The following is a 1,125,862-nucleotide window of genomic DNA, read 5'->3' as shown; positions in this document are numbered from 1 at the left end:
TTTGTTTCATCTCATCTGCGTAGTCTCCACTTTATTAGTGCACATTTCATGAAGATTATACGGACTAGAAAAGGAGCAACGCATTTTCATAGAACTCGTACTAGATCATGAAGTCAAAAAGGGCGAAGTCCAATCTGAACCGGGCAGTCTAAGTCCAGACACATGGCATTTGGCCAGTCCTCTCCCTGCAACCAACCTGCCCTCTCAAATCCTTGTCACTCAGGTGGGTGCCCCTGCTCACTGTGCCCTTCCCTTTGGGGGCTCCTTGTAAGACCACAGCTAGACCAGTGGGTGCCACAATCACTGTGTCACGTATAGAAAGGGCAGCTGAGATCACATCACGGATTCCAGAAAGAATGGGCACAGGATCATTCGGGACGCATCTCTCCCTTTCCCCTGTTCCTGGCTTTCCTTACAGCTCTCGACTTCCTCAAAGGAGTCATCAATTCGGAGTTTGGCTTCCATTCCTATTGAGGAAGCTGGAAAGCGTTTCAAAAATGCTCCTCCGATGTGCCTGTGGTTAAGAACTCTGAGCTCTGCTGAAAACTTTTGGAAGCTGGGTGCGGTGGCTCACGCCTGTAATCCCAGCCCTTTGGGAGGCTGAGGCAGGTGAATCACAAGGTCAGGAGTTCAAGACCAGCCTGGCCAACATGGTGAAACCCCGTCTCTATTCAAAATAGAAAAAAATTAGCCGGGTGTAGTGGCGGGCGCCTGTCATCTCAGCTACTCGGCAGGTTGAGACAGGAGAATAGCTTGAACCCGGGATGCAGAGGTTGCAGTGAGCCGAGATCCCTCCACCGCACTCCAGCCTGGGCAACAGAATGAGACTCTGTCTCAAAACAACGAAAACAAAACCAAAACCCAAAAAACCCACAACTTTTGGGAGTTAGAAGACCAGGAAGTATAGTACCCGGGACTTAGAGTCTGGCCATGAATTTTGAATACCGCCCTTTCTACTTCTCTGTGTGGCAAGGGGTGAGATGTCCATCCTCTGAGACTCAGCACTCTCATCTGACTTGATTTCCAGTTGATCCAATGGAAGTGAGCGATGATTAACCCGATCGTGGGTGCCCGCTGCGTGATCTCTAGCTGACGGATGCATAAAGTAAAGGCAAAGTGGATTTTAGATACATTCCTTAAGATTTTCAGCTTCAACTCCACACAATTCAACGTAAATATCCCCTGACCTGAAGTTCTGGTCTCCCTGCATTCCAGACAGGACATTTTGTTTCGTCCTTCTCTCAGTAAGTACTGAGTACTGTGAGAGGAACAAGTGAGTCTCTTTGGTTTCTGATTCCCCAGAGCCGATATCTTGCTTGGCACATAGGAGGCAGCAAAAGCAAACATCTATGTTGATGATTGAACTGACACTTCCTTGCTTCACCAAAATTGGCTGTCATCAGCGTGACTTTGACTTACTTCTTTTTGTTTTTTGTTTTTTGAGACGGAGTTTTGCTCTCGTTGCCCAGGCTGGCGGGCAGGGGTGTGATCTCGGCTCACTGTAGTCTCTGCCTCCCAGGTTCAAGCCATTCTCCTGCCTCAGCCTCCCGAGTAGCTGGGACTACAGGCGCGTGCCGCCATACCGGGAGAAGTTTTTGTACTTTTAGCAGAGGCGGGGTTTCACCATGTTGGCCAGGATGGTCTTGATCTCCTGACCCCGTGATCCGCCCTCCTCGGCCTCCCAAAGTGCTGGGATTACAGGCGTGAGCCACCGCATCCAGCCAAACTTTCTGATGAATACTCTAAGTCCACCTAAGCTAAGGACAGGAGTTAGAGCTTCCATGAATTTTAAAACAAGACCCACCGATTTGAGGAAGCAATTACTCTCTTGAAGGAGAAAAGTCAGAAAACACAATGATGAAATCACTAGGACCTAACTGGCCTGTGGAACTATTTCCTGCTTATGAACTCTCAACTATCATTTCATTTCCAGATGGCATGGTCTCAGCTGTTATACAGTGTTTACGAATGGTCTACATCAAGGGAATTTATATCAATCTAGAAGAATAAACAAAATATTTGAGTTCCTAATTTCCTTTAATTAGGATAACCTTTTCCTTAAAGTGAAGACAATGGTTTTATTACATCTCTTTCTTCGGAAAACATAGGCTGTATTTTCTAGCAATAACGAATTTGTTATATATGATGATCTGGTTCCTGGAATGTTCTTGAAGCTAGTGTCTCTAAGGCAGGTGTGTACAGCAAGACGTGAATAACACAGCAATCGATGTTGAAAGCATTATATGGCAATTGAGTTTGTCAGAACTACCAAATGTTGCTGAGTGTGGATTGCTCTGAAATCTGCAAACATTACTTCTGAATTCCTTGTATCCAAAATGCAGACGCAATGCCGGCTGTTGGTTTACTTGTTTCCGATTTTTCAACCCTCTTTTCTAGGCAAAAGATGTCCAAACGATACAGACCCACAGAATCTAACAGATGTCTCTATATTCCTCCTCCTCGAACTCTCAGAGGATCCAGAACTGCAGCCGGTCGTCGCTGGGCTGTTCCTGTCCATGTGCCTGGTCATGGTGCTGGGGAACCGGCTCATCATCCTGGCCGTCAGCCCTGACTCCCACCTCCACACCCCCATGTACTTCTTCCTCTCCAACCTGTCCTTGCCTGACATCGGTTTCACCTCCACCACGGTCCCCAAGATGATTGTGGACATCCAATCTCACAGCAGAGTCATCTCCTATGCAGGCTGCCTGACTCAGATGTGTCTCCTGGCCATTTTTGGAGGCATGGAAGAGAGACATGCTCCTGAGTGTCATGGCCTATGAGCGGTTTGTAGCCCTCTGTCACCCTCTATATCGTTCAGCCATCTTGAACCCGTGTTTCTGTGGCTTCCTAGATTTGTGGTCTTTGTTTTCTTTTTCCTCAGTCTTTTAGACTCCCAGCTGCACAACTTGATTGCCTTACACATGACCTGCTTCAAGGATGTGGAAATTCCTAATTTCTTCTGGGAAGCTTCTCAACTCCCCCATCTTACATTTTGTGACACCTTCACCAGTAACATCCACATGTATTTCCCTGCTGCCGTATTTGGTTTTCTTCCCATCTCGGGGGCCCTTTCCTCTTACTGTAAAATTGTTTCCTCCATTCTGAGGGTTTCATCATCAGGTGGGAATTATCAACCTTCTCCACCTGTGGGTCTCAACTGTCAGTTGTTTGCTGATTTTACGGAACAGGCGTTGGAGGGTAGCTGGGTTCAGATGTGTCATCCTCCCCGAGAAGGGGTGCAGTGGCCTCAGTGATGTACACGGTGGTCACCCCCATGCTGAACCCCTTCATCTACAGCCTGAGAAACAGGGATATGAAAGGTGTCCTGCGGCGGCCGCACGGCAGCACAGTCTAATCTCAATATCTTCTTATCTGTTCCATTCCTTTTGTAGGGTGGGTTAAAAAAGACAGCAAGGTCAAATAAGAATGATATCACAGGGTGCACACCCACTGTCACATTACGAGTAATACCTCCCTAGGATAGAAAAAATACTGTCACAGAGTACACACACATGGGGTACACCCGTGGTGATATTAGAAGCAGTATCTCCCTGAAATATGATGAAAAATAGCACAGGGTGTGCACACTGTGTGATACGAGGAGTCATATTTACCCTGAATATTATGACTCATATCACGGGTGTACACACACAGGCTACACGCACTGTGATATCGGGAGTTGCATCTCCCTAGGATATTACAAATAATATCACAGGGTATACACTATGTGTGAACATCCACTGTGATGTTTGATATCATATCTCTCTACGAGATTACAAATAATATGAAAGTGTGTGCACCCATGTGACATATTAGGAGTAACATCCTTCTAGGGTATTACAGATAACATCACAAGGTGTACACCTTCTGTGGCCTTTTGCACACACTTTGTGCCATTCAAGGAAACATCCCCCTAGGATATTACGAATAATAACCCAGGCGGTTGACACCCATGGTGTACATCTCCTGTGCCATCAGGAGTAATATTCCCCTAGGATATTACGAATACTATCACAGCAGGTGTACACATATGGTGTTCACCCCATGTGATATTAGGAGGAACATGCCCCTAGGATATTAGGAATAGTATCACAGGCGTTGAATACGCACGATATACACCCCCGATGACATGAAAAGTAACATCCCCCTAAGATAGTATGAATAATATCACAGGGAGTACACCCCGTGTGACATTGGGAGTAACATCCCCCGAGGATATAACGAATAATATCAGGGGGCGTACATGCATTGTGACCCTAGCGGTAACATCTCTTTAGGATATTACAAATAATATCACAGGGTGTACACTGACCATGATATTAGGAGTCCCATTTTCCTAGGATATTATGGATAATATCACAGGAGGTGTTCACACACAACGTGTACACCATGTGTGTACACCCAATGTGATATTTGAAGTCATACGTCCCTAGGATCTTACGACTGTTATCAAAGGGTGTACACCCCATGTGACATTAAAAGTGACATCCCTTTTAGATATTCCGAATGCTATCACCTCTTCCTAGGATAACCCATGTGATATTAGGAGTAACCCCTTCCTAGGATATTACGAATAACATCACAGGGTTTACACCCCTGTGACATTAAAAGTAACAACCCCTCCTAGGGATGTTATGAATAACATCACAGGGTGTACACCCCTGTGACTTTAAAAGTAACACCCCCCTAGAATATTACAATAATATAACAGGGTGTACACCCCCTGTGACTTTAGGAGAAACACCTCCCTAGGATATTTCAAATGATGTCACTGGGGGCACACCCTCTGTGATATTAGCAGCAACATCTTTCTAGGAGATTACGAATGATATCACAGGGTGTACACTCACTGTGATATTAGAAGGAATACCTCCCTAGGACATAAGCTATCACATCACAGAGTGTACACACATGGTGTACACCCACTGTGTTATTAGAAGCAATATCTCCCTATGATATTAGGAAAAATATCACAGGGTGTACCCTCTGTGGGATACTAGAAGTAATGTTTACCATGGATGTTACAAATAGTATCACAGGGTGTACACACATGGGGTACACCCACTGTGACATTAGGAGTTATATCTCCCTAAGATATTGCAAAGAATATCCCAGTGGGTGTACCCCATGTGTGTACACCCACTGTCATCATTAAAGTAGTATCTCTCTATAAGATTACAAATAATATCGGAGGCTATACACCCCCTGTGACATCAGGAGTAACATCCCCTTACAATATTGGGAGCAATATTGCACGAGGTACACCCCTGTAACTTTAGGGGTAACATTCCCTCAGAATATTACTAATAATATCACAAGGTGTACACGCATTGTGACATTAGGAGTAATATTCAGGTAGCATATTTTCCATACTATCACAGAAGGAACACACCTGTGACATTAAGAGTGACATCCCCCTAGAATAGTAAGAATACTATCACACGGTGTACACCTCCTGTGATATTAGGAGAATCATCTCACCAGAATATTACGAATAATGCCACAAGGTGTTATCTTCTGTGACATGAGGGGTATAGACCCCCGGGAAATTATGACTACTATCAAAGGGCGTACACCCCTGTGACATTAGGAGTAACATCCTTCTAGAATATCATGAATAATATCACAATGTGTACACCCCTTGTGTCATTAAGAGTAAAATTGCCCTAGGATATTAGGAAATAGAACACAGGGAGTACACGCCGTGTGATATTAGAAGTAACATCCCCCAAGGATATAACGAACAATATCAGAGAATGTACATGCCCTGGGACATGACTAGTAACATCTCTTTAGGATAATACGAACAATATCAAAGGGTGTACATGCAATGTGAAATTAGGAGTGAACTCCCGCTGGGATATTACGAATTTTATGACAGGGTCTACACGCCCTGTGACAATAGTAGTCACGTTGTCCTAAAATATGACGAAGAATATTAAAGTGTGTACAGGACCTGTGATTTACGAGTAACATTTCTAGAGAAGATTACACGTAATATCACTGTGTGTACACCCCGTGTGAGGATAGGAGTCCCATCCAACAAAACTATAATGAATAATTTCACAAGGTTTGCAACATCTGTGACATTGAAAGTAACATTTCCCTAGAATATGACGATAATATCACACAGTGTACACCCTCGGTGATATGAGGAGTGACGTCTTATAAGGGTAATACGAGTAATTTGACAAGGTGTACAAACCCTGTGACATAAGGAGTGACATCCCTCCAGGATATTCCGAATCATAGAAAAGGGAAAATACCCCGTGTGACAATAAAATCAACGTCCCCTTAGGAGATTAAGAATAATAGCACCAGCTGTACACACATTGTGACATTATTATTAACGTCTCGCTATGGTATTGCGAATAATATCAGAGTGTGTAGAGACTTGTGACATCAGGATTCACATTTCGCTACAATATCACGAATAATATCACAGGGTGTATACCCCCTGGGACTTAAGCAGTGGCATCCTCCTACAATATGGAAAATAATGTCCCAGGGTGTTAACAAAGTGCGGCAGCAGAGAAAACACCCGAGGAGAAAGGGAGAAATATCATGCCGTCTTCCCGCCTGGATATTGCGAGCCACATCGCAGGGAGGTGAGGGCGCCCCCAGCGATGCGGGGAGTAATATCACCACAGACTCCCCCACGGGCTATTACGAGCCACATCGCAAGGGCACGGACGAACCCCCTCGAAGAGAAGAGTAATGTCACCCGCTATTCCCACCCTGGATACGACGACCCACAGGGCAGGGGGGCGGGGGACCCACGCAGGCGGGGAGTAATACCAACCCTCACTCCCCAGCTGCATATGACGATCCAGATCGCAGGGGGGAGAAGCAGGCACACGCCGCGAGGCGGGGAATGAGAGCCAGCCCCTCTTGCCCCCCTGGGCTCTTAGGACCCCCCTCGCAGGGGGGTGAGGCACCCCCCGCGAGGCGGGGGCTGAGAGCCAGCCCCTCTTGCCCCCCTGGGCTCTTAGGACCCCCCTCGCAGGGGGGTGAGGCACCCCCCGCGAGGCGGGGGCTGAGAGCCAGCCCCTCTTGCCCCCCTGGGCTCTTAGGACCCCCCTGGCAGGGGGGTGAGGCACCCCCCGCGAGGCGGGGGCTGAGAGCCAGCCCCTCTTGCCCCCCTGGGCTCTTAGGACCCCCCTGGCAGGGGGGTGAGGCACCCCCCGCGAGGCGGGGGCTGAGAGCCAGCCCCTCTTGCCCCCCTGGGCTCTTAGGACCCCCCTGGCAGGGGGGTGAGGCACCCCCCGCGAGGCGGGGGCTGAGAGCCAGCCCCTCTTGCCCCCCTGGGCTCTTAGGACCCCCCTGGCAGGGGGGTGAGGCACCCCCCGCGAGGCGGGGGCTGAGAGCCAGCCCCTCTTGCCCCCCTGGGCTCTTAGGACCCCCCTGGCAGGGGGGTGAGGCACCCCCCGCGAGGCGGGGGCTGAGAGCCAGCCCCTCTTGCCCCCCTGGGCTCTTAGGACCCCCCTGGCAGGGGGGTGAGGCACCCCCCGCGAGGCGGGGGCTGAGAGCCAGCCCCTCTTGCCCCCCTGGGCTCTTAGGACCCCCCTGGCAGGGGGGTGAGGCACCCCCCGCGAGGCGGGGGCTGAGAGCCAGCCCCTCTTGCCCCCCTGGGCTCTTAGGACCCCCCTGGCAGGGGGGTGAGGCACCCCCCGCGAGGCGGGGGCTGAGAGCCAGCCCCTCTTGCCCCCCTGGGCTCTTAGGACCCCCCTGGCAGGGGGGTGAGGCACCCCCCGCGAGGCGGGGGCTGAGAGCCAGCCCCTCTTGCCCCCCTGGGCTCTTAGGACCCCCCTGGCAGGGGGGTGAGGCACCCCCCGCGAGGCGGGGGCTGAGAGCCAGCCCCTCTTGCCCCCCTGGGCTCTTAGGACCCCCCTGGCAGGGGGGTGAGGCACCCCCCGCGAGGCGGGGGCTGAGAGCCAGCCCCTCTTGCCCCCCTGGGCTCTTAGGACCCCCCTGGCAGGGGGGTGAGGCACCCCCCGCGAGGCGGGGGCTGAGAGCCAGCCCCTCTTGCCCCCCTGGGCTCTTAGGACCCCCCTGGCAGGGGGGTGAGGCACCCCCCGCGAGGCGGGGGCTGAGAGCCAGCCCCTCTTGCCCCCCTGGGCTCTTAGGACCCCCCTGGCAGGGGGGTGAGGCACCCCCCGCGAGGCGGGGGCTGAGAGCCAGCCCCTCTTGCCCCCCTGGGCTCTTAGGACCCCCCTGGCAGGGGGGTGAGGCACCCCCCGCGAGGCGGGGGCTGAGAGCCAGCCCCTCTTGCCCCCCTGGGCTCTTAGGACCCCCCTGGCAGGGGGGTGAGGCACCCCCCGCGAGGCGGGGGCTGAGAGCCAGCCCCTCTTGCCCCCCTGGGCTCTTAGGACCCCCCTGGCAGGGGGGTGAGGCACCCCCCGCGAGGCGGGGGCTGAGAGCCAGCCCCTCTTGCCCCCCTGGGCTCTTAGGACCCCCCTGGCAGGGGGGTGAGGCACCCCCCGCGAGGCGGGGGCTGAGAGCCAGCCCCTCTTGCCCCCCTGGGCTCTTAGGACCCCCCTGGCAGGGGGGTGAGGCACCCCCCGCGAGGCGGGGGCTGAGAGCCAGCCCCTCTTGCCCCCCTGGGCTCTTAGGACCCCCCTCGCAGGGGGGTGAGGCACCCCCCGCGAGGCGGGGGCTGAGAGCCAGCCCCTCTTGCCCCCCTGGGCTCTTAGGACCCCCCTCGCAGGGGGGTGAGGCACCCCCCGCGAGGCGGGGGCTGAGAGCCAGCCCCTCTTGCCCCCCTGGGCTCTTAGGACCCCCCTCGCAGGGGGGTGAGGCACCCCCCGCGAGGCGGGGGCTGAGAGCCAGCCCCTCTTGCCCCCCTGGGCTCTTAGGACCCCCCTCGCAGGGGGGTGAGGCACCCCCCGCGAGGCGGGGGCTGAGAGCCAGCCCCTCTTGCCCCCCTGGGCTCTTAGGACCCCCCTCGCAGGGGGGTGAGGCACCCCCCGCGAGGCGGGGGCTGAGAGCCAGCCCCTCTTGCCCCCCTGGGCTCTTAGGACCCCCCTCGCAGGGGGGTGAGGCACCCCCCGCGAGGCGGGGGCTGAGAGCCAGCCCCTCTTGCCCCCCTGGGCTCTTAGGACCCCCCTCGCAGGGGGGTGAGGCACCCCCCGCGAGGCGGGGGCTGAGAGCCAGCCCCTCTTGCCCCCCTGGGCTCTTAGGATCCGCGGTGGCCTCACAGCCTGTTTACCATATTGTCAGTAATATCATCTCCCCCTCGAGAGATTATGAACTGTTTCACAGACGTGTGCACTCCCACGATGTACAGAGGGTGTGCATCCGTCTCTATTGGGAGTAATATCATCCTCTTCCTCCTTGAATGTTAAGAACGGTATCACACGGGTGTTTCTACTCCCTGAGATATCGCGTGTCATATCCTCCTCCCCCACGTTGCCATTGGAAACAATATCAGTGGGGGCGTGTCCACCTTCTGTGACATTTAAAGTAATATCATCCTCTTCCCTCCAGGATCATGGGAACAATGTCCCTGCGGGGTGTCCACTTTCTGCCATATGTGTAGTCATATCACCTCCTCCGCCTTGGAGTATTGTTACGGACCATCTCACACGGGCGTGTACACTTCCTGCGATTCTGGGAGTAATGGCATTCCCTTCTTCCGTGAATATTAGGAGCAAAATCACCAGGTGGATGCACAGCCAGTGCTATATTGGGAGTAACGTCATACTCCACCCCCTGGAGATTATATTCGGGTCAATATCACCGTCTGGGTGTACACCTAGTGCGATATTGAACGTAACATCATGCTTTCTCCCTCCCTGGACATTAGGAGCAATATCAGCGGTGGGTGTACACCCACTGAGGTATTAGGCGTAATAGTAGTAGGAATTATTCCTCATTGATTATTAACATAAATATGAATAACCGATATTGATATTAATATTAAAAAATAATGGCTAATAATTTTCAGATTATTAATATTAATATTAATTATTAGGAGCTAGTATTACTGTTTTCTAACGAATAAGATCAATATCAGCTATTAATATCAGGCGTCATTAATCATTAATATTAATCATTTATTGTTATCGTTAGTATAACTATTGAATATTCATTATCCTTGTTATCGGTATTGATTTAAAAATTATATTATCAATCATTAATATTGATAATTATTAGTGTCAATTAATAATTGAGATGATTAATTGCGGTAAGTCACATTGCGCCCTTCCACCCCTTCCTCGGCAGCTCGTGTACGACCCAAAACGGGGGTGCAAATGCCCCTGAGAGAGCAGCGGTATACTGGGATAGATGAGGATGGTCACGTGGCGGGGAGGCGTGTTTTTGGATACCAGCCCTTCACCTCCGTCGACCTTCTCAACTGGAAAAACAATACACCGCCCTATAGCGAAAAGCCGCCAGCCCTAATTGATTTGCTCCAAACTGTTATCCAGACCCACAACCACACCTGGGCTGATTGGCACCAGTTGCTCATGTTCCTCTTTAACAGCGAAGAAAGGCGGAGAGTCCTCCAAGCAGCAACTAAGTGGCTAGAGGAGCATGCACCTGCTGATTATCAAAACCCCAAAGAGTATGGAAGGACCCAGTTGCCAGGAACCGACCCCCAGTTGGACCCACATGAAAGAGAGAATATGCAAAGGCTAAACCGAGACGGGGAAGCTCTCTTGGAAGGATTAATGAGGGGAGCTCAGAAGGCCACAAACGTTAACAAGGTCTCTGAGGTCATTCAGGGAAAAGAAGAAAGTCCGGCACAATTCTACCAGAGACTGTGTGAGGCCTATGCTATGTATACTCCCTTTCATCCCGATAGCCCTGAAAATCAGCGCATGATTCACATGGCTTTAGTCCGTCAAAGCGCAGAAGACATGAGAAGAAAACTGCAGAAACACGCTGGACTTGCAGGGATGAACACATCACAATTACTAGAAATAGCTAGCCAGGTGTTTGTAATCAGGGATGCAGTAAGCCGTCAGGAAAACGGCGAAGACAATGGAGGTCAGGCCCGGCGAAACACCGACCTGTTTGCTAGCTGCAGCAATCACAGGGGCCCCCACAAAGAGGCAAGGGAAGGGGGGCCCTGGGAAAGGAACTCAGCTTGGCTGTCAGAGTTTGCAGCGTAACCAGTGTGCTGATGGTAAAGAAATAGGACGGTGGAAGAACAAATGCCCTCAACTCAAAAGAAAACAAGATGACTCAGAGCAGGAGGCCCCGGACAAGGAGGAAGGGGCCCTGCTCAACCCGGCAGGAGGGTTCTTGGACTGAGGGAGACCGGGCTCAAGTGTCCCCAAAGAGCCACGGGTCAGAATGACAGTCGGGGGTGGAGACACTGACTTTCTTGGAGATAGCGGTGCTGAACATTCGCTAGTAACCGCCCCGGTCGCCCCCTTATCCAAAAAGACTATTGACGTCATCGGAGCCACGGGGGTTTCAGCAAAGCAAGCTGTAGGCTTGCCTCGGACTTGTACTGTAGGAGGACATAAAGTCATTCATCAGTTATGGTACATGCCTGACTGTCCCTTGACCTTTTGGGGAAGGGACTTGCTCAGCAAGCTGAGAGCCACGATCTCTCTGACAGAGCACGGCTCTTTGCTGCTAAAGTTACCCGGAACGGGAGTCATTGTGACCCTTATGGTCCCCCGAGAGGAGGAATGGAGACTTTTCTGAACTGAGCCGGGCCAAGAGAGAAGGCCAGCTCTGGCTAAGCGGTGGCCAAGAGTACGGGCAGAAGACAACCCTCCGGGATTGGCCAGTTAAGACTGGGGCCCAGCGGGTTAGGCAAAAACAGGACCCGGTCTCCAGAGAAGCTCTTCAAGGTATCCAGGTCCGTCTCAAGCACCTAAGAACTGTTGCAATTCTTGTTCCTTGTCAGTCTCCATGGAACACTCCCCTCCTGCCTGTTCCCAAGCCACGGACCAAGGACTACCGGCCGGTACAGGATTTGCGCTTGCTTCATCAAGCTACACTGACTTGACATCCAACAGTACCTAACCCGTCCACATTGTTGGGGTTGCTGCCAGCTGAGGACAGCTGCTTCACCTGCTTGGACCTGAAAGATGCTTTCTTTCCTATCAGATTAGCCCCTGAGAGGCAGAGGCTGTTTGCCTTTCAGTGGGAAGATCCGGAGTCAGGTGTCACTACTCAGTACACTTGGACCGGGCTTCCCCAAGGGTTCAAGAACTCCCCCACCACCTTCGGGGAGGCGTTGGCTCGAGACCTCCAGAAGTTTCCCACCAGAGACCTAGGCTGTGTGTTGCTCCAGTAGGTTGATGACCTTCTGCTGGGACACCCCACGGCAGTCGGGTGTGCCAAGGGAACAGATGCCCTACACCGGCACCTGGAGGACTGTGGGTATAAGATGTCCAAGAAGAAAGCTCAGATCTGCCGACAGCAGGTACGTGACTTGGGATTTACTATCTGACAGGGCTCGGAACGCAGCCCGGGATCAGAAAGAAAGCAGGTCATTTGCAATCTAGTGGAGCCCAAGAGCAGAAAGCAGGTGAGACAATTCTTAGGAGCTGTGGGGTTTTGTAGACTGTGGATCCCAAACTTTGCAGTATTAGCCAAGCCTTTGTATGAGGTCCCAAAGGGGGCGGGGACCGGGAACCTTTGGAATGCAGATCCCAACAACAGCAAGTCTTTCATGAGTTAAAGGAAAAACTTCTGGCAGCCCTAGCCCTGGGGCTACTCGATCTGACAAAGCCTTTTCCATTCTATGCATCAGAGAGAGAAAAGATGGCAGCTGGACTTTGAACCCAAACGGTTGGGCTCCGGCCAAGGCCGGCGGCCTACCTCTCTAAACAACTAGACGGGTCTACTAAAGGATGGCCCCCTGTTTGAGGGCCTTGGCAGCAACTGCCCTGCTAGAACAAGAAGCAAATAAGCTGACTCTTGGGCAAAACCTGAACATAAAGGGCCCCCATGCTGTGGTGACTTTCATGAACGCTAAAGGACATCGTCGGCTACCGAATGCCAGACTCACCAAGTACCAAACTTGGCTCTGTGAAAATCCTCGTATAACCATTGAAGTTTGTAACACCCTACACCCGCCACCTTGCTCCCGGTATCAGAGAGCCCTGTCGAGCCTGATTGTGTGGAAGTCTTGGACTCAGTCGACTCTGGCAGACCTGACCTCCGGGACCGGACTTGGGCATCAGTAGACTGGGAACTATACGTGGATGGGAGCAGCTTCTTCAACCCCCAAGGAGAGAGAGGTGCAGGGTATGCAGTGGTAACCCTGGACACTCTTGTTGAAGCCAGATCGTTGCCCCAGGCCACTTCAGCCCAGAAAGCTGAACTCATTGCTTTAATTCGGGCCTTAGGACTCAGTGAGGGTGAGACTGTAAACATTTACACTGATTCTCGGTGTCTTTTTAACCCTTCGAGTGCATGGAGCGTGATAGAAAGAAAAGGGCCTATTGAACTCTGAGGGAAAAGACAGAAAATATCAACAAGAAACCTTGCAATGATTAGAAGCAGTATGGAAACCCCACAAGGTGGCAGTTAGGCATTGCAGAGGACACCAGCGAGCTTCCACCTCGGTGGGTTTGGGGAATTCCCGCGCTGACTCAGAGGCTCGAAAAGCAGCATCTGCCCCCTTCTGGGCATCAGTGCTCCCTCAAGTACCTGATCTTGGACCTACTTCTTCTAAAAAAGAAAAGGACATTCTCCAGGTAGAGGGAAGGACAAGTGATGGAGGAAGGATGGATTCGGTTACCAGATGGGAGCGTAGCTGTGCCACAGCTGCTAGGAGTTGCAGTTGTACTGGCTGTGCAAGAAACCACCCATCGAGGTCAGGAGTCACTGGAAGAGTTGTTAGGCCGGTATTTCTACATCTCGCCTTTGTCAGCCCTTGCCAAAACGGTGAGGCAGCGGTGTGTTACCTGCCGACAGCATGATGCGAGGCAAGGTCCAGCCGTTCCGCCCGGCATACGAGCTTATGGAGCAGCCCCCTTTGAAGATCTCCAGGTAGACTTCACAGAGATGCCAAAGTGTGGAGGTAACAAGTATTTACTAGTTCTTGGGCGTGCGTACCTACTCTGGGTGGGTGGCGGCCTATCCAACACCAACTGAGAAAGCTCGTGAAGTAACCCGTGTGCTTCTTCGAGATCTGATACCTAGATTTCGACTGCCCTTACGGATCGGCTCAGATAAACGGGCCTGCGTTTTAGGCTCCCTTGGTACAGAAGACGGCAAAGGTATTGGGGATCCCACGGAAACTGCATGGCGCCTCCCGGCCTCAGAGCCCCAGAAAGGTGGAGCAGATGAATCGGACTATCAAAAATAATACTATTGTCTTCCCCGCGAGATATTTAAAACAACACCACAAGGGGCGTCAAACCACCTGCTAAATTTGAGGGAATATTATCCTCTCCCCCACTCCCGCGGCCCCGGATATTAGAGACAATAACACAGGCGTAACGTACACCCACTACTTGATTGGGAATAATATCATCCTCTCCCTTCTCGGATATTAGGAACAATATCACACTGTGCGTGTAGTACTGTCGTGAAATTCAATGGAATGTCATCCTTCGCCTCCCTGGATATGATGAACAATATCACAGGGGATGTACAGCTTCTGAGATATTGGGAGTGATATCATCCTCTCCCCTCTGGAAGTTAGGGACAATATCACAGGGGTAGTGTACACCCTCTGGCATGTTGGCACTAATATCATCCTCCCGCCCACTGGATATTAAAAACCATATCACAAGGGGCGTGTACAGACACTTCGATATTGGTATTAATACCATCCTCTCCCTCTTTGGATATTCGGTGCCGTATTTCAGGTGGGGTATACGCCACCTGCAATATTGGAAGTAATATGATTTTCTCCCCCCGTGGATATCAGAAACGATATCACAGGGGGTGGCGAACAACCCCTGCGATACTTGGAGTGATATCATCGTCTCCCCTCACGATGATTAAGAACAATATCGTAGGGGTGGGGGGTGTACACCCCCTTTCATATTTGATACCATCCTCTTCCCTCCTGGATATTAGGAACAATATCAGGAAGGGACGTAGAGACCCTGCGACCTTTGCTGTCATACAATTGTCTCTCCCCTAGATATTAGGAAAAATGTCACTGGGGATGTGAACAGCCCTGCGATATTGAGAATAGTATCATCCTCTCCCCCCTTGCATATTGGGAACAACATCACAGGTGGGGTGTACTGCCTCTGCGATATTGGGGGTAAAATTTTCCTCTCTTCCCCTGGACATCAGGAAGGGTATCAGAGGGGGAGGGTGTGCATTCCCTGCCATATTCAACGTAACTTCATCCTCTCCCTCCCAGGGTATTCAGAACAATAGGACAGGAGGGGTGTACGCCAACTGCGATATTGAGAGTCGTATCATCCTCTTTCGCTCTGGATCTTAGGAACAATATCACAGGGTTGTGTACACCCCCTGCGATATTGGGAGTACTATCATCCTCTCTCCCTGTGGATATTAGGAAGAGTATCACAGGGCTGTGTAAACCCCCTGCGGTACTGGGAGTAATATCATCCTCTCTCCCTCTGAATAGAGGAAGATTTTCACAGGGGTGTGTACACCCCCTGCGATATTGGGAGTAATGTCATCCTCCCCAAACCTGGATGTTAGCAACGAGATCACAGAGGGGGTGTACACACCCTGCGACATTGGAAGGAATATGATCGTCTCCCCACCTGGATACTGGGAAAGAAAGATATCACAGCGCGGGTATACGTTCCCTACGCTGTTGGCAGTAATCTCATTCTTTTCCTGTCTGGATATGAGGAAGCATATCACAGGGGAGCTGTACAATTACTTCGATATTGGGAGTAATATCATCCTCTATTTTCCTGGATATTGGGCACAAAAACACAAAAGGGTGTACAACCCCTGCGATCTTGGGAGTAATAGCATACTCTCCTTCCCTGGATGTTAGAAAACAGTATCATCAGGGCTCAACACCCCCCGCGATAATGGGAGTCATATTTACTCTTTCACAGGCCATTTGGAACAATACAACAGGGGGTGTTTACAAACAGGGGTGGTGTACACCCCTGTGATATTGGGAGTAACATCATTCTCCCCACCTCCGGATATTAAGAACAATATCCCGGCGGGAGGTGGTACACCCCCAGTGATATTGCGAATAATGTCATCCTCTCCTTCCCTGGATATTAGGAACAATATCACAGGGGGGTGTACACCTTCTGTGATACTGGAAGCAATATCATCCTCTCCCCCGCTGGATATTAGAAAAAAATATCACTCACGGTGTACACCCGCTGTGATATTAGGAAGAATATTACAGGGTGTACACCCACTCTGACTTTAAGAGAAATAGCTCCCTCAAATGTCCCAAACAATATCACAGGGTATACAATGATATTTCCCTAGGATATTACAAATACTATCACAGGGTGTACACCCACTGTGATAACACGAGTAATAATACATCCCAAGGATACTACCAAGAATATCACAAGGCTGTACACCCACTATGACATCGGGAGTGATATCTCCCTAGGATACTACGAACACCATCACAGAATGTACACACATGGTGCGCACGCACGGTGATATTAGGAGTACTATCAACGCAGGACATAGTCAATAAGACCACAGGGAGTACATACCTGATGTACACCCACGGCGATGTTATGAGAACTACCTCCCTAGGATAATACGAATAACATCACAGAGTGGACACACATGGTATACACCCACCGTGGCACTAGGACTAATAACTTTCTGAGATATTACCAGTAGCATCACACAACAGAAACACATGGTGTACACCCACTGTAACCTTAGGTGTAATTTCTCCCTACGATATTACGAGTAACATCTCAGTGCATACACACATGGTGAACACCCACTGTGACATTAAGGGTAATATCCCCCTAGGATATTACCAATAACATCACCGGCTGTCCACCCATGGTGTACATGCTCTGTGATGTTAGGGATAATAACTCCCTAGGATATTATGAATAATACCGCAGGGTGTACAGAAACTCTGATATTAGAGGTAATATCTCTCTAGGATATTATGAATAATATCACAGGGTGTACCCCCACTGTGATACTGGGAGCAATATCTCTCTAGGATACTACGAATCATATCAGAATGTACACCCACTGTGATCATAGGAGAAATATCTCTCTGTGATATTACGAATTAGATCACAGAGTGTACACACATGGTGTACATCCACTTTGATATTAGGAGTAATCTCTTCCTAGGACATTACAAATAACATCACAGAGTGTACACCCACTGTAATATTAGGAATCGTATCTCCCTAGGTGATTACAAGTAATATCACAGGGTGTACACCCACTGTGGTATTACGAGTAATATCTTCCTAGGGTATTATGAATAATTTCACAGTCTCTCCACACATAATGTACACTCACTGTGATATTAGGAGTAACATCTACCTAGTAGATAACAAATAACATCGCAGGGTGTACCCCCACTTTGATATTAGCTGTAATATTCCTCTAAGTTGTTACAAATAAGATCACAGGGTGTAGAAACATGGTGTACACTCACTGTGATACCAGGAGTCGTATCTCTGTAATATATTATGAATAATATCACAGGTTGTACACCCACTGTATTATTAGGAGTCATATCTCTGTAGGACATTACAATTAATATCACACGGTGTACAGCCACCCTGATATTAGGAGCAATATCTTTCTAGGATATTACAGATAATATCACAGGGTGTACGCCCACTCTGCTGTCAGGAGCAATATCTCCCTAGGATATCAAAAATCCTATCACGGGGTGTCCAATCTCTGCCTTCCAGGTTCGAAGGGATTCTCCTGCTTCAGCCTCCCGAGTAGCTAGGTTTACGCGCCACCACACCCGGCTAATTTTTTTTTATTTTCACTGGAGACGGGGTTTCACCACGTGGGCCAGGCTGTTCTGGAAGTCCTGACCTCAGGTGATCCATCAGCCTCGGCCGCCCAAAGTGCTGGGATTACAGGTGTGAGGCATGGTGCTGAGCCAAGAGTTATATATTCAATTCATTTGGAAACACAGCTCCCATATTTGAGTGTGCGTGTACTTTTATGAAGAAATGATGTCAGAAAACCTAAGGATGATAATAACTATGAAAAGTAACAGGCACGTGAAAAGGTCCTCCGATTGAGAACTATAAGCTTCGATTTCGGTTTTAGATAATGGGGTCCTAGCTCTTGTGTCGTCCTTTTACATATTCTACATCACAGGAACTTGCAGCACGGTGTCAGAATAAAATAGAGTGTATTTCACGGCTTCTTAATTTCTTTCAATTAGATGAGATCTTTTTCTTAAAGAGAGAAGGACATTTTCATTGCATTGTATTTTTTCTGAAAAGAGTAGGCCGTATTTTACTGAGATCACGGATTTGTTATATATGACGTTTTGGTCTTCTAATATTCTTCAGTGGATTTTCTCTAAAGTGGTATGTACAGAAAGACTTGTATAGCAAAAAAGTAAACCACGTAATAATTCTGAGATTTTTGGAATTGTCACAGCTGAGAAACATTGCTGGCGGTGTATGGTCCCCAAGTGTGAAAGTGTTCCTTGTGAATTGCTTGCATCCAGCATTAAGGGCTGGTTTTTCTCTTTTATTTTTCCAATCCTCTTTCCTTCTCAAGGTGTCCAAGACACACAGAGCCACGGAATCTCACAGGTGTCTGAGAATTCCTCCTCCTGGGACTCTCAGAGGATCCAGAACTGCAGCCCGTCCTCGCTTTGCTCTCCCTGTCCCTGTCCACGTATCTGGTCACGGTGCTGAGGAACCTGCTCAGCATCCTGGCTGTCAGCTCTGACTCCCCCCTCCACACCCCCATGTACTTCTTCCTCTCCAACCTGTGCTGGGCTGACATGGGTTTCACCTCGGCCACGGTTCCCAAGATGATTGTGGACATGCAGTCACATAGCAGAGTCATCTCTCATGCGGGCTGCCTGACACAGATGTCTTTCTTGGTCCTTTTTGCATGTATAGAAGACATGCTTCTGCCTGTGATGGCCTATGACTGCTTTGTAGCCATCTGTCGCCCTCTGCACTACCCAGTCATCGTGAATCCTCACCTCTGTGTCTTCTTCGTTTTGGTGTCCTTTTTCCTTAGCCTGTTGGATTGCCAGCTGCCCAGTTGGATTGTGTTACAATTCACCATCATCAAGAATGTGGAAATCTCTCATTTTGCCTGTGACCCCTCTCAACTTCTCAAACTTGCCTGTTCTGACAGCGTCATCGATAGCATATTCATAGATTTCGGTAGTACTATGTTGGGTTTTCTTGTCGTTTCAGGGATCCTTTTGTCTTACTATAAAATTGTCCCCTCCATTCTAAGGATTTCATCGTCAGATGGGAAGTAGGAAGCCTTCTCCACCTGCGGCTCTCACCTAGCAGTTGTTTGCTGATTTGACGGAACAGGCATTGGCATGTACCTGACTTCAGCTGTGTCACCACCCCCCAGGAATGGTGTGGTGGCATCAGTGATGTACGCTGTGCTCACCCCCATGCTGAACCTTTTCATCTACAGCCTGAGAAACAGGGACATACAAAGTGCCCTGCGGAGGCTGCGCAGCAGAACAGTCGAATCTCATGATCTGTTCCATCCTTTTTCTTGTGTGGGTGAGAAAGGGCAACCACATTCAATCTCTACATCTGCAAATCCTGCCCCTTAGTCACATTATTTTTGTGGCTTGATGGCTTTTATTCCTTTCCGCATTTCCTTTGTGAATATTGCTTTCTTCGTTATGCCTTTAACTGGAATGGGTGAGTATTCTGGGATCCTTTGTTTAGCAGAAACCTCATGACAGAATCCTCTATACCTAGGCGGCCCCTTTTAGTTTCTGAGCAATAACCCGGTCATCCAGGTGGAATCACCACCATCTTTTTATATACACGAAGTCCTCACTTCATTTTGGAATTCCCTGAAAACTGACTTTATGGAAACAATGTACAGGAGGTCCTCCAACACCATTGGTTATTCAAAGTTGTGTAGTTATACTGTTGATGAAAAATAAGTGGTTTCACTATACATAATTTTGCTTCGAGGTGAAGTTTCCAAGAGACTTTCAAAGATGTTAAGTGAGGACATACTGTACATCAAATTCATATCCTCTTCCACAGTTTATGTGGAATTTCTTCATAAACTGCTTCTAGAGAATCTATTTAGGCAGGTTATGTGTAGAGATAAATGTCGCCGTTCCTCAATCTTGGCTTTGAGTCAAATCACCTGGGGAGCTAACACATGATGAGGCCTGGGTCTCAACACCTAAGATTCGGATTTCCTTGCACCTGTGTGAGTACGCGGATTTTTGTTTTTTTTTCTTTTAAAGCACCAGAGGTGGTTCCAATGACGAAGTTTTTAGAGGCATCAAGCTCCAATGAGTAAGAACAGAAATTAATTATAATTTCTTCAAATATTATCTTCAAATGCATTGTCCATCAACACCACACAAATGTTTATTATGCTGTTTTTTCTTACCATTTCGCATTTTCGCATTTTCTATTTCTTTCTTTTCGTTTTTTTTTTTTTTTTTTTTTTTTTTTTGAGTCAGAGTTTCACCCTTGTTGCCCAGGCTGGAGTTCAATGGCACGGTCTGGCTCACTGCAACGTCTGCCTCCCGTATTCAAGCAATTCTCCTGCCTCAGCCTTCCAAGTAGCTGGGATTACAGGCATGCGCTACCATGCCTGGCTAATTTTTTTTTTTTTTTTTTTTGTATTGTTAGTAGAGACAGTGTTTCTCCATTTTGGTCAGGCTGGTCTTGAACTCCCCACCACAGGTGATCCACCCGCTTCCGCCTCCCAAAGTGCTGGGATTACAGGCATGAGCGACTGCGCCCAGCCACCGCTTAGCATTTACATTTCACATTTGTTGAAGTTATAGATGTATACACACATTGATTGCTGCTTTGTTATACACTTGCGTATACATAAGATGGGAAATAGAAAAGAATAAAATGGGCACAGTATCCCTGAAGTTTCACATTCCTGCTATTTTAAAAATATTTGCTCTTAGAAATTTGTTTCAATTAAGAAACTGTGGCATACACACCCAATGAAGTATTATTCAGCCTAAAAAGGAAGAAAATCCTCTCCGCTGCGGACAAAATGGGTGAGATTGCAGGTCTGTATATTAAATGAAATAAGCCAGGCAGAGGATGACAAATATTTCGTGTCCTCACTTCTATGTAGGAAGAAAAAAGGAAACCTTGGCCAGATGTGGTGGCTCAAGCCTGTAATCCCAGCGCTGTGGGAGGCCGAGTCGCACGGATCACTTCAGTCCAGGAATTTGAGACCAGCCTGGCCAACATGGTGAAACCCCGTCTCTATAGAAAACAGAAACAATTTGCCAGGCGTGGTGATGGGTGTCTGTAGTCTCAGCTACTCGGAGGGCTGAGGCCCAAGAAGCGCTTGAACTCGGGAGGCGGAGGTTGCAGTGAGCCCGGACTGTGCCTGTGTACTCCAACCTGGGCAACAGAAAGAGACTCCATCCCACACACACCTACACACAAAAGGAATCTCAGGAAGGTGGAAAGTATAAAGGTGGTTAGCAGATGCTAGGAAGAAAAGCGGTGGGATGGGGAATGAAGACAAGTGGATAATTGGGTCCCAAAATACAGAAAGATGGAATGAGTGAGTTCTAGTGTTTGATAGTACAGTATGAACATTTTAGTTCACAAGAATTGCTTGCATATTTCCAGATGCTTTGGTAAGAAGCTTCCTAACTTTCTCATTATGCTGGTTTTTAAGCTCTTCTCTTTCTGCTCTTGATATCATGCTGGTTTTTTGTTTTTTGTTTTTTGTTTTGAGATGGAATTTCGCTCTTGTTGCCCAGGCTGGAGTGTCATGGTGCAATCTTGGCTCACCGCAACCTCTGCCTCCTGCGTTCAAGCGATTCTCCTGCCTCCAACTCCCGAGTAGCTGGGATTACAGGCATGCGCCAGCTGCCCAGCTAATGTTGTATTTCTGGTAGAGATGGGGGTTTCTCGCTGTCGCTCAGGCTGGTCTTCAACTCCTGACCTCCGGTGATCCGCCCGCCTCGGCCTCCCAAACTGCTGGGATTACAGGCGTGAGCGACCGCGCCCAGCCCATGCTGTATCCTTATCTGTTGTCGGTTGTTGTTCGTTTGTTTTTGAGCCCAGAAATAACTTCTCACCTATAGGTTCAAATGATTTTTAACATGAGTACTAAGAAAGCTCATTGCTGGAAAAGCAGCCTTTTCAAGAAATGGTGTCGGAGAAACTTGATTTCCACATGCAGAAGAATGAAGGTGGACCCCGTGTCACACCAGGTGCAAAAATTAACACAAACTGGATCAAAGACCTAACCCCAAGGGCTAAAAGTATCATATGCCTAAAAGAAATCATTGGCCACACTTTCATGACATCAGATTGGGCAATGCTCTCTGGGATATGACACCAAAAGCATAGGCAACAAAAGAAAATTAGATTCCTTGGATTACATCTAAATGACAGACACTTTTGTGCAGCGAAAAACACTGTGAACTGAGTGAAAAGATAACCCGTGGATTAGGAAAAATATTTGCAAATCATATATCTCAAAAGAGGCTGATATCCATCATATATAAAGAACAGCTAGAACTAAACAACAAGAAACCCAAAGCATTCCATCAACAATGGTCAGAAGACTCGAGTAGACGTGTCCCTAAAGAAGATATAGCAATGGCCAATAAGCATCTAAAATGATGTTCAAAATCACTAACCATAGGGAAGCGCAAATCAAACAAAGAATGAGATACCACACATTAGGATGGATACGATCAACAAACAAGCATTGGTGAGACTAGAAGGAAATAGGAATGCTCCAATACGATCGGAGGGAATGTAAAACCGTGAAGGAACGGGGAAAGTAGTATGGCGTGCACTGGAAAAATTAGAAACAGTATGCTCAGATGTTCCCGCAGTTGCATTTGTGGGTACCTACCAAAAAGAACTAGAAGCCAGGAGTGGAAGACAGATTTGTACACACACGCTCATAGCAGCATTATTCGCAACAGCCAAAATGTGGAAGCAACCCAAGGGTTCGTGGACAGATGAATGAAAAAGCGCACTGCAGTTCCTTCATACAATGGAAGACTCTCCAGCCTTAAAAAGGCAGGCACTTTTGGCCGGTGCGGCGGCTCACGCCTGTAATCGCAACATCTTGGAAGAACGAGGTGGGCGGATCACCTGAGGTCAGGAATTCAAGACAAGCCTGGCCATCTTGGTGAAACCCTGTCTCTAGTGAAAATGCAAAAAATGAGACGAGCGTGGTGGCGTGTGCCTATAGTCCCAGCTACTCGGGAGGCTGAGGCACAAGAATCGCTGGAACCCGGGAGGCGGAGGTTGCACTGAGCCCAGATTGTGCCGCAGCACTCCAGCCTGGGCGACAGAGTGAGACTGCATGGAAACGCAAAACAAAACAAAGTCAAACAAACAAACAAAAAAAAGGACAGGCACTTCTGACTCAGACCGCAGCATGGATGAACCTCGAAGACATTATCGTCAGTGAAATAAATAAATCCCAAAAGGATAAACACGCCCAGGCTCAGTGGCTCGCACCTGTGACCCCAGCACTTTGGGAGGCTGAGCCAGGTGGATCACTTAAGGTCAGGAGTTCGAGACCAGCCTGGTCAATATGGTGAAAGCTCGTCTCTATTAAAAATACAAAAATTAGCTGGGCGTGGTGGCGGACGCCTGTAATCCCAGCTACTCGTGAGACTGAGACACAAGAATCGCTTGAACCCACGATGTGGAGGTTGCAGTGAGCCGAGATCACACCACCGCACTCCAGCCTGAACGACAGAGAAAGACTCTGTCTCCAAACCAAAAAAATTAAACACGGTATGATTCCACTTTTCTATCAAGTGTCTGGAGTCGTTAAACTCATAGAGTTGCAAACTAGAAAGGTGGCCCCCAGGGGTGGGCGAGAGAGAGGAGTGGAGAGCTTGCTAAATGGGTGCAATTTCCATTTTGAAAGATAAAACTGTTCCGGAGACGGTGGCGGTGATGGCTGCTGAACAATGTGAACGTCATTAATGTCATTAAACTGTAAACTGAAAAAGAGTGGAAATTGTAAATGTTTATACTGGCCATTCTATATGAACTAATATATATTCACAATTTTTAATATTTATACGTGGTATATTTGCCCATAATTAAAGATGAAAATTAAAGCAGTTGGATCTTTCAAAAGAAAAGAAAGAAGCGAAGAATACACACCAGCTTTCTCCTGATGAGAGGAAGAGCCCCAAAGCGTCTATGGACACTCACTGTTCTCCTATCCTTCTTGAATTATTATGAGGAAATCCTTAGAGGCTGGGGAACTTGGGCGACTCTGGCTAATGTGGAGCTCTGTGCCTTGAGCTCCCCAGACCACAGAATAGTAAATAGTCTGTGCCTCCAGCCCTGCAGTGTGAGGTTCCAGTCCTGTGGGTTCCACACCTGTCACCTGTATCAGGAGGCTCGTGTCTCACCCTGTCTTCTTGCCAGCCTCGAGGACGGAGTCTGAGCCTCCACCGTGCTACACACAGGGAGGACACTGGACCTGTTCTCCGCGGTCATGGCCCAGCAGAGGGGAAGGGCAGTTCAGTGAGTGTAGGCAAAAGAAAGAGATCAGACTGTTCCTTGTCTATGTAGAAAGGAAAGACATAAGAGACTTCATTTTGAAAAAGACCTGTATGTTCAACAATTGCTTTCCTGAGATGTTTTTAGTGTGTAGCTTTGCCCCAGCCACTTTGACCCAACCTGAAGCTCACAAAAACATGTGTTGTATGAAATCAAGGTTTAAGGGATCTAGGGCTGTGCAGGACGTGCCTTGTTAACAAGATGTTTCCATGAAGTATACTTGGTAGAAATCATCGCCATTCTCTAGTCTCAATAAACCAGGGGCACAATACACTGTGGAAAGCCGCAGGGACCTCTGCCCTTGAAAGCGGCGTGTTGTCCAAGGATTCTCCCCATGTGATAGTCTGAAATGTGGCCTCGTGGGATGAGAAAGACCTGACCGTCCCCGAGCCCTACACCCATAAAGGGTCTGTGCTGAGGTGGATTAGTCAAAGAGGAAAGCCTCTTGCAGTTGAGAGAGAGGAAGGCCACTGTCTCCTGCCTGCCCCTGGGAACTGAATGTCTCGGTATAAAACCCGATCGTACATTTGTTCAATTCTGAGAAGGGGGAAAAACCGCCCTATGGTGGGAGGCGAGACACGTTTGCAGCAATGCTGCCTTGTTATTCTTTACTCCACTGAGATGTTTGGGTGGAGAGAAACATAAATCTGGCTTACGTGCATCTCCAGTCACGGTAGCTTCCCTGGAACTTCCTTATGACATAGATTCTGTTGCTCACATGTTCGTTGCTGACCTTCTCCTTCTTATCACCCTGCCCTCCTACTACATTTTTTTTTTGCTAAAATAATAAAACTAATAATCAATAAAAACTGAGGGAACTCAGAGGCCGGTGCCTCTGCAGATCCTTGGTATGCTGAGCGCCGCTCCCCTGGGCTCACTGTTGTTTCTCTCTACTTTGTCCCTGTGTCTTATTTCTTTCCTCAGTCTCTCATCCCACCCGACTAGAAATACCCACAGGTGTGGAGGGGCAGGCCACCCCTTCAAGTGAGTGCTGAGGAACGGTCCGGAGCCTTTGTTTCCTTCCTCCTCCTCAGCACAAACAGGAGAGTGCGGTGGGCAGATGGGAGGAGACCAATATGCAAACTGTCCGCTCAGCAGACTGTGGAGTTTCTGTTCTTGGTTGTGATGGGGGTCTCAGAAATCTTATTCAAAATTTTGCTTTCCTCCCCCACTGGTTGTCCTTTTCATAGACATCTCACCCATGATAGCAGGGAATCAGTCCCTCTAAGCTATTCCCTAAGAACAACAAAAAGATTATGAAGGTGATGATGAGGATAAAGAGGATGACGACAGACACCATGGCATCATGAACCGTTATTGAGGGCTTCCTGAAGGCCAGGCTCAGAGCTCTATGCTCTATGCAGTTTGTTTCATCTCATCTGCGTAGTCTCCACTTTATTAGTGCACATTTCATGAAGATTATACGGACTAGAAAAGGAGCAACGCATTTTCATAGAACTCGTACTAGATCATGAAGTCAAAAAGGGCGAAGTCCAATCTGAACCGGGCAGTCTAAGTCCAGACACATGGCATTTGGCCAGTCCTCTCCCTGCAACCAACCTGCCCTCTCAAATCCTTGTCACTCAGGTGGGTGCCCCTGCTCACTGTGCCCTTCCCTTTGGGGGCTCCTTGTAAGACCACAGCTAGACCAGTGGGTGCCACAATCACTGTGTCACGTATAGAAAGGGCAGCTGAGATCACATCACGGATTCCAGAAAGAATGGGCACAGGATCATTCGGGACGCATCTCTCCCTTTCCCCTGTTCCTGGCTTTCCTTACAGCTCTCGACTTCCTCAAAGGAGTCATCAATTCGGAGTTTGGCTTCCATTCCTATTGAGGAAGCTGGAAAGCGTTTCAAAAATGCTCCTCCGATGTGCCTGTGGTTAAGAACTCTGAGCTCTGCTGAAAACTTTTGGAAGCTGGGTGCGGTGGCTCACGCCTGTAATCCCAGCCCTTTGGGAGGCTGAGGCAGGTGAATCACAAGGTCAGGAGTTCAAGACCAGCCTGGCCAACATGGTGAAACCCCGTCTCTATTCAAAATAGAAAAAAATTAGCCGGGTGTAGTGGCGGGCGCCTGTCATCTCAGCTACTCGGCAGGTTGAGACAGGAGAATAGCTTGAACCCGGGATGCAGAGGTTGCAGTGAGCCGAGATCCCTCCACCGCACTCCAGCCTGGGCAACAGAATGAGACTCTGTCTCAAAACAACGAAAACAAAACCAAAACCCAAAAAACCCACAACTTTTGGGAGTTAGAAGACCAGGAAGTATAGTACCCGGGACTTAGAGTCTGGCCATGAATTTTGAATACCGCCCTTTCTACTTCTCTGTGTGGCAAGGGGTGAGATGTCCATCCTCTGAGACTCAGCACTCTCATCTGACTTGATTTCCAGTTGATCCAATGGAAGTGAGCGATGATTAACCCGATCGTGGGTGCCCGCTGCGTGATCTCTAGCTGACGGATGCATAAAGTAAAGGCAAAGTGGATTTTAGATACATTCCTTAAGATTTTCAGCTTCAACTCCACACAATTCAACGTAAATATCCCCTGACCTGAAGTTCTGGTCTCCCTGCATTCCAGACAGGACATTTTGTTTCGTCCTTCTCTCAGTAAGTACTGAGTACTGTGAGAGGAACAAGTGAGTCTCTTTGGTTTCTGATTCCCCAGAGCCGATATCTTGCTTGGCACATAGGAGGCAGCAAAAGCAAACATCTATGTTGATGATTGAACTGACACTTCCTTGCTTCACCAAAATTGGCTGTCATCAGCGTGACTTTGACTTACTTCTTTTTGTTTTTTGTTTTTTGAGACGGAGTTTTGCTCTCGTTGCCCAGGCTGGCGGGCAGGGGTGTGATCTCGGCTCACTGTAGTCTCTGCCTCCCAGGTTCAAGCCATTCTCCTGCCTCAGCCTCCCGAGTAGCTGGGACTACAGGCGCGTGCCGCCATACCGGGAGAAGTTTTTGTACTTTTAGCAGAGGCGGGGTTTCACCATGTTGGCCAGGATGGTCTTGATCTCCTGACCCCGTGATCCGCCCTCCTCGGCCTCCCAAAGTGCTGGGATTACAGGCGTGAGCCACCGCATCCAGCCAAACTTTCTGATGAATACTCTAAGTCCACCTAAGCTAAGGACAGGAGTTAGAGCTTCCATGAATTTTAAAACAAGACCCACCGATTTGAGGAAGCAATTACTCTCTTGAAGGAGAAAAGTCAGAAAACACAATGATGAAATCACTAGGACCTAACTGGCCTGTGGAACTATTTCCTGCTTATGAACTCTCAACTATCATTTCATTTCCAGATGGCATGGTCTCAGCTGTTATACAGTGTTTACGAATGGTCTACATCAAGGGAATTTATATCAATCTAGAAGAATAAACAAAATATTTGAGTTCCTAATTTCCTTTAATTAGGATAACCTTTTCCTTAAAGTGAAGACAATGGTTTTATTACATCTCTTTCTTCGGAAAACATAGGCTGTATTTTCTAGCAATAACGAATTTGTTATATATGATGATCTGGTTCCTGGAATGTTCTTGAAGCTAGTGTCTCTAAGGCAGGTGTGTACAGCAAGACGTGAATAACACAGCAATCGATGTTGAAAGCATTATATGGCAATTGAGTTTGTCAGAACTACCAAATGTTGCTGAGTGTGGATTGCTCTGAAATCTGCAAACATTACTTCTGAATTCCTTGTATCCAAAATGCAGACGCAATGCCGGCTGTTGGTTTACTTGTTTCCGATTTTTCAACCCTCTTTTCTAGGCAAAAGATGTCCAAACGATACAGACCCACAGAATCTAACAGATGTCTCTATATTCCTCCTCCTCGAACTCTCAGAGGATCCAGAACTGCAGCCGGTCGTCGCTGGGCTGTTCCTGTCCATGTGCCTGGTCATGGTGCTGGGGAACCGGCTCATCATCCTGGCCGTCAGCCCTGACTCCCACCTCCACACCCCCATGTACTTCTTCCTCTCCAACCTGTCCTTGCCTGACATCGGTTTCACCTCCACCACGGTCCCCAAGATGATTGTGGACATCCAATCTCACAGCAGAGTCATCTCCTATGCAGGCTGCCTGACTCAGATGTGTCTCCTGGCCATTTTTGGAGGCATGGAAGAGAGACATGCTCCTGAGTGTCATGGCCTATGAGCGGTTTGTAGCCCTCTGTCACCCTCTATATCGTTCAGCCATCTTGAACCCGTGTTTCTGTGGCTTCCTAGATTTGTGGTCTTTGTTTTCTTTTTCCTCAGTCTTTTAGACTCCCAGCTGCACAACTTGATTGCCTTACACATGACCTGCTTCAAGGATGTGGAAATTCCTAATTTCTTCTGGGAAGCTTCTCAACTCCCCCATCTTACATTTTGTGACACCTTCACCAGTAACATCCACATGTATTTCCCTGCTGCCGTATTTGGTTTTCTTCCCATCTCGGGGGCCCTTTCCTCTTACTGTAAAATTGTTTCCTCCATTCTGAGGGTTTCATCATCAGGTGGGAATTATCAACCTTCTCCACCTGTGGGTCTCAACTGTCAGTTGTTTGCTGATTTTACGGAACAGGCGTTGGAGGGTAGCTGGGTTCAGATGTGTCATCCTCCCCGAGAAGGGGTGCAGTGGCCTCAGTGATGTACACGGTGGTCACCCCCATGCTGAACCCCTTCATCTACAGCCTGAGAAACAGGGATATGAAAGGTGTCCTGCGGCGGCCGCACGGCAGCACAGTCTAATCTCAATATCTTCTTATCTGTTCCATTCCTTTTGTAGGGTGGGTTAAAAAAGACAGCAAGGTCAAATAAGAATGATATCACAGGGTGCACACCCACTGTCACATTACGAGTAATACCTCCCTAGGATAGAAAAAATACTGTCACAGAGTACACACACATGGGGTACACCCGTGGTGATATTAGAAGCAGTATCTCCCTGAAATATGATGAAAAATAGCACAGGGTGTGCACACTGTGTGATACGAGGAGTCATATTTACCCTGAATATTATGACTCATATCACGGGTGTACACACACAGGCTACACGCACTGTGATATCGGGAGTTGCATCTCCCTAGGATATTACAAATAATATCACAGGGTATACACTATGTGTGAACATCCACTGTGATGTTTGATATCATATCTCTCTACGAGATTACAAATAATATGAAAGTGTGTGCACCCATGTGACATATTAGGAGTAACATCCTTCTAGGGTATTACAGATAACATCACAAGGTGTACACCTTCTGTGGCCTTTTGCACACACTTTGTGCCATTCAAGGAAACATCCCCCTAGGATATTACGAATAATAACCCAGGCGGTTGACACCCATGGTGTACATCTCCTGTGCCATCAGGAGTAATATTCCCCTAGGATATTACGAATACTATCACAGCAGGTGTACACATATGGTGTTCACCCCATGTGATATTAGGAGGAACATGCCCCTAGGATATTAGGAATAGTATCACAGGCGTTGAATACGCACGATATACACCCCCGATGACATGAAAAGTAACATCCCCCTAAGATAGTATGAATAATATCACAGGGAGTACACCCCGTGTGACATTGGGAGTAACATCCCCCGAGGATATAACGAATAATATCAGGGGGCGTACATGCATTGTGACCCTAGCGGTAACATCTCTTTAGGATATTACAAATAATATCACAGGGTGTACACTGACCATGATATTAGGAGTCCCATTTTCCTAGGATATTATGGATAATATCACAGGAGGTGTTCACACACAACGTGTACACCATGTGTGTACACCCAATGTGATATTTGAAGTCATACGTCCCTAGGATCTTACGACTGTTATCAAAGGGTGTACACCCCATGTGACATTAAAAGTGACATCCCTTTTAGATATTCCGAATGCTATCACCTCTTCCTAGGATAACCCATGTGATATTAGGAGTAACCCCTTCCTAGGATATTACGAATAACATCACAGGGTTTACACCCCTGTGACATTAAAAGTAACAACCCCTCCTAGGGATGTTATGAATAACATCACAGGGTGTACACCCCTGTGACTTTAAAAGTAACACCCCCCTAGAATATTACAATAATATAACAGGGTGTACACCCCCTGTGACTTTAGGAGTAACACCTCCCTAGGATATTTCAAATGATGTCACTGGGGGCACACCCTCTGTGATATTAGCAGCAACATCTTTCTAGGAGATTACGAATGATATCACAGGGTGTACACTCACTGTGATATTAGAAGGAATACCTCCCTAGGACATAAGCTATCACATCACAGACTGTACACACATGGTGTACACCCACTGTGTTATTAGAAGCAATATCTCCCTATGATATTAGGAAAAATATCACAGGGTGTACCCTCTGTGGGATACTAGAAGTAATGTTTACCATGGATGTTACAAATAATATCACAGGGTGTACACACATGGGGTACACTCACTGTGACATTAGGAGTTATATCACCCTAAGATATTGCAAATAATATCCCAGTGGGTGTACCCCATGTGTGTACACCCACTGTCATCATTAAAGTAGTATCTCTCTATAAGATTACAAATAATATCGCAGGCTATACACCCCCTTTGACATCAGGAGTAACATCCCCTTACAATATTTGGAGCAATATTGCACGAGGTACACCCCTGTAACTTTAGGGGTATCATTCCCACAGAATATTACTAATAATATCACAAGGTGTACACGCATTGTGACATTAGGAGTAATATTCAGGTAGCATATTTTCCATACTATCACAGAAGGAACACACCTGTGACATTAAGAGTGACATCCCCCTAGAATAGTAAGAATACTATCACACGGTGTACACCTCCTGTGATATTAGGAGAATCATCTCACCAGAATATTACGAATAATGCCACAAGGTGTTATCTTCTGTGACATGAGGGGTATAGACCCCCGGGAAATTATGACTACTATCAAAGGGCGTACACCCCTGTGACATTAGGAGTAACATCCTTCTAGAATATCATGAATAATATCACAATGTGTACACCCCTTGTGTCATTAAGAGTAAAATTGCCCTAGGATATTAGGAAATAGAACACAGGGAGTACACGCCGTGTGATATTAGAAGTAACATCCCCCAAGGATATAACGAACAATATCAGAGAATGTACATGCCCTGGGACATGACTAGTAACATCTCTTTAGGATAATACGAACAATATCAAAGGGTGTACATGCAATGTGAAATTAGGAGTGAACTCCCGCTGGGATATTACGAATTTTATGACAGGGTCTACACGCCCTGTGACAATAGTAGTCACGTTGTCCTAAAATATGACGAAGAATATTAAAGTGTGTACAGGACCTGTGATTTACGAGTAACATTTCTAGAGAAGATTACACGTAATATCACTGTGTGTACACCCCGTGTGAGGATAGGAGTCCCATCCAACAAAACTATAATGAATAATTTCACAAGGTTTGCAACATCTGTGACATTGAAAGTAACATTTCCCTAGAATATGACGATAATATCACACAGTGTACACACTCGGTGATATGAGGAGTGACGTCTTATAAGGGTAATACGAGTAATTTGACAAGGTGTACAAACCCTGTGACATAAGGAGTGACATCCCTCCAGGATATTCCGAATCATAGAAAAGGGAAAATACCCCGTGTGACAATAAAATCAACGTCCCCTTAGGAGATTAAGAATAATAGCACCAGCTGTACACACATTGTGACATTATTATTAACGTCTCGCTATGGTATTGCGAATAATATCAGAGTGTGTAGAGACTTGTGACATCAGGATTCACATTTCGCTACAATATCACGAATAATATCACAGGGTGTATACCCCCTGGGACTTAAGGAGTGGCATCCTCCTACAATATGGAAAATAATGTCCCAGGGTGTTAACAAAGTGCGGCAGCATTGAAAACACCCGAGGAGAAAGGGAGAAATATCATGCCGTCTTCCCGCCTGGATATTGCGAGCCACATCGCAGGGAGGTGAGGGCGCCCCCAGCGATGCGAGGAGTAATATCACCCCAGACTCCCCCACGGGCTATTACGAGCCACATCGCAAGGGCACGGAAGACCCCCCTCGAAGAGAAGAGTAATGTCACCCGCTATTCCCACCCTGGATACGACGACCCATATGGCAGGGGGGAGGGGCACCCACGCAGGCGGGGAGTAACACCACCCCTCACTCCCCAGCTGCATATGACGATCCAGATCGCAGGGGAGTGAGGCAGGCACACGCCGCGAGGGTGGGACTGAGAGCCAGCCCCTCTTGCCCCCCTGGGCTCTTAGGACCCCCCTCGCAGGGGGGTGAGGCACCCCCCGCGAGGCGGGGGCTGAGAGCCAGCCCCTCTTGCCCCCCGGGGCTCTTAGGACCCCCCTCGCAGGGGGTTGAGGCACCCCCCGCGAGGCGGGGGCTGAGAGCCAGCCCCTCTTGCCCCCCGGGGCTCTTAGGACCCCCCTCGCAGGGGGGTGAGGCACCCGCCGCGAGGCGGGGGCTGAGAGCCAGCCCCTCTTGCCCCCCGGGGCTCTTAGGACCCCCCTCGCAGGGGGGTGAGGCACCCCCCGCGAGGCGGGGGCTGAGAGCCAGCCCCTCTTGCCCCCCGGGGCTCTTAGGACCCCCCTCGCAGGGGGGTGAGGCACCCCCCGCGAGGCGGGGGCTGAGAGCCAGCCCCTCTTGCCCCCCGGGGCTCTTAGGACCCCCCTCGCAGGGGGGTGAGGCACCCCCCGCGAGGCGGGGGCTGAGAGCCAGCCCCTCTTGCCCCCCGGGGCTCTTAGGACCCCCCTCGCAGGGGGGTGAGGCACCCCCCGCGAGGCGGGGGCTGAGAGCCAGCCCCTCTTGCCCCCCGGGGCTCTTAGGACCCCCCTCGCAGGGGGGTGAGGCACCCCCCGCGAGGCGGGGGCTGAGAGCCAGCCCCTCTTGCCCCCCGGGGCTCTTAGGACCCCCCTCGCAGGGGGGTGAGGCACCCCCCGCGAGGCGGGGGCTGAGAGCCAGCCCCTCTTGCCCCCCGGGGCTCTTAGGACCCCCCTCGCAGGGGGGTGAGGCACCCCCCGCGAGGCGGGGGCTGAGAGCCAGCCCCTCTTGCCCCCCGGGGCTCTTAGGACCCCCCTCGCAGGGGGGTGAGGCACCCCCCGCGAGGCGGGGGCTGAGAGCCAGCCCCTCTTGCCCCCCGGGGCTCTTAGGACACCCCTCGCAGGGGGGTGAGGCACCCCCCGCGAGGCGGGGGCTGAGAGCCAGCCCCTCTTGCCCCCCGGGGCTCTTAGGACCCCCCTCGCAGGGGGGTGAGGCACCCCCCGCGAGGCGGGGGCTGAGAGCCAGCCCCTCTTGCCCCGCTGGGCTCTTAGGATCCGCGGTGGCCTCACAGCCTGTTTACCATATTGTCAGTAATATCATCTCCCCCTCGAGAGATTATGAGCTGTTTCACAGACGTGTGCACTCCCACGATGTACAGTGGGTGTACATCCGTCTCTATTGGGAGTAATATCATCCTCTTCCTCCTTGAATGTTAAGAACGGTATCACACGGGTGTTTCTACTCCCTGAGATATCGCGGGTCATATCCTCCTCCCCCACGTTGCCATTGGAAACAATATCAGTGGGGGCGTGTCCACCTTCTGTGACATTTAAAGTAATATCATCCTCTTCCCTCCAGTATCATGGGAAAAATGTCCCTGCGGGGTGTCCACTTTCTGCCATATGTGTAGTCATATCACCTCCTCCGCCTTGGAGTATTGTTACGGACCATCTCACACGGGCGTGTACACTTCCTGCGATTCTGGGAGTAATAGCGTTCCCTTCTTCCGTGAATATTAGGAGCAAAATCACCAGGTGGATGCACAGCCAGTGCTATATTGGGAGTAACGTCATACTCCACCCCCTGGAGATTATATTCGGATCAATATCACCGTCTGGGTGTACACCTAGTGCGATATTGAACGTAACATCATGCTTTCTCCCTCCCTGGACATTAGGAGCAATATCAGCGGTGGGTGTACACCCACTGAGGTATTAGGCGTAATAGTAGTAGGAATTATTCCTCATTGATTATTAACATAAATATGAATAACCGATATTGATATTAATATTAAAAAATAATGGCTAATAGTTTTCAGATTATTAATATTAATATTAATTATTAGGAGCTAATACTACTGTTTTCTAAGGAATAAGATCAATACCAGCTATTAATATCAGGCGTCATTAATCATTAATATTAATCATTTATTGTTATCGTTAGTATAACTATTGAATATTCATTATCCTTGTTATCGGTATTGATTTAAAAATTATATTATCAATCATTAATATTGATAATTATTAGTGTCAATTAATAATTGAGATGATTAATTGCGGTAAGTCACATTGAGCCCTTCCACCCCTTCCTCGGCAGCTCGTGTACGACCCAAAACGGGGGTGCAAATGACCCTGAGAGAGCAGCGGTATACTGGGATAGATGAGGATGGTCACGTGGCGGGGAGGCGTGTTTTTGGATACCAGCCCTTCACCTCCGTCGACCTTCTCAACTGGAAAAACAATACACCGCCCTATAGCGAAAAGCCGCCAGCCCTAATTGATTTGCTCCAAACTGTTATCCAGACCCACAACCACACCTGGGCTGATTGGCACCAGTTGCTCATGTTCCTCTTTAACAGCGAAGAAAGGCGGAGAGTCCTCCAAGCAGCAACTAAGTGGCTAGAGGAGCATGCACCTGCTGATTATCAAAACCCCAAAGAGTATGGAAGGACCCAGTTGCCAGGAACCGACCCCCAGTTGGACCCACATGAAAGAGAGAATATGCAAAGGCTAAACCGAGACGGGGAAGCTCTCTTGGAAGGATTAATGAGGGGAGCTCAGAAGGCCACAAACGTTAACAAGGTCTCTGAGGTCATTCAGGGAAAAGAAGAAAGTCCGGCACAATTCTACCAGAGACTGTGTGAGGCCTATGCTATGTATACTCCCTTTCATCCCGATAGCCCTGAAAATCAGCGCATGATTCACATGGCTTTAGTCCGTCAAAGCGCAGAAGACATGAGAAGAAAACTGCAGAAACACGCTGGACTTGCAGGGATGAACACATCACAATTACTAGAAATAGCTAGCTAGGTGTTTGTAAACAGGGATGCAGTAAGCCATCAGGAAAACGGCGAAGACAATGGAGGTCAGGCCCGGCGAAACACCGACCTGTTTGCTAGCTGCAGCAATCACAGGGGCCCCCCAAAAGAGGCAAGGGAAGGGGGGCCCTGGGAAAGGAACTCAGCTTGGCTGTCAGAGTTTGCAGCGTAACCAGTGTGCTGATGGTAAAGAAATAGGACGGTGGAAGAACAAATGCCCTCAGCTCAAAAGAAAACAAGATGACTCAGAGCAGGAGGCCCCGGACAAGGAGGAAGGGGCCCTGCTCAACCTGGCAGAAGGGTTCTTGCACTGAGGGAGACCGGGCTCAAGTGTCCCCAAAGAGCCACTGGTCAGAATCAGAGTCGGGGGTGGAGACATTGACTTTCTTGGAGATAGCGGTGCTGAACATTCGCTAGTAACCGCCCCGGTCGCCCCCTTATCCAAAAAGACTATTGACGTCATCGGAGCCACGGGGGTTTCAGCAAAGCAAGCTGTAGGCTTGCCTCGGACTTGTACTGTAGGAGGACATAAAGTCATTCATCAGTTTTGGTACATGCCTGACTGTCCCTCGACCTTTTGGGGAAGGGACTTGCTCAGCAAGCTGAGAGCCACGATCTCTCTGACAGAGCACGGCTCTTTGCTGCTAAAGTTACCCGGAACGGGAGTCATTGTGACCCTTATGGTCCCCCGAGAGGAGGAATGGAGACTTTTCTGAACTGAGCCGGGCCAAGAGAGAAGGCCAGCTCTGGCTAAGCGGTGGCCAAGAGTACGGGCAGAAGACAACCCTCCGGGATTGGCCAGTTAAGACTGGGGCCCAGCGGGTTAGGCAAAAACAGGACCCGGTCTCCAGAGAAGCTCTTCAAGGTATCCAGGTCCGTCTCAAGCACCTAAGAACTGTTGCAATTCTTGTTCCTTGTCAGTCTCCATGGAACACTCCCCTCCTGCCTGTTCCCAAGCCACGGACCAAGGACTACCGGCCGGTACAGGATTTGCGCTTGCTTCATCAAGCTACACTGACTTGACATCCAACAGTACCTAACCCGTCCACATTGTTGGGGTTGCTGCCAGCTGAGGACAGCTGCTTCACCTGCTTGGACCTGAAAGATGCTTTCTTTCCTATCAGATTAGCCCCTGAGAGGCAGAGGCTGTTTGCCTTTCAGTGGGAAGATCCGGAGTCAGGTGTCACTACTCAGTACACTTGGACCGGGCTTCCCCAAGGGTTCAAGAACTCCCCCACCACCTTCGGGGAGGCGTTGGCTCGAGACCTCCAGAAGTTTCCCACCAGAGACCTAGGCTGTGTGTTGCTCCAGTAGGTTGATGACCTTCTGCTGGGACACCCCACGGCAGTCGGGTGTGCCAAGGGAACGGATGCCCTACACCGGCACCTGGAGGACTGTGGGTATAAGATGTCCAAGAAGAAAGCTCAGATCTGCCGACAGCAGGTACGTGACTTGGGATTTACTATCTGACAGGGCTCGGAACGCAGCCCGGGATCAGAAAGAAAGCAGGTCATTTGCAATCTAGTGGAGCCCAAGAGCAGAAAGCAGGTGAGACAATTCTTAGGAGCTGTGGGGTTTTGTAGACTGTGGATCCCAAACTTTGCAGTATTAGCCAAGCCTTTGTATGAGGTCCCAAAGGGGGCGGGGACCGGGAACCTTTGGAATGCAGATCCCAACAACAGCAAGTCTTTCGTGAGTTAAAGGAAAAACTTCTGGCAGCCCTAGCCCTGGGGCTACTCGATCTGACAAAGCCTTTTCCATTCTATGCATCAGAGAGAGAAAAGATGGCAGCTGGACTTTGAACCCAAACGGTTGGGCTCCGGCCAAGGCCGGCGGCCTACCTCTCTAAACAACTAGACGGGTCTACTAAAGGATGGCCCCCTGTTTGAGGGCCTTGGCAGCAACTGCCCTGCTAGAACAAGAAGCAAATAAGCTGACTCTTGGGCAAAACCTGAACATAAAGGGCCCCCATGCTGTGGTGACTTTCATGAACGCTAAAGGACATCGTCGGCTACCGAATGCCAGACTCACCAAGTACCAAACTTGGCTCTGTGAAAATCCTCGTATAACCATTGAAGTTTGTAACACCCTACACCCCGCCACCTTGCTCCCGGTATCAGAGAGCCCTGTCGAGCCTCATTGTGTGGAAGTGTTGGACTCAGTCGACTCTGGCAGACCTGAGCTCCGGCACCGGACTTGGGCATCAGTAGACTGGGAACTATAGGTGGATGGGAGCAGCTTCTTCAACCCCCAAGGAGAGAGAGGTGCAGGGTATGCAGTGGTAACCCTGGACACTCTTGTTGAAGGCAGATCGTTGCCCCAGGTCACTTCAGCCCAGAAAGCTGAACTCATTGCTTTAATTCGGGCCTTAGGACTCAGTGAGGGTGAGACTGTAAACATTTACACTGATTCTCGGTGTCTTTTTAACCCTTCAAGTGCATGGAGCGTGAAAGAAAGAAAAGGGCCTATTGAACTCTGAGGGAAAAGACAGAAAATATCAACAAGAAACCTTGCAATGATTAGAAGCAGTATGGAAACCCCACAAGGTGGCAGTTTAGGCATTGCAGAGGACACCAGCGAGCTTCCACCTCGGTGGGTTTGGGGAATTCCCGCGCTGACTCAGAGGCTCGAAAAGCAGCATCTGCCCCCTTCTGGGCATCAGTGCTCCCTCAAGCACCTGATCTTGGACCTACTTCTTCTAAAAAAGAAAAGGACATTCTCCAGGTAGAGGGAAGGACAAGTGATGGAGGAAGGATGGATTCGTTTACCAGATGGGAGCGTAGCTGTGCCACAGCTGCTAGCAGTTGCAGTTGTACTGGCTGTGCAAGAAACCACCCATCGAGGTCAGGAGTCACTGGAAAAGTTGTTAGGCCGGTATTTCTACATCTCGCCTTTGTCAGCCCTTGCCAAAACGGTGAGGCAGCCGTGTGTTACCTGCCGACAGCATGATGCGAGGCAAGGTCCAGCCGTTCCGCCCGGCATACGAGCTTATGGAGCAGCCCCCTTTGAAGATCTCCGGGTAGACTTCACAGAGATGCCAAAGTGTGGAGGTAACAAGTATTTACTAGTTCTTGGGCGTGCGTACCTACTCTGGGTGGGTGGCGGCCTATCCAACACCAACTGAGAAAGCTCGTGAAGTAACCCGTGTGCTTCTTCGAGATCTGATACCTAGATTTCGACTGCCCTTACGGATCGGCTCAGATAAACGGGCCTGCGTTTTAGGCTCCCTTGGTACAGAAGACGGCAAAGGTATTGGGGATCCCACGGAAACTGCATGGCGCCTCCCGGCCTCAGAGTCCCAGAAAGGTGGAGCAGATGAATCGGACTATCAAAAATAATACTCTTGTCTTCCCCGCGAGATATTTAAAACAACACCACAAGGGGCGTCAAACCACCTGCTTAATTTGAGGGAATATTCTCCTCTCCCCCACTCCCCCGGCCCCGGATATTAGAGACAATAACACAGGGGTAACGTACACCCACTGCTTTATTGGGAGTAATATCATCCTCTCCCTTCTTGGATATTAGGAACAATATCACACTGTGCGTGTAGTACTGTCGTGAAATTCAATGGAATGTCATCCTTCGCCTCCCTGGATATGACGAACAATATCACAGGGGATGTACAGCTTCTGAGATATTGGGAGTGATATCATCCTCTCCCCTCTGGAAGTTAGGGACAATATCACAGGGGTAGTGTACACCCTCTGGCATGTTGGCACTAATATCATCCTCCCGCCCACTGGATATTAAAAACCATATCACAAGGGGCGTGTACAGACACTTCGATATTGGTATTAATACCCTCCTCTCCCTCTCTGGATATTCGGTGCCGTATTTCAGGTGGGGTATACGCCACCTGCAATATTGGAAGTAATATGATTTTCTCCCCCCGTGGATATCAGAAACTATATCACAGGGGGTGGTGAACAACCCCTGCGATATTTGGAGTGATATCATCGTCTCCCCTCACGATGATTAAGAACAATATCGTAGGGGTGGGGGGTGTACACCCCCTTTCATATTTGATACCATCCTCTTCCCCCATGGATATTAGGAACCATATCAGGAAGGGACGTAGAGTCCCTGCGACCTTTGCTGTCATACAATTGTCTCTCCCCTAGATATTAGGAAAAATGTCACTGGGGATGTGAACAGCCCTGCGATATTGAGAATAGTATCATCCTCTCCCCCCTTGCATATTGGGAACAACATCACAGGTGGGGTGTACTGCCTCTGCGATATTGGGGGTAAAATTTTCCTCTCTTCCCCTGGACATCAGGAAGGGTATCAGAGGGGGAGGGTGTGCATTCCCTGCCATATTCAACGTAACTTCATCCTCTCCCTCCCAGGGTATTCAGAACAATAGGACAGGAGGGGTGTACGCCAACTGCGATATTGAGAGTCGTATCATCCTCTTTCGCTCTCGATATTAGGAACAATATCACAGGGTTGTGTACACCCCCTGCGATATTGGGAGTAATATCATCCTCTCTCCCTGTGGATATTAGGAAGAGTATCACAGGGCTGTGTAAACCCCCTGCGGTACTGGGAGTAATATCATCCTCTCTCCCTCTGAATAGAGGAAGATTTTCACAGGGGTGTGTACACCCCCTGCGATATTGGGAGTAATGTCATCCTCCCCAAACCTGGATGTTAGCAACGAGATCACAGAGGGGGTGTACACACCCTGCGACATTGGAAGGAATATGATCGTCTCCCCACCTGGATACTGGGAAAGATATCACAGCGCGGGTATACGTTCCCTACGCTGTTGGCAGTAATCTCATTCTTTTCCTGTCTGGATATGAGGAAGCATATCACAGGGGTGCTGTACAATTACTTCGATATTGGGAGTAATATCATCCTCTATTTTCCTGGATATTGGGCACAAAAACACAAAAGGGTGTACCACCCCTGCGATCTTGGGAGTAATAGCATACTCTCCTTCCCTGGATGTTAGAAAACAGTATCATCAGGGCTCAACACCCCCCGCGATAATGGGAGTCATATTTACTCTTTCACAGGCCATTTGGAACAATACAACAGGGGGTGTTTACAAACAGGGGTGGTGTACACCCCTGTGATATTGGGAGTAACATCATTCTCCCCACCTCCGGATATTAAGAACAATATCCCGGCGGGAGGTGGTACACCCCCAGTGATATTGCGAATAATGTCATCCTCTCCTTCCCTGGATATTAGGAACAATATCACAGGGGGGTGTACACCTTCTGTGATACTGGAAGCAATATCATCCTCTCCCCCGCTGGATATTAGAAAAAAATATCACTCACGGTGTACACCCGCTGTGATATTAGGAAGAATATTACAGGGTGTACACCCACTCTGACTTTAAGAGAAATAGCTCCCTCAAATGTCCCAAACAATATCACAGGGTATACAATGATATTTCCCTAGGATATTACAAATACTATCACAGGGTGTACACCCACTGTGATAACACGAGTAATAATACATCCCAAGGATACTACCAAGAATATCACAAGGCTGTACACCCACTATGACATCGGGAGTGATATCTCCCTAGGATACTACGAACACCATCACAGAATGTACACACATGGTGCGCACGCACGGTGATATTAGGAGTACTATGAACGCAGGACATAACCAATAAGACCACAGGGAGTACATACATGATGTACACCCACGGTGATGTTATGAGAACTACCTCCCTAGGATAATACGAATAACATCACAGAGTGGACACACATGGCATACACCCACCGTGGCATAGGACTAATAACTTTCTGAGATATTACCAGTAGCATCACACAATAGAAACACATGGTGTACACCCACTGTAACCTTAGGTGTAATTTCTCCCTACGATATTACGAGTAACATCTCAGTGCATACACACATGGTGAACACCCACTGTGACATTAAGGGTAATATCCCCCTAGGATATTACCAATAACATCACCGGGTGTCCACCCATGGTGTACATGCTCTGTGATGTTAGGGATAATAACTCCCTAGGATATTATGAATAATACCGCAGGGTGTACAGAAACTCTGATATTAGAGGTAATATCTCTCTAGGATATTATGAATAATATCACAGGGTGTACCCCCACTGTGATACTGGGAGCAATATCTCTCTAGGATACTACGAATAATATCAGAGTGTACACCCACTGTGATGATAGGAGAAATATCTCTCTGTGATATTACGAATTAGATCACAGAGTGTACACACATGGTGTACATCCACTTTGATATTAGGAGTAATCTCTTCCTAGGACATTAAAATAACATCACAGAGTGTACACCCACTGTAATATTAGGAATCGTATCTCCCTAGGTGATTACAAGTAATATCACAGGGTGTACACCCACTGTGGTATTACGAGTAATATCTTCCTAGGGTATTATGAATAATTTCACAGTCTCTACACACATAATGTACACTCACTGTGATATTAGGAGTAACATCTACCTAGTAGATAACAAATAACATCGCAGGGTGTACCCCCACTTTGATATTAGCTGTAATATTCCTCTAAGTTGTTACAAATAAGATCACAGGGTGTAGAAACATGGTGTACACTCACTGTGATACCAGGAGTCGTATCTCTGTAATATATTATGAATAATATCACAGGTTGTACACCCACTGTATTATTAGGAGTCATATCTCTGTAGGACATTACAATTAATATCACAGGGTGTAGCGCCACCCTGATATTAGGAGCAATATCTTTCTAGGATATTACAGATAGTATCACAGGGTGTACGCCCACTCTGCTGTCAGGAGCAATATCTCCCTAGGATATCAAAAATCCTATCACAGGGTGTCCAATCTCTGCCTTCCAGGTTCGAAGGGATTCTCCTGCTTCAGCCTCCCGAGTAGCTAGGGTTCCGCGCCACCACACCCGGCTAATTTTTTTTTATTTTCACTGGAGACGGGGTTTCACCCCGTTGGCCAGGCTGGCCTGGAACTCCTGACCTCAGGTGATCCATCAGCCTTGGCCGCCCAAAGTGCTGGGATTACAGGTGTGAGGCATGGTGCTGGGCCAAGAGTTATATATTCAATTCATTTGGAAACACAGCTCCCATATTTGAGTGTGCATGTACTTTTATGAAGAAATGATGTCAGAAAACCTAAGGATGATAATAACTATGAAAAGTAACAGGCACAAAAGGTCTTCTGATTGAGAACTATAAGCTTCGATTTCGTTTATAGATAATGGGGTCCTAGCTCTTGTGTCGTCCTTTTACATGTTCTACATCAAAGGAATTTGTAGCACGGTGTCAGAATAAAATAGAGTGTATTTCACGGCTTCTTAATTTCTTTCAATTAGACTGAGATCTTTTTCTTAAAGAGAGAAGGACATTTTCATTGCATTGTATTTTTTCTGAAAAGAGTAGGCCGTATTTTACTGAGATCACGGATTTGTTATATATGACGTTTTTGTCTTCTAATATTCTTCAGTGGATTTTCTCTAAAGTAGCATGTACAGAAAGACTTGTATAGTAAAAAAGTAAACCACGTAATAATTCTGAGATTTTTGGAATTGTCACAGCTGAGAAACATTGCTGGCGGTTTATGGTCCGCAAGTGTGAAAATGTTCCCTGTGAATTCCTTGCGTCCAGCATTAAGGGCTGGTTTTTCTCTTTTATTTTTCCAATCCTCTTTCCTTCTCAAGGTGTCCAAGACACACAGAGCCACGGAATCTCACAGGTGTCTGAGAATTCCTCCTCCTGGGACTCTCAGAGGATCCAGAACTGCAGCCGGTCCTCGCTTTGCTCTCCCTGTCCCTGTCCATGTATCTGGTCACGGTGCTGAGGAACCTACTCAGCATCCTGACTGTCAGCTCTGACTCCCCCCTCCACACCCCCATGTACTTCTTCCTCTCCAACCTGTGCTGGGCTGACATGGGTTTCACCTTGGCCACGGTTCCCAAGATGATTGTGCACACGTAGTCGCATAGCAGAGTCATCTCTCATGCGGGCTGCCTGACACAGATGTCTTTCTTGGTCCTTTTTGCATGTATAGAAGACATGCTTCTGCCTGTGATGGCCTATGACTGCTTTGTAGCCCTCTGTCGCCCTCTGCACTCCCCAGTCATCGTGAATCCTCACCTCTGTGTCTTCTTCGTTTTGGTGTCCTTTTTCCTTAGCCTGTTGAATTCCCAGCTGCACAGTTGGATTGTGTTACAATTCACCATCATTAAGAATGTGGAAATCTCTCATTTTGTCTGTGACCCCTCTCAACTTCTCAAACTTGCCTGTTCTGACAGCGTCATCGATAGCATATTCATAGATTTCGATAGTACTATGTTGGGTTTTCTTGCCATTTCAGGGATCCTTTTGTCTTACTATAAAATTGTCCCCTCCATTCTAAGGATTTCTTCGTCAGATGGGAAGTAGGAAGCCTTCTTCACCTGTGGCTCTCACCTAGCAGTTGTTTCCTGATTTGACGGAACAGGCATTGGCATGTACCTGACTTCAGCTGTGTCACCACCCCCCAGGAATGGTGTGGTGGCATCAGTGATGTACGCTGTGCTCACCCCCATGCTGAACCTTTTCATCTACAGCCTGAGAAACAGGGACATACAAAGTGCCCTGCGGAGGCTGCGCAGCAGAACAGTCGAATCTCATGATCTGTTCCATCCTTTTTCTTGTGTGGGTGAGAAAGGGCAACCACATTCAATCTCTACATCTGCAAATCCTGCCCCTTAGTCACATTATTTTTGTGGCTTGATGGCTTTTATTCCTTTCCGCGTTTCCTTTGTGAATATTGCTTTCTTCGTTATGCCTTTAACTGGAATGGGTGAGTATTCTGGGATCCTTTGTTTAGCAGAAACCTCATGACAGAATCCTCTATACCTAGGCGGCCCCTTTTAGTTTCTGAGCAATAAACCTGTCATCCAGGTGGAATCACAACCATCTTTTTATATACACGAAGTCCTCACTTCACTTTGGAATTCCCTGAAAACTGACTTTATGGAAACCATGTACAGGAGCTCCTCCAACATCGTTGGTTGTTCAAAGTTGTGTAGTTATACTGTTGATGAAAAATAAGTGGTTTCACTATACATAATTTTGCTTCGAGGTGAAGTTTCCAAGAGACTTTCAAAGATGTTAAGTGAGTACATACTGTACATCAAATTCATATCCTTTTCCACAGTTCATGTGGAATTTCTTTATAAACTGCTTCTAGAGAATCTACTTAGGCAGGTTATGTGTAGAGATCCAGTCGCCGTTCCTCAATCTTGGCTTTGAGTCAAATCACCTGGGGAGCTTACAAATGATGAGGCCTGGGTCTCAACACCAGAGATTCGGATTTCCTTGCACCTGTGTGAGTATGTAAATTTTTTTTTTTCTTATAAACACCAGAGATGTTTCCAATGACGAAGTTTTTAGAGACGTCAAGCTCCAATGTGTAAGAACAAAAATTAATTGTAACATGATTTCTTCAAATATTATCTTCAAATGCATTGTCTATCAACACCATACAAATGTTTATTATGCTGTTTTTTCTTACCATTTCGTATTTTCTATTTCTTTCTTTTCCTTTTTTTTTTTTTTTTTTTTTGAGTAAGATTTTCACCTTTCTTGCCCAGGCTGGAGTTCAATGGCACGGTCTCGGCTCACTGCAACCTCTGCGTCCTGTATTCAAGCAATTCTCCTGCCTCAGTCTTCCAAGTAGCTGGGATTACAGGCATGCGCTGTCATGCCTGGCTAATTTTATTTATTCATTTACTTTTTTATTGTTAGTAGAGACAGTTTTTCTCCATTTTGGCCAGGCTTGTCTTGAACTCCCGACCTCAGGTGATCCACCCGCTTCCGCCTCCAAAAGTGCTGGGATTACAGGCATGAGCGACCCCGCCCTGCCACCACTTAGAATTTACATTTCACATTTGTTGAAGTTATAGATTTATACACACATTGATTGCTACTTTGTTATACACTTGCATATACATAAGATGTGAAATAGAAAAGAATAAAATGGGCACAGTATCTCTGAAGTTTCACATTCCAAGACATTTTAAAAATACTTGCTCTCTTGAAATTTATTTCAATTAAGAAACTGTGGTATACACACCCAATGAAGTATTATTCAGCCTACAAGGGAAGAAAATCCTCTCCGCTGCGGACGAAATGTGTGAGATTGCAGGTCTGTATATTAAATGAATTAAGCCAGGCACAGAATGACAAATATTTCGTGTCCTCACTTCTATGTAGGAAGAAAAAAGGAAACCTTGGCCAGGTGTGGTGGCTCAGGCCTGTAATCCCAGCACTGTGGGAGGCCGAGTCGCACGGATCACATGAGTCCAGGAGTTCGAGACCCGCCTAGCCAACATGGTGAAACCCCGTCTCTACGGAAAACACAAACAATTAGCCGGGCGTGGTGATGGGTGCCTGTAGTCTCAGCTACTCGGAGAGCTGAGGCCCAGGAAGCGCTTGAACTCGAGAGGTGGAGGTTGCAGGGAGCCTGGACTGTGCCTGTGTACTCCAACCTGTGCAACAGAAAGAGACTCCATCCCACACACACCTACACACAAAAGGAATCTCAGGAAGGTGGAGAGTATAAAGGGGGTTAGCAGACGCTAGGAAGAAAAGGGGTGGGATGGGGAATGAAGACAAGTGGACAACCGGGTCCCAAAATACAGGAAGATAGAATAAGTGAGTTCTAGTGTTTGTTAGTACGGTATGAACATTTTAATTCACGAGAATTGCTTGCATATTTTCAGATGCTTTGGTAAGAAGCTTCCTTTCTCATTATGCTGGTTTTTAAGCTCTTCCCTTTCTACACTTGAAATCATGCTGGTTTTCTGTTTTTCGTTTTTTGTTTTGAGATGGAATTTCGCTCTTGTGGCCCAGGCTGGAGTATCATGGTGCAATCTTGGCTCACCGCAACCTCTGCCTCCTGGGTTCAAGCGATTCTCCTGCCTCCACCTCCCAAGAGGCTGGGATTACAGGCATGAGCCAGCACGCCCAGCTAATGTTGTATTTCTAGTAGACACGGGGGTTTCTCCCTGTCGGTCAGGCTGGCCTTCAACTCCTGACCTCAGGTGATCCGCCCGCCTCGGCCTCCCAAAGTGCTGGGATTACAGGTGTGAGCGACCGCGCCCAGCCCATGCTGTATCCTTATCTGTTGTCTGTTGTTGTTCGTTTGTTTTTGAGCCCAGAAATAACTTCTCACCTATATGTTCAAATGATTTTTAACATGAGTGCTAAGAAAACTCATCGGTGGAAAAGCAGCCTTTTCAAGAAATGGTGTCGGAGAAACTTGATTTCCACATGCGGAAGAATGAAGGTGGACCCCATGTCACACCAGGTGCAAAAATTAACACAAACTGGATCAAAGACCTAACCCCAAGGGCTAAAAGTATCATACGCGTAAAAGAAAACATTGGCCACACTTTCATGACATCAGATTGGGCAATGCTCTCTGGGATATGACACCAAAAGCATAGGCAACAAAAGAAAATTAGATTCCTTGGATTACATCTAAATGACAGACACTTTTGTGCAGCGAAAAACACTGTGAACTGAGTGAAAAGATAACCCGTGAATTCGGAAAAATATTTGCAAATCATATATCTGAAAAGAGGCTGATATAGATCACATATAAAGAACAGCTAGAACTAAACAACAAGAAACCCAAAGCATTCCATCAACAATGGTCAGAAGACTCGAGTAGACGTGTTCCTAAACAAGATATAGCAATGGCCAATAAGCATCTAAAATGATGTTCAAAATCACTAATCATAGGGAAGCGCAAGTCAAACAAAGAATGAGATACCACACATTAGGATGGATATGATAAACAAACAAGCATTGGTCAGACTAGAAGGAAATAGGAATGCTCGAATACGATCAGAGGGAATGTAAAACCGTGAAGGAACGGAGAAAATAGTATGGCGTGCACTGGTAAAATTAGAAACAGTATGATCAGATGTTCCCGCAGTTGCATTTGTGGGTACCTACCAAAAAGAATTAGAAGCCAGGAGTGGAAAACAGATTTGTACACACATATTCATAGCAGCATTGTTCGCAACAGCCAAAATGTGGAAGCAACCCAAGGGTTCGTGGACAGATGAATGAGAAAGCACACTGCAGTTCCTTCATATAATGGAAGACTATCCAGCCTTAAAAAGGCAGGCACTTTTAGCCGGTCCGGCAGCTCACGCCTGTAATCGCAGCATCTTGGAAGAACGAGGTGGGCGGATCACCTGAGGTCAGGAATTCAAGACAAGCCTGGCCATCTTGGTGAAACCCTGTCTCTAGTGAAAATGAAAAAATTAGACGAGCGTGGTGGCGTGTGCCTATAGTCCCAGCTACTCGGGAGGCTGAGGCTCAAGAATCGCTGGAACCTGGGAGGCGGAGGTTGCAGTGAGCCCAGATTGTGCCGCTGCTCTCCAGCCTGGGCGACAGAGTGAGACTCCACGGAAATGCAAAACAAAACAAAGTCAAACAAACAAACAAAAAAAAGGACAGGCACTTCTGACGCAGACCGCAACATGGATGAACCTTGAAGACATTATGATCAGTGAAATAAATAAATCCCAAAAGGTTAAACACGCCCAGGCTCAGTGGCTTGCACCTGTAACCCCAGCCCTTTGGGAGGCTGAGCCAGGTGGATGACTTAAGGTCAGGATTTCGAGACCAGCCTGGCCCATATGGTGAAGTCTCGTCTTTATTAAAAATACAAAAATTAGCTGGGCGTGGTGGCGTACGCCTGTAATCCTAGCTACTCGGGAGACTGAAACACAAGAATCGCTTGAACCCACGATGTGGAGGTTGCAGCGAGCCGAGATCACACCACTGCACTCCAGCCTGGACGACAGAGAAAGACTCTGTCTCCAAACCAAACAAATTAAACACGGTATGATTCCACTTATCTATCAAATGTGTAGAGTAGTTAAACTCATAGAGTTGCAAACTAGAAAGGTGGCCCCCATGGGTGGGCGACAGAGAGGAGTGGAGAGTTTGGTGAATGGGTGCAATTTCCATTTTGAAAGATAAAACTGTTCCGGAGACGATGGCAGTGACGGTTGCTAAACAATCTGAAAGTACTTAATGTCATTAAACTGTAAACTGAAAAAGAATGGAAATTGTAAATGTTTATACGGCCATTCTATATAATCTAATATATATTTATAATTTTCAATACTTATATGTGGTATATTTTCCCATAATAAAAGATGAAAATTATAGCTGTTTTATCTTTACAAAGAAAAGAAAGAAGTGAAGAATACACACCAGCTTTCTCCTGATGAGAGGAAGAGCCCCAAAGCCTCTATGGACACTCACTTTTCTCCTCTCCTTCTTGAATTATTATGAGGAAATCCTCAGAGGCTGGGGAACTTGGGCGACTCTGGCTAATGAGGAGCTCTGTGCCTTGAACTCCCCAGACCACAGAATAGTAAATAGTCTGTGCCTCCAGCCCTGCAGTGTGAGGGTCCAGTCCTGTGGGTTCCACACCTGTCACCTGTATCAGGAGGCTCATGTCTCACCCTGTCTTCTTGCCAGCCTCGAGGACGGAGTCTGAGCCTCCATCGGGCACCATGCAGGGAGTACAGTGGACCTGTCCTCCGTGGTCATGGCCCAGCAGAGGGGAAGGGCAGTTCAGTGAGTGTAGGCAAAAGAAAGAGAGATCAGACTGTTACTCTGTCTATGTAGAAAGGAAAGACATAAGAGACTCCATTTTGAAAAAGACCCGTACTTTCAACAATTGCTTTGCTGAGATGTTGTTAATGTGTAGCTTTGCCCCAGCCACTTTGACCCGACCTGAAGCTCACAAAAACATGTGTTGTATGAAATCAAGGTTTAAGGGATCTAGGGCTGTGCAGGACGTGCCTTGTTAACAAAATATTTACAAGGAGTATACTTGGTAAAAGTCATCGCCATTCTCTACTCTCAATAAACCAGGGGCACAATACACTGTGGAAAGCCGCAGGGACCTCTGCCTTTGAAAGCGGCATATTGTCCAAGGTTTCTCCCCATGTGATAGTCTGAAATGTGGCCTCGTGGGATGAGAAAGACCTGACCGTCCCCGAGCCCTACACCCGTAAAGGGTCTGTGCTGAGGTGGATTAGTCAAAGAGGAAAGCCTCTTGCCGTTGAGAGAGAGGAAGGCCACTGTCTCCTGCCTACCCCTGGGAACTGAATGTCTCGGTATAAAGCCTGATTGTACACTTGTTCAATTCTGAGATGTGGGAAAATCCGCCTTATGGTGGGAGGCGAGACATGTTTGCAGCAATGCTGCCTTGTTATTCTTTACTCCACTGAGATGTTTGGGTGGAGAGAAACATAAATCTGGCTTACGTGCATCTCCAGTCACAGTAGCTTCCCTGGAACTTCCTTATGACATAGATTCTGTTGCTCACATGTTCGTTGCTGACCTTCTCCTTCTTATCACTCTGCCCTCCTACTACATTCCTTTTTGCTAAAATAATAAAAATAATAATCAATAAAAACTGAGGGAACTCACAGGCTAGTGCCGGTGCAGGTCCTTGGTATGCTGAGCACCGGTCTCCTGGGCCCACTGTTGTTTCTCTATACTTTGTCTCTGTGTCTTATTTCTTTTCTCAGTCTCTCAACCCATCTGACTAGAAATACCCACAGGTGTGGAGGGGAAGGCGACTCCTTCAAGCGAGTGCTGGGATTATCGGGAGCCTTGTTTTCCTTCCTCCTCCTCAGGACAAACGGGAGAGTGCGGTGGGCAGATGTGAGGAGACCAATGTGCAAACTGTCCACTCAGCAGACTGTGGAGTTTCTGTTCTTGGTTGTGCTGGGGGTCTCAGAAATCTTATTCAAAATTTTGCTTTCCTCCCCCATTGGTTGTCCTTTTCATAGACATCTCACCCATGATAGCAGGGAATCAGTCCCTCTAAACTATTCCCTAAGAACGACAAAGAGTTTATGAAGGTGATGATGAAGATAAAGAGGATGACGACAGACACCATGGCATCATGAACCCTTACTGAGGCTTCCTAAAGGCCATGCTCTGAGCTCTCTGCTCTATGCAGCTTCTTTCATTTCATCTGTGTAGTCTCCACGTTATTAGTGCATATTTCATGGTGATTTTACAGACTAGAAAAGGAGCAACGCATTTTCATATAGCTTGTACCAGATCACGAAGTCAAAAAGGGTGAAGTCCAATTTGAACCGGGCAGTCTAAGTCCAGACACATGGCATTTGGCCAGTCCTCTCCCTCCATCCAACCTGCCCTCTGAAATCCTTGTCACTCAGGCCGATGCCCCTGCTCACTGTGCCCTTCTCTTTGGGGGTTCCTTTTAGACCACAGCTAGACCAGTGGGTGCCACAATCACTGTGTCAAGTATAGAAAGGGCAGCTGAGATCACATCAAGGATTCCAGAAAGAATTGGCACAGGATCATTCGCGACGCATCTCTCCTTTCCCCCTGTTCCTGGCTTTCCTTACAGCTCTCGACTTCCTCAAAGGAGTCATCAATTCGGGGTTTGGCTTCCATTCCTATTGAGGAAGCATGAAAGTGTTTCAAAAATGCTCCTCCGACGTGCCTGTGGTTAAAACCTCTGAGCTCTTCTGAAAACTTTTGGAAGCTGGACGCGGTGGCTCACACCTGTAATCCCAGCCCTTTGGGAGGCTGAGGCAGGCGAATCACAAGTTCAGGATTTCGAGACCAGCCTGGCCAACATGGTGAAACTCTGTCTCTACTAAAAATACAAAAAAAAAGAAAAAATAGCCAGGCATGGTGTCTTATGCCTGTAATCCCAGCTACTGCGGAGGCTGAGGCAGGAGACGCCTTTGAAGCCGGGAGACAGAGGTTGCAGTGAGCCGAGACCACTCCACTGCACTCCAGCCTGGGCGACAGAGCAAGACTCTGTGCCAAAAAAATAAATAAATAAAAATTACAAAAAAAAGTGCTTGAATGGGCTTGGCAAACTTTAACCATTAGCTCACGTACCACTTTGGAAGGGCATACCTTCAGTCACTTCACCCTTTAATCCCTTTGCTCAAGACTAAAGTTCTGAGAGGAAACCTAATCGGCTGAGTTGTGTCCATGTGCGCAGTGCAGGAAAGGATGCAGCGGGAGGCGGCTCCAGGGATGTCTTTGGCTTGCATCATGAGGGAGCAGGCGCCTGGATTATCCACCCTAACAAATCTGGACAAAGGAAAACGAGGTTCTCTGCGGAAGGAGACATAGAGCCCAAGGATCTAACCAAGAGACAAATAGTCATCCTGTCTTGTCATTTTCTGTTACACATGTGTGTACCTTATCTTACGCTTACCACTTTGCTTCCTTTCTCTCCTTTAATTGCACCCTGCTGCCAAAAGTTTAAATAAAATGAAAGTATTGAGATAGCTCAGTAACTGACTTTTGGTCAGGTGCCTTTTCATATAGTGAACAGCTGCCCAAACAATTGTCTCTGTCACTGTGCAAATTTGCAAGCCTTTGCATGATCACTCCCAATCCCCCAACACAGGGCTGTGTTACAGCACAACTTAGTTCATTGTTTTGCTCTCAGCAACAGGGAGGTTCTCATCCATTACAGGTTGCAGTAGAAACAGGGGTACCATAAGCAACCACCTCTTTCCTCAATGATGTGATGAAAGCAGAAGCCAAGTAGCTCCATGTATCCACCTTAAAAATATAAAAAGTTAGGCCCGTGGGCTGCAGTTGGAGCTATGGCTGTGGCAGCTGCCGCTGGGCCTAGCCCGGGGTGTGGACCTGGGGACTCCCCAGAAGGGCCCGAGGGGGAGGTTCACGGAGCGTCGGCGGAAGGCCCACAGGATGCTAAAGCTTTATTACAGCCTCTCGGAAGGGGAGGCGGTGGGACTCCCCGCCAGGTCCGACCCCCTGGACCCCACTGATCTGAACGGGGCGCACTTGGACCCGGAAGTTTACCTAGACAAGCTGCATAGAGAGTGCCCTCTGGCCCAGCTGATGGACAGTGAGATGGACATGGTGCGGCAGATCCTGGCTCTAGACAGCGACACGCAGACCCCGGTCTATGACAACTACCACCAGTTCATCCCAGCCACAGAAATTGACAAACAGCATAAAACTGTATGAGGAATTTCAGGAGACCCAGAATTTCCCAAATAACCTTATAAAAGAAGAACAAAGTTGGAAGACTCACAAAAATATATATATACATATATATATATATAAAGTTTTGTTTTCGTTCTCTTGAGAATATTTAGTAATTTCTATTGTGATTTTTCCTTTAACTCATGAAAGGATATTTTTAATTTTCCACATGTATGCTTATGGTTAGCTATCTTCTTGCTGTTGACTTCTAATTTTATTGCATTATGGTCAGGAAAACGTGGTCTGGGTAATGTCAATAGTATAGTGGATTTTTCTGAAACTTATTTATGGCCTAATATGTGGCCAGTTCTTTTGGGTTTTTTTTGTTTGTTTGTTTGTTTGTTTGTTTTTTGGCAAATGTGCCACATGTGGTTAAAAGGAATATGGATTATTAGTTTTTTCAGGAGAGTTTTTATTTTTAAATAGATAAGGTTCTCAGTGTAATTGAAATCTAGCTTCAATTAACAACATGCTAGATCTCTCAAACCTTAGGATATTAGTCAGTGTAACACCAGACAATGTTGCTGAGACAAATAAACCCTGAACTCTTAGTGTGTTGGCACCCATAGCATAGTCTGGTGCAGGGCAGGGGATTCTCCTTGGGGGCCCTTGTCCAACAGTGATTCAGAGATTCTGGAGGTTTCCATCTTTTCATTCTGCTATCTCAGAGTTTTTCTCTTGTTGCTATATGGATAGGAAGAGAGGGAACATAGCTCACACTTGCCTTTGATAACCTTGGCCCAGAAGTGATTTCTTACATTTCTATTTGTGGAAATGCAGTCACATAGTTCCAAACTAACTGCAAGGGAGGCTGGGAAATGTAGTCTTTCTGCCTGTCCAGGAAGCAGAATGGTGTGAACACAGCATTGTCTTTGGCACACTATGCATGTGCTAAACAGTTCTTACTCTTATAGGAGGTTTGTCTGTCCTGTGTAACTTTCTCAGTTTTTGCTTAGATAGTTTCAGGCAATGTTGTTTGGTGCATTCAGCTTGATGATTATTATGTCCTCTTAGCAAAGTAGTCAAGATTCCCATCAGTTTGAACGAAAGTGTTTTACAGATAGGTCAGGAAATGTTAATACTTTAAAAGGCCCTGCTATTCCTCCACTCTACAGATAAGAACAACAGAGTCCTAGAGAGAGGAGGTCATAGGTCTCATTCATGAGTGGCAGAATTGAAACCAACATGGCAGTAACTTTGCCTTTCCCCCATCATGTTATTCTCCCTCTATCTTCACTCTGCTGATTTCTTCACTTGCTCCATACAGACCTCCCAGTGCCAAGTATATAAGTGTGTCCAGAATTGGCGGGTTCTTGGTCTCGCTGACTTCAAGAACGAAGCCACAGACCCTCATGGTGAGTGTTACAGTTCTTAAAGGTGGCGTGTCTGGAGTTTGTTCCTTCTGATGTTCGAATGTGTTTGAAGTTTCTTCCTTCTGGTGGGGTTTGTGGTCTCGCTGGCTCAGGAGTGAAGCTAAGGACCTTCGCGGTGAGTGTTACAGCTCTTAAGGTGGCACGTCTGGAGTTGTTCATTCCTCCCAGTGGGTACGTGGTCTCGCTGGCTTCAGGAGTGAAGCTGCAGACCTTCCCCGTGAGTGTTACAGCTCATAAAGGCAGTGTGGACCCAAAGAGTGAGCAGCAGCAAGATTTATTGCAACGAGGGAAAGAACAAAGTTTCCACAGTGTGGAAGGGGACCCCAACGGGTTGCCACTGCTGGCTCGGGCAGCCTGCTTTTATTCTCTTACCTGGCCCCACCCACATTCTGCTGATTGGTCCATTTTACAGAGAGCCGAGTGGTCTGTTTTGACAGGGCGCTGACTGGTGCGTTTACAATCCCTGAGCTAGACACAAAGGTTCTCCACGTTCCCACTAGATTAGCTAGATACAGAGTGTCCACACAAAGGTTCTCCAAGTCCCCATCAGAGTAGCCAGATACAGAGTGTCGATTGGTGCATTCACAAACCCTGAGCTAGACACAGGGTGCTGATTGGTGTATTCACAAACCTTGAGCTAGATACAGAGTTCCAACTGGTGTATTTACAATCCCTTAGCTAGACATAAAGGATCTCCAAGTCCCCACCAGAGTAGCTAGATACGAATGTCGATTGGTGCATTCACAAACCCTGAGCTAGACACAGGGTGCTGATTGGTGTGTTCACAAACCTTGAGCTAGATACACAGTGCCAACTGCTGTATTTACAATCCCTCAGCTAGACATAAAGGTTCTACAAGTCCCCACTAGACTCAGGAGCCCCGCTGGCTTCACCCAGTGGATCCCGCACAGGGGCCGCAGGTGGAGCTGCCTACCAGTCCCGCGCCGTGCGCCCGCACTCCTCAGCCCTTGGGTGGTCGATGGGACTGGGAGCCTTGGAGCAGGGGGCGGCGCTTGTCCGGGAGGCTCTGGCCGCACAGGAGCCCGCGGAGCGGAGAGGCTCAGGAATGGCGGGCTGCAGTTCCCGAGCCCTGCCCCGCGGGGAGGCAGCTAAGGCCCGGCGAGAAGTCGACCACAGCAGCTGCTGGCCCAGGTGCTAAGCCCCTCTCTCCCCGGGGCCGAGAGGGCCGGCCCGCAGCTCCTAGTGCGGGGCCGCCAAGCCCACGCCCAAATGGAACTCCAGCCGGCTGGCAAGCGCCGCGCGCAGCCCCGGTTCCGGCTCGCGCCTCTCCCTCCACACCTCCCCGCAAGCTGGGGGAGCCAGCTCCAACATTGGCCAGCCCAGAAAGGGGCTCCCACGGTGCAGCCGCGGGCTGAAGAGTTCCTCAAGTGCCGCCAAAGTGGGAGCCCAGGCAGAGGAGGCGCCGAGAGAGAGCGAGGGCTGTGAGGGCTGCCAGCAGGCTGTCACCTCTCATAAGGAGTGATTAATCTGAGCTTCTCCGGAAAGTCCATTCCTGGTAGGCACTGGGAATAAGAAATCCCAGAGTATAAAATAACATCAAGTGGTAGCGCTTTTGTGAATGGCTCCCAAATTAGTTCCTTTACCTTTTTTTTTTCTTTCATGAAGCGCAGTTGCACAAAACACGCTTAGCCTGAGATGAAGCACATATTAGAGAAAGGTTCTCTCTATAGCATTATCTATTACTCTAATGAGCATGAAAAAGAGGAGAGGGGACATGCTCTCTCTAGCTATTATTACCTCCACTATAGAGTTGACATACACAAGCTCATTATTGCATTATATTTTATTCAACAAAATAACTTTAATGTTGTAGCTTAAATTGAATTCACTAAAACATCTTTATCTCCAGCATAATGTGCCTCAAGTGTCTTCTTGGTGCCTGAATTTTCTCCAGAATTATAGTGCTGAAGCTATGGAAATGGTGAAATTATATGCAATCTGCAAAACAATGTTGCTATAACGTGGTAATTGGCCTTCCACATAATTAAAGGAACATTTCCTCATCAGATCTGTTCCATCAGAGACCCTAAGGCTATCGTTGCACAAATCACCCACTTAGGAAAACCTTTATTCCCAGTAGCCTACAAAAATCTGGTTATGCAAACAGATTTGCTTATTTAGTAACATTAATGGCTCCTCACAGTTAAAAAGTCATCAAGGTGATTGACCTGTAATCTGTTTCCTCTGTGACCAAGTGTCATTTTTATTTTGACAGTTGGGAGCCTTTTGACTCTTTCACAGCTGGCATGAAGGCACAGGAAAGGAAATCTCAAAAACCAACAGCCTGTGTATTCCCAGCCTATTAATCAGTAGAAAATCACTTCAACTGGATTAGGTTCTTGTACCTGGCAGAAAGGCTCTTATGGACATTGGAATTGGATTTTTATACTTGATATGACACCTCCTTGAGTCAGATCAGATTCGTGTTTGATAGACTCTTGCTGAAAAATTGCTCCACGGTCTGTGCAGTAGCTAAAGCCTTTTTGTTGTTGTTGTTTTAAAAGCAGCATTAAATGTTTTCATTAAGACCCTCCCAGCAGTTATTTTATTGTGAATATGGTCTTTAGCTCTGGTCCTGAATAACTCACACTGAGGAAACCTCTAACAAGTGTTTTATTGGAAGATGTCCGATGGATGGTTGCTTTTAATAACAAATCTCTTCCCTTTTTCTGTCCCCTGTGTTCTATTCTCCTTTCTCTACACATTATTCAGGGAGGATTCACCTATTCGCACAGTCCTTTCCTCTTTATTTCCATTCCAGAGCTCTCTGTGTAACTCCAGGCTGATGAATCCAGCTGCCCACTGGTGATCTCTACTTGGCTGTCTGTCTTGCATTGACTTCACCTTACCTTTCCTCTCCTGATTTCCTCTTCTGCCTGGGCTCACCACCATCCACCAAGCTTCCAAAACACCTGGGCCTCATCCTGCATTCCTCCCTCTTTCTCAGTCAAGTTAGTCTACTGTCTCCCCTCCATCCTCACTGCCACAGCCCTGGTCCAGCCAACCATCTTGTCTCACTTGGTGTATTGCAGCCTCCTACCTGGTCTACTCAGCTCCCACTCTCCTCCAGCCAGACTGCTCTTTTTATAGCACAAAGTGGATCATTACTTCCCTGCCTAAAAACATCTACTGTCTCCCTTTGTCTACAGGACAAATATGACAAAGAGCCTTTATGATTTGGCTCCAACTTACCTCTACATTAGTCACTTTTTACAATTACATGAACATCTCTCAGCTCCGCACCCTCTCACTTCTCAATTTTTGCACATGCTCTTCCCTCTGCTGGGAATGATCTTCCATACCTCTCCTATCGACCTGGCTAAGTCCTACCATTTTCTAGTCTTCAACTTAGAAGTCCTGTGATGGAGAAGTATTTCTGACCACCTGATATAGATTGGATGCCCACCCACCTCCTGGCTTTTTTTTTTTTTTTTTTTTTTGATGGAGTCTCACTCTGGCCATCCAGGCTGGAGTGCAGTGGCACGATCTTGGCTCACTGCAATCTCTGCCTCCCGGGTTCAAGCAATTCTCCCCCCTCAGCCTTCTGAGTATCTGAAATTACAGGTGCCTGCCACCACACCCAGCTAATTTTTTTGTATTTTTAGTAAAGACAGGATTTCACCATGTTGGCCAGGCTGTTTTTGAACTCCTGGCCTCAAGTGATTCACCCACCTTGGCCTCCCAACGTGCTGGGATTACAGGCATGAACAACTGTAACTGGCTGATTGGCTGCCCCTTCTATGTGCCCCCATTGCCCCAGGCATACTGTCACCATAACTCTTACCATTCTGAGTTGAAAATGATTTTTTTTTTTTTTTGCTTTCTATTTCTCTCATTAAATGCAAAGCTCATTGAAAAGAGGATGGTGGTTGTTCACTGTTGTACTCCTAACCTTTGACTCGGTGTCCTGAGGTCTGCTCTAGAGCTGTGCACACATGTTCAGACACTGGAGCACATCTTGTCTAGCACCTCTTTTGAGGTGGCTTGGAGAAAAGTCAGTAGGTACTTCCCGAAGGATGAAACAGAAGCTTCACCTAAATCAGGAGTTCTTCAACTTCAGCCTGCATTGGAATCCTCTGAGAGCTTGTTAAAAATACAGTCTCCTAGAGCCCACTCTTCAAGAGTCAGTGAGCTGCTTCATCATCAAAATATATACATAATCCAGCCGGTCTTCAGCGGCAGCCTGGTCTGAGCCACTGTGGATTCCCACTGCAGAATCTCCCTGCTGGTCTCCTTGCTTCTGCTCTTACCTTCTTACCATCCATTCAGGTAGCCAGGGTGATCCTTTTTAAAAATTTTTAAAAATTTTTTTGAGATGAAGTCTCACTCTGTCGCCCAGGCTGGAGTGCAGTGGTGCTATCTCGGCTCACTGCAGCCTCTACCTCCTGGGCTCAAGCCATCCTCCCACCTCAGCCTCCTGGGTAGCTGGGACCACAGGCATACACCACCACACCCGGCTGATTTTTGTATTTTTTGTAAAGACAGGGTCTTGCTATGTTGCCCAGGCTAGTCTTGAACTTCTGTGTGCACCCACCTCAGCCTCCTGCATTTTTAGGAATCCCCTCTTGTAGGGATTTTGATGCAGAGGCCTGGGTGCCTCGTGTCTCCTCCCATCTCTCTCTGTCTTTCTGTCTCTGTCTCTGTCTCTCTCTCTCTTTCTCTTTGCCTTATAGCTGCCCTGGGGACTAGATTCTGCCTTAGAAATCCCTCTGACTCCTGTTTGCTTTTACACTGAGGCTGCTATAAGTTGCACCTTGATCTGAAGTCTTGGGCTTCTGTTCCTATTGCTTGCTTTTGTTGGAAGGGCCATGCAGCTTCTTCACAAATTGTGAAGGGACCCACGAGTTTCCAAGTCCCCATCAGCCAAACCAGATGACAAACAAGGATGCAGCCCACAGCTGGGGAGACAGATTTCATGTCCACACAGACACTCCAAGATGCTGAACTGAAATCCACCCCGAAACCTGTTTTCTCTCTAAGTTCAATGTCACCTGGGGGCTTGCAGGGCAGGGCTGGTGACCATTCACTGAGCAAAGATGCTTTGAAATGTCAACTGAGAATGGTGTGGTGGTTGACAGATGGCACATCAGAGCATAGATTAACATGGAAAGAGAAACTCACCCCTTGGGGGGAGTGTGTGAGGCTGGCAGCCACACAGAGGGCTTTTCCTGTGAGCTCTCGCATAGATGTAAAGAGCCAAGAGGTTTTGCTTTCTGAGCCTGAGTGGAACAATGTTCCTCCCTGCACGTTGCCGCTCTGCAGCAAATGTTTGTTCCTGTTGCATTGATTAAGAGTGCTTACCAGGCCGGGTGCGGTGGCTCACACCTGTAATCCCAGCAATTTGGGAGGCCGAGGGGGGGAGATCCCAAGGTCAGGAGATTGAGACCATCCTGGCTAACACGGTGAAACCCCGTCTCTACTAAAAATACAAAAAATCAGCCGGGTATGGTGGAGGGCGCCTGTAGTCCCAGCTACTTGGGAGGCTGAGGCAGGGGAACGGCATGAACCCAGGAGGCGGAGCTTGCAGTGAGCCGAAATTGCGCCACTGCACTCCAGCCTGGATGACAGAGCAAGACTCCGTCTCAAAAAGAAAAAAAATAAAAGTGTTTATTGAAGGGGTTTGAAGGGAGTAGTGACAGTGTGAGTTATGGCCCTGCCAGCTGCCAGTGGAGCCAGCTGCTCTGTACAGCTTACAAGGGTATTTTGAAAAGTGGCTCAGCCAGCCAGGAGTGACTGGGTGTAAAAGTTGCTGCCACAACATCTTGTAGCCTGATTGGGGCCGTGTTTGCAGAACCCCTAAACCACTACATTTGTTCAGACTTAAAAATAAGCTTACTTTTTTTGTTTGTTTTGTTTTGTTTTATGAGACGGAGTCTTGTTCTGTCGCCCACTGCAACCTCTGCCTCCTGGGTTCAAGTGATTCTCCTGCCTCAGGCTCCCGAGTGGCTGGGACTACAGGCGTGTGCCATCATGACCTGCTAATTTTTAATAGAGACGGGGCTTCACCATGTTGGCCAGGATGGTCTGATCTCTTGACTTGGTGATCTGCCCGCCTCAGCCTCCCAAAGTGCTAGGATTACAGGCGTGAGCCACCGTGCCTGGTCAAACATAAACTTGCTTTCTTACCTCTTCTGCTGAACTCTATTTGCTGCTTTTCCCAAACGTCTTTATCCAGAAGAGCTTTTAGCAACAAAGTTACCCAATGCCCTTCCCTAGTCTCTCCTTACAACTGGCTCTCAGCGGGGAGGGGGTAGGAGGAAATCCTTGACAGAACCAATTTACATGACTGTTTGGAGGACTCTGGCTAGCCCCAGGAGGTGTTTGCATTTTTAAATTGGTTACTAGTGTCAGAATGTTCAATGAGGAAGAGCACAGCCTCTATGTTGGATGCCTTGAATTGGAATCTCAGCATTGCCACTTTGTATATAAGCAGAGGATGGATTTGGGGACCTAATGGATGTAGCATGACATGAACTTGCACCAACATTCCCCTGACCTCCAAAATGCCTATTCTGACGGGTAGACCCTAGTCTCGCCCTAGTGCCAGTTCAGAGCCTGTGTCCAGTGATCCTGCACAGGTCTCATTAGTTCCTTTTCCGCTGTTCAGTCATCCTGGTAAAAGGCTGTGTATTCCTTTGGGGGCAGGCTGGGAGAAAGATTGACAGTATAAATTTTTGGCAGTGGAGAAGAGTCCTTTCTGGAGGGGACCTGGCTTCCCATTCAGACAAGGGCCTGTGGGTCTGTGAACTGGCTTATGTCTGGGAATTGACTGGGGACTGTGACTCTGCTTTTATGATTCAGATTAGACTTCCGCTCACCTGACCTAGAACTCTTCTGCAAACACAGATCAAGTAAAAATGTGGCAGGCTTCCTATCTAATTCACTTCTAGGAATGCCACGATCAGCTGGCACCATAGGTCTCTGTGAGTCAGGCTATTCTGCTTGCAGCTTTAACTCTGCTGTCCTTTGTGGTAACTGCGTCCACCTTGCCTTTGGGGATTGAGTGCTGCAGTCACTTGGCCCTGGCCCCTGTAGTGTGCCTATGTCACTTATCCTCTTTATACCTCAGTCTCCTCTGTAAAATGGGCATCCTAATCGCACCCACCTTCAGGGCTGCTGTGAGGTATAGATGGATTAGCATATGGAAAGTAATAGAAGAGGGTCTGAAATCCCATGTGTCGTTAACAGAATTATTTCGTGACAGGGGACAGCTGGAAGAGAGAGGAAGGTGCTGAGCACACCTATGTGCTCTCCCACCAGTGTCTCCTGAGCACCTACTATGTGCTGCCCACTGTGAGAGCTGTTAGGGTTGAAATAGGGAGCACAGCAGGGTAGGGGCCGCCATCAGGAGCTTAGTGGGGAGACCATTGTGCAACATGGTTCCAGCGCTTGGGGTGGGGAAGCTCAGGGACTACAGGGGCCTAGGATCCTGGGCAGAATCATGGAAAGGACACAGCCTCCGCAGCCTCTCCTGCCTCCACTGCCTCCCTGGCCTCCTCTGCTTCCCTGGCTTCTCCTGCCTTCCCCTGTGTCCCCGGCCTCCCCAGTCTCCCCTGTCTCTCCTGCTTTTGAGGTAGGCCGGGAGCTGCTGGTGCTCACTTGGCCTGTCCTGGACTCTGGGTGTAGCACCTCGATATCCAGAAAATACCCCCGGGTTCAGCTCATCACACAGCCAAGGAAGGAGCTCCACACTGACACTAAGGGTGCATCCTGGGCTCATTCATCAGGGCATGCCTCCAAAATATTTCTCCACGTCTCCTCCCTTTGCCCATCTGCATTGTCTCTGTGCCTGAGCCCCGACTGGGGGCCTGCAAGGATCCCCTATCTCCTCTGTCCCTGCACGGCTGGGTCCCAGGCAATCTGTCAGCCCACCACACCTCTCTCCCCTTTGTCCACCACGCTCCAGCCCCACAGTCCTCCTTCTGCTTCTTTCCCAGCCTCTGGGCTTTTGCACACGCTGTTCCCTCTGCCTGAACACGCTCCACTGGGCTGAGAACAACTCTCTGAGACCTCTCTCAGCTGTTGCTTCCTTTGGAACAGCTGCTGCTGCGGTCCCTCTCCCAGCTCCAGGACCTGCTGAGCCTCCTGTCTTTTTCAATTCTCATGCACCCAGCACTTCTCCCTGGCCTCCTTTTGCCCAGTTGACAATGTCCATTCTCAATGCCTTGTCACCCAGCGCTGAGCCCCACTGGGTGAAGGCAATGCCTGTCATGTTCACCGCAATATCCCCTCCCCCATCACCACACTTGGTCCACACTGATGCTCAAAAAAGATCTGTTGGTAGGCAATGCGAAGGTGCATTCATGCCATCCTGCAGGCGGAATTCTCCACGAGTTTTGGGCAGCGTCGGTTTTCCCACCACCTCCAAATCATGCAATAAGAGCAAAGACAAGGTGGCTGTGGCCGATGTCCACCCTCTCGGGACGTCCCTTCTCTTCTCTCCTCCTTGGGCAGGGAGACCATCGGGGTGCAACCTGGCTGGGGCGGGGAGGAGGTGCAGGGCCTGGCCAGAGCGGGCCTGGCCACGGGCAAGGGACAGCGACTGCCTGGACGGGGGCAGGTGAACGCGGCGCAGGCCCCGGCCCGCCGTGTCCGCGGTGCGCACGAGCGGCCAGCAGAGGGCGCCAGAGAGCCAGGAGCGGCCCGCGGAGGAGCCCGCGCCGGCCCCGATGCTCAGCTCCGCGCCGCGCGGACCCACCGAGCCCGCGCTCAGACGCTCCAGCTCCGCCGAGAGGCCGCTCGCGCCGGGTCCTTCCTCTTCCCCAAGTGCAGGCAGAGCCCCCGGAGCCATGGCCAGCCCTTCCGGCAGCTCCGAAGCCACTGGCAAGCCCCGAGGCAGGGATGGCCGGCCCAGGAGGGAGGAGGACGACGTCCCTCCCGAGGAGAAGCGGCTGCGCCTGGGGCTGGAGGGGGGAAGCGCACAGCCCGAGGACTGCGAGGACGGGGAGGACGCCCCGCGGCCGGGCAGGGAGGAGACCGGCACCCAGACAGGTGGCGACGGCAGAGGAGTAAGTGACGCGGGCGCGGGGGTCCGGGGGTGCCGGGGGCGCGGGGTAGGGGCGGCGGGAGGCTCCGTGGCCGGCCCCGGGTTGAAGTTGGTAACTGAGCGGCAACTTCGGCGGGCGCGGAGTGACAGCTCGTGACGGCCTCCGAGACGCCAGCTGCCCCTTCTCGGCTGTGTGGCTTCGACTTCCTGATTCTCCCACGACGTCCCTGGGCGGGAGACCCGCTGGACTCTGCGGCTGGCCAAAAGGGGAGGGGAGCCCCGCGTCCTGGGTGCCCCCAGCAGGGGAAGGGGCGGGGGTTGCGCTGGGCATCCTGTCTGGGGCATCTGTCTGCGACTCTGTCGGTCCCACCCGGCGTGGGGCTTGTGGTGGGGGTAGTGGGGAAGTCCCTGGCGCCAGGATTGGGCAAGCCCTGCTCTGCTGGGCTGCGGGCTGGCGGCGCTCACCCAGCTCCTCACCTGCCCGGCATCTGCCTGTTTTTCTTCCCTTTCTGGTTGGGCAGCGACAGTTCAGAGGAGGCAGATGGCTTCCATCCCAGAAATCGCTCTCCTCTTTCCACCCCTACAGAGAGGGACAGAGAGGCAAAGTTCCTTGCATCCCCCGGGGCGCTGTCCCTGTGAGCTCCGGGTGTCCTGCACACGTGGGCCCCTGAGTCACCGGGCCTGTGTGTGTGGGATGGGGCTCCGTGGCCAGCCTGGCCTTGTGGGGTTCACTTTCTGCTTTCCTACCCCAGCTCTTCCTGTGTGGCTTTGCTGGCCTTCCACTGGGGAGGCACATGGGTTTGGAGGGCAGATGAGGGCCCGCTGGAGCGCTGTACCCCTCAGTGAGGGCCGCCACCTTGATGGTTTTTGATGGATAATGGGGTTGACCTCTTTGTTCCTTCCACATGTCTTTATGTTTGACCATTTACTCAGCTGAGCTTGTCTTAATAATTTGATTCGTGGTTAATGAGCCCCACATGGGAGAGAGGGCGACCTTCATTCTGAACCCATTTAGGCAGCACGGGCAGCCCTCCTCGCTGTGGCCGGCATCAGAGCCCTACTTTCCCAGTCTTGGGGTTGCTCCCGGATGCTGTCTGGGGGGCTTGCTCATGGTGACATCCTCATTTCCCCGTGCACGTTACCGCATTCAGAGCTTGGGTCACCTGGACACTGAACTCAGGTGAATTTTCTCTGAGATCCTGGGAGAAGGAGGACAGTTCTCTGGAAGGTTTTCCAGGGCCGATCTCAGAAAGGATGAGAAGGGAGAGGTCCTGGTTGGGGACACAATTACAGTGGCAGTGTAACGCCGGGAAACTTTATTGCGTGAAGTCCCACTCACTCCCTCTACCTCCCTCTTTTACGTGGACTCTGCCAAAGACCAGGATACCAGAATGCAGTGAGTGACCAAGTGTAGTGGGACCTTGGGAACGTGAATCTGGAGCTAGGCAGCTGGGGTTTGCATCCTGGTTCTGCCACTCCTTAGATGGCTGACATGGCACATGCCACTTACCCTCCCTGAGCCTTACTGTCTTCAGTGGCAAATGGATCTGTCAACAGGCCCCATTGCCTGGGGCTGTTACTGCTGAGATTAAGGGAAGCTCGTCCATAGAAGCACTTAGCGTTGTACCTGGCACATAGTGTATGGTGAATAAATGGGACTTAGGACTGAAACTCATGCCTTGGTGTGTTTTTGCAGTGATGTTTTGTTCTGGGGCGCATCACGAGAGACAAGGTTCTTGGCCAGGCGTGGTGGCTCAAGCCAATAATCCCAGCACTTTGAGAGGCCTAAGGGGGAGGATCGCTTGAGCTCAGGAGTTTAAGACCAGCCTGGGCAACGTGGTGAAGCCTCATATCTACCAAAAAAAAAAATAAATAAATAAATAAAATAAAGCCATGTATGGTGATGTGTGCCTATAGTCCTAACTACTTGGAAGGCTGATGTGGGAGGATTGCTAGAGCCTGGAAGGTCGGGCTGCAGTGAGCTGTGATCATGCCACTGCACTCCAGCCTGGGTGACAAAATGAGACCCTGTTTCAAGGAAAAGACAGAGAGACAGACAGACCCACAAGAATCTTAAGCCAGAATCTCCATGTTAAAATGCTTTCTGGAGGCTAGAAGGATGTTATATTGATAAAGAAATATTTAAAAGGCAGAAACCCCACTGAATTTTCTGGTCCACAGAGGGAAATGGGAATCCCATGATGTGAAGGATGATGGAGGAACTGAACACAAACCATCCTTGTTTCCCGCATCTGAACATGGTACCCTCTTTTCACGGTGCCTGTATATGCTCAGTCCGGCGGCCCCTCGAAAAGAGGGAATCTTGATTTTCAAACTTAAAATTTGGCCCAAAGCCCACTGCTGCCCACAATGCCCGCCAGACACATTTCTCTTCCTTTTTAGTTTCTATGGGAATACTCTCCTTGAAGAACCCATGAAGCTGTGTCAGGCTGGTGTGAGGATCAGCAGTGATTTCTTTGAGGAGGAGAGCCCATTTCTTCACTCACAGGCCATGTCTGAGTGGATCAAGAAGAACAGAGTGCCCTTTTATGAGATTTTGTCTGTGTAGACCATTAGCTTGGCAAAAATGTCAAAACCATCCTCGTTCTTTAATGGCAGATTATTTTGGACTTTTCTCTGCAAGAAGCAGCATGGGCATTCAGATGCTTTTAAGGATAAAATGTTCTTTCTCATCACCAGGCCTGGTGCTCTGGATGGCTGAGGTTTTAGTGGGACTGGATGTCCCTTGGAGTGGCTCCCAGGCTGTGCTCTTGTGGTTGGGTGGCAACGGGTTGCTTTATTCGCTGGTGGCTGGAGGATGTTTTAGCACATAAATCGGGCCCCCAGGAGCCCCTAAGTGCCAAGTCCTGTTGCAGGGCATGTGTTTATGGTGGAGAGATGGGGGGGGTGGAGGGTGGGGGGTGGGAGGCATTGATTTCCTGCCAATATCAGAAGTTTCACAGGCTTCTTGTGTATCCACAAACACCCAACCCATTGAGAAGGCCTAGAAAACCTGGCCCTCCCCAAGCCTTTATTGACTGCTTGTGAATGATCCCAGGGTGTGTCTGACCCCCAGCTCCTCCTGGAGGGAGAGAAATGTCTCTCCTAGGTATCTGGTTATCTACCTCAACCATTTGCTGAGTCTTCCCCAAGACCAGGAACCTCAGCAGAGATTTCTGGGTTGTCAGTCGGAACCGAGCATTCAAGGGTAATAACTCATTGGAGTCCCTGAAATCCCTGATGGATGCACCAGGTAAAAGCATCCAGGGTTGAAACCAGATGAGGAAGGTTATTGTCAGCCTAGGCCTCCTGTAGAGGTGCATCCACGTTGCAGGTATTTTCCCTTCTTGCTGAGGAGAAACCTGGATTTCTCAGCTTTGGCACAGTGACAACACTTGGGGTGAGACCATTAGTGGTGGTGGTGGCGGGGCCGTCCTGGGTGTTGTAGGAGAGTTAGCAGCATCTCTGCCCTCCATCCTCTAGGTGCCTTCTACCCTCCCAGCTATGGCTGCCCCAGATGTCTCCAGGTGGTTTCAAATGCCATGGAGCAAGGAAGTGGTACGTGAGCAAAACCACCCCAGTTCAGAGCCATTGGTCTACACTTGTGGAAATGTTTGAGGGTGAGAATGTTGAGCTTGGGTCCCTGCTGTACCCTTTATGAGCAATGCGGTCTTGGGAAATTAATACTACTCCAGGGGCCTCAGTTTTCTCATCTATAAAATGGAGATAAATGAGACACACTTTCATAGGAAGGTTATATGGGATTTACTGAGCTAATAAGACAGTACATGGAAAATGCTGGGGAAAGCATTTATTTATTTTTATGTTTTTTAAAGATGGAGTCTTACTCTGTTGCCCAGGCTGGAGTGCAGTGGCATGACCTCCGCTCACTGCAACCTCCACCTCCTGGGCTCAAGTGATTCTCCTGCCTCAGCCTCCCGAGTAGGTGGGATTACAGGTGCCCACCACCACACCCGGCTAATTTTTGTATTTTTAGTAGAGATGGGGTTCCACCATGTTGGCCAGGCTGGTCTCAAATGCCTGACCTAAGGTGATCTGCCTGCCTCGGCCTCCCAAAGTGCTGAGATCACAGGTGTGAGCCACCACGCTGGCCTGGGCATAGCATTGTAACACAGACAAAGCACAAAATACTTGGGCAATATGTTGTTACATTTGACTTGTCTAGAGTTCATCCTCCATCCCCTCATGCACTGGTGCAGTGCAGACCAGAATATCACCCACCTGGACTGCAGAGTGGATTTGGGTGGCAACTTGGCTTTCTGCACAAGACTTGCCTGTTCCCCACAACATCACCCTGGTTCTCAAGGTCCATGACTCCAGGGGGCAGGGATGTGGGCAGGCAGGTCAGGTGGCCCACCCAGTTCATTCCCACGCTGGGGACCTGCAAAGCTGGCTGTCTGAGACAGGGTGTTTGGATCAACATCTGGGTTTCCGGATTTCCATTTGAGCACAGCTGGACTACACAGGCTGAAGCTTTCTCTACGGAGATATAGATATTTCCCTGGCGACAATATTTCAAACTGACATGAAGACCTGGCCACCCACTGGAACGTGGTGTGTCTGCCATGGCGCTCTTGTAATTTGTGAGGCAGGCTCCTGAGGAATGCAGTGCGTAAGTGGGAAATGATGGGAAGTTCTCGCATCCCCCCGGCTGAAAGTGCTGCCTGCCCAGTTTGGTGGATGGTCCTTTGAGCAGGAAGAAGACACAGAGCACATTCCTTTTAGCTATGACAGAGAGGGGCAGGGTACACACTGGACATTTCAAACCCCTGTGGAGAAGCAAGTCTTGCTGTGCTGGGAGTACTTGTGGAGTGGGGGCTGTGTTGCCCTGGGCTTTAATTATTTCAGGAACATTTAACCGCAGGGCCGGCAGGCTGGATCTTGTTATGTGTTTCTCAGTTGGAAAGACTTTGGACCATAGGGAAATGTCTTCTCAATTCTTTTAATTTCATTAAGGTGGTCATTTTTCTTCTTGTGGCCTCTGGTATGTGACACAGAACTCAAAGGACAGGAAGGAGATGAGTTGGAGGCTGGGACAGGGGTCCCTGCCAGGGATGCTGGTGACTCACATGACGGTGTTGATGTGTGGAGTCCGGTGCCTGGTTTGGGGAATGTTCGTGGGATATGTGCCAAAAGACTGACGGACCTATCAGGTACCGGAGGTGAATGGTCAAGTCTGATCTCAGGGCTGACAGTGTCAGACAAGTACAGGAAGTTGATGTTGGACTCATTGGCTGAGGTTGCTTGGGAGCCAGGGGGCAATGTGTGCCAGGACAGATGGGTCTGGGGCTGGGAAGGCAGGTTTGGGCTGGAGACTCTGGCTTGGGAGGCATCCCGGGTAGACAGTGGTTGAGGCTGTGGAAATGACTGCGATTGCCTGGGATGAGAGTGGAGACAGACAAGATGTGGGTTTTGCTCTAAGCCTGGGGAACCCACCTCCCAGGTTCAAGGGATTCTCCTGCCTCAGCCTCCCAAGTAGCTGGGAATGCAGGTGTGTGCCACCATGCCTGACTAACTTTTGTATTTTTAGTAGAGATGAGGTTTGGCCAGGCTGGTCTCAAACTCCTGACCTCAAGTGATTGGCCCACCTTGGCCTGTCAAAGTGCTGGGATTGTAGGCATGAGCCACCATGCCTGACCATTTTTAAATATTAATTTTTATGAAATATTTTCAAACACATTTTACTGCATTAAATAAGTGGAAAAGTCAATCATGATTTGAAAACTTTATCAAAATCCAATCAAATGTCAATTAACCATTTAATTGTGGATGGGTAAGGAGACTATTTTGACCAAAACATGTTAGAAAAATTACCACTTATAGAAATAATCTATGTTTTAAGGTTTTAGTTGAATTAAACAATCTTTTATATTCTGTCCAGGTGCAGTGGCTGACATCTGTAATCCCAGCACTTTGGGAGGCCGAGGCTGGCGGATCACCTAAAGTCAGGAGTTTGAGACCAGTCTGGCCAATAGGGCGAAACTGTCTCTAGTAAAAATACAGAAATTAGCCAGGTGTGATGGTACACACCTGTAATCCCAGCTACTTGGGAGGCTGAGGCAGGAGAATCATTTGAACTTGGGAGACAGAGGTTGCAGTCAGCCGAGATCGCACCACTGCACTTCAGCCAGCCTGGGTGACAGGGCGAGACTCTCTTTCAAAAATAAATAAATAAATAAAATAGAATTCTGAATTTTATTTTTAATAATTATTTTTGTAAAGAAAATGTCTTGTTTTTTGGAGTTGTTGAATTTATTGAATTGACAAAAATTATGTACAAGAGGGTATACAACATGATGTGATTGAAGTATGTATACATTACGAAATGGCTAAATCAAGCTAAATAACATATCACCTCCCAAACTTATATTTTTGTGGTGAGAACACTTAAAAAATCTACTCTCTTAGTGATTTCCAAGTGTATGATATGTTGTTATTAACTATAGGTGCCATGTTGTCCCATGGATCTCCTGAACTTATTCTTCCTCTCTGAAAATGACATTCTGTGTCCTTTGGCATCTGCCCACTTCCCCACACTGGCAGCCATCATTCTACTCTGCTTCTGTGAATTCAACTTTTTTATTTCCTTTTTCTTTCTTTTTTTTGAGACAATCGCATTCTGTTGCCCAGGCTGTAGAGCAGGGGTGTGATCTTGGCTCACTGCAGCCTTGACCTCCCAAGCTCAATCAATCCTCCCACCTCAGCCTCCTGAGTATCTGGGAGTACAGGCATGCACCACCACGCTCCACTAATTTTTGTATTTTTTGTAGAACTGGGGTCTTGCTGTGTTATGCAGGCTGGTCTCGAACTCCTGGGCTCAAGCAATCTGCTGGCCTCAGCCTCCCAAAGTGCTGGGATTACAGGCATGAGCCACCATGCCTGGCCGAGTTCAACTTTTTTAGATTCCACATATAGGTGAGATCAGGTGGTATTTGTCGTTCTGTGCCTGGCTTATTTCACTTAACATAATATCCTCCAGGCTCATCCATGTTGTCTGAAATGGCAGGATTTCCTTCTTTTTGAAGGCCGAATAGTATTCCATTGTGTACATACACCACATTGTTGCTGGAAGTGTAATGGAGCCCAGCTGGGGGAGGAGGGGGAAAAGATTCACTCTAAGTCTAGATGCTCCAACACCCACCCAGGATGTGTACAAGGAAGTGCAGGATGCTCCTGGTCTTGCAAACTGTGGTTTGTGGGACTCCAAAGCCCCTATCCTTCCACGATGCTTTCTGTCCTGTTACCACATTTCCTTGGAGGAGAACCCAGCCTTGGTGGAGAGCCCTGCTCTGGCTTTGTCCCTCGGCATGAGATGGCAAAGGATGGTGCTGCTGGGAGACCCTCACGTCTGCACACTGGGGGCTGTTTGCCTTCTCCATTCCTCCTTCAAGTATCTGAGCAGCTCCTGTGTGCCAGCTGCTGGTCTACGAGATGGATGGGCCCTTGGAGATCACGCTGTAGCAGAGGAGGCAGGCTGTAGCCCACAGGCCAGAACGAGCCCCTTGCCTGTTCATACAAATAAAGTTTTATTGGAACACAGCCACACCCATTTCAGTGCATATTGTCTGTGGCTGCTTTGCTGCCACTGTGGAGAGTTGAATAGTTGGGACAAAGACCTATGGCTTGCAAAGCTGCACTATTTACCATCTGGCCCTCAAGAAAACGGAAAAAAAAATGCTGGTCCTTGTACCCTGACAGTCTTAGGTTAAGAGGACTTTGTACCACCCTGACGTCCCAGGGGGCCATGAGTCCAGCACCCTTGAAATGTACACAAGTCTGGGCTAGGGTTGCAACAGGTGATTCCCAATTTTGCAGGTCTTTGGTATCAGGGGCACAACCCAGGATTTTGAGTAGGGTTTCCTCACAACTGTGGCTGGGCACTGGGCTAGTATGCTTTCTCATTTTTGTATGGGGAAGAGAAAGGAGGGAGGAAATGGCATCTTGTTTCCCTGTTCTAACATTTTCCTCAGATGGGTCTCCAGGCAAGGGCTTGGGATCTCACCTTGCACAGCTTACAAAACCCAGTGAGGCCAGCTGTCTTGGTGCTGCCACTCTGAGGGATGGATCCCCCAAATTCCTAGGAAGAGAGATAAAAGAATGGTTTCTGCGAGCACAAGAACTGGTGTTACTGGAATTAACATTTCCCCCAAGTTGTATAACATCTAGGCATGCATATTTAAGTGTCTGCCTCAAAAGCTCTTGCTATTAACCAGATGGTGCATTTAATTTCCTTTTTTTATTTTCTGAGCAACATGCAGCTTCCTGCACAGCCTTCCTTGCAGCCAACTGCACTGAGGTGACAGTCCCCCTGACTGCCAGCACAGATCCCCAGGGCCTCTGAGAGCCCTGTATTCTGGGGGCAGCCTTTCCCCTTCTATTCGGCCACAGCTGGAAGGGGGCAGGTTACCCACAGCCTAGCACAGGGCTTCTGCCTTAGCTTCTCTAGGGAGTCTGGCTCCCTGTGACCCTCTAGACCTCACCAGCTGAGGATCAGAGCCCCGGGGCAGGAGCCAGGGCCAGGGGGCATTCGGGGGTGGTTTGAGAGTGCAGCTCTGGAGGGGGGCAGGGCAGGCCCAGGAAAAGCTGCTCGGGGGGGACTGCAAAGAGATGGCAGAGTTAGGACAAGAGGGCCAGTCATGGTGGCTCACACCTGTAATGCCAGCACTTTGGGAGGCCGAGGTGGGCGGATCACCTGAGGCCAGGACTTTGAGACCAGCCTGGCCAACGTGGTGAAAACCTGTCTCTACTAAAAATACAATAATTAGCCAGACGTGGTAACACCTATAATCCCAGCTACTCGGGCAGCTGATCCACAGGAATTGCTTGAATCCAGAAGGTGGAGGTTGCAGTGAGCTGAGATTGTGCCACTGCACTCCAGCCTGGGCAACAGAGCAAGATTCCATCTCAAAAAAAAAAAAAAAAAAAAAAAAACGAGTCAGGACAAGAGGAGGAGGGAGGAGAAAGGAGCTGTGGGGCAGCAGCCAGGACCTTAAAGGCACAGAAGAGGAAGCTTGGATTTCCAATTCCAAAGGACATGAAGACAATGTCACACACCTTTATTTAACCTGCTCCAGGTGAGGCTGGGCTTTGTGTATTTTCCTTGTTTTCCTTTTCCTTGTGTTCAGGCTGTTGTAGAAACAGGCACACAGGGGCTCTGTCTAGCGCCCTGTTCTGGTGGCCTTCAGGAAGCATGGGGTGCCCTGGTTTCCTTGGCTTTGTGTCTCCCTTTCCTCCTGCCACCCCTGACTGTGCACCCCACCTTGTCCCTCAGACCATTCTCCTGGAGGGACCTGGCCAGGGCTTGTGTCCTTGCTAGTCTCTGGGGAGGAAGACTCTGTGACTTGAAAGCCTGTCGGCTTAAGTTGCAAGGTGTAGGTGCCTGGGAGGGCACGTGCATGGCCCTCTTGACTGATCCATTCATGTTTTTCTTTTTTGACTCAGTTCTACGTTGTTCTGATGGAGGGGTAAGCCCCTGCCTTCTGCCTTTCCTGCCTTGGACTCTTGCAATTGGGCCAGATGAGAGGGTCCATGTGGTCTAAGAATTCAAGCAATGCAGGCCAGGCTCGGTGGCTCACACCTGCAATCCCAGTACTTTGGGAGGCCAAGTCGGGCGGGCCAGGAGTTCGAGACCAGCTTGGCCAAAGTAGTGAAACCCTGTCTCTACAAAAAATACAAAAGTTAGCTGGGCTTGGTGGTGCGCACCTGTAATCCCAGATATTTGTGAGGCTGAGGGAAGAGAATCACTTGAACCCAGAAGAAGCAGGTTGCAGTGAGGAGGAGGTTGTGGTGAGGAGGAGGTTGCTTTGAGGAGGAGGTTGCAGAGAGGAGGAGGTTGCAATTTGGAGGAGGTTGCAGTGAGCCGAGATTGTGTCCCTGGACTCCAGCCTGGGCAATACAGTGAGACTATGTCTCCAAAAACAAAACAAAAAAAAAAAAAAAAAAAATTTATATAGAAAACAAAAAACAAAACTTCCTTTTGATTTGCTTTTCTTGATCTTGCTTCTCAGAGTTAACACTGGGAAGGGTTGGGGTGTACCTCTCCACACCTTTTTCTTTGATTTCTTTTTATTTTTTATTCTATGTTCTGAGATGCCTGTGCTGAGTGTGCAGGCTTGTTACATAGGTGTACATGTGCCATGGTGCTTTACTGCACCTATTCACCCATCATCTAGGTTTTAAGCCCCGCATGCATTAGGTATTTGTCCTAACACTCTGCCTCCCCTTGTCCCCCACCCTCGACGGGCCCCAGTTTGTGATGTTCCCCTCCCTGTGTCCATGCGTTCTCATTGTTCAACTCCCACTTATGAGTGAGAACACGCAGAGTTTGGTTTTCTTTTCCTGTCCGCACCTTTTTCCTCTGTGCACACATGCACATGCATTTGCACATAAGTGTTTATTGTAATCTTTTTTAAAAAGTAAAAATGGAATAATGCTATATATATTCTTTGGAGAAGCCTGCTTTTCAGGCAGCATGTCTTTGACATTGTCTCACGTTGGAACCAGGGTGCCACCTTCTTCTCCCAGCAGTTATTCTGACGTGTGGATGCACCAGGCTTCGTTTAACCAGCCCTGCACCGATTCGTCTTTGGATGGTTTCTGCCTTTTCCCAGTCTCAGACGGTGTTCTGATGAATTTCCTCACAGACATCACTTGGTGCTCTGTGCCTGCATTTCTGTGAGATGTTCCTGGAGGTGGGCTGTCTAGGTCAGAGAGGGATCTGTGCTTAATTGGCATCCTGTGCAAAATTCCATCCAGTCATCCGACGCCCCAAGGGCTCACATGGTGCTGTCCTCTGTAGACATCATCTTCTGCAGATGATGGCACGACCGCCTCTCTTTCTTTTACTCAAACCAGTCTGCACCCTGGTGTCCTGGGGGGGTCCAGCCCCTACCCGCTTGTCTGCCCCCACCCCACAGTCCCCCCAGCCCCTGCTAACAGGAGCTCTGGCTTCTGAGCTCTGGCAGACTTCCTCACTCTGGAGAAATTTGCTTTCTCAAACATTCCTGGCAATGTTACTGCAAATTCTGAGGCCTGTGTTTGCCTTCTTCAGGCCTCAGTTTTCTCGTAAGTAAAATGGGGATAATGTGATGCTGCTGTCTGCGTCCTAGAGCTGCCATGACGGTACAGTGAGATCACTGTTGAGAACACGTTCACAGCGCCGGCCTTGTGCGCACTCAGCACCTGTGGGGCAGGGCTGTTGCTGATACGTGGTTGACTGTCATTGCTAGACTGTGGCTTTACCAGGGGCATTGTCTTGAGTGCCGAGCCCAGAGCCACCCCTAGTACCTGCTGTGTTTATAGAGTGATTGAGTGGCAGGGTCAGAGACTGGGGCAATGGCAGCAGAAACAGAGGAAAGAAGTGGGGCTTCTAATAGGTCCTGAACCAGTGGCCCTTGAGATGAAGCCTTCTTCCAAGGTTTGGGGCTGTGCTGTGTGTTCTAGGCCCGAGACTGGAAGCTAGGCCTGGCTGCAGCCCTGGCTGAGCTGGGAAAGTGCAGGTCAGCATCCTGCTTGATTAGGACACCTCCAAGCCCAGCTTAGACGTGGATGCCAGGTGACCCCCTGTTTACTCTGAGCCCAGACAGAGGACAGAGAAGTATGCAAGGGTGGGGACCGTCATCACAGCCCTTGCCTCTGTAAGGCATATGGGTTTGTGCACGTGTGTGAGCACGGCCATGGCTTCTCTGTGAGTTTCAAGCTCGAGGTTGTGTTTACTCAGGGTTAGGCTTGCCAGGTAAAATACAGGAGGTCCAATTAAACCTGAATTTTTCATTAACCTTTTTTTTTTCTTTTTTTGGTGCAAATATATCCCATGCAATATTTGGGACCTGCTTACCCTAAAAAATGATTTGTTGTTTATCTGAAATTCAAGTTTAACTGGCATCCTGTCTTTTCACTTGCTACATATGAGAGTTCCGTGTGGGGGTTATCAGTGTGCATTTGTGAGTTCCCATGTGAAGGACCTCTCCAAGTGTCTATAGGTGCCAGGATGGAGATGGACAGAGAAGATCCTCTTGGGCTGCTTTAGTGGCACCTAGAGGCTGTCGGGTTGGACACTTCACCTCCAGGGGCCTGGGCAGCACTGTCCAGCACCTGCCTGCTCCTGTCTTCTCCACGGGGGCTGAATTCCCTGCCATCTCTCTCCAAATACGGTGGCAAGAGCTATTCCATCCGCCCCCATCTGGAGCTCAGCTGCCCAGCCAGACAAGATGGCAAACAGTGTGCAGATGGCTGCAAAGCTTTCCCCAGCTCCTTCTGCAAGGGGCCTGCAGATGAAATGGAAACCCTCATCCTCACTGCCTCCGCCTTCCAGAAAACCCAGGCAACAGCCACCTCTGAATGCTGCTTTAGAAGCTTCTCCCTCCTGGTGATTAAACCACCCCAAACAAATAAAGCACTGCATTTCCACCATAAGCTTGTTCACATGCACGCAGCCAATTGTCTCGGTTCTGCCCTTGTGCCTGATTCATCAGGGTGAGGGGTTCTCCTCTGAGGTGCTTGCAAAGAGCTGCTTAATTTTCATCTGAAAGACTCTCTGTAGAAACCAGGCCCAGCTTTGGAAGAAAGCCCTTTCTCCCTCTTTAGCAAATTCTGTGTCATTCTTTTTTTTTTTCTTTCTTCCATTTTGAGACGGAGTTTCACTTCTGTTGCCCGGGCTGGAGTCCAATGGTGCAATCTCGGTTCACTGCAGTCTCTGCCTCCCAGGTTCAAGCGATTCTCCTGCCTCAGCCTCCTGAGTAGCTGGGACTACAGGCACCCACAACCACACCCGGCTAATTTTTTTATATTCTTAGTAGAGAGGGAGTTTCACCATGTTGGCCAGGCTGGTCTCGAACTCCTGACCTCAGATGATCCACCTCGTCCTCCAAAAGTGCTGGGATTACAGGTGTGAGCCACCATGCCTGGCTAGAATTCTATGTCATTCTGGATACTTATCATGACTTCAAGCATCCAGGACTCTGTCAGGGGTATTCTGAGCCTGAGGGTGTATGTGTGTCCAGCTGGCTTGGAGGTTGTCTACAGGCAGGTTGAACTTGGCCTCTGAGTCCATGGCAGCCTCACATGGGAAATACCACCAAGGAGCCTCATCCTGTGCTTTTAGGAGATAGTTTCTATTTAGTCATTGCTGAATCTGTTACAGACAGGGTCTCAATTTCTTGCAAGTCCTGTATGATGTGGGTGCTGTGATTATCCACATATTCACTTGCTCTCTCGGGACTCTTTCAGGCTCTTGCACTTCTTTTCCTCTTTTCCTGCCACAGGGCCTTTGCACATCCTGCTCTTTCTGCCTGGAAAGATTTTCCCTCTCTCTGCCTCTTCACCTGGTCATGGTCTCATCTGACAGTGGAGTCACTACATCCTCAGGGACGCCTGGCCACACTGATTCAGTCACAGCAACCCCGTTATCTGCTTTCATGACACCAGGTGCCTCTCTGTGGTAGACACTAGCTCAGCTATGGCTTCCTATTTCTGTGCGTGTCATCCTTCCCCTTCAAGACGGTAGTCACCATGAGGGCCAGGGCCATGCCTGTTCCTGATTGTCATTTGTGTCTCTGGTGTTTAGTATATGCTCACCTAGAATTTGATTAATGGATGACGTCATACCCACTTTGCAGATGAGAAAGTTGAGGCTCAGGAACATTATGTAACTTGCTCGGTATTAGATAGTGATGGTTTGAAGCCATCTGGCTGCTCCCTGGGTGCACACTCTTAACCACTTCACTATGGTTCTTCTCTCATGGTAGTCCTCCAATGGCAGGAGTGACAGACAACTTTAGGACAGGTGTAACCAGAATCACAGGGGTTATCCTAGAAGGTGGTGTCAGGAACAGACTTGCTTATGGGCCTTCTTACTGTATTGCATAAAATACCCAGTTTTTCTGACTCGCCTTTAGTAAAGACCTTAGCAATATGTGAAGCACAGTTGTCAGTAGGAAAGGGTGGATGTTTATACTTTTTTTAAAAAGGAGTCTATATCATATTTATCTTGTGGTCTGCCATGCCGCCCTGATCTTCAGGTTCAGTTATGTAAAATTAACACTTCTTGTCTTGACTGCCTCTCTCTTACCTGTTCAGTTTCTTTTCTGTGTTCGAGATTGCTTAGAAATTTTCCCCATTACTACAGCCTGCTTCCCACCTGCATCCCCCACCCAGCTTGTTCTGGATTTTGTCAACAACAGTTCCAGCGTTTAGTGAGGGCTGGATTGAAGGATAGTCTTGGAAAAGGCCGTGTGATAAAAGGTGAAGATACACAATGGGCAGGCGGTCATCAGGTTTAATTCAAAGGCTGGAAGAAGGGCTGACCTGGAGGACTGGAAATGTCTTTGAGCCGAAGGTCATCTGCAGGTGGAAGGAAGAGGGTGAGACTTTTGGGGTGAACTGCAAGTATTTGATAAGATCCCTGTCCCCATGGTTGGGGAAATCTTGAGAAGCATTCTTAATGTGATGGAGGGATTAAGGAAACCCTGGCTCTGCCTGCCCAGCATGGCAGTAACATAACACAGCCAAGTTACTGATTGTTGGTTGCCCAGCTGTCATCACTCAACACCTTCTGTTAGTTATAGCTGTAACTTGCATTAGTTATCAATGCCAGTTTTGACTTTCCTAGTCAATAAAGTGTTCTGAGAGTGGCGACTAAGGCAGAGCACTATCCATAATCATGAGTATTACAGAGGTAAGCCCCCTTGCCCACCCACCTTCAGGTGAGGACACACCATAGGGAAATCACTCAATTCTTTGGAGGACCACGAATAAATGCTCAAGTCCATCTGTTCATCTGTCTGTCCATCCGTCCACCCTTCTGTCCATCCATCCATCCATCTATCCATCCATCCATCCAGACATGCATACATCCATCCATCCACCTACCCATCTATCCACCCACCCACCCATCTATCCATCCAACCCACTCTCTTATGCACCCAGCTATCATCCACCTACCCACCCACCAACCCATCTATCCATCCACTCACCCATGAATCTATCCACCCATTCACTCATTTACCCATCTTTCCACCCACCCGTCCATCCATTTATCTATCCCTCCACCCATTCACCCACTCATCCATTTCTCCACCCACTCAGCCATCCCTTCACCTACTCAACCATCCATTCATTCATCCACCTTCCCACCCACCCATCTTTCCATCCACCCATCTATCCACTCATCCACCTGTGTATCCATCCATCTGCTTGTCCTTCTGTTCATTTATTCCACAAAGACTCACTAACCACCTACTAGATTCTGGGGAGGTATCTGCTTTAGTAATTGAGAACATGGTGTCTGGAATCTGATTCCCTGGGCTCAAACTGAGCTGCCTCCTAGCTAGCTGCTTGGGTAAGTTATAGAAACTGTGCTTTGATTTTCTTATCTGAAAATTGGCTATTAATAGCTTCTACTCTTGCAGATATAGTGAGGATTAAATAAGATGTCACATTAAAAGTGCATCATCGACACTCAATCGAGATTAGGTTTTACCATTCATTATTATTTTTGGCAGATGCTGCAGATAACGTGGAGAGCATACAAAAGATACATGTTTGAACAAGTAGTGACATACGGGTGCTAAGTTCTGCAGTAGGGGAAGTGCAGAGAGCCATGGAGAGGGCCTGGCCCAATCCTGGAGCCTCAGAAAAAAGTTCCACATTGAATTGCTGTTTTAGCTGAGACTTGTGGGATGGGTAGTAGTTGGAGATCCCAGACAGGATGTGACTGAGTTGCCAGGGAAAAATTGGGTCCCGGCACCCATGGCAGAGTTGAGTGATCCAGTCCTTCTGTCTCCTCTGGCTGGAAGTCCACCAGATCTGGGAATGACAAGTTGAGGGAGGGGACTGACAATGATCATGACCTTCACTTGTCCTCACATGTCCTCTGTGGATCTGCAAAGCCTCTGCCTCAGTCTCCTCTTCTGGAAAGTGGGATTGGAAACCACATCTGCTTTTCCCCCAGGACTCCTAGGAAAACAAGATTAGATGGCAGGTGAGAGCTCTTTGAAAATGAAAACATTCTACTATTTGATTGCAAAGTATTCTTCTTTGCCTGTGATGTTTCCTAATCTGTGAACTCATACTGGACCTCGAAGCTGTCTATTAAAATAAAATAGCAAAGTGGCTGGGCATGGTGGCTCATGCCTGTAGTCCTAGCACTTTGAGAGGCTGAAGGGGGTGGATCACTTGAGGCCAGGTGTTCGATACCAGCCTGGCCAATATATGAAACCCAATCTCTACTAAAAATACAAAAATTAGCTAGGTGTGGTGGCATCTGCCTGTAGTCCCAGCTACTCGGGAGGCTGAGGCACAAGAATCATTTGAGCTGAGGAGGCAGAGGTTGCAGTGAGCCAAGATGGCACCACTGTACTCCAGCCTGGGCGACAGATCAAGGCTCTGTCTGAAAAAAGAAAAAAAAAACAAACAAACAAAGTTAACACTTCCTCCATCTGTCCTCTAGGGGAGGCAATTCATCAAAGATTGTTGTTGGATTTTACACACAGGGAAATCTAAGGAAGATGTGGAAACCAGACTAGGACTCCAGACTCTGGTCTCCCTGTTTACAGGGTCTTAAATGGGGGAGCTGCTTTGGGTTCTTTCCACAAGATTGCTTTGTAAAAAAAACAAGAAACAAACAAACAAACAGAAAACTCAAAAAAACAGCCCTGACCTAAATATTCACAAGGGACCTTAGGCAATATCTGCAAACAAAAGTGAGTGATGAGTGGAATCTGTCATCTTTACAACTAAGACAGCTCCAGAGTTGAAGCAGGTGGAAATATCTCTAGAGACAGAGATTTGGGCAGGTTTTGCCAGTTACAAATCATGAGAACTTGGGCAGGTTTACCTCTCTGAGCTTCTGTGACCTTGTGAAATTGGATGCATTGCACTAAACGTGCAGGAGGAATCCCAGCATCCTTCTATGCACAAGGCTGGTTTCTTCCCATCCTTTTCCTTGTTCTGTCTCTCTCCTCCTCTTCAAGAGATAAATACATTTGGACCCAGTAGGGGCCTATGTTTGCAAAAGTTCCCTGGTGATTCTCATGCAGCCAGCCTGGCTCTGGCACTGAGTTCTTGGACACTTCTGGAGGCACATTTACTAGTGAGGAAGATCACTGTGTGTTAAAGGCATGACTCATCTTCTTTCCTTTCTTCCATGAAGCAGGTGCATGGGTCGACTGAGCTGGGAGAGTCCACAGTGTCAGCCTCCCCCACGCTTCCCTCCCTCCTTATTCCTTGTGTGCTGTACTTTGTCTTGATTTCCTGTACTGTGCACCGAGCCCAGGAGATGGTAAGATCTCAAAAAAAATCATTTTTCGGGGAAATGGGATCAAGAGGGTTTTTGTTTGCTTGTTTGTTTGTTTGAGACAGGGTCTGTCACCCAGGCTGGAGTGCAGTGGCATGACCTTGGCTCACTGCAGCCTTGACCTTCTGGGCTCAGGTGATCCTCCCACCTCAGCCTCCTGAGTAGCTGGGACTGCAGGTGCACACCACCATGCCTGACTAATTTGTCTATTTTTTGTGGAGATGAGGTTTCACCATGTTGCCTAGGCTGGCCTCAAACTCCTGGGCTCAAGCAGTCCTCCATCCACCTCGGCCTTCCAAAGTGCTGGGATTACAGCCATGAGATGCTGTGCCTGGCCAAGGTTTTCTTTTTATTATTATTATGAAAAATTTTTAATACACATAAAAATAGGCAGACCGGTTTAATGAGCTATCATATACCCATCACATAGGTTTAAAAACTATTAACATTTGCAATATTTACTCCATTTGTTTTTTTGAAGTATTTAAAAAATAGTTTACAGTAGTTATGTCATTGCGTCATGATATTCACCCCTACATAATTTACTTTCCCTCTAAAAACGTGATGGCATTTTTTATATGGTCATTGTCATACCCAATCAAATTACCAGTAATTCCTTAATATCCTCTAAGATCAAGTTTACATTCAGATGTCTTGTCCTCACAAGGTCAATTGTGATTATTTTTTCTTTGAGTAAAGATAATAAGATCTCAAGATTTAATGACAGAGATTCCATATTAGCCCTGATGTCTAAGCTCTGTGGTCCATTGTGGCTTTACTTGAAAGTCTCAGGCTAGGCGTGGTGGCTCCCACCTGTAATCCCAGCACTTTGGGAGGCCAAGGTAGGCGGATCGTGAGGTCAAGAGCTCAAGACCATCCTGACCAACATGGTGAAACCCTGTCTCTTTTAAAAATACAAAAATTAGCCAGGTGTGGTGGCAGGCGCCTATAGTCCCTGCTACTCGGGAGGCTGAGGCAGGAGAATCGCTTGAACCTGGGAAGTGGAAGTTGCAGTGAGCTGAGATTGCACCACTGCACACCAGCCTGGGTGGCAAGAATGAGACTCTGGGAAAAGAAAAAAAAAAGTCTCTCACTGCGGTCTCATAATAAAACGACACCCCATTTCCCATCTGGCCCCTGCTCCTTAATGTGAGCCCCCTCCTGTGGGGAGGAGGGGTGACCTTAAGCGCAGGTTCAAGCATTCCCAGGGCTGGTTCTGATCCCGATAAAGCCCATCGTCATGAATGAATGCTTCCCTTGCAGGTTATTCTAAGTATTGTAAATAGGGCACGTGGAGCGTCCTCATGATGCCTGGGATGGTAGTGAATATTTATAGGTTTATTTAGTGCCTTTTTTTTTTAGTATTTTCCATAGTTCCATGTTTCTACAACCCTTAAAAACATCAGAATCATGTGTGTGGGTGCTTATTAACCAATTCCTGGAACTCACTCCCAGTGACTCCCAGTCTGATGATTAGGGGCTCAGCTAGGACCTATGTTTGCAAAAGCTCCCAGCTGAGCTCATGCAGCTAGCCTGGCTCTGGCTCTGGCTCTGGCTCTGGGAGCTGGGTTGGGAATTAGTCTTTGGTGCTAATCTGCCGAAACTTCAAGTTGGCCTCTTTGACTCTGTCTTGCATTGTCATCACTTGTATTCAGGTGTGTTCTTTCCCTGGACTGTAAACTCTTTGATGTCTGGGTCCTCTCAGCTCATGAGCTGAGCTTTCAGTGGGTGCTCAGTGGAACAGGTGCTGAATGGAGTCAGGCTCTAGGGAGGCCAGCGTGTGTTGGTAAGTGAGAGACAAAAATCATTTTAAAAAGAATCTTTTTGCCCTTCAGTTATGTTTACCATGAGTTAATGCGATTTACTCTAGTGGAAGCCAGTGCAGCTTAAGTGGAGGTGTTGCCCTGAAATTGAGCCAGGTTATGGATCAGCAGAGCTGCCAAGAGCATTTTGGGGGACATGTTTCTGTGTCACCCTCAGTTGATTGAACTCAAGTTTTCACTCCCGTTTAACACCACGTGGGGGCCATTCTGACTTCTGCGGAGTGGGTATGATCAGATCTTCTGTAAAAGTGTAAGTGAGGAGGCTGGGCACGGTGGCTCACACATGTAATCTTAGCATTTGGAAGGCTGAGGTGGTCAGATCACTTGAGGCCAGGAGTTTGAGATCAGCCTGGCCAACGTGGTGAAACCCTGTCTGTACTAAAAATACAAAAATTAGCCAGGCATGATGGTGCATGCCTATAATCCCAGCTACTTGGGAGGCTGAGGCAGGGGAATCACTTGAACCTGGGAGGTGTATGTTGCAGTGAGCTGAGGTTGCACCACTGCACTGCACTCCAGCCTGGGTGACAGAGCGAGACTCCATCTCAAAAAAAAAAAAAAAAAGTGTATGTGAGGAAACTGGGATTGAGCTTGGGGATGTTGGGGGATGGAGGTACTTCATCTACTGAACAAAATCCAAGGGATACCAATGCTGGAGGAAGAAGCATCATCCTCAGTTTCTGCTAACTCAACCACGCATGAGATGGGGACTTGGCGTCCGAGAAGAGCCTCTTTTTAGGTCTTCAGCCTTGATCAAACCATTTCTGAATTCCTCATACACATATAATCAGGTGCTATGAGTGGTACTGATTGGATAATCTTTCTGTCATTTCCAGTGCTAGGAAGGAAAATACATGTACGGCCAACTTCCTTGAGGGTTCGTTCTTTTGCATCAGGGTGTCTCCAACTCCTGCCCTTAAAACACCTGTAAGAAAATCATCCAGGCGGCTTGCTCATTCTGCTTGCAGACCCTTTAGAATCAGAGTCAGAATCCCTGGGGCTGGAGCCACAAAATTAAATGACATTTCAACAAGTCTGTCATCACATAAGAGAGAATAGGTGAGTATTTGGATACCTATAATACAAAGTAGATTCAAAAAGAATGATTTATTTTAAATGTTGTGTTTTTAAAAATTTAATACAGAAAAGGCTGGGAACGGTGGCTCATGCCTGTAATCCTAGCACTTTGGGAGGCCAAGGCAGGTGGATCATTTGAGGTCAGGAGTTCAAGACCAGCCTGGCCAACAAGGTGAAACCCCATCTCTACTAAAAATACAAAAATTAGCCAGGCGGTAGTGGTGCGTGCCTGTAATCCCAGCTACTGGGGAGGCTGAGGCAGGAGAATCGCTTAAGCCTGAGAGGCGGAGGTTTGGTGAGCTGAGATCGTACCACTGCACTCCAATGAGGGCGATGATTGTTTAACCACCACCAAAATGGGTTCTGAGTCCAAATATTAATATGAAGGACATTGGTGACATTGTCTCAAAAAAATTAATGGATACTGAAAAGTACAAAAAGGGAGAGAAGTCACGTCAAATCTCATGACCTCAAGAAATAAACCTCCTTAATATTAAGTGAACAGCATTCCTCGCTATGCACGAAGATGGCTAGAGACATGAACAGACACTTCTGATCACACAAAATGAGATTTTAAAAACAAGAAGTAGCAAATTGAATGCTGTGTAAATTTATCAGAAGAAAAAGAAATGGAAGTGAAACTGAAGGAACTGGTCAACTCAAATAAATGTAGTTTTTTCTTACCAAAAATCAGTTTCTAGAACATCTAAGAAATCAAAGATGATGAAAAACTTTAAGATGTTTTATATATATGTAGAAGTCTTTACAGTTGGTTGACCATCTCATGAAAAATTCGTACAATCACTGCAAATAAAGTCGTTGCAAAATCTTTACTCCTTTTCCTTTTTGCCAGCACTGACACTGGCCTTTGCAGCCTCTTGACTTCATTCTGCCCTTGCATTCCCTTTGCTGTTTTCTTGAGGTCGTCTTCTTCTCATGCCAGCCGTGTCTTGCAAGTCTATGTTTCAGTTCATTTTTCTTTGCATAATTCAAAGAACCCGATAGCATGCCAAAGCCCATGGTTTAACCACCACCAAAGTGGGTTCTGAGTCCAACTATTAATATGAAGATGACATCCATTGTGGTCTTCTACATGTTGTTGCCTTCCCGGGGTGAAGGACTTTGGTGATCATTTGTTTCCTCTGGAGCGGTTCATTGGTCATGAACTTCCTGGTCCAGGTAGTTACTGTGTCGCTCATCATGGTGGTTGATCCTCAGGTAGTTAGGGAGGAAAATAAACAAGAAGTTATATATTTAAAACCAAGTTTCAATTTTAGACCTGATTAATTGACTTAATAAAGGGCATTACCACTTCTACTTCCTACAGTCTCTCCCTTTACCCCTGGAAATTAGTTATTTTTAGGTTGTTTTATGTTGTTAAAGTTGACCACCTTTTCTTTCAGTTCTGCAGTCATAGTCCTATTTTTAAATGGATTCAGCTCTCATCACTAGCCTTTTGTCATGGTCATTCAATTCACAAGTTGCTTATTTTTTAATTTCTTGGCTGACTAAATTTTATTATGAAGGCTTTTTTTTTTAAAGAGCTCAGAAATACTGTATTCTGTAAGTTCTTGAGCATGTGATAGTGTCTTTTGCCTATTTTGATTGGGCAATAATTTAGCTGGCTATAAAATTCTTGGATTATACTCTATTTCCCTTAGAAATTATAGGCACCCATCCACTGACATTTCATTGAGCTTTTTTTTTTTTTTTTTGAGATGGAGTCTTGCTCTGTCACCCAGGCTTGAGTGCAGTGGTGTGATCTCGGCTCACTGCAAGCACTGCCTCCCGGGTTCACGCCATTCTCCTGCCTCAGCCTCCTGAGTAGCTGGGACTACAGGTGCCCACCTCCATGCCTAGCTAACTTTTTTGTATTTTTAGTAGAGACGGGGTTTCACCCTGTTAGCCAGGATGGTCTCGATCTCCTGACCTCGTGATCCGCCGGCCTCGGCCTCCCAAAGTGCTGGGATTACAGGTGTGAGCCACTGTATGAGCCCAGCCTCATTGTGCTTTGTACTAACCCCCTTTCCCTGGCCTCTTCCATCTTGTCTTCTTCTCTCCCAGTAGTTTCTTCATGAAGAGGCCATATGATATATTCCATGAGATATTTCACACTCAAAGAAGACTTCTTTTATACTCTTTTGGTAATTTGTCTGGGAATCACTGTCTTGCTTTATAAGGGAGTTTGTAATAAATACATTAAAAGAGAAACTCACAACATATTTTGAGACATCAGAGAAGGGAGAAAGCAATTCTATTAATATTTGGGGTTAGCAGGGAAGGCTTAGTTAAGAGGCGACATTTGAACTAAGTCTTGTAATAAGGGAAGCATTTGGACATGCAGTAATGGGGAGAGAGTAGAAGCAAGACATGATGGTTAATGTTATGTATCAATTTGACTGGGTTGTGGGGTGCCCAGATTTTTGACTACACATTATTCTGGATGTGTCTCTGAGGTATTCTGGATGAGGATAACACTTAATTGGTAGACTGAATAAAGCAGATTGTCCTCCCCAATGTGGGTGAGCCTCATCCAATCCACTGAAGGCCTGAACAAAACCAAAAGTTAGAGTCACAGAGAATTTGCTCTTTTTACCTGATTATATTTGAGCTGGGACATCAATCTTCTCCTGACTTTAGATTTGGACTCGAGTTGGAACTGTATCATTGGCTGTCCTGGGTCTCCAGCTTGCTGGCTGCAGACTCCAGGACTCCTTAGCCTCCATAAACATGTGAGCCATCCTTTAAAACAAACCAATCTGTCTCTCTCTATGTGTATAGCTCTACCTCTATCTCTCTGCTCTTTCTCTGGAGAACCCAGAGTAATACACAAGGTTATATTAGAGAAGAGGACGGTCCAAGGAAAAGCATGGAGGCAGAAAAGTGCAAAGAGGGTTTGGGAAGACTGGGGTCCTGATGGGGAGTTTGGATTTCACTGTGTGTAGCATGGAGAATCCTTGAAAATATTCAAGAGGTGAAAATTGTATTTGTGGAAGAACACCAGGAGTATGTGAAAAGAAAAAGACTCACACCATTTTAACTCCACTGAAGGGGGCATCAAAGGGATGCACTGGGGACATGGGTTGGAGGGTAGTTGAGGCCATATCTGGATGATCTTTACTTCTAGGCTGAGTCTGAAGTTATCTTTCTGGGGAGTGGGCGATTACAAATCTTTGAGCTCCACTGAAGAGATGGTTTTGCTAACAATGGCAAGGCGATGGTGGTGGTGGTGGTGGGAAACTGGTAGCATGAATTCTAATTGGGCTTCTGTTATTCTAGCCGAGAAAGTTGGGGAATGGACTTTCGGTAGAATAATACAGATCTGGGAATCAACTGCATGGAGGAGGTAGTTATGAGTGATGAGATGGCTCAGGGACAAAGTCTGGTAGAAGGAGAAAAGATACAAGGCTGGTACAAAAATAATTGCTATATTTGCCATTACTTTTAATGGCAAAATCCACAATTACTTTTGCACCAACCTAATAGGATGCAAACTTCCGAGCCATCTGCATCACAGGGATTGATGAAGATCAACAATGTTTGGGAACACAGGAAGGGAGCGTGGAGGGTAATGACTTGAGGGCATAGCAGGGATAATCAAGGTTTTTCTTGTTAGCATGTGGAGACTTAAGCATGATTATATGTTAAACGCCTGGCACATACATGGTGCAAAATATGAGTGAAATGAGGAGTGAAGGTGGTGAGTCATGGGAGTTCCAAGGGAACGGGTGATAAAGGGAGGTCTCAAATGAGGCGCAAGTGGAGAAAGTAGCTTGGGAAAGGAGAAGGATGCTTCTCCTTATGAGATGGGAAAGGCAGAGGAAGAGGGTCAAGATACAGTGATCTAGGGGTAAGATGGAAGTGAGTTGAGAGAACTCAACTCTGAGTGGGCTCTGAAACCCCTAGGGATGGGTTTGGGGGGCTTTGAGATACGGAAGAGGTTTAAAGTCAATTGTTCTAGCAAATATGGTTTGGAATTTATTTGTGATGCTTAAAAATATTGCTGAACAGAAGTGAAGTCTACCCTAGAGTTGGATGGTGAGATTATTTAGTGGAACTACCAGATCCATGCTGTGATTCTTTCCAGTATCATTCAGCAGCCCTTGGGCAGTTGCAAGGCAAGTCATCAATGGGGTATGGAAATTTTCCAGGTGGGTGTGGCAGAAGGCAGGGAAGAACGAGTTTAGGAGAACATTACAAGAAGAAGGTGACTGTAAGGTCCAGGCTGAGCAGGAAGGTAAAGCAAGAAGGAAACATGAGGTTGTGAAGAGAAGTTTAGAGGGATGAGGAGGCAGGAGAGGGGAACAGTTGCAGGATGTAGCTAGAGTGGTGATGTTAGATCTTGGGGCCAGAGAGCTTTACAGTGATGATGAAGATCAAGGGGCATTAGAATCAAGCTATAGAGAGCCACCGTTTGATGTTGGGATGTGAGGATGCTGCAGGTGGATGTCTGTGCATTAATGGTGAGAACGTGGTCACCCTGGCCCTGCTAAGGAGAATGTGCTCTGTTCTTTCTGGCCGTTTTCATCACCTGATTAGAGCAGTGGTCCCCAAATTGTGTTCTTTGGACCGTCTGTATAAAATGTTCATGGGTCAAGGATAAAATAGAAAAACAGAGACAATGTCACAGAAATGTGCCCATTGGTGAAAGACCACCAGCTGTCCTTTTTGGAGGATTGTTCTTTGTTCTAAAAATATACATATTCTATTCTATTAAACATTTTTGTATTTGCATTTTTTCTCCTTTATGAAATGCCATGGGGTAGAAATTTGTAATGTATCCAATTCTCCTGTCTTCATGCATTGCCCTGTGGTGGGGGAGGGGATGTGGCTAGTACTGGCCAGTAGGCTGGGGCAGAGGGTGCAGTGTGAGACTTCTAGCCTGGAGCATTTAATTCTTAGTACAGGGCTCTCTAGCATTCTTCTCCCTCTGTTCCCTGCTTGGTGATACTCGAGGTAATGCAACCCCCATTAGCCTTAGTCTTAGGGCAAGTTTGATGGAAAACAGAGACCCCACACCTCCCTGCAGATGTAGCATGAGTGAGAAAAACAACTTCTGATGTTTGAAGTTACCAAGATTTAGGAGTTGTTTGTTATTGCAGCAAAACCTCACCTATTCTGACCAATCATGGTGGAATTTCTGTGTGTGTGTGTGTGTGTGTGTGTGTGTGTGTGTGTTAAACTGGTAGTTTAAAAAAGTTCCTTCTTACCAAAAAGAAAAAAAAAAATAGCAACCTTATGTTGGTTCTCAAATTAAAAAAATATTTTTACTGGTTTATAAAATAGAAAAATCTGAGATTCCGTAGCTTAGAGAACTACAGTGTGGGATGTCTGTAAAGACCAGGTTATTTTATCAGCTCCTAACACCCCTTAATAGAAGCTTAGCCAAGACTTGGACTATTTCAGTCTTTCCCATTCCACATTCCATGGACTCTTAAAGAGACATTGATAAAACGGTGCAGCCATGAACCACCCTAACTCAATCCTAGTGGCAGAATCCCCCTTTTACTGCAGAATGAGCTTCTTGCTACAGTGATACTTGAACCCCTTAGATATATTCGGTACTGATTACATTAAAACACGACCAATGCTTTTGCTTTGTTGTCCCCCAAATTAAACACCTTAATCCTGAGAACCCAGAGAATTGGATTTAATGTGACTGATTCCAAACTGTCAGTAAGAACATAATTAGGTTATATTTTTCTCCAGTTCAAATAAAAGAAAATTGACACTAAAATGCTCATCAATATGTGTAGCTCAGGAGGTAGAGCCTGCTTTGAGATGCAGAAGTGTTTGTTTTTTTTATGTCTATATTCTTGAGTAAAGAAAAGATCCATCTCTCTTTCCTAGAGGGGAAGACTTTCAGAGCTGGGCTTAGCAACAGCCTGACTATCAGAGGCTGAAGTAAACAAATAGGTACCTCCCTGGAGTGAGTGGTGCATTTCTCCTGTTCAGGGGACTGTGCTTTTATGGTGGAGTTTGCTTTCTGTCTTGGTCTCCGGATGTGTGTATCTGTGGGTGGATTTCTGCATGTAAATGGCAGTGTATACCTGTGTGAGTGTGTACAAAATTCCCATGTGAATCTCAGCTTTGTGGGGATCTCCGGGTCTTGAGTCCAGCAGATGCCATTTGAAGAAAAATCACTTGAAAATGAGACAGAAAGAATGGAAACCAAATCCTAGCTCTAAAAGCACCAGGCTGATTAAAAAAAAAAACACTCTGTATCTTCTTTTTGGACTCTACCTGCCTCCAAATGACATTTCTGTTTCCTATGAGATGATTAGAATGAAAGAGATCCTGAGCACGAAAGAGCAGATACTGTGTGATTCTGTGTGTGTCAGGGTTTCAGCTGTGACACTGCTGACATTTCGGCTCAGCAATTTCTCTGTTGTATGTGTGGGGGTTCCCTGTGCATTTTAGGATGTTGAGCGGCATCCCTGGATCCCTGGACTCACTGGATGCAGTAACACAACTCCCCCCCAAGTACAGACAACCCCCAGTGTCTCCAGATATTGCCTAATGTCCCCAGGGGGCAAAATAGCCCCATCTGAGAACTGCTGCTTTCATAAAGTACAATGTCAGGTGAAATAGGTGGAGGCTGTTTGTAGTCAGGGGTTAGTAGAGATGGAAGAGACCCCAGGAATATCCTGGAAGGGGCTGTAATATTTCGTTTCTTGAATTGGGTGTCGGTAATATGGAGATGTTCAGTTTTTTTTTGTTTTGTTTTGTTTTTTTTGAGGCAGGATCTTGCTCTGTCACCCAGGCTGGAGCACAGTGGCACCGTCATGGCTCACTGCAGCCTCTGCCTCCTGGGCTCAAGCAGTCCTCCCACCTCAACCCTCCCAAGTAGCTGGAATTACAGGCATGTGCCCCCACTGTTGCCTAATTTTTGTATTTATTTATTTTTTTGTAGAGAGGGGGGGTCTCACTATGTTGCCCAGGCTGGTCTCGAGCTCCAGGGCTCAAGCAATCTGCTCACCTCGGCCTCCCAAAGTGCAGGGATGACAGGCATGAGCCACTGTGCCTGGCCAGTATGTTCAGTTTGTAAGAAAAGTACTGTGCTGACCTCTTCTTTGTGCACATTTCTTTAAGTAATAGTTCAATAAATCATTTAGAATAATTGGTCATAATAGGAGTGATTTGTAGAGTGATTGGCATGAAAGCTGATCACCTTAATTTGAACTACTCTGAAATGAGCACCAGGGGCCACCAAGAGTAGCCCTTCAAGGCGTCATAGCCAAGGAGAAGAGTGTGTTGTGTACATCTCTGCATAAAGGATTTGCTGGTTACATGGAAGGATGAAGCCTCCTTCTGAGGACAGAGGCAGCAAGGCAAGTGGAAGCCCAAAGCATTCAGCTTTCTAAATGGACTTTGCTAAAATCTTGTGGATGACTCATGCGCTTAACATACACCCATGTACATATTGTCCATATAAAGATTAATTCTGTAACAGGGTCCACACATACGGGTTTTGTTTTTCTTTTCTTTTGAGACAGTCTTGCTTTATTGCCCAGGCTAGAGTACAGTGGCATAATCTTGACTCACTGCAACCTCCGCCTCCCGGGTTCAAGCAAAGCTTGTGCCTCAGCCCCCCGAGTAGCTGGGCCTACAGGTGCATACCACCATGCCTGGCTAATTTTTGTATTTTTAGTAGAGACAGGGTTTTACCATGTTGGCCAGGCTTGTCTCAATCTCCTGGCCTCAAGTGATCTCCCCACCTCAGCCTCCTAAAGTGTTGGGATTTCACGTGTGAGCCACTGCACCTGGGCCCACACATAAGGTTTGAGTTCAGATAGAGAAACTCTGGCAGGACTGAGGAATTTGGCCACAGTCTCTGGGAAATATCCACAATTTCTGGAATCTTCTCTACTTCCAGAGTTCCCACTTTCTATCTGTCTCCTATTTATTCACCAAACTTGTATGGAACCACAGTGCGTCTAGAACTTGCCAGGTGTGGAGGATAAAAAGATGACTGAGGTTGGACAAGGTGACTCATTCCTGTAATCCCAGCACTTTGGGAGGCCAAGACAGTTGGATCACTTGAGGTCAGGAGTTTGAGCACAGCCTGGCCAACATGATGAAACGTCTCTACTAAAAATAAAAAAATTAGCCGGGCATGGTGGCACGCACATGTAGTCCCAGCTACTTGGGAAGCTGAGGCAGGAGAATCGCTTGAACCCAGGAGGCAGATGCTGCAGTGAGCTGAGATCACACTGCTGCATTCCAGCCTGGGAGACAGACCGAGATTCCATGTCAAAAAAAAAAAACGATTACTGAGATACAGACTCCATCAGAGTTGACTCTAACACAAATTTGGTAAGAGCCCAAGGTCTGGCTGGGCAAGCACCTTGATCGGCTTCATCCTGCAGCCTCTACTAGAATGAAGTACACTTTTTTCTTTACCCAGGAAAATGTTTTATGCTTTATACCAACGAGTGCAATTTGCGTTAATTCTACAAAATTTGCCGTTTAACTATGCGCCTGTATTCTTCGCATTTTTCTTTTGAGAGATTTTTCAGCACATCATCTTTGGACTATGTGGAATTGGAAATTTACTTAGAGTCAACAACAAGCACAGGAAAGTCAGTTGTTAGTCAAGAGTTAGGTTTTCAAGACAGTGGATAAAATAAAAAATCTAGTATAGTCAAGATTATACGTGCAACTCCCCTCATCATTCATAAAGCTTAGCAGTCAGTCTTACCGTGGCTCACCAGGTCCAATCCACATTTCTTCTGCCACGATTGGAGCAGAGGGTGATTTTTTTTATGAGCAACTGATGAAGTCACTTAGAGGCCATTTGCATTAGGAGCCCTGTGTACTAGAGACCAATCAATGTGCCCTCATGGCAGCATTTCTGCCTCTGTCCCTCTTTGTTCTTGCCAAGTACCCATAGTTCATTTTCCATAGATTAAAAGAGCCCAAGTTGGGCCTATACCTAGGAGTACAATTGCTGGGTCATTTGGCAAGTCGATGTAGAATTGTTTGGGAAGTTGTCAAACTGTTTCTCACAGTGGCTACACCATTTTAATTCCTACCAGCAGTGTATGAAGGTTCTAGTTTCTCTGCATCCTCACCAACACTTGTTATTTTCTGTATTTTTTTTTTTTTTTTTTGAGATGAAGTCTTGCTCTGTCACCCAGGCTGGAGTGCAGTGGCACAACATTGGCTCACTGCAACCTCTGCCTCCCAGGTTCAAGTTACTCTCCTGCCTCAGCCTCCCAAGTAGCTGGGATTATAGGCACCTGCCACCAGGCCTGGCTAATTTTTGTATTTTTTTAGTAGAGACAGGGTTTCACCATGTTGGACAGGCTGGTCTCGAACTCCTCACCTTGTGATCTGCCCACATCGGCTTCCCAAAGTGCTGCGATTACAGGCTTGAGCCACTGCGCCTGGTCTCTTTGCAGTATATTTTTAAATCAGGTAGTGTGAGGCTTCTAGCTTTGTTCTTTTTGCTCAGTATTGCTTTGGCTATTTGGGGTTTTCTGTGGTTCCATGTGAATTTCAGGGTTTTTCTTTCCTGTTTCTGTGAAGAATATAATTGTTAGGGATTATACTGAATCTCTAGATTGCTTCGGGTAGTATGGTCATTTTAACAGTATTAGTTATTCCAACCCACGAACATGAGATGCCTTTCCATTTGTTTGTGTCCTTCTCAATTTATTTGATCAGTGTTTTGTGGTTTCCATTGTAGAGGTTTTTTGGGTTTTTTTTCCCCCATCCTTGGTTAAGTTTATTCCTAGGTATTTTACTTTTGTAGCTATTGTAAATAGAATTTCTTCCTTGATTTCTATTTTAGCTGGTTTGTTACTGGTATATAGAAACATTACTGAGTTTTGTCTGTTGGTTTTGTGTCCTGAAGCTTTACTGAATTATACATCCGTTTTTTAAATTATTTTTTATTTTTTACTTTTTATTTTTTGAGATAGAGTCTCATGCTGTTGCCCAGGCTGGAGTGCAGTGATGCAGTCTTGGCTCACTGCAACCTCCACTTCTCAGGTTCAAGCGATTCTCCTGCTTCAGCCTCCCAAGTAGCTGGGATTACAGGCACCTACCACCATGCCTGGCTAATTGTATTTTTAGTAGAGACAGGGTTTCACCTTGTTGGCCTGGCTGGTCTCAAACTCCCAACCTCAACTGATCCACCCACCTTGGCCTCCCAAAGTGCTGGGATTACAGGCATGAGCTACCACGCCCAGCCTAATTTATCCATTTTAAGAGTTTTTTGGTGGAGTCTTTTGGTTTTTCTGTTTACAAGTATAAGATTATGTCATCTGCAAAATGAGACAATTTGACTTCTTCTTGTCCATTTTGGATGCCTTTTATTTCTTTATCTTGTCTGACCACTCTGGCTTGGATGTCCCATACTGTGTTGAATAAGAGTGGGGAAAGTGGGCATCCTTGTCTTGTTCCAGTTCTTAGAGGAAAGGCTTTTCAATTTTTCCCAGTGACTAGGATGTTAGCTGTAGATTTGTCATATATGCCTTTTCTTATGTTGAAGTGTTCCTTCTATGCATAATTTGTTGAGAGTTTTCATCATGAAGGAATGGTAAGTTTTACTGAGTGATTTTCCTGCATCTGCTGAGATGATCAGATAGTTTTTGCCTTTCATCTTGTTGATGTGATGTATCACACGTATTGATTTGTGTATGTTGAGCCATCTTTGCATTGCTGGGATAAATCCCACTTAATCATGGTATATTATCTTTTTCATTCATCATTAGATTTGGCTTGGTAGTATTATGCTGAGAATTTTTCCATCTATGTTCATTAGGAATATTGGCCTGTAGTTTTCTCTTTTTGTTGTGTCCTTGTCTTGATCGGATATCAGGGTAATGCTGGCCTTATACAATGAGTTAGGAAGAATTCCCTCCTCTTCAATTTTTGGGAATAGTTTGAGAAGAATTGGTGCTTGTTTTTCTTTATAAATTGGGTAGAAATCAGCATAAAAGCCTAGTCTAGGGCCTTTCTCTTTTGGGAGACTTTTTGTTACTGATTCAAACCTGCTATTCATTTTGGGTCAGTTCAGGTTTTCTGTTTCTTCCTAGTTCAATCTTGGTAGGCTGTGTATGTCTGGGAATTTATCCCTTTCCTCTAGGTTTTCCAATTTGTTAGCATATGGTTCTTCACAGTAGCCTCTAATGATCCTTTTTGTTTCTTTGGTAACTGTCGTAATGTCTCCTTTTTCATTTCTGATTGTATTTATTTGGATCTCCTTTTTTTTTTTTTTTTTTTTTTTTTGGTTAACCTCACTAGTGGCTTATCAATTTTGCTTAACTTTTCAAAAAACCAACTTTTATCTAGTTGATTCTTTGCATTTCTTTTTTATCTCTGTTTCATTTGGTTCTGCTGTGTTATTTATTATTTTTTCTTTCTACTAATTTTGTGTTTGGTTTGTTCTTGCTTTTTGAGTTCCTTGAGGTGCATCATTAGGTTGTTTATTTGAAATCTTTCTACTTTTTTGGTGTAGGCATTTATGGTTATAAACTTTCTTCCTAGTACTGCTTTTGCTGTATCCCATAGGTTTTGCAAGATGTGTTTCCATTTGCTGTTTAAAAAACATTTTTGATGTCCATCTTAATTTCTTCATTGACCCAATGATCATTCAATAGCATGTTTAATGTCCATGTATTTGTACAGTTTCCAAATTTCTTCTTATTATTGATTTCAAGTTTTATTCCATTGTGTTCTGAGAAGATACTTGATATGATTTTAATTTTTAAAATTTTGTTGAGCCTTGTTTTGTGTCCTAACATATGGTCTATCCTGGAGAATGTTCCATGTGTTGATGAGATGATTGCATATTCTGCTGCTGCTGCATGAAATATTCTGAAAATATCTGTTAGGTCCATTTGGTCTAAAGTGTAGCTTAAATCTAATGTTTCTTTGTTGATTTTATGTCTTGATGAACTGTCCAATGCTGAGAGTAGGATATTGAAGTTCTCAACTATCATTGTATTGGACTCTATCTCTCCCTGTAGATTTAATAATATTTGCTATGTGTGTCTGGATGCTCTTGTGTTGGTTGCATGAATATTTAGAATTGTCATACTTTGTTGTGAATTGATCCCTTTATTACCATATAATGACCTTCTTTGTCCTTTTTACAGTTTTTTGCTTAAAGTCTGTTTTATCTGATGTAAGTTTAGCTACTCCTGATTACTTTCGATTTCTGTTTGTGTGGTATATCTTTTTCAATCCCTTCACTTTCAGTCTGTGTGTGTCTTTACAAGTGAAGTCAGTTTCTTGTAGACGCTGTTGGGTCACTTTTTATCCATTAAGCCTGTCTCTATCTTTTAGGGAGGTAATTTAACCCATATTCGAAGTTATTATTGATAGGTGAGGACTTATTCCTGTCATTTTGTTCATTGTTTTCTGGTTATTTTGTATATCCTTTTGATATGGTTTGGCTGTGTCCCCACTCAGATCTCATCTTGAATTCCCATGTGTTGTGGGAGGGACCCAGTGGGAAGTAGTTGAATCATGGAGGCAGGTATTTCCCATGCTATTCTTTTGATAGTGAGTAAGTCACAGGAGATCTGATGGTTTTAGAAGGAGGAGTTTCCCTGCTCTAGCTCTCTCTTTACCTGCTGCCATCCCTGTAAGATGTGACTTGCCTCTCCTTGACTTCCACAATGATTTTGAAGCCTCCCCAGCAATGTAGAACTGTAAGTCCATTAAACCTTTCTTTTGTAAATTTCCCAGTCTTGAATGTGTCTTTATCAGCTGTGTGAAAATGGACCAATACAGTAAATTAGTACCAGAAGTGGGGTGTTGCTAAAAGACACCTGAATATGTGGAAGTGACTTTGGAACTGGGAAACAGGCAGAGGTTGGAACAGTTTGGAGGGCTCAGAAGGAGACAGGAAACTGTGGGAAAATTTGGAAGAGATTTCCTAGAGACTTGCCCAAAATGCTGATGGTTATATGGACAATAAAGTCTAGGCTTAGGTTGTCTCAGATGGAAATGAGGAACTTGTTGGGAACTGGCACAATGGTGACTCCTGTTATGTTTTAGTAAAGAGGCTGGTGGCTTTTTGCCCCTGCTGTAGAGATTTGTGCAATTTTGAACTTGAGAGAGATGATTTAGGGTATCTGGCAGAAGAAATTTCTAAGCAGCAAAGCATTCAAGAGATGACTTGGGTGCTGTTAAAGGCCTTCAGTTTTATAAGGGAAGCAGAGCATGAAAGTTTGGAAAATTCACAGCCTGACAATGCAATAGAAAAGAAAATCCCATTTTCTCAAGAAAAATTCGATCTGGCTGCAGAAGTTTAAGTAACGAGGAGTCAAATGTGAATCCCCAAGACAACGGCGAAAATGTCTCCAGGGCATGTCACAGGTCTTCATGGCAGCGCCTCCCATCAAAGGCCCAGAGGCCTAGGAAGAAAAGATGGTTTTGTGGGCTGGACCCAGGGCCCCTCTGCTGTGAGCAGCCGAGGGTCCCTGAGTCCAAGCCACTCCAGCTGCAGCTAAAAGGAGCCAAGGTACAACTTGGGCTGTGGCTTCAGGGGGTGCAAGCCCCAAGCCTTAGCAGCTTCCACATAGTGTTGAGCCTATAGGAGCACAGAAGTAAAAAATGAGGTTTGGGAACTGCTGCCTAGATTTCAGAAGATGTATGGAAATGCCTAGATGTCCAGGCAGGAGTTAGCTGCAGGGGCAGAGCACTCATGAAGAACCTCTACTAGGGGAGGGCGGAGGGGAAATGTGGGGTCGGAGCCCACATAGAGTCCCTACTGCAGCGCCACCTAGTGGAGCGCCACCATCCTCCAGACCTCAGAATAGTGGATTCACTGACAGCTTGCACTGTGTGCCTGGAAAAGCTGCAGATACTCAATGCCAGCCCACGAAGGGAGCCAGGAGGGGGTTTATACCCTACAAAGCCACAGGAGTGGAGCTGTGGCCTTTTTTCTCCCGAGGCCATGGGAGCCCACCTCTTACATCAGCATGACCTGCATGTGAGACATGGAGTCAAAAGAGATCATTTTGGAGCTTTGAGATTTGACTGCCCCACTGGATTTTGGGCTTGCATGGGGCCTGTAGCCCCTTTGTTTTGGCAATTTTCTGCTATTTGGAATGACTGTGTTTACCTAGTGCCTATACCCCCATTGTATCTAGGGAGTAACTAACTTGTTTTTGATTTTACATGCTCATAGACAGAAGGGATTTGCCTTGTCTCACATGAGACTTTGGACTGTGGACTTTTGAGTTAATGCTGAACTTAGTGAAGACTTTGGGGGACCGTTGGGAAGGCATGATTAGTTTTGAAATGTGAGGATATGAGATTTGGGAAGGGACAGGGGCAGAATGCTATGGTTTGGTTGTGTCCCCACCCAAATCTCATCTTGAATTCCCACATATTGTGGGAGGGACCTGGTGGGAAGTAATTGAGTCATGGGGGCAGGTGTTTCCCATGCTGTTCTCATGATAGTGAATACGTCTCACAAGGTCTGATGGTTTTAAAAAGGGTAGTTTCCCTGCAGAAGTTCTCTCTTTGCCTGCTGCCATCCATGTGTGACATGACTTGCTTCTTCTTGCCTTCCAACGTGATTGTGAGGCTTCCTCAGTTATGTGGAAGTGTAAGTCCATTAAACCTCTTTCTTTTGTAAATTGCCCAGTCTCAGTCAGGTATGTCTTTATCAGCAGTGTGAAAACAGACTAATACACCATTGTTCCTTTTTTCTCTCATTATATATGGTTGCAGTTTGGTGGTTTTCTTTAGAGGTGATGTTTGAATCCTTTCTTCTTTGTGTGTCTGTGCTACCAGTGAGTTTTATACTTTCATGTATTTTCATGGTGGTAGATATTGTTCTTTTGCTTCCCAATGTAGGACTCCCTTAAGCATTTCTTGTAGCACCACAACAAACAAGGCACAAACAAACAGTCTTTTGTTTATCTTGGAAATACTTTTTTCTCTTTTATTTATTTATTTTTTTTTAGCAATGGAGTCTCACTCTCTCACCCAGGCTGGAGTACAGTGGCATGATCATAGCTCACTGCAGCCTTGAACTCCAGGGCTCAAATGAACATACTGCCTCAGCCTTCTGAGTCTCTGGAATTGCAGATGTGAGCCACTGTGCCAGGCTCCTTCACATATGAAGGATAGCTTTGCTGGGTATAGTATTTTTGGCTTTTTTTTTTTACTTGTAGTATACATCCCCTTTTCTCCTAGCCTGTAAGGTTTCTGCTGAGAAATCCCCTGTTAGCCTGATGGAGATTCTCTTATAAGTGACTTGATGCTTTTCTCTTGCTATTTTTGGCATTTTCTCTTTCTCTTTTGACAATTTTACCATAATGTGCCTTGGAGAAGACCTTTTTGAGTTGTATCAATTTGGCAATCTTTGAGCTTCCTGTATTTGGAAGCTTTCAGGAAGTTTTCAGTTATTATTTCATTAAATAGGTTTTCTATGCCTTTACCCATCTCACCTCCATCCAGAACTCCCAGAATTTCAGTTTTTGGTCACCTATGTGTCCCATATGTCATGTAGCCTTGTTTCATTCTTTTTTCTTTCTTTTTGTCTGACTGGATTATCTTAAAAGACTAGTCTTCAGGTTCAGAAATTCTTTGTTTTGCTTGATCTAGTCTATTGTTAAAGCTGTCAATAATCTTTTGTATTTCATTCAATGATTTATTCTCTTCCAGGATTTGTGTTCGGTTCTTTGTTATGCTGTCTCTCTCTGTTGAATTTCTCATTCAGATCATGAATTGTTTTCCTGATTTTTTTGTATTCATTATCTGTGTTCTCTTGTATCTCCCTGAGTTTCTTTAATAACATTATTCTGAATTTTTTTCAGGCATTTCATAGATTTTCTTTTCATTGGAATCTGTTGCTGGAGAATTATTGTGTTTCTTTGGAGATGTCATGTTTCCTTTTTCATATTTCTTCCATCCTTATGTGACTCTCTGTGCCTCTGACATAACAGTCATTTCTTCCAATTTTATGGATTGGCATTTATATGGGGAAGACCTTTTCTTATAGCTGTGTCTACCATGTTCATTGGATATCACACTTTAGCTTTGATTCTGGGTGGGTACAGTGGTATATTCTGCATATGATTCCTTCAGCTGTAATTGGCATGAGTGGTGTCTGTGAGTCATTCAGTGGCTTAGACTCCAGTGGGGTTTTTTTGGTTTTTTTGTGTGTGTGTGTGTGGTTGTTGAGATGGAGTCTAGCTCTGTCACCAGGCTGGAGTGCAGTGACACAATCTCAGCTCACTGCAACCTCTGCCTCCTGTGTTCAAGCAATTCTCCTGCCTCAGCCTCCTGAGTAGCTGGGACTATAGGCACGTGCATCCATGCCCAGCTAATTTTTGTATTTTTAGTAGAGACGGGATTTCACCATGTTGGCCAGGCTGGTCTTGAACTCCTAACCTCATGATCTACCTGCCTCCGCCTCTCAAAGTGCTGGGATTACAGGCGTGAGCCACCATGCCTGGCCAGACTGCAGTTGTTATTGGAGGCTGTAGTGAGGCTTTGCTGAGGATGGGGATGCCAGAAAGTCTTGTCTTTCAGCATCAGTGGTAGTGGTGGTGGAACAGGTGTGTCAATACTAGGAACCTTGGGCAGTGTATGTGGGCACTGATGATAGCCTGTCTGTGTGGGCCAATCCCTGGGCCTCCAGGTGGCTTCTTTGGTTGCTGGCAGTGGCAGCACTGGGCCAGTTGTGCAGGTGCACCACTGGGCTCCTGGGTGGTGTGTGTGGCAGTCTGATCTCTAGTTCTCCAGGTGATGTGTGCAGGTTCTGGTGGTGGGTAGGCAGGCGTTTCCTCAGGCCTCTCAGTAGTAAGTGTGAGCACTAGCTCTGGAGGCAGGATGAGTCAATCTGCAGGCCCCCAGATGGTACATTCAGGCACCAGCATATTCCTATGCATTTCTAGAAAAAAGTATTTTTCAGAAAACCTGAGCATATGTCCTATTAACACAACTTACCCTCATCAGCTCTGCATGAGAAGAAGGGGGAATTCTCTCAGTAGAACAGTCAGAATGGAATCACAGACTTGTTTTGAGCCAGTCACTGGTAAGTGGGGGGTAGGCTAAAATGATAAGCTCAGAATCTAAACCTTAGATTAGGGAATGGCAAACTTTTTCCATAAAGAGGCAAACGGTAATATTTTAGGCTTTTGGTCTAGATAACCTCTGTTGCAGTGATGCAGTGGTGCCATTGTAGCCTAAAAGCATATGTAGACAATGCATAAATCAATGGACCTGGTTTTATTTCAATAAAACTTAATTTATAGAGTCAGAGGGCCAAATTTGGCAGGTGGTCTATAGTTTGCCAACCCTGTTTAGACCAGTCACAATTTATTCTCTGGGGCTGGGCCAACATTTTCTTAAAAAAAAAAAAGAAAGAAACCCACTGTCACAATAAAATAGGGTTTCTATTTAAAAAGAAGAGGCTGGGTGTGGTGGCTCATGCCTATAATCCTAGCACTTTGGGAGGATGAGGCAGGAGGACTGCCTGAGGTCAGGAGCATGAAACCAACTTGGGCAATATAGTGAGACCCTGTCTTGCAAAGAATAAAAAAATTAGCCCGGCATGCTGGCACATGTCTGTAGTCTTAGCTACATAGGAGGCTGAAGGGGAAGATCACTTGAGCCCAGGATATTGATATTACAGTGAGCTCTGACTGTACCACTTGTATTCTAGCCTAGGCAAAGAGGGAGACCCCAAAAACAAACAAAAAACAGAAAGAAAAGTTGGTTGGGGCGGGTTGGAAAAGAAAGTATTTCTGAATTTCTGGGTAGGTAACTGGTAGTGTCAGGCCAAACTAGCCCTACAGTCTTATTCATTATAAATAAAGACAACTAGAAGATCTCCATCTAGCTATAAAAAATTGGTTAAATTCTACAGAGATAAAGGACGGTGACCCTTTTATCAGTTAGTTGTTGTCAAAAAATGTTGCATAACAAATCACTCCAAATCTCAGTGGCTTAATACAACAATCGTTTATTTTCATGGATCTATGGGTCAGCTGAGGATTGGTTAATCTGACATGAGCATGTCTGGGAAGCTTGACTTTGCTGTTGGTGTCTCTTATCTTCTGATGGAAGCAGCAGTCTGGCCTGGGCTTGTTCTCATGGTGATAGCAAGAGTGAGCGAGCACAAATGAATGCACGCTTTCCAAGTTTTTCGTCATGCAGTTTAAAATTCCAGTGACCAAAGCTAGACACATGACTAAACCCAACATTAGGGGCTGGAGAAGTATACTCCGATTCTTCAGTGGGAGGAACTCTAGAGACAAATGGCAGAGTCTTGGATACAGGGAGGACATGGATCCATTAATGTACCTTCATCAACCGCAACCCTCTAACCACCAATACAATTAAATAAGTATTTGTTGAATGCACTTGTGCCTGAATGCTTCTGGCTGCAGCCCAGGCAATGGGGGCCTGACTGGGGAGGGACCATAGCAGGGACTCGATGTCCTGCAGGTCTGCATGTAATTGTGTACGGCCGACTCCACATTGGTCATGGTTGACTTGCTTTGTCCTGCATCCCCAAGGGGCAACGATTGGCTGATTTCATTTCTGAACAATTTTGACTAAGTTGTTTTCAGGAGCCCAGGAAGCAAATCAGTTGTAGATTTGAATTTTGCAGGGGGTCAGAATTGTTGAATATATATATAGTCTTTTACATGCTGATAATTATTTCCATACCACAAAGGCAGCCAGCTATTAGGAGGCTGCTGTTAAATTCCTTTGCCCTGTGAACTCATGAGCTGTGTCTATGTGGGGGGCACTCACTTGTTACAGCTGTTTCCCTTCATAATAACATCAGCCAACATTCTAAATAAATGCAGGAAATCAAGTAGTCTTCCCCAGACAGGTACTTTGCCCTTCTAAAGTGAATTACACATTGTAAAATAAAACACAGTCACATTAAAAAAACAAAATGTCTTTGTGTCAGGTTGGTCTGGCTTCAGCAAAGATAATATTTGCCTCCAGAGTAGAAGATCCTTGTAATCCACGGTATTGCATATGGCAGGCCCACATCTTGTTTCCTTTTCTTTTTTGTTTTTAACTAAAAGAGTTGACAATTTTATTTTCACATTTCCCAATACAAATGAAAACTGCATCTTATTTGGTCCCACTTCTCCCCTCCAAAACTATTCTCTTTGATAGGGCAAGGGGGCAAGTTTTCATTATGCTGCTAAGAAAAGCCAGCATCACAGCGGCATGATCTCCTGGTGAAGGGAGCAGGTAAATATAAAACTCATACAGGCCGGGCGCAGTGGCTCAGGCCTGTAATCCCAGCACTTTGGGAGGCTGAGGCAAGCGGGTCACGAGGTCAGGAGATTGAGACCATCCCGGCTAACATGGTGAAACCCTGTCTCTACTAAAATAAAAAAAAGTTAGCCAGGCATGGTGCACACGCCTGTAGTCCCAGCTACTGAGGAGGCTGAGGCAGGGGAATCACTTGAACCCAGGAAGTGGAGGTTTCAGTGAGCTGAGATCATGCCACTGCCCTCCAGCCTGGGCAACAGAGGAAGACTCTGTCTCAAAAACAAAAGAAAACAAAAAAAAACACATAAACAATAACAACAAAAAAACAACACTGATGTAATGAGGCCTCCCCTCTATCTTTATCTGTCTGGTCGAGTCATTCTGGGCTGACTGGGCACCATCATGAGACGGGCAGGAGGTCTCTTCATTGGGCACCCAGGCATCATGGGCATGTGACCTCCCATGGGCGGCCTCATTCCAGGAGCAGGTCCCACTGGCGTCATCCCAGGAGGAGGAGGGCCTATCATTGGCATGATGGGAAAGTCCCCCATATGGCGTGCTACCATCATACTGAGATGTGTGAGAAGTGTCAAATACACATTAGATTGTGAAGCGTTAATATAAAAAGACAACAAAGTATTTTGTTAATGTTAAAACATTTTATACATGTAGACCTGGTATTTTGGATAGATTTCCTTAAATCTGTGATATTATTCCAATTACCTTCACTTCTTTTGTTTTACCTTTTAAAATGTGGTTACTACAAAATGCAAAATATGTGGCTGTCATCATATTTCATCACATTTAGTGTAGACCCTGAGGGTCTAGGGGAGTTGTGAGCCTTAAGTTGAGGGTGACCCAGGTCAGCGTGAATTGCTCTGAAAGAGTAGCAAAGGGCATAAAGAGAACGTATAAATGGAGAGAGGGAGCTCAGTCTCACAGGGTGAGGAAAGGCTTTCTTTCTTACACAGTCTGGCACTTCTTCAAAAGCTTAAATGCAAGTTCTATGACCCAGCACTTCCACTCCAGTTTATGAAAGAAATGAAAATATATGTCCGTGCAGAAACTTGCACACAAATGCTCATAGCAGCATTATTCATAATAGCGCCAAAGTGAAAACAACACAAGTGCTTGTCTACTGATGAGTGGAGAAATAGAACATGGTTTGACCATGCAATGGAATATTATTCAGTCATCAAAAGGAATGAAGTACTAACACGTGCTACAACATGGATGAATCATGAGAATATTATGCTAAGTGGAAGAAACCAGTCACAAAACGTCACATATTATAAGATTTCATTTATATGAAATGTCCAGAACACGCAAATCTATGAAGACAGAAACCCTGTCTCTACTAAAAATACAAAATTAGATGGGTGTGGTGGCACATGCCTGTAATCCCAGCTACTCAGGAGGCAGGAGAATTGCTTGAACCCGTGAGGTGGAGGTTGCTGTCAGCCGAGATTGTGCCACTGCACTCCAGCCTGTGACAGAGACTCTATCTGAAAAAAGTAGATTGTCAGGGCTTAGTGGGAAGAGGAAGTGGCAGGTACCTGCTAATGGATACAGGGTTTCTTCTTGGGGTGATGAAAATGTTTTAAAATTGATGATGGTTGTTGCCAAGGTCTGTGAATGCACTGAAACCATTGATTTCTTCACTTTAAATGGGCACATCATATGGTACCTGAATTATATTTTAATAGTTACATTAAAAAAGTAAAATCTTCCTTGAAGAGATGACACTTCAGGAGAGGCCTAGGGGGTGGGATGAGTTCGCTAGGTGGAGAAATAAGGGACAGCATTTCAGGGTGAGGAACAACATAGTGAAGTCCCTGAGGTTGATGGGCATAGAGCAGATTTAAGAGACTTTTTTTTTTTTGAGACAGACTTTCGCTCTTGACGCCCAGGCTGGAGTGGAGTGGTGTGATCTTGGCTCACTGCAACCTCTGCCTCCTGACTTCAAGCAATTTTCCTGCCTCAGTCTCTCGAGTAGCTGGGATTACAGGCGCCCTCCCCCACACCTGGCTAATTTTTGGATATTTAGTAGAGATGAGGTTTCACCATGTTGACCAGGCTGGTCTCGAACTCCTGATCTCACGTGATCAACCCGCCTCAACATCCCAAAGTGCGGGGATTACAGGCGTGAGCCACTGTGCTCAGCCAGATTTAAGGGACTTTCAAGAAGTTTGTGTGGCTGAAGCCTGCAGGGCAAACGAGAGAATTGGGAAATGAGGCTGGAGAAAGAGAGGGGCTAGGTCATGGAGGGTCTCACGTTAGGGTGTGGAAACTTCACACGAGTGGTCCCACCTTGGGCATCCCACGTAACTACCCTGTGTCCCAGCTTCCCCACTGGTGAAATCAAGGGCTGATGTAGGGATGGACTGAGATAGTGTGTGCTCAGTAAAGGTGAGCTTTTATCATCGTTTATTGTTTGTTTGTTTGTTTTGAGATGGAGTCTCACTCTGTCGCCTGGGCTGGAGTACAGTGGCGCGATCTCGGCTCACTGCAACCTCCGCCTCCCGGGTTCACGCCATTCTCCTGCCTCAGCCTCCCGAGTAGCTGGGACTACAGGCACCCGCCACCACGCCTGGCTAATTTTTTTATATTTTTGGTAGAGACGGGGTTTCACCGTGCTAGCGAGAATGGTCTGGATCTCCTAACGTCGTGGTCCACCCGCCTCGGCCTCCCAAAGTGCTGGGATTACAGGCGTGAGCCCCCGCGCCCGGCTGAGCTTTTATCATTGTTAACCCACAGAGCAGTGGGAGCCATTGAAAGTGACTGATCAGTTTGGATGCACCTTCTGAAGTGATTGCTTTGGTCCCTGTGAGGAGTGCAGATTGTCACAGGGCCAGGGGAAGACAGAGGCCAGTCAGGAGGCATTTGCAAACAGCTGGAGGTGATGGTGGCTTGCTTTATGGTGGTGTCAGGAGAGTGGCTGAGCAGTGAACGGATCTGAGAAAGATTTAGGAGGTAAAACCCACGTGACTTGGTCACTGATTGTGGGTTGGGTGGGCTGGAGGGAAGGTAAGAAAGAATGAGAAGAAAAACATACTCAAGTGGGCCCTCCAGCTTAAGGTTACTTGAGGTCCCTTTGTGAAGAGGAATGTTTGTGTTTATGATGAAGATGTCCAAACTTTCAAAGGCCATTTGTAGTACTTTTTTTTCTTTTTAACAGCCAACAACTCCTCCTTCCCTATGCCCTAAACATATGAATTTTCTTTGCCCTAATTTATCACAGAGGGATGGACGTTCATTTGCTTTAATGAGAAATGCAGAATTCCATTAAGAAAGCATATTAAATTAATCTGGATTGCTGTGAGGGAGTTAAATCTGTTTAGATGTGCACCAGTGTTACTTTAATAGTTTGGTCTAAACCCATTTCTGGCCTGCGGTTGCAGGAGGTTGACTCCCAGCTTGTTTTCATTGGAAAGATCCCAGCAACAAGCACATTTGGCATTTCCAGCCAAACCCACTTTGTCAGCGAAGGAAAAGTTGAGGAGTGCCTCTCTTGTTTTCCCCCAAATCATTTGGCAGAAATGTGGCTGGGAGCTTCACTGCTGATTTTTTCAGTTTTAATATTGCTGTGGAAAGCCTGTACCAACACTCAGCCATGTTATTAATCCACAGCTCCAGTCTGGGCTGTGATTTGCTTTTCCTTTGAGTGACACAACCTTATTTTCCATTAAGACTCAATGCAAATAGACACTCATGCACCATCACCATCACTCCCCCAGATTGAAAGAGGGAAGTCAATGGAGTGATTCTAGTTTGGTGTTCATATCGGAGGGTTTTATTTATTTATTTATTCTGAGACAGAATCTCTCTCTGTCACCAGGCTGGAGTGCAGTGGCACGATCTCGGCTCACTGCAACCCCTGACTCCCTGGTTCAAGCGATTCTCCTGCCTCAGCCTTCCGAGTAGCTGGGCTTACAGGCATGTGCCACCACGCCCGGCTAATTTTTTGTATTTTTAGTAGAGACGGGGTTTCACCGTGTTAGCCAGGATGGTCTTGATCTCCTAACCCCGTGATCTGTCCGTCTTGGCCTCCCAAAGTGATAGCATTATAGGCGTGAGCCACTGCGCCTGGCCCGGAGTTGTTTTTAAAAGCACATTTCTCTCCAATTAATTCCGGGGTGTCCCACTGTGAGTTGGGCAAAGGTTTGGATTTTCTGGAGGTGGAAGGTCAAACTTTAAGTACAATTTGGAGGCTGGGCACTGTGGCTCATGCCTGTAATCCCAGTACTTTGGGAGGCTGAGGTGGGTGGATCATTTGAGGCCAGAAGTTCGAGACCAACCTGGGCAACATGACGAGAACTCGTTTCTTCTAAAAATACAAAAATTAGCCAGGCGTGATGGTACATGCCTGTCACCCCAGCTACTTGGGAGGCAGAGGCAGGAGTTATCGCTTGAACCTGGGAGGCAGAGGTGTCCTGCGTCCAAACCCCATGAGGCGTATCAGCTGGCTGAAGATAACATCGGTCACACTGTGTTGAGATTGGGGTTGCTGTTACTACACCTCATCCCCACCCCTGCTAGGCATCCACAAATAGTCACCTTCAATGAGACAGCCCTCCTGCCCCTGGCTGCCTTATTTCATCTGCACCCAACCGTATCCATTGCTTGTCAGTGGGTCTCAACCTTGGCTGCACGTTGGAATCTCCTGGGGAGATGAGACAATACCAAGGCTCCCTCTCACTCAGCATGATGTTTCCAAGGTCCATCCACATGTAGTAGGCAACAGTACTTCCATTGTATGGATACAGCACATTTTGTTTCTTCATTCATCAACCAAATGGCCATCTTGGTTGTTGCTACCTTTTAGTTATTATATATATTACATGATTCCATTTATGTGAAAGGTCCAGAATAGGCAAATCTATAGAGGCAGAAAGCAGGTAAGTGGTTGCCAGGAGCTGGGGGAAAGGGGAGGGGATGGAGAGTGCTTGAGGATACAGGGTTATTTTTTGGGGGGGGCGGGGGTGTTAATGAAAATGTTTTAGAACTAGACAGAGATCATGATTGTTAAACATTGTGAATGTATTTAATGATACTGAAGTGTATGGCTTCATACAGGGACTTGTATGTTATGTGAATTTTGCCTCATTAAAAAAATACTGCTAGGAGCAATGGCTCATGCCTGTAATCCCAGCATTTTGGGAGACCAAGGTGGGTGGATCACCTGAGGCTGGGAATTCCAGACCTGCCTGGACAACATGGTGAAACCCTATTTCTATGAAAAATACAAAAATTAGCCAAGCGTGGTGGTGCACGCCTGTAATCCCAGCTACTCAGGAGGCTGAGGTAGGAAAATGGGTTGAACCCGAGAGGCAGAGGTTGCAGTGAGCTGAGATCGCACCACTGCACTCCAGCCTGGGTGACAGAACAAGATTCCGTCTCAAAAAAAAAAAACAAAAAACCACACACACACACAAACAAAAAATACTGTTTCTGCAGAGCCTGGGTACTGGGGTTTTAAAAATCTCCCCAGCTGATTCTGACATGCAGCTGTGGTTGAGAATCTCCTTCGGAATGAACTTGTTCATGTTTTACTTGTGTTCTTTTCTAGCCTGCCTATGCCTTTCTGTTTCCTTTCACATCTTTGGGGGGTAATTTTTACAATGCAGTGTAACAACCAGCTGCCTCAAGATGCACTGGGATCCCTCTTAACCAGGTAGTTCCCCATCTCCAACTCTGACCTGCCAAGTCAGAATCTTGTGGGTGGGGCCCAGGACTGTACATATTGAAACAGGCAGTGACCGGGGAACTATTTCTGAACACCCCTATGTTTCCCCTGTGTTTGCCCTTTCCTTTCACATTTGGACCCCTTTGTGTGCTGACCACTGGGTTGTTGCACGTGGACATAGCATAAAAAAGACAGGCCAGGAGCAGTGGCTCTTGCCTGTAATCCCAGCACTTTGAGACCAAGGTAGGCGAATCACTTGAGACGAGGAGTTCAAGATCTGCCTGGCCAACATAACAAAACCCCGTCTCTACCAAAAATACGAAATTAGCTGGGTGTGGTGATGCACGCCTTTAATCCCAGCTACTCAGGAGGCTGAGGCTTGAGAATCCCTTGAGCCCAGGAGGCAGAGACTGCAATGAGCTGAGATCGCACAATTGCACTCCAGCCTTGGTGACAGAGTGAGACTCTTAAAAAAAAAAAAAAAGACAGAGATGGTCCTTCCTCTATGGAGCTCTCAGTAAAACAAGAAAGCTCACGATGTCCTGGCATTTGTCAGAAATACATTTGGTATATGTAGCTGTGGTCACATGCTTGACATGCCTATTGAAAGCTTCTGGGTAGGAAGAGAACAGTCATCACAGCATCACAGCCTGGCATAACTGTCTCCCAGGACAGGTCTCCCTGGGGAGACTGAGACCACAACTCTAAAATCAGAGCCTAAATCCAAGTTCTACATTTCCCTCAGTAATGTACACGATTTAAGAAAGTTTTTATATTAGTTATCTATTGCTGTACAACAATATTACTGCAAACTTTGTGAATTGAGACAGCACATAGTTATCACTACACGGTTTCTGTGGGTCAGGAATCCAGGCGTGACTCAGCTGGGTTCAGTGCAAGGCTGTAGCCATAGTGTCAGCCAGGGCTCTGTTCTCATCTGGAGGCTTGACTGGTGATTGATCTGCTTCCCGGTTCATCTGTTTGTTGGCAGCATTCAGTTCCTTGCAGGCTGCGGGACTCAGGGCCCCAGTTTCTTGCTGCCCTCAGCTTCTTGCCACATAGGCCACTCATGACATGGCAGCTCACATCTTCAAAGCCAGCAAGACAGACAGCCTCCTAGCAAGACAACTTAACATCCTATCTAACATAATCACTACATCCCCTCACCTCTGCCATATTCTCTTGGTTATAAGAAAGTCATAGGTCCCTTTGTCAGATGAGTAGATTGCAAAAATTTTCTCCCATTCTGTAGGTTGCCTGTTCACTCTGATGGTAGTTTCTTTTGCTGTGCAGAAGCTCTTGAGTTTAATTAGATCCCATTTCTCAATTTTGGCTTTTGTTGCCATTGCTTTTGGTGTTTTAGACATGAAGTCCTTGCCCATGCCTATGTCCTGAATGGTATTGCCTAGGTTTTCTTCTAGTTTTTATGGTTTTAGGTCTAATATTTAAGTCTTTAATCCATTCTGAATTAATTTTTGTATAAGGTGTAAGGAAGGGATCCAGTTTCAGCTTTCTCCATAAGGCTAAGCCAGTTTTCCCAGCACCATTTATTAAATAGGGAATCCTTTCCCCATTTCTTGTTTTTGTCAGGTTTGTCAAAGATCAGATAGTTGTAGATGTGTGGCATTATTTCTGAGGGCTCTGTTCCGTTCCATTGGTCTATATCTCTGTTTTTCTACCAGTACAATGCTGTTTTGGTTACTGTAGCCTTGCAGTATAGTTTGAAGTCAGCTAGCATCATGCCTCCAGCTTTGTTCTTTTGGCTTAGTATTGACTTGGTAATGCGGGCTCTTTTTCGGTTCCATATGGACGTTAAAGTAGATTTTTCCAATTCTGTGAAGAAAGTCATTAGTAACTTGATGGGTGTGGCATTGAATCTACAAATTACCTTGGGCAGTATGGTCATTTTCACGATATTGATTCTTCCTACCCATAAGCATGGAATGTTCTTCCTTTTGTTTGTATCCTCTTTTATTTCGTTGAGCAGTGGTATGTAGTTCTCCTTGAAGAGGTCCTTCACGTCCCCTGTAAGTTGGATTCTTAGGTATTTTATTCTTTGAAGCAATTGTGAATGGGAGTTCACTCATGATTTGGCTCTCTGTTTGTCTGTTATTGGTGTATAAGAATGGTTGTGATTTTTGCACATTGATTTTTTATCCTGAGACTTTGCTGAATTTTGGTATTTTTAGTAGAGATGGGGTTTGCTGAATGCAGCCCCAAGTCAAGTACCCCCTGCTTGGTCGATCGATCACAACCCTCTCACAATCACGACCCTCTCACATGGAACCCCTTAGAGTTGTGAGCCCTTAAAAGTGACAGGAATTGCTCACTTGGGGAGCTGGGTTGTTAGAGACATGTGCCATCATGCCCAGCTAATTTTTGTATTTTCAGTACAGATTTGGTTTCACTATGTTGGATGGCTAGGATAGTCTTGATCCCTTGACCTCATGATCCACCTACGTCGGCCTCCCAAAGTGCTGGGATTACAGGTATGAGCCACTGCACCTGGCCCAGAGAAGCCTTTTCATACTTGCTTCTCAGCCTTCTGCATCCTACCCCACCACCATGCACTCACCGCCCGTGGGTTGTGCTCATCCCTGATCATCTCTCCCCAGGCCTGCTGTTCCTCGAGAAAGGAAGTTGTAATGGGCAGAATTCTAAGACAGCCCCCAAGAGACCCACTCTCTTATATCTGCTCCTTGTATCATCTCTTCTTGAGTGTGTGCAGAGCTTGTGATTTGGCCAAGGGGAAGGAATTTTGCAAATGTGATTATGGTCACACTTGCTTTGTTAAGCACATTTGCTCACCTGACTTTGAGTTCATCCAAAGCAGGATGATCTTAGGTGGGCCAGACCTAATCAGGTGAGCCTTTTAAAGGTGAAGTTTCAGGGAGTCAACCCTTAGCCTCCAAGGAGACACAAATGGTCATGCTGGGAGCTGTCTTTGGACGTGGCAGCTCTAGGAGCTGAGGGCCTTCGTTCAACAATTGCAAGAAATTGAATCCAGTCCACACACTGAATAAGCTTGGAAGAGGACACTGAGCATCCAATGAGACCCCAGCTCCAGCTGACACTCTGGTTGCAGTATTGTGACCCTGAATAGAAGACCCAGTTAAACCCTGCCCAGGCCCTTGGCTCATGAAAACAGATAACTGGGTGGTGTTTTAAGCTGCTCAGTTTGCACTGGTAAATCCACCAACAGGAAAGTAATATAGAAGTTAAATTGGCCAGATGTGGTGGCTCGTGCCTGTAATCCCAAGACTTAGAGAGGCTAAGGAGGGTGGATCACAAGGTCAAGAGATCGAGACCATCCTGGCCAACATGGTAAAACCGTGTCGCTACTAAAAATACAAAAATTAGCCAGGCATGGTGGCATTCATCTGTAGTCCCAGCTACTCAGGAGGCTGAGGCAGGAGAATCATTTGAACCCAGGAGGTAGAAGTTGCAGTGACTTGGGGCCATGCCACTGCACTCCAACCTGGGCAACAGAAAGAGACTCTGTCTCAAAAAAAAAAAAAAATGAAGTTAAATGAATACTTTTGACCATTGATGGAAGTTGCTTTCATTTCCTCTTACTTAATCATCTCTATCTTAGCCCTGAAAGAGGGCTGCTTTAACCCCATTTGTAACAAGTGAGTCTGAGGCCCAGGAAAGTGACAGAATTCAGCAAAGTCTACCTTGCTACCTGGTGGCCCCAGCTAGAACTCAGCCCCAGGTCAATATACCTGAAGTCATTACAACATCCACAAAAATTTTGCCCCTCTCTCCATGCCTTCCTCTTTAGAAGCCTGTTCCTTCAGGGATAGATCCCAACCCAGCGTTACAAGGTACTGAACTCTGATTTTCACAAAATATAGTAACTATCCCCCAAAATTAATAATAGTATTTTTGAGCCGGGCACAGTGGTTCATGCCTGTAATCCCAACATTTTGGGAGGCTGTGGTGGGTGGATCATGAGATCAAGAGTTCGAGAGCATCCCAGCCAATATGGTGAAACCCCATCTCTCCTAAAAATACAAAAATTACCTGGCAGTGGTTGCAGGCGTCTGTAATCCCAGCTACTCGGGAGGCTGAGGCAGAAGAATCGCTTGAACACAGGAGGCAGAGGTTGCAGTGAGCCAAGATTGCACCACTGCACTCCAGCCTGGCAACTGAGCAAGACTCCGTCTCAAAAAAAAAAAAAACCATGTTTGAGTACTTATGGGTCAACCACTGGGCTATGCCAACACCAATAGATATTATGATTATGATTATTTTTTCCATTTTATTGATGAGGAAACCGACACATAGAAAGGTAAAGGAACTTGCCAAAGGTGACGGTCACACAGCCAGAGCTGTAGAAGCAGCACAGGAATCCCAGCAAACTCACAGCCAAGCTCTGCTTTTCACCTTCACATCACATTGTCCTCAGACTAAAACCCTAACTCTGACCTTCCGAATCAAAAATCATACTCAAGGCCAGGCACAGTGGCTCACGCCTGTCATCTCAGCAGGTTGGGAGGCTGAGGCAGGTGGATTACCTGAGGTCAGGAGTTCCAGACCAGCCAGGCCAACATGGTGAAACCCTGTCTCTACTAAAAATACAAAACTTAGCCAGGCACAGTGGTGGCTCTGTAATCCCAGCACTTTGGGAGGCTGAGGCATGAAAATCACTTGAACCCAGGAGGCAGATGTTGCAGTGATCCATGATCATGCCACTGCACTCCAGCCTGGGCAAGACAGTGAGACTCTGTCTCAAAAAAAAAAAAATTGTGCTTAATAATATCTTGGAAGTGCACATATCTTCTGGGAAGGTTGATGGACTACAATTAGCTTCAAAACACAAATAAGTAACTGTGTTTAAATGAGGCCTTCTGTGTAATAGCTAGGGAAAATCATTGTAGCTATTCATATTTTGGTTCCCCTTCCAGGCACAGAGAAGTTGCCCATGACTCTGTGATCCGTTTTATCCAATGAATCATGAGCAGGAGCAACTTGAGTCACCTCCAGGTGGAAGTGTTAAGAGGCTCTGTGATCCACCATGTTCCCTTTCCCCTGAAGTGTGATCAAGGATACATGCAGAGATGGGGCTTTTGTCAGCCTGGATCCCTGAGTGAAAACAATGAACAGACCACCCCTCAATGCCCTAACAGCCCAGACATGCAACGTGACCAAGAATAAGCCTCACTGTGGCCAGGCACGGTGGCTCATGCCTGTCATCCCAGCACTTTGGGAGGCCAAGGTGGGTGGATCATTTGAGGTCAGGAGTTCAAGACCAGCCTGGCTCACATGGTGAAATCCTGTCTCTACTAAAGTACAAAAATTAGCCAGACAGTAGTGGCACGGGCTTGTAATCCCAGCTACTCAGAAGGCAGGAGAATCGCTTGAGTCTGAGAGGCAGAGGTTGCAGTGAGCTGAGATTGCGCCACTGCACTCTACTCTGGGTGACAGAGTGAGACCCTGTCTCAAAAACAAGCAAACAAATACCTCACTGTATGGAGCCATTGAGATTTGGGGATTGTTGTTACTGCACCAGAACCCAAATCATCCTGACCACTAGACTGTCCTAACTAGGGTTTCTTACCAAAAGTAAAGGCATTTTTTAAGTTCGTGACATTTAAACAAAAGAGCAAATACCAATATCTGCCACTTTGTCAGGCTAACAATCCCAAACAAAGCCAACAGCCAGAAGTTAAAAGAAACAGATCATTAGGTTGAAAACAGAACTGTCAAAACAGGCACAATTGACTTCATTTAGTGATTGCAAAGAACATCAGGAAAGACACAGGTTGGTCATATCATTTATCACATGCTTCATTGCACATGTTTGACTAAGAAAATCACAAAGTATTTAAGCTCATCTGTAGTTCAAGGTGCCTATCCGTGTATTTATCCATTCATCCTGATTTATTTATTGAGCAACTCTTTTGTGCCAGGCACTGTGTTGGGTGGTGGTAATTCAGTAATGGAGATGGCAGGCATGGCTCTGCCCTCCAGGAGTTTCTAGGATATGGAGGGAGACAAACAAAAAAGAAGTAAATCCATGAAAGAATTATTGGTGGACCCTGTCCCCAATATTTCAATGTAGGTTCTTTCCATTTTCCATAAGGGTCAGCCAGCTGAGAAATAAAGAGAGACACTACAAAGAGAGGAATTTTACAGCTGGGCCACTGAGGGTGTTATTACATATCAGTAGGACCATGATGCCCCCTGAGTCTCAGAACAGCAAGTTTTTATTAAGGGTTTCAAAAGGGGAAGGGGTGTAAGAACAGGGAGTAGGTACAAAGATCACATGCTTCAAAGGGCAAAAAGCAGAACTACTACTAAGGGTCTAACAAAGATCACATGCTTCTGAGGGAACACGACAAAGGGCAAAAGCAGAACTACTGATAAGGGTCCAGCCAAGTTCACAAAGCAAAGGGCAAAAGCAGAACCACTGATAAGGGTCTATGTTCATTGGCGCACATATTGTCTTGATGAACATCTTAAACAACAGAAAACCGGGTTCGAGAGCAGAGAACCAGTCTGACCACAAATTTACCAGGGCAGAGTTTTTCTCCAGCCTAGTAAGCCTTTGGGTACTGCAGGAGACTAGGGCGTGTCTCAGTCCTTATCTCAACTGCATAACACAGACATTCCCAGAGCGGCCACTTATAGACCTCCTCCCAGGAATGCATTCCTTTCCCAGGATGTTAATATTCCTTGGTAGGAAAAGAATTTAGTGGTATCTCTCCTACTTGCACGTCCATTTATAGGCTCTCTGCAAGAAGAAACATATGGCTCTTTTTGCCCGACCCTGCAGACAGTCAGACCTTATGGTTGTCTTCCCTTGTTCCCTAAAAATCACTTTTATTCTCTTCTTTTTCAAGGTGCACTGATTTCATATTGTTGAAACACACATGTTTTACAATCAATTTGTACAGTTAACACAATTATCACAGTGGTCCTGAGGTGATGTACATCCTCAGCTTCTGAATATGACAGGATTAAGAGATTAAAGACAGGCATAAGAAATTATAAAAGTATTATTTGGGAACTGATAAATGTCCATGAAATCTTCACAATTTATGTTCCTCTGATGCAGCTCAGGCCAGTCTCTCCATTTGGGGTCCCTGACTTCCCACAACAAGAAGTAATAAGAGGTTAAGGTGGAGAAGAGCAGGGAAGTCCACTTTATAAAGGGGTCAGGAAAGAGCTCTCTGTGGAAGCACCATTTTAGCTGAGGCCTAAAGGATTGTCTAATTTGGGCACCATTTTAGCTGAGGCCTAAAGGATTGTCTAATTTGGGGAGGTGCAGAGGAAAATCATTCCAGGCTGAACCAGCAAGTGCAAATGCCCTGTTGTGGAAAAAGGTTTGAAAGTCCAAGAAGACAGAAGGAGGCCAGAGTGGCTGAAATAGAGTAGGCCAAAGGAAGGAGATAGGAGAGGGCTGGAGACGTGGCAGGAACAGGCAGAAGACTCGGGGTCTCGATTTTATTCTATGTGCCATGGGCAGGAAAGGCAGGGATGAAACTCAATGGACACCTTAAGATCACTGAAGGAGCCAGATGGGAAATGGATTGCTGAGCATGGAGAGCAGGTGCAGAGGACCAGTTAAGACCAGTTAGGAGGCTGCTGCTGTAGCCCAGCTGGGATAGCACTGTCCTAGGCAAAGATAATGACAGTGAAGATAGAGAGAGTGGACAAGTTGGATAAAGTTTATAATCACAGGACTTGCTGACTGGAGAAGAGGGCAAAAGCAGAGTTAGCACAACACATGAGTTATGACCACCTTGAGCAGCTCAGCAGGGGGTGGTGCCATTTACAGAACAGAGATGGCATGGACAGAGCCCATGGAGAAAGAGGAGGAAAAAGAGTTTGGCTTTGGGTTTCTTTTAAGACAGGGTCTCTTGCTCTGTCACCCAGGCTGGGGTGCATTGGTGCAATCATAGCCCTTTGCAGCCTCAAACTCCTGGGCTCAAGCGATCCTCCTACCTCAGCCTCCCAAGTAGCAGGCTTAGAGATCCTACAGATGCACATCACCATGCCTAGCTAATTTTTTTTTTTTTTCTTTTGTAGATAGGGAGTCTCACTGTGTTTTCCAGGCTGGCTTCAAAATCCTGGCCTCAAGTAATCCTCCCACCTCGGCCTCCCATAGCACTGGGATTACAGCCATCACCTACCGCTCCAAGCCATGAGTTTGGCTTTGGATGTAACAAGGCTGAGGTGTTCATGAGTTGACAAATGGAAAAAAGAAGAAAGAAGTTGAGTGTATAAGACTGCTGTTTGAAGGAGAAGTCTAGCCTCAAGACAAAAGTTCAGGACTCATCAGCTGAGAAATGGCACCGAAAATTATGCAAATGGATGAGTTCAGCTAGCAAACAAGTCCAGAGAGAGCAGAAAGTCCAGAGAGAGCAGCACTGGGCCATGCACCTGGCCTAATGCCACCCTGCTCCTCCCAATCCCTGTGTTATGCTGGAGAGGGTTCAGCCTCTGGTGAGTTCCACTAAACCCCCACATCTCTTTCTTCTGAGACCTTCTCTAAAATCCCCTCTTTTATACTTAGTGAAATGGGATTCTCTTTTTCCCATCCAGCTTAAGCAAAAACTTTTGACTGTGCGAAGAATGAGGATGCATTTAGTATCTGTTCTGCACGGCTAATTCCATCAAAGATTTCTCATTATTCATGCCTGGCAGTCTCATTTTTTTTGCCTCTCAGAGCATAGTCGTAGCATTAATTAGTGACCTTTTCACCCTTCTAATACCAGCGATTTCCCCCATCTCAGTTCTCAGGAAGTTCTGTTCGCAGAATTATCTCCTGAATCCTCACCTGGGGATAGAAATTGTTCTCTGTGGCTGTGTCTTCCCCTCTAATTCTTATAAAAAAACTCAGTGATCTCTGTGCATCAAATATTAAACTCAAGCTTAACAGATCATGCTTCTGGCTTCTCTGTCTCTCTCTGGCCTGTGGGTTAACAGGCTTGCAACCTTTGCAGAGGAGACACCAAATTCCCAGGAGGCCAGAATTTCCAAGAGTGCTGGTCACTCTTGCTCTCTTTCTCCTGCTTAAAATTCAGCACTAGAGAGTGTTACACCATTTCACCTGCAGCGGAGTTCATCTGACTCTAGGGACTGCAGAGGAGGGAGACGGGCAAACTAACAGGCATTCAGAAAATGGCTACCACAATGGGGGAGAAAATGAAACTCAAACCAAATAAGCAATGGTCAAAAAAAAAAAAATCTAGAGGGCAGCTGCAGTGGCTCACACCTGTAATCCCAGCACTTTGAGAGGCCGAGGCAGGTGGATCACTTGAGATCAGGAGTTCGAGACCAGCCTGGGCAACACAGTGAAATCACATCTCTACTAAAAATACAAAAATTAGCCAGGTGTGGTGGTGGGCACCTGTAATCTCGGCATTTTGTGAGGCTGAGTTGGGTGGATCACCTGATGTCAGGAATTTGAGACCAGCCTGGCCAACATGGTAAAGCCCTATTTCTATTTAAAAATACAAAAATTAGCCAGCTGTGATGGCAGGTGCCTGCAATCCCAGCTACTTGGGAGGCTGAGGCAGGAGAATTGCTTGAACTCAGGAGGCAGAGGTTGCAGCATGCAAAGATTGCACCACTGCAATCCAGCCTGAGAGACAGTGAGACTTTGTCTAAAAAAAAAAAAAAATGTAGAGATGTCCATCCAGGCTGAAGAGAATATTCCAGAGCAGGTGTTGGAACACTATGGCCCATGGGCCAAATCTGACCTGCCTGCACATGTTTTTGTCAATAAAGTTTTATTGAAACACAGCCATGCCCATTTGCTACATACTCTCTCTGGCTGCTGGATTAGGCTGTTCTCTCATGCTATAAAGAAATACCTGAGACTCGGTAATGTATAAAGAAAAGAGGTTGAATTGGCTCAGTTTTGTAGGCTCTACAGGGAGCATGATGCTGACATCTGGTGAGCTGTGGAGGCCTCAGGAAACTTACAATCATGGCAGAAGGGGAAGCGGGGGCAAGAGCGTGAGGATGGAGGTGCTACACACTCGTAAACAACCAGATCTTGCAAGAACTCACTCACTATTGCAAGGACAGGACCAAAGGGATGATGCAAAATCATTCATGAGAAATCCACCCCCATGATCCAATCTCTTGCCACCAGCCCCACCTCTAACACTGGGGATTACATTGCAACATGAGATTTGGGCGGGGACACATATTCAACCTATATCAGCTGCTTTCATTCTATGGGTGGCAGAGTTGAGTAACCACTACAAAAGACTGTATGGCCCACGAATTCTAAAATATTTACTATCTGATGCCTTCAAGAAAATATTTGCAAACCCTGCTCTTGAAAAGGAAGGGAAGGAAGAGGAGAGGAAGAAGGCAGGAAGGAGCAGAGGGCGACACGGGGCTGTATTGAAATGTCTGTTGTTAAGAAAGAGAAATTCAATTTATTTGGCACGGCCCAACTTATCAAAGTAGGAGCATTCCATTGGAGTTTCAGGAGAAACACTGTGCTGAATATAAAGATGACACCATCTGTAATGCCTAACCTTGTTTTTATTAACTTTGTTCTTAGACTTTCCTTTTCTTTGAATCACTTAGCCTTGTTTCTACCTGAATTGTCTTTCTTTTAGCTAAGAGAGCTAGACAGACTTTGTCTTGGCTTTTTCACTGGCAGCCCCTTCCTCAAGGACTTAACTTGTGCAAGCTGACTCTTAGCACATCTAAGAATGCAATTAACTGATAAGATACTGTGGCGAGCAATATCCGCAGTTCCTAGGAATTCGTCCGATTGATAATGTCTAAAGCCCCGCGTCTATCACTTTGTAATAGTCTTAAAGCCCTTAGACCTAGAACTGTTTACTTTCCTGTAACAATTTATCCTTTTAACTTTTTGCCTACTTTACTTCTGTAAAATTGTTTTAACTAGACCCCTTTCCCCTTTCTAAACTAAAGTATAAAAGAAAATCTAGCCCGTTCTTCGGGGCCAAGAGAACTTTAAGCGTTAGCCGTATCTTGGCTGCTGGCTAACTAAACAGACCTCAATTTGTCTCAAAGTGAGGCATTTTCTCTAACTCGCTCAAGCACAACATTTGGAGACCGCAGCGAGAAACGCCACCAGGTGAGAGCCAGGCTCACTCCGGGCTCCCCCGGAAGGATGGCCAGCTTCTGGGGGTTGCCACCTGAAAAAAAATTTTCAGGTCCCCGAAAGTTGACCGTCTTCCAGAGGAGAGCGGATCGACTACCATGTGGGTGCCCACAAAAATTCCACCTCTGAGTCCTCAGCTTCTGACCCCGAGGTCAGGTAGGTCAGATTTGACTTCAGTTCTAGTAAGAGGGAAGCGGCCCTGACGAGGGCGTCCCTCTTTTCACTCTGTCCGTTTCTCTAGGATGCTAGAAGGTAGAGCCCTGGTTTTCTGTTAGGCACCTCTGTGTCTCTGTCTAGGAGGGAAGTGGCCCTGACAGAGGCCCTCCCTTGACTCAGTCCACATCCCAGGGTGCTGGAGGACTGAGTCCTGGTTTCTGGCAGACCGGTCTCTTTCTCTCTCACTTTTTCTATCTCTCATCTCTCATCTTTCTCTTGTTCAAGTTTCTTGAAGAATCTCCAAGAAAGAAAAAAAAACTGTTATAAACTCTGTGTGAATAATGAATGAATGAAGGAGGACAAGGGCTTGCGCTTGTCCTCCAGTTTGAAGCTCCACGGCGAAAGCTACAGGGTTCAAATGGGCCCTCACCTGCGGATCCGTGGTGACCTCATAAGGCTTAAGGCAGCATCAGGCATAGCTCAATCTGAGCCGGAAGTTTATACCGGCCTGCCAATGCTAAGAGGAGCCCAAGTCCCCTCAGGGGGAGCGGCCAGGCAGGCATCTGACTGATCCCATCACAGGACCCCCTCCCCTTGTCTGTCTTAAAAAAAAAAAAAAAGGAAAAAACTGTCATAACTGTTTACATGCCCTAAAGTCAATTGTTTATGTTTATTGTTCTGTTCAGTGTCTATTGTTCTTGTTAGTAGTTGTCAAAGTTTTGCACGTCAAGTCGTAGATATTGCCCAAGACGTCTAAGTAAAAACTTCTTCAAAGTTTTAGTGCTGATTTTTTGTCACAGGAGGTTAAATTTCTCATCAGTCATTTAGGCTGGCCACCACAGTCCTGTCTTTTCTGCCAGAAGCAAGTCAAGTGTTGTTACAAGAACAAGTGAGAAAAACATTTGCCTCATTAAGATTTCTAGCACCATGAAAGTTGTAAGTAGTTAGATTGTCATACCCCACGTCCAAGTGATTAGACCTCCTCTAAACTAAACCAGTAGTAAGTTCAAAACAGCCACCCTGCAGATTTCCTTGCTCACCTCTTTTGTCATTCTGTAACTTTTCCTGTGCCCTTAATTAGAACACCGTGTAAAGAAACGTATGCCCGTACTGCTTTACTTCGTTTTGATTCTTACTGTGTTCCTCTGTGGCTACTCTCCCATCTTAAAAATGATCCGAGTAGTCCTTTTCTGCCTTATCCCTGCCCCCTACCCCACACATCTCATTTTCTGGTGCGACAGCAAGTTCAGTGTCTCCAGGAATTGGCTCTCCTCTCACTCCTTAAACCCTTAAAAGAAAAAGCTAAATTTAAGCTATTTGCCTTTAAGTCATAAAGACACCAAAAGTATTTAAAGTACAGATCTAGAAGAAGAAGAATGTCTAGATCAAACTGACCCAGAAGATCTCAGGCTGGCTCTAATCCTCCTCCCTCAATCTTAAAGCTATAGTAATGTAGCAAGTAGTAGTAGCTGTTGTAGTTTTTCTGCTCTTTCTAGTCATGTTGATTCTGTTCTTTCAATACTCCAGTCCCCCAAGAAATAAGTTTCTCTGTCCATGCTAAGTTTAATATCGATGCTCAAATTTTATTAAATTGCCTTCAAAAAAAAAAAAAAGAAACACTTCCTCCCAGCCTTGTAAAAGTTAAAGCCCTCTCCAATGTATGCTGCAGAATTTTTCTCTCAGTTTCTGAGAGGATTATAAAGTCTGCCTTTAAAAAGGCAAGCTCCAGACACTCTGCGAAATAAAATGGCCAAAGTTTAAAGTCAAGTGGCACCCTGAAGGGTCATTGAACCTCACAGTTGTTCAAGCTGTGTGGCAGGTGGTTACTAAAACTCCTCGCCACCCTGATCAGTTTCCCTACATTGATCAATAGCTGAGTTTAGTGAGGATCCCCCCTCCATGGCTCCACTCATGCGCCATTCATAATTCCACCTGCAAGGTCCTCCTAAGCCAGACCGCGTTTCCGCCTCGACCCTCAGCCGGTTCGGCTCCCCCTTACTGCCTCCTCTGAAGAAGAGGAGAGTCTCCCTCACCCAGTCCCGCCGCCTTACAACCAGCCTGCTCCCTTAAAGTGATCCCGTGTCTCCTGGACGACGTCCCCTGTAGGCTCGCCACCCATTGCCTCTCAGTCGCGGCCGTGGCAGGAAGAACTAGCCCCTCTACCACCACTGAGAGAGGCACAAGTCCCTCCAGGTGACGAGCGCTCAACCCCCTTCTTAGTTTATGTCCTTTTTTCTACTTCTGACTTATATAATTCGAAAACCCATAATCCTCCCTTCTCTGGAAAGCCCCAGGCTTTGACCTCTTGATAGAGTCGTACTCCGGACTCACCCGCCCACCTAAGATGATTGCCAACAGCTCCTTTTAACCCTTTTCACCTCTGAAAAGAAAGAACGTATCCGAAAAGAAGCCAAAAAATACTTCCTCACATCAGCCAATAGACCAGAAGAAGAATCTAGAGACGTCCTTGAGGAGGTCTTTCCCTCTACCCGGCCTAACTGGTACCCAAATTCCTCAAGTAGAAAGAGAGCTTTAGACGATTTTCACTGGTGTCTCCTCGCAAGTATTAAAAGAGCCGCTCAGAAACCCATAAACTTGTCTAAGATGACCAAAGTTGTCCAAAGGCCCGATAAGTCACCAAGAACGTTTTTAGAGCGCCTGATAATTCACCAAGAACGTTTTTAGAGCGCCTCCAGGAGGCTTATCGGATTCACACCCCTGTTGACTCGGCAGCTCCTGAAAATAGCCGTGCTCTTAATTTAGCATTTGTGGCTCAGGCTGCCCCGGATATTAAAAAGAAACTCCAAAAACTAGAAAAATTTGCTAGAATAAATATCAGTCAGCTTTTAGAAATAGCCCAAAAAGCTTTTGACAGTCAAAAGTTTAAAAAACAAAAAGCAAGGCACAGGCAGCTGAAAAGCCCGCTGATAAAGCATTCAAAAGACAAACAAAAATCTTAGTGGCGGCTATCTAAGAAGTGCAGAATGAAATAGCCCGTTAATTTAGCATTAACTGAAGCCCCTGCTTTAGCCCTCCCTAATAGCTCCATAAAAGCCAAGGAGTTGCTAAAGAGGGGCTTACTCAGACTCTAAGACCCTAAAGACACGCAGTGGCCTATTTATCTAAGAGGCTAGATCCTGTGGCCTCTAGATGGCCAAGTTCTCTGCGAGCCGTAGCGGCTACAGCAAGCCTAGTCCAAGAAGATGATAAGTTAACTCTAAGCCAAAATTTAACCCTTACAGCTCCTCATGCCGTAAAGACCTTACTACGAAGTGCTTCTGGCAAATAGATGTCAAATGCTCCCATCTTGCAATATCAAAGTTTACTGTTAGATCAGCCTCGTTTGACTTTCTCTCCCACAAAGTGTTTTAATCCAGCTACACTACTTCTTGACTCAGACTCCACTATTCCTGTTCATGACCGTCAAGGACTGTTAGAAACTATCAAAACTGGCCGATCTGATCTTCAAGATGTGCCCCTAGAAAAGGCAGATGCCACCGTGTTCATAGACAGTAGCAGCTTCCTCAAGCAGGAAGAATGAAAAGCCAGTGCAGCTGTTACCACAGAGACAGATGTGTTGTAAGCTCAAGCTTTACCAGCGAACACCTCAGTACAAAAGTCTGAATTGATCGCCCTCACTCAGGCTCTCCGATAAACTACGAATAAACGTATTAACATTTACACTGACAGCAAGTACCCCTTTGCTACTGTGCATGTACATAAAGCCATCTACCAGGAAAGCAGGCTACTCACCTCAGCAGGTAGCTGTGATCCACCGCAAAGGACACCAATAAGAAAACACGGCCATTGCCCATAGTAACCAGAAAGCTGACTCAGCAGCTCAGGTCACAGCACGACTTTCAGTCACGCCTCTAAACTTGCTGCCCACAGTCTCCTTTCCACAGCCAGATCTGCCTGACAATCCAATATACTCAACAACAACAAAAAAAACTGGCTTCAGATCTCAGAGCTAATAAAAATCAGAAAAGTTAGTAGATTCTTCCTGACTCTAGAATCTTCAAACCCTGAACTCTTAAAGAAACTTTAATCAGTCACCTACAGTCTACCACCCATTTAGGAAGAGCAAAGCTACCTCAGCTCCTCTGGAGCCATTTTAAGATCCCCCGTCTTCAAAGCCTAACACATTAAGCAGCTCTCAAGTGCACAGCCTGTGCCCAGGTAAATGCCAAACAAAGTCCTAAACCCATCCAGGCCACTGTCTCTGAAAAACTCGCCAAGAAAAAAGTAAGAAATTGACTTTACAGAAGTAAAACCACACCAGGCTAAGTACAAATACCTTCTAGTACTAGTAGACACCTTCTCCAGATAGACTAAGGCATTTGCTACCAAAAACCAAACCACCAACACAGTAGTTAAGTTTTTATTCAATGAAATCATCCCTCAATATGGGCTGCCTGCTGCCATAAAGTCTGATAATAGAACAGCCTTCACCTCACCTGTAGCTCAGTCAGTCAGTAAGGCGTTAAACATTCAATAGAAGCTCCATTGTGCCTATCAACCCCAGAGCTCCAGGCAAGTAGAACGCATGAACCACACCGTAAAAAACACTCTTAAAAAATTAATCTTAAAAACCAGTGTAAATTAAGTAAGTCTCCTTCCTTTAGCTCTACTTAAAGTAAGGTGCACCCCTTACCAGGCTTAGTTCTCACTTTTTGAAATCATGTATAAGAAGGCGCCGCCTATCTTGCCTAAGCTAAGAGATGCCAAATTAGCAGAAATATCACAAACTAATTTATTACAGTACCTATAGTCTCTCCAACAGGTACAAGAGATCATCCTGCCACTTGTTCAAGGAGCCCATCCCAATCCAATTCCTGAACAAAGTCCTGCCATTCATTCCAGCCAGGAGACCTAGTGTTTGTTAAAAAGTTCCAAAAAGACTCACTCCTGCTTAGAAAAGACCTCACACCGTCATGCTCACGACGCCAACGGCTCTGAAAGTAGATGGTATTCCTGCTCAGATTCATCACTCCCACATCAAAAAGGCCAACAGAGCCCAGCTAAAAACATAAGTCCCCAGGCCTAAGTCAGGCCCCTTAAAACTGCGCCTAAGACAGGTGAAGCCATTAGATTCTTTTTATCTACCTCACTGATTTGTTTTTGTCCGTTACATCCTCTGTGCCTTCCTACTCCTTTCTCCTCACCTCTTTCACAACAGGACGTGTATTTGCAAACACCACCTAGAAGGCCAGTACCTCCAAGGAAGTCTCCTTTGCAGTTGATTTATGTGTACTGTTCCCAAATCCAGCCCGTACCCACGAAAAGCAACACAATCTGCCAGTCGCAGGTGCAGGAAGTGTCAACCTTGCAGCAAGATTCAGACACTAAAAGAGCCAAACTAAGTGTAGAAGCTCCAAAAGTGCAGAAAAAAGACTCCAAAATATTGACTTTTACCTCTGTCCAAGAAATCACCCTGACGCTAGCTGTCAAGATACTTTTCAGTTTTTCTGCCCTGATTAGACATGTGTAACTTTAGCCACCTACTCTAAAAGATCAACCAGATCTTCAACTCTTTCCATAAGTCATGATTCTCATCCTAAATTATGTACTAGAAAAAATTGTAATCCTCTTACTATAACCGTCCATGACCTTAATTCAACTCAATAGTATCATGGCATGCCATGAAGATTAAGATTTTATATCCCAGGATTTAATGTTAAGACTATGTTCATCATCCAAAAAAGCCCTAGTCTCGTAAAGCCCACCCAAGCCAATCAGGCCTTTAACTGATCTAAGTAACCCTATGTTCCAGAAACACCCTGACAAAGTTGATTTAACACTTCCTCCACCATTCTTAGTCATAAAAGATACAATCCAAAAAGTGCAAGAAAATCTAGATAAGCACCAATAAGAACAAGAAAATAACATCCCCTAGTATCAAAGCATGTTCAACTAGAACCCACAGCAAACTACTCTAATTACTAAGTTAGCCGGACTCCCTCCCCATCCTACTAATAAGTCTAATTTTGGGGCCTTGTATATTAAATTAGGTTCCTAATTTTGTAAAACAACGCTTAGCTTCTGTCAAACTTATGTATCTTAAGACTCAATATAACCCCCTTTTTATAACTGAAGAATCAACGATTTGATTGCTCAAAAACACAACTGAGGAATGTAATGCCCAACCTTGTTTTTACTAACCCTGTCCTTAGACTCTCCCTTTCTTTTAATCACCTAGCCTTGTTTCCACCTGAATTGACTCTCCCTTAGCTAACAGAGCCAGACAGACTCCATCTTGGCTCTTTCACTGGCAGCCCCTTCCTCAAGGACTTAACTTGTGCAAGCTGACTCCCAGCACATCCAAGAATGCAATTAACTGATAAGATACTGTGGCGAGCAATATCCACAGTTCCCAGGAATTCGTCCGATTGATAACGCCCAAAGCCCCGCGTCTATCACCTTGTAATAGTCTTAAAGCCTCTAGACCTAGAACTGTTTTCTTTCCTGTAACAATTTATCCTTTTAACTTTTTTGCCTACTTTACTTCTGTAAAATTGTTTTAACTAGACCCCCCTCGCCTTTCTAAACCAAAGTATAAAAGAAAATCTAGCCCCTTCTACGTTAGCCGTTTCTTAGCCACCGGCTAAATAAACAGACTCTTAATTTGTCTCAAAGTGTAGCGTTTTCTCTAACTTGCTCAAGTACAACACTTCCACCAGGCATGTAATCTACTCTAAAACGCTGTCCTGGGGTAGTGAAGATGATGTTGCTGGAAATATCTTTAAATGGCATGTGGATGAGTTTCCCCAGAGGCATACATGTTGAGCTAAATACTTTGCAGATGAAGGGTACAAGTTGAAAGGCTTTCGAACGGCAGAGTGAGGTTCCTCAGAAGGCTGTTGCTACAGAAAGCCAGGAGGAGAAATTACATGGCCAGATAGAGTGGCATGACCATTGGATAAGGGTTTTTTGTTTGTTTTTGAGATGGAGTTTTGCTCTTGTTGCCCAGGCTGGAGTGCAATGGCACGATCTCAGCTCACCGCAACCTATGACTCCCAGGTTCAAGCGATTCTCCTGCCTCAGCCTCCCTAGTAGCTGGGATTACAGGCATGTGCCACCACGCCCCACTAATTTTGTATTTTTAGTAGAGACGTGGTTTCTCCATGTTGATCAGAATGGTCTTGAACTCCCGACCTCAGGTGATCTGCCCGCCTTGTCCTCCTAAAGTGCTGGGATTACAGGCGTGAGCCACCTTGCCCAGCCTGGATGAGGGTCTTTAGCAAAGACGGAAGTTTTGGTAGCTTGCAGTTCAATCTCTTCATTTATGTCCTCCTGAAGTCTTCAGTAATACCACATTTTGTCAACGCTTCTGGGGTCGTACTTAGGGGGACTTAAAGGAGATGTGATGTGGCAGCCTTTGACTCAAGGGAGTATCATATTAGCTCAAAGAGATCTGGGTACCTGCCAGTTGAACCAACTCTTCTGAGGATGTGATAGATCCTGAGAGGCCACTCTGATCCTGCCAACCTTGAGGCCAGATGAGTCTTTGAAAAACATGGTTTGGCTTAACACCAGCACTTAGTCTAACACCCACCATGACTGTTGCTGAAGTGAAGCTATACAAATACCTTTTCAAAAGATTTTTTTCATTCCAGATCCTTCTCAGAAATTCCTAAGGCTCAATGCTGTGTGGAAGTTTCTAAGAAAGAAAATAGTTTCCGATCTTTGGGATTCCCCTGAGATGGTCCAATCTGCAAAAAGTTCATCGCCCTTTCCATCAAGGACACTGAGAACAAGAGTCTTATCTCGATTGGATCCTTGGAATTGAGAAGCTTCAGCAGGTGGGAAATGCACCCTCCCCAGGCTCACACCCGTGTGGGCTATTTCAGTTACCTATTGCACCTAAAATTAGAAACTTTAAACCGCCACAAGTCATTATTGCTCATGACCCTGTGAGTTGCATGGGGACTTCCTGGCTGGTTTAACCTGGCCTCATTTGTGTGGTTACCTGCAGCTGGACGGCCAGCTGGGTGGAACATCCAGGACAGCCTCACGCATGTGCCTGGGAGTTGGTGCTGGCTGTCAGCCGGGGAACCTTGTTTTCCTCCATGTGGCCCCTCGCCCTCCAGAGCCCCTCTCCAAATGGCCCTTTAAGCAGGATAGCCAAGGCTTGCTTGGTGCCAGCATCAAAGAGGGCAAAAATATGGAAACTACGAGAGGGCTCTCAAGGCCTAAGACTATATGCACCCCAAAAATCTGAGGTCTCAGTTAATTCAGAAAGTTTATTTTGCCAAGTTTGAGGACGCACGCCTGTGATACAGCCTCAGGAGATCCTCACAACATGTGCCTAAGGTGGTAGGGACACAGCTTGGTTTGATACATTTTAGAGAGACATGAGACATCAATCAATATGTGAAAGATGTACATTGGTCCAGTCTGGAAAGGTGGGAAAACGCCAGGTGAAGGTGAGACAACTGGAAGCGGAGAGGGTGCTTCCAGGTCATAGGTAGTTAAGAGACAAATGGTTGCATTCTTTTGAGTTCCTGATCAGCCTCTCCAAATGAGGCAATTAGATACACATTTATCTCAGTGAGCAAAGGGGTGACTTTGAATAGAATGGGAGGCAGGTTTGCCCTAAGCAGTTCCCAGCTTGACATTTCTCTTTAGCTTAGTAACTTTTTTTTTGAGGGATGGGGGACAGAGTCTGGTTCTGTTGTCCAGGCTGGAGTGCAGTGGTGCGACCTCGGCTCACTACAACCTCTGCCTCCCGGGTTCAAGCAATTCTCCTGCCTCAGCCTCCCAAGTAGCTGGATTACAGACATGTACCACCACGCCAGGCTAATTTTTTCATTTTTAGTAGAGATGGGGTTTCTCCGTGTTGGCCAGGCTGGTCTTGAGCTCCTGACCTCAAATGATCTACCCGCCTCGGCCTTCCAAAGTGCTGGGATTACAGGTGTAAGCCACCACGCCCGGCCAGTTTGATTTTTTTATTGTGGTAAAATACATACAAAATCTATTATTTTAGCCATTTTCAAAGGAAAATTTCAGTGGTGTTCAATGCATCCACCACGTTGTACAGCCATGTCCCCCATCCATCTCCAGAACGCTTTCATCCTGTCCTGCAAACATGCAGCACCTTGCTACACTCCGGGTTGTTTGTCCCACAACAGAGCTGGGCTGAATTATTAATGTGGACTTTGTTCAACAATCGACTAAAGAGGGAGAAGCCCATGAACTCTGTGAGGAGTGCATGACAGGTGCTGGTGGGATGACAGGGTTTGGGGCCCTCCAGCTGCTGCTGCTGCTGCCGCCTGTCCTGCTGGGCGGCCACCCCATCCCAGGGAGGAAGAACACTCACAGCTGCTGCTGATCTCCTTCCAGGGCTTCCGCTGGGACTAGGATCAGGATGTGCACCGCCCCAACCTGGACCGTCTGGCCGGGGAGGGCATCAAGGCCAAGTACCTCATGCCACCCTATCTCACGATGACCTCCCCGTCCCACTTCACCGCCATCCCGGGTAAGCGCCACTCTGCCCATTTCACCCGATTCCCATCAAAGCCCCAGCACCCGTCATTCCTCAGAATAAGAAGCAAAAGCTCGGTCAGCCCTAGGGAGGCTGAGGCGGCTCTGGGGTCTCACTCTGTTGCCCAGGCTGTAGCTCAATGACATAGTCACAGCTCAGGGGAGCCTCAAATTCCTGGTCTCAAGCAGTCCTGCCTACCTCAGCCTCCCCAGTAGCTGGGGATACAGACAAGACACCGTGCCTAATTTTCTCATTTTTTTTAGAGATTGGGGCAGGGGGTGTCTCACTATGTTTCCTAGGCTGGTTTTGAACCCTGGCCTCAAGTGATCAACCCGCCTCAGCCTCCCAAAGTCCTGAGAGTAGAGACATGAGCTACCGAGCCTGGCCTGATCTTTTTTAAAAAAGTAAATAAGGCCGGGCATGGTGGCTCACCCCTGCAATCCCAGCACTTTGGAAGGCTGAGATGGGTGGATCACCTGAGGTCAGGAGTTCAAGACCAGCCTCGCCAACATGGTGAAACGTCATCTCTCCTAAAAATACAAAAATAAGCCAGGCGTGGTGGCAGACCCCTATAACCCCAGCTACTCGGGAGTCTGATACAGGAGAATCACTTGAACCCAAGAGGTGGAAGTTGAAGTGAGCCAAGATCAAGTGCCATTGCACTCCAGTTTGGGCAACAGAGCAAGATTTTTTCTCAAAAAAAAATAAAAGTAATAAAAATAAAAAGGTAAATAATTAAAATCACTTTTAAAGAATTGTATAAAAATAATGAAACATTAACATTTACAGAGCTCAGTTAGATGAGGTGACTCATACCCTCTAATGGTGTCCTGGTTCTCTTACAAGAGAATTCAAATGTCTTTCTGTGGCCCAGAAGATCCCACGCAGCCTGGCCCCTGGCCCATCTTCTGCCAGCCTCTCTCATCTCTCTCCCTCTCCTTCACTTCCCTCTAGACTCATCTCTCTCCCTCTCCTTCACTTCCCTCTAGATCACAAAGGCCTTTTGCCTATGCCTTCTTCCCTGCTCTCTCCAGCCCCAGGGCCTTGGCCTGTGCTATTCCAGTCCCTCCAGCTCACCAGGAGCATGCAGTCCAGTCGGGGAGGCAAACACCAGACACCCTAACAGGCACATACATCCCATGACAACTCGGGAGGCACCAAGGAGGACAATGAGTTTTCCAGGCACAGACTACAGGGGTAAACTGGCTTCAAACTAGGGAGGGAGAAAGGGGCTCTCTGAGCATGGGGCAGCTGAGCTGAAAGATATCTCAGGGGACCAGAGCAAGGAAAAGTGTTCCAGGCAGAGGGAACAGCATGTGTGAGGTCTCTGAGACAAAGACCTGGTCATTTCAGAATCCCAGTGGCCACTAAAATAGACGGGTTCTGACCTAAAAAGGAGGGAGAGGAGGCTGCTGGAAAGCAAAGGACTCTGTGTAAGAATCATAATAGCAGGGGTGAAGCCAAGATTGCCAAATAGGAACAGCTCCAGTCTACAGCTCCCAGCATGAGCGACGCAGAAGACGGGTGATTTCTGCATTTCCAACTGAGGTACTGGGTTCATCTCACTGGGGAGTGTCAGAAAGTGGGTGAAGGACAGTGGGTGCAGTGCACCAAGCATGAGCCCAAGCAGGGCAAGTCATTGCCTCACCTGGGAAGTGCAAGGGGTCAGAGAATTCCCTTTCTTAGTCAAAGAAAGGGGTGACAGACGGCACCTGGAAAATCAGGTCACTCCCACCCTAATACTGCACTTTTCCAATGGTCTTAGCAAACGACACAACAGGAGATTATATCCCTTGCCTGGCTCAGAGGGTCCTACGCCCACAGAGCCTCACTCGTTGCTAGCACAGCAGTCTGAGATCAAACTGCAAGGTGGCAGCAAGGCTGCGGGAGGGGCGCCCACCATTGCCTAGTCTTCAGTAGGTAAACATAGCAGCTGGGAAGCTCGAACTGGGTGGAGCCCATCGCAGCTCAAGGAGGCCTGCCTGCCTCTGTACACTCCACCTCTGGGGGCAGGGCATTGCCAAACAAAAGACAGCAGAATCCTCTGCAGACTTAAATGTCCCTGTCTGACAGCTTTGAAGAGATTAGTGGTTCTCCCAGCACACAGCTGGAGATCTAAGAACGGACAGACTGCCTCCTCAAGTGGGTCCCTGACCCCCGAGTAGCCTAACTGGGAGGCACCCCCCAGTAGGGGCAGACTGACACCTCACATGGCCAGGTACTCCTCTGAGACCAAACTTCCAAAGGAACGATCAGGCAGCAACATTTGCCGCTCACCAATATCCGCTGTTCTGCAGCCTCTGCTGCTGATACCCAGGCAAACAGGGTCTGGAGTGGTGGACCTCTAGCAAACTCCAACAGACCTGCAGCTGAGGGTCCTGACTGTTAGAAGGAAAACTAACAAACAGAAAGCACATCAACACCAAAACCCCGTCTGTACATCACCATCATCAAAGACCAAAGGTAGATAAAACCGCAAAGATGGGGAAAAAATGGAGCAGAAAAACTGGAAGCTCTAAAAATCAGAGTGCCTCTCTTCCTCCAAAGGAATGCAGCTCCTCACCAGCAATGGAGCAAAGCTGGACAGCAAATGACTTTGACGAGTTGAGAGAAGAAGGCTTCAGACCATCAAACTATTCCGAGCTAAAGGAGGAAGATCAAACCCATGGCAAAGAAGTTAAAAACCTGAAAAAAATTAGACGAATGGCTAACTAGAATAACCAATGCAGAGAAGTCCTTAAAGGACCTGATAGAGCTGAAAACCAAGACACAAGAACTATGTGATGAATGCACAAGCCTCAGTAGCCGATTTGAACAACTGGAAGAAAGGGTATCAGTGATGGAAGATGAAATGAATGAAATGAAGCGAGAAGAGAAGTTTAGAGAAAAAAGAATAAAAAGAACAAAGACCCAAGAAATATGGGACTATGTGAAAAGACCAAATCTACGTCTGATTGATGTACCCGAAGGTGACGGGGAGAATGGAACCAAGTTAGAAAACACTGCAGGATATTATGCAGGAGAACTTCCCCAATCGAGCAAGGCAGGCCAACATTCAGATTCAGGAAATACAGAGAACGCCACAAAGATACTCCTCCAGAAGAGCAACTCCAAGACACATAATTGTCAGTTAAAATGAAGGAAAAAATGTTAAGGGCAGCCAGAGAGAAAGGTCGGGTTACCAACAAAGGGAAGCCCATCAGACTAACAGCTGATCTCTCAGCAGAAACTCTACAAGCCAGAAGAGAGTGGCGACCGATATTCAACATTCTTAAAGAAAAGAATTTTCAACCCAGAATCTCATATCCAGCCTAACTAAGCTTCATAATGGAAGGAGAAATAAAATACTTAACAGACAAGCAAATGCCGAGAGATTTTGTCACCACCAGGCCTGCCCTACAAGAGCTCCTGAAGGAAGCACTAAACATGGAAAGGAACAACTGGTACCAGCCACTGCAAAAACATGACAAATTGTAAAGACCATCGAGGCTTGGAAGAAACTGCATCAACTAACGAGCAAAACAACCAGCTAACATCATAAGGACAGGATCAAATTCACACATAACAATATTAACCTTAAATGTCAATGGGCTAAATTCTCTGATTAAAAGACACAGACTGGCAAACTGGATAAAGAGTCAAGACCCATCAATGTCCTCTATTCAGGAAACCCATCTCATGTGCAGAGACACACATAGGCTCCAAATAAAGGGATGGAGGAAGATCTACCAAGCAAATGGAAAACAAAAAAAGGCAGGTGTTGCAGTCCTAGTCTCTGATAAAACAGACTTTAAACCAATAAGGAACAAAAGAGACAAAGAAGGCCATTACATAATGGTAAAGGGATCAATTCAACAAGAAGAGCTAACTATCCTAAATATATACGCACCCAATACGGGAGCACCCAGAATCATAAAGCAAGTCCTTAGAGACCTACAAAGAGACTTAGACTCCCACACAATAATAATGGGAGATTTTAACACCCTACTGTCAAAATTAGACAGATCAACGAGACAGAAAGTTAACAAGGATATCCAGGGATTGAACTCAATTCTTCACCAAGCAGACCTAATAGACATCTACAGAACTCTCCACCCCCAATCAACAGAATATACATTCTTCTCAGCACCACACCACACTTATTCCAAAATTGACCACATATTTGGAAGTGAAGCACTCCTCAGCAAATGTAAAACAACGGAAATTATAACAAACTGTCTCTCAGACCACAGCGCAATCAAACTAGAACTCAGGATTCAGAAACTCACTCAAAACCACACAACTACATGGAAACTGAACAACCTGCTCCTGAATGACTACTGGGTACATAACGAAATGAAGGCAGAAATAAAGTTCTTTGAAACCAATGAGAACAAAGACACAACATACCAGAATCTCTGGGACACATTCAAAGCAGTGTGTAGAGGGAAATTTATAGCACTAAATGCCCACAAGAGAAAGCAGGAAAGATCTAAAATTGACACCCTAACATCACAATTAAAAGAACTAGAGAAGCAAAGAGCAAACACATTCAAAAGCTGGCAGAAGGCAAGAAATAACTAAGATCTGAGCAGAACTGAAGGAAATAGAGACACAAAAAACCCTTCAAAAAATCAATGAATCCAGGAGCTGGTTTTTTGAAAAGATCAACAAAATTGATAGACCGCTAGCAAGACTAATAAAGAAGAAAAGAGACAAGAATCAAACAGACACAATAAAAAATGACAAAGGGGATATCACCACCAATCCCACAGAAATACAAACTACCATCAGAGAGTACTATAAACACCTCTATTCAAATGAACTCGAAAATCTAGAAGAAATGGATAAATTCCTTGACACATACACCTTCCCAAGACTAAACCAGGAAGAAGTTGAATCTCTGAATAGACCAATAACAGGCTCTGAAATTAAGGCAATAATTAATAGCTTACCAGCCAAAAAAAGTCCAGGCCAGATGGATTCACAGCCGAATTCTACCAGAGGTACAAGGAGGAGCTCGTATCATTCCTTCTGAAACTATTCCAAACAATAGAAAAAGAGGGAATCCTCCCTAACTCATTTTATGAGGCCAGCATCATCCTGATACCAAAGCCTGGCAGAGACAAAACAAAAAAGGAGAATTTTAGACCAATATCCCTGATGAAAATTGATGCAAAAATCCTCAATAAAATACTGGCAAACTGAATACAGCAGCACATCAAAAAGCTTATCCACCATGATCAAGTAGGCTTCATCCCTGGGATGCAAGGCTGGTTCAACATACACAAATCAATAAACATAATCCAGCATATAAACAGAACCACTGACAAAAACCATATGATTATCTCATTAGATCCAGAAAAGGCCTGTGACAAAATTCAACAATGCTTCATGCTAAAAACTCTCAATAAATTAGGTATTGATGGGACGTATCTCAAAATAATAAGAGCTAACTATGACAAACACACAGCCAATATCATGCTGAATGGGCAAAAACTGGAAGCATTCCCTTTCAAAACTGGCAAAAGACAGGGATGCCCTCTCTCACCACTCCTATTCAACATAGTGTTGGAAGTTCTGGCGAGGGCACTCAGGCAGGAGAAGGAAATAAATGGCATTCAATTAGGAAAGGAGGAAGTCAAATTGTCCCTGTTTGCAGATGACATGATTGTATATCTAGAAAACCCCATCATCTCAGCCCAAAATCTCCTTAAGCTGATAGGCAACTTCAGCAAAGTCTCAGGATACAAAATCAATGTGCAAAAATCACAAGCATTCTAATACACCAATAACAGACAAACAGAGAGCCAAATCATGAGTGAACTCCCATTCACAATTGCTTCAAAGAGAATAAAATACCTAGGAATCCAACTTACAAGGGACGTGAAGGACCTCTTCAAGGAGAACTGTAAACCACTGCTCAATGAAATAAGAGGATACAAACAAATGGAAGAACATTCCATGCTCATTGTTAGGAAGAATCAGTATCGTGAAAATGGCCATACGGCCCAAGGTAATTTATAGATTCAATGCCATCCCCATCAAGTTACCAATGACTTTCTTCACAGAATTGGAAAAAACTACTTTAAAGTTCATATGCAACCAAAAAAGAGCCCACGTTGTGAAGTCAATCCTAAGCCAAAAGAACAAAGCTGGAGGCATCACACTACCTGACTTCAAACTATACTACAAGGCTACAGTAACCAAAACAGCATGGTACTGGTACCAAAACAGAGATATAGACCAATGGAACAGAATAGAGCCCTCAGAAATAATGCCACATATCTACAACTATCTGATCTTTGACAAACCTGAGAAAAACAAGCAACGGGGAAAGGATTCCCTATTTAATAAATGGTGCTGGGAAAACTGGCTAGCCATATGTAGAAAGCTGAAACTGGATCCCTTCCTTACACCTTATACAATAATTAATTCAAGATGGATTAAAGACTTACATGTTATACCTGAAACCATAAAAACCCTAGAAGAAAACCTAGGCAATACCATTCAGGACATCAGCATGGGCAAGGACTTCATGTCTAAAACACCAAAAGCAATGGCAACAGAAGCCAAAATTGACAAATGGGATCTAATTAAACTCAAGAGCTTCTGCACAGCAAAAGAAACTACCATCAGATTGAACAGGTAACCTACAGAATTGGAGAAAATTTTTCCAATCTACTCATCTGACAAAGGGCTAATATCCAGAATCTACAATGAACTCAAACAAATTTACAAGAAAAAAACAAACAAACCTATCAACAAGTGGGCGAAGGATATGAACAGACACTTCTCAAAAGAAGACATTTATGCAGCCAAAAGACACATGAAAAAATGCTCATCATCACTGGCCATCAGAGAAATGCAAATCAAAATCACAGTGAGATACCATCTCACACCAGTTAGAAAGACGATCATTAACAAGTCAGGAAACAACAGGTGCTGGAGAGGATGTGGAGAAATAGGAACACTTTTACACTGTTGTTGGGGCTGTAAACTAGTTCAACCATTGTGGAAGTCAGTGTGGCCATTCCTCAGGGATCTAGAACTAGAAACACCATTTGACCCAGCCATCCCATTACTGGGTATATACCCAAAGGATTACAAATCATGCTGCTATAAAGACACATGCACACGTATGTTTATTGCAGCACTATTCACAATAGCAAAGACTTGGAACCAACCCAAATGTCCAACAATGATAGACTGGATCAACAAAATGTGGCACATATACACCACAGAATACTAGGCAGCCATAAAAAAAAGGTGACTTCATGTCCTTTGTAGGGACATGGATGAGGCTGGAAACCATCATTCTCAGCAAACTATCACAAGGACAAAAAAACAAACACCGCATGTGCTAACTCATAGCTGGGAATTAAACAAAGAGAACACATGGACACAGGAAGGGGAACATCACACACGGGGGCCTGTTGTGGGGTGGGGGGAGGGGGGAGGGATAGCATTAGGAGATATACCTAATGTTAAATGATGAGTTAATGGTTGCAGCACACCAACATGACACATGTATACATATGTAACAAACCTGCACGTTGTGCACGTGTACCCTAAAACTTAAAGTATAATAAAAAATAAAAAATAAAATAAAAACATTGGCTGTTGACTCCAAATATCCTGCTTCATCATCTCTCCACTCCAGAAACTTTTCACATGCTTACAAAGGGTGTTCATTTCTCCTCTAAGTATTTGCTCCCCAGCCCCACCTGCAAGAAGGTGGAAGTAGGGCCTCTGTCTGGGATGGTAACTCTCAAATACAAGGCAAGACCTGTCTCTCCTCCAGTATCCCCAGGACTGAAGGACTGTGCAAGTCTGGATATTGATCAAGCTTCTCGCTCCCTTATCTGAAGGGACTTACTTCCTTCAAGACACTTTTCCTCTTTCCACCTAGCTCCATGCCCCCATCCAGTCATCTTCCAACTCATCTCTCCCCAGCACCATGCCACACAAGAGGGGCTTGACCACAGCACCTGGAAGTTCCTTAAAATTGAATGGTGTGTTGGGCCATGTGCGGTGGCTCATGTCAGTAACCCCAGCAATTTGGAAGGCTGAGGCAGGCAGGTCATTTGAGGTCAGGAGATCGAGACCAGCCTGGCCAACATGGTTAAACTGCATCTCTACTAAAAATACAAAAATTACCTCCGTGTGGTGATGCATGCCTGTAGTCCCAGCTACTTGGGGGGCTGAGGCAAGGGAATCACTTCAACCCAGGAGGCAGAGGTTACAGACAGCTGAGATTGTGGCATTGCACTCCAGCCTGGGCGACAGAGTGAGACTCTGTCTCAAAAAAAAAAAAAAAAAAAAAAAAAAAAAATCGAATGGTGTGATTAGCTTATGATTTTTTAAAAATGGAATGATGTATTCATTTTCTAAGCTGCATAACAAATCAACACAAATTTAGCAGCTTGAAACACGCATCTATTACCTCTCCTTTCCTGTGGGTCAGGAGTCTGGGGGTGCAGCTTTAGCTGGATCTTCTGCTCAGGTTCTTACACGGTTGTGATCAAGGTGTCGGCTGGAATTAGTGTCTCATATGAGGCTTGGGGTCTTCTCCCAACCTCACATGGTTGTTGGCAGAATTTATTTCCATGCAACTGTGGAACTCATGTAGCTGGCTTCTTCAAAACCAGCCGGGTGTGTTGGCTCCCGCCTGTAATCCCAGCACTTTCGGAGGCTGAGGCAGGTGGATCACCTGAGGTCGGGAGTTCGAGACCAGTCTGGCCAATATGGTGAAACCCCGTCTCTACTAAAAATATAAAACTTAGCCAGGCATGATGGCGCATGCCTGTAATCCCAGCTACTTGGGAGGCTGAGGCAGGAGAATCACTTGAACCCGGGAGGCAGAGGTTGCAGTAAGCCGAGATCGTGCCACTACACTCCAGCCTGGGCATCAGAGTGAGACTCCATCTCAAAAACAAACAAACAAAAACCAAAAACCAGGAGGGAGGAGTCTCTCTCCTCCAGACCCTCATTGAAGATCTCACCTGAAGATGTCAGGCCCACCCTAAATAATCTCCCTTTTGATTAACTCAAAGTGAATGGATTAGGGGCTTATTTACATCTGCAAAATCCCTTCAACTTTTCCATAGGTATATATTACAAGCAATCCATGGGTCCTGCCTACACTCCAGGGGAGAGGAGATTACACCTGGCATTTATCCAGGGCAAGAACCTAAGGGGTCATCTCAGAATTCTGCCTTCCAAATAGATCCTCTGTGGAGCTCACATGCCTGGGCGAGCACCAGCCTTTGTTTAAAGGCAACAGGGAATGGTGCCCTGGCTCAGATCTTCAGCAAGCCCCCAGAATGATGGTCCAGTCTCTGAGCCCAGGGCCAAGGCAGCAGAAGCTTTCGGCGCACATGGAGACTGGCTTCCCCCACTTTGAAGTGAGTCATCACATGCGTATTAGACCCTAGCTGTTGCTTAGGCAAAAATGATGATTTAGAAGAAGATGCAGAGGAGAGTTAATTTAAAAGTACTTATATTTGGCCGGGTGCAGTGGCTCACGCCTGTAATCCCAGCACTTTGGGAGGCTGAAACAGGTGGATCACGAGGTCAGGAGATGGAGACCATCCTGGCTAACACAGTGAAACCCCGTCTCTATTAAAAATACAAAAAATTAGCTGGAGTTGGTGGCAGGTGCCTGTAGTCCCAGCTACTGGGGAGGCTGAGGCAGGAGAATGGCATGAACCCGGGAGGCAGAGCTTGCAGTGAGCCGAGATCGTACCACTGCAGTCCAGCCTGGGCGACAGAGTGAGACTCCGTCTCAAAAAAAGAAAGTAATTATATTCATTCCCTAGTGCTGCCACAACCAAGTACCACAAGCTGGGTGACTTGAAACAAGAGAAATTGATTGTCTTGTGGCTCTGGTGGCCAGCAATCTGAAATGGAGGTTCCAGCAGGGCCACACTTCCTCCTGCACTTGTCGGGGAGTCCTGCCTTGACTCGTCCTAGCTTCCTGTGGTCTCCTGGCAGTCTTCAGTGTTCCTTGGTTTGCAGACGCATCAATCCAATCTTCCGTCCGATCCATGGCCTTCTTCCCTGTGACTCAGCATGTCCTCTCCTCTTTTATAAGGACACCAGTCATTGACTTAGGGCCCTCCCTGCTCCAGGATGACTTCATCCTAATCAATAGCATCTGCAATAACCCTATTTCTTTCTTTCTTTTTTTTTGAGATGGAGTTTCACTCTTGTTGCCCAGGCTGGAGTGCAATGGCGCGATCTCAGCTCAACGCAACCTCTGCCTCCTGGGTTCAAGAGATTCTCCTGCCTCAGCCTCCCGAGTAGCTGGGATTACAGGTATGCGCCACCACACCCAGATAATTTTGTATTTTTAGTAGCGATGGGGTTTCTCCATGTTGGTCAGGCTGGTCTCTAACTCCTGACCTCAGGTGATCGACCCACCTCGGCCTCCCAAAGAGCTGGGATTACAGGCATGAGCCACCATACCTGGCCTGCAATAACTCTATTTCTAAATAAGGTCACATTCTGAGCTACTAGAATTTAGGATTTCAACATCTTTTGAGGAGGACTCAATTTAACCCATAAGAATACCATGTGGGCGACACATGGTGCTTCACATCTGTTATCCCAGCACTTTGGGAGGTTGAAGCAGGAGGATCATTGCTCAGGGCCTAGGGGGACACCAGGTACACAAGACCACAGCGTTGACTGGTGTGGGGGTTCACACCTGTAAGTTTGGGAAGCTAAAGCAGGGCAATCACTTGAGCCCAGGAGTTTGAGGCCAGCCTGGGTGACATAGAGAGATCTCATTTCTAAAAAAAAAAAAAAAAAAAAAAATTTAACTAGCTGGGCATGGTGGTACCCGCCTACACTCCCAGCTACTCAGGAGGCTGAAGCAGGAGGGTCGCTTGAGTCCAGAAGATCAAGGCTGTGGCGAGCTGTGATTGTACCAATGCACTCCAGCCTGGGCAATAGAGCAAGCCCTGTCTCAAAAAAAAAAAAAAAGTCATCTCCCTTGTCTTCTGATTCCCTGAGCTGTCATAGAAAGGAAATGAAGCAGTGAAAGCATCCCCCCAAAAGGGACTTTTCAAAACCAGCCTAAGCAACATAGCAAGACCTTGCCTCTAGAAAGTATTTAAATTTGAAGGAAGAAAAAAAAAGCACTACTATGGCACAGAGTTGACAGCTACAGGTGTGGCTACATCCAGGTCCTCAAATTATATCATCAGAATGGCCCCTCACCCTCCCCTTGCTTTCCATTTTACTTTCTAAACATGAACATGAAATTCCCAAGATTGTCTCTCCTTTGGCTAATCTGCTTCTCAGACCCAATCACTGTGGCCAGGGTGGTGGAAGGATACTGACATCCAGGCTGGGACCACATGCCCCAGCCCCAGATCAGGGTGGGGAGTGGCCAGTCGCACACATGCCGTGGGGGACTAGTGACTCGTCGGTGGAAAATCGGGGACTGTCATTGGAGAGGAGCGATGGAAGAAAGGCTGACACACTGCAATGTATCTCCTGCACCAGCCTGGGCCTCGATGTCTTGAGAATGGGGGTTTGCAGTCTGATGACCCAGTACTCAGTCCAGGTCAATCCCAACTCCATCCGTGGGGCCGCCCACAGTACATGGACCCCCAGCTTGATTTGCTGACCACATGTGCAAACAGCCACTTCCCAGCCCCATCCCCGCAGTCCCCTGAACCCTGTTGAAATTCCCCTCAGTTCTCACCAAGACTAAAGGCAATTCTGAGGGTGAGCGGCTCATTCTGCTAGTTTAAATCTCTCGATTCCCTCCCTCTCCAGAACTCTGTACTTACTGCTCCGTCACTGGTAATGACAATGAACATTTTCACAATCTCAGTTTTTATTGCAAAGTGATTGAGGACCACTTAGAATAAATTATGCTATAGAAACTAAAGAAATCCTGTCAAGAAAATGGTGTGTAATAGAAAGTCTTAGGGCAGCCGTGTATATTTTCTCCCCCAATGAATCAATTGAAAATGAGAAGCTCTTACCGCCGTGTTCCGGGCAGAAGCTATCAAAAGTGTAAGCCATGATATTATAATTTGATGATTTTACATCCATAAAATGGATATGGCCCAGGGCTGAAAAGTGGATGCTCCGTAACTAGATGATGGTCAAGAGTTATAAAAATGAGATCCTGTCTGTTCAACATTTCTGCTTTCTTGAAAGGATACTCAGTGTCATGCTCAGGGCCTCTAATGGCCAGAAATAAAGTTCCTCCCGGTTCCAGAGCACGCCAGGGCAACCCCAAAACCCGAGCAGCTGCTTATAGCTATGTAGACTATATACTGTGCAATTCCTGGGGTGGCATTTTCATAAATATGTAGGTGGCGCCCCCTGGAGGTGTGCAATGCGCAACTTGCACAAATGGTAAGTCATCGTATCCCAAAGTCCACAAAGAAGAGGTAAACAAAATTCCCATCGATGTTGCCATCAGTCATGAGTCTGCCTTTTCGTCATGGGACAGTAGCAAAAACAATTTGGCCAAGTGTGCTTGGATGATCTCTAAGATGGAATCAGGGTCTCTCACTTTCAGCACTATTGACATTTGGGGCTGCATCATTATTTTGTCTTAGTGGGAGTTGTCCGGGGCATTGTAGGATGTTTAGCAGCATCCCTGGCCTTTACCCATTAGATGACAGTAGCACCACCTCCTCCAGCTGCAACAACCAAAACTGTCTCCAGACATGGGCACATGTTCTCTGGGGGGCAAAATCACCCCCTGGTTGAGAAGCTCTCAAGTAAAGACATAATATGCAGATCACATGTAAGTAAGAGAGCCTAAGGACCACACAGGTGATGCTGTACCCATGACAAAGACAGTCTTAAAGAGGTTAGAGAGGTAGAGAAACAGAAAGGAAATGAAGTCCCAGCTGCCGAGAGCAACAGATTCTGACTAGATGTTGTTGATAGTCATGTTTAAACTGAGTTAAAAGATGCTGAGAAGCCATCAGCTCCCATCCTGCTCTCCAGAGACGACGCTGCTGAAAAAGGCCTGGAGATCAACAATGCTCAGTGCACCTGTGTTTGGGGCTAAGAAACCAGAGATTGAGACAAAAAAGACATTCCCTCAATGACTACTCATTTCCAAGAGGGGAGAAAAAGTGGAATCACATAAAACTGTTGAGACTGGGTAGAGTGACTCACACCTGTAATCCCAGCACTTTGGGATTACTCCCAGGCTGAGACAGGAAGACTGCTTGAGCTCAGGAGTTCAAGACCAGCCTGGGCAACACAGCAAGACCTTGCCTCTAGAAAAAGGGAAAAAATTATCCAGGTGTGGTGATACATGCCTGTGGTCTCAGCTACTTGGGAGGCTGAGGTGGGAGGATCGCTTAAGCCCAGGAGAGAGAGGCTGCAGTGAGCCGGGATCATGCCACTGCACTCCAGCCTGGGCTACAGAGTGAGATCCTGTCTCAAAAAAGAAAAAAATTAAACAAAATTAAGGCCGGGCACGATGGCTCATGCCTGTAATTCCAGCACTTTGGGAGGCCAAGGTGGGCAGATCACGGGGTCAGGAGATCGAGACCATCCTGGCTAACACGGTGAAACCCCATCTCTACTAAAAATACAAACAATTAGCCGGACATGGTGGTGGTTGCCTATAGTCCCAGCTACTGTGGAGGCTGAGGCAGAAGAATAGAGTGAACTCAGAAGGTGGAGTTTACAGTGAGCCAAGATCATGCCACTGCATTCCAGCCTGGGCAAAAGAGTAAGACTCCATTTCAAAAAAAAAAAGAAAGAAAATTAAAAATTTTTTTGAGACCAAGTCTCACTCTGTCACCCAGGCTGGAGTGTAATGGTGCGATCTTGGCTCACTGCAACCTCCACTTCCTGGATTCAAGTGATTCTCATGTCTCAACCTCGTGCCTCAACATGACTACAGGCATGTTGTCACCATGCCTGGCTAATTTTTGCATTTTTAGTAGAGATGGGGTTTCGCCATGTTGTCCAGGATGGTCTTGAACTCCTAGGTTCAAGCAATCTACCCACCTCAGCTTCCCAAAATGCTGAGATTACAGGCATGAGCCACCATGCCCGACCTCTAACTTTTCATTATGGAAATTTCCCATATGCACAAAAAGTAGGGAGAGAATTGTACCGTGAACCCCCATGCATCCATCATCCCACTGCAAGAACTTGTCAACATTTCGCCAATCTCATTCCAGTTCCCACTTTTCTTTTCCTTCTTGCTATTTTAGAATATTTTAAAGCAAATTCCAGACATTTCATTTCACCCACATCCATAACACACCAGGGTGCATTCTTGATGTAAGGATTTTATTTTGTTTTATAACCCCTATGCCATTGCCATAGTTAATAGATTTAACATGGAGAAACTAAGATTCTTGCAGGTGGAGAAAAGATCTAATTACCACCTTAAAGCCTCTCTTACTAGAACTTCTCAGATCTGAAGGTGTACGCAAATCACCCAGGAATCTTGTTAAAGTGCAGATTCTGGCCCAGCAGGTCGTCCCGGCTGAGCCCTGAGAGTCTTCAATTCCAAAAGCTCACAGGTGATGCAATGCTGCAAGTCCATGAATCACACAAGAGGAAGGGCCAGCCAAACACCCACAACAACTGGGTGCAAAGCCCTGACTGTTCCTGACTGCAGGGCCTTCAGGGAACTGGGAAGCTGGGGACCATTTGGGAAAGAAGGGAGGTTTTTCATACCAGCTCCAGGCCCTGTAGAACTGCCAGTGAATAACAGACACAAGGTCAGCAAAGTCCAACCAACAGCACAAGTGCGTTCATATTCCACAACTACTGCAGCAAAGTACCATGAAATGGGTGGCTTCAAACAATGTCTGGGCCGGGTGCCGTGGCTCACACCTAAATAATCTCAGCACTTTGGGAGGCTGAGGTGGGTGGGTCACTTGAGGCCAGGAATTCGAGACCAGCCTGGCCAATATGGCAAAACCTCGTCTCTACTAAAAATACAAAGATTAGCCATGCATGGTGGCAGGCACCTGTAGCCCAGCTACTTGGGAGGCTGAGGGAAGAGAATGGCTTCAGCCTGGGAGGTGGAGGTTGCAGTGAACTGAGTTCGTGCCACTGCACTCCAGACTGGGCAACAGAACAAGGCTCTGTTTAAAAAAAAAAAAAAAAAAAAAAAAAAAACTGTGGAGGCCAGAAGTCCAAAATCAATCACATGTCAGCAGGACCATGCTCCTTCAGAGGTTCTAGGGGAGAATCCATTCCTTGCCTCTTCCAGCTTGTAGAGGCTACTAGAATTCCTCAACTTGTGGCTGCATGATCCAATCTCTGCCTCTGTGATCACCTTGCCTCCTCCTCTTCTCCTCTTCTGTCTGGGTCTCCACCTCTTGAAGAAGAGTGTCAGGCCTCTGAGCCCATGCTAAGCCATTATATCCCCTGTGACCTGCACGTACACATCCAGATGGCCAGTTCCTGCCTTAACTGATGACATTGTGAAATTCCTTCTCCTGGATCATCCTGGCTCAAAAGCTCCCCTACTGAGCACCTTGTGACCCCCATTCCTGCCTGCCAGAGAACAACCCCCCTTTTTCCTTTACCTACCCAAATCCTATAAAATGGCCCCACACCATCTCCCTTCACTGACTCTGTTTTCAGACTCAGCCCACCAGCACCCAGGTGAAATAAACAGCTTTATTGCTCACACAAAGCCTTTTTGGTGGTCTCTTCACAGGGGCGCATGTGAAATTTGGTGCCATGACTCAGACCGGGGGACCTCCCTTGGGAGGTCAATCCCCTGTCCTCCTGCTCTTTGCTCTGTGAGAAAGATCCACCTATGACCTCAGGTCCTCAGACTGACCAGCCTAAGAAACATCTCACCAATTTCAAATCTGGTAAGTGGCTTCTTTTTACTCTCTTCTCCAACGTCCCTCACTATCCCTCAACATCTCTATCCTTTCAATCTTGGCACCACACTTCAATCTCTCCCTTCTCTTAATTTCAATTGCTTTCATTTTCTGGTAGAGACAAAGGAGACATGTTTTATCCATGGACCCAAAACTCCAGTGCTTGTCACGGACTATGGAAGGCAGCCTTCTCTTGGTGTTTAATCATTGCAGGGACTCCTCTCTGACTATCCAACCAGGTTTCGGAGGTGTCAGACCATGCAGGGACACCTGCCTTGGTCCTTCACCCTTAGCAGCAAGTCCCGCTTTTCTGGGGGAAGGGGCAAGAACCCCTCAACCCCTTCTCCTTCACACTTAGCAGCAAGTCCCACTTTTCTGGGGGAGGGGCAGGAACCCCCTCTTATCTCTGTGCCCTGCTGCCTCATTTCTGCACCCCGACCTCTTATCTCTGTGCCCCAATCCCTTATTTCCATGCCCCGACCTCTCATCTCTGTGACCCGATCCCTTATTTCCGTGACCTGACCTCTTATCTCTGTATCCCAACCCCTTATTTCGGTGCCCCAACCTCTTATCTCTGCACCACAAGCCTTTACTCCTGCACCCTGACCCCTTTCCCGCTTTTCTGGAAGGCAAGAACCCCCCACCCCTTCTCTCTGTGTCTCTACTCTCTCTTTTCTGTAGGCTTGCCTCCTTCACTATGGGCAAGCTTCCACCCTCCATTCCCCTTTCTTCTCCCTTAGCCTGTGTTTTTAAAAACCTAAAACCTCTTCAACTCACACTTGACCTAAAACCTAAATGCCTTATTTTCTTTTACAATGCTGCTTGACCCCAATACATACTCAACAGTAGTTCCAAATAGCCAGAAAATGGCACTTTCAATTTTTCCATCCTACAAGATCTGGATAATTCTTGTCATAAAATGGGCAAACGGTCTGAGATGCCTGATGTCCAGGCATTCTTTTACACATCAGTCCCTCCCTACTATCTGTTCCCAATGCAACTTGTCCCAAATCTTCCTCCTTTCCCTCCCGCCTGTCCCCCCAGTCCCAACCCCAAGCATCACTGAGTCTTTCTAATCTTCCTTTTCTACAGACCCATCTGACCTCTCCCCTCCTCGCCAGGCCTAGCTGGGTCCCAATTCTTCCTCAGCCTCTGCTCCTCCACCCTATAATCCTTTTACCACCTCCCCTCCTCACACCAGGTCTGGCTTACAGTTTCATTCATGACTAGCCCTCCCCTACCTGCCCAGCAATTTCCTCTTAAAAAGGTGGCTGGAGCTAAAGGCATAGTCAAGGTTAATGCTCTTTTTTCTTTATCCCAAATCAGATAGCGTTCAGGCTCTTCTTCATCAAATATAAAAATCCAGCCCAGTTCATGGCTCATTTGGCAGCAACCTGAGATGCTTTACAGCCCTAGACCCTGAAAAGTCAAAAGGCCGTCTTCTTCTCAATATACATTTTATTACCCAATCTGCTCCCGACATTAAATAAAATTCCAAATATTAAATTCCGGCCCTCGAACCCCACAACAAGACTTAATTAACCTCGCCTTCAAGGTGTACAATAATACAATAGAGGCAGCCAAGTAACAACATATTTCTGAGTTGCAATTCCTTGCCTCCACTGTGAGACAAACCCCAGCCACATCTCCAGCACACAAGGACTTCCAAACACCTAAAGTACAGTGGCCAGGTGTTCCTCCAGAACTACCTCCTCCAGGAGCTTGCTACAAGTGCCACAAATCTGGCCACGAAGACAAGAATGCCTACAGCCCGGGATTCCTCCTAAGCCATGTCCCATCTGTGCGGGGATCCACTAGAAATCGGAGGGTTCAACTCACCTGACAGCCACTTCCAGAGCCCCTGGAACTCTGGCCCAAGGCTCTCTGACTGACTCCTTCCCAGATCTTCTTGGTTTAGCAGCTGAAGACTGACTGCCCGATCAATCGCCTCGGAAGCCTACAGGACCATCACAGATGCTCTAGGTAACTCTCACAGTGGAGGGTAAGTCCGTCCCCTTCTTAATCAATACGGAGGCTACCCACTCCACATTACATTCTTTCCAAGGGCCTGTTTCCCTTGCCTCCATAACTGTTGTGGGTATTGACAGCTAGGCTTCTAAACCTCTTAAAACTCCCCAACTCTGGTGCCAACTTAGACCATAGTCTTTTAAGCACTCCTTTTTAGTTATCCCCACCTGCCCAGTGCCCTTATTAGGCTGAGGCACTTTAACTGAATTATCTGCTTCCCTGACTATTTCTGGACTACAGCTACATCTCATTGCCACCCACTTTAACCTACAAGTAGGAGATACCTCTACTCCCTCCTTGGCGACCTATCATGCACCCCTTACCATCTCATTAAAACCTAATCACCCTTACCCCGCTCAATGCCAATATCCCATCCCACAGCATGCTTTGAAAGGATTAAAGCCTGTTATCACTCGCCTGCTAAAGCATGGCCTTTTAAAGCCTATAAACTCTCCTTACAATTCCATTTTACCTGTCCTAAAACCAGACAAGCCTTACAAGTTAGTTCAGGATCTGCGCCTTATCAACCAAATTGTTTTGCCTATGGTAACACAGGCAAACATGGCACCCCATGGTGCCAAACACATATACTCTCCTATCCTCAATACCTCCCTCCACAACCCATTATTCTGTTCTGGATCTCAAACATGCTTTCTTTACTATTCCTTTGCACCCTTCATCCCAGCCTCTCTTTGCTTTCACTTGGGCTGACCCTGACACCCATCAGGCTCAGCAAATTACCCGGGCTGTACTGCCGCAAAGCTTCACAGACAGACCCCATTACTTCAGTCAAGCCCACATTTCTTCCTTATCTGTTACTTATCTCAGCATAATTCTCATAAAATCACACGTGCTCTCCCTGCCGATTGTGTCTGACTAATCTCTCAAACACCAACCCCTTCTACAAAACAACAACTCCTTTCCTTCCTGGGCATGGTTGGATACTTTCACCTTTAGATACCTGGTTTTGCCATCCTAACAAAACCATTATATAAACTCACAAAAGGAAACCTAGCTGACCCCATAGATCCTAAATCCTTTCCCCACTCCTCTTTCTGTTCCTTGAAGACAGCTTTAAAGACTGCCCCCACCCGAGGTCTCCCTGACTCATCCCAACCCTTTTCATTACACACAGATGAAGTACAGGGCTGTGCAGTCGAAATTCTTACACAAGGACCAGGATCGCGTCCTGTAGCCTTTTTGTCCAAACAACTTGACCTTACTGTTTTAGGCTGGCCATTATGTCTCCGTGCAGCAGCTGCTGCTGCCCTAATACTTTTAGAGGCCCTTAAAATCACGAACTATGCTCAACTCACCCTCTACAGCTCTCATAATTTCCAAAATCTATTTTCTTCCTCACACCTGCTGCGTATACTCTCTGCTCCCCGGCTCCTTTGGCTGTACTCACTCTTTGTTGAGTCTCCCATAATTACCATTGTTCCTGGCCCAGACTTCAATCCAGCCTCCCATATTATTCCTAATACCACACCTGGCCCTCATGACTGCATCTCTCTGATCCACCTGACGTTCACCCCATTTCCCCACATTTCCTTCTTCCCTGTTTCTCACCCTGATCACACTTAGTTTATTGATGGCAGTTCCACCAGGCCTAATCACCACACACCAGCAAAGGCAGGCTATGCTATAGTACAAGCCACTAGCCCACCTCTTAGAACCTCTCATTTCCCTTCCATCGTGGAAACCTATCCTCAAGGAAATAACTTCTCAGTGTTCCATCTGCTATTCTGCTACTCTTCAGGGATTATTCAGGCCTCCTCCCTTCCCTACACGTCAAGCTCACCCACCCAGGACTGGCAAATGAGCTTTACCCAACGTGCCCTGAGTCAGGAAACTAAAATACTTCTTGTTCTAGGTAGACTTTCACTGGATAGATAAAGGCCTTTCCCACAGGGTCTAAGAAGGCCACCATTGTCATTTCTTCCCTTCTGTCAGACACAATTCCTCAGTTTGGCCTTCCCACCTCTATACAGTCCAATAGCAGACTGGCCTTTATTAGTCAAATCAGCCAAGCATTTTTTCAGGCTCTTAGTATTCAGTGAAGCCTTTATATCCCTTACAGTCCTCAGTCTTCAGGAAAGGTAGAACAGACTAATGGTCTTTTAAAAACACACCTCACCAAGCTCAGCCACCAACTTAAAAAGGACTGGACAATACTTTTACCACTTTCCCTTCTCAGAATTCAGGCCTGTCCTCGGAATGCTACAAGGTACAGCCCATTTGAGCTCCTGTATAGACGCTCCTTTTTATTAGGCCCCAGTCTCATTCCAGACAAAAGACCAACTTGGACTGTGCCCCCAAAAAACTTGTCATCCCTACTGTCTTCTGTCTAGTCATACTCCTATTCACCGTTCTCAACTACTCATACATGCCCTGCTCTTATTTACACTGCCAGTTTACATTGTTTCTCCAAGCCATCACAGCTGATATCTCCTGGTGCTATTCCCAAACCGCCACTCTTAACTCTTAAATAAATAATCTTTGCTGGCAAGGCTATGCTGAACCTCCTTAGGCACTCTCTAATTAGATGTCCTAGGTCCTCCCAATTCTTAGTCCTTTAATACCTGTTTTTCTCCTTCCCTTATTCCGTTTAGTTTTTCAATTCATACAAAACTGTAGCCAAGTCATCACCAGTAATTCTAAATAACAAATCTTCCTTCTAACAACCCCACAATATCACCCCTTACCACAAAATCTTCCTTCAGCTTAATCTCTCCCACTCTAGGTTCCCACGCCGCCCCTAATCCTGCTCGAAGCAGCCCTGAGAAACATCGCCCATTGTCTCTCCATACCACCCCAAAAAAATTTTCACCGTCCCAACACTTTACCACTATTTCATTTTATTTTTCTTATTAATATAAGAAGACAGGAACGTCAGGCCTCTGAGCCCAAGCTAAGCCATCATATCCCCTGTGACCTGCACGTACACATCCAGATGACCGGTTCCTGCCTTAACTGATGACATTCTACCATAAAATAAATGAAAATGGCCTGTTCCTGCCTTAACTGATGACATTGTCTTGTGAAATTCTTTCTCCTGGCTCATCCTGGCTCAAAAGCTCCCCCACTGAGCACCTTGTGACTCCCACTCCTGCCTGCCAGAGAGCACCCCCTTTTTTCTTTACCTAACCAAATCCTATAAAACAGCCCCACCCCTATCTCCCTTCGCTGACTCTCTTATTGGACTCAGCCCGCCTGCACCCAGGTGAAATAAAAAGCTTTATTGCTCACACAAAGCCTGTTTGGTGGTCTCTTCACACGGATGCGCATGAAAAACTGTGTCCTTTTTTTTTTTTTAAGATGGAGTTTCACTCTTGTTGCCCAGGCTGGAGTGCAATGGCATGATCTCAGCTCACTGCCACCTCCTCTTCCTGGGTTCAAGACACTCTCCTGCCTCAGCCTCCCCAGTAGCTGGGATTGCAGGCACGCGCCACCATGCCCACCTAATTTTGTATTTTTAGTACAGATGGGGTTTCTCCATGTTGGTCAGGCTGGTCTCGAACTCCTGACCTCAGGTGCTCCACCCGCCTCGGCCTCCCAAAGTGCTGGGATTACAAGCATGAGCCACTGTGCCCGGACAAAAGTGTCCTCTTATAGGGACACTTGTCTTTAGATGTACAGCCTACCTAAAATACTCCAGGATAATCTCATCTCAAGATCCTTAACTTAATTACATCTGCAAAGACCCTTTTTCCAAATAATGCCACCTCCACAGATTCTAGGCACAAGGATCTGGACATATCTTGTGCAAAGCCACCATTCAGCTCACTACACTAGAAAGAGGAAAAACAATGAAGTAACAAAAAGGCGCAGAAGAAAGAACAGATGCAGCTTGTGTGGCAGTGGCCATGAAGGCAGGCTGGGGTAAAACTGTGTTAACAGAACCCCCAGATGGAACCCAAGTGCGGCCGTCTGCTCCCAGCTACTCACAGAGAACGTTTCTGTTTCTGACAGCAGAGTAAGAGAAGAGCTGGGAAGAGTGATAGCCCATTCTCTGTTGGCCTAATTCCTAAGGAATCGTGCTTCTGCCTTTGGGCCATTCTCAAGTCTTGTTCAAGGATAAAATGATTTATTGATGGCCGTAATTAAAAAGCAATGCCAACAGAAGCAGCATCAGCATTTTTCATTTGTACTTACACATGAGCAACAGCAGTTTAGGGAAACAGGTGCCTTTAGGTTCTGTTTTCTCCATCTAGAAAAGGGCTGCCTTCGTGGAATGCTGGTCCTGGGGAGAAGCCTCACGTCTATAGCAGGAATTGATACAGTTTTGAATTCCGATTGGTACACGGAGCTACCCGTCCTCATTTCAAGCACTTCTGGTTTGTTCTGGGTTCCGTGGGTGAGCAATGAGTAGAACTCTGGGGAGGAGGATTTGGGGCGAGTGTGGTTTTGATCCCCAGAGAGAGCTGCTTTTCCATCAGTGTCTTGACTGAGATTCAGAATGGGCTTCTCCACTGAAGATGGGAGTACTGGGCTGATTTAAGGCAGGTGATTGACTTGTTTTGGTGGCTACTTTTATACTAGCTGGTTAACGAGTTATTTTCTTCATTAGTTTCAGGCGTGTGAACTTAATGAAGCATTGGACCTCCCACATTACAAGGAAAATAAAGATATAGCTAATATGATAGGTTTGAAGGAGTTAGTGAACAAACACAGTAGGGCCACACATTATTGTTAAAGACATGAAGGCATGAACGTGTATCTCGTCTAAATGGACTCTCTGCAGCCATGCTGTTCCACCTGAAAATTAGTAGATAGAAATTCAGCAAATGCTTGGACAGGGGATACTCTCAGAAGTATTCTGACTAAGCAGCATGATTTCTTTTCATATCACTAAAGTAATTTCTTCCCAAATTGACTCTGGACTAAATCTTATGATACCTACTTGTTCTGATTGTACTTAGACACCTGAAAACAAGGTGGGGGCAGTGGTAAGAGGAGCTGTTGAATGAAATTAAACATTTGTAGAATGCCTACTGAGGATAAAGCCCTGTGCTTTGTGCCAGGGAGATTCCAGAATAAATGAGGCACAGACCTACTCTCAGGAAGCTTTTGCAAACTAATGGAGAAAACACATCTGCAGGCAATGACTTATGGTATAAGAGGAAACGGGGCAAGGTGCGGTGACTCACACCTGTAATCCCAGCACTTTGGGAGGCCGAGGTAGGTGCATCACTTGAGGTCGGGAGCTCAAGACCAGCCTGGCCTACATGGCGAAACCTGTCTCTACTAAAAATACACACACAAAAAAAATGAGCCAGGTTTGATGGTGTGCACCTGCAATCCCAGCTACTTGGGAGGCTGAGGCACAAGAATCATTTCAACCCTGGAGGTGGAGACTGTAGTGAGCCAAGATCCCACCACTGCACTCCAGCCTAGGAGACAGAGCGAGACTCTGTCAAAAAAAAAAAAAAAAAAAAAGGAAATAAGATTGGTGTTGAATGGGAAATCTAAGCAGGATAGAATGGCAGGAGAGCGCCCACTTGCCCAGCTCCAATAACACTTTTGACAGCCATAACTATATTGCAGGGATGCCCATTCCTCATGGTATCTGAAGCCCCATGAAGGCTTGCATCTGGAGGCTAGTTCACTCTTGACTTTAAGATCAGGGGATACAAGGAATGATTTTCATCTATCCCAAGCCAAGAGTCCAGCCAAAAATCTAGGCCTGAGACAATGAGAAAAAGCAAGTCATGAACATGTCAGCCATTTCATCATCATCATCATCATCATCAAAAACAAAAGACAGACTTGTAACCGTCTTGTGTGCCTGGCTCTCGTCTTAGTTCAAAATACAGAAGGAAATTCTATGGCCAGTGAACAATGATCAAAATAGCTCTCATCACACTTGTCTGCCACCATGTAAGACGTGTCTTTTGCCTTCCACAATGATTTTGAGGCTTCTTCAGCCACATGGAACTGTGAGCCCATTAAACCTCTTTTTCTTTATAAATTTCCCAGTCTTCAGTAATAAAATAGTGGGTTGTCCACAACATCAATGAACGATGCTGTCACTTGTTCCAAACGTGTATCATTTAGGATGTTTGGATAAAAAACAACCAAAAATAAATAAGTACTAAGCAAACTCAGGGCTACATAATCCCTGTGGTGAGGTAACTGACAATGGATACAACTGGGACAGTTTACTGTTAAATCACCTCTATCTACACGTGCCCAAGCAGTGAGATACTTGGTTTTAATCCTAAGAAATCATGGTGCACATTTACTCCTGCCTTCCAACTGGCCGTTAACATCACCTCCTCAGAGAAGCCCTCATTTCTGTGCTTCCACTCTGCCTTTTTTTTAGCATTTAGCAGAGCATCAGTCACCATCCGTAACTGGGAACAATGATTGTAAGAAACAGAAACCCACTTGCATGAGCTGGAGGGAAAGGAGCACACCTTATCTCTAACAGGCAAACTCATGGACATGGGAAACAAATGAGAGGCCATGAGAGAATGGAAACTGCAGTTACAGAAACCAAAATTCCTCTTTCTGACTCTCAGAAGCCCATGGTCTCTTTCTTTTTTTTTTCTTTTCTTTTCTTTTTTTTTTTTTTTTTTTTGAGACGCAGTCTCGCTGTCAACCAGGCTGCAGTGCAGTGGTGTGATCTCAGCTCACTGCAAGCTCCTCCTCCCGGGGATCATGCCATTCTCCTGCCTCAGCCTCCTGATTAGCTGAGACTACAGGCACCCGCCACCACACCTGGCTAATTTTTTGTATTTTTAGTAGAGATGGGGTTTCACCATGTGAGCCAGGATGGTCTCCATCTCCTGACATCATGATCCACCCATCTTGGCCTCCCAAAGTGCTGGGATTGCAGGTGTGAGCCACTGCGCCTGGCAGCCCCTGGTCTTTCTTATCAGCCCTGTGCACTTTCTTATCTCTGCTTCTCTCACTCACAACCAATTTTCCCTTTTGGCTGGTGGCCCATCATGGCAGCCAGCAGAGCCCACCACCAGCTGATCTGTTAGTTGCTGGATATCTTGGAGAGGGAGGGAGGAAAGGAGGGAGAGAGGGAGAGAGAGAGAGAGAGAGAATGACAATTGGGCTTCTGGTCAACCAATAGAGTATAGGGAGGGAAGTACCATGGTACAAATATGGCGCCAAGACCTGTTTTCCAGCATGGCCAGTGAGTAGGGAAATTGAGGGAAGGTACCTGCAAATACAGCAGACATCTCAGAACATGCTCTCTGTTCTTAATTCTCTCTCCTGCCTTCTCCTAGATTGTAAACATCACAAGACAATCTAGGATAATACCTGGCTCAAAATATTTGAGAAAGAGAAAAAGGAAGGGATAGGATCAAACTCTGGACTTCATGGTTTCCTAAATTCACTCTGCAAGTTTTTGTGTTTTTTATTTGTTTTTTGAGACAGAGTCTCACTCTGCTGCCCAGGCTGGAGTGCAATGGCATAATCTTGGCTCACTGAACCTCTGCCTCCCAGGTTCAAGCAAATCCCCTGCCTCAGCCTCCTGAGTAGCTGGCATTACAGGAACGCACCGCCACATCAGTTAATTTTTGTATTTTTAGCAGAGACGGGGTTTCACCATGTTGGCAAGGCTGGTCTCAAATTATTGACCTCGTGATCCACCCACCTCGGCCTCCCAAAGTGCTGGGATTACAGGTGTGAGCCACCACACCTGGCCGACTCTGCAAGTATTTAACTGAATGAATGTCACTCCCTGAGAATCAAAAGAAAGGCATTAAATGTCCATTAGGTTTAATCATGGTCAGCAGCTGTGGGGTGTACTGGGTTTGGGATCAGTGGGATGAGGAACAAGCAGGTTCTCCAAACCACCATGCAGGGTGGGGAGGGTTTAACTAGGCCAAAGACAACGGGCGGTGTAGGTGCCTGGGTTTCAAACAGCTTATGCCAGGCCTAAAAACCAACGCTGAGGCAGAAACTGTATTAAGCAAATTGATGACACAATGGAGGGGGTCAAAAAGTTTAATATTGCTAAGAAGAATACAAATATTGATCATGAAATATGTTATGGTTATCACGCCATCTCCTGCTACACGCCAGGTTTCCTTTACCGTGAGATAGAAGAGATTTGTGGATCTGACCTAACCCTTTAAATTGTAAGGTCCCTGAGAGTGGGCTCATGACATTCATGTTTTATAAATGTGGCATAAAGGCTCACACTGGTTGCCATGTGGCCCAATCCCAGTTCGATGCTACATTCAAAGAACCATCATTCCAGCATCCAAGCATACTTAAAGGCAACTGAAATGTTTACCGCCGTCCCTCAAGACAAACACCAAAGAAAAATTATTTTCAAAATGCATAGCAACACTTCCTAAAATCTTATTTTCCCATCTCTTTCTCTCGCTCTACCACATTCCCAGCAGTTTCCCAGGAGCAAAACTGTCATAAAGACCCAGGAGCAAAATGATTAATGACTTCACTATATCTGATTCTGATTTAGTTGGTTTAGAGTGGTGTCTGGGCATACGTATTTTTTGAAATCTTGCTGGGCACAGTGGCACACACCTGTAGTCTCAGCTACTCGGGAGGCTGAAGCAGAAGAATCACTTGAGCCTAGGAGTTTGAGTCCAGCCTGGACAACATAGCAAGACCCTGTCTCTGAAAACAAAAACTAAAACAAAAGCAAATCTCTCCGCTGCAGTCAGGGTTGATAACTAGTTGATCAAATAATTGTGGTAGCCAATCTTCGCAATGGACCTTAATATTCCCACCTCCTGGTATTATTCATTGTGGAATCTGTCTTAGCTAGTCCTCAATTGGGTCTGGTATCCAGGCACCACCTTGAGAGGCTAGTCCCACCTCCTACCCCACATATGATTTTACACTAACTTTCAAGACTGACCTAAAAATGTAAAATGTACTTGTTTTCACCTTGTTTCCAAGGAAACAACTACTTTAAACACTCATTTGGAATGATTAGGCAAATTTGAACACTGGCTGAATATTAGAAGATATTTGCTTCAAAATAACCCAGCTTGGTAATGAGATGATGGCGGCTGAGGCTGGAGATAGGCACAGAGGGGTTCATTATCAAATAGAAACAAGCGGAGAAAACGGAATATTTTCCATAATAAAAATTTAAGGTAAAAATGAAAGTGTATTGGGTGCATAAAAAGAATCTATGGTCTCACAGGCATGAGCTCCCACTGGCCATGTTAGGGATAACTTGAACATCAAAAATAAAAGTAACGGCCAGGTGCAGTGGCTGATGCCTCTAATCCCAGCACTTTGGGAGACCGAGGTGGGTGCATCACTTGAGCCCAGGAGTTTGAGACCAACCTGAGCAACATAGTGAGACCCCATCTCTAAAATAAATAAATATAAATAAAAGTGACTAAAATTGATTGTAGAATATCAACTCTATTTGAGTCTATAAAGATTGCTGGCCGAGGGGGGCAATGGGGAGCAGGAGAAAGAGAATATATTTGTGACCTAGGTTATTTTCCTTCGTTTTGAGAGAATCTTCAGGTCTCCTGGGTCTTCTAGCCCAGTATTTATTTTTATTTTTTGTTTACTTATTTATTTATTTATTTTGAGATGGAGTCTCACTCTGTCACCAGACTGGAGTGAAGTGGTGTGATCTCAGCTCACTGCAACTTCCAGGTCCCAGGTTCTAGTGATTATACTGCATCAGCCCCACTAGTAGTTGGGACTACAGGTACCTGCCACTTCACAGAGATAATTTTTTTTTTTTTTTTTGAGACAGAATCTGGCTCTGTTGCCCAGGCTGGGGTGCAGTGGTACAATCTCGGCTCACTGCAACCTCCACCTCCCAGGTTCATGCCATTCTCCTGTCTCAGCCTCCCGAGTAGCTGGGACTACGGGCAACTTCCACCACACCCGACTAATTTTTTTGTACTTTTAGTAGGGACGGGGTTTCACCGTGTTAGCCGGGATGGTCTCGATCTCCTGACCTCGTGGTCTGCCTGCCTTGGCCTCCCAAAGTGCTGGGATTACAGACATGAGCCACTGTGCCCGGCCACACCCAGCTAATTTTTGTATTTGTTGTAGAGATGGTGTTTCACCATGTTGGACCAGGCTGGTCTTGAGCTCCTGACATCAAGTGATCCGCCCACCTTGGCATCGCAAAATACAAGGATTACAGGTGTGAGCCACCACACCCTGCCGATTTTCCTTAGTTTTCAGAGAACCTTTGTGTCCCCTGGGTGTTCTAGCACAGTATATCTCAAACTTTGCTGCACTGAGGACCTTGCTGAAATGCAGGTTCTCATCTGGGATGCTCAGTGGGCCAGCAAATCTGCATTGGTTTAGGAAGCTCACCCTGAGTAGCAAGCTTCAGTGAGGACCAGGCAGGCCCCTGCCTGCCAACCCCCTCTCAGCTGGGCTTGACTCTGGCTCTCTCCCGCCAGGGTTCCTCCCCTCAAAATAGGAGCTATTTTCAAAAAGCCTCTTGGAAAAAAGGCCCTGTTTTAAAATTGGGTTGTTTAGGATTGGCCATCTGCTCACCATGGGGTTTTAAGGCCTTTGCCCAGACCCCCACAACCAACTTAGAACTGACATTTTTACTCTTGAAGGCCCCACTCCACACCATATTAAATTCATTAAAATCAACCCCCATTACAGGCATATCTCAGGCATCATGCCCTCGGAACGGAGTTGCAGCTGACCACTTGACAATGTTGCAAAGCATTAAACATGCATTCATTTCCGCCTTGCAGTTTTCATATTTAGGAGCCAACTGTCTTAGGTCTAAAGCATTCATGTCCAAGCATTGTTACGGGCCCCAGACACTATGCTTCCCAGCCTTAATGGCCTCTGCAATGCTGGTTCCTACTGCCCCACCCCTGGGTTCTGGCCAGCTAGCCCACGCCACCTCACTGCTCCCCCACTCAAATGTGCCTTAGATGTGTGGTTTCCAAACTCATCTACACTTTAAGGTCACCTGGGGTTATTTTTAAATCTTCCAAAACCCAGGCCAAATGTATTTGGCATTTCCCCAGAACAATTAAACCTCAACCTCTGGAATGGGACATAGCATCGGTTTTTTGTTTTGTTTTGTTTTTGGGACAGAGCGTCGCTCTGTTACCCAGGCTGGAGTGCAGTAGCACAATCATAACTCACTACAGCCCCCAACACCTGGGCTCAACCAACCCTCCCACTTCAACCTCCAGGGTAGCTGGGATCACAGGCAGGCATCACCACGCCTGGCTAATTTTTAAATTTTTTATGGAGACAGTATCTCCCTATGTTCTCCAGGCTGGTCTCAAACTCCTGGGCTCAAGCGATCCTCCCACCTGAGCCTCCCAAAGTGCTGGGATTATACGCATGAGCCACCACGCCTGGCCATCAGCATCGGTATTTTTTGAAGCACAGACAAGTTTGGGAACTACAACCTTAGACTGAGCTCGGTTTCCTAGCCCTTTCTGACGGTAGGATTCTGCTGGGCTGCTTTTGAAAACAGAGCTCCCCAGGCTCTTCCCCAGGTAATTCTGATTCATTAGGTATGGGGTGGGCCCTGGAATGTGCATTTTTTACGAGGTCCCTCTGGGTGAATCAGGCTAAAGCCAGTTTGGAATCTGAGACCTTGGAGGTCATTCCCCAGCTTCCCTCCTAACCCAGTTCCCAGCTTGGCCCACCTCACCCAGGCTGTGTCACGTCTGACTTCGCAGATTACACCTGAGAGGGAAGCCCCAGCCATCACGATGTGAGAACATTTTACAATGACGAGGAAATGCCAAATACATTTTAAAACTCATTCAGGATTAGCGTTCACTTTAAACTTGACAGACTCTGAAAACGGGCTGACCATGTGCTGTGCACAACCCTTAGTGCTCTTCTGTGACTAATATTTGGATAATTGATTGTTGGGAGCTCAGGAAGCCTCTCTCTCTCAGAGGGGTCGAGGATAACTTCCTTATTTCTGAGTTAGGGACAAAATGAGGGTGTCCTGCCTTTTGCTAGACAGAATACTGTCCTCCAAAAATTCACATTCACCAGGAATCCCAGAATGTGACCTTATTAGAAAATAGGGGTGGGGCTTGGTGGCTCATGCCTGTGATCTTAGCACTTTGGGAGGCTGAGGCAGGAGGATCACTTGAGGTCAGGAGTTCGAGACCAACCTGGCTAGCATGGCAAAACCCTGTCTCTACAAAAACACAAAAATTAGGCATGGTGTTGTGCACCTGTAATCCCAGCTACTTTGGAGGCTGAGGCTGAAGAATCACTTGAACCCAGGAGGCAGAGTTGCAGTGAGCTGAGATTGTGCCACTGAACTCCAGCCTGGGCAACAGAGAAAGACTCCATCTCAAAAAAAAGAAGAGAAAATAGGGTCACTGCAGATCTAATTACAAAGAGGTCATAATGGAATAGCGTGGACCTGAAATGGAGTAATAATGGCATCCCCATGGGAAGAGAAGAAGAGACAGAGACACACAGGGGAGAAGGCTACATGAGAATGAAGGAAGAGAATGGAATGATGTGGCCACAAGCCAAGGATTGCCAGCAACCACTAGAAGCCAGAAGAGGCAAGGAGGGATTCATCCCTACAGCCTTCAGAGGGAGCACGGCCCTGCCCATTTCAGACATCAAGCTTCCGGAACTGGAGAGAATGACTTTGTGTTGTCCTGAGCCATCCATTTGGGGAACTTCGTTAGAACAGTCACAGCCAGGTCATGTGCTCCTGAATGCATCTCAGGCATTAATAAACACTGTCTTGGCTGGGCAGGGTGGCTCACCCCTGTAATCCCAGCACTTTGGGAGGCCAAGGTGGGTAGATCACCTGAGGTCAGGAGTTTGAGACCAGCCTGGCCAACACTGACTGTGAAACCCCATCTCTACTAAAAAGACAAAAAAAAAAGAAAGAAAGAAATTAGCCAGGCATGGTGGCGGGCGCCTGTAATCCCAGCTACTCGGGAGGCTGAGGCAGAGAATCACTTGAACCTGGGAGGCGGAGGTTGCAGTGAGCCAAGATGGTGTCATTGCACTCCAGCCTAGGCAACAAGAGTGAAACTGTCTCAAACAAAAAAAAGAAAGAAAAAAATCATAGTTTTAAGTCCACTCAGTGGAGTTTAAAAATACATTCCATTGTGCGGTGCTTTTGGAATCTTTTCTAAACTTCTGTTGCACATAATCTAATTTGATTTTCATAGCAACTCCCTGAGGTGGATAGGGCAGGCCTTTCTGAACACCTATTTTCTAGTTTGCATTAAAAGAATGGAATTGGCTGGGACCAGTGGCTCATGCCTATAATCCCAGCACTTTCTGATACAGAAAGGAAGTACTCAGAAGGGAAGAATGTGGTCCCTTTAAATGATATGGAAGCGAGGAAGGGAAGTACTGGGTAGAGGAGGGTGTGGTCCCTGGCTAGGGCTCCACCCAAGGGCCTGCGCCCACGGACCTAGGTGAGGACAGGCATTTTTGTTTTCCTGCCCAAATGTTGCATTTCCCAAGACCACCCTGGCTCACTGTATTTTTTGTAGAAACGGGGTCTCACTATGTTGGCCAGGCTGGTCTTGAACTCCTGGACTCAAGAAGTCCACCTGCCTCAGCCTCTCAAAGTGCCAAGATTACAAGCATGAGCCACTGCACCTGGCTGATTCCTTAGTTTTCTTTTTCTCTTTGCCCATTGCCTGGATTCCATAAGCAGAAGGAAAACCCAGGGGCTGACTTTGTAGGCAAGACTCTTTCCTCTTCAAAACATAAGTGGGTTCAAGTGGTACCAAACCTGAAACATGTTTATAACTTAACATCTTTTCTTCCTATGCCTTCAATCTCTTGAGCAATGACAAAAGGCACTGAACTCTTTCTTTTTTGACACATAGTCTGTGGCCTCAAAGAACACTGACACCCTGGCAACATCCATTCGAAGAGCTTCTCTGTACCTCCCCTCCTTTATCCCCAAGGTCACTGGGTCAGAGCTCACGGGGTCATTCACAACATGATGTTTAACACCAAGACGCTCTGGAATTGCTCCTTCAAGTCTCAGAAGAAGACCCAGTGCTGAGACAATCGTGTTCTCTCTCTCTCTGGATCACTGCACAGAGACAAGGACTGCCGGAGACCCTGGCTTCCCTGGCTGCTGCCTCTCATTCCTGCACCTGTGGGATGGGAGTTCGAAGCTGTGCAACCTTGACCAAGTTACTTACCCTCTCTAAGCATATGTTTCCCTAAATTCTGAAATAGGGATGATGATGATGTGTTTATTTCACAGATTTGATAGAAGGATTAAATGAGAGATGCATCAAAACAGTGGGCACAGGGTCGATGCTCAGGGAGCTTTCTCTTTTCTTATCAATAGACAGGTCTCCATGAGGACAGAGACTGGCTTCATCTTGACTGTAGCCTCAGGGCTGGCCACAGTGTCTGCACCCAGCAGGACTTCAGTAAATATCTGTTTATACACTAACCACAGACTTACACATAAAAGCCCTTTGGAAGAAAGTTGACCATTTCATGCACCTTCAGACTATGAAGAGCAATGATGACGACTTTAGCTCGAGAGGGTCTCAGTGCCCATTCATCACCACTGTGAAAGGGCAGAAACCAGAGCTGTGTGTTTAACTCCCAGCCCCAAAACCTGGCTTTGCTTTATCACTATGAGCTTCCAATGGCATCCCTTTAGAATGGGGCCTCTCTCTTCTTCCCCAAGGCACCAGCCTTCGCCCCAGACCTATCCTTATTACCTGGTTCCTCCTCTCTGTACTCTGAGCCCATGCTGTGCTCATCAGATAGCAACATGGGAGAATACAGCAGCCCAGAATGCAGGCTGCAGAGTTAGATCCCCAGAACAGGATCTCAGCCGGCTCCATCCTTCCTCAGCTGGGCGACCATGGCCAATGACTTGCTCTCTGTGCCTGAGTTGCTGCATCTGTGAAATGAAGATTGTCATAGTCCCTGCTTCAAAGAGTCACTGGGAGGATTAACTGAGAAAATGCAGGGAAGGTGCTTGGAACTAAATGCTCAAAAATTCTATCTGGCCAGGTGTGGTGTCTCACGCCTGTAATCCCAGCACTTCGGGAGACTAAGGCAGGTGGATCACTTGAGGTCAGGAATTCAAGACCAGACTGGTCAACACGGCAAAACCCCGACTCTACTAAAAATACAAAAATTAGGCAGGCATGGTGGCAGGCACCTGTAATCCCAGGTACTTGGGAGGCTGAGGCATGAGAATCGCTTCAACCTGGGAGGCAGAGGTTGCAGTGAGCCGAGATGCTGCCACTGCATTCCAGCCTGGGCAACAAGAGTGAAACTCTGTCTCAAAAAAAAAAAAAAAGTCCATCATTCTTATTAATGGAGGCCAAATCATCTCAGTGCTTCTTTGGCTGATCAGTACACTACAATCCAGTGTTATCCAATAGACCAGACGTCCCCAGCCCCCAAACCATGGACCAGTAGTGGTCTGTGGCCTGTTAGGAACTGGGCTGCACAGAAGGAGGTGAGCAGCAGGCTAGCAAGTGAAGCTTCATCTGTATTTACAGCTGATCTCCCGGCTGAGCTCTGTCTCCTGTCAGATCAGCAGTGGCATTAGATTCTCATAGGAGCACCAACCCTATTGTGAACTGCATGTGGAAGGGATCTAGGTTGTGTGCTCCTTATGAGAATCTAATGCCTGATGATCTGTCACTGTCTCCCACCACCCTGAGATGGGATTATCTAGTTGCAGGAAAACAAGCTCAGGGCTCCCACTGATTCTACATTAGGGTGAGTTGTATAATGATTTCATTATATATTATAATGTTAATAATAATAGAAATAAAAGTACACAATAAATGTAATGCACTTGAATCATCCCAAAACTTCCCCCCACAAATCCATGGAAACTGGTCCTTGGTGCTAATAAAAATTGGGGACCACTGCAATAGACTATTCAGTCCCGGTCCAATCAAACATTCTGCCATGGCAGGTTGCTGTACTCTGCACTGTCCAACATGGCAGCTGCTAGCCACCCACATGGGCTGTTGAGCCCTTGAAATGTGGCTGGTGAGAATGAAGAGCTGAATTTTCAATTTTCTCTTAATTTTACTAATTTTTTTTTTTTTTTTTTTTTTTTTTTGAGACAGAGTCTCACTCTATCCCGCAGGCTGGAGTGCAGCGGCACAATCTCATCTCACTGCAACCTCCATCTCCCGGGTTCAAGCAATTCTCCTGCCTCAGCCTCCTGAGTGCCTGGGATTACAGCAACCCGCCATCATGTCCGGCTAACTTTTGTATTTTTGTAGAGATGGGATTTCACCATGTTGGCCAGGCTGATCTTGAACTCCTGACCTCAGGTGATCTGCCCAACTTGGCCTCCCAAAATGCTGGGATTACAGGTGTGAGACACCACGCCCCGCCTTAATTCATTTCTAAATCACAATATCTAAACAACAAGCGGCTAGGAGCTACCATAGTGTACAAGGCAGCTGCAGAATCACAGCAAATTGTCAATGACCCTCTCCTGCTTCAAGTTGACTTTTCCCCTCATGGTGAGACTCTAGATTCTTTCCTCTTCTCTCACGTTTTAGATTTTCAGGCTTAGACCAAGAAAATAAGTTCTGTCCTTCCAAGAAAATAACGTTCATAACACTTACTGTATACCAGGCTGATTTCAGTGCTTTACATGTATTAATTTACAGCAACTCTGAGGCAGGAGCTGTGATTATGCCCATTTAACAGATGAGAAAACTGAGGCACAAAGCAGTGCTGGAATTTCTCAAAGTCACACAGGTAGCAGGAGACAGAGCTCGGATTTGAACTCACTTTGGGTTCAGCAACTCACAGCTCTCACCTATGACATAATATTACTTCTGTGGTCAAAACACTTAGACCAGATTTCACAGGAATCTTGTGCTTGCCTGGGCGCTAGGGAGGTTTTCATCATCTTCCTTATCTCACAGTTCAAAACCCAGGGCCTCCATGCTCTTGCTATGGTGGCCGTTCACTGGCAGGAGGCTTCTGGGAAGGTTCTCCTTTTCTGTCATTTTTCTTATTCGTGGTTTTTTGTCTCATTGGTGTTTATCTTCAGAACTTTGTTTCCTTCTGCTCAATTCATAATCAGAGTACTTTTCCTCTTGGCTGAATTCATAAGTGTTTATTCAAAAAGAGGTTGGGCGCAGAGCCAGACGACTGACGACACCCGGCTCGTCTGGCAAGTGGATATCAAATTGTTGTATCTCGTTCTGCCATTCGAGGCTCCTGCTGTGGGGCTGGGCCATCTGCCAGCTCTCCAAGGAGCTGGTGGGAAACCACTGCAATCAGAGTGAACCCACGGCCCGGGTCAGCCTGCCTCGGCACAGCTCTCCAGGTGGCCCACAGTGCCTTTTGGGGACACATCTGCATTGTCAGGCAGGGCTGTGGGAGGGCCGCCTGCCTCCTGTCCATCACAGGGAAAGCCTACCCTTGGTCCCGCGTCCCTTCCAGGCAGACTGTGTGGAGTTTGCTGCATTAACCTTTAATATGGCTAAAATGTTTTCCTTCAATGACAGTAATGCTGCCAGAACCCATCAAGATACCCAGGAACTGATGTGCTTTGGCAGATGATGCTGGAAAGACGGGATTCCCGGCAGCCTTTGCATCCCTTGCTCACAGCCCACGAACGTCTCCACCTTCCAGCAGGGCTTCTGTCACGGTCAGGGCAGAAAGAGAGAGAGTCCATCTGGAGCAGGCTCGGATTTTAAATGAGTGTCCCCGATAATTTAACATGATTGATGGCTGAGGTATTTCACCAAGTTCAGGAGTACCTGTTCTCAGAGAAAGGCAGCCAGCCATGACTGTATGACCTGGGCAAACCGTACTAACAAGACGGCAGGTCTCACCCCTCCCCACAGAGCTCCAGAAAGTATCAAAGAGTGAAACAGCAGAGGGATGGTCTGGGTGGAGTCATTGTGGCTTGCAAGGGACTGTGACAGCACCTTATTAGGCTACCCCCAAGAGGAAATTTGGAGAGCGGGTGGGAGGACAGTTCTCAGTGCAAGCCAAGTCTCCTGGGAAATAACCTTCAAACTTTGGAGGATTGTGAGCAAGATGGGACCAGCAACTTCTACCTAAAAGAATGTTAATAGCAAGATAACTCATCCTAATATTGGTCCAAGCTAGGACTTTATTATGCATCATAAAGGCTCTGAGAATAACAATCTAACCTCCGAAAGGGCTGGGGCTTTGAAGAATTTCAGGCAACTTGCTTCCTTCTGCTCACTGACTCCCCTGGAGCACAGCAAAGCAAGGAAGCACTTAGAGCCAAGCTTGAGTTCTGAATTTCAAATACAGGGAGTCCATCTCTTTCTACCCAGTTTTTCCCTAGATGAGTAACTAACTCCTTCCCCTTAACTGCACATACTTCCTACCAAAGCACAAGCGCGATGGGCTGTCCATGAGCCTCCTCCAAACATGTGCACCTTGTCACATAAATTCTGTCACCCAAAGAGACCAGACAAAATGCAAAACCAAAGTGGAGCCTTTCCTTGAATGATAGGTTCTAAAGAGTTTTGGACTCTCTACAAAACCCGAGTTAGGAATTGCCTGTTAGAAGCATCAGCCCTTGTTTTAAAGAGGCAATTTAAGAATAATAGCCATGCTGATGCCACACTACGCTAAGAGAGAATAATGAACCTAATAAAACTAGCGATTTTCCAATTGCTTTTGCTGTTGGAAACACTGATTATGCTAATTAAAGGGTAGAATAGTAAATACCCACTCTTTTGCATCCAATTAAGTGTTAAGATTATTTCTCAGAAATATTTGTGGAAAATAGCACTTCTGATAATCATGGGTCCCAAATAAATAGAGTCAAGTGTGGTGTGGTACATGTGTGAGAGTCTGTGTGTGTGTGCATGTGCGCATGTGTCTTTCTGGAGCTCATTTTATGGAGATCCCACATCGCTCCCCAAATTCCTATGAGGCCAAATAAGAAAAACCACAGTTTCCTAAGACTACAGCTTGGGATGTCTTTGGAAAAGGTGTGTATTGAGAACACAGCCTACGGAAACTATTTCACATTGGCAACATCTGTGATTTAACATTGCAAACATCAGAAATACAACTGGTTCTTCAGAGTCACCTAAGCCCCTCATAATGGCAATATTAGCTTCTTCTAAATAATAAATTAGCCAGTCAAACTATGTTCTACAGCATGTTAGAAGTTTCATCCTTCTAGTCAATGTCACATTTCAAGGCAAAGTCGATTTATATGTAAGTTAAACAAAATGCTGTCACTAAAAATTGAGAATTATGTCTACTACAATCAGAACTGGAATAAATAAGTATTAGAGGATTTGCAAGTTAAAGCAACCATAGAAATGCTATTATCAGGAAGGAAAATGTATTACCTGCAGAGGGTACAGATAAGACGCTAGAACCCAGAAGAGAAAGAATCTCTGTAAATATTTCCATTAAGTTAACCAAGAGTGGCTGGGTATGGTGGCTCATGCCTGTAATCCCAGGACTTTGGGAGACCAAGCAGGCAGATCACGAGGTCAGGAGTTCGAGACCAGCCTGGCCAACATGGTGAAACCCTGTCTGTATTAAAAATACAAAAAATTAGCCAGGCATGGTGGCGTGCACCAGTAATCCCAGCTACCTGGGAGGCTGAGGCAGCAGAATTGCTTTAATCCAGAAGGCAGAGGTTGCAGCAAGCTGAGATCGCACCATTGCACTCCCGCCTGGGTGACAGAACATGGCTGGGTTTTGGGGAAAAAAAAAAATAAAGAAAGTTAATCAGGAGTGAGAATAAGATGAGTTTTTCACCCACAAAAGGAGATGAGATTCATGCAGTCTTTCAACATGCATTCCATCAATAGTGAGCACCTGCTCTGAGCTAGGCCAGTTCTAGGTCCCAGGAAATGGGTAACCAACCAGACATGGCCCCTGATTTGGAGCTCACATTTTAGAGCAGCTAAATGGACAGTAAACAAGAAAGCAAATTAAGATCATCTTAAATTGGGGGAAGGTCTTTAGAGAAGCACTTCCACAAAGCTGAATCGTATCATAGACTATGACTGCCAGGCAGTAGGGAAGGTAATATCCCACCTGCCTGTGGACAGCAGAGCTTCTGAGCCCTTGCAAAGTATTTAGTACTAAGATTTCTGTCTTAGGTCAAGTTCCCTAAAAGCAGAGCCTGAGGCAGGGATTGAGTGCATGTAATTCATTCAGGAAGAACCCTCAAGAGATACGAGTAACGAAAACAGGATATGGCAGGGCAGGAGCTAAGTGAGATGTGGTCTCAGCTGGAGATGGGCTCCAGTCTGATCTCACAGGGAGCTCCAGAGGATGAACTGCACCACCATGTTATCCCAGCCTAAGGTCTTTTGTTCTCCTGTGTCAGCCAGTTGCTGGCCAAGGGCTGCAGACACTCTCGGAGCCCCAGCAGACAGGAGGAGAAGGCACATGGTCTATGGTCTACTCTTTTGTGCACATCCAACCACCTCTTTCCCAGCTGACACTGCTGGAGGTGGAGAGGGAAGAGATGTCATCTCCTCCCATGGCAACATGTGGGATGGCAATGGCCCTTTTCCTGTTGGGTGTAATCTGCTGCCATCTCTTGCTGTCTGCAGCCTGACACAGAAGGGTGAAGGTCACCAGGTTCCACTGACAGAGGCCTTTGTCTCAAGCAGCAACACTAGGAACATGTCTCCCTTGCAAGATTCAACCACATTTCATGACTGTCTGCAACACACCCCATGCCTCTGATGGAAGGAACACAATGCCCCATGCTACAGCCATTTCTGTCAGACTGGGGTCCCTGATCTCAATTTCCCTCTGCATTCCCCAACTCTGGGCTCTGCAGACACATTTCAGATCCATCCTTAGTACCTCCCAGGAGGCAGAAGCCAGAGGAAATAATCCTTGCCCCAATGCACCTGAGCATGTCACTTCACTGCATGCTCTTTCTCCCTCTGCAGGAAAAAATCAAGCTTGTTGAATACTTACCAATGTGCCCACATGCATTTAGTCCCCACAACCACTTCATGGGGCAGCATTATCATCCCCAAGTTACAGACGAGGAAACTGAGGAGAGCATTTATATAACATGAATCTAAGTGGTGGACAAAGGATCTAACCAGGCAGTGCGGCACCAGAGCACACTTTTTTGTTGTTTAGAGAGATGGGGTCTCTCTGTCCCTCAAACTGGAGTGCAGTGGCCTGATCATAGCTCACTGCAGCCTTGAACTCCCGGGCTCCAGCAATCTTCCCAACTCAGCCTCCCGAGTAGCTGGGACTAAAGGCATTCAACACCAACCCAGCTAATTTTTAAAAAGCATTCTTCTAGAGATAGGGTCTGATCCCAAACTCCTGACTTCAAGCGATCCTCCTGCCTCAGCCTCCCAAAGTGCCCCCACGCCCAGCCCAGAGCACACTTTTTTTTTTTTTGGACGGAGTCTCACTCTGTCGCCCAGGCTAGAGTGTAGTGGCAAGATCTCGGCCCAGAGCACACTTTTAACCACTGTATCATTCTGCCTCTGGGTAGGTTAGTCAAGCCCTGTAGCTGATCAGATGTCTGTAGAGAGAAGGAGACATCAGTCTCCCCTTCTTCCAAACACCCCCAACTTGTACAAGTGATTTTCTCAGATCCATCAGCATCAGGAATGGGGATAAGCAGGGCAGCCTGTCCCCTTCCCAACAGCCCAGCAGATATCCCAAGATTACATCTCATTGGCTCTGACTAGGACATGAGCCCAAAGCTGAACCAGTTGCTGTAGCCATGGCATACAGCAGCCTCGGTCCTCTGGCCAGGCCAGAGCCACATCCCACCTCTGGATCCTCGGGTTGAGTCAATACATCTTGAACCAGGTGCGGACTGAAGCTCCAGGGGGAGTCAGAGTAATGTGATCCAGCCCAGCAGGAAGTGGGTGCTGAGCAGGCAAGCACTCATCACCCAGTGCACACATCAGGGAAGGCCTGTGGTGGCTTAGTCCCACCTGCGGGCAAAGAAAAGAGTGCCTACTCCGTGCCAAAATGTGATGCCCAACACTTTGTATTAAAGCTAGTGTACTCTGTAATCCCAGCTACTTGGGAGGCTGAGGCAGGAGAATCACGTGAATCCAGGAGGCGGAGGTTGCAGTGAGCCAAGATCATGCCATTGCACTCCATCCTGGATGACAAGAGAGAAATTCTGTCTCAACAAACAAACAAACCAAAAAAAAAGCTAGCTGGCTTAATCCTCACAAAGATGCCATCTACTTTATGGCATTCTACAGGTAAAAACACTGAGACACCGGGAGATTTTAAAACTCACCACCAGCCAGGCGTGGTGGCTCATGGCTGTAATCCCAGCATTTTGAGAGGCTGAGGCAGGAGAATTACTTGAACCCAGGTGTTCAGGACCAGCCTGGGCAACATATCCAGACCTCGTCTGTACAAATATTTAAAAAAAAAAATTAGGGCTAGGCGCGGTGGCTCACACATGTAATCTCAGCACTTTGGGAGGCCAAGGCAAGTGGATCACTTCAGCCCAGGGGTTCAAAACCAGCCTGGCCAACACGACAAAACTCTATGTCAACTAAAAATACAAAACTTAGCTGGGCATATTGGCACATGTCTATAATCCCAGCTACTTGGGAGGCTGAGGCACGAGAATTGCTTGAACCCAGGAGTCAGAGGTTGCAGCGAGCTGAGATCATGCCACTGCACTCCAGCCTAGGTGACAGAGCGAGACCGTGTCTCAAAAAAAAAAAAAAATAGGTATGGTGGCACATGCCTGTGGCCCCAGCTACTCAAGAGGCTGAGGTGGCAGGATCGCTTAAGCCCAGGAGTTCAAGGGTGCAATGAGCTATGATTGTACCAATGCATCACTATATATACACATATATATGTATATGTATATAGGTATGTCTATATAAACACATATACGTGTATATGTGTGTGTGTGTATATATGTGTATATATATAAAAAACACACATGCACAGATTCACCACCACCAACTCAGAAATTACCGTCTCCCTCTATTCTAAGGAATTATTTTTCATTTTGCCATCTCTGAAGTTGGAATACACCTTGCAATCACTGGAACGTCACGGTCTTGTTGGCAGCATTTTTCTGCTTAGTAGCCCATAAAATAATAGCACATCTTGTAACAGTGTTGTAGATGCTATGAGATCCTGGGGAAGCCCAGAATCCTAACTCCACCCTGTCTGACTCCAAAGACCACATATTTTTTATGCCTTTGGACTGGGGCACAGATGCAGACAACTCGAGCTTTGCTGATTGTGAGAAAGGTATGAGAAATGGCCCTGATGGAATTTTCTTCTTGTACTTGCAGGGGAACAAAGCGGCATCATTCCACTATTCCAGGGGAGGTGCTAAATATGAGGATGATGCTGTCCAGCGGTCCCTGGTGGAGTCCTACACTCACCCAAACAGCAATGAGACAGAGCGGAGGGAGAACATCAATACCGTCATGAACTGGCTCACCAAGGAAGACTTTGACTTTGTGACTCTGTACTACAGACAGCCAGATAACGTGGGATATCGATTCGGGCCAGAGGCAGCGAACAGGAAGTTGATGATTCAGCAAATCGACAGGACAAATATCTGGTGGGAGCCACTGAGAAGCACAGCCTGCAGAGCACCTCAGCGTCACCATCACGTGACACCATGGGATGACCACCGTGAAGAAGAGACCCAATGTCAACAAGATCCCTTGTCCAACTACATCAAGTTCAGGGACTTGGTCAAGTTTGACATTGTGGGCTACGGTGGCTTTGGGATGTCCTTGCCCAAATTGGGGCAAGAGGAAGCCCTTTACCAAGCACTGAAGAATGCGCACACTCACCTCCACGTCTACAAGAAGGAGGAGTTTCCAGAACACTTCCATCTCACTAAACACTACCGGGTTCTGCCAATCATGATGTGTGCCAACTCTGGTTACAGTACCAATGGGGTAATTTCATTCTAAAATGAATAAAGTCACCTTGGATCTAGGAGACAACCATTAGGGAAGGGTGGTTCTGCAAAAATCAAACATAAGCGCACAGCCGGGCACGGTGGCTCACACCTATAATCCCAGCACTTTGGGAGGCTGAGGCAGGTGTATCACCTGAGGTCAGGAGTTTCAGACCAGCCTGGCCAACATGGTGAAACCTCATCTCTACTAAAAATACAAAAATTAGACAGGTGTGGTGGCGGGCATCTGTAGTTCCAGCTACTCTGGAGGCTGAGGCAGGAGAATCACTTGAACCTGGGAGGCAGATGTTGCAGTGGGCCAAGATCATGCTACTGCACTCCAGTCTGGGCAACAGAGACCCTGTCTCAAAAATATAATATATAATATAATATAATAAAACATAACAAAACAAAATAAAATAAAATAAGTGCACACACTACGAGTTGTAGCCCACAGGGTTCTAAGTGTTCCCCACTCCCTGCCCAACAAGTGCTGCCCCAAATTACCATTATACAAAAATAATGACCAATTCAACTTGACAAGGCTGATTTAAAAATAAAAATAAGTCTGGCTGTGGTGGTTCACACCTGTAGTCTCAGTGCTTTGGAAGGCCAAGACAGGAGGATTGCTTAAGGACAGGAGTTCAAGACCAGCCTGGGCAACATAGGGAGACCCCATCTCTACAAAAAACAAACAAATAAATAAATAGCCAGACATGGCGATGCATGCCTGTAGTCCCAGCTACTCAGGAGGCTGAGGTGGCAGGATTTCTTGAGCCCAGGAGGTCAAGGCTGCAGTAAGCTATGATTGTACCGCTGCACTCCAGCTTGAGCAACAGAGCAAGACCCCGTCTCTAAAAAATAAATAAACAAATAATAAAAAATAAACACCACCTTCATTATTCAAAATTGTGCATAGCGCTTCACTAAACACTGAATAGCAGTTCTTTCATTTTTGCTTTCCCAACAACCCTATAAAATAGATGCTTTTAGTTCCACCATTTTAAAGAAGAAATCAAAACCTAGAGAGAAGTGACTTGAGATTAAAGATGTAAGGTTGGGATGGGTGCAGTGGCTCACACCTGTAATCCCAACACTTTAGAAGGCTAAGGTAGGTAGATTGCTTGAGCCCAGGAGTTTGAGACCACCCTAGGCAACACAGTGAAACACCATCTCTACAAAAAATGCAAAAAAAACATGTAGCTGGGCGTAGTGGCACGTGCCTGTGGTCCCAGCAACTCAGGAGGCTGAGGTGGGAGAATTGCTTGAGCCCCGGGGGTGTCGAGGCTGCAGTGAGCCATGATCACGCCACTGTGAGACAGGAGGCAGGACTTGACTCCACAGGCAGGGCTTGGACACCAGACCAAATTGAGGACTAGCTAAAACAGGGCTGGGGCAGAAGTAGCTTTCCATCAGAGATGCCCACCAGTGTGCCATGTGAGTTTACTATTGCCATGGCAACACCCGGGAGTTACTGCCCCTTTCCATGGCAATGACCCAGTGACTCAAAAGTTACTACCCATTTTCTAGAAATTCCTGCATAAATTGCCCTTTCATCTGCATGCAATTAAAAGTGGGTATAAATGTGATTGCAAACTCTCTGCCGCTACTCTCTGCCTCCAGGGTAGCCTTGCCCTACAGGAGCAGTCACAGGGCTGTAACGCTGCCTCTTCAATAAACCTGTTTTCTTCTATACCTCCGGCTTGCCCTTGAATTCTTTCCTGGGCAAAGGCAAGAACCCTCAAGTGCTATTGAGAGGTGACAGCATGCTGGCAGCCCTCGAGCTCACTCTCGGTGCCTTCTCTGCCTGGGCTCCCACTTTGGCGGCACATGAGGAGCCCTTCAGCCCGCCGCTGCACTGTGGGAGCCCCTTCCTGGGCAGGCTGAGGCTGGAGCTGGTTCCCTCAACTTCCAGGGAGGTGTAGAGGGAGAGGCGTGGGCGGGAACTGGGGCTGGGCGTGGCGCTTGCGGGCCAGCATGAGTTCTGGGTGGGCATGGGCTCAGCGGGCCCCACACGCTGAGAGGCCAGCCGGTCCCCCCGCCCTGGGCAGTGAGGGGCTTAGCACCTGGGCCAGCAGCTGCTGTGCTCGATTTCTCACGGGGCCTTAGCTGCCTCCCCGCAGGGCAGGGTTCAGGACCTGCAGCCCGCCATGCCTGAGCCTCCCCCCTACCCGCAAGGCTCCTGCGCAGCCCGAGCCTCCCTGATGAGTGCCACCCCCTGCTCCAGAGGCGCCAAGTCCCATCGACCACCCAAAGGCTGAGGAGTGCCGGTACAGGGCACCAGACTGGCAGACAGCTCCACCTGCGCCCCTGTGTGGGATCCACTTGGTGAAGCCAGCTGGGTTCCTGAGTCTGGTGGGGACTTGAAGAACATTTATGTCTAGCTAAGCAATTGTAAATACACCAATCAGCACTCTGTATCTAGCTCAAGGTTTGTAAACGCACCAATCAGCACCCTGTGTCTAGCTCAGGGTTTGTGAATGCACCAATGGACACTCTGTATCTAGCTAATCTAGTAGGGACTTGGAGAAATTTTGTGTCTACCTCAGGGATTGTAAATGCACCAATCAGCACCCTGTCAAAATGGACCAATCAGCTCTCTGTAAAACAGACCAATCGGCTCTCTGTAAAATGGGCCAATTAGCAGAATGTTTGTGGGGCCAGATAAGAGAATAAAAGCAGGCTGGCCCAGGCAGCAGTGGCAACCCGCTGGGGTGCCTTTCCACACTGTGGAAGCTTTATTCTTTTGCTGTTTGCAATAAATCTTGCTGCTGCTCACTCTTTGGGTCTACACTGCCTTTATGAGTTGTAACACTCACCGCAAAGGTCTGCAGCTTCACTCCTAAAGCCAGCGAGACTATGAACCCACCAGGAGAAACAAACAACTCCAGACGCACCACCTTAAGAGCTGTAACACTCACCTTGAAGGTCTGTAGCTTCACTCCTGAAGCCAGCGAGACCACGAACCCACCAGAAGGAAGAAACTCTGAATACATCCGAGTATCAGAAGGAAGAAACTCTGGACACACCGCCTTTAAGAACTGTGACACTCACCACAAGGGTCTGCGGCTTCATTCTTGAAGTCAGTGAGACCAAGAACCCACCAGTTCCGGACACACGATGCTCCACTTCGGGGCTCCGCTGCCCTGCATCAACTACACTCTGGCCTGGGTGGCAGAGAGAGAGACCCTATCTTAAAAAAAAGAAAGAAATGTAAGGTTAAGTGCTGTCCCCAAGGATGCGTAGCTGATCATTATACAGAGTACACAAAAATCAGTAAAAAATTCACCACAAAGTCCCCCCGCCACTAGTTCTCATTTGCCCATATCAAAAAATATGCAAGCCTGTTCATACAAAGACACACACAGATGCTCATAGCAAAATTATTCACAATTGTCAAAAGGTGGCAATAACACAAATGCCTATCAACAACAGATGAATGGGCAAACAAGTACAGTCTACCAGTGGGATGGAACATTAATCAGCCAAAATATGGAATGAAGGGCTGATTCATCCTACAACCTGGATACACCTTGAAACCATTAGACTAAGTGAAAGAAGCCAAATATTAGATGATTCTATTTATTTATATATATATACATTTATATATATTTATATATATATATATATATATATATATATATATATATATATATATGCCCAGAATATGAAAATCCAAAGAAACAGAAAGTAGATTAATGGTTGCCAGGAGCCAGGGGTGGGGATAGTCAGGGGGAAATAAGGGGTGACTGCTAATGGACACAGGGTTTCTTCTGTGATAATTAAAATTTCTAAAATTGATGGTGGTGATGGCTGCACAACTCTGTGAATATATTAAAAACCACTGAATTATACACTTTATGTATTTATTTAGAGACAGGGTCTGGCTCTGTTGCCGAGGCTGGAGTGCAGTGGTGCAGTCTCAACTCACTGCGCCCTCCACCTCCCGGGCTCAAACTATCCTCCCACTTCAGCCTCCTGAGTAGCTAGGACTACAGACACACACCACCATGGCCAGCTAATTTTTTTGTATTTTTGGTCGAGGCAGGGTTTTGCCATGTTGCTCGGGCTCATCTCAAACTCTTGGGTTCAAGCGATCCTCCCACGTCAGCCCCCCAAAATGCTGGGATTACAAGTGTGAGCCAACATGCCTGGACAAATTGTACACGACAACATGGCAAAACCTGGTCTCTACAAAAAATTTAAAAATTAGGCTTGGCATGGTGGCTCACTCCTGTAATCCCAGCACTTTGGGAGGCCGAGGTAGGTGGATCACTTGAGGTCAGGAGTTCAAGACCAGCCTGGCCAACATGGTGAAACCCTGTCGCTACTAAAAATATTTTTGAAAAATTTGCCAGGCATGGTGGTGAGTGCCAAGGCTGAGGCAGGAGAATCGCTTGAACCCAAGAGGTGGAGTTTGCAGTGAGCCGAGATTATGCCACTGCACTCCAACCTGCTGGGCGACAGAGCAAAACTCCATTTCAAAAAAAAAATTAAAAATTAAAAATTAAAAATTAGCCAGCGGTGGTGGCTCGTGTCTGTAGTCCCAGCTACTCAAGAGGCTAAAGTGGGAGGATTGCTTGAGCCCAGGAGGTTGAGGCTGCAGTGAGCCAAGATTGTATCACTGCAATCTGGCCTCAGCAACAGAACAAGACCCTGTTTCACAATTTTAAAAACAATTAAAAAACAAGCCTAAAGAAAACACAAAAACCAATGCTAACTGTCAGACATAAATGAAGTGGTCTATTTTTTGTTAACTACCAACTAACAATTCATAGCAGAAACAAAGTTTAAATGATGCTATAGCTGGGCGCCGTGGCTCACGCCCGTAATCCCAACACTTTGGGAGGCTGAGGCGGGTGGATCACCCGCCCGGTCAACATGGTGAAACCCCGTCTCTACTAAAAATACAAAAATTAGCCGGGCGTGGTAGCGGGTGCCTATAATCCCAGCTACTCGGGAGGCTGAGACAGGAGAATCGCTTGAACTCCGGCGGGGCGGAGGTTGCAGTGAGCCAAGATCGCACCTTTGCACTCCAGCCTGGGCAACAGAGCGAAGCTCCGTCTCAAAACATAAATAAATAATTAAATAAATGATGCTATAAACCTCATGTGAGGGAAGACTGCCCCAGGTACAGCTTGAAGAACCCTTGCTGTGAATAGGAGCCAAATGCGATAATTATGCTTACAACTTGCTTCATGTTAGCTTGCTGCAACTCCAGAGTGTAACAGGTATAAGAAAACTCATGGGGTTACTGTTTAATGTTGGTGGAAATATTCACATTAAAATACAACACTTTATCACCTAAGGTATATTTTATCCCTCAAGTGGCCCGGAACACTGTGATTACTGCACACCAATCGCACGCCCATAGCTAAGGCCTTGCCAAGGAGAAATTCCACAGTCACCTGGCCTATTTCTAAACCTGGTTTATGACGTTTTGTAACAGGATATCTTGACAGTAGCATGAGGACATTTAACGAGACAAGAACATTCCCCACTGGCCAACCAGATAGTTTCAGGGAACAGGATGCTGTGCTCAGTTTAATCTTCTGCTGAACCGACCATTAGGCAGAAAATCCTTTGGGTCAATGCCTCTCACTGAATCCACTTCTCAGATTCCTGTCCACCTGCCTGCTTTGCAGTGCATAGTAAAGTGGGCCTTCCTTGACTCTCTTCAGGGACCAATGTGCTTGAGGCCATCATGAGGACATTCATTCTTTTCTTTTTTTTTTTTTTTTTTTTTTTTTTGAGAGAGTCTCACTCTGTCGTCCAGGCTGGAATGGAGTGGTGTGATCTCAGCCCCCCACTGCAACCTCTGAACCTCCCAGGTTCAAGTGATTCTCCTGCCTCAGCCTCCTGAGTAGCTGGAATTACAGGCATGCATCACCAAGCCCAGCTAATTTTTCTATTTTTTGTAGAGACAGGGTTTCACCATGTTGGCCATGCTGGTGTCGAACTCCTGACTTCAAGTGATCCACGTGCCGCGGCTTCCCAAAGCGCTGGTATTACAGGTGTGAACCAACGTGCCTGGCCGAGGGCTTTCATTCTTGATGGACTGCTCCATAGCCTCAGAGACAGTCGGACCGGTTTCTTCAACCAGAGCAGAGCAGACAGGAAATTTCTGTATCCACCAGGCCAAATATTAGACCAACTCTTCAATGTACAGAGAGCATCACTTTTCTTATATGCTAGAATATCTGTTGGTCCAAAATATAAATAAATAGTATTGTAGCCAGCCACAGTGGCTCATGCCTATAATTCCAGAGCTTTGTGGGGCTGAGGCAGGAGGTTCACTTGAGGTCAAGGGTTTGAGACCCGCCTGGGCAACATAGTGAAACCGCACCCCCACCGCCACCTGCCATCTCTACAAAAATTAAAATAATTAGCTGGGCACAGTAGTTTGGGCCTGTAGTCCCAAATACTTGGGAAGCTGATGTGGGTGGATTGCTTGAGCCCAAGAATTTGAGGCTGCAGTGGGTTATGACTGCATCACTGTACTCCAGCTAGAACTCGCCTCAAAAAAACCCAAAAAAGTGTTGCAATTGACATTACTTTGTCATTTGAAAAGACGGACAAACAAGAAAGGTATTTGGCATTTACCAAGCAATTACCCAGAATCCTCATCCCATCCTACCCCCACTCTTCCCCTAAAAATGTATGCATGTGTATTTATACCATAAAAAATACATCTATTTGGCTCTGGAATCAGATTGCTTGGGTTCAGTGACCTGATCTAGCATTTGCTCCTGTTGACTCAGTGCAGACAAGCCATGTAACTCAGTTTCCCCAGCTGTAAAATGGGGAATGGTGCCCTTACTGGGCTGCCATGAGGGTAAAGGAGATAACATATATTTATAAAGCATTCAGAACAATTCATGATACATAGTAACCTCTATATATTTGAGCTTATTATTACTGTCACTACGATTATCATCATCTTGCTGTTTCCAATGGCTACGCTTTCTACATTCTCTTCCTTAAAGACCTTTAAATCCTTGGTATTCTCTCCACCACCACAGAGAGCAGTGTCCTTGTAGTTTAAATTCTCAAAGACTTCATGGATCTAACAAGCATGACATTAACTAAGGGACAGTTTTCTTTCAGGGGATTGGAATCTAAAATGGCTTTTTTATTGTTATTATTTTTCAGAGAATTATAATGTGTTTCAACAAAGGCGGCCATGGCTTTGATAGTGTCCTCATGGATACGAAGACCATATTCAGAGCTTTCGGGCTAGATTTCAAGAGGAATCACCTGGCTGAGCCTTTTAACAGCACCCACATCTACCCATTCATGTGTACGCTCCTGGGAGTCACTCCCAAACCCACAACAGCTTCTGGCAGTCACCCAGGAAATGCTCGTGAACTATTACAACCAGCAGCCAGGTGAGATACAAAAAGCAGCTGCCAGAAAGCTGTCAGCATAGTCTGCTCTGTCCTGAGATAGAAAAGAATCAAAAAGGGGTCTCATGGTGGGGAGGAGGGAATTCAAGCAGAACAATCCTGTTTCTCAGCAGCTTTGCAGCCCCAAGAACAAGATGCCAACAGCTCCAAACAGATAGCACGGGAGGTAGGGAATCCCCCGACCTGCTGGTAACATTTTACATTGTGCCTTTTGGGGGCAAAGGGAAGGCGCTTTATAGAGAAAGTCAGTCCGTAATCCTTCCGGTCCTCAGGAAATCACTGTGTACAGTCTGCCCCCAAGATGCCCCTTCCAGATACAGAAATCAGCCCTCCTTCAATAGCACAGAAAGCTCTTCATAGGGGAGGAGCAAAACCCTGCTGTTCACTCGATGCTGAAAAAAGGACAGGGGAGAGTCTGAAATGAGACTGCAAATTCTCAAGGCTTCAAACCCCTTCAATCTGGGTGATACAAAGGAAGAATAAAATCATCTCGGAATTTGCTGTTGCCTTCTTTTGTGGGTTGTTTACACACACTGGCTATCTTTCCTTTTGCCAGGAGAGACTTGGATACTGTCCAGTGATCTAACGAGGGCTTAAAGCAATTACATGCAAGAAGGAGTAATGGGCTGGCCACAGTGGCTCATACTTGTAATCCCAGGAATTTGGGAGGCTGAGGTAGGAGGATCACTTGGGGCCAGGAGCTTGAGATCAGCCTGGGCAACATAGTGAGAACCTGTCTCTACAAAAAATTAGCTGGGTGTAGTGTCACATGCCTGTAGTCCCAGCTACTGGGGAGGCTGTGGTGGGAGGATCGCTGGAGCCCAGGAGTTTGAGGCTGCAATGAGCTATGATTGTGCTACGGCACTCTGATTCCTGCCTTAAAAAAAAAATGAAAAAAGGGGAGGGCAGGGGTGATATACATCCTTTCTCTTCTTGTAAGCCACTGCCCATGATCTCCTTGTGAACCTACAGGAAGCAGTCTGTTTTGTAGAAAACTAATTAAACGAATGACCAATTCACAAAATTATGGAGGATTTTTCTTCAAGTTTTGGAGTTTTGCTACAACTATTTTGTAGCCCCTCCCCTGCCCCACGTCCCACTGGGAGCCTGGGTTAAGCTGCATCTGACTGTCAGTTACTGATAAGCAGGACATCCCACAAACAGATTTTCAGCGAATTGGCTTTCAGCAAATTGATCATTTGGCAAAGTGGTCATTAGGCAAATGGGTCATTTGGCGGAGAGGTCATTTAGTAAATCGGCTTTCAATGACTTGCCCTATGAGATGTCTCTAGAGTGAGCATTTTCTTGGGTTAAATGTACATTTCATTTCCATAATTAATACTCACTAGTGGCTAGATGGGAAACTCCCCAGGGAACCAAGAGCAGCCAGAACAGCATCTTCATAATCAGGCAATTAAAAACCCTCTGGTTTCTTAACAGGAGCGGAGGTACAGAGGGCAGCTGCTCTGCAAGGCGCAGTGATCGGGCTCAGCATTGTCACAGGAGCTCTTGCAGTTCTGCTTTTTGCTAGTGTGACATACACAGCCATTCGTCAGAAAAGGGACTGAGTCTCCTCAGTGGTCTTTGGGTCTTCTGTAGTTGATCATCATATGTCGTGATAACCCATGACAACTCCTTGCCACATGCCACGGGAGGTCCAGCACTCCAAGAACCCAGCAGCCAGGGCTGGCTTCATGGGCTTGCAACCTGGACAGTCCCACAGGGACACGGAAGAGTCCCCACTGTGGTTTAATAATCTGCCATCACCATCTTGAAATTCTTTATTTTTTAACAAGGGTGGCCAGGGATAGTGGCTCATGCCTGTAATCCTAGCACTTTGGGAGGCCAACGCAGGCAGATGGCTTGAGCCCAAGGAGTTTGAGGCCAGCCTGGGCAACATAGCAAGACCCCATCTCTACAGAAAATACAAAAATTAGCCAAGCGCATAGTCCCAGCTACTTGGAGGCTGAGATGGGAAAATTACCTGAGCCCAGGGAGGTCGAGGCTGCAGGAGCTGAGATTGTACCACTGCACTCCAGCCTGGATGACACAGTGGGATCTTGTCTAAAAAATAACCACAAAGCTGGGCGCGGTGGCTCATGCCTGTAATCCCACCACTTTGGGAGGCTGAGGCAGGCCGATCACTTGAGGTCAGGATTTTGAGACCAGACCGGCCAACATGTTGAAACCTCACCTCTACTAAAAATACAAAAATTAGCTGGACAAGGTGGCGCATGCCTGTAATCCCAGCTGCTCAGGGGACTGAGGCAGGAGAATTGCTTGAACCTGGGAGGAGGAGGCTGCAGAGAGCCGAGGTCGCGCCATTGCATTCCGGCCTGGGGCACAAGAGTGAAACTCCATCTCCAAAAAAAAAACAACCACAACAACAACGAGGGCCTCACATGTGGCTGAAAACAACAGAAATGTATTTTCTCACAGGCCTGCATGCTAGAAGTCCAAAATCAAGGTGTCAGCCGGGCTTTGCGTCCTCTGAAACATGTAAGAGAGAACCTTTCCTGCCTCTTCTGGCTTCTGGTGGCCGCCGACAATGCTTGGTGTTCCTTGTAGATGCATCGCTCAAATCTCCCCTCCCTCATCACATAGCTGCCTTCTCCCTGTGTCTCTGTCCTCATCTGACCTTCTCCTCTTTTATTTTATTTTTTTGAGATGGAGTTACCCTCTGTCACACAGGCTGAAGTGCAGTGGCACAATCTTGGCTCACTGCAACCTCCGCCTCCTAGGTTCCGGTGATTCTCCCACCTCAGCCTCCTGAGTAGCTGGGATTACAGGCACCAGCCACCACGCAGTGCTAATTTTGTATTTTTAGTAGAGATGGAGTTTCACCATGTTGGCCAGGCTGGTCTCGAACTCCTGACCTCATGTGATCCGCCCACCTCACCCTCCCAAAGTGTGCTGAGATTACAGGCATGAGCCACCATGCGCGGCCCTCATTCTCTTCTTTTATAAGGACACCAGTCATTGCATCTGCCCCCTCACCAGCAGCCCCCAATCCGGTATGACTCATCGTTACTTGATTACATCTACAAACACCCAATTTCCAAATAAGGTCACATTCCTGGGTACCGAGGATTAAGATTTCCAATTTTTTCCCTGACTCAATTTTTTTTGAGTCAGGGCCTCACCCTGTCACCCAGGCTGGAGTACAGTTCTGTGATTATAGCTCACTGCAGCCTCAAACTCCTGGGCTCAAGGGATCCCCTGACCTCAGCCTTCCAAGTGGCTGAGACACAGGTCCACACCACCATGCACAACTAATTATTATTATTATTTTTTTGTACAGGTTAGGTCTCACTCTGTTGACCAGGCTGGTCTCCTGACATCAAGCAATCCTCTTGCCTTGGCCTCCCAAAGCACTGGGATTACAGGCATTATCCCGTGCCTGGCCCTCTTTCTACATCTCAATCATTGTATCATTAGCCTGAGCTGCCCATATTCCTTATTCTGCCCATCCCTGACCAAGCTCCTCATTTAACATAACTTCCATCTCGATATCATGGGGCCTGCTGGGCACTGCAAACAGCCTAAGGAAAGTGGAAACTTTACTTAACCTTAAATCCTATTACAAAGTCCACATTGAACGTAATTTATATTTGAACTATAAAATTTTCTGTAAGTTGAAACATGACCTATAAAGGTCTCTACACCCTGAAGCAACGTTTTCGAAAGAAATCAATTGGTCCTTTTCTGCACAAACCATTACCCATAGGAGAGATAAAGGAAAAACTTCAATGTACTGATTGAACTTCCATGCCCATAGCTTAACTTCTAAAAGGCAACCATTCCATACTGTTAAACTGCCTTAGGTTGCTATTGCTGTTATTAAAGAGACCCTCAAAGCCAGAAGGTGAATCTTGATGTGAATTCTTGTACGTACACACACACACTCTTGCAACTGAAACCACTCAGATTGTCCTAATGCTGCTCCCCATAGCAACACCACCTGGAATTTTACGTTTGGTTTTAAGCATCAGTCCTAATCCTAACTTGCACCCGAACACACCGCACCTGTGAGAGCCACGTGACATTAAAAAAATCCCTTCAGTGAGGCTGGGCATGGTGGCCCACGCCTGTAATCCCAGCCCTTTGGGAGGCCAAGGCAGGTGGATCATGATGTCAACAGATTGAGACAATCTTGGCCAACATGGTGAAACCCTGTCTCTAGCAAAAATACAAAAATTAGCTGGGCATGGTGACGCGTGCCTGTAGTCCCAGCTACTCGGGAGGCTGAGGCAGGAGAATCGCTTGAGCCTGGGAGGCAGAGGTTGCAGTGAGCAGAGATCGTGCCACTGCACTCCAGCCTGGCAACGGAGGGAGACTGTCTGAAACAAAAAAATCCCTTCAGTGCCTTGATCCTTCCAGATGCAGATCCAAGAGAGATGGCATTTGTCCCTCACCAGAGCCCGCGCACCAAGATAAAGATTTCTTCTGGCCAGGCGCGGTGGCTCACGCCTGTAATCCCAGCACTTTGGGAGGCAGAGGCGGGTAGATCACCTGAGGTCAGGAATTGGAGACCAGCCTGGCCAACGTGTTCAAACCCTCTCCCTACGAAAAATACAAAAATGGCCCGGCATAGTGGCTCACGCCTGTAATCCCAGCTACTCGGGAGGCTGAGGCAGGAGAATCGCTTGAACCTGGGAGGTGGAAGTTGCAGTGAGCTGAGATCGCGCCATTGCACTCCAGCCTGGGCAACAAGAGAGCGAAAAAAAAAGAAAAAGAATAAAAGACTTCTTCTGTGTGCATAGCTCAGCTCTGTGGTCCGCTAGGGTCCTTCCTCAATCTGCTTCCAATCTATGGACTCAGGAAAGACTGAACCAACCTAGATTTATTAATATTTTAGTATAACATAATACAGTGTTACTTACTATGGCATTGACCGTATATGCCCTTTTGCTGCTTGGAAGAAAGACAATTAATAGGTATTATGTGAGTTAATAAAATAAGCCCCGGATTTATGAGTATAACTAACCTGTTCCCACTGGTTTTTCTTGTCTCCTGCAGGCAGAGAGCTGAACAAAACAGCAAAAGCAAAGCCCCTGGCCCAGTTCTGAAGCCAACCTTCCTTAATCACCCAGACCCATCCCTGGTTAGGACTTGCTGTGGATTCTCAGGCGACTCCATCTCAGGATACAGGGACTGAGAGGGTGTATGCAACATCTCAGACCCAGAAACCGTTGATTCTGTCTCAAAACACAGCAAGAACCACATCCCACCCTCTTGATTTAAATGAAAGTGTTTGGGGGAATAAAAAATGAACCTTTTTTTTTTCTTTGTCAGATCTTGCACTCATTTGGTTCTGGTGGGGAACAACAGCTATGAGGGAACAAGTGTATTCAATTAGAATTAATTCCCCTCTCTTATTCTCATAGCTGAGCGGGGCTCAAGTGCCTCTCATCTGAAAGAGGTAATAAGATTTAATCTGTCTCCTCATCTACCTTCTGCAAGTATACTTAACAAATTAGCTCTCGGGACTCCTCCAAATGGAGTTTTATGAGGGATTTGCTGAGGTAAACGTTTTAGACTTTGAACACAGTTCAGTATTTCAGGAGCAGTACTGAAATTGGAACTGTGTTGGTAACTGCCTTGCCTTTCAACTCAAGACACAATAACTTTGAACTAAAATAATTATTTTTTGTTGTTGTTTTCCATTCTGTCCCCACGTCTGTATCACCACCACCCCCATCCCACCCTGCAGGAGCTAACTCCTCCTTCCTGTCCCTGCAAGATCAAAACTTCTGGAAGCCCCGCTAGCTCTGTGTGCCCGCCTTCCTGGAAGATATCGTACTTTTATACTTATTTGTGTGATAATTACTTCAATGTCCACTTCTCCCACGAGCCTCCGAGCCCTTGGAGGGCCGGGACCACACCTAGTTTTTCTCATTGTTACATCTCCCTTGCCAGGCACATCGTGGGTGCTTAATAAATATTTAGTGAACGAATGGCTTGTTGGGTAACAGTCCAAAGCCTGGGGAACAGGGGGAACGCTCCCTCCTGTTGGGCCCCAGAGGGGTGGCGCTGATGGAGAGGAGGCTAGGATAAGGCCTCCCGGACCGAAGCGCGCACCTGTAAGGCCCCTGCCAAAAAGACTTTCCTGAAGGCGCAGGAACTGCGAGAGCGCCTATGGTGGCCCAAGGACTGACCCGACGATCCCAGAGACCCTCGCCCTAACCGGCCCCGCCTCCCGGGCCGCAAACCCAGACTCCACCCGCCCGAAGCTCCGGATCCTGGGGCCCGCCCCTGGCCCCGCCTCGGCCGACCGTGGCCCCGCTCCTGGGGCTCCCTCAAACCCTCCCCAGGTAACGCCCCCCGAACTTGAGCCACACTCCGACCCCCTCCTCAAGCTCCTCTTCCAACACCCGGGACTCCTCGCTCCGTCTCGGCCCCGCCCCAAGCCCAGCTCCTTCTCGGCCCCTGAGTCCAGCGCCGATCCGCCTCCCAGGCCCTGGGTCCCTCCCCACACCGGCCCCTCCCTAAGCTCCGCCTCTCAGGGCCCGAGCAGCGCCTGGCCACGCCCCAGGGCCCGCCTCCTGAGCGCAGCCCGCAGCCCGGACTCGGTCCCGCCTCCCGGACAATAGGCCCCTCCCCACGTCGGCCCGTCCCTAAACTCCGCCTCCCAGAATCCGAGCAGCGCCTGGCCATGTGCTACGACACAGTCAACGCCCCACCCCGGCCCCGCCTCCTGAGCCCTTCTCTTGGTCTCGCCTTAGCCCCACCCTAAGACCTGTCTACTGGGCTCTGCCCCGAGTCCCGCCTCCTGAACCCAATCATCGTTTAGCCCCGCCCTAATGCCCGCCTCCAGGATGCTCATCCTACCCACGCGCAAGGCCCCGTCTCCAGGTCGCCACCAACCTGGACGCTTCCGAAGCCCCGCTCCCAGGATCGCCTTATCCTGGCCCCGCCCCAGGACCCGCCAACCTGGAGTCTCCCCAGGACCTGCCCCAACGACGCTTATCCTGGCCCTTCCCCAGGCCTTGCCCACAAGACGTTCATCCTGGCCCCGCCCCAGGCTCCGCCCCCACGACGCTCCTCCCGGCCTTACCCGGGCTCCGCCTCTCTGCCCCTCGCACTGCCCCGTGCCCAACCACTCTTCTGTCCAGGCCCAGCTTCCGCCCAGTCTCCCGGCAACGATGCGGCCCCGCCCACATCATGGCGCCCGAGGAGAACCCGGGGACCGAACTCTTGCTGCAGAGTTTCGAGCGCCGCTTCCTGGCGGCGCGCGCACTGCGCTCCTTCCCCTGGCAGGTGGGCGGCGGGGCGTGCTGGAGTCCAGGGGCAGACGGGGTGGGTATCCCTGCTGAAGCCCCTGGCGCTCCCTCCAGTCAGGGCCGCGTGTCTGGGTCCCCATCCCCGGGGCTTGGCCAGAGTCGCTCGCACCCCTCCTTCCCCGCGGGCTGGCGGCGGAAGCTGGGGACGTCTCCACCGCCTTGGGGGGCAGACGCGCGCTCGGTGTGGGGTATAGTTCACTATCATTTTCACGACGTTTTAAAGGCAGTAATCGTTCTGATCACTGGGACACAGCTGCCCTCGCCCATTCTAAAATGTCAGCGCCCTCAGGACCACGGGTAACCACGTCCTCCTGAGCGCGGTGACCAGGTCACAGGCTGTCCCTCATGCCTCAGTGTTCTCATCTGTATATCGAGCACTGCATAGAATGGGCTCATGCGCTGAGGCTCTCACACCTGTGATGGAAGAGACAGAGAAGGGGGTGGCCTCTCCTCTCCCTGGGGACCTTCTGCCAGCAGAGGAGCTTAATGCACGCGGCCCCCATTTGTAATTCATGTGCGGTGAGCTCACTGGGATGAGTCAGTTTGGATATATATTCCTCCCTGGGTCTGCCCCATTTTATGGGGTGTTGCTTAATCATTTGCGTTATTCCATTGACATAAAATATTTAGCACTCAGAGATCATTTCTGGTCAGGAGAAATTTGTGCATTTTTAACCCAAAATAGAAACCTTCATAAAAGCATCATAGGTCTCCATTCAATATTGACTATAATTGTTCACATGCCCACGCTGAATGCTAACTTGGGCTCACCCTCAGCACCCATGAGGTGGGTACTATTATTATCACTCACATTTCACCAGAGGGATTGTTTGATTAGGGTGCAGTAGTTGAGAGTTCAGACCCAGGAGACAGCCTGCCTGCTTCGAATTCTGGCCCAACCCCTGGCCCTGTGTGACCTTGGGCAAGTGACTGCATCTCTCTCTGCTGTTGTTTTCTTATTAATAAAATGGAGGATATAATGATACCTACCTCTTAGGGTTGTTGTCAGGGTTGATACAAAAGCCTGTGGATCAGTGCCTGGCTCATGGTAAATGCATGTCGCTGTTAGCTACTGTTTTTATTCAGTCTCAAAATGTTTCATAAATGCCTTCCGTGAGCCAGGCAAGCAGTACCCAAGACAGATGAGGCTCTGCTTGCATGGGAGAGCCAGAGAATAAACAAATAAATGAATGAACAAGAAAAGACCAGATGAGAGTGGCTTTAAAGCCAAGAAAACAGGGAAATGGTGAATGGAGCAACTGGGGAGAAGAGTCACCAAAGTCAGGGAATCAGGGAAGCCTTCCCCAAAGAGGTGGCATTTGAACTGGGGCCAGAGTGGTGAAGCAGCCAGCCGTGGGAAGGGCTTGGGGAACAGGATATGCAAAGGCCCTGTGGTGGAAACAAGCCAGCTGTGGTTGAGGAACAACAGCAAGGCAGCCAGTGTGGCTGGAGTGGAGTGAGCAGGGTGGGCCAGGGGTGAGGGAGATCAGGCCAGAGAGAGGGATTAGGACCAGGTCTTGTAGGCCTTTTACGGCATGGAAGGAGCTCTGAAGCAATGAAGTGCCTTGCCCTGTGTCACATACCAGCCGAGGCAGTCTGCCTAACTCGGGAGCCAAAGCTTGCTGCTGGGCTTGAGGCCCCTGTAAGAGGACAATGTAACCCAGGCTGGTACGGGCACATTCTGTATTTCCACTTAAACTCAGATGGCAAGCCCATCAAACCTTGGTGCCATGGCTGCCCTGGCAATTCCTGGCTGACCAGCGCAACCAGGGAGCTGGCCCATGACCCGGGTGGCCGCTAAGTAGCCAGGACTAATGCGGCCAAGAGTCAGTCTTCTAGCCTTCTTCCTGTCACTCATCCAGGTGCACCCTGCGACATCTGAAGGTCAGGCTTTCAGCTGCTGTGGCTTCCACTGCCAACTGACTCCACGTCCCCAGGGAGGGATCACATAGGTCTTTGCCCACACATTCTATTGAGTGTTTCATGTTCCTGTGAATGCGCCCTTGAGATTTCTCTCTTTCCCTCCACACAGAGCTTAGAAGCAAAGTTAAGAGACTCATCAGATTCTGAGCTGCTGCAGGATATTTTGCAGAAGGTAAGAATCCCAGAGTCCCTGGGACTCATGACCCTGCCTCCTGAATCTCTCCGGAAGACCTGAGAGAAGAACCACAGGTGTGCTTGTACCCTTTAAAAACACCCCTGTTCAAAGAATAAAACCATCGAGTCAGCACTGCAGGTGGGTGTCAGCATCTCTGACAGCTCCAGCGCTTTCATTTTCTATCTAAGACTTAGACAAAGACATCAGAATATACAAAAATCTGCATGAGAGGGGGGAATCTAGGGAATGTTTTTTAAACCATCCACAGCAAAAACAGAGATGACAGGTGCAAAACAGCTTCTAGCATTTGGTAGATGCTCAGAGACTTTCTTTTTTGCATTCATGAGGCCTGTCCTGCCCACTCCTGTCTCTTCTAGACCTAAATGGGCCCTTGCTTTGCCCAGGGTGGGGTTTGGACTCAAGTGCATCTGCATGTAGGTGAGAGGCAGGGTCACCACCCGGCCCAGCCACAGCCTGACCTTGGCCTTGAGGGCCAAGTGCAGATCACCCTGCATCCTGGGTCTTCACCTTCGAAGGGCCACGAGCCCTTCTGAAAAGACAAAGCAATAGACTCCCTCCCAGAAAGAAGTGCACCAGAAGAATACATTTTCCATACCAACTCAGGGGAGGCAGACATCCTCCACCCCAACCCACCCAGCCCATCCAAGGAGCCCCGGTGAAGGATTCCTGTGCTAGAGGTGAACCAAGATTATCCACGTGGAAAAGATGCAGCCACATCTTTTCCACAGCAGGGAAGACTTGCGGGGCAATACAGTAGGTCAGGGCTTCGAGCGTGGAGATACCTGAAGTTATCTCCCACCCTGCTCTGAGTTTCACCCTGAGCCTCACTCTCGTAGGTGGTGAAGCATGAAATGTAGGGAGAGCTGCTTTCAAACCCAGCACAAGGCTGGGTGCACCGGCTCACACCTGTAATCCCAGGACTTTGGGAAGCTGAGGTGGACGGATCACCTAAGGTCAGGAGTTCGAGACCACCCTAGCCAACATGGCAAAAACCCATATCTACTAAAAATACAAAAATTAGCTGGGTGTGGTGGTGCATGCCTATAGTCCCAGCTACTCAGGAGGCTGAGGCAGGAGAATCACTTGAACCCGGGAGGCGGAAGCTGCTGTGAGCCAAGATCGGGCCGCTGCACTCTAGCCTGGGCAACAGAGCGAGACTGTGTCAGAAAAAATGAAAAACCAGCACCTGCCTGAAGGGCCTGTGTATTGCGTGGGGTACTTTGCTGCCCTTGGGCAGAATCTGCATCCCTCCCAGCCAGCAGGCGCTGCGGACCGTCTCCTCCCTCTCCCTCCAGGCTCCTGTTTTCCCACCGTCCCCACTCCTGCTGCACCAGTCCCTCTGCCCTCCTTTTCAAGTGCCAGGCTGTGGCCACCTCAGAGCTTGCACCGGCTGTTCCCACTGCCTGGAACTTGCTCGTCCTGCACTTGGCTTCTTTCGGCTTTAGCTGAAGTGTCACCCTGAGCGTCCCCTCCCCTCCATCCTGTCCCCAGGGACACATGCTCCAAGAGAGCAGTTGCCGAGTGGGCCTTCCCGCCTCTTCCATAGAGCCAGACAGTTAGTGACTGTCCTTACTGCAAACCCCGGTTCACACTGGCTCCCCTGGGAGGGAGGTGGTTTGGGCCCACATGCCCTGTGTTCCTGCTCAGAATGGGCGTTAGAGATGCTGCCATAGCCTGCGCCGCTGCAGTGAAGCATTTTTAGGAAACGGCTTATATCTTAAGACAAACTTCAGATGCGTGGGGCCAGAAGGCTGTGTCCATCTACATCTTTGCTGAGGGATCGGGTAGCCTGGAGTTTGCCCTCTGCTGTGTTGGCTTGTAGCTCATAGCCTCATAGCTCTCCAGGAACCAACGTTCTGTCCTTTGCTGTAGACTGTGAAGCATCCTGTGTGTGTGAAGCACCCACCGTCAGTCAAGTATGCCCGGTGCTTTCTCTCAGAACTCATCAAAAAGGTCAGTTATGGGCAGTGTCCGCCCAGTAGCCGGACAGCATAGCCACCTGCGTGCTGGAGCCCTCCTTCCCAGGCCCTGGGCCTGCTTTGCAAACCCCAGCATGGCAGGGGCCTCCCAAGGCAACTGGCTGCAGCTGCGTGTGACCCATGGGAGACAGTGCAGGGCGGGAAGAAGGGGAGGCCAGCGTCTCTTCCTCACTCTGCCTCCTGGGGTTTCCACAGCAGCTGCTTCTCTGGGGCCCCAGCTCCTAGCATCTGGATTCTCATTCCTACCAGGCTGGCCCAGCCCACAGCCCTGGAACCCTCACCCACACCCTCTGTCCTGCCCGCTGAAGGGTTTGGAGTTTCCAGCTCTTGTCCATCTCTGGGTTGCCCCACGGGCCCCTGTTGGAAGGTTTAGCTCTTGCCATACCTTTGGAACTAGTTCCTCTGGTGAATTCTCTGCATTGTTGCTGCTAGAATGAGCTCTTTCATGACTGATACAGGATGGATTTTATTTTTTACTTATTTATTTATTTTTTTGAGACAGAGTCTCACTGTGTTGCCCAGGCTGGATTACCGTGGCACAATCTCGGCTCCCTGAAACCTCTGCCTCCTGGGTTCAAGCAGCTCTCGTGCCTAGCCTCCTAAGGAGCTGGGACTGCAGGCACACGCCACCATGCCTGGCTAATTTTTGTATTTTTAACAGAGACAGGGTTTCACCATGTTGGCCAGGCTTGTCTCGACCTCCTGACCTCAGGTGATCCGCCTGCCTCGGCCTCCCAAAGTGCTGGGATTACAGGCATGAGCCACCGCACCTGGCCTAGGATGGATTTTAAAGATGGGCCGAACATGCAGGGTTTGACATGGGCATGTCGACAGGCTGTTCCTTAGTAGGCAGTAGCAGACCTGCTGAGTGAAAGGGCCACACTTTTAGCAAATAAACAATCCCCTGCTTCTCCAGTACCTGCTTTCTCCCTAGTCCTCCCCAAAAGCGTGCATCTGTGGTCACCAGCAGGTCTGCTCTGTGCCACCAGGAGAGGGCAGCAGTCACCCAGTGTACCCTGCTGCTGCCTTGTGAATCCTGGGACGGGGCCAGCCGTGGAGAAGCAGCCTGCTGACAGCCACAGCCTGCAGCATGGGCCGCCCTCACAGTTCTGCCTGGGCTCACTTAAAGCACCTTTTGTTTTCCTCCTCTCTGTGTTTGATCCAAACACAGAGCTCTCTATCATGGTCACGTGGCAGCTCTCACGGAATCCTTATCTCCTGCCCTAGACTACACCTAACCCTACCCTCTCAACACCTCTTGTTGAAGGCCCTCCCATCCAGGTTTCTCTACCAAGTGAATTATTTTTTTTTAGAGACAAGGTCTCTGTTGCCCAGGCTGTCCTCAAACTCCTGGGCTCAAGCAGTCCTCCCATGTCAGCCTCTAGAGTAGCTGGGACTATTCGGCACACACCACCATGCCCAACGAAGTGAATATTTTATATGGCAGCTGGCCGGCATTACCCCGTTCCATCCCAGATCTCCCCTCCGAACTTGGTGAAAATCATCTGGCCATTTTTACAGATTAGAACGAAAGCAAACAAGCTCTCACTCTGTCTGCCCCCAGCACGAGGCTGTCCACACGGAGCCTTTGGACGAGCTATATGAGGCGCTGGCGGAGACCCTGACGGCCAAGGAGTCCACCCAGGGCCACCGGAGCTATTTACTGGTATGAGAAGGGCACCCTCCTCCCCCTCACAGCCCAGACACCCTTCCTGCACAGACAAAGTGAAAACATGGGTATGGGTTCAAATCCTGACTCACCCATTCTGCAGTCTTAGACATGAGGTCCGTTAACCTTCTTTAGCCTCAGTTTCCCTGTCTCTAAATCAAGCACTTCAACAACAACAGCATGTCTCGTGGGGTTGTTGGGCATTTGTCCAATAGGTGACACACACTGCCTGCTTGACAAGGACCTGGTACCCAGTCCTCAAAGAATACTTGACAGGGCCGGGCACGGTGGCTCATGCCTATAATCCCAGCACTTTGGGAGGCTGAGACGGGTGGATCCGAGGTCAGGAGTTCGAGACCAGCCTGGCCAATATGGTGAAACCCTGTCTCTACTAAAAATACAAAAATTAGCCGGGTGTGGTAGTGGGCACCTGTAATCCCAGCTACTCGGGAGGCTGAGGCAGGAGAATCTCTTGAACCCGGGAGGTGGAGGTTGTAGTGAGCTGAGATCACGCCATTGCACTCCAGCCTGGGCAACGAGAGCGAAACTCTGTCTCAAAAAAAAGTACAAAAATTAGCCAGACGTGGTGGCACATGCCTATAGTCGCAGCTACTTGGGCAGGTGAGGCAGGAGAATTGCTTGAATCCAGGAGGCAGAGGTTGCAGTGAGCCAAGAACATGCCACTGACTCCAGCCTGGGGAACAGAGCTCAAAAAAAAAAAAAAGATAAAACATAGATACAGAAAACTACAAAGGAAAAACATAGCATATTGAATCATCACAAGACAGCCACCCCTTCATAGCCACACCCGGCCCCTGGCCACCACTGACCTGTGCTCCATCGCCAGAATTCCATTGTCTCAGGAATGTTCAATGAATAGAATCCTGTGTGGCCTGAGATGAGTGTCTTTCAGGCCGCGTGACACCCTTGAGGCCCGTGCAAGTTGTTGGCATGTCAACAGTTAGCTGCTTCTCATTGCTGAGTGGTGATTCGTCCTGTCATGGTTTATTCAGCCATGTGGTGGATGGCTACTTGTCTTCTAAGCCACTTGTCTTCTGATTGCTGGACTGACTCTCTCGCCCTCTCTTGGTGCAGCCCTCGGGAGACTCGGTCACACTCTCTGAGAGCACAGCCATCATCTCCCACGGCACCACAGGCCTGGTCACATGGGACGCCGCCCTCTACCTTGCAGAATGGGCCATCGAGAACCCGGCAGCCTTCACTCACAGGTGACTTCGGGGTGCAGGGCAGGGCACCGAGGCAGGCTTACCCTGGTGCAGTCGCAGACACGGTCCCCTTTCCTCCCGCCAGGACTGTCCTAGAGCTTGGCAGTGGCGCCGGCCTCACAGGCCTGGCCATCTGCAAGATGTGCCGCCCCCGGGCATACATCTTCAGCGACTGTCACAGTCGGGTCCTCGAGCAGCTCCGAGGGAATGTCCTTCTCAATGGCCTCTCATTAGAGGCAGAAATCACTGCCAACTTAGACAGCCCCAGGGTGACAGTGGCCCAGCTGGACTGGGACGTCGCGACGGTCCATCAGCTCTCTGCCTTCCAGCCAGATGTTGTCATTGCAGCAGGTAATGCCCAGCCCCGGGCACCCTGTGCAGGCGGTGTCCTTGCAGCTCTATCCAGCTCTTTTCTCTGGGAAAAGGGAACAATGGACGCTGTCGGGCATGGACGTGATGGGGCTTCCAGAAGAGTTACTCTGGGCCTCCAGGGTGACATCAAAGGACAGGGGTGCCTCTTAAGGTGACCTTCAAGCCACAGCCCTCTTGTTAGAGACAGGCATGCTCCCATTACAGGCGTCACCACATGGCTGTGTCCCAGAGCCATGCCCTGTGTCCTTCAGAGACCACAGGAGGAAAACATCCACTTCTGGGACGAGGACAGGGCCCTTGAGAGAAGGTGGTATTTGGCTGGGCCACCAAAAACCCCTCACCCCTGCCAGCACACTCAGTCCCCTCTCTGGTGGGACAGAGCTCTGCCTGTGGTCCTGGGTCCTAGACCTGGAAACCACAGGTCCAGCGGTGGCCAGGGACACAGGCCCACCCCTGCAAGCCAGCAGACAAATCAGCAGACGCCTGAAACACGAAGTTCATGGCAGGGTCAGGCTTTGTGTCATTCAAAGCCCTCTAGATAGGCCGAGAACCAGAGCTGGTTTTTTAAGGAACACCAGTGAGTCTGGAGATTTTTTTCTTTTACTTCGGTCTTTTGCAGCTTCCTCTACTAAGGGTTCTCCTTTTTCACCCAAGTAATTGCTTTTCCATGTAATGGCCCAAATGGTCAAATGGCATCTAATAGTCTCATATGAGCGCTGCCTCTCTGGCCTCGCCCTGCTGCTGAGGTCAGCATGACCTGGAACTGTCCGCTGGTCCCTTTCAGTAACCTGAAGCTTTCACCGTAGACGTGCTGTATTGCCCAGAAGCCATCGTGTCGCTGGTCGGGGTCCTGCGGAGGCTGGCTGCCTGCCGGGAGCATCAGCGGGCTCCTGAGGTCTACGTGGCCTTCACTGTGCGCAACCCAGAGACATGTCAGCTGTTCACCACCGAGCTAGGTGAGCCCCCCGCCCACCCGGGCCTGCATGGTCCCCGAGCTGTCCCTGCAGGACTCCAGTGGAAGTGAAAGAACTGGGCGCCGGGAAAAGCTAGGATGCCCCACACTCCCACACCATGCAGGGAACTCGGGCAGAGGCCGGTGAGCAGGGTGGGCTCGGGGCGTGGAGGGCTTGCGGCAGGAGGAGGGCAGCTCAGCACAGGGAGGGAGGGTCTGAGCCCAGCAGCCCTACTGTGTGCTTCAGAGCAGGGTTCCCTAAGCTCTTGGGCCTCGGTTTCCTCATCTATAAAATGGAGGTGGCAGGAGGGGCAGTCGGGGTCAGGGCTGGACACAGCTGTGGCCTGCAGGACGCTGGAGCACAGGCTGTACAGGCGGATCCACCACACCACTGTCCTGAGCACCCACTCGGTGGAAGACGAGCAGGGTGACTGTAGAGAAGGGGAACTGGCCCTGTAGTGGGCCAGCCACTGTCCTCAGACCTGACAGTTGTCAGCCCCCAGCACCTGTGAGGGTGTGTTGTCATTGTCCGATCTCACTGACAAAGACACTAGCGCACACGGAAGCCAAGCAACCCCCGAGCTCCCGCAGACTGCAGCCTGGCCACCTGGCTCTCGCGCCTCCACACTACACCCAAGCGCCCCAATGCCACCAGCCTTTGCCCAGCTCCCCCTGAGCACAGCCCCTCCTGGCAGCCGTGTGCACAGATAACACCTGCAGCAGCCTCTGCCTGCACACAGAGACACGGGTCCAATGCCTGTCCACGTGGGGCAGCCCGTTAACTACAGAGCCAGCAAACAAGCCAGCACATGAAGGCATACTGGCTTCCATGACAGAGTGCCACACAACCTCGCACGGGAGGCTGGCCGGGCGCGGGGCTCAGGCCTGTCATCCCAGCTCTTTAGGAGGCTAAGGCAGGAGGACTACTTGACCCCAGGTGTTCAAGACCAACCTAGGCCACATAGTGGGACCCCATCTCCACAAAACATACAGAAACTAGCCAGGTGTGGTTGCACACGCCTGTAGTCCCAGCTACTTGGGAGGCTGAGGTGGGAGGATGGCTTGAGCCCAGGAGGTGGAGGCTGCAGTGAGCCCTGACCTCACCACTGCACTCCAGCCTGGGCAACAGAGCAAGACCCTGTCTCAAAAAGGCAAAAAAAAAAAAAAAAAAAAATCTTTCTTCAGATACGTGAAAAAAACCCTGCAATATCTTTTAAGTGAAAAAAACAGTGCCAAGCAGCACACATAGTATAAGCCCCCACCCACCTTTTTTGTTGTTGTTGTTGTTTTTTTTTTTTGAGACAGTCTGGCTTTGTATCGCCCAGGCTGGAGTGCAGTGGTGTCATCTCAGCCCACTGCAACTTCCCACCTCCCAGGTTCAAGCTATCCTCCCATCTCGGCCTCCCGAGTAGCTGGGACACAGGCACATGCTACCACGCCTGGCTAAGTGTTGTGTTTTTTGTAGAGTTGAGGTTTCGCCATGTCGGCCAGGCTGGTCTTGAACTCCTGACCTCAAGTGATCTGCCGCCTCAGCCTCCCAAAGTGTTAGGATTACAGGTGTGAGCCACTGCGCCCAGCCCCATTTTTGTTTAAAAACTAATAATAATCACCCACACATGGTAATGAGTACCTATATTCCCAACTACTCAGGAGGCTGAGGCGGGAGCTTGGCTTAAGCCCAGGAGTTTGTGGCCACCTTGAGCAACATAGCAAGACTTCATCTCAAAAACAATTATCACAATAATCATTTTCTCATGAGCATACCTATGGGGAAAACCTAGAATATATATATATAGCAGGCTTGTCCAACCTGCGGCCCAACACAAATCTGTAAACTTTCTTAAAACAATATGAGGTTTTTTTGTGATTCCTTTTCTTTTAGCTCATCAGCTATTGCTAGCGTTAGTGTATTTTATGTGTGGCCCAAGGCGATTCTTCTTCCAATGTGGCGCAGGGAGGCCAAAAGATTGGACATCCCTCATATACACGTTAACAGGTGCCATCCTTGGATGGCAGGATTATAGAGACTTCTACACGTTCATGTCTGCACTGCTTCATTTTTATAAATACGCATTTTCCACTCCTAACAAAAAACTGTGATTGAAAATCATCCCGGGTCACAGTGTCTCACGCCTGTAATCCTAACACTGTAAGAGGCTGAGGCTTTGGGAGGCTGAGGTGAGCAGACCACCTGAGGTCAAGAGTTCAGGACCAGCCTGGCCAACACGGTGAAACCCCATCTCTACTAAAAACACAAAAATTAGCCAGGCATGGTGGTGCACGCCTATAATCCCAGCTACTCGGGAGGCTGAGGCAGGAGAATCACTTGAACCTGGGAGGTGTTGCAGTGAGCTGAGATTGCGCCACTGCACTCCAGCCTGGGGAACAGAGTAAAACTCCATCTAAAAAAAATAAAAGAGGCTGAGGCAGGAGCATCACTTGAGGCCATGCGTTCAGGACCCCATCTCTACAAAATAAAACAATTACTGGCATGGGGGCATGCACCCGTCATCCCAGCTACTCAGCAAGTGGGAGGATTGCTAGAGCCCAGGAGTCGAGGCTGTGGTGAGCAATGACTGTGCCACTGCACTCCAGCCTGGGTGACAGAACAAGATCGTGTCTCAAAAAAAAAAAACATTCATTCTGGCTAAAGCTCTTCAGACATCTGTGCTTATGAGAACACCAGCCCCTTCTAAGCTGTGTGTGTGTGTGTGTGTGTGTGTGTGTGTGTGTGTGTGTATGGCTTTTTTTTTTTTTTTTAGACGGAGTCTCACTCTGTCACTCAGGCTGGAGTGCAGTGGCACAATCTCGGCTCACTGCAACCTCCGCCTCCTGGGTTCAAGCAATTCTCCCGCCTCAGCCTCCCAAGTAGCTGGGATTACAGGCACCCGCCATCATGCCTGGCTAATTTTTGTATTTTTGTAGAGATGGGGTTTCACCATGTTGGCCAGGCTGGTCTCGAACTCCTGACCTCAAGTGATCCGCCCACCTTGGCCTCCCAACGTGTTGGGATTACAGGCGTGAGCCACTGTGCCCGGCCACTTTCTAAGCTTTGTGAAGAGGGGGTTGACTGAGCAGCCAGGTAGATGTGGGTTCAGATCTCTGCTTCTGTCCCGCTGTGCCAAGTGCTTAGGCAGACGCTGGCAGAGAGTGGACAGCGGCAGGGTGCCTGCTGCTAGCCATTTCTATGCAAAATCAGATTTCTGGTCCCATCCTGGAGGCCAATTCTAGGCACCTGGGTGGGCCTGGGAACCTGTGAACCAAGTAAACTGACTTGGACACCCCCCCACCCCGCCAGGCCTGTCCTAGCAGTCCCATACAATACGCTCATGTCCTGTCCCCAAACACCGCCATCCTCAAACACATGTGCTCTGTTTCCAGGCCGGGCCGGGATCAGATGGGAAGTGGAACCTCGTCATGACCAGAAACTGTTTCCCTACGAAGAGCACTTGGAGATGGCGATGCTGAACCTCACACTGTAGGACTCGCACACGACTCCAACGTGATTGTGAGAATCAAGTCACTCTCGTGAGAAGAATTTTTATATGGGAAAGCGGAGAAAACTTTCATTGGACTGGAATGTTTGGAGAGTGTTAAATTCCAAATCAGGAACCACAAACTCCCCTCTAATAAGACATTGGCTATCTGAGCGTGTAGTGCCCCCTTTCTGCCAGCAGTTCTGGATCTTAAGAAAATCACCATAAATCAGACATGAAAATTCTGGCTCCAAAAATAGCATTTTCTTTGTGCAAATAAAAACGTGTGTATCAAGTATGACGTTCCCCCAACGTGGACACACTCGGTTCCTCACAAAGCCAAACCCGCTGCAGCTGCCACATCCCTGGGCTTACGGTGCAGCAGGTGCTTTTTTGAAGACAGGAATGAAAGTGTTAGGAAGACGGCAGAAAGGTGACACCTGGAGACCAAATGCAGGATGAGGAGTACTGCAGGTCACAGGGAAGTCACAGAACAGTAATACGCCAGCAGGGGCAGGGGCGTGAAGAACAGAAGAAGACAGGAAGCATTTCCCAGACTCCAGAGAAGAAATCAGGGCCAACCACAGCTTCCCGGGTCACAGAACCAATTCGTTCACGAGGCGGCAGCACTGCCGTCATTTCAGCTTCTGGTCACTGGGAGGCGCTGCTCGAAAGGATTTGCCCTGAGACTCCGAGAAGAAGCTGCGGGAAGGACAGCAGGGGTCCTGGGGTTTTAGCCTCTGGCCCAGGAGTTATGTGTCCATAACCAAAGGGAGCACAGTCTGCACCCAGCTCTCATCCCATCGGAGCTGCTGTGACTCCCGCAGGTTCTTCCGGAACTGGTTTAGCTTGCCCGCAGGATCAGGAAAGTTTGAGAAAAGCATCTGCAAAAAAATAAAGAGCAGAGCTTACCTCATTGCCTGTCCCCACCCCATCCCAGGTCACCACCTGGCTGACCCCAGGTCGCCGACCCAACAACAACCCCTCCGAAGTCCCTAACTCCCTCACTTGGACTCGAGACCCTTCACACCCCAACAGCGCTCCACCTCCAACTTGACATCAAGCTTTCTGGAAACTTCCCCGCATGTCCCACTTTCCCACACTTGGTGCTGTGGAGCACCTCCCGGCCTCTACATGGTGTACGTTCCCCCTGTGAGCACCCTCCTCTTGGCCTCTGGCAAACACAGTCCCACCCATCTGCGGGTAACAAGGGGGTGTCGGTGTTCTTTTCAGCCTTGCTAAACTGTCTGAATCAAGGATCACAAACTACAGCCTGCAGGCCAAATCCAGCCCACAGCCTGTGTTTGTAAATAAAGTTTTATTGGAACAAAGCCACACCCCTTAATCTACAGATGATCTGTGGCTACTTTCACACCACAACAGAGTACCATGGTTCTGACAGAGACTGAGGGACCCAGTCTAAATGACTTCCGACCTGGACCTTTACTGGAAATCCTGCCAATCATTCTGTTGGCAAAAATGATGTATTACTTTTTGCAATAAGAAACAAGTAACCTTTGCAGAATTCCACCCATCTTTCAAGGCTGGTCCCAGAAGCTCCCTTTGCCCACCCACCTACCTGATCCTGATCACTTCCTAAACTGCAGCCCGGCCCACCCAGCTCCAGCATCATTTGTGGAGTGTCAGCTCCATAAATCCAGAGGGCAGGTGGGGGTGTGTCCTAACTTTCCTGAGACTACTGTATCGAAACAGGACAGCAGAGGGGGCCGGCCTCTGTGAGTTCTGCTCCCTCCCTAACTTTTCTGCCAGACCCCACATGGTTCCACCCTGGCTGTGGGAATCATGGATCAGGGAGCGTGGCTCGGTGCCAGTCTTCAGAACCCTCCCCACCCTGGCATGGTGGCAGACGTGGCTACCTGCAGCTGAGCTGCCAGTTCCTCTGAGTCCTCAAAGACCAGGCCATTTTCTTCATGTTTCACCAGCTCATGTAAACTGCAGAGAGAACCAAGGGAGCTTGAGAGCTGCCTGGAGAAGACACCAGACCCCTGGGGTGCCCCCCTGGGCTCCCTCCCACCCCACGCTCAAGCCAGGCTGGGGGTTGGAACAGGGGATGTGGTTTCCGGGAACTGGTTCTTAGATTTGGCATCTGAAGGGTATAAAGGCCTGGGGGGGTGCACATCAAAATGGCCAAACCGATTTGAGGAGGGAGCCTTAAGGAGGGTTTGTACCTTCTGTGCTGGATGCTCTTCAAGGACTGAAGAATTATTTTTGAATGTTTTCCTTAGTTCCATGGTCATGGAACAAGTAAAGGCAACCCCCTGGGGACGGGCTCAGCACATAAAAGATGACTTTTCTAGGGCACCAGGTTTGATCCCGACATTCCCTGAGCTCAGCTCACACGAGGGGCTCACATCCCTGAATCCCATCCAGGGGCCGGCTCCTGAGCAGGGGCCAAGGGCTCAGCTTGTGCTGGGGCTACTGCTTCTAGAATCTCCTCTAACGCCGCCCTTCCAAACACCCGTCTATGCTGGGTGGAGTGAGCCACAGCGTGGCACTCATTTAACTGATTCAAACCCACCATGTGAGCTCGGCCAAAAGGAGCATGGAGGGAGAGAAAGAAACAAACAAAACCATGTAAGCCTGCAGGCAACTCCCGCCAATTCTACTCCAGGAGAAAAAGCCCCGAGTGGAGTTCTAGTATTTAAGATGCTTTTCTTTCATATTAGGTTGGTGCAAAAGTAATTGTCATTTTTAATGGCAAAAGCCGTGATTACTTTTGTACCAACCTAAATATAACATGAGCTCTAAATGGAAGCAACTACTTCAGTGAGGCTCAGCCCAGCCACAGTAACCGCAGGGCTCCTCCTGGCCTCCAGTGTGTGCTGGACTGACCGAGGGACAGGGCCTCACTGTGGGCAGCTCGCTCTGCACTGCTTCCCCCTCAGCGGTGGATCTGGGAAACTATCCCCAGAAAGATTCGGGTTCTGCTCCTACCACTTGAAGTTCACGGCACACACAGGCAAATGGCACCCGAACATGTCCACCACCTTCATGGGCAGGTCCAGGCCACTGGAGGACGTGTGCAGACAGACACCCAGGTCCGCCGACCCTGCTAGGCAAGAGGGGTGGGTCAGAGCGCTGGTCTCTGCCCTGGGAACACAAATCCTCCCAGCACAGTGAGGCAACATCCCCCGAGGGGAGTGAAAATCGGATAAGGCCCCCGACAGCCCCAAGCACAAGTGGCTTAAGCTGGCCAAGCAGCCACATGGCCTGGCTGGGACATCTGAAAATGTAAATTGACACTTTTTCTACTTAACCACAATTTGGTTTTTTTGTTGTTGTTTTGTTTCGTTTTGAGACAGAGTCTCACTCTGTCACCCAGGCTGGAGTGCAGTGGCACAATCTCGGCTCACTGCAACCTCCACCTCCCAGGTTCACCTCCCGCCTGGAATCCCAGCACTTAGGGAGGCCAAGGCGGGAGGATCACTTGAGGTCAGGAGTTCAAGACCAGCCTGGCCAACATGGTGAAACCCTGTCTCTGCTAAAAATACAAAAATAAGCCAGGTGTTGTGGCGGGCTCCTGTAATCCTGTAATCTACTCGGGAGGCTGAGGTGGGAGAATCGCTTGAACCCAGGAGGCGGAGGTTGCATGAACTGAGATCGTGCACTTCAGCCTAGGCAATGGAGCCAGACTGTCTAAAACAAAGACTAGCTGGAGAGTCCCACCAGGAAAAGGCCCTCAGCCTCCAACTGCTCTGCTCATTCGAAGCTGGAAGATGCAGCTCTAGAGACGCATCAGAAGCAAGCAACGACTCCCCACTTGGAGAAATCAACGGGGAAAGAGACGGAGGCAAGGGAGAACCATCTCACTGGGAGAGGCGACGCTGTTTGACACACCGTCCCTGTACCTCCCAAAGCCACTGCCCTCCCACACCTGGGCAACAGTGGCCCCAACCCCAGGCCCAGCCCTCCTGCAGGAAGGAAGAGGACTGAATGGAGGGCGTGGCAGGCTGAAAGGACGTGGCCTCCTCAAACCCCTTGGTAAACGGCCTCTGGGGCCACCTGGCAGGGAGGGGCTGGCACACCAGGAAGTAGCCTCCTCCCGGGAGTTCAGCCAGAGCCGAAGTCCCGTCCCCAAGTGGCCTCCAGAGCCACCTTTTCAGAAAAAGTACATCCCGCCCACCCCTGTTCCCCCTGCTTAAGGCCCCGCCTCCTCCCTGAGCCTCCTGCTGGCCTCTCACCTAGAAGCAGGGGGTAGTCCTCGGCCTCCAGCCAGGGGGTGCAGACCTGGATGTGCTGGAAATGCTTCTGGTGGATGAGGTGGCTGTAATACTCCCTCAGAGGCCCTTTGCCTTCACAGAGAAGAGCAGACACTGCCATGGACCCGTCTCTGTCCCTGCCACATGGCCCCAGGCCCAAGACACTCCCCGCTAGGAGGGATCCCTTTCCCAGAAGCTCCACCCGTCGGCAGCTCCAGTCAGGCCCCATCCGGGCCCTTCCAGAAGCAACCCAGGAGCCCCGAGACCTGCAGGAGTGTGTGCACCCTGACCCCTGACGCACAGCCCTGCACCTGCAGCCAGCTGGCCTCGGGCTGCAAACATGGCGGGGTAAGCCCTGGCCTGGCACCCGACCGCCCACTGGGTGGACCCAGCCTTTTGTCTGTGTTGTGCACAGGGGACACGGGGACTCCCCCTGCCCTGGCACAGCCCACAGAGCACATGGTGTGGGTTCCAAGCCGCCCCTGCCCTGCCACAGCCTCCAGAGCACATGACGGGGGTTCCAAACCACTCCCGGGAGCCTAGAGGCCAGAGGAGGGAGGAGAGCAGGACCAGCAGCTGGCCCAGACCCCGCCTCTTCCCACACCGCTTCCTCTTTTCTCCCTCCTCACTGAGTCACCTTGAAAGGGCTCAGCAGCAGTAACTGTGGGACAGGGGCTCTTCCGTTTGAAAAATTGAAAGAGGCTTGGTTAAGGTACCAATGACATGGCCGGGCACAGTGGTTCATGCCTATAATTCCAGCATATTGGGAGGCCAAGGCGGGTGGATCACTTGAGGTCAGGAGTTCAAGACCAGCCTGGCCAACATGGTGAAACTCTGTCTCTACTAAAAATACAAACATTAGCCAGGTGTGGTGGGCGCCTGTAGTCCCAGCTACTCGGGAGGCTGAGGCACGAGAATTGCTTGAATGTGGGAGGCGGAGGTTGCAGTGAGCCGTGATCGCACCACTGCACTCCAACCTGGGCGACAGAGACTCTGTCTCAAAAAAAAAAAAGGACACCGATAACATAACAACAACAAAAAAAAGATGCCTGGAAACTACTGACAAAGTAGAAAGCTTAGTATCTACAGATTCAAATCTGGGCTCCCTGCCCTGCTATGAAACCCTCTGAGCCTGTTTCCCCCATGTCAAGCAGTGTAAGACCCTATGGCAGAGAGCTGCAGTGAGGATTAAGGAGACAAGATCATGGGAAGCACAGGTTAAAGGCTGCGTGCCCCTCCCCCTCCACCATCCCCTAACCAAACAGACACCGAGGGTCCCAGGCGGTACCTGTTATCACACAGACAAGAGAAGGAAGGCTGTGTCCGTCAAGAGTCAGTTGTTCAAACTCTGTGTTTAAAAAAAGAAACAATTCTACATGGAATTTCTGATAGAATTTTTTTTTTTTTTTTCTGACAGACTCTCACTCTGTCACCCAGGCTGGAATGCAATGGCGCGATCTCAGCTCACTGCAAACTCTGCCTCCCGGGTTCAAGTCATTCTCGTGCATCAGCCTCCCAAGTAGCTGGGATTACAGGCGCCCAACACCACACCTAGCTAATTTTTGTATTTTTAGTAGAGACAGGTTTCGCCATGTTGGCCAGGTTGGTCTCGAACTCCTGACCTCAGTTGATCTGCCTGCCTCAGCCTCCCAGAGTTCTAGGATTACAGGTGTGAGCCACCATGCCCATTCAGAAAAAAAAATTTAAATAAACAATAGCCAGAGTCACCTGGTCAGGTGGAGAAAGAGCACTGCTCTGGCGGGGAGGCCACCAGCCTCTGTGAGATACTCTCCTGAAGGGGGCATTTCAGCCTGAGGGCCTGGTCACTCAATGACCCAACTGGAGATTCAGGGTGGCCCACCTCCACCACCCCCGCTGTCCCTAGGCTGCCCCACCCAGCGGCCCGGGACAGGAACATGCTGCAGGCCAGGCAAGCAGCTCGCAGCTCAGTGGCCCCCGACAAGCCCAGAGCTCCTCACCGCAGCCACACACCTACTTTCTAAAGCTGCCAGCAGGATGGAGAAGTCTTCGTCCTCTATGAGAAGAGAATTGAATGTCAGGGGCCTGTTTCTGGACACCCCTCTTCCAGCTCACACGCCCTCCCCTTCTCATTGAGACCGTGGCGGGGTGGGGGTATGCAGGACTGGCAAGGGTGAGGAGAACACAGGTTGGCCAGGTGCCCGTCACACCAACCCCAAGTGCCCCAGGAGTCATGCAGACCTGTCCAGCTCGTGCTGCTGACCAGCAGGGCTGGCCGCTCATGGAGACGCGTCACCAGCCCGCTCCCAGCATCCCGCTCCGTGAAAGCTGACCGCTCCGTGGCTGGGTCCTCAGGTTCTGAGCTGAAAGAGCAGAAAAAAAGCCTGTGAGAGGCCACAGAGCAGGCCCATGACCCAGAAGGGGCATCTCCTGCCATGGCGAGGCCTGCAGGCTCCCAACGGTTGGGGTGCCCGGCCACATCAGCAGCACCAGGCCACCCCTGCCATCCGAGGCCTGGGCTTGCTTTCTCTAATATTGTTGCTGGGTGCTAAGGTTACAACAGCAAACAAGACTGACTCATTCCTTTTCTCCACGGGACTTACTGTCTTATCATCCCCTGGACTCAAGATGAGGGTGCAGGGACGCCCTCCCACACCACCCCAGCTTACCCAGGGCACACCTCAGGGTGTGTGGACCTGCACAAAGGTCCCCTCCTTAGCCCCATGAGACACCCCAGGGGACACAGGTCCACAGATCCTGCCACAGGCCTGGGAACCCACTGGCAGGAGAGTAAGACAGTGCAGGGGTCCACAAACATTTCTTAAAGGGCCAGAGAGTAAATACTTCAGGCTTTGTGGGCCACAGGTTCTCTGTTGCAAAATGCGATTCTGCTATTGTAGCTCAAAGGCGGCTGCAGACAACTCAGAAGGCAATGAGTGTGTTGTGTCCCAAAGAAGCTTGATTTACAAAAGCAGGAGACTGGCCTGTAGCCTTAGTTTGCCAACCCCTGGATGAGTGGGTTCCCAGGTCTGCAGTGAGAAGGGCAGAGGCCAGGGCAGTGGGGAGCAGGAGAGAAGGCAGCTGAGGATGGGAGGCCTACCGGGCCCTGAACGGAGAGTGCGTGCCGCCCAGCTTCATGAAGAGCCGGTGCTGCAGGTCCAGAGGTGTCTCTTTAAAGAAAGATGCCGGCTTATCATAGACGGTCACAGCCCTGCAATGAAATCATGGCAGGGCTATTGGGAGGGCTGAAGAAAGGCCTCAGGAATAGAGGACTCAAAGGCTCCAGGAAAAGAAGGACACTTGGGGAATCCAAGTCTGAGATGATGACAAGAAGAAGCCTTGCAATTACTTGGGAATGCACAAAGAGACGTCCTAGGACCAAAACTGCCTGGACCCCCTGGCTGGCTGGGAAAGAAACTCTGCCCCCTCCTCTCCCGGCTTCCCCAAACCAGAGACCACCTCCCAGGCCCTCAGTATTTCAAACTGCCTCGCCAGCACGACCGCAGCAGGCAAGGCAGCTCTCACTGCAGCCAATCAGGGGCCCTGCGCCTCTCCCAGGCCGTGGTACCTGATGTGCCAGTTCTCCGCCAGGTCTTCTCGCATGGCATTGGTAACACACAGGTTCAGGTGGGACAGGCGCCCAAAGAACCTCTCATACCTGAAAAGAGGGATCAGCAGTCAGCAGAGCCCTAAACAGGCCTCCATTACCACCACCACGTGAGTCGACATCCCTCAACAGAGAAAGACCGCAGAGCTGGGAGAGTTTGTGCTCCCTGAGCCCCACCTGTGCCAGTGTTCTTTCTTTATGCTGTATATACCCTTCTTTATGTTGTGTCACTTGTTGGCTTAAATACAATCACTTTAAAAGGAAACTGCACTCCAGCCTGGGCAACAGAGTGAGACTGTCTCAAATAAATAAATAAATAAATAAACACAAATTTAAAAAAATAAATAAAACGACACTGTGTATCACTGCCAAAGTGAACATCCTCTCTCTTGCTGTAAAAGGAAGAAATACAGGCCGGGCGTGGTGGCTCATGCCTGTAATCCCAGCACTTTGGGAGGCAGATCATTTGAGATCAGGAGTTCGAGACCAGCCTGGCCAACATGGTGAAACCTTGTCTCTACTAAAAATACAAAAATTAGCCAGGCGTGGTGGTGGGCGCCTGTAATCCCAGCTACTCTAGAGGCTGAGGCAGGAGAATTGCTTGAACCCAGAAGGCGGAGGTTGCAGTGAGCCGAGATGGCATCACTGCAATTGCACTCCAGTCTGGGAGATAGAGTGAGACTCTGTCTCAACAAAAAAAAAGGAACAAATACAACAAAGGCCTCACTAGTGGATCTCAGCCACCCTGTGCTACGACTGCAAAGGCTGTAAGGCCACGGCTTGCTCTCAACGTAGGGCAAAGGGATTCAGTGAACATTGTACACATTCTCTCCCAATGGATACTGAGCCCTGATCGCAGGGTAGAGCCAGATCACGGCATGCGCGATTCTGGGTTATTTATCACCGCCAGGGTATCATGGCCTGTTCCTCTCTCAAGATGCAGAGAAAGCTCGGAAATGGAGTTGCCTGGGACATTTTGGTCCTCACACTTAGCTGTGTGGCAACAGGCGTAATCGTTCTCAGCCTCAGTTTCCTGACTTGTAAAAGGTACACCCTCCTGAGGTGCATGGAGATTGAACGGGGTAAAATACAAAAAGGGCTTGGCTGGAGGACTGGCACGCAGCAGGTGCTCACCATTGACCATTTTGCTCAATTTACTCAACTGAGCTGTTTGCTGCTGCTGTCACCACAGCCAGTGTACAAACTCATCAGGGCGAAGGCCACAGCCAGCCAATGGCCCAAGGCTGGAAATACACACAGAGACTGGACATGCACACAGAGGCTGAATGTGTACATGAAGGCTGGCTGTGCAGAGTATAACAGAGATGTTATAGTCGGGCTCAGAAGACAGCAGACGAGCTTCCCAGCTCCACGTCCCACTGCTACCACTGGCCCTTCTTCCCTTGCTGTCTCATCAGCTGCAGCAACTGTGGCCCACTTCTCCAGCTCCCAACAGCAGCCCTGGGTTTTAATTTGGGGATGTGCCCTCACCCACCCTCTGTCCATGGGATATGGATGCTCCTGAGACCCAGCTCTTCTGCTGGAGCACTTGCCCCCTGGCCTCAACAGGCAGATCAGAGGAAGGCAGGTAACCTACATGAGCCAATCAGAGAGGGCTGCCCTCCCCACTGAGCCTGGGTGGGGACGAGAGCTAGGAGAGTTCTGGGAACCACCGCCAGAACGGAGTGTGGAGACAGACGTGAGCTGGGTCCCAGTGACACTGCTGAGCTCGAAACCACCTACTTCCACAGACACTTCCATTTCATGGGCCAAAAAATGTGGTCCTTTGCTGAGGCCTGTTTCTATCACTTGGAACCAGCATTCGGCCTGATTCACCAGCCTCACCCCGCCTCCTGCAGAGCACACAAGGAACCAGCTTCCAGAGGCCCACAATGGCCCTTCTTCTCACTCATCCTTGAGTGGTTTGGGGGACGGTATTTTACCCTCTTCCCAGACTCTCACCACTTGGCCAGCAGAACGAGGGGGTGGTTGGGGCCATGCACCAGACCCATGATGGAGTAGCCATAGTTGTGCCAGTCAATGACGAGCTTGCTTCCACAAAGGCAGCCCACGAACCAGCAGACAGCAATGCTAGGCAGACCTGGGGGGTTCTAGGAAAGATAGAGACTTGAAGAGGCGGAAACCCAGACCATGCTCGGCAATAAACCCAGTAAAAATAGTCACAATACACATGCTGATGGGTCCATTATCTTTACAGAGCTCTGATAATAAGGAGAAGAAAGACCCTCTCCACCACCAAAACAGGTGTAAAAAGTCACAAAAGAAACAGAATGGGCCAGGTGTGGTGGCTAATGCCTGCAATCCCAACACTTGGGAGGCCAAGGCGGGAGAATCATTTGAGCCCAGGAGTTCAAGGCCGGCCTAGGAAACACAGTATGAGACACATTAGGAAACACAGATGAGACCTCATCTCTACAAAAAATTTAAAAATTAGCCAGGTGTGGTGGGACACGCCTGTAGCCCCAGCTACTCAGGAGGCTGAGGAGGTAGGATCACTTGAGCCCAGGAGGATGAGGCTGCAGTTAAGCTATGATTGTGCCACTGCACTCCAGCCTGGGCGACAGAGCTAGACTCTGTCTCTAAAACAAACAAACAAACAAACAGAACCAACCTGAAAAGTCCAACATCATCAATAATCAAGGAGGCAAAAAACAGAACAAAGAGGTGGCATTTTTCACCTGTCAGAATGCAAATTCTAAAAAGGTCTAACAACAGCTGGTGATGGTAAGCAGCGGGGAGAAGAGGTACCCCCACACAGCAGGGGCCAAACTGGCCCAACCTTACTCTAAAGCTATCCAGTAACATACACATTTTTAAAATGCATCAACTTTGACTACACAATTCCGCTGCTAGGAAGTTATCCTAAGAAAGAAACTGGACTTACGCAAAAGGCGTATGCTCACTGTGCTTGGAGCTACACTATTTGTAAAAGTAAAAACAAAATCAGGAAGAATCTGAGTATCCATTAACATGAGACTAAATACATGCAGTATGGTACATCACATATTGGAATTCAAGGCTGCCTATTAAAAGAGGAAGGTGCGCAGCGCAGTGGCTCATGCCTGTAATCCCAGCACTCTGGGAGGCCAAGGCAGGTGGATCACCTGAGGTCAGGAGTCCAAGACCATCCTGGCCAACATAGCGAAACCCCATCTCTACTAAAAAAAAATTACAACAATTAGCCAGGTGTGGTGGCACATGCATGTAATCCCAGCTACTCAGGAGGCTGAGGCAGGAGAATCACTTGAACACGGGAGGTAGAGGGTGCAGTGAGCCAAGATCGCACCACTGCACTCCAGCCTGAGCAACAGAGAGAGACTCCATCTCAGGAAAAATAAAAATAAATAAATAAAAGAGGATGGTGCTTCTATATATTAAAAATTGATTTGAAAAAAAAAAAGATATTCTTCCTTCAGCTAGAAAAGAAAGAAAAATTTTTTAAAGAAAAAAGTGATCAAGGGAAGAGGTTAAAAGTGTAACGATAGGCCAGGCGCAGTGGCGCACACCTGTAATCCCAGCACTTTGGGAGGCCGAGGCGGGCAGATCACCTGAAGTCAGGAGTTTGAGACCAGCCTGGTCAACATGGCATAACCCCATTTCTACTAAAAATACAAAAATTAGCTGGACGTGGTGGCAGGCACCTGTAATCCCAGCTACTCAGGAGGCTGAGGCAGGAGAATCGCTTGAACCTAGGAGGCGGAGGTTGCAGTGAGCCAAGATCACGCCACTGCACTCCAGCCTGGGCAGCAAGAGCCAAACTCTGTCTCAAAAAAAAATGTGTTGTGTGTGTGTGTGTGTGTGTATACTATAGAACCACACTGACGACCTACGTTCAAATCCTGATTCCACCACTTTCTAGCTGTATGGTGATGGGCTACTTACAGAGCCTTTCTCGTTCTAGGTTTTCTCATCTAAATGAGAACAACCTTAAGAAACAGGTTCTTCTATTACCTAAATGTAATATTTCTTAGGGTTACTGTCAGGACTAAATGAGTTAATACATGGAAAACACTTAGATACACAGTCAGTACAATGTAAGACTATCTGTAATGACACAGACAGCATGGATAGGTGCCATAAATAGACACATACCATAGGCTCCTACTCATGTCTTTAAACGCCTATACACACAACACACACAAACATATGAATATGCAATATATTACCAATTTATGCTGGAAAGTAAACTGCTAACATGGTTCTCACAGAGGGAGGCAGAGGCTGATACACACCTGGAGAAAGATATAGGCACCTGGCTCCCTCCACATCAACTTCCACAGCAAGTACATAGCCTGAAATACAACTTTGACTCCGTACTGGAAAACTCGAGGCCCAACTGCAAGTCAGAAAACACCTGTGACTACCAAAAGAGCATCTGGCAATCTGCACGGCTTTTCAAACAAACACCCCCTGCCCCCGGCCCCTGGATTCAGAGGATTCTGGAGTTGACTGCATCCTACCTGCAAGACTCTGAAGTTCTGTCAACCCCACAATCTGAATTCTGTTGTTCTGCAAGAGCTCATCATGGGGTTTGGAGTCTGAAAAATGAGAATGATCCCTTTAATATACCAGAAGCAGCAATCTAAAGTCAGATAATCTCCCAACTCAGGCTGAATCACGGACAGTGTTTTGGAAAGTAAGATATTTCAAAACCTCTCTCTGCTCCTCTCTAGTCAGAACAGAGAATGCGGCCAATTCTTGTTCAGATTCCTCTAGAAGGCCCACAGAGAGAGGGCCTGAATCTTAACCTACCTTCACTTAACACGATGCCTGGCAAACATTAGGTGCTCAATTAAACTAATCTAGATTCTCTGGATAGTGGAATTTCCCCAACATAGAGCCATCCCTAGGAAGTCCCACTCTACCCCATCACCCTAGGATAGCAGATTCTAAACAGGGATTAAAGGCAACTAGTGCTGTTCCCACTTCTCCCTGAGATGGGGTTGAGCTACCCTCTCAAGATACCAACGTGGAGAATAATAAGGGAGCAGACACCGCTGCCCTGCACACTGTGGGGAAAAGCTGGACATGAAGAACAAATGAAACATCTGTCTGCAGAGATCTGCGTTGAGGGATGAGGAATGAGATATCCTGTCAGCTCAGACATAGCCTGACAAGGGTAGCTGCACACGGACGTAGCTACCAGCACTAGCCCTGGAGTTCCACGAACCTGGGTTCCACTTACTAGGAGAATTACGTGAGACCACACAATGGATTCACTTAACACATTTCTGACACGTGGCAAGATTAACGCCGGCTATACCTAGAGACCCATCCAGGAAAGGCTGGGCAGAACCCCCTCGTCCAATCTCGGAGAGCTGCCCAAAGGCGACGACTAAAGGAGCACTTCCGCCTCGACTCCCCGGGGCGGTTAGAACCGAGGATCAAAGGCTGAGAGAGCATCCTCCCTCCCAGACCCCTGGCCACTCACTGCAGAACCCCAGGAGGGTCACGGAGAAGCCGTGCATGGCCAACGAGAGCGCGTGGTACTGCATACGGGGGCTGCGGCCCACGTCGCCCAGCACCACGGCTACTACATGCCGGGCCGTCCGCCCCCGCCGCCAGCGCTTCCATCCTCCCAGCAGCAGCAGCGGCAGCAGCAGACACAGGGCCAGCAGGACCAAACATGACGCCGCCATCTTGGCGGGCCCGCAGGAGTCACGTGACCACGCTTCCGCGCGCTGTGCGCAGCCGCAGACCGAACCTCCAAAGTGGGCCGAGAGAGGGCGAGATGGCGACGCGGTTCCCTAACAGGGGCCCGGAGAACCCCCAGGAGCCCGTCGGGGCCAAGAATTAGTAGTGGTAGGACACACGCACATACACCAGATTCCCTACACACCAGTGTATTTCCCCGACTAAAGTAAAGCTGTTACTGTATTGGGATCTAAGAACTCTCTTCAGGATTCGAAGATAATTTCAAAATATAGTGACACAAGGATTTGGATGAATCTCATCCTAACATTGAGAAAGGAGCCAGATGCTGACGAGTATGAATTGTAGAGTTCCGTCTATGTAAATAAAAACCAGTCCTCGCTGTTAGAAGTTAGGGCCTGGTGGGTTCTGCTTCTGGATCTGGTGCTGGTAACGTGGGTGTGGTAACGTGGGTGTGGTGCATTTGGGGCGGTACCTCAAGCAGCAGCTTACCTGCCCATTTTCCAGGGTGTACATCACACTTAATAAAACATTTAAAAGGTAGAGAGGGGGAAGGACAAACAAGGAAGTAAACACCATCATGATTTTGCTTAAGTATCAATGGCTAGAAAGGAAATTTCCCCAGTGACCCTCCAATTTCACCTCCCAAAGTAGCCATAGTAAGAGTTTAATGTGTGTCTCTGTGATGGCGTGTATTAGTCCGTTTTCATGCTGCTGATAAAGACATACCCGAGACTGGGCAATTTACAAAAGAAAGAGGTTTCATGGACTTACAGGTCCACATGGCTGAGAAGGCCTCACCATCATGGCAGAAGGCAAGGAGGAGCAAGTCACCTCTTACATAGATGGCAGCAGGCAAAAAGAGAGCTTGTGCAACAAAACTCCTTTTTATAAAACAATCACGTCTCGTGAGGCTTATTCACTATCACGAGAACGGCACGGGAAACACCTGACCCCATGATTCAGTTACTTCCCAGTAGGTCCCTTCCACACAACACATGGGAATTCAAGATGAGATTTGGGTGGGGACACAGCCAAACCATATCATGACCTTTTTTCTTTGAAAGCGGTCCCTTGCAGAGAAACACCAAGAGCTCACTAATGATGCTACCCCATTGCCTCCATTTGGGAGCCGCCGCAGAACCTGGACAGCCACCACCCAGACCGTATTCAACAAACAAACAAGACTCCTCCCCTGATGAGGACCACAGGCAGCACCCACTGGACAGGGTAGCCCACGTGGATGTGGCTCCCCAGTGTCCCCGGGCTCAGATCAGGGCTTGGCACACTTTGCATCTGCTTTTCACAATAGCCCCATCACTCCCTTTCTATGGATTCAGAAGGGACAGCTCACGCCTTAAGCCAGACCTTGAAACCCGGGCTTTCAGAAGGAAAGGAAGGATGAGTAAGTATCTGCAGACAGCAGGGATGGGCATACAAACACGCTGGCAGCAGCATTTATCCTCCGGTTCCCAGCGAGGCCCCTGCCTCCAGGTTGCGTGTGCTGGGGTGGAGGCCTGCGACACATCGCCTGCCCAACTCTGTCGACCCTCTGTAATGGGACAGATAGGGATCTGGGACCTCAGCCTCAGGACTCCTGGCTCTCCTCCTCCACCTTGGGCGAGTCACTCCCCGTCAATTTGCTTTCTTCATCTGTGAATTAAGGGAGGGGAACTTCACGTCTTTGAGAGCCTGTTCTGCTCTGATGAGCTAAGAGGATAAAGACTATGGTGATGACAAACCAAAAGTAGATGCCTCCCTCTGGTAGGTGAACCTCCATTGGGGAGGGAGTTGCAGTGGTGTCTCCTGGAGAGAGGGGACGGAGCCATCCCCAGCAGGGGGGCAGTTTCATAGCTGGGCCAGCCCACATGTCCCGCTTTCTCACTTGGCATCCATTCCACATGAGATCCAGTCCTTCCAACAATAAAGAGGATATATGGATAAGTCACTCAATCTCCCTTGGAGCCTCAGATTTTGTTCAAGTTGGTTGAGCACCCACTTGAGGGGTGGTCAAGGATTAACAGAAGTAATGACAATGACAAGCTTCCCCTAGAACCTCTGTTCCCAGTGGTGCTCCCAAGGGGGCAAAAATGGCTCTTGGGGAGCAAAACATCCTTACCCTTTTTATGTATAAAGCACAGATATTGATACAATACACAAGCATGCAGTATATCTGCAGTATTAAAATTTCATTAAGGCTGAAAGCAGTGGCTCATGCCTGTAATCCCAGCACTTTGGGAAGCTGAGTCGGAAGGATCACTTGAGCCCAGGAGTTCAAGACCAGCCTGGGCACCATAGTGAAAACCCATCTCTACAAAGAACACCAAAAAAATGGTGGTGGCGTGTGCCTATAGTCCCAGCTACTCGGGAGACTGAGGTGGGAATATCACCTGAGCCCAGGGAGGTCGAGGCTGCAGTGAACCATGATCACACCACTGCACTCCAACCTAAGTGACAAAGCGAGACCCTGTCTCAAAAAAATAAATAAGTAAAATAAAATTTCATGGGGCAGTACATGAGGAACCCTCATCTTCTGCCAGTAGGCACGTCAATGGCCCAGCCACTGTGGGAAACAGTTGGTAGTCCCTCATTAGGTTCAACATAGAATTACCATGTGACACAGCAATGGCATTCCCAGGTATACACCCAGGAGAATGAAAAACAGGTTTTCGAACAAAAACTTGTAAACAAATATCAGTACTGTCCACAAGAATCAAATCATGGACACAACCCAAAGGCTTATCAGTGGATGAGTGATGAATGGAATGTGGTCTGTCCACAGCTCCCACAGCCTCCCACCAGAGGTTTCCCAGGTGTCTCCTTGTTTGCTTGTTTGTTTGTTTTGAGATAGAGTCTCACTCTGTTGTACAGGCTGGAGTGCAGGGGCGCCGTCTCGGCTCACTGCACTAATTTGAAGTGCACTAATTTGAAGAATCACTTGAACCACCGCCTCCCAGGTTCAAGTGATTCTCCTGCCTCACCCTCCCTAGTAGCTGGGATTACAGCCCTGCACCATCATGCCCAGCTAAGTTTTGTATTTTCCGTGGAGGTGGGGTTTCACCATGTTGGCCAGGATGGTTTCGAACTCATAACCTCAAGTGATCCGCCCAACTCAGCCACCCAAAGTGCTGGGATTACAGGCGTGAGCCACCACACCCTGCTCCAGGTGTCTTGTTATTTTATTGTATTGTATTGTATTGTATTGTATTGTATTGTATTGTATTGTATTGTATTTTGAGACAGAGTCTCGCTCTGTCACCCAGGCTGCAGTGTAGTGGCGCCATCTCGGCTCACTGCAACCTCTGCCTCCCAGGTTCAAGTGATTCTCTTGCCTCAGCCTCCCAAGTAGCTGGGATTGGAGTTGCGTGCCACCACACCTGGCTACTTTTTGTATTTTTAGTAGAGACGGGGTTTCACCATGTTGGCCATGTTGGCCTTGAACTCCTGACCTCAAGTGATCGGCCCGCCTTGGCCTCTCAAAGTGCTGGGATTACAGGTGTGAGCCACCACGCCCAGCCTAGGTGTCTACTTTTGGTTTGTCGTCTCCATAGTCCTCATTCTCTTAAATCATCAGAGCAGGAGGGGCTTCCCCGGGAGCTGATATTATTCATCCATAAAAAAGAATAAAGTACTGACATGTGCTACAATACAGATGAACCTTGAAAACATCACGCTGAGTGAGAGAAGCCAGACACAAAAGGCCACCCATTGTATGATTCCATTTACATGAAATATCCACAATAGGTCAAACCATAGACACAGAAAGTTGATTCATGGTTGGCAGGGGCTGGGGAGGGGGGAATAGGGAGTTTCTGCAAATGGGTATGGGATTTCTTTTCGGGGTGGCAAAAACATTCTGGAGATAGACAGTGATGGCTGCACAACTTTGTGAATATACTAAAAACCACTGTGAAACTGTACACATTTAAAAGGTGAATTGTATGGTAGGTGAATAATATCTCAATAAGCCTCTTATTAAAGATTTTTCAGGATTAAAATGTCTAAAAACACTCCAAGGGTAGAAAAAAGAGCAATGATGAAATTAAAAGGTGGAGAAGCCCTAACCTAGCACCTGCAGATAGGGAGCATCAAATACACACTTTCGTGGTGTTCTTTTGATTATTATTACAGATCTGTAATCTCTTAACTGAAGCCCTTGGAACCAAGTATGTTTCTGAATTCAAAATTGTTTGGACTTTAGAAAGATAATGTGGTGCACATACATACAACAGCCCCAGCAAGGTTTGCGACAGCACCCAGGAAATCAACATTAAAATTTCTGCAAGGAAACAGATGCCCATTCACACTGAGTGAAACCAATAAGGACGCTAGGTCCTCACTCTCTGCTGTGCTTTGAATGTGTGCCCTAAAGTTCGTATGCTGGAACCTTAATTCTCAATGCAACAGTGTTGAGAGATGGAATCTTTCATGAGGCCTCTGCCCTCATGAATGGATTCATGCTGTTATTGCAAAAGCGTGTTCCTGATAAAGGAATGAGTTTAGCTTCTTTCTCTTCTCTCTCTCCAGCTCTCGTGCCCTTCTGCCCTCCACCATGGGATGATATAGCAAGAAGACCCCCACCAGATGCAGCCTCTTGAACCTAGACTTCCCAGCCTCCAGAACTATGAGCCAAATGAATTTCTTTTCTTTATAAATTACTCAGTCTCAGGTATTCTGTTGTAGTAGCACAAAACTAAGACACTGCCCAGTATAGTAGCTACATGTGACTATCAAGCCCTTGAAATGTGGATAGTCTGAATTGAAAAGTGCTGAACCTGGCATGTCGGCACATGTCTAAGTCCCAGCTATTCAGGAGGCTGAGGCAAGAGGATTTACTGAGCCCAGGAGATCAAGGCTGCAGTGAGCTGTGATCAAACCACTGCACTCCAGCCTGGGCAAGAGAATGAGACCCTATTTCAAAAAACCAAGAAAAAAAATGTTTTTGCTTTCTGAGCTTTTGGATTTCTGGGTTGAATTGCAATTGCTAGATCAAAGATCTAGCCTGTGAGCCTGGAGAATCAGGGCCAAGAAGGACAGGGCGGGCACCCCTCTCCCCAGCATCCTGCGGACAGCAGGCTCTTCGCCCAGGACTGGCCTAACCTCCGCTGCCTAGCCGTCATCCCCCTGCAGCCACCCTTCCCAGAGTCCTTTGCCCAGGCCACCCCAGGCTTCTTGGCAGCCCTGCAGGGCCACTAGTCTTCAGGTCTGCCAGGCGGAGGTGGGGAGGAGGTGGGAGGAGGGCGTGCAGAGGCAGCCTGGGCTGGGCCAGAGCTCGGGGTGCTGAGCATGTGACCAGCTGTGAGCAGAGGCCAGACATGGCCAGCCCGGGGCTGCTGCTCCTGCTCTTACTGACGGCACTGCCACCGCTGTGGTCCTCCTCACTGCCTGGGCTGGACACTGATGAAAGTAAAGCCACCATTGCGGACCTGATCCTGTCTGCACTGGAGAGAGCCACCGTCTTCCTAGAACAGAGGCTGCCCGAAATCAACCTGGATGGCATGGTGGGGGTCCGGGTGCTGGAAGGTGAGTGAGCCCCAATTCCCCTGGCTGGACACTGGGAAGCTAGCTCTCAGCTTTGTCTCCTGCCCTGCTCTGTACGCCTGGGACCTGGCAGCCTCCTGGCCCCAGTATAGCCTGCCTCGGCTATAAGGAGAGAGGAGGCCGGGGCTGGATCTTCCTGGCAGCTGTGGCCCAGCTGTTATGCAATTTTTTAGAAGTAGGAAAGATTTAGAGGCAACATGGGAAGGGATTTCGGAATTATCTTTTTCTCAGATGAAATGATCCATTTGACAGCCCCTCCTGACACGCCACGAACAAGGGGAGCAGGGAGAGTGCCCCGTTAACAGATATTTGTGGGAGGGCCCCTCCCCTTGAGTGAGGTGGCTGTGGACAAAACTGAGGACCCTCAAGATCGGGTTCCAACCCCACTTCCTCCACTTCCAGCCAAAGTCTCCTGAGGATTCTGCAAAAACAGTCAAGTGTTTGTTTAGCTTTGAGAGCTATAAGATCCCCAAGAAGGGGGCTGGAGACAGGCCAAGGCAAACACACACACACATGCGCACATCATGCACACACACACAAGCACGCATGCACGCACACACACATGCACATCACACACACAAGCACGCATGCATGAACGCACACAAGCATATCACACACACACACAAGCACACAGGTGGCTCCCACGGGGCTGGGTGCTTCCTGGGGCGCATGTGATAGCAAAAGCTGTAGTTCACTAAGTATCTGCTCAACGTGGGCACAACCCAGGTGCATTGCATGGGGTACTTCAGTGCCCTCGCCCCGTCATCCCTGAGGTTACACCCATTATTATTATCCTCTTTTAGCAATGAAGGGAGGGGGTTCTCTTAATCATGACTGGGTAGCATTCACTGGGAAGGCGGCCCCACCTAACAGCCTCAGACCAGGGTCCCCCCTCCTTGGCAGCTGCAGTGAGCCCGGCTTCTCCGCCCACGCCACATCCCACATCCACTACCCCTTCTCCTCACAATAATCTTGCTCCATAACAGATTCCCTAGGAATTCAGCGCTTAATACAACCATAACCATGAACTGTGCCCAGAAGAGAGCAAAGGCAGTGCCAGTGCCTAGAACAGAGCTTCAGAACTGGACTGCCCAGGTCCAAATCCTGGATCTCCCCCAACTGGCTGCATGGCACTGAGTTACCTGCTCTCGTGGAGTTTTGGTTTCCTCATCCTTCAGCCGCAGCTGGTGGATGGGAGTATCACACGATCATGCACATTTATCTCATGAGATTGTATGTCTACGTCATCTTACCAGTGGGGCTCAGTACTTGTCAGCCATTACTGTTTCCATCTATCAAAGCATTGAGCATCCTTGACTAGCAGCAACGGCTTCCTCATCTGTGTCTCTCTAAACAATGAGCTCCCAGTGGGCAGGGTCTACGTCCCATTGCAGTGGTCCCCAACCTTTTTGACACCAGGGACTGGTTTTGTGGAAAGCAATTTTTCCATGGACTGAGGTGGAGGGGAGGGTTTCAGGATGATTCACGTGCATTAAATTTATTGTGCACTTTATTTTTTATTTATTATTATTATTATTATTATATTATTATTTTGAGACGGAGTCTTGCTCTATCGCCCAGGCTGCAGTGCAGTGGTGCCACCTCAGCTCACTGCAACCTCCACCTCTGGGTTCAAGCGATTCTCCTGCTCAGCCTCCCAAATAGCTGGGACTACAGGCACCCACCACCATGCCTGGCTAATTTTTGTATCTTTGGTAGAGATGAGGTTTTACCACGTTGGCCAGGCTGGTCTTGAACTCCTGGCCTTAAGTAATCCACCTCGGCCTCGGCCTCGCAAAGTGCTGGGATTACAGGCGTGAGCCACCGTGCCCGGCCCACGTTGTGTTTATTGTTATTATGTTATAATATATAATTATACAACTCACCATAATGTAGAATCAGTGGAAGCCCTGAGACTGTTTTCCTGCAACTGGATAATCCCATCTGGGGATGATGGGAGACAGTGACAGATCATCAGGCATTAGATCCTCATAAGGTGTGTGCAACCTAGATCCCTCATATGTGCAGTTCACAACAGGGTTCACACTCCTGTGAGAATCTAATGCAGCCACTGATCTGACAGGAGGCAGAGCTCAGGCGGTAATGAGAGCAAATGATGGGGAGTGGCTGTAAATTACAGATGAAGCTTTGCTCGCTCACCCACCACTCACCTCCTGCTGTGTGGCCCCGTTCCTAACAGGCCATAGACCAGTACTGGACTGGAGGTTGGGGACCCCTGTCCTATTGGACTTTGTAGACCCGGTGCAATCACAGGAGGAGACACTCTGACACACAGGGAGCCCCTCCCTGTCAGCACTCCCAAGCCTGTACATCTTCCCTGCGGGTTTGCCCATGGAGGGGGCTGAGCAGACGGGGCGTGACAGAGCCCGTCACCCTGGAGGATTACCTCAGCATCCTTCTTAACCCAGCCCATCCTCCCTAACAAGGTTCCTACCTGACTGCAGCTGCCCTACTTCATCCCTCGCCCTCTCAGCCCTGCGTGGATGCTCTCACTCGGATGTTCTCACTCATGTCTCCCCAATTTCTGGCCACCTCTGGATCTTCACCATTGTCTCCCACCCCAACAAAGTCACTGCTAGCCCACAGGGTACCTCCGTGGGAATTAGAAAAAGGCACTTCCTTCCTGAAGTCACTTGACAGCCACAGGCTGGGAAATTGTCTTACTGCATATACAAACCCATGATCCAAATGTGTATTGCCCTTGTGCAGTGTACAACCTGCTCAACTGTACACAGCGGTTCTCTACCCTGCAACCTTTCTCTGGCCATCCAAAAAGAAAGTATACGAGTCAAGGATTTGAGGATTTGAACCTCAAGTATCAAAGATTTGAACCCAGGCCCGCCTCCAGAAACCAAGCTCTCAGCCACCACCTTCTACCACTCTGACACCCATTCTCATTGCCCAGATCACCCCCATCCTGGCCTCATTTCCAGTCAGCTCAGTAAATCCTTCTCCTCTGAGTGCTGGAGAAGGCAGAGAGGCTCCCAGGAAGCATTAGACTTTGGGGCATTTTTTTTCCTGTTCCAAGGCAAAAAAAAAGTCCCGATTCCAAATAGCAGAATGAATTAACTCTGCTCCCTTCCAGAGCAGCTAAAAAGTGTCCAGGAGAAGTGGGCCCAGGAGCCCCTGCTGCAGCCACTGAGCCCGCGCATGGGGACGCTGGGGGAGAAGCTGGAGGCTGCCATCCAGAGATCCCTCCACTACCTCAAGCTGAGTGACCCCAAGTACCTAAGAGGTGAGCACACGCAGGGTGTCCCATTCCCTCAGGAATAGTGCCTCTGGGGATATTGACTGAAATAACCCAGCATGGGATCTCCTGGGGCAAGGCTGGGCTGGGACAGTCCGTAACCAACTTGGACCTGTCTGCCGAGCAAGCCACAGACGAGCCCTGGGGACGTGCAGTCATCCTTGACTTCAGACTGATGGGCTCTCCTACCCACACAGAGGGGTGCGGAGGAGGCAGGGTGTCTTCTCTCACGCATTCAGCGCATGCGCAAGCTGGAGGTCCTGGTTCTAGACCAGAGCGGAGGGGCTGGTCTGTCCCAGAGGGGAGAGTGTCCAAAAGGCAATTCAACACTTTGCACAGCAAACAGTAGTGTCCCATGTCACCAAATTATTTTAATCCACTTCATTAAATGTCAGTAGAAATTCCTGAAGTTGTCCACACACTATTTTTCAAAACAGTGGGGTTTATCTTTCTCATGCCTTATGACCACTGAGAGTCTCTCTCTCCTCACCAGCCCCGAGTGACCCTGCAAAAGGTCCCATCTAATAAGTCTGGCTGAGTTGTTCCGGGATGGCAAGGGCGGGGCACAAATAACCAGTCCATCATGCTGCTCCAACCCTGTCCCCTCTGCTCCCTCCTCCCATGAGATGCATGGGGGTGAGCAGGGAGGTAGCCAGGCCACACTTCATGCTCACACGGCAGTCCAGCCACAGGGACCATAGCCCAGGCCAACCTTTCCAATGTTAAGGTCCCCCACCCTCTCCCAGGCCTGGTCCCTAACACTGTCCCTGCCTGTGTCATCTTAAAGATGCCTATGACTGGGCATCTGTTTAGTTAAGAGCTCCACTTTCTCACCAAACCAAAAGGTCTACCAATATCACCTCCCCACTAATTCTACCTCCCCACTTGTTTGGGGGGGGGGCGGTTGGGTTTTTTTGTTTGTTTTTGTTTTTGTCTTTTTTGAGACAGCGTCTCACTCTGTCTCTCTCTCTTTTTTTTGTTGAGACAGAATCTCACCCTGTCGCCCAGGCTGGAGTGCAGTGGTGTGATCTCAGCTCACTGCAACCTCTGCATCCTGGGTTCAAGTGATTCTCCTGCTTTAGCCTCTCTCAAGTAGCTGGGACTACAGGAATGCGCCACCATGCCCAGCTAATTCTTTTTTTTTCTTTTTTTTTTTTGAGACGGAGTCTCGCTCCGTCACCCAGGCTGGAGTGCAGTGGCGCAATCTCAGCTCACTGCAAGCTCTGTCTCCCGGGTTCATGCTATTCTCCTGCCTCAGCCTCCCGAGTAGCTAGGACTACAGGCGCCCACCACCACACCCAGCTAATTTTTTGTATTTTTAGTAGAGATGGGATTTTACTGTTAGCCAGACTGGTCTTGAACTCCTACCTTAAGTGATCCACCCACCTCGGCCTTGCAAAGTGCTGGGATTATAGGCGTGAGCCACCGCTCTTGGTCCTGCCTCTTAAAAAAAAAAAAAACTGATCATAGCTCACTGCATTCTCCAACTTCTAGACTCAAGCAACCTTCCTGCCTCAGCTGGGACTACAGGTGCACACCACCACACCTCGCTACTTTTTTTATTTTTGTGGAGACAGAGTCTTGCTATGTTGCCTAGGCTGGTCTTGAACTTTGGGCCTCAAGCGATCTTCCTTCCTTAGCCTCCCCAAGTGCTGGGATGACAGGCGTGAGCCCCGCACCTGGGAAACTAACCCTTTTATTTATCTGGGGTTTCCATGGGATGCAGTGGGTTTAGTCAAATCCCATCCCAACACTGTTCCTATTGATTAGGGGAAAAAATGGTTTTATAAGCAAAAGGAGCTTTCTTGAGTGTTTTAAATCCAATCTGGGACCAGGAGACAAGGCTTAGAGCCCTGAGCTGCACCTGCCAGTGGGCAGGGCTGCAGGAGGAGGTGGGGACACCAGGGTGGTCCACTGCTCCTGGGTCACCCCCACACCCCATCTCATCTGTCTGTCCTCTCTGCCAGAGTTCCAGCTGACCCTCCAGCCCGGGTTTTGGAAGCTCCCACATGCCTGGATCCACACTGATGCCTCCTTGGTGTACCCCACGTTCGAGCCCCAGGACTCATTCTCAGAGGAGAGAAGTGACGCGTGCCTGGTGCAGCTTCTGGGAACCGGGTGGGCCCTGCACTTGCCCTGTTTGCTGGAAACCCAAATGCACTCGTTCTCAGCTGGTCCCGTCCCGCTCCTCCTTCTCCAAGCCCCCAGGGCTGAAGCCAGGGGTTTGTGCAGACACAGGTGCAGCTCCCTGTAGCTGCCGGGCACTCCCCTCTCCTACTCCAGCAGGGTCCCCCTTGCTCCAGCCGCCCGCTGGCCTCCCATGCCACAGCAGGTCTTCCAGCAGCCATGGCTGAACACACCACCTCCAGGTCCCAGGACAAATCCCCAATTCCTCTCTGCCGTTCCAAGTCTCCAGGCCCCTAGAGGCCTCTTTTCAGACTCTCCAAGGCTCCCTCCCACTTCAAAGACTTTGCTCCCCCCACCCCACCCACCCCACCCCCTGGGCCTCAGAAGTCTGCCCATCCTCCAGGGCTGGCGCCAGCATCCTACCTCCAAACCCCATCCTACCTCTGACCCCAGCACATAGCAGACCTCCTGTGACGGCCTCTCCTGGCACCTCTTATAGCCACAGATGCAATTTACATTTGTATTATGGGCCTGTCCCCATCCCCAGTGAAGATTCAGCTCCGGGAAGGCAGGACTGAGCCTAGTTGGGCTCCTCATTTTATCCTGGTGTTTGGTGGGCTTGGAGCAAGGCCCCAGGGCAGCCCTGGGTGCAGGGGCCCATGGGCAAAGTGCACAGCAAGTGCCCAGGCCACATCCTCTCAGCATCCTTCAGAGCAGTGCTTGGGCGAGGACACAGCTGGACTTACGGAGGGGCTGGGCCCCAGCCAAGGACCCCTGCTTTTTAAAAATGTTTATTTATTTTTAATTTTTTGAGACAGAGTCTCACTCTGTCCCCCAGGCTGGAGTGCGATGGTGTGTTCTTTCTCGGCTCACTGCAAGCTCCACCTACCAGGTTCAAGCAATTCTCGTGCCTCAGCCTCCTGAGTAGCTGGGATTACAGACGTGCGCCACCATGCCCGGCTGATTTTTGTATTTGTGTGTGTATTTTTTATTTTTATTTTATTTTATTTTTATTTATTTATTTATTTTGAGATGGAGTCTCACTCTGTCTCCCAGGCTGAAGTGCAGTGATGCGATCTCAACTCACTGCAACCTCTGCCTCCCAGATTCAAGTGATTCTCAAGTGATTCTCCTGCCTCAGCCTCCCGAGTAGCTGGGATTACAGGCACGTGCCACCACACCCAGCTAATTTTTGTATTTTTTGTAGAGACAGGGTTTCACCATGTTGGCCAGGCTGGTCTCGAACTCCTGACCTCAGGTGACCTGCCTGCCTCAGCCTCCCAAAGTGCTAGAATTATAGGTGTGAGCCACCGCGCCTGGCTGGTGCAGGAGGAATAAGCATGTTGGGCCCAGATTCCAAGTGGTCTGGGTTCAAGTACCCACTGTTCAGGGCTGGAAAAGATGTGATTTGGCCCATGGAGCAATAGGAAGTTTCAGGCTTGGTGGCTTCCTCAACCCCGGAATAGCTCTAGCGTCATCTTTCCTGGGCTAGGGCAGCCAGATTTAGCAAATCAAGATGCAGGACTGCTGTATTTTCTCTGGCAACCCCCATGCCCAGCTGGGTGTCTGGAATCTACTGGGAGTTCCAACAACTACAACTGGGAGGCTGGGAAGACACGGGGCGGAGTCAGCACTCCATCCTTAACAGCTTGGAACTACTTTCCCCCAGGACGGACAGCAGCGAGCCCTGCAGCCTCTCAGACCTCTGCAGGAGCCTCATGACCAAGCCCGGCTGCTCCGGCTACTGCCTGTCCCACCAACTGCTCTTCTTCCTCTGGGCCAGAATGGTGAGTGCCCAGGGAGCCTCCGCCGTGCCAGGGGAAGGGGAAGGAAAAAGGAAAAGGGGCGGCCGGACGTGGTGGCTCATGCTTGTAATCCAAGCACTTTAGGAGGCCAAGGCAGGCAGATCACTTGAGGCCAGGAGTTCAAGACCAGCTGGGCCAACATGGTGAAACCCATTCTCTACTAAAAATACAAAAAAAGATTAGCTGGACAACGTGGTGGCGCGCACCTGTAATCCCAGCTACAAGGGAAGGCTGAGGCAGGAGAATCGCTGGAACCCGGGAGGCGGAGGTTGCAGTGAGCAAGATTGCGCCATTGCACTCCAGCCCAGGCAATGGAGTAAGACTCTGCCTCAAAAAAAAAAAAAAAAAAAGAAAAAAGAAAAAAGAAACAAATGAAAAGGGGCTCGTGGCAGTGTAGTTTTGTCTGCTACACACCAGGAAAATAAGCAGAGCTTTGGATTTCTACTTGGGACCTCAGGAGGGAGAAGTAGGGCCCCTACCATACTCCTGCTGTGTAATTGAGCCGATTTGGGATCTAGCATTTGGGATCCTCTTGGGCCAGTGAAACAGATAGCTTTGCCTGCTGAACTGGACTGTAGGGCATCACAAAAACACAATGAGGGAGAGACAGAGAGAATAAAAGAGAATCATCAGAAAGAACTCTGTAAACAAAAACGAATGAATGAGGCCGGGCACGGTGGCTCACGCCTGTAATCCCAGCACTTTGGGAGGCTGAGGTGGGTGGATCACTTGAGATCAGGAGTTCGAGACCAGCCTAGCCAACATGGTAAAACCCCCTCTCTACTAAAAATACAAAAATTAGTCGGGCATGGTGGCATGCACCTGTAATCCCAGCTACTCGGGAGGCTGAGGCAGGAGAATTGCTTGAACCAGGGAGGCAGAGGCTGTAGTAAGCTGAGATCATGCCACTACATTATATATGCCACTATATATATATGCCGCTCTCTCTATATATACATATAAAAAAATAAAAAAAGAAAAGAAATATATATATAGTGGCATATATATATATACACACACACCAGTATATACATTTTTCTTTATATATATACCACCATACACACCACTATATATATGATACTATATATATATAGATATATAGATATATATTTCTTTTCTTTCTTTTTTTTTTTTTTTTTTTTTTTGAGATGGAGTATCACTCTGTTGCCCAGGCTGGAGTGCAATGGCACGATCTCAGCTCACTGCAACCTCTGCCTCCCGGGTTTAAGCAATTCTCTGCCTCAGCCTCTCAAGTAGCTGGGATTACAGGCACATGCCACCATGCCCAGCCAATTTTTGTATTTTTAGTAGAGATGGGGTTTCGCCATGTTGGCCAGGCTGGTCTTGAACTCTGGACCTCGTGATCCACCCGCCTCGGCCTCCCAAAGTGCTGGGGTTACAGGCATGAGCCACTGTGCCTGGCCATATATATTTCTTCATACAGAAAGGTAGGGTTCATTATCTTTATTCAAAAAAAAAAAATGTGATTCGGTGTCCAGAAATCCTTAGCTGAGGAGACACTCTCTGTTTTTGTTCAACAGAATTTAAAAATTACTATTTCTCTGCAAGCTGTGACAGACCAATATTTTTATAAATACAATAAAAACTGTATTACAAGGGAATTATTTTGATCATTAGATTCAGCAGGTGGAAAGTAACTCTGACCACTGCTACAGAAGTGTCTAAAGCCTGCTGTCAACTCCTGTTCTTCTCTCCCAGTGTGGGGAGTGACCAGCCCGGTTCTTGGCCCACACTTTGAGTAGCACTGAAGCTGCCCGCAGGTTCGGGCTGGTTGTAGATTGCATTGCCCCCGCGATTGGTCACAGAGCACCTCCTAGTGGCCCTGCCATCACATTGGGCACTTCCCAGCTGTGCCATCCCCCCACATGAGAGCCCCTCTGGTGCCGTTTCTAGAGGCCTCACCCTTTCCTGATAAAAACTCTTGGGGCTCAGAAAGGTTACTTTAGCAAACCAAGATCACACAGCTCCTAAGTGGCAGAGCTGGATTTCGAACCCAACTCTCTCTGATGAAGGAGTCCCAGCAGGCTGGCGGTGTGCATGGGGAAGAAATCCTGCAAAAAGGAGAAAAAGACCTGCCCTAAACACAGCCCTAAACACAGCCCCTTGCAAGACCAACTCAGAACTGCAAGACTTTCCCATAGCAGGGCGTGTGTCAGCCATCTGTACCACTGACTCCCTTGTCTTTGGGTGTTTGTCTCCCCAGAGGGGATGCACACAGGGGCCATTCCAACAGAGCCAGGACTATATCAGCCTCTTCTGCGCTAACATGATGGACCTGAACCGCAGAGCTGAGGCCATCGGATATGCCTACCCTACCCGGGACATCTTCATGGAAAACAGTATGGCCAGCATTCTGCCCCCGGGACAAAGGAGCAGGGTGTCCCCCCACCAACACACACACACACACACACACACACACACACAAACTTGCCAGATTAAGCAAGTAAAAATACAGAGTGCTCAGTTAAATTTGAACTTCAGATAAGCAATGAATCCATTTTTAGTATAAGTTTATCCCAACTATTTCATGGAATATACTTATACTCAAAAATTACATTCATTGTTTATCGAAAACTCAAATGTAACTGGGCAGCCTGTATTTTACCTGCCACTGTGTGACAGCTTCCTGCCCTCAAAGGCTGCCCCAGTGATAGAGCTCTACACAGATGGACCAGGTGACTGGCAGACAGACCCACAAAGCCTTATGGATGAGGCAGACAGGGAGTGCTTGGGTGGCTGCTCGCTGGCTGGGGCATCCAAACCCCTCCACTGATCCTGACTTTGGAGCAGCCCTGACCAAGGCCCTCAGTGGGAGGCGGGACACAAGCATGGGAGCCCCTCGTTGCTCAGGCAAAGGCTCAAGCTGCCTCCTTCCCGCCTCTGCATTGAACGCCCACCTCCTAAGCCTAACCCAGGCAGATGGAGGCAGGTGGCACCGTGGCAGCCCTGGGGAGTGGGAGGAGGTGGGCCTGGGGGGCAGGCCTGCAGAGGGCCCCCTTCTTTACTTCCAGTCATGTTCTGTGGAATGGGCGGCTTCTCCGACTTCTACAAGCTCCGGTGGCTGGAGGCCATTCTCAGCTGGCAGAAACAGCGGGAAGGATGCTTCGGGGAGCCTGGTGAGCTGCGCTGCTGCCCTGGCTAAGAGCGGGGGCAGTGGGGGTAGGGGTGGCGCTGAGTTTCTAGGCTAGGTGTGGAAACAATGCATTGGTGTTAAGGTTGCCAAGGGATTTGTAACCTGCAGGTGCACACACACACACAGGTGTGTACACACAAATAGAAACGGGCTCGGAGCCTTGGAAGCCAAAATGTGGCAAGACAGGAGGCCGTCTTATTGGAAGGTGTTGGCCCCTACAGCTGCATTAACAAGCCCGTTTGTATTGTACTGTTTTTATGCTAATGATAAAGACAAACCCAAGACTGGGTGATTTATAAAGAAAAAGAGGTTTAATGGACTCACAGTTGCACACTGCTGGGGAGGCCTCACCATCATAGCGGAAGGCGAAAGGCACGTCTCTCATAGTGGCAGACGAGAGAATGAGAACCAAGCACAAAGGGAAACCCCTTATAAAACCATCAGATCTTGTGAGACTTATTCACTACCAAGAGAACAGTATGGGGGAAACGGCCCCCATGATTCAATTACCTCCCACCAGGTCCCTCCCACAGCACATGGGAATTATGGGAGCTACAATTCAAGATGAGATTTGGGTGGGGACACAGCCAAACCGCATCACCATTCATTCAGCAAGTACATATTGAGCACCTACTAATGTACCAGACACCATCTAGGCTCTAGGGAAAACCAGAGGCCCGAGGAAAAGAAACATAAATCACCTGAACAAACCAAGAAGTGAAATAATTGCACGTTCTGATAAGAGCTATAAAGGAGATGACAGGGTGAAGAAGAAAAGAATTCCAGGGAAGGCTCTCCAGGTGGGTGGCCGGGAACAACTACGTGGGAGGAGGTGACGTAGCAGAGGGTGGAGAGACAGAGGACTCAGCCACTTCCTAGCCGTGTGACACTGGACAGCTGATCCCTTTGGAATAAGCCGCTTCACCCCTCTGAGCCTCAATTTCCCTGTCTGTAAATAAGTGAGCATAGTAATCCCCACCTTCCTGAGCCGCAAGGAGAGTCGACGTAATACATTTGAAGCCGCATAGCCTGTGCCAGGTACACGGCAGCTCCCGGGAAATGTTAGTGTCCTCATTAGAAGCTTGGGTTGCTCCAAGAAGCGAAAGCTTTTGAAATAAGATGGTGTGTTTTTAAAAGAGTTTATGCAATGAAGATTCTTAGGCCCCCAGATGTATAGATTCGGCGGGTTGGGGATGGGGCTGTGGAACTTGCATTTTTGGCTTTATTATTATTCTTAATAGACACATAATAATTGTACATATTTATAGGGTACAGGGTGATATTTCCATACACGTATACAATATGTAATGAGCAGATGCATCACCTCAAACATCTGTCATTTCTTTGTGTTGGGAACATTCCAAATTCGCTCTTCTAGCTATTTGAAAATATACAACAGGCTCACGCCTTATAATCCCAGCACTTTGGGAGGTCAAGGCAGGCAGATGGCTTGAGCTCAGGAATTAGAAACCAGCCTGGCCAACATGGCAAAACTCCGTCTGTACCAAAAATATCAAAAAAATTAGCCGGGTGTGGTGGCGCACACCTATGGTCCTGGCTACTTGGGAGACTGAGGTGGGAGAATCACTTGAGCCCAGCAGGAGGTCGAGGCTGCAGGGAGCCACGACTGCACCACTGCACTTCAGCCTGGGTGACAAAGCGAGACACTCTTTTTTAAAAAAAAAATGCCACAAATTGTTGTTATTTGCAATCACCCTATAGTACGATGGAACGGTACCATTTATTCCTCCTCCTGGCTGTACTAGTGCATCCCCTAACCAACCTCTGGTTATCTCCTCTCCCCCATCCCCCTCCCCACCTCTAGTAACCACTATTCAACACTCCACTTCTTTTTTTTTTTAGAGATGGAGTATCGCTTTGTCACCCACGCTGGAGTGCAGTGGCGCTATCTCGGCTCAGTGCAACCTCCGCCTCCCAGGTTCAAGCGATTCTCCTGCCTCAGCCTCCCGAGTAGCTGGGACTACAGGTGCATGCCACCACACCCGGCTAATTTTTGTATTTTTAGTAGAGAGGGGGTTTCACCATGTTGGCCATGCTGGTCATGAACTCCTGACCTCAAGTGATCCACCCACCTCAGCCTCCCAAAGTGCTGGGATTACAAGCGCTCTGCCTCAACACTCCACTTCTATGAGATCAACTTTTTTAGTTTCCACATATGAGGAAGGACATGCAACATTTATCTTTCCTTGCCTGGCTTACTTCAATTAGTTAAGTGTCCTCCAAGTTCATCGATGTTGCTATGAATGAAAGAATTTGGTTATTTTTATGGCTAAATAGTATTTCATTGGGTCTGTGTACCACATTTTCTCTGTCCATTCATCTGCTGATAGACACTCAGGTTGCTGTATCTTGGCTACTGTGAATAGCGCTGCAATAAACATGGGGGTGCAGATGTCTCTTCAACATACCAATTTCCTTTCCTTTAGATAAATATCCAGTAGTGGGATTGCTGGATCATATGATAGTCCTATTTTTAGCTTTTTGAGAAATCTCCATACTGCTTTTCATAATGTCTGTACTAATTTACATTCCCATCAAGTGTGTGTAAGAGTTCCCCTTTCTCTACATCTTTGCCAGCACTTGTTATTTGTTGTCCTTTTTTTTTTTTTTTTTTTTAGACAGGGTCTCACTCTGTCACCCAGGCTGGAGTGCAGTGGTGCGATCTCGGCTCACTGCAACTTCTGCCTCCCGGGTTCAAGAGATCCTCCAGCCTCAGCCTCCTGAGTAGCTGAGACTACAGGTGGGAGTCACCAATGACCGGCTAATTTTTGTATTTTTTGTAGAAGCATAGTTTCACCATGTTGCCCAGGCTGATCCCGAATTCCTGAGCCCAAAGTGATCCACCATTCACAGCCTCCTAAAGTGCTGAGATTAGAGGCGTGAGCCACTGCACTTGGCCATTTTTTGTCTTTTTGATAGTAGCCATTTTAACAGGTGCAAGATGCTGTCTCATTGTGGTTTGATTTGCATTTCCCTGATGATTAGGGATGGTGAGCATTTTTCATTGACCTGTTGGCCATTTGTATGCCTTCTTTTGAGAGATGTCTATGCAGCTCATGTGTCTTTTTTTCTTTTTTTTTTTTTTTTTTTTTTTTGAGACAGTCTTGTTCTGTCACCCAGGATGGTGTGCAGTAGCACAATCTTGGCTCACTGCAATCTCCACCTCCCGGGTTCAAGCGATTCTCCTGCCTCAGCCTCCCAAGTAGCTGGGATTACAGGCACCCACCACCACCACGCCCAGCTAATATCTGTATTTTCAGTAGAGACAGGGTTTCTCCATGTTGGCCAAGCTGGTCTTGAGCTCCTGGCCTCAAGTGATCTGCCCACCTTGACCTCCCAAAGTCCTGGGATTATAGGCGTGAGCTGCCGCACCTGGTCATATTTTGTTTACTATTGCCTTGAAGCATATTTTGAAGTCCAGTAATGTGATGCCTCCAGCTGTGTTCTTTTTCCTTAGGATTGCTTTGGCTATTTGGGGTCTTTTGTGGTTCTATACAAATTTTAGGATTTTTTTTTCTATTTCTGTGAAAAATGTCATTGGTATTTTGATTTAATCTGTAGATCACTTTGGTAGTATGGATATTTTCACAATATTAAGTCTTCGAATCCATAAACATGGGATGTCTTTTCATTTTTTGTGTGTTCTCTTCAATTTCTTTCATCAGTGTCTTTTACAGTTTTCCTTGTAGAGATCTTTCACCTCCTTGGTTAAATTTATTCCTGGGTATTCTGTTTTTAGCTCTCATAAATAGGATTACATTCTTGATTTCTTTCTCTGCTAGTTCATTGTAGGTGTATAGAAATGCTACTGATTTTTTGTATGTTTATTCTGTATTCTGCAACTTTGTTGAATTCATTTATCAGTTCTAAGAGTTTTTTTGGTGGAGCTTTTAGGGTTTCCTGTCTATCAGATCATGTCATCTGCAAACAGGTACAATTTGACTTCCTCCTTTTTCATTTGGATGCCCTTTTTTGTTTCTCTTGCTTAATTGCTCTGGCTAGGACTTCTAGTACTATGTCGAATAAAAATGGTGAAAGTAGGCACTCTTGTGTTGTTCCAGTTCTTAGTGGAAAAGCTTTCAACTTTTTCTCATTCAGTGTAATGTTGGCTGTGGGTCTGTCATATATGACCTTTATTATATTGAGGTACATTCCTTCTATACCTAACATATTGACAGATTTATCATGAAGGGATGTTAAATTTCATCACATGCATTTTCCTGCATCTATTAAGATGATTATATGATTTTGTCTTTCATTCTGTTGGTATAATGTGTCATATTTATTTATTTGCATATGTTGAACCATCCTTGCATCCCTGCAGTAAAGTCCCCTTGTTCATGATGAATGATTTTTTTTTTAATGTAAAACATTCATTACTTACTGGAAGTGGTCACAGTAGGAAAGCCATGAATGGTTTTTAATGTGTTGCTGGGTTTGGTTTGCTAGTATTTTGTTAAGGATTTTTGCATCTAGTTTCATCAGGGAAATCGGCCTATAGTTTTTTTGTTGTTGTTGTGTCTTTGTCTGGTTTTAGTATTGGGGTAATGCTGAACTTGTAGAATGAGTCTGGAAAACTTTCCTCCTCTTCAATTTTCTGGACGAGACTGAAAAGAATTGGTATTTGTTCTTTAAATGTTTGGTAAAATTCAGCAGTGAAGCTGTCAGGTCCTGGGCTTTTTGTTTTGGGGAGACTTTTTATTACACATTCAATCTCATTACTCATAATTGGTCTGTTCAGGTTTTCTATTTCTTCTTGGTTCAATTTCGGTATGTTGTATGTGTCCAGCCATTTATCCCTTTCCACTAGGTTTTCTTTTTTTTTTTTTGGAGACAGAGTCTCGCTCTGTCACCCAGGCTGGAGTGCAGTGGTGCAATCTCAGCTCACTGCAACCTCCGCCTCCCGGGTTCAAGTGATTCTCCTACCTCAGCCTCCCAAGTAGCTGGCATTACAGGCGCCCGCCACCATGCCTGTCTAATTTTTGTATTTTTAGTAAAGACTGGGTTTCATCATATTGACCAGGCTGGTCTCAAACTCCTGACCTCAAGTGATCTGCCCACCTCGGCCTCCCAAAGTGCTGGGATTACAGGCATGAGCCACCACACCCAGCACACTCCACTAGGTTTTCTAATTTGTTGTTTATAATAGTCTCTAATGATCCTTTGTATTTCAGTGGTATCAGCTGTAATAGTCCCTTTTTCTTTCTGATTTTATTTACTTGAGTCTTTTCTCTTTTTTTCTTAGTCTAGTTAATAATTTATTTGTTGATCTTTTTAAAAAACCAACTTTTTGTTTCATTGATCTTTTGTATTGTTTCTTTAGTCTCTTATTTATTTCTGCTCTGATCTTTACAATTTCTTTCCTTCTACTAATTTGGGGCTTGATTTGGTCTTGCTTTTCTAGTTCCTTGGGATGTATCATTAGTTTGTTATTTGAAATCTTTCTGCTTTTTTGATGTAGGTATTTATTGATGTAAATTTCCCTCTTAATACTGCTTTTGCTATATCCCATAGGTTTTGGCATATTGTGTTTCTATTTTCGCTTGTGTTAAGAAATTTTTAAATGTTAATCTTAATTTCTTCATTTGCTCATTGGTCATTCAGGAACATGTTGTTTAATTGCCCTGTATTTGTACAATTTTGAAAGTTCCTCTTATTATTGATTTCTAGTTTTATTCCATTGTGGTCAAGAAGATACTTGCTATGATTTAAATTCTTTTAAATTTGCTGAGACTTGTTTTTTGGTCTAACATATGGTCTATTTTGGAAACTGTTCCATGTGCTGATGAGAAGAATATATATTCTGCAGCAGTTAGATAAAATGTTCTGTAAATGTCTGTTAGATTCATTTGGTCTTAAGTGCAGTTTAAATTCAGTGTTTCTTTGTTGAGTTTCTGTCTAGATGATCTGTCCAATGCTGAGAGCAAGGTGTTGATGTCTTCAGCTATTATTGTATTGGAGTCTGTCTCTCCCTTTATATCTAATAACATTTGCTTTAGGATTCTCCAGCGTTTAATACATATATTTTTTGAATTGTTATGTCCTCTTGCTAAATTCATTCTTTTATCATTATATAATGACCTTCTTTGTCTCTTTTTACAGTTTTTGACTTAAAGTCTGTTTTATCTAAGTATAGCTACTCCTTCTCCCTTCTGGTTTCCATTTATGTGGAAGATCTTTTCTCACTCTTTCACTTTCATTCCATATGTGTCTTTACCAGTGAAGTGAGATTCTTGTAGGCAGCATATAGTTGGGTCATGTTTTTTCATTCATTCAGCCAGTCTATATACCTGTTAAGTGGGGAACTGAATCAATTTGCATTCAAGGTTATTATTGGTGTGTGAGGACTTACTCCTGTCATTTCATTAATTGTTTTCTGGTTATCTTCTATATCCTTTGATTTTTTTTCTTCCTTTCTTATTATTATCACTGCTGTTTGGTGCTTTTCTATGGTGATAGTTTTGCTTCTTTTCTCTTTCTTCTGTTTCTCCTCTACCAGTAACTTTTATACTTTGTCATGTTTTCATGATAGTGATTATTGTCTTTTTCTTTTCAGATGTAGGATTCCCTTGAGCACTTCTTGTAAGGCCAGTCTAGTGGTAATGAATTCCCTCAGTTTTTGCTTATCTTGGAGGGACTTCCATTTTTAACAGGCACCTCCAGCGGTTCTGATGGTGGGTGTTTGGGGAGCCACAATTTGGAAAACCATCAGTAGATGACAAGTTTAGGCCATGCGAAAGGATCTGCAGACAGGTGCAGGTGGAAACTTCTGGAATAGCCTCAAGTTTCAAGAGAAGACCTAACTTCCTTGAAATGTTATGGAGGCAGGAGGTTTAGTGAGTAACATTTAAAAATTCACCTTGAGACCAGCTGCAGTGGCTCACACATATAATCCAGTACTTTGGGAGGCCAAGGCTGGAGGATCACTTGAGCTCAGGAGTTCAAGTCCAGCCTGAGCAACATAGCAAGACCCCATCTCTACCAAAAAAAAAATTTTTTTTTAAATAGATGGACATGGTAGTCCATGCCTGTAGTCCCAGCTACTTGGTAGGCTGAGGCAGGAAGGATTGTGTGAGCTTGGGAGTTTGAGGCTGCGGTGAGCTATGATTGTTGTCACTGCACCCAGCCTGGCCAATAGAATGAGACCCTGTCTCTAAAATAAAAGAAAAGAAGTAAAAAGAAATAAAAATGTAAAAAATAAAAATCTCTCTTGAGAAGTTCAACTTTTGCTCTTCTCCCAGATGCTGAAGATGAAGAATTATCTAAAGCTATTCAATATCGGCAGCATTTTTTGAGGAGAGTGAAGAGGCGAGAAAAACAATTTTCAGGTAATGAAAATACCCAAGGGAGTTTCTTGACATGAAACTGAGATATCCTAGCAAAATAGAGGCCTGTGTTTATTCTCTGCTATGGAAGAAAAGGACTTGGCATCACCAAAGGGGCACTAATCAGAGGGCCTTCATGTTTGAGAGGTGGAAGAGAGGCTGGGGGTCCCTGATGGCCTCCTCTTAGAAAGTGGGGAGACAGCCTGGGCAACATAACAAAACCCTGCCTCTACTAAAAATACAAAACTTAGCTGGGCATGGTGGCACACGCCTGTAGTCCCAGTTACTCGGGAGGCTGAGGCATGAGAATTACTTGAACCCAGGAGGTGGAGGCTTCAGTGAGCTGAGATCGCACCACTGCACTCCAGCCCAGGTGACAGAGCAAGACCATGTCTCAAAAAAAAAAAAAAAAAAAAAAGAAAGAAAGAAAGTGGGGAGTCCAGAGATACTGTCTTTTGTTAAAGGAGCATAAAAGAGAACTTTCAGTTGTTAAAAATAGTAACAGTAACCCTTCTAAGTCAAGGTCTGGTCAGGAAAATAGAACCTGCATCAGGAACTTCAACAGAGAAAATTTACTAGAGGAAACTCATCTCAGAGGTGTTGTAAGAGCTGAAAACAGAAAAGGTGGAAAAACCCAGAGATTCTACTGTTGCAGGAAGCCACTACCCTCCCCAGAGCTGGAGAATGGCAGGAGGAAGCGCTGTTAACAGAGCCTGCAGGGGCTGAACAAGGGGTAGACACAGAGAGGAAGGGAGAAATATTTTGGCTTCTCCCCTCATTCCACCTGCACCTCCTGTTGGTCGAAACCAGTAAGCAAGGCATCCTTGGAAATGCAGTTTGGAGGGGTCTGTGTGCTAGAGCTTGGAATAAAGAAAGACAGAGAAGGGACACAAAAGCCAATGAATGGGCAAGTGACCAGAACAGTTTTGGTGGCCACACAGCCCAGTGCTCCCTGAGCTGCCCCAGTTTACACCTGTTGTCTTGGAGCCATTATGAATAGTGCCCTCTTTCCTCCAAAGTGTCCCGGTTGTGACAATAAACTGCATGGTCAGTTGGCCAATGTAGAGAAAGTGAGAACAGGATATAAGTATATTGGGAAGGGAAGAAAGGCAAGAAATAACGTAGAAGAAAGGGAAGGAGGGAGGGACACAGGAAGGGAGGAACCAAGAAGAGAGGATTTTTATTTCAATTTTTCATTAATAAAAAATAAATAGGCCAGGCACGGTGGCTCATGCCTGTAATCCTAGCACTTTGGGAGGCTAAGGCGGATGGATCACCTGAGGTCAGAAGTTTGAGACCAGCCTGGCCAACATGGTGAAACCCCATTTCTACTAAAAATGCAAAAATTAGCCAGGCGTGGTGGCGCATGCCTGTAGTCCCAGCTACTTGGGAGGCTGAGACAGGAGAACTGCTTGAACCCAGGAGACGGAGGTTGCAGTGAGCTGAGATTGTGCCACTGCACTCCAGCCTGGGTGACAGAGTGAGACTCTGTCTCAAAAATAATTATAATAAAATAAAATAAAATAAAGTAAAAAATAAATAACTGCAGGCAAAAGCAGGAAGGGATATGGAATAGCCAGCTCACAGAGTAGATGTCCAACATATGTGGGTATATGATTCCAGTAACTAAACATCTCTCCATCAACCCCACTATGGCCTCATCATCCACCTACAGGTGGACAGGAGAGAGGAGTGAAAGCAGAAATCCAGTGAGTCAGTTTCGTAGCTGCCACCAAATGTCACGCAGGAGAAGGGAGAGAAATTCCCAGGAGACTTCCAGAGGCCCTGCCCTAGCTAGGCCTTTATGACACAGAGGGGCTGGGGCTGCCTATGGCTAGGGTGGTAGGGGCCTGCTGTGTACTACCTGGTCAGCTGCCTGTCCCCAGAGCCCAACACAAGGACTGTCCTGGTGACTGGAGTGGAAGCTGCAGAAATTCCAGAGCCCAAGGCCTTTCTTGGGACACCTCCAGGTTGACCAGCAGCCTAGAAAACTGCCCGGGACGAGTGTGCTCATTCTTGCACTTATGACACAAGCCCACAGAGCAGGAGGCAGCTGGTGTAGAGATTAGGAGCACAGGGTTTGAGGTCAGGTTGTGTGGGTTTGAGTCCCGCTTCTGCCTCTAACTTGCTGTGAAAGTCACACAACCTCTCTGAGCCTCATTCTCCTCATCTGTAAGATGGGCAGCAAACTGTTGGGGGCTGACATCTGATCGCCATGCAAAGCCCTCCCCATTGTATTTGCCATACAGTTAGGCCACTGAGAGGCATGAACTGCCAGGGTTAGTCATTCGGCACCTTGAAATCTGCATTCTCCCTCCCTTCAAGGGACCTAGCTGGGGTCCCCTCCCCTTCCCAAAGTCTCTGGGTAGGGAGGAAAGAATTCCTGGCTCCCTTCCACAAGTAGACAGATTGTGAGACTAGAGGCGTGCAGCCCACTTTGAGCTCAAAGAACTAACTACATCTAAGGGATATTATCTTAGGCAAGTGCTCAGGCCTGAGACTCTGACTCCAGGAGCCATGAGGTCACATGGGACCAGGCAGACCAGAGGCAACTAAGAGGAAGGCCACTGGGGTCAGGAAATGAGCTGTGGTGTCACCAGGACCAGGGGCTCAGCTCGGCTACCTGAGCCTCAGTTTCCCCATCTCAGAAGGTCTTACACAGGACCTGGGACAGGACTCCGGTGCATGTGGTTTATTGAGGTAGGTAAGTCAGGGAAGCAGGCTAAGCCAGGCGGGAGAGGGACAGGATGCAGCCTCAGGTCAGATCCCCCTGCAGGGGTGGGAGGGGAATGCCTTGGAGCATAAATTGCACCACAGAGTCATCCCCCTGGGACAAGGTGGCCAGGCTTTTGTATCCCTGTATCGGTAAGTTATTTGGGAGGGACATACCTCCCAGAAAAGGGAGCCCTTAGCAGCTGGTGGAAGGGCACCCAGCCCAGCAAAATGGGCCTAAGGGAGCACCGAAGCACCCACTCGGTGTCTTGCAAGTTGCCTGGAATGACATCTGAAAAGCACTTTTTTTTTTTTTTTTTTTGAGACAGAGTCTCGCTCTGTTGCCCAGGCTGGAGTGCAGTGGCGCGATCTCAGCTCACTGCAACCTCTGCCTCCTGGGTTCAAGCAATTCTCTTGCCTCATCCTCCCGAGTAGCTGGGACTACAGGAGAGTGCCACCATACCCGGCTAATTTTTATATTTTTTTTAGTAGAGACAGGGTTTCATCGTGTTGCTCACGCTGGTCTCGAACTCCTGATCTCAAGTGATCCGCCCACCTCAGGCTCCCAAAGTGTGGGATTATAGGTGTGAGCCACCGCACCTGGCTGAAAAGCACTTTCAATGGGACTCTGTTGAATAAAGGGCCAAGGTTCTTGCCACCCAGCACTCATGGGGGCTCTCTCCCCCAGATGGCTGCTCCTCCCACAACACAGCCACAGCAGTGGCAGCCCTGGGTGGCTTCCTATACATCCTGGCAGAATACCCCCCAGCAAACAGAGAGCCACACCCATCCACACCGCCACCACCAAGCAGCCGCTGAGACGGATGGTCCCATGCCTGCTGCCTGGAGGAGGAACAGACCCCTTTAGTCCTCATCCCTTAGATCCTGGAGGGCATGGATCACATTCTGGGAAGACGGCATCTGGAGGAGAAACAAAGCCACCCCGACACCCCATCTTGGAAGCCCTGAGGAGGCAGGGCCAGGGTAGGTGGGGGCCGGGGGGGACCCAGGTATGAACGGATGAATAAAGTTCAACTGCAACTGATCCAGGGTTGAGTCTTGTTTCTCAGCTTTGAGGACAACCTGGGACAATCTCTTGGTCTGTTTCAACTCTCCAATCCCACTCAACACAAATTCTTTTTTCTTTTCTTTCTTTTTTTTTTTTTTTTAATTAATAGATGAGGTCCTGCTCTGTCACCTAGGCTCACTGCAGCCTTGAACTCCTGGGCTCAAGCAATCTTCCCATCTCACCTCCTGAGTAGCTGGGACAACAGGTGTGTGCCACCATGCTAAGCTAACTTTTAAAGTTTTTGTAGAGATGGGGTCTCACTATATGGACTTGGCCGGTCTCAAACTCCCAGCCTCAAGTGATCCTCTTGCCTTGTCCTCCCAAAGTGCTGGGATTACAGGCATGAGCCACTGCACCCAGCCACAAATTCTAAAAAGACCCATAAAGTGATATCTTAAAGGCTATTTGTTCAGGTATCAAATATAGTATCTTTCCCAGTGGGAAAAGGAAGGGTCTTGGAAAAAACAGTTCAGGTCATGAGCCAGAACTCAAGAGATAACCATGAAAGGCAGCACATACTCATTTTTACATCCTGAGCACAAAACTCTGCGGTACCATTACATCGCATCACATGGCCATCATGTCATTTTACAAAACACAGTACAGCATAGCGGGTGATGGTGTGGTTCTGTGGCCAGACTGCCTGAATTCAAGTCCCAGCTGTCTGTGTCCTGGAGCAAAGTAACCAACTTCTCTGGGACTCAGTTTTCTCATCAGTAAAATTGGGATAATAATAACTCCTACCTTGGAGGGGCACAGTGGCCCGCCCCTATAATCCCAGCACTTTGGGAGGCTGAGGTGGGAGGATCGCTTGGATTCAGAAGTTCGAGACCAGCCTGGGCAACATAACGAGACACCTCCCCACCAATCCTCACTGGGTGCAGTAGTGAACACCTGTAGTCCCAGCTACTCGGGAGGCTCACTTGAGGAGGCAGGATCACTTGAGCCCAGGAGTTCAAGGCTGCAGTGAGCTATGATTGTGCCACTGCACTCCAGCCTGAGTGACAGAGTGGGAGTCAAAAAAAAACAAAACCCAGCCCCTACCCGAACGTTACCTCCACTGCTGTCAGTATTGTGCTTCTAGAATACTGGAAACAGTGCCCGTAACATACTAAGTGACAGGTAAACGTTACCTGCTGCCTCAAGTGATGACGTCCCATTAACTGGGGGCTCCTCCGGAAGCTGCCAGAAGAGGCCGCTGCCTTGTCATCGGTTCTCTCGTTCCCAGCTTACAGCTCTTCCCTTGAGCTCCGACTCAGTGTGACTATATCTGAATGTGTTCCCTGGAGCTCTGACACTAATTTAGCAATAAAACCTTCTGGGACGTTATTATGGGATCTGGTGCTGTCTGTGGTGCTGATGACAGCCTGCATGCATTAGACTCTGGGGTAGAAAAACCAGCTGAAAACCCGGTCCCGGGGCTGCAAACCTCTTTATACCCATTGTCCTGCTTTGCCTCAAGGTGGAAAATCACCGCGCATCATCCTCACGTGGCAACTTAGTCATATGTGAGCATCTGAATTAAAATATCCTTGGCTGCTTCTGTGCCCAGCTGAGGAGCCCAGGTGGGTAGTGGGGCGCATGGTTCTTCTCGGTCTTTCCTTTAGGAGGTAGGTTCCCTTGACCTGATCCTCTGCTGCGGTCCTCTGAATGCCTTCCCGTGATTGCTCTTAAGTTGTCAGGCCTCGAGGGACATCCCTGGATTCTGCTGACAAGTTTGACTTGCTTTCTGGAGGTTGCTGTTTTCTTGGGGGAACCAAGGGCCAGAACGTCATATCCACCTGGCACTCTGTGAGCTTTAAGGATTTCTTTCACATTGTCTTGCAAACAAAAGTTTTCCAAAACAGGCACACCACCTTGAGACAAGTCGGCTGCACATAAACAAATCGGGGGGATTATGTTCCACCTCTGTGCTTCCTGAATTAGGGATGGAGTCCTCACTGGAGCCTGACACTGGTTCATTTCAGAAGGCTTCAGTTACCAAACCAGGGAGAGGGTGAAAGCACTGCGGAGGAAAGCGGAGCGTATGAGTCACTTTCAAGGAAAGAGAATCCTTGGCTCACGCCTATAATCCCAGCACTCCTGAACTGGGAAACCATAAATTTCTGTGGTTTAAGCCTCCCAGTTGATGGTACCTTGCTACAGCAGCCCCAGAAACTAATGCAGCACCTGCCTCAAGGAGCCGTTCCTAGTCTCAGCAACAAGGTCCCTGCAGCCCAACCACACCCGTGGGGAAGCAGATGACCCGTCCTGCTGACCTGGCTCACAGCCTGGTCTTCTATTTAAAGGACCGATGTGAAACCGAAAATTAAAAAGAACGTTCTCAAGGTGGGCGGATCTCTTCAGGTCAGAAGTTCAAGACCAGCCTGGCTAACATGGTGAAACCCCATCTCTACTGAAAATACAAAAAGTAGCCAGGTGTGGTGGCTCTCGCCTGTAATCCCAGCTACTAGGGAAACTGAAGCAGGAGAATCGCTTGCACCTGGGAGGCACAGATTGCAGTGAGCGAAGATCATGCCACTGCACTCCAGCCTGGGTGACAGAGCAAGACTCCATCTCAAAAAAGCAAAAACAAACAAACACAAAAAGAACTTTCTCAGTGGCAAGCCACAGCCAAACTGTAGCCCAAAAACTCCCTGGAATTTATCCACTCAACAGACACATCCAGCCCACACGGAGTTCACGTCCCTTGCAAGGCTCTCCTGTCTTTCTGAATACTTTTCCCCTGACATCCACGTTGCTCACACTCCACTTTGCCCCAGTCTGCTCAAATGCCCTCTCATATGACCAGGCACAGTGGCTCATGCCTAGAATCCCAGCACTTTGGGAGACCGAGATGGGCGGATTGCTTGAGCTCAGGATTTGGAGACCAGCCTGGGTAACACGACGAAAATCCACCTCCACAAAAATCAGCTGGGCATGGTGACCCGTGCCTGTGGTCCCAGCTACTTGGGAGGCTGAGGCAGGAGGATCGCTTGAGACTTGGGAGGTTGAGGCTGCAGTGAGCTATTATGATCGTGCCATTGCATCCCAGCCTGGGTGACAGTGCGAGAACTTGTCTCAAAAGAGAAAAGAGGGAACCCTCCAAAGGGCTTGAAACAAAACTCGAGGTCAAGACAAGGAGCAGCCACAAATGAGAGTCAATGGTTCTCCTCGCTGGAGCAGAACAGCTCCTGACAGCCTCCTGTTCAAGTAGCACAGAGAGCGGAAAAACCAGTCACAGGCAGATTGTTTGGAGTGGGTGGGAGGAAGACAGGGAGGAAAGGAGGCTTGGGACTTGGAGTTAAATGAGGGAGGGATGGAAAAGCAGGTCCCCCGGCACAAACCCCACCTCAGGGCTTCAAGGCCTTCTTTCCCTGCCCTCCAAATACACACCCCGAGAGAGAGGCCCTCACTGGTGGCAGCACCCGGCCCACGGTGGCTCTATGTGCCCCTGCCATAATCCTTGGTCAAAAGTGCATTCCTTCCGGCTCCCGGCTCAAGGTATAAAATCCCACTGTAAACAAGTAATTCTATTAAGTCATCATGTTCTTAAAGTTTTTCCTTTTTTTTTTTTTTTTTTTTTTTGAGACAGGGTCTGACTCTGTCACCCATGCTGGAGTGCAGTAGCATATTCTCAGATCACTACAACCTCCACCTCCTGGGTTCAAGCGGTTCTCCTGCCTCAGCCTCTCGAGTAGCTAGGATTACAGGCATGTGCCACCACACCCGGCTGATTTTTCTATTTTTAGTAGAGACAGTGTTTCCCCATGTTGGCCAGGCTGGTCTCGAACTCCTGACCTCAGGTGATCCGCCCGCCTTGGCCTCCCAAAGAGCTGAGATTATAGGCAGGAGCCAGCATGCCTGGCCCCTTTTTTTTTTTTTAAGAGACGGGACTCTTGGTGTGTTGCCCAGGCTGGCCTGGAACTCCTGGGCTCAAGCAATCCTCCTGCCTCTGCTGGGATTACAGCCATGAGCCACCATGCCTGGTTGAAAGTGTTTCCTCTTAAGATGTAAATATACACAGGCAACGGAATGAGTTAAGACTTTCTCCGTCATGTAGCTTTAGTGTGAAGGAGTTGTGAGAACAGTGTCTGCAGAAGTGTTGCTTGGAATGAGGTCTGAGACAGCAAGAGAGGGCGGGGAAGGGATTGGTGACAGCTGGGGCGAGTTCAAGCCACCCTTTCATGACTGCTTCCCCACTCCCATCCCTCAGCAGCTAAGCTTCTGTCTCCCCCCACCCACCACAGCCAGGAAGACTGACTTGGGCAACGTCCCACCAGTATCCTTGCTTTTTCTGGGTCTTCACCTATTCTCTTTCTTTCTCATTTTTTATTTCCATAGGTTTTTGGGGAACAGGTGGTATTTGGTTACATGAGTGGTGATTTGAGAGATTTTGGTACACCCAGGACCTGAGCAGTATACACTGAAAGCAATTTGTAGTCTTTTATCCCTCACCTCCTTCCCATTCTTTCCCACCCGAGTTCCCAAATTCCATTGTAACTTTTTGTTTTGTTTTGTTTTGTTTTGAGGCTGGAGTGCAGTGGTGGGCGATCTCGGCTCACTGCAACCTCCGCCTCCTGGGTTCAAGCAATTCTTGTGCCTCAGCCTTCTGAGTAGCTGGGATTACAGGCACGCGCCATCACACCCGGCTAATTTTTGGGTTTTGTTTGTTTGTTTGAAACAGAGTCTTGCTCTGTCCCCCAGGCTGAAGTGCAGTGGTGCGATCTGGGCTCACTGCAACCTCCGCCTCCCAGGTTCAAGCAATTCTCCTGCCTCAGCCTCCCGAGTAGCTGTGACTACAGGTGCACACCGCCATGCCTGGCTAATTTTTTGTGCTTTAGTAGAGACGGGGTTTCACTGTGCTGCCCAGACTGGTCTCGAACTCCTGAGCTCAGGCAATCCACCCAACTGAGCCTCCCAAAGTGCTGAGATTACAGGTATGTGCCACCGCGCCTGGCCTAATTTTCGTATTTTTAATAGACACGGGGTTTCACCATGTTGGCCAGGCCAATCTCAAACTCCTGACTTCAGGTGATCCACCCACTTCAGCTTCCCAAAATGCTAGGATTACAAGTGTTAGCCACCGCGCCTGGCCTCATTTTATCATTCTTATGCCTTTGCATCCTCACAGTTTGGCTCCCACTTATAAGTGAGAATATGTGATGTTTGGTCTCCCATTCCTGAGTTACTTCACTTAGAATAATAGTCTCCAATCCCATCCAGGTGGCTGCGAACGCCATTAATTCATTTCTTTTTATGGCTGAGTAGTATTCCATCATATATATATGATGTTTATCCACTCATTGACTGATGGGCATTTGGGCTGGTTCCACATTTTTGCAATTGCAAATCTGCCCCCACCCCCAATCTGGTTAAATTTGATTTGTCCTTTAAGATTCCCCGAGATTGGCTGGGTGCAGTGGCTCACACCTGTAATCCCAGCACTTTGGGAGGCCGAGGCAGACGGATCACGAGGTCAAGAGATCGAGACCATCCTGGCCAACCAACATGGTGAAACCGTCTCTACTAAAATACAAAAATTAGCCGGGCGTAGTGGCACACACCTGTAGTCCCAGCTACGTGGCAGACTGAGGGAGGAGAATGGCATGAACCTGGGAGGCGGAGCTTGCAGTGAGCTGAGATGGCGCCACTGCCCTCCAACCTGGGAGGCAGAGCGAGACTCCGTCTCAAAAAAAAAAGATTCCCCAAGGTTGTCCCTTGTTCTATGAAGCCTCCTCCCCTCCTCACACCAACTTGCCCATCTCATTCCCTACACTGCTCTGTGGCACCTCACTCTGGCTTCATTTGTGTGCTTGTCAATTCTATTTTCAGATTGTGAACGACTTTAGGGCACGGAAGATGTCTCGCTCCTCTTCAAGTGCCTGGCTCCTACTACACAGCCCGGAACATAGAAATGTTTAAAAAATATTTGCTGAATTAAATAGAAAAAATGAAGAAAAAGAAAAAAGAGGCACCTGGAAATGTTTCGTCCAGGTCTTAGCTGGTGGAAGGACCTTGGTCTGTGAGCGTGGTTGAGTCTGGTCTGCCCAGCTGGCAGCCCCCACACCACCCTGCAAGTCCACATGGGATGAGGGGCACCCCTAATGTACCCAACTGGACCTGGGGGCCACCTACCAGACATGCAGCCTATGATAGAATCTCCTGCCCCTCAGATCCTCAACGCCAGGTTCTGGAATGCTGTAAATGCCCTCCCAGCCCTTTACACAACAGGTACTCTACACAGCACGGACAGAAGAAATTGATCCTTTTACGTTTGCATTTCCTAAGAGTTTTATAAAAATGACTTTCGGGCCAGGCACAGTGGCTCACGCCTATAATCCTAACACTTTGGGAGGCCAAAGGGGGTGGATCACTTGTGGTCAGGAGTTCAAGACCAGCCTGGCCAATATGGTGAAACCCTGTGTGTATTAAAAATACAAAAATTAGCTGGACTTGTTGGCACGCCCCTGTAATCCCAGCTACTCAGGAGGCTGAGGCAGGAGAATCGCTTGAACCTGGGAGGCTGAGGTTGCAGTGAGCCAAAATCAGCATTTCAATCTACACTCCAGCTTAGGCAACAGAGTGAGACTCCGTCTAAAAATAAATAAATAAATAAATAAAAAATAAACTAGCCTGGTGTGGTGGTACACACCTGTAGTCCCAGCTACTCAAGAGGCTGAGGTGGGAGGACTGCTTGAGCCCAAGAAGTTGAGGCTGCAGTGACCTATATGATTGCACCACTGTACTCCAGCCTGGGCAACAGAATGAGATCCTGTCTCTAAATAATAATAGAATTATATAACAGAACTTTTTTGGGTGATAAAAAAAATCCTAAAACTGGATAATGGTGATGCTGGAATATCGCTGTATATTTGCTACAAATCATTGCATTGTACACTTAAAACAGGAGAATTTTACAGTATGTAAATTATATCTTAATAAAGTTTTTTAAAAACCTTCCAATGGCTTACTATTTCACTTTGGCTGAAATCCATACTCATTTCCCTGGATCCCTGCATGTACGATCTGGCCTTGGCTTGGCCCTCCCACTTCAACCCTGCTCACCACCTCCACCCCCTTCCCCACGGCCCTTCTCTCCCACCAGCTGGTTCTTCCTGCTGCACCTGCCAAGCTGTTTCCCACCTCAGGCTGTGGCCCAGATCTGCACACAGCCGCATCTTTTCTTTCCTTCAATCACAGTCTAAATGGGCTTGGAGAGGCTTCCCTGCCACACCTGCAACATCCTTCTCTCGCAGTCCTGCCCTTTGCTTCTTGCATTCATCACATAACTGTTTCATGTCTATTTCCCCTTGAAAAGCTAAGCTCCATGAAGGCAGGGATCAGCTGCAATGGAGCACATTCGAGGTGCTCAGCCTGTGGAACACACAAATGATGGTAGAACTCAAATGAGGACGTTAAGAGGGGACAAAAGTATTCCAGGCTGAAGAGCAAAAAAGAAAACCCTTGGCTTCGTTAGCAGTTTTGGCTAGAACTGTGGATATGGGCTGCTCTGTTCAAATGCAGAATTTCTGTGGCACCCGTTATGTGCTTAGAAAAACTTGGCAAAGGAGTAGCAAACCTCAAAGTAGGGAGAAAACCAAAGTCAGAACTTGCCAAAGACTGCCTGTTCCTACAACTCCTAACTGAGGCAGAAAAAAGAGCGCTTCCGGAGGCAGGGAGTAGGCGTCAGGCCTGGGCTCCTCTGCTGGTTATTTTTAGCAGCCCAGTGCAAAGATCAGAAAGATACACTCCCTTCACATCAATATATTGGTCATTTAAGCTTCTAGGAGGAGCAGTCATTTTGTACATGGTTAAAGTGAACTAGGAGCATCAGAGCTGCTCCCGGGACCCCTTTGAGGTCCCTGAATTGTATTAGTTTCCAAAAGCAAGGCATCAGCATGGCCATGTTCTCTGTCAAAGCTCAAGAGTCTGTCCCACGCCTCTCTCCTAGCTCTTGGTGGCTGCTAGCAATCTTTGCATTCTTTGACTTATGACTGCATCACTCCAATCTCTGCCTGTGTTCATATGACCTTTCCTCTGTGTGTATTTGTGTCTTTTACAAGAACACCAGTCAGATTGGATTCAGGGCCCACCCTACTCCAGTATGACCTCATCTTAACTAATTACATCTGCAAAGACCCAATTTCCAAACAAGTTCACATTCTGAGGTTCTGGTAAGGACATGAGTTTGCGGGGGGACACTCTCTGAGTTCACTAACCCTCACCGTGCACTGGCTCAAAGGAGCAGTGGCTCAAAGAGGGGCCTGAGATCAAGCACCAGAAGTGCTGACTGTGGATGAAAAGGGGCTGGCCTTGCCCCTATCTGTGTCCCCCCATATCTGTGGTAGTGAGGGAGAAGGAAAAGAAAAATCCGTTGGGGAAAATTCCGACCTCAGAAGTGGCCTGCCTGAAAAGTCACAGCAACTGGCAAAAATAAAGCAACCTGGGAAAAAACTCAGGCTGAACCTGCAGAGAGAGAAGCAGACAGGGTCCAGCGCAGAAGCCCTTTGTTCTTTGCTTAATTAGCAGGCTCCCGGGAAAAAGTTTCCTCTCCTTTTCAGGCATATACACGGTGGGCTCCATGGAAACTGGCACAGGGAGGAGGGGGCCTTATCTAAAACAAACCCACAGTTACACAAACAAGAGAAGCAGCGATTTGCACTTGCCTAGAGACATACCCCCAGCTGCATAAGATAAGGGGAGCTGCACAGGCAGCTTTACTGGTAAGAAGTTACTCAGTTACCGGCAGGAGAGCAGTGTCTTATAAAAGTTTTCTGCGGCCAGGCACAGTGGCTCAGGTCTGTAATCCCAGCACTTTGGGAGGCCGAAAGAGGCGGATCTCCCGAGGTCAGGAGTTTGAAACCAGCCTGGCCAACATGGTAAAACTTCGTCTCTACCCAAAATACAAAAATTAGCAGGGCGTGGTGGTGTGTGCCTGTAATCCCAGCTACTCGGGAGGCTGAGGCAGGAGAATCGTTTGAACCCAGGAGGCGGAGGTTGTTGAGGTTGCAGTGAGCCAAGATCGCACCACTGCACTCCAGCCTGGGTGACAACAGCAAAACTCTGTCTTTAAAAAAAAAAAAAAAAAAAAAAAGCTTTTTGCACTCAGCTGTAACCCGACAATCCACTCGGACTTCCCTCTCCACTTTGGAGAGCTTTCTTCTTTCCCTTATTAAACGTTCGCTCCAACCCCACCCTTGTGTCCACGCTCCTTGGTTTTCTTGGAGGTAGGACAAAGAACCCCGGTACTAGTTCAGACAAGGAGAAACTGCTATATTAAGGTGCAGTGGCAAGACTGCAACAGTATCAAGCTAACTAGACTTGCCGTGGCTCCTGGAATGGCCCATGCACTGCACTGGCACCAAGACACCACCCAACCCTGGACACCGCACTGGGACAAGAGGCCTAAAGAGAAGAATCTTCTCAAAGGAAGCGTGAAGCACATGCTACAAAATAAACTGGCTTCTGTACTCAGGGCCAGCTTCATGGGCTCACTCAGAAGGTCCCTGGCTTGCTGCAACCATTTGCTCTGACCATCTTATAATTCTTAACAGTTTTCTGGGTTTTTTTAGCAAGTGTCCCCACGTTTTCATTTTGCATTAAGTCACACAAATTATGTAGCTGGGCTGTCTTCAAAAATGTCAAGGTAGTAAAAGACAAAAGGCTGAGGAGCCTTCCAGATTAAGAGATCAAAGAGACATGACAACAAAAAGCAACTCTTGGATTACAGGGTCAGGGGCAGCCAAAAAGGAAAGGAAAAAAAAAAAAAGACATTAGAGGGACAATTTAAGGTTAGCTGTGGATGAGCTCACAGAACTGTCAATGGGAGTTGTCCTAATGATATTTGCCCTGTGTAAGAAAATGCCCTTGTTCTTAGGAGATGCATAGAGAGGTATGCGGTAAAAGATCACGACGTCTGCAATTTGGTTGCAATTGGTTCAGGGAAAAAAAAAAAAAGTACAAGTGATTGAGTAAATCAGGCAAGCCTACCAACAACTGCTAAACATGAATAAAAGTTCTACGAGAGTTCTTTATGTTCTCCTTGCAACTTCCTGTAGGTTTGAGATTACCTGGAGATAAAAAGTTACCATCACCAGCACCGCCCGCCAGCCCGCCGGCCGAAAAGAGCGCAGGTAAATCAGTCCGAGCTAAAAGCGGCTAGGCCGGGACTTGAGTCACATGAGGCGAGCCCACGTGACCCTAGGCCCCGGTCCAACATGGCGACCTCCACGGGTCGCTTGCTTCTCCTCCGACTTGCACTATTCGGCTTCCTCTGGGAAGCGTCCGGCAGCCTCGACTCGGGGTGAGTGCAGCTCCCGGGGCGAGCCTGGTTCGGGGGGTCCCCCCTGTCCTCCGAGTTTAATAGGACAGCCCCCCGAGCTCACGGCCGCCCGTCCCCGCAGGGCCTCCCGCGACGACGACTTGCTACTGCCCTATCCACGCGCGCGCGCGCGCCTCCCACGGGACTGCACACGGGTGCGCGCCGGCAGCCGCGAGCACGAGAGTTGGCCTCCGCCCCCCACGACCCCCGGCGCCGGCGGTCTGGCCTTGCGCACCTTCGTGTCGCACTTCAGGGACCGCGCGGTGGCCGGCCACCTGACGCGGGCCGTTGAGCCCCTGCGCACCTTCTCGGTGCTGGAGCCCGGTGGGCCCGGCGGCTGCGCGGCGAGACGACGCGCCACCGTGGAGGAGACGGCGCGGGCGGCCGACTGCCGCGTCGCCCAGAACGGCGGCTTCTTCCGCATGAACTCGGGCGAGTGCCTGGGGAACGTGGTGAGCGACGAGCGGCGGGTGAGCAGCTCCGGGGGGCTGCAGAACGCGCAGTTCGGGATCCGCCGCGACGGGACCCTGGTCACCGGGTGAGGAGGCAGGGAGCCCCGTGCTGTCGAGGGCAGAGGGCCTGAGATTTGGGTTGTAGCCGTGCTTCCGTGTTCAAGTCAACCAAGCTGAGCCTCTGTTTCCTCATCTGCAGACTGGGGATAGGAATCGCTTCCTTGCAGAGTCTATTCATCATCCAGTATCAGTGAGCACTTGCTTGTATCAGGCAATGTGCTGCGCCCTGGTGAGATAGCCGTGAATAACACAGTCTTTGCCTTAACAGCCCTCCCCCATTGCTAGAAAAATCAACAAAAGCCGGGTAAATAGCTAACATACATTCTGATTGCTGTGTGTGCAGCAAAGCAACCAACGGGGTGAACCCGTTGTAAATAGTGTTGATTTTAAGGAGGGTGATCTGGAACAGGCCTCTCCGAGGTGACCTTTGAGTTGAAACTTGAAGATTAATCACTAAGTCAGCCAAGGTCAGAACTGGAGGAAGAGCATTTCAGTCCAAAGGAACCCCAAGCACAAAGGCTCAGAGGCTTAGCGGGGCTTGTGTGTATGAGGGACTGAAAAAGGAGTGGGGTGTCAGAAACATCAACTCATTAAAACTGATGATTTTTTTTTTTTTTTTTTTGAGACAGAGTCTTGCTCTGTTGCCCAGGATGGAGTGCAGTGACGTGATATCGGCTCACTGCAACCTCCGCCTCCCGGGTTCAAGCGATTCTCCTGCCTCAGCCTCTGGAGTAGCTGGGACTACAGGCGTGGGCCACCACGCCCGGCTAATTTTTGTATTTTTAGTAGAGCCGGGGGTGCGGGGCGGAGCGGGGGAGTGGGTTCACCTGTTGGCCAGGCTGGTCTTGATCTCCTCACCTCAAGTGATCTGCCCACCTCAGCCCCCCAAAGTGCTGGGATGACAGGTGTGAGCCACCACGCCCTGCCAAGACTGATGATTTGAATTATTTAAAATTATCTTAAAAATTATTTGAGTCTCAAAAAAAAATTATTTGATGATGATAAAGCTTGTTCTGATCCTGAGTGGGACCAGGTGGGAGAGATCAGTGGAGAAATGAGGAACGCAATGAAGGGCCGTAACAGGGATCAAGTGGTAGTTGGGCTGGGTATGGCCTGGAGATTGAGGGCCATAGATGGATTTGAGATCTGTTGGGGGATGGTCATTTTTATTAAATGAAATTTAGACTGTTTGCAAAGGCTCGTGGGGATCGTATTGTCAGAACCCTGTCTGGCTTCAGCTCTGACAACAGGGAGATTCCTAGGGCTGTTAAGTTGTCTCAGCTACACTCAGGCCCCAGCAGGTTCCTGGGGCATGAGGGGGAATCTAGCAGCCAGGTTGGGACTGCCAGGGAGAAAGAACCTGACTATCTGCAGTTGCGCCTGCTGGTGAGTGAGCTTCCCACCTTCCCCGGATCCAGGTACCTGTCTGAGGAGGAGGTGCTGGACACTGAGAACCCATTTGTGCAGCTGCTGAGTGGGGTCGTGTGGCTGATTCGTAATGGAAGCATCTACATCAACGAGAGCCAAGCCACAGAGTGCGACGAGACACAGGAGACAGGTTGGATGGGGAGACTGTTGGCAACAGCCCTCTTGAGAACCAGGACCAGTGGGCTGGGCGGAGCTGTTCTTAAGTCTTTCAACGAGTATTGAGCAGCTACTTTGTGCCCAGCACTATTCTGGGTACTGGGGATTCATGGGGATGAAGATAGGCTTATATTGAATATATAGGACAGAAAATAGTTATAGAATATGCTGAAAAGAATTGATAAGTGCTCAGAAAGAAAAATAAAGTTAGGGGAAAGGGGAGAAATGGGGACAGGAGCTGTGCATACAGGAAGAGAAAAGTGAAGAGAAAAAAATCTTCATGGACCTGCAACATCGACGTGGCCAGGAACTTGTTCCAAAGCCCAACACACCTCAGACCTGCAGAATCAGAGGCAAGGCCCAAGAGTCTATGTTTTAACGGGCCTCCATGGTGATTCTGACCCACACTCAAGGTTGAGAACCACTGGGATGCGGAATACTGGGATGAGGACAGGATACCATGGCCGTTTTAGAGTGCGCAGTAAGCTAGGTGTGGTGGCGCACACCTGTAATCCCAGCAGTTTGGGAGGCTGAGGCGGGAGGATCGGTTGAGCCCAGGAGTTCAAGACCTGCCTGGGCAACATAGTGAGACCTATCTCTACAAAAAAAATACAAAAATTAGCCAGGCATGGTGGTGTGTGCCTGTAGTCCCAGCTACTTGGGAGGCTGAAGCATGAGAGTTGCTTGAACCTGGGAGGCAGAGGTTGCAGTGAGCTGAGATCACGCCACTGCATTCCAGCCTGGGCAACACAGCGAGACTCTTTGTCTCAAAAAAAAAAAAAAAAAAGAGGAGTGTGCAGTCAAGGAAGGCCTCACTAAGGAGGTGATCTGACAAAGGAGCAAGCTAGAGAAAAGCACAGTTCCCAGCCAGAGGGAACAGGAAGTGCAAAGTGACTGCAGGGTGGTGAAGGGACACCCAGGAGCTGAGGCAGGAGGAGGAAGAGGCTGGGGAGGGCATGCTGGCCCTTTGGATTTTGTTCTAAGAACAGGGGAAACCATTTGAGGGTCTTCACCTGGAGGCTGGCATGGCTTAGTTTACTTGTAAGAAGAGCCCCTCTGGCTGCCCTGGGGAGACTGGGATGTGCAGAGGCGAGGCAGGGAGACGAGCAAAGAGGCTGCTCTGCTTCCCAGGGAGGTACCGGGTAGCTCAGACCAGTGGGAAGTGGAGTTAGGCAAGAAGCAGGAGGCCTCCCAAGGGGTCGGTGATCAGCCAGGCTCCTTCTCCTTCAGGTTCCTTTAGCAAATTCGTGAATGTGATATCAGCCAGGACGGCCATTGGCCACGACCGGAAAGGGCAGCTGGTGCTCTTTCATGCAGACGGCCAAACGGAGCAGCGTGGGTGAGTCCTGGGAGCTGAGGCCCCCTGGCCGGGGCTCAGTCCTGCTAGGAGGAACGTTGACCCAATGACAGGCACCCTCTGACTCTACCTGCTTTCTGGGATGTTGACACCTATCTGTCCCCCCTCCCAGGGCCCCCTCACCCTCCCACAGGATGAGGGTCCTGAGATCTTTGTCAATTCCAAGAACTCATCATCTTCAGCTTTAGGCCTCACCTTTCCTGAACCCTAGATAGGATACAAGGAAATGGTCACAAAGTTAGCAGGGAGAAGACCTTGGTGCCAATCCCAGCTCAGCCATCCTATGCCATAGGCAAGTCACTCAGCCTCCCTGAGCCGCATTTCTATCCCCTGTAAAGAGAGTGTTTTTGGTTTGCTCTGGCTGCATAACTAACACAAATTTAGCAACACTCAACAGGGAATGTTCTTTTGTTTGTTTGTTTCTTTGAGACAGGGTCTTACTCCGTCGCCCAGGCCGGAGTACAATGGTGCAATCTCAGCTCACTGCAACCTCTACCTCTCGGGTTCAGGTGATCCTCCCACCTCAGCCTCCCAAGTAGCTGGGATTACAGGCACCTGCCACCATGCCCGGCTAATTTTTGTATTTTCAGTAGAGATGGGGTATCATCATGTTGGCCAGGCTGGTCTCGAACTCCTGACCTCAGGTGATCCATCTACCTCAGCCTTCCAAAGTGCTGGAATTACAGCCGTGAGTCACCGCACCTGGCTAATTTTTGTATTTGTAGTAGACGCAGGGTTTCATCATGTTGGCCAGGCTGGTCAACTTGGAATGTTCTATGTTCAGGGTATCCCATGGACAAAACCAAGATGCTGGTCAGGCAGGGCTCTTCTCTTATCTGGAAAGAATCTTCTTGTTTAGGTTATTGGCAGAATCCACGTTCCCTCCTCAGTTGTGGGACTGAGGTCTTGGTTTCCCTGCTGGCCACCATCTGGGGCCTCAGCTCCTTCAAGCTGCCCAGGTTCCTTCCCATGTGTGTCCCCTCCCCCAGTTGTCGAGCCACCCTCTCATCCCCTGCGTATTTCAAATCTCACTTCCTTTTCTGCCACCAGCCAGAGAAGGTTCTCTGTGTTGAACGGCTCTTCTGATTCCAGTGGCTCCACCCAGACCCTCCAGGCCGTTTCCCCTCCCTTAAGGATGCCCTGTGCCATGTAACAGCACAGGCATGGGTGTGATCTCACTTGTTCACAGCTTCCGGGGGCTAGGATGAGACATGCTTGGGGGCGGGGGCCACTTAGAAATGTGCCTGCACTGTGGGCGTGATGCTGTGCACTGTGGAAGGAAAAGGAGTTAAATCAGAAATGATGGTGGGCGCTGAGCCTCAGCAGCGCCGCTTTGTGCCGCAGCATCAACCTGTGGGAAATGGCGGAGTTCCTGCTGAAACAGGACGTGGTCAACGCCATCAACCTGGATGGGGGTGGCTCTGCCACCTTCGTGCTCAACGGGACCTTGGCCAGTTACCCGTCAGATCACTGGTAAGCACGTGAGAGCCGCCTTCATGAGGGCTGACGTCCAGGTCTGCCCGAGCCTGTCTCATTCAGCCAATATTGAGTGACTGCTATGTGCCAGGCAGGGGTTCAAGAGAGCAGAAATAGCTGCAGTCCCTCCCCCAGGATTCCAGTACTACCCAGGCCTAGGAACAGGGTCAGTTGGTCAGCAAAGACCTCCCTGAGGATGACAGAATAAGAACTGAGATCTGAAGGAGGTGGTATCTGGGTGGGGGTGGGAGAGTCTTCCGGGCAGAGGGCACCACATGTGAAAGGCCCAGGGCTGGGAGAGATTACAGGGAGCGGAGGAACCTATAAAAGGCTGGAGAGGGCTGGGCACAGGGGCTCACGCCTGGAATCCCAGTGCTTTGGGAGGCCGAGGTGGGGGGATCGCTTGGGCCCAGGGATTCAAGACCAGTGTGGGCAACATAGTGAGACCTCATCTCTACGAAAAAATTAAAAAAATTAGCCAGGCATGATGGCGCACACCTTATGGTCACAGCTGCTCAGGAGGTTCAGGTGGAAGGATCACAATACCTCATCTCAAAAATAGATAGACAGACCCCATCTCGTAGGTAGGTAGGTAAGTAGGTAGACAGATGAGAATGGAGAGAGGGGTGGTTGGGGGCAGCCTGGAGGGAGTTGAGGGGCTGTCTGGGGGTGTCCTCTTCTCACACATCACATCTCTCTACAGCCAGGACAACATGTGGCGCTGTCCCCGCCAAGTGTCCACTGTGGTGTGTGTGCACGAACCCCGCTGCCAGCCGCCTGACTGCCACGGCCACGGGACCTGCGTGGATGGGCACTGCCATTGCACCGGGCACTTCTGGCGGGGTCCCGGCTGTGATGAGCTGGACTGTGGCCCCTCTAACTGCAGCCAGCATGGGCTGTGCACGGAGAGTGAGTGGGGATTCTCGGGAGGGGGTTCTGCCCAGCCCTGCCTTGCCCTAGGCCCTCACCTGGCCTCCCCGGTCTTGTCTTGGCAGCCGGCTGCCGCTGTGATGCCGGATGGACCGGGTCCAACTGCAGTGAAGGTAGGAGCCGCCACGCCACTAGCGGATGGGGAGACGGTGGCCCCGGCAGCCCCCACTGCTCCTCTGCTGCCTCTGTCTCCACCTTCTGGTCTGGGAACCTCTTGCCTCTTGTCTTCTGCCCCTGCCTCACCTGCAAATCACTGCATGATTCCCCTGTGGCTGCTGCGGCCCGTTCCACAAAGGGCTCGGCTAAAACAAGGATCGCCGGGCTCTGGCTCCAGGGCCCACCTTAAATCCGGAACGATCTCATCTTGAGATCCTAACTGAAGTGCCTCTGTAAAGATTCTGCTTCCAAAGAAGGTCACATTCAGGGGCTAGTCCAGGGAGGGCAGGGGGTGCTTCACCTTTAGCCCGGCTCTGTACACATGGGCCGGGGCGGGTATCCTGTCCTGTCGAGAAAGGCTCTGACACTGGAGGCCCCAACCTCGCTCCTTCCTCCTCCCTCCTCCCATCTCCTTTCCATAGAGTGTCCCCTTGGCTGGCATGGGCCGGGCTGCCAGAGGCCTTGTAAGTGTGAGCACCATTGTCCCTGTGACCCCAAGACTGGCAACTGCAGCATCTCCGGAGGTACCTACCCCTCCGAGGGGAGGGGGTATGGGCAGACGCTCCTGCTCCGGCCCCTTCAGCCTGTCTCTGGTATGTTACAGTAAAGCAGTGTCTGCAGCCATCTGAAGCCACCCTGAGGGCAGGAGAACTCTCCTTTTTCACCAGGTGGGTGCTTCTTTGGGAGCTGGGGCCAGGATGGGAGGGATCCCCCTTCTCTCCCACACCTTTCCCCTGTGAGGTTCATCTCTGCACTTGTCCCCTGCCAGCTCCCTGCCTTAGAGGAAGAGGGACCAGCTCTCCTCACTGTCTGCTTTGGGGACCCTGGAGCAGAGCCTTTGAGTGCCCAGCCTCTGTTGTCAGCATCCCCCACTGGAACTCAGAATGCAAACTGGGCTAGATGAGATCCCAGGGTGGGGGCAGGGGGTTTCCTCATTCTCTCACCCAGGCGGAAGTGCCGTGGTACAGTCAGCTCACTGCGATCCTCCCGCCTCAGCTTCCCAAGTCGCTAGGACGACAGGCACATGCCCCCACGGCCGGCTAATTTTATTTTTTACTGTTTTTTAGAGATAGGATCTCACTATGTTGCACAAACGAGGTGCACAGTCCTGGGCTCAAGTGATCCGCCTGCCTTGGCCTCCCAGCCCCCGTGTCCAGCCTCCAGCTGTGTTTTATTTGGCTTACATAATTTTTAAAAAGTTAAAATATATTAGCAGCATCTGAAAATCACTAACATTCACATTTTTTTTAATTTTTTTTATTTTTTGAGACGGAGTCTCACTCTGTTGCCTAGACTGGAGTGCAGTGGTGCGATCTCAGCTCACCACAACCTCCGCCTCCTGGGTTCAGGCGATTCTCCTGCCTCAGTCTCCTGAGTAGCTGGGATTACAGGTGCCCGGCTAATTTTCATACTTTTAGTACAGACGGGATTTCAGCGTGTTGGCCAGGCTGGTCTTGAACTCCTGACCTCAAGTGATATGCCCACCTCAGCCTCACAAAGTGCTGGGATTGCAGGCGTGAGCACCATGCCCAGCCTTAAAAATTTTTTAATGGCTTCTCTTAAAATATCAGGCCAGGCGTGGTGGCTCACGCCTGTAATCTTAGCACTTTGGGAAGCTGAGGCAGGTGGATCACTTGAGGTCAGGAGTTCAAGACCAGCCTGGTCAACATGGTGAAACCTGGTCTCTACTAAAAATACGAAAATTAGCCGGGTGTGGTGATTTGAGCCTGTAGTCCCAGCTACTCGGGAGGCTGAGGCAGGGGAATCGTTTGAACCCCGGAGGCGGAGATTGCAGTGAGCTGAGATCATGCCGCTGCACTCCAGCCTGGACGACAGGGCGAGACTCTGTCTCAAAAAAAAAAATCAAGAGATGGGGCAGCACGGACCCGCATTGTACGTCATGACTGCCTCTGCTGTTCCCTGCACGTGTTTTAAATGTTGCCCCATCCCCACCTAGTCCATTTTGCTCATAACATTCCCTTTGTGGTCCCTGGAGGCACCTGATTTAGTGCTGTCTATGCCGGGTAGAGGGAAGCCCCTCCAGTGCTCCCCAAACCCAGAGCCCACCCAGCAGTCCCCCACTTGGGGCTTCTCTCCTGTCTGCAGGACCGCCTGGCTAGCCCTCACCCTGGCGCTGGCCTTCCTCCTGCTGATCAGCACTGCGGCAAACCTGTCCTTGCTCCTGTCCAGAGCAGAGAGGAACCGGCACCTGCATGGGGGCTATGCGTACCACCCGCTGCAGGAGATGAACGGGGAGCCTCTGGCCGCAGAGAAGGAGCAGCCAGGGGGCGCCCACAACCCCTTCAAGGACTGAAGCCTCAAGCTGCCCGGCGTGGCACATCTCGAAAGCTTGTTTCCCCACAGTCTGGCTTCTGCAGGGGAAATTTCAAGGCCACTGGCATGGACCATCTGGGTGTCCTCAGCCCCTGTGGGGCAGCCAAGTTCCTGATAGCACTTGTGCCTCAGCCCCTCCCCTGGCCACCTGCCAGGGCACCTGCAACCCTAGCAATACCATGCTCTCTGGAGAGAGTCAGCCGCCTGCTTCCTGCCTGCCTGTGTCTGCTGCTGAGAAGCCTGTGCCCCCGGGAGGGCTGCCGCACTGCCAAAGAGTCTCCCACCTCCTGGGGAAGGGGCTGCCAACAAACCAGACTCAGTGACCACATCATGACAAAACAGCACATCCTGGCCAGCACCCCTGGCTGGAGTGGGTTAAAGGGACGAGTCTGCCTTCCCGGCTGTGACACAGGACCCCTTTTCTACAGACCTCATCACTGGATTTGCCAACTAGAATTCGATTTCCTGTCATAGGAAGCTCCTTGGAAGAAGGGATGGGGGGATGAAATCATGTTTACAGACCTATTTTGTCATCCTGCTGCCGAGAAGTTTTTGTAATCACTTGAATAAATGGATATAATAAAAGGAGCCACCTGGTGGTGTCTGGATTCTGAATCATGGACTTAGGTCACTGCTAGGGCTCAGCAGGTGTGGCTTACCCTGAAACAGAAGTCACAACGGCGTCCTGGAGCCAAGTCCTGTTCCCTGCTTGTTTAATCCAGTGCTTTTCAAACTTTAATATGCCACAGGTCACGAGGAGATCTTGTCAAAATGCAGATTTGGGCCTGGGGTGAGGCCAGCAATTCTGCATTTCCAACAAGCTCGCCGACGATGCTGATGCTTCAGGTCCCCAGATCACACTTCTTGTCTTTCTTAGAAACAGGGTCTCACTCTGTTGCCTTGGCTGGAGTGCAATGGCACGATCTCGGCTCACTGCAACTTTGACCTCCTGGGCTCAAATGATTCTCCCACCTCAGTCTCTCAAGTAGCTGGGACTATAGGCACATGCCACCATGCCCAGCTAATTTTTAAAATTTTTTTTGCAGAGAAGGGGTCTCACTGTATTTCCCAGGCTGGTCTTGAGCTCCTGGCCTCAAGTGAACTTCCTGCCTTGGCCTCCCAAAGTGCTGAGATTACAGGTTCGAGTCACTGCGCCCAGCCCCTGACCATACTTTGAATGACCAGGGCTTAGTTTTTCCTCACAGTATTTTTATAGAATTTAAATTAGTTACCCATGTTTAAAAGTCAAGAGATTTTAAAATAAGGGGGGGGATGCAGTGGCTCACGCCTGTAATCCCAGCACTTTGGGACGCTGAGGTGGGCGGATCACCTGAGGTCAGGAGTTTGAGACCAGCCTGGCCAACATGGCAAAACCCCGTCTCTACTAAAAATACAAAACAGGCGTGGTGGTGGGAGCCTGTAATCCCAGTTACTCGGGAGGCTGAGGCAGAAGAATCACTTGAACCCGGGATGTGGAGGTTGCAGTGAGCTGAGATCCCACCACTGCACTCCAGCCTGGGCAACACAGCAAGACTCCATCTCAAAAAAAACGTCCAGAGATTGACAGAAATTCCAGATTGCTGGTTTCTCTTCAAAGATCCGGCAGCTCTTGTGGACACCTGCACAAGTCACCAGGCCAGCCCAGATGCAGAGAGAAGGGAAACGGGCTCTACCTCTTTAAGAGGAGCTGCAAAGTCAGGCACCTTGAGTCATTCAGGTGTATTCCTAAGAGCAGTTTCCAAGCCTGGCTGCAGATCCTGGAATCTACAGGGATCACTCAGTCTGAGGCCATGGCCATCCTGAAATGACCCTTGGCCTGAGAACCATGACCTCTGAGGGGACATCTCTGTCCTCTGTTGTGCTGGCGGCTAAGTTGGAAAAGTGACAGTACTGTGCACTGGAATCCAGTGGAATCCAGGCCCAGAGGCAGCAGTACCTGAAGAGGGCCTGTCACAGCAAAGCTAGAGGGGTCCCAGGTCAGGTGACTCAAAGATGCTGAGTGGTGTGAGTCCTGTGGCCCCTGGATTTTTTTTTTTTTTTTTTTTTTGAGACAGTCTCACTCTGTTCCCCAGGCTGGAGTGCAATGGTGCAACCTCGGCTCACTGCAAGCTCTGCCTCCTGGGTTCAAGCATTTCTCATGCCTCAGCCTCCCAAGTAGCTGGGATTTCAGGCATGCACCACCATTGCCTGGCTAATTTTTGTATTTTTAGTACAGGCAGGGTTTCGCTATGTTGGCCAGGCTGGTCTCGAACTCTTGGCCTAAAGTGATCCACCCGCCTGGGCCTCCCAAAGTGCTGGGATTACAGGTATGAGCTGCTGCACCCGGCCTATAATTTCTTTTTAATTTGTCATTGTGTTATTGATTTTCTTTGCCTGCCTAACATCCAGTCTCTCTTCTAGCAACAGCCCTGTCTTAGGCTAGGAGTCCCCAGACGCAGAAACTAAGACAACGAGGTGAGAGCAAGTAGGTTACTGGGGAGGCAGCCCCAGGAAACACTGGTAGAGGACAGGGAGGGAAGGCAGCCTGTGCAGGGTGCAGGAGTGAGCAGGTCTATACTGTAGGCAACAGGGGCTCAATCCTGCTGGGGTCCTCTGGGACAGTTGGTAGAACAGGTCTCGGTTGTACCACGCAAGGGCGAGGAAGCTGGGATATTTATCAGCCAACACCCATTCATTATTGGTTGAGGGCCACTCCTGGGGGTTGACTCCCTGGCAGTGCCAGTCTGCCCTATCCAGAGACCCAGTGTGCCCTGGCAACCACAGGGAGCTGTGGGAAAGTTGCAGCTTCTTGCGACCTGAAGCCTTCCATGGTAATGAGAGTGCCCGGGGAGGTGGCCACTCCTGCCTCCTGCTCCATGTCCTGTCTAAGGTCTGCCGTCCAAAATCTTAATGCCTGAGCCCCAAAATGTGCCTCTCCTGTAACAGTACAAGTGTCACACGTTTTGGGTTGCCGGAGACCCCAAAACCCAGGAGCCCTGGCTGTGAGCCTCTAGCTTGTTGTTTTCAGGGTAGTACCTCTCCCCCATTCTCCATCCAGGTGGTTTGGGTGGCACTGTCTTCTCACCCCAAGTTACAGGTGGGCCTGAGAGATTGGTCCAGAGTTAGGCACCTGCCCCGGGTCAGCCAGTCAGAGCCCATTGTGGAACTTCTGCTGCAGCTGGAAGAAGAAACTCTCTCTGCTGGGACTAACTTCCAAGGTTAGACACAAGGAGGAGGAACGGAAACCAACTCTTCTCCAATGTGGAGAAGACCTGATTGGAACCAAGAGATGGAGCGGGTAAGCCAGTATGGAAAAGGACTAGACGGAGGGTGTGGCGGGGGAGACATGATTTGAATGCCTGGATCCAGCTATACCTGAAGCGAGCGAGATCATTCTTGGACTTCCGAATTACATGAACCCATAAATTCCCATTTTTTGCTTGAGGCAATTTGTATTGGGTTTTGGGGTCTCCGGCAACCCAAAACGTGTGACGCTTGTATTGTTACAGGAGAGGCACATTTTGGGACTCGGGCATTTAGATTTTGGACTGCAGACCTTAGATAGGACATGGAGCAGGAGGCAGAAGTGTCTGAGATTCCAGTACCTACCTATGGTGGTGGTGGGGACACAAATATACAAGAGCTAAAGTCATCAAGCTGCAGGCGAGCTGGCTGGGGATTCATGTGCTCTGATCCCAGCAGCGTAAGGGTCCCCTCCCCCACCCGCAGTAGTGACTCAAGACCTCCAGGCACAGGCACGGGGGTCTTGGACTGCACACTGAAGTCTCTGCAGCTCAAGTGGGAACCTTGAGATTTCCACGTGCTGGGCCGTCGCCATGGTGACACGTCTCAGCTTCTGGGGTGCTCTGCACAGAACTTTAGTATTTGGAAAGACCCCAGAAAGGTTCCCATCCTGGCGTCAATGGGGGGCTTTCAAGGACTCTTTGGGGCCCCAAAACAAATGAAATTCGTGTGTGTGTCCTGAGTTTTCACGGGATTCTCCAAGGAGTCTGTGTCCGGAAAAAAAAAATCCTGGCTCAGAGGTTTCAAATTGTGCTTTTTGCCAGCTTGGGCAACATGGCCCCGCTGCTACAAAAAAATACAAGAATTAGGCATGGTGGCACACACCTGTGGTTCCAGCTACTTGGGGCTGAGGTGGGAGGGTCGCTTGAGCCCGGGAGGTTGAGGCTACAGTTAACCATGATCATGCCACCGCACTCCAGCCTGGGTGACAGAGTGAGACCCTGTCTCAAAAAAAAAATGTGATTTTTGGGGATCCACATTCCTCCAAAATGCCTTGTTGGGAGCTGGGCACTAAGGGAGGCAGGGAAGCGAGAGGGAGAAGTTGGCAGCCACAGCCTCTGACATCCCTGAAGGCCCTGGGCTCCCTTCCTCCCAGGCCCTACCCCAGCTCCCACTGCAGCTGCTTGCATCCAACCCGGCTCCGCAGAGGTCCCAGGGGTCTGCGCCCCAAGAACTGATCCCAGAGGCAGCCTCTGGGCCACAGGGAGCCCTGGGCGTGTTTTGCTCGCTCTGGGTCCAGGCCCCAGGAGGCCTCCAAGGGAAGTGCTGTGGCTGACACAGGCGTCAGCAGGGCCCCACAGCTCAGGCCTGATCCCAGCTCCCGCCCACCCTCCGGAGCTCCATCTTTCCCCACAGGGCTGTTCTTTCTCGACACCCGCCGCACCCACGAGTCAGCTGGCTGTTCCTTTGAAACTCGCCACCCACAGTTCCAGAGAAATCCACGGAAGAGTCACCGCCAAGTAACACACACAAGTGCAAGCCGCCTCCTCTCCCCTGACGAGCTGTGCTGGGCAGGGCTGGGGAGCAGAAGCTGGGTGGACGGATGGTCCTCGTGCCATCACACAAAACACCACACCTGTTCTGCTCTCACAAGTGACAACCCCGGCCACCAGCTCCAAAACGAGGAAGGCTTTGCAGAGTCCCAGGATCTGTGTGGCAGCCAGCTCCACTCTCCGTGCCCCAAGAGAGCTCAAGGGAAGGACAGGTGGCACCCTGGACAGGGCTCACCACACCCTTCTGATGTCAGGACTGTGGCTGTCTTGGGATGCAGCTCTCCAGGACACCAGGTCTGGCACTTTGGTAAAACCCCAGGGGGAGGGCAGGGCAGCCCAGGAGAGATGGGCACCAGGGCCCTCACTTTCACCTGGGTACCTGGCCGGTACAATTCCAGCAGTGCTGGGAGGGCCCCAGAGATTTTCATATCTGTTTAATGCAGATATAACTGTGTATCTGGTTAGCTATTGTATGCATACATAATAAGTTGAGTAGCATGCCCCAAAATTCACGTCCATCTAGAACCTTAAAATGAAACCTCGCTTGGAAATAAGATCTTTGCAAGTGGAATTAGTTAAGCATCTCAAGATGTTATACTGGACTTAGGATTGGCGCTAAATCCAATGACTGGTGTCCCTACAAGAAGAGGAGACAGAGAGAGAGAGGAAGGCCATATGATGATGGAGGCAGAGACTGGAGTGATGCAACCACAAGCCACGAAGTGCCACTAGACGCTGGAAGAGGCAAGGAAGGGTCCTCCCCTACAGCCTTCAGAGGGAGCAGGGCCCTGCCTCCACCTTGATTCCAGACTTCTAGCCTCCAGAACATTCCTGTTTTTTTGGTTTTTTTTTTTTTTGAGACAGAGTCTCGCTCTGTCGCCCAGGCTGGAGTGCAGTGGTACAATCTCGGCTCACTGCAAGCTCTGCCTCCCAGGTTCACCCCATTCTCCTGCCTCAGCCTCCCGAGTAGCTGGGACTACAGGCGCCCACCACCACACCCGGCTAATTTTTTTTGTATTTTTTAGTAGAGATGGGGTTTCACCATGTTAGCCAGGATGGTCTCGATCTCCTAACCTCGTGATCCGCCCGCCTCGGCCTCCCAAAGTGCTGGGATTACAGGCGTGAGCCACTGCGCCCGGTCATTCCTGTTGTTTTAAGCTACTAAGTGTGTGACAATTTGTCACAGCGACCCTAGGAAACTGATATAGTATATTTCTGCTTTATATATAAAAACTGTGATCCTCCCTCACACGGCCCAATAACCAATCTTGAGAACCTTAACTAATTACATCTGCAAAAACCTTATTTCCAAATGAGGTCACATTCTAAGCTTCTAGGTGGACATGAACTTGGGGACATGCTATCCAATCCATTACATATGCATACAATATATATGATACACAGTTATACCTGCATTAAACAGACATACAGCCCCTTGGGGGTGATATCACCCCTGTTTCAAATGCTCTAAAGCAAGGGTGTCCAATCTTTTGGCTTCCCTGGGCCACAATAGAACAAGAATAATTGTCTTGGGCCACACATAAAATACATTAATGATAGCTGATGTGCTGAAAAAGCAAAGAAAACACACACAAAAAAAACCTCAGTGTTTTAAGAAAGTTTACGAACTTGTGTTGGAGCACATTCAAAGCAGTCCAGGGCCGCGTGCAGCCTGCAGGCCACAGACTGAACAAGCTCGCTCTAAAGTCTTCTAAACAACAGCTGGAAAATTCTTGAACGAGCCCAGGGGAAACCTCCAGGGTTTTAGGAAGCTGACGATGCAAGTTTATCCAAATGGAAAACATTTAATGCTGCTGGTTGGAGCAAATGATCAGGCAAACAAAAAAACCCATCGGGTTTCACTGGCTCAAAGAGACTTTGTTGAAAAGAATTATACTATTCTCAACGGACAATTAATTTTACAGTGGGGATGGGGAATTCCAGAGAGTGCACGGTAGAAAAAAAGAGTCTCAAACTCTCCATATTTCAACCTCTGGGAAAAAACATTTTCTAACTGCCAAGGGAAATACCACTCAGAATACACTCCCTCAGATGGGTGGATTTGCCCAGAAAACACAAGCAGATTCTTTCTTCTTTTTTTGAGACAGGGTCTTGCTTTGTCACCCAGGATGAAGTACAGGGGTGAGATCATGGCTCACTCCAGCCTTGACCTCCAAGCAATCCTTCTGCCTCAGCCTCCCAAGCAGCTGAGACTATAGGCGTGCACCACCACACCTGGCCCATTTTTAAATTTTTTGTAGAGACAGGGTCTTACTATGTTGCCCAGGCTGGTCTTGAACTCCTGCACTCAAGCGATCTGCCGGCCTCAGCCTCCCAAAGTGCTGGGATTATAGGTATGAGCCACCACGCCCGGCCCACACAAGCAGTTTCTAAAAGAGAAAGACTGCACACCCAACTCCAAGGGCAATAATTCTTGACACCTACTTTTCTCTGGGTGCAATCATGAAAAACAGTGATAGGCGACCTCAGGAAGAAAACGAGTCTTTGGATGAGAAGCATTAAGTAATCAGAATGACCACTGACATTAATGGAGCGCTTTCTGTGTTCTAGGAGCTGTGCTGTAAGCTTTACAGCTACTCCCTCATTTTGTCCCACTACAACCTATTGAGGTAGGCACTACTATCCTCACTTTACGATGAGGAAACTGAGGCACAGAGAGGTTAAGTCACCTGGTCAAGGTTACACAGCTAGTGAAAGGAAGGCTGGGGTTTGAGTCCTGGTCTAAATTCAAGGCCCAGGTGCCCAAACACCAACAGTCATACTGCTTGTGGGTTGCTTCTGTCCTGGTCTCAATGGATTAATGAACTAATGATACGAGAAGCCCAAGCCAAGGCACTTCCAGCCTTTGGCTCAGGGGAAATTCAAAAGCCAAAAGCTTGGCAATCCCTTCCTTGGATTATTTTTAATTCCAGGCCTCCTGAAGGCAAGAAGAATGACCTTGATGATGCTTCCACGTGGGTCCCCAAGACCTCCACATGGGAGGAGAGCCAGCCATAGCAGACGCCACCATGGATACCTGCTGGTTCTGTGGTCCAGCTTCTCTTGTCCATTGGGGGACTGGCCCTCACCAATCCTGCTGCTGCTTCTGCAGGGAATGTCAATCACAGGACCCTAGTTCCTTGCCAGTGTGGCCCACAGGAATGAGCATTGGACTCGAGCTGGGCCAATCAGAGCCTTCCATGAGATTTGAGATGGAAAAGCATCTCTTAGAGTGTGAATCCTGAAGTTATAGGCTTGGGGCTGCCGGCAGCCATCTTTCCCACCAGGTGGAAGAAAGAATGAGGTCAGCATGCAAAGAGATGCAGAGTCAAGAGGCCTGGGTGCAGTTGAGAAGCCTGAGGACATTAAGCTCCTGGATCCAGCCATACCTGAAGCAGCAGCCACCTTCAGCCATCCCCAGTACAGGACCCAGGGAATTTGCTTTGTTGCTTAAGCCAGTTTGGGCTGGTTTTTCCCTAGGGAGAGAGCACTCTCAAGAGCAGACCTGAAAGGGCCTGAGGTTCCTCACCCCGTTAAGGGTGGACAGCTGATAGCAGACCCCCCTCCCCCCACCTGCCTCTGGAACAGGCAGCTCCAGCTTCCTCCAGTAAAAGGCTTCTGTGTCCTTCTCTGGGGCTAGACAATAAATGTATGAAGACTGCCAGGGCAGCTTATCCCAGCATACTTGTAGAGTAACACCTAGTTTTTAAGAGAAAAGCTAGAAATTCACTTAAAGATAGTAGAAAATATTGCAAGTTGCTCTCAGCAATAAATGCCTGGTGATATGGGAGCAATTAGTTTTGAGAACGTCTCCTTCCAATCAGTTGGTCTCTTATGCACACATGTGCACACACACCTTGACGCAGGGTGCAAAGCAATCTATTTTGTTCAGATACCTGAAAAGCGGACAGAGAGCCAACAGGAATGTGGGCAAGGCTCTCTCCCAGCAGGAAGAAGGATGTGTCTGAAAAGATGACCCTTTCTCTCTGCCCTGGGTTTGGGGTTGAGGCTGGCATAGATATAAGTTTCCTGGCCCTGCATTGCTGAGCCTGCATAAAGATGATCCTTGTGGCCACAAAAGCACCCCTTGGCTCAGTTACTCCGGCAGAGATGAGCCCCAACTCTAAGCAAGGCCAGGAGACAAGGGTACCAGCCACTGCTGACAGAGCCACGTCAGTGAGGCTCCTGCCACACAGGTCATGAGGATGGGTAACGTGGGCTGGGCGCAAGTCGATGGGGTAGGGACTGGCGTGGCCGCGTCCAGGGACGCAGAGGTGTTGTCTTCATGCAACAATAGTGACCCCATTCTGCTGGTGCTCCCAAATGCCTAAGGGAAGCCAGAAATCCTGATTTCGATGTGAAATGCCTCAATTTTTAAACCATTCTAAAGGCAAAAAAGCAACACTAAAAGCAGGCCAGATCAGGCTTCAAGTTGATGACCCCTGACTGGCTGCCTTTTGGGGAGTCCAGGAAAGGAAAGGAGAAATGTCCTCAGTCCCCACGGAGACTCAAGACGCTCCTGTGTAGTAACTAGGGAAAGTTATGTCAATATTGAACCTAGTTCCAGAGTCATATCTGCCCCAGGGCAGACACAGCAGCCTCCACTCGCGGGGGGAGTCGAGACTCCATGTTGAGACCCTGGATCTATCCTTACCTGAAGCAAGCCCTCTTGGACTGGCCAGTTCTATGCACCCATGAATGATCACGCTTTTGTGTTTAAGCACCTGGGCATGGGTCTCTGTGGCTTACAAACAAAAACAGTCATAATTAAACAGTTCCCTAGGAGAGCAAAGCATCTCCAGTGGGGTATACAGACAGCCTCAGTCACCCCATCGCTGCCTGGAACTTAGCAGAAACCCAGGGCTCTCCCACCCTCTCCAATCAGGGATGGTCAGGGTTAGGCCATGCTGGCCAAGTGAAGGGGACATGGATTTTCAGTTCAGGATGTGCTGTTCCCCACAAAGAGCAGCGCCTGTAACTCACTTAACTGCTCACCAAGCACATCTTGATGCTGCATAACAGAACGTTATGCAATCAGATGCCAAGGTAAACATTCTTCATTTCTGCCTCCCCAGCATCCTTCCCCCTTCTTCTTAGGTGGGGGACCCCAGTACTCCTCGAGGCACCCACTAGTGCTTTTCAGAGCAGGTGGTTGGTTCCAGAGATGTGCATGTGATCCAGGCTGGCCAATCACTGCACCTCACTGCAACCCTGGATCACAGTGATTGGTCCAGATTGGGCATGAACGTGCTGGCCAATCACTGCACCTCACTGCAACCCTGGATCACAGTGATTGGTCTAGATTGGGCATGACCCTGCTGGCCAATCAGCATTCTCCAGTGTACCTGGCAACTGTGATTGGTTCAGGAATTGACCTGGGAACCGCCCCCCCTTCCAGGCTAAGACTCAGCTCTGGGAAGTGGGCTGGAGCCTTTGGCAGGAAGAGGCTGCCTTATGCAGGCGAGCTGCGGGGAGGAGAAGGGCACCTAATAGTGATGGTCCCCTGCATGGCGAAAGCAGAGCAAGAGGTGGACAGAGGGGAGATGGGCCTGGCTGACATCGCTAAGCCCGGATGTCCCAAAGGTGTGGTATGGTAGACACCTTGGCCTTGGCTTCGTCTTCCTTACACGAAGCCAGAAGGAGATGGTTCTGTCCTTGCAACTTCAAGAGCCCTGACACCATGCACAGGCCAGGCCTGGATCCTTGCCATCCGCTCCAGACACCCCAACTTGGGCAGCATCTAGGCCTGGGGACTCCAGCCCACATGGTCCCAGGCCCTGCAGTTAGCTGGCTTCTCATTCTGAATATTTCTGGACACTGGAGGCGAGCGGGCGGCCCTGAAACACTGGGCCCGGCTATCTGGAGACCAGGGAGCTGCTATGAGACTGGCCGGAAGAGGAGGACGAGGTGGCGGCGCTGAGCTGGGAGAAGCCGCTGGTGCAGGATTCCAGGCTGGACATGGAGCCCCTGGGGAGGAAGGGCGTGGCACACGTTACCCTCTCGCAGTGACAAGGCCCTTGGGCTGACACACAGCAGTGGAAAAGCTGTTGATGCTGCAAATCAGGCCCCAGAGCCCCGGGCCGATGCAGAGGGAAAAGCAAGTGACGCCATGAAAAGCGCTACCCAATTCCCCACACACCCATCTCCCCAGACGGAGCCCAGCCTGCCACAGACCCATCAGGGACTCCCCTGGCCTGAGGCCCTTGCATGGCCCTAAGGCCGCCACAGCCCAGGGAGTCCCCGGCCCTGTCTCCGGTCTCACTCCCTCCTTACTCTTTGCACTCAAACTCCATGGTCCTCCTCCTAGCTCTTGCAGTGGCCTTCCTGTGCGCTGAGCCTGAGGCAGAAGCCCATTCTCTCCTCCCCGAGCTGTCTGGTTAACTCCTACTCCAAACCTCAGGGCAGTGCCATCCTCCAGAACTTTCTTTTCTTGTATAGAGACAGGGCTCTCACTATGTTGCCCAGGCGGGTCTCAAACTCCTGGGATCAAGAGATCCTCGTGCCTCGGCCTCCCAAAGCACTTGGATTACAGGCCTGAGGCACCATGCCCAGCCTCCAAGAACTTTCTGCGATGAACGTGCTCTACATCTGCACAGTTCAACACACCAACCACTGGCCACATGGGCTGCTCATCACTTGAAATGTGGCCCATGCAACTGAGGCACTGAATTGTTCCTTTTATTTCATTCTGCTTGCTAAGTTAAATTGCTGCAAGTGACTAGCAGCGACCAGATGGGACAGTGCAGCTTTAGGGCCTTGCAACTCAAAGCATGGTCTGGGAACTGGCAGCACCAGCAGTGCCCGGAGCTTGTTAGAGATGCAGAACCTCGCCAGGTGCCATGGCTCACGCCTGTCATCCCAGCACTTTGAGAGGCTGAGGCAGGGGGATCGCTTGAGGCCAGGAGTTTGAGACCAGCCTGGGCAAAATAGTGAGACCCCCATCTCTACAAAAAATTTAAAAAGTGGCCAGGGACAGTGGCTTATGCCTGTAATCCCAGCACCTTGGGAGGCCGAAGTGGGTGGATTGCTTGAGGCCAGGAGTTCGAGACCAGCCTGGCTAACATGGCGAAACCCGTCTCCACTAAAAATATAAAAATTAGCTGGGCGTGGTGATACGCACCTGTAATCCCAGCTACTCAGGAGGCTGAGGCATGAGAATTGCTTGAACCCAGGAGGCGGAGGTTGCGGTGAGTAGAGATCGTGCCACTGCACTCCAGCCTGGGTGACAGAGTGAAACCCTGTCTCAAAAAAAAAAAAAAAAAAAAAAAAAAAAAAAAAAAAAAAAGCCAGGCAAGGTAGCGCATGCCTATAGTCCCAGCTACTTGGGAAGCTAAGGTTGGAGGATTGCTTGAGCCCAGGAGTTCAAGGCTACAGTAAGCTAGGATTGCATCACTGCACTCCAGCCTGGGTAACGGAGTGAGACTCTGTCTCCAAAAATAAATAAATAAAAAGACCCCCTGGTGACTTGTGTGACCACCACACTACTTAGATCTCACTCCAATGTCATGTTCCATATTCCTTCCCCCACCCCCTCTCCCAACCCTAGGCCAGGCCCGTCCTGTGCTCTGGCAAGGCCTAGGTTACGTCCCTGAGCACCTCCTGGCTGGGTGGCTGATACAGTTTGGCTCTATGGCCCACCCAAATTTCATCTCAAATTGTAATCCCCACGTGTTGAGGGAGAGACCTGGTGGGAGGTGATTGGATCATGGGGGCAGTTTCCCCCATGCTGTCCTCACGATAGTGAACAAGTTCTCATGAGGTCTGACGGTGTAAAAGTGTGTGGCTTCCTTTGTTCTCTCTCTCTCCTGACCCTTTGCCTTCCGCCATGATAGTAAGCTTCCTGAGACTTTCCCAGTCATGCAGAACTGTGAGTCAATTAAACCTCCTTTCTTTATAAATTACCCAGTCTCAGGTAGTTCTTTTTTTTTTCCTTTTACTTTTTGAGACAGAGTCTCGCTCTGTCGCCAAGGCTGAAGTGCAGTGGCGCGATCTCAGCTCACTGCAATCTCCACCTCCTGGGTTCAAGCCATTCTCCCGCCTCAGCCTCCCGGGTTCAAGGCATTCTCCTGCCTCAGCCTCCTGAGTAGCTGGGATTATAGGCATGCACCACCACACCCGGCTAATTTTTGTATTTTTAGTAAAGATGGGGTTTTGCCATGTTGGCTAGGCTGGTCTCAAACTCTTGACCTCAGGTGATCCACCCGCCTCGGCTTCCCAAAGTGCTGGGATTACAGGCGTGAGCCACCACGCCCAGCCTCAGGTAGTTCTTTCTTGCAGTGTGGAAAGGGACTAACACAGTGGCCTTGGCCATGGCATCCATCGCTGCCCATAGTTATACTTGGGTGTGAGCATTTGGTCCCTGCTTCATGATGGCGGACCCTATCTGTGTGGTCCCCCCACAATCCGAGCCGCCACCTGCCCCCTGAGGGCGACCAGGAAGCAGCCTTTGAACTGATTTTCTCATGAGGCTACAAGAGGACAGGGCAGTAAGGTCCTCTCATGGTGACCACCCTTGACAGGTTGGTGTGCAGCATCTGGCCCAGCCCGCCCCTCTGGCCTCCGCATGCCCGGCCTCAGAATCAGCCCTCCCAGAGACAACCCTCCAATGCCTGTGTCTATTCCTCTGTGTCCCCCTGGGCCTCAGCCTGTCACCTCACACTGAGGACCGATGGCTGAAACATGCAGCTTCACAAAGAGTGAATCGCCAGCCCCCCTGACAAACTATGGGACCCCTCCTTGGATAAACACTCTGGCCCAGTGTTCCTTACTCTGGGCTGCTCATGCTCCTGGGATCCTTGGAGCTCCACCTGGAATTTGGGGTCTAGACTCAGCACCTTCCTTGAGCCTCAATTTTACCCCCACGGTAAAGAATTTAAAGCATTATTTTTAGACGAAAACCAATGCAGATCCGTCATGAAACGGTGCAAAATCATAAGTGCTTTTATAAAATGCAAAACCTTGAAGAAATTGCCTGCTCCACCTCCAGACCTTCTCCTTCATTTCTGCTGCGGTGTGCACACCGCATGCCCAGGTGACAGGCAGCTGCCCCCAGCCATCTCATCCTCATGACAAACCCACAAGACTGGGGCTGCAGTGGTTCCCATTTAAGGGATGAAGCACCTGAGGCTCAGAGAGGAAAAGTGATTTGCCCGAGGTCATGCAGCAACCAGGAAGTGCTGGAGGTCTTAACCATTACACTTCCCTGTGTCTCTGAAAGCAACAACTTGGGGAGGGTTGTCTAAAAGGCACCCTTTTAGAATATTCTAAAATATTCCCATGGAATTCTAGGAGTGAAGGGAGGCCCACATGGAAGGGTTTAAGACTCCCCTTCTTCTCCCCTCCAACTGCTCCAAAAAGTTGAGCTTCCGCCCAAGGTTTCATTTGAAGGAAAAACCCTGCTTCGGAAGCGGAGTCAGAGGCGCAGAGCTGGACCCTCCTCACACCCTAGTGCGGGGCTGTGTCACCTGAGAACTCCAACCATGCCCATGCTGGGGCCCCACCCCGGGAGAAGCTGACCCAGCTGGGAGACAAGAGGCCAGGCATCTGCACTGTCAATCAGCCCCAGGGCCCTTCCTGCCCAGGACCCCGCTCCCGAGCCCTCCTACCTGAAGTCCTCAGAGGCGAGCACCTCACAGTAGTAGAGAAGTTTGCACTTGGGCCCGGGGCTGTGCAGAGCTGTCAGGACATCGTCCACACCCGGGAGGCTGCAGGCCACGCTGCCGGGGGTGCTGTGCATTTGCCACTGGAGCAGGTAGATGCCGGGCCACCGGGTCACATGGGAGCCCTGAAACACAGCAGCCCTGCCCTGAGGCCCTTGGCCTTCCAGAGGACAGCTCAAGGCGGCTGAGCCTTCGTGGGCTTCTCATCACCAGGCCTGGAAATTGGGGCTCTTCTCCCTCTGTCCCTTTCTCCAGTCCACCAGCAAATCCTCCTGTCAGGGCCTCCGGAAGCCATCCTTGCTATTATCCCCATATCCCTGGGACCAGAGCCTCCCTCTTAATCTGGGGAGGAGCTGATGCCTGGGGGTGGGGGCGCAACTTCAGGACAACAGAGGTGCTTAAACACCTGGATTTTGTGGGGCTTCTGCTCTGCTGAGTGGGATTTGCAAACCAAGGGGATTAGGAGAGGAATTTGGGCCGGGAGCTCACAGGTGCTTAGAGAGAATTTATGGAGGGGTCGGGGACAGTGAGAAAGGGAAGTGTTCGTTTTTACAAGAAGAGCCATTTTGGGTTGCTCTGGGTTGAGAAGTTCAGTGGGACCCAGGGGTGGCTGTGAGGGACATGCAGAACGGCCCTCCACCCTCTCCCCACCAGGAACTTTGGTGAGATCGGCAGCAACTGCCAGTGCTTGTGGAACTGGTGCTGCGTGTGTGCAGGTGTCATTTGGGGAGTCAGAGAGTGACGTTCCACCTGCAATGCCGGCCTCCTGGAGAATGTGGGGTCAATACGGGCAGCCCAATTCCGGTTACATGTCCAAGTTCTGTTCCAAGACTACAGTTTCTTTTTTTTTTTTTTCTGAGACGGAGTTTCACTCTGTCACCCAGACTAGAGTGTAACGGCACGATCTCAGCTCACTGCAACCTCCGCCTCCCGGGTTCAAGTGATTCTCCGGCCTTAGCCTCCCGAGTAGCTGGGATTACAGGCACATGCCACCACGCCTGGCAATTTTTTTTTTTTTTTTTTGTATTTTTAGTAGAGACGGGGTTTCACCATGTTGGCCAAGCTGATCTCGAGCTTCTGACTTCAGATGATTCATCTGCCTTGGCCTCCCAGAGTGCTGGGATTACAGGCGTGAGCCACCGCACCCGACCCAAGACCTACAGTTTCTTTTGCATCAGTTCTGAAACTGCAGTGTGCATCAGAAATCTGACTACTGACCTCAGGACCTTAGCACCTCCCCTTCTATCCAAACTAACTTCCAACCCCTCCCCAGCACTCAAGCTACCCTCGTGTCCACCTTCCTTCTCCCTGCGGCTTCAATTTTGTTCTTTCTGTTCCGTCCACCTGGAACATCATCCCCTCTCACCCTCTCCCAGATCCAGCCACAACTCAAGGGCTTCGTCCATACTGAAGCCACTTGAATGCATGCAGGCAACCTGAACTTCAAATTCCAGTATGCTCATCCTTCCCCCTGCATGAGTTAATGCAGTGGGTTGAACAGTGTACCCCCAAAATTCATGTCCAGCCAGAACCTCAGAACGTGACCTTATTTGGAAATAGGGTCTTTGTGGTTAAGGATTTAGGGTGAGGCCAGCCATGATGGCTCACATCTCTAATCCTAGCACTTTGGGAGGCTGAAGCAGGAGGATCACTTGAGCTCAGGCATTCAAGACCAGCCTGGGCAACATAGCAAGACCGTGTCTCTACAAAAAATACAAAAATTAGCTGGACGTGGTGGCGGGCACCTGTAGTTCCAGCTACTCAGGAGGCTGAGATGGGAGGATCGCTTGAGCCTAGGAGGTAGAGGCTGTAGTGAGCTGTGATCACACCACTGCACTCCCAGTCCCGCAACAGTTTCCTGACCACGGATACAGTGAGACCCTGTCTCAAAAAAAAAACAGGATTTAAGGTGGGGCCTAAATGCGATGGCTAGTGTGTCCTTACAGGAGAGAGGGAAGGGAGATTTGAGACTCAGAAGAGAGATGGACAGAGAAGAAACCCCTTTAAGGACAGAGGCAGAGATTGGGGTGATGCATCTACTCACCAATGACACCGAGGATTGCCAGGAGCTACCTAAGGCTAGGACAGAGGCATAGAATGAACCCTTCCCTACAGCCTTCAGAGGGGGCGTGGCCCTGCCAACACCTTGGATTTGGACTTGTGACCTCCTGAACTGTGAGACAATACATTTTTGTTGTTTTAGGCCATGTAGTTCGTGGTAACTCCTTACTGCAGCCCCAAGAAACAAATACAGTTAGAGCCTGTTAGAAGTCCCATTTCTCAGATGGAGAAACTGAGGTTCCAGACCCTGTGCTTCTCCCCAAGACACCAGCCACCTCTCAGCAGAGCACGCCGTGCTTTCTCGATTTTGCACCGGCTGCCATTGGGCAGGTGAGCACTTCATTACATGAGACCCTGTGTGTCTTTCCTCTGCCCTGTCCTGCAGGGTCCCTGAGGCTGGGGACCAGCAGCCCAGTTTGTCCTCCGCTGTATCCCCAGAAGCCTGGCACGCGGTGGACACTCGGTGCTGCTTGGTGAGCGAATGAGTGGTCCCGAAAATGCAAACCTGGATGCTCTCCCCCTCCCGGCAGACAAGGGGAGCCTCCACACGGCTGTAATCCCTGCCCAGGACCCAGCCTTTGTCGATCAGCTGCCCGCTGGCCCTGGTCCCCGGCTCCCGGGCGCCCAGCCTGGGCACCTGCTTGGTGTGGTACAGGCTGAACACCACGTCCCCTCGCAGGATGTCGAAGTCCCAGGTGATGACCGACTCCCCTTCCAGGATCTCCACGGCCACCTGCGTGGAGACAGGCGAGGTCTGAGAGTCACAGCCAAGACGGTAGAGCTGGGGTTGGGAAGATGGTGGCAGGAGGGGCTGTGGGTGCCCCCTGGGGTCTCGTTTCCCAGGCCACATGCTCATTCCTTACAGGAGTGCCCTCCTCTCCTCAGTTTTCTCCTGAGACCTCGCCTGCAACAGATCACTGGCATAAGAATCCTCATCTCCGCCAGGCTTGGTGGCTCATGCCTATAATCCCAACACTTTGGGAGGCCGAGGCGGGTGGATCACTTGAGGTCAGGACTTCAAGACCAGTCTGGCCAACATGGTGAAACCCCAACTCTACTAAAAATACAAAAAAAAAAAAAAAGCCAGGAAAGCTGGCTGGCACCTGTAATCTCAGCTGCATGGGAGGCTGAGGCAGAAGAATCACTTGAACCTGGGAGGCAGAAGTTGCAGTGAGCCAACATCGCGCCACTGCACTCCAGCCTTGGTGACAGAGTGAGACTCGGTCTCAAAAAAAAAAAAAAAAAAAAAAAAAGAGCCCAGGCGCCGTGGCTCCTGCCTGTAATCCCAGTACTTTGGGAGGCCAAGGCAGGCGGATCACCTGAGGTCAGGATTTCAAGACCAGCCTGTCCAACATGGTGAAAACCCATCTGTACTAAAAATACAAAAATTAGCTGGTCGCAGTGGCATATGCATATAATCCCAGCTACTTGGGAGGCTAAGGCACGAGAATTGCTTGAACCCAGGAGGTGGAGGTTGCAGTGAGCCGAGATTGCGCCACTGCACTCCAGCCTGGGCAACAAAGCGAGACTCCATCTCGGAAAAAAAAAAAAAAAAAAAAAAAAAAAGAAAGAAAGAAAAGAAAAAAAAAAGGAATCCTCATCTCAAGCTGTGTTTTGGGGTCACCTGACCTAAGATGACAGACACTCCAGCCCAGCAGGCCCTCCCCGGCCAGGCCCCTGGCACCTCATGGGGGGCTCCGCGGAGCACGCTGGCTGAATGGTAGGTCTCGCTCCACTGCCACAGCTGGTCCGTGTGCTCCTGCTCCTCTTCTGTCATGTAGAGGGACTTGGGGACCAGCCCTCCTTCGGGGACATTACACTGCAGGTCAGAGATAAAGGGCAGCAGGTCAGGGCCAGTTGAGGCCTGGCTGGCCTGACCCACAGGAGGGTGCTGTGTGACCCCCAAAGCCATTCATAATGGCAACCCCTTACTGAATGGGCTGTGGGCTTCCATGACCCCATTTAATCCCCAGGTCCACCAATGCAGTAGAGACTATTATTCTTCCCATTTCACAGAGGAAGGAATGGAGGCTCGGGCAAGTCAGGCCACTCGCCCACGATCACACAGCAGAAAGTGAGTGAACCAGGGCACAAACCCACTTTCGTCACAGCCCCATGCTCATGTCCCTTTACCCCAGTGCCAGACTGACAGCCAGGCTGGGGGCTTTTCCACACCGCACCCCATAGCAGCTGCCTCTCCCCGTCAGAAGCGGGGGTGGAACAGTCACTGCACTGTGCTCATCGACAGATTTCCCCAAACCAAAGGCACCCTGGATGGCCAGGCCTTGGCAGACCCCCCTGCCACCACCAAACAATGATTCCCCCCACCCCATTTCACTTGTAGAAACACTGGGATTAGCAGGCCACTGTTCAGTGTCCTTCCATAAGCCACTCTCAGATCTGCAGAACCGTTTGCTAAAAATAAGTCATGTGTGCCGCACATCACAAATGGAGAGAACAGGCAAGCCTGGAAAAATTCCTAGGAAAAGACATTTTTAAAATCCAGAAATGATGCAAGCTCACTGTCTGGTATTTCTGTTAGAAACGAAGAGGGCCTGGGCCACTGGGGGCCATATGAGACGACAGAGTTGTGACCTAGGATCACCCCAGCCTGTCATTTCACCCCCAGGGGAAGCAATAAAAGGGGCCTGGACACTGCCTCCCTTGAAGGGGGTTCTGATTGTCTCAGGCTGTGTGGCTGTGGGTTGGAGGCTAGTCCCAGCTCCAGGGTCCAGAGCTGCAGAGACATTCGAGTCACCACCCCTGCAGTGAGTGAGCAGGTAAACTCACTGCTGCTTGGCAATGTCTTTGATGGGAAAACAGAATGGGTAAGCTTTTGACTAGCCTAATCTTTAGGCTTCCAGAAACTTCTATCTCACTCACTATGTTTGAAGGACCCAGAGTAAGGCCCAACCTCAGAACGGCATCACCTCTCTTTGAAGCAGCTTCTAAAGCAAGCCCTGTGGCTGCTAAGAGACAGCAAGACCCTCCCTAGGCAGAGCACACATGCCGCACCCAGCCCCCCTCCACCTCCCAGCCCCACTCCAGGAATCCCAGCCTCCCAGCCAGGCGTGCCCCCTCCTCGAGCCCAGGTCTGGCTGTGGACATGGAAGCCTCACCACACTCTCTCCCCCAAGGAAGTCAGGGATCACTTCTCTATCCAGATAGTCCACAAGGCCTCCGGGTCCCTGGTAGTTGCTGCCACTGTAGATGAGGAACTTCCGCCTGGTGTTCTCGTTGATGAAGGGGCTGATCTGAAACCAGGACATAAGGCAAGATGGATGTATTTTTTTTTTTTTTTTTGAGACAGAGTCTTGCTCAGTCACCCAGGCTGGAGTGCAGTGGCATGATCTTGGCTCACCGCAACCTTCACCTCCTGGGTTCACGCCATTCTCCTGCCTCAGCCTCCCGAGTAGCTGGGACTACAGGCACCCACCACCATGCCCGGCTAATTTTTTTTTTTGTATTTTTAGTAGAGAAGGGGTTTCACCATGTTAGCCAGGATGGTCTCGATCTCCTGACCTCGTGATCCACCTGCCTCGGCCTCCCAAAGTCCTGGGATTACAGGCGTGAGCCACCACGCCTGGCCATGGATGTATTTTTTTATTGAGATATAATTTATACAACATAGAATTAATCATTAAATAGTGCACAGTTCAGTGGCTTTCAGTGCACTCACTAGGTTGTGCAGCCAGCACCTCTACCTAGACATGTTCATCACCCCAGAAGGAAACCCCATTCCCACCCCACCGTCACTTCCCATCTCCCCGCCACCATCCCAGGGCAACCACCCATCTACGCTCTGTCTCTGTGGATTTGCCTATTCCGCACGTTTCTTTTTTGTTTTTGTTTTGGAGACAGAGTCTCACTCTGTCGCCCAGGCTTGAGTGCAATGGCGCGATCTTGGCTCACTGCAACCTCCACCTCCCAGGTTCAAGCGATTCTCCTGCCTCAGCCTCCCGAGTAGCTGGGATTACAGGCTCCCACCACCATGCCGGCTAATTTTTGTATTTTAATTTTGTACTTTTGTATTTTCACCATGTTGGCCAGGCTGGTCTCGAACTCCTGACCTCAGCTGTTCACCCACCTCGGCCTCTCAAAGTACTGGGATTACAGGCGTGAGCCACCGCACCCAGCCCTATTCTACACATTTCATATAAAGGAGATATAAAAGACTTCCGTGTCTGGCCCCTTTCACTGAGCATCAGGTTTTCGAGGTCCCTCCATGTTGGAGCGTGGATCAGTGCTTCCTTCTTATGGACGAATGCTATTCCATTACATGGATGGAACAGTATTCCACAGTTTGTTTATTCCAGATGGAATCCATTTTAACACTGAGCTCTAAGCCACGTGTTGACAAAGAAGGAAGGAAGTGGGAGAGAGAGAAGGAAGGAAGGAGCCCTTGGCATGGCAGGAAACAGGCCAGTTCTACAGGGATTACCGCAAGCAAGAGATGGATGAGGAACCTGCAATCCCCCCGTGCAGGGCTCTCTCCTGTCCCCAGCCCCACTGCCCACTGTGCTGTGCAGGGCCCTCTCCTGTCCCCAGCCCCACTGCCCTCTGTGCTGTGCAGGGCCCTCTCCTGTCCCCAGCCCCACTGCGCTCTGTGCTGTGCTGGGCCCCAGGAGGCTGAGGCTGACCCCCCAGTAGCTCCCTGCCCCCACCCCTGTCCCAGCTTTCCTCAGGATTCTGCAAGGACATTTCCCTCCTCTTGGGGGTGGTCAGGCTTACTGCAGTCACTGGTGCTTGGGGTCTCTCCTTCCCCTGCCCACAGCTCTACAAGGAGCCCCTTCAGGACACCCCTCATTTGAACCATCTGGGTGAGGTCCACTTCCAGCCAGGACCCCGGCCGATGCACTCGCACTCCCAAAACCACCCCAAACAGCAGGTGGACTTAATTTTCCCGGAGATTAGGACAATTCGGGATAAAAAGCTTCAGAAGCAGCTCCTGCCCCCTAGCCTCACCTGAACAGAGCCTTGAAGCACCCACAAAAGCTAGAGGACTTCCTGGCCCCTAAGTCTGTCCCCCACCCTCCCCTGCTATTGAACCCTCCATGGATCCCTATTGCCCCTGTACATCTTCCAGCCTCCTCAGGTGCCATCGTCCCTTTTGCTCTTTTTTGCTCAGCCACCCTAGACTGTTTCTTCAATTCCTCCAAAGCATCAAGCTGGGTCCAGCCTCCAGGCTTTTGCCCACACTGTGCAGTGGCTGGCTGCACCCTTGTTTCAGAGGAGTGTGTGTGGGGGGGTGGGTGTATGTGTGCGCGTACACGGGTGCATGCACACGTGTACCCACCAGGTTACAATATAGAGTATATTTCAGGTCGGGCTCAGTGGCTCACACCTGTAACACGAACACTTTGGGAAGCCAAGGCAAGAGGACCGCTTGAGCCCAGGAATTTGAGACCCACAATAATGGACATGGGGGTTCTTTTTGGGGTGACAGAAATGTTCTGGGATTGGCTAGTGGTGACAATTGCTTACCTCAGTGAATACACTAAAGACCACTGGAGTCTATACTTTAAAAGTGTGAGCTTTATGCTGAGTTTCATCTCCAAAAAGTTACTAAACGAAACAAAACAGGAAAAGAGAGCAGAGCTGCTTGCAGATGGAACCTCTCCCATCCCACCCACCCCCGAGGAGAGGCCTGGCCCAGGCTCCAGTTCTTACCAGCGTCCAGAGCACGGGGAAGACTCGGGGGGCTCGCACGATGAGCAGCCGACCCAGGGTCTCCGGGTAATTGTCCTCAACCACCTCAATCATCCGCAGCAGGGCCTTCACCCCCGGCCGCCACAGGTGCCGCATGTTGAGTCCCTCCAGGTCTAGCAGGCAGGTCCACGAGCTGTGGCAGAAATGGCCCCAGCTCCACCTGGCTCTGCTGCCGCCCAAGGCCACCAACACACTCCCCACAGGGGATGAACAGGGAGGCTCCGAGAGGCAGGGCTGGGAGCAGAGCGGGGCTCCTGCCACAGTAGGGAGCCCATGCGATGAAGAGGATCAGAGTGTGGACTTCAGGGCTGAGCGCCCAAATTCAAGTCTCACCTCCACCCCTGAGAGCCTTAGGTCAGGGGCACAGACCCACTTCCTCATAGGACAGTGGCAAAGGTAGTAACAGTCCCCATCTGAAGCAACTGCTGTTAGGATCGAGTGAGATGGTATATACAAAGCTCTCTGCAAGGACGGGCACACCGCATGCCCTCAATTAAAGCTGGTTATCTCACAAGTGGCCATTTAGGCCTAGCGTTCCATTATTGCAACGCTAAGCGTGTGGGAGTTATTTCTATCCAACTGCTCAAGGTCATCACCAAGGTCTGATTGCAAAAATTCAAAACATTGCGACCTCAGGCATAAATGAGTTAATTGTTGAAAAGATGCTAACTACTAAATAGAGCAGAGGTGCTGAGAGCATGCACTCCAGTCAGATGGCCAAGGTTCAAATCCCAGTTCTGCCACTTGCTGTGTGAGCTTGGTCAAGTCCTGAACCTCTCTGTGCCTCCGTTTCATTAGTATTCATTCATTAGGAAAATAACTGTTTGACTGCAGTGGCTGGTGCCTGGGAGCCTCCACCTCCCAGATTTGTTCCCTTAAACCTGCACACACCTCTCCAAAGCATCCCTTCATGACACCCCCTCATTTGAGCCATCTGGGGTGAATTATGCTTCCAGCCAGGACACTAATGAATTGATTCCCACTCCCATCCCAACATACGTGTCCTTAGAAAATCTCTAGAGACCAGCCTGGCCAACATGGTGAAACCCCATCTCTACTAAAAATACAAAAATTAGCCAGGCGTGGTGGTGCATGCCTGTAGTCCCAGCTACTTGGGAGGCTGAGGCACGAGAATCACTTGAACCCAGGAAGTGGAGGTTGGAGTGAGCCAAGATTGCACCACTGCACTCCAGCCTGGGAGACAGAACGAGACTCTGTCAAGAAAAAAAAAAAAAAAAAAAAATCTCCAAACAGCAAAGGAACTTTAATTTTCACAAAGATCTAGATATTTGGGGCTGAAAAGCTGAAGCAGCAGCTCCTGGCTACCCGTGTCTCACAGGGCTGTTTAGGAGGAACTGAATCAAGGTGCTTAGAAGGGCACCTGCTACATAGCAAGCGCAAGATCCGTGTTTGCATTATTTTTAGACCCTTATTATTTTTGAGAATCCATTTGTAAAAGCCACTTTATAGGCCGGGAGCAGAGGCTGACGCCTGTAATCCCAACACTTCGGAAGGCCAAGGTGGGAGGATCACTTCAGTCCAGGAGTTTGAGACCAGCCTAAGCAACAGGGTGAGACCTCATCTCTCCAAAAAAAAAACAAAAAAAAAAAATTAGCTGGGCGTGGTGGTGCACACTTATAGTCCCAGCTACTTGGGAGGCTGAGGTGGGAGGATTGCTCAAGCCCAGCAAGTCAAGGCCACAGTGAGCTGTGATTGCACCACTGCACTCCAGCTTGGGTGACAGAGTGAGAGCCTGTCTCAAAAAAAAAAAAAGCCACTTTACAGAAGAGGAAGCTGCTGCTCAGAAAGGTTTGCTGCCTTTGGGGGCGATGCCACCGTAAGTACAGGCTCCAGGAAACAGTTCAGGAACAGAAATGCGGGGGAGTCAGAGGACAGTGGGTTCCTGCAGAGGACAGTGGGTTCCTGGATGTGCCATGACAGAGCCACGGCAGAACTCGTGGTGGAGAGCTGATCTCAAAAAGCAAAGCCAGGCCGTGCGTGGTGGCTCACGCCTGTAATCCCAGCACTTTGGGAGGCCGAGGAAGGCGGATCACGAGGTCAGGAGATCGAGACCATTCTGGCTAACACGGCGAAACCCTGTCTCTACTAAAAATACAAAAAAATTAGCCAGGCATGGTGGCGGGAGCCTGTAGTCCCAGCTACTCTGGAGGCTGAGGCAGGAGAATCGCTTGAACCCGGAAGGCAGAGCTTGCAGTGAGCTGAGATCGCACGGCTGCACTCCAGCCTGGGCAACAGAGCGAGACTCCATCTCAAAAAAGAAAAAAAAAAAAAAGCAAAGTCAAGGAGACTGTTGAGTGGAGTGGAAGGATAAAGTCTTCGAGCCGGAAGCCAGACAGGACCCCTGGTTCAAATCCAGCTGTGTCGTGACCGGCTCACAAGCTTCGATGGGGGCCACCATTCTGAGTCTCAGTTTCCCCATGCATAAAAAACGGGGATGCTTACGGGCCCTGCCTCAAGGCCGAGAAGACCACTGTAGAAACTGGGGGAGAATGAAGCCCCTGGCACACAGCCCAGCACATAGGCACAGTGGACCCCTCTCCACCCTCCGTCTTTGCTGTTTAGGGGGGATTTGTGCCCAGCCCAGGTGTTTGCCTGATGGGACGGCCCAGCTGCCTTGTGCTCCCCTCACACCGCTTCTGTCCTTCCTCGTTGACGGAGAGAACCTGAAAGGGAGAGACAGTGCTGCTGAACGTCCAGCTCACTGCTTTACCCCACACAGCCCTTCCCAGGCCCGGCCCCAGCCACGGGGTCCAGGAACGAGGCCCCCAACTCACGTGCCGCAGCAGCGCCTCCTCCCCCACGGCCTTCATCAAGCCTTTGGTGTCCATCTGGCCCAGGCGGAGGATGTAGAGGGGGCGGCCATCTTTGTGGATGGGGCCAAGCAGAAAGAAGAGCCCGTTATTTAGAGGGCTGCTTCCGAGGGGTCGGTCACAGCTGCAGGTGAGGGCTTCACCTCCTCAGGCTGCAACCCACCAAGGCCCGATCCAGCCTTCACTTACTAACACCCTGCCTGCTTCCAAGAGGGGCTGACGCCCCTTATGGTGAAAGGCAGAAAAACAGAAGTGTTACAATGAGGATAAGGGCCAGCACAGTAGCTCACGCCTATGACCCCAGCATTTTGGGGGGCAGAGGCAGGAGGACTGCTTGAACACAGGAGTTTGAGACCAGCCTGGGCAACATAGTGAGACCCGTTCTCTACAAAACATTTGTATTTATTTATTTATTTATTTATTTGAGACAGAGTCTTGCTCTGTCACCCAGGCTGGAGTACAGTGGTGCGATCTCGGCTCACTGCAACCTCCGCCTCCCAGGTTCAAGCAATTCTCCTGCCTCAGCCTCCCGAGTAGCTGGGATTACAGGCGCCCACCACCGCACCCGGCTAATTTTTGTATTTTTAGTAGAAATGGGGTTTCACCATCTTGGCCAGGCTGGTCTCAAACTCCTGACCTCAGGTGATACACCCACCTCAGCCTCCCAAAGTGTTGGGATCACAGGCATGAGCCACCGCACCCGGCCCCATAATACTTTTTGTCAACCAATCAATACATAACCTTGTTTTATGTGGGGTTTTTGTTTGTTGGTTGGTTGATTTGTTGGTTTTTGAGACAGAGTCTCACTGTATCACCCAGGCTGGAGTTCAGTGGAGCAATCTCAGCTCACTGCAACCTCTGCCTCCCAGGTTCAAGCAATTCTCACACCTTGGCCTCCCAAGTAGCTGGGACTACAGGCATGCACCACCACGCTTGGCTAATTTTTAGTATTTTTAGTAGAGACAGGGTTTCACCACGTTGGCCAGGCTGGTTTCGAACCCCTGGCCTCAAGTGATCTGCTGCCTAGGCCTTCCAAAGTGCTGGGATTACAGACGTGAGCCCACTGAGCCTGGCCTCCTTGTTCTTTGAGACAAGGTTTCACTCTGTCACCCAGGCTGGAGTGCAGTGGCATGATCTCAACTCACTGCAGCCTGAACCTCCCCAGCTTAAACAATCCTCCCGCCTCAGCCTCCCGAGTAGCTGGGACCACAGGCATGCAGCACCATGCCCAGATAATTTTTTTGTATTTTTTGTGGAGATGTAGTGGAGGGGGGCGGTCTCACTATGTTGCCTAGGCTGGTCTCGAACTCCTGGGCTTAAACGATCCTCCAGTTTTGGCTTCCCAGAGAGCTGTGATTACAGGTGTGAGCCACTACACCTGGCTTGTGTTTCTATTTAAGGACACTTGAATGTATATTGCTGAACTATCAGCGTTGAACTCACTGCCAGCAGCCCTGTAGCTGGTGCCTGCCTGAAGCTAGTGGAGCACTTTGGGTGTTTTCTGCATGGAGCACGTGGCCACTTGTTCATCCTTAGGAAAGCTAGGCGCACTTCTGCACTACACAAGGAGGCATTTTAAACAGCAAAGTCCCCAAGAAAAGCCCAAAAATGAAGGAATGTGGCATTAAATAGGCTACAAAAAGGACACTCGTTTAGGGCATGAGAACTGAAACGAGAAGGCAGGAGCTGCGTCGTTCAACTTCAGCAGACAGTGTGCGTGATAGGCGACTCCAATACTGCGCCACTCTGAATATGTCTGAGCATGACTGAGAAAATTCTGTGAATACTGATTTGGGGGTTACAAGTAAATTTCAGCAATAAGGGGAGTTCATAAATTTGGATTCCATAAATTAGGAAGATTGATCGTGCATTAAGAGAAACCATGCCAGCCGGTTCTTTAGGAGAGTCAAGCGTTTACCCTACTTGATATAGATGAATGTGTAGACAAAGGACACTGGAAAGTGTGGTAGGCACAGGCTTCAGTGGAAATTTAACTTAAAAATCCAGAAAAGATATTTGTAATGGGTGGAATCGTGTCCCCAAAGCTCATATCCATGGGGACATTAAAATGTGACCCAGGCCTGGGTGCAGTGGCTCACTCCTGTAATCCCAGCACTTTAGGAGGCCAAGGCGGGCGGGTCACTTGAGGTCAGGAGTTCTAAGAACAGCCTGGCCAACATGGTGAAACCCCATCTCTACTAAAAGTACAAAAATTAGACAAGCATGGTGGTGCATGCCTGTAGTCCCAGCTACTCAGGAGGCTGAGGCAGGACAATCACTTGAACCCGGCGGGGGGCGCAGTTGCAGTGAGCTGAGATCACACCATTGCACTCCAGCCTGGGTGACAGAGCCAGACTCTGTCTAAAAAAAAAAAAAAAAAAAAAAATGAAATAGAGTCTGTGCAGGTGTAATTAGTTAAGGATCTCAAGATAAAATCACACTGGATTTGGGGTGAGCCCTAAATCCAATCTCCTGGGGTCCTTATGAGAAGAGGCAGGGCGAGGACACAGAGACACAGAGGGGAAGCCCATGTGAAGAGAGAGGCAGAGACTGGAGTGAAGCTGCCACCAGCCAAGGAACACCTGGGGCCACCAGAAGCTGGAAAAAGCAGGCAAGGATTCTCCCCTAGAACTTTCAGAGGGAGCATGGCCCTGCTGATGCCTTGACTCCAGACTTCTGGCCTCAAGAACTGTGAAAGAACACATTTCTACCGTTTTAAGCCACCAAGTTTGTGTTAATTTGCTACAGCTGCCCTTGGAAATGCATACAAAATGTATGCACCTGTTAGGTTTACGATCACAATTATTGTGAGTAGTGGTGGGCTCACTCAGCCCAGTGGAGAAATGTCTCCTCCTAAAGCCCCAAAGCCTTCCAGCTCTGGTTCTTCCTAGCTAGGTTGTCACTTCAAAGCATTTCTAGATGCCTGGAAGAGACAAAAGGAAAAATAGTAAGATGTTAGTATGAAGCATGGTGTTTAAAGTGCATTTGGGCCGGGTGCGGTGGCTCATGCCTGTATTCCCAACACTTTGGGAGGCTAAGGCAGGTAGATCACTTGAGATTAGAAATTTGGAACCAGCCTGGTCAAAATGGCAAAATCTCATCTCTACTAAAAGTACAAAAAATTAGCCAGCTGTGGTGGCGGGTGCCTGTAATCCCAGCTGCTGGGGAGGCTGAGGCAGGAGAATTGCTTGAACCCGGGAGGTGGAGATTGCAGTGAGCTGAGATGGCACCACTACACTCCAGCCTGGCTGACAGAGTGAGACTCCATCTCCAAATAATAAAGTGCATTTGGCAGTGCCCAAAGTATGCCCTACACATGATGTGGGTGGAGGCACGCACCTATGTCCTGGTAATGCCAGCCCCCTGCATAGAATTCCTCCAGCAGGGCAGGGGGTTGCCAGGTCTGAAGGAGGAGATCCACCTGGTGCTGCTTCCGCCAGCTCAAGGACTGGCGCAGCATTTCCCGGGCCTTGTCCAGGTGAAAGTCACGAGCCCGCAGGAACCGAAGGATGTGCTCATCTTTGGGAATCTGAGAGACAAAGAAGTAAAAAGCCCACAGAACGGTATCCCCTCACCCAGCAGATAAAATTACAGAACCAGCCGGGGCAACATGGTGAGACCCCATCTCTACAAAAAATACAGAAATTAGCCAGGCATGGTGATGCGTGCCTGTAATCCCAGCTACTCAGGAGGCTAGGGCAGGAGAATTGCTTGAACCCAGGAGGCGAAGGTTGCAGTGAGGATCACACCACTGCACTCCAGCCTGGGGGACAGAGTGAGACTTTGTCTCACAGAAATAAATGAATAAGTAAATAAATAAGCAAGAGATAATGTATCAGCATTATCATCTCGCCTTTCCTTCTCACACACGGAGGCTGAGTACCAGTCATTGCCCGTTCATCCACTGCTCCAGGGTACCCCCTGCACCCACCTTGCCTTTGTGGGTCTCCTGTAACCAGTGCCGAAGCTGGATCAGGCAGCTCTCCTGTATGGGCGTGAGGTGGCCCAGGCACCTCTCAATGTAGTCCGCATCCAGCTTGTCCCCTTGGAGGAGAAGGGGGAGCTTCAGGACGAGAAGGAGACGCTGCGTCTCTTTACCACGTGGTCTTTGTGCCATTCCTTACTGGCTGCCTCACTGACTCTAAAACGTGGTTCCAAGCCAGGCTGAGCCCCTGCCCCAGACAGCAGCCACTGGGACTCTGAATGCATTCATTTCTCCAGTCCATGTCCAAGGGGGTTCTGAAAACGCATCATCGGGCAAACCTGGATCTCACTGTGAGACGGGATTTCTCCTCTTTGACCCTGGGAATTGAAGATAATTCCCACCCTCTCGGGATGTTCTAAGGATTCTTAACAATATGGGCTTACACTCACTGCCTGCTCAGAAGCCACCTGGTCTCAGTGAGCTCTCCCCACACCCCTGTGAGGCAGGCGTCACTATTATCCCCACTTTAGAGAAGATAAAACTACTGTGAGTGGTGGCTCACGACTGTAATCCCAGCACTTTGGGAGCCCACGGCAGGCAGATCACTTGAAGTCAGGATTTTGGGACCAGCCTGGCCAACATGGTGAAACCCGGTCTCTATTAAAATACAAAAATTAGCCAGGCGTGGTGGCACACACCTGTAATCCCAGCTACTCAGGAGGCTGAGTCAGGAGAATCGCTTGAACCCGGGAGATGGAGGTTGCAGTGAGCCAAGATTGCACCACTGCACTCCAGCCTGGGCAACAGAGTGAGACTCCGTCTTAAAAAAAAAAAAAAAAAAAAAAGAGAGAAGATAAAACTGAGGCCTAGAGAGGTGGAGTAACTCGAACGAGTAAATGCATGTTGTGTGCCCAGCATAAAGGAGGTGGTTGATAAACACCAGTTCTCTTTGCTTTTCCCCATCCCCAGGCCCCATTGTGGGGTTTTGACAGACAGCGGCTTTTGACAGAGCCTGGACCTTGCAACACAGCCATGCTGTCTCTTTAGCAGCCTGGGAACCACAGGGAACATTCCCACTGTGCAGCCTTGTCCCCCACAATTGGGCAGTTGCAATCGGAATGTTGCCAGTGTGCAGAGGCCAGGCCCCAAGCCTGAGTCCTGTTGCCCGACTCTTAGCCATGAGGGTGGCAGATGCTGGCGTGCAGAGGCCTCTTGGCATCTCAGCAGTGGGCGGAGACGTCACACAAAGCAGCAGCCTCCGTGGGCAGAGCCAGTTCTTTGTGGACAGACAGCTAAATAAGAAAACAGGCTGAATGAACGGCCAGCAGCACCCCCAAAACAGAAAAGCCCACAGTGGGGGGTCACGCCAACTGCTGTGCCAGGAGCCATCTAGGCAAACAGGAGTGGGAGAATGTTGGCAGAGGGGTGAATTGTCCAGACCTTGTGTGGTCAGAGGCAGAGATGCTGGAATCAGGGAGGGAGGGAGGATGGGATGAGGGAGAAACACGAGGGAGGCCGGAGCTCCCAGCATCCTTCCGGCCCTGGGCAGATGTGAAGGCTTTTTCTACTTCTGAGCACAAAGACTCAGTGATTCAGGAGAGGGCAGAAGGGGCATGAGGATGTCCTCTGCCAGCCACCCTGAGTGCCTGTGCCGCTGGCGGACAGCACAGATGGAGAAGGAAGGAGGGACCTGTGCAAAATGGGGAAGGTACAGGGGATGAAGCCACAGAGAGCGTGCACAGGAGGGGGCAGGAGCGGGCACTGTTGTAAAAAAATATATATGTGCACATACAACAGCAGCCAACCAGCACACACAGTCGGTGCAGAATAAATACTTGTTGCATGTAATTTCAACACTTTGGGAGACCAAGGCAGGAGGATCACTTGAGGTCAGGAGTTCAAGACCAGCATGGCCAACGTGGTGAAACCCCGTCTCTACTAAAAATACAAAAATTAGCCGGGAATGATGGTGCACGCCTGTAGTCCCAGCTCCTTGGGAGGCTGAGGCAGGAGAATCGTTTGAACTCAGGAGGCGGAGGTTGCAGTGAGCTGAGATCACACCACTGCACTCCAGCCTGGGTAACAGAAAAAAAAGAAAAAAGAAAAAGAATAAATACATGTTGTATGAATGAATTTCATTCTCCCTAAACAGAGCCCCAGATGTATTATTAGTTCCATGGCACTGCCACCCAAGTGTGTCAGAGTCAGGGAAGCCCCTGCATGGCAGTGGCCCTAAAGGAAAAACATTATCAACCTGAGTACACATCTTACACATGGCTAGAACTGGATTCGTGGTGTACATACAGTTTGTATCCTAGGATTTTTCCTTTTAACATTATATTGTAAACATTTTCCATGTCCATAAAAGCTTGAACTGTGACAAAAGGCTAGTTGCCTTCATATACAAAGAGCTCTTAGAAACCAATAAGAAAGCGATGGGCAAATAAGAAAATGAACAAAGGACAAGAACAAGTATTCACTATTAAAAAAACCAAAAAGGAAAACGGTCACTAAACATGAAAAATCATACCTGATGTTGCTCATAATGAAAAAACTGGTCACTAATCAACCAGTGACTACTTTTATTGCCTTTCAGAAGTTTGAAATGTTTACTAAGACTTTTGTGGGGAGCTGGAGTGAAGTCAGGAATAGATGCAATTACACTTTCAGTGGGAACAATGATTAGTACAACCTCATTGGAAGCCTAATGGTTAAATCTGCCAAAATTTTACTTGCATGTAAACTTTGAACCAGCAATTCCACTTTTAAAATGTTATGCGTTGTATATACTTACATACATTTTTTAAAAATTCTTAAGTACTCACATGTACCATATTGTTTGTATTTTTAAAAACTGAAACAACCTAAATAGGGTTGTTTCCTTCAATAGGAAACTAGCTAAATAGACTAATTCAAAATAATCAAGGCCAGGGGCAGTGGCTCACATGTAATTCCAGCACTGTGGGAGGCCAAGGCAGGCGGATCACCTGAGGTCAGGAGTTCAAGACCAGCCTGGCCAACATGGTGAAACCCCATCTCTACTAAAGATTTAAAAATTAGCCAGGCATGGTGGCACATGCCTGTAATCCCAGCTACTCAGGAGGTTGAGGCAGGAGAATTGCTTGAACCCGGGAGGCGGAGGTTGCACTGAGCCAAGATCGTGCCGTTGCACTCCAGCCTGGGTGACAGAGTGAGACTCCACTTCAAAAATAATTAATTAATTAATTAAAAATAAAATAAAAGTAAAAATAAATTATCTAGACATGGTGGCCTGTGCCTATGTAGTCCCAGCTACTCAGGAAGCTGGGGCAGGAGGATAGTTTGAGCCCAGGATTTCAAGGTTACAGAGAGACACGACTGCACCACTGCATACCAGCCTGGCCAACAGAGCAAGAGCCTGTCTCTAAATAAATAATTAATATTTATTAATAAATTAGTTACGGTGCAACCACACCATACTATGAAGTATGAAAAGAAGACATAGGCACTGGTACAGAAAGTTTTTCAGGCAACATTAGTAAGTGAAAAAAAAGCAAAATATCAAATGGAATGTATATGTTTTCATGTCTTCAACATAAGACACACATGTATGTATGCATGTAGACACATGTGTGTGGGTATATATACATATATACATATTATGTGCATATATGCACCTAAACAGCTTCAGGACATAGAAACACAAAACTATTGTTAGCCTTTAGGGAGAGGAAAAGAATCGTACTTCTTACATCTTCCTTACAGTTTGAATTTTTTTCTACCATGATCATGCATTACTCATATAATTTAAAATAGCAATAGCAATCATAATAATTAGTAAATTCATAATAATTGGTAAATTAGTAAATAGTAAAACCAGAGAAAGAGGCAATGTCAAGGCACCAGAGGTTAATTCCTGATCTAGAAATAGATGAGTTTTTGCCGGGCGCAATGGCTTACGCCGGTAATCCCAGCACTTTGGGAGGCCAAGGTGAGCAGATCACTTGAGCTCAGGAGTTTGAGACCAGCCTGGCCAACATGGTGAAACCCCATCTCTACTAAAAATACAAAAAATTGGCCGGGTGTGGTGGCAGATGCCTGTAATCCCAGCTACTTGGGAGGCTGAGGCAGAAGAATCACTTGAACCCGGGAGGCGGAAGTTGCAGAGAGCCGAGATCGTGCCACTGTGCTCCAGCCTGGGCGACACAGGGGGACTCCGTCTCAAAAAAGAAAAGAATAGAAAAGAAAAGAAACAAATGGGTTCTGCTCTTGGACCAGGATGGAGACTGGGAAAAGCAGTCAGTGGAGGCAGGAGGCTGTGTCATTCCAAGACCCAGACCCATTCCCGGGGGGACGGGAGGCAATTCTCCCCAACATGCCCCAGGGCCCCCCATGGAGCAAGAGGACCTGCAGCAGCCTCCTAGGGCTGACTGGCCTGGGCTGTACCACCTACCGTCCATACTGACCGCCTCCAGAGCGGGCCTCAGGGTGCTACTGGGCCCGTGGGCCTCCAGGGAGCCGGGGTCCCTCGGTCCAGCCTGGTTGCGGGCATCCTCCTCACGGACTGGGGCAGGCGTCCAGCGGGGAATGTGCGAGGTACCCTGGGAGATGAGCTCATTCAGGTAATGCTCAATCACTTCCTTCCCCTGGAAGCCAGAGAGACCCAAGACACATGAGCACGGGGCAGGATGGAGGGGGGTCACCAGGTCACCGCAGGGAGTCACCCCCAGCCGGCTCAGGTCCCAGCCCCGACACGTAGCTATTGAGCAGCTGGATGTGTCTGGTCGGGATGGAGAGACTGAGAGTGTGCAACACCCACCTGATTTCCAAGGCTTGGTACAAAACAAAGAATGCAAAATAGCTCAGTAATAAGTTTTTCGGGTTGGGGGTTATTTTTGTTTTCGTTTATTTTTTTTGAGACAGTGTCTTGCTGTGTTGCCCAGGCTGGAGTGCAGTGGTGCCATCTCAGCGCACTGCAGCCTCAACCTCCCAGGATCAAGAGATCCTCCTGCCTCAGCCTCCTGAGCAGCTGGGACTATAGGCACACACCACCACACCCAGCTAATTTTATTTTATTTTATTTTATTAGAGATGGGGTCCACTATGTTGCCTAGACTGCTCTGAAATTCCTGGGCTCAATTGATCCTCCCACCTCGGAGTAATAAGTTTTATATTGATAACACATTGGATAAAAATTTGTTATTAAAGTTAATTTCATCTGTTCATCACAAGAACAGGTATTTACTCAGCGATGGATCTGAGGTCTTTAAAGCAAGCAATGATCATTTTATCTAAAAAAAAAAAAAAAAAAAAAAAATGCACCACAGAGTTATCTGTTGTCCAGATAATTCACCACACAAGCCTGGACATCTCATGGTGCCAGAGCAAGGATTAGGGTGCCCCTGTTACAGACCAGTTACTTTCCATCCATTATCTCGTGGTGATTTGGTTATTACTAGAGTACCCATTTAACAGATAAGACTGAGGCCCAGGAAGGGTAAGGGTCTTGCCAGGTGTCACGAGGCTGTTGATGGCAGAGCAGGTGTGTGCACCTTCCTCCAGTAACTAACGCAACCCACCCCTTACCCTCTTGACGTTGGCGGTGTACTGCTTCATGGCGATCTTCTCCAAGGCATTTTCAAAGCCAAAGAAAGACCGGATGTCCAGTGAGGCAGACTGCTCGAAACAAGTCCAGTCTTCATTCTCAGGGTGGACCTGAAAGCCAGGCAGGGGTCATGCCAGGGACTCAGTGTTGGGGGCACCCTGCCCTCCCCTAGGGCTCTCCCGCTGACCTGGGCCCAGACAGAGCCTGCAGTGGACGGCAGATCAAGCCTGGCAACCCTGGAGGGGGTAGCAGGACCAAGGGGCCCCCACCCAGAGAACGATGCAAAGTTCAAACTGTCAGGGAACAAAAAGCCTTCTCATGAGAAGCCGGGAGAATGTGGGTCTCAAATCTGCAGCCCTGCCCTTTCATTATTATACACACACATAGAAAATTAGTTAGAAATACATATGTTTAGGTCGGGCATAGCGGCTCAAGCCTGTAATCCCAGCACTTTGGGAGCCCAAGGTGGGCGAATCGCTTGAGGTCAGGAGTTGGAGACCAGCCTGGCCAACATGGTGAAACTCCGTCTCTACTAAAAATCCAAAAATTAGTCAGAGATGGTGGCGGGCGCCTGTAATCCCAGCTACTCAGGAGGCTGAGGCAGGAGAATCGCTTGAACCTGGGAGGCGGAGGTTGCAGTGAGCCAAGATCATGCCTCTGCACTCCAGCCTGGGTAATAGAGCAAGACTCCGTCTCCAAAAAAAATAATAATAAAATAAAATAAATACAATTGTTCAGTGTATCATTTATATAATCTATAAATAAATTATATATCAATATTATACATAAAATTTAGATATAGATTTTTAAAATAGTTATATATTATATGTTATCTATATAAAGATATATTACATATCCTTATATATCAATAAACATTTATAGATCTGTATGTTTGCAAAACGAAAACTTCATTGGCAGAGCTCCTTTATGGACCCAGACCTAGTCCTCCTCAAACGTCTGTGGGCAGAAACATTACCAGCGAGTCTGTTAAAATATGCAGATTCCTGGGCCCCAGACACTTCCAGGTTGGGGCCCAGGAATCTGCATTTCACAAGCAGCCCAGGTGCTGCTGACTCACCTATTGATAGAACTCATTCTGAGAAACACCACACACACTAAGAGGGGTTTCAACAACTGTTGCTCACCCCTCCCCAGAGGATCTGAACACTCAGCCCAAGCTCCTGGAGGACCCAAGAGGAGTTGGAGGCATAGAAAGAAAAGGCAATGGGGCCGGGTATGGTGCCTCATGTCTGTAATCCCAGCGCTTTGGGAGGCCAAGGTGGGTGGAACACTTGAAGCCAGGAGTTTGAGAATAGCCTGGCCAACATGGAGAAACCCTATCTCTACTAAAAACACAAAAATTAGCTGGATGTGGTGGCGCATGCCTGTAATCCCACCTACGCGGGAATCTGAGGCGCGAGAATCTGAGGCACAAGAATCCTTTTAACAAGGAGGCGGAGGTTGCAGTGAGCCAAGATTACGCCAATGCACTCCAGCCTGGGCCACAGAGCGAGACTGTGTCTCAAAAAAAAAAAAAAAAGAAAAGAAAAAGAAAAGAAAAAAAACATGTACAGTGGTCTATCATTGCTATCCTGGAGTTATCATCGTGAAAACGACCCAACAAGGCAGGATCTGCCAATGTTCCCATTTTACAGATACAGACACTGTGGCCCATCGGCACTCAGCAAAAAAGTGGCAGAGCTGGGTCCCATCAGTGAATGTCTGCAGGTGCCTCATTCCAGCCTCTAAAGTCATCAAGATCTAGCCCCCATGGCCTCACCTTGGCAGACCTCACTCATGCTGTTCCTACCCCCAAAATGCTGTTCCCACCCCCAAAATGCTGTTCCCAGCCCTCCATGGGCAGCTCCTCTCATCCTTCAGCACTCAGCTTCAGTTCCCCCACCACCTCCTCTGACTCCCACACATCTCCCTGCTGGATCCAGCCTTAGCTGTGACAAATGCATACACACTGATTCCGTTTTGTTCCACTGGAATGGACCCTCCATGAGGGCAGTGGTCAGGCAGCCTGGTCCACTGCTGGGTGCTCAGCACTTGGCAGGGTGCCTGGCACATAGTAGGTGCTCAATCAGTATACACTAGAGAATAATAATAATTCTTATTATTAATTATATTCAAAGGTAACATTTACATAGAACTTAATATGTGCCAGGCACTGGTCTAAAGGCACCACATACTACCTATGTAGTAGGCATGATTATTAAGCCCATTTCACACGTGAGGAAACTGAGGCATAGTTTAATGAAGGAAGGAAAGGAGGGAAGGGAAAAAGGAGGGAGGGGATAGGGTTGTCAGATTTAGCAGATAAAACACAGGATGTCGAGTCACGTTTGAATTTCAAATAAACAACAAATAACATTTGAGTATAAGTATATCCCAAGCAATATTTGAGACATACTAAAAAAATTTATGGGTTGTTCATCTGAATGCAAAGGCAACCAAGCATCCTGCATCTTACTTGACAATGCCCCAGGAGGGAGGGCTGGGCAGAGGCTCAAGGAATGTGGGGACACAGCTCTGGGCACAGGTGGGTGCCGGGGGCAGGTGGGTCCCAGGGGCAGATGGGTCCCAGGGGCAGATGGGTGTTGGACGCAAGTGGGTGCCGGGCGCAGGTGGGTGCCGGGCGTGGGCGCTGAGGGCGCCCTGGGCTCACCGTGTAGCTGCAGTGCTCGTTCACCACCACGCGGTTGGCGAAGGTCTCATTGTGCGCTTCGATGAGGAGCGTCCTCTCCTTCCAGTTCAAGACGTTTGTCTGCACGAAGACCACGTGCTCAACACCTGCGATCTGCAACGGAAGGGGCGGGGAGGCGGAGGTGGGTGGGCGGCGTGGACCACACAGGAATGGAGAGCGAGTCCGGCGGGCCTTCCCCAATCACCCCCTGCCCTGAGCCCCAGGTCCCTTGCGCCACCGCCCACCCAGCCCGGACCCAGGACACCAACCCCCGACTTCCGCCCTGCCGCCCACCCATCTTCACCACCCAGCTGCGGCCCTGGCCCCGCGAACACTGCCCAGTTCCCGCTACTCCCCAGCCCAGCCTTCCAGCCCTCGCCCCTCCTGGGCCCTGGTCCCCCGACCAGGGTCCCGCCACCCTCATCCTGGAACCTCCATCCGAACATCAACTCACACGCCCCGGCTCCACCTCCTGGCCCCCGCCGCCCTGGTCCCCAGCTCCCGCGCCCAGCCCTCCCGCACCCCCGCGACAGGTCCCCTCCTGCGCCCCCCAGCCCCAGGGCCGCCCACCTTCCGCAGCAGCCGCGGGGCGTCCACGCGCAGCCTGCAGCTCCGCTCCACCACGTGCACAGCCCCGTCCGGGCTGCGGGACTCGCGCAAGACCTCGCTGCCCAGGAAGACTGGGATCTGTGGGCACGTGGGGAAGCGCTTCTCGTAGGCCTGGGGGCAGAGCGGCAATGAGCGGCCGTGGTGGGGGGCAGAGGGACCCCCCCACACAAGCCCAGCACAACCTCCTTATCTGCTGTGTCACTTATCAGACGGGAAAGGCAGCCCTGGCCACTGGAAGGGGCAGGGATTTTGCAGTCATTACCAACAACCGTTCCACCAGCTAGCACCTGTTAGAGCCCAACACAGCAGTGCCTGGACAATGATTTGGCAAATAAGTTTTGCCTCTGCATTTGAGTTTTTGCCCTCAGAAGGAAGCACAGGGACTCCGGGGACATTTTAAAATAAGGTATTTCTCAGGAAAAGCATCTGAGAAAAATCCAACACCCCTTCATGATAAAAAAAAAAAAAAAAAATTCAATAAACTAGGAATAGAAGGGCACTTCCTCCGCCTGGTAAAGCCATCTGCTAAAAGCCACAGTTAACATCCCTGGTGAAAGACTGAGTGCTTTCCACTAAAATCAGGAACAAGGTAGGAATGTGCATTCTTTGTGTCTATTCGACCTTGTGCTGGAGGTTCTAGATAAGTAAAAAAAAGAAAAGCCATCCAGTTGGAAAGGAAGAAGTAAAACTATCTGTATTTGCAGATGACATGATTATTTACATAGAAAATCCTAAGCATCCACACACGTATACACAAAAAGATTAGAACTAATCAATGAGTTCAGCAAGGTTGCAGGATATAAAACCAATATAGAAAAATCAGTTGTATTTCATCACAAGGTCAGGAGATCGAGACCATCCTGGCTAACATGGTGAAACCTCGTCTCTACTAAAAATACAAAAAATTAGCCGGGCGCAGTGGTGGGTGCCTGTAGTCCCAGCTACTCGGGAGGCTGAGGCAGAAGAATTGCTTGAACCTGGGAGGTAGAGTTTGCAGTGAGCTGAGATCGCACCACTGTACTCCAGACTGGGCGACAGAGTGAGACTCCGTCTCAAAAAAAAAAAAAAGAAAAAAGAAAAGAAAAATCAGTTGTATTTCTATGTACTAACAATGAGCAAACTGAAAATAAAATGAAAAAATTCTATTTACAACATCAAAAAGAATAAAATACTTAGGAATATATTTAACTAAAAGAAGTGTAAAATGTATACTCTGAACACTACAAAACATTGCTGAAAAAAATTAAAGACCTAAATAAATGGAAAGGCATCCCATATTCATGGAACAGAAGACTTAATATTGTTAAGATGGCAATATTCCCTTACTAGTCTACAGATTCAACACAATATCCACATCCCAGTTGACTTCTTTACAGAAATTGATAAGCTTATCCCAAAATTCATATGGAAATGCAACAGACCCAAGATAACCAAAAGCAATCTTGAAAAAGAGCAAAATTGGAGAACTCATATTTCCTGATTTACTTTAAAAGACATGGTAGCAGGCCAGGTGTGGTGGCTCACGCGTATAATCCCAGCACTTTGGGAGGCCAAAGCAGGTGGATCACCTGAAGTCAGGAGTTCGAGACCAGCCTGGCCAACATGGTGAAACCCCATCTCTACTAAAAATACAAAAAGCAGCCAGTCGTGGTGGCAGGCGCCTGTAATCCCAGCTACTCGGGAAGCTGAGGCAGAAGAATCACCTGAAACCAGGAAGCAGAGGTTTCAGTGAGCTGAAATCACACCATTGCACTCCAGTCTGGGCGACAAGAGCGAAACTCTGTCTCAAAAAAAAAAAAAAAAAAAAAAAAGACATAACAGCACGCGTTGGTGAGGATGTGGAGAAACTGAAACCCCCAAACCCTGTCATGTGAATGTAATATGGTACAACCCCTTTGGAAAATGGCTTGGCAGGTCTTCAAACAGTTAAACATAGAATTACCTTATGATCCAGCAATTCCACTCCTAGGTATATAACCAAGATAAATGAAAACATAAGTCCACACAAAAAAATTATACACAAATATTTATAGCAACATCAGGCTATTCAACAATAAAAGAAAAAATAATACAATTTATATAGACTGTGCACATATCTATCTACTCACAATGTAAATATAGGGTGTTTCTATATAATTTTATAAATATAGATAGTATGTATATAAATATATATCATATCTATAAATATATAGATATCAGGCTACAGTAATCAAAACAGTGTGATACTGGCATAAGGGGAGACATACAGCTCAGTGGAAAAGAATTTAGCATCCAGAAATAAGCCCTTACATTTATCAACTGATTTTTTACAAAGGTGTCAAGACAATCTGATGAGGAAAGAGTAATCTCTTCAGCAAATGGTGCCGGGACAATTGGATATACACGTGCAACAGAATGAAGGTGGAGCCGGGCGCGATGGCTCACGCCTGTAATCCCAGAACGTTGAGGGGCTGAGGCGGGTGGATCACCGGAGGTCAGGAGCTAGAGACCAGCCTGGTCAACATGGTGAAACCCTGTCTCTACTAAAAATACAAAAAAATTAGCTGAGCATAGTAGCATGCACCTGTAATCCCAGCTACTCGGGAGGCTGAGGCAGGAGAATCACTTCAACCCGGGAGGCAGAGGTTGCAGTGAGCCGAGATTGTGCCATTGCACTCCAGCCTGGGCAACGAGCAAAACTCCATCTCAAAAAAATAAACAAATAAAATAATAATAATAATTTTTTAAAAGCATTTTTAAAAAACTACAAAACTCTTAGAAGAAAACATACGAATAAATCTTTATGAACTTGGATTAAGCAATGGTTTCTTACTTATGGCATCAAAAGCACAAAAAATAAAAGAAAAAATAAACTGGATATCATCAAATTTTAAAACGTTTGTGTTTCAAAAGATACAAGCAAGAAAGTGAAAAGGTAACCCAGAGAATGGGAGAAAATTTTTGCAAATTATACATACATACATATGTGTGCGTGTGTGTGTAGAAAATGGGGGACTTGCATCTAGAATATATAAACAAGTGTTAGAATTCAACAATAAAGAGATGACCCAATTTTAAAATGGCAGAAGATCTGAACAGACATTTCCCCAAGGAAAATATACCAACACAAAAAAGCAAATGAAACTATGTTCAACATCATTAGTCACTAGGGAAATGCAAATCAAAACCGCAATGAAATACCACTTCACATCCACTAGGATGACTATAATAACTTTTAAAAGACATAATAATAGCTAGTGCTGGTGAGGATGTGGAGAAATTGAAGCCCCCAAACCCTCCCATGTGTATGTAATATGGTACAACCGCTTTGGAAAATAGTGTGGCAGTTCTTCAAACAATTAAACAGAGAGTTACCATATGATCCAGCAATTCCACTCATAGGTATGTACCCAAGAGAAATGAAAACATAAGTCCACACACACAAAAAAATACAAATATTTATAGCAACATTATTCATAATAGGCAAAGTGGAAATAACCCAAATGTCCATCAATGAATGAGTGAATAAATCAGTGGTGGTCTAGCCATAAAATGGAATATTATACAGCCTTAAAAAGGAACAACGTGCTGATTCATGCTACAACATGGATGAACTTTGAAAACATTATGCTGAGTGCAAGTAACCAATCACAAAAGACCATATATTGCATGAAACCATTTATATGAAATGTCCAGAATGGGCAAATAGAGACAGAAAGTAGATTAGTGGTTGCCAGGGGCCAGTAGTGGTGAGGAAAGAGATGGTGGGGGTGTTGAGGGATGAGGGTTAAGGCAGACAGAGCTTCTTTTTGAGGCAATGAGACTATTCTAAAGCTGATTGTGGTGAAGTTTGCACAATACTATGAATCTACTGAAAGCCACTGAATTGTGTGCTGTAAATGGATGAGTTGTATGATATGTGAATTGTATCTCAATAAAACTGTTTCTTTAAAAAAAGTCTTTCTCTCTCCAAGTGTATGTGTTTATACATACACATACATATGAATCCACATATATACATATACTATTTATTTATTTATTTATTTATTTTTTGAGACAGAGTTTTGCTCTTGTCACCCAGGGTGGAGTACAATGGCGCGATCTCGGCTCACTGCAACCTCTACCTCCCAGGTTCAATCGATTCTCCTGCCTCAGCCTCCCAAGCAGCTGGGATTACAGGCACACGCCACTACACCCTGCTAATTTTTGTATTTCTAGTAGAGACGGGGTTTCACCATGTTGGTCAGGTTGGTCTCGAACTCCTGACTTTAGGTGATCCGTCCACCTCAGCCTCCCGAAGTGCTGGGATTACAAGCGTGAGCCACCGCGCCTGGCCACATGTATACATATATTATTTAAGTGTATATATAAATATATGTGAATATATGTTAATATAAATATACACAATTTTGTGCGCATATATCTTTCTATACACAATGTAAACATAAGGTGTTCTATATAATTTTATAAATATAGATAGAATATAAATAAATATAGATCATATCTATATATATCCATAAATATATAATGTGTATATAAATGTACCCATATAAATATATTATTTCATATATGGATACATAATATAGTCCATATATAAATATATGGGCATGCCGTGTGCAGTGGCTCATGCCAGTAATCCCAACACTTTGGGAAGCCGAGGCAGGCAGATCATTTAAGGTCAGGAGTTTGAGACCAGCCTGGCTAACATGATGAAACCCTGTCTCTACTTAAAAATAACAACAACAACAAAAATTAGCTGGGCATGGTGGCGCATGCTTGTAATCACAGCTACTCAGGAGGCTGAAGCAGGAGAATCGCTTGAACCCAGGAAGCGGAGGTTACAGTAAGCTGAGATCATGCCACTGAACTCCAGCCTGGGCAACAGAGCCAGGCTCCATCTCAAAATAAAAATAAATATATAGATAAATATATGAGTAGTTTAAGGAGCTTATTTTATATATGAATATATCTATTACATAATATTTTTATGTATATGTTCATGTAAATATTCAGCAACGTGCTTCCTGTGAGCCATTAGAGGGTCTCACCCTGGCTGACAGCACAGACTCGAGCCCTGCCTGGGTACAAATCCCAGCTCTACCACTTACAAGCTCTGTGACCTTGGGTGGGTTACTTAACCTCTCAGTGCCCTGTTACACACAGGCGTCCTGAGAACTGAGCAAACTGCTGTGGGTGCTGGAGAAGGGATGGCCAGGATTATTTCCTCCACGGTCTCTCCGTGTGTCTCAGACAGGATTTGGCCACGAGCACAGGAGGTTAAGCTGGATTCCGTGCCACTGTGCCCTTCAAAGGGAAGGGCCCCTCACTGTCCTCGGAGCCACTTCAGGTCAGCCCCAGGCTCTGTGCTGGGGCTGCTTGCTTCTGTGCGGGCGGAGGTCCTCCCAGGCGGGGGTGTAGAGCTGGGTGAAGGTAGCTGGAGGGGCCCCCAAGCCCATGAACCTACGCTCAGGGAGGTCAAGAGTCCGTGCCCAGTTCTAGAGGGGCCAGGGAGGTGGGGGGCGTATCCCGGCATCTGTGGCTGACCTTGTTCCTTATTCCAGCGGGGTCTGCTCCTAGCGCCTGTCACAGCCCACGTGCCCTGGAATTGGGATCAACGCAGGCTCCAAAAATAGTGCCTGCATCTGAGGACAGACACCTCCTCCCGATTCCCTGCTGGCTCCCAGGAAGAGAGGCGGGGGAGGGGGGCCGAGGAAGAAATGGATACATGCCCAGGAGCCCTTGGTGTCACCCCACGCCGGGCAAGGCCAGCCAGCCTGTCCTCCACGAGGGCCAGGAGGACAGAGCTGCCTCCTGCCATATCTCCATGTCAGTTGCTGGGACAAACACATCAGCGTTGGAATAGGGAGGCCTCCTTCCTTCAGAGAATGCACCATGGGGATCCTAGGGTCTGGGCTCAGTGAGCTGGCAAGGGAGACTCCCTGAGAACTGTGTCTGCCCTATAGATCTCAGCCACGCTGGACCCACTTTCAAAGGAAATCATCTCCCCACGGAGGACAGAGTGCAGAGTAAAGCCAGTGGAGGCTGGAGGGGTTCAGGCTGCCTGGTTAGAAGCCCAGCTCCACCTCCTTCCAGCGAGGCAAGCCCCTTCCTTTCTCTGGGCCTGTTTCATCATTTGGAAAATGCGTATATGTCTCATGTACTTGCCCAGAGAGGCTCACTAATTTACCCCAAGTCACACAGCATGGGATGGTGAACCTGGATTTGAATCCCAGTGGGGCCCAGTCCCCACTCCCTCCAGGAACCGTTTGCTCAGCAGCTGGGCTTGTTCTCATGGGCAGCTCAGAAACAGAGCCAGGCACTGTCCCCCCGGGCCAAGCGATCACATCTTCTCCTCCCTTTTCCACCCTCTGTCCTTCAGAATCCTGCCAGGCAGCGGCCATACCGCCCCTGAGCTTCTCCCCTTCCCTCTACTGCTCAGTCTCCCTCCTGTTCCCCAAACGAAATGGTTTCGGGGGAGGATATACACAGAACAGGCTTTGAGGAGACCAGGCGCGGTGGCTCACGCCTGTAATCCCAGCACTTTGGGAGGCCGAGGTGGATAGATCATTTGAGGTCAGGAGTTCAAGACCAGCCTGGCCAACACGGTGAAACCCCATCTCTTCTAAAAATACAAAAAAAAAAAAAAAAAAAAAAACAATTAGCCAGGCGTGCTGGTGCATGCCTGTAATCCCAGCTACTAGGGAGGCTGAGGTGGGAGGATTGCTTGAACCCGGGAGGCGGAGATTGCAGTGAGCGGAGATCGCACCACTGCACTCCAGCATGGGCGACAGAGCAAGACTCCATCTCAAAAAAAAAAAAAAAAAAGAACAGGGCTTGATGCCGAGAATAAACCCTGCACTCTTTATGGTGGTCCTCAGGCCCTGTGTGATCTGCCCTGCCCACCTACCTCCCATCCCAGCCCCCTCACCTGGCTCCACCCACGCCAGCCTTGCTGCGTTTAGAACAATACATCAACGTGTCCCTGCCATGGGGACTTTGCACTTGCTGTTCCAGATGCTTGGAACGCTGATCAATTTCCTTGACAGTGAAGGGGATGGGAAGCATAAGACGTGGGGCTTTCTGGAGCGGTAGGAGGCCTGGATTTGGGCCAAGGAGACGCTCAGGCTTCAGGGCCTCATCCGTGCTGATCCTTCTTCCTGGGACACCCTCCCTTCCCCCTCCTATGCACAACTGCCTCTTCCTCAGTTCTCCTTCCTTTTACCGTTTTATTTCTTTGAAAGCGTTTATTGTGTCTTGTAACAGGAGACTTGTGAAGGAGGATCACCTGCTTTTCCAAAGCACAACCTCATACCTGTGCTGGGCTTGGTCCTTGGCACACCCTCGGGGCTAACAATGCCAACCAGCAAAGAAGAAAATAACACACACGCACTCGGCCCAAACAGCCCCAAGGAGGGTGTCAGGGAGGGGACAAAGCCACAGACTCAGCACACGCAACCAATCAAGGGCCAGAGTTCCTGACTCACTTCCCATCCTAACAAACCTCTTGTTAGAAAGGCCCGGTCTGGATCCCCCAGATAACAGGCGCTGAGGGGAGGCTGGTCTGCTTGGGCACGACTTTCTCTGACTTCGAAAGGGAAGGAAGGTACTTCTCCCAGTATCCAGTGACAGAGCCACATGTTTTGGGAGGACACTCGAGCTGAGGCTCCCTCTGGAAGGCGTCCATCCCAGAGCCAGTTGTCCAGCATCAGAGGACTTTCACGATTGTTGGACACTGTTGTTAAGGACTTTATAAAAGTGTTAACTGTCTCGCTTCATCCTTACAACGCCCTGGTGAGATGGGAACTAGCATTTGCCCATTTTACAGATGAGCAAGTTGAGGCTCAGGAAGACAGAGTGACTCCCCCAGCAGCACATGGCTGGGGAGTGGTGGGATTGGCGCATGAGCCTGTCTGACCCAGACGACAACCCTGAACCACTGTGTCCTGCCTCAGAACCTCTGGCTACGTCACAAGCATCGGTGGCTTGGAAATGCTGAGTCCCACTGGCCTGTAACTCGCAAAGCAGGGGACCGGGAGAAGTGAGGATCGGGGTGGGCTGAGGATGGGGCCGGTGGGGCATGAGAAGGAGGTTCACCTCCCTGGATGGCAGAGAAGGGGATGCAGGGAAGGGGATGGAGGGACCTCAGCAGAAACCAACCTCAGGTTCTGTCTGCTGCTTTTCAACCTCATCCTCCTGCTGCAGGGCAAATGACCACAGGAGCAAGAAAAGCAGCTCCTCCCAGCCCAAAGGCTCTCCAGGGACAATCAATGCCTCATCTCCAGGCCCCGGGAGAACTGCCTTGCCTTCTCCTGGGGTGAATGTTTATAGCGGGTGGCTGGTCAGGCAGAAAACTTTCCTTTAATTTCAAATGACCAAAAGGTGCCGATGAGTACCAAAAGGACACATTTGGACAATTTTCAGCTGCCCAAGCCTAATCATCATTGCAGTAACGGCAATAGCCGAGGCATACACTGGGCTCACTGCATACCGTGTGCCGCTCCCGAAGAAGTAGGTAGCGCTTATCGTCTCCATTTGACAGATGGAGAAGCCAAAACTCAGAGAGTTTAAGTCACTTGCCCATAGTCGCACAGCTTGTGAGGGATCAAGCTGCGATTTGACCCCCTTGCAGTCAGACCATGGGGTTGGTGCATTGTGTTGCTTCCAGAACCAAACAGTGCCTTGATCTCTGAAGGACAGCCCAACACTCAAGACACTCCCACACAGGACGGAAGCCTGGTTCATACCCTCAGTTCATGCTCAACCCAGTTCTGACCCTCCCTCTGCCCTTGTTCCTCGGACAGTCCCCCATGCATTTGAAAATTGTCTATCTCCCCAGCTTGACCATGGGCACCTCTGAGGGTCCAGCCTCTTTGCCTGAAGATCCCCTTCCTGCATCTGACTTGGAGAAGATATTAAATACACTGGCTGAGGTCGGGTGAAGTGGCTCACACCTGTAATCCTGGCAGGAGGATTGTTTGAGCCCAGGAGTTCAAGACCAACCTGGACAAAATAGTGAGACCTCATCTCTACATAAAATAAGAAAATTAACAGGGCGCAGTGGCTCACGCCTGTAATCCCAGCACTTTGGGAGGCCAAGGCAGGCGGATCACGAGGTCAAGTGATCGAGACTGTCCTGGCTAATGCGGTGAAACCCGTCTCTACTAAAAATACAAAAGATTAGCCGAGCACGGTGGCGGGCGCCTGTAGTCCCAGCTACTCGGGAGGCTGAGGCAGGAAAATGGCCTGAACCCAGGAGGCAGAGCTTGCAGTGAGCCAAGATTTCACCACTGCACTCCAGCCTGGGCGACAGAGCGAGACTCCATCTCAAAAATAAATACATAAATATTTTTAAAAAAGAAAATTACCCAAGTGTGGTGGCACGTACCTGTAGTACCAGCTACTCAGGTGGCTGAGGCAGGAGAATCGCTTGAGCATAGAAGGTCAAGGCTGCAGTGAGCTATGATTATGCCACTGCACTCCAGCCTGCGTGGCAGAGCAAGATCTTGTTTCTTTAAAAAATAAAATAAAGGCCATGCACGGTAGCTCACACCTATCATCCCAGCACTTTGGGAGGCCGAGGCAGCTGGATCACTTGAGGCCAGGAGTTTAAGACAAGCCTGGACAACATGGTGAAACCCTGTCTCTACTAAAAATACAAAAAATTAGCCAGGTGTGGTGGTGTGCACCTGTAATCCCAGCTACTCGGGAGGCTGAGGCATGAGAATTGCTTGAACCTGAGAGGAGGAGGTGGCAGTGAGCCAAGATCATGCCACTGTACTCCAGCCTGGGCAACAGAGACTCCATCTCAAAAATAATAATAATAATAAATAAATAAATAAAATAAAAACACTGGCTGAATAAAATTCAAACACCTGCCAAGTGGAGAGGGACCTTGCCTAGAAGGGACCAGGGAGCCCCAGAAGGTTATAGAGCACCTTTCTTCGCAGGATGGTTGTGAGGCCTTCACAGGTCCTGGGCCCTACCCATGTCAATCACATCACACATATTAAAATGCATCCACTTTCCGTGATTTACATATACATGTGCTCATCACAGTTGAGGTCTAGATGACAGCCTGGCATGAAGTTGCCCTTGGTAGGCATTTAATTCAACGTGTGTTCATTTTAACTCTGCAGGTTTTGTTTTTTTGTTTGTTTTTTTTTTGTTTTTGTTTTTGAGTTGGAGTCTCACTCTTTTGCCTAGGCTGGAGTGCAATGGCAAGATCTCAGCTCACTGCAACCTCCGCCTCCTGGGTTCAAATGATTCTCCTGCCTCAGCCTCCCAAGTACCTGGGATTACAGGCGCCCACCACCACGCCCAACTAATTTTTGTATTTTTAGTAGAGACAGGGCTTCACCATGTTGGCCAGGCTGGTCTCGAACTCCTGACCTCAAGTCATCTGCCTGCCTCAGCCTCCCAAAGTGCTGGGATTACAGGCGTGAGCCACTGCACCTGGGCTGCAGGTTTCTTTTCGTATTCTGGAATAATTACATTTATTTTCTTTCCTTGTTAGACATTGCTGTGACCCTTGAGAAACTGTGGGCCGCAGGCACCCTGCCCTGGGAGAGGCCCTGGCAGAGACCAAACAGGCCCCGGCCCCTGTGCCTTTGGTACCTCCCAGGGTCCTATAGGATCAAACAGCTCACGGGACCTTTCTGTGTTGGTAACCAGCTCACACCACTAGTTTTGCCCCTGCCTAAGAGCCTCAGCTGCCGGCTCCTGTCCCTACGGTTGGCTTGACCACCCACAAATGAGACCTGAGCCTCTCCCTGCTAAACAAACACATGGTTTGGCGCTCTCAGGGACACAAGGCCACAGAAGGATTCGGTTACAGCCCTTCTGCCAGGTGGCTGGAGAGGACATCCAAGCCTGCCTGCTCAGAAAAGGAGATGGTCCAAAGCCCAGAGCCCACAGCTGCAGGGCCACAGTGGGGCAGGCAGGGCCCAGGCAGGGCTGCCTCTTAGGGGTCCCCATCCTGCAAAATCCATACTGACACAATTAGCATGTGGAGATGGGAGGCTGGAGCTAAATAGCCCTGAATTCCCACCCAGACTTGCCCAATTCCAGGCTGGGTAACCCCTCTTGTATTTGTAAAGTGCAATAATCATAGAACCTCCCAACTAGCACTCAGGTGGGCCTGTTTCATTCCTTCATGCATCACAACTGCTGAAATAGGGTCATCAGCCGCTGACATCCCTGAATTTGCAGGGCTTTGCAAAATGCCTAGCACATAGTCGACACTCAGTAGACATTTACAGGATGAATGAATGAACAACAGCATAGCACCGCCCTTAAGAGAGTGGGCTCTGGGGCCTGGATTGGGATCTCTGCTCTGCCTCTCATCAGCTGTGTGAAAAAATCATCAAGCTCTCAGTTCCTTAATTCATTTGTGGGTAAAAGGGAGAGTAAGAAAAGTAGCTACCTTGCTACTTGTCAGAGGAATAAAGGAGTCAGCTCATGTAATGTGCTTAGAGCAGTGCCTGGCACATGGTTCATTCTACATCACCACTTGTTAAGTAAATTTAAATTTTAAAAATGAGTGAGATTCTGTAAAGTACAAAAAGCTATTTCTGCTAATCACTTGACAGATGATCCCTCCTCCCCTCCTTCCTTCCTTCCTGCTCTTCCTCATCCAAATTCAAAGGAAGCTGGAATGCCACTTACCCCAAAACGTCCAGTAAGAATGCAGAAAGAATATCCAAACTGCACCAACATCTTCAGCCCGATGCTCTCCCTTCCCTTTTCTATTCTGCAGGCCTGATTTGGGGCCCTGGCCACTACGCAGCCACTGAGTAAGGTGCCCCCATCCCCTGTCATACTCTTCAGGAGTCTCCTATCAACCCCTTTCCTTCCCCCACAAGTCTAGGGGACCACAGCACAGATGTGATATCAATCTACTCACCTCCTCCAACTCTTTTTTAAAAAATTGAAATATGGGTATCTACCCAAAGGAAAAGAAGTCATTATGTGAAAAAGACACATACACATGTATGTTTATAGCAGCACAATTCACAATTGCAAAAATATGGAGCCAACCTAAACACCCATCAACCAATGAGTGGATTTAAAAAACGTGGTATATATACACCATGGAATACTACTCAGCCATAAAAAGGAAAAAAAAGTCCTTTTTTTTTTTTTTTTGAAACGGAGTCTCGCTCTGTCACCTGGGCTGGAGTGCAGTGGCATGATCTTGACTCACTGCAAGCTCCACCTCCCGGGTTCACGCCATTCTCCTGCCTCAGCCTCCCAAGTAGCTGGGACCACAGGCGCCCATCACCACACCCAGCTAATTTTTCTGTACTTTTAGCAGAGACGGGGTTTCACCGTGTTAGCCAGGATGGTCTTGATCTCCTGACCTTGAAATCCACCCGCCTCAGCCTCCCAAAGTGCTAGGATTACAGGCGTGACAAAATAATGTCTTTTGCAGCAACTTGGATGGAGCTAGAGGTCATTATTCTAAATGAAGTAACTTGGGAATGGAAAACCAAATATCATATGTTCTCACTTATAAGTGAGAGCTAAGATATGAGGATGCAAGCTGCGCACAGTAGCTCTCACCTCTAATCCCAGGACTTTGGGAGGCTGAGGTGGGTGGATTACTTGAGGTCAGGAGTTTGAGACCAGCCTGGCCAACATGGTGAATCCCCATATTTACTAAAAATACAAAAATTATCCAGGCATGGTGGCACACACCTGTAATCCCAGCTACTCAGGAGGCTGAGGCAGGAGAATCGCTTGAATCCAGGAGGCAGAGGTTGCAGTGAGCCGAGATCACACCACTGCACTCCAGCCTGGGTGACAGAGTGAGACTCCATCTCAAAAAAAAAAAAAAAAAAAAAAAAAAAAAATATATATATATATATATATGAGGATGCAAAGGCATAAGAATGATATAATGGACTTTGGGGACTTGGGAGGGGAAGACTGGGAGGGGAGTGAGGAATAAAAGACTACACATTGGGTACAGTGTACACTGCTTGTGTGACAGGTGCACTAAAATCTCAGAAATCACCACTAAAGACCTTATCCATGTAAAAAAAACTGTACCCCAAAAACTGTTTAAATAAAAATAAATTTTTTAAAAAAATTAAAATATAATTATCGTATCATGTAGCTCACCCTTTTTAAGTATGCAGGTCAGGCCAGGCACGGTGGCTCACCCTGTAATCCCAGCACTTTGGGAGGTCAAGGTGAGAGAATCGCTTGAGCCCAGGCGTTCGAGACCAGCCTGGGTAACACAGCAAGACCTCATCTCTAAAAATAAAAATAAAAAACTAGCCAGGCATGATGGTGCGTGCCTGTGGTCCCAGCTACTCGGGAGGCTGGGGCGGGAGGATGGCTTGAGATTGCAGTGAGCTATGATCCCGCCACTGCACTCCAGCCTGGGTAACAGAGAGACCCTGTCTCAAAAAATAAAATACAAAGTATGCAGTCCAGTGTGTTTTATTCAGTACATTCATGAACTTAAAACCATCACCAATACCTAATCCAGAATATTTTTATCACCTTCAAAAGAAACCCTGTATCCTTCAGAAGTTACCCCCATCTCCGCCCCCTCCCCTGCCACCCCAGTCCTCGACGACCACTCATCCGACTCATCTACTTTCTGTGTCTGTGTATTCCCTTCTCTGGATAGTTCCAAGAAATGAAGTCATATAAGGCCTGGTGAGGTGGCTCACACCTGTAATCCCAGCACTTTGGGAGGCCTCAGTGGGCAGATCACCTGAGGTCAGGAGTTCAAGACCAGCCTGGTCAACATCGTGAAACCCCATCTCTACTAAAAATACAAAACATTAGCTGGGCATGGTGGCATGCACATGTAGTCCCGGCTACTCGGGAGGCTGAGGCACAACAGTCGTTTGAACCCGGGAGGTGGAGGTTGCAGTGAGCTGAGATTGCCTCACTGCATTCCAGCCTGGACAACAGAGCAAGGCTCTGTCTCAAAAAAAAAAAAAAAAAAAAGAGAGAGAAAAAAAAGAAATCACATAAGACATGGCCTTCTGCCTCTGACCTCTCTCACTCGGCAAAATGTTTTCAGCCCATCTGTGTTGCATCGTGCATCAGTGCTTCCTTCCTTTTTACTTCTGAAGACTGTGCCATGGAGTAGACCTCCCAACTTTTGGTAGGGGTGCTCAACTAGAGCTTGCTAAATGAGTCATCAGCCACCCAATGGCAGCAGTGTCACCCAGCTGATGAAGGGAAGTGGGCCTGGCAGAACCAGGCTGACACTGTTCCGGAAGCCCTGAGATGACTGTTGCAGACAATCCATCATTGCAGCTGTACTCAGATGGCCCTGGAGCTGAAAAGCCACTGCTCATCCCAGCAAAGCCAGCCTGGGACACACATGAGATGGAGATACAGGGTCAGAACAGCCTCTGCAGCCAGGGCACCTGGACTCAGTGAGAGGACAAGGGCGGAGCGTGGGCGAGTGGCAGAGACACAGCACAGGGTCGACATGTGACCCCAGCTCTGCCACTTGACAGCTGGATGTTCTCAAAGTAACCTCTCTGAGGCTCAGTTTTTCTCAGAAAAAAAGAGGAAAAGGATGCTGAGTCAGTTGGGCCTGTTTTATTCCTTCACACATCACAACTGCTGAAGTAGCATCATCAGCCCCTGACATCCCTGAATTTGCAGTGCTTTGCAAAAATGCCTAGCACATAGTCAACACTCAATAGACATTTACAGGATGAATGAATGAACAACAGCATAGCACTGCCATTAAGAGTGTGGGCTCTGGAGTTGCTGCAGCAATTAAAGGGACAATGCCAGGTACCACATAGTTGATTTTTTCTTAATGAGCAAGAGCAAACCAATGGAGACTTGAAACAGATATTTGTACACAAATGTTCACAGCAGCATCATTTACACAATGATCAAAAGGTGGAAACCACCCACGTGTCCATCAACAGATGAATAGATAAATGAAAGGTGATGGAGTCATACAATGACGTATTCTTCAGCTTTAAAGAGGAGTGAGGCACCTGCCACGACATGGCTGAACCTGGAAGACATTGTGTCCAGTGAAAAGAGCCAGAGACAAAAGGACAACTATTGTATGATTCCTCTTCTATGAGGTATCTAGAATGGTCAAATTTGCAGAGACAGAAAATAGAATAGTGGTTAATAGGAGCAGTGGGGAGCAGGGAGTGAAGAGTTAGTGTTTCATGGGTACAGAGTCCAGTTTGGGATGATGAAGGGGTTCTGGAGATGGACATTGGAGACAGTTGCACAATAACGTGAATGTACTTATGCCACTGAACTGTACACTTAAGATGCTTAAAATTGGAAGTTTTATGTTATGTGTATTTCATCACAATAAAAAAATACAGAGTGAGGCCAGGTGCAGTGGCTCACACCTATAATCCCGGCACATTGGGAGGCCAAGGCAAGAGGATCACTTGAAGCCAGGAGTTTGAGACGAGCCTGGGCAACACAGCAAAACCCCTATCTCTACAAAATATTTTAAAATTAGCCAGGTTCGGTGACACCTATAGTCCCAGCTACTCAGGTGGCTGAGGTGGGAGAATCGCTTGAACCCAGGAGGTTGAGGCTGTAGTGAGCTATAATTGCACCACTGCACTCCAGCCTGGGCAATTAAAAAAAAAAAAAGAATAAGCCACCTCCTAGATGGTCTACAGCCCTATCAGAAGCATTTTTCATGGTTTGGAATAGGACATTATGTCTGTGTTGTTTTGTTTATAGTTTCAATGCCCCCGTCTCTATGTAGGTTTCATTTACCACTGAATTCCCTGGTGCCTTATACAACACCTGGGACATTGTAGACGTTCAGCCAATATTTCTCAAATGAATGAAAGGAGGAAGGAATGAGTGAATGGCCAGGTGCCAGGGAAATAAAATAGGAAAATGGAACCATCTTTCTATATATCCCTGGGAGATTAAGTCACATAAGTACCGGTCTCCCTAGTCTCAGAGTGAGTGGACCTACGTCTACACTCCCAGGAGATGTCAGCAAGTGCGCAACCCAAAGCTCTACTTTCAGAGAGCTAGGTTCTGGAAGATACTTATTGGGCAGGTGAATAAATGAGTAACTCCCCGTCAGTTGTCAGAACAGGGTTTATCCACAGGGATTAAGCAATGAATCAGCCATGAACAACAAAGCTGGAGAGGGAGAGTTTTGCCTGTTTTTTTTGTTGTTGTTGTTACTGTTGTTTGTTTTTGAGACAAGGTCTTGCTTTGTCGCCCAGGCTGGAGTGCAGTGGCAAGATCACGGCTCACTGCAGCCTCGACCTCCTGGACTCCACTGATCCTCCTGCCTCAGCCTCCCAAGTAGCTGGAATTACAGGCACACACCACCATGCCCAGTTAATATTTTAATTTTTTGTAGAGACAAGGTCTCACTATGTTGCCCAGGCTGGTCTCAAACTCCTAGGCTCAAACAATCCTCCTGCCTTAGCATCCCAAAGTGCTAAGATTATAGGCGTAAGCCACCGCCCCCGGCCAGTTTTGCCTGTTTTTAACAAGTTCCCTATCCCATGGCTGCAACAGGACCAAAGTCAGCTAGTTTTTTTTGTTTTTTGTTTTTTGTTTTTTTTTTTTTTGGCTCTGTCACCAGGCTGGAGTGCAGTGGCACAATCTCGGCTCTGCATCTTCCACCTCCCAGTTCAAGCGATTCTCCTCGAGTAGCTGGGACTACAGGTGCATACCATCACGCCCAGCTAATTTTTGTATTTTTAGTAGAGATGGGGTTTCACCATGTTGGCCAGGCTGGTCTCGAACTCCTGACCTCGTGATCCACCCGCCTAGGTCTCCCAAAGTGCTGAGATTACAGGCGTGAGCCCCCGCACCCGGCCAGGTTTAGTTCTTACTGGTTCCTGATTCTGCACACTTAGATGTACCTTTGGGCTGGGCAGCCGTGTCCCCTCCACGTGAGGACTCACCCTCAGAACGCCTGGCCTCTCCGGCACTGGGAGAACGTCAGCCCGTGCCACCCATGTGTGCACAAACCCACTGCAGAGTCTCACCCACGTGTCAGGAGCGGGGCCCAGGGACTCCTAGGATTAGCTGGTGCCCCTGATGGCTCCGGGAGGGCAGATGTGACTTAGCGAGGCCAGCCCACAGCAGCTTGACATTTACATGGTATGTCAGGACCTTGCGCAGAGGGGAAACGCTATTTTAAATTTTCCAAGTGTCTCAGGAATGCCTCCAGACCTCCAACGCCTCTGCCTCCTGGCCGCTGACAACGCTGCCAGCCACTTTATAACTTGCACTGGGGTCCAATTAAGCTAGTTCACTTCTATGAGAGACAAGTTCCGCCCCATTGGCCTTTGCATAGCCTAAACCCTTCCCAACACCCCCCACCTCCCCACTCCCTGCTTCCCCGCAACTCTCAGCCTGGCTGGCTCAAATGACCCTCCTGTGGCCTCCAGTGGGTCCTTCTTTGTGTTCCTACAATGCCCTGTTCTTCCCCATGACGAATGGCTCTACATGGCATTTGTCTGTCACCCCCTCCCCCAATACACTATACTGGGGGCTGCATAAGGGCAGGAACCACATCAAAAGAACCAGACGGGCCAGGTGCAGTGGCTCACGCCTGTAATCCCAACACTGAGGGGCAGTCAGTTCACTTGAGCCCAGCAGTTCAAGACCAGCCTGGACAACATGGTAAAAACCCGTCTCTACAAAAGATACAAACATTAGCCTGGTGTGGTTGTGCATGCCTGTAGTCCCAGCTACTTGGGAGACTGAGGTGGGAGAATCGCGAGAGCCTGCAAGGTCGAGGCTGCAGTGAGCTGTGATCATGCCACTGCACCCCAGCCTGGGTGACAACCTGAGACCTGTCTCAAAAAAAAAAAAAAAAGAAAAAGAAAAGAAAAAGAACCAGACAAAACAGACACAGCCTTTTCTTCCTGGAGCTTCCCTTAATGAAAAATACCCATATAAACAAGGAAACAAGGAAACAAATGAACAGAATAACAATGCATTTCAAAAAGTACTAGATCAGGCTGGGCACAGTGGCTCACACCTGTAATCCCAGCACTTTGGGAGGCCAAGGTGGGTGGATCACCTGAGGTCAGGAGTTCAAGACCAGCCTGACCAACGTGGTGAAACCCCATCTCTGCTAAAAATGCTAAAATTAGCCGAGCATGGTGGCAGGCGCCTGTAATCCCATCTACTTGGGAAGCTAAGGCAGGAGAATCGCTTGAACCTGGGAGGCGGAGGTTGCCATGCGCAAGATGACACCATTGCATTCCAGCCTGGGCAACAGAGCAAGACTCTGTCTCAAAAAAAAAAAAAAAAGTACTAGATCAGTGAACATTTGAGCCTCTGACATTGGAGAAAAAAAGAAGTACTAGGAATCCACCTAGCACAGCCTTCAGCACAGAGCAGAAACTCAAAAAATATTTGTGGAATGCACACATGCATGAATGCATAAATAAATGCACACAGAAATGAATGAATGAGGGCCTTACACTTATTTCAGGGCCCTCTGAAATCAGAAGACAACTTTGCAGGGCAGTGGATCACCTCTGTTCTCCCAGCCCAAATCAGAGCAGCACTCAAGGTAGAAAACATTGCTTGCCTTAATCTGTTAGCAACAGGATCAGATGACGGGCTCCAGGGAGCTAATTTAAACTCATTTAAATAAGGCCCCTGCCGCTTTGTTAAAACTACATCCGTAACAGCGAATCCAACTGTAACTGCTTTTGGCCTAAGCCACACAAATTTACCTTCACAGGCTGCTTCTTATTAATAACACATTGGCTAAATTACAAGCTGTTTATCAATACAACAAGGCCAGGTCTTTAAATATTTTAACACGTAATTGCTGAAGGACAGAACCTTACCTCCATAACCCTTCCTCCACAGGAAAAGCCTTTTGCTTAGGAAGTTCTACTCCAAGCCATCTTCCTTATTTAGGTTTGCAAAACAGAGGTGACCTGAAGCTGCTGGGCTTGGGGCCCCACAGGAACACCTGGGCAGTGGCTGGACAAAAGGGGACCAGGCCATTCCTAAAGCCACAGTACTGCTGCTGGTGCACAAATGTTTATGGAAAGTCAAGGCCAGGTACAGGGGCTCACATCTGTGATCCCAGCACTTTGGGAGACCAAGGCAGGAGGATGGCTTGAGCCCAGGAATTTCGGACTAGCATGGGTAACATAGGGAGAGCTCACCTCTACAAAAATATTTTTTAAAATTAGCCAGGTGCGGCCAGGCGCTGTGGCTCACGCCTGTAACCCTAACACTTTGGGAGGCCTGGGCAGGTGGATCACCTGAGGTCGGGAGTTCGAGACCAGTCTGACCAATATGGAGAAACCCCGTCTCTGCTAAAAATACCAAAATTAGCCTGGCGTGGTGGTGCATGCCTGTAATCCCAGCTACTCAGGAGGCTGAGGTAGGAGAATTGCTTGAACGTGGGAGGCAGAGGTTTCAGTGAGCTGAGATCATGCCACTGCACTCCAGCCTGGGCAACAAGAGCGAAACTTCGTCTCAAAAAAAAAATTAGCCAGGTGTGGTGGTGAACACCTGTGGTCTCAGCTATTTAGAAGGCTGAGGTGGGAGGATCACTTGACCCCCAGGAGGTCAAGGCTGCACTGAGCCATGATTGCACCACTGCACTCCAGCTTGAGTAACAGAGCAAGCCCCGTCTCAAAAAAGAAATAAAATAAAATAAAATAGAGAGGGAGAAAGGGAAGGGAAGGGGAGGGGAGGGGAGGGGAAGGGAGGGGAAGGGAGGGGAGGGATGAAGGAAGGAAAGAAAGAAAGGAAGGAAGGAAGGAAGGAAGGAGGCCAGGTGTGGTCATGCCTGTAATCGCAGCACTTTGGGAGGCCGAGGTAGGTAGATCACCTGAGGTCAGGAGTTGGAGACCAGCCTGGCCAACATGGTGAAACCCCATCTCTACTAAAAATACAAAAATCAGCCGGGCATGGTGGCGGGCACCTGTAATCCCAGCTACTCAGGAGGCTGAGGTGGGAGAATCGCTTGACCCTGGGAGGTGGAAGCTTCAATGAGCCAAGACTGCACCACTGCACTCTAGCCTGGGCGACAGAGCAACACTGTGTCAAAAAAAAAAACAAAGGGAAAGAAAGGTCAGAGCCAGAATCCGGAAAGTCTGGCTGTGAGCTCTGGCTGTGGGGTCAGATTCGCTGAGTTTAAATCCCAGCTGTGAAATGTAACCCCTAAAATAGATATGTTGAAGTCCTAAGCCCTGGTACCTGTGAATGTGACCTCATTTGGACATTTGGAGAATGGGTCTTTACAAGCAATCAAGTTGGAGCGAGGCCACTGGAGTGTCCTTATAAATCCAGTATGACTGGTGTCCTTATAAAATAGGGAAATCTGGACACAGTGAGTCACCATGTGACGACTGGGGTTCTGCTGCCCCAAGTCAAGGAACTATCCGAGGCTGGGAAAGAGGCCAGGGGCAGATCCCCTTCTAGAGCAGCCAGAGGGAGTGTGGGCCTGCCCACACCTTGAATTCAGGCTTCCAGCCTCCAGAACAGTGAGGCAATGAACTTACGTTGTTCTAAGTCACCCGGTTTGTGGCTCTGTGGGACCATAAACACTGGTCACTGAGGGACAGTCTCCTGGACCTTGCTGAGCCTCAGTTTCCTCTTCTGCTACAGATCGGGCTGTTATAATTGACCTGCCTCTGAGCTGGCCTAAAGGGCTGGCCACAGGTACCGTTGAATAAACACTCCCGGACTTGGCCGGTGTGCCAGGGACCAGGGCCTGCAGGCTTGGGCTGTGTTCTCCCTTGCAGGGTCCCAAAGGGGTAAAGGCATCCTGATGGTAACTGCCTCCGCTGGGACCATGCACTTGGCCCAGATGCCACCTCAGTAACTTCAGATCCTCCATCCAGCTCTGAAAAATGGTAGAGCTCATAGTCGGGGTGTAAATTCTGGGGCTGAACTGCCTGAAGTTGAGTCCCCACCTGCTACATGTTTGCTTTGGAGCCTTGGATAAGCCTCTCCTTAGTCTCCTCCTCTGTCGAATGGGCTGCCCACAGAACTCATCTCATGGGGTGGCTATAAGGAATTAATAAGTGAATAGACTCAGAGCAGTGTCTGGGGCCCGGCGCAGTGGCTCATGCCTGTAATCCCAGCATTTTGGGAGGCTGAGTCGGGTGATTACCTGAGGTCAGGAGTTCAAGACCAGCCTAGCCAACATAATGAAACCCTGTCTCTACTAAAAATACAAAAATTTAGCTGGGCATGGTGGGGGGCACTTGTAGTCCCAGCTACTCAGGAGGCTGAGGCAGGAGAATCACTTGAACCCGGGAGGTGAATGTTGCAGTGAGCCGAGACCATGCCACTGCATTCCAGCCTGGGTGACAGAGCAAGACTCCATCTCAAAAAAAATAAAAATAAAAAGAGGCCGGGCGCGGTGGCTCACGCCTGTAATCCCAGCACTTTGGGAGGCAGAGGAGGGTGGATTACGAGGTCAGGAGATCGAGACCATCCTGGCTAACACAGTAAAACCCCGTCTCTACTAAAAAATAGAAAAAATTAGCCAGGCATGGTGGCAGAACTTCAGTGCTGTGTATGGGTTTGTTAAATATTTTTAACATTTTTTAAATTGTTTTTAATTTTATTTTTTGAGGCAGGGTCTCACTCTGTTGCCCAGGCTGGAGTGCAGTAGCACCATCACAGCTCACCGCAGCCTTAATCTCCTGGGCTCAAGTGATCCTCCTGCCTCAGTTTCCCAAGTAGCTGGGACTGCAGGTGTGCACCATCACACCCAGCTAATTATTTTATTTTTGGTAGAGATGGGGTCTCCCTGTGTTGCCCAGGCTGGTCTCAAACTCCTCAGCTCAAGCAATCCTCCTGCTTCAGCCTCCTAAAGTGCTGGGATTACAGGGGTGAGCCACCACAACTGGCCTTCAATAAAATTTAAAATAGAATCTTCAAAAACCCATTGAATAACCAGTACCATTCACAACAGAGATTTCTTTTTTTTTTTTTTTTGAGATGGAGTCTCGCTCTGTCACCCAGGCTGGAGTGCAGTGGCGCTATCTCTGCACTCCACCTCCCGGGTTCATGCCATTCTCCTGCCTCAGCCTCCCGAGTAGCTGGGACTACAGGCGCCCGCCACCACGCCCAACTAATTTTTTCTATTTTTAGTAGAGGTGGGGTTTCGCCGCGTTAGCCAAGACGGTCTCAATCTCCTGACCTCGTAATCCACCCTCCTTAGCCTCCCAAAGTGCTGGGATTACAGGCGTGAGCCACCGCGCCCGACCAACAACAGAGATTTATTTGGAAAGAATATGTTCATACAAAAACTTGTGCATATTTATAGCAGCACTATTTATAATAGTCCCCCCAAATTGAGAACAACTTAAATATCCATCAACTAATGAATGATAAAGAAAATGTGGTATATTCATACACAGTGAAGTATTTATTTAGCCATAAAAACAAGGCAGAATCTATGCATGCTAAGATGTGGGTGAACCTTAAAAATATTGTACGCTCAGGTGTCTTCTTATCACCAGACACATTCAAGATGTATACGTTAAAGACATATAGTTTTTTATGTGTCAATCACACCTCAATCAGGTAGTTTTAAAAATATATATTATAGTGGCCGGGCGCAGTGGCTCACACCTGTAATCCTAGCACTTTGGGAGGCCAAGGTGGGCAGATCACTTGGGGCCAGGAGTTCAAGACCAGCCTGACCAACACGGTGAAACCCCCCATCGCTACTAAAAATACAAACATTAGCCGGGCGTGGTGGTGGGCATCTGTAATCCCAGCTACTACGGAGGCTGAGACAGGAGAATCTGTTCAGCCTGGGAGACAAAGGTTGCAGTGAGCCAACATCAGGCCACTGCACCCCAGCCTGGGTGACAGTGAGACCCCATATCGAAAAAAGAAGAAGAGGCGGGGCACAGTGGCTCACGCCTGTAATCCCAGCACTTTGGGAGGCTGAAGCGGGCAGATCACCTGAGGTCGGGAGTGAAGAAGAATTGGGGAATGTGCTGAGGCCTCGAGCAGGGATAGAGCCTGTGGGTCTGGTTCTTTTTTTTTTTTTTTTTTTTGAGATGGGGTCTCACTCTGTCACTCAGGCTGCAGTGCAATGGCACGATCTCGGCTCACTGCAACCTGTCTCCCAGGTTCAAGAGATTCTCCTGCCTCAGCCTCCCGACTAGCTGGGATTACAGGCATGTGCCACCACACCTAGGTAATTTTGTATTTTTAGTGGAGACGGGGTTTCTCCATGTTGGTCAGGATGGTCTTGATCTCCAAACCTCACGATCCACCTGCCTCGGCCTCCCAAAGTGCTGGGATTACAGGTTTGAGCCACTATGCCCAGCCCTAGTTCTTTATCACCCACTTGAGAAAAGAGACAAATAACCTAGACTCGACTCACAATGGGCTGGGCAGAGCATGGCCTTTGGGACTCAGGCAACCTGAGACACATGGCCTTTGTGTCCTCTATGCAAGGACCTCCACAAAGACACCACCACCCCACACACCTTCTGGGACCCGGGCATTCAAAGGACTGACAGACCCTCTCCAACACTGGATACTCCAGCTGCCTCCATTGTCTTAATTGTTCTTCTCTGTTTACCAAGATAATAAAAGCTCATTGTTTTGAACCCAATGATACAGAATGCTATCAAGAAAGAAAGGAAGACTGGGCGCAGTGGCTCATGCCTATAATCCCAGCCCTTTGGGAGGCCAAAGTGGGAGGATCACTTGAGCCCAGGAGTTCAAGACCAGGCTGGGCAACATAGTGAGACCTCATTTCTATAAAAGTATATATAAATTTTTATATATTAGAATTTAAAAACTAACCGGTCATGGTGGTGCATGCTTGTACTCCCAGCTAAGGCTGTACTCTGGAGACTAAGGCAGGAGGATGGCTTAAGCCCAGGAGTTCAAGGCTTCAGTGAGCCATGATTGCATCACTGCACTCCAACCTCAGCAACAGAGCAAGACTCTGTCTCAAAAAGAAAGAAAAAAGGGAGCAAAAGCCTGGGCCTGGTGGCTCGCGCCTCTAATCCCAGCGCTTTGGGAGGCCAAGGCAGGCGGATCGCTTGAGGTCAGGAGTTCAAGACCAGTCTGGCCAGCATGGTGAAATCCCGTCTCTACTAAAAATACAAAAATGAGTTGAGTGTGGTAGCACATGCCTGTAATCTCAGCTACTCAGGGGGCTGAAGCAAGAGAATCACTTGAACCCAGAAGGCGGAGGTTGCAGTCAGCCAAGATCATGCCACTGCACTCCAACCTAGATGACAGAGCGAATGAGACTCCGTCTTAAAAAAAAAAAAAAATAGTTGGGAGGAGGAAAGATCCCCTAGAATCCTTCCCTTTAGAAGCAAAATTCATGGGAAGGAATTTGGAGAGAAATCTCCGTTTATTTGACTAGATAAATTTTTGAAGTGAGAGTATTAATTTTTAAAAACGTTTAAAGCCAGGTCTAGAAAGGTTACCTCAAAGCACAATTTTGTAATCAATTACTCAAGCCCAATTTCAGTCATTTGTGTCATTGTCAGTGGACTTTTGAAGAAGCCAGGGGTATTTTGATTCTGAAGTCAGTTTTGTTAAACAGAAAAACTGAAAGGCCAGCTTTTCTGGTCACTCGGATACAGTGAAAATAGCCGAGTTCATCTGAAACTTCCCCGGCATCTGACCCAATCTGAGGGCAAGTGTTTAACTGAGAAACAAAGACGAACATTAAGCATAGAAAACCCCTTTTGTGCCTCCACAGTGTGCAAGTTATGTTGAGTTATGCAGCTATTTTGGGGACAATAATGTTTTGTAAACAGTCGGCAAAGTGGCTTTGTTGGCAGTGTTGCTGTGGCTTGGGACCATTTCACAGACAAGGACTGTATGGAAGATAGAATGACATGGTTGTGGCAGTCCCTTTGAAAAATACAAATGACTTAAATTAAGGCAGGTACAGATAAGGAAGATTATTATTATTATTTTTTTTTTTTTTTTGAGACAGATTTTCACTCTTCCCCCAGGCTGGAGTGCAATGGCACAATCTCGGCTTCCTGCAACCTCCACCTCCCAGGTTTAAGTGATTCTCCTGTCTCAGCCTCCTGAATAGCTGGGATTACAGGTGCTTGCCACCACGCCCAGCTAATTCTTATATTTTTAGTAGAGACAAGGTTTCACCATGTTGGCCAAGCTGGTCTCGAACTCCTGACCTCAGGTGGTCCGCCCGCCTTGGCCTCCCAAAGTGTTGGGATTACAGGCATTGGCCACCGTACCTGGCCCCAGATAATAAAGATTTGAAAGCCTTTTTTTCACTCTACCCACAGGTGTCAGTACCTGGAGACTCAACAGCGAAGGGAGTAAATGGAGCCCTGCCTTCATTTGTGGAACATGAAGCTTACAAAATATGTTTAACATACCCAATAAAGGCAATGCGAGTGCGTTACTAGTCCTATTCATATAGTTTTTCTGTTGTTTTTGTTTTCTTTTTTCTTTTCTTTTTTTTTTTTTTTGAGACAGAATCTTGCTTTGTTGCCCAGGTTCAAGTGCAGGACTGTGTGTCCAGTCCTGTCTTATTCTATGAATAAGCGCCCAGCTCCCATTTTCTTTATTTGTGAAATGGGGATGACTATATACGCCTCATAAGGTTGTCATGAAGATGAAAAGTGATTGTGTGTGTGTGTGTCTGTTTGCCTCGCACAGGGCCCAGTCCTACCAAGTGACAATAAGTGGTTGATAAACATAAATAATCACTCTTAATTTAAGGCTCTGGCAGCTCACACGTTCTAAGACCCAAGCACTTGCTCATTCATTCATAAGAAGAGAGAAACTGTCCCCACCCTTCTTTGACAGTCCAGGGACCCATGGTTCTCTGCCATGAAGCTGAGACACATTAACTACAGGATGGAAAACCATCGACTGCATATGGTTAATAAATTCCAACTTAATTTGTCATGTTTAGGGTTCTCAAAAGTATTTACAATCATTGCACTTGAAAATAAGCCATGCCCATGAATGTAGCACTTAAGGCTATGTGAATAGGGGCCGGATGCAGTGGGTCACCCCTGTAATCCCAGCACTTTGGGAGGCCGAGGCTGGTGGATCACTTGATGTCAGGAGTTTGAGACCAGCCTGGCCAACATGATGAAACCCCGTCTCTACTAAAAATACAAAAATTACCAGGGCGTGGTGGTGTGCGTCTGTAATCTCAGCTACTCAGGAGGCTGAGGCACAAGAATGGCTTGAACCTGGGAGGCGGAGGTTGCAGTGAGCCAAGATGGTGCCACTGAACTCCAGTCTGGGCAATAGAGTGAGACTCAGTCTCGAAAAAATAAAAGAAAATGGGGCTCAGAAAAGTTCAGCAACTTTTGTTGTTGTTGTTGTTGTTGTTGTTTTTGAGACAGAGTCTCACACTGTCACCCATGCTGGAGTGTCGCGGCGCAATCTCGGCTCTCTGCAACCTCTGCCTCCTGGGTTCAAAAGATTCTCCTGCTTCAGCCTCCCAAGTAGCTGGGACTACAGGTGCACGCCACCACACCCGGCTAATTTTTTTTGTATTTTTAGTAGAGTTGGGGTTTCACCGTGTTAGACAGGATTGTCTCAATCTCCTGAACTTGTGATCCACCCACCTCGGCCTCCCAAAGCGCTGGGATTACAGGCGTGAGCCACTGCACCCGGCTTAAGTTCAGCAACTTTCTAAAAACATACAACCAGAGCATGGCAGAGCACAGCAGAACCCTAAAGCATCTGAATTCACATCCCTGGATCTCTTCACCATCCCCTGGTGTTCCACTTCCATTACACAGAAGCAAAGTCACACAGCCACTTACAAAAACAGTAACAATCATAGCTGGATCTCAGTGAGCATTTGATCTGCGTCAGCCCTGTACTGGGAGCTTTATACACATTGATTCATTTAATCCACAGCATGACACCAGGATTTGGAAGCCAGGAGATTCCCATTTTGGTGATGGGGAGTGGAGGCTCATGAAGATGAAGTGACTTGCCCCACAGTCACTCAGCTAGTCAATTGGGGAGCTGGAATATGACACTAAGCCAGTGCCTACCTCTTTGCTGTCCTAGAACCATCTGCCTGTAACAGCACAAAGTATGTGGATGATTTTGGTGATGCTTTTAAATCCTCTGTGTGACAATAAACATATATGCATGTAGATTCATAGAATAAGACAGGACTGGACACACAGACACACACAGACACCAAGAGATATGAAAGTCCCTGGATAGAAGGCTGGGGTTAAGCAGTCAGTGCTGGGGTGGGACAGACGGGGGTGGATGCTAATGTTTCTTACACTTTCAATACATTAATTTACAAGACTTCGGTGTAATAACAGCAACAGCATATTTTGTGAGCTCCTACTGTGTGCCCAGCACACAGCCAGGAGCACCAAGAATTATCTCATTGACTCCTCCCCGCAACCTCGTAGCATTGTCCCCCTGTTACTGAGCAGGGAAGTGAAGTGTTGAGAGGCAGAGGGATGGAGCCAAGAAGGAATTCCACGTCCACCTATGTCCAGCTCCTGCCCCCAGGGTGCAAAGACCAGGGGCCAAGGATCTTTGGGGGCCAAGGACCTGGCAGCCAATTCTAGGCCTCCAACTGACTTGCTGCACAACACAGAGTACATCACAAAGCAAACCTACCCACTCATTCTCTCTCTCGTCCCGGTGTCAGCTTCCTTGAAGGGGAGGGAAGGGGGTCTGTGAGCAGAAGGAGGGCTCTGTGGTCAAATGTGAGGTTCTAGAGTCTCCTCTGTGGGGATCTGAGCCCCGACTCCACCTCTGCGTAGATACAGAACTTGGTGTCATCCCTTCACCTGTCAAAGCCTCAGTTTCATGGAGGTTAAATGGGAATAATAACAGCTATCAGGAATTGGAAGAAACATCATCTGTTAAGACAGTGCTGTAAACATTCAATAAACAGCTGTTGTCATTATCACCACCATCCCATTTAGCACTATGATATGCCATTATATGAAATGACAGCAGTGGCTTGGCCCCTGATACCTTTGTTTTCTATCTGGAGAGTCTAAAGTAAGGGAGCAGGTCAGCTTTAACAAGAAGAAGGAAGAAAGACTTTGTGTTTTGGTCACTGGGCCGAGGATAGGATGGTTGGACAGAGGGGTCACTGGTTAGAAGTTAAACCCACCAGGTCAGCTGAGTAGCTCACTAATTCCTTCTGATCTGGGAGTCTAAGGAGCTCCGTCTTCCTCCCGCCATAGCTGATCTCAAGTCCCTCCAACTGTCACATGGGGGCCCAAGAATCAGGAGTCACTCACCGCCATGACCAGCTCAAACGGGTACTTGTAGACTCGGACAGGAGACTGGTATCTCTGAACCATGTTCACCCTGGAGCACCAGTGGAGGTCACCAGGCAGGGGTGTGCACGGAGCCTGGGGCGAGGGGTGACTGGTGAGGTTGCAGCTCCCACCTCGGGAAGCAGGGACGCCACCCACCAAGTGTAAGGGGCAGCCCCTGGCCACACCCACACAGCTCCCCAGCCTTCAAATTGAGAAGGCTGATATTACCCCAAATTACTCCAGGCCAAGCCCCAACAGCTTCCCTGTCATTAGCCATGACCCCAGACCACGCTCAGCCTTCCAAGAGCAGTCAGCACCCCCAAACTTTCCTCTACCCCCACGCCTTCACACTGAGGGCCCCCAGAAGCCTCACTGCCACCCACACAGACACACACACATTTGCAATTCTTTCACTCCCACGGTTCTCTTCACGCATGCACCCCGCAGCTTGCCACAGACTTGCTGGCCTACAGCCCACCCCCAGGTCTCCTTGCACCTGCCCTCCCATTTTCCTCCCAGATACCCTGACATACACACACAGCCTTCACATTTCACAGGCACTGTCTCTATCACACACATGTACACACGCAGGTTTCCCTCCCACACGGGACTGCTTTTGCACACGCCTCCAACTTTGCACACACACCCTGAAACACGCACCTGCCCAACTCCACGCACACAATTCCCCTGGTGTGCACAGACGTGCACACACGCACACACACTCGTGCGCACATGCACACACACGTACACACACGTAGAGGTACTCGCACCACGCATGCACACACAGGTCCCCGCAGCTTTGCTCACCCTCGCCCTCGGGAGCCTTCGGGAATGCAGCCTAGGGGAAGTGCCCTGGAAGCCCTCCTGGCTCGGAAGCTGAGCGCTTACGGGCTCCCGCGCCCGCCCGACCTGGAGCGCAGCGCCTGAGGCGGGGCCCGATCGCGGCTCGCTAGCCTGGTGTGTCCCGCCTTGAACACCCTGCGGCCAGGACAGCTGTGGAAGGCCGGAGGGGCGGGAGCGAGACCTGCCGGGCCGAGAGAGCTCCAGGACCCGGGACAGCGGAGATCCTGGCCTGGCCCCGCCCCTGACTTGGCCCCGCCCACGTCCATGGCCATGGCCCCGCCCAGGTTGGCCCTGCCCCCTAACTGGTCCCGCCCCGCCCTGGCCCCGCCCCAGGCGAACTCCCCCCTCCTCCCCGGCTCTAGCCCCGCCCCTTATTTTACATGTCTCTTGTTTGACCACGCCCTCAGCACAGTCCTTTCTCCAGATTAGTCACACCTCAGGAAGTCCCCTCCCCCTTCACTGGCCACGCCCTCCAAGGCCCTCAGCCTCGGGAATGGTCGGCCGCAGGACGACCCCGCCCTAATCTAGCTCCGCCTCCAAGCGGACCCTGAGTCCGGGCCGACCCGCCCCGGACCCTGCGTCCGGCCAGTACTGTTTACATTTGTAGATAAGCACAGTTTACGCTTTTCTTGCTCAGATTAACCTCGCCCTCGTCCCGCTGCACTTGGGTTTGACTGGCTCCTCCACCTGTCCCCGCCCCACGGCCCGCGCATGCACCTTCGCCCACTCTGCACACCTTCACAGAGCGCCTGCTGGGGATCAGCCCTGTCCAGGCGCTGGAGAGCCGCCGTTGAGCCACACGCACGAATCCCTGCCCTCGTGGAGTTTATCCTACGGTGGCGAGACAGACACTCAATAAATAAAGCAAATATATGATGTGTGAGGTGGTGAAAAACTCTAACGAGGGAAAAAATAAGCAGGAAAGGGGCTCAAGGAGCCAGCGGAGAGAAAGGACAATTTAAAACAGGTAAGAGGCCGGGCGCGATGTCTCACGCCTGTAATCCAAACACTTTAGGAGGCCGAAGCGGGAGGATCGCTTGAACCCAGGAGTTGGAGACCAAGATGGGTAACATAGCAAGACCCTATCTCTACAAAAAAATTTTTTTTAATTTAGGCCGGGCGCGGTGGCTCATGCCTGTAATCCCAGCACATTGAGAGGCCAAGGCGGGCAGATCAGCTGAGGTCAGGAGTTCGAGAACAGCATGGCCAATATGAGGAAACCCCGTCTCTACTAAAATACAAAATTAGCCGGGCATGGTGGCGTATGCCTGCAATCCCAGCTACTCGGGAGGCTGAGGCAGGAGAATCGCTTGAATCAAGGAGGTGGAGGTTGCAGTGAGCCGAGACTGCGCCATTGCACTCCAGCCTAGGCAAGAAGAACAAAACTCCGTCGCAAAAAAAAAAAAAAAAAAAAAATTACCCAGGCGTGTTGGCACGTGCCTGTGGTCCCAGCTACTCAAGAGGCTGAGGCAGGAGGATCCCTTGAGCCCAGAAGTTCAAAGCTGCAGTGAGCTGTTACCTGGCCACTGCACTCCAGCCTGGGCAACAAAGCAAGACTCTGTCTCAAAATAAATAAATAAATAAATAAATAAATAAAACAGGGAGTAAGGGGGCCTCCCTTGGGAGAGTGACATTTGTCCGTCACTCTCATTTTAACTCACACTTAACCCCTTTCAGCCCTCCCAGGACTCCCAGGGGACCAGCCTTGCTCGCAGAAGTCCTGCCTTGCCACTCCTCATCTGTTTAGCCTACAAGAGCCAAGAAATTGGCTCTGGACAGCGCTGTCATCCATGTATCCACTCATTCACCATTTACTGATCACCTACTACGTGCCAGCGTGGGGTGAATTCACTGCTTCATGCAGGGGAAGTCAGAGGTGGCCAGGGAGATGGACAACCCCTGGTATATTTCAAGTTTGTCACTGCACCCTGTGAAAACCACCTCTCTTCCCTTCCTAGCGTGCATCACATTCTAATATTGCATTTATTCGTTTTATTTATCTGTGGGTTCCTGGCGGTCTCTCTCAGGAGACTGTGAGCTCCCTGAGGGCAGGGGCCGTGGCTGCCTTATTCACCTGCCCACATGTTGGCAAGGATCTTACTGGGGACCTGGCAGGCAGGCAGCAGGTGCCCAGCACACTCTTGGCTAATAAGGTAATCAAGGGCGGAAATGGGACACAAAGTTCCCATCCCTGTCGCAAGGTGGCAGCAAATGATAGCCCATGGCTCCTGGAGTAACACAAGGGTGAGTAGTTGGGGGACGTGGAATCCAGGGATGACTCTACTAACCCGGGCTCATCCAGGAAATGCCCAGCTCTGCCCGGGCATCGCCACAGAGCAAAGTGAACGTTAACACCGTTAGCTGCTGTTACCACCACGAAAGGCATTAAGTCCGCCTCTCCTGCTGCCCAACATTGAGGGAGGACAATGACTCTGCGTGGGAGACAGAGGTGTGACAGCCCTGCGGGTACAGAGAGCTCAAAGTGGAAACTGGGGCCTGGAGGGGAGTGAGAACCCCACTCCCTCCTCCTCCAGCCCCAGGGAAGGGAATTAATAATGCCACCAGCACCTACTCCAGCTTTTTTTGGGTTTTGGGGGTGTTTTTTTTAGATGGAGTCTTGCTCTATTGCCCAGGCTGGAGTGCAGTGGCCCAATCTTGGCTCACTACAACCTCCACCTCCCAGGTTCAAGCGATTCTCCTGCCTCAGCCTCCCGAGTAGCTGGGATTACAGGCGCTTGCCACCACACCAGGCTAATTTTTGTATTTTCAGTAGAGACGGGTTTCATCGTGTTGGCCAGGCTGGCCTCAAACTCCTGACCTCAGGTGATCCACCTGCCTCAGCCACCCAAAGTGCTGGGATTACAGACATGAGCCACCACACCTGGCCCAGTTGCCTATTATTACTGTTCTACTAATTATTCCTACCACTTATTGACACTCCATTGGCACTTACTATACCTAGCACCATTCTAAAGCTTTACAAACACGAATGCATTTAATCCTCAAAGCAACCCCAGAGCAATGAAAATGTCTTGGAATGTGATAGAGGTGGTGGTTGCAAAACATTGCAAATGCGCATACCACTGAATTGGGGCCACAATATTACAATGATTAATTTTCTGTTACGTGGCTTTCATCTCAATTAAATGCCCATATACAGTCAAAACTATTTTAATCCTCGTTTTACAGGTAAGGAAACTAAGGCACAAGGCACAGAGAGACTGAATAACTAGCCCAAGGCCACACAGCTAGTAAGGAACTCAAACCCAGGACTCCAGTTCTCCAATGACTTCTTCTCCTAGAGCTGCAGCTGATGCCCCGGGAAGATGTGATTTCCAAGCCCTGAATTGCAAGATCTACAGGCACCCTGGCTTCAGGACAAGAAGGCGCTGCAAGGATAGGCTGATTCCCCAGGGATCCAGGCATGAACTCAGTCCCAGGGCAGGTTCTTTAGCCTCTATCTGCTGCTTCCCACCTGCCCTGCAAGAATGACCCAACCAAAGCTGCCTTATGAGGAGGTGGGTTTTGGGAACCCCAGAAACCACCCCATGTCTCTGAATGTGTTCCCAGCAGATGGGCCACTGCCAGAGAAGATTCAACCATTAGTGATGCATTTGTTTGAGTAAAACTCTGGACCCAATCTAAAGGCAGATGTTCCTGGAAGGCATCCTGCTGGGAATGTCCTGAGTTGATTGTTTGTTTGTTTGTTTTTTTGAGATGGAGTTTCGCTCTTGTTGCCCAAGGCTGGAGTGCAATGGTGCGATCTCCACTCACCGCAACCTCCGCCTCACGTGTTCAAGCAATTCTCCTGCCTCAGCCTCCCCAGTAGCTGGGATTACAGGCGCGCGCCGCCACGCCCGGCTAATTTTGTGTTTTTAGTAGACATGGGTTTCTCCATGTTGGTCAGGCTGGTCTCGAACTCCCAACCTCAGGTGATCCGCCCGTCTCAGCCTCCCAAAGTGCTGGGATTACAGGCGTGAGCCACCGCGCCCGGCCAAATGTCCTGAGTTGAATGGCTCAGTGTGACATTAAGAACGGGGGTTAAGATCTTGGAATACATAAGGGGCCCTGGGATGGCTCTGAAGCTGGAGAAGATGCAGCAAGCAGGGTACAGTCCCCAGCTTAATTTTATTGTGGCAAAATGCTCTGGGCACAGTGGCTCATGCCTGTAATCCCAACAGTTTGGGAGGCCGAGGTGGGCGGACCACCTGAGGTCAGGAGTTCGAGACCAGCCTGGCCAACATGGCAAAAATCTGTCTCTACTAAAAATGAAAAAATTAGCCAGGCATGGTAGCGCATGTCTGTAATCCCAGCTAGTCAGGAGGCTGAGGCAGGAGAATCACTTGAACCTGGGAGGCGGAGGGTGCAGTGAGCTGAGATCACACCACTGCACTCCAGCCTGGGCAACAGAGTGAGACTCCATCCCAAAAAAAAAAAAAAGAAAAAAAATCAGCTGGGCACGATGGCTCATGCCTGTAATCCTAGCACTTTGGGAGGCTGAGGTGGGCAGATCACCTGAGGTTGGGAGTTCGAGACCAGCCTGATCAACATGAAGAAACCTCGTCTCTATTGAAAATACAAAATTAGCTGGGCATGGTGATGCAAGCCTGAAATCCCAGCTACTGGGGAGGCTGAGGCAGGAGGATCGCTTGAACCCGGGAGACAGAGGTTGCGGTGAGCCAAGATCACGCCATTGCACTCCAGCCTGAGCAACAAGAGAGAAACTCCATCTCAAAAAAAAAAAAAAAAAAAAAAAAAAGCACATAACACAAAAGTTACCATTTTAACTATTTCTTAGCGTGGTGCATGCCTATAATCCCAGCTACTCAGGAGGCTGAGGCAGGAGAATCACTTGAACCCGGCAAGTGGAGGTTGCAGTGAGCCAAGATCGTGTCATTGCACTCCAGCCTGGGTGACAGAGCAAGACTCTATCTCAAAAAAAAAAAAAAAAAAAAAAAAAATGCACATAACACAAAAGTTACCATTTTAACCATATCTTAGTGTACAATTCTCTAGCTTTGGGTATATTCACAAGATGCACGTACAGCCGCATCACTTTCTAGTTTTGGAACATTTTCATCACCCCAAAAGGAAACTCATACCCATGAAGCTGTCACTCCTCCTTCCTCCCTCCCGAAGCCCCTGGAAACCATTCATCTGCTTATCTGCTTCCTGGGGGACATCTCATTCGTCCCGGGTGGCCTCTATGTTGTGTTGTTTCTTGCCCTTTCTCGAAGCAGAGCCCTGAGGCCTCCTGGATTTGGGAATCTCCAGGGCTATCAGGATGGTTGGCAGGGCCGTTGTGTACAGGTGTATAGGTTGTAACCTGCACAACTCTGTGAAGCAGTCCTGGTCATGGGAGCAGCTTTGACTGAGCAGAGGCTGAGTCTGAGGCAGTCTGACCCAGGGGGCTGCACAGCCAGGACCCACCCGCCTTGACCCCCAGCCGGGCACCCAAGTGCATTCATTTCACAAAGACTACTGGGCTCCACCAAGTGCTGTGTGAAGCCCAAAGAAGAGAATGGCACACAGTGGGAGGACAGTGGCCCAGGGGATGGGAGGGGTGGCCCTGTGGGAGGGGTCAGGTGGCCAGGCACTTGGGGTGGGTACAGGAGTCAGACCAACTTCGATGTGCGTTCTGACCCTGCCATCCCCCAGCTTTGTTGCCTCAATGTCCCCTCTTTTTTTTTTTTTTTTTTTTTTTGAGACGGAGTCTCACTCTATCGCCCAGGCTGGAGTGCAATGGCATGATCTCGGCTCACTGCAAGCTTCGCCTCCCGGGTTCACACCATTCTCCTCCCTCAGCCTCCCAAGTAGCTGGGACTACAGGTGCCTGCCACCACGCCCGGCTAATTTTTTTGTATTTTTAGTAGAGACGGGGTTTCACCATGTTAGCCACGATGGTCTTGATCTCCTGACCTTGTGATCCACCCGCCTCGGCCTCCCAAAGTGCTGGGATTACAAGCGCGAGCCACCGCACCAGGCCAATGTCCCCTCCTTTTAACATGGGGTAACATGGGCTGTGCACAGTGGCTCACGCCTGTAATCCCAGCACTTTGGGAGGCTGAGGTGGGTGGATCACCTGAGGTCGGGAGTTTGAGGCCAGCCTGGCCAACATGATGAAACCTGTCTCTACTGAAAATACAAAAATTAGCCTGGTGTGGTGGCGCACGCTTGTAATCCCAGCTACTTGGGAGGCTGAGGCGGGAGAATTGCTTGAACCCGGGAGGTGGAGGTTGCAGTGAGCTGAGATCACACCACTGCACTCCAGCCTGGGCAATAGAGTGAGACTCCATCTCAAAAAAAAAAAAAAGGTAGGGGGTAACATGGAAAATTACTCAGCATTAGAGAGGAATAAAGCACCCACACGCGCTACAACTTGGATGAACCTGGAGGACATTATGCTGAACGGGCAAGAACTGAGTGATTCCACATCTGAGTCACCTAGAGGAGCCCAATCCACAGGGACAGAAAGAAGAACGGTGGGGGGCTAGGGGCTGGGGGCTGGGGAGTTAATTAATGGACACAGAGTTTGGGTTTTAGAAGATGAAAAGAGTTCTGGGCCGGGCACAGTGGCTTACGCCTGTAATCCCAGCACTTTGGGAGGCCGAGGCGGGCAGATCACGAGGTCAGGAGTTTGAGACCAGGCTGGCCAACATAGTGAAACCCCGTTTCTACTAAAAATACAAAAATAAGCCGGCCATGGTGGCACGCACCTGTAATCCCAGATACTTGGGAGGCTGAGGCAGGAGAATCACTTGAACCCAGGAGGCGGAGGTTATGGTGAGCCAAGATCACACCACTGCACTCCAGCCTGGGCAACAGAGCAAGACTCTCAGAAAAAAAAAAAAGGAGTTTTGGAGATGGATGGTGTGATGGTTGCACAACAATGTGAATGCCACTGAACTGCACACTCAAAAATGATTAAGATGGGCAACGTTTTATATATATCTTACTGCAATAAAAAAATCACGAGCTGGTCTGAGTGCAGTGGTGTTTACAACTAATTGTCACAACCAGTTGCAGATGTCTTTGTTTCATTTTGTTTTGTTTTGTTTTCTCCACTCCCACTGCTTCACCTGATTAGCCCTTTTTAAAAAAATCACATTGAGGCCAGGCACAGTGGCTCACTCCTATAATCTCAGCACTTTGGTAGGCCACGGTGGGCAGATCATCTGAGGTCATGAGTTCGAGACCAGCCTGGACAACATGGCGAGACCCTGTCTCTACAAAAAAATACAAAAATTAACCAGGCGTGGTGGCAGGCCCCTATAATCCCAGCCACTAGGAAGGCTGAGGTATGAGAATCGCTTGAACCTGGAGGCAGAGGTCGCAATGAGCCGAGATTGCATCACTGCACTTCAGCTTGGGTGACAGAGTGAAACACCATCTTAAAAAAAAAAAAAATCACATTGGAAACTTTTTTTTTAATGGGGTTAACTGTAGTGTTATCCTGAAGGTTAATGGAAATTGCGTGAGGAAAAGTAATTGCACAAAGACCACCAGAGGACCTGGGTAAATATTTGTAACTGTGCGGGCTCAGAAGGAGGCGCATTTCCCATGGGACTTTAGGGTGAAGGGGAGTGGGAACTTGACATTGGACATTTGAGGGGGTGGCCAACACAGTATAGGAAGATGATGACTCTGCTTTTTGGAGATACAGAATTCGTTTATTTAAAGTATACAATTCAGCTGTGTCTGGTGGCTCACCTCTATCATCCCTGAACTTTGGGAGGCCGAGCCAGAAGGATTGCTTGAGGCCAGAAGTTCCAGGCTGCAGTGAGCAATGATCACACCACTGCACTCCAGCCTCAGCAGTACAGCAAGACCCTTGGCCGGGCACAGGGGATCACACCTGTAATCTCAGCCCTTTGAGAGGCCAAGGAGAGAGGACCAGTTTAGCCCAGGAGTTCAAAACCAGCCTGGGCAAAATAGTAAGGCTCCAGTCTCTACAAAAAATTTTAAGGCCAGGTGAGGTGGCTCACGCCTATAATCCCAGCACTTTGGAAGGCCGAGGCAGGCAGATCACGAGGTCAGGAGTTCAAGACCAGCCTGGCCAACATAGTGAAACCCCATCTGTACTAAAAATACAAAAAAAATTAGCCGGGCATAGTGGTGAGCACCTGTAGTCCCAGCTACTTGGGAGGCTGAGGCAGGAAAATTGCTTGAACCTGGGAGGCAGAAGTTGCAGTGAGCCGAGATCACGCCACTGCACTCCAGCCTAGGCAACACAGTGAGGCTCTGTCTCAAAAAAAAAAAAAAAAGTAAAAATAAAAAAACAGGGGCTAGGCGCAGTGGCTCATGCCTGTAATTGCAGCAGTTTGGGAGGCCGAGGTGGGCAGATCACCTGAGGTCGGGAGTTCAAGACCAGCCTGACCAACATGGAGAAACCCTGTCTCTACTAAAAATACAAAATTAGCCGGGCGTGGTGACGCATGCCTGTAATCCCAGCTACTCAGGAGGCTGAGACAGGAGAATCGCTTGAACCTGGGAGGCGGAGGTTGCGGTAAGCTGAGATCGCGCCACTGCACTCCAACCTGGGCAACAAGAGCAAAGCTCCATCTCAAAAAAAAAAAAAAAGAGAGAGAGAGAGAGAGAGAAAGACCCTGTCAAAAATAAAAAATAAAAAAATGAAGTGTGCCATCCAGCTGGTTTTGGTAGTTTCAGAGTTGCACAACCATCAGCATGGTCAATTTGAGAGCACTATCATCACCTGTGCTCCTTAGCAGTCACTCCCCACTCCCCTCTCCCCAGCAGCCACAGTCTCCTTTCCATCCCTACGAATTCACCTCTGAACATTTCACAGGCAGGATCATATAACATGTGCCGTTTTGTATCTAGCTTTTCTTACTGAGCCTAATGTGTTCAGGGTCAACCATGCTGAAGCGCGGGTCAGGCCCTTGCTCCCTTTTTTTTTTTTTTTTTTTTTTTTTTTTTTGAGACATAGTCCCACTCTGTCACCCAGGCTGGAGTGCAGCACCGCGATCTCGGCTCACGGCAACCTCCACCTCCTGAGTTCAAGCGATTCTCCTGCCTCAGCCTCCCGAGTAGCTGGGATTACAGGCGCCCGCCACCACACCTGGCTTATTTTTTTGTATCCGTGAGTGGCTTCTGTTGTGGGTTAGGTTGCACTGAGTGCCATGATTGGTGGGCAGGGAAAGAGGGTGGGAAGTGCAGGGCGGATTACAATGTAGGGACCAGGTGGGCTGCGCTGAGAAGGTGACTTGGCACAAAGGCTTGGAAGAAGAGCAGGGGGTCCACGTAGAGACTGGGGCCCAGGGGGCAGCCGGTGCAAAGGCCCTGAGGCAGGAGCATACTTGGCGTGTTTGAGGAACGTCGAGGCTGTCACTATATCGGGGGCAGAGTGAGTGGGAGGGAGGTGGCCGGGAAGAGAGCAGACTCCAAGGGGAGCCTGAGGGAGGGGGTCTCATGGGTTATCTGGCTCTGATGCTGAGGTACTCAGGGTGTCTGGGAGGTGTGGGACAGGGGAGTCGGCTGACTTCACTTTAGCCCTCTGGTTGCTGTGTTGGGAATAGATTGTAGTTGACCAGGGTGGAGGAGGGGGAAGGGTGCAGAGAGCACGGAGGAGGAGTCAGAAGGAGGAGGGAGGCCACCAAAGTGACCTCAGGAATCTGGAGGTGAGGGGGTGAGATCCTAGATCTCTTGCCCAGGTAGATGCTGTAGGAATGGAAAGGGAGCACTCAGGAGAACCAGGAAGGGGAAACCGTTCCTAGAGAGCACATCCGTGGAGTGGATGCAGACAGAGGAACCTGGGGACAACGACCTCTTGTCATTGGAGCCGGACCCTCCCACCTGAAGGTGAGCTCAGGTCTTCAGGACCTCTCAGTGTGTGATTCTGACCACCAAGCAGGGGTCAGAACAAGGGACTGGCCACTGGGGAGGGGCCACAGGCACCAACGCCCAAAGCTCAGCCCCATCAACAGAGCGACTCCAGGGACTCCCCAGCTCAGTGCCCGAGACCTTAGCTGCCCACCCAGCCCGTCTAGGCTGCCCCTGCCTAGAAAAGGACCAGGGACCTGGGCTGTCCTCTTCTCCATGCCTGGGCCCAGGTGGACCCTGCGACAGCCACCAGATGCACGCTGCTACTTACGTTTGCATTAATTAAATTATGTAAATATGAATATGTTCTATATTTACATAAATAACAATACACATAAACAATAAAATTAACAATTCAGGCTGGGCGTGGCGGCAGGCGACTGTCATCCCAGCACTGTGGGAGGCTTAGTCGGGAGGATGGCTTGAGCTCAGGAGTTCAAGACAACCTGGGCAACATAGTGAGAATCCCCCATCTCTACAAAAAATTAACTAATTAATGGATTAAAATGAGTTTTTAAAAATTAACAATTCCTCAGTTGCACTAGTCACATTTCACGTGCTCAGTAGCCACATGTGGCTCACCTCCATGTATACACAATATTTCCATTGTCACAGGCAGTTTTATTGGACAAGGCTACACTGAGGTCTCCCCACCCCCAACCAGTGGAGGGTGGCCCTATGGCTGGGGGCTGGGGACAGGATGGTCTGGGTTGGGGGAGGTCAGGGACTCCAGGGCTGAAAGGAGGAGTATTTGCCCAGAGCGGAGTCCTGGGCCTGTGTGGGGATTAAGCCTGAGCTTGTGATTAGAGAATGGCCTGGGAGGCAGCTGATGGGGACTTGGCTGCCTGGGCCCAGCAGGAATGTTTGAGCTCAGCAGAGAGCGTGAACAAAGGGTGGAGGCAGAGCCAGGCAGGCAGGCAGGTGGAGGACGAGCTCACGGAGACACAGGGCAGCTCCATTCTGAAGCGGAAATGGCAAAACATGACACCTAATAGCAGGCAGCTTCCTTTTTTCACTTGCTACACCCTCGGCTTCCCTGTGAGGCCCACAGGCCTCCCCGAATTCCTCCCAGACTAGAGCAGTTTTGTAATTTACCACCACTTCCCCCACTGATGGGCACTTAGGTTATGTCATTTGTAAAAAAATGCGGCTGTTTGCTTTTCTGTCCCTCCTCCCTTCCAAGACAGGGGGCCCCCAGGATGTGGGGGATGTATCGTGTTTGCTACTATATCCTCAGAGCCGGGTACACAGTAGGTGCTCAATAAATGGATGAGTGACTTGTGGGAGGTATTGTGGGGGCAAGAGGTCGAGATCCTCCATGGGGGTTGGGGAGGAGCCTGACTCCTGGGAAATGTCAGTGATGCAGAAAACGTGATGAGGGAACCTGGCACCCTGCAAGCTAAGGCCTCCCCTTCCTCACTGGGTCTCAACCACCCTCAGACTGGGGTCTGGCCGCTTTCCTCATAGTGTCCCTGGGCCCCCACCTGATGGTGACTCTGTGCCGACTGCAGACTTTGTCTCCTGGGGCACACAGAAGAGGCGCCATGATCCACCCAAGGGGGCCTCAAACTTACATTGTTTGTCCATTCCCACTCCTGTCTCCCACAGCAAGCTCCCTGGGGGCAGGAACCTGAGTCTATTGTACTTGATCTTGAATTCTGAGTGCCTAGAACAGGACTAGTCATGTAGTAGGTGCTCAATAAATATTTGGCAAATGAAGGGATGGATGGATGGATGGAGGAAGTGAGGGAGAGAGGGAGGAAGTGAGGGAGAGAGGGAGGAATGGAGGGATGAAGAGATGGATGGATGGATGGATGAATGGATGGATGGATGGAGGAAGGGAGGGAGGGAGGGAAGGAGAGATGGAGGGATGGAGAGATGGAGGGATAGATGGATGGATGGATGGATGGATGGATGGATGAACAAACAAATGAACCCCTTCTCTTCCTTCATAGTTTTAACTTAGGACTACTAACCCTTTCCTGGTCCTCCCCTAACGGGACATTCCCTGGGATCACAACAGTACACTGGTCCTCCCACTCATTCATTTATTCATTTAACAATGACACTGAACACCCACTCTGTGGCCCAGGCTGGAGCGCAGCGGTACAATCTCGGCTCACTGCAACCTCCGCCTCCGGGGTTCAAGTGATTCTCCTGCCTCAGCCTCCCGAGTAGCTGGGATTACAGGCACTCGCCACCATGCCTGGCTAATTTTTGTATTTTTAGTAGAGACAGGGTTTCGCCATGTTGGCCAAGCTGGTCTCAAACTCCTGACCTCAGGTGACCCAACGTTTTTGGCCTCCCAAAGTGCTGGGATTATAGGCGTGAGCCACTGTGTCCAGCCTAAAATTTTTAAAAATGTGCCCTTTCTTGCATATTCATCACATCTCAATCAAGCTGGAAGAAAAAGTGCCAGCCTCCAAGCCTGGTACTTAGCACGTGGCCTGGTTTATAGTAAATGCCCAACAAAAGTTATTATTTGCCATGATTCCATGTCTTCCTTTATTGAGACTTTTCAAGACCCTACAGAGCAGGTGTCAGAGTGTCCCCATTTTGCAGATGGGGAAACTGAGGTTGAGAGAGGTGAAGACATTTGCCCAGAGTCACACAGCTAGGAAATATATCAGTTGAGATTTGACACCTCAGCTCGCTGGCTCTTCCCCATGTTACAGAGAAGCCACCAGCCTACAGTCACACAGCTGGGTGCATGGCAGAGCCAGGGTTCAAACCCAGGTTGGCTTCAAGCTAAACCCTAATTTGGCTTTGTGTTCTGCCCCTTGTGGCCCAGTCTGTCCATCACTGAGTCATCCTGGCTTGGGAGGAAACAGGGCCCTGACCTCCTGACCTGGGGTGTCCCCAATCACACCTGACAGTGGCCCCAAAAATGCAGCCCCACCAGTCTGGGCAGTGCAAGGTGAGGTGGGGCAGGGAGGAAGCAGGCCTGGGCGTTGGACAGAAGATGGGAGTTTTGGGGCTGGGTTGGGCAGCCTGTCCTGCGGGGATCCTGAGCCGGCAGAGCCTGTCCGGCCCCACCCAGCCCCTCTTTCTGCCCTGACAGTGTGACTTCCTCACTTAATGTCCCCACCCCTGAGAGGCCTAGGGCCAGGCTTGACAAGTGGTGTCCAAGATGTGTAGCAGGTTGTGTCAGAAAGTGCCCCGGGGGCTGGGCGCAGTGACTCACGCCTATAATCCCAGCACTTTGGGTGGCAGAGGCAAGAGGATCATTTGAGCCCAGGAGTTTGAGACCAGCCTGGACAACATAGGACAACATAGACCCCAACTCTACAAAAAAGTTTTTTAAATTAGCCAGGAGTGGTGGCGCCCCTGTGGTCCTAGAAACTCAGGAGGCTGAGATGGAAGGATTGCTTGAGCCCAGGAGTCTGAGGCTACAGTGAGTTGTGATCATGCCACTGCACTTCAGCCTTGGTGACAGAGGAAGACCCTGTCTCAAAGAGAAAAAGAAAAAGGAATGTGGCCCAGGGTTCAAGATGAAGTGTCTGAAATCCCAAAAACCTGGATCTGCAAGATGGGCTGATGGGCTGGTTATAGTCACAGTGGACCCCAGCCTTGAGTGGGGCAGAGTCCAAGAACCCTTTGCTGAGCCCACGGCTAACCCCTCAGTGGCTGGGGAGGGGAAAAACCAGGGTGGCCAGGGGCTCAGAGCAACCGCTATTTAACTACCGGTTGGGAGCTATTTCAATATTTTGATAACACACAGGGCTGTACAGGTGCATCCAGGAGAGATCCAGGAGGCGGTCGTCAGAGCAGCGGCTCCCTGGGCCGGCAGGAGGGCGGGGCTGCCTGGCAGGCAGGGAGAAGTGGCATTCTGCCAGGGGGCCCGGGCGGGTAGGGGCCTGAGGCACATTCTCAGGGGATGACTCAGGGGCAGGCAGAGCATGACTCACCGTGGACCCTCTCCTGCTCCGCCTGCCAGGGCCTGGCCTCCCCTCTGGCCCCAGGGGGACTGTGGGGAGCTCACAGGGCCCCCAGCCCAGAGCTGAGCATGAGTCAGCCCATGTGGGCTGGAGGGCCAGCACAATTTTCCACTCCTTGAATTGTCCTGTAAGAAAAGTAAACACATATTACAAAACTGGGGTGAAGCTGGGCCAGCCCCCTCCTGTCCCCTCGGAGCAGGGACAGGAGCAGGGCCTTCATGCCAGGGGCTATGCACACATCCCTGCCCACTGGCTCTTCCCAATTTTACAGATGGGGAAACTGAGGTCTAGAGAGGTTAAGAGAGCCACCTGCCCAAGGTCACACGGCTGAGGTGTGAGGTGGAGCCAAGTTTCAAACCCAGGTTTCAGGCTGAAGCCTGTAAGTGTCTCCCGGTTGTGAGCAGACCAGGGCCGGAGTTGCTGCAACATCTGTTTCTGTTCACAGCTGTGTTTCTCAGGGTGGCCCCAAACTCACCTGCCTCAGCATCCCATGGAGTAGGTGTTTGTTAAAATGCGGATTCCTGGCTGGGCGCGGTGGCTCATGCCTATAATCCCAGAACTTTGGGAGGCTGAGGCTAGTGGATCATTTGAGGTCAGGAGTTTGATACCAGCCTGGCCAACATGGTGAAATGCCATCTCTACTAAAAATACAAAAATTAGCCGGGTGTGGTGGTGCATGCCTGTAATCCCAGCTACTCGGGAGGCTAAGGCAGGGGAACCACTTGAGCCTGGGAGGCGGAGATTGCAGTGAGCCGAGATTGTACCACTGCACTCCAGCTTAGGCAACAGAGTGAGACCCTGTCTCAAAACAAATGCAGATTCCTTGGTGGCTCATGCCTGTAATCCCAGCACTTTGGGAGGCTGAGGCAGGAGCGTGACTTGAGCCCAGGTGTTCAAGACCAGCCTGTGTAACACAGCGAGACCTCATCTCTATAATTAATAATTAAATAAATGCAGATTTCTCGGCCCTGCCAAGACTCACCCAACCATAATCTCTTCCAGGGAGGGACCCTGGAATCTGCATTTGTAAAGGCACCCCAAGTGGGGGTGCATACAGCCACAGATGGGAGAATGGCTGTCTCGGAGAGGGCTCAGGATGTATCCCACATGTCCCTCTGTCCCGGGCTGGGGGAATGTTGCCCTTCTTGTTTCAAACTGGTTCACAGGCAAATACCCTAAACACCTCTCCAGCTGCTAGGGCAACAGTGATGGCAAACAAGGAGGGCGGGCGTGAGGAACCCTTCCGAAGTTGGTGGCCTCCCATGAGCTGGCTGCCTGGTCTGGCTGCAGGAACACAGGTTTCAGGGTCGCTGAGGGTGGCCTGGTTGCCAGGGAACAAATGGCCCTGAAGGTGCGAGCAAACTCGAGGAAAGCAAGCACCCTCCCCAACCCCGGCAGGCTGGCCCTCCACCCACGGCAACAGAGGGGATGAGTCACTTGGCAGGAGAGGGCTTCACGGATCCAAACAAATCCCATCTGCCCAGAGGAGGATGCATCGGGTGAGAACGGATCTCCCACCCCATCCGGCCTGCCCACAAACGTGTGGTGTGCGCACGTGTGTACACACGTGCACACACACACACAGCCATGCCAGCTCCTAGCCCAGCTCCTAGAGAATGGAGAGGGGAGGGATGGTGACGCGCCACTCAAATTCCTCCCTAAATCTGCTAATTCTACCCGCCACTCCTGGGCCAGGCTCAGCTGAGTCAGCGGGAGTCCAGCCCAGCTGCCCCAAGCCCAAGCCCAGGAATTAGAACTCTGAAGAGTGGAGGGAGGCAGGGGGTTCAAGAGCTCAGCCCAGGAGCAGGCTGACCCAGGTACCAGCCCAAATGGGCCCTGTGCTTCTCAGGGCCCATTTCCTTCCCTGAAAATTAAGACAAGAGAGGCCAGGCACCGTGGCCCATGCCTGTAATCCCAGCAGTTTGCAAGGCCAAGGTGGGAGGATCACTTGAGCCCAGGAGTTCTCAACCAGCCTGGGCAACAGCAAGACCTCGTATTTACAAAAAATTTAAAAATTACCCAGGCTTCATTGTGTGCATCTGTAGTCCCAGCTACTCAAGAGGTCGAGGTGGGAGGATCACTTGAGTCCAGGAGGTCGAGGCTGCAGTGAACTATGATCGCACCACTGCACTGCAGCCTGGGCGACAGAACGAGACCCTGTGCCTTAAAATTAATTAAAGAAAATAAGACAAGGAAGTGGCTACCTCCCAGGCAGGGAGCACTGCCCTGCTTCACCCAGTGGGGGTGGTTGGGCACGTGCCATGGTGCCTGGCACAGAGTCAGCCCTCAATAAACAAGAAGTGACATTACTATTATCAATGTCATCACTGTTATTCAGCAGCTGAGCTACACACTGCTGACCTAGAGGACCGTGATCTGGTTCCCTCCCGCAAACCAACTCTTAACCTTCCTAGGAGTTGTAGGGAAAGGGGATTTGGCAGGTTGGAGAAGCCCAGAGTTTTGACACTGTTTGGAGCTCCTGTACTCACTTGTGCCCGTCAGTCCCGCAAACACACAGTCTCTAGCTACAGATAGAATCCCTTTCCCTTCGTTAGGGCCTCCCTAACTGCCAGGGGACATACTGAGTGCTTAACACACAGGCTTTCACCCTGTGAAGTTGATGCTAGGCTTGCGCCCACTTCCCAGATGAGGAAAACTAAGGCTCAGAGAGGCAAAATGATTTGCCCATGTTCACATAACTGAAAGGGACTGAGTGGGGATTCAAACTGAGATCTGGGCCAGGCGCAGTGGCTCACGCCTGTAATCCCAGCACTTTGGGAAGCCAAGGCAGTGGATCACTTGAGGTCAGGAGTTCAAAACCAGCCTGAGCAACATGGTGAAACCCCATCTGTACTAAAAATACAAAATTAGTTGGGCGTGGTGGCGCACACCTGTAATCCCAGCTACTTGGGAGGCTGAGGTACGAGAATCGCTGGGAGGCGAAGGTTGCAGTGAGCCAAGATCGTGACACTGCACTCCAGCCTGAGCAACAAGAGTGAAACTCCATCTCAAAAAGAAAAGAAAATTCAAACTTCTTTCTTGTCCTTTTTGGGGAGATTCAGCAACGGTTTCTCATGTATCCTTCCAGAAGTTTTTTGTGCATAGACAAGCATATTACAAACCACATACTCTGTCTTTCCCTCTTTCTTTTGCACTTTGCATCTGGCACTTGACTCCATGTGTAGTCTATATATGGTCTCCACATCTTCCCCTTTTCCAGCTGCAGGGTCTTCCTGGTGTAGGCAGCCCTGGTTACCGGACCAACCCCCTCCAAATAGGCAGCAGTTTCTTTACAGAGCTTCTCCATTAGCAACTGTGTTGCCAAAAGCATCCCAGGATGCACACTTAGCACAATGTCAGCAACACTGTTGCAGTGACCATCCTCAAGGCATGCTGAGCCCGGAGTAAGAGCCCACCTGTGGGGAAAGGTATGGGGAAGGAGAAAGGAAAGGGTATCCAGGCATAGGCAGACCAGGGGGCGACAGCAAGGACCAACAAGTTCCCTGGGAACCCCTCTTGGGGTGTGGGGAAGGGGTCTGTGTGCTGAGCCAGCTCCATGTCAAGTTCAGGCTTCTGCAGGTCCGAGGTGACTCCCCGCACAGCTGTGTTCTGAAACCCCAGCTCCTCTCTAACACCTGCTCCCAATATCAGCTGGCTGGAGGGAGTGTCCCTTCGGGGCCCTGAGATCTAGGCAAGGAAGTCACTTTTGGACGAGGGAGGGCATTGTCACGCCCTTACCTGCCAATGAGAAATGCCCACCTGGGGTTGGCACCTGAAACTGAGCCAGGTAGAGCTGAGTTGGGGAAGGACTGGGTTTGGTGGGGAGGTCTCTTCAGGGCTGTCTGCCTGAGCAGCTGGAGGGCTGCACACACTGAGGCCTCAGACCACCCAGGGAAGCTTGTCCGGATTTCAGATTCCTGGGCCCCTCCCTCTTCAGACCCCCCCAATCAGGATGTCAAGGGTCCCAGTGCCCCAGAATATGCCTTTTACAAACTCCTCTAGAGATTCTAAGGTGCAACAACATTAGAACCACCGCCTCTCCCAGGGTCTTTCTCCCCCATATGTCCCCAGACCCCTTCAAAAAGTTCACAATTTGGCCGGGCGCAGGGACTGACACCTGCAATCCCAGCACTTTGGGAGGCCGACGCAAGTGGATTGCTTCAGCCTGTAGGAGTTCAAGACCAGCCTGGGCAACACAGTAAGAGCCCATCTCTACAAAGAATTTTAAAAATTAGCCAGGCAGCCCGGCGCAGTGACTCACGCCTGTAAATCCCAGCACTTTGGGAGACCAAGGTGGGCAGATCACCTGAGGTCAGGAGTTCGAGCCGTCTCTACTAAAAATACAAAATTTAGTTGGGCGTGGTGGCGCGTGCCTGTGATCTCAGCTACTCGGGAGGCTGAGGCAGGAGAATCCCTTGAACCAGGGAGTCAGAGGTTGCAGTGAGCCGAGATCTCGCCACTGCACTCCAGCCTGGTGACAGAGTGAGACTCCTAAAAAAAATAAATTAAAGGTCAGGCGCGGTGGCTCACGCCTGTAATCCCAGCACTTTGGGAGGCCGAGGTGGGCAGATCACAAAGTCAGGAGATCAAGACCATCCTGGCTAACATGGTGAAACCCCGTCTCTACTAAAATTAGCTAGGCGTCGTGGCGGGTGCCTGTAGTCCCAGATACTCGGGAGGCTGAGGCAGGAGAATGGCGTGAACCCGGGAGGTGGAGCTTGCAGTGAGCCAAGATCATGCCAGTGCACTCCATCCTGGGTGACTCCGTCTCAAAAAAATAAATTAATTAATAAATAAATTAATTAAAAACAAGAAAAAGGCCAGGCACAGTGGCTCACACCTGTAATCCCAGCACTTTGGGAGGCTGAGGCAGGCAGATCACAAGGTCAGGAGTTCAAGACCAGCTTGGCCAACATGGCAAAACTCTGTCTCTACTAAAAATACAAAAATTAGCAGGGCGTGGTGGCAGCAGAAGAGTTGCTTGAACCCAGGAGGCGGAGGTTGCAGTGAGCTGAGAGCATGCCATTGCACTCCAGCCTGGGCGACAAGAGCAAGACTGTCAAAAAAAATAATAATAATTAATTAATTAAAAAAAAAATTAGCCAGGCATGGTGGTGCACACCTGTGGTCCCAGCTACTTGAGAGGGAGGCTGAGAAGAGACAATGGCTTCAGTCTGGGAGGTCAAGGAAGGCTGCAGTGAGCCATGATCACGCCACTGCACTCCAGCGGGAGCAACACAGCAAGACCCTATCTCCAAAAAAAAAACGAAAGAAAAAGAAAAGTTAACGTGGTTGTGTTTTTTTGTTTGTTTGTTTGTTTTGTTTTGTTTTGACGAAGTCTCACTCTGTCACCCAGACTGGAGTGCAGTGGCACGATCTCAGCTCACTGTGACCTCCCAAGGCTGGAGTGCAGTGGCATGATATCAGCTCACTGCAACCTCCCCTTCCCAGTTTCAAGAGATTCTCCTGCTTCAGCTTCCCAAGTAGCTGGGACTACAGGCACGCGCCACCACGCCCAGCTAATTTTTTTATTTTTAGGAGAGACGGGGTTTCACCATGTTGGTCAGGCTGGTCTTGAACACCTGACCTCAGGTGATCCCCCTGCCTCGACCTCTCAAAGTGCTGGGATTACAGGAGTGAGCCACTGCGCCCGGCCAAGTTAACGTTTTTTAATATGTGTCCCCTGCCCCAGGACCTGAAAGCTCCCAAAGAGAAAGGCCCTTTTGTGTTGTTCTTTTCCCTTTTCTCATCCGTGTACAACAAGCAGAGCCAGGCACACTGAGGCTGTGAGAGTGATGGGAAACATGTGTTGAATGAGTAAATGACTCCACTGAGCAATACATCGTCCCCCAGAAAAATGCACATTTGGACACACACATTTTGAAAGCAGCTTCAGGGCTGGGTGCGGTGGCTCACACCTGAAATCCCAGCACTTTGGGAGGCCGAGGTGGGAGGATTGCTTGAGCCCAGAAATTCAAGACCAGCTTGGGCAACACAGCGAGACCCCCATCTCTACAAAAAACATATATAAATATAAAGGTTTTAAAAATTAGCCAGGCGTGGTGGTGGACACGTGTGGATCCAGCTACTCAGGAAGCTGAGGTGGGAGGATTGCTTGAGCCCCAAAAGTCAAGGCTGCAGTGAGCTATGATTGTGCCAATGCACTCCAGCCTGGGCAACTGAGTCTGAAAAAAGAAAGAAAGCAAGAAAGCAAGAAAAGAAAGAGGAAGGAACGAAGGAAGGAAGGAAAGAAGGAAGGAGGGAAGGAAGGCAGGCAGGCAGGCACAACTTTAGGAGGAATCACACCCCTATTTACGCCTAGTGTTCCATTATTGGAACGTGACCCCTGTGGGAGTTATTTATCTCCTACTGCTCAAGGTCACTGCCAAGGTCTGATTTATCAATTCAAAAAATTGCAACCTCAGGCACAAATGGGTTAAGCCCACCCATAGAAGCCCCATTAAGAATAAGGTTGGCTGGGCACCGTGGCTAATATCTGTAATCCCAGCACTTTGGGAGACTGTAGGCGGGCAGATCACTTGAGCCCAGAAGTTCAAGACCAGCCTGGGCAACATGGTGAAACTCTGCCTCTACAGAAATTTTTTAAAATTAGCCAGGTGTGGTGGTGTGTGCCATGCGGGCTTCAGGTCAGACTGGGTTTCTGTCTAAGGGCAGCCTTCTCTCTACTGGCACACAGTCTGGGCCAGGACTTGCTGGCAGAATTGTGCAACGTCGTTGTTCTGAGCCGGAATCGAACAGCTTTTATTACCAGCTATGAAGCATTCTTCTCGTGCCAGGGCCTGGAGTTATTGAAGTTTCAAAGGAGTTTTTGTCCACCCGAGATAGCATGCGGAGAGCAGATTCGGGCCAGGGCACTGCGCTCAGCGCTTTGCGTGCATTACCTGCAGGGACATCCCCACAGGCCTTTCGGATGGGGTAGTGGCTATCACCCTCTGGCAAAGAAGTAAACTGTGGCTGGGAGCAGTAAAACACCTTGCCCAGGAGTGTCAGCCGACCTGGGGGTGGCAGGGTTTGAACTCAGGCCGGCGCCCTCCGCAGTCCAGCCCCCTTCCCTCAATTGCCACCATCTGAGTGCAATTCGCTAGCTACTAGGGCACGGGAACCCGTGCGGGTCTCTGCCGCACCTGTCTTGCGGGGTTCAGCTGGGTGTCCGCCAAAGCACCAGGAGCGCCGAGTTCCGCGGCAGCGCAGAACCAGGTGAAGGCCTCGGCCAGAGGCGCGCCGGGCCCGAGGAGGGTGGGGCTGCGAGCGCTCGCCCCGGCGGCCTTTGCGCCCCAGTGCCTGCCCGGCCTCGGGAGTCCCCCGGCTGGGGGTGGGCCGTGTCCGGCCAAGACCCGGTGTCCCCACCCCCGCGCCCAAGCCCCGCCCGCGCGGTGGCCCCTCCTTGGGAAGGTAAGCACCACCTTCTAGGGGAGCGGCCCGCAGAGCCCGTGGCCGGCGGGCGTCCCGCCCCCCGCGAGTAGGGACCCGGCGCCACTGCAGCGCCGCAGTCGGGGCTCCCCGCGCCGCCGCTCGCTCACCTGCGCTCCCGCCCGCCCCTCGGTGCGCGCCCGGCCCGCCAGCCGCCGCCGCCCGCACCCCGAGCGCCACCATGAACTCGCTCTTCAGGAAGAGAAACAAAGGCAAATACAGCCCCACTGTGCAGACCCGGAGGTGAGGAGGCGCCCACAGCTCCGCTACGGGACGCTCTTGAGCCTGTGGGCGCACAGGACCGGGAAGACCTCCCGGGCAGTGTAGGAATGGGGGGCACGGGGGTCCAGGAACAGGGAACTGAACCCGGAGTGCGGGACTCGCTGGAATGCGGGACCGAGGCCACCCTGAAGCTGGGAAGCGCCGCCAGGTGGGAGGGGACTGGCTGGGGTCCCCGAGGGGGAGCATAATTAGGGACATCGGGGACTCCGGGAGCTCAGAGAGCATTGCCTTGAGGGCCTAGGGCACGGGCAGCTGAGCTGGGGGTACAAGGCACCCCCGTGTCCCAGGGTCGCTCTTGCGCAGAGGGTCGCCCAGGACCGGGAATAGCCACCTGGATGCGGGGGCGGAGTTTTTGGAGGACCGGGCACTCAAGGCGGGGTCGCTGCGGGCGACCCAGGAAGCTCCGTCCAGGGGGCGCCCTGAGGCAGGGAAATTGAGCTGGCGTCGGGGGGCGCTCTCCAGTACCTCTGAGACCGCGCAAGTGTTCCTGGCGTCGGGGAGGCGAGGGATGGGTGTCCGGAGGGGGCGGGCCACCCGCCGCTGCACTTCCCGGCACCTGCCACCCTGCGCTCCAGAGCCGCACCCGGAGGCCCTGGGGGGTGAGCGATCGGGTCGAGGGACACAGGGGGAGGCACCCCCTTACCTCCCCACCCTCTGGGTTCTGATCAGGGGTTGGGCGGCGTCGGAGCCTCCTCTTCGAAGCTCGGTTTCTCAGGGGTGTGGCTCCCTGCCCCCACCCCAGCCCCGAAACTGGCGGCGTCTCTGAGCCGCGGGTTCCCAGGGCGGCCTGGGAGGGGAATGGCATGTCTTGATGTGTTTGCAGGGAGAAGCAGCCCACGTCCGTTTTGATAAGCCTAATGTGTTCACTTAATAACCGGTTTGGGGGAGCCTGGTGGAGATGCTGAGATTGACGGAGGGGGTGGGAATCCAGCCCCTGCCTTATCCCCTTCGGAAAATAGAGTGGGGGCTCTGGGCTAGCAAGGACCATTTTGCCAGCTTCTCTGACAAGAGGCTTCAGGCAGGTGAGGGGCCCGCACATTGCATGGCTCTACTGGCTGGGAGTTCTGCCCCCAAGCTGCTCTCACTGGGAGTCCCCACTGTGCCCTCAAGCAGCTCCTCACTCCTTCCCTAGGCAAGGAGAGGCCTCTGGGCCCAGGGCTCCCACCCAACCCCTGCAGTCCGCCTAGGCCGACCAGTCGGACAGGTGCAGGCGGTGGGGCCCTAGCACGCTGGAGTGCCACACTCCATTCCCTGGCCTTCCAGCCCTTTCAGAAACCCCCCTGCCCTGTGATCCCACCCACCCGTATCTCCGTTTGGGCTGTTTCAAGCTCAGAGGCATTACCCCCCTTTAGAGATTTCCCCACCCCTCCTCTATCTTTCACAACCCCAGAGACTGGGCAGGGCCTGCACACCCCTCCTCCATGGCTGCGTCCAGCTGGCACTCAGACCCAGCCAGGGGCCCGTCCAGTCCCTGCACTGTTCCCTGGGGCATTGCACAATTGGATGCTCTGTGCCAGCCGTGGAGAACCGTTCTGTCCTCCCCACCCCGGAGACCAGGCCCATCCAGCCCTTCACGCATGCAGACACCCACATACCAGGAGTGGGGCCAGGCCTCGCCCTGCCCTCTGCCTCCTCCCAGCCTCCCTCCTTCCTGCAGCTCTCCATCCCTGAAGGCCCCAGCTTGGACTTAACAAAAGGTTCTAATGAACCCAGACAAGCTGGGAGGGGTGCGGGCTTTCCCAGAAGCGTGAGGATGAAAGGCATCCCATCCTTTATAGCTGCAGGGACTCGGAGGATCTGGGATGGCAAAGATTTTGGGTCCTGCCACTCTCTGTATATCTGGCCCAAGGCAGCCACCGTCTGTCCTAGGCTGACAGCCATTGGTCCCAGATCTCCATTTAGACGTCTCTTTCTCCAGGAAGCCCTTCTGATTCTCTCCCCAGCATGGAGTGAAAGACCATTCCTTTGAGCCTTGCGACCCCAGCACAGAATGAGCACAGCCACAGCCCTGAGCAGATGTCAGATGCCTCCCGGGGTGGTCTCCAAGCCCAGTGCATCCCTCTGCCCCCTCCCCTTAGTAGGGACTAGTTCACAGACTGGATTGTGATGTGGGGGTAGCCCTGTATCCCGTCCTCTCAAACACATCTCTCGAGCATTGCCTGATGCCCAGCTAGCCCTATAGCAAGTGTCTTGGTGGGGGGTGGAGGGAACAGGCTTGTGGCTCTAGGCTGTGGTCGCTGGTCACAGGGAGTGGATCCCCAAGTTATTCCTTCACTCCGAGTTTTCCAGGGGCCTGCTCCATTGTCTGGGGGAGGACAAAATTGCTGGTGAGATTCAGCATGGTGGGGCAAGTAGGAGCTCCAGCACTAAGAACAGAATGCCTCACTGTTGATCCTGGCATCTCCACCCTGGAGCCTCCCGAAGCCTTGTTTTCCCTTTCTGCACAGCACGGGTGGTGATACTGAGTGTCTCATGCATAGGGCTACTGGGAGGAGCAGTGCTGTAGCACACAGGAGGTGCCCGGATGAGGGTAGTACCCCTTTCCGAGCCCAGGGGACCCAGGAGCCCCAAGTTGTGACTTTCACACCCAAGGTAGTCAGGCCTTTGGACTACAAAGTGTGGATTAGTGAATGGAACACCCCACCGAGAAAGCCACCCTTTCCAGTTTGTCTGCCTTTTAGCAGCTGAAGCTGGGGAGGGCCGGGACAGGGTGTGAACCCCGTTGCTCCCGTTGCCCGGGTTCCTGATGACAGGTGTGGGAGCTGATGTTCACACCTGAGCTAATGACAGAGTCAGGCCAGATGGTGCAGGTCACCGAGGACAGCGTCCTGCCTAGTAGAGAGGCCCTGGAGGAGACCCACTGCCACCCTCCTGGCTGTGCAACCTCGGAGGAGCTGCTTGGCTTCTCTGAGCCTGTTTTCTCCCGTGTGAGATGGGAATAAGCACGGTGCCTGCCTGGCGATGTTGGCTCAGGATTAAATGAAATAATGCAGGGGAAAGGTTGAGAATGATAAGAGGCCTCAGGTAATGGCAGCTATGACGATTACAGTTATTAAGCAAATACGGGCAAGCTAGCTGTGGTGTACCCAGGGTTAAACTTGATATCATGGTGGACAGGCTATGCACTGCACAATTCCATAGGCACTGTTGCTGGGGTTTAGCAGGTGGGTGTGGAGGAGACGTTGACAACCTCCCTGCACTTGAGTTGCTGGCAGTCACATCAGAGAGATAAAATGGAGTTAAGCTTCAGTACATGTATGGTCACATGAACATCAGACTGATGGGGCCAGGCAGGAGCAATGGAGCACAGAGCCGGACAGATGAGGTCTCCAGCCTGGCAACTCACATACCTTGTGACAGGCCTGAAGTGAGAGCTGTCACAGTCAGAGCACAGATGCTGGGAGGTGAGGGAGGACTTCCCAGAGGAGGCATCTGACCTGTCACAGGGTGGGATGGAGTGGCCAAGACCCAACTCTGCAGTCAGGCTGAATTCTACCTCTATTTGAAAAGAAACATAGCCTCCCTGAGCCTCAGCGCTTCTGAATTTGTTAAATGGGATTAATCTTGCCCCTCCACCCAGATCTGGGTCCCAGTAAACACCCAGCAGCCTGGCCTTGCCTAGACGGGTCTTGCAACACTGGGCCAGCCCTGATGGAGTGCTCCTGCATGGGAGGCAGGACCCCAGGCTTTCAGGGGAGAGCTGGCAAAAGGGAAGCATGCTCTACTGGGAGGCACCTGGGGTACCCTGAGCCTCTTAGTGGTTAAGAACACAGTGTTTTATTAGCTGGCCATGGTGGTGGGTGCCTGTAATCCCAGCTACTCAGGAGGCTGAAGCAGGAGAATCACTTGAACCTGGCAGGCAGAGGTTGCAGTAAGCCGAGACTGTGCTACTGCATTCCAGCCTGGGTAAAAGAGTGAGACTCTGTCTCAAAAAGAAAAAAAAAAAGCAAAAACACAGCGTTCGAAGCTAGCTAGACATGAGTTCAGGCCCCAGCTCTGTGTCTCTTAAGCTGTTTGATCTTGGGCAAATCACTTAATGTCTCCGAGCCTCAGTTTCTTCATCTATGAGGTGGGGTGATAACAGCAACCCCCAGTTGGTGAGGCTGCTGAGTAGATCAAATGAGAGGATGCACATGATGGGTCCAGCCCATGACCTGGTTCAGAGCGAGTGCCCGGCAAATCATAGCAGCCGATACTAGGAAACACACGCTGCTATTAAGAGTCACGACGGGCTGGGTGCAGTAGCTCATGGCTGTAATCCCAGCACTCTGAGAGGCTAAGTTGGGTGGATCACTTGAGGTCAGGAGTTCAAGACCAGCCTGGCCAACATGGTGAAATCCTGTTTCTTCAAAAATAAATATTAAAAATTAGCTGGGTGTGGTGGCGGAAACCTGTAATCCCAGCTACTGGGGAGGCTGAGGCAGGAGAATCACTTGAACCTGGGAGGCAGAGATTGCAGTGAGCCGAGATCATACTACTGCACTCCAGCCTGGGAGACAGAGCGAGACTTCGTCTCAAAAAAAAAAAAAAAAAGATTCATGACTGAGCCAAGCCCAGAGCTGACCAGGGAGCTGACTCAAGCAGACACGCACATGCACCCATCGATCAGTGATGGTAGGAGCGCCTGATCGATTTGGGAGAGGACCTATGTGGGTGACAGCTTAGAGAAAGCCGCCCTGCCATTTCTCAGGCACATACTGTGAGCCCAGCAAGGCCATGGATGTTACATCTCATTCTGACAGCGGGCCTGCCAGGCAGGTGGAAGTGTCCTGTTTCATACAGGGCTCACGTTCACCCTTGAGCTCACAGCTCACAAATGGCTGATGCTGGGAGTCCAGGGGGGCCCGGGGAAGCAAACGAGGCCTCCCCACTCGTACCTGGATCTGGCAGCATCTGTGCCTGGGGACTGCTCCAGGCCAGGTGGTAGAGTCATTGGTGTTTGTGCTCACTGCCTCCACACCCAGCAACCCCCTCTACCTCTCTTCTCTCTAGCTTTGCCCCTCCATCCCCTGCCCAGTTCTCTTGGAAGAAGGAATGAGACTGGATAAATTTGATTCAGGACAGAGCTCAGCTTACCTGGAGGAACAGCTGCTAATGGTAGCATTTCAGGCATTGTCGGGGGGGATCATGTGGGGAAAGGGTATTTTGGGGGAGAGACACAGCTCCCTCCACACCCTTTAGGCAACACCCTAAGGGTGTGGTTGGGGGAAGCCCTGGGAGTAGGGGACCTGGAGGAGAAGCTGCTTTAGAGAGCTTCCAAGGCTCCTTGTCCGAGGAAGAGAACCCTGGCTTCCCAGCGTGCAGCTGTTCTCTGCTCCAGGCAGGGCTGTGCCGGTGTTACTGGCACCACCTTCCATCCTCCCAGCCTGCCTGCCCCGGCCTGTCTTGGGAGCGAATGGGGAAACGGCCTCTGGTCTTTGTTCTCCCGGCTTCTGATGGGTTGCTGTGCTGCAGCCTCTGGAGCCCGGGAGGCCACCTGGTGCCCCTTTCTGCCTCCGGGTGGGACAGAGCCCTCTTCAGGTCCCATCCCTGCCCTTCCCTACCCCAACCTATTTTTTTTAAGTGTTCTTTCTTTATTCTTTAGAGACAGGCTGTCACTGTATCACCCAGATTGGAGTGCAGTGGTGCAATCATAGCTCACTGTAGCCTTGAACTACTGGGCTCAAGCAATCCTCATGCCCCAGCCTCCCAAGCAACTGGGACTACAGGTGTACACACCACCATGCCCCGCTAATTTTTAATTTTTTGTAGAGATGGGGTCTCACTATATTGCCCACTCTGGTCTTGAACTCCTGGGCTCAAGTGAGCCTCTTGCCTCAGCCTCCCAAAGCACTGGGATTACAGCTGTGAGCCACTGCGCCCAGGCCCTTTTCCCTTTAAATGGATACCCACTTCTCCCTGCCTGCAGAGGCAGCAGCCCAGCAGGCCTCCAGTCCCTCTTCACTGTTTCTTCTTCCACTCCAGCGCTCCAGTCCCTTCTCCCCATGGAAGCCAGGGAGCTCCTACAACATATAAATCTGACCATACCTCCAGTTGCTTAACTCCTGCCCCAGACCCCCCTTTGCTCTTAGGCCCTAGGAGCTGGCACCCTGCACAACATCAACATATGCCTGTCACCGTCTCGTTTCCACGTTGTGCCTGGCCACAAGGCCTTTCCCTGTGCCATTCCTCTTGCCCAGAATGCCCCTCCCACCCCTTTTCACTGCTTTTCTTCTGCTTCCAGGTTTACCTTCTATTCCTCAGGGAAGCCCTCCCCAACCTCTCTGCTGGGGCAGATCCACCTATTCTATGGACCCTGCTTCTGCTTGGTAGCTCTTATCTCGGCAGCTATGTGACTCTGGGGTAGCCAGATGTGGCTGTGTGGCTGCCTTCCCCAAGAAACTGGTGCTACACATGTGCTGAATGAATGAATGAATGAACGAATGAGGGTAAGCCATGGGGGACTGCTAAGATTCTCCCCTTCCCTCAGCATCTCAAGAGAGCATACATTGCCCTGTGCTTCACACCCCAGGACCAGCAGAGCCCGGAGGTTGGGATGAATGGGGCAGGGGTTCCAGCTAGTGGAAAGGAATGCAAGGCCTGAGCAGGCTGCCCCCTGCCCTGTCCCCATCCAGTCACCTCCTGCGTGCAGGACAGTGAGCAGAGAGTTGGCTGAGTATGCAGCTGGCAGCAATGCGGGGTGATAGTGAGATAAAGGAGGGCCCTGACCCAGCAACATGGGCTTCTGCAGGAGGGGTCCTCTAAGCCGAACCCGGGGATCAGTTGGAGATGAGAGGATAAAGAGAGTGTAGTTGACAGAAAGAGACAGGGACGTGTGTATCCATGACCTGAAAAGGCATGACGGTGAGCAAGCAAAGCAAGTTGATGAAGGATGCAAAGATGATGCTTGTATATATACATTTTTAGAAACATACACAGAGCAATTCCACTTACTCTTCCTGAATGCAGATGTGTTTATGTATCGGAAGGCTTAGGGAACCAGGTGCAGTGGCTCACACTTGTCCCAGCGCTTTGGGAGGCCAAGGCGGGAGGATGACTTGAGGCCAGGAGTTCAAGACCAGCCTGGGCAACATAGTGAGACCCTATTTCTACCAAAAAAAAAAAAATTAGCTGAGCATGGTGGTACATGCCTCTAGTCTTAGGTACTCAGGAGGCTGAGAGGCGAGGATCCCTGAGTCCAGGAATTCAAGGCTGCAGTGAGCTGTGATTGTGCCACTGCACTCCAGCCTGGGCAACAGAGCAACACCCTGTCTCCAAATAAATAAAATAAAACAGGCTTAGGAAGAACCAGTAAATCTAAAATTCTGCTACTCCTAAGGAGGGGGCTGAAAGGATAATGAACAATAAGATTTTACTTCCTTTTTAGAAAAATCTGCAGCAAAGATGGTACTGTGAAAACATCAACCAAACCCTGGTGGTGGGGACATGCGTGGCTGATTCTTTTCAGTGCTTTTCTGCATGTCTGAGTAGATCATGAGTTTTCCAGTTTAGGTAAAGGATGGAGTAGAGAAGGCGAGCTGGCATGGGGCACAGCTGGCAGGGGGCACAGCATGGGAAGAGCCTGCAGGCAAGCCCTGAGTCCTGGGTCTCAGAGTCCAGTCCATAGCAAAATAAAGGAGAGGGGCCTCAGGAGCAAAGGGGGCCCAGTCCTGGAAGGCAAGCAGGCAGGTTCTGGATGGGGAGACAAAAATGGAGAGTCTCTGCGAGGAAGTGCGAGGGGAGGGGACCAGAACTGGGAAAGGTATGAACACAGAAAGGCCTTGAGGTTGGGTGCTAGCTTAAAACGATCACACCAAATTATGATTATTACATTGTCTGAGATAAATTCTACCCTCAGCTCTCTTTCCAAGCGAGGCTCAGAGAGTTTGAGTGACTTGCTCCAGGACTCTCAGCAGATCTTCTTTTTTGGTAGAGTTTCACTTTAGTTGCCCAGGCTGGAGTGAAGTGACGCAATCTCAGCTCACTGCAACCTCCACCTCCTGGGTTCAAGTGATTCTCCTGCCTCAGCCTCCCGAGTAGCTGGGATTACAGGCTCCCACCACCACACCCGGCTATATTTTGTATTTTTAGTAGAGACAGGGTTTCACCATTTTGGCCAGGCTGGTCTCAAACACCTGACCTCAGGTGATCCACCTGTCTCGGCCTCCTAAAGTGCTGGGATTACAGGCATGAGCCACTGCGCCCGGCCGAATCGAGTTTCTTATCTGGGGTTGAAGCAGGGTTGAAGCCCTGTCTCTTCTTTGTGGCAGAAACTTGGAATCCTTTCTCAGCCTTCGATGGGAAACAAACCATCCCCATGGTGAAGGCAAAGAAGTTGAAACCCTAAAAGGTATCAGCCTGAAATCCTAGCCCAGGCAGTGGCAGCAGCAAACAATTCTGCAAGTTCTATTTCTCCCACAGCCCTGCGGCCTTGCAGGCTCAGCCAGCAGCCCCGGTGTGTTTTATCTTATAAGGCATGACAAAAACGCTCTGCCTAGGAAAGGATGGGCGGGGTGGCCAGGACACCCTGCCAGCCCTCTCAAAGTGTCTGGGTAAGAACTGCTGAGATGGCCGAGCACAGTGGCCCATGCCTATAATCCCAACACTCTGGGAGGCTGAGGCAAGTTGATCACCTGAGGTCAGGCTCTGAGACCAGCCTGGCCAACATGGTGAAACCCCGACTCTACTAAAAATACAAAATATATTTTGTGTTTGAGCCCAAGAGTTGAAGGCTGCAGTGAGTGAAGTGCAGCAATGCACTTCAGCCTGAATAACAGAGCAAAACTCTGTCTCAAAAAATAAAAAAGGAGGCTGGTGCTCTTTGTCCAGTGGTCCTGAACCCAGAGTGACATCCTAATGCCTCAGGGCACCAAAGTTGGCTTGAGCCCTGTTTATCCCCCGAGTCCAGGAATTCAAAGCTGCAGTGAGCTATGAATCCTCCCCACCTCAGCCTCCTGAGCAGCTAGGACTAGAGGCATGCACCACCATGCCCAGCTAATTTTATTTATTTATTTATTTATTTATTTATTTATTTATTTTTGGTAGAAATAGGGTCTTGCTATGTTGCCTTATCTGCAAGACCTGCCTTGGTGTTACCTGAAGCAGCTTGAACTTCTGTATGTTTGTAACAGGAGCCCAAAAGCACTCACCTGACACACAACCCTAGGCCCCATCAGAGGCCTGGAGGCAGGGCGGCCTTCCCTGGGCAGAAACAGATTAGGCCTTAAAAACAGACCTGTAATTACTACACCAGCAACCCTCTCATCTTAGGATATATTTCCCCAGGATTAATAGCTGGGTGTGAGGACATTTACTGTCTAATTAGCACAGGAGTTTCTAGTAGTGAGAGAATCAGTCAATTGACCAATCAATCTGGTATTTATTGGGCACCTCTTGTGTACTGCTTTCTCACAGGACTTCCTTCCTATAGAGATCTAGGATTCTTCCCCATCTTGCTTCTTTTAAACCTTGCTATGGTTCAATTCCTTGTTCTCATCCCTGGCTGCACATTAGAATCACCTGAGGAGCTTTGAACAGCATGTCAGAGCACTTTCCAAGACCAATTAAGTCAAAATCTCCATGGATATGGGTCCAGACATCATTCTTTTGATGTGCAGCTGTTGGGAACCACATAGTTACATGGATTGCCGCACTCCCTCTTGTCTTTGAGATATATGGACAGTGCTTTCTCGCTTCAGTATCAGTTGCCTGGTATGTCACTCTCCATTTCTTTATTCTCAACCTTCCTGTATCATTTAGTTTCAAGTGTGTGTGTCTTATAAAATGGCATATAGCTTGGGGAAGGTGTGTGTTTTGTATTTTCACTGGAGAGTCTTTTATCTTTTAATAGGCAAAATTAACTCGTTTACATTTATTGTAATGACTAATGTGTTTGAACCTACTCCACCATAGTGCCCTATTTATCATGCTTTCCCTTTGTTTCCATTTTGCTCTTTTCCTGGTTTTTACTGGATTGAGTATATTTTCATCATTAAAGTTAGATTATAAGGCCTAAATGGAACACAGTGGATGAAAATACCCTGATGTAAGTGATCTAAAATCTTTGTTTTTGGTGTTTTTTTTTGTTTTGTTTTGTTTTTTGAGACAGAGTCTTGCTCTGTTGCCCAGGCTGGAGTGCAGTGGCACAATCTCAGCTCACTGCAAGTTCCGCCTCCCGGGTTCACACCATTCTCCCATCTCAGCCTCCCAAGTAGCTGGGACTACAGACGCCTGCCACCATGCCCAGCTATTTTTGTTTTTGTATTTATCGTAGAGACGGAGTTTCACCATGTTAGCCAGAATGGTCTCGATCTCCTGACCTCGTAATCTGCCCGCCTCGGCCTTGCAAGGTGCTGGGATTACAGGCATGAGCCACCATGCCCGGCCAAATCTTTGTAATTATACCCATTGGGGTGTTTTTACTTAACCTACCTACTAGCTTGCAAGCTTTTGAACAGTTGGGATTTACTCATCTTTTGGGAGAGGGCCTTCTGTTGTCCTTAATTCCAGGCCTTACATAAGCTTGGGGCTCCATAAATAGGTGTGAAATTGAGCAGGTATTTTATAGCATGTCGACAATTCATATCTCTGGGGGCTTGTTAATGGTGAAGGGCCTGTTGCCAGGGCCTGTAAGGGGCAGAGACATGACAAGGAGTTGGTGGGGTGGGGCTGAAAATTTATTTGGCAATTCCTGAATATCTAGAAAGTGCTCAGCTGGGGCTGCAGCAGTTATAAGCATAGACCTTTACTAACCTATTGACCCTGAGCAAGTGGCCACTCCTTCCTGAGGCTCAGTTTCCTCATCTGCAATGGAGCTATGATAGCACGTACCTCAACCAGTTGTTATAAGGATCAGAGATGAAACCTGCTTCCGGTGCTAGGGTAGGGTGTGGGCCAGGAAGGTGTTCACTCAATGCCAGTTGCTTCCGCCTGAAAGGTCTGTTTGGAGGGACAAGCTGGGAGTCCCTTGTGGGGACGTCTTAGGAGAATGACTCAGTCTCACTTTACCGTCACTAATCCTTACCCAACCAACCACTGGGATTAATTGTATTGATGAAAATGACAACAAACTGTAAATCACTCTGCCTTCCCTGGGTGGTGAATGCCTGGTCCCATCATCCTGTCTCTCGGATGTCTCTTGTCCCGTTGTCTGTAAGGGGTGGGTGTGGATTGATATTGATGTCCCCTTTGTACTGAGAAGGGGGCTTTTTGAAGCATGTCTTCATGGGTTCGAATCTTGGCACCACCACTTCCCAGCTGTGTAAACTTGGACCAGTTTCTTAACTTCCGTGAGCCTCAGTTATCTTCATCTGGAACACAGAGACATAGCAGTTACCGAATTGCATTAAAACATCTGCTCAATTCAATACCTATTTACTGAGCCCAACCCTACGCAAGGTGTGGAATTAAGGTTAGAGAAGGGCCCCCCAAAAAGGTGAGTAAGTTCTTTTTGTCCAAAAGTTTAACAGCCTAATAGGTAGGATTAAGAGCCCCGGTAACACTAAGGATGGCTACTTCCTAGGGCTATAAGATTTCAATGGGTGACGCACAAAAGGACTGAGTGGTCGCTGGGTACCCAGTAGGTGCCCTCAGTGTTGTTACTATTAATCAGTTATTTCCTGAGTGTCCACAGTGGTTGCCTTTGTGTCAGAGCCAGGACAGATGTTTCAGGAGCCAGGCAGTGTTTAAAGAAGGTAGGAGCAGAGGGCTACTCGGCACCGCAGGTGCGCCTCCCCCCAGCTGGCCCTCCAGGCGGGCAGGACTCCAGAAGAGGATGACCGTGGTGGCAGGAGGCCCAGCCCCTTCTCTGAGCTCTGGGACAGGTGAGGCTGGTTCCAAGGAGGGGTGTACCCTCCTGTGCATTCCAGACATTCCAGCACTGATGCAACCCCCATACACACCCACTGAGACAGAATTAACCCCCAGAGGAAGGAACTGCAGACATGATCAAAGGCCAGTGGCCCTGGCCAGGCAGGGAGTGCTGAGCCTGCAGGGAGCTGTGTCCACACATGGGAGGAGAGTGCAGGCTGGGCTGTGACCCAGCAGGCGACACAGCAGTTCTGGGCGACAGGGACAGCTGGGGCACAGGTGATGGCAGGAACGTGGCCCCTCTGATGTTGCTAAAGTATGATCTGTTCCCGGGGTGGCTGCTCTCGCAGCCTGGAGAAGGGGATGGCTGTGAGCAGGCCAGGTGCCTCCAGCTCAGCCCTGTGGCCTATGGACAGGGTTGCAGGGGCTCTGGGTACCTGGGGAAGGGTGTCTTGCTGCGGTCTTCGTGCCAGGGTTCTCCACACCCAGGCACCAGGCTCCACTGGGCACAGTTGGGAGCCCCGGGTTGTTTTGGAGTCAGGCAGCCAGGGAGGGACCCGCAGAGGAGACCCTGTCCTGGGGCAGACATCTAGTCAGTGAGTGTGGGCAGGAGGAGTCGCAGGGTTCAAAGAGAATGAGCATTTATTAGGTGTCCCTGGGTACCAGGCACCGAGTGAGACTGGAAGATGCTCTGAGCGCCCATCAGCTTTCCTACAGCAGAACTCACAGGCTGTGGTCACTGCGGGTTAGAGCAAAGCAGGTCCGGGTGGCCCAGAATCACCTAGAATCTCGCAGTCCTATTCAGTAATTACTGGCGCTATGACATGGGCTGTGCATGTATGTCTGTGTGCCAGGGTTTGAAGACTTAGTATGAAAAAGAGAATGTAAAATATCCGTTAGTAATGTTCTGTTGACTACCTGTCAAATTGATCATATTTTGGATATATCAGGTTAAATAAAATAGAAAAACATTCACTCATTTCCTCTTACTCTTTTCATGTGGCTACTAGAAAAATGTAAACTCTCTGTGGCGCAGGTTCGGTTTCTATTGAACAGTGCTGGCCTTGCATACAAAGCAACTTAATACCTGAACTCCTGTGGGAATGTTTTCCAGCTGTTGAGTGTCTTTCTGCTTGTTCCGTGACAAGCAGGCACGATAACCCCATTTATGTTCAAGGAAATTAAGGCTGAGACAGGTGGAGTGATACATGCTGTTATTCCAAATAGCCAGCATAGTTCATTCAGTTTGATGGGCGCTGCGGACATGGCAGTGAACAACAGACAAAGACCCCTGCCCTGGCCGGGCCCCCATGCTCCAGTGACAGGGAGGAAGAGGATGAAACCCAGTTATCCTAATCATGGTGTGGCCACACCCAAAGCGCCTTCATTTATAAGGGTTATCTCCTTGAATTATCTCAACCCTCTGCAGTGGGATCAGTTCCTATCCCTGTCTCAGAGATGAGGAAACTGAGGCACAGAGAGACTAAGGAGCCTGCCTGAGCCCACACCTAGGTCAGAGCCACAACACAGGCTACGTTCCCTGCCCTGGCCAGGCTGCCTCGGTTTCCTCCCCTACAGGCTGGTAGAAAGAATGGGCCAGTTGTTGCCATGTGACTTGAACAGGTACAGCTGAAGGCATCAAGGGTGGCTCTTGAAGCCACCCCCACACAGGGAACCCCCCTCCCAGGTCGCTGATGGTTGGAAGGTTGCCATTCATGGTGTCCTTGGAGGGTCCACGTCTCTCCTGGGGGCAGGAGGCCGGGAAGCATATCTCCCCAACTCTTAGATCTTTGTATGATGCAACCAGATCATCCCATCATCCAAACTAAAACTTACCTGTGCTCCCAAATGCTCTCAGAAAAGAGAGTGGGTGGCTGTTGCATTGGGCCAGGTGAGAAGCGGTGACTTTGATCAAGGTGAGGCCAGAGGGGCAGATGGAGGAGGATGCGCAGGAGACGTGTTCCCAGGTAGAACCAGTGGAGGGAGAAGCAGGGACAGGTCTCAGGGATCTGTTGGCATAACCGGGTAGACAGGTCCTCCCCACCCTCCCCTTCTGCGGTTTCCCTTATGCGGACGGAAGAGCGTTCTCAGAGCAGTGGGAACACCCTGTACCCTTCAAATCCCCAAACCTACTGACTCAGATCCTTAGCCCAAACCCAAGACAGCTGAAGCGGGCTGTGGGTTTGTCCCCCAGCCAGGCCCGGGGAGTGGGTATCTGGGACCCAGGATCTCCTATTCTCCCGACAACTCATTACCCGTATATGGGCACCAGCCTCTCCTCGCAGATGTTGGAGGAGATGATTCCAAATTCTGAGGTTACTTGCGAATTCCCCGTGCCCAGGCAAGGCAACATTCACGGGGCGGAAGCAAAGCACGTCTGGGCTTGCACCAGGATCAGCGTGAACAGTGTGGATGGCCGGGGTCTGCTTTCATCTCCCAGGTGCTAGAGGATTCTAACTTCAGGCCTTGGCTTCTGGCTTTTTGTTTGTTTTTAGGGTTTATTTTGTTTTGTTTTGTTTTATTTTGAGATGGAGTCTTGCTCTGTCACCCAGGCTGGAGTGCAGTGGCACAATCTCGGCTCACTACAACCTCCGCCTCCCAGGTTCAAGTGATTCTCCTGTCTCAGTCTCTCGAGTAGCTAGGATTATAGGTGCCCGCCACCATGCCCGGCTAATTTTTGTATGTTTAGTAGAGACAGGGTTTCACTGTGTTGGCCAGGCTGGTCTCGAACTCCAGACCTCAGGTGATCTGCCCACCTCAGCCTCCCAAAGTGCTGGGATTATAGGCATGAGCCACTGCGCCCAGCCGGCTTCTGGCTTTTATCAGCTCCTTAAAAGGAGCCTAAATCCCTGGATGGTGGACCCAGGTCAAGGCAGAGCCGGGCTCCTCAGAGGCAGCACCCCGTATCTGTTCTCTCAGTCACCCCCACCACAGCCCTGCGGCATGCATACTGTGATGACTCTCATTTTACAGCTGGGGAAACTGAGGCTCAGAGAGGCTAAGTAATTTACAGCTTACTAAGAGCAGAGGCAGGATTTGACACCAGACTGTCTGGCTTTGGTCTGGGTGCTTAACCACTGGGCCACACTGCCCTTCCAGCTGAAAGAAAGTGCCAGTGGCACCTGCACAAAATTAAAGCAGGAAGAGAGACCCAGGAGGTGGAGAGCGAGCATCCCCAGAGACACCTGTGTTCTCTTTCTCTGTCCACATGGAGCATCGGTGGTGTGTCCTGGCCATGCCAGGGCAGCACACAGCCCTAAGTTCGAGTCCCACCTCCCCACTTTGCAGCTGGGCTTACTGAGCCACTGGGTCCTCAGCCTCGAGTAGCCACCTCTAATGCAGGCTGGGGCCAGGCGCAGTGGCTCACACCTGTAATCCCAGCACTTTGGGAGGCCAAGGCGGGCAGATCATTTGAGGCCAGGAGTTCGAGACCAGCCTGGCCAACATGGCAAAACCCCGTCTCTATTAAAAATACAAAAAGTAGCCTGGTGTGATGGTGCATGTCTGTAATTCCAGCTGCTCAGGAGGCTGAGGCACGAGAATTGCTTGAACCCAGGAGGCAGAGGTTGCAGTGAGCCAAGATCATGCCACTGCACTCCAGCCTGGGCGACAGAGTGAGGCTCAGTCTCAATCAATCAATAAAGCGGGTCGGGCTGTGTCTACTGAGGCTCTGACTCCTGGCTACAGAGCCGAGGGACCTGATGCCATTTGAGGCTCCCAGGCCCCCTCCCTAGTGGTTCCTCTGCTCTGAGTACATCCTGGGACACAAAAAGATGGCTGTTAAGACTGAAGCCTGCGGGCTCAGACCCAGGAAGCCCTTGTCTGGTCCCTGGGAGCACCCTCAAACCCAGCCCTGGAACTCCGAGGAGGAACCAGGCAGTCTTCTGACCTGCTGGTTCCATTTTTCCTTGCTTGCCTCAAGAGCCTCATAGGCAGAACAGGCCAAGAAAATGGGACTCTGTGAGACTGCTCAGGATTGTCATTGTCCCAGACTCTGGCATCCCCAGCCCAGAAGGAAAAAGCTAGGGAAAAACAGCCTCAGTTGACTTGAGGTGACTCCTAGTGGCTTGCAAAACCCACCCAGCAGGCAGCCCGTGACCCACAGCCTGGCCGAGGCTGAGGGGGCTGTTTCTGCTGCCAGCCGAGTCCTGGGTCCCCATTCAGGCCCACTGGTGAAACAGCCAGCAAGGCCCCAATTGTATAAACAATGTAAATGAGCCAGCCATAGTGGCTCATGCCTGTAATCCCTGTACTTTAGGAGGCCAAGTCAGGAGGATCCCTTGATCTCAGGAGTTTAAGACTAGCCTAGGCAACAGAGAGAGACTCCATGTCTACAGAAAAATTAAAAAATTAGTTGGGGCCGAGTATGGTGGTTGACACCTGTAATCCCAGCACTTTGGGAGGCCGAAGCAGGGAGATCACCTGATCAGGAGTTCAAGACCACCCTGGCCAACATGGCGAAACCCTGTCTCTACTAAAAATACAAAAATTAGCCAGGCATGGTGGCGTACGCCTGTAATCCCAGCTACTCGAGAGGCTGAGGCAGGAGAATCACTTGAACCCAGAGACAGAGGTTGCAGTGAGCCAAGACTGTGCCACTGCACTGCAGCCTGGACAACAGAATAAGACTGTTTCAAAATTTTAAAAAGAGTGTAAATGATCTCAAGTCTGTTTCGGGGATGCTGCTCTGAACCTCCAGTTCAGTCCTTGAACCACAAAGGTGTCTTTGAAATTTGACTGAGTTTCTTTCTTTCTTTCTTTCTTTTTTTTTTTTTTTTTTTTTTGAGACAGAGTCTTGTTCTGTTGCCAGGCTGGAGTGCAGTGACGCAATCTCGGCTCACTGCAACCTCCACCTCCCGGGTTCAAGCAATTCCCCAGCCTCAGCCTCCCAAGTAGCTGGGACTACAGGTGCGTGCCACCATGCCCAGCTAATTTTTTGTATTTTAGTAGAGACGGAATTTCACCAGGTTGGCCAGGAAGGTCTCAATCTCCTGACCTCGTGATCCACCCACCTCGGCCTCCCAAAGTGCTAAGATTACAGGTGTGAGCCACCACGCCTGGCCTCACTGAGGTGTTTCTAAAAGTGACCCTGATTACCCCCACCCCACACATACACTTTTTGTTTGGTTTTAATTTGAGACAGGGTCTTTCTCTGTCTCCCAGGCTGGAATGCAGTGGTGCGATCTCAGCTCACTGCAGCCTTGACCTCCTGGGCTCAAGCGATTCTCCCACCTAAGCTTCTCAAGTAGCTGGGACTACTTGAGAAGGTGCACACCACCACACCTGGCTAATTTTTGTATTTTTTGTAGAGACAAGGTCTTCCTATTTGCCCAAGTTGGTCTCGAACTCCTAGGCTCAAGAGATGCTCCTGCCTCAGCCTCCCAAAGTGGTGGGATTACAGGTGTGCACTCCTGTGCCTGGGCCCATACATAAACATAACTAGAGAGAATTTTTTGCTCACATTTCACAGATGATGAAACTGAGACTCAGAAATACAGAGTGGCTGGCCAGGCATATTGTGGCTCATACCTGTAATCCTAGCACTTTGGGAGGCCGAGATGGGAGGATCACTTGAGGCCAGGAGTTCGGGACCAGCCTGGTCAACACAGTGAGAAACCATCTCTATTTAAAAATTTGAAGAAAATAGAAAAAGATTAAAAAAGAAATACAGTGTAGCTCCTCTGTCACACCGTCATAGGTCACACTGCTGGTTGGTGCAGTCAGGATCTGAACCCTGTCTGACTCCAGACCCAAAGTCTTTCTCCTACACAGGCTGCCCTCCCAAGTGACCCTGGGTAGTGACTTCACATCCGGGACCTTGGTTTGCTCATATGGGTAATGAGCAGGTGGGGCTAGATGGCTTCTGAGTCCCCTTCGAGGGCCAGCGGCCACTGCCCTCAGCACGTGTGTCCGTGTCACCCTCTGAGTAAGAAAAGGGAGGGCTGGGCGTGTACCCTCGGCTGTCACTCAGGCTCTTTCCCTTTTCCGGTGTGTGTGTGGGGAGGGGGGATATCTTTGTCTTCGTGGCTCAGGCAGGTGGCTGTTGTCTGTGTCTGCGTGGGCAGGACAGGGCTGTGTCTTGGCCTCCATCAGTGGGGCTGATGGCCGAGGGGTGCCACGTCTGGCTGCCCCGATGCAGCTCATTACCGAGATGAAAAGCTGGACCAGCCTAGCCGGTTTCCCAGCACTCCTGGGTCCTGTCCCCTTTCCTGCAGGTTCCTGCCCCGCCCACATTCCTGCTGGCTTCCTAGCATGGGGCTCCATGGCTCCCCAAGGGACACCCATGGTTGATTCCTGCGGCCAGCTGGATGGTGGGGGGAACACAGGACCTTTGGGGGCCTCTCATTTGGGACCCCAAAGCTACAGGGCAAAAACGCTGAGACTGTGCCTCCGGAGGCCTGGATTCGAATCCCAGCTCTGTCTTGCTTGCTGGCAGTGGAACTGTGGCCAAATGATGGAATTTCTTTGTACCTCAATTTCCCTATCTGTAACTGAGTGAATTGCATGCTATGTGAATTCTATGCAATTCACTCATTTAAAGTTGTAATCCTCCCACTTTTGAGAACAATGCTACTTACTTAGAGGGTGGTAGGATTGATGAGCTAATATATATGTGATTTGCTTAGCAGTGGGTAGGACAGATAGCCCTCTAGGAGTTAACTAGCATCTTCCAGGCTGCTGGGGGATTACCTGCAGCTGGCCAGCTTCCCTGGAGAATGAGACAAGACTCAGGACCTGACTCCGGAGAGAAGAAACAAACCCCTATCACTTCTAAATGGCACTTGCCTTTTATTTATTTATTTATTTATTTTTGAGACGGAGTCTCGCTCTGTCACCCAGGCTGGAGTGTAGTGGTGCGATCTTGGCTCACTGCAACCTCCACCTCCCAGGTTCAAGCAATTCTTCCACCTCAGCCTCCCGAGTAGCTGGGATTACAGGTACCTGCCATCATGCCTGGCTAATTTTTGTATTTTTAGTAGAGATGAGGTTTCACCATGTTGGCCAGGCTGGTCTTGAACTCCTGACCTCAGGTGATCTGCCCGACTCAGCCTCCCAAAGTGCTGGGATTACAGGCGTGAGCCACCACGCCCAGCCACCTTCTTTTTTTTTTTTTTTTTTTTTTTTTGTAGCAGCTTTACTGCGATATAATTCATATATCATCCAGTTCACTTATTTAAAGTGTTCAATTCAGGGTTTTTGTTTTTGTTTTGAGACAGGGTCTCACTCTCATTGCCCAGGCTGGAGTACAGTGGCGAAATCTCGGCTCACTGCAGCCTCAACCTCCTGGGCTCAAGCAATCGTCCTACCTCAGCCTTCCGAGTATCCAGGACTACAGGTGCGCATCACCATGCCCAGCTAATTTTTTGTGTTTTCAGTAGACAAGGGGTTTCACCATGTTGCCCAGGCTGTTCTCAAACTCCTGGGCTCAAGTGATCTGCCCACCTCAGCCTCCCAAAGTGCTGGGATTATAGGTGTGAGCCACCGCGCCCAGCCCAGTGGTTATTAATATAGTCACAGAGTTGTACAACCATCCCCACGATCGATTTTAGAACATTTTCATCACCCCAAAAAGAAATCTGATACCCCTTAGCAATCACTCTCCATTTCACATCCTCCTGGGCCATGGCAACCACTCATCCACTTTCTCCTCCTGTAGATTTCTCCATTCTGGACATTTCTTATCAATGGAATAATATGTGAGCTTTTGTGTCTAGCTTCTCTCACTGAACATAACATTCTCGAGGTTCCTGAGGCTGTAGCAGCTGTCAGTCCTGCCTTCATTCTTTGGCTGAATAATACAGATAGACCACATTTTGTTTATATTTTCATCAGTTGATGAATATTTGAGTTGTTTCCACTAAAAAGTGGAGGCCAAAAGGCTATTATGAATCATGCTGCTGTGATTCATCTATGTACAAGTTTCTGTGCAGGCATAGATTTTTTTGGTTGTTTTTGTTTGTTTGTTTTTTATTTTCTGAGACAGAGTCTTGCTCCATCACCCAGGCTGGAGTGCAGTGGCACGATCTCAGCTCACTGCAACCTCCGTCTCCCAGGTTCAAGCGATTCTCTTGCCTCAGCTTCCCGAGTAGATGGGATTACAGGCACATACCACCACGTCCAGCTAATTTTTTTGTACTTTTAGTGAAGACAGGGTTTCACCATGTTGGCCAGGCTGATCTCAAATTCCTGACCTCAGGTGATCCACCTGCCTCGGCCTCCCAAAGTGCTGGGAGTACAGGCGTGAGTCACCGCATCCAGCCCAGACATAGGTTTTCATTTCTCTTGGATAGATAGGTAGGGGTGGGCTGGGCGCAGTGGCTCACACCTGCAATCCTAATATTTTGGGAGGCCAAGGCAGATAGATTGCTTGAGCCCAGTGGTTCAAGACCAGCTGGGGCAACATGGCAAAAACTCCCTCTCTAAAAAAAAAAAATTAGCCGGGCACAGTGCCAGGCGCCTGTAGTCGCAGTTACTCTGAGGCTGAGGTACAAAGATTGCTTGAGACTGGGAGGTCAAGGCTGCAGTGAGGTAAGATTGCACCACTGCACTCCAGCCTGGGCAACAGAGTGAGACCCTGTCTCAAAAAAATAAATAAGTAATAAAAATAAAAAAATACATAGGGGTGGACCTGCTGGGTTTTATGGTGACTGCTTAACTTTTTGCGGAATTTCTAGACTGTTTTCCACAACTGTGCACCATTTTGCATCCCCACCAGCAAGGCACGAGGGTTCCAATTTCTCCACATCTTTGTCAACACTTGTTATTGTCTTTTTTATTATAGCCATTGTAGTGGATGAAAAGTGGCATCCTGGTGTGGTTTTGGGCTCTTGGCATTTTAAATTAATCTGTGAAGTACCAACTGTGTGCTGGGAGCCCTGTAAGATCGTCACATGGAGTTGTTAAGGGCCCAGAGTCCTGGCTCTGCCATCTAATTGCTGGGTGACTTTGGGAGAGTTATTTAACCTCTCTGATCCTCAGTTTCCACACCCATAAACGGGGATAATAATACAATTACCCACCAAGCTAAAACCCAGCTCTCAGGGTTGTCATGAAGGTTGAGTCAGAAACAGTGAGGAGCCTGGCATGTAGAGAGTAAGTATTAGCTCATGTTACGATGGTGGAGATTGTTATCGGTGTGATTTTCCTAGCATCCCCATGAGTAACTTCTAGCCCAGTCGATCACGTGCCTCTGGAGTGCGATTGCTTGAGGGGAGAATTGCGGTTCACCAGCTGTGTGACCCTGGGCAAGTGCTTTGATGTCTCAGAGTCTTGGTTTCTTCATCTCCTTCTTCAAAGGGGCACACGAACCTCCCCGGGGACTTAGGGCAAGGATGATATTGAGCTGGTGCCTGTGAATGTGTCTGAGGTCTGGCAAAGCCCACAGCAAGTGGCAAATGCCCAGGATGCCTTTGTGGTCATCGCCAGAAGACAGATGGAGAAGCGGAGGCTGCACGAGGGTAGGGCACTTGCCTGAGGCTGTCTAAGCAGCAAGCAGCCCAGTGGGCCTTGGGCCTGGCCTGTCTGCCCATAGCTTCCTGCTGCCGCTCACAGCTTTGTCCCATCAGGAGTCCAAGGTCCCTGAGGCAGTGGTCATTGCCCCACAACTCCCATGTCCTCTGGGGGGCTTCAGCTGGAACAACAGGCCCAGCCAGGATGGAGTCCAGAAGGTGGCTTTTCTTGCATCTGCCACAATCCATGAAAGGGCTGGGTTGGGAGCTGGCCCTGTGCCTGAGGTGGGACTGGGCTCAAGAGAGACAAAGGCCCCCACTTGAGCCACAGTACAGACCCTAACGATGCACTGCAGAGTCAGGGGTTAAATATTTGGGGTGAGACTCACCGCCTCTAGGTGCAGCTGGCCTGGCAGATGGTCAGTGACTGGGATGGGAGTGTGGGGGCCCAGAAACTCACATTCTCCGTGTGGCCTGCCCAACCAGGAAGTGAGGGGTTAGGGAATGAGGGAGGAGTCGGGTGGACCCCTGACCTGGCTGTTCTAGAAGCCCAGCTTATCCCTTCTTACCCAGATCCTCCATCCAAAGCTCCCCGCTGCTAAGCCTTCCTGGCCACCCCGCCAAACACCGGCTTTCTCCACTGCAGGACTTGTCAGTGCCTTTGCTGGCTCATGAACGTATCAAGGATGGGGTTTTCCTAACTGCCTTGACCAAGGAAGAATAAGACTTTTAAAAGCTGGGTTCCTGGGACCCCACTTTGGGACGGGCTGCCCCCAGGTGACCTTGCAGAAGGTATGGCTTGGGTCCTGTTCCCTCAAGATCCCCCAGCTCCGGTGTATCCAGGTCTGCCACAAAGCTGGCCCTGAGGCAAGGTTTGGGACCTAGATGGATGGATCCCCAGCATGTTGGCTGCTGCCATTTCTGCCCCCAATGCCCCCAACATCAACAGCACCTGCAGTGCTGGCCCATGACTCCAGTAGGTGTCCAGGTACCCTGGGGAACCTGCAAAAATAGCAATAATAATATAGCTTCGTGGGCCCAGCTCTGGAGACCTGGGTTCAGCAGATCTGGGTTAGTGGCCGGGAATGTGAATTTTTCGTGCTAGGCCCCAGAACCTTGACCTGGGGAGCATCACTCTAAAGGGCTCGTGGTCCCCTCTGCCTTGACGGTCAAGAACCCCGCCCTGGCCCACCCCACGGGACACGCCAGGACCTGCCTCTCTATGGCCTCTCCTCGCTGGAGCCTTCTGCACAGGAACTCCAAATTCTTCCTTCTGCTTTAGCACCCAGCCGACACCACCTCCTCCAGGAAGCCTTCAGTGACCACCGCCGTCCCCGCTTAGCCAGTCCAGAGGTTCCCCTGGGCATCCCCATCCTCCAGGCCTGCCTCAGTCTCGTGACTGTTTCTATAAATACTGATTTCATCCTGGTCTGTGGGGTGGATCAGGGAGAGAGGCTTGTCTTTGTGAGGTGCAGGGCCCACACACAGCAGGTGCTTAATGAGTATGAGTAGAAGGCAACTTCTGCGTGCCTAGCCGCTCAGGCCCCACTGTGGGTCTTCAATGGAGACATCATCGCTGGCTAACTGGTGACAATGGCCAAGTTGCTTTCCCTCTCTGGTCTCTGTTTCTTTCTTTGTTTAAAGAAAACAACAGAGGGAGGCTGGGCATGGTGGTTCACACCTGTAATCCCAGCTACTCAGAAGGCTGAGGCAGCTGAATCGCTTGACCCTGAGAGGTGGAGGTTGCAGTGAGCCAAGATTGTGCCACTGCACTTCCAGCCTGGGTGACAGGGCAAGACTCCGTCTCAAAACAACAGAGGCAGAGCTGAGTGATCTCTAAGGCTCCTTGACAACTAAAATCACAAACCTTTGTTGAGACTTATTCTGTGCCCGGCTCTATGCACAGCCCTTTGGCAGCGTAACCTCACTTCCATTCACGACCCCTGCCACCCTGGCCCCGGGAAAGGATTGTTACTCTAGTCCATCGGATTGGGAGACAGAGGCACAGATAGGCAAGGGAGCTTGGCCAAGTCACACGCCACTAAGTGGCTGATGGGAGCCAAGATCTGAACCCACAGCTAACCCCCAGGGCCAAAGTTTTAACTAACTCCCATTAGAGCATTTTCCAGAGTGGTCTGTCTGTGGTTCTGGGGGACGGGGGACAGTAGACAAATGTCACAGGAGAGGACACAGAGACAGGGAGAGGGCCAGTCTGCTTATCTTGCTTTTTTTTGACACGGAGTCTCGCTCTGTCACCCAGGCTGGAATGCAGTGGCACGATCTCAGCTCACTGCCACCTCCATCCCCTGGGTTCAAGCAATTCTCCTGCCTCAGCCTCCCAAGTAGCTGGGATTACAGGCGCCTGCCACCACACCCGGCTAATTTTTGTATTTTTAGTAGAGATGGGGTTTCACCATGTTGGCCAGGTTGGTCTCAAACTCCTGATCTCAGGTCATCTGCCCGCCTTGGCCTCCCAAAGTGCTGGGATTACAGGTGTGAGCCACCACACCGGGCCTCAAGTCTCTTTCAGGCTCTCTGAGAAGATCAGGAGAAAGGCTAGGCCTGACGCCACCACGGGTGTCACACCTCCTGACTTGTAACAGTGGGCAGCCCAGTGTCACCACGGAACCCAGTGCCACTGCATTCCCATGAAATTTATTTTGGCAGCTAATTCACTCATGGTGAGGGCTTCTGATTTTCTGATTAAAATGGGGAGAGAAGTTACCTTTGTAAACATATCTATTTAACTCTAAAATAAAACGAGTAGGTTGAAAGAAAAATATCAGGTAATTAAAAATAAGACTGCTCACACAAAAGCTTGTCCCCGAACGTTCATAGCAGCGTGATTCTCACGATGGCCCAAAGGTGGAAACGGCCCAGATGGTTGTCAGCTGTTGAATGAATAAGCAAAATGTGAAGTAGCCACGTGACGGAATATTATTCAGCCATAAAAAGAATAAAGTTCTAATAGATGCTGCAATATGCATGAAGCTTGAAAACATTATGCTGAGAGAAGGCAGACGCAAAAGGCCACGTGTTGTGTGATTCTATTTATATGAAATGTCCAGAATAGGCAAATCCATAGAGAGAGAAAGTAAATTCCTGGTTGCCAGGGGCTGGAGGGGGTGGGGAATAGGGAGTGACAGCTTGTGGGTGTGGAGCTTTGGGGTGATAAAAATGTCTGGAATGAGATAGTGGTGATGGTCGCACAATTCTAAATATGTAGTACTAAAAACCAGTGACTGTGTACTTTTAAACAGGTGAATTTTACGGTATGTGAGTTATCTCCCAGTTTTTAAAATACTGTGCATTTTGCCAACATGGCAAAATAGAAGCATTAGAAGCTCGGTGTGCTGGTGGTGCCAGTGGTCCCAGCTACTCGGGAGGCGGAGGTAGGAGGATTGCTTGAGCTCAGGAGTTCGAGGCTATAGTGAACTATGATCACGCCACTGCACTCCAGCCCAGGTGACAGAGTGAGACCCTATCTCTCACAAAAAAATATGTAGGCAGGGCCTGGTGGCTCACATCTGTAATCCCAGCACTTTGGGAGTCCGAGGTGGATGAATTGCTTGAACTCAGTAGTTTGAGACCAGCCTGGGTGACATTGTGAAACCCCCTCTCTACCAAAAGAAATGTAAAAGTTATGCAGGAGTGGTGGCATGTGCCTGTAGTCCCAGCTACTTGGGAGGCTGGGCTGGGAGGATTGCTTGAGCCTGGGAGATAGAGGCTGCAGTGAGCCAAGACTGTGCCGCTACACCCCAGCCTGGACAAGAGTGTGAGACTCTGTCTCAATAAAATAAATAAATGAATGAATGAATAAATAAAAATAAAAAATAGAAGCGTTAGAGAGAATGATCAAAGTGGAGGCTGGCCAGGCACGGTGGCTCATGCCTGTAATCCCAGCACTTTGGGAGGCCGAGGCAGGCGGATCACTTGAGGTCAGGAGTTCAAGACCAGCCTGGCCAACATGGTGGAACCCCGTTTCCACTAAAAATACAAAAATTAGCCAGGCTTGGTGGTGCGTGCCTATAATCCCAGCTACTGGGGAGGCTGAGGCATGAGAATCATTTGGACCCAGGAAGTGGAGGTTGCCGTAAGCTGAGATCACGCCACTGCACTTTAGCCTGGGTGACAGAGCAAGACTCCATCTCAAAAAAAATTAAAAAAAAAAAAATGGAGGCTGACCCCCTGCCAGGCGCTGCCTTGCCTCTGTGGCTTTAGTGATGTTGCCCTGTGGGAACAGCCCAACTACCTCAAAGGCTCTGTGGGCAGCTCCTGCTCAGAGCGCGGGGCCGGGGCCAGGCGGAGGATGGGGTGCTGGTGGGAACACAGCCCCCACCCACCAGGCACCCCGCCCATCTCCCCTCGGCTTCTGCCCCCAGCATCTCCAACAAGGAGCTCTCGGAGCTGATCGAGCAGCTGCAGAAGAATGCCGACCAGGTGGAGAAGAACATCGTGGACACAGAGGCCAAGATGCAGAGTGTAAGTGCCCCCACTCCCACCCGGGTGCCCCGTGCTGCCAGCCCTGTTCAGGACCAGGATCTGTTTGGAATCGGTGATTCCCACCCAGGGGTGATTCTAGCCCCGAGGGAACATACAGAGACATTTTGGTTGTCACTGCTTGGAAGGAAGGTGCTCCAGGCGTCCAGTTGGGGAGGGGAGACAGGGATGCTACTGAACACCCTACCGTGCACTGTAGGGCAGGGGTGCCGAGATCAGGAAGCCCTTCTCTGTGAGAGGAACCTGGCCATTGTCGTTAATACTAGTACCTGCTGGATACTAAGTTCCTCCCGCTTCCTGGGCCCTGTGCAAAGCGTCTCCTGCCTGGAGGAGTGCCATAGGGTCAGGCTCTAGGGAAGCAGCCCAGCCTTGTCCTTGCTGGGTGACCTTGGACAAGTGAGTCATCCTACCTCCCCATGAACGAGATTCTCTCTAAGCAGGCAGAAGTGATTGTTCCCATCTGGCAGGGTGGCTGTAAAGATTAAATGAGATTATGCAGGTATAGTACAGGGCTATTATCGTCAATGTCATTATCACTGCTCATCCTACTGCTGCCAGCACTCAGGGTGCAGGTCTTCCTCTGCCTTTTTTGGAGAAGAGAGATAAAATAGCTGGGCAAATCGCTTTCCCCTCTCTGTGCCTCAGTTTCCCCTTCTGTAACATGGGGATAACAACTGCCCGGTGGACTCAACGGCACAAAGCCCCTGTACCCTGCGGGACTCACGAGCCGCTGGAATGGTCACCTTCTCTTCGAACCTTCCACCAGCGTCAGCCCGGTGCGATTGGGTTGATGCCTGTTTTGTAGCCTGGAGCAACTGAGGTTCAGAAGGGGCTGGGACGATGAGTCAGCGGCAGACATGGTGCCAGCTTCGGCCTGCGGGTGGAGTTACCAGATTTAGCAAATAAAATACGAGATGCCCAGTTACATTTGAATTTCAGAACACAAATCATGTTTTAGTAGTAGGAAAGCCCATGTATTATTAGGGAAAGGCTTATGCTAAAACATTATTGTTTATCTGAAATTCAAGTGTAACTGGTGATCTGTATTTCATCTGGTGTCCCTATGCGGGGGCGACTAAGAGGTGGGACCAGGCCAGGTGCATAATGGCTCACACCGCCGTTATCCCAGCACTTTGGGAGGCCGAGGTGGGCAGATCACTTTGAGGTCAGGAGTTTGAGACCAGACTGGCCAATATGGTGAAACCTCATCTCTACTAAAAATACAAAAATTAGCTGGGCGTGGTGGTGCACACCTATAATCCCAGCTACTCAGGAGGCTGAGGCAGGAGAATCGCTTGAACCCGGGAGGCGGAGGTTACAGTGAGCCAAGATCGTGCCACTGCACTCCAGCCTGGGTGACAGAATAAGACTGTCTCAAAAAAAAAAAAAAAAAAAAAGGTGGGACCAGAGGAGTGGGAGGTTGAGGGTGGGAGGTCAGGCGAGAGGTCAAGGTCTGCCCGGCCATGCTGCTGTCCCCAGGCCCAGCCATAGGTGTCCAATCCCCCTGGCTGCCCCTGATGGCCCAGTTGCCCACCCTCTGAAGGCCTGTCCACAGCAGCCAAGAGACCCAAGGGGGTAGGTGGGCTGGGATGGGCACAGTCCACGGGGGTGTAGGGGGCAGGTAAGTGGAGACTCTGTTCTCCGCCACCAGCTGTCCCCTGCAGGGGCCCCAGGAGTGGGCCTTGCCCTGGCCTCCTGCCTGGCCACCCCACACCTGTTCCCTCCCATCAGCTCCCCTTGTCATTTGCAGTTACATCCTCTGCCATCTGAGGCCCCCTGTGGTGGTGGATTTTTTTTCCTTTTTAAATGGAAAACATCTTTTGGGGGTGTGTCTCTTTTTTCCTCATAACAAAAATAATATGTGTTCATCACACACATTTCAGGACGGATAAACAAGCATAACAAAGTGAATTAAAATCATGAGCCGGGCATGGTGGCTCACGCCTGTAAACTCAGCACTTTGGGAGGCCTAGGCAGGCAGATCACCTGAGCCCAGGAGTTTGAGACAAGCCTGAGCAACATGGTGAAACCTCGTCTCTACAAAAAATATGAAAAATTTGCCAGGTGTGGTGGTGTGTGTGCCTGTAGTCCCAGCTCCTTGGGAGGCTGAGGTGGGAGGCTCACTTAAGCCCGGGAGGTTGACGCTGAAGTGAGCAGAGATTACACCACTGCACTCCAGCCTGGGCAGCAGAGGGAGACCCTGCCTCAGTCAATCAATCAATCAAGTCAATCATGTAGAATTCCACCACCAGAGGTATCTATTGACTATTAACATATTGGTGTATATCTGTTTGACCTTTGTGTGTGTGTGTGTGACAGAGAGAGAGGGAGAAAGAAGGAAGAGGGTTTAACCTTCTCATTTTATTGCTCTGGAGTATTGACTCAAAATAGGTAATTTTGAACCATTTTTATTTTACTTTTTTGCAGAGACAGAGGTCCTTGCTATGTTGTCCAGGCTGGTCTTGAACTCCTGGCCTCAAGCCATCCTCCTGCCTCAGCTTCCCAAAGTGCTGGGATTTACAGGCGTGAGCCACTGTGTGCTTGGCCTAAACAATTTTTTCTTTCTTTCTTTTTTTTTTTTTTTTTTGAGAGTCTCGCTCTGTCATCTAGGCTGGAGTGCAGTGATGCTATCTCAGCTCACTGCAACCTCCACCTCCCAGGTTCAAGTGATTCTTCTGCCTCAGCCTCCCAAGTAGCTGGGACCACAGGCACGCACCACCACGCCCAGCTAATTTATTTATTTATTTATTTATTTTCAGTAGAGATGGGGTTTCATCACATTGGCCAGGCTGGTCTCAAACTCCTGACCTCATGATCCGCCCACCTCGGCCTCCCAAAGTGCTGGGATTACAGGTGTGAGCCACTGCGCCCCGCCTATTTTTTTAACTTCAACTGAACCCACTTGAAAAAAGAAGCTAGGCTTTGAAGACTACATGGATCACACAATCTTTTTCTTATTTTCTTTTTGCTAAAGATACTACTATTTATTTCATTTCCCAGTTCTGTTGAATTTTCCATTTTTTTAATTGAGGGGAGATTCACATAAAATTAACCATGTAATGTGTACAATTCAGTGGCATTTAGTACATTCACAATGTTATACAACCATCTCCTCGATCTAGTTCCAAAACATTTCCCTTACCCCAAAGCAAAACCCCACACCCTTAATAGTTATTCCCCACCTCCCCTTTCCCCCTGGCAGCCACTAATCTGCTTTCCATCTCTGTGGACTTATTTATTCTGGATATTTCACATAAACAGAATCATACACTGCATCACACATTTATTCAAATGCTAAACACACAGAAAACTGTATAGCGAACACCCATATCCCACGACCTGATCCTACAAGGAACATCTGCTGAATTGGCTTTATCACGTATCTGTCCGTGTGTGTGTGTGTGTGTGTGTGTGTGTGTGTGTGTGTGTGTGTCTGATTTATTAGATATATCAGTCCCTATAATTTTTTATTTTTATTTTTTATTGAGACAGGGTCTTGCTCTGTCACCCAGGCTGGAGTGCAGTGGTGCAATCACGACTCACTGAAGCCTCAACCTCCTGGGCTCAAGCAATCCTCCCACCTCACCCTCCCACGTAGCTGGGACTACAGGCGCATGCTACTACGCCTGGCTAATTTTTGTATTTTTTTTTTAGAGGTAGGGTCTCACTATGTTGCCCGGGCTGGCCTCCAACTCCTGAGCTCAAGCAATCCTCCCTCCTGGGCCTCCCAGAGTGCTGGGATTATAGGCGTGAGCCACTGCACTTGGCCCCTATGACTTTAAAAAACTTTTTTATCAAGGTATAACTTATATAAACTGTAGAGAAGTGTCTACATTCAAAGACTTCACCTGGGTGAATTTTTGCATCAATAGATACCCAGATAACCACTGTCTGGGGCAAGATGGATAACTGTCTAGAAAGCTCCCAGGCCATCTCCCCTGTTGATATCCCTCAGGGGTCAACCCTGTGCTGATCTCTCTCACCATCGATCTTTTCTGCCCGACTTTGAACTTTCGAACACTAGCCTCCCTCAGCTAGATGTTCTCTTTCTCTCAGCCAGTCTTTTGAGAGAACTTGCATTCCCACTGGGCACCTTCACGAATTAGGCAATGATTAATGGACTTCCTCCTTTTGCAAAATTAATCTTTGATCTGCAGCTCAGGGAAGCTGGTGATAATGGAGTGAATAAAATTCCACTCCAAGTAGGCTGGGCGCAGTGGCTCACGCCTGTAATCCCAGCACTTTGGGAGGCCGAGGCGGGTGGATCACAAGGTCAGGAGATAGAGACCATCCTGGCTAACACGGTGAAACGCCATCTCTACTAAAAATACAAAAAATTAGCCAGGCATGGTGGGAGGCGCTTGTAGTCCCAGCTACTTGGGAGGCTGAGGCAGGAGAATGGTGTGAATCCAGGAGGCGGAGCTTGCAGCGAACCGAGATCGTGCCACTGCACTCCAGCCTGGGCGACAGAGTGAGACTCCGTCTCAAAAAAACAAAAAATAAAAAAAATAAAAAAATTCCACTCCAAGTCAAGAAGCTGATGTTTTGTTGTAATTAACGGGCCAGCCTACCCCAGGGTTGGGGGATGCCTGGTTCCATTGGCTTTTTGGATTGGTTGGTTTGAGGTAGGGGCTTGCTCTGTTGCCAAGGCTGGAGAGCAATGGTGCAATCTTAGCTCACTGCAGCCTTGAACTCCTGGACTCAAATGATTCTCCTGCCCCAGCCTCCTGAGTAGCTAGGACTATAGGTGCATGCCATCACACCCAGCTACCTTTTAAAAATATTTTTTAATAAATGGAGTCTCACTATATTGCCCAGGCTGGTCTTGCACTCCTGGGCTCAAGCAATCCTCCTGCCTCAGCCTCCCAAAGTGTAAAGATTACAGATATGGGCCACTGTGCCTGGCCTCCATTAGCTTTTCGGAACATCAGCCTCACCTCAAACCCCCTGGGGAGTCAGGCCTGTTCACCCTTCAGCCCTTCTAGACTTAGCGAGGCAAAGACACTCTTGACACATTTTGTTCCTCCAAGAGGAAGCCAAGTCTTTACTTCGTACCAGGCACCACGTCACCCCTGTGTATTTCTCGTTTTTCTTCCTTTTGCTTTTGCTTTTTTAAAAACAACTGTATGGAGACATATTTCACTTAAAAAAGGCTCCCACTGTAAGTGTACAAGTCAATGATTTTGAGTAACTTTAGCAAGGGGCGGAACCACGCCTTTGAATCAGTTTCAGAATATTTTCATCCCGCGCAAGATCTCTTGTGCCTATTTACTGTTAATGCCTCTTCCCAGCCCTGCCCCAGGCAACCACTAAGAGACAGAGACTTTCTGTCTCTCTGGACTTGCCTGTTCGGGACACTTCACATCAATGGATCCCACACCATGTGGGCTCTGTCTGGCTTCTTTGCCTTTGAATAACGTCTTCCAGGCTTGTTCAGATGGAGCACGGTCCATAGTTCCTGCTCTTTGTTGCTAAGTGGTATTTCTCAGTTCACTTCACAAGCGGGTATTTTCCTTATGCCCATTATAGAGACAGGAATGCTGAGACCCAGCTATGGGAAGGGACTGGCGGCCGCCTCTGAGTGCCTCAGCGTCAGCCAACCAGCACTCAGTCCCCTCACTGACATGTCACTGCCTCCCCTGCGGGACTGGCGATCCCTCAGGGATTCATCCCCAGGACCTAGTATGGTGTAGACTCACAGCCAGGCTTCTCAAATATTGACACAGTGAATTATCCCACTGTGATTAGAAACCTACTGTCCCAGCTGCCATTCATTGCTCTTCCCTAAATGAACAGAAGCCCTGTACTCATCAGCAATCATCGATGGCCCCTTCCAGCTATCCCCCCTGCTCTGTTCCTTCTTGCTGGTGCCACCTCACTGTCACCTGGCTGCTGCCACAGACCACTGCCTGTCCTCCCAGCCCACACCCTTGCTGTCCTCTCTGCAGAGCGCCCGGAGGCATCGCCTTTAAGCACAAATGGAGCTGTGCAGGATCCCTCCTTGCAGCCATTCTGTGTTCTGGCCACCCACCCTCCCTGCCGCCCCCCACCTGCCCTGTTTCCTCCCTATCCACAGAGACCTTTTCACTATGGCCCAGTCGTAGCTCGCTCTCTCCTGCCTCAGGGCCTTTGCACAGGCTGTTCCTGTGCCTGGAACACTGTCCCTTTCATCCTTTATTCTTAGCTTGTGTCTCCACCACAGAGAGGCTTCCCTGACCACCAGAGCTGAAGTAGGTCCCCTCGTTCCACCTCTGGAGCATTTCTTTCATGAACACTGACTTGGAGGGACTTGCAGTCACCTCCGTGAGGCTCATCCTTTGGCATTCCTGGTGGCCTCGCAGACTGGGCTGTGAGTGCCAGGCAGGGAGGCCATGTCTCTTCTGTTCACAGCTGTGTCCCAACACCTTGCATACAGTAGGTACTTGAGCTCTGTTTGCTGGGCGGCTGGAGGACAGGCTAGAGGGGGCATAAGAAAAATACCCGCTTTGTAAAGTGAACTGAGAAATACCACGTAGCAGCAAAGAGATGGAACTACCGACTGCGCTCCATCTGGACAAGCCTGGAAGAAGTTATTCAAAGGGAAAGAAGGGGAGCACCCTGCTGACCCCTTTCCTCCCACCCCCCCCATTGCCACCGTGCCCGCTCTCGGCTCCTGTTCATTGTCCCCTCTCTTGTGACCCTCACAGGACCTGGCTCGGCTGCAGGAGGGTCGGCAGCCTGAGCACCGGGACGTGACCCTGCAGAAGGTGTTGGACTCTGAGAAGCTGCTCTATGTGCTAGAGGCGGATGCGGCCATTGCCAAGCACATGAAGCACCCACAGGGGGACATGATCGCCGAGGAGTAGGTCACTTCGGCTTCTTACCCCAGGGGAACCATCGGGGGCTATGGGCCAGGGCGGGGGGTCCTGTTCAGCATTTGGGAGCCCGAGTCAGGGGTTATCAAGGGCTAACTAGGTGCCAGGCACGTGCCAAAGGCGTCACATGATCCTTTCTTTTTTTTTTTTTTGAGACATAGTTTTGCTCTTGTTGCCCAGGCTGGAGTGCAATGGCATGATCTTGGCTTACCGCAATCTCTGCCTCCCCAGTTCAAGCAATTCTCATGCCTCAACCTCCCAAGTAGCTGGAATTACAGGCGTGCACCACCATGCCCGACTAATTTTTGTATTTTTAGTGGAGACAGAGTTTCTCCATGTTGGCCAGGCTGGTCTCAAACTCCAGACCTCAGGTGATCCGCCTGCCTCGGCCTCCCAAAGTGCTGGGATTACACAAAGTGCTGGGATTACACATGTGAGCCACCGCACCCAGCCTCACATGATCCTCTTGATGACCCTATTTTGCAGTTGGGGAAACAGAGGCTCAGGGAGTTGATATCCCTTGTTCTGGAGCCACCAGGCTGACCTGTGAGCTTTTGAGCAAGCTGTCCCGCTGCCTGGTGCCCTGTCCCTGGCTTCCTTGGCTCACGACTCCCAGTTCAGTTTATCGTGGATGAATCAGCCCCCCTGACTCCTGCCTTGTCCCATGCCCCACCTCCACCCCAGCAAGGGCAGGGCTCTCTCAGTGCCCCACGACCCTCGGCACTTGTCCTTGGCATGGCATGCACCACACCGTGGGCCCTGCTGGATGGCAGACTCCAGAAAACAAGATCCTTCCTGCTTATTCCAGAACTTTCTATGGTTCTAGGCACATAGTAGGCCCTCGGGAAACTCTGATGGGGGAAGGAAGGTTGAGGGAAAGTGGGTGGGGCCAGGCACCGTGGCTCACGCCTGTGATCCCAGCACTTCGGGAGGCCGAAGCGGACGGATCACCTGAGGTCAGGAGTTCGAGACCAGCCTGACCAACATGGTGAAACCCTGTCTCTACTAAAAATACAAAATTAGCCAGGCGAGGTGGCACATGCTTGTAATCCCAGCTACTCGGGAGGCTGAGGCACGAGAATTGCTTGAACCTGGGAGGCGGAGGCTGCCATGAGCTGAGATGGCGTCACTGTACTCCAGCCTGGGTGACAGAGCAAGACTCTGTCTCAAAAAAAAAAAAAAGTACATGGGAGGAGAGGTGAGAGCATGCAGTGATTGTCTGCAACCCAAGGCCATATGGTCACTGTGTCCTTCCAGGACACTGAGGCCGGGGTCTGGGTGGGGGGCCCCTCCTGGGGTGCAGGCAGTGCCAACCAGCCCCACTAAGCGGGCAGCCTCTCTCCCATCAGTATCCGCCAGCTGAAGGAGCGTGTGACCAACCTGCGCGGGAAACACAAGCAGATCTACAGCCTGGCGGTGAAGGAAGTGGATCCACAGGTCAACTGGGCGGCACTGGTGGAAGAGAAGCTGGTATGGCCTGGACAGGGCCGCCGGCTCCAGGGCTTCAGCTGGGGAGGGGGCTAGCCATGTAATGGTGGCTCCAGAACAAGGGATATCAACTCCCTGAGCCTCTGTTTCCCCAACTGCAATGTACAGGGAGAGCCTAGCCATGTAATGGGCATCCCGGGTCTTACCAGGGAGACAGTCATGGTCCTGATGATTTTCCAATGTGCCCATGAGAAGAGTGAGGCTCAGAGAAGTGCAGCACGAAGTCAGGGTCACACAGCTCAAGCGGTGGAGATTCGGACTGTGTCCCCTGTCAGCCACACCTCGCTGCTGCTCCTGGGTCCCACTTTCCAACCCTGGCATGTTGGGGTCCTGGTGACGTTTTGTGGGCAGGCTGGGGCGGGAGCGGCCAGGCTTCTGGCCTGTCGCTCCTGCCACAGAGAAGCACACAGCCACTGCAGCTAGGTGTCCCAGGTTCAAGCCTCAGCTTCCCCAATTTTATTTATATATATATTTATTTATTTATTTATTTTTGAGACAAGGTCTCACTCTGTCACGCAGGCTAGAGTGCAGTGGCACGATCACGGCTCACTGCAGCCTCAACTTTCCAGGCTTAGGTGATCCTCCCACCTCAGCCTCTCAAGTAGCTGGGATTACAGGTGCACGCCACCACACCTGGCTAATTTTTTGTATTTTTGTAGAGACGGGACTTTGCTACATTGGCCAGGCTGGTCTCAAACTCCTGGCCTCAAGCGATCCGCCCCCATTGGCCTCCCAAAGTGCCTGGATGACAGGCATCCGTCACCATGCCTGGCCAACTTTCCCGATGTTAGTGGCGTGACCCTGGGCAGGTGACTGGCCCTCACTCAGCCTCAGCCTCTGTGTCCTCATCTGAGAGATGGGACAGTAACCATGTGGACCCCTGAGGCTCTGTGAGATGAAAAATGATATGGGTCAGTGCTCAGCAAACAGAATTTCAGGGTTGAAGGTGTGGCCAGCGTCTCCCTGTGGCTCTGCAGGGCCCCATGAAAAAGAGAGCACCATCATGCCCACCCCCAAGGCTCCTGGGGTGGCCGCACATCCCCAGCCCTCGGCCCACCCTCTCCCTATTGCTTCTCTGCCCTCCTGGCCAGGACAAGCTGAGCAGCCAGAGCTTTGGGACTGACCTGCCGCTGGTGGACCACCAAGTGGAGGAGCATAACATCTTCCACAATGAGGTCAAGGCCATCGGGCCCCACCTGGCCAAGGACGGGGACAAGGTGGGGTGTGTGCTGGTGTGGTGGGGACCCAGGGATGGAGGGGGCCGCGCCTGTGTCCTGGCCCTGACCCATGCCCTCTGCTCTGTCCTCAGGAGCAGAACAGCGAACTCCGGGCCAAGTACCAGAAACTGCTGGTGAGGAGCTCCCTGGGGGAAAGGCCTCATGGGGAGAGGAGAGGAGGGGAAGCTTGGAGTTGGGGGGACAAGGATGTATTCTTTTAAAAATGACATAGGCAGCCGGGCATGGTGGCTCACGCCTAGCACTTTGGGAGGCAGAGGCAGGAGGATCACTTGAGCCCAGGAGTTTGAGACCAACCTGGGCAACATAGTGAGACTCCAGCTCTACAAAAAATTTAAAAATTAGCTGGGCTTGGTAGCATGCCTGTGGTCCCAGCTACTTGGGAGGCTGAAGTGGGAGGATCACTTGAGCCCAGGAGGTGGAGGCTGCAATGAGCTGAGATCGTGCCACTCCACTCCAGCCTGGGAAACAGAGCAAAACCCTGCCTAAAAAAAAAAAAAAAGAAAAAGAAAAAAAAGAAAGGCGTGCAGTAAACATTTCAATCAGGAGAGGGGTTGAGGTGGGAAGAGATGTGCCCCAGCCTTTTCCTGAGCGGCTGCCAGGTCTGCCCTGGTTGTTCAGGAAAAACCCTAACAGACCCCAGGAGTACAGCCTGTCCTGCTTATTTCTTTATTATCTGCTGTGTGCCAAGTATGATGCCACTTGCTTTCTATACAAAAGCTTTCCATTTTCCTTCCCAAACCTTTAAAGAATGCATTCTTTTAAAAATTGCATGAGTGTTATGCAAATGCTTCCTTGTTGCCAGTGTTTCAGACATCTCAGAGAATACAGAGGCAGCATTGTGTCGCTGTAAGGAGCCATGCTGCCTCTGCTCCTTAGTGTTAGTGGTGACACCTTGAGCGGGTTACTTAGCCTCTGGGAGCCTCAGTTTCGTCATCTGAGAAATGGAGTTCCTACGTGTTCCTGTCTCATAGGGTCGCTTTGAGGATGAAATGAGTCAATGTTGCAGAAGTTCGTCGCGCAGTGCTGGCTCGTGGAGGGCCCCATGTACCCAAATGCAAACATCCCTCCTTTCCCTTGCAGCCCCGCTTCTCAGACGTACAGTGGTGCTTTCCTTTCAGCCCTCTATAAGACGATCATGATACAGATAAAAGTAGAAGCTATAGTCACTGATATTTGTTGAGCACCAACTATATGCCAGTCTCTGTGCACAGTGAGGTCAGGACTGTCATCTTCCCCATTTACAGATGGGCAAACTAAGCCTTCACAAAAATGTCAGTTCCGTAAGGGTTTTGTGTGTTTCGTTCACTGCTGTATCCCCAGTGCCTGGAGCCATGTCCAGCATGTAGTAGATGCTCAGTAAACATTTACTGAATGAATGAATGAATGAGTGAGTTTCAGGGGTTCAGGTGACTTGTCTAAGGGCGCCTGTGCTGGACGTGGCTAAGCTGGGCTTGTCCTCAGGCCAGCCATAGCTGGGCCCTGCAGGAGGTAGGGAAGGAAGCGAGCAGTGGCAGTGGGCTGAGGACGCAGCCCTGTCCTTGCCCCGGCCCCTTCAGGCAGCATCACAGGCCCGGCAGCAGCACCTGAGTTCGCTGCAGGACTACATGCAGCGCTGCACCAATGAGCTGTACTGGCTGGACCAGCAGGCCAAGGGCCGCATGCAGTACGACTGGAGTGACCGCAACCTCGACTACCCCAGCCGCCGGCGCCAGTATGAGGTGGGTGCTGGGGGCCTGGGGCGTCAGGGAGGAGGCAGCCCTGAAAGGAGCACGGGACCGCCAGGCTGGGCACTGAGGCCCCTCCACTGCCCCTCACTGCAGAATTTCATCAACCGGAACCTGGAGGCCAAAGAGGAGAGAATCAACAAACTGCACAGCGAAGGCGACCAGCTGCTGGTGGCCGAGCACCCCGGGAGGAACTCCATTGAGGTTCGTGCACCCTGAGACCAGACACCTCCCCCAGGGTGGCTTCTGGTCGGCCTCTGCCTGTGGGCCGCCTGGAGCTCGGGCAGACCCCGGAGCTGGGGGTCCTGCAAGCTGAATCTTGTGTCTGTCTGTCTCTATCTTGCTGTGTCTGACTCTGCCTCCTCCATTTATCCTGATCCATTGACACTTCTGCCCTCAGCCCCTGGACTTCTGAAGCCCCTGTGGGGTCTGTATTAGTTTCCTAGAGTTGCTGCAACAAGTTAAAACAAACTTAGTGGCTTTAAACAACAGAAATTCATTCTCTCAGAGGTCTGTGGGCTGTAAGTCTGAAATCAAGGTATCTTAGGGCCTCATTCCCTCTGGAAGCTCCAGGACATGTGCCTTCCTTGCTCTTCCGGCTTCTGGGGGTTGCCAGCAGCCCTTGGCTTGTGGCTGCATCATTCCAGTCCCTTCCTCTGTCTTCACATGGCCTTCTCTCCCCATGTCTCTCTGTGTTCTCTCTTCTTATAAGGATGTCAGTCAGTGGATTTAGGGCTCACCCTAATTTCAGGATCCTTAGCTAATGACATCTGCAAAGATCTTATTCCCAAATAAGGTCACATTCTTCCCAACCCCCACAATCCCACCAACCCCGCCTGAGATGGAGTTTCGCTGTTGTTGCCCAGGCTGGAGTGCAATGGTGTAATCTTGGCTCACTGCAACCTCCACCTCCTGGGTTCAAGCAATTCTCCTGCCTCAGCCTCCCAAGTAGCTGGGACTACAGGCGCACACCACCACACCCAGCTAATTTTTGTATTTTTAGTAGAGACAGGGCCTCATCATGTGGGCCAGGCTAGTCTCAAACTCCTGACCTCAGGTGATCCACCCGCCTCGGCCCTCCAAAGTGCTGCGATTACAGGCGTGAGCCACCATGCCTGGCCAGGGTCATGGATTTGGTGGGACACTGTTCGGTCCATGAAAGTACCTTTGTACAGATTTGCTGAAGGCACCACAGCCCCCACTTGCCCCTTGTGCACCGCACAGCCTGGGCATCCATATGTGGCATCCCTGTTTGGCTCCTTGACGTGACCCCTCTCTCCTCCTCCCACTCCTGAGCAGAAGCTGGCTACCCCTGTGGTAGCCACACCCAGACAGATGCCAGAAGCCTCCCTCCCCCGCCATGCCCCAGCCCAATATCCCAGCAATCCCTCCCTTGGTGTCTGCGGTACCTGCCCAGTGGTGACCAGCCCCTTCTTTTCCTGGCAGGCGCACATGGAGGCTGTGCACGCAGACTGGAAGGAGTACCTGAACCTGCTCATCTGCGAGGAGAGCCACCTCAAGTACATGGAGGACTACCACCAGGTACTTACCTCTCCTGGGAGTGCCCCCAGCACCGAGGGTGCTACTCTCTGAGAGCGCTCAGTGCCTACCTGGCTCATGTGTGGCCTCGTGCTGCTTGGTCCAGGAGCCTTGTGGGGCAGCCATCCCAGGCCCCCAGCACCCATGCTTCTGATGGCATGTGCAGACATGTCCCAAGTTTGCCGGCCCCTGTCCATCTTCCCTGAGGACCAGGGCCAGAGTCTGATTCCCCAGGTCACATGGGGCCCAGGGTGAGTGTGTGGGATTTTAATTTTGTTAAAATGTATAATATACATGCAGATACATAAAACAAAATTTGCCTTTTTTTTTTTTTTTTTTTTTTTTTGAGAGAGTCTTGCCCTGTCACCCAGGCTGGAGTGCAGTGGTGCCATCTCAGATCACTGCAACCTCTGCCTCCTGGGTTCAAGTGATTCTCCTGCCTCAGCCTCCTGAACAGCAGCTGGGATTACAAGTGCCCACCACCACACCCAGCTAATTTTTGTATTTTCAGTAAAGACGGGGTTTCGCCATGTTGGTCAGGCTGGTCTCGAACTCCCGACCTCAGGTGATCCTCCCACCTCGGCCTCCTAAAGTGCTGGGATTACAGGCGTGAGCCACCGCACCAGGCCAGTTTGCATTTTTAAGTGTACAATTCAGTGGCATTCATTGCATTCACAATGTTGTGCAACCATCACCACCATCTACTTGCAAAACTTTCCATCACCCCAAACAGAAACCCTATACCCTGGCCGGGCACGGTAGCTCATGCCTGTAATTCCAGCACTTTGGGAAGCCGAGGTGAGTGGATCACCTGAGATCAGGAGTTCAAGACCAGCCTGGACAACATGATGAAACCCCATCTCTACTAAAATACAGAAGTTAGCCAGGCGTGGTGGCCCATATCTGTAGTCCCAGATGGGAGGCTGAGGCAGGAGAACTGCTTGAACCCAGGAGGCAGAGGTTGCAGTGAGCTGAGATCGCGCCATTGCACTCCAGCCTGGGCGACAGAGTGAGACTCCGCCTCAAAAAAAAAAAAAACCAAACAACCCTGTACTCATTAGGCAGTAAGTTTTCCATTCCCGCTCCCCCAGCCCCAGGTCACCTCTAGTCTTCTTGCTGTCTCTATGGACTTGCCTGTTCCAGATGTTTCACATCTAGAACGAATATGAAGAATCAGTGGGATCATGTAATCTCTGCCCTTTTGTGTCTGGCTTCTCTCACTGAGCATCATGTTTTCCGGGTTCATCCGTGTTGTAGCATTTTCAGTGCTTCACCCCTTTTTATGGCTGAATCATATCCTATTGTATGGCTAGACCACTGTGTTTATCCACTCATCTGTGGCTGGACACTTGTCTGTTTCCAGAGGAATGAGAGTTCTTAAGAAGCTGCGGGTAATTCTTAGGATTGAGGTGTCTGGGGAAAGCTGGATGTGGGCGACGCTGTGTCACTCCTCATTCACTGTCTGAGCCGCACGGTGGGGGCTTCAGGTCCTGTTCATGGCTGCAGCCCATGTGCTCAGCCCAGGGGATAGCTGACAGTGACCCAAGAGTTGATAGACTGAAGAATGGGCAAGAGAATTTTCGAGAACAAAAAGGGGAGGCTATTATCAAAACCTAGAAAGAAGCTATAGTATTAAGTCTGGGTGTTCCTAGTACAGAGAGAGGAACTGAATCAAAGACACCTCAAGACTTACTGATATATCCAAGAAAACATGTCACAGAGGTGGCATCTCGTGGATGGGTGGGAAGGGACCTGGCTTCTCCCAGTGAGGCCCCTAAGGAGCCAGCTCAGGGAGGGTGGGGCTGTCTCCACGCAGAGGAGCCTCAGGCTCAGCACAGGGTCCCATGCTGGACTCCAGGTGAACCGGAGGCCCAGCTCCGCCTGAGGGATGAGCTTGAAGCCTCGGACAGAAGCCCAGGTGCTTCTAGTGGTTTCCTGGCTGTAACAGAGCCACCTTTTCCCCTAGTTTCACAAAGACGTGAAGGACGCTAAGGAGCTGCTGCGCAAGGTGGACTCGGACCTGAACCAGAAGTATGGCCCTGACTTCAAGGACCAGTACCAGATTGAGCTGCTGCTGCGGGAGCTGGATGTGAGCGATGGCCCAGGACCCCTGCTGGCCCGGGGGTCGGGGGACCCTCTATACCATGCCTGCCCTCAGCCCTGTACAGGCCCCTCCACAGTACCCCACCTGCTGAACCCAGCCCCTGCTCGGCGTCCTCCCACCAGGGGGAAGGCTGTTGGTCTCACCCGGGCCCCTGACCCCGTTCTCTCCAGGACCAGGAGAAGGTGCTGGACAAGTATGAGGACGTGGTGCGGGGGCTGCAGAAGCGAGGCCAGCAGGTGGTGCCCCTCAAGTACCGCCGGGAGACTCCGCTCAAGCCCATCCCCGTGGAGGCACTCTGTGACTTTGAGGGGGAGCAGGTGCGCGGGGCCAGCTCCTCTGTTCACATCACTACAAGATCTTTGGGGTAACATGGTTGGATCTGGGGCCTCAGGCGCCGTTCTCAGGAGCCTGTGCCTGTCTCCGTGGTTGGTGTCACTCTGCCAACCCTTCCCCTCGTGCAGGCCAACTGGCACCCCTACGCCGCCCCGACCTCGGCTGCCCTCGCCTTGTGTTCCACCAGCTTAGCAACCCCAGTCCCTCCTCAGAAGTCCCAGGCCAGGTTCTCATTGGCCCACTGTGAGTCACGTGTCCATCCTACACCAATCACTGTGGCCAGGGAACGCCAGGGTCCACCCTATACCAATGACTGTGGCTGGGGAATGCCAGTCATTGGCCAGGTTCAAGTTACGTGTCCATCTGGAGCTTGGGAATGGAGGAGAGACCACAGGGACTGGGAATTGGGAGGGAAGGTTCCCCAAACGGAAATGGAGGTGGGTTGCTGGGCTGGCAGCCTCAACATATGTGCTTCTCCTGCATGCCCCTCCCCACTCTACGGGGAGGGTCCAAGGGATGAGCCGGGGCTCCCCAGGTCCAAGAGTCCGGGGTGAGATGGCAACCGGGCTCCCAGGCACTCACGCCCTCCCGGGATCCTGACTGTGCGGCCTGCCCCCGCCAGGGCCTGATCTCGCGGGGCTACAGCTACACCCTGCAGAAGAACAACGGGGAGAGCTGGGAGCTCATGGACAGCGCTGGGAACAAGCTGATTGCTCCGGCCGTCTGTTTTGTGATCCCCCCCACAGACCCTGAGGCCCTGGCTCTGGCTGACAGGTACAAGGGCAAAGGCGAGAGCCTGCATGGACCAGTCCCACCCCCAGGGCCTCTCAGGCCCCATTCATAGCCCTGGGGATTTGGACTCAGCCTGTGGGGAGCGGGGGGGTCACTGACACTCTCCATCTGCACCCCCTTGGAGGTTCATGCAGGAGAGGGGCAGATCGTGGGACAGCTGACTTGCTGAACATGAATGTCCAGCTCTGGGCTTCGTCCTGGCCCCCTGACGAGTTTCTAAGCAGTTTCTAAGGGCCCCTGGCTCCCGCACACACTGCTCCCTGTACCTGCAGACCCTAGCACTTCGGCTGGGGGACTCAGCTGGGATAAGGGCTGCCTCCTCTTTGCTCCCAGGCACCTTCTTCCACTGCACGCACCGCTTTTTATTAAGTGACTAGCGTATGCATCAGTCTCGTTGGGCCTGGGCTCCTTGAATTTCCTCTCTCCAGGGCCTAGTTCAGTACCTGGTACAAAGTAGGTGCCCAGGAACTCCTTGCTGAATGAGTGGATGATTCAAGGAATGCCTTCATTTATTAAGTATTTATTGAGCACCTACTGTGTATGCTCCCTCAGAGGTAACATCTTGGTGGAGATTATTGGACAGACAATTTTAGGTAGTAAGACTTCCTACGAAAGAGGAGGAGGGAAGGAGGGAGAAGAGTTCTGAGCCCAGGAGCACGGAAAGGCCAGTGCCACAGTGAGCACTTGCTGTCTGCATCTATGGAGCTGTCAGGCTCCTCTGGGGTGTCTGCCCAGCCAGAGTCTGCAGTCCCGCCTCTGTGGGTGCAGGGGGTGGTGGGCTGCCCAGGTTCCCAGCTCATTTCTATCCTCACAGCCTGGGCAGCCAGTACCGGAGCGTGCGGCAGAAGGCAGCTGGGAGCAAACGCACGCTGCAGCAGCGGTATGAGGTGCTGAAGACTGAGAATCCCAGAGGTGGGTGCCAGGGCCACTTGCCTGAGGCCCTGGGGATACCGGGGAGGAGGGGCTGGACCAGGGTCTGTGCTGTGGATGAGATGGCAGGGGGCTGGCTGCCTAGGTCCATCCCCGGGCCTCACACCCCTGGCCCGTTGTGACACCTGCCTGTGTCCTCCCTCCCTCCACAGATGCCTCTGACCTACAGGGGCGGCAGCTGCTGGCTGGCTTGGACAAGGTGGCCAGCGACCTGGCCCGGCAGGAGAAGGCCATCACAGGGATCCTGCGGCCACCACTGGAGCAAGGCCGGGCTGTGCAGGACAGTGCCGAGCGGGCCAAGGACCTCAAGGTACCTGCGGGTCAGGAGCACAGGTGGGGCTGGGGGAGCCCTGCACTGGCCCCCAGGGGCCCCTATTTGAGGTCTTTTCCCCATGGAGTCTTGGGACATTCACTGCAGGTGTCTGACAGGGACAGCCTGCTGCATGTAACCGGGTCCCGAGTCATGGAGGTGGCAGGGCTGCTGTCATTACTTCCCCAGGAGAAAGCTGGCAAGACTTGCATTGTTCCTGCACAGCTTGTCGATCTGACACCTGGCATGGCACATGGGCTGTGGAATTCCCCAGGACTGGGTCACCGGCTGGCTTGACCGCAAACACGTTAGCGTTTATATTTATAAACTCCAGGCCTCAGTGTCTTCAGTAGGATGGGTTGGCCCTGCTCGCAGGGCAGTGGCAAGGACAGGGTGAGCTGATGCCAGGGGGGACGTGGTGGGGCCACCACCCCCCACCTCCTTTCCTATACAAAGTCTCCCACATCCTCAAGGCAGCCCTCTGAGGCAGTGAGTAGCACTCCAATTTTACAGAAGAGGATCTGGGATTGGAGAAGTGCCATAGCCTCTGATGGAGCCTCACAGTGAGGGCCGAGTCGGGGCGAGAGGATGCCAGTCTCGGGTGTAGCCTGACCCCACAAGTCCCTTCCTAAGCTGCTGGGAGTCGTCACGCCCCCACCCGTGACTGGGTGGAGTCGTAGTACTCACCTCCCAGGGTTGCCGCAAAGATTAAACAGAAGCGTCCGCGTGCAGTGCTGAGAACAGCACAGGCCCAGCAGCTGCCTGGGTGCTTCTGGTGTCACTAGTCCAGTCCACCTCAGCGGTTCCCTGTGATGCTCGTGAAAAATGCAGCCCTCAGGCTGGGGTCCCGATGCCAGGTCAGAGCCCCAGAGTGTGCCAGGCCTCTCCAGCTGCTTCCACTGTGCCTGATGTGGGAATCTGTGCCCACCCTGGGTACATCCTCAGGGGAAGGGGCTGCCTGGCTGTGTCCAAAACTGAGGGGCCCTGGTCCCCACAGAACATCACCAACGAGCTACTGCGGATTGAACCTGAGAAGACACGGAGCACAGCTGAGGGCGAAGCCTTCATCCAGGCCCTCCCAGGCAGTGGCACCACACCCCTGCTGAGGACCCGGGTGGAGGACACCAACCGGAAATACAAGCATCTCGTGCAGCTGCTGGACTTGGCCCAGGAGAAGTGGGTGGCAGACAGGCAGCATGGAGGTTGGGGTGGGGGTCAGGGGGCCAGGTGGGCATCCCCTGACGCCTGACTGGTGTCCTCAGGGTTGATGTGGCCAACCGCCTGGAGAAGAGCCTGCAGCAGGGCTGGGAGTTGCTGGCCACACATGAGAACCATCTGAATCAGGATGACACAGTGCCTGAGAGCAGCCGTGTCCTGGACAGCAAGGGGCAGGAGCTGGCGGTGAGTCTAGGGCCCAAGTCCTGGGAGTCCTTCTCTGAGCAGGTGAGGGCATCAGGCACATCCACCCGCCCCGTCTGGACAGACGAGGACACCAGCATCCAGTCTCCCCGGGTTTGGAATGCCCAAATTGGGAACTACAAATGGAGGCCCGCAGTACAAATCCGAGCTATTCACGGGATCTGTATGACTTACGGGATTTCGGGTGCCAGCATTTTAAGATCAAATATCTGCAATAGCAAGTGTAGCGGCACATGCCTGTAACACCAGCCATTCAGGAGGCTGGGGCGGGATTGCTTGAGCCCTGGAGTTTAAGTCCAGCCGTCCGGACAATGTTGCAAGACCCTATCTCTTTAAAAAAAAAACAAACAAACAAAAAAAAACACATAAAGCACATAACAATCCATGTTCCCAGTATCTCTTGCTGAGCAGAGCTGGCATCCTGGGCTGCAGCCCAGAGGGCAAGTCAGTGGGCAGAGGAGCAGCTGCCTCCTCGGCCTGCTTACCTCGCAGTTGCCACGGGCCCCCTTCCCACATTGCCTGAGCATAGGAAACATTCAAGTCTGTGACCTGAGGCCCCTTATTCACACTCCCATCTCACGACTTGCTTTTGCCACAGCCTCACGACTAGTGGCAGGCTGTTCTAGTGCAGGGCACGAGCTGCCTGCTGCAGGGTTTTTAGAAGTTAGTTTTTCGGAGCTTTGTTCATTGTAATAAAACAAGATGGCAGAAGTGACTCAGGTTTGGGATGTACAGATCAAGGCTCCGGTCCTTCCTACTTGTGGCCTTGCCCACCCTCCTACAGCCAGTGGCCCAGGGGCTTTGGGGGGGTTGTCACCTGGCTCTGGGAGCTCTGGGAGCTCTGGGGTTGTCACCTGGCCGTAGCACCGCCGTCTCCTCCTCTGCCCCGCCAGGCCATGGCCTCTGAGTTACAGGCCCAGAAGTCCCTCCTGGGTGAGGTGGAGCAGAACTTGCAGGCGGCCAAGCAGTGCTCGAGCACACTGGCCAGCCGCTTCCAGGAGCACTGCCCAGACCTGGAGCGCCAGGAGGCCGAGGTGCACAAGCTGGACCAGCGTTTCAACAACCTGCGCCAGCAGGTGGAGCGCAGGTGAGGGTGCTGTAGGTGGTGGCCATTTTTGTTTTCTGAGAATGCGATCTAATTCCCTCTAAGCAATGCTTTAGCCACGTCCCACAGATCTTGCTGTTTTTTCTTTTTGGTGAGTTCGTCAGATTCTCTGACGGCCCTGTGGTCTCTCCTTTGAGTCATGCTTACCTGGGTCCTGTAATCCACAATGGGCATCTCTGCAAGTCAATGTATATGGACCCACCTGGTTCTCCACAATGCAACCTGACGTTCCCTAATTACCACCCACCCTTTGTGGGAGACACCTGGGGTATTTCTAGTTGTTACATTTGGTTGTTTCCCGCTTTTTTTAAAAAAATGAGGGCTCCGTGAGGCATCTGCTTGCTGTGGCTGAGGCCTGAACGCTTTGCCTTGACAGGGCGCAGAGCCTACAGAGTGCCAAGGCGGCCTACGAGGACTTCCGCCGCGGCCATGACCACGTGCTGCAGTTCCTAGCCAGCATCCCCAGTTACGAACCCCAGGAGACAGACAGCCTCAGCCAGATGGAGACCAAGCTGAAGAACCAGAAGGTGAGACGGCCGCTTCTGCAGCCCCAGGCACACACTGGCAAGGGAGGGTCAGAGGTCAGCAAGCCCCTTTCTGGGGAGCCAAGCCTTCAGGAGGTGGAGCAGGGCAGAGGCCTGCCACAGCTATGTCCTCCCTGGGCCTCAGCTCAAGCTCCCAACACTCAACCCTCTGAGAACAAGAACCGAGTGTGTCGCTCACTTCTCCCAGCTCAGTGCCCCGCACAGGGCCTGGTGCAGAATGGATGCTTGGCGTGGGTTGGCTATGTGAGTGAACAGCTACAGAATGAGGAGCCGCCTTTGTGGGGAAAACCCCATTTTCAAAGCTGGGACTCCTGCCTCCCCCATGCCCGACGCAGTGCCTTGGGGTGAGGGAGGAACACGGGAAGCCAATGACTGAGATGCAAATCCCAGGTCCACCCCATCAGCCACATCCCCACCTCGGAAGCTTTACTTTCCTCACTCATAAGCTGGAGGTCACGATGCTTACCTCCTGGCATCGTTTGAAGATTAAATGAGATAATCTAAGTCAGAGAGCAGAACAGTGTCTGGTGGTCCAAATCATCAGTAAACATTTGTTTCCTAGCAGAGATAATGATCTTGGCCCTTCTTCACAGAGCCTTAGAACTGCCTTTTGTGGCTGGGCACGGTGGCTCACGCCTGTAATCCCAGCATTTTGGGAGGCTGAGGCAGGCAGATCACAAGTTCAGGAGTTCAAGACCAGCCTGGCCAACACAGTGAAAACCCAATCTCTACTAAAAATACAAAAAAAAAATTAGCCGGGTATGGTGGCAGGAGCCTGTAGTCCCAGCTACTTGGGCTGAGGCAGGAGAATTGCTTGAACCCAGGAGGCTAAGGTTGCAGTGAGCTGAGATCGCGCCACTGTACTCCAGCCTGGACAATGCAGTGAGACTGTCTCAAAAAAAAAAAAAAAAAAAAAGAACTGCCTTTTGCAATGAATAAAAACGTATACAAGGGAGCCATTCATCATACTTTGTGCTACAGAAGAATAAATTCAGATTCTGAGATTTCCAGCTACTGCATCCATGGTTGCTTTTTAAAATTTTTTTCCAGTTAGTTTTGATTTTTAAACTCTGTCTTACAGAACCTGCTAGATGAGATAGCAAGTAGGGAGCAGGAAGTACAGAAGATCTGTGCCAATTCCCAGCAGTACCAGCAAGCTGTAAAGGTGAGCCGGGAAACTTCTGCCCAAAGCACAAACAGCAGGGGCCTTGTTCTACCGTCCCCTGGTCAGAGAAGCAGCAAGCACCGGCCCTGGCACATGGGGGTAGAGCTGGCCATCCGAGGCACTGCCGGCTGCTGTGCAAACTGGCACAGGCTTTTGGGAAAACAGCATGGTACTAGACATGGAATGCTGTAAAAGGGTTTTATACTCTGAAGCAGTAAACTCTTTGGGGTAATTTATCCTTAAGGAAAAAATACAAAAAAAAAAAAAAATGCAGGATAAACAAAATTGTTGCAACAGCACTATTTACAATAGCAAAACTAGTACGCTGGAAAGGACCTGTGTCCAGTGGAAGGGGAAAGCTGCGTGAATCAGCACACATCCACCTGATGGATTATAAAGTCAGCAAGCTGGTAAACATGAGAAGAGGTGGTGGCAAGGAGAGACAGGGTTATGGTACAATGTTAAAAGCAGCAGCAGAATGTGAAAATCTCTAGGCATGTAGGAAGGCTGGGAGGGGAATTCGGGGGGTCCTTCTTCTTGTCTCATATGTTACTGAGTGATGGCACTCTGTACTGCTGAGGTATCAGTAATTCCCAAAACCTCCTGGCAATCACTACAGGGTGCAGCTGTGAGGAAGACCCATGCAGATTACAAAACCAGCACATGGCACAGGGCAGGTCTGGGTCAGCTGGAAGGCGTACAGGAACATGTCCGTCTCTTCTCAGCTGTTTTAATCTCCCCTCTGCCATGTCTCTCTCTCATGCAGGACTATGAGTTAGAAGCAGAAAAACTAAGGTCTCTTCTCGACTTGGAGAATGGAAGGAGCAGCCACGTGAGCAAGAGAGCCAGGCTCCAATCTCCTGCTGCCAAAGTGAAGGAAGAGGTGAGTTCTGTGGGCCGGGCGGCCTCGGGACTGAGGTGGAGGCCAAGCTGCCCTGCTCCCCAGGGAGCACGGTATCACGTGCTGGCCTCAGAGATGCATACACAACAGGGAAGCCGCTGAGAGCCCTCCTGCGTGCAAACAGGTTTGGTAAGAGAAGATGAGGAACTTGTTCTAGGGCAGTGACATCAATATGCCTAGAAAGACAGCAAGGCCGGGCGCAGTGGCTCATGCCTGTAATCCTAGCACTTTGGGAGGCCGAGGTGGGAGAACTGCTTGAGCCCAGGAGTTCGAGAACAGCCTGGGCAACAAAGCAGGACCTCACATCTACAAAAAAATTAGCCAGGCCTGGTGGTGCAAACCTGTAGTCCCAGCTACTTGGGAGGCTGCAGTGAGCTGCAATCACACCACGGCACTTCAGTCTGAGTGAAAGAGATTCTGTCTTTTAAGAAATAAAAATTTTTGAAAACACAGTTGAACAGAAGTGTCAGGGTCAGAACCATGGATCTGGGACGTTCCTGTTTTGCTCACCTCAGTAAGTACAGTGGAGGGCTGATATTAGTCTCCTGTACACACAAGAGAGAACACTGGTGCTCTAAGAGGCAGAAAGACTTGCTCAAAGTCAGTGTGGCCAAGACCCTCGCCTGGATCTTCTGCCTCGAGATCCAGTTTTCTCTCCACCGGTGAGGCTACAGTCTAACTCCAGGCAGGAGTGGGCAAGAGCTATGCCTCTACCCCCAAATTCCACACTTCTCAAGAACCACGTCCACGCTGTCTAGCTCTCTGTTGCTTACCCTGTTGACACCTGTTTGTTGACCGCTCTCCTAAATCCTCTTCTCTGCAGGAAGCAGCACTTGCCGCCAAGTTCACTGAAGTTTATGCCATCAACAGACAGAGGCTGCAGAATCTGGAGTTTGCTCTGAATCTCCTGAGACAGGTAACTGATCTTAGTAAGAAATTCTACTTCAAGCTATTCTAACAGGTGACAAACACAGACTCTGTCTTAGAGAAATGGTCTGTGAATTGATGGAAGTGTCCCCTTGCTAACGTTTCTGGGCAGGGCCAGTGCAAAGACTGGCCCAAGCCAATGCTTATAGTGACATGAGAACTTATTCAACTCAATAAACATCTGCTGAAAGTGAATGCTATTTTCAGCTGGGCATGGTGGCTCACGCTTGTAATCCCAGCACTTTGGGAGGCCGAGGCAGGCGGATCACCTGAGGTCAGGAGTTCGAGACCAGCCTGGCCAACATGGTAAAACTCCGTCTCTACTAAAAATACAAAAATTAGCTGGGCGTCGTGGCGCATGCTTGTAATCCCAGCTACTCAGGAGACTGAGGCAGGAGAATTGCTTGAACCCAGGAGGTGGAGGCTGCAGGGAGCTGAGAATGCGCCACTGCACTCCAGCCTGGGCAACAGAGCGAGACTCTGTCTCAAAAAAAGAGAAAGAAACAAAAGAAAGTGAATGTTATTTTCTGAAGTCCGTGATGTTGATGACAGCATTGTTTTTTAATAGCAAGACACTGGAAGCAGTTCACTCTTCGTCAGCAATGGGCTAAATTGCGCTCTGTCCAGAGAGTGGAAACTATGCTGCTGGTAAATCTTGAAGCAGCACTCTTTGTGCTAAGCTGGAATGAGCTCTGTAAGTGCAGTCAGCAGCAGGGCACACAGCAAAAATACCATTTGTGCAGGAAAGATAAACACATGGTGCATACTACAGACAGACATGCTTGTGTGAGCACAGATAGCATCTCCAAGGCTGACAGACAAGCCCTAGGAAGGGGACCAGAGGTGGGAGACCGTGGTTTCATTTTAAACTCTTCCACAGCTCAAAAATGTTTTACCTGATTTAAAAAAACCCCAAACTAGTTGTTTGATCATTTTTGAAAGTAACCCTAGAACTCTACAACTAACATGAACTGGCGCTGAGGGAGTCCCTTGGGGACCACAGGACAGCCACTCTGACCAGGTGGGGACAGGCCCCATATGTGCTGCCAGAGCCTGGCTTTAACCTTGTCTTGTCTTCTCCGTCACAGCAGCCGGAAGTAGAAGTGACCCATGAGACCCTGCAAAGGAACAGGCCGGACTCTGGAGTGGAGGAGGTGTGGAAGATCAGGAAGGAACTGGATGAGGAGACTGAGCGGAGGCAGCAGCTGGAGAACGAGGTCAAGAGCACCCAGGAAGAAATCCAGACCTTGAGGAATCAGGGGCCTCAGGAGTCAGTGGTGAGGAAGGAGGTGCTCAAGAAGGTGCCGGATCCGGTGCTGGAGGAGAGCTTCCAGCAGCTGCAGCGGACGCTGGCAGAGGAGCAGCACAAGAACCAGCTGCTGCAGGAGGAGCTGGACGCACTGCAGCTGCAGCTGCATGCCCTGGAGCAGGAGACCAGGGACGGAGGGCAGGAGTACGTGGTCAAGGAGGTCCTGCGCATTGAGCCTGACAGGGCCCAGGCAGATGAGGTCTTGCAGCTGCGGGAGGAGCTGGAGGCACTGAGGCGGCAGAAGGGCGCCCGGGAGGCAGAGGTGCTCCTCCTGCAGCAGCGTGTGGCCGCCCTGGCTAAGGAGAAGAGCCGGGCGCAGGAGAAGGTCACCGAGAAAGAGGTGGTGAAACTGCAGAATGATCCCCAGCTGGAGGCAGAGTACCAGCAGCTACAGGAGGATCACCAGCGCCAGGGCCAGCTCACGGAGAAACAGGAGGAGGAGCTGAGCTTCCTCCAGGACAAGCTCAAGAGGCTAGAGAAGGAGCGGGCCATGGCCGAGGGCAAGATCACCGTCAAGGAGGTGCTCAAGGTGGAGAAGGACGCGGCCACCGAGAGGGAGGTCAGCGATCTCACCCGCCAATACGAGGACGAGGCTGCCAAGGCTCGCGCTAGCCAGAGGGAGAAGACAGAGCTGCTCCGAAAGATACGGGCCTTGGAGGAGGAGAATGCCAAAGTGGTGGTGCAAGAGAAGGTGCGGGAGATCGTGCGGCCAGACCCCAAGGCGGAGAGTGAAGTGGCGAACCTCCGCCTGGAGCTTGTGGAGCAGGAGCGAAAGTACCGGGGTGCTGAGGAGCAGCTCCAGAGCTACCAGAGTGAGCTGGAGGCCCTCAGGAGGCGAGGCCCCCAGGTGGAAGTCAAAGAGGTGACTAAGGAAGTCATTAAGTACAAGACTGACCCCGAGATGGAGAAGGAGCTTCAGCGGCTCAGGGAGGAGATCGTGGACAAGACCAGACTGATTGAAAGGTGTGATTTAGAGATCTACCAGCTGAAAAAGGAAATCCAGGCCCTGAAAGACACCAAACCCCAGGTCCAGACCAAAGAGGTGGTCCAGGAGATCCTCCAATTCCAAGAAGACCCTCAAACCAAGGAGGAGGTGGCGTCTCTGAGGGCAAAGCTCTCAGAGGAGCAGAAGAAGCAAGTGGATCTGGAGAGAGAGCGAGCTTCCCAGGAAGAGCAGATCGCCCGGAAAGAGGAGGAGCTCTCGCGGGTGAAGGAAAGGGTGGTGCAGCAGGAGGTAGTCAGGTATGAGGAGGAGCCAGGCCTGCGGGCCGAGGTGAGCGCCTTTGCCGAGAGCATCGACATGGAGCTGCGGCAGATTGACAAGCTGCGGGCAGAGCTGCGGCGGCTGCAGCGCCGGCGCACTGAGCTTGAGCGGCAGCTGGAGGAGCTGGAGCGCGAGCGGCAGGCCCGCAGGGAGGCCGAGCGCGAGGTGCAGCGGTTGCAGCAGCGGCTGGCAGCGCTGGAACAGGAAGAAGCTGAGGCCCATCAGAAGGTAACCCATAAGCAGAAGGTGGTGCTGCAGCAGGACCCGCAACAGGCGCGAGAGCATGCCCTGCTCCGACTCCAGCTGGAAGAAGAGCAGCACCGGCGGCAGCTCCTGGAGGGTGAGCTCGAGACCCTCCGGAGGAAACTGGCTGCACTGGAGAAGGCAGAGGTCAAGGAGAAGGTGGTGCTCTCCGAGAGTGTCCAGGTGGAGAAGGGCGACACCGAGCAAGAGATCCAGAGGCTCAAGAGCAGCCTGGAGGAGGAGAGCCACAGCAAGCGCGAGCTGGACGTTGAGGTGAGCTGGCTGGAAGCCAGGCTTTCGGAGCTGGAATTCCATAACTCCAAGTCATCCAAGGAACTAGACTTTCTAAGGGAAGAGAACCACAAATTACAGCTGGAGAGGCAAAACCTGCAGCTGGAGACCCGAAGGCTCCAATCGGAAATTGACATGGCAGTGACGGAAACACGAGACCTGCGGAACATGACTGTGGCGGACTCTGGGACCAGCCATGACTCCAGACTGTGGTCCCTGGAGAGGGAACTGGATGACCTCAAGAGGCTCTCCAAGGACAAAGACCTCGAGATCGATGAGCTGCAGAAGCGCCTGGGATCCGTGGCCGTCAAGCGGGAGCAGCGGGAGAACCACCTGCGGCGCTCCATCGTAGTCATCCACCCTGACACAGGCCGCGAGCTGTCCCCGGAGGAAGCCCACCGTGCCGGGCTCATCGACTGGAACATGTTCGTGAAACTCAGAAGCCAGGAGTGCGACTGGGAGGAGATCTCAGTGAAGGGTCCCAATGGGGAGTCCTCAGTGATACACGACAGGAAGTCTGGCAAGAAGTTCTCCATTGAAGAGGCCCTGCAGAGTGGCAGGCTGACCCCTGCTCAGTATGACCGCTATGTCAACAAGGATATGTCCATCCAGGAGCTGGCGGTCTTGGTATCTGGGCAGAAGTAGGCACAGCTCTTGCAACTCTTCATAACGGCAGACGCTGGCCCTCTCCTACGACGCAGTGACCTCCTTGGTGTCGTCTTCTCCCTAGCCCTGGTGCAGGCCAAGCATTTTATACATACTCTCGCTGCCAGGCTGCTCAGAGTCCAGCCCACATATGGGACAGGCACTGGCTGAAGACAGGCAACTCTCATCCCAACCATCATTCAACCTGAGTGACCCACTTCATCCTCCAATGATTGGACAACTGCTATGCCTTTTCCTCCCTTTTCCTATACACTCCTAGCAACAAACTCCTCGTGATAACTGCACACAATCTGAAAACCACTGAAGGACAAGCCAACCACAGCAGCCAAGCCCACTCCATGCAGCATGGGTACTGGTGGCACACCAGACAGTGACACTCTGCCCCACAAAGGCCTGGGCCTGTGGGGGCTGCTGCCTGGCATGACATCTCTCCAGATTTCTGGCTTAAAACGAACTTTCCATCAGAGAAGCGTCCTCAGTAGTTACTCTGCTCATGAGACAGATCTGGGCTCCAAGCTAGGAAAGGCGAACAGAAACCACAAGTGTCCAGCCCTCGGTGCTGGAGTGGACATTAATTGTCAACCAGACTGTCCCAGCACCTACAGAGAATGTTTCACAGTTCTGGCATTTAAATCCTTTGATAGTTGATTGTGCTGCTGTTAGCCTTAGTTTCAGTGCTTTACAAGTCTCGCTTATTATCTCATTGGTATTTAGGTATACACAACAGTTGATTATTCACCACGCGAATTTCTGGGTCTCTGTATCTCATGTAGAACATAAGAAAACGGGAACTAATAGGGAAGTTTATTTACAGCGTGAAAATAAACCTGGTGGCTGGAGTCTGCTTTTACGGTCCACGTTTCTTCTTTTGCATGCAAGGTTTATTTCCCCCACTCCCTCTCGGCTTTCAGCCAAAATGGATATTGCATCTATAACAGCTCCTACAGGAAGAACTACTTCCACATGGTAGAAAGAAAAGAGTGAGAAAAAATGTTTTGGAAACCTTGAAACAATTTATTGAATTGCTTTATACAAGATTAACAATCTCCACACCACCCCTAACACCAACATAGTCGCTGCACAAAAGCCACAGCCCCTCTCACACCTAAGAAACGGCCACGCCCGGTAAGTGCTCAGAGACTTTCGCTGCGCCAAGGAAACCCCTGCAGCTCCCAGACCCCGAGGCCGCTCTGCCCCACCCTCTGCTGCGGCCTCACCTGTAGATCTGCCTTGCCATGGCTGTTCAGTCATTCGCTCTTTCATTACCACAAATAAAGCATAAACAAGGAAAAGAAATCTCAAACTCCCCATCAAAGAAACGTTTCCCTGAGGCAAGAGGCATCACTAGATTCCTAAAAATGAGGGTATTCTGCTCCAGCTGCACGCGCAATGGTACATGGGGAGGAGGGAGCACCAAAGGGAAAGGAAGGAGGGGCTGGGACCCGGGTGTTTATGGGCAGAGAAGCCTGGAGAGTCCCTGCTCAGCCTCCACTGCCGGCCTCTGCTTGGCTTTGAGCTCAGCAATACAAATCTCTTCTTTGGCTCTTTTGCTACTACCTAAGACTACTCTGTAAACAAACTGGAAATCCAAGTTGCAAAAAATATATGTAACAAAGGGATAAGGAATCCACTTAGCCCAATGTGAAACACAGATTGGTTCTTATGTAAAAAAGGAGTCAGAGCAGAGGCCGGGCCAAAGGGCGGACAGAGGTCTTGCTCCTTGGGAAACCAGGAAGGCCAGCAAACCTCTAAATGAAGGATGAGTTACTGGGCGCTGTACCCTGGGAGTCAGGAGCCAAGAGCGGTCCGTTTTCCCACAGGTGTATGTGCTGAGGACACCGTATACTCTCAACGTGCCTCAGATCACTTAGCTGGAGCAGTCAGTTCAGACTCACCTTGTGGCACAGACCTCACAAGACAGGCAAGTGCCCTCAAATCCTTGTGAAACAGCCACTGGTTGAGTGGTGACTTAGGAGCTCTGCAGTAACTGTCCCAGTCTCTCTGATCCACTCTCCAAGCTCTTCCGCACATCACCCTTAAGTCGACACATAACCCCACTGCCTGGAGAGCCCCAGGACTTCAAGGCCTATTTCTACCTGGCAGACACTTCACAGAGGCCTGCTTCTGCCGCACTGCCTAAGAATGATTCCTAAGAAGACAAACTGGAATGTCTATCTGTGACTTGGGACCCCTGGTATCCTTGACCCTCAGAGAGATGAAGGGCTTTGGGCTCTGCAGTACAACTCCACAAACTCTGGAAAAACAAAATGGGAGCCCTGGCTATACTGGGACTTGGAATTTGGGGGCCCAGACAACCTTCTAGTCAGGACGGCACAGATAATGATGTGCAAGTGTAAAAAACTCAAAACTGGCTTTGTCTTCAATACAGACATATCTTTAAAAAGGTCTTCATCTCAGATCCATTCAGAGGGCTGAATGGACATGTGTTGTCGAATTCTGCTCCACCATAAAGGCACTGGAATTATGTCTTCCTATAATATGATGTGTGAAGAACAGTCCCCTTCTATCCAATGCATTTAATGGTAATGACGAAAACTGAGCCCAAAATAGGTGTCTGTAAAAATCCTATCACAATTGTTGAATCTACAAAGGTCTTTTTTCTCTGAAAGAGCTTCATTGTCATGTTCCGAGAAGAAACTGGCCCCCACAGAGAGCACACCCTAGGTGTTCTTAGTATTTTGCAGGGACAATGCAGGTCTCCCAGCTGTGGCTCTGGCCTGGGTTTTGTCCTCTTGAGCACACAGCCTGGGGATGGGGCGGCACTGTGACCATCCAGGGAGCTTACTGCAGCCAGAAGGAGCCCCTGAGCAGTGGGATGCTCTGAGGTACTCTGACCAAATGCCAGGGGGTCAGGCAGATTCACCTGCAGGTGTGCCAACTGCTCTGCCACCAGAGCCTGTAAACACTGTGCCTCCCACCACAGCCCAGCGCACGCCCCAGCCTAGAGCTGCCCCTCTAACAACCGTCTAGCGACAGAGCTGCAAGGCCCAGAGCACGGGGTAGTCTGCACCTCCTGAGCGGCAAGGGCCCGGCTCCCTCCGTGGGAGGCACATCAGAAGTGCCGAGAAGCGCTCCACTGAGAACTCACGCTCCTCCAGAAGAACACCAAGCAGCAGAAAGGGCGCAGTGAGTGTACATCCTGGGAGACCTGCACGTTCTGATTCCACCCAGACCCAAGTGGCAAGCCTTGCCTCTGAAGCGGTCACAATTTCCGTGGTACAGCAGGCCCTTTCCCGTGAAGCTGAGAAGCACCTGGAAAAGAGTAAGAAAAATTAGAACGCAAGTTTTTCATGCTCTCTGATTTCCTTAAGGCAGTAGTAACCAAACTTCAAGGGAAACACCTAAATAGCAAAAGTCCCCAAATGCTGAGTGTTCCAGAGCTCAAACAAGCCATGAGACACCAGCCAGCAGTTATTCGTGTACACTGCTCCTGGCCACAGCCTGCAAGCACACTAGCATTGTGAAGGTCGGTGGCCACTCAGCACAGTGTTTCCAGAACAGCAACTCTGCTATGCAACTTGGGCTACGTCATCTCTGGCTACAATTGCCATCTTGAGGCGAGGCCTGATGATCACACAGAACTCAAGGCAGCAACGATCACTCATTCTCTTACCATCAAAAGACCCTCAGGTCCTGTAAAGACAAATTCAAAGGCACTAGCATTCTCAGTCCACAGAAGAAAGGAAAGCAACGCAGACACGTCACGCAGCTGAAATGCGCAAATAGCTTCTTACTCGCATCTCGTGTCCTCCTATAAGCTGAAGTCCATCTAAGGAAGTGAGAGAAGCTCACTTGGATAACCCTGTTTTGGTATAGTTGCTTTTCTGATTGATTTTCTTTTTCCTCGAACTTTTAAACTGATTAAAAAAAATTTTTTTAGAGATGAGGTCTCACTATGTTGCCCAGGCTGGAGTACAGCAGCTATTCACAAGCATGATCACAGCACACTATACCCTCTGATTCCTGGGTTCAAGCAATCCTCCTACCTCTCAATGCCACCACATCCAGCCTCTGAGAGCCTTAAACAGCTTTAAAAACTGACTCATAATAATGACACATATTTTATGGGGTACATAGTGATGTTTCGACATCTAAAATGTGTAGTGTCAGCTTAGGGTTATTAGCATATCCATCATCTCAAACATTTTTCATCTCCTTTTGTTGGCGACGTTCAATATCCTCCTCCTAATTGAAACTACATACTACTGTTAACTACAGTCACCCTACAGTGGTACAGAACACTAGCACTTACTTTTCCTATTCTGATAGCCTTTTTATACCCAGAGGAAAAATGAAAATATACCAGAAAACAATATTTTGAGACAGGGTCTCACTCTTGCCCACACCGGAATGCAGTAGCATGACCACAGCTCGCTGCAGCCTCGACCTCCTCGGCTCAAGTGATCCTCCTGCCTCAGCTTCCTGAAGAGCTGGGACTACAGGCACATGCCACCACACCTGGCTAATTTTTTTCTTTTAATGTAGAGATAGGGTCTTGCCATGTTGCCCAGGCTGGTCTTGAACTCCTGGACACAGGCAATCCTCCTGCCTCAGCCTCCCAAAGTGCTGGGATTACAGGTGAGAGCCACCGCATCCGGCCTCAATTACTTTGCTTTTCTGAGAGTAACGTTCCTGAAAGTAAGCAAAGGCAGGGCAGCCTGACTTTGGAAAGACCCCTGCTCTCACCAAGGTGGCTCTGCAGCCTCTAGTCTGTAGAGAAGTCACTGCAGTTTACTTCTCCTCCCAAGGAAGGGAGGAGTCAGTAGTGTTGTAGGCTTAGCCCCTCAAAGAAGCACAGTTTCCATTGTGGAGATTTACAGATTTAGTCTTGCCCCATATGGCCTCTGGTGTTTCCTATAATGCGCCATGGTGCCAGGGAGCCACAGCACATCATGAGGCAGATGTAACTTGGGAGACGTGCAGCACAGAGGGTCCTTACTTCTACCTGGCACCAGTTCACCAGGGTTACCTCGGCTGGCTTCCATACGAGTGGCTCTCCCCTTATCCAAGTAGCATACTGGTCATGTCTGAAGCAGGTCTACAGTAGGAACAATGCTAGGTCAAAGCCGAGACACCATGAGACTTCCCATGCCAGAATTCCAGGAGGCGTACCCAAGAATCGCAGACTAGGGATAGGGTGAGGCAGATGCACTCAATGCAAAGGTTCCAACCCGGGGCACCTGAGCCCTCTTCTCAGGTGCTACCAGACCAGCCTCAAGCCTGAGGCTTTTAGAGGCTCCCTATTTCAGAAGGTGCTAAGGGGAGCACCGACCACATGCCTGCTGTGCTCCCACAAATCTGTTCTGATGGAGTTTTCACACCTGGACAGATTTAAAGCTGCTCCTCTCAAAGTCTTGCACTGTGGCCTCTGGCTGCTACCTGTATTTTCCCTTTAACGGAAACAAAGTTTAGAGAGCCTTCTGTTAAGCAATCACATCTGAAAGTGGAGCAGCTTGCATTCCAAGACCTTGTTGTACCCAATTAGCCCTTGGAGAAGATGCACCATTACCTTCCCTTTTTTTTTTTTAACTGAAGAGAAAAAAACGAGCCGAGGGTTAGGAACTCCTCCACCGCACACAAAAGCGCACCACCCTGCCACCCGCAACTTTCCCTGTGATCTCACAGGCTGAGGCTGACCTGGCGGCAGCTCCAAGTGGGGACCAGAGGAAACCCCAAGAGTAGAAGTGTGTGTCACCCTGAGTACTGACAAAGCACAGCCTCAAAGGACAAACCAAAACAACAACAGCGACAAGGCAAAGACACCAAGACCCTTGGCAGGGCAAAGCACCTAGGGGTGGAGAGGGCAAAGGCACACGGTGCGCGTGGCACACTGACCGTTGGGTGATTACCTGGCAGACTCTGCGGGATATGGGTGGGCACCGCAGCGTGTGGGAGAGGCGCTGCATGGGGCGGGCTGGAGTGCAAGCCAGCCAGAAGACCTGAGAGAAAACAGGAGGGGAGAAAAGAACAAAACACACACATTGAAGACAGAAACAGAAAAGCAGCTCCAGCAGCCAAAAGCCCCCGATAACCTGCCAGGCCAGTCTGGGCACCATACCCAAAGGGGAAGTGGGGGCTTGGCACAGTTCCCGGAGATGTTCCCCACAGTCACACACCAGACTCAAACACAGGAACCAGAGTACACAACAGCAGGACCCCTGGCCACAATCTAGAGGTTCCTGAGTGACCAGAGGCAGCAAAGAAGCACTTACTGTGGCCAAGGCCATGGTGGAAGGACCCGGGGGCAGGGCCTGTGACGATGGCATCCTTGGAGACCCCTGCTTTGGCAGAGGAGTCAGCGCTGAAGGAGAGCACGTGGACAGGAATAGGGACAGGGGTTATAATTCCCAAGGAGTTCGAGCTCATGGCCCCAGACAGCTTTGGGCTGCTGGACTTGTAGGGTGAAGCCATCAAAGAGGAGCCGGCCAGCAGCACAGTCCCACTCGCTCCTTTCTAGGGAAGAAACACAGCAAGTGGTAAGAACTCCAGTCCTGTTCGTGGCTCACTCACACCAAACCTGGCAACACAAAGGATCCTCCTTGTGTGTCCACAAAGGAGGACATACACATCCATGTCAGATGGCCCTGGGAGGCACCCTCCGACCCTGCAGCCCCAAAGACAGGACCCAGGACAGTCTTTATGAACCAACATGGAATGGATTCCAGGGAACATAATTTTTTAAAAAGCAGGATATTAAATATGTCTCCTACAGAGGTTGCAGTGAGCTGTGATCGCGCTACTGCAGTCCAGCCTAGGTGACAGAGCCAGACTCTGTTTCAAAAAAAAAAAAAAGCCTCCTTTGTGAAGAGAAAAATGTAATATAGATATCCATAAATGTTTACGTATATTTATATGTGTATATATACTTATATACATACACACACATACATACATATATACCTTTATTTGTATTTATTAATCTTTTGTTTAAAAAGAGGAAAATAAACCAGAAACTAAAGAGCTTAGTTACCTTACAGAGGTGATGGGTGCAGGAAAGGAGGTGAGACCTCCAACAGACCTTTCTATGGTTTTGTCTTTGCAACCACTTCATTTATATATTAGAAAAAGAGGCTGGGCGCGGTGGCTCACACCTGTAATCCCAGCACTTTGGGAGGCCGAGGCGGGCAGATCACGAGGTCAGGAGATCGAGACCATCCTGGCTAATGTGGTGAAACTCCATCTCTACTAAAAATAGAAAAAATTAGCTGGGCGCGGTGGAGGGCGCCTGTAGTCCCAGTTACTAGGGAGGCTGAGGCAGGAGAATGGCGTGAATCCGGAAGGTGGAGCTTGCTGTGAGCCGAGATAGCGCCACTGCACTCCAGCCTGGGCAACAGAGCAAGACTTCGTCTCAAAAAAAAAAAGAAAAAGAAAAAAAATATGCTCACTCCCTCTTCCCGAACCTGCTGTAATTACACACAAGCAAGATGCATTAATTACTGGACTCTGTCCTTCAAAAACCAACAGAATCACTCTTAGAAGGTCCTGCTATTCCTGGTCCATGAACACCTCCGCATGATGCAACTGACAGAAGACAGCATTTCCACCGCCCTTGTTTAGAGAGACGGAAAGGCAAGGGGTCACGGAAGGCAAGTGCTGTGGCTCATTCTGTGCCACACAGACTCAGCCTCCGAAAAGGCATGGTGCTGGCCATCCTTTAGCTCCCTCTGCCCTCCTCAGAAGCAGCTTTAGGCCATCCTGGGCTTCCTGTCACCAGAAAAGTGAATACCTGAGAATAGGGAGCCCAGTCTCCCTTCCTACGTCTGAGCCCACTGTTCCTACCTGACCTGTGGTTTTAGATCTCACTCTCCACCCGGGGCAAGGCAAGCAACCTCATCCCCAAGGCCCCTGTGAGTGGGGCAGGGCAGGCTGCTATGCCTGATACTCACTGACAAGGAGGTAGACGATGTCACACTACTAACTGCAGAGGGCTTTAGGGATGGCGACGCGGTCAGCAACTTTGCCACTCCCTGGGTCCCACCACTGGAATCTCCGTTTGGACCACCTGGAGGGGCTACCAGGGTCAACTTCTGGGAAACAGGCATTTTTTTCCCTGCTGAGCTTGGTATGGGTCGGCTGGTGGCCTGTCCCACAGAGGGAGGCTGTATGCCAGGCACCAGGCTCCCAGAAACAGAACTCTGGACTGGTGTTCCTCCCGAGGAAGAGCTGCCAGAAGAAACCCCATGTTTGGAGATAGAGCTGGCAAAGGGATTATTCTTGTAAGATGAGCCTGCAGAGCTGACTGAATGTGGCTTTGCTGGATGGCTCAGGGCAGAAGAGGATGAGGCTGGGGTCTTGTGAGAGCTGCTGCTGGAGGCTGGCAGGCCTCCTGAGGTGGCTGGTGCAGAGGGATGGAAGCCCTGGCCTTTGGCCGCTGTCTTCACTAACTGCAGGAGGGAACGATGACACTGTGGGGGAGAAGCCTTTGGGCCTTGGAGCTTATTGGCAAATGGAGATGGGGGCGTGAAGTTTTTCTGCTGCTGAGTGCCGGCATGAAAGACTTTGACCTGGGGGCCAGGCACAGGAACTGCCACTTGGGGCCCGTGAGACGTCCGTGGCAAGCTGTGGTGCTTAGCTTTGGACTGATGTACTTCTGGCAGGCCCTTATTGAGGGGAGCCTGGCAGGACAGCTCTTTGTAGCCAGAACTCTCTGGTTTTTTCTCCTGAGAGGACTGCCCCAGTGCCAGAGCCTGTTCTGCCAGAAAATTGAGGGGTGACTGCAGAGAGCTAGCTGGTGGTGGAGCAGAAGGACTGGGCTTCGCAAAGTTCCTTTTTTCTTCTGTACATAAAACACCTCCAACTTTTTCTGCAGGTGCTTTTGAGGGTGCAGGCAGTGTGAATTCAGAGTTCCCAGCTGCTCTGCTATTCAATGCAGCCAATTCCTTGGACACGGCTTCCACAGAGGAGGCTGGATTGCGGATCAAATCTTCATCCAATGAGTCCTCCAGGTTGACAGGAGGAGGGTTAGCAAGGCCGCCCGATGCCTGGGATGGGAGCTCCCTGCTCGAGGCCCCAATACTCAGGCCTCCTGTTTGGTGATCTGAGGGCAAAGCAATGGAGCCACCAATCTGTCCTGATGGGACAGAAACCTTTTTATCAGGCTTCGTAGACGATTCCTAAAGGAAAACAGAAATGTTGATGTTTAGAAAGGTCCAAAGATGCCAACATTGGCCTGTTGTGAGGATATAAACGTGTGAACTCGAGTCACAAAAAACTGGACCTTCCTGTATAATTACAAAACATGCGGTGGGATAGAGCAGGAGCTGCGCCCACCTTGACTTTAGATGCCATGACTTCATCACCCCTGGTGAGTATCTGGTTGACCAGGGCTGGGTTTACCCCAGCATGCTTCGTTGCTAAGTACAAACAAGCCACCAGGAGAAATTTTCTTCTGTTTTGAAAAGCGTTAAGACTCTCATGAAGAGATACTCTGCCTACTGGCATTCCTACTGTCTCAGCGCACTCCTAGCTGCAATCAGACCAAGGCATGGCATGAGAATTGCCTTAAAGCAGCTATTTTTCCCTTCTTGATTTTTCCCAGCACCTATTTCCTCAGACTGTGTTCAAGGAAGAGTGAGTTTTTCATGGGAACAGGAATGGGGTCTAATCCTTCACTCCTGCATCCCTGGTGCTTAATAGTGTGTCTGGGACATTGTGGGAGCTCAACAGATACTTAGGAGTAAATGATTTGCACATCTCATTCTCATGGTCTGCTTAGGGATGGCTAAGGGCACCACACTAAGAACTGGAAAAAATGTTGATAAACAGCAATTTTTACTACATTGAGAGCTTCTCCAACATCTGAGGTAATTTTCATAGTGTCTATTCTCCAGCCACTGTATTGCCCTCCATTTCTGCCTGGTGGCTCAGCAAAGTCGCCTTTTCTTTCTGCTGTGGCTCCAAGCTAAACTGCCCTTGGCCAGAGTATATTTCTTCTATACAAAGATCACAGTGTAACACCTTCACACCTGCAGGGACTATTGACTCCTCAGAGGGCTGCCAAGAAGATCCTACTTAATCCCACATGAACCCCAGGAACTGGGCCAGCTGGGTACTCTTTGTAGAACCAAAGCTAGAGGGGGGTTTAGTGGCTTGGGTCTCTGTCCTGGTATGACTTCAAGAATGTCATCCTGAGCAGCTGTCCCCAGACAAGCAAAGATCAGTGAGCTTCCACAGTCACTTGACGGTTTCCAGAGCATAGGTGCAGGGAGATGGGCATAGCTGACATGCGACCCGAGCAAACTGACTCACCTTCACCTTGATTTTAGAAGGGGCCATAACTTTCTTCTTGGCCCTGTTCAAAGGAATGAGCACAGAAAAGTTTAGAGAATATCCAGAGGAGACCAAAAACAACACTTGTCCCGAGATGTGAAAATACCAAGACACTCACAGGATTGAAGTCAGGTGCCCATGGCCTCGTCTGCTCTCCTTAAACAGAGTTCTGAAAGACACAATACACCAGGCATCTGTACACGCCCCAGAAAGCTGGGACTCTGCTTCCAGAACTTTGCTAGTGTCCCTAGTCCTCAGTGGCTATCCCTCATTAAATGTCAACTGGCCAGGTGCAGTGGCTCACACCTGTAATCCCAGCACTTTTGGAGGCCAAGGCGGGTGGATCACCTGAGGTCAGGAGTTCGAGACCAGCCTGGCCAACACGGTGAAACCCTGTCTCTACTAAAAACACTAAAATTAGCCAGGCATGGTGACGCACGCCTGTAATCCCAGCTACTCGGGAGGCTGAGGCAGGAGATTCGCTCAAACCAGGGAGGCGGAGGTTGCAGGGAGCCGAGATCGTGCCATCGCACTCCAGTCTGGGCAAGAGAGCGAGACTTTGTCCCCGCCCCCCCCCCCCCCCCACCACCCCCACCATACACACACACACACACAAAAAAGGTCAATGGACTGGGGAGCCAAATTCCTGGTGAGAGGATCTGAATGGGACACACTGGCTGCCCAAAGGCTGAGTCTGGCCTTTACCAAGAAAATGTATGGCTCTGCCTCAAACCTCTCGTGGTGATGCTTCCCTAAAGGGCACAGCACATTCCTTATTGCTTAGTCCCTCCATTCCAGGAATAAAATGTGGAGTGACCCAGTGTATCTTTGTCCAGAGAAAACTCAACAAAAACGTTCTTCATATGAGTCCAGCCTATATAGAGAGGACAGCAATTTCCAAGGTTCCAAGATCTATCCGCACAACAGATGATTCGGGTCCAATCAAGAAAATCACTCCAGCTAACTTTCTCTGTCCCATGTATGACAGAAATACTTCATTTGCAGGAAGTGACTTCGTACAAGGTAGCCTCTCAGACGGAAGCCTGGCACTTAGTTCCAATAAGGAGTCAGCCCTGCTACCTGCAAATGAGACTTCTTCAGGAACATCAGGAAAGACCCAAGATGAACCCATCTCTCAAATGCTCATAGCAGCCTGTATGTTAAAACAGGAAATGTGGCTGGGTGCGGTGGCTCACACCTGTAATCCCAGCACTTAGGGAGGCCAAGGTGGGCAGATCACAAGGTCAGCAGATTGAGACCATCCTGGCTAACACGGTGAAACCCCATCTCTACTAAAAATACAAAAAATTAGCCGGGCTTGGTGGCAGGCACCTGTAGTCCCAGCTACTCGGGAGGTTGAGGCAGGAGAATGGCATGAACCTGGGAGGTGGAGCTTGCAGTGAGCTGAGATCATACCAGTACACTCCAGCCCAGGCGACAGAGCGAAACTCCACCTCAAAAAAAAAAAAAAAAAAGGAAAGTGCATACTGAGATGGGAGGCCAAACCTCAACTGAAGTAGGACAAAAAATGACAAAAACAAAACCCTGCAGGCAACTTCCCTTCCTCCAGGGAAGATCCAGAAGACCCTTTCCCAGCTACCTGCATGTCTCCCAGTTACTCAGGTGAGATCAGAGTTGAGGCAGCTAGACAGTGACTCCCTGTGGGCAAGGACCCTGTTGGCCTGGCACAAAAGCAGTGTTCAAACATGTCTTGACTGCACAGATGCCCATCTCAGCACACGGCCCTCACCTGGCCTGCATCCAGCCTTTGGGCCAGAGGGGCTTGACTTCCGCATCCAGAAAGCCCTTCACACAGTCCTCCCAAGCCTGGGCTTTGTTGTTCCTCTCCAGGTCGTGGCTCTCCAGTTTGATCTTCACCACCTGGCACAGTAGCTCCCTGAGAAGGAGGCAGAAATCAGAAACTCCGAACTACTTCAGATGCTTCTTCAAGGTTCCAATCATGTGCTCTCAGCAGCCCTGATGAAAGTAAATGAGCCTAACCTTTGTCAGCAATAGGGGACGTGCTCAGACACTGCCCCACCAACCCTCCAAAGAGGCCAAGTCCCAGTGTGGGCACACCTGATCTCATCATTCCACTGGAACTTCTTCCGAGGTCCCATTATCCTCCTGCCCCCTTTTTCTTCATCTTCTTCCTCATCCGAACAAATCCGGTCCCTCTGCTCCTTGTCTTTCTCCTCTTCCAGCATCCTACGGGGTGAATAGAATTACATGGGGCCCCAAGGTGCTCCTGCCCACCGCCTCTCCCCTCACCCTCTGCACAACTGGGACTTCACAGAGAAGGAGAAAAGGCCAAAGAAGAGCCAAGAGGCTCCTTGGGAAACGGCAGTTCACACTGGGAAACAGGAGGGGAAGAGGCAAGACGGGAGGGCCGCGCCTGCAAGCACCAGGACAAACTTACTTGGCAACCTTTGCCTGCGTGTGTGCCTGGCATTCGTCCTGGTACTTTGCCATCTGCTCTGGCATCGCCCTGCCAATGGCTTCCTTGAGCTTCTGGAGAGGCTCCTTCAGACGGCCCCCCTGCGAAGAGCGGGAAAAAATTCAAGGCAGGTTTACACATCGCTTTTATGCTCAGGACGCATGACAGGGTGATCACAAGGAGGCAGTGGGGCAGCAGACGCATCATTGCTTAAGACTCAGTCACCCCTCCGCCAGGCCCCCAAAGCCAAAGGGATTCACTCTAGAGTCACCCACCTGTTCATAGAGGTGAAGTTTCCGAGCACGCTTGAGCAGGGCATCCTTGCTGCAGGGCAGGAATGACGCAAGATAGGCATACACCCCAGAGCGCACCTGACTGCTCAGCTCCCGAGTCTGCGCCTCTATGCTGAAGAACAGAACACAGTCACCACCGACTGTAGCTCGCTGCAACTCCTGTCTTCATCAGCTCACCATACGTGGAGAGGAAAGCTAGGGGCCAAAGGCAGGTCAGACCCTGTCTTGTTGGTCACACAATGTAACTGAATGCCCAAGGAAATACATCCTCAGCAATCAACAAACAAGAACCACTCCCAAGCCGGATGAACATGGCTAGGTAATGTGGGCCAAGGCTCTTAGGTCACAATACCAGGAAAACAGAGCCCAGGAGAACAAGCTCTGAAGCACTAAATTTCATAGAGAAAACATAAAAGCTTTCAAAGTGGAAAATCATGAGTTACTTGGGGTTGAAAGGAAACACTTCCCGGCAGCACTTCTTTTTTTTCCCCCAGTCCCCAGTTTTATTAACCATTATGAGGTCAGGGAAAGCCTCACCCCTCCAGTTTCTCCATCTATATAAGCAAAAAAATATTTCTCTTCAATGCCTTGAGCTGTCCATATTTGGCATGCTCAAGCAGGTTCCTTGTTGACACAACCCTATCGTCCGCACCAATGCTCAGGTGCTCTCTGCAGCTCACACTTCCTGACCCAAGGGGCCAATCCAGGTCCTGGCCAGGCGAGGCCATTTGGTAGAACACCCACATTTTGACAACTGTTCTTACATACACAAACTCCTCAGCTGTTGAGCAACAAGCTTCCCCTGCCACAAACTGCAACCAGGAGAAAAGCGGCAACACTGCAGGCCAGGCCACAAGGATTCACTTTTCCCAGTCTGGATTTACAAATGTTTGCTCTTCTGCTTTTTAACCTGATTCACACAGCGTGGTGTCTCAGAGGCTCGGGTGTGTGGGAACAGCATTAGGGATGATGCACGTGGCACTAGGAACAGGAGTGCCAGCGAGGGGAGCAGCCAGGGACACCAAGCAACACCCAAGGCAGAGCAGGCCTGAGGCCACCAGGCTGTCTCTCATTCTTCAGGATTCTCAAGAGACAGGCAAGCAACCCCTTCTATGTCTCCTCGTCTCATACCTGCCAAGAAATCCTCTTCTAACAGGCCATGATTATCATATGCTATTAATGCCTGCTGCCTAAGATCAGGGAGGTCTATCGCTTCTAGAGACAAGTATTTGGTGTCCCTGTTGTGTTTTGATTTTTAAAAGAAAAACAACAATGAAACCATGTTAATCCAATTCTTCTTTTATCTCCTTGGTGGTCCCCTTTATGCAGTTCAATTGTACTCCCATTCTCCCCTGGCTGGCTTGCCGCAAGCTCAGTAATAGCAGAGACACACAGACACACAGACACACAGACACACAGACAGACACACAGACACACAGACAGACACACAGACACACAGACACACAGACAGACACACAGACACACAGACACACAGACGGACGATACTCACTCTAATAGGATTCCATTAATATCCTGGGTGAAGAACTTCTGTCGGCTCTCCCCCTCAGCAGCTCTGGCAGCCTGGTGCACAGCAGATAGTAACAGCTGTTAGTGCACTTTCCCCACATGTCCCTCACGCTCACCCACAGGCACAGGAGTCATCGCTCCATAAAGAGCACCTGTCAATACAATCACACCGCCACCTTTCCAACCCCACCCTAGTCCCGGGTTAAGTTCGCCTGCGATCAATATTCTCTTTTCAAATGCTGCTGCAGCATCTGTGGGCTGCCAGCTCTTCCCAGGACTTAAAACAGTCACAGAAAAAAAAATCACAGAGTCAAAGCCATCACCATGCACTTGGCCAGAGGCCAATAAGGCCAACTAACCCCTGCGCCCATACACCATCAACTACACCGTTAGTTGGGATTTCCATGTATCTACAGTACAAAAATATTCAAGAACTTCAACCAGCCTATAGGATTTAAAGGCCTTTTTATCTACAAAAATAATAATAATGTGTAGCTCTAGCACTTAAGGACATTAAAACTCTTTGACAATTCCTAATCTACTTATGGTATACCACGAGCTCTCTATTAGCCAGACCATGTGAATAACTAACCCACCATATTACCTATTAACATCAGATTATAGGAGTTTCAGTACAGTCTTAGTTTGCTTTCCAAAGAACACAGTTAACACACACCCTGGATGGCAAGCTCAGAGACCCCTGAAGCAACCATGGCAGGCAGCCACGACACAGCGGGAACACAAAAAAGCAGACCCTGTGGAAGTCTGCATCAGGGGTTCTTAAACTTGGTTGCATATTGGAATTCTCTGGGCAGCCTGGAGCAACTCAGGCCACTCAAATCACACTCTCTGGAAAGGAGATTCAGGAATGCGCACTCTCTTAAAAGTGGCCCAAGTACTCTTTCAAAGCAACCCTGGGAACACTGATGTGCAAAGAGGGCTGGGAACCACTCCTCTCAACCCAAGAGCCGCTGGTCTGAAGGCTTTGGGTGAAATAAAATTTCTGAAATCAGACATGATATACAGTAACGACAGCAAACAAGGGTGATAAGGTGACTATCTAGAATGAAGGGATCAACCCCTCTGAAACTGCAGACACTGCTAACCCCTCACCATCATCTCCCCCACTCACCTTCCTCTCACTGCAACCTCTGGGGCCCCTTCCAACCACTCTAACTGCTCCATCTGACTCTTCCACCAGCTCCTTTCCATAGGCGGACCCCAGGATTCTCACTAGAACCCACTTCTCCCAATAACTTCTTTCCCCCTCAGGGCTTCAAAATAACACAGACAATTGTACACTCAAATCTAAACTAAGCCCTAAACCCTCTCACCTAAGCTCTGGACCAGAATTTCCAGTTATCTCTGAGAAACTTCCAATTACAGTCAACACCTGGTATAGGCAGGGGATTGGTTACAAGACCCCCGCATATACCAAAATCCAAGTGCACAGTCAGCCCTGAGGAACCTGCCGATACAAAAGTTAGCCCTCTATACACAGATTTAGCATTCCTCAAATCAACCCACGTTTGGTTAGAAAACGTCTGCGTGTAAGTGGACCCACGCAGTTCAACCCTGTGTTGTTCAAGGGTCAACTGCACTTCTGTGGATGGATGACCCTCTGGTTTGCAAACTCAACTTACACCAGACCCACTGGCTTCTGCTCTTCCGCCTGTGTTCCCCACTTCTAATAATTGCACTCCAACCTTAAGACTGCCACTCCCTTCTTCAGAACCCTTCAGCAGCTCTTTCCAAGCCTAGAATCAAACCCAAACTCCTTCACATGGCATTTGGGGTCCTCCACGATGAGGCCCAGCCATCCACCAACTCGCCCATCTTCAGCTCTGCTCCCTGCCTTCTCTTAGGGCATCTTCCCCAGGAGGCCGGCCAAGCCTGTTGCCTCCAGTCTGCTTCCTATATGCCCCCCAAGAGCCTCTCTTTTACCCCTCAAGTCGGGCTATCTGGCCGTCCAGACATCACAAAGCTTACTTCATTCTGCTCTGTACTACAGTCCACTGTCTGCATATCTATCGGGTCCATTTATGTAACGAGCTCATGGAACCCTGGCCTGGCGCGGTGGCTCACACCTGTAATCCTAACACATTGGGAGGCCAAGGTGGGCGGAACATGCGAGCTCAGGAGTTTCAGATCAGCTTGGGCAACATGATGAGACCCTGTCTCTACTAAAAATACAAAAACAAGCTGGGCATGGTGGTGCATGCCTGTGGTCCCAACTGCTCTGGAGGCTGAGGTGGGAGGATCACTTGAGCCCTGAGCGTGGAGGTTGCAGTGAGGCAAGACTGTGCCACTGCACTCCAGCCTGGGTGACGGAGCAAGACCCTGTCTTAAAAAATAATAATAAAATACAGAACTGAGTCTTATTCATCAATATATTTCCTATGGCTGCCTGTCACATAATATTTACTAAATGTTGACTGAGTGAATGAATCAACAAATGAAGATACTACGGTAAAACAGCACACCAGAGGAAGAAAAGCTTAACACCAAACAACCAAACTAAGCTGGAAGAAAATATGCAAAACTCAAGCTTCTACAGATTCCTTGGCTAGGGGAAAGCCCAGAGGGGTGAAATCCACAGACGAATAATGAAAAAAAGGGCATGACTTTTCACCCAGCCATGTGCCAATTTCTTACACTCTTGGAAACATTCAGAATTCTACCTCGGCACTTGGAAGGTACTAGAATTATATTAGTCTGAGAAAAAATAAAACAACTTTTTTTGCTTAAGCTTACACTGCTATTTATAAGATACAGAGGCACCCTTACATTAATTCAAACTAATTAACATGTATTTCATATGCCACACTTTCAGACCCATCAACAGCTTAAACTTCCAGTCTGCTTCCTATATGCCCCCCAAGAGCCTCTCTTTTACCCCTCAAGTCGGGCTATCTGGCCGTCCAGACATCACAAAGCTTACTTCATTATCTTATTAATTTTTTTATTTTATTTTAGTTTTTGAGACGGAGTCTTGTTCTGTCGCCCAGGCTGGAGTGCAATGGCGTGATCTCAGCTCACTGCAACCTCCACCTCCCGGGTTCAAGTGATTCTCCCGCCTCAGCCTCCTGAGTAGCTGGGATTACAGGCACCCATCACCACGTTCGGCAAATTTTTTGTATTTTTAGTAGAGATGGGGTTTCACCATGTTGGCCAGGCTGGTCTCAAACATCTGACCCCAAGTGATCCGTCCACCTCAGCGGCCCAAAGTGCTGGGATTACAGGCGTGAGCCACCATGCCCAGCATCTTATTTTATTGAGATGGTCTCACTCTGTCACCCGTTCTGGAGTGCAGTGACGTGATCATAGCTCATACAGCCTTGACCTCCCAGGCTCAAACAATCCTCCCGCCTCAGCTTCCCAAGCAGCTGGGACTACAGCTGCACGCAACCACGCCTGGCTAATTTTTAGATTTTTTTTTCTCACTCTGTTACCCCAGGCTGGTCTGGAACTCCTGGGCTCAGGTGATCCTCCCACCTCGGCCTCCCAAAGTACTGCGATTATAGGCATGAGCCACCGCACCCTGCCAAATTTTCTGTTTAGATAGCCACTGGTACAATATTTCAGAAGCTTTCTATGTAATCTTTACGCAATCTTTAAAAATATTTTAAATAATATTATGTAATTTTAGAAAGTATTTTTCTGAAACCTTTTGAATTGCATAGACAATATCTCTGAGGGTCTGGCTTTATACTGAAGAGTCGACCGCGGCATTTTAAAGTAAATCTAATTAAAAGAGCAATTGGATATATATATCTGATAGTCTTCCAAAAATAAATGGAGTACCTCACCTTTAAAAAGAGACACTCTTACCCCAGAAGTTGTGTGAATTAATCAATTCTAAGTTAACTAGGAAACGAAGTTAAACATCCCAATCATGCTGATTTATAAGAGTTCCAACAGCCTTTTAATGAGCTGTTTTATTTATTCCAAGAAAACTCACTTGTAGCCTTTTAGCTTCCAGCTCAAAATCTTATATACTGTATCTGTTTTTGCTGAGTAGGAGAAAATCTGGCATAATTTTTTTTAAAAAGATCAAACAAGTTGTTTAGGTTTTTTTTTCCCCCTACCTTATTCTCTTTGGACGCATCTCTCCCTGCACTTCTTGTGATGAGGGTTCTAATTCTACAGCAGGGCAGAGCAGAATGGGTGACATGGGGTCTCTTTAATTCCTGCTCTTAGTATTGTCTCTATGTTATGCTTGACTAAAGAGAACCAAAATAGATCTGGGTTATTTGTACAGCCCGAGGCTGAGTAGCCGTCAAACTACCTCAAGACAATAACCCAAAAGAGCATCAAACCTGAGCTTTGTCAGCACCTGTACCTGCCAACAACCAAGACAAAAGACACCATCAATGCATATTAAGAGAGGGCAGGGTAAGGCCATCAAATCACTGGATTCCCTGGGGCCTAAACAAACGTACAATACAAATCAGTAACAAGAAACAGGCTAATGTGAGAATGTAGTGAACGTGGCAGAGGCATCACCAAGGTTCCCTCTCAGAGGACCTCTTTAACATACACAAGTTTTCAAAGACACTTTTTAAAGTTTTGAGTACCATATTTAGTTAGAAGATATATCTAATTTCGTTTCCCAGAAAGAAAGTGTTTTTTCCCCTAAGGGATCAATACACATGGGATGAGAGTCTGCTATGTATTGTGGCAGAATACAAAACAGGAACACAGGCCAGGCGCAGTGGCTCACGCCTGTAATCCCAGCTACTCGGGAGGCTGAGGCACGAGAAATCACTTGAACCCAGAAGGCGGAGGTGGATGTTGCAGTGAGCTGAGAATGCACCACTGTACTCCAGCCTGGGTGATGGAGTCAGACTCTGTCTCAAAAAAAAAAAAAGAAAAAAAAACAAAACAAAAAAACAGCAACAACAACAACAAACCAGGATCACAGATTCCTCCCACAAAGAAATTATCCTCCCAAAGAGGTGCAGCCTAGCTCCCTAATCCTTGGATCTGGGCAGCTCTTGTGATTTGCTCTGACCAAAAGTGTGGTGGAAGTCATGTGATACACATAGCCTCTAAGGCTAGCTCTCAAGGGCCCTGCGGCTTCCAGCTTTCCCCTCTTGAGATGTTGCCCTGAGACCACCAAGCCCTGAAGAAGGCAGGATGAAAGGCCAGGAAAGAAAAGCCCTGCCAGCACCTGGCCAACTTGCCAGCTGAATGCAGCCATGAGTGTGGGCCCAGAGTCAGGAGAAACGAACTGCTATGATAAGGCAAATTTTGGGGGGTGTTTTGCAGACAGTGATAGAAACTGATTTGTGTGTCACCTAGGGCCAAGATGTAAAGTCTACCCAATCTTATAATAAAGGGAAAAGGGGGGAAAATTAGGGGTATAAAAAATAAAGTGAGAAACACGTAACACTGCTAATGTCCCAGTTACATACATCAGGTTTACTTTAAATTTTAAAAATGCGATGTCCATTTCAAGATCTAGGATGGACCCCTTATTAAGGATCCAAATATCAAATATCCACATGTGGCTTTTGGAATCATAAGCAATTTGTGTATACCAGTGCATTCTTTCCCTGGGAAGACTATCTTTCCCAGCAGATTCTCAGTGGGGTCAGGGGTCCCGAGCAGTTACACACACATGCAGGGACCCCAAGTGCCCCAAGTGCGGGGCCCTGGTCAGAACAGCGCACCTGAGGACCCTTCGGAGTAGCATTAAGCATCTTTCTAAAATAAGCCACCTTTTTAATGCAACCATGAAAAGTCATGAGGGCTGTATATTATGTAAAAAGGCAGAAAACAGTTATTCACAACTATAATTACAGCTGCATAAAAACATATACACAGAGGCTAGAAAAGAATATCCAACTAGAAACTGCTTTTATATTGGCCGGATGGATAATTTCCATACACCTTCCACCCCATTTTTCAAAGGTTCTTAATGCTGTTATAGGAGAAGGGCAATGTGAAGACTCGAATATCAACTTCACACTTGAATATTGAATTTTCCAACCAGAATATCAGCCTCTCCTGGTCACCAGCTCCCCACCGGGACCCAGGCCCACCTTGACTATGGGATCCTGAACCCTGTGTTTGTTATGCCCAAGAGCTAACTGACACTTGGCAATCACTGAGGAGGGGCAGCTTGCCTAACAAGGTGTTTACTCAGCTCCGCTTTCTTGCGCCACAGCCCAACACTGTTTCTGGTTATGTCATTTTGTTGCCACTAAATCTGTCCCCATCTTTCCCAAGAAAGTGAAACAGTAAGTTTTCACACTAGAACACAACCTATGGCACGAGTGGGGACACAGCCAAGAATTTGGTTTTGACTTTTCTCTAACAACCAGCTATCGTCACATAGACCTTAAATGATTTAACGAGACTTTCAGAAGCTATGAAACAATTAGATTACGAACCAGAGGATTAAAAAGAGTAAGGGGTAATGTTTGTTTAACATGAATTCTGAGAGCAAATATAGGACAGCAGGCTCAAAAACACCAAGTTCAGATTCAGCTACTTTCACCTCAATGTCATACTTAGAGATACTCCAAACCCCAACATGGTACAATTCACTTAAATCGTTACACTCAAATACAATACTTGAATTTCCAATGCTGAACAAAAGCTGACAAAGATGAGATAGAGCTTTGAATAGATACTTTATTTGCTTTGTATACGGTGTTCAAATATTTTTTGGAAGTGAGAAAATCATTTTAGCAGTGGCTGACAATTTACCCTGCCCTAAAACACAAAGGATATTATATGTAACAATGCTTCTGAAATACTGTAAGAATCACTGATTTAAAACCTACAGCTGTAGATTATGAGTGCCACTAGAGCTGCATCATAAGTCCTGATACTTAAGGTAAAATGTTATTTTAACTTAAAGGTAAATGATATTACAACCAATGATCCATGCCTAGTTTACAGTTAGAAATATGTTACTTGAACAGACAATTCTCAGTGCTTAGGGATCAATTCCCAATCACTGGAGTAAAACAGCAAGAGCTGCTAGATCCTAAAGGTGGTAATGGTGGTTGGTTTGTTTTTTAACGGAATCTTGCTCTGTGGCCCAGGCTAGAGTGCACCGGCGCAATCTCCACTCACCACAACCTCCGCCTCCTGGGTTCAAGCGATTCTGCTGCCTCAGCCTCCCAAGTAGCCGGGATTACAGGGCACGCCACCATGCCCAGCTAATTTTTTTATTTTTAGTGGAAACAGGGTTTCACTATGTTGGCCAGGCTGGTCTCAAACTCCTGACCTCAGGTGATCCGCCCGCCTCAGCCTCCCAAAGTGCTGGGATTACAGGCGTGAGCCACTGCACCCTGCCAATGGTGGGTTTTAATGGGGCATGGACAGCATTTAAAATTAAGCTGCTTTTCATTCATCACATTTGAGGCATTCCTGTAATCACTACCTAACACTGGATACACAATACAAGGGAGCGACTGAAACCTAGTGGCAACGAAGCATATACTCTATGTGTAACTTACATGTTTGCAAACTTTTGTGAATTTGCAAAACCTTCGTAAGAATTCTAAGATTAATCTCTGCCTCAGCTGCCTGCTGCCAACATCATCCGTCTATCACATGAAGGAAAAGATGCCGTGTGGAAAACAAACTGACAGAAAACAGAGAGAACAATCTGACAGAAAACAGAAAGAAAACAATCTTCCCAGAAGAAAGCAAATTTTCCAGAAATGAAGAAACCAAGAAAGGCCTAAAATGATGCCTGACAGGCAAGGCTTACACTGTTTTCTCCCTCAGGATGAGAAGAGGGTTTGGAAAAAGCTGACACCTTAACTGCCAATTCACTAAGGGTTTCTCTGGGAGAGCTTCACGCAGTGCAGAACCAACAGCAATCTGCCCAAACTGCTTCCAGGAAAGCCCAGCCACACTGTGTCATCATACCTGAGCCAGCTCCTTAACGCGCTTCTCCAGGGGTGCCGGCAGGCCTTCGGGGAGAGAAGAGGGCTGCCTGAATTCCTGGTCCAATCCCACCCCAAGGGAATCACTTCCATCATCCATATCACGGAAGGGGCTTCCTTCTGGAGACTCACTGAGCAGATGCTCCAAGTCCAAATCCGTCAGCGAGTCCATGGCAGTGGCCGCCTGGAGCAAGTCGTTGTCAGAAGTAGAGCCAAAGAGTGAGAGCAAGGGGTCAGAGGCACCCTCCAGTTCCCGCAGGCCCTGAGCTTCCGCTGATGGGACCGCAACAGGCTTATGCTCCTCCTCCCTTTTTTTCTGAGCCTCTTTCTCTTTCTGAAATTTCTTTAGCATCTCTTTAACGCTTAAAGCCCCAGAATATTTCTTCTTCTTCTTCTCCTTACTGGCATTGAGGGCTGTGAAGCTGCAAGCAAGAGGGAAACTGGTCACTCAGACTATAGGACACCTCCAAAGGGAACTCCAGAGGCCTTCACCCCTGCTCCCAGGGCCATGGTCTCCAGGAGAACCTGTCACAGTCCACCCTGTCATTCCTCCTCCCTCCTCTTGGCATATGGAGCTCGTTCTTGCTGAGACCAAAGCTTGAGAGTTAATACAGGTTAGCAACACAGTGTCACATATGCTAAATTTCCGACGGGTTTTTAGAAACCACTGCCAGGCTGAAATAAAAGGTTGCAAAAAGGGGTGGGGAGAGCAAGAAAAGTATTTAGAGGGAGAAAGCAGGAGCAGCAGAGAACAGCAGCAACTTGAAGAGCAGCTGGGGTGAGACCAAGTGAGGAGAAGGAAGCATGACCATAGACAACAAGGGAAAACAGCGGAGACAGGAGAACTGGGGCAGAGAGGAGCACCCCAGAGAACGAGAAACATCAGCAGTCACACAGTGACAAGAATAGCTGCCAACACTGACAGTGGAACTATCTGACACACAGAGAGGTGAGCGTCTATGCCCAGAATGGCACTGCGGGAAGCGTGCGGGAGGACAGGAAGGCCAGGCCCTGCTGCCTCTTCCGAAGCTGTGGGGAGGAGGTGAGTCAGCTCCCAGTCGTCCTGCCCTAACAGTTCAGGCTTTATCCTAGCAAAGAAGCTGCTGCCTCTCACCCGGCTTTGGAAAACTTGGACTTTTTCGATTTCTTCTCCTTGTCATAAGTGTCATCTTTTTTCTTCTTCTTTATCTTCTCACCACCTTCCTTCAACTTCCGCTTCTGAGAATTAAAGACAAGGCACAGTTACACGGCTCCCTAACTCAGGGAGCAAGTGCACTACACGGCACTGGCCTTGCTCCGCCCGGGGCACATCCTGAGACCTGTCTCATTTCCTTCATGAACAAAAGCTCTCAGATCAGTCCCTGGACCACAAACCCACAGCATTCCCACCGACGGTATCTCCTGGAAACACCCAGGGCTGAGACAAGTGACCATTCTGGAGCCTGAAACCTTTCTAGTTTGAAAGTTACAAGTGGGCCCTACCTCTCATTTTAAACACATAGGCAGTGGTAGACAGGTTTTTAAACACACTGATCCTAAAGCTGACTGGTTTTCAGTAGGATGGCAGCCCTGGGAACTGAAGTCCTCTACATGTCCACAGAAGAGGGTCAGCAAGGGTGGTACACATTCCCTCATTCCACACCCTTCCCACCCTGAGGCCAGCTCCAGAAACGACCCCTGCTGAGCCTGCTGGGATGTCATGTGACGTGGACATAATGACCAAGTGCTGAACAGAGCCCCCATGGGCACGTGTCCTCATCAGGGCACACGTGTAAGAGGTGAGCCATCGACCTGGCACGGCTCTGCCTTTCCACCATCCTCCTGAGCCGGCCAAGCGCCACGTATTCTGGCAAGTCACCTACCGATCTGATAGGGTCACGTCAAAAAGCATTTCTGAAATCCAAAAGCAAACACATTCTAACCTTTGGAGATTTTTTCTTCTTCTCTTTAATGAAGTCATCTTCAGACTCTGATGCTTGTCTAAACTGCAAGGTTCCCGAGTTAATGTAAAATCCTCCATATTTCGTAGTCAAAGAAGCAGGAACAAGCTCATCATACTGAAGAGGGGAAACAAACTGTCAGCTCCAAGTTCTGCTTCTGCAGTCCGAAGGTGCAAAGTGGGTCTCGAAAGAGATGTGACTGTGTTCCTCTGCCACTTCCAAGAGCATGCTAAAACATCCTCTGGTCAATCATGAATGTCTGAGCTACAAGGTGTTTTGGACAGATCTGATCATCATTTTCTGAAGAGGGAACTAAGACCCAGATCAAGAATGTCATTTCGTCTCTCATCAGCGCTGCTACTGCCTCATGCTGGGAAGAGGGCACACCCGCTCTGACCCCACCCCCAGCTTCCTGGTCAGTATCAGGAGGAGCTACGGTACAGTGGGTCTGACACGGCATTTTCAGTAACTACTTACCGCCTCAGAGTTATCGATGAAGGAATCGGATTCATCATAACCATACCCCATATCGATCAAGTCCTGTATTCGGTCTTTTCTACGTTTCTTTCCACCCTAAAATGTGAAAGCAATAGATTACACGCTTTTTGATAAACACACAGAATTAACTGTGGCCTTGAACTTCATCAGCTATGACTCAAAGAGGTAATACACTAACTAGAACAGTCACTCTCTCACATACACACAAACCCCAAAACCTCCTTTCCTGAAAACCTTTTAACACAGAACACATTTGTATCTGTATAAAATGTCCTAGGACAGAAAAATGAACTAAATGGCTTCTTATGCTTTGTACCAAAATAGTTCTTCTAAGGCGACCACAGGCCCTTCTCGGTTATTTGTCCAGTTAGCTCTTCACACTAGCTCTGCCATGCCCCTTTTCTGTACCTTAATGCGTTAGGTTTAATAACTGCTTCTATTCTCTCCATGCTTAATGCTTACTTCCAGATCAGTGTTTATTACATGGTAATCCACTAAAGGAATACAGTAATGTGTGGAAACTTCTCCCACCCAATGAGGTTGTTTTGTTACTCAAGAGAGAAATCTTACGTATTTTTCTTCAAATTTCCGGGCAAGGGCCTCTACTTTATGCCTTTCCTTTTCTTCGTCATTGAAAGGATCTGACAGATCTTTCTTCTGTAAAGAGATCGTTCCACAAAAAATAAGTCAGAAAATATTCCCATGTTCTTATTCATAGACACTTCACTGATTACTGAATACCTATATAAAAACAATGTTTTCCAGAAAAGGGCAAGGTAGAAAATATGCTACCATCTCATCAATGTTTATCTTAATTAAGAAAGTAAAATTTCCCTTAATGTAGGTTAATAAAACTTGATTGAATGCCTACAATCATCCACCACAGCATGAGGGGCTGCACGACTCAAAGACAGCAAAGGGCCTTTAGAAGGAGATGCTCAGTCGCTACACGACCACGTTCAATAAAGTGGACTTCCTTCGTAACTCTAAAATTTTCTTCAGGCATTTAAAAACATTCTAAGAAAGAGTCCATTAACTTCCAAAATAGTCAATGGCTCAAAAACATGAAAATCCCACTGAATGTGGTGCAAGTTCTTGAGAGCCGTTCTGCCATACTGTTTAGAAAGGTCTGAATTTGCACTTCTCTCAGTGCAACCAAAGTTAAACTCAGGCTTCCAAGGCTTATTTCCATTTTATAAGCTCATTCTTTTCTCATCAAGCAAATTTTCCACAGATAAGCCTTAAGCTTTGTGAGCAAGGAATCTAAAAAAAAAAAAATTTTTTTTTTTTTTTTTTTTTGAGATAAGAGTCTCACTCTGTCACTCAGGCTGCAGTGCAGTAGCACAATCATGACTCACTGTAGCCTCAACCTCCCCAGGCTCGGGTGATCCTCCTGCCTCAGCCTCCTGAATAGATGGGACTACAGGCATGCAACACTATGCCTAGCTAATTTTTTTTTAAAGTTTTTTGTACAGATAGGGTTTCATCATGTTGCCCAGGCTGGTCTCAAGCTCCTGGGCTCAAATGATCTGCCCATCTCAGCCTCCCAAAGTGCTGGGATTACAGGTGAGAGCCACCACACCCAGCCAGGAGCCAGGAATCCTAATTTTAATAAGACTCCTGTACTAAGTATGTTTAAGACTTCAAGGTAGACACAAAACACTAAAGATTGTATGCCTGTTTCAAACAAACTTTCTTATCTCACCCTCCCATCTCTGCCTACTGAAATACCACCTGCAAAGGATCAGTTAAATGATTTGTGGTGTACACATACAATGGGATATTATAGAGCATACATCTAATGATCATACCACAAATGGGGAGTCTTTCAAACATGCTTATCTGGATCTTCTAATTTTTCTACCATGATCGCATAGAACTTGAGTGGTTATGTAACTGTAAGAAATCCCACCAACCTTGAGCAGCACTGGATTCTACGTATATTACTGAACGCCTTGCCAACAGCAGTCTTCCCATAACTACCATTTCCTGACTGTATGACGGAAGGCCCAGCTCTGTGCGAACACTAATCAGGATATAAGCTCTCTTCTTTCTAAGACCTCCAGGGCCTGTGTCGCACCAGACTTAAACAATGACCATATTGTAATTTCTGTTACCTGCGGTGGTACCATTCTCTCAAAACATCTATAGGATGTTTGTTTTGAGGCTGGTACAGTGTTTTCTCTACCGTTCTATAGTCCTCTGAGTCTAGCACAGTGCCTTCACACTATTAAGAACTATACACTAAAAGAACTGCTGCACAAATGTGTCCGATTTTATTGTACTTTTAACACTGCAGAGTAGACCCACGACGATTTAGGAGTTCTGAACCCAAAGTCCAGGACTGAATCCTCTGAATTGGATCCAAAATTCTGTGTGTATCCTCCATGCATTTTTCTGCAATGGAGAAGGGCATTTGTAGTCCCCAAAAAGGTGAAATCAGAGCACTGGGGTTCTAATTTCAGTTGACCTACTGATTTGGTTTGAACCCACGAATAAACACATTAACCAACCCCTGCTACTGTCTCTTCCTCTAAAGGAAGAAGATACCATTTTCCTGAAACAGGAATTATAAAGGGATTTGAAATTACTTTTTCTCATCCTGCCCAGTGGTGCTCATCCAACAGGCTGACCCTTGGTACAGACTCATTGGCCTCCATTCTGGCAATTAGGCAATCAGATCTCAATCAAGGAAACACTTTTTCTTTTTTGGTTTGGTGTTTTTTGGTGGGGGGAGATGGAGTCTCGCCATCACCCAGGCTGGAGTACAGTGGCACGATCTCAGCTCACTGCAATCTCTGCCTCCTGGGTTCAAGCAATTATCCTGCCTCAGCCTACCAAGTAGCTGGGATTACATGCATGCACTATCACACCCGGCTAATTTTTGTATTTTCAGTAGAGATGGGTTTTTGCCATGTTGGCCAGGCTGGTCTCAAACTCCTGACCTCAAGTGATCTGCCTGCCTCGGCCACCCAAAGTGCTGGGATCACAGGCATGAGTCACTGCGCCAGGCCTTCCAGCCTTTTTTTTTTTTTTTGACACACGGTCTTGCTTTCACCCAGTGCGGTGGTGTGATCATGGCTCACCGCAACCTTGACCTCTCAGGCTCAAGCAATCCTCCCACCTCAGCTTTCTGAGTAGCTGGAACTTCAGGCATGCACCATCATGCCCAGCTAATTTCTGTATTATTTTGCAGAGATGGAGTTTCACTGTTGCCCAGGCTAGTCTTGAACTCCTGTGGTCAAGTGATCCTCATGTCTGAGACTCCCAAAGTGCTGGGATTACAGGTGTGAGCCACTATGCCAGGCCAAGAAAACACATTTTTTTAATCTCAGGTAAAGATTAATCCTTCTAACCAAAAATACCCTCCAAACAGCATACCTGTGAATAAGACTGACTGATCACTTGGCACTGAGGCATACTGCTAGAAACTTCACAACATGATTTCATTCTCATTCCACACTCAGACAACTGTGAGCCAATTACCAGCCTCGTCCCCATTTCACTAACAGCCACTCTAGAGACCAGAATGCTGCGAGTGTGGGGCCCACTTACCTTTTCCTCAGAGCCTAGCACAGTGCAAAGGTAGACACAGGTGCTTAAAAATGCTTTTCACGGGCCAGGCACGGTGGCTCACGCCTGTAATCCCAGCACTTTGGGAGGCAGACACGGGCAGATCACGAGGTCAGGAGATCGACACCATCCTGGCTAACACGGTGAAACCCTGTCTCTACTAAAAATACAAAAAATTAACCAAGCATGGTGGCTGGCGCCTGTAGTTCCAGCTACTCGGGAGGCTGAGGCAGGAAAATGGCATGAACCCAGGAGGCGGAGCTTGCAGTGAGCCGAGATTGCACCACTGCACGCCAGCCTGGGCGACAGAGCGAGACTCTGTCTCAAAAAAAAAAAAAAAAAAAAAGCTTTTCACCTAGGTGGTACTCAAATACCATACAATTCCATCTACACAAAATACAAAAAACACAGCCAGGTGCGGTGACTCACGCCTGAAATCCTAACACTTTGGGAGGCGGTGGGTGGATCACTTGAGGTCAGGAGTTCGAGACCAGCGTGGCCAAAATGGTGAAACCCCATCTCTACTAAAAATACAAAAAAAAAAAAAAAAAAAAAAAAAATTAGCCAGGCGTGGTGGCTGGCACCTGTAATCCTAGCTACTTGGGAGGCTGAGGCAGGAGAAACATTTGAACCTGGGAGGTGAAGTTGCAGTGAGCCAAGATTGCGCCACCGCACTCCAGCCTGGGTGACAGAGTGAGACTTGGTCTCAAAAAACAAAAACAAAAACAACAACAACAAAAAAAAGAGGCCAGGTGCTGTGGCTCATGCCTGTAATCCCAGCACTTTGAGAGGCCAAGGTGGGTGGATCACAAGGTCAGGAGATCGAGACCATCCTGACTAACACACTGAAACGCTGTCTCTACTAAAAATACAAAAAATTAGCAGGGCATGGTGGCGGACGCCTGTACTCCCAGCTACTCGGAAGGCTGAGGCAGGAGAACGGCGTGAACCCAGGAGGCAGAGGTTGCAGTGAGACAAGATGGCGCCACTGCACTCCAGCCTGGGCGACAGAGTAAGACTCTGCCTCAAAAAAAAAAAAAAAAAAAAACCCACAAATCTAAGCAGATCTAAGCTGTTAGAAATCAGGGCAGTGGTTGCCCATGAGTATTGAGGTAGTCTTCTGGCAGGGCAGAAGGAGGGTTTCTGGGGTCCTGATAAATATATTTTGTGACCTACATGCAGGTTACATGGGTGTACTGAGTTCATGAAAATCCATCAAGTTGTGACTAGGTGCAGTGGCTCATGTTTGTAATCCCAGCAATTTGGGAGGCCAAGGCAGGCAGATCACTTGAGGCCAGGAGTTTGAGACCAGCCTGGCCAACATAGTGAAACGCCATCTCTACTAAAAATACAGAAATTAGCTGGGTGTGGTGGCGTGCACCTGTAGTCCCAGGTACTCGGGAGGTTGAGGCAGGAGAATCACTTGAACTCAGGAGGCGGAGGTTACAGTGAGCCGAGATCACTCCACTGCACTCCAGCCTGGACGACAGGGCGAGACTCGGTCTCAAAAAAAAAAAAAAAAGCAGTCTACGTGTTTGTCTGCCCCTATATTAGGTAGACAGCAAGATTCTCTTGGAAGAGGAAAATGTCCAGCATGGAATTCTAACAGTGGAACTGTCAGGGACTGGTTTCATTTACACATAACGTTTATAACCTTGGCAGAGAAAAATGTATTGTTTTTAAAATTTATGTTAATTAGTTATAATTCAAATTGGCCTCTCCCTTTGCACACAGAGGTAAGAGAAGCAAATCTTGTGCTTGCCTTGAGTGAGTGACAGGATCTTGGGGTAGCCAAAACCTCAGTTAAGTCTTGCTTCCCCACTACAGAAGCCCCACATGCACGCACTGACCCCCGTGCGTTAAACCTGCAGCGCCTCTGGGAACAAAGGGGTGTACCTTATCTCCAGGCTGAAGGCCTTTTACCTTCCCTCGGATATTCTTCACCAGCTCTGGGTAGAAGAACTCTGGGCAGCGTTTGTGATCTGGTTCAAAGAGGGTGAGTGTAATCCGAACAGCTGCTGCGGCCGGCTCACAGTCCTGATGCTGTTCTCCTCCCCCAGCCTCCTCCTTCCGGGACTTCTTCAAAAACGCAGGATTCAGGGAACCTGGGAGAGAGGTGAACTGGACCCTGTGGGGCTCCGACATGGCTACCAACAAGTCTTAGCGGGTGTCACTGCATGGCTTCTGTTAACATTGAAAAGAAGGGCCAGGTCAAACGAAGATGATAAAATAGTTTACCTGCCTAATTAAAGAGATTTAAGTTTAAGAGAATTTCATTGTCAAGAAAACTCCATTGTTATATTTTGTCATTTATTGTTTTTTTCTGCTTATTCATCCTAAAACTTTTTCATAATCATTCAGAGATAGTCACTGCTTAGCATACTTCCAGTCTTTCCTATGCATCTGTATCCTAGATCCTTGACCTTAAAGAACCCATGCTGACAGAGCCTTAGACCTCCAAATTGTAAAGACTACTAAAATATTAATTATTTTCCATTTAATTTGTCTAACACTTATTTTTTCTGGCTGAGAATAATCTTTAAGACCTCTTTATTTTCATCACCAGCAGTTTCCTATCATTGGGAGCCAATCTTCACAATGACAAAGCTTTTATCAGCTGAACAAAAGATATTGCCTACCCCAGGATAGTAAAGAACCAGTGACTCAGGAGGGTGTGACTAGGCTCACTTCCTAACAAAGTTACACACTCCTGCCCTGTGCACCACTCTCACACCCAAACACTGGCCTTGGCAAAATAACAAATTATGACATGCCAAAGACTTTCAAAATCACTTGGGAATGGTCAAAATAGATTTTGAGTACAGAATTCCAAATGTTCACAGAATATAAATACGCTAATACATGCCATACATGTTTTCTGCTTACTTCATATATAATTTTGTGTCCTGCTTTTTAAAAGAGTTCATATTCTAGTGTGAACTTTCTACCATACCAATAAAGATATTCATTGCAGCCTTGTTTATACAAGAAAAATAATGGAAGCAACCAAAATGACAATCAAATGACAATCAATCAGGGAATGGTTGAATAAATTGTGACTTTCTTATTGACTTGTAAGGGCTCTTGATATTATACATAAATTATTACATATTATAGATATACAACATCTGTCATATCTCTTATAAGTGCTTCTTCTTGTTTTGTTATTTGCTGTTTAATGTTGCTTAGAGTGAGGTATGATGAAAGAAATGTTAACTTTTTTTTTTTTGAGTTAGGGTCCCACTGTTATATCCAGGCTAGAGGGCAGTGGCCCAATCACAGCCACTTCAGAACCTCAACCTCCCAGGCTCAAGCAACCCTCTCACCACTTCAACCTCTCGAGTAGCTGGGACTACAGGTATATCCCACCATGCCTAGCTAATTTTTTCTATTTTTTGTAGAGATGCTGGCCCACTATGTTGCCCAGGCTGGTCTTAAGCTCACAACCTCAAGCGACCCTCCTTCCAAGGAAATTATAACTTTGTATGCAGTTAAAACTAGGCTCTTTTCCTTTGAGACTTCTCCCATTTCTTTTATGCCTAGAATGTTTGTCTCCAACCAGATCTTATAGAAGAACTTGTGTATATAGGTTTTTTGTTTTTTGAGACAAGGTCTCACTCTGTTGCCCAGGCTGGAATAAAGTGACTCAATCTCAGCTCACTGAAGCTTCAACCTCCCAGGCTAAAGCGATCCTCCTACCTCAGCCTCCCTAGTAGCTGGAACTAAAGGCATGCTAATTTTTGTATTTTTTGTAGGGACGTTGTTTTGCCATGTTGCCCAGACTGGTTTTGAACTCCTGCTGGGATTACAGGTGTGAGCCACTGAGCCCAGCCTATATGGTCATTTACAGATTTTTTTCACATTTACTTCATTAACCCCAGATGAATTTGCTATGCTATAAAGTATGAGGAGAGGCTGTAACTTGGTTTCCTCCAGCATCAGTCACTAAACAATCCTTCCTTCCTCTGCTGATTTGGCATATATTGCAAAGCAACATCACAGATATCTAAGGCCTGTTTCTGAAGTCCATCTGTCATATTAATACAGTATTTAGAGATTCTTTAACCAATATTGCACTGTTTTGTAAAGTTTTATACTTTAATATTGCAAAGTTAAAGCTCATGTTTAATATCCTTCTTTATAAATAATACTTTGCCATTCCAGCCTATGTATTATTTTGGCAGGTTTCAAAAAAACTGACTCTATTTTGGTTGTAAATCAATCACAAATGTGAGTTAATTCAGGAAAATTAGCATATATCATATATATCCACATACATGTAGACATATTTGTATATATCCAACATTCATTTGTCGAATTATGATCATAAAATCAACTTATAACATCAGATAAGGGAACAAAATATCTACAAATGAAGAGTTAAAATAATTCTAAACAGGCAGCAAAACGATTAGCAGTATAACAGGTTGGCGCTGCAAAAGACCATCTCCCAACATGTACTAAGATGTTAAAGGAGATTTCCCTAAAAGAAATCTCCAAGGCCCTCAGGATATTTGTGATGCGCTGGGTTGTGGAAATAAATCCCAGCTGAAGGCTTACAGATTCCCCCACTGGTAGAACGGGAACAGTCTCACTATAAGAAGGGAATCAGCAAGTTAACCAATGGGATGCAGGAAGGTCATCCTTGAAGTGGCAACCAGGTCCTACTCTCCCCGTCCAGGCAATAAACACATAACCTTATCTCAGTCCAAGTCTGAGAGACTGCAGCTTCAATCCGAGATGGCAAAACTGCTCCTTTCAGTTGCTTAAGTGACTCTCCAAGCCCAAGAAGGTAAAAAATAAGACTACAGGATAAAGTGAGTCAAATCTGTAGTCTATTAACACTTAGATTTGGGGTTGTTTTATCATCACTATAATGTTCTGCTGTTACTAAGCCATTTGAAACATTTCAGAGAATCCGATATATTAAACAATGGTATGTTAGACTTACAATCATAATTCAAAATGCTTAAGAAAATATAATTAAGTTCAAACATGTCTGAATGTTTAAAAAAACTGACTTACATTTACCTGTTTATTAGACTTAAGAGAGTTGCCTAAGTCCTTGGAAAGATTTTAGTTTTTTTGGTGTTTTTTTTTTGTGTGTGTGAGATAGTTGCCTCACTCCTGTTGCCCAGGCTGGACTGCAGTGGCACCATGAGAGCTCACTGCAGCCTCAACTTCCCGGACCCAGCACTTTGGGAGGCTAAGGCAGGAATGATCGCTGGAGCCTAGGAGTTTAAGACCAGCCTGGGCAACATGACGAGACTTCATCTGTACAAAAAATTTTTTTAAAAATTAGCCAGGTACGGTGGCACACCCCTGTAGTCTTGGCTACTAAGGAGGCTGAGGTGGGAGGATGGCTTGAGCCTGGGAAGGTCCAGGCTGCAGTGAGCCGTGATCCTGCCACTGCACTCCAGCCTGGGCTACAAGAGTGAAACTCCGTATCAAAAAAAAAAAAAGAAAAAACAAAGATCCCCCTTTAAAAACCTCAGTTGGTGTTACTGAGAAAATACTAGCCTTCCTTGTCCCTTGGTTATCCTCAGGAATTTTATATTTTTTCTTACTGTGTGTGTGTATATATATATATATATATATATATATATATATATCCTTCTAAACATTCTATTTTCAAACTGGTTATTGATGAAACAGAAAATCTAAATTGTGTATTCCAACTTATAATGAGTACCCTTCCTGAATTCTTATTTTAATGGCTTTTTTTTTTTTTTTTTTTTTCAAAATAGGCAGACCTATCATCCACGGAAATGAGAATTCTGTCTTTACTTTTCCAAAAATTGCATTTCTTATTTTTGTTTCCTGTCTTACTGCACTGGCTAGAACTTTCAGGTTTTAGGCAATATATTCTTATTGTCTAATAGTGGTAGAAACGTACTATGTTTCTGATGTTAAGGGGAATGCTTCTAGGTTTTGGTGCAATGTTCATTTGAGATTTTTTTTTCTTTTTTTTTTTTTGGCGGGGGGACGAGTCTCGCTCGCTCTGTCGCCTGGCTGGAGTGCAGTGACATAATCTCGGCTCACTGCAACCTCCGCTCCCCGGGTTAAGCGATTCTCCTGCCTCAGCCTCCCAAGTAGCTGGGACTACAGCCATGCGCCACCACGCCCGGCTAATTTTGTATTTTTAGTAGAGACTGGGTTTGACCGTGTTGGCCAGACTGGTCTCGAACTCCTGATCTCAGGTGGTCCGCCCGCCTCGGCATCCCAAAATACTGGGATTACAGGCTCATGCCACCATGCCCGGCCAAGATTCATGTTTTTAATTAAGTTATTAAAATATTCTTCAATTCCTCACAAATTCAGAATTTTTAAACAGGAACATATGTTAAATTTTTATCAAATTATTCCCTGGAACCTTAAATACGCTTTAAAGATCACTTTGTTTTAAAAACACACACGCAGTAAATGACAGTCCGTGCAGCTAATTCTTGATACTTCAGGAAAACTGATCTCCCAAGAAAAATCAGGCTGCGGGACGACCCAGTACGCTAAACACCGACTTGCAACCGAAACCTCTAACCACCACAATGCCCTGGGGAAATGCGTGTGGAACCGCCACCTTTTACAGCTGGCAGTGACTCAACAAGAGCCCGACACCAAGTCTAAGTCAATCCTTGACACTGTGGAGTCTGTGATCGGGACTGGGATCTTTTGCAAAATTGTGATTCTACCTGGTCTGCTGAAGTTTGGGCCGACGCTGCGCTCAACTGCAGTTAACACTTCCCAGTTCATGGTTCAGTTTTAAAGTGTCCAAACTACGCCCGGCATCTGTCTTCCTGTTGTCACAACTTTTTCAAAAGTGCAAAACTACCGCAAAGCTAACGAGAGAGCACGGAGCCGACAACCACACGCACCTTTGTCCCCAGCGCCGACGCGGGCCGCAGACGTCCCCCCGCGGCGGTCCTCATGCCGGTCCCCGGGCGGCGGCGCAGCTAGCGGTCGGCTCCTGAGCCGTGGCTCCCAGCGGGCGGGCGGCCCGCGCCTCGGCCCATGGCCGGGTCCCCGCGCCCAGGGGAGCCTGGTGTGCCGCGCCGCGCGCCGGACCAAGAGGAAGCGAAGAAATGCCAACTCGACGTCCGCGCGGCCACTCCGGGGACACCAGGGGGTCAGGGGAGCAACCTCCGGGCGCCCCAGGAGAACTTGCGGCGCGGGACCCCGCGCTCAGACGGCGCCTCCGAAAGCGGCCGTCGGAAGGAGCGCTCCAAAGAACACGGGCGGCGGGAGCGGACGGGCGCGGACACCGGGGCCTCCCGGCCTGCGGCCAAGCAGAGTCGCCGGGCGCGGGAGCCCAGACCCGGCGGAGGCTGAGTTCCAGGCCGCGCCGAGCTCCGTCAGGGCAGCTCACTGGCGCTGCGACGGGGCCGACCAGCGCCTCGGGCTCGGGAATGGCCCCGGGGCCCGCGCCGGACCAACGGCCGTAACGGAAGCGCCGAGAGGGGAGAGGCGCGGAGTCCAAAACCCGGGGGCGGGGCGGGCCGCGAGGCCGACTCCCTCTCGCGCTCAGCCGGTCGCACCGCCGCCGCCGCCGCCGCCGCCGCCGCCGCCGCCTCAGACCGCGGGCGTTTCGTTGTCACGAGCCGGAGGGAGGGGGAAAGAGCCGGGAGTCTCTGCGCTCCGGCGCGCGGAGACCGCGGCGCTCGCGTCACGTGCCCCTCGGTCAGCCAATGATCCCCGGCGGGCGCGGTGACGTCAGAGCAGCGGCGTGGCCGATGACAACCGGCCCCCGTCACGTGGTCGGGCCCACTCCAATGGGCGGCGCCGGGGCGACCTGCTGTTCCCGGCGGCCCGTGCGTCGGCGGTGGTTGGGTGGTAAGATGGCGGCTGTGAGTCTGCGGCTCGGCGACTTGGTGTGGTGAGTCCGAGCGGCCGGGCCAACCGAGACGCGCCGGGGAGCTGCCCGCCTGGGCGCGGGGTTCGCTGCCGGCCCCGGAGCTGCCTTTTTATGCGCTCCAGGTCGCGGAGAGAGGGGAAGAGAAGGTGCCGGCGCTTGCGAGCGGCGCCGGGCGGAAGGGGCAGTCCAGTCCCGGGGGACCGAGGCCGAGGGTGGCCACGGCGGGCACCGGCTTTGATACCCGAGGCCGGCCGGGTGGGGTCTGCACTCGGGGTCCAAATATTGGCGGCCCCCGTGAAGGGAGCCGCCGGTGCCGCGAGGCTTCCCCGGACGACGGGTCCCCGGGGTCTTGCTGGGGCTTCTCAGAAAGCAGAAGCGCCGGGGACCGGACTTGCGAGTCCATCTCGCCGGTGCCATTCGGTCAAAGCCCAGGTTGCAATGCAGCCGATCTGTGCGGGCGGCTCAGCCGGGGGTGTCTAAACCGGACTGCTGGCGTTGCCCCGCGAAGAAACGGCGGGGGGAGTTCTCCTTTACAACCGATGGCTTGGCAGTGACCAGTGCAGGCTTGGGTGCCTCCCGCGGTCTGTTTCTGTGTCCCAGACAACCGCCCGAACCAAGACTGATTGTCGCCGCCTCCCTCGAGCTGCGTAGCTTGTTTCTCCACCCAGAGGAAGGCTTCCATTAGCATTTGTCAAAGCCAGGCAGGTCTCCTGTTGAATTAAACCAGACTTAGAGAGGGAAAGTCTGTGTTTATAGAGGAAGCTGTCCTTCCATCCCCGTCATTAAGAAGCTCTAGACAAGTGACTTTTGACAGTTGTGTTGTTCTGTATTCCTTGTCAACAGAAGAATGGATATAGGTTGTGCACATAAGTATACAATTTTGCATTTTACTTCTGAGGGTCTTGGGCCCAGCTGTGAAAGCTTTTGTTCCGGCATTTGAGGATGCCAGCAGAGATTTAGGAAAATAAATTGCGTATTGAATGGGTTGAAGGAGATGGACTGGCTTTTCCAGGGCAAGTGTTGACTCTGTGTGTTTTCTCTAGGGGGAAACTCGGCCGATATCCTCCTTGGCCAGGAAAGGTGAGTGTCTTGCTACTAAAGGAAGATATTTGAAGTTGGTTTTGAGGAGGTGGAGAATGTAAGATGCATTCCTCTCAGTTTCTAGTATTGAGTTAAATTGGGCCCATTCAGATGGCACTTAGAATTTTTTTTTCTCCTAGTATCGGTTATTTTTTAAAAGGCAATGCAGTATACACCAGATCATTAAATCTGCTCTAAACGCTTATTTCTTGATTTAGAGGAGGTTTATGAAGTTTCTTTTTTAACCCCGGAAATAATTCTAATCTGAATTTAGCTTTATGCTTAAATGTAACAAAAGGAGAAGAAAATATAAATTATCCAGGAAGAGAAGTCTAAATGTAGGTTAGTGAAAAGCCAAAGTATTTTTGTCCCAACTAAGTTTAAATCTTCTTTCCATGTTACCATATGTGCTACTCCAGTGCCTCTTTGCAGAAGTTGGCATTCCAGATTTTGCATGAGGTGATCCATCATTGCTTTCCAAATGTTGTGTTTTTATATTCTTGCTTGGAGCCCGGGAAGTGTCTTTAGATGGTCTCTTTGCAATATGGTGTTTTCTGTGCCTCAGTTGTCCTTTGTTTTCACTATGTCCTGTCTCAACCCTTCCTGCACAGGAAGTATTTCAGAGAGTGTCCTCTGCATTTTTTCAGTAATGTTGGGGTCACAGTGGGGCGGGGGTGGGGTGGTGGGGGGCAGGGGATGCTGTTGATCTTAGTTTTAACTGCTTGTAAAACCGGGCCACTGCAGTAAAAGGGATATTGTGTCTACTGAGCAGTGTGCTACATGTTAAATATTGGGAACTTCTAGAATATCTACACATTTCCATACACCTCAATAGAAAAATGGGAGATTTAGACAAGTACTAGGCCTTGGGTTCTGTTTTGTATATAAATAAATTTATTTGTAAGTAAGTCCTTTTAATTTACTTTTTTCTTAGCAACGTAGAACTGTGTAGAGCAATGTGGAGCCACTAGAAAGTGGGCTGCTGTGTTGCCAGCCAACCTTTTTCCCCCCTTTTATCCTCCAGATTGTTAATCCACCAAAGGACTTGAAGAAACCTCGTGGAAAGAAATGCTTCTTTGTGAAATTTTTTGGAACAGAAGATCAGTGAGTAGTACTCACCAGGAGTCTCCCTTCGCCTTTCTTTCTGTGTTACGTGGAGTCTGAGCTGCTTTGAAAATATTCTAAGGATTCTTAGTTCAGTCTTTTTATAATGTATAATACTGGCATCTCATTGTGGCTTCATACCCAAATAAAGGTGCAATTTCTTGCAGAAATTGCCCTAGACAACTGTCTTAGGTCTATAACTAAGTCAGGCAAGAACTGGGTTCATTTACCTTCTAAATATAACAATCACGTTGAAATAGTTTCTCACATGTTTCTTTACCCAACTCCAAAGGCAGTTCCTTTTTGTTTGTTTTTGAGACAGAGACTTACTCTGTCACCCAGCCTGGAGTGCAGAGGCAGTCTCAGTTCACCGCAACCTCTGCCTCCCTGACTCAAGCGGTCCTCTCACCTCAGCCTCCCGAGTAGCTGGGACCACAGGTGTGCACCACCATGCCCAGCTAATTTTTTGTAGAGGGGGTTTTACCATGTTGCCCAGGATGGTCTCAAACTCCTGGACTCAAGCAATCCACCTGCCTTGGCCTCCCAAAGTGCTGGATTTTAGGCATGAGCCACCACGCCCAGCTGGCAGTTATTTTTATAAAAGCCATGTTCAGTTCGCTTTTAATGCCATATGTCATTATGGTTCATGCATGAGGTATACAGTGGAAACTAAAATTTTATTTATCTTAAAGTAATTGTTCAATCATGTTCTCATTTGTAAAACTAAGTGATTTGCTTTGACATTATTATAGTAAGTCTTTTTACCAGATCTGTGCTAAGTTGGGGAAACCAGGATCATTAATCTGAGACTGTTTGACCATATAACATGTCGCAGTGAGGGGAAGAACGTGAAGAACCTGTATTAACTTGAGTTACTAGTGATTTGTTTAGCTTTTTCATCACTATGTCAAGTTGCTTACCTGGGTCTAGCTAGATGGTTTGATTTTTTTTTTTTTTTGAGATGGAGTTTCACTCTGTCACCCAGGCTGGAGTGCAGTGGCGTGATCTCAGCTCACTGCAACCTCCACCTCTCGGGTTCAAGTGATTCTGGTGCGTGAGCCTCCCGAGTAGCTGGGACTACAGGCGCACACCACCACACCCGGCTAATTTTTTAATATTTTTGGTAGAGACGGGGTTTCACCATGTTGGCCAGGCTGGTCTCAAACTCCTGACCTCAAGTCATCTGCCCCCCCACCCCCACCCCCTCAGCCTCCCAAAGTGCTGGGATTATAGGCGAGAGCCACCATGCCCAGCCAGTTTGATTTCTTTAAGTAGTTGTATTTCTATTTATTATTCTTATAGGAAAATACAGCCTTAGATTTGAAAAAAAATGTCTGTGGCTTCTCTGGTAAATCTAATTCTGATGGTTAAAGTATTTCTTCTTAGAAAGCGATATGTTATAAACAGTATTCTTCACTCATCCAGGAGTTTATATGTCAGAGTGCTCTTCCTGGTTTCATGTTTACAGATATACCCAGCCCCAGTTCTCTATCACAAGCCAGCTTAACAGCCTGTGGTGGCAGTATTTCAAGGAGATCGCTGGCCTGGAGCTGTGGAGCCAGAGCTTCTGGAAGAGGGGATGTTCTTATAATTCCATGGATTTAAAAAAGAAGATTTGGCCAGGCATGGTGCCTCAGGCCTGTAATCCCAGTACTTTGGGAGGCCAAGGTGGGTGGATCACTGGAGGTCATGAGTTGGAGACCATCCTGGCCAACATGGCAAAACCCCGTCTCTACAAAAAATACAAAAATTAGCTGGGAGTGGTGGTGCGTACCTGTAATCCCAGCTACTTGGGAGGCTGAGGCTCGAGAATTGCCTGAACCCAGGCGGCAGAGATTGTTCGAGACACTGCACTCCAGCATGGGTGACAGACTGAGACTCTGTCTCAGAAAAGTAAAACAAAAACAGGAAAGATTGTCCTTATGCATAACATCAGTGTTATGTATCCACTCTCTGAATTGCTTGACACTGAGGGAATTTATAAGAAAGCAAGTATTATAGTTCCCACCTTCCAGATGCTCAGTTAAGTGACAAGTTGTAAACATTTCAGATAAGATGATGTGCAGAATGATGGTCAGGCATGGTGGCTCATGCCTGTAACCCCAGCACTTTGGGAGGCCGGGGCAGGCAGATCGCTTGAGGCCAGGAGTTTGAGAACAGCCTGGCCAAGATGGTGAAACCCTGTCTCTACTAAAAATACAAAAAATAGTCGGGCGTGGTGGTGCACACCTATAATCCCAGCTACTCAGGAAGCTGAGGCAGGAGAATTGCTTGAACCTGGAAAGGGGAGGTTGCAGTGAGCTGAGATCGCGCCACTGCTCTCCAATCTGGGTGACAGAGCGAGACTCCATCTCAAAAAATAAAGATTATGTGCAGAATGAATGATGGCAGATAATTATTAGTTCTAGGCTGGGCACAGTGGCTCATGCCTGTAATCCCAGCACTTTGGGAGGCCAAGACAGGAGGATTGCTTGAGCCCAGGAGCTGGAGACCAGCCTGGGCAACATAGCAAGACCTTGTCTCTACTTAAAAAAATAAATTTTTTTTTCAATAGCCAGGCATGGTGGCACACAAGTGTAGTCCCAGGTATGCAGAAGGCTAAGTCAGGAGGATTGCTTGAGCCCAGGAGGTCAAAACTGCAGTGAGCCATCATCACAATGTTGCACTCCAGTCTGGGTGACAGAGCTAGACCCTGTCTTAAAAAGAAAAAGAATTCTAGAAGAGGGAGAGCTCAGTGGAGAGCCATGAGATCCAAGAAGACTGACTGAAGAGATGGGATTTGTTTTTTTGTTTGTTTGTTTTTTTTTAAGACGGAGTCTCGCTCTGTCGCCCAGGCTGGAGTGCAGTGGCACGATCTTGGCTCACTACAAGCTCCACCTCCCGGGTTCATACCATTCTCCTGCCTCAGCCTCCCGAGTACCTGGGACTACAGGCGCACACCACCATACCCAGCTAATTTTTGTTGTATTTTTCAGTAGAGGCAGGGTTTCACCATGTTAGCCAGGATGGTCTTGATCTCCTGACCTCGTGATCTGCCTGCCTCAGCCTCCCAAAGTGTTGGGATTACAGGCGTGAGCCATCGCACCCAGCCAGAGATGGGGTTTGAATCCAGCTCTGGAAGATACGTAGAATCTGGATGGATGGGGACTATAGGGGCATTTCAGACAGTGGGGTTACTATGAACAATTGGCATTAAGCTGGGTGTTATGGAAAGGAAGAGGCTCCCTGCCTGAGGTAACTTGTGCTTAGGAATAACAGAGGCAATATGGTTGGCCCAAACTTCATTAGTTAAATGAATAATTACACAAGTCTGAAACAAAAATGGGAACTCAGTCTCATTATAGGGAGCCTGAAAGCCATTGTTTCCTTATGTTTTTTGTTGTTGTTGTTGTTCTTGTTTTGTTCTTTGATTTTTTTTGAGACAGGGCTGGAGTGCAGTATCACGGACATGGCTTACTGCATCCTTGACTTCCCAGGCTCAGGCAATCCTCCCACCTCAGCAGTCGGAGTAGCTGGGACCACAGTTGTGCACCACCATGCCCTGCTAAATTTTTTACTTTTTTTTTTTTTTGTAGAGACAGGTTCTTGCCATGTTTCCCAGGCTGCTCTCAAACTCCTGGGCTCAAGTGATCCTCCCGCCTCGGCCTCCCAAAGTACTGGGATTATGGGCATGAGCCACAGCACCGAGCCCTGATTTTTTTTTTTAATGCTAAAATACTAGGTTAATAAACTGTGATCTTTGTTTGTAACAAGTGCTAGAAATAGGACACAGAAAATTGGAGTTGAGTTAATTTCAGAGCTTAACCAGGCAAACAGGTGAAGCCAGTGGTGATGTGCTTGCTCAAGACAAAAATAGCCTGATGGTGGTGGGGTTGTAAACAAGTGGGATACAAAGCAACTGCTAAATGCAATATTTTTAACCTTTTAAACTCCTTTGATAGAGTTCTACATTTTAAACTATAAAAATGAAGTCACTATGGTACTAATATGTTATCTTTTTGTGGGTAGGCAGTTAACTTAGAGAAAGGAAATGAAGGTAAAGATGTACAGTACTTCTCTAAAGAAGGAAGTGCAGGAGGGTCCCTCTTTGACAGGTCTGATTAGTGGTGACCCCCCCATCAGAGTAGAGACAGAGCTCACGGTTTAAAAGTTTCATCGGGGCCAGGCGTGATGGCTCACACCCGTAGTCCCAGAACTTCAAGAGGCAGAGGCAGAAGCATCACTCCAGCCTAAGAGTTCAAGGCCAGCCTGGGCAACATGACAAGACCCATCTCTACAAAAAATTTAAAAATAAAAAGATTTAAAGCTACCACGCCGGCTTGTTCTCACCTTTATACTCTATGCTTGTGTGTGTGTTTGTGTGTGTGTGTGTGTGCTTTTTCTCTGTCTCCCTCCCCCCGCCATCTTCTCCCCGCCCTTTCTCCTTTTCTCTTTCTCTTAGCTTCATGGCTTCAGCCCAGGTCACCTGTCTATCCGAAGGCTGAAACACGTGACAGGGTTCATGCGTAGTAGCATGTACCTATAGTCTCAGCTACTTGGGAGACTGAAGCAGAAGGATCGCTTGAGCCTGGGAGGTCAAGGCTATAGTGAACTGTGATTGAGCCACTGCATTCCAGCCTGGGTGACAGAGCAGGACCCTGTCTTTGAAAAAAGAAAAGTTTTGGCCAGGCACGTTGGCTCACGTCTGTAATCCCAGAACTTTGGAAGGGCAAGTCAGGCGGATCATGAGGTCAGGAGATTAAGACCATGCTGGCTAACATGGTGAAACCCCGTCTCTACTAAAAATACAAAAAAATTAGCTGGGCGTGGTGGCGGGCGCCTGTATACAGTCCCAGCTACTCGGGTGGCTGAGGCAGGAGAATGGCGTGAACCCCAGAGGCAGAGCTTGCAGTAAGCCGAGATCGCGCCACTGCACTCCAGCCTGGGTGAAAGAGTGAGACTCTGTCTCAAAAAAAAAGAAAAGTTTCATCAGTGGCTGTGGATGATGATGGAATGGAGGGAGTGTTCATTTAAATTACAGGTGCTCAGAAGCCACCAGAAACCAACCGGTTCAACAGATTGTGGACAAACAGTGGAGAGGCTGCAAGTGCCTACCCGCAAGTTTCCATAGCAGTTTTCCCCTCCAGTCCTCACAGCAGCCCTTTCAGGAAGTACACAGGGTCATCTTTCTGGTTCTTATTTTTTCACAGATGAGGAAACTGAGAGACCAGTGGTACTTTTTCCACCAAGCCACATCTAAGGTGGACAGGTCTCGCTGGATGTGAGGTGTCCTGAGTCAGTACTGAAAGTAGCTGCTCTAGAAGAATTTGTGGTTAATAATTAGAAGCATAGCAGCTTGGAAGCATCCCTTTTTCATTTCACCTGGCACTTGATTTGTGTGTGTTTTTTTCTGGTGCCTTTATTTCTGAAGAACTTGACCTGTAACACCTCAGTAATCTTCAGCCCCTTTTGATGGATTTGTTTTAAAAAGGCACCCATAGAAATTGTTTACTAAGTATTCACCAAATCCAAATGGGAGAAGCAAACCCACACCTTCTGGCCCCATCTTTGTTCTCACCTATATTTTTATTCTTATCTTTATTTTTTTTTTTTGAGACGGAGTCTCACTCTGTCACCAGGCTGGAGTGCAGTGGCACGATCTTGGCTCCCTGCAACCTCCACCTCCCGGGTTCAAGCGATTCTCCTGCCTCAGCCTCCCAAGTAGCTGGGATTACAGGCGCATGCCACCACACCTAGCTAATTTTTGTATTTTTAGTAGAGACAGGGTTTCACCGTGTTGGCCAGGATGGTCTCAATCTCTTGACCTCGGCCTCCCAAAGTGCTAGGATTATAGGCGTGAGCTACCACGCCGGCTTGTTCTCACCTTTATACTCTATGCTTGTGTGTGTGTTTGTGTGTGTGTGTGCTTTTTCTCTGTCTGTCTCCCTCCCCCCACCATCTTCTCCCCGCCGTTTCTCCTTTTCTCTTTTAGCTTCACGGCTTCAGCCCAGGTCACCTGTCTATGCGAAGGCTGAAACACATGTGAGAGGGTTCAAGATTAGTCATAAGCTGACATCTTTAATATACAGTATCTACATGTATGATTTTCTTTTCTTTTTTTTTTTTTTTAAGACCAAGTCTTGCTCTGTTGCCCATGCTGGAGTGCAGTAGCACAATCTCCACTGACTACAACCTCCACCTCCCGGGTTCAAGCAATTCCTGCCACAGCCTCCTAAGTAGCTGGGATTACAGACGTGTGCTACCACAACTGGCTAATTTTTGTGTTTTCTGGTAGAGATGGTGTTTCCACATGTTGGCCAGGCTGGTGTCGAACTCCTGGCCTCAAGTAATCCACCTGCCTCGGTCTCCCAAAGTGCTGGGATTACAGGCATGAGCCACCAGACCCGGCCCTACATGTATGATTTTCATTTAAGAGGAAAGCAAATCAGAAGTGTGCAAGTTTTTGAAAATACCGGATTTTAATTCATTTTGATTGGAGTAATCTGAGAGTGGCTTAGTGGCGGTTCTGTATTCATAGATGAAGAGACTTTTTATAGGAAGAGTGTCAGGTCACCAGGGTAAATTGGCTGTGTTACAGGTGCAGTTATGCCAGCAGCCAGGCAGCAGCAGCCCACCAGAGCAAACCTGCAAACCAGGAAGTCATGGAGGAAACCCTCTGGGCAGTCGGAATAGCCTGTGTTCTATGGCAGAGGCTTTAAGTATTGATTTGGTTTTTTTTTCAAGATAATATGTGTTCACCATTCAAAAACAAAAACCTGTCAACATTGAAACAGTTGCATTCATCCCTATCCCACAGCCACCCAGTTAGACCAGTTTCTGATGGTGTTTCCCTCCAGAGGTATCTGCGTGGTCAGTCCATTTTCCTTGTCTTTGCATGAATGGTAGCACATAATATGCATTGCTTTTTATCTTGCTTATCTCCACGTAGCCAGATATCTTACGGGACATTCGCTTTCCTTCTCTGTAATGACCTTGCCTGTTTTCAGGTATTTACTACCACAATGTGTCATTCATTCTACTGTACATAAAAAGCAAAGCCTTCTACTTTAAATACAGCTTGAATAAGCTTGACTTTTCTGACTTCCCAGCCACAATTGGGCTGAAAGATATAGCTCCATCTAAGTCTTGGGAGGATGATAGGAAAATCAAAAGTTACAGCTTATATCAAGGAAAGAAACAGTCACTTAAAAAACCAACAGTAGCAACAACAAAAACACTAAAGCCTTATGCACTGGAGCATTGTAGCGCCTTTTAACTCACTGGTGAGCAGTACATCCTCCTGAACATCTGGGAAGGAATCATTTACCCAGTGATTATTTATTGAGGACCAGTGGCATGCCAGGCCCAGCTGATGTGCCTCAGTGAATTGGACAGTGATGCATTGTTGAAGCGCCAACTGAAAAGCATATTCTCATTAAAAAGACAGAGGTAGGCCAGTTGCAGTGGCTCACACCTGTAATCCCAGCACTTTGGGTGGCTGAAATGGGCAGATTACTTGAGTTCAGGAGTTCAAGACCAGCCTGGGCAACATGGTGAAACCCCATCTCTATAAAAAATAAATTTAAAAAAGATAAAAGAAGTGTAACCTTTAGAGAAAAAATTGTATTCAGATAGCCAAAGTGATTTAAGTTTGATTTGCTTTCAAGAGGTAATCCCCGTAGAGCTCTGGTAAGCTGGGTTTTTTTGTTGTTACTGTTTTTGAGATGGAGTCTCACTCTGTTGCCCAGGCTGGAGTGCAGTGGCACAATACTGGCTCACTGCAGCCTCCGCCTCCTGGGTTCAAATGTTTCTCCTGTCTCAGCCTTCCGAGTAGCTGGGATTACAGCTGCGTGCCACTACACCCAGCTAATTTTTATATTTTCAGTAAAGACGAGATTTCGCCATGTTGGCCAGGCTGGTCTCAAACTCCTAACCTCAGGTGATCTGCCTGCCTCGGCCTCCCAAAGTGCTGGGATTACAGGTGTGAGCCACCGTGCCCAGCCAAGCTGGTTTTTTATGGCTGTTTTCTGATGTAACAGGATGCTTCTCCAGCAATAAGTTGATTCCTTAAATAGATTAACATTTCTTGGATTTACTGTCCTATTCATACTGTCAGTTCATTTAGCCATTTTAATGTTTCGAAGATGGTTGTAAAGGAAAATTTCAGTATCTCAGATGCTTTAAAGTGAGTGGAATTTTGACTGTACAGTTCCTCATAGCAGAAATCAGTAAACCTTGTAAGATGCTTCAACAAAAAATGGGGTTGATTTCTTGGCACTTCACAGACGTCCTCACCTTTCTGTTCCCTCAGAATCGGGTTCTTGTGAGGCTGGGGAGTGGGAGGCAGCGATGGAGGTAGCAGGATGGCGTGGGTGGGATTAGCAAGTCTTGGAGTCGGTCGTCCCATCTCAAGGGGTTCCATAAAAATCACCTTGTTGGTCCTATATTGGGAACTTGTGTGGTTCTCAGCTTCTGACCAGAAGCTCCTAGGAGGAAGAGGCTGGTCACGACTCCTTAAGCTTCATCACTGATACTGGTTGTGTCATCTCAGACCCACGGGTTAGTATGGTAGCTTCACTGGCTTTTGGGGCTGGGTCTGACTTTGCATCTGATTGCTCTGGCCTGTCATTAGCATCCCTGTAAGGAGAGGGAAGGGAGTCAGTTCAGGGATATACTTGCCAGAAAATCTGGGGTCGAAATCTCCTTCCACTTTTCCTCCCAGCAGATTGGACTCATTGGCGCTCTCATGTTGAATTTCAAACTTTAAGATGAGTTGGTCACTGGAAAGGAGTTTGCTGGCTCACACCTGTAATCCCAGCACTTTGGGAGGCCAAGGCAGGTGGATCACTGGAGGCCAGAAGTTCAAGACCAGCCTGGCCAACATAGGGAAACCCCATCTCTACTAGAAATATAAAAATTAGCTGGGTGTGGTGGTGTATACCTGTAGTCCCAGCAACTCGGGAGATAGAGGCAGAATTGCTTGAACCTGGGAGGTGGAGGTCGCAGTGAGCTAAGATCATGCCACTGCACTTCATCCTAGGTGACAAAGTGAGACTCTGTCTCAAAAAGGAAAAAAAAAAGGCCAGGTGCAGTGGCTCACGCCTGTAATCCCAGCACTTGGGAGGCTGAGGCAGGAGAATCGCTTGAACCTGGGAGGCAAGGTTGCAGCGAGCTGAGATCGCCCCATTGCACTCCAGCCTGGGCAACAAGAATGAAACTCCATCTCAAAAAAAAAAAAAAAAAAAAGAAGGAATTTGCCTAACTCCTCTAGCTGGAGCTGTGCCAGGGAGACCAGCTTCTGTATCTCCATTCATCGTCTCACTTAGCCATGGTGGCATGCTTGATAGTGGTTTGCTGCCTGACATCTGCAGGCCGATGATCCCAGGTCTGTATTTTTGCACAGACCCCATCATCACAACTACCAGCACCACACTCAAAGTCCAGGTAGCTGGTGGAGGGTTAGTAACATCATTTTTATATGCAAAGGTTAACACTGTTGCTGTTAGTGAATATTCTCTAGCTTTCTGTAAAGAAAACAACCTGAAGCTTGTGAGATAGCTCGGTTTCTGTATCCTTAACCTGACCTACTTTTTCTGAAGGTGATGCTGTGAAACCTGTATCACAGGCTAAAACATGTAAATTAACTGACACCTTGTCAAGCCTATAAAATTATTTTGTGCTTGGATTTTATAAGCTGCATGCCATTCAGGGAAACTGTAGAAAGCCAGCTGCGGCAGATTTGTTCAGGTTAGTGTGGCAGGTCAGATACCCCAGAATTGACAGCTGACTACTTTCACTTTCATGTGTTACACATTGATGGTTGAAATTAAAAATTACATATCGGAGGTGTATGTTCTTCTGCCTTTAATCTCAAGAATCTTGTTTCTATTTCTTTTTTTTTTTTTTTGAGACATCATAAAACAGCATGCCATCTCGTTTTCAAATGCCTCCTTTTGTAACTGCTGCCCTTATTCCAAACCATGTGTTCCGTGTTTTGTGTGGTTTAGTAGCCATGGTTACCATCATTTATGAACAAATATAGGCTCAGTGGCTGTGAATATCCATAGGAGCCACAAATTTTAGAAGATGTTGCATTTCTTCAGCTCTGTAACATCCCTGACTCTCTGTTGATCAACAGATCATAAATCTGGTTCCCATTGTTGACAGGCAGCAAGCATTTTCCCGCATAGTAATGCTGCTATCATCTCTCATGTTTTCAGGTACCCTGATTCCCAGGGATCTGTGTGTGGCCATTTGTGCTGCCTGGTGAGAATGGGAAAGGGTCTCCAGATTTCTTTCTGCCCTGAGCAAGTGGCAGGGTATATGTGGTTGGGCAACAGAGGCTGATAGACGATTGTGGAAATGAATAATCTGCAACACAGTGCTTTCACTGGAGGAATTTGATTTGCGGTTGCTGCAGTGGTGGTGATGGTCGTTCTGCTTGACTTGTTTCAAGAAAATATACTTTAGGCATAAGACTCTGAGACGGTTGATAGCATGTTTTGAAAAAAATGGTGAGGCCTATTGCAAAGTCCAGTTAAACCAAATGGATATTTACACCGTGCCGTAGTGAGGTTGTTGATACTTTATGGCATATGCTATATGGATCATATCCTTTCTGTGTTTGTTTTCTGCTAGTGCCTGGATCAAAGTGGAACAGCTGAAGCCATATCATGCTCATAAAGAGGAAATGATAAAAATTAACAAGGGTAAACGATTCCAGCAAGCGGTAGATGCCGTCGAAGAGTTCCTCAGGAGAGCCAAAGGGAAAGACCAGGTGAGAGACACAATGTTCACTTTCTACCAATGCCAGACTGGTGATTTTTGCATAGCAACTAACAGGTTAAATGTCACCCAAACGCAAACCTTTGTTCTTCTGAAATGCCACTGGAGAAAGCTACTTCAGTTCTAAGGTGTCAGCGTTTTGCTTATCAGTTTGAAACTCCATGCAGCTAACCTTTCTGGAGTAGGTTGTTGCTTTTAGGAAAATTGCTTGGACCCAGGAGAAATATCTCAGCATTTGAGTCTAGCACAGGCCATTTCTTCCTTTCATAGCACAGAGATTAGGAGCATAGCCTCTGAAATATATATACTGCCTGGATTTAAATCCTGTCTCCTAGTTTTGGGACGTAGGGAAAGTGACTTTTGATATATATATTTTTAAAATCTGCTTCTCCCAATGTCTGGGGACGACAGCAGAATCTATTTCTAGGGTCATTGTAAGGAGACCACACAGGGTGCCTGTAGCAGCACATGGCACCTGTAAATGATGGTGGCGATGGCGGCAGCAGCTGTGGTGGTAGTTATCATTATTATTATTAAACTTTCAGACGTCATCCCACAATTCTTCTGATGACAAGAATCGACGTAATTCCAGTGAGGAGAGAAGTAGGCCAAACTCAGGTGATGAGAAGCGCAAACTTAGCCTGTCTGAAGGGAAGGTGAAGAAGAACATGGGAGAAGGAAAGAAGAGGGTGTCTTCAGGCTCTTCAGAGAGAGGCTCCAAATCCCCTCTGAAAAGAGCCCAAGAGCAAAGTCCCCGGAAGCGGGGTCGGCCCCCAAAGGATGAGAAGGTTTGTTTTCTCTCTGCAGCTTCCGGGATTAGTGATGTCCTTTTAGTATAAGGTAGAGTTAAGCTCTACAGTATGCTTCTGCTCATGGTGTGGGAGCAGAATTCTGTGCTCAAGAATCCTGCAGGGCAGGTGCGGTGGCTCATGCTTTATCCCAGCAACTCAGGAGGCTGAGGCAGGAAGATGGCTTGAGCCTTGGAGCTCAAGGTTGCATTGAGCTGATTGCACCACTGCATTCTAGCCTGGGTGATGGAGTGAGACCCCGACTCTTATTTAAAAAATTAAAAAATAAAGAATCCCATAGACCAGGTGAGAGACACGGCCTGGATGCAGATGTGAAGTAGGAACGCGAGGCAAGAGATCAGTCCACTTGAGCCGGTGCACAAGGGCTGGCCCTGGGAAGAGCTTAGCAAGAAAGAAGGGAACGCATTCCAAAAATGGAGGGCACAGCCCGTGTGAGGCTCGGTGCTGGTGGAGATACTCTTGAACAGGGAGAGGATAGTGAGGAAAGCCAAGAAAAAGGAAGCTTGTCCCTGGATCTTGGAGGGCCTGAAGGTCTACTGAAGCAGCGTGGTACTAAAGCGTCTTGGAGTCAGTGGGAGCCGGTGAAGGTGATTGAGCCAGTGGCAGTATGTGCTTCCCGTGTGTGCACCAGTAGTCACAGAGTGCAGAGGGGAAAGTCTCAGAGCCAATTAGAAGGTAAGTCTAGGCGTGCATTCATAAGGGGGTAATTGCAAATATTGCAAGCAAATAGGTGAGAGGCACTTCAGAGGAAGAGTTCTTAAGATTCCGTAACTGGTTATATAGAGGATGAATGAGAAAAAGGAAAAGAGGATTTCCACCTTCGTTCCTGGGAAAGTGGTGATCACTTTCTTAAAAGTAGAGGAGTGGGGATGTAGAGGTGGCTTGTGGAGAAAGAGTACCAGTTCTGTTTGGAATGGCAAGAATTTGAGGCAAGGCCTAGACAGCCTGGGAGCTTGGTGTGACCTCAGGACTACAAATGTAGATTTGGGAGGTGAATTTGTAAAAGGGTAGTTGAGTCTGGGCAGTGGGATGGGTTTGTTTCAGGAAGAGAGGGAGAAGAGGGAAGCGCGGAGGCCTGCATTGCAACAAGAATGCTGTGCTTGGGGCAGGAAGGAGCGGGAGGAGCTAGCAAGATGAGATAAAGCAGTGAGAGTGCATCTCTTGCCTTCTTGCTGACAAGATTTGGGGCCGGTCTTAGAAGGCCACAGAGAAGAATTTCAAAGTGAAGGGGCCTGTGTCAGGAACGCGGTAGGATTGTCAACAGCAGGATAAAGAGAACAGAAGCCAGATGGCTGGCAGCAACAGTTGGGTGATGAGGCCATGATGAAACATTAGACCTTGGATCAAGGCTCAAAAATTCAGACACCACCGAGCCCAGGCAGGTAATGGAAGCAACTGTAGCTGACTGGACCTAAGAAGCAGTGGCGCGGGTGCCAGGCACCCCAACTGACCTGCCTTGGTGCTCAGAGCAGCAGGGCTGGCCATGGTCGGGGAGCCTGGGGAGGTCATGCTCTGTCCACAGGGTTCTAGCCAGCTTCTGCCAAATTGTCTGTTTTTTCTCAAGAGGAGCTGGGAAGGCCAGTTGTGGTGTCTCACACCTGCAATCATAGCACTTTGGGAGGCCGAGGCGGGTGGTTCACCTCAGGTCGGGAGTTCGAGACCAGCCTGACCAACATGGAGAAACCCTGTCTCTACTAAAAATACAAAAATTACCCGAGTGTGGTGACACGCTCCTGTAATTCCAACTACTCGGGAGGCTGAGGCAGGAGAATCACTTGAACCCGGGAGGCAGAGGTTGCAGTGAGCCGAGATTGCGCCACTGCACTCCAGCCTGGGCGACAGAGTGAGACTCCGTCTCAAAGAAAAGAAAAAATTTAATATAAATGAATTAAAAATTAGCTGGGGTTGGTGATGTGTACCTGTAGTCCCCCCTACTCAGAAAGCTGAGATGAGAAGATCACTTGAACCCAGAAGGTGGAGGTTACAGTGAGCCAAGATTATGCCACTGCACTTTAGTCTGGGTGACACAGCGAGACCCTGTCTCAAAAAAAAACAACAAAAAAAAGAAACAAAAAGTACTAGTTGGGCATAGTGATACACACCTGTAGTCCCACCTACTTGGGAAGCTGGGGTGGGAGGATCACTTGAGCCCAGGAGGTCAAGGCTGTAGTGACCTACAATTGCACCACTGCACTCCAGCCTGGGCAACAGTGTGAGACCCTATCTCAAAAAAAAAGAGAGAAGCTGGAAATACAGGTTTTTATGTGAAATATCCCAATTTTAAATGTGCTTAGTTCAAAAATATGTCTTGGGTCCATAGAAACATCTCTGTGGGCTGCCAGTGTGAGGCCTCTGGTGAGAGACAGCCCTTCTCACCGTTAGATGACCTAAGGCTGAGGGAGTGGTGAGAGCAAGGGTGGCAGTGCTGTCCCTGCATACCGTGAGCCCAAGGTTTGGAAAAACTGCCAGCTGCAGTGCAGAGAAAACTTTATAGGGAGCATGATCTAAATTGATCCACAAAAAATGTAATGTGACTTTTTAGTTTATTTCCTGGAATCCGAAAGGAATCTGGGCTGTCAGATTTTATGCTATTTCCCAAATTGATATTGTCTGGTATGTGAAGCCATGCATCTCACCAGCACCTGTGCCACCCTGGAAAGAAACACCTTCTCGTTGGATAAAGGGAAGTACAAAGGAGAGGTTATGACGAGGGCCCGGAGTTTGAATCACGTATATAGGACCTTAGCAAAGCACCTTTGCCTCAGTTTCCTTGTCTGATCGTTAGGAATTATAACAGTATGTGCCTCATAGGTTCACTGTGTGAGTTAAATGAGTGACATGGATACAGCACTTAGAACAGTGCCTGTGTACAAGGCATTTGATCAGTTCTTTAGGTTTGTTTCGCAGACGGTAGCCGGTTGTGCAGTGAGAACCCCAGAGGCCACTGCCCAGGCTTACAGGAACTCATCTCACAAGCTCCCAATAAACTGCAGACAGCCCTTGGGTCTGAATTATTAATTTGGGGAGTAGTGTAGCATACGTTGGAGATAACTGCAGGTTCGATTCCAGATCATTGCAGGTCACACAAACGTCTTGGTTTCCCATTGCATGTTAAAGTTAGGTTTATACTGTAGTCTATCAAGTGGCACAATAGCAATATGTCTTTTTAAAATGTGCATACCTTTGCCGGGCGCAGTGGCTCACGCCTGTATTCCCAGAACTTTGGGAGGCCAAGGTGGGCGGATCACGAGGTCAGGAGATGGAGACCATCCTGGCTAACACTGTGAAACCCCATCTCTACTAAAAATACAAAAAATTAGCCGGGCATGGTGGTGGGCGCCTATAGTGCCAGCTACTCGGGAGGCTGAGGCAGGAGAATGGCGTGAACCCGGGAGGCGGAGCTTGCAGTGAGCTGAGATCACGCCACTGCACCCCAGCCTGGGTGACAGAGTGAGACTCCATCTCAAAAAAAAAAAAAAAAAATATATATATATATATATATATATATATATATATATACACACACACACACGCCTTAAGTTAAAAATACTTCATTGCTAAAAAAAAAAAAAAAAAAAAATGCTGACAGACACAAAGTGAACACATGCTGTTGGGAAAATGTCCCCCGTAGACTTGATTGATACTGGGTTGCCACAAACCTTCAATTTGTTTTTTGTTGTTTTGCTGTTTTGTTTTTTTGCTTTTTTGAGACGGAGTCTCGTGCTGTCGCCCAGGCTGCGGTGCAGTGGCGCAGTCTCGACTCACTGCAAGCTCCGCCTCTTGGGTTAACGCCATTCTCCTGCCTCAGCCTCTGGAGCAGCTGGGACTACAGGTGTTAGCCAGGATGGTCTCGATCTCCTGACCTCGTGATCCACCTGCCTCGGCTTCCCAAAGTGTTGGGATTACTGGCATGAGCCACCGCGCCCGGCCTGTTTTTTTTTGTTTGTTTGTTTGTTTTTTAAAGTGCAACACCTATGAAGCACAATAAAACAAAGCATAATAAAACCAGGTGTGTCTGTGGTCCAGGAGCTCTAGCTGCTATTGACCCTTCGAGATGTCCTTCTTGCTTGTTCTTTGTGCTTGGCCTGGCCCATAGTGAAAGGATGTATGAGCAGGACAGAGCTTGCATGTGGTACAGGACAGACAGCCGTTTCAGTTCAGCAGCTTCAGACAGGTAGGGAATCGGTGCCTGGGCTTTGGAATTTTGGTGTGTTTTAAATGTGATATATCCTGTAGTCTCAGAGGAGGGTGTTTGTGTGTGTGTTGCTGTAGTAATTGTCATCTAGCTGGCAAGCTCCTCTCAGAAACACTGAGCAGTCACATAGGCTAATAACTGGGCAAAGCCCAGCTGAGTGCCATTCTGGGACATAATGTCCTGCCCCGTGAGGATTCATGGAAAAGGCTGACGTTGATGGCAGAGGCAGGCAGGGAAAGGCTGGGTTTGTGTCTGGACCTGCATGTAAGAGCTGCACCCCAGCAGCACCCACTCACCCTCTTTCTGGGGATGAACTCTGGGCACAGCCCACCTGGATCAAAGTAGCGCTGTTACTTCTGTGACTCTCCCAAAATCCCACACTCACACGAGGAGCAGAAGTTTAGGAGTTGGGGCCCTTCCTTAGTGCCATACTGAGAGCTACAAGCTGCCTCCTCCTTGTTCCCATTGGGTCATTGTGGCCTTAGGTGAGTCCTAGGGCTGCACCACCCGAGACAGCTGTGCTGCCCCAGCCACAATTGGCCATTTAAATTTAAATTAAATGCACATTAAAATGGAGCTTCTCCATCACCCTATTGTGTGAGATGCTCCACAGTGACACTTGACTGGCGCCTGCTCTATCACACAGTGCAGATGTAGGACACGCCCATCATTGCAGAATATTCTTTTGGGCAGCTCTGGGCTGGGCCTTTCTTTTCCCCCAGAAACCTCTGCATTCAACAAATGTTTATTGAGCAATTCTCCCATAGGCCAAATGCCTGGAGAGAAAGCAGCATAAAAGTCAGACGAGGCTCCTTCAGTAAGAATTGAACCTGGACTGTATGGCAGCATGGGTTGTAGAGTAGGCCAAACTGGCAGAGTTCTTGCTTTCCTAGGATGTGCTTCTAATATGACAGACCCTGGAGCCAAATTCTATCAGTCTGCTAGGCACAGTGGCTCACTCCCATAATCCCAGCACTTTGGAAGGCTGAGGTGGGAGGATCACTTGAGGCCAGAAGTTAGAGACCAGTCTGGCCAACATAGCAAGACCCTATAAAAACAAAAAATTACAAATTACAAAAAACAAATAATTGCAAATAAATAATAAATCTACAAAAAATAAAAATAAAAAATTAGCTGGGCATAGTGGCCACACCTGTAGTCCCAGCTACCCAGGAGGCTGAGGTGGGAAGATCACTTGAGCTCAAGTGGTTGAGGCTGCAGTGAGCCATAATTGAGTCACTGCACTCCAGCCTGGGTGACAGCTAGACTATGCCTCCAAATAAATAAATAAATAAATTGTATCTGCCACACCAGTAACTGACTCAGTGACCTTAAACAAGGTTACTTAAGCTCTGTGTGCCTTAGTTTTCTATTCTGTAAAAGATTATAATAGGGCTGGGTGCAGTGGCTCACACCTGTAATCCCAGCACTTTGGGAGGCCGAGGCAGGCGGATCACGAGGTCAGGAGATCGAGACCATCCTGGCTAACATGGTGAAACCCCGTCTCTACTAAAAATACAAAAAATTAGCTGGGCGTGCTGGCGCACACCTGTGGTCCCAGCTACTCAGGAGGCTGAGGCAGGAGAATTGCTTGAACAACCCAGGAGGTGGAGATTGCAATGAGCCAAGATTGCGCCATTGCGCTGTAGCCTGGGCTACAGAGCAAGACTCTGTCTCAAAAAAAAAGAAGATGATGATAGTTCTGTTTCATGAAGGGGTGAGAATTACATGAGAATGTATGTATAAAATAGGACTTATAGTGATGTCTAGCACATAGTAAGCCCTATGAAAGCATTTGTTCTCGTTATAATCCACATCAGCATCATGTTCTATGGGCAAAGATAAAGAGAGGTCAGGTGAAGCCACTCTGAAAAGGTGACATTTCAACAGAGTCCCAAAGCGAACCTGAGCCAAGGAGATAACTGTCAGAAAAATGTTCCCAGTAGCACAAGGGCGCCAGGGCAGGCACATGCTTGGTGTGTTTGGGGCGGGGGTGGAAAGCCAGCAGGGTGCTAACGAGCTAGAGAGCAGTGACAGGGGAGGAAGAAATAGGACTTGAGGTTGGAGATTGGCGTGGGATGGGTGGGAGACAGCAGAACTTGCAAGGCCCTCCCTGTAGACCATGCTCATAAAGCCCATAGCTTTACTATGTGAGACTGGAAGCCAGTTTAAGGCAAAGAAGTGTCATGATCTGATTGGCCCTTTTGGTAGATGACTCTGGCTGCTGTGTAGAGACTGGACTGTGAGTGGAAGCAGGGAGATTTATCTTTGCAATTGTCCAGGTGGCCTGAGCTTAGGTATTAGTAGCAGGGGTGGTGAGAAGAAGGGGTTGGGCAGATCCCCAACTATAAAGCCCCATTCATTGCCATTCATGGATGAGAGAAGAGAGGGGTCAAGAAGGGCTCTAAAGATATCGGCCTAGTAGAATGGAGCAGGCATTTTCTAAGACTGAGAAAACCTCAGGAGTAGTTTAGGCAAGGGGTGTCAGGAGGGCCACTGTGGCTGGAAGGGAGCGACTGGGGAAAGGGAGTGCAAGGTAACCAGAGCAGTCGAGAGGGACCAGACCAGTGTTAAAACTGGAAAGAGGACCCTTTGCCCAGGAAGAAGGTGAGCCGGGCCATCGGTCAAGAGGAGCTTCTCATCTCACCATGTCCTCCTGTGTCTGTCTCAGGAGAACTCAGGCTCTTGGGTTCTGGCCACCCTGGAGTTTAATTCTGCCTTTGTCATGATAGCTGTAAAATGTGGGCAGATCTCATCAGCCCTATTTGGTTTTATTCGTTTTTTTGAAATGTGGTGGATTCCTTCTGAAGCCACTACTGTTTCTTTTTTTTTTTTTTTTTTTTTTTTGAGATGGAGTCTTGCTCTGTCTCCAGGCTGTAGTGCGGTGGCACAATCTCAGCTCACTGCAACTTCCACCTCCCCGGTTCAAGCGATTCTTCTGCCTCAGCCTCCGGAGTAGCTGGGAGTACAGGTGCAGCTAATTTTTGTATTTTTTAATAGAGATGGGGTTTCACTGTGTTGGCCAGGCTGGTCTCGATCTCTTGACCTCGTGATCTGCCCGCCTCGGCCTCCCAAAGTGCTGGGATTACAGACATGAGCCACCATGCCCAGCCACCACAACTATTTCTTAATGTTTGGTACTCACCATAAGGCATTCACTCTGCAACTTTGCAGATAGTATTGCAGATCGTACTTGGGCTTTCTAATTACCTCCATCTTTGTGAAATTTAGACATAAGCACACATTTTATTATTTCCAGAATTGAAAAGAAAGACTCACTTTGTGTTAATGGGAAGAACTGGCTTGTTTCTCCCGAGGGACAGTCATCAGAACAGTGGTTGGGGATTGGCTTGAACTTTCCCTTAGACTGTGGGGCTTGCAAGGGGTTTTGTTGGGGTTTGAATGTGATTTTAAAATGCCCTGCCCCTCCCTCTGTAGGATCTCACCATCCCGGAGTCTAGTACCGTGAAGGGGATGATGGCTGGACCAATGGCCGCGTTTAAATGGCAGCCAACCGCAACCGAGGTAAGGAGCTCTCCTGCAGGCAGGACAAGCTGTGGCTTAGGGCGAGGTTCCTGTGTGATCCTCTTTTTTTTTTTTCATCCCTTTCTTGTGTGTGAGGCTTAATTTATTGTTACAAAACAGTACAGAAGTCTATGAAATAAAAAATTAAAAATTTCCCTCTAGGGTGAGCACTGTGAGGCTCGAGGTGACGGATTTCAGTCCTTTGGGACGCCCACTCAGCATTCATTTAGATGATCATAGACTTATGTCTAGTTTTTGTTATTTTGGGCAGGGCTCTTTTTCACAAAAGTGGGATGATTCGACAAGTTTTTTTCCCCTAATATTTTATAAACACCCTCTTATTGTCCATAAATACAACTTTTATGTTTAGTTGTATTATCCTTGGTGCAGCTGCACCTGTTGCTGGGCATAATTATGGAAAGCCCATGAAGGTCCACTGTCATGGCTACTTTGTTTCTGTTAATATGCTCAGTAAGATGACATCCCCAAGGGCTTGGTACCAGACACAAGTAGGCCAAAACCCTGAAATTCCAGAATAGATGTGACTTAGTTTGCTGGGTTATCTGCTGTGCCTGATAAGTACCGAATTTATAAAGCACGAGTATGCTTGTTAATATTTTCCCACAGGCTCTTTGGAATAATTTGTGTACCAACCTAGCAGAATCATCTGTTCTTTTCCACTTTAAAGCCAGTTTTCCTCTAGCTGGAATGGGGCTTGTTTATAAAAAGGCTTAGGCCAAAATGGGAAAAGAGTTTCCAGATAATTGTGAAAAAGAGACCAGAATCCAGAGGTGTTGCAGCCAGAGGAGAGTCCATTTGCCAGGGAGAAGGAAGTGACCTTTGGTGGCAGATAACTGGTTGTATTTCACTGTTTTCTGGTTTCAGCCTGTTAAGGATGCAGATCCTCATTTCCATCATTTCCTGCTAAGCCAAACAGAGAAGGTGAGTTGCCCTTTGAGGCTCTTGGCCCTTGGTCAGGGGCTGGTCAAGGAGTGCTCCTCCACTGGGTCCTGGCCCGGCCATCTGAAAAGTTAGGCTCTGCCGGTGTATTGCCCAGAGCAACTAGCCCAGAAGCCCCCGTATGGGCCCGCTAATGAGCCAAGCATTATTAAGATTAAAAGTAAATCCAGGCCGGGCGCCGTGGCTCACACCTATCATCCCAGTACTCTGGGAGGCTGAGGCAGGTGGATCACGAGGTTAGGGATTCAAGGCCAGTCTGACCAACATGGTGAAACCCCGTCTCTACTAAAAATACAAAAATTAGCTGGGCATGGTGGTGCGTGCCTGTAATCCCAGCTACTCGGGAGGCTGAGGCAGGAAGATTGCTTGAACCCGGGAGGCAGAGGTTGCAGTGAGCCAAGATCGCGCCGCTGCACTCCAGACTGGGCAACAGCGTAAGACTCTGTCTCAAAAAAAAAAAAAATAAACCCAAAGGCCGGGCATGGTGGCTCATGCCTATAATCCCAGCACTTTGGGAGGCCAAGGCGGGTGGATCACCTGAGGTCAGGAGTTCAAGACCAGCCTGGCCAACATGGTGAAATCCCATCTCTACTGAAAATACAAAAATTAGCTGGGCATGGTGGTACGTTCCTGTAATCCCAGCTACTTAGGAGGCTGAGGCAGTAGAATCACTTGAACCCGGGAGGCAGAGGTTGCAGCGAGCCGAGATGGTGCCACTGCACTCCAGCCTGGGCGACAGAGTGAGACTCCATCTAAGATAGATAAATAGATAACCCAAAAAGAGCATTTAAAACTCAGCCAACTGTGTAGTTGAGACTGTCACAGTGACCTTTAGAGTTTAGGGCAGAAACCAAACATCGTAAGCTGTCAGCGCCCCATGAAATTGCATGGCAGACACATCTTCAAGCTCACTCCAAGAGGTAGTCTCCAAGTCCTGCGGATGCAGAGGGAAGTTCTCCCAAGATCTGCAAGGTTATGGGGTGGGCTGAGTCATGCTAGGATCTCATGAGAGTTTGTGGCTTTGGAGTTGGATAGATGTGGATTCCAAGCTTGTGACTCTTGTTCTCAACACCATGGTCAGCAAAAAGACCTGGTAGAATTGCATGGGGACTTGAATGAGGTAATGTGAATGAACTTTCTAGTGTAAAATTTGGAGTTCACTAAAGTATAAAACAAATATTTGGTGTTAACTTCCCACTTTGGGTCTAACCTTTGAGGGGATTATTATGAAGACTGGTTAAGCCTGCAGTAGAATAAGTAGTCTCTTTCCTCCTCCATTAGCCAGCTGTCTGTTACCAGGCAATCACGAAGAAGTTGAAAATATGTGAAGAGGTATGTAGACTCCCTGCCTCCCCATTTTAATTTTCATCTGGGGCCTTAAACTGCAGGCAGACTGACTTGATGATGTGTGCTTCCTGTCCGTAGGAAACTGGCTCCACCTCCATCCAGGCAGCTGACAGCACAGCCGTGAATGGCAGCATCACACCCACAGACAAAAAGTAGGACCTTTGATGAAAAGGCCTCCAGTGGCTCTGGTTCTGCTGAGGGTGGGGAGAAGGTGACCCCAGGGGGGTCCTTTCAGGGTTGTATCCCAGCCATTGCTGGCATTGAATGGAAAGGGTGGGGGGACGTTGTAACTCTTATTGATAAAGACAGGAGTCAGAAGCTGTATAAATCTATGGTCGGGTCTCCCTTGGGCATAAGCTGAGGGATTGTTTTCTGGCTCCAGAACTCAAGAGCAAGGAGCACTTGGCTCAGTGGTTCTCAGACTTTCCTGTGCCTCACAGTCACCTGGAAGGTGGCTTCTCAGTCAATATGTCCGGGTGGGGCCCAAGAATTTGTATTTTTAACCAGTTCCCGGGTATACTGCTGCTGCTGGTCAGAGCTACACTGTGAGAACCACTGGCTGAGTAGAATCATGATGAAGCCCCAAAATTGGCCATAGTGGGGCAGGTGGGGGAAGGGAGATGAAGGTGCTTGGGGGTCCTCACTGAGCACTTGCTGGCTGTCCTGCACCCTGCCCGGTGTGGGTGGGGCGATCCTGGACATGCTCCCAGACCCAACTTGCGCCCAGCCTTGCCTCTGTGCCTGCTCTGTAGGCCTGTCTCCTCCGCAGTCTTGTTGGCAAAAAGATACCTTTTCTAGGAAAACATGTTCTCTGGAGCAAGTTAGCTAAAGTCAGTTTCCAGTTTGTACCTTTCACATGGTCTTCCCCAGACTAAAAACAGTGCATCTTTTACTTGACATTTTTGTACCGTTGAAATCACTAATTCTACCAGTTATTTTTGGTGAACTTGCCTCTGTAGAGTGGAGGAGATAAGGGCATATTAGGTGCAAACAAAGGGGGAGGAGGATTGTGTTAAAAAATAAAAATAAAAAAATGATCAGGATGGGGCTGAGGACAGAGTCCTGATGTTTTTACCCAACACATTTATTGGCCCATTAGTCAAACTTTTAATAAGAGAGTATGAAGCCAGCATCAAAACCAACCAGTTTTGTTGTTGCCCAACCCACCTTAATCCACATTTCCATCTTGTCTGAGACACAGTGTGAAGGACTCTCAGTTGCCATATTAAAAATTCAGAACCTTGACCCGGGTATGGTGGCTCACAGCTGTTATCCCAGCACTTTGGGAGGCCAAGGTGGGTGGATTACCTGAGGTCAGGAGTTCAAGACCAGCCTGGCCAACATGGTGAAACCCTGTCTCTACAAAAATTAGCCAGGCATGATGGTGGGTGCCTTTAATCCCATCTACTTGGGAGGCTGAGGTGGGAGAATCGCTTGAACCCAGGAGGTGGAGGTTGCAGTGAGCCGAGATCGCACCACTGCACTCCAGCCTGGGCAACAGAACGAGACTCTGTCTCAAAAAAAAAAAAATCCAGAAGCTTCATCCCAGGTCTACTGGACTTCCTAGAACACCAAGAAAGGAAAGGGAATTTGCCTGTCATGATTTAGAATCATGGGGGAATATTGTACTACACAAATAATGAGTGACAAAAAGGTACCTCCTTGTTTTTAAGCCACAACTTGAAGCAGTTAGCAAGGAGGTCTATTTTGGTGAGAAAGTTGGTGGGTTCCATTTTCAACATGTGATTCAAATTACTTAATACAGGCTGGGACAGGGAGAATGTGAGCAGCTGATATTCCAGCAGAGATTAGGGGCCCATTTGTAGAGATGGTTCCAGAAGACCAAAACTATGGAAAGACTGACGGGGTCAAAGTGGAGGAGCTGCAGGGGACATCCAGCACTCAGAGAAAGCCTGAATTGGAAACGTGGCCAAGCGCAGTAGCTCATCCTTGTAATCCCCACACTTTGAGAGACCAAAGCAGAAGGATCCCTTGAGGCCAGGAGTTCATGACCAGCCTAGGAAATACAGCAAGACCCCATCTCTACAAAAAAATTTTAAAACTTAGCCAGGCATGGTGGCACGCACCTATAGTCCTAGCTGCTCAGGTGGACTGAGGTGGAAGGATCACTTGAGCCCAGGAGTTTGAGGCTGTGGTGAGCTATGATCACACCCCTGCACTCCAGCATGGTAGACAGCATAATGCTGTCTCTAAAAAAGAAAAGAGGCTGGGTGCAGTGGCTCACGCCCATAATCCTAACACTTTGGGAGGCTGAGGTGAGAGGATTGCTTGATACCAAAAGTTCGAGACCAACCTAGCCAACATAGCAAGACCTCCCCATCTCTCTTTTTAAATAAGTAAATAAAAATTAAAAACTATAAAATAAGAACATGATATGATTAGAAATGAGGAAAGGCATTCTTCTGCACCATTGTCACTTGCAAAGAGAGGTGAAGAAGTACAAGAACCAAGAAAAGACACTTGGGCAAGCTAAAAGTCATCCGTAAAAGCATGGAGAAATAGCAGCAGTGGCAGCCAGCCCCCAGCTCTCAGGGTTGCAGGAAGGAGCAGGCGGAGTATGTGAATGTGTGTGGAGAAGAATGGCCAAAGAGTGCTTCTGTCACAAGGATTGGGAAGGATCTGTGGAAGGAAGGGCTGGGGGAGCAGTGAGAGGTTTGGGGGAAGGCAGGCATGGGGAGAAGGATTTGTGGACTGGGAAAGATTGGGTTCCAAGCTCAGGTGAAGGACTTAGCTTTGGAGAGGAGAGGCAAGGCCCATTCTGTTGATAACGGGAAGACTGGAAAGGTAGGGTGTGGGTGGAGAATTGAAGTTGGGAAAGAGAGGTGAAAATTGCCATCCTGGTTCATGCAGTCAAGGAAGTTGCCTGGCTTTAAACACAGTGCTTCAGTGACTTGTGGTGGATCCTGTTGGGCTTTAAAGTAGGATCCAGGGCCGAGTGTCATGGCTCACACCTGCAACCCCAGCACTTTGGGAGGCCGAGGTGGGCGGATCCCTTAAGCCCAGGAGTCCAAGACCAGCCTGGGTAAAAGATGGCAAAAGCCTGGATGGAGATGGCAAAAGCCCGGATGGAGATGGCAAAAGCCCATCTCCACAAAAAATTAGGTGTGCTGACACATACCAGTAGTCTCAGCTACCCAGGAGGCTGAGGGGGAAGGATTACTTGAGCCCAGGAGGTCGAGGCTGCAGTGAGCCATGATTGCACCACTACACTGCAGCCTGGGCAACAGAACAAGACACTATCTCAACAAATAAGTAAAGTATGAGGCCGGGCATGGTGGCTCACGCCTGTAATCCCAGCACTTTGGGAGGCCGAGACGGGCAGATCACGAGGTTAGGAGTTTGAGACCAGCCTGGCCAACATAGTGAAACCCTGTCTCTACTAAAAATGCAAAAATTAGCTGGGCATGGTGGCGTGCGCCTGTAATCCCAGCTACTCGGAAAGCTGAGGCAGGAGAATCGCTTGAACCCAGGAGGCAGAGGTTGCAGTGAGCCGTGTTCGTGCCACTGCATTCCAGCCTGGAACCAGAGCAAGACTGTCTCAAAAAAAAAAAAAAAAAAAAAAAAAAAGGGCAACAAGGGGACTTTGCCCTGGGAGACTGGCCCTGAACCATACACATCATACTTTTTTCTGTGACAGTCAGGGGTTTCAAAATGCCTTTTTACATCCTGGGACACCTTTAGACCATGGCATAAGAAAAGACCCATGTGCATGACACCCCTGGCTCTGCAGGTAGATTGGCACACTGCTGTTTCTGGTGGTCTGAGTTCCCCTACCCCAAGCCTTGTGCTGCATGGAGTCATCATCACCGTGACCCTCCCGTTCCACCCTGAACTCATCAGTCTTTCTCTGTTTCAGGATAGGATTTTTGGGCCTTGGTCTCATGGGAAGTGGAATCGTCTCCAACTTGCTAAAAATGGGTCACACAGTGACTGTCTGGAACCGCACTGCAGAGAAAGTAAGCATTCGGGGGTGGTGCCTGTTGGGTCAGCGGAGTCTGGGGTAACCCTAAGAGTGGACATCTCCCCCTGTTGTCTCAGCATTCTGCGTGCAATAGAATAGAAGCCAAGCTTTTAGTCCAGGCTGGTAGAGATGTAGATGCCTAAACTTAGGATGTTATTATAAAACCTAAACATTTGCCTGGCGCGGTGGCTCACGCCTGTAATCCCAGCACTTTGGGAGGCTGAGGCGGGCAGATCATGAGGTCAGGAGATCGAGACCATCCTGGCTAACAAGGTGAAACCCCGTCTCTACTAAAAATACAAAAAATTAGCCGGGCATGGTGGCAGGCACCTGTAGTCCCAGCTGCTCCAGAGGCTGTGGCAGGAGAATGGCGTGAACCCGGGAGGTGGAGCTTGCAGTGAGCCGAGATCATGCCACTGCACTCCAGCCTGGGTGACAGAGCGAGACTCTGTCTCAGATAAATAAATAAATACATACATACATAAATACATAAATACTAAACATTTAAAAACACCCAGGGGGTAAAAAATGAAGGCAAAATCCCCCCCTCTGCCATTACCTGACATAGCTTGTGTTAGGTTTTACATCCTTGTTTTCATGCCTATGTGAACATACACACATACAGTGAGTATCATTCACATGGAGCCTGTGGATAGATCCACTTGGTTCTTTTTAGCGGCTGCATGGTGTTCCGCGCACTGGAGCGTTCTGCAGTGATGGCAGTGTTTCGTATCTGTGCTGTCCAGTGCAGTAGCCACTGTCTATCCACACGAGGCTGTTAAACATTGACAACATGAAGTTGTCTAGTACAGCTGAAGAATTGAATTTTCATTTCATTTAAATTAAAATTTAAATAGCCTCATGTGGCTGGTGGCTATCATATTAGACAGCAGGTCGAGTTCTCAACCTGAGGTGGTAGTCCATGGCTTCAGAAGGTCTGCGTGCCCAGAGATGGAATTCCAGATCCATGAATGATCACTTTTTGTAATGGAGAGAGGCAACGGCTCCCACCAAGTTCTCATCTGAGAAAAGATGAAGAGCCATGGCCTGAATACCAGAAAACTAAAGCACTGTACTCCTGCATGGAACAAAGGAAGAGAGACTAAAAACTCCCAGCCTCTTAAGATGGCCAGGTGCGGTGGCTCACACATGTAATCCCAGCACTTTGGGAGGCCAAGGCAGGGGGATCACTTGAGCTTATGAGTTCAAGACCAGCCTGGGCAACATGGCAAGACCCCATCTCAATTTCTATTAAAAATAATTTTTTTTTTTTTTTTTTTGGAGACAGTCTTGCTCTGTTGCCCAGGCTGGAGTGCAGTGGCACGATCTCAGCTCACTGCAGCCTCTGCCTCCCAGGTTCAAACGATCCTCCTGCCTCAGTCTCCTGAGTAGCTGGGATTACAGGCATCCACCACCACAACCGGCTAATTTTTGTATTTTTAGTAGAGATGGGTTTCACCATGTTGGCCAGACTGGTCTCAAACTCATGACCCCAAGTGATCTGCCCACCTCAGCCTCCCAAAGTGCTAGGATTACAGGCCTGAGCCACCACACCTGGTCTGAAAAAAAAAAAATTAATGCACATGGTATGGTTGAGCATGTGTTTGTGAAAGGGGTGGGCGTGCCCATGTGTGCACAGCAAGGTGCTGCCGGGAGCCCTGTGAACAATACAGCAGTGATAAGAGCTGGAAGGAGGTGTGATTGCTGAAGGGAGTATTGGAACTGATGACTTTAAACTTAAAATATTCTAAACAAAGTAAAAATTCGCCAAGCGCGGTGGCTCATGCCTATAATCCAAGCACTTTGGGAGGCAGAGGCGGGCGGATCACCTGAGGCCAGGAGTTCGAGACCAGCCTGCCCAACATGGCGAAACCCCGTCTCTACTAAAAATACAAAAAAAAATTAGCCAGACCTGGTGGCACATGCCTGTAATCCCAGCTACTTGGGAGGCTGAAGCAGGAGAATCGCTTGAACCCGGGAGGTGGAGGTTGCAGTGAGCTGAGATTGCACCACTGCACTCCAGCCTGGGCGACAGAGTAAGACTCCATCTCAAAAAAAAAAAAAAAAAGTAAAAATTCACCTCGCTGGAATGATGTTCTTTTCAAGAATAACAGGGAAGTGGTTAGAGAGGTGAAGGGGTCTGGAGAGGACAGGCACTAAGGACACACTCAGGTACTTGGGCTTCGGGTGCTGGGCATTGGGTTGGCACTATGAGGACCTGTCAGGAGTGGGATCTCAAAGTCCCCATTGGCAGGGTATTTTGAGATTACGATATTCTTCTGAGAGCCTGCTACTGCCAGAGGGTACGATAACCAGGAAATCTAGTGTAAATATTTATTTATTTACTTTTTATTATTTTTTTGTTTTTGAGACGAAGTCTTGCTCTGTGGCCCAGGCTGGAGTGCAGTGGTGCGATCTTGGCTCACTGCAACCTCCATCTCCTAGGTTCACGCCATTCTCCTGCCTCAGCCTCCCAAGTAGCTGGGACTACAGGCACCTGCCACCACGCCTAGCTAATTTTTTGTATTTTTAGTAGAGATGGGGTTTCACCGTGTTAGCCAGGATTGTCTCAATCTCCTGACCTTGTGATCCGCCCGCCTCAGCCTCCCAAAGTGCTGGGATTACAGGCGTGAGCCACTGCGCCCGGCCATGTACATATTTAGTAAAGATTATCTTTAAAAAGCTATTTAATCCTATGATAGTCCCATGGAATTTTTAAAAGGCTTTTGGTAAAAATGATTCACTGGTTCTCTTAGAATAGCAAGAAACATAGTTTGGATTTTCAGAAAAGAGAGTAATGAGGAGGACCCTCCCAAGCAAAGGTGATGACATGATGTAAAGCTATATCACTAAAAGGCCGCAGGCAACACCAGGCTCTGCAAGGACTGGGCAGCCTGGGACAGCCTCTGATCAATGAGACATTGAAATAAAGGACTGGTCAGTGAGTTTGGTTCAGAACAACTAATTAGAAGTTTGGGAAAATGCTGATCCTACTTCCTACCCCATACTAATATATCCCAAGTTAAATACAGAATTATTATTTTTTTTTTTTTTTGAGACAAGAGTTTCACTCCTGTTGCCCAAGCTAGAGTGCAATGGCACAATCTCAGCCGGGCACGGTGTCTTACGCCTGTAATCCCAGCGCTTTGAGAGGCCGAGGCGGATGGATCATGAGGTCAAGAGATCGAGACCATCCTGGCCAACATGGTGAAATCCTGTCTCTACTGAAAATACAAAAATTAGGCCAGGCGCGGTGGCTCATGCCTGTAATCCCAGCACTTTGGGAGGCCGAGACGGGCGGATCACAAAGTCAGGAGATCGAGACCATCCTGGCTAACACGGTGAAACCTCGTCTCTACTAAAAAAAAATAGCCGGGCATAGTGGCAGGCGCCTGTAGTCCCAGCTACTCAGGAGGCTGAGGCAGGAGAATGGCGTGAACCCGGGAGGCAGAGCTTGCAGTGAGCCGAGATCGTGCCACTGCACTCCAGCCTGGGCGACAGAGCGAGACTCCGTCTCAAAAAAAATAAAAATACAAAATACAAAAATTAGTATGGTGGCATTCACCTGTAGTCTCAGTTACTCAGGAGGCTGAGGCAGGAGAATAACTTGAATGTGGGAGGCAGAGCTTGCAGTGAGCCGAGATCGCGCCGCTGCACTCCATCCTGGGTGACGGAGCGAGACTCCGTCTCAAAAAAAAAAAAATCAAACAAAAAGTTGCCTTTTTTGACTGGGTAAATGATCAGGTAGGAAGAATTTTACATGTATTTCTGGGCACTTATTTGTAGTTTTTAAATTACATACTTGGTACTGGCATAACAGGAGAGCTTGCTGGTGATCTTTATGAAGTGACGTAGTCTCATTAGGAAGTCATCTGTCTACATTTGTTAAGAGCCTTAAAACTTTTAGAACCTGTTTTATTCTATTTGTGGAGACCTGAATTTAAAACATTGAGAAGTTTTGTATGTAAAGATGTTTGTTGCTGTCACTTTACAATTGAAAGCGGGCTAAGTGTCAAACTACAGGTCAGCCATTAGGTAAATCACGGTATATCTTTCAGTGAAGTGTTCCACAGTCAACCACTATAAACCATAATTATGCCAGAATTATGAAAGACAACAATATAGGTAAATGTGAATTGTAAAAAATATTAAAAGTTTGTTAGAAAATAGTAGGTCCATCCAGCCTGGGCAAAATGGTGAAACCCTGCCTCTACAGAAAAAAAAAAAAAAAATCACACATGGGGCATGCACCTGTAGTCCCAGCTATTCAGGAGGCTTAGGCAGGAGGATCACTTGAGTCCAGGAGGTTGAGGCTGCAGTGAGCCGTGATTGCACCACTGTGCTCCAGCCTGGGTGACAGAGCAAAACCTTGTCTCAAAAAAAAAAAAAAAAAAGCCAAAATGGTAGTGTTTTTCGGCACTTCCAGAATTCTTATTAATCTGACAACAGTGTTGAGAAACAACCCAAAAAGGAATGGCCACCAGGCGGAAGGCTTCCAGCCACATCCCCACATTCCCAGCAGAGTGTTGATAGCTCAGGGCCAGAGCCAGGACAGCACAGCGGGGGCTGGGGAGAGGTACTGTTCATATCCCATTCTTGAAACAGCATACCTTCAGCAGACACTTGTGAAGCAGTTCATCATCCTAGGCACCCATCATGCAAAATCTGAAGATGACCGGTAAAAGGCCCCGTGCACTTCCTCAAAAGTTGGGCTCCTAGCTCCATGACCCAGGCTCCCGGCCTCAGCCTCCTGCCTTGGGAGGCCAGCCAGGAGGCCTGGTCAGTGATTCTCTGGCCTGGCTGGCATGTTTGTTGTGCACTGCCTGCAGCTCACGTTAGGATCTGTGACTTTTGCAGTGTGATTTGTTCATCCAGGAGGGGGCCCGTCTGGGAAGAACCCCCGCTGAAGTCGTCTCAACCTGCGACATCACTTTCGCCTGCGTGTCGGATCCCAAGGCAGCCAAGGACGTAAGGACCCCCTCCCTCCCCTCAGCGACTCCAGGTCACAGCCAGGATTGCTGGCTGGCCTCCTCCCCTCCTCCCCTGCACACCAAGTGAGTGTCCACATGTGGGGGGCTGAATTTCCCATCAGGGGCCATCTCCCATTTTGAAGGGTGTTTGCATTAATTGAATACAGACTTCCTTTAATTCAGATCAAAGAATGAACACTACTAGGGCCTTTGAAGTCTGTGCTGAAATGCATCTTGAACAGGCTTCATGTGTTCTTGTTGAACTGGAAGCTTTGGAACTGAGTGTGCCTTTGGTCCAGGTGCCAAGCTTCTATGTTTAGCTGTCATTGTATTTGTATATTTTAGAAGTTCAAGTGCGGTAGTCATCTTATTAAACTGGTGACTACCCTAATCCAAGTAAATCCAAAGAAGTCCCCAAAATAAATGCTGAGGTTCATTCTTTTAAATGGGGTTTGTTTTTTTTTAAATAAAAAGAAATGCACACACTCATATAGATTCTTTTTAAAGATAAATGGGAGCGTGCAGGAAGTACTTCTCTATCCCTTGCATATTTCATTGTTCTTCCCTTTTCAGCTTGATAGAAATCAGGAAATGAGCCAAAACAGCAGCAGGATTCTGATCTGAGGTCTGTAGGGCTCCTGAGCATCTGCCTGGGAGCCTGGGCTATTGCTTCTCCCTTGTGTCCCCACAGCTGGTGCTGGGCCCCAGTGGTGTGCTGCAAGGGATCCGCCCTGGGAAGTGCTACGTGGACATGTCAACAGTGGACGCTGACACCGTCACTGAGCTGGCCCAGGTAGCAGCCTTCCTCGGGCTGGCTCTCCAGCATCTTTTCTATCAGAGCCCAAGACCCAGGCTTACAAGAGTGGGCAGTTAAGTTACTCTAGAGCCAAAGCCAGAGAGGGAAGAGGAGAGGCAAGTAGCCTTGGGACTAGCCTATCCCATGCTCCACCTTCAAACCGCAGCTAGGCCGAACAGCCATGGGCAGTCGCTGCATGGCTGGGATTGGCATCAAGTCCTGGAGCTGCCAGCCTTATGATGAGAAGCAACCCAGGCCACCTGCCTGGCATTGGGGTTTGAGCAGCTGTCTGCATTTGACACTGGCAAAGCATCCCTCCTCCCCGAGCATCTGGCCCAAATAAGGGAGTGGGGACTTTGGGACCCACATATGTTCTGAGGGGAGGGCAGCATCCACAGGGGAGGTGTGTGTTCAGCCGAGCCATTGACATGGTCGCATCTAGTTCTAGTTGTTGGTCTCTAAGAAATTCCAGGCCGAGCACGGTGGCTCAAGCCTGTAATCCCAGCACTTTGGGAGGCCGAGGCGGGCGGATCACGAGGTCAGGAGATTGAGACCATCCTACCTAACATGGTGAAACCCCATCTCTACCAAAAATACAAAAAAATTAGCCAGGCGTGGCCGGGAGCAGTGGCTCAAGTCTGTAATCCCAGCACTTTGGGAGGCCAAGGTGGGCGGATCACGAGGTCAGGAGATCGAGACCATCCTGGCTAACACGGTGAAACCCCGTCTCTACTAAAAATACAAAAAAATTAGCCGGACGAGGTGGCGGGCACCTGTAGTCCCAGCTACTTGGGAGGCTGAGGCAGGAGAACGGCATGAACCGGGGAGGCGGAGCTTGCAGTGAGCTGAGATCGCGCCACTTGCAACAGAGCAAGACTCCGTCTCAAAAAAAAAAAAAAATTAGCCAGGCATGGTGGCGGGTGCCTGTAGTCCCAGCTACTCAGGAGGCTGATGCAGGAGAATGGCATGAACCTGGGAGGCAGAGCTTGCAGTGAGCTGAGATTGCACCACTGCACTCCAGCCTGGGCGACAGAGTGCAAGACTCTGTCTCAAAAAAAAACAAAACAATTCCAGCCAGACGCGGTGGCTCACGCCTGTAATCCAAGCACTTTGGGAGGCCGAGGCGGGCGGATCACGAGGTCAGGAGATCACGACCATCCTGGTTAACATGGTGAAACCCGTCTCTACTAAAAATACAAAAAATTAGCCTGGCGTGGTGGTGGACGCCTGTAGTCCCAGCTACTCTGGAGGCTGAGGCAGGAGAATGACATGAACCCGGGAGGCAGAGCTTCCAGTGATCCGAGATCATGCCACTGCACTCCAGCCTGGGCGACAGAGCGAGACTCCGCCTCAAAAAAAAAAAAAAAAAAAAATTCCAAGTCAGTTGGGTGCCTGCGTGGAGGCCCCAGCGTCTCATCACTGCTGTGATTCGGCCTGTGTGACCTGCACATGGTTAGCTCCTGAGTTCAGGTGTCAGCTAAAGGACCTTGGTATGGGTGGCCGTCCCCTCTAGTTCTGGAAGGTGATGAGCAGCTGTGGCCACTCAGCAACACTCCTTGAGTCCTGCCCAGAGAGCACTGGGAGAGGGGAGGCCTCCAGAAGCTGTGACTTTTCTTTACAGGTGATTGTGTCCAGGGGGGGACGCTTTCTGGAAGCCCCCGTCTCAGGGAATCAGCAGCTGTCTAATGACGGGATGTTGGTGATCTTAGCGGCTGGAGACAGGGGCTTATACGAGGACTGCAGCAGCTGCTTCCAGGCGATGGGGAAGACCTCCTTCTTCCTAGGTAACACGCCTGCACCTGTCAGGCCTGGAGCCTGGGGCCACATCTCCTCTGTTTCTCACTGATGACAGCATCAGTCCCACACGGCCTTTCTGCCGGGGACCCCAGGGAAGGTTTCCTTTCACCTGCATAGTCAGTGCGTGGAAGGAGGAAGACCAGTCTGTCGGGGGCAGGTGAAGGGGGCCTCCCCTGGAGAGAGGTGGGTCTGAGCAGAGGTGAGGGTGGACAGAGAAGCCCTGTCTGTGACATTCTTGGGCTGTGACCGTGAGTCTTTACCCTGGGCAGGTGAAGTGGGCAACGCAGCCAAGATGATGCTCATCGTGAACATGGTCCAAGGGAGCTTCATGGCCACTATTGCCGAGGGGCTGACCCTGGCCCAGGTGACAGGCCAGTCCCAGCAGACACTCTTGGACATCCTCAATCAGGGACAGTTGGCCAGCATCTTCCTGGACCAGAAGTGCCAAAGTGAGTTGCCTTTGGCCCCTCTTCTTGCATTTGGTGTTTGATTAGAGCAGGGGACTAGGTCAGGGATTCAGTGAGCATGAAAGATGCCCCTCCCTAGTCAGTCCCTGACCCTGGCCAGAGGAGGTTCAGAAACACAGTGGGCGGGATTTGGGGATATAGGCTGGGAGCTACATCCCTCAGGTGTCTAAGGGTGAGTGAGGGGCCAAGAGGCCTAGGCTATGTGGAACTGAGCCCTGAGTATGTTTTAGGTATTGACACCTGATGGACCGTAGGTAGTTTTTAGTTTCAGGTCCTTGGCTTTTGTCTAATACTGGCTTTTTCTCCTCAGATATCCTGCAAGGAAACTTTAAGCCTGATTTCTACCTGAAATACATTCAGAAGGATCTCCGCTTAGCCATTGCACTGGGTGATGCGGTCAACCATCCGACTCCCATGGCAGCTGCAGCAAACGAGGTAGGGTAGATGTGGCCCAAGCCCCAAGGCCCTTCAGTTTCTTTTTCTTTCTTTTTTTTTTTTTTTTTTTGACGGAGTCTCGCTCTGTCACCCAGGCTAGAGTGCACTGGTGCGATCTCGGCTCACTGCAACCTCCGCCTCCTGGTTTCAAGCAATTCTCCTGCCTCAGCCTCCTGAGTAGTTGAGATTATAGGTGCCCACCACCATGCCTAGCTAATTTTTGTATTTTTAGCAGAGACGGGGTTTCTCCATGTTTTTCAGGCTGGTCTTGAACTCCTGACCTCAGGTGATCCACCCGCCTCTGCCTCCCAGAGTTCTGGGATTACAGGCATGAGCCACCACGCCCAGCCATTCAGTTTCTTTTTCTTTTATTTTGAGAGAGAGTCTTGCTCTGTCACCTCAGGCACCCGCCACCACGCCCGGCAAATTTTTTTTTTTTTTTTGTATTTTTGGTAGAGACGGGGTTTCACCATGTTAGCCAGGATAGTCTCGATCTCCTGACCTCGTGATCTGCCCACCTCGGCCTCCCAAAGTGCTGGGATTACAGGCGCGAGCCACCACACCCGGCCAAGTTTCTTTTTCTTGTATTGTTTCCTTCCCTCTACTGAGTTTAGCTTTTCTTTGTTCTTTTTCTTTTTTTTTTTTTTGAGACAGAGTCTCACTCTGTCGCCCAGGCTGGAGTGCAGTGGTATGATCTCAGCTCACTACAGCCTCTGCCTCCTAGGTTCAATAGATTTTTGTGCCTCGGCCTCCCAAGTAGCTGGGATTACAGGCGTGCCCCAACCTGCCCTGCTAATTTTTGTATTTTTAGTAGAGATGGGGTTTCGCCATGTTGGCTAGGCTGTTCTCCAACTCCTGACCTCTGGAGATCCACCTGCCTCAGCCTCTCAAAGTGCTGGGATTACAGGTGTGAGCCACTGCGTCTGGCCTCTTTGTTCTTTTTCATACCCTTTAAAGTAGAATCTTAAATCATTTATTTTAAACCTGCTTTCTTTATAACGTGAGCATATAAATCTTTAAATGTCCACTAAGCCATGTTAATTTGTCTTCTGATTTCTTCTTTGACCCATGAATTACTTAAAAGTTTATCTAGTGTTTGGGGCTTCCTAGATATCTAATGATTATTGATTTTTAATTTACTGCTCTATACATGCCCTGCCCTGTATTGAGTTTTTTTTGGGGTTTTTTTTGTAGTTTTTGTTTTTGTTTTTTTTTTTTGGAGACAGAGTTTTGCTCTTTTGCCCAGGCTGGAGTTCAGTGTCGCGATCTCGGCTCATGGCAACCTCTGCCTCCCAAGTTCAAGCGATTCTCATGCCTCAGCTTCTCGAGTAGCTGGGATTACAGGCACACACCACCATACACAACTGATTTTTGTATTTTTAGTAGAGATGAGGTTTCACCATGTTGGCCAGGCTGGGCTTGAACTGCTGACCTCAGGTGATCCGCCCACCTCAGCCTCCCAAAGTGCTGGGATGACAGGCATGGAACCACCACAACCAGCTGCCTGTATGATTTTTTTTTTTTTTTTTTTTTTTTTTTGAGACGGAGTTTCGCTCTGTCGCCCAAGCTGGAGTACAATGGCGCGATCCCGGCTCACTGCAAGCTCCATCTCCTGGGTTCATGCCATTCTCCTGTCTCACCCTCCCGAGTAGCTGGGACTGCAGGCACCTGCCACCACGCCCGGCTAATTTTTTGTATTTTTAGTAAAGACAGGGTTCCACTGTGTTAGCCAGGATGGTCTCGTTCTCCTGACCAAGATGTTGAAACCCCCGTCTCTACTAAAAATACAAAAAATTAGCTGGGCATGGTGGCAGGCACCTTTAATCTCAGCTACTCAGGAGGCTGAGGCAGAGAATTGCTTGAACCTGGGAGGCGGGAGGTTGCAGTGAGCCTAGATCGCACCACTGCACTCCAGCCTGGGCAACAGAGTGAGACTCCGTCTCAAAAAAAAAAAACGAAAGCTGCTACAGCCTTCTCAGGCTTGTTGTTTTCATAGTATGTATATTTTTCCATCCATTTCCTCTCTTATTTATGTCTAAATTATGGCTTTGATAGACAGTATGTAATTGGGGTTTGGATTTTTATCCATTTTGACGGTATCTGCCTTTTAATTAGTATGTTTATTAGCATTTTTCAAATGACGTTTTAAGCACTTATATGTGCACTTTTTTTATATTTGAGACACAGTCTCACTCTCTTGCCCAGGTGAAGTGCAGTGGCGCAATTATAGCTCACTACAGCCTTGACCTCCTAGGCTCAAGCAATCCTCCCACCTCAGCCTCCCGAGTAGCTGGGACTATAGGCGTGCACAGCTGTATCCAACTTCACATACACTTTCGAAAAGTTTTTTAGGGTAGAAGTTCCACTTTCCTAGCTCATCTTCATAGAATTTGAATCTAAAAAAAAACAACTGAAAAACATTTGTCTTTACCATATTATTATAATAAAAATGACACTTTGTGAAACAGCAGCTGTATTTTTCAAGTACTATCAGCTGACACACTTATTTTATTTTATGTTATTTTATTTTATTTTATTTTATTTTATTTTATTTTAGAGACAGAGTTTCACCTTTGTTGCAAGCTGGAGTGCAATGGTGTAATCTCGGCTCACTGCAACCTCTGCCTCCTGGGTTCAAGCGATTCTCCTGCCTCAGCCTCCCCAGTAGCTGGGATTACAGGTGCCTGCCAGTACTCCTGGCTAACTTTTTGTATTTTTAGGAGAGATACGGTTTCACCATGTTGGCCAGGTTGGTCTCAAACTCCTGACCTCAGGTGATCCACCCACCTCAGCCTACCTAAGTGCTGGGATTACAGGCGTGAGCCACCGCGCCCAGCCAGTACTGTTCTTTTGACACCTGGCTTTTCATAGTATAATTCTCTGTTCCTGAATTCTACTTTTTTTGAGACAGAGTCTTACTCTGTTGCCCAGGCTGCAGTGCAGTGGCATGATCTCAGTTCACTGCAGCCCCCACCTCTTGGGTTAAAGTGATTCTCCTGCCTCAGCCTCCCGAGTAGCTGGAACCGCAGGCATGCACCACCACACCTGGCTAATTTTTGTATTTTTAGTAGAGACAGGGTTTTACCATTTTGGCCAGGCTGGACTCGAACTCCTGGCCTCAAGTAATCCGCCTGCCTTGGCCTCCCAAAGTGCTGGGATTACAGGCATGAGCCACCGCGTGCAGCCTTGTTCCTAAATTCTGTCTTCTGTCTCTTGTCTGTTTCAACATTTCAGAGTACTTATTTCATGACTCTTTCAGATTACATTACTATTTCAAGTCCCCCCTGTTCATTCTACAAGTGGATTCTCTCTGGACAGTAGAATTCCTTGTGTATTTTATAAGTCTTTTTTGATGAAAGCTCATTTCTGACTATAGTTATTTCTCAAGGGTTTCATGTGGCTTGGGCTGGGAAAGCTTCTCTTTGAAGTGGCTTCCAAGTTGCCTCCACCCTGACTGCAGGATTCATTGGCTTGGAAGCAGAGTTTTTAGGTTAATTTCTCAATGCAGCTCACTGCTTTCAGGTCGTTTGGATGGTATGAGCTTAGGCTCTATACTGTTAGGAGTTCAGAGGTCAGGTTCTGAAGGTTAACTGGTGCATTGACCTTTAGTAGTTATGTTGATATGTGGTTCGATTTGGAGCTGCCATTTTATCATTTGATTTTTGTTCGTTGTCTTTGTCTTTTGTTTGTTCCTCCTTCTTGCTTTCTTTTTAGAATTCCAGTTTCAGCTGGGCACGGTGGCTCACACCTATAATCTCAACACTTTGGGAGGCCAAGGCGGGCAGATCACCTGAGGTCAGGAGTTCGAGATCAGCCTGGCCAATATAGTGAAGCCCAGTCTCTACTAAAAATACCAAAAATTAGCCGGGCATAGTGGCGGACACCAGTAATCTCAGCTACTCGGGAGGCTGGGACAGGAGAATCGCTTGAACCCGGGAGGCAGAGGTTGCAGTGAGCTGAGATCGTGCCATTGCACTCCAGTCTGGGCGACAGAGCAAGACTCCGTCTCAGAAAAAAAAAAGAGGCCGGGCGCGGTGGCTCACGCCTGTAATCCCAGCACTTTGGGAGGCCGAGGCGGGTGGATCATGAGGTCAGGAGATCAAGACCATCATGGCTAACAGGGTGAAACCCTGTCTCTACTAAAAATACAAAAAATTAGCCAGGCGTGGTGGCGGGCACTTGTAGTCCCAGCTACTCGGGAGGCTAAGGCAGGAGAATGGCGTGAACCTGGGAGGCAGAGCTGGCAGTGAGCCGAGATCGTGCCACTTGCTGCACTCCAGCAAGACTCCATCTCAAAAAAAAAAAAAAAAAAAAAGCCAGTTTCATTTATCTATTTTCTTTTTTACTTTGCCTCTGCATTCTTTTTTTAGTGGTTACTCTGCAGATTGCAGTATGAATCCTTAAGACAGAGTTAATCTTGCCAGGCACAGTGGCTTATACTTGTGATCCGTGTAATCCTAGCACTTTGGGAGGTCAGGCAGGATTGCTTAAGCCCAGGAGTTTGAGACCAGCCTGGGCAACATAGCAAGACTCCCATCTGTTCAAAAAAAAAAAAAATTAAAAAACTAGCTGGGCATGGTGGCGAGCACCCTATTCCTAGCTACTTGGGAGGCTGAGGCAGGTGAGGCAGGAGGATTGCTTGAGCCCAGGAGTTCGAGGCTGCAATGAGCCATGATCCTACCACTGCACTCCAGCCTGGGCAACTGAGCAAGACCCTGTCTCAAGAAAAAAACAGTTAATCTCGTACCATTTCCCATTAAATGTAAAAACTTTGCAACCACATAGAAGCATTTCTTTCCCCCTCCCTCTCCCTCATCCTTTAAGGCAGGGTTTCTCAACCTCGGCACTACTGCCATTCTGTGTGGGGAGGCTATCCAAGCACTGCAGGATGTTGGGTAGCCCACCCACCAGACGCCAGTGACATAGCTCCTCCTCAGGTGACAGAAAATGTCTCCAGATATTACCAGATGTCCCCTGGGGGCGGAAGCACCACAGGTGTGAGAACTCTCACTCTGAGGTATAGGTGTTCTGGGTGTTTCATCTGCCCTTGTTTTATTTTTTATTCATTTATTTATTTATTTATTTATTTGAGACAGAGTTTTGCTCTTTTTTTTTTTTTTTTTTTTGAGACGGAGTCTTGCTCTGTCGCCCAGACTGGAGTGCAGTGATGCGATTTCAGCTCACAGCAACCTCCGCCTCCCAGGTTCAAGCTATTCTCCCGCCTCAGCCTCCTGAGTAGCTGGGATTACCGGCACCTGCCACCATGCCCAGCTAATTTTTTTTTTTTTTTTTTTTTTTTTGTAAAGAAGGGGCTTCACCATGGTCGCCAGGCTGGTCTTGATCTCCTGACCTCGTGATCCACCCACCTTGACCTCCCAAAGTGCTGGGATTACAGGCATGAGCCACCGCGCCTGGCCCTAATTTTTGTATTTTTAGTAGAGATGGGGTTTCACCTTTTTGGCCTGGTTGGTCTCGAACTCCTGACCTCAAGTGATCCACCCACCTCGGCCTTACAGGCATGAGCCGCAGTGCCCGGCCAATGCTGAATGTTTTATATCCCATAGTACATTTCATTCTCACAAGATCCCCCGGGTATGGTTCCTTCTCCCAGAGCAAGAAGCACAGTGGCTGAGGCCCAGAGAAATGGAGGTGCTTTGTGCAGGGTCAGAACAGGATTCCTAACCAGACAGCCTGGGCTCCAGCACTGCCTGCTAGCCACATCCAGCACTGCCTCCAGGAATCAGGTCTAGGTCTTGAAGGCAGCTCTGGGGCCAGAGACTGAGCCATCTCTTTTTTTTTTTCCAGGTGTACAAAAGAGCCAAGGCGCTGGACCAGTCCGACAACGATATGTCCGCCGTGTACCGAGCCTACATACACTAAGCTGTCGACATCCCACCCACACCCCTCCAATCCCCCCTCTGACCCCCTCTTCCTCACATGGGGTCGGGGGCCTGGGACTTCATTCTGGACCAGCCCACCTATCTCCATTTCCTTTTATACAGACTTTGAGACTTGCCATCAGCACAGCACACAGCAGCACCCTTCCCCTGAGGCCGGTGGGGAGGGGACAAGTGTCAGCAGGATTGGCGTGTGGGAAAGCTCTTGAGCTGGGCACTGGCCCCCCGGACGAGGTGGCTGTGTGTTCACAAACACACACACACACACACACACACACACACACACACAGAGGCTCTCATCCCAGGATAGAAGCTGCCCGGAAACTGCTGCCTGGCTTTTTTTCTTCCGAGCTTGTCTTATCTCAAACCCCTTCCAGTCAAGGAACTAGAATCAGCAACGAGAGTTGGAAGCCTTCCCACAGCTTCCCCCAGAGCGAAGAGGCTGTAGTCATGTCCACATCTCCCACTGGATTCCCTACAAGGAGAGGCCTTGGGCCCAGATGAGCCAGTACAGACTCCAGACAGAGGGGCCCAGACAGAAGGGCCCTTGGGGCCCTCCAACCTCAGGTGATGAGCTGAGAAAGATGTTCACGTCTAAGCGTCCAGTGTGCACCCAGCGCTCCATAGACGCCTTTGTGAACTGAAAAGAGACTGGCAGAGTCCCGAGAAGATGGGGCCCTGGCTTTCCAGGGAGTGCAGCAAGCAGCCGGCCTGCAGGTGAGCATGGAGGCCCGGCCCTCACCGCCTCGAAGCCATGCCCCAGATGCCACTGCCACAGCGGGCGCTCGCTTCTCCCTAGGCTGTTTTAGTATTTGGATTTGCATTCCAGCCCTTGGGAGGGGGTCCTCAGGGCCACTAGTAATGAGTCAAGAGGAGTGGGGGTTGGGGGCGCTCCTTCCTGTTTCCGTTAGGCCACAGACTCTCACCTGGCTCTGAAGAGCCGCTCTGACCTCGGTCCCCTCCCGGTGGTCCCACCTTCTCCAGCCTGCCCTGCCAAGTTCCCTGCATGCCCACCGCTCTCTATCCTCCCTCCTCTCCCTCTTCCTCCCGTGGAGACAGTATTTCTTTCTGTCTGTCCCTTCTTTGGCCCAGACCCAGCCTGACCAACGATGAGCATTTCTTAGGCTCAGCTCTTGATACGGAAACGAGTGTCTTCACTCCAGCCAGCATCATGGTCTTCGGTGCTTCCCGGGCCCGGGGTCTGTCGGGAGGGAAGAGAACTGGGCCTGACCTACCTGAACTGACTGGCCCTCCGAGGTGGGTCTGGGACATCCTAGAGGCCCTACATTTGTCCTTGGATAGGGGACCGGGGTGGGGCTTGGGATGTTGCAAAAAAAAAAAAAAAAGAAGTCACCCAAGGGATGTCAGTTTTTTATCCCTCTGCATGGGTTGGATTTTCCAAAATCATCATTTGCAGAAGGAAGGCCAGCATTTATGATGCAATATGTAATTATATATAAGGTGGCCACACTAGGGCGGGGTCCTTCCCCCTCTCGGCTTTGGCCCCTTTCACAGATTAGAAACTAGGTTAGAGGATTGCAGAAGACAAGTGGGGGAGGGCAGGGAAGGTGCCTGTCGGGTTTTTAGCACAGTTCATTTCACTGGGATTTTGAAGCATTTCTGTCTGAACACAAAGCCTGTTCTAGTCCTGGCGGGACACACTGGGGGTGGGGGCGGGGGAAGATGCGGTAATGAAACTGGTTAGTCAATGTTGTCTTAATATTGTTGACAATTCTGTAAAGTTCCTTTTTATGAATATTTCTGTTTAAGCTATTTCACCTTTCTTTTGAAATCCTTCCCTTTTAAGGAGAAAATGTGACACTTGTGAAAAAGCTTGTAAGAAAGCCCCTCTTTTTCTTTAAACCTTTAAATGACAAATCTAGGTAATTAAGGTTGTGAATTTTTATTTTTGCTTTGTTTTTAATGAACATTTGTCTTTCAGAATAGGATTGTGTGATAATGTTTAAATGGCAAAAACAAAACATGATTTTGTGCAATTAACAAAGCTACTGCAAGAAAAATAAAACACTTCTTGGTAACACAGCTGTGCCGCAGGAGTCCTGCTTCCATCGCCCTCGACGAGATGGGTGGGAGGAGAAGGCAGCGGTGGGGCCGGGGTGGGTTTTCGGGACCTCCGCATCCTGGGGGAGACGGACTTGCGAGTGGCGGCGGGGTCCGCTGCAGGGTTGGAACCACGACCAACGGAGCCAAGCGGGCCAATAGGGAGAAGGAGCGGGGACAGACTGTCCTGCCGGCCAATGAGTGAGCGCGAGTGGAGCAGAACGCCTTATCATATCCTGGGGGCGAAACGGGAGCTCCGCCCCCGGGCGGGCGCCCCAGGCTGGTGCTGGCCGCGTCCCTGGCCAGCCGGAGCGAGCCTGATTCGCGCAGCCGCCGGCCGCGACCCTGGCCAGCCGGAGCGAGCCTCACTCCCGCAGCCGCCAGTCTCGTTCCAGGGCTCCCGCAGGTTTCGGGAGCCGAGGCGGGCCGACAGGCGCCGGCCAATCGCGAGCACGGAGCCGGCCTGGGGGCGGGGTGGTACCCGCTCCGCCAATCAGGGGTGGGGGCGGAGCCAGGCGCCGGAGGCGGACGCGAGCACTGGAGGATCGAGGACAGGAAGATTGGTGGACTGGAGCAGCGGCCGGTGGGGAGGGCGCTCGGCGGCGGCCTGCGGCCATGGCCACCGTGATGGCAGCGACGGCGGCGGAGCGAGCGGTGCTGGTGAGGCGCGCGGGCCAGCGGGCGGGCCGGCGGAGCGGCGGGTCCGGGCGTGACCGCCTTGTCTGTCCCGCAGGAGGAGGAGTTCCGCTGGCTGCTGCACGACGAGGTGCACGCTGTGCTGAAGCAGCTGCAGGACATCCTCAAGGTAACGACCCGCGCCCTGCCCCGCCGGGAGTGGCGACCCTCCCTCCTCATCTCCCTGGCTCCACCTGGGGCCCCGCAGCTGCGTTCTGAGCGCCTACAGTGTGCGGCTGCCGCGGCTTTCAGGCAGGGCCCCGCCTCCGCGAACTCGAGCCGACCTCATTATATAAGTACCTGCGTGCGGGCAGGAGCGAGTCCCGACGAGGGTGCTAGCAAGGACCTGAGTCCCGCCCGGCCTCCGGTCGGGGAAGGCGGCCTTGGGAGCAGCGCCATCCAATCTGGGAGCCGAAGAATTCTGCCTCTCTGCCTGGCAGTGTGACTTCAGCCAAGTCACTGAACCTCCCTGGGCCTCCCTTTTCTCATTGGCGAAAGGAAGATAACAGTACCCCCTTCGCCGAGGCTGGGGTGTAGATAAATGAGCCAGGCAGCTCACAGAAGTAACCGGCGCAGTGCTTGCTGTGGCCCAGGACCGCGGGTTACCATGACTACTACCTTATTCCCTTACTCTGCCACTTGCCCCTTTCCCCCTCAACCAAGCTGGAGGCTGCCCCTGTCTGTTCTGTATTCCCCGAGGCGGGCACACAGGTGGTGTTCAGGGAATGTGGGATAAGCAGAGATCGGGCTCACGGTTAGGTGCCCTGGGGGCTTGGGCAGGGTCTTCCCACCCCAGCTGAACCCAGGTGAGGCCAGGCCACGTTGTTCCTTCCCCCCGCTGACTTGGAGGGAGGGGGGCTTCTGGAAGGAGCACTGGGCCGGGCCTGAGTGGGCGCTACCAGCTCCCCTCCTTCCCTCTGTTCCACAGGAGGCCTCTCTGCGCTTCACTCTGCCGGGCTCCGGCACTGAGGGGCCCGCCAAGCAAGAGAACTTCATTCTAGGCAGCTGTGGGTAAGCCTGGGCTGGGCGGAAACCGGGGAAATGGGTACCTTGGGGGGTAGGAGGCATGGTCATAGCCCTGTCCTGCAGACCAGCTGGGTGTGCGATGGGACAGGAGGGGCAGCCCGCCGGGAGGGAGGGCTGGGTGGTGGCGGGGTGACCACAGACACCGCTCTGACGCCATATGTTACAGCACAGACCAGGTGAAGGGTGTGCTGACTCTGCAGGGGGATGCCCTCAGCCAGGCGGTGAGTCCCCCAGCCCTGTCCCCTCCCATCCTGCCAGTGGAGAAGAGCATGGGAGCTCCCACTTTCTCTCTGTACAAGTCCTGCGACTCTGGGCGGGACCCTTGATCTCTCTGGCCTCAGTTTTCTCCTTTGGAAAATGACAGCAACCCTCACACCTCCTCCCGGGATCGGTGTGCAGATTCAGTAAGAGGTACAGGAGAGGGATTCTTTGCACACGGCCTGGCCTGGCGTCCGGACCAGTGAAACATGGGCATTGGTGGATTAGGCTGGCCACACATCACAGTTGAATCAGCCACTGCCTGAGCTCCAGTCTGCACCCGACTCTGTGCCAGGCACCAAGGCGTTGGGGGAGGCCCCCCTCCTGGGCTCCATCTGTTGGCCTTTGTAGACACTAGATGCACCCCATTTGCACAGAGCCTCACAGAGGCTGCCTTTCCTCTTCCCCTTCCCCTTTCTTCACCTCTTTCCATTTCACTTCTTTGTGGCTCTTCTTGGGCCTGGTTTCCTGTTTCCTGTCCTCCCTGTTCACCCCCCAAACGGCCAAGGCATTGGGAGACCCTCTGCCCTATACAGCAGCCAAGGCCTGAGCCACCACACACCCCATTTCTGCCCTGGGTTTAAGGGCTCAGAGTGGCTGTGGCAGGAGGCGGTCCCCCCTGCCCGGCTCACCCCACTCTTGCCTGTCAGGATGTGAACCTGAAGATGCCCCGGAACAACCAGCTGCTGCACTTCACCTTCCGGGAGGACAAGCAGTGGAAGCTGCAGCAGGTGACCCCGCCCCTCCTGGCAAGTGCTCAGCCACAAGGACAGGCGGCAGCAGGCCCGCCGCGGGGCCTCCCTGGAGAGGCACTAGCCCTGGGGATCTGTGGCCACAGCAAGCCTGGGAGGGTGTTTCCTAGCAGCAAAGCTGGTGGCAGGCGTTCCCTGAAGCCCCGGAGCCTGCACCACGTGGGGAGGTAGAGAACTTGGCCTGAGAGCCCCAAGGGCCACATTGGGACTGTGGAGTCCCCACAGCAGCTGGCTGGATGAGATGGTTCAGAAGCCCTCTGAAAAGTCACTCCCTTGCCCAGAGCCTCCAGGGACTTGCCATGGCTCTGGGGATGAGGCCCATGCTCCCTGGCAGCTCCCGTACCATTGGGCCCCAACCTCCTCCCCTGCCTCCTCCACCCCGACTGTCTCCATCTCAGCGCCCTTGCCCCTGCCATGTCACCCTGTTTGCTTCCCTCCACAACTCGCACAGACTCTTGTCTTGGGCATTAGTGTCTGTCCATCCCTTAGAAAGGAGGGGGCAGTCAGCTCGGGCAGAGACCAGGCCTGCCCCAGGTGATGCCAGGTGCCCATCACCTGGCATGGACCTGGCCCTCTGGGGCACAGGGATGACAGTGTGGAGAGTGGAATGACCTGGGGCAGGCAGGCAGGCAGCACCCACTCTCCCCTCCTGGCTGCATGGAAGCTGGCGTGAGCCCTCTGGATCACCCCTGCTTCCAGATCCAGGATGCCAGAAACCATGTGAGCCAAGCCATTTACCTGCTTATCAGCCGGGACGAGAGCTACCAGTTCAAGACAGGCGCTGAGGTCCTCAAGGTGAGCTGCCCCCAGGGCTGACTCCTGGGCCTAGACCCACGTCCTTGATCCGGAATCACACCTGGGTTCCAATCCCAGGGGCTCCACTTTGAGCTGTGCAACCTCTAAGCACTTACCTGCCGACTCTGTGTCTCCATTTTCTACCTGTGGGGTCAGGGGTAAGCTGGAGTGACTGTTCACCATAATAATTCAGGTCACGGGGCCCCCAGTAAGCACTCGGCACACACCACTGCCGGTAGCAGCAGTGAAATCCTTCACATTAACCGCGTGGCACGTGTGAAGAGCTGACCTGGGCACCTGACCTCATGCTTGAGTTCTGCCCCTGACTCGCTGTGTGTCCTCCGGTGGTTCACCTGCCCTGTCAGGATCTCTGTTTCCTCACACTTAGAACCAGACAGACTAAGATCCCTTCGAGAACTGTAACCACCCTAGGGTGCTGCAGGCCCTATACCCCCAGTCAGCTCTTACGTGTTTCCTGGGAGCCACATCACCCTGGTACTCATGGCCACGGCTGAATGGCATGAAAGCTGGGGCTCTGGGGAGTCTGCCAGGGCTCTGCTCCACGGCAAAGGGAAGGAATGGGCTCCAGGTGGTCCCACCATCCACCAGCCGTGACCCTGGCTTACCCCCCTGAAAACCTCAACCCAGTCATCCATCGCCTCCTCCAGGAAGCCCTCTCTGGCCCTTTGCAGCCAACCTTTGTTGCCTGTACCCCTGTCCACAAAGCCTGTGTCCCTGGGACTGACTGCCCAGGACCTTCCATTCCCCATTGATCCAGTGCCCGGGATCCCCGTGCAGTGAATCAGCCCCATCCTGATTGACATTAGTGCAGACGTTCTGCCCTCCCCCACACCCAGCTGGAGCCCAACTACCTGTCTTTAACAGGCCCCTGCTGCTGGTTTTCGGGCCCTGGGAACAGTAGCCACTGGGCGGGAGTGGGAGCTACCATATCTGTTGTTCCTTGATGCATGGGGACACGGGAGGAAGCAGAGCCAACCCCGCCTCTCCCTGCAGCTGATGGACGCAGTGATGCTGCAGCTGACCAGAGCCCGAAACCGGCTCACCACCCCCGCCACCCTCACCCTCCCCGAGATCGCCGCCAGCGGCCTCACGGTCAGTGCTCCTGCCAGTCCCTGCTCCAGGAGAGGGGTCCCACAGCGGGGCCCAGCTTGCCCTCAGGATGAATGCTGAGGGGTGCCACTCCCAGATTATAGTTGGAATATTCTGTCTAGGCAGGTTTCTGGGATGGGGTCCTTGACTTCCGTCCTGTGCCCCCAAAATACGTTAACCCTGTTTCGGGTTAGTGGTTCCCAAACCTGACAGCACAGGAGATACTTGGGGCACCTGGGAAAAGTTTGGAAGCCCCCGTTGATGAGAAGAGCATCTCTGGCGTGGGGACTGGGGTCCCCTGCAGACTCCATGAGTGACTGCAGAGCCCCGCTCCATCCAGCCTGGGTTGGGGGCTTGCGAGGGCCTCATCTCACCTGCCTCCCGCAGCGGATGTTCGCCCCCGCCCTGCCTTCCGACCTGCTGGTCAACGTCTACATCAACCTCAACAAGCTCTGCCTCACGGTGTACCAGCTGCATGCCCTGCAGCCCAACTCCACCAAGGTGAGGAGGTACCCCTGCCCGGCCCACTGCCCGCCACGCACACACCCTGCAAGGCCTGACAGGTCTGGTGCTGTTCTCCCTAGAACTTCCGCCCAGCCGGGGGCGCGGTGCTGCATAGCCCTGGAGCCATGTTGTAAGTAGGCAGGGGAGGGGGGTCCAGGCACGCCCACCCCATCCCTCCGCACCTGGAGGGCCGGGCCCCTCCTCAGGGACCCTCTCACCGCCCACAGCGAGTGGGGCTCTCAGCGGCTGGAGGTGAGCCACGTGCACAAAGTGGAGTGCGTGATCCCCTGGCTCAACGACGCCCTGGTCTACTTCACCGTCTCCCTGCAGCTCTGCCAGCAGCTCAAGGACAAGGTGGGGCCTGGGCCGAGCGCCTTCATTAGGGGAAGGGCTTCTAAGTGTCCTTGCCACACCCTCAGAGTGCCCCAACCTTGGGGTCTGGTGTACCCCCACAGTGGGCAGGGATTTTGAGGGCCCTGCCACACCCTCAGAGGGCCCCAGTCTTGGGGTCTGGTGTACCCCACAGCACTGCTAGGCAGCAATGCCCTGTCCTGACATATTGTCCTTGGGTGACCTTGACATCTCCCCTGGGCCACCCCATCTCCCTCCAGCAACTCACCACACCCTCTCCCCTTGGCAGATCTCCGTGTTCTCCAGCTACTGGAGCTACAGACCCTTCTGATCACAGCACCCAGGAGCTTGTCTCCAGAAAGGCAGCCCCTGTCCCCTACTCATACCCACCACAGAGCACTAGCCAGTGCCAACGCCAGGCTGCTATTTATCTCCCTATCCCACTCCCTACCCCACCTAACACATTTGCACTGCCGGGAATGGACACTGGAAGCGCCAGGAGGAAGGGAGGCTGGTCTGGTGGGGTAGTGGGGAGGTCAGGGAGGCGGGGCCGAGGGTGTCCCACATTCCCAACACCGCCCTCTGGTCACCATGGGAATCTTTGGACTCAGGACAGGGCCAGGCCCAGGGCTCTCCCTCCTCTCCCCTTTGCTGTCCCCTCCCCCTGGAGGGCGTGGGGTGGGGGGTGGCACTGAGCTATGAGTCCCAGGGGATGGTCAGGAACACCAAAGACAGAGCCACCCTAGGAGTGAGTGTAGTGCTGGTGACTGTGTTCCATAGCCCCAATCCAGGGCTGTCTAAGAAATAAAGATCATCAGACTCCGCCTGGAGCCCCTGTCTGTCTGTCTGAGTGGGGACCCAGGCAGGGGGTCTCTGGTAGTCAGTGGCCATGAGCTTCAGGAGCCAGCCGTCTCCCCTATTCCCAGAGCCTGGCTTCCCCACTCCCTGCGCCATGCCAGGGCTGGGCACAGAACCTACCGTCGGGCTGCCAAGAAGCCCATGGGGTGGCGACAAGAGCTCTACCTGGGACTTTGGGCCGCCAAGTCTTTTTTTTTTTTTTTGAGACAGAGTCTTGCTCTGTCGCCCAGGCTGGAGTGCAGTGGCACGATCTTGGCTCACTGCAAGCTCCGCCTCCTGGGTTCACACCATTCTCCTGCCTCAGCCTCCTGAGTAGCTGGGCTTACAGGCACCCGCCACCACGCCGGGCTAATTTTTTGTATTTTTAGTAGAAACGGGGTTTCACCATGTTAACCAGGATGTTCTTGATCTTCTGACCTCGTGATCTGCCCGCCTCAGCCTCCCAAAGTGCTGGGATTATAGGCGTGAGCCACTGCGCCCGGCCGAGCCGCCGAGTGTGAGACCAGCTCCCCTCCCAGCTAGGTGACCCAGGATGACCTGGTACAGTCATGCTGACTGAAGGCTTGGAGAGGCCAGGTGGGCACCTGAGTGGGGCGGCGAGTCCCATGTCACCCACCCAGACGGGGACTGGAAGACACTGCAGACTCAGGCTCTGGGCAGACAGAAGGCTTTGTTACTAGCATCGGGCAGGACACACAGGGTCAGGGTTCCAGGGCCAAGTTATCCACTCCCTTGGGTCTCTCCTGCACGAGAAGCACAGTGGGACCGAGCAGGTTCGCTCGTTGTTCCCTAGGGGGATGAGCACCCTTCCCACCACTCCCCTCACCTCCCGCCTCCACCCCCAGTACAGTTCCATGCAGGTCCCGGAGGCCGGCAGGGCTCACCTTCCAGGGGCTCACCTTCCTGGGGCTTTCCCTGCGGGGCCCGGAGGAGCTGCAGCAGCAGCAGTGGGCGACGACCAGCAGCAACAGGAGCAGCACGGTGCCTGGGGACAGGACAGGCGTCCAGGTGTGGCCCCAACCTGGAGCCCAGGGCAGGGGGCTAGGGGGTACCCGGAGGCCACAGCCACACTTACCCATGAAGGTGAGGAAGACGATGAAGGCAACAGTGTCCCATGTGGACTGGAAAAACTGGTGGCTCTTCAGTCTCCCCAGGACTTCCTGAACCGTGGCCTCCAGCTCCTCTGTGGACACAGCCATCTTGGCGTGCACAGTGCCGCCTGCCCCAGCCCCCCAGAGACTGCATCAGGACCCTGGGTTCAGCTCAGCGGGGACCACATCCAGGCTTCCCACAGCCCAGCCGCTGCCCACTCCTGGCCCAGCGCCAGCTTCCCCGCCCCTCCCACTCCACTTCTCCCTTGGCCCCAGGCCCAGCTTCCCTCCTTGCCCAGCACTGTGGTCCCTAGCCTGACAAGCTTCTCCCCAGCCACTGTCATCTCCCCACTCTGTCTCCCCCGGCAGCCCAGCCCCCAGGCCCCCACCTACCTCCTAGAAGCCTCCGATTCCCCCAGCCAGGCAGGTCCTGGGAGCACAGGCTGCTTCCTGCTTCCGGCTCCACACCACCTGAGGCCTTGGCAACCAGCCCCACCCTCCCCAGGGCCAGCAGAGGCCGCCCAGCCCGGGGGAGAGGGCCCAGGCCCAGCAGGTGCGCTCCCTGGCTCCGCACTGCTGGAGGCCCAGGGAGGAAGACGCCAGCCTGTGGCTTCTTCACTCCTGAGACTTCTTACCTTTCCTCGGTATCCCAGATACGCAGCTGGGAACACCTGTGTGCTTGGCCACTGCTGACTTTGTGAATGAAACAGAGAGAGGTGGGAGAGAAGGTGTGTGGGAGGGAGGGGGAAGGGGGAGAAAACCTGCCTGCATCCCACGACCCTTGAGCAGCTAGGACAGGTGTGCCTGCATCATACAGTTGTCCTTGGAATCCTCAACGATTGGTTCCAGCACCTCCATGGGTACCAAAATCCACAGATGCTATAAAGTCTGCGATATAAAATGAGGCAGTATTTGCATATAACCTGTGCGTATACTGAATACTTTAAATCATCTCTGGATTACTTATAATACTTAATATATTTGGCTTGACGTGGTGGCTCACAGCTGTAATCCCAGCACTTTGGAAGGCCAAGGTGGGCAGATCACTTAAGGTCAGGAGCTTGAGACCATCCTGGCCAACATGGCAAAACCCCACCTCTACTAAAGATACAAAAATTGGGCCGGGCGCGGTGGCTCACGCCTGTAATCCCAGCACTTTGGGGGGCAGAGGCGGGTCACCTGAGGCCAGGAGTTTGAGACCAGCCTGACCAACGTGGAGAAACCATGTCTCTACTAAAAATACAAAATTAGCCAGGCGTGGTGGCACGTTCCTGTAATCCCAGCTACTAGGGAGGCTGAGGCAGGAGAATCACTTGAACCCGGGAGGCAGAGGTTGCGGTGAGCCGAGATCATGCCATTGCACTCTATCCTTGGCAACGAGAGTGAAACTCCGTCTCAAAAAAAAAAAAGATAAATAAAAATACAAAAATTGGTCGGGTGCGGTGGCTCATACCTGTAATCCCAGCACTTTGGGAGGCCGAGGCGGGCAGATCACAAGGTCAGGAGATCAAGACCATCCTGGGTAACACGATGAAACCCCATCTGTACTAAAAATACAAAAAATTAGCCGGGCGTGGTGGCATGCACCTATAGTCCCAACTACTCTGGAGGCTGAGGCAGGAGAATTGCTTGAACCCTGGAGGCAGAGGTTGCAGTGAGCCAAGATCACGCCGCTGCACTCCAGCCTGGGTGACAGAGCAAGACCATCTCAAAAAATAATTGGCCGGGTGTGGTGGCACACTCCTGTAATCCCAGCTATTCGGGAGGCCAAGGCAGGAGAATCGCTTGAACCCAGGAGGCAGAGGCTGCAGTGAGCCAAGATGGCACCACTGCACTCTAGCCTGGGTGACAGAGCAAGACTCCATCTCAAAAAAAAATTATATATATATATATATGTATATATATATATTTATTTAATATAATGTATGCTAGGTAAATAATTGTTACATTGTATAGGGAACAGTAAGCACAAAAGTCTGTACATGTCCAAAACAGATGTGATTTTTTTTCCAAATATTTTCTGTCTGTGGTTGGCTGAATCCACAGATGTGGAACCTGAGGATACGGAAGGCCAGCTGTACTAGGAGTCTTCACCGTCCGTATTTTCTCTATTTTAGTACTTGAAAATATCAGCTAATGTGAGGCTCTGCATCTAGCCCTGTGCTGTGTCACCTGGTTTATTCCTCATAGCAACCCTAAAGTGGGCATTACTGCTTTTTCCAGTTTACAGATGAGGGAACGGAGACCTGGAGAAGTTAAGCCATTAGCCCGTCACACACCTAATGTATCCATCTCCCAATGCTGCCGTAACACTACCACAAACTCAGTGGCTTCAAACAACACAAATTTATTGCCCTACGGTTCTGAAGGTCAGAGTCTAAAATGGGTCGACCAGGCTGTGTTCATCCTGGAGGTTCTAGGGCAGAGTCCATCTTTTGCCTTGTTCAGCTTCTAGAGGGTGGCGGCATCCCTGGGCCTGCGGTCTCCCATCCCTCCACCCTCTGCTTCCAGGCTCACGTCTCCTCCTCTGACTCTAATCCTCGTCCCTCCCTTTTTTTTTTTTTTTTTTTTTTTTTTTTAATTTGGGACAGAGTTTTGCTCTTTTTGCCAAGGCTGGAGTGCAGTGGCGCCATCTCAGCTCACTGCAACCTCCGCCTCCTGGGTTCAAGCGATTCTCCTGCCTCAGCCTCCTAAGTAGCTGGGATTACAGGCACCTGCCACCACGCCCAACTAACTTTTGTATTTTAGTAGAGACTGGGTTTCACCATGTTGGCCAGGCTGGTCTCAAACTCCTGACCCCTGACCTCAGGTGATTCACCCACCTTGGCCTCCCAAAGTGCTAGGATTACAGGCGTGAGCCACCATGCTTGGCAATTTTTTTTTTTTTTTTTTTGAGACGGAGTCTTGCTGTCACCCAGGCTGGCAGGCTGGAGTGCAATGGCACGATGTCGGCTCACTGCAACCTCCGCTTCCTGGGTTCAAGAGATTCTCCTGCCTCGGCCTCCTGAATCACTGGGATTACAAGCGTGCACTACCACACCCAGCTGATTTTTGTGTTTTTAGTAGAGACGGGGTTTTACCATGTTGGTCAGGCTGGTCTTGAACTCCTGAGCTCTGGCAATCCGCCCCCCTCAGCCTCCCAAAGTGCTGGGATTACAGGCGTGAGCCACCGCGCCCAGCAGACATACTTCTGTTTTTAAAGTGCAGGGGAGGCTGGGCATGGTGGCTCATGCCTGTAATCCTAGCACTTTGGGAGGCCGAGGCGGGCAGATCACGAGGTCAGGAGATCGAGACCATCCTGGCTAACACAGTGAAACCCCGTCTCTACTAAAAATACAAAAAATTATCCGGGCGTGGTGGCGGGCGCTTGTAGTCCCAGCTGCTGGGGAGGCTGAGGCAGGAGAATGGCGTGAACCTGGGAGGCGGAGCTTGCAGTGAGCCAAGATCGTGCCACTGCACTCCAGCCTGGGCGACAGAGCAAGACTCCATCTCAAAAAAAAAAAAAGGAAAAAAGAAAAAAAAAGGCCAGGCATAGTGGCTCACGCCTGTAATCCCAGCACTTTGGGAGGCCAAGGTTGGTGGATCACTTGAGGTCAGAAGCTCGTGACCAGCCTGACCAACATGGTGAAACCCCTTCTCTACTAAAAATACAAAATTAGCATGGTGGTGCACGCCTGTAATCCAGCTACTTGGGAGGCTGAGGCGGGAGAATTGCTTGAACCCAGGAGACTGAGGTTGCAGTGAGCCGAGATCGCGCCACTGCATTCCAGCAAGGGCAACAGAGCGAGGCTGTCTCAAAAACAAGCAACAAAAAAGAAACAGCTTATCAGAGAGACAGTAAGGCAGGGGTGAGGACAACAGTCTGGAAAGCACATGGCCCATTTAAAGAGGGCATCTCAAGTCAGGGTGATAATCTCTAAGATACACTGGAAATCTAGATGTTTGTATAAACAAGAAAAAGGCAGTAGAGGGTGAGCACACAGACTCAGAGCCGGTAAGTCCCAGCTCTGCCACCTCCTTACTTGACCCTCTTTTATCTATGAAATGGGGGTAGTAACAGCACTTACTTCACAGGGCTTGATTATTAAACAAGTTAACATCTTTGAGCTCCTAGAACGATGCCATGTGCAGAGTCAGGACTGGGTAAATATTTGCTAAAGCAATCTCTTAATGTTTTTGACGCTGCAACTTAAAACACACGGCGCCAATTGTGGACACAGATGTCCTGCTAGCCGGCTGTGGGGCCTGGGTTTGCTGGCCCCAGCAGAGTGGTTGAGGGCGTGAGCTTGGAGGTGGAAGCCCAGCTGACGTGGGGGTCTTGGGCCCCTGGTTCTATGTGGGGATCATTGTATTATTAGGCTGGGGTCATTGTGAGGATTAGAAGGGTAACAGCTCCTGCCCCTGCTGCAGAGAAGCCCCCAGGTGGGGGTCACAGCAAGTGCGGATGGAGCTCAGATTCTTCAGTTAACTGTCACCCTCTCCCCTCCCCCGTCACACACACCAGGCCCTGCCAGGACAAGGCAGCTCCTGGAAGCTCCACCAGGACCCACGTCCACCAGGTGCCACAGCAGGCTGCTTCTCTCTCTCTCTGCCCCACCGTGGGCTCTTTGCACTGCCCCCTCCCAACGTCTTCCCTGCCTGGCCTTGGTCTCTCTCTCTCTGTGTCTCTGTCGCCTTCATGCCTGTGCCATCTCTCTCACTCTCTATCAACTCTGCTGTGTGTCCCCCTGGGGAAAGTGGGGGCACCTCCTCCTGAGCCCCCTGCCCAAGTTCCCTGCTGGGACGGGAGCCATTTCACCCCATACACACTCCCTGAAGCCCTTCAAGGACTCCAGCCTAGCTGCAAACACCCATCCTGGACTTTGCCTGGCCCTCCAGGCTCTGCTGGGGGAAGCGACCCGAGAGGCCCCTGCCTAGGCTGTAGGTGGGGACAGGGCAGACCCCTGGGCGGGGGAGCCTCTCTGGATGGGGGTTGAGGCACCCTGGAGAAACGGCTCCCCACAGGCACCCTTGCCACACCCCTGGGACTACGGGCACTTAGGGTACACCAGAGGCATGAAGTGTGGAGGGGGTTGGCCAACAGCCAAGCTCAAACAGGGGTTCAGATATGAGAGGTCAATGTGGGCTCCTCTGAGCCCCAGTGACCCCCTTCTCCCCACCCATCTGGTGACAGGCATCTCGAACCCTCGGCCCCCATGGACCCCCTGAGGCGCTCCCCCTCTCCCTGCCTGTCGTCGCGGCCCTCCAGCCCCAGCACCCCACCCTGCGAGATGCTTGGTCCTGTGGGCATTGAGGCTGTGCTGGACCAGCTGAAGATCAAGGTTATGAAGATGGGGTTTGAGTTCAACATCATGGTGGTGGGTGAGTGAGAGGTAGGGCCCACGGCAGTACAGACCCACGGTGCTACGCATGCCTGGGCGTGTGGCCTCACCTTTGGCAGCCTGTTGCCCCTCCGCATCTGTTAAGTGGGACTGATAATAGCACCTCACTGGGATGTTGTCATTGAAAATTTGAGAAATGCTGATTCATTAAAAGAGAAAAATCTGCCTGGAGCGGTGGCTCACACCTATAATCCAGGGTTTTGGGAGGCTGAGGCGGGTGGATCACTTGAGCTCAGGAGTTTGAGACTAGCAAAACCTCATGTCTACAAAAAGTACAAAAATGAGGCCAGGTGTGGTGGCTCAAGCCTGTAATTCCAGCACTTTGAAAGGCCAAGGCAGGAGGATCACTTGAGGTCAGGAGTTCGAAATCAGCCTGGCCAACATGGTGAAACCCCGTCTCTACTAAAAATACAAAAATTTGCCAGGCGTGGTGGTGGGCGCCTGTACTTAGGAGCTACTTAGGAGGCTAAGGCAGGAGAATTGCTTGAACCTGGGAGGCAGATGTTGTAGTGAGCCGAGATTGCGTCACTGTACTCCAGCCTGGGTGACAGCAAGACTGAAGCAGAAGGATCCCTCAAGGCCAGGAGTTCATGATCAGCCTAGGCAACACAGCAAGACCCCATCTCTACAAAAAAATTTTAAAAATTAGCCAGGCATGGTGACATGCACCTGAATCCCAGCTACTTGGGGGGCTCAGGTGGGAGGATCGTTTGAACCTGAGGGCAGAGATTGCAGTGAGCTTCGATCACTTGAGCCTGGGTGACAGATTGAGACCCTGTCTTAAAAATAAAAAAACAGAGCAAGGCCGGGCATGGTGGCTCACGCATGTAATCCCAGCACTTTGGGAGGCCAAGGCGGGCGGATCATGAGGTCAGGAGATCGAGACCATCCTGGCTAACACAGTGAAACCCCGTCTCTACTAAAAATACAAAAAAATTAGCCGGGTGTGGTGGCGGGCGCCTGTAGTCCCAGCTACTGAGGAGGCTGAGGCAGGAGAATGGCGTGAATCTGTGAGGCGGAGCTTGCAGTGAGCCGAGATCCCACCACTGCACTCCAGCCTGGGCAACAGAGCGAGACTGCGTCTCAAAAAAAAAAAAAAAAAAAAAAAAAGTGGCCTGGTGCAGTGGCTCACACCTGTAATCCCAGCACTTTGGGAGGCCGAGGCAGGCGAATCACAAGGTCAGAAGTTCTAGATCAGTCTGGCCAACATGGTGAAACCCTGTCTCTACTAAAAATACAAAAAATTAGCTGGGTGTGGTGGTGGGCGCCTGTAATCCCAGCTACTTGGGAGGCTGAGGCAGGAGAATTGCTTGAACCCGGGAGGCGGAGGTTGCAGTGAGCCAAGATTCCACCACTGCACTCCAGCCTGGGCGACAGAGCGAGGTTCCGTCTCAGAAAAAAAAAAATTAGCTGGGTGTGGTGGCGGGTGCCTGCAGTCCCAGCTACTCGGGAGGCTGAGGTGCGAGAATCACTAGAGTCTGGGAAGATTGAGGCTGCAGTGAACTGGGATTGCATCACTGCACTCCAGCCTCAGTGACAGAGTGAGACCCTGTCTCCAAAAATAAAATAGAAAAGTAAAGAGTTGGAGAAAAACTGCCCACCCTAACTGCTGTCATCCGGTTGCCACTCCCAGGGCAAAGCGGGCTGGGCAAGTCCACGATGGTGAACACGCTGTTCAAGTCCAAAGTGTGGAAGTCAAACCCACCGGGCTTGGGGGTACCCACACCCCAGACGCTGCAGCTGCATTCAGTGACCCATGGTGAGTGAGCCCCTTCCCACACCTCACCCCACCCTACCCCACCCCATCCCACCCGCGTCCAATCTCTCCTGACTCTGCTCTCCCTCCACAGTCATAGAGGAGAAGGGTGTGAAGCTGAAGCTGACGGTGACGGACACGCCCGGCTTCGGGGACCAGATCAACAATGACAACTGGTAGGTTCTCTCTCTTTTTTTTTTTTTTTTTTTTTTAAGCAGAGTTTCACTCTTGTCACCCAGGCTGGAGTGCAATGGCATGATCTCAGCTCACTGCAACCTCCACCTCCCAGGTTCAAGTGATTCTCCTGCCTCAGCCTCCTGAAGTAGCTGGGATTACAGGTACCCGCCACCACGCCCAGCTAATTTTTTTTGTATTTTTAGTTGAGATGGGGTTTCACCATGTTGGCCAGGCTGGTCTTGAGCTCCTGACCTCAGGTGATCCACCTGCCTTGGCCTCCCAAAGTGATGGGATTACAGGCGTGAGCCACTGTGCCCGGCGACAAGTGGTGGCTTCTCAAAGGTGGGAGCCAAGCCATGGCTGTCCTCTCCTGTCCCTGCCCCTTCCCCTTCAACCTTTGGGAAACACCCCAGACCTGGAACAGCCAGGCTGTGTGATCTTTTTTTTTTTTGAGACAGAATCTCGCTCTTGTCGCCCAGGCCAGAGTGCAGTGGCACAATCTCGGCTCACTGCAACCTCCGCCTCCTGGGTTCAAGCGATTTCCAGCTAATTTTTTTTTTTTTTTTTTTTAAGACAGAGACTCCCTCTTGTCACCCAGGCCAGAGTGCAGTGGCACAATCTCTGCTCACTGCAACCTCCACCTCTCAGGGTTCAAGCAATTCTCCTGCCTCAGCCTCCCAAGTAGCTGGGATTACAGGCATCCGCCAACACGCTCGGCTACTTTTTTGTATTTATTTAGTAGAGACGGGGTTTCACCATGTTGGCCAGGATGGTCTCAAACTCCTGACCTTGGGTGATCCGCCCACCTCAGTCTCCCAAAGTGCTGGGATTACAGGTGTGAGCCACCACACCCGGCCCAATTTTTGTATTTTTAGTAGAGACAGGGATTTCCCCATGTTGGCCAGGCTGGTCTCAAACTCCTGACCTCAGGTGATCCACTTGCCTCAGCCTCCCAAAGCGCTGGGATTACACGCATGAGCCACCGCACCTGGCCCTGGTTTCATTTTATTTATTTATTTATTTATTTATTTATTTATTTATTTATTTAGAGACAGTGTCTCACTCTGTTTCCCAGGCTGGAGTGCAGTGGCGAGATCATGGCTCACTGCAGCCTTGACCTCCCCAAGCTCAAGGACCCTCCTGCCTCAGCCTCCTGAGTAGCTGGGACCACAGGCACGTGCCACCCCACCCAGCTAATTTGTGTATTTTTTGTAGAGTTGGCGTTTCCCCATGTTGCCCAGGCTAAGCCTCGAATTCCTGGGCTCGAGCGATCCTCCTGCCTCCGCCTCCCAAAGTGCTGGGATTACAGGCATGAGCCATCGGGCCTGGCCTGACACCTGTTTTTAAAAGGATCTGTTTGGCTACTTACAGTGCTGACAATACCCAAGAGGGGAAGGGACTCGAAGAGGAGGAGGGAGACCCCTGCAACCATCAGGCGCGAGTCCTTGGTGGTTTGGGCCCAGCTGTGGCCCTTTAATGCAGTTAATGCTCACCCCTCCCTTACTTGCAACGTAGGTGCTACTGTTGTCTCCATTTTACAGACAGTGAAGCCGAGAATGGCAGGAGGTCTCTCTGTCTCTCTGATGATGCAGGGAACTGGGGGAAAGTAACGGGGCGACCCAGAGGTCCCGGGCAAACCGGGACGATTCGTCGTCCCAAGGGAGGACCGCCCAGAGGACACAGAGGAGAGGGGTGGGGCTCTCTGGGCACAGCACAGTTCTGAGGGGAGAGTCCACCTCCTGCCTCAGCTGGGACCCCATCCTGGGCTACATCAACGAGCAATACGAGCGGTACCTGCAGGAGGAGATCCTCATCACCCGCCAGCGCCACATCCCAGACACCCGGGTGCACTGCTGCGTGTACTTTGTGCCACCCACTGGGCACTGGTGAGGGGGCTGCACCTGCAAGGCGAGGACCACCTGCATGGGGCAGGGAGGAGGAGAAGGGGTCCCCAACATGGGCTGCCGGCTGCCCCCACCCCCCTGCCCTGCTGCTGTTTTTTATACACTTACCACCACCGCCACCCCCATCACTGCCCTGCCTCCGGCAGCCTGCGGCCCCTGGACATTGAGTTCCTGCAGCGGCTGTGCCGGACTGTGAATGTGGTGCCTGTGATTGCCCGGGCCGACAGCCTGACCATGGAGGAGCGAGAGGCCTTCAGGCGCAGGGTGATCTGGGTGCCCGGGCAGGGCTGGGGTCAGTGGGGCAGAGGGCAGAGTAGGCAGGGTGGGCTGAGGTCACCTGTGCGGGATCTCCAGATCCAGCAGAACCTGAGGACCCACTGCATCGACGTCTACCCCCAGATGTGCTTTGACGAGGACATCAATGACAAAATCCTCAACAGCAAGTTACGGGTGAGAGGCTATGGGGCAGGAGGCGGGCGAGGTGATTTCCTTCCCACATATCCTTTCCATCCAAAGACTCATCTTTCTCTACATCTCAGGGAAATGTGCACATATTCCTAGCAGATATGATTCTCCACGCATCCACAAGCTCAAGGTGAGCAAGAAATAACAGCTCATGCTAACATCCCACAGAATCGGAGAAAATGTCTACGAATCACATACCCAATAAGGGGCTTGTATCCTGAATATATAGAGAACATTGGGCCGGGCACAGTGGCTCACGCCTGTAATCCCAACAGTTTGGGAGGCCAAGGCAGGCAGATCACTTGAGGTCAAGAGTTGGAGACCAGCCTGGCCAACATGGTGAAACCTCGTCTCTGCCAAAAATGCAAAAAATTAGCTGGGTGTGGTGGTGCACGCCTTTAGTCCCAGCTACTCAGGAGGCTGAAGCAGGAGACTGCAGTGAGTGAGCCGAGATCGCGACATTGCACTCCAGCCTGGGCAAGAAGAGTGAAACTCCATCTCAGAAAAAAAAAAAAAATGTGTTGGCCGGGCGCAGTGGCTCAGTCCTGTAATCCCTGCACTTTGGGAGGCCGAGGTGGGTGGATCACCTGAGGTCAGGAGTTCAAGACCAGCCTGGCCAACATGACGAAACCCCGTCTCTACTAAAAATACAAAAAATTAGCCGGGCGTGGTGGTGGGTGCCTGTAAGCCCAGCTACTCAGGAGGCTGAGGCAGGAGAATCGGTTGAATCTTGGAGGTGGAGGTTACGGTGAGCCGAGATTGCGCCACTGCACCCCAGCCTGGGCAACAAGAGCAAAACTCCAGCTTAAAAAAAAAATGCTGTGGAAGATATGGAGGAACTGAAACCCTCACCTACTGCTGGAGGGAAAGTAAAATGGCTCAGCCACTTTGGAAACAGTCTGGTGGTTCCTCAAATGCTTAAACATCCAGTTACCATATGACCCAGCAACTGAACTCCTATGTGTATGCCCAAAAGAAACAAAAATGTACATTCACAGAAAAATGAGTACATGAATGTTCACAGCAGCATTATTTATTTTAGCCCCGAAAGTGGAAGCAACCCAAATATGCATCACCAGATGAGTGGGGAAACACAGTGCAGCCTATTCCCTACCATGGACTATCCCTTAACCATGAAAAGGAATGAAGTCCACCCTTTAAAAGTGTACAGTTCAAGGCTGGGCACGGTGGCTCATGCCTGTAATCCCAGCACTTTGGGAGGCTGAGGTGGGCAGATCACTTGTGGCCAGGGGTTCCAGACCAGCCTGGCTAACATGGTGGAACTCTGTCTCTACTAAAAATATAAAATTAGCCGGGTGTGGTGGCACGCACCTGTAATCCCAGCTACTGGGGAGGCTGAGGCAGGAGAATTGCTTGAACCTGTGAGGTGAAGGTTGCAGTGAGCAGAGATTGTGACACTGCACTCCAGCCTGGGCAAGGGAGTGAGACCCTGTCTCAAAAAAAAAAAAAAAAGGCCAGGCGCCGTGGCTCACACCTGTAATCCCAGCACTTTGGGAGGCTGCGGCAGGAAGATTACCTGAGGTCGGGAGTTCGAGACTAGCCTGACCAACATGGAGAAACCCCGTTTCTCCTAAAAATACAAAATTAGCCGGGTGTGGTGGTGCATGCCTGTAATCCCAGCTACTCAGGAGGCTGAGGCAGGAGAATCACTTGAACCCAGGAGGTGGAGGTTGCAGTGAGCTGAGATCACGCCGTTGCACCCCAGCCTGGGCAAGGGAATGAGACCCTGTCTCAAAAAAAAAAAAAAAATGAAGCACTCTCACCCTGTCACCTGCCTGCTACAGCGTGGGGGAACTTTGTAAACATGTTTCTCAGACAAAAATCAATCAGACACAAAAGGTCACATATTAAAGGATTCCATTTATATGAAATGTCCCAAATAGGCATAGGCAAATCTATAGAGACAGAAAGTAGATTAGGGGTAGTCAGGGGCTGTGGGGAAGGGAGAAATGGGGAGTGATTGCTAAAAGGTATGGGGTTTTTTTGGGGGTGTGTGATGAAAACGTGAAATTAGATTGCAATGATGGTTGCATAACCCTGGTCAAATACTAAGAACCACTGTACTGTACAATGTTTTGTTTTGTTTGTTTTGTTTTTAATGTTGTTTTTTTTTTTTATGAGATAGGGTCTTTTTTTTTTTTTTTCCAGATGGAGTCTCCCTCTGTCACCCAAGCTGGAGTATAGTGGCATGATCTCTGCTCACTGCAACCCCTGCCTCCTGGGTTCAAGCGATTCTCCTGCCTCAGCCTCCTGAGTAGCTGGGACTATAGGTGTGCAATACCACACCTGGCTAATTATTGTATTTTTAGTAGAGACGGGGTTTCACCATGTTGGCCAGGGTGATCTCTATCTCCTGACCTTGTGATCCACCCATCTCAGCCTCCCCAAGTGCTGGGATTATAGGCGTGAGCCACCGTGCCCAGCAGAGACAGGGTGTTGTTCTGTGGCCCAGGCTGGAGTGCAGTGGCAGGATCTCGGCTCATAGCAACCTCCAACCTCCTGGGTTCAGGTGATTCTCCCACCTCAGCCTCCTGAGTAGCTGGGATTACAGGCATGCGGTACCACACCCGGCTAATTTTTTATTTTTACTAGAGACAGGGTTTCACCATGTTGACCAGGCTGGTCTTAAACTCCTGACCTCAGGTGATCTGCCTGCCTTGGCCTCCCAAAATGCTAGGATTACAGATGTGAGCCACCACGCCCAATGTTATCAGCATCCACATTATTCCCCATCACAGATGAATTCAGAAGTAAAAACCCATGTATGTCACTTTGGAGTTTACAAGTTTGAATTTCTGCTTCTGGCCATGAGCAAGTAAACAACTGGAGTTTACAATAGGGTTCAACAACCTTTTCTGCAAAGGGCCAGGTAGGAAATGTTTTAGACTTTCTGGGCCGTAGGGTCTCTGTTGCGATGATTCAACTCTGATGTCATGGTTCAAGAGCAGCCATAGACAAAAATGACTCATAGGCTCGACTATGTGCCAATAAAACTTTATATATAGGAAGATAGGCAGGCTGGGTGTGGTAGCTCACTCCTGTAATCCCAGCACTTTGGAAGGCAGAGGCGGGAGGATCACTTGAACCCAGGAGTTAGAGACCAGCCTGGGCAACATAGAGAACTCATCTCTACTAAAAATGTTTAAGAAGTAGCCAGGCATGGTGGTGCACACCTATGGTCCTCACTCCTCAGGGGACTGAGGCGGGGGGTATCACTTGAGCCCAGGAGGTCAAGGCTGCAGTGAGCTATGGGATTATAGGCATGAGCTATATAATACGCTATATAATATAATGGGATTATACACTCAGCTAATTTTTTAGTTTTTGCAGAGATGGCGTTTCACCAAGTTGCCCAGGCTGGTCTCAAACTCCTAGGGGTCAAGTGATCCTCCCACCTCGGCCTCCTAAAGTGCTGAAATTACAAGCAAGAGCTACCTCACTCAGCCAGAGGCACCAATTAGACTTTATGTCTTTGAACTTGGGAATTCTGTGCACTTTCTACCATGTTCCCTCCTCGAAAAGGATAGGGCTCCCCTGTCCTGCCTGGGTGCCTTGACTTTTCTTCTCTTCTCCCCAGCGAAGTCAATCCTCCCGTCTCTGTGTCTTCTCCTTTCCCAGGAACGAATCCCTTTTGCTGTGGTAGGGGCTGACCAAGAGCACCTGGTGAACGGGAGGTGTGTCCTGGGCCGGAAGACCAAATGGGGCATCATTGAAGGTTAGTGCGGGGCCCCTGGGTAGAATGTGGGTGGGGTCAGTTTGGAAGCCAGAGCAGCCTTGGGCAACCTTAGCACCCATCACAGGGCACAGAAAGGTAAAGCCCACTGGACAAAGAGGGCTGGGGAATGGTCCCTCTTTCCAGCTGGGAGGCCGTGGCAAGTTTCCGGACCCTCTGGGCCTCAGTTTCCTCACAGTAAAGTGGGCATCACAGTGCATCAACTTCCTTGGGTGTTGGGGCGGGGAGAACCACCATTTTGCACAATGCCCAATACCCAAGGCTGCCCTAGTGGCTGGCCAGAAATTACAATGGGCCTACTGTGTATCAGGCACCGCTATGTGCAGTTACTGCAGTGCACGGTAAAGGGAGGACTGACAGGGTCCCTGTCCCCATAGAGCTGACGGGACAAGGACAGGTCGGGGAGGCACAGTGAAGGCGATTGTGGCGGGAGGGAGAGGAGACCGCCTTAGGGAGCTAGTGAAAGTGAGACAGGAGGGGCAGCCAGGATGCAGCCCCTGATGTATTATTATTATTATTATTATTTTTTTTTTTTTGAGACGGAGTCTCGCACTGTCACCCGAGCTGGAATGCAGTGGCGTAATCTTGGCTCACTGCAACCTCCGCCTCCTGGGTTCAAGTGATTCTCCTGTCTCAGCCTCCCAAGTAGCTTGGATTACAGGCGACTGCCACCACGCCCAGCTAATTTTTTGTATGTTTATGAGAGACGGGGTTTCACTATGTTGCCAGGCTGGTCTCAAACTCCTGACCTCATGATCTGCCCACCTCGGCCTCCCAAAGTGCTGGGATTACACGCATGTGCCACCGCGCCCGGCCAGATGATGTATTATTATAATTATTAGAAATATTCTATACTATATATATATATATTTTTTTTTTTTTTGAGACAGAGTCTTGCTCTGTCGCCCAGGCTGGAGTGCAGTGGAGCAATCTTGGCTCACTGCAACTTCCACCTCTCAGGTTCAAGCGATTCTCCTGTCTCAGCCTCCCAAGTAGCTGGGACTACAGATTACACCACCATACCCGGCTAATTTTTGTATTTTTAGTAGAGACGGGGCTTCACCATGTTGTCCAGGCTGGTCTCAAACTCCTGACCTCAGGTGATCCACCCAACTCGGCCTCCCAAAGTGCTGGGATTATAGGTGTGAGCCACCTCGCCCAGCCAGAAATATACTATACTATTGCCTATGATATAGCACACAGGCGTACCATGCTATCTGCAGAGGGTGGTTCCAGGACCCCCAGGGATACCAAAATCGGCAGATGCTCAAGTCCCGCAGTGGGCACCCACGGATACAGAGGCTGACTGTACATATAATACAATAATGATTGGTGGATTCATTCATTCTACAGCTATTTGTAGGAGCCACCTGTACCAGGCACTGGGGACACAACAGTGGATGGATGAATGAATGAATGAACCAACAAAGGGAAGGCAGGATAGGATAAAGAGAAATGTGGGAAAAGGGCTAAGGGAAATGGTGTCAGGTGGTGCATACAGTAGGCACTTACTCAGTGCTCACTAAGCAGCGCCCATACTGAGTCCCATGTCTTGCAGTGGAGAACATGGCGCACTGTGAATTTCCTCTCCTGAGAGACCTGCTCATCCGGTGAGGGTGTGGGGAGCCCGGGACTAGGGGGCTGGCGAGGGGCCCTGGGGACACCACCATCGGGGCTGACCGTCTCCGGTCCCCCAGCTCCCACCTCCAAGACCTGAAGGACATAACCCACAACGTCCACTACGAGAACTACCGCGTCATCAGACTCAATGAAAGCCACCTGCTGCCCCGCGGGCCCGGTTGGGTGAACCTGGCCCCGGCCTCCCCGGGACAGCTGACCACCCCCCGGACCTTCAAGGCCTGCAGGGGGGCCCATGACGATTCTGATGATGAATTCTGACCACCGGCGGATGCCGGGGCTGCTGGGCTTCCTGAGTCCCCAGCAGCTCTCAACACACACTTGTGTACCAGAGCATCTATTAAGTGTGAGCCTTGCTTTTTATGAAAAGCTGTGCTTTGAAAACAAAAGGCATTTTGTAAATGACTTCTTTGAGCTATCCACAAATAAAAAGGCTGGGTTTCACTCTGTTACCCAGGCTGGAGTACCATGGCGCGTTCATGACTCACTGCAGCCTCAAATTCCTGGGCTCAAGCGATCCTCCTGCCTCAGTCTCTTGTGTAGCCAAGACTATGGGCATGACAGTACCTTGATGGGCTGATTTTTACAATTTTTTTTGTAGAGATAGGGCCTCGCTAGGTTGTTCAGGCTGGTCTTTAACTGACCTCAGGTGATCCTCCCGCCTCAGCCTCCCAAAACACTGGGATTACCACTGCTGCCAACCAAGTATGTTTTGTGGTGGTTGTTGTTTCTGAGACGGAGTTTTCTGTTTTTTGTTTTGTTTTTTTTTTTTTGAGATGGAGTTTCGCTCTTGTTGCCCAGGCTGTAGTGCGATGGCGCGATCTCGGCTCACTGCAACCTCTGCCTCCCGGGTTCACGTCATTCTCCTGCCTCAGCATCCCAGGTAGCTGGGGACTACAGGCATACACCACCATGCCTGGCTAATTTTTGTATTTTTAGTAGAGATGGGGTTTCACCATGCTGGCCAGGCTGGTCTTGAACTGATTTCAAGTGATCCACCGGCCTCGGCCTCCCAAAGTTCTGGGATTACAGGCATGAACCACCGCACCCAGCCTCTGAGATGGAGTTTCACTCTGTCGCACCGGCTGAAATGCAGTGGCATGATCTGGGCTCATTGCAACCTCTGCCTCCCGGGTTTAAGAAATTCTTCTGCCTCAGCATCCCGAGTAGCTGGGATTACAGGTGCCCACCACCACGCCCAGCTAATTTTGTGTTTTTAGTAGAGACGGGGTTTCACCACGTTGGCCAGGCTAGTCTTGAATTCCTGACCTCAAGTGATCCATCTGCCTCAGCCTCCCAAAGTGCTGGTATTACAGGCATGAGCCACAGCACCCAGCCTTCTTTTTGAATAATGTGAGACCCAAGGCCCTAGGAATCTTGAAGGCCTGGGAAGGCATGACTTGGACAACCAGCCCCCTCTGCCCCAGAGCCAGACCCAAGTTACAAATTCAGCTCTCCCGTCTGTCCCAGCCCCTTACTCCTGGCCCAGGGCTAGGCCCACAGGCCAAGAACACTTTCAAAATCCCCATCTTTGTGGCCTGATCTCTGGCTGTCTTACCTGATCTCTGTGTTCCACCATCCCCCACCTTCCTCATTCCCCTGCCCCAGGGGCCAGCATGGCCAGGAAACAGCTCCCACTGTGGAGCCTGGCAATGCCAATGTGAAAATCCCAGCAGGCAAGTCAGTTACTTATGCTCCCCTTGCCTCACTTTCCTCATCTATAAAATGCGGATCATGGTACCAAGCACATAGCACAGTTGTTCAGACAAAATGAAATACTCCCTAGGATGTGCCGACGACCACAACCTGGAGAAATGGCACGAAGATGGAGGCTACATGATCAAGATGGAGCAGTGGTCCAGGGTGGAGGACCTACTGCAGAATGTGTGAGCTCCATAGTCCAGGGACTCTCCAGAAAACTAGAAAATAGGCCGGGCGTGGTGCTCACGCCTGAAATCCCAGCACTTTGGGAGGCCGAGGCGGGCAGATCACCTGAGGTTAGGAGTTCGAGACCAGCCTGGCCAACATGGTGAAACCCTGTCTCTCCTAAAAATAGAAAAATTAGCCGGGCATGGTGGCACGTGCCTGTAATCCCAGCTACTCGGGAGGCCGAGGCAGAAGAATCGCTTGAACCCGGCAGGTAGAGGTTGCAGTGGGCCGAGATTACACGATTGCACTTCAGCCTGGGCAACAGAGCGAGACTCCATCTCAAAAAAAAAAAAAACAAAAAAAAAACCTAGAAAACAAATGGATTTCACAGAATCCCACACCATGGGGGCCAAAGCTACGTTAGTCATTAGTTTGGTAATAAAAGAAAGGGCTACCCTCTAATCTAGGAAGCTGGGTGCAAGGTGAGCCTTCAACAAATGACAACAATGAGTAGCAGTTTTGTTCCAACTAAAAGTCACCTCCCTGAAGCCCTCCTTGCCTTCCCCAGGCAACCCACTCACTGCCTCCTCTGAGTGTGTGTCACCTGGTTTGTTTCCTGGTCAGTCTGCCCCATTAGGCTGGAAACATAGTGAGGGCAGAGATATGTCAGTTTCATCCCTGCATCCAGTGCAGGGCAGCTGATAAGAACACGGCTGCTGCCTGAACAGAACGGACCCTGCATTGCCTGCCCTACAGTGATCTGCTGGTTGAATTCACAAACCAGCTTCTCCACCCACACCCCAGGCTGACTTCAGGACTGGGTAGCTTCCAGAGCCCGTGGGCACTCAAACCACCCACGACCAACATCTGAGTTGGCTGACACACTGGCCCACGTCACAGCACATCCCCAGGTTTAAGATTAGCCCTGGGCAATATGGAAACATCTATGGCATTTCAAAAGCATACACCCTTTCGCTCAGCCGTTGCATTTCTAGGAATGCATTTCACTGACCAGGTTTCTCAACCTCTGCACCACCAGCACTTATGCTAGATCATTCTTTTTCTTCTTCTTCTTCTTCCTCTTCTTCTTTTTGAGACAGGGTCTTGCTCTACTGCCCAGGTTGGAATGCAGTGGCTCAATCATAGTTCACTGGAGCCTCAACGTCTCAGGCCCAAGTGATCCTCCCACCTCAGCCTCCTGAGTAGCTGAGACTACAGGCACATGCCAGCACACCCAGCTAATTTTTTTTTTTTTTTTTTTTTTTTTTGAGATGAAGTTTCTCTCTTGTCACCCAGGCTGGAATGCAATGGCACAATATTGGCTCACTGCAACCTCTGCCTCCCGGGTTCAAGTGATTCTCCCGCCTCAGCCTCCCCACTAGCTGGGATCACAGGTGCGTGCCACCATGCCCGGCTAATTTTTGTATTTTTAGTGGAGACGGGGTTTCACCATGTTGGCCAGGCTGGTCTCGAACTCCTGGCTTCAGGTGATCTGCCCACCTCAGCCTCCTGAATAGCTGGGATTACAGGCGCCCGCCACCACACCCAGCTAATTTTTGCATTTTTAGTAGAGATGGGGTTTCACCATGTTGACTAGGCTGCTCTCAAACCCCTGACCTCAGGTGATCTGCCCGCCTCGGCCTCCCAAAATGCTGGGATTACAGGCGTGAGCCACAGTGCCAGGCTTTTTTTTTGAAAGTTAATCAAGAAGGCTGGGTCATGCCTGTGTAATCCCAGTACTTTGGGAGGCTGAGGTGGGCAGATAACCTGAAGCCAGGAGTTCAAGACCAGCCTGGCCAACATGGTGAAACCCCGTCTCTACTAAAAATACAAAAATTAGCCGGACGTGGTGGCAGGTGCCTGTAATCCCAGCTACTCGGGAGGCTGAGGCGGGAGAATTGCTTGAACCCAGGAGGCAGAGGTGGCAGTGAGCCGACATCGCGCCATTGCACTCCAGCCTGGGTGACAGAGCAAGACTCTGTCTCAAAAAAAAAAAAAAAAAAAAATTATCCCGGACACGTCACATGTCCCCTGGGGGAAGCATAGCACCCCCACATTGTGCACCCCTGACTGTTATGCGCATGTGTTAGGGGATCTCCCAAAGCTGTCCAGTGTTGTAAAGGAGGGGAAACAGCCTTCCTGGCCAGCCACAGTGCGTACATTCCATGTGTTCACTTCTTGTGGCTGCTGTAACAAATTAGCACAAATGCAGAGGCTTAAAACAGCACACGTTTATCCTCCTATAGCTCCAGAGGTCAGGAGTATGAGATCAATATCACTGGGCCAGAACCAAGGTGTGTACAGGGCCCTGCAGCTTCTGGAGGCTCTTTTTGAAGATTTAATTATTTTATTTTTATTTTTTATTTTTGAGACAGGGTCTCTCTTTGTCACCCAGGCTGGAGTGCAGTGGCACAATCTCAGCTCATTACAACCTCCGCTCCCAGGCTCAAGAAATCCTCCTGTCTCAGCCCCCCAAGTAGCTGGGATTAGAGGCGTGTACTACCATGCCTAATTTTTGCATTTTTAGTAGAGATGGGGTTTCGCCCAGCCCCAGGCTGGTCTTGAACTCCTGGACTCAAGCGATCTGCCCTCCTTGGCCTCCTAAAGTGAGAGGATTACAAGTGTGAGCCACCATACCTGGCCTTCTAATTTTTATTTTATTTTATTTTATTTTTTTTGAGACGGAGTCTCGCTCTGTCACCCAGGCTGGGGTGCAGTGGCGCGATCTCGGCTCGCTGCAACCTCCACCTCCCGGGTTCACACCATTCTCCTGCCTCAGCCTCCCGAGTAGCTGGGACTACAGACGCCTGCCACCACGCCCGGCTAATTTTTTGTATTTTTAGTAGAGACGGGGTTTCACCGTGTTACCCAGGATGGTCTCCATCTCCTGACCTCGTTATCCACCCGCCTCGGCCTCCCAAAGTGCCGGGATTACAGGTGTGAGCCACCGTGCCCGGCCTTTTTTTTTTTTTTTAAGACAGAATCTGGCTCTGTCGCCCAGGCTGGAGTGCAGTGGTGCAATCTCGGCTCACCGCAACCTCCAGCTCCCCGGTTCAAGCTGTTCTCCTACCTCAGCCTCCCTAGTAGCTGGGATTACAGGTGCGTGCCACTATGCCTGGCTAATTTTTTGTATTTTTATTAGAGATGGGGTTTTGCCATGTTGGCTAGGCTGGTCTTGAACTCCTGACCTCAAGTGATCTGCCTGCTTCGGCCTCCCAAAGTGCTGGGATTACAGGCGTGAGCCACCGCACTTGGCCTATTTAATATTATTTATTAAAACATTTGCTAGGTTTTAATACTTCATGAATACAAATTCAAAATAATGGCTTTTGTTGTTGTTTTTAAAAAGCACATTAATGGCCAGGCGCGGTGGCTCACACCTGTAATCCCAGCACTTTGGGAGGCCAAGGAGGGTGGATCACCTGAGATCAGGAGTTCAAGACCAGCCTGGCCAACACGGTGAAGCCCCATCTCTACTGAAAATACAAAAATTAGCTGGGTGTGGTGGTGCATGCCTGTAATCCCAGGTACTTGGGAGGCTGAGGCAGGAGAATCGCTTGAACCCAGGAGGCCGAGGTTGCAGTCAGCCAAGATTGCGCCACTGCACTCCAGCCTGGGCAACAGGGTGAGACTCTGTCTCACACACACACAAAAAATAAGTAAAAATAAATATAAAAATATAAATAAATATAAAAATATATAAAAATTAAAAATTAAAAATAAATAAAAAGCACATGAAAACTTGCAGTTTTTGCCCCCTGAACCTTCCCCCCATCACATCCCTCTTCAACTGTTGCCCCATCACCATCCTGAATTTGGTGTTTATCCAAGTCCCAAGCATTTCTTTGAACCGCATACATGTCTCTAAATCATATGTAGAATTGTTTTGCATTTTCAAAATTTATGAAAATTGTATCATATTGCCACTTGCCTTTTTTTGCTTGGCATAGCTTCCGTGAGATTTATCCATCCTTCTCCTGTTGACTAACATTTAGATTGTTTTCGGTTTTGCCATTACAAACAACACTGCCCTGAACACAGAGGTAGTCTTTATTACTAACAAAATTAGGACATATTAAGCCTATATGTGTCAGACATTCTGTTCTGTCTCTTAATCATAATGGTGCCTATTGCAGGAGATGTTACCATCCCCATTTTACAAAGGAGTTATCCTTGTCTCCCTCCTCTACCCCAACCTAATCAACCACCAAGCACTGTTGAATGTGCCCCAGGAATCTTGGCCGGATCCTTGTCAGTGACTACCACCATCACTAGTTATCCCGACTCTGGACCACTCCAGGAGCTTCCAGCTAGTCTCACTGCTCCTCTTCAGTCTTTCTGAGATCTGTACTCCACAAAGCTTCTTACATGATCACGATGCTACCCTACTTAAAACCCCAAACTCTATTGACTCCAGGGATAAAATCCTTAATCCTTACCAGAGTCTCCAAGTATGATCAGGCCTTGCCCATCCCTCCAGCCACATCTCCCAATCTCTGGTCTCCTTTCTGGCCCTCAAACGCACCGTGTTCTCTCCGGCCCCAGGACCTTTGCACCTGCCACTCCTTCTGTCTGGAATCTTCCCCACCGGTTCCCCAGGTTAACCCTAGGCTGCTCAACTGTCACTTCCACCCTGTAGGTATCAGGTTCCCTCTTTTACACCCCTTGGTAACATTTGCCAAAGATGTGATTAAACAATTCTTCGTGCAGTTTTGTCCACTGTATGCCTCTCATGGCAAGCTCCATGAAAGCAGACACCTGCCACCACTCCATCACCCGAGCGCCTAGTTAAGCGGGCAGACGGGAGGACTCAACGTGCAGCCTTTATGCATTTATTATGCCTGGATGAATGGTCTTAAATGAGTTACAACCTTGAGGGTTAATGTCCCCCATTAACAGATATGGAAACTGAGGCTCAGGGCGCGCAAGGGAGTCAGCCGCAGTCTCGACGACAAGGACGCCGCCACCGGGAGACTGCAGCCCCTTCCTCCGAGCCCCTGGCAGTGCCGCCACTTGAGACCCTCCAGGCCGCCAACCCACCCGCTCTAGAGTGCCCAGGAATCTGCCTCCGGGGAGGGCGCGGGGCGTTCTGGGAAATGTAGTCCTGCCAGCTCCCTGAATCCGGCGTCCCCAACTTTTGTTTCCGGCGGGCTCAGTCCTAGCCCATGTTTTGGGAAAGACGCGCGAGATTCCGGGGGTAGATCCGGGATGCGAGGCGGGGCGCGCATGGGGGGCGGGGCTTGTGCGGGGCGGGGCGTACGTTGAGTGTACGCCTACTGTGTATGCTGTGTTGCTGCTCACCCGAACTGGGCGCTGGGACTCTTACCTGGGCACCTCAGGCAGAAGGAAACTTCGGATCATGTTCAACCAAAGAGGAAAAGCAGCGAGAATCCAGTATAGGAGACGGGCCTTAGGATGCCCGAGTTAGGATTAAGGGCAAAGTACGTTAACCTGGTAGTTACGAGCTGAAGTTCTGGAATCAAAGATTTGGGTTCCAATCCCATTTCTGTACTTCCTGTTTGACCTTCCCTGGGGGGTTCAATACTTAAAACTCTCAGAGCTTCAGGGTTTTGTTTTGTTTTGTTGAACCGGTAGGGCTAGTTATAGTACCTCTATTACTAAATGAGGAAGAAATGAAGTACAAATGTGTTTTGCTTGCTTGATGCTGAAGAATTGATGCGGCAGGGAGAGGTGGCTCACTCCTGTAACCTCAGCACTTTGGGAGGCTGACGTGGGTGGATTGCTTGAGGCCGCTGGAGACCAGCCTGGGCAGCATGGCGAAACCCCATCTCTACTAAAAATACAAAAATTAGCCAGACCTGATGGTTCGTGCCTGTAATCCCAACTATTTGGGAGGTTAGGTAGGAGAATTGCTTAAAACCAGGCAGCGGAGGTTGCTGTGAGCCAAGATCGAGCCGCTGCACTCTAGCCTGGGCGACAGAGTGAGACCCTGTCTCTGAATAAATAAATACATACATACAAGAATTGATACCTGACTGGGCACACCTGTAATCCTGACACTTTGGGAAGCTGAGGCGGGAAGATTGCTTGGGCCCAGGAGTTTGAGACCAGCCTAGGCACCATGGTGGGACTTCATCTCTAACAACAACAACAACAACAAAAATTCACGCTCACTATTATGTTGTGAGAAAGAAGCAGGCAGGACAAGGGATATTTGGGGTTGGGCGTTGTTGGGGGCCCTCCTGGGGGAGGGTGGGCGCAAGCACTTGGCATCTCTTCCAGTTTTATCTTGAACAACTTCTGCCTTTATTTATTTGTTTTATTTATTATTTATTTATTTTTCGAGACGGAGTTTTGCTCTTGTTGCCCAGGCTGGAGGGCAATGGCGGGATCTCGGCTCACTGCAACCTTCACCTTAGCCTCCTGAGTAGCTAGGATTACAGGCATGCGCCACCACGCCCAGCTAATTTCGTATTTTTAGTAGAGACGGGGTTTCTCCACATTGGTCAGGCTGGTCTCGAACTCCCGACCTCAGGTGATAAGCCCGCCTCGGCCTCCCAAAGTGCTGGGATTACAGGTGTGAGTCACCGTGCCCGGACGACTTTGTTGGCTTTAAAGATGGAGGAGGCGGCCAGAGGAGAGCGGAGCGGGTGTGGAAGAGTGACTGGGAAAGTGGCCCAGAGGCTGCAGAGTCGCCGCACAGTCGCGCTGTCACCGAAGTGCTGGACTACGTTACCCATAATGCGTGCCTTTGAGGACCACATTAAGTACAGTGCGCGTCGCGGACCCGCCCACTCGGCCTTGTTGCCACGCCCCAACAGCCGGCTCAGCCAATGGTGCCAAGGCTACGTTACCCACAATGCCGCTCGCGGGCGCGCCCACACGGCCTGGTTTCCACCCCTGGTTTCGGGTCTTCGGCCCCGGCTCTGGCGTCCCCAGCTGCCAAGCCTGAGGCCCGCAGTCCCACTCCCGCCGAGACCCGCCGCTCCGGTCCTACCCCGAACTGCCCACGGCCGGCAGCGCTTCCAGTGAGTGCGGGGGGCGCGGGGACGCGGGTCCCGGCCGAAGCTTCGATTCCGCGGCCCGCGCCAGCACCGGGGTCTGTGCCGCGGCCTCGGGTACCGCTCACCCTCCACCTGAGGGGTGAGACGGGAAAGCAGCCCGGCCTGGGGGTCCCAGGTCTCCCAGGACCGTGGAATTGGGGGGCTGTTGTGACCACCCACTCGGGGGTGCCTGACGGGGCCGCGTAGGGGCTTCAGGGTTCGCCAGACCTGGACACCGGGGATCAAGTTGAGGCAGAGTCTGCACCTTCCTCGGCAGAAGGGCCCTGCTTTTCATCAGATTTCCAGAGGAACCCCTTCCATATAGGACCCACTATAATCATGGAAAATGACGATTCTCGAGCTCTGACCGCAAACATCTCTTTTAGATTGTTTGTTTGAGTCTCTCTCTCTCGCCCAGGCTGGAGTGCAGTGGCGCGATCTCAGTTCACTGCAACCTCCATTTCCCGGGTTCAAGCGATTCTCCTGTCTCAGCCTCCCGAGTTGCTGGGATTGCAGATGTGCTACCACCACCTCGGGCTAATTTTTGTATTTTTTGTAGAGACAGGGTTCCCCCACGTTGACCAGGTGGTCAACTCCTGAAGTCACGTGATCTGCCCGCCTCGGCCTCCCAAAGTGTGGGGATTACAGGCTTCAGCCTCTGCGCCCAGCCGTCTCTTTTAGTTCTGTCAGCAACCTATGTGTGTAGGTTCTGTTATCATCTCTGTTTGCCCAGTGAGGAAGCAAAGCCCAGAGCCCTTCAGTAAATTACCCGGGAATTAACAGGGGGTTAATAGCAAAGGTGGCATTCATCCACTTCCTTTTCCTTTTCCGTGGTGGGGTGAGCTGGCCTTGGAACCAGGGCAGGGGCTTCCCAGTCCAAAGGGCTTATCCAGTCCCAGGGCTGCCCTTTAAATGGTTTTATCGTCTCTCCACAGGGCCCTGAAAAAAACTCTCTTCCTGTGTCTGGCCAGAGGTATAGAGAGAGACAGGTTCAACTCTAAGGCCTGAAAAGGAACAAGGCCCACCGGAAGCAATGGCCAGTGTCCCTGGCCTCCAGCCACTGCCAACCTTGGAGCAGGACCTGGAACAGGATGAGATCCTCATTGTGAAGGTGGAGGAGGACTTCTGCTTGGAAGAGGAGCCCTCCGTGGAGACGGAGGACCCCAGCCCTGAGACTTTCCGCCAGCTCTTCCGGCTCTTCTGCTACCAGGAGGTGGCTGGGCCCCGGGAGGCCCTGAGCCGCCTCTGGGAGCTGTGCTGCCGCTGGCTGCGGCCGGAGCTGCGCACTAAGGAGCAGATCCTGGAGCTGCTGGTGCTGGAGCAGTTCCTGACTGTGCTGCCGGGGGAGATCCAGGCTCGGGTACGCGAGCAGCAGCCGGAGAGCGGTGAGGAGGCCGTGGTCCTCGTGGAAGGGCTGCAGCGGGAGCCCAGGAAACACAGGCAGCGGGTGAGGTGGGGGGCATTTTGACCCTCAGGTGAGGAAATGGGGCCCTGCTGCTGGGGTCTGCAGCTGGAGATTCCTTGGTCATTGGGTGACCAAGTGTGGCTGCCTGGCCCCTGAACCCTTTTGAAGAAAGCAACTGCAAAAGATTTCTCAGCCTTGGCCAATGGGTGTCCACCCTTTGATTAATCTCATCCTACCCCGATAGCCCTTTATTAACTAGTGCAGACGGTTTGTGAACACTGTCCTAGGATAGGCCAAACATGTTTTTTTGGGTTTTTTTTTTGGGTTTTTTTTTGAGACGGGGTCTGGCTCTGTTGCCCAGGCTATAGTGGTGTGATCACCGCTCATTCCAGCCTCTACCTCCAGGCTTCAAGCAATCCTCCCACCTCAGCCTATTGAGTAGCTGGGACTACAGGCATGCACCACTACACCTGGCTAATTTTGTGTATTTTTTGTAGAGACAGGGTTTCGTTATGTTGCCCAGACTGGTCTTGAACTCCTGGCCTCAAGTGATCCTCCCATCTTGGCCTCCCAAAGTGCTGGGATTACAGGCATGAGCCACTACGCCAGCCCCAAACATAGGTTTTGGTGGGAGAGAGGTCCAGCACCTTCCGAAGCAGGGAGTTGAAACTACCCCCAAAGTGGGAGAACACTGGGAAGAAAGACCAGGGGCATGGGGGGCACTTTGGTTAGAGCCCCCAGAGGTTCTAGAGTTGTGCCATGCAAAACAGTAGCTGCCAGCCACATGTAGCTTTTTAAATTACAGCTATGTACATTTATTTTACTTTTTTTTTTTTCCTTTTTTTTGAGACTGAGTCTTGCTTGCTTTGTCGCCCAGGCTGGAGTGCAGTGGCGCGATCTCAGCTCACTGCAAGCTCCGCCTCCCAGGTTCACGCCATTCTCCTGCCTCAGCCTCCCCAGCAGCTGGGACTACAGGCGCCCGCTACCACGCCCGGCTAATTTTTTTGTATTTTTAGTAGAGACGGGGTTTCACCGTGTTAGCCAGGATGGTCTGGATCTCCTGACCTCGTGATTCACCCACCTTGGCCTCCCAAAGTGCTGGGATTACAGGCATGAGCCACCGCACCCAGCCCATTTATTTTACTTTTATTTTTGTGAGACAGAGTCTCTCTCTGTCGCCCAGGCTGGAGTGACTCTCGTGCCTCAGCCTCCCAAGTAGCTGGCATTACAGGCATCTGCCACTACGCCAGGCTGATTTTTGTATTTTTAGTAGAGACAGGGTTTTGCAATGTTGGCTAGGCTAGTCTCAAACTCCTGACCTCAAGTGATCCACCTGCCTCGGCCTCCCAAAGTGCTGGGATTACAGGCATGAGCCACTGCGCCCGGCCACTGTGTAGAATGTTAAATTAGTTCCTCAGTCACACTGACCACCTCTCAAGGGCTCAGTCGTCACACATGGCCAGTGGCTACTGTACTGGACGGCACAGACAGAACCCTTCTGACACCCCGAAATCTCTATAGACAGTGCCTCTCCACCTCCTTCCAGCCCCATTTGGAGGAGCAGGGGAAGCCTCTTACTCATTCCTCCTGCTTCAGTTTCAGTCATTGAACTCTTTGAGATTAAAAAGGAGAAGTCCTGCCACCTGCTGTTTCAGTTCATTTTTCAGGACCTTGCGTGGATGGGGCACATGGGCAGTGCTGACCAGCTGCCTTTCTTCCTGTGGCAGCGCTGCTGGCTGCACACTGTTGGCCTTTTGCAGCCAACACAGGAGGTACATCCCCTAATGCTTGACCACAGCGTGGGCTGACCACAGTCAGAAAACCCTGCCATTGTGGTGACCAAGAAATCAGGATTTCTTCCCAGCCGGCCAGCCTCTTTCCTGGCCACCGCAGCTTCAGTGCTTGGGGTTCCCGGCATGGCTTCCTTCTGTCACTGCACCGACAGCTCTGCACACATGCCTCATGGCCATCACTGAGCTGAGAGGGGCAGGCTGTGCTCCCCAAGGGGACTACGCTCCCCTCGAGGTGTGGAATGTTGGATAAGAGGAAGCCTGACTGAGAAATCATCCCCTGAATAACTTTTTCCTCTCTGATTTCCATCCCCAATTTAATATTAAATTAACAGGCAAGCCGGCCCCCACCTCTCCGTGGGGGTCTCAGGGAGAACCTTTCACGGCACCCTTTCCCTACCTTTTCCTTCTTTAATCTCCTGGTTCACCATGATGACTTCGCCTGTGCATCTACTAACTTGGTTTTTCATTCTGCCGCTCCATCTTCAAACCCCCTCACCTTTCCCATTCTACTCCTGCCATGCGTTGAAGGGTCAGTGCATTTTGGGGTGAGCTCTGTGTTTAGGGGCCCCCTCCATCCCTCAGCTACCCTGGATCTTTGCCCACTGCTTCCTCAGAGCCCCCACTGAGGGGCCGTAGCCCTATCTAGGGCTGTGGAAGGAGCAGACTGTTTCCTAACTGTCTCCCTCCTCCTGCCCACACACATCAAAAGAATCTTCCCTACACCCTTCTCTACCTTTATTTTTTGATTTGTGCAACCTGTAACTAGGTGTTTATGGAATAAAGGAGAATGAAAAAAAAAAAAAAAAAAAAAAAGAGGAAACCTGAGATGGGTCCCTGACGCTGGGTTTGTAGTGGCCTAGGGATGTCTCTTGTCCAAGTGCTATTGCAGAGCTCAATTCTAAGACCCAATTTCATTCAACTCACGTTTCCTGGAATTAGGAAATAGGTCATCTCAGAGCACCTGTTGATAATTTCTTTTTTTTTTTTTTTTTTCCCTGAGACGGAGTCTCGCTCTGTTGCCGAGGCTGGAGTGCAGTGGCACGATCTCGGCTCACTGTAACCTCTACTTCCCGAGTTCAAGCAATTCTTCTGCCTCAGCCTCCCAAGTCCCTGGGATTACAAGCATGCTGCCACCATGCCCGGCTAATTTTTGTATTTTTAGTAGAGATGGGCTTTCAGCATGTTGGTCAGGCTGGTCTCGAACTCCTGGCCTCAGGTGATCCACCCACCTCGGCCTCCCAAAGTGCTGGAATTACAGGTGTGAGCCATTGCGGCTGGCCAGATAATTTCAAAAAATCTAGCAAATGCAGTTCTGTGAACTTCTGAAATGAGTCCAGCGCTGACTCAGGGCTCTTCTGGCCCAGGGTCTATCAGGAGGACCAAGGAATAGAGGGTAAGAGTGTGATGGGGACACGATTGTGGTGACAGGGAGAGACCATGGAGTAGAGCAGGCTGGGAGCTGGCTGCAGGGAACACTGCCACATGGCTGGGCAGAGGGAGGCAGGCTGCAGACAGCCGGGGTGTGGGCAGCCGGCTGGGGTGCCTGAGATGAGGGGTGTGGGGCCCTGCGGGGATTTTTCCTTCTGGCCTTCTGGGAGCTGGTGGGCAGATCTCTGTCTGTGTGCAGGGCTCAGAGCTGCTTTCTGATGACGAGGTGCCCCTCGGGATAGGGGGACAGTCCTTAAAACACCAGGCAGAGGCTCAGCCAGAGGATCTGTCCCTGGAGGAAGAGGCTCGATTCTTCAGCCAGCAGCCCCCAGCCCAGCTGAGCCACAGGCCACAGAGGGGTCCGCTGTTGTGGCCAGAGAGGGGTGAGTAGCACCCTTTGGAGGAATGAGAAGTGGTGCAGGGGAGGGAGGTGAAGGTGAATGGGATGTGGACTGTGGCCAGGGCAGAGGCCTGCCTGGATGCGGGGTGCACAGGCTCTCCAGCAAGGAGTGGATCTTGGGTGGGCAGCCACCGGGCTATTGGGGCCTTGGTGTGCAGGGGGCGGCAGGGGCAGTGCTGGGTGAGCTGTGTGACTGGTGGTGACTCTGCTCCTTCCCAGGCCCTCCAGCTCCCCGGCATCAGGAGATGGCGTCAGCCTCGCCCTTCCTTTCGGCCTGGTCCCAGGTGAGTGGGATGCTCCTGGTCTGCAGTATCCCGGGGTCTAGCCTGACCTCCTGTGTGTCACATTTCCTTGTTAAGGGAACACCTCTCCTGGGGGCCAAGTTTTTGGATGTCAGAGGAGCTCTTCCCTGGAGTTTTCTCCCTTTGCTCCAACCCTGGAGTCACTTCCCCTGGCCTCCTGGGAAGTCTTTTCTTCTCTCCAGAGGCCATTTAAGTACTCGCTGTGCCCGGAAGATTCTGCGGTCCAACAGTGAGACAGGGTGGTGACTCCTACCCTGCTGGGCACAGGAATCTCTTGGGACTCTGGAGGAAAATACAGGTTCCTCCCACACCGCTGGGCTGGAATGGGAGTCTCCTTTGTTTGCTTGCTTGTTTTTTTTTTTGTTATTTTGGGTTTTTTTTGTTTGTTTTTTTTTTGAGCCAAAGTCTGGCTCTGTGCTCACGCTGGAGTGCAGTAGTGTGATCACGGCTCATTGCAGCCTTGACCTCCCAGGCTCAAGGGATCCTCCTGCCTCAGCATCCTTAGTTAGTTGGGACTACAGGCATGCACCACCACACCCGGCTAGTTGTTTTTTTTTTTGTTTTTTTTTTTAATAGGGACACAGTCTCGCTGTGCTGCCCAGGCTGGTCTTGAACTCCTGGCCTCAAGTGATCCTCTTGCCTAAGCCTCCCAAAGCACTGGGATTACAGGCATAAGCCACCATGCCTGGCCTGTTTTATTTTTATTTATTTATTTATAATTTATATATATGTGTGTGTGTGTGTGTGTGTGTGTGTATTTGTTTTGTTTTGTTTTTGTTTTTTTGAGACAAGAGTTTTGCTCTTGTAGCCCTGGCTGCAGTGCAATGGTGCGATCTCGGCTCACTGCAACCTCCGGCTCCTGGGTTCAAGCGATTTTCCTGCCTCAGCCTCCTGAGTAGCTGGATTACAGGCACCCACCACCATGCCTGACTAATTTTTTTTGTATTTTTAGTAGAGATGGGGTTTCACCATGTCGGCCAGGCTGGTCTCGAGCTCCTGACCTCAGATGATCCACCTGCCTTAGCCTCCCAACGTGCTGAGATTACTGGTGTGAGCCACCGCGCCCAGCCAAACATTTTCTTTAGACCCTCCCAGCAAAGCCCCCTAGACTTATTACCAGAGTCTCTCCCTGTTTTTCCCTCAGCCTCTGGCAACCACAAAGCTCCTTCTTGTCTCTGTGAATTTGCCTGTTCTGGAAAGGGTTTGCTTGTTTTTTAATCATGCTTCCGGGTGAATCTGGTGCTACATCTGGGAGCCCACTGGCCCAGAGGCATCCTGAAGTCCCCTGTCTGCCGCACTGGGGTCCCGGGGCTGGCTGGCCTGTTATCTCCCTGTGGAGCATGGGCCGCAGTGGCTGAGTGTGCAGTGGGTCCACCAGTCCTCATGGCAAATCTGTCCCTTCCCCAGTGGTGTCCCAGCTCTGCAGCAGTGGCACATGGGAGCAGTGGGCGGAGACACCAGGACTCGCCAGTGCCACAAGAGTGGAGAAGACCAGCTGCACCACCAGGCTTGGCCTCAGCCTCGAGGGGCAGTGGGGATGCAGCTCCCTGGGCCAGTGGCCTTAGTTGGGGAGGAGGAAGCTTGCTTGGGGCCAGGACTAAGTGGAGTGCGTTCTGGCAGGTGCCTGTGAACTTGGAGGACATGGCTGTATACCTTTCTGGGGAGGAGCCAGGATGCCTGGACCCAGCTCAGCGGGATGCACCGCTGGAGAATGAAGGTAACTTGCAAGGGACTGTGTCTTCTAGGGGGCTTGCCAAAAATAGGAACTGTCAGGCACCAGCTCCTGGGCTTGGTTCTGTTGGTCCAGTTGGCCTGGGGCGATCCTGCGTGGACAGGGCTGCCCATATCCCTGCAGAGTCGTACCTGCAGGGCCTGCACAGCCACTCAGCCATGACTCAGGCAGATGCCCAGCACTGCCTTGCCATCCTGTTCTTCTGCCCCTGCCCCCTACACACTGGTCCTACTTCACTTCAGCTTCCCTGTGCCCTCCACTCGAGGGCAGAGCTGCTCCCACAGGGCCTGGTTCTCCAGCCTTTCCCCATCGCACTGAGCACTGCCCTGCCCGTTACCCAGCACTGTCCCCTCAGCTCTTTCTCTGCCCGTTTGTCTCTTTCTGCCTTTCCTGATGCTGCTGAAGCCTTTTCTGGTTTTTTGTTTGTTTGTTTTGAGATGGAGTTTTGCTCTGTTGCCCAGGCTGGAGTGCAGCGGCACAACCTTGGCTCACTGCAACCTCCACCTCTTGGGTTCAAGTGATTCTCCCGCCTCAGCCTCCCAAGTAGCTGGGATTACAGGTACCCACCATCATGCCTGGCTAATTTTTTATTATTAGTAGAGATGGGTTTCATCACTATGTTGGCCAGGCTGGTCTCGAAGTTCTGACTTCAGGTGATCCGCCCGCCTAGGCCTCCCAAAGTGCTGGGATGACAGGCGTGAGCCACCGTGCCTGGCCATGCTGAAGCCTTTTCTAATGACAGTGAGATGTCGCTTTGTATTAAGATTCTTCTCCAGAGAAACAGAACCAACAGAAGATACACACACACACAGATTTATTTTAAGGAATGGGTACTCAGACAGCTCCCTTGGTTGCTTACAGAAGTTGACAAGTCTGAAATCTGCAGGCCAGGCAAGCAGGCTGGAAGCTTAGGATTTCTGTGCCACGGTCTTGAGGCAGACTTCCTTCTTTGGGAAACCTCCAGAATTTTTTTCCTTTTTAAGGCTGAAGAATATTCCATTGTGAATAATGCTGCAGTGAACGTGGGTGTACAGGTGTATCTCTGATCAACTCTGCTTTCAGTTCCTGGGGTGGATGTATCCAGCAGTGGGATGGCTGGAGCATATGTGGTCATTCTGTGTTGAAGTTTTTGAGGAACCACCATACTGTTTTCCACAGCATCTGCGCCATCTTATGCACCCACCAAGAGTGCACAGGGGTTCCAGTTTCTCCACATCCACACCAACGGTTGTTATTTTCAGGTTTGTTTGTTTTTTGTTTTTTTTTTGAGATGGAGTCTTGCTCTGTTGCCCAGGCTAGAGTGGAGTGGCACAATCTCAGCTCAGCTCACTGCAACCTCCGCCTTCCGGGTTCAAGCGATTCTTCTGCCTCAGCCTCCCAAGTAGCTTGGATTACAGGTGTGCACCACCATACCCGGCTAATTTTTGTATTTTTAGTAGAGCTGGGTTTTGCCATGTTGGCCAAGCTGGTCTTGAATTCCTGATCTCAAGTGATCTGCCTGCCTTAGCCTCCCTAAGTGCTGGGATTACAGGCATGAGCTACCACACCCAGCCTGATTTGGAAATATTTTCTCCTGTTTTGTGTGTTGCATTTTCATTTTGTTGGTAGCGTCCTTTGATGCACAAAAGTTTTTGGTTCTAGTGTCCAGTTTACCATTTTTTTCTTTCGTTGCCTATGAAGAGTTTTAGATGATGTTGTATGAGGCTCTGGTTGGTCATCAGCAGTTTTGGTGACATGCATCCAGAGCAGGGGTTCTCCATCCGGGGCATTCTTGTCCCCCAGAGGACATCTGTCCATGAGTGGAGACGTTTTTGGTTGTCACGACCCTGGGGTTGTCACTGATGAAAGTGATTATTTGATGAGTGGAAGGTGGGGATGCTGCCCAACCTCCTGCGATGCACAGGGCGGCCGCATCAGAGACAGCCCGGGCCAGGTCCCACGGACGCCACCTGTACCATGATTGAGGAACCCTGATCCGAAGATCTCTGAGAGTACATTACATGTGGTCCAGTTCATTCCCTGTGCAAAAGGCAGAAGTCAAAAGGGAAAGAATTTGCCAGCCCTCCCGTCTCCCAGGTGGCTACATGGAATCCTTAGAAGGGAAGGAATGAGATTCTGCCCAGCTCTGTCACCAGCTCCTGGAGCCCAGACACAGCTTCCCTCCCAGGGCCACAGGCATGTGGTTGGGTTTTACTTACCTGGCGCCAGAGCCTATGGTAAAAAAGGTCTGTGGGGCCAAGGAAAGTTGGATCTATTTGGTCTTGCTTTAAAAAAAAATGGCCAGGCACGGTGACTCACACCTGTAATCCCAGCACTTTGGGAAGCCGAGGCGAGTGTATCATCTGAGGTCAGGAGTTCGAGTCCAGCCTGGCCAACATGGTGAAACCCTGTCTCTATTAAAAATACAAAAATTAGGCGTGGTGGCGGGCGCCTATAATCCCAGCTACTTGGGAGGCTGAGGCAGGAGAATAGCTTGAACCTGGGAGGCGGAGATTGCAGTAAGCCAAGATCACGCCATTGCACTCCAGCCTGGGCAACGAGAGCGAAACTCTGTCTCAAAAAAAAAAAAAAAAAAAAAAATAGGCCGGCAAGGTGGGTCACGCCTGTAATCCCAGCACTTTCAGAGGCTGAGGCAGGTGAATCATGAGGTCAGGAGATCGAGTCCATCCTGGCCAACATGATGAAACCCTGTCTCTCCTAAAAAATACAAAAATTAGCTGGGCATGGTGGTACTCATCTGTAGTCCCAGGTACTCGGGAGGCTGAGGCAGGAGAATCGCTTGAACCTGGGAGGCGGAGGTTGCAGTGAGCCGAGATCGCACCACTGCACTCCAGTCTGGGCAACAGAGCAAGACTCCGTCTCCAAAAAACAAAAACAGGCCGGGCATGGTGGCTCATACCTGTAATCCTAGCACCTTGAGAGGTCAAGGCGGGTGGATCGCTCGAGTCCAGGAGTTCAAGAGCAGCCTGAGTAACATGGAGAAACCTTGTCTCTACAAAAAATACAAAAATGGTGCACGCCTGTAGTCCCAGCTGCTTGAGAGGCTGAGGTGGGAGGAATGCTTGAGCTTGGGAGGTCAAGGCTGCAGTAAGCTGTGATCATACCACTCCACCCCAGCCTGGGCAACAGAGTGAGACTCTGTGTCAAAAAAACAAATTAGGTTGGTACCTGGCCTCAAAGTTTTTACATTTTTTAGTGAGATGAAACTCACATAACATAAAATTAGCCATTTTTCAATAAACGGTTCAGTGGCATTTAGTATATTCACAGTGTTGTACAATCATCACCTTCATCTAGTTCCAAAACTTTTTTTTTCTTTTTTTGAGACAGGGTCTTACTCTGTCACCCAGGTTGGAGTGCAGTAGCACAATTTTGACTCACTGCAGCTTCAACCTCCTCAGGCTCAGGTGATTCTATCACCTCAGCCTCCCGAGTAGCTGGTACCACAGGTCGATGCCACCATGCCCAGCTAATTTTGAAAAAATTTTTGTGCTGGACACAACAATGTCTCACGTCTGTAATCCCAGCACTTTGGGAGGCCAAGGCGGGTGGATCACGAGGTCAAGAGATCAAGACCGTCCTGGCCAACATGGTGAAACCTCATCTCTACTAAAAATACAAAAAAATTAGCCAGGTGTGGTGGCATGCACCTATAGTCCCAGCTACTCAGAGGCTGAGGCAGGAGAATCACTTGAACCCAGGAGGCGGAGGTTGCAGTGAGCCGAGATCGCGCCATTACACACCAGCCTGGGCAACAAAAATTTTTCGATAGAGATGGCGTCTCACTGTGTTACCCGGGCTCAAAAACTTTTTTTTTTTTAATTGAGATGGAGTTTCACTCTGTCACCCAGGTTGGAGTGCAGTGGCATGATCTCGACTCAGTGCAACCTCCATCTCCTGGGTTCAAGCAATTCTTGTGCCTTAGCCCCCCAAGTAGCTGGGATTACAGGTGTGTGTCACCACACCTGGCTAATTTTTGTATTTTTAGTAGAGACAGGGTTTCACCATGTTGGCCAGGCTGCTCTCGAACTCCTGATCTTGTAATCTGCCTGCCTCGGCCTCCCAATATTTTTTCTATTTTTAGTAGAGAACAATGTTTTGCCATGTTGGCCAGACTGGTCTTGAACTCCTGACATCAAATGACCAGCCCGCCTCAGCCTTTCAGAGTGCTGATATTACAGGTGTGAGCCACCACGCCTGGCCCTCAAAAACATTTTTTATCACGCTAAATGGAAACCTCGTACCCAACAAGCAGTTTGTCCCCATTTCCCCTCCCCCAGCCTCTGGCAGCCACCTGTCTCCTCTGTCTCTGGGTGTGCCTATTCTGGTTGTCTTCTGTAAAGGGAATCGTGCAGGGACTGTCCTTTGGTGACTGGCTTCTTTTACTCAGTGTCATGTGTTCCTGGGTCATCCGTGCTATAGCGTGTGTCAGTGCTTCCTTTTCATGGCTGAATAGTATTCCGCTGTATGGATAGACCACGTTTTGTTGATCCATTTTCGTTGATGGACATTTGGGTGATTTCCATTTTTTGGCTACTGTGAAGAGTGCTGTCGTGAACATTTATGTACACATTTCTGTTAGAGGACATGTTTTCAGTTTTCTTGGGTGTGTGCCTAGGAGTAAAATCATTGGCTTATATAATGACTCTTGTTTACCTTTTGATGAGCTGCCAGACTCAGTCTCTTTTAAAAATATTTGTACAGCCGGGCATGGTGGCTCACCCCTGTGATCTCAGCACTTTGGGAGGCCAAGACGGTTGGGTCACCTGAGGTCAGGAGTTTGAGACCAGCCTGGCCAACATGGTGAAACCCCATCTCTACTAAAAATACAAAAATTAGCTGGGCGTAGTGGCTCATGCCTGTAATCCCAGCTACTCAGGAGCCTGAGGTAGGAGAATTGCTTGAACCTGGGAGGCAGAGGTTACAGTGAGCTGAGATCACACCACTGCACTCCAGCCTGGAAGATAGAGCGAGACTCCATCTCAAAAATAAATAAATAAAAATATTTTTACAACAAGGCTGGGTACTGTGGCTCACGCCTATAATCTCAGCACTTTGGGAGGCTGAGTTGGGAGGATCACTTGAGGTCAGGAGTTTGAGACCAGCCTGGGCAATATAGTGAGGCCCTGTGTGTTAGGTGATTCTCGCATTGCTGTAAAGAAATACCTGAGAACTGGTAATTTATAATGAAAAAAGGTTTAATTGGCTGTACAGGAAGCATGATGGTGGTGTCTGCTCAGCTTTTGGGGAGGCCTCAGGAAGTTTCCAGTCATGGGGGAAGGCAGAGAGGGAGCAGGCATGTCTCACGTGGCTGTAGCAGGAGCAAAGGAGCGAGGGGAGGTGCCACTCACTTTAATCAACCAGATATCGTGGGAACTCACTCACTATTGTCAGGACAGTACCAAGAGGATGATGCCAAACCGTTCACGAGAAATCTGCCTCCATGATCCAGTCACCTCCCGCCAGGCCCCACCTCCACATTGGGGATTACAGTCTGACATGAGATTTGGATGAGGAAGTAGATCGAAACCATATCACCCTGTCTTTAAAATAAATAAATAAAATATTATTATAACAGGCCAATGAGGTGGTTCCAATCCTCCTCTCAGTTTTATTTATTTTCTATTTTTTTATTTTATTTTTTTGAGACAGAGTCTCGCTCTGTTGCCCAGGCTGGAGTGCAGTGGCACGATCTTGGCTCATTGCAACTTCTGCCTCCTGAGTTCAAGTGATTCTCCTGCCTCAGCCTCCCAAGTAGCTGGGATTACAGGCACCCACCACCACCCCCAACTAATTTTTTTATTTTTAGTAGAAACGGGGTTTCACCATGTTGGCCAGGCTGGTCTCAAACTCCTGACCTCAAGTGATCCGCCTGCCTCGGCCTCCCAAAGTGCTTGGATTACAGGCATGAGCCATCATGCCCGGCCTCCTCTCAGTTTTATAGATGTGGAATTTGAGGCTCAGTACGTGCCAAACCCACCTTTGGCTATCCGGAAGTTGGTCCTGGAGACGGGAGGGGAGGGCTAGAAGGGTTCGCCCAGGAGGTCTGGGGCTGGAAGTGTCTTAAAGTGGACATTTCCAAGGGCAGCGGGTGGTTCTGTCCCTCCCCTGTGAGGTCAGCGTGTGCCTACCATGCGCAGAGCCTCTTGCGGTACTGCTATGAAGATGGCTGCTCCCCCAGCCCCCCAGGCACCCCGGTGCACTTTGTGCTACGAGGTCCCCAACTGCAGTCACCCTCATGCTGCAGAGGAGGAACAGAGAAGTCAAGGGCGTTTTCCTGAAAGGGGCAAAGCCTGGATCATTCCAGGCGCCTCTTCCTGTTCTCCTGTCCTGAGAGTGGTGGCTCTAGAAGCTGGATCTGCAGAGGGGCCTCAGGGGCCACACCAAGTACGACAAGGGAGGTCCAGTGGCTGGGACCCATGACTGCTCTGCTCAGCCAGAACAGCCCAGAGCAGGGCTTCTCCACCTCGGTGCTGCTGGTGTTTGGGCCAGATGGCTCTCCACGTGGGGCTGCCTGTGCTGGGCGGGAGGTTTTCCAGCAGCCCTGGCCCCTGCCCACTAGAGGCCATTTACAACCCCTTCCCCAGACACGACAAAAATGTCTCCAGACCTTGCCACCGGGTGGGAACCCCTGGCTTAGAGGGTACAGCAGAGTGCAGAGCTTGATGGCCCTCAATGTGTAACTTACCAGACCGGTGATTCCGGGTAAGTTTTTTAACACTTCTGTGCCTCGGTTTCCCCATCTGCAAGATGGAGATGGTAACAGCAGTGACCCACTGGGTTATTGTGATGGTCAAATGAGTTCCTCTTTGTTTGTTTTATTGATTGTTTAGTTTTTGAAACAGGGTCTCACTCTGTCACCCGGGCTGGAATGCAGTGGCGCGATCACAGCTCACTGCAGCCTTGACCTCCTAGACTCAAGTGATCCTCCGACCTCAGCCTCCTGAGTAGCTAGGACTACAGGCACACGCCACCATGCCCAGCTAGTTTTGTTTATTTTCTGTAGAGACGAGATCTCACTGCATTGCCCAAGCTGGTCTTGAACTCCTGGGCTCAAGCAATCCTCCCGCTTCAGCCTTCCAAAGTGCTGGGATTACAGGCATGAGCCACGGTGCCCAGCCCCTGCTAACTGTTTTGTAGGGGAACTTTAGGAGCCCCGTGAGGCCTTCATTTTCCTATTAGAAGCATTTCCATTGCCCTCTTGCCATGAGTTCCTGGAGATCATGCTTTCTCTGTCTCAGGACGTGGGATCCAGTTGGAGGACGGTGGTGATGGCAGGGAAGATGCCCCGGTGAGAATGGAGTGGTACCGAGTGCTCTCGGCGCGATGCCAGGGGCCTGGCCACCCACTCCCAGGTCAGAGGCCAGCCCCAGTCAGGGGCTTGGTCAGGCCTGAGCAGCCAAGAGGTGGCCCCCCACCAGGAAGACGGGCTTCCCATGGGGCTGACAAGCCGTACACCTGCCCCGAATGTGGCAAAGGCTTCAGCAAGACATCCCACTTGACCAAGCACCAGCGCACACACACGGGCGAGCGGCCTTACAAGTGCCTGGTCTGCGGGAAGGGCTTTAGCGACCGCTCCAACTTCAGCACGCACCAGAGGGTGCACACGGGTGAGAAGCCCTACCCGTGCCCTGAGTGTGGGAAGCGCTTCAGCCAGAGCTCCAGCCTGGTCATCCACCGCAGGACGCACAGCGGGGAGCGGCCCTATGCCTGCACCCAGTGCGGGAAGCGCTTCAACAACAGCTCGCACTTCAGCGCCCACCGCCGGACACACACAGGTGAGAAGCCCTACACCTGCCCGGCCTGTGGCAGGGGCTTCCGCCGGGGCACCGACCTGCACAAGCACCAGCGGACCCATATGGGGGCAGGCTCCTTGCCGACGCTCCAGCCGGTGGCTCCTGGAGGCCCCGGTGCCAAAGTCTGATCACCATGCCTGAAACTCCCTTTCCAGGACTCTCGTCCCTGGGCACAGAATTCAGGAAGCTGCTAGACAGCCTGGTCCGAAAGCATTGCCAGCTGCCTGTTTCCTCCCGTGGCCCAGTATGAGGCCAGCAGGGGACATTTGGGATGCCCAGGCCGCAGAGGAAGCTGGGCACTGGGTGCAGAGCAAGGGCAAGGACAGGCTCTAGGAGTGTCCAGTGGCAGCCAGAACAGGTGACACAGACGGGAGCTTCAGCCAGAGACGCACTCAGGAGGCCAGAAGCCGACACTCAAGGTGTTCGTGGGGCTGGCTCCTGAAGGGCCTGGGAGGGTCCATCAGCCGCCTCCAGCATCCAGTGGCTGCTGGCATACAGCCTCATCACCGCGTCCTAACCCTCCCCTCTGTGTCTGTGACCCTGTGCGCTGTCTCTGTGTGAACCCCACACCTGCTGCCCCTTTTTTTTTTTTTTGAAACGGGGACTTGCTCTGTCCCCCAGGCGGGAATACAGTGCCATGATCATAGCTCACTGCAGCCTAGAATCCCTGGGTTCAAGCGTTCCTCCTGCCTCAGCCTCCCGAGTAGCTGGGGATACAGGTGTGTGCCGGCATGCCCAGTCTGTTTTTTGGTAGGGCCACCACTCACTGAGTTTGGGGTCTGCCAATACACTGTGACCTCATCTTAACTAATTATATCGTCAAAACCCGTGTTTCCAAACAAGGTCACATTCTGAGGTCTGGGTGGACATGAATTTGAGGGGCCCCTCATCTGCTGCAGGGAGCCCTGCTGTACCCCAGCCTTCCCAGGACGTGGTCTCCAGCTTCTTCATCCTGTCAGAGTTTCCAAATGGAGCCCGGGGCTCTCCAGCATTCCAGTCCCCTTTGCAGATCCATAGCTGCTCTGCAGGGTGGAAGACACGTGGGGCGGGAAAGCACCCCTGAGTTCCATCTTCCTGACATGTCGCCAGGGATGTGACGGGCCTGACACCTCCCCAGGGCCGGGGCCCAGGGCTGCCTTTGCTCCTGGCCCCTTAGTGTCTGGGATGTGGCCTTCCATGTTTGCCCCACTTTGTCTTTCTAAGGTAAGAAGCCTTCACCTTCCAGCTTTTGTCCGGCCTGTGCTGCGTGGGAGCCACTGGTCTGTGCACATCCACGGTGGGTGAGTGGCCGAGACAAGCAGTGTGATAGAGTCCTTGGTGGGTTTAGTCATCTCGGAAGTCATAGGGCAACTGTGGAAACCACTGGGTTCTGGAACGTTCCAGCCAGGCAGTGGTTCCTCATGGGTAGGTGGCCTTGGCCCTCATCCCAGCCTGGGATGCTCCGTTGCATTTGTCACCTAGTCACTGTATATATGTGCACATTTGACCTTTTGGCACAGCCCAGGTTCCAGGTGCATGACCTGCCCTTTTCTCATTCCCTTAACTGACATTATTTAGTGTCAGAGGCCAGGCACAGTGGCTCCCACCTATAACCCTAGCACTTTGGGAGGCCAAGGCGGGTGGATTGCTTGAGCCCAGGAGTTCAAGAGCAGCCTGGGCAATATAGAAAGACCTCTTCTCTACCAAAAAAAAAAAAAAAAAAAAAGCCAGGTGCAGTGGCTCACGCCTGTAATCCCAGCACTTTGGGAGGCCGAGGCGGGTGGATCACGAGGTCAGGAGATCAAGACCATCCTGGCCAATATGGTGAAACCCCATCTCTACTAAAAATACAAAAATTAGCTGGGCATGGTGGCGCGGCGCGTGCCTGTAGTCCCAGCTACTCGGGAGGCTGAGGCAAGAGAATCACTTGAACCAGGGAGGCGGAGGTTGCGGTGAGCCGAGATCGCACTGTTGTACTCCAGCCTGGTGACAGAACGAGACTCCACAAAAAAACAAAACAAAAAAAATTAGCCAGGCATGATGGGGTGTGCCTGTAGTCCCAGCTACTTGAGAGGCTGAGGCTGGAGGATCACTGGAGCCCAGGAAGTTGAGGCTGCAGTGAGCTGTGATTGCGCCACTGCACTCAGCCTGGAAGACAGAGTGAGACCCTGTCTCAGATAAAATAAACAATTTTTTTTTTTAAAAGTCATTGCTTCTGGCCCCTGTGTGCTCTGTCCTGTGTCTGCAGAATGGGGCTGCCTGGTTGAGGGACAGCTTTTACCTTCTAGACCAGCTCTGGGATCTCTCATGGGGCATGAGGTACCCAGCTAGATGTGGCCAGGCCATCCTCCAGGAGCTAGCAAAGCTCCCAGCGTTGCTGACACCCATCTCCCCAGCGCAGCCTGAGCCCCCAGGCCCCTCTCTCATATCCAGGCCTATGCTGGAAGTGGTGGCCTGGGGGGAAGTGTGGTTGGTGTCTGCCCGCTTCCCTCCCCCTGCCGAGGCTGTGGCCTCCCGCTGGCTTACTGGGTCCCTGCCTGCTGCTTGGCCCCATCTCATGGGCGTCATCCTCAGCACTCACGTGATGGGAGAGTTTCGTAGGAGCTGTGAGTCCCAGGTGCCTGCGTGTGCTGTGATGTTATCTCATGCAGTCCAGTGCGGGGGGACTCCCATGATTCTCCTTTTTTTGTTTTGTTTTGAGACAGAGTCTCACTTCATTACCCAGGCTGGAGTGCAAGGCACGATCTCGGCTCACCACAGCCTCTACCTCCCAGGTTCAAGTGATTCTCCTGCCTCAGCCTCCTGAGTAGCTGGGATTACGGGTGTGCAACACTACGCCAGGCTAATTTTTGTATTTTTAGTAGAGATGGGGGTTTCTCCATGTTGGTCAGGCTGGTCTTGAACTCCCGACCTTGTGATCCACCCACCTCGGCCTCCCAAAGTGCTGGGATTACAGGCGTGAGCCACCGCGCCCGGCCATGATTCTCCTTCTGTAGGTGGAGGAACTGGCACTGGGAGCATGAAAGCCTTGCCCAGGTGGCAGAGCCAGCTTTGGACCCAGGTCTGACTTCCCGCCTCACTCCCCTTGCCTTGACAGACACAGTAATTCAGAGTTGAACTTGGAACAGAGTTTATTTTCCATCACTATAAAACATTCTCAATGAGGTTACTGGCATTAAAAAGGTGGGAGAAAGGGAAGAAAATGTGGTTGAAGAAAAAAAAGCCTTGGCTCTTGACAGCTAGGCAGCCACAGCGGAGGCCGCCAGGCTGCAAGGGCAGAGTTTGGGGGCAGAGCCCGGTTCTGGCTGCACATGCCCCGGAACAGAGGGGGCAGGGGAGGGTCTCTGTAGGTGGGAGAGGGCCTGGGGGCTGGGAGGCAGCCTGGCCTTGTGCCCTGCAGAAGGGACCTCCTGGGACTTTATGGAAGCTTGTTTTGCCTTTGACTTGTAACGAAAATGCCTCTCATTATTGGGAGTGGGGTTGGGTGGGGGTCCCCAGTGGCCAGATCACGTGGGGTCTGGAGAGCAGACATCTGTGGCCCTGATCCTGGCGGCCAGTAAGCAGGGCCTGTCTTTTGCCTGGTACAAGGCTTGATGCGAAGAGACCCCTGCCCATCCTCAGCAGCATGGCAGCCAGGGGTGAACCACAGGGGAAGCTGGGACACTGGCCCAAAGGCCCGGCGCCCTGCTGTGCTGCCTGAGCCCATGGCACCATGGGGCCCAAGGTGGTGATGATTTCTCTGCTCTTCCCACGGGGCAGGCAGCGGGACACATCCTGGAGACAAGGTTGGGGAGACAAACAGGTGCCCAGGTCAGGGCTGATCATAGCAGTTACAAAAGCATCCTGTGAAGACGGGGCTGCAAGACAGTGCTGACAAAGGAACAGGACCCAGGAAGACCAGGCATGTCCTGTGGAGGGGCCGGGTCTTGGCAGGGGGCAAGCAGCTGTCCCCAGTTCTTGCTGGTGATCAACAAGTGAGGCCGCTGCTCCATTCTACACAGGACAGCATTTCCAGGGGTTTCCAGTATTCTGTCTAGATTCACGAAGGTCAAAGGCCTTAAGAATCTATGTGTGCCTTTCTATCTTAGGTAAAGAAGAGAAAGAGAAAGCAAATTCTCGTTACTCCTCTTTCAAAAAGTTCATTAAAAGCCAGGCTGGCAGCTCACACCTCTAATCCCAGCACTGTGGAAGGCCTAGGCAGGAGGATTGAGAGGAGTTCGAGACCAACCTGGGCAACACCGTGAGACCCGATCTCTACAAAAGAAAAAAAAAAATTAGCTGGGCGTGGTGGTATGCACCTGTAGTCCCAGCTGCTGCGTCTCGAAAAGAGAAAAAAAACAGGTGTATTAGATCTGTGTGGGTAGGCATGCGTGTGTCTTGTGTGTTAATTTAGGTGCCCAAAATAGCAAGTATGTAGGAAGCCAGAAAATAAGGCTTAGGTCTCTTTCAACCCTAAAATCTTCTAAATATGTTTTACTTCGTTTTTAAAAAGACCTTATTGATGGAAATAATAGATGCCCGTTTAAAAAAATGCAGAAGTGGAGAAAGATGAAGAGCCTCAGAGTCCCGCAGAGAGCAGCACCCCGTCGTCCTGCTGTCCCTGCCCATCTCCCTCAGAGGACGAGGCCCCTTTATCCCAAAGCTGTTGTCACAGGTTACATACAGATTTGTATCTGCATCCTTGCTCTAAGTTCATGTACCTGTGACTGAGCTCTAACAGGGTGGGCAACAGTCCAAAGTCTGAGGGTCCCTGCCTCTGGAATGCCCCTGCTAGTAGAAATGCAGGGACAACAAGGGGACACCGGGGCCCAGGGTCCATGGCAAGTCAGCCCGCCCCCGCCCACTCCTGGGATCCCACTACCTGAGGCAGCTATAGTTGCTCCAGAGGAGGCATCAGGGCCTCCCCGGCTGCCCCTGGCTCAGGAGCATCCCCCAGGGCTCTGGGCCTGCCTCTTGGGAGTCGGGCCTGGGCACTCTGCCCCTTGGCACAGAGCTTCGTGTGTTGCTTCCTCCCAGTTCCTGATCCAGCTGTGTCTTCAGGGGCCTGAGCCCTCCCACCCCCGGGCCCCTTGCTGGCAGGGAGCTCGGGCTGGGCTGTCCCCTTCTGAAAGGCCCTGAGCTGCTGGAGAAGCTGGCTCTTCCTGGTACAGCTCCTGTGACACAATGAGACCAAACTCACTCAACCCCGTGGGGGCCGCACCTCCCAGCCCTCCTTACTGAAACAGGAGAAAAGCAGGTGAGCCCAGCTCCCATCAGAGTAAGAATGCAATTCAGGCGGCCCATCACTGCTGCCACTGCTGGGACCCAGTGGACATGGGCAGGATGATGGAAGCTGTGCCGTCCCCCTCACCCTGTGCGGTGGGTGCAGCAAGACCTCACCACAGGCGGTAAATGTGCCAGGTGGAGGGCTTGCTGCAGAAAGCAGAGGTGGGACGTCCGCAGGTGGTGAGAGGCCCCTTGGTGGTTACCGTAGCCCCAGGGAGGAAGGAGATGCCCCCTCTGTGTCTCCCAGAGCTGCCATCTCTTCCTCCTCCTCCTCCTCACTGTCAGAGGAGCTGTGGCTGGAGCTGCAGGGAGAGAAATAGGTTTCTGGATGTGCCCACTCCACCCGGTGTTCCAACTCCTGTTGGGGCTTGAAGCACTCGGGCTTTGCTGGTGACCCAATGCAAGAGGTCAGCAGCCACACTGGAGGCTGGTGGACGTCCTGCCAGGAGGTGAGGGCAGGTGTGGGTGATGCCCTCCAGCCTAGACATGTTGGGCTCTATTGCATGGAGCCCAGCACGAGGAGGTGTGCCTCGTGCCCCTCTTCCCTCCCTGCAGGGACCCAGGGGGACTGTAGGCCAGACCCTGTTCCAGGCTAAAAGCACTTTCCAATGGAGAATTGATCCAAGCCTTTTGAAGTCCCTGTTCCTCCCCACTGGGATCCACCAGAGGCTTTGTGAGGTCAACAGGCAACTCTGCAAAGTAGAGGCTGGTATGGGGTAGTCACTGCCCTCCGGACCTTTCTGGGGACAGGTGGTCTGGTGGCTCCATCTGCCGCAGGTCAATAAAGATGGTGGGGGCCTCTGTGTTAAGCCTCATGCCCTGGGCCAGCTGCAGGCCTGGCCCAGCCTGGGAGCCCGGCTTCCTTGAGGCACATCTGAGATGAGAAAAGCAGGTGTTGTGGAGTCAGTTCTCTGTGATAACTCTGTGACCTGCGCTGGGTTTGTCCAGTCACAGTGCTCGTGGCTGCCACCCAGTGAGTGCCCACTCTCTACCGACGGGCACATTAAACACATTTGCTCTTTACTCTTCAGAACAGCCTGCGAGATTTAGGCCACCGCTGGCCAACAGAACATCCCTAATGATGGACATGCTCTCTATCTGTGGTAAGTGTAGCCACTTGCCACAAGTGGCTAAGTTTACATTTAAGCCAGTTAAAATCCAATGAATAAAAAATTCAGTTCCTCAGTCACATGCACCACGTTAGGTATTTAATAGCCACACACGGCTAATGGCTGCCATAGTTAACACTGCAGTTCTCTCCATTTCTTTTTCCTTTTTTTTTTTTTTTTTTTTTTTTGAGACAGAGTCTTGCTCTGTTGCCCAGGCTGGACTGCAGTGCCGTGATCTTGGTCACTGCAACCTCCACCTCCTGGGTTCAAGAGATTTCTCCTGCCCCAGCCTCCCAAGTAGCTGGGATTACAGGCATGCGCCAACATGCCTGGAAAATTTTTTTGTGTTTTTAGTAGAGATGGGGTTTCACCATGTTGGCCAGGCTGGTCTCGAACTCCTGACATCAGGTGATCTGCCTGCCTCGGCCTCCCAAAGTGCTGGGATTACAGGCATGAGCCACCACGCCCGGCCAGGTCTAGCCACTTCTGTTAGGTACTTTTGGTTTCCAGGCACAGAAACACACTGTTGGTCAGGTGAAAAGGGATTCACTGGTTCTCAGATTCCTCAAGTGTGGAACAACCAAAGTGTGGGGAGGGCAGGCATATAGAGGGGTCTTACGGGACCCTGGGGCCCTGCCTCCACCTCTTCCTCTCCCAGCTTCACTGCAGCTTGCCTTTCTCCCTGTGGCAGGACAGGTGGCTGTCGCCCTTCCACCCCTAACAGAGACACAGAGATTGAAAAATCCCACGGCTGGGGTCACATGCCCAGGGCTGGACCAATCAGCTGTGGCCAGAGGGGCAGGGTCACGTGACAACCTTCCTACTCTCAGGGAGGAAAGGAGGGTTCCCACTGGGTTTGAAGAAAGAGCAGATACTTTAGGGCTTGAGTCCCAGCCCTGCCATTTGTGGCCAGGGAGAGTCAACCTCTCTGAGCCTTGGTTTCCCCATCTCTAAAATGGGGATGACAGGAACGACTGCCTGATCAGATGCTTGAGAGTGACTGAGAAAATGCACATGGAGTGCCCCGCCCTTGGTAGGCCCAGTCAGTGCTACAAAACCATAGGGCCATTCTAAAGGACCACAGGAGCCAGGCCTGGCTACAAGTCCCACCTGCTTCCTGACTCTGCCTCGTCGGTGTCCTGGGGGGTGTCGGCAGGCACCTTCTGGGCACAAGCAGAGGCCTTGGACTGTGTGGTGCACAGGAGGGCCAGCTGTTCCATGAGCCTGTTGTGGGCGCTTGGCACCGTGTGGTCTGAGGATGGCCAAAGGAGAGGCTGATTAGCGGGGACTTGGCCCCACTTGTGACTTACAGCAGCTCGAGCCTCAGGACCCCTGGGGTCTCCGCATGTGAATGGACCTCGGGCTCCTCCACTGCCCCCCCGCCCAGCCCTCTCCCTACTCAGCCCTCTGAGGACTCCACCTCTAGCTCAGCAGGGCTGAGGGGGGCAGAATCTTTATGAGCAGGGCCTGTGGCAGCAGGGCTTTGTGAAGTAGGAGTGACGTATTTTTAAGTTTATCCCACTTCCTCGCACCCCAGTCCCACTTGTCACAGGTGATCATAATGAACAGTTCTGTGTGTTGACTTAAAAAAAAAGTAACAATAGGGTCATCCTCTATAGGTTTTTTTTCAACTTCACTTTTTTCACTTTGTATATTACATGCTTCCATGTTAACCTACGGAGATCCCCTCATTGAGCCGCAGTGTATTCTGTGCTAAAACGATCTAGCTGGACTCCTACTGAATATGGGTTGTTTCCAGCTTTTCAGATTTTTAAACAACACTGCAGCAAACATCTCTGAACACACATCTTTACCTACTAGAGTAAGAGTGTAAGAAAGATTTTCTAAGTGAAATAGTTTGATCAAAGGGTTATGTGCCTTTAAAATAGAGAATACATTCGGCCGAGCGCATTGGCTCACACTTGTAATCCCAGCACTTTGGGAGGCTGAGGCAGGTGGATCCTGAGGTCAGGAGTTCGAGACCAGCCTGGCTAACATGGTGAAATCCCGTTTCTACTAAAAATACAAAAAAAATTAGCCAGGCATGGTGGCGCATGCCTGTAATCCCAGCTACTCGGGAGGCTGAGGCAGGAGAATTGCTTGAACCCAGGAGGTGGAGGTTGCAGTGAGCCGAGATCATGCCATTGTACTCTAGCTTGGGCAACAAGAGTGAAACTCTGTCTCAAAAAAAAAAAAAGAAGAGTACATTCTACCCTACTCCCCTCCACAAAGGGAGTGCCAGTTACACACACATACACACGCACACACATGCCCTCCAGAATGGCTGGTTCTCTACCTCCTGCCTTATGGGGTTTGAATTACAAACCAACAAAATGTATTTAACATAACATGGGCTGTCAGTCACAGGGGAGTCTTTGCTTTGGGACCAGAGGCGGACGCGCCGCACCTGCCCTGGCTCCTCTGCCTCAGACCTGCCTCCCCTCGCCTTTGTGGCCTGAGTGGGTAGGGAGGGGTTGGAGAACTTTCATTTTATTTGCAGGACTTCCCAGAGCAAAGCCATGAGTGTAGTGACAGTGGTGACATCCTTTGCCTCCCTTTCTAAATGGGGAGGCCAGGGGAAGCAGGAGTGTGCTTAGGAGCTGACTGTGCACAGAAGTTGGGGCTTCCTTCCCCCAGGAAGGAGGAGGAAGGAGGAGGAAGGAGAAGGAAGGAAGGCCAGCCAAGGAGGTGGGGAAGAGGAGATATAGGTTATGGGGTGGTGTGTGGAGGCCTCTCCTTTGTCCCTAGGACCTGGCCCACGCCTGGCACATAGCAGGCGGTCACATATATGTTGAATGAAGTCTTTCGGGGACTGGCAGCATGAGTGTTCAGGGCAGGGCCAGCAGGGAAGACATGTGTGGGCTGCAGGACTGTCTGTGACCAGCCTGCAGCCCTCTGTGTCTGAGGGGCCCAGGAAGGTGCTGCTTGTGGGGATTCACATGGGCTCCGTTGTTCAAGGTCAGACCTTGAACTTGGCGGTGGTCAGCTGCCCACCACACAGTTCCAGGTGCACGATTTCCCTGGTTGTCTTCTTGCCCCGCCAGACTCTGAAGGATGTCATCCAAATCCCACGCTTCAAGTTGCTGAAATCATTAAAACCAGTGATTATGAGGATGCTGAGGGGTCCCAGAGGCACGAGTACCTGCTTCACAGCTGCTGTGACCCACAGAGATGGTCACAGGATGTTGGGGGTAGAAATCAGGAATTAAATGCATGACAGAGTTTGCAAATGGGCTGACCCCACCTTTCCATTACAGATTGAACGCCTCCGTTAAGGTGGGTCTACACTTTGCCACCTCCTTCCTATGCTTTCTTGGGGATCAGTACTTTACTTTTGTTTTTCGCACAAAGATGTTGTCTGACCTGAAGGAAACCCTGTGTTGTTGTTTCATTTTGTTTTGTTTTTGAGACCGAGTCTCACTCTGTCGCTCAGGCTGGAGTGTAGTGGTGAGAGCTTAGCTCACTGCAACCTCCACCTCCCAGGTTCAAGTGATTCTCCTGCCTCAGCCTCCCAAGTAGCTGGAATTACAGGCATGCGCCACCACACCCAGTTCATTTTTTTTTTTTTTTTTTTTTTTTTTGTATTTTTAGTAGAGACGGGGTTTCACCATGTTGGCCAGGCTGGTCTTGAACAAACACCTGACTTCAGGTGATCCACCTGCCTCTGCCTCCGCCTCCCAAAGTGCTGAGATTACAGGCGTGAGCCACCACGCCCAGCCTAATTTTTGTATTTTTAGTAGAGATGGGGTTTCACCATGTTGGCCAGGCTGGTCTTGAATGCCTGACCTCAAGCGATCCATCTGCCTGGGTCTCCCAAAGTGTTGTGATTACAGGCATGAGCCACCGAGCCCAGCCAAACCCTGTGTTGTTTTCAGAAACACTATTTAGGTTCATACAGCTTCACAATGTTTGGAGGTTAAAAAATTTTGTTCTTTTAAGAATCAAGCTGTTCCAGGCAGGAGCTAAAACTGGAAGGCTTGGCAGTGAGCACTTAGGGGCAGAGTGAGTGTGAGGAGGAGGGAGGAAATTAATCAAGAATTTGTGTTTATCATATGACCTTTCAACTCTTTGCAGCCCTCTAAGTGGAGAAAAATAAGTTTTTAGGTGAGCAGAAAGAATGGTTGATTTAAACAGTAGTAAAGATGACTTCTGTGTATACCTGGTGCCAATTTTCTCTAAGCTGTTAATAAAAATTATCCAAAATGTGTAAAACCAAGAAGGTGTGATGGTTACTTTTCTGTCCAGTAGACAAGATAACTCCTCTAGGACATGAATGTGACAAGCGTATCTCTGCATTCCTCTCTTTTTCCCCAGGGTTTTACAAAGTCCCAATTTTTTTTTGAGATGGAGTCTCGCTCTGTCACCCAAATTGGAGTGCAGGGGCGTGATCTCCATCTCCTGGGTTCAAGCGATTCTCCTGCCTCAGCCTCCCAAGTAGTGGGACTACAGGCGCGCACCAGCACACTTGGCTAATTTTTGTATTTTTAATAGAGTCAGGGTTTCACCATGTTGGCCAGGCTGGTCTCGAACTCCTGACCTCAGATGTTCCTCCTGCCTCGGCTTTCCAAAGTGCTGGGATTACAGGCGTGAGCCACCACACCTGGCCAAAATCCCAATTTCTTATGATCTCATTAAACCGGCGCTGTCATCCTGCTGGTTCCCTCATGAATGCACTAAATACAACTTTTTAACAGGTGCTCACTAGTTTATGAGAATGAGGGCTTTCATATTTTGAGATAAGGCTTTGACAGAACCAGGTTCTATATTTTAGATATGGCTATATGTATTTATGAACATCCTTGGGAGTGGAACTCCTTTTTTCTCTCTCTTTTTAAATTTATACATAATTTCTTTCTTTCTTTCTTTCTTTCTTTTTTTTTTTTTTTTTTTGAGACGGAGTATCTCTCTGTCACCCAGGCTGGAGTGCAGTGGTGCGATCTCGGCTCATTGCAAGCTCCACCTCCCGGGTTCACGCCATTCTCCTGCCTCAGCCTCCTGAGTAGCTGGGACTACAGGCGCCCGCCACCACGCCCAGCTAATTTTTTTTTTTTTTTTGTATTTTTAGTAGAGATGGGGTTTCACCATGTTAGCCAGGATGATTTCTTTTTTTTTTAGAGATGAGGGTCTCACTGTGTTGACCAGGCTGGTCTTGAACTCCTGGGCTCCCGCCTCGGCCTCCCAAAGTGCTGGGATTACAGGTGCGAGCCGCTGTGCCTGGCCCCCTTTTCTCTCTTTAAAGAAGGCAGGCCCTGCTTGTTCTGTGTTCTTGTTAACCCTTCCCCAGGATGTGCTCTGCTGGGACCCTCCACCCCTCTACTGAGACAGGTACATGGAATGGGCCTAAGGTCCTAGTGGGCCAGCCCTCAAGCTGCTTCTAGCCCCAGTGCATGGGAACAGCGGCCATGCCGCAGGTAACAGGCCTGTGAAAGAGCCAGGCACGGGGAGGCACCTACCTGGAGCGAGAGCACTGGTGGTCCCTCCGGAGGCTCCACAAGGGGCATTTTGGATCTGGGAGCTGACTCCACAGCGTGGCAGGGCGCCTCCTTCACCCCGCCTTGGTCACTGCTGGTCGGGCCGCAGGCATCTCGGGTGACTTTCTGGAGGATGTCCTTCTCTATCATCTTCCTTCTCTCCTGTCGGAGGGCCCGGCGGTTCACAGATTCTTGTAAGGCGGTGCTGGGGGGCTCTGCCTTTGGGTCTCTTTCATGGCAGGAGAGAGTGGCTTCGGCCTGTGGGTCCCAGGGAGGACCCTGGGATCCTTTGGTGTTGAAAGACAGGCTTCCAAGGTCGCCTTCCAGCCACCTGGGGGTCTCCTCGGCCATCCCAAGAAGAGCGCTGACCTCACCACAGCTTTCAAAAGGCCTGCCAGCATCTCTTCCTTCCTGAGAGGATGCATCCTTTGTCCTTGTGTTCTGCCTGCTCCCAGGTTCTGTGGCCAATTCTGCAGGCACCAGAACTGGCTGTCAAGAAAACAGGTATGTTCAGTTAGCATCCTCAAAAACATGCTTCAGGGAATGTTTTTCATAGTAAAATATGTAGATTTTTTTTTTGAGGTGAAGTCTCACTTTGTTGCCCAGGCTGCAGTGCAGTGGTGCGATCACAGCCCACTGCAGCCTCGACTTCCCTGGCCCAGGCAATCCTCCCACCTCAGCCTCCCAAGTAGCTAGGATGACAGGCACATACTACCAGGCCCAGTTAATTTTTTTTTATATTATTTTGTAGTGACGGAGTCTCTACAACATAGTTGGTCTTCCAGGCTTGTCTCAAGTTCCTGGCCTCAAGCTATCTTCCTGCCTCAGCCTCCCAAAGTGGTGGGATTACAGGCATGAGCCACTGTGCCTAACCTCTTTTAACCATTTTTAACTGCACACTTCACTCTACTAAAAATACAAAAATGAGCCAGCACAGTGGCACACATGTAATCCCAGCTACTTGGGAGGCTGAAGTGGGAGGATCGCTTCAGCCTGGGAGGTGGAGGCTGCAGTGAGCGGTGAGGGCACCATTGTATTCCAGCCTGGGTGACACAGCAAGATCCTGTCTCAAAAAAAAAAAAAAAAAAAAAAAGACAGTTGGAAAGCTGCTGTTGAATACGGGCTGGCTAAAGACAGCACCACTGAGATATCCTGCTATTTAAATATAAGGCTAGAGTGGAATGTATTGTTACAGCAATGAAACAATATTTAAATTATCAATAATGATAATGTTGGGGCTCAGAAATTGATACCCCAAGCTGGAGTACAAGCCATCCTTCCACCTCAGCCTCCTGAGTAGCTGGGACCACAGGCACACCACCACACCCAGCTAATTTTTTAGTAGAGATCCCACATTACAAAAAAAAAAAAAAAGAAAAAAAAAAAAAGAAAATCATCCAGAAGAGTTTCTGAAGTAATTGATTGTAGAAATGAAGAAGCAAAATAAAATCACATGGAAATTGTTCCACCTGAACCCACCAGAATTCTTAGCCACCCTGGGGATCTCTCGTGTGGGATTATTTCAAACCTAGGTCTAGGAATGGCTGGGCTGATGGGGGATTTCCTTCAAGGTGATGGGCGGGGGCATGTCCTGGTTCTGGGAGATGATCTGGTTCGGTGCCCATGCCCTCCCATTCAGTAGGTTAATGGTTCTCAGCAGAACACCTGAGAGAAGTTACGCTGGAGCTAGGCCCCGCCTCCATTTTGGAAGTGGGTTAGTGCCTCTACACTGTTTTCTTTTTTTTTTTTTTTTTTTTGAGACAGAGTCTTACTCTGTTGCCCAGGCTGGAGTGTGCAGTGGCGTGATCTTGGCTCACTGCAACCTCTGCTCCCCCGGGTTCAAGCGATTCTCCTGTCTCAGCCTCTGGAGTAGCTGCGATTACAGGCACCTGCCATCATGCCCAGCTAATTTTTGTATTTTTAGTAGAGATAGTGTTTCACCATGTTGGCCAGGCTGGTCTCAAACTCCTGACTTCAAGTGGTCCACCCATACTGGCCTTCTAAAATGCTGGGATTACAGGCATGAGCCACTGTGCTCAGCCAGAAATGGGGTCTTGCTGTATTGCCCAGGCTGGTCTCAAACTCCTGGCCTCATGGGAACCTCTGTCTCAGCCTCCAGCACTGGCAACACAGGCCTGCGTTGGCACGCTTAGTCCACATTTGCTCATTGTCTCCTGGGTTGTCCCTCCCACGAGGTCCAGCTTGTGTGCTTGCTCAGGCACTGATGGGCCATCTTCCTCCCTCCCACTCCCCACTGTAGCCTGTAGCAGTTTAGTTTAGCAGTTTAGTAAACCAGAGTTCCTGTGTACTCGCCAGGTGCTGGGATGAGCCAGGTAGCCATGAAACCAGCTGGGTTAAGGGAGAGACATTTAGGACAAGCAGTGATGACAATGGCCAGAAGCTATTCAGGATGCCATGGTAGAGAACAGGATAGGAGTGATCAAGAGGAAGAGAAGGGTCAAAATTGGATGGAAAATCAAGTCTACATGCCCGCCCTAAGGTGCTGGGCTCGCCAGGAGAGGGAGGTGCGTGGATGTTAGATTTTGGGCATCTGAATACCTTGGGTTGTACGTGGGGGGGGAAAAAGGACCAGGTATCGTGGAAATGCTAAACCAGTGGTTTAGACCAGTCAGTTTAGACTAACAATGCACACACACAGGTGTACACTCTTCTGTGTCCCACAGACCTCAGGAAGGGACTCTTCAGCTGCAGCGACCCAGGCTCTGGACTTGTCGCCATCAGCAGGATCTTCAGCCAGCTCCTCCGACAGGTCTGGAATCAGGGAGGTTTGGTTTCGCTGGAAGATGAACAGCTCCTCTTCCCCATAGTCCGACTGTGGACAAATGAGAGGGCTTTTGAAGGACAAGGTAGCAGGCAGAGCCCTGAGGGCCTAGCCACCCCCCGCTCTCCACTCTCACTTCCAGCCCAGCCCACCCAGCCCGTCCAGCCCTGCTGCTCAGGAGCCTGGGGGAGATCTGGTTCTATCCCAGTCAGCCTTGCCATGCGCGGCTTCTTGCCACTGTTTAGAAATCGGCTCGGCAGCACCACCTCGTGGAGGTGAGATTGGGGCTCCTGGTTCTGCAAATACCTCGCATACAGCAGGTGCTTCATTAATGCCTCGTGTGACATGAACAGGGCAGTGAGGTGGTAGCTGAAAGAGCAGGGTCCAGCCCTCCCCATCCCCTGTGACCCTGAACCATCACTTACACAGCTGAGTTTGTCTTCTTGAAGGGGCTGGGGCTCATACTCTCAAATGAGACTGAAGGTGTGAAAACACCCTGAGCACTAAGGCATGGGGTCCCCTTAGGTAGTCCTCAGCCTCGCCATGCACTGGATGACGTCTGAGGTCCCTGAAGCTCTGTTGCTGGTGCCCAGGTAGGACCCAAACCCAGCCCATGCCTTTTAAAACCGTCACATTGTCTCTTAACGCCCAGTGCCAACCTGTGCACTGAGCAGCCCCCCGCCAGGAGCATCTTTAGCAGGGTCTTACACCTGCACCTAGGGCTATTGGTCTGAGCGTCTTTGAGGGCCATTTCAGGGACCCCAAATCACAAATGCAGAATCCCTCGAAGGCTTATCACAATGCAATGGAATTGTGCATTCTCAGTGGGTGTTCTGGCCCTGTCCTGCCCTGAGAGAGTGGAGAATAGCAGAATGGAAAGGACAGAGCTTCTGCATCGAGTTGACCTGGGTTCCAAGTGAGCGCCAAAAACTCCACTGAAAGGGTCTCCCAAAATGCTGAGCACCAATACCCATGCTCAGAGATGACAATCAAGGCAGAAGAAAGAGTAAAGAAGGAAATAAGCACCCAGAAAACACAACTTTGAGTCTGGCCATGTGATTTAAAGTAAAATGACAACAAACTGCACAGGTCAGTGGGAGAAGTCTTCAGAGAAGTGCTCCAAAGCTGTCCTGGCCAGTGTCATGCCTGCTCTGGTAGGAAGGACAAGGCATCCAGGGAGAGAGTTCTTGCTTACCAAAGAGGAGTCTGAGTCCAGAGATGGGAGCTGGTCTTTGACAGCCTTGAGGATGGCATCCCAGGGCCCCATCTGGGAGGCCCAGGGAGAGCCCAGCGAGGGTGCCATGCCTTCATCGTTGGATGCCATGAGGGCCCAGGCTTCCAGATGCCTTCTCAGTGCACCATCATCCGAGGAGCTCTGTGGGGCACACAGGGTGATGGAACAGGGTCCAGGCCACCGAAGGTCAGGAGAGCAGGGGCTGCCCTACCAGCTGTAGGAGACCAAACAGGCTGGCAGGCCTCACCACCTGCCTCAGTTTCCTTCTAGTTATGCAAGCTCCTGTTAGTGCCGGTGTGTGTGTGTGTGTGTGTGTGTGTGTGTGTGTGTGTGTGTGTGTGTGTGTGTGTGTGTGTGTGTGTGTGTGTGTGTGTGTGTGTGTGTGTGTGTGTGTGTGTGTGTGTGTGTCCCCACTCATGCACACATGTGGAGCCTGCAGGTATATAATGTATATAGTGATATATACATAATAATATACAAATATATGTATTGATATAATTATGCCTATGTAGATATATGTACATGTTATATAGAATGCCATATGTATGATATATGATATATAGGTATATTTTATATATACCCCATATAACATAACTATTCTCTTCATTTCATAGGCTCAGGGTGTTTAGTAAATAGTAACAGTGGACTCTGAATCAGGGGGAATTTCAAGTCCTACTACCCTTTGCTGCCCTTTACCAAGGAACAGAAGACACCTTGCTTTTTTGTTTTGGAGACAGGGTCTGGCTTTGTCGCCCAGGCTGGAGTGCAGTGGTACAATGATAGCTCACTGAAGCCTCGGCCTCCTGAGCTCAAGTGATCCTCCCACCTCAGCCTCCTGAATAACTGGGACTACAGGTGTGTACCACTACATCTGGCTAACATTTTTATTTTTTGTAGAGATGGAGTCTCCCTGTTGCCCAGGCTGGTCTCAAACTCCTGGCCTCAAGTGATCCTCTTGCCTCAGCCTCCCAAAGTGCTGGGATTACAGGCATGTGCCACCGCGCCTGGCTAACAGTTTGGAGTCACCAAGTGATTTTTTTTTTTTTTTTTTTGGAGTCACTATTCTGACCAGCCCCTGCATTTGTATCTTAGAGTCTTAAAGGAGATGGTCCTGTTCTTCAGGGGGCTGGGGAGCTTGAGCTTGAGAGCTGGGGGGTGAGGGTCCTCTAGAGCCAGTGTCAGGAGAACTCTGCAGCTCGAGAGACCGCTGTGGCTTTGGCCCTGCAGTCAGTGCCCCTTCATCACCAATCAGGGCAGCGGCAGGAGATGTGAATTGGGGGCTGCTTGCTTCCTCTGTACTTCTGGGGCCAGGGCAGGTGCTTGGTGCACTCTGAACTGGGAGCAGCAGGTTGGGGACGCATCTGATGCACACACCCAGCGGGTGTTTTTTGTAACTAGAGCTCTGTTCCGCAATTCAGGGAACAGTATTTCTTAGGGCAACAGAATCATCAGGATGAAGAGGGCCTCCAGAGACTCTGATAAACTCTTCAGGCGGACAAGACAATAGGGGAGGGAACGGCATTACCGGCAGAAGGAAGAGCATGTACAGTGGCTCAAAGGAATGAACCGCCCAACAGGTTTAAGGGAAGAAAATGTCAGTTGCTGGAATCTCCGGTGAAAACGGACCAGACAATGCAAGGCCCTGAACGCCAAGCTGAGGAGCTCGGCGCATCCAGAAGGCGAAGGGGAGGCTCAGAGCCGTTTCTGAATAACGGCCTTCCGGCTCCGTCGCGAGGTGGGTTTCTCAGCTGCAGCCTGTTAGCCCCGCCACAGCCCCGCCCCGGTTCCCAGAGCCCCGCCCCCAGCCGGCCGGCCACGAGGCTGCCGGTTGTTATGGCAACCAGACGCCAACAGCTTCCCGGGTCAAGCTTTTAAATTTTAAAGCTATGGAAGTGGAAAGCCCATCGCTCCTCCTCTCACTCACCCCCAGCCCGTATTTCCCCGCGTTTTGTTCAACTCTCTGCAGGCGCAGCAGGCTCGAGGCCCTCACCTCAGGTCTCTGCCTCCAATCCCCGCGCCGTCCTGACAGCGCTATAAACAGCCTCCAGCGCGTCACTCCGGTCGCGTCCGCCCCTTGGGCCGCGCCGCAGGTACACAGGCTGTCCCCTTCTTCGGCACTCTCCCTCTCAGGGGAGCTTTACATTACTAGACTGCCTCCGCGTTCCCCCCACCCGCCCCGCTCCTCTTTCGGGCCTTTGCGCGTCCTGCCTCTCCTGCAATGGGATTGGTTCCCCTGGAGGGCGGGGGCGGGGCAGGACAAACACCACTAGCTCATTGGCTACCGCGGGCATCAGACAGCGAGCCGGGAAGCTGACCGGAAGGTCCGGGTGCGGGACGTGTGCATTCCACGGCGCCCGGGAGCTGTGCCGGTGCCGACCCGCGAGCTTCCCGGCGTGCTCCGCGCCCTCCCGCAACTACTTCCGGGGCGGGTGCCGGGGGCGGTGGCCCGGCGAGGGAGCGTGGCGGCGAGCTGCTCGGGGGGTTGGCGACGGCAGCCCGAGGGCGGCGCAAGGCCTGAGGCCCAGCACAGGTGGGTTCCGCGGCGGCCCGGCCCCAGCAGTTGCCGGCACCTGCTGCCCGCCTAGACCCGGCGCTCGGGCGTCCCGCGCTGCACTTGCTCGCCGCGAGACTGGAGGACCGAGCCCCCACATTTTCTTTATGTGGTTGTGGCGTCGGGACAGTAATGCCCAGTGCGCCGTAGCGTTCCTGTGGGGATGTGGCCGGGGGTCGTCGGGAAGCGTCACTGCCGTGAGTTACGGGTTTGTCTGCCAGGGACCGCCCGGAGGCCAGTGAGCTACCTTTGCGATGCGGTTCCACGGGGCGAGAGGGGGTGCCTGGGTGCTTTCACAGACCTCCTCTGTGGGCGTGACAGTTACCACCAGCATCACATTTGTTAAGATTTTTAAAAATTTTTTAATTTTTGTGGGTATGTAGTAGGTGTATATATTTATGGCGTATATGAGAGATTTTGATACAGGCATGCAGTTCGTAATCACATGTAAAATGGGGTCTCCATCTCTTCAAGCATTTATCCTTTGTGTTACAAACAATCTGATTATACTCTTTGAGTTATTTTTAAATGTGCAGCCGGGCGCGGTGGCTCACTCACGCCTGTAATCCTAGCACTTTGGGAGGCCAAGGCGGGCGGATCGCCTGAAGTCAAGGATTCGAGATCAGCCTGGCCAACATGGGGAAACTCCATCTCTACTAAACAAACGAAAACTAGCCTGGCGTGGTGGCTCACACCTGTAATCTCAGCTACTCGGGAGGCTGAGGCAGGAGAATCACTTGAACCCAGGAGGCGGAAGTTGCGGTGAGCCGAGATCACGCCGCTGCACTCTAGCCTGGGTAACAGAGTGAGACTCCGTCTCAAAAAAAAATAAATAAATAAAATAAATAAAATGTGCAATTAGATTATATTGACTATAGTCACCCAGTTGTGCGGTCAAATACTAGATTTTTTTTTTTTTTTTTTTTTTGAGACGGAGTCTCGCTCTGTCGCCCAGGCTGGAGTGCATGGCGCGATCAAATACTAGATCTTATTCATTCTATTTTTTTTGTATCCATTAAGCATCCCCACCCTCCACTACCCTTCCCAGCCTTGGTTACAGTAGAAGTAACCGTCCTTCTACTCTCTATCTCCATGAGTTCAGTTGTTTTGATTTTTAGATAACCACAAATAAGTGAGAACATGCAATATTTATCTTTCTGTGCCTGGCTTATTTCACTAAACATAACGATCTCCGCTTCCATCCATGTTTTTGCAAATGATAGGATCTCGTTCTTTTTTTATGGCTGAATAATACTCCATTGTGTCTAAGTACCACATTTTCTTTAGGATTCATTGTAAAGATAACAGATACTTAGCATTTTCAGAATGGACAGAACCAAAAAGTTGAATGAAAACTAAAACGTCTTATCTCGAATGCTACTTTACACCACACCACTCGGGATGGGACGTTTTAGTTTTCACTTCAGTGTTTTTTTGTTTTTTTGTTTTTGAGACAGAATCTCGCTCTGTCACCCAGGCTGGACTGCAGTGGTGCGATCTCGGCTCACTGCAAGCTCCGCCTCCCAGGTTCAGGCCATTCTCCTGCCTCAGCCTCCTGAGTAGCTGGGACTACAGGCGCCCGCAACCACGCCCGGCTAATTTTTTGTATTTTTAGTAGAGACGGGGTTTCACCATGTTAGCCAGGATGGTCTCGATCACCTGACCTCGCGATCCGCCCACCTCAGCCTCCCAAAGTGCTGGGATTACAGGCATGAGCCACCATGCCCGGCCCAATTTTTGTAATTTTAGTAAAGATGGGATTTCACCATTTTGGCCAGGCTGGTCTCGAACTCCTGGCTTCAAGTGGTCCGTCACGCTTGGTCTGGTTCTGATTGTCCTTCAGACGTCTGGAGGTGTCAGATATGCAAGTCTCCAATAAATAGAGAACATGGCCTCACCCTGCAGGAGGCCTCTGGAGTGGAAGAGACATGCCCAGTGAAGGCTTGAGGGAGGTATGGAAGGGACTCTGAACTGACCCTCAGCTCATTTGGTTTCTTATCCAGGCTTCATTGGCCAGGACTGTTAGGGTGGGATTCTCACCTGCAAAGTGAGGGAAGGGGACTGCACGATCTTGGGCTCTGCTAGCTGAAGAGGTGGTGGTTCCAGGAAGGAGGGCTTTGCTTGCCCCACCGCACCTACACACACTCTTCACCAAGGGCCTGTGAAGTGTTTGTCCCCCACATTGGTGGCTTGTTTCTTTAGCCATCTTGGCTGTCACCTGGGGCTTGGAAGCATTCTTTAGTAGAAACTGAGGTCCTCATCGCATCTATTAACTACCATAGCACCTGTACAAGGCCTTTGTTTTCGCCTTTGCTCCCTTTCCTACTCTTGTTTCCTGGCACTCTTGTACCTAAGGATTCTACTAGGAAGCTGATGACTTGGCCTTGATTTGGGGATTCCTGGTGTGCCGTTACCCATGTAGGCCCATCTCGGGGAAAGTGTCACCCCACCAGTTCACTGGCCTGTTATATTTCCCCCCCATAGCTCTCTCTTCAAAGGATGCCTAAGTGGATTCCTATTCAGTTGACCGTTGCTGCGTGCCACCAATCACATCCTGGTTTCTCTATTGGGGAGTTGCTTTCTATTTTTTTCAGAAAAATTTATTTTTTCTTTTTTGAAATTTTCAATTTCATAACCATTCCAGAAAAATTAATTTATGTTTAAAATTTACAGGCCAGGTGCAGTGGCTCATGCCTATAATTCCAGCACTTTGAGAGGCTGAGGCGGGTGGATCACCTGAGGTCAGGAGTTCGAGACCAGCCTGGCCAGCGTGGTGAAACCCCCGTCTCTACTAAAAATACAAAAATTAGCCTAGCATGATGGCGCACACCTGTAATCTCAGCTATTCAGGTGGCTGAGGCTCAAGAAGCCCTTAAACCCAGGAGGCAGAGGTTCCAGTGAGCTGAAATCACGCCACTGCACTCCAGCCTGACAGAGCAAGACTGTCTCAAAAAAATAAATAAAATTTACATACAGTAAAATTCATTTTGGTGTTCAGTTCTGTGGTTTCCTAAAGGCATGGAGTCACAGATCCACCGTCACAGTCATACAGGTCTATCGTCCCCCAAATTCCCTCTCTGCCCCAACCTCCAACCCTTTAATTTTGCCTTTTCCAGAATATCATGTAAGTGAAATTATACAGTAGGCAGGCTTCTTCCATTTAGCATAAAGCATTTGAAATTCATTCATGTGTTGCATGTCAACTGTTGGATCCTTGTGTTTAATGCTGAGTAGCATCCATTATACGGATGTGCCACCGTTTGTTTATCCATTCTTTTATGTATCATAATAGCAGCCTTTTTAGATATGTCCCCATTAGACAGTGAGGCACTAGGGATTGGAGTTGCTAAGTAGCAGAGCTGCTTTTTTGTTTTTTTTGTTTTTTTTTGGAGACAAAGTCTTGCTCTGTTTCCCAGGCTGGAGTGCAATGGTGTGATCTTCGCTCACCGCAACTTCCGCCTCCTCAGTTCAAGTGATGCTCCTACCTCAGCCTCCCGAGTCGCTGGCCTTCATGCCCGGCTAATTTTTGTATTTTTAGTAGAGACGGAATTTCACCATGTTGGCCAGGCTGGTCTTGAACTCTTGACCTCAAGTGATCCACCCACCTTGGCCTCCCAAAGTGCTGGGATTACAGGTGTGAGCCACCGCACCCGATCCAAGCTGAATTTTGATCAAACCCCAAATCCAGGGTTCTTCCCCACCACATCAAGGAACTGATTTGGTTAAATAACCCAATTAGCATTTCTTTACTGCCCATCCAAGAGGTTGTCAGGTTCCTAGAGTTGATGGAAAATTCTCTTTTACCTGGTGCCTGCGGATGGAAGGAGGAGCAGGTACTCCACAGTTAATGCCTCACTATATGTGCTCCTCTTTACTGGTGTGGTAGCAAGCTCACCAGATTTAGCATGGATGGGACTGCCCAAACCATATATTATTTCAGCAAATAAATTTGTCTGAGTTACTCCCAGGGTTGACTGCATTGGGTTATCAGTCTGCTAGTGCAGTGGTGTAGCAAGGGCAGGACCAGCCTGTTTCATGCCCTGGAACAACCAGCCAGGAAAGATCTAACCCTTGGGCCTTCCTCCTCAGTGATGTCTGAGCTCAGCGATGAAGCCAGCGAGCCGGAACTCCTGAACCGCAGCTTGTCCATGTGGCACGGGCTCGGGGCACAGGTCAGCCGGGAGGAGCTGGATGTCCCCCTGGATCTTCACACAGCTGCTTCCATCGGCCAGTATGAAGTGGTGAAGGAGTGTGTGCAGCGGTAAGAGATCTCGGGGAACTTCCTCTCACATTTTGAGTAGCGCAGTGATGGCTTCGGATCCCACGTGATGGGGCTTTGCACACAGTTGTGGATGTTTAATGCGTGTAGAATAGGTTAACCTGCTTATCTCGGGCAGCTGTCAGTAAGCATTGATGCTGAGCCCTGACAAAAAGGCAGTTTTTATTCCTAGGAAGAAAAAGAGGGAGTAAACTTTGATCAGAAGCTTATAAACAGTCATTCTTTAACCAGACTAATTTTATTCACTAATTGCAGAAATGCCCAAACAAACAAGCAAAATAAAAATAAAGACAGAAAGTGATGGCCTGGCGTGGTGGCTCACACTTATAATTCCAGCACTTTGGGAGGCTGAGATGGGTGGGTCACTTGAGGTCAGGAGTTTGAGACCATTCTGGGTAACATGATGAAACCCCATGTCTACTAAAAATATAAAAGTTAGCTGGGTATGGTGGCATGTACCTGTAATCCCAGCTACTCAGGAGGCTGAGGCAGGAGAATCGCTTGAACCCGGGAGGTGGAGGTTGCAGTGAGCTGAGATTGCGCCACTGCACTCCAGCCTGGGCAACACAGTGAGACTCTGTCTCAAAAACAAAAACAAAAACAAAAAAAATAAAAAAGAAAGTGATCCCTGGCCTTCTTTTCCCGGAGGGTTCATTCGATCCCTGTGATCCCTGTTCCCCTCTAGCTTCTGCCGCAGAGGAGGAGAGAGGCTGGGCTTTTAGTGCCTCTGGGGAATGACCTTCCGACCTCACTGCCCACCTGCCCTTTGCTAATCTGTGTACAATAGTTAGAGACAATAAAAAGCCCCTGGCAGGGTCCATGGCTGCATCTTGCCCATAGTAGGATGTGATCATCTTGTTTTTGGAAAAGGGTCGTCTCCTCACTTCCACCCCCTTATGTTCCACACACAGCCTAACTCTGTCTCCTGGTTCTCATTTGATATTGTGGTGCAGCGACCTCTCTCCCTCTCTCTGCGTGCCTCTTCCAGTTCCCAGTGAGCCAAAGTAAAGCCTTGCTGAAGCCCCAGGTCTCCGGTACCCAAGTTGTGGCCCTCCCTTAGACATACCCAGCCCATGGAGCGCCGGTGCACCTTGGTACAGGGTGGTCTGTTGCGCTCCCTCCACGGGAAGCTCTAGGCATAGGCAGCTGGGTATGCAGTCAGTACGGCCCCTCACAGGGTCACGTTTGGAATTCTCAGGCTCTTAAGTCTTTGGGTGTCCTGTTAAGATGCAGAGTCCAGAACCGCTCCGCAGAGGAGCAGGGGGAGACGTTTGTGTTGTGATGGGATTTCGACACTAACTGAGGCGGAGGCTTGCTGACAGTAAGCACAGGATGGGGCCTGAGGTGAGCTAGGGGCATCAGAAGGGAGCAGTGGGGCTGAACGAGGAGTGGTGAGAGAGCCCCAGAGAGACGCTCTGCTGTTGTGTAAAGGAAGATAGTGTTAGGACGAGCTGGGTGCATTGGAGCCCTGCTGCAGAGGCATCTCCATGCAGCTCCCCTGGCCAGGGGCTGCCACTGAACCCTGGTATCAGGACCTTCTGGAATGGCTGCCCAGGTGTGCATCCCAGAGTCACTGAGGGCTGCCAGGCAATGGAAGGTAGTTGCCTGGTGTGGTCTAATATGGGAATCCCGGCCAGGCGCGGTGGCTCACACCTGTAATCCCAGCACTTTGGGAGGCCGAGGCGGGCGGATCACGAGGTCAGGAGATCGAGACCATCCTGGCTAATACGGTGAAACCCCATCTCTACTAAAAATACAAAAAATTAGCTGGGCGTAGTGGTGGGTGCCTATAGTCCCAGCTACTCGGGAGGCTGAGGCAGGAGAATGGCGTGAACTTGGGAGGCGGAGCTTGCAGTGAGCTGAGATCACGCCACTGCACTCCAGCCTGGGCGACAGAGCGAGACTCTGTTTCAAAAAAAAAAAGAAAAAAAAGTGAATCCCACAAAAGGGACAGATCCTGGGGTTCAGTCACCAGTTGTTACCCCTACTGCAGGCAAGAACTGGGGAAGGGAAAGAAGGCCTGTGGGCGTTAACCGTGTAGGATCCCAGGTAACCATGCAAGTGGGTATTATTTTAAATGTGACTCCCTTGTCCCAACCCCAAAGTCACAGCTAGGAAGCCCACAGTTTTTTCCCATGGGAAAATGCATTGCCAGAATTTTAACAGAAATCAGTGAGAAAGATGGGATTCTTTGGTCACAGATTTTTCAAGAATGTTTCTTTAGGGTGAGGTGACAAAGGATGAATCAGTGGCGGTGGGACTTGTCCACGGTGGAGTCCCTTCTTTCCTCACTGCTCCTCTCCACCCAGCACTGGGCTAGTAGATGCTAGGCCTGTGGTGGTCAGGGTTTTTCAACTGTGGCTGTGTTGACAATCCAGGCTGGATCACTCTTTGCTGTGGGGGCTGTCCTGGACACTGTGGGATGTTTAGCAGCAGCCCTTCCCTGCCCAGTTGTGAGAACCAAAAATGCCTTCAGACATTGCCAGATATTCCCTGGTTGAGTGCCATCTGCCTATTTGGTGGTGTGAAAGAACATAGCTGGCCTTGGGCTAGGAGGATGCGAAATCAGAGCAAGGAGACGAAGGTTCAGGGCCTCACAAGGCAGTGTACGAGCAACTGTCAGCATTCTCTGCCTGCCTGACCCCAATCCCCACAACGTCCAGGGTGGCAGATAACTTCTGCTTCCTGTGAACTCATCCCGCCTGGCCTAGCCTCGCCACCAGCTTTGGTGAACCCCACATACGAGGCGGCTGGCCATGTCTAGCATATCTTGCGTTTGTTTAGGAGAGAGTTAGATTTGAATAAGAAGAATGGTGGTGGCTGGACCCCGCTGATGTATGCCTCCTACATTGGCCACGACACAATCGTGCACCTGCTGCTTGAGGCGGGGGTGAGTGTGAATGTGCCGACCCCAGAAGGGCAGACTCCACTGATGCTGGCCTCCAGCTGTGGCAACGAGAGCATCGCCTACTTTCTTCTCCAGGTGAGCTACGAGGGAACTCAGGCCCAGAAACCTGAGGGGCTCCGTGGCCTCCCTGACAGAGATGCGAACCACTGCAGGCCACGGTGTTCGTGTGTGCTCTTGTAATCACTTCTGATTCTTGCAGCATGGCCGCCTGGAGGGCGCCCGCCCCACGCAGAGGAGATGAGGCCGTAACGCACGTTCTGTGTTCTCTTGAAGCAAGGTGCAGAGCTAGAAATGAAAGACATCCAGGGCTGGACAGCCCTCTTCCACTGTACCAGCGCCGGACACCAGCACATGGTCAGGTTCCTCTTGGACAGTGGAGCCAATGCCAACGTGAGGTGATTGCCACATCTTTAGTGGCCACAGGAGTGGCCTAGGTGTCATCTGACTCTAAGGAGGGTGGCTCTGGAGGCAGCTAACCAGAGTTTAGGGCCACCCTGCTTCGGCACGAGAGGCTCAAGATGAGGGGTAGGACCAGAGTCCTTCCAGGCACAGGCCTTTTCCTACATCTGTGAGATGCATCTCTTCAAGCCCTCTCAGCTTCCTTTTCTTTATGTGAAACCCACCTGGGTCATAGAGTTGTAAGAATTACGTGTTTTATTGTATGCCAGGGGCCTAACATACTGAATGGCATTTAAATGTCATACATCACATGCAAATTCCTTCCATTTTCTTGCCTTTTGTATGGATGAGGTGAGGTGATGCTTTAAAAACAGTCATGAGGCCGGGCACGGTGGCTCATGCCTGTAATCCCAGCTCTTTGGGAGGCCGAGGCGGGCGGATCACGAGGTCAGGAGATCGAGACCATCCTGGCTAACATGGTGAAACCCCGTCTCTACTAAAAATACAAAAAAATTAGCTGGGCATGGTGGTGGGCGCCTGTAGTCCCAGCTACGCGGGAGGCTGAGGCAGGAGAATGGCGTGAACCCGGGAGGTGGAGCTTGCAGTGAGCCGAGATCGCACCACCGCACTCCAGCCTGAGTGACAGAGCGAGACTCCGTCTCAAAAAAAAAACAAAAACAATAGCCATGAGTTTTGGCCAGGCGCGGTGGTCACACCTGTAATCCTAGCACTTTGGGGGGCCAAGGCGGGCAGATCATGAGGTCAGGAGTTCGAGACCAGCCTGGCCAACATGCTGAAACCCCGTCTCTACTAAAAATACAAAAATTAGCTGGGTGTGGTGGCGGGTGCCTGTAATCCCAGCTACTCGGGAGGCTGAGGCAGGAGAATCACTTGAACCCAGGAGGCAGAGGTTGCAGTGAGCCGAGGTTGTGCCATTGCACTCCAGCCTGAGCAACAAGAGCAAAACTCTGTCTCAAAAACAAACAAACAAAAAACCAGTCATGAGTTTTATAAGTTGGAAGTGGGATTGTTGTCTAAAGCTTGTCATGATAATAATCACCTTTGAACAAACGCAGCGGGTACCAATGCAGCACCCACTCTGGCTGTCATCCATTCTAAGACACCTCATAACTTTGTATGCCAGTAAGAAAGAAAAAATATGCCATTAATTAACATTCAACTCGCCTGTTGATTTAAAGATGTTTTCTGACTTGAGAGATGTTAAAGTATGAACACTGTGTCTTAAGATGGATGAAAACCAGCATTTCCTATGCATGGTTCCTGACTTCTAAACCAGCATGAGACAAGGAGGGATTTGGAAGCCCTCTGAAGACAGTGCCGAGTTAGCATAACCAAGCATGAAAAGCAAGCTTCAGGAGCTAAGCATGGCAGAGACAGCTTAGATCATTAGTACTTGAGCTTTTCAGAGTGGGTTCATGGAGGACATTGAACTTGAAGCCAGGATTTGGATGAATGGATGGGAGACGTTGGCTTTCTGTGAGGAGTGAGGAGTTAGAACTGCTTTTTGAATATGATTGAGGTGGAGATTTCAGAGGTAGCAGGTGGGAATAGCCAACAGGTGGGACGATAGGCAGACATCTGTCTTTAGGACAAAGACCAGCCCTGGGGACAGACACCAGAAGAGTAAATGGAGCTGATGTGTTATATTCACTGTTCTCATCTCACCTGTTAATTCTTGAAAGGGGCAGTGTTCTACACTTAGGGATCGGTGACTCGTGCACTGCCCTGGGTTTATCTTCAGCAGGGAGTTTTTGCCAGGAGGAACTTGTCTCTGCCAATCGTCTGACTGTGGCCCACATCTTGCAGGGAGCCGATATATGGATTTACTCCTTTGATGGAAGCAGCTGCGGCTGGCCATGAGATAATCGTGCAGTATTTTCTGAATCACGTAAGTGACCCTGTTTATTAGCATGTAATGTAGTCACAGCAAATGACGAATCATATTACTGAAGTATAAGCTATTACAGAATTTTCCTTTGCACAGAAATAACTTTCATTCATTTATTCAACACATTTTCATTATCTATTGACGCCTGGTGTTGAGTGGTGCTTAGGCATTAAGGATACAGTGGTGAGTAGAAATAGACACCTATTCCTGTAATAATTTTGAAAATACTATCTGAAAATTATGGAAGAATATTTTAAAAGTGAATAGCACTCATAATCCTGTCACTTAGAAAAATTATATAGAATAAGAAGGCAGAGATCTTCCTCTCTTTTTCAACCTCCCTGAGATGCCCACTTGGTTTGAGAAAGAGCTGCCCTAGGACTTTTCCTCTGCTGTGGAAAGGTGTGTCTGTAGGCAAGTGTGTGCACATTGCTTTGTGTTTTGAACCAAGTGTGATTCTGCGTATATTCTGTAACTTAGAGGCATCTTATAGACATCTTATCTTTGTACAGTATTCCGTGTACAATCTGTCTCAGTTAATTTAATGAGTTTCTTGTTAGTAGAAACTTAGTTTTTAACATTTTGCAATTGTAAACAGTGCTCCGGGAATATCCTGTTACACATAGTTTTAATACATTTGCAGTTATTTCTGTATATTGTATTTGTGTTTTATTTTATTAATTTATTTTTTTGAGACAGGGTCTTGCCCTGTATCCCAGGCTGGAGTTCAGTGGTGAGATCGTGGCTCACTGCAGCTTCAACCTCCTGGGCTCAAGCGATCCTCCCGCCTCAGCCCCCAAGTAGCTGGGACTACAGGTGCATGCCACAATGCCCCGGCTAATTATTTAATTTTTTTTTTTGGTAGAGCTGGGGGTCTCAGTATGTTGTGCAGGCTAGTCTTGAATTCCTGAGCTCAAGTGATCACCTCAGCCTCCCAAAGTGCTGGGATTACAGGTGCAAGCCTGTCCACACAGAACCTTGTACATAAATATTCATAGCAGTATTATTCATAATTGCCAAAAAGTAGAAACAACCCACGAGCCATCTACTGAGGAATTGATAAACAAAATATATATCTGTATAGCAGGATATTATTCGGCCCTACAAAGTAATGCAGTACTGCCACATGCTGCGGCATGGGTGAACCCTGATGCATTAGGCTGGGCTGGGTGTGGTGGTGCACACCAGTAATCCCAACACTTTGGGAGGCTGAGGCCAGAGGATCGCTTCAGCCCTGGAGTTGGAGGTTGCACTGAGCTATGATTGCGCCGCTGCACTCCAGTCCGGGTCACAGAGTGGATCCTGCCTCAAAAAGAAAAAGAAAAAGAAAACATTAGGCTCAGTGAAAGAAGCCACACATAACAGGCCACACACTAGGTGATTTCACTCATAGGAAATGTCCAGAATAAGCAAATACATAGACAGAAAATAGATGAGTGGTTTCCTGGGTCTTGGGGAATGGGAAGATTGGGGTGATAAAAATGTGCTAAAATTGTTTGTGGTGATGGTTGAACAACTGTGAATGTACGAGAAGCCATTGAATTGTACATTGTAAGTAGGTGACTTGTTGGTATGTGGATTATATCTTTATAAGGCTGTTAAACCCAATGAGGGGAAGTGCGGGCGGTCCTGATGCATTCCCACTACCAAGGTTGTCTCTTGTCCTGCCCACCAGTCATAGACAAAGGTGTCCATTTTCTCATGTCCTCATCAGCCCTGATGTCAGTCAACCTTTTGTCAATCTGGCGGGTGAATTGTGGCGTCTCATTTTAGTTTGTCCTTGTTAGAGTAGTTGAAATTTTTTTTTTTTTTGGAGACAGAAGTCTTGTGCTCTGTCGCTCAGGCTGGAAGGCTGGAGTGCAGTGGCGTGATCTCGGCTCACTGCAACCTTCACCTCCCAAGTTCAAGCAATTCTCCTGCCTCAGCCTCCCGAGTAGCTGAGACTACAGGCGCACGCCGCCACACCTGGCTAATTTTTTGTATTTTAGTAGAGATGAGGTTTCACCATGTTGCCCAGGCTGGTCTTGAACTCCTGAGCTCAGGCAGTCTGCCCGCCTTAGCCTCCCAAAGTGCTAGGATTACAGGCATGAGCCGCCGCGCCCAGCCAGTTGAACGTTTTTAAATAGATTTCTTAGCCATTTGTATTTCTTTTTTTTTTCTTTTTTTTTTTGAGACTGGGTCTCACTCTGTCGCCCAGGCTGGAGTGCAGTGGCATGATCTCAGCGCACTGCAACCTCCACCTCCCAGGTTCAAGAGATTCTCCTGCCTCAGCCTCCCAAGTAGCTGGGACTAAAAATACAAAAAATCCTGGCTAATTTTTTGTATTTTTAGTAGAGACAAGGTTTTACCGTGTTAGCCAGGATGGTCTCGATCTCCTGACCTCATGATCTGCCCGCCCTGGCCTCCCAAAGTGCTGGGATTACAGGTGTGAGCCACTGTGCCCGGCTGGCCATTTGTATTTCTCTTATGAGTTGTCTATGTTTATTGCCCAATTTTCTATTGGATAGTTTGTTTTTTTCTCACTTATTGGTGGGAATTTCTGAAATAATGAAAATCTCACATGGTATCTCTTTTTAACAAAGAATTTTGGGACAGAACATGCACGTGGTACACATGCAGACCAGAAGGCGGGTGCACTGCAGGCCTGTCCCCCACCCTGCCTGCATCTCCTTGGCAACCTCCCCACGGCGACTCTGGGAATACACCCCCACACGCTCATGGTCCTGCCCCATGCTCCCATCTTGCGTTTTTTTAAAAACTTAATCATGAAGATTGTTCTATATTGGTGTATAAAGAGACAGGGCCAGGTGCAGTGGCTCACTCCTGTAATCCCAGCACTTTGAGAGGCCAAGGCAGACAGATCACTTGAGGTCAGGAGTTTGAGACCAGCTTGGCCAATGTGGTGAAACCCGCCTCTACTAAAAATACAAAAATACAAAATACAGGTGGCTGGCGCTGTAATCCCGGCTACTTGGGAGGCTGAGACAGGAGAATCACTTGAACCTGGGAGGCGGAGGTTGCGATGAGCCAAGATGTTGCCACTGCACTCCAGCCTGGGTGACAGAGTGAGACTATCTCTAAATAAATAAATAAATAAAGAGACGGGGTCTTGCTCTGTCACTCAGGCTGGAGTGGAGTGGTGCAGTCTCAGCTCACTACAGCCTTGACCTCCTGGGCTCAGGTGATCCTCCTGCCTCAGCCTCGCAAGTAGCTGGGACTACAGGTGTGTGCCATCACGCCCAGCCAATTTTTGTATTTTTTTTGTAGAGACGGGGTTTTGCCACGTTGCCCAGGCTGGTCTTGAACTCCTGAGCTTAGGCAGTTCGCCTGCCTCGGTCTTCCAAAGTGCTGGGATTACAGGCACGAGCCAACGCACCCAGCCCCTTCTCTTTTTTTTTTTTGAGATGGAGTCTTGCTCTGTCACCTAGGCTAGAGTGCAGTGGCACAATCTCGGCTCACTGCAACCTCCGACTTCAGGTTCACACAATTCTCCTGCCTCAGCCTCCCGAGTAGCTGGGACCACAGGCGTCCGCTACCATGCCCGGCTAATTTTTCATATTTTTAGTAGAGACGGGGTTTCACCATGTTAGCCAGGATGGTCTCGATCTCCTGACCTCGTGATCCAACCACCTTGGCCTCCCAAAGTGCTAGGATTACAGGCGTGAGCTGCCGTGCTCGGCCTCTCTTTTTTTTTTTTTTTTTTATGGTGGCATGGCATTCCCTGTAGGGATGAATCAGAGTTTTTTTGTTTGTTTGTTTGTTTTGAGATGGAGTCTCGCTCTGTCACCCTGGCTGGAGTGCAGTGGCACAATCTCGGCTCACTGCAACCTCGCCTCCCGGGTTCAAGCGATTCTCCTGCCTCAGCCTCCCGAGTAGCTGGGACTACAGGTGTGTGTCACCACGCCCGGCTAATTTTTTGTGTTTTCTTTTTAGTAGAGACGGGGTTTCACCATGTTAGCCAGGATAGTCTCAATCTCCTGACCTTGTGATCAGCTCGCCTCAGCCACCCAAAGTGCTGAGATTACAGGTGTGAGCCACTGCGCCTGGCTGAATCAGAGTTTCTTTAACAATAATCTACAGATAGAATTAGGTCCTTGCCAACTATTTGCTGTTACACACAGTGCTGTGCAGAATACCTTTGCACATGTGTCTGTAAACGTGTGACCACATCTGTATGGTCCTGCACTAAAGGTACAAGTTTTGGGTGAAGTGTAAGTACAGTCTTAATGTGGATGTTGCCAAACTGCCATCTTCCACTTCTACCACAGTAAGAATCATGCATCCTATACTATGAAGCACTCAAAAGAGTACAGAGGTAAGATATCCAACCACACAAACCCAGTACCTGTGTGTGACACATGTTAACCTCTTGCCTCATCTGCCTCAGCTCCTCTCCCGTTGTTTGTAAAAGACACAACCAAAATCCCCTTTATATGCCTTTCTATTTCATCTACCTTCCTCCTTTTCCAGAGGCAACTACTCTCCAGATGCCGGTGTGTACCTCTCCTGTCCCTGATTGTATATTTTTATCACATACTGTGCATCCTTACGCCATGTGTAGACTTGTTTTGAATCTTGAAAGATGGGTGTAAACAGCATATCAGATTGTGTGTGTCATTCAGCAGCATGTTGGTTCATGCAGGCAGAACGCACTCTAACAGCTCTGTGTGTGGAGGGATGCCTGAGTCACCTTCATCCTCTCCCTTATTAGTGGGCTCTTAAGTTGGGTTCCACTTTGCTCTTCTGACAGTGCTGCTGTTGACATTTCTTTTTTTTTGAGACAGAGTCTCACTCTATCACCCAGGGTGGAGTGCAGTGGTGCGATCTTGGCTCACTGCAACCTCTGCCTCCTGGGTTCAAGCGATTCTCCTGCCTCAGCCTCCCGAGTAGCTGGGATTACAGGCATGTGCCACCACGCCCAGCTCATTTTGTATTTTTAGTAGACAGGGTTTCAGCATGTTGGTCAGGATGGTCTTGAACTCCTGACCTCAAGTGATCTACCCACTTCAGCCTCCCAAAGTGCTGGGATTACAGGCATAAGCCACTGCGCCTGGCCTGCCGTTGACATTTCTTACACGTCTTTTTAAGCACATATGGGAATTTCTTCAGGAGCTTAGGATGTGTTCTTCAAAGTAGAGTCTTTGTTGTGTGAGGTGGGTGAGTCTCAGTAGGTAGTGGGTAGTGTAAAGCTGCTTACTTCCATAGTGGTCCTGGTTCACACCCTCCCCTTAGGCTGTTAGACTTCTTTTTTTTTTTTTTTGAGATGGAGTCTCTCTCTGTCACCCAGGCTGGAGTGCAGTGGCGTGATCTCGGCTCACTGCAACCTCTGCCTCCCAGGTTCAAGCGATTTTCCTGCCTCAGCCTCCCAAGTAGCTGGGACTACAGGCACTCGCCACCACACCCAGCTAATTTTTGTATTTTTAGTAGAGACGGGGTTTCACCATGTTGGCCAGAATGGTCTCAATCTCCTGACCTTGTGACCTGCCCGCCTTGGCCTCCCAAAGTGCTGGGATTACAGGCGTGAGCCACCGTGCCTGGCCTTTTTAAATTTTTTTTTTTGAGATGGGGTCTTGCTCTGTCCCCAGGCTGGAGTACAGTGGTGTGATCTCAGCTCGCTGCAACTTCTGACTCCCGGGCTCAAACATTTCTCCTGCCTCAGCCTCCCGAGTACCTGGGATTACAGGTGTGTGCCACCATATCCGGCTAATTTTTGTATTTTTAGTGGAGACAGGGTTTCACCATGTTGGCCAGGCTGGTCTCGAACTCCTAACCTCATGATCTGTCTGCCTCGGCCTCCCAAAGTGCTGGGATTACAGGCATGAGCCACTGTGCCCGGCCAGGATGTTAGACTTTTTGGCTCCCATAGTCATATGAGTGTCTCCTTTTGATTTTTGCCTTTCTCTGATTTCTGATGAGGTTGAGCATCTTTTCATTTCTTAATTTTAATTTATGTTTTTTTTTTATTTTTCTGTAATACTTTATACATATCTTTAGTGGCCATTTGGGTTTCTTTTTCTGCAAATAATTATTATTATTATTATTATTTTTATTTTGTATAGGGTCTTGCTCTATCACCAGACTAGAGTGCAGTGGCCTGATCATGGGTCATTGCAGTGTCAACCTCCTGGGCTGAAGTAATCCTTCTGCCTCAGCCTCCTCAGTAGCTGGGACTACAGGCACGCACCACCACGCCTGGCTGTTTTTTTTGTAGAGACAAAATCTCACTATGTTGCCCAGGCTGGTCTTGAACTCCTGGCCTCAAGCAATCTTCCCACCTTGGCCTCCCAAAGTGCTGGAGTTACAGACCTGAGCCACCATGCCCGGCCAGATAATTCTTTGACAGATAATCCTGCTGACATGAACTAGACTTCCTTAAGACACATCATAGAATCAATAGCCCAGAACCATAAAGAGCCTCTACTTGTAAGTTTAGAGTCTTTTTAAGTAAGGTAAAACTGGAGATCATAAGAGATATGTACTCTTATAATTTTTGATTGTATGTTTGTTTCTTTTTGAGACAGGGTCTCACTCTGTTTGCCCATGCTGGAGCACAGTGGCGCGATCATAGTTTGTTGCAGCCTCAACCTCCCAGGTTCAAGGGATCCTTGCAACTCAGCCTCCTGAGTAGCTGAGACCACAAGCGCATGCTATCACACTAGCTGATTTAATTTTTTTGTAGAGTTGGGGTCTCACTAAGTTGCTTAGGCTGGTCTCAAACTCGCGGCTGCAAGTGGTCCTCCCACCTTGGCCTCCCAAAGTGCTGGGATTACAGGCAGGAGCCACAGTGCTTGGCCAACAATTTGCATGCCTTTACCAGATTCCCCAAATGTTAACATTTCACCTCATTTTCTTATCAGTCTCTTTATATATAACATGCGTATGTTTTCTGAATCATTTAAATGTAAATTGTGACATAATGCCCCTTTTCCCCTAAATATGTATTTCCTGAGAGTAAGAATTTCATTATGTATTTCCTAAAAGCAAAAATGTTCTCTTTCCTAGTCACACAAAATTATCAGACTCAGGAACTCAACACTGAGTTCTTCCTCCAGCACTTTAATCAAGAATCAAAGTGTTGGTTAGTGACTGCTTGGTGGGATGGGGCAGGACTGGCAGCAGGTGGCCCGATGGCCTGGGTGGTTTGCCTGCCAGGGAGGCTGGTGGGCAAGCCCTGCCTGGAAGCTCCTCTCTCCCACATTCTTCCTGCCGCCCAGTAGTTAGACCACCTGGAGCCAGAGGAGGGGGCCCACCCAGTTTCCCAGCCTGCCCTTCCAGAGCTGGGCTCCATTTCTGGAGGTAGAGAATGGGGCAAGTCTGGGCATCCTGTGCTCTTTGCTAGGGGAGGAAAGGGCTGTGGCTGCTTTCCTTGTCCCCCATTTCCCTTCTGCCAGCGGGGCCAACCCCCAGCAGCTCAGTCAGAAGAGGATGTGGATCTGTTTGGGCCTCTGTCTTTAAGAGAAAGTTGATTCGTGCCTTCCGGATAGTCTTGTTCCAGGGTTTCTAAACTTTCTGATCCCACCTTCATGTTAAAATGAATTTTGATCATGTGTCTCTTTAGTAATATGGACATCATAAAATAGGAAAAAAAATCTTTTAAAGCATAAGTAGTTAAAAATGTATTTTCACGTCAGGCACAGTGGCTCATGCCAGTAATCCCAGCACTTTTAGAGGCCAAAATGGGAAGATCGCTTGAGGCTGGAGTTGGAGACCAGTCTGGGCAATACAGTGAGACATTGTCTCTACATTAAAAAAAAAAAAAAAATTGGCCAGGTGTGCTGGCTCATGCCTGTAATCCCAGCACTTTGGGACGCCAAGGCAGGTGGATCACCTGAGGTCAGGAGTTCAAGACCAGCCCGGTCAGCATAGTGAAACCCCATCTCTACTAAAAGTACAAAAATGAGCCGGGCATGATGGCAGGTGCCTGTAATCCCAGCTACTTGGGAGGCTGAGGCAGGAGAATCACTTGAACCCGGAAGGCAGAGGTTGCAGTGAGCCGAGATTGCGCCATTGCACCCCAGCCTGGGTGACAGAGTGAGACTCCATCTCAAAAAAAAAAAAAAAAAAGCCAGTTGTGGTGTGTGTTTGTAATCCCAGGGAGGCTGAGATGGGAAGAGGTCAGGGTTGCAATGAGTCAATGTAATCCAGCCTGGGCCACAGAGTGAGATTCTGCCTCAAAAACAAAACCAAAAATATATAACGAGTTAAAATCCTACATTAAAGAGGCTACTGTTTTATTCTGGTTAAAACCTTAGGGTTCCTTCTATCAAACTTAAACTAGAATTTTTTTTTTTTTTCTGAGATGGAGTCTCCTTCTGTCGCCCAGGCTGGAGTGCAGCGGCTCACTGCAATCTCTGCCTCCCGTGTTGAAGTGATTCTCCTGCCTCAGCCTCCCGAGTAGCTGGGATTACAGGTGCGTGCCACCACTCCCAGCTAACTCTTGTGTTTTTAGTAGATACAGGCTGGTCTCAAACTCCTGACCAGGCTGCTTGTTGGCCAGGCTGGTCTCAAATTCCTGACCTCAAGTGATCCGCCCACCTCAGCCTCTGAAAGTGCTAGGATTACAGGTGTGAGCCTCTGTGCCCAGCCAAGAAATTATTTTTTATTTTTATTTTTTATTTTTTAGATAGAGTCTTGCTTCGTCTGTTGCCCAGGCTAGGGTGCAGTGGCGTGATCTTGGCTCACTGCAACCTCCACCTCCTGGACTCAGGCAATTCTCCTTCCTCAGCTTCCTGAGTAGCTGGGACTACAGATGTGTGCCACCACGCCCGGCTAGTTTTTGTATTTTTAGTAGAGATGGGGTTTTAACCACGTTTTCCCACGTTGGCCAGGCTGGTCTTGAACTCCTGACCTCAGGTGATCCACCCGTCTCGGCCTCCCAAAGTGCTGGGATTACAGGCTTGAGCCACCGTGCCCAGCTTATAAATTATTGTTATTATTTATTTATTTTTTTTTGAGATGGAATCTCACTCTGTCACCCAGGCTGTAGTGCAATGGCGCAATCTCAGCTCACTACAACCTCCGCCTCCTGGATTCAAGCATTTCTCCTCCCTCAGCCTCCTGAGTAGCTGGGATACAGGCACACACCACCACACCTGGCTAATTTTTGTATTTTTTAGTAGAGACGGGGTTTCACCACATTGGCCAGGCTGGTCTCGAACTCATGACCTATGATCCGCCTGCCTTGGTCCCCCAAAGTGCTGGGATTACAGGCGTGAGCCACCACGCCCGGCCTATAAATTATTTTTTAAGGCTCAAAATCTCATAGGTAATTTTTAACCAGAGTCAAAAGTAGGTTGGGGGGCAGTCTAGAAAGTGAAACTCCTTATACTTTGTGAAAACAGTTTTTTTCCTGTATCCCTGCCCAGAGACCACCTCTGCCTCCCCCACCGACTCCATGTGGGGGTCAAGGTTGAGGCCCCCTGGTCTGACGGGAGAGACAGTTGCAGTATGGGTGGTAGCAAAACTACTTAAGGGTGGTGATTCTTTTTTTTTTTTTTTTTTTTTTTGAGATGGAGTCTCCCTCTGTCGCCCAGTCTGGAGTGCAGTGATGTGATCTTGGCTCACTGCAACCTCCACCTCCTGGGTTCAAGCGATTCTCTTGCCTCAGCCTCCTGGAGTAGCTGGGACTACAGGCGTCCGCCACCACGCCCGGCTAATTTTTTTTTGTATTTTTAGTAGAGATGAGGATTCACCATGTTGGCCAGGCTGGTCTCGAACTCCTGACCTTGTGCTCCGTCCACCTCGGCCTCCCAAAGTGCTGGGATTACAGGCATGAGCCACCCCGCCTGGCCGTGCCTTTTTTCTCTTAATGATGTTTTGTGCACCCTAGTCCGTGTCACCACAGGTACTCCCACCCACCACGTAAATGGGTGGGAGGCGCTCTGTTTTCTGGATATGCTCTCACGTAGCTTACTAATCTCTTATTTTAAGTTCCTTCTGATTCTCACTATGCTGAATGCCACAGTGAAAATTCTAAATTGTAGTGTATGTCCTGCATTATTTCCTTAGGCGCCGCTGCACTTCAGCCTGGGTAACAGAGCAAGATCCTATTAAAAAAAAAAAAAAGCAAACATGCTTATGGTAGTACATTTTAAAAACATAGAAGATTGGAAAACTGGAAAAATCCCCATCAAAAATAGTAAATAACTTAAAAATAGCAACATTTTGGGCATGTTACCTTCCAATATTGTTTTCTGTGTACTTTTTTTGGTCTCATTTTGCAGGAGTTGTAATGTATATGTAGTTTTGTATCATGATCCTTTTTTATTTTTTTGAGACAAGGTCTCGCTCTATTGCCCAGGCTGGAGTACAGTGGTGCGATCTCAGCTCACTGCAGCATCAACCTCTGAGACTTAAGTGATCCTCCTGCCTCGGCCTCCTTAGTAGCTGGGACTACAGGCACGTGCCGCTACACCCTGCTAATTTTTATTAAAGATGTTCCCCCTTTCCCAGGTCCCGCCTCCTTCTCTGAGATTTGGCTCTGGCTTCCCTGCCTCCCCCAGCTGCCTGGTCTGACAGGAGAGAAGGACAGTTACAGTGTACAGTGACACCAGAAACATGCTGTATTGATTATAGTTTGTTTTTTTTTCTTGTAGAGGTGGGTTCATGCTGTGTTGCCCAGGTTGTTCTCCAACTCCTGAGCTCGAGCAATCCACCTGCCTTGGCCTCTCAAATGCTGGGATTACAGGCATGAGCCACCTCACTTGGCCATGATCCTTTTTCAACTAGATCATACAGCTGTTTGTAAATATCACTATCTATGGCAATAACATAACTGACTCCTTATCCCCCTGAGCATTCAAGTTTTCTCTAGGTAGGTTTTCATTATTGTGAATATGTTGTGCCAAACATCCTTTTTTTTTTTGAGACAGAATCTCACTCTGTCGTCAGGCTGGAGTGCAGTGGCATGATCTTGGCTCACTGCAACCTCCGCTTCCCGGGTTCAAGCAATTCTCCTGCCTGAGCCTCCCGAGTAGCTGAAACTATAGGCGTTCGCCACCACGCCTGGCTAATTTTTGTATTTTTAGTAGAGACGGGGTTTCACCATGTTGGCCAGGATGGTCTCGATCTCCTGACCTCGTGATCCACCCACCTCAGCCTCCCAAAGTTCTGGGATTATAGGCGTGAGCCACCGCACCTGGCCTGTGCCAAACGTCTTTGTGCACTAAAGCCTTTTCTATATTTAGGGTTATTTCCTTAGAGTCAAGGAAGTGGAATTGTTGCGCTGCAAGACCTGTAAATACATTATAGAGCTTTGGATCAAAGTTAGGAATTCTGCTTCAGAGGATGGTGCTTTCATTCTGACTGGTTTAAAAGGCTGCTTTCTTTGAAGACAAGCGAAGCGAGTGGGACACAGCCCAGGCGCAGAAGGTGAAGGCTGGGATCTCCACATGGTGGCTGCCAGCCCCCTGCAAGGGAGGTCATGAGCGTGGGAGATGACTCCCCAGCCCCCCTCATCCTTGTCCCTAAGAAGAGAGTGAGAGCAAAACTTGTGGCTGTGGTGCAGACAAGCCTGCCTCTTTCTCACGCAGATGTGATGTTTCCCACACAGGGAGGCAGTCAGAAACCAGCATATGCCCTTCTCTCGTCCCAGCCAGCAGCCCAGGAAGGGCAGGTGCTTTGAAGGAGAGCCCCTAACCCCCTTTCACGGACATTCGCAGGGAGTCAAGCTGGACGCGACAGACCACCGTGGAGCCACAGCCCGGATGCTGGCCAAGCAGTACGGACACATGAAGATCGTGGCCTTGATGGACACTCACTCGCCCTCTCTGCCCAAGAGCCTCTATCGGAGCCCAGGTACCCACACCTGCCTGCCACGCCCTGCTGGGGTCTCTGGTTGCCTTGAGCTTTAGGTGACCTGGCAGAGAAAGATGTCCCCCCTTCCCTGGCTCCTACCTTCTCTGAGATTTGGCTCTGCCTCCCCCAGCTGCTCCCATGTCAGGGTTGAGGCTCTAACAGGAGAGAAGGATGGTTACGATGGAGAGTGGTACAAAACCAGGCTGTTGTGACTGTCTGTAGAGGCTTTCTGTAGTATGCTTGACTACCGAGTAGGGGCAGGCCCCTCTTAGTTTTCTGTTTTCACTGTTTCCTGAGCTATGGCTTGTTCATTTTTCTATATGAACTTGAATATCACCTTGTCTAGCTCCTTAAAAACAGTATTGATATTTTTACTGAGATTGTGACAATGTATAAATTAACTATATCTTTGTGTTGTTGAGTTGTCCCATCCAAGAACAAGGGATGACTTCTTGTTCCAGTGTACTTTTGGGTCTTGCAGGAGGGTTTTAAATTTTTCTTCATCTACATTTTGCATATGACTTAAGTTTATTCCTAAGTGTTTGATCATCTTTGTTGCTATTGTAAATGGGGTTTTCCCTATCATTATATCCCTTTTCTCCCCCCAACTCTCAGGATGTTAATTACTCAGTGCTATTTATTTTTTATTTCAGTAGGTTTTTGGGGAACAGGTGGTGGTTGGATACGTGAATTAAGTTCTTTAGTGGTGTCATTATATCGTTTAACTGCATATTGTTAGTGCATTTGAAGGCAATGGATTTCTGCAAACTTTTTTTTTTGAGACAGGAGTTTCGCTCTTGTTGCTCAGGCTGGAGTGCAATGGAGTGATCTTGCCTCACCGCAACCTCCGCCTCCCAGGTTCAAGCAATTCTCCTGCCTCAGCCTCCCAAGTAGCTGGGATTACAGGCATGCACCACCATGCCCGGCTAATTTTTTGTATTTTTAGTAGAGATGGTCAGGCTGGTCTAGAACTTGCAACCTCAGGTGATCCACCCGCCTCAGCTTCCCAAAGTGCTGGGATTACAGGTGTGAGCCACTGCACCCGGCCTTGCAAACTAATTTTATATTCTGCTACCTTACAGAATTCTTATATTGTTCAGGTTAGTTTTGTTATTGATTCTTTAGGGCTTTACAGGTGTACTAACATATAATCTTTAAGTATCGATGGATACACTGCTTCCTGCTGATTCTCATGACTCTGACTTTGTTGAATTGCACTGTTCTTTTGTTTAGTTGCTAACACCTCTAGCCCATTGTTCAACATAGTGGAGATAGTGAGCCTTCTTACCTTGGTCCTGATCTTAGTGGAAATGCCACGTTACATGAGAGGCTGGCTTTAAAAGGGAAGGCGTATGTTATTTTAGCATATTAACAAAGTATTCATCAGTTCTTCTATTCTTGAGTGGTGTTTTACAGGAGTAACTATTGAATTTCGTTCCCATATCTTTGGAGACGATTGTGAATTTTCATATGGTAGATTGTCTTCATGAACCTCCTAATAATGAATCAACCTTACGTTCTTGGCATAAATCCCACATGTTGTATTATTTTAATGTGTTTTTGAATTCTGTTTATTAATATTTAGTATTTTTCTGTGGATATTCAGTCATAAGTGATATTGGTCTATGGTTTTCTTTCTTCTTTTTTTTTTGTTTTTGAAACGGAGTCTTGCTCTTTTGCCCAGGCTGGAGTGGAGTGGTGAGATCTCAGCTCACTGCAACCTCTGCAACCTCCGCCTCCTGGGTTCAAGCAATTCTCCTGCCTCAGCCTCCCAAGTAGCTGGGATCACAGGCGTGCACCACTACACCCAGCTAATTTTTGTATTTTTAGTAGAGACGGGGTTTCACCATGTTGGCCAGGCTGGTCTCGAACTCCTGATCTCCAGTGATCTGCCTGCCTCAGCCTCCCAAAGTGCTGGGATTACAGGCGTGAGCCACTGCCCCCGGCGTGGTCTATACTTTTCTATTTTTGTTCTGTCTTTATCAGGTATGGGTATCAATGTTATACTTCATAAAAATAATTTGGAAGTTTTCCTTCCTTTTTTGTGTTCTAGGACAATACACGTAGTATTAGTGCTACCTGGTCTTAGAAGTTTTGATAGAATCCTCCCATGAAACCATCTGGTCTCTTCCTGTGAGGTGGTTCCTCGATGACAGTTTTTCTATTTCTTCCATAGATATTGGCCTCCTCATACTTTCTCTTCTTACGGGGTCAGTTTTGGTAAATTGTATTTTCCTGAGAGATCACTTCATCTAGGATTTCAGACTTATCTGCAGAGGTCTACAAGATAATTTTTTTCTCCCCCTTTTTTTTTTTGAGACACAGTTTCACTCTTGTTGCCCCAGGCTGGAGTGCAATGGCTCGATCTTGGCTCACCGCAACCTCTGCCTCCCGGGTTCAAGCTATTCTCCTGCCTCAGCATCCCGAGTAGATGGGATTACAGGCATGCGCTACCATGCCTGGATAATTTTATGTTTTTAGTAGAGACAGGGTTTCTCCATGTTGGCCGGGCTGGTCTCAAACTCCCGACCTCAGGTGGTCTGTCCGCCTGGGCCTCCCAAAGTGCTGGGATTATAGGCGTGAGCCACCGCACCTGGCCAATTTTTCTCTCCTTTTAAAATATTCTGTTTCAGCTGGGCGCGGTGGCTCACGCCTGTAATCCCAGCACTTTGGGAGGCCGAGTTGGGCAGATCACCTGAGGTCGGGAGTTCGAGACCAGCCTGATCAATATGCAGAAACCCCGTCTCTACTAAAAATACAAAATTAGCCGGGCGTGGTGGTGCATGCCTGTAATCCCAGCTAGTCGGGAGGCTGAGGCGGGAGAATCGCTTGAACCCGGGAGGCGGAGGTTGAGGTGAGCCGAGATTGTGCCATTGCACTGTAGCCTAGGCAACAAGAGCAAAACTCTGTCTCAAAAAAAAAAAAAAAACCGAAAAAAATTGTTTCAGGCTGGGTGCAGTGGCTCATGCCTGTAATCTCAGCACTTTGGGAGGCTGAGGTGTGTGGATCACTTGAGGTCAGGAGTTCAAGACCAGCCTGGCCAACATGGTGAAACCCCGTCTCCACTAAAAATACAAAAATAAGCCGATGTGGTGGTGTGCGCCAGCTACTCTGGAGGCTGAGGCAGGGAGAATCACTTGAACCTGGGAGGGGGAAATTACAGTAAGCCAAAATCACGTCACTGCACTCCAGCTTGGCAACAGAGCAAGACTCCGTCTCAAAGAAACTAAATAGATAAAATAAAACAAAATAAAATACTCTGTTTCAGTGGTTATTTTCTCCTGTTATTATTTTTTTTTTGGCATGGAAAATATTGATTTATTTTTTGTGACAGGGTCTTGCTTTGTCACCCAGGCTGGAGTCCACTGACCCAATCTCGATTCACTGCAACCTCTGCCTCCCAGGCTCAAAGTGATCCTTCCACCTCAGCCCTACGAGTAGCTAGGACTGTAGGTGCACCCTACCACGCCCAGCTTACATTTGTATTTTTTGTAGAGAGGTGGTTTTGCCATGTTGACCAGGCTGGTCTCAAGAGTCCTGAGCTCAAGCAATCCACCCGCCTCAGCCTCCCGAAGTGTTGGGACTACAGGCATGAGCTACTGCACCTGACCTGGAAAATATGTATCTCATTTTTAATTGACACAAAATAACTACATATTTATGGGGTACAGTGTGTGATGTTTTAATACATGTATACACTCTGTAATGATCAAATCAAGGTGATTAGCTTATCCATCACCTCAAACATTTATCATTTCTTTGAGGTGAGAACATTTAAAACCCTTTCTTCTAGTAGCTGTTTTGAGGTATAAGCTGTTGTTCCGTATAGTCACTCTGCTGTGAACACCAGCACTTCTTTCTTCAATCTGTAATTTTACACCTATTGACCAATCTCTCCCACTACCTCCCCACCCCCAACCTCTGATAACCACTATTCTACTCTACATGTTTGACATGAGCTTTTAAAAATCCTGTAAATGGGTGAGATCATGTAGTCATGTAGTCTTTTTTGTTGTTTGTTTGGTTTTTGAGACGGTCTCGCTCTGTCACCCAGGCTGGAGTGTGGTGGCATAATCTTGGCTCACTGCAGCCTCCAATTCCTGGGCTCAAGTGATCCTCCCATCTCAGCCTCCCGAGTAGCTGGGACTACAGGCACCTACCACCACACCTGGCTAATTTTTTATTTTTTTGTAGAGATGGGGTCTTGCTATACTGACCAGGTTGGTTTTGAACTCCTGGGCTCAAGCGATCCTCTCACCTTGGCCTCCCAGAGTGTTGGGATTACAAGTGTGAGTCACCACAACGGCTGGCATTTGTCTTTCTTTTCTATGTCTGGCTTATTTTACTAAACATAGTCTCTTCCAGGCTTATGCATGTTGCCACAAATGATCAGATTTCATTCTTTATGTCTGAATAATATTCAATTGTGTATATAAAGTCATTTTCTGTCTTTGTTCATCCACTGATGGACACAGGTTGATTCTCTATCTAGGCTACTGTGAATAGTGCAGCAATAAACATGAGAGTGTAGACATCTCTTTGGTATACTGATTTCCTTTCTTTTGAATAAATACCCAGTAGTGGAATTGCTGGATCTCATTTCTTATATTTTTAAATTTTTTTTTTTTTTTTTTTTTTTTTGAGATGGAGTTTCGCTCGTTTCCCAGGCTGGAGTGCAATGGCATGATCTTGGCTCACTGCAACCTCCACCTCCCGGGTTCAAGCGATTCTCCTGCCTCAGACTCCCTAGTAGCTGGGATTACAGGCATGTGCCACCATGCCCGGCTAATTTTGCATTTTTAGGAGAGATGGGGTTTCTCCATGTTGGTCAGGCTGGTCTTGAACTCTCGACCTCAGGTGGTCTGCCCAACTCGGCCTCCCAAAGTGCTGGGATTACAGGCATGAGCCGCTGCGCCCGGCCAAAAATTTCTTCTATTAAAAAAAATAGAGACAGTGTCTCACTATGTTGCCCAGGCTGGTCTCAAACTCCTGGGCCCAAGCGATCCTCCCACCTCAACCTCCCACAGTGCTGAGATTATAGGCATGAGCCACTGCGCCCGGCCTCACTTCTTATCTTGAATATTTGTGTTTGTTCCTTTTTCTCTTTTTCTTTTTTTTTTTTTTTTTTTGAGACAGAGTCTTGCTCTGTTGCCCAGGCTGGAGTGCAGTGGCGCGATATCGGCTCACTGCAACCTCCGCCTCCCAGGTTCAAGCGATCCTCCTGCCTCAGCCTTTTGAGTAGCTGGGACTACAAGGTGCCCACCACCACGCCTGAGTAATTTTTTTTTTGTATTTTTAGTAGAGACGGGGTTTCACTGTGTTAGCCAGGATAGTCTCGATCTCCTGACCTCGTGATCCGCCCGCCTTGGCCTCCCAAAGTGCTGGAATTACAGGCGTGAGCCACCATACCCGGCCTGTTCCTTTTTTTCTTAAGTTAAATACTAGTACTTTGTCTGTTTAGTGGAAAAACAAGAAAAACCCATCGGATTTTGATTTATTAATGAAACCTACTGACTGTTTAATTTCTGCTTTTATTTTTCTTTGGCTTACTTTGTTGTTGTTCTAGTTTTTTGAGTTGGAAATTTCTTTCATTTTCATTGTTTCCCTTTTGTTGCTAAATGTTAGAGGCTGTGAATTTTTGCTGATTGCTGCTTTAAGTGTATTCTGGGGGTTCTGTATTTAATACTTTCCGTGTTATTTTTCAGAAATTCTGTAATTTTTATTTATATTTTCTCCTTCACCCAGGAGTTGTCTAATAGAGGTATTATGGTTGTTTTTGTTTGTTAATTTCTAGGTGGAAGGGCCTTTTTGATCTCGTGATTAATTTCTCATGTTATTCTGATCAACTTTAATGCGTCTGATCAGAGTATTTATAATTCTTACATTTACATAACTTCCTTGTCATCTTATTTATCACCTACTGATCTATATATATATATATATTTTTTTTTTTCAGATGTAGTCTCACTCTGTCACCCAGGCTGGAGTGCCCAAGTGTAATCTCGACTCACTGCAACCTCTGCCTCCCAGGTTCAAGCAACTCTCCTGCCTCAGCCTCCCAAGTAGTTGGGATTACAGGCGTCTGCCACCGCGCCTGGCTGATTTTTTTTTGTATTTTTAATAGGGACAGGGTTTCACCATGTTGGCCAGGTTGGTCTCGAAGTCCTGACCTCAAGTGATCCGCCCACCTCAGCCTCCCAAAGTGCTGGGATTACAGGCGTGAGCCACCGCGCCCTGCCCTGATCAATATTTTTTAATGTTCCGTGTTTTGCTTGAGAAGAAGTTGTATTCTCTATTATCTGTATACAATTTAGCATATCTGTGAATCTATCTTAATTAGGATTATGTACTCTTAGTTCATTTTCTACAAAATTACCTATTAGCGTGTTTCTGATTTATGAAGGAAGTTGGCGCATTTTTTGGTGACAGATTTTCATAACTTGTTATAGATTCACTGTGAATTATGGCTTTTAGTATTAGAAGTGTCCTTCTGGCCGGGCATGGCCCATACCTGTAATCCGAGCACTTTGGGAGGCCAAGGCGGGCAGATCACCTGAGGTCAGGAGTTCGAGACCAGTCCAGCCTACGTGGTGAAACCTTGTCTCTACTCAAAATACACAGATTAGCCAGGCATGGTGGCACATACTTATAATCCCAGCTACTTGGGAGGCTGAGGCAGGAGAATCACTTTAACCCGGGAGGCGGAGGTTACAATGAGCTGAGATTGTGCCACTGCACTCCAGCCTAGGTGACACAGTGAAACTCTGTCTCAAAAAAAAAAAAAAGAGTGTCCTTCTGTGTCATATTTAATGTGTTCTGCCCTGAATTCCACTTTGATAGCAGGATTGCAGCCCTGGCTTTTTTGTGGTTTCCATCTGTCTGTTCTTTTTAAGCCGCTCTGAGGGTGTGTTGGGTGCTCAGATTCAGGCAGCTGCCGTTCCCTTGCTTATTGCTGCCTCTGTGCATTTGTCTTACGGCTCCCTCCCCTTCAGCTTGGATGGAAGCACAGTCTCCCTGGGGTGCTGTAGATCTTTGAGTGTGAGAGAGTGTGTGTCCATATGGCTAGCTCAGTCGCCAGAGCGTGAGCCTCGTCATAGGGAAGGACAGAGTAGCCCACGTTCAGGGCCTGAGCTCTCCCTTTTTGCTGGCCTCTCCTGAGTTGTCCTGTCACTTTGCACCTGAGCGAGCAGCTCCTTTCTCAGGGTCAGGCTCAGCCCAGCCTCTTCCCTGGCGTTGGGATTGTTTCATAATAAACACAGCTCAGGTGGTAATGCAAAGGGCCTCTCCCTTCATTTCTGCCCCAGTTTACCAACTCCACAAGGAGATCTCATCATTTCCTCCTATATACAACTCACATATCTCTTAAAAGTAGAATCAGATCAGAGCCTTATACAAATCAAATATGAAAAACTGAAAAGCTGCAGAATAGTAAAAGCTCTGGGTTGAGCTCTGAAAGCTCAGACTGGGTAGTGATTTGAAACAGTTTCTAATCATAGCAAACACATGCCATGCTTTAGAAAATACAGAATTGCGGCTGGGCGCTGTGGCTCACGCCTGTGATCCCAGCACTTTGGGAGGCCGAGGTGGGCGGATCACAAGGTCAGGAGATCAAGACCAGCCTGGCTAACATGGTGAAACCCCATCTCTACTAAAAATACAAAAACAAAATTAGCTGGGCATGGTGGCGGGCGCCTGTAGTCCCAGCTACTCGGGAGCCTGAGGCAGGAGAGTGGCGTGAACCCGGCAGGTGGAGCTTGCAGTGAGCCGTGATCACGCCATCGCACTCCTGCCTGGGCGACAGAGTGAGACTCCGTCTCAAAAAAAGAAAGAAAAAAAAGAAAATACAGAATTGCTTAATAAGTTGTTTCCAGCCGGGCGCAGTGGTACATGCCTATAATCCCAGCACTTTGCGAGGCTGAGGTGGGTGGATCGCCTGAGGTCAGGAGTTCAAGACCAGCCTGGCAAATATGATGAAACCCCATCTCTACTAAAATATAAAAATTAGCTGGGTATGGTGGCATCTGCCTATAATTCCCAGCTACTCGGGAGGCTGAGATAGGAGAATCGCTTGAACCCAGGAGGCAGAAGTTCCAGCCTGGGCAACAAGAGCAAAACTCCTTCTCAAAAGGAAAAAAAAAAAGTTGTTTCCAAAGGAAGGGATTAGGAAAAAGCAGTTGTGACTGATATTACCATATATTTTAATGAAGAGATGGGTTTTATTTATTCAAATTAGAACAAAATTTCTGATTATGAGCAATACAGACTTATGAAAAATTTTGCAAACCCCAACAGAGATAATAAACTCCTGGCTGGGCATGGTGGCTCATGCCTGTAATCACAGCACTTTGGGAGGCCGAGGCAGGCAGATCACCTGAGGTCAGGAGTTTGAGACCAGCCCGGCCAACACGGCAAAAGCCTGTCTCTACTGAGAAAGAAAACAAAACAAAACACTGGGCATGGTGGCACGCACCTGTAACCCCAGCTACTTGGGAGGGTGAGGTGTGAGAATCGCTAGCACCCAGGAGGCGGAGGTTGCAGTGAGTGAGCCAAGATCATGCCATTACACTTCAGCTCGGGGGACAGAGTGAGACTCTGCCTCAAGAAAAATGAAACTTCCCATCCTCACTAACTTTGCAGCTCCCTGTGGCCCATTGGAGCAGTGCCCCGGCCTGTTAGGGCATTTCTCAAAAGTGACGCCCTGGCAGATACCCTTCTCCTTAATTTAACAAAACCGGCGGCAGTCACTTTCTTTCAGTTTGCTGTAAGGATCAGTAAATGAGTCCATTACTGAACAGACTATCTTAATCTTGGTGTTTGACCACAGAAAAGTACGAAGATCTGAGCTCTTCTGACGAGTCCTGCCCTGCTCCTCAGAGACAGAGGCCGTGCCGGAAGAAGGGTGTCAGCATCCACGAGGGACCGCGAGCCCTGGCCAGGATCACAGGCATTGGCCTGGGTGGCAGAGTCCCACGGCCTCGCTATGGTGAGTGGCCCGCGTTTCCTGAGGGCTCTTTCTCATTGCATACCAGGATTCTGTGTTGGCAAGAATGGAATAGCTCTTAGGCTCCTAAAATGTGGGTCGCTGGACCTCAGGTGGCAGCGGGACAGGTGGCCCAGCTTTCATGCTCGGGGAGACTCAGGATTGAGTGCAGTGATGGAAATGCATTGGTCACGGACTAGCTCTTGTTTTTTGCTTTATCTCCTTGAGTTTCCTTTTCATTGGTTAAATTTAGGAATAGAACTTTCTCTCCTGCAGCAGAAATGTAGCTAAGGTCAGATTTCATTCATCACATAGGTGGGTCGGCTCATGCAGGGAGGAGGCAAAGTGTGAAGTTCACTTCCCTGCCCTGCCCACACCAGCTGGGTCGGGTGCGCTGCTGGGGGCAGGAGGCCAAGAAAATAGGCCCTGCTGTTTTCTCAGGGCGATGAAGTTGTACTCAGACCCTCCTGAGAGAGGACCCACTTGTTGACTTGCTGGTGAAGAATCCTACCCTTTGGGTTTTCCGATCTCGTTCATTCTCAAATTCCCAGCCCCAGGGTGTTGAGCGTTTTGCTCTTGGGGAGTGCTGGGGGCTGTTTTTAGGGGAGTTGAGTTTGATGCCTACTCTCTAGTGCTGTGGTTTGTCCCAGAGCTCAGCAGGAGGTGTGAGTTATGTCTTCCTTTGATGGCTGTCACCCACTCATAGCCAGGCCAAGGCTGCTGATCTCACAGGCCTGGTGGCTGGTCCTTCTCGGGGGCAAGGCATCTTTGAGGCCAGGACTTGGAAGAGTGAGAGTAGACAGTGTTTCAGCCAAGGGTACGTGAGTAATTGAATTCCCTTCTAAGACCCCGGGAACAAGCAGATGTGCAGACTTCTGTCTTCCCAAGCCTGGATGCTGGGTTGGGAACTGGAGACCCACCTTCTCCCGTCATCCTGGGAGAGGCAAGCTGACTGGGCCACTGGGAAGGCCTCTCTCGAGCTGCTGGCCAGCCCCACCACAGCATGAGGGCCCACCTGTGTCCTGTCCGCTGAGCTGTGAGCGCTGGCTCTGGGACACCAGGCTGGTCATTCTGAGTGGCAGAGTCTCTTCCTTCCGAAAGGTCCCTGCCACCTGCTACAGCCTGAGGTGTGGTGGGGACAGGAAGGAGGCTGTCATCCTCAGGCTGGGTTGGTAATTAATCTGTATAGCTGTACAACAAATGCTTTAACAAAATCATACATGTCTGAAGCCGCTTGTGTGTGGTTCTTTGTATGTATCCACAGAGAAGTAATCATGGTGGTGGTCTCAGGTGTGGTATTTCAGGGGATTTTTGTTTTTTCCTGTCATACTTTGTGAAATTTAAATTTTCTATAAGTGCATATATTTTATTTGCCAGTAATTAAGAAATTTGGGGCTGGGCGCAGTGGCTCATGCCTGTAATCCCAGCACTTTGGGAGGCCGAGCCAGGCGGATCAAGAGGTCAAGAGATCGAGACCATCCTGGCTACTATGGTGAAACCCCGTCTTTACTAAAAATGCAAAAATTAGCCGGGCATGGTAGTACGTGCCTATAATCCCAGCTACTCGGGAGGCTGAGGCAGGAGAATCGGTTGAACCCGGGAGGCGGAGGTTGCAGTGAGCCGAGATTGTGCCACTGCCCTCCAGCCTGGCGACGGAGCAAGACTCTTGTCTCAAAAAAAATAATAATAGTAATAATCATAATTGGGGGGGCCAGGTGCAGTGGCTTATACCTGTAATACCAGCACTTTGGAAGGCTGAGGTAGGAAGACTGCTTGGGCTCAGGAGTTGTGAGACCAGCCTGGGCAATGTAGCAAGACCCTATCTCTACAAAAAATTTTGAAAATTAGCCAGATATGGTGGCCCATGCCTGTAGCCCCAGCTACATGAGAGGCTGAGGTGGAAGGATTGCTTGAGCCCAGGAGGTCAAGGCTGTAGTGACCCATGGTGGTGCCATTGCATTCCAGTCTGGATAACACAGCAAGACCCTGTCTCAAAAAAATTTTAGGGGGCAATGATAAATAGCATGTGCTGATTGTAAAAACTTCTCCATAACTAGGAAAATACGTAAAGAGGAAAGTAAGTTCCCCATGGTCCCATCAACCAGTCCTTTGGGTTCTTTTTTGAGACAGGGTTTCACTGTAGCCCAGGCTGGAGTGCAGTGGCACAATCATAGCTCACTGCAGGCTCCATTTCCTGAGCTGAAGCGATCCTCCTATCTCAGCCTCCCAAGTAGCTAAGATTACAGACATGTGCCACCATGCCTGGTCAAGTCAGTCTTTTTATGTAAATAAAGGGGCAAAACTGGAGTGAAATTGCCTGGTATGCATGCCCCTTTTGCTGCTTGGTTTTAGAGGCAGGTAGAGTTAGATAATTTCATATTATTGTTGTTAATTTTTAGCCCAAGGCCTTTTTCCTTCCTGCTCAGCCAGATCTCTTTTTCGCTGGGGTTGACTGACCCGAGGAGGCCCGCTAAGTGCCTGTGGTTAAAGGTCACAGGGACATAAAGACACCTGGTCGATGGGTGTCTGTGTGAGGTCATTAGATACCTCCTGCTAAAAGGAACACTGACAGTATAGTTTTCTCTGGTCAGGCATCTGTAAATACAGCTGACCATTTCCTACGTTTTCCCCTTGGAAAAGAAATGGAGAGGGCCCAGGCTTGATCCAGCTGCCAGCCCTGGCCCCACCAGGCACTTGCTTGGGCCACTGACTGACCCTCAGAGTGTCCTTTCCACCCACACATCACAGATAGAGCCATGCCGGGTCGCGGGGGCAAGTAGATGAGGTCATGACTGGGAAGTCACTTGCCTCCATCCTGGGCCTCAGCCTCTGAGGAGATTTCACTTTGGAGTTCCCTGGGCTTATGGGCCCCATTGTATACACAGAGCAGGCTCCTCCCCGTGGCTATGTCACCTTCAACAGCAGTGGTGAGAACCCCCTGGAAGAAGAGGGCCTCTGCTGTCGGGACGTCACCTCCCCCATCAATGAGCGGGACGTGGAGAGCAGCAGCAGCAGCAGCAGCCGGGGTATGTGCACCCCCACCCCTGTCCAGCCCGAGGCTCAGGCAGGTCCTGGAGCTCCTGTGTGCCCATCCCCACTTATCCCCTGGGACTGGCGCTGGGACACAGCCATCCAGCAGAGGACAGGAAAGGGGGAGGTGTGGACGGCCCTGGTTCTTGTGAGGAATGGGAGAAGCTTCTGGTCCAGCATCCCCGTGCAGCTTAAGGGAGCCATTCCACAGCAACAGGTTTAGCTCCTTGCTTGGGAGCCCCCTGAGGCTTTCAGGACAGGCTCCAGTAGGAATGTCTGTTATAACTGCACCTCCATGCAGCAGCTGTTTCCATAGTGCCCACCGTGTGCCAAGCACTGCTCCGGGTGCTTGGGATTTATCAGTGAACAAAAAAGACAGAAGCCCTGCCCGTCTGTATAGAGGGGAGGGTTTAAGACAGGCAGGAAGTTTGAAATATAAGGAAGCAACCGCTACAGGCCCCAAGGAGTGCCCTGGTGGAGGCGGCTCAGCCCAGGGCACGCCCATGCGCAGCACCTCGGTGAGGCCTGCAGGCGGATGCCCTGTCTTCCCGCCCTCAGAGGAACATGCTTTCTGTGCCAACCTGGGGCCCGTCCAGAGCAGCAGCAGCAGTGAGGGCCTGGCCAGAGCCCAGGGGCTCAGCAGCGAAGCTTCTGTGGAGAGCAACGAGGTACGGATTCTTTCCTTCTTGGTCTCCCATAGCTGGTCCCTGGTTGGGATGCCTGACATCCCCCAGTTACTTGAAGATGAGCACGTCTGTAACAAGCAGGTGCTGCACGTGTGTGCTGCACTGGGACATGCTGTGTCCAGGGCCTGGCCTCTCAGACAACAGTGAATGCACTGGAAGCCCCTGTGTGGCGGGTGGGGGGTTTCACGAAGGCTCTCAAGTTAGCCCGTGCACTCCTCCAGATGCACGCCTCTCGCCGCAGGACTCGGATCACGCCTGTAAAAGCTCAGCTAGCAAACAAGCTAAAAGTTACATGAAGACCAAGAATCCTGACAGCCAGTGGCCTCCCCGCACTGCACCTGACAGGGAAGGCTTTCTCGATGAGTCCAGCCCCCAGACTCAGAAGGCCCCTTACTCAGGACCCCAGGTAAGACCGCTTGTGACACTGGAGGTTACACTCAGAGACGGCACTTTCTGTGACTTAGGAGTCATGTGTTGTGTATATGACGTGCCAGGCGCTGCTGGAAGAACAGAATGGCGGTGGCATCCCCATGGCCTGTTAGGCTCCGCAGGCTCACAGCCAGCTCCATGGCTGGCGGCCCCGCTGCAGTGCTTCTGCTCTGTTCCTCTCCACGGGAAGGACCTGTCTCCCTGCTTTCCATACTGGAGTTGGCCTCCCTGAGCCTGGGGAGAAGAAAAGCACGCCTGACCTCAGAGCTGCCTGCAGGAGTCTGACAAGATGCGGTTGAAGCAGAGACAGGAACCACACACAGTGTGTGCTTGCTGATGGTTACAGCTGCCACCATCCTCCTCCTCTCTGTGGTTCCTCTGACCACGCATTACCTTAGGGATCACAGGTGTGACTCACAGCTCAGCTGTCTCACCTGTGTCTGCTGAGTTCTCCTACCGTGTGTGGGCAGAAGAGGCACAGAGAGGAGAGGCAGAGGGAAGCGCTGGTTGGTTATTTGGTTTGTTTGTTCGAGACGGAGTCTCGCACTGTCATCTGGGCTGGAGTGCAGTGGCGCGATCTCGGCTCACTGCAACCTCCTCCTCCTGGGTTCAAGCAATTCTCCTGCCTCAGCCTCCCAAGTAGCTGGGATTACAGGCACCCGCCACCATGCCCAGCTAATTTTTTGTATTTTTAATAGAGACGGGATTTCACTATGTTGGCCAGGCTGGTCTCAAACTCCTGACATCGTGATCCGCCTGCCTCGGCCTCCCAAAGTGCTGGGATTACAGGCGTGAGCCACCGCGCCTGGCCTGGCGCCGCGCCCGGCCTGGCTGGTTATTTGTTAAAGCACTGGCTTTGCTGTTCAGTAGAGCCTTGGATTTGCCGGCTTCTCCCTGCAGCCTCCGGCTCAGTGGGCAGGCACACGTCTCGGTCCCTTCAACATACACTGAGTGGAGTCTGGTCAGGGTAGTGTCCTAAGTATGTTTCTTTCAGAAAATAGCTTGAAGAAAATGTCAGAGTAACATTTGTTTCTCCATTAAAAGCAATAAACTCTCAAAAGTAGGATTTCTGGAGTTGAAAAGTAAACTGAAATGAGAGTATCACTAGACGAGCTCACAACAGAATTGAGCAGGCAGAAGAATCAGACAACTTGTGAACACAGGTCACCTGAGATCATCTCGCTTGAGGAACAGAAAGAATGAGTGAAAAAAATGAACGGAAACCTGTGACCCCCTCAAGCACACCGACGCCGCCCCACACAGTGGCATTCCAGAAGGAGAGAGCAGAAACAGTGGGTGAGAAACAGCCTGACGATGTCAGTGGATCAGAAACACGGATCTTACATCCAGGGAGCTCGGTGAACTCCAGACAGGTGAACTCGGAGAAGAGCTACGCTTAGACAAGTGAAAATCAGAAGATCCGACACTGAGACTCTAGAATTAGAGAGCAGCGCTCTCCGCGTCCAAGGCATTGTCGAGATCAGCAGCTCCATGGTCCCTTCACGGAACTGAGCATGTGTGGGAGGGGGAGGCCAGTTTCTGGTGATGAACACACAGTGTCTCCAGGTGGCCGACCATAGTGTGAGGACTCACCTGCCTGCGACATCCTGCCCTGCCTGGGCCACCAGAGTAGGAGGGGACAGCCTGGGCGCCACACACAAGGCACTGTCTGGTGCTGAGCTTGGGGAAGTGGTGGGGCTCCGAGTGGAGGAAAATGTCTCTGCTTTGTCGTCGGCCACTACCTCCCCCAACCCGTCCCCTGTGCCTGCCAGGACCTGGCCACACTGCTGGAGCAGATCGGGTGTCTGAAGTACCTGCAGGTGTTTGAGGAGCAGGACGTGGACCTCCGCATCTTTCTGACCCTCACTGAGAGCGACCTGAAGGAAATCGGCATCACGTGCGTCCAGAAGGGCCGCTCTGGCCCTCAGCCCGGGGTTGGGGCAAACTCCCACTGACGTAAGCGCTCTTGGGAGGCTGAGGCACGTCCTGGTCACATTCCCCCTGCAGGCTGTTTGGGCCCAAGAGGAAGATGACGTCCGCCATTGCCCGCTGGCACAGCAGTGCCCGCCCGCCCGGGGATGCCCTGGAGCTGGCCTACGCTGACCGGCTGGAGGCTGAGATGCAGGAGCTCGCCATCCAGCTGCACAAAGTGAGTGGCTGGGTGGCGGATGGGGGGGCAGGGTAACACCCCTGAGTTGGCCCCATCTCTGACAGAAAAAGTGGGTGCTGTGTGAAGGGGTCAGGTGGATGCAGGGGGGAGAGGGCCCCACACAGAGGACAGGGCCGTGGCCAAGGGTCTGGCTTGCCCGGCCACCTCCCAGCCTCCCCACGCCCCCCATCCCCTGCAGCGCTGCGAGGAGGTAGAGGCCACGCGGGGCCAGGTGTGCCAGGAGCAGGAGCTGCGCGCCGTGGTGGAGAGCTGCCTGCTGGAGCAGGACCGCGCCCGCGAGGACCTCCAGGCCCGGCTGCAGGAGACGTGGGCCCTGACCCGGGATGCTGCCCTCATCCTGGACCAGCTGCGGTAAGTGGTTCTGAGCTGCCCTGGGCTGGGTCTCCAGTGGTCAGCCACCTGGCCCCTGGGCCCCCAGGCATCCTTTCCTCCTGATTTTGTAACTGAGGGGTGGATTTCAGGGCCTGGAGCCACTCCACCCCCATTTCATCAGGACCTTCCTTCCTGCAGGCAGACCCAGGCAGGAGTCAGGGCCGGGAATCTGCACCGGTCACCCTCCTGCTCTTTAGCGCAGCCTCATGGGGCACTGGCTCAGCCCATGAGGGCCAGCTGCAGGGACAGGGCTGAGCCCCTCCCTCCCCTTGAAGGTCTGAGGTGGGGGCTCTGTGGCGGCCAGGCCTCTGCCCTCACCAGCATTTGTTCCTATGTCTGGCAGAGCCTGTCAAGCTGAGCTGTCAGCTCGAATGAGGCGGGACCAGCCCCCTGGTGCAGCCACTCTGGGCCTAGCCCTCCCCCCAGCTGGTAAGAGCAGTGGCCTGACTCCGCACTGGGCAGAGGGGAAGGTGGGGGAGCCCTGAAGCCAGGTTTGACCCAGTGGGCTTGGCCTGGTTCTCCGGCCGGCAGCCACTTTCCCATGTCCCTGTGTGCACATGATCCCAGAGTCCAAGGAGAGGGGGCCCTGGGGACCCACGCCCACTTCCTCTCCTGTGACAGGAAAACTGCCTATCCCCCGGGGGTAGGAGGTACTTGAGAAAGGCCCTGTGCTCTGGCTGGCTGTGCTGTGCTGAGACCACCAGTGACTTCTGTAGCCTCCAGCCAGGGCCCAGACCCGGATCCCCACCGGCACAGCTTTGTCTTCTCTTGGGCTGACCCGGGCCTCGTAGTGTTTGGCCTCGTAGTGTTTGCTCAGCCTGTGGGAGGAACGGCACAACAGGGCTCCCCAGCCTCGGCCCTGGGAGGTGGTTTAGACACTGCCAGGCAGGTAGGGAGGTTCTGATCCAAGCAGGTTCTCCTGGTTGCATGGGCTCAGAATAAAGCAGGGCCTGTGGGGACACAGACCCCCAGCTAACTCTGTCCCTGCACCACAGACTCCAAGGGCTGGCAAGCGTCCCTGCAGGCCATGAGCCTCCCCGAGCTCTCGGGAGCCCTGGAGGACCGTGTCCGTGAGATGGGTGAGTCTCCGGGGCCCAGACGACTGAGAGCTCCTTTTGTTTCCAAGGGAGGCAAAGGGACCCCTTTCCAGGAAAAGCAGGTTTGAGTCTCTCTACCCCAAGGCTGACCTCGGGGCTGGGGCCATGACGAGTGAGGGGCAGGTCACATCCTGCAGCTCAGACCCCTGGGCAGCACCACCCAGCCCTACTGAGCCTGGGCGGGAGAGGCTCAAGGTCATCATTCTTCAGGGCAAGCACTGTGCTTAGTGACCCAGAGCCTGGAGAAGCTGCAGGTGCTGAACGGGAAGAAGTGGCGGGAGCCCTAGCCCGCAAGCCGGTGAGTGTCTGCCAGCCTGGACCCCGCGTGGCAGGAGCAGCAGGGCCCGTGTGGGCAGCTGCAGGTGTGCATACGCACCCACCTGTCCCCCTCCCTTCTCACTGGGGCTTTTTCTTTCAGAATCTGACGTTGGGTGATTGGTCCACCCTGAAGCTGTGTGCCAGGGAGCGAGGAGGACAGTGAGCAGGCAGCTGCCATGTGCAGCCCAGGCCCAGTGGGGGCCAGAGGATCAGGCCCCGGGAGCAGCCGGCAGACAGAGGCAAGATGGGGGCTGCGGCCCTGGCTCGGCAGCTCGGGCCAGCACTGAGGCAGGATGAGGGCCTCACCCAGAACCTCGTGGTGAGGCCCAGAGTTCACGGGCTGCCCTGGCCCAGACCAGGCAGGGCTCTCGGGGGAAAGTGTATCCATATACACGCACAGGTGCCAGCTGAGGTGTGACCTTAGGAGTGAAGACTGGGGCACCTGGAAAATGCCATTTGTTGGAAAATAAAATTGAAGAACAGCTAGTGAAGGGCTCAGTTCTGATCACATGACATGTGGCACTGGCCAATGCAGCAACCCTGACTGCCCTGTCCCCTGCTGCTCAGGGGTGTGTCTTTTGCTCCTGGAGCCCACATAACTCAAGACAAGGCTTTGAGAGCCAAGAACATCCCCAGCCTGCCGTAGCACAGGGCCTCCCCAGGGACATGCTGCTCTCACACCGAGCTCTGAGATGGAGCTGGGAACACTGCCTCCCTCACCAGGCCAGGCATGGGCTGTGAAAATTTTCTGACGATGCCGCTGAGGTCTTTCCAGATGTGGGGCTGTAGGAGACCACGAGGGATGGCTCTGCTGCTGTCCTTCTGCACAGTAAGCCTGCACTTCCACACCATCCCCTGGAGCTGCTTGCAGACCGTGGGGAATGGCAGGTTTGCAAAGCAAAGCAGGTCAGCCCAGGTGCAGCCAGGGCCACCAGCATCAGGAAGGGAGCCTGCCCTGAAGGTCTCGGCCCAGACGCCCCAACCTGGCTGATGGGCGCAGCACTCATGCTGGGAGTGCCCCCAGTAAACACTGGGGAACAAACGTGCCCCTGGCTGCGGCAGCTCCTCCCTCCCCTACCTAGGGCAGGAGGCCTGAGCTGGCTCCATCCAGAACCAAAACACACAGAACAGCTGAGAAACACACAGAGCAGCTGAGGAGCGACTTTATTGTCTTCTCCTTGGACAGCTTCGTTGTACATAGCTGGGCCCCCGAGGCCCTGACTGTCCCTGGGAACCAAGCCACGTGGGGTGAAGCTACTTTGAAACCTCACCCACAGTTCACACGTGGTGAAAGAGAAAATCTAGCAAAGTAAATCCACCAACAACCCAAATTAACAGTATTAACTTCTTCCCCCAAGCTGGCTCTCCCCCAGGAAGGAGGCAGGAATGAGCTGACCTGGACAAGGCCTCCTCCACCCACACATCCCATCTTCTGAGTGGTCCCAGAGCTGTGTGCCACCCCTGTGGGACAATCAGGCACTCCTGGGCCTCCACCAGCCGTGATGAGATGCACACAGAGCATCCTGAGGCTGGAGAGGCAGGCCCAGTGTGCCCGGACCACCCTGCTCTGCCTGAGAGGATGGGCTTGGGTCCCAGCTGGCCCAGCTGCCACCTAGTGACTGCTTGGGACAGTGGAGATGACAGGATGCCCACTCGCCCTAGGCAGTCAGAAGCGGGGTGCACACACACACACACACTCTAGAAGCCACACTTAGCAGGAATTCCCAGTCTTCCGACCCAGGGGAGGGTGCCACCAGCTCAGGCAGCCCTCAGGAGGAGGCCGGGAGCAACTTCTCCAGGGCCTTCTTCTGCTTCTCGGTGGCCGCAGCCAAGGCCTCAACCAGCTTCTCCTCGGGCATCATGTTGAGCACCTTGAGAGCAAAGAGGAGCTGGCACTTAGCCGTGCTCACGAAGGCGTTGCTCAGGAAGTTGGGGAAGCCTCCGACTCGGTCCTTCTGGGTGTACAGCGGGACCCGCACGAGGCCCAGCACCTGCGCGGACAGGAGGTAGGGGTTGGGGCCAGGCCTGCCACACAATGGCACCTCCAGCAGGAGGGGCCTGGAAGCTATGAGGCCAGGGCATGAGCAGCCAGCTTTGCCAAGGACTTTATGGGAGACCCAGGCAGGGCCTGGCAGAAGCCAGCCAGCTCCCTCGGAGCAGTGCAGCCCCCTCCTCCCCAAGCAAGTGTGGAGGCTGACCCCATGCACTCCCCCCTGGTACCCAGGCCACCCCCCCGGGGTCCGCACCCCATGCTCCCCGTCCACCCAACGAAGCCTGAACACCCGGAGTCCAGCCCTTCCAGACCACAAAGCACAAATCCCAAGAGCCTTCACGCCCCCCATGAGGTTCCCAAGTTTTAGAAACCCCGCTGTGCTCCAAGTTTCCCAACTCCCCAGGCAAGCCCCGCTCCCTCCCCCATCCCTTCCTCCCCACCGATCCCACTCCCCCACTCCCAGGATTGGCAATGGCAGGCAGCAAGGCGGATGTAACACAGCCCTGAGGGAGCCCCAGCCCCGGCCCCCACCCCCGCCCCTCCTTTCCCGGCCTCCCAGCCCCAGACCCCTCTCCCCACCCCATTGCCGGAGACAGCGACACCCGACCCAGCCCGGCCAGGGGACCCTCAGGAGACGTGTTACCCATCGGTGCCTTCCACGGGGCCAGAGCCAAACCCCGGGGCGGGGGGCGGGGCCCGGGCGGCGGCCCCACCTCCAGGCCGTGGTCGCGCGAGTGCACCGCGCTGATCTCCACGGCGTGCAGCTGCTCCAGCGTCAGCTGCCGCGCGTACAGGTGCGCCACGACGCGGTGTGGGCCCTCGGTCAGGTGCGAGCTCAGGTAGTCGGCCTCGGTGAGGCGCAGGCAGCCCAGGCCCAGGCCCAGCACCCGGTTCAGGCCGTCCTCCAGCGACCAGAAGCGCCGGTCCACGAAGCCCCCGGGGAAGCCCAGCAGCCCATCGAAACGCATCTGCATCTGCAAGGGAGCGCGGGTCACGGCCGCGGGGTCGACGGGCGCCCCCGCCCCGGCCCGCCTGCGCCCTCGCCCTCGCCCTCGCCCTCGCCTGTCCTCACCAGCACCGAGAAGCGCATGGGGATGCGGCCGAAGAGCTGCCCAGGGTTGGCGGCGTACAGCATGGCGTGGCACGAGTGGCTCCAGCCCGGCCCTAGGCGCATCGCCTCCACCCGGCTGATCTGCTTCAGCTCCGGAACCGCCGCCGTCGACATCTTGGCACTGACCCCGTCCCCGCCGCTGCCACTTAAGAGCATGCGCGAGCCCGCCCCCGCCGCGCCTCGCCAATCCGCGGGCGGCCGCGCCCCCGGGTCCCGTTCCCCCGCCAATCACCGGCGCGCCCCGGGACCGAGCCCCTCGCAGCGCCGCGGTGCGTCGAGAGGTGCAGCGGGCGGTGTGCAAAGGTGGGCGGTGCGCGTCAGACGTCACCCAATAGTCGCACACCCTGGGCGGCGGCCCCGCCTCCGACGGGAGCGCCTAGTCGACTGGTCACCACTGGTGGTGGCTCAAGGTTCACACTGTGGGCGACGAACATCTTCCTTGGCGCCCAAAGCGGACAGCCGAAAATCCCTGCGGTTTCTCCACCCTCGATGGCGCCGATCCCCTTGCGCTCACCCGTTTCTCCCCAGGAGGCCGACCCGGCCCGCACGGCCCCGTCCATCCGCGATGGCACCCTTGCCACGACCACACGAGCCAGAGATGCCCCGGAGCCTTGCTCCGCCAGCGCCACCGGACCCGAGCCCGGAGGGAGACGGCCTTCGCCTGCCACGCACGACAGCTGTCCCGACCTAGCCACCCTGCTGGCCGGCTCGATCCAGGACAGCACGGGGAGCAGGGCTTGGCAGGGCTTGAGTGCCCCAGTCCCCGAGTCCACGCTGGGTCAGGGTGGACGACCGGGAGCTCTGGGGCTCTGTGGACCGAGCTTGCTGGGCAGAAAGTGACTTAAATTCCGGGGCTGGAGCTTTCCAGCATCCTCCAAGCCAGGCACCCTGTGCCAGGTACTGTGGGGGGAAGAGGAGTTTCCCCAATTTACGATGAGGAACTTGGAGCTCAGAGAGGGACAGAACTTGCCTAAGTACACCCGGCAGTTGATGACAGAGGCAGGATCCCGATTCCACAAGGGCCTGAGGTACTTACTTTGTATTTGTACTGGAGATGTCTCTGGGGCTCAGAAGCATCAGAAACAGCCCAAGGGAGAGCGAGGTCCCCTGAACTCCATGATGGCGCGGCTCACCTCACCAGCAGCAGGGCCCAAGGCCACTTTCCTCCCCACCAGGGGAACGGATTTGCTGAGCACATGAACCCCCCTGCCTGCACTCACAGCATGGATGCCCAGGGCTGGGGCACAGCCTCGGGAGAGCTGTGCAGTGAGGCCGAGCTCGCTGGCACAGAGAAGGCTGCGTTGAGCGGAGGCAGGCAGGAGGAGAGAGGTAGGCAGAGGACCGGCATTGGAAACTCACCTGTTAGGTCCATGGTGGCGTCAGATGTGGAGAATAAGGACCCAGAGAGGGCACCTCTCTCCTCTTGTGGCCACCAGTGGGTCAGGGGCCACATGGGACAGCTGCAAGCAGCAGGGGAAGTCCAGATTCCAGGGTGAGCTACCAGGTCAGAAGGCGAGAGGGCAGCGAGGGGAAGGGTCCTCTCACCCAAAGAGGGCCCCACCTCTAGGCAGCCAAGCCCAGCCAGCGCCCAGGGCCCGTGGGACGCAGGGGCACAGAAGGGGAGGCTCCCCTTGCTCCAGCCCCTCCCCGAGACCAGACATCAATACAAGCGCTGGGTCTGCTGGGAGGTACAGAGGGGGAGCCGATCTGGCCCATGCAAGCACCTGACACCCTGGGCACCCCTCTACCCACACTGGGATGGGGCCAGACGCAGGCATGTCAGAGCAGCTGCAGGGCCCATGGGTGGCAGCCTTCTCGGGGCAGGGACTGATGGGCCAGAACACGGGCTCCCCCTCCACCCTCACAGTCTTCAGTCAAAGAAGGGCCATGGTGGCAGCTTGACCTGCATGCAAAGGAGCTGGGGCCCTGAGTGGTAGGCAGTGGTGTGGTGGGTGCCCTGGGGCACTGGCCACTCCCTGGGCAGGGGAGCAGGGGCCGTGCAGAGGCCTGGGGCCGGGCTCCAGCCTGCGAGCCCACAACCATGGGCAGCTAGACCTGCTCCCGCCATCTGGGCTCCACACGCCAGCTGCAGGGTGCTAGCACTGCTTCTCTGCTTGGAAACCTGTTCTTAAAACTGACTCCCCCTTATAAAAACACTCCAGCAGCCCCTACAAGCTCTTCAGTATCTATCCAGCACCCTTCACTCCAGCCAGGGGCTCTGTCCCCAGGGGACACACCAGGCTCATTCCTGCCACCTGGAACACTCTTCCAGGGCCAGCTCCTCCTCAGCCCTCACTCGGTTAAATGAGTCCTTGTACGGTTTCATCTCATCACCATGCTGACTTTCTTCCTAATAGTAACCAAACCTGGCAGGATTCTGATTAGCTGCTGGGCATCTCACTGCCTGGAAGGCAGGCGCCTGGGACCGGGGCCTCGGCTCTTCTGCCTCCACTGACACACGGCAGGTGCTCAGCAAATGCCTTGAGATGATCAGGGCTAGAGATGGGGACGGGAGCGACAACTCACAGACCTGGAGGCCCTGGGCTCCCGCACCACCTATTCACGAGACAGCCCAATCTGGAGGGTGTGGCTTCCCTCCAACCAGACAACCAGCCCTGACAGGGATGGCTGGGAGCTACCCGTTCTCTTTAGCCCTCACCTTGCTCACTGCCCTGACCCCGGAGGGAAGCCGGGCAGAGGCCGTGGAGCTGCCACAGTGTGGGAGCCACCGCCAACCACTCGGCGGCAAAACTCCGGGTCAGGAAACAGCCACAATCCCGAGGGCTGAACCCGGAGGAAGGAGCAGACAGGATATTGCTGCATGATTTTATTACTATAAATATACAGTAAAAACGAACCAACGATGAGCCCATCTGAGCACATCAGACGGCAGCACATGGGAGTCCCAGCGGGCCACTCTGCGGCCCGAACTTCACGCAAAGCTCTGGCACCAGGACTGACGGCCAGAGGCTGGGGCCTTGGTGGGGGGGCAGTGCAGGGGGCTGTGTTGTTGGAGGAGAGGTGTGTGGGAGATGCTCGGTCCAAGTGCACACATGCATGGGAACATGTGCGTGAGTATGTGTGTGTATATGCGTGACGTGTGTGTGAGCGTGTGTGCATGTGTGAACGTGTGCGTGTGAGCATGTGCAAGTGGGCGTGCATGTGTGAGCGTGTACGCGTGAGCATGTGCGTGCGTGTGCACGAGCGGGAGGGGTGGCTGGCCTGGGTGTGCAGGGAGCTGGGTGTGGGGACCGTGCTGTCCACTGCTGGGTCTCCCCCAGAGTACCCACGAGGCAGAGCTCATGCTCGGAGCCACCGTGAGCCTCAGGGAGGGCACTGAGCTGCCCCACAGCCGACCTGTCCCCAGGCCCAGCTGCAGGGCAGCCAGGGGAGCAGCAGACACCTGCCTGACCCAGGGCTCTGCTGGGGTGGCTCCAACCCTGGGTCACCAGGCCCAAGCACTCCCTTTGCCCATCTGCTGCCCAGGAGGTTTACCTTTAAAAAAAAAAAAAAAAAAAAAAAAAACAGGACGAGGTCACCCAGAGGCCAAGCCTCCCGGCCGGGACCCCATTCCCCAGGTATGCTGCTGGCTCCCTCCTCCCCGGGCCAGTCCTGCCACAGAAGCCTGTGACAGAACAAAGCAAATCAGAGAGAACTGCAAGGGGGCTGGGCGCGGTGGCTCACGCCTGTAATCCCAGCATTTGGGAGGCCAAGGCAGGTGGATGACCTTAGGTCAGGAGTTCGAGACCAGCCTGGCCAACATGGTGAAATCTCTTCTCTACTAAAAATACAAAAAAATTAGCCGGGTGTGGTGCTAGGCACCTGTAATCCCAGCTACTCAGGAGCCTAAGGCAGGACAATCACTTGAACCCAGAAGGCGGAGGTTGCAGTGACCCGAGATTGCGCCATTGCACTCCAGCCTGGGCAGCAAGAGTGAAACTCCGTCTTTAAAAAAAAAAAAAAAAAAAAAAAGAACCGCAAGGGGACATTCCAATGGCAAAAGGGAAGGAGGAGGCCGCGAGGTCCTCCCTGGCAGGGGCCTGCCAAACAGAAGCCCCTGCACCTGGAGGGACCTTGTGATGTCACCAAAGCCAGCACCATGAGGAGGTGTGCAGCTTGGTGACAAGGCCACTGAATGCTGGCTGCTGGAAGCGGCTGTGCCTCCGCCCCTCCGCCAGGCCCAGCACCGGGCTGAGACACTCTTAACTGCCCAGGGCGGCACCCGTGCACCCCAAGGCCCCGAGCACTGACGGCCCCAGCGCAGACGCACCAGGGAGGGCACTGAGGCCACGCAAACACGGCAGAAGACAAAAAGCAGTGACAGCCAGGCCGCCACAGTGACACGCAGGGTGGGCGGACAGGCACTGTTTCCTTCATTGACCGTGCCTGCAGCCCCCCACTGCCCCTGAACATCTGTGAAGACGGTGCTTCAACCACCAATCAATTCTCTTCTGCAGGTCTCCTGAGTTCTCGGGGCAGTGACCGCACTGTTGCAGGAGCAGGCAGAGCCAGCGGAGGCCGCACGTGGGCAGCCCCAGCCCCAGCCGCTCAGCCCACAGGACCCTGGGGAAGCGGGGCTCTGAACTAGGGATGGAAAGCTGCTGTCCTTCATCTTGTACCAGTTACAAATATATCAACTGTAGAAAACGGAGACTCGGAAGGGACAGTCCACTGTGCTCTTTGATCAAGGGTCACCACGGCCCCTCGGAGCCTGGTGGCCACAGGGGGCATGCAGACAGGAGAGGCCGGCTCACACCGGGGTCTAGGGCAGCCCCTTGGCAAAGTCTGGGGAGCTGAGGGCTCCATGCTGCCAGCTCGGCCAGGCTCTCAGAGTGGGGTCAGCTCGGCGGTGCTGGGATCGGGGCTCGGGCCACCAAGTGGAGGCCAGGTGGGGCTGGTGGTGCCGAGGCCGTGGGCCATCTCCATGGAGGTGGGCCATCCTGCAGGTGGGAGCAGAGGGAGGAGATCACACTCGGATGCCTGGTGCCACGCCACCCGCTCCTACCATCTGGAGCCCCAGAGGGGCTGGGCCATCCAGCACCCCCACTCCCGCCGCCTGTGGCTAGAACAGCAGATTCACTCAGATGTGAGCACACCAAGGGCCCGGGGACTCCCCAGCTGTGCCAAATACGGTGTGTCCCTCTTGGGACAAATGACCCCACATCCCCGGACACCGACAGCAGAGCTGCAACCCCGAGTCAGAGCGCGACACGACACCGCGGTTGCTGTCCTCTGGGTCTCCTGCCCTTGCCCTGGTTCCGGTTTCCTGGGATGTGACCAGCCACTGTCCTGCCAAGGTTCTTACGGCTGGGTTAGGCTGGAACTCGGTCAACCCAGGGTGCAGGGGTGGGGAGCGGCCCTGGGTGAGAACAAGCCCGTGCTCAGAGTAACTCCCAGGTGGCTACTGCAAGGCAAAGAGAGGAGCCTCCCACAGAGCCCCAATGCCCGGACTGTGGCCTGCACAATGCCGCCGGGTGCTGTCCCCGGATGGGTCTGGCGTCCCTGGTGCTTGGGCAATGGTGCTGGTGCAGAGCCTGGGACGGGGCCAGCAAGGCCTCAGGGCTGCCCGACACCCAGCCACCAGCCCTGACGCATGGCTCCCAGAAGACATGGCCCAGGCCCCATTCTCAGGTGAAGGGCAGCTATGTTCTTCCGGGGCTGCGGCGAGAGCAGGGTTCTGAGGCTGTGAGCCCTGTTCTAGATCACACCTGCACTCCCCAGCTCTGGAAGCTTGACCTGAATCGTAACACTCGCATGGCACCTTCCACCGATGCGCAGGCCGGGGCCCCTCTGAAAGGTGCTGAGTGTCATTTCAATCTAGGGGTATAATGGCTCAGGACAGGGGTCAACAGAGGGACTCGCTGGGCTCAAGAAGACAGAGGTTCATGGGAATGCAGAGCGCAGTCAAAAGAAGTGAAGTTCTCCCTGGCCCGGCTCAAGTCCACCCAAGGGAAAAGGGCCTCTTAAAGCCTGGAACCCCGGGCCAGGCACCTCCCAGCAGGCTACATAGGCCTCGGCAGACCAGAGCTGCACACAGCATGCATGCCAAGACCCTTTGGGAAGGCAGAGGGTCCCCAATCCGTCTGCCTACATTTTGGTGGCCCTCTTGGAGCTGCCTTCTCTCTCTCCCCCGTGCGTGCGTGCGTGCATGCGTGAGTGTGTATATTTTTTTATTGAGACAGGGTCTCAGGCTGGAGTGGGCCTTGACCTCCCCAGCTCAGGCGATCCTCCCACCTCAGGCCCCCTGAGTAGCTGGGACCACAGGCACAAGCTACCATGCCCGAATCAATTTTTTATTTTTTATAGAGAAGGGGTCTATGTTTCCCACACTGATCTTGAATTCCTGGGCTCATCTATCCCCTTGGTCTCCCAAAGTACTGGGCTTACAGGTGTGAACCACTGCCCGGACAGAGTGGCCTTCTGTAAAACACCCTGGTAGAAGGCGCCTCTTGTGGGGGATGGGGGATGCCAACCTCACAGGGCCTCCTATCATTCAGTGCTGGTGTTCCAGAAGGTTCCAGTACTGGGAGGGACAGGTGAGTCGGCAACAGTGGTGGGCTCATGGCACAAAGGCAGCCCACAAGGGACTGTCTGCCAGGCCCACGGTGGCCATGCTGACAAGGGAAGGAGGGAGCAGGGGAGCAGGTGGCTGTGTTAGCGGACGCCCTCAGGACAGGATGCAAGATACTCTCCCCTGGGCACCAGAGGGCCCCTCGAGGACAGACTCCCTCCAAGAGATGGGGACTGAGCTTGGGAACAGGTGATCCAGGGGCTCTCCCAATCAGGGGCGCATTCTTTTCCCCATGAATTGTTAAAGCCATGACCAGAACACGGGAGTGGACCTGCTGAGCGTCCTAACGTGTCTGCTGCAGGACCGATGGGAACTCATGGTGGGACCACCCGGAACAAGGCCAGGCCCAGGCCTCTCCCCTCGGGACGCGTCACCCCACATCTCCCTGGGGTTCCGTGAGCCCCCAAGCTCCTGCCTCCCGCAGGGGACAGTGGCTCTGGCGGGCCTGGGCTGGGTCTGTCTCCCTGCCTGGGCTGGGACTGTTCCAGGGCCCCTCAAGGCTGGAAGAAGAGCCTGACCGGCTGCCTAGTCCAGATGGAGAGACCTCTGGCCCCGAAAGTCAGGACCCCCCAGGAGGCCACTTTCTGGGGGAAGGTGCAGCAGCCACTGGACAGCTCTGGATTCGGAATCCAGGGCCCCTGGGAAGACAAAGATGCGGACGAAGACCCGAAAACCAGAAGGAACCCCCGCCAGAGAGCAGGGGAGGGCTCCTCTCTCCAAGGACGCGCGTCAGAGCCCCCGAAGCGCGTCTGGAAGGTCACGTACCGGCTTACTCGTCTATACCAACAGAGCAGGAGTCGGGCCCCAGGGCTGCGCGAAGAGGGGGAGAGACAGACGGAAGCTCGGTTAGCAAGCACGCAGCAGCCGGCACAGCCACAGCAAGGGCACCAGCTTGGGGACAGGGTCGAGGCCGTCTAGAAACAAACACTCTGCTGCAACCACAGAGAACCACAAGGAGAACCACAGCTGGGAGGCAGAGCGCAGCCAAAATTCAACGCGGAGGAGCGCACTGGCCCTGCCCCTCCCTCCTGCACCTCCCGCTGCTGCAGCCTAGGGAAGGGCGCATGAAGGACCTGGCAGGCGCAGTCCATCCACCTCTGGTTTCAGGAGTGAAGGCCCTGGGTGGGGGGCTGAGGCTAGACAGGACTGAGCTCAGGGCCAAGTCCGAGACACCAGGGCCCCCAGTGTTCACCATCTCATGGGCCCTCCCATCTACAGGGACACCAGGGTTCCGTGATACCGCCCACCCCGCCAGGCAGCGGCTGCACCCCTATGAGAAACCACAGGCTCCGGCGTGTGTTCATGCCTTACGCACAGACACGGAGAGACAGTCAAGGGCTCTGTGATGTGAAAAAGTCAGCGGAAAAGAGAGGCCACCCCATGGATTTAAAAACACACAGAAACCTGTGCTGACAAGGCTGACAGCCACGGACATGGTGCCACACAGCCCCCAAAGGCAGATGTGCTCTCCGTGGCTCAGAACTGAGGCCGTGCAGGCTGACCTGCTGGCATTCAGCAGCAGCCGACTCCAAGCCGGGGGCCCAGGGCCCAGGAGTTCACCTCAGGCTGCCCCGATGTAGACTTGGCCTCTGCTCTGCCGCGTTCACAGGTGACTACCGCCTGCCCCCATCTGTGGGCCTGAAGAAGGCCCGAGACCCTCCCCTGTGGGTGGGGCATGACACTCGCAGTCCTGGCCTCATCTGTGTGGGCCGGCAGTGGCTGTCCCGATCCTTCCCAGGCCTGGCCACATAGGGGAGGCGCAGCCTCTGAGATGCTGCCCCACAGGGCCACCCTGCAGGATCAGATATCATGTGCGTGGCTCCCAGAAGCTGAGGTCCTTCTGGCCCCTCCCCGATCACCCCCCAAGTTTTTCATCAGAATGAAATATTTGAGGTCCTCTGAAAGACCTTACTCGAATTCTTTGTCACTTTAAGGTAAGCTGGTCCTAAACACACCTTCTGCTGTGAGTTGTTCGGGGCAGGCCGCTGTGGTCCTCAGGGCACCAGAGGCAGTGCCTGCTCCTGCACCTGCGACCTGTCACGCCCACCCCGCGAGCACAGGCCACTGCTCAGCCAGAGTCCGGGGGGCACAAGAGCCCCTTTCCAACTAAAGCACATCACAACCACCCAATGCCAGGCCCAGGTCACCAGGTGACTCAGGAGGACTGAGCAATGGTGGGCCCTGGGGCCAGGAAGCGGGTGAAGAGGCCTGGCAGCCGCAAGGGAAGAGCCACACTCCCTAAGCAGTGGCTCCGGGGTCATGTCTGAAGGCACCGTGGCTGTTTATCCCAGTTCCAGAGCCGCAGACAGCCTCGCAGCAGGTGCTGAGACACAAGTCTGAGAGCCCCCACTTCCCTCCCGGTCTTTAGAGCTTAGGATTCGAAACTGAGGATCGTATCCCAGCAGAGCAGAACACGAAGGTGCTTGGCTGACGGGGTCTGGGCCCGAGCCTCCGGGAAAGGTGAGAAGAGCAACCCTCTGTCCTGGCCTTGCTGCTCCCCGCTGGCGCCTGGCACCCCCGCCCGTCCTCTGTGCCCTGGCCTGGGATGTGCTGCTGCATCAGGTGGCCTCCGTCAGGCCCGGGCCAGGGTGACCCAGAAGACACTGCCCCTGCTCTCTGAGCCGGGGGCCCCCACTACCCAGCACAGCATGTGGCACCTGCTCCTGCTCCTGCTCTGTCTGCAGCTCTCAGGCACTGCCAGGAGCTTACCTGGCACCCAGCATGGGGCCTGTGGGCCCACGATATGACTAGGAGTTGGGGAAGATGTGGTGATCCCAGTGGGGCCGGATCTGCCCTCCTGGTGTGAGCAGGAGGCAGAGGGAAAAGGACCCCATCCTCTCACAGGCAGCCTCTCTCGCCTCCTGTGGCCGGTGTGGCCCCAGGGAGGGAAGGGGCTTTGGTGCAGGTTCCGCTCCCAAGAGCCAGGCCCTGCCCGAGGCTGCTTTGTGGCCATGGCCCTGGCCCGCGTCCTGCTTCAGGGTCAACAGCAGCGGCACGGCTTAGAGCCAGGGAGAGAACCGGGCTCCAATGGACCAGCCTCTGCGGCTATGCACTGACCATCAGAGCAGGGCCCCCTCCCCGGGGACTGAGACGGGCACCCAGCCCCTCACCCCCAGACCCCCAGCCCCTTACCTGGCAGGTAGATGTCAGCAGGTGGGCCTCGGCCACAGTGCTCAGGGCTGCTGTCCTGCAGGACATTCTCAATGGAAGGTGTTCGGGTCCCTGCAGGTGGAGGGTGAGGTTAGGGACCTACAGGCAGGGGCCAGGTCCCGGCAGGTCCCTCTGGGCGGGAGGCCGTCTCTTACCCAAGGGCTCTGTAGCCACTGTGGGGGCCCCAGGCTTAGGCTCCAGCACGACTCCACCGTACCCCACCTGCTCTCCAGGGACCCCAAAGCCGGGTGTTTCCCTTCTATTTCCCTCCTTCCCATCCCCCAGCATGGGGCTTTTTTCCCCCTTTTTTACACTGTGTCCCGGATGTTCAGAGCACGGGGCTTTTTTGTTTTGGCCATAGAAACATTACACATTCATGTTTCAAAACCAGGAATGAATGCTGGCAGGTGTTCCCCGTCCCAGGCAGACAGCCCTGCAGGGTGAACAGCGCAGCCTGACCCCGTCACCCGTTCAGTCCCTCCCAGCCAGGATCCCAGTGCCGCCGAGGGGGGCCTCTTGGCCGAGGGTTCCTGGGGCAGAAGAGGTGCTGGCCCAATACCACCTGGAGCCCTAAGGCCCCAGCGAGCCAGGGCTGCCTGGTCCCTGCATGCGGTTTGTGCCCATGGAAGGAGGGGCTCACCTTGCTTTGGTGACGACGACTCATCAACCTCTTCGGTTATGAAACTCTAGGAAACAAAGGGGAAAGTGGCCTAGAGCTCAGAGAGCCGCGGCCACCACTCCAGGACAAGCCGCCATCAGGCACGGCCCTCCTGGGACCGCACAGCCGCTCCACTAGGGGGTGCTGCATCCACAGACCGAGGCTAAGGAGCCACGCAGCTCAGCAAGGGCCAACAAGTGCGGGAGCGCCCAGGCGGGCAGTGGGATGGGGTCTGATTCCAGCGACAGAAGCTGGAGGAGGGCTGGCCTGGGCGGGTGCGCACAGCTTCCCTGGGGGGCCTCACCTCGGGGGAGCTGCTTTCCCGCAGGGCCAGCTCTGCACCACCCAGTGGGGGAGGGGCGTCCACATCCTCGGAGAGCTTCTCCTCATCCTCTTCGTGGATGGGGGAAGACGGGGACCGCAGGCTGCTGGGGACAGAGCAGAGGGTGGGCAGGGGTGAGAAGATAACGACAAGGAAGGCTAACCCTGCCAAAGCCATGCAGGGCACCTGGGGGCCCCTGCACACGCCTGCCAGGACCCACGCAAGGACACTTCCTGGAGAAGGGCATCACCAGCCACCGGGACCAACCCAAACGGCCAACAGGCAACAGCGGCCACCACACACCCGCCCGACAGAGGGGCTCCCCGCACACTGGCACAGGCCTAGCCTTCCTTTTTTTTCTAGAAGGAGAAGAGAAACCGCTGGTGGTTCCTGGGGAGGAGAAACAGCAGGAGACAGAGCCCCTGTTTCTCTGAGCTTTGGCGCTGCCTCCTCGTGGGCATGCGGGGTGCCCAGGGCGGCCCTGCAGAACCCGCACCTTCCTGACAACTCTTCTACGAGAACCGACAGGCCTGAGGCACAGAGTCCCCCCGGCAGCCGCCGCTCTATACACCGCAAGGCTCCAGGGGAACCACGAATGACCCGTGGCCAACCTCAGGAGCCAGGCCCTCGGAAGGCTGTCGTATGAGTGATGGATGATGCAGTCATCGCCTGGAGAGGGACTGTGCCCCGTGGCTCGTCACGGGCGAACGGCAAGAGCAGTGAGTGTGCCCGGGTCACTGTCAGGTCCTGAGTTTCAGCTGCCCTGGCTGGTCACCAGCAGAGTGGGCTTATATGGCCAGCCCCTCAACGAAGTCTGGGAACTCAGAGGCTCAAAGGGGCTCCCCTCAGCAGAGACACAGCACCGACCCCTGCAGTTTCCTGCTCGAGAGCACGTACGCGCCTGCACGCCGGTGTGCCCCAGTCGGGGGATCAAAGCCTCCGGCTGCCCGGACGCTCTTCCTGCCTCGTCCACTGGGTTCTTTGCTGTAATAAACTTTATCCATGAGTCTAACCTGATGCGGGGTCTCGGAGTCCTTCTGGGGAATCGCCACACAGAACACATCACAAAGTGATTTGAAACCACAAATACACCCACTCCGCACGCGTGCCACCACACACCCTGCTGTGCACCTGGCCTGGCTGCCGCTCACCTGTCAGGGGCCTTGCTCTGCGGCCTGCCCTTCTGGCGGCTGCTGTCCAGGATGTGGTCGATAGCAGCGAGGGGACAGCTGGCCTGGGACAGGCCGTCCGAGATGCCTGAATAGGTGATTTCTTCATAAAGAGGGGCCGAGGGGATGGCCGGGGAGACAGCCCGGAGGCCGTTGAGCGCCTCGAGCAGCGAGATGGGCTCGTAGCCAGGTGGGACGCTGTCAGAGTTCTGTAGGGACAGGGTGCGTGAGGGGGCTCATGCCCAGGGACCACCTGCTCCCCAGACCCTCCTGATGACCTCCTGTCCACTCTGTCCTTTGGGGGATTTGAGACTCCCCCACCCTCAGAGGGTGGCCAAGAGCTCCCCGGCAGCACCGATGCCCTCCCTGCCTCAGCCATCAGCTCCAGCACGGGGCTGGATGCCCAAATACCCATGCTGGTGCCTGGGATGACGGGCACGAGGACATCTGCCAGGAGCCGCCCCAGCCCTGGCCTCAACCAGCCCCTCCCTGGCTTTCAGTCCCGCCTGGCCACAGGTGGAGAGTGAAGGGTTAGTGACAGACAGGAGCTGGGAGCGGGGGCAGAGCAAAGCCATGCCAGAGGCGAGAGACACGGTCAGGGGCGTCCTGGACCAGGGAGAGCTGAACTGTTGGGAGCTGTGCCCTGCCCGGGCCTCTGGGGGCTGACCTGCTCCAGGCGGTTCTAACGGGCACCCTGGCTAAGAGCCACTGTTCTTCCCTCACTGGGAGCAGACAGAATCAACAAGACTGAGGAAGAAGGAAAATGCCCAGGTTCCGGGGAACGGAAGTCAGACTGCGGGGCCCCTGCTCTGTCCCCACAAAACCAGGTTGAGGGGCAAAACGCTCGTCAGTGCTCCTTTCGGGAGACCCCGGCCTGCCTGACCGAGCTCCAGGAAGGAAGGGGAAAGTGAGATGGGTGCGGGGTGCCTGGAGACCACGGGGAGGTGGGGGGGAAATGGGGGAACGGGCATGGCCCGGGCACTGAGCCCAGGATGCTTTTCTGGACCTCTGTGTACCCCACATTTGCTCCCATACCTGTCTCCAAGTTAAGGGTAAATAACCACACAGAATCCCCTCACCCCTCTAGAAAGGAAAACACGCTCCGGGTGGCTCCGGAGTGGCCTCCACCTTCTACACCAACACCCACAGGGTTTTGGCTGGGTCTGCCCGGGCGACGGAGGCTCCAGGTGGTTGTGTGCTGGTCCCCCTGCCTGCTCCCTGGGGCACAAGGAAAGCCCAAGGAAACCAAAGAGCTCAGCCCAAGGAGCTCGAACCCGCAGGGTGAAGGAGCGGGACACGGGGCCGAGAAGCATGCGCGGGGCGCGATTGCAAAACGCAGCAGCGACGTTAGTTCCGCCTGCAACGTCCATTCCACTGCCAGCAAGAAAAAAAAGGGAAACGGCACGGGGGCCACGCGGGGCGGAGGCAAAGCTGAGGGGAGGGCGGCGGGGTCAGCGCGCCTGGCGTTTTGCCCACGGACCGAGAGCTTTTCTGGTTCCACAAACTCCCTGGGCAGGGAGGCCAGGACTGGGAGAGTGGAGCTGACAGGTTATATGAATCAGACACTAGCCTGGGGCGGAAACGATCTCCCCTACTTGTCGTGGGTTTAAAAATGAGGGCAGGGGCAAAAAAACGTAGCCGGAGGACCAGACACTTACTGTTTCCCTTTTAGGTTTCTTGCTGGCCAGGGAGGCGGGGTGCGGCTTTGATTTTTTAAAGGGACACTGTCAAGATAAAAATCATATGTTTTACAACCACCACCCCCATGTGGCCCTGGAGTGGGCTGGACAGGTCTCTCTGACCGGCTGTCCTCTTGCCACACCGTGGCCCAGAACTTCACAAGCTTCCAGTGGACGTGAATCTCAGGACTGTCCTAAGTGCGGGTTGACTCGGGTCTGGGTGGGCCATGTGTGCGTCTCAGCAGCTCCCAGGAGCTGTGCTGCTGGAGTGGGGAGGCTGTGGAGCCCAATCTCATTCCCACTGCCTGTCCCCCTGCAGTCTGGGTCACCTGGGGCAACAGATTTGGGCAAGGTGGACGTGAGGGCAGCTGAACGCTGCCTAATGCAGGCTGGGTGCAGGGCGGGGATCCTGAAGCCACCCTGGTCAAAGCCCCCCAGCCGGTGCCCAGGCACCGCTGCTAACTAATCACCAACGATGAACCCCTCAAGAAGGCTGGGGAGAAGAGTCAGCCCCAGACCCACCCACCCCACCATCATCTTTAGGGACTCGCTGGAGAGAACACCCACGGTGGCTCTTTCTGTCACTACGTGGAAGGAGCTCCGACAGGAACCTGGCAGGTAATGAGAAGCGTTTGCTTTTGCTCCGTGCAGAAAGGACGGCGGCTCCCTGGGTAGGTGCCAGCCCTTCTGGGGCATGTGGAGGTCAGAGCTGCCTGGTCACCCCTCGGACCCCGGCCGCCCAGCTCACTCAGCATAAGAGGGACAAACATGGAGGGACCTACTGGACCCTCAGCCACCAGAACACAAACAGGGAGGGGCAAAAACAAGTGACAATAAACCTAGCCACGCCTGAACATCGACCACTCCCTAGGTGAAACCCTCTCAGAGGCAAATCCCTCAGGGGCTGCTTCTCTCTCCACCAAAAACCTGAGCGCACACAGCGTTTCCGAATCAAAGCCAACATCAAAAGTGCTGGAGGGCGTGGTGCCAGGAGCCCCACGATGGCAGGGGCCTAGAGGGCCTGGGTTGACAGGGACCCCCAAGCCATGTTTCTCCTCTAGCTTCAAGACCATGTCAGATTTTAAAAGACAAACCCAAAATCTGGGTTTTAAGGGAAATTCCAGACTTTTAAACATTGACCCCATTTCAGAAACATTGCACCTGCTGCCAGGGAGGCCCATGGGGCCCAGGTCAAGGCCCTGATCAAGGGGGCTCGCGAGGAGCCTTCAAGAGCAAAGGCGGTGTCTATGAACGCCAGTCCTCAGGGCTCTGCTCCTCTTTTCTGTTTAGAGAGGCAGCAGAGCCTGGAAGAACCAACGGCTCCAAACAGCCACAGCTAAGAGCCAAGAAAGGGACTCAATCTGATAATGCGCGTGGCCAGTGGGGAGCAGGGGGCCTGAGACCCGGGCCCAGCCAGTCACCGTCCAACTCCCCCATTCTGCTCCCCGCCCACCATAGCCCCTGCCACCCATCCCCGTCTCTGTCTCTCCCTGTCTCTATCCCTCCCTGTGTCTCTCCACATCTCTGTCTCACCCTGTCTCTCCACATTTCTCTCCACGTCTCTCCGTCTCTCCACATCTGTCTCTGTCTCTTCCTATCCCTTCATCAGTCTCTCCCTTTCTCTCTCCACATCTCTCATCCTGTCTGTGTCTCTCCACATTTGTGTCTCTGCCTCTCCCTGTCTCTCTCCACCTCTCTCTCGCCCTGTCTCTGTGTTTCTCTGTGCATCTCTCTCCATGTCTCTGTCTCTCTTTGGGTCCTTGAAGCCAGGGTTCCACCTCCCTCGTGTCGCTGAAGCAGGGTCTGCCCTTAAGGTCCCCATTGAGGAAGGCTGGTGGGCCTGGAGCGTGGGAGGAGGGTCACCAGTGCCCCTTGCACAGCAGCTCATGGGGGAAACAGCATGGCTCATTCACTAAGAACCACGGGCTGGAGGCGGTGGCTCAGGCCTGTAATCCCAGCACTTTGGGAGGCTGAGGCAGGACTAGCACTTGAGCCCAAGAGTTCGAGACCAGCCTGGGCAACATGGAGAAACCCCACCTTACTAAAAATACAAAACATTAGCTGGGCGCGGTGGTACACGCCTGTGGTCACAGCGTCTTGGGAGGCTGAAGTGGGGGAACTGCTTGAGGCGGGGAGGTCGAGGCTGCAGTGAGCTGAGATTGCACCACTTTGGGCGCACACCAGCCTCGGTGACGGAGCGAGACCCTGCCTCAAAAAGAAAAAAAAAAAAGCACCTGGCTCCACCAAGACCTCGACCACGCTCAGCCCTGTCGCAGGCTCTGGGTACTGACAGCAGCAGCACTGTTCCCAGCAGCGGCACCCCAGGGCCCAGCCTGGCCACCCCCTTCATGCCTCACAGCCATCCATGGGGACCACGCCTGCCCACTGGACAGAAGAGAACACAGGGCTTCTGGCTGGACCGTCTGGGCCTTGCGCCTGGCGCAGGCACTCATGCCCGTCTCCCGCCCATCCCGCAGGCAGGAGGCGGCACTTACAGAGTGCTCATCATGCTCCAGGCTCTGGGCCAGGACGGGGCTGAAGGACACGGGGGACAGGGCTCCTGGCTTCTTCCGCACCGCCCGGATCTGCAGGAGGGCCCGGAAAGCTGCGGCAGAAGGAGGGCTCAGATCAGGCCCAGGCGACACACCCAGCCCCGAGCGGACCCTCCAAGCCCCAGGGACCGACACCCCCCCCACACACCATAGGGGTCCTAGGGCGATCCCGCTTCCAGATCACAACAGTCTTTTTTTTCTTTTAGTTTTAAGGAGCAGGAATTTAATAGGCAGGAAAGATGGGGGAAGAAAGATGCAGCTCCCCTGTACAGAAATAGAGGGAGGGGGCGCTCCAAAGACGAGAGACAGAACTCCCGCAAACACAGTATTAATGAAATGGCCCCGGGCAGGAGACACAGCAAGGCCACGCAGTGCTGCCCAAGGCGGGGCTCCAGAGGGTGTTTCCAAGAGGCTGGTGGCCAAGACGCCCAAAGCGTCACAGCCCTGAAGCTCCAGGCTGCACCCGGTACAGGACGTGGCTGCAAATCAGCGGCCCCGGCTGAGCCCAGAGGAGCTCTTGGCTGTAGGACAGGATGGCAGGCGGGGGACATCACACTGGGGAAGCTGAGGTGGGGATGTCATGCTGCGGAAACTGAGGCAAGAACATCATGCTGAGGAAGCTGAAGTGGGGAGTCACGCTGGGGAAACTGAGGCAAGAACATCACGCTGGGGAAGCTGAGGGGCACAGACAGCAGCCACTGGGAGCAGAGAAGATAAACCAGGACCTAGGATGCCCCGTCATCCGACGGTGCCAGTCCTGCTCACACAAGGGCCCCACAGGCCGCTGCAGAATGTTCCTGAGACACCTTTAGTTACATGTGCAGGCCAGGAAACCGAACCACCAAACCACCAAACCAAACCAGCCACCTCCAACAAACCAACACAGGGGAGAGCATCTGCCATCAGCCCAGGGACAGGGCCTCGAACCTCCTCTGTGTCGATTTCTACTGAGAACAGCAGGCTCTGCCCTTGGCCGCCTGTGAGGGGCACCTCTACTGCCACGTCCTTGAGGCTCAAAGCCACACGGGAGCTCTGAACTCGAGTCTGATGGCCCCGACCCACCGACCCCACACACCTGAAGATTCCAGAGTTGGACTCGGTTCAGGGCACCCTCCCTGGAAAGCAGCCCTGCTGTATCTCCAGCCACACAGCCTCCCTGAGGCTCAGTCCTCAACACTGCCTGCCTCCTGGGCAGGCACAGAGAACCTTCCTAGACAGCCCACCCCTGCCCCCACTTCCTGGTCCCTGCCCCTGCAACTCTGTGGCTTTCAGACAGGAGAGGCCGACAGACGGCCTGGGCCAGTCCTCCCTGCTACAGGATCTGCCACAGGCTGGGCGGCCGGCCTCTCCCTCCAGGCCCCAGCAGCCTCTTCACTTACTCCTCGGATCTGGACACATCCAGTGACCCCATGGCCTGACTGCACAGACCAGCATCCTCGCACAGCCCCACGCCCGGCTTGGAGGTCTGCTGGCCTACTAAGCACATGTGTCCTGCAGCTGCGCAGGCAAATCCCCAACTACGCCCTGGCCCCACTGCCAGGACCCAGGCCAGGGATCCCAGGATCCAGGGCAAGCGCCTGCCAGTGGGATGTGCACTTTGACCTGGTGGTTTTTCACCCTGAGAACATTCAGGTTGTTCCCTCTACTGGAAGACACTCAGAACGGGGCCCTACGAGACAGCTTTTCACTGAGGAAATGTCTGGAATGCTCTAGAAAACCCAATTTAATTCCTTGGTCAATTTTCTACCCAGCATACTTTGTTTTCACCTCACTATAATTTTTTTTTTTTTTTTTTTTTTTTTTTGGAAACAGGGTCTTCCCCTGTCTCTCAGGCAGGGGTGCAGTGGTGGCACAATCACAGCTCAATGCAGCCTCAACCTCCCAGGCTCAGCCGATCCTCCCGCCTCAGCCTTCCAAGTCACTGGGACTACAGCCAACACATCTGGCTAATTTTTAACTTTTTGTACAGATGGGGTTTCGCCATGTTGCCCAGGCTGGTCTCGAACTCTTGGGCTCAAGCGATTCTCCTGCCTTGACCTCCCAAAGTGCTGGAATTATAGGTGTGATCTGCAACCAGCGCTACGCTAAAAGTTTATCGAAATATTTTCTATTTCACCTTTAAAATAAAGATCTGAGCTGGCCATGGTGGCTCATGCCCATAATCCCAACACTTTAGGAGGCAGGAGGACCACTTAAGCCCAAGAGTTCGAGACCAGCCTGGGCAACATAACAAGACTCTGTCTCTACAAAAAAAATTTAAAAACAAGGCCGGGCCCTGTGGCTCTGCCTGTAATCCCAGCACTTTGGGAGGCCAAGGCAGGCAGATCACTTGAGGTCAGGAGCTCCAGACCAGCCTGGGCAACAATGTAAAACCCCATCTCTACTAAAAATACACAAAATAGCCGGGCATGGTGGCACATGCCTGTAATCCCAGCTACTCAGGAGGCTGAGTCACAAGAATCATTTGAACCTGGGAGGCGGAGGTTACAGTGAGCCAAAATCCTGCCACTGTACTCCAGCCTGGGCAACAGAGTTAAGACTCTGTCTCAAAATAAATAAATGAATGAATAAATAAATAAATAAATAAATAAATAAATAAAAGTAAGTAAGTGATTAAAAAGCAGTGGCTCACGCCTGTAATCCCAGCACTTTGGGAGGCCAAGGCGGGCAGATCACAAGGTCAGGAGTTCAAGACCACCCTGACCAACATGGTGAAACCTCATCTCTACTTAAAACACAAAAATTAGCCAGGCGTGGTGGTGCAGGGCTGTAATCCCAGCTACTCAGGAGGCTGAGGCAGGAGAATCGCTTGAACTCAGGAGGCGGAGGTTGCAGTAAGCCGAGATTGCAACACAGCACTCCAGCCTAGGTAACAGAGCGAGACTCTATCTCAAAAAAATAAAATAAAATAAAATAGCCAGGCGTGGTGGCTCACGCCTGTAACACCAGCACTTTGAGAGGCTGAGGCAGGCAGATTACTTGAGGCCAGGAGTTCAAGACCAGCCTGGCCAACATGGCAAAACCCCATCTCTACTAAAAGTAAAATATTAGCTGGCCGTGGTGGCGGTTGCCTGCAATCCCAGCTACTAGGGAGGCTGACACAGGAGAATTGCTTGAACTCAGGAGGCAGAGGTTATAGTAAGCCAAGAACTCGCTACTGAACTCCAGCCTGGGCGACAGCGTGAAACTGTCTCAAACAAAAAATAATAAAAATAAAATAAGAATAAAGATTTCATTCACTGATCAATTTTTGTTCAGTTCATCTGCCCTGGAGTGCCTCTGTAGCCCTTTGTTCTGCAAGCCTTGTCTGGCTGGAGGCAGACGTGAAGATCTGAATGCCCTGTGCTAGCGTCCCTGCCAGCTCTCATGGTGATTGACTCCGACAGCCAACACGCCCACGTTCAGCACAGACTGGAAGAATGACGACTCTTCTTTCTTAGCCATCAAGGGACCTGTGGCCCCCTAGCCCAGGACCACCGTGGTGTGGCCAGTCCCTAATTTCCAGAACCTTCCACAGAACAGCCGGCCGGGGAACTCACGCAGCCGGCAGATGGGGCAGTTGTTGGCCTGGTAGCGCAGCGTGTCAGCGCAGGAGGTACAGAGGCACAGGTGGCGGCAGGGCAGGATCAGCGTGTCCCGCAGGTCGGACAGGCACACCACACACTCATTGCTGTTGTCGCTGTTCTCGTCATCCGAGGGCTGCTGGGACAAGGGCTTGTGGGTCAGCAGCCTCCGAAAGGCCAGAGGAGGGCTCCTGCTTCCTGTCCCCAGCTGTCCCACCCCACTCCACCCTGCCCTGGGGGCTGTCATGACAAAGAGAAGTCCCGAGGGGAGGGGGAGGTTGCCCCAGAGCAGAATCACCAGGCTCAAATCCAGTGCAAACTCAGCACCTGGCAGGGGGATGGTCTGTGCCCCTCACCCACCCAAATCATGAGAACATGGTCTCTTTCTGTTCTTCAGACCCAAAGAAAAAATGTGGAAGAGATGTACCTAAGAAACACATCTTCCTGAGGGTCAGGGTACCCGTATCTTTGGTTTAAAAAAACCAAGTTAATGGTCAGGCACGGTGGCTCACGCCTGTAATCCCAGCACTTTGGGAGGCTGAGGCGGGCAGATCACGAGGTCAGGAGATCGAGACCATCCTGGCTAACATAGTGAAACCCTGTCTCCACTAAAAATACAAAAAATTAGCCAGGCATGGTGGCACGCGCTTGTAGTTCCAGCTACTCAGGAGGCTGAGGCAGGAGAATAGCGTGAACCCAGGAGGTGGAGCTTGGAGTGAGCCAAGATCGCTGCCACTGCACTCCAGCCTGGGTGACAGAGCGAGACTCCGTCTCAAAACAAACAAAGAAACAAACAAACAAAAAACAAAAAACAAGTTAATATGTTAGAAATATTTTCATTAATGGCAGCAGCTACCAGAAACCACATTGGCAACTGGACCAAGAGAAAGCCAAAAATCTAAAACAGGTGTCCACAAACTAAGCCTGCGGCCTCTTTCTATAAATAAAATCTTACTGGAACACCGCCACACCCACTCATTTTCATACTGTCCCCACTGCTCCTGTTGTAATGGCAGCGTGGAGTCAGTGCAACAGAGACCATATGCCCGGGCGGCTGAAAACATTCCCTCTCTGGCCCTTTTCTCCAAGTGGGCCGCCCCTGGTATGAAACGTGAATGCACCGACTGCCCTGGGCTGAGGCGAGGCCCGGTCAGGTGCTCGGCTCCCGCCACGTGGAGCTGCTCCAGTTGTCCTGGGCCCAGATGCCATAATGAAGCGGGCCTGTGAGACTTTCCAAGAGATCTTAAGAGGCAGGAGTTTCACTCATGTCAGTGTGCCTTTAAACAAGTTCATCGACCAGGCGTGGTGGCTCAGGCCTGAAATCCCAGCACTTTGAGAGGCTGGGGTGGGCAGATCACTTGAGATCAGAAGTTCGAGACCAGCCTGGCCAACATAGTGAAACCCCATCTCTACTAAAAATACAAAAATTAAAAATTAGGCCAGGCGCGGTGGTTCACACCTGTAATCTCAGCACTTTGGGAGGCCAAGGGTGGATCACAAGGTCAGGAGATCAAGACCATCCTGGCCAACATGGTGAAATCCCATCTCTACTAAAATACAAAAAATTAGCCGGGTGTGGTGGTGCGCACCTGTGGTCCCAGCTACTCGGGAGGCTGAGGCAGGAGAATCGCTTGAACCCGGGAGGCAGAGGCCACAGTGAGCCGAGATCTCCTTGCTGCATTACAGCCTGGGCGGCAGAGTGAGACTGACTCAAAAAACAAAAACAAAAACGAAAAAACTAATTTCATCTCCTGCTACATTCCCCGGCTGGGGTACACCACGGCTTATTTGTCAGGCACCAGGGCTGATTCTATGGACATCTAGAATGAGCATCCCTCCCCCAGGAGCTGCAGGGACGTGCTGTCCTGTGGGGAGGCGGGCAGGAGCCGGGCAGCAGGGTGCCACACAGCTAAGCCTGGAGGGTGAGACACTGGCCCCCATTCCTGGGCTGCCCTGGGGAACCTGGATGGCAATTTACATAACAAGCCAGTGAATTTGCTGGGGAAAGGACAAAATGCTCCCTAAACTGTTAGCTTTAAAAAAAAAAAATTAAGGAAAAATGATGGCGTCTAGCAGTCTAGGACTCCAGGGGAAGGCATGGAAGGGAACCGGCACGCGTTGCTGTCCCCGGCTGCTCCCGGTGTGGGCTTCTGTAATGGCAGAGGGAAACCTCACCCAGGTACACACCTTGGTCTCCTGGTTGTTCTTGTTCTCGATGCCGTAGATCTCCTGCAGGAGGTAGCTGACCCGGTCCACCTGGAGAGCAGAGAGGGGCTCACTGGGCCCTCGCCAACTGTCATGTGAGGGCTCTCCATACCCACCTGGCCTAGCCCTGCCTCCAAGGTGCCAGGCTTCCATCCCAGGGGTCCATCCAGCTCAACCCCTGGGGGCCAGGACAGGGGCAGGGAAAACCTGCTGCTTTGCCCCTACCCAACCAGCAGCACCTGTAACAGGGCTGGAACCGGTGGCTCTCCCCACCACTGGGGGCCTGGAGCCAACCCACAGGCCCAACCACCACCCCCTGACCACCTCACCACCCCCAACACCACTTGGCTCCACCATCACCAGCCCCACGAGGTCAGCAGGAGCCGACGCCTGAAGGCAACAGACAGCAGCCTAAGTGCTCACTGCTTTCCAGACCCTCCTTCCACAAGATGTGAAGCCTCTCTGGTTTCAAAGACACCAAAGCAATGTCTCCAAGCTGATTCTGTCCTGCCACCCACTCGCAACCCAAAAGCCTCGCGCTGACCACATTACAAAGCGGTTTGTGCTGCTGGGTTTCCCAGAGACCATGGGCCAGGAGCACCACTCCAGGGAGCCCGGGGCCTGCTGGTCAGCTATCTCAACACAAGGCCCTGCCCATCACCGGGGTCTCCTGTTCCCCTGGTACCTGCAGGGACCTGGACCTGCTAGAGTTTGCTCCATCTCTCTTTTGTTTATTGTGATTTACATTTTAAATAGAGACAGGGTCTTGCTACATTGCCCAGGCTGGTCTCGAATCCCCAAGCTCAAGCAATCCTCCTGCCTCCACCTCCCATAGTGCTGGGATCATAGGCATGAACCACTGCGCCTGGACCACCTCTCTTCTAAAAAGCTAACAGATGGCCGGGTGCAGTGGCTTACACCTATAATCCCAGCACTTTAGTAGGAGGCCGAGGCTGGTGGATCACTTGAGGCCAGGAGTTTGAGACCAGCTTGGTCAACATGGCAAAACCTCATCTCTACAAAAAACACAAAAATTAGCCAGGTATGGTGGCGCGTGCCTGTAGTCCCAGCTACTGTGGATGCTGAGGCAGAAGAATCGCTTGAACCCAGGAGGTGGAGGCTACAGTAAGCTGGGATCATGCCACTGCACTCCAGCCTGGGTGACAGAGTGAGACTCCATCTCAAAAATACAAAACAAAACAAAACAAATTAACCAACTGTGGTGGCGCACATCTGTAGTCCCAGCTACTCGAGAGGCTGAGGCACAAGAAATCACGTGAACTTGGGAGACGGAGGTTGAAGTGACCTGAGATCGCGTCACTGCATTCCAGCCTGGGTGACAGAGCGAGACTCTGTCTTGTCTCAATAAAATAAAATTTAAATTTAAATTAAATTAAATATAAAAAAAATTAAAAACTAACAAAAATCATTCCCAAGTGGTGGCTTGAAACAGGTCTTATGCGCCCCAACAGTGCACACGGAGTAACTGTTAGCCGCAGCCTAGGACATCTCATTAGCAAGATCTAATACCGCTGTTTAGGGCACCCCATCCGCTAAATTCTCGGTGCCTACATGTGAGGCCACCAGGAATAACACTTCCCAGTGCAGCATCCCAGGATTGCTGACCCCAGAGAACAGATGTACTGCTCTATAGCTCCGTTGATTCTAGGCTATTTAATCCTTCAAGTATTGATGAAGTCAAGCTAAGTCTCTGTCCACTACTGACATATTGGACAATTTATAAGGAAGAGGAGAAGGAGCTGCAGACTTTGTTTCTGGTCTCGTTCCTTCCTTTTCCATCCACCCATTCATTCAGCAAATATTTACTTAACACTATGTTCCAGACACAATGGCTCAAACTGGACAGAACTCAGGGCCTGCAAGAGTCCCTGTACACGGCGGGCACGCAAAACACATATGCACACCCAAGACAGGGACCCATCGTCCCAGAGCTTAGAGCTCTACAGGGAAGTCAACAGGCTCTTGCACAGCTTTTTTTTTTTTTTTTTTTGACAGAGTCTTACTCTGTCACCCAGGCTGGAGTGCAGTGGCATGATCTCAGCTCACTGCAACCTCCACCTCCTGGGTTCAAGCGATTCTCCTACCTCATCCTCCTGAGTAGCTGAGATTACAGGCATGTGTTATTGTACCCAGTTAATTTTTTTATTTTTAGTAGAGATGGGGTCTCACCATGTTGGCCAAGCTGATATCAAACTCCTGGGCTCAGGTGATCTGCCCACCTCGGCCTCCCGAAGTGCTGGGATTACAGGCATTAGCCACTGCGCCCAGCCCCTGCACAGTTATTTCAAAGGCAGCAGCAAGGGTGGCCTAGGAAGACCAGTGCATGAAGACTACTGAAGAGTGTGCATGAGTGTCTATTTATATATGAGTGTGTGTGAGTACATGTGTGTCTGTACATGTGTATGAGTGTGTGTCTATGTGAGTGTATGCGTGTGTCTTTGTATATGTGCGTGATTGTATGAGTGCGTCTATGTATGTGTGCAAGTGACTGTCAGTGTGTATGTATGTGTGTGAGTGAATGTATGTATACGTGTATGAGTATACATGCGAGTGTGTGTGAGTATATGTGTGGGTATGTGTATGAGTGTGTGTCTATGTATACGTGTGTGTGTGTGTATCAATGTCTATGTATGTGTGTGAATGTGTGTGTGTATGAGTATGTGTCTATGTATACGTGTCTGAGTGTGAGTGTATGTGTATGAGTGTGTGTCTATGTATGTGTGTGACTGAGTGTGAGTGTGTCTGTGTGTGACCATGTGTGCATCTGAATGTGTCTATGATTGTGAGTGTATGTGTGTATGTGTCTATGTATGAGTCTGCAAGTGTATGAGTGTTTATGTGTATGAGTGTGTTTATGCGTGTGTCTGTGTGTGTGTGTCTATGTATACGTGTGTGTGTGTATCAATGTCTATGTATGTGTGTGAATGTGTGTGTGTATGAGTATGTGTCTATGTATACGTGTCTGAGTGTGAGTGTATGTGTATGAGTGTGTGTCTATGTATGTGTGTGACTGTGAGTGTGTCTGTGTGTGACCATGTGTGCATCTGAATGTGTCTATGATTGTGAGTGTATGTGTGTATGTGTATGAGTCTGCAACTGTATGAGTGTTTATGTGTATGAGTGTGTTTATGCGTGTGTCTGTGTGTGTGTGTCTATGTGAATGTGAGTGTGTGATGGTATGTATGAGTGTCTATATGTGCAAGTGCATGTGTCTATGTATGAGTGTGAGTATATGTGCGTGTGTACAAGTGTGAGTATATGTGCGTATGAGTGTGAGTATGTGCGTGTGTATGAGTGTGAGTATATGTGCGTGTGTATGAGTGTGCGTGAGTGATTATATATGTGCGTGTGTATGAGTGTGAGTATATGTCTGTGTATGAGTGCATGTGAGTGATTATATGTGTGTGTTTTAATTCAAACAGGTCGTATTTCCTCTGATGACTTACAATTTGCTTCTGCTTTAAAGGCTTCACAGAGAAGCTGCCGTCCATGTGCTGCAGGGGAGAAAGACAAAGAGGTTAAGGCGGTCAAAGTGGCGCCTCTGAGCACCCCTGCGTGGCCGCCTGGGTTGGCCACCCTGCCCCAGCCAATCCATGCCCACAGCTGGAAAAAGAAAAGAAAAAAAAAAAAAAAAAAAAGGATGGGGCCACTTGAAAACTAAAGAGCCAAGATTTCTCAAAACATGGCCCCCAGGCCTGGCTGTGAAACTATCTGAGGCCTCCTAAACATACAGCCCCGGGACCCTCTGCTGACCCACAGAACCCAACTCTCCTTGGTTGGTCTCAAGCACACTCAAGCTGAAGGCCGATCAGCCAAGTTCAGATGATGGACAAGGGCCTCCTGCACACCGAGAAGTAGCACCTGGCAGCAAAAATCAAGACAGACAAAACAGGTTCCTGCTCTCCCAGGGCCCGGCTGAGTTAGAAAGACAGAGCGGGAGCATGCACAGTGGTGCACACACAGGGAACCGCAGAGCTCTAAAAACGCAGGAACGAAATAGAACAAGCACACCCGACGGTATCCAGGGAAACACACCGCCGCTCAGAGTTCAACAAGGTTAATTACGGCTTGAGATCCGAGACCTGGCAACAACACTCATTATCCCTTCTCAGTCAACCACCATCAGCACTCAGAATTTTCCAGTGAGGCTGGCGAGTTCTAACAGAAATTTCCACAATGTTGGACTCCAAAAATAAAGCAGTTTCCCACTGGGTTTTGTACTTCAAGCACAGAATAGACCATTTTGCCAGAGATGGCCCATCTGCCTCTGCCAGAGGGCGCAGATGTGTCAATAGTCACCGTGGCTTCTGACGAGGCCGGGCTGGGGAGAGCAGCTGGGGAGTCCAGTACTAAAAAGGCAGAAGGCTACCCTCTGCCCAGAGCCCTTGCGTCACCACAGTCTGTGGTCCTGGACCCGGGAGAGAACAGACCCAGCCTCGCCACAGAACACACAGACGACAGGGTCCTCTACCCAGCTCACAGAACCCCCGACCCTGGGGTGCTCTAGAAAGACCCAGATCACAGGGAAGAGCTGGACTCTGCACTTAGAGCTCTCAGGGGCTGCGGCCGCACATGGGGCTGGAGGTGAGTGGAGAGCCTGGGCTAGGCAGGACCCAGAGGCAGCGTGAAGCCCGCAGCAGGCAGGCCGGGCCTTGTCTCACGGGATCCTTTCCGCCCCCGACTCCTGGGCCGCAGCATGGTGCCACGCAGACCTGCAACGGCAGGGTGCTGATGAATGTCAGTGCACACTGGGGGCGGGTCCACCAAGGCACGAAGACAATATCAAACAAGGGTGCGTCCCACCACCTCCGCCAAGTTCTCAGCAGAAACCCATGCCAGGTGGGCAGCAGCCCCTCATCCATCCTGCCAGTGTTCCGAGTGTCTACTCCGTGCCAGGCATCAAACTCAGCTCTGGGGATGCCACGACACCCAAGAGGACAGTGCTACCCTCGTGAACATCAAGTGGGAACAACAGATGTTTGTCCTGAGTGGCGTCAGGAAAAGCCTCCTGCAGGGAGCAGGGCCTGCGCAGCCCACAGGGTCCGGGTGCCGCAGCCAGGTGGGGGAAAGAGCAGCAGGACTGGGCGTCTGTGACGTGTGCCAGGTGACACCCAAGGACATTGAGCCTGGTGGGAAAAAGCTACAGCCCGAGGAGGTAACAACATTGCTGATCTCTGCACACCCCAGGGCGAAGTCAGTCTACCACAGGGAGCCCTCCTTGTGGGAGCCCCAGCCCCTGTGTCAGCAGGCTCTACAGAATTCTACAGGGCTGGCCTCAGTCTAGAACATTCGCCCTCAACACACTCCAAGTACCCTTTGAAAAGCCTCTTGGCCAGGTACGGTGGCTCACGCTTATAATCCCAGCACTTTGGAAGGCCAAGGTGGGAGGATCACTTGAGGCCAGGAGTTTGAGACCAGCCTGGGCAACATAGCGAGACCTCTTCGCTACAAAAAAATTTTTTTAAATTAGCCAGACGTGGTGGTGCATGCCCATAGTCCCAGCTACTCAGGAGGCTGAAGTGGGTGGATCTCTTAAGCCCAGGAGGTCAAGGCTGCAGCGAGCTGAGATCACACCACAGCCCTCTAGCCTGGGCAACAGAACGAGACCCTGTTTAAAAAAAAGAGATGGCCAGGTGCGGTGGTTCACACCTGTAATCCAAGCACTCTGGGAGGGCGAGGCGGGTGGATCACCAGAGCTCAGGAGTTCAACACCACCCTGGTCAATGTGGTGAAACGCCATCTCTACTAAAAACACAAAAAATTAGCCAGGTGTGGTAGTAGACACCTGTAATTCCAACTACTCGGGAGGCTGAGGCAGGAGAATCTCTTCAACCCAAGAGGTGGAAGTTGCAGTGAGCCGAGATTGTGCCATTGTACTCCAAGCCTGGGTAAGAAGAGCGAGACTCCATCGTCTCAAAAAAGGAAAAAAAAAAAAGGCCAGGAGCAGTGGCTCACACCTGTAATCTCAGCACTTTGGAAGGCCAAGGCGGGTGGATCACAAGGTCAGGAGATCGAGACCATCCTGGCTAGCACAGTGAAACCCTGTCTCTACTGAAAATACAAAAAATTAGCTGGGCGTGATAGTGGGCACCTGTAGTCCCAGCTGCTTGGGAGACTGAGGCAGGAGAATGGCATGAACCTGGGAGGCAGAGGTTGCAGTGAGCCGAGATCATGCCACTGCACTCCAGCCTGGGCAAAAGAGCGAGACTCTGTCTCAAAAAAAAAAAAAAAAAATTGGGCGGGCATGGTGGCATGGGCCTGTAATCCCAGGTACTTGGAGGCTGAGGCAGGAGAATCGCTTGAACCTGGGAGGCAGAGGTTGCAGTGAGCACAGATCCCACCACTGCACTCCAGCCTGGATGACAGGGTGAGACTCCGCCTCAGAAAAAAAAAAAAGGCTGGGCACGTGGCTCACGCCTGTAATCCCAACACTCTGGCAGGCTGTAGCAGGTGGATCACTTGAGGTCAGGAGTTAAAGACCAGTCTGGCCAACATGGTAAAACCCTGTTTCTACTAAACATACAAAAATTAGCCAGGCGTGGTCGTGCACACCTGTACTCCCAGGTACTCGGGAGGTTGAGGTGGGAGAATCGCTTGAACCCAGGAGGCAGAGGTTGCAGTGAGCCGAGATCACACCACTGAACTCCAGCCTGGGTGACAGAGTGAGCCCCTGTCTCAGAAAAGAAAAAAAAAAAAAAAGCAAATGCTAAGCCTCCTGACAGCGGCGCTCGGCCTTGGGACCAGAATGCTGGAAAGCAGGAAGCCACAGACACGCCCCAACCTGCCCCGGGCCCTTGACACACAGCCACCCCACCAAGCCCCATCCCCTGCTCAGGCTTCTCGTCTCAAAAGGCCACCCCCTGCCCTGCTCCCAGGTCCCCAGGAAAGTGATGGCCAGATGGCACTTACCTTTTCAAAGGCGGCCAAGAGCACGTGGGCATGGCCGGTCACTTCCACCACTGCTGGGGAGAGAGGCGCACAGTAGTCAGAGTCGGGGCCTGCCCCACCCAGGCATCTCACCTCCCCGACCCCGGCAGGCCTGCAGCACCGAGGGCTCAGCCTGCACAGAGTCCATAGAGTCCAGAGCCTGTTCTGGGACCTGCCCTCCTGCACTTTCCACCTCCTCACCCACCCGGGACTCCAAGCTGCCCACATCCTGCCCTGTGGGAAGCCCAAGGCCCTATGCCTGGCCTGCTTCATCACTGCTGCAAGCACTCCTCCCTCAGGACGTGCTTCCTCCCTGCACGGCCTGCACACCCAGGAGGACGGAAGAGGACGCACTCACCATCTCCTTCGTCCACCACAGCCTGGATGACCACTGGAAACACGCCCCGGTCCAGGTCAAAGTTCAGCTGAGGAGAGAGTTGGCAAGAATGGTCAGGACCCACACAGCCAAGCCTGGAAGCTGGGAGTCGGTCAACAGATGAGCTGGAGAGAGCAGGCAGGAGCAGGAGGCAGCAGCAGAGGTCAGAGGACGCGCCTCGAGATGGCAGGGAAGGCGGATGCCAGGCTTGGCACCTTTTTTATTTGTGTGTTACAACAGATACAACATAAAATCTGCCATTTTAACTACGTTTCAACAGCATTGAGTAAAGTACATCTATAATGTCATGCAACCGCCACCATCCATTTCCAGAACTTTTCATCACCCCAAATGGAAACCCCACGCTTAGCCATCAGCACCCACACACTCCCTATCCCCTCCTCCAGCCCCCGGCAGCCACCATGTGCTTCCTGTCTCCAGGGATTTGCCATTTTCGGACCTGTCATTTACATGGAACTGCACAACAGGTGACCTTCTGTGTCTAGGTATGTTTCCAAAGTTCACCCACGGTGCAGCATGCATCGGTGCTGCTTTCCTTTTTCTGGCCAAATAACAGGCACTGTGTGGATATCCACACAGTGTGCTCGCGTTCCTTTGTGACGGACACCAGGCTGGGCCTGTGTCCTGGCTACGGTGAGCAGCGCTGCACTGGACGCCAGTGCGTGTCTGCCTGAACCGCGTTTTCGGTTCTCCTGGGTGCGTGCCTCCGAGGGGATGTGCTGGTCACTGGGCAACTCCCTGTAACTTTCTGAAGAAGGCACCTGACTTGGCCCCAGCAAACACAAAAGGCAAGCAAGGGAGACCATGAGGCTGGCTTGAGTCCAAAGAGAAGCTTCCTCTTGCGTTCATCCCACCCCCTGCTGTGCACAGGCTGAAGGCCACCCTCTTCCCCACGGCCCCCAGGGCCCCAGCAGTCAGCCCAGCACAGTACCATCCTCTCGGACCCCTGCTCCCCAGCACTGCTCTGCGGGTCTCGCCCTGCTCTCTGCAGGCCACGTCCTTCTCTGGGCCTCAGGAAGCACTTGGCCCCTGGGCTTCTATCGCTCATACCCTGGCAACCAGGAAAGCCACCGGCCACCATCGGGCTCCCTGACTCCCTCCATAGAGGGCAGGGACCCTGCCTCTCCAGTCACCATGACATCCTCGGTGTGTGGCACAGAACGGCAATGGACACATGCATCTGTTTATTCTGGGAAGAAAAATAATCATTTATTTCTCAATAAAGATTGACTGAAAGAACAGATGCTGGCTGTGCCACTGTGAGCATTCTAAAAGCCAGTGAATCATTCGCTTAACACGAGTGAGATGCAGGAGATGGTAATTATAACACAATAAAGGTGTTTTAAAAAAAAAAAAAAAAAAAAAAAAAACAAGGCCGGGTGCCGTGGCTCACACCTGTAATCCCAGCACTTTGGGAGGCCCAGGTGGCGGATCGCCTGAGGTCAGGAGTTTGAGACCAGCCTGACCAATATGGTGAAACCCCGTCTCTACTACAAATACAAAACTCAGCCAGGCATGGTGATGCATGCCTGTAATCCCAGCTACTCAGGAGGCTGAGGTAGGAGAATCACTTGAAATCGGGAGGCAGAGGTTGCTGTGAGCCGAGATCACACCACTGCACTCCAGCCTGGGCGACAGAGTGAGACTCTGTCTCAAAAACAAAAACAAAATATGGATGAAACATCAAAGAGGAAAGGCCTGGCAGGCCCAGCCCAGGCAAGGGCAGTTGGGTCAGGGGAGAGCCTCCTGCCTCCCGAGCCCGACCACAGGCCTCACTGACTAAGACCCATGAGGAAGGGACAAGCCCCTCCATGTCTGCAGCAACCACCCCTACAGATGTCCAGGTGGGACCGCTCCTGGCCCAGCACATGGGAACCCTGAGCCCGCAGCCAAGCACCCGCCCCGAACGGCAATGCTCAGAACCAACAGACACACAGGATGTCTCCTCTTCCCTGCTGTCCCTCCGTGAAGTGGGCAGTGGAAGCAGGGCAGGGGCCCACAACCCCACCCCAGTGGCCAGGGTGGCTTTCATCTCAGGCCCTCCTCCCTCTGAGCCTCGGCTTCTTTCCCTGTAAAATGGGGTCATTACCGTGCTACTGCATGGGTTTCAAGGATAAAGTGCAAATGAAGTCCTCTCGACAGACCCAGCACAGAGACACCGCCTGTGATGGCTGCTATGGTTGTTGTGAGTATTACTATTATGATCTTTTTTTTCTTTTTTTTTTTTTTTTGAGACGCAGTCTTGCTCTGTTACCCAGGCTGGAGTGCAGTGGCAGGATGTCGGCTCACTGCAACCTCCACCTCCTGGGTTCAAGCAATTCTGCCTCAGCCTCCCGAGTAACTGGGATTATAGGCGTCCGCCACCACGCCCAGCTAAATTTTTGTATTTTTAGTAGAGACGGGGTTTCACCATGTTGGCCAAGCTGGTCTCGAACTCCTGACCACCAGTGATCCGCCTGACTCAGCCTCTGAAAATGCTGGGATTACAGGTGTCAGCCATTGCGTCCAGCCAAATATTACTATTATTTAAGGAATAGAGGGAAATGTTTCTTCCTAAGATTTGTCAACACAGCGCATTTCCTACCAAAAATACAGACGAAAAGAAAGGAGTTACAGCGGACCACAGAGAGCAGTCAGAAAAAGGGGACGGGGAAAAATATCAGTGTCAAGAAAGTGCCCGACTGCGAACCAGGGAGGCTACGTGGACATGGACACAGGGCAAAGGCTGGCAGCACCCAGGCGCTCCCAGGCATGTCCCCGCCCAGCAGGGACTCCATACCCACAGGCACCTGGCACACGGCTACCGCAGCTTCCTCCCATCTGGAGCTAAGAGTTCCATTCTGATCAGAATGAATGGCACACATAACCCATCCACACAAGAAGCCCTGGGCAGGCAGCCATCAGCTGAACAAACCACAAGCCTGGAGACCAAGGCCACATGGGCCTAGGCCCCACATCTCAAGAGGAAGGGTCAGGGGTTCCAGGCACAAGTCCCATGGGATGGACACCAACGCACACATGGACAGAGGTAGACAGAGACACTGACGCTGGGGGCTATGCTGTGAAGGCTGAGACGTGCCGTGGTCTCTGTTAGTGAGGAAGGGTGGAGCCAGGAGCTGGCAGGGCACTGACCCAGGGCCAGAGTCAGGGCTGCTGGCGTCGAGTCTAGCTCCTCATCCATTCACTACAAACAGAACCCCACCTGAACCTCAGTTTCCCCATTTGGCAAAATGGAACGGAAGCCATGCCTAACACAAAGCTCCAACTGCTATGGCTGGCAGAGCACACAGTCAACACCAGCACCCTGAAGCCCTGTGTGTCCAGGCAACGGGAGCCCACCCAGCCTCCTCCGGGAGAGGGCTGGAGAGTACAGAAGGAGAAAAGGGTGCAAAAGGTGGCCAAGGAGGCCAATCCTGGGCCAGAGCTTTGTGAAAACGTCCACCCACATCAGAAAGCTGCAGACTGGTGGGCCTGACGTGGTGGCTCATGTCTATAATCCCAACACTCTGGGAGGCCGAGGTACGAGGATTGCTGGAGCCCGGGAGTTTGAGACCAGCCTAGGCAACATAGTGAAACTCTGTCGCTACAAAAAAAAAAAAAAAAAATCAGCCAGTAGTTGTGGCACCTGTAGTCCCAGCCACTGGGACCTGTAGTCCCAGCCTAGGCAACATAGGGAAACTCTGTCGCTACAAAAAAAAAAAAAAAAAAATCAGCCAGTAGTTGTGGCACCTGTAGTCCCAGCTACTGTGAAAGTTGAGGTGAGAGGATCGCTTAACCCAGGAGTTCGAGGCTGCAGCAAGCTGTGATTGTGCCACTACACTCCAGCCTGGGAGACAGAGTAAGCCCTTGTCTCAAAAAAAGGGGGGGAAAAAAAAAAAGCTTCAGGGAGGTGGGGCACATGTTCACACCCACTGAGACCCAGCCAGGCCTCCAGCTCCCAGCCGTCTGAGGGATACCACAGACACCTGGGCTTGCCAGAGGGAGGGACACTCCCTTCCCTGGTCTGGGGGGCCTGTCAGGGGCTGATCATGCTGGGACTGTAGGCCCCTCGTGAGCCTGTTTCCTGCCCACTCCACTGAGTCTGCATAGGAGCCATCGTCCCAGGGTTGCCTGGCAACGCTCCCACACTGCTGCCACAAGGGCTGTCATTAAGCCCGGAAATGGGGAGTTCACGCACCGGCAGCCACTCCTTTAGGTGATGGAGCCAGATGGGGGAGGCAGAGCTCTGTGGAGCGCATCCACCCCCGCGCCCCTGCCCACCCCTGGGCTTCTGCCCAGGCCTGGAATGCATCCACGCAGCCAGCACCTCAGCACCGGCATGGGCCGCTTTGTGCTCTGAGGAGCCTCTGAGTGAGCTGTGATTTTTTCTCATCACACTGCAGAAACTCAGTGCTGACAGTGCTTTAGTGGTGTGGAATAAAAACCAACGGTCTGGGGAGGCGGGCATGATGGTGGCTATAGCCTTCTCTCCCACTCCCCGGCTGGTAGACGGGTTTACAGTGGGCGGCCCTGGGTAAAGCCCTTTGCATGCTGATCACGGACCCCTCGTGGCCACCCTGTGAGGGACTGCTTCCAGCCCCAGTCTACAGAGGGGCAAACCCAGGCTCACAGAGCTGCACGACTGGCCTAACGCTCTAGACAGAGAAAGCGGCAGAACCAAAGTGGGCCCCCAGCCCCTCCACACATGTCCTCTCTGCTCCTGGGCAAGGGCAGTGCAGCCACGCTGGGCACCCCTGTGGCCTGTCCTTGCAGCTGCGCTCTTGATGCTAAGCCATGCCTGGCCCAGCATCTGAGCCCCTCAGGTTCTCTTCAGGGAAGCGTCTCCCTCCTACTAGAGGTCTCTGCGGCCTGGCTGCAGGACGGGAGGCCCCCGCCCCAAGTGGGGCCACAAAGAGAAGCCACACAGCCTCCAAGCACCTCCGGACCCAGCCGGATGGCCACGCGCTGGCCTGCAGGTCACTCGCTGAGAGCAGGGCCAGCGGAGAGAGATGGGAAGCTAAGCCACAGAGATCCCCACCCTGATGACACAGGCCCTGGAAGAAACCTCAGGCCACCCAGCCTTCTCTGAATCTACACCAGTACGTCTCTGGTCTTCTTTTCTTAAACCAGACCGAGTGTTTTTCTGTCACTTGCATCCACAAAAGTCCTGACAAGGATAGCACCTTGAAGGCCCCGCAGGAGCAGCTGCCCCCAACGTGTGCCGACTCAGCGTGGCCATCCACGGACGAGCCAGGGCTATGCTGCACACGGGCGCTCCTTCAGCTTCCTCAGCAAACCCTTACCAAAGGCCCCCTGGCGGGTCCAGTGCCAAGTCCGGGACAGAGGTAAGGACAACTAGGGGCATCGTGATTCCAACTCTCTCTGGGCCCTGAACACCGTACCCCTCAGGAAGCTGGCCACAATGACCACTCCCCTCCCCTCCCCCAGCCACCTCACCTGCAAACCCATGGTTCACAGGGCATGGAGACTGGGGCTCCCCAGAGGGGCTGGGGAGGGACCCCAGGGAACAAGAAAAAAACAGGGAGCACAGACACCCCCCAAACTCCCACTCCCCAGAACTCAGCACACACGCCGCATAGCACCCACAGTCACACATGAGAGCAGGGTGCGGAGTCCATGCCAGTGATGCCGGGAGAGGACAGAGACTCCACCCACCCGAGGGAGTCTGGGGAGACGTTTATTTTACTTTTACTTTTTTTTTTTTTTTTTTTTACCTTCCTAAGAAATGGAGTCTCACCATGTTGCTCAGGCTGGAGTGCAGTAGCTATGCCAAGGTACAATCCCACTACTGATCCGCATGGGAATTTTGATCTGTTCGGTTTCCAACCTGGACCAGTTCACCCCTCCTTAGACAACCTGGTGGTCCCCTACTCCCAGGTACTTTTACTTTTGAGACAGGGTCTCGCTCTGTCACCCAGGCTGAAGTGCGGTGGCACCATCATGGCTCACTGCAGCTTCGATCTCCCAGGCTCAGGCGATCTTCCCACCTCAGCCTCCTCAGTAGCTGGGACTACAGGCAGATACCACCACACCCAGCTAATTTTTGTATTTTTCATAGAGACAAGGTTTTACTCAGGCTGGTCTCAGACTCCTGGCCTCAAATGATTCTTCCACCTCAGCCTCCCAAAGTGCTGTGATTACAGGCGAGAGCCACCACACCTGGCTTGTTTTATTTTTAATGGAAGGACAAGGGAGGCTTTTTACAGAGACTGGCTACAGGTCAGGAAGAGAGCCACAGGACTGGCCCCAGCGTAAGTCAGCTCACGAGGCCTGCTAGCAGGGCATGTGGTCAATGTCTCCTCCTGGCCCCAGACCTGGGACCCACAAGGTCTATATCGTTTTTTTTCTTTTTTCTGGGACACAGTCTCGCTCTGTCGCCCAGGCTGCAGTGCAGTGGTGCGATCTCGGATCACTACAACCTCTGCCTCCCGGGTTCACACCATTCTGCCTCAGCCTCCTGAGGAGCTGGGACTACAGGCGCCCGCCACCACGCCCGGCTAATTTTTTTGTATTTTTAGTAGAGACGGGGTTTCACCGTGTTCGCCAGGATGGTCTCAATCTCCTGACCTCGTGATCCACCTGCCTTGGCCTCCCAAAGTGCTGGGATTACAGGCGTGAGCCACCGTGCCCGGCCACACAAGGTCTGTACTGTTACACAGGAACCCCCCGGACCAGGGTCTTTGCAAGCCGCAGACCAGACGGACGCTGGAAAACAAGGCAACGGGGGAAGGAGGGAGGACACAGCTTTCACTGAAAGCTGGAGAGGGGCCTAGGAGAGGAAACTAGCAAAGCAGCCACTCAAGCCGCAGCCTACAAAAGGCCTGGTTAAAAAGAGGTCTGCAGCAATGGCCGGGCGCGGTGGCTCACGCCTGTAATCCCAACACTTTGGGAGGCTGAGGCAGGCGGATCACGAGGTCAGGAGATTGAGACCATCCTGGCGAACACGGTGAAACCCCGTCTCTACTAAAAATACAAAAAAATTAGCCTGGTGTGGTGGCGGGCGCCTGTAGTCCCAGCTACTTGGCAGGCTGAGGCAGAATGGCGTGAACCTGGGAGGCAGAGGTTGTAGTGATCCGAGATCGCACCACTGCACTCCAGCCTGCGCGACAGAGCGAGACTCCGTCTCAAAAAAAAAAAAAAAAAAAAAAGGATGTCTGCACGAAGATTTTAAACAAAAGTAAGGTTGAAAAGCTTGAAGGAATACCACCTGGTGTGAACAGACAGACCCTGCCTGCATTGCTGCAGCCTGGCGGAGGGAACCCCATTCTTCACACCTCTCCAAACCCAAGTGTCCGAGCCTCCGAGTGCAGCTGCCTGGTCGGCCTCTGGTCCCCTGGCCCTACCAGCACGTGGCCAGGCCTTGCTCCCGCCCATCCGCACGTCCACCTGAGCACACAGACTGGGGCGGCCGTTCCCGGGACTTATGAACCCCGGAGGAAGCCAAACACACAGGCCGCACTGTGCTGGCCCCACCCCCAAGGGGAGAGAATTCGGGAGGAGCAAAGGGCAAGGAGGAGCCCAGCCAGGATTACCTCGTCATCCTTCCATTCCGAGAAGTCGATCTTGAAGGAGGGCAGAGAGAACTGCTGGCTCACCCCTCTCTTGTAGTGGACGGTCTCGGACTGTAGCGAGGGGCTCTTGGGGCTGTATCTGCAGGGAGCCAGGAGTAAGTAGTGAGGCTGCGGCAGGAAGAGGGCCCTCTGTACCCATCCCTCCCACTCTGACAGCTGGCAGGGCTGCAGACACGTGTCTTTTGGGGACCCTCTCTCATGGGGAACAGCAAACAGCCTACATGGCCACGTGGCCCTCACCCTTCCAGGGCCTTCCACGGCCTCTCTGCTCACCATGCAGCTCTGCCCAAGTGAGGCCTGGCTACGATTCTCCCAGAGCCCACACCTGCCCAATCCTTTTGCTGCCTCCGCAATGTAGCTGTGCTTTTCCTTTCCACGCGGTGCTAAGTTGGTTTACTTCTTTTTTTTTTTTTTTTTTGAGATAAGAGTCTCGCTCTGTCGCCCGGGCTGGAATGCAGCGTTGTGATCTCAGCTCACTGCAACCTCTGCCTTCCGAGTTCAAGTGATCCTCCTCCCTCAGCTTCCCGAGTAGCTGGGGTTACAGGTGTGCGCCACCATGCTAGGCTAATTTTTTTAGTACAGACGGGGTTTCACCATGTTGGCCAGGCTGGTCTCGAACTCCTGACCTCAACTGATCCACCTGCCTCAGCCTCCCAAAGTGCTGGGATTACAGGCGTGAGTCATTGCACCCAGCTTGAGTTTGTTTACTTTTTAAATGAAGACAGTACTTAACTATACACAGTGCAAAATGCACCTTCCCCAACCCTCACGCCTGCTCCCAGAGGCCTGCTGTCTGCCCCAGCAGGGACCCACAGATCACTCCCTGAGGGCGGAGGCACAATGGTGCCCACATGCAGCACAGGTCTCTCTTCCTCAATGTTCAGACGGGGTAGGCATCAACACTGCTCTTTCATGCGTCCGCACACATCAGGGGCTGTCCTGTGAACCACCACACAGGTCCCGCTGTGGTTTTACTGATTCAGTCAGGGCCCCTGGCGGACACCAGCAGATGGTCACCAACATCTCACTTTTCCCAACACTGCTTCAAGGACCACCCTTCTGCATGTCTTAGCCACAGGCATGAGTGCCTCCCTAAGACAGGTGCCTCAAGCAGTTTCATTTCTGATAAAACTCAATGCAGGAACCCAATTCACAATCCACAGCCCCTCCCTCCACCCCACCGCCCTGCTTGTCTGTGGCCAGGGCTCCACAGGCTCTCCTGGACAAAGGCACACCAAGCCCAGAAGTGGGGTGGGGCGTGGGGGGGCCACCACTGTACACACAAAGGCAGAAGAGGCCTGCCATGGCCGCCAGAGCCCAGCATGGTTGGAGGCACTACAGGGGAGGCCCGGGCTCAGCCTCAGTAGAAGGCACAGTTAAGACGCCACCCTCAGGCGGACCCCAGCTTTCTCCTGTGAGATGTCGAGGCCTGGACACACCCCTCTGTCTAAGCCTCAGTTTCCTTGTCAGGAGGCAGGGAGGGTGGCTTGCCCTGTAGCTCAAATGGATGGAGCACTGGCAGGCTGGATGGTGTCCGGGTACCTGGGCACAGCCTCCAGGTCCTGGAGCTGCTCCTGCTCTGTGATCCCTGCTGGGAGGGGAAGCAGGCCTCGTACCAGGTCCTGAGAGAGGGGGACAGTGGCACTGGAGCCGCTCCTTCTCTGTGATCCCCACTGGGAGGGGAAGCTGGCCTTGCACCACGTCCTGAGAGAGGGGGACAGTGGCATTGGAGCTGTTCCTTCTCTGTGATCCCTGCTGGGAGGGGAAGCTGGCCTTGCACCACGTCCTGAGAGAGGGGGACAGTGGCACTGGAGCTGTTCCTGCTCTGTGATCCCTGCTGGGAGGGGAAGCTGGCCTTGTGCCAGGTCCTGGGGGGGGGGGGGACTGTGGCATTTCTCTCATCACTAGCCCCCAGGGGTCTAGGACAGGGTGACAGCAGCCAGGGCTGGTAGCTCTCTAGCCTTTCTGGTAGCAGCGGGACCCTCTCTTCAACTGCACCCGAGATGGTCACCCAGCCCCTGACAGCTGGAGCACTGGGGGACAGGGGACAGACCACTTACTCACACTGGCCTGTGACCTCGGCCCGCACCCTCTCTGTGGCAGCCCCTGGACACCTCCCCAGAGCCCAGCTCCTCCACCATGTCGGCCAGGCCCGAGGAGGGCACCAGGCCCCAGAACCCAGCTCCTCCACCATGTCAGCCAGGCCCGAGGAGGACACCAGGCCCCATGGGTGTCACACACTCAACCCCAAGCAGTGGGGTGCAAGGAGGGGACAGAGAGGCCTGCCCTGGTCACTCCAAACGCTCCTACACCCAAGAATTCCACGCCTGTCATAGCACACAGGCATGCATTACTAGTGTCATTAAAGAAATATAATCAAGTGCTGGGGCAAGGTAGAGCCTTAAAGAACAAAGTCTAGAAAAAGGGACCTGTTCCTCCCCAAAGTGCTGCTCCACAGGAGGAGCCCTGGCTGCCGGGAAGCCTAGGGCCAGAGCCCAAGGGCGGCCTCACCTGGTGGCAGGTCCCTAAGAACCTCTACATAAGTCGTCTCCACCGGCCCCTCCACTCGAGCACTCAGGCTCCTTTCATGAGCACCTGTCACACGAGGGGCTGTGCACAGGACACATGGTCTCCTCCTCACACCACCCACCCACATTTCCAGCTGAGGACACAGACGCACAAGCAGTCACGTGCCCCAAGCCACTCAGCGGGGACAGCGTTCAAAGCCTAGGCTCTCAACCACACCCTATCCCCAGATGCAAAGCTGACCACTGAGCGGTGTGCTCCAGTGCAGGAAGGCGGGGGGCATGCTCCTGCCTGTCTCTAAAGCCACTTGGGGCAGATGTGCCCTTGTAGCCTGGAGGCGGTCCTGCCAGCTCCTGCTGAAGTTGCAGTTTTCAAACTTTCAGGGCCAGAAGGACTCTTATCTCAAATAAAACCTCTGAAAGTGCAAATATGTAATTATGACACAATAAAAAATAAATATTTGATCCCGGCCCCAGTTGCCGATACAGAGTCCTCTAAAACCCTTGTCATTTCCAGAGCGACAGGGGTGCTAGGAGCCTCTTTTGTTCTGACATTTGTTCCCTGACCTTTACTCCCAACACAGAACTCCAAACCCTTGGAATTTCCCGGGTGGTAGGAGTGTCTTATGTACCAGTGAGGTGACTCTTGGCTCCTGGAGGGGGGGTAGCTGCCAGAAAGACCAAGCCATGATTAGAGACTTGGAAGTGTTGTCTAAGAGCTCCTGAGGAAAAACAAACAAAAATCTGGGCCAGGTGGGCCAGGTGTGGGGGCTCACGGCTGTAATCTCAGCACTCTGGAAGGCCGAGGCAGGTGGATCACCTGAGGTCGAGAGTTGGAGACCAACCTGACCAACATGGAGAAACCCCGTCTCTACTAAAAATACAAAATTAGCCAGGCATAGTAGCACGTGCCTGTAATCCCAGCTACTCGGGAGGCTGAGGCAGGAGAAGCACTTGAACCCAGGAGGCGGAGGTTGCGGTGAGCCAAGATCACACCATTGTACTCCAGCCTGGGCAACAATAGCGAAACTCTGTCTCAAAAACAAACAAAAACGACTTTCGGAGGCTGAGATGGACAGATCATGGGGTCAAGAGATTGAGACCATCCTGGCCAACATGGCGAAACCCCCATCTCTACTAAAAATACAAAAATTAGCCAAGCGTGGTGGCGCGTGCCTGTAGTCCCAGCTACTCAGGAGGCTGAGGCAGGAGAATTGCTTAAACCCGGGAGGCGGAGGTTGCAGTGAGCCGAGATTGCGCCACTGCACTCCAGCCTGGGCAGCAGTGTGAGGCTCCGTCTCAAAAAAACAAAAAACAAAAAAACACCTGGAACTGAATTTCAGCCCAGCCTCATCCTCCAGGGAGGGGACAGGGGCTGGAGACAGTTAATCATCAATCCTGCCTATGTGATGAAGCCTCCAGAAAAGGCCCTGAAATATGGGGTTTTCAGGACAGCTTCTGGGTTGCTGAATACGAGGAAGGTGGTGCGCCCCACCCCTTCCCCCACACCTCGCCCTGTGAACCTCTTCATCTGAATCCTTTACAATCAACCAACAAACACCAGCCAAGTGTTTCCCTGGGTTCTGTGAGCCACACTAGCAACTCATCAAGCCCAAGGAGGGAGCTGTGGGAGCCTGATTTATGGCTGGTTGGTGAGAAGTTCAGGTGACAGCGGGGGCTTATGAGCGGCATCTGAAGTGGGGCAGTCTTGTGGGACTGGGCCCTCAAAGTGCAGGGGCTGCGCGAACTCCAGGCAGCGTCGGAACTGAAACGAGCCACAGGACCCCAGCTGGTTCCCGCAGAGAAGTGGGGAGTCCCTGGGGTGAGAGAAGCCCCTCACATCGTGGTAAAGTCCTGGAAGTATGGTGAAAGAGCACGGTTTGGTTTTCTCCCTCTGGTTAGTAAGGCAGACAGAAGCCCCCCCCCAAGGAGTCCAGGGCCCCCAGCCAGGCCGGTGCCAGCCGCCCGCGGAACTCACACTGCCCTGCCGTTCAGGAACTCCTCCGATGCCTGGCAGTAGATGGTGATGGCCACGCGGGCATCGGCGTCGAAGGTGAACTCCAGGCTGTAGAGCACCCGGGGCTTGTCGCCGTCCTCGGTGGGGCTGTCGGCGTCGTCTTTGTACCTACCCCATGCAGCAGAGAGAGAGGCAGCGGGTCAGCGGCCACATCCACGAAGGCTGCCTCCTCCCCTGCCAGGCTGAGGGGCGGTGGAGGTGGCTATGTGGACACAGCCGGCTTCTCCAGTAGACATAGGGGCTGTTTCCTATTTGGACATGAAAGCCCAGTGGTCCAGGGCTTGCCTCTCCTTCTTCCTACCCACAGAAGATGGGGTACATGCTTTTGGGTCAGAGACAGCCCCAGATGCCTCAATTCTAGTCGGTTTAAGCAGTTTCCGAACCTACTGAAATCTGGTGCTGGGTCATTCCTGTCAGTGGGGGGGGCCGTCCTGTGCGTGGCAGGAAGTCTGCAGCATCCCTGCCACCCAACTGAGATGCCAGGCACCCCACCTGGCTGCCTCCAGACACTGCCCAGGGTCCCTGTGCAGCACAGCTGAGAAGCCCTGGCTAAAAGGCTCTTGTTCCACATGCCCTTTCCCTCGCTGAGCCCAGGGCAGCCTGATTCCACACGGGAGGGCGCAGAAACTGGGGCCCCTCCCGCCTGCCCTTTTCCTCAAGCATCAAGCCAGAACCTCCACCCCAGGCTGCGCCCCACAGAGCCACAGGGTCCCCAAGAGCAGGGCGAAGGTTACCTCACCAGCCGCAGGGAGTCTTTGCGGATGTTCACCAGGCTCCGCAGTGTCTTCACGGGTTCATGGGGGGCAGGAGTGACGTAGGGAAACTAGGAGAAAAACCACAGGGCCCCAGGTGACTCCCTCTGGAGCGGCCAACAACAGAAAACGGGTCAGGGTGCAGCGGCCACAGCCCCAGCGGGTATCCCTGGGCTCTCGCCCCGTATGAGGGGCTGTGCTGGGTGCGCTGTCCTCATTTACAGGTAGAAGCTGCAGGCCACGCAGCCAGCACATGCAACAGTCAGGACCAAACCACCCTGAGCAAATCCGGCCAGGCAGCCTCAACGCCGGATTCCTGCACGCTGGGGCTGCCCATCCCCAACCTGCTCTCCCAGGCTTCCCACATCCATCACTGCCCCGAGCAACCTCAGCCCCTTCCTCGGGCCCCACCCTTTCCATCCTCAAAGCTTCCATGAGCACAGCTCAGCAACCCGCCCCAGGGCCCCCAAAGTTTACTGGCTCCTCCGGCCTCCTGTCCCCCAAGGCCTGCACCCTCTCACCTCTTCCTCTGTTCCCAGGCCCCCTGCCTTCTTGCTTCTCCTGGAGGGGCCTCCTTCCCACCTATCATGGCTTGGTTCAGCCACAGCCTGTCCAGTGAAGCCTCGCTTTCTGCCCTTTCTCTCTTCTACTCATTTGTCCCGTATCAGTTGTCTACACCCCCACTAGGTAGCAGAGGCAGAGTCTGCTTTCACCGCAGGCCCTGGAAGAGCGCTAGGCATGCAGCAGGTGCCAAATGTGTGCTGAACCAACGGACAGCTCACAGTACTCAAGTACTATGACAGTACTCGAATGTGCCCTCCTCTGGCAACGAGGGGAAGATGTTAGCCAGCTGTCTGCATCTCTCCTTTGGACCATGTCTCTTGCCCACTGTTGCAGGGAAAGTAAATATTCTTTTTTTTTTTTTTTTTTTTTTTTTTTGAGAGTCTCCCTTTGCTGCCCAGGCTGGAGTGCAGTGGTGCAATCTCGGCTCACTGCCACCTCCGCCTCTCAGATTCAAGTGATTCTCCTGCCTCAGCCTCCCGAGTAGCTGGGATTACAGGCAAGTGCCACCAAACCCGGCTAATTTTCTTTGTTTTTTTAAGTAGAGACGTGGTTTCACCATTTTGGCCGGGCTCATCTCAAACTCCTGGCCTCAGGTGATCTGCCCGCCTCAGCCTCCCCAAGTGCTGGGATTACAGGCGTGCACCACAATGCCCGGTCTGTAAATACTATTTTTGCCTTGTAAAGAAAGTCATCTAAGAAGGCTGGAATCAAATCCACAATGTTCTACAGCCGTTGCAGCCCAGACACACCCATTCAGTATGGCTGCTGTTTCCCAGTGACCTGCCCCTGGCCTCTAGGGGGCAGCACCAAGACACAACCCATTCCAGGGCACTTGCCCACACCCAAGCTCAACTGGAATCCTGCCAGGAGCTCTGCCCCGTTTAGGGGCGATTTGGTGCCTGCTTGCCCTCATGGCTGGGATGCAGACTGCTGGGGACACGGGCCTCCCACCCCCACATCGCCATGAGACAGCCCTGTCCAGACCCACCTGGACCGGGCGGCTGCCCAGGAAGTTCAGATCCATGTTCTCTCCAAAGAGGTAACCTTCAGGGTGGGGGGTGTCGAATTTCTCTCCTCCCATGAAAAAGTGCGAAGCAAAGTAGTTTCCTGTTTAAAAAAGGAAACACGATTATAGATTGTTTTTTGTTTTTTTTTTTGAGACAGAGTCTCGCTCTTTCACCCAGGCTGGAGTGCAGTGGCACTATCTTGGCTCACTGCAAGCTACGCCCCCCGGGTTCAAGCGATTCTTCTGCCTCAGCCTCCCGAGTAGCTGGGATTACAGGCGCCCGCCACCACGCCCGGCTAATTTTTGTATTCTTAGTGGAGACGAGGTTTCACCATGTTGGCCAGGATGGTCTCCAACGCCTGGCCTCAAGTGATCCGCCCGCCTCGGCCTCCCAAAGTGCTGGGATTACAGGTATGAGCCACGGTGCCCAGCCTGGAAACACAGTTATAGACTCTGAGGCTGAACACAGCCTGGTGGGAACATCTGACGGCCAAGAAGCTCAGCCCTGAGAAAGGCTCCACCTCAGGGGAGCTGGTGCAGACAGGCCAGCGGGCGCCCCTCGTACCCTCTGCCTCGGCCACCTGGCTTCGGGCCTTCCAAGGTGGCCTCCTGGCCTCCCCACACTACCAGCCTCAACACCCTTCCCTGGACGGCTCCTCACCGCTCCCAGCCCGTCAGCCAGCTCCCAGCTCCAACACCACTTTCTTCTGTAGTGGCCTGAGCTGTGTTTCCGATGAAGCCAAGTTCGCGTCCTACCGCACACCCACCCCCTACCTGTGCATGTGACCTTATTTGGAACTAGGGTCTTTGCAGATGTGATCAAGTTAAGATGAGGTCATACTGGATTGAGGGGCTCTAAATCCAGTGACTGGTTCTTAACAGAAGAAAGGAGAGGGAGGTTTGGACGCAGACTCACAGGGAACGCCAAGGGAAGACAGAAGCAAAGACTGGAGTGATGCGGCCACAAGCCCAGGGATGACAATGAGTGCCTGGGGCCCCAGGAGTGGGAAGAGGTAAGGAAGAGTCTTCCCCCAATGCCTTCGGGGACCATGGCCCTGCTGACACCTCGGTTTCTGACGTGTGCCTCTGTGATGGTGAGAGAATACATTTCTGCTGTTTCAAGCACAGTTAGAGGTCATTTGTCACAGCCACCCCAAGAAATCCTTACACATTCCCTGACCCCAGACTAAGTCACCCCACCCCCAAATCTGAGCCCTGTGTACTTTCCATGGCAGCACCAAGCCGGGTTTAGAAGTCTCTGTGGATCTGGGCTAGTTCATTCAGTCTGACTCCTGCGTGAGGGCGGGAGGCTGTAGGTGGCGCCCATCAGGACCCTGGCACACTTAGGCATGAGATCTGTGCTTCTCCTATGAGGAGGGGATGGACAGCTGAGCATCCTCAGAGACCTGGGCTCACAGCCCTGCCAAGGAACACTGAGAGCATGGCCTCTCCCCTGGATTCCTGACCTGACGCCCAGATTCAGCCCCGTTTCTCCTGGCACACAGCCCCTGAGAGGAGGACCCAGATGACCATGGGGAAGAGCCCCTGAGAGGAGGACCCAGGTGACCATGGGAAGAGCCCCTGAGGACCCAGGTAACCACAGGAAGAGCCCCTTAGAGGAGGACCCAGGTGACCATGGCACAGAGTCTCCGAGGGGAGAGGCCAGGTGACCACGGGAAGAGTCCCTGAGAGGAGGACCCAGGTAGCTGCGGGAGCCTGTGGATTTCAGGGATGCTCAGACTACATGGTCCTCAACCTCACGTATTGCAGGGACTTCTGGGAATTCTCAGAATTCCCACTGGGGGCCCCAGAATCCCTATTCCTTCTCAGAATTCCCACCTGAGGCCAGGTGGGCCCTTCCCGGGGCCCTCAGCGGGAATTCTGAGACCTTCAGGCCCTGCATGGTCTGTGTCCTTCCTGAGAACCATGGCCCCAGTTACAGTTGGCCCAGCCACGGCCACCAAGACCAGCCGGGCCCCAACAATGAGTCCAGGGTGCTCCTTCCAAGGGAGGTGGCCCAGAGCCAGGTGCCCAGCATGGCTGCTCCTGACTGCCAGGAACAGTGGTTGGGAGCTGCAGCCCCACCTAACCCACCATGCAGAACAGGGACCACTGAGAGCTGATGACCACCAGAAAAAAAGAATGAAGTGGCAACTACTTCAGCAAATGTGACGCCCTGATTTTATGGCCCACCACGCAGCTGCTGGAACCAAGCTGATCTAGACATACCGACGTGGAGTGAGTCACGAAGTATTTGTAGGTTAAAGAAAACAAGTTAACACATTGCAAGATCCTTTTCTGAGGGGTCACTGCACACACTGAGATGTGCACAGCACAAACTGTGAATACACAGAGAATGTTCTGGAAGGACACGCCCACGAGGCTGCCAGGGAGATTGGTGCAGAGCAGGTGAGGGGTGGAGCAAAGCCCATGTGGTGGTTTTAAATGAAAAGAAAGAAAGAACACCTGCACTACAGTGAGCCCAGGATGCCTTCCCCAATTACCTGGGCCTTGCACATAGCCCCACCACATTGAAAGCTTCAGTGCATCTTAATACACAAAATCTTTAAAGGTGAATTTTCCACACAGCCTACGGGGCGGGGCCAGGGGCCACAAGGCACACCATGCGTCAGGGCACGGTGGTCTCCAGATGCTGGCCTCAGACCAACCTCAAGCCCCAGTCATGGAGCAGGGCTGAGAAAGGGCCCAGCCCAGAGCCACCTGCCTGCTCCTCCAAGATGTGCACCATGTTCATGAAAACCACATGAAGGACTCGGCTGCTGGGAAACCCCCGCACTAGCCGCTGGCAGACAAGGGCCACAGCAGCACAGCAAGAGGGTGTGGGAAGCCCGGTGACCCTGCTGACCAGCCCAGGACCCATTGTCGGGGGCACCCTTAGCGGTGACCAGCCCCCACCCTTCCAGGCTCTCCCCAGCGCTGATGTAGTGAGATGGGGTCCGGAAGGCCGGGCAGCCTTGGTCTGGAGGGAGACTCAGGAGCAGGCTTGTCCCTGCGAGGCTTTCCAGGCCGAGGCACTGGGCACTCCATGGCCCCAGGCAGGAGACAGGTCCCTGGTCCAGAAGCCTCCCGCTCCAACCTCCTCCCAGGGCACCTTCAAGGCACAACCACTTTGTGTCCAAGAAGCCCCTTGAGTTTCCTCTCTGTAGGCAGAAGATGAGTGAGGTGGCCAGCCTCCACAAGGGCCCCCAACGCATCTCACCTCCCGGCCGACATGTCTCTGGGTAGACTGCACCCACACTGAACAGGGCTGACCAGGTGACCACATCAAACGATGACCGCAGACACTGCATGAAAATGATGGTGTGTGGCTTCTAAGGCTCTGGGGGAAGCTGCCACCATGCTGTGAGGACACTCAAGCAGCCCCATGGAGAGGTCCCGAGGGGAGGACCCGAGGCCTCCCACTAAACCCAGCACCGGCACGCCGGGCCTGTGAGCCAGGGAGGCAGCCCCTCCACGCCCAGGCAAGCCCTCAGAGGACCACAGCCCACCCACAGCTTTTCTTTTCCTTTTTTTTTTGAGACAGGGTCTTGCTCTGTCACCGAGGTTGGAGTGCAGGGGCACGATCACTGCAGCCTTGGACCTCCTGAGCTCAAACAATCCTCCTGCCTCAGCCTCCCGAGTAGCTGGGAACACAGTGTGCATAATGCCTGGCTCATTTTTGTTTATTTTTGCAGACATGGGATCTCACTATGTTACCCAGGCTGGTCTCAAACTTCTGGGCACAAGCAATCCTCCCACCTTTGCCTCCCAAAGTGCTGGGATTACAGGCGTAAGCCACCATGCCACAGCCTGAGTGAGGACTCATGAGTGACAGTGAGCCAGAGCCCCCCAACTGAGCCACTGCCAATCCTGACCCACACCGTGAGGTAGTAAGTGCTGACTGTGCTAAGCCACTAAATTCTGAAGGAGTCACCCAAAAAGAGATGTGGAATCTTTCAGAGACGTGGTCTAGGTGACTGTCATTCTCTCCTAGCCCCCAATTAGATTTCATTTCTACAGCCACAGCCCTGGTTAGAGCCTCTGGCACCATCTGCCCTGTGACTGTGCCCATTCACCAGTCTCCCCACATCCCCTGGGTCCCCAGGTCTGTTGTTTCTGGACCCATTGCCCTCAAAACCCTGCTGGCGTCCCAGCCACACTGGGGCAGGTCCCAGTAGCCTCCAAGGCCCCAGACAAGGCCACTCCGCCAGCCCCGACCCGCTCACACCTCGGGGCCCCAGAGTCCTCAGCTCATCCAGCTCTTCCCTGGAACTCCGGCTCCACCTCAGGCTGCTCTCTCCACGAGGCCTCTTCTGACACCCCTTTTACAACTTGCCAAGCCTCCCACACCCCAGCTTGCTAACCAACCTTCCCACTCCCCTTTCCGGCCTTATTCTTCTCCATAGCACTTTTCAGCCTGGTGTTCTAGGTGGGAGGCTCTAAGACCTTACAGTATGTAGTTTTAAGCTTCAATAACTTCAGAGAAAGTAATTAAGCTGGGCCAGTGGTACATGCCTGGGTGCTTCGGAAGATCAAGGCAGGAGGATCGCTCAAGCCCCAGAGTTCAAGACCAGCCTGGGCAACATAGGGAGACCCTGTCTCTACAAAAAATTCTTAAAAATTAGATGGGCATGGCAGCGCATGCCTGTAGTCCTAGCTACTCAGGACACTCACTGAGGCAGGAAGATCGCTTGAGTCCAAGAGTTCGAGGCTGCAGTAAGCCATGATCACACCACACTACACTCCAGCCTGGGCAAGAGAGCAAGACCCTGTCTCTCTCCCCCTCCCCCCACCCCCCCCACTCCCGCCAACTCTCTCTCTCTCTATATATATATGCACACGCATATATACATATAAATAACTTCAGAGAAACAAATGCTACAAACTAAAACACCTGCATAGGTAATAAGTGATTATTAATTTTTTCCTTTATCTTTTTAAAATTAAGTTTTCTACAATTAACATGTATGATTTGTAAAACAAGAAAAATTATTTTTAAAAGATTAGAGACAAGGAAGAAGAGAGTTTTTTAAAGCAATGGTTGTAATATCACAAAACTGGGACCGTGTTCTAGAATTAGATCAAGGTAATGGTTGCATGACTGAATATACCAAAAATCACTGACTTGTACACTTTAAAAAGGTGACCCCATGGTAAGTAAATTTTACCTCAATAAAACTTAACTGGAAGGATGTAAGTTGTGAGGTGATGAATCATTAATTTTTATACTAGGTTTTTATGTCAATTTTTGGCAAGTAACTTGGAATTAGATTCTATTGTTACATAAAAATCTTGCTAATTCCTATCTAATTGATGTTATCAAGGTTTCTCAACTTAAAAAACAGAACCCAGGTGCAGTGGCTCACACCTATAATTCCAGCACTTTGGGAGGCCAAGGTGGGTGGATCACCTGAGGTCGGGAGTTCGAGACCAGCCTGACCATCATGGAGAAACCCTGTCTCTACTAAAAATACAAAATTACCCGGGCACGGTGGTGTATGCCTGTAATCCCAGCTACTTGCGAGGCTGAGGCAGGAGAATCGCTTGAACCTGGGAGGCAGAGGTTGCAGTGAGCTGAGATTGGGCCACTGCACTCCAGTCTGGGCAACAAGAGTGAAACTCCATCAAAAAAAAAAAAAAACTAGAATTGAGGGGCCCAAGCACGGTGGCTAACACCTGTAATCCCAGCACTTTGGGAGGCTGAGGGGGGTGGATCACTTGAGGTAAGGAGTACTAGACCAGCCTGGCCAACATGGTAAAACCCCATCTCTACTAAAAATACAAAAAAAAAAAAAAAAATTAGCCGGGAGTGGTGGTACATGCCTGTAATTCCAACTACTCAGGAGGCTGAGTCAGCAGAATCGCTTGAACCTGGGAGGCGGAGGTTGCAAGGAGCCGACACTGCACCACCTCACTCCACTCCAGCCTAGGCAACAGAGCGAGACTCCATCTCAAAAAAAAAAAAAACAAAACTAGAATAGAGGCTGAAACCTGTATCATTTTAGCAACAGCTTATATCCAATTGTGAATGCATGAATTAACCAGGAGAAAAAGGAACTCATCTACTCAAGAGACAAATTTCCAATGTTTTTTAGTATTTCTACTTCTTACTGATAAAAACTGTAATATTTGTTTGATCAATTGGGTATTAGTAATGGCCATTCAAACCACGAAAAATTCCTCACAGCTTATGATGATGTAAAATTATTTAAAATTCTAATTTCAATTGGTGTGCATATTTTGGTTGCAGACACACAATATGATCAATACAAGATTTTTGCCGGGCGCAGTGGCTCACGCCTGTAATCCCAGCACTTTGGGAGGCTGAGGTGAGTGGATCACAAGGTCAGGAGATCGAGACCGTCCTGGCTAACACGGTGAAACCCCTGTCTCTACTAAAAATACAAAAAATTAGCTGGGCATGGTGGCGGGCGCCTGTAGTCCCAGCTACTTGGGAGGCTGAAGCAGGAGAATGGCGTGAACTTGGGAGGTAGAGCTTGCAGTGAGCCGAGATCGTGCCACTGCACTCCAGTCTGGGCAAAACAGCAAGACTCTGTATCAAAAAAAAAAAAAAGATTTTCAAGCATTAAAAATTCAAGCAGGCTGGGCACAGTGGCTCACGCCTATAATCCCAGCACTTTGGGAGGCTGAGAGGAGTGGATCACAAGGTCAGGAGATCGAGATCAAGACCATCCTGGCTAACGCGGTGAAACCCCGTCTCTACTAAAAATACAAAAAATTAGCCAGGTGTGGTGGCACGTGCCTGTAGTCCCAGGTACTTGGGAAGGGCTAGGCAGGAGAATTCCTTGAACCCAGGAAGCGGAGGTTGCAGTGAAAGAGACTCTGTCTCAAAAAAAAAAAAAAAAAAATCAAGCAAGGCCGGGCACAGTAGCTCACGCCTGTAATCCTACCACTTTGGGAGGCCAAGGTGGGAGGTTTACTTGAGCCCAGCAATTCGAGACCTGCCTGGGCAACATGACAAAACCCCATCTCTACCAAAAATACAAAAATGAGGCCAGGCTCAGTGGTTCATGCCTGTAATCAAAGCACTTTGGAATGCCAAGGCGGGCAGATCACTTGTGGTCAGGAGTTCAAGACCAGCCTGGCCAACATGGCGAAATCCCATCTCTACTAAAAATACAAAAATTAGCCGGGCATGGTGGTGTGTGCCTGTAGTCCCAGCTACTAAGGAGGCTGAGGCACGAGAATCGCTTGAACTTGGGAGGCAGAGGCTGCAGTGAGCCGAGATTGTGCCACTTCACTCTAGCCTGGGTGACAGAGTGGGACTCCGTCTCAAAACAAAACAAAACAAATTAGCTGGCATGGTGATGCGTATTTGCAGTCCAAGCTACTCGGGAGGCTGAGGTGGAAGGATCACTTGAGCCTGGGAGGTCAAGGCTGCAGTGAACCCTGATCAAGCCACTGCACTACAGCCTAGGCAACAAAGCCAGACCCTATATCAAAAAAAAAAAAAAAAAAATTCAAGCATTAAAAATTATAACCCACCAGGCACAGTGCTAATGCCTGTAATCCCAGCACTTTGGGAGGCCAGGGCAGGCAAATCACTTGAGGTCAGAGGTCAGGAGTTCAAGACCAGCCTGGCCAACATGGGAAAGTCTGTCTCTACTAAAAATACAAAAATTAGGGCCGGGTACGGTGGCTCACACCTGTAATCCCAGCACTTTGGGAGGCCGAGGCGGGTGGATCACAAGGTCAGGAGTTTAAGACCAGTCTGGCAACAAGGTGAAACCCCCATCTCTACTAAAAATACAAAAAAAAAAAAAAAAAAAAAAAAATTAGCTGGGTGTGGTGGTGCGTGCCTGTAATCCCAGCTACTCAGAAGGCTAAGGCAGGAGAATCACTTGAACTCAGGAGACGAAGGTTGCGGTGAGCGGAGATCACACCATTGCACTCCAGCCTGGGCGACAGAACACGACTCCGTTTCAAAAATAAATAAATAAATAAAAATACAAAAATTAGCTCATGCCTGTAATCCCGACTACTCAGGAGGCTGAGACAGGAGAATCACTTGAACCCAAGAGGCAGAGGTTGCAGTGAGCTGAGATCGCGGAACTGCACTCCAGCCTGGGCGACAGAGCAAGACGGTCTTTTTAAAAAAAAAAAAAAAAAAAAAAAGGAACCAAGTCACATGTTGACAGATAGGGAAATGCACGACAGTGCACGGTTACAGGATGGACCCCCAGCAGTTAGGAGCAGGGTCTACATGATCAACACGGGGCAGACAATCAACAACTCACACCTGCAGGAGACAAGGCCAACTGGGAAGAACCAGAAACACCTCACAGAGAATCCAGGGCCGGCCGCGGTGGCTCACGCCTATAATCCCAGCACTTTAGGAGGCCAAGGTGGGCAAGATGGCTTGAAGCCAAGAATTTCAGACCAGCCTGGGCGACATGGTGAGACCCCGTCTCTACAAAAAATACAAAAAGTGGCCAGGCGCGGTGGCTCACATCTGTAATCCCAGCACTTTGGGAGGCCGAGGCAGGCAAATCACCTGAGGTTGGGAGTTCGAGACCAGCCTAACATGGAGAAACCCCCGTCTCTACTAAAAATACAAAATTAGCTGGGCGTGGTGGCAGGTGCCTGTAATCCCATCTACTCAGGAGGCTGAGGCAGGAGAATCACTTGAACCTGGGAGGCAGAGGTTGCGGTGAGCCGAGACTGTGCCACTGCACTCCAGCCTGGGGCAACGAGAGCAAAACTCTGTCTTAAAAAAAAAAAAAAAAAAAAAGTAGCCAGGAACAGTGGTGTGTGCCTGTAGTTCCAGCCACTCAAGAGGCTGAGGCAGGAGGACCATGTGAGCCCAGGAATTTGAGGTTGCAGTGAGCTATGACTGGGCCACTGCACTCCAGCCCAAGCAACAGCGTGACTCTGTTTCAAAAAAAAAAAAAAAAAAAAAGAATCCTACTGCTCACACATGGGTATCCCCACATGGAGAAGAAACACGGGAAGGAGACCCTAGGTCCCTGATGGGGCAGGAGGAAGGGACCAGGCCTGGGGAAGTGTTAGGGGCGGGGCGGGCCTTTTCTTTTGCCTCAAGAAGAATGACACACGTGTGTGCGTGCATGTGCTGTGTACATTTGTATGTGCACCAGCTCAGGACCAAGAGGAGCATGCAGGGCTGCCGAGGGAGTGGAGGAAAAAGAAAAGGAGACTGTGAGTGAGAAGTGGGAAGGCAGCTGTGGAGGTGAAAGAATGCAGGTGGAACCACACCCACCAGGCTCTCCCTCCACACCTGCTGAGGTCAGCGCCTTCACCCCCTTTCCGGCTGGCCCCAAGGAGAGAGGGGCAGACAAGGCCCCCACTTTCAAACATGCAGGAAACGAAGCTCAGCTAAGGCCCCCAAGCTCATGAGCGGTGGAGCTGGGGCGCACACCCTGACTCCAGAGCCCACTTGTTCTCAGTCTCTGTGCTGGGCACCTCCCCTCCTGCAGCCGGGGGACCACGGGGACAGGAGTCAGTGGGGTCATCGCCAGTGACAATGGGCACTGTTCACACACAAAAAGCCACACCCAAGGGGCTTCCCCAGCAGAATGGCTGAAAATCCTCCTGTGGGCTCAAAGAGCCTGACAGACGCCACAGGGTCCTAAGGTTGTCCTGGAAATCCCGGCTACGTGGAACCAACACACTCAAGGACCCAGGGCCTCAGGGCAGTCCTCAAACACGGCTAAAACAAAGGCATCCTTGTCCCCTGGTTTACTGTCACCCCCAGGGGTGCTGGAGCCCAGCAGTTCACTGCCTCCCTGCCCGAGGGATTCGGACTCTGGGTGGCTTGCAGGTGTCCGGGCGACCTGCACAGGGAGACAACAGCCACAGAAATGAAAACTGCACAATCCCTTCCATGGGAGGCCTGGAGGCGTTCCCCGCACAGCCTCAATCCCCTCCCCACATGCCTCAAGGTAGGAGGATACATATGTTTGTCATCCTTTACAGCTGAGAAAAACCAAAACCACAAGGCCACAAGTCACAGGCTGTCTCGGGGATGGCCGGGGGAGGGGGGCAGCCCTGTGTCTTCCATACAGGCCACAGAGTGAGCCAAGAAGCCTTCTGGGCTCCTCTTTTGTCTCTTGCACCTTGTCAATATCTCGTGGTACACAGTGTGCAATGAACGCCACCAGACATCTGCGAGAGGAAAACAGCGACATTCCGAATCACTGAAACATGCCAACCTTGGAAGGGCGGGAGGCCCGGGACGCGGCAAGGCCTCCCAAGAACGCGGGCGAAAGGTGAAGCACAGGCCATCTGAGAGTACAGACGGACTCAACGCAGCAGAGGAGCTGCAGCAAACCACCGTCAGAGCCGCGGAGCGCGGAGGGTGGATGAGTAAAGTAGGACCTTGCTATCAAGCTTGAAAGCACCTGCCCCGCCTGCCTGTGCCTGAATTCCGCGCTCACAGTTTTCAGGGAGAAGTCTGACCCATGTTTATCAGACCAGAGTTCAGGGCCCACCGGCTCAGAGGTTCCTGATCTGGACCCTTGAAAAGCATTTGCCTCCAAACCCACCAACCCTGGGACACCCCTGAGAGAAAGAAGCCAGGCTTAGATCTCGTCAGAAAGGCCTTTCCTCCACACCCCCAACACGGGGAGCATGTGTGAATCCACAGGCAGGCGTTCCTCATCCTCCCCGACCGAGGAGGCAGAGGCTGTGCATCTGGGGACAGGATGCCCAAGTCATAAGCAGGCCTTGGAGACAATTGTCCTGCCTGTTCCATCCTAGGTAGCCCAGGCTTCCTCCTCACCTTCCAGATGCCCCCAGCCCAATGATGCCCAATGGTGAAGGTTGCTGCACCCTGACCTGAAGGCCACGGCTAAGCTCTGCAGACCAGCGATTCCATCTGCCCTGCCCACACCGCCCCACCTTCCCGGCCTGGGCTATTCCCTCCTTGGGATGCCGCGGTGAGGCCAGCCTGGACCACCCTGCAGGCCAACTGCCAGCTCGTGGTCAACGCTCCCGCCGCCATTCTCCTCATAGTGTCACTGCTGCTTTATCTCGCGTACCTGTTGGTTCCCTCTGTCCTCCCCAGCCCAAAAGCAGGCATCATCTGCAACTGTCCACGGCCCCACATCCTCGTGACCTCCACCCTCCACCCTGTAAGAGCTGGATGAACACTCACCTAATGAATGAAAGCAGATGCTGTTGTTACTGGTGTTGGACAGTCAGGGAAACTGAGGCCCGGTGAGGCTGAGTGACCCGCTCAGGCCACACAACCAGTGAGAGACATTATTACTGGGACCCCCGGGCAGACTCCCGAGCCTGCATTCTCAGCCATGGCAAGTAAGCCAGGATGTGAATGAAGACACCCAGCACGTCTGCCTCCTAAGAAACACAGCAGCCCAGGGACCCGAGACACCAGGGGTGGACTTCACTGGGCTGCCTCAGCCATCGTTCCCACCCGAGGAAGTGGGAGAAGGCCATGAGGTGTCTGCAGGGGCTCCGAACAGCTCACTGATTCCACCTGCTGAAAATTCTTCTCATGGTCTAACAGGACAGGTGTTCCGGGTTACCAGTCTCACAAAATCAGCTGCTGCATTGCCAATAAACCCCAGGTGGGCCAGACCTGCACAAGATCAGGTCCCGGGATGCCCCCACCAGGTGGGAGGCCAGAGGCGGTGGCAGCCCCACAGCCTCCGAGCGCTCTGGGGGTCCCACCCAGCTGTATCACCCACGCATTGATCCCCCTGGGCCAACCATGCTTCCCTGCCTACTACCAGTCCCCACCCAGCTGGGGACGTCAACACGGGCTGAGATCTTGATTTATTTCTGTTTTTGAGACAGAATCTCGCTGTCACCCAGGCTGGAGTGCAGTGGTACGATCACGGCTCACTGCAACCTCTGCCTCCCGGGTTCAGGTGATTCTCCTGCCTCAGCCTTCCAAGTAGCTGGGATTAGAGGCACCCGCCACCACGCCCAGCAATTTTCTGTATTTTTAGTAGAGATGGGGTTTCACCAGGTTGGCCAGGCTGGTCTCAAACTCCTGACCTCGTAATCCACCCGCCTCAGCCTCCCAAAGTGCTCGGATTACAGGCAATGAGCCACTGCACCCAACCTTGATTTCTTTATCTGCAAACTTGAGATGAGAGGGCCACCCTAAACTCAGGACGTCCTGAGGATTAAAAAAAGCCAATTTACGCAAAGGAGCCTCCAGCAGGTGTGAACACACTGGCTAGATGTCCCTTTCAGACCTTCCATATGTAAACATGATACCATACTAAATACAGGGCTCTGGCTCCCAGTGCGGAACACAAAGCTGAGAACAACTCTGACTAAGCAAAGACGCTGGGGCACTGAGGGGGCACTGAGGGGGCATAAGCTGTAGTCACCTTTTTTGTTGGGGGTGTGTCCTCCCCTTTTCTGGAAACAGCCTCCACCACCCTCAGGGCGGCCCCCACCCCCTAGACAGGGCTGGTTGGCCCTAAGGTGGACATTGGCACACTGGGCCATCCGAATTCTCCCTACTGTGGAATGGGACCAGGGGCGACGGCAGCACTTGGCCCTTGACCAGCCTGGTGGGTGGCGATGGCCTCACGCACGCCAGAGCAGCTGGGGCACTCTGCAGGACAGCAGGACGGCGCCGAGGCTGGAGCCGAACAGGGGTTCTGGGTTCCCGCAGCTTCCACTTGTCCATTTCCCCTGAGGTTACTGGGACTTCCCTCGGAGCCTTCAATACACTCCATTTCTTGCCTGGGCTAGCTTCCATAAACGGCACTGAGGCGGCCAATTTCCAAAGAATTAAAACCATAATAAAAAGCACTTAGGAAAGAGCTCCTATACACCAGTAAGAAAAAAAAGATAACTCAATTGGTTTTTTTTTTTTGTTTTTCTTTGAGACAGAGTCTCACTCTGTCGCTCAGGCTGGAGTACAGTGGCGCGATCTTGGCTCACTGTAACCTCCGTCTCCCGGGTTCAAGCGATTCTCCTGCCTCAGCCTCCCCAGGAACTAGGATTACAGGCGCTCAACACCATGCTCAGCTAATTTTTGTATTTTTAGTAGAGATGGGGTTTCACCATGTTGGCCGGGCTGGTCCTGAACTCCTGACCTGAGGTGATCCGCCTGCCTCAGCCTCCCAAAGTGCTGGAATTACAGGTGTGAGCCCCGGCAGCCAGCCCCCAGCCTCCGATTTTTAATGTTTATGGACAGTATGTGTACACACACCCTTTTTCCCCAAAGCACTGAAGCAATCTTTTCTTTCTTTCGATTCCCCAGACGGCTCCCTGGGAGTCTGGGCTCTCAGAGACGTCACAGAGAGCATCTGTTCCGCGGGGCAAGAGCCCTGTTAGAAGAAAGCATCAGTTATGTGAGCAGTGGCGCCAGTGCTGAGCCCTGGGGAGCCAATGCAACCTTCTACCCACCTCAGGGATGCCAGGCCCCGCTGACGCCACATACCCAAGACCACGCGAGAGGACCCAAGTCCCCAGCGAGCTGGATGAAAGAACTAAGAAAATGGTGTTTCTTCTAACGGCCTCAGGTCTTGATTTCAGTCACTCCTCAAACCTCTCGCTTCTTCGCCCAGGTCTATGGAAAGGCAAATGACCGAACACTCGCTCAGGATCCAGGGACCCCCCAACACTGCTCCAGGTCAGCGTTTCCGCAAACAAGCAGAGGGACACAGGCCCCTCCTCTTCCAGCCCCCTCCTAGGGCGCAGCAAGGGGCTGAGCTCTGGGCAATTCTACAGCTGTTCAGTGAGCACAAGTCAGACACTGCAGGGATGGTGCAGACGATACCACGCCGTCCTCCACTGGACAAGATGACCCCAAAGCGCAAAGCTAGAGAGCCTCACAGGACACAGTGGAAGGGTGCGGGGAAAGCCAGGCAATGTCGGACCCAGGCGGCACTGGGTCTGGGAGGTGGGCAGGCAGGAGTGGTCACCGCTCCAGGGTCACCCAGGAAATACAGAACATTTTCCAGAAAACTTCCGGGCATCATGAAAAACAAAAGCTGGACTGGGTGAGGGCCAGGGCCTGTCCCTCCCTGCTGGCTCACATGGACTGGCAGCCAGACTTGAAAGGGGCCCAGGGCATCAGAGGTGACCCCCAGGGCTCAGCCAGGGAAACCTGGGGCCCCAGTGAGCAAAACACTGGCCAAGGCCACTGAGGAAGTTACTGGCAGAGCTGGGGCTACCATCAGCCCAGGACTCTGAAGCTAGTGCTCCTCCCACCACACGCCTACAGGGTTGCCCCCAATGGCAGCTGCAATTTTCACAGCCTGTTAGGATTGCTTTTACCTTCCAATGCATCCTACTATGAAGCTCAATCCCTTTTTTAAAAAATTGTTATCACGAGGTCAGGAGATTGAGACTATCCTGGCTAACACAGTGAAACCCCATCTCTACTAATAATACAAAAAAAATTAGCCGCGCCTGGTGGCGGGCGCCTGTAGTCCCAGCTACTCGGGAAGCTGAGGCAGGAGAATGTCGAGAACCCGGGAGGCAGAGCTTGCAGTGAGGCGAGATAGCACCACTGCAGTCCAGCCTGGGCGAAAGAGTGAGACTCCATCTCAAAAAAAAAAAAAAAAATTTTATTGATATATATATTTTTTGAGACAGAGTTTTGCTCTAGTTGCCCAGGCTGGAGTGCAATGGCACGATCTCGGCTCACTGCAAAATCCGCCTCCTGGGTTCAAGTGATTCTCCTGCCTCAGCCTCCCGAGCAGCTGGGATTACAGGCACGCACCACCACGCCCAGCTCATTTTGTATTTTTAGTAGAGATGGGGTTTCTCCATGTTGGTCAGTCTGGTCTCGAACTTCTGACCTCAGGTGATCCACTCGCCTCGGCCTCCCAAAGTGCTGAGATTACAGGTATGAGCCACCGCACCCAGCCAATTTTTATTAACTTTTTAATAAATAGAGCCTGGGCACTGTTGCCCAGGCTGGAATGCAGTGGCGTGATCTCAGCTCACTGCAAGCTCTGCTTCCTGGTTTAAAGCAGTTCTCCTGCCTCAGCCTCCTGAGTAGAGCTGGGATTATGGGCACCCACCACCATGTCCAGCTAATTTTTTGTATTTTTAGTAGAGGTGGGGTTTTACCATGCTGACCAGACTGCTCTCAAACTCCTGACCTCAAATGGTCCACCCGCCTCAGCCTCCCAAAGTACTAGGATTACAGGGGTGAGCCACCGCACCTGGCCAAATTTTATTAACTTATTCTTTGGAGACAGAGTCTCACTCTGCTGCCCAGGCTGGAGTGCAGTGGGGCAATCATAACTCACTGCAGCCTCGACCTCCTGAGCTCAAGCAATCGTCCCACCTCAGCCCACCAAGTAGCTAGGACTAAAGGTGGACGGCACCACACCCAGATAATTTTTGTATTTTTTGTAGAGACAAGGTTTTGCCGTGTTGCCCAGGGTGGTCTCAAATTTCTGAGCTCAAGTCATCTGCCTGTTCTGGCCTCCCAAAGTGCTGGGATTACAAATGTAAGCCACCGCGCCTGGCCATGAGTGACTGCTTCATGGGCACTGGGTTTCTTTTTGGTGTGATGAAGATGTTCTGGAATTGATGGCTGCACAACACGAATATACTAAAAACCACTGGGCCGGGCACGGTGGCTCACGCCTGTAATCCCTGCACTTTGGGAGGCCGAGACAGGCGGATCACGAGGTCAGGAGATCGAGACTTTCCTGGCTAACACGGTGAAACCACATCTCCACTAAAAATACAAAAAAATTAGCTGGACGTAGTGGCGGGCGCCTGTAGTCCCAGCTACTCGGGAGGCTGAGGCAGGAGAATGGCATGAACCTGGGAGGCAGAGCTTGCAGAGAGCCGAGATCGCGCCACTGCACTCCAGCCTGGGCAACAGAGCGAGACTCCGTCTCAAAAACAAACAAACAAAAAAAACCACTGGACTGGATATTTTCAGTGTGACTTGTATGCTGTGAATTAGATCTCAACAAAACTGTTATTAAGAATAGCCGGGCGCAGTGACTCATGCCTGTAAGCCCACAGCTCTTTGGGATGCTGAGGCAGGCGGATCACAAGGTCAAGAGATCAAGACCATCCCTGCCAACATGGTGAAACCCCATCTCTACTAAAAATACAAAAATTAGCTGGGCGTGGTGGCATGTACCTGTAGTCCCAGCAACTCGGGAGGCTGAGGCAAGAGAGAATCGCTTGAACCTGGGAGGCAGAGGTTGGAGTGAGCCAAGATTGTGCCATTGCCCTCCAGCCTGGGTGCCAAGAGCAAGACTCCATCTCAAAAAAAAAAAAAATATATATATATATATATATATACACACACACATATATAGAGAGAGAGACTGAGAGAAAGAGAAGGAAATTTTTTACCACTACTAGATTGGGAAGGCAATATCTCACTAATAGATTGGCAAGTATCACTTGCCTTAAATAGGTAAAGTCATCTGAAAAAAAAACAACTGAGAAGCTAAATATCAAAATTAATGTAGAGATATACCATGTTCATGGATTCCCAGAGTCAGCATTGTAAAGACAGCAATTCTCACCACATAGATCTATATATTCAATGTAATACTTATCAAAATTGCAGGCTGTTTTTGTAGAAATAATTGACAGGCTAATTATAAAATGTATATGGAAATGCAAAGAACTTAGCATAACCAAAACAGTTTTGAAAGAGAACAAAGTTGGAGAACTTATGCCACCTGATTTCACAACTTACTATCAAACTACAGTAAACAAGCCAGTGTGTTGCTGGTCTAAGAACAGACCAGGATTTCTCAGCCCAAGCACTATGGATATTCTGGGCCCATTTATTCTTTATTGTGGGGGACTGTCCTGTGGCCTCTACCCAATAGATGCCCCCAGCTGTGACAATCACAAATGTCTCCAGACATAGCCAAATGTCCCTTGAGGGGGCAAAATTGCCCCAGTTGAGAACTTCTGGGACACACATAAATCAATGGAACAGAATGGAGAGTCTCAAAATAAACCCTCACATTCATGGTTAACTGGGGGGGTTCTTGTTGCTATTGTTTTGGTTTTTAAGAGACATGGTCTTGCTTTGTTATCCAGCCACAATGCCTGGCTTAGGTCAACTAATTTTTGACAAAGGTGCAAAGGCAATTTGATGGGGAAGATGATAGTCTCTACAACAAATGATACTAAAATAATTGAATTCCATCCACAAAAAAGGGGGGTTTACATCTTTATCTCAAGCCATAAGTGAAACAAATTAATTTGGTCAGGTACAGCGGCTCACACCTGTAATTCCAGCACTCTGGAAGGCCAAGGTGGGCAGACTGCTTGAGTCCAGGAGTTTGAGGCCAGCCTGGACAACATGGTGAAACCCTGTCTCTACAAAAAAAATACAAAAACTTTGCTGGGCATAGTGGTACACACATATAGCTGGGAAAACCCAGCTACTTGGGAGGCTGAGGTAGGAGAATCACCTGAGCCAGGAAGTCAAGGCTAGAGTGAGCTGACATGCCACTATACTCCAGCCTGAATGACAGAGTAAGATCCTATCTCAAAATTAAAAAAAAAAAAAGAATTAACTCTAAATGGATCAAAGACCTAAATGTAAGAGCTAAAACTATAAAACTTCTAGAAAAGGCCAGGCACAGCGGCTCACACCTGTAATCCCAGCAATCTGTGAGGCCAAGGCAGGCAGATCACAAGGTCAGTTTGAGACCAGCCTGGCCAATACGGTGAAAACCCCGTCTCTACTAAAAAAATCCAAAAATTAGCCGGGCGTGGTGGCTCGCACCTGTAATCTCAGCTACTCAGTAGGCTGAGGTAGAAGAATCCCTGCAACCCGGGCAGAGGCTGCAGTGAGCTAAGATCACGCCACTACAATCCAGCCTGGGTGACAGAGGGAGACTCTGTCTCAAAAAAAAATCAACAACAACAACAACAACAACAAAAATGCTAGAAAAAAACAGGAGAAAATCTTTGTGACCTTGACCTAGGCAAAGATTTCTTTTTCTTTCTAGTTTTTTTTTTTTTTTTTTTTTTTTAGATGGAGTCTCACTCTGTCGCTCAGGCTGGAGTGCCACTGGAGTGCAGTGGCACAATCTCGGCTCACTGCAACCTCTGCCCCACCAGGTTCCAGTGATTCTTTTGCCTCGGCCTCCCAATTAGCTGGGACTACAGGCACATACCGCCACACCCGACTAATTTTTTGTGTTTTAGGAGACATGGAGTTTCACCATGTTGCCCAGGCTGGTCTCAAACTCCTGAGCTCAGGCAATCCACCCACCTCAGTCTCCCAAAATGCTAGGATTACAGACGCGAGCCACTGCACCTGGGCTTTTTTTTTTTTTTTTTTTTGAGATGGTGTCTCACTCTGTTTGCCCAGGCTGGAGTGCAGTGGCGCGATCTTGGCTCACTGCAACCCAACTCCACCTCCCAGGTTCAAGCAATTCTTCTGCCTCAGCCTCCTGAGTAGCTAGGATTACAGGCGCGCGCCATGACATCCAGCTCATTTTTGTATTTTTAGTAGAGACGAGGTTTCACCTTGTTGGCCAGGCTGGTCTCAAACTCCTGACCTCAGGTGATCCGCCCACCTCAGCCTCCCAAAATGCTGGGATGACAGGCATGAACCACCACACCCAGCCGCCTGTATGATTTTTTTTTTTGAGACGGTGTCTCGCTCTTTCACCAGGCTGGAGTGCAGCGGCGCGATCTCAGCTCACTGCAACCTCCGCCTCCCGGGTTCAAACAATTCTCCTGCCTCAGCCTCCTGAGTAGCTGGGACTACAGGTGTGCACCACCACGCCCAACTAATTTCTGTATTTTTAGTAGAGATGGGGTTTCACCATGTTGGCCAGGATGGTCTCAATCTCTTTACCTCATGATCCGCCCACCTTGGCCTCCCAAAGTGCTGGGATTACAGGCATGAGCCACCGCACCTGGCCCCAAGATTTCTTAAACATAACTCCAAAAGCAGTATTCACTTAAAAAGCAATAAATGAGACTTCGTCAAAATTCAAAACTTTTGCTCTTCAAAAGAAACACCATTAAGAAAATTAAAAGACAAGCCAGACTGGGAGAAAATATTTGCAAATCACATGGCTGACAGGAGAATCCTATCCAGAATACATAAAGAACTCTTTGTTACAACTCCGTAAGATAAACAATCCAGTTTTTGAAAATTGGATAAAAGACTCAAATAGACAATTTTCACACACACACACACACACACACACACACACACACAAATATACGAACAGAAAGCAGGCCAGGCGCAGTGGCTCACCCCTGTAATCCCAGCACTTTGGAAGCTAAGGTGGGCGGATCACCTGAGGTCAGGAGTTCGAGACCAGCCTTGCCAACATGGTGAAACCCCGTGTCTACTAAAAATACAAAAATCAACCTGGCATGCTGGCCAGTGCCTATAATCCCAGCTACTTGGGAGGCTGAGGCAGGAGAATCACTTGAAACCAGGAGGCAGATGTTGCAGTGAGCCAAGATCGCACCACTGCACTCCACAGCAACAGAGCGAGACTCTGTCTCAAAAAAAACAGAAAAGGCTGGGCATGGTGGCTCACACCTGTAATCCCAGCACTTTGGGAGGCCAAGGCAGGCAGATCACCTGAGGTCAGGAGTTCGAGACCAGACTGGCCAATATGGTGAAACCTCATCTGTACTAAAAATTTAAAAATTAGCCGGGCGTGGTGGTACGCACCTATAATCCCAGCTACTCAGGAGGCTGAAACAGGAGAATCACTTGAACCCGGGAGGCGGAGGTTGCATTGAGCCGAGATCATGCCACTGCACTGCAGCCTGGGCGACAGAGCAACACTCCATCTCAAAGAAAAAAGAAAGCTGATCACTGATGGGCTGAGGGTGGGGGTTGGGGTAGGGACTCTGTAAACAGATGGAAGGAAATTTTACAGGGGAAATGTCTGTAATTGTGGTGACGTCTGCACAATTCTCTTTTTTGTTGTTGTTGCCTCAATGTCCCCTCCTTTTTTTTTTTTTTTGAGACGGAGTCTCGCTCTATCGCCCAGGCTGGAGTGATCTCGGCTCACTTCAAGCTTCGCGTCCCGGGTTCACGCCATTCTCCTGCCTCAGCCTCCCGAGTGGCTGGGACTACAGGCGCCTGCCACCACGCCCGGCTAATTTTTTGTATTTTTAGTAGAGGCAGGGTTTCACCATGTTAGCCAGGATGGTCTCGATCTCCTGACCTCATGATCTGCCCGCCTCAGTCTCCCAAAGTGCTGGGATTACAGGCGTGAGCCACCGCGCCTGGCCACAATTCTTTTTTTTTTTTTTTTTTTTTTGAGACGGAGTCTCACTCTGACACCTAGGCTGGAGTGCAGTGGCGCAGTCTCGGCTCACTGCAACTTCCGCCTCCCGGGTTCACACCATTCTCCTGCCTCAGCCTCCTGAGTAGCTGGGACTACAGGTGCCCACCACCACACCCGGCTAATTTTTTGTATTTTTGGTAGAGATGGGGCTTCACGGTGTTAGCCAGGATGGTCTTGCTCTCCTGACCTTGTGATCCGCCCGCCTCAGCCTCCCAAAGTGCTGGGATTACAGGCGTGAACCACCGCACCCAGTCTTTTTTTTTGAGACGGAGTGTCGCTCTGTCACCCAGGCTGGAGTGCAGTGGCGCAATCTCAGCTCACTGCAGCCTCCGCCTCTCAGCTTCAAGCAATTCGTCCTGCCTCAGCCTCCCGGTAGCTGGGACTACAGACGCCTGCCATCACACCCGGCTAAATTTTTTTGTATTGTTAGTAGAGATGGGGTTTCACTGTGTTAGCCAGGATGGTCTCAATCTCCTGACCTTGTGATCTGCCCGCCGTGGCCTCCCAAAGTGATGGGATTACAGGCGTGAGCCACCGCGCCTGGCCAGACGACTGCACAATTCTATAATTAAACTAAAAATCATCAAATCATGTTTACAATGGATGAGTTGTGTGGTACATGAACTACATCTCAATAAAGCTATGAAGAGTAAAATAGATATAGTGAAAACAAAGCAAATATTAAATTCAAGCTGAGCACTGCTGCAGAACATGCTGAAAGTTCCATTAAGAAAACTGGACAGTGTTAGGTGTTACAAATGCATATATTACCACTCAGTGACTCTTTCTCCTTGACATAATGAACAAAACTGACAGAGATGTGAAAAGAAAGTTTTCTCATTGGGTGACTGAATGGTCCATGGAGGCAACCCCTAAAATCATCTCAAACGTCTCCACGGTCCCCAGTCTGCCCTTGGGGAAACACACCAAAATGCTGCTGAGGCCAGGCCTGCCTCCCACCCTCCACCTTACGGAGTTCTCGTTAAGGAGAGAGGAGAGGAGGGGAGTCTAGGAAACCCGTGGGGCACAAAGGCAAGGACCGGAAGAGATGAACAAAGAGAACAACAAGTGTCTGCAAGGTCCCAGGGAAGGATGGAGAAGAGAAAGGGAAAAAGCATAGCTGCAGAGGACCTGTGGACTGGACGGGCCCAGAACACTGCTGGCACTGGCAACATGACCCAGGCAGCTGATGGGTTTCACCTGAGTGCCAACACCAACCAATAGTGGCTGACTCGAGTGTTCTGTGATGGGTGCTCAGTGGGAGGGAGGGCCAAGAGTGATTAGCAATGACATTTCAGCCACAGTGGGATCCCAAAGTGGGCTGTAAATGCCATATATGTTATTTTGTCCAGCCCAAGTGAAGAACGGACATCAAGTGAGCTCAGGTCCCAGGAGACAGGAAGTGCCACTCAACTTTTTGATATCTGTGTCATGCCACTGCTTACTATGATTACGGTCATTAGCCAGTCACTTATCTTCCTTTATGAGCAATTGTAGCAGCTACCATTTGGGGACTTCTGAGCCAGGTGTGGTTCTCAGGGCTGTATAAGCATCACCCCGTTTTACAGATCAGGAAACTGGGATCCAGGGGGTTAAGCAACCTCGACCAAGGTCACTCAGCCAGAGACAGGCTAGAAGAACATCAGAGATGAAAGAGGACAACAGCAAACTGCTCCATCTGATGCGGGGCCGTCAGCCCTCGGAACCTCCAGGGAAACCCCAGGGCCGAACCACCCAAAGGCCAGGCTGCCCCGCTGCTGGGCCTGGGATACAGCTGTGCTCTCCCCAGCAGGCAGGCAACAGTGCGTTCTGCCTAGCTCTGAGTCCATCCCCTTCAGAGTGCCCCCAAACTGTGCTGGTTCTCCTCACTTCATCCCAGTCGCCCCAGGCCCTCACCTAGTCACACCTTACAAAACCTGGGCAGAGCAGTTTTTCAAACCTGAGTGGACGTAAAACCTACGTGGGGAATGGGTTAGAAATGCAGGCTCCCAGGCCCCAGGGGGTCCCAGGCAGGCCCTGGCATGTCTAGCAGTCCTCCCCCTCTTGTGGACCTGGCCCACACTCAGAGAAATCTGGCCTGTGGGTGTCCAGAGACACCCAGGAGACTGAGACATCAGATCAGATGAGACGCCAGGATCTGAGGACCCAATCTTAGATGTGCCCACGATGCCCAAGTTCTCTCTCCTCTTCCTTCTCTCCTTTCCACCACAAATGACCCCACAAGGAGATGGAGGGTAAGACTTGGAGCTAGATGCTCTCAGTCAACCCATGCTCATCAATAGAGGCAGAAAGAGAGCGGGGAACAAAGCAACGTGGGAGCCCCACACCCGGTCCTGGTCCCAACTATGCTTCCATCCAGCTGAGATCTTGGCAGTCACCTCCTCCTTGGCGGCTTACGTCCCTTAGCCATAACACAGAGACCGGAGTATCGGGTGGGTCCTCTCAGCAAGGACCCGGGCCCCTCCCGATCAATTATAATCATCTCCTTGGGCCCAGCCCCACTCCTCCAACCCACACACCAAGGGCCTCCGTCTTGACGGGAGGGAAAGTGCCCAAACCACTGGCTCAGCCTTCACACCAAGCCACTAAAGAAAGCGAAAGCCGGCCCCCGCGGTGAGGTCAATCTGATGACAATGAGAGCTTTCTAGGCAGGAGCGATGCGCCGGGACCCGAGCTCAGCACCCCGCCCCGCCCTCGGGGTTTACCCCAGGAGCTCCCCCGTGTTACCAGGACGGAGCTGAGGTGCCCGGGGCGAAGGGACTGCCCCAAGGTCACCCAAGCCGGGCAGTAGCAGCGCAAAGTACGGCTCGGGCAGGCTCCTCCGGGGCCCCCAGCCACGCCTAGCGGTCGGGGCCGCGGGGCCGCGGGGCCGCGCGAAGGCTCGGGGTAGCAACGAGGACCGGAGGGGGCCGAGCAGGGCGCCCCGCCCCGAGTCCCCGCCCCCGCGCCCGCCGGGCCCGCGTTCCAGCGCGTGCCTAGCAGTCCGCGCCTGGGGCCGGGCGCTCACCGGACTTCGGAGGGTAGCGATAGGCCGAGTTCGCCTGGATGTCGATGTCCTCCACCCCCGCGATGCGGCGGCTGAGAATGGAGCCCATGGTGCGCGGCGCTGCCGGGCAGGGGCCAGGACCGGAACGGGAGCGGCGACAGCTGCGGGGTCCTCACGCGGACATGGCCCGGACCAGGCCGCACGGACGCTCGTCCACGGCCGCGGAGGCGCCTCGAACCCCCACCCCCGGTTCGGCCCGGGGCCCGACGCCACGGCGGCCCTCCGCCTCCCGGGCCCGGGGCACGTCGGGAAATGGAGTCCTCTCGCTGCCGAAGGCGCCGGGAAGCAGCGCGGGAAGCCCGTCTGGGAACTATCTTTCCCAGGATGCTCCGTTCCCAGGCTCTCTGACGTGTTGACAAGCACTCCGGGACAAACCAAATGGACCTAAATTCAGAGGGAAGGAACCAACCAACCACGCCGCAAATAGTCCTTCCCTCTGCGTTCCAAGCGCTGCACTAACATATTAACTCTTTGGTCATTTCCTCATCTGTTCGCTTACAGACTCTCCTGGGGCCCCAGCGCCTTCCACTTACCCCCCCTGAAATAGCTCCCTGAGTCGCTGTGGTTCTCCCCACTCCCCTGAGTTTGTCTCCCGCCCCGACCGGCAGAGGGTGTAGCTGCACCTGCCTCCCGGAGCCCACTTGCAGGGTGTGCACGGAAGAAGCGAAGCACCTGCTTTGGCCTTGGCCAGAATTTGAGGACTACCATTTGGGGACTTCTGAACCAGGTGTGGTTCTGAGGGCTGTAGAGGCATCAGCCCGTTTTACAGATGAGGAAGCTGGGATCCAGGGGGTTAAGCAACCTCCGGCCCCCTGACAAGGCTGAGGCCGGGTGCAGTGGCTCACCTGTAATCCCGATACTTTGGCCCCACGTCCGGAACAATTAGTTTAAAGACATAATTTCACAGCCTCCACGGAAGGCAGTAGACTCTCCCACATTTTACACACAGGGAAACTGAGGCACAGGGGAGAGAGAGCCGCATGAAATGGCGCGGCGGGCAAGATTGGAAGAATCGCTTTCAGAATGAAAACCTCGCAGTGTGCAAGGTGTTCCCTGGCTTTTGACTCACACACAGCTCTGCAAATAGATCGCTTTTTACCTACTTTTCAGTTTAGGAACTGGAATTCTGAGCAGAGTGATTTCCCAAGTCAAGCCTGCTGTACCAAGAATGCAGCTAGGCAGGGCAGGGCAGACTGAGTCTCCGACGGTCAATTCACAACAGTCCATATGGAAATGCTTCTTATACCCTTCCAGAGACCACAGTCCAGGATCCAGTCTTCCTTTTTTTCAATTGTTCTGTCTCGCAGTCTGGAGAGAAGTGGCACAATTTTAGCTCACTACAGCCTTTGCCTCCCGTGTTCAAGCGATTCTCGTGCCTCAGCCTCCCCAGTAGCTGGGATTACAGGCTTGCACCATCACACCCAGCCAATTTTTGCATTTTTAGTAGAGACAGGGTTTCACCGCTGTTAGCCAGGCTGGTGTTGAACTCCTGTCCTCAAGTGATCCGCCTGCCTTGGCCTCCCAAAGTGTTGGGATTACAGATGAGCCACTGCACCCGGCCTCAGCCTTCCTCTTGTCAGGGGAACTTGGGAAGCCAAATGAGTAGGGCAGCCAAGAGACTTGTGTGATTATGAGGCAGGTCCAGGTCTTGGAGGAGCCTGATTAAATCTCCCTGCCCCACAACCAAGATCCACACTTACTGAGTGTTATGTGCCAGGCATCATGCTGAGGGCTCTGCACATATTCTCTCATCTAATTCTTTGATGTTGGCGGGGCGCAGTGGCTCATACCTGTAATCCTAACACTTTGGGAGGCTGAGGCAGGCAGATAGCCTGCACCCAGGAGTTCCAGAACAGACTTGGCAACATGTCATGACCCTGTCTCTACCAAAAATGTAAAAATTAGCCAGGTGTGATGGCACGCCCCTGTAGTCACAGCTACTTTGGAGGTGGAGGCGGGAGCATAGCTTGAGCCTGGGAGGTCGAGGCTGCAGTGAGCCATGATCATGCCACTGCACTCCAGCCTGGGTGATAGATTGAGACCCTACCTCTAAAAAGGATAAAAATTTTTTAAAATAAAATATTAAAAAACAGGCCAGGCACTGTGGCTCACGCCTGTAATCCCAGCACTTTGGGAGGCCGAGGCAGGCATATCACTTGAGGTCAAGGGTTTAAGACCAGCCTGGCCAATATGGTGAAACCCTGTCTCTACCAAAAATACAAAAAATTATCTGAGCGTGGTGGTGCGCGCCTGTAATCCCAGCTACTGGGGAGGCTGAGGCAGGAGAATCGCTTGAACCTGGGAGGTGGAGGTTACAGTGAGCCAAGATTGTGCCACTGCACTCCAGTGTGAGTGACAGAGCGAGACTCTGTTTCCAAAAATAATAATAATTAAAAAACAATTATCTGGCCGGGCACAATGGTTCACGCCTGGAATCCCAGCACTTTGGGAGACCGAGGTGGGCGGATCACCCAAAGTCAGGAGTTCGAGACCAGCCTGGCCAACATGGCAAAACCCCCATCTCTACTAAAAACATAAAAATTAGCTGGGTGTGGTGGCACGTGCCTGTAATCCCAGCTACTTGGGAGGCTGAGGCAGGAGAATCGCTTGAACCTGGGAGGTGGAGGTTACAGCAAGCCAAGATTGCCCCACTGCACCCCAGTGTGGGTGACAGAGCGAGACTCTGTTTCCAAAAATAATAATAATTAAAAAACAATTATCTGGCCGGGCGCAATAGTTCACACCTGGAATCCCAGCACTTTGGGAGGCCGAGGTGGGCAGATCACTCAAGGTCAGGAGTTCGAGACCAGCCTGGCCAACATGGCAAAACCCCGTGTCTACTAAAAACATAAAAATTAGCTGGGTGTGGTGGCATGTGCCTGTAACCTCAGCTACTCGGGAGGCTGAGATGGGAGAATTGCTTGAACCTGGGAGGCGGAGGTTGCAGTGAGCTGAGATCGCGCCACTGCACTCCAACCTGGGCGACAGAGCGAGACTCTATCTCAAAAAAAAAAAATCTGATGTAGATTCTATTTCCATTACCAATTTACAAAACAGGAAAGTGAGGCTCAGAAAAATGAAGTACCCTAATGAGGTTGTACAGTAGGTGGGTGGCACAGCTGGAATTGAGTCAGGCCACTGCTCTTACCTGGGCACATCCCTGCCTCCACAGAGGCATGCTCCAGCGTGCCAGATTGCCAGGCTCTTGCCCCCAGATGAATGGGCCTGAAGACCCCCCACCCGTTGTGATCTCTCCTCATTTTATATTTCTCGCCATTGAATCACGTAGCTCATGTACATGTACGTGCATTTGTGTATCAACACTGCATTCAATCGACTGCCCTCCCCATTTGCGGGGAGGAAGGGAGAGTCCTGAGGATCAGCTGTTCCCACTGAAAAACAACACTAAGAGCACATCCTCCCTGTGGAGCCTGGGCCAGAGCACTCGTTTCCACCAGGTGGATGTTTCATTAACTCTTCTTCTCCGCAGAGCTTTGGACTCAAGGTGTCCTCAAAGCCCTTTCAGCTGTATTTTTCTGTGCTTACCCACACCCAACTGGAAGACAGGCCCTTCCCGATTTGGTCCAAGTTCCATTATCAACTTGGTCCAAGATCCATTATCAACATCTGAGTGGATTCATTTATTTTTATTTATTTTATTTATTTTATTTATTTTTTTTGAGATGGAGTTTCGCTCTGTCGCCCAGGCTGGAGTGCAATGGCGCAATCTCGGCTCACTGCAACCTCCCCCTCCCAGGTTCAAGCGATTCTCCTGCCTCAGCCTCCCTAGTAGCTGGGATTACAGGCATGTGCTACCACACCCGGCTAATTTTGTATTTTTAGTAGAGATGGGGTTTCTCCATGTTGGTCAGGCTGGTCTTGAACTCCTGACCTCAAGTGATCCCCCTGCCTCGGCCTCCCAAAGTGCTGGGATTACAGGCGTGAGCCACCGTGCCCGGCCTCGATTCATTTATTTATTTATGTTTGGAGACAGAGTCTCACTCTATCACCCAGGCTGGAGTGCAGTGGCATGATCATGTGGGACCTCGGCTCAGTTTAACTTCCGCCTCTCAGGTTCAAGCGGTTCTCCTTCCTCAGCCTCCCGAGTAGCTGGGATTACAGGCACCCACAACTAATTTTTGTATGTTCAGTAGAGATAGGGTTTCACCATGTTGGCCAGGCTGGTCTTTAACTCCTGACCTCAGGCAATCCCCCCACCTTGGCCTTCCAAAGTGCTGGGATTACAGGCGTGAGCCCTCGTGCCTGGCCAATTCACTGATTTATTCAACAAATATTTATCCTGCAGCTACTATGTGACAGGTGATGAACCAGGAAACAGGCATCAAATGGTAGGACAAGCTAGATGTGGAGGCTGCAGGCAGGTGAGGAAATAGACACTAGAAAGGTTAACAAGTATATAATTCCAAAATGTGGTGGGTGCTCTGCAGAAAACATTGAGATGCAATTGATACTATTGGCAGGGGAGTCAGGGAAGAGGTTTTTTTGAGGAGGTGACAGCTAAGCCAGCACTTGTTTTTTGTTGTTGTTGTTGTTGTTTGAGACGCAGTCTCACTCTGTTGCCCGAGCTGGAGTGCAGTGGCGCAATCTCAGCTCACTGCAACCTCCGCCCCCTGGGTTCAAGCGATTCTCCTGGCTCAGCCTCCCAAGTAGCTGGAACTACAGGCATGTGCCAGCACACTCAGCTAATTTTTGTATTTTTAGTAGAGATGGGGTTTCACCATGTTGGCCAGCTGGTCTTGAACTCCTGACCTCAGGTAATCCACTCGCCTCGGCCTCCCAAAGTGCTGGGATTATAGGCGTGAGCCACCGCGCCTGGTTGCTAAACCAGGACTTGAAATACAATTAATAGCCAGCCAGGCAAAGTGTGAGGGAGTAGACTGCTCCAGGTTCTAGGTAGGGGTGATGGCATATACAAAACCTCTGTAGTGGGAAAGAACTGAGTACGGCACAGGACTAGAATCAAGTAAGAGGGAGATGACAGAATCCGAGCTCAGGAGCAAGGCAAGGGCCAGATCTTGCCTCTCATTCAGCCAGCATTGGGCTCTCTGAAACGTAAAGACAGGGCCAGGTGTGGTGTCTCACGCCTGTAATCTCAACATTTTGGGAGGCCAAGGCAGGTGGATCGCTTGAGCCTAGGAGTTCGAGGCCAGCCTGGGCACCATGGCAAAACTCTGTCTCTACAAAAAATATAAACATTAACCAGGCGTGCTGGTGCACATCTGTAGTCCCAGCTACTTGGGAGGCTGAGGTGGAAGGATCGTTTGAGCCCGGGAGGTCAAGGCTGTAGTGAGCCATGATTGTGCCACTGCACTCCAGCCTGGGTGACAGAGTGAGACCCTGTCTCAAAAATAAAATAAAATAAAAAAGAAACATAAAGGCAGACCCTGGAGACGACTGGTGGCTTCCTGGTCTGAGTGCCTGAGTCTCAAGTCCAGACTTCTCAAGCCCCTGAGTGGGCAGGATCCTGACGTATTCTGGTGCTCCCAGAGCCAGGCACCTGGTGGGTGTCTGATAAGCACATCTGTGGAATAAATCAAAGAATGGGGTGAGGAGGAGGAGGCCAGGGCCCTGGGCCCCCCATGGACTGGCCATGTGAAGCCTGGCAAAGCCTTGAATCTCTTGGGCCTTCAGGTGACATAACGGCACTGCTGGAAATGCCTTCTCCTCTCCCTCCCACTAGGTGCTGGGCTCAGCTGTCAGGTTCCATCCCAGCCTGCTAAGGAATCCAAAGTTCACTCTCCAACCAGGCTAATCCTGGCTGAAAACAAGGTTGTTTTTTAATTCCCTGTTGCCCCTGGAAAAACAAGCTGGCTTAGGGGATGGGGGTGAGGGGGTTGCATGGAGACCAGTAGGGTGACCTTTGACTCTGCCAGCCCCACCTGCCCAACTCTTGCCAGCCTTCTGGCCTGAGACAGCTCCTCCTGAGCTGGGCAAGCCTGGGCAGGCAGCTGAGTGGTACCTGGACGATGGTGGAAGGAGGGGTGAAGGCACTTCCTGCCTCTCTATGCAAGGCAAGCCCTCAGTGGGCCCTGCCGGGACAGTGTCCCTCCTCCCTTGCCAGAAATGCATCATGGGTGCCCGCTCTTCTCCACAGGTTCTGAACGTCAGAAGGTAAGGCTGGATTCCAGCCCCAGTTTTATCTGTAAAATAGGGCTAGGGCTTCCCAGAGTGGTCCAGATGGAGGCAAAGAGGTGAGAGCACTAGAACTGTGCAACTAGCACCAGGCCCCGCACTATGCACCTTACAGGCATTCATCTTCCACAGCAGGAAAGCCAGAACTCAGCCCCGCCAGCGAGAAAGTGAAGCCCAGAGCTCTGGTAACTCGCTCAACATTAAGCATTAAGTCATTAAGCAGCGGAGTCAAGCCTGACACCCAGGTCTGTCTAGCTCCTGGACCTACCCACCTTCTACCACACTGTGTTGTCATCCCAGTGGTAATTATTACAGCGCGAATCACATTCAGAGCTGGTTTTTACTGTGGGCCTACCCTATGGAGCACTTTGCCCATATTAATTCATGCATATTAACTTTGCAAAGGTTAAGGAGCAACTCTTAGCAAGAGCAAACATCTCTTGGAACCATCAGGGTTTACAAAATACTATGGCCCCTAAGTGATCCCCAAGCAGCAGGAAAGAAGTTTAAACTGTATTTCCCGTGGTCAGGTGGCTTCTGCCAAGGCTAAGTGCCTGCCTGGGAAAAGCCAAGACTCAGTGTCCGCCCCTTGCCCATAGGCCAGGCTCCCAGCCCCAGCCCTCAGAGACCAACTCCACTGCACCCTGACTCCCTTACCTCCCCAGCCCTCTCCGCTATCTCAGTGCCCCAGCCTTCCCCACCACCCTACCCTCCCACCCCAGGACATTTCAGGTCCAGTCCACTAGTTCCCCTACTGTCCTCCTCTCACCACCCAATGAGAGAGTCCTTGGTCAGGCTTGACGGGCCCGGGTAGGAGCCGCAGCTTGAGGCAGTTCCCTCCATTCCATCCAATTCCAAAGGCAGGGCAGACTCCCCTGGAACCAGACACATCAAGCACATCGCCTAGTTCAGACCGGAGCTCTCCACCACCATCTGATCCCAGCACAGCCACAGCCACAGTGATCCCAACGTGTACAAGGGACCAGATGTTTAAACACTTCAGTATCCCCTAACTCACCCGCAGGGCCAGTGCCGGCCTCCCTAGGGCATTTTTTATTTTTTGGCGACAGGGTCTTGCTCTGTCCCCCAGGCACAATCACGGCTCACTGCAGCCTCTGACTTCCCAGGCTCAAGCAATCCTCCTACCTCAATCTGTAGCTGGGACTCCAGAATTTTTTTTTTTTTTTTTTTTGAGAAAGTCTTGCTCTGTCCCCCAGGCTGGAATGCAATGGCGCTATCTCAGCTCACTGCAACCTCCACCTCCTGAGTTCAAGCAATTCTGCCTCAGCCTCCCCAGTAGCTGGGACTACAGGCGTGCGCCACCATGTCCGGCTAATTTTTGTATTTTTAGTAGAGATGGTTTGACCATGTTGACCAGGCTGGTCTGAAACTCCTAACCTCAAGAGATCCGCCCGCCTCGGCCTCCCAAAGCGCTAGGATTACAGGCGTGAGCCACCGTGCCCGGCCAATTTTTTTTTATTTTTTATTTTTTGTAGAGACGAGGGTCTCACTATGTTGCTCAGACTGGTCGCAAACTCCTGGACTTAAGTGATCCGCCCATCTCGACCTCCGAAAGTGTTGAGATTACTTACAGGTGTGAGCCATGGAACCCAGCTAATTCTGTTTTTTTGTTGTTGTTGTTTTGTTTGTTTTGTTTTTTTTTGAGACAGAGTCTTGCTCTGTGGCCCAGGCTGGAGGGCAGTGGCGCGATCGCGGCTCACTGCAACCTCCGCCTTCCGGGTTCAAGCGACTCTCCTGCCTCAGCTTCTGGAGTAGCTGGGAATACAGGCGACTGCCACCACGCCCGGCTAGTGTTTGTATTTTTAGTAGAGAAGGGGTTTCGCCGTGTTGGTCAGGCTGTTCTCGAATTCCTGACCTCAGGTGATCCGCCAGCCTCGGCCTCCCAAAGTGCTGGGATTACAGGCGTTAGCCACTGCGCCCGACCCGAAACCAGCTAATTTTCTTAAAATTTAAATCTCTGTAGAGGCGTGTTCTCCAAGTCCTGGACCTAGGCAATCCTCCCTCCTCGGCCCCGAGTAGCTGGGATTACAGGCCACCACGCCAGCGCGGGAGGGCATTTTCCATCTTGCAAGGCTACACTCGTCCTCCGGGTTTCCGAAATTCGATCCCGACCCCAGCCGTCCTCACAGCCCCCACCCGGCTATTGCTCTTCTGTCGCCCCAGGCTAGGTCAGGGTCACGAACAGAGGAAAGACTCAACAAATAGTGTCTCAACGAAGGAGGCTGGGGCCAGGGGGCGCAAGGAGCCGGACCAAGGTCACCGAGAGCTGCTGTGATCGCGCCTCACCGCCCCCGGGCGCTCGAAGCCGGCTAAATCCTCACTAGCTGTCAGCAACGTCAACCGGAAGCGCCATGTGCCGGTCTGTAAACACCGCCTGGTCGCCCCGCCCCCGGCTCCGCCCCCGGCCTCCCCGGCCCAGCGCCCGCCCCCGCCGCCTCTTCATTGGGCGACCAGCTTTGTTTACCTTATATGGCCAGGTCCTAACACCCAGAGGCTATCCATTGGTCGAGGCACGACCTCACTCAGCTGACGTCACCGAGACCAAACGATGCAAATAAACCGACGCATTCTGGGAATGGGAGTTTGGAGCCCGCTCCGGAACTGGCTCTGCCGGGCCCTGGCGCCCGCCCGCTGAGGGCCGAGATTTCCGGCAAAGAGCACGAGATTTTGCGTGGGAAAGCGGGAGAACTGCTGGGAGGGGGACCCCGAAGCACCAGGGGCTGCTGGCCCTCCAGCCTGTCCCAGGCGCCGTCCAGAGGGTCATGGGGCTACAGTGGGGCAGGCCCAGAGCCTAGCCCAGAGCCAGGCTAGGAAGGACCCACGCCACGAGTGGGCGATGAGAGATTGAGTGAGGAGAGCTAGGAGGCTAGCTACAGGCGGTGACCTGCAGCGGAGCTTTTAAGTGGCTCATTCATTCATTCACTGAACGAGTATTTGTCGGCGCCTACAGTGTGCCAGGCCTTTCAGCCTAGACCAGCCGATTTGGGCCAAAATTCCTAGAGACCCCTCTCTTAAGGGTGTGCCTACTATTTAACACAGAGCGATGCCAAACACAGAGGGGTTCAGGGTCCCTAGGTCTTAGCAAAGACGCCTGTGGCCCGGCGTTTGCGCCCATGCACAGATCTGTATGCCCCACCTTGGGACCCCAATTCGTGCCAGAGCAGGGGCACGGATGCCACCGAGAGCACTGAGGGCGACATGGACGTGCCTGGCTCTGGTCAAGGTCTGGACAGCTGCGCACAGTAGGCGCTTAGCGTTCAGTCACAGTCCCCGGGGCATGGCAAAGACGTCTGTGGCCTGGCGTTTGCGCCCATGCACAGATCTGTGGCCCCGGCCTCTGGGGTCCTAATTCCCGCCAGAGCAGGGGCGTGGGTGCCACCGAGAGCAACGAGGGCGACGTGGACGTGACTGGCTCTGGTCCCGGCTCAGGCGCCTGCACACAGTAGGCACCCAGTTTTCAGACACCGTTCCTGGGCCTTGGCAAAGACGCCTATGCACAGATCTGAGGCCCCCGGCTGCGGACCTCCATCCGTGCCAGAGCAGGGACCGGATGCCACCTAGAGCAACGAGGGCGAGGTGGACTCCCCCAACCCTGGTCACGGCGCGGGCATCCACACACAGAAGGCGCTCACTGTTCAGACACGGTCCCCAGGCCTTGGCCAAGATCCTGTGGTCAGGCATTTGCGCCCATGCACAGACATGGCCCCCGCCAGCAGACCCCCATCCGTGCCAGAGCAGGGGCACGGGTGCCACCGAGAGCAACGAGGGCGACGTGGACGCGCCCGGCTCGGGTTACAACCCGGACATCCGCACAGCGGGCGCTCGGTGCTCAGACACGCCCCTTCCCGGGCTTCGCGTCCCCTGGGGTGCCGGCCCCGCTCCCCCGGGGCGCCCGGCGCAGCGTGGGGACTACATATCCCAGCATGCCGCGGCGCCGGCGGAGCGAGGCGAGGCGCGGTGAGTCAGAGCCGCACAGTAAATATTTGTATTAGCCGGAGCCGGCTCGCTAATGGTGGACGCGTGAGGCGGAGGCGCGGGCGGCGGAGGGAGGCCGGAGCGGGCAGCGCGGCGGCGCCATGTCCGTGAACATGGACGAGCTCAAGCACCAGGTCATGATCAACCAGTTCGTGCTGACGGCAGGCTGCGCGGCCGACCAGGCGAAGCAACTGCTGCAGGCGGCCCACTGGCAGTTCGAGGTGCGCGGCGCCGGAGCCGGGCGAGGGCCGGGGCCACGGGCGGAGTGTGTCCCGCGTGGCCGCGGGGCGGGGGCGGACGGCGTGGACGCGTGCCGGCTGTGCGCCCCCTCCGGGCCGCAGACCCAACCCGCTTTCCCGACGGCGGTGCCCGGCGTCCGGATCCCGAGGGCTCGCGGCGGGCGGAGGTGGGAACCGGGCCACCGGTCGGGGATGCGCCGCCCCCGCGGGGCCCCGAGTCCCCCGGGATCGAGACGGGGACCACCCCCACCCCTTTTGTCCGGGTAACGGCCGAGGGCAGGGCGGCGCCGCGGTGCGGACGGACAGTCGGGCGGGCGGCCGGAAGGAGGACGCCCCAGGCCTCGGCAGAGCTGGGCCGGAGGGCGGAGCCGCTCCGGGCGAGTGGTCCGAGGGTCCGCGTGCCTGGTGGGCGGCCGGCGGCGTGCGCACACGTCCATGTGCATTTGTGTTTACGCACGCACCGCGCCACGGCGTCGGCCGAGCACCGGGGAGGTGGTGGACCTGCGGGCACGTTGGCGCGCGTGTGAACGCGCAGCCCCCCGGTGCGTTTGGTGTGTGATCAACGCGTACACATGTGGCGGGTGTGCAGATGCCGCCCGTGCCTGGCACGGCGTGATGTGTGTACACGGCCTGGAGTGTAGGGGTGGCGTGTCGGAGCCCTACACTACACCACAGGGATGAGCGTGTATCCCCTTCAGAGGTGTGCTTGGGGACTCCGTGTGCACGACTAGGTGCTCTCCTGGGGCTGGCAGGGGCATGTCCCTTTGCCGGTGCACTGGGGAGGGTGCACACGGTTCACCAGATTTCAGGCTAGCTGGGTAGGAGGTGATGCTGCCCCAGTCTGGCACCCACTCCCCCGGGCCTCTCCTAACCCACAGGACAGTAGTGCTCCTGGCTTGTGCTGCCCAGAGGCTACCTGGCCTTCCCGAATTCACCGACCCCAGGATTAACCCCATGGTGGTTGGTATCTGGGGGTGAGGCCAGAGCCCTTTGAGCTGTGCCCCTCACAGGGGTAGGGTCATGGCCTCAGCCATCCCGGTACCATCTGTGCCTAGCTGGGGACTGGGAACCTGGTTTCTCCATGAGGAGCCATCCCAGAGCCTGCAGGAGGGACTAGAAGCCAGAGGACTCTGGGGCTCCGCTTCCTGGGGACTGGAGGGGGATCAGAATGTCCCAAGCTTGGGACAGTCTGGGATGGCAGTGGCCATCCCATCCAGATAAGTCCATTCCTCTCTCCTTGCCTACTTCCCTTCTACCAGCCGTCGCGGAGGCCACTGATCCTGTGTGGTGTTCACCCCAGGACGTGGGAGGCTGCTCTGTCCCTCTGGCCTTAGTTTCCACATCTGTATGGTGGGGTTGGGGGGCATGAGTCAGCTTCTGTTGGCCAGCTCACTGCCCCGAGGCAGCCCCACCCGGAGGAAGCTCCCTGCTCCCCTCCTGCTCTCCACAGCCCTCATCAGCCCTGTTTGTGTCAAGGGCTGGATGTGGCAAAACTTGCAAAACCACATTCATGGCAGTCCCACATCTGCACGCAGGGTTCCCTCCCTGCCTGGGGCTGGGCAGGTAGGTGTCCGGTGGGAAGCCGGCCCTGCCTGCAGGACTCAGCCCAGCCCTCAAAACCTGGCACCCAGCTGGCACCCAGGCCACATCTCTCAGTGGCACAGTTAATTGAAAGTGCAGCTTTGAAGAGTGCAATGTCTGGGGAAAGACTGTTCCCAGAGGGGCAGGAGCATCTGGGGCCTCCGGTGGCTCCCAGGGGCCCCGTGGGAGGAGCCGTGTGCCCTCCACTCCCGAGTCTCAGTTGTGCCATCTGTAAAGTGGGGGCCGCCAGGGAGGCTGGAGGAAGGTGACAGGACTTGAGGCCTTGGAATGGGGCTGAGTGAGGGGTTCACATGGCCACCCCATCCCCCTCCACGCTCCACCCGCTGGCTGCATCCACCAGGCGGTGTTTCTGGGTCACATTTGCTGCAATTCAGGTGCTAATGGGGGCAGGAGGCTGCAGGGGGAGGGGCCGATGTCTAGTGGGGCAGATGTTTCTCAATGGAGAACGCTCACAGCGGCCTGCAGAGGGGGTCTGGTGTGGCCTGGGGCTCCTGGGGTTGGGATTTACACAGTGAGCCTGGGCTTTGGGGCACAGCTGCTGCTGACAGACGGTCTTGGGGTCTGGGAAGGTGCTTAAAGATCGGCCCCCATGCCTGAGCTCCCATACCCCTGTTTCGGGACACCCAGATAGGGTGTCTCCTGCAGGAAATTCCTCACATAATTCATTTATTTAAAAAATATTTTTTGCCGGGCACGGTGGCTCATGCCTGTAATCCCAGCACTTTGGGAGGCCAAGGCGGGCGGATCGTGAGGTCAAGAGATCAAGACCATCCTGGCCAACATGGTGAAACCTCATCTCTACTAAAAACACAAAAATTAGCCAGGTGTGGTGGCACATGCCTGTAGTCCCAGCTACTCATGAGGCTGAGGCAGGAGAATCGCTTGAACTAGGAGGCAAAGGTTGCAGTGAGCCCAGATCATGCCACTGCACTCCAGCCTGGTGATAGAGCGAGACTCCGTCTCAAAAAAAAAAAAAAAAAAAATTTAAATAGCCTCCCACCCATACCCCCCGACCGCGGGCAGGCCCCAGGAGCCAGGCTGGATTTCTGGGTCTGCTGGGCCTGGGAGGGCCAGGAAGTCAAGCTGGCATTAGGGGAGTGGGCCTGAGGGGTGGCGGTAGGGGCACCTCAGCGGCTTGAAGCTCCAAGTCTGGGCCTGGGACTTGGCAGGGCCCTGAGGACCCCTCACATACTTGTGGGGCTCCCTCACTGGCCCTTGCGCAAGAGCAGCCTCCGTTTCCTGGGATGGGCCTCCCCACCCCTGCAGGGCCTCAGCCAGGACATAGCAAATACCAGCGCCTCCCTCTGGGGCTCCTCAGTCCCCAGTCACCAAGGACCTCCGGATCCTGCTGAGCTGACACACACAGGAAAGGGCTCCGGGCTCGCTCTGTCTCCCCCACCTGTCCTGGCCTTTCTGAGCGCCCCCATCTCTGTCTTCTGCCGACCAGCTGACCCTGAGCAAGTCACTTCCTACCTTCATTTCCCTGCCTGTGAGACAGCAGTCCCTGCTTGTGGGGTTAATGATGACAGTCCATGGCCCCACTGGGATGGAGCCCTGCTGTGTGCCCACACTGTACTCAGTGTGGCATGTGGCCCGGGTGTGGAGGGAGACGGTGGAGCATCGCGTGCCTAGCGTGGTGCCAGCCAAGGGCGGGTGGCTGGGGAGCTGTGCTGGGAGCTGTCGTAAACCTGTGGTGGCTTTGGTCCTAGGGCCGTCTTTCTGCTCCACTTCCCGGGCACTGTTCGAGGGAGGCTCGGGTGGGTAAGCGAGTGAGCCTAAAGTCCAGGCTTGTCTCCTTGGTGCCAGGCCCTGCTTGTTGGAATCTGGTGATCTTAGGAGGTCACTGTTGCAAGGGAGGGGACCCAGGAGCTACCTAGTCCAACCTCTTTGTGGTACAGATGGAGAAACCAAGGCCCAAACAGTGGCCTCCTTGATCAGCCAGAAGCAGAGCTGGGTGGGGCAGCAGGGGATCCCCACCGCCAGGCTCAGACTCCTTCAAGATGCTTTTGCTTTGCAGATGAGGAGACCGAGGCTTAGAGAAGAGCAGAGACTTGCTACCTGTCGAGGTGGTAATAGCCAGGCTAGAATCTCCTGAAACGGGGCAGGGTGGGGAGGTCTGGTTGGGCTACCTGAGGCCATGCCGCCTTTCCCCCAGGATGGGGTGAGTGTACTGCCCGCCCTCCCCCAGTCATGGTGCTGGTGCCAGCTGGTGCAGGGGGAGGGCTGTGCAGGCCTTAGGCACTGAGGCAGGTGGCGAGCAGCAGGGGAAGGGTCTTCTCCGCCCACCCCAACTGCCCAAGGTTCCGTGGCTCCTCCTTGGACAGCAGTGAGGGTTGGGGGTGACAGGCAAGCCACTGAGCTTCAGCACCGCGACTCACCCCTCCCACTCAGTGGTCCAGCCAGGGTCATCCCCAGCCTCAGAGGAGCCTGGGAACAAGGGCAGCGGCAGGGCCGGCGGGGGCCTGGAGGGTGAGCAGGGGCCTTTCTTCCTGCAGACAGCCCTCAGCGCCTTTTTCCAGGAGACCAACATCCCCTACAGCCACCACCACCACCAGATGGTAAGTGTCCCCTGGAGTCCCCAGTTCTGGATTGGGTGGAAGGAGGCTGAGCTAGTTCAGTGTATAAGCAGCCCCTGGCCCAGGTGTACGAGGGTGCTGGTGCAGGCGGGGCTCGACCTCTTTGGAGATAGGTCAGCAGGAGTCCCGGCTCCGTGGGTCCTGCACTTAATCTTGCCTGTGCCAGCTCCCCCTGAGACCTGGGGGGCGCTGGCCTCTGGGGCAATGAAGCTCCTTACCCTACAGCCCCTGGGGATGCTGTGGCCGATGGAAGGGGTTGGGCTGGGAAAGCCTCGTGGCTCCAGGCACCGTGGGCTCCTGAGAGTGAGGCTGGGTCGGTTCATCTCAAGGCTTCTCCTCTGGGAACCCCTGGGCGGCGGACAGGCTTGGGGAGCTGGGGAAGGGACACAGAGCCTTCCGAGAATGGGCCAGCCACACATCTCCCCTTGGGAGGCAGTGGGGGCCCCTCCAGGAAAGGGTGCTCACCCCATCTCTCCTCTTTTCCCCTCACAGATGTGCACCCCTGCCAATACCCCTGCTACACCCCCCAACTTCCCCGACGCTCTCACCATGTTCTCCCGTCTCAAGGCCTCCGAGAGCTTCCACAGCGGTGGCAGCGGCAGCCCGATGGCCGCGACAGCCACGTCACCCCCGCCACACTTCCCCCATGCCGCCACCAGCAGCTCTGCGGCCTCCAGCTGGCCCACGGCGGCCTCGCCCCCGGGTGGCCCACAGCACCACCAGCCACAGCCGCCCCTGTGGACTCCAGCACCCCCTTCTCCGGCTTCAGACTGGCCACCCCTGGCCCCCCAACAGGCCACCTCAGAACCCAGGGCCCACCCTGCCATGGAGGCAGAGAGATAAGGGAGGCCCCTCCCCCCTCCCGGAGGCCAGGACCCCGTGGGGCGGGGGAGAGGACGTCTCTGCGGGCCCCCTTCACCCCTTCTCTGTCTGCACCCCTTGTTCCCCGGAGCCCTGGAGGGGAGAGCGCGGACTCTAGCCAGGCAGGGACATGTCTGGTGCCAGAACACGCAGCTGCCCACATGCAAGGTCATGGCCCCAGCGGCCCGGGCACATGGAGTGGTTCAGAGCGGCCTGGGTGCCTGGCGGACAGAACTTCAGAGACCACACAGCCTTCCTTGGAAGACGTACCTGCCCCGCCCAGCCCAGGGGTGCCGTGGAGGACCACCCTGGCGGAGACATCGCTGATCCCTGGCTTGGAGCTCCTTGGGGGCCAGCAGGCCTCGACCCCCACCCTAGGGAATGCAGAGCCTCTCCGCATGTGTGCGCGTGGCCGTGTCTGTGTATTTCTACGTGTGTCGCTCTTCAGAAGCAACCTAGTTCCTGGGGCAGCTGGACTTTGCATGTTAGAGTGAGCCCCCAGCCCCCTGCCCACCGCCCCCTCCCCAGGGCCCTGCCTCGTCCCCACCCCCTCGTCAGCCAGCGTTGCTGTTCCTTGCAGAGAAAAGGATTGTGGGAAACTCCAGGACTCTTCCCACCGCCTCCTAGCGCCTGCCTGCTGGGGCTGCCTGCATGCCTCCCCTGCACCTGGGGGTACCCGCATCCACTTCCTTTCCCCCTTTTAACAAAAGAGAAGAACAAATTCCAAACCACTGCCAGGCTCTGTGGTCTTACCTTGTATACAAGGCTTGCTGCCAGCTAGCTCTGGGGGCCGCCGCCCAGAAGACAGGGCCACCCCCAGCTCCCCGGCTCCACACTGCTGCCTGTTGCCCTTGTCAGCCACAGCGTGCTCTGGAGTCTTTCTGCCCACCCAAGGCTTTTCCTGTGAAGTTAGTTCCTGGCCTGGGTCCCCATCCTGTCGGCCCACCCCTGCCCCTGCTTGGCTGGACAGATCCTGGCGCCCAGTTACAAGCTCGCAGGGCTCACACCTGCCTTCTGTTGTCTTGGGTTTCATCTCAGGACTTTTCTCGGTCACGGCTCCAGTGGCTGGGCACAGGCTGGACCCTCTGAGCCCGGCCTCCAGCACACACTGGGTAAGGGCAGGGCCTCTGGGCAGAGGGCAGACAGAGCCAGGGAAGCTTGCAAGGGCAGAGGACGAGGCAGGGGACAAGGATGGGGCGGAGTGCTGCCAGCAAAGGGGGCACAGATGTTGGGTCACTTAGGAGACTGGCAACCCGAGGCTGCCTGGGATGAGCTGGAGCAGCTTTGTGTGAATGCACCCTCAGCCTCACAGCCCCCTAAGAGTGGGCTTGGACTTGGGGCAGAAGGGAGACTGGGGCCTCTGCAACACCCCCACGGGACCAGCTCACAGCTCCTCACGGGCAACACCCACTCCGTCTAAGATAGCACCAGCCCCTGGCGGAGGCCCTGCCGCCTGGGTGGAAGAGCATCTTTTTCTGAAAGTCCCGTGCTCCCCTGGCGTCCGACACTCCCCATTGACCCTTCCTGGCTCCCAGGGATGTGACTGTTCCTCTCAGGAAGCGTGCCTCGGTGCTCTTGCCACACCAGTGCCTGGCTTCATCTCCCGGTTGGAACCTGCAGAGGCTGTGTTGACAGAGCCCACCTGGGACAGCTGCTCACTGGCTGCTTGGCACTGGCGACTGGCTGCTGTGACCTCCGTTCAAGCCGCACTTGCTTCCCAGGAATGGGTCCTCCCAGGAATCTGCCTTTGTAATAGCCTCTCGGAGCCCACAGGACGGGTGGCCCTGGCCAGCCAGCCCCCTGCATCCGCCTGGGGTGCCTGGGTAGCAGGGGAGGGAGAGAACGTGGCAGGAGGAGAGGGGAGGACATATCTGGCCTCCTGAGTCTTTACTTTGCAGCTCCTCCATTCTTTGATATGGAAAAAAATTCTCAGGAAACTGCCATAGCCGCCTTCCAGTGGTGGGAAAAATGCTTTGCAGAGAGAAGTGTTTTGGGGTAATCTGCAGTGTGGGGTGAGTGCCCCTGGACTCTCCCACCTCTCACATGCTGAGGTAGCTGCACGTGTCCGCCACGCATGAGGCAGCACTGTCCGGGACTCTGCACAGTGTGAGGCTCGGGAATGCTGTGTTTTTGTTTTTGTTTTTTGAGACGGAGTCTTGCTCAGTCACCCAGGCTGGAGTGAAGTGGTGCCATCTCAGCTCACTGCAACCTCTGCCCCCCAGGTTCAAGTGATTCTATTGGCTCAGCTTCCCGGGTAGGTGGGACTACAGGCACCCTCCACCACGCCTGGCTAGTTTTTGTATTTTTAGTAGACACGGGGTTTTACCATGTTGGCCAGGCTGGTTTTGAACTCCTGACCTCAGGTGATCCACCTGCCTTGGCCTCCCAAAGTGCTGAGATTACAGGAGTGAGCCACCGCGCCCCGCGGGGAGTTCCATTTATTAAACACCATGAGCCCTGGGGCGGCCTGTAGTGAACCACACCCTCACTATTCAAGGCACGGTTCTGACCCCAGCATCAGCCAGGAGCTTGTTAGAGTGAGGCTGCAGCCCAGACTCCCTGAATCAGAAACTGATCTAACAGGAGCCCCTGGTTCCAGATAGACATCAAAGTTTAGGAAGTGTCCCTACGCTTCGTCCCTACATCGTCACTAATACCGGGGAAACTGTCCCACCACCCTCATTTCTGTTTCTGGGGCCACTGTGGGCTGGGCCTGGGGGTCTCAAGTGGTCACATTAAGGACGGGAGAGACTTGAGGTTCCTGCAGGGCTGGCTTTTTTAGCATGGTCACTGTTGATGTTGAGGGCTGTGTCATTGTCCTGCAGTGGTGCTGAGCAGTATCCCTGAGCCCTCCCCACTGAATCCAAGGGCAGCCCCCTTATTAGGACAATCAGAAGTGTTTGCAGCCAGTGCTCATGTCTCCTACAGGCCACCATGGCCCCAGTGGAGTGCCTCTGTGCTAGTTCTGTGGTTCTCATACCTGGCTGCACAACAGGTAAAATAAACCCGGCAAACCACAGGTTCCTCGGCCTCATGCCATCGGACTCTCTGGGACGAGGCCCTGACGTACAATTGTGGAAGCTCCCTGGGTAGATGATGGTGATTGATCTGTGACTGTACCAAAAACCACTCAATGGCATGCTTTAGAAAGGTGAACGTTCTGGTGTGTCAATTATACCTCAAGGCTGTTACTGAAAATAAAACAGGCTGGGCACGGTGGCTCACAGCTGTAATCCCAGCACTTTGGGAGGCTGCAGCGGGGGGATCACAAGGTCAAGAGATCGAGACCATCCTGGCCAACATGGTGAAACCGCCATCTCTACTAAAATACAAAAAATTAGCCGGGCATGGTGGCACATGCCTGTAGTCCCAGCTACTCGGGAGGCTGAGGCAGGAGAATCGCCTGAACCCAGGAGGTGGACGTTGCAGTGAGCAGAGATCGCGCCACTGCACTCCAGCCTGGAGACAGAGCAAAACTCCATCTCAAAAAAAAAAAAAACCAGAAAAAAATGAAAATAGCTTCTAGACTGTTTTCACATCTGTTTTCACATGCCATCTAGTCATGCCCGCCACGTGGTGAGTGGGAGCCTGCAGACTCAATCCCCAGACTTCCAGAGCACAAGGGTCCCCTGGGTGCTTGTTGAACACCCACGTTCCCGGCCTCTCCCTTGAGGCAGTGGTTCTGGAGGGGTCACGGAATCTGATTTGTTTTTTAGGGATAGGGTCTTGCTCTGTTCCCCAGACTAGAGTGCAGTGACGCAATCATAGCTCACTACAGCCTTGAAATCTTGGGAGCAGGTGATCCTCCCACCTCAGGCTCCCAAGTAGCTGGGACTACAGGCGTACGCCACCACACCTGGCTAATTTTTTTTAAATTTTTTTTGTAGAGATGGGGTCTTGCTATGTTGCCCAGGCTGCTCTTGAACTCCTGGCCTCAAATGATCCTCTTGGCTTGGCCTGCGAAAGTGCTGATTACAGGCGTGAGCCACCTCGCCCAGCCCCAGATCTGATTTTTAATAAGTGCCCCAGGCCAGGTGGGAACCACTCCCAGCGGGAGCAGTCTGGGAGTCTTGGGGAGGGCCGGGCTGGTGCCGGGGCTGGCAGTGCAGGTGTTTTCCGGCAGATGCAGAGGCCCTACCAGGTGTGCTTGGAGCCCCTGGTCGCAGGGGCATCTTAAAAAAAAGGGGGCTGCGCACGTGGGCTAGGACTAACTCTAGGGGAGCCAGAGGTGGGCCTACGAAATCGCCACATGCCCCAGACCTTGAATGTGACACAAAGAACCTGGAGCCTCCCATGACTTCTCTAAGCCTGGAAAATCGAAAGCAAAACCAACGGGAGGCCGGACGCGGTGGCTCACGCCTGTAATCCCAGCCCTTTGGGAGGCCGAGGCGGGTGGATCACCTGAGGTCAGGGGATCAAGAGCAGCCCTACCAACATGGTGAAACTCCATCTCTACTAAATACAAAAACTTAGCTGGATGTGGTGGTGCATGCCTGTAATCCCAGCTACTTGGGAGGCTGAGGCAGGAGAATCACTTTAACCCAGGAGGCGGAGGTTGCAGTGAGCCGAGATGGCACCATTACACTCCAGCCTGGGCAACAAGAGTGAAACTCCGTCTCAAGAAAAAAATAAATAAATCAGGAGGGTTTATGGGAAAAGCCTCACTTCCGACTTATCTTGGAAACTGGAAGATTTGGTGCAAATTCCCTTAAGGCCATAACTGGCTGAAACTGACCATGGCACTGGGGACACAGCCTGGCCTGCCCCTGCCAGCCTGCTCCATGCCACCATAGCCATGCACGAGTCCAACTCCTGCTTGGGAATCAGCTGGAATCCCTGAAGGGGGTCTGTCTTTTCACCACGGGGAACTTCAGAAGTAAATGCCCTGTCCAGTGGGGTGGGATGAATGGCGGTGTGCAGGGCTCCCCCTGGAAAGGGCTGTGAAAACAGACGGCTTGTTCTGGGAGATGCTCTTGGTCGAGGGGGACTCACCAGGGGCTGCTGAGTGTCCCCAGGGTCTTTGCAGCGGTCCAGCCAGGGTTTTCTGAGAACACCCTGCGGCCAGCCACAGGGAACCAGGCTGTCTCCGAGGCTGGCTGCGGGGCTGGGTGGGGCTGTTGTGGCCCTGGAGGTCTCTGAGGGGCTTTCACAGCAGTCCCTGGCACAGGACAGATGAGTCCTTTGACTCCGGTCTTCCTCCCTGAATAGGGAAGACCTCCTAGGTTGGCCAGAATGGAGATCTTTTGACACAAGGCTACTTCTAATTCCTGCGTTTGGAAAGTTCTCTGGGTTTTTGAGCACTGCTCATATTTGGGCAACGGATGTATTTCAACAGAGCCTTAAAAGAACACGGCTGTTTTGGAGGTGAGGGGCTGCCGAGTCCTTCTGGGGAGGGCAGGAATTGGGGGCCCCTTCCAGGATGACCAAGGACTTGTCAGTGGCACAGCACTAGGCACCGGGGAGCCTGCTGGCCAAATTCTGCTCTGCTTCCCGGGGTCATCTCTCATCTCCTGGGGAATTGCAAAGCCACGATCTTGATGGAGTCGTTTTGCCCTCATCCCAGGGCAGCCACGAGCAAGGCGAGGGAGGCAGAGGAGAGAAACCCTTCTTTGCCGGTTGTGTGTGTGGAAGGTCTCTGCCTAGAGCTCGCACATCCATGGAGAGTCAGAAGTCAAGCCAGCCAGGACAGTGGGTGTTGGGGGTTGGAGGGAGCATGTGTTGATTCCCGCATCCCTAAGAAGTCGCTGCATGCCAGGCCCTTCCGTCTGGTGCCTGAACTTCCACCCTGGGCGGTCCACCTTCGGGTACTCACAGTGCCCTTTTCCAACACACGTGCTGGCGTCCGTTGTTTATCCCTTAGTGTTAATGAGTTCAGGGTCCTTGAAAGGGAGAACAGGTTGAATGACCTTTCACTCGCAGGGGTGGACTGGGCTGGGCCTGGCAGTGTGAGGTAGTCACCACACAGCATCTCTTCTATTCCAGCAGCACCTCAAGGTGGGACCTTCCTTTCCCTTCCTGCCTACCCCATTCACAGAGCCCCACGCCCCTCCCTCCCTCCCCACATGACCAATTCATCTGTCTTCCTTTTTTTTGTTTGAGATGGAGTTTCGCTCTTGTCCCCCAGGCTGGAGTGCAGTGGCTTGATCTTGGCTCACTGCAACCTCTGCTTCCTGGGTTCAAGCGATTCTCCTGCCTCAGCCTCCTGAGTAGCTGGGATTACAGGCGCGTGCCACCATGCCCAGCTAATTTTTTCTATTTTTAGTAGAGACGGGGTTTCATCATACTGGCCAGGCTGGTCTCAAACTCCTGACCTCAGGTGAGGTCTCCCAAAGTGCTGGGATTACAGGCGTGAGCCACCACGCCCGGCTGGAAAAGTGTTTTTAAAACCACTTGGTGTTGTATTGAAAATAGATCAAGGAATTAAATTGGCTTGTTGGAAAATTCACTCTAGAAAGCTGTGTTTATATAACAGTGTAGAATGAGAATGTGCACTGTGCGGTTAGTATTTACATGCACAGGATAAAACAGCCACTGGGTCAGCATGGGGGTCCCCTACACAGACCCCTCCCCTCTATCCAGGGCCCCAGCACCCTTTCTGGGCCAGGCTCAGGGCCCTGGGTCTCAGCCGGGGACGGGACTTGGTGGGGGTGGGGAGGGGCATATGGGTCTCAGCCTCGGATGTGGAGGGGACTTGGCAGGGGTTGGGGGGCGCATGGGCCTCAGCCTCGGACGAGGAGGGGACTTGGTGGGGGTGGGGGGGCGCATGGGCCCCAGTCTCAGACGTGGAGGGGACTTGGCGATGGGGGACGCAGTGGGGTGGGGCTCACGGGTTGGCGGGCTCCTCGGGGGGCTTCCTGCCGACTCGGGACTCAATGTATGGAGCTCTTGAGAGCCTCGTGGACCCTGGGGCCTGCTGGGGCTCCCTTAGGGGTGGAATCAGCGGTGGCAGCAGCGGCAGAGGTGGCAGGGAAGGTGGTCGAGCTGGCATCGTCGGGTGAGGGCCCGAGGCAGCTGAGCAGGCACTGGAGCGGGGGCACGGGGCTGGGAGGGGCAGGAGAAACCCCAGATGTGTGCCAAGAACCTTCCTGGGAGACACTAGCCTGATGGGGCCAACCCCACTAAAGAGAAGAGAAGCCCAGGACTAGTAGCGCTGTACAGGCCATGGCCGGCTGGGCGCCATACCTCGCCTGGGCCCTGGGCACCCTAAATGTCCTGGGTGGGTGACCCAAGATAAATGACACCAGGAATGTTTGCTTAAATGGAGCAGAGCCCCCGGGAGAGAACATGGAGCTTGGAGTCCACGGATCTGGGCTCAGCTCCCAGCTCACTAGCTCTGTGATCTTGGGCCACAGCTCAAGGTGACCCAGCCTCCGCTCCCTCCTCTGTGAAATGGGCAAACAGTGCCTACCTCACAGGAGTTGGGATGAGGTTCTGATGAGATAAGGGAGAAACTGCCTTGTAAACTGTAAAGTACCCTCAGATGCCTGCTACATGGTGATTCGAACCAGAGGAGCTCAGTTCCTTCCAACCTCAGTTCCCTTGTCCCCACCCCTGCAGCTGGGTGGACACTGGGGACAGATGCCTGGCCTGGGCACTGGGGATGGCACCGGGGCCAGAAATCATCTCTGAAGTGCCATGGGCATGCAAAGCAGGCAGGAGGTGGAGGACGTGGACAGGAGAGCCGAGGCGGGGTGTGGGGGATGGGATGAGACGAGGAGGGACTGGAGACCCTTCCAGAATCACAGCTGGGCCGGGGCTGGGAACCAGGTACTCACGGGGGCAGATGGCGCCAAATAGGGCACTGGAGTGCACACGGTCATACAGACTTTGTGACGGGGGACACGGAGCCTTCACAGCTTAGCAGAAAAGAAGAGAGACAGGTGTGGGTGGCATCCACCCCTGGGCCTGTGTCAGGCTGATCCCAGCACCGGCCAGGCTTCTCCCTCTGGTGGGACCAACCCCATTTCCCAGGCTCCCTGGTCCATTCCTTTATGGGATAATCAATGTTCCTCCCTCCTTGCCTTCTTTTTTTTTTTTTCTTGAGGCAGGGTCTCCGCTCTGTCGTCCAGGCTGGAGCACACGCAGCCTTGAACTCCCTGGGCTCAAGCAATCCTCCTACCTCAGCCTCCCGAGTAGCTGGGAGTACAGGTGTGCCCCACCAGTCCCGGTTAATTTTTTAAATGTTTCTTAGGGAGGAGGTCTCGCTATGTTGCTCAGGCTAGTCTTGAACTCCTGGGCTCAAGCTATCCTCTCACTTTGACCTCCCAAAGTGGTGAAATTACAGGCGTGAACCATTGCGCCCAGCCTTCCTTGCCTTCTTGAGTGGATAGTGTCTCAAGGCTAAGACAGAAAAGAAGCCTCTTTGAAAGTAACTCTAGGCCAGAGAGGAGTGCGACGTGATTTCATCACAGTAAGCCACAGGTGAAATGCTGGCAGGGCTATTTATGGTTTAGCTGTCCCACTGCGGGCCAGAGCACCTAAATGCCCCCATCTTCCTGTCCTTCAGCTTTGTTTTTTTTTTTCATTATTTGAAGTAAAATCCACATAACATAAAATTAACCAGTTTAAAGTGCACGATTCAGAGGCATTTAGGACACACACAGTGTTGCACACCACCACCACCACCTTGTTCTGAAACTTTCCCATTACCCCAAAAGGGGCCCTGTCCCCATTAAGCAGTCACTCTCCCTTTCCCCGCCCCAAACTCCAGCCCCTGGAAATCACCAATTTTCCTTCTGTCTATAGATTTTCCTATTCTGGACATTTCTTTTCTTTTTTCTTTCTTTTTTGTTTGAGACCAAGTCTCATTCTTTTGCCCAGGCTGCAGCGCAGTGGCGCACTCATGGCTCACTGCAGCTGGAACCTCCCGGGCTCAAGTGATCCTCCCGCCTCAGCCCCGCAAGTAGCTGGGACTACAGGGTGCCTCACTATGCCCCGCTAATTTTTGTATTTTTTGTAAAGGCGGGGTTTCACCATGTTGCCAAGGTTGGTCTAGAACTTCTGGGCTCAAGTAATCCTCAGGCTTCAGCTTCCCAAAGTGCTGGGATTACAGGTGTGAGCCACTGTACCTGGCTTTGAGTCTGTTTTGAGTTAGAAAGTTCTTTTGGGGAAATAAATGAGTGACAACAGCAAACTGATCAAGATCTGGCCACAGACAGGTTTCCAACTGATTTCTAATACAGAAGGTCCCTGATTTATGATGGTTTGACTTACCACTTTTCAGCTTTAAGATGCTATAAATCCGTCACAATTTCAATGTAATATACAGTAGTCAATAAGTTACATGAGGCTGGGCGCAGTGGCTCACACCAGTAATCCCAGCACTTTGGGAGGCCAAGACGGGTGGGTCACTTGAGGCCAGAAGTTCGAGACCGGCCTGGCCAACATGGCAAAACCCCATCTCTACTAAAAACACAAAAATTATCCAGGCGTGGTGGCGCACGCCTGTAGTTCCAGTCACTTGGGAGGCTTCTGAAGAGGGAGGATTTCTTGAGCCCAGGAGGTTGAGATGGCAGTGAGCTGAGATCGCCCCACTGCACTCCAGCCTTGGCAACGAGCGAAACTCCGTCTCAAAAAAAAAAAGATAAAGCAGTTGACACCATCATGATTCAAGTCGTGGCTTGCTGTGCGGGTCTTGGGAATGAATGAGCCAAGGGGAAAAGCCCCTCCCTCTAGATGACAGCCCTTGGGGAGGCCAGTGAATGAGTGGGGACAGGACTGGGTGCATCAGATGTGGACTCCATCTGCCCTGGCCCCCCGGCAAGCAGCCCTCACTCAGCTGGTCATTTGTGAAACTCCTTGGCAGGTTGTTGGAGGGTGAAGGAGGTGGGGCAGGGCCTGGCATGAAGTTGGGGTTCATTAAATATTAAATATTAGCCACTGTTGTGATCCTGCCTGGTGATCCCTGACACCCAGCCTGAGCCCTCCCAGCAGATACCAGGCAGGGGGCAGGGGTTGGAACGGCCAGTCCTCTCAAGGAGAAGCCACATCCCACCCGGGAGAATGCAGGGTTTGAGACGGTGTCTGGTCCGCCTGGAAACAGGGTGTGTTGAATGGTGCTCCCCAAAAAGATACATCTCCTAGAAGCTGTGAATGTGACCTTATTTGGGGAAAGGGTCTTTGCAGGTATAATTAGGTTAAGGATCTTGAGATGAGATCATCCTGGGTTAGGTCGGGCACAAATCCAAAGACAAATGTCCTTATGGGGGACAGAAGAGGGGACACACAGAAGAGAAGCTCACATGGGGACAGAGGAGTGCCAGGGAGTGCCATCGGCCCCAGAAGCTGAAGAGGCAGGGAGGGACCCTCCCCAAGCCTTTGGAGGGAGTGCAGCCCTGCTGACTCCTTGATTTAGGATTTCCAGCCTCCAGGACAGAGGGAGGATCAACTCTGGCTGTATTTTGTTTTTGTTGTTGTTTTTGTTTGGTTTTGTTCTGTTCTGTTTTTGTTTGTTTGTTTGTTTTTGAGACAGGGTCTGGCGCTGTCACCCAGGCTGGAGTGCAGTGGTGAGATCATGGCTCACTGCAGCCTCAAATTCCCGGGCTCAAGCGATCCTCCTGCCTCAGCCTCCTGAGAAGCTGGGACTACAGGTGTACGCCACCACGCCCAGCTAATTTGTTGTTGCCCAGGCTGGAACTTCAGCTGTTTTTTTTTTTTTTTTTTTTTGAGACGAAGTCTCGCTCTGTTGTCCACGCTAGAGTGCAGTGGGGTGATCTTGATTCACTGCAACCTCCGCCTTCTGGGTACAAGTGATTCTCCCGCCCCAGCCTCCTGAGTAGCTGGGATTAATGGCATGTGCCACCATGGCCAGCTAATTTTTGTATTTTCAGTACAGACGAGGTTTCACCATGTTGTTCAGGCTGGTCTTGAACTCCTGACCTTGTGATCCGCCCGCCTCGGTCTCCCAAAGTGCTGGGATTACAGGCATGAGCCACCGTGCCCGGCCAATGGGAGGGGATACTACATGGACCAGGGAATGAAGGAATTTCAGCTGTTTTAAGCCACCCTGCTTGTGGTAATTTGTCTTGGCAGCCCCAGGAGACGAATGCAGGGTGCCTCCTCTGCCCAGCACATTGATGAAACAGTCCCCCTTCCCTTCTTCCACGTCTGGTCTTTGAGTCAATGGAGGTACAGCGTTGGCAAGAAAGAATTTCTGCCGGTGGGCCAGGCGCAGAGGCTCATGCCTGTAATCCTTGCACTTTGGGAGGCTGAGGCAGGTGGATCACTTGAGGCCAAACATGGTGAAACCTCGTCTCTACTAAAAATACAAAAATTTAGCCGGGCGTGGTGGTGCGTGCCTGTAATCCCAGCTACTCGGGAGGCTGAGGCAGGAGAATCACTTGAACCCGGGAGGTGGAGGTTGCAGTGAACCGAGATCGCACCACTGCACTCCAGTCTGGGCGACAGAGCAAGACTTCGCCTCAAAAACAAACAAACAACAACAACAACAAAAAAAAAACAGAATTTCTGCGGGTGGAGTTCAGGCCCCGGCCATCTTGTGGCTCTGGGATTGCTCCTTATGGGGCGGCGTGTGGCTCCCACCCAGGGGCAAAATTTAGAACTCCTCATCCCCAAGGGGGAAGAGCCTTCAAGGGGTGTGCAGAGAAGGCTCCTGTTTTTGTCCTTCGAACCCAGTGATGGACTCCAGAGTCTTGGGGTCCCAGCAGGAGCCGGCCAGAGCCGGGCCTCAGCACTGCAGCAACCACATCGGCTGATTCCAGATGTGCACAAGTCTGGGTCTCCCGCTGGCCCAACCCTTGCCTGTGATATTAACACACAGCCTCTGGGGTCTGGCCCAAGTCTCCTCCTTGTCACCCCACTGCCCCACCCCAGTCTCTGCCCTTCAGGGAGACTCGGCATCCTGAGCTCCTGCCTGCGACTGGCTTCCACCCACCACAGGGCCTTTGCACCCACCGTTCATGCCACACGGCCACTCTCCTCTCACCCGACCCCTTCATCCAGCTAAGTCCTAGTCCCTCTTCAAGGGCTTCAGGGCAACTGTCCAGTCCCTCCTCCGTGGACTGGCGTCCCTTGGCACCAGCCCAGCACCTTTCCTAGCCCATTGTCCTTCGTCACAGGTCATGGTCCTGTGGCCACAGCCCTCTCTCTGGTCAGCTGTTGATCTCAGGAACAGCAGATCCTCGCTCCCGCAGTCTCCCTCCCCCATTGCAAACACCGAGTCTCCTGGGGGCCTGCTGTGACCCAATTTTTGTGACTGACTGTGTGAGGACTCCCCGGTCAGGGATAGTGCTGGCTCTGGGCCCCACCTGCACCCTCTCGCCCTGCCCAGCAGAACCAGGGCCCCAGGCAAGGGTGCCCCAGGGAGCCCTACGCCCCTCACCTGCCAGATCCTTTGCGATGGCCGACGGCTGAGCCCCGCTCTGGCTGTTCATGCGGCCTTTGTACAGGATCCCATCCACGCCCAGGATGTCCACCTCGGCCTGTTGGATGGCCCAGGTCCCGGGTTACGGAGCCCCCGACCCGATCTGCCCCTGAACTTTGGCACACGCAGAAGCCCAGGAGACAGAGTGCAGCCTCTGCTGGGGTCGCCACTGCTCGGAGCCCGGTCCCACACCTGGGGCTGGAGTGCACTGACATCCACCCTCTGAGAAGGAGGCCCCGGCCAGACTCACGCTGTCATAGTCGATCACGTGGGGATCCCCGTAGGGATAGAGAGTCGACAGGTTGCAGGACTTGCACTTGAGGCCGGTGGCATTTTGGGGGCCATCACCCCAGTCCTGCTGACAATCCTCCTGGATACCGAGGTCCTGGATCTGCAGCCGCTGCTGTTCCCTGCGGCAGGGCAGTGGGTCAGCGGCGACCTGGAGACCCTGCACCCCAGAGCCCAGGACAGGCCCCAAGGGCCTGGCCAGTGTCAAGGGAAGACCAGCATTTCTTTCAGCTTGTGTTTAGCTGGCACAGCCAGGCAGGCCTGGGGCCTGGTGGATGGATACAGACACACACAGTGGGGCAGAGGAATCAAATGGAGACCTGCATTTCCCCAGATCCAGCCATTTCCCTTTGGACCCCTGGCCTGAAGAGCGTGTCCTTCTAATCTCTTGATCTCAAGAAGCCAGGGAGGGAGGGTGGCAGAGTCAGCACAGGCCCCCACGTCCCTTTCCTTCCCATGGCTGTGGTGACTATTCACCAGTTCTTCCCCCACCTGGCCAGACGTCCCCACAGCAGGGTTGGAGGCTGGGGAGATCCATAGAGCTGTGGGATGTCAGGAGGTTGAGGGGTGGGGCTGGGACCCAGGGAGCCAGCTGGATGCGGTGGAAACCTGAGGGTTTGGACATCAGCCCTGGACTTGCTAGCAGTGACCTTGGACAGGTCATTGCAGTTCTCTGAGCCTCAGTTTCTTCAACTGTGACATGGGATGGTACCAGGATACATCTTAGAGGGCAGCTGTGACGACTCAACAAGGCCAGGTGAGCCCCAGCGGTTGGCACAGTGCCTGCCGGGCACAGCAGCGGCTCCCTGAGGGTCCCCCATCATCACCCATTCCCTCCGCCAAGAAAAAGGGACACGGGCATAGGAACCCTAGCTCACAGGGGCTTGTGAGATTTAAATAAGAAACCGTCTAACAGTTCTTGGCCCACAATAGATGTGCAGTAAATATGTCAGTTCCTCCCTCCGCCATCATCTCGTGGGCCTGTCTGCCGCACCAGCCACCTCTCGGAGTGCCTGTCTTGCGAAGGGCTGGCCATGTCCAGGACAATCTTAGGTCCCTAGGCCTGGAGGATGTGTCTCTGCAGGAACAGGGTTCCTAGGCTCCAGAGCGGCCTCCACGCAGGGCGGCCTCCATGCGGGGCGCCCATCCTGCTCACCTCATCTGTTGCCGCTGCAAGTACTCGTAGCTGTTGGCGCTGGCTGGCCGCAGCCGGGACAGCAGGTGGGCTTTGCGGATGGTGATCAGCTGTCTGTTGGAGGACAAGGGCGCAGCAGGGGCTGTGGGAGGCGTGCTAGGCCAGCAGAGGGCTCGGCTCCCACCCCTCCAGGAAGCCTTCCCAGCAGGAGGAAGAAGGTACAGACTCAGGTCACCACCCTCGAATGCCAGAAGCATCCACAGCATAGAAGTAGAAGGGCCCCCCCCCCCCACGAGAGGCATCTCAGGAACTCTGATCATCACAGTAAGACACAAAAAACAATTGTTCTATTTCCAAAAGTAAAAACCAGGCTGGGCGCGGTGGCATACACCTATGATTCCAGCACTTTGGGAGGCTGAGGTGGGCGGATCACTTGAGGTCAGGAGTTTGAGACCAGCCTTGCCAACATGGTCTTTTTTTTTTGATATGAGGTCTCACTGTCACCCAGGCTGGAGAGCAGTGGCACAATCCTAGCTCACTACAGCCTCGAACTCCTGGGCTCAAGCCATCCTCCCATCTCAGCCTCCTGAGTAGCTGGGACTATAGGCAGGCGCCATCATACAGGGCCGCATGTTTGTATATTTTTGATGGCTGTGGAACAGTGTGTGTGGACATGTGTATCTTGAAGGCTGGGGAACCCTGTATATGAGTGTGGATACACATGGCACATAGAGAACACTGTACACGGATGTGTATGGACTTGATGGTACAGACAGTGGATGTGGATGTGCAGATACCTGGTGCATAGAGAATGCTGCATGAGGACGTGTACGGACTTGATGGCTGTAGAACGCTGTATATGGATGTGTAGACACACAGCATGCATGGAACTGTTCACATGGAGGTGCATGGAGATGACCTCCATGGGCCCCACAAGCCCTTAGGGCCGGGGCACCCTGGGCTGTGGTACTCACGGGCCAGTCATAATCTCCACGGGCCGGTCACAGGAGATGCACTTCACGCGCTCGAACAGCTTCCTGAAAGGCACATGGTCATCAGCCGCTGCCCCTGCCGGGCCCAGGCCGTGTGTGGGAGGCTGCAGCCAGCCAGGGCCCCAGGGCTGCATCTCTCCTGCCAGTGCCCGGCCCAGCTCAGCCCCACAGGCCCTGCAGTCTCCAACCACTCTTGTGGTTTCTCTGCCGCCCCAAACACAAGGGATGGTCTTTAAAGCTGTGTGAGGGGTGGTCTGAGGACAGGAGCCCCATAAATATTGGGTCCCTCTGCCTGGGGCACTGTCTGGGTGGGGGTCAGGGGTCCTGGATCTGCCCAGGTCCCCTTCCCTCTCTGAGCCTTGGTTTCCCCATTGGCGGGAATAGGGCTGGATCACCTCTGCCAGCTCAGGCCAGAGCTTCCCTCTTCCTCAGTGCTCTCAGCCGCAGCCAAGCCCCCGTCCCCTCATCCACAGGTCTGGAATCTTTCCTCCCGGAGCTTGCAGGGTGTGTTCCCCACAGCCTGGGCAGCAGGACCCCTACCAGGAGGGGCTCGGGCAGGCACTCACCTCCTAAAGCCGGCAGCACTGTCAGGATCCAATCTTAAGCCCTCAATCAGCAGCTTCCGGACGATTTTCCAGACCTCTTCCATTTCTTTCTTCAAGGGATCCAGATCACTGTGGACTAGCTGCCAACAGCCAAGGGGAAGACGAGAAAGAATAGTCAATGAATTCACACCCTGCCTCCTTCCAGAAGAGGGGTTGCAGCAACCTGGGAAGTTACAGGGTGTAACAAAATTCAACTAAAATAGTGAGGGCGTCCGGGAAAGGGAACATGACACAGCTTCGATGAGGCTCAACCCCTACTAGATGCTATTGGTAGAAGGGAGCTGCAAGGTGAGTTTCCTAGCAGCCGAAGCAAAAAACACCATCAGCTACTGTCTCCAAAAGACCAAATCAAACCAAGCTCAACTGCAGGCTGGGTGGTCTGCGAAACCTTTCTCGCAATGGTCCCACTGCACCTGACATTCACACACTCAACACATGTTTATTGAGGGTCTGTATGTAAAGTGGGCAGCTTTATGGCGTTTAGTATATTTACAGAGTTGTGTGACCATCATAATCAATTGTATTTATTTATTTTTAATTTTATTTATTTATTTTTCAGACAGAGTCTCACTCTGTTGCCCAGGCTGGAGTGCAGTGGTGCGATCTCTGCTCACTGCAACCTCTGCTTCCCGGGTTCAAGCAATTCTTCTACCTCAGCCTCCCAAGTAGCTGGGACTACAGGTGTGTGTCACCACGGCTGGCTTTTTTTTTTTTTTTTTTTGAGAGGGAGTTTCGCTCTTGTTGCCCAGGCTGGAGTACAATGGTGCAATCTCAGCTCACTGCAACTCCCACCTCCCGGGTTCAAGCAATTCTGCCTCAGCCTCCCAAGTAGCTGGGATTACAGGTGCGTGCCCCCACACCCGACTAATTTTTTTTTTTTTTTTACTTTTAGTAGAAATGGGGTTTCACCATGTTAGCCAGGCTGGTCTCGAACTCCTGACCTCAGGTGATCCGCCCACCTCAGCCTCCCAAAGTGCTGGGATTACAGACGTGAGCCACCACGCCCAGCCTAATTGCCACCACACCCGGTCTTATTTATTTACTTTTGTTTTATTTTATTTATTTATTTTTGAGACGGAGTTTCACTTCTGTTGCCCAGGCTGGAGTGCAACGGTGTGATCTCAGCTCACTGCAACCTCCACCTCCCGGGTTCAAGCGATTCTCCTTGCCTCAGTCTCCCGAGTAGCTGGAATTACAGGCCCCCACTACGACATCCAGCTAGTTTTGTATTCTTAGTAGAGACAGTGTTTCACCATGTTGGTCAGCCTGGTCTCAAACTCCTGATCTCAAGTGATCCACTCACCTCTGCCTCTCAAAGTGCTAGGAATACAGGTGTGAGCCACCACACCTGGTCAAAAATATATTTTTTAAGTGGAGATGGAGTCTCGCTGTGTTGCTAGGACTGGTCTCAAACCCCTGGGCCCAAGTGATCCTCCCATCTCAACCTCCCAAAGTGCTGGGATTACAGGTATCAGCCACTGTGCCACCTGAGGGAGTATTTTTTTTTGAGACGGAGTCTCGCTCTGTTGTCCAGGCTGGAGTGCAGTGGCGCGATCTCGGCTCACTACAAGCTCTGCCTCCTAGGTTCACGCCATTCTCCTGCCTCAGCCTCCTGAGTAGCTGGGACTACAGGCGCCCGCCACCACACCTGGCTAATTTTTGTTGTATTTTTTAGTGGAGACAGGGTTTTACCATGTTGGTCAGGATGGTCTCAATCTTCTGACCTCGTGATCTGCCCGCCTCAGCCTCCCAAAGTGCTGGGATTACAGGTGTGAGCCACCACACCTAGCTGATGGAATATTTTTTTTAAGTTACAGAAATGGTGACATTTCACTAATAAATATTTGAGCGTGATAACATTTTATTATATAACCACAACACTCTTACCATGTTTAATACAATTAGCAACAATTCCTGAGTTGGATGTCATCTCCAGCCCATTTGTAGACCTGGTTCAATTAAACCAGGAAACAAATAAAATCTCTTCATGTGTTGCTTTTGGTTGTTCTGAGCCTTTTTTTTTTTTTTTTTTTTTTTTTTTTTTTTGAGATAGGGTCTCACTCTGAGTGCCTGCCAGGGTGCTCCTGCTGCCCAGGCTGGAGTGCAGTGGCACGATTTTGGTTCGCTGCAGTCTCAACCTCCCAGGCTCAGGTATTCTCTCACCTCAGCCTCCTGAGTAGTTGGAACTGCAGGTATGTGCCACCACACCCGGATTTTTTTTTTTTTTTTTTTTTTAGGACAGAGTTTCACCATGTTGCCCAGGCTGGTCTTGAACTCCTGGGCTCAAGCGATCTGCCTACTTTGGCCTCCCAAAGTACTGGGATTACAGGCGTGAGCCACCACACCTGGCTGCAATGTCTTTTATGATGGAAGGTGGTCACCCTCCATCATCTCTCTAATATCCTGTTGGTCACACAAGCTGGTCCCATTCAATGTGGGAGGGGGCTACACAACCGTGTGAATACCAAGAGGTATGGTTGGCGACTGCCCTGGAGGCTAACTATGCCACTCTCCTGGCTGGGTAAGCGCAGGGATGTGGGATGGAGGAGGAGAGTCTCTGAGGGACCATGACACTCATTCATTTATTCATTCATCATTTACTACTGCCAGTGATGTATCAGACCCCAGGGAAATGTCTAGAGGAGTCATACCCCTTCTTCATAGTAGACTGGAACAGTTGGTCCAACGACAGTGCTACATGGTTCTTGCAACTGAGGTGGCTGGACTGGCCCAAAGAGGTTAAATTAGGTTTAGAATCAGGCAGCTCTGGGTTTGAGTCTCAAGCTCCACCATGAGCAGCAGCGTTTCCTGAGGGAAGTATAATAACCTCTCTGAGGCTCAGTGTTCTCCTCTGTGAAATGGGGATCAATTCATTTATTGACTATGTATGGGGCAGGTGCCCAGAGTGAGGCCCTGTATGAAAAAAAAAAAAAAAGACATTGCTGCTTCTTCCTTCCCCTCTTGGATCATTTGCTCTGGGAGATGTCAGCTGCCATGTCATGAAGACACTCAAGTGGCCCAAAGGCAGAGTCCATGGGATGAGGAACTGAAGAGTGTTACCAACAGCCATGTGAGGGAATCTTCTTTGAATTGGCTCATCCAGCCTCATTCGAGCCTTCAGATGAGACCAGCCCTGGATGACATCTTGACTGCAATTTCATGGGAAACCCTGAGCCACCCAGCTAAGCTGCTGGGTCACTCCCAAATTCTTGCTCCTCCTAAACTGAAAACGTTTGTTGTTTGCAGTTGCTAAGTTCTGAGTTAATTTGTTAGGAATAAAGTGAAAATCAACATGGCGGCACTCACCTTGGTGTTCACGTCCTTGCTGAGCTCCTCCACAGCCTTCTTCCAGCTGTCCTCATGGATCGTGACCTTAAAGAGCATGCCCTGAATCATCTCGTTCAGCTCCAAGGCCACAGTCTCCAGGTCAACTCGGCTTGCCTTGCCTGCCAGGGCGCTCCTGTCGGCTTTCTAGGGAGACAGGGAGCTCAGGGAGGTGTGGCTGCTGGGATGGAGGAAGGCAAAGCTGGGAGACATCACACCCCTTGGGTCTGGTGCTTCTAGTTTGGGACTCTGGACTTTTAGCCTTGGCTTAAATGCAACCCTGGGGTCTACATGAATTCAAACATGATCTCGAGATCAAAGCCAAGGTTTTCCTATAACAGGGAAGTTGATGTATGATTTTATTATTATATTATGTGTTTTTTTTTGAGACAGGATCTTGCTCAAGGTTGCCCAGGCTGGATTGCAGTGGCGCAATCATAGCTCACTGCAGCCTCCCCCTCCTGGGCTCAAGGGATCCTTCCACCTCAGCCTCCTGAGTGGCTGGGACTACAGGTATGCTCCATCATGCCCAGCTAATTTTTAAATTTTTTTGTAGAGATGTGATCTTGCTATGTTTCCCAGGCTGTTCCCAAACTCTTGGCCTCAAGTGATCCTATCTTCTCGGCCTCCCAAAGTGCTGGGATTACAGGTATGAGCCACCCTGTGCACAGCTGATGTGTGATTTTCAAGTAGAGTGTTAATAATCCTCAATTGCTGAAAATGGGAGTTGATGTGACTCCCGTTTTCCTTTCTTTTCTTTTCTTTTCTTTTTTTTTTTTTTTTTTTGAGACGGAGTTTTTGCTCTTGTTGCCCAGGCTGGAGTGCAATGGCATGATCTTGCTTCACTGCAACCTCTGCCTCCCAGGTTCAAGCGATTCTCCTGCTTCAGCCTCCCAAGTAGCTGAGATTACAGTTACCTGCCACCACGCCTGGCTACTTTTTGTGTTTTTACTAGAGACGGAGTTTCATCATGTTGGCCAGGCTGGTCTCGAACTCCTGACCTCAGGTGATCCACCCGCCTTGGCCTCCCAAAGTGCTGGGATTACAGGCATGAGCCACTGCACCCAGCCGACTCCTATTTTCAATATGAACAAAGGGGGAGGGAAATTCTGGAAGACTCTCTGGCGGGCTTTGCCTGGATGGCGCTGGTTCCCTGGGTAGGGGAGCAGGGAAGGCAGAGGAACCTCTGCTCACTCACCTCTCTCAGCTCCTCGTCCATCGTGCTCTTATTCACCTTGTTCATTTCCAGTCTTTTGATTTGAGCCTGGAGAGTCTAAGAACAGAAGCACAGGCATGTCTGCCATCCTGGAGAGCCTTGAGGATAAAATGCCAACCTCCCACCTCTACCATTGCCATGTGCTGGGGAGGGATAGCGGGCCGTGTGGACAGCAGGCAGGTGGGCATGGACGTTAGAAGACTCAGGCTCAAGGGCTCCAGGTGCCCAGATGAGAAGGGAAGGAACGTGCGACTTGGGACAAGCTGTCCCCTCAGAGGTGGTATCATAGGAACTTTCCTCCACGGGGAGTTAGACCCAAGGAAGGAAAGCACAAACCAATGTGGACGATCTCGCTCCCTGGATGTTTAAGGCATGTTTACTACTTCTGATCTGTCCTGGGGTCCCAGCAGGAATTCCATTCTACTATCAACTGAGCACTTATCACAGCCACACACACTGTGCCCAAGTGTTAGGGAAAAACCTCACGTCCCATCCCCACAACTCCACAAAGAACCAACTGCCCCCATGAATTCCACCCTCTCTCCAATTACTAGATCCCCCTTGTAATAGGAGCAGCAGCTGGTCGGCTTGGAAGAGCCTCCATTTCCCCAGAGGGTCAGGCCATAGTTCCTACAAAGCTGCAAACAGACTTCTACTTCTCTCTTCCTGTCGGGTGTCCCTCTCACACTTACCAACAGAACTCTGGACTTTTAGCTGGAACCCAGCTGCCCAGAATCAAGACTCCATTTCACAGCCTCCCTTATAGCTTAGTGTGGCCACTGGCGTGTCAACAGAAGTGAATGGGTATCTTTAACGTGTGGTTTTTTTTTTTTTTTTTTTTTAACAGAATCTGCTCTGTCGCCCAGGCTGGAGTGCAGTGGCACGATCTCGGCTCACTGCAACCTCCACCTCCCGAGTTCAAGAGATTCTCCCGCCTCAGCCTCCCGAGTAGCTGGGGTCACTGGCACCCAACACCACGCCTGGCTAATTTTTGTATTTTTAGTAGATATGGGGTTTCACCATGTTGGCCAGGCTGGTCTCAAACTCCTGACCTCAAATGATTCGCCTGCCTCAGCCTCCCAAAGTGCTGGGATTACAGGTGTGAGCCACCGCGCCTGGCTCCAATATGTAGTTTTCTATCCTTCCCCCTCTCTCTATTATCCTGAGTCTCCTGTGTCCATTATCCTGCTCGGTCTGTCTTTGCACACCCATGACTTAGCTCACTTACAAGTGAGAACGTGCAGTCTTTGCTTTCCACTCCTGAGTTGCTTCACTTAGAATAATGACCCCGGCCTCCATCCAAGTTGCTCCAAAGCCAAGGGACACCTTGAGCCACCAGAAGCTGGGAGAGGCGAGGAGGCTCCTCTGAGCTTTCAGGTGGAACACAGCCTATGACACCTTGATTTCAGAATTCCCGCCTCCAGAACCCCGAGAGTGATTTGCTGCAGCAACCGCAGGGAACTGATCCAACCAGCAGGTGGCAGAATCAGGATTCAAACCTAGGCACGTCTGTTCAAAAGCCTGGGCTCTGAACCACAGGCACGCCAGGCCCCCTCCCAGCCCAGCAGGCTTGGGCTCGTTTCTTTGCTGGAGTCTCTGTTTCCTCCTCTTTATTTTAATTTTAATTTTTTTATTTTAATTTTTTGAGGTAGGCTCTTGCTGTGTCACTCAGGCTAGAGTGAAGTGGCTTGATCACAGCTCACTGCAGTCTCAGCGTCCCAGGCTCAAGCACACCTCCTGCCTCAGCTTCCGGAGGAGCTGGGACTGCAGGTGACACCACCCACCTGGATTTTTTTTTTTTTTTTTTTTTTTTTTTTGTAGAAACAGGGGTCTCACTATGTTGCCTCAGGCTGGTCTGGAACTCCTAGGCTCAAAGGATCCTCCCCCATCAGCCTCCCAAAGTGCTGGGATTACAAGAGCCATCAAACCTGGCCTTATTTATGCTTTTTATTTTTATTTTTTGAGACAGGGTCTCAGTCTGTCACCCAGGTTGGAATGCAGTGGTGCGAGCTCAGCTCACTGCAACCTCCACCTCCCAGACTCCAGTGATCCTCCCACCTCCGCTTCCCTGGTAGCTGGGACAACAGGTGCAAGCCACCATGCCAGGCTATATTCATGTTTTATAATCTTATTATTTTGGCTGGGCACAGTGGCTAATGCCTGTAATCCCAGCACTTTGGGAGGCTGAGGTGGGTGGATCACTTGAGGTCAGGAGTTCGAGACCAGTCTGGCCAACATGGTGAAACCCCATCTCTACTAAAAATACAAAAAAATTGGCTGGGCACGGTGGCTCATGCCTGTAATCCCAGAACTTTGGGAGGCCAAGGCAGGCAAATCACCTGAGGTCAGGAGTTCGAGACCAGCCTGGCCAACGTGGTGAAACCCTGTCTCTACTCAAAATAAAAAATTAGCCGAGTGTGGTGGCAAACGCCTGTTACCCCAGCTACTCGGGAGGCTGAGGCCGGAGAATCGCTTGAACCCGGGAGGCAGATGTTGCAGTGAGCCAAGATTGCGCCATTGCACTCCAGCCTGGGCAACAGAGTGAAACTCCACCTCGAACAAAAACAAAAAGCAAACAAAAAAAAAAACACAAAAATTATCTAGGCATGGTGGCACTCGCCTGTAGTCCCAACTGCTCAGGAGGCTGAGGCAGAAGAATTGCTTGAACCCGGGAGGCGGAAGTTACAGTGAGCCAAGATTGCGCCACTGCACTCCAGCCTGGGCAACAGAGCGAGACTCTATCTCAAAAAAAAAAAAAAAAAAAAAATTAGCCAGGCAAGGTGGCACACGCCTATAGTCCCAGCTACTCAGGAGGCCGAGGTGGGAGGATCACTTGAGCCTGGGAGTTCAAGGATGCACTGAGCCGTGATTAGGCCACTACACTCCAGCCTAGGTGACAGAGCAAGACCCCAAGTGACACTGGGAAACCTAAGTCTTACATGTAAGTCACATGGTGGAGAGCAAGACAGAGACACAGTCATGAGATCTTGCTCCCATCCTGCATTTGTCACCGTGCTACTGCCTTGTGTCATCTAGAGGATTGCTATCGGACTTAAGAGTTACTGTTATTCCTCGCAATGGTTTTCCTAACACTAGTTGTGGAGTAATTCATCCTTCCTGTAGTGGTCATATGCTAAAATCTTAGATCTGGTCTTCTTGGCCTTTTTTTTTTTTTTTTTTTTTGAGATACAGTGTTGCTCTCTCGCCCAGGCTGGAGTGCAGTGGTGCGATCTTGGCTCACTGCAGCCTCTGCCTCCTGGGCTGAAGCAATTCTCCTGCCTCAGCCTCCCAAGTAACTAGGATTACAGGCATGCGCCACCACGCCTGGCTAATTATTTTTTTATATTTTTAGTAGAGACACAGTTTCACCATGTTGGCCAGGCTGGTCTCAAACTTCTGACCTCAAGTGATCCGCCCACGTCGGCCTCCCAAAGTGCTGGAATTACAAGTGTGAGCCACCATGCCCAGCCTTCTTGGCCTATTGATCTGCCTATTCCCACACTAGTTCTACATTACTTTTTATTTTTCTTCTTTAACTATTGGTAATACAAACCATTTGTGTGGTTCAAAATCCTAAGATTGTATTTTAGTTTACTTTAGTTTTTGAGACAGAGTCTCACTCTGTCACCCAGGCTGGAGTGCAGTGGCATGACCTCAGCTCACTGCAACCTCCACCTCCTGGGTTCAAGTGATTCTCCTGTCTCAGCCTCCCTAGTAGCTGGGACTACAGGCGTATGCCGCCACATCTGGCTAATATTTTTATTTTTATTTTTTTTAGCAATGGGGCCTTGCCATATTGTCCAGGCTGGTCCTGAAGGCCTGGCCTCAAGGGATCCTCCTGCCTTGGCCTCCCAAAGTGCTGAGATTTTTCCCAAGGTGGAGTTTCACTCTTATTGCCCAGGCTGGAGTGCAATGGCGTAATCTCGGCTCACTGCAACCTCCGCCTCCCGGGTTCAAGCGATTCTCCTGCCTCAGCCTCCCGAGTAGGTGGGATTACAGGCACCCGCAACCATGTCCAGCTGATTTTTTTGTGTTTTTAGTAGAGATGGGTTTTCATCATGTTGGTCAGGTTGGTCTTGAACTCCTGACCTCAGGTGTTCCGCCTGCCTCAGCCTCCCAAAGTGCTGGGATTACAGGCGTGAGCCACGGCGCCTGGCCAGCAATGAAATCTTGATAGCACAAGACCCAGGAAGCTGGGACAAGGGTCCTGGGACAAGGGATGTGCTCTGTTTCAGCACACGTGGCAGGGCTTCATCAGCTTCAGAGTCTTTCTAATAAGTGACAACTATGGACATGCAGGCAGACACTGCAGCCCCCGCTCACCCCCATGCAGAGTCTGGCGTAGCGCTGGGTGCACGTTGGACATGCTGAATGGAACTGGCTCCAGCTCCATGGAGAAAGGGCACCAAGATGACCCCAGGACATGGTGGCCTGGGACTCTCTGAAGAGCAATGTTGGCAGGAGACCTGGTTCCTGGCCAGTGGTGCACGGTCTGAGCACGTACCCCTGCGTGCAGTCCACCCACACTCGGCCCAGCATCTCCAGAGACAGCCAACCCTCCTGTCCACCCCCACTTCATAGGTTGTGAATTGGTTCCCCTTTAATGAGTTATTTTCCATTCTAAGTTGCCTCGAATGGGTCTCAGCCTGATTACAGTGTGCCAGCCTTGGGGTCAGCCATACGCCATGGGTTTCCTTGGTCCCTTTTCCCCCAATACACCCCAATGCATCCCAGCAACAGCCCCCCGATTTGGAAGCCTTCATGGAAACAACCTTGGTGGGTTGTTATTTAGTTAGTTAGTTAGTTAGTTAGTTAGTTTTTGAGACTGAGTCTCGCTCTTGTCGCCTAGGCTAGAGTGCAATGGCGCAATCTTCGCTTACTGCAACCTCCGCCTCCCGGGTTTAAGTGATTCTCCTGCCTCAGCCACCTGAGTAGCTGGGATTACAGGCGCCCGCCACCATGCCCGGCTAATTTTTGTATTTTTAGTAGAGACGGGGTTTCACCATGTTGGCCAGGCTGGTCTCGAACTCCTGACCTCAGGTGATCCGCCTGCCTCAGCCTCCCAAAGTGCTGGGATTACAGGTGTGAGCCACCACTCCTGGCCGTTGGTGAGTTTCTTGCTTTTTGCTTGTTTCTTTGCTTTCTTTTTTTGAGATGGTCTTTCTGTGTCACCCAGGCTGGAGTCAGTGATGCAGCCATAGCTCACTGCAGCCTCAACCTCTCACGCTGAAGCAAGCCTCCCACCTCAGCCTCCCAGGTAGCTGGGACTACAGGCATGTGCTACCACGCTTGGCTAATTTTATAATTTTTTTTGTAGAGACAGAGTTTTCTTCTGTTGGCCAAGTCTTGAACTCCTGGCCTCAAGCAATCCTCCCTAATTACAGGTTTAAGCCTCTGCACCGGAAGCACTAGGATCACAGGTATGAGCCACAACATCTAGCTAGTTTTTTTTTTTTTTTGAGATGGAGTCTTGCTCTGTCGCCCAGGCTGGAGTGCAGTGGCACGATCTCGGCTCACTGCAAGCTCTGCCTCCCAGGTTCACGCCATTCTCCTGCCTCAGCCTCCTGAGTAGCTGGGACTACAGGTGCCAGCCACCACACCCGGCTAATTTTTTGTATTTTTAGTAGAGATGGGGTTTCACTGTGTTAGCCAGGATGGTCTCGATCTCCTGACCTCGTGATCCACTCGCCTCGGCCTCCCAAAGTGCTGGGATTACAGGCGTGAGCCACCGTGCCTGGCTTTTTTTTTTTTTTTTTTTTTTTGAGACAGAGTTTCGCTCTTGTTGCCCAGGCTGGAATGCAATGGTGCAGTCTCAGCTCAGTGCAACCTCCACCTCCCAAGTTCAAGCTATTCTCCTGCCTCATCCTCCCAGGTAGCTGGGGTTACAGGTGTGTGCCACTATGCGTGGCTAATTATATATATAAATATATATATATGTATATATATATATTTTTTTAGACAGAGTTTTGCTCTTCTTACCCAAGCTGGAGTGCAATGGCACGATCTGGGCTGACCGCAACCTCTGCCTCCCCAGTTCAAGGGATTCTCCTGCCTCAGCCTCCTGACTAGATGGGATTACAGGCATACGCCACCACGCCTGGCTAATTTTGTATTTTTAGTAGAGACAGGGTTTCTCTATGTTGGTCAGGCTGGTCTCGAACTCCCGACCTCAGATGATCCGCCTGCCTCAGCCTCCCAAAGTGCTGGGATTACAAGCGTGAGCCACCGCGCCCAGCCTAATTTTGTATTTTTCTAGAAGAGATGGGGTTTCACCATGTTGGCCGGGCTGGTCTCAAACTCCTGACCTCAAGTGATCCACCCCACCTCGGCCTCCCAAAGTGCTGGGATTATAGGTGTGAGCCACTGCGCCCAGTACCAGCTAGTTTTTTTATTTGTGTAGAGATGGGGTCTCCCTGTGTTACCCTGACTTGTCTCAAACTCCTTGTCTCAAGTGATCCTCCCACTTCAGCTTCCCAAAGTGCTGGGATTACATATGTGAGCCACCGCACCCAGCCTAAATATTTCTTTTTATTATTATCTTTTTTATTTTTATCACCCAGCCCAAAATGTCAGTAAATATTTCTACCGCTTGGCTCAGGGAAATGTTAAGAACATAACAGTTGGCACAAGAAGTTCTCTTAATCATTCACTGAGTCATTCAGCAAATGTGATGGAGCCTTCACTGCCCCTGCCCTTCCAGGGGCAGGTGATGCAGGGGTCAAAAAGACGAACACTGTCCGGGCCCTTCTGTTTAGATGGGTGGGGGTGGTGGTGGGATTCGTTTGCTTTTCATTGAAGTGTAATTTACACACAGTAAAATGCCAGTAAAGTCCCACCGGTTCCCAGCCTCAAGTGCATCCCCACCTCGTGCAGAACCTTCGGGAAGGGGCAGAAGGTCTGGGTGAGGAATTCTCCCTTTGCCAGCCCTTCTCCAGCCCACCCAGGCCTACTAACCTTGAACTCATTCATGCGAATCTGCAGGTTCTCCACCGCCTTGTCCAAAGTGACGTAGTGATCCTTCATTATCTCTATTTGGTTGCCCCAAATTCTCTCAAGTTCTTCCTCCTAAAAGGGGGAGACACAGACACCCCAGGCCTCTGCTTCTGAAGTTACCATGGCCGGGAAGGGGCCTGAAGGAGGGTTGAGGCCAAGAAGAATGTACCAGACCAGGCTGGGCGTGGTGGCTCATGCCTGTAATCCCAGCACTTTGGGAGGCCAAGATGGTTAGATCAAGTGAGGTCAGGAGCTCGAGACCAGCCTGCCCAACATGGCGAAACCAGTCCCTACAAAAAATACAAAAATTAGCCAGGTGTGGTGGCGGGCCCCGTAATCCCAGCTACTCGGGAGGCTGAGGCAGGAGAATTGCTTGAACCCAGGAGGCAGAGGTTGCAGTGAGCTGAGATCGCGCCACTGCACTCCAGCCTGAATGACAGAGCAAGATTCCATCTCAAAAAAAAAAAAAAAAGGTATCAGACCAGGGTGCCTTCCACCTGCCATTTTTTCTTTTTTCTTTTTTTTTTTGAGACAGGGCCTTGCTCTGTCACCCAGGCTAGAGTGCAGTGGCATGATCTTGACTCACTGCAGCCTCCACCTCCCAGGCTCAAGTGATCCTCCCACCTCAGCCTCCAGAGTAGTTGGGACTGTAGGGACAAACCCCCACACCTGGATAACTTTTGTATTTTTTTGTAGAGAAGGGATCTCACTATGTTGCCCAGGCTGGTCTTGAACTCCTGAGGTCAAGTGATCTGCCTGCCTCACCCTCATGAAGCGTTGGGATTACAGGTATGAGCCACCGCACCGGCCCCACCTGCCATCTGAACAGTCACCTGAGACATAGAATCGTGCAGCGCCACGCCTGCCGGGCCCCCCGCACCAGTGGATCCGCTTTACAAGGCAGCAGCTGCCTTCGCGGCCAGCTCGCTTCCCCCCAGCCTCTTTTGCTGCAGAACACAGCTGCGCCTGGGAGGGTGGCAGAATCAAGGAGTCTTCCGTTAGCTCACCTCAAGCCGTCATTGCCTCAAAAGCCCTTCGCCGGAGACACTAACCTTGAGCCTAGATTTCTGGAGGCTGCCAATCTTTTCCTGCAATATCTCCACTGTTGTCCCGAGGCTGGAAGGGCCTCCCATATTGGCTGAAAGCAGAGGACAGGGTGGCTGCTGAGGGCTCAGATGGAGGAAGATGTTTCTGTTGGGCTCTAGCTGCTTCTCTTACGGAGCATCTCAGGCAGCGCTGCCCAGTGGAAATGCACTGGTCCTTTCAGCTTGTGTTACCTTTTTATTTATTTCTTCATTATTTTTTAATTAATTTATTTTTTGAGATGGAGTCTCGCTCTGTCACCAGGCTGGAGTGCAGTGGCGCGATCTTGGCTCACTACAACCTCCACCTCCCGGGTTCAAGCGATTCTCCTGCCTCAGCCTCCTGAGTAGCTGGGATTACAGGCACGCGCCACCACGCCCAGCTAATTTTTGTATTTTTAGTAGAGACAGGGTTTCACCATGTTGGCCAGGTTGGTCTCGATCTCTTCACCTCGTGATCCGCCTGCCTTGGCCTCCCAAAGTGCTGGGAGTACAGGCGTGAGCCACTGCACCCGGCCTATTAGTTTTTAAATTAATTTAAAAAATTTTTTTTTATCAGGTGCAGTGGCTCATGCCTGTACTCCCAACACTTTGGGAGGCCGAGGCAGGTGGATCACCTGGGATCAGGAGTTCGAGACCAGCCTGGCCAAAATGGAGAAACCCCATCTCTACTAAAATTACAAAAATCAGCTAGGCTTGGTGGCATATGCCTCCAGTTCCAGCTACTTGGAAGGCTGAGGAAGGAGAATCTCTCGAACCCAGGAGGCGGAGGCTGCAGTGAGCTGCGATCATGCCATTGCACTCCAGCCGGCGACAAGAGTGAAACTTCATCTCAAAAAAAAATAATAATTAAAAAAAATTTTTTTTAATTTTGTTTGTATGGAGACAAGGTCTCACTCTGTTGCCCAGGCTGGAGTGCAGTGGCACGATCATAACCCAGTGCAGCCTTGAACTGCTAGGCTCAAGCAATCTTCCCACCTCAGCCTCCTGAGTAGCTGGGACTACAGGCCTGCGCCACCACTCAGGCTTTTTTTTTTGTTTTGAGGAGGAGTCTCGCTGTCGCCCAGGCGGGAATGGCACAATCTCAGCTCACTGCAACCTCTGCCTCCCAGGTTCAAAGTGTTTCTCCTGTCTCAGCCTCCTGAGTAGCTGGGATTACAGGCACGCACTACCAAGCCTGGCTAATTTTTGTATTTTTAGTCGAGGCAGAGTTTCGCTATGTTGGCCAGGCTGGTCTCGAGCTCCTGACTTCAAGTGATCCACCTGCCTCATCCTCCCAAGGGACTGGGATTACAGGCATGAGCCACCGCACACGGCCAATGTTTAAAAAAATTTTTTATTTGAGACGGAGTCTAGCTCTGTCGCCCAGGCTGGAGTGCAGTGGCACAATCTCGGCTCACTGCAAGCTTCGCCTCCCGGGTTCATGCCATTCTCCTGCCTCAGCCTCCCGAGTAGCTGGGACTACAGGCACCCGCCACCATGCCCGGCTAATTTTTTTGTATTTTTAGTGGAGGGGTTTCACCGTGTCAGCCAGGATGGTCTCGATATCTGCCCGCCTTGGCCTCCCAAAGTGCTGGGATTACAGGCGTGAGCCACTGCACACAGCTAGTGTTTCAAAATTTTTTTAGAGATGGGGTCTTGATGTTACCCAGGGTGGTCTCGAACTTCCAGCTCAATCTTCCTGCCTTGGCCTCCCAAAGTGCTAAGATTACAGGCATGAGTCACCAAGCTTAGCCAATACAATACTGTTTTATGGGCTATCACAAAGGAGTTTTTTGTTGTTGTTGTTGTTTTTGAGACAGAGTTTCGCTCTTGTTGCCCAGGCTGGAGCACAACGGCATGATCTTGGCTCACCGCAACCTCCGCCTCCCGGGTTCAAGTGATTCTCCTACCTCAGCCTCCCGAGTAGCTGGGATTACAGGCATACACCACCATGCCCAGCAAATTTTGTATTTTTAGTAGAGACGGGGTTTCTCCATGTTGGTCAGGCTCATCTTGAACTTGCGGTCTCAGGTGATCCGCCCACCTCAGCCTCCCAAAGTGCTGGGATTACAGGTGGGAGCCACCACGCCTGGCCACAAGAGTTTTTGAGAGTAATTTTGGCATGCCATTTTCCTCGTGCCAACTTTAGACCCTAACAGCCTCCCTGCCCTACGATAAGACCTCATTGTACATTCAACAGAAAAGAATAGACTCATTAAGAGCCAAATGCTTAAGCCAAAGGAAAGAATGGCTAATGGTGGAATGCAGATTTTGCTGGTGGAGCCCAGTGAAGGACAGGACATACTTCTCAAAGGCTGCAGGGAGAGCCCCACTCCCTTGTGCCCTTCCCAGGGCCAGACCAGGCCTACCTAGATAACTCAAGCGCTGGTTCAGGTTAAAGGACAGCTGGGCAAATTCTTCCTTCAGGGAGTCGTGTTTGACAGGTATCTGGGCTATGTGGCTCATGGAATACCGGACAGCCCTCTTCTTGTCTTCAGGGCTCGTGGCCTGCTTGGCAGCCACCATGGCCTGGGACAGGGCTGTATCGGGACCAATGCTGGCAGCAGAGTAGGAGGGAGAGAGGATTTCGTAGATTTCGGAATCATCGTCCAAGATGTGGGATTCTGTGGCTCCCCGGGAAGGCCCTGCACCCAGGACATCTGCAAAGACCCCTAGAGGCCCAGCTGCAGCCGTGTCTGTTGCAATGGTGGCCATTTTGGTGGCTGGGGCATCCTTGGCAAACTTGGCAGCAACCTTGGCTGTCTGGGCAGCGGAGGATGCGGCGGCTGCGTAGGCTGCGGCGGCAGCGGCGGCGATGGCAGCGGTGGTTTTCAGCCGGTGAAGGGCAGACTGGGGAGCCTTAGGCTGTGCTTCCTTAGGGGCCCCATCCTTGCCACCTCTATCTTTGGGGACATCATCCTTGTGAGCTCTATCCTTGGGGTCCACATCTTTGCCACCTCTATCTTTGGGCACCCCATCCTTGCGAGTTCTATCCTTGCGGGCCCCATCCTTGCGGGCCCTCTCCCGAAGGCCTCTCAGGCTGGGGACATCATTTTCCTCCCCTTTTACTTGGACAGCTGCGAGCTGGAGGGCTTCTCCCTGGCGAGACTGATATGGCTGGAGTGGTCGAGGCCACACTGAGCCAAACTCGGTGGCTGGTGGTGGGGCCCTGGAGGGTTGGGGCTGAGTTGGCCGCAGGACACCTAAGTCCCACAAAGGCCAAGAGCCCACCCTGGGCCAGTCTTGGGGAAGAGGCCAGCGTCTTGGGAGTGCAGGCCAGTCTCCCGGTGGTGGAGGCTGGGCACCTGGGGCAGGCACTGGTCCAAGCACAGACCAAGGTGCTGGCAAGGACCCAGGTGTCACACTGGGCCCTGGGACAGGCCCCAGGGCAGGCACAGGCTCCAGCTCCAGCCCCAGCTCCAGCCCTGGCACAGGTTCAGTCCCAGGTGCAGGCCCAGGTGCAAATTCAGTTGTGCGCCCAGGTGCAGACTCAGGCGTGAGGGCTGGAGGCTGCGCTGGCTCCTGGGCTCTGCTGAGTGAAACTGCTTGGGCAGATGAGCCCTCTGGGAGGAGCTCTGGAACCTCGTAATGCCAGACGGTCTGCAGCAGCTGGGGGTTTTGGACGGGCTCGGAGACCTGGATGGCACGAGTAGCTTCAAGGTACTCGGTGGTCTGGGACAGGGCAGCCTCTGGGAGCTGCTCTATGGACTGCCACAGGTCCAGCGGTGATGAACCAATTCCCTGCAGAAGTGGGGGCAGAGGGGCTCTGCTGGGTTCCAGCTCCGCCTCCCACTCTCAGTCAGCCGCCCACCTGCTCCCCAGCTTCCTGCTAACCTCCCCTTCCTTCCTCACTCACTGAGGTGAACATGGCATCATGGAGGCCACTCCAGAGCACCATGTCCTCGGTTTTGGGGATGGTTTTAAACTTACTCTGAAGAGAAGCCTGCGGGGGGGGGGGTGGTAGAAAATGAGGGGTGTGAGCCTGGAGGGGTCCGTGTCCCCCACACCTGCAAATAAACGTTTCCAGGCTGTGTTCTCCTCCTTGCACCTCCCTACCCTCAGCACCCAGGACCCGGGAGGTGGGGGGTCCCAGGGGGAGTGGGGGAAGACAGGGATGGTGGCCCTCACCACTTCCCGCTGCAGTGCAACCATCTTCCGGTTCTGTATTTTGAAGTCTTCAGCGAAGATATCCATTCTTTCCGGGTGTACCTGTCAAAGGAACTGAGTCTGTGGACTGGGGGTCCAGGTTCTGTCCCACCCCTGCCTTTTCCCATGGCTCTAGGTGACTAAGAGCTTGAGAAGGAAGAACGGGTTCCAAACCCAGTGTTTCCCAAGGAGTGGGAAAGGGTTCCATGGGCAAACAAGTTTGGGAAATGCCGGGCTTAAAAGCATGTCAGGCTAGGCACAGTGTCTCATGCCTGTAATCCCAGCACTTTGAGAGGTCAAGGTGGGTGGATAACTTGAGGTCAGGAGTTCGATAGCAGCCTGGCCAACATGGTGAAACACCATCTCTACGAAAAATACAAAAATTAGCTGGGCCTGATGGCATGAGCCTGTAATCCCAGCTATCAGGAGGCTGAGGTAGGAGAATCACTTGAACCCGGGAGGCAGAGGTTGTAGTGAGCTGAGATGGCGCCATTGAACTCCAGCCTGGGCAACAGAGTGAGACTTTGTCTCAAAAATAAGTAAATAAATAAATAAAAAGCATTTCAACAGGTTTCTGTACTGCAGGACTTCCCAGAGCCTTGAATGAGCAAAAGCACATTAAGAATCTCCAAGAGGGCCGGGCACAGTGGCTCACGCCTGTAATCCCAGCACTTTGGGATGCTGAGGCGGGTGGATCACGAGTTCAGGAGTTCGGGACCAGCCTGACCAATGTGGTGAAGCCCCCGTCTCCACTAAAAACACAAAAATTAGCTAGGCGTGGTGGCTCGCACCTGTAATCCCAGCTACTCAGGAGGCTGAGGCAGGAGAATCACTTGAACCCGGGAGGCAGAGGTTGCAGTGAGCTGAGATTGTGCCACTGCACTCCAGCCTGGGTGACAGAGAGAGACTCCATCTCAAAAAAAATACAAAACAAAACAACAACAAAAAAAACACCTCCAAGAGACAGGCCAATAAGGCATTGTTTTTCTTTTCTTTTTTTTCTTTTTTTTTTTTTTTTGAGACGGAGTCTTACTCTGTTGCCCAGGCTGGAGTGCAGTGGCATGATCTCGGCTCACTGCAAGCTCCACCTCCCAGGTTCACACCATTCTGCTGCCTCAGCCTCCTGAGTAACTGGGACTACAGGTACCTGCCACCACACCCAGCTAATTTTTTGTATTTTTAGTAGAGATGGGGTTTCACTGTGTTAGCGAGGATGGTCTCGATCTCCTGACCTTGTGGTCTGCCTACCTCAGCCTCCCAAAATGCTGAGATTACAGGTGTGAGCCACCACGCCGTCCCCCCGCCCCACCTTTTTTTTTTTTTTTTTTTTTTTGAGATGGAGTCTTGCTCTGTCACCCCAGCTGGAATGCAGTGGCGCAATCTTGGCTCACTACAATCTCCGCCTCCCGGGTTCAAGTGATTCTCCTGCCTCAGCCTCCTGAGTAGCTGGGGTTACAGGTGCCCACAACCACACCCGGCTAATTTTTGTATTTTTAGTAGAGACGGGGGTTTCACCATGTTGGCCAGGCTCGTCTCGAACTCCTGACCTCAGGTGATCTGCCTGCCTTGGCTTCCCAAAGTGCTGGGATTACAGGTGTGAGACACCAGGCCCCGCCGAGAAGGCATGGTTTCTCTAACAGCTTTGTCTAAGGGGCCCTTTTGAGTAGCTCATGATGCAGCTTTTGACAGTGCTCTTTCTGCTTAGATGGGAGCCATCCAGCCCATGACTGAAGCTCCCACGGTTGCCATGATGATCAAATACAGGCCCTGATCTGTGAAGCCGGGACGATATAGAAAATTACACTATTTGGTGGAAGTTGTTAAACCTGGGGGTGTGGAGAGCTGGCTTCAGACCCCAGCTGTGACTCATCAGTTTTGACGGGGACAGCTGCCTCATGTCTCAGGGACTCCATGTCCTTCCATGCATGGTAGGGTGTTAGAACATACTTGGCTGATGGTTTTTGGCTACAGAAGGAGCTTGTATGTATGCCTGCACTGTTATGATTATTCCACTTTCCATGTGGACAGAGCTTTCCAGAAGGGGAAGAGGTTTTCTTCTTGCTAAGTTGGTGGAATATAAGTCTGGTGTTGCCAAGACTTGAGGAGCACCTGCCTGAGAATGAAGCCAACTGGGAGGAAAGCTTCACTGAGAAATGTCAGTATTGCCGGATGTGGTGGCTCACGCCTGTAATCCCAGCACTATGGGAGGCCGAGGCGGGTGGATCAAGAGGTCAAGAGATTGAGACCATCCTGGCTAACATGGTGAAACCCCGTCTCTACTAAAAATACAAAAAAAAATCAGCCGGGCATGGTGGCGGGCGCCTGTAGTCCCAGCTACTCGGGAGGCTGAGGCAGGAGAATGGCGTGAACCCGGGAGACAGAGCTTGCAGTGAGCCGAGATTGCGCCACTGCACTCCAGCCTGGGCAACAGAGTGAGACTCCATCTCAGAAAGGAAAAAAGAAATATCAGTATTGCATGAGTACCTAGATCTGGCTGTCCCTGGACCTTTTAGTAAATGAGACAATAAATCCCTTATTTTGCCTAATCCAGGATGAACTTGATTTCTGTCACTTATAACTAACGTTTTAACACACTGGGGTAGAAAGCATGGAGGGGTCAGCCAGGTATGGTGGCTCACACCTGTAATCCCAGCACTTTGGGAGGCTGAGGTGGGTGGATCACGTCAGAAGTTCGAGACCAGCCTGGCCAACATGGTGAACCCCTGTCTCTACCAAAAATACAAAAATTAGCCAGGTGTGGTGGTGCGTGCCTGTAATCCCAGCTACTCGGGAAGCTCAGGCAGGAGAATCACTTGAACCTGGGAGGCAGAGGTTGCAGTGAGCCGAGATCGTGCCATTGCACTCCAGCCTGGGCAACAGAGTGAGACTCTGTCTTAAAAAAAAAAAAAAAAGAAAACAAAGCATGGAGGGGTCACAGAGAAGTCAGTGGCACTGGCCAGTTGGAGGGGCCACATGAGCACGCCCTCACAGCTGCACTCTTGGCCTAACAGTAAGCTTCCTAGATTTTCCTCATTGCTCCAACCCCCAGAGGCCTGAGTGACGCAGCTGGCATGGAGGATGCTGGGGAGGGCCTACCTTGTCAAGCATGTTCTTCAGCATGTCCACTTCCTTCCTGAGGGCTGTGATGGTGACTTGGAGTGCATGAACATCAGTGAGCAAGTCCTGCAGGGTCTGCATTGACTGCAAAAGAGGAGGAGAAAATGTGAAGACGGGTATGGCTGGGGGAGAAGGTAAGTGAAGTGCAGAAGCTTTCTGATGATTGCCGTTGTTCAAGAGGTCCTCTTGGCTCTCCCAAGGCCTAGACTGGAACCTACAAGGGGACCAGGAGATGCTACTAAAGTCAACAGTACTCTGATCTCCAAGTGGCCTGGGTGAGAAGGAGGCAACTCTGTATTTGAATACATCCAGTAACCAGGAGTTACTCATCATGAAGCATCTCACGCCCTTTCTTGTATGATAGATGTTAGCCAGGGAGGAAGCACAGCCCATCCCTGGGTAGGAGCCACTGGAGGATCAGGAGCAGGAGAGACGGTTGCATTTACTTTTTGTTTCTAAGATGGAGTCTCACTCTGTGGCCCAGGCTGGAGTGCAGTGGCGTGATCTGAGCTCACTGCAACCTCCACCTCCTGGGCTCAAGTGATTCTCCCGCCTCAGCCTCCCAAGTAGCTGGGACCGCAGGTGTGCATCACCACGTCCAGCTAATTTTTTTGGATTTTTTTTTTTTGCTTTTTTTGGTTTTTTTTTTGGTAGAGATGGGGTTTCACCATGTTGCTCAGGCTGGTCTCGAATTCCTGAGCTCAAGCAATCTGCCCGCGTCAGCCTCCCAAAGTGCCACCGCACCCGGCCTGTATTTACATTTTAAAGGATCTCTCAGGCTCCTGTGGAGCCTGGCTCTGGGAGGGCAAAAGGGGAAGCAGCCTGCCTGCAGAAATGATTGCTTGCTGTAGGGAGAAATCCTCACACATCTGGTGTCAGAAATGTGTTGTGAGCTGGGCGCGGTGGCTCATGCCTATAATCCCAGCACTTTGGGAGGCCGAGTCAGGCAGAACATGAGGCCAGGAGTTTGAGATCAGTCTGGCCAACACGGTGAAACCCTGTTTCTACTAAAAATACAAAAAAACTTAGCAGGGCCTGATGTTGCGTGCCTGTAATCCCAGCTACTCGGGAGGATGGGGCAGGAGAATCACTTGAACCTGGGAGGCAGAGGCTGCAGTGAGCCGAGATCGCACCACTGCACTCCAGACTGGACAACGAAGTGAGTCTCTAGCTCAAAAAAAAAAAAAAAAAAAAAAAAAAATGTGTTGTGAGAGCAGTGTGAAAGAAACTGAGTTTTTTTCCACTCAGAGGGCCAAACTATCTGGAAGATATAATAATTATAAACATACATGCACTTAACAACAGAGCCCTTTATAAAATACATGAAGGAAACACTGAAAGAACTGAAAGTGTAACTGAAAAGCACGTTGGTTGCTCATTGCATTGCAGGGTTCAGTTACCATGAGCAAGGTCTGGTACCAAAAAGAAAGTGAATTTATTCCAAAGCTAGTTTGGGCAAGGGGCACAAAGCGCCCTGGCTTTAAACATGCTGCTTCACTTCTGGAGAAAAAGTGGGCACTTTTAAGACATAGGGGATACAGCCAGCAAGGGAAGGGGTCTCCTTTTGAGCGTGATGTCTTATCTACTGGGCAGCTGAGTTGGCACCTTCCTGGGAAGAAGTAAGTTGTAAAAGTGGCCATGGGCACACTTTCAACATGTCCTCCTGGTGAGAGTGAGCTCTCAGGCAACCCCTGGAGAGTGGAAGTTCCCAGGTGAAAGTCCTAGAAGGGGCTTGCTTTGGTCTCTAAATCCGTCTCTTAACTCTCCAGGAGTTACATGAACTTGCCCTGTAGGGAGTGACTGGTGAAGGAGGGGTCAAAGACTATCTTTGCCTTTTTTTTTTTTTTTTGAGACAGAGTCTCACTCTGTCACCTAGGCAAACTTCACCTCCCGGGTTCAAGTGATTCTCCCACCTCAGCCTCCCAAGTAGCTGGGACTACAGGGGCATGCCACCACACCCCGCTAATGGGGTTTCACTGTGTTGGCCAGGCTGATCTCAAACTCCTGACCTCAAGTGATCCACCCACCTCGGCCTCCCAGAGTGCTGGGATTACAGGCATGAGCCAACTCACCAGGCCTCTCTTTGCATTTCTAAAGGGCTAAGTAGGAAGTGGGGAGCAGTGGAGAAGGAGAAAGGAAGAGAAAATAATTTTAAAAATAAACTATCTCTTAGAAAAATGGGGGTACTCAGTTACAAAAGGAGAAATAGTTAATTCACAAGAATAGTTCGAGATTTCAATATCCTATTTTCGGTAATGAATAGAATAACTAAGATAAGGAAGGTCCAGCACAGTGGCTCACGCCTGTAATTCCAGCACTTTGGGAGGCTGAGGCCGGTGAATCTCAAGGTCAGGAGTTTGAGACCAGCCTGGCCAACATGGTGAAACCCCATCTCTATCAAAAATATAAAAATTAGCCAGGTGTGGTAGTGTTTGCCTGTAATCCCAGCTACTTGGGAGGCAGAGGTGGGAGGATCACTTGAACCCCGGAGGCACAGGTTGCAGCAAGCCAAGATCATGCCACTGCTCTCCAGCCTGTGTGACACAGTAAGACTCCATCTGGAAAAAACAAAACCCAAGATAAAAAGAACAGTATCCTGGGGGCAGTGGCTCACATCTGTAATCCCAGCACTTTGGGAGGCTGAAGCAGGTGGATCACTTGAGCCCAGGAGTTCGAAACCAGCCTGGGCAACATAGTGGTCTCCCATCTCTACAAAAAAATACCAAAATTAGACAGGCATGGTGGTGCATGCCCATAGTCCCAGGTACCTGGGAGGATAAGATGGGAGGATCACCCTAGCCCAGGAGGTTGAGGCTGAAGTTAGCTGTGATTGCACTACTGCCCTCCAGCTTGGGTGACAGAGTGAGACCCTGTCTCAAAAAAAAAAAAAAAAAAAAGAAAAGGTAAAAGAAAAAAAGAAGAGCAAGAGTCTGGGTTCAGTGGCTCACACCTGTAATCCCAGCACTTTGGGTGGCTGCGGTGGAAGGATGGCTTGAGCCCAGGGGTTCCAGACCAGCCTGGGCAACCAAGGGAGGCCCTGTCACTATAAAATAAATAAAATTAACAAAACAAAAGGCCAGCAAGAAAAGAGAAGATTTGAACAATACTGTAAACCAACTAGACATAACAGATATCTACAGGATACCTCACTCAGCAATGGCAGAATACATATTATTCTCAAGTGCACACAGAACACTCTCCAGGGTAGACCATATGGTAAGGCCATAAAACAAGCCTTAACAAATTTCAAAAGGACTGAAATTATGCAAAATACATACTCTGACCACAATGGAATTAAATTAGAAAGCAACAGAAGAGGCCAGGTATGGTGGCTCATGCCTGTCATTCCAGCACTTTGGGAGCTTGAGGCAGGAGTATCATTTGAGCTCAGGAGTTCCAGACCAGCCTGGGCAACATAGTGAGATCCCGTCTCTATAATTCAAAAATAAAATAAAAAAGTTCTTGGATTGCCAATGGCTCCTATACACAGGGCTTAAAACAAACAAACAAACAAACAGAAAACAAAAACAGGCTGGACATGGTGGCTTACACCTGTAATCCCAGCACTTTGGGAGGCTACAGCAGGCAGATCATGAAGTCAGGAGATCGAGACCATCCTGGCCAACATGGTGAAACCCTATCTCTACTAAAAATACAAAAATTAGCCGGGCGTGGTGGTGCGTGACTGTAGTCCCAGCTACTCGGGAGGCTGAGGCAGGAGAATTGCTTGAACCCAGGAGCAGAGGTTGTAGTGAGCAAAGGTCATGCCATTGCACTCCATCCTGGTGACAGAGGAAGACTTCATCTCAAAAAAAAAAAAAAAAAAAAAAGCAACAGAAGAAACTATTGAAAATTCACAAACATGTAAAAATTTAAAAAGCATTCTACTAAATAACAAATATGTCAAAGAAGAAATCACAATAGAAATATGTCAAAGAAGGCCGGGCGTAGTGGCTCACACCTGTAATCCCAGCACTTTGGGAGGCCGAGGCAGGCGGATGATGAGGTCAGGAGATCAAAACCATCCTGGCTAACACGGTGAAACCCCGTCTCTACTGAAAATACAAAAAAAAAATTAACTGGGCGTGGTGGCAGGCGCCTGTAGTTCCAGCTACTCAGGAGGCTGAGGCAGGAGAATGGCGTGAACCCGGGAGGCTGAGCTTGCAGTGAGCCAAGATCGTGCCACTGCACTCCAGCCTGGGTGACAGAGCGAGACTCCATCTCAAAAAAAAAAAAAGAAAAAAAAAAAAGAAATATGTCAAAGAAGAAATCACAGTAGAAATAGAAATTAGAAACTAATTTGAAATGAGTTAAAATGAAAGCACAACACACCAGAACTTATGGGATGAAGCTAAAGTGGTGATTAGACACTTACAACACTTATTGTTGTAAGTGACTATATTAACAAAGAAAGATCTTGAATCAATAACTTAACCTTCCACCTTAAGACACTGGAACAAAGAAAAGCAAACTGAACCTGAAACAAATAGAAATAAGAAAATAACAAAGAGTATGGTGAAATTAATGAAATAGAGGATTAAAAAATAGTAGAGAAAAATCAATGAAACTAAACACTGGTTAATTGAAAAGGTCAACAAAATTGACAGACTTTTAGCTAGATTGGCCAAGAATCAGACTCAAATTATTAGAATCAGAAATGAAAGAGAGGGCATTCTATCAACTCTACAGAAATAAAAAGGATTATAAAGAAACGCTATGAATAATTGCCTGTGGACAAATTATATAATTTAGGTGAAATGGACAAATTCCTAGAAAGTCATTAAAACTGACTCATGCAGAAATAGACAATCTGAATAGACCTAAAACAAGTGAAGAGATTAAAGTCATAATAAAAAGTACCTTTTGTGCTTCAAAAGACACCAGCAAGAAAATGAAAATACAACCCACAAAATGGGAGAAAACCTCATTTTGCAAATCATATATCTGACCCAGTATATGCAGAATATATACAGACCTCTTACAACTCGATGATACAAATAACCCAATTAAAAATGGGCAAAGATCTGAATAGACATTTCTCCAAAGATGATGTGCAGATGGCCACTAAGCACATAAAGAGGAAAGATGCTCAACATCATTCATCATCAGGGAAATGAAAATCAAAACTACAATGAGATACCACTTCAAACTCTGTAGGATGGTCAGAATCGAAAGTCAGATAATAAGTGCTGTTAACCATAAGGAGAAATTGTAATTCTCATACACCGCTGGCGGGAATGTAAATTGTGCAGCCATTTTAGAAGTCAGTGTGGCAGTTCCTCACAAGATTATACAGAGATACCAGATGATCACTGATTCTAATCCTAGGTATCTTCCCAAAAGAAATGAAAACATAGGTCCATATAAAAACTTGCACACATGGGCCAGGCGTGGTAGCTCACATCTGTAATCCTACTGCTTTCGGACGCCAAGGTGGAAGAGTGCTTGAGGCCAGGAGTTCAAGACCAGCGTGGGCAACACAGCAAGACCACATCTCTATATAAAACTTAAAAATTAGCCAGGCATGGTGGCAAGTGCCTGTAGTCCCAGAAACTTGGGAGGCAGAGATGGGAAGATCGCTTGAGACCAGGAGTTTGAGGCTGCAGTGAGCTACGGTGGCACCACTGAACTCCAGCCAGGGCAACAGAGCAAGACCTTGTCCCTAAAAACAAAACAAAACAAAATAAGTTTGTACATGAATGCTTACAGCAGTGTATTCATAACAGTCAAAAGGTGGAAACAAGGCTGGGTGTGGTGGCTGACGCCTGTAATCCCAGCACCTCGGGAAGACAAAGTGGGCGGATCACCTGAGGTCAGGAGTTCGAGATCAGCCTGGCCAACATGGTAAAACCCTGTCTCTACCAAAAATACAAAAATTAGCCGGGCGTGGTGGTGGGCACCTGTAATCTCAGCTACTCAGGAGGCTGAGGCACAAGAATCACTTGAACCCAGGAGGTGGAGGTTGCAGTGAGCCGAGACTGTGCCACTGCACTCCATCCTGGGCGACAGAGCGAGACTCCCTGCATCTTGCATGGAGATCGCAGTGGAGCACGCCATCTCAGCTTACTACAACCTCCGCCTCCGTGTGATATGCAGTGAGAGGTTTCTCACCCAAGACCCACCTGCTGTCTCACATGTGGGGGACACGCTCTGGACTCCTGTCCTGGGGACAAAGGGGCAGGAGAGAGAGCTGTGGGGAAAGCGGCTGAGGTCTTTTTTCTGCCCAGGGTGATTGGGCCACATTCAGGGCTTGGATGGTGCTGAGTTCAAGGGAAAGTGCGTCCCTGACAGCTGCCCTTCCAGAAGCTGACCCATGCCGTAGTGCTCGAAGCAGGGCTTGTCCAAACTTGCTCTCTCTCTCTCTCTCAAGAGGGCTTCAAGGATGCTGGGGTTCAGCTAGAGCCCGGTACTTACAAAGGCCTTAAGAGGCCTGAAAAAGGGGCTAAAGCAAACACCCCCTCAGACAAGAAGCTAGACTTGTCCACACGGTCACATCTGGGACTTTGGAAAATAGGAATGCTGACATTTCCCTCCATGGAGACGAGGAATGCAAGAGCACTTCACGACACTCTGTGAAGGTGACACCAATGACATCTGAGTGTTCGTTACCATGACTGCAATCATGGCAACCTTGGTCCTCTAACACCCCAAAGTGTCTTCCACACCTTTAAGCAATGTTACGAAATAGTTAAAAACCCAATTTTTATTTGTATTTTATTTTTTTTGAAATGGAGTTTTGCTCTGTCGCTCAGGCTGGAGTGCAGCGGCGCGATCTCGGTTCACCAAAATTTCCACCTCTAGGGTTCAAGCAATTCTCGTGCCTCAGCCTCTCAAGTAGCTGGGACTACAGGCACGTGCCACCATGCCCAGTTAATTTTTGTATTTTTAGTAAAGACAAGGTTTTGCCATGTTGGCCAGGCTGGCCTGGAACTCCTGAGCTCAGGTGATCCTCCTGCCTCAGCCTCCCAAAGTGGTGGGATTATAGGCGTGAAACACCATGCCCAGCCTTAAAATCCAATTTAAATGTGACATCATTTTAACCTGTGCAATATACAGCAGGCGCTTTGTAGTTTCTGGGGGAGTAAAATGGGGAGGGTGTTTAGAAATAAAGAAAGCAACAATAGGTTGTTAGCATCCCCCTAGACTGGATCCCTCTCCCGGGGACTTCCTGGACCCAGTGCATGCAGATGGCATCACCTGAGCTGCAGAAGCTGCGTGCACGTATCCCACCAAGTCTGACAATGGCCAAGAACAAATTAGGAGGGCAGAAGTCCAGGAATGGACTTCACAAAGCCAGCCAAAAACACTTTAAGGCTAAAAACAAAGCAAAACCAGTTACCACGAATCTTTTCTTTTTTAAGATGGAGTTTCATTTGTCTCCCAGGCTGGAGTGCAGTGGCGCAATCTCGGCTCACTGCAACCTCTGCCTCCCAGTTTCAAGCAATTCTCTTGTCCCAGCCTCCCGGCTAGCAGCTAATTTTTGTATTTTTAGTAGAGGTGGGGTTTCACCTTTTTGGCCAGGCTGGTCTTGAACTCCTGAGCTCAGGTGATCCGCCCACCTCGGCCTCCAAAAGTGCTGGGATTACAGGCGTGAGCCACCACACCTGGCAGTTACCACTAGTCTTAAGACAAATGTTATGATTTAAAAGTCAACAGAGGCCAGGCACAGTGGCTCATGCCTGTAATCCCAGCACATTGGGAGGCCCAGGCGGGCGGATCACCTGAGCTCGGGAGTTCAAGACCAGCCTGGCCAACATGGTGAAACCCCGTCTCTACTAAAAATACGAAAATTAGCTGGGCATGGTGGTGCACGCTTGTAATCCCAGTTACTCAGGAAGCTGAAGCAGGAGAATCGCTTGAACCCAGGAGGCAGAGGCTGCAGTAAGCCAAGATCATGCTGCTGCCCTCCAGCCTGGGCAACAGAGCAAGACCCCGTCTCAAAAAACAAACAAAAAAAAGTTAACAGAGGGTGGGCGCAGTGGCTCAAACCTGTAATCCCAGCACTTTGGGCCGAAGTGGGAGGATTACTTGAGCCCAAGAGTTCGAGACCAGCCTGGGGAACATGGCAACACCTGTCTCTACAAAAAATACAAATTAGCCAGTGTGGTGGCACAGGCCTGTTGTCCTAGCTACTCAGGAGGCTGAGGTGGGAGGATTGCCTCCAGGGTTGAGCCCGGGAGGTTGAGGCTGCAGTGAGCTGAGATCAAGCCACTGCACCCCAGCCTGAGCGACAGAGTGAGACCCTGCCTTAAAAATAAAAACAAACGAGTCAGTCGTGAGCGGACAAGCAAGAGGGTGTTCGACTGCTAGAGCCGAGCGAAGCGATGCCTAAATCAAAGGAACTTGTTTCTTCAAGCTCTTCTGGCAGTGATCCTGACAGTGAGGTTGACAAAAAGTTAAAGAGGAAAAAGCAAGTTGCTCCAGAAAAACCTGTAAAGAAGCAAAAGACAGGCAAAACTTGGAGAGCTCTGTCATCTTCTAAACAGAGCAGCAGTAGCAGAGATGATAACAAGTTTCAGAGTGGGAAAATGAGGTACGTTGGCGTTCGAGATTTTAAAGGCAAAGTGCTAATTGATATTAGAGAATATTGGATGGATCCTGAAGGTGAAACGAAACCAGGAAGAAAAGGTATTTCTTTAAATCCAGAACAATGGAGCCAGCTGACGGAACAGATTTCTGACATTGATGATGCAGTAAGAAAACTGTAAAATTCGAGCCATATACAAAAAACTTGTACTGTTCTAGTTGTTTTAATCTGTCTTTTTACATTGGCTTTTGTTTTCTAAATGTTCTCCAAGCTATTGTATGTTTGGATTGCAGAAGAATTTGTAAGATGAATACTTTTTTTAATGTGCATTATTAAAAATGTTGAGTGAAGCTAATTGTCAACTTTATTAAGCATTGCTTTGTGTGCCCACTACCTAGTGTAAAATAAAATCAAGTAATACAATCTTAAAAAAAAATAAAGACAAAAAAATTAAGAGTGAATAAAGGTTTTGTAAATATATAAAAGAACTTGCACACTTCTCAAAAGGCTTTTCTCTTTTTTTTTTTTTTTTTTGAGACAGTCTTGCTCCATTGTCCAGGCTGTAATAATAATAGCTCACTGCAGCCTCGACCTCTCAGGCTCAAGCAATCCTGCCTCAGCCTCCTGAGTACCTGGGACTACAGGTGCACCACCATGCCCAGCCAATTTCGAAATTTTTTGGTAGAAAGGGAGTCTCGCCATGTTGCTCAGACTGGTCTTGAACTCCTGGGCTCAAGCGATCCTCCCACCTCAGCCTCTCAAAGTGCTGGGATTACAGGCATGAGCCACCACACCTGGCAATGTTTTCTCTTGAACATCTGTAGAAAGAACTGATTCCCCATTGGCATCATGAAAGTGAACCAGTTAATGTTGACAAAGCTACAGGATTAATGGCTTAGCTGTAATGCAGTGGTGATGCATCTAATTCCCTCAAAAAGACCAATAAATTAAAGGTTTTCTACAATTTAAAAAAATACCCTAAGCCTTGGACCCACAATATTACGGAAACAGGGTTAGACAAAACAGTTTCAACAACAAACAGCTGACATCATCCCTCATTTTCTCCTGTGAGGCCAGCTGCAAGAGGTTATCATTACAGGGGAGAAAAACTGAGGCCTGAAGGAGGCAGACAGGGACTCGCAAAAGGAACATTGTAAAACACATTTGCCAGGCGATCCCCCGGCAGCCTCACTAGTTGGTGGGTGCGGACAGTTAGCTGTGCAGTTTGCACCATTCTAGAACCAGCTGCCATGGCAACCCCCTTCAATGGGTCATTGTGGGAAGCTCGGGCAACTTCAATCAGGCTGGGACAAGGCAAGATTCTCTAATGATGGGGACATTCCTTAGCTGCGCAAACAGTCCTGAAGGCTGTACAGCTAGGTCTGAACCTGTCCACGAGCCCCTTTTGTGAGCTGGGTGGGTTGCCCTGTTGAGCTGCTTTTTAGAAGCCTTCATCCATCAAGGCAGGCCAGGGGGCAAGCTGCCTCTGGAGCGCCGGCACCTTGGATCCTGGTACCCGCCCATCCTGCCAGCAAGGCCCTCATAACTTGCCCTCGGCCACCCCAGGCAGCCCTGCCTCTAGTAACAACTTTTGTCTTAAAGTCTATCTTGTCTGAGAAGATCCCACTCTCCTCTGGTCACTGCTTGCAAGGAATATCTTTTCTTATTTTTTAATTTTTTTGAGATGGGGTTTCGTTTTTGTCACCCAGGCTGGAGTGTGGTGGCGCGATCTCGGCTCACTGCAAATTCTGCCTCCCAGGTTCAAGTGATTCTCCTGCCTCAGCCTCCCCAGTAGCTGGGATTACAGGCTCCCGCCACCACGCCAGGCTAATTTTTTTTTTCGACGGAGTTTCAGCTCTTGTTGCCCAGGCTGGAGTGCAGTGGTGCAATCTCGGCTCACCACAACCTCCACCTCCCAGGTTCAAGCCATTCTCAGCCTCCTGAGTAGCTGGGATTACAGGCATGTGCCACCACACCCGGCTAATTTTGTATTTTTAGTAGAGACGGGTTTCTCCATGTTGGTCAGGCTGGTCTTGAATTCCTGACCTCAGGTGATCCACCCACCTCAGCCTCCCAAAGTGTTGGGATTATAGGGGTGAGCCACTGTGCCCCACTGGAATATCTTTTTATATCATTTTACTTTTAACGTATTTGTGTCTTGTCTTTTTTTCGTAGAGAAAGGATCTCACTCTGTCACCCAGGCTGGAGTGCAGTGGAGTGATCAGAGCTCACTGCAATCACCAACTCCTGGGCTCAAGTGATCCTCTTGCCTCAGCCTCCCAAAGAGCTGAGATTACAGGTGCATGCCACCGTGCCTGGCCCTATTTGTGTCTTTGAATCTTAAGTGTGTCTCTTGCAAACAGCATATAGTAGTTAGGTCATGTTTTTTTTTGTTTGTTTGTTTTTTATCTATTCTGCCAATCTCTGCTTTTTTTGTGGTAAAATACACATAATATTAAAGTATAAAAATATTTTAGTATTGGCCGGGCGTAGTGGCTCATGCCTGTAATCTCAGCACTTTGGGAGGCCAAGGCGGGCGGATCATGAGGTCAGGAGATCAAGATCAGCCTGGCCAACATGGTGAAACCGCGTCTCTACTAAAAATACAAAAATTAACTGGGTGTGGTGGCGGGCACCTACAGTCCCAGCTACTTGGGAGGCTGAGGCAGAAGAACTGCTTGAACCTGGGAGGCAGAGGTTGCAGTGAGCCGAGACCACACCACTGCACTCCAGCCTGGGCAACAGAGCGAGACTCCGTCTCAAAAACAAACATATATATATATATATAATATAAAAATACAAAGAAAAATTAGCCAGGCGTGGTGGCACGCACCTGTATTTCCAGCTACTCAGGAGGCTAAAGCACGAGAATCACTTGAACCTTGGAGGCAGAGGTTGCAGTGAGCAGAGATTGCACCACTCCACTTCAGCCTGGATGACAGAGTGAGACTCTGTCTCAAAAAAATAAAAATAAAATAAAAATGAAGTGTGCAATTTGATGGCATTTGGTATGTACACCACTATCTACTTCCAAGACACTTCATTCTCCTAAAAGGAAATCCCGTCCCTGTTACAGTCTCTCTCTGTTCCCCCCTTCCTGAGCCTCTGGAAACCACTAATCTACTTTCTGTCTCTATGAAATACACAGATTATGCCTTTAGATGAAATGTCCAGAATAGGCAAATCCGTAAGAGAGAAAGCAGATTAGTGGTTGCCAGGGGTTGCAGGGAGGAGACGTAATGGGGAAATAGGGTTTTTTCCTTTCAGGGTGATGGAAATGACTTAGAACTAGATAGAGGTGGCTGGCTGCACAACAATGTCAATATATCATGTGCCACCGAATTTTCATTAATTCAGTGTTTAATGTCCACTTTTAAATGGTTGATTTTATGTTAGGTCAATTTCCCCTCAATTTATTTATTTATTTATTTTTAATTAATTTTTTTTTTTTGAGATGGAGTCTTGCTCTGTTGCCCAGGCTGGAGTGTAGTGGCGCAATCTACACTCACTAGAACTTCCACCTCCGGAGTTCAAGCGATTCTCGTGCCTCAGCCTCCTGAGTAGCTGGGATTCCACGCATGTGCCACCATGCCTGGCTAATTTTTTTACTTTTATTTTTAGTAGAGACAGGGTTTCACCATGTTGGCCAGGCTGGTCACAAACTCCTGACCTCAAGTGACCCACCTGCCTCGGCCTCCCAAAGTGCTGGGATTACAGGCGTGAGCCACCGCACCTAGCCAATTTCCCTTCAATTTGAAAGAGAAGAGTGGTAACTTGGGAACACTCTGAAAATGGCCCTGACTCCCAGGGAGATCCAGCTGGACACACCAGTGGGCACAGTCTGGCTCAGAGAGGACTAGGACATGCTGCCTCCAGGGATAGGAAGGCAGTCATCGCTGGATGGTCTCCTTTTTGGAGACAAGACTCTCTCTGTCACCCAGGCTGGAGGGCAGTGGTGCGATCTCAACTCACTGTAACACCTGCCTTCCGGGCTCAAGCGATCCTCCTGCCTCAGCCTCCCGAGTAGCTGGGATTACAGGTGCCTGCTACCACACCTGGCTAATTTTTTTTTTTTTTTTTTTTTTTGAGACAGAGTCTCGCTCTGTCACCAGGCTGGAGTGCAGTGGTGCGATCTCGGCTCACTGCAAGTTCCGCCTCCTGGGTTCAAGCAATTCTCCTGCCTCAGCCTCCCGAGTAGCTGGGACTACAGGCGCACGCAAGCATGCCCAGCTAATTTTTGTATTTTTAGTAGAGACGGGGTTTCACCATGTTGGCCAGGATGGTCTCGATCTCCTGACCTTGTGATCTGCCTGCCTTGGCCTCCCAAAGTGCTGGGATTACAGGCATGAGCCACTGTGCCCAGCCACCTGGCTAATTTTTTGTATTTTTAGTAGAGATGGGGTTTCACCATGTTGGCCAGGCTGGTCTCGAACTCCTCACCTCAGGTGATCCACCCACCTTGGCCTCCCGAAATGCTGGGATTACAGGTGTGAGCCACTGTGCCTGGCCAAATTATTATTACTATTTTTAGACATAGGGGTTTGCTCTGTCCCCCAGGCTGGAGTTCAGGGGAGTGACTACAACTCACTGCAGCGTCCAACTCCTGGGGTTAAGTGATTCTCCCACCTCAGCCTCCTGAGGTAAGGCTACAGGTGGACACCACCACACCTGGCTAATTTTTTAATTTTTTTATAGAGATGAGGTCTCACTACACTGCCCAGGCTGGTCTTGAACTCCTGGGCTCAAGTGATCATCCCGCCTTGGCCTCCCAAAGTGCTGGGATTATAGGTGTGAGCCACTGTGCTCGGCTTATTTTCCCTTTCTTATTTCTTCTTGGGCTGCCAGTAATTGAACACTGTCCATGTGCTGGTTGGGGTGAGCAGGGGTCAGCAGTCAAAGGTAAGCCAGGGTCAGAGGCCCCGCCTCAGCTTGCCGCTCCCGTGCCTACCAGCTGCTGGGCCTTCAGCAAATCACTGAGCTCCTCTGAGCATCAGTTTCCTCACCTATAAGACAGAAGGAATGCCTCTTTGCTGCTCCTCACAGGGCTGGTTCTTGGAGGTTCTCACTCACTTGTGTCTGTCTATCTCCGCTGCTAGGCCGGGCATGCCTGTTCACCGTGACTACTCTGGTACTTCTCCCGTGGTAGCTCCTCCAGGCATTTTTTAGAAATTGGGGTAAGGCTGAGCACAGTGGGTCACGCTTGTAATCTCAGCACTTTGGGAGGCCAAAGTGGAAGGATCACTTGAGCCTAGGAGTTTGGGTCCAGCCTGGGCAACGTAAGGAGACCCTATCTCTACAAAGAATACAAAAATTAGCCAGGTGCAGTGGTGCACACCTGTGGTTCCAGTTACTCGGGAGGTTGAGGTGGGAGGATTGCTTGAGTCTGGGAGGTTGAGGCTACAGTGAGGCATGATTGAGTCACTGCACTCCAGCCTGGGGACAGAGTGACACCCTGTCTCAAAAAAAAAAAATTGGGGTGAAATTCACATAATGTACAATTACAATTAGCCATTTTTAAGTGAACAATTCGGTGTCATTTAGTACATCAATGAGGTTGTATAACTATCACCTCCATCTAGTTCCAAAACATTTTCATCACCCCAAAAGGATACCGTATACCCACAAAGCAATTACTCCCCATTTTCTCCTCCTCCAAGTCCCTGGCAACCACTGCTTTCTGTCTCCATGGATTTACCTATTCTGTACATTTTGTATATATGGAATCATACACTGGGTAGCCTTTTGTGTCTGGCTTCTTTGCAATACTTGATGGAGGCTGCAAGCTTGGCGTTTTGGTTGTGCCTGACTCTAAAGCCCCCTTCCTCCCACTCTGCATAAGGGGATAGCCCATTGTGGGGGAACAAGCAACAAGATGTCCCAGGAGAGGGCTGGGCGCGGTGGCTCATGCTTGTCATCCCAGCACTTTGGGAGGCCAAGGCAGGTGGATCAGTTGAGATCAGGGGTTTGAGACCAGCCTGGCCAACATAGTGAAACCCCATTTCTACTAAAAATACAAAAATTAGCCGGGTGTGGTGACGTGTGCCTGTAATCCTAGCTACTAGGGAGGCTGAGGCAGGAGAATCACTTGAACCCAGGAGGTGGAGGTTGCAGTCAGCCGAGGTCGCGCCACTGCACTCCAGCCTGGGTGACAGAGCGAGACTCCGTCTCAAAAACAAACAAACAAAAGACGTCCAGGAGAGAGCAAGTGGTGAAGGGAGGAAAAGAAGTGTCTGGAGGCTGGGGGCGTACCTTGGCCATGACTTCATCATGACCCTCCACCATCTTCCGGAGCTTGATCAGATGCCACAGGTCCTGGATGGGCTGGGCAGTGCCCTGGCTGGCTTCCAGCAGCTGGGCGGTGGAGGGCAGGTCCTGCAGCAGGGCCAGCTGGTTCTCCAACTTGTCGAGGCGGCTCACCACGTGGTCGAAGACATTGCTGAGCCTCTTCATGGGGTTGAGGATGGGCTGGGCGTCTCCTTCCCTGGGCACGATGACCCCCTGCGAGGTCTGCAGGAAGTCCTCATCCCCTGAGAGGACTTTCTTGAGCTCGGCCATGTGGATGTGCTCCAAGATGCCGTGCAGCAGGAGGTGCAGGGCCTTGAAGTTCAGCACCCCGCACTGTGGGATGGCGATGTTGGCCAGCTCGGTGAACGTGAGTGAGAAGCTCATCCTGCCGGGGTGGGTCAGTGGGGCTGGGGTTCCAGGCGTCCTCAAGGACAAGGGGTAGCTTTCAGTGGCTCTGAGAGCTACATGGACTGGTCCTCAGAGGCTTGGGGTGGTGGTGAGTCACGGCGGTCAGGGAGGAATGGCCTCTGTTCTGGCTGGAGCTCAGATCAGAGTCTCTGGTTGCCAGGAAACCAAAGAATGTGATGAAACGGGCACACTTCAAAGTCTAGAGTGGGGCAGGTGCTCCCTGGTGAGCCTCACCCAGAGTAGGTGCTCAATTAATATTGGATGAATGTTTGAATAGCTGATGGCAGCCTCTTCATTCAAGCCCTCTGGTGATGTGAGACTGATAACTTTTTCCTAGAAGCACATACGGAAGGGATGGAGAGGCAGCTCCCTCCTCGGCATCCTCTCGAATCCAGGCAGAAGTCAGGTTTCTTGGAGTTAGGAAGACCCAGGTTTTACAAAGAGATAAGAATCTGAAGTACTGGCTGGGTGGGTGTGGGGGCTCGGGCCTGTAATCCCAGCACTTTGGGGAGGCAAAGGCGGGAGGACTGCTTGAAGCCAGGAGTTCTAGAGCAGCCTGGGCAACATAGTGAGACACTGTTTCCACACAAAAAAATTTGTAATTAGCTGGGTGTGCTGGTGCACATCTGTAGTCCCAGCTACTCAGGAGGATGGGGTGGGAGGATTGCTTGAAGCCAGGAGTTTGAGGCTGCAGTGAGCTATGAGTGTGCCACTGCACTTAGCCTGGGCAACAGAGTGAGACCTTGCCTCAAAAAAAAAAAAAAAAAAAAAAAAAAAGAAAAGAAAAAGAGAAGAGAAAAGGCCGGGCACGGTGGCTCACATCTGTAATCCCAGAACTTTGGGAGGCCAAGGCAGGTGGACCACGAGGTCAGGAATTCAAGACCAGCCTGGCCAAGACAGTGAAACCCCGCCTCTACTAAAAATACAAAAATCAGCCAGGCGTGGTGGCACATGCCTGTAATCCCAGCTACAGTGGAGGCTGAGGCAGAGAATTGCTTAAATCTGGGAGGCAGAGGTTTCAGTGAGCCAAGATCGTGCCACTGCACTCCAGCCTGGGCGACAGAGCGAGAGACTCTGTCTCAAAAAAAAAAAAAAAAGAATCTGAAGAACTACGTTCATTTCTGGATGCATCCAAAGGCCCCCTGCAGTGTTCCATTTTCTCGTGTGTGTGTGTGTGTGTGTAGTGTGTGTGACAAAGTCTTTCTCTGTTACCCAGGCAGGAGTGCAATGGCGCAATCTCAGCTCACTGCAACTTCCACCTCCTGGGTTCAAGCGATTTTCCTGCCTCAGCCTGCTGAGTAGCTGGGATTACAGGCGCCTGCCACCACACCCAGCTAATTTTTATATTTTTAGTAGAGATGGGGTTTCACCATGTTGGCCAGGCTGGTCTCAAACTCCTGACCTCAGGTGATCTGCTTGCCTCGGCCTCCCAAAGTGCTGGGCTTACAGGTGTGTGCCACCGCACCTGGCCGAGTGTTCCATTTTCTGGGAAGGAGAGCTCAGGCGGTAAGAAGGGCATTGTCGGCCGTGCGCGGTGGCTCACACCTGTAATCCCAGCACTTTGGGAGGCTGAGGTGGGCAGATCACGAGGTCAAGAGATGGAGACCATCCTGGCCAACATGATGAAACAAAAATTAGCTGGGCATGGTGGTGCGTGCCTATAGTCCCAGCTACTCGGGAGGCTGAGGCAGGAGAATCACTTGAACCCAGGAGGCAGAGATTGCAGTGAGCCAAGATTGTGCCATTGTACTCCAGCCTGGTGACAGAGCAAGACTCCGTCTCAAAAAAAGAAGGGTGTTAGGCTGGGTGCGGTGGCTCATGCCTGTAATTCCAGCACTTTGGGAGGCCGAGGCGGGCAGATCACGAGGTCAGGAGATTGAGACCATCCTGGCTAACACGGTGAAACCCTGTCTCTACTTCAAAAAAAATACAAAAAATTAGCCAGGCGTGGTGGCAGGTGCCTGTAGTCCCAGCTACTCGGAAGCCTGAGGCAGGAGAATGGCTTGAATTCGGGAGGCGGAGCTTGCAGTGAACCGAGATCGCACCACTGCACTCTGACCTGGGCGACAGAGTGAGACTCCTCTCAAAAAAAAAAAAAAAAAAAAAAAAAAAAGGGTGTTGTCCTTTCTAGGCCCTGCATGTCTCTGCCCACCCAAGTGATGGTGCCCTCACCAGACCCTGCTCTGCTCCCCGCTTGAGCTGGGCTCTCCACAACCCCTGTGCTCTCAAGCAGGGTCTCAGCCCTGCTCTGACATCATAAGGACATGGCCATGAGCCAGCTGCCACAGGACCAGGAGGCTGCGTGGAGATATGAGGTATGGTCAGGCTCTGCTTGGTCAGTTCTGGGACAAGAGAATCCCAGACTGCTTGTCTCCTGGGAAAGTCTGCAGGGACACTCTCGGCTTAACATTGGGAGCCCTGACTCCCAGCCCAGCCAGCACTGTGATCCCACATTCCTGGTCCCACGCCACAGAGCAGGAGCCCTGCTGAGGGATTCCACATTGAGTTCATGCAGGTGGGGAGGCAAATCCTTGCACCAGCTGTGGAATCTTGAGCAAGTGACTTAACCTCTCTGAGCCTCAGCTTCCCTCTCTGCTAAATGGGGAAATAAAACATGGGGGCTAGAAATAACATATGTAACATGCCAGGCCAGTGCTGATGGAAAACGTTTCTTGCAGCCAGGCGCCGTGGCTCATGCCTGTAATCCTAGCACTTTGGGAGGCCAAGGTGGGCGGGTTGCTTGAATCCAGGAGTTGGAGAGCAGCCTGAGCAACATAGCAAGACACCAACTCTACAAAATAAAAAATTAGCTGGGCGTAGTGGCTCACACCTGTAATCCCAGGTACTCAAGAGGCTGAGGCAGTTAGATTGCTTGAGCCCAGGAGTGGAGTGTGAGACCAGCCTGCACAACACGGTGAAACCCCATCTCTAAAAAATATACAAAAATTAGCTGGGCATGGTGGTGTGTGCCTGTAATCCCAGCTACTCGAGGCTGCAGTGAGCCAGAATCACACCCCTGCACTCCAGCCTGGGCAACAGAGTGAGACCCCATCTCACATAAAACAAAACACAAATTGCTCCTTGACCAGAACTGATCTGGCAGCCACTCTTGCCAATGGTTGGAACTGTGGGAGCAAGAGTCCAGGAAAACGCCTTCTGAATTGAACAGTGGGATATTTTCAGGGATGCTGCTGGTGAATCAATCCCATGTTCCTACTTCACAACAGATGCTTCTGCAGAGGTCATTACCAGTCCATCCACAAAACCTAGCTCTTCAGCCAGGCGTGGAGGCAGACAATGAGATAACAGCTGGGCAAAGGTAACCCAAGGAGGCTCCTCTGTGGAGGTGACATCTGAGCTGAGACCTGAAGAGAGGGCATTCCTGAAGCTCTTTCAGAATAGAGACCTTCTCTTTCTTCTCTGTCTTTCTAGTATCAGAACACAGATCCCTGCACACAGTAGGTGCTCAGTAAGTGTTTGCTAAATGGATGATAGCTCCAAAGGAGCTGTCAACTCTCATGGGCCATATTAATGATAGAAATATTATAAAATAAATGTTAACACTGTAACCATTCATGTTTCTTTTAGAATAATTTAGCATTTAAATGTGAAGATCTGGCAACACCAAGCATTGGCAAGCATATGAACAACAGATCTCTCATCTGCTCTGACAAAGCAGAAATTAGCAGACTTTGGAAAACTGTTTGGCAGGGTCTGCAATGCTGAAAAATTGCACACACTATGACCCAGCCCGTCCAGCCCTCGACTGTAACCCACCAGGAATTGACATACACCATGCACAAGGATGTTTGTGACAGCACTACTCATAGTAGCTAAAAATTCCCATCCAACTATCGCATATTCAAATAGTAGACTACGACACAGCAGTGAGAATGAACAAAGACAACTACATGTAATAGTGGAATGAATTTCTTTTCTTTTCTTTTTTATTTTTGAGACAGAGTCTCACACTGTCACCCAGGCTGGAGTGCAATGGCGCGATCTCGGCTCACTGCAACCTCCACCTCCTGGGTTCAAGCGATTCTCCTGCCTCAGCCTCCCAAGTAGCTGCGATTACAGGCGCATGCTACCATGCCAGGCTAATTTTTGTATTTTTAGTAGAGACGGGGTTTCACCACGTTGCCCAGGCTGGTCTCGAGCTCCTGACCTCAGGGGATCTGCCTGCATTGGCCTCCCAAAGTGCTGTGATTACAGACGTGAGCCACCGTGCCTGGCCAACATTCATAGATATAAAATTGAGCGGAATTACATATATAAAAGGGTTCATGCTATATGAAACCATTGCTATAAAAAGTCCCCAAACTGCAGCCATAAAAAAGGACGAGTTCATGTCCTTTGCAAGGACGTGGCTGAAGCTGGAAACCATCATCCTCAGCAAAAAACACAGGAAAAGAAAACCAAACACTGCATATTCTCACTCATAAGTGGGAGTTGAACAATGAGAACACATGGACACAGGGAGGGGAACGTCACACACCGGGGCCTGTCGTGGGGTGGGGGAAGCAAGGGGAAGGATAGCATCAGGACAAATACCTAATGCATGCAGTGCTTAAAACCTAGATGATGGGTTGATAGGTGCAGCAAACCACCATGGCACACGTACACCTCTGTAACAAACCTGCACATTCAGCACATGTATCCCAGAATTTAAAAACAAACAAATGGCCAGGCGCGGTGGCTCACGCCTATAATCCAAGCACTTTGGGAGGCCGAGGCGGGGGGATCACGAGGTCAGGAGATGGAGACCATCCTGGCTAACACGGTGAAACCCCATCTCTACTAAAAAAATACAAAAAATCAGCCAGGCGTGGTGGCGGGCGCCTGTAGTCCCCACTACTGGGGAGGCTGAGGCAGGAGAATGGTGTGAACCTGGGAGGCAGAGCTTGCCGTGAGCCAAGATCAAGCCACTGCACTCCAGCCTGGGCGACAGAGCAAGACTCCGTCTCAAAAACAAACAAACAAACAAAAGTCCTGAAATGGAGAAAACAAATCTTAGGTGTAGGAGGTGAGGCAAGTGGTTACCCTTGGGTGACCTCATGCTTGAAAGGAAGCATGAAGCCGAGCTGTAGCGGAGTGGGCACACTGGTGTGGCCAGTTTGGGAAAATTCATCAAGCTGTTCGCTTCTAATATGGGTACTTTTTTTTTTTGAGATAGGGTCTCACTGTCACCCAGGCTGGAGTGCAGTGGTACGATCGCAGCTCACGCAGCCTCAAACACCTGGGTTCCAGCAATCCTTCTGCCTCACCCTCTGAGTAGCTAAAACTATAGGTGTGTACCACCTCTCCTGGCTGATTATTTTTATTTTTATTATTGTGGAGATGGGGTCTCACCATGTTGGCCAGGCTGGCCTCAAACTCCTGGCCTCAAGAGGTCCTCTGGCCTCAGCCTCCCAAAGTCCTGGGATTATAGGCATAAGCCACCGCGCCCGCCCTGAGCACTTTTCTGTATCAAAGTTCTGGGAATCTGCAACAATTCAAACAAATTAAGAGGCCAACAATGTGGATTCCATTTGGGTTTTGCTGGCTCAGCTCCAGTGGGCTCCTTCCCAGTTCTTGCTGCGTGTAAAGAAAGATTTTTGCAAAAAAAAAATCTGGCCTGAATATAACAGCTTCTTCTCTCACCTCAGTGTGTGCTGACTCACACCCACGCCAGGAGAGCAGCTTGGGCAGTGAGCAGCACCATCAGGCTAGAACCACAAGACTTCGGGTCTGCTGGGCATGGGTTGTGTGACCCTGAGCCTGTGCCTTAAACCCTCCATGTAGGTTTAGGAGCTGGAGGTAAACATTTGCAGGTTTCTTGTTGAGATGAAGGGAGGTAAGGAGAGTGGCATGGTACCTAGCACAAAGTGCTCACTGACGTTAGCTGCATCTCCCAAAATGAGTACATGATTTTGTTTGAGGCTTTCAAGGCAACAATGCATTAGCTTGATGCTGGAGAGGGGGGCTAAGGAGGAAGTAGAGAACATGGGAGGAGAGAGGTACCTCCTTGGACCAGTCAGTCTTTGCTCTGACGCGCAGAACTGCATTCAAAATGCTCTGGGGTTTTGTATTACAAAAATTACTGTAATCTCAGCACTGTGGGAGGCTGAGATGGGCGGATCACATGAGGTGAGTACTTAGAGACCAACCTGTCCAACATGATGAAACCCCGTCTCTACTAAAATTACAAAAATTAGCTGGGTGTGGTGGTGGGTGCCTGTAATCCTAGCTACTTGGGAGGCTAAGGCAGGAGAATCGCTTGAGCCTGGGAGGCGGAGGTTGCAGTGAGCTGAGATCACGCCATTGCACTCCAGTGGGGGCAACGAGAGTGAAACTCTGTCTCAAAAAAAAAAAAAAAAATTACCCACTGTGTGCTCTAACCAGCTCAATAACACAAGATACAGAAACAGGCAAAGTGAGTACATGAGTTCATTTGCATTGCTATAAAAGAATACCTGAGACTGGGTAATTGATAAAGAAAAGAGGTTTTGGCTCACGGTTCTGCAGGCTGTACACAAAGCACAGCACCAACATCTGCTCCTGGTGAGGCCTCAGGAAGCTTCAAATTGTGGAAGGTGAAGGGGAGCTGCCATGTTGCATGGTGAGAGAAGAGCAAGAGAGTGGGGAGACGCCAGGCTCCTTTTTATTTCATTTTGTTTTATTTTTTTGAGACAGGGTCTTCCTGTATTGCCCAGGTCTTGGCTCACTGCAACCTCTGCCTCCCAGATTCAAGCGATTCTCCTGCCTCAGCCCCCCAAGTAGTTGGGATTGCAGGCGCCCGCAACACTGCCCGGCTAATTTTTGTATTTGTAGTAGAGATGGGGTTTCCCTATGTTGGCCAGGCTGGTTTCGAATTCCTAACCTCAGATGATCCACTCGCCTCGGCCTCCCAACATGCTGAGATTACAGGATTACAGGCATGAGCCACTGTGCCCAGCTGGTGTTCTGGTAGTTTTTTTTTTTTTTTTTTTTAGACGGAGTCTTGCTCTGTCGCCCAGGCTGGAGTGCAGTGGTGCGATCTTGGCTCACTGCGAGCTCCGCCTACTGGGTTCACGCCATTCTCCTGCCTCAGCCTCCCGAGCAGCTGGGACTACAGGTGCCCGCCACCACGCCCGGCTAACTTTTCTATTTTTAGTAGAGACGGGGTTTCACCATGTTAGCCTGGGTGGTCTTGATCTCCTGACCTTGTGATCCGCCCACCTCGGCCTCCCAAAGTGCTGGGATTACAGGCGTGAGCCACCGCGCCCGGCCTGGTGTTCTGTTTTGATGTGGTGCTGGTTGCACTAGTGAGTGAGGTTTGTGAAAATTCTTCAACCTTAACACTCATATGTACTTTTTTTAATGGGGTCTCCATATGAGACTCGGCTCTTATTTTAACTCTGGCCTAAAAGAACTAAACGAAGAGAGATAAACATTACCCCTGGGTCTCTGTAATGCCAACTGCAAGGCAGGAAAGGAAAGGCAAGGAAGGGACTCCACCACATCCCCAGTGCCACTGTGTTGCCAGCAGATGGCACTGGTTGTAGAGAAAGTGGAAGAGCTCCCGCTTTTCTTTCTTTTTTTTTTTTTTTTTTTTGAGAGTCTCACTTTGTCACCCAGGCTGGAGTGCAATGGCGTGACATTGCAACCTTGGCTTACCGCAACCTCCGCCTCCCGGGTTCAAGCGATTCTCCTGCCTCAGCCTCCCGAGTAGCTGGGATTATAGGCATGCACCACCACGCCTGACTAATTGTTGTATCTTTAGTAGTGATGGGGTTTCACCATGTTGGCCAGGCTGGTCTCAAACTCCTGACCTCAGGTGATCCACCTGCCTCGGCCTCCCAGAGGGCTGGGATTACAGGCATGAGCCATCATGCCCAGCTGAGCTCCCGCTTTTCATACTTTTAGGCGCAAAAGTTCTTGGGAGCCCCATGGGCTGGCCCTGCTGAAGGTCAGCAGGTGTCCCCCCACTGGTGGGAGAATGGTCTTCTGGTAGCAGGTGCCACGAGGTGGAAAGACACCTGTCACTGAAGATGTCCCGGGCCTACAGCACTCCTGCTGCCCCAATTATGGTGAAATCTGGACTAAAAATAAAAGGTGGTGGCTTTGCAGTACCGATGTGAGTCTCAGAGGCGCGCCTCGGGTGCCAGGGAGGAGGAGCTGCGTTCTGCAGAAAGTGAACGTTGCCCAGGAAAAGGTGACACAAGCAGCTCCACTGCAAGCCTGAAAATAATGCCATTCAGGACAGCCGTGGGCTCCTGATCTGACAGCGAGTGAGGCAAGAACATGAGGAACATCGTCCTGTCTCCGGGCCTGCGTTTACTTTGTTATTTCATCACATGTCCGAATTCTTCCGCAGTTGCTTTTTGTGTAGCCCTGCCCCTCCTTTTCTGATAACAGCTTTATAAAGATATAATTCATCTAAAATACAATCCATCCATGTATAATTCAATGGCTTTTAGTATATTTGCAGATGGTTGCAAACACCATGACAATCAATTTTAGAACATTTCATTACCCTAAAAAGAAAACTCAGCCGGGCGCAATGGCTCACCCCTGTAATCTCAGCTACCCAGGAAGCTGAGGAAGGAGGACTGAAGACGGCTTGAGCTCAGGAGTTTGGACTAACCTGGGCAATACTGGGAGACCCTATCTCAAGGAAGGAAGGAAGCGAGGGAGGGAGGGAAAGAAAGAGAGAGTGAGAGAGAGAGGGAGGAAGGAAGGAAGCAAAGAAGGAGAAAGAGAAAGAAGAAAGGAAGGAAGGAAGGAAGGAAGGAAGAAAGAAAGAAAGAAAGAAAGAAAGAAAGAAAGAAAGAAAGCAAGCAAGCGGAGCGGAGCGGAGAGGAGAGGAGAAAACCTGTACCCATTAGCACTTACCTCCCATTTCGCCTGAACTCCCCCCGCCCTAGGTAACCACTAATCTATTTTCTGACTTTTGGTCTCTATGGGTTTGCCTATTCTGGACATTCAATGTAAACTGAATCACACAATAAGTGGGCCGCGCGCAGTGGCTCACATCTGTAATCCCAGCACTTTGGGAGGCCAAGGTGGGTGGATCACTTGAGGTCAGGAGTCCGAGATCAGCCTAGCCAACAAGGTGAAACCCCATCTCTACCATAAATACAAAAATTAGCTGGGTGTGGTGGCAGGCCCACCTGTAATTCCAGCTACTTGGGAGGCTAAGACAGGAAAATCGCTTGAACCTGGGATGTGGAGGTTCCAGTGAGCCAAGATCACACCACTGCACCCCAGCCTGGGCGACAGAGTGAGACGCTGTCTCAAAAGAAAAAAACAATAAGTGGTCTTCTGTGACTGGCTTCTTTCACTTAGGAAGGGCTTCTTTCACCAGGGGCGGTGACTCATGCCTGTAATCCCAGCTCTTAGGAAGGCAGTGGCAGGAGGATAGCTTGAGCCCAGGAGTTACAGACCTGCCAGGGCAATATATCGAGACCCTATTCTCCACAAAAAGGAAAAAAGACAAAAAAAGAAAAATATGGATGGCTTCTTTCACTCAGAGTGTTCTCAAGGTTCATCCATGTTGTAGCATGGATCAGTGCTTCATTCCTTTTTATGGAATGAATAATATTCCATTATATGGAGATCACATGTTATTTATCCATTCATCAGTTGATGAACATTTGGTTGTGTCAAAGAAAACCAGAGCTGTTGGGTGTGGTGGCTTATGCCTGTAATCTCAGCACTTTAGGAGGCTAAGATGGGAGGATTGCTTGAGCCCAGGAGTTTGAGGCCAGCCTGGGCAACGTGGTGAGACCCTGTCTCTACAAAATAACAAATAAATAGCTGGGCATAATGGCACATGCCTGTAGTCCTAGCTCCTCAGGAGGCTGAGGCAGGAGGATCGCTTGAGCTTGGAAGGTCGAGGCTGCAGTGAGCCATGATCGCCACCACTGCACTCCAGCCTGGGCAACACAGTGAGATCCTGTGTCTTAAAAAAAAAAAAAAAAAGTCCAGGCGCGGTAGCTCACACCTGTAATCCCAGCACTTTGGGAGGCCAAGGCAGGCAGATCACGAGGTCAGGAGATTAAGACCATCCTGGCTAACACGGTGGAACCCCATCTCTACTAAAAACACAAAAAATTTGCCAGGCGTAGTGGCGGGCGCCTATAGTCCTAGTTACTCGGGAGGCTGAGGCAGGAGAATGGCATGAACCCGGGACGCGGAGCTTGCAGTGAGCTGAAATTGCGCCACTGCACTCCAGCCTGGGCGACAGAGCCAGACTCTATCTAAAAAAAAAAAAAAAAAAAAAGAAAGAAAGAAAGAGGCTAGGCATGGTGGCTCATTCCTGTAATCCCAGGACTTTGGGAGGCCAGGATGGGTGGATCATGAGATCAGGAGTTCGAGATCAGCCTGGCCAACATGGTGAAACCCCGTCTCTACTAAAAATACAAAAATTAGCCGGGCATGGTGGTATGAGCCTGTAGTCCCAGCTACTCGGGAGGCTGAGGCGGGAGAATCGCTTGAACCTGGGAGGCGGAAGTTGTGGTGAGCTGAGATCGTGCCATTGCACTCCAGCCTGGGCAACAGAGCGAGATTCTGTCTCAAAAAAATGAAAGAAAAAGAGAAAAAGAAAACCAGAGCTGGATAGTAATTAAAGCTGTAAAAACAGATTTTATTCAGGACTACTGCAATAGGGTAAAAGAGACCTCAGTACAGAAATAGGCTCAACTCCGAATACAACAAGGGAAAATAGAGATTGATAGCCAAGGAGTGGGAGGTGGGTGCTGTTGGTGGATGGAAAGTTACTAGGAGAGGAGGGTAATTCTTTGCTAAATTGAGTCTAACAAGAGTCTTGCTGAAGGCAGGTCAGGGTGATCAAATATCACCTGGAGGATGATGGGGGTTGTGAAATTTGGTCAGATATGCAGGGGTGATTCTGGCTAAATCAATTTAACAGAATTCTTGCTGAAACCCAGCTCGGCTGGGTGCAGCGGCTCACGCCTGTAATCCCAGCACTTTGGGAGGCCAGGCCACAAGGATCGCTTGAGGTCAGAAAGTTGAGAACAGCTTGGGCAACAAGCAAATTAAAAAATATATATAGCTGGTTGGGGTTGCATGCACCTGTAGTCCCAGCTACTTGGGAGGCTGAGACAGGAGGATCACTTGAGCTCAGGAGCTTGAGGCTGCAGTGAGCTATGATCGTGCCACTGCACTCCAGCCTGGGTGACAGAACAGACCCTGTCCCTAAACAAACAATTGGGTGACGCAAAGACAGATACAGAAGTCCAAAAGTTGAGGTCTGGTTGGGGAGAGGATTCAGAGGAGCACCCAACTAATGTCTGGTCATGGAGAACCTTTGTTAGTTGTTTTGACTTTTTGGCTATTATGAATATAAACATCCATGCTATGATATGAATACCTGCTATGCATATTTGTGTACTATAGGTTTTCATGTGGCTGTGTGTTTTCATTCATCTCCGGTGCAATCCTAGGAATGGGACTGCTGGGTCACAGAGTGGCTCTATGCTCAATCTTTCGAGGAATACCGCCTTTACGTTTGCACATACACTTAATCGTCTCATCTAGTCCCCAGTTCCTGTCAACAGCAGGTGGGAGATGACAATTTCATTTTTGGAGGTGAGGGAGCTGAGGCCCAGAGCACTTAGAGGCTAACAAATAATACCAGCTGCCATTGGTCTGAGGGCTGGCTGTGTGCCAGTCACTATGAGCAGTGACCTAAATGCATTAAGCTATCCCATCCTCGCAACAGCCCCATGAAATTGGTATTAGGTTTACCCTCATTTGGTAGTTAGAAAAATTAAATATACCTATTTTTCAGACAGGGTCAGGCTCTGTCACCCAGGCTGGAGTGCAGCGGCGTGATCACCAAGCTCACTGCAACTCCAGCCTCCCGGTCTTAAGCGATCCTCCCACCTCAGTCTCTGGAGTAGCTGGGACCACAGGCACGTGCACCACACCCAGCTAATATTTTTGTATTTTTTGTAGATATGGGGTTTTGCCATGTTGCCCAGGTTGGTCTCAAACTCCTGTGCTCAAGCGATTTGCCTGCCTTGGCCTCCCAAAGTTATTGGATTACAGGAGTGAGCCATTGCGTCCAGCCAGAAAAATGAAATATTTTGGAGAGGGCTGTGAAGTGGTGTGTCCTAAGACTTGAACCCAGTTCCAGCTCACCACATTTCTGGTTCTCACTGGCTCTCAAACCCTCCACTACTCAGTGGGCTCCAGAGATCAGCAAGTTTTCACCCAGTACCTACCATGGTAAGGTTCATGTTGACTGATCTACTTGACTTTTACTGCATGGGACACTTGGGACCACCCCTTTACCTACCCTAGGCCCTACCCCTCTATGAGCCTCTTCTTAGTTTCCACAGGTCGTTCCTCTGGATCCATCCTAGAGCCCCTTCCCTTCCCGGTGGGTCCTCCTGCCTCAAATTTGCACCCCCTCCACACTGTCAGAATGATTTGTCTAAAACATGAATCCCGGCTGGGTGCGGTGGCTCACACTTGTAATCCCAGCACTTTGGGAGGCCTAGGTGGGAGGATCACTTGAAGTCAGGAGTTTGAGACCAGCCTGGCCAACATGGTGAAACCCTGTCTCTACTAAAAACACAAAAATTAGCCAGTTGTGATGGTACGTGCCTGTAATTCCAGCTACTTGGGAGGCTGAGGCAGAAGAATCGCTTGCCAAGAGGCAGAGGCTGCAGAGAGCCAAGATCGTGCCACTGCAATCTCTGTTCCAAAATAAAATAAAATTTAAATAAAAATAAAAACAAACATAAATAAATAAATAAAACACGGATCATGGCTAGGTATGGTGGCTCATGCCTGTAATCCAGCACTTTGGGTGGCTAAGGTGAGAGGATCACTTCAGCCTAGGAGTTCAAGACCAGCCTGGCAACCTAGTGAGACCCTGTCTCTATTTTAATATAAATAAATTAATTAATTAAAATAAAACATGAATCCAGTCATATCACTCAGCCCAAAATTCTCAACATTACGTCACCCACTACCTACCCAATAGGATACGGTCTAAATTCCACAGATTGGTCTATAAGGCCCTCATTTTTCCTCACCCTCTGCCCTCCTCTTTCATATCCTACCACCCAACCATACAGAACTGCTTGCATTTCCCCACGCACTCTGCGTTTCATTTCTCTGCAACTTTGCATTAGCAGCTCTCACTACTTGGAGTACCCTTCCCCACTTCTTTCACCGGGGGAATCCTACACATCCTTCAAGTCCCAACTTAAATGTCCTCCTCTCTGAAGCCTTCCTTGTTCGGGCACTCCCTCTCCTGAACTCTCAAAGCACTCTGTTTTGACATCTTGAACATAAGCTATTATATTAGTCTCCCGTGCTGGACTGTGTGCGCTTTGAGGACAGAGATTGGGCTTTATTCCATTTTGTGTATTTCCAGGCCTAGAACAGGACCTTGCTTGGTCAAATGAGTAAAGGAATAAATATTCTAGATCTGTGCTGTCCAATACAGTAGCCACAAGCCATATGTGGCTACTGAGCCCCTGAAATGTGACTGCTCCAAATTGAGATGTCCTGTAAATATAAAGTACACACTGCATTTCAAAAACAGTGTGAAAAAAGAGTAAAATATATCATTGATATTTTTTTTTTGAGACAAAGTTTTGCTTGTCGCCCAGGCTGGAGTGCAATGGTGTGATCTTGCCTCACTGCAACCTCCGCCTCCCGGTTGAAGCTATTCTCCTGCCTCAGTCTCCCGAGTAGCTGGGATTACACGTGCCTGCCACCATGTCAAGCTAATTTTTTGTATTTTTAGTAGAGATGGGGTTTCACTATATTGGCCAGGCTGGTCTTGAACTCCTGACCTCAGGTGATCTGCCCACCTTGGCCTCCCAAAGTGCTGGGATTACAGGCATGAGCCACTGCACCCAGCTGACAATTTTTTATGTTGACTACTGAAACAATATTTTGCATATATTGAGTTAAATTTATTACTAGAATTAATTTCACCTGTGTCTTTTTATATTTTTAATGTGGTTACCAGGAAATTTTTATTTTCAAATTTTTATTTATTTATTTTTTTAGAGACTGAGTCTAACTCTGTTGCTCAAGCTGGAGTGCAGTGGCACAATTCTTGCTCACTGCAGTCTCAAACTCCTGGGCTCAAGTGATCCTCCTGCCTCAGCCTCCCGAGTAGGTGGGACTATGGGCGTGAGACACCACAGCTGGCTAATTTTTTAATTTTATAAATTTTTTTGTAGAGATGGGAGACTACTATGTTGCTCAGGCTAGTCTCAAACTCTTGAACTCAGTCTCCCAAAATGTTGGTATTACAGGTGTGAGCCACAGGGACCAGCTTGGAAATTTCTGGATTACATATGTGCTGGTCGCCCAGCCTTCTATTTGCCTCTCTTGGTCTAAACCATTCTCCACATCGTAGTCAGATGATCCTGTGAAATGTCAGTCGAATCATATAAGCTGCTACAAACACTGAATTAAGCAAATACTGAACCACTGCTTCTGGGGGAACAACCTAGGTTCCTGTGAGCCTGTGGACACAACATTTTTGTCAACCAATCAATACATAACCTTGTTTTATGGGTGTTTCTGTTTAAAGGCAACTTAGTTAATATATATTGTTAATTCAGTGCAATTGAACTCAATTGACTGCACCAAGCTAACTGAGCACAGCTGTTTTCTCTATAAGGCAAATCACCACCTTCTTGCACTTAGGAATGCTAGACAGCACTTTTGCACAACACTAAGGGCCATTTTAAACAGCAGAATCACCAACAAAAAGTGTAAAAATAAGAAAAAGATGACAATAAATAGACCAAAAAGGAGACTTGTAGGCAGCGCTGCCCTATTATTTTTAGAGACAGGGTCTCGCTCTGTTGCCCCTGCTGGAGTGCAGTGGCACAATCCCAGCTCACAGCAGCCTCGAACTGCTGGGCTGAAGGGATCCTCCCACCTCAGCCTCCTGAGTGGCTGGGACAGAAGGCGAGTGCCACCATGACAGGCCAGTGTTGCCTTATTTGACCTCAGTGGAGAATGTGCAGGATCGTTATGTCCACGAATGAATGAGAAAGCACCACAAGTATTGATTTTGGGATTAGAAATAAATGTTAGTGAGTAGGCAAATTTGTAAACACAAAATCCGTAAATAATGAAGATTGATTGTAACTCTACTGCTTAAAACTCTTCAAGGGCTTTAAATTCCACTTGAAATAAAATCCAGGCCGGGCGCGGTGGCTCACGCCTGTAATCCCAGCACTTTGGGAGGCCGAGGCGGGCGGATCACGAGGTCAGCAGATCGAGACCAGCCTGACCAACATACTGAAACCCAGTCTCTACTAAAAATACAAAAATTAGCCAGGCGTGGTAGTGGGCACCTAGAGTCCCAGCTCCTCAGGAAGCTGAGGCAGGAGAATTGCTTGAACCTGGGAGGCGGAGGTTGCAGTGAGCCGAGATCGAGCCACTGCACTCTAACCTGGCGACAGCGCGAGACTCCATCTAAAAAAAAAAAAAAAAAAAAAAAAAAAAAATCCAAACTCCAGCCAGGTATGGTGGCTTATGCCTGCCTGTAGTCCCAACTACTTGGGAGGCTGAGGCGGGAGGACTGCTTGAGCCTAGGAGTTCAGTCACAGTGAGCTATGATCACGCCACTGTACTCCAGCCTGGGTGCCAAATCAAGATCCTATCTCAAAAAAAAAGAAAGAAGAATCCAGAGTGGTATTTTATTTTGAGAGAGTCTTGTTCTGTCTCCCAGGCTGGAGAGCAGTGGTGTGATCTTGGCTCACTGCAACCTCTGCCTCCTAGGTTCAAGCGATTCTCCTGCCTCAGCCTCCCGAATAGCTGGGATTACAGGCGTGTATGCCCGGCTAATTTTTGTATTTTTAGTAGACACGGGGTTTCACTATGTTGGCCAGGCTGGTCTCTAACTCCTGACCTCAAGTGATCCGCCTGCCTCGACCCCGCAAAGTGCTGGGATTACAGGCATGAGCCACCACGCCCGGCCAGAGTTCTTAAAATGACCTACAAATCTCAACATGACTTGGATCCAGCCTGCCCCACTGACATCCTCACCTTGCTGACTCTCTCACCCAAGGCAATCCCTCCCTCTGGAATGCCCTTCCAGAATAGAGTGTCTTTTCAATTTCATGCCCCTCAGCATCGCCTCCTCTGAGAGGCCTTTTCTAACCAACCTGTCTAGAGGCACCACCCCCTAACTCTGTTAGGGCACCCCTTCCTCTCCTTCACAGTCCTGGGCATTTTGTGGTTTCCTTGTATACTGTCTGTAACTAAGGAAGTACCTGAGCAAGTAGCCACCCAGTGGGTTCTTCTTCCTGGCTGCCCAGATAGAGCCAATGTATCAAGACAGGGGAACTGCAATAGAGAAAGATAATCCACACAGAGCTGGCTGAATGGGAGACCAAAGTTTCATTACTCAAATCAGTCTCCCTGAAAATTCAGAGCCTAGAGTTTTTAAAGGGTAATTTGGTAGATAAGCTGCCAAAGAGTAGGGAGTGCTGATTGGTGGGGTGGGAGATGAAATCACAGGGTGTTGAAGGATGCAGGAACTGGTTGAGTCAGATTACAGCTCTAGGTGGCCTTGGCTGGTGCATCAGACTGCAGGGTCAGAAAAACACCTAAGAGTACCAATCTTAGGTTTTAAAATAGTGATATTATACCTAGGATCAACTGGGGAGGTTTAGAATCTTGTGGCCTCTGGGTGCATGACTCCTAAACCGTAATTTCTTTCTTTCTTTCTTTTTTGAGATGGAGTCTGAGTCTGTCGCTCAGGCTGGAGTGCAGAGGCATAATCTCAGCTCACTGCAACCTCTGTCTCTCAGGTTCAAGCAATTCTTGGGCTTCAGTCTCCCTAGTAGTTGGGATTACAGGTGCGTGCCACCATACCCGGCTAATTTTTGTATTTTTAAATAGAGACAGGGTTTCACCATGTTGGCCAGGCTGGTCTCAAACTCCTGACCTCAAGTGATCCACCTGCGTCAGCCTTCCAAAGTGCTGGGATTACAGGCGTTAGCCACTGAGCTGGGCCCTAAACCATAATTTCTAATCTTGTAGCTAACGTGTTAGTCTTACAAAGGAAGCCTGGTTCTCAGGCAAGAAGGGGGTTTGTTTTGGGAAAGAGCTGTTAGTATCTTTGTTTCAATATTAAACTATAAACTAAGTTGCTCCCAAAGTTAGTTCCGCCTATGCCTACGAATGAACAAGGACAACCTGGAGGTTAGAAGCAAGATGGAGTGGGTTAGGTCAGCTCTCTTTCACTGTCATAATTTTCTGTTGTAATTTTTGCAAAGGCAGTTTCAAGCGCAGGGACAGTGACCGTGTGGTTCAAGGTTTTATGTAATGCACCTCCCAAACTCAATAAAAATTAGTCGCATAAAGGAAAAAATGCAGCCCTGGAGGAAGATGCCCTGCCCTGTTGCTGGCATGAGTGAAGAGGAGGCGCTCACAGGGAGGGTTCTTTCCCTATTCTCCAGCCTCGTGTACATTGGGCAAACAGGCCCCGAGCATCCCACGTGCTCTGCCCCAGCTCCAGGCCAAATCGCCTCCGCTCCCACTGACGTCACCACGGCTCATCACGTGCCTCCCGAGACCCCGCCCCCCGCCGTGACGTCCCGGGCCTCGGCCCTGGTCCAAAGTCTACCCGCCTCCTTGTGACAGAAGTGCGACCGCCAGCTGCCGAGGCGTTCGGTCCTGCTGTTGCGGCCGCCGCCCCAGGGCTGCGGGGACGGTGAGTCGCCTGGACGCATTCGGAGACGGCCTCCCGCGGGAGCCCTCCTCCCCGGGGTAAGGGTCTGGACGCCGGCTCCCCTCAGTCGGGGCGTGACCTCGGACCGTGGCGTCCCCTCCCCGCCCCCGCCCGCGGCGCCTGGGCGGTGCATGCCGGGCACCGTAGTCCCCAGCTTCTCAGAGCGCGCTGTGGGGGGCTACTGGGCGCACTACAAGTCCTAGAAGCCTCTCGGCGGTGGGGCGGGCGGTGCGGGGGGGGGTTTCGTTGTGCGTTCAAAGCCCCGCGGGGCTGAGGGTCTTGTCCTGCCGGCGCCTGTCCGGACCCGGGCCCCTCTCCGCGTTCGGCCGGCCTCGGGCACCGGGCTTCTGGAGGTAAAGCGGGGCCGGCGGTTGGGGCGCGGCATGGCGGGCCCCGTCCTCCCCTCAGGGCGCTGCCGAGACCTAGCGCGGCCTTGGGGATGTCGAAGCCGCTGCGGTGGCGGGGCCCGGGCGGGCGCCCCGCTGTGTGCCGCGGGGTTGTGCACCCGGAATGGCAGCCTGCTCACCCGCACGTTTTTCCGTCAGGGAAGGTTGTGGAAATTGCCATCTCCGTCTTGCAGGGCGAGACGGGGAGGGGAGGGGCGGGAGTTGTTTTCTCAAGGAAAGAGGGTCGAGGAGGAGCCCCGTGGCCGAGCCAGCCCCTGCCGAGCCCCGCGGGTGACCTTGGCCGTCCCGGAGCCCAGCAGTGTCCTGCACCCGCGCCCGGCTCGCCGACGTGTGGAGTCGGGATGTGGCGCTCGGCCTCGTATCCCCGGCGGAGATGGCGACGGCCTGGCCTAGCTTTGGGCTAGGAGTCGCGCCTTCGAGGACCTTGGCTTAGCGAGTTCCTTGGGGGGCTTCTCAACAGGTGTTAGGTGAGGTGGGGCGAGCGGCTGTGAGTTCCTCCAAAGGTGGGCTCAAGATCCTCTGCGTCAGAACCACTTGGGGCTCTTGGGAAGCGGGCAGATTCCTGGGGCCCACCCCAGGTGTTGCGATGCTGTAGTTCGTCGCGCTGCCCGGGAATCTGCATTTAGTAGGCTCCCCAGATCATTCCCGGGCGCAGCTGGGGCTGAGAACCTGTCCCAGTGAGGGGGATGGCAGGCCCGGGGGCAGGGACGTTCCATAGCGTTTCTGCTAGTTTCTTCTGTATTCTGGGGCCTGATGCTGGGCAGGGCGGTGCCTGGGCAAGTGACTGCTCTCCTGGGTTTTTTGCTGCTTCCCATGGGGCCAATCTAGGTAGAACTGGGTGGAGGGAGGCGTGCCAGCTCTGCCTTGCCCTCTGCCCTTAATCGGAAAGGTTATGCCCAGTCACTTGCCAGTCTCAGAAGACTCCCCCTCTACACATTCAGTTACGAAAAACGTGAAACATACAAAAGTTGAAGGAATTTTACAGTGAACACCCACAGACCACCACCTAGAACGTAGAGTTAACACTTTATTGTATTTCATCACGTATTTGTCAAACCAGCAGTCCCTCTTGTTTTTTGTGTCAAAGTAAGTTGCAGATATCGGTGCCTTTCCCTCCCAAATAAGCATGCATATAATTAATTAGAGTCTTAGAATTGTTGTTTATTGGGTTTGACTTTTTTATCTTCTTAATGGCCTTTACCTAAATGGAAGCCCTGGGTATTTAGAAATCCGTCTCTCACCCTTGAGAATTTGAAGGAGTTTGGAGGTTTTCCACAGGATGGGCGAACCAGGGAAGAGCTTTACAGGTTCTCTTACAAGGGATCATTTGTTTATTTAGAGCCAGGGTCTTGCTCTGTGGTCCAGGCTGGAGTGCAGCGGTGCCATCACGTTCACTGCAGCCTTGAACTCCTGGGCTCCAGCGATCCTCCTGAGTACCTGGAACTACAGGCATGCGCCACCATGCCCGGCTAATTTTTTTTGTTTGTTTGTTTTTGTAGAGATGGCGTGTCATTATTTTGCCCAGCTGGTCTCTAACTCCTGGGCTCAAGTGATCCTCTCGCCTCACCCTCCCAAAGTGCTGGGATTACAGGCAGGAGCTACCGTGCTCAACTTCTTACAAGGATTTAAGAGCAGCCAGCCATGGTTCTAGAATCACCATAAGAGCAGAACGTTGACTGTGTGATGTAAAGTAATACTTCAGGGAACACAATTGTTTTGAGAAGGAGCTAACGGAATGCGTCCCGAAGGCCAGCTTGCCCCAGCAGATCACGTTGGCAGTAATTGAAGCTAGTCATCGGCTTGCAGCTCCGTGTCAGCTCTTTACACTGTAAGCTTGTCCAGGTTGAACCTACCAGTTCAGTGTGTGTTTTCTAAGGTCTAGGGGAACTGGGGTGTGTAGTGCAATTGAGCTCATGGTGTTGATGGACTAGAGGCCATGGCTTTGAGACCCTTGGGCCCAGGTACTTTGTTCCTTAGCCACAAACACCAGCCCTTCACCCTACTCAGTTGCCTGAGTGGGAGAGAAAAGATAGGCCCTGTGAAAATTTGTCTCCACTTTGAGGAACATGGTTCCAAGGGCAAGGACATGTTTGTACTCATAGAGGACACAGGGAAATGTGGCAGTTAAAGTTGTGGCATTTTATAGCATGTCACTGTCCTGTAGGTGGAGGAAGTGCTGGTGAGAAGCTGGCAGGCAGGGAGAGCTCTGCAGAGGACCTTGGCGCTCCATGGGGAGGATGGAGAGAGAGAGCCAGGCTGGCAGTGGTGACAGGAGGTTTCCTTTCCCCCACAAGGGGACTTGGAAATAGATTACTCAAAATGGAAATGTGCCCCTTTCTAGGATCCCACAAAAAGTTTCTGTTTCTGTCTCTGCCTAGTCAGGAGTCTCCCAGCCACAGTCTCTGTGGAAGGTGGTAGAGGCTACCTTGCAATACAGTGCAGCAGAGGTGGGGGCGCCTAGGGCCTGGGCCAGAACCTCCCCATGCCCAGAGGGCTGTCCACTCTGGGAGACACTGGTCTGGTGGCTCCTGAACCTGTGGGCCTGATGGCCTGGGTCACCACTTCTCCTACTCTGTGAGTCATCAGGCAGTGGTCCGGTGACAGTGGTGGTGTCCTGGGACCAGGGCTGCCTAGACATGGAGACCTCTGTCACATTGAAGCTGTGTGACAGACAGGCCTTGCTGGCCGCATCTGTGATAGGTGAAGAGCAGCACCCAGGCCACAGGAAGGCCTGCATCTGCTGTCAGTGCTGAAGAGATGAAGGGCCCCTGACGGCGGACAAAGCAAAACCAATACGAAGCCTGCAGTGCAGGATGAGGGGGTCCAGCAGCATTCTGATTCTTTCCTTGAAAGCAGTTGTGATGCATTTTTGGTAATACTGGATCATTTTTCCAGAAAACATTTCTTGTCACCTTTTCAGTGCTCCTGATTTGTGGGTGAGACCTGCCTTGGTCTGTACATTGAGTGATCCAGTACCATCGATTCTTACTGCAAGGAGGTGTAACGGGGGTTCAGTAAACACTGAGGGTCTTCCTGAGCTGTAATTGTTCAATCAATGCTAATTAAGTCTGAATTCAGATCTAGTCCCAGTGTCTAGGTTTTTCCCCCAAGAAGGAAAAGAGGCCAAGACAGGTGGAAATAGGTAGAGAAGGGTGCGAGAGTTGCCTTGGGAGGGTTTAGGGAGAATTTCAACCCGTATTACTTCAGGAAGAAAGCGAGCTTGGTTGTCACAATTCTGATTAACATGCAGGCCGGGTGCTGTGGCTCACGCCTGTAATCCCAGCACTTTGGGAGGCCAACAGGGGCGGATCACCTGAGGTTGGGAGTTTGAGACCAGCCTGACCAACATGGAGAAACCCCGTCTCTACTAAAAATACAAAATAAGCCGGGCGTGGTGGTGCATGCCTGTAATCCCAGCTACTCCGGAGGCTGAGGCAGGAGAATCATTTGAACCTGGCAGGTGGAGGTTGCAGTGAGCCGAGATTGTGCCACTGCACTCCAGCCTGGGTGACAGAGCAAGACTCTATCTTAAAAAATCAAACAAACAAAAACCAAAAAAAAAAAAAAAAACCATGTAAACAGTGGCTTCACAGACTGGGGAAGCAGGAGGAAATGGGGTTCTTTGCAGTGTACCGCCCATGAACATGCGTTGTTCTCACCTGTCAGCCAGGGAAGTGGCAGCACAGTGGGACTTGGCCAGCTGAGGCAGCAGCCAGAGTGTCTAAGTGACTTGCCCATGGTTGCCAAATAATGGCAGAGAAGGGCCCACGGCTGGCCCTGAAACAGCAGGGTGGCGGAAGAGCAGCTGAGGGAGACGTGGGCTCTCCCAGCCCCATTGTGATCACTGCATCACGGAGTTGACTGGAATTCAAGAAATGGTGTTTTTTCCTGTCTGGATATTTGGCTATGAACGTAAGTACTTTCCTGAGAAGGCAGTGGAGTCCATTTCGGCTGTGGCTGTGTTCTCACCCTGGGCAGTGGCCTTTGGGTTAAGAATGGCACAAGAGGGGCTGGGTGCGGTGGCTCATGCCTGTAATCCCAGCACTTTGGGAGGCTGAGATGGGTGGATCATTTGAGGTCAGGAGTTCGAGACCAGCCTGGCCAACATGGTGAAACCCTGCCTTTACTAAAAATACAAAAATTAACCAGGCGTGGTGGCAGGTGCCTGTAATCCCAGCTACTCAGGAGGCTGAGGCAGCAGAATTGCTTGAACCCGGGAGTTGGGGGTTGCAGCGAGCCGAGATCGCACCACTGGACTCCAGCCTGGGCAACAGAGTGAGACTCTGTTTCAAAACAAACAAAAAAGAATGGCACAGGAGGTCCACTTAGGTTAACCCCAAACCTGTGCACTCATTTCTTCAACACACATGGACCAGGCGCCAAGCAGGGCCCAACAAGTGGGAGAGTCCCAGAATTCTTGAGGGGAGATAAGACAAGGGACAGAGAATCCCCTGGCAGCGGAATCCTCAGGAAGGCCCAAGTTTGCAGGGAAGTGGGGTGTGGGCGTGTTTGGAGGCCCGGGAAAGAGTACAGGGGTGGGCTTGGGAAGGGTGGGGGGATGAGATAGTTTGGAGGAGTGTGAGTTACGATCCGGTGGGGTCGTGGTAGATCTGGGATATGGTCCAAGTCCAGACTCTTCCTGTCACCCTTGACTGTTAGATGAGATAGTGGATCTGAAGGCCTTTGAACCATGGAGTTAATAGGACTTGCTGACTGGTCATGGTTTAAGGGGACGAGAAAGGTCTGGAGCGCCTCTCAGCCATCCAGTTTGGCAATGGGAGTGAAGTGAACAGAAGGGTCCGCTGGCTGGAGAGCAGAGTTCCTGCCTAGAGCAGCAGCCAAGCTGTAGTCCATCCACCCATTCACCCATGTTTCACAGGCTGCCCGGTGCCCCGGAGAAACTGGCCCCAAGGCCTGACCCTGCCCTCCAGGAGCTATGGGTCTGACTAGGAGATGGCCCTGATCACAACTTTCTAATTCTGCATGTTTGAGTGACTCCATTGCCCTAGACCCAGAATTCCCTGGCCACCTCCCTGCAGGGCTGTGAAGCCCGTGACAGGCCTCACCTTTTCTCTGCTGGAGCACCTGCTGTCACAGAGGCGACAGCTCCTTCTGGGCTTGCCTGTGTATTTTTTATAAGTTCTTCTCAAGTGTCACTTGTCTTGCCAGGTGGATCTGCAGCTCCCTGAGGGCAGGGACCATGAGGTGAGTGACCTCCAGGGAGGGTCTGATGAGTCTTTTTAAACAGGTAGTCACTTAAACAAAAGAGAGAGGAACTTGGATAGTGATGGCTCTGCTGAGTGAAACAGCCTCATCCTTGAACCTGAAGAGTCCCGCCCTGTTCAGGGGAGAAGGCCTCAAGTGAGCACTTCTCAGGTCTCGGATTCCCCAGGCATTTTGTGTCACCTGACCTCAGGCCTTAGTTTCTGTCCCCAGCATGGTCAAGCTCAGGTTCTGTGGTGTGTGTTTAGCTGCTTTGCAGGGAGAGTGGCCACACCATGACACATTTCTCTGTGGCCCCAGTAAAACTGGCCAAAAAGGAACTATACCTGTTGGAGGTGGTAGCCAAGTTCTCTCAGGCTCCCCAGCTCTAGGAGCCACCTACTTGATGTCAGAACTTTGGAGGACTGGATTAGCATGGCAGGTAAGTGTGGAAAATGGAGAATCGCGGGGCAACATGATTTCCCAAGCTCTCTGCAAGCCTCTCGGCTTATCAGGGTAAAAGTGGGCATCCTGCTGTGGCCAGAGGACCCGGCTCACCCATCCTCCAACACGGAGTGTTCCCTGCTCAGTGGAGCTGTCCCTGGTGAGAACTGCAGCCCTGCAGCAACCCCTTCCTTGTTCTTCCTTCTTCCATGCCACGCTTTGTTTTGTGCCAGGCCCGATGTTTTATTTCTGTATTTTACGCCCTCTACTCAACCCCCCACTGAAGGTGCCTGCCATTAAGACAGACGTTGATCTGCCATCTTCAGTGCCTAGGAAGTGCCTCACACATAGTGTGTGGTCCATACTTACTGGTTGAATAAAATGATACACCATGCCTGCATTTCAGCCGTCTCATCTTCCTAAGAGCCAAGACGCAGGGACCGTGGTCTGCATGTGCTCTGTCATTCCCTGAGTGTTGGGGGTGCTGTTTTGCATGCTGTGTTGAATTCTTCAGTACACGTTCAGTGGGTTAGGTTCTAAAGTCAACTAGCAGAGCAAAGACCTCATTAGTCAAACTGTCGTCTAAAGTCCTTGAATTGCCCATTAGCTCAGAGGCACTCCCCTTGCCAGAGGCCCAGCGGGGCCCGAGGAAACAGCACGTTCTGTGTCCCATTTCCCTCCCCAGGGAAAGCAGGGGACTGGGCAGCGCCACTTCAGCTTTTTGTCCTGGGTACCATGAAATCTATGTAAACGGAACACGTGATGGAACTGCACTGTGTGAGCTGCACCGTGTGAAGCACTTTATTGGGAGTGTGAGATCCCACTCAAGTGTATTTTGAAAACCGTTTCTGGAGAATGTGTGAGAAAAGAAACAGGGCTGACAGTGATGTGGAAGGAGAGAGTCAGGACAGCTGAGGTCCTGTCTTGGCTCTGTCATCTCCAGGCAGCTGGGGTGCCTGGGGCAGCCGCTTCTCTCCTCGGAGACCGTTCCCCAGTCTGTGCCACCACTTGCTCACCCACCATCATCTCCAGCACTTCACAGGGCACCTGTCTTCCATGGGTGCTTAGTAAACATTTAAGACAGAAATGAATGGCAGCTTAGACTTGGACTCAGTCATCTCTGATGGCCTTGCAACCTCCAAAAAGTGTTCTCTGGCCAGGCGCAGACACTCACGCCTGTAATCCTAGCACTTCGGGAGGCTGAGGCAGAAGGATCACTTGAGGCCAGGAGTTTGAGACCATGGCGAAACCCCATCTCTAAAAATACAAAAAAAAGGCCGGGCACCGTGCCTCACACCTGTAATCCCAGCACTTTGGGAGGCCGAGGTAGGCGGATCACGAGGTCAGGAGATTGAGACCATCCTGGCTAACATGGTGAAACCCCATCTCTACTAAAAATACAAAAAACTAGCCGGGTGTGGTGGCAGGTGCCTGTAGTCCCAGTTACTTGGGAGGCTGAGGCATGAGAATTGCGTGAACCTGGGAGGTGGAGGTTGCAATGAGCCGAGATCACGCCACTGCACTCCAGCCTGGTCTCTCATGTCTGAGTCATAGAGAAATAGATCCATGGCCAAGCAGATGGCAAACCCAATCATGACGTGAGCTCCTGTTTTCCCAAGCTTCCAGAATAAGTCTTCTGTCCCAGCCAGTATGAGTGAACTCAGGGCCAGATGTTGACTTAGAGTTACAGGAACTTAGGCAAAAACTGCAGTTACTTTTGTACCAACCTAATAAGCTTCTATATACTATTTCTTTTTTTTTTTTTTTTTTTTTTTTTTTTTTTTTTAGGCAGAGTCTTGCTTTGTTGCCCAGGTGGAGCTCAGTGGCGCACTCAGTTCACTGCAGCTTTGAACTCGTGGTCTCAAGCGATCCTCCTGCCTTGACTTCCCAAAGTGCTGAGATTACAGTCCTGAGCCACAGTGCCTGGCCTACTGTATACTATTTCTGGTTGGTTTTTTTTGTTTTTTTTTTTTTTTGAGATAGAGTTTCTCTCTGTCGCCCAGGCTGGTGTGTACTGGCGCAATCTCGGCTCACTGCAAGCTCCACCTCCTGTGTTCAAGCGATTCTCCTGCCTCAGCCTCCCGAGTAGCTGGGATGACAGGCATGTGCCACCACACCTGGCTAATGTTGTATTTTTGGTAGAGATGGGGTTTCTCCATGTTGGTCAGGCTGGTTTTGAACTCCTGACCTCAAGTCATCCGCCTGCCTCAGCCTCCCAAAGTGCTGGGATTACAGGTGTGAGCCACTGCACCCAGCCTATATACTATTTCATATAATGCAGTGTAAACTACTAATTCAGTTTGTTTCACACCCAACCAATATAAGTGAATTCTTAGGGTCAGATGCCAACTAAGAGTGATAGAAACTCAGTTAAATTTCCGTATGGTATATACTGTTGCATCTAATGTAGTGTAGAATACAAATTAGATTCCCACTCTCAGTTCCTAGAGCGCTTTCTTCACCCAGCAGAGATGTCTTCAGAATAATTGAAAGAATGCCCTGTAACATGACAGATCTAAATGTCGCAGGGATGAGCCACTGTCCTCACTGTTCTGAGGGAAGATTGCTGGAGGGGGAGCTTTTGTGTACAGGTATGTATGGTGACTGACACATTTGGAGGAAGAAAGCCTAGAGGTTTGCTTTTCCACATCCCATCCCGACCCACGGAATAGGGGGACTCAGGCAAGGCCTGGCCCCGGGCAGAGCCCAGCTCCCTGGCTAAGGAGGGCCAGGAGACATTTGTGTCTGAATTAAGACTCGTCCACCTGGGTGGCCGTGAGTGGCCACATGTCTTGACTGCACTTAACGGCCTGGTGCTTTTTTGTAGATTGCAATGGTGTGTCTTGATCTCACCCAACAGACAGCTGATTGAATAGAGTCAACCCAAGACTGTCCATTTTGTGTCTGCTCAGTACAGGCAGATGGAAGGATTTTTTTTAAGGGCTCCATTTTGAGCGCTTAAGTGATGGTTCTTTAGGTTCATGCTGTTTCTAAAATTAGTCACCCTTGTAGTTACCAAGCCCTGCCTGTGGGACAGGTGCAGATGACTTGTTTATTCACTTGTGGTTGAGCTGTGTCTGATTTTTTCCTTTTGCTCTGCATTTCCCCTCCTGTCTGTGCTTCCTTCATTTTCTTTGCCAGCAGGAGAACATGCAGGAACAAGCTCTTGAGCAGCGTTCTGCCTGGGAGGTAGTTCAGAGTCCTGATGAGATCACTGGGCGAGTTGGGAGGCTGGGGCTGTGTCCTCAGCATGGGCTCCATCACTCTCGTTTTTATTATGCATCCAATGGGGACTTTCTTACCAGCCCTCCTTGGTCAGGTGACCTCCTGCTAGGTCTCCTGGCAGGGTCTCCTAGGCTAGCAGGACTGTGAGGTCATTACATTCCAACTTTACAGATCTAAACTTTCCATTTGCCTGGAGTACCGGGAGGTGATCTGGCAGAACTGACTCATTTGACCAAACTCATGGGAGACCTACGGCCATAAGGGGCTGGCTTCGGAGAGGAGGCCACTAACCAGTCCAGGCCTCTGGCTTGCTCTGCAGAGCATTTTCTTCTGTAGGTGAAATTAGATTATAGTCTGAGGTGTGTTTCTGGATTGAGGAGGAGTATATATATATTTTTTTGAGATGGAGTTTTGCTCTTGTCGCCCAGCCTGGAGTACAATGATGCGATCTCGGCTTACTGCAACCTCTGCCTCCTGGGTTCAAGTAATTCTCTTGCCTCAGCCTCCCAAGTAGCTGGAATTACAGGCATGCACCACCACGCCTGGCTAATTTTTGTATTTTTAGTAGAGATGGGGTTTCACTGTGTTGGCCAGGCTGGTCTCGAACTCCTGACCTCAGGTGATCTGCCTGCCAAAGTGCTGGGATTACAGGTGTGAGCCAGCACGGCCAGCCTTTTTTTTTTTTTTTTTTTGAGACAGGGTTCCCCACTGTTGTCCATGCTAGAGTGCAGTGGTGCAATCATGGCTTACTGCAGCCTCCACCTCCTGGGTTGAGTGTTCCTCCCTTTTCAGCCCCCCAAGTAGCTGGGATTATAGGCGTGAGCCACTGTGTCTGACTTATAATGAGCATTTTGAGGAAGGAGTCATGTAAAGGTGCTGCCCACCATGAAAAAACTAGAAACTCCACATCAATAGAAAGTTTCTGTATGTGTACTTACATATAAACAAATCCCCTAAATTCTTACTGCCCAGAAAAACTGTTAATATGTGGTATGGGTGAGTGCAGTGGCTCATGCCTGTAATCCCAGCTCTTAGAGAGGCAGAGGCGGGAGGATAGCTTGAGCTCAGGAGTTTGAGACCTGCCTGGGCAGTATATCGGGACCCTGTTCTCCACAAAAAGGAAAAAACAAAGACAAAAAATGTGTTATGTATGTAAATACATCTAAAGAAGAATCACACTGTCCTACCTTTTTTATTCTTCACTCACTGCTATATCAAAACCATTTTTCTGTGTCAATAAAAATCTATATCATTGGCTGGGCACGGTGGCTCATGCTTGTAATCCCAGCACTTTGGGAGGCCAAGGCGGGCAAAATCACTTGAGGTCAGGAGTTCCACACCAGCCTGGCCAACATGGTGAAACCCCATCTCTACTAAAATACAAAAATTAGCCAGGCCTAGTGGCGGGTGCGTGTAATCCTTGTTATTCAGGAGGCTGAGGCAGGAGAATTACTTGAACCCGGGAGGCGGAGGTCACAGTGAGCCGAGACTGCACCATTGCATTCCAGCCTGGGCAACAAGAGTGAGACTCCATCTCAAAAAACAAAAACAAAACTATATCATTTTTTAGGGGCTGAATACAGTTACATTATATAGCTAATCACATGCATGTAACCAGTTCCATTTTCTTGAACATCAAGACAGTGGTGCATATAAACATCTTTGCCTGTGAATCTGTGTTCACATGTCCATTTACTTCTAGAACGAATACCCTGAAGTGGAATTGAGTCCGTAAGAGTGTACAGGTAGCAAGGCTGTCCAGAAAAGCTGTACTGATCCACTATGCTGTGGCCGCATGCCGTGGACGGAGTGTCACCAAGTGAGAGTGGTTTGCCAGGAGGTTTGACTAAAATTCAGCATGATATAAATTGCACAGTAATTGTCATCATCATAGTTCCTAGAGGCCTTAGTACTTTTAGGTTTAGAACCATTCTTTGAGTCCCGTCTGCCTTTTGATTTTGCTTCTGCTTAAGAGTAACAGTGTCACCGGGCGCTGTGGCACATGCCTGTAATCCCAGCACTTTCGGAGGCCGAGGCAGGTGGATCACGAGATCATCAGATCAAGACCACCCTGGCTAACACGGTGAAACCCCGTCTCTACTAAAAATACAAAAAATTACCCAGGTGTGGTGGTGGGCGCCTGTAGTCCCAGCTACTCGGGAGGCTGAGGCAGGAGAATGGTGTGAACCCAGGAGGTGGAGCTTGCAGTGAGCCAAGATCCCACCGCTGCACTCCAGCCTGGGCGACAGTGCAAGACTCCGTCTAAAAAAAAAAAAAAAGCAACAGTGTCGTCTTTTTTCTTGTGTACTTCCTCTCTCAGGCTCCTGTGGCAGGCCCTGAGTGGTGTGCTCTTCACCCATGGCCTCTCCCGTGCCTCATCAATTCTTGATAAGGGGCTGCTCCTACCGCCATATCACAGATGAAAAAAAATCTGAGACTGGAGAGTCAGGTGGCAGGGCAGGGTGGTGGGCTTGGGGCCTGATGCCTGTGCCCCACTCAGTGCAAGATTCTGCCCCTGCAGCTCTGCCTGCGACACAGGGCTCATGCTTCTGTTGGAGGGCGCAGTGGTGTTTGGGGCCGTGGGGTTGGGCTGATGTCTTTTTTATTTTATTTTTATTTTTATTTATCTTTTTTTTTTTGAGATGGAGTCTCACTCTGTTGCCCAGGCTGGAGTGCAGTGGCACGATCTCAGCTCACTGCAAGCTCCGCCTCCCAGTTCGCGCCATTCTCCTGCCTCAGCCTCCTGAGTAGATGGGACTACAGGCGCCCGCCACCATGTCTGGCTAATTTTTTTGTATTTTTAGTAGAGACAGGGTTTCACCATGTTAGCCAGGATGGCCTCAATCTCCTGATCTGTGATCCGCCTACCTTGGCCTCCCAAAGTGCTGGGATTACAGGTGTGAGCCACCGTGCCCGGCTATTTTTTATATTTTGAGACAGAGTTTCAGACTGTTGCCTGGGTGGAGTGCGATGGTGTCATCTCGGCTCACTGCAACCTCCGCCTCCCGGGTTCAAGTAATTCTCCTGCCTCAGCCTCCTGAGTAGCTGGGATTACAGGCGCACGCCATCATGCCCAGCTAATTTTTGTATTTTTAGTACAGACAGTTTCACCATGTTGGCCAGCCTGGTCTTGAACTTCTGACCTCGTGATCCGCCCACCTCTGCCTCCCAAAGTGCCGTAATTACAGTCATGAGCCACCGTGCCTGGCCGGGCTGGTGTCTTATCTCCGCTGAGACTCATGATGGTCAAGGAGGAGCATGCAGGGTTGGGTGGGAGGAGAGCCGGCAGATGGGAAAACCAGATCTGTTTTCTGGTCCTTTCTGTGACTTAAGTTGAGCTTGTTTGGAAGTGTTTAGAATTCCCAAGGCATCAGATACACCCATGTTCAAGTGTAAAAATAAATAAATGGTTCAGAGCCACCCACGATGTAATCTGAGGGAGGGACTGTCTCGTCCTGCCTCCATCAGGACAATGGGAAATGGACCATGTTCAGGATTTCCCAGACCTGCCTGTGCTAGAACTTGGCAGCCGAGGACAACGGTCCCAGAGAAGGGGACACATTGGCCACCTCCCTGAGTCTTGGGAGGGCTCAGCCTCACTAGAGGCTGCTCTGCAACTGAGTGGACCTTTGTGGAGGGCCTCCTCTTTCCTGCTCATCACCCAGCGTTGGGAATAGGGTCCCTCTGGTCAGCTGCAAAAGGCCACAGGGAATCCTGGCCTGGTCCCACATGGACTTGGGTGGCTGGGTTAGCCCCAGGTTTGGATAGGGCATGGTGGAAAGGGGAGTGGAGAGGGTTTGGGGCCCAGGAGCAGTCTCACAGCAGGGGCTCCCTTTTGAGCACCTCCTCACTTGGAGCACTTCCTTCGTGTCCCTGTGCTGGGCACCTGCATCCAAACAGTGCATGCTCTATTAACGTTCACTGCATGCCATCGTCCTCCTCAGCTCCTCCTTGAGCCAGTGGTCATGCTGAAATGAGCACTGGAGTTGCAGAAGAATGTGTCCTCGCTCCAAGGCAACCAGCTGCACTTCTCTCGGGGCCTGTTTTAACTACGGAAGCATCTGCTCTGGCCTTCCCGCCAGGGAGTATTCCCCATGGCTTGGTCTCTGTACTGGCTGAGGCTGTGTCGTGTGACCTAAAGAAAGTCATGATCCTTTTGATCGTGGATCACTTGAAGAGAACTTGTGTTCCTTCAGGCCTAAGGAACTGTAGAGATATATTTTTGTGGTGGAAGGGGGATGGAGTCGCACTCTGTCGCCCAGGCTAGAGTGCATTGGTGTGACATAGCTCTTTGTAGCCTAGAATCCCTGGGCTAGAACAATCCTCCCGCCTCAGCCTCCCAAGTAGCTGGGACCACAGGTGTCTATCACCATACCTGGCTAATTTTATTTTTTTTGTAGAGATGGGATCTTGTTATGTTGCCCAGGCTGGTCTTGAACTCCTAGCTTTAAGCAATCCTCCCACCTTGGCCTCCAAAGTGCTGGGATTACACATGTGAGCCACTGCACCTGTCTGTGCTGTATATTTGTAATGACACTTGTTAATACTTAACCTGAAATTAATTTACCATAATTAACCAGTAAAACAAGTTTAATTACTCATGTGGAAGATGTGGGAGGTGGTCAGTTAGTTGCTGGTGTGGTGTCCCATGGCTGTCCTAGGCACTGGCCTCCATCCCAAGGCCCTCATGGTGAAGCACAGCTACTGGAGCCATGGCATCCATCTTCCAGGTGGCAGATGGGAGGAAGGCAGGAAAGATGAAGGGCCTGGCTCCGGGCTGAGTCAGCTTGCCTTGAGTGCCTTCTTATGGTCTGGACACTTCTGCTTACAGCTCATCAGCCAGAGCTTTGTCACTCTAAGAAAGCTCGGGGACCCTCTTGGTTGATGGACTTGCCCTGAGTGAAAGTGGAGTTCTGTATTCAAGAATGGGAGACAGAGTGGATTTGGGTGCAGCTGGCAGTCTCCACTCTGTACTTCATTAGGCGGAACATTGCTGTTTGCGATCTTGTTATTCTGCCTTCTTCCTTTGCAGTGTGATGTGGAGGAACACAGCACAGCTCCGTATGGGTGGTGGTATCTGCGTAGTCATTTATGGAAGGCGTCTCCAGCAATACAGCCTGGACATTTACATGTGGGGTTTTGTTCAGCCTTCCAAGAACCTCATTTTGCACGTGGGGAAACTGAGGCTCAGAGAGGTTGAGGAATTTGTCTAGGGCTGCAGGCCATCAGCGGTGAGGCAGGGTCCCAGGGAGACCTGTGCTCTCCCAATACTCTATTGACAGTCAAGCAAAGAAGGCCGCTGTCTTTGTTCCCAAGTGCCACAGTGCAACAAGGCTGAATGGTGCCGGAGGTCTCCTGGGGAAGCCTAAAGCCTGAGGAGAAGGGCCTGGGACACTGCCCAGCTGGCCTTGTCATCCTTGTCCTGGAGATCTGGGATATTTGAGCTCTGGAACAACCCCTGTTGCCGGGTTGCTGTGAGGGCCCCAGGCTGCCATCTGGCCACCCTCAGGGGCACAGCCCTCCTTCCTTAGGCCTTGTGTACTCACTGTTCCCTCTGTTGTCCCCATCCCTCCCTTTGCCTCCTGGTCTCATTAACTCTTCTGCCACCTCCTCCCAGGTTTGCTTGAAGAGATGGTGTTAGAGCTCCAGAACGGCGATCTTGCTGTCCTACTGTGCCCTGGACTTTCTCGATACCACTGGTCACAGATGTCATTGTGTTTGTGGTTTTTTGGCGAGGGGGGTGATTATTTCACGCTCGTCCTCTTCACTTGACTGTAAGCTTCTGGAAGGCAGGGATGTGTCTTTTTTTTTTTTCTTTGAGATGGAGTCTCGCTCTGTTGCCAGGTTAGAGTGCAGTGGCACGATCTTGGCTCACTGCAACCTCCGCCTCCCGGGTTCAAGTGATTCTCCTACCTCAGCCTCCCAAGTAGCTGGGATTACAGGCACGTGCCACCACGCCCAGCTAATTTTTGTATTTTTAGTAGAGACAGGGTTTCACTATGTTGGCCAGCATGGTCTCGATCTCTGGACCTCGTAATCCGCCCTCCTCAGCCTCCCAAAGTGCTGGGATTACAGGCATGAGCCACTGCACCCAGCCAGGGACATGTCTTTAATCCCCAGCCTGTATCTGGCACGGAGGATGTGCTGAGTAACTATCAGAAGGAAGCACCATCCCCCGCCCTCCCCTTAAAGGGCCTCTGTTACGTGGTCACCTCACAGACTGTGCTTCAGCCCAGCCCTGGGGTGCTTGGGAGAATAGGCGGAACAGCTACGTGGTACTGTGCAGGGAGTCAGCGGCCATCCCTTGCAAGTAACAGTCCCCCTCCTAATGACCCTCATGCTGCATGGCCCGTTACAGTGGTTCAGTAAGTTTTTATATCCATGCCTCACTTAATTCTCACATCGCCCTCCAAGTTGGGTTTGAACTAATCTGTCTGTGTGTTGGATGGAGATGTCACAGGATGGAAAGGCCTAGTGTGGGCCAAGCCTCCCTGGAAGGGGATCCCCTTCAGGCCTGCACCCTTGGTGGGGATTCTGTGCTCTGCTTTTCCCGCTGCCCTGTCCCTGCAGGGTGCTGCTATCTGGACTGAGAGCATCTTTCCTGAGGCCCACATGAGCTCCTGCTTGCTTCTGGCTCGCTTCTTGCTTTGGCCTTTTCCTCCAGACCTGGTTTGGGCCTTGCCATTCTCTTTTCAGACCCAAGAAGCACAGAGAGTGTTTGTCTTTTACCTCGGCTCTGCCCCTCGTGGAGCAGTGGGCACCTCCTTTATTCAGCACATGGAAGCTGCAGGCGAGGCAGAAAGTGGCCTTTCAGTTTTCCCAGCAAAGCATAAAGCCCTGTTCCTGGCTGGGTGCCTGGGACCTGCCTCCTGGGGACAGAGGAGCCCCTCTGAGGCCAGCTGGCATCCTGATGCCATGGCTGCCACGTGGGTAAGCACCTCCTGGGGATGCAGCACCAAGCCAGCCCAGCTCTGAGAAATGTGTCTGGGCAGCAGCTGCTGCAGAGCCCCTGCCACCAGGGTCTATCGGTGGAGCATCCTTCCAGGGGCATTGCCAACCTTGGGCACTCCCAGGCAGGCCCCTGGCATTTCCACAGCCCACCAGGGGAGATGGCCCTTGGAGGACTGCTAGTGTCTCTGCCTTCTCAAAGGATTGTCTCGGGTTCCCGTGGAGCAGGTGGCCCAGCTGAGCTGTGCTGTGAGGGAACGCTGCTGAGCTGAGCTCTTAGGGCAGGGTTTTGATTGCAAGTCCCTCCAGAATCCTGTAGAGGCATCCCTTTGTAGTCATATTAGTGAATGTGCACCAGGATCCCTCGTTGGGAATCAGAAGCCACCCCATGGCAGAGGCGTCAGTACCTGTTGTTTTCCTCCCTGTTGGAAGTTGCCTAATAAAGCATAATAATAGCAGGTTCCATTTATTTAGCGTCCTTGTGTGCTAGGCCCAGCGTTCCTGCTGCAGGCATTTCGTACACACTGTCTCTCTTCAACCTCACTCCCACCCTGAGAGGTAGGCATGATCATCTCTGTTTACAGAGGAAGAAACTGAGGCTCAGCTCGCTCAGCTGGAAAGTGGTGGGTCTGGGGGGTCTGGGTTTGAACTAACCTGATGCAGAGCCACCCCCCCGCCCGTGTTTTTTTTTTTTTTTTTTTTAAATATTGATGACGTCTTGCCATGTTGCCCAGGCTGGTTTCCAACTCCTGGGCTCAAGTAATCCTCCCGTCTGGGCCTCCCAGAATGCTGGAATTACAGGCCTGAGCCACCACACCTGGCCCAGAGCCCATGTTCTTGACTGCTTCATTTAAAGTCTACCGGGTGGCAAGCACATCCCTGGGGTGGGGCCTTGCCAGAACAACAAACTTAGGGCCTCCCCCGGAGCGACTCCAAGACTTGCAGGCCACTCTTGATCCTTCTGGTTGTGAAGCCCTGTCCCAGCTCTGCACTTGGCTGATATGCACCCCTTAACTTCTAGTGGGGGTTCCTCTAGCACAGCAGTTCTTGAAATGTGATCTGCAGTCTCCTGGGGGCTTCCTGAGACCACTCGGGGGGCTGAGGATCAGAACTGTTTTAATAATAACACGGCCATGATTTGTTACCGTGCCTCTTTGTTTGTGATTGCTTTCACATTGATGATGTAGGAGCAGTGGGGAAAGAAGCTGTGGGGCCTGCACTGACTCAAGACTGGCACCACTCTGTGCTGGTCTTGTTGTAATTGAGTCTTCACCACCACACACACAGTACACACACACACACGCCAGTGTTGCATCAGAAAAAGCAGTAAAAATCAACTTTATTAAGTCCTGACCCATGAGTCCACATCTTTTTAAGATCCTTTGTGACGAAATAAGGCACACATGAAGTATGTCAAATGGAGTTTGATGCTGTCGTGCACGCGTGCATCCATTTGAAGTGTGGGCTGAACTAGCTGCCTTTTTCATGGACTCTATCTTCACTTAAAGAACAACTGGCACACACCGTGGTTATTCAGATTTGGATATTTAGCATACGGTTTCTTGAAAATGAGCAAAGTGAACTTGCTACTTCAAGGGAAACAACTGACCTTTTATTTTTGTATATGTTGCTGTTTCTGTATTTGTTAGTGCTTTGTTGCCAGTGATGAAATTCAAGCTTTCAAATCATGATTAGCATAACAATATTTAGTGACTTTAATGATGACGTTGGTAGCAATACCAGCAATGTGATTTTAAAAAATATATATTGTTCAGTGAGATGTGTCAACATTGGTAGATCTGCATTACAGGAACCTGTATTTTCAGGTGACCCACACATGATGTTAAGAAATCATGTCTGTGTAAAAGACCCATTCCAAATGCAAGGTACACCAGTGACTTCTAATGTAACACATTAGAAAAAAAAGGCTTCCAATTCCTGTGGCAACTAACCCTTAAGAAACTACCACTTGTCAGTCAGGCGCGGTGGCTCACACCTGTAATCCCAGCACTTTGGGAGGCCAAGGCAGGCAGATCACAAGGTTGAGAGATTGAAACCATCCTGGTCAACATGGTGAAACCCCGTCTCTACTAAAAATACAAAAATTAGCCGGGCGGCACGCCTGTAGTCCCAACTCCTCAGGAGGCTGAGGCAGGAGAATCGCTTGAACCCAGGAGGCGGAGGCTGCAGTGAGCCAAGATCACACCACTGCTCTCCAGCCTGGTGATAGAGCGAGACTCTGTCTTAAAAAAAAAAAAAAACCTACCACTTGTCAAGTCTTGATGTAGTATTAGTCCATTGTGCTTCTCTAACAGAATACCTGAGACTGGGTCATTTATAAAGAAGAGGAATTTATCTCCTTCCAGTTCTGGAGGCTGGTGTCTTAGTCTATTTGTGTTGCTATAAATTACCTGAGGCTGAGTAATTTATAAAGAAAAGAGAGTATTTGGCTCCTGGTTCTGCAGGCTTTACAGGATGGCACGGTACCAACATCTGCTTCTGTTGAGGGCCTCAGGCCGCTTCCATTCATGGTGGAAGGCACAGGGGGGTCTCTGTGTGCAGAGATCACATGGCGAGAGAGGGAGTGAGAAAGGGAGGGGAAGCTCTGGGCTCTTTCTGACAACCAGCTAGGATGGAGGGACTAACAAAGTGAGAAGTCACTCACTTCTCCCCCACCCCAGGGAGGGCATTTATCTATTCATGAGGAATCCACCTTCCATGTCCCAGACACCTCCCATTAAGCCTCACCGTCAGTCACCCACAGTCACCAAAACTGTGGTGTCTGGGAAGTCCAGGATCAGGGCACTGCCAGCATCTGGCAAGGGCCTTCTTGCTGTGTCATCCCATGGTGGAAGGGTCGCAGGGAGATGCACCCACAAAAGACTAGCTAATCCTCTTATAAGGAATCCGCTCCCGAGATAATGATTTATAGCCAGTCTGTCAGAAGCGCAGGTTGCAAGCTAGGAATTGCGATTAACATCAGAAGTGGGGGGCAGTCATGGGACTGAGCCCTCAACTGTGTCATGGGATCTGACACAGTAGCATCAGACTTGAATGCGACTAGAAGACGTCCAGCTGGTGTCCGCTGCAGAACTGACTGCTTGCTTGTTATTGGGGGAGAAACCCCCACATGTTTTGCCACAGAGGTCTTTTCTGTTGATTGTTATGGTGTGAAAGCAGAGGAGAAACAGGTTTTTTCTCTACACCTTCACATGCCACAGAACCCAGAGGATGTGGAGGGATAGACTTTGCAAAGGCCTCTGGTCTCCCAGAGGAGTGACTTACTATTAAGTTTATGATTGACTTGTAAAGATTTTCAAACAGGCACCTATTTTGTTTGCAATTTATAAATCCAAGATTTAAAGCGAGAAGGCCAAGAAGCCTCTCTTGGATTTGTCAGGGCTGCAAGTTGACTTCAGTGGGCTCCCCAGACCCCCCAAGTCTCCCCTTCCTCCTCTGTTGGGAACTGGGCAGATCCCCAGGTCTCCTAGCCCCCTCCCTCACCAGCACCTTCCCACAGCAGAGGTGCTGGGGCTGCATTTTCAGATCAGACATTTTCCATTTTGTAGCTTAATTTGAACAGTACTCATTTTATTGGAAAACTATTTTGCTTCTGATCGTGTGATTGAAAGATTATTCTTGTAGTTTTTATTACACCCTACACAACACGGTTTTGTGGGAATGCATGTTTGATTTTATATTGGAAGGCACTGGGAGAATGGGTGTTTGAATTCAGGAAATCTTCATGAGCCGTTTTCCAGATACTTCTGCTTGGTAGAGAAGGATCTGCCCTGCAGTCTCTGCTGGGGTTCAGGAAGGCAGCAGGAGGACGCATGTGGATATGGAGGGGTGAGAGGGAGCAGTGAGTAGCAGGCATGGCTCTAGGTGGGGAAGACATGGAGGAGCAACAGGGCCCTGCAGCCCCCGGTAAGGGGCAAAGAGAAGGTGGGCTCTGGTGTGGCAAGCGAGCTGGAGTGGAAGCCAGCCCTTTGCAGGTCCAAACCCTTCCCTGTGGCCTGCATTGTCTGTACCTAGGTTGGGTGGACACCAAAGGAGGGCTTTGCCCTGTGGGCTTGCACCCTATCATCATGGGCAAGGCTGCATGTGGAATTCCAGAAATAGAATTTTTGAGCTCTAGGAGACCATAGGATTATATCTGTTGACTTTGATGAAAAGATGGGCCAGAGAAAGGCAATACCTGTATTCTCAGAGATGGGATGTGTGTGCACACGTGCGTGTGTGTGTGCTCCCTGCAAGGGACCCAGGCTGGGATCTGCAGGTGCTTAAGTGACTCACCAAGCACAGTGCAGCTTATTTTCCTGGTCTGCTCAGAGCATCCCAGGGCCTGGACCATTCCCTGATGAGCAAGACCACTGCAGACCACAGTGTTGGGCCACTTGGTGGATGGTGGTGCCACCCAGAGGCACCAGAGAGCATTTTCTGGGAGTCTGGGAGTTTGTAGCAGGGGCTGGCACTTGTTCCAACTCAACATATTGGAGCAGTTTTCCAGATGCAGGTAAAGCCCCATGAAAGGCTGCCCTCTTCTGCCCTGCAGGAGGGCACCTGGTGGGCTAGGAGCAGCCTGGGGAAGGGACCCCAGGACCAGCTCCAAGAGGCACTGCTGCTACTCCCTGTTCTGTTCTTTTTTTTTTTTTTTGGAGACAGGGTCTCGCACTGTTGCCCAGGCTAGAGTGCAGTGGCCTGATCATGGCTCACTGTATCCTCTGAGTCTTGGGCTCAGGTGATCCTCCTGCCTCAGCCTCCCCAGTAGCTGGGACTACAGGCATATACTATCATGCCTAATTTAAAAATTTTTCATTTGTAGAGACAAGAGTCTTGCTATGTTGACCATGCTGGTTTCGAACCCCTGGCCTCAGTTCATCTTCCAGCTTCAGTCTCCCAAAGTGCTGAGATTACAGGAATAAGTCTCTGTACCTGGCCACTGCTCCCTGTTCTTAACCCTGTGCCATTGGAATTCACTCTGCGGACAGGAGGGTGGGAGAGTCATGCCGGGGTCCTAGACTTATGCCCCGCCCCATCCTTTTCTAGGCCTCCGTGTCTTCCGTGGATAATAAGGCAGCTCAGAAGAGGTGTAATTTCTGAACACTTGGAAAGATGTTCTGTCTCCTGATTGCCAAAGAAATGCATATAAAAATAAGTGTCATTTTAATATTAAAATAACTGGCATTATAAATTGGCATCCTTTCAAAAAGGCATAAAATGCTCATGTCCTTTGACCTAGTCATCTCACTCTGACAAGCTTAGCCTGAAGAAATAATCTAACAAAAGGGAAAGAGCGGTGGACAGAGGTGTTCTCTTGTATTTCATGAAAGCAGCAAGTAGGGCCTTGCCTAAATGCCTTAATAGGGTTTGGTCAAGTATGCCCATTTTGTGGAATATTAATATCAGTGGTCATGGAGTCTTGTAAGATGGAATATGTGTGACACAGCATTAAAAGGATTTACCAGCCTGGCCAATATGGTGAAATCCCGTCTCTACTAAAAAAAATACAAAAATCAGCCAGGCATGGTGGCGTGTGCCTGTAGCCTCAGCCACTTGGGAGGCTGAGGCAGGAGAATCGCTGGGACCCGGGAGGCGGAGGTTGCAGTGAGCCAGGATTGTGCCACTGCACTCCAGCCTGGGCAACAGAGCGAGACTCTGTCTCAAAAAAAAAAAGGATTTAAAACTGTCAGGATAGCAACTATATTTTTATGTAGTATGGGCTGGGCGCAGTTGCTCCTGCCTGTAATCCCAACGCTTTAGGAGGCCGAGGCAGGAGGATTGTTTGAGGCCAGGAGTTTGAGACCAGCTTGGGCAACATAGTGAGACCCCCCGTCTCTACAAAACAAAACCAAAAGGTACAGGTGCCTGTGCATACAGACCAGCAGGGACATGTGGAGATGGGCTGCAGTAGGACTAATTTTCTTTTCCCTCATTTTTTTTTTTAAATAAGTTTTATTGACATAATTTATGTACCATTCAATTCACCCATTTAAAGTGTACAATTCAGTGGTTTTTAGTATATTCACAGAATTGTTCAACTATTGCTACAATCGGTTTCAGAGCATCTTCGTTACCCCAGAAGGAGATTCCATGTTCCCCATTTCCCCTCTCCCCCAGACCTAAATAGCTACTAATGTACTTTCTGTTTCTATGGGTTTGCCTACTGGGGACATTTCATATAAGTGAAATCATACAGTATGTGGCCTTTTGTGTCTGGCTTCTCTCACCAAGCATGTTTTCAGAGTTCATGGTGTAGGGTGTCAGTGCTTCCTTCCTTCTTATCGCTGAATCGTCTTCCATTGTCTGGGCAGCCTACGGTTTTGTTTATCCACTTTGTTGATGGACATTTGGGTTGTTTCCACTTTTTGGCTATTATGATTCATGCTGCTGTGAACATTTGTGTACAAATTTCTGTGTAGACACGTTTTCATTTCTCTTGGGCAGATAACTAGGGGTGGAATTGCTGGGTCATCTGGTAACTCTAGGTTCAACCTTTTGAGGAACTGCCAGACTGTTCCTCAAAAGGGGAACAGGGGCTGGCAGTTCCTCAAAAGGTTTGCAGGGGCTGTCCCCCACCAGCAGTGTATGAGGGTTCCAGTTCCTCTACATAATGCCTACTACTGTCTTTTTAAATTTTAGCCATCCTAGTAGATAGGAAATGGTCTCCTTGTGGTTTTGGTTTTCATTTCCCTTATGAAAAGACACTCAGTAGTTTTTCATGTGCTTTTGGCCATTTGTCTTTTGAGAAGTCTTTGTTCAAATCCTTTTAAAAATTGGGTTGTCTTTCTGTTATTGAGTTGAGTTCTTTGTATTTCTTAATACAAGTCCTTTATCAGATCTATGAATTATAAAATGTGATGGTATCCTTTGAAGCACAAGAGTTTTTCATTCTGATGACATTCACTTTAAGTTTTCTTTCTTTCGTTGCTTTGCTTTTGGTGTCATATCTAAGAAACCACTGCCTAATCGAAGGTCATAAAGATTGACAGCCTGCATTTTCTTCTAAGAGCTTTTTGATCCCTTTCAGTTTTCAAACTGCCATGGTACTTTATAGTTGAACCCAAGAGCTTGGACTTGGTTCCTCTGGCCCTGCCCCTGATTTGTTAAACTTTATATTCAAACTTACGTGCCCTCCATCCTCTGCAGATGCTGGGCTCTCTGGGAAACACTCCTTTCCCTGTATTTTTTGTTCCACTGAAACTGATTTTTGTCTCATTATTTTTAGCTAAGGTAACTGAACCCCACTTCCCAAGTCCTTTATAATGCTAAGTAAGAGCAAAAGCTTCCCACGTTTCTGAGCTGTGCTCAGAGTTTGGTGACAGAAATGAGGGAAAAGATTTCACTTGACTGTTCTTCCCCCCGACCCCCGCCTCAACAAACAAACCAGAAGGGCACAGGCCAGAGCACAGCTTGCCTGGCAGTTCTCATGCATGGGAGCTCAGGCCTGGTGGGAGGGGATGCAGAGGGCAGCCGTGGCCCTTGAATGCCAACAGTCTTGGGGTAGGGAGGAAGCAGACCTGTGACGGGACTGAGGAATGGAGGGGTGGTCGGGTGTGTGGATGGCACAGAGTGACAGCCAGGGAGAAGCCTGATGTGGGAAGGGGAGGAACTGTGTGGTATGCCCAGGCCCCTGGACCCAGCCCTGGCTTGGCAGCCCTTGCTCCCCGCTGAGGGCCCTGCCTTTCCTTCCCCTGAAACAGCTCCCGGAGCCCTGCCTGTTCCCTGTCCATCCAGGCCAGCAGCTGAAGGAGCCTCACCTGCCTCCCTTCTCTGAGTAGCACAGATTTGAGGTAAGAAATCCCCCAGAATCCCCATTCCCAGTCCAGCCTCTGGCAGAGATCGGTCCAGTGTCTCCTCCGACTGCCTTAGTGCCCGCTAAACATTTGGGGAGGGGAGAGCTCGGTGCCAAACTGCTCTCGTGTGGGGCAAGTGCTGAGTTAGGCTCCCTGGGGGACTTTACCTCACTGGGCCCTGCTTCCTGGGTTCTGTCCTTGCCCTCCAGCTTCCAAACAGGGAAGAGCAGGTGACTGCTGAGAGGTGAGGATGGTGGCTGTGGGCTAGGTGGCCCTGGGGAAGGTGGGGGATCCCCAGTGCCTGGAGGCAGCCCCTTCTGAGGATGGTCACACGCCTTGTGCAGCATCTTGGCCACCCCCCAGGGCTGAAGAAGGAACCTGGCTGGGAGCTTAGTTCATGTCTGGGTTTTCCCTCCATGTCCAGGAGAAGCAGCGAAGATGTCCAACGAGCCTCCCCCTCCTTATCCTGGGGGCCCCACAGCCCCACTTCTGGAGGAGAAAAGTGGAGCCCCGCCCACCCCAGGTAGGGGGTCACTGCTCCTGAAGCTCCCTGTTGCAGCCCTCTGCTCCCATGGCATGGTTGGGACTCTCTAAGTGGTGATGCCCACTCCAGGGTTACCCCTGGGCCCCATCTGTGTCCCAAAACAGTGGCCTCTGGTCCAGCTCATCGTGCAGACTCCAGCTCAGTCTCCTCTTTCTGCCTCTCTCTGTCCAGGCCGTTCCTCCCCAGCTGTGATGCAGCCCCCTCCAGGCATGCCACTGCCCCCTGCGGACATTGGCCCCCCACCCTATGAGCCGCCGGGTCACCCAATGCCCCAGCCTGGCTTCATCCCCCCCCACATGAGTGCAGATGGCACCTACATGCCTCCGGGTGAGTGGGGAAGGGATCTGAGGGGAGCATGGGGAACTCCTGGCTGCTGTCTGGCCTGCGCTGGCTGTCCTCAGTACAGGTGGGCATCTGCTATAGGGCAGGGACTCCAACACGCCCAACCAGCCCTGGCCTAGGGCTTAGGCTGTGTGTGGACAGGGACGGTAGACGTGGAAGGTGGGACTGCTCTTTCTCAGGCTGCTCGGGCAGGGCTGTTCTTGGCACACCAGGACCTGACATGGGTGGGGAGGGGCGCCTTGTGTGCAGGAGAGGGGTGGGTGACCCGCAAGGCTTTCCCTCCCTTGGTCATGGGCTTGAGGCTGAGTGCCCTGTCCTTGCATGCTGGAGACAGAGGAGCAGAGGGACCAGGCCATGTGCCTGGCTCTCTGCCACATCTCTCATGGTCCCCAAGGGGTGGGGACCAGGAAGGGCTGGGAGAATGTGGCCGCACTTGACTTAGGGCCCCAACTGTAAGGTCTCCCACTGGCCCGTTAGGAGGGCAGTAGGAAGTCTGAGGCCTAGCCTTGCACGCTGGGCGCTGTGGACCATGGGGCTTTGTGCCAATCTCTGTCTGGGGCAGGTGGCAAGCCAGTGACCTCTTGCTTCCATCTTCTGTGCCATTCCAGGTTTCTACCCTCCTCCAGGCCCCCACCCACCCATGGGCTACTACCCCCCAGGGCCCTACACGCCAGGGCCCTACCCTGGCCCTGGGGGCCACACAGCCACAGTCCTAGTCCCTTCAGGAGCTGCCACCACGGTGACAGTGCTGCAGGGAGAGATCTTTGAGGGAGCGCCTGTGCAGACGGTGTGTCCCCACTGCCAGCAGGCCATCACCACCAAGATCTCCTACGAGATTGGCTTGATGAATTTCGTGCTGGGTTTCTTCTGTTGCTTCATGGGGTAGGTGGTGTGGGCACTGGTAGGGTGGGGGCTGCACCAGGGTCAACTGGCTGCCTCTGCCTCCTCTGCAGCAGGCCTCAGCCTGTTCTTCCCTGTCTCTGATTCAGATGTGATCTGGGCTGCTGCCTGATCCCCTGCCTCATCAATGACTTCAAGGATGTGACGCACACATGCCCCAGCTGCAAAGCCTACATCTACACGTACAAGCGCCTGTGCTAACGGAGCTGGGACTCGGGACTCCCCCGCCTGTCAGTCTGGCCCCCTGTGCTTTGCTCCCTGTGCTCAGTGGTCACTTTCCCGCTCCCACTTGGGGCTGGGAGCCGTGCCACCATCCCCTAGAAGTCCTGTCCTCTTCACCCTGCCCTACCCTGAGCAGCTGACTCTTCTGGCAAAAATTCTGTTGGGATTTAAGGCCAAGGGTCAGTGGGTGGCAGGGGGCTGGCACTGAGCTTGTGTGTTGTTGGTCTGCTTGGTGTGTGTGATCAGGAAGATAAGCTGGGAGGGGTCTCCTGCTGGGGTCCTGATTCCTCTATTTCCAAACAAGGTACAGGTTCAGTCCAGACTCTTTCCCCCTGGGACCAAAAGCAGCCAGAGCAGTAGCCAGTTAGTTCCCCAGGCCTGTGGCCACAGTTGTTTCTGACCTGCTGGGCCGAGAATGGGTAAGTTGTCTGGAGTCAGGTGGGCCCACGTAGGACAGGGTCACGAAGCCTGGGTTTGTTTCTGGGTACTTTGTGCCTCTGGGGTGCTAGAGGTGGGGCATGGTGGCTGGAAGTAAAACTGCCAACTCTGGCCCTCAGAACTCTCAGGTATAGAAACCCAGGATGTCTAATACCCTGTCCCAGTGCCGAGAGCTGCCTGGTGTCAGGTAGAGAGGACGCTGTACCTGGGTGAGTGATCAGACCCCTGGTAGCTAAGAAGGAACTTGTCCCTTTGAGTCAGTGTGCAGACCCCCTTTCAGGCCATGCCTCTGTGAACCCTGTATTGCTGGGGCCGGAAGGAGCCCCTGAGCCTAGCCCCTTCCCGTCTGCCCTGTGTCCTCACTGCGTGTGGGTATGACCTCTGCCCGGTGGCTGGTGTGTCCCAACTGGGCAAGAGATGGCAGAGGGTCCCCCTTGTGGGTGTGCTTGGATGTGCAGAGCCTTCTCCGTGGGTTTTCTTCCCTGTAAGTGCCGGGCCCCTCGCCCCAGCTGACAGGCTGTTGCTGTGCCTGCTCACACCTGCTCCTGCAGGCACACTGGGCTAGGGACGAGGAAGGAGCAGCCACAAGTGGTAGAACTGCCTTGGTGGACACCAGCCTTGCCGTGTCTTTATTTCCTGAATGGTTTGTGAACTTGCTCACCTGGACCGCTGTATCCTGCCACTGTCCTTCCTGGTCTCGCACTGCCACTGCATGGCCTCCTGTCACTGTGAATCGTGGCCCAGTCTCAGTTTGTAGTTTCTCATTAAATTGGCCCTTTCACTCCCCCGCCCTGGGCCTCTGCTGTCTTGCCTGGCTTCCTTCTTTTTTTGAGGGAAAGAGGGTGGGGCTGCAGGCAGTCTACTGGCAGGGCAGGAGGCTGAGTCCTCAGGGTCTCACACCCTCAGTGCTGATGCTATGCCAACTGCCTGGGACAACACCAACATGTAAGGACCTAATTAAACCAAACCAGAGTCAGGTGTAGACCAGCCCTCGGATTTCCAGCTGTGACTGGGCCAGGGTACATGATGGTCTTGGCAGTGGCTGTAAGGTCACCTTCCTTTCTCTGATGCTGGTTTCAACCATCTACATACCATGGCATCCACGCATGGGATCTGCAAGCTGGAGCCCTCCTACCCGCAGGCTTGAGCACAGCATCATCCAGCCCTGGGGAGGCGCACCCTTAAGCCAGACAGACTCGGCCGAGGCTGATTGATAGGCTGAAGACTAACAGAGTGCAGTCTGCACACGCAGGTTCTGGGCCAGCTCTGGCCCTGGCCATCTCTGCACTAACTCATCTGAATTATGAAGGTGGCAGGCTTGGTCAGTAGTTTAAAGAGTTTCCCTACTTTTTAACCCTTTTTGAAATAAAACTTTTACAGGCAGTAGATTCCTATTAATAAAATTATTTAAGTTCATGTTTCTATTTTAGAGAATGAATTGTTTAAATACAAATATATGCTTTTTTAAAACCCTTATTTTTATATATATATATATTTTTTTAAAAAAAACCTTTTAAGTAGGAAACCTCTAAGGTATTTCTGAGCTAAAAATAGCAGTGCTGGATACACTTTAAAGATCTCTGCAAGACAATTAGAGTGACTTTGCTTTGGAGACTAGGGGTGCTGGAGAGTAGACCAAGCGCAGGAGGTGGCTGCTGGGGGCCATGATGGACAATGTCCACTCCTCACACAGACATAACATGTCCTTGCTTCTGAGGGACTCTCCTATGGGGAGGTGGCTTGACCCACCTGGTGCCAGGAGGGAGGGAAGGAGGCAGCTTGCAAAGCCCACTTTATTGAGTGTTGGAGCATTTACACAGGGCGGAGGAGGAGATAAGCTGGGGCTGAGCAAACCTCACCCAAGGGGTTAGAGGGATTCTGGGTGAGAGGGATGAGCTCCCAAGGCCTCTGAGACTTCCACCCACACCCACCCTCACTCCCAGGGTCCAAGAGAGGCCCAGAAGTTGTACAGCAGCATCCAGCATCCAGCCTGGGCTTACAGGCCACTCACCTCCAGCAGGGGAGATAGTCACCCATGTACTGCAAAAACAGGGACTACCGGAAGCAGCCTAGGGCCCAGAGGTGTGGAAGCCTGGAGTAGAGCTGGGTCAGAGGCCAGGCCTGCTGCACTGTGCCGACTGCTCCCAGGGTGACAGCCTGTGCCCAGTGCGGAATATGGCCCATAGAGAGGATACTGTCAGGCAGAGGCTCTAGCATCTGGCTTTTATTGGTTGCTTTTCTTAAACCCAGCATTTTTTAAAAAGTCACCTGAGGTGGTAGTTTAGTCAGGGCTGGAGAAAGGGGTAGGCCAGTGGTCAGTCGGGAGGAGGGTACCAGTATGGCATGATGGGTCCTTCACATGTAGTACCAGGCCAAGAGTCCAGCAGCTAGGGCCACACCAGCGGCCAGGATGAACTGGAGGCTGGGCTTCCTCAGCACAGCCATGGCTGTTCGGAAGGGACAGCTGCTGCCCTCCAGGGCACCTGTGTGGCAGCACCAATAGGAGACATGGCATCAGTGGAGTCTCCTGCTACACCTGCCCCCGAAGGGGAGCTCAGGACACACAGACCTACCTTTGTCTTGTTCAGCAGCGTAGAAAGGGCATTTACGCTTGTCTCCTTTCCCATCGTGTACAGGGAACCCATCCTCCAAGGTCTCTCTGGCCAGCGTGGAGCCGGCCTGGTCCAGTTCATTGAATATCTGCAGGAGCAGAGGATCGACTGAGCTATCTTTGGGCTGCCCATACTTTTTTTTTTTTTTTTAATGTCTTTCGAGATGAGGTCTCTGTTGCCCAGGCTGGAGTGCAGTGTTATGAACATGGCTAACTCACTGCAGCCTCAAACTCCTAGGCTCAAGTGGTCCTCCCACCTTAGCCTCCTACATGTGTGTACCACCATACCTGGCTAATTTTTAAATTTTGTGGGGAGATGTTGTCTCACCTTGGTTGCCCAGACTGGTCTTCAACTCCTGGGGTCAGGTAATCCCCCTGCCTCAGCCTCCCAAAGTGCTGGGATTACAGGCATGAGCCACTGCGCCTGGCTACACTCTCCTTTTAGAGGACGCCCTCCTGATAGAGTAAGCTGGAGCAGGTGAGCTTGCTCAGGTGTGCCAACTACACAGCAAGCAGCACTGGTGGGCGGCAACAGCACTGCCTGATGCTCCTCCCTCCCTAGCATGAGCTCTGGGGAGGTGTGGATGTTGGTACCCCAAGAAGGCTGCCAAATGCTGGGTCTCCCCTGGGAACTGACCAGACATGCACCCCATGCCTAGCCTTCTCTGAGGTGGCTCAAGCCACTGAAACTACCACAGCACAGACAGGAGGGCATGTGTACATCCCCATTTCTAGGTGCTGATTTTTTTTTTTTTAATCAAGAAGCAACAGAAAACCTGGAATATGGGAGAACGAGGCTGTGGCAGGGCATACCCATCCTGAGTGGCCTGGGAGGCCTCAGTGGAAGCTGACAGGATCTGGGGACAGAGTAAGCCTCCCCAGGTTCAGCCTCATCTAAAGGCTACTTGTAAACAGAGCTTATTTACTCTCCTTGGTGGCACTGGCTGTCTGTTAACTTACAAAGCAGGGCTTTTCAGAGCAAAACTTAAAAAAAAATTAACCATTCTTCAAGACCAGCATCCTGCAGTGAGGGAGGAAGCCAGCTCCATTCTCCCAGACCCCTTTATGTGCTAGAGGACTCACCTTTCCCAAAACACTACCCACTGGCATCTATCACACCAGGCCTCCATGCTGGGAACCACCCACTGGGCCCACAAGCTCTGGTGGCACCCTGCAGCTCATCTGTCCTAACGCCATGTGTGCCTTCGTAGGCCACTATGGATCTGCTACCACTGTCAAAGTTTCCCTCTTCAGCCCTGGCAGCTGGCAGCCCCCAAAAGTACCTGCATGTTATACTCAAAAGCCTTGTTGGCCTCCTCCACGATCCTCTCTTTGGTCTTCATGTTCAGGTCCAGGGCGTTCATCCTGGCCCGGTAGAGCTGCTTGAACTGCTGGGCATTGTCCACATTCTCAAACAGGTAGAACTGGGTCCCTTCCCCTGTGCTGGGGAGTTTCAGTGCTCGCTGGGCCACCTTCTTCAGCACCTGGCCCCCCGAGAGGTCCCCCATGTAGCGGGTGTATGCATGGGCCACCAGTAGCTCCGGCTCGTTCTGCCCTATGTAGTGGATCCGCTCCACATACTTTTGGGCAGCCTTGGGGCACTGCACCTGCTCCTCCCAGTTTTCACCAAAGAAATACTCCATGTCCTTGGTCAGCGCCTCCTTCCGGTGCAGCTCCATGGGGAAGTACAAAGGGGCAAAGGCTGGATGGTCCTTGTTGTGCTCCATTTCCTCCTCGAGGGCTGAGTATGTGAAGTAAAGTGCCGTGGTGGCCAGCTGTGGAGGTGACAGGAGGAGGCCAGCTATGCCTGAGCACACCATATCCGAGCAGCTGGATGCAGAGGCTCAAGTGACAACCCCCAACCCCAAAGACCCAATCCTATTGCCCATTTTTATGTAGTGAATTATTTAACACACAAGGAAGCTTTTGTGTTTCTTAAAGGAATGGCATGGTTAAGTCTTTGGAACACGCATACTTTTGCTTCCTTCACACCACTATGTTATTCTATCTAAGCCATGAGAACCATTTTTTTTTTTTGGCAGGGTAAAGAGTCTCGCTCTGTCACCCAGGCTGGAGTACAGTGGGACGATCTCAGCTCACTGTAATCTCCGCCTCCCAGGTTCAAGTGACTCTCCCACCTCAGCCTCCCAAGTAGCTGGGAGTATAGGCACGCGCCACCACACCTGGCTAATTTTTGTATTCTTAGTAGAGACAGGGTTTCACCATGTTGGCCAGGCTGGTCTCAAACTCCTGGCCTCAAGTGATCCACCTGCCTCAGCCTCCCAAAGTGCTGGGATTACAGACATGAGCCACCGTACCCAGCCGAGAGCCAGAGCTTAACGTCAAGAAGGAATGGAGTGTGGAGAAAAGCCAAGCTTTTACCTCAGAGTGGCTCCAGGGGCACTTTTCTCATGGGACTAAGGCCCCCATCCCAACCCCATATGACAGTCTGGAACCCAATGTGGGGCACAAACCTTAAACAGCTCCTTCTTAATGTTGCCTTTCAAGAAGTCCTTGACAAACTGGGTGTTTTCTGCCCGGTCGTGTGCTTCCTTGGTCCCTTCCTTCAGGAGCTCCGAGAGGTCAGCCATTCTGTGGAGAGATGGGAGGTGTTTGTGTGTCAATTAGCCCTTCCCAGCTTCCCAGAAAGGACCACAGGGAGAAGATTGAGTCCAGACCCCAAGGTGACCACCTGTTGTACTGGAGGCTGGGGCTTCTCAGACACTTCACTCCAACACAAATAGCAGGAACTTGTCAGGGAACACAGGGCAAGCAGACATGACAGTCTGCTCCAAGGACTCAGGACACAACGGATAACTGTGGCCTGCTCCTTGAGAGTAGTACCCACGTCCATGTGTCTGTGCTGGGAACCACCCAAATGAGCAATGCTTTGCTTCTGTGGCCACCTAGTGGTCGAAGAGACACACATCTGTATTCCCATCAGTATTTGCCGGCTTCTCTAAGACAGCCTGCCTTGGAAGGTGTCTCCTGGAATTCACACACCTCAGTAAGGCTGTGACTGTGGGTCTCCTCAGATGGCCCTACTGCCTTCCTCCCACCTTGGACCCACAGCTTCTTTGAGACTATATGTGACTAGGACCAAGCACGAAAGGATGCAAAGGAGACAACTGAGAGGCTGGGGCCAGGACGTTGGTTTTGTGCTGCTTAACGAAATTACACAGTTGTAAAGGTGTGTGGATGGATGGACAAGGTAGAAAACATGTGATCCTAAAGATGGTGATACTTGGGCAGGGGCTTACATGTGTCCACACAATCCATCTACAAGAGTGAGAAAAATTTGGCCTTATCATGGTCTGGCTCTGCTGTCTTCTTTAGGAGGTTAGCTCGTTATCATCCATGTGCTGAGAATCAATTATTAGCAATTATTTCAAGGGATAAAAAAAAAACTTGGCCAATGACAGGGCTATAATGAGAGGCTAATGATGCAGAACAGGGCCTGGAAGCTCAGGTTTAGCATGAGCTGTCCCTATACAGAGTAAGGAAAGGCTGCCCTGCAGTCAGAGTTACTCCATTTTTATGGGGTAAAAGACTGAACAGAGCCAGCTTTGCCTACGTTTACCCTTTCTCAGCCCAGATGAGGAAACATGCAAGTTTTTAAGAAGAAAAAAGGATAACTACCATCAAATCCTATCAGCACTCCCAGGAGCACCTGCCCTGCCTCCTTGGATGAGACAATGGACCAGTGGGTAGAGTTCTAAGCAGCCAAAGCTGTATGCGGTCCCTGCAGGGCCAAGCAGGCACCCGGGGGTCCAGAGCTCATGGCCCACGGCCACTCCCCAGTGCTGCCAGCAGACAAAACCAGGTGTGCTGAGCACGACAGGTGCTGGGCCCACCGGATTCAGTGCAGCCAGCCCCCATCGCTCACCTCATTTGGTTCTCCTTTTCTAAGGCCCCAGAGTTCTTTTTCTCTGACTCGTCTACCCCCTCTGAGGTTTCCACTTCCGCTGACATTGCTGCTGGGTGTGGTTCTTGCTGCTCTCGCTCCTCTGGTCCTGCAGAGACACAAGGAGCTGGTGATGTGGCACCCACGGCAGTCACTTCCCCAAATACCTGCCGGTTCTGCTTTCCTCGGAGCCAATGTAACCAAGGTGACACCCACACACCCCAGGATTGTTTTCTTTAAAATAAAGCTCTGCCATTACTGGGACCATAGTGGAATATGGAAAAAATCTGAATATGAACAATGTATTAGGTAATAGCATTGTATTGACATTAAGCTTGTTGGTTTTTTAAAAATAATTGTACTGCGATTATATAAGAGAATGTCTTTGTTCCTAAGAAATACACACTGGGGTATTCAGAAGTAAAGGTACACTGCCTGCAACTCCCTGTCAGATGGTTCAGAAGAGAGTGTGTGTGCATGTGCACACGCTGCAGGGTGGGGACACTGGCAAGTCAGAAAAGCAAACAAGGCAAAATCCTAGCAGTGAATCTGGGGAAGAGGTATGAGAGTTCTTTGTACTATTCTTACCATTTTTCTGTATGCTTAAAACTGTATCAAGGCAGGGCACAGTGGCTCACGCCTGTAATCCCAGCACTTTGGGAGGCCGAGGCAGACTGGAGTTTGAGACTAGCCTGGTCAACATGGTGAAACCCTGTCTCTACTAAAAATACAAAAAATAGCCGGGCATGGTGGTGCACACTTGTAATCCCAGCTACTTGGGAGGCTCAGGCAGGAGAATCTCTTGAGCCCAGGAGGCAGAGGTTGCAGTGAGCCGAGATCACGCCATTGTACTCCAGCCTGGGCAACAAGAGCGAAACTCTGTCTGGGGAAAAAAAAAAACTGTATCAAAATTAAAAGTTAGGCCGGACACGGTGGCTCATGCCTGTAATCACACCACTTTGGGAGGCCAAGGTGGGTGGATCACCTGAGCTTAGGAGTTCAAGACCAGCCTGACCAACATGGAGAAACCCTGTTTCTACTAAAAATACAAAATTAGCCGGATGTGGTGGCGCATGCCTGTAATCCCAGCTACTCGGGATGCTAAGGCAGGAGAATCACTTGAACCTAGGAGGCAGAGGTTGCAGTGAGCCAAGATCGCGCCACTGCACTCCAGCCTGGGCAATAACAGTGAAACTCTGTCTCAAAAAAAAAAAAAAAAAAAATTAAAAGTTAGCAAAAACAAAGAAAACCTCAAAAACCTTAGGGAAACAAAAAGCTTGGCAAGCAACGCACAGTTCCACCCCTCTGCAAGCGTGCTGAGGCCAGTTCATCCTACTTGTGAGAGGCTGGGTGCCCTGTGCAGAAGGCAGCCTACAGAAGTTACCAAAAAAGCAGACTGTCCCTAGCCTACTCAGGACTTTGCTAGGCTGAAGGAAATATTAAGTTAGCCAATCAATTCCCATTGCCTGCTGCAAATGCTGAGCCTTCGTCAGCCAGGGAAACACAGTCCCATAACAAGGCAAGCTCATCCTCCATCCCTCGGGGCTCCTGCTCAGGCAATGTAAGGCGCAGCCCATTTGGGGAACCTTCCACATAAATAGCAGCACAGTAGCACCAACAACTAATAAAGTAACTGACAAAGACAGAACTGGGGCCAAATCAGGCCAAACTGGGCCAAGGAAAAAGAACTTATTTACTGAGCATTTTTTCTATGTGCTCTACCCAGAAACAGGTGTCAAGAAGAACAAAGAGGTGTAAGAAATGGTCCTTAAAAGGCCCAAGGCACATATCCTTCCTGAGTTTTCTCTAGATACCTAGTTACATTTTTGTTAAATCTTTTAGGATATTATAGTACATGGTTTGCTCGCTGAGGTCTTTTTGAACCGTCTCTCTCACCTTTAGATTTTAGCATCTATACTGGGATTATTTTAGGAAGTCAAGCGATAACTCATATAGCACAATGCCTACCATGTGGTAAGCACTCAATGAACATTACATCATGATCATACTTTATTCTGACTGAGGCTTAGTGATGTCTGAGAACACTCAGAAAATAAACATCGGGATGTACAGAAAAATGGAACCGTCTCGACTCCAAATCAGAGACACTGTACTCTGCAATAACGCTGATGAACTGTACGATGCACAGCACAGTCTAGAAGAATGTGAAAGCAGGCAGGTATTACATGGAGGGAACAGTATGCAGAGGGCTTCCTGGGGAAGGACCCTCAACAGAGACAGGATTTGGGGCAGGGGTGGGGGAGGGCCTCTAGATCAAGGGAATATTATGAACAAAGCCAGAAATGGGTGGTTCACAGAGATAGCATAAGGCTGCCCAGCTGTGCGTCCACTTACCAAGGGGCCAAAACAGGCATTGCAAGCTGTAGAATAAGCCTCACATGGGCCTTCAGACCTTGATTTATAAGTGTTTTCTTTTTTTTTTTTTTTTGTAAAAGTACAGCTTTGCTGGCCGGGCGTGGTGGCTCACGCCTGTAATCCCAACACTTTGGGAGGCCGAGGTGGGCAGATCACGAGGTTAGGAGTCTGATACCAGCCTGGCCAACATGGTAAAACCCTGTCTCTACTAAAAATACAAAAATTAGCCAGGCATGGTGGCACACACCTGTAATCCCAGCTACTCAGGAGGCTGAGGCAGGAGAATTGCTGGAACCTGAGAGGCGGAGGTTGCAGTGAGCCGAGATCGAGCCATTGCACTCCAGCCTGGGGAACAGAGCGAGAGTCTATCTTTAAAAAAATTTAAAAAGGCCAGGCGTGGTGGCTCACGCCTGTAATCCCAGCACTTTGGGAGGCCAAGGTGGGCAGATTACCTGAGGTCAGGAGTTCGAGACCAGCCTGGCCAACAAGGTGAAACCCCATCTCTACTAAAAATACAAAAATTAGCCAGGCGTGGTGACACACGCCTGTAATCCCAGCTACTTGGGAGGCTGATGTAGGAGGATTTCTTAAGCCTGGGAGACAGAGGTTGCAGTGAGTCACGATCATGCCACTGCACTCCAGCCTGGCCGACAGAGCAAGACTCTGTCTCAAAAATAAATAAATAAAATAAAATACTTAAAATAATAATAAATAAATAATAAGAACAGCTTTGCTGTACACCCTTGAGGACCCTGAGAGCCAAAATTTGTCTCTGGCTGCTCAGTTCTCAGGCAGCAGAGAAAAAGGTGCTGGGATGAAAACACTGAGCTATCTAGAGGAGGAAGGGGTGCAGTAAAGTGTCCCGGAGCCTCTAGATGGGTGATGGAAGTAAAGGACCAGGCTGAGGGCACACACACACCAGGCTGAGGGTCCAGGTACCCCAGGACCACAGGCCCCATGCTCCTTACAGGCAAAATGAGGCAAAGACAAGTGCGATCCATGGCCCAGGTTACCAACTGCAGTAACCTGAGTATGCTTCTTGCCATTTGCACCTAATTATCATGCTGCACAACAGTGATAGGGAACGTGATTAAATTTCATTAACTGTGTTTTACTCAATAATAACTGCATGCTCTGGGAGAGTATAGTCTTGCTTAATTAAACAACAAGTCCTTTTGCTTCTCTTAAAAATACAAAAAGGAGCCAGGCACAGTGGTTCACACCTATAATCCCAGCATTTAGGGAGGCCGAGGTGGGCAGATCATCTGAGGTCAGCAGTTCGAGACCAGCTTGGCCAACATGGTGAAAGCCCATCTCTACTAAAAATACAAAAATGAGCCAGGCATGGTGGTGGGAACCTGTAATCCCAGCTACTCAGGAGGCTAAGGCAGGAAAATCCCTTGAACCCGGGAGGCGGAGATTGCAGTAAGCCAAGATCATGCCACTGCACTCCAGCCTGGGTGACAGAGCAAGACTCTGTCTCAAAAAAAAAAAAAAAGAGAAAGCTGCTTCCTTTGGCACCCACTTGGGCATTTTCTCAGCAGCACTTTGCTTGTGTTAGCTCCCCTTGGGCACACCCTCTTCAGCCTCACTCGTGTGTGCCAGCTCCTGGTTCTGACCTCCCAGCCCGTGGGAAGCCAAACTCTGGACCAGAGCTTCTTTTCCACTGCTATAGCTCCAGGGTCTGGAAAATACTAGACTCTCAATAAATACTTGTTGAGTAAAAACATCCAACTAAAAAAAATACAGGGAGAGGAAGGAAGGAGAACATCTCATGCATGATGCCAATAATATGCAATTTTTTGTAATCTGCTGTCCACGACTTCAAATTTTCTACACTCAAAACAGGTTCTACCGATTTTACTTTGAAGGAAAGCTAACAGGAAGAATACTGAGTCCTCAAGGTGGGCTGAAAGTACCAACTACCATCTGTACAGACCTGGGGGCTGGGGGCAGAGGAGGCTCCTGGGAAGGTTCGGTTAGCACATTCAACCCACAGACAGGGGCCAGGGGAGGCGACCTTGTGGCCTAGCCACTGTCCAAGGGAGTGGCCACACAGTGTGGCATTCAGAGGCCACCTTGCAACTGCAGAAACATAATTTTTTTTCACTTTCTGAAAAGCTACATGTCCAGACTTAGTCTGGCTGGTTTCTATACTTGAATGCTCTTTTCTTTGCAGGAACCATTGGAATCTCTAGAAAATTGAGGGCCAAATCATAAACATAGAACCTTTTTAGACTTCAATCTCTAATATCCACAAGAAGCTACATGTTCCCCACCCCCCCAAAAGAGAAAAAAAGATCCTAAAATATTCCACTCTAGGAAATACACTTCAAGAAATAGTAATAGTAATCGTAATCTGTATCAAAATAATACACAACCATACTATGATGTTAGGAAAAAAACAAGACACAGCCTAAGAACAAAGGGCATGACTGCTCAAACAGTCAACAATGGAATCCTGGCACAGCTGGGGCAAGTTGATAAGCTGTGTTCATGCATGCAAAAGCCTACAGAAACTTTTTATTTTTTTAGAAAAGGATCTCAAACACTGACTATAACTGTGTGCAAAAGTATACTGATAATGACAAGCGGGAAATTTGGAGAGCTATAAATACTTGTTTTTTGTTTAGCCAACTGGCTGCTTCTTTTATATGGAGTGACTCAATTCTCTTGGAAAGAAAAAGGGAAGAGGGAGGGGAAGGCAGGGAAGGGAAGGGAAAAAAGAAACCAAGAGACAGGAATTGGACCAAGCAAACCAGCTAAGATTCCACACTGCATTAACTAACTAGTCAATGGAAGCTCCTGGGTCCTCTTTTCTATTACAAATTCTAGAAAGGCCAGTCTACCCTCTCTCTTTCCCATTTCCAAAAAACTGTGACCCTCTGTTTATAAAATCTACCTCCACTACTCCATAATTCCAGTACTCCTAGCTGTTCACCTGATCAGCTGCTGATTCTCATTCCAACACCTGAGCTAACAGAAGCAGTAACAAAGTTCCTATCACAGTTACTTCAAGCAAAAGAGGTTCCTTTAGGCCAGCTTAGCAGATCCAGAACACTGTCTCAAAGCTTTTGCTCCTGCTAAATTGCTGGCATGAGGCACTACTAGGACTTCTGAGACAACAAAGATGGTAAATCCTCCTCCATGGAGACTAAGTCCAACAAATTTCAGGTCAGGTAACTCAGTGCATTGCTGCCAGGTGGGAATATAATCTAAGGACTATATTATAATTCATTTCCCATCTGGTGATACAGAAAGGAACAATAAAGACTTCTTTGCCCTGGAGAAACCTGAACTGAAGGAAGAGAGCAGGTTGCTGAGCTCAGCCAGCACCGAGAGTAAGGAACAGCAGACTGACTCACTCCCTGGCATGAGAACAATTCTGCAGGCTTCTGACTCAATGAAATAGTGACACTTGACAGTGACCAGCTACTGCACTGCATGAGATGCCCACAACATGAACTCGGGTTGTTATCCCACATGCACAGGGAGGCTAAGTGGCTACTCAGAGACTTCTGCACTGGGACTCCACCAGTGCTCCCTCCGTGCTGAACACCTTGCAGTTGGGCATCAGGATTCTTACCATCATCCTGAATGGGGGTCCCCTGCCTGCTTCCTAGACGGCTGTTTGCAGCTCAGAGCTCAGTCCGATATAAAATTGCCACCATATTAATATGAGGTGATTACGCTTCAGCTTCCACAAGTGACTGTCATCCTGTCTTCCCAGTTAAACCAAAAGCTTCCTACAAGAGAGATCCAGATTCCCTCAGATTCAGATCAGGGTCCAATATGACTTATGGGCCAGCACCCTGGGGAGCATCCAACCTGAGTTACAGCTGTTGCAAATACATAGATGGAGTTCCTACTGAGAAAGCCAGTTTAATAGAGGATTTGTGTGCCTGTGCCTGTGTGTGTAACAAGAAAATAACAGTTAAATTCTAAAATACCAAGTAAAGTAATACAAATTTTTAATTGGGTCCCATGTCTCTAAATTAACCGTATGAAATCTGTTTTGACTTCTCTTCAGATCTGACTTGACTCTTCTAAGTTTTTAACTGACAATTATATTTATGGGGTACAGTGTGATGTTTGGACACATGTATACATTGGGGAATAATCAAATCAGGGTTATTAACATATCCATCAGCTCATATGCTTATCATGTCTTTGTGGTGAGAACTTTTAAGATCCACTCTTTTAGCAATTTTGAAGTATACAATACTATTATAATATTAACTATATTAACTATAGTCACCATGCTGTAAGACAGATCATCAGACCTTATTTCTCCTAACTGAAATTTTGTACCCTTTGATCAACATCTCCCCTTTCCACACCCACCTTTCCCTTCCCCCAGCCGCTGGTAACCAACATTTTACACTCTCCTTCTATAGCTTTGACTTTTTCAGATTTCACATATAAGTGATATCATGCACCATTTGTCTTTCTTTCTTTGGCTTACTTCACTTAGCATAATGTCCTCTAGATGCATCCATGTAGTCACAAATGACAGAATTTCCTTCCTGTTTATGGCTGAGTAGTATTCCATCGTGCATAAATACCAGCTTTTAAAAATCCATTAATCCACCGTGTGCTGCGAAGACTAAGTGGGCTAACATGTATGAATGTTTGACAAAATGCAGCACCACCTCAAATATTGAGCTCTTACTGAGGAAGTCGCTGGTGAGAATGAGCAATTGGGTGATTGTTAAACACTGAGGAAGAACAAGAAATCCAGCAATTTCAGATAGTTCTGGGCAGGTCACACCTGAGGACTTCTGACTCAGACCTCATTCTCCAGCAGCGTCAGGAAATAGGAATATCTGCCCTTTCAAAGGTGAGCCACGTAACCACTGCAGGCTAGCATATCCACATTGCAGATGCCACCGGAGATTGGCTGAGCCACATGTTTGGGGCAGCAGACAGAGCTCAATCAGTTCTAATCCAATAAGGCACGAGATAACAGAGACTTCTCCACACCCTGAAGAAGCCACATCATCTAGAACTATAGCTTCTGAGTTTATAGAATAAATGGCCTGAGGTCTCCTCTTAACTCTAGTACACACCACTCCTCAGGAAATGTTATACATAAGCCCTTTCATTTCAATCCCTGGGGGAATTCAATCCCACAGTTCATTGAACAGAAGAATAAATATTAACCTCTTGATAAAAGAGCAAATCCAGGCTGGGTGCAGTGGCTCACACCTATAATCCCGACACTTTGGGAGGCCAAGGTGGGAGGATCACCTAAACCTAGGAGCTCAAGACTAGCCTGGGCAACACAGTCAGACCTTGTCTCTACGAAAAATAAAATAATTAGCCAGGCGTGGTGACACACGCCTGTAGTCCCAACCACTCGGGAAACTGGGGCAAGAGGATCTTTTGACCCCAGGAGTTCAAGGATGCAGTGAACTACGATCATTCCATTGCACTCCAACCTGGCGAGGGAGTGAGACTCAAAAAAAAAAGAGCAAGTTAAGACTGAATCCAGCCAGGTGTGGTGGCTCTCTGTAATCCCAGCACTTTGGGAGGCCCAGCGGGTAGATCACCTGAGGTCAGGCATTCAAGACCAGCCTGGCCAACATGGCAAAACCCCATCTCTACTAAAAATACTAAAAAATTAGCCAGTTTGGTGGTGTGTGACTGTAATCCCAAATACTCGGGAGGCTGAGGCACGAGAATTTCTGGAACCCAGGAGGTGGAGGTTGCATGCAGTGAGCCGATAGTGCCACTGCGCTCCAGCCTGGGCAACAGAGCAAGACTGTGTCTCAAAAAAAAAAAAAAAGACAATGAATCCTGGAAAAGTGGGGACTCTGGGGACACAAAGCACTTGAGTCAGATTTACTAAATAAGCACTTGCACATTTGGGTAAGAAGGAAGGCAAAAGCAAAACAACTGCAAACTAATTTAAAGGCATTTACCTCCTAAGTAACCTCAAAAACTGACAAGAGACCGGTTGTGGTAGCTCAAGCCTGTAATCTCTGCACTTTGGAATGCTGAGGCAGAAGGCACCTGTGGCCAGGAGTTCAACACCATCCTGGGCAACAAAGTGAGACCCCCTCCATCTCAAAAAATATATTGAATAAAAAAAACAACTGATAGCAGTTCAAGAAGTCCAAGACTTTTCTTGCAGGCTTTTTTACTGGAGAACAGAAGCGTGCTCATCTCTAGCCATGTTCAAATACAACTGAGCAAGCAGTGAAGACAGACACCAAGGACGGAACCTGAAACACTGAAATGAGTTCAAAGAAGGGGCCTGGAATCGACTATTGTTGGGACAACAATGAGTCCTGGTAAAGTCTTCCTATTATAACTGAAATAAGCACAAGACTCGCCCCTGTTCCCTGACTGCCACCTTGCTTTATATGAGGAGAATGTGTCCCAGGGCTGAGAAGATGAGGATTCTTTAGTTCCATAAGCAGCACCAGGAGGGGGAGGGGTGAAGTCCTGAGTGAATTCTAAAATGGTTCTGGTGGGATTTTTATAGGGACAGAGCCTAGGCTTCACGCATCCCACAGGGCTGGCTTTAACTGATGAAACCTTGGGTCATCCCTAGGTTACCATCAAGCAAAAATTATTCCAACACTGAACAACCTTGAAAGCAGGTATCCTGTGGATAAGTGGAGTCAGTCATGTTTCCTTTCATACAGGCACAAAAATTGTCACCTGTAAGCTTCAGCTTCTATCATAAACAAGGACTGTGAATAGCATTTGGGGGTGGAGGGAAAAAAAGTAGGTGATTAAGGTGCATATGCAGAACTGTCATTCTGGGAAACCTGAGAGTGCCATCAGCTCCCAGGTGCTTTCCTTTCTACAAACAGTCTGAAGCCTTAGAAGCCATTCCTGGAGGCTGGTACTGGTAGCTCGCACCTATAATCTCTGCACTTTGGGAGGCCAAGGCTGAAGGATCACTTGAGTCCAGGAGTTTGAGACCAGCCTAGGAAACATAGTGAGACCCCCATCTCTACAAAAAAAAAAAAAAATTAAATAATTTTTTTTTTTTTTTTAAATAAGCCATTCCTCCCTTGGCAGAAGGCCCTCAAGTTCACCCAAGAGAGCACCAGACTATAAGTCTGACAGACCTGGGTATACCAGGCTAAGTCACTTTCAAGCACTGTCTCATTGGCTCTGAAGAAACTAAGATCAAGAGAATTAACGTGGGCAAGGTCACTCAGAGAGCTAATGGTCAAGTTGAGACTAAACTTAAGTCATTCTGAATGCAAGGTGACTCCTCCTGTGTCCCTGGCTAATCCTCATTGGTTCCTGCATGTGAGATTAGTATGGTGTCACCACAGACTGCTAGCAACAAGGAAACTGAAGTTATGGGCTACAGAGGCACTCGTATCACACTGCATTTATGCATGCAGTAGAGGGGTTAAACTACAGCCTGTAATTTGTTGTTTTAGTATGAAAAGTGAGCAAGAGGCCAGGCATGGTGACTCACGCCTATAATCCCAGCTCTTTGGGAGGCCGAGGCGGGCAGATCACTTGAGGTCAGGAGTTCGAGAGCAGCCTGGCCAACACGGTGAGACCCCATCTCTACTAAAAACAGAATTATTAGCCAGGCGTGGTGGCGCACACCTGTAATCCCAGCTACACAGGAGGCTGAGGCAGGAGACTCACTTGAACCCAGGAGGTGGAGGCTGCAATGAGCTAGACTGATCCACTGCACTCCAGCCTGGGCAACAGAGCGAGACTCCATCTAAAAAAAAAGAAAGAAAGAAAAGTGAGCAAGATTCTATTATTTCTGAGAAATAAGTGCTCAGGCCCAGTTGAAGATTCTGAAGTTGATGCTGCTTGTCCCCAAAACACTCACCTTGGCTCACTCAAATTACACAACAACCTGAGAAGATTGTTCCCTGGTGAGATATATTTTTGATGACTAACAGGGCAGGCCAAGGCTGGTTCCAGCAGGGGAGGATGGCATACCCCACCACTCAGTGCCTGAAAAGAGGCAATCAGACCTGCCAGACCTTAGTGGACAATGAAGCCAGGGGCTCCAGAGCATCCCTATACCAAAGGGAAGTCACAATAGGGTCTGCACATCTCTATAGCACCCATTGCCACAGTAACTAAAGAGAAATAGACTAAACTGTGTCAAGCATGTATTGAGTGTTTAAAATCTAAGCAGTCCTATCTTTCTGCCTATTGAAATATATCGTGCCTCAGAAATGGTAGTGCAATGGATAGAAAGTATGTTAACATAAACTTCCTGTAAAATTAGTAACTCCATAGGACAAGCCTTTGGTCAATCGAACAAGGTGGCTCCAATTTCTCACTCTGGGCCTGCAAGTATCTTTACACGTTTCCACAGGCCTATAGAGTAAGGTATTATTCCTAGGCTTCTTCACAATGACTGCCCAGATTCTGGTGGGGGCTGAAGTTGGGGCAAGGAACAAGCCCAGACCAAGAACCAGTAACTCCACATATGGTTGGCCCATCCTACACAGACTGTGCCTATGGTGGGACGGAACTAGCAGCAGCAGCTATTGGACTTGCTCCAAGAAGGATGGTCGGCTTTCCCAGCACTACCAGCAGGCCCTGCCTACACCCAAAGAGTGGTAAGGGGAATGGAATCTGCTTCCTTCTTATCCTCTGACTCACTATCTTAATTCACAAGGCACCAAGAGTTCCTAAAAAAAGGAGGTCCTCAACTGTTTTCCTCCCTTAGTATAAAGGGCCTGATTTGCACATGAATGACAACGTCCCATAGGAGTAGTCGGGCAGAGTGTCCAGAAAATATATTGCAGATGATGTGAAATTACTAGCAATTAGCTGTAAATGCAGCCCTCTCTTCTACTCTAAACAACTTCTCAGAATGAGAGCCAACTTACAGGGATAATGTTTAACCCAATCAAACCCAGACTGGTCTTGACCTCCTAGCCTCAACAATCCTCCCACTTTGGCCTCTCAAAGTGCTATGATTACAGGTATGAGCCACCATGCCTGGCCAAACTTTTTTTTTTTTAGACAGTCTCACTTTTTCACGCAGGTTGGAGTGCAGTGGTGTGATCATAGCTCACTGCAGCCTGGATTTCCCAGGCTCAAGTGATCCTCCTGCTTCAGCCCCCAAAGCAGCTGGGACTACAGGCATATGCCACCACACCTGGCTAATTTTTGTATTTTTAGTAGAGACAGGGTTTCACCATGTTGTCCAGGCTGGTCTCAAACTCCTGGACTCAAGCGATCTGCCTGCCTCAGCCTCCCAAAGTGCTGGGAATACAAGCATGAGCCACTGCACCCTGCCCAAACTTATTTTTTTAAAGGCAAAGCATTCATCAACTTCATGGTTAGTAACAAATTATTTGGAACACATCTCATAACCACACTTAAAGAGTAGAAAATCTAAGTGACACAGTGATTACTTAGCAAAATGTACACTAGCTTTCTAGGAAAGCTTTCTAGACACTCCAGCTCTTCAAAGAAACCTTTCAGTATTGGAGCGAAGAGAAAACAGATCACCATGCATTACTCCGCCTAGTCAACGTGTTAAATTTTCACAGCCATGTTTTCTTTTTTTTTTTTTTTTTTGTGACACAGTCTCACTCTGTCGCCCAGGCTGGTGTGCAGTGGTGCTATCTCGGCTCACTGCAAGCTCCATCTCCCGGGTTCACGCCATTCTCCTGCCTCAGCCTCCCGAGTAGCTGGGACTACAGGCGCCCACCACCACACCCCGCTAATTTTTTGTATTTTTAGTAGAGACGGGGTTTCACCGTGTTAGCCAGGATGGTCTCGATCTCCTGACCTCGTGATCCACCCGCCTCGGCCTCCCAAAGTGCTGGGATTACAGGCGTGAGCCACAATGCTGGCCCCACAGCCATGTTTTCTACTTTCCTCACCAGTACGTAACTCCCCGGACACGGCCTCCCATCACAACTGTCACTTGGCTATAACTCGCTATCTGTATAAAAGGCATATGTGACTATTAATTTAGATAAATATTTAAATATTTGTATGTCTGTATATATTCTATGATAAGAAGACCGAATCCCTCCATCTGAATGAGAGTTTCTAGAAACTGGGTTCAACAAGTGTAACAGCAGGCATATGCACAGAAGTCCTTTCTGCACAGCATAATACTAATGTGTTCAAAAGACACACGAGGAGCTGGGGCAGTGCACTGGATTTTACAATGATCTCTAGAGCCTGAGCCACAGTAGGCACCCAACAAATGTTAATTAAGATGAGCCTAGCCATGAGAGAATCTACTGGCCACACAGAGGCCAAGAGGCAGCACATGGATGTGATTAAGGCACAGGCTCTAGAAAGGCACAACCAAGAGCAAACCCTGGTTCTGCCCATCCCAGTTTGGGTGGACTTGGGCCAGCTACTTAATTTCTTGGAGTTTCTTTCTTCATCTGTAAAGGACGGTGATGACAATTCCACAAGGTAGGTATGAGAATTAAATGAGATAAATGAGTTATAAAACTGTGACATCATATGGTGCTGATTAATAAACTAAAGAAAACGTCACTTGCAATTTAAAATTAATGGCTGAGCCCAGTGGCTCATGTCTGTAATCCCAGCACTTTGAGAGGCCAAGGCAGGAGGATTGCTTGAGCCTAGGAGTTTGAGACTGACCTGGGCAACACAGGGAGACCCCATCTCTACAAAAAAAAATTTTTTTGAATTAGCTGGTAGGCAGATGGGGGTGGAGGGGAGTGGCATGCAGTTGTGGTCACATCTACTTAGGAGGCTTAGGTGGGAAGATCACTTGAGCCTAGGAGGTAAAGGCGGCAGTGAGCTATGACTGAACCACTGAATTCCAGTTTCCAGCCTGGGCCACAGAGCGAGACTCTGTCTCAAAAAAAGAGGAAAAAGAAGAGAAAAGAAAAAGAAATATAAAATTAACAAATGTCCCCTAATATTTCCTTTTTCTCCCCACTCCTGGGTTCAAGCAATTCTTGTGCCTCAGCCTTCTGAGTAGCTGGGACTACAGGCATGTGCCAACACACCCAACTAATTTTTGTATTTTTAGTAGAGCCAGGGTATTCCCATGTTGCCCAGGCTGGTCTCAAACTGCTGACCTCAAGTGATCCGCCCACCTCGGCCTCCCAAAGTGTTGGGATTACAAGGTGAGCCACTGTGCCCCAGCCTTTTTTGTGTTTTTGTTGTTGTTGTTGTTGTTTTGTTTTTGAGACGGAGTCTCGCTCTGTCGCCAGGCTGGAGTACAGTGGCATGATGTTGGATCACTGCAATCTCTGCCTCCCGGGTTCAAGGGATTTTTCTGCCTCAGCCTCCCGAGTAGTAGGGATTACAGGCTACTAACTAGAGTTTTCTATCTCCCTTCTTGGCAATGCACACTGTGAGAATGACCTTGGAAACTAGTATCAGTTCCCTGAAGGGAAACAGACAAAGAGCCCAGATTAATTACCTCTTATGACCGAAATATTAAGGAAGGTTTTTTGGGTGATGGAAGTTCAGGCATAAATGGGTCCCCTATCAGATGCGTAGGTACCTGACACTTGGGGCAATCTATGATTAATAGGCCCCAGGAGAGTATATGTCTTCCATCTGGCTTCCAGCCCTTATGGGATGTGGACACTGAATCCCTGTTGCTACCTCCCCCCAAAAATTATAAAATTAGCTGGATGAGGCTGGGCGCAGTGGCTCACACCTGTAATCCCAGCGCCTTGGGAGGCCAAGGCAGGTGGATAGCTTGACTACAGGAGTTCCAGACCAGCCTGGGCAACATGGTGAAACCCCATCTCTACAAAAAATACAAAACTTAGCCAAGCATGGTGGCAGACGCCTGTAGTCCCAGCTACCTGGGAGGCTGAGGTAGGAGTATCACTTGACCCTGGGGGTGGAGGCTGCAGTGAGCCACAATCATGCCACTATACTCCAGCCCATGTGACAGAGCAGGACTCTGTTTCAAAAAATTTTTAAAAATAAAATAAAATTAGCTGGATGTGGTGGTGAGTGCTTGTGGTCCCAGCTACTCGCGAGGCTGAGGTGGATCACTTGAGCCCATGACTGTGCCACTGCAGAAGGAAGAAAGGAAGAAAGTAAGGGAGGAAGGGAGAGAGGGAGGGAGGACGATGGCTGCCTGGTGACTAAACACTTTGTGAAAGATAAGAATGGCCTTGTGGGGGGATCAAGCATTTGATGCTTTGTGCTCAAGTAACTCACTGTTTCATGTATGAAGGGAAAATGCTGCATTACATTGGTCTTAAACTGGCTTCCTTACATTCCACAGATATGACTACTAAGAGCGTACCTTTTAGATTTTGTTTTATGGTCTCTGAAAGCCTGATTGGTAGCATAACACTGCGTTACTTGCCCCCTCCTTATATAAAGAAATGTACACCAGCCTCGGCAACATGGCAAAAACCCTGTCTCTACAAAAAAAAACTACAAAAATTAGCTGGGCATGGTGGCACATGCCTGTCATCCCAGCTACTCAGGAGTCCTAGGCAGGAGGATTGCTTGAACCCAGGAGGTGGAGGTTGTACTGAGCCAAAAACAACACTGCACTCCAGCCTGGGCGACAGAGTGAGATCCTGTCTCAAAAAAAAAAAGAAATGTACAGGCACATTTTTAACAGTCATGGTAGCAAATGCTTGCCAGCCTTCTCCACTCAACACACACACAAACCACTGACTCCTTGATGTCTACATCTGTGAAAAAACATCCAGGGTCCCCCAAGTTGTCCTTAGAGTCTGGGTTTCATAGCAGCAAGGTCTCCTCATGTTCTCTAGGGAAGGGGTCAGCCACAAAAAGGCAATAGTTACACAACTTTGTAACAAACCCACATCCTGTATCTATGTACATTTTGGAGGAAACACCAAGGCCTTAGGTTATCATTATTGCAAAGGAAAATGCTACAGTTATCATAATTTACTGAAAAAAAAAAAAAATCCCAGCAGTTTGCTGTAAAACTGTGTAACTTCCTGTTACAATCTTCTCCAATGGGGCAGCACCCACAACTATACACATTAAAGTGAAGTTTAATGTCCAAGAGTTTAATTCCTTCAATTCCCAAGAGCTCCCAGAACTGGTTAAACATCATTATCTCCATTAATCATTATTCAGAGGAAATTCAAATAGCCCAGAACATCAACTACTGACTGAGGACATGATTAGGCAACAATGAATGAATAGCTTTAGAAAAAAGCAGACAAAATGGAAAAGGCAACTGTCCAACAGCTCAGGCATTCTCCAGGGCTGTGAGAGGTATACTCAGGCCTTTTTTTTTATTTTTTTTTTGAGATGGAGTTTCCCTCTTGTTGCAGCGAAACAATGGAGTGCAATGGCACACTCTGAGCTCACTGCAACCTCTGCCTCCCGGGTTCATGCGATTCTCCTGCCTCAGCCTCCTGAGTGGCTAGGATTACAGGCATGCACCACCACACCCGGCTACATTTTTTTTTTTTTTTTTGAGACAGAGTTTCGCTCTTGTTGCCGAGGCTGGCATGCAATGGCATGATCTCTGCTCACCGCAACCTCTGCCTCCCGGGTTCAAGCAGTTCTCCTGCCTCAGCCTCCCGAGTAGCTGGGATTACAGGCATATGCCACCACGCCCGGCTAATTTTTTTTTTTTTGAGACGGAGTCTCGCTCTGTCTCCCAGGCTGGTGCTCTCGGCTCACTACAACCTCCGCCTCCCGGGTTCACGCCATTCTCCTGCCTCAGCCTCCCTATAGGCGCCTGCCACCACGCCCGGCTAATTTTTTGTATTTTTAGTGGAGACGGGTTTCACCATTCACAGGATGGTCTCAATCTCCTGACCTTGTGATCCGCCCGCCGTGGCCTCCCAACGTGCTGGGATTACAGGTGTGAGCCACTGCGCCCAGCAATTTTGTATTTTTAGTAGACATGGGGTTTCTCCATGTTGGTCAGGCTGGTCTTGAACTCCCAACCTCAGGTGATCCAACTGCCTCGGCCTCCCGAAGTGCTGGGATTACAGGTGTGAGCCACTGCGCCCAGCTACGCCTGGCTAATTCTGTAGTTTTAGAGGTCAGGCTGGTCTCAAACTCCTGATCTCAGGTGATCCGCCCACCTAGGCTTCCCGAAGTGCTGGGATGACAGGCGTGAGCCACTGTGCCCAACGTTTTTTTTTTTTTTTTTTTTTTGAGACAGGGTCTTGCTGTGTTGCTCAGGCTGAAGTGCAGTGGCTCAATCATAGCTCACTGCAGCCTCAACTCCCAGGCTCAGGTGATACTTCCAACTTAGCCTCTCGAGCAGCTGGGACTACAGGCATTCACTACCATGTCTAGCTAATTTAAAAATTTTTTTGTAGAGACAGGGTCTCACTATGTTGCCCAGGTTGGTCTCAAACTCCTGGGCTCAAGCGATCTCTCTTTGGCCTCCCAAAGTACTGGGATTACAGGCGTGGGCCACCATGCCCAGCCTCAAGCCCTTTTTTAAACAAAACCCTACACGAATGGCCAATACATAAAGGACATAAGTGAGCTTCCACACTTAAAATAAGGAGGGAAAGATAAAGGAGGGCCAAAAGGGACTGAGCTCAGCTCCTCATTCCCTTCAGGACCTTGAGCTTGGCCTAGCTTGCTCAGCTGTGGTCTAGGAGACATAAGATATTCAATTAAACATTTGCTGGCTACCATTTCCCACTACCTGTGCTAAGTGACCAGTGGCTCTGGGCACGGTGTCTTATCTTAGGCCTGTATGTCCAAATCAGCAGTGGGAAGCTGAGCCTGGATTAGCCACTGTTCCCAGACCTGACCTGCCCAGAGCTTTCTGGCCGCTGGGCCAGAGCTCCCTATACTCTTTCACACATCATTTCCAGTTGCCCACAAGCTCCTCGAAAACTTCATGACCTTCCAAAAAACCATGTAGTTTCTGTGTCCTCAACTCACCTCATCCCCAGCATTGGTACTGAGCTCTAACTCTGTATTAGGGACAGACACATACTCTAATCAGCTGTCCTTGACTAAAGGCAGACCTTGAGCTTCAAACACTTCTGCCTCACCCACACTAGCCAGTTAAGTTGCTGTGGCCTCAGCAGTCCTCTCCTAGGAACCAGATTAGACCACTGCCTACATATGGGGACACGCTGTCCTTTGGACAAGTACTCAGGCAAGTCCCTTGACAGTTGGTGTTTGGTAAAAGGCTGTTTCTTTACAAAGGAATGTCCTAGGGTTTCTGTCTTTAATCTACTCAAATACTTCCTTTTTGGAACACAATTTGTGTCTGAAGACACAAATTGAGAGATGTGTACTTCTGAAGATGGGAAGAAAGGGTACTTGTCAGAACAATCCTTATCCTTTTTTGGTTGCAAATCCCTTTCAGAATCAGAGCAAGGCTTCAGATTTTCTCTCCAGGACAATCGTATAGTTTAAAAATGTTGCCTGTGGCCAGGCATGGTGGCTCAAGCCTGTAATCCCAGCACTTTGGGAGGCCGAGGTGGGTGGATCACCTGAGGTCAGGAGTTCGAGACCAGCCTGGCCAACATGGTGAAACCTTGTCTCTATTAAAAATGCAAAAATTAGCCGGGCGTGGTGGCAGGTGCCACCTGGGAGGCAGAGGCAGAAGAATTGTTTGAACCCGGGAGGCAGAGGTTGCAGTGAGCCAAGATCGAGCCATTGCACTCAAGCCTGGGGGACAAGAGAGAGACTTCTCTCAAAAACAAAAACAAAAATAAAAACAAAAACAAAAAATTCAATCCCTGTTCTAAGAGGAGTATATTAGTGACATTCTCTTTTTATGGGTAAAGTTTTCAGTAAGACCCTGAGTGCTCTAAAAAGGGTTTCTTCTTTCTTTGGCCTCCTTCCTTCTCTCCTTCTCTTCTCTTCCTACTCTGTCCTAGTGGGTTCAGTACAAGTTCTCCCGTTTTCTCCATTTCTCCGCTCTTTAACTTCCCTGGCCTCTCAAAACTCTCATAAACCTTACAAAGTGATTTTACTGTTTTGTGTCTTCTGAAAGTTACTACCAGCTCCTAGTAAACAAAGACTATGCTTGGTTTGTTGTTGTATTTGCACATCCCCTCAGTGCCAATACTCTGCACACCTTAGAAGCTCAATACGGTACAGTCAGCCCTCCATATCCATGGGCTCTGCATCTGTGGATTCAACCAACCTCAGATTAAAAATATTCAGAAAAAGGCCTGACATGGTGGCTCACGCCTGTAAACACAGCACTTTGGGAGGTGGAGGTGGGTGAATCACTTAAGGTCAGGAGTTCGAGATCAGCCTGGCCAACAAGGTGAAACCCCAGAATCTGCTAAAAATATAAAAATTAGCCGGGGGTTGTGGCAGGCACCTGTAATCCCAGCTACTCGGGAGGCTAAGGCAAAAGAATCACTAGAACCCAGGAGGTGGAGGTTGCAGTGAGCGAAGACTGCACCACTACACCACTGCCCTCCAGCCTCGGTGACAGAGTGAGATGCCGTCTCAATCAACCAATCAATCTTCAGGGAAAAAAAAAAAAAACAGATGGCTACATATGTACTACACATATACAGATTTTTTTTCTTGTCATGATTACCTAAATGATACAGTATAACAACTATTTACATAGCACTGTGTTGGGTATTATAAATACAGATGATTTAAAGAATACAGAAGATATGCATAGGTTATATGCAAATTCTATACACCATTTTATATAAGAAACTTAAGCTGGGCACAGTGGCTCATGCCTGTAATACCAGCACTTTGGCAGGCCGCGGCAGGCAGATCACCTGAAGTCAGGAGTTCGAGACCAGCCTGGCCAATATGGTGAAACCTCGTCTCTACTAAAGATACAAAAATTAGCCAGGTGTGGTGGTACACACCTGTAATCCCAGCTACTCGGGAGGCTGAGGCAGGAGAATCGTTTGAACCCAGGAGGCGGAGATTGCAGTGAGCCGAAATCGTACCACTGCACTCCAGCCTGGGTGACAGTGCAAGACTCCGTCTAAAAAAAAAGGAAAAGAAACTTGAGCATCCTGGATCTTGGTACCCTTGAGGGGTCCTGGAACTAATCTCCACAGATACTGAGGAATGACTATATATACTTGTCAAATGGCCTCATATTACTGTTTCTTGATCCTTCTACCTTTAGGCATTTGGACTTGAACATGTTGCCTCCTTTAAAATTTGGGCATATGAGGCCAGGCGCCGTGGCTCACGCCTGTAATCCCAGCACTTTGGGAGGCCGAGGTGGGCAGATCATGAGGTCAGGAGATCGAGACCATCCTGGCTAACACGGTGAAACCCCATCTCTACTAAACATACAAAAAATTAGCCAGGCATGGTGGCAGGAGCCTGTAGTCCCAGCTACTCGGGAGGCTGAGGCAGGAGAATGGTGTGAACCTGGGAGGCGGAGCTTGCAGTGAGCCGAGATCGCACCACTGCACTCCAGCCTGGGCGACAGAGCAAGACTCCGTCTCAAAAAAAAAAAAAGGCATATGCATGGGTGTGATACTGTAATTTATAAGAAGATACAGAGATAAATTTGAGGCTGGAGGCAGCAGCTCATGCCTGTAATCCCAGCACTTCAGGAGGCTGAGGCGGGCAGATCACTTGAGGTCAGGAGTTCAAGACCAGCCTGGTTAATATGGTGAAACCCCGTCTCTACTAAAAATACAAAAATTAGCCAGGTATAGTGGCGCACACCTGTAGTCCCACCTACTCGGGAGGCTGAGGCAGGAGAATCGCTTGAATCCGGGAAGCGGAGGTTGCAGTGAGCCGAGATAGCGCCATTGCACTCCAGCCTGGGTGTCGCAGCAAGACTCTGTCTCAAAACACAAACAAACAAAAAGATTTATAGATATATTTGATCTGCACCCTAGGTTCCTGGCACAAAGCTCCTAAAACCTTTGTAGATGGGGGCACTAGGAGAATCTTTCATTCTGATATTGGTCTTTAACCTCAGTTCCTGACACAGAGCTCCTAAAACTTTTCTAATTTCCTAAATCCCTTGGAATTTCCTGGGTAATAGGAGCATCTTTTGTTGTAAGTAAGTAACTCTTGGTGGGCTCCTAGATGGGGGCTGATTGCCTGGGGAACCAACCATGTGATTAAAGGGTGGGAACTTTCAGCCCTACCCCCTTAACCTCAGGGGAGGGGAGAAGGTCTAAAGGTTGAGCTGATCACCAGTGGCCAGTAATGTATTCAATTATGCCTTTGTAATGAAGCCTCCATAAACACACACACACACACACACACACACACACACACCAGGGTTTGCATTAGCTTCAGGATAGCTGAATACACGAAAGTTCCAGGGAGGACGTAGAAGCTCCATGCCCCTTCCTACATGCCTCACCCTATACATCTCTTCCATCTGGCTATTCATCTGTATCCTTTTTTTTTCTTCCACTCTTTCGCTAAGGTTGGATGGAGTGCAGTGGCGTGATCTCATTTCACTGCAACATCTGCCCCCAGGGTCCAAGCGATTTTCCTGCCTCAGCCTCCCTAGTGGCTGGGACTACAGGCATGCACGACCACACCCGGCTAATTTTTTTGTATTTTTAGTAGAGATGGGGTTTCACCACGTTGGTCAGGCTGGTCTCAAACTCCTGACCTCAGGTGATCTGCCCTCCTTGGCCTCCTAAAGTGCTGGGATTACAGGCATGAACCAGCACGCCCAGCCATCTGTATCCTTCTTAATATCCTTTAGAGTAAATTGGTAAATGTAAGTAAAGTGTTTTCCTGAGTTCTGTGAGCCACTCTAGCAGATTAATCAAACTCGAGGAGGGATTGTCAGAACTCTTGATTTATAGCTGGTAGGTCAGAAGTATAGGTGACAATTTACTACTTGTGACTAGTGCCTCAAGTTGGGACAGTTTTGTGGGACTGAGCCCTCAACCAGTGGGATCTGACGCTATCTCCAGCTAGAGTGTCAGAATTTAACTGACTTAGAGGACACCCCACTGGTGTGTCTACTACAGAATTGCTTGGTGTATGGGGAAACAACTCCCATATATCTGGTATCAGAAGTGTTGTGTTGAGTGACTGCAGGAACAGAGCAGAAAAAAGACTTTGGGTTTTTTTGCTTCTCTCAAATAACTAGAAGAGCCACAAGCAAAGACAGAAAAGCATAAGCTACAGCAGCTAGTTTCTCAGCACAGCACATTTTTCCCCTTCTGGGTCCACCTGCCTTTTTATAAACACAAAAAGTCTTACAAAGCGGGACAAATATGACACTGAGCACAGACATTTGAAAATTTTGCTGAGATTGACAAATACTCAAGTATATGGTAGAGGAATGGAGTTTTTTAAGTTATTTTCTGATTAGCGGGATACCTGCTATTACCAAGCAGACCGAAGGCCTGACTTTCCCTGTGCCTTCCTACATAAAAAGAAGGGAGTAAAGGTTTAATGTCTTCTACGTAGAAGTTAGAGGACCACCCAGGCCACACTTCACCAAGTTTGCTTTTTCATCCGCCTTCAAACACTACTATCCACACTCAGCTTTGCTCATTTACTCCTTCCCTTCTCCCTCTTGCCCTCCTCCAGACTGCCACAGAGATAGTTCAAGGTGACAACGGCTCCTCTGCAGCAGCACATAGCGGTGTTGCCAGAGACAACAGCAGATCAAGTAACTACTGAAGATGATGGCTACACTTGGACAGGTGACATTACATTATCATCAACAAACATTTATCACCCTCTTGAGTACTGTGACTACAAAGAAAGGTAAGATCTTGTTCTGCACGTCAAGTACCTTTCAATCTAGAGAGAGAGTTAGGTGGAAAAATAAAAAGATAACATAAGGTGTACCGTTCTATAAATATTAACTGTGCAATACAGACAACTGTGTTAAAGATAGAGCTTTATGTTCCCGACTTTCCAGAACAATTCTGATTTCAAATATCCTGTTCCACCCAATTCTTTCAGTACACCTGTATGCTCAGACAATGACATGTGTTTGGCATAAAAATTATGATCATCACAGCTACTTATGAGGCCAGCCAGTCAACTAGATTAACTAAAATCAGGATGGCATTATAATGCCAGATTGTTTTTTTTTTTTTTTTTGAGACGGAGTCTCGCTCTGTCTCCCAGGCTGGAGCGCAGTGGCGCGATCTCTGCTCACTGCAAGCTCCGCCTCCCGGGTTCCCGCCATTCTCCTGCCTCAGCCTCCCAAGTAGCTGGGACTACAGGTGCCTGCCACCACGCCCAGCTAATTTTTTTTGTATTTTTTTAGTAGAGACGGGGTTTCACCGTGTCAGTCAGCATGGTCTCGATCTCCTGACCTCGTGATCCGCCCACCTCCGCCTCCCAAAGTGCTGGGATTACAGGTGTGAGCCACGGACCAGATTCTTTTAATCACACTAGTACCTTCTCGCAGCCTTAGCATAGTGCTTTAATAGTAGGCCCTCTATCTCAGACATCTAAACATGAGCAAAACAAAAAATACTAGGCCTGGCCGGGCGCCGCGGTGGCTCACGCCTATAATCCCAATACTTTGGGAGGCCGAGGTAGGTGGATCACCTGACGTCAGGAGTTTGAGACCAGCCTGGCTAACATGGTGAAACCCCATCTCTACTAAAAATACAAAAAATTAGCCAGGCGTGGTGGCAGACGCCTATAATCCCAGCTTCTCCAGAGGCTGAGGCAGGAGAATCGCTTAAACCTGGGAGGTGGAAGTTGCAGTGAACCAAGATCACACCACTCCACTTCAGCCTGTGTGACAAGAATGAAACTCTTGTCTCAAAAAAAAAAAAAAAAAAAAAAAAAAAAGGATTGTAGGCCCTTAGCCGGGCATGGTTGCTCACACCTCTAATCCCAGCACTTTGGGAGGCCGAGGTGGGTGGACCACTTGAGGTCAGGAGTTTGAGGCCAGCCTGGCCAACATGGTGAAACCCTGTCTTTACTAAAAATACAAAAATTAACTGGGCGTGGTGGCACACACCTGTAATCCCAGCTACTAGGGAGGCTGAGGAAGGAGAATCACTTGAACCCAGGAGGCAGAGGTTGCAGTGAGCTGAGACGGCGCCACTGCACTCCAGCCCTGGCGACAGAGCAAGACTCTGTCTAAGGGAAAAAAAAAGGCCGGGTGCTGTGGCTCACGCCTGTAATACCAGCACTTTGGGAGGCCGAGGAGGGTGGTTCGCTTGAGGTCAGGGACTGGCGACCAGCCTGGCCAACATGGCGAAACCCCATCTCTACCAAAATACAAAAATTAGCCAGGCATGGTGGTGCATGCCTGTAGTCCCAGTTACTTGGAAGGCTGAGGCAGGAGAACTGCTTGAACCCCAGAGGCAGAGATTGCAGTGAGCTCAGATCAGATCACTGTACTCCAGCCTGGGTGAGAGAGCCAGACTCTGTTTCAAAAAAATAAAAAATAAAAAAGCCGGGCACAGTGGCTCATGCCTATAACCCCAGCACTTTGGGAGGCCGAGGTGGGCGGATCACCTGAGGTCAGGAGTAGGAGACCAGCCTGGCCAACATAGTGAAACCTCATCTCTACTAAAAATATAAAAATTAGCCAGGCATGGTGGCATACGCCTGTAATCCCAGCTACTCAGGAGACTGAGGCTGGAGAATCGCTTGAACCCAGGAGGCGGAGGTTGCAGTGAGCTGAGATTGTGCCACCACACTCCAGCCTGGGTGATAGAGCAAGACTCTGTCTCAAAAAAAAAAAAAAAAAAAAAATAGAATAAGAAAAAGGCAGGCTGCGTACAAGACACTGCTCTGTTATGCCATTCTTCCCCACAGCCTTTTTAAAGTTACTGAGAACTATGACAGTAATTAGGCCTATAATACTCCTGGGAAGGAAACGAATCTATTTGTGAAACAAAAATTAATTTTTTCCCTAAGCTGAGCGAAGAGAATATCCACTTCGTTGGCTTCTGACATACGCACTGACAGCACAGTTCACCACACAACAATCACCTCTTCTGGCGTCCCTTTCCCCAGGCATTCTATTCGCTTACTGCTCTATCTTCCCTGCCAGTCCACTCCCTCCTCTTTCCAGCCTGTGCCTTAGATAAGAACCCCAAACAAGGATCACCTGGGAAACTCCAAAAACAGATTCCTAGTCATAATACCAATTTTGCCAAAAAAGAAGGGTTTGGAAACCCCTTAGATCAACAAGCAGCATCCAAAGACACCAAAAACTTAGGCTCATCAAGTATTAACTTCCTGCCTCAGCCTCCCAAGTAGCTGAGATTACAGGTATGTGCTAGCATCCCACTTATTGTTCACTCTAATAGAATTTTTTTTTCTTTGAGATGAAGTTTTGCTCTTGTTGCCCAGGCTGGAGTGCAATGGCACGATCTTGGCTCACTGAAACCTCTGCCTCCCAGGTTCAAGCAATTCTCCTTGCTCAGCCTCCCTAGTAGCTGGGATTATGGGCTACTTTTTGCAAGGCTAATTTTTGTATTTTTAGTAGAGACAGGGTTTCACCATGTTAGCTAGGCTGGTCTTGAAATTGCAAGGCTAATTTTTGTATTTTTAGTAGAGATGGGGTTTCGCCATGTTAGCCAGGCTGGTCTCGAACTCCTGACCTCAGGTGATCCACTCGCCTTCGTCTCCCAAAGCGCTGGGATTACAGGCGTGAGCCTCCGCACCCAGTCTAGGTCAAGTTTTTCATCTCTTTCCTCTCCAAGGAGTTAGAAGCTGAATTTCAAATTTTACATCGAAATACACAATTCTAATTTTCTTTCTTTCTTTTTTTTTTTTTTGAGATGCAGTTTTGCTCTTGTTGCCCAGGCTGGAATGCAGTGGCGCGATCTTGGCTCACCGCAACCTCCGCCTCCCAGGTTCAAGCGATTCTCCTGCCTCAGCCTCCCAAGTAGCTCGGATTACAGGAACGCGCCACCATGCCCAGCTAATTTTTGTATTATTATGATTTTTTTCTTAGTAGAGACGGGGTTTCTCCATGTTGGTCAGGCTGGTCTCTATCTCCCGACCTCAGGTGATCCGCCCATCTCGGCCTCCCAAAGTGCTGGGATCACAAGCATGAGCCACTGCACCAGGCCCACAATTCTAATTTTCAAAGATATCTTCCTCCTGGAGGAGTCATATTCCAGTTTTGGGTGCAATCCTGATGTAGAGCCCAACTGTCCTGTGAAGAGAGTCAGCTGTTAAAAGGAACCAAAAAATCAAGGTAGCTCTAGCTGTCCAATTTTACAAGTTTTCAACAGACTTGATGAAGGGTGAGCTAAAGGCGGTCAATGCTTTATTGTCTGTAACTCATTGGCACTGGCATTTCTAGAGTTGCTCACGTTCCCCCTTTTGGTGACTCACAGCATTTCAACACGTTGCCACAGCCAAGGAAAAAAGGAAATCAAGTCAGACAATGGAGGAATCACAGGATTTCCCTCTTCACATCCCCAGTTAGATGAGGTCATTCAACGAGTGTGTTTCCAAGGCTCCACAAATTCCCACACCCTCACCAGTGTTTAAACCTGAATGTTTTATCTGATAACTTTTTCTAATTTCACCAAGTAAGCTTATATGTGTCTTAACTGTGAACTCCTGATAAACACAAATTTTGTCTTGTGATAATTTATTTTTTTCTTTTTTGAGACAGGGTCTCACTCTGTCACCCAGGCTGGAGTGCAGTGATGCGATCTCAGCTCACTGCAATCTCCACTTCCTGGGCTCAAGGGATCCTCCAACCTCAACCTCCCCAGTAGCTGGGATTACAGACACGCGCCACGCCGCCCGTTTAACTTTTTTCTATTTTTAGTAGAGACGGGGTTTCACCATGTTGGCCAGGCTGATCTCGAACTCCTGACCTCAGGTGATCCGCCTGCCTCGGCCTCCCAAAGTGCTGGGATTACAGGAGTGAGCCACTGCACCGGCCAGCGTTTCTTTTTTCAATCACACTCCACCTTGTCTGGTTTGTAGCGCCATCAACAAAACACAGTACGTAAGGATGGACAGCCACAGGCCACGACAACCGGCTCATCAGAAGAGATTTTTTTTTTTTTTTAGATGGAGTCTTGCTCTGTCGCCCAGGCTGGAGTGCAATGGCGTGATCTCGGCTCACTGCAATCTCCGCCTCCCGGGTTCAAGCGATTCTCCTGCCTCAGCCTCCTAAGTAGCTGGAGCTACAGGCTCACGTTACCATGCCCGGCTGATTTTTGTATTTTTAGCAGAGACGGCGTTTCACCATGTTGGCCAGGCTGGTCTCGGACTCCTGACCTCAAGCAATCCGCCCGGCCGGCCTCCCAAAGTGCTGGAATTACAGGCGTGAGCCACCGCCCCGGCCCAGACGCGATTTAAATGGCATGACACAGGCAGGCCTCGTGCAAAGACTGCAAGGAGGTCCCGGCAGCTTTTGCAGGGCAATTAATGCACCCAGAGCACTGCGCTCAGCAGGTAACAGGTAAACACGCGTCCGGACTAACCGGCTGCCCCCACACTTGATCCCTCCCAGTCCAACTCTGATCCAAGGCGTACCAGGGTTCACTCGTGAAGTCACGACACCCACTCAAGGGGCATTTCCTATAGAGATAAGGGCACTAGAGGAAGGGCAGAGCCCCGGTCAATGCCAACAGACCGGGAAACAGCCAAGCCGGGCTCCAATCTCTGCCGGCATCCCCCGTCTGCACCGCCGACGCCCCCAGGTACGACCCCGGGGATCACCTCGCCCAGCACAGCCGTGACGCTGGGAGGGGGTGGGCCCAACGGGGACGCCAAAGAGAGCCGCTCAGGCCTCCCCGCGCCCCCGGGGAGACGACTTCTGGAGAGCAGCGTCCGGGGTTTCGCCCTCGCCTGACAGCCCCTCCACGCCCGTCTTCGTCCTTCTGCCCGGCCTCACCCAGCTTCCGGTCGCCCCCGGCCGGGTCTCACCTCAGACCCGCGCAGGGGACCCAAAGGGCTGTGGCCCGGCCGAGCCCAGGTCCGAAGGCCCGGACCGAGGCAGGGCCCGCGAAGGACGCGGCGCGGTCCGAGAAGCCGGGCGGAAGGAAGGCCCCGGAAGGGCGCAGACAGCTCACCTGCCGCAGGTCGCTGTCGCCCGTCCGCCAGCCTCCAGTCAGCGTGCCCGTCAGCGACTCCCTCAGGCGCCGCAGTCCCTGCAGCCCAGTGGACGGGCGCGAGGCCGGCGCAACGTGGGCACGCAGCGCGGGGCGGGGCCTAGGGAGGACACGCCCCTTGTAGCTGACACGCCCTTGCGGGGGGCGGGAAGCGGAGCATGTGGCTTTCCCCAGGTCTCTGGAGGCTGCAGGCTCAGGCTCTGCTCAGCGGGGTAAGTAGGTGTGCTTCGGCAGGAACACTAGTGTTCGCAAGAGCCGAGGTGTGTGAGGGTGCCTCAGGGCTGAGCACTTTTCTTCCCCAGTGTGGTTTAATCCTTGTACATCCACTCAGTGATGTAAGAAATAGGGTTGTCAACCGTGGCACCACCCACTTGGTCACTTGCCAATGCAATCTGCGAAACTGAGTCTCAACTCTGACACCTCGGTTACCAGTCTTGTATCTGATCTCCCTGTTGCATTATTCCCATTCTTCAAACAGCAGCCAGAATGACGGAATGATTTTTTCTTTTTTTTTTGAGACGGAGTTTTTGCTTGTCGCCCAGGCTGGAGTGCAATGACGTGATCTCGGCTCACTGCAACCCCTTCTCCCGGGTTCAAGCGATTCTCCTGCCTTAACCTCCCGAATAGCTGGGATTACAGGCGCCCCGCCACCACGCCCGGCTAATTTTTGTATTTTTAGTAGAGACGGGATTTCACCATGTTGGCCAGGCTGGTCTCGAACTCCTGACCTCAGGTGATCCACCCGCCTCGGCCTCCCAAATCACTGGAATTACAGGCCACCGCACCCTGCCCAGAGTCATTTTTTAGTTTTATTGAACACAAAGAAATTACTGAAATCGTGGGCCGGGCGTGGTGGCTCATGTCTGTAATCCCAGCACTTTGGGAGCCTGAGGTGGGAAAATCACTTGAGATCAGGAGTTCGAGACCAGCCTGGCCAGCATGTCGAAACCCCGTCTCCACCAAAAATACAAAAAAATTTAGCCGGGCATGGTGGCTCCTGTCTGTAATCCCAGCTACTCAGGAAACTGAGGCAGGAGAATCGCTTGAACCCAGGAGGCGGAGGTTGCAGTGAGCCAAGATCGCACCACCACTGCACTCCAGCCTGGGCGACAGAGCAAGACTCCACCTTGAAAACAAAAAACAAAACAAAACAAAAAAAAACTGAAATCAGTGCAAGTAGCAGCAACTTCAAAAGTGAGTTAGGGCTGGGCATGGTGGCTCCCACCTGTACTCCCAGCACTTTGGGAGGCTGAGGCAGGTGGATCGTTTGAGGCCAGGAGTTCAAGAACAGCCTGGCCAACATGGTGAAACCCCCCTCTCTACTAGAAATACAAAAAATTAGGCCGGGCGCGGTGGCTTACGCTTGTAATCCCAGCACTTTCGGAGGCCGAGGCGGGCGGATCACGAGCTCAGGAGATCGAGACCGCGGTAAAACCCCGTCTCTACTAAAAACACAAAAAAATTAGCCGGGCGTGGTGGCGGACGCCTGTAGTCCCAGCTACTCAGAGAGGCTGAGGCAGGAGAATGGCGGGAACCCGGGAGGCGGAGCTTGCAGTGAGCCGAGATCGCGCCACTGCACTCCAGCCTGGGTGACAGAGCGAGACTCCGTCTCAAAAAAAAAAAAAAAAGAAATACAAAAATTAGCCAGGCATGGTGGTATAGCAGGATGAGCCGCAGACAAGAACCCCTCAGACAATGAGTTGTAGAAGGAAAGAGCTTTACTCAGCTGGGAGCATCGGCGGACTCACGACTCCAAACACCGAGCTCCCCAAGTGAGCAATTCCTGTCCCTTTTAAGGGCTTACAACGCTAAGGGGGTCTGTGTGAGAGGGTCGTGATCAATTGAGCAAGCAGCGGGTACATGACTGGGGGCTGCATGCACTGGTAATCAGAACGGAATGGAACAGGACAGGGATTTTCACGATGCTTTTCCATACAATGTCTGAAATCTATAGATAACACAAGCAGTTAGGTCAGGGGTTGATTTTTAACTACCAGGCCCAGGGCGCTGTGCTGGGCTATCTGCCTGTGGATTCCATTTCTGCCTTTTAGTTTTTACTTCTTCTTTCTTTGGAGGTAGAAATTGGGCGTAAGACAATATGAACCCAGGAGGTGGAGGTTGCACTGAGCCAACATCATGCCACCACTGCACTCCAGCCTGGGCGACAGACAGAACCAGACTGTCTTAAAAAAAAAAAAAAAAAAAAAAAAAAAAAGGCCGGGTGCGGTGGCTCACGCCTGTAATCCCAGCAATTTGGGAAGCCGAGGTGGGTGGATCATGAGGTCAGGAGTTCGAGCCCAGCCTGGCCAAGATGGTGAAACCCTGTCTCTACTAAAAATACGAAAATTAGCCGGGCACGGTGACGGTTGCCTGTAATCCCAGTTACTCGGCAGGCTGAGGCAGAATTGCTTGAGCCCGGGAGGCAGAGATTGCAGTGAGCGGAGGTCGCTGCACTGCAGCCTGGGCAACAGAGTGAGACTCCGTCTCAAAAAAAAAAAAAAAACAAAAAAACTGGGCACGGTGGTTCATGCCTGTAATCCCAGCACTTTGGGAGGCTGAGGCGGGTGGATCACTTTAAGTCAGGAGTTCGAGACCTGCCTGGTCAACCTGGTGAAACCCCGTCTTTACTAAAAAATACAAAAATTAGCCGGGCTTGGTGGCACATGCTTGTAATCCCAGCTACTCGGCAGGCTGAGGCAGGAGAATCTCTTGAACCCGGGGGGCGGAGGTTGCAGTAAGCCGAGATCGCACTACTGCACTCCAGCCTGGGCGACAGACCAAGACCCTGTCTCAAAAAAATAAAAATAATAAAATTTTAAAAGTGAGTTAGGCAAAGAAATATCAAGCGGACAAGGCCTCAAGGGATAAGAGTCATGGACATAGCTTTAATTATCTTTGCTTGACGCCCAATACCTGAAAATTAAGATGTTCATGCAAGATAAAGAGGTAATTTTTCTCCTCCTCCCAGTCGTCACCCGTAGCATCCAGTTAAGCGGCTCTCCACCTTGCTCATTTTGGTCTATCTGGATTTACACAAATTCACTGTGCACGTGCCTGGGGCGGGCAAACCCGGAAAGGACGCTGAGTCCCGCGGGATCCAGGAGGAGCCAACTGCGCCGGAGGAGGGGTTTCGGCCGACACGTCGGGATTGGCGGCTGCAGCCAGGGGTCCTCGGACGCTGGGTTTCCGGGAGCGGCGCTCTGCCGGGTGGGGCCGGAGCTGCGGGGAGGGAGTTGGCGCCTAGCGCGCAGCTCCATCCCCGCCTCTGCAGTGGACTCTGCCGCAAAATCGGGGTCCCGGGCTCCTGGAACTTGTCCCGCCCAGGCCGCGGCGAGGTCACTCCAGCCGGTGGGACCCGGGCCAGGGGGCGGGTGACCGGAACCGGGGGAGGCGGGAAGGAGGAGGGGATCGGGCCCAAGGGAGACGAGGTGGGTCGCGGGACCCCGGTATCTCGGGACGGGCGTCTTGCCGCTCCGAGCCCAGCCGCCCCCCTCGACACATAATCGGTGCGTAGACAATCGGGGTGTCTTTTGTCGTTCCTGGCGGGAACCCTCGCCCCACCCCCAACTTCACGCCTCCCACTACCCCCAGATCTCTCTGGACCGCATTCGTCCCCTTCTCGTCCTCATGGTGGACAAAAAACTGGTGGTGGTTTTCGGAGGCACAGGTGAGCGAAACCCCAAACTGGGGCCCCTGCAGAGCCAGGGCGCTTAGCCCTAAAGACCGCCCGTCCTGGGGTTTGCAGGGAGGGGTAAGGTCACTGGGACCCCCGACCCGGGTTGGGGCTGTGGTCGCAGGAACAAGGCCCGTATTGCTTTCCAATTTTTTTTTTTTTTTTTTGGACGGAGTTTTGCTCCGTCACCCAGGCTGGAGTGCGATGGCACGATCTCGGCTCACTGCAACCTCTGCCTCCCGGGTTCAAGCGATTCTCCTGGCTCAGCCTCCCGAGTAGCTGGGATTACAAGCGCATGCCACCACACCTGGCTAATTTTTGTATTTTTAGTAGAGACGGGGTTTCATCATATTGGTCAGGCTGGTCTCAAACTCCTGACCTCAGGTGATCGACCCGCCTCGGCCTCCCAAAGTGCTGGTATTACAGGCATGAACCCCCACGCCCGACCTGCTTTCCAAATTAAAAAAAATAAATTACTTAACTTATTTGAATAGGAGTATTTGAACATGATACCAAAATTAAATCTTTCTAGCCTCCTCTTCCAGCTCATCTATCGCTGTTACCAAGTTTCTTGAATATCCTGCCAGAGTAGATAACATGTTATCATTTTTTCAAATGATAACATATTTCACTCCTATTTTTTTCTTATTTATACATATTTAATATCTATAACAGCTTTATTGAGATATAATTCACATACTATACAATCTACCTGTTTAAAGTCTGCAACTCACTGGTTTCTAGTGTATTCATAGAATTGTACAACCATCACCACAATCAATTTTAGAAAATTTCCATCACTCCAAAAAGAAACTCTGGCCCAGGTGCAGTGGCTTAACCCTGTAATCCCAGCACTTTAGTTGGACCAAATGGGCAGATCACTTGAGCTGAGGAGTTTGAGACCAGCCTGAGCAACATGGCAAAATCTCGTCTCTACAAAAAAATACAAAAATTAGTGGGGCATGGTGTCATGCACCTATAGCTACCTGGGAGGTTGAGGTGGGAGGATCACCTGAGTCCAGCAGGTCAAGGCTGCAGTGACCTGATTGTGCCGCTGCACTCCAGCCTGGGTGACAGAGTGAGACCTGATCTCAAAAAAAAAAAAAAAAAGAACTCAATGAACCTGTGAATAGTTACTCCCCATTCTTACTCCTCGCAGCCAACCCCTAGAAAGCTCCAATATACTTTTGGTTTCTATGGATTTGTCTATTCGGGACATTTCATATGAATAAAATCATAATATGTAGCCTTTTCTCTCTGGCTTCTTTCAGTTAGCATGTTTTCAAGGTTTGTTCATGTTGTAGTGTGTGTCCGGGCTTTACTCTCTTTTTTTTTTTTGAGATAGAGTCCCGCTTTGTTGCCCAGGCTGCAGTGCAGTGGCGTGATCTCTGCTCACTGCAACCTCTGCCACTTGGGTTCAAGTGATTCTCCTGTCTCATCCTCCTGAGTAGCTGGGACTACAGGCGTGAGCCACCATGCCTGGCTAATTTTTGTATTTTTAGTAGAGATGGGGTTTCGCCATGTGGGCCAGGTTGGTCTCAAACTCCTGACCTCAGGTGATCTGCCCACTTCAGCTTCCTAAAGTGCTGGGATTAGAGGCTTGAGCCACCACGCCCGGCCAACTTTACTTTTGTTTTAAGACAGTTTCTCTCTTGTTGCCCAGGCTGGAGTGCAATGGCGTGATCTCTGCTCGCTGCAACCTCTGCCTCCCGGGTTCAAGCAATTTTCCTGCCTCAGCCTCCCAAGTAGCTGGGATTACAGGTGTGCACCACCACACCGAGCTAATTTTGTATTTTTTTAGTAGAGACGGAGTTTCACTATGTTGGTCAGGCTGGTCTCAAACTCCTGACAGCTTTACTTATTTTTATGGCTGAGTAATATTCCACTGTATGGTTAGACCACATTCTGTTTATCCATTCATCAGTGGATGGATACTTCATTTATTTCCACTTTTTGGCTATTATGAATAAGGCTGCCGTGGAACATTGGTGTACATGTTTTTCTGAGTTAGGGTCTTGCTCCAGCCCAGGCTGGAGTGCAGTGGCTCAACTGTCACTCACTACAGCTTTGACTTCCAAGCCTCAAGCAATCCTCCTGCCTCAGTCTCCTGAGTAACTGGGACTTCAGATGAGCGCTAACAGGCCCAGCTGATTTTTTAATTTTTTGTAGAGACTGGGTCTCACCCTGCTGCCCAGGCTGGTCTCCAACTCCTGGCCTCAAGCAAAACCCATCCCCCTTACCCTCCCAAAGTGCTTAGATTACAGGTATGAGCTACTGTGCCCCGCCTCAGTCCTTATTTTTGATGCATTTCCGTGTAAATTGCAGATATGTGTACACCGCCCTTCCATACTAAAGTATGCATAACATTAGCTGGAATTCAGTATTTGTTTACAGATTTTTTTAAATTATGAGGTAAAATATACATATAATAAAGAATTTTTTTTTTTTTTTTTGGAGACAGGGCCTTACTCTGTCACCCAGGCTGGCGTGCAGTGGTGTGATCACGGCTTACTGCAGCCTCAACCTGCCGGCCTCAGGCTTTCCTCCAGCCTCAGCCTCCCCGGTAGCTGGGACTGCAGGCACATGTCACCACGCCCAGCTAGTTTTTGTATTTTTTTGTAGAGATAGGGTTTCACCATGTTGCCCAGGCTGGTCTCAAACTCCTGGGCTCAAGAGATCTGCCTGCCTCAGCCTCCCAAAGTGTCAGGATTACAGGCATGAGCTACCGGGCCCAGCTGCAACGCGCAAAATCTTAAGGGTACATCTGACAGATGCGCATACCTGTGTGACTCAAGCTCCATCGAGATCTGAATAAGTTTTTGTATTCCTTTCTGTTAACTATTTTTCTTTGTCCCATTTTTGAGCAGATCTGAATATGGTTGTGTATCTGAATATGGCTTTATATTCTACTTCAGGAAGAATTTAAATCCCATCAAGATCTGAATATGGTTTTTTTCTTTTTTTTTGTGACAGAGTCTCCCAGGCTGGAGTGCAGTGGCTCAATCTTAGCTCACTGCAACCTCTGCCACCCTGGTTCAAGCGATTCTCCTGCGTCAGCCTCCTGAGTAGCTGAGATTACAGGCTCCACTGTGCCCAGCTAATTTTTTTTTTTTTGAGACAGAGTCTCGCTCTGTCGTCCAGGCTGGAGTGCAGTGGTGCGATCTGGGCTCACTGCAAGCTCCACCTCCTGGGTTCATGCCATTCTCCTGCCTCAGCCTCCCAAGCAGCTAGGACTACAGGCGGCGGCCACCACGCCCGGCTAAGTTTTTGTATTTTTAGTAGAGACAGGGTTTCACCGTGTTAGCCAAGATGGTCTCGATCTCCTGACCTCATGATCCGCACGCCTCGGCCTCCCAAAGTGCTGGGATTACAGTCGTGAGCCACCACGCCCGGCCTAATTTTTTTTATTTTTAGTAGAGACGGGGGTTTCACCATCTTGGCTAGGCTGGTCTTGAACTCCTGACCTGGTGATCCACCTGCCTCAGGCTCCCAAAGTGCTAGGATTACAGCCACTGCACCCAGCCTGAATATGGTTTTGTATTCTACTTTTTTTACTTTATTACATCACAAATATTTTTTCTTTTTTTTTATTATTATACTTTAAGTTTTAGGGTACATGTGCACAATGTGCAGGTTAGTTACATATGTATACATGTGCCATGCTGGTGTGCTGCACCCCTTAACTCGTCATTTAGCATTAGGTATATCTCCTAATGCTATCCCTCCCCACCTACACCCCACAACAGTCCCCAGAGTGCATCACAAATATTTTTACCTTTATTTTTTTGAGACCAAGTTTCGTTCTTGTCGCCCAGGCTGGAGTGCAATGGCGCGATCTCGGCACACCGCAACCTCTGCCTCCTGGGTTCAAGCGATTCTCCTGCCTCAGCCTCTTGAGTAGCTGGGATTACAGGCATGTGCCACCACGCCTGGCTAATTTTGTATTTTTCGTAGAGACAGTGGTTTCTCCATGTTGGTCAGGCTGTTCTCGAACTCCCGACTTCAGGTGATCTACCCGCCTCGGCCTGTCAAAGTGCTGGGATTACAGGTGTGAGCCACCGCACCAGCCCCTTTTTTTTTGAGAGAGAATCTCGCTTTGTCACCCAGGCTGGAGTGCAGTGGCGCAATCTGGGGTCACTGCAACCTCTGCCTCCTGGGTTCAAACGATTCTCCTGCCTCAGCCTCCTGAGTAGCTGTGACTACAGGCGGGTGCCACCACGCCCGGCTAAGTTTTTGTATTTTTAGCAGAGACAGGGTTTCACTGTGTTAGCCAGGATGGTCTCGATCTCCTTACCCGGTGATCCACTCGCCCTGGCCTCCCAAAGTGCTGTGATTACAGGCGTGAGCCACTGCGCCTGGCCTTTTTTTTTTGATACAGATTCTCACTCTGTCACCCAGGCTGCAGTGCAGTGGTGCAATCTCAGCTCACTGCAACCTCCGCCTCCTGGGTTCCAGCAATTCTCGTGCCTCAGCCTCCTGAGTAGCTGGGAGTACAGGCATGTGCTGCCACACCCAGCTAATTTTTGTATTTTTTGATAGAGGTGGGGTTTCACCGAGCCAAGATCGTGCCACTGCACTTCAGCCTGGGTGACAGAGTGAGACTCCATCTCAAAAAAAAAATAAATAAAATAAAAATACTTGAATGAGAATCGTCGCTGAGAAGGTTTCCTGGATGTTCCCTGCTGTGGTGGAATACTCCCTTCGGGGTTTCGCCCTTCAGTGGGACTTTCAGGCAGGTCTGACCTGAGAGGACTTTTTGACTCTCTGTAGGTGCCCAGGGTGGCTCCGTGGCCCGCACACTCCTGGAAGATGGGACATTCAAGGTTCGTGTGGTGACACGAAACCCTAGGAAGAAGGCAGCAAAGGAACTGAGGCTGCAAGGTGCAGAAGTAGTTCAGGGAGACCAAGATGACCAGGTCAGCATGGAGCTGGCCCTGAATGGGGCTTACGCCACCTTCATCGTGACCAATTACTGGGAGAGCTGCAGCCAGGAGCAGGAGGTCAAGCAGGTGAGGGCAGGCGGGAGCTGCAGGGAGGCCGGGCCGGGCTAGGAGCAGAGCGCCTGGGAGGAGCTCCGACTCTGCAGGGAAGGCCGACCACTGCAGGCCTTTCCCTCTTCTTCATGCCTCTGCCTGCTCTAGGCTGTGAAGCAGGTGGACGCTGTTGCTTTCTCATCCAATGACTTTTTTTTTTTTTTTTTTTTTTGAGGCAGTCTCAGTCTCAGTGAGCAACCACGCCTGGCCTGTTTGTTTTTAATCAAAAATGTTAGAAGTTGTTTTTTTTTATTTAAATAATTTCCACTTTTATTTTAGATTCAGGGGTACATGCACAGATTTGTTACATTGGTATATTGAGTGATGCTGAGGTCTGGGGTGTGACTGGACCTGTCACCCAGGTAGTGGGCACAGTACCCAGTAGGTAGGCTTTCAACCCTTGCCTCCCTCCCTCCCGTGGTCCCCAGTGTCTGTTGTTGCCTTCATGTCCATGTGTACCCATCCGAACTTGTTATTAGCCTTGACCCTTTCTTCAATTATGGTCTTACCTAGAAGCCCATTATATAGAGCGGACAAAGACAACTTCTCTGATTAATGCAGATCTTTTTTTTTTTTTTTGAGACGGAGTCTTGCTCTGTCGCCCAGGCTGGAGTGCAGTGGCGCAATCTCGGTTCACTGCAAGCTTCGCCTCCCGGGTTCACACCATTCTCCTGCCTCAGCCTCCCGAGTAGCTGAGACTACAGGTGCCCACCTCCATGCCCAGCTAATTTTTTGTATTTTTAGTAGAAACGGGGTTTCACCGTGTTAGCCAGGATGGTCTCGATCTCCTGACCTCGTGATCTGCCCGCCTCGGCCTCCCAAAGTGCTGGGATTACAGGTGTGAGCCACTGCGCCCGGCAGTTTTTTTTTTTTTTTTGAGACGGAGTCTCGCTCTGTCACCCAGGCTGGAGTGCAGTGGGGTGATCTTGGCTCACTGCAACCTCTGCCTCCCAGATTCAAGCAGTTCTCCTGCCTCAGCCTCCCGAGTAGCTGGGATTACAGGTGTGTAGCAGCACACCCAACTAATTCTTATATTTTTAGTAGAGACGGGGTTTCACCATGTTGGCCAGGCTGGTCTTGAACTCCTGACCTCAGGTAATCTGCCCGCCTCAGCCTCCCAAAGTGCTGGGATTACAGGCGTAAGCCACATGCCCGGCCCTAAGCAGATCTTATTTCTTTTATTTATTTATTTATTTTTTGAGACCGAGTTTCACTCTTGTTGCCCAGGCTGGTGTGCAATGGCGCAATCTTGGCTCACCACAACCTCCGCCTCCTGGGTTCAAGTTATTCTCCTGCCTCCGCCTCCCAAATAGCTGAGATTACATGCATGCGCCACCATGCCCTGGTAATTTTTTTTGTATTTTTAGTAGAGACGGGGTTTCTCCATGTTGGTCAGGCTGGTCTCGAACTCCCGACCTCAGGTGATCTGCCTGCCTCGGCCTCCCAAAGTGCTGGGACTGCAGTCATGAGCCCCCGCGCCCAGCCCAGCAGATCTTATTTCTAATCCTGATGATTCCGTGTGGGCTTCCTGGTACTGTCACGACAAAGGACCATAATCCACGTGGCTTAAAACCATAGAAATCAGCTGGGCACAGTGGCTCATGCTTGTAATCCCAGCACTTTGGGAGGCCAAGGCGGGCAGATCAGTTGAAGTCAGGAGTATGAGACCAGCCTGGCCAACACAGTGAAACCCCGTCTCTACTAAAAATACAAAAATTAGCTGGGCATGGTGGCGGGCGCCTGTAATCCCAGCTACTCAGGAGGCTGAGGCAGGAGAATCGCTTGAACCCAAGAGGCGGAGGTTGCAGTGAGCCAAGATGGCGCCACTGCACTCCAGCCTGGGCGACAGAGCTACACTCTGTCTCAAAAACAAAAAAAAAAACAAAAACCATAGAAATCGATTCTCTGATATTCTAGAAGTCCAAAATCAAGGTGTCAGCAACGTCACCCTCTCTCCAGAGGCTTTGAGGCCAGGCGTGGTAGTTTATGCTTGTAATCCCAGCACTTTGGGAGGCTGAGGTGGGCAGATCACTTAAGGTCAGGAGTTCAAGACCAGCCTGGCCAACACGGCAAAACCCTGTCTTACAAAAAATACAAAAATTAGCCAGGCATGGTGGTGGGCGCCTGTAGTCCCAACTACTCAGGAGGATGAGGCAGGAGAATTGCTTGAATCCAGGAAGCAGAGGCTGCAGTGAGCGGAGATCACGCCACTGCACTCCAGTCTGGGTGACAGAGTGAGAGTCCATCTTAAAAAACAAAACAAAATAAGGGGTTTGAGGGAAATCCTTCTTCACGGTTTCCGGCTTCTCGTGGCTCCAGGTGTTCCTGGGCTTGTGGCCACAAAGCTCCAATCTCCGCTTCCCTCTTCGCATGGCCTTCTCCAGGTGTCGTCTCTTCTCTCGTCTCTCATAAGTACCCTGGTTACTGGATTTAGGGCCTATCTAGTTAGTGCAGGATGTTCCCATCCCAAGATCCTTCATGTAATTACATCTGCCAAGACCCTTTTTCCGAATAAGGTCACATTCAGTTTTCAGGAATGAGGATGCGGCGTATCTTTTCGGAGGCCACCATCCGAATCCCTGCATCACCTCATGCAGTATGTAGTGTTGTCATCTGCATTTAACCAGCGAGGTCAGGATGGTGCCATCACTTCTCTGGGGTCACAAAGCTCGTACATGGCAGAGCCTGATTGGAACCTAGGCAGCTGTGGTGCCTGTGTATAGCCTCCCAGGGCTGTCCAAGGAAGACGGCTGAGCTCCATGGGCAGGGTGTTCTCACACCAGCAGAGATGGGACGTGTGCATTTTCCTTTGGGCCTCCATGCAGGCTGTCCCCCTGCAGCTGACCTGTCCGCCCCTCCTATGTTGCACATGGCGGGCCAGAGTCGGTAGCTGGTAGAAGGCTTCCAGGGCTGTGTTAACGGGCGTGGTGTCATGTGTGAACATCATTCCAGGAGAGGGGGCCTCCTCGGGTAAGTGGGGTCTGGCTGTTAACCTCGCAGATGGTGGCCGCTCCGGGATTAGAACGCTGGGGCTGTGACCAGGGACAGACGTCCTTCCTCTGAGCCTTGTGTTCTCTCCTTCCCTGCCCTCCAGGGGAAGCTGCTCGCTGATCTGGCCAGGCGCCTGGGCCTCCACTATGTGGTCTACAGCGGCCTGGAGAACATCAAGAAGCTGACGGCAGGGAGATTGGCCGCTGCGCACTTTGACGGCAAAGGGGAGGTGGAGGAATATTTCCGGGACATTGGCGTTCCCATGACCAGTGTGCGACTGCCCTGCTATTTTGAGAACCTCCTCTCCCACTTCTTGCCCCAGAAAGCCCCAGATGGAAAGAGTTACTTGCTGAGTAAGTGCCCTTCCTCGCAGCACATGGTGAGGCAGAGCTCTCGCCTTGTAAACCCGTTGGTGTAGCAGACTGCGGGCCGCTGTCACGTGGTGCCAGGTTCAAGCCGTGGCTCCCTCATGTTAGGCCCAGGACTGAGCACATCCTGTCAGCTTGCGGGGCCTCATCTTCCTGTTCTGTGAGATGGGCTTTATACCAACATTCACAGGGATGGCAAGATCTACTGAGATGGTGGTGACGCAATATTCGCTTGGTCCATTGGAAGACTTTACAGAGAGAACGTAGTGATGGTCAGTTCTCCTTCAAAGATAAGGAGGAGGGCCGGGCACTGTGGCTCATGCCTGTAATCCTAGGACTTTGGGAGGCTGAGGCGGGGAGATCACCTGAGGTCAGGAGTTCGAGACCAGCCTGGCCAACATGGTGAAACCCCATCTCTACTAAAAATACAAAAATTAGCTGGGCATGGTGCCACCCACCTGTAGTCGCAGCTACTAGGGAGGCTGAGGCAGGGGAATCGCTTGAACCCAGGAGGTGGAGGTTGCAGTGAGCCAAGATTGTGCCACTGCACTCTAGCCTAGGCGACAAGAGCGACACTCCGTCTCAAAACAAACAAAACAAAAAAACCAAAGACAAGGAGGAGAGGATTTGGAAAATGAAGTTTGTGAAATCAGCAGATTTCACAAACTAGGAAAGCTCTTTCTTCTCAGTGCCCACTGGGGCTATAAACAGGTTAGGTGCACTGGCCCTGGCTGGGAAGGAGGCTCACCCAACCTGTGTCCTGCTGGCCACTCAGTGATCACGGCAGGAGGGGTTGGTGCCTCTGGCTGGCCACTTCTTACCCCTCTGCTTGAATGCCATGTCACCCTTGCATAAGGGCCTGCGGGGCTTCAAGATAGCCCATGGGAGTCCTGCTCACCTGACGGGCCGAGTCTGGTGGTAGCAGTAGCCCCTTGGTACCACCATTTATTATAGTTTGCAAAGCTGGCCGGGCGCAGTGGCTTACGCCTGTAATCCCAGCACTTTGGGAAGCTGAGGCGGGCGGACCACCAGGTCAGGAGTTCGAGACCAGCCTGGCCAGCATGGTGTGAAACCCCATCTCTACTAAAAATACAAAAATTAGCCAGCCCGACGTGGTGGCGCACACCTGTAATCCCAGCTACTCGGGAGCTGGGGCAGGAGAATCGCTTGAACCCAGGAGGCAGAGGTTGCAGTGAGCTGAGATTGTGGCACTGCACTCCAGCCTGGGCAACAGAGCGAGACCCCGTCCCAAAAAAAAGGCTGGGCGCGGTGGCTTACGCCTGTAATCCCAGCACTTCGGGAGGCCAAGGAGGGCGGATCACGAGGTCAGGAGATCGAGACCATCATGGCTAACTTGGTGAAACCCCTGTCTCTACTAAAAATACAAAAACTTAGCCGGGTGTGGTGGCAGGCGCCTGTAGTCCCAGCTACTCGGGAGGCTGAGGCAGGAGAATGGTGTGAACCCGGGAGGTGGAGCTTGCGGTGAGCCGAGATTGCGCCACTGCACTCCAGCCTGGGCGACAGAGCGAGACTCCGTCTCAAACAAAAACAAAAAACAAAAACCTGCAGTCAGGGATATCTCCTGCTCCGGTCTCTGAGCTCTGTGCCCTCGAGCTCCCAGGTTATCTGAACAGGAAGCTGCACTGGCCCCTGTCTCTAGGTAAGGAGGATGGGACCCGAGCATTTCACAGGCCACACCCAGACACTTGCCAGCCTCCCCATCTACAAAACCTCAGCCTGGAAGGTTGCGAGTCATTCATTCATTCAGGATTTATCAAGCGTTTATCATGGATGTGCTGCTCTAGGCCAGCCGTTGGTGTCTGGTTAATCAGGATTCCTGGTAAGTGAGTTGGTATTTGGAGTATCCACCCAGAGGTGGACATTCCAGCTTCCAGGAATTTAGGATATGACAGAGTACTTCAGGCTGGTGCCTCGGGATCAGAGTACTTCAGGCTGGTGCCTCGGGATCAGAGTACTTCAGCCTGGTGCCTCTGTAGCAGCTTTCAAAGTCCTTTTCCTTTGTCCCTTCTCCGTCATCCTAGCGCTGAGAGAGCTGGGCAGGCCCAGGTTCTTAGCTGCATTCTAGGAATGCAGTGACCCAGGCTCAGAGAGCCTCAACAGCCTGCCCTAGGTGGCAGTACCCGGATTCTATCCCGTTTCCTGACTCAATTCCACTGCTGCCTCTGTGCTACCACAAATAGCAAGACTTGTCTTAGCTATGCCCGAGTGCTGGAGTGTGCAGCTGACTGCTGGGAAGAACCAGCTTGGACCCTTTGGAGAGGGGCTCTGTCCCTGCCCGTGTCTGCCCTCAGGACATGTACCAGCTCACGTCTCTGCCCCACAGGCTTGCCCACAGGTGACGTTCCCATGGATGGCATGTCCGTGTCTGACCTGGGTCCTGTGGTGCTCAGCCTGTTGAAGATGCCAGAAAAATACGTCGGCCAGAACATGGGGCTGAGCACTTGTAGGCACACGGCCAAGGAGTACGCTGCCCTGCTCACCAAGCACACCCGCAAGGTCGTGCATGATGCCAAGGTGGGCCTCCTGCCCCAGGGGACTCAGGCATGCTCGTCAGGGCTTTCTAGCTCCCATAGGGAGGGTGTATCTAGGGCTGCCCACCCCTCTGGGCATTGCATCTAAATTCATTTGGTTCATTGTCAACGTTTATTTTCTGCTGTTCCAGGAGCTAAGTGGCCACAGAGTGAAATTTCTGGCTTAGATGTTTTGACTAAATAGAGAGAAAAGCTTCCAGGAGGAGGGGGCCATAGGAGCCAAGGCGAGGAGGAGTGAAAATGCAGGCCCTGCTGGGCTCCTCTGTGGGAGGGGATTTGAAGGGAAAGAGTCTGGAAAGATAGGCCCGACCCCTCCCCTGTTGGAGGGGATTTAAAGGGAAAGAGTCTAGAAAGATAGGCCCGACCCCTGCCCCCACTGGCCTGGCTGGGTGGGCAGGAGGCCTACTGGACAGACTCTTGGGTACCTGGTTTCTAAATGTTTGTCATTACCATTAGGAAAGTAAGACATACTCATTAAAGAATCTGGGAGGCTGGGTGCAGTGGCTCATGCCTGTAATCCCAGCACTTTGGGAGGCCGAGGCAGGTGGATCACCTGAGGTCAGGAGTTCGAGACCAGCCTGGCCAACATGGTGAAACCCTGTCTCTACTAAAAATAAACAAATTAGCCGGGTGTGGTGGCAGGCACCTGTAATCCCAGCTACTTGGGAGGCTGAGGCAAGAGAATCACTTGAACTCAGGAGGCAGAGTTTGCAGCGAGCTGAGATGTCACTGCACTCCAGACTGGGCGACAGAGCGAGACTCCAACTCCAAAAAAAAAAAAAGAATCTGGGAAACACTGGAGTCCTTAAAAGACAAAAGTTGGGCCGGGTGCGGTAGCTCACACCTGTAATCCCAGCACTTTGGGAGGCTGAGGCGGGCAGATTACAAGGTCAGGATATCGAGACCATCCTGGCTAACACGGTGAAACGCTGTCTCTACTAAAAATGCAAAAAATTAGCTGGGCGTGGTGGGCCTAACTCCTGGGCTCAAGCGATCCTCCCACCTCCACCTCCCAAAGTGCTGGGATGACAGGTGTGAGCCACCGTGTCTGGTCAAGCTTTGGTTTTGAGCAAGAAAGTGATGCAGGCAGGTCTCTGATTTGGAAGGGACTGAGATATTTTTGTCTCATGATCTGAAAATAATAGTCTTTTTATTTATTTATTCATTTTTGAGACAGGGTCTCACTCTGTTGCCCAGGCTGGAGTACAGTGGTGTGATCTCAGCTCACTGCAACCTCCACTTCCTGGGTTCAAGCGATTCTCCTGTCTCAGCCTCCTAAGTAGCTGGGATTACACGCACCCACCACCAAGCCCGGCTAATTCTTGTATTTTTGGTAGAGATGGGGTTTTATCGTGTTGGCCACGCTGGTCTCGAACTCCTGGCCTCAAGAGATTTGCCTTCCTCAGCCTCCCAAAGTGCAGGGATTACGGGCATGAGCCACAGCATCTGGCCAAGAAGAATCTTTAAACTGATCTAGAATGCCAGGCAGCTCACGAGAGCAGCAGTTTCTGAACTTTCGGCTCTTAGTAGAAGTTTTCAAATGACCTTGTACTGAGGACCTGGGTCAGGGACTGAGACAATAGTGGCTCTGGGTGTAGCAGGTCGGGAGACCCCAGCCCTGGGGCACTGGAGGATGCCGGCCATGACAGGCTCCTCTGCTTCCAGATGACTCCGGAGGACTACGAAAAGCTTGGCTTTCCCGGTGCCCGGGACTTGGCCAACATGTTCCGTTTCTATGCCCTGAGACCCGACCGTGACATCGAGCTGACCCTGAGACTCAACCCCAAAGCCCTGACGCTGGACCAGTGGCTGGAACAGCACAAAGGGGACTTCGCCCTGCTGTGACCTGCCCGCCTCGCGGCCCCTTGTCGGGGTCAGGGGCACCAGAGGGGCAGAGGCACTAACATCTGAATAAAGCCATTGTTCTCCCAGATGGCTTCCAGGAGAAAAGGACTCTGCTTCCAGGACTTGAGTTGGGGTGGTAGCTGTGTACCAACACAGCAGTAAGTGGGGGGGAGTGGGGCGTCCAGGGCTGTACCAACACAGCAGTAATGGGGGGGTCTAGCGCTGTACCAACACAGCAGTAAGTGGGGGGTCCAGGGCTGTACCAACACAGCAGTAAGTGGGGGGTCCAGGGCTGTACCAACACAGCAGTAAGTCGGGGGGTCCGGGGCTGTACCAACACAGCAGTAAGGGGGGGTCCAGGGCTGTACCAACAGCAGTAAGGGGGGTCCAGGGCTGTACCAACACAGCAGTAAGGGGTCCAGGGCTGAAGGGATCACTTGGTGACTGGGACGAGTGACCTAAACGTGTTTAGTCAAACAGGTGTGAAGTGGCCTGTTCTGACCTCAGCTAGCAGAACAGCTCTGACCAGCAGCCTCTGTTCTCACATGTGAAATTCATTCACAGACGGGGACATAGCACAGGACACAGAGGAGCCCCAGGAGCCGAGCTTCTGACACACCCATTTCATCTCCAGAGCTAGTGAGGCCATCTGCACATGCGAGCTGGAGACAGGCTCTGCAGGGAGGCGGGGGAGATGTGGGCTTCTCCCTTTCTCTCCTCATCCTTGTCCTGGAAGGAGCTGGCCTTGGGATGCCATCCTGGACACAGGTGAACTTCAAACAGGTTGGAAAAAGGAAAATCGGATGTGGCAGAGTTGTGGTCCACAACGCACAGTAATTGGACACTGCTGGGAAAAGGTGACACTGCCTGCAGCAAAGGCTGGGAAGCAAAACTGAAGGAGAAACAACCCACCTTGCTTGCTGGGGTGGGTCACAGAGAAGAGGGACAGAGGCCGAGAGACCAGTCATTTGCCTGAGAGTTTGTGGTCCATGGCAGCTCCGATTTTTTTTTTTTTTTTTTTTTGAGACGGAGTCTCACTCTGTCACCCAGGCTGGGGTGCAGTGGCACGATCCCAGCTCACTGCAGCCTCCGCCTCCTGGGTTCAAGTGATTCTCCTGCCTCAGCCTCCCGAGTAGCTGGGATTACAGGCATGCACCATCAAGCCCAGCTAATTTTTGTATTTTTAGTAGAGACGGGGTTTCACCATATTGTCCAGGATGGTCTCGATCTCTTGACCTCGTGATCCGCCCGCCTCGGCCTCCGAAAGTGTTGGGATTACAGGCATGAGCCACCGTGCCCAGCCAATTTTTTTTTTTTTTTTTTTAAAGAGTCAAGGTCTTGCTCTGTTGCCCAGGCTGGAGTGCAGTGGCAGTCATAGCTCGCTGCAACCTTCACCTCCCAGGCTTAAGCGATCCTTCCACCTCAACCTCCTGAGTAGCTGGGATTACCATACAGGTGTGAGCCACCGAGCCCAGCAGTTCTGTGAATTTCAACACGTTTAGGTTTGTGTGACTACCATCACAGTTTTCATTTTTTTACTTCCCCACCCTGGCTCTGGCACCCCCAGGCACAAAAGTTCATTCTATCCATTGACTGAAGCATTTCTTTGACAATTTACCAGTATGCTGGGCCCTAAATACAATGTAGCAAAAAAAGTTATGTTCCCTGCCTTGAGGAGCTTATATTTAGTGGGAGAGCCTGATAGAAACACACAATAAATAGTTATGAATCCACGCCTGTAATTCTGGCATTTTGGGAGGCTGAGGTGGAGGATGGCTTGAGTTCAGGAGTTCGAGGCCAGCCTGGACAACATAGCAAGACCCCATTTCTACTTAAAAAAGGAAATACCAAAGAAACAAGGGCCAGGCGTGGTGGCTCATGCAGGTGGATCACTTGAGGTCAGGAGTTCGAAACCAACTTGGTCAACATGGCAAAACTCTGTCTCTACCCAAAAATACAAAAACTAGCTGGGCGTGGTGGCATGTGCCAGTAGTCCCAGCTACTCAGGAGGCTGAGGCAGGAGAATCAGTTGAACCCAGGAGGTGGAGGTTGTGGTGAGCTGAGATTGTACCACTGCACTCCAGCCTGGGCAACAGAGGGAGACTCTGTGTCAAAAACAAAAAACAGAAGAAATGGTGGCAGGCGTGGTGGCATGTGCCCGTACTCCCAGCTACTCAGGAAGCTGTGGTGGGAGGATCACTTGAGCCCAGGAGGTCAAGGCTGTAGTGAGCTGTGATTGCACCACCACAAGCCAGCCAGGGCAACAGAGTGAAAACCTTTCTCAAAAACAAAACCAAACCCAAAAAACAAATTGACATAAGGGCTGCAAAAAACAAAACAGGAAGGATAAATAAATGGGGACAGAAGCAGCATCGGGGGAGGTGACCAGTAAGCTAAGGTCTGTGGATCATGCCCTTAGCCATATGACTGTGGACCCACTTTGCCTTTTACGTTCCCACCTGGCCCATTTGTGACCCTTCAAGAGTCATGAGAAATAAGCAGAACTTCTAGTTAAAAGACAAGACCTGCACAGTATTTATTAACAAGCAAGAGTGTGAAACAAGCCTCTTGCAGGAGCCGTGCAGCTGCCATACTCTACATCAGAGCCGGCTCTGCAGTGCTACGAACACAGGGGGGCAGGGGCAGCTGGAGGCCTGCGGGCCTGGAGAGGATTCTTGCACACTGAGGGGGGTTTGGTTGACAGGGAAGGAAACAAAGGCCAGTCCACCAGAACCCAAAGGACTATGAGTGAGGAGGGGGCTCAGGTTGGAAACAACCCAATCCCAGGCCTGAGGTGGGAATGGGGCTGAGGACCAATGCCTGAGAGCTGGCCTTGTCCACCCTCCTAATGTTTTTTTTGAGATGGAGTCTCACTCTGTTACCCAGGCTGGAATCCCGTGGCGCAATCCTGGCTCACTGCAACCTCCGCCTCCCAGGTTCAAGCGGATCTCCTGCCTCAGCCTGCCGAGTAGCTCGGAGTACAGGCGCCGACCACCAAGTCTGGCTAATTTTTGTATTTTTAGTAGAGACAGGGTTTCACCATGTTGGCCAGGCTGGTCTCGAACTCGTGACCTCATGATCCGCCCACCTTGGCCTCCCAAAATGCTGGGATTACAGGTGTGAGCCACCACGCCCGGCCCACCCTCCTTATGTTTAAGCAAGTGCCAAACATGCACCTCCCACAGGCTCACGGGCCTAGAGATACTTTATTTTCTTGAGACAGGGTCTGGCTCTGTCACCTAGACTGGAGTGGAGTTGCATGATCACAGCTCACTGCAGCCTTGAACTCCTCAGCTCAAGCAATCCTGCCACCTCAAGCTTTCTAAGTAGCTGGGACTACAGGTGCAAGCCACCACTCCCAGCTAATTTTTTAAAATTTTTTGTAGAGATGGGGGTCTCACTCTCTCGCTCCTGGGCTCACGCAATCCTCCCTCCTTGGCCTCCTAAAGTGTTTGGATTACAGGTGTGAGCCACCATGCCTGACCCTTTTCTTGTATTTTTAAATACATACTCCTACTCAGAAGCTTTAAAGAAGTCTGGTAACAAATACATCAGGAGCACAAGTGGAAATAAATGAAACCCAGGCCCAGAAAGGGCACTGAATTCTACAGCTGTTGCACGGCCACCTTTTTTTTTTTTTTAGATGAAGTCTCGTGCTGTCGCCCAGGCCAGAGTGCAATGGCATGATCTCCAATCACTGCAACCTTCACCTCCTGAGTTCAAGTGATTCTCCTGTCTCAGCCTTCTGAGAAGCTGGGATAACAGGCGTGCGCCACCACGCCTGGCTAATTTTTTTGTATTTTTGTAGAGACGGGGTTTCACCATGTTGGCCAGGCTGGTCTTGAACTCCTAACCTCAAGTGATCCACCCGCCTCAGCCTCCCAAAGTGCTGGGATTATAGGTGTGAGCCACCTCACCTGGTCATGCATAGCCACCTCTAATTCCTTGAGGGAAGGATGCTTCAACACAACAATGGTTTCTGTTTAGCAAGAAAATCCACCTTTCTCTTCCAAAGTCTTTCTCTAGGCTTCTGCTTTGAAGCAATAGGACATGAATGAGACTCAGGGCGACTGTTCCAGGAATAAGCCCAAGCTTTCACAAGAGACACGGTCTAGCTCCCCACTGCTGTATTCCCAGGAACCAGAACAGGGCCTGGTCCATACTGAGTGTCCACAGTAGGCAGGCAATCAGTATTTCATTAATGAAAATACTGGGAAGTATCTGAGATGAGCAGAATGTCACTGCTGAGCCTCTCCTGTCCGTCAGCTCTTTCCCGAGTCTCTTCTCCACCTGACCCAGCGAATAGACTCTCATCTCACCCTGCTCAGCCCGGAGTGCCAGAGTGGACTGAGCTGTGTATCAGGGCCCCTCTAGCCATGCCAGGCATAGAGCTTGGCTGGGAACCCAGAGTAGCCAAACTATAATACATAAAAATTTTGGCCAGGCATGGTGGCTCACACCTGTAATCCCAGCACTTTGGGAGGCCAAGGCGGGCAGATCACCTGAGGTCAGGAGTTCAAGACCAGCCTGGCCAACATGGTGAAACCCCCATCTCTACTAAAAATACAAAAATTAGCCAAGCGTGGTGGCATGCACCTGTAGTCCCAGCTACTCAGAAGCCTGAGACAGGAGAATCGCTTGAACCCAGGAGGCAGAGGTTGCAGTGAGCAGAGATGGTATCACTTCACTCCAGTATGGGCGACAGAGCGAGACTCCATTTCAAAAAAAAATAAAATAAAATTGAATGTAAAAGATGCAAAGACTGGAAAGAATGGAGGGAAACAATCCAGTGAGGGAGACTGAAATGCAGGGACCCAGGGACACTGGCCAGCTCTCACAGCATGGGCTCCCAAGGAAAAAGTCACATCCAGATTCTAGAACATTCACTCACATGGGACTGTTGTGTCATGGCAAGCACCCTGCTCTGGAATCCAAGTGAGGGTCAGCACTGTCGGCACCCCAGACCCATCTGCCTCTATGTGCTCTGGGTGGCTGTGAGCACAGCATGAGGCCAGCCACGTCTCCTGTAACCCCCATAAGCCACCTGCAGACGCTGTCTGAATTCTTTCAAAGAAGAAATGACCACAATTTAGGTTTTAAATATCTTTTTGCAATAGATAATCTTATTTACATCAATACAGAATCATTTTACATTCCTAAATCAAACACTAATAGATGCTTTATTTTAGTGAATTATAAAGGAAAACAAAAAGGAAACTGTTGAGAAGTGTTCTTCATTAACCTGTCTGACGACAGCCCGAGGATCCTGAAACACGTGGAAACTGCAACATGCTACCAGCAGAAGCTTGGGAATGGGGGTTCTGCTCTCACTGAATGGTGGGGAACCTTCAACTGCTTAGCCTGTGCTTTCCTTTTCTGAATCAACATTTACACAGGAAAAAAACAATGATTAGCACTGAATAATTTAAACACACTTCAGAAAATAGATGTCAACAGTGTAAGTGGGAGAACCAAGCCCCTGGCTAGCAACAGTGGCAGGGCTTCAGTTCCCAAGGCAGATGAAGTCTGGCCAGCACAGTGCTGCAGTGGGCTGTGGCTCAGCAGAAGGGCAGGAGCCCTTCATGCCTGGCTTACAACAACAGGACTCAATGGTCAGGGACAGGCGGCCATCCTGGATTGGGTGGGAGCAAGGACTGTACACCCTGACAAGGATCACCACCCACACGGTCAGGAGCAGAACCCCCAGGGACTCTCTGGGCCTCTATGTGCCCCGACTGTGCAGCTGCTTGGTACCCCGGGAATAAAAACTAACTGAGCAGAGCAGCTGATGCCTCGGCAGGGCCCCTCATCAGGGGAGGACGGTGCTGGTGGGGCCCGGGGGCCCCAGGCTCCCAGTGAAGACAACCTGTCAGGAAGAACTCATTCTGGAACCTCCCGGAGGTTTGCTGAGAAGGAAATTCATCACTTCGTAACTTGATGCAGCTTAAGGCTTCATTTCTAAGCTGTAAGCATGGCCTTTAATTAAGATCTCCACAATATTCAATTCCAAATTAAAGTTTTAGCCCTGCAAGAGTTTAACCATCTCCCTCTGCCTGAGCCAGGGGCCGTCACCTACCCATGGACAGGAAACTGCCACCAGCCTTTGGGGCTGCATCCTACTGCCCGGGATGTCCACTGTGACCTTTCCGTGGAGAGAGGTATTGTCCCATGATTTTGCTGTTGCCAAGGCCGTCCAGAGGCTCTGCGGGTGGGAGCTCAGTGCTGCTGTTCTGGAATCCTCCCGTCTCCCAGGTGCCCTTGCCCTTGGAGGGGCTGCTGCTTCCCGGCCTAGTTTCCAGTGGATCTTTTTCCTGAGCCAAAGAGATAGGCTGTTACCTTATACTCAACATCTCAAGGGAACACACCCCTGTGGCAAGCGTCTGTTAATCCCTGGAAAGCAGCTGTGCCAAGAGAGGGGCGAGAACCCCAGCCGCTGAGATGAACATAATAAACCAAAGTGGGTCCCAAGATGACGGCGAGCAAGCGCTACCCCTGGAGCAGCCCCCAGGCTTGCACAGCCCCGCGCTGTCCACGCAGGAGGGCAGCTTCCAAGCAGGCAGGACGTGAGAAGATCTGAGTTCTAGGCCTGGCTCTGCCTGACTCGCCCTCTGTGACCATGGGCAAGCCGGACCCACCACTGCAGGGGGGCTGTACAACAGCCCCGGCATCGCCACCTCCCCAGGAAGAGGACACAGACAGAGGCTGGCTGCGGCAGCCCAGCCAGTCCTGCACTACAGGCTGACTGCCAGGTCATCTATTCCCTAGGCTGAGAGGCCGGCTCCTAGTGGAGCTAGGTTTACCACACCTTGGACTGGCACCTGTTCCAACTCCTGGGAGTGGGCATACAATATTGGTTAAAGTGGGAGAAAACCAGGATTAGTTCACAGAGGAAAACAAAGGGAAAAAAACCTCCAGGGTTTTCCTACCTCGGCTGGGATATCAGGAGGTAAACATTTTCTTAAGTTTGGAAAGGAATCCCTCCTCGTCCTCCCCAGCCTCACGCCTAGCCTTGCTTCCTGCGGAGCTATCCATGGTGCTGCCACCTGGGCACAAACAGCAGAAAGAACTGGCGTCAGGGGCCCGCACCTCCACAGTCACATCCCAGGGCCCACCTACCCCCGCCTGGCCACCCAGGGGCCCACATTCAAGGAGCGGCCAAGTGCCACCTCAAGAAGAGTGGGGGCCACTCCTAAGATGGCACAGGATGCCTCACCTGGCAGACGACTGAGGTGAACAGGCCACTCAGAGCCTGAGGGTCTCCCAACTGCTCATGGACCCACAGCAGGGAAACAAGAAATAGAGATGGACTATGACAGCTGTCTCTATCTGAGCAACAGTGACAAAAACACAGTCAAGTGCCAGGCACCTCCCAGGCCAGGCCACACACTTCCTTACAGGCAAATTTCACAGATGAAAAAACAAAAAAAGGAGGCACAGAGAGGTTACAGGGTTTACCCAAGGCCACAGAGCCAACAAGCGGGAGGGAGGACTGACTGCGAGCCCATGCAGTCTGACTCCAAAGCTGAGACTCAACCACCATGCTGTTGGCTCTAAGAAGGTAAATAATGACTGCCAAGAAAAACCCTACTCTAGACCAACTGGCCAGATTCCATGCTGCTGTGTGCGCAAAGACCCTGCAGAACAGCCCACGTGGGAGTCACGGCCATGCACAATCCTCTGTCACAGGCACTCCATCTCATCCCTCACATCAGCAGTCTATTTCCCTGAGCAAGTTGTCCCCATTTGGGGCACCTAACCTAAGTGCTCTCAACCTAGGGAAGCTGTGCTGCAATTTCTTTAGGGCCCAGGCTGACACCATCTAGAGGTACTTTCTCGCACAAACGTGTTACAGATTAGCCAACTACTAGACAAGGAGTGCACACTTTTGTTGTTAGAATATAGACCTGAACTTGGCATGTTAATTGTAGAGCACATTTTTAATGTGCTCAGAGACCTAGGTCATGCACAGTACGTAACAGAATAAAGGCCTCAGTCTAAGTAAGACTTCGCTAGTGAAAGGTCCAAAGTTTGGGGCCACAGGTCCCCGGGAAGGGGTGAGGGAGGCTACATAAAACAGAGTGAGACCCAGTCTCAAAAAAGAAAAGGCCGGGCACAGTGGCTCACGCCTATAATCCTCGCACTTTGGGAGGCCAAGGCAGGCGGATTGCCTGAGCTCAGGAGTTCGAGACCAGCCTCAAACATGGTGAAACCCCATCTCTACTAAAATAAAAATTAGCCAGGGGTGGCATGCACCTGAAGTCTCAGCTACTCGGGAGGCTGAGGCAAAACTGCTTGAACCCAAGAGGCGGAGTGCGTTGCAGTGAGCCGAGATTGCGCCACTGCACTCCGGCCTGGGTGACAGTGTGAGCTCCATCTCCAAAAAAAGAATAAAAGAAAAAGCACAACGAGGAGCCATACTATGTCTCTCACTCAAAAAATCACATAGTAATTGCAAGCCCCCCCAGTTCCCTCTCTTTTTGCCAGAAGATGGACCTGTTTATCCCTGCAAGTGCTGAGTCTCTAAGCACACCATGGTCTTTCTGGGAGACCGGGGTCAGCTCTTAAGGTTTTCAGCAGCTACGTTAAGATACTAAACGCATCAAAAACTATGCTGGTCGGGCACAGTGGCTCATGTCTATAATTCCAACACTCTGGGAGGCCAAGGTAGGAGGATCACTTGAGTCCAGGACTTTGAGGCTGCCATGAGCTATGATTGCACCACTGCACTCCAGGCTGGGCCACAGAGCAAGACTGTCTCAAACAAATAAATAAATCCCACTGTTGATTAAGTTCTTAGGACATGAGAATTATATGTCCTGTAATACTGTCACATGTGGACGCAAAACTAACTTTCTTCACAGTATAATGAGAGACTTCACCACCCACAGGCAGCAGACTGACATGTGACGGTGTATGCTTAGGGACAGAGTCTAGCCCTGGCACCCAGGCTGGAGTATAGTGTCGCTATCATGACTCACTGCAGTGTTGAGTACTGGGGCTGAAGTGATCTTCTCATCCCAGCTTCCCAAGTAGCTGATCATAGAGGTGCATACTACTTTGCACCTGGCTAGTTTTGAAATTTTTTGTAGAGATGGAGTCTCGCTATATTGCCCAGGCTGGTCTTGAACTCCTGGGTTCAACTGATCTTCCTGCATTAGCCTCCCAAAGTGCTAGGATTATAGGTGTGAGCCGCTGCATCCGGCCTCACCAAGATCTTTAAAAGGAAGAGCTGACAGTGTCTTGCACACAGGAGAAGAAATCCTGGCTGAGTGAGGGAACAGCTGAGTGAGGCTGAGTGATCAGGACAAGGAACCATGAAAGTGACAAAGGATCTTAGTGGGTGGTGGAATCAACTCTCAACTTACAGTATCAGAGAGGGGGTCAAAACATCAACTGGTGACCAATAATACCCAACCTCCAATAGAATAAGCAATACCCACGACCCCACCCAGGGCCCAGCCCTAGCACACCTCAAGCTACCCTGATGGGCAGGAGGAGGGAAGGACAGCTGTCTGTGGAACCAATCTCGCATGTTATGTGATTGTAGGGTTTGAGGCAGGAGAAGCCACAGGTGCACTGATTAGAGTTCCGGGGAATAGCTACTCTATTACCACTTCTATTTTAGTTCAAGAGATACAACAAGAACAAAAGATAGTATACATATACACAGTATACGTACCAAACCATTAAAATAAGTGACATTTGGAACCTGGTTGGACTACAGAGTTTTGTGGCAGCTGCTTTTTTTTTTTCTTGAGACAGAGTCTCGCTATGTCACCCAGGCTATAGTGCAGTGGTACAATCTTGGCTCACTGCAACCTCTGCCTCCTGGATTCAAGCAATTATCCTGCCTCAGCCTCCTGAGTAGCTGGGATTACGGGTGCCCACCACCATGCCCCGCTAGTTTTTGTATTTTTTTTTTTTTTAGTAGAGACAGGGTTTCACCACGTTGGTCAGGCTGGTCTTAAACTCCTGACCTCGTGATCCACCCTCCTCGGCCTCCCAAAGTGCTAGGATTACAGGCGTGAGCCACCGCGCCAGGCCCCCCCTTTTTTTTTTTTGAGACAGTCTCACTGTCACCCAGGCTGGAGTGCAGTGGCGTGGTCTTGGCTCATTGCATCCTCCGCCTCCTGGGTTCAAGCGATTCTCCTGCCTCAGCCTCCTGAGCAGCTGAGATTACAGGCATGCACCACCATATCCAGCTAATTTTTGTATTTTTAGTAGGGATGGGGTTTCGCCATGCTGTCCAGGCTGGTCTCAAACTCCTGACTTCAAGTGATCCACCTGCCTCGGCCTCCCAAAGTGCTGGGATTACAGGCGAGAGCCACTGCGCCTGGCCAGCAGCTGCTTTTTAAGAGAGGACTTCCGGTCCCCTAGGAGCAACAGGAGCTCAGTGAAATTCCAGGGACTTCCATCCCAGCCCCTGCCCCTGCCCCTGGAGCTCCAAATCCTCCACTTTATTGGAAAATCTGCCCCCAGCTCCAAACACCTGCTACAAATTACCATGCACTAATCTAAGGCCGCTCAAGTTCTGAGAACTCCACCCAGGATCCAAACAAAAACAAAATGATGCAATGAGGAGGAAATACATGCCGCCTGAACCAAGGACCCCCGGGCACAGCCTGCCCTGCCCTGAGCAGGAGTCCCAGGAAAGAGGCCCCAGGCCCCATGGGAAGAGGGGCTGCAGCTGGGGTGCCATTGTCACAGCGCCTACAGCAGTTGTTCTGATGACAGATCCCTAACACAGCCACTCGCTAGCACGATGTCTGAGCTCAGGGTAAATAGTGCCATCTGTTCAAGGCTAGATGAACTCGGAGGGAGTCCTGCTCTAAAGCGGCGGACTGAGTCCTCTGACTGCGGCTCCACTGCTGTGACTGCTGTTGTTTTAAGACACTCTGAAATCCTGGCGGAGTGTCCCAGGTGGGAAGTGCACAAATCCTTCCAATCCATGCTCTCCTTACACTTTTGCCAGGAGCTCTCAGGGAAGGATTTGTCCGAGGTCACAGGGCAAGTGGCAGAACCAAGAATAGAACTCAGAACACTGGGTCTGAGACACGCAGAGCTGCCTGCAGGAAGTGCCCTGGTGCTCTCACTTCAGCACAGAAAAACACAGAGAGAGAAGGCGAAGCTTGGACTGGCGGCTGCGGCTCCCTGCCCACTGTCCCCACCCACAGCCCTCCTCTTTCAACTGCACATTTTAAAGGCTTCATGAAGAACCCAAAGTGGAAACCCCAACATGCTGCTATGAATCGTCCATACCCCGGGGGGCTCTGAGGCCCCCACGTGTCGCCATGTAGTCTTCAGACTCCTTACCAGAGCTGGTGAGGGTGACGCCGTTCACCGTCCCCTCCACATCTGTCTCATCCTCAGCGTAGCTCAAGATCAGGCTGTGCTGCCGGCTCGTTAGCCTCCTGTGGACCAAGCAGAGTCAGCAGCCAAGGCTTCCGCCGGGAAGCTTTGGAAAGAACTCACAGGCAGCCAGCGCCCTCACAGCACATGGGAAGAGAGGGACCCGACCTTGGCAGGGGTGGACACCCTGAGCCAGTGCAGTTGTGAGAACCTAAGGACCACGCCCTCAAAACTTCTGTACAGAAAAGCTCCTAAAACACCCTACTAAGTCGTTTAAACAAGTGTCACTGCGGCTATGCTAAATACAGTTTACAGGAGGGGAAACAGATTTTACGAGTGTGTATGTGAAGCAAGTAAGAAATTATCTAATTAGGCCAGGCGCAGTGGCTCATGCCTGTAATCCCAGCATTTTGGGAGGCCAAGGTGGGCAGATCACAAGGTCAGGAGATAGAGACCATCCTGGCCAACAAGGTGAAACCCCATTTCTACTGAAAATACAAAAATTAGCTGGGCGTGGTGGCGCATGCCTATAGTCCCAGCTACTTGGGACGCTGAGGCAGGAGAATTGCTTGAATCTGGGAGGTAGAGATTGCAGTGAGCCAAGATTGCACCACTGAACTCCACCTAGAGACAGAACTAGACTCCATCTCAAAAAAAAAAAATGAAATTATCTAATTAACAAAAAGCATGAGTGCTCCCGAGGGGAGTCAGGCATGTCCCGCCCTAGGTACCCACAGCACTCTGCCCAGGCCACCTCTCCAGCTCCTAACAGTGCTAGTAGCATCAACAAAAAAAGCAACGGGCCAGGCGTGCTGGCTTACACCTGTAATCCCAGCACTTTGGGAGGCCAAGGTGGGCAGATCACCTGAGGTCAGGGGTTTGAGATCAGCCTGGCCAGTGAAACTCCGTCTCTACTAAAAATACAAAAATTAGCTGGGCGTGGTGGTAAGCGCCTGTAGTCCCAGCTACTCGGGAGGCTAAGGCAGGAGAATCATTTGAACAGGGGAGGAGGAGGTTGCAGTGAGCTGAAATGGCACCACCACACTCCAGCCTGGGCAACACAGTGACAGACTTCTTCTCAAAAAAAAAAAAAAGAAGAAGAAAATCAACAATAGCAGCAGCAGCAAAGCAATTCCTATGTGTTGTTCATTTAATTCTCCCAACAACTCCAAGAAGTCAACCATTCTGGCCGGGCATGGTGGCTCACACCTGTAATCCCAGCACTTTGGGAGGCCAAGGTGGGCAGATCACTAGGTCAGGAGATTGAGGCCACCCTGGCTAAGACGGTGAAACCCCGTCTCTACTAAAAATACAAAAAATTAGCCGGGCATGGTGGCAGGCACCTGTAATCCCAGCTACTCGGGAGGCTGAGGCAGGAGAATCGCTTGAACCTGGGAAGCGGAGGTTGCAGTGAGCCAAGATGGCGCCACTGCACTCCAGCCTGGAGGACACAGCGAGACTCCATCTCAAAAAAAAAGAAGTCGACCATTCTATTATGTCCACTTTACAGACAGATAACTCGGGCAGGAACCACCTGACTTACAGGGAGCAGTAACCTGCCCAAGCCAGAGCTCCAGGGGCAGTGGCACCGCACGACCAGGCAGGCTTGGCCACGGCCTAGGGGGCACTTACTTTGGAACTCGTATCTTGATGTGGATGTAGTGGTCTCCGTAGCCATAGCTGTTAATCCGGGGGATGCCTTTCCCACCCATCCGAATCTTCTGGTCTGTCTGAGTCCCAGGGGGGATCTATAAAGAAAGAAAATCTGTGGTTTCCCCTGGTCCCCAGTTGCTCAAATAAAAAGTTTTCACTATATGAAGACAATCTTGATAGGAATTCCTTGAAAAGAACTACCACTGGCTCACGCCTGTAATCCCATCACTTTGGGAGGTCGAGGCGGGCTGATCACGAGGTCAGGAGTTCAAGACCTGCCTGGCCAACATGGTGAAACCCTGTCTCTACCAAAAATACAAAAATCAGCAGGGCATGGTAACGTGCACCTGTACTCTCAGCTACTCAAGATGCTGAGGCAGGAGAATTGCTTGAACCTGGGAGGCGGAGGTTGCAGTGAGCCAAGATTGCGCCATTGCACTCCAGCTCTGGCTGACAGAGCAAGACTCCATCTCGGCAGGGGCGGGGGGGTAAAAAAAAAAAAAAAGGCCAGGCGCAGTGGCTCATGCCTATAATCCCAGCACTTTTCGGGGGCTGAGGCAGGCAGATCACAAGGTCAGGAGACTGAGACCTTCCTGGCCAACATGGTGAAACCCTGTCTCTACTAAAATACAAAAAATTAGCCAGGCATGGTGGTGCGTGCTTGTAGGCCCAGCTACTCAGAAGGCTGAGATGGGAATCGCTTGAACCTGGAAGGCGGAGATTGCCATGAGCCAAGATCGTGCTACTGCACTCCAGCTTGGTGACAGAGCAAGACTCTGTCTCAAAAAAAAAAAAAAAAAAAAAAAAAAAAGAACTGCCACTGGGTTGGGCACAGTGGCTCACGCCTGTAATCCCAGCACTTTGGGAGGCCGAAGCGGGTGAACTGCCTGAGCTCAGGAGTTGAAGACCAGCCTGGGAAATATGGTGAAACCCTGTCTCTACTAAAATACAAAAAATTAGCCAGGTGTGGTGGCGTGCACCTGACGACAAAGCAAGACTCCATCTCAAAAAAAAAAAAAGAACCGCCACTTGGGTTTCTGGGCCAAGCCCGCCCACAAGCACATGGAAATGAGCTAAGTTGGGTCTGCCCAGAGCAGAGCCTGTGACTAGGATGAGGGGGCAAGAGTTTGGGCAAGTGAGCCCAGGAAGCAGGAGTGAAGGAGCAAAGCAGGAAAACTCGGGAGCAGGAAAAGCCAGTACAGGGTGCGTGGCTGAGGTTGCTCCCTGGCCCTTGGAACCACAGGACCCTGGAGAAGCCAGGGAATAGCCCCCAGATGGAGGAGAAAGCCTTGGCCCAAAATGCCCACCTCCTTGGTGGAGGTTACCCCAAGGTTCCCCACAAAGAAGCTGGAGAAGGTTCTGAGGTGAATACAGAGAATGATGTAGCCTGGAGGTGGGAGGAGCTGGAGGGGCAGGTCAAGAGAGAGGTGAGGGACAGGTGCTGGCAGCACACAGGCAGCCATCACTGTGGCAAAAGGGATGTGCACTGCCCGAGGCTTCTGCTCTTGGAGCCAGACACTGGACAGAAGCAAGTACAGAGAGCACAACCCAGGGTGAACCCCTCTGTGTCCTGGGTGCGCCCAGTTCCCAGGCCCCACTAACCAGTGTAGGAGTGATGCCAGCCAGGAACTACTTCCTGTGCAATTATAGAGTCAAGGCCTGTGGCTTGTGGTCCACACTCAAGGAGCAGCCTAAAATTCCTTGTGTCCTCCCCTGTGAGTGCCCCCCCACATGCTAGTCACTCATGGGTTCCAGGCCACTGGTCAGTTCTTCTCCATTTCAGAAAAAGAGCAATAAAGTACAGCGGTGACAAAGGTGTTCTCACACCCTCTTACCGTCACGTTGATCGTCTCGTACAGGCCCTGGGCTCTGGCTGTTCCCCCAAGAAGAGCTTGAGCTATAGAAATAAAGAGGTCGGAGTGGATGTCTGCGCCGTCCCTCCGGAACACAGGGCTTTTCTGCACCTAAGGCCAAACATGACAGATGCATGTGACGATAAGTTCACTGCAGACTAAACACCAGCTACATGCCTGGCCAGGCCCAAGCTCAGACCTGACAAACTACACACCCCTTCCATACATAAAGCGCAGTGTTGAGAGAAAGAACTGTCCTTCCACCAAGGTGACACCATCCCAGGCCCAGGAATGACACGTTCTACATATTTCAACCCTGCAATGTTCTACACACTTGAAATGCCGAAATGGAAGCGCGCCTGGATTTCCTCAGTCTCAGATCAAGCCATTCAATCATGAAAGGAAATAAAAATGTAAAACCGGCTTTTGAATTTTTTTTTTTTTTAATCTTACTTTAGCCAGGCACAGTGGCTCACACCTGTAATCCCAGCACTTTGGGAGGCCGAGGTGAGTGGGTCACCTGAGGTCAGGAGTTTGAGATCAGACTGACTAACATGGTGAAACCCTCTCTACTAAAAATACAAAAATTAGCCAGGTGTGGTGGCAGGCACCTGTAATCCCAGCTACTCAGGAGGCTGAGGCAGGAGATCCACTTGAACCTGGGAGATGAAGTTTGCATTGAACAGAGATCACACCACTGCACTCCAGCCTGAGCAACAGAGCAAGACTCCATCTCAAAAAAAAAAAATCTTACTTTATTAGAAAGTATAGGCCAGCCACAGTGGCTCACGCTTGTAATCCCAGCACTTTGGGAGGCTAAGGTGGGTGGATCACCTGAGGTCAGGAATTTGAGACTAGCCTGCCAACATGGTGAAACACCATCTCTACTAAAAATACAAAAATTACCTGGGTGTGGTGGCGCATGCCTGTAGTCCCAGCTACTCTGGAGGCTAAGGCATGAGAATCGCTTGAACCTGGGAGGTGGAGGTTGCAGTGAGCTGAAATCATGCCACTGCACTCCAGCCTGGGCAACAGAGCAAGACTCTGTCTCCAGAAAAAAAAAAAGAAAAAAAAAAGGGCAGAGTAAATAAAATAACAAGCATGTCATACCCACAACCCCACAACCCAGTGGAGGTAACAAAATATCACAGGCCGGGCGCAGTGGCTCATACCTGTAATCCCAGCACTTTGGGAGGCCAAGGTGGGTGGATCATTTGAGCCCTGGCATTTGAGACCAGCCTGGGCAACATGGTGAAACCCCATCTTTAGTAAAGATACAAAAGTCAGCCGGGCCTGGTGGCGTGTGCCTGTAGTCCCAGCTACTCAGGAGGCTCAGGTGGGAGGATCACCTGAGCCCAGGGAGTCTGAGGCTGCAGTGAGCCAAGACTGCCCCACTGCATTTCATCCTAGGCAACAAAGCAAGACCCTACCTCAAAAAATAAAGTAAAATAAAATAAAAGATCATAAACACAGATGAGTCTTGCCCTCCTCAGCTAACCACGACCCTGACTTTAGCACTTACCATTCCTACGAGCTTCTATTTACTATGTATTTCCGTGTCCCTAAATAATACATAATGCCATCTCACATGCTTTAAAACTTTACACAGATGGTCTCTGAGGCCCTACAGCCACTGGCAAGCTGCCTTCCATCCCCGCTGTCTGTACCTGCAACGCCCGGAGCACCCCTTGAGCGCAGCTCTCATTCTTTCCTTCCGACTGCCCTGCAGCAGCCTCTGACCACCACGGCTCACTGAGCCATTCTCTTGCTGGAGGAAGGCGGTGTCTTGCTACCATGGACAGGACTCTCGTGCACCCCTTTGTACCTATCGCCTGCTAGGCTTGCGTAGGTTTTTCTCAGGTGTACATATAGGAGGGCAATTGCCAGTAGAAGGCACTGTCTTCATTAATGTTTCCACCATCTCAGAAAACCAAGGTTTGCCCCTGTATACAGTATGTAAAATTGTAACTTTCACACTCACTGCCACATCAACAATCTTATCATAAAAACACAAGATGTTTCCTGTATTTTTATGTGACCTGTATTTCTAACTTGTTAACATCTTGAAGAAGTTGTCTTCTCTCCACACAAGGCACAGAATCTTGAAGGTAACAGACAGCTAAAAACCACATCTAGGTGGGCACTGTGCCCCTCAGAAACATGAATGGGGAGACATGTTCCTGGGAAGCTCTGACCGCGTGGGAGCAGCCTCAGCCGCACCCACCCGAAGAGAGGAAGGGCCCAACAGAAGCTGTTTGGGGCAGAGCACCTACCCTGAACGTAATGAAAATTTCCTTTTTTCCCACAGGCATCCTCACAGTCTGGCCATCCTCGACTCCTACAAGAGACATTAGAAAGGGAGCAGTTAGGCAGGACGCGGTGGCTCATGCCTGTAATCCCAGCACTTTGGGAGGCCGAGGCGGGCAGATCATGACGTCAAGAGATCGAGACTATCCTGGCCAACATGGTGAAACCTGGTCTCTACTAAAAATTAACTGGGCGTGGTGGCGGGCGCCTGTAGTCCCAGCTACTCAGGAGGCTGAGGAAAGAGAATCGCTTGAACCCAGGAGGTGGAGGTTGCAGTGAGCCGAGATCACTCCACTACACTCCAGCCTGGCAACAGAGCGAGACTCCGTCTTAAAAAAAAAAAAAAGAAAAAAAAAGAAAGGGAGCAGTTATTGTGAGACCTCCCACAGCACTTTCCACCCAAGATCCACTTGTAACCCACAGATTCTTCCCCACTCCTGTTTCTTATTAACGAGGAACAATGTGTTATCTAAGAGGCACATGGGTAACCTTCCAGAGATGCAACACAGACAGCTGATGACTGAGCACCTGCCTCAGGCCTGGTCTATGCAGTACCTCAGGGAGTTCATGGTCTCATTGGGGTGATGGGTGTTAACCAAACGATAGCACTAATGCATAACTACAGAGACATGTTCTTCAATGGAAATGCTCACAACTCTAGAGAAAGGGACATCTAAACAACAGTAAAGCAGGCTGGACGCGGTGGCTCATGCCCGTAATCCCAGCACTTTGGGAGGCCAAGGCGAGTGGATTACGAGGTCAGGAGATCGAGACCATCCTGGCTAACACAGTGAAACCCCGTCTCTACTAAAAATACAAAAAATTAGCCGGGTGTGGTGGCAGGTGCCTGTAGTCCCAGCTACTCAGGATGCTGAGGCAGGAGAATGGCGTGAGCCCGGGAGGCAGAGCTTGCAGTGGGCCGAGATTGGGCCACTGCGCTCCAGCCTGTGTGACAGAGCAAGACTCCATCTCAAAAAAAAAAAAAAAAAAAAAAGAACAGGGAGGAGGGTGTGAGGCTAGCTAGGGAAGGGATACTCAAGCTGGGATCTCCAAGATGAATAAAGTTAACCCAAAAAAGAAAGCAGAAAGTGAGTTTCAGGCAAGGGAACAGTAGATGTGGAGTGGGGGGTGGGATCTGTGGGGCTGATGTAGATAGGGTGGCAGTAGGGACAATGATGGCTTCGGTGACTAAGACAGGGAGAGAGGAGAGGAGCCCGGGGGTTGGAAGCTGCTCCCTCACCAGGAAGAAGCAGAGTAGGCACGTGAGGTCTCTTGTCCCCAGTGTGACATGCAAAGTGTAGATTTTAAGGATAACTGGCACAAACAGAAAGATTCAAGGAGACTCCAGTTCTTCCTCCAGCCTGGGGCTCCAGGGCTTCAACCATAACTTCTACCAAGAGCCCACTCACACACAGTGTGGTGGCCTCAGCCCTTTCCACCCTCTCCACAGAGTGTGGTGGCCTCAGCCCTTTCCACCCTCTCCACAGAGTGTGGTGGCCTCAGCCCTTTCCGCCGTCTCCACACAGTGCGGTGGCCTCAGCCCTGTCTGCCCTCTCCAAGCTCCTGGACATGGCGGGCCCAAGCACCCACCTGCAGGCACAGGGATCATCACTCGCTTTTTCTGCTTGGCTTGTCCTGCTCCCCTGCAGACCACACAGGGCGATATGATGATGGAGCCGCGGCCACCACATCTCCTACACGTGGAACGCATCACAAAAGGGCCTGTGTTGATGGTTTCCTGATAAAAACAAGAAAAATGGTAACCTAAGTACACAGGTAAACTGATGGGTGGTTCTGGGACCACAACGTGCCTAAGAAAAATGTCTCTTTAAGGCTTGTTTTTTATGTGCATGTGCACTCAAACACACTGCCTAGGAACCCAGGTGCAGGGCCTCAATCTGTTCATCTGATTTTCTAGAACACACAAACTTCTGCACTCCATCAACTTGACCACACAACACTGAAAAATATGATACCACCTCTCTACAGAAGTACCTGAAGACTCCTGGGAGCTGAGCAGTACATTTAAAAAAGATTATTTCCCCTTGAATTACAAAAGAGATTGTTAGAAAAATAAAGAAGAAAGTGACAACTGGATGCAATCCCCCGCCCCGTCCCCGGAGCTGCTGTGCTCTGGTTGCTGAGCCTGTGGTGCCAGGGATGGAGGAGCACAGGCTCGTCTCCTCAGGGTCACGGGGGAAAGACAGCCAGGCTGAGTTCACCGACTCCCCCTACTCCCAGCATACGTTCTCCGGGAGCAGTGCCACAACCAGCTCTTCTCACGGTCAGTGGCGCAAGCCGTGGGAGGTGCAGTCTCGGGCAGACCCTTACCATGCCAGAGCCCCCGCAGTAGTGGCAATGCTGCACCTTGGTGCCGGGCTCGTTCCCCTTGCCGTTGCAGCGCTCACAAGTGTCCATGATGTTCACGGTGAACTCCTTGTTGACCCCCTTTGCAGCTTGATTAAATGTCAACTCCATGAAGTACTAAAGAAACCAAGGGACAGCCTGTCAACTTTTGTTTGCAACGACCAAAACTGACGCTTGGCTCTAAAGGGAAAGGAGGGTACTTGCCCACATTCTCGGTCACTCTTTCACCACTGTACTTAACTTGCACTCTGCCAAGTAAGCATAGGTAGGACTCACTGAACGAATTCTGCCCTACTCTTTGGGATTTTTAAGAGATAATGTATGACTTAAACGAAAACGTACTTTCAACAGACTGAAAATGTTCACAGATAAATACTTGTACATGGCACTTAAAAACAGCCTGAATGATCCACAATCATAACTTAGATCATAAATATATCCCCTCTCTCTTCCACTCTGACAGTGTCTTATAAGGACATAAATGAGAGAGGATCAGCAGTGCCTTCCCACTGGACAGAACTCTCCTGGAATACTGTAGCAGATGAGAGACAACACTCACACCCTCATGGGCTGTGAAAGCCTTAGGTGCTACCTCACTATGCAACTGTTAAGAATACCGTCAGAATGGAGGTACTCATTACTACCTATGCGATTTTTCAAACACTGAAACTATTTTTTACTAAAATGGCTGCCTCCAGATCACTCCATTTACGCTGCCTTGCCTTTCCGAGAAACAGAAACTGATAAAAAAATTTGTTTGACCCATACTTAGTCTAAAATTTGAATAATTCTTCCAAGTGAGGAACTTACTTCCTGAGGCTGATCAAACACAGTCTGGAAATCTCCAAATGAAGAGGATGAGAACTCGCCAAAGATCTTCCTGAACAGCTCCTCGGGGTCCACAGTGGGGCCTCCCTTCCAGTAGCTATGCTGGGAGCCGCTGGCCCCAGGATCGAAGCCTGCAGAGCCGTAGGCATCGTACTGCTTCCTCTTCACCTCATCACTCAAAACCTACAGTGAAAGGCAGAGCCACTGGGCATCCTGGGTCTACCAAGGCCCAGGAATATAGACAACAGTTCACAGCAAATAAGGCAGCCATAACATTTATTAAGGGGCCCTGTGAGCAAACATATCCTATGAGGTTGGGGTGGGCCTGTGACTTTAGCACCTAGAAGAGGGATGAGATGACCAAACTGAATGCTAAGTGTAGGGCGTGAAGTGCTTCCAAAAGTCTCACGAACTCTCCCGCGGTCGCGCATGCTGGGGAAACGTTTGTGCTGATCCTTGCTTGACCTCACAGGCACCCTGGATTCTTCACAGATTCACACTTCACCTCTCTCCTCAGGAGACATTACCTCGTAGAGAATTTATGCTTCCTACCCTTACCTTCATCGAAAGGCCTTCTGGAAGCCAGAACAGGTAGAAGTAACAGCAACGACAACAGCAGTGGTGCAATCCTAGCTCACTGCAGCCTCAACTTCCCAGGAGCCCAGGCAGGCTCTTGCCTCAGCCTACCGAGTAGCTGGGTCTACAGGTGCACACCACCAGGCCTGGCAAATTGTTTTAAGTTTTTGTAGAGACAGGGTCTTGCTATGTTGCCCAGGCTGCTTTCAAACTCCTGGCCTCAAGCGATCCTCCCACTTCAACCTCCCAAAATACTGGGATTACAGGCATGAGCCACTGGGCCTGGCCCACAAAACTGTTAATAAGGACTAACTACCTCAAAAAGGGGGATTAGGGAGGGACAAGAAAAAATGTACTATTCACTTTCTATCTTTTTTTTTTTTTTTTTTTTGTTTTGAGACGGAGTCTTGCTCTGTTGCCAGGCTGGAGTGCAGTGGCGCGATCTCGGCTCACTGCAACGTCTGCCTCCCGGGTTCAAGTGATTCTCCTGCCTCAGCCTCCCAAGTAGCTGGGACTAAAGGCATGCGCCACCACGCCCAGCTAATTTTTTTGTATTTTTAGTAGAGACAGGGTTTCACCACGTTTGCCAGGATGGTCTCAATCTCTTGACCTCGTGATCCATCCGCCTCAGCCTGCCAAAGTGCTGGGATTACAGGTGTGAGCCACTGTGCCTGGCCCTCACTTTGTATCTTTTTTTTATGTGTTTGTCTTACTTTTTTTTTCTTTAATTAAAAAGACACTGCCCTAGGCTGAGTATGGTGGCTCACACCTGTAATCCCAGGACTTTGGGAGGCCAAGGCAGGTGGACTGCTTGAGTTCATGAGTTCAAGACCAGCCTGGGCAACATGGTGAAACCCCATCACAAGAAAAATATTAAAAAATTAACCAAGAATGGTGGTGCATGCCTATAGTTCCAGCTACTTGGGAGGCTGAGGTGGGAGGATTGCTTGAGCATGGAGGTTGAGGTTGAGGCTGCAGTGAACCGTGATTGCACCATTGCACTCCAGCCCGGGCAACAAAGTGAGACCCTGTCTCAAAAAAATAGGCACTATCCTTAAGGCCAAACAGAAAAGAGTACGCTTCCTCCAAAGGAAAAGACACTTTCACCTAGAATGGAGGGGGGACTAAGAAAGCAGGTGGAGGACAGCTTGGTGCCTAGGGTAATTTTTAGGGCACCCAGTTAAGATGCAAAGGAAGAAGGTTGGCAGAGGAGGAGACAGGTGGGAGTTCATGACTTCCTGGTGGGTTTTATCTCCTGGTTCCAGCCCCTTCCCAAGGAATTGCTGCTCTTAGGTTCTGAGGCTCGGTCCTTTTAATAACACTCCCCTTGGAGACAGAAGTCAGCAAAATGGTGGATTGGGACTCTCCAAAACTCATCCCCCTGGCAGAAACATCAAATCAACTAACCATGTGGAAAAACACATTCACAAGAATAACACCCCCCTCCGCACCCCATTAAAAACTGAATCTTCTGGGTGCAGTGGGGAACCTGTACTCCCAGCTACTCAGGAAATTGACGTTGAGGCAGGAAAACTGCTTGAGCCCAAGAGTTTGAGGCTGCAGTGAGCCGTGATCTCGTCACTACACTCCAGCCTAGGTAACAGAGTGAGACCTCAACTCTTTTTTTTTTTTTGATTGGGAGTCTCGCTCTATTGCCCAGGCTGGAGTGCAATGGCGCAATCTTCGGCTCACTGATGCCTCCCGGGTTCAAGCAATTCTCCTGCCTCAGCCTCCTGAATAGCTGGGATTACAGGCGCCCACCACCACACCTGGCTAATTTTTGTATTTTTAGTAGAGACAGGGTTTCACCATATTGGTCAGGACGGTCTCTTGGCCAGGCTGGTCTCGAACTCCTGACCTCGTGATCCGCCTGTCTTGGCCTCCCAAAGTGTTGGGATTATAGGGATTATAGACGTGAGCCACTGCGCCTGGCTGAGACCTCAACTCTTAAAAAAAAAAAAAAATTAATCTTATCTTCCACAGAAGCAGGTTCCAAGACTGTTTAGTTATGTTATCAATTAGTTTGAGTTACTTAATAAAAACATATTATTTTAAAATTACACTAGTAAATAAACCTTTCATTAGATCTAGTTGACAGATATTTACTCAAAAAAGATTTACTGAGTTGAGACTGTTCTTGTATGTGGCTGTCTGCTCCTGTAGATATATGAGCTCCTATATATCCTGAACCCCTTTAGGACGGCCAAAGTCGGCCAGGTCTGGTGCCTTGCACCTATAATCCTAGCAATTTGAGAGACTGAGGCAAGAGGATCTCTTCAGCCCAGGAGTTCAAGACCAGCCTGGGCAACATAGAGGGACCCTGTCTCTTAATCTCTTAACTTAAAAAAAAAAAAAAGGATCGTCAAAAAATCTGGGAAAAAGGTCTACTTTCAGAAAACTATGGAAGTGGGGTCAACAGCTGTTTTCACAGATGTATGCTTTGTCCTCTGATTACACTGACATTCTTATAGGACAATAATGGGCTTCTACTTTTACAATAAACGCTATCCCCAAAAAGCAGTGATGCCCTGAGGTGGAGGAAGGGGGTGTCATTGAATAAGGGCTGAATTAAGTAATCCAACTGTGAATTCCCAAATCCAGCTACAAGTCTAAATTACCTGGGGAACTTTATTAGTACAGATTATTGGATCCTGTTCTTTTTTTTTTGAGACGGAGTCTCGCTCTGTCGCCCAGGGTGGAGTGCGGTGGCGCAATCTCGGCTCACTGCAAGCTCCGCCTCCCAGGTTCACGTCATTCTCCTGCCTCAGCCTCCCCAGCAGCTGGGACTACAGGCGCCCGCCACCACGCCCGGCTATTTTTTTTTATTTTTAGTAGAGACGGGGTTTCACCGTGTTAGCCAGCATGGTCTTGATCTCCTGACCTCGTGATCCACCCACCTTGGCCCCCCAAAGTGCTGGGATTACAGGCATGAGCCACCGCGCCTGGCCTGGATCCTGTTCTTCACTGAGATTCCAAGTTAGTCTTAGAATTTTTTTTTTTTTTTTTTTTTTTTTTTTTGAGAGAAGGTCTTGTTCTGTTGCCCAGACCATAGTGCTATGGCACAATCATGACAGCATGGGTCACTGTAGCTTTGAGCCCCTCAAGTGATGAACCTGACTCAGCCTCCCAAGTAGCTGGGTTTACAGGTGTGCCACCACCATGCCTGGTGATTTTTTTTTTTTTGGTAGAGACAGGGTCTTACTACATTGCCCAAGCTGGTCTCAAACTCCTAGGGTCAAGCCAACTCCTGAGGTCAAGTGATCCTCCTGCCTCAGCCTCCCAAAGTGCTAGGACTACAGGAGTGAGCCACCATGCTTGGCCTGGAATCTCTTTTATTTTTTTTTTAACAAGATGACTTGGTGCAGGGACATGGCCTTCACACTGGACTGTATGACACACCAGGCTGTCCCAGGTAGCAATGCAACCTTTGATTCATACACATAGCTGAACAGCAGTGACCGCATGCACCGAAGTCATATTACCTCATAGGCTTCTGCCAGCTGGGAGAACTTCTCCTTGGCTTTGGGATCATCCTTATTTGTGTCGGGGTGATACTTCTTGGCAAGCTAAGGGAAAAACATGATAAATTACTCCAGATACAACATGAATCCCAAATACCAGATACAACAAAACTCCAGATACAACAGAACCCCAAATACCAGTCATAATTATGTTCCCTTTATAAAAGCTGTCCCTCGGCAGAGTACAGTGGCTCACGCCTGTAATCCCAACACTTTGGGAAGTGAAGACAGGCAGATCACTTAAGCTCAGGAGTTCAACACCAGCCAGGGCAAGATGGCGAAACCCCTCTCCACCAAAAATACAAAAAATTAGTCAGGCATGGTGGCACATGCCTGTGGTCCCAGCTACTCAGGAGGCTGAAGCATGAGAATCAGTTGAACCTGGGAGGTGGAGGTTGCAGTGAGCAGAGATCGAGGCACTGCACTCCAGCCTAGGTGACGGAGTGAGAGTCTGTCCGCCCCACAAAATAATAATAATAATGATCTGTTTTAATGTATCCATCTCTTAACTTGAGGGCAGGAACTGATTCTGATGTATCTTTGCCCTTAGCACCCAGCATGGCTTAGAATAGGTAAATGAACAAAAAAGAAAAACAAATTTTTAAAAAGGGGGTCGGGCGCAGTGGCTCATGCCTGTTATCCTAGCACTTTGAGATGCTGAGCTGGGTGGATCACCAGAGGTCAGGAGTTGGAGAGCAGCCTGGCCAACAGGGCGAAACCCCATCTCTAATAAAAATACAAAAATTAGCCAGGTGTGGTCGCGCGTGCCTATAAACACAGGTACTCGGGAGGCTGAGGCAGGAGAACTGCTTGATCCTGGGAGGCAGAGGTTGCAGTGAGCCAAGACTGCACCACTGCACTCCAGCCTGAGCCACACGGCGAGACTCTGTCTGAAAAAAGAAAAAATTTTAAAAAAGGGAAGAAAATGACTGAATACATAGACGTCTCTGCTGTTTCAATTATTTTTGTAGGTAAATAAAATACAGTAATTGCTACAGCTTTACCTGATCTTTTTACTTCCATGCCTAAAAACTTGAATGTTCTCTAAATTAAGTCTTTCTCTTAAATTATGTCTCTAGGACTTGCTAAGGGCCTCAAATCAACTGTCATGTGAGTCCAAACCAGCCTCCATCTTTTCAATCTTTTCCCACTCTTGGATCAGGCACCTGACTCTTGAGCTCAGGAAGAGACAGGCCATTCGCTATTCACAGGCCAGGATCTCTGCTTCCTGTCCCCATGCCTCTGTTCATTCCATTACAACCCAATCAAAAAAAAAAGACAACCCAATTAAAAGTGGGCAATGGATCCAAACACACATTTCTCCAAAGACATACTAATAGCCAACATGCACAAGAAAGATGCTCAACATCATTAGTCACCAGGGAAAAAGCAAATCGAAACTCTAACGAGATAGCATTTTATATTCACTAGGGTAGTAATTAAAAAGACAGATGACAATAGTAAGTGTTCACTGGGATGTGGAGAAATCATGGCCCTCATATGCTGCTGATGGGAATGTAAAATGGTGCAGCTGCTTTGAAAAAGGCTGGCAGCTTCTCAAAAGGTTAAACATCCAGTTACCATATGACTCAGCAGCTATACTCCTAAAAATCCAAGAGAACTGAAAACATGCCTACACAAAAACTTACATATGAATGTCTATATAGCAGCAGTTCATGATAGCAAAAAGTGGAAAATATCCAAATGTCCATCAAACGATGAATAAACAATATGTGATCAATCCATGCAACAGATTATTTGACCATGAAAACGGATGAAGTATTGACACAAGCTATAACACAGATGAACTCTGAAAACATTATGTGAATGAAAGAAGCCAAGACACACAAAAGGATACATATCGTATGATTCTCTGTATATGAATATTCAGAATAGGCGAATCCAAAGAGGCAGGATGCAGGTTAGCAGCTGCCAGGGACCGGGGAGAGACGACAATGGAAGGGGAGTGCTAATGAATACACGGTTTCTTTTTCAGATAATGAAAATGTCCTAAAGTTGACTGTCGTGACAGGTGCACAACTCCAGTGAAGTGTGCACTTAAAAGCTGTCAATCCTACAATGGTGCCTCCAATATTGATTTTATTTTATTGGTCAGAGCAAACCAAGGGTCTAGGAACCAGTGGTGTAGACATCTCGTATACAACTTTACTCAGCTACCCTAACTACCCTAATACACCCTGGGATACGACAATGGGAATTTCACATTTTCCAGGTTAAGAAAGGGCCAGGCGTGGTGGTCACGCCTGTAATCCCAGCACTTTGGGAGGCCGAGGCAGGTGAATCACCTGAGGTCAGGAGTTTAAGACCAGCCTGACCAACAAAGTGAAACCCTGTCTCTACTAAAAATACAAAAAAAATTAGCCGGGAGTGGTGGCGGGCGCCTGTAGTCCCAGCTACTTGGGAGGCAGAGACAGGAGAACTGCTTGAACCCAGGAGGCAGAGGTTGTGGTGAGCCGAGATTGTGCCATTGCACTCCAGCCTGGGCAACGGAGTGAGACTCCATCTCAAAAAAAAAAAGAAAGGAAAGGAAGTAATTCTAAACCTATAAACTTTTATCTGGATGCAAAGAATGACTACCTAAAACTTAGACTAGCATACCTACTGATTCAGAAAATACAGATTAAATTTAATTATGAAAATAGCTCTAGAAAAAAAAACTTCTTAAAATCTCTGGTTTGGGCTTGCCTCTTTTTTCTGAAGCACCAACCTCTATGGCACTGTGCACCAAAAAACAGTCTAGCAAAGGCCAGCTTTATCACACCCTTCTATACTATCAGTTCATGAGACCTATCCATATGGGCACATACGCCGTACTGATCAAGATCAGATGGGATCAACAACATTCCTACTACAATTTGGTCACCAAAACCTGACTTCCATACAGACCTGATAATAGGCTTTCTTGATCTCTTTCTGGCTGGCATTTCGAGGCACTCCTAATATCTGGTAATAATCTTCTTTGGCCAAAGGGGCACTTGTGTGGAAGGAGGCAGTACAAATGAAAGGGTAATGTTTTGTTCCTAAAAAGGAAAAAACAAACAAAGAAAATCACTCTGGGAATGTTCTCAACAAAAGAAAACTTTGAGTACATGACCCACCAGGCTGTATCTGTGAAGGAACAAACAAACTGATAGGGTTTGGCTGTGTCCCCACCCAGATCTCACCTAGAATTTTAGTTCCCATAATCCCCAAGTGTCATGGGAGGGACCTGATGGGAGGTAATTGAATCACAGGGGCAGTTACCTCCATGCTGGTCTCCCGATAGTAAGTTCTCACGAGATCTGATAGTTTTATGACAGGCCTTTCACCCTTTTGCTCATTCTTCCTGCTGCCATGTTAAGAAGGATGTGTTTGCTTCCCCTTCCCCCACGATCGCTGAGGCCTCCCCAGCCATGCTGAACTGTGACTTAATTAAACCTCTTTCCTTTAAAATTTACCCAGTCTTAGGTATGTCTTTATTAGCTGCATGAGAACAGACTAATACACAGGCTACAGCTTTAGGGCTGTTCCCTAATGCACTTCAATAATGGCTAAAGAAGCCACAGTATTTAATTAATATTAAACAACATCAGAGTATTGGATGAGGCTGATTCTCCTGGCTTATACTACTGGAGTGGTCTTAGTACACCACTAAAGGAATAATACTCCTGACTGGGAGATGATTAAAAAAGGGATTCAGCTCCCCCCTTATGCCACACGAGCACTTACCATTTGCTAGGTATTTTCGTATTTTCATATTCTTCTGTCACACTTAATGCTTAACAACTCCCCACATTCTTTTCCCTCTATCTTGCAGCCTTGGGTATCTACTTAAGGAGCAGTTCTCAAGACTGTGCTCCCTGGACCAACAGCATCATTAGATTGATGAAAATACAGATGTTCAAGCCCTACTCCAGACATTCACCAGAAACTCAGGAGGTCTCCACCCACTAGATGCCAGTAGAGAACTCCAGACATTGCCAAATGTCCCCTGGGAAGTAAAAGTGTCCCCTGCTGAGAACCAATGACAACTCAATCTAAGAAGGTCGGGGAAGAACTTCTAGGCATTAGCTGTTAAGCTGCAAAAACTGGCTGAGCTGCCCAGGAAAGCATTTGCCATTTCCAGTGGAAAACAAGTGGCGGTTACTAACTAGGATGACTTTGTTTGTACTTTGGATCTGGATTCGCAGCACCTTTTTAAATAGCAAGACACCAACTGCTTAAGAAACAAGGATGTTTTAGTTCATTCATTTAACAGATAGGAAGAGCAGGTTTTTTTTTTTTGGAGACGGAGTCTCGCTCTGTCGCCCAGGCTGGAGTGCAGTGGCACGATTCTGGCTCACTGCAAGCTCTGCTTCCCGGGTTCACATCATTCTCCTGCCTCAGCCTCCCAAGTAGCTGGGACTATGGGCGCCCGCCAACACGCCCAGCTGATTTTTTATATTTTTAGTAGAGACGGGGTTTCACCATGTTAGCCAGGATGGTCTCAATCTCCTGACCTCATGATCCGCCTGCCTCGGCCTCCCAAAGTGCTGGGATTACAGGCATGAGCCACCGTGCCCGGCAGGCTTTTTGTTTGTTTTTTGAGATGCAGTTTCGCTCTTGTTGCTCAGACTGGCATGCAATGGTGCGATTTTGGCTCACTGCAACCTCCACCTCCTGGGTTCAAGCGATTCTCCTGCCTCAGCCTCCCCAGTAACTGGGACTACAGGCGTGTGCCACCACGCCCAGACTGGAAGAGTGTTTTAATAGGTGAACTCTGTTTAAAAAGTGAATAAGCCGGGCCGGGTGTGGTGGCTCCTGCCTGTAATCCCAGCACTTTGGGAGGCCAAGGCGGGCGGATCACCTGAGGTCAGGAGTTAGAGACCAGCCTGACCAACATGGAGAAACCCCGTCTCTACTAAAAATACAAAATTAGCCAGATGTGGTGGTGCATGCCTGTAATCCCAGCTAGTAAGGAGGCTGAAGCAAGAGAATCGCTTGAACCTGGGAGGCAGAGGTTGCAGTGAGCCAAGATCGCGCCATTGCACTCCAGCCTGGGCAACAAGAGCGAAACTCCATCACACACAAAAAAAAGAAAAAAAAAAAAAGAAATAAAAATAAGCTTGGGCACAGTGGCTCTCGCCTGTAATCCCAGCACTTTGGGAACCTGAGGCGTGAGGATCGCTTGAGCCCAGGAGTTCGAAACCAGCCTGGGCAACACAGAGACCCTGTCTCTATTAAAAATAAATAAATAAATGGATCAAAGACTTTAACTTATATGGCATACTAAATATGTTTGTAAATAAACTTATGACAGGGAAAAAAAAGAGAGAGAGACAGAAATAGGCTAAAGAGGACTGTGAATCCATACAGATTTATGCCTATAACTAAACTAGAGACTGTGTATGTGGTGGCAGTGGTGGTTAGAGATGATAACGATTAATGGGGCCTAGGAATAGGAAGGGCCTTAGAGCTATGCTAAGGAGTCTGGATTTTATCCTAAGAGCAATAGGGAGCCACTGCAAATGTTAAACAAAGAACCCATTAGGTTTGCATGAGAAACAACTCTAGGCTGGGCAAGGTGGCTCACGCCTGTTGTAATCCCAGCACTTTGGGAGGCCGAGGCGGGTGGATCCCTTGAGGCCAGGAGTTCGAGACCAAGCTGGCCAACATGGTGAAATCTTGTCTCTACTAAAAATACAAAAATTAGCCAGTCATGGTGGCGCACGCCTGTAATCCCAGCTACTTGGGAGGCTGAGGCATGAGAACTGTTTGAACCTGGGAGGCTGAGGTTGCAGTGAGCCAAGATCACGCCATTGCACTGCAGCCTGGGTGACAGAGCAAGAGTCCATCTGAAAAAAACAAAAAAAAAGAGAAACAACTCTAGGAAGCCTGGGAGACTACTCGAAATTAATCAGCACAAAACACAACCAGAGGTTGGTTGAGCACATCCAAGTAGGAGGCCAGGTAAAGGATGATCAGACAGGAGAATGAATAGGAATGGTCAGGATACTTAAAATTAGAAATAGGAAATAAATCCGTGTGTTTGGCACACCCAATACGCTCGGAATACAAAAAGCACACTGGAAGTAGTAGGCGTCAGGAGACCACTTTGTGTTTCTTCAGTCAGACTTGAGAAAACACTAGAGCTGGCTTATTATTGAACTTGTACTCAACCCTCTTTTTATTTCGGAGTAAGGGGTTGCCCTGGCCCAGTCCAGCCTCTCTCTCACCACTCCTTCCAATGCCAGAAGGCTGAGGCTGGTAGTGACCTGTGGCAGCTGTGGCTTCAACATTGTGGGCAGAGAACATGGACTGGAGTTAGTACAGAGATAGTAACGCACAAAACTGCATGTGGATAAAGACAAATCACGTTTAATTACAAGGTTGATGGCTTTGTTTTTTCTTTTTTTTGAGACAGTCTCACTTTGTCCCCCAGGCTGGAGTGCAGTGGTGTGATCTCGGTTCACTGCAACCTCCATCTCCCAGGTTCAAGCGATTCTTCTGCTTTAGCCTCTCAAGTAGCCAGGACTATAGGCGCACACCACCACACCTGGCTAATTTTTGTATTTTTGGTAGGTAAGAAGTTTCACCATGTTGGCCAGGCTGGTCTCGAACTCCTGACCTCAAGTGATCCGCCGGCCTCGTCCTACCAAAGTGCTGGGGTTACAGGCATGAGCCACCATCCCCAGTCTGATGACTTTTGACATTATCCAAAGGGCATCAATGATTAACAATAATTAGAGTTCATTTAATAGACTATTTATTTTATCAGATATGACCAGTAAATGTCCTGTCCTTTTTAGAAAAACCCAGAATAAAATAAGCCTCCAAGTCATTCTAAGGATGGCCAACCCACTGTCCAACAACTGCTTTCTTTCTTTTTTTTTTTTTTTTTGACAGGGAGTTTGGCTCTTGTTGCCCAGGCTGGAGTGCAATGGCGCAATCTCGGCTCACTGCAACCTCTGCCTCCTGGGTTCAAGCGATTCTCCTGCCTCAGCCTCCCGAGTAGCTGGGATTACAGGAACCCGCCACCACGCCTGGCCAGTTTTTTCAATTTTTAGTAGAGACAAGCTTTGGCCATCTTGGCCAGGCTGGTCTCAAACTCCTGACCTCAGGTGATCGACCCACCTCCCAAAGTAATGGGATTGCAGGCATGAGTCACGATGCCTGGCCACCAACAACTGCTTTCTTTCTGCTTGGAAGAAAACTCAGATCTAAAATGTTGTTACGTCATCTTACTACTAGATTTGAGACAAGATCACAGACTAGTGTTTGGAAGCTGAGTTGATAAACTTAAAAAAATTTTTTTTTAAGAGACAGGGGTCTCAATATGTTGCCTAGGCCAAATTCAAATTCCTGGACTCCAGCAATCCTCTCACCTCAACCTCCTGAGTAGCTAGGACTACAGAGGCTTGCCACCACATGGCTTCTCAGTTGATGACTTTATTTATTAATTTTTTGGTAGAGAAAGAGTCATACTCTGTCGCCCAGGCTGGAGTGCAGTGGCATCATCATGGCTCACTGCAGCCTCAACCTTCTGGGCTCAAGTGATCCTCCCACCTCAGCATCCCGAGCAGCTGGGAGTACAGGCAGTTGCCACGACAGTTGGCTAATTTTTTTTTTTTTGAGACACAGTTTCGCTCTTGTTGATCAGGCTGGAGTGCAATGGCGCTAACTCGGCTCACGGCAACCTCCGACTTTCAGGTTCAAGCAATTCTCCTGCCCCAGCCTCCCGATTACCTGGGTTTACAGGCATGCGCCACCAGGCCAGGCTAATTTTGTATTTTTTGTAGAGAGGGGGTCTCTCCATGTTAATCAGGCTGGTCTCAAACTCCTGACTTCAGGTGATCCGCCTGCGTGGGCCTCCCAAAGTGCTGGGATTACAGCCATGAGCCACCGTGTCCGGCCACAGTCAACTAATTTTTAAAAATCTTTTTCTAGGCCGGGTGCGGTGACTCACACCTGTAATCCCAGCACTTTGGGAGGCTGAGGTGAACAGATCATGAGGTAAAGAGAACGAGACCATCCTGGCCAACATGGTGAAATTCAGTCTCTACTAAAAATACAAAAATTAACTGGGAGTGGTGGCACGTGCCTGTAGTCCCAGCTACTCAGGAGACTGAGGCAGGAGGATCGCTTAAATCCAGGAGGCGGAGGATGCAGTGAGCCGAAATCACGGTGAGCCAAGATCATGGTGAACCGAGGTCACAACACAGCACTCCAGCCTGGCTACAGAGCAAGACTCCGTCTCAAACAAACAAACAAAAAAATCTTGGCCAGGCGCGGTGGCTCACGCCTGTAATCCCAGCACTTTGGGAGGCCGAGGCAGGCGGATCACGAGGTCAGGAGATCGAGACCATCCTGGCTAACACAGTGAAACTCCATCTCTACTAAAAATACAAAAAATCAGCCGTGCATGGTTGCAGGTGCCTGTAGTCCCAGCTACTCGGGAGGCTGAGGCAGGAGAATGGCCTGAACCCGGGAGGCAGAGCTTGCAGTGAGCCGAGAACACGCCACTGCACTCCAGCCTGGGCGACAGAGCGAGACTCCGTCTCAAAAAAAAAAAAAAAAAAAAATCTTTTTGTAGAGATGGAATCTGCCTATGTTGCCCAGGCTGGTCCCAAACTGCTGGGCTCATGTGATCCTCCTGCCTCAGCGCCAGTATAGCACTGGAATTACAGTCGTGAGCCACCCCGCCCAACCACTTGATGACTCTACCTGTGAAAACAGAATGGATCCTGAAAGATGCCACCTCTCACCTGTGTACACTACCTGATACAAAACTTGCCCATGGCAGGTTATAAGCTCACTTGGGGAACAAGACAGCTAACCGCAGTTCCTTAGTCACAGCCTCACACAAAGCTTAGTGTTTAGTGCCTGTTTCTCTCTTTCACATACACAATAATAACAAATGCTCCCAAATTTGTACAGCTGGAACATGAACAAATTTGGCTTAATAAAACAAGTCACCTAAGAAATTAATATTTGAACAAAAACATGCAGACAGATTCTATTTAAAACAACCTTGACATTAGAAAATGTTAGCAAGCTCTAAAAATGGCCACTTTTGCTCATGTTGAAAAATCTAGCCTGGCATGGTGGCTCACACCTATAACCCCAGCACTTTGGGAGGCCAAGGTGGAAGGGTCATTTGAGGCCAGGAGTTTGAAACCAGCCTGGGCAACATAGTAGGACCATGGCTCTACAAAATAAAAAAATATGTATGTGTTTAAGAAAAAAATTAAAAAAAATCCATCATGACATCTCTCCAAATAATCCAGATGAAACCTAGAAAGAATACTGAACAGACGACTGCTCCTTCCATGAGGTATATAGATGCAGGGACAGAATTTAAAAATTCATTCTGGGGCCAGGCCTGGTGGCTCACGCCTGTAATTCCAGCACTGTGGCAGGCCAAGGTGGGCGGATCACTTGAAGCCAAGAGTTCAAGACCAGCCTGGCCAACACGGTGAAACCCCATCTCTACTAAAAATATAAAAGCTGACTGGGCACGATGGCAGACACCTGTAATCCCAATACTTCGGGAGGCCGAGACGGGCGAATCATCTGAGGTCAGGAGTTCAAGACCAGCCTGGCCAACATAGTGAAACCCTGTCTCTACTAAAAATACAAAAATTAGCTGGGCGTGGTGGTGGGCACCTGTAATACCAGCTACTCAGGAGGCTGAGGCAAGAGAATTGCTTGAACCCGGGAGGCGGAGGTTGCAGTGAGCAGAGATCACACCACTGCATTCCAGCCTGGGCGACAGAGCAAGACTCCATCTCAAAAAAAAAAGTTAGCTGGGCATGGTGGCTCACACCTGTAATCCCAGCTACTTGGGAGGCTGAGGCACGAGAATCGCTTGAATCCGGCAGGCAGAGGTTGCAGTGAGCCAGGATCACATCACTGCAATTCAGCCTGGGCAACAGAGCAAGAGTCCATCTCAAAAATAAAAATAAGGCCAGCTGCGGTGGCTCAAGCCTGTAATCCGAGCACTTTGGGAGGCCGAGGCGGGCGGATCACAAGGTCAGGAGATTGAGACCATCTTGGCTAACACGGTGAAACCCCGTCTCTACTAAAAATACAAAAAAGTAGCTGGGTGTGGTGGCGGGGGCCTGTAGTCCCAGCTACTCGGAAGGCTGAGGCAAAAGAATGGCGTGAACCCGGGAGGCGGAGCTTGCAGTGAGCTGAGATAGCACCACTGCACTCCAGCCTGGGCAACAGAGCGAGACTCCATCTCAAAAAAAAAAAAAAAAAAATTCATTCTCTTGGCTAGGTGCAGTGGCTGATGCCTGTAATCCCAGCACTTTGGGAAGCTGAAGCAAGAGAATCACTTGAGCCCAGCCTGGGTAACATGGTGAAACCCCATCTACAGAAAACTAGCTGGGTGTGGTGGTGCATGCCTGTAGTCCCAGCTACTCAGGAGGCTGAGGATGGAGGATCGATTGAACCTGGGAGGTCAAGGTTGCACTGAGTTGTAATTGTGCCTCTGCACCAGTCTGGGCAACAGGAGGCCCTGTCTTAAAAAATAATTAAATAAATAAATAATCATTCTCTTAACCAAACACACATCCAATCTCTTTGTTCTCTGCCATCTCCTCAGTGCCCAGAACAGTGGCTGGCATACAGTTGGCCTCAATTAATACCTGTGAATGAATGAATTTTCAAACAGAGGCTCAAAGGGATTAAATAACACCCCGCTCACACACACTGGGGAAGTTCACCCCTGAAGCTCAGGCTCTTTTCTTTACATTGCATGAAGTAACCACAATTACTGATAATTTAACGATTGTCTACTATGTAAGTATTACAAAGTGGATTGCAATAGGAAGTTATTTGGTATAAATTGTCTTGTCAGGGCCCTTTAATTAATCTTTATAAATTTATAGATAGCTTAAATATCTTTTGCACAAATTCTAGAGGACACAAAACTAGCACAATTCAGGTACGTACAACATACAGCACAAAACACACAGCATAAGAAAACAAGGCTAAGCAGGGCACGGTGGTTCACGCCTGTAATTCCAACACTTTCGGAAGCCAAGGGGGTATGGATCACCTGAGGTCAGGAGTTTGAGACCAGCCTGGCCAACATGGCGAAATCCCGTCTCTATTAAAGATAGAAAAATTGGCCAGGCGTGGTGGCGCGTGCCTGTAGTCCCAGCTACTCGGGAGGCTGAGGCAAGATAATCTCTTGAACCCAGGAGGCGGAGGTTGCAGTGTTGCAGTGAGTCGAGATTGGGCCTCTGCATTCCAGCCTGGGCAACAGAGCAAGACTCAGTCTCAAAAAAAAAAAAAAAAAGAAAAAAGAAAAGAAAAAAAAACATGACTAAGCATTTCAAGGCTTAATGTATAATTCAGTGTCATCTCAGGCAACGAAATCAAGCCTCCACCTCTTTGTGACATTTATAGGTGGTTTAACATCTAAGCCTCAGTATCTTTATAAAATGGAATAACAGTGCCTATCACGTGGAAATGTGATGTAAGGGGAAAACCATGCCTGGCCAACAGTAAGCGCTCAATAAATGTCTAACTGTGTTATTATTACAATCACCAACTAAAGACTTCTAAAAAGATTGTTAACTGTGCCCTTCAATTAGCACCACGTGGTAGAAACAGCGTAAACTATGACATGACAGCTTTGGGTTTGAGACAACTCTTCTAGTCTAACTTCATGACCTTGGGCTGGTCGATTCCTCTGTTGAATCTCAGTTTCTCATTCTTTAAAATGGGGATGACGACAGGCATCTTGCAGGGTTGTTGTAACAAAGTAACTAGCCTCTCCGAATGGCAGTTAGCTCTTCCCTTCCGCTATGGGCTAGAAGGTGGAGAGATGGGAAAGAAGAGGACGAGGGAGCAGCGGCCTCTAGAAATGCTGACAGAGAGGTGAAGGTTCACTATTTACGGGCGTTTCATCACCACCGCCGGGGGCTGCACGCTTCTCTCCCTTCCTTGACGGCTGAGTAGCCACTAGGGCCTCCCCGCCTCCTGCCTGTCTGTGTCTCCTGCAATTGTGCATCCGGGTCGGAAGACAAACTCTACCCCACTACCCCTGCAGCGGTAGTCACAGCGAGAAGAATCACTGCTTTCTAGGCCCTGAAACCGCCACTCGGGAGTTGGAACCTGCCCTCACCTGTGAGGCTGCCACCAGGTCTCAATGTCAGCAGCGCTCGGGGGCCGCGAAAGGTCAGGGAAGACGCAAAGGCGGGGACGCTCAGCTTGCGGCTCAGCCATGCCCCCACCACGCCCTCCCTGGGCGGCCGGGCCCCTCTCCCCGATGCAGCCGGCAGCCGCTGGGTCCCCACAGCCACCAGCAACCAGCGTGCGGAGCACCGCGCAGCCATCTTGGCCCGGGGACACTGCGCCTGCGCCGCCCGGCTCTAGGGTGCCTCGCGGGAACGGCGGGCGCGCGCAGAGGCGCATGCGTCGCGCACGCGCAGCCGCACCGTACGCGTAGCCGCACCCAACGCTCCTTCCGGGTAGCTATCGCCGAAACGGGGTTTGCTCTGAAGAGTGTTGTTAGGTAGACTCGCCGTGCAGAACCTCGTTATTCTGTGCTAGACAACCAATGAGTGTACGTTATCGGTATAAGGACGTGGTTGAATGTAGCCGAACTTAACTGGTCCGACGGTTCTGGCTAAGGGCGAGACTACATGTCCCGGCATACAACGCGGCCCTCCGTCGCGCCGCTCCCAGCATGTAGTGCGTGGTTCCGTCCTGCTGACCCTGAGACTTACGACGAATTGCGTGAGTTTTACTCTTGCCGTCTCCGCGCGCTTCCAGTAAATCTTCGTCGCCACCCCCAAATCCTGGCCGCAGTCTCACTTTCTCTTAGGCTGATTCCCCACCCGCCTCCTCTAACAAGACTCAGTTCTCTCCTTTTTTTTTTTTTTTTTTTTCTTTTTTGACAGTCTCTCTCTGTCGTCAGGCTGGAGTGCCTGCTCGACTCACTGCAACCTCCTCCTCCCGAGTTCAAGCAATTCTCTGCCTCAGTCTCCCGAGTAGCAGGGATTACAGGCGCGTGCCACCACGCCCGGCTAATTTTTTTGTATTTTCAGTAGAGATGGGGTTTCACCATCTTGGCCAGGCTGGGTCTTGAACTCCTGACCTCGTGATCCACCCGCCTCGGCCTCCCAAAGTGCTGGGATTACAGGCGAGAGCCACCGCGCCGACCTCAGCTCTCTCCTTAAGCGTGTTAGCCTTCTCCAAACCTGCAGTGAACTTGCTGGTTCAGAATGGGAGCCGTGCTGCCCAAAAACTAAATTAGTAAAACTTGTGAGCACCTACTGTGTGTCATGCACGTTCTGGAATATCGGGGATACAGTGATGCATGATACACCATCCCTGCTCGGGAGGAGCAAACAATGACTCGAGAGAGGCTCCTTAGCAACTAACAATATTAAATGCTATCACAGGAATAAGCACTGTTACAGGCATACAAGGTGAAGAAGTCATTCCATTTCTAAAATGGGGGAGAGGAAGTTTGGGATGTCAGGGCTTCTAAGAGGTAAGATTCAAATTGAACATCGATGAAAAGTGTGTCAGGTAGGGATGGAGTATTCCAGGTAGCCTGAACTTCAGAAACAGATGTCTGAGATATGAAAGTGTTTGCCGCCTTTGCTTAAGCCCTAAATTTAAGAGTATGTGATGAGGCCGGTCGCGGTGACTCACGCCTGTAATCCCAGCACTTTGGGAGGCTGAGGTGGCGGATCACGAGGTCAGGAGTGCGAGACCAGCCTGGCCAACATGGTGAAACCCCGTCTCTACGAAAAATACAAAAATTAGCCAGGCATGGTAGCACGCACCTATAGTCCAGCTACTCGGGAGGCTGAGGCAGGAGACTCGCTTGAACCCAGGAGGCGGAGGTTGCAGTGAACCAAAATCGCGGCACTGCCCTCCAGCCTGGGCAAAAGAGAGAAACTCCATCTCAAAAAATAAAAGTGGCTGGGCGCGGTGGCTCAGTGGGCGGATCACCTGAGGTCCGGAGTTCGAGACCAGCCTGACCAACATGGAGAAACCCCGTCTCTCCTAAAAATACAAAATTAGCCGGGCGTGGTGGCGCATGCCTGTAATCCCAGCTACTCCGGAGGCTGAGGCAGGAGAATGGCTTGAACTCGGGAGGTGGAGGTTGCTGTGAGCCGAGATCGCACCATTGCACTCCAGCCTGGGCAGCAAGAGCGAAACTCTGTCTCAAAAAAAAAAAAAAAAAATGTATGTGATGAGATGAGGCTAGGAAGGGAGACCTGACCTGGTTAGTCTTGCAAAGGACTTTCAGTTTTCACACTTCCACCATCATAACCACCTCAAGCAATAGGAAAAAAACCTGAGGATTCTTGGTTGGGTTTAAAACAGTCTGTGCTCATAAATCTTCGCCCCCGTCCCCAAAGCCTGGGAATCTGTGCTACTCCCCCTCCCCCCTACTCCCAGCATTGTACACCAAATTTTTGTGTACATGGATGTTAATTTGGGTAGATACCCATAGCTTTCGTCAGTCAAATTCTCCACAGGCATTGGGACTCGAAGATTAAAAACCACCAGTCCTGCCAGGCGCGGTGGCTCACGCCTGTAATCCCAGCACTCTGGGAGGCTGAGGCAGGCGGATCACCTGAGGTCAGCAGTTCGAGACTAGCCTGACCAACATGGAGAAACCCCGTCTCTACTAAAAATACAAAATTAGCTGGGTGTGGTGACGCATGCCTGTAATCCCAGCTACTCAGGAGGCTGAGGCAGGAGAGTCGCTTGAACCCAGGAGGCGGAGGTTGCAGTGAGTCGAGATCGCGCCATTGCACTCCAGCCTGGGCAACAAGAGTGAAACTCCCCCTCAAAAAAAAAATAATAATAAATAAATAAAACCACCAGTCCTTTGAAGAACAGTGACCAAGCTATTGTAAATTGCAAGTAATAGTTGGAGAGAGTTTGGGCTATGGAATGGAGAGGACTGAGATGAACAAGGGTGTTGGGAGGTGAGCAAGAGTTACTTTAATACATTCAGGAAATACTTAAATGACCAGCAGAGTGATGAAGAGTATGGGTTCTGGGCGGGGCACAATGGCTCACTCCTGTAATCCCAGCACTCTGGGAAGCTGAGGCGGGCGGATCACCTGAGGTCAGGAGTTCCAGACCAGCCTGGCCAACACGATGAAACCCTGTCTCTACTAAAAATACAAAAATTAGCCGGGAATGGTGGCAGGCGCCTGTAATCCCAGCTACTCGGGAGGCTGAGGCAGGAGAATTGCTTGAACCCGGGAGGCGGAGGTTGCAGTGAGCTGAGATAGTGCCACTGCACTCCAGCCTGGGCGATGGGGTGAGACTTTGTCTCAAAAAAAAAAAAAAAAAAAGATATGGGTTCTGATTGGGCGCAGTGGCTCATGCCTGTAATCCCAGTACTCTGGGAGGCCGAGGAGCGTGGATCACGACGTCAGGAGTTCAAGACCAGTCTGGCCAACATAGTTAAACCCCGTCCCTACTAAAAATACAAAAATTAGCCAGGCATGGTGGCACGTGCCTGTATTCCCAGCTACTCGGGAGGCTGAGGCAGGAGAATCGCTTGAACCCAGGAGGCAGAGGTTGCAGTGAGCCAAGATCGCACCACTGCTCTCCCTCCTGGGCAACAAGATCAAAACGCCATCTCAAACAAACAAAAAAAGAGTATGGGTTCTGTGGCCAGGCGCGGTGGCTCACACCTGTAATCCTAGCATTTTGGGAGGCTGAGGCGGGCGGATCACTTGAGGTCAGGTGTTGGAGACTAGCCTGGCCAACATGGCGAAACCTCGTCTCTACTGAAAATACAAAAGTTAGCCGGGCATGATGGCGGGCGCCTATAATCCCAGCTACTCGGGAGGCTGAGGCAGGAGAGTTGCTTGAATCAAGGAGATGGAGGTTGCAGTGAGCCAAGATTGCTCCACTGCACTCCAGCCTGGGTGACAGAGTGAGACGCTGTCTCAAAAATAAAGAGAAAAAGAGTATGGGTTCTGTGCTAGGCATGGTGGCTCATGCCTGTCAATCCCTGCACCTTGGGAGGCCGAGGCAGGAGAATCACTTGGGCCCGGAAGTTCAAGACCAGCCTTGGCAACATAGCAAGACCTCATCTTTACAAAAAAAAATTTTTTTAATTGGCCAGGCATGGTGGTGCATGCTTGTGGTCCCGGTTATTTGGGAGGCCGAGGTGGGAGGACCACTTCAGTCCAGGAGTTCAAGGCTACAGTGAGCTATGATAGTGTCACTGCATTGCAGCCTGAGCAACAGAGCAAGACACTTTCTAAAAAAAAAAAAAAAAAAAAAAAAAGAGTATAGCTCTGGAGTCAGACTTCCTGGGATTGAATTCTAGCTGTGCCACTTACCAGCTGTGTGTCCTTGGGCAACTTACTTCACTCTGTTCTTCCGTTTCCTTTTCTCTAGAATGGGGACATAGGCCGGGCACGGTGGCTCACACCTGTAATCCCAGCATTTTTAGAGGCTGAGGTGGGAGGATTGCTTGAGCCTGGGAGGCTGAGGCTGCAGTGGGCCATGATTGTGCCACCGTACTCCAGCCTGGGTGACAAATGGAGACCATATGTCAAATAAATAAATGAGGACTTAATAGTAACGACCTCGGCCAGGCGTGGTGACTCACGCCTGTAATCTCAGCACTTTGGGAGGCCGAGGTGGGGGGATCACCTGAGGTTCAAGAGCAGCCTGGCCAACATGGTGAAACCCCATCTCTACTAAAAAGTACAAAAATTGCCGGGCGTGGCTCACGCCTGCAATCCTAGCACTTTGGGAGGCCAAAGCAGGTGGATCACCTGAGGTCAGGAGTTCAAGACCAGCCTGGGCCACTTGGTGAAACCCTGTCACTACAAAAATGAGCCGGGCACGGCGGCACGTGCCTATAATCCCAGCTACTTGGGAGGCTGAGGCACAGGAATCACTTGAGCCCAGGAGGCGGAGGCTGCAGTGAGCTGAGATTGCACCACTGCACTCCAGTCTGGGCAACAGTGAGACTCTGTCTCAAAAAAAAAAAAAAAAAAATTCAGCAGGCATGGTGGCGCACACCTGTAGTCCCAGTTACTGGGGAGACTGAGGCAGGAGAATCACTTGAACCTGGGAGGCGGAGGTTGCAGTGAGCCCAGATCACATCACTGCATTCCAGCCTGCACAACACAGCAAGACTCTGTCTCAAAACAAAACAAAACAAAAAGTAGTAATGACCTCAAAGGGTCATCTGAGTGAAATAATCATGTAAAGGCTTCCTATAGTACTTGATGCATAGCCAGTGCTCAATCTGTGTTGGCCCCATGTGCCAGGCTCTACTAAGCACTGAGGATACTAAGAACTCAGACAGAGTTACTTACTCACAGGGAGCCCAAAACTTAGGGAAAATGGGGGTTGGGAGAATGTTGCTGGTTGAGAAGAACAGCTTTCAAGAATAGAAGCTGAGAACAAGAGCCAAAAGGACTTTCATTTACTGCCTCAGAGTGAGTTAGGAACTAGAGGAGAGCTCAGTAATATGAAAACTGTCACCGTTGTAACTTCCCTATTTTTTTGTTTTTTTGTTTTTTTTGTATTTTCGTTTATCCCCCATCTATTTCCCCATAGTGATGAACAGTAAAAATCCTCCACATTGAAATGGTGTGTGTGTTCTTGTTTTCAGGGATAGCAGGAAGGCTGATTGTCGGGGAACCAGTATTTTCTGTTAGGAAGCAGAGAACTCTTAAGGAGTGGAGTGGATGATGGTAATTACCAAAAGAAAGGACAAAGTCGTTGGGATCTGCCACACAGAAGAAAGAAAAACATGGGAAAGACTCCCAGCTGAGAGCAGCCTAGGCCTATGCCTGGTCTCTTTTTGGTTAGACTTTATTATTATTATTCTTTATTTTTGAGACAGTGTTTTGCTCTTGTTGTCCAGGCTGGAGTGCAATGGTGCGATCTTGACTCACCACAACCTCCACCTCCTCGGTTCAAGCGATTCTCCTGCCTCAGCCTCCTGAGTAGCTGGGATTACAGGCATGCGCCACCGCACCCAGCTAATTTTGTATTTTTTGGTACAGATGGTGTTTCGCCATGTTAGCCAGGCTGGTCTTGAACTCCTGACCTCAAGTGATCTGCCCGCCTCAGTCTCCCAAAGTGCTGAGATTACAGGCGTGAGCCACTGTTCCCTAGCTTTGTTTTCTATTTTGATATGAGCACAACCCTATGAGGTAGGTAGCGGGAGGACTATTCCCATTTTCACAAACGGACACCACCCCGCCCACAAAGAAAAAAAAACAACAATAAAATAAGCTCTGAAAGATGAAAAGACTTGTCCAAGGCCACATAGCTAGTAAGTGAGTGAATCAAGACCCAAGCCCAGGTCTTCTCACAATAAAACCGTGTTTTTTTTCCTTTAAACCACGTGCCTATCAATTGTCATTGTGATCAGTATCTCCCAAGCATATGGCTCTTGGGAGTTTCTGAAGTACTTTCTCATGCTTATTTTCATTTGCTTTTCACAACAAAAGAGAGGCAGGGCAAGCATTTATTACTACCATGGGTACAAACTGCCGTCCTGCCTTTCAAGGACTTCTGCTGCAACTGGACACAAATGGATCCATCCCAGGCTTGTTGCCAAAAACTGCAGAAGCCACAAGCTACACCTATCTGCAGTGCCAGTCAGAATATGATCCCGTGTTCTCCAGGCAGAAGCTCAAAAATGTGAGCTTTAAGGAGATACAGGCCAGGCGGAGTGGCTCACGCTTGTAATCCTAGCACTTTGGGAGGCCGAGGTGGGCAGATAGCCTGAGCTCAGGAGTTTGAGACCACCCTGGGCAACATGGCGAAATCCCATATCTACTAAAAATACAAAAATTAGCCAGGCATGGTGGTATGCACCTGTAACACCAGCTACGTGGGAGGCTGAGGCAGGAAAATTGCCTAAATCCAGGAGACAGAAGTTACGGTGAGCTGAGATCGCGCCACTGCACTGCCTTGGCAACAGAGACTCTGTCTCAAAAAAAAAAAAAAGAAAGGAGAAACAAATGTTACTTGTAAAGGGAACACAAAGTCGTAAGCATTTCCCCCTCCACACTTTCATTTCACTAGACCAGCAATTCCACCGAGCCCGTTCCCCATCTCCTGAGCTGTGGATATCTGTGAGAGCTGGGAAGGAGTTTAATGGTGCTCCCCGACACTGCTGGGCTGAAGGCAATAGGAGACAAGACAGTCTCCGTGATTTCTTGCTGAAACCACTGATCATTTGAAGTGTAATGGGACTGGCCAAGTTCATGGCTGCCAATGGCTGCAACTCTCCCATGTGAGCTCAGAGCTCTTTACAGAGGGCAGAAGAGCCTGAGCCCAGCTCTTCAGGGGCATGATTTCTCTAAGTGTAGCATTTTCTTTACTTTATAGAGAGTATAGGACAATTCAAACTGGGTGAGGAATGTGTGGTCCAGATGTCTGGTCTGTGATGTCTGTAGCAGGTGCAGTTCCCTATGAAAGGGGATGAGCTGTGCCTTGGTCGCCTAGGATCCAGTGGGACCACTGTCCTGATGATTTTCTTTTTTTATTATTATTTTTTTGACACAAAATCTCGCTTTTCTCCCCCAGGCTGGAGTGCAATGGCATGATCTCGGCTCATTGCAACCTCCGCCTCCCAGGTTCAAGTGATTCTCCTGCCTCAGCCTCCCGAGTAGCTGGGATTACAGGCGCCTGCCACCACACCTGGCTAATTTTTGTATTTTTGGTAGAGATGGGGTTTCACCATGGTGGCCAGGCTGGTCTCGAACTCCTGACCTCAGGTGATCCACCCACCTCGGCCTCCCAAAGTGCTGGGATTACAGGCGTGAGCCACCGCGCCCGGCCAACCTGATGATTTTCTAAAAACCTTTTTGGACTGGGCGCAGTGGCTTATGTCTCTAATCCCAGCACTTTGGGAGGCTGAGGCAGGTGGATCACTTGAGGTCAGGAGTTTGAGACCAGCCTGGTCAACATGGCAAAATCCCATCTCTACTAAAAATACAAAAATTAGGAGTAGTGGCACACACCTGTAATCCCAGCTGCTTGGGATGCTGAGGCAGGAGAATCACTTGAACTCAGGAGGTAGAGATTTCAGTGAGCCAAGATGACACCACTGCACTCCAGCCTGGGCAACAGAGTGAGACTCTGTCTCAAAACAAACAAACAAAACACCTTTTCAATAAACCACAAGTGACTTTGGCTCACAGTAAATATACTTCTGCCCAAACTAAGATAAAATGTAAGCATTGCTTTTCAAACCTTAGAAATGCAAGAGTCAGCTGGGTGCGTTGGCTCATTCCTATAATCCCCACACTTTGGCAGGCCAAGTTGGGAGGATTGCTTGAGTCTCGTTCGAGACCAGCCTGGGCAATAGAATTAGATCTCATCTCTACAAAACATTTTTAAAAATTAAAAAATAAAAAAATTAGGTTGGAGTGTTGGCTTGCACCTGTAGTTCCAGGAGGCTGAGGCGGGAGGTTCAATCACCTGAGCCCAGGAGACAGAGGTTTCAGTGAGTCAAGTTTGCACTGCTGCAGTACAATCAGGGCGACGGAGTGAGAACTTGTCTCAAAAAAAAAAAAAAAAGAAAAGAAAAGACATGCAAGAATCTCTATTTTAAAGGAAATAAGGGCTGGGCACGGTGGCTCACACCTGTAATCTTAGCACTTTGGGAGGCCAAGACAGGAGAATTGCTTGAGCCTAGGAGTTCAAGACCAGCCTGGGCAACAGTGAGACCCCATCTCTACAAAAATGAAAAGAAAATGGGCCTGTAATCACAGCACTTTGGGAGGCCAAGTCAGGCGGATCACTTTGGGAGGCCAGGCATTCAAGACCAGCTTGGCCAATGTGGTGAAACCCCGTTTTGTTTGTTTGTTTTTTTTTTTGAGATGGAGTCTTGCTCTGTCACCAGGCTGGAGTGTAATGGTGCCATCTTGGCTCACTGCAACCTCCGCCTCCCAGGTTCAAGCGATTCCCCTGCCTCAACCTCCCGAGTAGCTGGGACTACAGGCGTATGCCACCACGCCTGGCTAATTGTGTGTGTGTGTGTGTGTTTTAGTAGAGATGGGGTTTCACCATCTGGTTTTACCAGCCAGGCGCAGTGGCTCACACGTGTACTCCCAGCACTTTGGGAGGACGAGGCAGGCGGATCACGAGGTCAGGAGATCGAGACCATCCTGGCTAACACGGTGAAACCCCGTCTCTACTAAAAATAGAAAAAATTAGCCAGGCATGGTGGCGGGTGCCTGTAGTCCCAGCTACTCCAGAGGCTGAGGCAGGAGAATGGCGTGAACCTGGGAGGCGGAGCTTGCAGTGAGCCGAGATTGTGCCACTGCACTCCAGCCTGGGCGACAGAGCAAGACTCCGTCTCAAAAAAACAAAAAACAAACAAACAAAAAAACCAAAAAGGATACTGGAAGACACTTCTCTACCCTGAATGGCTGTCCATCAAATGGCAGGTCAAATTCCAGCAAAACAATGATGTCTGGTTAGCCTGCTGCCTGGCATTGGTGATTTGGATTTCACAAGTCCTGTTTTCAAGAATAATTAATAACAAGATTTGAGAGTTCATTGTAATGAGGCCCTCATTCTGGAAACCTCAATTCATGCAACTGAAGGAAGTAACATTAGCAGAAAGAAAAAGGGCCTAGTGATGAAGAAGAAGGCAAAAACCCTGCAGAAAAGCCTGGAAAAGTCTCACGATGCATCCCAGTTTTTCACTGTGATGCCAATGAAAGAACTTTCCAACCTGCTGTCACTTAATCTTCTGGGAAATCAGTGATTTCCACAAATCAGAGTTTCGGTGGGAGAGGGATAAATGAGGCCGGCTTCAATGCCAACAAACTCCTTAGAAGATCTAGTTATCTGTCCCTGAACTGACTATTCATTAAAATGCATATTGAAAACATTTTTTTTGGCCGGGCGCTGTGGCTCACGCCTGTAATCCCAGCACTTTGGGAGGCCAAGGCAGGTGGATCACCTGAGGTCAGGAGTTTGAGAACAGCCTGGCTAACATGGTGAAATCCTGTCTCTACTAAAAATACAAAAAAAAAAAAAAAAAAAAAGGCTGGGTGCGTTGGCTCACACCTGTAATCCCAGCACTTTGGGGGGCTGAGGCGGGAGGACCACGAGGTCAGGAGTTCGAGACCAGCCTGACCAACATGGTGAAACTCCGTCTCTTACTAAAAATACAAAAATTAGCTGGGCGCTGTGGCAGGCGCCTGTAATCCCAGCTATTCGGGAGGCTGAGGCAAGAGAATTGCTTGAACCCGCGAGGTAGAGGGTGCAGTGAGCCGAGATCGTGTCACTGCACTCCAGCCTGGGTGACAGAGAGGGACTCCGTGTCAAATAAATACTAAAGAAAAATTAAAAGCTATTATTATTATTACTTTTAGAGGCAGGGTCTCTTTCTGTCCCCCAGGCTGGAGTGCAGTGGCACCATCACAGATAACTGCAGCCTCGACCTCTTGGGCTCAAGGGATCCTCCTTCCTCAGTCTCCCAAAGTCCGGGATTACAGACCTGAGCCACCGTGCCTGGCTGGATGCAGAGCGCCTGGCCGAATGCAGAGGCTTTTGAGTAGGCCCGGAGGACAGGGATTTGCTTTAGACCTGGGCCCCTGTTCCCCCTCTGCCTCTTACCATTGGTGTGACCTGGGGACCAACAGCTTACACTCTCCTTTAGCCGGAGGTTTCCTGTCTCTGAAATGGAGCTAATTTCTCCCCTCTCTACGGGAAGAGGTAGATAGTGCTGGAAGACGTGCTAGGTACACCACAAAGACTCCACAGCAAATCCTGCACACAAAATCGCGAATGCTGCAGCCCAGACCCCACGCAAGCAAGCACCGCAGGGGACGTGGGCGGACAGCTGCGCCCCACGTGACCTCCCACCCGCGCCTGTCCGTCCCCTCGGCATCAGGGCGTGGCCTCGCGGGGCCGCCGTACCGGGATTGGCCGGGAGGCGGGGCCGGTGGTGCGCGCGCGAAAGGAGAGGGGCTCGGGGGCGTGGCCCAGCGGGCCGGAGACGGCTGCGATTGGCAGTGGGGCGTGCCGGGGGCGTGACCGCGGCATTGGGTCCCGGGTGGGGCCGAGGCAGCTGGAGTCGCGGTTGCTCAGCGTGCACCTGAGACCCGACGCCCGGGGTCCTCGAAACCGCGTCTGCCGCCGTCCCCGTCGCCATGAACCGCTTCAGGGTGTCCAAGTTCCGGCACACCGAGGCTCGGCCGCCCCGCCGCGAGGTGAGTCCGGCCCGAGGATCGGGCGCTGTCGCCTCGGGCCCCGTCCGGCTGCCCCTCCCCCAGCCCGGACCCCACAAGGGTACCCCCCAGGGCCGCCTGGACCCCCGAGACCTCCATCCCCGGGGAACTCCCTTCAAGTCAGGGCCCCGGCGTCCGGGCCGTTTCGTCGCCGCCGGAGGGCAGAGTCCGGCACTCCCATGACTCGCTCTGGCGCTCGGTGACCCTGGCGGTCTGCCCGCCTCGCCCACCTCGCCCCGGGACCCCCGAGGCGGCGCAGCCCTCCTAGCCGGGGCCCAGGCCTGCGAGGCCGCCTGCCTTCCCAGCTTCCGGTCGGCCTCGCCGGGAGCCGGGGCTCGGAGCGCTGCCGGCGCCTGGCTCCTCCTCCCTGCCGCCCCGGGTCGCCCCTGCCCCGGGTCGCCCCTGCCCCGGGCTGGGCTGTGGGGAGACGCCCCTCTCTCCTCTGGCCCCGGCGAGCCCGAGTGTGTCAGTGGTGGGGAGGGAGCCCCTCGGCCGCACGCGCCCCTCCCTCGGGTTTCCGCCGGTGCTTCCTCCTCTAGCTGCTGGCGCAAGCTCTTCCTTTATCTCGGTGATGCTGCCACGGCTGGGTGGGGCCTGGGGAATCCTGAGCAGGTGGAGCCCCAAAGAATTGCTGAGCCAGGTGCCGGGAGACCCTTCGGACCCCCGAAACGGCAGGAGGACTGATGAGGGGTGTGCCTTGGAGACGATGTCAGCTCTGCTCTTCCTCTTTCCGTGTTATTTGTAAGGCCTGGGAGTGTCCTCCGATAAGTGGGCCTAGGAATTGACCTCAAGTGACTCCATCAGGGTCCCAGAGCAAGTCAGGGCGGTCTGGGTAGAGGCTCCGTTTTTGTAGTCTGGACTATATTTCCTTTGCTTCCACTTTATGCTGTGCTAAGCTGCTGGAGACATCGGGGTGAACACAATGGCATTTTTCTTCCCCTGTGGCACTTGTAGCCTCATGAGGGAGACAAACAAGAGCACTGGAGGTTTTCATAAGGCCATTGAAGAACACACATGAGGGGCTGGGATGGAGAATGGAGGGGGCCAGTCTCAGTAGGGTGGTCAGGAAAGGCTGCCTGGAGTAGATGGCATTTCAGCTGAGGCCAGAAGGGTGAGAATTGAGAAAGAGCCTGGTGGAGAAATGGAAAGTGAGCATGAGTGGATGGAGGGGATGGCCGGAGCAGCATGATGACAGATGAGTCCAGAGTGGTCCTGCAGAACCCAAGGGCCACCGGAAGAAGTTGGGTTTTATTCTGAATGCAGTGCAGAGCCATTGAAAAGTTAGGGGGATGGGCTGGACACCATGACTCACGGTAATCCCAGTACTTTGGGTGGACTGCTTTGAGCTCAGGAGTTCGAGACCAGCCTGAGCAGCGTGGCGAAACCCCTCTGAACAAGAAGTTAAAGAAAAAAAAAAAAAATTAGCCAGGTGTGGTGGCTCACTCCCATGGTCCCAGCTACTTGGGAGGCTGAGGTTGGAGGATCTCTTGAGCCCAGGAAGTGGAGGTTGCAGTGAGCTGAGATTGTGCCACTACACACCAGCCTGGGCAATAGAGTGAGACACTGTCTCAAAAAAAGAAAAAAAAAAAAACACGAATCAGGAGGGAGAAATAATAGGGTGGGACTGATGTGCTAACCATGGCAGGTGAACATTGATATAGAAACTTCAGGTGGTGGAGGTGGTTTCCGGGGTGCTATGGGTAGGTGGAGTGGGAAACGTGGGTGTTGTCATCAAGGGCAGAAAGGAGTGCTGAGCGGTGGTTTGACAACAGAGAAAATGTGTGGACCTTGCAGATCTTAGTTTCAGAAACGTGCTCCTCTGCCTCCCCTTGGGTGGGGTTGTTTCTTTCACTCACTTATGAGACTTTGTGGAGAGGTGTGTCCTGATGAGGCCAGGCCTTGGTGGTTCCCCTCTCTGAGCTTGGGGGTTTTTCTCCGGGTACTTGGAGGAGGCCTGGCCACATTTTGCATTTTCTTTTTCTTTTTTTTTTTTTTTTTGAGATGGAGTCTCTCTCTGTTGCACAGGCAGGAGTGCAGTGGCATGATCTCGGCTCACTGCAACTTCCACCTCCCGGGTTCAAGTGATTCTCCTCCCTCAACCTCCTGAGTAGCTGGAATTGTAGGTGCCCGCCACCATGCCTGGCTAATTTTTGTATTTTTAGTAGAGATAGGGTTTCGCCATGTTGGCCAGGCTGGTCTCGAACTTCTGACCTCAGGATGATCTGCCTGCCTCAGCCTCCCAAAGTGCTGGGATTACAGGCATGAGCCACCACACCTGGCCCACATTTTGCATTTTCTAAGGGATTTCGTGAGTGGGGATAGAGTTTGATCTAAAGTAATACGACACGGCTGGGGGCAGAGGCTCATGCTTGTAATCCCAGCACTTTGGGAGACCAAGGCAGGCAGATCACTTGAGGCCAGGAGTTCGAGACCAGCGTGGCCAACATGGTGAAACCCCATCTCTACTAAAAATACATAAATTAGCTGGGCTTGGTGTTGGGCGCCTGTAATCCCAGCTACTCAGGAGGCTGAGGCAGGAGGATCACTTGAACCCAAGAGGCAGAGATTGCAGTGATCCGAGATCACGCCACTGCACTCCAGCCTGGGTGACAGAGTGAGAACCTGTCTCAAAAAGAAAAAATAAATAAATAAAAGAATGCATCTCAAATGGTGCAGCTTTAAGCTAGAGTTCCCCAGATTATGCCCCACCTCTTGCTTTAGGCATGCGTGGAGGTGGAACCCTGGCTCTCATCACATACGTCTTTACTCTTGATTTTCAGGCCTGGATCAGTGACATTCGAGCAGGAACCGCCCCTTCATGCAGGAACCACATCAAATCAAGCTGCAGCTTGATCGCCTTCAACTCCGACCGTCCCGGTAGGGAGTGGCCATGAGTGTGGCGATTTGCTTACGTATTCGGTCATCATCACCATAGATGGGGTGGGGAGCAGGGGCAGGCTTGGTGTATTTGGAGACTTGGAATGGAACTGCCTTGGGGGGCTCAGAGGTGAGCCCCATGCCAGGCCTTAGACTCCCACAGACTGGTCCAGGTGCAGTAATCTGATTGCTTTTGATTAGGGCATATGTGTGTAGAAACCACAGGCAAGAGCATGGCCAGGAGGGCTGGGAGGGGACTGACGCTTGTATTTCCAGCTGTCCCTCTGTGCTCCCTGCTCCTCATCTTCGGGCCCTGGATGGCTGGGGACAGTAGGAACACAAAGGCTTGAAAAGCCCATGTGTTGGTTGGCACTCTCTTGATTGCTACTGGTAACTCAGACCCTCAAGCTGGCTTAAGCAAAAAATGGATAATGTTTCAGCCTAACTAAGAGGTCAGGGGCTTCAGGCAGATCGGTACCCAAAGGCTCACATGTACTGTCGGCCCTGACCTCTCTGGGTCTCTCAGCTCTGCCACCTTGGGTGTTGGCTTCTTTCTCAAGTAAAGGTGGGAAAAGTGGCAGATGGTAGCCGCAAGCCCCATACGAAAGCCCCATGCCCCTTTCATATGACCCATGTGAAAAAGAGAGGACCTCTTGCCTAATGTCTTCTGTATCTATCCGAGGCATGGATGGCTCATGCATGGGACCAGAACCTGCCCATAGGCCATTGCTACGTGCAGAGAATATGACTTTGTGATTGGTGGAGGCTGTGGGAAGGTCCGAGGCTGAACTGCTGGATTTCATCTCCTCTGGGATCCCTGGGCAAGGAGGTGGGTGGCCCTGTGGGGCCTGAAGTCAGAGCCCCCGTGTTTGTTTAACAGGTGTACTGGGCATTGTGCCTCTGCAAGGCCAAGGAGAGGACAAGCGACGCGTGGCCCACCTGGGCTGCCATTCAGGTGAGTGGATGTCTGACTAGTGGGTGAAGCCTGAAACTTGCACCTTCCTCTCCAGGGCCAGAAATTCATCCTCACCTGGTCCCACTGTCCCATGGCTTGCCAGGTCCCTCCTGTCACCCTGTCTGTGTACTGTCTGAGAGACAGTGGGGCTCAGAAGGCTTCCTCCTGGTGTAGAATTCTGGCCTGGGCAGAGAGGAGGGAAGCTGTGTGCTCCGGTTGTGAGCTGGATGGAGCGGGGTGTGCAGTGGCCACCCCAGGCTCCAGGCTGATGCTGGCTCCCTGTCCCTGCCGAGGACTCCACGTTGGGTGGCTCTGAGCCCTCCATCTTCTGCTGGAGTCCCCTCTCCACCAGGCATCCTCCCCAGCCCAGCCGCTCAGGGCCCTCCAAGGAGGTGGCTGTGTTGGGCTGCAGGGGTGGAGATGGGCCCTCACAAAGAGACCTTTTGTGTGCCGCAGCTGCTTCTGGGGGCACCCAGCAGCCTGCCTGGCAGGCTGCCCGCCTTGAGGGAACAGTTTGCTCGCCTCAGATGGAGGCAGAGCAGCCCAGCTGGCCTCGCCTCTCTGTCCAGCTGCAGCGGCCGTGGACCCAGTCTCTCTGGCCTGCATTTCTGGCTGCTTGTTGGAGGCCTTCGGGTGAGGGAAGGCGGTTGATGCCTGGTCCTCAGGCTGGGTGTGCAGGGTCATGGAGGGGTTCTGATGATGGTAATGATGGTGGTTGATAACAACAGTAAAGATTTATGGAGAGTGCTCTCTGTACTAAGTACGTTAGCTGAGTTTTCTCATCTAAACTTTTTTTTTGAATTTTTAAAAAGTATATAGAGACAAGGTCTTGCTGTATTGCCCAGGCTGGTCTCAAACTCCTGGGCTCAAGCAATCTTCCCAAGTCAACCTCCCTAAGTACTGGCATTACAGGTGTGATCCACCAGGCCCAGCCAATGTTATCAGTTTTTTGTTTGTTTTTGTAACAGGGTCTTGCTCTGTCACTCAGGCTGGAGTGCAGTAGCATAATCATGGCTCACTGTAGCCTTGACGTCCTGGGCTCAAGCAATCCTCCCACCTCAGCCTCCCAAGTTGTCAGGACCACAGGCGTATGCCACCACCCCTCCAGCTAATTTTTTAAAATTTTTTGTAAAATAGGGTCTTGCTATGTTGCCCAGCCTGGTCTTGAACTCCTGGCCTTGAGCTATCCTCCCGCCTTGGCCTCCCAAAGTTTTGGGGCCCGGTCGGATTACCTGTTTTAAGTAAAGAGCCTGATGATTCTTATTAAAGTGACCGAGTCATGTGCACTGCCATCCAGTTTCCATCATCCCCAAAAGATCCCGCGTGCCCCTTTGTAGTTAATCCATTTCCACCTCGAATACCGCAGCCTCAGGCAACAGCTGATCTGCTTCCTGCCTCTGTGGCGGAGGTCTGCAAACTACTGTCATGGCCAGATCCAGCTGGCTGCCTGTTTTCGTAAATAGTTTTATTGGAACGCTGCCACGCCCATTCATTGATGTATAGTCTGTGGCTGCTTTCTTGCAACAACTGCAGAGTTGAGTTGTGACCGAGACTGTTGAGCCCTGAAATCCTAGAGTATTTACCACCTTGCCCTTTGCGGGAGACGTTTACTGGCCTCTCCTCTATAGAGGGGCCTCTTTTGCACATCTCACGCAAATGGAATCACACAATACACAGTCTTTGGAATCGGGCATCTTTCACGTAGCATGTTGTTTTAGAGATACATCTGTGTGGCAGCTTGTATAACAAGTCTGTTCTCATCTAATCTCAGATCTCTTTGAAGTAGGTTTTAAAACAACCCATTTTATAGCTATGAAAACTGAGACTCCTACAAGGTTAGGAACTTACCCATTGTTACAGCAGGGCCAGAATCAGAACCCAGGTCTATAGGAGCCTGTGTTTGGGTTTGTCTTTTTAGAGACAGGGTCTCTCTCTCTGTCATCCAGGCTGGAGTGTGGTGGTGCAATCATAGTTCACTGCAGTCTCAAACTCCTGGGCTCAAGGGATCCTCTATCCTCAGCCTCCCTAGTAGCTGGGACTGTAGGCACACACCACCATGCCCAGCTGATTTTTTTATGTTTTGTGGAGATGGGGTTTTGCTGTGTTGCCCAGGCTGGTCCTGAACTCCTAGCCTCAAGTGATCTTCCCACCTTGGCCTCCCAAAGTGCTGAGATTATAGGCATGAGCCAATGTGCCTGGCTTCATGTTTGATTTTTTGATGCTTTTTACCCATGAGGGAGCTAGCCCAAGTTGGTGATGCTTGCAAGGTGGTGAGCCCTCTGCTACTAGGGCTCTCCAAGTAGAAGCTGGACCAGGGTCCTGTAGGCAAGTCCATAGCCTCACTGTGGCTGCAACTGTTCAGAGCCTTGCTTGCATGAGCAGCCCTGCCGGGAAACTGCTCATGGGAAGGTGAGCTCCAGCACCCCTGGAACCTACCCTAGAGGCACCAGGTGCCCTTCTGCCTCAGAGGTGCCGGTGTCGGGAGAAACGGCCAGGCAGGGCTCTGGCTGCTGCCCTGCCTTCAGGGGCCCCTTTAGCCTTTCAGCTCAGGGCCACTCTTGCCCTTCCGCCCAGCAGCCAGGGGAACAGAGGGTGAGCAACTTCTGGGTGCGTTTCTGATGTCCAGGCTGTGGGGCGGCAGCTGGGGCCCACTCCAGTGGGGAAAGGCAGCAGCATGTCATGCTGAGCAGCACAGGTTCTGAAGCTGGCCCTGTCTCTTAGCCGCGTGACTTGGGGCAGTTACTCACCCTCTGGGTTTTGGCGTCCTCATCCTCCAGTAGGGGATGCTGCCGCAGTGCCACCTGCTGCATCCTTATGAGGATTCAGTGAGGTCCCTGTATGTCAACCCCTGGGTACCTGTGGTGCTGGCACATGCTGAGCACTCAGATTGCTTATGTCATCACATCTCATTCACTCCTGAGATGCCAGCCTGCCTGTGCCAGCTGCTACACCTGCCCAGGGACCTGCTTTGCCCTGCAGGGCCCAGCAAGCACACCCCAGAGTGTGGCAGAGGTTCTGCCCAGAGTGAGGCAGCAGGGGTTCTGTGGCTTTAGGCCCAGGACTGTTATGGTCCTGCCAGCTGGGATTCCAGCCCAGGGCTATCCCAAGACGTGCCTATGCACGTCCGTCCTGTCTTTTCCCTGTCTCCTGCGGCTGGGAGGAAGACAGTCCTGCTCAGCCCTGTTGGGAGGCAGATCGCAGCAGGTGGTCACTGTGCTCCCAGTTCTGGTGATGCCTCTCGTCCTGTTCACACCCCGAAGCCCCGCCACCCTCCACACCCAGTCTCTATCTCCCCAGCCACCCACCGCATTTCCCTCTAGGGTCTGGCTTACTCTGTGCACCCCACCTACCCCTCCCCACCTCTGGAGCTGAGCCGTTCAAGTTCTTATTATTTAATTTTTGAGACAAGGTCTGGCTCTGCCGCCCAGGCTGGAATGCAGTGGTGTGATCTCTGCTCACTCCAACCTTTGCCTCCTGAGTTCAAGCAATTCTCCTGCCTCAGCCTCCTGAGTAGCTGGGACTATAGGCACCTGCCACCACATCCAACTAATTTTTATATTTTTTGTAGAGACGGGGTTTCACCGTGTTGCCCAGGCTGGTCTTGAACTCTTGAGCCCAAGTGATCCGCCCACCTTGCCTTCCCAAAGTATTGATACTACAGGCGTGAGCCACCATGCCTGGCCAACATTCAGGTTCTTTGGTTGCAAAGAACTAAAGCCAACTCCGGCTTGCTTAACCAAAAAGCAATTTCTTAGTTGACTCCTGGGGACCTTCCATGACTGAAGGAGCAGCAGGCTGTGCTGCCCTAGGAGGGGTCGGGCTGGGCAGCTGCGTTCCTGCGGGTGCCTGGTGACTCAAGGGGCTTCCTGCCCATTTCCTGTCAACCTCCTGATGCCAGAGCCCTTGGCCACCCTGGGTCAGCAGGGCCCTCGGGGACGTATGTCGCAGGAGGGGCCTGTGGCGTTTGCCCCCATGGTGTCCAGAGGGCCCTTGTAGACTTGCAGCCTGTTTCTGTGTGCGCACAAAAGTGTCACCTCGGAAGCCCTGGGCTTTGCTTCATACTGGGTTGGAAGCAGGACATTCCGGTGGGTTCAGCCATTCCTCTCCCACAGACCTAGTCACCGACTTGGACTTCTCGCCCTTTGATGACTTCCTCCTGGCCACAGGCTCTGCTGACAGGACGGTGAGTGGAGCCAGTTGGAAGAGCTGCTCTATGTCCCAGCCCGTAGTCCAGGGCCTTCTGAGCCCCAGCGTCATCCCCACAGGGTTCTGCTGCCTCCCAGTCCAGCCCCGCCCCACCTCCCAGGGCTGCGGGGCTAGTCTGAATTCCTGGTCCCACACTGGCTCCCAAGGGCTTGCTTGGAGTCGTGACTCTGACCTGACCTGGAGCCCGAGGACAGCAGGTGGGGAGGCTGCCAGAAACAACAGAGCCACTTCCCCGACTCTGGGACCATGCCCTGTGGTCCAGGAGCTGAGATGCCCTCCCTGCTTTCTCGGATGTGGGGTATGCAGCCCCTGGCCCAAGCAAGCTGAGGCGGGTGGGCGCTCCCCTCAAGGCCAAGGTGTGTGGTCTCCTGGAGTGGCCTAGTTCCAACACGGGACCTCACTGGGGTCACGGCAGCTGCTGACTCAAGGCAGTGAGGCCCTCAGCCCTGTGCTCACGGACTTGGTCTTTCCTGCAGGTAAAACTCTGGCGACTGCCAGGGCCTGGCCAGGCCCTGCCCTCAGCACCTGGGGTGGTGCTGGGCCCCGAGGACCTCCCAGTGGAGGTGCTGCAGTTCCACCCCACCTCTGATGGCATTCTGGTGAGCGCAGCAGGCACCACTGTGAAGGTCTGGGACGCAGCCAAGCAACAGCCCCTGACAGGTACAGGCCACCCTGGCCTGCCCTTCCCAGGGCAGCCCCACTCTGGACAGCACTCCATTTCTTTGTTGGCATGTTTAGTAACATAAATTTAAAAATATATCAAAGTTTTACACTTACATAGTATAAAAGTCTTAAGATTCTATGAGGCTGTAATAAACACCCCATCTCGCTTCGCTCTCCATAGCCACCAGTTTCATCCTCTTAGCTGTTTTTTTTTCTGTTGTTTTTCTCCATTTAAAAAAATAATGGCCGGGCGTGGTGGCTCATGCCTGTAATCCCAACACTCTGGGAGGCCAAGGTGGGTGGATCACCTGAGGTCAGGAGTTCAAGACCAGCCTGGCCAACATGGCAAAACCCCATCTCTACTAAATATACAAAAATTAGCTGGGCGTGGTGGCGCACACCTGTAATCCCAGCTACTCAGAAGGCTGAGGGAAGAGTACTGCTCCAACCCAGGAGGCAGAGGTTGCAGTGAACCGAGATTGCGCCACTGCACTCCAGCCTGGGTGACAGAGTGAGATGCCGTCTCAAAAAAATAAAAATAAAAAATAACTTCGGCCGGGCGCGGTGGCTCATGCCTGTAATCCCAGCACTTTGGGAGGCCGAGGCGGGCGGATCACGAGGTCAGGAGTTCGACCTCGTGAAACTAAGGTTTCACTAACATAGTGAAACCCCGTCTCTACTAAAAATACAAAAACTTAGCTGGGCGTGGTGGCGGGTGCCTGTAATCCCAGCTACTCAGGAAGCTGAGGTGGGAGAATCGCTTGAACCCAGGAGGCACAGGTTGCAGTGGCTATGGAGAGCGAAGAGAGATCATGCCATTGCACTCCACCCTGGGCGACAAGAGCAAGACTCCATCTCAAAAAAAAAACCAAAAACCAAAAAAAACCTTCTTGGATGGGCGCTGTGGCACACACCTCTAATCCCAGCACTTTGGGAGGCCAAAATGGGAGGATTGCTTGAGCCCAAGATTTTGAGAATTAGTCTGAGCAACATAGTGAGACACAAACTCTACAAAAAATTAAAAAATTAGCCAGGCACAGTGGCGTGTGCCTGTGTCCCAGGTACTCAGGAGGCTGAGGTGGGAGGATTACTTGAACCCAGGAGGTGAAAGCTGCAGTGAGCTATGATCACACCACTGCATTCCAGCCTGGGCAACAGAGCGAGATGCTGTCTCAAAAAATAATAATAGGCCGGGTGTGGTGGCTCACGCCTGTGATCCCAGCACTTTGGGAGGCCGAGGTGGGTGGATCACTTGAGGTTAGGAGTTTGAGACCAGCCTGGCCAACATGGTGAAATTCCGTCTCTACTAAAACCACAAAAATTAGCTGGGCATGGTGGCAGGTGCCTATAATCCCAGCTACCTGGGAGGCTGAGGCAAGAGAATTGCTGGAACACAGGAGGCGGAGATTGCAGTGAGCTAGATTGCACCACTGCACTCCAGTCTGGGTGACAGAGCAAGCCTCCGAAAAGTAGTGGGGGTTAAGACTTCACCATCTTTTTAGGGGAGCACAATTTAACCTGGAACAGGAGTCGCAGAGAATGTAGAGAAGTATTTTGAGACCTCACACTAGCGAGGGAGAGTATAGACGGCAGGAGTAGAGGCTTAGGGCAGGAGTGACCCTGTGGGGTGGGAGCTATGTTGGAAGTGAGCCTGGGAGGGATGAGAGAGCCAGGCCAGGAGCAGGGAGCCTTGGAAGGTAGTTGAGTGATGTACAGCTGCACAAAGGTGGGGTGAAGGAAGCAGCCTGTGGTGCAGGGGAAGCCTGTCTGGGAGAAGCTGCTGCCCTTGCCCCCTTGGCTGAAAAGGACACTCATAGCTGCTGCCTTTGCTCTGGGATTTCCCCCCAGCAAGGCCCGCCCCCACTCACTTCCCTGGTGCCCTCACTGCCCGGGGCCTGACTGTGGCTGCTTCTCTGCAGAGCTGGAGGCCCACGGGGACCTGGTGCAGAGCGCCGTCTGGAGCCGGGATGGAGCCCTGGTGGGCACGGCGTGCAAGGTGAGCAGGCAGGTGGGGATTCCCTGTGGGGCTCTGTGCAGGCCTCCTGGCCTGGGACCCCCTGGGCTGGGCCTTCCAGGCTTGTTGTTTAGGAGGCAGCGGAGCACTGAGGTCAGGATGGTCATCTGTGTGCCCTGCCCCCAAGCTGCCCCTCACACCCCCGCTCACCTACATCTGGAAGCCCCTACTTTGCCTAGGCCCCTGTCAGATGAGAACCCACGCTGGTCCCCGGTTTGCGCCCTAATGTCGCCACCTTCAACCAGCCTCCTCTGGCCGCCTGTCTGGTCCGTCTGAACCGCCAGCCTTTCTGCGAGACTCTTGTTAAGCAGCATTCGGCCGCAGGTGCTGGGCCAGGCCCCAGTTGCTGGGGAGGTGACTTCCGTCGAGGACAGTACAGACAAGAGGACCCGTGACCTGGGCTCTGCAAGAGGGACATGGTGCTTTGAGCTGGTTGGACAGGCCAGGGACGCGTGGCCTCAGGCAGGGATCGGGGCTAGGACAGGCAGGTGCGGGGCAGGCGGGTGCTGGGTGGTGAGTAAGGGTTGTGCCTGTTGCCATAGGGGTAATGGGGAGGCAATGAAGTGTTAAAGGCCAGAGTAGGACAGGTGGTGCAGTGAGGGGGGCGGATTCGCATTTGGAACCGCATGGACAGTGTGTGGCAGGAGGGGAGTGTCTACAGGGGGATGTGTTGTGGCAGCCTGTGGGGAGGTGAGAGCTGTTCTCTGCCGGGAGTGGCGGAGACCTTTGGGAGGAGGAAGCCAAGTGTTGGAGAAGGGTTGGGTGGGAGGTGTGGTGGTCCTGAGGCAGTAGGAGAGGCCTGTCACTGGGACAGGGATGTACTGTGGCAGGGAGGGGGCGCTAGAGGGGCACCTGATGTGAATGTTCTGGGCAGAGCCGCTCCAGGGTGGCTGCAGCCTTGCTGAGCTGCCTGCGGTACTTGGAGGTGTCAGTGGAGTCTGGGCCCGGAGGGGCTCTGAGCAGAATCCGGCTGCAGGTGAAAAGTTGCCGTTTGTTTGATTTGCTGACCGCGTAGTGCTGCCCCCAGGAGGGAATAAGAAGAGCCTGTAGGGGAGGAGGTGGGAAGAGGAAAGCCAGGACCAGGCTGGAGCCTGAGACCAGGGCCAAAGGGCTTCCCCAGGGAGATGGCCGTGGGTACCACCAAGGGTCTCTGAAGACCTGTCGGGGTTGCTGGGAATGAGGGCACCCATCAGGGCCCTTCTGGAGGTGTGCTGAGCCTGAAGACACATGAAGAATGGCTGCGAAGCCTGGGAATGGAGCCAAACAGGAGCTAGCAGGGCAGGGAAGCCGACCAGACCTGAGCATCCCGCCCCAGGGCTCTGCATACTTGGAGGGACCCTAGTCGAACTTTGTTTTCTGTACTCTGCTTTTGTGGAAGCCGCATCTCCCAGTCTTGATCAGTTTTTCCTTTGTGGTGTTCATTGAGCAGAGAGTCCTGAGAGACTGGCCTGAGCTCTGGGGGCCAATAAGGCCCCCAGGGAGCCCCTTCTGGGGATACCTGTTATGCGTGCTTTGACCTAACCCTGCTGGGGACGGCATCCCAGGCAGAGTGAGCTCGAGGCCGGTCCTTGAGGGATGAGCCCTGGCTGAGAAGGAGGGGACGGGCATCCCACGCAGAGGGGATGGCCTGGGCAGTCTTAGCAGGACTCAGGGATGGCTGCCTTGGGACTGTGACATCTCCTTTCTTTGAGAAACTGTCTCCGCCCCTCTGTCACTGGTGTGGTGGTCCAGGCCCTCCTCCTGGGGATCCGAGCCCTATTTGCCACCACAGTTGTGCCCGGAAGGACAGTGAGCAGCCCCATGGGCCACCGGCGTGGCCACTCTTCTCCTTGCTTACTGGTGTCTTGCAGGAAGAGTCACAGGAGCCACAGTACAGAGGAGCTCCTGCCGCTTCCCCAGTGGATGTGTTTCCCCCGCTAAACCCAGAGCTTAAAGTTGCAGGGACAAGAAGCACACATTTCCCAAGTGGGTCATGGGAGTGATGCTCAGTGGAACGACTCCCCCTCCTTCCCCTGGTTCCTGGACCTAGGAATTCCACCTGCGGGGACGCAGCATTGCCTCCAAGCCACACCTGTCAGCACAGTCTAGGGCCAGTGGGTACCTCAGCCCTGGGTCGGCTGTTGCCTTCTTTTGCTGTAAAGGGAGTAGTACATCGGGGCCCTGGTGGGGGCATCCTACACCGGAAACCCTGGCAGTATGGAGCCGGGAGTGGGGGGTGGCCTGACTGTCATAGAGCAGCCAGTGATGCCCATGAGTGTGCAGAGAGCGAGGGCTTGTCCTGAGCTGTGGCTGGAGCTGCTGGATGGGCCCACTCCACACCAGGAGCGAGCCTGAGCCCTTCTTTGCAGCCGCACCTGGCTCTGGGTTTATGTACTGGAGCTGCTCATGCCACCGGCTGCCTGATGGGGATGGGGGTGGGGGGTCATGGGACTTCCCACCAGAGTGTGCCCCCACCCTCGCCCCATCTCCTTCCTGGCGGCGAAGCCTCCGTGCCCCTGGCTCCCACTCCTGTCCTGCCGCTGTATGAGCAGGTCTGCCTCCCAGGACCACCAAAGCCCCCTCCTGCTCCCTCTTAGCTACTCCCACTGGGTGAAGGGGCCTCCCGAGCTGGGAGCGAAGGGGCAGGAGGCCACTAGGGGGCGCGCTCTCCTTACGGATGGTCCATTTCGGCCTGCTGCGCTGCTTATTCCCGGCGTGGTTGAGCCTGATGAGCCGGGGAGGACGCGGCCTCTGCATCCTAGTTCTTCTCCGCTGAGCCAGAGCAGCCTCGGTGCCCACTCTGAACCCTGGTTTGGACCCCGCGTTAAGCTCCTCCATGAGGGTGGCCCAGCGGCCCTCGTGGAGCGTGTGCTGTGAGTTCCGCCCTTAGCCCCAGCGCCCAGCCCTGCCCAGGGGTGGCGCTGTCCGCATCCTCACAGTTCACAGGGCTGGGCGGGTGGCCGGTCGCTGGCTCACGCCTGTAATCCCAGCACTTTGGGAGGACGAGGTGGGAGGATCACTTGAGCCCAGGAGTTCAAGATCAGCTCGGGCAACATGGTGAAACCCCATGTATACAAAAAAAATGCCAAAATTAGACAGGCATGGTGGCACGCGCCTGGGGTCCCAGGCTGAGGCAGGAAGATTGCTTGAGCCCAGGAGTTCCAGGCTGAAGTGAGCTCGAATTGAGCCACTTCACTCCAGCCTGGGCGACGGAGCAAGACCCTGTCTCTTGAAAAACAACAACAACAACAACAAAACTGGCCGGGCGCAGTGGCTCACGCCTGTAATCCCAGCACTTTGGGAGGCCAAGCAGGCGGATCACCTGAGGTAAGGAGTTCAAGACCAGCCTGGCCAACATAGTGAAACCCCTTCTCTACTAAAAATACAAAAATTAGCTAGGCATGGTGGCATGCACCTGTAATCCCAGCTACTCGGGAGGCTGTGGCAAGAGAATCACTTGAACCTGGGAGGCGGAGGTTGCAGTGAGCCGAGATCACGCCATTGCACTCCAGCCTGGGTGACAGAGCAAGACTCTGTCTCAAAACAAACAAACAAACAAACTAAAACCTCAAAGAAAAAAAAGAAAGAAAAAAAGAAACCATAGGGGGCTCGGGGGCTTGCCCACGTCGTAGCTGGTCAGTGGTGGTGTTGGCATCTGGACTCGGGCTGTCGGCCTCTGCAGCTCTGTGGGGCAGGAGCAGCTCTGTGGGGCAGGAGCAGCCCTGACTGCTGGATGTCGTGTCCTGCCCTTCATCTCCTGAGAGCCTCTGTCGCTTGCTGTCCCTGGTGTCCTGCCTGTCTCCTGCTGTCCCCTGTCTCTGTCCTTGATCTCTAGTTGCTCTGTCTGGCCCACTCTGTCATTGTCCTCTGTTTCTGTCACACTCTGTCCTCTCTCATCCCTTGCTGTCCCTCGCTGTTCTCTCTCTGGTCTCTGTCCTCTGTCTCTCATCCTCCTCTCTCTGTCCTCTGAATCCTAGGTGTGGAGTAGTGGAGTGTTAAGAGCCAGTCCTTGGACTGTACCTGGTGCCCGCCTGGCACGTAGCAGGTGCTTGGTAAACTGCAGCTGGCAGGGCTTTGCCAGGAGCGGCATAAAACCAGGGCCCTGCTGAGGCAGACCAGGGAGACCTGGCTTCTGAGGCCCTCTCCAGACAGGCCCCCGCCTCTGCCAGCCATGCGTGTGCCCACGGCCCCCTTCGTTCCCACCATCTGCCTCCTCACGTGGCCTCTCCTCCCCCAGCGCCAGACACCAGCAAGTTCCTTTCTCCACCTCTTTGCTCACGCTATTTTACCTTCCTCGAATGCTTTCCCTTCCCAGCACAAGCTCTGTTTGTCCTTCCACAACCAGGTCTAAGTTCTTCCCCGCGGTTTCCCGTGACAACTTCCAGGCCCTGGAGTCCAGCACTGAGCCTGGAGCTTGGTAGTAGCAGGGAGGCTACTCATCTCTCAGGGAGGGGCTGCACATGGAGCAGGAATTCACTTGGTTTTCCCCTGCATTTCTTTTTGGGTTGTTTTAGTTGATAGACTATTTTCTAGAACAGTTTTAAGTTTACAGAAAAAGTGAGCAAGTTGTACAAGGATTTTCCGTATTCCTTACCTCCTCCCCCAGTGTCTGTGATGAACATCCTGCATGAGTGTGGTACGTTGTTTCAATTGAGGAACCAATGGTAAACATTATTATTATTATTATTATTATTATTATTATTGCACTACTGGAGCGCAGTGGTGTGATCTCAGCTCACTGCAATCTCCGCCTCCCAGGTTCAAGTGATTCTCGTGCCTCAGCCTCCCGTGTAGTTAGGACTATAGGCATGTGCCATCACATCCGTCTACTTTTTTGGTTTTTTTGTTTCTTTTTTGAGACAGAGTCTCACTCTTGTTGCCCAGACTGGAGTGCAATGGCACGATCTCAGCTCACCGCAACCTCCGCCTCCTGGATTCAAGCGATTCTCCTGCCTCCCCATCCTGAGTAGCTGGGATTACAGGCATGTGCCACCATACCCAGCTAATTTTGTATTTTTAGTAGGGATGGGGTTTCTCCATGTTGGCCAGGCTGATCTCGAACTCCTGACCTCAGGTGATCCGCCCACCTCGGCCTCCCAAAGTAGTGGGATTACAGGCGTGAGCCACCATGCCTGGCCTAATTTTTTTGTATTTTTTGAGATGGAGTTTTACCATGTTGACCAGGCTGGTCTCAAACTTCTGACCTCAAGTGATCCACCCATCTCGGCCTCCCGAAGTGCTGGGATTATAGGCCTGAGCCACCATACCCGGCCTGATACTTTATTATTAACTAAAGCGCACAGTTTACATGAGGGTTCAGTCTGTGTTGTATGTTCTATGGGTTATGACAAATGCATGACGTAATGTAACCACTATATGGAATAGTTTCACTGCTCTAAACATCCCCTGGGTTCCACCTATTCATCCCTTCCTCCCTCCTCCCAGATCACTGCCAAGCACTGATCTTTTCATTGTCTGTATATAGTTGGAATTACATGGTATGTAGTATGTAGCTTTTCAGATTGGCTTCTTTCACTTAGCAATGTGTTTTTGTGGGCTAACAGCAATTTTTTAAAATTATGGTAAGAAAACACATATCATAAAATTTACCTTCTTCTTCTTTTTTTTTTTTAGCTTGCTGCAGCCTCAAACTCCAAGGCTCAAGCAGTCCTCCCACTTCAGACTTCTGAGTAGCTGGGACTACTAGCACATGCCATCACGCCCAGCTACTTTTTAAAGTTTTTGTAGGGACAGGGATCTCACTATGTTGCCTAGGCTGGTCTCAAACTCCTGGGCTCAAATGATCCTCCCGCCTTGACCTCCCAAAGTGCCAAAATTCACCATCTTAACCATTTTTAAGTGTACAGATCAGTAGTGTTAAGTATATTTACACTGTTGTGAAACAGACTTGAGAATTTTTTCATCTTGCAGAACTGAAACTCTATACCCATTAAACAGCAGTTTCCCTTTGCCCTACCTCCCAGCCCCTAGGAACTGCCATTCCACTTTCTATGTCTATAATTTTCTATGTCTATAATTTGACTACTTTAGATGCCTCACATAAGTGGAATCATATACTATTTGTTCTTTTGGGGCTGACTTATTTCTCTGAGCATAATGAAATGCTGCATCGTCAAGGGTTACTCGTTGTGGCGTGCAGTAGGATTTCCTTGCCTTTGAAGGCTGCATAGTATGCACAGACCACATTTTGTTTATCCATTTATCCATCAGTAGATCTTGGGTTGTTTCCACTTCCTGGCTATTGCGAGTAGTGCTGCTATGAACATGGGTGCGCAAATATCTCTTCATGGCCTGCTTTCAGTTCTTTTGGATATGTACCCAGAAGTGGGGTTGCTGGAAGACATGACAGGTCTATTTTTAATTTTTTGAGGAATTGCCATACTGTTTTCCATCACAGTTGCACCATTTTACAATCCCACCAACAGTGTGCAAGGGTTCTAACTTCACATACCCACCAACAGTTGCTTTTTTTTTTTTTTTTTTTTTGAGACGGAGTCTCGCACTGTCACCTGGGCTGGAGTGCAATGGTGCCATCTCAGCTCACTGCAACCTCCACCTCCTGGGTTCATGCGATTCTCCTGCCTCAGCCTCCCCAGTAGCTGGGAATACAGGCGCACACCACCAAACTCAGCTAATTTTTGTATTTTTAGTAGAGACGGAGTTTCACTATGTTGGCCACACTGGTCTTGAACTCCTGACCTTGTGATCCGCCCACCTTGGCCTCCCAAAGTGCTGGGATTACAGGTGTGAGCTACCACGCCCAGCCTTGCCTTTTTTTTTTTTTTTTTTTTTTTTTGAGTTGGAGTTTCGCTCTGTTGCCCAGGCTGGAGTGCAGTGGCATGATCTCGGTTCACTGCAACCTCCACCTCCTGAGTTCAAGCGATTCTCCTGCCTCAGCCTTCCAAGTAGCTGGTATTACAGGTGCACGCCACCACGCCCAGCTAATTTTTGTATTTTTAGTAGAGACAGGGTTTCACCATGTTGGCCAGGCTCATCTCGAACTCCTTACCACAGGTGATTCCCCCCCCACCTTGGCTTCGCAAAGTGCTGGGATTACAGGCATGAGCCACCACGCCCAGCCTGACACTTGCTATTTTTAAAAATGTAGTAGGCGTCCTGATGGATGTCAGGGGATATCTTATTGTGGTTTGGATTTGTATTTCTCTTATGGTTAGTGATATTGAACATATTTTCATATGCTTTTTGGCCATTTCTATATATATTTTTTAAAAATGTATATTTAAACCAGGCCTGGTGGCTCACACCTGTAATCCCAGCACTTTGGGAGGCTGAGGCAGAAGGATTGCTTGAGGCCAGGAGTTCAAAACCAGCCTGCTCAACATAGTGAGACCTCATCTCTACGAAAGAAAAATTAAAACATTAGCAGGGCCTGGTGGCTTGTGCCTGTGGTCCCAGATACTTGGGAAGCTGAGGTGGGAGGATCGCTTGAGTCCAGGAGGTTGATTTGCAGTGAGCTGTGATTGCACCGCTGCACTTGGGTCTGGGCAACAGAGCGAGACTGTCTCAAAAACAAACAGACAAAAAAGGCCAGGCACAGTGGCTCACACCTGTAATCCCAGCACTTTGGGAGGCCAAGGCAGGCAGATTACCTGAGGTCAGGAGTTCGACACCAGCCTGTCCAACATGGCAAAACCCCGACTCTAGTAAAAATACAAAAAATTAGCCTGGCATGGTGGCGTGCACCTGTAATCCCAGCTACTCGGGAGGCTGAGGCAGGAGAATCGCTTGAACCCGGGAGGCAGAGGTTGCAGTGAGCTGAGGTCGCGCCACTGCACTCCAGCCTGGGTGACAAGAATGAAACTCCATCTCAAAAACAAAAAAAAAATACAAAAAGAGAGAAATGTCCATTGATGGACTTTGCCATATTGCTCAGGCTGGTCTCAAATTCCTGGGCTCAAGTGATTCTTCCACTTTGGCCTCCCGAAGTGTTGGGATTACAGGCAGGACCCACTGTGCCTGGCCTACGGTAGCTTTTTTGTTTTTTTTTTTTTTTTAGATGGAGTCTGAGTCTGTTTCCCAGGTTGGAGTGTAGTGGCATGATCTCGGTTCACTGCAAGCTCATTGCAACCTTCATCTCCCAGGTTCAAGTGATTTTCCTGACTCAGCCTCCCGAGTAGCTGGGATTACAGGCGCGTGCCACCATGCCCGGTTAATTTTTGTATTTTTGGTAGAGACGAGGTTTCACCTTGTTGGCCAGACTGGTCTCGAACTCCTGACCTCAAGTGATCTGCCGCTTCGGCCTCCCAGAGTGCTGGGATTACAGGCATGAACCACCTCTCCTGGCCATACTTACTATATTTTCAATTTAAGACGGGTTTATTGGGATGTAACTCCATTGTATGTTGAGAAGCATGTGTATTTCAAGTTCTTTTTATGTGTACTGGTGCAAATGATGTTGTTTTTCTTTTTTTCTTTTTTTTTTTTTTTTTTGAGACGGAGTCTCACTCTGTTGCCCAGGCTGGAGTGCAGTGGTGCAATCTGAGCTCACTGCAACCCCTGTCTCCCAGGTTCAAGCGATTCTCCTGCCTCAGCCCCCTGAGTAGCTGGGATTACAGGCGCCTGCCACCATGCCCGGCTAATTTTTTTATTTTTAGTAGAAATGGGGTTTCACCATGTTGACCAGACTAGTCTCGAACTCCTGACCTCAGGTGATCCACCCACCTCAGCCTCGCAAAGTGCTGGGATTACAGGCGTGAGCCACCATGCCTGGCTGGTGGTGTTTTTCATTTCAAATTCCAGTTGTTTACTGTTTTTCAAAATATGAAAACAGGAATCTGTGCTGAATGAAACAAAATAGACCTGTGCTAAGATGTAAAAAGGAAAAGTTAACCAGCCCCCATCTTCCCCACCCTTGATACCCAGCATTAGCACACCAGCCTGTGTTAGTCTAGACCTTTCTCCTTGCTCAGCAAACTTGTAACATGTATGGGCTATATGACAGTTGGGTATCAATAAAAACAAACAGGATCATGGTCACACAAATGGAGATTTTTGTTGATTTTTACCACAGTAGAATCACACTATGCCATGTTATTCTACAACTTCCTTTTTGCACTTAATTTATTATGGCCAAACACGGTGGCTCACGCCTGTAATCCCAGCCCTTTGGGAGGCCGAGGCGGGTGGATCACCTGAGGTCAGGAGTTTGAGACTGGCCTGACCAACATGGTGAAACCCCGTCTCTACCAAGAATACAAAAATTAGCCAGATGTGGTGGTGGGCGCCTGTAATCCCAGCTACTCGGGAGGCTAAGGCAGGAGAATCGCTTGAACCAGGGAGGCAGAGGTTGCAGTGAGCCAAGATTGCACCACTGCACTCCAGCCTGGGTGACAGAGCAAAAGTCTGTCTCAAAAAAGAAAACAAAATTATTATGGCCCAGCCTGTAGTAGTGGATACAGATTGTGCCCTGGTTCTTTATGCATGAATGTTTGTGTACACACACACACATGCACACACACGTGTGCATGCACACACACACAGATTGTTCCACAGAAAGAAGGTCCCATACAAAGCATGAGTGTTTTATTTCAGTACATTTTTTTCTGCTTTTTGTCTGTTTCCATCCTCCCTTTGGATAATCTGTCAGTAACTGCCGAATGGATGGTTCGGAAGTGTAAGCTCGTCTTCCTGGTTAGTGCTAAATTCTGTAAGTGCAGAAATGAGGTCATCATATGAGCCTCTCCAGGCTGGGCCTAGTACAGGGCTGAGCATGTGTGGGACGCTGACAGCCTAGAGTTTGGTTCTGGACCTCCGTTTGTCTGTCTGTGAGGGGTCACGGTGATAGTACCATTTCATAGGGTAGTTGGAAGAGTAGGAGGGGTCGAGTGTCTGGTATGCCTGATGTGGAGTAGGTCTCAGGAAGCTGAACACTCCTCACTGAGTAGGTCTCAGGAAGCTGAACACTCCTCACAGAAAACTGGGGGACTGGGTGGTGGTTGCTGCTGTGCTGAGGAGGAGGAACAGAGCTGATGAGGGATGCCCTGGTGTGTGATGCCAGCCCTGCATGCTGGGGATGGGCTGCTCAGAGCCGGGGTGGGGGGGGGGGGGGACAGGCTGGCCCCCAGGGACCCTCCAGCCCCTGGTGTGTGATGCCAGCCTTGTGTGCTGGGGATGGGCTGCTCAGAGCTGGGGGTTGGGAGGTGGGGGGAACAGGCTGGCTTCCAGGGACCCTCCAGCCCTAATCGCAAGTTGTTTCCTCCTCTCTGCTTTTCCAGGACAAGCAGCTGCGGATCTTTGACCCCAGAACAAAGCCACAGGCCTCTCAGGTGAGTTGTGTGGGCAAGCCGGGGTTGGTTGAAGCCTCCGCTGAGGCTGAGGACCCAGTGGTTCTAGCAGGTGGAGGTAGGGGCAGGCCTGGGGTCCTGGCAGACATGTTCTGCAGCACCAGGGGTCCCCAGGAGGTGGGCCACCACTGCTGGGAGCTCTTCCTGTGGAGTGTGTTGCGGGTCCTGGGAGGGCCTGGCTTTGATCACAGGGTGGCAGAAGCTAAGCTTCCCCCAGGCTCTCCACGGAGGCCATCCTGTGGCTTCAGGCAGCGATCTGAGATTCCCACTTCCTTCCTTTGAGACCTTCACCCTGGCATAGTCAGCAGAGACCAGCTGCAGAGGAGCCAAAAAGAAACAGCACCTGTCCTCTGCAGGAAGATCCTGAGTGGGACCTATCAAAACGTACAGGGTCCAGGGACTGAGCTTGTTCTGGTTTGTGTCTGTGCATGGAGTGTGCGTGGCCATTTCAGTTCCGAGCGGGGAAGCTGGGACCTGGCTCATGCTGCAGGCATCCACCCACTGGGACACTGTTCATTCGCCCTACAGGGACCTTGTAGGCAGGAGCAACAACCCCGGGACAGGGCCCTGTGTCTGGCTCCATAAACATTGCCTGTGCTAGGCAGGGAATGTTTATGGAGCCAGACACAGGGCCCTGTCCCGGGGTAGTTGCTGGGGGCTTCTCTTGCTGGGCTGGTTTAGTGCTTCCCTGAGTAACTGGCCGGGGAGCAGAGGCCTGAGTAATGCCAAGGGGGCAGACACAGATGGCCTGAAGGAGGACGGGCTTGTCCGAGGGGTCTGCGCGAGGGGCGCTGGGGGATACAGGCCCATGGTCACCTGGGTTGTGGGAAGCCATTACAGAGTTTTTTTGTTTTGTTTTGTTTTGTTTGAGACAGAGTCTTGCTCTGTTGCCCAGGCTGGAGTGTAGTGGCGTGATCTCGGCTCACTGCAAGCTCCGCCTCCCGGGTTCACACCATTCTCTCGCCTCAGCCTCCCGAGTAGCTGGGACTACAGGCGACTGCCGCCACGCCCAGCTAAGTTTGTTTTTGTATTTTTAGTAGAGACTGAGTTTCACCATGTTAGCCAGGATGGTCTCGATCTCCTGACCTCGTGATCCTCCCACCTCGGGCTCCCAAAGTTCTGGGACTACAGGCCTGAGCCACCGTGCCCGGCTGCCATTAGGGAGTTTTAAGCAGGAGGTGCGATGAGTAGATTTACATTTCTTTTTTTTGGGTGGGGGGATGGAGTCTTGCTCTTTCGCCCGGGCTGGAGGGCAGTGGCGCAATCTCGGCTCACTGCAAACTCCACCTCCTGGGCTCAAGTGATTTTACTGCCTCAGCCTCCTGAGTAGCTGGGACTACAGGCGCCCGTCACCACGCCTGGCTAATTTTTTTGTATTTTTAGTAGAGACGGGGTTTCACCATGTTGCTCAGGCTGGTCTCAAACTCCTGACCTTGTGATCCACCCTCCTCGGCCTGCCAAATTGCTGGGATTACAGACGTGAGCTACCGCGCCTGGCCGTGAATTTACATTTCTAAAAAGAACTTTCCAGAAGCTGAGGAGGCTTATTCCCTGAGGAAGGTGAAGTTTAGGGTCCTACTGTTAGCTCAGGAGAGGAGCTCCCCAGCAAAGACCTAGGCCCATCACAGATAACCCCTCCCCATTTCTAGGACTTTTTCCCCACCCGGGGTCAAGAGCAAACCACCAGCCTACCAAACTAGTGGTAGCCTGGAGCCCCAGAGCCCCCTACACACACAAGACTCAGGAGAGAAACCCAGTCACATGGAAGATTGCAACTTTTTAGTCCAAACGGTACAGTCAGTTCCACTTTTGTCCAGCTGAAGACCGAGAGGACTCCCATTTAAGCAGTGAAACTAGCCAGGCAGGGTGGTTTTGGCCACACCCTGGTCATACTTGCTGGTGAGGCTGGCTGACCTCTTCGTCATGTGGGACCTGGGCCTGGTAGATGGTGGCTGTCTGCATCTCAAGGCCGTGTGGGTGTGTGTGGTATCCTCACTAGGTAACTTTCTTTGACCTCCAAGCCTTTGCCCAGAAAGCGGGGCCCAGGCTCAGCTTGAAGGCGCCACGGAGGCTTCCCCCGGCCCCCTTCACTTTCTCAGGTTGCACTCTCCTCTCCAGAGCCCAGGGCACTGCTGGGGCACCTATGCTTCTGCCCCCGACCTACCGGGCATGGCTCTGAGCCAGCTCGCTGGGCCCACGTGATTCTTCCTATTCTCGCCTCCTCCGCCCCCTCTTTCCAGCCTTCCTCTTCTTCTCCCCTCCTCTTCCAGCAGGGCTGGGGGCGGTGACTGATGCCGAGGTGGGGATAGAGTGGCTGCTATCCAAGGGGCTCCCAGCTCCTCGAAGAGAGAGGGAGAGGATCTGGTTCTGGAGGGAGCCCCCCTGCGGGGCTTTGGGGTGAGGAGACCTGGGAAGAGCGTGGGTGGCTCCCACCCTTTCCAGCTGCTGGCTGGGGCTGTGCTCGGGCCCTGGTGCGGGGGCAGCAGGCCTGGAATGCCGTTCTCCGTGTGGCCCTGCCCCCCACTTCCGCCCAGGGCATCTGGCCCACACCTGGCTTCTATTAGGAAAACCGCTGCTGGCAGCCAGGGCCGGTGTGAGCCGAGGGGCCGGCTCGAGGGAGAGGCCTTCTGGGATCGCCTTCTCTGGCAATCCTCCTTCCTGCCTAGTGGGGTGTGGCTGGGGGGTCAGGGAGCGGGGCCGCCTGCCCTCCATCCAACCTCTGTCCTCTGTGGGTCCCACCCCACCTGAGCCCTGGTGCTGTCCCGGAGCCCAGAGTGGGCCAGGGAGTCCGCCCTCCACTGTCTTGTTGGAGCCCTGCCTCAGGCGTGAGCTTGGAGCAGGGGGCCCTGGGGAGGCTCCTCCTGCTCACACCCCTGCTTGGTTCTTAGACTGCATGTATGACCCTTTGTTATGCGCCAGGTACTTGGCATATTCCACTTCCTTGGAGGTGTAGACCCCGAGGGTTGGATGGTTCTGTGGCTTCTCCAGGGTCCCACCTCAGGGTGACAGAGGCAGGCTCGCCCCTCTGATTGCAGAACCCCCAGGACCCCCACTGCTGCCCCTTCCCTTTACAACTGACCCAGCTGGGGCTAGGTGAGGCCCTGGAGCCCAGGCTGTTCCGGGAAAGTGGCAGCCCCAAATGAGTGTCGAGGCCTCAGAACTCTTGTCTGGGCGGGAGGGGGCCCCGGATTGAGCCCTCTAGGAATCCCAGTGCATCAGACAGGCCAGTGGGGGGTGGTGAACCTCAGAGGAGGGAAGGGAGTAAGTGGGGGAGTCTTACTGTTGAAGTAGGTCCCCTCACCCCAGCAAGGAGCCAGGCCTGCTCCTGGAACCATCCTGCCCTGCACAGGAAGTGTTGCCATGGTGATGAAGGGGCGGGCACGCGCCTCCCCTCCTGCACCCGCTGCGGGGCTGACACTGCTCCTGCCCTGCCACAGCCCCTCCTGTTCTCAGAGCCAGGTTGGGGGGGCCCTTTTGGGGCTGCAGGGTAACAGGATGCCTGGGTCCCAGCTGCAGCCCCTGTTCTTGCCCCCTACCCAGGAGAATGAGGAGCTGGGGAGAGGGCTCTTCTCTGAGGCTTGCTGAGGCTGGCAAACAGGTCTCGCTCTGTCGCCCAGGCGGGAGTGCAGCAGCGCCAACACGGCTCACTGCAGCTTTGACCTCCTGGGCTCAAGCAGTCCTCCTGCCTCAGCCTCCCTAGTAGCTGGGACTACAGGCACGCACCACCACGTCAAGCTAGTTGGGTTTTATTTTTTTGGTTTTTTGGTTGTTTTTTTTTTTTTGAGATAGAGTCTCACTCTGTCACCCAGGCTGGAGTGCAGGGGCACAGTCTCGGCTCACTGTAAGCTCCGCCTCCCAGGTTCAAGCGATTCTCCCGCCTCAGCCTCCCGAGTAGCTGGGATTACAGGCGCCTGCCACCATGCCCGGCTAATTTTTCTATTTTTGGTAGAGATGGGGTTTCACCATGTTGGCCAGGCTGGTCTTGAACTCCTGACCTCAGGTGATCCACCCACCTCGGCCTCCCAAAATGCTAGGAGTACAGGCGTGAGCCACTGTGCCCAGCCTGGTGTTTGTGTTTTTAAGAGAGAAGTTTTCAGTTTGTGGCCCAGGCTGCTCTGGAACTCCTGGGCTCAAACCGTCCTCCCACCTCAGCCTCCCAAAGTGTTGGGATTACGGCAGGTACCATTGCGTCCAGCCTACCTCTCATTTTTGATACTGGTGATCACTCCATTGATGAGGAGTTATAGGGTAAGGGGTGGGCCACTGACCCCCTCCCTCACCTGGGGGCTTCCTTTGGTCTCTGGGCAAACTGAGCTGGGTGTACCCACAGTGGGGAGTGGCTGGGCGCAGCCAAAGCTCTTACCTGGACCTCTGAAGGCTGGGCTGAACGCTCCAGGGAGCAAGAGCTGGCCCAGGATGTTTGCTGGAAATCAGAGCGTTTCTGGGGCAGCTGTGGTCCTGGGCGGCTCCTCCTCCCTTCCCTGCTGCTTCCTAGCTGCGACTTTGTGCAAGCCTCATCACCACTCTGAGCCTCACGTCCGTCTTGTGCAGGTGGAGGAGACAGCTGGGGCCGGGCCACTTTGCACCATGGCTTCCTCTCTCTCTGCCTTTGGCTTCCCACATGTGAATTAGGAAGGTGGGAGATACAGGCCAAGGGCGTTCCACCCCTAGCCTTAGCCTGTGCCCCTAGGTGAAAAGTGCTCAGTGGCAGCCTCTGGGGGACCCTGCAGGCTTGGCCTAGCCTCCATCTCCCTTGTCCCCACCTGCTGGCTGAGCGGGTCTCTCTGCTTCCAGTTTCCAACTCTTTGCAGATGCCAGTTCCCATGCCTGGCTCACACCTGTCAACCCTCCCAGCCTAGCAGGAATGACACTAGGTCTTCCCTCACTTACACTCTGACGGTACCCTGCTATCACCTGTGAGACATGCACACTTGACACGTGTCAGACACAATCCTGAGCCTTCTACAAGCGTTCCCTCTTACTCCTTGTGGCCGTCTTCAAAAGTAGGTCCTTCGGCACCATAAGAAAGGTTAAAAAAAAAGTAAATTCTGTTACAGTGCTTTTTACAGACATGGAAACTGAGGCACAGAGCCAGTGACTGACCCAACATGGGAGGTGGCCAGGCTGGGGCTCTCCTGGGTCCATCTCCAGAGCTTCCTCGCCTAACACCATGCGGCTCCCCCATGGCCTGCACAGTCACAGGGAATGACACACTGATTCTGTTTGGCCTACATCTGCCTCCCTGATGTGTTTATTCCACGGGCACGGGGACTTTCCCCATTTTGTTCACCACATCATCTCGAATAGTGTGTGGCTCAAATATCCGTATGACGAGACAACAGATGAGTGAGGGGCACTGCTTCCCCCAGCACCTGCCCTCTCTCTGAGAACCATCCGGCCCCACCGCCAGCTCCTAGCACGGTTCTGGCCCCTGGGAGGCCTTGTGTGTTTCTTGAATGAATGAGTGACTTTTGGACAAGCTAAGAGCCACCTGGTGGGCTGCACGCACACACATATTTGCACACCAAACACCAACGAGAGGGCAGGAGCCCGAATGACACTGTGACCCTCTCCGGGTGTTGAGGGCAGGGCTGGCCAATGGCTCGACCCTTGTCCTGACCTGATATCCCCTCTTACGTGGAGAGAGGGCAGTGGGGCCTTGGTTCTCAGGCTCCAGCCCCAACTTCCTGTGCCGGCCGCAGCCTGGTGGGAAGGGAACAGTGAGAAAAGCCCCTCGAAGGACGGGACCTGGAGCCGTTTCCGATGGTCTCCCACGCTGGAGTCAGCCTCCACGGGCTGGGGAGGGGGCCCCGGGCCAGCTCCTCGCAAGCTGCTTCCCTCCCTCATTCATTCCCAAGGAGATCGTGGGAAGCTCGGAGGAAGCTGGCCATGGTTTGGGGTGAACTATTTTTGGTAACAGGGTCCTTCGTCTCAGGCTCCAGGGGCCAGGGTGACTGGGAGGAGCTGTTTGCATTTCCTCTGGCCCCCTCAGCTCCCCACTGCCAGGGCCCAGGAGGACAGGGCCCCACCCACCATGTGAGCTTCCCTCTCCTCCCAGGGGCCGGGAGCCTTCCTGCTGGCAGCTCCAGCACCTCGGGAGGGCCAGGAGAGGCACTACTTGGCACTCTCTGGATGTTGCCCAGAGGTGGGTCCCAGGCCCTGCCTCTTGCCTGGGGCAGCCGCAGTGATCCTCAAAATCCCCCGATGTACACGGCGCTTTGCCACAAGCCCTGCCCTTCCACATGGCGACAGCCCTGAGAAGCGGGTGGCACCGCACTGTGAGCCCCTTACACAAGCGAGAGAAATGAGAAATTGAGAGAGTGTGGCGTCCCCAGGATCACACAGCTCTTGGGGGCAAGAAAGTGCCAGTGCCTTTAGCCCCCGGCGCAGCAGGGAAGGGGCCTGGAGCTGGGGAGCGAGGCAGCTCTCTCCTTGGGAGGAGGGACACTCGGGAGGAGCAGCCAGGTTGGCCTCTGGGTGCAGAGCTGCCCTCAGCTGGGGCAGAGGCGGGGCTGATCCCCGGGGTGCTTCAGAGACCACCCTTGGTCCCAATGGGGACGTGGAGAAGGACCCAGCCCTTCCCACCCTCTGTGCAGCTTTCAGGCAGGTGAGCAGCAGAAGTTCCCCAGCTCAGGCCCATTCCAGGGGGCCCCACCCACCAGCAGGGGCCCTGGGGGCTCAGGTCCACCTCTTGCCTCCTGCAGAGCACGCAGGCCCATGAGAACAGCAGGGATAGCCGGCTGGCATGGACGGGCACCTGGGAGCACTTTGTGTCTACTGGATTCAACCAGGTAGGGGGTTCCTCCCGGAGGAGCAGGGCACGGCCAGGTGGGGACGTGTCCAGTCCTTTGGGTGGGGATGAAGCCAACGGGAGGCGGGGGACCGAGGGCCAGTTCCAGGCCTGTCCATATACGGCCTGGCTGTGCGGCCGGGTCTCAGAGCCTCAGGGGACTGACGGCTGCTGAAAACCGGCAGATTCCATTTGTAATAGCTCAGCCTGACCCCAGGAGCCATAGTGGCCCCACAGGGACCCAAGTCCACAGAGGGAACCGCCCCTCATCCTTTGTCACCTAAGGGTTCTTAAAGGGGCAGAACATGAAAACCCGAACTCTCTTTCCCTGGGGTGACTCCCATCCCCACTCCAAGCCCTGTTGTGGGGCAGGTGCCCCATGTCAGGCTGTACCCTCAGGCGCTGGGTTCCCTGGGAGCCCCCGGGTGGGGCTGAGGGACAGGCCCCTCTGAGCCCCTCTCTTGCCCTCCCTGCAGATGCGTGAGCACGAAGTGAAGCTGTGGGACACGCGGTTCTTCTCCAGCGCCCTGGCCTCCCTCACCTTGGACACCTCGCTTGGGTAGGAGCTGCGGCACGCAGGTGGGCTGGGGGTGCTGATGACCCAGGGTGCCGCAGGCGAGGGTACCTGATCCGGCCTGTCAGTGAGGCAGGCTGATCTCCGGGGTGTTCTGGGGTACCTGATCTGGGCTGCAAGGCCTTGCTACAGACACCTGGCCCTGTACCCCCGGAGCTTCCGGATGTCATGAGCAGCAGGTGCTCAGGTGCCCCTCTGGCCCCTGGTAGCAGAGTGGGCCCTTGGTCACTAGAGGTTTCATGGCCGGGGGTTGACACAGGTATGCTTGGCATTCAGGGAGAAGGTGTGATCCCGAAGTGCAAGAATACGCTTCATTTTTCTGTGGATGTTCTGGCAGGGCTGAGGCCCAGGGAGGCTCCAGGCTATGATAGGAGGGTGGACGTGGGCATTGTTGGACAGCCTGGCAGTTTGGAGGTGGAGGTGGAGGTGGAGGTGGGCTTTGGCTTATGCGGCCCACTGAGGTTTATGCGGCCTACTCCGCACCAGCCACATGGCTGTCCTGTTCTATCCGGAGGTGCATTCCCAGGTGGGGCTGGTGCCCAGGCAGCCTGGGGGGGCTCCAGGTGCACCTCATCCTTCCATCTGCCCTCAGAAGTGTGTGGAAAGGGCTTTTGGCAGTGCCTGGCGGGGTCCTGGCCAGGCACATTCAGCTGTGTGCAGAGATGGCCTTGGCCCACTGCGGCTCAGGAGCCAGACACCAGGAGGCTCAGGGCAAGCATTTATGAGTGATTCATCTGTTCAGACCACCCACAACACAGCTGGGGAGACTGAGGCTGGGGGGGTGTTCAGAGACGTAGCCAGGCAGGGCCGGGGTGGAGAGACAGGGACTCCATCTGCCTTCTGAAGCTTCACCCGTGACTCATGAGGGCCTTGCTGGAATCTTCACAGGCAGGGGGATCCGAGAACGTCAGAGCCGGGAAAGGGGTGGTGCTTGGCAAGCTTATTCATTCTTCCATTGCATAACTGAGGAAACTGAGTCACAGGCAACAGTGACCTGTCCAGGCTCTGGGAGCAGCAAGGGTATGTGTCTGGGGGTAAGGAAGGCTGTGGGATCTTGCGGGGAGTCCCCAGAAGAGCTTCCACCTGAGTACCAGCGAGAGCTCCTGCCAAGGGCTTCCCCGGGCTGAGAGCTGCCCAGAGGAGGGGTAGGGGTCAGGGTGACAGTGACGCCCTTTCCCATCCTCTCACACCCAGGGAGGGGCTGAGAAGCTGGCAAGGCCCATTTTACAGATGAGGGAGGCAAAGGGGAGCAAGATTCGGCACCTTCCCTGAAGCCATATGGAGGGTAAGAGGCAGAGTCAGGGCTGCCCTCAGCCTCCTGCCTGTTCTGGGCATTGGAGATTCAGGGAGGAGTCAGTGGGACCCACCCCACCTTGAGGAGTCAGAGCTCCCAGGCCTTCAGACTCCACATCCAGGATCTGGCCCCATGTCCCCCATCCCGGGCCCGGAGCTGCCTGGCATCTTGTCTTCTAGACCTTTCTAGGTCAGACAGCCCCTTCCCTGCAGGGCCCCCAGCAGAGGCATTGGTGTGAAGGGACCCGGCATCAGTCACTTCCACCCACCACTTCCTGCCTTCCAGGCTCCGCCCCCAGTGGCAGGGTCCCCATCCCCTGCAAGCATCTCCTGCCTGGCCCCAGTGTGGCCTCTGGAGGGAGTTAATGATGCCCAGACCTCACGGTGCCACTGGCCAAGGCTGACCCTGTAATTACCACAGTTAAGAATAGCCTCGAAGGACCAGTGAGGACTGGAATTTCTCAAATGACTCCCAGATGGGTGGCCAGGCCAGGGTTCTCTCCCCTCTGCCCCCAAGCCCTGGCCCCTGCTCTACCAGCCCCCATGAAGCTGGTGGATGCCAAGGATGTATGCCAGCCCCCCAGCTGTTCTGAGAGGTGGCAGGTCCCCTGCACCCCCAGGCGTCCTGGAAGCTGGAGCCCCCCACTAACTCCCTGGGGTGCCAGGGCCTCTGAGCGAATCTGGGCTGAGCATGGAAAGTCTGGAGTGTCATCTGTGGGCACGGCTAATGGGGAGGTTGGCAACTGCATCCACTCCACCACTCTCGAGTTCTTCTGTTTTACAGATTTTCCATCTTGGCTTGGGCAAAACAGTGTGTACCCTTATGAGGGCTAGAGGAGGCCAGGGTTCGTGCACACACCCCGTCCCCTCCTCATCCTCACCCAGGGGCCTCCGCTGTGGTCCCACCTATGCTCTTCCCCTGACATTCGTGGAGTATCTCAGGGGAAGCCGGCCACAGTGAGAGGAGCAGGGGCTGGGAGCCAGGCCAGCCTTGAACACCAAGGTCCTGTCTGTGCTCAGGCAGCATCCACGGAGGGCTGCCCAGCACTTTGTGTGCCTGGCACCATGCTTGGCGCAGGGTGGAGGTGGGGGGATAACGAGAGGGACTGGCAGCCTGTACCAAAGGAACAGCTCATGCTTTGGTCTTGGAGATGCAGAGATACACCTGTCTTGGGTGCCACGCTTCTGGGTGTGAATTGAGCGGGGATGAGTGTGTGAACGCCTGTGAGGGGGCTGAGTGAACTGTATCACCCCCTATCCCCATAGAAGTAGGGTCTATTGCTTCTGTAGCTCACAGTGGCCGTAAGCCCTCCCGCGTGGCCAGCAGCCCCATCCGTGGCTGGGGAGCAGGTGCTGGGGTCCTGTCTCCACTTACTGTGAGCACGTTGTCTTCCCTCCCTGCGGCCGCTCCTTTTCAATAGACGAGGTTGCCAGGCATGAAACAAGAGCATGTGTCGTCCACATGGCCCAGGGCCTGCTGCAGTGAGCACCTGGTGATGGGGGCTCACACACCCCCACGCCTGCCCCTGGTCCCTGGCCTAGAGTCTGGGGGCTTGTCCCGGGTCGAGGCTGCATCTCAGCTTGGTCGCCCCCTGGCTGGGTTCTCCCCTTCCCCGAAGCCCTGATCTGATGGCACACTCCAGACACTGTTCCTGGGAAGGCTTCCTTTCTTTGGGCCCTGCCACCCCCCTGCCACTGCCCCCCGCCACCATCCCACTCGGTCAGGTTTGCTTTGCAGTGAAAACATTTCTTCAGCAGCCGCCGTGTTCAGCAGCAGCCTTAGGCCCACAAAGGCCCCTTTGACGGTGTAGCCACGGGCGGGGGGAGGCAGGCCTGGCGGCAGCCACTCCCCTAATGGGACCCAGGCCTACAGGAAATCCACCTGGGCTGCCGCCGCTGCCTCAGGAAGAAGGGGCCCCACCCAGGCCCACTGCCACCACCCACTGCCCGCCATGACCCACGGCCCGCCTCCTCCCTCCTTGTGCCAGAGCCTTCAGCAGCCGCTAATTGAATCCAGAGCCTCGCGTGGCTGGGCCTGACTCGGCGCTGACATCAACACCCGGTGGGGCCTGCTCCCTGGGTCTGGCTGGGCTGACTCTGTGCCACCAGGGGTGAGCCTGAGTGCTGGGGGCTAGGGCCATGACCTGTGGGACAGTGGCATGGGGTCTGCAGGAGGCTCACTGCAGCATGTTCTGGGTGCCCCTGCAGCGGCAGCCCAGTGGGTCCCCTCCCCTCCATCCCACTGAGGGTAACAGGAAAAGGTGCTGTGTATCCACCACTGTCCCCAAGCTCCCTGCACCCAGTCCAGGCCACAGCTGCACTCAGCATCCCTGCCCCCACCTCAGCATGCAGCCTTCCTGGAAGATGCTCCGACTTCTAGGGTTTCCGGAAAGCCTGGGCACATCCCTAATGCAGAGGCTGAGGGGGCATCCCAAGGCCACCATCCTGGCACCATCTGCAAGCCAGCCTGGGCCCTTTGTTCCTGTCCCCCAGCTTCTCCTGCTTGCTGGGGCTCGGCCCCTTTCTCCCCACCCATGGGGTCCCTGCCTTTGATGATTCACACTTCCCCTCCCACCAAAGCCCTCACTGTAGCCAGGGGCAGAAGGCAGGGAGCAGGATTTCCTGCTGCGCCCATGCTGGGCAGTGGAGTGGCATGGGGCTGGGGCCATGCAAACCGCTTGGCTCTCCTGGGACGCTGTAGGGAAGGTCCTGGAGGCCACCTGGTCCCAGGACCATCCATGAGTCCTGGAATGAGAGAGCCCAGGGCCCTGTCCCTAGAGGAAAGCAGGCAGTGAACTGCCCATCAGACCAACCCACGAGGGCCTCACCTGGCCTCACATCTGCCACAAGCCTCTCCCAGCTGCACATGGGCCAGAGCTCCTGCTGGCAGAAGACCGGGCCTGGGGAAGGTGAGGCTCCCTGACCCGTCCTTGTCCGAGGCCAGAGGCAGCCCTGCTCCCACCTGGGCCCAGCCTCACCGCATTCAAGCCTAGGGTGGATGGCACCCAGGTCAGGACACCTGGGAGGGCTGCCCAAGCCCAGAGGCTGCTGACTGAGGGCCCCGGCTCCCCACAGTGAGGGCCGCTCCTTCTTCATCTCCCTCCACCCAGCCCTTCTACCCTGGGGCTGAGCCCAAGAAACACACTTCATCTTTTATTTTTTCTTACAAAAGGCCTTCATATCATCGTTTGTCTTACAAAAACCAAAGTCCTTGTCTCTGAGTTTGAAAAACATCTTCCCAGAATAAATGGGAAAGGATCTCTTATAAATATATATATATTTTAAAAAAGCAAAACATGTTCCTAAAGCATCTTCCTTTCCAGTTTCTTTTGTTCCTTCGCTTCCTGGGGCCAAGGCTAGAGTCACACAGCCGCCCACCCGCTCTCCCTCTGCTCTTTCCGGGAGCTTCCTTCACTGGCCCCCAGAGTCTGCCTGGAGTGGGAGAGCCCAGCAGGGCCCAGGCATGCGTTACCAGCACATGGCAGGGCCCGCCGTGCCCAGGGACTGCACGTTGCAGAGGGCAGGGCGGACACCGTCCTCATAGGCACTCGGTTCTGGGGACGTTAGGGCTCGTCAGCTGGGCCATAGCATCTCACAGATGAGGAGACCCAGGTCCAGAGGGGACAGGGCCCAGCTGTGGTCACACAGCCCTGTCTGCACACGTCCCCGAGGTTGGGACTGAGAACTTACATGGTGTGGCAGCAGGAGGGGGCTGGCCATCTCAGTGGCTGAGAGCCCGGCCCCAGCTGCCCTGTCTCTCTCTGGCTTAGATGTAGGGCTTTGCGTGGAGGGGTGACTGGAGGCCAGGCCCTGGGAAGCCCATGAGTGGCACCTCACACTCAGACCTGCTGGGCAGGGCCTCTCCACCGCCCTCTGTTGCCTTCGGGCCTGGCTCCAAGGGGGCCTTCACTCCCTCCAGTTCCAGGGGCCCAGCCCCTGGCCCCACCTGCCCTTTGTCCTGAGCCGCTGCTGCCATGGCCCGCCCCCGCCGCACACAGTAGGCTGCCCCCACCGCAGCCAGCGCGGCCAGGAGCACCGCAGCCAGGGCGGGCGCAATGAGGAGCGGCAGGTTGCCCTCGCGGGCCTGGGTGACTGGGGCGTGGTTGGAGTGGACGGCTGGGGGTGTATGGGCCTCCCCGCAGGCCTCCTCGCCCTCCGGCACCCGCCCGGGCCCCAAAGGCATGACACAGATGGAGTAAGTGGCGTTGGGCCGCAGCTGGGTGACCGTGTACTCAGTGAGCGAGGCAGGCAGCCGCAGCGTCACCAGCCGCTTATCAGGGCCCGATAGGTTGCAGTAGGTGAGGCGGAGGCTCCTGAGCTGCACGGAGCTCCCCTGGAGGTAGCGCTGCAGCCCCACACGCAGGGAGGTGGGGCTCACCGGCTCAATGCCCAGGGTCAGGGGCTGTGGTGGCCTCAGTGTGACTGGTGTAGGGCTGGGCCGTGTCCCCTGCCCCATCCGGCTCTCACAGTACAGGCCTGTGAAGCCCTCAGGGCACAGGCACGCCAGGTGGTGCCGTGCCCCCAGGTGGCATGTGCCCCCATTGAGGCAGGTGGACGGTGGGCAGTCCTGGGGCTGGGGGACAGGCCCTACAGTCGGTGGGGCAGTGGAGGGCGGGCTGGGGGCCTCAGTGGCCGGCTCTGTGGGGCTAAGCCAGGTAGGAGCCAAGCTAGAAGACAAGGGTGTGGGCTCCCACACCACAGGCCTCGTGGTGGGCACTGTGGCTGTGGTGGTGGTGGCTGGGCAGCCAAAGTCGGCGTAGTCAAGCTCCAGGAGCAGCCGGCCCGCGTTCTTGGGCGGGAAGTGGCAGCGCGTCTCCTCAGGGCTGGCCAGTGTGACGTGGCTCTCGCGCACCCAGGGGCCAAACCAGCTCAGGGGGCACACGCAGTTGAAGGGGTTGCGGGCAGCTGCCAGCAGCCGCAGGCGAGGGAAGAGGCCTGAGAGGTCTCCAGGCAGGGCCTGCAGGCTTAGGTTGCTCACGTCCAGCTCCTGCAGGGCAGCCAGGCCGGCCAGGTCCTCGGGCCGCAGCTGGGCAATGCGGGTGTTGCCGGCCAGCCGCAGGCGTGTCAGGCCCCGGAGGCCTCGGATCACAGGTGGCACTCGCTCCAGCTGGTTGTCGGACACATCCAGGTCGTGGAGGTTGCGCAAGCGGCTGAAGAGCCCCTCGTCCAGCTGCTGCAGCCCCAGACCGGCCAGCCGCAGCGCCTCCACATTGGCAGTGTCCAGGATGCCGGGCTCCAGGGCCAGGAGGCTGTTGTGGCTGAGGTCCAGCAGCAGCAGGCGAGGCAGGCGCAGCAGGGGCAGTGCCCGCAGCTCGTTGTCCTGCAGCTTGAGCTCCAGGAGGCGGTCGAGCGTGTCGAAGGCACCAGGCTGGATGTGGCGGATGCGGTTCTTGCCCAGGTAGAGGCGCTCGAGGCGCCGCAGGCCACGGAAGGTCTCATTGGTGATCTCATGCAGCCTGTTGGCTGTCAGGTCCAGGTTGCTGAGGTTGGCGAGTGGCTGGAAGACCCCGCTGGGCAGGCTGGCGATCTGGTTCTGTGACAGGTCCAGGAGCTGCAGGCCCGGCAGGCTGGCAAAGCTGCCTGCATCGAGCGTGGTGATGCCGTTCTCAAAGACGTACAGCCCCACCGTGTCGGGTGGCACGTCTCGGGGCACCGTGGTCCCCTGGCGGGCAGTGCAGAAGACTGTCTGTGGCTGGCTGCACTGGCAGCCGGATGGGCAGCCCTGCACCCCAGGCCCCAGGGCCAGGAGCAGGAGCAGCGGCAGCAGCAGAGGGACCCTGGAGCACATCTTCTGTCCCTGGGAGCACAGAGGAGGCAGAGACAGAAGACTGTGAGTCAGGGGCCTAGAAGGCAGCCACGCCAGCAAGAGCCAGAGGGAATTCACTGCTCCTGCCCCCAAATGCAAGAGAACCCAATGGTTATGAGTCAGGTCTCCAGTGCCCCGACCCAGGTTCTGTCCCAGCCCCGTCACTCCCTCACTGTGTGACCTTGTCATTATATCCAATGCACACCGAGGTCATCATGGGGCGTGACATCCACTGAACGTGCAGTGACCATGCACTGCTTCCTCCTGAACCCCAGGCCCTCCTGCCTCTGCCTAGGTAGGTTCCCCCATCCCCTGCCTCGGAGATGGACAGGGAAGGAGAGAATGGTGGGACTTGGAGTGGCAGCTCCTCCCTACAGGGTCTGGAAGAGGGGGCAGGCAGGCAGCTGGGTGGGTGTGTAAGCAGAGAAGCTGGCTGCCTTGGCCGCTGGCTCCTGCTGCCACGCTCCGTGTCCCGCCCCCCTTGGAGGAGGGAATGCAGTGGGAAGACTTCACATGGAAACTATGGGATCCATGTTTTTCCACTTGGGCAGTCAGACCTGCTTAGGCTGGGGGCTGCGGGCCACCAGGAAGTGGCCGGCGGGAAGGTTCCTGGAGGGGGGGCAGAGGCCACAGGCATTGGCAGGTGTCCCCTGTAAGGGAGGGAGGCGGGGAGCTGAGGCTGGTGACAGAGCTGGAGCTGGGGGGCCACAGGGCTCAGGTGGGAACACTGGCTACATGGCAGCCCCAGGGGCAGTGTCAGGCCTGGGAAAACTCTGCAGAGTCATTCATCTACTTTTTTTTTTTTTTTGAGACGGAGTCTTGCTCTGTCACCCAAGCTGGAGTGCAGTGGCGAGATCTCAGCTCACTGCAACCTCTGCCTCCGGGGTTCAAGCAATTCTCCTGCCTCAGCCTCCCATGTAGCTGGGACTACAGGTGCCAGCCACCATGCATGGGTAATTTTTGTATTTTTTTTTTTTTTAGTAGAGACAGGGTTTCACCACATTGGTCAGGCTGGTCTCGAACTCCTGACCTCAGGTGATCTGCCCGCCTCAGCCTCCAAAAGTGCTGGGATTACAGGCGTGAGCCACCGCGCCTGGCTTCATCTACTGTTTCTTGGGGTCTGCCCTGAGCTGGGCACCAAGAAAGATGAGCAGCAGCCATCCCCTTGGCAGTGATGGTGCAAGTCCCTCCCATGTGCCAGCGAAGTGGGAAGGACGAAGGAACACTTAAGTGTTTACCGTCACCTCAGGTAGCCCCCCAGCAGCCACGTCAGGGCAGACAGAAGAAAGCAGGGCTCATGGAGGTGCAGGGACTCGCTGCCATTGCAGTGCCAGCAAGTCCGAGCCAGAGCCCAGGTGTGCAGCAGCCGCCTGTGATGGATGCATGCCCTCCAGATGCCCTGGGGGCGGGGGCTCCCACCAGCCGCTCCAGGCTCTAGATCTTAGCTGCACTGCCCAAGTCAGGCAGGTCTGTGGCTGGCCCCCATCACCTAGACTCCTGGGGAGACCGCTGGGGCCATCCCCAGGAGCAGCCATCCCCACTTTGGCACCCCTAGAAGTCCCTGAGCCTCATACGGGGTGCCAGCCCGTCCCCAGGAAGCATCCTGCCCAGTGGCGCCTGCAGCTCACACAAGAGCCCTTTGTGCTGGAGCCCGGGCTTCCCCTTCCCCCACACAGGACGTGCAGGTAGTCCAGGGAACACGACCCCGACCCAGCCTGCACTCCGCCCCAGGCTGGGGGGACCCGTCCATGGGGCTCCCTCTCCCCAAGGTACATAGGTTCCTGGAATGTGAGAAGGAGGAGCAGGTGGTCCCAGGACAGATTAGACAAGTCACTGGTGAGGTGGCCACTGGGGTCTGTGGGTAGCTCGAGGTGAAGGAAGGAGCCCTTGTCCCCGGGATTGGGCCCACGCAGGCCCTGCCCACCTGTAGTATCGCGCTGCCAGAGTCGTCTCCCCTAGGAGCTACCGACCCTGAGCCCCTAGCCAGTTAGTGACAACAAGCGCCCTTCAGAGGCCAGCAGGCTAAGCCTCCCCAACCTAGTGGTGTCCCCCTTGCTGTCGTGTGCCCCCTCACCTCCCTGAGGTGAGACCCAGCCTGCCTTTGCCATAGGTGTCTCCAGGCCCACTTGGCTCAGCTCTGCCGAGTGGACAGCCCAGGAGGGCCTGGCACTGAGTACTGGAAGAAGTTAGCACCCCAAACCCCAGGCACGCATCCCTGGCCGGGCCTGCCCACCCCAGGGGGTCTCGTGTCTGATGACCTAAGGCCCTGGGGCCACACCCCCAGCCTTCTCCTCCCCCATGGGACCCGCTCCACCCTCACTGACTCAGAGGACGGCGGGTGCGGCCTGGCCTCCAGATGTGGGCTGTGAGTGACCCCCACCCACACCATGTCCATGTGGGGGGTGAGGCCACCTCTGCCTGAATTAGCCCTCCCAGCAGGGCCAGGACAGGGTCAGGAAGGGTACAGCCAGGTTCCAGGGTGGGAGGGGATCCTCCACGTGGCCAGCCTCAGCTCCCCTTGGGCCTCGTTTAAGGTCACAGTTAAGAGCTGTCACTCCAGGCAGGCAGCCCTGGGCTCAGAGGTGTCCAAGCTGTGAGGCCACAGACAGTGACTTTGCTCTCACACCTCGATTTCTTCATCTGAGTATCTGGGACACTTCAGGGCTGCAGTGGGGGATGCATGTGGAGTCCTCAGCCCTGCGAGGCCAGGTGTGCAGGCCAGCTCTTAGGGGCACGTGCTGGGGGGTGCTCTTCGCCCTGCACTGGGGAGGGGGACCAGCCGTTGCTCTGGGCTCCGTAATCTGTTGGGTCTTTAATCAGCAAGGTTGTGAAGGGGGAGGGGATGCTGTGGGTCCATCTGGCCACAGGGTGGCTTTCCGGCTGACAGGTAGTGAGCTGTGGGATGTGCGTCCCTGTCAGCAGGACAGGGGTCTAGGTCAGGACTGTGGGCTGGGGTCCTGGGCTGACCACCCAGCAGGCGGCAGCCAGCCTGCTTCCCAGCCCTGTAAAATGTGCAGTGAGCTCTTTTGCCTGAGCCCCAGTTCTGCCCCCACAGCAAAGGGAGGAGGGAGGAGGCAGCGCTGGAGCTTTGGAAAACCCCAGAGTTTGTAAGCTACAGGCTGGCAGCTCTGAGGGCGCCGCCAGGGGCTCCTGGCGCTGAGAACCCATCAGCCAGCCCCGAGAGGAACCGAGCGGGGGAAGGCTGACCGAGAGGAACCCAGCAAGGGAAGGCTGACTGTGGAGGGGACAGTGGCAGAGGACAGAGGCCAGAGTTCCTTTCTCAACTGTGGGCCTAAGTTTCTCACCTCTGGAGTTGGTGCAAGCAGCCCTGCCCCCTCACCCTCTGGAGTTGTAGTTTTCTGTTGTTCTGTTTGTTTTTAAATGGGGAAGTTCTTTTAACAAGTTCTGGGAGCTGTCCCGCCCGCCTGGGGTCTGGGCGTGTGCTTGGTGTGTGCATGGGGCTGGAGGCTGTCTACAGGTCACACTGTGGTTGCTGCAGTCTACCCACCCTTCTACCTGGTGATCCCAGGACCTGGGCTTTGATATTTGATCCACTAGTCAGGCAGGGAGGTGAGACCTTTTCCTCTGCCCAGTGCAGGAGGTGTTCCGGAGGCAGCCCTGGGATTCGGGGACATTGAGGGGTGGGAAGATGACAGCAAGGGTCTGGGGTCTCCCTCCTCCACCCAAGTTCCTCAGCCTTGCTGAGTGCTGCTGCCAGCCTTGCCCTCTCCCTGGCACAGTAGCTGGCATAGGGCGACAGGGTCCACAGCCCGGCCACAGCCCCCACCTCAGCCCCCATCATGCAGTGGGCGCTGCTCCTGGCGCCTGTGTCTGGGGTGACTTGGTTTGTGCTCGGGGCACTTGGCTAAGTGGTCGGTAAACATTCACCGCAGAGGGCGTTACTCATAAACGCAGAACCCTGCCTGCCCCCTGGGCGCGGGTACTACTAAGGGAGAGGGCTTCAGGCCAGCTTTATACAGATGGAACGTCCCCACACCAAGGCTGCCCTTCAACCTGGGGGCTGAGGAGCGGGGGTGGGGTATCTCTGGTTCTGGAACGGGGCATGTGGTGGGTGAGCTGTCCTTTGGCGGCCCCCTTCGGCACAGGACTTCAGGGAGGGGCACTATGAGTAAGGAGGACAAGGCACTCGTCATCTCAACTCCCAGGGGGACGCCCACCCACCCCTGGGGTACACCACACACGCCCAGGGTCAGGCGGGGACGGGCGAGGGGATAGCATGGCTGGGGTGGGACTCAGGCATCTGGTGACCACATCAGCCTCTGGCAAGCACATCTCACTGATCCTGGGGCAGGCAGTGTGCCTGCTGAGTAGGGGACAGGCTTGGACAGAAAGACAGTCTGAGGCCAGTACGCCCCTCCTGTGCCGTATGCTTCAGAGTGGGTGCAGGACGGGCGCTGCAGGTCTGACCCTGAGACTCCGGGCCCCTGCTCCTCATGCTGGCCCGCCAAGGCTCTGTGTGGCCGGCCAGGCCTGGCAGCAGCCCAGCCCCGGGAGTCCGCCAACCCCTCCAGGCAGGCGGGACTGTGCCGGCGGCCAGGACGGCTGGCTCCAGTTTCGCTGACGTGTCCGAGGAGGCGCAGGGCCCGGCTGGGTCCGCCCCGTCTCCCCTTCCTTGGGACACAACAGTCCCAAGGGTAGGGCAGAGAGGTCAGGGGTCGTGGGCTCTCACAGAAGGGGCAGAGAGGCTGGGCCTTGCTCGAGTTCCTCAGGGACTACGGCAGGTAGGCCCTCCCTATAGGCACGGGGACCCCTGGCTGGTGATTGAGCGGGGGTCCCCATGGGTGTCAGCCTCTTTCTTACTCCATCCACCACCCCAAGCTGGTGCTCTTCATTCCACAGATAATGCCACAGCCAGGAGCTCAGTCAGGCACTCACACGCTTTGTGACCTCACCCAAGCAAACTCCCCTCTCTGGGCTTCCGTCTCCCACCTGTGACGCCAGGGCTTTGCCCCCCCAGGCTGCACATCAGAATCACCCAGGAAGCTTTCTAAAAAACCTCCATGCTGGGGCCCCACCCCCAGGCCAATTAAACAAGAAATTCTGCCGGGCACGGTGGCTCATGCCTGTAATCCCAGCACTTTGGGAGGCCAAGGCAGGAGGATCATGAGGTCAGGAGATTGGGACCATCCTGGCTAACATGGTGAAACCCCGTCTCTACTAAAAATACAAAAAAATTAGCCGGGCGTGGTGGCAGGCGCCTGTAGTCCCAGCTACTTGGGAGGCTGAGACAGGAGAATGGTGTGAACCTGGGAGGCAGAGCTTGCAGTGAGCCAAGATTGCGCCACTGCACTCCAGCCTGGGAGACACAGCAAGACTCCGTCTCAAAAAAAAAAAAGAATTTCTAGGAGTGAGACCCAGGCAGAGCTGTACTTTGGAGAAGCTCCTTGAGCGAGTCCTCGGCACAGCCAGGGTTCAGAACACCAGGACAGAGGGCTGCAAAGGGGACAGTCAGGATGTCAGCTCGTCTTCCTGTGCAGAGAGGAGGCTCTGGATCCTGGAGCAGGTGTGGACCAGCTGGCAGGGCTGGGAGAAGGGCAGGCACAGTGCCTTCCCTCCTCCTTCCACCCAGGAGGCTGGCCCAGCCCCAGGTGGGTGCCTTCAGTAGCACCAGGGGTAACTTGGCAGCTGCCAGACCTGTTAGCCCAGGGCAGGGAGACCAGTGACTAAGGCCAGGCCCCAGTTCAAGTGAGCCCCTGGGGCGGTGGGACGTGCCATCGTAGTCACAAGAGGTGCAACCTGTCAGGGAGGACACCTGTGGCCCTGGGAGCTGTGCAGTGGCTGCAGCCCAACTAGAAATGGGCCAGTCCAGATGCCACTTTTGGCACGCGGCAGGTGTGATGCCACCAGGGCTGGGCCCTCACACGGGGCCTCCTCACTGCCCTGTCCCCACCCAGGGGCAAGCACCCATCTAGTAAGGCCCTAACCTGCAATTAACCCTGAACTTGCCAGAAGAACACCTTAGTCACCAAGGAAGGCCACCAGCCCTAAGCTTCTTGGGCCTGGGGGTCTGAGAAGGAAGTGGCCCTGGAAGGGGTCTTGCCCTTCTCAAGCTCCCCAAGCCGAACCCCCCACAATCACCCAGGGTTCTTGGCCAACCCGTGGCAGAAATGGCATCCCTGGGGTCTGTGAGCTGATCAATGGGCAGTTGGGATGGATTCAGGGAGACAGAACAGGACCTGGCCACTGAACCACAACCCTGCCCCCGCACTGCTCTCAATGCCCAGCCGGGCTCGGGGCCCAGGGCCAGCAGGGGCTCCAGCGGCCGCCCCAGCCCCTTCCCGGTGCAGGCCGGCTCCCTCCTCCCTCCTTAATTAAATCTCTCAGGCAGCCCCTGAGGAATGTCAGAGCCTTATTGCATTCTCCACGAGGAGTCTGGTGGGGGCTGTCTCCAACCCTGGAGAATAACTGGCCCCTCGCCTGCCCCCACCGCCCCCCCAAAACCGAGGTGGCCTGAGGGAGCCTCCTCCAGCCTCCTCACACCCAGGGAGGCTGGAATGAGGAAAAGCGGGGGAGGCCGGCGGCCCAGCGCGGAGGGAAAGCGATCCGGCTGACTCTGGAATGTGGAAACCGATAAAAGGAAGGAGGCTGAGGCCCTGCCCCTCCTGGTGCAAGCAGGCTCCCCCAAACACCCACACCCACTCCCAAATAAACAGCCCTGCTCCAGTCACGAGCACACAGACACGCCCACGCCAGACACACGCCCACTGGGCAGTGCTCCTGCAGACACACACACACACACACACACACATGTGCACCCTCCCCCTTCTCCAAGAACTCACGCAAATTCCACAGCAGTGAGGGGAGCTGGTTTTCTTGGCAGCACAGAGCCTTGGGCTCCCCAGCCCAGGGAGGGGATTCTAAGGGCAGCTGATGGGGGGTCCAGGAGAGGTCACTAACAGAGTTAGGTGGCCTTGCTACCCTCCCATGAGCTCAGGGCTGGCCAGTGGTCAGGGATAGCCATCCTTGTGGGCAGCCTCCCCTCTACACACCTCTGCTCACTGGCAGGACTGGCTGTCTGGCCTGCTGAGGTGGGAGCTCCCTCCTGGGCTCAGCAGGGCCCTGCTTTCTTGTTCCCAGAGGCTACCCAGTGTTGTGTTGGGACTCACTTATAAGCCCAGGCAAGGACTTAATTCTCTTTACCTGGGACTTGTCCCAGCTCCCCCGGGGCTGTCAGTGGGGGTGACAGTAATGGGAGCTAGGAGCCGCGGACCCATCTCCTGCCCGGGCCATCTCCCTTGCCATCTCCCTGGCCCCTGGGCTGCGTGCCAGAGGGGCCTTCCTCGGGTAAGCACAGGTCTGGGCAGTGTCTGAGAGGCTCCTTATGCTGAATCCCATTCTCCCATTCCCAGAATATGGAGAGAGAGATGCCATCTGGACAAATGCCCTGGGACCCCAGCCCCCAGCCCCATCCCCATCCCCATCTGACCCTCTGGACCCACAGGTATCAGGACAGCTGTTGCAACGTGCAGGAGACGGGGGCGGGGAGGGGACAGGCAGTGCCCGGCCCCCAGGCTGGCATGCGTACGCGCATCCTCCCTCCCCAGGCCCAGGGGAGGCTAGATAATGGTCTGGAGGGGATCCAGCTGGGCTGCTCATCACCAGAGCCTCTTCCTGCCTCTGACACTCTGTTTACAGAAGCTCCAGGCCAACTCCCCTGGGAGAAGAGAGTAAACTCAGGGGACTGCTCCCCATCCCCCACCCGCCTGCCCCAGCTCTGTTGGGTTTTTGTCAATAGCTGGGCCCATCCTGGACTTTGCTGCCCACTGGACTGGCCCTAATGGACCCTGCTTGGAAGGTCCCAGCCCGGCCACCCCTCTATGCCCTCAACACCCAAAGTGCAGTCTAGTGTGAAGGAACCTTGGAGATTTTATCCAGTCCCCAGCCCTGGAGGCTCTCAGCCCGGGGAAGGGGGCTCTAGGTCCCGCTGCCTCTCTCCAGAGCCTTACCTGTCCTTGGTGCAAAAGGCATGGGGACACCTAGACCCCCAGGACCCCTTCCTTCCACCCTGCACCCTCCACCCCTGAGCCACAGCAGGGGAGGCGGTCAGTGACCCTGATGTGGCAATCGTTAACGAATCGGGGAGCGGCAGAATGGTTGGCACCAATCGGCTGGCCTGCCAGTGACCACAGGGGACCTCAGCAGTCCTCAGGCCCCAGCACTGCCAGCCCAGGGACACAAAGGACTAGGCTGGCTCCAGGCCACTGGGTTTGCAGCCCAAGCAAAGCCCCTTCCCTGGCAGAGGCAGAGACCCGGCACCCTGATACCCGGAGCTCTAAGGGCCCTGGCCAATACAGGTCCATCCCCCACCTGGAAGGATGGGCATCGGACGCCCACCAGCCACTCCCCGCCCCTCCCTAGGGCTGCATATCTGTAGCCCCCAGCTGTGCTTTGAGTGACAAGGGTCCAGAGGACTCCAGGCAGCCCTTCTGCACAGCAGCACCTACTGCCGGACCCCAGGAGGCAAAAGTAACCCAAGCCTGCGGCTTGGCTATCCCCCTCAAAGGGGTTTGATTCATAAAACTGGTCACGCCGGAGGCCCAGCCGTGGGAGGAGGAAGCATGGGACGTGGTGTTTATTTTGTCTGCTTGCAGCCTCGCGGGCTCACCGCACACTCAGTCGGGCACCCTGGCCGGCCGCGGGGCTGTCGGCGTCCCAGGACGGCGGGGGAGGGAGCGCACAGGGCCTGCCCGCCGGGCGGCCCAGGTGACCGTGCGGGGCTGGGGCCGCGGTCCCGTCCGAGAGTGCATGTGTGCGCGCGGCGGCGGTCCCCACGCGTGTGCACAGCCTGGCCGTGGCGCCCCCTCCCCCGCCCGCAACCCCCCAGCCCCGCAGAAACTCACCGGGAGGCGGCGGCGGCGCAGGGAGCCGGGCGGGGCAGGCTGCGGCCTCAGTCTTTCCCGGCCGCTCGGGCCCGAGGGGGTCCTGGGTCCCGAGGCAACCGCGTTCGGGTACGCGTCCACCCGCCCCGGGCTCGGGCTCCGGAGTCGGCTCGCTGGAGGCAGGTCGCGCCTTAAGAGTCCCGGGGGGCGGGCCCGCCGCTGCAGGGGGCGGGGCCTCTCCCCATTGGCCGGGGCGGAGCCGCGTGGAGACACGCCCCTTCCCCACCGAGGGGCTCGTGGGCCGGGTTGCCCTGGCCCTCACCCTGCGGCCTCCCGACCTGGGCGGGGAGACCTTGCCCGTCGTGGGTTTGCCGGATGACACTGGGCAGGTTTCTGCTTTCTGTGTAAAAAGCGAGAGACTATTTAGGAATCCTAAGCGTCACAGCCCAGATGCCTATGAGGCACCAGGCAGGTGACAAATGCCAGAAGTCCACCCCAGGGCCTCTGCGGCCCTGGAGAGGCGGGATGGCGGGAGTGGGGCTGGTAAGGCCTGAGTCCTCATGACCAGCCCGGGCCAGCTAGAGCTTTGGATTTTTGAAGAGAAACTGGAAATCCAGATTTTTAGGTGAAATCTCTCAATGTGTTATTGTTGGTAGCTAATCCCAATTTCAAAAAACTCCTGGCAGCCCACACAAAGCCCTTTCAAGAGCCTCCTAAGTACAAACTCCAATGCCAAATCTGAGCTCAGGGTCCTCTTAGCCACGACAGCCTTCAGAGTTGTGAGCAGCCCTGGACTCTCTTCCCCACCATATTATGAGATGAAGGGGCTGTGTCAGGGAGGGCAGTGGTGGTCTGCCCACAGCCCCACAGTTACTGGCAGCTTCAAGCCTGAGATGTGGAGGCATAGGGGTGGTCACCGTCGGTGGGTGGGGCCTGGGCTGCAGTTGACAGTGGCCCTTGATTGGGCAGGAGGGGCGGGTGCCAGGGGCTGGACTAGTCCAAAAAAATCCCCTGCCTTGGAGGATTCCAGGAAAACACTCTGCCCTCCTCCCCCTCCGCATTTGTGGTCAGTCATGCCTCAGAGCCTTTGGGGGCCCAGCTCAGCTCCTGACTTCCGGAGAGCCTTGGGACACCCACACCCCCTCCAGCCCGGCCTGTAGCCAAGGCCCTTGGCTGGGCTAGCTCTAGTCTTTGGGGGGCCTGAAGGCTTATCCCTGGGAGGCTGGGCCACACCAGCTGGAGGGTTTCCTAGTCTCTGGAGGACTCAGTTATCTCCAGAAGACAGGATGGCCTCTGTGTCTAGCCGTCAAGGGCTAAGCAGGGTCTGGCAGGGACAGTCACCTTCTGGACCTCCCGTCCACAGGGCCCTCTCCCCACAGGGCCCCTTTCTAGGGCTGGCGGGGCTCCACACCCCATACGTTTCTCAGTCTACGTGGATTAGGGCATGGCTTGCGGACCTCTGTTCCTGGGTTGGGGCTGGCCTTTGGGTGCATTTAGTGCAGGCTTTATGGGAGTTTTTACAACTTTGAAGGCACTGCTAACATTGAAAAATCAGGTGGTTTCATATTAAAATGGGGCTTCCCAGCTTGCATTGAACAGGAACTCTCACCTGGGGCTGAGTGGCGGTTGCTCCCTCTGCCAAAATGTGGGCTCATGGGTCACCCCAGTCCCCACCACTCCCTGCTGCCTCCTGCCAAGCTGTGCACTCACTTGAGTTTCCTGCCCGGCCCCAGAACCATCTGAGCTTCCAATCAGTGCTGTGCAGCCTCTTGTCGGACTGTTTCCCTGCCTCTTCCCTTGGCCCTGTGTCCTCTGAAGCCCTCAGAAGCATCCGCAGATGCCCAGGGTCAGGGGTAAAGAGGGCTCCAAGAGCCTCCAGCCTGGCTTTCCTCAAGGAACAGGACCTCCTGATGGCCTTGAAGCTTCTCACCTCTGTGGCCGGTTCTTGCAGACGGAGAGACCCCATCTGCCTGGTGTTCACCCCCTGCCCCAATCCTGTGCCCTGGCCTTACACAGGTCCCCACTTACCCAGAGGCTCAAGGGAAGCTTTTAGGAGACCCCTCTCAGTTTATCCAACATTGCCTTGTATGGTTTCAAGGTGCCACCCGCCTTTAGAACCTGGTTACCAGCAGTCTGCACACAGCGGGGGAGTTAGGGGCTGTGGGGGTGGAGGGGGGTCAAAGGATCCTAACTAACTCTCCAGCCTGGGTGATAGGGACAGATCCAGGGGACCCAGCCTGCTTTGAACTGGTGCAATGGCAGAATGTCTGGGTTGGTGGGAAGGGGCCTGAGCGAGAGGGATGGGCTGGAGGGGAGGACAGAGGAGGAGCCTTGCAGCTGCTCCTTGTAGCAAGCACACCCTTGGTGCTTCCTCTCTGTGCTAATCACAGGAGTCTTGGGAGTGCTGGCGGGGCTTATCCGGAGGCTGAAGCTGCTCATGCCTCCCAGTTGGTACTGAGGTTGTCTTCTAGCTCCTGGGACCTGGCTGAGGGGCGGGGGCAGATCCGGGCTTTAGACCTTCTATAACTTTATGCCTGGGACAGACCCCTGGACCTGGGTCAGGGTCAGAGCCCTTCCCAGTGGCAGGTCCAGATTCCAGCAGGAGAGGTGCCGGCAATACCTCTTACCACCCCTGGCCCTCTGCCTGGCTGGGGCTCATGTACCATGTTCCGGACCCAGACCCGGCTTGGCTCTCTTTACATGGCCTGGGGTCAGGCCCATGCCAGCACTTGGCCAACCTTTGGGGCTGGGTGCCGTGACCCCATTTCTTGGCCCGTGCCATGGCAGACAGGATGCCCCTGCCTGGCAGAGTTGTCCAGATGGCTCTGCCTGAGGCAAGGAAGACTGGCCTGACCTGTCAGAGGAGCCAGCCCTGCCCTCCCTGACTTCCCGCCCCCTCGGCCCCAGCTCCTGAGTCAGTGGCTGGCTGGCTGGCTGGGACGATGGAACGGGGGTGAGGGAGGCTGAGCACCAGGCTTCCTCAGGCAGTTGGCTCAGCACACAGGTGAGCCTCTGATGCCATGAGGTGGCCCCAGGCCTGTTTCCCACCTCTCATAAGGGCAGCAGAGGGGCCACAGGAGACCCGCCCATCCTACTTGCCCTCAGCTTCTGTCCTGGGACCTGTTTCCACTCCTCCCAGCCTGTGCCCCCAGCAGCCAGTGTGATCCCTGCTCAGTGCCAGTCTGGTCCTATCCTCTTTCTATTTTTATTTTTTTGAGATAGGGTCCTGCTGTGTTGCCCAGGCTGAGCAGGGTGATGTGATTTTTTGTTTTTTTGAGATGGAGTCTCACTCTGTTGCCGAGACTGGAGTGCAGTGGTGTGATCTCGGCCCACTGCAACCTCCGCCTCCTGGGTTCAAGTGATTCTCCTGCCTCAGCCTCCTGAGTAGCTGGGATTACAGGTGCGTGCCACCATTCTCAGCTCATTTTTGCATTTTTAGTAGAGAAGAGTTTTCACCATGTTGGCCAGTCTGGTCTCAAACTCCTGACCTAAAGTGATCTGCCCGCCTCAGCCTCCCAAAGTGCTGGGATTACAGATGTGAGCCACCACGTCCAGCCGGTGATGCAATCTTGACTCACTGCAGCCTCAAACTCCTGGGCTCAAGTGACCCTCCTGCCTCAGCCTCCCGAGTAGCTGGGACCACAGGTGTGCACTACCACACCGGGCTAATTTTTAATTTTATTTTTTGAGGTGGAGTCTCACTCTGTCACCCAGGCTGGAATGCATTGGTGCCATCTCGGCTCACTGCAAACTCCACCTCCCAGGTTCCAGCGGTTCTTCTGCCTCAGCCTCCCAATTAGCTGGGATTACAGATGCACACCACCACACTTGACCAATTTTTGTATTTTTAGTAGAGACAGGGTTTCATCATGTTGGCCTGACTGGTCTCAAACTCCTGACCTCCAGTGATCCACCCGCCTCGGCCTCCCAAAGTGCTGGGATTACAGGCGTGAGCCAGCATACCTGGCTAATTTTTTAATTTTTAATTTTTTGAAGAGCCACGATCTCATGATGTTGCCCAGGCTGGTCACAGTGTTGACCCACTAGGCTCAAGTGATTCTCCCACCTCAGCCTCCCAAAGTGCTGGCTGGGATCACGGACATGAGTCACTGTGCCTGGCCTAGCCTCTTTTGCTTGAAGCGCACCGTCACCTTTTCATTGCTCGTCCACTGGAGGCAGAACTCCGCCTCCCCACATGCACCAGGCCCCTTCTCATCTAGCCTCCACCTGCCCATCCTGAGCCTCAGCCCTCACCCACACTGTCCAGGCTGTCAGGCACATTGTCCATCTTGTTCCTCAAACAGGCCATGAACCCACCTGCCACAGGACCTTTGCACAGGCTGTGTTCTCCCTGAAACTCTCTTCCTGTGAGGTGTTTGATTTCTGCATGACCTTGGGATAGCAGGGAACACCCCCTCCCCCACTGCTGGGCCCAGTCCCCCTGCTCTGTCACTGTGTGTCCTCGGTGAACCTTCCCTTCACATGTTTGTCTATGGGATTGTGTCTGTCTGCCTCTTGTGCTAGGCTGTGAGCACCTTGAGGACAGAGGCAGGGTCTGTTGCATTCATCTCTGGGCATACCTACATGCAGGTCGAGCTGAGGACCAGGCACAGACCAGCTCATCAAAGGAGTGAATGATTGTGAATGAATGAATGAGTGAAAGCCCTGTCAAAGCTGCTGAAGGAACTTGCTTCTGGCCCCAGTGGAGCCAGTGTCAGTGTGGAGGGCACTCCAGGTCACACACCACCTTGGTCCCCTACCCTCCGCCTCCGCCACTACAAGCAGTGGTCAGGCCAGGTTGCAAAGGGCATTGCCGAGCCGGGCTCACCCTGCTGGGCCCTCAGTAATTAGGGGCCTGTGTTACTCACAGGTGACCAGCCCAAGGCATTCCAGGAAGTCATGGAGACACCCTGGGCCCCACCCAGCTTCCCAGCCACTCTGTGGCTCCTGGAAGTGGGGGGAGGGGAGGTGGGCAGGACTGCTTAGTGGTCGGCTGGCAGGAGGGGATGGGTGGACAGTGGAGGGCAGCCGGGCCCTTTGTCGCCGCGGTGAGGGATAGAGGCAGCTGCCACAGCTGGGTGACCTCTGACCCTGGCAACACAGTGGGGACGGGGTCCTGTTTGAGGGTGTCAGTCTCTGGGTTGGGGGGTCCAGGCCTGCAGGTCCCAGAAACAAGAAACCAAGACTAAGTACAGTGGCTCATGCCTATAATCCTAGCACTTTGGGAGGCTAAGGTGGGAGGATCACTTGAGGCCAGGAGTTTGAGACCAGCCTCGGAAACATAGTGAGACCTCGTTTCTACAAAAATAGAAGTAAGAATAGCCAGGCATGGTGGTGAACACCTGTAGTCCAAGCCACTCTGGAGGCTGAGTGGGAGGATTGCTTGAGCCCAGGAGGTTGAGGCTGCAGTGAGCAATGATTTTGCCACTGTACTCCAGCCTGGGTGACAGAGGGAGACCCTGTCTCTTAAAAAAAAAAAAAAAAAAAAAAAAAAAGCTAAGATCAGGAGCAAGAAACACAGGAAGGCATCTGTCAGTCCTTCTAGGTCCCCATTACCCTCAAAAGGCCCTGGAGTGGGAAGGCAGCTCTCACAGGGCTGAGGAGTTGTGCAGGGGTCTCTGAGGGGCCCCGGGAAGGAGGCATAAAGCCCTGGCCAGTGACAGGCAGTTGGCCAAGGCTGAGCTGGACATAGAGTGGCAAGGGCTCTGGGGGCTTCCAGCCTGCCCACTCTATTCCCAGCTGCCACCCCATCCTGCTCCTGCCTCGAGACCAGAGAAGGCCTGGGAGCATCCTGCCGGCAGGCTTGGCCGGGGCAGCAGGCCTGGGGTGGGCAGGGAAGCCCAGTGGTTGGAGGAGCCCCTTCTCCCGGGCACCTGGCTCAGATTTGGACACAGGAACTTTAACTCAGCGTGGAGGGGTCTCTGAGCTTCCAGGGTATCATTGAGGCCCAGGAAACGTGGGGTAACTGAGTAGAGGGCCCCAAACCTTAGTGCAGATTTGGAACGGCAGGGCTGCCTGCACTGCTCCCAGATGCTGCCCGTCCACAGGCAGTGCCGAGTGGGGATGGGAGGCTCCTCGCCTCTGGCCTCACCTCTCCACCTTCCCTGGCAATGCTGGCCTGATGTCTAGGCTGTCGGAGGTGGGAGGGGGACAGAAGGCATGTGGGGTCTTCTTGGAGGAAGAGCTGGGGCTGAGATTGGGCCCAAGTTCCCCTGTGCCCACTCCAGTCCTGGAGTGACGCAGGTGTGCAGGTGGAGGGCCTGGGGAGGAGCAGCTGGGGTGCGGGCGTGTGTTGGGCATGTGGGAAGCTCAGGAAGAGGAGGGGGTTCCTGGGGACCAGGCTGAACATGGCTGGATGGCCAAGTGGCTCCCAGTCGCTGTGGTGCCTGTCCTGGGCTCCTACATGGGGTTACAAGTCTGGCAGCCCTCCCACTGCCCCGACCCGCCATCTTGCCCTCTCTTCCCCAGGTGTCTCATGCCTCTGCTGGACCCTGACTCTGGGCTCCTGGTCCTGGCAGGAAAGGTGAGTGAGAAGCTGGGGCTGCCACCCACATCCACACCCTGCAGTCCAGCCCCTGGCGTTCCCCAAGAGAGAGGAGGAACTAGAACAGGGCCTCTGTGTCTTCCCCTGTGCAGCCGAGGTGACTGTAGCTCTCCTAGAACACTGGCCTTCCTGAGAACAAGGCCGAGAATAGAGCAGTGTCAGCACAGTCGGCACTCCATAAATACTGACATACACCCCTGGTGCTCACCCCATGTGTAACGAGGCTGAGCAAGTGAGGTAGAGTCGGCCTAGGGCTCAGCTCAGCGCCCAGCTTGTTGGGGAGCCCCATCTCCAGCCACTGTGGTTCTGTGGCTCAGGTCCTTGGGGACCTGTGAGGGAGCTGTTGCCAGCCCTGGGCCCTCCCCAGGGGTGCAGTCAGCAAATGGGGCTCAGTTCAGACTCATTTCAGGGCGAGAGGCAGCTGTACTGTTACGAGGTGGTCCCGCAGCAGCCGGCGCTGAGCCCAGGTAAGCCTTGCTTCCTCGTCCCCTCTCCCCTACCCTCCACTCCCCCACCCATCCTTCCTGTTCCCCTGTGGTGTCCTCAACAGTGACCCAGTGTGTCCTGGAGAGCGTGCTGCGGGGGGCTGCCCTTGTGCCCCGGCAGGCGCTGGCCGTCATGAGCTGCGAGGTACTCCGCGTTCTGCAGCTGAGCGACACAGCCATCGTGCCCATCGGCTACCACGTGCCCCGCAAGGTGAGGGGGACCTGGGCGAGGGGCTGCGGGGGTTGGGGAGTCGGGGGGCCTGGGCCTCACTAGCTGCCTGCTTGTCTGCGGCCAGGCTGTGGAGTTCCACGAAGACCTGTTCCCGGACACTGCCGGCTGTGTGCCTGCCACCGACCCCCACAGCTGGTGGGCTGGGGACAACCAGCAGGTAGGACCAGGGCTGGCTCACCTCTCCCAGCCTCCCCGAGTCCCTGGTAGCCCGCTGTGTGGCTGTGGGCCAGCTCAGTCTGGCCTGCTGGGTGCCCCCCATCCCCACCCAGTTGACCCTCCCATGGGGGCCCTCCTGACCAGGCAGCCCATGCCCCCATCTCCCCACTGCCGGCCTCCATGCAGGTGCAGAAGGTCAGCCTCAACCCCGCCTGCCGGCCCCACCCCAGCTTCACTTCCTGTCTGGTGCCCCCTACGGAGCCCCTCCCCGACACAGCCCAGCCTGCGGTGACGGAGACGCCCGTGGGTGATGCAGACGCAAGCGTAAGTACCAGGGCCGCCCCCATCCTCCCTCAGCAACACTGCAGTGGCTGCCCTGAGTGTTCACCGGCTCAACAGCCTTTTTTTTTTTTTGAGACAGTCTCACTCTGTCATCCAAGCTAGAGTGCAGTGGCGCGATCTTGGCTTACTGCAGCCTCCTCTTCCTGGGTTCAAGTGATTCTCCTGCCTCAGCCTCCCGAGTAGCTGGGATTACAGGCATGTGCCACCATGCCCGACTATATTTTATTTTATTTTTTGAGACAGAGTTTCGCTCTTATTGCCCAGGTTAGAGTGCAATGGTGCGATCTCAGCTCACTGCAATCTCCGCCTCTTGGGTTCAAGTGATTCTCCTGCCTCAGCCTCCCCAGTAGGTGAGATTACAGGCACCCGCCACCATGCCTGGCTAATTTTTGTATTTTTAGTAGACACGGGGTTTCACCATGTTGGTCAGGCTGGTGTCGAACTCCTGACCTCAGGTGATCCACCTGCCTCGGCCTCCCATGTGCTGGGATTACAAGCATGAGCCACTGCACCTGGCCTAATTTTTTTTATTTTTATTTTTTTTGAGATGAGTCTCGCCCTGTCGTCTAGGCTGGAGTGCAATGGTGCGATCTCGGCTCACTGCAACCTCTGCCTCCCTGGTTCAAGCAATTGCCCTTCCTGAGCCTCCCGAGTAGCTGGGATTACAGGCGTGCACCACCACGCCTGGCTAATTTGTATCTTTAGTATCTTTAGTAGAGATGGATTTTCACTATGTTGGCCAGGCTGATCTTGAACTCCTAAACTCATGATCCACCTGCCTGTGCCTCCCAAAGTGCTGGGATTACAGGTGTGAGCCACCACACCCGGCCAATTTTTATATTTTTTTAGTAGAGTCAGGCTTCACCATGTTGGCCAGGCTGGCCTTGAACTCCTGACCTCGTGATCTGCCCGCCTCGGCTCCCAAACTGCTGGGATTACAGACTTGAGCCACCACGCCCGGCCCCAGCCTTCTTTGTCAAGTGTAACAGAGACAGAGAAACACGTGGAGCATAAAGAAGGAACTTGCACAGTGCTTTCTAAATTGGGCAAACACTTAAAAAGCAAGAATTTTCATATAGATCTAGATTTCTGGCTTCTCTTTAAATACTGGCAGATCTAACCCGCTGGGCACACCCTCCTGCAGGGCCGGGAGCCAGCAGCTGCCACTTGCTGTCCCCGCGGTCTGAAGCTCAGCTGCTCGCTCCCCTGTGTGTCTGCGTTTATGCCCGTGCCCCCCGCCGCTCCTGTCCCATGCCCACAGCGGGGGCTCCTCCAGTCTGCAGGGGGCCCAGAGTGGGGACCCTGGAGTCTGCTGGCGCCCCCTCCTTTTGGCCATCACACCCAGGAGCAGGCTGGCTGACCCCATGCCCCTCCCCAGGAGGGCTTCTCTTCCCCTCCCAGTTCGCTGACTTCACCCTCCACGCCCTCCAGCCTGGGGCCCACACTCTCCAGCACCAGTGGCATCGGGACTAGCCCCAGTCTGAGGTCGCTGCAGAGTCTGCTGGGTAAGGAGGCAGGACGGGGAGCTCACCCCTACCGCAGGAGCCCTGTCTGCCCCACTCCCTGTCGTCCTCATTTGTACCCTACTGCTGAGCACAGGCCTCATGCAGGGCACCTCTCTCACCCAGACTCACTGGCAGGGTCATTTGTTCTGGGGGCTGGGGTGTGGCGGCTGCGTCTCACCTGTAAAACAGGAGGGCAGCTGGGGCCACCAGCTTCTGAGCAGCCGAAGCCCTGGGCTCCACCAAGATTCCTCCAAGCCACCATGGAACAGGGTATCATTCCAGACATTATTCCTGGGCGAGTTGCATCCACTGGATTAGCAGAGGCCTGGGCCTAGGTCCACGCTGCACACCCACCTGGGGTGACGGGAGTGGGCAGCCGGGACTCCAAGAGTGCAGGGCGGGCGGGGACGGCATCCTCACACATGGATCCATGTCCCTGCCACCCGCCAGGCCCCAGTTCCAAGTTCCGCCATGCTCAGGGCACCGTCCTGCACCGAGACAGCCACATCACCAACCTCAAGGGGCTCAACCTCACCACACCTGGTGAGAGTGACGGCTTCTGTGCCAACAAGCTGCGTGTGGCCGTGCCCCTGCTCAGCAGCGGGGGACAGGTGGCTGTGCTCGAGGTGAGGGCCCCACCCCACCAGGGCTGCCCCTCAGTTCACTGCCAGTGGCAAAGACGCGGAGGAGGGCCTTAGCTACCCACACGGCACAGGGAGCACAAACTGTGTGTCAGGCTCCTGCCTGCCTGTCCTGTGATCCTCCCAGGCACCTGCCACGGGGCCTGCCACTTTTATCCCCATTTTACAGATGAGGGAGAAGAGGCACAGAGAGATTTAGTGACCTGCCCGGGTCACACAGCTGTGTAAGTGGTGGAGCTGGGATCCGAAGCCAGGCCACCTGAGCCCCAAGCCGGAGCTTTTCCCACCAGTTCACGCTGCTGCCCCCTCACTCTCTGGGGCCTTGTGGTTGGCACTTGGGGCTCAGAGCACAAGGTGGTCAGGGCAGAGAGCTTGGGTCACCCAGCGGTGGGAGCCTCTGCTGCAGAAGGTGGGCTCCCAGACATGCTGCTTGCCCGCAGCCCCTGGGGACTGGCTTTTCTGCCTGGCACTGATGGGCCTCGGGGTGGGGGCACCTCCCACAGCTACGGAAGCCTGGCCGCCTGCCCGACACAGCACTGCCCACGCTGCAGAATGGGGCAGCTGTGACTGATCTGGCCTGGGATCCCTTTGACCCCCATCGCCTCGCTGTGGGTAAGGAGGCTGGGTGCCTGGGCTTGAGGGAGGGTCCTGGGTCCCGGATGGGGGCTGGGGAGCCCAGAGGTCTTGGGCTCAGCAATGATGAGCCCCTGTCTGTCCTCTGCAGCTGGTGAGGACGCCAGGATCCGACTGTGGCGGGTGCCCGCAGAGGGCCTGGAAGAGGTGCTCACCGTGCCAGAGACTGTGCTCACAGGTCAGGCAGGCTGAGGAATGGGGCTGGGGTGGCCAGTGTCTCCCAAGGGCTCCCGATTACCCCTGCCTCCCTCCAGGCCACATGGAGAAGATCTGCTCCCTGCGCTTCCACCCACTGGCAGCCGATGTGCTGGCCTCGTCCTCCTATGACCTCACTGTTCGCATCTGGGACCTTCAGGCTGGAGTTGATCGGCTGAAGCTGCAGGGCCACCAAGACCAGGTAGGACGGCTGCAGAGGCGGGGCCATCAGTGTGGAGAGGCGGGACCAGCAGTGTGGAGAGGCGGGGCCATCAGTGTGGAGAGGCGGGACCAGCAGTGAGGAGGGGCAGGGCCAGTGGTGAGGAGGGGCGGGGCTAGCATTGAGGAGAAGAGGGCCCAGCAGTGAGGAGAGGGGGGCCAGCAGTGAGGAGAGGCAGGACCAGCAGTGAGGAGAGGGGGGCCAGCAGTGAGGAGAGGCAGGACCAGCAGTGAGGGGAGGTGGGACCAGCAGTGAGGAGGGGCGGGGCCAGCAGTGAGGAGGGGCAGGAGCAGTGGGGAGGGGCGGGGCCAGCAGTGAAGCAAGGCTGTCTCTCACATCCCTTCCTGCCCCCAGATCTTCAGCCTGGCCTGGAGTCCTGATGGGCAGCAGCTGGCTACTGTCTGCAAGGATGGGCGTGTGCGGGTCTACAGGCCCCGGAGTGGCCCTGAGCCCCTGCAGGTGAGCACACAGGGGCTGGGGAGTGGCCTCAGACCTGGTTCAGGGGTCCTGGCTGGGTGTCACGTGATGTGTCTCAACAGGAAGGCCCAGGGCCCAAGGGAGGACGCGGAGCTCGCATTGTCTGGGTGTGTGATGGTCGCTGTCTGCTGGTGTCTGGCTTTGACAGGTGAGGACTCAGGGATCCCCATCCCCAGCCTTCAGCAGCCACCTGTGTCCCCCTTCTCCACAGTCACATACATGTGTCAGACTTTCAGAAACCATTGCTGCCCCTCACTGGATGGTTGGGTGGGTAGGTAGATGATTGGATGAGTGGGTAGATGGGTGGATGGATAGGTGGGTGGGTGGATGGATGGGTGGATGAATGAATGTGGGGATAGATGGGTGGATGGATGAGTGGGCAGATGGGTGGATGGCTGGATGGATGAATGAGGCGGTAGGGAGAGATGGATGGATGAGTTGGGGGTAAGGGGGAGATGGATGCAGGGGAGGGTAAGGGGTAGGGGAGATGGATGGAGGGTGTTTTGGGGGTAGCAGGGAGATGGATGGAGGCGTGGGTGAGGGGTTGGGGGAGACAGATGCAGGGGTACACGAGGGGGTCTGGGGGAGATGGAAGCAGGGGTGGTGAGGCAGTCAGGGGGAGATAGATGGGTGAGTGATTAGTGGGGGAGAAAGAGTCAACAGAGAACCCAGTGGTGGAGGGGCAAGTTAGGGTGTGGCTGCGGTGCTGGGCCACACTAGGCCTCGCCTACAACCCAGAACAGAGCAGGGGCTACGTGGGCGCCTTCTTCCTGCCCCAGGCCCCTTCAGCTCTGAAACACCTGCTTCTGCCCCCAAACCCCCTTGCAGCCAAAGTGAGCGCCAGCTGCTCCTATATGAAGCTGAGGCCCTGGCTGGCGGACCCTTGGCAGTGCTGGGCCTGGACGTGGCTCCCTCAACCCTGCTGCCCAGCTACGACCCAGACACTGGCCTGGTGCTCCTGACTGGCAAGGTGGGCTGGGCCGGAGGGCCCGGTGGCAGGTGAGAGGCGGCGGGGGAAGGCCAGTGTTGCCGGAGGGTCTGCAGCCTGCTTTCTTCCCCACAGGGCGACACCCGTGTGTTCCTGTATGAGCTGCTCCCCGAGTCCCCTTTCTTCATGGAGTGCAACAGCTTCACGTCGCCAGACCCCCACAAGGTGAGGCCACCCTGGCACCTGGTCCCCGATGGGACCACAAGGCTGCCCTGCCCCCTGGTGGCCATGTGGGCAAGTACAGGAGCCTGTGGGTCGGGGGTCAGAGTCCTGGGTTGGGGCTGGGCCTGGGGCTGTGCCTAGTGACTGGCAAGAAGAGCTGCTGCTGAAATTATTTAGGAATTTTGAGAGCCGTTGTCATACTCAACCATTATTAAAAATCATACTGTAGGCCAGGTACGGTGGCCTGGAATCCCAACACTTCAGAAGGCTGAGGCAGGAGAATTGCTTGCACCCAGGAGTTCAAGACCAGCCTGGGCAACATAGCAAGACCCCATCTCTACAAAACAAACCAAAAATTACACTAGATAAGGTTAAACCGTATGAACCCACAATATGAACCTAAAAATAAGAATATTAAAAACCAAAGTAATAAACACTCAGTTTATCACATCTAATTAATTTATCGAATTTTACTGTTATTTGTGCTGAGGTCACATGTTTCTGTGTTGGAGTGCATGGAGGAAATGCAGGATGATGTGCTATTCACATCTCTTCCCGACACCACATTCAGGGAGTGGAGGTGGCATGTAGAAGCCGCCCATGGTGGGAGTTTGTACACTGTGGAAATAGGAAAACACCACAAATCAGGGCTTTCCCTCCAGAGAGCAGGCTGTTCAACATGATCAACATGTTACTGTCCAGGGACAGGCCCTAGGCATGGTGGTCCTAAGTGAGGGGTGCCGGCACCCTGGGGAGACTACGTGCCCAGCCATGAGCTCTAGGTCCCAGCGGCAGCTCTGACTCCCTTGCTCCCCCAGGGCTTCGTCCTCCTGCCTAAGACGGAGTGCGACGTGCGGGAAGTGGAGCTGATGCGGTGCCTGCGGCTGCGCCAATCCTCCCTGGAGCCTGTGGCCTTCCGGCTGCCCCGAGTCCGGGTGAGGGGGGGTCCTGGGACTCCCATGCCTACCCCCTTCTCGGTGCCTAGAGGCGACTTTGGGTCCCGTCTGGCCCAGCTTCCAAACTTCCCTACCCATTGTTCATGGGGACACCTACCCCCTTCTGCTGAGATGCTGAAACTCATGGAAGCCCCAGGCTGGTGGGAGGGTCCCAGGTCTTGCCCTGTCCCTCCCCAACAGATGCCCGTGTGCTCTGGGTGCCTTGTCAGTGTCTTAGCACAGCCTGCTTCTCCCTCTGCAGAAAGAGTTCTTCCAGGATGACGTGTTCCCAGACACGGCTGTGAGCTGGGAGCCTGTGCTCAGTGCTGAGGCCTGGCTGCAGGGCGCTAATGGGCAGCCCTGGCTTCTCAGCCTGCAGCCTCCTGACATGAGTCCAGGTGCACTGAGGGACTGGGTGTGGGGAGGAAGTGGGATGGGTGTTGGAGAAAGGGACATAAGGCCCACATTGAAGTTCCATTCCTGTTGGCACGCAGAATCCTCTGGCCTTTGGGAGGGTGGAGTGGCTGTGTCAATCAGTCTCTGAGCCCCTGGAGGGCAGGGCCCGTGGTCTGTGTTTTCATCACAGGTCCCCACCCCTAACACACACACACATGCACACACTCTGGTGTCTAGGGCAGGGCTTATGCACTGAGGCTCCATTGACTGTTAATACCACCTCTTAGATCTGTGCCATAGAAATCCCCTAGGTTGGCTGGGCGCGGTGGCTCACGCCTGTAATCCCAGCACTTTAGGGGGCTGAGGTGAGTGGATCACCTGAGGCCAGGAGTTTGAGACCAGCCTGGCCAACATGGTGAAACCCCATCTCTACTAAAAATACAAAATTAGCCGGGCATGGTGGTGCGCGCCTGCAATCCCAGCTACTCCAGAGGCTGAAGCAGGAGAATCGCTTGAACCCAGAGGAGGGGGAGGTTGCAGTCAGCCTAGGTCACATCATTGCACTCCAGCCTGGGCAACAAGAGCAAAACTCCATCTCAAAAAAAAAAAAAAAGAAAGAAAGAAATCCCCTAGGGCTTGGCACCAAAGAGCCCTCACAAAGGGGACTCTCTGACACCTGTCCTTGCCCTATCCCAGTGAGCCAAGCCCCCCGAGAGGCCCCTGCTCGTCGGGCCCCATCCTCAGCGCAGTACCTGGAAGAGAAGTCAGACCAGCAAAAGAAGGAGGAGGTAGGCATGGGAAAGGGCAGCCGTGCGGAGGTGACAGAGTCCTGGCTGCACCTGGCCACAGCCCCTTAGTTCTCCATCCCCAACCCAGACTGGGACAGCAGCCACATGTCACATCCCCTTCACGCCAGAGCCTGGTGGGGAGACCTTCCAGAGCCCTGCCACTGACCATGGGGCCCAGGAAGTGGGAGAGGGCAGTGGGAGCCCTGCCCTGGCCAGACCAAACCCAGCCCAAGCCGGCGGTTCTGGGCCCAAGTGCTTTTGGGACCCTGGAGTATATTTTGAGTGCTTGAGGCCATGTGCAGAGATAGTAGCCCCTGTGTCTGGTGCCGCATGCCACAGCCTCTCACTCTGACTCCCCCGTCTCTTCTTTGTGTCTTTTTCAATAGAAACCCATCGATTTTGTCAGGGCAGTAATTAAAATGACTCTTTTGAGGCCGGGCACGGTGGTTCATGTCTGTAAATCCTAACACTTTGGGAGCCCAAGGCAGGCGGATTGCTTGAGCTCAGGAGTTTGAGACCACCCTGGGCCACACAGTGAAACCCCATCTGTACTAAAATACAAAAATTTAGCCGGGCGTGGTGGCGGGCGCCTGTAGTCCCAGCTCCTCAGGAGGCTGAGGCAGGAGAATGGTGTAAACCTGGGAGGCAGAGCTTGCAGTAAGCCGAGATCGCGCCACTGCACTCCATCCAGCCTGGGCGACAGAGCAAGACTCCGTCTAAAGAAAAAAAAAAAAATGCTCTTTTCACAGCATTGTCAGGGTTGTTCTTGGAATGGGAGAGGGAACAGGGAGTCCTATTCCCTTCCCTACCCTTCTCCTGCTCTCTCCCAGCTGCTGAATGCCATGGTGGCAAAACTGGGGAACCGGGAGGACCCACTCCCCCAGGACTCCTTTGAAGGCGTGGACGAGGACGAGTGGGTGAGTAGTGAGTGGCCTCACTTGCCGGCATGCAGCGCGGTCCCTCGTACATGCCACGGTGCATTGCATGCTTCCTCCCTTCCCAGGCCCTCCTGACTCCCTCCCACCTCTTGGTGTTTTGCCCCAGGACTAGCCTGCGCCCCCGTCACCTCCACTTCACCTGCGCTGCCACTTCCTAGTGCACACCTCACGGCTCATCCTCAAGCTGGAATATACCTCTCTGGCCCCGGCACATGTCACCCCTGCACTCCTGGCTTCCCGTGGGCACTTCCACAGCCTCTGGGCCTCTGGCAGTTCCCAGGGACTGTTTTCACGTCTGCTGTCTCTGGGGTCAGTGGCTGCTCATCAGCTGCCCACTAGCATGTAGCCAGGGGTGCAGGGTGGCAGGGGGTCAGTAGCATGTCCCTGGGCAGGCCCTGGGCACCCTGTCTCCCCTGGTCTCACTGCTGACCTGGGCTGGTCCCAGCCTGGGTTGGCGTCATCCAGGATCTTTGGTCACCCCACGCTGCCCCATCTTGCCTGCTATCCCAGTTCTGGTCAAGGGGCTTGGGGGCTGGCCCCCTACCAGGCCTTCTAGAGCAGCACCAGTCTCAGGGCCCTGGGACCAGCTGCCCTACTTCCCAGGTTTGTAGCCAGGAGAAGGGGGCATCGCAGAGCTGATGGTCCAATAAGGGGGGTGTGAGCCCTGCAGGGACTGGCCAGCACCTGCCTTGGATGTTCTCAGCAATTAAACTTTTTTAAGCTGGCCACCCCTTGTGCTGCTGTGGTCTCTGGGCTGGCTGGAAAGGGAAGGGGACAGGAATGTGGGTGATAGGGGTCTGGCCCTGGGCTCCCCTTTATCTCAGCCTCACTCTGGTCCCAAGGCCCAATCAGCTGCGCACTGCTGGGAGTCGTTCGCTCACCATGCAGGTTCCTGGCAGTGCTCTGGATGGCGGGATGCTGTAAAGGACAGGAGAGATAAGGTCTTGCAAGGACCTTCAGCTTCTTACAGCCTCCTTATGCGGGGGAACCAGACTGCACACGAGCAGATAGAGTGTGAAGACAGCAGTGAAGAAGAGAAACTGGCTGGGCACGGTGGCTCATGCCTATAATACTAGCACTTTGGGAGGCCAAGGTGGGAGGATCGTTTGAGGCCAGGAGTTCAAGACCAGCCTGGCCCAATGGTAAAATGTCGTCTCTACTAAAAATACAAACAGTAGCCAGGTGTAGTGGTAAGCACCTGTAATCCCAGCTACTTGGGAAGCTGAGGGAGGAGAATTGCTTGAACCCAGGAGTCAGAGGTTGCAGTGAGTCAAGATCCCGCCATTGCACTCCAGCCTGGGTCACAGAGCAAGACTCAGTCCCAAAAAACAAACAAACAAAAAAACCTGTGGGACAGGAAGCAACTGGGATGCAGCGAGGCAGGGAATTCAGGGCCTGAGAAGGTGACTTTCAGCTAGGAGCCAAGACTTGAAGGCTGATGAGGAGCCAGCCAGGGAGAGAGCCACTTCCCAGGCAAGGAAGTACAATGTGGACACAGAGAGAGGAATGTGGAGGCCAGGAGGAAGAGGAAGAAGGGCAGTGGTGTAGAGCACGGGTCCAGGTGGCCCAACTTTCATCCCATTTGCCGAATGCTGTGTGCCAGATGCTCTTCCAGGCGCTTGACATCTAACAGCAGAGAAGAGAGAGAAAAGCTTGCCCAACAGGAACTCCCATTCTAGTGGAAGGAAACAGATTCTCAACAATAAACATAAAAATAAAGGGAGGCCAAGGTGGGAGGCTTGCTTAAACCCAGGAGTTTGAGGTCAGACCGGGCAACATAGGGGAACCCTTGTCTCTACAAAGAATACAAATATTAGCTGGGCGTGGTGGCTCACGCCTGTAATCCCAGCACTTTGGGAGGCCGAGGCAGGCGGATCACGAGGTCAGGAGCTCAAGACCATCCTGGCTAACATGGTGAAACCCCGTCTCTACTAAAAATACAAAAAATTAGCCGGACATGGTGGCCCACGCCTGTAGTCCCAGCTACTCAGGAGGCTGAGGCAAGAGAATCGCTTGAACCCAGGAAGCAGAGGTTACAGTGAGCCGAGGTCGTGCCACTGCACTCCAGCCTGGGCAACAGGGAGACTCTGTCTCAAAAAGACAAAAAACAGAAAACAAACATCAACCACGTGTGGTGGCACATGCCTGTGGTCCCAGCTACTCAGAAAGCTGAGGTGAAAGTATCACTCAAGGCTGGAAGGTTAAGACTGCAGTGAGCTATGATCATGCTACTGTACTGCAGCCTGGGCAACAGAGTGAGACCCTGTTTCGAAAAAAAAAATTTTTTTTTGGCTGGGCACGGTGGCTCACACCTGTAATCCCAGCACTTTGGGAGGCTGAAGTGGGAGGATCACTTGAACCCAGGAGGTGGGGATTGCAGTGAGCCAAGATTGAGCGACTGCTCTCCAGCCTGGGTGACAGAGCAAGACTTCATCTCAAAAAAAAAAGGAAAAATAATTTAAAAATAAAATAAAATAAAAAACTGGTTGGGCACAGTGTCACATGCCTATAATCCCAGCACTTTGGGAGGCTGAGGCGGGTGAATCATTTGAGGCCAGTAGTTCAAGACCAGCCTGGCCAACATGGTAAAACCCTGTCTCTACTAAAAATTCAAAAATTAATGGGGCATGGTGGTGCATGCCTGTAATCCCAGCTACTCGGGAGGCTAAAGCATGAGCATCACCTGAACCTGGGAGGTGGAGGTTGCAGTGAGTCAAGATTGCGCCACTGCACTTCAGCCTGGGCAACAGGGTGAGACCCTGTCTCAAAATAATAAATAAAATAAATAAGTAAATTATGTGGTATGGTAGAGGGTGATCAGAGTCTTGGAAAAAAAAATAGAGACAAGAAGGGAGGATAAGCCAGTCACAAAAGGCTGCAGATTGTATGATTCAATTTCTTCTTTTTTTTCATTTTTACCTTTTTTTTTTTTTTTTTTTTTGAGGCAGGGCCTGGCTCTGTCGCCCAGGCTGGAGTGCAGTGATCACAGCTCACTGCAGCCTCTACCTCCCGGGCTCAAGAGATCCACCACCCAGCTTCCTAAGTAGCTGGGATCACAGGCACCTGCCACCACACCCGGCTAATTTTTGTATTCTTTGTAGAGATGGGGTTTCACCATGTTGCCCAGCATGGCCTTGAGTTCCTGACCTCAAGCGATCCACCTCAGCCTTCCAAAGTTTTGAGATTACAGGCATGAGCCACCACGCCTGGCTTGTATGATTCCATTTCTCTGAAATGTCCGGAACCTGTGAATCCATAGAAAAATGAGTGGTTGACAGGGGCTGGGGGAGGGGGCTGGGGAGTGACTAATGGGTGATGAAAACGTTCTGGAACTAATAGTGGTGACAGTGGCACAGCTCTGTGAATAAAAGGCATTGGACTGTGCACTTGAAAATCATGAAATGTACAGTGTATGGATTATATCTCAATAAAGCTGTTACTTTTTTCATTCATGGAGGGCAAGTCACGGCGTTTTAAGGGGTCCAGGTGGGCCTCATTGAGGTGACATTTGAGCAAAGATTTGAAGGAGGGAACGAGCTTCCCAGGCAGGAGGAATGTGGATGAAACCTAATTTGAAGTTTTCTATTTTCTAAAGTATTTTTGAGAATCTGGCATCCTACTCCATATTATGTTCATTGATTTCATATAATGTTGCATTCCCTAATATTTCGGCAAAATCAAGGGCAGAAATCGCCCCACGTCTGACCGATGTGCTTAGCTGCTCCAGCGCACCGGGGTAAGCACGCGAGCAATTGAGACTCCTGGTAACGCCCCTCGCCCTCCCAAGCCCGCCTCCAGTTTTCCAGAGCCCGACGCAGGCTCAGCCGTGTGTCAAACCCCGCCTCCGACTCCGCCCCGAGCCGCTGCGACGCTGCCGGTGCCCCGCCCCGAGATTGAGGCAATGCGCATGCCCAACGCCGTATGGCGCACGCGCTCTCTGCGGCTTTTCTTGACCTCTGACCCGCCGACCACGTTTGAGCCCCGGCCGCGGGGCCGGGAAGTCGGAGTTTGAGCCCCGGAGGCAGAGCGGCTGCCATGGTGAGCCCCGAGTCGGGCGCTACCGGGGAAGGGAAGCCGAGTCGGGCCGGGGGCCGGGGGCCGGGGGCCGGGCGGCGAGCTCCGGGCTGGGCGGCGGGCGCCGTGCGCCCCCTGCATGCCCAGCAGAAAGCATGGTCTGGGGGCGTTGCACCCGGGGGAATCCAGGCCGGCAGTGGCGGCAGCGGCGGCCTCAGGGCCAGGGAATACCGTCTGCCTGGAAGCGGCCGGGCAGACATGGTCGCGCTGTGCCTAGCCCGCGTGTGAGCGAGCAGCCCTGGGCAGCGGTGGAGCATGAGTCTGGCCGGTGAGCACCTCCCCTGCCCTGCAACCTTACAGCGTTGCAGAGTCGATGTTGCTGCCTTGTTGTTATCCCCAGTGGAAAGCTGGCCTTTCCAGGGAAGTGGCCGACCTGGGACTTGAACTAGGCCCCGAGACACCGAGCACGGAGGGTTTGTGTGATATCGTTGGCACCTTGAGCCAGTCAACAGACCTGCGCCACACTGTCAGGTCACCTAGGGAATCTTTAAAAGTGCAGGTTTGGCTGGGCGCGGTGGCTCACGCCTGTAATTCCAGCACTCTGGGAGGCCGAGGCGGCGGATCACGAGGTCAGGAGTTCGAGACCAGCCTGGCCAACATGATGAAACCCCGTCTCCTCCAAAAAATTTAAAAAATTAGCCGGGTGGGGTGGCGCGCGCCTGTAGTCCAAGCTAGCCGGGAGGCTGAGGCAGGATAAACGCTTGAACCCGCGAGACAGAGGTTGCAATGAGCCGAGATCCGTCATTGCACTCTAGCCTGGGCGACAGGGTGAGACTCCGTCTCAAAAAAAAAAATATGTATATGTATTATATATACCATATACGTTTATGTGTACTATATATTATATATGTTTTTATATATCATGTGTTATATATACATACACACACACACACATAATAGTATATACATATATTAGCCAGGCATGGTGGCGCACACCTGTAATCCCAGCTGCTTGGGAGGTTGAGGCGCGAGTATCGCTTGAACCCAGGAGGCAGAGGCTGCAGTGAACCAAGATTGTGCCACTGCACTCCAGCCTGGGCGACAGAGCAAAACTCTCTCAAAAAGAAAAAGAGGGGAAAAAAAAAAAAAAGTTCAGGTTCTTGAGCTCTATCCCTGGAAGTTCTGCACACGTAAGTTCCCCAAGTGACTGTTGCAGCCGGTTCGGGGAGCCACTTCTAAACTAACATAGTAATAAGGATAATGTAACAGCTAACAGCTTACAAGTGCCAGCCCCTGAGCTGAGGCTTTATGTAGAGTCTCTCATTTAGTGTTTATGAAGTCCTGCTGTCATTGTCCTTATTTTACAGATAAGGAACCTGAGCCCCAGACAGTTTTGACTCCACCATAGTCATGCATCCCACGGTGCCAGAGACCTCTTTTGAGCCCAGCTCTGTCCCAAAACTCATGGGGTTTTTTTGGCTTGTGTTTTGAGATAGGATGTCTGTCTGTCTGTCACCCAGGCTAGGATGCAGTGGAGCGATCCTAGCTTACTGCAGCCTTGAACTCCTAGGCTCAAGCGATCCTCCTACCTTAGACCCCCAAGTAGTTGGGCGTACAGGTGAGTGTCAGCACACCTGGCTAATTTTTAAATTTTTTGTAGAGATGGGGTCTTGCTGTGTTGCCCGGGATGGGTCTCCTAGGCTGGATGGAGTACAGTGGTACGATCACAGCTCACTGCAGCCTCAGCCTCCTGGGGCTTAGGTGATCCTCCCATCTCATCCTCGCCAGTAGCCTCAGCCTCCTGGGTAGTTGGGACAACAGGCATGCTCCACTATGCCCAGCTAATTTTTTGTATTTTTTGTAGAGACATGGTTTCGCCATGTTTCCAGGCTGGTCTTAAACTTCTGGGCCCAAGCAGTCCTCCTGCCTCTGACTCCTAAAGTGCTGGGATTATAGGCGTGAGCCACCGCCCCCAGTGTGACAGTATATTAACAGGAAAAGAAAGTGCTGGCCGGGCACGGTGGCTCACACCTGTAATCCCAGCACTTTGGGAGGCGGAGGCGGTGGATCATGAAGTCAGGAGATCAAGACCATCCTGGCTAACACGGTGAAACCCTGTCTCTACTAAACATACAAAAAAATTAGCCAGGTGTGGTGGCAGGCACCTGTAGTCCCAGCTACTCAGGAGGCTGAGGCAGAAGAATGGCGTGAACCCGGGAGGCTGAGCTTGCAGTGAGCCGAAGGTCGCGCCACTGCACTCCAGCCTGGGTGACAGAGCAAGACTCCGTCTCAAAAAAAAAAAAAAAAAAAAAGAAAGTGCTAGGCCGGGCGCGGTGGCTCACGCCTGTAATCCCAGCACTTTGGGAGGCCCAGGCGAGTGGATTGCCTGAGCTCAGGTGTTCGAGACCAGCCTGGGCAACACGGTGAAACCCTGTCTGTAGTAAAAATACAAAAAATTAGCCGGGCATGGCAGCGTGCGCCTGTAGTCCCAGCTACTCAGGAGGCTGAGGCAGAAGAATTGCTTGAACCCGGGAGGCGGAGGTTGCAGTGAGCCGAGATCGCACTACTGCACTCCAGCCTGGGCGACAGAGCAAGATTCCATCTCCAAAAAAAAAAAGTGCTGTCGGAAGGTATACATGGGAGAGCCTGGAAAGGGTTTCACCCGGGGGATGGGGGATGATGTTAAGTCCTGAGGGCTGTTGGGTTTTCACAGAATCAGGGTAGAAGGGAGGATGTTCAAGGTGGAGGAACTCAGAACGGCAAAGGCCCTGAGGAGTACAGAAGTACGAGAGCGGCTCTAGGAGCAGAGGGTGTGGCTGCAGTGTGGAGAGAAGTGAGGGTGAGAAGTTGAGGCCAGACCAGGTGCTGTGAATGCCAAGCTGGGGAGTGGACCAAATCTGCAGGCGGCAGTGGAGAATTGTGTGTTTACTGGGAGATGGCCAGAACCCTCCCGCAGAAGGGTTAGGAGGCGCTTGGAAACCCTGCCTGGGGACATGGAGTTCATGAGGCAGCAGGTTGGGCAGAGCTGCAACAGCCATATTCATTCAGATGCACCAGGGGCACTTGCTGCGCCAGCCACTGGCCAGGCCCTGAATGTCGTGGCACGTGCTACAGTTGTGGTCCTGACCTTTCTCCAGTCTAGTTGTGATGCCCATATCTGTTCTCAGGGGCCCTGGGTGACCAGAGTGTCCTTGAGAGTGAGTCTCAGGCTGTCTGCTTATCTACCTGGAGCCTGGGGCTTGGCCTCAAAGGCGCATTGCACGCGAATCTCAAAGACACAAGTCAGTGTAAGCCCCATTGCTGAGCGCCTCCCACAGCACTGTCTGTGGTCCCAGCTGCTGGGCTCTGGTCTTGCCTTGGGCCAGGTTACTGCCCAACAACGAAGTGCATGTGCTGCCGCCACGCATGCCAGGGTTGGATCCTGTGCTTCTGACTGCTGCTCTCTGACAGCCGCGTGGCCTGAAGTCGGATGCCAGGTCAGCTGGATCCTCTCACCTGGGACCCTCAGGCCCAAGTGTCAGTCAGTGGACTATGGGATGTTTGTAGCCTCTGGGAGGGGCCTCAGGCCGTGGTTGTTTTGGTCACCCATGGTAGCCACAGCTGGCAGAGCTCTGCTCCCTATGAATGAGCTCTGAACTCAGCCTGACCCATGGCAGAAGCTCAGGGGATGTTGGGGTACTGGATAGGTGGATGAGGGGCTTGGCTGCACCGCCTAGTTCTGGACCTGCCGCTGTTTGTCCATGTGTTAATGGGCATTGCCTCCTGAGGGCCTTATTGTCCTCTTGTGAGGAGGGTATTATCTCTCCATTTTGCAGTTAAGGAAACTGAGGTAGGCTGGGCACAATGTCTCACACCTGTAATCCTAGCACTTTGGGAAGCCGAGGAGGGCAGTTCATGCGAACCTAGGAGTTCAAGACCAGCCTGGGCAACATGGCGAAACCCCATCTCTCCAGAAAAGTACATTTAGCCAAATGTAATGGCGTGTGCTAAGCCTCCAGAAGTTATGAAATTTCCACCTGCTTGTGAAATCCTAACCCACTTGTGTTTGTTCATTCCCCTAATGGCCCATATCACATCCCGCCTGTTAAGGAAAGAGCAGGTCCTTGGAGACTGAGTACAAGTAGCTCCAGCTACTCGGGAGGCTTAAGCAGGAGAATCTCTTGAGGCTAGGAGGCTGAGGCTGCCAGTGAGCCATGATTGCACCACTGCACTCCAGCCTGGACGACAGAGTTAGACTCTGCTTCCAAAAAAAAGGCCAGGCGTGGTGTCTCACGCCTGTAATCCCAGCACTTTGGGAGCCCGAGGCGGGTGTATCACCTGAGGTCAGGAGTTTGAGACCAGCCTGACCAACATGGTGAAACCTTGTCTTTATTAAAAATACAAAATTAGCTGGGCTTGTTGTGTTCACCTGTAATCCCAGTTACTTGGGAGGGTGAGGCAGGAGGATCGTTTGAACTGGGGAGGTGAGCCGAGATTGAGCCACTGCACTCTAGCCTGGGTGACAGAGTGAGACTCAGTCTCAAAAAAATAAATAAAAAATAAAAAACCCAAACCAAAACAAAAAAAAACCCAGATTCAGAGAGGTTGAGTAATTTGTCCAGGGACACACAGCTATTGAGAAACAAAGCTAGGGTTCTGGTCCCAGGTCAACGTGGTTCTCGTTCTGCTTCCTTGCTGCTTCCCAGCTCCCTGAGGGAATGTAGTATGGTGTTTTGCAGCCTTCACCCCTGAGGAAGCAAAGGGCCTGTATCAAATGAGCTGCTCTTTTGAAAGAAGCTTTGTTACTTCATAGTGCCTGGTCATTGTCAGATTTTGTGAAACAGTAGTAATGAATGAAAACCAATGTTTATTGAGCACCTACTGTAACATTAGGCTCTGTGCCAGGCACTTGACAGGCATTATCTCATTCAATCCATATGACAGGTTTATTGGTGGCCACATTTTACAGGTAAGCAAACTGGGGCTCAAAGGAGTTGAGAACGTGTCTATGTCACACAGCTGGGATTTGCACACAGGTGATCCCAAAGCCTGCAGGTGTAACCATTACACTACACTGCGTCTTCTGGGAGATGCCTCCCGCAGGAACCTTGCTGGCCTCAATGGGCTGTCCAGTCTGCTGAAACTTTGCAGGCCAGCCCCCCTCTGCCCTGCAGCTCTAGGCAGCTGAAGCCACAGGCCACCGCGCCGCTTTCGTTTGAAGTGTGCAGGGGATGGTTGGGGAAGCTCCCCAGTTATGACCTCAGCTCTTACCGTTCATTATTTTGCAACAGTCTTTGTTTGGCCTTGGCAGAAAAGTAAACAAGTGATTGCAAGGCTGTGTGATGGCAGCAGAGGGACCGAAGGCTGTTGGTGGGAGGGGTAGTCTGAGACCTGAGCCGTGTTTCAGGCCGAGGGGACCCTCTGCCTTTCACCTCTGTCCTTCAGACAGCACCAGCATCCCATCCCTGAGCCTCCTGTTCCACTCGGGAGGGGCTTTAGGAAGGAGGTGAAGTCAGGTGAGACCGCAGGTGTCAGCAGGTGCATCCCTGACCCTCCCTCATCTGCAGTACTGCCACAGCCCTGCCCCTCGCCGTGATCACAGGAGGGTCTTTGGGCTCTTTCTGCTGTGAAATCCAGAAGTTATGAAGTTTCCACCTGCTTTTGAAATCTTAACGCACTTGTGTTTGTTCATTCCCCTAATGGCCCGTAGTCCCATCCCGCCTGTTAAGGAAAGAGCAGGTCCTCGGAGGCTGAACAAGGCCAGCTCTGGAGTTGAATCCACTGGAATCTGGAGCGAGCCCCTCTGGCCTCAGGGTTGGGTTCTTGATACTTGTCGGCTTGCCCAGGTGCCCTCCCTTCAGACCCCGGGACCCTGCGTAGTGACTGCTGTGACTGATAGCGCCAGCCTTGGGTTTCCGGTCTGCCTCCGAGGCACCCGCTGTATGTCCTCAGGCCAGTCACCAATCCTCCACCCCCGAGTTGTCAGAATTAAACGGCACAATGAATTGAACGTGTTTGGCACTGTGCCTGGTGTGCGGACTCAGATGATACTTGTTGACCGAAGGGAAATCTACAGAAAAGCACTAGGAAGAAAGGGAAAGTCACTCGGCTGTGCCACATGAGCTTTCAACCTATGCCGAGCCGCCTCCAGCCCGCGCCACCCCCCTGCATTTATGGCTTTGCAGTCACAAGGTCGTTTGTATGTGCTGTCTATATATAATCGCTTTGTTTCACATAAGATCTGTGCATCTTTCCATGTCATCCGCCAGATTCGCAGTTTTTCCCAGGCCAGTCTAGGCTGTTGGCTGCTCGCAGGAACTCCCTTCTGCCTTCTCTCCTGCCAGTTTTGGCTCAACCCAGTCCCTCTGCCTAGAAAGCCCTAGTATTTCCGTCATGATTCTTCCTACCTGGCAAAGCCCAGCCCAGGAGGAACCCCCTCCTCTCACAGAACCCCCTCCTCTCACACAGAATCCCTTCCTCTCACAGAACCCCCTCTTCTCACAGAACCCCCTCCTCTCACAGAACCCCCCCTAGAACCCCCTCCTCTCACAAAATCCCCTCCTCTCAACCCCCTCCTCTCACACAGAGTCCCCTCCTCTCACACAGAACCCCCTCCTCTCACAGAGTCCTCTCTTCTCACAGAACCCCCTCCTCTCACACTGAACCCCCTCCTCTCACAGAACCCCCTCCTCTCACAGTCCCCTCTTCTCACAGAACCCCCTCTTCTCACAGTCCCCTCTTCTCACAGAACCTCCTCCTCTCACACAGAACCCCCTCCTCTCACAGAACCCCCTCCTCTCACACAGAATCCCTTCCTCTCACAGAACCCCCTCCTCTCACACAGAATCCCCTCCTCTCACAGAACCCCCTCTTCTCACAGAACCCGCTCCTCTCACAGAACCCCCTCCTCTCACAGAACCCCCTCTTCTCACAGAACCCGCTCCTCTCACAGAACCCCCTCCTCTCACAGAGTCCCCTCTTCTCACAGAACCCCCTCCTCTCACACAGAACCCCCTCCTCTCACAGAACCCCCTCGTCTCACAGAGTCCCTTCTTCTCACAGAACCCCCTCCTCTCACAGAACCCCCTCCTCTCACACAGAATCCCTTCCTCTCACAGAATCCCTTCCTCTCACAGAACCCCCTCTTCTCACAGAACCCCCTCGTCTCACAGAACCCCCCATAGAACCCCCTCCTCTCACAAAACCCCCTCCTCTTCAACCCCCTCCTCTCACACAGAATCCCCTCCTCACACAGAATCCCCTCCTCTCACACAGTCCCCTCCTCTCACAACCCCCTCCTCTCACAGAACCCCCTCATAGAACCCCCTCCTCTCACAAAATCCCCTCCTCTCACACAGAATCCCCTCCTCTCACACAGTCCCCTCCTCTCACAGAACCCCCTCCTCTCACACAATCCCCTCCTCAGAGTCCCCTCCTCTCAGAGTTCCCTCCTCTCACACAGAACCCCCTCCTCTCACAGAACCCCCTCCTCTCACAGAACCCCCTCCTCTCACACAGTCCCCTCCTCAGAGTCCCCTCCTCTCAGAGTCCCCTCCTCTCACAGAACCCGTTCCTCTCAGAGTCCCCTCCTCTCACAGAACCCCCTTCTCTCACAGAGTCCCCTCCTCTCAGAGTCTCTTCCTCTCACACAGAACCCCCTCCTCTCACAGAACCCCCTCCTCTCACAGAACCCCCTCCTCTCACAGAGTCCCCTCCTCTCACAGAACCCCCTCCTCTCACAGAGTCCCCTCCTCTCACAGAACCCCCTCCTCTCACAGAACCCCCTCCTCTCACAGAACCCCCTCCTCTCACAGAACCCCCTCCTCTCACAGAACCCCCTCCTCTCACAGAGTCCCCTCCTCTCACAGAGTCCCCTCCTCTCACAGAGTCCCCTCCTCTCACAGAACCCCCTTCTCTCACAGAGTCCCCTCCTCTCACAGAACCCCCTCCTCTCACAGAGTCCCCTCCTCTCACAGAACCCCCTCCTCTCACAGAACCCCCTCCTCTCACAGAGTCCCCTCCTCTCACAGAACCCCCTCCTCTCACAGAGTCCCCTCCTCTCACAGAACCCCCTCCTCTCACAGAGTCCCCTCCTCTCACAGAACCCCCTCCTCTCACAGAGTCCCCTCCTCTCACAGAACCCCCTCCTCTCACAGAGTCCCCTCTTCTCACAGAACCCCCTCCTCTCACAGAGTCCCCTCCTCTCACAGAACCCCCTCCTCTCACAGAGTCCCCTCTTCTCACAGAACCCCCTCCTCTCACAGAGTCCCCTCCTCTCACAGAACCCCCTCCTCTCACAGAGTCCCCTCCTCTCACAGAGTCCCCTCCTCTCACAGAACCCCCTCCTCTCACAGAGTCCCCTCCTCTCACAGAACCCCCTCCTCTCACAGAGTCCCCTCCTCTCACAGAACCCCCTCCTCTCACAGAGTCCCCTCCTCTCACAGAACCCCCTCCTCTCACAGAGTCCCCTCCTCTCACAGAACCCCCTCCTCTCACAGAGTCCCCTCCTCTCACAGAACCCCCTTCTCTCACAGAGTCCCCTCCTCTCACAGAACCCCCTTCTCTCACAGAGTCCCCTCCTCTCACAGAATCCCCTCCTCTCACAGAATCCCCTCCTCTCACAGAACCCCCTCCTCTCACACGGAATCGCCTCCTCTCACAGAACCCCCTCCTCTCACAGAACCTCCTCCTCTCTCAGAATCCCATCTCAGTCTTCAGTTTTCCCTCTCGACTCTCTTGCTTCCGGTCACATCTTACTGAGTCCCCAGGGCCTCCGTGGGGCATGGAATTACACGTGCAGCCTTCCGGCATGTTCAGCCTGTTGTGTGACAGTGGGGTTCCCTGCCAGGCCAGCAGTGTGCTCTGACTCGGGGCAGGGACCAGGTTCTGTGTAGCTTTGTGCTCAAGTGCTGAGCAGAGTAGACTCTCAGCAGATGTTTGAATGAATGGGTGAACCAATGGCTGCACAAATGAACGAGCCTGACTCTCCCTCATGATTTGGTCCATAGTGCGTTTAAATACCCTCCTAGTGGGCTTTTAGTTCCTTGAAGATGAAAACAGGTTTGCTTAGTAAGTTTGTTTTATTGAATGGAACAGACTTAAAGTCATCGGACTTGGGAGAATTAGGACAGATCTGTTTCCCCATTGGTAAAATAAAGGTTGGGCCTGATGATCTCAGAAACTCAGGAAGAGCGATCGTCGGCCCCAGGGTGGAGAGTGAGATACTGCCAGGTCCAGGACTGTCCCTGTGTTCTGGCTCCCAGACCACAGTGTTTCTTCCTGAAGCCAGTGGCTGCAGCCACTTTGCCTTGCTCCTTTATGCCTTTCCTGAAGGATGAGGGGGGCCAGTCTGCCTCTGGGAGCTCTGTCAAGTTCACCCGCCTGCCTGCCTGTCCAATGAGTAACTAAGCCACCCACCATGGAAGCTTTCATTCAGGGTGCTTTGGAGCGGTTGGCCTGGGGCTGCAGCTCTGTGCTTCGTGACCTCGGGTCTCCAGGAGCCTTGCCCCTCAGCAGCCGTTTCCAGGGCCCATCTCTGTGGGCCCACAGGGAGCCGCCTGCTAACCTGGTGCCTGCTTTGCCCACAGGCCAAGTACCTGGCCCAGATCATTGTGATGGGCGTGCAGGTGGTGGGCAGGGCCTTTGCACGGGCCTTGCGGCAGGAGTTTGCAGGTAAGCATGGGTCTGTCTCCCCTGTGGGCTGGGAGTTCCTCTCCAGGTCAGATTTTCCCCGTAGCCATGGGCACTTCAGGCCTGCTGGTTCTGCAGTATGCGTGGCCTGGGGCACTTCCCATGGCGGGGGGTGGTGCCAGACCAGGGCATCCTTCAGTGGTACCTGGTTAGCAAGAGCATCCAGGGCAGGAGCTGGCACACTGGCCCATCTGGATACCTGGTTTTGTAAACTTCTTTTTTTTTTTTTTGGAGATGGCATCTCACTCTGTTGCCCAGGCTGGAGTGCAGTAGGGCAATCTCGGCTCACTGCAACCTCTGCCTCCTGGTTCAAGTGATTTTCCTGCCTCAGCCTCCTGAGTAGCTGGGATTACAAGCACTCGACACCACACCGGGCTAATTTTTGTATTTTTAGTAGAGACCGGGTTTCACCATGTTGGCCAGGCTGGTCTGGAACGCCTGACCTCAGGTGATGCACCTGCCTCAAAGTGCTGGGATCACAGGTGTGAGCCACAGCGCCCAGCCCTGGTTTTGTAAATAGATCTTTTTTTTTTTTGAGATGGAGTTTTCGCTCTTGTTGCCCAGGCTGGAGTGCAATAGCGCGATCTCGGCTCACTGCAACCTCCGCCTCCCGGGTTCAAGCGATTCTCCTGCCTCAGCCTCCTGAGTAGCTGGGACTACAGGCATGCGCCACCATACCCAGCTAATTTTGTATTTTTAGTAGAGACGGGGTTTCTCCGTGTTGGTCAGGCTGGTCTTGAACTCCCAACCTCAGGTGATACGCCCACCTTGGCCTCCCGAAGTGCTGGGATTACAGGCCTGAGCCACCGCCCCCGGCCCTTTTTTTTTCTTTTGAGACGGAGTCTCACTCTGTCGCCCAGGCTGGAGTGCAATGGTGCAGTCTCGGCTCACTGCAACCTCTGCCTCCCGGGTTCAAGCAATGCTCCTGCCTCAGCCTCCTGAGTAGCTGGGACTACAGGCATGTGCCACCACACCCAGCTAATTTTTGTATTTTTAGTAATTTTCTATTTTACAGGGTTTCACCATGTTGGCCAGGCTGGTCTCGATCTCTTGACCTCGTGATCTGCCCGCCTCGGCTTCCCAGAGTGCTGGGATTACAGGCGTGAGCCACTGTGCCCGGCCGACAGGCTGCTTTCAAGGCAGAGTTGAATGGTTCCAATGCAGGCTCATTAGCCCGCAAAGCCTAAAATAGCTACTCTCTGAGCCTTTAGGAAAAGTTTAGCAGCTCCTGATTCTAGGTTCTGGGGTCACTGAAAGGGAAGAGGTCACCCAAGGCAGTGGCTTTGGTGGTCTAGGTGACAGGTGGGCAGCTGGGTTCCTGCAGAGCCCTCTCATGCCTGCAGCCCCACTATACAGTTTCCATCGTAACCTAAAGCTCCCCAATTTGCTGTGCCCCTGGGATATGGGGGTTGGGGGACAGGGTCATCTCATGGTCTAGGTTGGGGACCAGGAGCCAGGTTTAGTGGTCAGATCCTGCCCTTATCCTCCAGTGAGGCACGTCTGTCCTCACTTTCCCAGCCTCTACCCCCTAAAAAAGAAACCACTCCTGGAGAAGAGGCAGCTCCTAGCCACCTGTCCCTGTGTCTCTCATCCTGTGCTGGTGGCAGGGGCGAGCCACCAACTTGGAAGGGCCTGGGGTGAAGTGTGGGCTGCTGAGGACTGAGCGATCACCCACATGTCCACACAGCCAGCCGGGCCGCAGCTGATGCCCGAGGACGCGCTGGACACCGATCTGCAGCCGCTTCCAACCTCTCCGGCCTCAGCCTGCAGGAGGCACAGCAGATTCTCAACGTGTCCAAGCTGAGCCCTGAGGAGATCCAGAAGGTGAGGCCACTGGGCCGCCCTGAAGTTTGAGGGGGAGAGGCTGCCAGGGTGGGAAGAGTGAAGGGAGGCCTGGCCAGGGAGGTCCGATGTGGAGGCTGCAGCTGTACCCAGCTCGGACTCCAACTTGCAGGAGCCACTGTTGCTCGTGAAGTTTTAGGCCTGAGGCAGGACAGTCTAGGGACAAAGGGTGCCTTCCGGTAGCAGCTGAGTCGCCCTCCAGGGTACCTGTCCCATCTCTGCCTCTCAGTGGCCACAGCAGCTGGGTGTGGCACACAGGGTGGAGAGGAGTCCTGTTGCCTCTCTCATGTGGCCCCACGTAGCCTGCCCGACGTCTCTCGCCTGCAGTCTGCAGCCCTCTCACCCATCCCCTCTCCTCTGCAGAACTATGAACACTTATTTAAGGTGAACGACAAATCCGTGGGTGGCTCCTTCTACCTGCAGTCAAAGGTGAGTGCTCTTTGATTCTGGGAGGAAGGAAGTCACAGGACCCCCTCTTCTCACTTGGGGCTCAATTCCCAGTTGGGGGAGCTGGCCAGCTAAGGGCTTGGCACGCAGAAAACTGTGCCGGGCCTTCCCATGGTGCCCCAGCCTCAGGGAGGCCCCCTGAACTGCCACCCCTCTGACTGCTTCAGCTTTGCAGGGTCCAGCCACTCAGGCTGTGTCACCCCAGACAGCAGCCCTCCCTCCCAGCAGCTGGGACTTCGAAGGAGCAGGAGCCCCAGTGGGTGGGGTGCTAGAAACAGCTCTCAGCTCACAGAGGTTGCAGCATGCCCTGGGCCCCTGCAGCCCAGCTCTTGTCTCCCTAGGCCACCCCAACCCTGGGGCGCCGCTGAAGGAAGCACTGGTATCCACCCACTACCCTTCAAAAAATGGACCTGGGCTGATGGGAATAGGCCGTCCCATGTGGGCAAGGGGTATGGGGCAGAGGCTTGGCCTCCCAGCCTGATTATCTGTGACCTACTAGGTGGTCCGCGCAAAGGAGCGCCTGGATGAGGAACTCAAAATCCAGGCCCAGGAGGACAGAGAAAAAGGGCAGACGCCCCATACGTGACTGCTAGGCTCCCCCCGTCCACCCCGCCGCCTCTAATTTATAGCTTGGTAATAAATGTCTTTTCTGCATTTCTCGTGTGCATGTTTCCAGATTCCAGAAGGCAGGTTGCTCCTCCTGCCAGTTGCAGGGCTGTGGGTGCTGGAGATGGGGAGGCAGCAGCCTTTAACAGCCCAGAAGGGCTGGGCTGGGCGAGGTTAGTGGGCAGCCAGCCAGTGGGCTCCAGCTGAGTCCTGTCACGTACAGGATGCAGCCGCTCCTGCTTCCACAGCACCCATGCCAGGGTGAGGCTCCCTCCCATGGAGCCCCTGTCCCTCCCACGGGCTGGCGGTCTCCTAGCCCCAGAGCTCTGTCAGCAGCCACCCTGTCCCAGGGGCAGGTTTGAACCTAGCACCTCAGTAATCTGGGCACAATACCCCAGAATGCGGCTGGGGGGAGAAGGGCCTTTGCCCACCGCTCTCCAAAGCCACAGCGGGCAGTAGTGGGCTGAGGACATGAACCTTGGGATGCTCCGCCTGGAATCTTCCGTCTCAGTTCCTGTCACCTGTGCGCCCTCAGCACCTGCCTCCTTCCCAGCCTTCCAGTTCCTGCTGTAAGCGGCAGATTGAGAGGGAGGGACACCTGCAGGGTCGGGGAGAAAGCCCGGATCAGGCCTGCAGGGGCTCAGGGCAGTGGTGGCCTCATGTCAGGGCCGGGTTCCTGGCACATCCATGACACACAAGACATCTTTGCAACTCACTTTTATTGTTTCTTTATAAACTTCCTCTCCCATGGAGGAATATATTGTTATAGTCATTAGCTTATCTCTTTTTTTAAAAAACTCTATGCTAACAGCAATGGAGCCAAGAGGAGGAAAAACATAAGCTACAATAGAAAGGCACTTAGAACCTGTTAAAATACTGACATCCTGGAATGTGCAACAACAAACCAATGACAACCACAAAAAGTACACCGGCCCTGCCGAGCCTGGTCCGTCACCGAGTCGCATGCTGAGCTCGTCGGCCTTCCAGTGCCCTGTTCCTCCGCTCTGCTCAAGTCGCAAACCCATGACCCAACCAGGGACTTAAGGCCTGGGGCCCTCACAGGGGTGGGGGGTGCTCAGGGCCTGGGTGGGGCCCGAAGAAAAGAGACCAGCTCCTTCCTACCTTGCTCATAGCCCCTTCGAGGGGCAGAGCCAGTGCGGCTGGGCCCCGTCGGCTGGAGTCCGAAGCCCAGTGGCAAGGTGGGCCGGGTCAGGGTGACCCCTCTGGGACAGAAGGGCAGTCTGGGAGAGGGTGGGGTCAGCAGAGCTGCCAGAGGACCTGCAGGGCCACTAAGGACCCCAAGGCTGTCCGGGCAGCTGCCTCGTTCTACAGATGGGGAGGTGGAAGGGCCTGGCCACTCAGAGGCCTGGTGACAGGGCAGGCCTAGAAGCCAGAACTCCCAGCTGCCAGGCGGGAGAGGGAGCAGGGAGAGGCCCCAGATGGGGGGCGCATGGCTGCGTCCATCCCCCAGGACGTTCTGGGATGGGACTGGGGCACAAGGCCCTCCAGCACCACCCTTAAGTGGTTCTGGCCCCTGCCAGGGTCCCTCTGAGTGGCACAGAACCTGGGGGGGCCCACTGGGTGTTGGGGGTGGGGAAGTGCCTCTGAGAAAGCGGCCCAGCAGGGAAAAGCCAGAGAAGGCAATGTGTCATGGGTCCAGCACCCTCCTCCAGCCACCGCTTCCCTCAAGGCCTTCAGTCCACAGCCTCCAGAAAGCTCCCAACACAGCAATGACTGGGAGCCCCTCTCCTGCATGCTGTCGCTTGGAGCCACCAGACCAGGAGCTGTGTCCCAGCCTGTGGTCGGTCAGTCCTCAGCCAGCCTCCCCTTCCTGGTACAGGACCAAGGACCCGAAGGCCTCTTCAGGGGGCGCCGCCCAGGCCAGGCCCAGGCCCAGTGCGGGTAGAAGGAAGACGGGGCACTGGGCCTGGCCCCACATGCTCCCTGAGCCAGGGCCCAGGCCACTCAGTATCCTGGCACCACAGCTGGCCTGGTACCTCCCCTTGCCAGCTCAGGGGCCCTCAGACCTGCTTCCCACGCTCCCAGGGTGCCCCAAAAGGTAGAGGGAGGAGCCGCGGGGTGCAGGGGTAGTGGCCAGCTAGCCCGTCTGGTACTGTGGGCCTGGCCTGGGGTGAGGAGGGCGGCTGCGGAGCGGGCCTCCTTCTAACTAGTGGGAGGCGCCTTGTCCTGGGGGAGCGTGCTTCTACCTGGGGCTTTGCAGGGGCCTGCATCTGTCTTGCTTTCCCTCTGGAGGCAGGGTCAGAGGGAAAGGGGTCCAAGGAGCCCCCAGGGCAGGGGTTGGGTGAGCCTAGGAGGGAAGGGCAAGCCTCTGGTCCCTGGGGGCTCCTCTCAGGAAGGGGGAGCCTGGTGCCAGCAGGGAGGGCAGATGCCACCCACCCACCCCCTCTGCTGGGAGAGGGCGACTTGCCCTGGGTGGTCCCCAAGTGAGGGAGGTGCCAGGGTGGGAGAGGGAGACGGGAGGAGGTCGAGCAGGGGAAAGCCTCTCAGAAGCTGAGGGCCAGGTGGTGGGGGACAGACAGGAGCGAGGCTTCAGCACCCAGGAGCACAGCTCTCCCTGCGTGACAGGCCAGGTCCCCCCACCCGGGGGCTGGGAGGCCAGGTCCCCACCCGGGGGCTGGGAGGCCAGCCATGAATGACCTAGCACCATCCTTGCTCCCGGCGGGCTGGGCTGGGGCTGCCCGGGCAGTAGGACATTATTGCTATTTCACAGAAGAGTTTCCGTTCGTCGGGGGCAGTGCCGGGAGCTGCCAGCGGGGCCACCACAGCTGTCCGCAGGGTGGGCTCAGTTCACCACAGCCGGTTTGAGCAGCACCGAGCCCGGCGGGATGACCACCCAGCCAGGGGCCAACGCCTCTGGGCTGCTGGCGGCTGAGTTGACGCCCGTGGACAGGTCCAGCACGGTGCCTGGCAGCAAGGGGAGTCCATCAGGGCTTGGCCGGGAGCAGCTGCTCTCCGTCCTTTCAAGGGGCGTCTTGCGGCCCTCCATGCCCAGGGCCCTGGTGGGCACCGACCCACGCCCCTTCTCCCCCTCGGCCTTGCCACCAGTGGCGCCAGCGAGGAGGGAGACCACAGGCAAGCCCAGTCCGCCAGCCCCAAAGGGCGAGGGCAGCAGCGGGTTCTTGGCCAGATTGAGAGGCAGGACAGGGCCTGGCAGCCCAGGGCCCATGCCCCCCCCACCCCCACTGCCCCCACCATTGCCACAGGCCAGGGCACTGAGGTCGAGGGGGCCGGGGGCCAGGGGTAGGGGCAGGCCGGGCAGGCCAGGGCCTCCAAAGAGGGCAGCTGGGTTGGGGATGATGATCTGGGCCCCACTGACATAGGGGCCGCCGTCGGGGGCGGGCAGTGGCGGCTTAGGGGGTGGGCGCAGCTGCAGGAGCTCTTGCTGCTCGTGGGACACGAAGTGGCCGTGGGCCTTGATGTGCTTGCGCAGTGAGCTGGGGTCCGTGTAGCGCTTGTGGCAGCCGGGCATCTTGCAGTAGTAGGGCTTGTCCACGTAGTGGGTGCGCGTGTGCTTAAAGCGGTCACTGGAGTTGGAATAGCGCTTGTTGCAGCCCTCGTAGGGGCAGACGTAGGGCTTCTCACCTGCAGGGTGGTGCAGTGCAGTGCCGCCGTGAGGGGTCTCTCCCCTTTCTGGGTCTCACCCCATGCACTCAACATTCCCCCAGGCCAAGCACTCCCTGGGAGCACAGACGCCCCAATTCTGGGGGCAGGGGGCATCCGCGGCACATGGCATGAGATCTGCCCCCAGGCAGGGCACAGAGGCTGAAAACCCAGCCTGGTTGACTCCAGCTCTGCCTGGCCTCGCCCTGCACCCTCTGCTACAGAGGGTGTGCCTTTCAGCAGCAGAACATGGCCTTGGAGGCCGGGCCCGGTGGCTCACGCCTGTAATTTCAGCACTTTGGGAGGCCAAGGCAGGCAGATCACTTGAGGCCAGGAGTTCCAGGCCAGCAGGGCCAACGTGGTGAGACCCCATCTCTACTAAAAATAAGAAAACTAGCTGGGTGTGGTGGTGGGTGCCTGTAATCCCAGCTACCTCGGAGGCTGAGGCAGGAGAATCACTTGAACCTGGGAGGCGGAGGTTGCAGTGAGCCGAGATCATGCCACTGCACTCCAGCCTGGGTGACAGAGTGAGTCTGTCTCAAGAAAAAAAAAGAAACCATGGCCTTGGAGATTACATCCTGGCACAAGGCGCCCAGCGTGGGCCTGGCCACAGGGAGTGTTGCCTGGGCGCCACTGCCCTCATTCAACAAATGGCTGAAGGTTCACCAGGCATCTTCTGCTGCCCTGGCCACAGCAGGGGGCCACATGTAGTGACTGACCTCCTGATACATGGCTCTCCACCTGGAGATGCGCTGCCAGGGTGAAATAAACACCAGGAAAAAACATACACATCAGCCCCTTGAGGCTTTGTCAGGAAATGAAGAACTTCAATATCTCACCGATTTGTTTTTAATATTGAATTGATAACACGTTGGATGTACCGGGGTCAACGAACCATATTACAATTAATTTCACCCATTTCTTTTTGCTGATTTTTATGCAGCGATTAGGAAATGTAAAATTATGTCTGTGGCTCCGACAGCCAGAGCTGTCCTCCTATGGGCCTGGGCTGTAGCGAGGAGTGAAGCTGACCTGGCCTCTGTGATCACAGAGGTGGCATTAGTCAGATGATACCCATGGGACCCAGGAAATGGCATTGGTGCTCCAAGAGCAGGTTCTGGGTGGGGGTCTGACCCTCAGGGGATGCTTCCCCCAGCGAACTGCATTGGAAAAGGGACCCCTGGGCGATGAGATCAACCCTTATCTCTGAGGCCTGGGATTTACTTACAGTCCCCTCCCCCTGGGGATCTGCCCAGCCGGTCTCAGCTGAGCTCCCCCTTCATGGGCCAAGCTGCCCGGCCCCGGCCTCTTACCTGTGTGCGACCGGTTGTGGATCTTCAGGTTCTCCAGGCGGGAGAAGCTCTTGCTGCAGGTCGGACAGCGGTGCGGCTTCTCGTTGGTGTGTGTGCGGATGTGGATGAGCATCTTGTACCTGCTCCAGGGAGGGCAGGGGGCATGGCTCAGCTCACTGGAGACCCCAGTCCTCCCTCTACCCCTCTCTCCCCCGCCTCACCTGGCGTTGAAACCTCGGCCATGGCGGGCGCAGCCCTCCCAGTGGCAGCAGTACCCCGCGTCCTTCTCGGGCTTGACATGGTAGTCGTTGACATGGTCCACCAGGTCTTGCAGAAGCTCAAAGAGCTGGTTACACTGCGGAGGATGGGAAGTGTTCTGAGCCCATGCGGGGTGACCTGCCCCAGACTTCACGCTACTTTTCCTGGCCCCCACTCACCTTGGCCCAGCGACACACCAGCTGCTTGGACAGGGGCAGGTCTGGCGAGAGGCACTTGTCCTTGGGAGGCGTAAGGAAGGAGGAGGCAGGCAGGTGCAGGGTCCCCCCGGAGCCGAGGGGCAGGAAGAACTGGAAGGAGCTGGGGACACCATCCAAATAGCGCAGTGGCTGGAAGTCCTGGGGTGCGAGGGGAGGGCTAGTCAAGGTCCTGCTGGCCCAGAGCCCCCCCATCCCATCTGTAGTGGACTGAATGGTGTCCCCAAACAGAGACATTCAGGTCCTCTTCTCCCCAGCCTGTACCTGTGCATGCGGCCTTATTCGGAACTAGGGTCTTTGCAGATGTGATCAAGTTAACATGAGGTTACACTAGATTAGGGTGGGCCCGACATCCAGTGACTGGTGTCTTTTTTTAATTTTTATTTTCTTAATTAAAAAAATACATAGCCAGGTGCAGTGGCTCACGCCTGTAATCCCAGCACTTTGGGAGGCTGAGGTGGGCAGATCACTTGAGGTCAGGAGTTCAAGATCAGCCTGGCCAATATGGTGAAACCCCATCTCTCTAAAAATACAAAAATTAGCCAGGCGTGATGGCACATGCCCGTAATCTCAGCTATTTGGGAGGCTGAGGCAGGAGAATTGCTTCAACCTGGGAGGCAGAGGTTGCAGTGAGCCGAGATCATGCCACTGCACTGCGGCCTGGATGACAGAGCTAGACCTTGTTTAAAAAAAAAAAAAGGCCGGGCACAGTGGCTCACACCTGTAATCCCAGCACTTTGGGAGGCCAAGATGGGCGGATCACTTGAGGTCAGGAGTTCAAGACCAGCCTGACCAACATGGTGAAACCCCGTCTCTACTGAAAATACAAAATTAGCCAGGTGTGGTGATGTGTACCTGTAGTCCCAGCTTGGGAGGCTGAAGCAGGAGAATCACTTGAACCCGGGAGGCGGAGGTTGCAGTGAGCTGAGATCCGGGCCACTGCACTCCAGCCTGGGCAATGGAGCAAGACTCTGTCTCAAAAAAAAAAATAAATAAATAAATAGAGATGGGCTCTTGCTATGTTGCCCAGGCTAGTTTTGAACTCCTGGGCTCAAGCGATCTTCCCACTTTGGCCTCCTAAAGTGCTGGGGTTACAGGTGTGAGCCACCGTGCCCGGCCATGACTGGTGTCTTTATAAGAGAAACCAGAGAGAGATTCGGACACAGAGGGACAAAGACCGTGTGAAGACAGGGCAGAGCCTGGAGTGAAGCAGCTACCAGGCCCGAGTGCCAGGCATTGCCAGAAGCCGCCAGAAGGCAGGAGAGAGGCAGGGAAGGTTCTCCCCTGGAACCTTCCAGGTAGACTCCAGCCTCCAGAATTATGAGGGGTAACACGTCTGTTGTTTTAAACCACTCAGTGTTGGGGTACTTTATCATGGCAACCCCAGGAAACCAGTCCACCCCTCTCTCCGGAACTCTCACCCCTCCTTACCGAGGCACTGGGCACTGGAGGCAGGTCCCCGTTGCCCTGGCGCTCGGGGGACAGCGAGCTGCTGCCATTGGGGGAATCCAGCCCAGATGGTGGTGACAAGCTGAGATCCACAAGAGGGGCTGCTGAAAAGCGTCCCTCCACCTTCTCAGGGAACTTGGAGTTCAGCAGGAAGCCTAAGGGAGAGGCACAGTTCAGGGTGTGCTGGAGCGCAGAGTCCCGGTGGGCCAGGTCCTGCCTCCGAACCCCCACTATGACCTTGGGAGCAGACACTAGCCATGCCCCCAGACCACACGAATCTGAGGAGCAGCCTGTGGAGCTGACAGGTGTGTGACACTACCCACACCTCTGAGCTTTACCAGCCGCCAGAGCTTGGCCCCCGTGAGCCAGGAGGGGGAAGTGCCCACTTTGCAGACGGGAATGGTCTGTCTGACACGCAGGGTTAATAACAGAACAGGACTTGAACCCAGGGTTCAAGTCCCTGTCAGATGGGCAGGTAGGAACCTTTCCAGCTTTTCCCAGGCCCCTTCCTGCCTCAGTGCTCCCTTCTGTAAAGTGGCTCTGCTCTGGGAGGCAGGGCAGAAGTGGGGCACACCACTCTGGGCCCAAGCACCGGGAATCCCTGAGAGGCACCTCCTGGGCTCAGACCCAGCCTCTACTGCCCGGGTTGGCCAGCGGCACCACCCCACAGCCCAGGGTGCAGGTCCTGGGACTGCTGCCACTCCTTCTGAATGTCTGGTTGCCTGACCAGCTCTGTTCCAGATCTGCCCAGAGGCCTCAGTTTGCATCGTGTGCCAGCCACGTGAGCTGGGCATTGCAGCTCCCACCTCCCTCCAGACACACACTGCTGGGCGGATGGAAGGACAAGCGTGTGGGCTTCCCGTGAACCGGAAGCCGAGAGGGGCTGTAGCTACATGCTGGTGGACACACTTGGCCATTCTCCCTGTCACCATGACAGGATCAGGGCTGAGTCCCCCTGCCCTGCCCAGGGCCAGTACCTGAGGGCGGGGAGCCTGGAGAGCCAGGTGTGGGGCTGTCATCCACCAGGCCCAGCTCCCTGTGCAGAGCACGGGGCCGGACCACACCCAGCGTCCTCTCCCGCTTCTCTCTTGCCGCCCGGAGCTTGGTGATACTCAGCTTCAGGTCGAGCGGCTCGTCCAGGGAGTGCATGGTGAGGGGGCTGGAGTTGGAGGTGGCAGCAGGCAGTGGGCTCCCAGCTGGTCTTCACGCAGGAATCTGGGGAAGGACAGGAGCTGTGCTGTGGCACTGAGACCCCAGGCTTCTCCTCGGGCTGTACTCATGACAGCCTAACAGGAGCAGGAGCAGGGGGCAGTGTGAGGTTGTCTCCTGGGTGGGGAGACCCTCCGAGCGACCTGGCCGGCAGCTATCATGGGGGGAGAGCCAACAGCCTCCTCAGAGATTCTGCATCTACTTCCCATGAGTCTCTTGGGGAAGACAAAGCTCATGTTCTCCATTTTGCCATGAAACTGAATTTTATTTATTTGCTGACAGGGTCTTGCTCTGTCACTCAGGCTGGAGTGCAGGTGGCACAATCATAGCTCACTGCAGCCTCGACCTCCTAGGCTCAAGCGATCCTCCCACCTCAGCCTCCCTGCTAGCTGGGACTACAGGCAGGCACCACTCCTGGCTAATTAAAAAAAAAAAATTTTTTTTTGTAGAGATGGGGTCTCTCCATGTTGCCCAAACTGATCTTGAACTCCTGGCCTCAAGCGATCCTCCTGCCTTGGCCTCCCAAAACTCTGGGATTACATGCCTGAGCCACCACACTTGGTGAAACTGAGTCTTTTAGAGGCATCACCTCACATCACAGAGCTCAGAAGTGGAAGAACTATCAGATTTGCCAAGACCAGCTCGGTCGGGAGACTAATCCAGCGGTGCTAGAGGAATTAAAGACATATAGCGGTGTGGGGTGGGAAATCAGGGGTCTCACAGCCTTCAGAGCTGAGGGCCTCTAACAGAGATTTACCCACGTATTTATTGACAGCAAGCCAGTGATAAGCATAGTTTCTACAGATTATAGACTAACTGAAAGTATTCCTTATGGGAAATAAAGGGATGGGTCTGGCTAGTTATCTGCAGCAGGAGTGTGTCCTTAAGGCACAGATCGCTTATGCTATTGTTTGTGGTTTAAGAACGCCTTTGGCTGGGCATAGTAGCTCACGCCTGTAATCCCAGCACTTTGGGAGGCCGAGGTGGGGAGATCACGAGGTCAGGAGATAGAGACCATCCTGGCTAACACGGTGAAACCCCATCTCTACTAAATAACAAAAAAAATTAGCCAGGTGTGGTGGCGGGCGCCTGTAGTCCCAGCTACTTAGGAGGCTGAGGCAGAAGAATGGCGTGAACCCGGGAGGCAGAGCTTGCAGTGAGCCGAGATGGCACCACTGCACTCCAGGCTGGGCGACTGAGCAAAACTCCGTCTCAAAAAGCAAACAAACAAAACAAACACTTTTAAGCAGTTTTTCCGCCCTGGGTGGGCCAGGTGTTCCTTGCCGTCATTCCAGTAAACCCACAACCTTCCAGCGAGGGCGTCATGGCTATCATGAACATGTCACAGTGCTGCAGAGATTTTATTTATGGCCAGTTTTGGGGCTAGTTTACAGCCAGATTTTGGGGGGCCTGTTCCCAACAAGATTCAAGGCCTGAAGCCAGATCTCCCAGGAACTGGCTAGCCGAGTCCTAACAGCCATTTCTGACAGAGCAGGAGCCATGCTCCGGACTCCCGCCCTGTTTGACCCCAAAGATCTAGAACCAGGCCGGGGGCAAGGAGCATCCTCTGAAATGGCCAGCAGGCCACCACGCTCACCTCCAAGGAACTCGCACCAGGCAAACGGAGGAAGTGGGCACAGCCAGGGGCCCCACCTCCCTCCCTGCAGAGGCCTAGAGGAGAGGCATCGCAAGCCAGGGAGCCCCAGGGCGCTGGGCCGCCACCAGGGGGCAGCTGGGGATTGTGGCCTGGCCCGGCCAGCTGGAACAGGGCTGGTGGTGTTGACCAGCTCTATCTGGGGGTTAACATATAAATATGTAGAAATTATTTTTTACTGGAGATGATATTCTTTTAGTATAACTTCCCATGCTGTAATTTTCATCATTTTTCTTAGAATTTCTCACTGGTTTAATTTTCGTTTTCTTTTTGGAAATGGAGTCTCTCAGTCACCCAGGCTGGAGTGCAGTGGCGCGATCTGGGCTCACTTCAACCTCTGCCTCCCGAGTTCAAGCGATTCTCCTGCCTCAGCCTCCCAAGTAGCTGGGATTACAGGCATACACCATCACACCCAGCTAATTTTTCTATTTTTAGTAGCGACAGGGTTTCACCATGTTGGCCAGGCTGGTCTCAAACTCCTGACCTCAGGTGATCTGCCCGCCTTGGCCTCCCGAAGTGCTGGGATTACAGGTGTGAGCCACCTCGCCCCACCTGGTGTAATTTTCCTCACATGCAAATGATCTAACAGTATCCACCGACCCAAGAACAGGGTCAACACTTCATTCTAAACCCAAACTTCACATTCAGAGCAGCAATCTTTTCCTACGCGGTTAAACACGACATTTCCTTGTGTTTGTTCATTGGGATTATTACAACTTGAAAATCTAACTGCCGCACAATCACACTGTGAAATCCCGTCTTTCGCGGTATTGGGGTCTTTACTCAATACCAAAGGGCGGCCATGGTGGACATAACTACTACATGGTGAAATACTTTGGATATGCCCCCATGTGTTTCCCTGGGGGCTAGCATGGCCTGTGAGTGGGGAGAGCTGCCCAGATGCTGTCCACAGGGCAGGACAGGAAGGCAGCTCCCACGTGCTCCCCTTCTGCCCTGACTCTCCAAGCAAGTAGGGCATAAAACGGTCCCCCCTTCACTGGAGATCCTCTGCTTCTAGGGACACATCCCAAGACCCCACCCCAACATGGCTAACACGGGGGTCTCAGCACAGGGAGGCTGCCCACCTCTCCCAAGGCTGCAGCATCAGAGCCAGGGCAGCTGCGCTAGGCCGTGGGACCTAGGTCTGCGACTCGCCCCTGTTGGGGCTGTCAGATTGTTTGAATTTACCTCCCAGGCCATGCATGGGCCAGGGGCTCCCAGAGATGCGGTGGGGTAGGGACCACACCCCCGCTAGCAGGGGGGTGGGTGACAGTGATGGATGGACCAGGGTCCCCTCCACCGTTTCTCTGGCTGGACAGGGAGTTGCCCTCTGCCTGAACCCCTGCCAGTTCCATCTGTCTATCTGTGTGTCTAATGTCCTGCTACCTGTTTATTTTTAGACACAGGCGCAGTCCAGCCTCCCCGAAGCTCCTCTGTGCTGGGAGCCTGGACGGGGAGGAAGGAAGTAAATATTTATGCTGATGAAGAATTCAGGAGCCAGGAAGGGCTGGTGGCCTGGTCCCTTGGCTGGCCTGGGGCCACAGGCCTCCCCACAGCCTCTGTCCTCACCCCCACCCTCACCCTTCCGGAGAAGGGGACCACAAGGGCAGGATGGTTTGGGAACTGGGAATTCCAGCTGACGGGGACACTCACTGGCAGCGCTGCCCAAGCAACATCCTTTGGCACCTGCCCCACTGCCTTCCCAGTACAGATGGGGACTCGGGGGAGCCAGGGGCCCTGAGTCACCTTGTTCTTAGGGCCTGCAGGGGACACTTCCCCAGGAGGAGCCCGTCTCCCCAGGTGGGGCCAGCCACATGGCCCAAAGCCAGAGGGAGGACTCCAATGACCCCCCTTCATCAGCAGGCCCAGTCCCCAGGGGCACCCCCACACACTTCCTGCCACTGGGTCCTGCCAGGGAGGCAGGGGTTCATTCCAATGCAGGCCAGAGCCCGGCACAGGGCCTGCATCCCTGCCCCCGGGAAAGGAAGGAGCTGCCCCCAGCCCTACACCTCCCAGCACCCCCGTTCCAGACCCTCCCCACCCAGAGTTTTTCCTCCTATGGAGGCCCCACCCCAGAGGGGAGACGGTCAGTGACCCTGCTTCAGTTCTGACCTTGGCCAGCCTTAAAGCCTCCCCTTCCACCCCCGCCCCGACCGGCAGCAGCCAGTTCTGGGCTCTGCTCTGTGCTTTGTTCCCGGCTGGGTGAAGGGGGCAGGCGAGAGCCAGGTTCCTGCTCTCCTGAAAGCCTCGGAGGCCCAGAGCGGGGAGCAGCGGGCCTGCAACCTGGGAACCCTGAGTGAGTGCCCATGAGCGGGTGGCCGTGGCTCTCCCCAGCGTGAGGCCGACAGCCTGGCTCTGGACAAGCTCAGCCGGAGGGCCGGGTGCTAATTACTGCGGGGTCCCGAGGGCAGGAGCCGGCTCTCGGTCAGGTGGGGGCACCCCGTGGATGCTCTCCAGGCGCAGCGCAAGGCCCGCCGGCCCCACGCCCCTCTGCGCCTCATGGTAGAGCCTTCCGTGCCTCAGTTTCCCCCCTGGTGGGAAGGCGAGGCGTGGAGGGTGCACAGAGCCCAGGGCCCCGTCTCTCGAGCACCCAGCCCGGGATGCGCCCAGGGCAGCGTCCCCACACGCAAGGCGAGGGCTGGGGGTGTCGGTGGGGGGTGGGGGCCGCCGCCGTGGTCGCGGAACCGGCCGCTGCGCGGCTCCTCCAGCTGCAAAAGGAACTAATTAGAGCGGGGTGAGCGGGAGGAAGCGGCTGCGGCGAGGGAGGAAGCGCGCGGGGGCGGCCGCGGGGACCACCGGGGCGGCGGGGGCTTCGGGGGACCGCGCCCGGCCCTTCCCACCCCCTCCAAGGGCGGGGGGTGGGGGTCACCCGGAGAGTGGGCTGGGCGGGCCCCCCGCCACCCCGGTCGAGACAATGGCTGCTATTGTGTGCCCGCCCGCAGCCCGAGCAGACGGCCCCCAGCTGCAGCGCTGACTGAGCCACCCGGCCCCCCCGCCCGCAGTCCCCGGCCAGGCCAGGTAGCCAAGGATCCCGCCCCGGCAGGCGGGGCCGGCCACTGTCCCCACCCTCCCTACCGGAAGGCAGGGGGCGACCCAGCACACTCAGGGAAACTAAGGCCCGGAAAAGACAGTCTTTTCCAGGGACCCTTGGCCTGGGGTGGGTCATACACCAGAGGGAGTAAAGGACGGTTAGGTACTGACCACGTGTCAGGCCCATCTGTCCATGGATTCACTGAGCCCTCTACAACCCTGCCTGGCAGTAGCTGCTGTCATTTTCCCGGTCTCACAGATGGGGAAACTGAGGCTTGAGATCACTAGGCTAATAGGGAGCTGGCTGGAGTCCTGCTCTGAATAAAGCTCCTTCTAGGCCAGGCACGGTGGCTGACGCCTGTAAACCCAGCACATTGGGAGGCCGAGGCAGGAGAATCCCTTGAGTGCAGGAGTTCTACACAAGCCTGGGCAACGTGGAAAAATCCCATTTGAAATACAAAAATCAGCCGGTGGCCAGGCGCGGTGGCTCATGCCTGTAATCCCAGCACTTTGGGAGGCCGGGGGCGGATCACCTGAGGTCAGGAGTTCCAGACCAGCCTGGCCAACACGGCAAAACCCTGTCTCTACAAAAAATACAAAAATTAGCCCGGCGTGGTGGCAGGTGTCTGTAATTCCAGCTACCTGGGAGGCTGAGGCAGGAGAATCGCTTGAACCAGGGAGACGGAAGTTGCAGTGAGCTGAGATTGCACCACTGCACTCCAGTGGGGTGGGACCTGTGGTCCCAGCTACTCGGGAGGCTGAGGTGGGAGGATCGCCTGAGCCTGGGGAGTTTGAGGCTGCAGTAAGCCGAGATCACACCACTGCACTCCAGCCTGTCTCAAAAAACAACAAAAAAAGCTCCTCCTTTCCTGCTTGGGGGAGGGTGGCTGGCGGGCCCTGAGCCTGTGGAGGTGCAGGGTGCACTGGGGGGCTGTGTGCACCTACCCTGAGAACCACTTGGTCTCTGCAGAAGGAAGCGGGTCCTCTGTAAGATAGGGCTGCATCCCTGCACCGCTTCCAGCAGCATGGGGTCAAGTGAGTGACCAGCGTGGCAGTGTTGTCAGGGGCAATGTGAGGAACACCCCTTGCCTTGGAGTGTCCTGCGAGTGCGCTTTCGGTCAGCAGTGGCCATTTAGCTGAGGACTTGGGGACAAGGCCTCAAGATGCATCTCTCAGAAGTCTATGTGGTCATCTTTGTTTTTTTTTTGGGGATGGAGTCTCACTCTGTCACCCAGGCTGGAGTGCAGTGGCGCCATCTCAGGTCACTGCAAGCTCCACCTCCAGGTTCACGGCATTCTCCTGCCTCAGCCTCCCGAGTAGCTGGGACTACAGGTACCCGCCACCACGCCAGGCTAATTTTTTTTTTTTGTATTTTTTCAGTAGAGACAGGGTTTCACCGTGTTAGCCAGGATGGTCTCGATCTCCTGACCTCGTGATCCGCCCACCTGGGCCTCCCAAAGTGCTGGGATTACAGGCGTGAGCCCCCAAGTCTGGCCTTTTTTTTTTTTTTTTTTTTTTAAAGAGACAGAGTCTTGCTTTGTCTCCCAGGCTGGAGTGCAGTGGCGTGATCATAGCTAACTGCAGCCTAGGCTCAAGAGATCCTCCTGCCTCAGCCTGTAGAGTGGCTAGGACCACAGGTGCACCACCACCACACCCAGCTAATTTTTAAATTTTTTATTTTGCAGAGATGGGGGTCTCACTGTGTCATCCAGGCTGGTCTCGAACTCCTGGACTCAAGCCATCCTCCTGTCTCTGCCTCCCAAAGTGCTAGGATTACCGGCAGGAGCCACCATGCCCAGCCCATGGTCTTCTAATTTAACAAAAAGAGGAAGTGAGTCCCTGGTCACTCCTGAACCAGTCAGCGAAGCCCTGGTCTGTGGGTGTCCCTGAGTCTATTACTGGAACCATCACTTCAGCACTCTGGTCTTACAGATGGGGAAACTGAGGGCTGAAGGGGGAGGCATCCAGCCCAGGCTGCACAAGTAGGTGGCAAACCCACAACCGGAAGCCACGGGCAAGCAGCATGAGGACAGTACCCACAGCCAGGTGCGGACAGGCATGCCTCTCCTGTGAAGGCAGGTGCTGTTTCATCCCCATTTTACGGATGCAAAAACTGAGGCTCAGGGGAGTGAAGTGACCCATCCAAGGTCACATAGCTTGTCCGTGGCAGAGCTGGGTTTCAACCCCAGGTAAGTCCAGAAGCCATGTTCACTATTGGCCCTTCCTATGTCAGGGCCTCAGGCTTGGTACCCCCTCCACGCCCAGGGACTTGTGGGGCTAGGAGGGACAGCAGAGCAGGCAGTGGGTGGGCGCTGGAGGGGCTGGCTGGGGTGGGGGGCCCACCAGGAGGCTTGGAGAGCCGAGGGCAGATCTGCTGCCAAAGCAAACGGCCCCACAGCCCCGAATTCCTGGGAACCAGCTGCGGCTCGCTGCTCTGGCCAAGAGCTCCACCCTCCTTGGCCGCCCAGCAGCAGGGGCTGGAGGGCAGGGGCAGGGCCTGCTGGGGGCCCCAGGCAGGAGGCCTCGTCCTCTCAGGGCCCCCCTTCCTGACCAGACAGCAGAACCGGGCTCAAAACCTGGGGACCCACCTGGCTCTGCTGCTCCCTCTGCGTGTCTCTTCAGTCTGAGCCACATCCCCCTCATCCCAAATGGGATTATACAGGACCCCCATGTTGGGTTTCAGGGAGAAACCAATGCAGTGCTGCACATCCAATCACTATTGAGTGCTTCTCATTTGTCCGTAACGTTCAGCACGGAGAACAGCGCCTGGCACATAGTAGGTGCTTAATAAAACGTGCTGAATGAATCATCGCCAGTGTGCATGAGTCCACAGCCTTTGGCCCGTCTACCGCTGTGAGGGCAGCTGAGTGGGGACTGGCCATCCCCTCTATGCCACTGCAGTCTCACCCTGAACCAAGAGAACCTGGGCTCTGCCGCCTGCCAGCCAGCGTGCACCCTAAACAAGCCTATGCCCCTCAAAGAACCTCAGGCCTCTTCGATCCTGGGGAGTGACCACAGCTGGCCCTAACCACCTTCCAGAGCCCAACTGCATCAAAGAAAGAGCACTAGAAGGCCCCGGAGAGGCCTGATCAACCCTGGAAGGAGCTGGCCGCAGAGAGGCCTCCTCCCAGGACTGGGGAGGGAGGAGCTTATCCTGAGGCCTGGCCCAGCAGATCCCAGGAGAGGGGCCAGGGCAGGCGGTACTTCCTGGAAGAGTGGGGGGTTCACCGTCCCTGGGAACCTTTGGCTCAGTAGGCAGCCCCTCCCCCTCCCAAGACGGGGCACTCAGCCAGCACCCCCAGACCTTTTGGGAGGGCAGACCCCCCTGGGTGGGAACACAAGGGGCCCCAGGTGACCCAGCCAGGGCTGACCTCTGCTCTCTGCCATGGGGTCCTCCGGAAAGCACCTGAAGATGGGACGTGCCAGGGATCTTTTTTCTGTGTGTTCACAGAGTGTGCCCCAGGGCCAGGCTGCCTGGTTACAGCCCCCTGTGCCACCCCTGGCTGTGGGAACTCAGAAGGGCCCTGCTGTCTCTAAGCCTTGGTTTCCTTGGAGGTAACAGACACCACGGCAATGGTCCCTGGGACTCAGGGCATCCTGCAAGGGAGGGCCTTGTCCCCATGCCTGCCATAAAGAAGGTGCCAGCTACTGGTAACCCAGAGGATTCTTGTTTCTGGCCCCAGGCTGGAGGTGCCCTGCACAGCAAGCTGGGCCTGCCAAGGTCACCCAGATAATTCAGGCAGAGCTGAAGCTGGAAGACGGGCCGGAGGGCTTCCCTGCCCCGCACCAGCCCAGGCTTCCTAGTAGATGCCCCACCAGATGCAATTCCTTCTCCAACGCCAGCAGGGAGGGTGACACCGGGCTCCGGGAGCCCCGGCACACACACGCACACTCACACAGATGGCCATGGCAGTCCAGCTGCAGGGCCGGCCTGGCACAGAGGCCTCCCCATCCTGGCGGCTCCGGGCCCCTGCTGCAGCAGCCTCCACCCCCCGCTGCCTGCCCGCTGCTGCACCTTTGCACAACTATGTCTGGTATTTTCCTGTCTGCCCAGCTTTGGAGGGGTGCTTGGAGCTATGAGCACCGCCTGCACCTGGGCCCCAGCCAGAGGAAAGCCCGCCCCGCAGCCCCCACACCTGCCCACCCACCCGGGTTGGGAGGGGAGGGGACCAGAGCACTGGGCCCTGCCACCCAAATCCCTGGGAGGGGCTGGCACCAGGGAGCGAGACAGGGATGCATGCCCAGCAAGGCTGGGGCACAGACAGCCCAGGCCCTGCCAGGCAGCACTGCCATTCTCGGCAGACCCAGCCAGAGCTATCTGAGGCCAGCAAAGGGAAGGGCCATGTAGCACAGGACGTGAGCAGGCACCCACAGCACCCCCGGATGTACAGACACCTGTGCACAAATGTGGCACACACAGGACATGACAGTAACCCCTTGCCCCAGTGTCGGGGCCAGGACTCAGGAGCCTTGGCTTCTTGGGGAGAGCAGGGATGAGGCCCGGTCCCCAGAGGAAAGGAAACACCGCGCCTCCCAAGCCACGCCTGGCTGCAGGCAGATCCCACAAGGAGCTCCTAAGTCCTGGGGGGTCGGGGGCATGCCCGTGGCCCACGCCTCCCCTGCCCAGGTCCAGGTACCAGGTCCACTGGGAACGGCACCCGCCAACTCTGAGAGCAGGAGTGGGTAAGGCGGGCGGTGGACCTTGGCCTGCCCTCCTGCCTCGGTTCTCCAACCATGCATTCATGCATTCCAACGCCAGGCCCTGCTAGATCGAACCGGACCTTGAGGGTGCCCCGACCAAGGTGGGGTGGGAGAAACAGTGTCGGGGCGGCTGCTCCTGCAGGGAGTCGGGCACAGATCCGAGTCAGCCTCATGGACATGGAGTGAAGAGCCTTGGGGTGCTGGGAGCCCTGCGGGCCGGCACCCGGTCAGCGTGCCTGCTGCACACGGTCCATCACCCTGATGACCCTGCGAACGGATGCCATTTTCCCCATTTTCCACGTGGGGAAACCTGCCACTGTCACAGAGCCAGCAAGGGGCACAGCTGGGTTCGCCTGCAGGCCCCAAAGCCCAATGCCGCAGAGGACCAGAGGCATGGCCCGGCCGATCTGCAGTGACCCTGCCAGTCATGCAGTAGAGGAGGAGGCAGGAGAGAAAGTGGCCCCTCAGAGAGGCTGGGACAGAACCTAGAGGGCACTGGGGAGCCACAGAGGGCTCTACACAGAAGAGTGCCACCTGCTTTCTCAGCCCAGAGCCTCCTGCCCCAGGCTCTCTCCTTTGGCACCCCCTTCCTCAGGATCCCCTGCCCCCTGGGAACCTGATGCTCCCAGGTGCCAGCTCCTCCCTCACCACCATCCAAGCCCCCCTGTTCTCCTCCAGCCACCATCTCCTTCTGTCCCCTCCTCCACCAAGTGCTCCCAGGTTCACCCTCCCCAACCTCGGTCTCTGGAGCTGCACACGGGCTGTGGGTCCAGGTACCCGAGGGCCTGCTGGGCAAAGACTTGCCTCTGTCCACCCCCGCTGGAGGCAGGCTGTCCCGGGTCCAAGTCCTTGCCAATGCATCACTGAAGCCACAATGTCACCTGTGCACAGTATGGTGTACACAGCCCCGACCTTCAGCCCCAGGCCTCCCCCTGGCCCTGGCATCCAGAGCCTCCTTCCAAGAAGAGAGCCTGGGAGTGGGCCGGGATACGTCTGGGACACCGGGCAGCTCCAAACCCGCTGTGGCTACTGAAGAGAAGGCCTCACCAGCAGACCCCTGCCCCAGTTCCCACAGCCCCTGGCACGGAGCCCACCCCTTCCACCAGAGTGAACTGGGCAGTGGGGCAGGGAACCCAGAATGAGAAAACTAGGCCTGGGTTTCCCCATCCATAGGAAGGGGCCTGCTGAGAGGACAACCGAAGCTCCAACAACCCCAGCCACTCACCTTACGTGGCACGGTGGCACCTGCCCTTCACATATCCCAACACCTGGCACTCCGCGAATGAGACCATCTCATTCATGTATTCATTCACTCGACAGACATTCTCGCCCTTACCCCCAGGTGAGGAGCGGAGGGGTAGGTATGGGGGGGTTCATGCCCAAAGGCGAATGTGACTTGCCCAAGGTCAAGGCTAGAAGCAGGGGCTGGTCTCCTGACATAGATGCCTCTTTGTCCCTGTTCCAGGCAAGGGACCCAGGAACAGAGCTGGACAAGGGTGGGGTGGCCCCTAGGAACCGCCCTGGCCAGCTGGGATGGCAGGAAGGGCCCAGTTCCCCCCCAGCTCCATCTCCTGCCACGCCCACCCAGCCCTGGCCCCCAGCCCCAGACAGCTGGGCAAGAGCAGGCCCAGCAGGGCACCGCACACACGGGACTCCAGCCCATGCCCTCCTCCTCAGCCACCCGCCCCTCTCTGCTTGCCTACTCTGGAAGAAAGCAAGTCCAGAAGCCGGGGACAGCCTCCAAAGCCATCGAGGTCCTTTTCCTTCCAAAGGGGAACACCCAATGACAGGATCTGCCAGGCCTGGTGGCTCCAGGCCCTCGGGGCCCAGCGTCCCTAGAACCAAGCAGGGTGACCACTAGGTGTTCCTGGGGGTGCTGGGGGAGGCCGGGGCTGGCAGGGAGACGAGCACCAGCACAGGGTTGGGGGGACTTCAGAATAGGGAGGACAATGGAGGCCCCTACAGCCTTGCAGGAAGGGGACATCCCAGCTCAGAGTCAGTCTGCCTGGAAGTTGGGGTGGGGAATGGGGGCTCTGGATGAAGGCGGGAGTGGCCCAGGGGAGAACTGGTCCAGGCAGGCCGGGACTTGCTAGACAGCCCCAGGCAGACGACGCAGGAAGGGGAGAGGCTTCTTCCAGACACATCGGCCCCCGTCATGCCCTTGCAGTGGACATGGGGGCAGGAGTGGAGATGGGGGGATTCCCAGGCTGAACCAACATTTCAGGGGTCAGGGCCAGACAGCCCCAGACTCCAGTTCCCTTCTGTTCTTCTCTGATTGGGAGTGACCTCGGGCCAAACCCTCAAATGTCTCAGAGCCTCAGTTTCCCCCCACCAGCCTCCGACGACCTCTTGACTCCCAGGGTCCCAGCGAGGCTGCCCTGGGAGCGTGCTGCGCCAGCGGTGGGGACCCTCCATGTGACGGGCAGGACTATTTTCCGGAGGCTCCCGGCCGGGGGCTGACTCAGTCCGCTCAGCGGTCTCCTGGGGCCTCTGCTGGCTTCCCACCCGCCCTTGGCCATGACTGGAGGAAGGGGCCAGGGCTGGGTCTCCGTCCCTTCCCCAGCAGCCATCTGCCAAGGCTGGAGTCCGTGTGCACGCACATGTGACGCTCACAGGCCAGCCCCTCCCTGCGGTGGGCACTACCTGGCCTCTCAAGCACCGAAGACAAAGGGCACGAGGAGCCCAAGTCACCCATCCCCCAGCCATCGAACTGGAAGAGTCTCAGCCCCCACCCACCCCCCAGCAGGGGCCGCTGGAGCAGATGGGAAGCCCCCACCCCTCAGCTGGAATCACTTCCCATCTCCATGCCCCCCAGGCCCACTTAGCCTGGCCACCAGCTAACTAGAATACTCCAGCCCATCTGGGGGAGCGGGGGAGTGGAAGGCGAGTACCCGGCCTCTGTGCCTGCCTAGCCTCACCCAGGGGCTAAGCCGGAGCCAGGAGAGAAACCTGGGTCTCCTCCAGGCTGTGCCCTGCAGACCCCGCCAGCATCACCACCGTGATCCCTCTTCAGTCCTTGGGATCAAAGCAGTGCCCCCCACCCTGGCCCCCCAGCAGAGTACTAGAGGTGCTTCTTGGAAGCGCAGAGTCCCCGCCCCCAGCCACGCCTGACTTAGAATTCACCGGGTGGGGCGGAGGCGGCCACCTCAGAAACCACTGAGAGGCAGATGTGTCCCAGGAGACTCACTAGGCTGTGGTCCCCACACCCAGGGCTGGCAGCAGACTGGGGCAGGGTGCGCGTTCCCAGAGATGTGAACCCGCAGATACACATCGGGGCCTCAACCCATCTCTGTGGACCCTTTCACAGCCCCTGGGAAGGGAGGCAACTTAGGCAGAGGGTGGAGAGCATCTTTCGGCTGGTCCCAGAGATCCCCTAGCCAGCAGGGAGAGGGTCTCTTACTGCTCAATACACAGCCCCGCCAAGCCGGGGATGCCCCCTACCCCTGAGAAGGGCATTTATCTGGGTGAGGGGAAGACCACCCAGGACCTTCCGGGGTTCCCCTGTGGCCTCAGTCACCTGCTGTGAAATAAAGTAACAATTATAGCCCTGAAGAGAGGAAGGGATTCAAGGGACACTTTTCTCTGCAGCCACCCCCGCCCCAATTCCACCCAGCACAGGGCCTCTCCCATGGAATCAATTTCCTCCTTAGGTGCCAGAGCCTCCTGGGCCTCCCCTTAGAGGCAGGAACATTCGGAGGCAGCCTCTGGGGCTGGGGGGCAGGCCAGGCGACCCCCAAAACTGCCTCCCCAGGAGCCCCCCCCCATGCCCCACAAGAGCTCCACATCTGGTCCCCCAGTCACAGCTGTCGCCACCCTCCCTCATCCAGAGATTGCCCCAAACCCTGGCCGGCACTGGCCCTCACCCCCTGGTCCAAGTGGGGAATTCAGATTCCAGGCGAGTGGAGCGGGTGGCTAGAAATACACATGGGAAATTGTTGCCGGGAAAACACATTCTTCCTCCTATACGGCTGCCCAGACCCTGAGAGGATTAGGTGGTGAGAAGACACTCCCACCGCCCGGGGCCAAGGCCAGGCCGGGAAGGAGGGTGGAGGGGAGAGTGGGGGCCTTGGAAATGGGGTCCAGGCCTCCCTCCAGGCCCCGAGAAGGGGCCCTGGGAGACCTTTGTCTTCCCTCTGGCCTGTTCACTCTCAGCCCTCTACTTGTCCTCCCTGCAAGGGGAGTTCAGGCGGGGGAAGAAATCGCTGTGGCTACCCAGTCGCAGCTGGGTTTCTCAGAAACAAAAGCTTTGGGGGGACGCGGTTCACACGATTGTTTGCAATGAGGTTTTGGGATGTCTATGGCATCCAGTTATTCATCCCGGCTCCACCCTCGGATAATTGAGAGTTGGCTTTTGTTGGATTTACACCCTCTCTCCTCCCCCTGACCCCGCTCCATCCAGGCTTCTCATGGACTCTGGAAGCTCACCTGGTCTGACCCCTTGGTTTCATAGACAAGGCCGGGAGAGGGGAGGAGCCTGACCCAAGGACCACTGGAAGTTGGTGGTAGAACCAAGACTTGAACTCAGGGCAGGAGACTCCCAGGCCAGGGGCTTTCCCCGGTCACCCTCCAGGCTGTGATTGGGCTCCAGCCAATCCCCAGAAGCCACTGACCCCAAAAGCAGCGGTGCCTGGAAGTGGGGTGACTCACTGTCTGGCTTCCCAGGGCACCCCCTCCCCATTGGTGAGGGAGGGACTGGCAGGTGTCCCTGTGTAGAGAGCCAGGAGCAAGGAGAGAACTCCCCAGGGGGCCTGGGCCAGGGTCACTCAGGGGCCAAAGAGCCCCAGCTGGAGGGATTTAACACCAAAGGTCAAAGGTCACAGACAGCGAAGGGCGGGCAGGCACAGGGGGTCAGGGGGGTCAGCGCTAATGGCAGCTCCGGAAAGGAGGGGGAGGAGAAAAGGCTAAGCAAAACAGGGTTGCTTCCAAGGGGTCCGCACACCCCCCAAAACACCATCCCAAGTCCCTGGCACTGTCTCCTGCTTGGCTGGCTGCAGACAGGGCCAAGTTGAGCTGGAGGTGGGCGGTAAAATGGGCCAGGCTGGAGCTTGGCAAAGGGTGTCTCGGGAGGGGCCTCCCAGGTGCAGCCCCTCCCCCTGTGCAGGCCAGGCCAGCTAGGAGGCCCAGCCTGGGCTCTGGGGAGAAGGAGAAGCAGAGGGGGAGGTCCGAGGTCACCCGGGAGGGGTGTGTGGGCTGGGCCTGGACAGCTGTGGCACTGTGGCACCAGAATGGGGCTTGGGGAGGGGTGACCCAAGGGGCCAGTTTCCCCTCCCCTGAGCCTGGGGGCTGGAAGGCCCTCCGAAGCACAGTGTCTCTAGGCTTCCTCCCCAGCCGCAGGCTGGCCCCACCTTCCCTTCAGGGTGCCAGGACACGCAGGATGGCGGCCTACTATCCAGGGTGCCAGCCTCCGAGAACCATGGCCCAGGCCCTTTCCACGGCCCAGACCAAGCCCAGGCCTTGGCCAGGTCCCCAGCCGGCCTGGCTGCCCCCTCAGTGTCAAGAGTTCCCTCCAGAGCCAAGATCCTGGGCTGTGATGGCTGGGGGCCCAGGGCCCCTCCCAGCATCCCTTCCAGCTTCCCAGGCCCCAGGGCAGGGCTGGGCAACTCCTTGAAACCATTGCTTCCCGGCCACCCTCTGGCCAGGCTGGGCGGGCCCTCCTGGACAGGCAGACAGGCTGCACGCTGCCCTGCTGTGGCCCGAGTACCCTGCTGGGCAGGGCAGCATGCCAAGGCCTCCAGGTGCCAGCCTGGATTCCAGCCCCATCCCAGGGGGCCAGCGGGGAAGCTGTGCGTGCTTCTCCTCCCTCGGGATGCACCTGCCTCGCCCCCTCCTCCACCCGCTCCAGACCCGCCCTCCGGCAAGTATAAACCCCCCTGCCATCTCCTCCCTGCCAGGCCCCTCGCCTGCGTCCACCCGGACCGCAGGGGAGTAACAAGTGCCGGACTTGTCCCAAACTCCCAGTCCTGACCCCCCAGGGACGCGCCTTCCCGAGGTCCAAAGAAGGACCCAGGCTTGCGAGGGGCAGCAGGAGGGAGCCTTTCCCGGCCAAGGGAGGAGACACCTTCCAAAGCCCTTCCTAGAAGCAGCCCCGGCGCGGCCCAGAGGAGGGGCGGCTGCCCCGGACAACTTCATGCCCAGGCTCCGGGTGTCCCCCTCTCACCTCGCCGCACGCCCCCCACCGCGGCCGCCCAACTTCCCAGCTGAAGTTTGCGCCGGCCCCGGGCCCGGGCGCTGCTCGGCCCGGCCTCCAGACGGAGGGAGGGAAGGAGGGAGAAGAAAGACCGAGAGCTCGAGGGACCCGGCCGGGGAGCCGGCGAGGGAGGGAGCGCGCGAGCCAGCTAGCGAGCGAACGCGGGGGCCTCGGCGAGGGCTCACAATGGCCCGGGGCGCGGACGCGAGCGGGGGAGGCGACCCTCGGGTCCCGCAGCCCCGGCGCGACAGGCGCGCCCCCACCCCCGCCCCGGCCCGGTCCCCACGGCGCGACGCCCGGGGGGCTTCCTACCTCAGCGGCGGGGGAGGTCGGGATCCGGGCTGCGGGCTCCGGCGGTCGGGGGGCGCTGGGAGCCGAGCGGGGGAGGGGCCGGGGCGGGCGGGGGCCGGGGCGCGAGGCTCACGGGGCGCGGGCTCCCCTGGCACGGCCGCCCGGCGCCCGGCCGCTCCGCCACATCTGCAGCTCGGGCAGGGAAGGTGGCCGCGGCGGCCGGGCCGTGCGGGGATGTCTTAGAGGGAGGGAGGGCGGGCGGGCGGGAGGAGGGAGGAGGGAGGCGGCGGGAGGAGGGCCCGGCTGCCGCGGAGGAGGGCGAGGAGGAGGGGCGCGGGGGGCGGCCTCCACCCCTCCCCTCGCTCGCTCGCTCCCGCCCTCCCAGCAAAACCCCTCTCACCGCTGCGGCCCCAGGCCCGGGGCGCCAGCTGCCAGGCGGGGCGTGCGCGTCAGGGGAGGGGGCGGTGGGAGCCGGCGCTGGGCCGAGGGAGGGGGAAGGGTGGGCGGCGCGGCCGCGGGGAGCGGGCACCGGGAGGGAGGGGTGGGGGAGGGAAGGGGGGCGCCGAGCCGCGCGCGTCCTCCTCGGCCCCATCCTCACGCCACCCCCCCGCGGCCCCGCCCCCGGCCCGAGGGCAGCACTAGGACACGGCCGGGAGGCGGCCTGGGAGGGGGGCGGGGGAGCCCGAGACGTCCCGCCCTCGGGGAAGCCCAGGGAGGGGGCCGGGCGCGCGGGCCCAGAGGAAAAGCCCCGCAGACCTGGAAGATGGAGGAGGTCGCGGCGGCGGAGCGGGCGGGGACCCCTCGCCTCCTCCCGCGGGGTCACCTTGGCCAGGCCCCCCTGCGGCCCCGGGCGGCGGGGAAGGCGGCAGGAATGCCTCTCTGCGGGCCCTGATTTCTCCGCCCAGCCCAGTTCCAGGAACGCTCAGGCAGCGCCCGGCGGGCAGAGGTCCCGGATCCTGATGCCGGGCGGCGCAAACCAGGGTTCGGGGCCCGGCGCAACCCCTCACGCTGGTCAGACGGCGGGCGACTCCCTGCCGTGCCCTCGGTCTCAGTTTCCCTCAAGGTAGAATAACGACGAGGCCCGATGCCGAGAAGTCCGGGCTTCCGTTTGGTTCGTAGCTTGGTCCCGGCATTTGGGACCACCTGCGTCCACTAGCCCGAGCGCCGCGGGAGGTCTAGATCCCTCCTGGACATCAGCACCCTGCGCGGCGCCCGCGGCCAGGGCAGAGAGTGCAGTGAGCGGATACACGCGAGGGAGAAGCCCCGCACCCGGCCCAGCTGTTTTCTGCCTCGTGTTGAACCACAGACTCGCGTTCTTGAGTGTGTTTTGTTTGGGCTAATCCTGTGCCCCCCGCCCTGTTATCTTCTTCCTGCTCTGCTGTATGCTGGCAAATCGTAGTTCAAAAAAACAGCCCTCCTGCTGTTGGACACCCCCTCTTCCCAGCGCAGTTGGCCTTGAGGAGCCTAGGAGACGAAAAAGGCATCCCAGAATCAGCATCCCCTAGAGGTGAGGCATCTGACGCTGGTTTTAAGTCTGTCTTCATTCGTGCATTTGATGCTGCGATCCCCGCCAGAGCCCGAAGTACGTGGCTCTTGATCACAAGGCATCCATGGCAGGCACAAGGCTTGGCACATAGGTGCTTATGGGCTGGTGCCCAGATGGACACATAGTAGGTGCTCATAGGTTATGTGGACACACAATCGATGCTCACTGTAAGAGAATGCATACATAGTAGGTGCTCAGGACGTTGTGAGTGAATGCACACATAGTAGGTGTGGACTCGTAATGGATGCTCATGTTTTGGTCTAATGGACACATATCAGGTGCTCATGACCTAGTGTGGAAATGGGCACATAGTAGGTGCGCAGGAGCTGTAGGTTGATACCTGGAAGGGATGTAGGAAGGCCGTTTGCCTGGAGCAAAGGCTCGGAAGGTGGCGATTTGGAGGTGACCTCCCCCAGCCTCCACCCTCACCTTACCCCGGTCTCCTGAGTGTGGATAATGTGGAGTGTGGCCGGGTTAAACATTAGCCGGGAGATGGGCCCCAGGGGAAGGCCAGTTTCGGGACCTAGCGCTTCCAGGAGGGGGCTATTAAGGGCCGACTCTCTGGGTCCGGCGACCTGCGCGGGCGTCCGGAAGGGCCGAGGCCGAGGCCCGCAGAGCGCCCCCTCCCGGCGGCGGGAATCGCTGCGCTTCAGCCCAGAACGCTGCCCTGCAGCCGACCGCATCCGACCTCAGGCAGGCAGAGCTGCAGCCCTGGGGTCGAGGTGTGTAGAAAAAAGGTACAGGAGACGCTAGTTTAAATCTGTTAGCAAAAATGTTTATCGGTCGGGCGCGGTGGCTCATACCTGTAAGCCCAGCACTTTGGGAGGCCGAAGTGGGAGGATCCCTGGAGGCCAGGAGTTGGAGACCAGCCTGGGCAACATAGCAAGACCCCCACCTCCCGCCTAGTTTCTATTATATTTTTTTAAAATTGGCCGGGCGTGGTGGCTCACGCCTGTAATCCCAGCATTTTGGGAGACTGAGGCGGGCAGATCACTTGAGGTCAGGAGTTTGAAACCAGCCTGGCCAACATGGTGAAACCCGGTCCCTACTAAAAATACAAAAATTAGCCGGGCATGGTGGCGCGTGCTTGTAATCCCAGCTACTCAGGAGGCTTAGGCAGGAGAATCGCTTGAGCCTGGGAGGCATAGGTTGCAGTGAGCCGAGATCGCGCCACTGTACTCCAGCATAGGCGACAGAGCAATAATAATAATAATAATAATTTTTTTAAATGTTTATTGAGTGTTTGCAGGATGCCAAGCCCTGTGCCACAGTGTGGATAAATGGCAAGCAGCCCCAGCAGGGGAGACAGACCTGAACCAAATGACCAGAGATATCAGATGACTCCGTGCCATGAGTGAGACTTGACCGGAAGCAACTTCACCCTTGAGGGTCTTTTTGAGATATTTATTTATTTATGAGACAGGGCCTCCCACTGTCGCCCGGGCTGGAGTGCAGTGGCGCCATCTCAGCTTACTGCAAGCTCCGCCTCCCGGATTCAAGCTATTCTCCTGCCTCAGCCTCCCCAGTAGCTGGGACTACAGGCGCCCGCCATCATGCTCGGCTAATTTTTTTTGTATTTTTAGTAGAGACAGGGTTTCACCCTGTTGGCCAGGCTGGTCTTGAACTCCTGACCTCGTGATCTGCCCGCCTCAGTCTCCCAAAGTGCTGGGATTACAGGCATGAGCCACCGTGCCCGGACTTTTTGAGAGATTTCTGCATGTTGCTCCCAGGAAGAACTCTGACATGGGCTCCGCAACTCCCTCTGGGTTCTTACAACTGGATGGTGAAGAAGAGCTCTCTTTTCTGAGGCTGCTGTGATGAGTAAATGCAGTGCGCTCCCAATACATGTTAGCAATCACTGGGAGATGTCAGGCCCAGCACAGGGCTTGTCAATTCCAGGAACTATCTGCTGTCTGCTTAGTCTCCAGGAAACCCCTTAAATTTGGCTGTTTGGCTCCTGCAAAACCAGTAAGAGTGAAGAAAGAACTCTGTGGTCCTGGTGGGGGTGATTTAACCAGAAACCTCCAGTTCTCGGCCAGGCACAGTGGCTCACACTTATAATCCCAGCACTCGGCTGGGCGCGGTGGCTCAAGCCTGTAATCCCAGCACTTTGGGAGGCCAAGGGGGGGCACATCACGAGGTCAGGAGATCGAGACCATCCTGGCTAACATGATGAAACCCCGTCTCTGCTAAAAATACAAAAAATTAGCCGGGCATGGTGGTGGGTGCCTGTAGTCCCAGCTACTCGGGAGGCTGAGGCAGGAGAATGGCATGAACCCAGGAGGCAGAGCTTGCAGTGAGCCGAGATCATGCCACTGCACTCCAGCCTGGGCAACACAGCAAGACTCTGTCTCAAAAAAAAAAAAAAGAAAAAAAAAATCCCAGCACTTTGGGAAGCCGAGGCTGGCGGATCACCTGAGGTCAGAAGTTCGAGACCAGCCTGGCCAACGTGGTGAAACCCCACCTCTACTAAAAATACACAAATTAGGCCGGGAGCGGTGGCTTACGCCTGTAATCCCAGCACTTTGGGAGGCGGAGGCGGGCGGATCACAAGGTGAGGAGATGGAGACCATCCTGGCTAACACGGTGAAACCTCATCTCTACTAAAAATACAAAAAATTAGCCAGGCGTGGTGGCAGGTGTCTGTAGTCCCAGCTACTCAGGAGGCTGAGGCAGGAGAATGGCGTGAACCCAGGAGGCAGAGCTTGGAGTGAGCCGAGATGACGCCACTGCACTCCAGCCGAGGCAACAGTGCGAGACTCCGTCTCAAAAAAAAAAAAAAAAAATTAGCCGAGCATGGTGGCATGAGCCTGTAATCCCAGCTATTTGGGAGGCTGAGTCAGGAGAATCGCTTGAACCTGGGAGGCAGAGGTTGCACTGAGCCGAGATCATGCCATTGCACTCCAGCCTGGGTGACAAAGCAGGACTCCATCTCAAAAAAAAAAAAAAAGAAGGAGAAACTTCCAGTTCTTGGCCAGACCAGTCTTTTTTTATTTTTCTTTGAATTTTTTTAGAGACAGGGTCTCCTTCTCTTGCCCAGGTTGGACTGCAATGGCTCTATCCTAGCTCACTGTAGCCTCCCTCCAACTTCAGGGCTCAAGCAAGCCTCCCACCTCAGCCTCCCAACGTGCTGGGATTATAGGTGTGAGCCACCTCCAGACCAGTTCTTTCTCTCTACCAGACATTTGATTTTTTTACTTTTATATTTGTACAAATAAATAGAGACAGGGCCGGGCACAGTGGCTCACGCCTGTAATCCCAGCACTCTATGAGGCCAAGGCGGGAGGATCACTTGAGCCCAAGAGTTTGAGACTAGCCTGGGCAATATAATGAGACCCCAGAACTTTTTTTTTTTTTTTTTTTTTTGAGACAGAGTTTTGCTCTTGTCACCCAGGCTGGAGTCCAATGGTGCGAGATCTCGGCTCACTATAACCTCTGCCTCCTGGGTTCACCTCAGCCTCCCAAGTAGCTGGGATTACAGGCACTCGCCACCGTGCCAGCTAATTTTTTGTATTTTTAGTAGACATGAGATTTCACCATGTTGTCCAGGCTGGTCTTGAACTCTTGACCTCAGGTGATCCACCCACTCCGGCCTCCCAAGAGACCACATCTCTTTACAAAAAATAAAAAGTTAGCTGGGCCTGGTGGCACACATCTGTAATCCCAGCTACTTGGGAGGCTGAGGTGGAAGGATCGCTGGAGCCCAGGAGATCAAGGCTGCAGTGAGCTATATGATCATGCCACTGCACTCCAGCCCGGGTGACAGAGCAAGACCCTGTCTAAAAAAAATAATAGCTGGGCGCGGTGGCTCACACCTGTAATCCCAGCACTTTGGGAGGCCGAGGAGGGCAGATCACCTGAGGTCAGGGTTTGAGATCAGCCTGGCTAACATGGTGAAGCCCCGTCTCTACTAAAAATACAAAGAGTAGCTGGGCGTGGTGGTGTGCGCCTGTAATCCCAGCTACTGGAGAGGCTGAGACAGGAGACTCACTTGGACCCAGGAGGCGGAGGTTGCAGTGAGCCAAGATAGTGCCACTCTACTCCAGCCTGGGCAACAGAGCAAGACTCTGTCTCAAATAATAGTAATAATAAACCAGGTGTGTTGGCCTGTAGTCCCAGCTACTTGGGAGGTTGAGGCAGAAGGATCACTTGAACCCGGGAAGTGGAGGCTGCAGTGAGCTGAGATTGTGCTGCTCCAGCCTGGGTGACAGACTGAGAATATGTCTCAAAATAATAATAATATTTAGAGACAGGTCTCGCCATCTTGCCCAGGCTGGTCATGAACTTCTGGGCTCAGGTGATCCTCCTGCCTCAGCCTCCCAAAGTGCTGGAATTCCGGGTGTGAGCCATCACCAGCTCTTTCTCTCTACTGGGCATTTTCATTATATTCATGACAACCGCACAGAGAAGTTCACTAACTTGTCCAGGGTTGTATAAGCTAGTAGGAGGCATAGTCCAGATCGCAGTCTCCATGTGTCTGCAGTCTGAATCCAAAGCTTGTGCTCTCTAAGCCATTACTTCCCTGGGGCATCAGGTAGCTGGCAAGGTGGGGGACAGGCAGTGGAGACAGCCAACAAGGCCAGACTCTGAGCTGTTTTCTCTAGGTTCTGCTTTTCCAGGAGGCAGCAGCTGCCATTGCAGGAGAGCCAGGCCCCATTTCTCCTTCTAGGTGAACAACAGGCATGGAGGCATGTCCTCCCTCCCTGCCATTGTGCTGGGCATCTTCCTCTCAGAGTAGGGCCCTCTTGGAGGGAGGATGGTCTCCCCTATTAGATGGTAAGATCCCCAAGGAGAGGGACATTGTCTGCTTTGTCCCTCCCCCTGCAAGGTCCTGCCCAGGGCCTGGCGTGTTATAAATGCTTCCTGAGTATTGCTGATAGATACACTTTGGGGGCTGAACTTGGTCCCCTAATCCTTTACCAGTAAACATTTATTGAACATCACCTAGGTTCCCATTCATTTTTTTTTTTCGAGACAGAGTCTTGCTCTGTCGACTAGGCTGGAGTGCAGTGTCATGATCTCGGCTCACTGCAATCTCCACCTCCCAGGTTCTCCTGCCTCAGCCTCCCGAGTAGCTGGGATTACAGGCCTACGCCACCACACCCGGCAAATTTTTGTATTTTTAGTAGAAATGGGGTTTCACCATGTTGGCCAGGCTGGTCTTGAACTCCTGACCTCACGATCCACCCGCCTTGGCTTCCCAAAGTGCTGGGATTACAGGTGTTAGCCACTGTGCCCGGCTCTAACAGATTATTAAGCTCTCTTTTTTTTGAGATAGGGTCTCTATCGCCCAGGCTGGAGTGCAGTGGTGCGATCACGGCTCACTGCAGCCTCGACATCCCAGGCTCAGGTGATCCTCCTACCTCAGCCTCCCAAGGAGCTGGGACTACAGGCATGTGCCACCACACTCAGCTAATTTTCATATTTTCTGTAGAGACAGGGGTCTCACTATGTTACCCAGGCTAGTTTCGAACTTCTGGGCTCAGGCAATCCTCCTGTCATAGCCTCATAACAGGCGTGAGCCACCATACGCAGCTGAGACCCCATCTCTCTTTTTTTTTTTTTTGAGACGGAGTCTTGCTCTGTCATCCAGGCTGGAGTGCAGTGGCGCGATCTCAGCTCACTGCAACCTCTGTCTCCCAGGTTGAAGCTATTCCCCTCCCTCAGCCTCCCGAGTAGCTGGGATTACAGGCACCTGCCACTACACCCACCTAATTTTTGTATTTTTAGTACAGATGGGGTTTTGCCACGTTGGCCAGGCTGGTCTCTAACTCCCGACCTCAGGTGATCCACCTACCTCCGCCTCCCAAAGTGCTGGGATTACAGGCGTCAGGCACTGCGCCTGGCCCTGAGACCCTATCTCTAAAAAACCAAAAAAACAAACAAAAAAAAATAAGTAACTCTTGAGACCTACATTGTAGATGTAGGAGAGACGACAGGAATCAGAATGGATAAATGGTGGCAGATCCAGACATCTGGCCCTTGACCTTGGCCAAGCCCTCTAACCTCTCTGAGCCTCAGTTTCCCCATCTATGAAATCGCAGTCCTCAGCGTACCTATCACCACTGGCCTCTGTGAGGCTCAGTGGGAAGCGCACAGAAAGGGCTTCCAGCAGCACGTGGCTGGGAGAAAGAGCCCGCAAATGGTAGCTATTAATGAATGAAGCAGCCCACAGCGGGCAGGGCCCACGCACAAGGCAGGAGTGATGGAGGGAGTGAGATCAGGATGACTTATCAACCCTGAGCCGGTGGCCTGGCGAGCATCTCTCTCCATTGGCGCTGGCTGGCTGAGCCTACCGAGCTGGGGCTGTCTGTGGGTGGGGTGTTTATTCTGGGAAGCGGCCCTAGCTGCTTCTCATTCCCTGCCCCAGGGAGAAAGGAGGGGTTCAAGTCAGAACCGAAGCCATGCTGCGCCTGGCATGTACAACACAGCGCCACCTGCCCGCAGGGCCCAGAGCTGAAAATGCCCAGGAGGTGCAGCCCCAGGGGCCTGGCTGGGACTTGCAGATGTGAGACACTCCCAGGGTGACCCACCTGACTCCCCAAGAACCTGTCCTGCACAGCCGGAAATGCTCAGCTTTTGGAAGTCTAGAGACTGGGTCTTGCATCCCAGGGCGGGGACGGGATGGGGCGCCTGGGCTAGGGGGGAGAGTTCTGTCAGAGGTGGGGATGTCCCTGGTGGCAGTGCTGTCACCCTTGGGCTCCTTCATCAGAGGCTTGCTTCATGGAAGCCATGTGAGCTATGCAATTGCACAGGGCTGGCCCTTAGAAGGGCCTGAGTGTGGCTGAATGTTCTGCTGTCACCGTCTTGAAATTCTTAGTCATTTTAGAACATGGCCCGCGAATTTTCATTTTACATTAAGCAGCCTGTCCTACCTTCATGGTTTCGTTTCTCCTAGCATGTAGCTTCTCCCTCCCATCAGTGCGCGCAGACCCAACCTTCAGCCACATCCAGCAAGACAGGAGTGCCTTAGGTAAGCCTCATTTCCTGAAAGGCAGTGGGAGACATGCACCTGCCCCCCCAAACCAGCAGGACCAACCTTTCTGGAAAACCCGATGTGGCTGTGTGATGTGGGTGAGTCATTCAACTGCTCTGGCTTCTCGGTATCATAATATTGCACAGATCCTTGGGAAGTTTAAAAGAGGTAGTTTTGGGCCGGGCCTGGTGGCTCATCCCTGTAATCACAGCACTTTGGGAGGCCAAGGCAGGTGGATCTCTTGGGGTCAGGAGTTCGAGACCAGCCTGGTCAACATAGTGAGACACGGTCTCTACTGAAAATACAAAAATTAGCTGGACATGGTGGCACGCGCCTGTAATCCCAGCTACTCAGGAGGCTGAGGCACGAGAATCACTTGAAACCAGGAGGCAGAGGTTGCAATGAGCTGAGATTGCACCACTGCACTCCAGCCTGGGCGACAGAGCGAGACACCATCGCAAAATAAATAAATAAAAAGTAAAAGAGGTAGTTTTGGTTGGGCACGGTAGCTCACACCTGTAGTTCCAGCACTTTGGGGGGCCAAGGCAGGAGGATTGCTTGAGCCCAGGAGTTTGACAACAGCCTGGGCAACATACTAAGACCCTGCCCCATCTCTACAAAAAATTTAAAAATTAGCTAGTTGTGGTGGTGCATGACTGTAGTCACAGCTACTTGGACAGCTGAGGCGGGAAGATTGCTTGAACCCAGGAGGTGGAGGCTACAGTGAGCCGAGATTGTGCCACTGAACTCCAGCCTGGGGGACGGAGTGAGACCCAGTCTCAAAAAAAAAAAAAAAAAAAAAGGCCGGTCACAGTGGCTCATGCCTGTAATCCCAGCACTTTGGGAGGCTGAGGTGGGCGAATCGCTTGAACCCGGGAGGCAGAGGTTGCGATGAGCCGAGATCACGCCATTGCACTCCAGCCTGGGCAACAGAGACTCCAACTCAAAAAAAAAAAAAAAATTAAGATTATTGCAGGGCTGGGTGCGGTGTCTGACGCCTGTAATCCCAGCACTTTGGGAGGCCGAGACGGGCGGATCACGAAGTCAGGAGTTCAAAACCAGCCTGGCCAACATGGTGAAACCACATCTCTACTAAAAATACAAACATTAGCCAGGCGTGTTGGCGCGCGCCTGCAATCCCAGCTACTCGGGAGGCTGAGGGAGGAGAATCGCTTGAACCTGAGAGGCGGAGCTTGCAGTGAGCCGAGATCGCGCCATTGCACTCCAGCTCCGGGCGACAGAAGAAGACTGTCTTGGGGGGTGTGGGGGGAAAGATTATTGCAGGCGCTAACTTGGAGGGAGAAGAGTCCGCCCGGGATCCCTAAGGACCTGCCCCGGGGAGGAGGAGCCGTCCCTCCCCTGGCCCCTCCCCTCCTGCCTTCCGAGGGAGGAGACCCCCCCGGGGCAGGAACGAGGGGGCGGAGAAGCGCGAGCGACACATTTTTGAGTCGTGACCAAGTGGAAACTCCCTCCCAGAGGCGGAAGTCGGGGGCGCCCCACTGGGGCCCAAGCCTCCGCTGGGGCGGGATTCCAGGCCAGGGGCGGGGGGCCGCCGGTGACCCGGGCCCCGCCTCCCGCCCGCCTCCCGCCCGCCTCATGAATATGAACAAGCCGGCTGGGGAGCGGAAGTGCGAGGCGGCCCCAGGCTGGCTGGCTGGCTCCGCCGCTGACGCGGGGCACGAGTCCGGGGGGCGTGGTCTGGCCCGGACGCCCCGCCCCTACCCCCACGCGGGGCCTCCTTCCGGCCGGCGCGCCCCGGACGTGACCTCGCGGGCGCGCCCCGGGAGCCGCCAGACTGGGCGCCGACAGCACCCTGCGGGGGTAGGCCCCCGCAGTCATTCTTTCCATCTCTGCGGACACGGGAGTCAGAAGTGAAACAGTCCTGTCCTCGTGGGGCTTACGTTCCAGGCGCAAGAGCCACAGGTAGTCGAATTGGGAAATCGCCTCGGATGTCACATAAGCGCCCAGGGAGGACAGGGCAGGACAAGGCCTCGCTGGGGAGGTGACTTGAGTCAAGACTCAAAGGAGGGAAGCGAGGGAACAAGCCATGCGAGGAACTAACGAAGGAACATTCCAGAAAGATTTCACATCCCAAGCCTAAGGTCCAGGGGCAGCAGGCATTGAGGCGGATGTGGCTGGAGTGGAGAGAAAGAGGAATTAAAAGGTGGAGTAATGACAATAATGGATCACATTTTTTAGCAAGAGGTGGGTTCACTACCTATCTATCGTTATCTGGGGGGAAATTAGGTTCTGGGAGGTCAAATAACTTGCCCAAGGTCACACACCTTGTAAGTGGCCAGACCAGCATTGGAACTCAAGGGGACGGATGTCTGAAACACACCCAGGAGTCCCAAGGTGGGATCACCTTGACCAAGACAGGCCCTTTACCCCTTGCCGCAGTTTCATCCCAAAGAGCTGCCCAAACGCAGCCTAAAATCAGGGCACAGAGCAAGGGTGTAGCTGAGTCTTCGTGACATCTGTTCTCCTGGGAGATGCTTTTGTTGTCTGGGAAGCACTTGTCACCTCTCCAGGCTCTGGAGCAGGTACAGGTGGCTTCAGGGAGGAAGGGTGGGAGCCGGGAAGAGGCTGCTTCTGGTGGCAGGAGGAGAGAGGGAGTGGGTGGGGGGCCCGGGTTGGCTGAGTGCTTTGGAGCATGACAAAGGCAGTGTCAGCCAGGCAGCTGTGTCCGCCACTAGCAACCGCGCAGGCAGCATCCCCCGCCATCCCTCTGAGCCTGGAGAGATTGAAACACACACAGTCAGCGCGCCTGCTGCCCAGGTGAGGTGCAGAAGGCCTGGGGGTTGCCAGTCTGGGCTCTGCCGTGAGAAAGTGGCTTTTCTGCAGTAGGAAGTGGGGAGGAAGTGCTTTCACCCTTCTGCAAAGCTCTGTCTCTGCCTCTGGATCCACGGTGCTGCAGGCCTGAGGGCTCTCATGGGTATGGGCCTGGTGAGTCATCTAGAATTTGCCCCTTCCCCAGCCTGGAGCAGCCTCTAGTCTTGGCCTTTACGCTCTGTTGTAAAATGAGGCTGGGTCAGGAGTGGGACCCATCCTCCGTGTTTGAGGAGCTGGTATATTACATGAGCCCCTACCTCAGATCGCCAGCGAGTCAGAGGTCCTGGTGGGACCAGACCAAAATGGAACCTGCTATCGGGCCCATTTTGAGAGGGAGACACAGAGAAGTTAAAAGTACATGCACACACAGCTCTAAAGTAGCAGAGATGGCATTCAAGTCCAAAGCCTTTGACTCCAGGATGGGCACAGTGGCTCACACCTGTAATTTCAGCACTTTGGGAGGCCGAGGTGGGAGGATCTCCTAAGCCCAGGAGTTCAAGACCAGCATCGGCAACATGGTAAGACACTATCTCTATCAGCGGGGCGTGATGGCACATGGCTGTAGTCCCAGCTACTCCGGAGGCTGAAGCAAGAGAATCGCTTGAACCTGGGAGGCAGATGTTGCAGTGAGCTGACAGAGCAAGATTCCATCTCAAAACGAACAATCAAAAACACTAGTCTTGCCCGGTGAGGTGGCTCAGGCCTGTAATGACCAGCCTGGCCAACATGGTGAAACCCCTTCTCTACTAAAAATACAAAAATTTGCTGGGCATGATGGCAGGCGCCTGTAATTCCAGCTACTTGGGAGGCTGAGATAGGAGAATCCCTTGAACCTGGTAGGTAGAAGTTGCAGTGAGCCGAGACCATGCTATTGCACTCCAGCCTGGGCAACAAGAGTGCAACTCCGTCCCCAAAAACAAAAAAACACTAGTCTCAAGCCACAGCCATGTCTCCAACCTCCCCTGCCAGGTTTCTCAAAAGAGTGGGCTACCTGAGGTCACCCACTCCTGCCGAACTCCAGGCGGGCTTCCTCATCCCTTGCTCTATCCTAAACTGTTCCTTAAGTGACACTTCACACCCTGACGTCTTCCAAGCTGAGACCCCACCAGCAGCTAGCTTTTCCTTTGTGGTTCCACCCACCTCCTAAATCCCTCTAGGAGCCGGGCGCGGTGGCTCACGCCTGTAATCCCAGCACTTTGGGAGGCCAAGGCAGGCGGATCAGGAGGTCAGGAGATCGAGACCATGGTGAAACCCCGTTTCTACTAAAAATACAAAAAATTAGCTGGGTGTGGTGGCGGGCACCTGTAGCCCCAGCTACTCGGGAGGCTGAGGCAGGAGAATGGCATGAACCTGGGAGGCAGAACTTGCAGTGAGCTGAGATCGCGCCATTGCACTCCAGCCTTGGCGACAGAGTGAGACTCCATCTAAAAAAAAAAAATCCCTCTAGGGTCCTGCCCCTTGGCCTGTATCCCCTAAAACTGAATACTCCTGAAAGTTTTATCCTGGGAACCCCTTTCCCTGACACTTTAACTCAGTGGAAGAGGCAAAAGTGAGGGGAACCCCCATCTCTACTTAAGAGTTGCCCACATATTTATTATTATTTTTTTTCGTGACGGAATTTCGCTCTTTGTTCGCCCAGTCTGGAATGCAATGGCACAATCTCAGCTCACTGCAACCTCCGCCTCCCGGGTTCAAGTGATTCTTCCACCCTAGCCTCCCGAGTAGCTGGGATCACAGGTGCCCACCACCACACCAAACTAATTTTGTATTTTTAGTTGAGACGAGATTTCACCATGTTTCCCAGGCTGGACTTGAACTCCTCAGGTGATCCGCCCTCTGCCTCCCAAAGTGCTGGGATTACAGGTGTGAGCTACCATGCCCGGCTCAGAATTCCCCATATTTATACTTGCCCTCCAGGGCACACTGGCCTCCATTTTTAGGGACTTGCTTGGTATCTGCGCTTGGGTAACCCACTGGAGCTTTCCAAATGGACTCCTTGATTGGAGGGGAATCTGGCTACAACTGTCAGCCTAGGATGGACCAGCAGGGCCCGTCTTGAGGCTGCACTCGAGGATAGAGGAAAAAGTGTCATCTTTAAGAGTCCCACTGAATAGCCAGGTTTCCCTGCCGGAAATTCCTGCCTTGTTTTCCTTTCCCTGGTAAAACTAGGAGAGCCACCTCATTTTCCTGAGCCCTGAGCCCTTAGCGCCCGCCCCCACCCCTATTGGTCACACAGGCTTTCGGCCTCAGGGTTGCTTTGCACCATCCCCTTCCCCCAACCCAGGCAAGTTCGCTTCTGCTTCTCTCTTGCCCAGCCCTCATTAGCAGGCTCTGACACTTCTCAGCCGCCTGTCCGCTTTGCAGAGAACTGACATGTGAGCTGTGCCCAGGGACATCTGCTGAATGGGCGGGTCCCCTGCCGGACCAGCCCATCTGTCCCTCACTCAGTGTTCCTTCTGAGCTGAAGCTGCCCAGCATCCCCCATCTGTGTGAGTATTCACACAGCACTGGCCAAAGCCCTGTTGGGAATCACGCGATTCAGATCCTGGTTTTGCCCCTGTCAGCCTTAGGACAAGACAGATTTCTTTTTCTTTGTTTCTCTTGAGATAGGGTCTCACTCTATCGCCCAGGCTGGAGTGCAGTGGTGCGATCTCAGCTCACTGCAGCCTCAGCCTTTGGGGTTATAGCAAGCCTCCCACCTCAGCTTCCCAAGTAGGTGGGATTATAGGTGCACACCACCATGCTCAGCTATTTTTTTTTACATTTATATTTAGTAAAGACAGGGTCTCACTGTGTTTCCCAGGCTGTTCTCAAACTCCTGGCCCCAAGTGATCCTCCCGCCTTGGCCTCCCAAAGTGCTGTGATCACAGGCATGAGCCACCATGCCCTGGCTACCCAACAGATTTCTTTTCTTTCCCCCCCCCCCCAAGACGGAGTCTCCCTCTGTCATCCAGGCTGGAGTGCATTAGCGCAATCTCAGGTCACTGCAACCTCTGCCTCCTGGGTTAAAGCAATTCTTCTGCCTCAACCTCCCGAGTAGCTGAGATTACAGGCGCATGCCACCACGCCCGGCTGGCTAATGTTTTTGTATTTTTAGTAGAGACGGAGTTTCACCATGTTGGCCAGGCTGGTCTCAAACTCCTGACCTCGTGATCCACCTGCCTCGGCCTCCCAAAGTGCTGGGTTTACAGGAATAAGCCACCATGCCCGGCCCACCCAACAGATTTGTTGAGGTGAGTTTTGGTTTCCTGGCATGGTATTGGCTACGTGACCTCATCTGTAATGTCTTTGGCAAACAGAATAACTTGTTTTGTATTACTGTGTTTAATCTTCAAAATCACCCTGTTGAGTAGATGTCACAATCAGCCTGTTTTGTGGATGATGAGAGGGAGGCTTGGAGAAGCCGCGTGGTTCATCCAAAAATGCAAAGCTGCAAAGTAGTGGAGGTGGGGTTCAAGTCCTGACGCTTTCACCACTAAGCGCCTCGCCATCCCCTGCTGCCATCCTTTCTTGGTTCTGATACTTCTTTTTTTTTTTGAGATGGAGTCTCACTCTGTCGCCCAGGCTGGAGTGCAATGGTGCGATCTCAGTTCCCTGCAACCTCCACCTCCCAGGTTCAAGCGATTCTCCTGCCTCATCCTCCGGAGTAGCTGGACTACAGGTGCCCGCCACCATGCCCAGCTAATTTTTTTGTATTTTTTTAGTAGAGACAGGGTTTCACCATGTTAGCCAGGATGGTCTCACTCTCCTGACCTCATGATCCACCCGCCTCGGCCTCCCAAACTGCTGGGATTACAGGCATGAGCCATCATGCCTGGCCTTTAGGCCAGCTAATTTTAAGGTGCTTCTCTGAGTAGTGCGAACTGGGGGTCATGTGAGGGGGTCCTCAGTGAATCTGGGCAGAGTGTGGTGCTGCTGGGAGCCTGCAGCCCCTTTCAAACAGTCTGGTTCCTTGAAGGGCTAAACATGGAGGCCGGGTACGGTGGTTCAGGCCTGTAATCCCAGCACTTTGGGAAGCTGAGGCGGGCAGATCACTTGAGCTCAGGAGTTGGAGACCAGCCTGGACAACATGGCGAAACCCTGTCTTGATGTTAAAAAAAAAAAAAAAAAAAAAAAAAAAAAAATTAGCTGGGTGTGGTAGCAGGCGTGTGTAGTCCCAGCTACTCAGGAGACTAAGGCAGGAGAATCCTTTGAATCTGGGAGGCAGAGGTTGCAGTGAGCTGAAATCAGGCCACTGCACTCCAGCCAGGGTGACAGAGTGAGACTCCATCTCAAAAAAAAAAAAAAAAAATGTTAAAAATGGAGTGACCATATGACGCAGCAATGCCCCTCCTGGGTATATATCGTGTATATCCAAGAGGAATGGGAACATATCTGCACAAAACTTTGCATGGGAATGTTCAGAGCAGCATTATTCATAAGAGCCAAAAAGTGGAAACAACCATGTGTCCCTCACCTGATGAATGGATAAATCAACTGTGGTCTCTCCAAACAGCAGAATATGATTCAGCCATAAAAAGGAACGAAGCGGCTGAGCGTGGTGGCTCACGCCTGTAGTCCCAGCACTTTGGGAGGCCGAGGCCAGTGGATCATGAGGTCAGAAGATCGAAATCATCCTGACTAACACGGTGAAACCCTGTCTCTAAAAAAATTAGCCAGGCGTGATGGCACGTGCCTGCAGACCCAGCTACTTGGGAGGCTAAGGCAGGAGAATTGCTTGAACCCAGGAGGCAGAGGTTGCAATGAGCTGAGATCGTGCCACTGCACTCCAGCCTGGGAGATAGAGTGAGACTCCGTCTCAAAAAAAAAAAAAAAAAAAAAAAAAAAAGAAGCACCAATACATACTACAACATGGATGACCCTTGAAAGCATTATGCCCAGTGACAAGCCAGACACACAGGACGCATGTTATGTGTTTCTGTTCATATGAAATTTCCAGAATAGGCAAATCCATAGAGACAGGAAGTAGATTAAGGGCTAGGGGCAGTGTTACGTCTACAAGCATGAGCAGTTTGGAAAGCTGGGGCAGGAGGATCACTTGAGACCAGGAGTTCAAGACCAGCCTGGGCAACAGAGTGAGACCCCTATCTCTAAAAAAAATAAAGTTAGCTGAGTGTGGTGGCGCCCACCTGTAGTCCCAGCTCTGCGGGAGACTGAGAGGAGAGGATTGCTTGACCCTGAGAGGTAGAGGCTACAGTGAGCTATGATCAAACCACTGAACTCCAGCCTGGGCAACACAGTGAGACCCTGTCTCTAAAAATAAATAAATAAAAAGATAAAGAGAGTAGCTTAGGGGTTGCCTGGGGCCGGGGGTGGTGGCGAGCATCGGGGAGTTACTGCTAAATGGAGTTTCTTTTTGGGTTAATGAAAATATTCCAAAATTGGTCAGGTGCAGTGGCTCATGCCTGTAATCCGAGCACTTTTAGGAGGCCAAGGCACATGGATCACTTGAGGTTAGGGGTTCGAGACCAGCCTGGCCAACATGATGAAACTCCGTCTCTACTAAAAATACACTTTTATTTCTTGGCCGGGCACGGTGGCTCACGCCTGTAATCCCAGCACTTTGGGAGGCCGAGGCAGGCGGATCACAAGGTCAGGAGATCGAGACCATCCTAGCTAATACAGTGAAACCCCGCCTCTACTAAAAATATAAAAAATTAGCCGGGCATGGTGGTGGGCGCCTGTAGTCCCATCTACTCTGGAGGCTGAGGCAGGAGAAAGGCGTGAATCCGGGAGTCGGAGCTTGCAGTGAGCTGAGATCGCGCCACTGCACTCCAGCCTGTGAGACAGAGCGAGACTCCATCTCAAAAATAAATAAATAAATATACAAAAAAATTTAGCTGGGCCTGGTGGTGCTCACCTGTAGTCCGAGCTACTTGGGAGGCTGAGGCGGGAGAATCGCTTGAACCCGGGAGACAGAGGTTGCAGTGAGCCGAGATCATGCCACTGCACTCCAGCCTGGGTGACAGAGTGAGACTCCGTCTCGAAAAAAAAAAGAAAAAAGAAAATATTCCAAAATTGTGGTTATGGATGCACAGATCTGTGGATATTTAGAAACAGCTGAATCATCTACTGTGATGTAATTGCAAAGTGGTGTAAAGTGGTGAATTATATGGATTGTATCTCAATAAAGGTCTTTTTTTTTTTGAGACGGAGTCTTGCTCTGTCGCCCAGGCTGGAGTGCAGTGGCACAATCTCAGCTCACTGCAAGCTCCACCTCCCAGGTTCATGACATTCTCCTGCCTCAGCCTCCCGAGTCGTTGACTACAGGTGCCGGCCACCAAGTCCGGCAAATTTTTTGTATTTTTAGTAGAGATGGGGTTTCACCGTGTTAGCCAGGATGGTCTCGATCTCCTGACCTCATGATCCGCCCACCTTGGCCTCCCAAAGTGCTGGGATTACAGGCGTGAGCCACTGCACCCGGCCTCACTAAAGGTCTTATTAAAAAAATTAGCTAGATTCCCTGCTTCAGTAATAAAAAAAAAAAAAGGAGAAGAGGATCCAATAACTTCCTGAGTGACTGGGAAAAATATTTTTGGGTTATATTTCTGTAATTCTGGTGAAGTGATTACAGAAGTGACGGGATAGAGGAGGTTTCTTTTAAAAAATTTTTTTAATTTAGTAGAGATGGGATCTTGCTATATTGCCCAGGCTGGTCTTGAATTCCTGGACTCAAGCAATCCTCCTGCCTGGGCCTCCCAGAGCTCTGGGGTTACAGGTGTGCACTCCCATGACCAGCCGATAGAGGAGGTTTCTATTCATCCTTCAGGCCTCAGCTTACAAGTTACCCCAAGATAAGCCTCCCCCACCCCATAACCCTCCCTCTGTCACTTTGTCACGTGTCTGAGCCCTTGTTTCTTCCTTTTTTTTTTTGAAACGAACTCTTGTTCTGTTGCCAGGCTGGAGTGCAATGGTGTGATCTCGGCTCACTGCAATCTCTGCCTCTTGGGTTCAAGTGATTCTCCTGCCTCAGCCTCCTGAGTAGCTGGGATTACAAGCACCCACCACCACACCCAGCTAATTTTTGTATTTTTAGTAGAGACGGGGTTTCACCATGTTGGCCAGGGTGGTCTCCATCTCCTGACCTCATGATCTGCCAGCCTTGGCCTCCCAAAGTGCTGGGATTACAGGCACCCACCACCACACCCAGCTAATTTTTGTATTTTTAGTAGAGACGGGGTTTCACCATGTTGGCCAGGGTGGTCTCCATCTCCTGACCTCATGATCTGCCAGCCTTGGCCTCCCAAAGTGCTGGGATTACAGGCGTGAGCCACCGCGCCCGGCCTGTTTCTTCCTTTTATAGCTCTTCCCACACTTGGAATTCTTTTCTGCCTCTGGACCTGATTTTATTTGGCTCTTGCCCAGCTGAGTTCCATGAGGTTAGGGGCTTGTCTGTATCTTGTCTGCCACATAATAGGTGCTCAATGCACACCTGTTGAATGTATGAACCATAGCTATATTGATAACAGCTGTGAGCGGTTGGGAGCGAGTGAGCAAAGCAGGGCTGCTCAGGGTGTCTCCAGCCCCAGTGGCTTTCTCTCTGTTCCAGTTCCAGGAGAAAGTCTCTGGAAAGGAAGCCCGAAGTCCGGTCTGGCTGGGAAGAGGTGGGGGCTGGGGCGGGTGCCGGGTGCTGGGGCTGGGAGGAAGTCTGCAGCCAGGCTGCTGAGGGTGTGGCGTCTGTGTGTGCACCTTTGGAATGTGGCTGATTCACTCTGAGGGGAGCCATATGCTGCCGCCACCGCCTCGGATCTGACATCTGGAGGCTGAATTCCAGGAGGAGAGAGACAGATTCCTGCAAGCAGATGCCAACTTTGAAGGTCAAAGGGAGCAATGGAACTGCTTTAGGAGGGGGTGAGAGGGTCCAACACTCCCTCCAGGGGCTGGGAGGGAGGTGAGGCCCCCTCCCCAGACTTGCCCTAGCCCCTGATCTATCAGAGCCTCTATGGGGACAACTGGGGCGCAAGGAAGAGAGCATGAGCTTCAGTGTTCAGACCTAGATTCAAAGACCAGTTCCTGGGCCAGGTACAGTGGCTCATACCTGTAATCCCAGCACTTTTGGAAGCTGAAGTGGGAGGGTCACTTGAACCTAAAAGTTTGAGACCAGCCTGGGCAACATAGTGAGACATCATCTCTACAAAAAAATAGAAAAATTAGCCAGGTGTGGTGGTGCGGGCCTGTAGTCCCAGCTACTCCTGAGGCAGGAGGATTGCTTGAGCCCAGGAGGTGGAGGCTGCAGTGAGCCAAGATTGCACCACTGCGCTCCAGCCTGGGTGACAGAGCGAGACCCCCCATCTCAAAAATAAATAAATAAATACATAAATGAAATAAAGACCAGTTCCTTGACAGCTCGTGTAACTGCAGAGGCCGAGGGTCTAGCTGAGTCTAGTGCACACAGGAACACTGGCTTGCATCTCCCAGCCAAGTTTCCTCCATGTTCGCTTTGCTCTTGGGCCAGCACTTCCCGAGAGGAGGCCCTGATATCACAGACCTGTGAACCTCCAGCTTGTGTCTACCACGGGTTCCAGCAGAATCCTAGGTTTGCCTCTCTTTGGCCAGAGCTGAGTCCCAACCCAGCCCTGTAGCGATCACCGTACTCCTGATGGGACAGACCTGGGTCAGGAGCCTGCCCAGCACAGGGCGATACCCCTGTAGCCACATGGAGCAAATGGAAATGAGGGGGGCTGTCCCTTAAAAGAACCACACTGGCCGGGCGTGGTGGCTCATGCCTGGAATCCCAGCACTTTGGGAGGCTGAGGTGGAAAGATAGATTGATCCCAGGAGTTGGAGACCAGCCTGGGCAACATAGTAAGACCCTGTCTCTACAAAAAAAATTTTTGTTTTTGAGATGGGAGTCTCGCTCTGTTGCCCAGGCTGGAGCACAGTGGCATGATCTCGGCTCACTGCAAGCTCTGCCTCCCGGGTTCATGCCGTTCTCCTGCCTCAGCCTCCCAAGTAGCTGGGACTACAGGCGCCCACCACACGCCCGGCTAATTTTTTTGTATTTTCAAAAAATTTATTTTTGATTAGATGAGCATAGTGGTGTGCACCTGTGGTCCCAGCTTCTTGGGAAACTGAGACGGGAAGATGGCTTGAGCCCAGGAGATTGAGGCTGCAGTGAGCCTGGTCAACAGAGCAAGACCCTATGTCAAAAACAAAACAAAAAAACAAATACAAGAGTGACCCCACAGCTCTGCTAAGCTGCCTCCACCATGCTGGCTGCCAGGCCCTGTGCTCAGCTTCATGGGCTTTGACGTCCCCAGGTGTCCCTTTGGTTGAGTCTCTCCCTTAAGCTCTCAGATGCTCATTTTCTTCATCTCTGAAATCTCCAAGCTTCTTTTCAGGACTGGATGAGACAATCCTGGCAAATCCCTTGGCACAGGCTTTGCCCCAAGGAGGCAGATGATAGCTCACGTCTAGTTCCTTTCTCATCGTGACATCTAGGTTCTCTGTGATCTGCCTGTGGGCTTGAAGGATGGTGTGCATGTGTGTGTTTGCATGTGTGTGCATGGGTGTGCATGAGTGTGTCTACATGCAGCAGCAGCCCCGTTTCTGTTCTCCGAGGAGTTCTGTATTTGATTTCTCCTCCAGAGTCTTGGGGACTCCACAGGAGAGATGGTGGAGGCGGGAGGAGCAAGAAAGGGGTGAGGTTAGAAGCCTGGTCCCAGCTGGAGCTGCAGCTGGGGGCCTGCAGGCTCTGGCCTGCCCTGGGAGGCCCTCCCTGTACCTGCAGCTGCATCTGGGGCTGGAGGAGGGGCCAGGCATCCTCCCGCTCCAGGAGCTGCTGCCTGTCCCCCTCCCGTGCCACATGAGGACTGTGTCTGGTCGATTCACATTGGAGGGTCCCTGAATGAGCTTTGTCCATTAGAGGACCTGTATTCTTGTTCCTGGAACCTGGGAGTGGGTCAGAAGGGTGACTCACACCTGTAATCCCAGCACTTTGGGAGGCCGAGGCCGGCAGATCACCTGAGGTCAGGAGTTCAAGATCAACCTGGCCAACGTGGTGAAACCCCGTCTCTACTAAAAAACAAAAATTAGCTGGGCATGGTGGTGCATATGCCTGTAGTCCCAGATACTTGGGAGGCTGAGGTAGGAGAATTGCTTGAACCCAGGAGGCAGAAGTTGCAGTGCACTGAGATCATGCCATTGCACTCCAACTCCAGTCTGGGTGACAGAGCGAGACAGACAGAAAGAACGAGAGAAAGATAGAGAGAGAGAAGAAGAAGGAGGAGGAGAAGGAGAAGAAGAAAAGAAGAGGAGGAGGAGGAAGAAAGAAGAGAGGGGAGAAGAGGTGGGGGCGGAGAAGGGGCAGGGGAGGGGAGAGGAAGGGAGGGTTCTGCAAGGTCTGGGCTTCTTAGACCAAGTTCCCAGAGCCAGAGCCTCCAGGACAACTCCAGAGAATCTTGGAACCTCTGGGAGAATAGAGAGAAGCCAGCAATGGGATTTTCGCTGCTGTCTGTGAACCAGCAAAGTAAAGCAGCTCCTGGAATTAGCTCGGGGTAGAGGGAACATTAGAACCTACGTACCACCCCCTGCGCTCCATGACCTCCACTCCTGTGCCCAGTGTCACACGTGCCTGCCCATCCCCTTCACACCACCGAGTCCTCCCAATTTCAGCTCAAACCCTACCTCCTTGGAGAAGTCCTTCTAGACCGGCTGCTAGAACCCTTGGTTGTTGGCATCTTGACGGCCACGGGTTCAAGTGCCTGTTTGGAGATTTGCGGGGACACTGACTCTGTCAGCACGTTGGTTGGCGGTTCCTCTTTGCACAGCCACCTGCCCGGTCCCTCACCCATGTCCTGCGTGCACCGAGAACTGCCTGAGTCAGTGCTCCAGGCCCTGGCAAGGCCACACTCTGCCAGGGCTCAGCTCTCTTCTGGGAGCGAAACGCTTTTTCAGGGTGCTCATCCAATCTCTTTCATTTTACAGCAGACTCCCTGAAGATGGACACAGTCCTGAGAGGGGCATTTTCTGAGCTTTTACTAAGTGCTTTTAAAAAATCGAGCTATAGGACCAGGCATGGTGCCTCACGCCTGTCATCCCAGCACTTTAGGGGTGCGAGGATCGCTTGAGCCCAGGAGTTGGAGACCAATCTGGGCAACATAGTGAGACCCTGTCTCAAAAAATAAAATCGGCTGGACACGGTGGCTCACGCCTGTAATCCCAGCACTTTGGGAGGCCAAGGTGGGTGGACCACGTGAGGTCAGGAGTTTGAGACCAGCCTGGCCAACATGGCGAAACCCCATGTCTACTAAAAATATAAAAATTAACTGGGCATGGTGGTGCGTGCCTGTAATCCCACTACTCGGGAGGCCGAGACAGGAGAACTGCTTAAACCTGGGAGGCAGAGGTTGCAGTGAGCCGAAATTGCGCCATTGCACTCCAGCCTGGGTGACAAGAGTGAGACTCTGTCTCAAAAAATAAAAATAGGCCGGGCTCAGTGGCTCACGCCTGTAATCCCAGCACTTTGGGAGGCCGAGGCGGGCAAATCACAAGGTTAGGAGATGGAGACCATCCTGGCTAACACGGTGTAACCCCATCTCTACTAAAAATACAAAAAATTAGCCGGGCGTGGTGGCGGGCGCCTGTAGGCCCAGCTACTCTGGAGGCTGAGGCAGGAGAATGGCGTGAACCTGGGAGGCGGAGCTTGCAGTGAGCCAAGTTCGTGCCACTGCACTCCAGCCTGGGTGACAGAGAGAGACTGTGTCTAAAATAAATAAATTAATTAATAATAATAAAAATAAAAAATAAAATCAAGCTGGGATCGGCGGCTTATGCCTGTAATCCCGGCACTTTGGGAGGCTGAGACCGGCGGATCACCTGAGGTCAGGAGTTCGAGACCAGCCTGGCCAACATGGTGAAACCCCGTCTCTACTAAAAATACAAAAATTAGACCGGGCACAGTGGCTCACTCCTGTAATCCTAGCACTTTGGGAGGCCGAGGCGGGTGGATCATGAGTTCAGGAGATCGAGACCATCCTGGCTAACACAGTGAAACCCTAGACCCCATCTCTACTAAAGAAATTAGCCAGGTGTGGTGGTGGGCACCTGTAGTTTCAGCTACTCGGGAGGCTGAGTCAGGAGAATCGCTTGAACCCGGGAGGCAGAGGTTGCACTTGTGAGGCGGAGGTTGCACTCGTGATCGTGCGACTGCACTCCAGCCTGGGCGACAGAGTGAGACTCCATCTCAAAAAAAGATTAAAAAATAAAATCAAGATATAATTCACATACATAAAATTCACCTCTTTGAAGTGTACAATCAGTGGTTTTTAGTGTATTCAGAGTCGTGCAACCATCACCAACATCTAATTCCAGAACATTTTCACCATCCCCAAAAGAAACCCTATACTCAAGAAGCAGCCACTCCCCATTCCTCTTTCCTCCCAGGCCCTGGCAACGCACCAGCCTGCTTTCTGCCTCTATGGATTTCCCTCTTCTGGGCATTTCAAATAAAGTGGTGGTCTCTTGTGATTGGCTTTTCACTTAATGTTTCAAGTTTCGTCTATATTGTAGCATAGATCAGCACCTTGTTCCTTTTTTTTTGAGACAGAGTCTCGCTCTGTCGCTCAGGCTGGGGTGCAATGGTGAAATCTCTGCTCATTGCAAGCTCTGCCTCCCGAGTTCAAGCGATACTTGTGCCTCAGCCTCTGGAGTAGCTGGGATTACAGGCGTGGACCACCACGCCCAGCTAATTTTTGCTCATTTTTAGTAGAGATGGGGTTTCGTCATGTTGGCCAGGCTGGTCTTAAACTCCTGTCTTCAAGTGATCGGCCCGCCTCAGCCTCCCAAAGTGCTGGGATTACAGGGCGGCATGAGCCACCACACCCAGCCTTTATCTATCTATCTATCTATCTATCTATCTATCTATCTATCTATCTACCTATCTAATCTATTTTTGAGACAGAGTCTCCCTCTGTCCCCCAGGCTGAAGTGCAATGGCACAATCTCATCTCACTGCACCCTCTGCCTCCTGGGTTCAAGTGATTCTCCTGCCTCAGTCTCCCGAGTAGCTGGGATTACAGGCACCCGCCACCACCCCCAGCTGATTTTTGTATTTTGAGTAGAAATGGGGTTTCACCATATTGCCCAGGCTGCTTTCCAACTCCTGGCCTCAAGCAATCCGCCTGCCTTGGCCTCTCAAAGTGCTGTGATTACAGGTGTGAGCCACCGTGCCCAGCTTTTTTTTTTTTTGAGACAGAGTCCTGCTTTGTCACCCAGTTTGGAGTGCAGTGGCACGATCTCGGCTCACTGCAACCTCCACCTCCCAGGTTCAAGCGATTCTCCTGCCTCAGCCTCCCAAGTAGCTGGGACTACAGGCGTGCATCACCACACCCAGCTAATTTTTGTATTTTTAGTAGAGACAGGATTTCACCATATTGGCCGGGCTGGTGTCCAACTCTTGACTTCAGGTGATCCGCTTGCCTTGGCCTCCCAAAGTGCTGGGATTACAGGTGTAAGCCACTGCGCCCGGCCTATTTTTTTTCATTTAAAAAAAAAAAAAAAAAGAGTATGGATAAGGCACTCGCACTGTGCCTGGTACCTCTCACCTCTCTGGTTGATGCTTATGCATCCCTGAGGTGCCTGTGCAAAGGCAGGCGGACACCCAGGCCCATGGAGGGGGCAGCAGCCCTGCGACATTCCCTGCCCCCAAGCAGCAGGAGGCTCATTTATCAATTTATCAGGGAAGCTTCCTGTGCCTCAGCTTTCCCAAGGTGGGGAAGGGTGAAGTCGAGGCCGGGCCTCTGTGGTTGGGACCCCCCGAGGGATCTCCCTGTCCTCCTCCTCGGTTCTCCAGGCCCCACTCTGCCACTGCCCCATCTCCCCACCTAGAGCTTCCTGCAGAGCCGGGCAGAGCCGGGTGCCTTCTCTGCTGGTTGCCTGGGCGCCTGTGCCCCTTCCCTATATCTGCAGCAGAGAACTGCTGCCCGGTGGCCTAAGGGCTTGGACGCTGGCCATGACCATGGACACCCCCACCACCCTGAGATGGTACCACACCCCAGCCCAAGGCTGGAGGGCCAGCTGTACGGCGGGGCCATGGAAGAGAGGACCAGGCAGCCTCCTGTGGCTCCTGCCAGGGAAACCCTCTCTGCTCGCTGCTGCTCAGCCTTTCCCAGCCCTGCCTCTCTCGTCCTGCTTCTCACATTTCAGCTTCTGAGTTACTGGCACCACTGTCTGTTGCTGCTGCTGCTGCTGCTGCTGCTGAAGCCGGCACCAGCCAGACATTAACCCCTGATGCGCTGGAGGCTGCAGCTGCACAGCAGGAAAGGGGCACCAGGGGCTCAAGCTCTGGCGGGCTTGAGGGAGGAGAGAGCAATCCCAGAGCCGGTCCCTTTGCTCCTCCCGGTCCCCACTCTGCAGTGCTTATTGTGCTTGCTTCTTCCCTGTCTGCACAGACTTGAAGCCAAAACCCTCTCTGACCCCTACGAGTTGCTCCTTCCTCTGACCGTCTGGCTCTGACCATCAGCCCACAGGACTGGGCTACATTTCACCTGGTAGCTGACCTTGTCATTTCATGCATGGCCATGTTTTCTCCCTCCGTATGCCTTGTCGTGCCCAGCGGGACCCTCCTCTTGTACCCGGCTTTACCTGGCCAGGGTTGGGCCACCAGGACCAGGTAAGCTCTTGAGTTTTGAGGCCAACAGGAAGCCATTCTCCAGGGCAGCCACGGGTTGGGTCTGGAGGAGCCTGAAAGAAGTGTAGGCCCTGGTAGTGGCTGGCTGTGATGGGCTTGGCCAAGCCCCTTGGGCATGATCATAGGACTCAGGGCACCATGGTGAGGATGAAACTAGGAGTGCAGGTGGGGCGTGGTGGCTCACGCCTGTAATCCCAGCACTTGGGGAGGCCGAGGCAGGCAGATCACCTGAGGTCAGGTCTTCAAGAGCAGCCTGGCCAACATAGTTAAACTCCGTCCCTACAAAAATACAAAAATTAGCAGGGCATGGTGGCTGGTGCCTATAATCCCAGCTACTCGGGAAGCTGAGATGGGAGAATTGCTTGAGCCTGGAAGGCTGTGGTTGCAGTGAGCCAAGATTGCAGCATTACATTCAAACCTGGGTGACAGAGTGAGACTCCATCTCAAAAAAAAAAAAAAAAAAAAAAAGGAAGGAAGAAAGGAAGGAAAGAAAAAACTAACTAGGAGGCTGGGCGCAGTGGCTCACGCCTGTAATCCCAGCGCTTTGGGAGGCCGAGGCAGGTGGAGCATGAGGTCAGGAAATCGAGACCATCCTGGCCAACATGGTGAAACTCCGTCTCTACTAAAAATACAAAAAAAAAAATTAGCCGGGCATGGTGGCAGGTGCCTGTAGTCCCAGTTACTCGGGAGGCTGAGGCAGGAGAATGTCGTGAACCTGGGAGGCGGAGCTTGCAGTGAGCCGACAGAGCAAGACTCCGTCCCAAAAAAAAAAAAAAAAAGAAACTAAGAGTGGGAAGAAAGCCCCCACAGCAGCACTGGCCTGCACTGGTGATGAACCATGGCTCCCGCCCCTGGACCCACACTGGGGCTTGGAGCCTGCCCCTCCCCAGGGAGAGTTGGCCCTGTTTCCCGGCTGCCTCTCCCAGCTGGAAACTCACCCAGCTTTGGTTTTCATGAGAGCAGGCCTCCAACCCTCCTCTGGCCTGGTCAGCCCCAGCCTTCCCTTTTCCAGTCTCAAGTGGAACATGACATTCCACCTTCTGTTCCCAACCTCTGTCCACTCCATGTGAAGAGAGCCAGTCACCCAGAGGGACACCTCCCAGGTGTCCTCGTCCCACATCCCTCTGCTTCCTGCCTTTCTCCTGATCCCCAAATGCAACTTCCTGGTTTCTTTCTTTCTTTCTTTTTTTTTTTTTTTTGAAATGGAGTCTCGCTCTGTCAGAGGCTGGAGTGCAGTGGCGCAGTCCCGGCTCACTGCAACTTCCACCTCCCGGGTTCAAGGGATACTACTGCCTCAGCCTCCTGAGTAATTGGGACTACAGGAGTGTGCCACCACGCCTGGCTAATTTTTGTATTTTTAGTAGAAATGGGGTTTCACCATGTTGGTCAGGCTGGTCTCAAACTCCTGCACTCAAGTGATCTGCCCGCCTCAGCCTCCCAAAGTGCTGAGATTACAGGCGTGAGCCACCATGCCCGGCTCTTTGTTTTTTTCAAGAGTCTCACTTGGTTGCCCTGGCCGGAGTGCAGTGACATGATCATGGCTCACTGCAGCCTCAACCTTTTGGCCTCAAGTGATCCTACCTCCTCAGCCTCCCAGGTAGCTGGGCCAGGTACACCACCAACATACCCAGTTAATTTTTAAATTTTTGTAGAGATGGAGTCTTGCTATGTTGTCCAGGCTGGTCTCAAACTCCTGGGCTCAAGTGATCCTCCTACCTCAGTCACCCGAAGTGCTGGGGTTACAAGTGTGAGCCACGGCCCCTAGCTCCCCTTGATTTCTTGTGGGCCTCCTTTGACCCTGCACTCTCTCTGGCCACACTGCCTTGGTTCCTTGACTGGCTCTTTTCTCTCTCTCTCTCTCCTTTCTTTTTTCTTTTTTTTTTTTTTTGAGACAGAGTCTCACCCTGTTGCCCAGGCTGGAGTGCAGTGGCTCGATCTCGGCATACTGCAAGCTCCACCTCCTGGGTTCACGCCATTCTCCTGCCTCAGCCTCCTGAGTAGCTGGGACTACAGGCGCGCACCACCACGCCCGGCAAATTTTTTGTATTTTTAGTAGAGACGGGGTTTCACCGTGTTAGCCAGGATGGTCTCGAACTCCTGACCTCGTGATCTGCCTGCCTCAGCCTTCCAAACTGCTGGGATTACAGGCGTGATCCACCGTGTCCGGCCTCTTTCTTTCATCTTTCTTTCTTTTTTTTTATTTTTGACGTAGTCTCACTCTGTCGCCCAGGCTGCAGTGCAGTGGCACGATCTCGACTCACTGCAATCTCCACCTCCCGGGTTCAAGCGACTCTCCTGCCTCAGCCTTCTGAGCAGCTAGGATTACAGAGGTATGCCACCACGCCCAGCTAATGTTTGTATTTTTAGCAGAGACAGGGTTTCACTATGCTGGCCAGGCTGATCTCGAACTCCTGACCTCAGGTGATCCACCCGCCTCGGCCTCCCAAATGCTGGGATTACAGGTGTGAGCCACCACGCCTGGCCTGATTTACTCTCATTTTCTATTAACTGGAGGCCTCCTGGTGAGAAGGCCCCAGGCTGGGTGTCAGGGGTCTTAGATCTGGTCTCATGGCTACAGCTAATTCTTTGAAGGTCTTCAGAAGTGTCCATCCTCTATGTCAACAGGCTCTGCTCTGCTTGATGAAATTAGTATAACTGCCCCATGGCCTCATAATCGATTGATAAAGCAGTTTGATGGCCATTTCTGTGTAAAGCAGAAACAGTCCAGCCAGCATGGCTGTGAATCGAGTGTTTCTAGAGGGAGTGCACTCAGTTGAAGGCCTGGGCACCTGGTTCCCTCTTGCTGACACTGAGAAGCAGAGAGGCACTTCCCTAGGGGAAAAGTCCCTAAAGGGAGCTGAAATCCCCTTTGAGTGTGGGAGAAGGAAGAGAAATTGAGTGCTGAAAAGGACAGGGCAGGTGAGCTGATGGAGGGGAGACGGAGAGGCAGGGGGAGAAGGAGAGGGAGAGGGCTGGCAGGAGCCCATAGCTGGGGCCAGAGAGAGAGGATGCAGGGGACTCCAGCCACCTCAAATAGGGTTGCAGCCAGCCCCGTTTTTGTGTGTTTGTTTGTGTGTCTGTTTGTTTGTTTGTTTTTAAGACAAGGTCTCCCTGGGTCACCAAGGCTGGAATGCAGTGGTGCAATCATGACTCACTCCAACCTCAACATCCTAGGATCAAGTGATCCTCTCACCTCAGCTTCCTAAGTAGCTGGGACCACAGCATGCGCCACCAGGCCTAGCTAATTTTTTTTTTTTTTTTTTTTTTTTTGAGATGGAGTTTCGCTCTTGTTGCCCAAGCTGGAGTGCAATGGCGCGATCTCAGCTCACTGCAGCCTCCACCTCCTAGGTTCAAGCAATTCTCCTGCCTCAGCCTCTCGAGTAGCTGAGATTACAGGTGCGCGCCACCATGCCCGGTTAATTTTTTGTAGTAGAAACGGGATTTTACCATGTTAGCCAGGCTGGTCTCGAACTCCTGACCTCAGGTGATCCACCCGCCTTGCCCTCCCAAAGTGTTGGGATTAGAGGCGTGAGCCCCCACGCTGGCCTTTTTTTTTTTTTTTTTTAGATGGAGTTTCTCTCTGTCCCCCAGGCTGGAGTGCAGTGGCATGATCTCAGCTCACTGCAAGCTCTGTCTCCCGGGCCCAAGCAATTCTCCTGCCTCAGCCTCCCAAGGAGCTGGAAATACAGGTGCCCACCACCATGCCCAACTAATTTTTGTATTTTTAGTAGAGATGGGGTTTCGCCATGTTGGCCAGGCTGGTCTCAAACTCCTGACCTCAAGTGATCCGCCTACCTCGGCCTCCCAAAGTGCTGGGATTGCAGGAGTAAGCCACTGTGCCCAGCCAATTAAAAAAAAAAAAATTTTTTTTTTTTTGAGACGAAATTTCGCTCTTGTTGCCCAGGCTGCAGTGCAATGGCATGATCTCGACTCACCACAACCTCCGCCTCCTGGGTTCAAGTGATTCTTTTGCCTCAGTCTCCCAAATAGCTGGGATTACAGGCATGCGCCACCACGCCCGGCTAATTTTGTGTTTTTAGTAAAGACGGGGTTTCACCATGTTGGTCAGGCTGGTGTCAAACTCCCAACCTCTGGTGATCTGCCCACCTTGGCCTCCCAAAGTGCTGAGATTACAGGCGTGAGCCACCACACCTGGCCTTAAACATTTTTTGTAGAGATGGGGGCTTGCTATGTTGCCCAGGCTGGTCTTGAACTCGTAGGCTCAAGTGATCCTCCTGCTTCAGCTTCAGGAGTAGCTGGGACTACAAGTGCACACCATCACGCCTAGCTATTTTTTTTTTTTGAGAAGGAGTCTCATTCTGTCGCTCAGGCTGGAGTACAGTGGCACGATCTCAGCTCACTACAACCTCCACCTCCCGGGTTCAAGTGATTCTCCTGCCTCAGCCTCCTGAGTAGCTGGGATTACAGGTGCCCACCACCATGCCCAGCAAATTTTTGTATTTTTAGTAGAAATGGGGTTTCACCATGTTGGCCAGGCTGGCCTCGAACTTCTGACCTTAAATGATCCGCCTGCCTTGGCGTCCCAAAGTGCTGGGATTACAGGCATGAGCCACCGCGCACGGCTAATTTTTTTTTAAAGATGAAATCTTGCTATGTTGCCCAGGCTGGTTTGGAACTCCTGAGCTCAAATGATCCTCCCGTCTGGCCTCCCAGAAGGCTGGGATCACAGGTGTGAGCCACCGGGAGCCAGCCGCACTTTCAGTGCTTACTCATGGCCAAGGTGAATCAGATCCGGCTGAGGAGGAGGAGGCGGGCATCACAGGTCTCCCTAGACAAGCCAGGCACCGTAGGGATCTGCAGGGCCTCGGGGTTGTGGGGGGCCGCGGTCAGCCCCTTCACCCCAACACCTGCCTGGGGCTCCCCCACCGTGTTCCCGCTCGGCATCCACAAGGCAGCGCGTGTGCCGGACGCCCCCTACTGGTTGGGGGAGCCCCAGCCCTGTGAGCCCAGAGATCTCCCCCTGACATGGGGAGAGGAGGGCCAGAGGACTGGAATGGGCTTTGCTCCAAACCCCAACAGGGGCATCTGACCCTCGTTCCGCCTTCCTGGGAGCATCCAGGATCATTTCCCAGGCAGGGACTTTTTGCTTCTCATCCCGGCTCCAACGACTGGTATCCCTGCCCCTGCCACCACCCCAGGAGGCTATGGTTCCCCATATGCACGGGAGTATACCAGGGCCGGAAAGGTCAGGGGGTGCATCCCTCTGCTCCTAGCAAATTTCTATAGAGGAACAAGCCTCGTTAAGACTGAGGACATAGATTCCTGCCTGGGTTCCATCTCCAGTTCTCTGTATGTTCTCAGGAAATTCTCCTCCCTTACTCTATCCTACCTTCACATCCCCTATCTGCGGCAGCAGAATTTCCCTGTAACCCCCAATGCCCTTTACCCTGGTGTAACCGCCTCTTGATGAGTGTGGGCAAAACCTGCAAATATATCACTTCTGTGGTTAGCATGTATGACATGGTATGATTGATCTTGAGACAGACAGATTATCAATGATTCTGACCTGATCACGTGCACTCTTAAAAAGCAGAGTTGGCCAGGCGCAGTGGCTCACGCCTGTAATCCCAGCACCTTGGGAAGCTGAGGCTGGAAGATCGCTTGAGTCCATGAGTTTGAGACAAGCCTGGGCAACATAGGAAGACCCTATCTCTACAAAAAATTTAAAAAATTAACACATGTAGTCTGAGCGCCGTGGCTCACGCCTGTAATCCCAGCACTTTGGAAGGACGAGGCAGGCGGATCACCTGAGGCTGGGAGTTCGAGACCAGCCTGACTAATATGGAGAAACCCTGTCTCTACTAAAAATACAAAATTAGCCGGGTGTAGGCTGGGCGCTGTGGCTCATGCCTGTCATCTCAGCACTTTGGGAGGCTGAGATGTGCGGATCACCTGAGGTCAGGAGTTCAAGACCAGCCTAGCCAACATGATGAAACCCATGTCTACTAAAATGTACAAAAAACAAGCCGGCCGTGGTGGTGCATGCGTGTAATCCCAGCTATTCAGGAGGCTGAGGCAGGAGAATCACTTGAACCAGGGAGGTGGGGATTGCAGTGAGCCGAGATTGCACCATTGCATTGCAGCCTAGGCGACAAGAGCAAAGCTCTGTCTCAAAAAAAAAAAAAAAAAAAAAAAAGGCTGAATAATACCAGGCCGGGTGCGGTAGCTCACGACTGTAATCCCATCACTTTGGGAGGCTGAGGCAGGTGGATCATGAGGTCAGGAGATTGAGACCATCCTGGCTAACACAGTGAAACGCTGTCTCTAGCTGGGTGCAGTGGCTCACATCTGTAATCCCAGCACTTTGGGAGGCCGAGGCTGGCAGATCACGAGGTCAGGAGATCGAGACCATCCTAGCTAACATGGTGAAACCCCGTCTCTACTAAAAAATACAAAAAATTAGCCGGGCGTGGTGGCAGGCGCCTGTAGTCCCAGCTACTTGCGAGGCTGAGGCAGGAGAATGGCATGAGCCCGGGAGGCGGAGCTTGCAGTGAGCCGAGATCAGACCACTGCACTCCAGCCTGGGCGACAGAGCGAGACTCCATCTCAAAAAAAAAAAAAAGAAAATTGTAGAAACACCGTGTCTACTAAAAATACAAAAAAGCCAGGCGTGGTGGCGGAGGCTGAGGCGGGGGGATCGCTTGAGCCTAGGAAGTTTTGTTTGTTTTGTTTTGTTTTTAGAAGGTGTCTCGTTCTGGAATGCAGTGGCACGATCTTGGCTCACTGCAACCTCCGCCTCCTGGATTCAAGTGATTCTTCTACCTCAGCCTCCCGAGTAGCTGAGACTACAGCCGTGTGCCACCTCCCCTGGCGAATTTTTGTAATTTTTTAGTAGAGACAGGGTTTCACCATGTTGACCAGGCTGATCTCGAACTCTTGACCTCAAGTGATCCGCCCACCTCTACCTACCAAAGTGTTGGGATTACAGGTGTGAACCACTGTGCCTGGCCTGAGCCCAGGAAGTTGACACTGCAGTGAGCCATGATTGCACCACTGCGATCAAACCCCACCCCCCGAAAAAAAAAACCCCAAAAACCTAAGTGTAAAAATGAGAACAACCTATCTTCACCTCTGCAGCAGCCACCTTTGCCGACAGCACTTCCTCCTGGCTGCAGTTCTTATGATTTCCCATCTCCAACCAGCAGCTCCCAACCAGCCTGGGAAGGGGTTGGGGGTAGCCTTTGTCCTGAGAAGTGCTGTGCTGATGGCATGGTCAGAGCAGCTGACACCCCTGAGCCAGTGAGAAAAGAACCAAGGGAAGGAGCCGTGAACCCTCTGCTCTAAGGAATCCCCCATGCTTGCTTTCTGGGGCTTCTCGGACTTGTGGCCATCTTTAGGGTCAGTCAATAAACTTTCTTTTTTTTTTTTTTTGAGATAGAGTCTCGCTTTGTCACCCAGGCTGGAATGCAGTGGCACGATCTTGGCTCACTGCAACCTCCGCCTCCCGGGTTCAAAAGATTCTCCTGCCTCAGCCTCCCAGGTAGCTGGGACTACAGGCGTGTGTCACCATACCCGGCTAATTTTTGTATTTTTAGTAGAAACGGGGTTTCACCATGTTGGCCAGGCTGGTTTCAAACTCCTGACCTCAGGTGATCCACCTGCCTCAGCCTCTCAAAGTGCTGGGATTACAGGCATGAGCCACCGTGCCCAGCCAAAGTTGCTTTTTTTTTTTTTAAGAGTCGTAGTCTCTGGCTGGGTGCAGTGGCTCAGGCCTGTAATCCCAGCATTTTGGGAGGCCAAGGCAGGAGGATTGCTTGAGCTCAGGAGTTCTAGACCAACCTGGGCAACAAAGTCAGACTCCCATCTCTACAAAAAATTAGCTGAGTTTAGTGGCACATGCCTGTAGTCCTAGCCACTAGGGAGGCTGAAGCAGGAGAACTGCTGGAGCTCAAGTGGTCGAGACTGCAGTGAGCCATGCTCATACCACTGCACTCCAGCCTGGGTGTAAGAGCGAGACCCTATTAAAAAAAAAAAAAAAAAAGATTGGGAGACTTGCTTTACTGCCCAGGCTCCAGGATGAGTACAGTGGTGTGATTATGGCTCACCACAACCTCGAAACCCTGGCCTTAAGCAGTCCTCCCGCCTTGACCTCCGAAAGTGTTAGGATTACAGGCCTGAGTCACCAACCCTGGATGAAGATGCTTTTTTTTTTTTTGAGACTGAGTCTTGCTTTACTCTATAGCCCAGGCAGGAGTGCCGTGGCCTTGGCTCACTGCAACCTCCGCCTCCCAGGTTCAAGCGATTCTCCTGCCTCAGCCTCCTGAATAGCTGAGATTGCAGGCACCCACTACCATGCCGGGCTAATTTTTGTATTTTTAGTAGAGACGGGGTTTCTCCATGTTGGTCAGGCTGGTCTTGAACTCCTGACCTCAGGTGACCTACCTGCCTCAGCCTCCCACAGTGTTGCAATTACAGGTGTGAGCCACCATGCCTGGCCTACAGATGCTTTTTAATAATAGCTTTATTGAGAGATAATTCACATACTATACAATTCACCCATTAAAGTGTACATTGAAGTTTTTTTTAAAAATGTATTCACAGAGTTGTGCAACCATCACCACAATCAATTTTAGAACATTTTCACTACCCCAGAGAGAAATCCCACACCTGTTAGAAGTCACTCCCCATTCCCCATTCCCCATGCCCCAGCCCCAGCCAACCACTAGTTTACTTTCTGTCTTTAAAGATTTCCCCGTTCCGGACACTTCATAAAATGAAATTACACAATATGTGGCCTTGTGTGTCTGGCTTCGTTCACTTAGCAGAAGGCTTTCCAGGGCCACCCATGTGGTAGCGTGTGTCAGTGCTTCATTCCTTTTTACAGCTGAGTAATATTCCATTGTGCAGATAGTCTACTTTGTTGTTGTTGTTGTTGTTGTTGTTGTTGTTGAGACAGAGTCTCGCTCCATTGTCAGGCTGGAGTGCAGTGGTGCGATCTCAGCTCACTGCATCCTCCGCCTCCCGGGTTCAAGCGATTCTCCTGCTTCAACCTTCCAAGTAGCTGGGACTACAGGCACGCGCCACCATGCCCAGCTAATTTTTGTGTTTGTAGTAGAGACAGGGTTTTGCCATGTTGGCCAGGCTGGTCTCAATCTCATGACCTCATGATCCGCCAGCCTCGGCCTCCCAAAGTACTGGAATTACAGGCGTAAGTGACCACGCCCAGCCATAGACCACATTTTGTGTATCTATTCAATAATGCCTTTTTTTTTTTTTTTTTTTGAGACAGGGTCTCGCTCTGTTGCCCAGGGTGGAGTGCAGTGGCACCATCACAGCTTACTGCAGCCCCAACCTCCCATGCTCAAGTGATTCTCCTGCCTCAGTCTCTCTAGTAGCTGGGACTATAAACCAAGCATGCACCACCATGCTCAGCTAATTTTTTTATTTTTTGCATTTATTTATTTATTTATTTATTTATTTATTTATTTATTTATTGAGACGGAGTCTCGCTCTGTCACCCAGGCTGGAATGCAGTGGCGCAATCTCTGCTCACTGCAAGCTCCACCTCCCAGGTTCACGCCATTCTCCTGCCTCAGCCTTCCGAGTAGCTGGGACTACAAGCGCCTGCCTCCACACCTGTGTAATTTTTTCCATTTTTAGTAGAGACGGGGTTTCACCGTGTTAGCCGGGATGGTTTCGATCTCCTGACCTTGTGAGCCACCCGCCTCAGCCTCCCAAAGTGCTGGGATTACAGGTGTGAGCCACCGTGCCCAGCTTGCATTTATTTGTTTATTCTTTTTTTTGAGAGGGAGTCTCACTCTGTCGCCCAGGCTGGAGTGCAATGGCGCGATCTCGGCTCACTACAACCTCCGTCTCCTGGATTCAATCAATTCTCCTGCCTCAGCCTCCGGAGTAGCTGGGATTACAGGCGTGTGCCACCATGCCCGACTAATTTTTGTATTTTTACTAGAGATTAAGTTTCACTAGTTGGCCAGGCTGGTCTCGAACCCCTGACCTCAGGTGATCCACCTGCCTCGGCCTCCCAAAGTGCTGGGATTACAAGCGTGAGCCACTGCCCCTGGCCTTCCCTTTTTTTTTTTTTTAATTATTTTATTTTATTTTGTTTTGAAGTATTTCACTCTGTTGCCCAGGCTGGCTTTGCAATCCTGGACTCAGGGGATTTTTCTGTCTCAGCCTCTGGAGCAGCTGAAATTACAGATGTGTGCCATCACACTCTGCTGATTACTTTCTTTACAGAGACCCACCTTTTATTTGTATTTATTTATTTATTTATTTATTTGAGACATGGTGTTGCTCTGTTGCTCAGGTTGAAGTGCAGTGGCGTGATCACGACTCACTGCAGCCTTAACTCCTAGGCTCAAGCAATCCTCCCGCCTCAGCCTCCTGAGTGGCCGGGACTTCAGACATAAGCCACTGTGACCGGCCAAGAGACCCACCTTTTACAGAGCAAGTGGTTTGTTTGCCAATTTTCACTGCCCCACCACATGAGGGTGTTTCGAGTGGGAAGCAGGTGCACCCTGTGTGAACAGCAAAGCCCAGCGCATGCCTGCTGCCTCCCACCTGCTGCCAGGCAGAGCTGGGAAGGGGAAAGGCTGAGCCCCACCTCTGACCTTCCCTGCATATCAGGAAATCTTGTCGTCCTCCAAGGTCACTCAGACGCCTCTGGCCACTGCCGCCCATGGTGCCAGGGATGACGGCAACCAACACTCATTGATGCCGTGACATGCCAGGCTGTCACCAGCTTTTCACAACAGCTGTGCCAGGGAGATGCTGTGTGGCTTTCATTTTGCAGATGAGAGAGCAGAGTCAGGTTAGTAGGGTTGGGGTTCAGGCAGGACCTGGATTCTGTACCACACTTTGTGGCTGCTAGTGGTTTCTGGAAGTCTGTTGTCTGAAGAGCAGGGAGCGTGTGTAGACAGAGACAGGTCTGAGGGCTGTGCCATGGGCATGTCCTAGATGCAAAGCCAAAAAAAGAATTTCAAGAAGGTCAGATGCAGTGAAGACAGAAAACAGAGACCCAGATGTAGCATCCTGGAGGTCCTCGTGACTTTGAAAAGAGAAGGGTTTGTGTGTGTCTTATTTTTTATTTATTTATTTATTTATTTATTTTTGAGACGGAGTCTCATGGTCGCCCAGGCTGGAGTGCAGTGGTGCGATCTCGGCTCAGGTGCGATCTGTTGCCCAGGTTCAAGCGATTCTTCTGCCTCAGCCTCCTGAGTAGCTGGGATTACAGGTGCCTGCCCTTGCGCCTGGCTAATTTTTGTAGTTTTAGCAGAGACGGGGGTTTCACCATCTTGACCAGGCTGGTTTTGAACTCTTGACCTCGTGATCCACCTGCCTTGGCCTCCCAAAGTGCTGGGACTACAGGCGTGAGCCACTGTGCCTGGCCATATGTGTTTTATTTTTGAGACAGGGTCTCACTCTGCCGTCTAGGCTGGAGTGCAGTGCTGCACTCTTGTCTCAATGCAGCCTCAACCTCTTAGACTCAAGTGATCCTCCCTCCTCAGCCTCCAGAGTAGTAGCTAGGACCAAAGATGTACATCACCACACCTGGCTAATATTTTAATTATTTGTAAAGATGAAGTCTTGCTATGTTGCCCAGGCTGGTCTGGAACTCCTGGGCTCAAGCCATCCTCCTGCCTCCTGCCTTGGCCTCCCAAAGTGCTAGGATTACAGAAGTGAGTCGCTGCCCCCATGCAGTCATGGAGGTGTGATGGAGTGAGCAGGAGGGAAGGGGAGAGAGTGAGCGTGAGCATCCATTTCAAGGAGTTTTGCTGTTAGAGACCAGAACTGGGCCGGGCGTGGTGGCACATACCTGTAGTCCCAGCTACAAAAGAGGCTGAGGCAGGAGAATGGCTTGAACCTGGGAGGTGGAGGTTGCAGTGAGTGGAGATCATGCCATTGCACTCCAGCTTGGGTGACAGACAGAGACTCTGTCTCAAAACCAAAAAAAGAGAGCAGAGCTAAGGGGATCTAGGGTCGGTCGGTTGGTTTGAAAGGAGAATAGTAACAACTTGTTCTCAGTAATGGGTATGATCCAAAAGACGGCATGCACTGAAGACAGAGGAGAGAGGACAGTTTCTGGAGTGACGGCTCTGAGTTGTGCAAGTAGAAGGGTCTTCTGTGCATGAACAGCATGGACGCTCATCCAGAGACACTGGCCGATGGCAGTTCCCAGGCACAGAGAGGGAGGCAGCGATGGGCATGGCAGCCTGTGGAAGGTCTCTTCTAATTGCTTCCATTTCCCTCAGAGAAACGGGAAGTGAGCTACAAGCAAGGAGGAGGTGCTAGAGGGCTTGAGGGGAGAGGAGAAGGAAGGGTAGGAAGAAGGGGCCAGGGCAACAGGATGCGGTCACAGCAGCCCCCAGACCCACTTGAGGGTATGGATCAGGCACTTAAAAACAAGAGCAGTGGCAGGCTGGGCGCAGTGGCTCATGCCTGTAATCCCAGCACTTTGGGAGGCCAAGGCGGGCGGATCACCTGAGGTCCAGAGTTCGAAGCCAGGCTGACCAACATGAAGAAACCCCATCTCTACTAAAAATACAAAATTAGCTGGGCATGGTGGTGGGCACCTGTAATCCCAGCTACTTGGGAGGCTGAGGTAGGAGAATCACTTGAACCCGGGAAGCTGAGGTTGCGGTGAGCTGAGATTGTGCCATTGCACTCCAGCCTGGGCAACAAGAGCAAAGCTCTGTCTCAAAAAAAGGACCTGGTGCAGGCCGGGCACGGTGGCTCATGCCTGTAATCCCAGCACTTTAGGAGGCCGAGAAGGGTGGATCACAAGGTCAGGAGATCGAGACCATCCTGGCTAACACATTGAAACCTTGTCTTTACTAAAAATACAAAAAATTAGCTGGGCACGGTGGCGGGCACCTGTAGTCCCAGCTACTCGGGAGGCTGAGGCAGGAGAATGGCGTGAACCCAGGAGGCGGAGCTTGCAGTGAGCAGAGATAGTGCCACTGCAGTCTGGCCTGGGCAACAGAGCGAGACTCTGTCTCAAAAAAAAAAAAAAAAAAAAAAGGACCTGGTGCAGTGGCTCACACCTGTAATCCCAGTGCTTTGGGAGGCTGGGGCATGAGGATCGCTTGAGCCCAGGAGGCTACAATAAACCATGCACCGCTGCATTCCAGCCTCAGTAAGAGTGAGACCCTGTCTCAAAAAAAAAAAAAAAAAATCCAAAACCCACCACCTAGCAGGTGACTTTGACTTTGACAACATCCCTAATACAACTGTTGCTGACTGGAGGGAAAAAATAAAAACAAACCAATCAGCAAGGTTGTGGGATTTCCTCTTTCTAGCCATATTTGGCTGTTTCTTTCAGGTAGGGAGAAGGGAAGAGCAGGCAGTGTGAGATGAACTGGGTCACAGCTGCAGGAGTTAGCAGGATCAATGGGTTCAGCCAACTGTGGCCCACTGCATTTTTTTTTGTTAGTTTTGAGAGGGAGTTTTGCTCTTGTCACCCAGGCTGGAGTGCATTGGTGTGATCTCGGCTCACCACAACTTCTGCCTCCCAGGTTCAAGCCATTCTCCTGCCTCAGCCCCCTGAGTAGATGGGATTACAGGTGCCCACCACCACACCCAGCTAATTTTTGTATTTTGAATACAGACAGGTTTCACCATTTGGCCAGGCTGGTCTCGAACTCCTGACCTCAGGTGATCTGACCTCCTGACCTCAGGTGATCTGACCTCCTTGAGCCTCCCAAAGTGCTGGGATTACAGGCATGAGCCACTGAGCCTGGCCCAACCCACTGCTTTTATAACAAACCTTTTTCTATTGTGGTAAAATATACATAACAAAAACTTACTGTTTAACCAATTATTTATTTATTTGTTTATTTGTTTTTGTAGAGATGGGGTCTCATCATGTTGCCCACGACGGTCTTGAACTCTTTTTTTTTTTTTTTAAATAGTCTCGCTCTGTTGCCCAGGCTGGAGTGCAATGGTGCGATCTCGGCTCACTGCAACCTCTGCCTCCCGGTTCAAGTGATTCTCCCTCCCTCAGCCTCCTCAGTAGCTGGGATTATAGGCACAGGCCACCACACCTGGCTAATTTTTGTAGTTTTATAGAGATAGGGTTTCACCATATTGGCCAGGCTGATCTTGAACTCCTGACCTCAGGTGATCTGCCTGCCTTGGCCTCCCAAATTGCTGGGATTACAGGCATGAGTCACCGCTCCCAGCTGGTCTTGAACTCTTGGTGAGTGAACAAGTGAGCCAGCCAGCAAAGCTTCATCTGTATCTATAGCCACTCCACATGGCTAGCATTACTGCCTGAGCTCCACCTCCTGCCACATCAGCGGTGGCATTAGATTCTCATAGGAGTGCAAACCTTATTGTGAATGAACTATGGGTGTGTGGGATCTAGGTTGAGTGCTTCTTATGAGAATCTAATGCCTGATGATCTGACACTATCTCCCATCACCCCCAGATGGGACTGTCTAGTTGCAGGAAAACAAACTCAGGGCTCCCATTGAGTCTACATTATGGTGAGTTGCATAGTTATTTTATTATATATTACAGTGTAATAATAGAAATAAGGTATGCAATAAATGTAATGCTGTAGCAGGTGTCAGTGCTTCATTCCGTCTTATGGCTGAATAATATTCCACTGTATGGACAGACCACATTTAGTTTATCCATTCATCAGTTGATAGACACTAGGTTGCTTCCATGTTTTGGCTCGTATGAATAATGCTGCTGTGGACATGGGTGTACCATGATCTGTTTGAGTCCCTGTTTTCATTCTCTTGGATGTTTACCTAGGAGTGGAATTGCTGGGGCCTATGATAACTGCCTGTTGCATGGCTCACAAACCAAGAATGGTGTGGTAGACAGAATAATGGCCCCCCCAATGATGTTCATGCCCCATCCCCAGAACCTGTCAATAGTTACCTTATGCGGCAAAAGGGACTCTGCAGATGTGATTATGTTAAGGATTTTGAGATGGGGAGATTATTCTGGATTATCCTGGTGGGCCCAAGGTCATCAAGAGAGGGAGATGAAAGGGTGAGAAAGATGGGATGGCAGAAGCAGAGACTGAGAGGTGCACTTTGAAGATGGAGGAAGGGGCCACAAGCCAAGGAATGTGAGTGGCATCTACAAGTTGGAAAAGGGAAGGAAACGGATTTTCCCCTAGAACTTTAGGAGAAATACAACCCTGCTTACACCCTGAATTTAGCCAAACATAACCCATCTGGACTTCTGACCTCCAGAGAATAAATTTGTGTTGTTTTTTAAAATTACACACACACACACACACACACACACACACACACATATATTTGTGGAGATGGAATCTCCCTATGTTGCTGCCCAGGCTGGTCTCCAACTCCTAGCCTCAGGTGATCCTCCTGCATCAGCCTCCCAAAGTGCTGAGATTACACGCATGAGCCATGATTCCTGGTCAAATTTGTGTTGTTTTATGCCACTAAGCTTGTAGTAACTTGTTATGGAGGCCATAGAACTTTTACATTTTCAAATGGTTGGAAAGCAATCAAATGAATGATATTTTGTGGCACATTAAATTATACGACATTCCATTTGTGTCCATAAGCAAAGTGTTATTGGTACCCAGAGAGGCCCATTCATTCATATATCATCTAGGACTGCTTTCCATCCAGACGGGCAGAGTTGAGTGCTTGCAGGAGGCCATGTGGTCTGCAAAACCTAAAATATTTACTATCTGGTCCTTTAGGGAAAAAACCTTGCTGACTCCTAATATATTTATTCATTTTGTTGTTGTTGTTTGTTTGTTTTTTGAGACGGAGTCTTGCTCTGTCACTAGGCTGGAGTGCAGTGGCACGATCTCGGCTCACTGCAACCTCTGCTTCCTGGGTTCAAGCGATTCTCCTGCCTCGGCTTCCTGGGTAGCTGGGACTACAGGCACACACCACCATGCCCGGCTAATTTTTTGTATTTTAGTAGAGACGGGGTTTCACCATGTTCGCCAGGATGGTTTCGATCTCCTGACCTCATGATCCACCTGCCTCGGCCTCCCAAAGTTCTGGGATTACAGGCGTGAGCCACGGCACCTGGCCTGTTTGTTGGTTTTTGAGATGCTTCATCACCCAGGCTGGAGTGCAGTGGCACAATCTCGGCTCACGGCAGCCTCTGCGTCGCAGGTTCAAGGGATTCTCATACCTCACTCTCCCGAGTAGCTGGGATTACAGGCGCCCGCCACCATGCCTGGCTAATTTTTGTATTTCTAGTAGAGGTAGGGTTTCCCCATGTTGGCCAGGCTGGTCTCAAACTCCTGACTTCAAGTGATCCACCTGCCTTGGCCTCCCAAAGTGTTGAGATTACAGGCATGCGCCACTGCTACCGGCCTGATTTTTTTTTTTTTTTTTTTTTGAGGCGGAGTCTGGCTCTCCCAGGCTAGAGTGCAGTGGCACGATCTTGGCTCACTACAATCTCCACCTCCCGGATTCAAGCGATTCTCCTGCCTCAGCCGCCTAAGCAGCTGGGACTACAGGCATGTGCCACCATGCCTAGATTTTTTTTTTTTTTGTCTTTTTAGTAGAGATTGGGTTTCACTATGTTGGTCAGGCTGGTCTTGAACTCCTGACCTCAAATGATCCGGCCTTCCAAAGTGCTGGGATTACAGGCATGAGCCATGGCACCTGGCCTGATTGATTATTTTTATTTTTTATTTTATTTATTTATTTTTTGAGACAAAGTCTTGCTCTGTCGCCCAGGCTGGAGTGCAGTGGCACGATCTCGGCTCACTGCAACCTCTGCCTCCTGGGTTCAAGCAATTCTCCTGCCTCAGCCTCCTGTGTAGCTGGGATTATAGGCACCCGCCACCACACCCGGCTAATTTTTTTATTTTAGTAGAGATGGCGTTTCGTCATTTTGGCCATGCTGGTCTTGAACTCCTGACCTCAGGTGATCCACTCACCTCGGCCTTCCAAAGTGCTGGGATTACAGGTGTGAGCCACCATGCCCGGGCTAGTCAAGGCAGTTCTGTAAGGGAGGAGCAGGAGGTAGACACGCTTGCTCCAGCTGCTGTTCATTCATTCACTCATTTTTTCAGGCACTGGAGACATCATTCAGTGCATTTGCTTTTGTGGACCTATGGCATATATTGTCTCCAAATGTCATCATTTCCTGAGCACAGCTCCTGTCGCTGCAGTGTGGTCAGGAGCTTCTCGAGGGCCGCATTTCTGCTTTGATTTCCGTGTGGCCAAGTAGGATATGTGAACACAGAAAGAAGTAGCCAGGACTGATTGGACAGTCCTTCTCCAGGGCTGTGCAAATGATGCCCATGTTCCTCGGGGACACAGAGTGGGTCCCAGAAGGCTGATGGACAGCCCTGATTCTGCTGCCTTCTGCCTGGGCTCGAGTGAGACCTCAGTAGATGCGGGAATCACAAGCAGCAAGCAGGGTGGGGCTAGGGTAATACAAGGGAGGCCCTTGCTTGGGGAACAAAAGTTAACGGGAGCACCAAACCCCTCAGTAATCAAGATTCACAAAATTTTAATGCAATACTTTAGAGAAATCAAAATTGGCCAGGCACAGTGGCTCACACCTATAATCCCAGCACTTTGGGAGGCCGAGGCAGGAGGATGGCTTGAGTCCAAGAGTTTAAGACCAGCCTGGACAACATAGTGAGACCCTGTCTCTACAAAAAATTTAAAAAATTGCCGGGCATGATGGTGGCATGCCTGTAGTCCCAGGTACTTGAGAGGCTGAGTTGGGAGGATCTCATGGGCCTAGGAGTTCAAGGCTGCAAAGAGCTATTACCACTGTACTCCTGCCTGGGCAATAGAGTAAGACCCTGTCTCACGAAAAAACTGAAATTAATGCCAAAAATTTACAATGAGCAAAATATCTGAATTACAAATTAAAAACACATTTATTGATTTATAATAAATCAATATTAGAAATCAATGTTGAACCAGCTTTTGAATGTTTATTTTTTTATTGAGACAGTCTCACTTTGTCGCCCGGGCTGGAGCGCAGTGATGCGATCTCCACTACTGCAGCCTCTGTCTCCCGGGTTCAAGTGATTCTCTTGCCTCAGCCTCCTGAGTAGCTGGGACTACAGGCACTCGCCACCATGCCCGGCTAATTTTTGTGTTTTCAGTAGAGATGGAGTTTCACCATGTTGGCCAGGCTGGTCTCGAACTTCTGACCTCAAGTGATCTGCCTGCCTCTGCCTCCCAAAGTGCTGGGATTACAGGCATGAACCACCACGCCTGGCCCAGTCTTTGAATTTTTAAAATTTTATTATTATTATTGTTATTATTATTATTATTATTTTATGCATGGAGTCTCGCTCTGTGGCCGAGGCTGGAGTGCAGTGGTGCGATCTCGGCTCATTGCAACCTCCACTTCCTGGGTTCAAGCGATTCCCCTGCCTCAGCCTCCTGAGTAGCTGCGACTATAGGCGCCCACCACCAGGCCTGGCTAATTTTTTTTGCAGTTTTAGTAGAGACGAGGTTTCATCGTGTTAGCCAGGATGGTCTCAATCTCCTGACCTCATGATCCACCTACTTTCGACTCCCAGTTAAAATGTATTATTAAGACAGGGTCTTGCACTGTTGCCCAGTCTGAAGTGCCATGGCGTGATCATAGCTCACTGTAGTCTTCAACTCCTGGGCTCAATCAACCCTCCTGCCTCAGCCTCCCAAGTAGCTGGGACTTTAGGCATGTACCACCTTGCCAGTCTAATTTTTTTTTTAATATTTTTGTAAAGACAGCATCTAGTTATGTTGTCCGTGCTGGTCTCCAACTCCTGGCCTCAAGGGATCCTCCTGTCTTGGTCTTCCAAAGTGCTGAGATTACAAGTGTGAGGCACTGTGCCTGGCCATTGTTTGAATTTAAAGCTAAGGATTGACAACAGTGTCTTGGAGAGCTATACTGAAGCCTGAGGGAAAGGGAAAAATCAGTAATACTGAGACAGTCATTAAAATGTGGAGAGTGTGTTTACCATGGATTTTTGGCAGTAATTTATTTTATTTTATTGAGACAGGGTCTTGCTGTGTCACCCAGGCTGGAGTGCAGTGGCACGATCACAGCTCACTGCAGCCTCAACCTCCCTGGGCTCAAGCAATCCTCCCACCTCACCCTCCCGAATAGCTGGGACTACATCACCACGACAAGTTAATTCTTTTATATTTTTTGTAGAGACGGTGTCTCGCCACGTTGCTCAGGCTGGTCTTGAACTCCTGAGCTCAAGCAATCCACTCACTTGGGCCTCCCGAAGTGCTGGGATTACAGGCATGAGCCACTGTGCCCAGCCAATTTTGATGTTTTAAAATGTTAAATTAAGACGTAATTTGAGGCCGGGTGCGGTGGCTCATGCCTGTAATCCCAGCACTTTGGGAGACCAAGGCTGGTGGATCACTTGAGGTCAGGAGTTCGAGACCAGCCTGGGCAACATGGCGAGACCCTATCTCTACAAAAATTGCAAAAAACACCTGGGCATGGTGGTGCACTCCTGTAGTCCCAGCTACTCAGGAGGCTGAGGGACGAGAATCACTTGAACCCGGGAGGCGGAAGTTGCCGTGAGCCAAGATTGCGCTATTGCACTCCAGCCTGGGTGACAGAGCGAGACTATGTCTCAAAAAAACAAACAACAATGATAACAACAAAGAAAACCCAACATAATTTATCTTGGGTTTGAAATTTTTGGCACTCTCTTACATTTTGCGACCTCAACTCTTGCCCCAGGAACCAGAGTCTGTGAGGGCCTAGAAATGACTTCCAAGACAAATGAAAAAGCAGGTCTCTGCCATCCCCTGGGCCGGACTCCAAATGCCACTGCTTTGCGGGGGCTTCCTTGATTTATTAGGAGAGGGGATGGGTGCCTACTACCCAGTTCAGTGTGGGCAGCCAGCTCCCGGGTCTGCCTGGGCCACCCACTTGTGCCTAGGGTCTCCCTCTCATCCTTTCTGCCAAGGCTGTCTCCAGGGATATCAGCTTTTCAGATCACTCTCTGTAGTTCACATATGTGCCCAGCCCTGTACCATCCCCGTGAAGAGAGAAAAGAGTAAAAGCACAGTCCCTCTTCTCTGGGAGACAAAATTGGACCAAGGAGGCCAAGTGCAGTAGTTCACGCCTGTAATCCCAGCACTTTGGGAGGCAGAGGTGGGTGGATTACGAGGTCAGGAGTTCGAGACCAGCCTGGCCAACATAGTGAAACCTCGTCTCTACTAAAAATACACAAAAATTAGCCAGGCCTGGTGGCGGGCGCCTGTAATCTCAGCTACTTGGGAGGCTGAGGCAGGAGAACAGGAGAATCGCTTGAACCTGGGAGGCAGAGGTTCCAGTGAGCCAAGATCGCGCCACTGCACTCCAGCCTCGGCGACAGTGCGAGACCCCGTCTCAAAAAAAAAAAAAAAAAAAAAAAAAATTGAACCAGGGAGACATCCAGAGAACACTCTGAAGGCTACATACAACTAAGTATGACAGAATGCTTTGCTCTGGAAAAGAACAAAAACGAGTACAAAATAAGGCCCTGATCAGAGGTGAGGTGTGGCAGGTGGGAGGATGAGTGTGATATAAAGAACCAGGGCTTTTTGCAGCTAGCACTCCTGAGTGCATCCTTATCTGCAACTGTGAGCCTCTGTCTTCCCATCTGCAAAATGAGAGGATAAGGAGACAGTAATGCATCAGAATAGCTTGCTCACTGCTGGGTGAGGTGGCTCATGCCTGTAATCCCGGCACTTTGGGGGACCGGGGCGGGCAGATCGCCTGAGGTCAGGAGTTCGAGACCAGCCTGGCCAACAGGGCAAAATTCCATCTGTACTAAAAATACAAAAATTAGCCGGGCTTGGTGGTGTGCGCCTGTAACCACAGCTACTTGGGAGGCTGAGGCAGAAGAATCACTTGAACCCAGGAGGCGGAGGTTGCAGTGAGCCAAGATCGTGCCACTGCACTCCAGCCTGGGTGACAGAGCAAGATTCCGTCTTAAAAAAAAACAAAAAACAAAACAAGAATAGCTTGCTCACTAAGGGCAGTTAAAAATACGCTTCCCGCCAGGGCCATCCATGGCTCACGCTTGTAATCCCAGCAATTTGGGAGGTAGAAGTAGGATTCCTTGAGTCCCAGGAGTCCAAGACCAGGCTGGGCAACACAGTGAGACTCCCATCTCTATTTATTGAAAAACAGTAAAAAGTTTTTTGTTTTGTTTTTTTTGAGATGGAGTTTCGCTCTTGTTGCCCAGGCTGGAGTGCAATGACATGATCTTGGCTCACTGCAACCTCCGCCTTCTGGGTTCAAGCGATTCTCCTGCTTCAGCCTCCTGAGTAGCTGAGATTACAGGCATGCGCCACCACGCCCCCGGCTAATTTTGCATTTTTAGTAGAGACAGGGTTTCTCCATGTTGGTCAGGCTGGTCTCGAACTCCCGACCTCAGGTGATCCACCCACCTCAGCCTCCCAAAGTGCTGAGATTACAGGCGTGAGCCAACGCGCCCAGCTGAAAGTATTTTTTTTTTTTTTTAAGTAAAAATATAGTAAGCCTTCCAGGGACTTTTTTTGGTCAAATGGTCTGGGATCTCTCCTTAGAGAAACTGCCTAACAGGTTGCTTCAAGGATTGGAGAGCATGTATGCAAAACTGCTCGGCATCCATCGGGTGCTGGCAACATCTAATAACAATATTTCCCAATAATAACAGTAACTATTGTTACTAGTAGGAATAAGTCAAATTAGGAGGCGCGATTTAGGCGGAACCTGGAAGGCGGTGGGCAGGATCCAGGACATTCCAAGGCAGGCGTGGGCTTCCTGAGCCAGGAGCCAACCCTCCAGGAGCCAGGGGAGGGCCTGGGGCCGGAAGGTGGGGCGTGCGAGCGGAGGACGGAAGCTCATCGCCAGGGTCCCCGTCCCTGCCCCAAGTCGTCACCCCCTCGTGGGGAGCGCACCCTGGCGGAGGGGCAAGTCCCACACGGGCTTTGTTATGAATGAGAAGCTGCAGCCTTCAGCCCGCGGAGGGAACAGTGGGGGTCTGGGGGAATAGCAGGACACCCGGCAGCAACCAGCAGACCTCCCGGCAGCGCTGGCAGCCTGCGCCCGGGGGCCGCTGCCGTTCGGGCCCGCCTCCACCCTCCCCTCCCTGACGGGGCCCCCGGCTTCCTAGGGCGGCCCCAGCATCCGAGGCGCCGTTTGCCGTCCCGTCGCCGGGTCCAGGATTCCCAGGATCCGGAGTCCCGAACGTGCGGCCAGCTAAGCAGGGAGGGAGGGAGGAAGCTGGCCGGCCTCCGAAGTCAGCCCCAAGTTACATGTGGGAAGCGGTGGCTGTGACGCAAGTTTCCAGGGGGCCCTGGGCTCGGCTAGAAGGGAGCACACCGGAGAGGCTCCGTCCGTGCAGTTGCAATGGTGAAAAAGCAGAAGCCCCAAGCGCGAACCCCAGGCCGCCTTCCTTGCTGCCGCTGCACGCCCGACCCAGCCGCGCCCCCTCCTCCCTGCGTGCCGGCCGAGCGCGCGGACCCTGCTCTGGGCAGTCGCTGCTGGACCCCGGGCTGCACGGGCTGGGCTCCCTGCGCGGTGGCTGGCCTTTTTTTTTTTTTTTTGCAACGCTTGCCAACCTGTCAGCTGATGGACCTCATCACCCATAGTGGCGCATGTAGCTCGGCGGCAGCTCGCTCCATTCACGCCGCGCCCCCCAAGCCCGCCCGCGGCCCCCGGCTCCCGGTGCCCCGCGAGAGGCCTGCAGACCCCAGTTGCAGCCGGTCCCCGGGGGCCCGCGACCCTCTCGCCCCGGCCTCGCGCCGCCTGGGGGGCGCTGCAAATAGTCCTTTGTTTACATGCAATTCCTTACTCCGCGGAAGGAGGCCGGGGGAGTGCTGAGTTTTCACCAGCTGTTTCCCGCCTTGAAACAGACATCTGATCAGCTGCAAACACACACACACACACACACACACACATACACACGCCCGGGGAGGCAGGCCGGAGAGACCTCCCTCCCGCCCCTCCCGCCCGCCTCCCTCCCCTCGCCGCCGCCGCCGCCGCCGCCGCCGCCGCCGCCAGCATCTGGGACCGGCCGATTCTGCACCTCCGTCCGGCGCTGCCCTTTGATTCGGATTTCCATCTTGCATTCTCCGGCTGATCGCGGGACCTGGCTCGTGCAGAGGAGGGGGGCCGATCGCTATGGAGTATTTCATGGTGCCCACTCAGAAGGTGCCCTCTTTGCAACATTTCAGGAAAACAGAGAAAGAAGTGATAGGAGGGCTCTGTAGGTGTGTACTCCTCCTCCCCCCACCCCCTTCCTACCACTGCAGCCCCCGGCCAGCCCGCCCGGGCGGGCGCGCGTGTGCGCACGCATGGCCCGCGCCGCCGACCCCGCTAGCCTTTCTTAGCTGCCGGGACGGCTGCAGCCCCACGCGCCGGGTCCGCGCCGCCCCGGGACCCTCCTCCCTTGGAACATGAGGGCCCCAAGCGGCCCCGGCCACTTTTGTCCGCTGCAGGCGGGCGAGTCGCGACGTTTGTAAATTGCAAACAGACCCACGTGGTTCTGCAGCAGTCACGGCCATGCTTGGTGCTGGTGGCCTTCCCCCCCCCGCGCTTCCTCTTTCCCCCTCCCGCGGCGGCTTCCTTCCTCTCCTTCCTTCCTCGCGATCTTAGGTCGTCCCCATCCAAGGGGGTCTGGGGGCCCAGGGCGCGCGAGGGGGTGTAGCTAGGGCGGCTACAATGCAGCCATGCCGCGGCTCCCGGCGCGGGGTGGGGGCGGGGAGCCGGGCACTGTGCGTGTTTGCAGAGCGGGGCTGCAGCGGGGTCGGGGGCGTGCTCGCGTGTGGGTGTGGGGGGTGGGCGGACCCCGAGGGGCCCGCGCGGCCGGTAGGGGCGCCGCGGCCCGGGGCACGTTGGCTGCCTCTCGCTCGCCCGCCCGCGCCCGGGCGCTGTTTACTAGCGAGGCCTGGACGTGACTCTGCAGCCCTCTTGGAGTAGGCGGACCTCTGCGCGCGGCCTCGCGGGAGCTGTAGTTCTCCGTGTCCTGCTGGTGCAGCATTGTGGGATTTGTAGGCGCTCCTGGGCCACGCTTTCCCTGCACAAAGCTCGGCCCCCGCGGGCACGATGGGCAAGGCAGGCCAGGTGGGCAGGCCTTTTGGGGAAGGGACACCTGAGGCCGCCCCTAGCCTCGCAGGGCAGCTTCCCGCCGCACGTAGGTTTCCTCTGCAAACTTTCCAATCCAACGCCCCTCCCCGCTGCCGTAAACCGAAAGCGTCGGGTCCCCCAGCCGGGTGGGTGGCCCGAGGTCCGCAGGCCTCCCCAGAAGCCACTTTGCAAGCTTTGGTCCTAGGTTACTCTAAACTCAAAGGGTGATGGATTCAAGGACCACACACAGCAAAACCACCCCGCAGACTTCTTAAAACGCACATGCCTGGAACTCTGATCGCTGGGGCCCGGACATCTGCATTTCGAACGACCCCCTGGGCGGGGTGTGGGGGAGGTGGGCGTTCTACGGCGTGCGCAAGTTTGGGACCTGCGGCCCCTTTCCTGCCGCGCTGCTCCAGGAGCGAAATGGCTCCCCAGGGCTGGAGCCACGTGCTCTGCCGCCCGAGGCAGTCTGGGCGGGGATTGAGGGAGGAGGAGCCCGCCGGTGTGGCACAGGCTGGTGGACACTAGCGCCTACAGAATCCGGCCTGGAGGGAAGGTTCCTGCCCAACCCTCTGCCCCAGGGGTCCCTGCCTTAAGGCTACTCTGAAGTTCCCAGTCAATACCTAGACTTGGGCCAGTTGATGGGTTTGGCAGCTGGCAGGGATGCCCCGAAGGCTGGCCCTTGCACGAGGCCCACCTGGAGGCCCAGTAATAATAAGTAAAAAAAATTCTTGAGCTCTTTTTATGTTCTGGGGACTCACTTTGCTAGAATTTTCTCATTGAGTTATCATATCTTTCTATGAGTCAAAAGTGTCTTTTGATTCCGCGTAAAGAGGCGGACACAGAGACTGGAGAAGGGACCACTACAGCAAGTGGTGGAACTGGAACTTGAACCCTTGTCCTGGGGTTGCTGCTGCAGGGCTGGGCTGGGCAGCGCGCGGAGGTGCAGGTGAGCCACTGTGCCTACTGGAGAAGACATTATGGGCCTCATCCTGAGCAGGGTTGAGGGGCCCTCTGGCTGCCATGCCTGGGCCTTGGGTGAGTCCTCTCAGGGATCCTAAGATTCTGGCTTCAATTTATCCCTGCCCCAAGCCTTCCTTTGGAGGATACCAGCAGTCCCCCAGGGTAGCTGGATCTTGGTAGGCCAAGGGCTTGAAGGTGTAGGGCCTTCGTCCAGGGTTGGGCATGGCAACGTCCATTGCAAGACAGTTGTCAGCTGTGCATTAGGCATGGAGTTGGGGGTCCCTGGATTTATTTACCTTCAGTAGGGGTTGCAGGGTGAGGTGGAAAGCCTGTCCGGGATCAAATGTGTTCATTAGGCAGGACCTCCTGGCCAGATGCATTTGCTTCTCTGGGTCATCTCAGGCTGGTGGGCTTTGCTCCATCCCTCAGTGACCAGCAGGGATCTCCCTGTCTTTCTGTCTCCCAGGCCTGCCAGAGGGGATTGTAGGGCACGGTGCTGCACACACAAGCTGCAGGTTTTGGACCTGTCACCTAATGGTTCTCAGTCTCTGGAAAACAGAGCACCTGTGAGAAAATTAGCTATGAGTATGGAAAGTGCCTGGTAGCTATTAAAATGACACTCAGTCTTTTTTTTATTGTTGTTTTTTTTGAGACGGCGTCTCACTCTGTCACCCAGAATGGAGTGCAGTGGTGCAGTCTTGGCTCACTGCAACCTCCGCCTCCTAGATTCAAGCGACTTTCCTGCCTCGGCCTCCCAAGTAGCTGGGATTACAGGCATGTATCACCATGTGTGGCTAATTTTTGTATTTTTAGTAGAGTTGGGGTTTCACCATGGTGGTTGGCCAGGCTGGTCTCGAACCCCTGACCTCAGGTGATCTGCCCACCTTGGCCTCCCAAAGTACTAGGATTACAGGCATGAGCGACTGCGCCCAGCCACTGACATTCAGAGTCTTAAAAGCAGGTATATGGGCAGGTATATGGTAGTCTCCATCTGTATCTTGTGTTTTGTTTGTTTGTTTTGAGATGGACTCTCGCTCTGTCGCAGAAGCAATTCTCCTGCCTCAGCCTCCTAAGTAACTGGGACTACAGGCCCGCTCCACCATGCCCGGCTAATTTTTGTATTTTTAGTACAGATGGGGTTTCACCATGTTGGCCAGGATGGTCTCGATCTCCTGATCTTGTGATCTGCCCGCCTCGTCCTCCCAAAGTGCTGGGATTTCAGACATGAGCCACCGTGCTCGGACTCTCCATCTTTATCTTTTTTTTTTTTTTTTTTTTGAGGCGGAGTCTCGCTCTGTCGCCCAGGCTGGAGTGCAGTGGTGCAATCTCGGCTCACTGCAAGCTCGGCCTCCCGGGTTCACGCCATTCTCCTGCCTCAGCCTCCCGAGTAGCTGGGACAACAAGCGCCCACCACCACGCCTGGCTAATTTTTTGTATTTTAATTAGAGACAGGGTTTCACCGTGTTAGCCAGGATGGTCTCAATCTCCTGACCTGGTGATCTGCCCACCTCAGCCTCCCAAAGTGCTGGGATTACAGGCGTGAGCCACCGCACCCAGCCTCCATCTGTATCTTAAAGCTCCTAGGCCTGGCTCAGTGGCTCAAGCCTGTAATCCCAGTGCTTTGGAAGGCCGAGGGGAAAGAATCATTTGAGCCCAGGAGTTCGAGAAAGACCCCATCTCTACAAAACACAAAAAAATTAGCCTGGCATGGTGGCATGTGCCTGTAGTCTCAGCTCCTTGGGAGGCTGAGGCAGGAGGATTGCTTGAGCCCGGGAATTGGAGATTGCAGTGAGCTATGATCATACCACTGCACTCTAGCCTGGGTAACAGAGACCCTGTCTCTTAAAGAAAATAGTAAGACTGGGCGCAGTGGCTCACTCTTGTAACCCTAGCACTTTGGGAGGCCAAGACGGGAGGATCACTTGAGTCCAGGAGTTCGAGACCAGCCTCAGCAAAATGACAAAACCCTGTTTCTACTAAAAATACAAAAAACTAGCCGGGTGTGAATGGTGTGCACTTGTACTCCCAGTTGCTTGGGAGGCTGAGGAAGGAGGATGACCTGGGCCCGAGAAGTTGAGGCTACAGTAAGCCGAGATCATGCCATTGCACTCCAGCTTGGGTGATGGGAGTGAGACCCTGCCTCTAAATAAATAAATAAAAATAATAAAATAATAAAACTTAAAAAGCTCCCATAAGAAGGAGTTCGAGAAAATTGAAGGCTTTGGAGTGTTTGTTGGGTCCCTGATTTATTTATGAAGCAACAATATTCTGCCAGGACTGAGGATACAGCCACGAACAGGATGTGACTCCTGTCCTCAGCAGCTCACAGCTTTGTGGTCCTAAAAGGTATTGTAGACCCCTAAGAGTTTCATGGGTTGTCCTGGACATCTGGGTGCAAAGTAACTCTTGGGCCTCGACCTCCCGAGTAGCTGGGACTACAGGCATGTCCCACAACACCCGGCTAATTTTTGTATTTTTAGTAGAGAGGGGGTTTCACCATGTTGGCCTGGCTGGTCTGAAACTTCTGACCTCAGGTGATCTGCCCACCTTAGCCTCCCAAAGTGCTGGGATTACAGGCGTGAGCCACCATGCCCGGCCTTTCTTGATCTCTTTTAAACTTCACCATGGCCCTGTGAAGTGAAGCAGTGTTTCCATATTTTACAGATGGAGGAAACTGAGGCTTGGTGTTCCACAGCTAGTAAGTGGCAAGGCTGGACTTTTTGCACTTGAGCCCAGTGCAGGATTCCCACTGATGGGCTGGAGTTGCTTTGGGGAAGGGAGGGAGGCAGGGATGTTTCTGATGGCAACAGCCTGGGCATGGTGTGTTCTGGGAACAAGGGGAAGGGCAGCAGACTGGCCAGGTCAGAGTGCAGAGTATGAGTGAGTAGTGTAGCAGCAGCGGGGATGGAGCATGGATGAGAACTTCGGGCTGATTAGGTTAGAGAAGGATGAGTGCCTTAGTGCTTTTTTGGGTTTGGGAGAATCCCGTGTGGACTTTCCCACGTTGACTGTGTAGATGTTAAGTGACCCTGAGGTATGTGAGTGACTTCAGGGCAGTGTGAAATGAAAGTTCTCAGTGGCCGGTTTGAGGCTGGAGCTGGGCAGGCAGGTGTAGAGGGATTGGGGGTACTTGACTTTGGGCTGGGCAGGAGGGATAGGTACCTGGCAGGGTTCTAGATTTGAAGGGCATGCCCCATCCCCCCAAGTGTCTGGTTGGGACACGAGTGTCAGTCTCAGCAGATTTTGTGGGTGCTGTGGTGGTAGGTGTGGCGGCTCTTGCCTTAGCATCCAAGGCTGGTGCCCAAATTTTGTTCCTTGGACATTGGCTGCTCAGTGACCTTATTCCTAAATCTAGGGCAGCCCCTGGTTGGACCCAGGAGGCTGGCTTGCAAGAAGCAAGAGAGCCTCGGTGTGGCTGGGCATGGTGGCTCATGCCTATAATCCCAGCACTTTGGGAGGCCGAGGCGGATGGATCATTTGAGGTCAACAGTTCGAGACCAGCCTAACCAACATGATGAAACCCCATCTCTACTAAAAATATAAAAATTAGCCCGGCGTGGTGGTGGGCGCCTGTAATCCCAGCTACTTGGGAGGCTGAGGCATGAGAATTGCTTGAACTCGGGAGGTAGAAATTGCAGTGAGCTGAGATTGTGCGACTGCACTGCAGCCTGGGCAACAGAGCGAGACTTCGTCTCAGCCCCCCACCCCGCCCCTCATAATTAGCCGGGCTTGGTGGCTCACGCCTGTAATCTCAGTTACTTGGGAGGCTGAAGCATGAAAATCACTTGAACCCGGGAGGCAGAGATTGCAGTGAGCCAAGATTGCGCCACTGCACTCCAGCCTGGGCAATAGAGAGAGGCTCAGTCAAAAGAAAAAAGAGAACCTCGGTGTCAGTGGACTTGGGTCACCTTTGATTTTCACCTGGAGGAGTCTGAAGTGGCCAGGGAGAGGATAGTGGACCTTTACTGTGTGTGTAGGACCTTTACAGATCTTAACCGTAAATGCAAAACCCCAGAAAGAGCTATCAGAAACTTTCAGGCATTTGCAGAAAAATCTACTTTATTCAGTGCAGTACCACCTGGAAATTTCAATTAACCATCCTTCATCAACAGGATCCCCTGGTTGGTCAGCCATCAGAAGCCCTGGTTGGTCAGCATTCCACTAATAAGAATTCCTGGTTAGCCGGCACTCCACCAATCACAACCCCTGGTTAGCTCCCATTCCACCAATCAGAAGCCTTGGTTAGAATGCATTCTATTAAAGGACTCTGTCGGCTGGTTCTTCCAGGGCAATTTAGGTGAGTTATATTTGAGGGTCTTGGTGGCAGATTCAGGTCCCCACGAGGAACTGTACCTTTGGGGGGAAATTTGCTTTCTTGGATTTAAGAAAGTGCTTAACCTAAGTTAAGCACTAGGTTAGCCAGCAGCTGGTTTCTGAGCCAGGAGACTGGGCTGATGGCTTTGGAGAGGAAGGAAGCAGGACGGAGAATTGGAGAAGCTGGGCTGGCAGATTCTGGTGCAGAGGAGGAGGCGACACAGGCCCCTGATCCCAGCCCCAGCTCCTCCTCCTTGTGAGAACTTCCGGCTGGGGTTTTCGGGACTGGGGTCTGGTGGTCTCCTTTGGTCTCCCAGTTAGTGGGCTGCCTTGCGGGCAAGGGAAGGAAAAGGCTGAGGGTCAGCTCCCAAGAGCAGAGGAGTTGGTGGGACTTGGGCCGGGAGGTGCAGAAGGGTGCATCTAGCTGCACCCTGCCCTGCCCAGCTGCTGGGTGTGAACTTGGGCAAGTCACCTCACTTGTGGGCTTGTGGTCAGAAGGGCAGGGGTGATGGCTGAGCTTGCAGTCACATACCCCCTTCTGGTAAGTGGCCGGCTGTGTGAACTAGCGGTCAGTAGAGGCGCTTCAGTGGGTTGGCGTCTGCAGGTTGCTGTTGTGCCCAGTCTGGCTGCTTGACCTTGGGATCATCACCTTCCTTCCCACGACCCTGCATTGCTTGCTCACGGTAATCTCGGCCACCCCACTGGGTTTCTGTGAGAATCAGGCAGGGAAAAATGTAAACGAGGTCTGTGAATAATAAAAAGAGTTACACGATTACAGCGATTTCCGAATGCCTGGTCCTTTTTTTTTTTTTTTTTCTTTGAGACAAGGTCTCACTCTGTTGCCCAGGCTGGAGTACAGTGACATGATCACAGCTCACTGCAGCCTCAACCTCCTGGGCTTATTACATCCTCCCACCTTAGCCTCCTGAGTTGCTGGAACAATAGGCACAGTCTACTATGCCTGTCTGATTTCTTTAATTTTTTCTAGTGATAGGGTCTCACTATGTTGCCCAGGCTGGTCTTGAACTCTGGGGCTCAAGCGATCCTCCTGCTTTGGCCTCCCAAAGCGCTAGGATTATAGGTGTTAGCCACTGTGCCCAGCCCAGTCGTCTCTTTTACAGGGATAACTGTCACCTGCCAGTTGGGGCATCTGGCTCTGTGGGATGGTCAGAGCTCATTCTGCCCTATGGCCTGACACCTGCTCTGGGGTCAGGGTTCACGCCCAGTGCTTGCTGCAGCTGGTCCCTACCCAAACCTCTGTGCCCCCCTCTTTACATGGGAATCTTCAGGCCACCTGACTCAGGAAGATTGTGACAATTCAGTGAGAAAATTCTCGCCAAAAACTTAAAAAAAAAAAAAAAGTATCCCTCTGTTGTGGACCCTCCAGGAGGGCCAGCTTTCAGGTGGTCCAAGGCTGGACTTGGTGCTCCCTCTTCACCCACTGGTCAGCTCTGGCCTTTGGGCATTGCCAGGAGGGACCCAGGGACTGGGTGGGTGGGGGTCTCTCCCCACATCTCTCCTGAGGGGGATGGCTGTGCCTCCAGATTGCACTTACCTTGTGTTGTGGCTTCCTATGGACATCTCTTCCCACCTCTTACCTCCAAAGATCCCCAGCTTTAAGCCACCCACTGCAGAGCAGTCCTGGTCCCCTTGGTCTGCTGGCCTCTCAGAGATGGTATGGTATGGTCTGAGGCTGTGCCAGGCCTGGGAGCCTGGACTCCGCCCCAAGGCTGGGCCACACAGCCGTGCAGCAGGCCTGCTCCAGTCCCCCTATCACCTCCACTTCAGGGCAGGGGAACGGGGAGAAGTGAGGGCACTGACATCCAGCTGACTGACCCTAAAACCATCCCCTCTCTGCCCTGCACCCTAAAGTCTCTCATGGAAAGTGGGGGGCCCGGGCCCCTTTTGCAGCGCTGACATTTCAAGACCCTGTAAGCGACTTGTACCCTGGGTACAGGCCCTGGGCCTTTGGGTCCTGATGGAGGAGGGGGCTTGGCTTGATGAGGACGGAAGGAGGCTGATTTGCATCCAGACTTCCGGCGTCGGACACCTCTCTATTGGGAGAGGAAGCTGAGGCTGGAGAAGGGGCAGGGATGCGTCCAGGGTCCCACAGGGAGCCAAGGCTGGACAGATGGGCAGGCTGGGTGGGGCCAGGAAGGCCACGGCTGTTTCCAGCTGTTGCAGATGTGCTCCCTCCTGGGTCCATGCAAACTCCTTTCCGCCTGCGGGTTGGCGAAGGGGCCAGAGCACACAGCAGGGGAGTTAGACTTGGCAGCCCCTTGACCCCAGACTGCCCTCGTCAATGGAACAGGAGCTGCTCAGAACCCTTTTCCTGTTCTCCCAGATTCAGGGGCATGAGCCCCCTTGGCCCAGTCCTGGAACAGGGCACCCCGGGAGGGCCCCTCAGGAAGAGGCCGGGGCTGCGGCTTCGGGTGGGGCCGGCAGCCTCTGCTGGGAGCCCAGCATCTGGAAGCCATCAGGCCAGGGGCGGGGGGAGTTGCAGGGGAGGTCCAGGGAGGGGGACATGCCTCCTCCAGGCCACACACAGGCCCAACCCTCGGGAGCATGGCCTTGGGCCCACAACCGCTGCCTCTGCACCCTGGCCGGCAGCCTCGCCCCCTGGGGCACACGCCCCGCCCTCGTCCGAAGCCACGCCCCCAGTCAGCAGCCACGCCCTCTTCCTCCAGGCTGCCTTCTCACCGCACTGGCCACTGCTTCTGCAAGGGTCAGTAGCGCTCCCCACAGCATGGTGGGAGCCTCGCTTCTCCGGCACAGGGTGGGTCTGTCTCTTGGAGTGGGTGGGCTGTGGGGAGCAGTGTCCCCAGGGGTTGTTGGTTTGGTGTCTTTTTGGGGAGTGAGTGGTACTTGTCTTCTGTGAAGTCTTAGCCTAGTGGGGCTGGAGCTTGTGGTGGGAGGCGTGGCTGTGAGGGTAGGACGGGAGTGGGGACGTCTTCCTCAGTCCTGGGGTGGCAAAGCCTGAGACGCTGAAGAGGCGCTCCAGGTGCCTAGCAAGTCACTCAGAAGTGTTCCAGGAGCGGGGACAGCGTCCCTGAATGTCGTCTGCATCCCACCTGCATCAGAATCACACCACGCATGTTTCTGGGTCCCATCGGGCCTGCTAGTCAGACGCTGGGGCCAGCACCCGTCGTCTGCATAGTTTCTAAGCTCCTGGATGTTTTGATGCTCAGACACACTGGGAATTCTGTTCCGGAGGAGAGACTGCTCCCTGTGAGGAAAGCCAGGGAGGGGATGGGTTTTTGTTGTTGTTGAGACAAGGTCTTGCTCTGTTGCCCAGACTGAAGTGCAGTGGCGTGATCATAGCTCACTGCAGCCTCCAACTCCTGGGCTCAAGCGATCCTCCCACTTCAGCCTCTTGAGTAGCTGGGACTACAGGCATGCACCACCACACCTGGCTAATTTTATTTTTTTGTAGAGACAGGGTCTCACTACGTTGCCTAGGCTGATCTCAAACTCTTAGGCTCAATGATCCTTGGCCAAAGAACTGGGATTACTGTGCCTGGCCCGGGGTGGGTTCTGAGCGGACTGTCTTACCCGCAGCCAGCTGATTCAGTCCGCCCCGGTGTCCCAGAGAGCACCCCTCCATCACCCTCTGGGGGTGGCCTGGCATCTTTTGCAGCAGGGGAGGGATGCAGTTTCCACTGGGGCCCTCTGGAGATGAATGATGAAGAGGGCGCCTTGGCCGAGCCTGTCCCTGTCCTCTCTGGTAGCCTTGCCAACATTCCACTAACCCCCGAGACTCAGCGGGACCAGGAGCGGCGGATTCGGCGGGAGATTGCCAACAGCAACGAGCGGAGGCGCATGCAGAGCATCAACGCGGGATTCCAGTCCCTCAAGACCCTCATCCCCCACACAGACGGAGAGAAGCTCAGCAAGGTGGGTGAGAGCAGGGAGGGCTTCCTGGAGGAGCCGGCAGGTTCCCGCCGGGAGAGGAAAGTGAGCTCTGGTAAACACTGCCAGCCTGACTCTCGGCTTTTCCACGCCCTCAGGCAGCCATTCTCCAGCAGACGGCCGAGTACATCTTCTCCCTGGAGCAGGAGAAGACCAGGCTCTTGCAGCAGAACACACAGCTCAAGCGCTTCATCCAGGTGCGCCCTGTCCTTCATGGCTCCCTCTCCCTGGCATGGGCATGCCTTGGACCCAGCCATGGGCCTGGGACTCAGGTGTGGCTGCAGGCCCCTTCTTGCCCACTGACAAGTACTTCCAGGCACTTTTTTTTCTGCCCCAGCCTCAGTTTCCCCATCGGTCAAGTGCGGTGGAGTGGGCTCTGGAAGGAGCCAGGTGACTGTTATGTAAATCATCCCATTCTCCTGGCATTTGGCTGGTTTGTTGGACTTGCAGAAGGGGCTCCCTAATGAAGATTCACCTGTGTTGGGCAGCTTTGGGGGGCTGCGATGGAACCCCAATCTCCGTGGTGGTACCGAGGTGTCAGGCACACTGACCGACTCCTTGGGGTCCCCAGGAGCTGAGCGGCTCGTCCCCCAAGCGACGGCGGGCAGAGGACAAGGACGAAGGCATAGGCTCCCCGGACATCTGGGAGGACGAGAAGGCGGAGGACCTGCGGCGGGAGATGATTGAGCTGCGGCAGCAGCTGGACAAGGAGCGCTCAGTGCGCATGATGCTGGAGGAGCAGGTGAGGCAGCGCCCTCTGCTGGGCGCGGCGCGCGGTGCAGAGGGCGTGGAGCCTGGGGTCGCGCCTCATGCTCTGCGGCCCTCGGTTGAGCCCTATTTACAGGAGCACCTACTGCGGTGCCAGGTCTAGGAGTGGGGAGCAAGCCAGACACGTCCCCGCCCTTGAGGCCCACCATCGGCGTTGGGGTGGGGGAGATTAGCCAAAGGATCTCAAAAATGTAACCGTGCTTTGGGAGGCTGAGGCGGGTGGATCACCTGAGGTCAGCAGATCGATACCATCCTGGGTAACACGGTGAAACCCCGTCTCTACTAAAAATGTCAAAAAAAAAAAAAAATTAGCCGGGCGTGGTGGTGGGCGCCTGTAGTCCCCGCTGCTCGGGAGGCTGAGGCAGGAGAATGGCGTGAACCTGGGAGGCAGAGCTTGCAGTGAGCCGAGATCGTGCCACTGCACTCCAGTCTGGGCGACAGAGTGAGACTCTGTCTCAAAAAAAAAAAAAAAAAAAAAAATGTAACCTTGATGGGCTGGGTATGGTGGCTCACACCTGTAATCCCAGCACTTTGCGGGGCTGAGGTGGGAGGATCGCTTGAGCCCAGGAGTTTGAGATCAGCCTGGGAAGCATAGTGAGACCCTGTCTCTACCAAAACAGATACAAAAATTAGCCAGGTGTGGTGGGGTGTGCCTGTAGTCCCGGCTACTCAGGAGGCTGAGCTGGGAGGATTGCTTGAGCCCAGGAGGTGGAGGCTGCAGTGAGCCATGATTGTGCCACTACACTGCAGCCTGGGTGACAGAAGGAGACCATGTCTCAAAAAAACCAAAAAACAAAAACAAAAAACTTAACCATATTGAAGGCCAGGCTGGAGCTGTGGCATCAGGAGGGGTTTTTCAAGGGATGACCCACGGCTTCTCCATGGAAGTGGGAAGTTGAGTCTCATAGTTAACCAAAGGACAGAGGAAAGGTGTTCCTGGCAGAGGGAACAGCATAGGCAAAGACTTGGGCAGGAGGGAGCATAGTCCAGTGGAAGCTGAGGTGGGAGGCGAGAGGAGCCAGGGGCTGAAGGGCTCTGGAAAGGCTTCTGGCCTCTGTTGAGGGGGGCCTGCCCCGTGCTAGGGTTTTCAGCAGGAGTGAATGAGCTGCTGTGAGACTGATAGGGCAGAGTGTGCTCCCGGCCCTGGCCCTGAGCCCAGGCTGTCCTGCCTCTAGGTGCGCTCGCTGGAGGCCCACATGTACCCGGAAAAGCTCAAGGTGATCGCGCAGCAGGTGCAGCTGCAGCAGCAGCAGGAACAGGTGAGGCTGCTGCACCAGGAGAAGCTGGAGCGGGAACAGCAGCACCTGCGGACCCAGGTGAGCAGGAGGTGCCCGGGAGTGGACTCTGGGGACCGGGAAGGGGACAGGTGATCTTGAATGGCAGAAGCCTCTTCCTAGGCCACCTCCTCTCTGCTTCTTAATATAAAGGAGGAGAGAAAGTTATTCACTGGCCGGCTCTGCATGAAAGGGAGGTGGATGGGCCAAGAGAAGCCTTGAGAGAAAGGCTGAGGGCCTCTGTCTTGCAGCTTCTGCCCCCTCCAGCCCCCACCCACCACCCCACGGTGATCGTGCCAGCACCGCCTCCTCCTCCCTCCCACCACATCAACGTCGTCACCATGGGCCCCTCCTCGGTCATCAACTCTGTTTCCACATCCCGGCAAAATCTGGACACCATTGTGCAGGTACCTGAGCTCGAGAAAGGGGCAGCTTTTGGGGGTCATACTCTGGGAACAGGCTCTTTAGGGGAGACTAGAAAATGAGGGGCAGAAGAGGAGGAAGATGGTGCTTGTGTGGGAAGGGGTGGAGGGCTGGAAGCCTTGGGGGGCCCCCTCCCTGGATCTGCAAGTGGAGAATGTGAGGGCCAGAGATCTGGGCAGGGCCCACCACGCCAGCAGGAGGAGCTGGCCAGGAAGACTGTCCCTTCCCTCAATATGGGGTTTCCGGAGAGGGTCCTTTGCTCCCAGAGCCCCCTGGTTACAGAGTTCCTGCATCCAGCTCTTGGGTTGGTCCGGAACATTGTCTCAGCTCCATCTCCTAGGACCTGGATGGAGATACAGGTGGCAGGGCTGGTGATAGTTGGGCCTCCTACAGAGGAGGAAGCTCTGTGGGTCAAGCCTGAAGTTACAGTTGCATTCACCCTTGAACAGGGCCCCTTGAGGAGCCCAACATCAGAAATAAGTAAATAAATAAATAACCAAAAAAGCCAAAACAAGAAAAAAAATCCATCAATCTCCTCGAATTTTAATTGCTCATAAACTTTGCAAATTGTATCATACAATTAATAACAAAGGCCTTTAATAAGTTAATAGGCAAGCTTTAAAATACATAAACATGTGGCCAGGTGTGGTGGCTCACACCTGCAATCCCAGCACTTTGGGAGGCCGAAGTGGGTGGATCACTTGAGGTCAGGAGTTCGAGACCAGCTTGGCCAACATGGTGAAAACCCCATCTCTATTAAAAATACAAAAATTAGCCGGATGTGGTGGCGCACGCCTGTAATCCCAGCTATTCAGGAGGCTGAGGCAGGAGAATCGCTTGAACATGGGAGTTGCAGTGAGCTGAGATCGCACCACTGCACTCCAGCCTGGGTGACACGGTGAGACTCTTTCTCAAAAAACAAACAAACAAAAACATATGAAAGGTCCATATTATTTCTTTCTTTTTTCTTTTTTTTTTTTGAGATGGAGTTTTGCTCTTATTGCCCAAGCTGGAGTGCCATGGTGCGATCTTGGCTCACAGCAACCTCCTCCTCCCAGGTTCAAGTGATTCTCCTGCCTCAGCCTCCCAAGTACCTGGGATTATAGGCATGCGCCACCATGCCTGGCAAATTTTGTATTTTTAGTAGGCTTCTGACCAGCCTCTGTTGAGGGGCTGGTCTCGAACTCCCGACGTCAGGTGATCCTCCCGTCTTGGCCTCCCAAAGTGTTGGGATTACAGGCGTGAGCCACGGCGCCTGGCTGATACATATAATTTCTAAGCAGCACTGGGACTGTCGTCTTCCCGGAATGGATTTTTCAACTTAACAGAGGGGTTTTCAAAGTTTGTTCCTGGGTCAGGCGTGGTGGCTTATGCCTGTAATCCTGGGACTTTGGGAGGTTGAGGCAGGAAGATTGCCTGAGGTCAGGAGTTCGAGATCAGCTTGGGCAACATAGCAAAAACCCCCTTGTCTCTACCGAAAATACAAAAGTTAGCTGGGGATGGTGGTGCACCCCTGTGGTTCCAGCTACTAGGGAGGGAGTGCTAGGAGGATCACTGGAGCCCAGGAGTCTGAGGCTGCAGTAAGCTATGATCATGCCACTGCACTCTAGCCTGGGTGATATAGCGAGACCTTGTCTCCAAAAAAAAAGTAAGAGGAGTTTGTTTTTCCTGTACTCTAGTGGGCCTCCCCTGCTGCTTTGCAAGGCTTATTTCTGGGATATGTGTTTTGGGGGTGACAGTGGCTGGCTGAGGGCCCCCACTGTCTCCTGGCTGGCCGTGTATCCCCGGCCAAGCCTTCTCAGTGGTTCGTCCCTGTCCAGGCAATCCAGCACATCGAGGGCACCCAGGAAAAGCAGGAGCTGGAGGAGGAGCAGCGGCGAGCTGTCATCGTGAAGCCCGTCCGCAGCTGCCCGGAGGCCCCCACCTCTGACACTGCCTCCGACTCTGAGGCCTCAGACAGTGATGCCATGGACCAGAGCCGGGAGGAGCCGTCGGGGGACGGGGAGCTTCCCTGACTACCCCCCCAGCCCTCCTCTCCCTTCTGGGGGCTGGAGGGAGCCGGGGCAGCCACAGGGAGAGATGTGGGTGAATGAGTGAGAAATTTTTACAAAATTACGATGTCATTTGGGTCTCTTTTATGACCTCTTTTTCAATACTGTAAATCGACCTTTGAACGAAGCCACTCAACCCGAGGTCCCGGGGCTGGGGTGTCGCAGAGCGTGTGGGAGCATCGGGACCCCAGGGCTGGGCCTCGGCCCCAGGGGCTGGGGGAAGCTGACACGGAGATGCCTGGCCTCTCTCTGCCAAAAAGCATTTTTTCCTTTAAATATGTTTTTTAAGAACAGGGAAAATTAAAACCCCAGGTTATTTCTTCCCTGCCCAGAGCTAGCCTGGGATTGTCAGCCTTCAATCCCCTTTCCCTCCTCTTTTTGGGTTTTCTTCTTTCTCCTTTAAGCACTTACATGGTTGGGGGTCAGACTAGGCTGGGGCGTTCTGGGGGCCCGGAGGTCTCCGTTGCTTCTCGGTTGGGGTTTGCTGCTGCTGTGCCCCCGTCCCTCTTCCCCATCTCGGCACTAGAATTTGCCACTCTCCTACCCCCCAGCCCCCACCTCTGCCTCCAGGTCTCATCTTCCACCCCAAAAATGTCTGTCTCTCTCTTTTTGTTTTGTTTGTTGTTGGTTTTTTATTTTTTTTTTGGTTTGCTTTCTGTTTTTGTTTTGTTTTTCTTTTTCTTTTTTTTCTTTCTTTTTTTTTTTTTTTTTTTAACAATTTTAAGGTCTTCGTGTTCAAGGAGAAGCTATTATATTTTGTTAAGAAAGTGGGGAGAAAAAAACCAAGAGGCCACTGTGCCTTTGTAAAGAAACAAAATAAAGTTTGTACTTTGTTTTTTAGATTCTTTGTCTCCTGGGTGTGGGCTGGCCTGAAGACTAGGGCAGGGCTACCTCATCTAGAGTAGGGGGGCTCCTTGGGCCCCCCAAAGCGGACTGGGTGTGTGTGAGCACAGTTACTCCCTCAGCTTGTGTGTGGTGTTGCGATGAAAAATTGGGGTCCTCAGTTTCCCTGGGATGACCCTGGATATTCTGTAAAGATGGAAGATGGTGTTGAGGCTGGGGAGTGGCTCCTTGGTGGGCGGCAAGGAGAGAAGGACAACCAAGCCACCGATTCCGAACGCCTGGGAAAGGACACAGGTGTTCAGGGGCCCTGCTTGGTCCCTAGGCTTTGGTTAATCCCTAGGTTTTGCCACTTCCTGGGCTTCTGTAACTTCCCTGAGCCTCATCCTCTCCTCCCCTAGAAGGGGAACCCCACCACCCTCCAACCGCACCCCCCCAGCACCCCCCCGCTCCCCCGTGGTGTGGTGTTTAAGTGCTAAGATCCTGGAATTGGTTTGCCAGAGGTCAGTTCCCCCTCTGACAAACTGCTTCCTCTGAGCCTCAATTTCCTCTTCTAAAAATTGGCGATAATAACAGCACAAGGACATTGCATCCTATTGGGGATTGGCGTGGTCCTTTATTTTGAGAGAGTCTCTGTCCCCTAGTCTGGAGTGCAGTGGTGTGATCTCGGCTCACTGCAACCTCTACCTCCTGGGTTCAAGCAATCTTCTTGCCTCAGCCTCTCAAGTAGCTGGGACTACGGGAGCGCACCACCATGCCCGGCTAATTTTTGTATTTTTAGTACAGACAGGGTTTCATCATGTTGGCCAGGCTGGTCTTGAACTCCTGACCTCAAGTGATCCGCCTACCTCGGCCTCCCAAAGTTCTGGGATTAAAGGGATGAGCCACCATGCCCGGCTATTTTTAAATTTTTATTATTATTTTTTGGTGTGAGATGGGGTCCTGCTCTGTCACCCAGGCTGCAGTGCAGTGTTTTGATCACAGTTCACTGCAACCTTGACCTCCTGGTCTCAAGTGATCCTCCCACCTCAGCCTCCGTAGTAGCTGGGACTACAGGCCTGTATCACCAAGCCTGGCTAATTTTTTTTTTTTTTTTTTTTTGAGATGGAGTCTTCCTGTGTCACCCAGGCTGGAATGCAATGACACGATCTTGGCTCACTGGAACCTCTGCCTCACAGGTTCAAGCGATTCTCCTGCCTCACAGGTTCAAGCGATTCTCCTGCCTCCACCTCCTGAGTAGCTGGGACTACAGGCACCCACCATCATGCCCAGCTAATTTTTGTATTGTTAGTAGAGATGGGGTTTCACCATGTTGGCCAGGCTGGTCTTGAACTGCTGACCTCAGGTGATCCGCCCATCTTGGCCTCCCAAAGTCCCGGGATTACAGGTGTGAGCCACCATGCCTGGCCTGGGCCCGGCTAACTTTTTAATATTTTATTGTAGAGGCAGGGTTTTGCCATGTTGCCCAGGCTAGGCCATGGTCCTTTAAATCCTTCACTTTTCCATGACCAGAGATTGATTTACACCGTGGTCCCCTCCTATGCCTCATGCTCACAGTGCTGGGTGCTTGGGGACTGAGGCCAGACCAGAAGGCAGAGTCACAGCTCACCCCACGATGACAGTGGACATGAACTCTTAACAGAAAGGCAGGAGTCTGCAGGTTTTCTTGCAATTTTACAGTGAACAATTCAATGGCACTTAATACATTCACAGTGTTACACAGCCTACCTGGTTCCAAAACATGTCCATCACTGCAAAATGACTCCATTAAGCAGTCACTCCTTCCCCCTCCTCCCAGTCTCTGGCAACCACCTGCTTTCTGGTTTTAATATCTTTTTTTAAAAATTAAAGTAGTTTTAGGGTACATGTGCACAATGTGCAGGTTAGTTACATATGTATACATGTGCCATGCTGGTGTGCTACACCCATTAACTCGTAATTTAGCATTAGGTATATCTCCTAATACTATCCCTCCCCCCTACCCCCACCCGTACCCTAAAACTTAAAGGGTAATAATAAAAAAAAAAATTAAAGTAGTTGGCCGGGCGTGGTGGCTCACACCTGTAATCCCAGCACTTTGGGAGGCCAAGGCAGGTTGATCACGTGATGTCAGGAGTTCAAGACCAGCCTGGCCAACATGGTGAAACCCCATCTCTACTAAAATACAAAAATTAGGCTGGGCACAGTAGTGGTTCACGCCTGTAATCCCAGCAGTTTGAGAGGCCGAGGTGAGCGGATCACTTGAGGTCAGGAGTTTGAGACCAGCCTGGCCAACATGGTGAAACCCCATCTCTACTAAAACTACAAAAATTAGCCGGGCATGGTGGCGAATGCCAGTAACTGTGGTCCCAGCTACTGCTGAGGCTGAGGCAGGAGAATCACTTGCACCCAGGAGGTGGAGGTTGCAGTGAGCTGAGATTGCGCCACTGCACTCCAGCCTGGGTGACAGGGCGACACTCCATCTTAAAAAAAAATAAAAAAATAAATAAAAAATAAAAAATGAAAGTAGTTACATTTAGTAGAAGTCACACTTTCTGATTTTTGGTTTTGCGTGTTTCCTACACGCAAATGCATAGTTTCCTACCCACCACTATGATCAAGATATGATAAAAAAAAAAAAAACAAAAACAGGCTGGGTGCGGTGGCTCATGCCCGTAATTCCAGCACTTTGGGAGGCCAAGGTGGGCGGATCACCTGAGGTCGGGAGTTCGACAGCAGCCTGACCAACATGGAGAAATCTTGTCTCTACTAAAAATACAAAATTAACCGGGCGTGGTGGCACATGCCTGTAATTCCAGCTACTCGGGAGGCTAAGGCACGAGAATCGCTTGAACCCAGGAGGCGGAGGTTGCGGTGAGCCGAGATCGCGCCATTGGACTCCAGCCTGGGCAACAAGAGCGAAACTGTCTCAAAAATAAATAAATAGATAAATAATAAGTAAAACCAAAGCAAAATAAAAAAGATATGAATTAGTTCCTTCATTTCCAATGCCCCCCATGCCTCTTGGTGGTCAACCCAGCCCCTAGGAGCCACTGATCTATGTTGTTATAGTCTTACCTGTGACAACATGTCATATAAATGGGATAACCCAGCCTTTTGAGCCTGGCTTCTTTGCACACTGCGGCCAATTTTCTCTTGCTGAGATTATCCAGCTAAATTTACATAGGATCTGGCCCGGCACAGCGACCCCTTTCGGCCAGGTGCGAAACGGCAGGCCCGACAGTCCCCACGCAGCTCCTAAGAGGATCAACAGAGGGCGCAGTGCGCCTGGAACGCCCAGCCTCTGCGAAAGCGGAGGCTCCTCTCTCGGTCCCTGCGGGACAGCTCAGTTCTCATAGGCCAGAGGCGTGGCTTGGGGGCGGGCCAGGGGAATCCCACCTCCCGCTGTATGCTCAAGCGCGCCCGGGGATGGTAGGCGGTCTCACCCGCAGGCGGCGGAAGTCAGGGGCGTGGCTGCGGCCCCGCCGCTTCCTGGACTCGCCCCGCCCGTCCCCTCGTTGCGCATGTTCCCAGACGCCTCAGGCTATGGCGCGCGCGCTCCCGCCAGCACGCTCGTCTGGCCCCGCCCCCACGCCTGGCGCCCGCGCGCTCTCACGCACGATCTGCTCCGGGACTCCTTCAGCGCGCTGCCTGCCTGCCCAGGGCCTTCCCGGAGAGCAGGTGACGGCGGCCTCCGGGCACGGAGCTCGCGCTGACGAAAGGTTCTGGAAGCCGCCGTAAAAAGTAATCAAGAAACGGGTGACAGGACTTTTCGTAAGACATTTAATTTTTACCCAAAGTATCCGAAACACTGCCGTGTCAACCTGAGTGCGATGGGAGACGCCCGGCCCCAAGGAGCTGCTCGTCTTTCTGCCGAGTCCCGGGTCAGACCCGCGGAGGAGGAGACCGCCGCGGCGGAGCGCGGACCTGACGTTTTTGTGAAGCACAGGGGGCGTGGGAGGGACCGGATCAATGCAGCACTCAACAAAACCTGTTTTATTTAAAAGAGTCTTGCTGTGTCGCCCAGGCTGGAGTGCAGTGGCGCCATCTCTGCTCACTGCAGCCTCCACCTTCCGGGCTCAAGCGAGCCTCCCGCCTCAGCCTCCTGAGTAGCTGGGATTGCAGGCATGCGCCACCACGCCCGGTTAATTTTGTACTTATAGTAGAGACGGGGTTTCTCCATGTTGGTCAGGCTGATCTCGAACTCCCGACCTCAGGGGCTCCACCCGCCTTGGCCTCCCAAAGTTCTGGGATTACAGGCGTGAGCCACCTCTCCGGGGCCAAAAGCCTTTTATTGGCGTACTGGGTAACACATTCAGAAGAGGGTGCATAACTTAGGCGCTCCGTGAATTTTCGCAAACTGAACATACACCCATGTAGCCAACACCCCCAGCAAGCCCCAGAATCCCCTCATGCTTGCTTTCTGCCACTATCAAGCAGTTTGCTTTCTTTCAGATTTTTAAGTTTTGAAATAATTATCGAAATGTACAGGGAGAAGCCTGGGTTGGTAGTTCTAACCTGTAGTCTCAGCTACTAGAGAGGCTGAAGGGGGAAGATGGCTTTAGCCCTGGATTTCTAGACTAGCCTGGACAACATAGCAAGACCTCATCTCTATTTTTTTTTGAGACAGAGCCTCGCTCTGTCACCCAGGCTGGAGTGCAGTGGACCTCCGCCTCCCGGGTTCCAGTGATTCTTCTGCTTCAGCCTCCCGAGTTATTTGGGATTACAGGTGTGCGCCACCACGCCCAGCTAATTTTTTTGTATTTTTAGTAGAGACGGGTTTCACCATGTTGGCCAGGCTGGTCTTAAACTTCTGACTTCAGGTGATCTGCCCGTCTTGGCCTCCCAAAGTGCTGGGATTACAGACGTGAGCCACTGCTCTTGGCCTCTTTTTTTTTTTTTTTTTTTTTAAAGAGATGTATAGGGAGATCACCCAGTATCCCTCAGTGTTAACATCTTGCATAGCTACAGTTAGCATAGAAACCAGGTAATTGACATTGGTACTGTACATGGGACTTACTCAGATTTACCCGTTTTTTAATGTTTTATGTGTATGTGTATGTAATTCTCTATTCTCTACCATTTTTGTGAGAGTTCCAGTTGCGTATTGTCAGATTTATCATTATTTAGGTATTCTGGTAGGTGTATGGTGGAATCTCACCATAGTTTTCATTTCTTCTCTTTTTTTAAAAAATAGGAACAAGGTCTCACCATGCTGCCCAAGCTGGTCTGAAAATTCTTGTCCTCAGGCAGTCCTCCTACCTCGGCCTCCCAAAGATCTGAGATTACAGGCGTGAGCCACCACACCTGGCCTTGGTTTTAATTCCTATCACAGTATATTAGTTTTCTCTGTTGTGTATTGATTGATTGAGACAGGGTCTCGCTCTGTTGCCCAGGCTGGAGTGCAGGGGCATGGTCCCAGCTCACTGCAACCGCCACCTCTTGGGTTCAAGTGATTCTCATATCTCAGCCTCCCGAGTAACAGGGACCACAGGTGTGTGCCACAATGCCTGGCTATTTTTTTTTTTTTTTCTTGAGATGGAGTTTCACTGTTGTTGTCCAGGCTGGAGTGCAGTGGAACGATCTCAGCTCACTGCAACCTCTGCCTCCTGGGTTCAAATGATTCTTCTGCCTCAACCTCCCGAGTCGCTGGGATTACAAGCGCCCGCCACCACGCCCAGCTAATTTTTGTTTAGTAGAAACGGGGTTTCACCATGTTGGCCTGGCTGGTCTCGAACTCCTGACCTCAGGTGATCCACCCGCCTCGGCCTCCCAAAGTTGTGGGATTACAGGCGTGAGCCACCGTGCCTGGCCTAATTTTTCAATTTTTTAGTGGAGATAGGGTTTCACCATGTTGGCCGGGCTGGAGTTTTGCCTGTTCTAGAAGCTTTTATCAGTCATACAACACATAAGTTCTTTTTGTCTAGCTTCTTTTGCTCAACACAATGTCTCTGAGATTTATTTATGTTTTTATGTAAACATAAATGTTCATTTTTCTTGCTAAGTACTATTCCATTGTATGAATAGACCACAGTTTGTTTATCCATTCACCTAGTGGTGGACATATTTATTTATTTATTTATTTATTTATTTATTTTTGAGACGGAGTCTTGCTCTGTCGCCCAGGCTGGAGTGCAATAGCTCAATCTCGGCTCACTGCAGCCTCTGCCTCCCAGGTTCAAGCCGTTCTCCTGTCTCAGCCTCCCGAGTAGCTGGGATTACAGGCACGCACCACCACACCCTGCTAATTTTTGTATTTTTGGTAGAGACAGGGTTTCAGCATGTTGGTCAGGCTGGTCTTGAACTCCTGGCTTCGTGATCCGTCCACCTCAGCCTCCCAAAGTGCTGGGATTACAGGCATAAGCCACCGCACCTGGCCCATGGTGGACATTTATGTTGTTTCCAACTTAGGGCTATTATAACTAGATTTTAGTAGCTACCATCCCCCAAATGCATGGTACCAATTTTCCCTCCTACCAACAGCATGTAAGGTGACAGTTCAGGAGAAGTGTCCTAAGCATGTGTCATGGACCCTCCTTGGGGGGTGATTTCTTTGAGGCGGGGCCGGGCATTCTTGGTTCTCTGTGGCCTCCCCTGCCCTATTTTTTTTTTTTTTTTTGAGATGACGTTTAACTTTTGTCCCCCGGGCTGGAGTGCAGTAGTGCTATCCTGGCTCACTGCAACCTCTGCCTCCCGGGTTCAAGCGATCCTCCTGCCTCAGCCTCCCGAATAACTGGGATTACAGGCATGCGCCACCGTGCCCAGCTAATTTTTGTATTTTTAGTAGAGACGGGATTTTGCCATGTTGGCCAGGCTGGTCTCCAACTCCTGGCCTCAACTGATCCACCCGCCTTGGCCTCCTGAAGTGCTGGGATTATAGGCGTAAGCTACCGCGCCTGGCTGGTCCCCTGCCTTATTTTAAGAGTCTCTATTAGGGATAAGCTTCATGGAAAATGTATGTCTGCTCTAAGAATGTTCTCAAGTGTCATTACCTTGCACTGTATCTGTTTCCTCTTTACGAGGATTCTCAGAAGAAATTCTTGCCGAGTCTCAATAGTTGAAATAATTTCACTCCTCCCAAGCATTTGGTTTGCTTTTATTTTAAGGACAGTGAATTGGGCAGGTGGTCAAGTTACACACATGTGAGGGACTGAAATATATGGTGTCACTTTTTCCCATTAGTCTTACGAATGGTTCCATATTGTGTGCCTTCCTGTTTTTCTTCCACTAGTACTTCCAGTTCGTGCTTTCTTGCTATATTTTATAGAGAAAGGCCATCTCTATGTCTTTCTGGTACTGGGTGGGTTACAATAAAAACATGCCTTTGGTGCCATGATTTGGGGGTGTCTTTGGCCGTGCAGCAGAGCGATGCCCCAGCTCTGCTAGATGTTTGAAGGGCTATTGAGTGGAAGAGAGGTCCCTTCCTGTGACCTTGGCCTCCTTATCGGTTGACTAACTGGCCCCAGGCCAGTATGTAAAGCACATGCAAATCCTCAGCCTCTTGGAGCCAGCTGGCCATGCTGTCCTTAGCTTCAGATTTTTTTGTGTCTCCACCCTCTTCCCCCTCCATCCTAGTCCATCCTCCTGTCCTTTCTTGAACCAGCTGTCTGTCTGTGCTTTCCTTGATGCTGTAAGGCCTTGTAGCGTTTGTCATTTTCACTCTGTTGAGTTGTCCGGCTTGGCCTCCCTTGCCCTGCAGGTCCTGGGCAGGGATGGCGTTATATCATCCTCTGCCTTGGTCTCCTTTCTCCTCTTGCCCTGCTGAGTTGCAAGTTTCTTCTGTTGATTGACAAGAACCTGTGCTGACAGAGGAGGGGATAGGACTAGGGGCTGCGGCAGGACCAGCTCTAAATCTGGCAGCTGTAGAAAGGAATGAGTTCCCCAAAGCAGCTCCTCTCACCACACTCCTGATTGAGAAAAAAAGGAGCTGGCCGGGCATGGTGGCTCACACCTATAATCCCAGCACTTTGGGAGGCCAAGGCAGGTGGATCACCCAAGGTCAGGAGTTCAAGACCAGCCTGGCCAACATGGCGAAACTCCGTCTCTATTAAAAATACAAAAATTAGCTGGGCATGGTTGTGCGTGCCTGTAATCCCAGCTACTAGGGGGGCTGAGGCAGGAGGATCGCTTGAACCTGGGAGGTGGAGGTTGCAGTGAGCCGAGATCGTGCCACTGCACTCCAGCCTGGGCAACAGAGCGAGACTCCATCTCAAAACAACAACGACAACAACAACAACAAAAGCTGGTCGTGGTGGCTCACGCCTGTAATCCTAGTACTTTGGGAGGCTGAGGCAGGCAGATTGCCTGAGCTCAGGAGTTCGAGACCAGCCTGGGCAACACGGTGAAACCCCGTCTCTACCAAAATACAAAAAATCTGTAGTCATAGCTACTCAGGGGGCTGAGGCAGGAGAATTGCCTGAACCCTGGAGGTGGAGCTTGCAGTGAGCCGAGATCACGCCACTGCACTCCAGCTTGAGCGACAGAGCAAGACTCTGTCTCCAAAAAAAAAATAAATAAATAAAAATAAATAAATAAAAAATTAGGAGCTAAGAATGACAGCTGCAAAGTTGCCTGAATTAGGGGGCCCAAGTCAAGTTTTCCCCAGGGTGCCGGCTGTCTTGGTGGATGGCCTCAATAAATAGGCAGGTGATCTCTGCAGGTTGCAGGGGTTGCAGGTGCCACACACATGAGAGATTAGTCTGTTGATACACATTTATTATCTCTCCTATTGTCTCCTGCCTTGTGGGAGATGTAGACAGTGCTCTGAACGTTCTGGTTGCAAAGAGAATTGACAAAACTCTGCTGTTCTCCAGCCTGACCAACATGATGGAACCCCATCTAAAAATACAAAACAATTAGCTGGACTGTAGTGGTGTGCGCCTGTAATCCCAGCTACTCAGGAGGCTGAGGCAGGAGAATTGCTTGAATCCAGGAGGTGGAGGTTTCAGTGAGCTGAGATCACGCCATTGCACTCCGGCCTGGGCAACAGAGTGAGACCCTGTATCTGCTGTTCTCTTGTAGGAGAAGGAGATGTCAGGTATAAGGGTTAGCAGGGGGTGGCTTGGTTGCGATCAGGAGAGAGGTGGTGCTCATTCTCCGTGGGATCCTTGTGGTGCATGTCCCTGGCTTTTTTTTTTTTTTTTTGTTTGAGATGGAGTCTCACTCTGTCACCCAGGCTGGAGTGCAGAGGCACGATACTTGGCTTACTCGGCTCTGCCTCCTGGGTTCATGCATTTCTCCTGCCTCAGCCTCCTGAGTAGCTGGGATTACAGGTGTGCACCACCACGCCTGGCTAACTTTGGTATTTTTAGTAGAGATGGGGTTTCTCCATGTTGGCCAGGCTGGTCTCAAACTCCTGACCTCAAGTGCCGCGGTTTGCCACGGTTACCACGGGACTAAACGAAGGGGGACGAATGTAGAAATGAAAACTTAAAACAAAAGAAACGGTTTTAAAGGAAGGGGCCAGGGGAAGAAGAAGAGCGCTCCCTGTTTCTAGTGAGCAAGCGCAGCTGCCTTGAGCCTCTACCACCCTTCATATTCATTGGGTAGAAAGAGCAGGGAGGAGGAGGTAACAATTAGTCAGCTGCTTGATTGATCACAGGTTCACATTATCTCATTACAAGAAACACTTGTGCCTGGGTCGTGACTGCCCTCAGCATTCCTTCTGGGTGGCAGACGCAGTTTGTCAGTTTGCCAGCATCCTGCTTTCATGAGAACAGTTTGCTGTTTACTCATGTAGCCTCCAGTGGTATACTGAGTTGATCATGACTCTCACTCTTTCGGCCTGCAACACTCAAGTGATCCACCTGCCTCGGCCGCCCAAAGTGTTGGGATTACAGGCGTGAGCCACCGCGCCTGGCCTGTTCCTGGCTTCTGGCCGAAAGTTGAGACTTAGAAGTTGGGAGGAGACCTGGAGCACTGTGGCTAGTTCTAGGCCCTACAGTCTTCAGAACAGCAGAGCTGTAGCTCTCTGGTAGTGAGCTCTCTGTTGCTGGGAGTATTCAGAGGCTGGATGGCTGGTGGTTAAGGGATTTCTGCTTGGGTGGGAATTTGGGTCCCTGTAAGACAGATAACTTGTGATTTCTAAGATAAATGGGACAATATTTCAATGAGGGTTACATGTTAATGCTGGGTCAGTCTTGAGTACCAAATGGATTCAGAGGCCTGAATTGTCTTGTTCAATCTGATTTTCCTAGCCCCTCGAGGAACCGTTTGAGGTGTGGCATGATATAACAAGTCAGCTGCCAAAGAGGGACTGAGCCACAGGAAGTGCGTGCCCAGAACGGTAAAGGGGCTGTAGCCTTTCTTATCATCTTCACTCCCCATCCCCACCATCACCTGCTCTTCATGCTTTGTGATAATTCAGTGAGCTCATACTCATGACCTGTGTCCTGCAGCATGTGGGTTACAACTCAATGAAATGTTAAAATATCTACCCCTCTAGCATCTCCCATGTCCGTCACAGCAGTTCTATGAGGCCGGCTGCCCTGTTTGACAACTGAGGTCCGTGTCTTCCCCAGGATCACAGACGTGTGGCTGTGAGCCCTGCCCCAGGGATTTTCTCCATTAGAGAAGAGGAGCACTTTGAGCTTTGAGAGGAGCAGCCCTCTGCGAGTGAAGCGGAAAAAAGGAAGCAGGCGAGGAGCCTCATGCAGACCCTCCCCCAAGACCCTTGCTGAAACGGCTGGGATGCGGCATGCAAAAGCTCTCCTTTCCTTCACATCTTCTGGCTTTCCAAGAGTCCCTGCCCACCCAGATGCCCGCTGGCAGATGCAGCCTCATCTCAAGGACGCTGCTTGCTGGATAAATCCCTCACCACCCTAGAGACAGCCCACATTCCTGAGACAAGGATGCGGGCCAGGCTTGATGCAGGTAAGCGCCTCCCGCAGAAACCAGTGAGGCCGGAATTCCGGAGGAAATGGTGTAGGGACAGAGGCGGAGGGCCTCCAGGAGGCACCAGCCCTAGGGTCTTCCCTAGAATCAGACTAAGCACAAGCAGGGAGGGAAAGCACTTGAGCAGTGCCCCTCCCTGCATACCTGGCCTCTGCTGGAACCCATGCAGGGACAGGACACTTCTTTATCAGCCGTCCTGTTCCTCTCCTGGGCAGCTTCAACCTGAACATCCTCCTTTACCTTGAGCTAAAATGGGTTTCTTGTCGCCCTTGCCCATCAAACCTGGCCTTGCCCTCAGGAACCACACAAGACAAGCCTAATACTTTCTTCTTGTGGCAACACTTCAGCAATTGAGACCTGGCTGTCAGGTCCTCCAAATAAACATTCGTGACTGTGACGTTGACTTGCCGCTTCTGGGGACCTCTTCTCATTTGATTGGAGGAAGTTTTTCAGGGTTAAACCTACTTCTTTCCCCCCAGAAACTCTTCTTGTCAGGCTCACGCCTATAATCCTGGCACTTTGGGAGGCCAAGGCAGGAGGATTGTTTGAGACCAGCCTGGGCAACGTGGGTAGACTTTGTTGCTACAAAAAGAAAAAGAAAAAATGGCCAGGTGTATAGTCCCAGCCACTTGGAGGCTGAGGTGGGAGGTTTGCTTGAGCCCAGGAGGTCGAGGCTGCAGTGAGCTATGATTGTGCCACTGCACTCTAGCCTGGGCAACAGAATGAGGCCCTGTCTCAAAAAAAAAAAAAAAAAAAAGATTAAGAAGCTCCTCACATATTTCTCCCTGGAGCATGTGCTCCCAGGCTCAAATCCACAGCAGCCTTGTTACACACATGTCATCCCCTGGCCCCAAGATATTGCACCACCTTCCCCTTTCTAGCTCTGAACCCCCACATGAAGCAGCCAGACGTAGGAAAACCCAGATTCATAAAGCACTGATATGGGTGATCCTTTACCAAGGGATTTTCTGCTTTACAAAGTAATTCACCAAATGATTTCCCTAGAGTATGGGCAGAGATCTGCAAACTACAGCTTGGAACCAGCCTGCTGCCTCTTTTTTATAATAAAGTTTTATCAGGATGCATCCACATCCATTCATCTCTGTGTTGCCAGCTGCTCTAGCTACACAGGCAGAGTGGAAGAGTTGCAGATGGCCAACAAAACCTAAACTATTTACTGCCTGGCCCCTTACAGAAGCAGCTGGCAGACCCTGGCTCCAGGGCATCAGAAATGGGACCATTGGAAAGGGGTAGCTGGGCTACATGGTTTTTCTCCTGCCTCACGTCTTGTTCTCAAACACATTTCCTCCCCAGTCATCTGAGGAATGTCAGTCTGAGACAGTCAGGAGCAGGTGTGCCTAGCGATGCATGGCTTCTGAAAATGGGGCTGGGGACTTTTAGGCTGAGGGCTCTGGCAGCTTCTGTCTGAAGGCTGAGCTGAGCTGAGCTGAGCTGGGTATGGTGGCTCGCTCCTGTGGTCCCAGCTACTCAGGAGGCCGAGATGGGAGAATCACTTGAGCCTGGGAGGTTGAGAGGAGCCTGGGCAACACAGTGAGATCTCATCTTTATTTTAAAAATTTTTTATTTTTATTATTTTTTTAATTTTTAGGAGCAGAGGGTTAATAGGCAAAAGAAAGAGAAAGAAAGAGAGAGAGGAAAACAGCTGTCTCCAGTGAGAGAGGGGGGACTTCTGAAAGGAAAAGGCCACCAGCAGCGGATGCACCGGATTTTATAGTCAGGCTTGAGGAGGTGGTGTCTGATTTACATAGGGCGCACAGATTGGTTCAGTCAGGTATGATGTTTACATAGCGCTGGGGTGGGGGGAAGGGTGACCTCCTCTCTCTAATCTTATCATGCAAATGAACTTTCCCCTTGGCCAGCGCCATCTTTTCTGCTCCTTACTGTGCACGTGGCTGGCAGAGAAGGGAAGATGGAGCTGCCATTTTGAACATGATTGGCACAACTGCCTGCATCTATGTCTACAGCTCGATTTTACAGCCTACTCTTTGTTGGAAAGGAAAATGATTTGGGGCTGCTTTTCAGTAAAAGGAAAACCTTACTGAGGACTTCTGTATCCTCACTATCTAAGTAATTTCTTCTTAACTCCTGTATCATTCCCCACTCTGGAGTGGTAACCCTAACTGCTCTTAGGGGTTGTTTGATGATGACTCTTTCTGGCTACTTCATGCTTAAAAGGGGTATTGTGTGGGGAACAGAAGCTAAGGGCTCCTCCTGGGGTCGAGCTAAGGGTCCTCGGAAAAAAGGCATGTCCATGCGTGGTTCTGTCTGCAGCACCGTTTAGAGTTTGATTACTGTCAGCCATTCTGATGGGTTGTAACACTGGTTTGCCTCCACCAGATGTTGAGATAGTTTCCAGATTCCGGAGAAACAAGGCAGAGAGAAACCAACATGCTCCAAATTTTCTTCACAGGAGTATACCTTATTCAATTATTAAAGGCTGTAAATAGTTCACAATAAGTTTTCTTGACTCGTTTTGATGAGTGTTGTACCTTGGGATCCCAGATGAGGTTCCCAACATGAAGCAGCTACATTGTTTGGGGTAAATACCTGGGGTTCATTGTCTCACGCCAAGAAAATTTAGGACACAGACACACATGAGGAGTTTAGGAGCAGAGGTTTAATAGGCAAAAGAAAGAGAAAGAAAAACAGCTCCTTCCTTAGTGAGAGAGAGGGGACTTCCGACAGGAAAAGGCCCAAGACCTTGTCTTTGAAAAAGCAGTAGCTCATGCCTGTAATCGTAGTGCTTTGGGAGGTCTAGACAGGAAGATCGCTTGAGCCCAGGAGTTGGAGACCAGCCTGAGTGACATAGGAAGACCCTGTTTGTACAAACAAAAAAATTAGCCAGATGTGGTGCACACCTGTATTCCCAGCCCCTCGGAGATTGAGGTGAGAGGGTGGCTTGAGCCCAGGAGTTCAAGGCTGCAGTGAGCTATGATTGTGTCACTACTGCAGCTGGGGTGACAGAGAGAGACCCTGTCTCTTAAAAAAGATTAAAAAAAAAAAAAAAAAGTCAAGCGCCTACCAGATGCCTAATTCTTTTTTTTTTTTTTTTTGAGACAGAGTCTCGCTCTGTTGCCCAGGCTAGAGTCAGTGGTGCAATCTTGGCTCATGGCAACCTTCGCCTTCTGGGATCAAGTGGTTCTCCGGCCTCAGCCTCCTGAGGAGCTGGGATTACAGGCACCCGCCACCACACCTGGTAATTTTTGTATTTTTAGTGGAGATGGGGTTTCACCATGTTGGCCAGGCTGGTCTCAATCTCCTGACCTCAGGTGATCCACCTGCCTCGGCCTCCCAAAGTGCTGGGATTACAGGTATGAGCCACTACCTGGTCCTGATTTAGTTCCGTTCCTCCAAGGCTGGCTTCTACCTCTTCCCCACACAGTGACACCATACCCCGACCAGACAAGCAAGTGCCTGCTTTCCCTTGGCTTCTTAAAACTGGCTCTCTGGGCCGTCTACAAAAAATTTTTAAAAATTAGTACAGCATGGTGGGACTATTGTCCTAGCTACTTGGGAGGCTGAGTTGGAGGATTGATTGAGCCTGGGAGGTCGAGTGCAGTGAGCGATGATTGTGCCACTGCAGTCCAGCCTGGGTGACAGAGTGAGATCCTCTATCAAAAACAAACAAACAAAAAAGCACTTTGCAGAGGTGACTGAATGTTCTGGAACCCCTGGGCCATTGGAAATGGATATCTGTTGCTCCATCCTCCAGATTACACCACAGCCTCAGCTTGTGTCTCAGCGTGCCCCTCTCCCTCTGGTCTGTGCTCTCTCTCTTCTAGAGGCTGGGAAGGTTGTTCCAGGGCTGCAGCCTTGGACCTCAGAGGTCACATGTTGCGGGTTTGCCGTAGCTGATCACTCTCTAGCATGTGGATCAGTGGCTGTTAAATAGGATTTCTTTTGCGTGGCCTTACAACTTCCTCCTTCCAGTGCAGGCGTGTCAAGGTCCTTAACCTGCCCAGACTTCAGGTCAAGTTATCGCAAGTTCTGGGAAGGCTGAGATTCCCAGCTCCACCGCCTGAGCCCAAGGGATGCTCCATTTTATGCCTGTCACCCACGCCCTGTGACCCATGTCATGTGATCCTAGGGCTGCAGGGGTTGGGGGGAAGAGAATCCAGCCACAGCCCTGCCTTCTGGGGCCTGGCAGCTGGGACAGCAGTGGCGCAGCCTGAGCCTCTGCACAGCCTTCTGGGGTCTGGGCTTCTTCCCCATCACGCCCTCCTAGTTGCCCTGGTGACTGTGTGACCCCTCTCCTCCCTCCACCGCCTGCTGCCACGGCCGGCCGTATAAATAGAGGCGAGGAGCAGCTGGGCTCTCTTGGCAGTCACCATGAAGGCGCTGGTCCTGCTCGGCTGCCTCCTGGCCTCGCTCCTGTTCTCAGGACAAGCAGGTAGGGCCCCTCCCAGCATGACCCAGCCCAGACTGCACCCCGACGCTTCCTTCAAGGTTTTCTGTCTACCATGGGTGGGGTAGGGGGTCGGGGCTGACGGCAAACCCTGGCTCTTGGCTGGTGTCTTCTTACCCTTCTCTTTTCCCCGGGCCTGGGGCCTCAGAGAAAGAGCTGGGTGCTGCTGAGAAGCAGTGCAGTTGCGGGGCTCTCAGGGAGGCCAGAGGAAGTGGGAATGGCAAACAGAGCTAGGGTCAGAGAGGAGTCTGGCCAGTGGATGTGGGAAAGAGGGCCCTCAAAGTCAAGACGGGGGAGCCTCTGAGACGGACAAAATAGCACAGTCTGGGAGCTGGAGGTCGTTGAGGTGACCCTCCCACCTGGTGGGAGATAAGGCGGAGGCCCCACTCGGGCAAGAGACCTGGGTTTGGGTGGACAGAGGGGGATACAGTGGGCAAAGGTGGGGACCGTTTTGGGAGCAGTGAGATAGAAGTGGAGTTGGTTTGGGATAAGATCGGAAATAGAGTTGGCGGTTGGGCTGGAAACAGAATTGGATGCAATTCAGAAGAGGAACGGGGCCCGTTCTGGAGTAGAGCCTCTGCTCAGGGTGGGGACTTCCATCAGAAAAGGGGCTTGGCTCTGTGTGCTGAGGCTTCCCTTTGATATCTCAGCACTTTGGGTAGCAGAGCTGGTGGCTTGGGTTGCAGCATGGGGGTTATCTATAGGCTGTGGAGGAGATGCCAGATTGTTTTGCCACCTCTCTTGTTGCTAAGGTTCCTGAGGCCAGGTTCCCCTGGGGAATGCTTTTAGGGAGGTGCTCTGGAGATCCCCCTAGGATCCGGACTGCCCACCGAGTCTTTTCATGACTCGGCAGTCTTCCCCCCAGCTGGGCTCTGAGTCTAGGTCCGTACCTGGGACTGGAGAGGCCCAGAGTGCAGCCTCTCAGGTCTTTGAGGTTGAATAGGGGGTTGCAGGGGCACAGTCCCTGCAAGGAGAGCAGGCAGTGCGTGGGAACAAAAGCTATTTCTCGCGGACTCAAGATGTAAGGTGGGGGGCTCCGGCCACTGCATGTGCTGCTGGGCCCTGCCCTTGTCTGTCCTTGAGTTAATTTGGGCTCTGCAGGGCTGCAGCGGCTTGAGTGCTGAGTATTCCAGGCGGCTGTCAGGCGGCTAAGTATGGAAACAGCCGCGTAATTGGATCCGGAGCCCCAAGCCACTGCCACCCTCTCCCTTCGTGGCCCCTCCTCTGCTGCCCCCCAGCCCCAGCTGCTGGGCTGCTACACGCTGGGCCCCAGGAATTTTTGGCCTTTTAGGGACATCCTTTATCTTTCCTCCCACCGAGGGAACTGGCCATCTGGAATGTTCTGCAGGCCTCGCTGGGGGCTCTTGTCGTGGGGAAAGGACGCCGGCAGGTGCTTGTGCAAAGGTCCCTTCTGTCTGCTGTCTTTCCTTCCTCAGTCCCACAGCATGTGTCTGCCCCTGGCCCAACCTCTGGCGTAAAGCTTCCCTCTCTCCTTGCTCCTGCTCAGCGCTTGGGCTGTGGGTTTCATCCACCGTGGTGGATTTTATCAGGACTCTGCCCCACTGTGGACTGTATACCCCAGAAGAGGCTTCCTCCTGCATCCACCGGCAGGTTCTAACCCACAAGGTGGCTTCCTCACGCCCCCATCATGACAGTCCTTCCTACTAGGTGATTCCCCCCTCAGAATTGTGCCACCCCGGTAAATACCGCTCCACCCAAAGGTCACATCTTGGCTCCTGGCCTCTTTCCCTCATCTCTCCGCTGTGTACTAACTTCCCTCCCTATCATGCTTGCTCCTTGGCTGGGTGGCAGCAGATATTCTCGCTCAGCACTCCCATCTGCTTCCTCGGCCGGGGACCCCACAGAGCTTCTCCTCCGGCTTTTCCTCCTTGTTGCTCCCGTGCTGCTCTGGCCTGGGGTGGTGTGCTCTGCAGCCCTGCTTCTCGCCTCCCTGTGAGGAGACAAGCGCCCCTCCGTCACTGACCACCCATCGCCCATGCCCATGCCAGGATGGGGAAGGAGCAGCCAGGTGGGGCCTTCCCGGTTTCCACCTCCCAACCTGCTGCACTCGGGCCTTTGTACCCACCGGGCCCTCCTCTTTGGGAGTCCCGGCTTGGGGCTGTTCCTCCTTAAAGCAGTGGGAAACTCCCCTAGCAATGATTCGATCAGTCTCCCCGCCGTCCAGGGAAGGGAAGGAAACCCAGAGAAACAGGAAGACTTTTCCGAGGTCAGACAGCACATCAGTGACAGGCACACCCGGGCCAGGGTCCTCTCCTTTCCTCAGCCCGTCTCTCTGTGACAGACCCTGCCTGCACTCCCAAGCCCCTCTCTCCCTGTAGGGTGAGTGTGAAAGGAGGAGAAAGGGTGCAGTGGATAAGACCGTCCTGGGGGAGCTTCCCTAGTTTGCAGGGCAAAGAGCTATGCTTTTGGTTTCCCTGGAGAGCGAGGTCTGCCGAGAAAGCATTTCATTTCTTCCGGTTTAAGCCATTGGTGTTTATTGCTAAAGGGAGAATTTGGGACCTCTTTGCTTCCTGTTGTCCTTCTTGTTGCTTGATACAGAGATTGGGGATCTGGGGATTCTTGTCCATCTCATCCTTCCTCCACCTCCAGCCCTAGCTTCAGACTTGCCCATCTGCCCTGGCCCCACCCGGCCACCCTGATGGTGAGGGGCTGGTGCATGCTGGGGCTGCCCCTCTGTGAGGGCCCACGGCTCAGCGCCCGCCATGTGAGACAAGGGCGCAGTGACGGTCAGGAAGCCGTTTCCCCGCCCCTTTCTCTCCCACCCCTGGCTGGTTATTTCTGGAAAGAGGCCAGCACTCCAGTTTCCTCATCAGGGCAGCCCAGCTGCTAGGATACACTGTGGCAGGGCTGCTGAGAAAATGTAGCAAGCTCAGGGGTCTTGGGGAGAGAACAGACCCCAGAAGCCTTTTCCCCACAGCTGGTTCCCTGACTCCTCATTTGGTGCAGCTGGGCAAGCCCGTGGGGCACATCTGGTCCCACAGTGAGCCTGGAACGCACTAGACTGGGTCGTGCTCATGAACACATCCCTCAAGAAAGTGACACGTTGGTCAGACACAGTGGCTCACACCTGTAATCCCAGCGCTTTGGGAAGCCAAGATGGGAGGATCGCTTGAAGCTAAGAATTTGAGACTAGTCTGGACAACATAGTGAGACCCTGTCTCTAAAAAAAAAAAAAAAAAAAAAAAAAAATAGCTGGGTGTAGGGGTGCATGCCTGTGGTCCCAGCTACTCAAGAGGCTGAGATGGGAGGATCACATGAACCTGGGAGGTCAGGCTGCAGTGAGTTGTGATTGCATCACTGCACTCCAGCCTGGGTGACAGAGCGAGACCTTGTCTCAAGGCAAAAAAAAAAAAAAAAAAGTAGCACCTGGCATGGTGGCCTGTGGAACTGCTGTTTAGGAACTGCTGGTTTTTTCCCATATCCGGGTATTACAGTGAAGGTCAAACAGTGAGTTCATGGCAGGCCAGAGCTGGAATTCAGTCCTTTCCACTCCTTGGCCAGTGCTTTTACCCACTTATCCCCCAGAGGGAGGTCCAGATGAGGCCGGTAGCATCCAGCTGGCTGTTTGATGCCTGCTGGGGTGTAGTGGGCTGGGGAGAGTCAGCTTATGGACTCAGGAGGAGGACAGCTGCTTCCGTTCTCTGACCTGGCCTGCAGGCTAAGGACAGGGCTAGGCCCTGTGCATCCTGGCTGGAACAAGGCAGGCAGCTGGGGCAGTGGGGAGCAGGGAGGGCCGTGGCTGTGGGATGGAGCGCCTGGGCTGACTTAGCTCTCTCTCCTGGGCACATGCCCTGCCCCAAACCCAAATCCAGGCCGCATCGCAGCGTAAGTCCTTACCTGTAAACATGGCTCGTGTGTGCAACCCTCTCATTCAAACACCTCAACGCGTTCCATCGTTCATGAACCCATCCCTCGTTTGCTGCATCCCTGCTGTTTTTGAGGTATGGTACTAGGGGAATTGAGACAGGCATTTTGTCCTCAGTGCTTATAGTCCAGTAGGGGAGAGGAGGCGTCTTCTGCCTTGCGTGTAACTGAATCTAGTCAAACGGGACACACATCAGTGTCATTGGGGAAGCACAGGAAAAGCAAGGTGGGATTGAAGGCAGGGAGGAGACCATCTTGAGCTGAGTGGATCAGATCAGAAAAGGTTTTACGGATGAGGGAATATTTGAGCTGGGCCTTGAAGAAAGCAGGATTCAGAACAGAAGGATGGCAGGAAGGGAATTCTGAGTTGAGGGAACAAGATGAGCAAACTCACGGTGCCAGAGCAACGGGGCTCTGGTGAGACCCAGGAAAGGGGAGCACTGTTCTGTCTCGCATGAAGGCGGACAGGTGGAAGTGGGGTGGCGGGACATGTTTGGAAGGCAAGGTTGGGGCTGAAGTGTGAAGGCCTTGTTAGGCTAAGCAGGGCTTTGGTCTGTGGGCAGCGGGTCACCACCAAGGGCTCAGGGAAGATCCATCTGGCAGTTGTTTGTAGGAAGAGTAGGGAGAGGGGAGACTGATTAGTCAGCCATTCCGGAGAGATAGGTGAGGGAGTGTGGACCCAGGCGAGGGGTTGGGAGTGGAGAGAAGGGGTGGACCCAGCTGATAGCTGGTGTAGAATCCCTGGCCTTCCCAGCTTGGGAGTCAGGCCGGGGGAGGGGGCCCTTACAGGTTCCGTCGAGGTCACTGGGAGAATGATCTTGCCAGAAAAATAGACTGGGAACATAAGAGAGGAACAGATTTTGAGTCCAGTTTGGGCTTGGGTGAAGTAGCTCACACCTGTAATCCCAGCACTGTGAGAGGCAGAGGCAGGAGGATGGCCTGAGCCCAGGAGTTTGAGACCAGCCTGGACAACATAGAAAATAAGACAAAAAATAGAAAAAATGAACTGGACATGGTGGTGGGTGCCTGTAGTCCCAGCTACTTGGGAGGTTGAGGCAGGAGGATCGCTTGAGCTGGGTAGGCTGAGGCTGCAGTGAGCTGTGATTGCACTATTGTACTCCAACCTGGGCAACAGAGTGAGACCTTGTCTCAAAAAAAAAAAAAAGTTCATGGCTGGGTACGGTGGCTTACACCTGTAATTGCAGCACTTCAGCAGGCTGAGGAGGGCAGATCACGAGGTCAGGAGTTCGAGACCAGCCTGACTAATAGGGTGAAACCCCGTCTCTATTAAAAATACAAAAAATTAGCCGGGCGTAGTGGCATGCGCCTGTAATCCCAGCTACTTGGGAGGCTGAGGCAGGAGAATTGCTTGAACCTGGGAGGCAGAGGTTGCAGTGAGCTGAGATCGCGCCACTGCACTCCAGTCTGGGCAACAGAGCAAGACTCTGTCTCAAAAAAAAAAAAAAAGTTCAGTTTGGGTCATTATGAAGATTGGCTAATTGTGGGGCATCTGGAAGGAGGTGGCAGGGGTTAGAAAGGCAGGACTGGAGCTTAGGAGGGAAGTCAGATCAGGGCATTTAGGAGTGAGATTCATTTACGTAAAGATGAGAGGGAGGCTCTGAGCTCACCCATGGAGCTGTACCAGGGAGAGACAAAGATTCAAGGACCGATCCTTGATCAATGCTGAGTTTGAGGAGTAGGAAGAGGAAGAAGATAAATGAATTTCAGAAAGATAGGAAGGGACCCAAGAAGAGACAGTGACCTGCAAGCCCAGGTCTTCTAGAAGAAAGGCGGGTAGCTGGCAGGATTAAATATCACAGAGATGCTGAGGGAGAGGAGCTGTTGCTTCTGACAACCAGGAGGTCCCTGACTGATGAGGAGGGTTTGAGGGTATTTAGTGAGGACGAGGAGGCAACATCTTTAGACATAGAAACTTTTAAAAATTAAGTTTGGGATAAATAAAGGCCAGCAACAGTAACTTAAAAGCAGATGGGTTTACCGAGGTAGAGAAAATTTTTTTGTTTACCTTTTCTTTTTATTTATTTTTTTAGACAGGGACTCACTCTGTTGCGCAGGCTGGAGTGCAGTGGTTGATCAAGGCTCACTGCAGTCTCCACCTCCTGGGCTCAAGCAATCCTCCCACCTCAGCCTCCCGAGTAGCCAGGACTACACTATGCCCAGCGAATTTTGTTTTTTATGGGGGAGACAGGACTCACTGTGTTGCTCAGGTTGGTCTCAAATCCCTGGGTTTAAGTGATCCACCTGCCTTGGCTTCCCATGGGCGTGAACCAGTGCACCTGGCTGAGAAAAGATTTTTCTTTTTTTTAACTTTTGTTTTTAATTTTATTTATTTTTTTGAGATGGAGTTTTGCCCTTGTTGCCTACACTGGAGTGCAGTGGCACGATCTTGGCTCACCACAACCTCTGCCTCCCGGGTTCAAGTGATTCTCCAGCCTTAGCCTCCTGAGTAGCAGGGATTACAGGCATGCTCCACCACTCCCGGCTAATTTTGTATATTTAGTAGAGATGGAGTTTCTCCATGCTGGTCAGGCTGGTCTCGATCTCCTGACCTCGTGATCCACTCACCTCGGCCTCCCAAGTGCTGGGATTACAGGCGTGAGCCACCGCACCCGGCCCAGGGTCAGCTTTTTTAAGTGGAAATTGGCGCGGTGGATACGTGGCCTGAGTTACCCAGACGATGACCATAGTCCCCTCTCTCTTTTTAATTTTTATCTATTTTTTTGAGATAAGGTCTCACTTAGTCTCTCAGGCTGGAGTGCAGTGGTGCAATCATAGCTCACTGCAGCCTCAACTTCCTGGGTTCAAGCGATCTTCCCATTTCAGCCTTCAGAGTAGCTGGGACTACAGGCATGTGTCACCACACCCAGCTAATTTTATTTTTTGTAGATACATGGTCTCACTATGTCACTATGTTGCTCAGGCTGGTCTCAAACTCCTGGGCTCAAGTGAATCTCCTGCCTTGGCCTCCCAAAGTGCTGGGGCTACAGGTGTGAGCCACTGCATGCAGCTGACTTTGGTTTTCATTCTTCCTTGTGGACTGGGGATGGAAGTCCAGCCTCAGGTCCCCTTCATGATGTGTTCCTGGCTGTGAGGCCTGTGCCGTCTCGTGTCCCATTGGTGGGACTCACTTTGGCATGAGGACTCACTTTGGCTCAAGGTGGTGGGCTGGCTTCTGTTCTCTCCCGAGTTTGCTCTGGGAGTCCTGGCTCCTCAGGGACCTCGACCCTGGCCTCACCTGTCTTCTTAGAGCTAAAAGTCGATCTTCAGAGTCTGCCTCCACCCTATTTGGCTCCTTCATTCCCTCCTGGGTCTCCCTTCCCTACTCACGCTGGGCCCCTGCTCCGACCCCTGTCCCTGCTACCAAGACCTTGGTCAGGGGAGGAGCTGCAGCTCATTGCAGTGGAGGCCGATGACTCGCAGCACAGATGGGCACTTTGCTCAAGTCTGTCTGTGTTTCAGAGGATTCAGAAGATCTCAGCTCAAGGAAGATATCTCTAAGATGGAATTTCCCATTTGGCAGGCAAGGTCTCACCCAAAGTTCCTAAATCTCAACACAGAGGTGGTAAATAGTTCACCGGTTCTGAGTGCAGAGGGACTGAGCTATACAGCAGGGGTTTCTCTTCTGGGTCCTGAATGGGTGAAATGATGAATGAATGAATTGGAGCCATGGCGAGCACGGCTGCTAAGCATGATCTGCCCAGTGCTCAAGAGGTCCCAGTCCCCTGTACTCATCCCTAGCTGGGTATCCTCAGCAGGACGTGACAGGGGTGGGTGCAGTTTAGCAGATGGGATGGATTTAACTGAGTTTCTTGAGACTGATTCATTTCCTCGATGGCGGCAGCCTGTGCTGTCATCCTTCTCTAATATCAGAGAAGTCCTGTTCCATCTAGTTTCAGCCTCCCTCATCCCTCTGCAGCGCTGAAGGTGGTTTTACTCCAAGTCAAGGTCCCAGCTGCCCCCCTACCTTGGGGACATGCCTGTTGCCTATGACTTCCTCATTGTCTGTCACAGAGGGACTCCCAGAGCAGCCATTGCTGAGCCACCCCATCTCAGGGAAGGTGGCAGAATCAGAATGAAAGCACCAAATTAAATCAGAATTAAGGCAATAATTTATTAAATTTAATTAATAGGCTAGGCACAGTGGCTCACACCTGTAATCCCGGAACTTTGGGAGGCTAAGGCAGCAGGATTGCTTGAGCCCAGGAGTTCCAGACCAGCCTGGGCAACACAGTGAGATCTTGTCTCTACAAAAAAATTTTAAAAATAGCTGGATGTAGTGGGTACACTGTGGTCTCAGCTACTCGGGAGGCTGAGGTGGAAGGATGGCTTGAGCCTGGGAGGTCGAAGTTGCAGTGAGCCAAGATTGTACCACTATACTCTAGCCTGGGCAACAGAGTGAGACCCCATATTTAAAAAAAGAGAGAGAGAGAGTACAGAATGAGTGCAGGCTGTGGCCAGCCCTGGCAGGAGAGGAGATTGGGTGCCAAATCCTGAAGAAATGAGAGATGCTCCCTAAAGGGAGTCCCCCTTTAGGCTGGAAAAGCAGGATGGACTCGGGTTAGGGATGAAGGCACAAAAGGATCAAATAGAAGCATGAGGGTATGGCACAATCTGAGACTCAGATGCCTCAGGGACTGCAGGGAGCAGAGAGAGTGGGGCATTTGATGAGAGCAGGGAGAGGTGTAAGGCAGCTGTGGGTCCCTCCCTGCGAGGCCCAGCTCTCAGCCCCTTGTCAGCCCTGTGAGGTCCTGGCCAGCTGCACTGTGCAGGCGGGAATGAGTTGTGTCCCCTCAGGAGCTGACCTTCTATTTGGGGAGATGACATGCACTGAAAAAAAAATGTAACTAACACCCCCCCACCGGCAGCCTATGCTCACTCTGGTTGAAGTTCAGAAGATGGTTGGGAAGGTTGGCTGTGCAGAGGGACAGGGTTTCAGCCCAACTTGCAGGGAGGGGACGATTGCTGGACAGTCAGCTTGGGGAGGGTGGAAGTTGTGCCTTTGTTTAATTTGCCCGTATTTCATCACTAACAGTGTAGCATGACGCTTGGCTCATTCAAGGCAGTCAACAATGTCTAATGAATGACAGATGATTTGTGCAGGCGGAGACACCTGAAGATGGTGACAAAAGCCAGGAGGTGAGGAAGCTCAGAGCACAGCACTGCCAGGGAGAGGATGAGACTAGCTCTGGCTAGAGTGTGGGGCTCATGTTTGGGGGAGATTAGGCCACCCTGATGAGTTGGGGCCAGTTGGGAAGAGCCTTGAATGCTGAGCCAAGTGACTCTTTCTCTCAGCCCTCTGAAGACTCTAGCCTGTTTTCTTCCAGATAGCCCCTCCCTGTTCCCCTCTCTCTCAGATATTTTTGGATGCCTCTAGAGCAGGGACTGTACTCTGAGCTCAAACAGGTGCAGACAAAGTCTGGCCTGGAGTTCTGGGCTTGTAGGAAGTGGCTTGTGCTGGGAGCTCCGGGGAGAGTCCCGGGGTTTGGGACCCCCCGCCTCCCCCCGCCACTGGATTGCTGCCAAAACTGCAGCCCCCGGTCCTCCTTCAGATAGTCATTTGGCTAGGACCTAGGCCAGCTCAGTTTTCTCCCATAGAATTTCCCCTAGGCTGGGCACGATGGCTCTTCCCTGCAATCCCAGCACTTTGGGAGGTTGAAGCGGATAGATCGCTTGACCCCAGTAGTTCGAGAGTAGCTTGGGCAACATGGAGAAACCCCATCTCTACAAAAAATACAACAATTAGCCAGGCATAATGGCCTATGCGTGTGGTCCCAGCTGCTTGGGAGGCTGGAGCAGGTGGATCTCTTGAGCCCGGGAGGTCATGGCTGCGGTGAACTGTAATTGTGCCACTGTACTCCAGTCTGGGTGCCAGAGCAAGACTCTGTTGAAAAAAAAAATTCCTCTAGATGGCAATAGGTAAAGGCTTGACCAAGCCATTCCTTTGGAAGCCATGCCACTGATGGGCATCCAACTTACACAGCATTTAGGGCCTGATGTGACCGCCTGTGTCCCTGTGTCCACCAGAGAGGCCTCTAGCCAATTTGTTGATTACTTAGTGTCAACTAGTAGATGATTACTTATTTTTCTTGCACTTACCCAAGGAGATCAAGAGACCAGGAGTGCTCTCTAGGACTTGGGAAGAATCTGAAAAAGAACTGAAGTGTCAAGTAATCATCCTGTCCTGGGGAGACCATCCTGGCCTCGGGCTCCCAAGACACCAGCCCACCTCCTTTCCTGCCTTTGTTTCCTTTCCGAATTGGTAGTTAAGCTGGTGAGCACTCCACCAAATCCCTCCTCGCTTGGCGCTGTCCACACAGAGGCAGAACGGCTGGCCTGGGGTGGGACCCAGCGGGAGCACCGGAACCCGGGGGCAGAGCAAATGCTGGTTTTGTCACAGATCAGCCGCCAAGTCCCTGACTCTCTCTGCCTTTGTTTCTTCACCCATAAAACGGGGATGATGATACTTGCCCTATTTCCAGCATGGGGCTGTTTCGTGACTGTAATAAGAAAATGGCTATCAGATGCTTAAAATATTTTTTGATAATAGATACTTTCTAAGGTTAAAAGGACTATGACAAGAATGACAGGTTATCACTCTTGTGAGTATGCGGCAACTTGATATTTGCCTCCAGTTTCCTGAAATATCATGAAACTTGACCAACCAGGGGAATCCATCAACATGCCGCCCCTGCTCAGGACTGTTAATATCCTTGGGATTCTCTGTCCTCAGAGAGCTTACAGACTAGGAGGGGAGACAGCCCCTGCTCATGACATGAATAGAGAACCATATAAGGTAGACGTAATCAGCAGCTAAAAATAAGCAGCCTGAGAGTGCAGAGAAAGGGGGAGCGGTTGTTGGGGGATGCTTCCTGGAAGTGGGGCTCGAGCTGGGTTTCAGAGCATGTGGGCCCCAGGATGGTGACGACAGGGTCTGGGGCCATGGGGATGGTGAAAACGATCGGCTCAGTGTTAAATGGCGTCAGGAAGATCTCACAGCACCAGGCTTGGGTGTTGGTTCCTGTATGATCTTCCTGGGGCCACGGTAACAACTTGCCACAAACTCAGTGGCTTTAAAACCACAGCAATTTTTTTTTTTTTTTTTTGAGACAGGGTCTCACTCTGTTGCCCAGGCTGGAGTGCAGTGGTACAATCTCTGCTCACTGCAATCTCTGCCTCCCGGGCTCAAGTGATCCACCACAGCCTCCCAAGTAGCTGAGACTATAGGCATGCACCACCATGCTCAGCTAATTTGTGTATTTTTTGTAGAGACAGGACTCTCGCCATGTTGCCTGGGCTGGTCTTGAACTTCTGGGCTCAAGCAATCCTACCTTGGCCTCCCAAAGTGCTGGGATTACAGGTGTGAGCCACCGTGCCTGACCACAACCACAGAAATTTATTCTCTCACAATTCTGGAGCCCAAAAGTCTGAAATCAAGGTGTTGGCAGGGCCACATTCCCTTTGAAAGGTCTAAGGGGGATCCTTCCTTGCCTCTTCCAGCATCCAGTGGTTGCCAGCAGTTCCTGGCATTCTTTGAGTGGTGGCTTCATCACTGCACTCTCTGCCTCTTTCATCATGTGGCCTTCTCCCCTGTCTGTGAGTCCCTGTGTCCTCTCCTCATCACCTAAGGACATTGAAGACTTTGGGTTTAGGGCCCACCTAATCCAGTATGATCTCATCTTAACTAATTACATTTGCGAAGACCCTGTTTCCATAGAAGGTCACATTCTTCCTGGGTGCGATGGCTCACACCTGTAATCTCAGCACTTTGGGAGACCAAGGGGGGCGGATCACGAGGTCAGGAGTTCAAGACCAGCCTGGCCAACATGGTGAACCCCGTCTCTACTAAAGATACAAAAAAAAACAAAAAAAACAAAAATTAGCCAGACATGGTGGTGCCCGCCTGTAATCCCAGCTACTTGGGGGGCTGAGGCAGGAGAATTGCTTGAACCCGGGAGGTGGAGGTTGCAGTGAGCCGAGATTGCACCACCATACTCCAGCCTGGGCGACAGGGCAAGACTCCATCTCAAAAAAAAAAAAATCATATTCTGAGGTTCTAGGTGGATATGAATTTTCGGGATACACTAATTTTTGGAGGCTTTCTGCTAGGGGATAGTCTTCCACTGGGTAGAGGGGGGTACCTGTTTCCTTGGTCTTCTTTGTTCCACAGCGCATGTGTTGCCCCCCCCCGGCTGATCTGGAGCTCTGCAGGCACACCCGGGCAAGCTTGTTGAATGAACGGATGGACAGCTGGCTCGGGCAGAGAATCTCAGAAGGTAGCCCAGCCTAGTAGTGGTGCTAGGTAGGAGGGTGGCTGCCCGAGTGGGGAGAATTGACCAGAATTGCCCAGTTCCTAGGGGGTGTGTCTCTGATGCAGGGTGAGGTAGAGAGGGGAAAGGGATGGAGGTTTGGGTCCTGGCTGCCTGTGTGATGAAAGGAGTAAGGGACCAAGAAGCCGGAAGCCCAGGACCAGCTTGCTGTGTGACCTGAGGCCCAGCTCTTCTTCTGCACGAGGCCCCAGCACGCAGTCCCCTCGAAGTCTTGGCCCTGGGCACAGCAGCCAAGCAGGAGATGGTGCAGGATGTGGAAGCACCTCTTTGTCCGCAGAAGCTCCTCAGAGGAGGAACTTCTGAGTGAACTTTATTTTAGGTTCAAGGGGTATGTGTGCGGGTTTTTTACATGGATGTAGTGCGTGATGCTGAGGTTTGGGCTTTTGTTGATCTTATCAGCCAAATAGTGAACACAATACCCAATAGGTAGTTTGTCAACCCTTGTCCTCTTTCTCACTCCCCCATCTAGTAGTCCCCAGTGCCTATTGTTCCCCTCTTTATGTCCGTGTGTGTCCAGTGCTTAGCTCCCACTTATAAGTGAGAATATGCAGTCTCTGGTTTTTTGTTTCTGCCTTAATTCGCTTGGGATAATGGCCTCCAGCTGCATTCATGTTTCTGCAAACAACGTGGTTTTTTTTTTTTTTTTGAGACGGTGTCTCGTTCTGTCGCCCAGGCTGGAGTGCAGTGGCGCGATCTTGGCTCACTGCAAGCTCTGCCTCCTGGGTTCATGTTCACACCATTCTCCTGCCTCAGCCTCCTGAGTAGCTGGGACTACCGGTCCCCACCACCACGCTTGTCTAATTTTTTTGTATTTTTAGTAGAGACGGGGTTTCACTGTGTTAGCCAGGATGGTCTCAATCTCCTGACCTTGTGATCCACCCGCCTCGGCTTCCCAAAGTGCTGGAATTACAGATGTGAGCCATTGCGCCCGGCCATGATTTTTTTTTAATGGCTGTGTGGTAGTCCATGGTGTAGATGTACCACATCTTCTTGATCAGTCCACCGTTGATGGGCACCTGGGTTGATTCTGTGTCCTTGCTGTTGTGAGTAATGCTGCAGTGAACACGTGAGTGTGTGTGTGGAACCTTCTTGAATGTTGCTGAGAAGTTCACTTTCTTATGACCTCTCCCTCTCTAGAAGGAGAGGTCCCCCACTAGAAGGCTGTGTCTTCTCACTGTGGGTGGTAGGGGTCCCAAACCCAGAGTCTGGGGTGTTTGGGCAGCCCTTGAAGCTGGTGGCTGTGGCTTAGTCCAGTTCTGGAGGGGAACAGGGGTGAGGAGACTGGTCCGCACCTTTCCCCAGCCCCGGGGTCTTCAGGCCTTTTCTTTTTTACTTTTTCTTTCTTTTTCTTTTTCTTTTTTTTTTTTTTTGAGACGGAGTCTTGCTCTGTCACCCAGGCTGGAGTGCAGTGGCACGATCTTGGCTCACTGCAAGCTCTGCCTCCTGGGTTCACGCCATTCTCCTGCCTCAGCCTCCTGAGTAGCTGGGACTGCAGGTGCCCACCACCACGCCCGGCTAATTTTTTGTATTTTTAGTAGAGACGGGGTTTCACCGTGTTAGCCAGGATGATCTCGATCTCCTGACCTCGTGATCCACCTGCCTCGGCCTCCCAAAGTGCTGGGATTATAGGCGTGAGCCACTGTGTCCAGCCTTTTTGTTTGTTTGTTTTAAGGTGGAGTCTCGCTCTGTCGCCTAGGTTGGAGTGCAGTGGTGCGATCTCGGCTCACTGCAACCTCCACCTCCCGGGTTCAAGCAGTTCTCTGCCTCAGCCTCCCGAGTAGCTGGGATTACACGTGCGCACCACCATATCCAGCTAATCTTTGTATTTTTAGTAGAGAGGGGGTTTCACCATCTTGGCCGGGCTGGTCTTGAGCTCCTGACCTCGTGATCCACCTGCCTCAGTCTTCCAAACTGCTGGGATTACAGGCGTGAGCTACCACTCCCGGCCTTCAGGCCTTTTCAGAAGTGACCACCAATGGTCAGAGAGGCCTGGTCCAGGAATCCCAGGCTGCCCTCCTTAGACCAGCATCCCAGGCTCTCCTTTGGCTGTGTCCCACTGTCCTAAGCACAGCCACTGTCCCCACACACCTGGCTGGGCTCCTGCAGTGTCCCACCCCAAATGACTTCACTTCCTCATGGGCTTCTCCGCTGAGCCCTTTGGGTTCACATTCCTGCTCAGGAGCTGCCCTGAAGTTAGTTCCATCTTTCTGCCTGCTTACCTTTCCCTCCAATAAGATCTTAAGGTCTTTAAGAGGAGGCCCTGCAACTCAGCAGTTCAGTTCATTTGGCTGTCACATGATGAAAGGTGTGGAAAGCAGCTCCTCTGGGGCCTTTTAATAATGAGAAGCAGGCCTGGAGAGGTTAGGTGACATGGCCTGAGGACACAGCCTACTCTTAAGCAAGCACTTCCCTAGTTGTGAATCTGGGTCCTGTCCTGTCTCTTGGAACCCAAGTGGGGTTGGGGGAAGGTCTTCTATTTTGCCACCACCACCACCAATCCATCCATTCATCCATCCTTCCATTCACGAATCTATCCATCCACCAATCCATCCATCCACCCATCCATCATCTACCCATCATCCATCTACTCATCTACCCACCCATTCATCCCATCCACTCATCTATCCATTCATCCACCCATCATCCATTCACTCATCCACCCACCCACACATCCATCCTTCCATCCATCAGTCTACCCATCCATCCATCTCCCCATTCCTCTATCCATCCACGCATCCTTCCACCCAGCCATTCACCCATCTGTCCATCTATCCATCCACCCACCCATCCATCCATCCACCCATCTATCCATGCATCCATTCATGTATCCATCCACCCATCCTTCCACCCAGCCATTCACCCATCTGTCCATCTATCCATCCACCCACCCTTCCATCCATCCACCCATCTATCCATGCATCCACCCATCCATCCATCCATCCATCCACCCATCTATCCATGCATCCACCCATCCATCCGTCATCCATCCATTCATCTGTCCACCTGCCCATCCATCCACCCATCCCTTCATCCATCCGTCCACCAACCCATCCACCCATCCACCCATCTATCTGTCCATCCATCCATTCATCTATCCACCCTTCCATTCATCCACCATCCATCCTTCCTTTCATCCATCCTTCCATTCATCAATCCACCCATTTATCCATCCATCCATCTGTCTGTTCATCCATCCATCCATCATCCATCCATCCATCCATCCATCCATCCATCCTTCCATCAGTCCATTCTTCCATCTATTCATCCATCCATCCACCCACTCATCGACCCACGCACCTATTCATCCACCCATCCATGCATCTACTCATCCATCCACCCATCCATTCATCCTTCCATCCATCCATTCATCCATTCATCCATCCTTCCATTCATCTTCCTATCCATCCTTCCATTCATCCATCTACCCATCCATCCATCCGTCCATTCTTCCATCCATCCATCCATTCAACCATCCATCCACCCATTCATCTGTCATTCATCCATCCACCCATTCATCCATCCTTCCATCCATCTGTTCATCCATATTTCCTTTCATTCATCCTTCCATTCCTTCATCCATGCATTCACCCATCCATCATCCTTCCATTCACCCTTCCTTCCTTCCATCCATCCACCCATTTATTCATCCATTCATGTATTTATCCATCCATCTGTCCATTCACGCATTCATCTGCCCATCCATCCATCTTTCCATCTGTGTGTCCATCCATCTGTCCCTCCATTTATCCATCCATCCATCCTTCCACTCACCCACCCACCTACCCATTCATCCATCTATCTGTCGTTCCATCCATCCTTCCATTCATCCATCCACCCATCCATCCATTCATCTATCCACCCATCCATCCATTCATCTGTTCATCCATCCTTCCATTCATTCATCTACCCATCCATCATTCATCTGTTCATCCATCCATCCTTCCATTCATTCATCCATCCAGCTGTCCATTCATCCATCCACCCATCCATCCAGTGGCTGCCCTAGGTGCTGGGGCTACAAAATCCCTGACAGACAGGAAACTGAGTAAGTTATGTAGATTATTAGAAGGTGGTAGATGCAATGGAGAAAAACCAGGGATGGAAGATGGGGAAAACTGACTGGGAGACAATATTCAATAATTCAGTAGGTGGCCAGGGAAGGCCTTATGGAGCTGGTGACATTGGAGCAGACTTAGAAGAGGAAGGAGTGAGTAAGACGGTTGTCTGGGAAGCATGAACATTTTCTGCAAAAAGCAAAGCAAGCACAGGGGGCAGGAGGGGCCCTGAAGAGCAAATCCAGAGTGGTTGGACACAGTGGACGAGGGGGCACATGGGAGAGATGGGGTCACAGGTGAAGCAGGGCTAGAGGGCGTGGGCCTCCAGGTCACTGTAGGATGTTGGCCTCTTCTTTGCATGAGGTGGGAGCCACTGGAGGGAGTGTGTGGAGTGGGGGACTCCTGTTGCTCTGCTGCTGTGTGGGAAACACGCAGGGGATGGAGGACAGAAGCAGGCAGCTCAGGAAGGGGTGACATCAACAATCCAGGTGGAAGATGACAGTGGCTGGGCCAGGGAGCTGGCGGGGGCAGGGGTGTTAAGAAATGGTTGGATTGGGGGTATATTTTGAAGGTAGACAACAGGTTTAATTAAGGTTTAGGAGAAAGAAAATAATCAGACACTTTAGAGACAGGGTCTCACTCTGTCGCCCAGGCTGGAGTGCAGCGGTACAATCAGGGCTCACTGAAGCTTCAAACTCCGGGGCGCAGGCGATCCTCCCACCTCAGCCTCCTGAGTAGCTGGCACTACAGGTGCACACCACCACACCCAGCTCATTTTTTGTATTTTTGGTAGAGATGAGGTCTCCCTATGTTTCCCAGGCTGATCTTGAACTCCTGGCCTCAAGAGATCCTCTCACCTCAGCCTCACCGAGTGTTGGGATTACAGGGGTGAGCCACCACACCCGGCTCTTTATTATTGTTCAAAACAGGTTTATTGAGATATAATTCATACGTCATATAATTTTCTCATTTAAAGCATACAATTTAGTAGTTTTTAGTATATTCACAGATATATGCAGCCATCAACACAGTCAATTTTAGAACATTTTTTATCACCTCAAAAAGAAGCTCTGGGCCCTTTAGCACTCACTCCCCAGTTCTCCTCCACCATCCATTCCTCCCTGCTCCCCCAGCAACCACCAATCTGCTTTCTGTCTCTATGGATTTGCCTATTCTGGACTTTCGTATAAATGGAATCACACAAGATGTGGTCTTTGGTGTCCAGCTTCTTTCACTTACCACCATGTCTTCCAGGTTCAGCCATGTTGTAGCAGGTGGAAGTGCCCCACTCCTTTCCATGGCTGGGAAATATTCCATTGTGTGGATAGACCATGTTCTGTTTATCCATTGATCTACTGATGGACAGTCGGGCTGTTTCTACCTTTTGGCTATTGTGAATCACACTGCTCATAAACATCAGTGTACAGGTTTTTGTGTGGATATACATTTTGGGGACACTTTATGTTTTTTTTTTCTTTTTTTTTTTGAGATAGGGTCTTGCTCTGTTGCCCAGGCGAGAGTGCAGCGAGTGCAGTGGCTCAATCTCGGCTCACTGCAACCTCCGTCTCCTGGGCTCAAGCCATCCTCCCGCCTCAGCCTCCTGAGTAGGTGGGACCACAGGTGTGAGTCATCACACTAATTTTCTTAATTTTTTAAATTTTTTATAGAGATGAGGTTTCACCCTGTTGCCCAGGTTGGTCGCGAACTCCTGAGCTCAAGCAATCTTCCCGTCTCGGCCTCCCAAAGTGCTGGGATTACAGGCATGAACCACCGTGCCCGGCCTCACTTTATCTTAGTATTAGAAATATCTTGTACGTTCTAGTACTGTCCAGCTTTCAGAATTCCTCCCACTGTGTGACAGTATATAGGCACTCCATCAATAGTAGTAGTAGGATGAAGGCACTGCAAGCCTGAGGGATGGGCAGGGTGGGTGTTTTTCTCTTCTGTTTTATTACTAATGAAACATGCCCAGAAATGTTTAAATACTTGCTTGAGGTCCCACTGCTGATTAGGGGAGAACACCTGGGCTCCTAACGCTAATCTTCCCACTCCTCTCTCTCTCCCTCCTCCAGAGGCCTGGGGTCCCAGGGCTGTTCCATCACTGTGCTCCCTGGGCAGCTCTGGCTACTAGAGTTCCATCCATGGTAGTTGCTGTGAGGGCCCCCGACTGCCAGCTGCTCCTCTCTCTGCATTCTCCTTCCAGGAATATCATCTAGTGGGGAGCAGGGCCAGCTATGCCCCCACCCATGATGGGCCTAGGGCTGATGGGCATCAGCTTTTGTTGGCCGCCTGTGGCCTTGGAAATGGATCATAGCTACGAAGGGGGTCCCAGGGGCAGGACTGGTACAGCCTCATACAGGCAGGTTCCTCCACCCTTTGCAACCCGTAGGTCTCTGGGAAGATGGGCTTAGATTGACTTCGATAATCAAGGTCCAAGGATGGTGGTTCTCGGATGTTAGTGTGTGTGAGAATCTTCTGGGAGCTTGTTTAAAAGGCAGATTCCTTGCCAGATGTGGTGGCTCATCTTTCTGTAATCTCAGCCCTATGGGAGGCCCAGGTGGGAGGATCACTTGAGCCCAGGAATTTGAGACCAGCCTGGATAACAGAGTAAGACCCTGTCTTTACAAAAAAACGTTTAAAAACCTAGCCAGGTATGATGGCATGCACCTGTAGTCCCACTACTTGGGAGGCTGAGGTGGGAGGATCATTTGAGCCCTGGAGTTTGAGGCTGCAGTGAGCCATGAGTGCACCACTGCACTCCAGCTTGAGTGACAGAGCAAGATTCTGTATCTTAAAAAAAAAAAAAAAGGTGGATTCCTGACGCCCCCTGCCCACTCTGAGTTTGTTGCAGAGGCCTGAGAATAGGCCTAGGAATTGTACTTTTCTTTTTCTTTCTTTTTTTTCAATCATCCAGCCCCAAACGTTAGGAATTGCTTTTTGTTTGTTTGTTTGTTTGTTTGTTTTTTGAGACAGAGTCTTGCTCTTTTGCCCAGGCTGGAGTGCAGTGGCATGATCTCAGCTCACTGCAAACTCTGCCTCCTAGGTTCACGCCATTCTCCTGCCTCAGCCTCCCAAGTGGCTGGGACTACAGGCACCCGCCACCATGCCCGGCTAATTTTTTTGTATTTTTAGTAGAGATGGGGTTTTTCCATGCTAGCCAGGCTAGTCTCGAACTCTTGACCTCAAGTGATCTGCCCGCCTCAGCCTCCCAAAGTGCTGGGATTACAGGCATGAGCCACCACACTCAGCCTAATTTTTGTATTTTTAGTAGAGACGGGGCTTCACCATGTTGGCCAGGCTGGTCTCAAACTCCTGACCTCAGGTGAGCCATCTGCCTCAGCTTCCCAAAGTGCTGGGATTATAGGCGTGAGCCACCGCGTCCCGCCAGGAATTGTACTTTTAACCAAGCTCCTCTGTGGTCCTTTTGCAGATAGCCCTCGAGCCACACCTTGAGAAGTGCTGGCCAGGAGCGAGGCTCCTTACTGTCAGGTGCTCTCAGTGCAGCCAGCAGGTACTTATGGTGAGGGGATATCTGCCAGGCTCCAGTGGGACACCTGCAACCATCCTGGGGACAAGCCACAGGCACCAGCTTCCAGGAGCTGCTCATCTATGGAGGGACACAGGTTAAAAGAAAAAAAAAAAGGACTGGGTGTGGTGGCTCATGCTTGTGATCTAAGCATTTTGGGAGGCCGAGGCGGGTGGATCACCTGAGTCAGGAGTTCAAGACCAGCCTGGGCAACATGGCAAAACCCCCTCTCTACCAAAAATACAAATATTAGCTGAGCATGGTGGTGCACACCTGTAGTCCAAGCTACTCAGAAGGCTGAGGCAGGAGAATCACTTGAACCCAGGAGGTGGTGGTTGCAGTGAGCTGAGATCGTGCCACTGCACTCTATCCTGGGTACAAGAGTGAGACCCTGTTTTAAAAAAACAGCCGTCACATAGGGTGATGTCACATAGGTGACAGGTGCTGCAGGGACACAGAGCAGAGGAGGGGTCAGGGAGGCCTCCCAAGGGATGGGCCTCAAAGCTGAGATCTGAAATGTGAGCTGGGATTAGTCAGGGGCCAGGCTAGGGGAAGGGAGTGGCAGTGGGTTAGGCAGGTGGTGTTGTGGGCTACTGGGAGACCTGTTATGGGTTGGATTGCATCCCCCAAAAGGATGCGTTGGAGTCCTAACCCCAGAACCTCAGAATGTGACCTTATTTGGAAGTAGAGTGGTTGCAGATGTAGTTAGTTAAGATGAGGTCATGCTGGAGTGGGGCTGGCCATAAATCCAATATGAAGGTGTCCTTATGGGAAGATAAAAGACACAGACACACAGAGAAGGCCTTGTGTCAATGGAGGCAGAGACTGGAGTGATGCAGCCACAAGCCAAGAGTTGCTGGCAAACACCAGAAGCTAGAGAGGCAACAAAGGAATCTCTCCTGTGGGTTTCAGAGGAGGTGGCCCTCTTGGCACCTTAATTTGAGACGTCTGGCCTCTAGGACTGTGAGTGAACACATTTCCATTGTTTTACACCACTAAGTTTGTAGTGCTTTGTCACGGCAGCCCCATAGAACAAATACAAAACCACATTCAGGCATCAGCGCAGGGATCTGGGCCTTTTTTGGCCAGGGCTGAGCGGGACCCTTTGGGCAGGCCGGCCCACTGAGCTCCTCAGATATGGGCTGGAGGTGGCCCCATGTGGCTCTCAGTGTTGACCAGGGAGGGTCAGCCTGGGGACAGCGAGTGTGGAATGTACGCTGGCTCTAGCCCTGCCGTGGCTTCAGCCTTCCTCTCTTCAGGGGAGTCATTTGGGAACTAGGGAGTAGGCAGCCTGGCCTGCTGTGTGGCCATGAGGCTGCCAAGGGAAAAGAAAAGAATGGAATAGGCCACGTGCAGTGGCTCACGCCTGTAATCCTAGCACTTTGGGAGGCCAAGGCAGGCAGATCACGAGGTCAGGAGATCGAGACCATCCTGGCTAACATGGTGAAACCCATCTCTACTAAAAATACAAAAAATTAGCTGGACATGGTGGCATGCGCCTGTAGTCCCAGCTACTCAGGAGGCTAAGGCAGGAGAATCACTTGAACCCAGGAGGCAAAGGTTGCAGTGAGCTGAGATGGTGGCACTGCACTCCAGCCTGAGTGACAAAGCGAGACTCCGTCTCGGAAAAAAAAAAAAAAAAAAAAAAAGAACGCAATAGCCCATGGTCCTAGGTGATGAGGGCCTCATCTGGTTTCAGTATTTGTGGGGGGTTTTTTGAGACAGGATCTCGCTCTCTTGCCAGGCTGGAGTGCAGTGGCACAATCATAGCTCACTGCAGCCTAGAACTCCTGGGCTCAAGCGATCCACCTGCCTCAGTCTCCTGAGTAGCTGGGACTACAGGTGTATACCACCAGGCCCAGCTAATTTTTTTTTTTAAGTATATTCGGGGTCCCACTATGTTGCCCAGGCTGGTCTTGAACTCCTGGGCTCAAGCGATCCCCCGGTCTCAGCCTCCCAGAGTTATTTCAGTGTTTGAGTAGATGAGACAGATGCAGATAGCCCAGGCTCTTGGTGACACCAAGTTCACCAGAGAAAGCTGCTGTTGGGTTGAATGATGATTTCTCCCTGGGGTAGGAGATCCAGAGAGGGAGTCAGGCTCCTTGGAGGCCTGGCCTGAGGGGCGGGATGGAGCCTGCAGCTCACCCAGAAAAGTGTATCCCCATGTGTCTGGGGTTAAGGGGTCTGGGATTGTAAATCAGAGGCTCTAGCAAGGCTGCTCCCAGGGAAGACATGAGAAGTGTTTTTTTTTTGTTTTTTTTTTCCTGAGACAATGTCTCCTGTCATCCAGGCTGGAGTGCAATGGCGTGATCTTGGCTCACTGCAGCCTCCTCCTCCCGGGTTCAAGCAATTCTCGTGCCTCAGCCTCCTGAGTAGCTGTGTGTCACCACACCCGGCTATCTGTGTGTGTGTGTGTGTGTTTTAGTAGAGACGGGTTTTTGCTATGTTGGCCAGGCTGGTCTCGAACTCCTGGCCTCAAGTGATCTGGCCTCCCAAAGTACTGGGATTATAGGCATGAGCCTCCACGCCTGGCCTAGACGTGAGATTTCTAGGATGGTTCCCCTTAGGGTGGCTGGGTGTTCTGGACACCTGTACCTGAGGCATCCCAAGCTCTGGAGTGAAAATTCAGGGTAATGGACAGATTTGCTCTGGAGGCATCCAGAGTTTGTACTGTTCATGGAGCAGCAAGATGGGGTAGGAGGGTCTTCCCTTCTCTAATGACCCAGACTCTGGAATGCTCTTCTCGTCCCATCTTCTTCTGGCCTCTGCCACCTTGAACTCAGATAGCTAAGAGCTGATCTCAGTGCAGCCCTCATGGAACCAACTGTCCTTTGTCTCTTGGTGGTGATGACAACCATTCCTGCATGCCTGTGGTGATGCCAGGAATACCACAGATTTAATGCTAATGCAGGGAGCTAACCCTCACCCTGGGTCATTCCTAAAATCTCCATACAGGCCGGGCGTGGTGGCTCACACCTGTAACCTCAGCACTTTGGGAGGCCAAGGTGGGAGGATCACTTGAGTCCAGGAGTTTGAGACCAGCCTGGGCAACATGGTGAAACCCCATCTCTACTAAAAATACAAAAAAAATTACCCAGGCGTGGTGGCACGCACCTGTAGTCCCAGCTACTCAGGAGGCTGAGGCAGGAGAATCGCTTGAACCTGGGAGGTGGACGTTGCAGTTAGCCAATATCACACTACTGCACTCCAGCCTGGGCAACAGAGGGAGACTCTGTCTCAAAAAAAAAAAAAAAAAAAAAGCTGTGCTCAGAGCGCCAGCCTGACACTACTGTGGCTGCCCCGACACAGCCCTCAGAGACTCACCAAAGGGCTGTCCTTTGTAGGAACAATAGGGGGACAGATTCCAGGGGCCCCAGCTCCCAGGGGCAGGGCAGGATGTGAGCATCCAAAGCTTAGAAATGTCGGGGAGAAGGGGAAGTTGTATTTGTCTGGGCCCCCTATGGGAAGACGGTGGCTGTGGGGTCAGGAGACCTTGTCTCTAGTTCTAGCTTTGTCCCAGTGCACTGGCGACTTCTGGCAAGCTCCTTTTTCCTCTCTGGGCATTGGTTTCCTCCTCTGTGAAAAGAAAGAGTTGGGCTAAAGAGGTGGACTAGTTACTTTCTAAGTTTCTTTCTAGTTCTAGAGCCTTGAATGCAAAAATAACCATAAGGATAAATAAGATGAGACCTGGGGCCATGAATGCCAGGACCTGGTGGTGGGGCCCATCTGTCATGGATTCGGTGACACCCTCTGGGAAAGAAGGTGGAAAAATCTGGCCTTTTGGTGTCTAGGCAGCAATTTTTCCAGAAGGGTCTATGAGCCGGGGCACACGGGCAGGACATTTGTGTATTCTTGCTGCCCCAGCTCTGCCAGAGGCCTGGCCTTCCTCCTTAAAACTCTGCGTAGACTTGGGAACCGCCGGCTTCCCTGGTCTTCCTGGCAGTTGTAGGAGAGACGGCTGAGAACACCTCCCTGGCTGAGCAGGTCGGGGGCTGTGCGCCCCGTTGTCTGGCACTCTGGGTGTGGCATTTCCTCTCACCTGCTCTGCTAATGGGGACAGAGCTGCTGGTGACGGAGGAGCAGGGCCTGTGTGGTCCAGCGGGCCGGTGTGCGAGGCTCTTGAAAGCCGTGGAGACATCAGCTGTGATTTCACTTGTGCGGGTGGAGCAAAGCGCCGCTGTATCGGAGGCCAGAACTGCTCCTGGCCCGTCTCTGCAGCTCAGCCCTGGCTGCGTTCTCCAGACCCGAGTGGTTTCTGAAGGGCTGATTGTCTCACTCCTAGTGCTCACTTACCGTGAGGATGAGGAAGCCACACAGCACTGCTAATGACCTCCCTCCGACCGTGTTTCTGTTTCAGAGAGCTTTGAAGGGCCCTTACCAGCCCTCTCCCTTCGGAAAGGGCCTCCCTCCCATTCTCAGAAAGATGTGGCCCTTAGAATGGGTCTGTTTCAACTTCCTGAGTGCGCATTTGCGTTGGGGTGAAGTGCGGGGTCACCTCACTTCAGTGACTGGACAGAAGGGATGGGACGTGGTGGGGAAAGGGGAGGCCACATGTGGCCTCAGATGTTGCTGGTGAATCGGGGCTGACTGAGGCTGGAGACAGGGACTGCAGGAGTTAACTTTGGGATCAGCGGAACGAGCTCCTGGCCCCTGGGAGTGTTGGCAGCTCAGCCTGCTCCATTCCCAGACCAGCCAGAAGTTCACCAAGAGCGCAGGGCTCACCCATGAGGCACCCTGCAGCTCCTCGCCTGAGCTGCTTTTGGCTGGCAGCCAGGGAGGAGGAGTCCCTGGCAGAAGGACGGACGGCTCCGGGCCCCCTGACTGAGCCCCCAGACACGGAGGGCTACAGGAACAGCGTGAAGGGCCAGCTGGCTCGGCTCCTGTCCGAAGCTGGCCCTGCTTTGGCCCACTCAGCGAGTTTGAGATTTGGCCTGGTGTCTTTGCTCTTCTAGGAAAGAATGATGCTCATAGCTGACATTTATTGAAATGCTTCTGAGCACCACCTGATGTTTAAAATGCTCTGATGGGGCTGGCAAAGCAGGTATTGTTATCTACGTTTTATGCACGAAAAAAGTTGTGTGCAGAGGGAGTAAGGAGCAACCCAAGGTCACGTTGCTGGGTAGTAAGACAGCAGGGGGGGCCAGTGGTAAGACAGCGGCGGGGGGCCAGTGGTAAGACAACAGGGGGGCCAGTGGTAAGACAGCAGTGGGGGCCAGTGGTAAGATAACAGGGGGGGCCAGTGGTAAGACAGCGGTGGGGGGCCAGTGGTAAGACAGCGGTGGGGGGCCAGTGGTAAGACAGCGGGGTGGGGGCCAGTAGTGAGACAACAGCGGGGGCCAGTAGTAAGACAACAGGGGCGGGCCAGTGGCTCATGACTGTAATCCCAGTACTTTGAGACACTAAGGCTGGAGGATCCCTTGAGCCCAGAAGTTTGAGACCAGCCTGAGCAACATAGTGAGACCCTGTCTTTACAAAAAATAAAACAATTAGCCAGGCATGGTGGCGCGTGCCTGTAGTCCCAGCTACTCTGGAGGCTGAAGTATGACAAGTATGACAAGTACGAAGGCTGCAGTGAGCTTTCATCACACTGCTGCCCTCCAGTCCGGGTGACAGAGCAAGACCCTGTCTCTAAGGGACAGGGTCTGTAAAAAAAGAAAAAGAGTAAGGGGCAGAACACAGCTCTCCTGACTTCCAGGTGCATTCAGAGAGACCAGCCACTATCCAGGAGGCCGGAGCCTCAGCCCCAGGAAGAAAGAAAAGGCATAGCTGTGGGTCTGGCTCAGGCTAGGGAAGGTGTCACACCCATTTCCCAAGCTCCCGCATTTCTCAAGAAGATTCCCTCCAGCTTCCCTGGATTGGGGATGGCGTGGGCCCGGATTCCTTGACCCCTTCACCTGCCAAGCTAGAGATGGCTCTGACCTTAACCCAGGATAGCTGTTAGACTGAGACCTGGGGGAGCCACGCTCCCTTGGCTTCCAGTAAGTCTTTTCCTGTCTGGGGCCCAAAAGTTAGACCAGCACCTCCTCCCCACAGATCCCAGGGAGATTTGATTTCTTTGGACTGGGAGGTGGGGGGAAGCCAGCCACCTGCCTCGGTCTGTCTCAGAACCCAGCCTGCATCCCTTTCTCCTTCCTTTTCCTTTCCTCCCCAGCTCGGCCCCTCTGAAGGGAGGCAGCAGGCCCAAGGCCTTCTGCAAGGATTTCTGTTCACTGCAGGCACGGCTGATCTCTGGAAAGACTGAGTGCTCTATAGAGCATCCCTGCTAGTGATTGACTCATACTGAGGAGTTAGGATATAATGTTTTGCTCTTTCTGAGGTATTTGTCTTTTAAAAGTGAATAGTGGCTGGGCATCGTGGCTCATGCCTATAATTCCAACACTTTGGGAGCTTGAGGCGGGTGGATCACTTGAGGTCCGGAGTTTGAGACCAGCCTGGCAAACATGGTGAAACGCCATCTCTACAAAAAATACAAAAATTAGCCAAGTGTGGTTGCGTGCACTTGTGGTTCCAGCTACTCAGGAGGCTGAGGCAGGAGAATTGCTTGAATCTAGGAGGCAGAGGTTGCAGTGAGCCGAGATTGCACCACTGTACTCCAGCCTGAACGACAGAGATGCTGTCTCAAAAAATAAATAAATACATAAAATAAAAATAAAATAAAAGTGAATAGTCATTTATACTCATGACTCCTCCAGGCATCAGTGACAAGCATGTATATATATGATCATTGTGGGATTTCTGGTAATTTCTTTCTACCTCCCAAACCAAGAATTCCCAGGAATTGGAAGAGGGGAGAGGAGTGAAGTTATTCTGTCAATTCTCAGGACTCTATGGGTTAAAAACAATTGTGTTGAAGTCTTAATCCTTTTTTTTTTTCTTTTTGAGACAGGGTCTCCCTCTGTTGCCTAGGCTGGAGTGTAGTGGTGTGATCAAAGCTCATTGCAACTTCAAACTCCTAGGCTCAAGGGGTCCGTCAACCACAGCCTCCCCAGCAGCTGGGACCGCAGGCACACGCTACCATGCCAAGCTAATTTTAAATTTTTGGAAAGATGGGCCAGTAGTAAGACAAAGCAAGTAGTAAGCAAGACAGAGGTCTTGCTTTGTTACCCAGGCTGGTTTCAAACTCCTGGGCTCTAGGGATCCTCTCACCTCGGCCTCCCAAAGTGCTGGGATTACAGGTGTGAGCCATGGCTCTCAGAGCCACTGCGCCCAGCCTAAAACAGTTCTTTTTAAAGAGTGGAAGAGGGTGGGCTAAGAAATCACTGCCCTAGGGTAGACTTAGACCCTCTTATTGGCTGGCTCACTGCTGGGAGAGCGTCCATAGAGAGCTGAGTTCTAGAAACAGACTGCTGCCAACTACCTTAACTAGCCCCGTGGCCTTGGGACAAGCACTTATCAGGGTTTTGGGGTTTTGTTCATGAGTGAAATTAAGCCAGTTGGTCTATGAGAAGATCTCTCTGGAACCCCCAAATCCCAAGGTTCTTTCTGATTGCTACCTTTGTCATTGTACCCTGTCATACTTTTGTCATTGTATCCAATTCCCTGGATGAATCATTTTAAGGGCTAGAGTCCAGCCAGGGACAAGCTGTCCCAGTGGGATTAGCCTTGACCTTAGGAGCATGGCCAGGAAGCCAAAGAAGCCTTCCAAGAATGGCTGCCTCAGCCCCTGCACTCTGGTCGCCCATGTTGGGAGAAGAGGGAAAGGCTGAGAGAATGGCAGAAGAAGACCTCAGGGTTCCTGGGAGAATGCAGACAAGCTTTCCTCCAGCCAGAATTTCTCTTCTCGGGTCCTTATGGGCGACAGCCTTCTGCAAAGTTGTCCTAAGACTTCATCTAAGAAGTGGAAGAGGCCGGGTGCAGTGGCTCATGCCTGTAATCCCAGCACTTTGGGAGGCTGAGGTGGGTGGATCACCTGAGGTCAAGAGTTTGAGACCAGCCTGGCCAACGTGGTGAAACCCCGTCTCTACTAAAAATACAAAAATTAGCCAGGAGTGGTGGCAGGCACCTGTAATCCCAGCTACTTGGGAGGCTGAGGCAGGAGAATCCCTTGAACCCAGGAGGCAGAGGTTGCAGTGAGCCAAGATCGCACCACTGTCTCCACCCTGGGCGACAGAGTGAGACTTTGTCTAAAAAAACAAAAAAAGTGGAAGAGCAAGGGGTCCTGAGCAGTGAATGTTTACCCAGTAGGATAAAGTCAAGGAAAAACAGGACACCAGAAGAGGCTGCTGGCCCACGTTTGCCCAGTCCACGAGTGTTCAGGGACAAGATCTAGAACAAGGAAGGGGGCAGGCTGCCTGCTCTGCGGCGTGAACTCTGTTTTCTGAATTGCTCCCTGCTGCACTTGAGATACAGCCAATGAGAGCCAAAGCGTGGGGCGGGGGGCGGATGGGGGCAAGACATGGGGCTCATGTGTATGCTATGGCTGGTGCTCCTCACTCTCTGGGACAGATGAACCAGGCAGAGATTTGGAGAGTGAGTCCTGTCCCCCCTGGGGATTTTATTACTAATGAATCATTTGCATAACTGTGTATGAGTAATGGTCAGAGGTATTTTACTTACGCATGCCTTTGGAGTTGCTAGCTCTAGTTCAAATGGATGAGAAGTCATGTGGAAGAATAACCTTGGCAGGTACTTGTTAGAAACATGTGCTAAGGAGACTTGGACGGGCTGGAATAGAATCAACATTTGATTCCACGAAGGCACTGAATACATTCAACACCCAGAGGTGGGCTCAAAACAGGTCCTGACCTCTATTCTCTCCATCTCTAGTTTCAACTTCAAGACAGAGCTTCCTGGCCCTTGCTACTGAGGATGGCTAGTGCAGAGGGTCTGAATGCTGGTGTTCTGTAGAATCCTCTTGTGAAACACACAGATACACATTGACCCAGCCCCAGAAGCTGGGTATCTGGGCTTGAACAGCTCAGCAGGTCATGGTCACTCCCAGGGAGCTTTGCTCCGTCTCTTGGCCTGAGTTCCAGCCCATCCCTGGAATGACTTGTGAGGCAGACGACTTGACTTCCGTGTGTTTGTTTCCTCGTTTCAAGAGAGGTTAACAACCCTTGCTTTTTCTGCCTTAGAGGGATGCTAGGAGCATCAGAGAAGAATAAGCACAGGAAACTACCTTGGAAAGATGGAGTCCTACGTGAGGGCAGGAGATGACCCAGCTCAGAGCCTGGCGTGTGTGGACTGGCAAAGTGAAACTATGCTGTAAGGGTGGCTCACACCTGTAATCCCAGCACTTTGGGAGGCTGAGGTGGGAGGATCGCTTGAGGCCAGGAGTTCGAGACCAGCCTGGGGAACATAGCGAGCCCTCATCTCTACAAAAATGAAAAAAATCAGCTGGATGTGGTGGCACACGCATGGAGTTCCAGCTATTTGGGGGAGCTGAGGTGGGAGGATCCCTTGAGCCCAGGAGGTGGAGGCTGCAGTGAGCTGTCATTGTGCCATTGAATCCCAGCCTGGGCGACAGCAAGACCTGTCTCAAAAAAAAAAAGAAAAGAAAAAAAGGAAAAAAAAAGATGCTGTAAGCAGGATGTCTTGGGATGTTGGAGAAAATAATGGATAGGAGGCTCGAGGCAGATACAAATATTTTGAAGGAAGAAGCGAGGGGAGTAAAGGAGCAGGGCTTGCCAGTCTCCCTCCAACCTTTCTCTGTAGACAGTGGGGCGGACAAATTCAAGGAGAGCAGGAAGTACAAAGTGGGTGGCTGTCTCTGCTGTTTGATCTTTTCTCACCCCATGAGTCACTTCTGTGGAACCCTAGCACTTCATGGGACATGGTTTGTGAACTCCGTGGGGGCAAAAAGAACTCCAGACTAAGGGTCATATATTTGGACTCTGTCCCACCCCTGCCCCGATCTTGGGCAAGTCTCTGAAGGTATCTGGCCAGAGCTTCCTCCTTTACAGTTGGACTCACAAGGGCCCTTGGCAACTCCACAGTCCTCTGAGTCCATGTAAAAGTGCTTTGGAAAGAGACGGGGCTGAAGAAAAAAAATCAGGGCGTTTGATTGGTGGTGGAGAGAGGAGAGAGGGACTGAGCTTGGGCCTGCCCTGAGGCCGTGGGGCTGGTGGGAACTGCTGGAAAGCTGGCCCCCTGAGAAAGGCTGGTGGCGGAGGGGCTGGTGGGAGAAGCAGGATTGTTGTGTGTTGTGCTTGGCCTGGGTGTGAGTGGGGCTGGGGCCTTCCCATGGTCTCTGGGCAGAGTTGGGGCCTGCTATTCCTGTGCCCTGACGTCAGTCCCGGGCCTGGCCTGGCTGGAGCCGGGGCGGCCACCCTGGCAGCAGCACATACTTCATGTCCCGGGATAGACCAAGACTCATCTTACTGGGGATTCACCTCTCCAGGGTGTCCTGGGTCCTCTGCGGCCTCCCTGCTCCAGGGCCAGTAGGGTGCTTCGGCAAGAAGCAAGGGAGGCGGGAAAGACAGCGGCCTTGATTTCCCAGGGTTGAAGTGAGATGTCATGGGGTGGAAGTGAGTGTAATCGGAGGCTCCCACACCTCTGTCTGCGCCTCCAAGAGGAGAACTGGGTCCAATGGCACAGCTGCTTCCCAGGGACTGAGCTTTGGGGCCCAATGGGACAGCTTGTTTCATTGAGAGACTTTCTGTTGGAGCAGTTATTTTTAGCCTGGGAGAAAGGTCACAGTGTAAGAAGGCATTATCCTCAGTCCTTTTTACTGCAAATTGTTTAGCAGAAGTTCAGGGGAAGCTTGGCCCTAAGTTGTAAAAACCAGGGAAGAGCTTGAATATAAATGTGCATACACATATGCACACGCCTTGCTTCCTGCCCAGGGCCCAGGAGTGGAAACACACAGCAGTGTGAAAGTCATGGTCATGGTGAACCACCAACGTTTGGAATCTTCATCCCCCTTGGGACTGTGTGGCCCTCTCACCTTTACCAGGGAAAAGGGCTTTTGAGACTGTCAGAAATGTTATAGGACATCAGACCTAGAGTTCATTCAACTCAGTATCATTATCACCACTATCATTGTCATCATCATTGTCATCATCACCCTCACCATCATCACCATCGTCGTCATTGTCGTCATCACCATCATCATCATCACCACCATTATTGCCATCATCATCGTCATCACGAGCCTCATCATCAGCACAGTCATCACCATCATCATCACCATCATCATCGTCATCACGAGCCTCATCATCAGCACAGTCATCACCATCATCATCACCATCATCATCGTCGTCACGATCCTCATCATCAGCATGGTCATCACCATCACCATCATCACCATCATCATCATCACGATCCTCATCATCAGCACGGTCATCACCATCATCATCACCATCATCATCGTCATCACGATCCTCATCATCAGCACGGTCATCACCATCACCATCATCACCATCATCATCATCACGATCCTCATCATCAGCACGGTCATCACCATCACCATCATCACGATCATCATCACGATCCTCATCAACACGGGCATCCCCATCATCATTGAAGGGCAACAGGAGCCCATGGAAAGGGCTGGATTCCCAGAGGAGAAGCCTTAACTACTGCTGTTCCAAAGGCAAACGCCAGGCCCTAGGAGACCCACCCCAACATGGGAGCCCACAATGGGGATCCTTAGTGGGGTGGGCCTGCGAGTAGGGAGGGCCTGGGAGCAGAAGTCTGGGGGTCAAGATTATTTGATTTGGTAGTTGCAGTGGTTTGCAACTTTGTGTGTTACCTAAGAACTTTTTTTTTTTTAAATCGTGATGCTGGTGCTATACCCTGGATTATTTAAATCAAAACTGCAGAGAAAGGGAAGTATGGGACCAAGAAGCAAGTGATTTCAATATGCAGCCAATGCTGAGAGTCGCTGGCTGAGGGGCAGTTTGTGAGGTAGTGTAGCCCAGCACTTCTCAGACCGTAATGTGCACAAGAATCACCTGGCCATTTTGTTAAAATGCAGATTCTGATTCAATGGGTCCAGGCTGGGGCTTAAAAGTCTGCGTCTCTAACAGGCTCCGGGGGGATACTGTGGCTCTGAAGTCACATGGTCCAAGTCAGTTATTAGCTGTGTGACATTCAACAAGGGCCTCAATGTCTCTGATTCCAGTCTTCTCATCTGTAAAAATAGGGATATGAGGCTGGGTGTGGTGGCTCACGCCTGTAATCCCAGCACTTTGAGAGGCTGAGGTGGGCGGATCCCTTGAGATCAAGAGTTCAAGACCAGCCTGGCCAACATGGTGAAACCCTGTCTCTACTAAAAATACAAAAATTAACTTGGCATGCGCCTGTAATTCCAGCTACTCGGAAGGCTGAGGCAGGAGAATCACTTGAACCCGGGAGGTGGAGGTTACAGTGAACCGAGATCGCGTTCACTGCCCTCCAGCCTAGGTGACAGAGTGAGACCTTGTCTCAAAAAAAAAAAAAAAAAAAAAAAAAGATATGAGTAATACTCATTTTACCAAAACAAGTAAGATTAAGAAAATTCAGTATGATGAAGATACTGCTTTATATATAAAGTGCTTAAGCATTGCCTGGCAGGCTGTATCTCAGATATGTACATACAGATGTATATCATATACATTATACGTACCCTGCTGCTCAGAGGACAGTCAGTCTCCTCTGATTAAACCAAGTTCCCACCATAGATTTTTCTGCAGGGCTGGAAGGCGGAGAGATAGAGATGTAGGTGAAGGAGTCAGGACTTACAGGTATGTAGGTAGTGATGAAAGGAGATTAAAATGAGCAACACTCAGCTCCCTGTCCTGTTCCCCACTAAGGGACCAGGAATTCTTTTTGGCACCCCAATCTAACCGTGGACCTCTTCCAGCACTTTCTGTGAGTCAGGCAGGGTCCCAGGCCCTGGGAACACAGAATTAAATTGGATTCCTGCAAATCAGGAGCCAGGACCAGTATGGAGCATGAGCCTGGAGAGAAGGCGCATACAGGCAGGAGCTGAGATACCAGCAGGAAGGGGTCCGCTGTGCCCCGCTAAGCACAGCATGGCATGGAAGCCTGGACAGGGACTGGGCAGTTCTGGGTTCCGGTCACCAATTAGCTACCTAGTGGTGACGATCTGGGCAGGGCAAAGATCTCTGGACTTTCACTAATTCAGCTCTAAAATCTTTCTGATAGTCGTAAAGAAGGTTAAATGGCCATGCATATGAAAGTGCTGGGGGAAAAGTTGCATATTTCAATCCACGGGGCTCCTCTATAATAAAAGGCACCAAGCTTCACATCTTTCTGAGTTCGACAGCAGGCTGGCTGTCTATGGGAACTAATGAGAAAATATTTGCTCCTGATCTCTGGATGCCGCCCCAGCTTTTGGGGAACAAGGGTGGACACCCTGAGGGAGAAGGGATACCCCAAGAAGTGGCTGTTCTTTGTGGGAGGGAGAGATGGGAGGAGCAAGTGGTGGCCTGGGAGAGGGGGGTTGTCTGCATCCAGCAGATTGGTGGGGTGCTCTTCCTCGGAGAGGGGCCTTGAGAGTCAAGGGAGAACAGAGGCTGCCTCAGCTGCTCCAAGGCAGGACGCCTGTGGTCCCCTCATCTCCATGAGCCTGCAATGTCCCCCATAAACAGACCCTAGCCTGGAGGCAGGGGGCAGAGGGGTGGTCCTAATGGGCCCCATTTTCTTTTTTTTTTTTGAGATGGAGTCTCACTCTGTCGCCCAGCCTGGAGTGCAGTGGCGCGATCTCGGCTCACTGCAACCTCCACCTCCCGGTTCAAGTCATTCTCCAGCCTCAGCCTCCTGAGTAGCTGGGATTACAGGTGTGTGTCACCACACCCAACTAATTTTTCGTATTTTTAGTAGAGATGGGGTTTCACCATGTTGGCCAGGCTGGTCTCAAACTCCCAACCTCAGATGATCTGCCTGTCTCAACCTCCCAAAGTGCTGGGATTACAGGCATGAGCCACCACACTTAGCTTTTTCTGACCCCATTTTCCAAACATGTTAAACTTGATCCTTGACAGAAGTCTCTGGCACAGACGAGGCCCCTACTCTTCTCTCTTCTTGGGCCCTCTGCTCTCTGGGTTAAGCTGCAGTCCCTTACAAGGGGATCCCCTTGGAAGGGATTGGCCAGAGCCTTCGGGAAGCCAGGCCCGGCCTGCTTTGGATATCTCCTCCTCAGGCCATGTACCCTCTAATCTGAAGTAGGGAGGCCAGCAAATGCCTGCCCTTACTGGGACAGGGTTAGATGTGTGACTTAATAAGGTTGAGAGCCACAAGTAATCCCCTAAGCACTGTGCCATGTAACCTAAGATTATCCGGCCTGCAAACACCTGTTTTCACTCCTTCGCTGAGAGCAGTATTAAAAGCCTGCTGGTTAATGACGGTAGGAACCGCCATGAGGTGGGATGCACAAGCATTTGTCCCTTCTTGGAAGCATCTCCAAGGTTGAGCCCGGCTGCACATGCCCATGAGCAAGGTTGAGGGACTGGAAGGGCTCGCCCAAGTTTCCCTCCATATACAGTCATCAGGACCAATCCAGGAAGCTTGAAGGTCAGGGCTAGGGTCACTGGGGGTTCTCGGGTTAGCACAGCTGCTCACTTTGTTAGCGATGGATGGCGGGTCAGTCCTTTAACTCCCTGATCCACAGTTTCCACATCTTGGGAGGGAGGCAGAATAGCACCTATTCTGCTCGCTACGCACGATGTAGTAGTCCTGAAGACCCAGGTTGGTAGGCCTAACACTGCACACCAGGCCAACACCACATCCCGGAAGACGGGAGCTAGGTTGATGTAGACTCTTTTGAGAAAACAGCCGGTGCCAACCCTGTGAAACTGACCAATCATGTTCTAATCATTTAGAACTGCAAGTCTCCGCGTCGGGTGGCACAGAAGATGTTGGCAATTTGTTGGAGAATCATTTCTCTGCTGGAGACGCAAGTCTAGAGGAGAAAGAAAGGGCGCTTTATGCAGACACAGCCCCTCAAGACAAGAAACTGCTCCTTGACTACCCAGATGGCAGGGAGGCTGAGAGCCCCGAGAAGACCCCCGCGTCTGCCGCCGACCCGGGCCCCGATCCTGAAGCCAGCCTCTCCAATGCCTCAGCCACAGAGTCACCTCCACCTGGGGAAAGGGACGGCAGGGACGCTGCGGGGCCTGGGGAGGAAAAGAATGGCCCACCAGTGGCAAGCGCCCTCCCTCCAGGAGGGGCCAAGGGGCCTGTGGAAGAGGAGTGGCCGAAGCCCAGTTCTGGAGAGGGACTAGGAAAGGAGGAGACTGGGCTTGGGCTCCCCACGGAGGGAACTGCCAGTGGAGAGGCAGGAGGACAGGCTGGGGGCCATGAACTCCCCGAGGAAGTCCAGGAGGTCCCAGGGGACAGCCCGGTGCAGAAAGCAGTGGCAGGGACAGCAGAGCCAAAGGCAGAGGGGGCCTCTCCTCACTCAGAGGGTGATGGGGTCCACCCACTGAACGCAGAGGCTGAGGGCAGCCCTGGGCCTGGCGAGGAGCCTGCAGTGCCAGAGGTAGCCCCTGACGTCGCGGCTGTTGGGGGAGAGTCGGAGCCGGATATTGACACAGAAGCCAGTGAGGGCACCAAAGACCACGGGGAGCCCAGCCCAGCTGCAGAGGCCAGTGCAGAGCCTGGGGGCGCCCAGAGCATCAAGGCAGGGGACACTGAGGAGAGCCAGGCCCCAGAGATGACCGAGGAGGACGCAGATGAAGCCTCCTCTGAAGAGGAAAGTGGCGATGGAAGTGGAAGCGAGGAAGAAGGAGGAGCTCCCTCCGAAGAGGAGTCCGAAGAGGACAGCGGTGATGGGGTTAGCTCAGAAGAAGCAGAGGGCACCTCCGAGGAGGCCACGGAGCCCCAGGAGGCTGGGGAGCCCCAGGAAGCCAGGGAGCCCCAGGAAGGCGGGGATCTCCAGGAAGCCAAGGAGCCCCAGGAAGGCGGGGATCCCCAGGAAGCCGAGGAGCCCCAGGAAGGCGGGGATCCCCAGGAAGCCAAGGAACCCCAGGAGGCTGGGGAGCCCCAGGAAGCCAGGGAGCCCCAGGAAGGCGGGGAGCCCCAGGAAGCCGAGGAGCCCCAGGAAGGTGAAGAGCTTCAGGAAGCCACAGGAACCACAAGTCACAGTGACAGAGGGGCCCAGCCTGGCCCGGAGGAATTAAATACAGAGTCCACGGGCAGTGAGACCCTGGACGTGAAGGCAGAGGAGCCCGAGGAGGGACATCAGGGGAGGGAGAGTCCCATCATTGCTGCCCAGGGTAGGAATTAATTCCCTAACAGCAACCCTGTCCCTTGGACAGCTGCATTCTCCCTGGAAGTCTTGTGTGTAGGGGACAGGCAGGGACAGAAGGTGGCAGAGGGTGGCAGGCCCTTTTCAGGGTCCCAGCCCGGGGAGGTGCCTTCAGGCTGTGCATTGGCCGCTGGCCTCCAGTTTGGAGGGGCCAGTGAGAGGGGTCAGAGGGGCCCTGGTACTTCCGAGTCAGGGGCCCCAGAACCTCCCCTTAGGGTCCCTGATGCGCCGTAGCCCATGCCAGTGCCTCACCCTAAAGGAGCAGCGAGCTAATGGAATGATCGGTGCCCCGTGGCCGGCAGGTGGAGGGATGTGCAGGGAGTGGATGGGGGTGGGTTGGGAACTTCCCTGGTGATTCCCTTAGTGGGCTAGGGCTGGGGTCTCCCCTTTAAGACTAGGCTGTAGGAAGCATTGCAGAACCAGGACTGAGGGGTCAGGATCATGAGATGAGAACTCAGGCTGTGACCGCTGTTGTCTCTCAAATGCCCACCTAAAGCAGCCAGAGCTGCCCTCAAAGGGCTGGGGGCCAGGAGCAGAGGGGGAAGGGCCGGGCTGAAGCTCTCAGGCAGTGTGAGAATTGCAGCCAATACGAGGGTCGGTCAGGCACCTTCATGGCTGCATCTGCTTAGTGCATGGACTTAGACCAGAAGTGGGGGCTTTCAGGGTAGAGATCGAGATCAAGTCCTCACTCTCCAAGACAGCTTCCCCACAGGCTTTGTTGCAGAATTAATTTACATACTTTTTTTTTTTTTTTGAGACAGGGTCTTGCTCTGTCACCCAGGCTGGGGTGCAGTTGTGCAATCATAGCTCACTGCAGCTTCTAACTCCTGAGATCAAGTGCTCAAGTGATCCTCCCACCTCAGCCTCCTGAGTAGCTGGGACTACAGGCATGCACTATCACGCTTGGCTAATTTTTGTATTTTTTTTTTTGAGTCTCACTCTGTCGCCTAGGCTGGATGGAGGGCAGTGGCGCGATCTCGGCTCACTGCAAGCTCCACCTCCCGGGTTCACGCCATTCTCCTGCCTCAGCCTCCCGAGTAGCTGGGACTACAGGCGCCTGCCACCATGCCTGGCTAATTTTTTTGTATTTTTAATAGAGACGGGGTTTCACTGTGTTAGCCAGGATGGTCTCAATCTCCTGACCTCGTGATCTGCCCACCTTGGCCTCCCAAAGCGCTGGGATTACAGCTGTGAGCCACCGTGTCCACTGTGCCCGGCCTAATTTTTGTATATTTTGTAGAGATGGGGTCTTACTATGTTGCCCAGGCTGGTCTGGAACTCCTGGGCTCAAGCGATCCTCCTGCCTTAGCCTCCCAAAGTGCTGGGATTACAGGCTTGAGCCACCACTCCCAGTCTATTTATATACTACCTGTCAGGAATTGTACTCCGTAGGGTGGGTGTGTGCTGCAGTCAGTCAGCTCCCTATTCTGGGTCTGGGGTTGGGGCTGCCTGGGACTGGTTTAAAGAGTCACTGTCATGAGATGCTGCACGAGGCATGTCGACTGTTTTTTGGTTCTCGCCCCTAGAGGAGCTGGCTTCCTTCTGCCCCATAAGGCCCGAGTCCACCCCTCTTCTAATTGCCTGAAATCCTCTGTGCAGGCAGCCTGGGAAGAAGCAGCTGTGATATCATAGGCTCAGGAACGGGAGCCTCCCCCTCCCTGGGAGCCTTCGGCAGGCACCCACATCACTTGCTGTCTGGGTGAGAGGCAACAGTTGCTCCCCTCAACACACACACACACACAGAGACACAGATACAGACAACAGAGAGACACACAGACACAGAAATATACACACAGATACAGAGATAGAGACACACAGAAACACACACAGAGACACACACATAGATACAGACACAGAGAGATTCACAAAGAGACACAGATACAGAGATATAGAAACATACACACAGAAACACACACACACAAGACAGACATACACAGGCACACACAGACACAGACACACAGACACAGAGATATATACAGAGACACACACAGAAACACAGACACTGAGACAGACACAACACACACACACACACACACACACACACACACCCTGCAGTGGCCCTCCCAGCCGTCCTTCCCACACGGCCATCGTGGTCCTGATGAGACGCTCATGTGGCCGCGGCGGCTGCCTGCCTGGAGCCCCTCACTGGCTCCCGTTGCTCTTGGGATGAGACCCAAAGCCCTGTGGAAGGTCCTGCCTGGTCAGCCCTGAGGACCTCAGCAGCTCCCCAGCACCCAGGCCTCCCTGACTGCAGCCGGACACCCCTTCTCCTGCTTCTTGCTAAACAAGGCTTGTCTGGGGCTTTCGCAGAATGCTTCTCTCCTCTGGTCACCTAACTCACTCCCCAGCAGAGACCTGGGGAGGCCTTCTCTGACCGTGCTGCTGAGACCACTGGTGCAGGCACACTCCTGACCCCCACTTAGCTTTCAGAATGGTTCCTTCTGTGGCCACCTCATCATCTGTGATGATTACATTTTATTAATTACTTTTATTATTTTTGAGACAGGGTCTCCCTCTTTTGCCCAGGCTGGAGTTCAAGCCAAAAGGCATTCTCCTACCTACCCCTAAAGCCTCCTGAGATGTTTGATGTTTTAATTTTTTAATTTTTTAAGACAGGGTCTTGCTCTGTGACCTAGGCTGGAGTGCAGTGGGGTGATCATGGCTCACTGCAGCCTTGACCTCCTGAGCTGAGAGAATCCTCCTGTCTCAGCTTCCTGAGCTGAGACTATGGGTGTGCACCACTGCTTGGAAAGTTTTTGTTGGTAGAGATGGGGTCTTGCTGTGTTGCCTAGGCTGGTCTCCAGCTTTTGGGCTCCAGTGATCCTCCCATCTGGGCCTCCTAAAGTGCTAGGATTACAGGTGTGAGCCACTGCACTTGGCCCTAGCGTTACTTTAAAGACTATCATCTCTGACTCCACTGGACTAAGAGCAGCTGTCTAAGGAGTTGTGCCTATTTTGGGCACCACTGTATTCCCAGCATGATGCTCAGTGCCTGGCGTGGCGAAGGTGTTCAATGCATATTTGTTGAATATATGAAATAAATAGATAAGAAGGTTTCTGCAGGTTGAGATGTGGACCAGCTCCCCGAATGCGAATACACTGCACATGGAGCTTCATAGAGTTTGGATGATCAAATTCCTTCCTAAAGGCAGAACTCAGTCCAGTGTAACTTGGCAAGACCCTGCTGAGCCCCTGCTCGAGGCCCAGACCTCGTGTGCCGCTCCAGGGCGCAGAGCTCAGTCAGCTGTTAGCTTTGCTCTCACCTGGCTGTCTGCTTTTCTCCACAGAAGAGACGGAGGATGCAAATGAAGAAGCCCCATTGAGGGACCGCTCCCACATCGAGAAGACCCTCATGCTGAATGAGGACAAGCCATCCGATGACTACTCTGGTAACCAGGGCAGGGAGATATGCCCAGGGCTGGGAGAGCCCGGCCGCCAGGGTCCAGACAGGCTCCTGGAGGCTCCTGAGAGCGAGGGTGCGCCGGGTGGTATCTTGGAGGCCGGAGGGGACGTTGGGGAAGAGGAGAGCCCTGAAGGTGGGAGGCTTCGTAGGGGAGGCTCTGTGAGCAAGGTTCAAGCCTCGGGGTTCCAGGTGGGCACAGATGAGGAAGGGCCGTCCAAGCAGATGGCCCGGTGTGGGCGAATCCAGCGCGGCCCCATGCTGTGCTGGGGCCATCTCCTTTGCTGTGATTTTTAGTTTATAAAGCCGTTTCACGTGTGGTGTTTCATTTTATCTTTGAAACCCAAGGATTGCAGCAGGGCTCGTCTCCTCTTAATCAATGAGCCACCTAACTGGAGCTCAGGCTAGCAGCAATTTGCTCCTGGCGCACAGCTAGAGGGTGGCGGATCGAGGGGTAGAGTCTCGCTAGCCTGACTCATCACCCCATAGGCCTCCCCACTGTGAGCTCCCAGCAGGGAGCTTCCTCTTAGAAAGAGGCCACCTGGGTTACCTGACCCCACCCCTCCCAGGAGTGTCTGGGAGTACAGTGACAGGCCAAGGCCAGGGCCAGGGTGCCGTTCTGCGGGCCTGCTGGGTGCTGGGCCTCCTTGCCTTCTAAGCCTCAGGGAGCACACACAGGTGGGCGACAGAGAGGAAATTCTCATCCACCAAAGAAAGGGCTTGCAGTGAGGCAGCAGGCCGAGACAAGGTTTCAGACACACTACTGAGGTGAGGAAGGAGGAGAGAGGTTTTGAAAAAACAGCTCAGGCCGGGCACAGTGGCTTATGTCTGTAATTCCGGCACTTTGGGAGGCTGAGGTGAGTGGATCACTTGAGCCCAGGAGTTAGAGGCTGCAGTGAGCTACGATTGCTCCACTGCACTCCAGCCTGGGTGTCAGAGCAAGATCCTGTCTCTAAAAAAATAAATAAATAATAAAATAAAATAACCAAACAGCTCAGGAAGCTTTGGGGGTGGGTAGGAGAATGCCTTTTCATTTGAAGGTTTTTGCAGGTTGAGATGTGGGCCAGCTCCCCAAATGCAAATACATTGCACAGTCACTGGGCTGCAAACAGCACTTGCTGCCCACCAGGCAGGGGTGGAGCTGCCCTGGGTGGTGAGGCCCCTCCACAATGGAGGAGCTGCCTGGATCGCACCTGCCTGATGCTCTTCCCCCGGCCCCCTCTGTCTCCAGCGGTGCTGCAGCGGCTTCGGAAGATCTACCACTCATCCATCAAGCCTCTGGAGCAGTCCTACAAGTACAATGAGCTCCGGCAGCATGAGATAACAGGTAGGGCTTGAGATCACAGGTACGGCACAGGCCTGTCAGCGGGGCCACACCGCTGACCAGCCCGGTCTCCCCCGGTACCCACAAAGGTTCAGGATCTCATTCATGATGTGTGCGAGGACTTGTGGGTCTGGGTCTGGGCTCCCCCTGGGAGTTGGAAAGGACGACACCTCCATCACGGGACTACCCTTTCACCAGCAGAGCGCGATGCTTTACCAGGGTGTTACAGATGCATTTTGGTTTTAAGCCTTTATGCTTCAGTCATGCACATTTGAGTTTTCAAAGGCGATGATGCCTATTTCAATCCCTCCTGTGCTCCAGAGCCCACAGGTGCCCCCTGTCTACTCACGGGTGGTGCCTGAGTCCTCTGATCCCTCCATTCCTTCCCCTCCTATTGCCCGTCCTCTCTGCTTCCCTTGGGCCTGGATTCTTTACAAAATTGATTTTCAAAATAATAAAAATAAGACACACTTGTTGCAAAAAATTCAAATAGTGCAGAATAGTATACGTTGAAAAATAAAAATTCTATTCTTGACCTCCAACTTTTTTTTTTTTTTTGAGGCGGAGTCTTGCTCTGTCACTCAGGTTGGAGTGCAGCGGCGCGATCTCAGCTCACTGCAAGCTCTGCCTCCCAGGTTCACGCCATTCTCCTGCCTCAGCCTCCCGAATAGCTGGGACTACAGGCGCCTGCTACCGTGCTCGGCCAATTTTTTGTATTTTTAGTAGAGACGGGGTTTCACCATGTTAGCCAGGATGGTCTCGATCTCCTGACCTCGTGATCTGCCCGCCTTGGCTTCCCAAAGTGCTGGGATTACAAGCGTAAGCCACCGCTCCCGGCTGACCTCCAACTTCTTTAATTCGACTCCCAGAGAAACCCATCGTTACAGTGAAGACTTCCAAGCATTTCCTCTGCATGTGTGAGCACATAGATGGATGTCGTTTTTTGTTTTTACAAACGTGGGATCCTGTTAGGTGAGCTGTATGTGTGGAGACCTCCCTCCTTCCCTCTGACGGCTGTGTGCTCTTCCCCTGTGTGACCACGCCATGCTTGGGAAAACCAGCACCCTCCTGGTGGCTCACGCCTGTAATCTCAGTACTTTGGGAGGCAGAGGTGGGAGGATGGCTTGAGCCCAGGAGTTTGAGACCAGCCTGGGCAACATAGTGAGACCCCGTCTCTACAAAAAATATAAAAATTAGGGGTGGGCATGGTGGCTCACACCTGTAATCCCAGCACTTTGGGAGGCCAAGGCGGGCAGATCATGAGGTCAGGAGTTCGAGACTAGCCCAGCCAACATGGTGAAACCCCATCCCTACTAAAACCTACTAAAAATACAAAAATTAGCCGGGCGTGGTGGCTGGCGGCTGTAATCCCAGCTACTCAGGAGGGTGAGGCAAGAGAATTGCTTGAACCCGGGAGGCAGAGGTTGCAGTGAGCCGAGATTGTGCCACTGCACTCCAGCCTGGGCAACAGAGCAAGACTCCATCTCAAAACAAACAAACAAACAAAACACACACACACAAATTGGGCCTGGGGTGATGGCTCATAGTGCTTTTAAAAACAATCCTATGGCCGGGCACGGTGGCTCACACCAATAGTCCCAGCACTTTGGGAGGCTGAGGCGAGCAGATCCCTTGAGGCCAGGAGTTTGAGACCAGCCTGGCCAACATGGCAAAACCCTGCCTCTACTAAAAATAAAAAGATTGGCTGGGTGTGGTGGTGTGTGCCTATAATCCCAGCTACTGGGGAAGCTGAGGCATGAGAATCACTTGAACTGGGGGGGGGGCAGAGGTTGCAGTGAGCCGAGATTGTGCTACTGCACTCCAGCCTGGGTGACAGAGCGAGACTCCATCTCAAAAAAAGAAAAACTAGCTGGACATGGTGGCATGTGCCTGTGGTCCTAGCTACTCGGGAGGCTGAGGCAGGAGGATCATTTGAGCCTGGGAGGCAGAGATTGCAGTAAGCTGAGATTGCACCAGTGCACTCCAGCCTGGGCGACAGAGTGAGACCCTGTCTCAAAAAAAAAAAAAAAAAAAAAAAATTGGAACCCTGGAATTAAACATTTTGTTAGTTGTTGCCATATTGTCTCCCATGATACCAATTTGTACTCACAATAACAGTAGATGAGAGTCCTTGTTTCCCAACAGCAATGCCATTTAAAAATGTTACTCATCTTTAAAAAATTTAGCAATGGTATCTTATTGTTTTTTGAATGAGATTAGAAATCTTTCCCTGTGTTAATTTGGCTGTTTCTATATGATCTCATTTGATGCTCTGGATGGCTGTAAGTGGCCAGGGTATAATAGGGTTTGTATTCTTCCTGCTCTACAGAGGGGAACCTGAGGCCCAGAGACGTGCTGGGTTACCCAGGATCACACAGCTGGAAGCAGGGAATACCCTGTTCCACAGCTACCTGTACTGTTTTTTGTAGCCTAGGAGCCAGTTATTGCCCCCCTTTGTAGCAGATGCACAGCCATTGGTGTGAGCTTACGGAGCCTCCCAAAGGCTTTCTCTTTCTCTCTTGGCCCTGAGACCCGGAGGCTTGGCCCTCCTAGGAAACTTGTGTGTACAGCAGCAGGGCCAGGAGCTCCGGCGTCCCTAGGGCATGGCGCTCTGCAGGGAGGGCCCACTTCCTGGCCCCTGCACTCGCCTTTTGGACTTGGCTCTTAACTCTTAGTCTCTGGCCAGCTTCCTTGTAACCTCTCCCAGGCTCACCTCCCACCTCCTGCATAGGCCAGCGGTGCCCCCTGCTGTGAGGAGCCGAAACCGCAGCACCAGGAAAGGACCCTGTTTGTGGCTTGTCTTGGAGAACGGGAACATCTGGGGCTCTCCTTGGCGTCGCCTGGGCCGGTGTTAAGAGACTGTGACATCTCTGTGGCTGTAACTGGGGACTCCTGCCACCCTCTCAGCCTCCTTATCCCTTCCTGGCCCCCAGCCAGGGCTTGACTTCCACAGATGTGAGTGTCTCCTGTGTATTCATAGACAGGGAGGGATGGGGCAGGGCCATGGTGTTGCTTTCAGGCAATGTACACGTGCCTGCTATGTATAAGACACCACCTGGTTAGGACTGAACTTTAGCCTCGGAGAAGGAAGACCAGAGCATCGGAAAGCAAGATACAGAAGAGGAAGCATACGGCACCACTCTCTGTAAAAAGATGGGGGCCAGGTGTGGGGGCGCACGCCTGTAATCCCAGCACTTTGGGAGGCTGAGGCAGGTGGATCACTTGAGGTCAAGAGTTCGAGAGCAGCCTGGCCAACATGGTAAAACCCCATCTCTACTAAAAATACAAAAATTAGCCAGGCATGGTGGCATGCACCTGTAGTCCCAGCTGCTTGAGAGGCTGAGGCAGGAGAATGGCTTGAACCCAGGAGGTAGAGGCTGCAGTGAGCTGAGATTGTGCCACTGCACTCTAGCCTGGGCAACAGAGCAAGACTCTGTCTCAAAAAAAAAAAAAAAAAAAAGATGGGCAACGGCTGGGTGCCGGGCTTATGCCTGTAATAGTAGCACTTTGGGAGGCCGAGGTGGGTGGATCTCTTGAGCCCAGGAGTTGGAGACCAGCCTAGGCAACATGGCAAGACCCCATCTCTACTCTAAATAGAAAAATGAGCTGGGCTTGGTGGTACATGCCTATAGTCTCAGCTACACAGGAGGCTGAGGTGGGAGGATCGCTTGAGCCTGGGAGGTCGAGGCTACATGAGCTATGATCACACCACTGTACTCTGGCCTGGGCGACAGAGTGAGACCCTGTCTCAAAAAAAAAAAAAAAGATGGGGAATATGATAGCTACAAATATTGCTTAGATATGCATTAAAATGTCTAAAATAACATGTAAGAAGTCAGCAGTGGTTACCTGTTCCAGGGGGTGTTAGGGCTGAGGCAGACTGCGACGGAGATGGGAGACTTTTCACTGTTTACCTTTTTATATTCCTGATCTTTGAACCAAGAAATTAAATAAATTAAAATCATAATAAATAAATGAAACAAAAGGGGGGTGCCTAGTGTTTTTAGGGTGGCCTGCTGGCCTCAGGGAGAAGAGTCTGGAGAACTTCAGTGTTGAATTATGCAGGGCTGACCCTCTGTGCTGTAGTCCAGAGAAGAGCTGAAAGAGCTGAGGCCTGAAAATCTGCAGTAAGACTGACCACACCCCACGTTGAAAGCCTCTCCCCTCCCCTCCCTGTCTGCTGGATGTGAAAGCACGAGAGCATCTAATTTTCCTCTTAGGGACCCACCTGGAGTGGCCCTTGCAGAGTCATCTCCCCAACATGGCCTTCAGAAGGACATTAGATGCAGGACCCAAGAACTGCCAGTTCATTGTTTGGTTTTGGGCACTGGCAAATTTGCCATGGACTTTAGAGGCTATTGTTTGAGAGTGACCCTAGAAGAGGGTGAGTGCAATGGCTCATACCTGGAATCCCAGCACTTTGGGAAGCCAAGGTGAGAAGATTGCTTGAGCCCAGAAGTTTGAGACCAGCCTGAGCAACGTTGCAAGACCCCATCTCTACAAAAAAAATTTAAAAATTAGTTGGGCATAGTGGTGCATGCCTATAGTCCTAGCTACTACTTGGGAGGCTGAAGTGGGAGGATTGCTTGAGCCCAGTAATTGTAGTGGGGCACAATTGCACCACTGCATTTCAGCCTGGGTAACAGAGACCCTGATTCTAAACAAAAGAGGACAGAAAGAGAGAGAGAGAGAGAGACACTGGCCCTAGAGTCCAGGATTAGGCTGTATTGGGAATTTGGGGAGCCCCAGGTTGGAGGAGAGGAGAGCTGCAGAGGCTGGAGACAGGTAAGGTCTGAGTCCAGACCACCCAAGATTATACAAGCTGCTCCACATCCATCCTCCATTCTCAACCCAGATTCTCTCCATGTGGAAGCTCCGTCCTCCTTTCTCTATGAGCTTTTCTCCTCCAGATTTAACCACGAGACCTCACCCAGAGTGAGTTCCGAATCAGGGTTTGTTGAATGCACTGAGATCCTTCTTCTGATGGGGGCAGATGTGCCAAGGATCTGGGAAAGGCCCAAAAATGACTTCTGTGTCTTTTTACTGGGTGATCACACTTACGTAGTAAGAGAAGTGCCACTGGGGGCTACACATGTCTGATTCCTGGAGAATTCCACAACTCAATTGGATGGACGGTGAGATGCTTTGGAGTACGGTGCCATACCCCTTGTGTGAACTTTTGTTAGTTATATTCCATTTCTACTTCCTGTTGCCCACAGATGGAGAGATTACCTCCAAGCCCATGGTGCTGTTCCTGGGACCGTGGAGTGTTGGTAAATCTACCATGATAAACTACCTCCTTGGGCTGGAAAATACTCGCTATCAGCTCTATACAGGTAATCAATCTTCTTGTGTGATTGTTGGGATTTGAATGTTGTATGTAAAAGCACCATGAAAAGTTAAATCACTGGCCGGACATGATGACTCATGCCTGTAATCCCAGCACTTTGGAAGGCCAAGGCAGTGGATCACTTGAGGCCATCAGTTTGAGACCAGCCTGGCCAACATGGCAAAAACCCATCTCTACTAAAAAAATACAAAAATTAGCTGAGTGTGGTGACACATGTCTGTAATCCCAGCTACTCAGGAGCTTGAGACATGAGAATTGCTTGAACCTAGGAGGCAGAGATTGTAGTGAGCTGAGATTGTGCCACTGCACTCTAGCCTGGGTGACAGAACGAGACTCCGTCTCAAAAAAAAAAAAAAAGGAAAGAAAAGTTACGCCACATGTAGGTGTTCAAATACAAAATTTGAAAAAGGCTGGGCATGGTGGCTCTATGCCTGTAATCTCAGCACTTTGGGAGGCCGAGGCAAGAGGATCATCTGAGGTCAGGAGTTCGAGACCAGCCTGGCCAACATGGTGAAACCCTGTCTCTACTAAAAATACAAAAAATTAGCTGGGTGTGGTGGCGGGTGCCTGTAGTCCCAGCTACTTGGGAGGCTGAGGCAGCAGAATTGCTTGAACCCAGGAGGCAGAGGTTGCAGTGAGCCAAGATTGCACCACTGTACTCCAGCCTGGGCGACAGAGTGAGACTCTGTCTCACAAAAGAAAAAAAGAAAATTTGGAAAAAACAGAAAACAAAAAAAGACACTGCGCCAATGTCCACAGCAGCATTATTCACAATAGCCAAAACGTGGAAACCACTCAAATGTTCATCAGTGGATGAAGGGATCAACAAAATGTGGTCTGTTCATAGATAAATTATTATTCAGCCTTAAAAAGGAATGAAATTCTGACATCTGCTACATGGATGAACCATGAAGACATTATGCTAAAAGAAAGAAGACAGACACAAGAGGACAAATACCGTCTGATTTCACTTATATGACAGTAGGCGGCTGGGTGCGGTGGCTCACGCCTATAATCCCAGCACTTTGGGAGGCCAAGGTGGGTTGATCACAAGGTCAGGAGTTCAAGACCAGCCTGGCCAAGATGGTGAAACCTCGTCTCTACTAAAAATACAAAAATTAGCTGGCCGTGGTGGTGGGCACCTGTAATCCCAGCTACTTGGGAGGCTGAGGCAGGAGAATCGCTTGAACCCGGGGGCGGAGGTTGCAGTGAGCTGAGATCATGCCACTGCACTCCAGCCTGGGTGATAGAGTGAGACTCTGCTCCAAAAAGGAAAAAAATAAATAAATAAAAAGAAGGCAAAATCAGAGAGAGAGACGCCAGAGTGGTTGTAACCAGGGACTGGGGGCAGAGGGAATGGGGAATGACTGTTTAATGGATACAGAGTTTTCAGTTGGGAAGATAAAAACATTCTGGAGCTGGATGGTGGCAATGGTTGCACAACAGTGTGAATGTGCTTAATGCCACTGAACTGCATGCTTTAAAATGATTAAAATGGTAAATTTAGGCCTGGAGCAGTGGCCCACACCTGTAATCCCAGCACTTTGGGAGGCCAAGGTGGGCAGATCATTAAGGTCACAAGTTCGAGACCAGCCTGGCCAACACGGTGAAACTCTGTCTCTACTAAAAATACAAAAATTAGCCGGGCATGGTGGCCAGTGCCTGTAATCCCAGCTACTCGGGAGGCTGAGGTGGGAGAATCGCTTGAACCCGGGAGGTGGAGGCTGCAGTGAGCTGAGATTGCACCACTGCTTTCCAGCCTGGGTGACAGAGCAAGACTCCATCTCAAAAAGAAAAAAAAGGTAAATTTTATGTTATGTATGTTTTACCACAATTAAAAGAAAGCCCCAATAGCTTAGCAAACATATCCAATTCTGTTGCAAAAGTCTCCCTGTGACACCAGGCATATACACATGCTTCTCAGTAGGTCTGTTTCACAGAGATCACGTATTCCTTCACCTCTCACCCCATGTGCCCAGGCGCTGAACCCACCACCTCTGAGTTCACGGTCCTCATGCACGGGCCTAAGCTGAAAACCATCGAGGGCATCGTCATGGCTGCTGACAGCGCCCGCTCCTTCTCACCCCTTGAGAAGTTTGGCCAGAATTTCCTAGAGAAGCTGATTGGCATTGAGGTTCCCCACAAACTTCTGGAGAGGGTCACTTTTGTGGATACACCAGGCATCATCGAGAACCGCAAGCAGCAAGAAAGAGGTAATTTAGCCCTCATTTCTGAACAGTGTAAGCTCTGTTTCAAAAAGTTATTTTTGGCCAGGCGTGATGGCTCATGCCTGCGATCCCAACTCTTTGGGAGGCCAAGACAGGAGGATCCCTTGAGGCCAGAGGTTCAAGACTAGCCTGAGCAACATAGTGAGACCTTATCTCTACAAAAAAATTCAAAAGATAGCCAGGCATAGTGGCATGTGCCTATGGTCCTAGCTACCCGGGAAGCTGATGTGGGAAGATTGCTTGAGCCGAGGAAGTTGAGGCTGCAGTGAGCCATAATCGTGCCACTGTACTCCAGCCTGCGCAAGAGTGAGACCCTATCTCATATAAATAAATGAATAAATAAGGCTGGGCACAGTGGCTCACACCTGTAATCCCAGCACTCTGGGAGGCCAAGGCAGGTGGATCACTTAAGCCCAGGTGTTCTAGACCAGCTTGGACAACATGGCAAAACCCCGCCTCTACAAAAAATATAAAAATTAGGTTGACACGGTGGCACATGACTGTAGTCCCACCTACTCGGGAGGCTGAGTTGGGAGGATTGCTTGAGCCCAGGAGGTCAAAGCTGCAGTGAGCTGTGGTCATGCTACTGCACTCCAGCCTTAGTGACACAGCAAGACTCTGTCTCAAAAAAAAAAAAAAAAAGAAGGAAGAAAAGAAAACTACTTTTGACAGTGGGTGGTAGGCAGGCAGGGAAAGGAAGTGTGCCCAGTGTTGCCCAAGACCAGGAGAGGCGTTCTTAACTTCCACCCTTCTTGTCGTCACTGCAATGCCATCTGGGTTTTGGAGTGCCTGGTCCTCCTACCTCCCCAAGGACTGATTTGGTTTGGAGACGGCAATATTTTCCAAAGTGGGGGCCTAGTCCTCTCTGCAAGCAGCTCTGAGAGGTTCAAGCTGGGGCTCAGTTGTCTTTGGGAGGCCCTGTGTGTCCTGTGTAGCCAAGGGCCTGGACTAATTGGATCCCAGTACCAGTATATTTGACTTCTGGCTAAATTGGGTTTGGCGCTCCTGGGCCTGCTGTAGGTTGAACCTGACCTTCAACTCTTCCTATTCCCAGTTTCTGCTTTTCCAGGGTTGCTTCCCCATAAGCCTTTAGCAGGCTTCTTCAAAGCCCTACTTGCCCTCAGGTAGCAGGGGAATGCTACTTTGGGCCTGTCTGACTTCACTTACATGAGAGTAGGCAAAATCAGAAAGACAGAAACCAGAGTGGTTTTAACCAGGGGCTGGGGGGAAGGGGAGATGGGCAGTTACTGTTAATAAGTACAGAATTTTCAATTTGGGAAGATGAATAAGTTCCAGAGAGGGATGGCCGTGATGGTTGTACAACAGTGTGAATGTATTTAATGAACAAGGCTGACAACCAGGCCACAAGACTAGAAGCCAGATCCACCAGGCATGCGGCTATGGAGTAGGCCACTGAGTCCTGCCATGAGGCAAGGCTGTCTGCAGAGACTCCTGAACAGGGCAGTGCAGGAATGTGTGAACAGACGGTGGATCTCAGTTCATGGTTAGAACAACTCAATTGTGGTTATAAATAGATCTTGTAGTAATGATATTAGCAGTAATATTAGAAGCAATTAATAATATTAGTAATAATATTATAGTATATTTAATTATATTATTATGGTATAATGACATTAGTAGTATTATTAGTAATGTTAATAATGTTAATAATTATAATAGTAAATTGTACCCCTATTACACACTGGATAATTTTATACATTATTGTAAAAAAAAAAAAGATTTCAACGTTTTTAGACAGGTAGTCCTCATCTCCTCAGTTTTCTTATTTGCAAAGAAAACTAGGAAATAAGAGGCTAATGGAATTAAAATGTATTCTGTACCAGCTGTATGATTGGAATTTTAGGTGCTGTCCTATATTTACAGCAACATGGTAATCTTTATATCAGTTCAGATGTTGATATTGTTCTTCTTGTCATTTTGGAGCTAAAAAGGTAGAGCTTAGAGGCATTTAATATACAGCTGGCCAGGGGCAAAGCTCAAATTCTAGTCCAGGTCTCAATGCCAAGCCCACATTCCTTCCCCCTAAATAATGCATTCATTCTTTCATGTTCTTTTAATTCCTCATTTCTCTCCCTCAGCATCTTTGCCATTGCCCCAGATCCTTTTAGACAATAGGACAATCTCCATTTTGAACAGGTATTTAGCTGTCTTGGAAACTTGGATTTCACAGTAGATTAAAACAATGATCAGGTGGGGCATGGTGGCTCATGCCTATTACCCCAGCACTTTGGGAGGCTGAGATGGGAGGATTCTTAAGCCCGGGAGGTTGAGGCTGCAGTGAGCTATAATCATGCCACTGCACCCCAGCCTGGGTGACAGAGTGAGACCCTGTCTCAAAAAACAAACCAACAAGAAAAACAAGGATCAGGCTGTTCTTGGTTGAAGATTGGCAAGGGACAGGAGATATGCAACTGATTTTTTAATAGTCTGTAGAAATCCAGAAAATCCGTAGCGGTGCTCCTTCTTTCAACCCCTAGAATGGTTTAGTTCTGAAAGGAGGTGTGCGGGCTTTGAGGGAGGCCTACTCAGTTTGACTTCTCGCTTCTGTCTCCCAAAGGCTACCCCTTCAACGACGTGTGCCAGTGGTTCATTGACAGAGCTGACCTCATCTTTGTCGTCTTTGACCCAACAAAGCTGGATGTGGGTCTAGAGCTGGAGATGCTCTTCCGCCAGTTGAAGGGGCGTGAATCCCAGATAAGGATCATCCTGAACAAGGCTGACAATCTGGCCACCCAAATGCTCATGCGGGTTTACGGGGCCCTCTTCTGGAGCTTGGCCCCTCTCATCAATGTCACAGAGCCCCCAAGGGTCTACGTCAGCTCCTTCTGGCCACAAGAGTATAAGCCGGACACCCATCAGGAACTGTTCCTCCAAGAAGAGATCTCCCTCCTTGAAGACCTGAATCAGGTGATCGAGAACAGACTGGAGAACAAGATTGCCTTCATCCGCCAGCACGCCATCCGGGTCCGCATCCATGCCCTCCTGGTTGACCGCTACCTGCAGACTTACAAGGACAAAATGACCTTCTTCAGTGATGGAGAACTGGTCTTTAAGGACATTGTGGAAGATCCCGATAAATTCTACATCTTCAAGACCATCCTGGCAAAGACCAATGTCAGCAAATTTGACCTTCCCAACCGCGAGGCCTATAAGGACTTCTTTGGCATCAATCCCATTTCCAGTTTCAAACTGCTCTCCCAGCAGTGCTCCTACATGGGAGGTTGCTTTCTGGAGAAGATTGAGCGGGCCATCACTCAGGAGCTTCCAGGTCTCCTGGGTAGCCTTGGGCTCGGGAAGAATCCAGGTGCTCTCAACTGTGACAAAACAGGGTGTAGTGAAACCCCAAAAAATCGCTACAGGAAGCACTAGGTGGTGTAGCGGTTCTTGGGTTCCTGTTGGTGAATCAGCTTGTGTCCTAACTGTCTGAGAAGTCCCGGTTTATTAACCCTTTGAGCCACACTGGCAGGAATTATTACACAGTGGAGAGTTGGGAGTTCACTGAGGCCAGGGGTCGGGGCAGGTGCGTGGGTCTAGGGAGGAGAGTGGAAACTGTGAATTCCTGTGTGCTTGTCTTGTTGCTTCAATGAGGAGGCCTGATTGAGGCAAGTCAGCCTCCACCTGCTTTTCCTGGGTCCTGTCTTTGAAGGACAGAGAGCAGCTAAATTCTAGTGTATCTTAAATCAATGAGGGTCAAATAAGCTAAAAGCAGCTGAAATTCCTTTGTTCCCTGTGAGCTGGGAAAACAGCGAAGGTCTGAGTCGTAGAGATTGTCAGGTCCATTTTGGCTTCTTTCCACACCCTCAGTCTCACGTTTGTTCCCCAGCCCTTGGCTGTCTCTTAACTTTGGGCTGACTTTCAACAGTGAACAGTCTCTTGGGTCTGAATATACCTGGGTTTGTTTTTGTTTTTTTGAGACGGAGTCTCGCTCTGTCGGCCAGGCTGGAGTGCAGTGGTGCAATCTCAGCTCACTGCAACCTCCCCCTCCTGGGTTCAAGCGATTCTCCTGCCTCAGCCTCCTGAGTAGCTAAGATTATATGCTACCACCATGCCCAGCTAATGTTTGTATTTTTAGTAGAAACGGGACTTCACCATGTTGCCCAGGCTGTCCTCGAACTCCTGACCTCAAGTGATCCACCCGCCTCGGCCTCCCAAAGTGCTGGGATTACAGGCATGAGCTGCCGCAGCCGGCCTCCACCTGGGTTTTGAGCCAATCCCCCAGACTTGCTCCTGGTTTCCTCAAGGGGTAGGGCAGTGGTTTAGGACACTAGACAACTAAGAACAGGAGTTCCCAGGAAGGACGACGATCTGCCTCCCCCACTGCCACTTCTCTGATGTGTTCCTCAAAGCTGGCCCTGGGGCTCGATCCCTTTATCGGACCCAGGAGGAGGCGACTGGTTGGTGGATCCAGGTAATTTACTCTTGGAAGTGACTGTAGTGAAGGTCGTGGAAGGGCTCAGAGGGTTAATTGGTTTGCAGTGTGTCTTTGTCTATTGCATGTCTTGGAAAACTCAGATCCCAAAGGCGCTGGGTTTCAGAGAGGACAGTGGAGACCTTGCTCCTTTTCCTTAGGCCGCCAGTCTCTCAAATTTCAGAGGAGGCTGTTTCCACAACTCCCTTGTGGAAACACTCGGCAGCAGAGTTGCTCCTTCGCAGTTTCCACACCATGGCTTTTCCTTTCCTTTCTTCTCCATTCCCTGATGCATCAACACTTAAAACTCGGAGCAGTTTCCTAGGAGTCAGAACCAGCACCAGCCACTTGGTGTCGGCGGCCACCAAGGCTTAACATTGACCTTCCCGCCTGACCTTGATGCAGATGTCCACTGAACACACGGCAGGAAAGCCAGGGCCTTCAATACCAATAAGTGTGAACATGTGTGTATGTTGTCCAAGAGAGATTAGGGAGATCCCATAGACTCCAGGGAGTAGAGAACTTGTAACAGTGTTGCAAGGCTAGCATGCACGGCTCCGCAGCAGGTGGTGGGGAGCAGAGGGGCAGGCCCTGCAAGGAAGAAGCAGCCTTTGGATGGTGAAATGTGCATGGTGCACAGTCTGTGCATATGCCCAGGAGACCCAGCCCGGGCTGCCTCGAGGGGCTCCTTTGTGCACAGCCAGCCGCTTCTCTTGAGAACAAGCTGTCCTGGGGGCCTTACCCACAAGGCAGGAGTCAGGATGCACCAGCTCAGCACCAGGAAGTCATCCTGGACCAGAAGGACAGTGGAAAGGCAGGCAGAAGGAGAGGCACTCTGAGGTCAGGCAGGGTAAGTCAGTTGGCAGTCAGGTTAGGTCTGTGCGGAGAACCTCGAGTTAGGAATTCCCGGTTCTCAGAATCGTTATCACTCTGGTGCATGCTGTCACAGGGGCTGCTGCATTTGGCTTTGTGTAGGGCCTGGATCCTTCCACAAGAACACCTGAGGTTCCAGGGCACTCAGGACAATGTTTCCAAGGAACGAGTCGACCAGGAAAGAAAAGTGAGTTCTGCAAGGGGCATCCACGGAGCCTGTGATAGGGGCTGATGAGATGGAATCTGTCCTGGACTTTTCTTCTCATTAACCACCCTCCGCAAACCCCAGAACCCCTCGCCTCATCTCTGTACCATCTGCCCTCTTGGGGGATGGGCCCTCCCACTTTCCTCTGCCTGCTCCTCCATGCCGTGAGCTGCTTGGGCAGATCTGTTTTTCTGTGTAGTCGGGAAAAACAAAAACCAAAAAAAAGGCACAACTGTGTGGGCATTGTCATAGCTGTTGATGTCACCGCTGCTTTGGGGGAAATGGCTGGGATGAGGCTAATACATTCATGCAATATATATGTTTTCAGGGGGCTGCGTTATCAGCGTGCTCTCCCTGCCTTGGGCTTTTCTTTCCGTCATGTTTTCCTTTTCATGTTCCTTCTCTGACTTCTCTTGTCTCTGCTGCTCACAGGCCTGCCCATCAGTCAGCACAGATACTCAGTGTCTGGTTTCTGGCCAGCTCCGTGGAGGGGGCTTTAAGCAGAATTCTGACTCTTTGGGGTGGGGGATTAGGAACTGGGGGAAACTTAAGGATCCAGAGATTCCCCCAAGAGGAGTGTCTGGAAGGATCTGTGCCTGGACAGTGGCTGAACCTTTCCAGTGTTCTTACGGTTCTGATTTCATCAGTCTCAATAAAGTTCCAGTCTCTCTTCAACACCGCGTGCTTTCTCATGGTCTCCAGCTAGGTTAGTCTCTCATCCTCCTTTTATCTGGTAGAGTGAACTCGTGTAAGTTTCTTGGGGAGAGACTGGAAATTAAGAAATTGCCCACCCTTGTGTTAGCTAGATGCCCCAGGACCTTCTTTGGGGCTGAGGCTGAGTTGCTCTCTCAGCCGCCCAGGAAGCCTAGGCCAGCATGGTGTCCTCTGAAACTTAAAGAACTGCTCTCTCCTCAGCACCTCAATGCCTCATTCCCCTGGGCATCCACGCAGCTGCCTCAGATACCTGAGGGCTCCAGTGGAGGAGGGCACAAAAGTTTCCTGAATGGTAAGGCTGCTACCTCCCCTTGGCTTCACCAGAAAGTGATCTCCTCCTCCACGAAGTGTGGACTTGAGCCTCCCGCTTGGACCTGTCTTTAGAGAAACCTGAACGCGCCCTTGACTCCCTGAGCCCTTTCTACCACATTTTGCTGTTTCTAGTGTCCTCTTCAGAGCAGAGGTCCTTTAATTTTTATGTTTTACTTCTGGGGTCTTCGAAGGAGTTTCACATCTTGCTTGAGAACAGGTTTTTTGTTGTTTTCTTTTCTTTTCTTTTCTTTTTGAGACGGAGTCTCGCTCTGTCGCCCAGGCTGGAGTGCAGTGGAGCAATCTTGGCTGACTGCAAGCTCCGCCCCCCAGGTTCACGCCATTCTCCTGCCTCAGCCTCCTGAGTAGCTGGGACTACAGGCGCCCGCCACCACAGTGCCCGGCTAATTTTTTGTATTTTTAGTAGAGACGGGGTTTCACCATGTTAGCCAGGATTGTCTCGATCTCCTGACCTCGTGATCTGCCCACCTTGGCCTCCCAAAGTGCTGGGATTACAGGCGTGAGTCAACGCGCCTGGCTGATTTTTTGTTGTTTTCGATTTTTTTTTTTTTTTCTGAGATGGAGTCTCGCATTGTTGCCCAGGCTAGAGTGCAGTGGCGCCATCTCAGCTCACTGCAACCTCCGCCTCCCGGGTTCAAGCGATTCTCCTGCGTCAGCCTCCTGAGTAGCTGGGACTACAGGCACATACCACCATGCTTGGCTCATTTTTGTATTTTTGGTAGAGATAGGGTTTCACCATGTTGGCCAGGCTGATCTTGTACTCCTCACCTCAAGTGATCCGCCTGCCTCAGCCTCCCAAAGTGCTGGGATTACAGGCGTGAGCCACCACATCTAACCTTTTTTTTTTTTTTTTTTTTTTTTTTTTTTTTTTTGAGACAGGGTCTCGCTCTGGCACTCAGGGTGGAGTGCAGTAGCTCGATCATAGTTCATTGCAGCCTTAACCTCCTGGGCTCAAGCAATCCTCCCTCTTCAGCCTTCTGAGTAGCTGGGACTACAAGCACATGCCATCATGTCTGACTAATAGAAAAAAACATTTTTTTTTGTAGGGATGAGGTTTCATTATGTTGGCCAGGCTGGTCTCAAACTCCTGGCCTCATTCCATCCTCCTGCCTCAGCCTCCCAAAGTGTTAGGATTAGAGATGTGAGCCATCTTGCAGGTAGAGAGCAGGTTTTGAAAGGGAAAAAACTGGGCCCTGGGGAGAAAGGGAGAGTCTGCAGTCTGTTGTCTTTGAGCAACTGAGCAATCTGACCCAACTAAGGCCACTCCTGTTCACCTACCCAACCCTGCGTCCCTCTTCCACCCGTTCCCGGGAGAAATCCAGAGCTCTTGCCTGGAAGAGGGAGGACTGTTTTAAAGATAAATGTTAAGTAATATGCCAGAATCTGCCTCAAAAATGTACTGTTTCACAAGCCTCACCATCTTCACATTGTCTGCCATTAAGATGATAGAGAAACAGAAACAGAAAACGGAGAAAGCACAATCAGGGACCAGGATAAACATAGATAAAGTGAGGGGCGTGAATGGAGTGTTTTTAAGGGTAAGTGGATGTATCCTTTGAATCCATGGGGGTTACACATGGTTATATGCGTAAGGTGTGTGCAAATACATATGTAAAGTCCATGCATGTGGGGAAACAGGTGGCCAGGTACTCAGCACAGTGCCTGACACACAGGAGCTCATCACCCGTGTGCCATCAGAGTGAATAAGTGGGGTTTGGGGGAGTAAAGGTGTCTGTGCGGTTTTTTGAGACAGGGTCTCGCTCTGTCACCCAGGCTGGGTGACGTGATGCAACCACAGGTCACTGCAGCCTTGAATTACTGGCCTCCAACGATCCTCCTGCCTCAGCTCAGCTTCCCAAATAGCTGGGACTACAGGTGCACATCACCACACCCAGCTAATTTAAAAGGTTTTTTTTTTTTTTGGCTGGGTGCAGTGGCTCATGCCTGCAGTCCTAGCACTTTGGGAGGCCAAGGTGGGCAGATCACCTGAGATCATGAGTTCAAGACCAGCCTGGTCAACATGGTGAAACCCAGTCTCTACTAAAAATACAAAAATTAGCCAGGCATAGTGGAGGGTGCCTGTCATCCCAGCTACTTGGGAGGCCGAGGTAGGAGAATTGCTTGAACCCAGGAGGCAGAGGTTGCAGTGAGCTGAGATGGCACCACTACACTCCAGGCTGAGTGTTTTTTTTTTAGAGAGATGGGGTCTTGTCATCTTGCCCAGGCTAGTCTCAAACCCCTGGGCTCAAGTGATCCTCTCACCTCAGATGATTTTTCTTTAGAAGAAAGTAAAGGCAATAAAAAAGCATTAGAAAAACAAACTGGCTGGGCTAGGTGGCTCACACCTGTAATCCCAACACTTTAGGAAGCCAAGGTGGGAAGATCATTTGAGGACAGGAGTTCAAGACTGGCCTGGGAAACATAGTGAGACCTCCTCTCTACAACAGCAACAACAAAATTAGCTGGGCGTGGTGGCATGTGCCTGTAGTCCCAGCTACTCAGGTGGCTGAGGTTGGAGGATTGCTTGAGCCCAGGAGGTAGATAGAGGCTGCAGTGAGCCATGATCCCACCACTGCACTCCAGCCTGGGAAACAGAGCAAGAACCTGTCTCAGTTAAAAAACAAAACAAATAGAAAATGAGAGGAGTGTGATGCGACATGAGGTTGTCTGTAGAATGCTGACCAGCCGGCCAACATGGCGAAACCCCGTCTCTGCCAAAAATACAAAAATTAGCTGGTCGTGGTGGTGCGTGCCAGTGGTCCCAGCTACTCGTAGGCTGAAGCATGAGAATCGCTTAAGCCTGGGAGGTGGAGGTTGCAGTGAGCCGAGATCGCGCCACTGCATTACAGCCTGGGTGACAGAGCGAAACTCTGTCTCAAAAAAAAAATATATATATATATAATATATATGTACATATATTATATACATATTATATACATATAATATGTATATTATATATGTACATATATATTATATACATATAATATGTATATTATATATGTACATATATATTATATACATATATGTATATAATATATATACATATAATATGTATATTATATATGTATATATATTATATACATATTATATGTACATATATATTATATACATATAATATGTATATAATATATATATATAAAGTAATTTTCATTAAAAAATTTATTGAGGATTATTTCCTGAACAAAAAAAACTTTAAAAAAATCTTAACTCCATCTCCATTTCATATTGGATCTTTACCATGATCTTGTAAAGTAGATGGGGCAGGGATATTTCTTATTCCTAAACCCAAATCTAATATGGGGAAACTGCATCTACAGAGGTGCAGTTTTGCCCGAGTTTGGCCTGAGTTCACTCTGCTAATGCAAGACAAACCACACCAAAAGGCCAATTTCCTACCCATCCCAATATCCTTTCTACTCTATTCCATCACATTGATTTGTGGTAATCTAGAGCTGACAGCAAATTGTGCACTGTATATTTTTCAGACCCACTAAAAGATGAGATTTTGTATCGTGAAGAGTGCAAAAATATTTGTTATATTTCCATTTTTTCCAAACTTCTTAATTTTTTCCCACCACGATTCCAGAAAAATTTAGATATTCTGCATATTAAGGCATAGTCTCTCCCCTGGGGGATGTAGCCATCTAGTAAGGGATACAACGCACAATTGTAAATCAGGGTACATGGGTCTGGCAAGGAACTTTCTTATTTGCAAATGTAATTCTTTGCAAAGCCTCATCAATGCATATAAGTTGTTAAATTATGTAATGGATTACTTCTGTTGAGAAGAATCAGTTGACACAACCTCAGGGCTCTTCGGAGAATACTGAGACACACTGAGGGGCTATGGAGTTTGGTTGGGGAAGGAGTGGAGTTTTAGCTACACTTTGAGGGATGGGCAGGTTTGGTGGGTCACAGATTAGGGGGATGGAGCACGGGAAGATCGAGGGCGCCCAGACGCAGACAAGGGAAGACCGCTGTGTGTGGTGGGGATAAAGCAATGGAAGAGCAGCCAAGGTGAGACGAAGTGAATTAGGGGATACTGGGCCTTCAGGGGAAGCCCAGGGAGTCTAGGCCTGAGGCCACTGCAGGTTTCTGAGAAGATCCAGCGGGCAGCTGTGCTAGGGCGATCTGGGGAGGCTGGAGCGTGGCACGCAGAAGCCAAGCGCCTGCCCTTTGGGTCTGCTGCGTGGAGGGGAACGTGGGGTCTCTGTCCTCCCCCGATGCTGCCCCACTCCAATCCGATGCCAGCGCCCCACAAGGCGGCCGCGAGGAGAAGCCCATCCACTCCATCGGCCTGGCCCCCCGGGGGACCCCGCCCGCCCTAGGCAGGCGCCAATGTGTCCCTTCTCTGGATCCTTTGGGAATCAATTAAGATCGCGGTGACAGGGCCCCCAGGCCGTAGGAGGACCCGGGCCGCCACTCCCCGCGCGGCGTGGACGGGCTTCCAGCATCCGTGCGGGGACAGGGCTGGAGGCTTCGGTGATCGCGGCCGGGTACGCGATCTTCCTTCGTCTGAGGGAAAACGTCGCGGCTGGGGAGGGCCTCAGATTTCCCCGGCACGCCTCCTCTCCTTAGTGGGGAAACTGAGGCCCGGGGCAGGGCAGTTCTGGACCAGGGTCGTGACGGTGGGGAAAGTAGGCACCTGGCTGAACCTGGCCCCGTCCTTCGCGCCCGAATCCTCACACACTGTCCCCGAGGGAGCCATTACCCGACCCTGCGGACAGGGACCGATCCCGCGGCCGTTCAGCAGTGACAGTGCCGGCCGGCTCGCCCGGCGCATGCGCACTGCCTTCCCTTCGGGCTCTGCCCCGCCCCCTCCGGGCCGCGCGCCTGGGACCGAGTCCGGGACTGGGGTCAGCGCAGGCGCAGACGCACACGCGTAGCGGCGGCGCTTCCAGAACGCTGCGCTCGGGAGAGCCTCGGGGCGGGAGGCGCCTCGGCGCTAGGGGCGGGGCGGGCGCCCACTGCCTGAGCCGGATGGCAGAGCCGCCTCTCCGCCAGCTCCCAGCGCTGGCTCGCGTCCCTGGGTTCCGAGCCCAGCGAAGCGCAAGCTCCGTGGCCGCCAGCGCCGGCCCTGCCCCCTCAGCTGCGGAGGCCGCTCCCGGCCTCCGCCGCCTCACGCCGCGGACTCAGCTCCGGGGTCTTGCGGTCGCTGCCGGTGGGATAGGGAGGGCCGTGAACCTCTGTCCTCTCAGGCCTTCACCGCGTGGCTGGGAGGGCGCCAGGAGGCCGAGGCCGGGGCTGCCATGCCCTCCCGGTGCCTCACCCCGCAGGTTGGTCCGCCTCGTGGGCTGTGGGGCGGACGACCTGGAAGCCCCGAGATCTCCAGATCCTCGATCGGGACCGAAAAGGACCTGAACTTGCGCAGTGACTTGCCATTGAGCCCGCGAGGTTCAGGAGACAGGGGTGACGGAAAGAACGCCCAAGGCCGACTGCTGCCCTCAGTTATCGGGGTGAGGTTTCCACCTGAGGCCAGCGCCCAGGGCAAACGGGAAATGAGAGTTTTAGGAGATTCTCCTACCGGAATGTCACCTTCCTTCCCCGCCAGAAACGAACCGCCCTCTCCGCCTGTTAATTGAAAACCGCCTGTTAATTGAAGGGCAGCCCTTAGGGCGAATGAAAACTCCAGAAACCAGGAGGGTCAGGGAGGGTCATCATCTGAATGACTCTTGTGGCTCTTGGGGTTCCCTGAATCAGTCATTTTAGGAACTGAAAAGGCCTTACGAGGATCAAGTGGTCATTAGCCTCTCTTTCTTTCCTCCCTCCCTCCCTCCCTTCCTTTCATTCCTTCATTCCTTCCTTCTTCCTCTCTTTTCTACTCTTTTTTTCTTTTCGAGGCTGCAACCTGGAACTCCCTGGGCTCAGGTGATCCTCCCGCCTCAGCCTCCCGAGTACTTGGAATTACAGGCGCGCGCCACCACGCCCGGCTAATTTAGTTTTTTACTTTTTTATCTTTTTTGAGACAGAGTCTCGCTCTGTCGGCCAGGCTGGAGTGCAGTAGCCCGATCTCAGCTCACTGCGGTCTCAAAACTCCCAGGCTCGAGCGATCCTCCCGCCCCAGCCTTCCCAGCAGCTGGGACTACAGGTGTGTATCATTACACCTGGCTAATTTTTTATTTAAAAGAATTTTTGCTAACGCTGCGCGCATTGGCTCAAGCCTGTAATCTCAGCGCTTTGAGATGCTGAGGCAGGCGGATCAGAAAGTCAGGAGTTCTAGACCAGCCTGGGCAGTATGGTGAAACCCTGTCTCTACTAAAAATACAAAAATTAGCCGGCGTGGTGGCAGGCGCCTGTAGTCCCAGCTACTCGGGAGGCTGAGGCAGGAGAATTGCTTGAAGCTGGGAGGCAGAGGTTGCAGTGAGTCGAGATCATGCCACTGCACTCCAGCCTGCCCGACAAGGCCAGACTCTGTCTTAAACACAAAAACAAAAAAAAGTTGACCAGGCACTGTGGCTCACGCCTGTAATCCCAGTACTTAGGGAGGCTAAGGCAGGTGGGTCACTTGAGATTGGGAGTTTGAGACCAGCCTGACCAACATGGTAAAACCCGTCTACTAAAAATACAAAATTAGCCGGGTGTGGAGGCACAGGCCTGTGATTCCAGCTACTCAGGAGGCTGAGGCAGGAGAATCGCTTGAACCCAGGAGGTAGAGGTTGCAGTGAGCCAAGATCGTGCCACTGCACTCCAGCCTGGCAACAAGAGTGAGACTCTGTCTCAAAAATAAAATAAATTGGGCTTCTCGCTCTGTCACCAGGTTGCTCAAACTTCTTATCTCAAGCGATTCTCCCGCCGCAGCCTCTGTGCTGGGATTACAGGTATGAGCCACCGCACCCTGCCTGGCCTCTCTTTGAAACCTGCCCAGTGACAGGGATTTCAATACAGGGCATTGCATGTCTTCTGAGAGGATGCTGGTTTAGGTCACTCCCTCTGCCCTGCAAGCCAGCTGTGTCCCCAGCATTTCCCAGGGCACCCTGTGAGAGTGTTCTGGTGTCAGCGTGGAACAGCTTCCGTTTGGCCACCTGGGTATACTGGAACCTGGGAAGGGACCTCTGCAGCTACCCCAGGGCTGGGCAGTGAGTTACTGAAAGGAAAAGGAATTTATTTTTAATTTCCTGGGTTTTCTTGGCTGTTGCTTTCGAGTGGAGATCATTTAGACATCTGGTACCCTGATGGCCTGAGAGGAGAAGGAAAGTCCTTGGAAAGGAGTTAGGTGACTTCTGGGTAAGAATGAGCTGATACAATGATGGAGAGTGGGGAGAGCCGCTTAGTGGCCAACCTGGCCATCATTGCCGTATTCACTAGGGAGCTTTTATTTTCATCTGTGTCCTCCTCCTGTAACTTAACACCTAGAAGTGGCAGGGAATTGGATCATGAAAGAGCCATGTAGTCCAACCCACTCATTTGTGTGTGTGTATGTGTGTCTCTCTCTCTCTGTATATATAGGTCTCTCTCTCTATATGTATAGGTCTATATATATACGTCTATATATATGTCTATAGATATATAGGTCTATATATATGTCTATAGATATATAGGTTTATATATGTCTATAGATATATAGGTCTATATATATGTCTATAGATTATAGGTCTATATATAGTCTATATAGTCTATAGATATATAGTCTATATATAGTCTATATATGTCTATATATAGTCTATATATGTCTATAGGTCTATATATCTATGTCTATATATCTACTATATATGTCTATATATATCTATATATACTATATATGTCTATATATATCTATATATACTATATATGTCTATATATCTATATATATACTATATATGTCTCTATATATACTATATGTGTCTATATGTCTATGTATATACTATATGTGTCTATATATCTCTATATATACTATATGTGTCTATATATCTATATATATACTATATGTGTCTATATATATATATACTATATGTGTCTATATATCTATATATACTATATGTGTCTATATATATCTATATATATACTATATATGTCTATATATATATCTGTATATCTATATCTATATATATATTTTTTTTAGAGACAGGGTCTCACTGTGTTGTCCAGACTTAAACTCCTGGCTTCAAGCAATACCCCTGTCTCCGCCTCCCAAAGGGCTGGGATTACAAGCATGAGCCACTGTGTCCGGACCCAACCCACTCATTTTAAAGGTGAGGAAGCTTGAGGCCTGGAAATGGAAAAATGTGGCCCAGAGTCACGGAGGGAGCTGGTGGCAAAGATGAGACTTAAATTCAGGTCTCCCGATTCCCAGGCCTGCCCTTGTTCTCCTACACTCTGGGTATTAGTCAGGATCCAGCAGAAAACAGATTAAATTGGGGACATTTAAAGTGGGGGCTTTGAGGCAGGATATAGGGAAACTGCTATGGAATGTGGAATAGTCTGGGGCTGGTGACAGTGGGATCTTACCACCGCTGTACCTGGAAGCAGGTTGTGTGGTGGGCAGTCTCACTAGAGCTGGGACTTTAAGTTAAGGAGCTCAAAAAGGGACTTGGAGGAATAAAAACCAAAACCCTGTCCCCACCTTCTCCCTCCCTCTGGTTTTGATTCCGTGCTCCACATGGACCAAACCCAGCTGGCAGTCAGAGGGCTAGAGCGTCTTGATGCAGCACATATAGGCCATTCCAGGGTGCAGTGCAGGATGGAAAAGGAGGAATGTACCTGAAGAGGCAAATGAAAGATATACAGCATCACAGGCAATCTTGCTTCTACTACCATAAAAATAGTTTACATTTCTTAAACACTTAGTCTGTGTCAGGCATGTCCATTATCTCTTCCCATAAACCTGGTTTCCTCCATTGGACAGATAAACCGACTAGTGAAACAGCTTGAGGGACGGAGGTATGAACAGCTAAGCTGTCATCTTCCCGTCCAGAGTCTTATCTGGTGTATAGTAGTTCCCCTGTGAATGTTTGTGGAATGAATGAATGAATGAGGAGCAGACATAAATAGGGTTAGATGGTAAACCTCCCTGAGGAGCCTTATCGGGGCCTCTTCTCCATGGGACTCGGAGGGTCTCTGCAGAGATGAGCCCTGTGCCTTTTGCTATGTCTCCTGTTGGCTTGTAATAGGCCAGCTTCTTCAGGTTAAAAGGGCAAGCATGAAAGTCTGAAAAAAAACCTTGGACTTGTGCTTGGCTTTCCTAGTGGAGGTTAGCTTTTGGAATTAAAAAAAGAGTCTGGGCTGGGCACAGTGGCTCACACCTGTAATTCCGAGGTGGGCGGATCACCTAAGGTCGGGAGTTGGGGACCAGCCTGGCCAACATGGCAAAACTCCGTCTCTACTAAAAATACAAAAATTAGCTGGGCATGGTAGCGGGCGCCTGTAATCCCAGCTACTTGGGAGGCTGAGGCAGGAGAATTGCTTGAGCCCGGGAGGCAGAGGTTGCAGTGTGCCGAGATTGCACCACTGCACTCCTGCCTGGACAACAGAGTGAGACTCTGTCTCAAAACAAACAAACAAAAAAAGTCTCTCTGAAGCCCTCTTTACCCACCCCTTGATTCTGAATACCCCCGCAGTCTGGGCAGGAGCCCAGGGTGCTACCTCTCTCCCTGCTCAACTCCTCCCCACGGCTCCACCCACGAGCTCAGTTCTGCTAATTGCGTCACTGGTGCTGCTGCTGGAGCACAGCGTTCAGGGATGAACCAACAAACAGTTTGGTGGGTGAGTTTCACCAGCACCCTGCAAGTGGCCTGCTGTGGAGCAGAAACCTCTGCTGGAAAGCGCCGAGCCATTTCTTCCATGCCTTCCTCCTGCTTTACTGCTGTGTCCCCTTTTTACTGGCCTCTTCTTTCCTGGAGGGTCCCATGAAGTCTTTCAGTTGTTGTATAATCTAAGCCCTTCAAGCATGGAAAAGGAACTTGATATATATTGATCACATGCTATGTGCCTGACATGCTGTGCCAGATGCTTCATATCTAGATCTCATTTAATTTCATAGCAATTTATTAGGTAAAAAAGTCAGAGAGTTCACAGCTGAGAAAACTAAGACTGGTTAGGGAACTTGTGGAAGATTACACAGCTGTTAAGAGGGGAGCAGGTATTTGAACTCTGGTCTAATCCCAAAGTCCATTCTAACACACTTCACACTCAGAATAAACCCTATGCCTGGGCAACAGTGAGACCCCCATCTGTACAAAAAATTAAAAACAAATTAGCAGGGCATGGCCGGGCGCGGTGGCTCATGCCTGTAATCCCAGCACTTTGGGAGGCCGAGGTGGGCGGATCACGAGGTCAGGAGATTGAGACCATCTTGGCTAACACGGTGAAACCTCGTCTCTACTAAAAATACAAAAAATTAGCTGGACGTGGTGGCGGGCGCTTGTGGTCCCAGCTACTCAGGAGGCTGAGGCAGGAGAATGGCGTGAACCCGGGAGGCGGAGCTTGCAGTAAGCGGAGATCGCGCCACTGCGCTCCAGTCTGGGTGACAAAGCAAGACTCCCTCTCAAAAAAAAAAAAAAAAAATTATCTGGGCATGGTGACTCATGCCTTTAGTCCTGGCTGCTTGAGAGGCTGAGGTGGAAGAATCACTTGAGCCCGGGAGGTTGAGGCTGCAGCAAGCCATGATCAGGCCACTGCGCTCCATCCAGCCTGGGCGACAGAGCAAGACCCTATCTTGAAAAAAAAAAAAAAAAAAGGAAGAATAAACCGCGCTGCTGCAGTATTTGGGTTTATCTTGTACCTTTGCGAGTCAGAGCCTTTTCCTTGTGCCATTACTTGTATCCCTGGGGCTCGAGTGTGTGGAAGGTGCTGTTTCAGCTCACCCTTGTGGGTTTCCACGTGGAGTGCCTAACATTTCATTCCATCCATCGTCTGTCATTCCATCCATCTATTCCTTTGCTGCTGATGGCTCCTCCATCTGGGAGGCCATTTCACCTGTTTCTGAATGGCAACATCCAAACCCAGTTCAAATGCCACCTCCCCCATTGTGTCCCTTGGATCTCATTTGCCTCCAGATTCCCAAACTTACCTTTGTTACCCTTCCCTGAAGGATTTCTTACGTTACTCCCTGTGTTACAGTAATTTGGGCATGTAATTTATTTTCCTTATTGTGGGGGGCAGGGATTGTTCTGCAGTAGTACTTGAATCTCTCCAGGACCTTAAACTAGCAAGCCGCCAGTGAATGCATGCATCAGGGGAGCCCTTTATGGGGAAAAGGGTTTGTAAAGTGAAGATGTCTTCCTCTACTTTACATGTTAACTTTGCTTAAAAACAATATTCAGCTGTATGATAAATGTCCTGGTTGAGTCTAGGGTGATGGTAGGGCACTCCTTGGGAGAAATTCCTTGTGTTTTCCTTGAGAGCTTCAAATTTGTTTTTTTGGGTTTTTTTTTTTTTTTTGAGACAGGGTCTCACTCTGTCACCCAGGCTGGAGTGCACTGGCGTGATCTTGGCTCACTGCAACCTCCACCTCCTACGCTCAAGCGATTCTTCTGCCTCAGCCTCCCAAGTAGCTGGGACTACAGGCACGCGCCACCATGCCCAGCTAATTTTTGTATTTTTAGTGGAAACAGGGTTTCACCATGTTGGCCAGGCTGCTCTCGAACTCCTGACCTCAGGTAATCCAGCCGTGTTGGCCTCCCAAACTGCTGGGATTAGAGGCATAAGCCACTGCGTCTGGCAAGAGAGCTTCGAATTTGGGGAAGTTAGGAGACACTAATGAGGGCAGGCAGTGGAGAACAGGCTGCTTAGGTAAAAGGCCACCCAGACCCCATGTATTCGACTCTCCAGTTGGGGCCCAGCTGAGTGGTGAGCTGTGTCCCTTGACTTTTATCACATGCTGCAGCTTTTCTGAGGCCATCACTTATGCTCCCAAGTCCCGTTATGTTTGTTCTGATAGATGAAGGCCGTCACTCCTCCTGCTTTCACCACTGGGGATGAGGGAGACCTTGGCCATAGTGGCAGTCCTCCCTCCCTGGGACCCCAGTCAGTTCAGAGCACCTATTTCCCATAACACCCAAGACAGACAGATGCTAGGGCCCTTCCGCAGAGAATGGGTGTGGGCTGGGATGACTCACCTGCTCTGTGGCCGCCTACAGTGCAGCTCAAAGCCCTTGGGAATCAAAACACTTCCCGAGGACAGGCACGGAGGCTCTCCTTAGAGACAGCAGTTTGGGTTCCTGCTTCTGCAAATGCCTGTCACCGTACTGATGTTTCAAAGTCCAGGTCAGTGAGGAGCCATCCAGCTGGATGGCCATGGAGAAGAGGCAGAATCAGCAGCCTCAGGAAGCAGTGCCCTGATCTAGGTATCAGATGACCCAGGTCTCACCTGGGCTCTTCCAGGAGCTCACTGTGTGTTTATAAAGGAAGAGCATTCAATTTTTTTTTTTTTTTGAGATGGAGTTTTGTTGTTGTTGCCCAGGCTGGAATGCAATTGCATGATCTTGGCTCACTGCGACCTGCACCCTCTGGGTTCAAGCGATTCTCCTGCCTCAGACACCTGAGTAGCTGGGATTACAGGTGCATGCCACCACGCCTAGCTAACTTTTGTATTTTTAGTAGACGGGGTTTCACCATGTTGGCCAGGCTGGTCTCGAACTCCTGACCTCAGGTGATCCACCTGCCTCGACCTCCCAAAGTGCTGGGATTACAGATGTGAGCCACCAGGCCTAGTCTAAGAGCATTCATTCTTTAAGTAAACTTTTTTTTTTTTTTTGAGACAGAGTCTTGTTTTATCACCCAGGCTAGAGTGAGGTGATACCATCATGGGCTCAAGTGATCCTCCCACCTCAGCCTCTTCAAGAAGCTGGGACTACAGTCCCACTATACGTGGCTAATTAAAAAAAAAATTTTTTTTTTAGAGGTGGGGTCTCACCATCTTGCCCAGGCTGGTCTCCAACTCCGAGGCTTAAGCGATCCTCCTGCCTCGGCCAACCAAAGTGCTTAGATTACAGGAATGAGCCACCACCCAAGGCTTAAACTTTTTTTTTTTTTTTTTTTTTTGGGACCGCTGACTTCTGCTGTGCTAAGGACAGAGAGGGTTATGAGAAAGTCAAAATCTATCCCTCACCATGATGGTCTCTCAGTCTCTGCAAATGAATACAAGTAAGGGAATGAATGCAATACTGCACTAAGGTGTTTTGAAGTATGGAAGAGAAACTAATATCCTAGGGGAAGTGAGTGAGTCAGGTTAGATTTAATTGAAGAGATGACATTTGAGCTAGCCCTTGAAAGTGGAATTCCTTTGGCAGACTGGAGTAAGTCTGTTGCATCTTTGGGGAATATTGTCAGAGGAATGTAGAGGAGGGTGAGGGTGAAGAGAGACAAGATTTGAAGGTCCATGTGGTCTCAGGAGTCAAGGGCCTTGGTAGAACATGTGAACTTCGGACCTTATCCTGAGGGCAGCAAGACATAATCAGATCTGTGTTGTAGAAAGATCACTGTGGCTGCAATGTGGAGGATGAATTAAAAGGGTTGAAGAGGAAGAGAGAGACACCAGTTAGAGGATTAGACTATTACAGGAAGGAAAGTTTGAGGACCTCAACTAGGGTATTACAGAAGAGAATTGGACTAGATAATCCCTAAAACCAAAGTTTTATGCTCCTGAACCCACCAGTGCTTTGGCGCTTTTCTTTTTTTTTTTTTTTTTTTCATTCTTTCTTTCTTTTTTTTTTTTTTGTGATGGGGTCTCGTGCTGTTGCCCAGGCCTGAGTGCAATGGTGCAATCTCGGCTCACTGCAACCTCTGGCCTCCTGGGTTCAAGCAGTTCTCCTGCCTCAGCCTCCCAGGTAGCTGGGATTACAGGCACACGCCACCATGCCCAGCTTATTTTTTTTGTATCTTTTTTTTTTTTGAGACAGAGTCTCCCTCTTAGCCAAGCTGGAGTGCAGCGGCGTGATCTCGGCTCACTGCAATGTCCACCTCTCCAGTTCAAGCGATTCTCCTGCCTCAGCCTCCCAAGTAGCTGGGACTACAGGCACGTGCCACCATGCCCGGCTAATTTTTTGTATCTTTAGTAGAGTCAGGGTTTCACCATGTTGGCCAGGCTGGTCTCAAACTCCTGACCTCGTGATCCACCCACCTCAGCTTCCCAAAGTGCTGGGATTACAGGCGTGAGCCACCACACCCGGCTGCTTTGGCGCTTTTCATACCTGCCTCCTCCCTACCCTACTCCTAGCTGATTGTCCTAATTGCTTGTTCATGACCCATCCTTGGGGGACGGTGACCTGTTTGGGTTTTGAACCAATCCGATTTCCCTGTTTATCTGTTCTGTTCATCCCTGAAGTCTTACTTCAGATGAGACTCAGCTCACTGGAGACCAACTAGGAGGAAGCTGTTATCTGTCTCAGAGTCCTTCCCACCCTCACGTCCAGCCCCCTCTCTCCTCTGGCATTGGATTTGAGGTCTCCAGATTGGCACTGGCATCTATGCCATCCTTCCCATTACTCTTTCCAGGAGGAAAGGTGAGACACCATGTCTCATTGGGAGATGTTGACAAGCAGGAAGTAGGAAAATGGATTAAAGACTGAGCTTGTGACCTTGGTCTAAGAGCAGAAGGTGAGATACAGGGCAGTGCCACATAGTCATTGAGCAAGTCTGAGCACCTTGACTTAAATTTAGACCATTTCTATAAGATGTAATCCAAAAACCAGAAGTATATCCCTCTCCTTCTCCTAATTCCTTCACTGTTTCTATTCCTGGCCAGGGTTACACATCCTGCCTTTTCTTGCTCTGCTTGCTTGTAAGACAGTCATCTTGTGATTCTTTTTTTTTTTTTTGAGACAGAGTTTCGCTCTGTCGCTCAGGCTGGAATGCAATAGCATGATTTTGGCTCACTGCAACCTCCGCCTCTCGGGTTCAAGCGATTCTCCTGCCTCAGTCTCCAGAGTAGCTGGGATTACAGGCTCCCACCACCAAGCCTGGCTATTTTTTGTATTTTTAGTAGGGACAGGGTTTCACCATGTTGGCCAGGCTGGTCTTGAACTCTTGACCTCAGGTGATCCACCCATCCCCCCGCCCTCAGCCTCTCAAAGTGCAGGGATTACAGGCGTGAGCCACTGTGCCCTGTCCATCTTGTGATTCTTAGACCTGTAGACTTTAGCAGTCAACAAATAGGTTGGGAGTGCCTGTGGTGTGCCTAGCCTGATAGTAACTGTGACAGGATATATACGCCCCCTGGCTATGTTCTCAAAAAATCAGGAGACTGGTATTTTAGAGTAGTTGGGAAAGCAAAACACAAAAGCTAATTATAGGAAAGAAAATGAGAGTAGTTAAGAGGGTGGTTAGAATTTGGTGGTACATGCCGGGCACAGTGGCTCATGCCTGTAATCCTAGTACTTTGGGAGGCCAAGGTGGGTGGATGGCTTGAGCTCAGGAGTTTGAGACCAACCTGGGCAGCATGGTGAAACCCTAGCAAAAAATACAAAAATTGGCTGGGTGCAGTGGCTCATGCCTGTAATCTCAGCACTTTGGGAGGCTGAGGCAGGTGGAACACCTGAAGTCAAGAGTTCGAGACCAGCCTGGCCAACATGGTGAAACCTTGTCTCTACTAAAAATAAAAAAAAAAAAAATTAGCTAGGCGTGATGGCATGTGCCTATAGTCCCAGCTACTCAGGGAGGCTGAGGCAGGAGAATCGCTTGAACCCAGGAGACTGAGGTTGCAGTGAACCGAGATCACGCCACTGCACTCAGCCTGTGTGACAGAGGGAGACTCCATCTCAAAAAAAAAAAAAAATTAGCCGGGCATGGTGGCATGTGCCTGTAGTCCCAGCTACTCAAGAGGCTAAGGTGGGAGAATTGCTTGAGCCCAGGAGGTTGAGGCTACAGTTAGCCATGGTCGTGCCACTGGCACTGCAGTCTGGGTGATGGTGCATGACCCTGTTTTCAAAAAAAAAAAAAAAAAAAAAGAATCTGAGGCCGGGCGCGGTGGCTCACGCCTGTAATCTCAGCACTTTGGGAGGCCGAAGTGGACGGATCACGAGGTCAGGAGTTCAAGACCAGAATGGCCAACATAGTGAAAACCCTGTCTCTACTAAAAATACAAAAATTAGCTGGGTGTGGTGGCAAGTGCCTGTAGTCCCAGCTACTCAGGAAGCTGAAGTGGGAGAATTGCTTGAACGTGGGAGGCAGAGGTTGCATTGAGCGGAGACCACACCATTGCACTCCAGCCTGGGTGACAGAGTGAGACTCAGTTTCAAAAAAAAAAAAAAAAAAGAATTTGATGGTACAGGCTGTAGATACTACAGAGCCCTAGAAAAGGGAGCAAGTGGCCGGGCGCAGTGGTTCAAGCCTGTAATCCCAGCACTTTGGGAGGCCAAGGCAGGCAGATCACTTGAGGTCAGGAGTTTGAGACCAGCCTGGCCAACATGGTGAAACCCCATCCCTACTAAAAATACAAAAATTAGCCAGGTGTGGTGGTACACGCCTGTAATCTTAGCTACTTGGGAGGCTGAGGGAGGAGAATCTCTTGAACCCAGGAGGAGGGGGTTGCAGTGAGCCGAGATTGTGCCACTGCACTCCAGCCTGGGCAACAGAGTGAGACCCTGTCTCAACAAAAGAGAAAAGAAAAAGGAGCAAGTGGTGCCCAGTTGTCTCTAGGTATCTTGGGTTTCCTCAAGTTGGGGGTTGGATCCACCTAGATCTAGCCTGAGGGTCTGAGCTGGATCCCACCTAGTCTTACTGTGAGGTTGGGGGCCAAGCAGCACTTTGTGTGGCCTTCCTGGAGAGACGTCCCTGTTATCCAAATATTTATGCTCTTTTCTCAGCCTGCATCTTCCTAGTCATCAACAGTCCCCATTCATCCTTCAAGGCCTAGCCCAAATGCCTCTTTTTTCATGAAGACACTTTCTTCTCATCAGTTAGGTTTATTGCTGTCTTCTGTGTTCCTCTGCAGTCCTTTGTTTACAACTTTATTGTGACATTTATTTTATCTCATCATGTATTTATGAGTGTTTTCATCAGTTCCACGAGATTGTGAACTTCTTGTTAGCAGGGACTGTATCTGATTCATTTCTTTAACTCCTGATGACTAGCCTAGTGTGTTATTCTGCTCAGAAAATGGTTGCTAAATGAGTGAACAGATTCTATTCTCTCTGGTATTTGAGTTCTAAAGAATCAGTTCTAGGCCAGGCGCCATGGCTCATGCCTGTAATCTCAGTGATTTGGGAGGCTGAGGCAGGAGGTTCCCTTGAGGCCAGAAATTCGAGACCAGCCTGGGCAACAAATATAAACAATACAAAGAATAAAATAATAAAAATACAAGAAATAAAAATAAAAAATTAGCAGGGTGTTGGCCAGGCATGGTGGCTCACGCCTATAATCCCAGCAGTTTGGGAAGCTGAGGTGGGTGGATCACGAGGTCAGGAGTTTGAGACCAGCCTGACCAACATGGTGAAACCCCATCTCTACTAAAAATACAAAAATTAGCCGGGCATGGTGGCGCGTGCCTGTAATCCCAGCTACTCAAGAGGCTGAGGCAGGAGAATCGCTGGAACCCAGGAGGTGGAGATTGCAGTAAGCCAAGATCACACCACTGCATTCCAGCCTGAGCAACAGAGAGAGACTCCTGTCTCAAAAAAAAAAAAAAAAAAAAATGCTGGATGTGGTGGTGCGTGCCTGTAATTCTAGCTACTTAGGAGGCTGAGGTGGGAGGATCCCTTGACCCAGGAGGTTGAGGCTGCGGTGAGCTGTGATGGCCCCACTGCACTCCCGCTTGGTTGGGTGACAGTAAAGTAATCCTAAAACCAGAAAGGAGAAGGGCTGTTTGTAGGGCCAGTTTTTGGCAGGGGAACACATAGTGAGGTTAAAAGTCATTTTAAGTAGGACTTGTGTGGACACACGAAAGAAGGGTGTCAATCTTCTTTTGGTTTTGACCCTTTAAGACTAAAGGAGCAACAGTAGAGTGTGAGTGGTGGGAAGGCCTCCCCTAGTGTATGGAAAGAGCACTGGAATCAGAATTGGGGACTAGTTCTGATCCAGTCTCTGGTGACATTATATTTGCTTTGTTAATCCGATGAGATTGTTCTGAGAACCAAGTGAGATAAGAAAGATGTGAGTTCTTTGAAAGCTCTCAGATCATCAGCTACTAAGGTCAGCTTGAGCTTGGCCAATCTCCATTTGAATTCCCGTCTAGTCCCAAGACTAGATCCAAATGATAAAAAGAGAAGAACACTGTGTGACTTGGGTAAATCACTTCTAGTCTCTGAGCCTCAGTTTTCTTATTTGTAAAACAGAGATAATAATCTCTACGCCACCTAACCTCTTGGGCTACTTAGGAGGGTTAACTGAGAATGAATATGACACTGCCTTGTAAACTATAAGGGTTTGTGCAAATGCTATGGATTTATTTTTAATTAATTAGTTTATTTTTAAGACAGAGTCTTGTGCTGTTGCCCAGGCTGGTGTGCAGTGGCGTAATCTTGGCTCACTGCAACCTCCACCTCCCAGGTTCAAGAGATTCTCGTGCCTCAGCCTCTTGAGTAACTGGGATTACAGGCACCTGCCACCCCACCTGGCTAATTTTTGTATTTTTAGTAGAAACAGAGTTTCACCATGTTGCCCAGGCTGGTCTCAAAATCTTGGCCTCAAGTGATCCACCTGCCTTGGCCTCCCAAAGTGCTGGGATTACAGGCATGAGCCACTGTGCCTGGCCTAGATTTGTTTTTTAATCTGTGTTTGAGGGCTCTGGATGAAATTTGCCAAGGCTGTTGCACATCTAGACAGTGACATCATATACATGTTATTGAGGTCCAGGGTGGGGCACAGAAGACAGGCCCAGAGTCATGGGGGCAGGGAAGAACACAGAAGGGAACCCCACCCGCTGTCTGCCTGGAGAAGACCTGATTCTGTTGTCACTCATTTGTCTGACTTGAGGAAATTTGGTCTCCTCGTTTCCAAACTGCCACAGACTCCACAGTGACCTCTATGATCAGGGGGTACTTTGATTAAAGCTCTACAGTAAGGGTCACTCTAGTTTTTTTCTCTGTCTCCAGGGTTGAGCTTGGTGCGTGGACACAACAGACATTCAGGATAAGTTTGTTGTTGAACAAAATACAAGTAATGCTTTTGTGAGACCTCATTCTCACTTCCTTTGTTTTACAAAGTCAGTTGCACATCAGCCTAAAAACCCAGGACATGATTCACAGAAATGGAGCTTGAAAGCATGACTGGCCAGTATTAATCAAAGGCCAAGCGGCTGAGCGGGCGCGGTGGCACAAGCCTGTAATCCCAGCACTTTGGGAGGTCGAGGCGGGTGGATTGTCTGAGCTCAGGAGTTCACAACCAGCCTGGGCAACACAGTGAAACCCCGTCTCTATTAAAATACAAAAAATTAGCTGGGCATGGCGGCGTGCACCTGTAGTCCCAGCTACTCGGGAGACTGAGGCAGGAGAATTGCTTGAATCCGGGAGGCAGAGGTTTCAGTGAGCCAAGATCAAGCCACTGCACTCCAGCCTGGGTGACAGAGTGAGACTCTGCCTCAAAAAAAAAAGGCCAAACTTCAGAAATGGCGTATTACCATCCAGGCGCTTTGTGAATCCCAGGAAGCCATGAAGCCAGAGTCTGATGGGAAAGGCTCTCTGTCTGCCTGTGGCCAGGCAGTGTTTGAACCCCTTCATTGGTCCTGCTGGTCACAGGAGCTGAAAGAAAATGGCTGAATCAGCAAATATTTAGTGTGCGCTTGCTCTTTGTTGGGTGCTTTGGAGAAGAAGAAGGTGAAGTCATAGAGGAGCAGGGAATTCCTGCCTACAGGCAGTGTTTGCCCAGGGCCAAGGGAATGGGAGATACCCAGCAACAGAGGATGGTACCCACTGGGGCTGGGAAGACTTTCTAGACGGGGAGGAGATGTGTGAAGAAGACAAAGTTAGTCGTGGAGACTCCCCTCTGCCCCCGAAATGTCTTCTTTTGGTAACTGGCCCCAGTTAGGAGACTGTGTTAGTTTTCTGGTGCTGCATAACAAATGACCACACAATGTGGCAGCATAAACCAGCATCCATTTATCATCTCACAGTTCCGTAGGTCAGAAGTCCAGGCAGGCTCTACCGGGCCCCCTGCTCAGGACCTGGAAAGGCTGAAATCAAGGTGTGAGCTGGCCAGGCACTCATCCAGAGTTTCGAGGAAAGAACCCACTTCCAAGCTCCTGGAGGTGGGGGTGATTCCATCCTTTTAGCTGTAGGATGAGGCCCCGGCTGTCTGTCTGCTGGGTGCTGCTCTCCACTCCTAGAGGCCACTCTCTGGTCCCTTCCATGTGGCCCCTCCATTTCCAATCTAGCAACAGTGCATCAAATCCCCCTCCTATTTTGAGTACCTGACTTGCTCTTCTGTTACCATCTGGAGAAAACAGTCTGTTTTTTAAAAAGAAAATTTTGGCTGGGCATGGTAGCTCATTCCTGTAATCCCAGCACTTTGGGAGGCTGAGATGGGTGGATCACCTGAGGTCAGGAGTTTGAGACCAGCCTGGTCAACATGGCGAAACCCCGTCTCTACTAAAAATACAAAAATTAGCCAGGCGTGGTGGTGTGCAACTGTAGTCCCACCTACTCGGGAGGCTGAGGCAGGAGAATTGCTTGAACCCAGGAGGTGAAGGTTGCAGTGAGTCAAGATCTCACTACTACACTCCAGCCTGAGCGAGAGTGAGACTCCATCTCAAAAAAAAAAAAAAAGAAAAAAAAAGTGGAATCCAAGATGATCAGCAAGTCTAGAGGATGGGGAAGAAGATGGCAGGATCATTAATAGAAATATAGTCATGCATCGCTTAATGATGGGAATACGTATGTTCTAAGAAATGCATTGTTAGGCGATTTAGTCATTGTACAAGCATCACAAAGTATACTTACACAAACCTAGATGGCACAGCCTACTACACACCGATGCTATATGGCGAGCAATACAAACCTGTACAGCAGGCTACGGTGCTGAGTACTGTAGGCAGTTGTAATGTAATGGTATGTATTTGTGTATCTGAACACATCTAAACATAGAAAACGTACCGTAAAGATACTGTATTATAACCTTACAGAGCCACTGTTGCAGGCTGGGCGTGGTGGCTTACGCCTATAATCCCAGCACTTTGGGAGGCTGGGATGGGCTGATTGCTTGAGTCCAGGAGTTTGAGACCAGCCTGGGCAACGTAGTGAGACCCCTGTCTCTACAAAAGTACAAAAATTAGCTGGTCATGCCTATGTTCTCAGCTACTGCGGAGATTGAGGTGGGAAGATTGCTTGAGCCTGGGAGGTCAAGGCTGCACTGAACCGAGGGTGTGCCACACTACATTCCCACTCCAGCCTGGATGACAGAGTGAGACCCTGTCTCAGAAAAACAAACAAACAAACCAGTAACAAAACCACTGCTGCATATGCAGTTCATCATTGACTAAAACATCAGTATCCGGTGCATGACTGTAAACCCCAGGGCTAATTCTGCAGTGACAGGAAGGGCACCAAGTTTCTGTGTGGATTTCAAATATTCTTTATCCTCAGGCTTTGTTAATCCACGTCTTTTGCCTTCAGAGAAGTCAGTTCGTCCAGCAAGGAGCGGTCAGGGCCACCTAGCTTTATGCCTTGACTCCTGGTTACTATTTTGAGGCCTAAGAACAGCTGAGACCCTGCACGTGTTAAGATCCAAGTGGGGTGAGGGTGAGGGGGTCAGAATCACCACCAGCCAATGTCAGCATCTGGAGCTGAATACAGAGACCCCTCTTGGCCAAATGTTCCAGGCAGCATCCATGTGCAGGCGGGCTTGACTTTTTGGACGCTGCCTGGGAGCTCACACAGACGGTCACACTGCGATGTCAGTGGGGCTGTGAGCAGGCATCTCCCCAGCTGTTCCTCCAGTATGGTCATTTCTGGGCTTATCTGCTGGCAAACTAGATCACTGTCATTTACATTTTTCCTTCCCTATCTCTCTCTACCCAGTCTGTTTCCAACAGGTGATGATAATAAAGGTGCTTTCATGGAAAATATGGGATCTCTGTAAAGATGAGATCCCGTTCTGTGAGTGTGGCTTGCTAAGTTGGGTAATTTATCTGTTGACACGCTTCTCAGTCACTTTTTCACCTTGGTTTCTCCAGATAGCTGGGACTTGATCACTCACAGGAGGAGGGAACTTCTTTGTGGTTCTGTTCTTGCCCTATCTGAAGAGTTACCATCTCAACAATGCCAACACCCCTAAAACAACAGTCAACATCAGACACATAATCAAGAGCTTCAGCAGGAGGGATGGCCAAGTTGGATGCTTTCCATCAGGGCCATTCCAGCTGTGATTCTCTGTGCTGTGGGAGTCTGGTTGAGAGGGACGTCAGAGAGATGACAGCAAGGAAGGAACCTTTAATACTAGGTGTTAAGGGATGGCTGGGACTGGATTAAGTAGACAGGAGAAGGGAAGGTCTTCCAGGTTTGGTGAGAGCTGAGCAAAGCCATTCGGGTTTGAATCAGCATGGTTTATTTATGGAGTGTGAGGCGGCTGGCTTGGACCAAGGGAGGTGTTGCTTCTTAATCTAAGAAAATGGGCCAGGCGTGGTGGCTCAGGCCTGTAATCTCAGCACTTTGGGAGGCCGAGGCAGGCAGATCAATTGAGGTCAGGAATCTGAGACCAGCCTGACCAACATGGCGAAACCCCATCTCTACTAAAAATACAAAAATTAGCTGGGTGTGGTGGCGCATGCCTGTAGTCCCAGCTACTTGGGAGGCTGAGGCAGGAGAATTGCTTGAACCTGGGAGGCAGAGGTTGCAGTGTGCTGATATCACGCCACTGCACTCCAGCCTTGGCGGCAGAGCAAGCCTCTGTCTTAAAAAATAATAATAATTTAAAAAAAAAGAAAAAAAAGAAAATGACTCCCTGCCCTCCCCTCTTCCTTCTGCCTTATATTAAAGCTTAGGATTTCTGAACTTTCGCCCCTTCCCTAGGGGTCTAGATGAATTTGTAGGGAACTACCTTCTCTGGCTTGGCCTCAACCTCAAGGGCACATCTGTGGGATGCTGTTTTCCCTTTAAGTTTACTCCTTGCCTCCCAGTCAAGGTCCTCTCCCTTGCCCTTACCTGTTTGCTTTAAAAAGCACTATTTTTTGTTGTTGTTGTTCAAGCGATTCTCCTGCCTCAGCCTCCTGAGTAGCTGGGATTACAGGCGTGTGCCACCACACCTGGCTAATTTTTATATTTTAGTAGAGACGGGGTTTCACCATGTTGGCCAGGCTGGTGTCGAACTCCTGACCTCAGGTGATCCGCTTGCCTTGCCCTCCCAAAGTGCTGGGATTACAAATGTGAGCCACTGGGCCCAGCCTATTAAAAAGCACTATTTTTAACCAAAGAGCTTTACTTGCTTTGTTTTTGTTTTTGCATACAGATGCAGTATTAAAGTTGAATGCGTTTGAATGCCATTACTGTCCATAGTTCAACATTTGACCTCTCTTTGGCAACCAAACTATATTTTATATATTTTGTTGTTGCACATTTTCTAGAGGAGTATAGCAGGATGGGGCTCGTTTTTGGTCCTCATGGCTTGGAGAGCTTTCCTCTTCATGCTGGCGGGCCACACTTTTCTGGAGATTCTTTCCTCTTCTTTGAATCTGGACTACAATAGGACAAATTAACTCCAGTGGTCATACAAGTCATAAAGAAATGAATTTAATAGTGTATCAGTTAAGATTCTGTTATGACATATACCCAAATCATCTGGAAATAGTTTAAGCCAAAGAGAAGAATTTATTGAAAAGATTCAGGGACATATGAGATCTAAGGCCGGGAATACAACTGTGTCTCAGGAAGGGACTTTAAGTAGGAACGGGAAAGTCATCAAGAAGCCAGGCATCTCCTCAGCGTGCTTGCCGCGACGTGCACTCTGTGCAGAGTGGCTGTCCCTGCTTCCAGACCACGCAGAAGGCAAGAAAGGGCCAGCCTGAGACCCCCAGTTTGTAATCCCCTTCATTCAAGAGAACAGCCAAGGCTGGGTGTGGTGGCTCATGGCTCATTCAAGCACTTTGGGAGGCCAAGGTGGGAGGATCATTTGAGCCCAGGAATTTGAGACCAGCCTGGGCAACATAGTGAGACCCCACCTCTACAAAAAATAGAAAAAATTTAGCTAAGCATGGTGGCACATGCCTGTAGTTCCAGCTACTCGAGAGGCTGAGGTTGGAGGATTGCTTGAGCCTGGGAAGTCAGAGGCTGCAGTGAACAGTGATTGTGCCAATGCACTCCAGCCTGGGTGATGGAGCAAGACCGTCTCAAAAAAAAAAAAAAAAAAAGGTAGATCAGAAGACCAGCCAAGACTCAGTGAGGGTCTGTTTGTCTCATTTCCAAATGTGTCCTGGAGAACCAACGTTAGCGCAGTCAACAGTGATCAGTGTGGAGTCGCAAAACACAAACTCCGGCTGTTGAAAGCCTGGCTTGTAGGAGGGGCCCACTTCCTCCAAAGGGACCTGCTTCAGATATCCCCCCTGCTAAACCAGAATCATTGCTGTTGGGATGACCTTTCTATCTCAGAAGGAGCTAGACGACTCTGTAGAGATGGTGGCGGAGGTGAGATCTATGTCTGGAAGGGCCATGTAAAAAACATGGACCTGGCGTGTTTCTGTTCCTTGTCACTTCTGAGTTGTCCGATTTTACAGAAGAGGACTTGAAAGATGTAAGACTTGGCCAAGAACTCATCATCTGCCTCTGCTCCAAAACCACATTCTACTAAAAAAAGGTACTTACACTGAATTCTTTGAAGGTTTTTTGTTGTTGTTGTTGTAAAGGATGCAGACTTAAAAATTATTTTTGGAAGACAGTTTGCAAGCTATTAGTAGAGAATGCTAAGAAAAAGCTTTTTGGGGTGGATTTGTTTAAACAGGCCCCTTACTGATGAGAGAATGGCTGTTTTCATGTTCCTTGAGAACCATTGTCTTTTAATAGAGACAGTATCGATTCTGGAGTCAGAAGACTAGATTGGGTCTCAACTCTGACACCAGGTTTGTGGCTTTGGGCAAGTTCTTTAATATCTCTAACCCTCAGTTCTAATTCTGAGAAATGGGATAAGTATCATATTAAAATTTACTTCCTGGTGTCAGGAAGAGTAGATGAATTAATGCACATTTATGTACTTGGCATTCTTCTTTGCACTTAAGCATTCAGAAAATAGTCTTACAAAGATGATTACATCTGTTTGATATTAGTGAAGGGTTAATGAGAAAAGATCAAATTGTGCTTGAGTGTTAATTTTTTTAAAGCATATTCTGTGAATAATATTTCTTTAAAAAGCATTTTGCTAATGCTGTCTATGTTTAGCTGTTCAATAAAAAGTTATATTTTTATTTTTAAAAGGAAAAAAAGTGGACGTTTTGTGTGTCATAAGAAAGGCACCCCTGGCCTGTGCTTTTTGATATGGGTCATGAGATTTTTTGTTTTATTTTATTTTATTTTTGAAACAGAGTTTCGTTCTGTTGCCCAGGCTGGAGTGCAGCAGTGCAATCTCGGCTACCTGCAACCTCTGCCTCCCGGACTCAGGCAATTCTCCTGCTTCAGCCTCCTGAGTAGCTGGGATTACAGGCATGAACCACCATGCCCAGCTAATTTTGTATTTTTAGTAGAGATGGGGTTTTGTCATATTGGCCAGGCTGGTCTCGAACGCCTGACCTCAGGTGATCCACCCGTCTCAGCCTCCCAAAGTGCTGAGATTACAGGTGTGAGCCACCACACCCAGTCAGCTTTTTTGTTTTAAATTATAATAAAATAAACATGTCATAAAACTTACTAACTCGGCTGGGTGTGGTGGCTCACACCTGTAATCCGAGCACTTTGGGAGGCCGAGGCGGGCGGATCTTGAGGTCAGGAGATCGAGATCAGCCTGGCCAACATGGTGAAACCCCGTCTCTACTAAAAATACAAAAAATCAGCCAGGCATGGTGGCGCACGCCTGTAGTCCCAGCTACTCAGGAGGCTGAGGCAGAAGAATCACTTGAACCTGGGAGGCAGAGGTTGCAGTGAGCCAATATTGTGCCACTGTACTCCAGCCTGGGTGACAGAGTAAGACTCTGTCTCACAAAAACAAAAAAGAAAAACCAAAAAAACAAAAAAAATTTACTAACTCAAGCATTTTAAAGTGTATGGCTAAATGGTAGTAACAATATTCACATTGATATGTAACCATCACCAATCTATCTCCAGAACTCTTTTCATCTTGTAAAACTGAAACTCTCTACCCATTAAACCATAACTCAGCTGGATGCTGCACAGCTGGGAGGTTGAGACAGGAGGATCCCTTGAGCTCAGGAGTTCAAGATCAGCCTGGGTTAACATAGTGAGACCTCGTCTCTACAAAAAATCAAAAATTAGCAAGTGTGGTGGCACATGCCTATAGTCCCAGCTACTTGGGAGGCTGAGGTGGGAGGATCGCTTGGACCTAGGAGGTTGAGGCTGCAATGAGCTGTGATTGTACCACTGCACTCCAGCCTGGGTGATAAAGTGAGACCCTGTCTCAAAAATAAAATAAAATAAACAATAACTCCCCATCCTCCTCTTTGGCAATCACCATCCTACTTTCAGTTTCTAGGAATTTGACTCTTCTAGGTAACTCATACAAATGGAATCATACAGCATTTGTCTTATTTCATTTAAGATAATGTCCTCAAGGTTCATGCACGTTGTAGCATGTGTTGTGTTGCCCAGGCTGGTCTTGAACTCCTGGCCTTAAGCTATTCTCCTACCTCAGCCATCCCAGTAGCTGGGACTACACGTGTGCACCACCATACCCAGCTAGAATTTCCTTGCTTTTTGTTTGTTTGTTTGTTTTGAGACGGAGTTTTGCTCTTGTTTTCCTGGCTGGAGTGCAATGGCGCAATCTTGGCTCCCTGTAACCTCTGCCCCCTGGGTTCAAGTGATTCTCCTGCCTCAGCCTCCCGAATAGCTGGGACTACAGGCATGCGCCACCATGCCCGGATAATTTTTGTATTTTTAATAGAGACAGAGTTTCACCATGTTGATCAGGCTGGTCTCAAACTCCTGACCTCGGGTAATCCACCTGCCTCGGCCTCCCAAAGTGCTGGGATTACAGGTGTGAGCTACCGTACCCAGCCTGTTTGTTTGTTTTTTGGTTATTTTCTGAGACAGGGTCTGGCTCTGTCGCCCAGAATGGAGTGCAGTGGTGTGATCTCGGCTCACTGGAACCTCTGTCCCTCAGGCTGAAGCCATCCTCCTACCTCAGCCTCTTGAGTAGCTGGGACTACAGGTGTGCACCACCGTGCCCAGTTAATTTTTGTATTTTTTGTAGAGACAAGGTCTCACTTTGTTGCCCAGGATGCTGGTCTTGAACTCCTAAGCTCAAGTGATCCGCCTGCCTTGGCCTCCCAAAGTGCTGGGATTGTAGGCATGAGCCACCACTTCCGGCCACAGAATTTCGTTACTTTTTGGCCAGGCGTGGTGGCTCACGCCTGTAATCCCAGCAGTTTAGGAGGCTGAGGCGGGCCGATCACTTGAGGTCAGGAGTTTGAGACCAGCTTGGCCAACATGGTGAAACCCCGTCTCTACTAAAAGTATAAAAATTAGCGGGTGTGTTAGCAGATGCCTGTGATCCAGCTACTCAGGAGGCTGAGGTGGGAGAATTGGTTGAACCTGGGAGGTAGAGGTTGCAGTGAGCCGAGATCGTGCCACTGCCCTCTAGCCAGGGCGACAGAGGGAGACTCTGCCTCAAAAAAAAAAAAAATTCTTTACTTTTTAGTAGAGGTGGGGTTTTACCATGTTGGCCAAAAAGATAAAAAATAAAATAATTTTTTTTTGTATGTATAGACCACATTTTGTTTATTCATTCATTTGTGGATGGACAGTTGGGTTGATGGACAGTTGGCTATTGAGAATAATGCTAGGGACAGGGTATAGAGATATCTCCCAGAGGCCCTGCTTTCCATTCTTTTGGGTATATACCAGGAAGTGGAATCGCTGATAAATAGTTCTATTATTAGTTTTTCGAGGAACCACCATGCTGTTTTTCACAGCAGCTGCACTATTTTACATTTCCACCAACAATGTACAAGGGTTCCAATTTCTCCACATCCTGGCCAACACTCGTTATTTTCTGTTTTTTTGACAGTAGCCACCCAGATGGATGCAAGATGGTATCTCATTGTGGTTTTCGATTTGCATTTCCCTAATGATCAGTGATGTTGAGCATATTTTCATGTTTTTGTTGGCTATTTATATATGGGTCATGAGTTCTTGATTAGTCAGTGCTATATGATGATGCTATACGTAGTTGTAGGAAATGTCCCTAATGGGGCAAAATGCTATGTTTTACGTCTCTAGAGAGAGGAAGTAGATTGGTGGTTGCCTAGGGCTGGGGCAAAATGAGAGTGACTACTAATGGGCAGGGGCCTCTTTCTGGAAATAGTAAAATGTAGTGAATTAGATGATGATGGCGATGACTATACAATTCTAGGAACATACTAAAAACCATTGAATTGTACACTTTAAGTGGGTGAATTTTATGTTCTGTAATGTCTCAATAAAACTGGTTTAATATGCTTTTTTGTGGAAAACAGACCTAAAACAGCAGCAGTGATGGTAGCAAAGTTTGCCACTTCATTGGCCAACTTTACCCAGTAGGAGGGGATGTTCCACGTTTTTGGTGAATTTACAACCAAGAGGTACTCTCCTTGGAAAATCTGGAGGAGTGCCCCCTTGCAAGCTCACTTCCTGGCCCAGCGAGAAAGATCAGTGACTAATAAAGCTAGAGGAAAGATCACAAATGATTTCAGTTTAGAGGTGCTAGAAACACATTTTAGTAGAGTTTGGGGTGGAGGGTGTCAAGGCCCGTTTCCAACGGTGATACCACCAGAGACCTCAGGTGTTACCGAAGAGAACATTGCCCCTTCACACCTCCTCTCTGTCCTTTTCAAAATGAGGAAATGGCTGGGTGCCATGCCTCATGCCTGTAATCCCAGCAGTTTGAGAGGCTGAGGCCAGTGGATCACCTGAGGTCAGGAGTTCAAGACCAGCCTGGCCAACATGGTGAAACCCTGTCTCTACTAAAAATACAAAAATTAGGCTGGGCGCAGTAGATCACACCTGTAATCCCAGCACTTTGGGAGGCCAAGGTGGGCAGATCACGAGGTCAAGAGATCAAGACCATCCTGATCAACATGGTGAAACCCCATCTGTACTAAAAATACAAAAATTACCTGGGTGTGGTGGCGCATGCCCATAGTCCCAGCTACTCAGGAGGCTGAGGCATGAGAATCACTTGAAGCCAAGAGGCAGAGGTTGCAGTGAGCCAAGATCACACCACTGAACTCCAGCCTGGGCAACAGAGTGAGAGTCCATCTCAAAACAAACAAACAAACACCCCAAAAAACAAAATGAGGAAATGGATCCAGAGACAAGAAATAACTGGCCCTAGGTTCATGGCCAATTAGCAGCAGAGCCAGAGCTTCTAGCTCCTTTGCCTGGGCAGCTTCATTCAAGCTCCACACATCCAATCTTGCCCAGCCAACAGCCTCTGTTGCCAGAGCATCAGCTGCTGAGGGGGAGCGGGGATGACGGATACCAACTGCAGCCCTATCCAGAGGGCCTCTGTCTATGTGCACCGCAAATATCTGACTTTCCCCACATGTGGCTCTGGTGGCTTTTGTTGGAGCAGCCTTCTCCCCTGTTTGCGCTCAGCTGCAACACCCTTCCTGCACCATCTGGAACACGGCTAGGGCTCTCCATCACTTTGCCCACCCGCTCCGCCATGTTCTGCTGAGTGTGGGCCCACACCAACGCAGATCTCCTAAGTACAGAGAGTTCTCCTTTTATTTATTTCTGATTGCTCAGGGAGGAAAAAATGTTGCTTCTCAAGCTTCAGAATCTTTGCACGTAAGTAGTGACAATTAAGAACAAATTTGCAAAATCTTCCCCTTGGTCTGAACTACGGGCCTCCTCTGCCTACACACAGTCCTTGGCCCAGATCTGCATAGGGACAAGGTCAGTGGTTTAAAGGGGTTCTATCCCTGGGCTACAAGGGGGGCGATTCTGTCCCCTCAGCCTCTTAGACTGCTCCTCTGCCACAGCCCTGATCTTATTCTCTGAAGTCAGGAGTCCTAGAGAGCTCTGCATAGTTTTGGAAAGTCTGGATTGTAACTCAGTCCTTGTGCAAAGGGGAGATACTCCATCCCCTCTCCTCTCCAACCCCATCTTCTTCTTCTTCTTCTTTTTTTTTTTTTTTTTGAGATGCTGTCTCACTCTGTCGCCCAGGCTGGAGTGCAGTGGTGCTACCTCTGCCTCTCGGGTTCAAGTGATTCTCCTGCCTCAGCCTCCCGAGTAGCTGGGACTACAGGCACATGCCACCACGCCTGACTAATTTTTGTATTTTTAGTAGAGACGGGATTTAACCACCTTGGCCAGGCTGGTTTTGAACTCCGGACCTCAAGTGATCCACCCACCTCGGCCTCCCAGAGTGCTGGGATTACAGATGTGAGCCACTGCGCCTGGCCCAACTCCACCTTCTTTTCCTCTCCTTTTCTTTTTCTTTCTTTCCTTTCTTTCTTTCTTTCTTTCTTTCTTTCTTTCTTTCTTTCTTTCTTTCTTTCCTTTCTTTCTTTCTTTCTTTTCTTTCTTTCTTTCTTTTCTTTCTTTCTTTTCTTTCTTTCTTTTTCTTTCTTCTTTCTTTCTTTCCTTTTCTTTCTTTCTTTTCCTTTCTCCTTCCTTCCTTCCTTCCTTCCTCTTTCTTCTCCTCCTTTTTCTCCTTCTCCTTCTTCTTCTTCTTTTTTTGAGACAGGGTATTGCTCTGTCACCCAGGCTGGAGTGCAGTGGTGCAGCCATATCTTACTGCAACATTGACCTCTTGGGTTCAAGTAGTCCTCCAACCTCAGCCTCCTGAGTAGCTGGGACTACAGGCGTGCACTACGACGCCTGACTAATGTTTTGTTTATTTTTATGGAGATGGGGTCTCACTGTGTTGCCCAGGCTGGCATCTTCTTTTCATCTCCAGATTTTCTCACCCTTGTGACCAAACATCATCCAGGTACTATCCGTGGGTAATGCTGTCTCAAAGATGTGGCTATTTTCTGCATGCGGCTATGATAATACAGTTGGCTCGTTCATTTCATTTGGAATACAAACCATCTGACAATGTCTCAGACCAGAAACCAGCTGGAGAAGTTAAGCTGTTCCCAGGGCGGGAATCTCTTTCTCTTTATTTTACTCATGAAGGTGGCAATGAAAGGGTTTTGTTGCCTCTTGGCACAGGGTGTGACGGGAGCACTGCACACGGAGACGTCCCTGGTAGTGGCACTGGCATTCAAAGGGAGAGAAATTCCAGGCAAGGTGTCACCCAGGAGAAACAGGGCAGAGGTGCTCAGCCCAGTGTTTTTTTTGTTTTTTTTCCACCTGGAGCTTCTCTTTATGACGATGAACATAGATTCAGGTTATGTAGGAAAGGTGTCCCCAGAGCCTTCCCTGTCTTTGCCATGAACCTCCCTGCATTGGCCCCTTTATTTGCCTTTTTTTTTTTCTTTGAGATGAAGTCTCACTTTGTTGCCCAGGCTGGAGTGCAGTGGTGCAATCTAGGCTCACTGCAATCTCCACCTCCTGGGTTTAAGCGATTCTCCTGCCTCAGGCTCTTGAGTAGCTGGGATTACAGGCGCACGCCACCATGCCCGGCTAATTTTTGTATTTTTAGTAGAGATGGGGTTTCACCATGTTGGCC

General features: G+C 51.3%; 30 protein-coding genes, 2 long non-coding RNA genes and 2 pseudogenes across 136 annotated transcripts; 20 read left to right on the top strand and 14 right to left on the bottom strand.

Moving 5' to 3' along the window:
• The first annotated feature begins 15,541 nt into the window (after positions 1 to 15,541).
• On the top strand, positions 15,542 to 19,399 carry LOC134738555 (olfactory receptor 7E24-like; annotated as a pseudogene).
• Positions 19,400 to 27,070: 7,671 nt separating this feature from the next.
• On the top strand, positions 27,071 to 28,894 carry LOC134738509 (olfactory receptor 7E24-like). The gene has a single exon (XM_063654021.1). It carries the CDS (start codon positions 28,318 to 28,320, stop codon positions 28,762 to 28,764), a length of 447 nt encoding a protein of 148 aa, XP_063510091.1. The 5' UTR covers positions 27,071 to 28,317; the 3' UTR covers positions 28,765 to 28,894.
• An 11,415-nt stretch (positions 28,895 to 40,309) lies between these two features.
• Positions 40,310 to 44,426, top strand: LOC134738570 (olfactory receptor 7E24-like; annotated as a pseudogene).
• Positions 44,427 to 183,398: 138,972 nt separating this feature from the next.
• Positions 183,399 to 198,720, top strand: LOC129016043 (protein-lysine N-methyltransferase EEF2KMT). Of its 9 annotated transcripts, none has more exons than XM_063654800.1 (9): positions 183,399 to 184,416; positions 185,218 to 185,362; positions 187,418 to 187,480; positions 189,377 to 189,457; positions 191,048 to 191,149; positions 192,248 to 192,381; positions 192,464 to 192,729; positions 193,557 to 193,706; positions 197,084 to 198,720. In XM_063654800.1, the coding sequence occupies exons 2-9, from the start codon at positions 185,267 to 185,269 to the stop codon at positions 197,182 to 197,184; spliced, it is 993 nt and encodes a 330-aa protein (XP_063510870.1). In that variant the 5' UTR covers positions 183,399 to 184,416; positions 185,218 to 185,266; the 3' UTR covers positions 197,185 to 198,720. The 9 variants fall into 9 exon arrangements, with proteins under 9 accessions (XP_063510870.1, XP_054310873.1, XP_054310876.1 ...); XM_054454898.2 differs by having other exon boundaries at positions 185,218 to 185,401; XM_054454901.2 differs by lacking the exon at positions 189,377 to 189,457.
• ALG1 (ALG1 chitobiosyldiphosphodolichol beta-mannosyltransferase) lies at positions 197,421 to 210,707 on the bottom strand. Its single transcript, XM_054454897.2, has 13 exons — positions 210,437 to 210,707; positions 209,466 to 209,543; positions 209,238 to 209,341; positions 206,947 to 207,095; positions 204,946 to 205,035; positions 204,478 to 204,588; positions 203,619 to 203,740; positions 203,395 to 203,433; positions 202,687 to 202,746; positions 201,381 to 201,491; positions 200,134 to 200,248; positions 199,056 to 199,131; positions 197,421 to 198,062 (listed from the first exon to the last, which is right to left on the bottom strand). The coding sequence occupies exons 1-13, from the start codon at positions 210,642 to 210,644 to the stop codon at positions 197,931 to 197,933; spliced, it is 1,395 nt and encodes a 464-aa protein (XP_054310872.2). The 5' UTR covers positions 210,645 to 210,707; the 3' UTR covers positions 197,421 to 197,930.
• A 4,477-nt stretch (positions 210,708 to 215,184) lies between these two features.
• On the top strand, positions 215,185 to 244,528 carry C18H16orf89 (chromosome 18 C16orf89 homolog). 6 transcript variants are annotated; one of them, XM_054454895.2, is made up of 8 exons: positions 215,185 to 216,180; positions 219,305 to 219,454; positions 221,434 to 221,584; positions 223,263 to 223,380; positions 225,623 to 225,758; positions 226,431 to 226,535; positions 233,815 to 233,901; positions 237,100 to 237,655. In XM_054454895.2, the coding sequence occupies exons 1-8, from the start codon at positions 215,973 to 215,975 to the stop codon at positions 237,192 to 237,194; spliced, it is 1,050 nt and encodes a 349-aa protein (XP_054310870.1). In that variant the 5' UTR covers positions 215,185 to 215,972; the 3' UTR covers positions 237,195 to 237,655. The 6 variants fall into 6 exon arrangements, with proteins under 6 accessions (XP_054310870.1, XP_054310871.1, XP_054310869.1 ...); XM_054454896.2 differs by lacking the exon at positions 237,100 to 237,655 and adding an exon at positions 243,494 to 244,522 and having other exon boundaries at positions 215,495 to 216,180; XM_054454894.2 differs by having other exon boundaries at positions 215,502 to 216,180; positions 237,299 to 237,655.
• Positions 244,529 to 247,850: 3,322 nt separating this feature from the next.
• Positions 247,851 to 256,919, top strand: NAGPA (N-acetylglucosamine-1-phosphodiester alpha-N-acetylglucosaminidase). Its single transcript, XM_054454890.2, has 10 exons — positions 247,851 to 247,964; positions 248,065 to 248,520; positions 249,913 to 250,052; positions 251,309 to 251,417; positions 252,780 to 252,908; positions 253,615 to 253,820; positions 253,907 to 253,954; positions 254,420 to 254,521; positions 254,602 to 254,665; positions 256,104 to 256,919. The coding sequence occupies exons 1-10, from the start codon at positions 247,879 to 247,881 to the stop codon at positions 256,309 to 256,311; spliced, it is 1,548 nt and encodes a 515-aa protein (XP_054310865.1). The 5' UTR covers positions 247,851 to 247,878; the 3' UTR covers positions 256,312 to 256,919.
• A 5,789-nt stretch (positions 256,920 to 262,708) lies between these two features.
• Positions 262,709 to 323,433, bottom strand: SEC14L5 (SEC14 like lipid binding 5). Of its 3 annotated transcripts, none has more exons than XM_054454888.2 (16): positions 323,186 to 323,433; positions 322,358 to 322,471; positions 294,135 to 294,284; positions 293,547 to 293,678; positions 290,857 to 290,985; positions 289,724 to 289,916; positions 285,298 to 285,410; positions 284,706 to 284,895; positions 281,331 to 281,419; positions 281,149 to 281,219; positions 278,497 to 278,668; positions 275,946 to 276,080; positions 274,511 to 274,645; positions 273,332 to 273,559; positions 270,712 to 270,890; positions 262,709 to 267,073 (listed from the first exon to the last, which is right to left on the bottom strand). In XM_054454888.2, exons 2-16 carry the CDS (start codon positions 322,418 to 322,420, stop codon positions 266,962 to 266,964), a joined length of 2,091 nt encoding a protein of 696 aa, XP_054310863.2. In that variant the 5' UTR covers positions 322,421 to 322,471; positions 323,186 to 323,433; the 3' UTR covers positions 262,709 to 266,961. The 3 variants fall into 3 exon arrangements, with proteins under 3 accessions (XP_054310863.2, XP_054310864.2, XP_054310862.2); XM_054454889.2 differs by having other exon boundaries at positions 273,464 to 273,559; XM_054454887.2 differs by lacking the exons at positions 262,709 to 267,073; positions 270,712 to 270,890 and having other exon boundaries at positions 272,525 to 273,559.
• A 12,112-nt stretch (positions 323,434 to 335,545) lies between these two features.
• On the bottom strand, positions 335,546 to 345,417 carry LOC129015773 (uncharacterized). The gene is made up of 3 exons (XR_008494658.2): positions 345,178 to 345,417; positions 336,970 to 337,124; positions 335,546 to 336,506 (listed from the first exon to the last, which is right to left on the bottom strand). It is a non-coding gene; the product is annotated as an uncharacterized LOC129015773 (long non-coding RNA).
• PPL (periplakin) lies at positions 344,296 to 398,434 on the top strand. Of its 2 annotated transcripts, none has more exons than XM_063654091.1 (22): positions 344,296 to 344,412; positions 370,331 to 370,430; positions 377,135 to 377,289; positions 378,652 to 378,772; positions 379,882 to 380,007; positions 380,100 to 380,141; positions 381,585 to 381,746; positions 381,849 to 381,956; positions 383,199 to 383,294; positions 385,258 to 385,380; positions 385,566 to 385,712; positions 386,351 to 386,502; positions 387,335 to 387,432; positions 387,603 to 387,760; positions 388,758 to 388,936; positions 389,023 to 389,161; positions 390,073 to 390,266; positions 390,661 to 390,811; positions 391,911 to 391,994; positions 392,761 to 392,877; positions 393,719 to 393,811; positions 394,911 to 398,434. In XM_063654091.1, the coding sequence occupies exons 2-22, from the start codon at positions 370,422 to 370,424 to the stop codon at positions 397,572 to 397,574; spliced, it is 5,118 nt and encodes a 1,705-aa protein (XP_063510161.1). In that variant the 5' UTR covers positions 344,296 to 344,412; positions 370,331 to 370,421; the 3' UTR covers positions 397,575 to 398,434. The 2 variants fall into 2 exon arrangements, with proteins under 2 accessions (XP_063510161.1, XP_054310280.2); XM_054454305.2 differs by having other exon boundaries at positions 344,314 to 344,673.
• On the bottom strand, positions 387,025 to 390,180 carry LOC134738512 (uncharacterized). The gene is made up of 2 exons (XR_010124240.1): positions 388,448 to 390,180; positions 387,025 to 387,764 (listed from the first exon to the last, which is right to left on the bottom strand). It is a non-coding gene; the product is annotated as an uncharacterized LOC134738512 (long non-coding RNA).
• Positions 398,435 to 398,588: 154 nt separating the features above from the next.
• On the bottom strand, positions 398,589 to 433,075 carry UBN1 (ubinuclein 1). Of its 6 annotated transcripts, none has more exons than XM_054454306.2 (18): positions 432,936 to 433,075; positions 427,960 to 428,247; positions 423,061 to 423,147; positions 422,470 to 422,565; positions 421,975 to 422,109; positions 421,167 to 421,270; positions 420,036 to 420,474; positions 412,126 to 412,196; positions 410,598 to 410,727; positions 410,305 to 410,423; positions 409,965 to 410,093; positions 409,636 to 409,782; positions 408,004 to 408,054; positions 407,865 to 407,907; positions 405,503 to 406,729; positions 403,829 to 404,069; positions 403,466 to 403,555; positions 398,589 to 400,868 (listed from the first exon to the last, which is right to left on the bottom strand). In XM_054454306.2, exons 2-18 carry the CDS (start codon positions 428,206 to 428,208, stop codon positions 400,819 to 400,821), a joined length of 3,408 nt encoding a protein of 1,135 aa, XP_054310281.1. In that variant the 5' UTR covers positions 428,209 to 428,247; positions 432,936 to 433,075; the 3' UTR covers positions 398,589 to 400,818. The 6 variants fall into 6 exon arrangements, with proteins under 6 accessions (XP_054310281.1, XP_063510165.1, XP_063510162.1 ...); XM_063654095.1 differs by having other exon boundaries at positions 427,960 to 428,168; positions 432,936 to 433,035; XM_063654092.1 differs by lacking the exon at positions 432,936 to 433,075 and adding an exon at positions 432,753 to 432,892 and having other exon boundaries at positions 427,960 to 428,168.
• A 715-nt stretch (positions 433,076 to 433,790) lies between these two features.
• Positions 433,791 to 478,083, top strand: GLYR1 (glyoxylate reductase 1 homolog). Of its 7 annotated transcripts, none has more exons than XR_008494655.2 (17): positions 433,791 to 433,933; positions 434,956 to 434,992; positions 436,017 to 436,096; positions 446,714 to 446,852; positions 447,406 to 447,648; positions 455,303 to 455,389; positions 456,275 to 456,331; positions 457,631 to 457,681; positions 457,775 to 457,848; positions 461,574 to 461,673; positions 466,554 to 466,646; positions 467,340 to 467,441; positions 469,066 to 469,228; positions 469,511 to 469,690; positions 470,019 to 470,143; positions 475,949 to 476,757; positions 477,133 to 478,083. XR_008494655.2 is itself a non-coding variant. In XM_054454286.2 (16 exons), the coding sequence occupies exons 1-16, from the start codon at positions 433,791 to 433,793 to the stop codon at positions 476,021 to 476,023; spliced, it is 1,749 nt and encodes a 582-aa protein (XP_054310261.1). In that variant the 3' UTR covers positions 476,024 to 478,083. The 7 variants fall into 7 exon arrangements, 4 of the variants coding, with proteins under 4 accessions (XP_054310261.1, XP_054310260.1, XP_054310263.1 ...); XR_008494654.2 differs by having other exon boundaries at positions 433,813 to 433,933; positions 466,536 to 466,646; XM_054454286.2 differs by having other exon boundaries at positions 475,949 to 478,083.
• Positions 478,084 to 478,345: 262 nt separating this feature from the next.
• On the top strand, positions 478,346 to 484,402 carry ROGDI (rogdi atypical leucine zipper). Of its 2 annotated transcripts, none has more exons than XM_054454300.2 (11): positions 478,346 to 478,761; positions 478,835 to 478,906; positions 479,705 to 479,787; positions 479,969 to 480,023; positions 480,711 to 480,791; positions 481,512 to 481,607; positions 482,622 to 482,720; positions 483,105 to 483,218; positions 483,302 to 483,351; positions 483,449 to 483,575; positions 483,862 to 484,402. In XM_054454300.2, exons 1-11 carry the CDS (start codon positions 478,717 to 478,719, stop codon positions 483,901 to 483,903), a joined length of 864 nt encoding a protein of 287 aa, XP_054310275.1. In that variant the 5' UTR covers positions 478,346 to 478,716; the 3' UTR covers positions 483,904 to 484,402. The 2 variants fall into 2 exon arrangements, with proteins under 2 accessions (XP_054310275.1, XP_054310274.1); XM_054454299.2 differs by having other exon boundaries at positions 478,395 to 478,761; positions 480,711 to 480,809.
• Positions 484,403 to 485,082: 680 nt separating this feature from the next.
• Positions 485,083 to 485,629, bottom strand: SMIM22 (small integral membrane protein 22). Of its 3 annotated transcripts, none has more exons than XM_054454304.2 (3): positions 485,506 to 485,629; positions 485,330 to 485,415; positions 485,083 to 485,173 (listed from the first exon to the last, which is right to left on the bottom strand). In XM_054454304.2, the coding sequence occupies exons 1-3, from the start codon at positions 485,627 to 485,629 to the stop codon at positions 485,132 to 485,134; spliced, it is 252 nt and encodes an 83-aa protein (XP_054310279.1). In that variant the 3' UTR covers positions 485,083 to 485,131. The 3 variants fall into 3 exon arrangements, with proteins under 3 accessions (XP_054310279.1, XP_054310278.1, XP_054310276.2); XM_054454303.2 differs by having other exon boundaries at positions 485,112 to 485,173; positions 485,315 to 485,415; XM_054454301.2 differs by having other exon boundaries at positions 485,132 to 485,415.
• SEPTIN12 (septin 12) lies at positions 485,394 to 501,065 on the top strand. 7 transcript variants are annotated; one of them, XM_054454295.2, is made up of 12 exons: positions 485,394 to 485,438; positions 486,175 to 486,249; positions 487,745 to 487,890; positions 490,695 to 490,882; positions 492,536 to 492,661; positions 492,753 to 492,834; positions 494,584 to 494,721; positions 494,886 to 495,003; positions 495,094 to 495,189; positions 498,844 to 498,940; positions 500,517 to 500,568; positions 500,656 to 501,065. In XM_054454295.2, the coding sequence occupies exons 4-12, from the start codon at positions 490,717 to 490,719 to the stop codon at positions 500,855 to 500,857; spliced, it is 1,077 nt and encodes a 358-aa protein (XP_054310270.1). In that variant the 5' UTR covers positions 485,394 to 485,438; positions 486,175 to 486,249; positions 487,745 to 487,890; positions 490,695 to 490,716; the 3' UTR covers positions 500,858 to 501,065. The 7 variants fall into 7 exon arrangements, with proteins under 7 accessions (XP_054310270.1, XP_063510167.1, XP_054310269.1 ...); XM_063654097.1 differs by lacking the exon at positions 485,394 to 485,438 and having other exon boundaries at positions 486,180 to 486,249; positions 487,752 to 487,890; XM_054454294.2 differs by lacking the exons at positions 485,394 to 485,438; positions 486,175 to 486,249 and having other exon boundaries at positions 487,533 to 487,890.
• An 8,208-nt stretch (positions 501,066 to 509,273) lies between these two features.
• Positions 509,274 to 526,513, top strand: ZNF500 (zinc finger protein 500). Of its 2 annotated transcripts, none has more exons than XM_054452599.2 (6): positions 509,274 to 509,454; positions 510,405 to 510,916; positions 514,295 to 514,478; positions 514,715 to 514,779; positions 516,418 to 516,514; positions 523,771 to 526,513. In XM_054452599.2, exons 2-6 carry the CDS (start codon positions 510,503 to 510,505, stop codon positions 524,451 to 524,453), a joined length of 1,443 nt encoding a protein of 480 aa, XP_054308574.1. In that variant the 5' UTR covers positions 509,274 to 509,454; positions 510,405 to 510,502; the 3' UTR covers positions 524,454 to 526,513. The 2 variants fall into 2 exon arrangements, with proteins under 2 accessions (XP_054308574.1, XP_054308575.1); XM_054452600.2 differs by having other exon boundaries at positions 509,304 to 509,569.
• Positions 526,514 to 527,419: 906 nt separating this feature from the next.
• DNAAF8 (dynein axonemal assembly factor 8) lies at positions 527,420 to 542,347 on the bottom strand. 8 transcript variants are annotated; one of them, XM_054452593.2, is made up of 10 exons: positions 542,090 to 542,347; positions 540,127 to 540,306; positions 538,836 to 538,982; positions 536,132 to 536,638; positions 533,644 to 533,761; positions 531,789 to 531,930; positions 530,306 to 530,443; positions 529,773 to 529,871; positions 529,166 to 529,457; positions 527,420 to 528,078 (listed from the first exon to the last, which is right to left on the bottom strand). In XM_054452593.2, the coding sequence occupies exons 2-9, from the start codon at positions 540,253 to 540,255 to the stop codon at positions 529,175 to 529,177; spliced, it is 1,563 nt and encodes a 520-aa protein (XP_054308568.1). In that variant the 5' UTR covers positions 540,256 to 540,306; positions 542,090 to 542,347; the 3' UTR covers positions 527,420 to 528,078; positions 529,166 to 529,174. The 8 variants fall into 8 exon arrangements, with proteins under 8 accessions (XP_054308568.1, XP_063510865.1, XP_054308569.1 ...); XM_063654795.1 differs by having other exon boundaries at positions 540,127 to 540,379; positions 542,156 to 542,347; XM_054452594.2 differs by having other exon boundaries at positions 542,156 to 542,347.
• A 151-nt stretch (positions 542,348 to 542,498) lies between these two features.
• On the top strand, positions 542,499 to 581,575 carry ANKS3 (ankyrin repeat and sterile alpha motif domain containing 3). Of its 9 annotated transcripts, none has more exons than XM_063654781.1 (17): positions 542,501 to 542,695; positions 546,806 to 546,977; positions 549,780 to 549,978; positions 550,177 to 550,298; positions 552,130 to 552,211; positions 563,872 to 564,007; positions 572,832 to 572,990; positions 575,873 to 576,013; positions 576,474 to 576,685; positions 576,945 to 577,109; positions 578,905 to 579,029; positions 579,140 to 579,281; positions 579,481 to 579,653; positions 580,018 to 580,103; positions 580,670 to 580,753; positions 580,982 to 581,069; positions 581,190 to 581,575. In XM_063654781.1, the coding sequence occupies exons 2-16, from the start codon at positions 546,808 to 546,810 to the stop codon at positions 581,056 to 581,058; spliced, it is 2,073 nt and encodes a 690-aa protein (XP_063510851.1). In that variant the 5' UTR covers positions 542,501 to 542,695; positions 546,806 to 546,807; the 3' UTR covers positions 581,059 to 581,069; positions 581,190 to 581,575. The 9 variants fall into 9 exon arrangements, 8 of the variants coding, with proteins under 8 accessions (XP_054308565.1, XP_063510851.1, XP_063510852.1 ...); XM_054452589.2 differs by having other exon boundaries at positions 542,502 to 542,695; positions 576,576 to 576,685; XR_010124377.1 differs by lacking the exon at positions 580,018 to 580,103 and having other exon boundaries at positions 542,499 to 542,695.
• Positions 581,576 to 582,236: 661 nt separating this feature from the next.
• On the bottom strand, positions 582,237 to 584,379 carry NUDT16L1 (nudix hydrolase 16 like 1). 2 transcript variants are annotated; one of them, XM_054453151.2, is made up of 3 exons: positions 584,155 to 584,379; positions 583,726 to 584,056; positions 582,237 to 583,080 (listed from the first exon to the last, which is right to left on the bottom strand). In XM_054453151.2, the coding sequence occupies exons 1-3, from the start codon at positions 584,347 to 584,349 to the stop codon at positions 582,986 to 582,988; spliced, it is 621 nt and encodes a 206-aa protein (XP_054309126.1). In that variant the 5' UTR covers positions 584,350 to 584,379; the 3' UTR covers positions 582,237 to 582,985. The 2 variants fall into 2 exon arrangements, with proteins under 2 accessions (XP_054309126.1, XP_054309125.1); XM_054453150.2 differs by having other exon boundaries at positions 583,796 to 584,056.
• A 2,626-nt stretch (positions 584,380 to 587,005) lies between these two features.
• Positions 587,006 to 652,373, bottom strand: MGRN1 (mahogunin ring finger 1). Of its 16 annotated transcripts, none has more exons than XM_054453147.2 (18): positions 651,093 to 651,362; positions 627,825 to 627,943; positions 626,255 to 626,343; positions 625,482 to 625,628; positions 620,940 to 621,057; positions 613,369 to 613,435; positions 612,993 to 613,042; positions 609,530 to 609,577; positions 606,045 to 606,113; positions 603,834 to 603,993; positions 600,238 to 600,347; positions 597,722 to 597,787; positions 596,046 to 596,272; positions 594,877 to 595,000; positions 594,555 to 594,600; positions 593,897 to 593,986; positions 591,530 to 591,574; positions 588,997 to 589,133 (listed from the first exon to the last, which is right to left on the bottom strand). In XM_054453147.2, the coding sequence occupies exons 1-17, from the start codon at positions 651,178 to 651,180 to the stop codon at positions 591,534 to 591,536; spliced, it is 1,659 nt and encodes a 552-aa protein (XP_054309122.1). In that variant the 5' UTR covers positions 651,181 to 651,362; the 3' UTR covers positions 588,997 to 589,133; positions 591,530 to 591,533. The 16 variants fall into 16 exon arrangements, with proteins under 16 accessions (XP_054309117.1, XP_054309113.1, XP_063510858.1 ...); XM_054453148.2 differs by having other exon boundaries at positions 594,877 to 594,997; XM_063654792.1 differs by having other exon boundaries at positions 612,993 to 613,045; positions 651,093 to 651,350.
• An 8,769-nt stretch (positions 652,374 to 661,142) lies between these two features.
• UBALD1 (UBA like domain containing 1) lies at positions 661,143 to 667,290 on the top strand. Of its 3 annotated transcripts, none has more exons than XM_054452533.2 (3): positions 661,143 to 661,501; positions 665,617 to 665,679; positions 666,190 to 667,290. In XM_054452533.2, the coding sequence occupies exons 1-3, from the start codon at positions 661,382 to 661,384 to the stop codon at positions 666,538 to 666,540; spliced, it is 534 nt and encodes a 177-aa protein (XP_054308508.1). In that variant the 5' UTR covers positions 661,143 to 661,381; the 3' UTR covers positions 666,541 to 667,290. The 3 variants fall into 3 exon arrangements, with proteins under 3 accessions (XP_054308508.1, XP_054308510.2, XP_054308509.1); XM_054452535.2 differs by having other exon boundaries at positions 661,157 to 661,686; XM_054452534.2 differs by lacking the exon at positions 665,617 to 665,679 and having other exon boundaries at positions 661,172 to 661,501.
• A 5,703-nt stretch (positions 667,291 to 672,993) lies between these two features.
• Positions 672,994 to 717,616, bottom strand: C18H16orf96 (chromosome 18 C16orf96 homolog). 2 transcript variants are annotated; one of them, XM_054452531.1, is made up of 16 exons: positions 716,597 to 717,616; positions 701,800 to 701,904; positions 698,686 to 698,766; positions 698,414 to 698,500; positions 696,927 to 698,298; positions 694,546 to 694,631; positions 693,455 to 693,565; positions 686,483 to 686,557; positions 685,267 to 685,431; positions 681,922 to 682,040; positions 681,338 to 681,400; positions 680,385 to 680,477; positions 679,191 to 679,350; positions 678,899 to 678,998; positions 674,334 to 674,414; positions 672,994 to 673,599 (listed from the first exon to the last, which is right to left on the bottom strand). In XM_054452531.1, the coding sequence occupies exons 1-16, from the start codon at positions 717,014 to 717,016 to the stop codon at positions 673,382 to 673,384; spliced, it is 3,336 nt and encodes a 1,111-aa protein (XP_054308506.1). In that variant the 5' UTR covers positions 717,017 to 717,616; the 3' UTR covers positions 672,994 to 673,381. The 2 variants fall into 2 exon arrangements, with proteins under 2 accessions (XP_054308506.1, XP_054308507.1); XM_054452532.1 differs by lacking the exon at positions 698,414 to 698,500 and having other exon boundaries at positions 673,002 to 673,599; positions 685,267 to 685,332.
• On the top strand, positions 709,062 to 711,246 carry LOC129015004 (ribosomal biogenesis factor-like). Its single transcript, XM_054452537.1, has 2 exons — positions 709,062 to 709,168; positions 711,174 to 711,246. Exons 1-2 carry the CDS (start codon positions 709,062 to 709,064, stop codon positions 711,244 to 711,246), a joined length of 180 nt encoding a protein of 59 aa, XP_054308512.1.
• On the top strand, positions 710,095 to 710,685 carry LOC129015003 (activated RNA polymerase II transcriptional coactivator p15-like). The gene has a single exon (XM_054452536.2). The coding sequence runs from the start codon at positions 710,145 to 710,147 to the stop codon at positions 710,526 to 710,528; it is 384 nt and encodes a 127-aa protein (XP_054308511.1). The 5' UTR covers positions 710,095 to 710,144; the 3' UTR covers positions 710,529 to 710,685.
• A 16,965-nt stretch (positions 717,617 to 734,581) lies between the features above and the next one.
• Positions 734,582 to 762,008, top strand: CDIP1 (cell death inducing p53 target 1). 4 transcript variants are annotated; one of them, XM_063655114.1, is made up of 7 exons: positions 734,939 to 735,103; positions 740,327 to 740,362; positions 758,680 to 758,769; positions 759,197 to 759,295; positions 759,488 to 759,643; positions 760,267 to 760,540; positions 760,648 to 762,008. In XM_063655114.1, exons 4-7 carry the CDS (start codon positions 759,211 to 759,213, stop codon positions 760,757 to 760,759), a joined length of 627 nt encoding a protein of 208 aa, XP_063511184.1. In that variant the 5' UTR covers positions 734,939 to 735,103; positions 740,327 to 740,362; positions 758,680 to 758,769; positions 759,197 to 759,210; the 3' UTR covers positions 760,760 to 762,008. The 4 variants fall into 4 exon arrangements, with proteins under 4 accessions (XP_054308504.1, XP_054308505.1, XP_054308501.1 ...); XM_054452529.2 differs by lacking the exons at positions 734,939 to 735,103; positions 740,327 to 740,362 and adding an exon at positions 734,582 to 734,788; XM_054452530.2 differs by lacking the exons at positions 734,939 to 735,103; positions 740,327 to 740,362 and adding an exon at positions 734,597 to 734,732.
• Positions 762,009 to 763,427: 1,419 nt separating this feature from the next.
• Positions 763,428 to 795,082, bottom strand: HMOX2 (heme oxygenase 2). 12 transcript variants are annotated; one of them, XM_054452513.2, is made up of 7 exons: positions 794,955 to 795,066; positions 787,672 to 787,789; positions 767,716 to 767,842; positions 766,304 to 766,421; positions 765,113 to 765,604; positions 763,792 to 763,918; positions 763,428 to 763,701 (listed from the first exon to the last, which is right to left on the bottom strand). In XM_054452513.2, the coding sequence occupies exons 3-7, from the start codon at positions 767,799 to 767,801 to the stop codon at positions 763,574 to 763,576; spliced, it is 951 nt and encodes a 316-aa protein (XP_054308488.1). In that variant the 5' UTR covers positions 767,802 to 767,842; positions 787,672 to 787,789; positions 794,955 to 795,066; the 3' UTR covers positions 763,428 to 763,573. The 12 variants fall into 12 exon arrangements, with proteins under 12 accessions (XP_054308488.1, XP_054308486.1, XP_063511169.1 ...); XM_054452511.2 differs by lacking the exon at positions 787,672 to 787,789 and adding an exon at positions 777,736 to 777,814 and having other exon boundaries at positions 794,955 to 795,065; XM_063655099.1 differs by having other exon boundaries at positions 787,684 to 787,789; positions 794,955 to 795,057.
• A 3,026-nt stretch (positions 795,083 to 798,108) lies between these two features.
• NMRAL1 (NmrA like redox sensor 1) lies at positions 798,109 to 811,541 on the top strand. Of its 5 annotated transcripts, none has more exons than XM_054452521.2 (6): positions 798,109 to 798,341; positions 798,585 to 798,660; positions 803,437 to 803,675; positions 806,794 to 807,043; positions 809,403 to 809,593; positions 811,276 to 811,541. In XM_054452521.2, the coding sequence occupies exons 2-6, from the start codon at positions 798,621 to 798,623 to the stop codon at positions 811,453 to 811,455; spliced, it is 900 nt and encodes a 299-aa protein (XP_054308496.1). In that variant the 5' UTR covers positions 798,109 to 798,341; positions 798,585 to 798,620; the 3' UTR covers positions 811,456 to 811,541. The 5 variants fall into 5 exon arrangements, with proteins under 5 accessions (XP_054308496.1, XP_054308497.1, XP_054308500.1 ...); XM_054452522.2 differs by having other exon boundaries at positions 798,136 to 798,328; XM_054452523.2 differs by lacking the exon at positions 798,109 to 798,341 and adding an exon at positions 798,381 to 798,499.
• A 5,002-nt stretch (positions 811,542 to 816,543) lies between these two features.
• On the bottom strand, positions 816,544 to 848,313 carry DNAJA3 (DnaJ heat shock protein family (Hsp40) member A3). 4 transcript variants are annotated; one of them, XM_054455764.2, is made up of 12 exons: positions 848,028 to 848,267; positions 838,817 to 838,950; positions 835,871 to 835,954; positions 831,795 to 831,995; positions 830,949 to 831,101; positions 830,208 to 830,355; positions 828,584 to 828,648; positions 826,293 to 826,421; positions 824,437 to 824,552; positions 822,769 to 822,866; positions 818,382 to 818,498; positions 817,737 to 817,766 (listed from the first exon to the last, which is right to left on the bottom strand). In XM_054455764.2, exons 1-11 carry the CDS (start codon positions 848,236 to 848,238, stop codon positions 818,395 to 818,397), a joined length of 1,443 nt encoding a protein of 480 aa, XP_054311739.2. In that variant the 5' UTR covers positions 848,239 to 848,267; the 3' UTR covers positions 817,737 to 817,766; positions 818,382 to 818,394. The 4 variants fall into 4 exon arrangements, with proteins under 4 accessions (XP_054311740.2, XP_054311741.2, XP_054311739.2 ...); XM_054455765.2 differs by lacking the exon at positions 818,382 to 818,498 and having other exon boundaries at positions 816,544 to 817,766; positions 848,028 to 848,313; XM_063655091.1 differs by lacking the exon at positions 817,737 to 817,766 and having other exon boundaries at positions 818,381 to 818,498.
• Positions 848,314 to 858,855: 10,542 nt separating this feature from the next.
• On the top strand, positions 858,856 to 935,701 carry LOC129016358 (mitochondrial import inner membrane translocase subunit TIM16). 7 transcript variants are annotated; one of them, XM_054455755.2, is made up of 31 exons: positions 858,856 to 859,098; positions 861,897 to 861,993; positions 862,874 to 862,948; positions 867,061 to 867,131; positions 867,631 to 867,814; positions 869,737 to 869,813; positions 880,067 to 880,117; positions 886,840 to 886,926; positions 887,402 to 887,484; positions 909,907 to 909,961; positions 910,392 to 910,449; positions 910,533 to 910,678; positions 910,764 to 910,856; positions 911,042 to 911,179; positions 912,576 to 912,702; positions 913,153 to 913,328; positions 913,847 to 913,955; positions 914,068 to 914,154; positions 914,231 to 914,373; positions 914,746 to 914,850; positions 914,931 to 915,016; positions 915,697 to 915,838; positions 915,932 to 916,021; positions 916,837 to 916,953; positions 917,216 to 917,351; positions 918,046 to 918,137; positions 918,968 to 919,054; positions 932,656 to 932,740; positions 934,446 to 934,582; positions 934,964 to 935,029; positions 935,547 to 935,701. In XM_054455755.2, the coding sequence occupies exons 1-31, from the start codon at positions 859,039 to 859,041 to the stop codon at positions 935,631 to 935,633; spliced, it is 3,147 nt and encodes a 1,048-aa protein (XP_054311730.1). In that variant the 5' UTR covers positions 858,856 to 859,038; the 3' UTR covers positions 935,634 to 935,701. The 7 variants fall into 7 exon arrangements, with proteins under 7 accessions (XP_054311730.1, XP_054311735.1, XP_063511157.1 ...); XM_054455756.2 differs by lacking the exons at positions 867,061 to 867,131; positions 867,631 to 867,814 and having other exon boundaries at positions 858,922 to 859,098; XM_054455759.2 differs by lacking the exons at positions 912,576 to 912,702; positions 913,153 to 913,328 and having other exon boundaries at positions 858,922 to 859,098.
• On the bottom strand, positions 891,944 to 903,625 carry VASN (vasorin). Its single transcript, XM_054455762.2, has 2 exons — positions 903,460 to 903,625; positions 891,944 to 894,589 (listed from the first exon to the last, which is right to left on the bottom strand). The coding sequence occupies exon 2, from the start codon at positions 894,578 to 894,580 to the stop codon at positions 892,559 to 892,561; it is 2,022 nt and encodes a 673-aa protein (XP_054311737.2). The 5' UTR covers positions 894,581 to 894,589; positions 903,460 to 903,625; the 3' UTR covers positions 891,944 to 892,558.
• Positions 935,702 to 936,355: 654 nt separating the features above from the next.
• GLIS2 (GLIS family zinc finger 2) lies at positions 936,356 to 960,037 on the bottom strand. Its single transcript, XM_054455763.2, has 7 exons — positions 959,582 to 960,037; positions 943,466 to 943,703; positions 942,471 to 942,643; positions 941,004 to 941,180; positions 940,788 to 940,921; positions 940,588 to 940,706; positions 936,356 to 939,256 (listed from the first exon to the last, which is right to left on the bottom strand). The coding sequence occupies exons 2-7, from the start codon at positions 943,635 to 943,637 to the stop codon at positions 938,457 to 938,459; spliced, it is 1,575 nt and encodes a 524-aa protein (XP_054311738.1). The 5' UTR covers positions 943,638 to 943,703; positions 959,582 to 960,037; the 3' UTR covers positions 936,356 to 938,456.
• Positions 960,038 to 1,007,977: 47,940 nt separating this feature from the next.
• On the top strand, positions 1,007,978 to 1,024,106 carry TFAP4 (transcription factor AP-4). 3 transcript variants are annotated; one of them, XM_054455754.2, is made up of 7 exons: positions 1,007,978 to 1,008,705; positions 1,018,570 to 1,018,735; positions 1,018,849 to 1,018,947; positions 1,019,322 to 1,019,492; positions 1,020,694 to 1,020,834; positions 1,021,044 to 1,021,199; positions 1,023,036 to 1,024,106. In XM_054455754.2, exons 1-7 carry the CDS (start codon positions 1,008,617 to 1,008,619, stop codon positions 1,023,228 to 1,023,230), a joined length of 1,017 nt encoding a protein of 338 aa, XP_054311729.1. In that variant the 5' UTR covers positions 1,007,978 to 1,008,616; the 3' UTR covers positions 1,023,231 to 1,024,106. The 3 variants fall into 3 exon arrangements, with proteins under 3 accessions (XP_054311729.1, XP_063511160.1, XP_063511159.1); XM_063655090.1 differs by lacking the exon at positions 1,007,978 to 1,008,705 and adding an exon at positions 1,009,297 to 1,010,513; XM_063655089.1 differs by lacking the exon at positions 1,007,978 to 1,008,705 and adding an exon at positions 1,011,980 to 1,017,617.
• Positions 1,024,107 to 1,027,667: 3,561 nt separating this feature from the next.
• SRL (sarcalumenin) lies at positions 1,027,668 to 1,093,894 on the top strand. 5 transcript variants are annotated; one of them, XM_054455753.2, is made up of 8 exons: positions 1,027,668 to 1,027,859; positions 1,034,282 to 1,034,370; positions 1,034,530 to 1,034,957; positions 1,078,698 to 1,078,799; positions 1,080,042 to 1,080,137; positions 1,085,354 to 1,085,470; positions 1,087,464 to 1,087,697; positions 1,090,291 to 1,093,894. In XM_054455753.2, the coding sequence occupies exons 3-8, from the start codon at positions 1,034,936 to 1,034,938 to the stop codon at positions 1,091,100 to 1,091,102; spliced, it is 1,383 nt and encodes a 460-aa protein (XP_054311728.1). In that variant the 5' UTR covers positions 1,027,668 to 1,027,859; positions 1,034,282 to 1,034,370; positions 1,034,530 to 1,034,935; the 3' UTR covers positions 1,091,103 to 1,093,894. The 5 variants fall into 5 exon arrangements, 3 of the variants coding, with proteins under 3 accessions (XP_054311728.1, XP_054311727.1, XP_054311726.2); XM_054455752.2 differs by having other exon boundaries at positions 1,027,708 to 1,027,859; positions 1,034,606 to 1,034,957; XM_054455751.2 differs by lacking the exons at positions 1,027,668 to 1,027,859; positions 1,034,282 to 1,034,370; positions 1,034,530 to 1,034,957 and adding exons at positions 1,039,131 to 1,039,389; positions 1,073,984 to 1,075,378.
• Positions 1,093,895 to 1,125,862: the final 31,968 nt, after the last annotated feature.

This window comes from Pongo pygmaeus, chromosome 18 (genome assembly GCF_028885625.2).
Source record: "Pongo pygmaeus isolate AG05252 chromosome 18, NHGRI_mPonPyg2-v2.0_pri, whole genome shotgun sequence".
Taxonomy (NCBI): domain Eukaryota; kingdom Metazoa; phylum Chordata; class Mammalia; order Primates; family Hominidae; genus Pongo; species Pongo pygmaeus.
Note: the sequence above shows the minus strand (reverse complement) of the source record. Positions and strands in the feature narration are given on the sequence as shown.

What these genes read in the sequence shown, in the direction of transcription:
- LOC134738509 (XM_063654021.1), top strand. Translation starts at nt 28,318, where the DNA reads ATGCAGACGCAATGCCGGCTGTTGGTTTACTTGTTTCCGATTTTTCAA.
- LOC129016043 (XM_054454898.2), top strand. Translation starts at nt 185,267, where the DNA reads ATGGCGCCCGAGGAGAACCCGGGGACCGAACTCTTGCTGCAGAGTTTC. An exon ending in GGAGTCCAGGGGCAGACGGG is followed by an intron (nt 185,402 to 187,417) that starts GTGGGTATCCCT and finishes CCCTCCACACAG; the next exon opens with AGCTTAGAAGCAAAGTTAAG. An exon ending in TCTCAGAACTCATCAAAAAG is followed by an intron (nt 189,458 to 191,047) that starts GTCAGTTATGGG and finishes GTCTGCCCCCAG; the next exon opens with CACGAGGCTGTCCACACGGA.
- ALG1 (XM_054454897.2), bottom strand. Translation starts at nt 210,644, where the DNA reads ATGGCGGCGTCATGTTTGGTCCTGCTGGCCCTGTGTCTGCTGCTGCCG. An exon ending in GACCCTCCTGGGGTTCTGCA is followed by an intron (nt 209,544 to 210,436) that starts GTGAGTGGCCAG and finishes CTCATTTTTCAG; the next exon opens with ACTCCAAACCCCATGATGAG. An exon ending in CACTCTCCGTTCAGGGCCCG is followed by an intron (nt 203,741 to 204,477) that starts GTAGGCCTCCCA and finishes CTGCTCTTTCAG; the next exon opens with CTCAGAACCTGAGGACCCAG.
- C18H16orf89 (XM_063654797.1), top strand. Translation starts at nt 215,973, where the DNA reads ATGGCCAGCCCGGGGCTGCTGCTCCTGCTCTTACTGACGGCACTGCCA. An exon ending in GGACATCTTCATGGAAAACA is followed by an intron (nt 225,759 to 226,430) that starts GTATGGCCAGCA and finishes CTTTACTTCCAG; the next exon opens with TCATGTTCTGTGGAATGGGC. An exon ending in GCGAGAAAAACAATTTTCAG is followed by an intron (nt 233,902 to 237,298) that starts GTAATGAAAATA and finishes TCTCTCCCCCAG; the next exon opens with ATGGCTGCTCCTCCCACAAC.
- NAGPA (XM_054454890.2), top strand. Translation starts at nt 247,879, where the DNA reads ATGGCGACCTCCACGGGTCGCTTGCTTCTCCTCCGACTTGCACTATTC. An exon ending in AGTTACCCGTCAGATCACTG is followed by an intron (nt 252,909 to 253,614) that starts GTAAGCACGTGA and finishes ATCTCTCTACAG; the next exon opens with CCAGGACAACATGTGGCGCT. An exon ending in CGGGTCCAACTGCAGTGAAG is followed by an intron (nt 253,955 to 254,419) that starts GTAGGAGCCGCC and finishes TCCTTTCCATAG; the next exon opens with AGTGTCCCCTTGGCTGGCAT.
- SEC14L5 (XM_054454887.2), bottom strand. Translation starts at nt 322,420, where the DNA reads ATGGTTCAGAGATACCAGTCTCCTGTCCGAGTCTACAAGTACCCGTTT. An exon ending in TCCCCGTGCTCTGGACGCTG is followed by an intron (nt 276,081 to 278,496) that starts GTAAGAACTGGA and finishes TCCTGGTTTCAG; the next exon opens with ATCAGCCCCTTCATCAACGA. An exon ending in TCCGCGGAGCCCCCCATGAG is followed by an intron (nt 273,560 to 274,510) that starts GTGCCAGGGGCC and finishes GTCTCCACGCAG; the next exon opens with GTGGCCGTGGAGATCCTGGA.
- PPL (XM_054454305.2), top strand. Translation starts at nt 344,612, where the DNA reads ATGAACTCGCTCTTCAGGAAGAGAAACAAAGGCAAATACAGCCCCACT. An exon ending in GTGACTTTGAGGGGGAGCAG is followed by an intron (nt 385,713 to 386,350) that starts GTGCGCGGGGCC and finishes TGCCCCCGCCAG; the next exon opens with GGCCTGATCTCGCGGGGCTA. An exon ending in CTGGACTTGGCCCAGGAGAA is followed by an intron (nt 388,937 to 389,022) that starts GTGGGTGGCAGA and finishes TGGTGTCCTCAG; the next exon opens with GGTTGATGTGGCCAACCGCC.
- UBN1 (XM_063654092.1), bottom strand. Translation starts at nt 432,813, where the DNA reads ATGAACTGGGAAGTGTTAACTGCAGTTGAGCGCAGCGTCGGCCCAAAC. An exon ending in GGAAATTTGAAGAAAAATAC is followed by an intron (nt 422,566 to 423,060) that starts GTAAGATTTCTC and finishes TTCACATTTTAG; the next exon opens with GGTGGAAAGAAACGTAGAAA. An exon ending in TCCAAGTTTTCCAAAGCCGG is followed by an intron (nt 420,475 to 421,166) that starts GTGAGAGGCAGC and finishes TCTTGCTTGCAG; the next exon opens with CTTCACAGCCCTCAATGCCA.
- GLYR1 (XM_054454285.2), top strand. Translation starts at nt 433,791, where the DNA reads ATGACAACCGGCCCCCGTCACGTGGTCGGGCCCACTCCAATGGGCGGC. An exon ending in GAGCCAAAGGGAAAGACCAG is followed by an intron (nt 446,853 to 447,405) that starts GTGAGAGACACA and finishes TTAAACTTTCAG; the next exon opens with ACGTCATCCCACAATTCTTC. An exon ending in CCGTCACTGAGCTGGCCCAG is followed by an intron (nt 467,442 to 469,065) that starts GTAGCAGCCTTC and finishes TTTTCTTTACAG; the next exon opens with GTGATTGTGTCCAGGGGGGG.
- ROGDI (XM_054454299.2), top strand. Translation starts at nt 478,717, where the DNA reads ATGGCCACCGTGATGGCAGCGACGGCGGCGGAGCGAGCGGTGCTG. An exon ending in TTCATTCTAGGCAGCTGTGG is followed by an intron (nt 479,788 to 479,968) that starts GTAAGCCTGGGC and finishes CATATGTTACAG; the next exon opens with CACAGACCAGGTGAAGGGTG. An exon ending in TGCAGCCCAACTCCACCAAG is followed by an intron (nt 483,219 to 483,301) that starts GTGAGGAGGTAC and finishes TGTTCTCCCTAG; the next exon opens with AACTTCCGCCCAGCCGGGGG.
- SMIM22 (XM_054454301.2), bottom strand. Translation starts at nt 485,629, where the DNA reads ATGGCTGTGTCCACAGAGGAGCTGGAGGCCACGGTTCAGGAAGTCCTG. An exon ending in CGTCTTCCTCACCTTCATGG is followed by an intron (nt 485,416 to 485,505) that starts GTAAGTGTGGCT and finishes TCCTGTCCCCAG; the next exon opens with GCACCGTGCTGCTCCTGTTG.
- SEPTIN12 (XM_054454295.2), top strand. Translation starts at nt 490,717, where the DNA reads ATGGACCCCCTGAGGCGCTCCCCCTCTCCCTGCCTGTCGTCGCGGCCC. An exon ending in GTTCAACATCATGGTGGTGG is followed by an intron (nt 490,883 to 492,535) that starts GTGAGTGAGAGG and finishes TGCCACTCCCAG; the next exon opens with GGCAAAGCGGGCTGGGCAAG. An exon ending in TCCTCAACAGCAAGTTACGG is followed by an intron (nt 495,190 to 498,843) that starts GTGAGAGGCTAT and finishes CTCCTTTCCCAG; the next exon opens with GAACGAATCCCTTTTGCTGT.
- ZNF500 (XM_054452599.2), top strand. Translation starts at nt 510,503, where the DNA reads ATGGCCAGTGTCCCTGGCCTCCAGCCACTGCCAACCTTGGAGCAGGAC. An exon ending in GCTGTTGTGGCCAGAGAGGG is followed by an intron (nt 514,479 to 514,714) that starts GTGAGTAGCACC and finishes GCTCCTTCCCAG; the next exon opens with GCCCTCCAGCTCCCCGGCAT. An exon ending in TGCACCGCTGGAGAATGAAG is followed by an intron (nt 516,515 to 523,770) that starts GTAACTTGCAAG and finishes TCTCTGTCTCAG; the next exon opens with GACGTGGGATCCAGTTGGAG.
- DNAAF8 (XM_054452591.2), bottom strand. An exon ending in TGACCACCGCCAAGTTCAAG is followed by an intron (nt 531,931 to 533,643) that starts GTCTGACCTTGA and finishes GGCCATCCTCAG; the next exon opens with ACCACACGGTGCCAAGCGCC. An exon ending in GACCACCTGTCCCCAGAAAG is followed by an intron (nt 529,872 to 530,305) that starts GTCCGGAGGGCA and finishes CTCTCCCTGCAG; the next exon opens with CTCCAGCCACAGCTCCTCTG.
- ANKS3 (XM_063654781.1), top strand. Translation starts at nt 546,808, where the DNA reads ATGTCTGAGCTCAGCGATGAAGCCAGCGAGCCGGAACTCCTGAACCGC. An exon ending in GTGAAGGAGTGTGTGCAGCG is followed by an intron (nt 546,978 to 549,779) that starts GTAAGAGATCTC and finishes GCGTTTGTTTAG; the next exon opens with GAGAGAGTTAGATTTGAATA. An exon ending in CTTCTGTGGAGAGCAACGAG is followed by an intron (nt 576,686 to 576,944) that starts GTACGGATTCTT and finishes CTCTCGCCGCAG; the next exon opens with GACTCGGATCACGCCTGTAA.
- NUDT16L1 (XM_054453150.2), bottom strand. Translation starts at nt 584,349, where the DNA reads ATGCTCTTAAGTGGCAGCGGCGGGGACGGGGTCAGTGCCAAGATGTCG. An exon ending in CCATGCGCTTCTCGGTGCTG is followed by an intron (nt 584,057 to 584,154) that starts GTGAGGACAGGC and finishes GCTCCCTTGCAG; the next exon opens with ATGCAGATGCGTTTCGATGG. An exon ending in CGCGCGACCACGGCCTGGAG is followed by an intron (nt 583,081 to 583,795) that starts GTGGGGCCGCCG and finishes CTGTCCGCGCAG; the next exon opens with GTGCTGGGCCTCGTGCGGGT.
- MGRN1 (XM_054453137.2), bottom strand. Translation starts at nt 651,180, where the DNA reads ATGGGCTCCATTCTCAGCCGCCGCATCGCGGGGGTGGAGGACATCGAC. An exon ending in TCGCTACCCTCCGAAGTCCG is followed by an intron (nt 627,944 to 651,092) that starts GTGAGCGCCCGG and finishes TTTTTTAAACAG; the next exon opens with GAAACTACTTTGCTTCGCAC. An exon ending in CAGAGCAAGGCCCCTGACAG is followed by an intron (nt 595,001 to 596,045) that starts GTGAGCGGCAGC and finishes CTCTGTCCCCAG; the next exon opens with CAGCCTGCGGTCCCCGTCTT.
- UBALD1 (XM_054452533.2), top strand. Translation starts at nt 661,382, where the DNA reads ATGTCCGTGAACATGGACGAGCTCAAGCACCAGGTCATGATCAACCAG. An exon ending in CGGCCCACTGGCAGTTCGAG is followed by an intron (nt 661,502 to 665,616) that starts GTGCGCGGCGCC and finishes TTCTTCCTGCAG; the next exon opens with ACAGCCCTCAGCGCCTTTTT. An exon ending in GCCACCACCACCACCAGATG is followed by an intron (nt 665,680 to 666,189) that starts GTAAGTGTCCCC and finishes TTCCCCTCACAG; the next exon opens with ATGTGCACCCCTGCCAATAC.
- LOC129015004 (XM_054452537.1), top strand. Translation starts at nt 709,062, where the DNA reads ATGGCCAAGAACAAATTAGGAGGGCAGAAGTCCAGGAATGGACTTCAC. An exon ending in AAACCAGTTACCACGAATCT is followed by an intron (nt 709,169 to 711,173) that starts TTTCTTTTTTAA and finishes ACATCTGTAGAA; the next exon opens with AGAACTGATTCCCCATTGGC.
- LOC129015003 (XM_054452536.2), top strand. Translation starts at nt 710,145, where the DNA reads ATGCCTAAATCAAAGGAACTTGTTTCTTCAAGCTCTTCTGGCAGTGAT.
- C18H16orf96 (XM_054452531.1), bottom strand. Translation starts at nt 717,016, where the DNA reads ATGAGCTTCTCACTCACGTTCACCGAGCTGGCCAACATCGCCATCCCA. An exon ending in CCAGCGCTTGAGTTATCTAG is followed by an intron (nt 694,632 to 696,926) that starts GTAGGCCTGGTC and finishes CTCTGCTTTCAG; the next exon opens with CCAATATGGGAGGCCCTTCC. An exon ending in GTGGAGATTATGACTGGCCC is followed by an intron (nt 680,478 to 681,337) that starts GTGAGTACCACA and finishes GTCCTCCAACAG; the next exon opens with ACAGCTGATCACCATCCGCA.
- CDIP1 (XM_054452529.2), top strand. Translation starts at nt 759,211, where the DNA reads ATGTCCAACGAGCCTCCCCCTCCTTATCCTGGGGGCCCCACAGCCCCA. An exon ending in TGGAGCCCCGCCCACCCCAG is followed by an intron (nt 759,296 to 759,487) that starts GTAGGGGGTCAC and finishes CTCTCTGTCCAG; the next exon opens with GCCGTTCCTCCCCAGCTGTG. An exon ending in TTCTTCTGTTGCTTCATGGG is followed by an intron (nt 760,541 to 760,647) that starts GTAGGTGGTGTG and finishes TCTCTGATTCAG; the next exon opens with ATGTGATCTGGGCTGCTGCC.
- HMOX2 (XM_054452510.2), bottom strand. Translation starts at nt 777,814, where the DNA reads ATGGAGTCTCGCTCTGTTGCCCAGGCTGGAGTGCAGTGGATCAGTCTA. An exon ending in GAAAAGGAGAACCAAATGAG is followed by an intron (nt 766,422 to 767,715) that starts GTGAGCGATGGG and finishes ATCTCTCCACAG; the next exon opens with AATGGCTGACCTCTCGGAGC. An exon ending in CGCTGCTGAACAAGACAAAG is followed by an intron (nt 763,702 to 763,791) that starts GTAGGTCTGTGT and finishes GCTGCCACACAG; the next exon opens with GTGCCCTGGAGGGCAGCAGC.
- NMRAL1 (XM_054452521.2), top strand. Translation starts at nt 798,621, where the DNA reads ATGGTGGACAAAAAACTGGTGGTGGTTTTCGGAGGCACAG. An exon ending in AGGAGCAGGAGGTCAAGCAG is followed by an intron (nt 803,676 to 806,793) that starts GTGAGGGCAGGC and finishes CCTGCCCTCCAG; the next exon opens with GGGAAGCTGCTCGCTGATCT. An exon ending in AGGTCGTGCATGATGCCAAG is followed by an intron (nt 809,594 to 811,275) that starts GTGGGCCTCCTG and finishes CTCTGCTTCCAG; the next exon opens with ATGACTCCGGAGGACTACGA.
- DNAJA3 (XM_054455764.2), bottom strand. Translation starts at nt 848,238, where the DNA reads ATGGCTGCGCGGTGCTCCGCACGCTGGTTGCTGGTGGCTGTGGGGACC. An exon ending in ACTGCGGGGGCTCTGGCATG is followed by an intron (nt 830,356 to 830,948) that starts GTAAGGGTCTGC and finishes TGTTTTTATCAG; the next exon opens with GAAACCATCAACACAGGCCC. An exon ending in ACGAGACGATCAACGTGACG is followed by an intron (nt 824,553 to 826,292) that starts GTAAGAGGGTGT and finishes CTTTCTTTATAG; the next exon opens with ATCCCCCCTGGGACTCAGAC.
- LOC129016358 (XM_054455755.2), top strand. Translation starts at nt 859,039, where the DNA reads ATGAACCGCTTCAGGGTGTCCAAGTTCCGGCACACCGAGGCTCGGCCG. An exon ending in CAAGCAACAGCCCCTGACAG is followed by an intron (nt 867,815 to 869,736) that starts GTACAGGCCACC and finishes GCTTCTCTGCAG; the next exon opens with AGCTGGAGGCCCACGGGGAC. An exon ending in TCCGGCTGCCCCGAGTCCGG is followed by an intron (nt 916,954 to 917,215) that starts GTGAGGGGGGGT and finishes CTCCCTCTGCAG; the next exon opens with AAAGAGTTCTTCCAGGATGA.
- VASN (XM_054455762.2), bottom strand. Translation starts at nt 894,580, where the DNA reads ATGTGCTCCAGGGTCCCTCTGCTGCTGCCGCTGCTCCTGCTCCTGGCC.
- GLIS2 (XM_054455763.2), bottom strand. Translation starts at nt 943,637, where the DNA reads ATGCACTCCCTGGACGAGCCGCTCGACCTGAAGCTGAGTATCACCAAG. An exon ending in GGCCGAGGTTTCAACGCCAG is followed by an intron (nt 940,707 to 940,787) that starts GTGAGGCGGGGG and finishes TCCCTGGAGCAG; the next exon opens with GTACAAGATGCTCATCCACA. An exon ending in CCACAACCGGTCGCACACAG is followed by an intron (nt 939,257 to 940,587) that starts GTAAGAGGCCGG and finishes ACCACCCTGCAG; the next exon opens with GTGAGAAGCCCTACGTCTGC.
- TFAP4 (XM_063655089.1), top strand. Translation starts at nt 1,016,935, where the DNA reads ATGCGTCCAGGGTCCCACAGGGAGCCAAGGCTGGACAGATGGGCAGGC. An exon ending in GCATGATGCTGGAGGAGCAG is followed by an intron (nt 1,019,493 to 1,020,693) that starts GTGAGGCAGCGC and finishes TCCTGCCTCTAG; the next exon opens with GTGCGCTCGCTGGAGGCCCA. An exon ending in ATCTGGACACCATTGTGCAG is followed by an intron (nt 1,021,200 to 1,023,035) that starts GTACCTGAGCTC and finishes GTCCCTGTCCAG; the next exon opens with GCAATCCAGCACATCGAGGG.
- SRL (XM_054455751.2), top strand. Translation starts at nt 1,039,329, where the DNA reads ATGAAGGCGCTGGTCCTGCTCGGCTGCCTCCTGGCCTCGCTCCTGTTC. An exon ending in CCGGCAGCATGAGATAACAG is followed by an intron (nt 1,080,138 to 1,085,353) that starts GTAGGGCTTGAG and finishes TGTTGCCCACAG; the next exon opens with ATGGAGAGATTACCTCCAAG. An exon ending in CCGCAAGCAGCAAGAAAGAG is followed by an intron (nt 1,087,698 to 1,090,290) that starts GTAATTTAGCCC and finishes TGTCTCCCAAAG; the next exon opens with GCTACCCCTTCAACGACGTG.